The sequence below is a fragment of the Ambystoma mexicanum genome, chromosome 1p (assembly GCF_040938575.1).
Source record: "Ambystoma mexicanum isolate Mex_15411 chromosome 1p, UKY_AmexF1_1, whole genome shotgun sequence".
In the NCBI taxonomy this organism is placed as follows: domain Eukaryota; kingdom Metazoa; phylum Chordata; class Amphibia; order Caudata; family Ambystomatidae; genus Ambystoma; species Ambystoma mexicanum.
Window position 1 is genome coordinate 276,608,368 of NC_090921.1, and position 1,153,433 is coordinate 277,761,800.

Below are 1,153,433 nucleotides of genomic sequence, written 5' to 3' on the forward strand. Positions count from 1 at the left end.
GAAAGTGGTGCCAATACTAACATATGGGGTTGAATCACCAATCCCCTTACAAGCTCAAACATGGTCAATCCTGGAGGGTCTGTTTTGGAGGAAAGCTTAACAGCTCCCTAAATCAGCCCCAATACAGCAGATAAGAAGAGAGCTGGCTCTGACATCACTCAAAACAATAGTGGTATGGAAAACACTAAGTTTCTATCGGAAATGTCTTGAGGAAAACACTACGGGTGGATTTGGGGTGTTGAAAAAAGCCCTAAAAGATCAATCCGATGTAATCCTAACAGACTGGCAAAAGTCATGTCGAGGGATCCTAGTGAACCTCAGCGAGTCAGAGGATGACGTATGGATTAACCCAGACAAAACTAAAAAGAAACTATACATGGCAGATTGGATCGAAACCCAAGAAGATAACTGTAAATATAAAGGTTACGAAGACTTCTGGGCCCAGCCACGAAAACTGAATCAGATCCCGAGCTATCTGACTTTATTCCCCAATTGGTACTTCCGAGACCTTTTCCTGAGATTCAGATTGAACATTTTACCAACAGGAGAAATATTACAAAGAAGAAAAAGGCTGGACATCAGGGAAAGCTGCAGAATGTGCAAAAAAAAGGAGAGATAGAATCTCTGAAACACCTCATACTACAGTGTACCGGTTTAAGGAAAGAGCGAGAGCAGTGCTTGGGGGACATCCTTAGAAGCTACACGACAAAGAATGTCGATGAGTGGTGGAGGACTCTTGTAGAAGGAGAAAAAATGAAAACGACATTAGCACTCATAAAATTAGTGATTTTAATCCTTAAGAAACCAGAGGAGATCAACAACATAACCCAGGACTAATAAGATGCTACCAAGCACTGCTACTAAGATACTGTATACCAAACGAAGAATCATGATGAAAGAACGGACATGCTCAGGTTAAAGGTTTCAAATAAGGAAACCACACAATCAGTTTAAATAAAAATAAAAATAAATAATAAAAAAAAAATCATCTTGGTGATGTGGCACCTACGCAAACCGGATCTTTTGCCATAGCATTGTATTATCACCGATCTGCATGCCTAACAAGCACACATCCCCCCGGGTGCACAGACAATAAATGGAAAAATGAGGGAATATCTAATTTGCTCCATTTCCACCCTGGCGCCTTACTATTAATCAATGCCTCTCTTGTGTGTTTGTGTTTGAATGTACTACATGGCACTCCACCAGATCTATGAAACGATCACAGAATTCCCTTTCGACCCAGACAAGTGGATGTTTTCTCTCTTCCTTCTTTGAAACAAACCTTAAGAGGGAAATGATGAGACCCTCCAGAGGGGCCATCCCAAATGGAGGAGACGCCATTTTTCTGTTTGTGGGCCTGGAAACGTATGGAAACCCCTTCATGAGTACCTGGGCTGTCTTTCTGTTGAAGTACCGTTCCAGCCATGGCATCATCTGGTTAAAACGAACTGGCGCAAGAGTTTTTCCCCATGGCCACTTTTGCACTGTCCACCCCCTAACCTATCCTCTGTTGCCGATAGGCGGCCTTTGCCCAAACTACTGAATCCATATGTGTCGACCTGTACCTTTGAAGCACTTGCATATAGACTACCACCCCACCATATAACTAGTGGGACACCCTAGAACACATCGTTATAATGTAGCAATGCATTGCCTCAGTGGCGGATGCTGCGAAGTTCAATGTTGGGCGACAAGGCCTCCTTTTGGGGTAACCGGCAATACCATGTCACTACTTGGCAGGACCTAGGAAGGGGGGCGGGCATTCGAATGTTGGGCACTCAGCTGACAGTTCCTAGGGGCGAAACAAGCACAGGATAAAGTTCCAAAACACAATGTCACTTTACTTGTCTGCTTTTAATAAAAATGGCAGATCGGTCATGTTTTAAGCATACATTTCCTTATGCACAGTGCTACTGACGTCTGTGGGAACTTCTCAGAATACGTCACAGCATACATGTTATCCAATTATGAATGTCAGTTTGCACCCTTGGTGCTAGCTCCTTTGCCTCGTCTTTGGAACCCTGTTTGCAATGGGGCTCTTTAATTAGTTTAAATATGTCAAGAAGTTAGCTAGGCAAAATCTCTACCTCTGTGGTTGCCATCAAATGGGATCTTACAGGCTTTGTAATTCCAATATGTGGCGACCTCTTCACCCACATCTCGTCTCCAACATCTGTGCCCGACTGTGTTCCCTAACATTGCCATAGAGAGAGAGGGCTTTCATATGGGCAGATGCATCCTACACAACCGCAAACTTCCTTGGTTGCCTCCATGACCCTCCACTGGGCTCTGTCCTTCACATTCATCCCCTTGTAACCTCTCTGTCTCCAATAATTCCAAACTCGTGCCCACCCGGTATCTGTCACAACCTCATCATACCTACTGATTCCCTCTCTTCACCATCTCCCTAGCCCATCAGTTTGCTTGAGCTGTGCCAATCCTCTCCCATCACTCTCCTCAATGGGGTGCAGCTCCTTGCTCTGCTCTCCCCAGGGTTGGCCAGATCAGCACACTGACTGTACACACTCAAACTCCTACCCTTTGGCACTACTCACCACTCTCTCTGATCCCAGTCCATTTCCCCTTGTCTTCTGCGGGGACCACCTTGACCCTTCTTCTGCTGTCAGTAGTTCTTGACTCTGACTTTGAGCCCACACTTCACCCACTACCACTACTGCGTGCTGCCCAAGTCAACTTCCTCTGACCTGTCAATCTCATGCTTGTGAGATCTTGCACCACCTCTCCCTAAGCTCTTCTAATGCCACTTCTGACATCTCTAGCATGTCACATGGCCCACCCCTGGGGTGTATTCCATCTGCTGGGAGATGAACCATGACCTCTCCCGCACCGACATTGTGGTGGCTTGGCCATGATGTTTGGATCACTGTGAGACAGGAAGTAAAAACTGAAGAAACGCCATGCCGTTTTGTCAGGGTATACACTAGAGAACCACAGGACCTCCATAAATTCGACTGATTTTTCTGTTGGGGTAAGTGTGGGTGACTGGAATGCAAGCTCATGGCTCTAGGTGAGATTGTTCCTGTGATGCTGGAAATGCTCTGGAGGAACAGAGCCTCCTCGCCCCTGACATGCCTCTCTATATCAGTATTTTCTGTGTGTTATTCTGCACAGGAATCCTGTTTGGAACCCTGGCAGTGCAGGTGTTCATTGTTTCCTTTTGGGGAACTATATCCCTGGGATAACCTTATGGCATCCATGGGTAGAGGTACACCCTTGTACCTCTTGTGTATGTTTTTGGGAACATGTGTGCTGCCCACAGAGCAGGGTATGGGCTGGTGGCAGCTACATGCTGAATTGGCAGAGGCTCTGAGTGTCCTCCATCTTTTGGGACACCAAGGCCCTGCCGTAGGAATTAATGGATTCCTACACAAAGGCAAGAGGGCCACTGTAGCCTCTTGGTTTTCTTTGTCTTTACCCCTTGTTTCTCAAAGTCCTGAGAAGCCCTGGCTCAGTTCCCTTCCCCTGAATGGCTGTTGGATGGAAGGACCATATATGGCTCTGGGGCTGCCTCCTGCCAGACTGGCTGGAGCCTTCCTAGTGACTATGTGTTGTGAGTACACCCTTGGGGTGCAACCTGCCTAAATGGAGTATGGAGTCAACTCACATTCTGTGTTGTGGGTGTTTGGTTTTGGTTGTGGTTATGTGATACAATACCTGGGCCAGCCCTCACTGAAACTGGAGTGAATGCAGTGCAGTACTCTGAAAGCTGAGTGTTATCTCCAATCCACAATGGGTGTCTGGTTTTGGGTGAATTGCTGAATGCATGCAAACCCGATTGGTTGCCTTCCTGCATGAATGCACATGTGTGCGATTGGCTGGCTGAGCCTGGCTCATCCAGAGTGAATAGAAGAACATTTGCGTGTAACTAGGGACCTCTCACTTACCAGTCAGTTCTGTAGTTGAAGTCTGAAGCTTGTTTCCAGGTCCAGTTGGAGGAAGGAGTCCATGGCTGCAACTCTTCATCAATTCTGAAGACTGCTGAGAAGTCCAAGGACAGAATCAAGACAGGACCTGGAGAGGCAACCTGTTCCCGTAGATGCAAGGGACCTTCGTGCAACTGCTGCTCTTCTCCTGAAGTGCCCTGGAATCCAGTCCTGTGTACCTGCCGTCCATAGAAGCGATCATCTTGGGTCCACAAGAAGAGGGCCTGGACATCTTGAGCCCAAGAAGTTCATCTGTGTCACCCAGGGTCCGGAGGAGTGTTTGTGACCGCTGGAAGCCAAGCTGCTGAGTATCGCCCAGAAGAGGGCGTACCCTGGCATAGTTCTGCCCAACACCCAGAGCTTTGAAAGTTCCAAAGCACTGAAGAATCCTTCAAGAATCCTTCAAGGGGCACTGCTGCCATGACATCTATCCACTTTTCCATGCCAGAGAAAGTCGAGTGTCGCTGTCTGTAAAGGAGTGTCTGCCGGTGGGTTTCCCACCACCAAAGTCAGAAGATGTCCTGAGGGTCCAGAATTGGTGAGGATCTACAGTCCAGTCCAGTGGTCGTGTCCAGGTCACCAGAAGCCATCCTGCACCGAAGAAACAAAAGGCAGTGAACTGCAACATCTCAAAACCTGACACTTACTTCTGCCACTGCACCAGTCGCAACTGAAAGTCATCCATGGCCCACAAGGGTATTATGTTCTTCAGCCAGGCTTTGTCGATGTCCACAATAAGATTCACCTTTGGGGGCCATCTAAAGCCTGCGTAGCAACCTGATATCAGAGACCACTATGAAAAGTCCTGAAATGCTGCCTTTCCAATACTGCTTAGCTCCCATCTTCTTCTCAACACTAACATCCCAGCGACTCCTTCTTCCAAGGGGGGTCTATCCTCGAGGGGTCTCACTGAGTAAAGCCAAGAAACTCCACCACGCCACCTGCTAATGCACCAAAGGTACTTTGATGAGGAAGATTATCTTCCTTCCTCATAAATCCTCCAGAACTGTGTTCGCACATAAAATCGGGTGTGGGCATTCCTTTGTGGGGAGCTTGGGCATTCACTGTACCTAAGAACCAGCCTGAATCACCTCCCTTGAGTCTCAGCCTTGGTTGCTCGTCCATTTCTACCATTAGAGAACCTTGGCTGGAGTGCTCTGTGCCTCTACTCCACCAAATAGTGGGCAGAAGTACAGATACACCCTCCGGTCATTACAGTTCCACTAAGGAACACATGTATCTTGCCATAGCAACATTCTTCCCGGGTAAGTGAATCATCAAGATCAGACATAACACTGCACATACAAAGCAACAGATTTCCTCCTCTCTGACCCTTATGTTAGGCAAAGACTTCCCCCGTGTGTGCTGTTTTTGAGTGTGCTAAAGGCTAGCTTCTGTGCAGACCTGCTGTGCAAAATGTGTCTGAAAAGAAATGACATTTCATTTCATCCTCCTCCCTTCTTGTTCTCACATCTTGCCTTTCTCTTCTATGATAGAAAGGCATCTGGCATAATAACAATATAATAATAATAATAATTAGGCTTTTTATGGAGTCTCCATCCCTCTTATATTATGTCAATGGGTTGTGTATCATGCTCTGCTGTCATTTGCATGGTCTCTGGCAGATGCAACTGTAAGGAGGTCTAGATTTAGTTAGTGGCAAAGTGAAAAATAGGTTTGCTGTTGTGTTCATAAGTGAGTGATTCTTTTTCTAGGTAGGTTGTATTAAGAGTAATTAAGGTACTGTGTCTAGAGGGGAGTCTTGTGTGTCATTAATGGGAGGGTGCATTGGTCTGGACTGTGATATATGAGTTGGTTGGAGAGGTGTAGCATTCTGAAGTTTGTTGTCGGTTGGGTGGTATGTTCAGTTGATGTGTCTCTGGATTAGTTGGTGTGTGTATTGCGTGGTATTATGTATTAGTTGAGTGGGTTCTAGGTACAGGTTCAGCGTTTTTACACATGTTGCACCTGGCCAGTGGATTGTCCTGCTTTCAGACCAGTTGTGATACCTTACGTCACCTGCTGTTTAAAAGGGGGAGGAGGGGCATGTTTTAGCAGTCTAGCAGAGGATCCCTTCTACCATCTTAAGTCTCTGAGTGCATACATGGGGGTGGAGAGTGCTGTATTATTCGAGAAACAAAGGAAAGTTTCCTTAGCATTGCATCCCAAACACATTGAACACAAGCAGAGTTTAGCTTCATACCCACCAAGTGACACCTGATGCACCCACTGGAAGGCTATTGGTCTTCCTTCTCCTTCCCCACGCCCCCGAGTTGTGGTAAGACATCTGCTGGGTGGAGACAGCTCCAACCTACGAGCAGCTGGAGCAGACAAGTCGGTATCTGCCTCGAGCCACAAACTAGAGGTAGTATCGCCGAGGTTCTCCTGTATAAGCAAATAGCGGAGACAACCAGTACTCCTAGCTTTGACCGGTCATGCAGTGGGTAACACACTTTGAACCATAAAAATGGCTTTGCATCATCAAAGGGTATCTGGAATTGTTGATTGGTAACTGCTTTTGCACATTTTACTGAAATGCTGGTGACAATTGCACTGCTTGTGTTCCTCCTTTGCCCGCTTCCCTGTTGTTTTGCTTGTAAATAATCCTCTATTTTTTATATGAGTGCAACCTTTGATGTGGCGTTGCGGAGTGAGAGCGTACAGTACCGCAAAGGACTGGAGTTGACGGATCTTCCATAGGCTGGGCTTTGCCTGTGAAAATCTCCACTACAGATTCTCTGACTCAGCCACTGGTACTCTAGAATTCAGCACCAGCTATGCAGAAGATGGATTTACTCCTACTTGTGTTTTAGGGAATTCATGCACACCTCATCCTAAGTGAGTTAATTTCAGGAGTGAATAGGGGTGACAGAGACATTAACCAGGTGTAGCAGTGAGACATTGCGAAAGCAAGCGGGGACAGCACTAACAAACAGATTCCATTAGCAGTATTTACACATGTTACAAGATTATCGTTTGCATTATTTACATATGTATATGCGGGTGATAGGGCAAGATACAGGACCAGTGAGCTTGATGCCATCAGATGCCTCACGTGCACCATCCAGGCTAAGTACGGGCTTCTTTAGAGCAGTCTTTAAGCCTGATACAGTGGGACTGGACATGATGTCGGTGCACAGGGGTGTTGCTAGGTCTGGAAAAGACTCGGGGCTACGCTAATCTTGGAACTGTCAGGACTGGGGGCTAGCTAGCCTTTTTGTTGTAGCTCCTGAGATTCTATCCAGGGCTACAAACAAAAGAGCAGGGGCTATAACCCCATTAGCCCCCCCCCCCAGCAACGCCTCTGTCAGTGGGTAAGGATTTCCAGCGGAGTGCAGGAGAGAGTATGGTGCAGGAGCAAAGGAAGATAATTGTTATCTTCATTGCAGATCAAAAAATCTGTATTTTTAGACTACACTAAGAGTAGGTGATAGATGAAGTTTGACATCTGGGTCTTAGTCTTTGATTGGCTGCAGCGCTTTAATTGAGCCAGGTATAAATTTGGCCCAGATCTAGAACTATATCCAAAATGTGTACTCAAGCCGGGGTTCTGCCAGGGCGCCTCAAATTCATTTCACAGTGCTAAAAGGCAAGTAAACACATTTGTATGACAATACTGTTCTTCTCCAGTAGGCGGTAGTATCGTGCATGTTTAGAATCTCATCATCAATGTCAGAAATCTGGAGTTAGAGGATTTGTTTTATAGTGCTCTGAAGGAAAGATATAAAAGAGAAAACATTGTTTGACTCGTGCAACCTATTATTATTTTACAGTCCTGCCATTAGAATAATGAAAACAATTAATTAATACATAAATACACGTTCACTTCACTTCCTTGGAAGCACACGTTATGCCTTGGGTCATATTGATCCTTTCTCACCTTCTCCTGGCCACTTTTTACCTCATATCGTTCCTAAATGTCAAGCCATCCTTTAAGGACCCATTACCTCCCTTCTTCCGAATCTCCTATCCCCCCTTCCGTTTCTAACCATTTAACGATTGAGATTATACATACTTCAGATGACTCACCATTCATGTCCTTTACCCCATGCACTCATGTTTCATACTTCAGATGACTCACCATTCATGTCCTTTACCCCATGCACTCATGTTTCATACTTCAGATCACCATTCATGTCCTCTACCACCATGCGCTCATGTTTCATACTTCAGATGACTCACCATTCATGTCCTCTACCACCATGCGCTCATATTTCATACTTCAGATGACTCACCATTCATGTCCTCTAGCCCCCATGCACTCATGTTTCATACTTCAGATGACTCACCATTCATGTCCTCTAGCCCCCATGCACTAATGTTTCATACTTCAGATGACTCACCATTCATGTCCTCTAGCCCCCATGCGCCCATCTTTCATACTTCAGATGACTCACCATTCATGTCCTTTACCCCATGCACTCATGTTTCATACTTCAGATGACTCACCATTCATGTCCTCTATCCCCATGCACTCATGTTTCATACTTCAGATGACTCACCATTCATGTCCTCTACCACCATGCGCTCATGTTTCATACTTCAGATGACTCACCATTCATGTCCTCTATCCCCATGCACTCATGTTTCATACTTCAGATGACTCACCATTCATGTCCTCTACGACCATGCGCTCAGCTTTCATACGTCATATGACTCACCATTCATGTCCTCTATCGCCATGCACTCATGTTTCATACTTCAGATGACTCACCATTCATGTCCTCTACCACCATGCACTAATGTTTCATACTTCAGATGACTCACCATTCATGTCCTCTATCCCCATGCACTCATGTTTCATACTTCAGATGACTCACTATTCATGTCCTCTACCACCGTGCACTAATGTTTCATACTTCAGATGACTCACCATTCATGTCCTCTACCACCATGCACTAATGTTTCATATTTCAGATGACTCACCATTCATGTCCTCTACCACCATGCGCTCATGTTTCATACTTCAGATGACTCACTATTCATGTCCTCTACCACCATACGCTCAGCTTTCATACGTCATATGACTCACCATTCATGTCCTCTATCCCCATGCACTCATGTTTCATACTTCAGATGACTCACCATTCATGTCCTCTACCACCACACACTAATGTTTCATACTTCAGATGACTCACCATTCATGTCCTCTATCCCCATGCACTCATGTTTCATACTTCAGATGACTCACCATTCATGTCCTCTACCACCATGCGCTCATGTTCCATACTTCAGATCACCATTCATGTCCTCTACCACCATGCGCTCAAGTTTCATACTTCAGATGACTCACCATTCATGTCCTCTACCCCCCCATGTGCTCATGTTTCATACTTCAGATGACTCACTATTCATGTCCTCTACCACCATGCGCTCATGTTTCATACTTCAGATGACTCACCATTCATGTCCTCTACCACCATGCGCTCATCTTTCATACTTCAGATGGCTCACCATTCATGTCCTCTACCACCATGCGCTCATGTTTCATACTTCAGATGACTCACCATTCATGTCCTCTACCACCATGCGCTCATGTTTCATACTTCAGATGACTCACTATTCATGTCCTCTACCACCATGCGCTCAGCTTTCATACGTCATATGACTCACCATTCATGTCCTCTATCCCCATGCACTCATGTTTCATACTTCAGATGACTCACCATTCATGTCCTCTACCACCATGCACTAATGTTTCATACTTCAGATGACTCACCATTCATGTCCTCTATCCCCATGCACTCATGTTTCATACTTCAGATGACTCACCATTCATGTCCTCTACCACCATGCGCTCATGTTCCATACTTCAGATCACCATTCATGTCCTCTACCACCATGCGCTCATGTTTCATACTTCAGATGACTCACCATTCATGTCCTCTACCCCCCCATGTGCTCATGTTTCATACTTCAGATGACTCACTATTCATGTCCTCTACCACCATGCGCTCATGTTTCATACTTCAGATGACTCACCATTCATGTCCTCTACCACCATGCGCTCATCTTTCATACTTCAGATGACTCACCATTCATGTCCTCTACCACCATGCGCTCATGTTTCATACTTCAGATGACTCACCATTCATGTCCTCTACCACCATGCGCTAATGTTTCATACTTCAGATGACTCTCCATTCATGTCCTCTGCCACCATGCGCTCATCTTTCATACTTCAGATGACTCACCATTCATGTCCTCTACCACCCCATGCGCTCATGTTTCATACTTCAGATGACTCACCATTCATGTCCTCTACCACCATGTGCTCATCTTTCATACTTCAGATGACTCACCATTCATGTCCTCTACCACCATGCGCTCATCTTTCATACTTCAGATGACTCAGCTCACCATTCATGTCCTCTGCCACCATGGGCTCATGTTTCATACTTCAGATGACTCACCATTCATGTCCTCTGCCACCATGGGCTCATGTTTCATACTTCAGATGACTCACCATTCATGTCCTCTACCACCATGCGCTCATGTTTCATACTTCAGATGACTCACCATTCATGTCCTCTACCCCCCATGCGCTCATGTTTCATACTTCAGATGACTCACTATTCATGTCCTCTACCACCTTGCGCTAATGTTTCATACTTCAGATGACTCACCATTCATGTCCTATACCACCATGCGCTCATCTTTCATACTTCAGATGACTCACCATTCATGTCCTCTACCACCATGCGCTCATGTTTCATACTTCAGATGACTCACCATTTATGTCTCCTACCACCATGCGCTAATGTTTCATACTTCAGATGACTCACCATTCATGTCCTCTACCACCATGCACTCATGTTTCATACTTCAGATGACTCACCATTCATGTCCTCTACCACCATGCGCTCATGTTTCATACTTCAGATGACTCACCATTCATGTCCTCTACCACAATGCACTCATGTTTCATACTTCAGATGACTCACCATTCATGTCCTCTACCACCATGCGCTCATCTTTCATACTTCAGATGACTCACCATTCATGTCCTCTACCACCCCATGCGCTCATGTTTCATACCTCAGATGACTCACCATTCATGTCCTCTACGACCATGCGCTCATCTTTCATACTTCAGATGACTCACCATTCATGTCCTCTACGCCCCCATGCGCTCATGTTTCATACTTCAGATGACTCACTATTCATGTCCTCTACCACCATGCGCTCAGCTTTCACACGTCATATGACTCACCATTCATGTCCTCTACCACCATGCACTAATGTTTCATACTTCAGATGACTCACCATTCATGTCCTCTATCCCCATGCGCTCATGTTTCATACTTCAGATGACTCACCATTCATGTCCTCTACCACCATGCACTAATGTTTCATACTTCAAATGACTCACCATTCAAGTCCTCTACCACCATGCGCTCATGTTCCATACTTCAGATCACCATTCATGTCCTCTACCACCATGCGCTCATCTTTCATACTTCAGATGACTCACCATTCATGTCCTCTACCACCATGCGCTCATCTTTCATACTTCAGATGACTCACCATTCATGTCCTCTACCACCATGTGCTCATGTTTCATACTTCAGATGACTCACCATTCATGTCCTCTACCACCATGCGCTCATCTTTCATACTTCAGATGACTCACCATTCATGTCCTCTACCCTCCATGCGCTCATGTTTCATACTTCAGATGACTCACTATTCATGTCCTCTACCACCATGCGCTAATGTTTCATACTTCAGATGACTCTCCATTCATGTCCTCTGCCACCATGTGCTCATCTTTCATACTTCAGATGACTCACCATTCATGTCCTCTACCACCATGCGCTCATCTTTCATACTTCAGATGACTCAGCTCACCATTCATGTCCTCTGCCACCATGGGCTCATGTTTCATACTTCAGATGACTCACCATTCATGTCCTCTGCCACCATGGGCTCATGTTTCATACTTCAGATGACTCACCATTCATGTCCTCTACCACCATGCGCTCATGTTTCATACTTCAGATGACTCACCATTCATGTCCTCTACCCCCATGCGCTCATGTTTCATACTTCAGATGACTCACTATTCATGTCCTCTACCACCTTGCGCTAATGTTTCATACTTCAGATGACTCACCATTCATGTCCTATACCACCATGCGCTCATCTTTCATACTTCAGATGACTCACCATTCATGTCCTCTACCACCATGCGCTCATGTTTCATACTTCAGATGACTCACCATTTATGTCTCCTACCACCATGCGCTAATGTTTCATACTTCAGATGACTCACCATTCATGTCCTCTACCACCATGCACTCATGTTTCATACTTCAGATGACTCACCATTCATGTCCTCTACCACCATGCGCTCATGTTTCATACTTCAGATGACTCACCATTCATGTCCTCTACCACAATGCACTCATGTTTCATACTTCAGATGACTCACCATTCATGTCCTCTACCACCATGCGCTCATCTTTCATACTTCAGATGACTCACCATTCATGTCCTCTACCACCCCATGCGCTCATGTTTCATACCTCAGATGACTCACCATTCATGTCCTCTACGACCATGCGCTCATCTTTCATACTTCAGATGACTCACCATTCATGTCCTCTACGCCCCCATGCGCTCATGTTTCATACTTCAGATGACTCACTATTCATGTCCTCTACCACCATGCGCTCAGCTTTCACACGTCATATGACTCACCATTCATGTCCTCTACCACCATGCACTAATGTTTCATACTTCAGATCACTCACCATTCATGTCCTCTATCCCCATGCGCTCATGTTTCATACTTCAGATGACTCACCATTCATGTCCTCTACCACCATGCACTAATGTTTCATACTTCAAATGACTCACCATTCAAGTCCTCTACCACCATGCGCTCATGTTCCATACTTCAGATCACCATTCATGTCCTCTACCACCATGCGCTCATCTTTCATACTTCAGATGACTCACCATTCATGTCCTCTACCACCATGCGCTCATCTTTCATACTTCAGATGACTCACCATTCATGTCCTCTACCACCATGTGCTCATGTTTCATACTTCAGATGACTCACCATTCATGTCCTCTACCACCATGCGCTCATCTTTCATACTTCAGATGACTCACCATTCATGTCCTCTACCCTCCATGCGCTCATGTTTCATACTTCAGATGACTCACTATTCATGTCCTCTACCACCATGCGCTAATGTTTCATACTTCAGATGACTCACCATTCATGTCCTCTACCACCATGCGCTCATCTTTCATACTTCAGATGACTCACCATTCATGTCCTCTACCACCCCATGCGCTCATGTTTCATACTTCAGATGACTCACCTTCATGTCCTCTACCACCATGCGCTCATCTTTCATACTTCAGATGACTCACCATTCATGTCCTCTGCCACCATGGGCTCATGTTTCATACTTCAGATGACTCACCATTCATGTCCTCTACCACCATGCGCTCATGTTTCATACTTCAGATGACTCACCATTCATGTCCTCTACCACCATGCGCTCAGCTTTCATACGTCATATGACTCACCATTCATGTCCTCTACCACCATGCACTAATGTTTCATACTTCAGATGACTCACCATTCATGTCCTCTATCCCCATGCGCTCATGTTTCATACTTCAGATGACTCACCATTCATGTCCTCTACCACCATGCACTAATGTTTCATACTTCAAATGACTCACCATTCAAGTCCTCTACCACCATGCGCTCATGTTCCATACTTCAGATCACCATTCATGTCCTCTACCACCATGCGCTCATGTTTCATACTTCATATGACTCACCATTCATGTCCTCTACCACCATGCGCTCATCTTTCATACTTCAGATGACTCACCATTCATGTCCTCTACCACCATGTGCTCATGTTTCATACTTCAGATGACTCACCATTCATGTCCTCTACCACCATGCGCTCATCTTTCATACTTCAGATGACTCACCATTCATGTCCTCTACCCCCCATGCGCTCATGTTTCATACTTCAGATGACTCACTATTCATGTCCTCTACCACCATGCGCTAATGTTTCATACTTCAGATGACTCACCATTCATGTCCTCTACCACCATGCGCTCATCTTTCATACTTCAGATGACTCACCATTCATGTCCTCTACCACCCCATGCGCTCATGTTTCATACTTCAGATGACTCACCTTCATGTCCTCTACCACCATGCGCTCATCTTTCATACTTCAGATGACTCACCATTCATGTCCTCTGCCACCATGGGCTCATGTTTCATACTTCAGATGACTCACCATTCATGTCCTCTACCACCATGCGCTCATGTTTCATACTTCAGATGACTCACCATTCATGTCCTCTACCACCATGCGCTCATGTTTCATACTTCAGATGACTCACCATTCATGTCCTCTACCCCCCATGCGCTCATGTTTCATACTTCAGATGACTCACTATTCATGTCCTCTACCACCATGCGCTAATTTTTCATACTTCAGATGACTCACCATTCATGTCCTCTACCACCATGCGCTCATCTTTCATACTTCAGATGACTCACCATTCATGTCCTCTACCACCATGCGCTCATGTTTCATACTTCAGATGACTCACCATTCATGTCCTCTACCACCATGCGCTAATGTTTCATACTTCAGATGACTCACCATTCATGTCATCTACCACCATGCGCTCATGTTTCATACTTCAGATGACTCACCATTCATGTCCTCTACCACCATGCGCTCATGTTTCATACTTCAGATGACTCACCATTCATGTCCTCTACCACCATGCGCTCATGTTTCATACTTCAGATGACTCACCATTCATGTCCTCTACCACCCCATGCGCTCATGTTTCATACTTCAGATGACTCACCATTCATGTCCTCTACCACCATGCGCTCATGTTTCATACTTCAGATGACTCACCATTCATGTCCTCTACCACCATGCGCTCATGTTTCATACTTCAGATGACTCACCATTCATGTCCTCTACCACCATGCGCTCAGCTTTCATACGTCATATGACTCACTATTCATGTCCTCTACGCCCCCATTCGCTCATGTTTCATACTTCAGATGACTCACCATTCATGTCCTCTACCACCATGCACTAATGTTTCATACTTCAGATGACTCACCATTCATGTCCTCTATCCCCATGCGCTCATGTTTCATACTTCAGATGACTCACCATTCATGTCCTCTACCACCATGCACTAATGTTTCATACTTCAGATGACTCACCATTCATGTCCTCTACCACCATGCGCTCATGTCCATACTTCAGATCACCATTCATGTCCTCTACCACCATGCGCTCATGTTTCATACTTCAGATGACTCTCCATTCATGTCCTCTACCCCCCATGCGCTCATGTTTCATACTTCAGATGACTCACTATTCATGTCCTCTACCACCATGCGCTAATGTTTCATACTTCAGATGACTCACCATTCATGTCCTCTACCACCATGCGCTCATCTTTCACACTTCAGATGACTCACCATTCATGTCCTCTACCACCATGTGCTCATCTTTCATACTTCAGATGACTCACCATTCATGTCCTCTACCCCCATGCGCTCATGGTTCATACTTCACATGACTCACCATTCATGTCCTCTACCCCCCCATGCGCTCATGTTTCATACTTCACATGACTCACCATTCATGTCCTCTACCCCCATGCGCTCATGTTTCATACTTCACATGACTCACCATTCATGTCCTCTACCCCCATGCGCTCATGTTTCATACTTCACATGACTCACCATTCATGTCCTCTACCCCCATGCGCTCATGTTTCATACTTCACATGACTCACCATTCATGTCCTCTACCCCCCCATGCGATCATGTTTTATACTTCACATGACTCACCATTCATGTCCTCTACCCCCCCATGCGCTCATGTTTCATACTTCACATGACTCACCATCCATGTCCTCTACCCCCCATGCGCTCATGTTTCATACTTCACATGACTCACCATTCATGTCCTCTACCCCCCATGCGCTCATGTTTCATACTTCAGATGACTCACCATCCATGTCCTCTACCCCCATGCGCTCATGTTTCATACTTCAGATGACTCACCATTCATGTCCTCTACCACCATGCGCTCATGTTTCATACTTCAGATGACTCACCATTCATGTCCTCTACCACCATGCGCTCATGTTTCATACTTCAGATGACTCACCATTCATGTCCTCTACCCCCATGCGCTCATGTTTCATACTTCAGATGACTCACCATTCATGTCCTCTACCACCATGCGCTCATGTTTCATACTTCAGATGACTCACCATTCATGTCCTCTACCACCATGCGCTCATGGTTCATACTTCAGATGACTCACCATTCATGTCCTCTACCCCCCATGCGCTCATGGTTCATACTTCAGATGACTCACCATTCATGTCCTCTACCACCATGGGCTCATGTTTCATACTTCAGATGACTCACCATCCATGTCCTCTATCCCCATGCGCTCATGTTTCATACTTCAGATGACTCACCATTCTTGTCCTCTACCCCCATGCGCTCATGGTTCATACTTCAGATGACTCACCATTCATGTCCTCTACCACCATGCGCCCATCTTTCATACTTCAGATGACTCACCATTCATGTCCTCTACCACCATGCGCTCATGTTTCATACTTCAGATGACTCAGCATTCATGTCCTCTACCACCATGGGCTCATGTTTCATACTTCAGATGACTCACCATTCATGTCCTCTACCACCATGCGCTCATGTTTCATACTTCAGATGACTCACCATTCATGTCCTCTACCACCATGCGCTCATGTTTCATACTTCAGATGACTCACCATTCATGTCCTCTACCCCCCATGCGCTCATGTTTCATACTTCAGATGACTCACTATTCATGTCCTCTACCACCTTGCGCTAATGTTTCATACTTCAGATGACTCACCATTCATGTCCTATACCACCATGCGCTCATCTTTCATACTTCAGATGACTCACCATTCATGTCCTCTACCACCATGCGCTCATGTTTCATACTTCAGATGACTCACCATTTATGTCTTCTACCACCATGCGCTAATGTTTCATACTTCAGATGACTCACCATTCATGTCCTCTACCACCATGCACTCATGTTTCATACTTCAGATGACTCACCATTCATGTCCTCTACCACCATGCGCTCATGTTTCATACTTCAGATGACTCACCATTCATGTCCTCTACCCCCCATGCGCTCATGTTTCATACTTCAGATGACTCACTATTCATGTCCTCTACCACCTTGCGCTAATGTTTCATACTTCAGATGACTCACCATTCATGTCCTATACCACCATGCGCTCATCTTTCATACTTCAGATGACTCACCATTCATGTCCTCTACCACCATGCGCTCATGTTTCATACTTCAGATGACTCACCATTTATGTCTTCTACCACCATGCGCTAATGTTTCATACTTCAGATGACTCACCATTCATGTCCTCTACCACCATGCACTCATGTTTCATACTTCAGATGACTCACCATTCATGTCCTCTACCACCATGCGCTCATGTTTCATACTTCAGATGACTCACCATTCATGTCCTCTACCACAATGCGCTCATGTTTCATACTTCAGATGACTCACCATTCATGTCCTCTACCACCATGCGCTCATCTTTCATACTTCAGATGACTCACCATTCATGTCCTCTACCACCCCATGCGCTCATGTTTCATACTTCAGATGACTCACCATTCATGTCCTCTACCACCATGTGCTCATCTTTCATACTTCAGATGACTCACCATTCATGTCCTCTACCCCCATGCGCTCATGGTTCATACTTCACATGACTCACCATTCATGTCCTCTACCCCCCCATGCGCTCATGTTTCATACTTCACATGACTCACCATTCATGTCCTCTACCCCCATGCGCTCATGTTTCATACTTCACATGACTCACCATTCATGTCCTCTACCCCCCATGCGCTCATGTTTCATACTTCACATGACTCACCATTCATGTCCTCTACCCCCATGCGCTCATGTTTCATACTTCACATGACTCACCATTCATGTCCTCTACCCCCCCATGCGATCATGTTTCATACTTCACATGACTCACCATTCATGTCCTCTACCCCCCCATGCGCTCATGTTTCATACTTCACATGACTCACCATCCATGTCCTCTACCCCCATGCGCTCATGTTTCATACTTCACATGACTCACCATTCATGTCCTCTACCCCCATGCGCTCATGTTTCATACTTCAGATGACTCACCATCCATGTCCTCTACCCCCATGCGCTCATGTTTCATACTTCAGATGACTCACCATTCATGTCCTCTACCACCATGCGCTCATGTTTCATACTTCAGATGACTCACCATTCATGTCCTCTACCCCCATGCGCTCATGTTTCATACTTCAGATGACTCACCATTCATGTCCTCTACCACCATGCGCTCATGTTTCATACTTCAGATGACTCACCATTCATGTCCTCTACCCCCATGCGCTCATGTTTCATACTTCAGATGACTGACCATTCATGTCCTCTACCACCATGCGCTCATGTTTCATACTTCAGATGACTCACCATTCATGTCCTCTACCACCATGCGCTCATGGTTCATACTTCAGATGACTCACCATTCATGTCCTCTACCCCCCATGCGCTCATGGTTCATACTTCAGATGACTCACCATTCATGTCCTCTACCACCATGGGCTCATGTTTCATACTTCAGATGACTCACCATCCATGGCCTCTATCCCCATGCGCTCATGTTTCATACATCAGATGACTCACCATTCTTGTCCTCTACCCCCATGCGCTCATGGTTCATACTTCAGATGACTCACCATTCATGTCCTCTACCACCATGCGCCCATCTTTCATACTTCAGATGACTCACCATTCATGTCCTCTACCCCCATGCGCTCATGTTTCATACTTCAGATGACTCAGCATTCATGTCCTCTACCACCCCATGCGCTCATGTTTCATACTTCAGATGACTCACCATTCATGTCCTCTGCCACCATGGGCTCATGTTTCATACTTCAGATGACTCACCATTCATGTCCTCTACCACCATGCGCTCATGTTTCATACTTCAGATGACTCACCATTCATGTCCTCTACCACCATGCGCTCATGTTTCATACTTCAGATGACTCACCATTCACGTCCTCTACCCCCCATGCGCTCATGTTTCATACTTCAGATGACTCACTATTCATGTCCTCTACCACCTTGCGCTAATGTTTCATACTTCAGATGACTCACCATTCATGTCCTATACCACCATGCGCTCATCTTTCATACTTCAGATGACTCACCATTCATGTCCTCTAAAACCATGCGCTCATGTTTCATACTTCAGATGACTCACCATTTATGTCTTCTACCACCATGCGCTAATGTTTCATACTTCAGATGACTCACCGTTCATGTCCTCTACCACCATGCACTCATGTTTCATACTTCAGATGACTCACCATTCATGTCCTCTACCACCATGCGCTCATGTTTCATACTTCAGATGACTCACCATTCATGTCCTCTACCACAATGCACTCATGTTTCATACTTCAGATGACTCACCATTCATGTCCTCTACCACCATGCGCTCATCTTTCATACTTCAGATGACTCACCATTCATGTCCTCTACCACCCCATGCGCTCATGTTTCATACTTCAGATGACTCACCATTCATGTCCTCTACCACCATGCGCTCATCTTTCATACTTCAGATGCCTCACCATTCATGTCCTCTACGCCCCCATGCGCTCATGTTTCATACTTCAGATGACTCACTATTCATGTCCTCTACCACCATGCGCTCAGCTTTCATACGTCATATGACTCACCATTCATGTCCTCTACCACCATGCACTAATGTTTCATACTTCAGATGACTCACCATTCATGTCCTCTATCCCCATGCGCTCATGTTTCATACTTCAGATGACTCACCATTCATGTCCTCTACCACCATCCACTAATGTTTCATACTTCAGATGACTCACCATTCATGTCCTCTACCACCATGCGCTCATGTTCCATACTTCAGATCACCATTCATGTCCTCTACCACCATGTGCTCATGTTTCATACTTCAGATGACTCACCATTCATGTCCTCTACCACCATGCGCTCATCTTTCATACTTCAGATGACTCACCATTCATGTCCTCTACCACCATGTGCTCATATTTCATACTTCAGATGACTCACCATTCATGTCCTCTACCACCATGCGCTCATCTTTCATACTTCAGATGACTCACCATTCATGTCCTCTACCCCCCATGCGCTCATGTTTCATACTTCAGATGACTCACCTTCATGTCCTCTACCACCATGCGCTCATCTTTCATACTTCAGATGACTCCCCATTCATGTCCTCTGCCACCATGGGCTCATGTTTCATACTTCAGATGACTCACCATTCATGTCCTCTACCACCATGCGCTCATGTTTCATACTTCAGATGACTCACCATTCATGTCCTCTACCACCATGCGCTCATATTTCATACTTCAGATTACTCACCATTCATGTCCTCTACCACCATGCGCTCATGTTTCATACTTCAGATGACTCACCATTCATGTCCTCTACCCCCCCATGCGCTCATGTTTCATACTTCAGATGACTCACTATTCATGTCCTCTACCACCATGCGCTAATGTTTCATACTTCAGATGACTCACCATTCATGTCCTCTACCACCATGCGCTCATCTTTCATACTTCAGATGACTCACCATTCATGTCCTCTACCACCATGCGCTCATGTTTCATACTTCAGATGACTCACCATTCATGTCCTCTACCACCATGCGCTAATGTTTCATACTTCAGATGACTCACCATTCATGTCCTCTACCACCATGCGCTCATGTTTCATACTTCAGATGACTCACCATTCATGTCCTCTACCACCATGCACTCATGTTTCATACTTCAGATGACTCACCATTCATGTCCTCTACCACCATGCACTCATGTTTCATACTTCAGATGACTCACCATTCATGTCCTCTACCACCCCATGCGCTCATGTTTCATACTTCAGATGACTCACCATTCATGTCCTCTACCACCATGCACTCATGTTTCATACTTCAGATGACTCACCATTCATGTCCTCTACCACCATGCGCTCAGCTTTCATACGTCATATGACTCACTATTCATGTCCTCTACGCCCCCATTCGCTCATGTTTCATACTTCAGATGACTCACCATTCATGTCCCTACCACCATGCACTAATGTTTCATACTTCAGATGACTCACCATTCATGTCCTCTATCCCCATGCGCTCATATTTCATACTTCAGATGACTCACCATTCATGTCCTCTACCACCATGCACTAATGTTTCATACTTCAGATGACTCACAATTCATGTCCTCTACCACCATGCGCTCATGTCCATACTTCAGATCACCATTCATGTCCTCTACCACCATGCGCTCATGTTTCATACTTCAGATGACTCACCATTCATGTCCTCTATCCCCATGCGCTCATATTTCATACTTCAGATGACTCACTATTCATGTCCTCTACCACCATGCGCTAATGTTTCATACTTCAGATGACTCACCATTCATGTCCTCTACCACCATGCGCTCATCTTTCACACTTCAGATGACTCACCATTCATGTCCTCTACCACCATGTGCTCATCTTTCATACTTCAGATGACTCACCATTCATGTCCTCTACCCCCATGCGCTCATGGTTCATACTTCACATGACTCACCATTCATGTCCTCTACCCCCCCATGCGCTCATGTTTCATACTTCACATGACTCACCATTCATGTCCTCTACCCCCATGCGCTCATGTTTCATACTTCACATGACTCACCATTCATGTCCTCTACCCCCCATGCGCTCATGTTTCATACTTCACATGACTCACCATTCATGTCCTCTACCCCCATGCGCTCATGTTTCATACTTCACATGACTCACCATTCATGTCCTCTACCCCCCCATGCGATCATGTTTCATACTTCACATGACTCACCATTCATGTCCTCTACCCCCCATGCGCTCATGTTTCATACTTCACATGACTCACCATCCATGTCCTCTACCCCCCATGCGCTCATGTTTCATACTTCAGATGACTCATCATTCATGTCCTCTACCACCATGGGCTCATGTTTCATACTTCAGATGACTCACCATTCATGTCCTCTACCCCCCATGCGCTCATGGTTCATACTTCAGATGACTCACCATTCATGTCCTCTACCACCATGGGCTCATGTTTCATACTTCAGATGACTCACCATCCATGTCCTCTATCCCCATGCGCTCATGTTTCATACTTCAGATGACTCACCATTCATGTCCTCTACCCCCATGCGCTCATGGTTCATACTTCAGATGACTCACCATTCATGTCCTCTACCACCATGCGCCCATCTTTCATACTTCAGATGACTCACCATTCATGTCCTCTACCCCCCATGCGCTCATGGTTCATACTTCAGATGACTCACCATTCATGTCCTCTACCCCCCATGCGCTCATGGTTCATACTTCAGATGACTCACCATTCATGTCCTTTACCCCCCCATGCGCTCATGGTTCATACTTCAGATGACTCACCATTCATGTCCTCTACCACCATGCGCTCATGTTTCATACTTCAGATGACTCACCATTCATGTCCTCTACCCCCCATGCGCTCATGGTTCATACTTCAGATGACTCACCATTCATGTCCTCTACCACCATGGGCTCATGTTTCATACTTCAGATGACTCACCATCCATGTCCTCTATCCCCATGCACTCATGTTTCATACTTCAGATGACTCACCATTCATGTCCTCTACCCCCCATGCGCTCATGGTTCATACTTCAGATGACTCACCATTCATGTCCTCTACCCTCATGGTTCATACTTCAGATGACTCACCATTCATGTCCTCTACCCCCCATGCGCTCATGGTTCATACTTCAGATGACTCACCATTCATGTCCTCTACCCCCCCATGCGCTCATGGTTCATACTTCAGATGACTCACCATTCATGTCCTCTACCACCATGCGCCCATCTTTCATACTTCAGATGACTCACCATTCATGTCCTCTACCCTCATGGTTCATACTTCAGATGACTCACCATTCATGTCCTCTACCCCCATGCGCTCATGGTTCATACTTCAGATGACTCACTATTCATGTCCTCTACCACCATGCGCTAATGTTTCATACTTCAGATGACTCACCATTCATGTCCTCTACCACCATGCGCTCATCTTTCATACTTCAGATGACTCACCATTCATGTCCTCTACCACCATGCGCTCATGTTTCATACTTCAGATGACTCACCATTCATGTCCTCTACCACCATGGGCTCATGTTTCATACTTCAGATGACTCACCATTCATGTCCTCTACCCCCCCATGCGCTCATGTTTCATACTTCAGATGACTCACTATTCATGTCCTCTACCACCATGCGCTAATGTTTCATACTTCAGATGACTCACCATTCATGTCCTCTACCACCATGCGCTCATCTTTCATACTTCAGATGACTCACCATTCATGTCCTCTACCACCATGCGCTCATGTTTCATACTTCAGATGACTCACCATTCATGTCCTCTACCACAATGCACTCATGTTTCATACTTCAGATGACTCACCATTCATGTCCTCTACCACCATGCGCTCATCTTTCATACTTCAGATGACTCACCATTCATGTCCTCTACCACCCCATGCGCTCATGTTTCATACTTCAGATGACTCACCATTCATGTCCTCTACCACCATGCGCTCATCTTTCATACTTCAGATGCCTCACCATTCATGTCCTCTACGCCCCCATGCGCTCATGTTTCATACTTCAGATGACTCACTATTCATGTCCTCTACCACCATGCGCTCAGCTTTCATACGTCATATGACTCACCATTCATGTCCTCTACCACCATGCACTAATGTTTCATACTTCAGATGACTCACCATTCATGTCCTCTATCCCCATGCGCTCATGTTTCATACTTCAGATGACTCACCATTCATGTCCTCTACCACCATCCACTAATGTTTCATACTTCAGATGACTCACCATTCATGTCCTCTACCACCATGCGCTCATGTTCCATACTTCAGATCACCATTCATGTCCTCTACCACCATGTGCTCATGTTTCATACTTCAGATGACTCACCATTCATGTCCTCTACCACCATGCGCTCATCTTTCATACTTCAGATGACTCACCATTCATGTCCTCTACCACCATGTGCTCATATTTCATACTTCAGATGACTCACCATTCATGTCCTCTACCACCATGCGCTCATCTTTCATACTTCAGATGACTCACCATTCATGTCCTCTACCCCCCATGCGCTCATGTTTCATACTTCAGATGACTCACCTTCATGTCCTCTACCACCATGCGCTCATCTTTCATACTTCAGATGACTCCCCATTCATGTCCTCTGCCACCATGGGCTCATGTTTCATACTTCAGATGACTCACCATTCATGTCCTCTACCACCATGCGCTCATGTTTCATACTTCAGATGACTCACCATTCATGTCCTCTACCACCATGCGCTCATATTTCATACTTCAGATTACTCACCATTCATGTCCTCTACCACCATGCGCTCATGTTTCATACTTCAGATGACTCACCATTCATGTCCTCTACCCCCCCATGCGCTCATGTTTCATACTTCAGATGACTCACTATTCATGTCCTCTACCACCATGCGCTAATGTTTCATACTTCAGATGACTCACCATTCATGTCCTCTACCACCATGCGCTCATCTTTCATACTTCAGATGACTCACCATTCATGTCCTCTACCACCATGCGCTCATGTTTCATACTTCAGATGACTCACCATTCATGTCCTCTACCACCATGCGCTAATGTTTCATACTTCAGATGACTCACCATTCATGTCCTCTACCACCATGCGCTCATGTTTCATACTTCAGATGACTCACCATTCATGTCCTCTACCACCATGCACTCATGTTTCATACTTCAGATGACTCACCATTCATGTCCTCTACCACCATGCACTCATGTTTCATACTTCAGATGACTCACCATTCATGTCCTCTACCACCCCATGCGCTCATGTTTCATACTTCAGATGACTCACCATTCATGTCCTCTACCACCATGCACTCATGTTTCATACTTCAGATGACTCACCATTCATGTCCTCTACCACCATGCGCTCAGCTTTCATACGTCATATGACTCACTATTCATGTCCTCTACGCCCCCATTCGCTCATGTTTCATACTTCAGATGACTCACCATTCATGTCCCTACCACCATGCACTAATGTTTCATACTTCAGATGACTCACCATTCATGTCCTCTATCCCCATGCGCTCATATTTCATACTTCAGATGACTCACCATTCATGTCCTCTACCACCATGCACTAATGTTTCATACTTCAGATGACTCACAATTCATGTCCTCTACCACCATGCGCTCATGTCCATACTTCAGATCACCATTCATGTCCTCTACCACCATGCGCTCATGTTTCATACTTCAGATGACTCACCATTCATGTCCTCTATCCCCATGCGCTCATATTTCATACTTCAGATGACTCACTATTCATGTCCTCTACCACCATGCGCTAATGTTTCATACTTCAGATGACTCACCATTCATGTCCTCTACCACCATGCGCTCATCTTTCACACTTCAGATGACTCACCATTCATGTCCTCTACCACCATGTGCTCATCTTTCATACTTCAGATGACTCACCATTCATGTCCTCTACCCCCATGCGCTCATGGTTCATACTTCACATGACTCACCATTCATGTCCTCTACCCCCCCATGCGCTCATGTTTCATACTTCACATGACTCACCATTCATGTCCTCTACCCCCATGCGCTCATGTTTCATACTTCACATGACTCACCATTCATGTCCTCTACCCCCCATGCGCTCATGTTTCATACTTCACATGACTCACCATTCATGTCCTCTACCCCCATGCGCTCATGTTTCATACTTCACATGACTCACCATTCATGTCCTCTACCCCCCCATGCGATCATGTTTCATACTTCACATGACTCACCATTCATGTCCTCTACCCCCATGCGCTCATGTTTCATACTTCACATGACTCACCATCCATGTCCTCTACCCCCCATGCGCTCATGTTTCATACTTCAGATGACTCATCATTCATGTCCTCTACCACCATGGGCTCATGTTTCATACTTCAGATGACTCACCATTCATGTCCTCTACCCCCCATGCGCTCATGGTTCATACTTCAGATGACTCACCATTCATGTCCTCTACCACCATGGGCTCATGTTTCATACTTCAGATGACTCACCATCCATGTCCTCTATCCCCATGCGCTCATGTTTCATACTTCAGATGACTCACCATTCATGTCCTCTACCCCCATGCGCTCATGGTTCATACTTCAGATGACTCACCATTCATGTCCTCTACCACCATGCGCCCATCTTTCATACTTCAGATGACTCACCATTCATGTCCTCTACCCCCCATGCGCTCATGGTTCATACTTCAGATGACTCACCATTCATGTCCTCTACCCCCCATGCGCTCATGGTTCATACTTCAGATGACTCACCATTCATGTCCTTTACCCCCCCATGCGCTCATGGTTCATACTTCAGATGACTCACCATTCATGTCCTCTACCACCATGCGCTCATGTTTCATACTTCAGATGACTCACCATTCATGTCCTCTACCCCCCATGCGCTCATGGTTCATACTTCAGATGACTCACCATTCATGTCCTCTACCACCATGGGCTCATGTTTCATACTTCAGATGACTCACCATCCATGTCCTCTATCCCCATGCACTCATGTTTCATACTTCAGATGACTCACCATTCATGTCCTCTACCCCCCATGCGCTCATGGTTCATACTTCAGATGACTCACCATTCATGTCCTCTACCCTCATGGTTCATACTTCAGATGACTCACCATTCATGTCCTCTACCCCCCATGCGCTCATGGTTCATACTTCAGATGACTCACCATTCATGTCCTCTACCCCCCCATGCGCTCATGGTTCATACTTCAGATGACTCACCATTCATGTCCTCTACCACCATGCGCCCATCTTTCATACTTCAGATGACTCACCATTCATGTCCTCTACCCTCATGGTTCATACTTCAGATGACTCACCATTCATGTCCTCTACCCCCATGCGCTCATGGTTCATACTTCAGATGACTCACTATTCATGTCCTCTACCACCATGCGCTAATGTTTCATACTTCAGATGACTCACCATTCATGTCCTCTACCACCATGCGCTCATCTTTCATACTTCAGATGACTCACCATTCATGTCCTCTACCACCATGCGCTCATGTTTCATACTTCAGATGACTCACCATTCATGTCCTCTACCACCATGGGCTCATGTTTCATACTTCAGATGACTCACCATTCATGTCCTCTACCCCCCCATGCGCTCATGTTTCATACTTCAGATGACTCACTATTCATGTCCTCTACCACCATGCGCTAATGTTTCATACTTCAGATGACTCACCATTCATGTCCTCTACCACCATGCGCTCATCTTTCATACTTCAGATGACTCACCATTCATGTCCTCTACCACCATGCGCTCATGTTTCATACTTCAGATGACTCACCATTCATGTCCTCTACCACCATGCGCTAATGTTTCATACTTCAGATGACTCACCATTCATGTCCTCTACCACCATGCGCTCATGTTTCATACTTCAGATGACTCACCATTCATGTCCTCTACCACCATGCACTCATGTTTCATACTTCAGATGACTCACCATTCATGTCCTCTACCACCATGCGCTCATGTTTCATACTTCAGATGACTCACCATTCATGTCCTCTACCACCCCATGCGCTCATGTTTCATACTTCAGATGACTCACCATTCATGTCCTCTACCACCATGCACTCATGTTTCATACTTCAGATGACTCACCATTCATGTCCTCTACCACCATGCGCTCAGCTTTCATACGTCATATGACTCACTATTCATGTCCTCTACGCCCCCATTCGCTCATGTTTCATACTTCAGATGACTCACCATTCATGTCCCTACCACCATGCACTAATGTTTCATACTTCAGATGACTCACCATTCATGTCCTCTATCCCCATGCGCTCATATTTCATACTTCAGATGACTCACCATTCATGTCCTCTACCACCATGCACTAATGTTTCATACTTCAGATGACTCACCATTCATGTCCTCTACCACCATGCGCTCATGTCCATACTTCAGATCACCATTCATGTCCTCTACCACCATGCGCTCATGTTTCATACTTCACATGACTCACCATCCATGTCCTCTACCCCCATGCGCTCATGTTTCATACTTCAGATGACTCACCATTCATGTCCTCTACCACCATGCGCTCATGTTTCATACTTCAGATGACTCACCATTCATGTCCTCTACCCCCATGCGCTCATGTTTCATACTTCAGATGACTCACCATCCATGTCCTCTACCCCCATGCGCTCATGTTTCATACTTCACATGACTCACCATTCATGTCCTCTACCCCCATGCGCTCATGTTTCATACTTCAGATGACTCACCATCCATGTCCTCTACCCCCATGCGCTCATGTTTCATACTTCAGATGACTCACCATTCATGTCCTCTACCACCATGCGCTCATGTTTCATACTTCAGATGACTCACCATTCATGTCCTCTACCACCATGCGCTCATGTTTCATACTTCAGATGACTCACCATTCATGTCCTCTACCCCCATGCGCTCATGTTTCATACTTCAGATGACTCACCATTCATGTCCTCTACCACCATGCGCTCATGTTTCATACTTCAGATGACTCACCATTCATGTCCTCTACCACCATGCGCTCATGGTTCATACTTCAGATGACTCACCATTCATGTCCTCTACCCCCCATGCGCTCATGGTTCATACTTCAGATGACTCACCATTCATGTCCTCTACCACCATGGGCTCATGTTTCATACTTCAGATGACTCACCATCCATGTCCTCTATCCCCATGCGCTCATGTTTCATACTTCAGATGACTCACCATTCTTGTCCTCTACCCCCATGCGCTCATGGTTCATACTTCAGATGACTCACCATTCATGTCCTCTACCACCATGCGCCCATCTTTCATACTTCAGATGACTCACCATTCATGTCCTCTACCCCCATGCGCTCATGTTTCATACTTCAGATGACTCAGCATTCATGTCCTCTACCACCCCATGCGCTCATGTTTCATACTTCAGATGACTCACCATTCATGTCCTCTGCCACCATGGGCTCATGTTTCATACTTCAGATGACTCACCATTCATGTCCTCTACCACCATGCGCTCATGTTTCATACTTCAGATGACTCACCATTCATGTCCTCTACCACCATGCGCTCATGTTTCATACTTCAGATGACTCACCATTCACGTCCTCTACCCCCCATGCGCTCATGTTTCATACTTCAGATGACTCACTATTCATGTCCTCTACCACCTTGCGCTAATGTTTCATACTTCAGATGACTCACCATTCATGTCCTATACCACCATGCGCTCATCTTTCATACTTCAGATGACTCACCATTCATGTCCTCTAAAACCATGCGCTCATGTTTCATACTTCAGATGACTCACCATTTATGTCTTCTACCACCATGCGCTAATGTTTCATACTTCAGATGACTCACCATTCATGTCCTCTACCACCATGCACTCATGTTTCATACTTCAGATGACTCACCATTCATGTCCTCTACCACCATGCGCTCATGTTTCATACTTCAGATGACTCACCATTCATGTCCTCTACCACAATGCACTCATGTTTCATACTTCAGATGACTCACCATTCATGTCCTCTACCACCATGCGCTCATCTTTCATACTTCAGATGACTCACCATTCATGTCCTCTACCACCCCATGCGCTCATGTTTCATACTTCAGATGACTCACCATTCATGTCCTCTACCACCATGCGCTCATCTTTCATACTTCAGATGCCTCACCATTCATGTCCTCTACGCCCCCATGCGCTCATGTTTCATACTTCAGATGACTCACTATTCATGTCCTCTACCACCATGCGCTCAGCTTTCATACGTCATATGACTCACCATTCATGTCCTCTACCACCATGCACTAATGTTTCATACTTCAGATGACTCACCATTCATGTCCTCTATCCCCATGCGCTCATGTTTCATACTTCAGATGACTCACCATTCATGTCCTCTACCACCATCCACTAATGTTTCATACTTCAGATGACTCACCATTCATGTCCTCTACCACCATGCGCTCATGTTCCATACTTCAGATCACCATTCATGTCCTCTACCACCATGTGCTCATGTTTCATACTTCAGATGACTCACCATTCATGTCCTCTACCACCATGCGCTCATCTTTCATACTTCAGATGACTCACCATTCATGTCCTCTACCACCATGTGCTCATATTTCATACTTCAGATGACTCACCATTCATGTCCTCTACCACCATGCGCTCATCTTTCATACTTCAGATGACTCACCATTCATGTCCTCTACCCCCCATGCGCTCATGTTTCATACTTCAGATGACTCACCTTCATGTCCTCTACCACCATGCGCTCATCTTTCATACTTCAGATGACTCCCCATTCATGTCCTCTGCCACCATGGGCTCATGTTTCATACTTCAGATGACTCACCATTCATGTCCTCTACCACCATGCGCTCATGTTTCATACTTCAGATGACTCACCATTCATGTCCTCTACCACCATGCGCTCATATTTCATACTTCAGATTACTCACCATTCATGTCCTCTACCACCATGCGCTCATGTTTCATACTTCAGATGACTCACCATTCATGTCCTCTACCCCCCCATGCGCTCATGTTTCATACTTCAGATGACTCACTATTCATGTCCTCTACCACCATGCGCTAATGTTTCATACTTCAGATGACTCACCATTCATGTCCTCTACCACCATGCGCTCATCTTTCATACTTCAGATGACTCACCATTCATGTCCTCTACCACCATGCGCTCATGTTTCATACTTCAGATGACTCACCATTCATGTCCTCTACCACCATGCGCTAATGTTTCATACTTCAGATGACTCACCATTCATGTCCTCTACCACCATGCGCTCATGTTTCATACTTCAGATGACTCACCATTCATGTCCTCTACCACCATGCACTCATGTTTCATACTTCAGATGACTCACCATTCATGTCCTCTACCACCATGCACTCATGTTTCATACTTCAGATGACTCACCATTCATGTCCTCTACCACCCCATGCGCTCATGTTTCATACTTCAGATGACTCACCATTCATGTCCTCTACCACCATGCACTCATGTTTCATACTTCAGATGACTCACCATTCATGTCCTCTACCACCATGCGCTCAGCTTTCATACGTCATATGACTCACTATTCATGTCCTCTACGCCCCCATTCGCTCATGTTTCATACTTCAGATGACTCACCATTCATGTCCCTACCACCATGCACTAATGTTTCATACTTCAGATGACTCACCATTCATGTCCTCTATCCCCATGCGCTCATATTTCATACTTCAGATGACTCACCATTCATGTCCTCTACCACCATGCACTAATGTTTCATACTTCAGATGACTCACCATTCATGTCCTCTACCACCATGCGCTCATGTCCATACTTCAGATCACCATTCATGTCCTCTACCACCATGCGCTCATGTTTCATACTTCAGATGACTCACCATTCATGTCCTCTACCCCCCATGCGCTCATGTTTCATACTTCAGATGACTCACTATTCATGTCCTCTACCACCATGCGCTAATGTTTCATACTTCAGATGACTCACCATTCATGTCCTCTACCACCATGCGCTCATCTTTCACACTTCAGATGACTCACCATTCATGTCCTCTACCACCATGTGCTCATCTTTCATACTTCAGATGACTCACCATTCATGTCCTCTACCCCCATGCGCTCATGGTTCATACTTCACATGACTCACCATTCATGTCCTCTACCCCCCCATGCGCTCATGTTTCATACTTCACATGACTCACCATTCATGTCCTCTACCCCCCATGCGCTCATGTTTCATACTTCACATGACTCACCATTCATGTCCTCTACCCCCCATGCGCTCATGTTTCATACTTCACATGACTCACCATTCATGTCCTCTACCCCCATGCGCTCATGTTTCATACTTCACATGACTCACCATTCATGTCCTCTACCCCCCCATGCGATCTTGTTTCATACTTCACATGACTCACCATTCATGTCCTCTACCCCCCATGCGCTCATGTTTCATACTTCACATGACTCACCATCCATGTCCTCTACCCCCCATGCGCTCATGTTTCATACTTCAGATGACTCACCATTCATGTCCTCTACCACCATGGGCTCATGTTTCATACTTCAGATGACTCACCATTCATGTCCTCTACCCCCCATGCGCTCATGGTTCATACTTCAGATGACTCACCATTCATGTCCTCTACCACCATGGGCTCATGTTTCATACTTCAGATGACTCACCATCCATGTCCTCTATCCCCATGCGCTCATGTTTCATACTTCAGATGACTCACCATTCATGTCCTCTACCCCCATGCGCTCATGGTTCATACTTCAGATGACTCACCATTCATGTCCTCTACCACCATGCGCCCATCTTTCATACTTCAGATGACTCACCATTCATGTCCTCTACCCCCATGCGCTCATGGTTCATACTTCAGATGACTCACCATTCATGTCCTCTACCCCCCATGCGCTCATGGTTCATACTTCAGATGACTCACCATTCATGTCCTCTACCCCCCCATGCGCTCATGGTTCATACTTCAGATGACTCACCATTCATGTCCTCTACCACCATGCGCTCATGTTTCATACTTCAGATGACTCACCATTCATGTCCTCTACCCCCCATGCGCTCATGGTTCATACTTCAGATGACTCACCATTCATGTCCTCTACCACCATGGGCTCATGTTTCATACTTCAGATGACTCACCATCCATGTCCTCTATCCCCATGCACTCATGTTTCATACTTCAGATGACTCACCATTCATGTCCTCTACCCCCCATGCGCTCATGGTTCATACTTCAGATGACTCACCATTCATGTCCTCTACCCTCATGGTTCATACTTCAGATGACTCACCATTCATGTCCTCTACCCCCCATGCGCTCATGGTTCATACTTCAGATGACTCACCATTCATGTCCTCTACCCCCCCATGCGCTCATGGTTCATACTTCAGATGACTCACCATTCATGTCCTCTACCACCATGCGCCCATCTTTCATACTTCAGATGACTCACCATTCATGTCCTCTACCCTCATGGTTCATACTTCAGATGACTCACCATTCATGTCCTCTACCCCCCATGCGCTCATGGTTCATACTTCAGATGACTCACTATTCATGTCCTCTACCACCATGCGCTAATGTTTCATACTTCAGATGACTCACCATTCATGTCCTCTACCACCATGCGCTCATCTTTCATACTTCAGATGACTCACCATTCATGTCCTCTACCACCATGCGCTCATGTTTCATACTTCAGATGACTCACCATTCATGTCCTCTACCACCATGGGCTCATGTTTCATACTTCAGATGACTCACCATTCATGTCCTCTACCCCCCCATGCGCTCATGTTTCATACTTCAGATGACTCACTATTCATGTCCTCTACCACCATGCGCTAATGTTTCATACTTCAGATGACTCACCATTCATGTCCTCTACCACCATGCGCTCATCTTTCATACTTCAGATGACTCACCATTCATGTCCTCTACCACCATGCGCTCATGTTTCATACTTCAGATGACTCACCATTCATGTCCTCTACCACCATGCGCTAATGTTTCATACTTCAGATGACTCACCATTCATGTCCTCTACCACCATGCGCTCATGTTTCATACTTCAGATGACTCACCATTCATGTCCTCTACCACCATGCACTCATGTTTCATACTTCAGATGACTCACCATTCATGTCCTCTACCACCATGCGCTCATGTTTCATACTTCAGATGACTCACCATTCATGTCCTCTACCACCCCATGCGCTCATGTTTCATACTTCAGATGACTCACCATTCATGTCCTCTACCACCATGCACTCATGTTTCATACTTCAGATGACTCACCATTCATGTCCTCTACCACCATGCGCTCAGCTTTCATACGTCATATGACTCACTATTCATGTCCTCTACGCCCCCATTCGCTCATGTTTCATACTTCAGATGACTCACCATTCATGTCCTCTACCACCATGCACTAATGTTTCATACTTCAGATGACTCACCATTCATGTCCTCTATCCCCATGCGCTCATGTTTCATACTTCAGATGACTCACCATTCATGTCCTCTACCACCATGCACTAATGTTTCATACTTCAGATGACTCACCATTCATGTCCTCTACCACCATGCGCTCATGTCCATACTTCAGATCACCATTCATGTCCTCTACCACCATGCGCTCATGTTTCATACTTCAGATGACTCTCCATTCATGTCCTCTACCCCCATGCGCTCATGTTTCATACTTCAGATGACTCACTATTCATGTCCTCTACCACCATGCGCTAATGTTTCATACTTCAGATGACTCACCATTCATGTCCTCTACCACCATGCGCTCATCTTTCACACTTCAGATGACTCACCATTCATGTCCTCTACCACCATGTGCTCATCTTTCATACTTCAGATGACTCACCATTCATGTCCTCTACCCCCATGCGCTCATGGTTCATACTTCACATGACTCACCATTCATGTCCTCTACCCCCCCATGCGCTCATGTTTCATACTTCACATGACTCACCATTCATGTCCTCTACCCCCATGCGCTCATGTTTCATACTTCACATGACTCACCATTCATGTCCTCTACCCCCATGCGCTCATGTTTCATACTTCACATGACTCACCATTCATGTCCTCTACCCCCATGCGCTCATGTTTCATACTTCACATGACTCACCATTCATGTCCTCTACCCCCCCATGCGATCATGTTTTATACTTCACATGACTCACCATTCATGTCCTCTACCCCCCCATGCGCTCATGTTTCATACTTCACATGACTCACCATCCATGTCCTCTACCCCCCATGCGCTCATGTTTCATACTTCACATGACTCACCATTCATGTCCTCTACCCCCCATGCGCTCATGTTTCATACTTCAGATGACTCACCATCCATGTCCTCTACCCCCATGCGCTCATGTTTCATACTTCAGATGACTCACCATTCATGTCCTCTACCACCATGCGCTCATGTTTCATACTTCAGATGACTCACCATTCATGTCCTCTACCACCATGCGCTCATGTTTCATACTTCAGATGACTCACCATTCATGTCCTCTACCCCCATGCGCTCATGTTTCATACTTCAGATGACTCACCATTCATGTCCTCTACCACCATGCGCTCATGTTTCATACTTCAGATGACTCACCATTCATGTCCTCTACCACCATGCGCTCATGGTTCATACTTCAGATGACTCACCATTCATGTCCTCTACCCCCCATGCGCTCATGGTTCATACTTCAGATGACTCACCATTCATGTCCTCTACCACCATGGGCTCATGTTTCATACTTCAGATGACTCACCATCCATGTCCTCTATCCCCATGCGCTCATGTTTCATACTTCAGATGACTCACCATTCTTGTCCTCTACCCCCATGCGCTCATGGTTCATACTTCAGATGACTCACCATTCATGTCCTCTACCACCATGCGCCCATCTTTCATACTTCAGATGACTCACCATTCATGTCCTCTACCACCATGCGCTCATGTTTCATACTTCAGATGACTCAGCATTCATGTCCTCTACCACCATGGGCTCATGTTTCATACTTCAGATGACTCACCATTCATGTCCTCTACCACCATGCGCTCATGTTTCATACTTCAGATGACTCACCATTCATGTCCTCTACCACCATGCGCTCATGTTTCATACTTCAGATGACTCACCATTCATGTCCTCTACCCCCCATGCGCTCATGTTTCATACTTCAGATGACTCACTATTCATGTCCTCTACCACCTTGCGCTAATGTTTCATACTTCAGATGACTCACCATTCATGTCCTATACCACCATGCGCTCATCTTTCATACTTCAGATGACTCACCATTCATGTCCTCTACCACCATGCGCTCATGTTTCATACTTCAGATGACTCACCATTTATGTCTTCTACCACCATGCGCTAATGTTTCATACTTCAGATGACTCACCATTCATGTCCTCTACCACCATGCACTCATGTTTCATACTTCAGATGACTCACCATTCATGTCCTCTACCACCATGCGCTCATGTTTCATACTTCAGATGACTCACCATTCATGTCCTCTACCCCCCATGCGCTCATGTTTCATACTTCAGATGACTCACTATTCATGTCCTCTACCACCTTGCGCTAATGTTTCATACTTCAGATGACTCACCATTCATGTCCTATACCACCATGCGCTCATCTTTCATACTTCAGATGACTCACCATTCATGTCCTCTACCACCATGCGCTCATGTTTCATACTTCAGATGACTCACCATTTATGTCTTCTACCACCATGCGCTAATGTTTCATACTTCAGATGACTCACCATTCATGTCCTCTACCACCATGCACTCATGTTTCATACTTCAGATGACTCACCATTCATGTCCTCTACCACCATGCGCTCATGTTTCATACTTCAGATGACTCACCATTCATGTCCTCTACCACAATGCGCTCATGTTTCATACTTCAGATGACTCACCATTCATGTCCTCTACCACCATGCGCTCATCTTTCATACTTCAGATGACTCACCATTCATGTCCTCTACCACCCCATGCGCTCATGTTTCATACTTCAGATGACTCACCATTCATGTCCTCTACCACCATGTGCTCATCTTTCATACTTCAGATGACTCACCATTCATGTCCTCTACCCCCATGCGCTCATGGTTCATACTTCACATGACTCACCATTCATGTCCTCTACCCCCCCATGCGCTCATGTTTCATACTTCACATGACTCACCATTCATGTCCTCTACCCCCATGCGCTCATGTTTCATACTTCACATGACTCACCATTCATGTCCTCTACCCCCCATGCGCTCATGTTTCATACTTCACATGACTCACCATTCATGTCCTCTACCCCCATGCGCTCATGTTTCATACTTCACATGACTCACCATTCATGTCCTCTACCCCCCCATGCGATCATGTTTCATACTTCACATGACTCACCATTCATGTCCTCTACCCCCCCATGCGCTCATGTTTCATACTTCACATGACTCACCATCCATGTCCTCTACCCCCATGCGCTCATGTTTCATACTTCACATGACTCACCATTCATGTCCTCTACCCCCATGCGCTCATGTTTCATACTTCAGATGACTCACCATCCATGTCCTCTACCCCCATGCGCTCATGTTTCATACTTCAGATGACTCACCATTCATGTCCTCTACCACCATGCGCTCATGTTTCATACTTCAGATGACTCACCATTCATGTCCTCTACCACCATGCGCTCATGTTTCATACTTCAGATGACTCACCATTCATGTCCTCTACCCCCATGCGCTCATGTTTCATACTTCAGATGACTCACCATTCATGTCCTCTACCACCATGCGCTCATGTTTCATACTTCAGATGACTCACCATTCATGTCCTCTACCACCATGCGCTCATGGTTCATACTTCAGATGACTCACCATTCATGTCCTCTACCCCCCATGCGCTCATGGTTCATACTTCAGATGACTCACCATTCATGTCCTCTACCACCATGGGCTCATGTTTCATACTTCAGATGACTCACCATCCATGGCCTCTATCCCCATGCGCTCATGTTTCATACATCAGATGACTCACCATTCTTGTCCTCTACCCCCATGCGCTCATGGTTCATACTTCAGATGACTCACCATTCATGTCCTCTACCACCATGCGCCCATCTTTCATACTTCAGATGACTCACCATTCATGTCCTCTACCCCCATGCGCTCATGTTTCATACTTCAGATGACTCAGCATTCATGTCCTCTACCACCCCATGCGCTCATGTTTCATACTTCAGATGACTCACCATTCATGTCCTCTGCCACCATGGGCTCATGTTTCATACTTCAGATGACTCACCATTCATGTCCTCTACCACCATGCGCTCATGTTTCATACTTCAGATGACTCACCATTCATGTCCTCTACCACCATGCGCTCATGTTTCATACTTCAGATGACTCACCATTCACGTCCTCTACCCCCCATGCGCTCATGTTTCATACTTCAGATGACTCACTATTCATGTCCTCTACCACCTTGCGCTAATGTTTCATACTTCAGATGACTCACCATTCATGTCCTATACCACCATGCGCTCATCTTTCATACTTCAGATGACTCACCATTCATGTCCTCTAAAACCATGCGCTCATGTTTCATACTTCAGATGACTCACCATTTATGTCTTCTACCACCATGCGCTCATGGTTCATACTTCAGATGACTCACCATTCATGTCCTCTACCCCCCATGCGCTCATGGTTCATACTTCAGATGACTCACCATTCATGTCCTCTACCCCCCATGCGCTCATGGTTCATACTTCAGATGACTCACCATTCATGTCCTCTACCACCATGGGCTCATGTTTCATACTTCAGATGACTCACCATCCATGGCCTCTATCCCCATGCGCTCATGTTTCATACATCAGATGACTCACCATTCTTGTCCTCTACCCCCATGCGCTCATGGTTCATACTTCAGATGACTCACCATTCATGTCCTCTACCACCATGCGCCCATCTTTCATACTTCAGATGACTCACCATTCATGTCCTCTACCCCCATGCGCTCATGTTTCATACTTCAGATGACTCAGCATTCATGTCCTCTACCACCCCATGCGCTCATGTTTCATACTTCAGATGACTCACCATTCATGTCCTCTGCCACCATGGGCTCATGTTTCATACTTCAGATGACTCACCATTCATGTCCTCTACCACCATGCGCTCATGTTTCATACTTCAGATGACTCACCATTCATGTCCTCTACCACCATGCGCTCATGTTTCATACTTCAGATGACTCACCATTCACGTCCTCTACCCCCCATGCGCTCATGTTTCATACTTCAGATGACTCACTATTCATGTCCTCTACCACCTTGCGCTAATGTTTCATACTTCAGATGACTCACCATTCATGTCCTATACCACCATGCGCTCATCTTTCATACTTCAGATGACTCACCATTCATGTCCTCTAAAACCATGCGCTCATGTTTCATACTTCAGATGACTCACCATTTATGTCTTCTACCACCATGCGCTAATGTTTCATACTTCAGATGACTCACCGTTCATGTCCTCTACCACCATGCACTCATGTTTCATACTTCAGATGACTCACCATTCATGTCCTCTACCACCATGCGCTCATGTTTCATACTTCAGATGACTCACCATTCATGTCCTCTACCACAATGCACTCATGTTTCATACTTCAGATGACTCACCATTCATGTCCTCTACCACCATGCGCTCATCTTTCATACTTCAGATGACTCACCATTCATGTCCTCTACCACCCCATGCGCTCATGTTTCATACTTCAGATGACTCACCATTCATGTCCTCTACCACCATGCGCTCATCTTTCATACTTCAGATGCCTCACCATTCATGTCCTCTACGCCCCCATGCGCTCATGTTTCATACTTCAGATGACTCACTATTCATGTCCTCTACCACCATGCGCTCAGCTTTCATACGTCATATGACTCACCATTCATGTCCTCTACCACCATGCACTAATGTTTCATACTTCAGATGACTCACCATTCATGTCCTCTATCCCCATGCGCTCATGTTTCATACTTCAGATGACTCACCATTCATGTCCTCTACCACCATCCACTAATGTTTCATACTTCAGATGACTCACCATTCATGTCCTCTACCACCATGCGCTCATGTTCCATACTTCAGATCACCATTCATGTCCTCTACCACCATGTGCTCATGTTTCATACTTCAGATGACTCACCATTCATGTCCTCTACCACCATGCGCTCATCTTTCATACTTCAGATGACTCACCATTCATGTCCTCTACCACCATGTGCTCATATTTCATACTTCAGATGACTCACCATTCATGTCCTCTACCACCATGCGCTCATCTTTCATACTTCAGATGACTCACCATTCATGTCCTCTACCCCCCATGCGCTCATGTTTCATACTTCAGATGACTCACCTTCATGTCCTCTACCACCATGCGCTCATCTTTCATACTTCAGATGACTCCCCATTCATGTCCTCTGCCACCATGGGCTCATGTTTCATACTTCAGATGACTCACCATTCATGTCCTCTACCACCATGCGCTCATGTTTCATACTTCAGATGACTCACCATTCATGTCCTCTACCACCATGCGCTCATATTTCATACTTCAGATTACTCACCATTCATGTCCTCTACCACCATGCGCTCATGTTTCATACTTCAGATGACTCACCATTCATGTCCTCTACCCCCCCATGCGCTCATGTTTCATACTTCAGATGACTCACTATTCATGTCCTCTACCACCATGCGCTAATGTTTCATACTTCAGATGACTCACCATTCATGTCCTCTACCACCATGCGCTCATCTTTCATACTTCAGATGACTCACCATTCATGTCCTCTACCACCATGCGCTCATGTTTCATACTTCAGATGACTCACCATTCATGTCCTCTACCACCATGCGCTAATGTTTCATACTTCAGATGACTCACCATTCATGTCCTCTACCACCATGCGCTCATGTTTCATACTTCAGATGACTCACCATTCATGTCCTCTACCACCATGCACTCATGTTTCATACTTCAGATGACTCACCATTCATGTCCTCTACCACCATGCACTCATGTTTCATACTTCAGATGACTCACCATTCATGTCCTCTACCACCCCATGCGCTCATGTTTCATACTTCAGATGACTCACCATTCATGTCCTCTACCACCATGCACTCATGTTTCATACTTCAGATGACTCACCATTCATGTCCTCTACCACCATGCGCTCAGCTTTCATACGTCATATGACTCACTATTCATGTCCTCTACGCCCCCATTCGCTCATGTTTCATACTTCAGATGACTCACCATTCATGTCCCTACCACCATGCACTAATGTTTCATACTTCAGATGACTCACCATTCATGTCCTCTATCCCCATGCGCTCATATTTCATACTTCAGATGACTCACCATTCATGTCCTCTACCACCATGCACTAATGTTTCATACTTCAGATGACTCACAATTCATGTCCTCTACCACCATGCGCTCATGTCCATACTTCAGATCACCATTCATGTCCTCTACCACCATGCGCTCATGTTTCATACTTCAGATGACTCACTATTCATGTCCTCTACCACCATGCGCTAATGTTTCATACTTCAGATGACTCACCATTCATGTCCTCTACCACCATGCGCTCATCTTTCACACTTCAGATGACTCACCATTCATGTCCTCTACCACCATGTGCTCATCTTTCATACTTCAGATGACTCACCATTCATGTCCTCTACCCCCATGCGCTCATGGTTCATACTTCACATGACTCACCATCCATGTCCTCTACCCCCCCATGCGCTCATGTTTCATACTTCACATGACTCACCATTCATGTCCTCTACCCCCCATGCGCTCATGTTTCATACTTCACATGACTCACCATTCATGTCCTCTACCCCCCATGCGCTCATGTTTCATACTTCACATGACTCACCATTCATGTCCTCTACCCCCATGCGCTCATGTTTCATACTTCACATGACTCACCATTCATGTCCTCTACCCCCCCATGCGATCATGTTTCATACTTCACATGACTCACCATTCATGTCCTCTACCCCCCATGCGCTCATGTTTCATACTTCACATGACTCACCATCCATGTCCTCTACCCCCCATGCGCTCATGTTTCATACTTCAGATGACTCATCATTCATGTCCTCTACCACCATGGGCTCATGTTTCATACTTCAGATGACTCACCATTCATGTCCTCTACCCCCCATGCGCTCATGGTTCATACTTCAGATGACTCACCATTCATGTCCTCTACCACCATGGGCTCATGTTTCATACTTCAGATGACTCACCATCCATGTCCTCTATCCCCATGCGCTCATGTTTCATACTTCAGATGACTCACCATTCATGTCCTCTACCCCCATGCGCTCATGGTTCATACTTCAGATGACTCACCATTCATGTCCTCTACCACCATGCGCCCATCTTTCATACTTCAGATGACTCACCATTCATGTCCTCTACCCCCCATGCGCTCATGGTTCATACTTCAGATGACTCACCATTCATGTCCTCTACCCCCCATGCGCTCATGGTTCATACTTCAGATGACTCACCATTCATGTCCTTTACCCCCCCATGCGCTCATGGTTCATACTTCAGATGACTCACCATTCATGTCCTCTACCACCATGCGCTCATGTTTCATACTTCAGATGACTCACCATTCATGTCCTCTACCCCCCATGCGCTCATGGTTCATACTTCAGATGACTCACCATTCATGTCCTCTACCACCATGGGCTCATGTTTCATACTTCAGATGACTCACCATCCATGTCCTCTATCCCCATGCACTCATGTTTCATACTTCAGATGACTCACCATTCATGTCCTCTACCCCCCATGCGCTCATGGTTCATACTTCAGATGACTCACCATTCATGTCCTCTACCCTCATGGTTCATACTTCAGATGACTCACCATTCATGTCCTCTACCCCCCATGCGCTCATGGTTCATACTTCAGATGACTCACCATTCATGTCCTCTACCCCCCCATGCGCTCATGGTTCATACTTCAGATGACTCACCATTCATGTCCTCTACCACCATGCGCCCATCTTTCATACTTCAGATGACTCACCATTCATGTCCTCTACCCTCATGGTTCATACTTCAGATGACTCACCATTCATGTCCTCTACCCCCATGCGCTCATGGTTCATACTTCAGATGACTCACTATTCATGTCCTCTACCACCATGCGCTAATGTTTCATACTTCAGATGACTCACCATTCATGTCCTCTACCACCATGCGCTCATCTTTCATACTTCAGATGACTCACCATTCATGTCCTCTACCACCATGCGCTCATGTTTCATACTTCAGATGACTCACCATTCATGTCCTCTACCACCATGGGCTCATGTTTCATACTTCAGATGACTCACCATTCATGTCCTCTACCCCCCCATGCGCTCATGTTTCATACTTCAGATGACTCACTATTCATGTCCTCTACCACCATGCGCTAATGTTTCATACTTCAGATGACTCACCATTCATGTCCTCTACCACCATGCGCTCATCTTTCATACTTCAGATGACTCACCATTCATGTCCTCTACCACCATGCGCTCATGTTTCATACTTCAGATGACTCACCATTCATGTCCTCTACCACCATGCGCTAATGTTTCATACTTCAGATGACTCACCATTCATGTCCTCTACCACCATGCGCTCATGTTTCATACTTCAGATGACTCACCATTCATGTCCTCTACCACCATGCACTCATGTTTCATACTTCAGATGACTCACCATTCATGTCCTCTACCACCATGCGCTCATGTTTCATACTTCAGATGACTCACCATTCATGTCCTCTACCACCCCATGCGCTCATGTTTCATACTTCAGATGACTCACCATTCATGTCCTCTACCACCATGCACTCATGTTTCATACTTCAGATGACTCACCATTCATGTCCTCTACCACCATGCGCTCAGCTTTCATACGTCATATGACTCACTATTCATGTCCTCTACGCCCCCATTCGCTCATGTTTCATACTTCAGATGACTCACCATTCATGTCCCTACCACCATGCACTAATGTTTCATACTTCAGATGACTCACCATTCATGTCCTCTATCCCCATGCGCTCATATTTCATACTTCAGATGACTCACCATTCATGTCCTCTACCACCATGCACTAATGTTTCATACTTCAGATGACTCACCATTCATGTAATCTACCACCATGCGCTCATGTCCATACTTCAGATCACCATTCATGTCCTCTACCACCATGCGCTCATGTTTCATACTTCACATGACTCACCATCCATGTCCTCTACCCCCATGCGCTCATGTTTCATACTTCAGATGACTCACCATTCATGTCCTCTACCACCATGCGCTCATGTTTCATACTTCAGATGACTCACCATTCATGTCCTCTACCACCATGCGCTCATGTTTCATACTTCAGATGACTCACCATTCATGTCCTCTACCCCCCATGCGCTCATGTTTCATACTTCAGATGACTCACTATTCATGTCCTCTACCACCTTGCGCTAATGTTTCATACTTCAGATGACTCACCATTCATGTCCTATACCACCATGCGCTCATCTTTCATACTTCAGATGACTCACCATTCATGTCCTCTACCACCATGCGCTCATGTTTCATACTTCAGATGACTCACCATTTATGTCTTCTACCACCATGCGCTAATGTTTCATACTTCAGATGACTCACCATTCATGTCCTCTACCACCATGCACTCATGTTTCATACTTCAGATGACTCACCATTCATGTCCTCTACCACCATGCGCTCATGTTTCATACTTCAGATGACTCACCATTCATGTCCTCTACCCCCCATGCGCTCATGTTTCATACTTCAGATGACTCACTATTCATGTCCTCTACCACCTTGCGCTAATGTTTCATACTTCAGATGACTCACCATTCATGTCCTATACCACCATGCGCTCATCTTTCATACTTCAGATGACTCACCATTCATGTCCTCTACCACCATGCGCTCATGTTTCATACTTCAGATGACTCACCATTTATGTCTTCTACCACCATGCGCTAATGTTTCATACTTCAGATGACTCACCATTCATGTCCTCTACCACCATGCACTCATGTTTCATACTTCAGATGACTCACCATTCATGTCCTCTACCACCATGCGCTCATGTTTCATACTTCAGATGACTCACCATTCATGTCCTCTACCACAATGCGCTCATGTTTCATACTTCAGATGACTCACCATTCATGTCCTCTACCACCATGCGCTCATCTTTCATACTTCAGATGACTCACCATTCATGTCCTCTACCACCCCATGCGCTCATGTTTCATACTTCAGATGACTCACCATTCATGTCCTCTACCACCATGTGCTCATCTTTCATACTTCAGATGACTCACCATTCATGTCCTCTACCCCCATGCGCTCATGGTTCATACTTCACATGACTCACCATTCATGTCCTCTACCCCCCCATGCGCTCATGTTTCATACTTCACATGACTCACCATTCATGTCCTCTACCCCCATGCGCTCATGTTTCATACTTCACATGACTCACCATTCATGTCCTCTACCCCCCATGCGCTCATGTTTCATACTTCACATGACTCACCATTCATGTCCTCTACCCCCATGCGCTCATGTTTCATACTTCACATGACTCACCATTCATGTCCTCTACCCCCCCATGCGATCATGTTTCATACTTCACATGACTCACCATTCATGTCCTCTACCCCCCCATGCGCTCATGTTTCATACTTCACATGACTCACCATCCATGTCCTCTACCCCCATGCGCTCATGTTTCATACTTCACATGACTCACCATTCATGTCCTCTACCCCCATGCGCTCATGTTTCATACTTCAGATGACTCACCATCCATGTCCTCTACCCCCATGCGCTCATGTTTCATACTTCAGATGACTCACCATTCATGTCCTCTACCACCATGCGCTCATGTTTCATACTTCAGATGACTCACCATTCATGTCCTCTACCACCATGCGCTCATGTTTCATACTTCAGATGACTCACCATTCATGTCCTCTACCCCCATGCGCTCATGTTTCATACTTCAGATGACTCACCATTCATGTCCTCTACCACCATGCGCTCATGTTTCATACTTCAGATGACTCACCATTCATGTCCTCTACCACCATGCGCTCATGGTTCATACTTCAGATGACTCACCATTCATGTCCTCTACCCCCCATGCGCTCATGGTTCATACTTCAGATGACTCACCATTCATGTCCTCTACCACCATGGGCTCATGTTTCATACTTCAGATGACTCACCATCCATGGCCTCTATCCCCATGCGCTCATGTTTCATACATCAGATGACTCACCATTCTTGTCCTCTACCCCCATGCGCTCATGGTTCATACTTCAGATGACTCACCATTCATGTCCTCTACCACCATGCGCCCATCTTTCATACTTCAGATGACTCACCATTCATGTCCTCTACCCCCATGCGCTCATGTTTCATACTTCAGATGACTCAGCATTCATGTCCTCTACCACCCCATGCGCTCATGTTTCATACTTCAGATGACTCACCATTCATGTCCTCTGCCACCATGGGCTCATGTTTCATACTTCAGATGACTCACCATTCATGTCCTCTACCACCATGCGCTCATGTTTCATACTTCAGATGACTCACCATTCATGTCCTCTACCACCATGCGCTCATGTTTCATACTTCAGATGACTCACCATTCACGTCCTCTACCCCCCATGCGCTCATGTTTCATACTTCAGATGACTCACTATTCATGTCCTCTACCACCTTGCGCTAATGTTTCATACTTCAGATGACTCACCATTCATGTCCTATACCACCATGCGCTCATCTTTCATACTTCAGATGACTCACCATTCATGTCCTCTAAAACCATGCGCTCATGTTTCATACTTCAGATGACTCACCATTTATGTCTTCTACCACCATGCGCTCATGGTTCATACTTCAGATGACTCACCATTCATGTCCTCTACCCCCCATGCGCTCATGGTTCATACTTCAGATGACTCACCATTCATGTCCTCTACCCCCCATGCGCTCATGGTTCATACTTCAGATGACTCACCATTCATGTCCTCTACCACCATGGGCTCATGTTTCATACTTCAGATGACTCACCATCCATGGCCTCTATCCCCATGCGCTCATGTTTCATACATCAGATGACTCACCATTCTTGTCCTCTACCCCCATGCGCTCATGGTTCATACTTCAGATGACTCACCATTCATGTCCTCTACCACCATGCGCCCATCTTTCATACTTCAGATGACTCACCATTCATGTCCTCTACCCCCATGCGCTCATGTTTCATACTTCAGATGACTCAGCATTCATGTCCTCTACCACCCCATGCGCTCATGTTTCATACTTCAGATGACTCACCATTCATGTCCTCTGCCACCATGGGCTCATGTTTCATACTTCAGATGACTCACCATTCATGTCCTCTACCACCATGCGCTCATGTTTCATACTTCAGATGACTCACCATTCATGTCCTCTACCACCATGCGCTCATGTTTCATACTTCAGATGACTCACCATTCACGTCCTCTACCCCCCATGCGCTCATGTTTCATACTTCAGATGACTCACTATTCATGTCCTCTACCACCTTGCGCTAATGTTTCATACTTCAGATGACTCACCATTCATGTCCTATACCACCATGCGCTCATCTTTCATACTTCAGATGACTCACCATTCATGTCCTCTAAAACCATGCGCTCATGTTTCATACTTCAGATGACTCACCATTTATGTCTTCTACCACCATGCGCTAATGTTTCATACTTCAGATGACTCACCGTTCATGTCCTCTACCACCATGCACTCATGTTTCATACTTCAGATGACTCACCATTCATGTCCTCTACCACCATGCGCTCATGTTTCATACTTCAGATGACTCACCATTCATGTCCTCTACCACAATGCACTCATGTTTCATACTTCAGATGACTCACCATTCATGTCCTCTACCACCATGCGCTCATCTTTCATACTTCAGATGACTCACCATTCATGTCCTCTACCACCCCATGCGCTCATGTTTCATACTTCAGATGACTCACCATTCATGTCCTCTACCACCATGCGCTCATCTTTCATACTTCAGATGCCTCACCATTCATGTCCTCTACGCCCCCATGCGCTCATGTTTCATACTTCAGATGACTCACTATTCATGTCCTCTACCACCATGCGCTCAGCTTTCATACGTCATATGACTCACCATTCATGTCCTCTACCACCATGCACTAATGTTTCATACTTCAGATGACTCACCATTCATGTCCTCTATCCCCATGCGCTCATGTTTCATACTTCAGATGACTCACCATTCATGTCCTCTACCACCATCCACTAATGTTTCATACTTCAGATGACTCACCATTCATGTCCTCTACCACCATGCGCTCATGTTCCATACTTCAGATCACCATTCATGTCCTCTACCACCATGTGCTCATGTTTCATACTTCAGATGACTCACCATTCATGTCCTCTACCACCATGCGCTCATCTTTCATACTTCAGATGACTCACCATTCATGTCCTCTACCACCATGTGCTCATATTTCATACTTCAGATGACTCACCATTCATGTCCTCTACCACCATGCGCTCATCTTTCATACTTCAGATGACTCACCATTCATGTCCTCTACCCCCCATGCGCTCATGTTTCATACTTCAGATGACTCACCTTCATGTCCTCTACCACCATGCGCTCATCTTTCATACTTCAGATGACTCCCCATTCATGTCCTCTGCCACCATGGGCTCATGTTTCATACTTCAGATGACTCACCATTCATGTCCTCTACCACCATGCGCTCATGTTTCATACTTCAGATGACTCACCATTCATGTCCTCTACCACCATGCGCTCATATTTCATACTTCAGATTACTCACCATTCATGTCCTCTACCACCATGCGCTCATGTTTCATACTTCAGATGACTCACCATTCATGTCCTCTACCCCCCCATGCGCTCATGTTTCATACTTCAGATGACTCACTATTCATGTCCTCTACCACCATGCGCTAATGTTTCATACTTCAGATGACTCACCATTCATGTCCTCTACCACCATGCGCTCATCTTTCATACTTCAGATGACTCACCATTCATGTCCTCTACCACCATGCGCTCATGTTTCATACTTCAGATGACTCACCATTCATGTCCTCTACCACCATGCGCTAATGTTTCATACTTCAGATGACTCACCATTCATGTCCTCTACCACCATGCGCTCATGTTTCATACTTCAGATGACTCACCATTCATGTCCTCTACCACCATGCACTCATGTTTCATACTTCAGATGACTCACCATTCATGTCCTCTACCACCATGCACTCATGTTTCATACTTCAGATGACTCACCATTCATGTCCTCTACCACCCCATGCGCTCATGTTTCATACTTCAGATGACTCACCATTCATGTCCTCTACCACCATGCACTCATGTTTCATACTTCAGATGACTCACCATTCATGTCCTCTACCACCATGCGCTCAGCTTTCATACGTCATATGACTCACTATTCATGTCCTCTACGCCCCCATTCGCTCATGTTTCATACTTCAGATGACTCACCATTCATGTCCCTACCACCATGCACTAATGTTTCATACTTCAGATGACTCACCATTCATGTCCTCTATCCCCATGCGCTCATATTTCATACTTCAGATGACTCACCATTCATGTCCTCTACCACCATGCACTAATGTTTCATACTTCAGATGACTCACAATTCATGTCCTCTACCACCATGCGCTCATGTCCATACTTCAGATCACCATTCATGTCCTCTACCACCATGCGCTCATGTTTCATACTTCAGATGACTCACTATTCATGTCCTCTACCACCATGCGCTAATGTTTCATACTTCAGATGACTCACCATTCATGTCCTCTACCACCATGCGCTCATCTTTCACACTTCAGATGACTCACCATTCATGTCCTCTACCACCATGTGCTCATCTTTCATACTTCAGATGACTCACCATTCATGTCCTCTACCCCCATGCGCTCATGGTTCATACTTCACATGACTCACCATTCATGTCCTCTACCCCCCCATGCGCTCATGTTTCATACTTCACATGACTCACCATTCATGTCCTCTACCCCCCATGCGCTCATGTTTCATACTTCACATGACTCACCATTCATGTCCTCTACCCCCCATGCGCTCATGTTTCATACTTCACATGACTCACCATTCATGTCCTCTACCCCCATGCGCTCATGTTTCATACTTCACATGACTCACCATTCATGTCCTCTACCCCCCCATGCGATCATGTTTCATACTTCACATGACTCACCATTCATGTCCTCTACCCCCCATGCGCTCATGTTTCATACTTCACATGACTCACCATCCATGTCCTCTACCCCCCATGCGCTCATGTTTCATACTTCAGATGACTCATCATTCATGTCCTCTACCACCATGGGCTCATGTTTCATACTTCAGATGACTCACCATTCATGTCCTCTACCCCCCATGCGCTCATGGTTCATACTTCAGATGACTCACCATTCATGTCCTCTACCACCATGGGCTCATGTTTCATACTTCAGATGACTCACCATCCATGTCCTCTATCCCCATGCGCTCATGTTTCATACTTCAGATGACTCACCATTCATGTCCTCTACCCCCATGCGCTCATGGTTCATACTTCAGATGACTCACCATTCATGTCCTCTACCACCATGCGCCCATCTTTCATACTTCAGATGACTCACCATTCATGTCCTCTACCCCCCATGCGCTCATGGTTCATACTTCAGATGACTCACCATTCATGTCCTCTACCCCCCATGCGCTCATGGTTCATACTTCAGATGACTCACCATTCATGTCCTTTACCCCCCCATGCGCTCATGGTTCATACTTCAGATGACTCACCATTCATGTCCTCTACCACCATGCGCTCATGTTTCATACTTCAGATGACTCACCATTCATGTCCTCTACCCCCCATGCGCTCATGGTTCATACTTCAGATGACTCACCATTCATGTCCTCTACCACCATGGGCTCATGTTTCATACTTCAGATGACTCACCATCCATGTCCTCTATCCCCATGCACTCATGTTTCATACTTCAGATGACTCACCATTCATGTCCTCTACCCCCCATGCGCTCATGGTTCATACTTCAGATGACTCACCATTCATGTCCTCTACCCTCATGGTTCATACTTCAGATGACTCACCATTCATGTCCTCTACCCCCCATGCGCTCATGGTTCATACTTCAGATGACTCACCATTCATGTCCTCTACCCCCCCATGCGCTCATGGTTCATACTTCAGATGACTCACCATTCATGTCCTCTACCACCATGCGCCCATCTTTCATACTTCAGATGACTCACCATTCATGTCCTCTACCCTCATGGTTCATACTTCAGATGACTCACCATTCATGTCCTCTACCCCCATGCGCTCATGGTTCATACTTCAGATGACTCACTATTCATGTCCTCTACCACCATGCGCTAATGTTTCATACTTCAGATGACTCACCATTCATGTCCTCTACCACCATGCGCTCATCTTTCATACTTCAGATGACTCACCATTCATGTCCTCTACCACCATGCGCTCATGTTTCATACTTCAGATGACTCACCATTCATGTCCTCTACCACCATGGGCTCATGTTTCATACTTCAGATGACTCACCATTCATGTCCTCTACCCCCCCATGCGCTCATGTTTCATACTTCAGATGACTCACTATTCATGTCCTCTACCACCATGCGCTAATGTTTCATACTTCAGATGACTCACCATTCATGTCCTCTACCACCATGCGCTCATCTTTCATACTTCAGATGACTCACCATTCATGTCCTCTACCACCATGCGCTCATGTTTCATACTTCAGATGACTCACCATTCATGTCCTCTACCACCATGCGCTAATGTTTCATACTTCAGATGACTCACCATTCATGTCCTCTACCACCATGCGCTCATGTTTCATACTTCAGATGACTCACCATTCATGTCCTCTACCACCATGCACTCATGTTTCATACTTCAGATGACTCACCATTCATGTCCTCTACCACCATGCGCTCATGTTTCATACTTCAGATGACTCACCATTCATGTCCTCTACCACCCCATGCGCTCATGTTTCATACTTCAGATGACTCACCATTCATGTCCTCTACCACCATGCACTCATGTTTCATACTTCAGATGACTCACCATTCATGTCCTCTACCACCATGCGCTCAGCTTTCATACGTCATATGACTCACTATTCATGTCCTCTACGCCCCCATTCGCTCATGTTTCATACTTCAGATGACTCACCATTCATGTCCCTACCACCATGCACTAATGTTTCATACTTCAGATGACTCACCATTCATGTCCTCTATCCCCATGCGCTCATATTTCATACTTCAGATGACTCACCATTCATGTCCTCTACCACCATGCACTAATGTTTCATACTTCAGATGACTCACCATTCATGTAATCTACCACCATGCGCTCATGTCCATACTTCAGATCACCATTCATGTCCTCTACCACCATGCGCTCATGTTTCATACTTCACATGACTCACCATCCATGTCCTCTACCCCCATGCGCTCATGTTTCATACTTCAGATGACTCACCATTCATGTCCTCTACCACCATGCGCTCATGTTTCATACTTCAGATGACTCACCATTCATGTCCTCTACCCCCATGCGCTCATGTTTCATACTTCAGATGACTCACCATCCATGTCCTCTACCCCCATGCGCTCATGTTTCATACTTCACATGACTCACCATTCATGTCCTCTACCCCCATGCGCTCATGTTTCATACTTCAGATGACTCACCATCCATGTCCTCTACCCCCATGCGCTCATGTTTCATACTTCAGATGACTCACCATTCATGTCCTCTACCACCATGCGCTCATGTTTCATACTTCAGATGACTCACCATTCATGTCCTCTACCACCATGCGCTCATGTTTCATACTTCAGATGACTCACCATTCATGTCCTCTACCCCCATGCGCTCATGTTTCATACTTCAGATGACTCACCATTCATGTCCTCTACCACCATGCGCTCATGTTTCATACTTCAGATGACTCACCATTCATGTCCTCTACCACCATGCGCTCATGGTTCATACTTCAGATGACTCACCATTCATGTCCTCTACCCCCCATGCGCTCATGGTTCATACTTCAGATGACTCACCATTCATGTCCTCTACCACCATGGGCTCATGTTTCATACTTCAGATGACTCACCATCCATGTCCTCTATCCCCATGCGCTCATGTTTCATACTTCAGATGACTCACCATTCTTGTCCTCTACCCCCATGCGCTCATGGTTCATACTTCAGATGACTCACCATTCATGTCCTCTACCACCATGCGCCCATCTTTCATACTTCAGATGACTCACCATTCATGTCCTCTACCCCCATGCGCTCATGTTTCATACTTCAGATGACTCAGCATTCATGTCCTCTACCACCCCATGCGCTCATGTTTCATACTTCAGATGACTCACCATTCATGTCCTCTGCCACCATGGGCTCATGTTTCATACTTCAGATGACTCACCATTCATGTCCTCTACCACCATGCGCTCATGTTTCATACTTCAGATGACTCACCATTCATGTCCTCTACCACCATGCGCTCATGTTTCATACTTCAGATGACTCACCATTCACGTCCTCTACCCCCCATGCGCTCATGTTTCATACTTCAGATGACTCACTATTCATGTCCTCTACCACCTTGCGCTAATGTTTCATACTTCAGATGACTCACCATTCATGTCCTATACCACCATGCGCTCATCTTTCATACTTCAGATGACTCACCATTCATGTCCTCTAAAACCATGCGCTCATGTTTCATACTTCAGATGACTCACCATTTATGTCTTCTACCACCATGCGCTAATGTTTCATACTTCAGATGACTCACCATTCATGTCCTCTACCACCATGCACTCATGTTTCATACTTCAGATGACTCACCATTCATGTCCTCTACCACCATGCGCTCATGTTTCATACTTCAGATGACTCACCATTCATGTCCTCTACCACAATGCACTCATGTTTCATACTTCAGATGACTCACCATTCATGTCCTCTACCACCATGCGCTCATCTTTCATACTTCAGATGACTCACCATTCATGTCCTCTACCACCCCATGCGCTCATGTTTCATACTTCAGATGACTCACCATTCATGTCCTCTACCACCATGCGCTCATCTTTCATACTTCAGATGCCTCACCATTCATGTCCTCTACGCCCCCATGCGCTCATGTTTCATACTTCAGATGACTCACTATTCATGTCCTCTACCACCATGCGCTCAGCTTTCATACGTCATATGACTCACCATTCATGTCCTCTACCACCATGCACTAATGTTTCATACTTCAGATGACTCACCATTCATGTCCTCTATCCCCATGCGCTCATGTTTCATACTTCAGATGACTCACCATTCATGTCCTCTACCACCATCCACTAATGTTTCATACTTCAGATGACTCACCATTCATGTCCTCTACCACCATGCGCTCATGTTCCATACTTCAGATCACCATTCATGTCCTCTACCACCATGTGCTCATGTTTCATACTTCAGATGACTCACCATTCATGTCCTCTACCACCATGCGCTCATCTTTCATACTTCAGATGACTCACCATTCATGTCCTCTACCACCATGTGCTCATATTTCATACTTCAGATGACTCACCATTCATGTCCTCTACCACCATGCGCTCATCTTTCATACTTCAGATGACTCACCATTCATGTCCTCTACCCCCCATGCGCTCATGTTTCATACTTCAGATGACTCACCTTCATGTCCTCTACCACCATGCGCTCATCTTTCATACTTCAGATGACTCCCCATTCATGTCCTCTGCCACCATGGGCTCATGTTTCATACTTCAGATGACTCACCATTCATGTCCTCTACCACCATGCGCTCATGTTTCATACTTCAGATGACTCACCATTCATGTCCTCTACCACCATGCGCTCATATTTCATACTTCAGATTACTCACCATTCATGTCCTCTACCACCATGCGCTCATGTTTCATACTTCAGATGACTCACCATTCATGTCCTCTACCCCCTCATGCGCTCATGTTTCATACTTCAGATGACTCACTATTCATGTCCTCTACCACCATGCGCTAATGTTTCATACTTCAGATGACTCACCATTCATGTCCTCTACCACCATGCGCTCATCTTTCATACTTCAGATGACTCACCATTCATGTCCTCTACCACCATGCGCTCATGTTTCATACTTCAGATGACTCACCATTCATGTCCTCTACCACCATGCGCTAATGTTTCATACTTCAGATGACTCACCATTCATGTCCTCTACCACCATGCGCTCATGTTTCATACTTCAGATGACTCACCATTCATGTCCTCTACCACCATGCACTCATGTTTCATACTTCAGATGACTCACCATTCATGTCCTCTACCACCATGCACTCATGTTTCATACTTCAGATGACTCACCATTCATGTCCTCTACCACCCCATGCGCTCATGTTTCATACTTCAGATGACTCACCATTCATGTCCTCTACCACCATGCACTCATGTTTCATACTTCAGATGACTCACCATTCATGTCCTCTACCACCATGCGCTCAGCTTTCATACGTCATATGACTCACTATTCATGTCCTCTACGCCCCCATTCGCTCATGTTTCATACTTCAGATGACTCACCATTCATGTCCCTACCACCATGCACTAATGTTTCATACTTCAGATGACTCACCATTCATGTCCTCTATCCCCATGCGCTCATATTTCATACTTCAGATGACTCACCATTCATGTCCTCTACCACCATGCACTAATGTTTCATACTTCAGATGACTCACCATTCATGTCCTCTACCACCATGCGCTCATGTCCATACTTCAGATCACCATTCATGTCCTCTACCACCATGCGCTCATGTTTCATACTTCAGATGACTCACCATTCATGTCCTCTACCCCCCATGCGCTCATGTTTCATACTTCAGATGACTCACTATTCATGTCCTCTACCACCATGCGCTAATGTTTCATACTTCAGATGACTCACCATTCATGTCCTCTACCACCATGCGCTCATCTTTCACACTTCAGATGACTCACCATTCATGTCCTCTACCACCATGTGCTCATCTTTCATACTTCAGATGACTCACCATTCATGTCCTCTACCCCCATGCGCTCATGGTTCATACTTCACATGACTCACCATTCATGTCCTCTACCCCCCCATGCGCTCATGTTTCATACTTCACATGACTCACCATTCATGTCCTCTACCCCCCATGCGCTCATGTTTCATACTTCACATGACTCACCATTCATGTCCTCTACCCCCCATGCGCTCATGTTTCATACTTCACATGACTCACCATTCATGTCCTCTACCCCCATGCGCTCATGTTTCATACTTCACATGACTCACCATTCATGTCCTCTACCCCCCCATGCGATCTTGTTTCATACTTCACATGACTCACCATTCATGTCCTCTACCCCCCATGCGCTCATGTTTCATACTTCACATGACTCACCATCCATGTCCTCTACCCCCCATGCGCTCATGTTTCATACTTCAGATGACTCACCATTCATGTCCTCTACCACCATGGGCTCATGTTTCATACTTCAGATGACTCACCATTCATGTCCTCTACCCCCCATGCGCTCATGGTTCATACTTCAGATGACTCACCATTCATGTCCTCTACCACCATGGGCTCATGTTTCATACTTCAGATGACTCACCATCCATGTCCTCTATCCCCATGCGCTCATGTTTCATACTTCAGATGACTCACCATTCATGTCCTCTACCCCCATGCGCTCATGGTTCATACTTCAGATGACTCACCATTCATGTCCTCTACCACCATGCGCCCATCTTTCATACTTCAGATGACTCACCATTCATGTCCTCTACCCCCATGCGCTCATGGTTCATACTTCAGATGACTCACCATTCATGTCCTCTACCCCCCATGCGCTCATGGTTCATACTTCAGATGACTCACCATTCATGTCCTCTACCCCCCCATGCGCTCATGGTTCATACTTCAGATGACTCACCATTCATGTCCTCTACCACCATGCGCTCATGTTTCATACTTCAGATGACTCACCATTCATGTCCTCTACCCCCCATGCGCTCATGGTTCATACTTCAGATGACTCACCATTCATGTCCTCTACCACCATGGGCTCATGTTTCATACTTCAGATGACTCACCATCCATGTCCTCTATCCCCATGCACTCATGTTTCATACTTCAGATGACTCACCATTCATGTCCTCTACCCCCCATGCGCTCATGGTTCATACTTCAGATGACTCACCATTCATGTCCTCTACCCTCATGGTTCATACTTCAGATGACTCACCATTCATGTCCTCTACCCCCCATGCGCTCATGGTTCATACTTCAGATGACTCACCATTCATGTCCTCTACCCCCCCATGCGCTCATGGTTCATACTTCAGATGACTCACCATTCATGTCCTCTACCACCATGCGCCCATCTTTCATACTTCAGATGACTCACCATTCATGTCCTCTACCCTCATGGTTCATACTTCAGATGACTCACCATTCATGTCCTCTACCCCCCATGCGCTCATGGTTCATACTTCAGATGACTCACTATTCATGTCCTCTACCACCATGCGCTAATGTTTCATACTTCAGATGACTCACCATTCATGTCCTCTACCACCATGCGCTCATCTTTCATACTTCAGATGACTCACCATTCATGTCCTCTACCACCATGCGCTCATGTTTCATACTTCAGATGACTCACCATTCATGTCCTCTACCACCATGGGCTCATGTTTCATACTTCAGATGACTCACCATTCATGTCCTCTACCCCCCCATGCGCTCATGTTTCATACTTCAGATGACTCACTATTCATGTCCTCTACCACCATGCGCTAATGTTTCATACTTCAGATGACTCACCATTCATGTCCTCTACCACCATGCGCTCATCTTTCATACTTCAGATGACTCACCATTCATGTCCTCTACCACCATGCGCTCATGTTTCATACTTCAGATGACTCACCATTCATGTCCTCTACCACCATGCGCTAATGTTTCATACTTCAGATGACTCACCATTCATGTCCTCTACCACCATGCGCTCATGTTTCATACTTCAGATGACTCACCATTCATGTCCTCTACCACCATGCACTCATGTTTCATACTTCAGATGACTCACCATTCATGTCCTCTACCACCATGCGCTCATGTTTCATACTTCAGATGACTCACCATTCATGTCCTCTACCACCCCATGCGCTCATGTTTCATACTTCAGATGACTCACCATTCATGTCCTCTACCACCATGCACTCATGTTTCATACTTCAGATGACTCACCATTCATGTCCTCTACCACCATGCGCTCAGCTTTCATACGTCATATGACTCACTATTCATGTCCTCTACGCCCCCATTCGCTCATGTTTCATACTTCAGATGACTCACCATTCATGTCCCTACCACCATGCACTAATGTTTCATACTTCAGATGACTCACCATTCATGTCCTCTATCCCCATGCGCTCATATTTCATACTTCAGATGACTCACCATTCATGTCCTCTACCACCATGCACTAATGTTTCATACTTCAGATGACTCACCATTCATGTCCTCTACCACCATGCGCTCATGTCCATACTTCAGATCACCATTCATGTCCTCTACCACCATGCGCTCATGTTTCATACTTCAGATGACTCACCATTCATGTCCTCTACCCCCCATGCGCTCATGTTTCATACTTCAGATGACTCACTATTCATGTCCTCTACCACCATGCGCTAATGTTTCATACTTCAGATGACTCACCATTCATGTCCTCTACCACCATGCGCTCATCTTTCACACTTCAGATGACTCACCATTCATGTCCTCTACCACCATGTGCTCATCTTTCATACTTCAGATGACTCACCATTCATGTCCTCTACCCCCATGCGCTCATGGTTCATACTTCACATGACTCACCATTCATGTCCTCTACCCCCCATGCGCTCATGTTTCATACTTCACATGACTCACCATTCATGTCCTCTACCCCCCATGCGCTCATGTTTCATACTTCACATGACTCACCATTCATGTCCTCTACCACCATGCGCCCATCTTTCATACTTCAGATGACTCACCATTCATGTCCTCTACCCCCCATTCGCTCATGGTTCATACTTCAGATGACTCACCATTCATGTCCTCTACCCCCCATGCGCTCATGGTTCATACTTCAGATGACTCACCATTCATGTCCTCTACCCCCCCATGCGCTCATGGTTCATACTTCAGATGACTCACCATTCATGTCCTCTACCACCATGCGCTCATGTTTCATACTTCAGATGACTCACCATTCATGTCCTCTACCCCCCATGCGCTCATGGTTCATACTTCAGATGACTCACCATTCATGTCCTCTACCACCAAGGGCTCATGTTTCATACTTCAGATGACTCACCATCCATGTCCTCTATCCCCATGCACTCATGTTTCATACTTCAGATGACTCACCATTCATGTCCTCTACCCTCATGGTTCATACTTCAGATGACTCACCATTCATGTCCTCTACCCTCATGGTTCATACTTCAGATGACTCACCATTCATGTCCTCTACCCCCCATGCGCTCATGGTTCATACTTCAGATGACTCACCATTCATGTCCTCTACCCTCATGGTTCATACTTCAGATGACTCACCATTCATGTCCTCTACCCCCCATGCGCTCATGGTTCATACTTCAGATGACTCACCATTCATGTCCTCTACCCCCCCATGCGCTCATGGTTCATACTTCAGATGACTCACCATTCATGTCCTCTACCACCATGCGCCCATCTTTCATACTTCAGATGACTCACCATTCATGTCCTCTACCCTCATGGTTCATACTTCAGATGACTCACCATTCATGTCCTCTACCCCCCATGCGCTCATGGTTCATACTTCAGATGACTCACCATTCATGTCCTCTACCACCATGGGCTCATGTTTCATACTTCAGATGACTCACCATCCATGTCCTCTATCCCCACGCACTCATGTTTCATACTTCAGATGACTCACCATTCATGTCCTCTACCCCCCATGCGCTCATGGTTCATACTTCAGATGACTCACCATTCATGTCCTCTACCCCCATGCGCTCATGTTTCATACTTCAGATGACTCACCATTCATGTCCTCTAGCCCCCATGCGCTCATGTTTCATACTTCAGATGACTCACCATTCATGTCCTCTAGCCCCCATGCGCTCATGTCCATACTTCAGATCACCATTCATGTCCTCTACCACCATGCGCTCATGTTTCATACTTCAGATGGCTCACCATTAATGTCCTCTACCCCCATGCGCTCATGTTTCATACTTCAGATGACTCACCATTCATGTCCTCTAGCCCCCATGCGCTCATGTTTCATACTTCAGATGACTCACCATTCATGTCCTCTAGCCCCCATGCGCTCATGTTTCATACTTCAGATGGCTCACCATTAATGTCCTCTACCCCCCATGCGCTCATGTTTCATACTTCAGATGACTCACCATTCATGTCCTCTAGCCCCCATGCGCTCATGTTTCATACTTCAGATGACTCACCATTCATGTCCTCTAGCCCCCATGCGCTCATGTTTCATACTTCAGATGGCTCACCATTAATGTCCTCTACCCCCCGTGCGCTCATGTTTCATACTTCAGATGACTCACCATTCATGTCCTCTAGCCCCCGTGCGCTCATGTTTCATACTTCAGATGGCTCACCATTCATGTCCTCTAGCCCCCATGCACTCATGTTTCATACTTCAGATGGCTCACCATTAATGTCCTCTACCTCCTATGCACTCATATTTCACGCACCCCAACTCTAATCAACTTTGTACAAAGGATGTAACACCTCATATTTAGCCCCATTCGAATGTATTCTTTTTGATCTCCAACACGATGCTTGTGGCATTCCTGTCACTGCTACACAGGGTCACTTCCCCTCTCCCTTTGATCAGTGCTGCTACAGACATCCTATCTGGAGACCCATCACGTATTCAAACACCTGACACTTTTCGACTCATGTCAACCTTTGTTCTGCTATCCGATTCAATGGCCCATGCCCTGTGCAAGGCAAGGCATTATCTTACCTTGCCCCATTTCTTTACAAACCCACCTTCCTAATTATAACATTGTTGTCCATCTCAGGTGTGTCACTTTCACAATGACATTCGTCCCTTGAACCTCCCTCTCTTTCATCTCAATAGTGGCTTTTTAGTGTCCACTTGCCCAGCACTTTCCAACATCCCTCAAACTCCCAGCACAATTGTTGTTGCCTCATCCTTCCTTTTATTAGTTGGTACATGCCACTTCGGCTTAGGTCTTCTGCTAAAGTACTAGCCCTGTAACACAATTTAACAGATATTCTCTTCCTTCCTTTGTTCCTTACAACCACAGACGATTACTCCTAGGCCCACCATTGTACATGTTTGTTATCACGGCAGTAATTCCAGTTCTTCAACCCCAGCTGCAGCTTCCAATGATTTCAGGCCCCTGTAGTTTTTAAACAACTCCTGGTTTATAATGACGTCCGATTTAGCACAGCATACATACATTCTAACTTAACTTCTAGCCCCTTTTTATTAGCCTGCAAGACCATCTATAATGAAGCCATAAACACCTGTTCCACAGGTTATGCAAGGGCCTTTAACGAGGGTGCCGGTGTCGTTGCCTCCCGTTCCAGCCCAAGCAATAGGTCTTTATGGTTATTAGCACCCCAGGTTTGCAATCTGGAATCCCGGGGGACTAAGTCTGGAATCCCGTGGGACTGAGATAATGCATTTTGTTTCAATGAATGGGACAACAAAATACTTAAGAAGGCCGTATGGAGCCTGTTGCATGTCACCCCTGTAAGGGGACATGGTATCGTCCAGTGTGTTTGTCTTGGTCACGTGGGGAACCACGTGACCAAGCTAATAAAAAGAACAAGCCGTTTCCGGGCTCGTCAGTCGAGACCAACAAGACTCCATGGTGTGTGTGTGTTCTTGTGTGAGCGCCATGGTGGCGCCCCACCATGTGCGCTGGGCCCAAGGACGGGGCCCAGCTCCAGGACGGTGCCCCTGCCCGGCAACACCGTCCCTGTGTATCTCCCTGGCCCTGTGAGTCGGGCCAGGGTGGCGACCCCGGCCTGGGTGCCCCCAGAGCCGGGGCCGCGGTGAGCCGGTTGCCATCCGGCCATGTGTGGAGCTCCGGTGTCCCGGAGCGGGTGGGATGAACCCCCACCCCCAATCTAATCAGCGTGACCCCCGCACCTACTGGTGCCCTGTCGGGTGCCACCCGACCAGAGTATGGGGCTGCCCGGTGGACCGGAGTAGCCCCAACAATGGCGACGAGGATGTCGTCCCCGTGTGCCTGAAAAACGCATGCGGTGGCGGGCCCGTATACAACTGGGCCCGCAATGGAAGGCTGGCAGGCTGCCCGCCCCGTCCCCCGAGGGAGACGGAACAGGTCGGTGGCTGTGCCGCATGGAGGGATGCGGGCCCATCTCTAACGGGGCCCGCCGAGAGGAGTTTGCGGCCGGGCCACAACAACGGGAGGTGGCCCCAAGAGGAGCAGCTGCTGTTTCCCCTTAGGGAGGAGGATGTGCGGCGGTGGCCGCGTGAGCTGCCCCCCCTCCCATCTGGGGGGAGGACTGGCCCAAGGAAGGGAGAGGTCTGCGGCATCGGCCGCATATCGAGGGAGGCAGTCCTGGGGCGTCGGCTGCACAGAGAAGGAGGCGGGCCCAACACCAGCTGGGCCCGTAAGGAAAACATGGTGGGCGAGCGGCCCGCCCGTCCCCTGAGGGAGACGGAAGATGTTCGCGGCATAGGCCGCGTGGGTGGCTGCACCCCTCCCCCACCACCAACAGGAAGGGAATTGCCGGCGGCGTCGGCTGCACCGGGCTGGCAGAGCCAACCGCCTGAGCTGTCCCCTCGCCCATCTGGGGGAGGAATGCTCGCAGCCTGGGAGAGCTGTGCTGCCCCCGCCTGTCGGCTGCGGCGGTCGGCACCGCTAGACAAGATGTGAAGCGGCCCAACACCAACTGGGCCCGCGAGAACAATAAAGGGCCCGCTACGAGGAGCGGGCAGAAGAGATGTGGTGGCGGCCGCAGAGGAAAGGTGAGCTGCCACGGCCCCTGCCCCGGGTGATTTGCAGCGAGGGCCGCTGCATGGTAACAATGGAGGCCTGCGGTGGGCTCCGTACAGTTAATGAGGGGCGTGGCCTAAACGACCCGGGCCCGGGGCGAGAAAAAAAAAAAGGGGGGACAGTGAGGCCTGCGGCGCACAGGAAGCAACAACACTGGTTGCTTCCTTCCAGCCACATGGGCCATTTACCCCAGCCCACCAGCATCCCCCAAAGGGGGCCTGGAGTGTCCCAGCCCCAAGACAAGGAGAGGGGGGTAAAGAACCCTGGAACCCCAGCATATCCTATCTCCGCCAAGGCAGGTAGAGGCATTCACCACCCAGCCCCGGGGTAGCGGCTCCCTAATGGAGTGCTCGTGCGCCCTCAAATGAAGACCAGCCAACAGGGCCATGCAGAGGAAGGCCCCTGGCTGCCCCCGGTCTGCCTGTGCCGGGCAGGCCCACACAGGGTACCAACACCCGGAGCCAGGCGTCAGCGTCTCTCAACGGAGCAACCCACCACCCCGCTACCGGTGTTGTCCCGACACCTGCCCCACCAGGGAGAGGAAGTGGAAGGAGGGGCCGGCCGCCAACGTGCCAGCAGCGCATCACCGGCGCCCCCAGACTATGCATCACCGGCACCCCCAGACTATGGACATGGCCGATGTGGCCCCTGGGCCTCCCCAGGTGCGGCTTTGCCGGTTTTTGTGTGTGACTGTGTTGGGACTGTCCTAAACGAACTTTGGTGAGGATGCGAGCTGGTTTCCGGTGACTCCATGAGTGCAGAAGATGGACATCATAATTTGACATTCCCCCGAAGACTGTGAGCCTGCAAACACAGACGTGCTTAAAATGGCCCATTTGGTGGGCAATGTAGTGTGGTGCACTCCTGTAGACGTGGAGTGCTTTATGTTGTGCCAGTAGTTCTCAGTGGTGTTCTTTAGTGACATGAGAGCCACTCACCCAGGTTAATAAAGGGTATGCAAAGTAGTAGAGTGGCTCAAGTAGTGGTAGGGGTGGTTATGTTGGGACTTGTGGTTTTTGTTTTGTTGTTATGAAAAAGGAGGAGTGTTGCATGTCACCCCTGTAAGGGGACATGGTATCGTCCAGTGTGTTTGTCTTGGTCACGTGGGGAACCACGTGACCAAGCTAATAAAACGAACGTGCCGTTTCCGGGCTCGTCAGTCGAGACCAACAAGACTCCGTGGTGTGTGTGTGTTCTTGTGTGAGAGCCATGGTGGCGCCCCACCACGTGCGCTGGGCCCAAGGACGGGGCCCAGCTCCAGGACGGTGCCCCTGCCGGGCAACGCCGTCCGGACGGTGCCCCTGCCGGGCAACACCGTCCCTGTGTATCTCCCTGGCCCTGTGAGTCGGGCCGCGGTGAGCCGGTTGCCAGCCGGCCATGTGTGGAGCTCCGGTGTCCCGGAGCGGGTGGGATGAACCCCCACCCCCAATCTAATCAGCGTGACCCCCGCACCTACGGGTGCCCTGTCGGGTGCCACCCGACCTGAGTATGGGGCTGCCCGGTGGACTAGAGTAGCCCCCAACAGAGCCCCTCTTCCATCGGCCAGGAGGGACACTGAGTGGCAGCAGCAGCGACGCTGATGTAATAAGGTAAGTGGGGCTGGGGTGGGAGGGACTGCAAATTAGAAGTGAAGGGAGGGTGGAGGAAGCAGCCATCAGGTTGCTAGGAATGCGGGCGTGCATCAGTAGATTCACCCAGCGATACAAGCAACCTGATTGGATGCGTGCCCGGCCCTGGGTGCTAATTGACATTTTACAGATACATCCAGAATGTGCTATTTTGATGACAATGCACTTCATACTTCCCTGCACACAAATTACCCAAGATGTATTACTTGGGTTTCTGAATTTGCTTAGATTCACATGTTTTTCATAGTGCAGCATCTAGTGGTTGGCTCGGTGTATTACACTTCTTTTTCAAAGTCAAAAAATAGGGCGTCAACAGAGGTTTTCCTGTCACATTATCCCTATCCTACATGAACAGGTACACGCAGGGCTTTAAGCGGGCCGGGGACTGCCGGGGCTGGGACCTGGCAGGCTCCGAAATTTCGTTTTGAGGCGGGGCCATGCTGGGGCCCACTAATCTCCCCTGGCAGCCCCGGCCACTACACGAAAAGGCTTTTTTTGGACAGCCTGAAGCTCTCGCTCGTGTGCAAGATCTTCAGGCTTCAGAAAAAAATGCCTTTCAGCCACAATTGTGGCGCCGCACCTGCGAGACATCCCTTTAATCAAGTGATGCACGTGGGCCGGCGCCACCATTATGGAGAAAACGTGAGGCCTCTGGAAGCAGAGGCCTTGCTTTCTAAATACTGAAGCTCCCGCGGTTTCGCGGGAGATTCAGTCTTTAGGAAAAAGGCGTCTGCCTCCAGTGGCCTCACCCTTTCAGCCTTGATGGTGACGCTGTCCCTCCCCAGATGGCGAGGGGCAGCACCACCATTAAGGCTGAATAAGGAGGCGCTGTCCCCTGCCAGGCAAGCCTATAGAATATAAATGCAGAGATCAGCAACCTCTCCTCCATAGGGGAGAGGGTGCTAATCTATACAAAAGGCTGCCTGGCAGGGGTGCCAGTAGCCCATTGAGCCGGGCTCGTCAAGGGGGCGTGGCCTAACGGGCCACCAAGGCCCCCGCTGTTAGGCCACGCCCCCTCGATGAGCCCCGGCTCGATTTGTAGTGCCACTTAAGGCACTGGGTACACATTCATGTGTCAATGTCCATCAGTTTGCAGCAAGACTTTGCAGAGGAGAGAAACATTTTGACACCATTACCAACGTTCTCACCAACTTCAACTCCAAAGCACTATCGGACAGTAAAGCACCATCGGACGGTAGAACTACTCGACCGCAACTTCCACAAGGCGTACTGTAGGGAGAGTGGAGGGCACAGATGAATGTTTTAAAACGCATAAAGCCCTAGAGAATGTCTCTGTCCCTTTATTCTATCGCCACTATTTTCACTAGGGCAGAGTCGATACAGCACACAAAATACACCTTTTACGTTTGCCCCTGTGTGTATCATTTGTCTCCCACAGGACCACACTGAGGATGTGCCTAAAATTTAAACTGAAGACCCTTCGGAAACACCATCGGGAGCTGTGGGTCTCTCATACTCCATGTATGCATAATCGGAAGCTGTAGAGTGTGACGTTCAAAGGCCGGAACTCAGAGTCTGGTTTTCATATGCAGGGGCCAGGGCCTAGTCTAGCATAGAGTCATCTTCCGGGAAAGCCTTGTGGCCGAATCCCCGTTCTGATGGCTCGACCTCATGGCGAGTTAGGCAGAGGTCCCCTGGCAATCATGAGCCCACAAAATCACGTTAATACAAACAAGGGTAACTGGAATAGAAGCATTGAGGATTCAACCTCAACACACAAACTAACAGACATACCTCCCCCGGCATAAAGCAGAGTTTATGCCTATAAAGGCACAGATAAGAGCTACTTACCAGCCCCGACAAGATGAAAACCGACAGGGAAATAGGAGTAAAACATATACACCCTCCACACCATCCGCGATGGCCATCACCTTCAGTCATGAAGCAAAAGACTTTGGGAGACATCTCAGATTCTGAGGCGTGGGACGAAGGGGACAATATGTGTTGAACAGTCAATGCCAAATCCCACGTTACAACCCATAGACATAGCTCGAACACGTCGGAGCTCACCCCTTAATGCCAGTGAGTGGTCGATGCAAGAGTTTAGAGAAACCATGTCAAAGAGTGTCTCTTTCATGGAGATACATGGAACACCTTGAAAGAAGAAGATAAGTACTTTAGATAGTAAGCATCCAAAAAAGAAACAGATAAACCAGTCGTGGATTTGTATTGTATAAAGGACATCCTGGAAGAAAAAAAAGTCAGTATCGCAATGTATTCCACTGCCTCCATCAATAAAAAAAAGAGAATAACACCATCATTATCCAAACTAGTCTCCACTAAAACGGTTAACCTTAGGGTGGATAAAATATATAAACCATCTTACACTGACCCCAAGGACAACTTGTGCCTGGCTCGCTGGTTATCACTACAGGTGGAGAGAGTCAGACACAGAATTCCCTCCAGATAAGGCAGTAGGCAGCAACCTCAGAGGCATATAGCATAAGGATAGCTAATGCCACAGTACTGATGACCAGATATAATTATGCAGAGTGGGACAATATGGAAGAGCTAGAGAAAATATATAAACCATCTTACACTGACCCCATATAGATCAGAGGACAACTTGTCCCCGACTCGCTGGTTGTCACTACAGCTAGAGAGGGGGCAACAGCGCCTATGTCAGCCACAGAGTTTCCTCCAGATAAGGAGAGTAGGCAAATATATGCCTTTGGATGCAAAGCAGCAACCTCAGCGGCATATAGCGTCAGGATAGCTAATGCTCCCACAGTGTCTGCCTGTCTCCGGCACCTCCACCGAGACATCGATTTAGAGGCCCACCAAGGACCCAAGCTGTGAACACACAGGACCTGCACAGACCACAAATGGGACTCCACCCGGGGCCACACCCACCAATTAACCCTTAGCATTGATAAAGACCCACAAGGTCGAAACACGTGTCGGCTGACCACTACTAGGACTATGAGTCCACACTTAACAAATAAACCTGCACTTTTTAAACCGCAAAGAGCGTGGAGAATCTACTTTTCCGAAAATCAGAATTGCAAGGTAGCCAGGACCCCCTTTTTTCCTATTCATACAAGGAGGTGTGGGCTTCACCTCAACAAAAACCTGTGACCTTGCACCAATATCTTTAGCAACACAAAATAACCAGAGCTTAGCACAGGAGTGTTCCAATTCTAGGGCCCAGTCTCTTCCCTCAGCAACTGTTATAAAATGTTGCACATGGCTGAAGGATCAGGTTTAAAAACAGAAACACAGGCAACCCTATTAGACAAACCAATAGAGGACACATCCCTAGTCAGCAAGGCAGTGAATGGAACACTAGAGAAGGTGAAAACGGATCAGGATACCCTTAAAACTGTCGAGAGACAGATGAATACGTCATTCATGGAAACTGCCCCTATCCCGCCAAAATACAGTAAAGGTGAGAAATGCTATGCACTAAGGCAACCATACCGGCCTTATCCCAGATCAATAGAGGAAGAGATGGACATGATCTAACCGAAGAGGGCGAAAGCATATAACCTCACTGCCAACTGACACACGCGAGTACAATAGACATGAAGCAGATATGCACTCACCATGAAGAAACACAAACCCTGGGTCAAACGTGCATTTAGACACAAAGAATATTGCTTGCACCATATAGACATGAAGAACATAACATAACCAATGTAAAAGCTGAAATGGAACATGAACGATATACACAGTAAGCTTGCTAAATGTAGAAATGCAACAGTAATGAGTGTGTTACGCTCACCTGGTATCCACAGGGACGCCACCCAGCCAGGTTACTCGCTGGTATGCTTCTCAGCTTTGCCCTGATGTGATCTGCGGGGAAGGTACTGCCTGAAAATACAGGAGGACTGTGTTCAAGACTGACCGACTGGGGTAAGTATCCTCCCTCCACCCCCGTACGATTTCAGTCCCTTTGGCGCCCTCTCCTCACCTTGTGGTAGAATTAGACGTGCTCTCCGCCCTGCCTTCTTTGCAGGGGCGCGTTGTCTTTCATGGGCGAGTGCGGTCCAGTTACTTCACTGACGCCGGCTTGTTTGATATTTTTCAGGTAGGTCTTATTGCTCTTCTTTAGATTGGTTGCTATCCTGCATGCCTTTCTTTGTTTAAAATGTCTCTTTTTTCTCCCTTAGGTATGCGGAGCTTCAGCGCGGCGAACGGCTTGGTTGAACCCCGCTGGTAAATGATGGCGCATTAAGAGCGATATGACGCGTTAAGTAAGCGCTATGCGCAGCGCTGCGAAGTCTTGCCTTTGCTAACCTGTGTTTTCCTTCCTTGTAGGTCGCAGTGTTCTTCAGCGCGAGTGGAATGTCCGGAGTGGTGCCAGCCGAGAGGCGACCAGCCAGGTAAGCCTTTTGAGCAGTTCGTAATTTGTAAATGTCTCTACTGCTTTCTTTAATGTTGCCTCTATCTTCCTCTTTCAGGTCGTTCTGTCCGGGAGGCGTGCAGATTCGAGGAAGCTATCCTTAGTAACTGCGAGTGTTTAAAGATGAAGACTGCAGGTAAGATGCTGCTGCTAATGATGTTCCTTTTGTCTCCTTGCAGGTTCTGCTTCTCCGAGGTTCGAGGGAATAGCTGGACACGGTGAGCGTCACGTTGCAAGCTGCAAAGTAACGCAAAGCATGTTGTCTTGCTCGGGTGTGGTTTAAATATCCCCAACAAAATAGTCCAGGTAAAGTAGTCCCTAGGCTACCACACCCAAAACACTAGACCGCATAGCTTGGTTCTTAGGAACTAAGCTATGTGGATGCCTCCCTGTTGGCTGACAATACAAAAAAGTAGTTCCCAAGCACATTTATTTTCATGGTGTATGAGCCTGGCGCCGTATGCGCCAGGACTGGCCCCATGAAGGTTTTTGAAGAGGATGCCAGGCCAATGGGTTTGCCTGAGGGGGTTTTGGGCAAGGGTCGTGACAGAGTGGCCATCGTGTGTAAAATGGATGGCAGGCCCACATTAGAGTGAATGAGAAGCCTTTAGGCTGCAGAGAGGCTCGACCTGCTCGATTAGTTGAAATACAGATCTGTGCAGAACAGATAATGGCTCTGTGGTCCCCTTCCAAGGTTACTGTGAAATAAGGGAGGTCTGGATAGCCCCGAAGAGAACAAAACATAATAATTCCCAAGCAGAAGATATATTTCTTTTAGATTAAGTAGAGAACAGACAGCCTTTGAATTCCAGGTGCCCACTAATTAAAGGCTTATTACTGTACAAGGAACGTATCGACTAAGTCTCCAGTGACAAGAGAGGGTAATAACACCTGGAATTATATGCTTAGGAGGCACTCCAAAGGTGTTTACATATACCTCCTCACACCCGCCTCCTCCTTGGATTGCTGAATTTGGAGCCAAAAAGCACACACATTAGGGCACAGAGAAAACATATGTAAGAAATCTGCAGGCTCATTGCCAAACCACGGACAGCGGAGACTTGCCTGCTTATCAAATCCTCCAACCCTGAGCAGGGTTATGTATGTCCTATATAGTACATTTAACTGTAGCAAATGGAAGCATGCATTTCTGGAAACCCTTTTGGGAAACCGTAAGGCTGCGTTCCATTGTTCATCATCTAGCACACATTGTAAATTCCTTTCGCATGCAGCTTTAATTCTGGATACACAAACACTTGCACCCGTAGTCAGGCTCTGGTATACGCGTGTTACAGGTTTCCAGCCACCTACCAATTCATACATTGTGGACAGTATGTTTTCACATTTGGGTTCTTCTGGCCATACGGCCATTGTTTCTTAGCGAAGTTGGTTAGCCTCATGTATCCCAAGAACGGCATTTTACCCAACCTGTATTCACCAGTCACCTCCAAAACATCCCTAAATATTCAGTTTTTGAAAACATCCCCCCAGGTGGTAAGACCCAACTGATCCCATCTTCTGAACAAGGACAGGTCATATATATCTCGACACACACTCGCTGATAAAGTTATATTAGGAGAGTATATGGGTCTCATGCCCAGGACCCAGCTTATCCTACTCCACACCCTCCTTCCCAAGTCAAGCCTTTACGGTTTATCCAGTAGGTAGTTATCAGCCATCCAAAAGGCCTCCTTAAGGACAACCGGATGAATGGCACCAAACATCAAGGAGGTATCCAACGTATCCTTGTCAGACAGTCAACTGGACAGGTACTGTGCTTGAGCGGCCAAATAGTACAGCTCAAACCATGATAGTTGGACCCCACCATCCTCATGTCTCAATTTTAATATGGACAGGGCAATTTTATGTCTCTTCCCACCCCAGAGAAATCCTTTTATAAAGTCCTAAAAAAACTAGCACGGACGAGGTAAAAGACGTTAGCAAAAAAATCCAAAAGGTGGGGCAGCACCACTATTTTCATCAACGCAACTCTCCCCATCAATGAAAGTGGTAACCCGACACCAGAACTTAATCGACTCAGAGATCCCTTTCATTGCCCCAGCAGTGTTACTCTCATGCATATGATCAGGTAGGTGCCAAATAGTGACTCCCAGGTATCGAAATGTCATAGTTTCTTATAGAATATCCAAGGGTGGAAGTTCTTGTAAGCTTCAATTATATAGCCCAGCCAGCCGAAATATACAAGATTTCTCTTGGCTAAAAGAGATACCAGTGTGTCCCGAAAAGTTGTCTAGTACTTCAAACACTAGGGGGGAGTTTATACAGGATCACGTATTTATAAAAGACAGTCATCTGCATATAGGGAAATCACGTTCCATCAATCAGAATCCCAGCATCTTTAAATTCGGACCGTAAGTACATTGCTAATGGCTCCAGAGCCAGAATATACAGCACTGGTGACAGAGGACTGGCATGTCTGGTACCCCTACATATCTTCCAGGAGTCGGATATATGTTTACCAGTACGTACCCTCGCAACAGGCTCGGAATAAATCAAATTGACCCATCTGGAGAACCCTTCCCCAATTCCAAAGCTATCTAATACAGCATACATCCATCCCCAATAGACAAAGTGATTGATTGATTGATTTTGACACTTCTAAAGCGCAACGTTCGCCCGTAAGCATCTTAGCGCTGGAGAGTGAAGGACCATTCAGATGAAGCCAGAAAAAAACAACAGCTAAAACAGAAGTGTCTTAATCGCCTTCCTAAAGGCTATATGATTAGACAGTTTCTTTATGGAAGTAGGTAGATTGTTCCATAGTCTGGCTGCGGCCACAGAGGAAGCTCTGCCGCCGATCCTCATGCAACGGTAAGGAGGTACAATATGCATGTCAGTAGAGACTGAGCGAAGTTGGCGATTAGGATGGTAGCACACAAATCTAGCCTGTAGAAATTCCGTGCCTAGGTCATGGGTGGCTCTGTGCACTATGCACAAGGCCTTAAATCTTATACTCTGGCTTACAGGTAGCCAGTGTAGTGAACGCAAGACTGGAGATATGTAGGCTCATAGGGAGTGCCAATAGCCATCTGGGCGCCAGATTTTGCAGGCGTTGTAATCTTTGGATAAGGCCCTTGGGTTGGGACAAATATAAGGAATTACAATAATCTAGCCGGGATAAGACCAGCACCGCCACCACAGGAGGGCGAAGGGGCGCAGGAATCAGGGGAAGAACCCTTTTCAAATGTTCTCAGCTGAAAGTGTCCCCCCTGGCATACAGTTGCGAGCTGATTGGCCATTAAAAGAGTAGCTGATAGAGTTACTCCTAGATTTTTTACTTTGCTTACCGGAGATGGAAGGGCACCAAGAGAGGAAGGCCAGAAAGAAGAAATCCAAAGTGTAGGATCTGGGGGGAACCCAACCACCAGGAATTCTGTCTTGTCTCTGTTCAGTTTGAGCCAGTTGTGGTTCTTCCATTCACCCACGGCTGCCAGGCATCCCCGCAGGCACGACGATATCTCAGCCTGATCCAGATCTAATTGGATCAGGATCTGGGTGTCGTCAGCATACGAGTAACACCTGACGCCGTAGGAGCGGATGAGACTCACAAGTGCCCAAATATAGATGTTAAATAAGATCGGAGACAAGGAGGAGCCCTGAGGGACACTGCACGTGAGAAGACAGGGGGCAGATACAAACAGAGGCATGGAGGGGGTCTGGGTACGATCCACCAGAGTCAAAAGCTTTTATGGCATCCAATGATACAACTGCATATGGGGCTTCGAGTGTTTGGGAGCGGTCAATGATATACTGCAGCCTGCGCATAATTCAGATTTGTATTGCTGTTTGGGACAAATACAGTCTGATTGAACCTTATCAGGGAACCAATTACATGCTTCAGATGGCCAGCCAACAACACAGTCAATATCTTGACATCCTGATTAAGCATCGACAGGGGCCTATAGGACTCGCACAGATGGTGTGATTTCCCTGGTTTAAGTATCGGGACAATCATGGATTCACGCATACAATTAGGTAGAGACCCTGTCTCATACACCTCCTCAAACACCCTAAGGAGCACAGGCACCAGCTGATCACGGTAAGCTTTGTAGAATACCGATGGCAGCCCATCTATTTCATCTTTAGCAACGCTATAACGTAATTCATCCTCAGTTGTAGGCGCTTCTATTATACTGGCCTGTTCCGCTGTTACTTTAGGTAGTGTAATGTGTGCTAGTGTACAGGCAACCATCTTTAGCAACGCTTTAACATAATTCGTCCTCAGTTATGGACGCTTCTAGTATACTGGCCCGTTCTGCTCTTACTCTAGGCAGTGTAATGTGTGTTAGTGTACAGGCAAACTCCTCCAAATCTACCACCTCATTAACACTGTATAGTGACCGGTAATAGCTACTGAAAACCTCATTGGTTGACTTCTGGGACTTCCACATTTTTGCCACATTTCTGTAATGGCATCTTGGTGTCTTTCATTTCTGCATAACCATGCTAGTAATCGTCCAGATGTATCACTCTCCCCATGCATTCTAGCCACATATGTGTCATAGTAACATTTACGAAGCCGTTCCCATGTCTCAGTACATGTTATACGTAATGGCAAAATGTCTTCTTCATTGGGGACTTCACCATCATCTACCCCCTCAAGGGTCTGTATGTTGTCTTCTAAACTTCCCAATTCAGATATAAGGGTCTGCCTTGGCAATTGTCTTGCACCGCACCACAACCTTCAGGGTCTCCCAGATAATTCTCCACTTGTCCACACTCCCGATATTGGTTTCTAAGAACTTAGTCACTATATCCTCCACATGGCTCTGGAAGATGTCAGTAAGGGCGTGCACAGGCATGTCCTCCATGTCGAAATAGGGGCCACCGAAACTTGTAGTACCCTGGTAACGATAAGCAGGTAATAATCAGAGATGGTCCTGCCTGTGTAGAAAGCATCTACAAATTCAACCATATATTCTCCACCAGTGAATTGGTAGTCTATTCTAGTGTAAACCCTGTGTGGCACAGAATAGTAAGAGTAGCATCTACTGTTGCCATTGAGCGCTCTCCAAATATTGACCAGAGTAAGGTTGTGCAACATTATGTGCAAGGTCATAGCTGCCGAAGTGGGCTGCGTGAATCTACGATCAGATCTATCTGACTCGGGGTTAAGGGCACAGTTAAAATTGAATCCCCATGTCCACACGAGTCCCCTAAGATGAGTAAGCCTCTCATACAGGGAGCGGAAGACAGCAGAAACATTATGATTCGGGGCATATGAGTTTACAATACAATCCTCCATATGTTCAATATAACCATGTACAATTATCAACCTCCCCAGATAAACTGTTTCAACATTGAGCAGCTTGAACGGCACAGATCCAGCAATCCATACGAAGACACCCCTAGCATATTTCGAGTACTGTGAGCCATACCCAACACCTTCCCATTTTAGTGAGCTCCTCCCCCAGTAAGTTTGTTTCCTGTAGTAAAGCTATGGAAATCAGTTTCCTACGTAGATAGACGCAATCTGGAGCTGCCTCAGATAGGATGACATGCTCCGGACGTTCCATGACACAATCTTAAGCGTAGCCATAGTTCAAAGGGTTCTAATCTCTGTCCCCCGCCCACCATCCCTCCATCTTCCTAGGACTAGGGGCTTCATATCATCATCCCATCCCCTCACCACACTCAGACCAGTATCCCTCTCAACATTCCTCTGCCCCTCACTCAGCGCAATGCCCACGTTCTTCCATCCCTACTGTAACTGTGCCCAATTTTAACATAAAAAGAGAACAAACCATAGCAACCAACAAGAACAAGTGGCTAAATAGTGAAACACTGTTCAAGCCATTCCACCCCCAAGAACAAGTATGCTCCAGAGGTCTGTGGGCATGAAGGAACCCATCATAGCGGCATCCCCCAAAGGCATGTTTTCCCCAAGGTCATGGGCCGCATCGCCACAATGGAGGGAACCAAGTTCTATCCGGGAGGTCACATACCCAGCTCCTGAGGTATCTTCAGCTGACAGTAACACAGCACCCTGTGCTCGCAGATTCACTAAGACTCCGTCTCCGGGCAAGTCGCACCCTCACCAGCCAAATGAAACAGAACTTCAAACAACCATTAACAGGGCCATCTGCGCCCCTCTCAATACCAGGTGCGTGGCCACACTCATCCATCCATTGGTTAGCCTTGCCAGGATGATCAAAGAACACCGATTTGCCCTTATACAGCACCTTCAGTTTAGCAGAATATATAAGCATATATTTGAGCCCTAGTTTGTGAAGCCTTTCCTTAGTGGGACCAAACATATTTATTTTCTTTTGCACAAGAGGAGCGTAGTCCAGGTAGACAGCCAGTAGGGATGATCCTCATTTGAGAATGCCTCCATCTCTAGAAAACATAAGTATTGGCTCTTGGTCCCGAAAGTTGAGGATTCGTGCAATAACAGGCGGGGAGGAGCACCCGGAGGCGGGCGACGTGCCAGTGACCTACGCACCCTTTCAACCGTGAAGCCCTGAGATAGCGCTCCGGGTCTCATCTCTTGTAGCAGCAGATTCTCAACGTAGGACGTGGTGTCAGGCCCTTTCTCACCTTCCCCAGGCCCATTCTTCTGATGCTGTTGCAGCTGGATCTTCCTGCAGCGTCCTCAGCACGCTGTTCCAGGACTTTGTTCCTATGTATTTGCTCATGTACCATCGTTTTCAGAGCTTCAGGGCGGCTTTTGTGGTCGAGATCCATTCCTAGTTGTCCGTCACTCGCGCGGACAGCAATCTTACATCTTGTCGGAGGATGTTCACGTCAATCTTGACTTCATCAATTTTATACTCAACCGATGTGCATAATATTGCAATTGCGCCAGTACCTTATCTACTTGTATTCCCCTTTCAGCCCCAGAGGGAAGAGCTTTCTGGGCACCTTGGGGGCCAAATGAATCCATAATCGAGTTTTATTGGTGCGACTTTGCCTTAGATTCTGGCATGCTTTATGTCAGGCGGGCACCGCAGGTCACCAGTCACGCAGGGACGGCAAGTGTTAGGGCTTTAGATGGTACTTGGGAACTCAACAGCAACACAAATATTCGTTCACCTCTACATAGCAGCATAGAGGGAAGCCCAGGGGATGAGGACAAACCACTAGAGGGGTGTACGACTGCTCCAAACAATGACTCAGTGATTCATGTTCCCTCCCATAGGAGGGCGTAATTCCTCATTTACCCACGAATGGAAGGGGATAATACTGGACCAGTAGATGCTAGACACGGTTGCAAAGAATTGCTAGAAGCACCAAACATACTACCTGCATGCAACAGAAGATTGCTTTGAGATTATCAGGAACTCTAACAAAAGGAAATCGAGGGCCGATTTAAGACCGCCATCGAGGAAGTCCCTCCAAATCAGATAAACAAGGATATTCACTCTGCCTACTTCTTGGTACCCAAAAAAGGAAAGACAAAAAGGCCAGTGTTAGATCTGAGACCAGCAAACCAATATATGAAACCCCAAAAGATCAGAATAACCACTTTCCCTCCTCACAAGGGGGATATTCATGAGCACTCTAGACAGGAAAGAAGCATACTTTCATATGTCAGTGTTTCCCTCTCATAGCAGTTTCCTAAGATTCAAAATCGGAAAATATTATCAGTTCAAGGTGTTACCTTTTGGAATAGCGTCAGCACCTTCTGTGTTCACAAATGTGTTTGCGGTGGTAGCAGAGCATCTACGCAGGGAAAATATCCCAGTATACCCTTAACAGGGTAGCCACAGGAAAGTGGCCTGTACAACACTCACAGGACAGTGGACCTCCTTCTCAAGGTGAGGTTCACCATAAACGAGACAAAATCAAGCCTAGTACCATCTCAGAAAAAACTATTCCTAGGAGCTATTTTAGATACAAAACAGGCATTTGCTTATCCATCCGCAGAAAGAATCCAAGCATTCTTAAAAATAATACCGTTTCCAGAGAGATGTTAAGAATGCAGTAAGAAATATGATAAAAGTAGTAGGCATGATGGCAGCTACATAGTACTTCATGCACGCTTAAACATGAGAAAAATTCAACAGTGGCTATCACTACAATGGTCCGAAGTGTCAGGCCAGTGGGACGATCTAGTGGTAGTGACACAAGAATTTGTAAGTGCTCTGCATTGCTGGACAAAAGAAACCTCTTAAAAGACAGGCCCTTCAAACTATGAACAGTACAGGCTACAATCACATTGAATGCCTCACTTCTAGATTTGGGGCCCATTGTCAAGAGCTCACTTCACAAGGTACATGGACGCAAAAAGATACAAAGCACATTAACATGTTAGAGATGTAGGTAATAAAAATGGCACTCCTATTTTTTCCAGACAAGGCTATACAACAAGAGTGCATTGATCAATACAAACAATACCAGATCTATGGCATATATAAACAATCAGGGAGGGATACACTCTAAAACACTGTCAATTGTAGCACAGGAGATATAGCAGTGGTGCATCAATAAGAGAATGTATATACAAGCATAGCACATCTCCAGTGATCACAATCATCTAGCATACAGCCCAAGTAGGATTTTCCATCAAAAACACAAATGCAAATTAAACACAAACATACTCGAACAGATTTTAAAGATGTGGGAGGGCCAACAGTGCAATGTTTATATCATGTGGTGCTCTTGGAATGAGAGGTCTGATGAAACAGAGGAATGGTGTTGGTTATAGACTTTTATTAAATCATAAAAGACCTGGCCTATCTCTTACTAGAGGTGTTTTCCCTACCTCAAACACACTAAAACTCGGGCCAGTCAGGAAGTCTGTATAGTCCAAATGAAATGTTCTGTCCAAGTCAAACACCTATCCTATCCCTACCACTTAAACACAAAACTACTAAGTAAGAGTCTCGTCATAACCCAGGAAAATGACTCACTTCTCCTGAGTATAAGTCTTTCAAGTTCCAGGTTCCAGACATCAAAGGCTTAGGAGAACGTCTCCCTTCTCCTTTCTGACAGTTCACTCCCCTCAAGCTTTTCTTCAGGCTACTTTATCCTCAGCTTTCATAATAATTTGCTCAGTTCCCTTCAAGGGTTGTTCCTTCTTTCTACTTCCACGATGTTCTTGAACCTGCTCCCACTGGGATGAGTTAGAGGCTCCCTGAGCCCTCTCGGATTCTTCAACTCAACCAGTTTCACAAAATGGTTCACTATGCTTTCAGCTTCTGCTGGCACTTTCTCGTGGTTGCCCAGTTATTCTGATCTGGGTTAACTCAGTTAGAGTTCCTTTGTGAATGACTGATTCTTTCACTTTCGACTAAACGGGGAGTAGACTCTTGGGGTAACCCGGTGTTGACGGGAAAACAAAAGATAGATGAAACAATGAAGAGTGGTCAATGCCTGGATTTGCAGGTGCTTTTCAGTGTTTAGGGAGTTCCCATTGGGTGGGGAAACTAACTGTCGCGCCAGCATGTCTCAGCAGATCTTTAGGTGGGAATTTCCTGACGCCACTGAAGACCACTTCTCAGAGGTGCGGCTCAGTTTCAATGAAGACTCAATGATGCTACCGAAGACAACTTCCAAGAGGGTTTTGCAGTCTCAAGGGGGTCTCTTTACCGGTTTCGCCAAGGGTCACAGGTTTGCTCTTTTCAGCTTTTCTTCTGCTTCTCTCAGGCCAGCTCGACTTTGCGACCTACTATGCCGGTGGTCTCGGTGCAGTTGTTGAACCGCATAGTCCACCCACGACAGGTCACACCACCACCACAGTTCTGCTTACTGGTTCTGTAATCACCTCCACAGCTCCGGAGTAGGCTACGGTAGGCTGCTGCCGGCGCTGTTGTCAGACCGCACCGTCCACCCACGACGGGTCATGCCACCACCACAACTTCTCTCACTTTCAAGTATGCCAACTCCGAGCCGACTTGCAAGGTGCTTTCTACACGTCCCTCTCTTTGCTCCAGCGTCTTCATGCAGCTGCCTCATTGCAGCCTCCAATTGTCTGGTTTCTGACTCCCGGACTGATTCAACACCCAACTGGCATTTCTTTCTTCCACCTCCTGACTTTCAACAACTACTACTTCTCTGACGGTTGTTGCCGGCCTCCTGCCATGTTGCCAACTACCCTTTGTGTCTCCCCACACCACACCTTCTTCCTTCCTCTCTTATGGCTTGATCCTCTTTCTGTAGTCCAGAATCTTTCTAAATGTTCACAAAAGCCCAGTTTCAACCTTGCAGGCTCCTAGTCGGCTTCCCAGCTTGTTCACTGCTCCTTCCAGATGTTTCTCCCACTGTCCTTTCTCGCTGTTTGGTTTAAATAGCCAGGTTTCCCCTGGTGCAGCATTATCCCAAATGGCAATAGCTGGTTGAATAGTCCTTGTGCTTTGCGGAAACGTTCTTGAATTCTTCTTCATCCCAATATTTGTTATCAGGAGACTATCTGACTCGCTAATGTAGTACATAGTCTCCGATTTAACCACATGTAAGGAAGGCTGGAGTGAAGTTATTATTCTGTGGGATTGGGGTATTAAAGTGCCTTGTCCCAGAATCACATTCTTGTCCCCAGGAAGGCGATCCTCCCCATGAGGTCCTCCTGAATGTTACCACCCCTAGGGGGCCTATGATTTAGGGGCCTCACCACCCTAGCCTCATGGAAAGAGATGCCATCCAAAGGATCGTCACAATCAGCTCATCCCAAAACTTGAAATGCCAAATCCTTGCATCCAGGTACCTGCAAAAAGGGTTCCTATGGAACGTTCTATGGATGAGTTTGTCAGGGACATCGTCTTATGCTCCCCCATAAAATCCCCAAACCTCTACTTTCCAAAGTAGTGCCCAAGTTAATAAACAAGAGTCTAATTGCACCAGTGTGGGTAAGACAAATGAGGTATCCCCACCTTCTAAACAGTTTGACCACCATTCAAACTCTGACCAGTCCACAACCTATTAAAACAACAAAAGGGAACTTGTCAATGCTGCAACAAATTTAACAGCATGGCTCCTGAAGTCGTAGAATTTGGACACTTACACCTGCTAGCAAGATGTGTGGGTATATTGGGATGCTCATACTCGTCCAAGTCAAGATACCATATCAGGAGGGTGTGAAGATCATAAGGAGCATTACTGGAATGTTCATAATCACCCCTGTAAAGACAAAGTGTCACAAATACATGAAAAGAATGAGAATCATCACTGGAACGCTCATACTCATAGGTACGTAGGTAAGGAAACCAGTGGGGAGAGCTTCTATGTCTGCTCACTAATCCCCTATGCCATGAGTACCTTCAGAACGTTATAGCAACTGAAATACCAGCAGCCAGAGCACAGTGCCTTAGCCATGGTTACAACCAAATGAAGATTCAAAGGGAAAACAGCAACATTGAGATGGATGTCAAAGGCAAAGTTCACCTATGAAGACAGTTATATAAAGACTATTGACATGATGAACAATTAATGGCAATTAGATCAAGCTATACAATACATATGTGATGGCCCAGAGAAAGGAGAGACACAAACTATAACACTGAAGGAGTTACCCTGCTCGAAGAGGGGGGTCAAGGAAATAGGAGAACCGGGATGCTGGGTAAGACCACATATGCTTGTGTATGGCCAAGTATACACAGCAGAAGGATGGAAATAGGAAGTAGTAGGAAGCAAAACACACACCCTAGTAAAAGCACCAGTAAACACTGTACAAGGAGAAAACAAGTGCCTGAAAGAATGGGAAGGGAGCACCAAGTTGCTCACCTGGGTAGACAATGAAGTTGGACCAATGCCTATAATACCACTGAAGAAACCAGCATTATGTTACCAGAATGATGGTGCAGTAAAGGTTGGAGATAACACAGAGTGTAGGTACACAGAGAAGCATCCAGCAATGAAGGTTGGCATAGCAGTACTAATGGACCACTATTGGGCGTGTGGATCCAAGGCATACAAGAAGCTGCCACTCAACTGGGGAGGAGTTTGCTTGTTGGTGCACATCAATATGCCAGCACTGGTAGTGCCACAGAAGGATGTGAAGATAGACGACTTCCCTAAAATGGATACTAATAAGACAAAGAAAAGATCGGTAGAATTGGAAGAAAAGGGAAGAAAGAAACGGTCAGTAGAACAGAGTAGCCTGAAAAGAGACAACTATTTGTCATCAGAAGCATCACTAGACAATGTACCACCTGAGCATCGGTTCTTCTACAGGACAGAGATATTTTTCACTATGTTGTTTCAGCTGTCCAGACATATACAAACACAAAATGTTCGCAGATAACAAGATGGGAGCTGATGCAGACAAACTCTACAGTGAACGGCTTCAATGCGATAAAAGAATAGCTCTGAGCAGTAAGGTTAATGGCACTCCAAAACAGATAGGTTCTAGACCTTCTAACAGGACTGGAAGGAGGGGTTTGAGCCAAGATTGTGAGTTCCTATTGCACATTTGTGCCTGCAAATGACAGAGAGAACAGCACACTGACAGAAGCAGTGACATGGTTATCAAAGATGCACACCACGATGGAGGAGGAAGCTAAAGGGATGGGAAAGGACCAGCGCTGGTTGTCCTATAGGTGGTCTTGGATGCCATCATGGCTAGCAGACAGACTAAAGATACTAATAGGAGCACTGATATTCGTACTAGTGGGACTATGTGTGGTCAAGATCTGCATTACACAATGTCACAAAACCACTAACAAGACAATAGGGATGAAGGTGTTAGTGGATGTGAACATGGAAGAAGATAAAGACAATGTAGTAGAAGAAAGAAATAACCTGAGAGCAAGGATAAAGGCGTGTCCACTGTTCCCGACTGAGATGATGACATTCAGCAATCCATTCGACAATAACAGATACTGGGGAAATAGGCATGGTGCAACCTGGAGGGAGACTGGAGCTAAAGGACATGGCGTTTCGATGACCATGCAAATTAGTACGGACATCTTGGAGGAGTAATGAAGATATGGCTACCAAAAGCAAGAGTGACAAAGTATGGAGGTTTGGTCGACATGTCGACCAGATTGGGGACTGAAGAGAGGGTCCCTGGAATGCCCCTCCTCGCCCCCATGAACATGACAGCCCGAAGAGTATAAAATGCATGAAGTCGCTCACTATTCGGACAGCCCTCAAGAGGGCCAGTAAAACGAGCAGCACATTCCAAACCTAAAACACAATGGACCATCTGCAGAAAAACAGAATAAATCTTCATAAATTGCAGACCAGAAGAGCTCCATTTTATGGTACTCAACCACGTGATGCGGCCAAGCTAGACAATGGTTATTCACCCACGGTGGGAAGACAACCAGTTCTCAGCAACACAGACATGAAGTGAAACATGAACAAGTCAACAACGTTGCAACGTGGAGAGCACTCAACAGGCAAAAGTGGTACTGCTAACAGATACATTGGGAGCACAAAGGGCCTGATTCACAGAAGTCTTTTATAATGGTGAAATCCCATAGGAAAATGCCCTGTCAATAAGGCCCATAGTCATTCTCATCACCTTGAAGAGGTGCACAGAGCGCTGAGAACAGAGCTGGGTCCCAGGCCTGGGGAGACCAGTTCCAGCCAATCAAGGGATAGAAATCCAGGGGTGGATGGCAGGGGGCAAGGGCCAATGGTAACCCTGTTACAATGTGATAGTTTCTTGGGTAAGGGGCAGGCCAGCCACTGGACATGTGAGGGCCAACTGAGTAAGATCCATAGGGGTAATCTATACTGTATACCACTCCAAACATCCTACCAAAAAGTGGGATAGGTTTTTCAGGGAGGGGCCCATGTTGTGATGACACTGCCACAGAAATGGTTGACACAGGTTTGGGAGCAGTGACTGTGGAGATTTTTTAATGTCCTGTATGATCCCTGTTGGTTTTTGTAATAAATGACAGTCTAACTTGCCCATGGCTGAGTCCTCCGTTTGTTCTGAGGATAGGGTTGTTGGGCCCTTGGGAGCCTAACGGGTAAACTCGCAATAACCCCCAGACCTCTGGCATAGCAGACCTCACCAACACTATTGTAGGAGACAGGGAACAAGAACTTATAACAGCGACTACAGCAAAATGAAGCAATAAACCAGGAAAGCGAACAATAACCCAGAACACAGAAAATCATCCCCAACACAGAACAATAACCCAGAGCACTATTATAGGATACAGGGAACAAGAACTCGAAACAGTGACCATAGACGTGTGCAGTAATAACCCAGAACACTGAAAATCACCGCAGTGCAGAAAAATAACCCAGAGCACTGACTATTATAGGAGACAGGAAACAAGAACTTGGAACAGTGACCATAGCAGGACGCAGCAATAACCCAGAACACTGAAAACCACCCCCAGCACATAACAATAACCCAGAACACTGAAAACCACCCCCAGCACATAACAATAACCCAGAACAGCGAACAATAACCCAGAGCACTGAAAATAACCCCTAACACAGAACAATAACCCAGAGCACTATTATAGGAAACACAGAAGTAAAATGCAGAATGTGGGGCTACCTAGAGCACAGAACGATAATCCAGAACAGAGAACACCAAATACATCAGGGCACAGAGCAATAGCACAGCACGCCGAATAATAACCCAGAACATCAAATATTGCAGAGCACACAACAATAATCCAAAAGACCGACTTTTGCATGCCACCGAAAAATAAATAACTCCCAGAACACTGAACACTGCCGACTGAAGAACAGCCCATGAGAAGGCAGGGAGGGGGCGTACATACTGGTTCTTCCCCGGGCCGGACCCTCCACGCCCACCAGTGAGTATGTCGCACTGGCAGAGGTACAGTGACACGCACCACCGGGAAAGTGGCTGAACCGTGCCCCGCAGCACGCTGTGCAGCCCTCTCTAGGACGTCACAGACAGGTGGGTCAAAGGCACAAGGGGCACAGAGGCCACCAGAAGAGAGTTGCTGCCCCCGGAGAGACCACCTCAATCACCTGGGACAGGAGCAAACACCACTAGATGGGACACAATAGCAAGTTAATTCAAGGCTACTATGAAGAAATTCAAGATTGAAGCATTGCCCCGGACTATCAGGGACTACCTGCCAGATGTATATTTGCGATTGTGTGTTACAGTAACAGGCTTTGAGAGGGATTGACCAAGGGCAGACATTGATGGGAACGTGAGAGAGAGCCTGGTCATTGGCCAGAGCAGGTGCAGGGTTTTGACATAGTAGAGGAAGGTGTGAGGGGGTCATGCCTGGAACAGGACATATGTGTGGGTGTCTGTCTTTTCAGAGACAGGTCCAATGGGCGGAGGGGGCTGAGAAGGGAACAGTTGTGTGGGTGTCTGATCCGGGATAAGGGGATGTGTGAGAGGGTCTGGCACAGGAAAAGGGTAGGTGAGAGAGGCCTCAATTCAGAAAAGAAACAAAATATCTGGATAGTTCTGACCTGGGGTAAAAGCTGACGTGAGAGAGCAGGGCCAGAAAGAAGGCAGGGGTGAGAGTATCAGACCCAGGAGTACACTGCCAGCTGCGCGAGGTGCGGCCTGCTAGCAGGAGGAGGTCAGATGTGTGGTGGTAGCCAGGGTATGGCCAAGCAGAGGGGCGCCACAAACAGGACAGAGGCGGGGCGCCAGTGCTGTGATGGGCCTACCCGTAAGCAGAAGCGGGCCAGACACAGGATTGAAGCAGATCAGGTGCCCAGAGGTCTAGTACATAGTCATTGGTCAGCTCAACTCTCAGGTGTGGCGAGGGCTGAAACGGGACACATCGGAAGTCTGAGCTCCAACCCCATGCCCCTGGCTCTTTAAAAATCCCGGGCCCCACCCAGCCCCAGTTAGTCCGACCTGCACGGAGAGTGAAGAGGTGAGTGGCCAGGCATTCGCCACCTTCCCTCTCTAAATATGCCTGTCTCCAGGTTACACCTGTCCTGGCATAGACATGGATAGCAAATTGGTGAGCAAGTCCATCTGCACCTATTCCTTGAGGCAGCAAAGACCACTGCAGTACCGCCACTCCCCACGGTATAGGATCGTACCAGCCGAAACCCGGGTTTGCCTTGTTGTACCCTCCGTCTCCAGTGTACGAATCAACCCTTCCTGGCTGTAATGGGGGTCCCCCCACACTGCAATGCTACTCCAGGGTGAATGTATCTGAAGTGCGTTGGTGCTAGGCCAGTAAAGGGGGAGGAGGTGCAGAAGGGGGTTTGTGGAAGACATAGATGTACAGACCGTGCTCCAGAAATGGAAAGGAGGGTGGGAGGATACAGTGAATCTCCTGGGCCCGGGGGTGCAGAGGGTTATTGGGGCTTCCTGTGAGAGGGGGATCTGTTTCCGAGGTCAGGGCCAGGAGGATAGCTGTGGGGCAGCAAGACCGCGCAGAGCAACTTATTTTCGAATCCCGTTGCCGCGCCTAGAGACTGGTCCTTGCTTTATAAAAGACGAACTCATCACTAGACACCTATTCTATCTACATACTGTGCAATACAATATCATTTTGGAGCACACAAAAGCTGTGTTCTGTGGCGCACGGTGCTATATATCGGTGTAGTTTGCCAGTGCACAGAATCAAGGGTCTCCAGACAAGAGCACTATACTGCTGTGTCCACAGTGGAAGCAAGATTCTTCTGCAATGGTACCGTTATTAACTCATTTGGGAATTCTCAGAACCAGGGCTGACTGCACCAGATGACAATCTCGGACTTCCATTTCTCCAGGTATGACATACTGGAACTAGCAGTGTTTGGTTCCGTTGGTTTAATCTAATGGGCTACTAAGTAATGGTCTGGAATGGGGTGTCCCTAGTGACACAGTATCACTTGGGAACCTTAAGCAGGGGGGCCCAGTATGGGGGTTATGTCACTGTGTAATTCGGTAGCGCACCAAAGCAGGCTTCATGGACTGCATAAGGATTGCAATTTGGGAGGGCACTGAACCACCATCCCACAGGCACTGCCTAAGGCAAAAAGGAAAATCTTCCTGGAATCATTGTGGAGTCATTCGGTGACTCCGTCCTAGAGTCATGCATGGCTAGTTCAGGGAGATCATGCAAATCCTACCTGAAGTATGTGTATAGGGCCAAATATTTAAATGAGATGACTCATGTGTTATCACAAAAACGACTCCACAGTGAGTTCTGATTACTTCCAGTAATGTTCTTGTATTACTCCAGGATGACCCCATGACAACTTCAGGATGGGTAGGGATTACTCCAGGATGACTTCATGACAACTTCAGCATGGGTGGGGATTGCTCCAGGATGACCCAAATGACTTCAGGATGGTTGGGGGGATTAGTCCAGGGGGACCCCATGACAACTTCAGGATGGGTGGGGGATTACTCCAGGATTACCCTGTGACAACTTCAGGATGGGTGGGGGGATTACTCCTGGATGACCCCGTGACAACTTTAGGATGGGTTTGGAATTGTGAACGATTATTGCAGACAACTTCAGGAGGAGTTATTTCATTTTGCTTCTAAATGATTTAGGAAAAAGGTTTTGATTCCTTGTGTATACGACAGATGGTATTACTATCAGGTGAGACTAGTTAGACTTATGGACATTGTACTGGAAAACCTCAAGGGAATTTGCAGCCATCACTTTCCATCTTTGCTAGAGCACTCAAATGTCATTAACTAAGGTTTGCCGATTTAGTACACAAAACTACAAATCCACCCCACAATGTCACGAACCAACCTGTAAACTCCCTCATTTCAGTTCTCACCTCTAGCTAACATGGCATCACACCCAACAAACTCCCACAGTTACAAATCATTACATTAAAATACACACTTTCAGTGACCTAAACAGAATCCGTTAAAGTTCTACCAGCATGACAGACTGCCGATCACTTCACCCAATATCACTATGAGCAGCTAGCAATTAGTGTGAGCATTCACCACACCCAAGAAAACACTATCTGACGCCCCCCAAAGAAATCAGTACCAAAACATGAACCATTTACAGGTGGGCACCAACCTACAAATTTACCACATCAGCTATAAAGTTCTACACACAAGAGCCCTTGCATCTTCAGTTTCACAGAGCAGCGTGTTAGCTACAATTACGTTGTCAATTAGTAGCAGGAGCTGACATAGCAACCAAACTCGGTTGTGGGGATGTTCCAAATCCATTGTTTTTAAAGACTGTAATCTGAATGATTGAGCAGGTGTGTGGGAACGTGTAGATATCACTTCACTGTCCAAACAGGCATGGCAGTCATACTGTAACAAGGACACACTGTTGAGAAGACGTGGTAATAGAGTTGAGCTTGTCAAATTAGTTCTGTCCAACAAAACATTTGTAGCAGACAATTGACTGTTACTTTATTGTCCAATATTCTGTAGTTGTTGCGCATACATCTTTGGGAACTGCAACATTACACAGAGACATCTTCCAATTTACTGCTGTGTCTTTCAATTGTCCAGGTGAAGTAACAGAGGCGGGCTCTGAGGAAGGAATGTAGGAGGAATGAAGAACACTAGCCATCCCTGCCAAAAGACTTAGGTTTTCCAACTTTTGTGAACAGCCATTAATAAGTTTGGGAATAGTCAGATTCCACCCATCAGCTTTTACAATATAATACTCTTGTTCTTTTCACTGCATCATCTTCTTGTAGTTCACACAACACTCTTTAGGTTTTTCAGCACTTCCCAGATTCAGCCAGTAGCTGCTTTTTCTCCTCTGCCTTTCTTTTTAAGGCCTCAATTAGTCCCTCTGCATCACAATAGGTTTTCATTATTTCGTCAAATGTATTCTGTGTCTTAATAAACTGTTTCTTGGCTGTGGGTATGAAGAAGGCAAGTTGAAACTTCAAAATGTGACTATCATAATGTGACTATCAATACAACAAACTTTTTGCTTATGCTGTACACTGGGGTAAGTGACTCCCCCTTAAGCGTGATCCGATCCCTTGGACTTTTGCTTATTCTTGCGTTCCTTGGCACTTTCCCTCCCCTCCCCATGCAGCTACCCACAACTTAGTCTAGCTGCACACATACTCTGAACTGGACTACGGTCCCCAAGGGCGTTGAATCTGTAGCGCGTTGTCAATAACTTAAGAGAAATCACGTAGACCATCTATACTTTAGAGAGTTACTCAAGAGGAAAGAGATGCTGTCAAAGAGTGGTGGGCATTGTACAGCACGTATCTGTATGTGTGAAAAAAGCGAATGGCTCAGCGTAGGGACATCAGATGTACCCTCCTCCCCCAAACATCAAATAGATGAACAAATAAAAAATACATTGCTTACCTGCCGGCTAGAAAAGCACTACTGCCTTGAAATCTTTTTCTTCACGTATTTCTCTTCTACCCGCTATCAGCCATTTACAATTAACTTCACCAGGAATTGCCAAAGGCGCAAATTCAGAATCGAAGGAAAGCACATTAAAGAGTGCCATGATTTGAGTTATTGCCTAAAAGAAGAAATTTAAAAAAAGTAAATTTAGTATGCTCCAAGTATTTGTGAACCACGTTCTACCCAAAACCATTAGTTTATAGTGGGCTTGCTATGGATGTTCCTGCCTGAGGTGTCCCGATTTGTGAGTGAAGCGCTTCTTGGAGCGTGGTAACCTCCTCCAAGACTTTCACCCATTGTGGCTTCAACTAGTTGCATCTGCTCGCTAATAAAATTAGAGGTGGGTGTTCGGGAGAGGTAATACATTCTTAACTGCAGAGCTCATCTACCTAAAATGCTGCAGAGTCATTTTATATGTGTCCTTTAAATGACAAGCACCTGTTTCAGTTTCTTAAAATGTATATATCAACTTTAGAGAGTTCATGTACCGGAAATGTTAGAGACTGAAAATAGGAGGGCATGCAGGGATAGAACCCGGTATATAGGGACAGAACCCATAACCAAAATGATCTTTACTGGGGGGAACAAAAAGTAATTATTACACCTTAAGGCTTGGTGTGCTTTACAAAAAAACAAATCAGCAGGCAGACCTTTGCTAATATGAGCCAGTCACTATCCTCCAAAAGGGTCAGAAGTCCACCCCTCCCCCCAGAAGACGTAAATTATGCAAATTATGTACTACAGCTGAACTAGTGCATCGCTCATGAGCAGTGGAAAGATCCTGCAAAAAAGGAAAAGCCATTGGTAAATTTTGCAGAGGCATGGTTACTCACACACGCGCCAAGGCCTGATACATGTAGATAGATTATTAGAGGGTCGGTGCACCTATCTGAGGAAGGCATGGACATATATATGTGGAACATTGTGGAGGCATTGGAGCAGCAACAGTGTTAAAGCCAGAGAGGGGCAGCCAGTAGGAGCATTTATCCCCTACTTGGCGACTGTTTGGAAGCGATCAGACTGATCAGTAGAACAGTCATTGCGTGGAACTAGAAATGGGAAGGGAAGGAATCGCCCCACCCACGAAAAGGGGGCCTCTGTATGCTGAACTGCGGCATTGGGGGGGCTTGAAGGATTATGGTGACTGTTTTTAATAGAAAATATAAGCATTTGTGGCAGACGGGCGGGTAACTATATATTTACTCAATGGGGGACTCAGCATAAAAATGCTTCAAGACCACTGCCTTAAGGGAATAAAGTGACTTCCCCCTTTCAAATAGCAAAGCAATTAACAGCACTCCTTTCACGCCCATTTCAGAAAAATCCTGCTACTACGCCAGTCCTCTGATACACAAGGCTGCTGAAAAATTAGGAAAAGCACGAAAATAGCTCCAAGCTCCACAACTTCTAACGAGAATGAACTGGTCCGATCATCAGAGACAAAAAACTAAAAAAACATCACCATGACAAGCATTCACCACAGATCATCATTAACAACGATCAAAAAAGATATTTTCTAAAATGTATGACAGTGATCACTAGCCCTAGTAAGCATTCAATAAAGTTTTCAAGCAAACTATCTTCAATTAACTGCTTTGGGGAAATTGTTGGAAAACACAAACAGCATTGAAGGGGCAATAAAAAACCTTCCAGGAACTTCATCAACCTATATAGAGAATGTGACATAAGTATAAATAGGACATGCAGTAATCCTGAGTCCCTGAAGCTTACATTTGTATATATTAAATCATGTAGCGATTTTCCCAAAGTGTTGAACAAAAACTAAACGTAGATGGAGGAGAGGACGAGTCATGGAGGGAATTAGAATACTGTCCCCCGCGCATAAAGGCTGGCACAACTAGCTCTACTGTGAACTGAAAAGGCAACAGAAAGCGGGGGTAAACAAGCCCTATATATGTTCTTTCAAATAAATGGCGTGAAAGCAATACAACAGAGCTGCCTCACGGGTATAGCATCCGTAATTTTCAGAAGTTATATTCAAAAGTATTACAATATAAAATGACAGTCTTTGAATGCCAGGCAGTTTGCTTTTTATGGGGGGCAGCTTTACAAAACCACTTTAGGGGTGCTTCGAGAGTACCTGTCCTGTACACTTTTCACATCACACAAATTTCAAACCGGTGCACATACACAATCTTCCCCAGCTTGAACGAGGAGGGGGTGGGGGGGAGTGCAAGACTCTCTTTTAATGCAGATTCAGTTGCTGGACAATTAATGGATGGTACTTTATTTTAGTTGGCTGGTGGTCAATGACTTAGGTGAAAGCACGATCAGGTTGCAATCATTGTTTTTTTTATAACACACTTTATTAGTTTGATCGAGTGCATATAACAAATAGGTGAGGTAAGAATAGGCAGTTATCTCAATTGTTCATACAATCATAGTGCAGCCGGGGCAGCCAAAGACGGAGGGGGTGGGGGAACAGTGAGAAAGGAAAAGAGAAAAAAAAAGGGGGGGCACAGAGCAATGGGGTTCATTGATTGTCCATCCATTTTCCCCAGACTTTTTCAAATTTGCTGGGACACCCTGTTGCTGTGTAGATTCGTCTCTCCAGGGAGGCGCACCTGGTGACATTGTTCGCCCATCGAGTTAGGCTTAATGCCACATCTGACCCCCAGTTCATAGCAACCACTCTTTTACCTGCCCCCACTGCTACTGCCACAAACAATTTTTCATACCTATTGAAACTAATTTCTCCCCATATTACCAGCAATATCAGTTTTGGGTCTAGCGGTACATGCAATCCCACCGTCTCCGATATTATGCGCGTACATCCCCCCCAGAAAGTCTGTACCACATCACATTCCAAGACTGTATGGAAGAAGGTTCCTTTTGCGTGCTTACATCTAAGACAGGATTCCATAGCCACCCCCCACCCCCATTTAGCACCATGGTGCGGGAATAGTAGGATCGATGCAGTACCTTGAGCTGGATCCGGCAGAATTTCGCATCTATGCTAATCTCACACGGAAACATCAACGCTTCCACCCATTCCTCCTGTGCCAGCTCCCCCATGTCCCTCTTCCATCTTTGCTTCAGTGCGATTAGTTCTTGAGTGCCAAAGGAGTTAAGGATCTGATACAGCGTGGAGGTAACCCTGGAGGGGATGCGTTCCACAAGGACGTTGGTCTCCAAAGGGGAACAGGGCGGGACTTCACCCAAGTCCACAAATTGAGCGCTTAAGGCGTGTACTAGTTGCCTGTACCCGAAGTGTTCACTTGGCCTCAGGTCGAAACGCTCTCTAAGAGTGTCAAACTCGACCACGCGTCCCCATCTTTTGGATTTCCGAGAGATACGCATTATGCCATAGGGGTTGAGCCAGTGTGGGCCGAGAGCCCCAGCCAATGTGTTTATGTGCTTCCTCCCATATATATCGAACATGTAATGACATACGCAGGGTTTCGGGTAGGGTATCTCGGGAAGCGTATAGGACCTGGAGAGGGGATCTTGGATGCATAACTGCTAGTTCCCTCTTGATATGGGGACGCTCCGTGTTCCCATGTAGCCAATCATTTACTGCCACTGTCTGTGCCGCTAGATAATATGTGCAAATACATGGATGTCGAATTCCCCCCTCCCAGATGGAGCATTGTAGTTTTTTAAGAGCTATTCTGGGTTGTTTCCCCTTCCAAAGGAGTGCTCGTATATGCCTGCCTATAGCTATGAAGGTATCTGAGGGGATGGGCAATGGAGCGCACTGTAGGACATACAACAGTCTCGGAAGTGATAACATTTTGAATAGCGCGGCCCTGCCCATCAAAGACAGTGGTAAAGATTGCCAATGGGGGATGTCTGCTGCGAGCACATCAAGGGCTGGCTGCAAGTTCAGTTGGAGATAATACTCCAGGGAGGGACTGATTTGTATACATAGATATTTAAAACTGTGGATTGAACCGTGTACGGACAGGGGTCGGGAATCGTGTCCGCTCTGCCCTGAATTGGAAAGAACACAGTTTTTTGGGTGTTTACTTTAAGGCTGGAATATCGTTGGTAGTCCGCAAGAATTTGAGGCACCACCGGGCAAGAGGACATCGGTTTGCTGAGGTAAAGAAGGAGATCGTCAGCAAATAATGAAACCCGGTCTTTTCCACCCCAGGGCCATACGAATCCCGACCACTGCTCATCTTCGCAGAGCCTAATCGAGAGCGGTTCTATAGCGAGAAGGAACAACTGGGGAGAGAAGGGACAGCCCTGTCTGGTCCCACGCCTTAGTGGAAATATTTTAGACCGTCTACCATTCACCCAAACTCTTGCAACGGGAGATGCATAGAGAAGCTAGGTCCACGAAAGAAAGCCCTGCCCGAAGTTCATTCATTCTAAGATGTCCCACAGAGCGTCCCACCCCACTGAGTCGAACGCTTTTTCAAAATCAACCGCCAGCAGGGCAAGCGAGTCAGAGATAACAGGGGCACCATCCAGAGCGAGCTGGAGCCTGCGTAGATTCATGCGGGTGGATTTATCGGGCATGAATCCGCATTGGTCGGGGTGGACTAGGGACTCTATCACTCTTAGTAGTCTGTTAGCTAGGGCCCGGGCTAAAATGTTCACTTCCCCGTTGATAAGTGAGATGGGCCTGTATGAGGCACATTGCTCTGGGGGTCGACCCTATTTGGACAGTGTAAAGACACCGGAGGGGGGTGTCTGTACTTCCGCTCTCTATATGGTAGAGGAGAGGCGCAGAGGATCCCAGCCAAGATTCTCTATTGTGGTAGCAATGGACGAGCAATCAAGGCCTAGCTTCTCAGGAGGTGATGCGGGCTGGTTCTTAAGTACAGTGTAGTCCCCAAGCACCCACAAAGGAATGTACGCACACTGTATCGGTTAAAACACAGTATTTATATAATTAATATTCAAAGGTATTTGCAATATCACGATAACGCACTGTGTCCTCGGAAAATCAACAATGGTAAATATGTACAGTTCTAAAGTGGTACTACAACGATTATTAGATCTCATTAAAGTGCATCAACTATTTGGTCAAAATGTCACACAGATCAATAAAGAGGAAACCAGCAGTAGAGAGAGGAAGGAAAGAAGGATGGTTGAACAATTGGCAGAGTGCTGGTCACTACCGTTAAACAAAGCTTTGTGTGGAGATCCCCCCACCTGGGCAACCTGTAGAATAAAGATACAAGCCCAGTCCATATATTGTTCATGCTAGACTTCCTAATAGTTCTGCAACCCCAAAGTACCTGGCGTTGTAGCTTTCCTCGTCAGGGAATCAACGGCCCTTCTTGAGTGCCCTCCCTTTAAGGCAGGAATCACGGGTTGTCGAACGTCCGACGGAGAACAGGGTGAGCTACGGCGGTGAAATGGCAGCTTCATTCCTAGCGGTGCTCGTTGACAGGGAAGCGTAAACGTCCTGCAAGGAAGAGGCGTGCGGAGCACCTTGATGTTGATAGTTCTGGACCGCAAATAGTTTGAAGAACTGTGGCCCAGCAAGGGCATTGAGTCGTCGGCGTCTTTGTGGTCTTTGAGTGGCGGGAAACCCACCGGCGGATACTCCTCGGCGCGTCGACGGTCAGGCCTTCTCCAGCAGGATACAGGGGCGACGATGCAGACAAGAGCGTCCTTGGATCAATGAAGTTCATAGGCAAACAGGAGCACGCGGCTCCAGTCGGCGACAACAGTCGTCGACGGTGGCGGACAATAGTCCTATAGTCCGGGCGCTTCTCCTTGTGATTCTGCAGTGGTCCCCTTCTCGGGTCGGCAGCCTGTCGAAGGTCTGTCTACCAAGGAGCTTTGGCAAAGATCTGCTGGTGCACAATGGTCCCTCGTAGCTCGGGAAGAGGGCGCCTTACCAGGTCCTCTCTGGGTCAGTCCTTGGAGGCACAGCAGCTTTCAGATTGTGAAGGAGAGCAACAGCAATTCTTCTCATCCAGCAGGGCTTCAAGGTCAAGCTTCAGTTACTCCAGTTACTCGTCGTAGTGGACTTCAGCTTAAGAACACGATTCCTAGCAGTGAGAGGTCCCCAGATATACTGTTGATCTCCCATTCATTCCGCTGGATCACACTCAAGCATCCAATCACGACTAAGGGCATGCATGCAGGCAGGCAGCCAATCAGGCACACAGTGCATTCAGGCCATTCACTTCTCTCCAGACACTCACAACAAGTTATGTGTATTGGGACAAGTACCGAGCCATTCAACACTCCATACTGCATTCATACCAGTTTCGGGCAGGGCTGTCTCAGTCATTGTGTCAAACACCAGATACTAGACACCCACAACATAGAATGCGTATTCGTCACAGACTCTATTCACCCAGGTCCCACCCACAGGCGTTCCCACAGCATATGGTCGTTGAGAAGGCTCCAGCCAGTCTGGTCGGCACTTCCCCACACTACCATATATGGAACTTCTACCCAACAGGCAGTCAGTGGGAAGGGACAGAGGCAGGGCTTCCCGCGACTTCAGGAAGATCAAGGTAACAGGTGATGGAAGGCAAGAGGCCAGGGGGGCCATTTTGTCTCCATTAGGAATCTACCGATTCCAATGACAGGGTCTGGGCATCCAAAAATGGAGGACGCTCAGGGCACTAGTCATTTCTGCACGGAGCTGCCACCAGCCCATACCCTGCTCTGTGGGTCACACACAGGTGCCCAAAAACATACACTAGGGGTACAGGGCTGCACCCCTACCCATGGTCCCATAAGGGTATCCCATGGGTCTGTTCACCAAACCAAAAGAGAGAGCTGCACCGCCAGGAGTCCCACATGAACTCCTGCATGGAAAACACAACAGAACACACAATAAAAAGCAGTAAAGGACAAGGATATGGAGGCCCTGTCCCTCCGATGCATTTCCAGCATCACAGGCAGTACCACTATGCAAGACTCCCTAAGGTCCGAGGGAAAGGCACCCACATCTCTACACCGGAGGAACATACGGTGCATATGCGTGATTTGTAAACCGCCAATGCGCTTCCAAGTTTCCACTGGGAACCCGTTGGGTCCCGGAGTTTTCTCGGGTTGGAGCTGCATGAGCAACGACTGCACTTATTCCTCCGTCAGCTCCAGGTCAAGAGCTTCTGTTGCGTGGTGAGGCGCTGAAGTACAACCGAGTCTAGGAAGTTTTGGATGACCAATCACAGAACTCCCACTCGGTGGGGAATATAGGCGCTCATAATAGGTGGCAAAGGCCTCCGCTATATTGGAATCTTCCATCACCTGCTCCCCATTTGGCAATTGAATCATTCAAACCCACCCTTTACGTTGTTCCTTTCTCTCCAGCCAGGCCAAAGTTTTCCCCGCCTTGTCCCCCCGTTCATAAATCTGGCTCTGGGTCGACCAGTGGGCAGTCCGAGCGTTATCCAGGGCCAAGTTTCTTAAGGTTTCCTGTGCAGTTTCAAGGGCCTCCTGCAGGGCCTCCGTACCTACTTCTAAGAAATGAGCCTCCAGGTCGGCCACCCTTCCCTCCGCCTCCATGAGCTCCTGTTTGTGATTCCGCCTATGGGCGGTCACCAGAGAGATAGCCTCTCCCCGTAAAACCGATTTATATGCTTCCCAGTTCGTAATAGGACAGTCCACCGTGCCTACGTTAAGTTCAAAATATTCATTAGACTTATTCGTCAGCCCTTCTGCTATTTCCGGGAGCCCCAAGTAATAGGAGTTCAGCCACCAAGTGACGTCTGATTTCTGATGACTGCTCTTCAGGGTCACTAATAGGGGAGAGTGATCCGAAATACCCTTAGCCAGGAGAGTCGGGGATATAAGTCTATGGAATGAGCTCTGAGGGATAAAGAGATAATCGATTCTGGACATTATTTTGTGTGCATGTGAGTAGAATAAAAACCCCAGCTCCTTTCTGTGTAGGGTCCGCCAGGTGTCTAGTAGCCCCATGGAATCAGCGAACCTATGAAGTGTAGTCTGGCCCGAACGGCACGCTGCCCCCCTGTGTGACCTGTCCACAACTGCCTCCATTACATCGATAAAGTCCCCTCCCAGGGCCCACACACCTGCCCTCTCCTCCCATAGCACCGATTGAAGCTCTTGGAAAAGGATTCTCGTGAGTGAAAGCCCCATCGTTCTCCCCATATGTCGCCCAGCACTACTACATATCGACCACTAGGGTCGGCGCGGACCCTTTTGACCTGTAGGGGGATGCACTTGTGAAAAAGTATCATTGCGCCTCTAGCACCTCTTGAAAATCCCACCAGGTATGACTGCGGATAATTGGACCTCCTGAAAAACCCGCATTCTGTCCCCACCAAATGAGTCTCCGTAAGGTAGGCCACATCTGGGGAGTGTCTATTGAGGTATTGTAGTATTAATTTTCGTTTAATGCTTGAGCCAAGACCGTTCACATTCCAGGTCAGCAAGGACAGTCGGCCAGTCTGCTGACCATTAGTATGTTGAGTGTGGTCAACCATTTAAGAGGATCAATTGGACCATGCATTCCTCCCGCCCCCGCAGCAGCCTCACCCCCGCCCACCCCCCCACCAAAAAGTGCACTCTGTCAACTAAAACCTCCCATAGTATCCAAAACATCAGATTCCACACCCCCCAGCACAACCAGCGCCTTCAACATCCCTAAGCTTAAAAGCAGGTTGTGCAGTATCTGTAACACACATCCCTAAACTCCCCCCACCCTGTACTTCCCCCACAACCGGAAGCACCTGTCGCCCGAACTTACAACCAGGAACCATGAAAACTTATCCTGGGGGCTCCCCGCTGGGTTGGATCACTGCTCTCTCCAACCAACCTGGGCTGCCCGCTTGAATGTATGTGTCCCATGAGTTAGACGTCCCTTGTTTGGTCCAGAAGAAGGGGCTAGGAGACCCTTAGGCCCCTTCCCCCGAAGTCATTCAGCTCCTTGGGGCTCCGCTTGATCTTCAGCGCTTTTCATGGCTTTCTATTTTCTCCGGGTGAATTATCTTCCATGCTGTCCATGCTCGGCATAGGTGTCTGCCCCCGGGACGGGATGACGGAGCCGTTCCCTACTCTTGCTGCGCACTCCCTGGCTCTCGGGAGGACAGGACCTGGGTTTCGAGCCAATCCCACGCCTCTTTAGGGTTGTGAAACACCTGGATTGAGTTCTTACAGTACAGTTTCAAAGTGGCAGGGAAAAAAAGCGCATATTTGATGTTTAATGCTGCCAGTTTTTTCTTAATTGAATCGTAAGACTGACTATCCGATTCCCATTATATTTGATTGGGCCCTTTGAGCGTACCATGTGAAGGATTGTGTCTCGGTCTCGGAAATTCATCAACTTGGCTATTACCGTCAGAGGCGGCGCCCCTGGCACCGGTCTGCCCGTAGGGACTCTGTGCGCCCTCTCAATGGAGAAAAATTTGGAGAGCTTTTGGGGGGCCATAAGGTCTGCGAGCCATTTCTCCAGGAAAAGCTCCGTGCCCTCCTCTCGCTCCGGTAGCCCAAGGATGCAGAGATTATTGCGCCTGGAGCGACCCTCACTGTCCTCGGCCCTGACCTCCAGATTGGCTAGTTTTATCTCCACCTGCGCAAGACGCCCCTCCACCTCTTTGGCCACGTCTTCAGCATCAGAGATTCTTCGCTCAGCTTCCCCGACACGACTCGACAGATTCCGCAGGTCCTGGCGGAGGAAGGACACCTCCGAGGATAGCCCGTCTCTTTTCGCTTCCACGGATGTCCTCAAGTCTCCAATAGCCGCCATTATGTCGGTAAGGGACAAAACCTGGCCCGTTTCAGCAGATGGATTGCCGTTCACTCCATGCCCGCTGGTAGCAGAGACCTTTGCCGAGACGGTCGTAGTGTATTTGCGTCATTTGCGTCCATTTTATTCTGCGCCATGGTTTTGCGGAGCATGTGTCGCCCCATGCAGGGAACTATCACCGACCCACGGGTCCAGGAGGGGGGGGCGAAGTCGGCGTGTCACAGGTTGTCCCGGTCCTGGGTCTGTGCGGGCACTATACTGCTGCCAGTGGAGGTGGGGCCCCCAGGCACACGCATGGTGCCTTTTAGTCTCACAAAGTCCTTAATGCCCTCCGTGAATTCCTAAATATGGTGGGCTTTTTCCCCTATCCGCCTTGCGGTGTGCCGTGTTTCAAGCTTTCGGGCACAGGCCTTCCCGCCCTGTTTTGCAGGCGATATGTCCAGAGATGATTGGGGAGGCTCAGAAGGCTGGTGGACTGAGGGCTGCGTGTGCTGGGGCTCTAGTAGTATTTTGGTGTTTTCTTCTGAGATGAACCCGCAGGCACAACCACACTGCCATCAGAACCACTGGAGATGATGTGGAATCAATGAAAGTTGAAGTATGCACCCTGTAATCAGGAACATGCCACTCTCCAACGTGGTTGTGCAATGACATGTGCTGCTCTCTCTTCCTGTTCGATTTGCTCATTGCATAGATTGCATTTCAACATACATTACACCTCTTAACGGTCTCCTCTTCAAAGTTTAAATAATTACCGATCCTAGACAAGGTGAACACATTCATGAGTGGGGATGGCCCCAGTTCAGCCAGCAAAATAACAAGGGATGCTCTGCCTGCCTTTTCTCTTTAAATGGACATGCAGATGTGAAGCCTCAGTATTCTGTTCCAACTGGGTTATCTGCTGGGGGACCACCTCAGTTTGCTCGATATGTTGTTCTGCAGTCTCATGCGCTGCCACCTAAGCCCATCCTTCTATATAATGCCCCAGTCTCCCCGCACACCTCTGCCACACCCTCCTCTTAGTGGGTTCCCACCCCTTCCTCTCCCAATCCAGGTTTCATTGATGTTTAGGCTTTCTGCAGGGAATTCCGTGTGTATCCAAAGCAACCATGTCTTCCTGTTGCACTGCTGTGATAGCAACTGCTTCCTGGGATCCCTTTCTGACTCCTTCAACCATCTCTAGCACAAAGTCACTCTGCACCAGCAAAGTCCCCTTTGATGGTCCTTCATCCTCTACCTATTCCTCTGGCAGGGGCAAAACCCTGGTTGTCCCTTTTTAATATGTTGCGGGTTCAGTGTTACTCGGCTGTTTCGGAGCCCGCGCCCCCCGCCAATGTCCACCCTGCGCAGAATGCCTGAATATCTCAGCAGACGCTCGCGGGCGCCTACGTCTTGATCCCGGGTCCTTGCTCCTGTCGGGTCCCCTGCATTCACCACTCACCTGACAGGTCGGTCCGGGCTGTCGCCCGTGGTTTGTCGCGGTCCACTGCAATCCACCGCAGCGTTCCCGGGCCCACCGCAGCACTTCGGCCGCGTCGCAGCCCCCTATGCGGGCCAGGCCAGGGGAGATCCACGGGTCCGCCGCCTCGTCCGAGCACACTCCGGGGCAGGGTCCACTCCGGCCGCCCCGTCCACCGGTGTGTGTGCCTCCTTCTCCCGGCAACACTGTCACTCCATTATGCCGGTATGGCGCCACGGGAGTCGCATCGAGCCGGATCCTTCCCACAGTCTCCAGCTGGCCCAGTTCGCTGCGGCGCCCCCGGTCTGCTTCTCTCCCATGCCGGGTTGCCACAGCCGTTAACACAAATTTCCGTCCAAACTTGATCAGGATGATCAGGATGTTGTCGGTCCGTACTGCTTCGGCAGGATAATAGTTTTATTGGGTCACTTCATAGGAATGTAGGATATTTGCAGGATTTCGGGCAGCCCAGACGGAGCAGCAGCGAACTACGTCTGCATTCCGTTGGCTGCTCACAGCGCCCCCGCAAGCATTGTTAAGCAAATAAATAGATGGGGGCATCGGTCCACTGTTAGTTAGTTACAGGAGCCTTTTTCTATCCCTTGTTAATAAGAGCTTGAATGGCCAATATCTGCAACCATTCTATGTGCGCAGAATCACAACAGTAAATCTAATTTTGAGCTTTTGTAAAGTAAAGTCCAAAGCACCCTGTGCCACCGGAAGCAGGAAAGCAAAATGGAAGAGCGTATTCATCAGGGCATTTCAACCATCCCCAGCCTGAGATTACACCTGGCGTAGCACACCCTGTACCACACAGCGGCTCAGTCTGCCACACACTTCAGAACGTACTTGGCACCCTGCTTCAGGATTAAGCAATATTGAAGATGCTGCGAAAGTCACAAACTTATTGAAAAAGCACTGTGTGTCAGGATTCGCCCATGGAAGCTGTGGAGCTCATGGCGTCTCTGATACTAGTATACTGTTGGTCTAGTCCTCACACAACATGGCGTCTCTGGACTATAAGACACAACCATGCCCCTTTTCCGGCGTGTTGTATCTGTGTATTCCTTCAGACTCTTCAACGCTGCGAGCTACGGACCGTCCTTCCACAGTTCTTCCCAGAGTTTTCCGCTTAGCCTTTGGCTATCCTTGCTTCATTTTTCTGCAGAGTGTGTTCCCCTGCCTCCGTTCAGTCTGCCCTTCATTTCCTCTTTTCTCACCCTTCTCGCCTGTGTTCTAGTTTCTGCCTTCCTTTGTTACATTCATTCTGTCCTGTCCGCTCGTTCTGTATTTCGCACTTACTTGGGTTTGTTTCAGCGGTATTGTTTCTAGTTTCTTTCCCTGACCGCGGCACTACTTTTCCTTTCATTTCACAGCGCCACGGCACTCCCATCTTGTTCGCGGTTGCGGAGCTGTTTATTTTAGGCATCCGCGATCTCGACTTGGGTGCCTTCACTCCCTGGGTTCTGCCCGAGCTCCCGGTAAGTGGGAACTGTTTCTGTATATATCTCCTTTCTTTCCTCCAAGATCCTAGTATTCCCCTTTTCAGACTCCTATCGAAGTCCAAGCTTCCTTATACTGTTCTCCGCTACATAACCGGAGGTTGCTCAGTAAAGACTCCAATTTATCTACAGTCTGGACTATCCATCTCAAAGACGAAATACATCCTACCAGGGTTTTTTGTGCCTTTTCGGATTTTTCCCTGTCACTGGAGGTCTGGCTCCTCGGGGTTCCCCTTGGACAGGTGTTCCTTCCCTGTCAAGGTGGCCTCTGAGGGAGCCAGGCCTTATTTACGCGATAAGAAAAAGAAGACCTCCCAAAGGCAGTCGCCTGTCGAAGACAAGAAAGCTAAGAGAAGACCCACCACAGAAACCAAGGACAACCCTTCAGAAGGCTCAGGTGAGGTGGAGGTTGGGAAAGGAGAGTATTCACCTGGTGAGCCTGACAGTATACAACGCCAAAAGACCCCCATGGCGTCCTTGGAGCAGTATCAGGAGTTGGTGGTGGCGATGCAGAACCTTACGGTTGAAGTACAGGCATTGAAAGCAGAGAATATAACTTTAAGACAGCAGGTAGTCCTGCAAAGAGATGACCGGGGAGATCTACCCCCTATGGCCCTGTCGTTTGGGAAATATGATGGCATCCTGGAGGTCTCAAGGAGTTCTTGGACACCTACCAGGTGTATTTCGCATTCCGTCCCTACGCCTACCAGACAGCCCGGTCCAGAGTGGGATTCATCATAGCTAACCTGATTGGTAACGCCTTGGCTTGGGCCACTCCGTTGGTCACAAACAATGACCTTGCGCTACAAGGTTACGACCGTTTCACACAATTGTTCAAGGAGAGATTCGATTGGCCAGAGGTCCTGTACACTTCTTTTGAGGCCATTCTGGATGTGACACAGGGCACTACAGATGTCCAAACCTACTTATCCCGTTTTATCCGGCTTGCCACAAAGGCAGACTGGCCGGACTCTGCCAAACAGACTTTATTCCAGAGAGGCCTTCATGAGGATATCAAGGACGAGCTGGCTCGGATTGCTCGCCCGTCGTCCTTTCAGGAACTCACTACTATAGCCTTACAGATTGAATTCCGTCTTAACGAACGACAACGAGAAAGGAGAAGACCTCGTCCACTGACTACCACACCTCTTTCCCAACCTTCCCGAGAAAAAACGGAAGGGATGAACCCATGCAGATCGGAACAACCAGGGGGCCTTTAACTCCAGAAGAACGAAGAAGACGCCGCGAAGCAGGACTGTGTATGTACTGTGGCTCGTCCTAGCATCTACTTCGCAACTGTCCAGAAGTACCTCCTCGGCGAAAGGAAAACTCCAGCCGCCGAACCTATGCAAGGGAGGTGTCGGGGGAACCAGTTACAGCCCTTGCTTCTTTACAAGACCAATAACAGGGGGGAAGACAATAGACTCATGGTCTTCAAGGTCCAACTCTGGATAACGAGTCCTGAGCCCATCGAGGTGTTGGCCATGCTGGACTGCGGGGCCGCAGGGAATTTTCTTGACATAGACTGGACCAGGAAGAACAAGGTGCCCGAGCGCCTCAAGAACAAACCCATTCCAGTGGAAGGAGTGGACGGTACTCCTCTGTCCTCAGGGCCCATAGTCAAGGAGTCCGTTCCCTTACAGATGAAGATGGGACAGCATACAGAAGACATGGTATTTGATATGATTAAGGCGGCACACTTTCCGTTGGTCATCGGAATTCCCTGGCTTCGAAGGCACAACCCTTCAATTGACTGGTGCACAAACAAGGTGTGTTTTGATTCGGATTATTGTCAAGTACATTGCATGGAGGTCCCTAACCTCCAGATTGGAGTAGAAGTGATGAGTAATCCAATAAAGAAGACAGTATCTTCTATCCCACTTCAGTACCAGGAATACGCTGAAGTCTTCAAAGATATATTGCCAAGAGTTCTTCCTCCCCACAGGTCAGAAGATTGCGCCATCAACATCGAGCCTTCCTCTCAAGTTCCGTTTGGTTGGATGTACCCTTTGTCTTTGCCTGAAAAGAAGGCTTTAAGAGACTACCTAGACGCTCACCTCCAGAACGGACTGATCCAAGAATCCAGGTCATCTTGCAGAGCTTCACTGTTCTTTATACCTAAAAAGGACTCAGCAGAACTCAGACCCTGCATAGATTACCGGGGGCTAAATCAGGTAACGGTTAGAGACCGCTACCCCATGCCCTTGATAAGGGACGTTCTGGAAGCAGTTCAAGGAGCACAGTTCTATACCAAATTGGACCTCAGGGGAGCCTATCATCTTCTGAGGATCCGTAAGGGTGATGAGTGGAAGACTGCCTTTCGGACACCTTTAGGTCTCTTCGACTATAAGGTGATGCCGTTCGGGCTTGTGAACGCTCCCGCCATATTCCAGCGGTTTATGGACAGGATATTTTCAGACCTGTTGTTTGTGTCAGTAGTGGTTTACTTGGATGACATTTTGGTGTACTCACGCAGCCTTCCAGAACACAGGGATCAGGTCAAGAAAGTATTATCCCGTTTACAGGCCAACCAACTATTAGTCAAGCCCGAGAAGTGTACTTTTGAAGCCAGGTCAGTATCTTATCTGGACTTTATTCTCTCTGTGGCAGGAGTACAGATGGACCCAAGTAAGATACATGCTATCCAAGACTGGAAAGAACCCCAAAATGTCAAGGAGATACAAAGATTCCTAGGGTTGGCAAACTTTTATAGACAATTCATTCCAGATTTTTCCCAGCTAGTACAACCCATCACTCATCTGCTCAAGAAGGGCGTCAAGTTTTCATTTGATCAAGAACAGAGGGAGGCCTTCCGGTGTTTAAAGGAACATTTCTCTACAGCCCCTATTCTAGTCCAGCCAGATCAGAACCGACCCTTTGTCCTTGAGACCGATGCCTCAGCTGGAGCAGTAGGAGCAGTGCTATTACAAGAGGCAGAGGACGGACTGGAACATCCAGTCGCCTACTATTCAAGAACGTTGTCTAGCAGTGAGCAGAACTACTCAGTCCTCGAAAAGGAACTATTGGCCATGAAGCTGGCATGCCAAGAATGGCGTCATTTACTACAAGGGGCAAACCATAAGTTCCTTATTCGCACTGACCACAGGAATTTAAAGGTACTCCAACAAATGGAATGCACCAATTCCTGCCATGCCCGCTGGGCATATTATTTCTTACAGTTCGATTTTTGTCTTACCTACATACCTGGTACCGAAAATCATGTTGCTGATGCCCTATCCCGGAGCCAAGGTGAAGAACCCACCAAGGTCCAGGGTCATGAATTACTGCTCTCTAAGGCACTAGGAGTGTCCACCGTGATCCCTTTGTTGCATGAACTCATGGAGCAATATAAAGAGGAAGAAGCACTGCCCCGATCAGTCATTCAAGACCAGAACGGTTTGTACTACCTAGGGAAGGCTCTCTATATCCCTTCTAAGACCCTGCAGAGCCAGATTCTCAAGTGGTGCCATGACTCTCAGCTGTCGGGTCATCCTGGCATACGCAAGACGCGGGATCTCATATGTCGACAATTTTGGTGGCCCACTCTCCGCAAGGACGTAGACAGATACGTCTCTTCGTGTCCGGTGTGTGCCCGTAGCAAGAATCCTACAGGGAGACCGATTGGCTTGCTACAACAGCCAAAGGTACCAGGAAAGGCTTGGGAACATATCTCCACAGACTTTATCGTGGAGCTGCCCCTCTCAAAGGGAATGAATACCATCATGGTAACTATCGATTCCTTGAGCAAACTGGCGCATTTTTCAGCCTTACCCCATCTATCATCGGCTCCAGAGATGGCAGCGGTATTCCTAAGGCACATTGTCAGACTACATGGCCTGCCTAGGACTATAGTCTCGGACAGAGGATCCCAATACACCTCTAGATTCTGGACCACCTTATGCCAACAGCTAGGCATCGACAGAGCATTGTCATCGGGTTACCATCGGCAGAGCAATGGTCAGACCGAGAGACTAAACTCCACCCTTGAACAGTACCTTAGATGTTTTTGCTCTAATAAGCAAGAAGAATGGGTATCCTTTCTCCCTCAGGCGGAATTCGCCTATAATAATGCTCTTCATACATCCATCCGAATGAGCCCATTCCTCTGTACTTACGGGTACCATCCAAACCCCTTGCCATGGTTAGGTATGCCTTCCACCAGGACTCCAGCTATTGGTAGCCTGTTGGTGGAACTCCTAGAAGTTCAGAAGACTGCCAAAAGGGCGCTGGAGTCCAGCAGACAGATGCACAAGAAGTGGGCAGACCGGAGGAGAACTAGTAGTCCGACCTGGAAGCCAAACCAGTTAGTCTGGTTGTCTACAAAGTTTTTGCCAAAATGGGTCCATGCTGGCAAATTTGCACCACGATATATAGGACCTTTCCCTGTTCTCTCACAGATCAACCCGTTTGCTTACAGACTTAAACTACCGGACAGACTCCAAAGGGTGCATCCAGTCTTCCATACCTCTTTGCTCAAAGAATACCAGACGGACCCGTATGCACGAAGGCTGTCTAGCAAAAACCCTTTACACCCACCTGTTCAAGAGGAGTATGAGGTAGCTTATCTGGTGGACTCACGCTACCGTAAGGGAAGACTTCAATATCTGGTACACTGGAAGGGTTATTCTCCGGAAGAGAGAACGTGGGAACCTAGAGGTCATCTCCATGCCCCTAGGCTCATTCAACGTTTCCACCGCCTCCACCCAGGGAAGCCCGGAGGGCCCCCGAAGAGAAAGGGGTATACTGTCAGGATTCGCCCATGTAAGCTGTGGAGCTCATGGCGTCTCTGATACTAGTATACTGTTGGTCTAGTCCTCACCCAACATGGCGTCTCTGGACTATAAGACACAACCACGCCCCTTTTCCGGCGTGTTGTATCTGTGTATTCCTTCAGACTCTTCAACGCTGCGAGCTACGGACCGTCCTTCCACAGTTCTTCCCAGAGTTTCCCGCTTAGCCTTTGGCTATCCTTGCTTCATTTTTCTGCCGAATGTTTTCCCCTGCCTCCGTTCAGTCTGCCCTTCATTTCCTCTTTTCTCACCCTTCTCGCCTGTGTTCTAGTTTCTGCCTTCCTTCGTTACATTCTTTCTGTCCTGTCCGCTCGTTCTGTATTTCGCACTTACTTGAGTTTGTTTCAGCGGTATTGTTTCTAGTTTCTTTCCCTGACCGCGGCACTACTTTTCCTTTCATTTCACAGCGCCGCGGCACTCCCATCTTGTTCGCGGTTGCGGAGCTGTTTATTTTAGGCATCCGCGATCTCGACTTGGGTGCCTTCACTCCCTGGGTTCTGCCCGAGCTCCCGGTAAGTGGGAACTGTTTCTGTATATATCTCCTTTCTTTCCTCCAAGATCCTAGTATTCCCCTTTTCAGACTCCTATCGAAGTCCAAGCTTCCTTATACTGTTCTCCGCTACATAACCGGAGGTTGCTCAGTAAAGACTCCAATTTATCTACAGTCTGGACTATCCATCTCAAAGACGAAATACATTCTACCAGGGTTTTTTGTGCCTTTTCGGCTTTTTCCCTGTCACTGGAGGTCTGGCTCCTCGGGGTGTTCCTTCGCTGTCAAGGTGGCCTCTGAGGGAGCCATGCCTTATTTACGCGATAAGAAAAAGAAGACATCCCAAAGGCAGTCGCCTGTCGAAGACAAGAAAGCTAAGAGAAGACCCACCACAGAAACCAGGGACAACCCTTCAGAAGGCCCAGGTGAGGTGGAGGTTGGGAAAGGAGAGTATTCACCTGGTGAGCCTGACACTGTGCCCCATGGGCTCCAAAATGTTTATCGGTTGCAAACGGTTATCGACCGCTGGTGTAGAATGGTGCCCCAAACGGAGGTGTGGGTGCCAAACACAAAAATCTTTCAAAATGATTGCGTGCAATAACTCAAATTAGATTAGAGGGCAAATATTTGTAAACACAACATTCTGAATGTTTTGCTACAGGGGACGTGACTAAATGTAGTGTTGGATATTTATTTCCTACAGTAACGTTTGACATGTAACAATTCAAGTACAACAACTTTGAGATTACTATCAATGCAGTCCCTTGCAAGTTGGACAGAGAACTAAAGGGGGGGCCTGCCTTTCAGCAGCAAGCCTGTCACTATTGGATTCAATGTTTGGATTCACCAACCACAGGTTTTCTTCCAGCTCTGACCGATATTTAGCCCTTAGGGCTCCAAGTGCTGAGAATCCAATCCCGCAAAGGTACGTGGTGCTGAAAGGTAAAAGTACATTGACTGCATGTTTGGATAAAGTTGGAAACTCTGCATTTTGCCAAAATCCACCCAAAGACAATTTTCTGAATTAGCTCTCCAGTAGGAGGTCACTTTGAAGCTCCATTAGTTCCTCCTGGAGGTGTATTGGGATGTGGACCCCTAACGTCTGCCAGGAAAGGCTGAACCACTCAGTCATTGATGTTACAATTGTCCCCTAGAAAGTACTTTGAAACCGGTTCCAAGATGGTTTCCTATGAGTTCAGGAACACACGAAGGATCAAACTCTGTCTTCCTCAAGAGCATATGCTAATAATGGAAAGCATTGGAATGCAGACATCAACCCCCCTCCTCCAATTCTCCAGCTTCCTCTTGAATGCTGATAATATTTTTGCATTCACAGCCAATGGTGTGGTTTCTGTGCCTTGCAGGGAGATCTTTAGAAAATTGAGCTTTTCAAAGATGTTGCCATAGTAAGCTAACAGTAGAAGCCAGTGTGAATCACACAGAGTCTCTTCTTTCGTCTGGTCTAAATCCAGGAGAAAGTTCCTGAGTTCCTAAACGTGACTTAAAACCTTTCAACTGGAGAGCCAACTGACGTCCGTGTGAAACAACAAAGCATCATGTTCAGCTCCAGTTTCTGCACATAATGTGGCAAACAGACGGGCTCTTGTGGGGTGCATCTTAATAAAATGTACAATCTTTACTACAGAAGTCAGCACCTCTGAGAGTCCATTCCCCATATTGCACACAGGCAAAGCTTCCCGGTGTATCATGCAGTGTCTCCACAATGTATGTGGACCTACTACCAACACTTTTGCTTTGAACCCAGCTCTAGCAGCACACATTGAAGGAGCACCATCCATGCAATACCAACACACGCCTCACACTTTATGCATTAGGAACTTAGGAAGTTGTTAACAATGTCAAAGACTACAGATGCAGTTGCTCTGCCCTGAATTGGTTTACAAAATAAGAAATCCTCCAATATTTATTTTCCATGGCAGTACCTCTTATAAGCAACCAAGTGCAATATCAATTCTGTACTGATATCAGAGGACAGGTCAGCGATGCTGTAGAAAATTGTGGTGTCAGATGGTATAACGTCCTTTCATTGCCAGGTTTTATAAAGTAAAAGTATTCCTTGTAAACGAGGAAAAAAATTACAAAAACGTAATTATTTTGGGGTGGTGAGAAAAGGAAGATAAGGGGTTGAGGGTCGGGAATAGTTAAAAATAGGTGGAGGGAGGGTTTGGGGGAACCCCCCATAAAAAAAGATGTGATTAACATTTTTGTTATTTTCTCCTCATTTAAAAGGCAGACGTTCTAAAGCCTGAGGATGAAATAACATAGAACCATGTCAGATATAGAGATACTTTTGCATTTCTCTGCTGCACCAAGCATTACCTGGTTGACGGCGAGACAGCAAGAATCGTTAGCAGAAATATTTTCTCAGCATCTGTAAAAGGTTTTTGTTTTTGCCCAGATAATGTGGTAAGAAGGTTCAAAAGCATTTGCAGGTACTGAAGCCACATTTTTAACAGTGTCTTTTTGCTTTTGTATGCCTTTACCATACAAAGAAATGCCTGGTCTTTTTGCTAAATCAGCATTTTTTGTTTCCAAACGGCGCCTTTATTGTGTTTGCTTCAGGCTTGCTAATGCTTAATTGTGTTTGCTTCAGGCTTGCTAATGCAGCGCCACAAACCATACACTGCAGCTTAACTTCTCCAGCAACTGTGACCCATGTGAACCCAAAGTCCAAATAAGAAACATCATATTTCCATGTTTTTGCATTTCTTTGTCTGTTTCCACCTCTCCTTCTGCTTTTCGTTTGAGATTCCTACCTTCTTTGGGCACTAAGAAACAATCCAGTTCTGTGATATTTCTGCATTTTAAAGCCAAAACACAAAAAAAGACCAATTTTATTTGGCCGTTTTTGTATTGGCTTTAAAATGTGGCAATATCACATACTGGCCCCACCCACCACCTCATCAACACACGCATCCTCACCACACATACCCACATACACTCACACCGTCCAAAACTCACCTCTGCCTCCTGCCACCTCTGCCTCCTGCAACAAATCCGCTAGGGCTCACATCGCCCGTCAGTCCTTGCACGCACTCGTGTGCGGCAGGGGTTTGACAAGTATGATAGTTCGATTTAGAAAGACTGCTCTGTTCGGTCACGGAGCAGTCTTTCTAAATCAACCTCCCCTAACCCCCATCGGTACAATGAAAAAGATCTTTTCACTTAGTACCAATGATCCATCTAAGAAAGGAGCCTGAATCTGTGAAAACATTGCAAACCTCCACTTCAGCGTAAGCCACGTTAGTTTTTAATTAAAAATGCCTCTAAAGATTTAAAATGGCAAACACCATACGCAAAGATTTAAAACGAACTATGTGAAATGGCTGGGGAATAGTTTTTTTTTTTTTAGTCCCCAAAAGATTGAAACAATGGCAAACACCACAAGCAAAGACTCCCATGTGAACAGCTTGGAGGACGGGTGGGAGGGAACTCTGCAAAACTGGGTCAGAAATACTGGTGGGAATAAAAAAAACAGCACATTGATACAAGTCTCAGAGACTCACTGTTCAGATCGTGAAGTTCTAGCTCAAATTCTTTTTTGAAGTGTGGTCCTGGATTAGGCCACAGATTGGCAGCGAAAACCACACTTGGATGCACATCACACAGGGCCGATATAAACCTTCAGCACTTCTACTCAACCAATGGTACAGAGGGAAAAGAAATCCTTACCTGCCTGCGTGAATTGGTCAAGTGCTTCACTGGATTATTCTTGCTGGGACACCAATGGTTAGGTTGACACACCGACTATTGGAGCGATGCTGCTGCAATGAAAAATGGTTAATCAAGAATGCATGGGTCTACCTTAAACTTCATAATTAAGATTAGATGAGCAGTAGTTAAAACCAGCTCTTGGGTGTTAGGCATCAGTTAGTAAGCAGGACCTAACGCTGGGAAACCAGGAGAGAGTACACAGTGCACTGTAACTGTAACTCCCACATCAGACGTGAACTTTCAGTACCACCCCAAACTGGACAGGAGAAAGGAACAGCCTCAAAAATAGGTTTGAAACCCCTGATTGTGCCTCTTAACTATACCTTAAAATTGCCCCACCATCACCCACAGCAAAATACAGTCATTTATAAAAAGGCATTCTTAGCACCGGCAAATCCTACTACAGATGTCATGATTTTTTATGGTGCCACTGCTGCTGCGGACTTTCCTGTCCGATGGGATGATTTGTGTTCCTGCAATTGAAAAAGTACAATAAAAACAAATATTATCGACCTACCAGATTGTCATATTTGCGCACTATGCCAGTCAGCCCACATCCTCCCCCGCACACAAAAGGGACCTAGGGTGCAGGTCCTACCGGGAAATCTACAAAGTTCCCTATAGGCCAGTCCACCCCAGCTGGCAGACAGAACAGAGAGCAATCAGAGCACATAATTGAAAACGTTATTCATACTTGGGTACAGAGACAAAAAATGATAGAGAGAAAGAACATTAGCTTGCTATATTTTTTTACCCTTTCTATTCCCTGCCTAAAATAGTTGAGAAGTCCAGCCTGCTGGCATTCCAATCATTCATCTACATATCTTACATAGAATCTGACACAGTAGTGCTTAAGCCACCGAGCTAACTTTGGAAAACATTCAGTAATAGCCATTTAGCTTTTACTGCAGTTCGGTGACAGCGCTGAAGTAGCAACAGACTCTGCCGCAGCTGCCATGCCAGACACGAGGGCCCCTGGCTTCTCTGAAGCATATGGGGACCCATGCAGGCGAAGGCCTGGCACCCACAGCAGGAAGATATACATGAATTCCACTTTAAATCACTTCCGTGGCAGTGGTGCACCCAAAGTACTATTGGTAATGCAGTGATTTTAGTACATAAAGGCATGCATATACTCACCCTATAGTAGATGGCTACCGGTGTAGCTCAGCAGGCTGACAGACCGTAGCTGAGACGTTATATATGAAAAATATAATTATTTGTATTGATATATTGTTGTTGTTTCTTTTAATGTGTTTAAGGTTGAATTTAACCAAAACAATATAAAGAAAAAATATATGCAAAAATAGTTAATCAAATGACTTTTTGCAATTACTTATAAAAAAAAGGAAGTGCCATAAAATGTGTTTGGCCAAGGGATGGGTTGGGCAATGGGTTGGGGTATTTCTGCCTCTGTAGTGAAAACCAAAAGTTGGCACCCATGACCCCAGTTTGGTTTCCTAATAACTGCTGTCAGCACAACGCAAGCATTTATTTGTGATTAACCAGTTTAATAAACATAACATCTTTATAAATTTAACCTGTGATAAAACACAAAGCAAGGGGCACACAAATGACAGATTATTGGTGTGGTGCTCCGAAAAAAAAAAAGAAAAATCTCAAAGAAAACTAGTGAGCGCATGTTTTGCAGCGTTTGAGTTTGGAAATTACTTTCAACGGTGTACTTTCAACACTCCCCTCCCCATCACAGTCATGTTCATTGCCCATTGATTCCTGTGGGGTCCCTTTCAGGCCAGAACAAAACAAACGGGATGAGCAAATAGAGCCAGGAAATGCGCGAGTGACAGCTGGGGAAAAGAGCACCGCAAAGATTAGGTCACCGAGCCCCAAGCTTCCCTCTGCAAAGCTGGGGGCTTGGTAAAGCCTGGTCATGGCTGAAGCAGGCCGGGTCCGAGATCCGGGCAGATATATGATGCCGGATCTCGGACCCAGCTAGAGCTGTCCCCATGGACCAGCGGGGTGACGAGGCAGAGGGGCAGCCAAAGCAGGGGGGCTGGGGTTTTATGATATCTGGCTCCCCCACTGCAGATTGTTGGAGCCTAGCAATCTGCGGCGGGGGAGCCGGATATCATACAACACCGGCAATGCGTGCTTCCGTCCCCACTTGCCTCCTCTCCCCCGTGGCCCCCAAGATGGGGGCACAGAGGGAGAGGGGCACAGGGGGACCAGCATTGCAGTGATCCGACCCCCCTACTCACCTCCTCTGCCCACCCGTTTGCCTTTGTGTGTTCACAGGGGAGTGGGAAGCAGAGGGACTGGGAAAGGCCTGAAACGCTTGCTTCCCGGAACCCCCGCAAACTGCGGCGTGGGGGGCTGAGCCGATAAGCGACATCCCTTACCAGACAAGAAGACACTGGTGGCACCAGCAGGACGCAACAACGCAGCTGTCACGCCCCCATCACGTCGCACTGACTGAGCAATTGGCTCGCCATGCACAGTTAAGTGAGGCAAAAAAAAGTATTCTCTATCCCTCCTGGATCACGCGCCCCACAGATTGAAGATCTCTGCCTATAGTATTGCTATTTTTTAAGGCGAAATACTCAATTGTTGTTATCTTGCTGCCAAGACTACATAGGAGTTTGCATTTTCACTGTATAATAGCATAGTATACATGAACATGCAGGCACCAAGTCAGTGAGCCAATGCAGGTAAATAAAGGAACAGCGGACGAAATGTGGTGGGGCATCAAGTAAGACATCTTGTGATATAAACAACAGACTCTGGCTGGTAAAGCGCAATGCACTGCCTGTCAGCTCTGCGCAGTAAAGTTAGGCGCACCTCCCTGCAATGCTCAAAAGAGAACCCCTCACCTCGTAAAGGCAGTAAAGTTACAGAAATCATGTTAATGTTAAAGGACATTTGTACCGCGCACTATCACCACCGGAGTGGTCCCCTGGCGCTCTGGCGGCTCTTAAAGAGGAAGGGAAGGGTGGTTAGTGGGAAGTAGCTGGAAAAGTGCAAGAGAGCAGTGATGTGCTGTTGGCGGCCTCAGCCCAGTGGGTCCGTTGTCTGGGCCTGGGGTGTTTTGCAGCCGGTAGATATTCTGTACTGTTGTGCGAGCCTATGGGCCTCATTACACGGTAGACGGTGGACCAAGGTGCTATTAGCACCTTGGTCCATGCCGGTAAAATACCGGCACCGCCTTGGAGGAAAGGGGAATTACCGCCCTATTCCAAGGTTGGCGGGGCGGTAATTCCCCTTTCCCCCATTGCCCTTCCCCATTCCCATTTTTGCCCCATAGGGCATAATGGGAATGGGGAAGGTGCTAATTACGATACCGCAAATTGCGGTACCGTAATTAGCACCCTGGTCCCTTTGTGGGTTGGTTTTTACCGCCTGCTAAAAAGCAGGCGTTAAAGTATCAACCCGCAAAGGGACCTCGTAGTAAGGCGGTAAGGGTTAACGGTCACCGGTACCATTACCGGTGACCGTTAACCCTTACCGCCTTCCGTGTAATGAGGCCCTATGTGTGTTTTTTGTTTTGTTGTTGCAATGTAGTGAAGTTTTCATGGTTTGTTGTGCTGTAGGTTTGTGGTTGTGTTTGGTTTGGAGTTTGAGAGGTGTATGCAGAGGGGGAAATTGTTAGTGCAATTGGTTAGTTGGCATCTTTATCCTGAATTGAGGCGCTGGTCTTATGTAATTTCCCCAGGTGGGGTTCGGGAGCGCCTCTCTGCCTCTGTCTAGATCGTGGTCCCTCTGGCCTTCGAGGTCCCTTTCAAATCTGGCCCCCTCCTCCCCCAGTCTTCCCTTCCCACTCATACGGCTAGCGCACCTGCCCATGTCCACAGCTCATATAGTGTGGCTAATATCCCGATAATTCCACTATACTGTGGTACCCAGTGGCAACTTACAGACAAGTGCAGTTGTTGGGTGGGAAGTTGATTCTGTCTCAGTTTGGGTGTCACCTGTGTTCCCCTCTAACCGGCGTTCTTCGTCCAGGTGCCGTGGGAGCTTCTTCACATCCGGAGTTGTCCACCGTCTGTACTGGGGGTTGTCCGAGTCTAGTTCATTCATCCCTTTCCTTTCCGATTCGGTTTTCAGTTTGAGTCTATGGTGTTGAAGAGCCAGGTTTTTAGTAATTTCCTAAATTTTAGGTGATTTTTGGTGTTTCTTATGTCTTTTGGGATGTTGTTCCAGGTTTTTGTGGCTAGGTGGTAGAAGGAGGTGCCTCACAGTTTCTTCTTGAGGTATGGTTTAGGTTCCAGGCGGATTTCGTTGCTTGATCTGAGGGGTATTGTTGGTTTGTATTTTGTTATTTTCTTTTGTAGGAATTCTGCTCCCTGTCCACTGATTGCCCTGTGCGATATTGTCATGCGCCCCTTTTTTGTCAAACGATGGAACCAATGGAGACTTGGCCGCCATTGATTGTCCCGTCACGTTGGGAACGCCATCTCAAGATGCGGTCTAGTCTTTCTCAAGATGGCCGCCTCCAGCATTTACAGCGCTCAGTTGCACTCGGCTCTTCGCGTTGCAACTGTGTGTTTTGCTACCCTGTTGTTGCTATGCTTCATTATCATTTCTCTTGGCTCTGCTGAGCTCTCCTCTCCTGTTCTGGGCTCCCTTTGCCCCTCGCCACTTTTTCTCCTCATTTCTATTCTCTTGTATGGAACCCCTCGCTTACCGGGCGGGCTACTTCCCTTCCTGTGCTCTCGTCTCTCTCCTTGTTTCTCTCTCTCCCTCCTGCAGTTGTCCTCTCAAGGGTGTGCCCTTCGTCTCCTCCTCCGGAGCCCCTTCGCTCTATTCTACGGCGCACCCCATCTGTTTACTTTTTTCGTTCGACACCAATACTTACCTGTGGCCGGAGTTCCGCGTTCACGCTCAAAGACCTCTGGAATTCCTCCCTACGGCTGACGTTTCGTTTTTCTTTGCCTGTTTGGCTTTTTCCCCCGCTGGCTATCACAGATCCGGGGTCGCCAGGTTTATGGAATCTTCGGCAACCATTGTGGTGTCGTTCCGTGGTAGGCCGTATCTTCTAAAAAAAAAAGGTCCTCTGTCAAGGAAAGAAGCAAGAAGCCTACTAAGGACACACCATCAGTTGAGGAGGAGGGGGAGGAGTCGCAAGCTGGGAGTGATCTGGACATTACCGATAAGACTGTAAGCTTTGACAGATTGCAACGCCATACACATACCGAAATGGCTACTTCCGAACAAATCCAGGAATTGGTTACAGCAGTACAGTGTCTCAATTTAGAGGTCCGTAATTTAAATCAAGAAGTGCAGAATCTCAAAGTGGAGAACAATTTACTCTGCCAATTGGTGGCTAATCGGGAAACACATAGCTCAGATCTCCCTCCAATGCCTTTGTCAGTCGGAAAATTTGATGGCACACCAAAACTGCTCAAAGAATTCATCGACGCTTGTAATGTACATTTTGCTTTCCGGCCCACTGCATACTCCACGGATCTGAGCAAAGTGGCCTTTGTGGTTTCCAATATGACTGGAAACGCATTAGCCTGGGCCAACCCTCTAGTCACCACTAATGATCCGGTTTTACGAGACTGGGAAGCTTTCCTCGCCAAAATAAGGCAGACCTTGGAGAGGCCCGAGATTATGTTCATGGCTTGCGAGGAACTACTAGAAGTACACCAAGGTCAGATGGACCTTTTGTCCTATATCACAAAGTTTAACCGACTGGCCATAGAATCTACCTGGTCGGAGCAAGCACAATTCACTATATTCCGCAGAGGCCTCAGAGAGGAACTTAAAGATGAACTGGCCAGGATTCCGCGACCAGCCTCTTTTTCAGAGTTGTTGTCCGTTGTCCTACAGATTGAGCACCGAATTAACGAACGCAGACAAGAGAAGAAGAGAGGAAGAGTAACTACTGGTTTTACTACCCCCTCCCATCCTCCCTCTCCTTCATCGGCGACTCTAAATAAGGAAGAACTAATGCAGATTGGATCCATTAGGTCTCCTCTAACTCCTGAAGAACAGAAGAGACGCAGAGAGTCGGGTCTCTGCATGTACTGTGGTTCTTCTTTTCATCTGCTCCATAACTGCCCAGAAGTTCCAGCAAGGCGCTCGGGAAACAGGTCGCCTCGAACCTAGGAGGGACCACGGTTCGAGGAGTTACTGGAAGTCCCTACGTTTCCCTGTCTGTCACACCTTCAACTCAGTCGGAGGACACCCGCTTGATGGTGGTTACTCTGCACTTATCCTGGAGGGACCAACCAGTGGAAACTCTAGCCCTAATCGATTGTGGAGCAGCTGGCAACTTCGTGGACACCCTATGGGCGAAGAAGATGGGGATCCGACGAGTCCAGAACCAGGAAGATATGAAGGTGGAAGGAGTAGATGGGACCCCTCTTTGTTCAGGTCCCATTACCCATTCCACGGAGTTGATCCGGGTTACCATCCAACATCACAAGGAGGACTTATCTTTGAAGATCATCAGAGCAGCACATTTCCACGTCATCTTGGGGATAGCCTGGCTTCGCCAACACAATCCTACCATAGACTGGTCTAAGAACACACTCAGCTTTCTCTCTTCCTATTGTCAATACTCCTGCTTGCAAGCCTCAGGTTATCAGCCGGCAATTTTACAGGCTGTGGAATCAAAGGAAGCACAACCATGGACAATCCATTTGATTGCTCCCCAACTTCAGATTTACCATTAGGTTTTCATGGAGAAGGCAGAACACGATCTTCTTCCACATCGTCCTGAAGATTGTGCTATAGATTTAGTACCAGACGCCCTGATCCCTTTTGGCAGAATGTTCTCTCTATCCGTCAAAGAGAAGGAGGTACTCCGAGGCTACTTGGACGCCAACTTAAAGAACGGCCTGATTCAAACATCGAAATCTCCAGCGGGTCCTCCTCTGTTTTTCATCGCCAAGAGGGATTCCACAGAACTTTGACCATGCATCGACTACAGAGGGCTAAACCAGGTCACCATTCGGGACCGGTACCCGATGCCTCTGATTTCTGACAGCCTGGAGGCAGTGAGAGGTGCTACGGTTTTTCTAAGCTAGACCTAAGAAATGCGTATCATCTCCTGCGCATTAGGGCAGGAGATGAATGGAAGACAGCGTTCAGAACACCTTATGGTCTGTATGAGTATAAGGTGATGCCATTTGGTCTAGTTAATGCCCCAGCAATATTCCAACGATTCATGGATCATACTTTCTCTGATTTGCTGTTCTGTTCAGTGATCATCTATCTGGATGACATTCTGGTATTCTCCAAGACCCCACAAGAGCACGTCTCGCATCTCTATGAAGTCTTCCACCGCCTACAGGAAAACCATCTCCTAGTGAAACCCAGTAAGTGCGAATTTCTGGTCTCTTCGGTCCAGTATCTAGGGTTCGCTCTCCCAAGAGGGTATAAAGATGGACCCAAAGAAGGTCTCGGCCATTCTAGAATGGCCATCCCCAAAGACCATAAAGGAGGTGCAGAGATTCCTAGGTTTCACCAGCTTTTATCGGAAATTCATCCAAAATTATTCCGCTACGGTAGCTCCCATTACCTCACTTTTGAAGAAAGAGAATCAACTTTTTATTTGGTCTACAGAAGCTGAGGTATCGTTTCAGTCCCTGAAACAAAGATTCTGTTCTGCCCCTATTCTTATTCAGCCTAACCAAAATAAAAGATTCATTGTGGAAGCTGACGCATCGGCCAGTGCAGTGGGAGCCGCTCTTCTGCAAGAAAAGGAAGGGGTGGAACATCCCATCGCATATCTCTCTAAGACTCTCAATACCAGTCAAAAGAACTATTCTGTAATTGAACAAGAACTTTTGGCCATGAAGCTTGCCTGTGAGGGGTGGTGGCATCTCTTACAAGAAGGAGAAATACCATTTCTCATCAGAACGGATCACAAAAATCTCAAGACCCTACAGAATATGGAATGTGCCAACTCTCGACAGGCCAGATGGGCACACTTCTTTGCCCAGTACGACTTTGAGATCACTTACGTACCAGGCAGTCAGAATGTGATTGCATATGCCCTTTCTCGTTGTTATGACTCTGAAGATCTTTCTCAGTGTCCTAAGGAGAGACTTTTTTCCAACAAAGTGTTCATTGCCTCTACATCATCCTTTCTCTCTCAGATTAGGGCGGCTACTATGAGTGTACCTTTCCCAACTCCTCCTTCACCCTGCATCCGAGTTAAGATGAGGGAAGGTCTATGCTTCATGAACAAGAGATTGTATGTGCCTAGGTCTGACTTACAGCAGAAGGTGATGTCTTGGTGTCATGATCATTGCACTGCAGGACATCGGGGTGTGAAAAACACTGAAGAACTAGTTTGGAGATCTTTCTTCTGGCCGGGAATGTCCGCCGACATTAAAAAATATGTCCAAGCATGTGCCCAATGTTCCCGAAGTAAGAATTGCTTCAAAAGACCCATTGGATTACTGGAACAGATTCCCTTGCCTGGAGCTCCGTGGGAGCATATTTCCACTGATTTCGTGGTGGATGTCCCGGTTTCTCTGGGTCAAACATGTATTATGGTCACTGTAGATTCACACACTAAGCTGGCTCATTTTTCCCCCTTCTCGAGTTTGCCATCCGCCTCGCAGATGGCGGAGGTATTTGTACGGTATATTTTCCGCTTACATGGATTACCCACTAAGATAATCTCTAACCGGGGTAGTCAATTTACCTCGAAATTTTGGACTGCTCTTTGTCGGAGACTGGGCATTGAACGAGTTTTATCCTCTGGGTTCCACCCGCAAACCAACGGGAAAACTGAAAGGTTGAATGGGACATAAGAACAATATCTCCGGTGTTATACCAATTACATGCAAGACAACTGGTATGATTTGTCACCTACTGCAGAGTTTGCATAGAATAACTGCACACATTCAGCGACAGGATTTAGCCCGTTTTACAGTACGTTTGGTAACCATCCGAGGAGTATATTGCTGGTCTCAACCGCCGCATCAATGTGCCCTACGATTGATTACCGATTGCAGCAAATTACGGAAGCACACAAAACGGCCAAGATCGCCTTAGCCCACGCCCGTGATCGATACAAGCGCCTGGCAGACCAGAAACGATCTAATACCCCTGTCATTGAGGCTGGCTCACGTGTATGGTTATCCACCAAATTTCTGCCCAGATGGATCCACCCATCCAAATTGTCACCCAGATTTGTGGGAACTTACACAGTGATTTCCCGAATAAATCCTGTCGCTTTCCGACTACGGCTGCCAAGGTGTATGAAGAGGATCCATCCTGTATTCCATGCATCCCAGTTGCGCCCGGCCTTGACTAACATTCCGGCCGCACCTTTAGGTCGTCAGACTGAGGAACAGGGATCCGAGGAAAAGGAATATGAGGTGGCAGCTATTAAGGATTCCCGTTATCACAGAGGACGATTGGAATTTTTACTTTCCTGGAAGGGCTACCCATCATCAGAAGATTCGTGGGAGCCCAGTTCTAATGTACATGCCCCCCGACTGGTGAGGAAATTCTATCGGGCTCACCCTGGCAAGCCGGGTTTCTCCCGCTCTGGGGGAGGCATACTGTCATGCGCCCCTTTTTTGTCAAACGATGGAACCAATGGAAACTTGGCCGCCATTGATTGTCCCGTCACGTTGGGAACGCCATCTCAAGATGCGGTCTAGTCTTTCTCAAGATGGCCGCCTCCGGCATTAACAGCACTCAGTTGCACTCGGCTCTTCGCGTTGCAACTGTGTGTTTTGCTACCCTGTTGTTGCTACGCTTCATTATCATTTCTCTTGGCTCTGCTGAGCCCTCCTCTTCTGTTCTGGGCTCCCTTTGCCCCTCACCATTTTTTCTCCTCATTTCTATTCTCTTGTACGGTACGCCTCGCTTACCGGGGGCTGCTTCCCTTCCTGTGCTCTCGTCTCTCTCCTTGTTTCTCTCTCTCCCTCCTGCAGTTATTCCCACGGTTTCTCACTGTGTTTACGTTCTCCTCTCAAGGGTGTGCCCTTCGTCTCCTCCTCTGGAGCCCCTTCGCTCTATTCTACGGCGCACCCCATCTGTTTACATTCTTCATTCGACACCAATACTTACCTGTGGCTGGAGTTCCGCGCTCACGCTCAAAGACCTCTGGAATTCCTCCCTACGGCTGACGTTTCAGGGTTTTTTGCCTGTTTGGCTTTTTCCCCGCTGGCTATCACGGATCCGGGGCCGCCAGGTTTCCGGAATCTTCAGCAACCATTGTGGCGTCGTTCCGTGGTAGGCCATATCTTCTAAAAAAAAAGGTCCTCTGTCAAGGAAAGAAGCAAGAAGCCTACTAAGGACACACCATCAGGTGAGGAGGAAGGGGAGGAGTCGCAAGCTGGGAGTGATCTGGACATTACCGATAAGACTGTAAGCTTTGACAGTTATGCACATTGTTTTGAAGGTGATGCAATGTTTTACTGGGAGCCAGTGTAGTGTTTTTAGGGCAGGGGAGATGTGTTCTCTTCTTGATAGTTTGAGGAGTAGTTTGGCTGCTGCATTTTGGATCCGTTGTAGATTCTTTACGAGGTATTCTGGAATTCCGAGGTAGAGGCTGTATGCATTGTTGATACTTGACATGATGAAGGCGATGACAGTGTTTTGTGTGTGAAGGAGAGGAAAGGTAGGATTCTCCTTGCCGTGTGGAGGAGGAAGAAACATTTCTTGACTGTTGCGTTTACTTGTGGTTCTAAGGTTAGGGTGTTGTCCATCAGGACTCCCAGATTTTTTACTACCTTAAATGGTGATGGTGCGTTTCCCATTTCCGTTGGCCACGGGATGGTGATTTCGTTCTCTTGGTCTTTGGATATGAACATCTTTCCTGGATTGATATTCAGGTTGTTGGCTGCCATCCAGTTGAAGACTTCTTTTAGGCACTTGATTAGGGTTGAATGATCAGCTTGTGTGTCATTGATTTTGTAGGTGATTTGGGTATCATCTGCGTAGCTGTAGCATGTGATGTTGTACTTTTTGAAGATTCGGATAACCAGAGTTTGGTAGATGTTGAAGTACAGTGGTGATAGTGAGGATCCTTGTGGCACTCCACAGTCATTAATTTTTGGAGCGGATTTGAAGGGTTTAATCCATATGGTTTCTGTTCTGTCTGCTAGGAACGATTTAGTCCAGAGTAGTACTGTGTCTGTTATGCCTGACTGTGTCGAAGGCTGCGGAGAGGTCAAGTAGAATGAGGGCTGAGGTTGTGTTTGAGTCTGCGTTGGTTTTTAGGTCGTCCCAGATGGATAGTAGTGTTGTTTCCTTTCCTCTTGCGGGTCTGAAACCGACTTGAGCTTGGTCAAGCAGGTGGTGTTTTTCTACGTATTCTTGGGTTTGTTTATATACGTAGGTTTCCATGAGTTTTGCCGGGTAGGGAATGTTTGAAATTGGCCTGTAGTTAGAGAGGTCTTCTGTGTCGCCACTTGTGTTTTTCAGAAGTGGTTTGATATATGCTGATTTGAAGATATTTGATACAGTTCCTGTTGCTAGAGAAAGGTTCATAAGGTTTCTGTAGTATTCTGCTGGTGTTCCTTGTGCGAGGATTGATTTGTAGATGTTCTGGGAACAGGGATCCATGGGTGATCCAGCTTTCTTGTTGTGTTTTACGGCAATGCGAATGCCTCTGCTGATATTACAGGAAAGTTTTTGAGTTTGTGCTGAGGTTCTGTGATGGGTTCGCTTTGCAGTATGTTGTGGTCGGTTGGTATGTTTTGTATGGATTGTCGTAGATTTTCTTTTTTAAGTGGTCTGCCAGGTCATTGCATAGTTTCTTTGGGGGGTTTGGGGTGTTGTCGCAGCCTGGTGGGTTTCTCATCTCTTTAATGATGTTAAACATTTCTTTTTGTGTGTTGGCGGCATTGGTGATTCTGTCATCATGATGCCTTTTGTTCGCTTTTTTAATTTCCTTCTTGTATGCACAGATTTGTCTCTGCAACAGTGTTTTTTTGTTCGGGTTGTATTCTTTTCTCCATTCCAGTTCCATTTTTTTGTTTTCTTTTTTCATGGTGCTTAATCGTGGGGTGAACCATTTTGCCATTGCTCTTTTTTTTGATGGGGTGAATGGTTTTTCTGGGGCTATCTTGTCGATTGCGTCTGCGATCCATTTGTGTGGTAGCTCCGCTTTACCGTCTAGGTCAGTTAGCTGTAGTTCTGTAGTTGATGGTTTGGTTAATTCCAGTTGTTCTAATAGATTGCTTTCTTTGACGTGTTTCCAGTTTCTTTTTGAGGTGGTTGTGAGTTTAAGGGGTTGGATGCAGACTTGGGATGATGAGATGGTTGCTCCACAGTATTTGTATCGGCGGTGCCGTGGAGATGAGTTTTTCCTCAGCGAAGAGTGCATTGAGGGTCTGTCCTGCCGAGTGTGTTGCCCCTTTGACTAGTTGTCGTAGTTTCATGGTAGTGAGCTGTTCAGTAAGTGAGTTTAGGGAGTTGGCACGACTGCATTCAAACCAGATGTTGAAGTCCCCCAGGATGATTAGGTGTTCGTGATTGATGGCTATGTTGGTGGTGGCTTCTATGAAGTTGTCGACGAAGGATGCATTATATGTCGGTGGTCTGTACACCAGGATGAATGTGACGTTGGTTTTTGGGCTTGCCATGGTTTCACAGTTGGGGATGTTGAGTGGTTCATCTGTTTTTATTTTCAGATGTCCTTTGAATGCTATTGCAATGCCTCCTCCTTTTTTGATTTTCTTGTTTATTTGGAGGCATTTGAAGTTGGTTGGAAGGCAACTTTGGAGTGCGATTTTGTAGTTGTCGTCCAGCCACGTTTCTGTGATGAACAGGATGTCAATGCCGTAGTCATCGAGTAGGACGAAGATCTCTGTTGAGTGTTTTGGCATGGATCTTGTGTTTATGAGATTGCAGTGGAGTTTGGGGGTGTTGTTTGGGTTGGACTTTATTGTTGAGTTTGTCTTCTGATCGGTGTTGGGTTTTCCTTCCTGGTCGAGCTCTTGCTGAGGTGTGGGTTTTGGGGTGTCGGCGTCTTCAAAAAGTTCTTCTAGGTTCTGTCTTGGGTTTTTGTTTTCATCGGGTTCGTCTTCCATGAGTTGTGGTTGTCAATTGGAAGTTCTTCTTGCTTTGGTGATGAAAGGTGTTGTTGCATCGGAGGTATGTTTGTTGTTTCTTGTGTTATTCATCCTTCTTCTGCGCGAATGCGTGGCGTAGTTTGATGTTGCGGCTTCTAGCGTTGGGTTGGTTTGCTCTGGTGGCCCTTGGTCGGCGAGGTAAGGAGTTAAGTAGAAAGATTTGTCTCTCCTCTCAGTGTTGGTTCTATTCTTGTTCCTGACTTCGGGGGTGTGTTTTGTAGTTGTGGTTCTTTGTTGCTGTTCCGCAGTGTTTGTTGCTTCTTCTATTTTTGTTTCTCTCGGGATGGGTCATTTGCGCCACATTGTAAGAGGTTGTTTAGTCTTTATTTGTTTGCTGATGTCCAGTTGGATCTGCTTAGGTCTGGTTGTCTTGTGGTGCTGTAATGTGCGTGGAGGGCTGTCCTCTAACATTTAGGTCTCCCTCTGTGGGTGGTATTTCCGGCTGATGGTGTCACCTCGTTCAGTTGCTGTCCATAGAGGGGTATGGGAGATGGATTAGGGGTTCGATCGTTAGGTGTTCTCAGTGGCTCTCTTTAGTGTCCGTCTCCGTATACGTGGTTCACTGCAGTGAGCAAGCAGTGAAGGTTTAAGGAGAATATCAGCGGGTATGGGAGACCTGTCTAAGGATCTGTCCATGAGATCTGAATATAGTGCTATGCAATCTAGAACTGGAACCCCTACTAAGCTTGAGAGACCTGTATAGCGGGAGAGAGACCCATCAATGCAATTTATATGTCGCACAATTCAATTTGGACACAGAGACCCCTGCTAAATTTGAGAGACCTGTATAGTGGTGGGGAGGCCTATCAATGCTATCTAGCTATCACACAGTGCAATTTTGGGCACAGAGAGCCCTGTTGGGTTCAAGAGGGAGGCCTGTAAGATCTATATAGGGGTTTGTGGGGTCTATGCCTAGCTAGTCATGATTAAATTTTTTCTAAGTTCAGGGTGAAAGGGATGCAGTCGGGAATAATCACCTTCTTTATTATGTGTTTGGTAAGTGGTTCGGAATCTGGGTTAGGGTTGTTGCCCTTACAGCTGACCCCACCCACTCCTACCTTATTGGTCCTTGTAGTTGATGGTTGACGGCTGGTCACTGCTTCCCCTGCGGACACCTCTTGGAGTCGCCTCTGTTGGAGCCGCCATTGGCCTTAGGGCCCTTAGCCGCAGGGCTGCATGGGCAGAGGGCTGCCCTGGGTGGAGCGGTGATGAGGGCTGAGAGTGCCAATGGGAGCAGGGGGGCGGGAGGGAAGGAGACGCAGGAAGAGGGCACGGGGTGGGAGAGGTTTTACTGGGGGGCTTGGGCCTTTGCCAGATACACAACAAATATATCAGATAGCAGCAGCTGATATGGGCAACACTCTGAATCACTCACCTACGCAGCCTTGGTGTAAGAAGGCGCTCGCGGGCAGTGCCGGAGACCAGAGCCCCACACAGACGAGGGCTGGGTCAATCAGGGAAGAGGAAGGTGGTCCGGGAGGCGGGAGGACGGGAGGGTTTGTGGATTGGCAGCTGGGGAGGGTCTGGGCAAACTACGCGGCTCGGGGGCCTTTGGGAGCCCGAAATTACTTGAAATGGGTCGAAACAAGGCCCAAGGGGGTCGTTGTTGCTGGAACACTCACCTGGGCAGCCTTGGTGTAAGAACCAAATCATGCCAAGGGAACTTCATGCCGTCGTAGCAGTGCAGAAAAAGAAGCAAGCATGCAGCTGTGCTAAACATGGGATCAACATAGGGCTTAATTTATGCGGCTGTGATAAACATGGGATCGATATGGAGCTTAATTTCCCAACTGGGAGAGCTCATTGCTGTTTGAACAGTGAAAGCCGTGTTCATACCTGCCTAACCTCTGGGTTTATCCGAGAGACTCAGGCTTTTCACACTCTTCTCCGGGTCTCTGAGGAAGAGCGTGGAGTCTCCGGGTTCACGAAGGAGGCCCATAGTTGCTGCAGCTCTGAGGCTTGGAAGGGCTGGAGCAGTCAACAATGAAGCAGCTATGGCTGCACTTGTCGCACCTGCATCCCTGAAAAGTTTTTTTTTTTTAATTGTCGGTGATTTTCTAACAAAGGGTTACTTTTATTTGTTCCTGCAAGGGGGGGGGGAGCACTGATCAAGTGCTTGATAAAATGTTAAAGAGATGTCCCAGCAGGAATATACAGGCCTCAGGCATTTTTCCTTCTATCTCTTTGTTTCTTTTAAGTAACCTATTTGGTACGTCTTACTGCAGGCATTAGCAGACAAGTGAGAATGGCCCATTTCTCTGTCAAGCCACAGCTCACTGGGGTGGGCTGCTTAGCATTTCAAAGCCCCCTAATCTGCACCTATGCTAAAGTAAATACAGCACTAAAAATGCATACTCTCTGTGCCATGTCTGCTTGGTTGATATGAAAACAATGTTTTCACCCTTTATGAGGCATTGCACATTTTATTTACGTCCTGCATAACAAGATGCATGCCAGTGTGAAATGACTAAACTACATTCTGTTATTCGTAGTCTTGTAGTTATAACAAGGAAACCAGGGGTTCCCAGAATCAACAAGGCTGTCTCCGAATGGAATGGTGTGTGGGTGCGCATTTCAAAATGATGTTTGGAGGTCCCCTTGCCTGAAGCTGAGAAGACCTGCCTGCACATGTTAGCAAAAATGCTTTTATCTGCGTTACTGTAATGTTTACAAATGCAAAAGGGCATGGTAAATGTGTTTTTGGAGGCCACAGTTCCATTTCATGCAGTTTTGTGCACGTAGCCGATCACACATTCAATATAATGTACCTTTTAAACATGTGGGCGGAGCACTGTGTAACTAGGCGGAGTCTTGTATGGCTATGGGAGGGGCATAATTCACAGGGTTTTTGATTTACAAATGTAGGCGGATATGGGTGAAGAAAGATGGGTACTATAACCGACTTGCTGTTGAAAGCCGAATCTGCCCTGAAATTCCGTCTGTTTGCAAGGCACGGCCATAAACCACTTCTGTTTTGGGGGCGGGGCTAGGTTGGGTTTAATACCAGCCAAGAAGACACACAAAGATCCGCTGTAGCTGCAACCAAAATCAAAATGTAAAAACATTCAGCACCTAAATAATTGGCGCTTCGAAACACTTCCGAGATATAATCATTTGATAAATCCACAATAAAAGGTAAAGAAACTGGGCATCCAGCATGAAGTGATCTTTCCTCCATGATTCGCTTCCTAAACACGTAAACGTCCTACGTGGAAACGTCAGTACAACGTAAAGGCATTTTTAAAAGAGTCGGCAAACTTTTAAACAAACACACAATGCAATCGGGTCTCATACGGACTTTTAATGAGTGATTGATAATAAAAGCACTAAGCGCTCGGTTTACGAAACGCTCACTTTCTCATTCCAGGCAGCATCAGGTGAGTGCATGCGGTCCAGCGCATGTAGTGAATTGTATATGCACTTCTTTTAGCATCCGTTAACTTTGAGTTCTCAACCCTTCGTTGTTATATTGGTAAAATGAACCTTTTAGCAACCTCTGGAAATGTACGTTAAAGCTTTAATTCGTTGTATTGTGCTTATCACATGTTGAAATTAAACATTATAAGTACGTGACTTTTTAAACATCCGGTTTTGAAATTACACAGGGCAGCCTAGTGTTGTTGGTATTTTAGACACAGTAGCTGCTCAGAAGCTCATTTACAGTACAGGAATGCTCGCAGAAGCAAACATTGCTGTGCAGCTGATACACAGACCGTGGTCTGGTGTACTGACTATATATTTAATACCTGCGCCAGCTAATGATTGAAGCCGTGTACTGTCTCCAGTTCCTGTGCCTACTATGTCAGTAATTACCCCCCAGGGATAATGGCTGCACGTACGGTGTTGTATAATATCCAGGGATTTAAATGGGTTAAGAAATCGGGGGGGAGGAGGGTGTGGGCTAAAAACTACAAACCATAGTAAGGTAGAGAAAGAAATATATAACTGCATGTAAGCATTTATATATTTGTATGCATATCTTTCTATGGTTTGTGTACTATGCAAGGCACTTTTTTTTATACATATCTGTTTAGAAAAGATGGCTTGCAAAGTACACAAACCATAAATATATGACATTAATATATGTGTGTGCGTACCTTTATGGTTTGCATACTTTTAAGCCATCTTTTTAAACATTTCTATGTTTATTAAAGATGGCTTGAAGTGCACAGTTAAAGCCGTCTTTTATAAAGCTTTGCCGACCGACAAAGCCCGAGGCGTCTTTGTCTGTCGGCAAAGCTTTATAAAAGTAGGCTTGAATTGAGTACTTTTCAAGTAATCTTTTATTAAACTCGAAATATTTAATGGAATGCCCAGGTTCACAGAGGGTTAAAGATGCCTCCGCTACCTGGGGAAACAAAGGGACTAACTTCCTCTGGTGACCCCTTGCTTGAGGGGTCACCAGAGGAAGTTACAGTGACTGCCAGAAATGGCAGTTACAGCTATGCTGTGGCTGGCTGGCACTTCAGTCAGCTCATCTCACTTAATGGCGGGCGCATCTCCCGTTGCGGCTGCAGCGGGATAATGCATCCCGCAAAAATTGTGGTGGGACTGGGGGCCCCCGGCAGGACCCCGGCTCAGCCCCACTTAAAGCACTGATAATATCCTGCATCCCATGGCAGCATGAGGGAGGCAGTGTTCGGCAATCTTCGGGACAACCCCCACTTGGATACCCCGCTGTTGTATTGTGGTCTGCCTGCATCCATTGCTAGTGAGTGGAATGCAGAGCAGAGAATGTTTATTCTATGAGAGTGTCCCAGGGTTGTCAGTTGGAGAGATGTGAGCCCTGAGAGAGGGTGTCCTATGTCCCCATAACTTACTTGACTCTATGGACTGTTATTGATGTACTTGAAACGAAGTAAAGGAGTTTACAGTTCACCTGGAGATGTCAGAGTCATGTGTGGCCAGGGACCCAACATAACACTCGCCCACCCACAGATGGGTACAGCCATATAAACAGTGTAAAAATTAAAATAGTTTGATCGCCCGCCCTCCAACAGCTCTGTTCCTGGGATTGTCCAGTGATCTTTTTAGCTCCGACCCTCCCTCCCAGTGCCCCCATATGTTAGCTGCGGGCTCGGGACTTCCATGCTCCTTAACAGTTCAAAGGATTAGGAACATGCTTCGAGGCACATTTTGTTTCTTCCGAGGCAAATCTATCTGCTCGGTTCAGATGATCAAGCACTGCCCGTTTCCCAGAGGCACAGCCCCCTGAGACACACAGGCTGCGTCCCTGATGCACTCGACAACACGTTTCGTTTGTCATCAGCGGCATAGCCTTTCTTTCAGCGGCATAGCCTTTCATATGCATGATGGTGATTTTCCAACTGAAAGACCACAAGTCACCCTGCAATCTGTGACAGTTAAAGCTAGCAACACAATAAAGCACACGTTGAAAATGTGTTCCTACCCATAACGTCTAATAGGTTGTCATGCTAAAAAGTAAAGTTTGCTTTTGTCTCCTTAGTTGACTGTGCTTAAGACCATACATAACACGCTGGAGGTTTGTGACAAATCTCCAGACCTAAGTGATTTATTTTTTTACACCTCTTTTATTGTGTGTCAACGCGCTGAAAATAAAGTGGATACATCAATATTTAGCCTTTTGCATCCCCAACATGCTGCTGCTGTTTTATCATGTTGTCATGATGCTTTAGTATTATTTTTTATTGGTAGATAGATCTAAAAGAACTCTTACAAAATGTAATCTCAACAATTACAAATACTACAATGTACACTACCAGACAATTCCATCAAAGCTTTAATTTCTATATATGGCATTAAGCGTTTCCGTGGGGAGTAATACAAAGTTGAATCTTGATACAAATGATATAATATAATTTATCATAAAACACCTTTTCTAATAAGCAGCTGGCTCCTAAGTGACACCAAGCCCAACTCCAATCGAACATATTCCATGGGGGTGGATTTGCGCATCTTCAAAATAGTTTTCCCAAAGGCTCCTTCCATTATACCTAACCACTGTAAATCTCTCATAGCCAGGGCCTCTAACCCATAGAGAACCATGGAACAGAAACATTCCTAATAAAGGGTGAGAATTCCCTCCATGGGAAAACGCTGCAGTATTACTAGCAAAATGAAAAATTAGGTGGTTCATAGCCACTATATATGCATAGGCCTTACTGGCACTCATGTCAAGACCCAGATAGGGATACAATAAAACATAATCAACCTTGCCAAGGGAGGTCTGAAAATCATGGAATTTCACCTTTTTGGATGTGATGGCCATAATCTTTGTTTTCCCCATATTTATATACATCTCATTCACAGCCGTGTAACTAATCAGAGACCCCAACATATCTCTTGCTCCCATGTAGGTGTAATTGAGCATGACCAGGTCATTGGTGTACAGCACCAGGGGATGGAATGGATTTGTGGACTTTGCAAGTAAACTCTATTGGACAGTATTATTGTAGACCTTGACACCCAAAACTTAAATATTTGTTCCAAGTATAGCGTGGAAGAAGGTGTCCGTGCCCAAATTGCAGAGTGGTTTAAAATCCCTGCTTAGCTGTTTAGCGTAAGTGTGTGATCCCGGGCAAATAATGTAAACTCACGCTGACTTCAACTGCAAAAATTGGAGTGCGTGTACCTGATTTCGTTTACACCCTTACAATAGGACAGTTTTAATAAGTGTAGGGACCAATTACTCTACCCTGGTGCTAGTGGCTCCAATACTCTCACATAGAATTGCATTATTGCTGCACTGGTCCTCCGCCAGTCTCGTATAACTTGATTTGACAGGCAGACACAGTCTCAGCATCCAGTCGGTGTACCAGAGATTCTAGTATAGTGGACGAACTGTGGTAGAACCAACATTACTTTTTCTCACCTGTTGCTCCCAGCCAATGAAGTTGCTTGGGCCGTCCAGAGTACTGCCCCACACTCTGTCCTGTAATGCTATTATATCGAGTCTTTCGTTGCACACCATCTACCATTTTCACACTTTCTAGGACCTTCAGGATCTGCAAGAAGTGGGTGTTTTCAGACTTAAAGCAGAGCGTTAACTGATTGTAACATTGAAGCTGCACTATAATAGTCTCATTACAATGAGTAATGAAGTTAGATGCCCCTACACAAGTATGTTGTCACTCCTCCACCGTCTCTGAAGTTAGCGCCTCTCCCAACATTTGTAGGGTTAGCCCCTGGCTAAATTTTAGCCGAGGTGCACCCCTGGATGTGCGCACTTTCATTTTGTTAGGCAGAGAGGTGAGGGAAGCCTTTCCATGAAAAATGTACCTGAACAAATGCAGTAAACCTTTTAAAGCTGATACTTTCAAGAAAGAATTCCATCGCCTCTCTGCATATTGCGCTTTGAAATATACTATTTGATAGTTGGTCCCCAAACCATGTGGGATGGGGGTAGAACAGAGGGGGCGGAGCCTCCAAGTTTGCCCTGCCTTTTTTCTGAAGTGGCCCCTCCCATCACCACTTGGGGGGGCCCTCACCAAAATGTAGGTTTCGATGCACCCCTTACAGCACCGCCATTCGAAGACTTGAATATGGGGACTGCATAGCTTACTTGTGGTACTCACCACCACAGGAATCGTGTTTCCATCATTTTAAAATGCATTCCACGTGTGTAACGGATCACACACATATCCTGTGCTCTTTACTAGCCACTTGCAGCAAGTTTAAGCGCAGTGCTACATGTATCATATCCTGTCAGTCCTGTTTGCCTTTTTAACAGGATTTAATTTACAGGCTTCTCACCTAAGGGATAAACCTTGCCCTCTGTGAACTTCTTTCCAAAGAAAACTCCCTTTAATGCTCGGCCCTAGATGATAGTGTGAAAATCGGCCAGATGGAAGTTCACATGCGAGGAAAAAGAAACCTTGCTGTGCGAACAAGTGTGCCTTGCAGCGCATGGCAATCAAAGCCCTGGGCTCTCCTGCTCGACCCCACCTTCCCTCCAAAACTACAGCTGGCTGAGGACCACATTCCACCATGATTGGAATCCAGCGGTTCTACAGTTCACCTTCCGGACATTGTTAAATGGTAAACCACTTTCTGCTGCGGGCAGGGACCAGGCTTGGACTGGCCTTTAGGCTAATGGGGTAGCCCCGCCCACCCACAGATGCTTGGAGCCATAAATACAGCGTGGCCACGCGGATAGACCCGACCTCCGCTCTGTCACTGGGAATGGCTGATTATCTTCTTTCACTACAGTTCTGCTTATTATAAGCGACTTTGGGCTTCTTTTGCCCAAAGTAGCTTACAATTTGTGCTGGTTGCTTGTTGTGGTTTTTGTCTGCTTATTACCCATATTAAGCGTGTGTTGTGGCCCTTGTTCGGTTCAAGCGGACAAAAACCGCAGCAAGCGGATTCTACAGGAGTACGACTCAGCGTTTTGCACCTTTCCACAGTCCACGGACAGGAGCCTGCTTAGCCCTGGAATACCCTCCGAGACTACATGCACCCCATCTCTTCCTGCCCAAGGGCATCAGCGCTGTAATGCATGGCAGTGTGCTGGGCTGCATTAGGGCTCTCGGACCCCACTTTGGAGACAGTCCTCTAGTTTGATCAACTTTTGTAGATCCGTTACAGTCCACTGCAGTATGTCACCGAAGTTCAGATGTACAAACGTTCTAAAAAATTTTATTGCTGTAGTCGCTGGCGAATATCTAGTGCTGATGTTTATTCTAAAATGTTCCTATGCTAAATTCTAAACTCTAATTGTCTAAATCGAATGGCTGTTGTGACATCAACCAGAGACGATGGCTGTCCAGAGTTGCCTGAGACTTTGGTGATTTTTAGGTAATAACAAACGCCCTAAAATGAGAAAATTAGCCCATTTGCTGACAACGTGGGGTTCCACTCCCCTTATCGATTCCCCATCGTGAGAGACCAAAAGGTGTCTCACCCACTAGTCCTCAGGGATCTGTCATCCAGGTGGCCAGGACAAGGCCATCACTTTTGGATCCAGTTCCTGGGGGTGGACCAGTGCGGAAGGATCATCTGGGGGAGGCCTCTTCGGGGAGTGGGATTGGGACACCGGATGGTGAGACTCGGTGTCCCCTTCTGACACATTTATCCCATTCTACCAAGTAGGATATTTGGGAACTCCAACCACCCACCCCCGCTTTACAACACAACCACTTTCTCACTGACAGCCCATTTTCTCTGATAGCGGGCTAACACCCGAGCCAAATACCTGACATGTCCCAATACAATGGTCAGGCAATTACTGACCATCACACACACACACCTGACTTCCATTAAGCTTCACCACATGGATAAAAGGCAGAGCACAAGAGCACACTCTGAGCAAGGCAAAGCACACTAGGAAACCACAGTTCCAAGATGGCAGTTTAACAAGAGGAGAAAGACGGCGAAACAGAGGGGTATTGCAATGGGGGGAGGGGGAGTTCACTTGACCTTTTTGACAAGGAACTGTTGCTTTCATGAGCCCTCGAGATTGGCAAGCGTAAGACCAGGAAAACTCGCTGAAGAATCCCGCATTGTGTGTCAGATACCTAGGGCCCTCCCGTGTCCAGAATCAAGGCGAATGACGGATCAACATCGGATGATGAGCACTGGAACGAACATTGTTTGAAATACGTTTGATAAAAGACGCAAGTAAAGTCGAACTTATGATGAGTGATTGAACTTTGAAACAAAAATACAATACCTTTTGACAGACTGGTCAAACGAAGGTCGTTGTAAGGTATCCAGCTGAAAAGTGAAAGAGTTGTAGAGAATTGTGAATCAAAGTGGTCCTGCGATGGGTCAAGCAAAACCCTGCGCATAATCGAAAGTCTTTGATGTTGATACAGTAAAGAAAATTTGTGGTAAAGATGTTAAAGTTGGTCCGAGCCCGGCAGAGGGAGATCAATTAAAAGCTTTGTGTTGAGGTGTCGTAGCCCGGTGGGAGGGATCCGGGGTGAACAGAAAATCACCCGAGAATGTGTACGTGTGACACCTTAAGGAGGAAGGAACTGTGGTGTTTGTCGTATTGCATCAGGCCCTCTGGAAAAGAGACTTTGAATGGCACAGAGATTTTGGCACAGAAGGCCATGATGTTGAAGTTTTGAACTGCATCCTCGTGCTAGAGAAGTTAGACCGTGCTAAGCTCAGTGTATCGCCTTGTTCCATGCTGAAAACGTGGGGAAGGGAAGCAAACGGCTTGACTATCCTGATATATAATTTCTTCAACACTTTTCTTTTGTATAACATTCTTTCCCACACTATTTGTCTTTAGAAGTAAGGATTGGCAATAGGTTTATTAGTATAGGCCCTTTTATTTTGACAAGACACCACTAGAACTGCATTATTTATTGGTCGTAGCTTGCTCCCATCTTTATATTTAGGGTTAGATGGCCGTTTTTGAAACCCAATTGAAGTTCAATAAACAACCTTGAACTGTGATCACTTGTCTGTTTTGCTTTTTTATACCATGCCCTCCTTACACCCTACTTTACCATTCCCTTTTCTTTTCCAATGTTAAATCGCCCCTTTCATTCATTTTCCACTCTTCTGCGGCTCTGTAACCACTGCGGCTTTCATTAGCAGCAGGTGTCACTAACTGCGCCGCAGCCTGGAAGCAAAGGAGCAACAATAAGCCACAGGGAAGTTATCTCACCACTGCAGCACCGGCCCCTGGTGCTAAGAATAACATTTCTAATGAAACTTAGCAGTAGGGTTCAGCACCACAGGTATGATATGATATATTTTATTTATATCGCGCTCACATACAGGTGTTTCAGAGTGTGACCAGGCAAAGGGAGGGGAACAGTGGAGAGAAAAAAAACAACGATCTTACCAGGCCCAGTGACATTGAGAAACACAGGTGAAATGAAGAAGCGCAACTATTTAGCCACAGGGAAGTGAACTCTATTTCAATCGTGTTCTAGAAGTTAACTTGCCTGTTGCTTACTGTTCTGCTTCTTCACTTCACCGCTGCAGCGCCAAACCCTGCTGCTAAGTATATATAAGTGCTATATAAATATGATATACATGTTTTAAAATACTGCATGCATATTCTATTGCACACTGGGTCAACTGCTGCATTTTCTGGACACAGTGAAGTTTTCTTTGTGAGATGGCGATAACACCTTTCGCAGTGATTGTTTTGAAAATGATGTATATAGTTTGTTTGATGCCAGGCTACAAATCACTAAGCGGGACAGTCTTGCTTTGAAGGAAGAAATGGAAAGGGAACTCAGGAAATTGCAGAAAAAGTACTAGTGGACAAGCTTGTACCATTCTGGGCATCCTATTAGCCTGGCAAATGCTTAATACATACACAAGCCAAAAACTGCTGGCTTTGCCAATTCTTTTCTTTTAACAGGACTTCACTGAAGGACATACACACAGTGCTTGTATATCTCTATATAACATATATAATCAATTGGCTGAATGCATACCTGGTTAAGACATTTGTACTACACCAGTAGCGTTTACCGCTCAAATAAGTAAATAACTCTCATAAGACTTCTTTGAAAAAAACACTGGCGTGCACTTTGAGTGCTAAGTTTGATATTCAGGCTTGATTAAATGGAGCTCAGAGTTCCCTTGAGAAGGGGGTTTATGCATGAAATGGCTGGGAATGGTCATAGGGATTAGCATGGCAATGAGAGGTCAATGGGTGGGCTATTAACCAAAAACCTACAAGCTGTGTGTCCCTTTATATGCCATTTCTTCCTAATTGTACTCGTTTTGGCTTATACTAACCTAAACTAAAAAGGCTAGTTCCCTTTTAAACTGTGGAGGCTAAGGAGGGGGGGGGGTTAGGAGGTCAGCTTTACATGGGTATATAAAGGATGTAGCTACATTCTGACAGCACCTATGGATATAAAGCTTTCCCTAACATGTGGACCAATACCAGTCGCATGATGGCAAAGCCTGAGCTTGTGATGCTGTGACAGGGCATATGGCAGTAGAACATGTGCTTACTTATGTAACCATGGGCTGCACTTGGACATTTGATGGAAACATCTGACCATACAAGCGCCATATACTAGGTGTACCTCTTTGTGTAATGGCTATGCCTGGATATTTGACAGTGTGCTGGTGTAGGATGCCAGTACATGGTACAAAAAGGCAATATCTGCCATACTGGGTTGACCAGGCTTACAAGTATACATACAGCATGTTATAAAAACGAGACTATTGCATTCTACTGGTTGGCTATGATTCCGTCTTCTTGTTTGTGCTTTTGTTCATTTGTTCTTCCTGTTTTAATTTTCCTTCTTTCTTAGTACATTAGCAGGCTGACTCAAGGGTGAACCAGATGACTTGAGTCCTTTTGCCAGTACTGCCATAGCACCTGGCTAATTCACTTGGGGAGTACTAGTGGACGCTTTGTAAACATTCTGCATTGCTATTCTTTATCTATTTTGCCAAAAATTATCTTTGGTAACCACCCGGGTATTTTATGATTGCATCAAAATGTAAGGAGTGATGGACTAGAGGAGCAACTCATTAGGGAGCCATTGGCCAGAGGGGTGATGGACCAGAGGAGAGTGATCAACCAGGTTGGCCAAGACCAGAAGGTTGACTGACCATAGAAGAGTGACTCACAAGGGAGTCAGGGACCAGAGGGGTAACAGAAAAGAGGAGCAACTGACAAAGGCATTGCTGCCAGGTGGGGGGCCCATTTCATGCGTGACACCATGAGCCAGTCCTGGATTTTCACTTTGCATGGTGGTGCTTGCAGGCCCATTCTTATAATGGAAAGAACAGAAATACCAGTCTTCGCATTTAACGGGAAATGCCTGGGCTGGCTCAGTGTCATGAAGGACTTGGGTCTACCTGGCAGGTATGCAATGGAGCCAAGGACAGGTGGAGAGCGACGAATCAAGGACCAGTTGGACGATGGACCGGAGAAGCCAAGTATCCAAAAAGCCAATGATGTTTATAAGTCGCACACACAAGAAATAAAGACACTAATTGTTATAAAAATAAAATGCAATTTTAATAAAGGCTTTGTGTTCTAAGATATTATGTTAGTGTTCTGTCTATGTATATATGCATTGTTTTTCTTACTTTGGAGACCTATCCACAGTGTTTTCGAAGTGTGCTTGTTTTGTCAGCTTATTTGTTTGGGAGTCAGCATGTTTTGGCCATGTTTTGAAGGGGCATTCAGCATATTTCTTTCCTTCTGAGCTGGCAACACTGACTCCGGAGTTAACCACGCCTGTGTTTGTTTGAATTGGGGCGAGGAAAATACATGTTGGGGTGCTGCTTGGGACATTTGCGGTTCAACACCACTTTGAAAAAGTTTAAACAAAATGATGTGTCTTCCTGAAAAAAGGAAGCTGATCGTCGTGCAGTTTTACCGCGACTACCTCGGATGAGAGCGGCCTGTCAACCCCTGCATGCTGCATCAGGAAAAAAAGCTGTAGGGCACATGATTATCGCATGCATCTCTGGACCTCCCACAACAGCGGGGCTTGTACCAGATATGCTGTTTTTTCTCATATCCCCATCTTCTCTCACTCAAGGGGTCCACAAGAGTATGACTCAACGTGTGGGCTGCGTGATGAGCTAGCAATGTCCCTAACAGCACAGCACTCCAGCTTGTATAGTTACATTTTCAAAGCTAGATCACGGTCTGACCCCAGATGTTCATGTCCATCTTTGAGGCAGAAAATCTAAGTAGAGGCAAGACAGGCAGGGGCGTATATGTGAATCTGGGATTAGAATAAAATAAAAAGTAATTTTTGTGGTGATCTGTCTGGGAATACCTGAGTCAGGGGGATAGGACATAACTATATGTTTTTCTTTCAAGTGTTTCCTCTTGGGGCTTCTTATTGGTAAGCAGTGGCCAGCTGGAAGAAAGTTGATACAGCATTCATCCCTGCAGATGGCAGAGGCACAGTACCAAGTGTTCTCTCACTAGTGCCCCTGGGGGACTTGGCACCCTGGGTGCATATTGCAGCTACATTTTAAAATGTTCTTTACTATGAAGTAAGAAGACTAACTTAAAACCTCTGGAGAGGCTATGGGTGAGCAGCGCTATACAAAAAATCTTAAAATAGATAAGACGTGTGTCCTTTTCCCTTGGATATTCTAGAAGGATATAATTTATTTATTGGTATAGTTTTTAGTTAATTACAAACTTTTACAACTTTGCAATTTCTTTAGATAAAACTTTATATAAACTATCACTCATACACGTTACATATAATATGATAGTTTATCAACGTTCAATCTCATACTCTATTCATAATACATTATTCAAAGTTCAGTTCATAATCTCGTCATCAAATCAACAGATGATTACTAAGACATTTGCTTTTGCCACATAAAAGACTTATATCAAGTCATCAAGACATATTGCTATTGGCAACACTGTTGTATACTATGAAGTCATGGTCGTGTCTTCAGGTGACGACCGAGACCGTATACTGCCGACATCGAGAGTATATACTAATTCCACATAACATATGTATTTTTAACAATAGATGCAATCATATTTCAGACTGTAGATTGTAGCAGGAGACAATGAAAAATAGCCCAGGTACAGTTCATATATTAGAATTCCAGGTAGATTCTGCATAGGACCATACTTTATGTATCACAATATGCAGAGATTCCAGTGGAGAATTTAGGCACAAATGCCAAAAGTGTATTGTAGCTATGAAAGTTAGTTGGAAAACAGCGACCATACATATTCAAGTACAGTAGTTCGAGGGAAGGGCATGCAGTAAGTATATGTCCAACTATCTCCAAGTTTTTCATATTTTTACAAACTCAGCAATATTGTTGGTCTGCCGATAACTGCCACTACACAGTAGATGTACACACCATGAGTGGCTCTCACTGGCAATTGGTTTGACCCCATCATGAGGTGACTCTTGCGTACCATTGGACTAGGGCAGGGTATCAAATACCTCTGGGGAGAAAGAAAAGTATGAACTATTCCCTCCAAGATACTGAAAATTTTGCAATTTACTCCTATAATTCAAATTGTCTACCCAGTCTTTCTTCTGAAGGGACTTCTTAAATGCCGACTTGACCGCATTATATCGCCCACAGAAAGAACGGTCAACTGACCATTTAAGGTCAGTATATAGGTCAATGCACATCGCATCATCGACCTTAGTTTTGTGAATCCGAATGATGTTGGTACCCAACATTTTTAGCATCTGACGAACTGGGTGACGTAATGCTTTCAGCGGGAGAAGACCTCTTTGTTGCAAAATGATAGCCTTAAGGGATGTCAGGCCAAATTCTACACTAATGTATTGGATGGGACAGGTTCGACGAACCTAGCCTTCAACTTTATCCAACCATGAAAGGTTTCCATTGGTTAGGGCTTCCAGACCATACACAACCATTGGGATAAACTACTAGGTATACAACAACGTAATGCATTTTAATGAGGAGCCAGCATAATGCATTACAAAGCTACGCACCAACCTAGCGATTTGATTGGCTCGCTGAGTTTGATTGGTTATCAAGATATGTTAATCAGCATTAATAGCAATTACCACTCCCAGATATTTGTTTAATAGATCAAGCCCCAACATATAACCATTTTAGGCCTGTTCACTTCATTTGCAGAGAACAGCATAATACTAGTTTTGCTTAAATTGATACTCCTGCTGTTTTTGTTTGGGAACACCCGAGTTCTTCCAATATAGCCCTCATACCTCTAAAAGTATGGTCGTTGATAACAAGGTAGTCGGCATACAATATGGCTGTTAACCTTAGTTGAACCAAATCTGACAGGGCAATGTTCACATGGTTTTCTAATGTGGAGATCAACAGACATATATAAAGGTTGAAAAGGAGGGCTGCAAGTAGGCTGCCCTGTTTAAAACCATTTAAAATCAACCAAGTGTTGAAACAGTTAACACAGTCAAACGCAGAACAAAAGTCGATAAAAGTGGCATAGACTGAGGGGTTAGAATGTTAAGTTTCAAAGATTGTTGAGTTGCAGGTTTGGGATTGGTGGTCCCCTGCGCACCTTGTGCTTATGCTCAGATTTGTGCCTGCTGCCTAGTAAATGGTTTGTCTGGGAACCAACTCCAAGGTTCCTGAGTAAGCTCGACTCACTATCCAGCAGGACTGCGGCTGGAGCACGTCACCGATCACGGCAACAGATCAGGCTACTCAGCCAAATTCCTGTCATCCTAACGCAGGTGAACAATCAACGGCTCCAACCCGAGCCTTCTAATATAACACCCCTGCCTTGAGAAAGACTTAGGTTGAAACGCACGTCGGCTGTTTTGTTTCACTTTTTTGGCTCACAATGCCATTCTGACTGGTTTTGGTAATGTACACCAATAAAACGCTTGTCTACTTACCTAAAGACTGGACTCTTAGAAGACAAATCGCTAACTCAACTACCAACATTGGACACACAGATCCAGCCAGCACCGACACCCAACCAAGGTTTGTCACCCCACCAAGGGTTAGAATGTTGTTTAGCTCTGGAGGTGATTGCTTTGAGTAGACGAATGTTAAATATCGTACTTGATTCAGAGCGAAAGCCAGACTGAAATGGATGATATAGGTCGTTGGCATCAGACCAACAAGCACAATGGCAGCAAAAACTTTGCTAGTAGTGTCAAGCAGCGATGGTATCCGATAATTCTCGGGCATAGTTCTTGACCCCGCTGTATGGATAGGAATGAGGATAGAAGTTAACCAGGATGCTGGAATTTGTTTTCCTTTGCATACATTTTTGCAAAGTGCATATAAAACTTCCTCCCACGACCATGTTTTATTACTAAAGAGGCAAGGCTATTAGGGCGGGCCCGGTGCTCTGGAGTTCTTAAGTTTATTGATGATTTTTATGATGGCTTGTCTGGTAAACAGCAAGGGCCACACATTCGAGCTTGATCTAGCAGCGGAAACAGATGCGTGTTCGTACATCATGTTGGTAAGATAAGCTACCGATGTGTCTTCGCTTATAGCATTTAGCGGTAGGGGGAGGGCATTGCCATGTACTTTATTTAGCATGTTCCATACAGACTTGGAATCTCCACCTTTTTAGGACGCATTTCATATTTTGCCATTTCATGTTGAGCTTTTCATATTTTCTACATTTGCATCGCCCTCTATACATAGTCAATTTTTTCTTTAATACTATATAAGCGCTCCTAGTCAGTTAGTTTCTTTTTTAAATTTCGGAGTTCTCTACGATGTGAGCGTCTTATTGCAAGGAGTTCTCCATCATATGTGGTATTACATTTTTTCCCATTAGCAATGATTGGAGAACTGCTCACAGAAGCTACTTCATTGTTGGTTATCTTAATAAGATTTTCAATTTCATCACAGTTCATATCTACAATGGCAGTTTCCACATGATCAATCAATTGGCAAAATCTTGTAGTCATTTTCTTGGCTTTAGAAACATTCCATTTGATTCTAGATCCACTATTTGTCATTATACGTGGAGAGGATATAGCTAAACTTGCATGAATGAGATGGTGGTCACTATGAGACATAACGATGACGTCAAAAGCACATATATACTCAAATGCCAGCATATTGCCACAGATATAGTCAATGGTGGCTGTTTTATTTCCACTGATCCATGTACATTTGCCTGGTGTGTCACTAGCAGTACCGCCATTCAATGGCCACATATCCCAGTCTTTCAATAAATTAGACCAAGCCACACCCTTGTTACTTTTAGTAGATTTAACCATCACATTAGTTGGCTTAATATTTTCAAAATTAGCCTTCATCATATGGACTCCGCACTCGGCATTTAGGTCGCCTCCAAAGACGACCACATGTATGAACCATTCAGCAAGTATTTCCAAGACATCATAGATCTCATTCGAACAGTCACAGGTTGGGGGGGGTCATAGACATTGATAATCAGAATGTTTTGGGCGGCAAGCATATTTTTTGCCGTAATTTGGATAGCTAGCACATTATCAAGTGCAGAATGAGAAGCAATCTCATTAGCATTAAACTCCTGTTTAATAACGACAATTAGGCCACCATATGGCCTCCCCTGATCGCCCTTTTTGGCATGATGTTGAAATATACGATGGGTGTTGATGTGGTAATCCTTTAAAAGCCATGTCCCCTGCAACAATATTATGGGAAACATCACAAGGAAGTCCAAGGATGCTCCTAAATCAATAAATTGAGCATGACCTCGCTTATTCCAGGATATAATGGATGTTTTTCATGATTCCAGCATTTCCATCTGGCCCACTAGTTTCTTAAGCCATTAGCATCCGGCTTGGTTTTCGCTGGTAGCAATTGTCTGTTTTGGAGTAGCTCTTGATGTAGTTGGTTTACCCAGACCACAGTGATCACACTGCTGGCTAACCGTTGGCTCAGGGATTGGGACATCTAATTTGAGTCCGAGAAAGTCGAGAGATTCTGCCTGAGACCGTATAAGAGAAGCAGTAGCTGGGAGAACCCATTGAATCAACGAAATGGCTCCAAAGGGACACTTCAAGTGTTGCATGAACTCTATATCTGAGGATTAAAGTATCCGGAGAGCCAGAATTTTAGAGCAGATAGCGAGCAGTGCAGATCTGTTTGAGAATTTCTTGGTTCGCTTATCAGCCCTTTCACTGATGTGACTGCTGTGTTGATTTATTTTCAAATTTGTTTATTGGCATTTTAATTATGGGTACATATTTCAAGGTGACCGATTGGTCAGCGACATTCAGCCTTTATGGTTAAACAACAATTTTTACATAACAAGAACATAAAAAACATTAGAACTTTAACTATCTCCGATTCAAGGGTGGTTGATGACTGATGGGGTTGTAGGCGGGAAGGGAGCGGCCGGGCAACATGGACGCGGGTATGAACCTTCCGAGAATGTTGATGTTAGAAGGGCCTGGTTCCGAATTTCTTGGGCAATCTTTCAGGTCTTGTGCTAGGGCCGGTGGGTGGTTCAGGGGGGCTTATCGTCCGAGGAGTGAAACAGCCTAGACATGGTGTCTTTCCAAGCAGCGAGGGCCATGCTTGACTCGTCCGTGGATCTAGCCACGCTGTCCTCCCAAGCTCTTGTTTCGGCGGTCGCCCATCTTTCAAAGTCTTTGCGCCATGCCCTTTGATTTGGTCCTGCCGGCCTTTTCCATGCCATGGCGATGGTCCTTTTGGCTGTTATGCACAGTAAGTCCATCAGCTTGACCGCATATTTGAGTTTGGCCAGTCTGGGGTAGCAGCCTAGGAGGCATTCCGCTGGGGTCCATTTATATCTGGTGACTTCTGCCTCTTCGCAGGTTTTTTTAACCGCCGACCATAGACCGCGGGTTTTGGTGCAGTTCCATAGCATATGGATTAGATCTGCCCCCTCAGTCCCACACCAAGTGCACTGTGTCTGGTCGGTTTTGTTGAATTGAGCAATCCTGCTCGGGGTTAAGTAGGTGCGGTAGAGTACATTTAATTGGATTAGCCGAAATCTCTGGTTTCTAGAGACCTCTTTCGGAAAGGCCAGTGCTCTGCTCCATTCCGCTTCGGACAACTCCTGTCCCATGTCTGATTCCCAGCGGGTCTTTAGTATGTCACCGCGGGGGTTAGGGATGTCAACAAGGAGTTTATATATTTGAGATATTGCTTTCCCCTCTTCGCTCAGGGTGTACATCAAAGACAAGAGGGGAGTGGCCTCTGGTTCCTCTGGCCAGGTGTCCCATTTAGTGCGTGCTATCTTGCGGATTTTTTGGTACCACAGGAATTGGCCAGCGTGGATGCCCTCCGCCTCCTGCAGCTCAGCGAAATCCCTGAATGTGCCTCCGGAGTATAGATCGCCCCAGGTGTATACACCCTTTTCCTCCCAATGCCTAATGGTGTGGAGGGTGGTGACAGACTTGTCGAGTCCCGAGAGTATTGGTACTTCTTGGAAGTAAGGTTGCTTCAAGTGTAACACCGTCTTGGTTCTGCTCCATATTTTTCTGCCAAGGATTGTTAGAAAGGGCTGTTTGTGTAGCAGAGTTTGAGGGGCCCAGAGTAATTCCCTCAGGCGGATTGGGGAGATCATGGCCTGCAGGAGGGGGTTCTCCGAAGTGGTCCCGTCCGCTAGCCATTTGGTTACATGGCTTAGCTGAGCTGCAAGGTAGTATTTCTCTAGACTTGGCAACTGAATCCCTCCTTGGTTGTGCGGTAATACTAAGGTAGATAGTGCCACCCGATGTCTGCCCCTACCCCATAGAAACTCCCTAATTATTGTATCAAGGAGCTGGAAGAAGGGTTTGGTGATATAAAAGTGCACATTCTGGAACCCATATAGGAATCTAGGGAGAATGATCATCTTGGTTATTGAGGCCCTGCCCAGCATGGACAATGGAAGCTTAGACCAAAAACTTATGGATTTGCGCAGTTTGGGTATCGCAGCCAACGTGTTTCGTGTATGCATTTGTTCTGGGGTGTGCATTATCTGGATCCCAAGGTAACGGAAAGATTCGGTCTCCCATTTTATGCCCACTGAGGGAAGCTCTTCTGGTGATTTATTTTTCAGGGATGCTAATGGGAACATGCAGGACTTCGTTTTGTTAAATTGTATACCCGAAACTTTGGCGTAATTATCAAGGACCTCCAGTATTGTCGGGACATTGAGATGAGGGTTGTTAACATATATTAGGACATCGTCTGCGTATAGTGAAACAATATGGTCAGTCCCGCCCAGCCTAATTCCTGCATCAAAAAACTGCTTCCTAAGGAAGATTGCAATGGGTTCCAAACCCAGGATGTAGAGCATGGGAGAGAGTGGGCAGCCCTGCCTAGTGCCCCTGCGAATATCCCATGAGTCCGATACATATTTCCCGGATTTTACCCTGGCCCTGGGTTCATTATATAGGATCGCTACCCATCTGGTGAATCGTTGGCCGAGTCCAAAACCTTCCAGGACCGCTACCAGCCACTCCCAATAAATGGAATCAAATGCTTTAATAGCATCTAGGGAGAGTAGTGCGAGTTGTTTTTCGCTTGTATTGGTTTCAGCTATAATGTGCTGAAGCCTGCGTAAGTTTAAGGACGTGTTACGTCCAGGTATAAAGCCATTTTGGTCTTCGTGTACTATGTCGCCAATCACTTTGGACAGACGTCTCGCTAATATTGTCGTCAGTATTTTCACATCATAGTTGAGCATGGCGAGCGGGCGGTAGGAGTCACATTTATCAGAGGGTTTATCGGGTTTGAGCATCGGGACTAGTAAGGTTTCCCTCATACTGTCGGGTAGGATACCGGTTTCGAACGTCTCAGAAAAGACCTGGTGTAACAGGGGCGTCAGGGTGGGTTCGTATTCCTTGTAGAATTCTGGGGGGAGTCCATCGCATCCTGGGGTCTTACAAGTAGCGAGGGACCTAATAGCCTCTGTTATGTCTTCCGGTGTGATGTCGGAGTCTAGGGCTTCGGACTGTGTTGGTGACAATCTGGGCAGGCCGATTTCCTCTAGGGTGTCTAATATCTGGTCTTGCGGGACCTTGTGTTCGTGGGAGTATAGTTGTGCATAGAAACTTTGGAAGGTGTTGTTTATGTCTTGTTGGGTCCTGTGTTCTATGCCTTGTTCGTCTTGTAGTGCTGTGGTGACCTGCCTAGGGTGTTCTCTTTTGCAGAGCCACGCTAGTAGTCGACCCGGTCTATCGGCCTCTGCATGTGCTCTATTAGTTCTAACGCTAAAATCAAACTTAGCCAGCCTGTCCCATGCCCTGGAGCAGTCCTCCCGAAGAGAACTCAGTTCTTCTTCCCTCCCCAGCGTGTCAGTAGGGGTGGACTCTAGTTGTTGGACTACCAGCTCTTTCTGATTCAGTTCCTCTCGTAGCAATTTCCCGATGCCCCCTGCTTTTGCGATTGCTTCTCCCCGTATTACCACCTTTAGGGCATCCCATAGCGTTCCTATTTGGTCCACACTGCCCGTGTTTACCGCTATGTAGTTTTCTAAGGACTCCTTGAGCTCATCCCTGAAGGTCGGGTCTTTCAGAGCCTCAACAGGCATTCTCCACATAGGGATGGGCGGTCTAGGGCTATTGTGTTGCCAGTCTAATAGGAGTGGGGAGTGGTCGGAAATGGTCCTTCCTAGGTATTGTGCTTTAGTCATCTGAGGCATATGTTCTCTGCTTATGAAGAAATAATCTAGCCTCGTGTGAAGTTTGTGTGGGGATGAGTAATATGAGTATGTCCTTTCGCTTGGGTGGAGATCTCGCCAAGCATCTGCCAGATCTAGTTCGTTAACAGTTACCCTCAGGGATGAGGTGGCAGCGGGAAAGCCGCTTACCGGCGGGTAAGACCTATCTAGTTCGGGATTGTGGACACAATTAAAATCACCCCCCCACAAGAAGAGGCCGTCCCGATATTGTGACATTTGGGCGCTAAGTGCTTTTAAGTGAGCTGGGATGTTATTGTTAGGGAAGTATGAGTTTACTATACATATTTCTCTTTGTTCCATTGTTCCCCATATGATCAGATATCTACCTTCTGGGTCCCTCGCCAGCCTGCGTAGGAGAAACGGTACCTGGGGGTTGAACCAGATGAACACCCCTCTGGCGAATTTGGAGTAGGGGGCTCCGTAGCCTTGTCCCCCCCAGTGTTCTCTAAGCTTTTCATCCGCTTCGGCGGTGCAGTGAGTCTCTTGTAGGAGAGCGATGTCCACTCTCTTTCTTTGTAGGTAGGATTTAATCCTGTTCCTTCGGAGGTAGGTGCCCAGGCCCCTTACATTCCAGGTCAGTAGTCTAATGTGTGTAGTCATCTTGTTTTCGCAAAACGCTGGGAGAGCCCCCGCTTCCACCGGTGATGCAGATGGTGGCGACCAGTGTCACCAGTTCGGCACTGTTATGTGCGGTCCTGCCCGTCCTGGCCCTCCAGCCAATTTCCCCACCAGTCAGTTGTGATTTTGCCTTCGGAGATCTATCAACACTAACAACCTTCATCTCGTAAGATGGATCAACGAAAATGAACAACAATAAACTGCCCCCAGCAGTTGTCATGAACTCACAGCGCTCGGGGGCTCCCGGGCTTTCCAGTCCTCTCCAGGTCTTCCAGCCCGGGTGGTGTGTAGGTATTTTACCTGCACCATTTCGGTTGGGGTGGGCCGTCAGTGTTTTTTGCACAGGAGCCTCCGAGCTCCTGCCCGATTGCGTCGCCTTTTTGGTGTAGCGATGTGATTCATTTCGAGGTAGTAACCGTGGTTGATATGTCCTTCAGCTTCTTGCTTGATCTTTGTCATTGTCCTGGTGTTTGTTGTTTCTCGCTATTCCCTCCGCATCCTCAGCCAGATTGTTGTGCTCAAGCCATAGGTTTGCCGCCGCCGGGGTTTCAAGGAAGATCGCCTTCCCGTTATAAAGTACTTTGAGTCTCGCTGGATATAGCAACATATATTTAAGGTTGAGTTTCCTTAGAGTGGCCTTCACTGGTATAAAGGAGTTTCTCGCCCGCTGTACTACTGGGGTGTAGTCAGGATACATGACTATTGACGCCGCGCCTCTTTTGATCTCTCCGCCTTCTCTCGAGAACCTCAGAATGGTCTCCCGATCCCTGAAGTTCAGGATTTTAGCTATTATAGGTCTCGGATGTGAGCCGGGGGGTGGTCGCTTTTGAAGGGATCGGTGAGCTCGCTCCACAGAGAAACCCTGGGTGAGTTTGCCTGCTCCGATTTCCTGCAGGAACAGCGTTTCAATGTATTCGGTGGGGTCGGGGCCCTCTGAGTCCTCCGGTATCCCCAGTATTCGGACATTGTTGCGGCGGGCGCGGCCCTCCGCATCTTCTGAGCGCGTTTCCAGTCGAGCTACTGTGGATTCCAGCTCTTTGACTTTCGCCTTGAGTTCCTGTGTGGTCTCCGCGGTGTCCTGTAGAGAGGCTTCAGCAGTGACCATTCTGTCGGTTAGGTTTCGCGTGTCTTGCCTCATCAGTTGAATGTCCGATTTTATTTCGCCGATCTTGTCTTCCATGGATGTTCGCAGTGCTGCTATCGCTTGTAGGATTTGAGAGTCTCTAGGATCCGTCGCCTGAGTCGGGGATCCTTGAGCAGCGCCCATCTCCTGTGGAATTTGTTGTTTTGGTCGGACTGAGGTGAAGGCATCCATTGTGACGAGTTTGGGTTTGTGCTTTGGAGGTGACATTCCTTCTAAGGAGGGCTTTAGTGAGGTGCTATGTGATGTCCGCTTCGAGCTCGTCCACCAGGGCTCTCAGGAGAGTGTTCCGAGAGGTGTGTGCGGCGTCTTGCTGCCTGTAGTGGCAGCGTATCCGTCGGGTCGTTTGTGCAGCTGTCGCCCTTGTTTCTTGTTGTTGTCGGGCCAGACCGTGTTCACATGTTTTAGGGCTGATTCGCACAGTGTTATGGTCCCTCTTAACGGCCCGGTTCTCCGGTGCGCTTACTTCCCGCAGTGTTGCTCTTGTCAGGACCACTGGTTGTTAGGAGTGTGGAGCCGTCGTGGTTTGGTGGGCTTCGTGGCCCGATGGGTCCCCAGGTCGTTTTCAGTGATGGTGTGGGAGGGTGCCATTCACTGGCATCATGAATGCGGCAAGGTGCTCCCCTTCGCTCGTCTCGTTGTTTTAGGACATTGGTCAGGCGGTTGCCCGCGGATCGTTCTTCCTTTCGGGGGTTATGGTGCTGGTTTCCCAGGCCGTGGGTATATCCCTTGGGCAGGAGGTGGGAGGTGTATCTCTTCCGCGTTCTATGGGTGGGCCGTGTGATGGTCCCCGCCGCGGGGCTCGCAGGCCCTCGTTATGTCCTGGATGGTTCTTGGTGTCCTGGGTGGCCCGTGTCCTGTGTGCAGGCCGAGCGGCAGGGCCCGCTGGCATCTATTAGGGGCGAGTATTGCCCGGCAGCGAGGGCCCCCACCAGCCGGGTTCAAAGAGGGGCCGGAAGGCCCAGCACGCCCCCCGCGGTGTTCCTCGTCTGTTCGGTGGTCCTTAGCGGCCCGGGCCACCAGCCTCGACCCTCACCTCTTCTCCCGCGGCGGCGGTGCGTAGCGGTGAGCGCCCCGCGGTGGTCTCAGCGCAGGGATGGGAGGCGCAGTGTTCCGCTCACCGTCCGCAGCACGGACGATCCGGAGGGTGCCGCCTCCTTTAGTTCCCGGGCTCTCCTCGGTTGCGGGCCTCGGACGGAGTCGCGGCCGCCATCTTGGATCCCCGGGGGCCGAAGCGCGCAGGTCGCGTTTTCGGTGCTGCTGGCTCCGTTTTCGTTCGGGTTTTCCCTCGGGCGATGCAGGCTCGGATGAGGCAGCTGAAGATGTGTTTATTGCCGTCCTCAGTTCGGGCTGAAAGTTCCTACGAGGATCGTTATCAGGATCTGGGCAGGAGCTCAGGAGAAGTACGTCCTCAATCCATGGGTCTAGGCCACGCCCCCCTCGACTGCTGTGTTGATTGTGGATTTGCAATCATTTTTAGGGTGACCAATTACATGATCCCTATGATGCTGGAAATGCATCGGAGGGACAGGGCCTCCGTATCCTAGTCCTGTACTGCATTTTATTATGTGTTCTGTCGTGTTTTCCGCACAGGAGTTCATGTGTGACTTCTGGCGGTGCATCTCTCTTTTGGTTTGGTGAACATTCCCATGGGAAACCCTTATGGCACCTGTGGGGTACAACCATGTGCCCCTAGTGTATGTTTTTGGGCACCTGTGTGTGTGGCCCACAGAGCAGGGTATGGGCTGGTGGCAGCTCCATACTGAATTTGACAGGTGCTCTGAGTATCCTCCATTTTGGGATACCCAGGCCCTGCCATCGGGATAAGTTGATTCCTGATAGGAAACAAGATGGCCCCCATGGGCTCTTGCTTTCTGTTGCCTGTTCCTTGTTTTCCCTGGGAAGCCCTGCCTCTGTCTCTTCCGCCTGACCGGCTGTTGGGCGGGGGGGGGGGCAGTTCCATATATGGTGTTGTTGTGAAGTCCAGGCCAGACTGGCTGGAACCTTCCCAGTGACTGTATGTTGAGGGTACACCCTGTGGGTGGGTCCTGGGTGAATAGAATGTGTGACGAATACGCATTCTGAGTTGTGGGTGTCTAGTATCTGGTGGTTGACACAATAACTGAGACAGCCCTGCCCGAAACTGGTGAATGCATTGTGGAGTGTTGAATGGCTGGGTACTTGCCCCAATACACATAACCTGTTGTGAGTGTCTGGAGAGGAGTGAATGGCCTGAATGCACTATGCACCTGATTGGATGACTGCCTGCCTGCATGAATGCCCTTCGGACCGATTGGTTGGCTGTGTGTGACCCAGAAGAATGAATGGGAGATCAACTCATATATCTGGGGGCCTCTCACTGCTAGAATTGTGTTCAGAAGCTGAAGAAAAACTGAGTTGAAACTGAAGCTTAACCTTGAAGCCCTGCTGGACGAGAAGAATTGCTGTTGCTCTCCTTCACAATCTGAAAGCTGCTGTGTCTCCAAGGACTGACCCAGAGAGGACCTGGTAAGGCGCCCCCTTCCCGAGCTACGAGGGACCATCGTGCACCAGCTGATCTTTGCCAAAGCTCCTTGGTAGACAGACCTATGACAGGCTGCTGACCAGAGACGGGGACTGCCGCAGAATCCCGAAGAGAAGTACCCGGACTGTTGTCCACCACTGTCGACGACCGCCTTTGCTGACTGGAGCCGCCATGCTCCCGTTTGCCTAAGAACTTCATTTGATCCAAGGACGCTCTCGTCTGCATCGCCGCCCGCTTTGTCCCGCTGGAGAAGGCCCGACCGTTGACGTGCCAAGGAGCATCCGCCGGTGGGTTTCCCGCCACCTAAAGACCACAGAGACACTGACGACTCGACACCCTTGCTGGGCTACAGTTCTTCATCTCTTTGCGGTCCAGAACTATCATCACCGAGTGCCCCGCACGCCTCTTCTTTGCAGGATGCCAACGCTCCATCGTCGACGCTAGGAACGAAGCTGCCACTTCACCGCCGTAGTTCACCCTGTTCTCCGTCAGACGTTCGACGACCCGTGACTCCTGCCTTTAATGAGATCTGATAATACTTGTGGTACCACTTTAGAACTGTATATATTTACTATTATAGATTAACTAAAGCACAAAGTGAGTTATTGTGATAGTGTACATAACCTTGAATATTAATTATTTAAAGACTGTTTTAACTAATACAGTGTGTGGACATTCCTTTGTGGGGACTTGGGGGACTACACTGTACTTAGGAAGCAGCCTGCATCACCTCCTGAGAAGCTAGGCCTTGATTGCTCGACCACGCACAAATAATAGAGAATCTCGGCTGGGGTCTTCTGTGCCTCTCCACTACCATACAGAGAGCAGAAGTACAAACACCCCCCTCCAGTCTTTACAATCCCTATCATGGACCACTTTTTTCTTGTTATTTATTGCAGGCACCAAAACAGGCGAGAATTCAATTTTCCCGGGTTCCTAAATAGACTGCTCATCCATTGATATATTGCCTGCGTCAGAGTGATCATTGCTAGATTTACTTTCCTGTAATAGCTAGCTAGTAGGTGTCCCTGTTTTGTGGGATCTCTGTTTTTCCCTGCAATTTTATTATTTTTTTTTTTCTTTTTTCAAATTTGTCTGAACTTATTTTTGTGGGCATTTGGTAGCTGTAGAGTTCAATGGCTGACTATGGGCTTCCTCTACATCTTCGGAGCGAGCCAAGCCAATGGGTTGTTGGGTAATTGTTTCAATTTTTTCATTTTCAAACGTTTTCGTTTGGTAAATAGATAATTCATAGGTGACTCCCTGACATTGTAAGAGTTATGCGATAACTCATTGCTCAAGATAAGTAATGGACTTTTTGTATCCGGCTTGGTGTCAAAATGGGCTTCCTTCGGGTCATCAGTATCTTTAAATTTAGGGCACTCCTTATGATGACTCAAAAGCGACTCCAATAGCTTGCTATGTTTTTGAGATTGAAGATAGATATGGTTGCAGAGCTTTATAAAGATCTTGAGGGCAAAATGCACCAAACTCGCAGATGGTAACACATGATGTACTCTTAACCCGTGGGAGGGATCACTCTGGGAGAAGTAGCAGTAGCACGTAGCTCCTCTGTGAACTCAACTTCTGCCAATGGCGTGCAAGAAATAGACTGCTGGTGTGTAGGAGCAGACAAGGGGGGGGAGGGATGGCATACTTGATAGTCGAAAAGGTAGACCATTAGGCAATTGATCGGGTTCCGAATGTTGGGAAACTTTCAATTTGAGGTTCTTCGTTGCGAGCTTCCACGGTTTCCATTGCTGCTCTATTGGTACCACATAAATGGTAGCAGAGGTCCAAGAGTGAGTTGTTGTCTATTGCTCCCGTCGAAGCATTAGATGGTAAGCTGAAGTTAGCATTGGCATTGGGTGAATGAATAACGGGCCAATACCTTAGTCAGCAACTGAGCTGGCGGGTTCCCACCGAGGATCATTACCTGGTTTAAAATAATCGGTGATCTGTCCGGAAAGTTTAGAAACATTTGATTTTGTGTGTTTGGAAACAGTTTTCAAGGGTGATGTATCAATGTCATTATATTTCCCAGCTGTGGGCACATCACGTTCTTCTCGGTGGTAGCTGGACGAATTACCATATGGTTTACTTTTCCTAAGATTGTAGTGTGGTTTACTGATTGTTTTCCCAGGCATTATTGCAATCCGGTCACTAGTGCTTACCTTCCAATAGTATAGCAGCGAGAGTAAAACGCTTGGAGGAAGGCGGAGAACACACTAGATGTTATAGAAGGACTCTTATGTCACACTTCCCGTTATCGAAGCTGCTAAGTCCTTACGAAGGGTAACACAACCGCCGAACACTGCCAAACACACTCATCCTCACACTGTACTGTTACAGCTCCAATTCTAGAAAATGTGGATTAGGGTTTGGATTTTGGAACCCAGTAGGTAGAACACATGAAGCCCAGTGAGGTGGGTGGATTTTTCAGAGAATACTTGGGTCAACTTTGATTGCAGAGCTTTACCTGCTGTCATCACTTACCCTGGGAGGCTGACTGACAGCTGCAGTGACCTATCGCAGTACATTATGTTGCAGGTTTTTTATGGCAGGGCTTGTTTCAGTGCAGAAGTGAGCAGAAGGCTCAGGTAGTTGTTGTTCTGGAAAGAGGACCAATGCCTTTATTCCTGCACAAGGCATTGTTCTATTTCTAAATTGCAGGGGAGGCACCTCATTTAGGTATGGTAGAGGGAAGCCCCTTTCATACAATTATTGGTGCCGATATGCAATGTTTGTATGGCTCATTGCAAAGCCCTTGAAGAGGAGGAGTGTTTCTGCATCAGGGATAGCATAGCCCCTGGTGAACCTTTCGAAACACGTGGTCAAACGTAATGTAACAAATTACCACGCCGGTGTTGGGGTAGACACAAATTGGTCTCTTGAACTGCAGGGTTTGGCTAAACTGGATAGTTTAGCCAAACCCTGCTGTTCTAACTAGACTACTTTATGGTGTAGGTAAAGTGAACTGCCCCTCGAGTAAGGTACGTACTCCCATGGAGGGTTTAAGCGCGCCAGTGCTAGCATTGCTTTGTATGCCTTTTGGGTTCTGTTTTAGTTATGTCTCTCCATAGACCTACACTACAGTCTACAGGACTAAGAAATGCCAAGGCCCGGACCCATGGGATCATACTGGGAAATAAAAACGAGGTTATGATGAGGAATGAAATTGCAGAGGTCAAAGAATGAGGACATTAATCAAAGACAAATAACTTTTACCAACAACTGCTGGAGTGGATCAGCTGCTGTGGTGGGGGACTGTGGACGTGCTGAAGAAAATCTTGAGTAGCAGGAGCTGTGTGAATGCACAGGTATTAGGAGGGGAGTTAAGTTACCATTCTCCACTCCTTTTGCGTCCATTCAATATTTTACCCCCTTCCCCCTTCTCTACCCATCCTTTTTAGTTATTAGGTGACGCTTAAGCTTTGTAAAATCACCCAGGAGCCTTCGAAAACGACAAGCTGGTACCTGATTTTCAATGTGTACTGGAACCCGAAGGCTGCTGCTTCAGATGTATTGGTGGACTCTTTGACAGACATTATTGATACTTTTACTATCAGATTTAATAACTTATTCATGATATCTGTTTCTTGTATTGATACAAATGTTACGTTCACTAATGATACTGGTAGCTTGGTGAACAAAGGACACAAGAGATTGGAAACCTGGTGTAATGCATTGAACACTAGGGATTTTTACATGCTTAATGGCCAAATGGCTTGTGACATTCCAAATAAGCCCTCTTGGTCCAATGTGAATCACTCAAGAGGTTTGGATTATTTCTTTGTTTCAAGGAATGTGGTAAATACCGTAAAAACCTTGAGGTGACATACAAGGGCCAAAGTGACCATGCATTACTGTAAATGACTTGGGCTATGGGTTTTAAACAAAATAATATAACCTGGTGGCCAAATGTGGACATCTCTCTGGGAAGGAATCGCCTATGTATGAAACTGCAGGAGATCGACGAATTCCTAACAAAATGTACTAGGCAATTACAGAGTAGTCAATAGGAGATGAATTCTACTCCGTTTCTCTGGGATTTTAGGCTAAGTGACAAGAGAGGAACTAGATTGTATTTTTTGCCCAAACTCTGTTATGACAAGCTGATAGTCTAGAAAAAGCAGTTGCAGAAGGACCTTCGGATGATCTAACTTTCCAAGAGTAATGAAGGCCCTGAACGGCTTAGAAAGAGGGAGAAAAAGTATAAGAACTTGCTGTCACTTCAAAAGGCTCAAATGTTCTTCTGGCTCTGAGACATTGTTAAAAGCTATCAGGGACAAAGACTGGCGACAAATGTGGCAGCTGATTAATAGATCTCTACTCTGGTAGCCGTCTTAACAAAAGTCACAGAGGAAGATTGGGTTTCAGTTTGTTAATGTTAAAGATCATTTGTACCATGCACTATCACCACCTGGGTGGTCCCCAGGCGCACTCTGGCAGATATGAAAGGTAAGAGTGGGGGGGACGGGTTAGTAGGGTATATCTGGAAAAGGTGGTGGCGAGGGTTGTGATGTCCTGTTGACAGCTTCAGTTTGGTTTTCACTGATTGCTGAGCTTGGGTGCGATTAACGGCGCGGTAGATTCCAGTGTGCGGTTGTGCAGGCCAATGTGAGGTTTGTTAGTTGTTGCACTGTGGTGAAGTGTGTGCAGATTGCTATGCAGAGACGTGGTTGTGTTTGTTTTGCGTTTGAGATGTGTATGCAGAGCTTGAGGTTTTTAGGGTTGGGTTAGTCCATGTTAGTCTTGCCTTGTTGCTTTGGACTTCTGTGATCGTCTCTGTCCATGCTGTGTGTTGGGTGGATTGTAGGGGTTTGTTCGCCATGTATTGCACGTGGTGGTGGCTTTCCTCTGTAATTGTCTAGTGGTTTGTGGGCATGAGGTTATGCAGGCCTCCCCGCCCCCCCAGTCCCCCCCCCGCAGGAGGGTTGGAGATGGCTAAGGGATTGGGGGTTTGGTTGTATCCCCGGATTTCTTGTGCGTGATCCCCACACTCTGAGGGTGGTACCCGTTATTTGTTAATGCTCCCCCCACCCCCCCGCCTTCAGCTGGGGTTCCAATTATGGGGTAGTGACTAGAATGGGATATTGAGGGAGTGGTTATTTTTGGGCTCTTTCCCTGGCTTGTTCCTTCCATGTATGCTCTTTAGGTTGTGCTCTGTTTCCAGTGCAGTCTCTTGTTTATCCTAGTCGGTCCATTCTGATTCTGAGGTGAAGAGCCAAGTTTTAAATAGTTTTCTGAAGTTTAGGTGGTCCTTTATTGCGTACATCTTTTGGAGGCAGTTCCAAGTTATTGCTGCCGGGTGGGTGAAAGACTACCTCCGTTTCTCAAACTCTTCCCCCCCCCCCCCCACCCCCCCAGTTCTTCTTTTTTTTTTTTTTTTTTTTTTTGTGTATAGCTTAGTTATGGTTAGATGGTTATTTTCTTTTGTAGGAATTCTGCTCCTTGATTGGGTATAGTTCTGTGCGTTATGCACATTGTTTTAAACCTTATTTGTTGTTTGATGGGTAGCCCATGTAGCATTTTTAGCACTGTGATGATGTGGTTCCTTTGTGGTAGTTTGAGCAGGAATCTGGCCACTGCGTTTTGGATGCGTTGCAGTTTCTTTCGTAGGCGTTCCGGCATTCCTAGGTACAACCTGTTGCATAGTCTATTCTGGACATCATGAGGGAGATGATTGAACGTGTTTTATGGGCAATGGAGAGGAAAGGTAGGATCCTTTTTTACTGTGTGCAGGAGGAAGAAACAGTTCTTGATTATTGCGTTTACTTGTGGTTCTAGCGTTAGTTTGTTTTCCATCAGGACTCCAAGATTTTTGACTGTTGTTGACGGCGTTGGTACAGTTCCTAGTTCTGTGGTGCATGGGATGTAGTGGTCGTTTTCTAGGTTTTTGGGTAGAACCATTTCCGTTTTGCCTGGGTTGAGTTTTAGGATGTGTTTGTTCATCCATTCATAGAGTTCTTGTAGACAGCCTTCCATCATTGTTTTCTTCCATTTTGTATATGATGTGTGTCTGCATAGTTGTAGTATGTAAATCCGTGTCTTTTAATGAGCTTGATTAGTGGAGTCAGGTAGATATTGAAGAGCAGTGGGGATAGGGATGATACTCGTGGTACTCCACAGTTGGTGTTTCTCAGAGTGGATTTGAAAGGTTTAATCCAGATGGTTTCTATTCTGTCTGTTAAGAATGATTTAATCCAGAGTAGAGCCAGGTCAGTGATTCCCATTTCTTCTGATCTCTGGATCTCTTGGAGTGGATTTGAAAGGTTTAATCTGCGTGATCGTGGCATAGTTTCACTGAGGCTACCGGGGTGTCGTTGCATACAATTGGGTTCCTCATTTCGTTTATGATGTTGAACAGTTCTTTTTGGGTGTTTGTGGCATTGCTTATTCAGTTGTCGTAGTATTTCTTTTTTGCCTTTTTGGATTTCCAATTTGTCGTTGAAATTGTGATTTTTCTGCCCAGCCGTATATTTTTTTTCCTCCATTCTAGTTCCTGCTTCGTATTTTTCCTTTTTATGGCAACGAGGAGGGGGCGCAAGCCATTTTGCCATTTTCTTCTCCTGTGTGATGGGGTGAAGGGTTTTTCCTTGGAGATATTGTCGATAGTTTCGGTGATCCATTTATGAACTTTTTCTGTCTATCGAGGTCAATTTAGTCCAGGTTAGTGGTTGTTGGTTTTGTGAGTTTGAGTTGTTCTACTAAGTTGGTATCTTTTTATGGTTTCCTTTCATGACAGTTGGAAGTTTATTGGGTTGTTTGGCTGCTTTGGAAGGTAGCCCGATCGCGAATGGAATGATGATTGCTCAAGAGTATCTGTATTGGCGGTGCCATGGTGATAAGGTTTCTGTTAGAGAAGATTGTGTCCAGTGTGTCCTGCTGCGTGTGTTGCTCCTTTAACAAGCTGATGTAATCTCGTTGACTTGAGTTGCTTCACTAGCATATTTTGCGAGTTTGAATTTTCTTCTTAAAACCAGGTGTTCATCCCTGAGGATTATCAGGTGTTTGTGTTCGATGACCAGGTTGGTGATAGCTTCTGTGAAGCTGTCAACGAATGTTGCGTCGTATGTTGGTGGTCTGTAAATCAGAACGAATTTGAGGTTTGTTTTGGGGTCCATTGTCGGGTGAAGGATTAGGGATTCACAGTTTACGATGTTTAGTGGTTCGTCTGTTTTTATTTTCAGATGCTCTTTGTATGCCATTGCAAGTCCTCCAACTCTTTTGTCTTTCCTGTTTATTTGTGAGCAGTTGGTGTCGGGGAGGCAGCTGTGTAGTGTGATTTTGTAGTTATCGTCTAGCTGTGTTTCTGTAATGCATAGGATGTCGATTCCCTCCGTTGCACAGTAGGTCTTATATCTCGGTGGCGTGTTTGGACATCGATTTTTTGCATTGAATAGGTTGCAGTGAATCATTTCGATGCAGTTTTATTTTATTTTTTAAATTGGCTTTATGTTGGGGGTTTTTGTTGGTATGCTTCCATGTTGCTCTTCAGATGTGGTGGGTGTTCAGTGTGAACTGTTTCTTCATTGAATTGGTCTGTTAGATTAATTATTGGGATGCTGATTTCTTCCACTTACATATTTTATTTTGTTGTAGTTGGTGGAGGTGTCCTTGTGTTTTTGTGATATGTGGGGTGAGGGTGTCTGTTTCGTTCATTTTTCTTCTTGGTGTGTCTCTTCTTTTTCTGCATGGCTATGGTGTGTTTTCAGCGTGCCTAGCCAGGTTGCGGGTGTTGGGATGTTCTGGTTCCTGGTTAGTTGCGAGGTAAGGTGGTAGATAGATATAGGGACTTTTCTCTTCTCATGGAGTCTGTTCTGTTGCCCACAGTGTTTGTTGGGGTATGTTCTGCGTTCATGGCAGTGTCTACTGGAAGATGGTGTGGTCTCATTTGGTTTGTTCCTTCCATTTTTCTTTGACGACGTCCTCTTCTGTGGCGTGGCATGTTGTGGTCCAAGTGGTAGGTTTGAGGGTTCCTGGGGGTGGACCAGTGCGTGAGGATCACCTGGGTTAGGGTCTTGTGGGAGTGGGATACCGTATGGTGAGACGTGGAATCTCCTTCCCTGTAACACCTTTACTCCATCCTACCAGGTAGGATATTTAGGAACTCTAGCTTCCCTCCCCCCTCAAGCCCCCTTTTTGCAACCCGAACACTTTCTCAAGGACAGCCCGCTATGAGAGAAAAGACTAACACCTGAGCAGTATACCCGACGTGTCCCAATACAATGGTCAGGCAATTGCTGACCATCACATACACCTGACTTCCATTAAGCTTCCCCACACAGATAAAAGGCATAGCACGAGAGCACACTCATAGCGAGGCAAAGCACACAAGGAAACGGCAGTTTCGAGATGGCAGCTGAACATGAGAGGAAAGACGTCAAAACAGAAGGTGATCTCAAAGGGGGAAATTCCCTTGAGCTTTTGGACAAGGAACCATTACTTTCCAGGAACCTCGAGAATAGAAAGCATAAAACCAGGAAACCAGGCTGAAGAATCCTGCATTGTGTGTCAGAGATACCCAGGGCCATCCCGCGTCAATAACCAAGGCAGGGAGAATCACCAGCCGCCGTGGTACTGTCCTTGGCTCCAAGAACAAAGCTAGATAAAAGCTAGCATCAGTGAAATCAACACAGCCGGTGAGTTGGGGAGACTGATACAAGACAGGTCTGTGTTGAAGCCAATGTTGCAAGCAGCAACATTGTATGGTGAGCGCTGGAACAAATCATTGTTAAAATGCATGTGATGATAAGAGTAAAGTTGAATTGCTGATGAGTGACTGAACTTTAAAAACAACATAAAATACCTTTGACAGAGTGGTCCGGTACCGCGTAGGTGCTCAATTGAAGGTCTATGTAAGGTATCTAGCTGAGGAGTGGCAAAAGTGAAAGTGAGAAAAAAATGTTTTCTCAAGAAGAGAACAAGTAATTCTGAATCAAAGTGGTCCTGCGACGGGTCAAGCAAAATCCTGTGCACAATCGAAATTCTTCGATTTTGAAGAAGTAGAGAAGTTGTATATGTGAAATATTTGATCAAGACCCTGCTGAGGGAGACCAATTGAAGATTCTGTGTCAGAGTGGATCTGAGCGTGGCGGAGGAAGACCCACGGTGAACAGTAAATCACCCGAGAAGTTGTATATGTGAAATCCTAAGAAGTAAGGAACTTTAATGTTTGTCGTGTTGCATCATGCTCTCTGAAATAAGAGACTTTGAATGGCAAAGAGACTTTGGCACAGAAGGGCCTGATGGTGAGGTTTTTAACTGCATTCTCCTGCTAGAGAAGCCGGGGAGTGTGCTAAGCTAGAGTGTGAAGCCATGTCCCGTGCTGAAAACTTGGGGAAGGGAAGCCAACGGCTTGACTATCCCAACATATATCCTTTCTTGAACACTTTTCTTTTGCATAACATTGGTTCCCACACTATTTGTATTTAGACGCAAGGTTTGGCAATAGGTTTTAGTATAGGCCCTTTTATTTTGACAGACTTGAATAGGACTGTGTTATTGTTTGATGGTCGTAGCTTGCTCCCATTTTTAGATTTAGGTTTAGATGGGTGTTTTTCAAACCCAATTAAAGTTTAAAAACGACCTTGACCTGTGATCACTTGTGTTAGTCTTACTGTCTGATACCATGCCTTCCTTTCACAGCCCCATAGACACCTGTATAAACCTTGTTAGGTTCTGATGCGATTGACTCTCAGGCACCCATGAAGGACTCATTGGATGGTATGGGGAGTATGGGGAGTATGGGGTATGGTTTTGGCCTGTCTGCACACAGCAGACATGTTCAATGCCATGTGATAGATCTGTGCATAACACACAAGAAGCAGAGCAGACAGACTTGCTGATGGCTCTGTCTGTGATAAGTACACAGCATATTCACTGACCTGGCTCTGTGTGTGATAAATACACAGCCGATTCACTAATGTAATAGGCACAGACTCACTGACCTGACAGCTCTGCGTTTCACATGTGAAAGGGGCACAGCAGACAGACTCACTGACATAGGAGTCTGCATTAGATATGATGAGCCCACTGGTGACAGTGTAGCTAAAATGTGAGGGCTTTGTGTACCACCTGTGATGGGCATGGAACAGACCGACTTGCTGGCATGAGATGGCGTTGTGTATAATGTGTGATAGGCACATAACTGACACTCATTGACATATGTTGGCTCTGTGTAAAAAAAAAAAAAAAAAAAAAAAAAAAAGTGACGGGCAGAGAGCCAACGTATTCACTGACATGTGAGGTCTCTGTGTATCTCCTGTGATGGGCACATAGTAGACCTGCTCACTTGCTTGGGATGGCTCTGTGTATAAAGTGTGATTGGCACATAGCCAACAGATGCACTGATATGTGATGTCTCTGTGTATAACATGCGTCCGGCACAGAGCGTACATACTCGCTGCCATGTTATAGCTCTGTGTACAGACTGTGACAAGCACATAAGTGGCAGACCCGCTGTCGTATGATGGCTTTGTGTATCAGCTTTATTAGGTACTGTGAGAAACCTCAGGGCGTCCTCACATATAATTTCCTTGGTACCTCTTCTCAGGTGGCCAGGGAAAGGCCATCGCTCTTGGATACCAACCATGGGAGCACCTGGGTGGAGAATTCTTGGGGATTGGAGATAAGATGTCCTCGGGTGAGACAGAGTATTCCACACAATCCCTATCCCAAACGCAATCATGGGATATCGTTACCCCTATCTCATTGACAAAGAGAATTACAAGAAATTTCGCCAGTCTAGCGGCAGCAGGAGGGTGGGGAAAAGGTTCAGTTGGGAGAACCCTTAGGAGGGGCATGGTATCCCACTTTCCCTTTAAAAATGTCCAACCTAACCCCCAACCTTTATGGGCTACTACAATACTGCTCCCCTCATTTCCCCACATGTGTCTGTTAAATGTTCTGGGACAAGGAAGAGGAGACCGGGAGTAGTAAATGCTATACTTTCCTTTTACCATTCTGGTACTGGGACGAATAAGATGCCTGCAGAGAGTCAGGTATGAACCTTTTAATTATGGTCAGGCAACCCTAAGTAAAGACACACACCAACAACCTGTTAAGTGGTTGCAGGTGTATAAAATGAGGGTCAGAGAAGCACAATAGGGAGGCTGCGTGTGAGAAACCAGCAGAAGAACCCTTATGTATGGAGGCAGCTGTGGTGTGACCAGCGCAGGAGCCAGGTTGCCGGCAGAGACCCTGAAGAACTTGTGTGGCCCAAGGCAAGTGGGCTGTGTCTTGGCACAGGTGTGGGAGTTTCCAATGCAGAGTGTGAGCAGCAGGGGCTGTGGGAGAAGCCTGAAGAGAGAACACTGTCCGCATTGGGAGAAAAGCCTTCAGGGAAGACTGCCCGGCAGGCGAGCAGGGCTTTCATCAGGTCTGACGACCTCCCGTGTAGAGAGAAGATGCGAGGGCCGTCGGAGGGAGCTGCCATCAGCCTGTGAGCATCAGAGGGAACACTTGGGCACCGGGGTGCTCCGAACAGACCAGAATTGTTAAGTCTTTGAAACCAATACAATATATGCATATTGAATACCGAGCAGAAACTACATATAACGAGTGCATTATAAATACCGAACTGCATGAACACGTACAATTGAGCAAAACGAAACGAATGCATTGTAATTACAGAACTGAATGGAAACTTCGAATTAAGCCTCACAAATGCATTTTAAACACCAAACTGAATGAAAAGAAGAAATCATACATAACAGAAGTATATTGAATACCAAACTGAATGACACTTCTAAATTACATATGTTGAATACTGAGTGCTATAAAAACTTTACAAACAAAGCAAACCTTGAAGAACAAAAGTGCCCATGTGAAAATAATCTAGGCGAAAAGGGAATGAGTGCGAAAGAGTGCCACAGAAGATGTGATGGGAATAAAACGCCACAAAGGCTAATATTTATAATATTTGAGTGAATGCCTCCTATTCTTAGCAAAAATCCTTCAGTAGCCAGTTGCCAACCAACTCCATGATTTGATTAACGGGTAATGGCCCAAAATGTCACCCTCACAATTGCGACGGGCAAAAATGCACTATATATATATCATAATGGTAATATGGATGGGTGGGGGGTCTCCCAGCGCATATATATATATGTGGTGTAAGGGGGGGGTTTTAAAAAAGAAATTAACCAAACAAAAAGTCTGCATTTTCGGCAGTCGTAATAATAGTGGCCGCAATAATCACACAGATCCGATTAACACAGCCTCTTGTGATTAACCATCTACTTTCAGCACTGAAACTGCCATCATTCAGGTCTTAAATGATGCTCTTAAAATCAGTCACTTCTCTCTGCTGGAACGGAACAGACCAGACATTTCTTGCTATGTTGCAACTCAACCATAAGTGATGTGATCACATTTATTTTGGGGTGTTCTTAGGCCATTTATTTTCCCTTGTTTTCCACTGCAGCAGCTCAGGCCCTGGCATTATTGCCCTGGCTGTACCATCTGTTTCATCTACAGAGGCACCTTGTTATCCAAGACCCTTTTAGTGGCTTTACATTCTGAGATCCCCTTTTGGATGTTTGGAGCCCAAGGTACAAGAGGCTTCATTCAGACATCGTCTGAAGCTCCAGAAGGGGCGTTGCTCACTGACACAATCTGGAGACCTTGGAAAGTTTGCAGAAGCTGAACAATCACCTTGTGAGTTGCACAGTGCGGCATCTATCTACATCAGGGCTCTCCCGAGACCCTATTGCATTTCCCCACCACACCTATCCCTGTGGTGGGCAGGTATTGGGTACCCATGTTGGTCAACTCCTCTAATAATGGTACCACGGTATGGGATTATTCTTCTGAGGTGGGTGCTTCTGTGCACAATCATGTAGAGCTCCTCCTCTACCCCCAATACCAGGCTGTAAGACAAAATATGATTGAATGAGAACAACCCCAGTACCCATGCCCATTAACCCCTATCCATCCTGACGTCTACGATAAATACCATTAACACCGTACTTATTTGGCAGGTGTTCTGTTGGTCCACCACCTTGTCTGTATCCCACTTACTACAGATGAGTAACCCATTACCCCATTATCTAATTTTAACTCTTATCGTGGCGCTCATGGACAGAGTATGACTGAGGTATTAAAGGCGTTGTATGTGTAAGTGGGTGAGGTATGCATACATTATTCCATTGCTTTCTATTGCTTTGCATGACATGGTCAAATCACTGTAATGAGCGTAAGGCTTTCCTAAGAAGCTATAATATCTTGAACCACAACAATTAAAAAAGGGTGGGGGTAATTCATGGAAGTGCTACATGATCCAGAAACCTATCTTGAGATTCCAATCAATATAGAACAAGCTACCTTGTTGTCTGTCTGTGGGTCAACCCCTAAAAGGCAGGAAATGCGGATTATCATGGTTGTGTATTGGGCTATGGTATCTTGCATTCCCAAAATAAAAAGGGGGTTTAGGAAGGGGACCGGAGAGTTCAAACCCTCATCTAGGGCTTAAATACATAAGTAACAGGCTCACATGGTGTCTTTCTGTGGGTTAACGCTTTTTGTGTGAGAAGATGTCAATTATATTCCTTGTACGGGTCTGAGATCTTGGAACCACACAATACAAAAAATATAGGAATGTGTGGGGAGGTAGGCGGCAGTCTGCTTAGTACTTACCATCCATTGGGTCTCAATGAAACAGGCTAGTTGAGGTGTAACTGTGGGTAAACCCCTAGAGAGTAGAGGATGTGGATGATCACAACTGGTATGGAGCCATGATATGTTGTATCCCAACAATACAACAATGTATTGGACGAACTGTAGGGATGTAGCTTGTTTCTGGCACATGTGGTTGTCCTGTAAGAGAGCCCAGGCCTATTTGAAAGAGGTTCTAGGTTGGATTCAAGAACTAGAAGGTGTCTCCAGAGAGAAGAGTCCACTGTCAGTGCTGTTTGGTCTTAAGAGAGTGATGAGGAATGGAGGCATCTCCCACATAGTGATGGGACACATTTCTTGCTGCTGTCAGCGAGGCTGTGCTTAGCAACTTACTGGAAAAGAGATGGTCAACCTACCAAAAGAGAACGGCACTGAATGGGAATGACATCTTTGAAATGGTAAGACTCACTGCTATGTTATATGATGATAACAATTATATTGAGTACGAATGGAGAGCCTTCAGGGAGAAATATTTTGAATGGAAAGGAGGTGCTGATAAGGATGAATTGCGAGGGGGTGGAGCTATCTGGATAAGAATATAAGTAATCCCAGATTGGGGTGGCGTAGTACAATAGGGGCTACATTTGGCATATGAATTTGATAGATGTATGTGTGCAAATTTGATGGAATGAATGGTTGTTGCAGTATAGTTCAGATGTTCTTTTGTCAATCTGATAAATTCAAAAGAGGCAAACTTGCTGTGTAAGTGGGTACCCTTTTACATCCGGATTGTCATAGATGTATATGGGGCAATGATCGCTTGCAGCCTAAGTGGTGCAGAAGAAGAAATTACTTTCTGATATGTTCTTTCTATGGATTCTTCTACTGCAGATTCCAGTGTCGGTTGCTCCAAAACTTTTCGACAGGGGGCGTAGTGTACCTTAACTCAGTCTTCGATCCCTCTTGACTCGATGCAGCGGTCGTCTGGTCCGGCCGTGATGACGGTAGCCATACTTATACCACGTCACTACGTCCTCGTACCGCAGTTCCTAACCTTATTTTCCCCGAAGTGTGGCGGAAGAACGATTCAGCTGAAAACAGCCACAACTCAAAGAAAAGATTAACCCAATGGGGTTGTTTCTTTCTTTTTTTTTTTTCTTTTTTTTTATGTAAAGAACGGAACCATCAAATATTTAATAAAACACAACAGTTTCATTCTTTCTGTAAAGAAGCTATTCGTCAAACTGCAGGAACTTTCACAGCAGTGTTAGATGGGAGGGTGATGAGGAATCGGCGGGAGAAGAATCCATAGAAAGAACATTACCGGTAAATCGGTTCCCCTTCCATGGATTGCTTTTCTTTCACAGATTCCTCATCAGATGGACTTCCCGAGCAGTATGTACCAAGGAGGTGGGATGACGTCCTCGCACCAGAAAACTCTGTAAAACCGCTCTCCAAAAGCGAGTGTCCGCTCTGGGGGCTAAATCTAGGCAGCAATGTTTGGAGAAGGTATGCAGTGAAGACCAAGTCACAGCTCGGCAGATGTTGCTAGCACACCCTTTGCAGAGATGAAGAGGCAGCCACACCCCTAGCGGAGTGGGCGCTGATGCCCGAAGGTAATTCCTTTCCTGCATTGAGATGGCATCCTGAAATGCAAAGCGTAATCCACCTAGAGACGGATTGTTTGGAGTCAGCCAAACCCTTTCTTGCCAACGACAATGCCACAAATAGTTGGTCAATTTTTCTAAACTCTGTCGTTCTGGCAACATTAAAGCTAAGAGCCCTTTTCGGGTATACCCTACGGCTCATCTTCATTGGGTGGATGAGGGGGGCATATAGGAAATTGGGAGGTTGATGGCATGGGACAGATGAAACTCAGACACAACCGTGGGTAAATATCCCGGTCATACCTTAAGAGGAACGGTCTCCTTGAAAAATATGGTGGCTTGCACGATAGGGCCTGCAGCTCACTGACCCGTCTGGCTGACATAATGGCCAGCAAAAAGGGTAAGCAAGCAAATTGTGCAAGAATGCAAAGGCTCAAAGGGAGCCTAAGTGAGAACTAAGTTAAAGTCCCAGTCTGTGAAAACAAAACGAACATGCAGAAACTTATTTACATGACCTTTCAGGAATTGGGCCATGACTGGGATCGTAAAGAAAAACCCTTGATCCGGAGACCTTTTGAAAATGGACAAACCACCAAGTATCATTTGAGTGTTGCAACCTGCACCACGCCTTGAATTTTCTTCATAGGCACGCATACAGCAATCATGTGGAGGGTCTCCTCCGAGAGGTCCTAGCCATCATATCTCATTCTCTCAAGAGCCAGACCGGTAGATTGAGGTATTTCGGGTTTGGGTGTAGTACCAACCCTTCTCACTGGGATAGGAGGTCCAGCCAACGAGACACCCGGAGAAGTGTGCAGATGGCATACCATTTGCTCCTCGCCCATTCTGGGGTGATCAAGATCCATAGTTGCTTGAAACCTTCTCAACCTCCTGAAAACCCACGGAATGACGGGAATCTGAGGGAAGGCATAGTGGAGGTCGAAGTTCCACTCTACTAGGAACACATCCCCCAGTGCCACTCTTGCCAAGAATTCCCTCAAGCAAAACGGTTTGCACTTTTTGTTGTAATCCGTGATAAACAAGTCCACCTTCGGGGTACCCCACTGAGGGAAGATCTCCTTAAAGACCTCATGAGAGCATCCTCCAATCCATTCTCCATTCCCCCCCTCCCCCCCCGATTCACTGCCGAGATCTGATTCTCCAACACCCAGAAGCACAGCTGCATCGCGGTCACGCAACCAGTTACCCTTGCCCCAGCTTTCTGCCACCTTGGCTCAGATTGGTTTGGCGGTTCACGACCAACTCAGAAGCTCACAAGTTCATAGATCAATGATTTCTCTTTCTTGGCACTTCTTGGCTCTCTTTTCCAAGTTTCTTTATTGGCTTTCATTTGCAGCATTCACTTCCACTTGTTCAGCTTACTTTTGCTCATTCAGCATTTTTCTCACACTTCACTGGCTCCCCTTGGCTGTTCGTTCAGTTTTCATTCTTGTTTTCATAGCATTAACAGTTCATATTACTTTCTTAGTATCCTTGATCGATCGGAGACTTTTGAACATGTGTATTTCCTTGAGATGTAATTGCTCTGATATATTGTTTCAACAAAATCCACTTCTAACATTGCATTCATTTCAGTTCGTTCTTCTGCTTTGAACAGGGGCTTTCGAGAACGTGCCGATCGCCTGCGACCACTCGGATACAATGCAACTCAGCAACTTTCATACACGTACCGAATTTCTCACATTCCCTCCAACTCTCTGGTCGCGGCACTCTTTTCTTTTTTTAAACTTGTTTATTTTAAATCAGCGCACAGTTGACCGCAAAGTTAATGACAAAATGCAACGCATTACCTCCAGCTTAAAATATCAACATTTCCCCCATCCCTCCCCCACTGCCCCCGGATCAGCCTTCCTCTTAGTCTAGTTGGATGAGACTGGGCACCAGCAGTTCACCATCCGTGTGGAGGGCTCTTGCGATTAGGCACGGTTTATAGTTCAACGCAGGAAAGTTACGGTCGTAATCCAGGAAAGGCGCCCAAGTGTTCAAAAAGCAGTGAAGGATGCCAGCCTTGGCTGCAGTGATTGTTCTCGGCTATCAAAATGTCCAAGAGCTTAATCCACCAGAGCATCATCGGGGGGGCTTTCTGCGGCCTTCCAGGTGCGAGCCACAGTGATCTTTGTGGCCAGCAAGAGTTGCATTATTAGGGCAGCCTTCCTGCCGGATCTCGGATAGGTGCCCGGAATTGGGGCTCCCAAAAGGATAGTTTTTGGTACCAGTGGGATTGCTGCTTGTGTGATATCTTTTATTGTGGGTCCAGAACTCTTTCACCTTTTTGGGCACGTCCACCACATATGGAAATAGGTTCCTGGGAGTCCGCAGCAACGCCAACATTGGGGATCCAGAGCACGGTGAAAGTGGTGCAAGCGGAGCGGGGGTTAGTATCATCTCGGGAGCAATTTGTGAGCGAACTCCCGGTTGGTGATGCAAAAGGAGGACGAGTGCGTCCTCAACCAGATGTCCACCCAGGTCTTGTCCTCTATAATTTGCCCCAGGTCTGCTCCCCATTGCGACAAGTAAGAGGCCTTAGCACTGAGTGGGTTCTCTTGTAGTAACTTATATAGAGCAGAGATTTTCCCTCGTGCTAGCAAGTCTTTTGCAGTGAGTTCACGGCGCTCTTTTCTTAAGCTTCCTCGTTGAGATGATTTCTTATATTTGAGGTCAGGGTCTCACCGCCTGCCTCTTGGGCACCCCTGGACTGGTACTTTCATTCAGGGGAATGAGCGCTGTGTGGCCACAGCAAAGGGACAGACACTCTCCACGGTTCCCTTCTGCCGCCTTCACCGGCTCCTTGGGGACACAGTTCCCTCGCCACGCATTTCCACTGTGTTTCACCATGCCGTCCTTCAGCGTCCTGGTGGTGTTCTCTTTTGGCTTCCTGCGGGTCGGTCTGGCCTTCCTGCTGCTCTCTAAATTCTCTGGTGCTCCACATTTTATACACCCGAGCCCCATCAAAGGGTTTCATGTGTGACTCACTCGCCTGGTTTGCCTGATTCCAACTAGACCAATTACTTGGAAATGCCTGACCTTCAGTCATGTAGTCATCAGGATCCCTCTTCTTGTCCCAGTACTATAGTGGTATATCCTATAGGTACTTTTATTACTCTGAGGCATCTTCTTCTTCTCAGTACTTTGTGTCATTTCAGGGGACAATTTGAATATGGACAGCAATATCCTACAAACGCTGATGGAGGTTAGGGTAAGTCCATGCCAGAAAAGGGTGGATACCGTGTCACGGCCCTCTGGCATCCTATCCCCAAGGATCCTCTGCTGAGGTGATCCTCCCCAACCCCGCCCCCCCCCCCCCTGCTAGTCCAACCACAGGGTCTGGATCTAAAAGCAATGGCCCTTCCCTGGCCACCTGAACAGGAGATTCCTAGGGAGTAATTGTGAGAGTGCCATCATGTTTCACACAGTGCACAGCTTGTCCCCGTTAGTGCGTGGCCATGGTATTGTCTGTCATGATGAGGACGTGCTTCCCTTTTTGAGCGAAGGCGCAAAAGCTTTCAGGGCTAATCTGATTGCTTGCAGCTCCAGCCTGTTGATGTGGCAGTGGGCTTCCATTGTGGACCAACGGCCACTCACCGGCAACTCTTCGCAGTGAGCGCCCCATCCATTCAGAGATGCATCCGTGACCACCCTGGTCTGGGGCCATTGAGGTCCGAAGAGTTCCCCCGCTAACCTGTTCTCGCTGCTGGACCACCAAGAGAGATTGTTGGCCGCCGACCTGGACATCTCTATAATGTCGTTTAATTTGCTGAAGTAATGGGATCATTGACCCTGTAATAGCCACTGCAGAGACTAGATACGCAGTCTAGCCTCTGGCAGTAGAAAAATGCAGGCGGCCTAAGAGGCGGAGGAAGCAAACCACTGGCAAGGTGGCGTGGCTCTGGAACGGGACCATGGAGCTATGAGGTACTATCATGTTTTATAAATTGCACCCTTGTGGACATATGGACCTGTGAAAATTGTTTAGGTCGTGTTAGAACAGGTCCATACTGTTGAATCACTGTGTTTTTTCTTATTCCCTTTGTAATTTGTTTCAGACATTATCTATTACTGCATTCTTTCTGCTCCTTTGGTTTTTTTGAAAAATAAATGTCTGGGTTGGTTTGAATGAAGTATGTGGTATGTATGGAATGGGTCATCTGTTATTTGTGTGAGTTTGCACAGCTTTTTGTATGTATTAGAGGCTTCTGGCTTAAAGATTAGCTTGTTGATTCTATGAAATTGAATTTGGTTTCTTTTTTATATGTACAAATAAATGTTCTACCTCAAATAAACCCCCGTTTGGTCCTTCCCTTCTGTTCACCTCCGGAACAGTCGAACCATCCGTCTGACAATGGTGACCCTCTCCTCAGGGGACTAGCCCTCCCCACTCCAGTGTCCAGGACTGCTCGGATGAACTGGAGCTTTTGTGTTGGTGTTGTGTGGGACTTCTGTAAATTTAGGGAGAAACCCAGCCTGTGGAATAGTGAGCAAGTGTCCTCGAGATGGGACAAAATCTGCTCTGCCGACCTTCCTTGGATCAACCAATCATCCAGGTATGGGAACACATGAATGTTGGATCGACCCAAAGGGGAACACCTTGAACTTGTAGTGCTTGTCCCCTATGAGGAACCTCCAGGAATGTCCTGTGCTTTTGGTGGATCTGTATGTGGAAATATGCATCCTGGCGATCTAATGACACCAGTCAATTCTGAAGTCTGAGAGCATGGAGAATTTCTCTCAACGTCACCATCTTGAAGTTGTCCTTCCTCAGGAACTTTTTCAAAGCGCTGAGGTCCAAGATGGGATGAAGTCCTCCGCCTTTCTTGGTTACCAGCAAATATCGGGGAATACCAGCCCAATCCTCTCTGCTCGGGAGGTACCTCTTCCAAGACACCTTTTTAAAAGCGGGGCTTTCAGTACTTCCTGGAGTATCTGATTCGGTTGTTGAGGAGGTGGAGGTGGTCTGTCCGGATGGCTCTTTAGAAAAGGCAGACAGTATTTCTGCATTGGTCGAGCGGAAAGACCAAGGCATCGGAGGTGATCTCCCACCATTGGGGCCAATACTTGCCTAGCTGTCCCCCAACCGGTGAAGCATGGGGAGAGAACTGAAAGCAACATCCAGGCCTGTCGGCAAGGACTGCCAGGCCACCTCTTGACCATCGTCCACACCATCCTCAAAAAGCCTTCCTGCATCTCTCCTTCTGGAATGTACTGGGAAGATTCCCCGATGGTTTGCCAAAGCCCACAGCTGTATTTTGCAAATGTGCATTATGCATTGACTGCCTTTAGGTCCATACTGCCTGATGAAAATTATTTTTTTGCCATGGTGTCTATTTTCTTACCTTCCCTGTCCGTAGGGAGAATGGAAGTTGACGTGGATGGTCTAGTATGAACAGTGGCTGCTTGTACGACCAGCCCCTCTGGCTTGGGATGAGAGGAGAGGTATATTGGGTCCCCTCCTGCTGACCTATGCTTCTTTGTGAAGAAGAATTCGCAGGTGCTGTGGTACAAGACCTCTGCCACATGGCCATATTGAAAGGCATGGCTCTTTCTGTTGTGACTCCCTCATCCCAATCGGATCATATCCTGACAGAGGTCTGGCTGGGGCACTGCAATATAGGGCATCCACTCCCCTGTCCACTGGAATGATACTTTGCACTTTCATTTCTTCTGCTGATCTTCATCTACGGCGAAGGTTCTAAGATGAGTGTGCTGCTGGAGCACATCCCCTGCCTACAACTCCATCTCAAGGAGCGCACACTGTGCATGGGTGAGCCCTGCATATTGCTTTGTGCATTAACCATGTAGCACAAACCTTTTACATCTTTTGCTTCAATAGCTGCATAATTTCATAACGGCACTTGGGGGGGTGGGGGGGAGAGATAGTTATGTTTTTCTTGTCCTTCCGTAAACCCATCATGTGGGCTTTATGGCTTTTGTGCATTTTTGCCTCTGGCAACATGGTTAATTCGCCTTCGAAAATGGCTGCTCTGCTTTAACAGCCTCTGTTGCTGTTACTTCTACCTGGCCTCATTCCCCCTCCCATTGGTTGCCTAGGCCTTGTTAGGCCAATCATAGCAACCGGGTGGCGGGAGCCGGCCGCATATACGAATGCCCATGACAAAGGCCCCTGTCTGCCCACCCAGAATGGTGTGTGCCCACTTACTCACTTGCCCCCAGTGATGGTATGTGTGATCCCCACCCATCCCTTTGCCCCCATGATGGTATTTATTTATTTGATTGATTTGAATTTATATAGCGTGCAGCGGCCCAGGAGCATCGTGGCGCTGTTACAGAATACTTGCTTAGTACAGACTTGCATGAGCGGATCGACAGTGCAAACGGTATAGACACCCTTGGGAAGAAGCATGTTCAATGGTTACAGAGGAACAGCATACCAACCTGGGACAATGTTACCGGTTACGGAGAAGTGACGAGGTTAGTTGAACAATTTCTTTTTTTTGCATTTTGCGGAAAGCTGTATAAGACTTCATTTCTTAGTTTGTGTGCCCCCCCCCCCCCACCACTAACTTCACCCACAACCCCCTTTCCTTTTCAGATTCGCCAGAGCGCCAGGGGAACACTGCGGTGGTGATAGTGCTGTAACAAATATCCTTTAACATTCACACCCACCCCCTTGACCCCGTAATGGTGTGTGCGCTCCCACCCTCCCCTTTGCACCCTGTGATGGTGTGTGTGCGCCTCCCTCAACCCCTGCCCCCCTTTTGATGGTTGTGTGCGCGCCCACCCCTGTTGGGTCTCCCTTACTGTGATGTTATCCCTTTTTCTACCCCTCTCCGTTCTCTAGCACCTTGCTATTTCATACTTGCCTCCTGACAAGTATAATTGCCTGTCTGTGTAACCCACCATCCCATCCCCCACCTCCCACCTCCCCACCTCATTTTGTTCTTCTCCTTCCCCTCCAGCACTACTCTGAAAGGTTGTCTGGCCTAGTACGTTGGTCGCTTGCTTTGTCCTTCTCCTCCTCCCCACCTCTTGTCCCTCTTTCCCATCCCTCCCCACTCTTGTTAAATTCCGGCACTACCTCAATTGCCGTTTGGCATAGTAATTGTAGCCGCCTGTCTTTCTCATCCACCTTCCCTCTCCTCCTCCCCTCCCCGTTATTGTCCATTAGCACTTACTCTATCATTTGACTCGTGACCTCTGTGATAGCAGCTTGTTTGTCTCTCCCCCCCCGCCCTCCTTGTCTTCTCCTCCCACTTGCCCCTCCAGCACTATTCTGAATCGTCGTTAGACCTAGTATGTTAGTTGCTTGTGTTGTTCCTCTCCTTTTCCCTCACTCCATACCCCCCTCCCCCACTCTCCTCTTGTTAATTTCCCTGCACTAAATCAATTGTTGTCAGGCATAGTAATGTAACCACTTGTTTTGTCTCTCCCCCCCCCCGCCTCCTTTTATTGTTCCATGCACTTGCACTATATGAAATGTCGCCATGCTGATTAAGATAGTTAGTTATTTTTCGGATTCCAAGATGGCGGACAGCAGGGAGTAGACGTGCTGTCCGAGGCTCCCGACCCCAGAGCAGTCACAGAGCGGTCCACCACCCCGCTATCAGTGAGCAATTTCTGTGCGGAGTGGCAAGGCTCCCGAAGTCTACGGGAGCGAATTGTGCAGAGCTCCGAGGTCGGGGCTCTGAAAGACGGAGCCCAGAAGCATGGCGGCCCGCCGTCGGCGTGCCTGCTTACGGCTGCTGGGGGAGGCCGGGATGAAGAGGGGGGTGCCGGACGGCCCCCGGTAGAAGGTGCTTGACTGCAGTGCCAGCGGGAGCGGCAGTCGCACGGGAGCGGCGCCCTGTGGAGGCTTGCGGGTGGCGGGCCGGGTGCGGTGCGGCCTCGGCCGAACACCTGCCCCGCCGGTGGAGGTGGTGGAGGGGGCGCCGCCGCAAGAGGTTATTGCCGGCGGCATTGCGGCCTAGGGTGGGCCCTCCTTCTCACCCCCCCCCCTTTAAGGTCAGAGGAGGAAGAGCGAGGGCGGCCCGCGACATCGGCAAACAGCGGCCAAGGAGTGGACCGGAGGAGTGTGGCTGCCCGGAGTCCTGGGAGGCGGCGGTGAGCGGGGGTAGCGACAGCACGGGGGCGGGCGGGCCCCTAGACGTCCAGCAGCAGAGGAAACGGAGAGGGAGGCGTGGGCTGCTCCGACTGCCTTTTTTTTTTTTGTTTTTTTTTTGTGGTGGCCCATAAAGTGCCGGTAATTGCGGCCCGGGAGAGCTCGGCTTCCCCCAGGGAGTCTAGTGGGCTGAGGCCACCCCCTTTGCCTCGGTGACGGTAGCAGTACATGACCCTGCGGACTTTGCGTGGGAGAGCAGTATTTTGTTGTAATCCCCGGTGTGTGCCTCCACCCAGGAGCCTCCGGGTGTGGACATCCCTCTGAAATACGTTTGAGGTGTGGCAACCTGGTGGCGACTGGACACGCCTGGTGGGGGGATTACCCCGGAGGGACGCGGGAGTGCCAAACACAAGGAGGAGCTGCCCCCCACGCGGCAGGTCTCACTCCGGACAGATGGCTACCCACAAGGGGAAGAGTGGGAAGGTGTTGCAGCGCCCAGGGGAGTCACAGGGCACCCTTCGCTCCTTGTGGTCGGTGCAGGATATGGGTGAGGGCTCGGATGGAGGCGCTGAGGACTCGGAGGAGGGGAGAGCGGCGGTGGGGGCACAGCAGGAGCCGTCCCCGGCGGCTAGACAGTATGTGCTCAGCGAGATTCAAGTGCTTCATGCCAATTTGGCTAAGACATTCCAAGATCAGTTTCAGTTGATGAGGGCAGATCTCAATGAGGCACTCGGGGAGATCAAGCGGGACTTGCGGCAACTGGGGGGGTGGGGGGGAGGACTGACCTCCTGGAAAGGGGTCTCCAGGAAATAGACAAGGACACCACAGCCAATAGTGAGGCTATACAGCGCCTTGATGTTTGCGACCCAGAATCTTGAGATCCAAATGGAGGATCTCAAACAGGTCGCGAAGAATCAATATTAGGGTGAAGCAATTAACGGAGTCAGTCTCGGGCAGGGACTTGAAACGGGAGGTCCAGGCTATCTTCGCGAACATTTTAGGAAGAGAGGACCCAGATGCCATCGAATTAGTTCGAGTCCATAGGGGGCCCACCTCGAGACCGAGAGATGTGCTAGCCGCTTTTGCCAGCTACGCGCAAAAGGAGGCTGTTCTCCAGGCTGTGCGGAAAGGACCCTAAAGGTTGGTAGAGGAGTTTGGGGAAGGGGAAGCAACATATTGGGATCAGTAAGGGCAATGTGGCCCGGTAGGGGGAAGGGGGAGGAGCGGAAAGGGCTTTTGCTCTGGCTTGGGGGTTGGGTGGGTGGTGAGGGAGTCCTAGCCCTAGGTTGGGGAGGGAGGGTGGGACAAACACAGGGGAAGGGGGGTGTGGGCAGGGACGGAGGGGGGGGGAGTTCTCACCCACAGTTGGGGTTTCAGGGTGGAGGGGGGGAGGGGTGTTAGGAGGGAGGGGTGGGGTGGGGTGTCGCAAATGGAGAGGAATGGAGCCCTGGACGGAGCGGAATAGAAATGAAGGGGGCGGGGTTCTGAGGTGGAGTTCGGTATCTCTCCCAGGAGGTGCGGTAAGGTTAACATGGGGGGTATGGCTGGCAAGCTGTTCCTTTACACAGCTTTCAAGTGGTTGACACATAACGTGAGAGGACTGAACTCCCCCCTCAAGCGTACTAAGCTGGAGCTGTTTACTAAGTCCCAAAGGCCAGACGTGCTGGCGCTGCAGGAGACGCACTTATTAAAACGAGACCAAGGTCGCTTGCACCTGAGGGGCTTCCCATTGATATTGTTTGCATCGGGGCCTACTAAAAGGGGGGGTCGCCCTGGCTTTTGGGAAGGTAGTTAACTTTCGACCCCGTGATATCCTCAGGGATAAAAATGGAAGATACATCATGGTGAGGGGGGAGATATTGGGATCCCAGTATACTATAGCCTCGGTGTATGCCCCCAATGTGGGCCAAGACCAATTCCTGCGGGATACTTTGGGCACCCTAGAGAATTTCACCAGGGGACAGGTGATAGTGATGGGGGATTTTAACCTTGCCTGGGACAGAAAGGGGGACAGGTCCCGGTATGACAGGGAACGGGGTGGCGCCATTGCATCTCCTCAGCTGAGAGGGAAATGGGAGGAGGCTGGGCTGCGCGATGCATGGCGTACAATACGGGGTGAGGAAGAGGGATTTACTTTTCTGTCAGATGTCCATAAAACACAGTCCCGCATTGACTACATCTGGATCTCGGCTTGTTTGGTGGGGTAGGTGGAGGATGTTGAGGTGGGCCCCCTGGGGATAGCGGACCACAAAGTGGTGCAACTGAACATGCGGCTCGGGAGGCGTAGGCCAGGGGTGTGGACGTGGAGGTTCCCGGAGGAGCTCCTGAGGGATCGGGTTTTACGAGAGGAGCTAGGGGACAAAATCTGGGATTTCTTCGAGAGGAATAACCGTTGGGACACTAGTCAGAGTGTGAGGTGGGATGCCTTTAAAGCGACCTTGAGGGGGGAAATCATTGCTATGAAAGCGGAGAGAAGTAGATTGCTGAGAAGCCTGGAAACTCAGCTAGAAAATGAGGTTGAAGAGGCTAGGGCGTGCGTGCAGGAGACCCCAACTTGGAAGACGCATAGGAAATACAGGTTGGCGGAGGGCCAGCTGGTGATATTGCGCACTAAAAAAGCGGAAGAGGCTATGCTCAGGGTCAGGCAAAAATTTTACGCCAAGGCCAATAAGGCAGACTCACTCCTGGCTCGCCTCCTGAGGGGACAAAGGGAGCAGAAGATTATAACGGCAATTAAAGATGCGGGAGGACGGAGGCTTACCCAGGCTGAAGAGATAAAGGGGAGGTTGGTAGAATTCTACGGGGCGCTGTACTCCTCACAGAGCCTGCGTACCAAGCCACAGAGAGAGTTTCTGGAGGGCCTCCCCCTCCCGAGATTATCCAAAGAGGAAGGCGAAGATTTAGGCCGACCAATTACAGAGGATGAGGTTAGGGCCAGAATAGCGACGCTTCCCCTCGGCAAGTCTCCTGGGCCTGACGGCTACCCGGCCTCATTCTACAGGGCTTTCTCCCACCTCCTGGTTCTGCACCTAACGCAACTGTTTAACACGTTTGGTGAGGAGGGCGGTATCACCCCCTTGATGGAGGAGGCAAACATTTCTCTCATTCACAAGGTGGGGAAAGACCCAGAGGAATGTACCTCGTACCGCCCAATTGCCCTTATAAATACAGAGGCAAAAATCTTCACCAAGATCCTGGCGAAGCGCCTGGAAAGGCATCTACCTTTCTTGGTTGATCAGGACCAATCGGGCTTTGTCGTGGGGAGGCAGACTGCTGACAATATCAGGAGGGTGGCTCACCAGGTGGAGAAATCGCGCAAGACGTCCACTCCGGTGGTACTTTTGGCGCTCAATGCCGAAAAAGCGTTCGACCGGGTGGAGTGGTCGTTCTTATTTCAGGTGATGGAAAGGATGGGCCTGGGGACGGGATTCATACGAATGGTCTCAGCTAACTATAAGAACCCCACCTCGCGGATCCTGGTCAATGGGGAGGTGTCCCAGCTGTTCAGATTGGGGCGGGGGACAAAGCAGGGCTGCCCCCTTTCTCCTTTACTCTACGCAATATATCTGGAGCCATTGCTTGTGGCTATTCGTGAAGCGGAGGAGATTCAGGGAATACCATTCGGGGGAGGCAGCATAAAGTAGCAGCTTTCGCCGATGACATGTTGCTTACCCTCACGAACCCTAAGGTTTCCATTAGAGCGAGTATAGAACTCCTGACCAGATTCGGCGAACTATCGGGATTGTGGGTCAATTTTTTGAAATCGGAGCTTATGAATCTGTCCTTAGGGAAACAGGAGGCGGAAGAGACACAGGCAACCTCCCCATTTAAATGGAGCCCTACCGGGCTGCGTTTACTTGGGAGTTAGGATTACACCATCATTGGCGGGTTGGTACGGGGCCAACTATGAGCCCCTGCTGCTGGATATTACAAAAGATTTAAGAAGATGGGGCGCTCTGCGATTGTCCTGGTTGGGGAGGGGTGCAGTCCTCAAAATGGTGGTGCTTCCTTGAGTATTGTATCTATTCCAGGCTATTCCCCTTCCAGTCCCGCAAAGGTTTTTTCAAGAGACTAGATAAGGTGGTCAAAGAGTTTGTCTGGGAGGGAAAGAAGCCGCGCATGTCTAGCCGGCTGCTAGTGGCTTCTAGAGATAGGGGGGGCCTGGCATTCCCTGACTTTCGCCGTTATCATGAAGCTGCTCAACTAAGGGTGATCAGAGAGTGGTTTTCGGACACCTACCTTAAACACTGGGTAAAAATGGATAGGGCTGTAGTTCAGCATCATTTGGGGGAGGTATTGTGGCTCCCGCGAAGATTGAGGCCATCGCATTTATATTTAAGTGCGATTACTAAGGGAGTGGTGGATAACTGGGACAGGGCTGTGGAGAAGCCGGGGATCACAACCTTTCCGTCCCTATTCACCCCTATCTTTAATAACGGGGACTTCACACCGGGGTTGGTGCAAGGGGCATTTGCACAGTGGGAGAAGGGGGGCTGAGGGATATGTTTAGTGGTGATAGGGTGAAAACGTTCGAGGAATGTAAGCAGGAATTTGGGGTGAGAGAACGGGAGAGGCATCGTTACTTCCAGATTAGGCACTGGGTAATGTCTGGGGAAATAAGGAAGGCTGCGACGCGGGGCCTCACACAATTTGAGCAATTTCTCACCACTCATGAGGGCTCCAAAGGGTTGATTTCGGATCTGTATAGACAACTAGAGCAGGCAGGCCCAATAACTACTTTGGCGTATGAGGAGCTGGCAGCAACATCCAGGGCTCGGCATGGCACAGGAGGACTGGGAGAGGCTCTGGAAGTGGATCCCAAGGGCGGCGAGGGCGACCCAACTGCAGGAGGCGTGGTATAAATATTTGTATGGCTGGCACCATACTCCGACTCGCTTGCCTGCGATGTACCCGGAGTCCGAGGCAAAATGTTGGAGGGGATGTGGGGAAAGGGGTTCAGCGGCCCACATATGGTGGGACTGTCCCGTCATCAGGCCTTTCTGGAGCAGGGTAGGACAGGCCCTATCCCAGACTTTGTGGGAGGGGGCCAACCAAGACCCGCGGGAGATTCTCTTAGGGAAAAAGGGTGTGGGGGGCGAGAAAGAAGGGAAGCGTAGAACCAAGGCAAAAGTTATCTTCGTGTTGGCCGCGATGGCCCTCATCGCTCAGAGGTGGAAGAGCCCTACGATCCCGATGGAGCAAGACTGGTTGAGGAAAATGTGGGACATAGTTTTGATGGAATGGGCGTCGTATGCAGTAAATAACAGACTGGAAAACTTCCCGGTAGATTGGGGAGAGACGCTGGCATACCTCAAAGGGGACTTCAGGAAGCAATGGTGCCCTCAGAGGCTTAAGCTTTTGGACATTTATGGATAATCTGTGGCGGGGAATAGGTTTGAGTGGGGATGGGGAATCTATTGGCGATATGGGAGGGAGGGAGATTAGTTTAGTGGGTTGTTGCTTATGACTTGTGTTCATTTCTGTGTTTTTCTTTTCTCTTGTTATTGATTATGATGATGACAACAATAAAAGAAAGAAATTAAAAAAGTTATTTTTCACATTCTGAATTGGTTCAAGGACTTGTAAGAATGGAACTGTTTTTTCCCATGTTCCCTCCCTCCTTGGAGCGCTTTGAAACACTTTGTGTATAGGCGCTATACAAATAAACAATCAATTAAAATTAGGTGGGCTTGTTGAGTCTCCACATCAGAGGAAGTGTCCAAGCCATTTGAATCTCAAAGCCCCTCTGCCACAGCCATCAAATCAGCCACATCTAAAAACAGATCTGTGCCTCCATTGGCTGAATATGCGAGATCAACATCAAATGGCTCGTGGACATCATGGTCACCGAAAGTTGACGCCATAGTGCTGACAAAATCAGATTGGCACTGAGGCATGTACGATCAGTCGAACATCGACGCTGATGGATCCACACCAAATGGCTGCGTCAGCACCAAGCCGGAGGGCTCAGGTGCCGACACGGTTTCCTTTGGGCCGGGCACCAGTGGAGCTGATGGAGCGTGCTGCTTCGAGGAATCCCCCGTCCCTACAGCTGCTTTCTTCAACATGTCGAGCATTTGCTCTTTAAAAACGTCCCGCTCGATCCTAAATGAAGCCGACTTGGCTAATGAAAATGAACATTGACTGCGCAAATGTGATTGCTTTTTTGTCTCTTTATGGTGCCTAACATCCTTTGCCAGAGTGGGCCCCTCCATCTTGAGCTCCACCGACCAGGTGGGCAAGCAGGCCACAGATTTTGACGGGTCAACCTAACGCGAGTTTCGCAGCCCTCTTCCACAGTGATTTCGGGTTCATCTTCATGCAAGGACCCCAGTCCTCATTGACGTGACCGATGCCGAGGCACCACACGCAGACACTGTGTGGGGTAATGAACATCTTGGAACAACAGTCCTTGCATCGCTTGAAGTCTGACACCTTGGGAGCCGACCATGTTCAAACTGTGTTGAATAAGATGAACATTTGTAGGTTGAAAAGGATATTTCTCTGAGAGAAAATGAGTTGTACCGATGAGTAGCGTGCTGAGCACGTGTAAAAAAGAAACTGAGGGACAGAGGCATAGTGATGCGGTATATGTAGGGCGACCAACAACACATCTGGAGTCGACGACCGCCGCATCGAGTCAAGAGGGATCGACAGCTGAGTCGAGATGCACTAACGCCCCATGTCGAAAAGTTTGCTAGCACCTGACACTGGAATGGATATCTATCCAATGAGGAATCTGGGAGAAAAGCAATCCATTCAAATGTATTTTGCATAAAAATAGAACTGGGTAGCCGCACTCTCTCCCTCTCACTCTTTCACTCTGTTCCATGATCTTATGCCTCCTTACGCTCTACTTTTGCCTTCTATCTCTCAAGTTTTACCCCCTTACACTCCCACTTTCTTTTACTACCCACAATTTCCATTCTCTCCTCCTCCTATCTCCTTCCACCTCTTTGCACCTCTGTCCATTTGATTTTCTTACTCCTCGCTCTTTTTATCTCAGACTCCCCTCATTCACCCATGACAGTCTCACCCCCTTTTATATGCCCCTCTACAACACCTGCCTATCATTTACCCTCTACCACTCACTACTCCCTCTATCTACCACTTGCCTCTCATTTCCACTTTAACCATCTACTCCTTCAACATCTACACTCTTCACCTGCACCTCTTCTACCTCCCGCACACCACAACACTAACACTCCATCTCACATACACTCACAGCACCCTCTGGAGTGACTGGTTACCACTCCCACAGAGAGTGCACTCAAGTCATCCACAGATTATTCAGCACTTTGTTCCACCTTCTGTGCACCTGACTGATCAAAAGGTGTCGGGGCATCAAGGAAGGGGGTAGAGGATGCACATACATTGCTTAAGGGGAACCAGAGTAAATCTAAAACAGGCTGACCACTTGTGTTAGTGTGAATTACCCCCGGAAAAATAGGGGATGCAAATTACCATGTGTGTGTTCAGGTCATGATATCTTGCACCCCCACAATAAAAAGGTATGGGGTGTAGAGGGAGGGCCTAGATAGTGCCTCTGTATTGGTTGGGACAAGAGTAAACATAAAACATGACAAGTGTTAATGTAAATTTAATCCCAGGGAGGCAGGGGATGCAAATTACCATATGCGCGTTCAGGCATAATATCTTGCACCTCACACAATCAAACGGTACTGGGGGTGTCCAGGCAGGGGCTAAATGGTGCCTATACATTGGTTGGGACAAGAGTAAATCTTAAACCGGGTAACCACTTGTGTTGCTGCGAATTACACCCAGGGAGACATGGGATTGAAATTATCATGGGTGTGTTCAGGCCATGATAGCTTGCATCCCTGCTTTAAAAAAGGTATGGGGGTGTTCCGGGAGGGGCTAGATGGTGCATATACATTTATTCGGGCCAGAGTAAATATTGAACAGGATGATCACTTGTGTCAGTGTGAATTAACCCCAGGGAGGCAGGGGGTGCAAATGACCATAGGTGTGTTCAGGCCATGATATCTTGCACCCCCACAATCAAAAGGTATGGGGGTGTCCAGGGACGGTCTAGATGGTGCCTATACATTGGTTGGGACCAGAGTAAACAGAAAACTGGACGACCTTTTGTGTCGGTGTGATTGTGTCAGTGTGAGTTAACCCCCGGGAGGCAAGGGATGCAAATGACCATAGGTGCGTTCAGGCCATCATATCTTGCACCCCAACAATCAAAAGGTATGGAGGTATCCAGGGAGGGGCTAGATGGTGCCCTTCCATCAGTTGGGACCAGAGCAAACCTAAAACGGGATGACCGCTTGTTGGTGTGAATGACCCCAAGAGAAATCTGGGATGCAAATTATCATAGGCGCAATCAGCCATGATATTGTGCACTCCCCATAATCAAAAGGTATAGGGGTATGGTATGGTAATGTTTATTTGTACAGTGCCTATACACAAGGCAAGTGCTTCAAAGTACTCAAGGAGGGAGGGAACCAGGGGGTAAACAGTCATTCAGAGCCCTTGAATTTCTGAACAATACAAGTCTGCTCAGACAGATAAGTGCTGTTATCTACACTGTTAATTGTATTATATGCAAATAGGTCTGATGATGATTCTGCAGTTTTTCCAAGAGCATTGTGGCGCCTCCATACAAGCAGGGGAGACAGGGAAGATGGACTATCTTTAAGGCATGGTATGTTCAGATCGTGCAAGTGCCCAGATGGTACAGGAGACAGGAAGGGGTGAAGGGGGGGAATTTAAGTGCACCCAGTTAGTCAGAGCTGGGTAAGTAGTGCCATTCTCATGGGTCATTGACCAAGAGCAGTAGCAATGAGGACAAGTGCAGGCCCTGAGGCAAGTGCGAGAGGACTGGCGAGGGTGCCAGGGACCTGTGAGATTGAGGTACACCAAGCAGCCAGTCGGCAAGCGGTGTGGAAAAGGAGAGAGAAAGGGACTAGAGTGGAGAGAGAGAGAGAGGTTAGCAGGGTAGAGGGAGAGAGAAGGAAGTGGAGAAGAGGAATGGCTTACAGAGTTTGGCTCAAGACTGAGGGTGGCAGGGAGGTTATTCCAGAGGGATACCCTGCTGAGGATAAAGATCTCCCTCCATATCTCTGCTTTGAGAACCAGCTCACTCGCAGAAGGTTGGAGGTAGATGAGCAGAGGGCTCGGTAGGGACAGTATTTAGGTAGGCATCGTTGCAGATGGGTAGGTCCCACTGCCCATTAAGCCTTGTGGACAATGTCGAAGGTCTTGAATTTGATGCTTGCAGCCATGGGGAACCAGTGGTGGAATTTCAGCGCTGGAGAGATGCAGTCCATGAGCTTGAGGCCAAGGAGAAGTCTTGTGGTTCTGTTCTGGATGAGTTGCAGAGGGGGCAAAGCAGAAGTAGGGAGGTTGAGAAAGAGGCTGTTGCAATAGTTGAACCTAGAGAGAACCAGGGCTCTGGAGACATGAGTCGCTGGGGGAAAGGTGAGAAAAGGAAGAGTACCTCTAAGGAGGTGCAGCTTGTAGGTGCACTTTTTAGAGATGTCCGAAATGTGAGTGGAGAAGGAGAGAGTGGAGTCGAAGATGACCCCAATGTTTTTTGCCTAGCAGGTGGGTGCGGGCACAGGGCCAAGGGAGGCAAGCCAGAGTGACAGTTGGAAAGCAGGAGCAGGAGTCCCTATGCAAATTATCTCAGTCTTACTGGCGTTGAGGCAGAGGTCGTTTGCAGCACACCATGCCTGAATTACGGACAGACAGTCCGATATGAGCAAGGTAGAGAAGGTGGCCGAGGGTAGCCTGAAGGAGAGTTGTGCGTAATCCGCATAACACTGGAAGTTCGAGATGAAAGCGGCACTTGCACGTGCTAGGGCAGCCATGTAAACATTGAATAACCAGGGGGATAGGTTAGAAGTCTGGGGAACGCTGCAGGTTGAAAGAGTGATGGCACAGAGAAAGGACCCAAGTTCCACCTGGGATGGGAGGTCAGAAAGGAAGGAGATTAACCACGCCAGAGCCTGACCTGTGATTCCCAGGGTGTCATGGAGACGTGATCAGGATGTTGTGGTTTACTGTGCCAAAGGCAGAGGAGACGTCAAGATGAATGAGGACAGAGGGAGTGTTAGTGTCAAGATTTGAGAGCAGGTCTTCACATGTGTTCAGAAGAGCAGTTTCCATGCCTCTGGATGCTCTAAAGCCAGGCTGATGGATGTGGAGGCAACAAGCAGATTCAGTGTGGAGGGTGAGCTGAGAGATAGATGGCTTCTCCAAGAGTTTGTCCAGGAAAGGGGTAATTGAGATGGGGTGGTAGTTTGCCGGAATGGAGGGGTCGGCAGAGGGTTTTTTTAAGCAGAGGGTACACAATGAAGTGCTTAAGAGAAGCAGGGAAGACTCCAGTGGCAAAAGAGAGATTGCAGAGATCAGCCAAGGCTGGAGCCGAGGGAGTTCATGTGGTCCTTAATGGTTTTGGAGGGGTAGGGGTCCAGCTGTTTGGATGAGGCCTTCATAGACCAGATTTTGTCTGGCGACCTCATCAAATGTGATGGGAGTGAGAGAAGAGAGAAGTAGCTGAGGGGCCAGTGGAGGCTCCTAAGGTGTTGGTGTATGAAGGGGTGTGCCCCCAAGCCAATTTCAGAGGGGCTGCTTGACTCATTCCATTTCCACTCAGCTGCCCTACGCTTGCGTTTAGTGGAAGTGAGAGAGGAAAGGATGTCTTGGGTTTTTGCAGTGAAGTGTGCAGCCAGGGCTGAGCAAAGGTCCTGGGTGGGTATGACCGAAGAAGAGACTCCTGCAGGATTGGCCAGTTCCTTACAGACTTTGAAAGTTCAGCCGTGTTGTTTGATGCCGCAGAGATGCGTGCTTGAATAAAGACTCTTTTCTTGGTGTGGATGCAGAGACGATATTGCCTTTGAAAGAGGTGGCAGGCCAGTTTGTCAGAGGGGCTGCTTGAATCATTCCATTTCCACTCAGCTGCGCTACACTTGCATTTAAGGGCAGCAGGATCAGAGTCCTACCAAGAGTTAAGTTTTCTGAAAGGCTTCAATCGGACTCTCATGACGGGGGCAAGACTATCAAGGGTGTTAGAGATGGCGAGATTCAAGTTTTACAAGGGCTGTGTCAGGGTGGCAGTCAGCCACAGGAGTAGGAGGCGGAGAGTAGGTGGAGGCAAAGGCACCCGCTGTTAACTTTTTTTTTTCTTTTCTTTTTTTTTTTTTTTCTTGGTTCTGGTGACTTTGAAAGTGAGTGGACATGCCGGGTGTGCCGATGCAAGGGGAGAGGAGAGCTTCAAGGGTGAAGAGAGAAGAGTGGTCAGTCCAAGAGAGAGAGGTAGCAAGAGGGATAGGGAGAGGGATGTCGGTAGAGATGATGGCATCCAAAGTGGCCGCTGTGTGCGTGGAGCCAGAAGGTGAGATAGAGAGGGAGAGAGAATTGCATAGGTTGCGGAAAGGTCCTGAGGAGTCAGAAGAGTCCAGATGGATGTTGAGGTCACCCAGCAGGAAGAGTTGGGAGGAGGAGGAGGAGGAGGAGGAGGCGGCGGAGGAGGAGGTGAGTAGAGAGGAGGCCAGGCCAGCCCATTCCGAGAGGAAGAGAGAGGACTGTCCTGGTAGCCGATAGGTGGCCATGAGGAGAGAAGATTTAGGAGAGAGTGAGAGCCTGCAGACTAGGCATTCAAAGGAGGACACGGCCTGAGTGGCGATGATGCAATGGTATCCATTCTGTGAAGATGAACGCCACTCCCCCCTCCTGAACCCTTGGGCCTGGGCACAGAGAGGATCTTGTATCATTCAGGGAGGAGTGTGTTGAAGCCTGTGACAGAGCTGTCCTTGAACCATGTCTCTGTGATGGCGAGCACATCAAGATTCATATGTTTGTCAGACAAGTGTTCGCCAGCAGAGTGAGAGGAGCAGCTGGCCATCTTTGAATGTCTTCCTGGGGGGGGCGCAGGGGACAGGGGTTCCCGCTTCCCCTCCCCCCCCCCGAGAGTGGTAAGAGAGCCAGCGGGATAGTGGAAGATGGCGAAGTGGCCAAGGCCAACAAGGGAGCTGGGACAGCGAGCCAGGACAAGGATGCCTGTGCAGAGGAGGAGGGCACAGCAGGCAAGGGTGCCTGTGCAGAGGAGGTGGCAGGCACAGCAGGCAAGGGAGCCTGTGCAGAGGAGGAGGCAGGCACAGTAGGCAAGAGCCTGGCCAGGGTGCAAGGTAAGGTTTCAGAGGCGAGGTAGGAGCCTGTCAAAGAGAAGATTGGGTTGAGACTCCTGAACCATGATGGTTCCATTGAGATAGAAATTAATGATGACCCTGGAAATGGCAAAGAGGTCAAGGAAGACCTCACAGCGGATGCCACCATTAATGGGAGAAGAGGCGATGGGAGAGGGAAAGGCGACCATGTGCCGGGTCCAAAGGTTGGGTGAGGTAATGACAAAGAGAATGTCTGTAAGAGTCTCTGGCGGAAGCCGTGACATAGGTGTCTGCAATAGGAAGGCCTGGGTTGGAGCCCAGTATGTCCTTAAGTTTCTTTCAGCCAGATCTAGGGATAGGAAATGGGGAAGCAGTAAAAGATAGGAGAGATAGTGACATAGCTAGCTGCAATGGTGAGGACACTTACCAGGCCGATGTACTGAGGCACATGGGAAGGTGGGGGGCAAGAGGGTACGAAGGGGGGGGCACTGAGGACAAGGTAGGGCATGCAGGGCTTGGTGCAGGATGTACTCGACAGCAATCACTAACTTTTTTCAAACAGCAACAGTTAGAATGTAAGAATGGTAACCACAAGTACACCGCCAAGTTCAATTTTTGCTAAGAGAGAAAGAAACTCAGTGCAGTATTTGCACTCAGTCAGGTTCCATCCTAGCTAAGGCAGAAGGAAACGCAATACAGCAAGTGCACTCAGCCAAGTTTGTGATTTTCCTAAGAAGAAAGACCACAGTGCAGCAAGTAAGCTGAAAAACGCATTTAGGCCAAAATGACCTATTAAAAAAATGTCTGAATGGAGACCAACAGGGGGCAGGTACCATGATGGACGTGAGGATTGTGCTCTGTGTTAGCACGCTAGGCCTACTGAGCAGATCTCACCCCCGGCGGCGAGGGAGTGCCCGCGGCTGAACAATAAGCCCTCGGATTGCCAGCGGGACGTATCGTAGTGCTGCCATAGATGAAAGTGGATGCAGATTCCCGAAGTTGCACCAGTGAAGCTTGCGCAATAAGTGCCCAGAGGGGAGGTAGCCTCGCCCCAGAGGCCACACAGGCACAACAGAGGCCGGCGGAGCCCCGGAGAGAACGAGAGAATGCCAACACCACCAAAGGTCCTGACAGAGCCAGGAGTGCTCGAGCGGAGTGAGGGGGCACCCGATAGAGGTGCGCTCCCATGGAGCTTGCACAGAGAGGCCCACTGGAAACAGGAGGGAGACGTGGTGCGAGCTTAAGCTCTCCTCTGACGGACCTCATGTGAGGAATTAAGCGGTCCCCTATCCCCCCCCATTGGCGGCTGCTGTGGGAACGTGGCCACTCACCGGGAGCAAGGAGCCCAGTGTGTCCCCCCGCTGGCCAATCAGTCAAGGTGAGGAGACTGCTGGAGGTATGTGGCTGACCCTGGGGCACCCAGACAGTGGCCCTGCGTAGTGAAGGTGGTCCGGGCGCTCTGACAACAGGGCGAGACAAGTGAAGGAAGGAGGGGTGCCTCCACCCCAATGAGGACCGAGTGGACTTCAACACATGGCTTCCTGCAGAGCTTGAAGGGCTCCGGATCCTGGTACATAGAAGACAGAGCCCCCCCCCCCCCTGACCTCGAAGACACCCCGGCGGAGAAAGACCCGTAACGGTTGGGGGAGGAAATAAGGTCGAGAGGGCCGCCTCGGGAGAGCCACCGTAACGACTCGGGAGAAGCTGGAGAGCCCTGAGGGGATGCAAAAGACTGCAACCCAAGAGTGGGACTTAACACCCATGGGCACGGGGCACACTCTGGGACGGAGACCACCACGGGGGCCTGCCCAGGGGGAAAACTAGGTAACGGGGAGGTGGCCCACTTAACACCCCGCTCTTCCGCGAAGCAAAGTGCGTTCATACGGAGCAGAGGCACACCAGAGCCAAGGAGGATAAGTGGCAAAGGAGAGACCCCCCCACAGGAGGGATCGGCATAAAACCTGCCAGAGGAAGGGGCACCCCAGGCGGGGCCCAGCCACTAACGTCCCATGCACATGGAAGGTGATCGGAGCCACCTCGAGCAAGAAGAGGATCCCCAAGGAAGGGAAAGGACCCCAAGGAGGAAGGCCACCCCTAAAAGGAGCCACACGTCGACCCCCCCCCCATACTGACGGCCCGGAAGGCGCCTGCGGACTCCCATCCGCTTCAGGGATCCCCGCCTAGAAAGATCCAAGCTCAGGCCCCAGATGCAGAGGTTGCTTATGAAGAGTTGCAAGGATATTGGAACCTCGCCTGCCGTGCAAAACCGGGCCCCGAAACTTGACCTGTAAGAACCAAAGGGAGTCTACGGGGTGGCCGTGGAGCCGATAAATACAGGCCCCCCAAACATTTGGGTACCCACCCAAGGAATCTTGGCGATACAGCGCTTCTGGAGACCACAACAAAACACCAGAGAGGCACCCTAAAACAACAGAGAATGGCCTCAGGGGAGAGCCCCTCCCCCCCCCCTTTCACCGGCACTCACCAAAGATGACCTCAAGGACACACTGCAAGAAATTAAGGCCATCAGGACGGACAACCAGGCCTTGATATGTGACCTTAGAGGCGGGGTGGCTACACTGGAAGAGAACATTGAAGGGTTGGAGAATAACTATCTGCAGGCAGATGTCCTCGACATGAAGTACGAGGCGAGACTAACCAACCTCGAGACAAGAGAAGAAGATATGCTGTTAAAAATGGACGACCTTGAAAATGGGGAACAACGAAACCACCTGCGAGTCGAGTCAACAAAGATGGGAAATGGCGGCAGAAGTGGGGAGGAAAGTGCAAGGCCTGATAAACCAACTATTCACCCTCCAAGAGGGCAAGGAAGTCCAACTGGCAAGAGCCCACAGAGCGGGAGGTGGTGGAGGCCAAAGATCCATAGTGGTGCACTTCCTCCGATACAGAGACACGATGGAGGTGCTGGAGAAGGTGAAGAGACTTGGGAGCTTCATCTTTGAAGGGCAGACAGTTTGTCATGATTCCTGCCCCTCATGTCCCCAGCCCTCCAAGATGTCAGGTTGGAGCCAGACCACGATCACCTACATGGCCCTCAAGGGCCTCTCCATTCCTCCAAAGACCCACTTGGAGTCAGACTTGGCGCTTGTGGCACCAGACTCACTCACTCCCATAGGATAACATTGGGGATTGGACTTGTAGTACATTGATGGGGACAAGATGGATGCCCCCACCTATTTCGGTTCCCAGAAGTGCATGTGCAGTCTTGTCTTTTGGGTGTGGTTCAGCCCAGAGACACCGGGGATACCCAGAGACTATTTAATCCACGCCCAGGCTGAGAAACATGCTTTGTGTTTTCTGCACCTGCAGCGTGGCACTCGCCATGTTCGGATCGGTCTCCAGTAGGCCTGCATCTTTCTTCTGCGCATCATTTATCGCTTCTTCTGGTATCTTCGGCGGTGTCATTCCCATCCCGGCACGCCGCTTCCTAAGGGAAAAGAACAGAAAAAAGGCATTGGTAAGCATTCAGCAAATCTTCGCTTATTTTTAAAGACTGTACGAGCTTCAAACGCTTACCTGAATCCCAGCCGCTCTGGGGGAAATCTGTCTCCGGAACTTCTCATCCATCTGCAAGAGGGAAAAGACACTCCAGGTTAGCGTGGAAACATCTAGAGGCAACGCATACCGCGCTTACTCACCGCATTTCTTCTTCATAACCGGCATCCATGCTGAAAACGTCGCAGCACCTAAAAGACACAAAAAAAGAACTCACTTCAATACAAATGCGAAAGGGTCGCATCACGCTCTCACTCCCCTTCAGCGATAGTCATCTCAGCAGCACGTCGCCATCCCCGGACGCCAGCCATCATCTAAGGAAGGAAAGGAACGAAGTTGGAGAACTGTTCAAAAGACTCATTATACTTGCCTGTCGGACTCTTGCCAGTGAAGTAACTAGGCAGCAACGAGCCCGCATCAATCAACGCGCCCCTGCGCTGAAAGCAGGACGGAGAGCACACTTTCCAAGAAAACAAGGTAAGCTGTGGATCGAAGAGAAGGGTTGACCCCGGGGAAGAAGGGGTTCAAGCACACAGACAATAGGGAGTTAAACTCTACCAATCCTGTGTTTCAGGCCCAGTCTCCAGTCGAGTAGACTCCAGGGAAGGGTTCGAGGTCGTAAGAGGTCAGAACAGGCTGAGTGACGTCCCCGTGGATACCAGGTGAGCGTTACAAGTTAGGGTCTTTGAGGACCTCTCAGCCCTGACGCTGGCCCGTCGAAGAGAATGACGCCCGCTCAGACAGTGGCTCACCGAACAGGACATTAGGTACAGATGGTCTTACCCCTTCGCCCTGTCATTTGAGCGAGCCGGTGTCGACTATCGAGTGACCGGCGGCAAAGAGGCACTCGCGTGCTCCCAAGTCATCAAGAATGAGGAGAAGTGAGGAGCGGCACCCACAGAGCACTCAAGGGAACCCGAAGGCCCATGGGCCATGAAGATGATGAAGCGAAAGAGTACATTAAAGAAACCAAATACGCCTACCCGCAGTGAAAATGAGAAGCAGGCACCATAGGCTGAGCACTCCGTAAAGCAGAATAAGTCTACAGGGCATCATTCAACCCCTGCCGGGGGAGACGAGGAGATAAGGAGGACAACGGGGGAGCAGCAGTTGTTTATCCCACAGTGGCTTGCCCTAAGGCAAGTGTTTCAAAACAAGGGGGAGGGGTTGGGGAAGAGGGGAAGAGTGAGAGGGTGAATGCCAACTCAGTGCGGAACAGATCTGGGACTCAGAGGGGATCAACGAGGCCCTCTAATACCAAAGGTGGATGGAGAGAAAACGCGGCCCCCGATGGCAAATCCTGAGAAAGGGGGCCTGGTCGAGGCCCTTAAACTGGGCTCAATGAATGTGAAAGGCCTCAACTCGCCTACGAAACGCTCACTGCTGGGGAGGGAGATGAGAAATTCAAGGTTGGATGTCCTCCTGGTGCAAGAGACCCCAACAGTGGCGGGGGAGGAGAGACGGTCCCCATATTGGTCAAGTGTTTTGGGCATCCGAGTCCACCAAGAAAGGGGGAGTGTGGCTCTTAATTCATAGAAGGCACAGGCTCTCGGAACCGACCGTATTGAGCTGAGCAGATGGAAGGGCCTTTGTGGTCTCGGGGAACTTGGACAACAGTAGGATAACCATAGCAACCCTTTACTGCCCAAATGTGGGCCAGATGCATTTTCTGAGGGAGACAATGGGTGAGATCCTGGACAGGGTGGAGGGTCTCCTCATCTTGGGGTGGGGGGATTTTTACCATGTGGGCGGACCAAGAAATGGATCACAGCAGTGAGCTCATCCCCACGGGAAGTAGGGGGGCGGGGTTTGGTGAATGGTGGGTTTTTGGATTATATGTGGGACCAAGGGCTAGTCGCCATCTGGAGAGAAGTGCACCCAGCAACGCGGGGATACACGTTTATCTTGGCAGTCCATGGCTCTTGAACTAGAATAGACTACATCTTCCTGGAACAGCAGCACGCTAGTAGGGCGATGTTCGCAGTTATCAACTCTATCAGCTGGTCGGACCATGACATGGTGGGGGCGGGCATAACCATGTCTGGTCTCAAGGCCAGAGAATCCCTTTGGCGTTGCAATGACTTGCTCCTGGGAGATGGGCTCTTCAGAGAAGAAATGAGAGAAGCCAATAGGGAGTACTTCGAAATAAGCGACACGGGTGAAGTAGAAAAGGGGATGGTATGGGACACAGCAAAAGCAACCTGGTGCGGTACACTGATCAGGGAGGGGGCAGCAAAGAAGAGAATCAGGGGCCTCCTAGCTCAGAACCTAAGGGGAGAGATTCGCCTCCTGGAAAGGGTGGAGGGGAAAGGGAGAGGAAGAGAAGGAAAGGGATCTGAGGACAGCGAGATGGAAATGCCAGGAATTGAAAGAAATTGAGATGGGAAAGGTCATATCCAGTCTCCAATATTTGAAACAAAAATACTACGAAAATGGTGACAAGGTGGATGTCATGCTGGTGGCAAAGCTTTGGGGCCAGAGGGCAGAGAGATGGGTGATCAGGGGGGAGGGAAATAGCAGGAGGTCTGAACCAGAGGCAATAGCAGGAGAGTTTGCCAACTTCTATTAGACCCTATATGGGAACGAGGGGGCCTTGAATGGGAGGCAACAGATTCCTACCTTAGGGGAGTGACCCTCTGTGATATAGCGAGTCCTTCGCACTAGATGAGCCCATCACGTGGGAGGAGGTCCTTTTAGCAATAGCTGGCTTGAGACTGGGGTAGGCCCCGGGAGAAAATGGATTTACGGCAGGTTTATATAAGACCTTTGCGGGTCCGCTAGCAGTGTTTTTAGCAGGCCTATTCTCAAGAATCATGGCAACCGGGAGGGCTCCCCCCATCTTTTGGAAGAGCATTAATCACAGTAATTCCCAGAGCAGGGAAGGACCCAGAGGACTGCCTGTCCTACAGGCCTATCTCCCTGTTGAATGTAGATGCAAAGCTGTTCACTAGGATAGTCGCCACGAGATTGGAAGGCCTTATGCCGAAACTCATCCACTCAGACCAGGTGGGTTTTATACAGGTAGACAGGGAGCAGGCACCATGCAAAAGACCTTACACCTTATGAGGGCAGCAGTAGCCGGAGGGGGTGGGGGGGGGAACCCTGTCCTAGTGGCCATAGACACCGAAAAGGCGTTGGGTTCCTCAATGGGGTACTCGAGAAATTTGGCTTCGCCGAAGGAATCCGGCGGGCCATCAAGGCCCTCTATGCGAGTCCATCGGCCAGGGTCACGGTTAATGGGTGACTGGCCCGGGTGTTTGGACTGCAGCGAGGGACACGACAGGGATGCCAGCTGTCCCCTCTGTTGTTCGTCATGACAATGGAGGTATTGGCAAAATACTTGAGGGGTTCCGTCGATGTGAAGGGCATTAAGGTGGGGGGATAGAGTATTTAAAATTGGGCTCTATGCAGATGACCTAATGCTGCACCTGCAACACCCCACCCAGTCTGTCTCTGCAGCCCTGAAGGTGATCAAGGACTTTGGATACTTCTCAGGCTTTAAGGCAAACCTAGGTAAATCGGTGATCTCACTTCGCCCCGGACTCCGACAGGGACACAGAAGAGTTGGAACCCCTCTGAATCCAGACCGAAGGGGTGAAATATCTTGGGATGAACATTGTTAGACCAGACGGGGACCTGGGTCAAGCCAACTATCCCCTGCTGTTTGATAGGCTATTCGCAGAAATGGAGGTGTGGGAGGGCAGTTATCATGGATGGGGAGACTTAATGCGATTAAAATGAACTTCCTCCCTTGGGTGCTAAAACTGTTTCAAATGCTCCCAATTAAGGCCCTGGAAGAGCTCCTGAAAGAAGCTAAGCAGCGTATCATGAGATTCATTTGGCAGGGCCGGAAACCCAGGGTGGGATATGAGACACTTACTCTCCCAAAGGAGAAGAGAGAGGCAGGCCTCCCAGATTTGCAGGTGTACCGACAACCCGACTTGGGGATCTGGTCTACCTAGAGATCCTGCGCCCAGCAACGGTGGGGGAGTAGCTCTGGGTCCCGCTAGATAGGCTCCCGAAACGCATTAGGGGGCACCCATTTCTGGGCAGTATCAGACCTTGTTCGACCCAAGTCTCTGTAGGGTGGGCCAGTTTATGCAAGAGAAAAAGTTCATTAGCATTCAGAAGCTGGAGGAAGCGTTGGGTATTGGTACACTGTCCCCACTCCTATACCTGAGGCTAAAGGAGATATTCATGTCAGAAAGATGGAAGCCATACATCCAGAGGGACCTCAACTCAGTCGAGGTGGTCTTGGACACTCACGTAGACATGAGGGGGCTCCTCTCACTCCTCTATAAAGCCCTGTTAGAATCCGGAGGGGGGGGTGCTGCCAGAGACTTCGGAGAGGGATGGGACAGACCTAGATCTGGAGCTGGGGGACGGACTCTGGGGACTACTTTGTGGAAGGGCTTTTAAAACGTCAATCTCCTGCCAATATAAAATGCACGCTATAAAACTGCTACACAGATGGCAATACGACCCAGTATCACTTTCCAGAATGTTCCCTATTGTTGACCCCCACTGTTGGCACAGATTTGGAGAACAGCCAACTACTGGCACATATGGTGGGCCTACCCCAGGGTACAGGTGTACTGGACGGAGGTCTTTGGTTGGATTAGAGATGCAGGGGGTGGATCTTATAAAATAGACCCCTTCCTGGTTTTGTTTGCGCTGGAGAGAAGCAACGAACAGTGCAACACGCTGCCGCCACTTGCCCACTTTCTATTGTTAGCAGCGCGGGCCTGCCAAGCTAGACACTGGAAAAGGGGGCTCCTCCCCACAGTGCATGAATGGACCGGGACAGCCAAGGACATACATCTTGTTGAAAAGATCTCGGCTGCGATTCAAGGAAACCACGCGCTGGTGGAGACTGGCTGCAGTTCCATAGCAACTTGTGTGCTACAGGAAAGAGTCAATAGGGTCAGAAAGGGACACAAACTCTGCCCCGCTAGATACACATTCCAAATAAGGGAGCCAGACATGAAAGAGTCGTAACTTGATTGATACTAGAATGCCTGGTTGGGGCCCCAGGTAGTAGATGAACTTGTGCTCCCAGATCTGTTCAACCCAAGACTTTACTTACATTGGAGAGGAGAGGAGAGTAGGGGTGGGGGGGGGGTTAATAAAATGTTGGGAATTGTAGTCACTAAGGTGGACAAGGGGCGGATCACACCATATTGTTTGTTTAGACAAATGCTAATAAAAACAAATTTACCAAAGAAAAGTCTGAATGTATGATTTGGCTGATTTTCGGCCGTTCGAAAATTCTGAAGGCCGAAAAGTTCGACGAGATCACGCATTCAGTGCTGGGCGCTGCAGGGGTGTCACCTGCACCGTTGCTCACTATGTTGTGAGCGGGGGCTGTCCCAAAAAGAAAAAAGAAAAGGATCCTGCGGCGCCGGGTCCCGATCACAGAAGTGAAAGGGAACAGACGTTGCAAGGACACAAGTCAAGTAGGGGTGTTGGTGTGTGGGTGGGGGTGAGTTGCAACTTATAAATGTTCAGGAGAGAAAAGACTGATGATTATTTCGGAAAAATAACCTTTGGGCCTTTCTCCCTCGACCATTTGGATTGCAGGCTTTCAACCCCGATCCGAAAAACACAGTTCTCAGCCTATCCACTTGTCACAGTTGGCCAATGGGAATAGGTGTAAGGCCAAACAGTAGGAGGGAGGCACAGCTAAAAACAATTTTCAGTAGATGGGCACAGACCTGGAATGGCACAGCAAGTGCTGCGCAGCAGTAAATTAGTTGTCGACAGTAGGATTAACAGAGAGTGAAAGGCAGCATGCAGAGTCCCCGAAGAGCATGGGGCATCTTGAAGGTGGATGACTTGAAGGCAGAAGAAAATAATTTAGTGGCGCAGAGGCAGTCACTAATTACAGTACTCGTGTAATGGTCAAGTGGGGATGAGTCATGAGGGGCATGGCAAGGGTGAACCTGAAGTGCCTCCTACAGCCCTTCGAGCACGGCCATCCAGTGCAAGGAAGGGGGATTCCGTGTACCTACAAGCACCCTTGTGTAGTGATCAGTAAAAGCAAATATTAGTGGAAATGGCTTGTTTTGAAACTGTATTTTCTGCGGCTTCAAGATAGGCAGGGCAGCTGGGTGCACAGTACAGTCCGTTTGTCGTCAGAAAGTTGTTGTCGCCAGGTTACTGCCCCCCAGAACTCAATCAAAAACCTGTGTCTCTGCACCTAATGACGCAGAGAGAAAATGAGACAAAGCAACTTGCATGTGAACAATACGTTTGGCAGGCATTAGTCGGGCAGCTGTCACATGTGCAGTTCATTTGTGAAGTTATGCAAAGTTGACCGGGTCCTCAAATGTAAAGGCCTGTACTACACAAGTTGGTGGTGTGATTGAGCAGCCAGCTTATCTCAAGAGTGGTAAACGTGAGCTGTAGAGCTGTAGCAATGTAATCCACAAATACAAGTAGCCAAGTAACACTTGCACTCGAGGTTTAGGTTATAATTATTTATTTAGTTAACAGTAGTTTTTAAATAAGCATGCTTTAAAAAGGACAATTATATGTAACAATCAAATATACTTTAACATAGTTTTCCAGAATCAACACAAAGCTAATAGATCCTCTTTGGAGATGCTTCTTACACACTTCCTACACCCTAAGGTGACTTCACTAACTAGGACAGTAATGGCATTTATATATCACTAGTACACTTTGTAGATTCTGAGGTTTGTAGAAAGGAAAGGTTAAGGGAAGGAAAAGGGTTAAACAGGTTCTCAGAGAATGTGAGCACTTAAATCTTCCAATGAAGTCTAAATAAAAACCTTTTCCAGCAAGTTATCACATATGAGGGACAGTAGATATCAAAGTCAAATGGACTAGAAGAGTCGCAGGGGGCCAGGAGAGCCAAAGTCAATTGGAGCATAGTCTATGGAGCTGAGGCACTTCTTAGATAGTAAAGTCTTGCACAACGTTGGAGAGTTTGTTGAAGAAAAATCACTGTAGGGTCACAAGCTGTTTCTTTTGTGAAGGGTAGAGCTGCAATCAACTCTAGCAAAGTAGCTACTGCAAGTCTCAACTGAGAAGCTGAGGTAAGTACCCCAAGTCAGAACAGTACCTTTGGTTAGAAGACGAGTGGTCCAGCTGGCTTCTGTCTGGTTGCAGTGATGCAGATCATGGGTTCCTGGGCCTCAGTCGTGGGAACGAGAGAGGACGTCTGGAGGACTCCTGCGGCACCAATTTGGAGGTCGGCTGCAGCTATGGGCTCTTTCAGATCGGTGGCACTTTGCGATTTCAGCGCTCGCTAAACAGCACCACCGTGGATCTTGGATACCGGTTGGGCTTTTTTCACTCCTTGGGTCCTGCGCTCTGGTGAGGGGACTTGAGCTCTGTTGGACCTGCTTCTGGTGGGTCCTGGGGAGACTCGGGGAGCTTCTGGCTGGCTTGTAGATGTTTCACTCGACTACGGATTTCTCAACCCTTGGCACTCTGTTCTCGCAACAGCAAAGAAGTGCAGCCAGTCGGCGAAGATTGTCCAGTGGAGTTCGTCTCAGGGTTAGTTGGTCCCACTAACCCAAGGGAAGAACTTGCCCCTTCCGGAGATTCTCTTGTCGATCAGAATAAGGGGTTTCAGAACAGCAGCAGGGCTTCACCGGGCAATTCAAATGTCCAGGAGGATGCAGCAAGCTTTGTTCGCGGTTTCTTTGTCAGGTTGTTCTTCCCAGTGGTCTACAGTCAGAAAACCCTCGCCTTTTTAAGCAGGTTCCTCCCATTCAGGAACAGCCTAGCTGTCACTCAAACATTAGGGTGGCTGTCCTTAAAGGCCAGCCAGCCAGCCAATCAGGACTGGGTGCATTCAGGCATTCCTAAAGACAAAGGACAGTAGAGTTTCGGGAACCTCCCTCACTTCCTACCCTTCCAGACACACTGGAGCCAGAGGCGGGTTTCATTACTGAAGCCCGCCAAAGGCAAAACGAACAAAGGGCTCAAACCTGGCTTGGCACGCAGAGTAAAACCCAAGCAAGACCTCACAAACGGCAAATGGGGGTGGGAGGGAGAAGACCGGAGCTGTCACCCATGGGTCCTATACTGCAGCTGTGGATTCAGCCTGTGGTAGAAAAGCACAATGGTAGGGGTATCACTTAAAGTAGTGAGGGTAACATAAAACATGTTACATGAATAGGTAGGATATGGGGCTACTAAGTAACCGTCCAGCACTTCACATAAGATGGTGTGTGCTGGACCTACAAAGAGAAAAGGTAAGTAAAGTCAAATTCACTTCACTATTCTTGGGAACAGTAGTTCACACAAGAAAAGGTATTTAAACCTTATGAGAAATCTAAAGGATTTCTCTGTGACGCTGCACTGAAGGTGCTGTGTGTCACCATTCATGTAGATGCCTATGGAGATTGTCAGACTCCAAAAACAAAGGAAACAAGTAATCCAAATTGGGTCCAAACACATGAGGGAGTGGAAAAAAGGGCTCTCCTTCTCCAGGTTTAAAATTAAAAAGTCCTCCAGTCCAGCAAAAGAGGGTCTCGAAGGTGGGAGGAATTTAGCCCTAAAAATGAAAATTCTCCCTAACATCCTGGGAGGGGTTACAGGGTGCCTCCTCATTGGTTGGGATCGGATTAAACATAAAACGGGATGACTACTTATGTTAGTGTGAGTTAACCCCCAGGAGACAGGGGATGCAAATTACTGTCATGATAGCTTGCACCCCCACAATCCAGGTATGGAGGGTCCGGGGAGGAGGTAGATGTTGCCTTTACATCGGTTGGGACCAGAGTAAATATAAAACATTATAGCCACTTCTGTTAGTGTGCGTTAACCCCAGGGAGGCAGGGGATGCGAATTACCATAGACACGGTCAGCCCATGATATCTTACACCCCCACAATCAAAAGGTATGGGGTGTCGAGGGAAGGGCTAGATAGTGCCTATACATTGGTTGGGACCAGCATGAATCTAAAACCGAATGACCGCTTGTGTTGGTGTGAATTTCCACAAGAGAAACGGGGGGATGCAAATTAACATAGATGCCTTCAGGCCACAATATCTTGCACCCCCACAATCAAAAGATAGGGTGTCCCGGGAGGGGCCAAATAGTGTCTCTGCATTGGTTGGGACAAGATTAAACATAAAACAGGATGACCGCTTGTGTTGGTGTGAATTAACCCCAAGGAGGCAGGGGATGCGAATTATCAAAGGTTCGTTCAAGCCATCATATCTTGCACCCCCACTATGAAATTTGTTTGTACTGTTCTTGTAAGTGTATGAATGCTGCACCCCTGGTACATGTGCATAGTATTCAACGCTGCGACGTGCAGTATGAGCCATGATTTGCCAGGGCATCATTGTTTCGATGTAGTGGTGCATATATAGGGCCAATAAAATGTCCTCTCTAAATAATTGAATATTCTGAGCAGGGCCCGGTGAAGATGTGTGGGGGACCATTTCAACATGATGGTTGGGGGCTCCCCTTGCTTAGAGCAGAAAGCAGTCTGAGGCTCCTGTGGGTAGGAGGGCATACATTAAAATGGAGATAAAGATGAGGTTAATCGCAGTCAATTATCATGAGCCAGCAGGGCGCTAAAACACTGAATGACTGCATAATAGCTGTGAATGATCCTGCTCCATAAGAAAGTGGCTAACGTGGAGGAACCCGCGTTGAAAGTAAGTGATAATACTTCTAAGTGATGGCCGGACAGGCTCCAGCAGCAGCTTGTAAGGCGAGCACTGCAAATCGCTCACTGTAAGACCCAGAAAATGAGCAATATATAAAGGAATATATTGCTGTGTTCTTATACTGCTGAGTGGCAATATGGGGGCTGTTGCTTGGGCCCCCTGAGGCTCGAGGCCCCTTTCATTTGAAAGAGTTGACGGGCCCTGTCACCATCACTGATTCTCTGCTAATGTGCTGTCCTTATTGCTTACTAGCAAAGTATACAGCAAAAATGGCTGGGAAGAACCTAGCAGCTAAGCACCAGGGTTATACAGCTGTAGAGTCCTTTTTAACATAAAAGTTCATAACTGGTTTATAAATGCACATGTACAAACTGAGCTAACTACAACTCTTCCATTGACCTGAATGTGACGTTTGGCAGTAGACTGTGTTGTTGCAGAGCTTTCTTGGTAACCTTATCTTTCCTCCAACACTAGCTTGCAGAGTTAAAGGTATTACGTTTAGATGTAATGTTCTAGTCGCTGCACACTGGTTTTGGAAGGGCTATTCCTGGCACCCTTGCTCCCAATATCTGGTCCAGCTCGTAAAGGCAATCCTTGATTTTAAACGGTTTCATAGTAAGCAGACTCAGATCTGTGTGCAATATGCAGTTTAATATTCATGTCAGCAGAGCAACGAGCTTGCAGTTCAGAGGTAGTACAGCCGTCTCCATGCAACACCCCCCACCCTTTAGCCCTGGGACAAGAACTGCACAGATTGTGTGGCCCTGAAACTTACAACGGCATGCATAGAAAAGCAATCACCTGTTCCCTCACTCTAACATGGGAAGCCGTATATTATACAGTGTGATATTCGGCTTCCCATGATAGAGTGAAGGCCCTGAAGCCACGCCCACCTGATAGCTCTGTGGGCGGGCTACTGGGTAAACGTGGCTCTGAAGATTGCCCGAACACTGCTTCCCTAATACTGCCATGGGGATGTAGGTTATCATGCAAACTGGTACTTTCCCTGGGTCGAATGACCCTTCTCTGGATAATAACTGCAGGCACAGTGTCTGTTCAAGGTCCGATGGCTGCAGACACAGGAACAACAACCCAATTAATATCGGCACTACCTTCTCTAGCGCTGATGGTAAAGGCCCATCACATCCTCTGGCTGCCGCGAATGAGTGCAGACACAATACCTGCTCTGGAGCTAATTACTTCAGTGCTGTCGGGGGTACAGCTATAGTTCCATAGTCTGTCATGAAGTTGCGATAATACCCATTGAGGCCCAAAAAGGCTCTCACCTTGGTTTGAGTAGTGGGAGTCTCCCAGTCATGTGCATCCTGTACCTTACTTGGGAGAGGTTGGATTTGACCCCCTCCTACCTCATGTCCAAGATAAGTGACTTTCCCCTGAGCTATCTGACAATTGGTGGCCTTGGTAGTGAGGTTAGCCCTTTTCAAGGCCTGCAACACTTTATCCAAGTGTGTCAAATGCTCCTCCGAAGTGGAACTGTAGACGGCGATGTCTTCTAAGTAGGCCACACAAAAGGCATCCAGCCCACTGAGCGCATGACTGGCTAAACGTTGGAAAGTGGCAGGTGCATTTTTCATCTCAAAAGGCATGACTCTAAACTGGTAGAGCCCCTCAGGTGTTGAGAACGCATTCTTTTCCTTGGCATGGTCCGCCAGAGCTATTTGCCAATAGCCTGAGGTAAGGGCAAATGTGCTCACAAGTTTGGCAGCACCTATGGTGTCCACGAGCTAATCAGCCATGGGGAATGGGTGCGCGTCAGTTTTGGTGAGGGCAGTGACTCCTCTGTTGTCCACACAGAACCTCCAATCCTTGGTACCTGTCTGGGAACTTGCCTTGGGGACAAGGACTACTGGACTGGACTGGACTAGGGACTGTTTGAGTGTTCAATAACACCCAGATCCAATATATTGGCGACCTCAGCCTGGATGTGGTTCTTAACGGCATATGACATACGGTACACCTGCTTTTGATGGGCACATTGTCACCAGTGTCAATTTCGTGCCTACACCAGGGTGTAAGGCTTGGTGTCGGTGAGAACAGAGAGGCATACTGCCGAAGCAAAGCCCTGCAGGCCCTCTGCTGCTCCGTCGTCGGATCTAGAGAGAGATGCACTCCCTCCACTCAGCTGTCCTGAGGGTTGCTATGCAGCAAATCAGGAAGGGGCTCACTCTCGTCTTCTTGCTCTAAAGCGAGTAAGACACGAGACTTCTGCTCGCCTATGGAAAGGTTTCAGCCTGTTAACATGGAATACCTGAGCCGCTACCCCAGGGACTCCCATGTCAACCAGATAGTTGACTTTGCTCATCGTGGCGATTATCCTGAAGGGTCCAGTCCACTAATCTGCCAAAGCTCTAGGCTTGGTAGGCTCCATCACAATGATTTCCTGTCCTGGAGTCCAATCCACTTGTGATACTTTAAGGTCATGCCAGTATTTGTTCAATTCCTAGCTGCCCTTGAGATTCGCTGTCACCTGACCCATCATTTCTGTCATCCTCCATCTGAGGCCTAACATAGTCCCCCACTTGCTTGACAGGACCTGGAGAGGGGTGGCTTCCAAACCTTCTCGGATCAAGGCAAGGGGCCCCCTCAATGGATGTCCAAAGAGTAACTGAAATGGGCTGAAACCAACACCCTCTTGAGTTACCTCTCTGTAAGCGAACAGCAGGCATGGCAGGAGGAGATCCCATTTCCTCCTTAGGGGCTCTTCCAAAGCGCCTAGCATGCCCTAATTTTAAATCTCTCTACCAGACCATTGGTCTGGGGACGCTAAGAGGTGGAGAACTTGTAAGTTACCCCACACTCTTTCCACATCGTTTTCATGTAGCTCGACGTGAAGTTGGATCCTCTGTCAGAGACAACCTCTTTAGCGAATCCAACACGGGTGAGGGTACCTGGTGGCATGATCTACCAAGACCAGGATGAATCGATGTCCACCTGAAGTGGGAGGGTCAAGGGGACCGACACTGTTGATGCCCCCCCTCTCAAATGGTGTGCCCACCACTGGCAACGCTTGCAGTGGGGCAACACTGCCTCCAGTCTTGCCAGACAACTGACAAGTTGGGCAGGTCTTGCAGTGGGCCTCCACGTCTGTTCCCATCTGGGGCCAGTAGAAATGGGCAGAGAGCCTCTGCGTAGTCTTCTTGGTACCAGGATGGCCAGCCAAGGGCACCTCGTGTGCCAACTGCAGCAGGAAGGGTCTGTAAACCTGGGGTACCACCAACCTCTTGAGGGCACCAGGTTCAGGCTTAGTGGAGCTCACCCTCCCAATAAATCCAGAATGTCCTAGGCACTTCTCCCTGTGCCTGCTTCCTCAGACCCTCGAGAGAGTGGCACTCTCTCTGTCCCCTAAAGAAATCTGCACGGGAGGTTCCCCCTTCAGCTAACAAGCATTGAAGGTCGGGGTGGTCCTCTGGGTGAGTACCTCTCCCACAGGAGTTGAGTTCGGGTTTACCACTTGACCCAGCCCGTCCAGAGCATGAATCCCAATGGATGCTGTATGAACAGGAGGCGGAGAAGGGGTCCGCTTCGCACAGGTGGCTTTCTTACTCTTCCTTCTTCGTTGTGCCTTGGGTTTCCCCGTCAGCGAGGGTACCAGACTCGCAGTCGGACCCAGTGTGACCTGTGAACGGGTGACCGCCGCAGCAGCCATGCGTAGACCATCCGAGATCATCCCCATTTATACCAAATCATTAGCTAACAAAATGTAAACAGGCATGGTGTCCTGAACCAGGACAGGAAGCTTTGCTGTCTTGTCTCCAATAGTAATGTTGACTAAGGCTACAGGCGATAATTTGGGAGGCCCACCAGCTAACCTGGTGGTTCTCAGAGGAGCACCTACATAGTCCTCCGGCTTGAGCAAGGTCCTGTCCACCACCGTCCTGCTCGCCCCAGTGTCTCTCAAGCCAGTAGAAGGCTGGCCATTCAGGAGGACACTTCTCAAAAACCTACGGGTGTTCTGTGGGATTGTCAGCAGTAATTCCACGTACTGGTCCCAGGCCCCAAGGGACACTAGGGAAATCTCCAGAGGTACATTGAATGTGATCCCTGTAGAGGAGGGGAGGACAGTGGCCTCCACCTCGGGTACGGTGTAGGGGTAGGTCAGGCTGACAGCCTAGATTCCAAGTGCCTTACCCTTACACTTGGGGTCACCCCTTTTGTGATCCAAAGCCCCACATCCCAAAAAATGCCAAGAGTGCGTGGTACGGTACTGGGACCCCGCTTTGCAGCAGGCGGACCACTACTCTTACTCCCACCCACAAAAGACGTATCCCCACTAGATTCTTGGGTCTTAGGAGAGGAAGGTTTTGGTTTACGGGACTGTGATTGCTTTTGGGACTCCTCGGCTTTCTGAGAAGTCCCCTTTTCTTTGTCCATCCCACTGGAGTCCTTAGGGGACACCCGGTGGGAGACCCACTTTCAGCCAGCCTGGCCAGCTTAAGGGGATCTAAAATGTTCTGGTCAGCAACATACTGACACAGCTCCGGTGAACAAGCTTCCGACCGAAAAATGATCAAAAAACAAAAGGGGTGACAACTCAACAAACGTTTTCACTTTGTAACCATCAATCCACCCCATCATGTTCGTGTGCGCAGCACTCGCCCAGTCAACCCAAGACACATTCTCTTGTTTCTTAAATTCCCTGAACCTTTTTAAGGTATTGGGTAGGTGTTTTGCCAAATCTGGCAATCAAAGCAGACTTCATGCACTCATTCTGACTCATTTCTTCCACACTCAGTTTCCGAATACAGTCATATCCAGTCTGAGGCACTCTGCCCAATCTCTCTTGTCAACATCATGGATTTCTCAAGCCATCCAAAACGCTTCAATCCGTTGGAGGATATCGGAACCCTCTGCATACATAAACTTGGTGGCTGGGGACCTGACACTCTCAACTGGTTTCGCTGAAGTCTCCACTCTAGCTTTCTCTAGCTGGATTCGCTGACATTCAGTGTCCTTGTTTTTGAGTTCAAGATCCCTATTCTTGAGTTCCACTTGTTGTGCCAACTCCTCTTTCCTAAGCTCCTCTTCTATTTCCAACATGCAGTATTCAAAGGCCAATTTCATCCTTAATAACTCAAGTCACACGGAATTGCTGGGGGTCGGAACAGAGGCAGCAGGAATGGTGGTGTTCCCAGAATCAGATTCAGTAACAACCCCAGGGGCGGAGTCCTCATTGGTTGCATTCCCCCCTTCAAGAGCTTCACAATCAGTCTGGTAGGGGCAGCTATCAGCTCAACCCTAACTTATTCACAAAGTCTAATTCCCTGGATTCACAAGCACTCTGGAGAGCCTCTAAGCTCATCCGAGTCAATTTACCATTCGCAATAGATTTCATTGCTTGTAATGTAGTTACCTTGTACACAACTAAACCTCAATTTAACAAAGTGCAGATATTTTGTAAGTGGCAAGGTTATACACTGAATCTTAAAACCATAAGCATCCCACAGTTGCCACCAGTGTAAAGAAACGCACTGGAGGGGGGTGTCTGTGCTCCTGCTCTCCATATGGTAGAGGAGAGGCACAGAGGACCCCAGCCAAGATTCTCTTATTGATACATGTGACGAGCAATCAAGGCATAGCTTCTCAGGAGGTGATGCAGGTTGGTTCTTAAGTACAATGTAGTCCCTAAGCACCCACAAAGGAATGCCCACACACTGTATTAGTTAATGATAATGATGTGTTATTTTTTATAGCGCCTTAATCCAAAGCGCTTTACACAGCACATATTTACATATAATATCACCCAACTGAAATTGGTACTCATTTATCGACCTCGGAAGGATGAAAGGCTGAGTTGGCCTTGCCGGGATTCGAACCTGCGACCTCTAGATCATGCTCAGATCGCAGCAGCGAGCGCTCAACCCGCTGAGCTATCTTACTGGCAAAACACAGTAGTTATATAAATAAGGTTCAATGTTATATACTCTATCACGATAATCCACTTCACTTGTGCTCTGACAATTCTAAAATGGTAAATATATAAAGTTCTTGGTGGTGCCACGATTACTCTGATTCCATTAGAATGTATCAACTGTACTCAGTTCGAATAGCTTACGACTCCACACAGCAAATCGATATCAACCATAGACTTAGGAGGAAGACAAACTGCTTAGACAATTGGCAGAATACTAAGCCCCTACTGTCGGGCACAGTTTTGTAAATGAAGATGCACTACAAGCCCAGTCCAGATATTGTCTGTTAGAGTCTATCCTTCTTCTTTAGTTCTGCAACCACAATGTACCTTGTGTTGTAGAGTTCTTTGTCAGGGAATCGACCAGCCCTTCTTGAGTGCACTCCCTTTCAAGCAGGAGCCACGGGTCGTCAAACTTCCGATAGGTAGAAAGGATGAACATTCTCGTTGAGGCAGCAGCTTTGGTTTTTGCGGTGCTTGTTGACGAGTGATCGAAAACGTCCTGCAACAGGGGAGGCATGCGGTGTACCTCGACGAGGGTGGTTTGTTGCTGCAAAGAGTTAGTGAAGAACTTTGGCCCAGCAACGGCGTCGAGTCGTCGGTGTCTCTGAATGGGAGGGACGTGACCAAGGCTGGCTTCAGAAGCTTCGTCAGCGTCTGAGGTCTTCGGGTGGCGGGAAACCCACCGGCGGATTCTCCTCGGTCGTTGACAGCCTTGACTTTCGCCGGCAGGACGCTCGCCGATGATGATGAAATGTTCTTGGGCAATAGGAGCAAGGCGGCTCCGGTCGGCGACAGCAGTCATCGACAGTGAACAGCTGTCTGGTGCTTCTCTTCGTGATTCTGCAGCAGTCCCAGTCTCCGATCGGCAGCCTTTCATAGGTCTGTCTACCAGGGAGCTTTTGCAAAGATCAGCTGGTGCACATGGTCCCTCGTAGCTCGGGGAGAGGTCTCCTTACCAGGTCCTCTCTTGGATCAGTTCTTGAAGGCACAGCAGCTTTCAAATTACACGGAAGGGAACGGCGGTTCACCTTCTTCCGGCTCGGCTTCGAGAGTAAGCATCAAGTATCTACTTCAGCTTCTGAACGATTTCTAGCAGTGAGAGGCCCCCAGATATACTGTTAATCTCCCATTCACTCTGCTGGGTCACATTCAGGCAACCAATCACTCAGAAGGGCATTCAGGCAGTCAAGTCGGCCAATAAGGCGCACAGTGCATTCAGGCCATTCTTCTCTATCCAGACACACACAGCACAGAATGTGTATTTGGACAAGTACTCTACCACTCAGCAGTTGCCCCTGAACCAATCCCGGCTCATTCGGATTTGGGCTGAAGGAGATGGAGGCAGAGGTTTGGCACACACAGCCCTCCCTTGCTTCTCTGAGACATTAGCATCTGCATAGCTACCCCGGTTCTCTTGCGATTCCAAATAAATGATCCCACATGTTTTTGAATGGTCCTGAAGAAACCTTTGGGAACCCTCACTGAAAGAGGCCGTGAAATAGTATAGGAATGTTGGCAAAAATCTCCCATTTTAAGGGCATGTATCCTCCCCATAAAGGATAATGAGAAGGGCACCCATTCAGCCAGCAGCCGGGGCAGCATTTCCGCTAAACGTGGGTAGTTAGCACAGTAAAGAGCATACCAGAGAACTAGTAATCTTTACCCCCAAATATCTAATGCCGGTTTCTGCCCATCTATATGGTACTATAACGCAATTCCTGAACCTTTTCTCATGGGGCGGTCACGTTTAATAACTCTGGACTTGTGGGCATTTATTTTTAAACCTGCCACCTCCCCAAATAGAAGAAGTTCCTGTAAGATCCCTGCAAATTAGGTTTCTTGTTCTCTGATCAACAGGAGCATGTGATCAGCAAATGCTGCAACTATGCTCCTCACCCCCAAAGGGAATCCCCCTAATATCTGGGGAGGCATAATGCTGGCCAAGAGCGTCTCCAGGTGGATGGTGCATAAGACCGGGGAGAGCTGTCAACCCTGCTTAGTGCCTCGTGAGACTGTGATCCTCTGGGAAAGTTGCCTGTTGATGGCGCAAGGAGGGAGTTCGGTAGTTGGCTCTTACCATTGAAAATAATTGAGAACCAAATCCTGTAACCTCCATGGTATGCAAGAGGAATGGCCATTCGACCCGGTCGAATGCCTTCTCAGCATCCAACGCTAGCATAGGCAGCTTTAGCCGCCCTTCCTTCAAGAGTAATGTCTTCAAGTTCTTCGCGTTCTTGAGGAGTGATCTTGGGGAGAGGGCACTGGCACAGGTATTCTCTTTGGGCTCCCTCCTCGGGGGAAATCTGATGGGTAGAATACCTGATTATGTGAAGACCGAAATTATGTCAGGTAGAGCTGTGCTATCTTGCCCCCCACCTTCTTTTAAGGATTGTCCTTGATGCTTCTTTTTTCTTAATCAACCTCGCTGACAGGAGATACGCCTTATTGGCTTTGATATAATACCTCGGTTGGAGGTAGAGCAATGAACGCTCTGCAGCTCTAGTCTGCAAAAGATCTAATTTCCCCCTAATGAGCCGATATTCCCTTTGCAACGTACTCCCAGCGTTATTTCCCATGTGTGCCATTATTTGTTTGTCTAGCTTCCAATTCCTCCTGTAAGAGACCTAGTTGTTTGTCCCTCTGGCACTTCATCACAAGGAGCTCCCTCCCTAATGTAGCTTTAAACGCATCCCACACCACCGTGTCCCATACACCCTCTATTGCGTTAAGTGCAAGGTAATCCAAGATTTTATTCTATATGTCCTCATATAAGACTCCACCCTTAAGGATGTGGCTAGGGAACTTCCACCGCCATAGGCCTGGTTCGTTCTGCCCCATATTTAAAGTAATTGCAATGGGTGCATGGTCTGACCGGGCGATCACTCCTAGCTCTACCCTGCGACCCTACCCAATAGTGACCTCGAAATCAAGGAGTAATCTATCCTTGAGAACGATCTATGAACATGGGAATAAAATGTGTAGCCCCCCGCCCCATCCCCAGTTCCCTCCAGCTATCTATCAACTCCAATTGGGCCATATGTTTGTTCAAGCAGGTAGATGGAGCCACCTGGTTGTGGAACGCACTTGCACTCCTGTCTTCTCTTGGATCCGAGGCCAGATTAAAGTAGTCTACCAATATGATCTGCCCTTTTGCAAAAGTCTCCAAATTTGGTCAGTGTCGTCCGTAAGAACCCATCTTGCCCCGTATTGAGGGTGTAGATTGCTGCCACTGTATATGTCCCCCTCTCCCATTGGAAAGAAGCTGCCAGATACCTACCCTCTGTGTCCCCCTCTGTAGCTATGTCCTTGAAGCATGGGATGTCCCAAATAGCAATTAATATCCCCCACGCCCCCATCTTCCCAGGGGCGTTGGATTGGGACAGATGGCGGTATCCCTTGACTTGTATGCCTGTCTCACCTGCGAATGTGTGTCTCTTGGAGGACTACAATTCCCACAACTTCCCCCGCCCCAAGTACTATTCCACCTTCCTTTTCTTAACCGGGGAATTAAACGCCCCGACATTTGGGGCGGTCACCCGAAGCACTTCCCTCTTTCCCATGGTTGTTTTACCGTCCGGGCCGCACTAATGTGGCTGCCTTTGGGATCCCCCCAAATCCCCATCATCCTCCCACCCCCCCTCTGGGCGGGCTCAACCAGCCTAAGGCTTTCCCCGACCCATCATCTCTGCAATTGAGCCCTTGTTACAAGCCAGAACAAACATGTGCGGCTCTCCCTAGACCCATGTAGATAAACCAAGACATCCTGTACCACCCACCTAGTATGGGTAAGATTCCATGCCTCTGGTATCAAACATTGTGTTGGTGTTAGTGTTTTGGTTATGATGGGTTGGTCGTGTTCACTGATTAGATAGTGTCCATAAGGAATTCAGAATCACAGGTGGTCGTAGCTGTAAGGTAGTCCAGCATCTTGGTGTGTTGTTGCATTTTAATGCTATTGGGCTATGTGGGTGGTTCACTCAGGATGTTGGCATAGTAATGGTTCTCTGTATCTTTGAGTGTGGCTAGTCCCAGATCTGGTGTAGAGTCGTCAGTTATGTAGGAGGAGCAGAAAGGGAAGAGGGTTAGTAAAGTCGCCCTTTGGATGCCGCTTGGCAGTATCTAGCCAGGTTCTTCTTTGTGTTTCTTTGGCCCCTCTCGTCTTCTCTCTAGTTGTTTGTCTGCGGTGGTGTTGTTGCTGGTGTCCCTTCTAGGTTGTCATTGGCTGCTGGATAGCCAGGTGTTGAGCGGTTTCCTGAAGGTGATGTGGTTTTAATTACATTGGGCATGTTGTTCCAGCTGTTAGCAATTAGACGCGAGACCGCTGTTCTGCTGATTCCTTTTTTCATTATGTTTTGCCTCTATTTGTAGATTGTTGCTGGATCTTGGGTCCCTTCCTGGGCGATACCGGCTAATCTTGTCTCGGAGGAATTCCGCTCCTTTTACTTGTCTGTGCACAGCTTTGTGGACGATGCAGAGTGATTTGAATTTGATGCACTCTTACTGGTAACCAGTGTACACTTTTCAGTACTGGAGTGGTGTAGTATTTTGGGTTAGTCTTAGTGGGATCCTGGCTGTTGTATTTAACACCATTTGGGGTTTCATGGTGAGTCTTAATGGCGTTCGTAGGTAGAGGCTGTTTGCGTAGGTAATTCTTGTGAGTATCGAGGATGTGATTTGTGAGGGTTCTGTGGGAGAAGTAGAGGTGTTGAGTAATCCTCTGAATAGTTGGAGGAAGCATTTTTTGGTGATTGCGGTTCCTGTGATAGTCCGTTGTCCATGAGTATTCCTAGATTGTTTACTACATTGGTAGTCTCTGGTTGCGTTCCCATACTGATTGGCCAGCCCAATTGTAGGTTCCCTCTGTTGGTTCCGTTTGAGGTTGTTCATTGTCATCCAGTTGTATATGTCTGTGAGGCAGTTGTTGAGGGATGTTATTTTATTTCTGTGTTCTATTTATTTTCAAAATCAGTTGTCATATACGTAATTGTAGTCGGTAAATCTGTGATATCAAATGATTGTCATCATGGGTACATGTAGATGTTGAAAAGTAGAGGGGAGAGGCTGGAACCCTGTGGGGTGCATGATATATTTTTGGTGTTTGAATGGTGGTAGGTAGGTTCTTTTGGTTCGGTTTGTTAGGCAGAAGGTATACCACTTTAGGGCGGATTTCTGTCACATTCCATAGTATTTTTTATTTTTTTAAATGAAACATTGTTTCAGTTGATCAACTTTTTCAATGAGTACAGTGATGGTTGTAACAGAAATGGTTGAAATTTACAGAGCACAATGAAATAAATACATCAGCAGAGATCTGTTAAACTTCAATATTGTCAGTGCATTACTTCTTACATCTATCTTAAAGTGCTGTAGTGCAAATAATTGAACTAAAGATTTGTGCTATTTAACAAAGATGATAAAAACAAAAGCAAATCATCTCTGTTCATGAAATCCATAAGTTATCATAACAAATCATCTCCTTTCATACAATACATAGTCATCATAGAACTCCAGTTGTAATTCGTGGATATATCTTAAAGTGCTGTAGTGCAAGTGTTAAAACTGAAAATTTAGGCTATCTAAAAAACGGGGATAACAGTAGGAGAGCGACGAAAACTTGTCAGTTCATAAAATCCATTGATCTACCTAGAGCTCTGGTTATAATTGGTGTTAAAAACATTTTCTTAAAACTCCCTACCACCCAGGAATGAAATTTACGATCTTTACTATACAGTACATGTTATGTTAACATATCCTCAAAATCGAATATAACCCAATAATGAAAATTATGATCATTGTTTCTATGCAGATCTTGCATGCAGTCAATTTCTTTAAAAATGCTCAGCAATTAGGAAAACCAATATTGGCACGGGTCGATTGAGTCAGTTACTAGAAGTTGTTAATGATGGTTAAAAAAATGGAGCTTGGATCGTTCAATCTAAATTCATATTGATGATGCATGGATACTCATCCACTGAGGGGATCTTGCTCTTTGTTTATTTGAGCAAGATTTAGGGCTTTTATGAATTGTACCGTGGCAATGTTCATTGGTGTTTTGGTAGCATTGAACACAGTGTTTCTTAACTGTTCTTTTGTTAAGAGTCATGTGTTTAATGAAAGTGTTGCTTTTTCAAGAGCAGGGCACTCGGTTATTAGATGTTCCATTGTCTCATTGCATGCTTGAACTTCGTAGAATCTACAAACTAAATCAAGATTCAGTGATCTGTTGTATGGTGCTATTTTGACGTTAGTCAAGCATAGATTTAAGTGGAATCGTAAAATTTTGTCTGTGTAAATCCGATCAGGGAATGTGGTAAGGTCAGTTGGTTATCCAGTCCCAGCCCCGGAGTTTAGTTTTTGCTTTCTCCAGGTTTTCTAGTAATAATTCTAGCGGGATATCAGCATTTTGTAACAATTAAAGACATTATTTTTTTGCAGGTATTTAAAGGGCCCGGCCATGTGGATTCTAGAATTTTGAGAACTGGGAACAGATTGTGATTTGTGCTGTAGGCTATGAGGCATTTTCTGTATGTCGCAAGCATTGAAAACGTCAGTTGTTAGGAGCGAGGTGAGACTAGCTCGACTCTGATAGAGATCGGGGTATTTTGCGGCAGTGGGAGGATAGTTTTCCGGAATATGCCTTCTGAAATGTCCCATCTTGTTGCTTCAGGGGTGGCTTTGGTCTGGCTTCTGTAAGTGATTATCGGTATCACTTCGTTTGTAGAAAAGTATTACTGGTGATAATTAAATTGGCCATATTGTTGATGTAACGCTTTTCCCTGTGTTGCTAGGAGTTTCATTCTGGTTGCAAGTTCGGATTTGTACGGTTGCTCGTTGGGATGAGAGTTCGTATTCACCCTGAAGTATTTATATTGATAGATTTGTTGGAGCGAGGCATTTGAGAGGAGCCAGTTAAATTTAAAGCCTGCTTTTGGTGGGTGATGATGGAAGAGAAGAACATTAGACTTGTTAGTGTTTATTGTAAGATTGAGTTGAGCATAATTAAAGAGGGCTGTTAATTTCCTTTGGAGCCCAGTGGGGGTACTGTCTAGAATCACTAATCGTCCACATAGAGCAGGTATGGTATATCCATTTGACCTAAGCGCGGCGGAAACGGACAGCCTTAAAAATCTCATGAATCTCGTTGATAAAACATTTTTAAAAAGGATTGATGCCAGTGGGCATCCTTGCTTAAGACCTGTTTGTCCGGCTGGGGCTTGATCAGAGTCCATCGTTAGTGAGTTTGATTCTAATAGAGGTGTTGGAATAAAATAAATTAATTAAAAATATGATGTAGGAAGGGCAACTTGCGTTTTTTACCATATATTTTTCCAAGGGACAGCATCAAAGGACTGTTTAAAATCAATTAAGGCTAATGAATTGCTTGTTTTTTGATGGTTAAGATTGAGTAGATTTAGGGCTGTGCCAATGCCTGCAACGAAACCTTACTGATGTATATCGAGTTGCTTGGTGGCATTCAACCATTGTAGGAGGTCACGCAGTATTAGGGGTGCTAGAATTTTACCCGGGATGTCTAGAAGTGTGATTGGTCTGTAGTTTGGCTCATTCCTGTCACCTTTCTTGAATATGGGGATAAATAATTGCTTCTTGCCTAGACAGGGGAAATCTGCCGGTGCGGATTACTTTTTGGAATATTGATTCAAAGGTTGTATCCTAGGCTTCAAGGTGTGCTTTTAGAATGGCATTGGTAAGAGTGTCAGGTCCTGGTGCTCTAGACATTTAGCTTTTTTATTACGATTAATATGTCTAGTGTGTCAAATGCAAAACTAGTCAGATCGCGGATGCTGGGGAGGAGAGGTGGGACTGGAGCACATGTTAAGCAAGATTTGGAAATGCTCCTCCCGTTTAGTTTTGCTTACTGTATTCAATAGGATGGTTTTTTGAGCATTGTTGGGTGCCTTGTTTATCATGTGCCATATGTCACCTGCAGATTTGTTCATGAGCACTTTAAGCATTTTGTCAGCTTCATCATGTCTTTGTACAAGTAGAATTTGTTTAATTTTATTCTTATATTTGAGTCTCTCTCTGTACTGAGGTGCCTGAGAGGGAGCGCATTGCTCGTCGTAGTTCCCTCTTGAGGTCATCAATCTGGGCACGGAATCTATACTTGTGTTTGAATGTGGGTTGCGAGGTGTGTTGAATTGATTGTGTGATTAGTTGAATGTGATCAGTGTAAAATAGTTGGTCAGTGTCTTTCTGCAAAGACTTTGCCCTAATCATCCTTTGGTTTAGGTCGACTATGAGTGGGGGAGTGCAGCAAAGTCGATTTAGACTGTTAAAGTTCCAGGGTTGGAGTGAAGTACTGAGTGTCTGTCACTACATGTGGGATCCATTGGGTTTCAAGGATTTTGTGATCGCTAGCATCATTTGTTGAAACACAAAATGAGGCTATGTTTTTGTTTGCCTTTGCCGAAATGTAAACGTAGTCCAGAACAAATGTACTCATTCCTCTAGACCATGTGTGAGCGGGAGGGCAATCCTCTGCACATGAACCATTCAACATAATAACATTTCTAATTTTCATTAGGGTTATTCATTTTTCGGCTCTGGTGTGTCCTTTCTTGTTAGGTGACGGAAGACAGTTCATGTTAAAGGCACCTGCGATAATTATGGTCTGGACCGAGTTGTTAAGTAAGGTAAGGTCTGTAATTATTTCTATGTGTTCCATAAAATGAGCTTCATTGGGTGATGGAGGGTTCCAGTAAATATTTATTAGAACTGTTGCGGGATGTAGTGGGTGATGATGATTGGTGGTTGATATTTTAACTGGTTGGATACCCTGGATTCGGAGAGTGCCATGGTTCGAGGTGAAGTTGGGAGTCGTTCCTGGCGGCTATTAGGAGGCCTGCCACTGGTCAGCATCTGGCTGCTTTGGTTGCTACAATCACAGCAATTTGGTGATCGGGTCATATAGGTGTGGTCATCCTTCAGGTCTCTTGGAAGAGTACTAGATCGCTTGCGTGTAGAGCAGGAGGCATTTTCAATGAGTGCAAAAAGCCCCTCATGTTCCAGGAGCTCATAGAACAGGCATGCTTTATGGATAGGGGGCTGAGCTAATGGGAGGCTGAATTGGCGGAATTAACATTTGCTTGAGTAATCCAAGACCATTTAGATTTGGGAGGAGGTGGGGGTATTGTTGGTTGCTGGACCAGTTGAGGAGTCCTTACGCAATTGCAATATGTTTGTTCCGGAATGCTTGTTCGATAGTTTTTGTCTAGAGGCCATTGTGGTCGCGACAGTGTCGGAACCTGCCATTGTGGTGGGGGTGGGAGGGGGGATTTGAGCTTCTAGGAGTAAACCTTTTTTACTGTAGTGCTTGCCTTTCTTACAATACTAAATTTCTAACAATTGCAGAAGGAATGCTGATTTCTACGATATCCTGATTGGCTGGTGTGGGATATCTCGCGTGCTCTAGATCAGCAGATCTAATGTATTGAAGGGCTGGGATGGTGTTAAAGATTGTAAGTAAAGTGGACCTGTTGGGGAATGGATCTATCTGTCGAGCCTGGTGATTTATATTGTTTCTGTGTCTAGCAAGAGACGTTCTGCAATTTGTGGCTCTGGTGGAATCTCTTTGGTAACTGATGAGGTATGAGATTGTTGGGACGAGTCCGCATTAACGCAGCAGTTTTCATGGTACTTTGAAGGGGCACGAGGACCAGGTTGTTCCTTAGGTAGGGCACAGGCCACCATTAAGTTGGTGCGTTTTTGGTCAAGCGTTTGGAACATCGCAGGGTCAAAAGATACTCAAAGTTGGTTTTGTGTTGTCAGACCTTGGGGGGTGATCATGAAGGCTGTGATGCACCATTTCTGTTATTGAAATTGCATTGTTAGCGTACACTAAGTTCATGAGATCATCGATCATTTGGTGGACATTTTCAATAGGATTGATGGATAGAGACGCATTAGCAGATGTAACATTACCAGCTTCATTAACTGTCTTACCTTTGGGTGGAGCCACAAACGCCTCAGGAGGGTTGACCAGAGCCATCAGTTGTCGGGACATAACTTTCTGGAATAGATGCCTCCTGAGGAGCCACAGGCAAGCTGAGTTGGAGATGTTTGCTATGAATGATTATTTTGTTTAGATTTTTTTTTTGTTTGTTTTGATGGTGTGGGCATATTTTTGAAAAATGTTTCCCCACTTTTTGTTGGTTGAGTCAGCGCAGATCAGGGAGGTACGCTTCCTGTTACTTTTTTCTTTTTCTTCTTTTTCCTTGGGCACCAGGGCAGAAGACATCGTACCGTGGGCGCTCTGAGTTGGTGACTTGGAGCAGGTCCACGGGTGTGATGGTGTCCTCTAAGGGTTTAGATGGGAGAGAGGCAAAGGTATTTACAATGATGATGGAGTCAGAAGGAGGAGCTGAGGCGTTCGTCAAGCTATCCGTCCTGGGCTGTGGCATCACCCGAGGTGTCTTTGCTGGCTCAGATGTGTTTGGTTGTAAATTGCTATGAGCAGCTTCAAGGAGATTGGGTAGATTCCAAACTAGCCAATCCATTTTATTACTGAGGACATCTAGAGAGCTGAACTGAGCTGCAGCTTTCTGATCTAGGATTTCAAACAGTCTTGTCAGAATGAATATGCTTGCATTGATGGCTGTGAGAGCGGAGTCCAATGCAGTATTTTCTGTTAAAGGGGAGCCGAAGGTTGTGGGGTGGGTTTAGTAAAGGAGGTGACCATGTATGATTCCAGATCTGCAGAAGATATATTGTGACTTGGACGGTCATTCGAGAAAAGGACTGGGGAAGTGGAGTCTGGTTGGGGGTTTCATCTGAGGAGGGCGCTGATCGGCGTTTAGATGAGTTTGGTTAGATTGAGACAGTTGTGTAAAATCCGGAAAAGTGATTGCAGGGGGGCATGTCAATGTGCTTGCTGGTGTTGGGAGGGGTTGTGATGAGTTTGGAAACGGGTGCTGTTGTACAACCTGCGAGTATAGGTGTGGAATGGATGAAAGGTCCATTGTATGAACGGTGACAGCAGTGCAGGGGAGCAGTGTTGACACTGTCATGAAGGTTGGAGCATGAAAGGATTCCATGTCACTGTGAGGGGCCATGGGGGAGGCGCATTGCTCCATTGTTTTATCCGATAGTATAGGGTTAGCGTCACTATCAATATTCAGTGGAGTGTTTGCTGCACAAGTGCCCAAGTCTGGTTGTTTAAGGCCTTGGGCGTGGGTGGTTGTGACTGGGATGCCAGCTATATCATCGGTAGGTGTAAGGAAATGATTTCGAGCCACATTTGGGGGGGTCACGCAGGAGAGGCCTGCGCAATGGTTTTAGAGAGGATATTTTGTTGGGGGAGCGCAGTCTGATGAGGCATCCCTGAGGTCAGCCGGTATGTTGCCATGCTGAACTGAGGTAAGGTATGTTCTGGGGCAGTACTGTGGTTTGCACCCTGAGTTTTTCTGCGAGTGGGAGGTAACTCACACAGCCGGAGTCACATGGGTGGAGTCGCGATGCAGAATGAGTGTGCAAAAAGCAGCACAAGAACTAAAATGAGACGGAGTCGTGGTTCAGGTGCTGCTGTGGGTCCTGGTTTTCCCTGTTGCCCTGTTAAGAGGGCGTACAAAGAGGCAGTAAAGAAAGTGGGTTACGGCGCACGGAATCAAGGATCAGTAGCTGCAATGGTTTAGCAAAAGAATTATGGGAAAGGGAGATGACAGTCGCGGAGCCAAATTGAGATTATGCAGAACCAGATTAGGAGTACTAGACCACTGCACTGCGGCTCAGCGGTCCGCAGTTGGTACTCTTTTGGACTCTCGCTAGGTACGTGCACGCTGGTGCGCGTGCAGGCTGGATTTGAAGCTGTCACGTGATAGTAGCCGTGGCTACAAGGACAGAATAGAAGAATATAGAGTTAGCGTGTTAGCTAACATTACAGTTAGCTTTACATTAGGAGCTGAAGTCAATTGCAGGCGATGGTATACCCAGGCTGGTCTGAAGGATGGCTTGATGAAAGTTGCAGATGAAAAGAGCAAGTCCGTAGGGCGATTCAGCGTGCTGAGCAGGAGAGCAGTCCGTACTCTTCTGGTACTCTCTCTCTAAGTGCGCATCACTCTTTTCATTCGTGTTGCGTGACTGATTGTGCCAAAAGCCGCTGAAATGTCCAATAGAAGGAGGGCCGATTAGGTGTTGTCTGCATTTATTTTCAGGTCGTCCTATATTGATGACTTGCTGATTCTGCTACTCATTGGTCTGAAGCCAACTTGTGATCAGTCGAGTATTCTGTTTGTTTCAACTTGTTTGATGGATTTTGTAGACCTGGTTCTCCAGGATCTTCGCTGGGTAGGGCAGGTTGGATATCGGTCTGTAGTTGCTTGGGTTTCCTGCGCTTTCTGAGAATTTTTTATCAGTGGTTTGATGTATGCCGATTTTGAAGGATAGCGGTACTATTCCTCTTTTGAGTGATAGATTCATTAGGTTCCGGAAGCGTGTTTCTGGGGTTCTGTGGTTGAGGACTCCTTGGAAGAAGTCCAGAGAGCAGGGGTCCCTTGGAGATCCTGCAAGGTTGGTGTCCTTGATCAGTGTGGCAAACATTTCCTCTGTGATTGGTTCTAGGCAGATGAGTTTTGCTGTAATGTGTTTCGTCTGGTGTTTGTGGTCCAGTGGTTGTATTTGCCCCGGCTAGGTTGATGGTCTCCTGTATTGTCTATTTTTGCTCTCAGGTGGTAGGTGATTTTGTCACAAAGTGTTTGTGTAGGGGTGATGTCATTTTTGTAGGAAGAGGGTTTTTCTTTCTGTGGATTTTTTTTGCTTTGAGGACTGTTGCTTAGTACAGTTTGAGTTATCTTTGGTATTTTATTGTGTCGTTTGTGGTGTATTGTTCTCTCCATTTTGTTTATATTTTGCGATAGTTTTTTTGAGTTGTGAACCATTTTGCTGCCAGTTTTTTTTTTAATGTTTTAGCTGGTGCTAATTGGTCAAGGGCATTGGTGATCCAATTGTGGAGTGTGTCTTCTGTTGTATCAATGTTTGGATCTGTGGGATCTCTTTCACTTGGGATGGTTGCATCTAGAAGGTTTGTTAGGGCCTCTAGGTCCAAGTTCTCACCGTTTCTTTTCTTGCTGGTATGGAGTAGTTCCTTCCCGGCCAGTAGACCGGTTTGGGGGGTGATGTAGAATGGTATTCATCATTCCACACCATTGGTGTAGGCGGCGCCGATGCGCATAGTTCTTCCCTGCAAGAAATTGCACCCAGGGTGTTTCCAGCATTGTGGCTGGATCCATTTACTATTTGCTTGAACTGCAAGGTTTCCAGGAGGGCGCAGAGTGAATTTGCTGTGTACACGTTTTCTTTTTTGAACCATATGTTGAAGTCTCCCAGTAGGACTAGGTTGTCGTGGTTGGCTGATAGCATGGCGGCCTCGTCCGCTAGTTTTAGTTTTGTTGCAAAGTTGGGGTTGTAAGAAGGTGGTCTGTAGATCAGGAGGAATACTATGTTGGAGTTCTATCATGCTGGTCCGTGCCTTTTCTTATTATTTCTGTTGGCTGTTCATGCCTCGCCACAAGAAGGACAAAGAAGCCAGATATGTGGTTGTGTTTCTTTGAGTGTCCTATTTCGATTGGTGTTTTTCCTGGTCTTTTGGGTTTAGACTTTGCTGTTTGTGGTTTGTTGTTGCTTGCATTTGGTAGATTGTGGGTAGCTGAGACCTCAGTTGATGGGGCTTTGTGGTTCCTTTTGCTTATTGCTTTTGCTTTTTTGGATCCTATGTTTTTTGTTTTGTTTTTTTTTATCCTGGAGGTCCTTTTGGTTGTTTATTGGATTATGCGCAAAGCAAACCTGAATACTGTGAAGGCGTACATGTGAATACTGGCATATATTAGTGCAGTCACTATGGAAATGTATTGATTGTGAGGGTGCAATGTTCCTGATTTTTGACTGTGATGGCAAAGGATTCTCACCCAGGCGGTGCATGCTATGTTTGGGCCTCTGGCTTCTACTTTGGCCCAATATAGTCTCAAGCTTTACCCATTCCACATTGGGGATTGTGGGTGCTGGGGGCCGCCTTTTGACTGTGATGGCAAAGGATTCTCACGGGTGCATGCTATGCTTAGACATAGCATGCACCCGTGAGAATCCACGGCTACTATCACATGACGGCTTCAAATCCAGCCTGCATCCTCTGGCTTCCACTTTGGCCCAACATAGTCTCAAGATTTAATCTTGCCACAGTAGGGGGCCATTTAGCATAAGTGCAACTAAGCAAAAGCGGAATGACAATCTGTAAGAGTCTGCATATCATCCTACAAACTCTGATATTCTGAAGTAATCAGTAAGTCATCCCCAAATCATCAAGAACAAATATGTTTCATGGCGATGCTCTGGTAATCAGCAGGTCATCCCAAATCATCAGGGACAAACGTCAAATCTCTTGAAGTGATCAGCATGTCATCCTATCAGGAACAAAGTTTTCTAAAATAGGGATAATGTTGGCACATTCATTAAGCTCATCCCCCAAATCATCTCCCACCATTCTGAGACATTTGCTGACGGCTTTAACGGGGTGATGACGTCTGATGATGTGGGAATGACTTCTAGTGTAGTTCGAGGATCATCAGGTGACCCCAGGATGGTCTCTAAAGTCATCCTTTTAGACCAGGGTGCATGTAATATAATTGCATATTTCGAGGTTGCGCAAAACAGGGTCCTCCTGTATTGCCATATACAACGATGTAATTTGGGGGCAGAGTGGGGCATAAAGCATGGCCATATATGCACTGCATGTAATAGAATTGTGGTGCACCTGCTTTCACCTGCCTCCAAAATGGTGGCTGTGCCCAGCGGCTTCAATATTTGTGGGCCTACCTGCCCCCCCCCCTTCCTGGTCGCGAATGTGTCCTCCCCTCTTCCCACCTCTGCTTCTGTATTCGCCCCACTGGCCCCAGCAAATGGGAGCTCGCTAACCGTGGGGTGGTGTTACTAGGCATCGCGGGTCCGGTGGCCACAGAGGGCGGATACTGGACGGCCATAGCACCTTGGGAGGCAGGGAGGGAGGTGGGTGGGTGGGTGGGTGCGTGGGAAGATCACCTATACTATCGCGGACCTAACGCTCTTGGTGCACAGCAGTCCTGCCTAGCCCGGGGCGATGATCTTATCTCGCCAGACTGTCACCTCGCCCCGCGTGGGGAGTCCCCAGCTCTGCTCTACCTCTGTAGAGGACATGAATAAGACACTCTCCTACGTTGACGTGTGCGACATCATTAGCCATGTGGGAGTGTACAAAGGCAGGTTTTACATGACTGCAGGTCAGGCCCAGAGCAGGGCTTGCCTTCCTGAGGTGCCATATAATTGTACAATGTGGGAGCACACAGACGCAGGGGCCCCCTGCCTTGGGTGACATATTGCTGCTTAACTTGGGAGTGCACAGTAGCAGTGTTCTTCCCTCATATGGTCCTATGGCACTTAACTGTGGGAGTGTGGAGGGGCTGGGTTTCCTGAATGAGGAAATATAGAAGCGTAAGTTGGGAGTACGCAGATGCAGGCTTCCCCTGCATGGGGTAATGTAGCTTTGTAATTGGTGAAAGTGAAGAGGCAGTGTTCTCCTGCATGGGGTCATATAGCTGTGTAATTGGGGAGAGTGCAGAGGCAGTGTTCTCCTGCATGGGGTCACATAGCTGTGTAATTGGGGAGAGTGCAGAGGCAGTGTTCTCCTGCATGGGGTCACATAGCTGTGTAATTGGGGAGAGTGCAGAGGCAGTGTTCTCCTGCATGGGGTCACATAGCTGTGTAATTGGGCAGTGCACAGTATTGGGATTCCCCTGCATGGGGTAATAGTTGTGTAATTGTGGAGTGCGCAGAGGCAAGGTTCTCCTGCATGAGACGCCATATAACTGTGCACAGAAGCATTCTTCTCCAACAGGATTAGGATTCCCTTGCATGACGTGCTATACTACTCTGCAAGAAGTTACTCTCCTATGGACGTTGGGGGGTGCACGGACACGAGGTTTCTATGCCTGTGTAACCCCGTGCGTTTTGGGAAACCCGCTTTGTAAGCGGCAAGCAACGTTCTTAAGAAAAATAAAGAAATTGGCATATATGACCGTGTTCTGCTTGAAGGGGCACGAAAAGCAGGTTAACGCGTTTTATGCTTTTTCAAAATTTTATTTCGACAATTTGAGTGTTCGCTAAATGAGGTTTTAGTGCTGCCCCACAATTGGGGTGACCAGACTTAAAAGCTTGCATTGGCAATGCCAACAGGTTGTTCTTTTGTGTAGGCATTGGAAAGGCACTTGCCAGACACTGCTGTGGTGGTATTAACTGGCTGTCGAGGGTAGCATATGGTGTGAGTACCTGGCCATCTCATAGCAGTACCTGGCAAATGCCCAAAACGTATACATGAGCCAAAACTGTTGGCTTTGGCAATGCTTGTTTTTAACAGGACTTCAATGCGCTCTGGTGCCTGCGGGCTTTCGGGGGACTTATAAATGCATAAATAAATGATAAAATAAAATAAGGAAGGACACGCATAGTGCTTATAAATCGAGTGGCTTAAGACAGACCTGGTTAAGACATTTGTATTACACTAGTAATGCATTTACAACTCCAAGTAAGGCATTTCATCTCAGAAGACTACTTTGAAAAAACACTGGCAGGCACTTCGAGTGCAAAGTTTGATGGGAAGTCTTGACTAATGCTAGCTCATACAGTTCCCATGAAGAGTTTTGGGCGGGGAGGTGCAGGGGCTGGGTGGGAATGGCTATACGGATTAGTATGGCATGGCCACGGGCAGGCATGAGGTGGGCAAATAACTAAACACCTACAAGCTGGGTGTCCCACCTAGTATGCCATTGCTCCCTTTCTGTATTCTAATGTAAGTGCCGCTTACGCGACACCTAATAGCTCAAACTAAAAATAAAGAACCAGCATAGGTCCCCAACATAAAATTAGGATTACAATTTGACAGTGGCTGCACTTCAGTTATGGGAAATGTTTGGGGGGGTGTTCCAGACATTCCCCTAGATGGAAACTTGGTGGGCAAGGCTGTGATTGTAAGGATGTTCAAAGCAAATGAGTGATTTGCCATTTCATGCCTTGCTAGGAAGACGGCACAATCATGCATGCGACTGCTGATTGAGTGGTTGGGGGTTCGGGCCTACCCGTAAGAGACGCGATTGTTAAATGGAAAAATAACTTTCGGGACGGAGCCCTATTCGGGAACCATCCTGGCAAAACCAGGATGCCTGGTCACTGTACCCACAATGTCTGCCAGAGTCGTTGTCCCACCAGATTTGAGTAAAAGCTGATTTGTTTAGAGGCCCGCATCCCCACCGACTTCCCACACTGTCGCATACAACACATCAAGCACGTGCCTCCAGGCACCTCAGCCGACTCTTATCACACAAGCCAGGCCATGGAAGAGGGAAGATGAGGGCGAGTCAAAAGGGCGTCACCCATCAGGGAGCCTAGTACTACAGTGAACTTCACAAACTGCACTGGCACCACCGCTCACGCAACAGAACGAAGCCTACAAAATACGGGGGTTACTAAGGAAAAGGGTGAGAGGATAGGTTTAGAAGCAGGAAGAATTGGCATCTGTGAGTATTGTGCATGTGGACACTTCTGAGCGGCCTTGCGCATTGTAACCGTATGGGTAAGATTCCATGCTGCAGGTGTGTGGTAGTTTTTTGTGTTAGTGTTGTGTGGTTATGATGGGTTGGTCATGTGCACTGGCTAGATAGTGTCCATAAGGAATGTAGAGTCATGGGTTGTCGTAGCTGTAGAAAGTTAGACAAAGTTTGGATAAAGAAGGTGGTAACGGTTTCACCATTTTAAGCTATAAAATGGATGGTTGTTGCTAACTTAATTTACACTGGTATATGGAGCTGAAAATTGGGCATGGCTACATAACTGTATAATTTCTTGTTTTTAGTTTTAAATGCACCAAGATAAATTTCAGTCATAATGGGGTGAGAATTCTGTATTGAGAGTAGAGCCTATAAGTATGCAAACGCAGTCTACTGCTTGACAAGTATGTTTTAAAGATCTGCTACATTAAATGTCTATGTTGTGAATGTGTAATTGTGACAGTATGAGTAGAAGTGGTTTATACAGCCTCATGTCTGTTAATTGTTTTTAGAGCCTGCCCTGAAGAAGAACCTAATGTCTGAAATGCATCGGCCAGGGCTTCTGCTAACTACCTTCTTAAATTAACACAAATGGATTATTTACAAATGTGGAGCAATTTGAAGATTATTTCAGGTGTTTTCCTTCAACTGAAGATAAAATTATGAATTATTGACTATGCTTTTGAAGTAGTATTTACGACACCCCAGGCGTCTTCAGGTTCAGTGAGAGTTTCAATGAGCAATTTCTGCCCATAGCTGTAAGGTAGTCTGGCATCTTTGGTGTGTTGTTGCATTTTAATTGGTATTGGGCTATGTGGGTGGTTCGCTCTGTATGTCGGCACAGTAATGGTTCTCTGTATCTTTTGAGTGTGGCTAGTCCAAGATCTGGTGTAGAGGCGTCCGTTATGTAGGAGGAGCAGGAAGGAAAGAGGGTTAGTAAAGTCAGTCAGTTTGTTGTGGTCTCTCTCAGTGGCGGCCCTTTGGATGCTGCTTGACGGTATCTAGCCAGGCTCTTGTTTGCGGTTCTTTGGCCCCTCTCGTCTCCTGTCTGGTTGTTTATCTGTGGTGGCGGTGTTGCTGGTGTCCATTCTAGGTTGTCATTGTCTGCTGGATAGCCAGGTGTTGAGCAGTTTCCTGAAGGTGATGTGGTCTTCTGTGGTTCTATATGCTTGGGGCATGTTGTTCCATGTGTTGGCAATTAAACGTGAGAATGCTGTTCCGCCGAATTCCCTTTTCTTTGTTTTGCCTCGATTTGTAGGTCGTTGCTGGATCTTGGTTCCCTTCCTGGGCGATACCGTCTAATCTAGTCTTGGAGGAATTCTGCTACTTGTCTGTACAAGGCTTTGTGGGCGATGCAGAGTGCTTTGAATTTGATGCGCTTTTTTACTGGTAAGCAGTCTAGGGTTTTCAGTTGTGGAGTGATGTGGTCTCTTCTGTTTAGTCTTAGTAGGATCCTGGCTGCTGTATTATACACCCTTTGGGGTTTCATTGTGAGTCTTTCTGGCATTCCTAGGTAGAGGCTGTTTGTGTAGGTATTTCTTGTGAGTATCAGGGATATGATTGTGAGGGTTCTGTGGGAGAAGGAGAGGGAGTGAGGAATCCTCTGAGTAGTTGTAGGACGAAGAAGCATTTTCTGGCGATTGCGTTGACTTGCGATTCCTCTGATAGTCTGTTGTCCGTGAGTATTCCTAGGTTGTTTACTACAGTGGCAGTCTCTGGTTGTGTTCCTATGCTGATTGGCCAATCCTGTTGTGAGTACCCTCTGTCGAACCCTACGGGTGAGAGCATTATTTCCGTTTATGCCGGGTTCAGTTTGAGATTGTTCGTTGTCATCCAGTTGTATATGTCTGTGAGGCAGTTGTTGAACGATGTTATTTTGTTCATGTGTTCTGTTGGTTTTCACAATCAGTTGTGTTGTCTGCATACTTGTAGGCGGTAGGTCTGTGGGATGGAATGATTCTCATCAGTGGGCACATGTAGGTGTTGAAAAGTAGAGGAGAGGCTGGAACCCTGTGGGACTCTGCAGGATATATTTTTGGCGTTTGAGGTGAACAGTCGTAGGTAGGTACTTTTGGTTCAGTTTGTTAGGAATAAGGTAAGCCACTTTAGGGCGGATTCCTGCCTTATTACCGCCATCTTTTTGTTCGTGTTGCGTGGCTGATTGTGTCAAAAGTCACTGAAATGTCCAATAAGAGGAGGGCCAATTGGCTGTTGTCTGCATTTATTTTCAGGTCATTCTATATTGATAGTAGTGCTGATTCTGTTCTCTCATCGGTCTGTTTGACGGATTTTGTATACTTGTTTCTCCAGGATATTCGCTGGGTAGGGCAAGTTGGATATCTGTCTGTAGTTGCTTGGGTCTTCTGCGCTTTTAGAACTTTTTTATCAGTGGTTTGATGAATGCTGATTTGAAGGAGGACGGTACGATTCCTCTTTTGAGTGATGGATTCATTAGATTCCGGAAGTGTGTCGCTGGGGTTCTGTGGCTGAGGATTCCTTTGAAGACGTCCAGCGGTCCCTTGGAGATCCTGCAAGGTTGGTGTCCTTGATCAGTGTGACAAACGTTTCCTCTGCGCTTGGTTCTAGGCAGATGAGTTTTGTTGTAATCGGTTTCATCTGTTGTCTGTGGTCCAGTGGTTGTATTTGCCTCTGCTAGGTTGATGGTCTCCTGTAGTGTCTATTTTTGCTCTCTGGCGGTTGGTCATTTTGTCACAAGGTGTTTGTGTAGGGGTTTTGGAATTTTTGCAGCAAGAGGTTTTTTTTTTAATCTGTGATTAAGAGTTCTTTCTGTGGATTATTTGACGATTCTATTCTTGTGACGTAGTACAGTTGTTTTTTTTTTGTTTTTTTTGTTTTTTTTTTTGCTTGGAGGACTGTTGCTTTGTACAATTTGAGTTGTCTTTGGTATTTTATTTTGTCTTGTCTGGTGTATTCTCTCCATTTTGTTTCCATTTTGCAGTTGTTTTTTTGGAGCTTTTTTTCAGATCTTCTGTGAACCATTTTGCGGCCACTTTTTTTGGTGTTGCTTTGAATGTTTTAGCTGGTGCTAATTGGTGCTAATTAGTAAAGGGCCTTGGTGATCCAATTCTTGAGTATGTCTTCTGTTGTGTCTTCTGTTGTATCTGTTTGTATTCGTGGCATCTATTTCACTTGGGGCGGTTTGTTAGGGCCTCTAGGTCTAAGTTCTTACTGTTTCTATTCATGCAGTTGGGAGTATTTCTTTCCCAGCCAGTAAGGAGGTTTTGGGGTGTGATGTAGAATGGTATCCAGAAGTGGTCACCCACACCATTGGTGTAAGTGGCGCAAATGCGCGTAGTTCATCCCTGCAGAAAATTGCATCCAGAGTGTGTCCGGCGTCGTGGGTGGATCCATTTACTATTTGCTTGAACTGCAAGGTTTCCAGGAGTGCGCAGAGTGAGTTTGCTGTGTACACATTTTCTTTTTTGAACCATATGTTGAAATCTCTCAGTATGACTAGGTTGTCGTAGTTGGTTGATAGCATGGCAGTTTTGTGGCAAAGTTGGGGGTTGTACAAAGGTGGTCTATAGATCAGGAGGAATACTATGTTGGATTGGTCGTCGAGTTCTATCTAGACTAGGAGGGATTCATAGTCTTCCGCGTTGGTTGTGATGATTCGAGATGCTCAGCTGTGTTTTGTGTATAATTGCGATTCCGCCTCCTCTTTGGTTTTCTCTGTTGGCATGAATTAATTTATAATTGAACGGGTATTGGTTAATTCGCGATGGCATTATAGTTGTCTTGATAGCCAGGTTTCTGTAAGGAAGAGCACGTCTGAGCCTCCTTCGCTTGGATGTCATTGATTTCTGTTGTTTTGCCATGGGTCTAACGTTGAGGAGGCTGCAGTGTAGTTTGCTTGATTTCCCTTTTGTGGTGGTGTTCGTATTGTTTGTTCTGACCGGTGTGGTGTTGGTTGGGGTTCTGTTCCAGGTGGGTTTTTCACGGTGGAGTCTTTTGGGTGGCGTGGTTCTGTGTTGGTCAGTCACCTTGATCGAGTAGACCGATAAGGTTGATGGTGGGGTTGGTTTGTTCCGGCCAGTAAATAGGGTAGCTACCCCTCTGTTGTTCCAGTCTTGGTGATATAGGGGTGTAGAGTGTGATGGATTTCAATGTGTCCCTTGTTCTGGTTGAGATATTGTCCATGGTGGAGACCGGGTTGGGATGGTTTATTAGTTGTCGCGTTAAGTTTGATGTGCTGGTTGGGTCTGTATTCGTTCAAGAGGATGCAAAATGCATGCCTATTCTTCAAGGTGTGACAGCAGGAACGCCAAAAAGATCTTACAATCCGCGTCAATAAGCTAAATGGGGCAATAATTAGCTGGATCAGTCCTGCTACCACACTTGAATATGGGGACTACATGGGCCGTATTGCAGGAGGTTGGTGTTACACCTGTGGCGAGAATGTCACTAAACTCCAGGTACATAAGATTAGACCAGATGTGTTGATTGTCCTTGAAGGTATTGTTCATAAGGCCATTAGGCCCTGGGGCACGAGATCTCGTAATCAAATTTTGGATGGTGGCAATATCTAAATGAGGCTTCCAACTAGTCCCGCCTGTTATTTCTACACCTAGTAGATGGTCATTATTAGGTGGCCCAAACCTTTCCTCATGGAACTTTACCCATTCCTGTTCAGAAATTGAATTCAACTGTGAAATTACATGGTTAGGATCTTGTCCATTTACCAGGTACCAGAAGGCACCAACATCAGTTAATTAAGATCCCCAGAATCATATTCTGCGTCTTGTTGCAGAATACGAGATTTCATAGATTAGCAGTGATTTGTAGAAGACTGCTTGGCTTTTCTAATTAGATCCTTACAAATAGCCTTATCAGAATAAGCGCGCTAGATTACTTTCACTTCTCGCCTCACCACTTTTTTTGCTACAGCTAATTCAGCACGATAGCAATGGGGATGTCTAACTGGTACTTTCATGCTTCCTCCTCTTCCGGCTGCTAGCCCAGCAACCATTGAGCCCACAAAAATCTAGAACTCGTTTGCATTAATGTTGTTAATTTTCCACTGAAAAGTGGACTTATTAAGTGCCTGTTTTATCTTCTGATTTAGATGGCAAATGTTCAGATCTGTCCATCTAACAGCGTTGCCTGTCGCATTGACAGTCACTTGGAGCTGTGATCGAGATTCTCTCAAATACCGTCCAGTCGAACAGAGCTGTTAAGATGGAGTGATCACTATCTGTTCTCTGAATGTCAAATGAGCGGCAAAGGTTAATTAGGAACAGAGATATATATCAATTAGGGAAGAACTATTACCTCAATGCCACTCGCCAACATTATTGTCGTCAGTCGTTCTTCGCACAAGAGTCTGTAGACGGCGTCCCCTCCCCACCCCTTCCCTCCCCAAGCCTGATTGCCACTTTTGGCCCAAGAGTCTCTTCCCTGAATGAGCGTTCAGAATCTCATCTGGATCCCCCACATTAGGTTGCGAGTCACAATCTTTCCCATTTAAATGTGTCCCAACCCAATCATCAATAACGAGACCAACACTATACACAAACTGGTTCACCTGTTCCATACCCCTATGCCAGTAAATATTGGCCAGTAAGAAATTGGTCATCCCATCTGCAGAACTAAGACCCACTCACAGGACACCAAAGGGTAGATCTGCAACTACTACCACACTGAGGCCCAAGGATTTGTCAATCAAAAGTCCCCCCGAGGGCCTCCCAGCCCCCCCACCCCCTCGGCAAACCTTGGCCAACTGAGTGAAAACACTGTTGCTGTCCAGGATAGGTACAGAAGTGAGCCAAGTCTCCTGTAAGCAGATACAATTTCTTAGAATATTCATACAGGACATATTTGAGAAGAGATGAGAATAGCCTCGTGTGTTCCACGATTTGAAACGTAACATTACGCTCTCCCGGACATTACCAGGGTCAACTTTAGCTTACCTGGACCCATTTTGCCCACAGGGAGGAGATTATAGAGGCCCAATCCGTATTTGGGGAGCGTGCAGAGGCAGTGTTCTCTCTTGCGTGTGGTAATATAGCTGTGCACATGCACAATATTAGGATTCCCCTGCATTGTATTGTATTGTTTTGTTTTTCAAAGCGGTCAAGGAGGGTGGAAACATGGGGTTGGGGGTGGAACAGTCGCTCAGAGCCCTTGAAACGTTGATACGATAATAGTCTGCACAGGCAGAGCACGTGCGTTAGCTACATTTAAAAGTTGAGACACAGAAAAAGGGCCTGACTGTGATTCTGCAGTTTTACCAGTGCAGTTAAGGGGAGAAGACAAGGGGGACCAGACAGAAGATCTTCAGGCACTTTGCATTTGGATCGTGCAAGTGAACAGATGGTCACAGGGAGAGGGAAGTCCAAGTGCACCCAGTCGTGGAGACTGGGATATGTGCAGGCAAGTGCATGGGGTAATAGCTGTATAATTGGGGAGTGCACAGTATAGGGATTCCCCTGCATGGGGGTTATATAGCTGTGTAATTGGGGAGTGCACAGTATAGGGATTCCCCTGCATGGGGTTATATAGCTGTGTAATTGGGGAGTGCACAGTATAGGGATTCCCCTGCATGGGGTTATATAGCTGTGTAATTGGGGAGTGCACAGTATAGGGATTGCCCTGCATGGGGTCATATAGCTGTGTAATTGGGGAGTGCACAGTATAGGGATTCCCCTGCATGGGTTTATATAGCTGTGTAATTGGGGAGCGCACAGTATAGGGATTCCCCTGCATGGGGTTATATAGCTGTGTAATTGGGGAGCGCACAGTATAGGGATTCCCCTGCATGGGGTATATATAGCTGTGTAATTGGGGAGTGCACAGTATAGGGATTGCCCTGCATGGGGTCATATAGCTGTGTAATTGGGGAGTGCACAGTATAGGGATTGCCCTGCATGGGGTCATATAGCTGTGTAATTGGGGAGTGCACAGTATAGGGATTCCTCTGCATGGGGTTATACAGCTGTGTAATTGGGGAGTGCACAGTATAGGGATTCCCCTGCATGGGGTTATATAGCTGTGTAATTGGGGAGTGCACAGTATAGGGATTGCCCTGCATGGGGTCATATAGCTGTGTAATTGAGTAGTGCACAGTATAGGGATTCCCCTGCATGGGGTCATATAGCTGTGTAATTGGGGAGTGCACAGTATAGGGATTCCCCTGCATGGGGTTATATAGTTGTGTAATTGTGGTGGGGTTATATAGTTGTGTAATTGTGGAGTGCACAGAGGCAAGGTTCTCCTGCATGAGGCACCATATAACGGTGCACAGAAGCATTCTTCTCCAACACAGGGCCCTCCTCTAATTTTAATATGAGAGTGCACATTATTAGGCTTCCCTTGCATGACGTGCTATACTATTCTGCAATTTGGAGTGCACAGAAGTTACTCTCCTATGCACGATGGGGAGTGCACGGACACGGGGTCTCTCTGCCTGTGTAAACCGTGCGGGGAAGCCGGTTTGTAAGCAGCAAACGCCGTTAAGAAAAAATAAAGAAAATGGCTTATATGACCGCGTTCTACTTGAGAAGGGACACGAAAAACAGGTTTACGCGTTTTTGTGCTTTTAAAACATTTTATTTCGACAATTTGAGTGTTCGCTAAATGAGGTTTTAGTGCTGCCCCACAATTGGGGCGACCAGACTTAAAAGCTCGCATTGGCAATGCCAACAGTTTTTTTCTTTTGTGTAGGCATGGAAAAGGCACTTGCCAGACACTGCTGTGGTGGTATTAACTGGCTGTCGAGGGTAGCATATGGTGTGAGTACCTGGCCATCTAATAGCAGTGCCTGGCAAATGCCCAAAACGTATCCATAAGCCAAAACGGGTGGCTTTGGTAATGCTTGTTTTTAACAAGACTCCAATGAAGCACAAGCATAGTGCTTATAAGGCTTAAGGCATACCTGGTTAAGACATTTGTATTACACTAGTCATGCGTTTATAACTCCAAGTAAGTCATTACATTGTTTAGAAGACTAATTTGAAAAAACACTGGCAGGCACTTCGAGTGCAAAGTCCTGATTAAAGGTAGCTCCAACAGTTTCCATGAGGAGGAGTTTTGGGCGGGGAGCTACAGGAGCTGGGTGGAAATGGCCATACGGATTATTATGGCATGGCCACAGGCAGGCATGAAATGGCCAAATAACTAAACGCCTACAAGCTGGGTGTCCCACCTAGAATGCCATTTCTCCCTTTCTGTATTCTAATGTAATTGCGGCTTACAGGTGTCACAAGCGACACCGAATAGCCCACACTAAAAATAAAGAACCAGGATGGGTCCCCAACATAAAAGTAGCACTACAATTTGACAGTGGCTGCACTTGAGTAGTGGGAAATGTGTGCGGGAGTTTGGGGGGTGTTCCAGACATTCCCCTGGATAGAAACGTGGTGGGCAAGGCCGTGATCCTAAGCATGTTGAAAACAAAGGAGCTATTTGTCATTTCATGCCTTGCTAGGAAGGCGGCCCAATCATGCATGTGACTGCTAATTGAGAGGTTGGGGGGGTTCGAGCCTACCCCTAAGAGACGAGATAGTTAAATGAAAAACCCTCGGGACAGAGTCTTATTCCAGAACCTTCTTGGCAAAACCTGGACGTCTGGTCCCTGTACCCACAATGTCTGCGAGAGTCGTTGTCCCACCAGATTTGAGTAAAGGCTTACATGTTTAGAGGCCCCCATCCCCACTGACTTCCCACACTGTCGCATACAACACATCAAGCACGTGCCTCCAGGCACCTCAGCCGACTCTTATCACACAAGCCAGGCCACTGGGGAGGGAAGACGAGGGCGAGTCGAAAGGGCGTCACCCAGCAGGGAGCCTAGTACTACAGTGGACTTCACAAACTGCACTGGCACCACCGCCCACCCCACGGAGCCAAGCCTACAAAATACGTTTTTTTAGGGCGCATGATGGCGTGAGACACTTTTGCAATGAAGCAAAGCATGACTAAATGGGCTGACTTTGTGAGGCATACTGGGGCCTTCCAGTCAGGAACAAGTACCTAAACACTTTACTCACCAAGACTGGTGATCAAATCCCATATGGCATGTACCGACTACCCATCGGCACGAGACGCGGGTGCGTTTTAAAATTAATATACAAAACCACAGAACTAGTTATGGGATTTATTTAGCATGGCCCAGACTGGACTTCCGCGTAGTGTAGAGTCTCTGCAGATTAATGCTAGGGGTCACCAATGCAAAAGAATAGAGTACTTTCAAGTATGCCTACATTTATAATGGACGTGTCATTTAAATGTAATATCCCATTTATTTTCATTTAGTTGATTTATTATTCTTGGTGTATTTACTGAGCGTGGACCGAGCTCTGAAAGCAACACTTAACAAGTCATAGGGGAAGGATATTGTGAGGGGAGCCAACAAAGGCCGTTAGGTGTGAAGAGGGTGTGGGCCTAGGTGTTGGGGGGGAACAGAGGGCCCCGAGTTCCTCCCTGAAATGTAGAAGCAAGTGGGGCTGAGTCAGCTGTTGATTGGGGCGTAGGTTCCACAGGTTGGGGGCCTAGATGGAGAAGGCCTGTCTTCTAGTTCTCTCCCTGCTGCACTGGCAGTGTTCAAGCCTAGAGATGTTCTGGCTTCTGGTGGAGCGCAGGCCTCTGGAGATGCTGAGCGTGACAGCGAGGTAGCGTGAGCAAAGCGACGGCCTTGTAGAAGATGCCGCCATGCTTACAGCGGGAGCCTGTGCAGGGCATGAAGGGCCTCAGTGGTGTGGTTGAACTTGCACAAGACTTCTGCAGTTAAGTTACATGGCATTTGTATACCACCCCATCCCCCCCCCCCCCACCAATACCATTGCTATCGCCTCAGAGTGCTATGGGGTGAACGCCCTACGAGGACAGAGGTATGAGAATTCAAGGAGCATTTTTAGAATGTGTGTGCTTGTGTCTGCATTTTAACCAGCACGAAGTTCGGGAGGGAGACCCAAGTCCCTGATGGGGATTTGGCTAGTGGATGGCTGCTGTGATACTGTCAAGAGATGTGCATTATAGAGTTGAGTAGAGAATTGTTGCAGATGTATGCAGGTGAGTGGCCATGTCCTGGGCGGGATATGTTCCATTGAGATGGAGTGCTATATGTACCAGAGAGTCCCTGCCCGCTTCGAGATGCAAGCCTGCAGCACTATCCCGTTGGGAAAAGATGCAGGGTAGTGGCACCCGACAGCAGCGGGATTCAAAATACAAGCCTACAACACCATCCCTGTAGAAAGAGACGTAAGGTAGTGGCAGAAAAAAACAGCCAGATTCAAAATACAGCCAGGCCCAAAATACAGGTCCATGGCACCATCCCTATGGAAAAGACACAGGGTAGTGGCACAACACAGAAGCTAGATTCAAAATGCAGACCTAAAATTGTGCTAAAGGGGTCCCAAAATTCCTCACACCAAACAAGGGTCGGCCCTGGCAGGGCTGGGGGGCCCAGGGTAAATGGGTGCCTAGGGAGGTGCCCTTTGCCTTAGCCCTTGGCTGGCTGCCCAGGCAAGGCTTCCCTGGGGTTAGGGTCAAGTAGGGCTACCCGGACAAGTGATTCCCCACAACCCAAACCAGGCTGATGGTGGGTGTGCAAGGGGGGAGGGCAGAAGATCGGCCGAGGGAGAGCGGAGGATGATGCTCTAATGTGGGTGGAGGAGCAATGAAGTGGAGGGAATGTGCGGCTGGCGCATGACAAAGCTGATCTCACTGGCGCCTGTTGCTCTGTGTGACGGATCCGCAAAAATTGTCACAGCAGCGCCCGCTAAGTGGTGCATCAGCCACTTTTACTCCCTAAATCTGGGCAAATGCTCCCCAAAAAAGAAAAAAGTGGAGCAAATCTACTCCCGACAAAAAATAGGAAACGGGAAACATAGTCTGCAGCTCTGCTTTTACCCACATGGCTCCATGGATCTGTTTGGACCATTAGTACATGCACTGCCACAGAAAGAAACTATTATTACTGCCAGATCAGAAGAGGTAAGTGTGCCTTTTCAATGTGCAGGCCTAACTAGGTGCAAAGAAATATTTACTACAAATCCATTCCTTTTTTAAACATTTGTACTCACAAAATACTTGTGAATGGGACTTCGATTTGTACTCCCTAAAAATTCTTTTGCTCCCTATGCAGCACTGCATATCCGCGTCTAACCCTTGCGGCAGTGTGCTGTGCCTTGCCCCTGAGCTATCCTCCTGCCTTTTTTCTTGCTCTTTTACATTAAAGAAGCGTGAAGTGCATAATGGGAGCCTCTGTGCCATGTCTTAGAATTGAAAAGAAATCAATGTAGTTGATTTATTCCTTAGTGTTTAATTGTTGTTCTTTAGTCTTTGATAAAATGTAATGGGGACCACGTTATTACCTTCATGTCTCTAGTTTTAGTTTTATGGGCGTATAATAACCACATCTTTTCATAGTTGAACTTTTTGGCAATCAGTAAGGATTTTATATTTGCTGCTGAATTAGGCTCCCACATTTGGCATTCTCTGGTTTGCGTGCAGCAGGAGCCCAGTCTTGCAGGAGTAGGGTAAAGATGTCCTTGAGGCCATTTCAGTGGGTAAACAGCCAGTGCCGGTCTGTGGCAACATTGTCTCGGGCACCAGTGTGAAAGTGGCCCACAGTTGCAAATGACGATTCACACCTCTTGCGACAGATTTAGCAGTACCTAAGGGGGAGGATTTTGATAAAATGTGATGCAAATTGTGCATTTTAAAGAATATGTATTCCGTAACACTGGTCCAAACTACTAGCCGCATGGTAAAGCAACTTATCAAACTGGGCCACAAAAAAGTGGCCCGCGTTGACAAAAAAACTGGCCCACACTAGCATTTTGTGGTTGGTTCGGGCATTGCCTCATAGGCCAGTCCCAGCCTGTACACAGTTGACCAAATCAACATTTCGCTGGTGGAGGAGGAAGAAATGGGCAGAGTAATGGCACGAACGTCGCTAGCAACGTTTCCAGCAGTTTGTTCCTGATGCATGGTTGAGCAAAGGCAGGCACGCCTCTAGAGACCCTCCCTCTGCCCCCCATGTGGCTTGGCGTGGCCAAGTTGGGGAACTTAGTCTCAGCGTGCTACCTTTTCCTTCCAAAGCTTTGTAGCATTCATGGGTAGCACCTTGATGAATTGCCATTGTCTACATGTAAACATGCAAGTGGCCCCTTCAATTGACTCCTGTGGGGCACAGATGTCAGCAATTTTAAAATTAATCTTTGCCGGGCTGTCGTTAGTTTCGGCCAGTCAATGAAAAGCGAGAGCCAATTGCTGGGATAACATGTATAACCGGGACATGGTCCACTAAAAAACACACACATGACTAGGTAGTCTCACAGTCACTTGGGAAAGATGTAGCCTTATTTATTAAAGTTCTATAGTCCGATCATTATTCTGGAAACTGTGATTTAACCAAATATCATGTATGGCCAAATTGGGCTCGAGATTGGGTATATACCCCCAGAGGAAATACATTGTAGATTTTGTGCACAAGGGGGACAGCCAGATACCTGCTACTTCAATGTGTTGCGGGAAGGGCGGGGGGCGTAACGTCACCTTGATGGATTTGTTCATGGTCCCTCTTTTATATAGACAAAGCTGGATTCTGGATCCGTTGGCCAACCAGTATCTCTAGTGATGAAACTTATGAAGCTATGGATGGTTATGGAAGCCGCTCGATAATGTTGGGAGCATCTCACAGGAATGTGGATTTTAATCCGCATGGCTCTGGACCGTATTGTACAATGAATAGGCGAAAGAAATGTAATGATGGAACTAGTTAAATATAATGATCAGTTGTGTACTATATGGATACCCTCATAATTGCTATTGTTTTGTCGGTTATATCAGGTTGATTTCTACTGCGCACCGTTGGCATTTTCATAGTTTCCAGGTGCTTACGTGGCTCTGTAAGGAAAAGTGGGTTGGTTAGTGACGAGGGATGGAAAGGATAGTTGTTGATGCGTGCAGAACCAGGCGGAATTTACGTCTGCGTGTGAGTGTTCTGGGTGTGCTTTGTTTTGTGCACTGGGGCTTGTTGTATCCGGAAGAGTGGAATCCTGTGTTTGAGTTGTTTGGTGTCAGAGGTTATTGTAGTTGTAATTTGGTTGGAGAGTGGTGTGCTGTTTAAGTTTTTGGTGGGTTGTTTCACTAGCCCCCTGGGCATAGTGAAACACTTGTGTATAGGCACGTAATAAATGCCATAATATATTGTATATTGTATGTGGTAGGTGAGGGGTGTAGAAGCGAGAGGGGGAATGGTTAGTGGGTTTTGGATGGTCTCTGTGTATTATGGAGCTGTATTAATGTTTCTTTCAAAGGGTATTTATCCTGTTTCTTTGATTGTTCCGAGCTTAGTTTGTTGAAGCGTCCATTGTAGAAGATTGCAGTGGATTGCTTTTGGGGGTGGTTGTAGTATAGTCGGTCTGTTTATCTTGGCAATTTGAATGTGCAGGTTTTTAGTTTCCTGAAGGATGGGTGGTCTTTCGTCATTTTTATTTCCTTTGGGATGGAGTTCCATAGTTTGTCAGATGGGAGTCAGCGGTTGGTCCAAATTTTCTTTTCTCGTAGTGTTTTGCTTCTGTTTGAAAGTCTGTGCTAGATCTTCTCTTCTCGGCTGGTATTGTGATTTTTGCTTGGAGGAATTCAGCTCCTTGTCCATGTACTGATTTATGGGCAATACAGAGGACATTGAGGTGCATGCATTTCTTTACTGGTAGCCAGTGTAGAACTGTCTGGGCCAGTGTAATGTGGTCTTTTAATTTTGTCTCGGAGTAGTCTTGCTGCTGTATTGTGTATGCTTTGTAGTTTTTTGATGAGTCGTTCTGGCATTCACAGGTAGACACTCTGTAATTGTGAGGATTCTGTGTGGGGAAATCGATGTAATGGAGGATCCCCCTTATTAACCATAGATGGTAAAACATGTTTTTGCTATTGCGTTGACTTATGTTTCCAGAGTGAGACCATTGTCCCTGAGGATTCCTAGATTTTTTTATCAGACGACTTTGGTTTGTTTACCTTGCTCATGGGCCAGGTGAGGAATGTCTTTGTTTGATTGTCTTCTCAGGGGGACATCATTATTTCTGTTTTGGTTGGGTTTAGTTTGAAGTTGTTCATTACAGTTGAAACAAGCCTTCTCTGCCAATGCCCCAAGACTATGGAACCTCCTCCCTTGTCGGCATCGGACTTGCTCCAACAATTCAGAAAATAACTCAAGACCCAACTCTTCACGCCTCAACACCTAGGCCATCACATTGGCCCTCGTGCAATCTATCTCACTAGACACCATCTCTCTCCTCCCCACCACCAGATAAAGCTGTACCCCTCCTCTGTGACCCTTTGTATGCTACCCCTGTATCTGTTCTGTTGCTACTTCTGAAAAGCGCTCTGTTATGTATCTGTATTGTATGCCTCTGTAAAGTGCTCGGTTGCTTCTCAAAGCAAGGTCTGCTCTCAATAAAATACCATATTAACTATTCAGTTGTTTATATCAGTAAGGCATTTATTGAGGGCGTTGTCAGAGTTGTGGTTGAAGATGAGCTTGGTGTCTGCGTAGTTGTACGCTGTCAGACCATGGCTTTGAATGAGGGGTTTATTAGTTCGATATGAACTTTTAGTATATTGTATGTAAATTGATATTGTATGTACTTTTAAATTTTAATTATTTTCACACTTGTATGAATAAAATAAAAAAATACTATTACAAAGTAACAAGAATAGGTTTACTGGAAGCTTTACCTTTTCCAGCTGAGGGTACATCCGTCCTGAAGGTAAACTCATGGCCACATTGTATCACTGCTCTACGCATTAGCCCACATACCTGTGAAGAGACGGTGACAAAGATGCACATTTCATTGCCAGTTCTATTGTCTACTGTGTAGTGCAGTGACACAGTTGGGGTCCTGTGCTTCTGAGAGGAAGAAGCCTCCTCTTAATACTATAAGGCTTTAGCCAACGGTCTATTCGTGGTCCTCTGTAATGTTGCGGTTGTAGGTCAACTGGTCGAATTTAAATGGTCGACAGGACAAATGGTAGACACCAAAAGGTCGACGGGTCAAATGGTCGAATTTTTTTTTTTTTTCATTTTTTTTTTTGGGGGGGGGGGGGTCCCCAACCCCCCTTTTTTTTTTTTTGCTAAAAACCCCTTTTTTCCCTAAACGAAAACCTAAAAAATATATATATTTAACTAAAAAAAAATTCGATCATTTGTCCTGTCGACCAAATTGTGTCGACCATTTGACTAGACACTGTTTGTTGCAGATTGGCAAAGATTAATTTTGAAATGGAGACCAACAGGCGTCAGTTCAAAGTATCGTTTTGGAGGCTAATTTGAAACTCGCCAAGCTGCTACTGTCTATTACTTCACTGTTTTGAATAGAATAATGGCACCCGGGCAGGGAGGAGCCAGCCACGCCATTCAGGTGGCTAGGAACACAGGCTTGAACCACCGGTGTAAGCCCACGTTCCAAGCCGCCTGACGGCCGAATCCCCCACCACCATCTTCCCTACCCTCCTTCACCCCCTTTCTTTTTATTTTTAATACCCCCTGCCCCAACTTATCTTTTAGCGGCTGCAGCGGCATTCACAGCCGCACCTTGCCATGGAAAGGGAAGAGGGGGCTCTGTACAGGGCCCCGACTTCCCTTTCCATGGCGACCATGTTGGTAAAGGATTTTGCGTCATACAACGGGACGCCACGTTGCAACTGGTTTAGTCCTCAGGCGGAGGATGGGATGCACAGCCGCCAGGCGGTGGGACCGCAAACGCAGTGCTGAAGGGGGAGGGCGGGGCGTGTGCTGGTGTCGACTAGGTAGAGGACCTGGTAATCTGTGAGATTCATGAAGGACCAGGTCGCCAGCCTCAGTGGCAGTGGGATGATTAGCAGGGAAGGTAAAGAGGGAAAGGGGTAGAGAAAAGCAGAGTTTTGAGATGTTTCCGCAACTTGAGGTCCGGCTCAAGTCTGAGGGGGGCAGGGAGGCTGTTCAAAGAGACTCACCAGCCAAAGGGAGAAGCGTTTAACAAGCTGAGAGTTGGTGGAGCGTAGGGCTCAGGGAAGTATTTAGGGAGGTGAAGGAGATGGTGTGGTCCCAGGCCCGAGAAAGCCTTTTGAATGATGCAGGGAGCCTTTAATTTGGTCCTTGCGGCCACTGTGAGACAGTGGAGAGATTTTAGGGAAGTTTAAAGCAGTGGTATTAAAAACCTTTTTATGCTGCGGCCCCTTGAGTAAAAATATTGCTGCCAGGCCCCCCAGATGCGACATCTGCTTGGAGGTTCTAATAAAAGTAGCCACTGGCCTTCCTTTTTGAAAAGCCTCGCATACTCCCTCCCACCTGACATCCTTCGGCCTTACGGGGGGCCAGCAGTACAGTTTGGAGACCACAAACATCAATGGCTAATTTGATTGCCTAAGTGGCAGATTCCATGAACTTAAATGCAGAGGTGAATGGAATCTGTGGTTGTAAGAGGTATAAGTCAAATACAAGGGTGGGAAGATGATTAGTTGAAGACGAGGCAGGCAGTGCTTGCAAGACTTGAATCGATGGGTGTGTAGAGACGGGGGAGGGGGCGTAAGCAATAAGTAACTGAGTGGACTAGTTGAAAGCCATAGCTGGGTGAGGAGGATCCTGTATGAACTGGCTGTACAAGGCTGGCTTAAGATATGTGTCGGGCCGTTTTCAAAAGGTTTGGAGTCCCACATACCTAAAGCTGGGAAAAGCACCCCGCCTGTGCCAAACAGAAAATGAATGGGTGTGATTTAGTTTAAGGGTTTCAAATGCAAAATGACAGTGTGGAAAAAATGCGAACACATCTTTTTTGGAAAGAAGCAGTAGTTTAAATTGTTGCAGTTCTGTATCCTTGTAGCATATAACCGATGACCGTCAATGTGTTAAGTGGCGAAGTTGTTTTCAGTGACACTGGCTCCTAGCATAGAAACTGCTCTTCTTTCTTAAACATGTGTGAACCTATGGCTTCTGCTTGCACAGATTATGAAGACTTGTTTGCAGAGCGGTTCTGCAGTGTTTAATTGTTCTTCATTAAATGACCGACTACACATCCCAGAATGCAAATGAGGACTGGAGGCTATAGCAGCCAAGGAGAATCTTCTAATCTGTCCTCTTGTGCCTTGGATCCATTGACAATGTCATGGGTGCAGGTCTTTGCCTGTGTGCTACCTAGTTTATAATGAAGATAATTTCCAATGCGAACTGAAAGGGGCGATTTCCCCGGTTTCATCATTCAGGCTGTATAACATGAACCACATCTTGAACTGCATTAATCATCAAACATGTTCATTGGCCCACATCACAGAGGGAAAAGCAGGGTGAAACGCTCCCTATCGTCATGGGAATGTTTCCTTGGTGCAGAAAAACAAAGAAAGGCAACTAGGTGCTGAACTCGGGACATTCCTGACCAATACTCTTCTGGGAGGAGGAGCAGCGCGCAGTAGCGAGTAGGAGGGTCCTCGTGGCGCTGTCCGATGGCTATTGCACCTGGCCCTTTGTTCTCCGAGGTTATGTTGTGTTGATGGGATTTATAGCGGGCTGCGCTACCATTTGCATGGTTTAATGGCACTCGGGGGCTCTGAAAGAACAGTGGTGGTTGGGTTTATTAGTCGGAGGAGAGCGATCTTACAAGTGCTTCCGCTGTTGCATTGGTAGTTTCAGTGTAGAAAAAACTTGCCGCTGTATGGGTTTCCTTTTTGCTTCCAGATGGTGAGGGTCGGTGCCCACGGGTTGCTTGAGTCCGTTTGGGGGGCCTTTTGTGCACGTGGAGTAGGGGTGCTTTGACTGTTGCAAAGGCGTGTTATTGGAGTTGGTGTGGAGTTTTGCTGTTTAGTGTCAGTGTGAGTTGTTGTGGTTGGTTGCCATGCGAGGGTGGCATAGTTGGTCCGTGTGTGGGGTGTCTGCGTGCATATGGAGTGCATTTGTCTCCGGGGGTTGTGCTGGTTTGGCTGGGTTCATAACCTTGTGTGGTGGTTTGCATTAAAATGCTTTCCCGTGGACATATCCAAGTTGTAGTTCATTAGGTTTCTAATGAAAAAAGCTGAAGAGTATGACACGGGAGACCGATATTTAAACTTCATCACACTGTGGCTATAAATCCAGATTCGGAATTATAGTTTACATACAGATTTTCTGGGAATTAGTTATCAAATGTTTTAGGAGAGTATAAACCTTCTGGTCTAAAAACTGTATAATGCAGAATTGTTTAAAAAAAATATTAGGCAACACTTAAGTGTTGACAGACGCCTAGATTGAGAGCTTTGGTATTATGTCTTCGTGTCTACATTGGGATTTATTCACAAGAAGTGAAGTAAATGATTATAACGTGAAACATGTCAAATCAGCCATGTCGGTGGTGCTTGGAAATTCGCTAACAAATTCATCTTTGGAGAAATTGTGCTGCCTGTTGGCAATTAAGATTAAATAATTGTGGGCAGCTGATAGACTCTATGGTTATATTTGGTACTAGTAAAAAGTACCCGTACTCTGCACGGTTTCTGCAGACAGGACCATAATTATCTCAGTCTTCAATTTTGGATTCATTTGTCCAATAGATTTTCGCTTTTTGGAAGGCAGTGCAAATATCTCAAACACTGCGTCGTAGGGTCCGGAAACGAGGTTTAGGAGGCCTTTGAATTTCCACGCATCGAGATGCTAAAAAGGAGCTTTAGCTGGTCCTTCCAAGACCACATCGATGTTTTGCCGATTTCAGTCAACCTTCTCATGTGTGAAGGTGCTGAAATCCAGAGAAAGGGGTGGGGTATCCAAATGTCATGTAACAAGTAATGTCCAGAGGATCATGTAACCAGTAATGTCAAGAGGATCCTAACCGTTAACTATGCAAAATGTGGTGCAGTTTGGTTGAAAGGTGTGCAATTGTATAAGGATAAACGAACTGATGGTAAACTAACCTATGGTGGGTTTAAAAGGTTTGAGCCAAGTCCCACATTCAACAACGCCAACTAGTAGCCATCGCTGGAAGTTCACCTCCAGTTCTGAGCTACAACAGCAAGATATTGTGGGTTTGCAAATGAGCTCAAATGCAAACCTTTTTCTCCAGGAAATTCTGTCTAAGAGGGCAGTGCTACTTTATACATAGCTTAATCAATCTTAGGAGGATAGCTCTGGAGCAACACGCTTGCTTTGGAAACAAGACGACGCAGAGCAACACAGGTTCGATCCCCTGGTCGGGGGAACCCAGGAGACTCAAAGTGAAAGCAGCCGCAGTCAGAAATACAACGTTGTTGTATTTGTTAATACCGCAGCATTATATAATAAGAACCTGAATGCTCACGAACAAAAAACAGATTGGGACTGTGTTCCAAATGCAAGAATTGGCCATGTAACCATAAATCCAGCCTTGAATCTGACAACTGGAAAATGGGATGTGGCCTGATTTAAACACGCAACTTCAGGAAATTCTGATCTCTTTATCGAACGTATCTGGCCGCAAGGGCTCCTAAGGATATGTGTGCCATAGCGGAAGACACATGTAAGGGATTTATATTGGGAACAATGTAGTGTGAAACACAAACCCTCTTTTGTGTATAGCAGAGCTCTGGCATTTAATATTGAAATTAAGTTTACATATATTAGCAAGGCTAAAACCATCCCGGACCAGATGGCTTAGCCAATGCTGCACTAGTCTAATCCACAATTTTGGGCCAGCGTGCTCCATGAAATGTACATCGGGTTGCGTATATTCAGATCTGAGTTTCTGAATAATCATAAGGTACTACATGGCAGGTAATCTGGTTTTAGACCAGGCCATGGTACGGAGACAGATTTACTAGAGCTTAAATCCAATTTGCTGCGTACCACGGACAATGGTGGAACACACGCAATGTGTCATCCCGCTATCGGGAAATCATTAGCAGGACTCCGTAAGATTGAACAAAGTTGATGACATCATCCAAGCATGGATGGTTGAAAACGGACTCGCATTGAACAAAGAAAAGACAGAACATATGGTTGTTGGAACCCCTAATAGAATAGAAAAGTTAGGGGCTAATTACAAAATGTTCACCTTGGCAGGACTCCATATAGAAAACAAAACTGAAAACATTAGGCATTGTATTGGATCAGCATCTTAACATGAGGGCACAAGTGAGCCACTTGGTAGACTCATCTCTACACCATCTAAAATTACTTGCACAGATCCGTCCCTTTCCAAAACCAACTGTGAAATCATAGCTAGAGCTATTCTTGGATTACTGTGGTAGTCTTCTTTTAGGCATCAACAAGGCAGAGTTTGTAAGACTACAGGTCATACAGAAATGCGCAGTCAGAACCATCACAGGGCTAAGGAGATCTGACAATGTAACCAAAGCAAGAAGAGACTTACATTGGTTACCCATTGAAGATGGGGTACAATTTTGGGTACTTATCACGCACAAGTGCATCACACGCACTGGACCTATATATCTTTCAAGGGACCTGCACGCGAAGTAGAATACAAGAACGCTCAGATCAAATGGCACACTGCACCTCAAAGAGCCAAGATGCACACTTGCAGTTAAAGAAGGCCTGGAACTCTCTGCCGGAAGAAATTAGAACGATCAACTTAGTTGAAAACTTCAGTTTCCCATAAACTGAGCTCCATGTTTCTATGTTTGATTGTTAGTCCTTGTCGCACCCATATGCCTCAGGGTTCTGAGAAGCATGTTATAAATTTGTGAAGTAAAGTAACTAGTGGGTTAATGGTGTTTGCATGAAATGGCCCCTGTTCCATAAAAAGAATTCCCTGGTGGCTTGGTGGGGTTTTGCCATTAAGGTCTCTCTGGAGGCTTTTGTTTATTATTATTCCACTCCCTGGAGGTTTAGTGGGTTCTTCTACATCAGGGCTGAGCCCCTGGAGGCTGTCTTTACCGCTCTTGTGGGTGCTTTCCTCCAATATCCATGGTGGCCTACTGCCAACTCCTGTGCATGTGGGCTTAATCTGCTGGAGCCGCTCTCACTTTTCCAGCGCTTCCTTTGTGCACTGCACCAGTATCCGGGTTGCTGACACCGCCTCCTCACTGTCCGTCGGGAAGCTGCACACTCTGCCTGCCCATGCAGCATCCTGTGTCTGCTACTGTTGTGCCGGACCAGCTCACCCTGACCCATCTTCCCTGGAGTCCTCAGACTAAGTCAATGCTGTCGTCCTCCTGCTGCCGATGTCTGTCACCTTGGGCCTGCAGCTTCTCAGTGGTGATGTCTTGCGGCACAGTTGCCACTCCAAGAACAACCATCGGGTAAGGCGGGTGAGGGGGCCTGTCTGTTTGCCAGTACTGGTCGTGGTGTTCGGTGCCAGGCTTCCTCACCCTCTTGATATCGCCTGTCACACTACTTGACTAGCATTCCAGGTAACTATTGCAGTTCTTTTGGGCTTCTTGTTCATAAAATAAAGAAAAATTACCTATTTTAGCCCCAAAAAAACCTGGGTTTTTGAAGTAAAAACATGTTAAATCGCCTATCGGATCAAATTCTTACTGACTACTAGTCCAACCTCATGGAGACTCTGGCATGATAAAAGAAGACTGTAGGGTGTGTCTCTGAGCCCAGAAGTCTAGTGGTCCGGTTCATGCCAACAAAAATGCAATCTAATTGTGAGTGGAGGAGTAATGGATTTCCTCCAGATGATGTAACCTCATGCAATCCTAGATCAGTAGTGATAATGGCCTTCTTAAATACCTTGTGGGCCTTATTTGGAGAAAATCTGATGTATAACCAAGAATATTATCTATTGGGGTTATTACCCACCTCTCCTTACTGTCCTCCAACGCTGATGAACCTAGTTTTTCAACATCCCAACATTATTAAAGCCCCGACCACCTGGAAAAAAATGACATCTAATCCAATCCCTTCTTAGCTTACTAGATTCTACTCTTGGGAGCTGGGTGCTCCTGAAGGTCTATTGAGCATTATGCAATAGTTATTTTTGGGCTGTTAATGCCTTGATATACCATGCAATGACTGAGGCCCTGTTCGTCACAAATATTGGCTCTGTCCAGGTATTCTGAAAACGCTTCACACTAACTCAGGCAGTTAATGTGTAATACATTCAGTTAGATGTACTCTCTTTTGATTACACATCTAAAAGTGTGTAAATCTTGGGATCGAACAGTTATTGATGGCCAGGTTATTTGGAAGAATGGAGAAAAATTAGAGGAGCCAGGGAAGGAGGGAGGTTCATATATGCATGGTTTGGACCAGTCCAGAAAGGTAGATATGATATTGATATGACATTTGTAACGCGCCTATACACAAGTGTTTCAAGGCGCGACGAGGTAGGGAGGGGGGAACAATGGGAGACAGACAACAATCCTACTAGGCCAGGTGTCATTCAGATCGCTCAAGTGCATGGGTAGGGGGACGGAAAAAGTGCAGGGGGAAAGGGAGAGGGGAAAGTGCAGTACAGGGTTAGTAACATACAAGATAAATAATAAGGGCCAGCTGGTGGCAAGTGCAAGGTAAGTGCAGACAAGTGCTGGGAAGGGGGCTGTAGGGATACAGAAACAGTCCCGCAGTGCAGGGGTTGCCAGGGCGGCAGTGCAGGGGAGAGTGGCTGGGCCAAGGACCGAGATTGGTGAGTGGCCCAGTTGCTGATTCAGTACAGTTTCAGTGACTGAGCAGGGGAGAGGGGGAGAGAAAGCAGAAGCAAAGAGGAAGGTTTTGAGGTGCTTCCGGAACCGGAGATGGTTCTCCTCAAGTTTCAGGGAGGCAGGAAGGCTGTTCCAGAGAGAGGCCCCTGCTGCGGAGAGAGATCTCCCCTCCACCCCCCCTCCAAATCGTTGCTTGGAGAAGCGGCTGACCCTGAGGGAGTTGGAGGCGGATGAGCGAAGTGCTCGAGAAGGAAGATATTTAGGAAGAGAGAGTTGAAGGTATTTTAGCCCCAGAAGGCCTTATGGACAATGCAGAGGGTTTTGAACTTAATCCTCGCAGCCACAGGGAGCCAGTGTAGCGATTTCAGTCCTGGAGAGATACGGTCCCTGGGCTTGAGGCCAAGGACAAGTCTCGCAGTCCTGTTCTGGATGAGTTGCAGAGGGCGGAGAGTAGAGGCAGGCAGATTTAGATAGAGGCTGTTACAGTAGTCCAGCTTCGAGAGAACCAGGGCTCTGGAGACAGTGAACTTCTGGGGGAAGGAGGGGAAAGGAAGGATACCTCTGAGGAGGTGCAGCTGGTAGTGTGACTTCTTAGAAATGTCAGAAATGTGAGGAGAGAAGGAGAGTGTGGAGTCGAAGATGACCCCAAGGTTTTTTGCCTTGCAGGTAGGAGCAGGAAGAGGGCCAAGAGAGGCCGGCCAGAGAGCTGCAGGGAAGGAGGGAGTGGGTGTGCCGATGAGTAGAATCTCAGTCTTACTGGCGTTAAGGCAGAGGTCGTTGGCGGCACACCATTCCTGGATAGCAGAAAGCCAGTCAGAGATGAGGGAAGGAGAAGAGGAGGCCGAGGGTAGCCTGAAAATGAGCTGGGTATCATCCGCATAGCACTGAAAGTTGGGGCAGAGAGCAGCGATGCGGTGGGCGAGAAGAGCCAGATACTGGTTGAAGAGCCAGGGAGAGAGGTTAGAACCCTGGGGGACACCACAGGTAGAGAAAAAGATGTCAGAGAGGAAAGACCCAAGTTGGACCTGGGAGGGTCGATTTGAGAGGAAAGCGGTCAGCCAAGCCAGAGCCTGTCCAGTAATACCCAGGTTATCACGGAGATGGTTGAGCAGGATGGTAAGGTTGACAGTATCAAAGGCAGAAGAGAGATCAAGCAAAATGAGAACACATGGAATGTTAGAGTCAAGGTTCGAGAGCAGGTCCTCACGGATGTTCAGGAGAGCAGTTTCCGTGCTTCTGGCAGCTCTGAAGCCAGACTGATGGTCATGAAGGCTACCAACAGATTCAGCATGGAGATTAAGCTGGGAGATGGCCAGTTTCTCCAGGAGCTTGCCCAGGAAGGGAGTGATAGAGAGTGGGCGATAGTTAGCTGGGCAGGAAGGGTCGGAAGAGGGTTTCTTAAGAAGGGGGTGCACAAGGGAGTGCTTGAGGGGATGGGAAGACTCCAGAGGCGAAGGAGTGATTGCAGAAGTCAGCAAGGGCAGGAGCCAAGGAGTCGATGTGGTCCTTAATAGTTTTGGAGGAACAGGGGTGAACCTGTGTTGACGATACTTTCATAGATCGGACTTGTCTCGAAACCTCGTCAGCATAAAAAAGGGGAAAGGCAGAGAAGGAGAGGGTAGGGGTGGCTGCAGAAGGGCCAGAGGATGGGCAGGGAATAGAGGGGGGGAGGTGATGGGAGGAGAGTGAGGACAGGATGTCCTGAGTTTTTGAAATGAAGTGAGAGGCCAGTGCTGTACAGAGGGCCTGGGAGGGGACAGGAGAGGTAGAGACTGCAGCAGGGTTGGCCAGCTCCTTGCAGATTTTAAAGAGTTCAGCCGAATTGTTAGATGCTGCAATGATGCAGGCTTGGATAAGGGCTCTCTTCTTGGTGAGAACGGAGAGCCGGTATTGCCTTTGGAACAGGCGACAGGCCAGTTTGTCAGAGGATGAACATGAAGCACGCCATTTCCTCTCTGCCACCCTGCACTTGCGTTGAAGGGTGACGAGATCCGAGTCATACCAGGAGTTACATTTGGCTTTGGGCTTCAGGCGGATTCTCATGACGGGGGCAAGGATATCAAGAGTATCAGATATAGCAGAGTAGAGAGTGGAGAGGGATATAAAACTGATTTTCCAAAGGATAAAAAACAATCCCCATCACTTGTATATGTGTCTAAATATTCATCCCAAAGTATGCAGATCAAAAGATGTATAAATAAACATTGGACAATACTTAAAAATGACGAAAGAACTAAGAATCTCTTCTTAGAGACCCCAACGTTTGCTTATCAAAGATCCAGTAACCTTAGGGATTATCTAGTTAACACTACAGACACCAGAACCAAAAGGATCAAACCAAAAAAGACAGGAACATTTCCATGTTTAAATTGCAGTAATTGCAATAACATCATCAAAGGAGGACTGGTTCCGCATCCATACACGGGAGAAAAAAAATCATGATAAAAAGCTATGGTACTTGCAATACTGAAAACTGTATTTACTCCATACGTTGCCCATGTGGACTTTACTATGTAGGTGAAACAGGTCGTAAACTGAGAATTCGGATGAATGAACATAAGTCATGCATACGCAATAAAAACACTAATTCGGCGGTAGCAAGACACTTTTAATGCAAAGCAGCACAACATCTCTCAAGTTAAGTTCCAAATTTTGGAAATCCTAGAAATGACAAACGCATATGCTGATTTGAAAAAAAGAAGGCAACAAAGAGAAGCCTATTGGATAGATCGACTCGATTCTTTGGCACCACGAGGACTCAATGAGGAATTTGATCTCAACTGCTTCCTGTAATAATGTCACCATTTGTTCACCGTGCAATGTCAATAATGAACATGCCAAATTGCTACATGCTCATGTAAAAAGTATAAATCACCATCTGATTTGAAAACACTGTTTTCTCTAGCTAAACTGTCTTCAGATAGTTTTTGTAATATTTATTATTTATTTTGTATTATTATTTATTCATTTTGTTTATGTATGTTAGTACATATATATGCAACATGAATTTACATTAATGGCCAATTAGACACCCCAAGTCATGAGGCACACAATGGATCTACATAAACTATCAGAACATACACGTGCTAGCTGCACAACATACGACACGCAGATATCATGAGGCTTACAATCCTTTACATGTGCAATCAACATCTTTATATTTACATTTTTTACATTTACTAACTAAAATTCACACTCAATGCCATTAATGTCCTAGTATTGCCTCTACCAATATGGCCGACTTGGCATTACATGAACAGCCATTTTGTTTACATAACGTTGCCCAGGGCAACGACACGAACCGCGAGTCCCAGACGCTGTTCGGAGTTGATTGAGCAAGACGCTGCTCACAACGCTCCAGGTAAGCAATATCTTTGTAGAATGCAACGCGAAGTCAGATCGCGTATAGACTGACGGCAGTAAATAACACAGAGGAGATAACGTTTGTTCTCTCCATACCAGGCAGTGCTTCATAGAGAAACACCACACGCGGACAGTACGCGTGGGTTGCAAACTGGCACACAGGTTAGTGACATGCTAAATTAACCACAGGCATTCTCACACAATATAGTACGACAATTAACACCTTGGCACAGTAAGCACACGCCGCTAGTTTGACCTTTAAGCACCATAATCATCACAAGGGATCACGTTGTCATTTTAGTATGTAGTTGACCAGTTCCATTAACCATTTTGAACTATAGAGTAAAACCATTATCTTTGTAAAAGCTGCATTTTCCGATTTGTAATGATGTATGCCTACTTGTTTGTTTTCTCTTTTTTCCCATTTCACTTTTATGTTAAATATTTGTCTGTCCCTGTGGGTGCCCTGTTCATTAATTATGATTATTTTGGTTGTTCTTGAATATCTGGTTGTTGTACATGATGTACGGATTAATTATGAACTTAAACATTGTAAACCTTCTAAATCCATCTATAATGCATTATAACGTGTGTAGTACTAACCTGGCTCTGATGAAGGATACAATCCGAAATGCATTAGCCGGATGGGTTTTCTGTTTTGCCTCAACTGAGATAATTAGCTTTTTTTGTGAAGTTTAACCAATTAAGCACAATCTTTTATGAATTTTATAAACACAATAATTGAAAAATTAAAAAATCTACATATCTCTGAATTACGATTGAAGTTGGACTTTATTAACTGAATAACGAGCACAAAAGAAATTGATTAACCCTTAGTGGGAATTCAGGGTGTGCGGCCCACTCCGAAGGCACAATTGCCTCGGTCTCTTTTTCTCCATGTTCATTTTCTGTGCCCAACATGGTGGCACATGATAGTGGGCTGCACCCCATTAACCTATCTATTCACAAAATAACAATCTATTTGAAACGAAATATGCTATTAAGAAAAGAAGCTGTGCACTCTCGCCCCTCTTTTTTTCAATGTGGAGAAGGTTGCCATCTTTGAAGGACTTCCGGGGAGGGGTACAGATCAGAGGTACGATAAAAGGTTCCGGTTTGTAGACGACCACCTGTGCAAACCACACATCTGCCAGCTCAGATCATCCGAAGGGTTTCAAAGAAGGTGCAGTACATTGCCATAGAGGAGGCTCCATGGAAGTAGTTTCTAGGTCTAATATAAGCATTACAAAGTTTAAAAATGAACTTGTGTGCATATAATTGAGATAGGAATATGACATGGTGTAACCTAGATGGGTACAACACTAAAAAGAAACTGGTGACATTATATTTCAACATGGATTCTCAAAAGCATTAGCATGATGAGTCAACACAGACCACCTACTTCCAAGCCGACCCATTACACCATTCTATCCAAATACTGCGGCTGTCTGCTGACCATACAGACCTGGTCTCTGAACTTTAGGGCCATTGATCGACATGGTCTCAACCATTCACATTTTTAGAATTTGGCTTGAAAATGTGAGGAGGCATGGTGAAAAACCTTCTGCAGCAGCGTGATGAAAGCAAAAGCTGTCCGCAAAACTTGAACAAGATGACTGTACATGGACCACAAAAAATATCTGTACAGCCAACAAGCAGTTCCTTGGTGTCCGCCGTGAGCCAGGGCTAGTATCCTGATGGTCATACGTTTTTGTGTGGCTATCTTTGAGTAACGTATCCACGTACTGGACCTAAAGGGCGGTCTAGTACCCAAATCTTCCCTTAGTTATATTTTCACACTTGGATTTGTTTTTTTTTTTATTTAGGTGATTGTCTAAAAGACAAAGCCTTTGCAGAGCTTTGTTGTTTGTCATAAAAAGAACACTGGCCTCAAAGTGAAACAATATGGGCTTTATTGGGTTACACTTGGGGGCAGATTTTTCTTAAAAAGGAGACGCACTGTTCCCTAGTTAGTGTTTATGGCATTTTTACCACTGCAACTGTGTTACTAGGGGGTGGTGGGTATGATTATTACATGGTGGACCGAGGGTCCTTGTGTCAATTTCTTTTTGTTCTTCTTTTGTTTTTTCTTAATATTAGTGATTTAAAGTTTTTTGTCCTTGTGTCCTGGATACACAGTGAAGATCCTTGATCCGTCCTTGTCTTTGTTTGGATAGATCAAACTGTAATCTAGCATATTATATTCAATTTAGTTGTCCAGTTACAGTGTTGTGATGAGCCGACCGGTTTCAGTGGTAAGGACCACTTTCATCAGGGCTGGGACAGCTGATGGTTAATGGCGCTGTTGTTGGTGGAAGAAGCTGACTCTAGCTCATTGATTTCAAAAGGGACCTGTCTGTAGTGGTACAGAGCGGTGTGGGGACGAGAGGGGAAGAATAGAGGGAGGAGAGAAGAGGCACAAACATGAGTTGTGGCGGGGATACACGATGTGTCCCTAGTTTGCCTTGTGTGGGTGATATCTTACCCTCGACATTGGTGTCTTCTCTCGTCATGGTGGTCCTAATGTGCGACTGGAGCTTCAGTCCCACTGCAGGTTCTGACAGTGTTCAGCAATCTGCAAAAGCACCTAGAAGTGGACCAAAATATGTTTTAAAATGAATCTAGGTACCTATTTTTATGACATTTTAGCAACACTGATGTTCTCAAAGAACATGAATGTACATACACATCTATAGCTGGGTACGTGCATTATGTACATATATACCAAGCCAGGTGGTTAGCAACACAAGGGTGCTATACCCTTAAAATGCAAGCATTTCAACAAAAAAAAAAACCAGGACTAAATGCAGCTCCGTCTGTCATCTGTGAAGCTTATGCTGTGTGGTTTTCATCAATTAAAAGACAATGTGTGTTTTGGGCAAAGAAAAGGCAGAGCAGAAGGAGACTAACTTGTTGTGCTTCTGACTGTGCTACAGCGGGAAATGCGGGTAAGCGGCAGTTCAAAAATGCACCAGAGAAGAAGGAAAACAAAAATGGACGTCGTCTAAGTTTACCAGTTAAATGCCGAAGCAACTAATAGATACAAGTGGGTGCCGCGTAATTGGCTCGCCATGCTTACCTGGATCTGTTTAAAGTGTCCTCTGGTGTGTGTCCCAGTAAGAAGTTTCGTGAAGACTGCCGGTGCCGGAAGTGTGGGGCAACGGGAGGGAGCACCTGACAAAGAGGCTTGCGGAGCATGTCACGTGATACTCGTGACGTGGGCTCGTCATTTTGTAAACAATTACGTGAATAAACGTACGCCTCCATAGTAAATATGTCGGTATAGAATCAGTGTCCCTCTCGAGTAGTGTGAGGTCTAGTGTGTTCCACCCTTGTATGTATGGCCAGCCCTGTGCGTGCAAGGGAGCATGGGGAATGTAGTTTGCAACAGTATGGGAAAGATTGTCTTCCGGATATAATAGCCTGCGCACTGATTAACACTATAGGTGCCTCAAATGAGTCCTCAAAAAGGGTCCATATGAAGACACATATAGTGACCAAGGATATGACTAAAAACTGGCCTCATTGTGAATCGAGGGACATCCCGTTGGGTGTCACTCAAGCTCACTGGACATGTCACGTGATGCTCGTGATGTAAACCTGTCATTTGTTTAAAACGTGACATTTGTTTAAAACTTGAGTGTTTTCACGCCTCAGTTGTTCATGTACCAGTGTGGATACAGAATTGTGGGACCACAGGGGAGGTGGAGGGTATTCTAAGCACCACCCCTGGTTGATCACTCAAACATCATACTTACACGGGAGCTGGGAAAGTATTAGAATTGTGCTCGGCTAGCATTTATGCCCAAAGACTTGAAATGGGAGGTGTATCTGGCTATGTTATGGGTGTTACAGAATATACGTTGATTATTAATAGAGGTATCTCATTAGAGTGTAAGAATCTGAATCATGACAACAGAAATGTGTGAAAGGTCACGAGCTGGTGGTGATCACATTGAATATCTGATGGATCGATCGGGCAGCTGGTTACGTAACACACAGTGGAATAAAACTGAGGATTAGATTGGGCTAGAGGTTGGAATGGTAATCACATTGGGTACATACTAGATCAATTAGGCAAAAATGTTAGGCAACACATGATAGCGACAAGCAATAATTGAGTTGGTTACAGAGGGCTTGAAACTATGTCTAAGATGCTAGAACAATGCCATTCTGGGAGAGATGATCATGACTTGTGGTACAATATAGGTCACATTTTGACGAACAGTACGCAACTTAATGTTGTAAAGGACATCAAAATATATCAGAAAACCGAGAGTTGGTAATGCAGAATGTTAGAGATACAGTTGGAGAGGTTTCCACATATTGCTCAATTCTTATAGGGATGCCAGGGTTTTCCAGGATGTTGATTCATTCAGACCCCTGATGTCTGTTTTTAGTCTGAATATCCATTGTTGTTCACGTCGATGCAGTAAATCATGGAGATTTTCTCCTTTCGATGGGATGTTTACTTTTTCAATAATGGACCAGGTGAAATCATCTGGGGCATGATTTTTAATGGTGAAGTGTTCAACCATTGGTGCTGTTAATTATTTTGTCCTGATACATGATCGGTGTCTGCCAACCTAGTCCTAATGGGGCGTGTTATCATTCCTATATAGCAGAGATCACATGGGCAGGTTATTGTGTAAATTACATTCTTTGTGTTGCATTAAGTCCCTTTGTATCCACGGGTATTTCAGACCAATATCGATTTCTTTTGTTCTTGTGGGGCTTGTACATGAACTACATGTCCCACAGAGACCATGACCTCTTGGTTTTTCTTGATTCCGTAATGTTTCTCGCAGGACGGCTGTGATGTTGTTGTCGGAGGGGCTTTTTTGTTTGTGTTTTGTTCCAAGGTCACATCACGTGGAATGTTTCTCGCCCTCTTTCTGGCTTGTTGAATGACCCGTCTGGGTATCCCCTATTTCTTAGTTTTAGGCTTAGTTGGTCTGCTTGAATTTCGTAATCTGTTACATGTGAACAATTCCTGCGATATCTTAAAAATTGTCCGAAAGGTAGGTTCTTTCTCAGGCTAGCTGGGTGGTAGCAGGAGAATTGTAGCAGGGAATTCCTATCCATAGGTTTGTGAAATAACAGGGTAGAGATGGCATTATTCCGTATTTCAAGTCTGAGGTCCAAAAAATGTAAGGTTGTGTGGCTGTGTGTCTCAGTAAAGGTCAAGTATGGGTTCTGTTGGTTTAACCATATAAGGAAAACTTTAAGCTCTTCATCTGTTCCTTTAAAAATCATAATGATGTCATCAATGTACCTTTTCCACAGGTCTATTTTGCCTAGCCATGGATTTGTTGGTGGATAGATCTTTTGTTCCTCGAAATCTGCTACGTACAGGTTTGCCAAACTCTGGGCAAAGGTAGTCCCCATTGCAGTCCCAGAGGTCTGTTCATAGAATGTTTTTGCAAAGAGGAAGACCTTTTTCGTGAGTGCTATCTCTGCCAGTTGCTTGATTGAAGTAACAGGGGTTTCAACAGGTGGTTGTGCGTTTCTCAGTACCTTCTCTACAACTTGCAAAGTCGCCATCTGGGGAATTTTTGTGTATAGAGCCTCAATATCCATTGTCACTAGTATGTGTTGTTCAGGGTCAAAGGGAAAATCTTTCAGTAATTTTAAGACTGCAGTCATGTCTTTCAGATGTGATTTCATTTTGCTTATCATAGGTCTAAGAAAAAAGTCACCACATTCAGATGGAGGTTCCAAGATGGATCCTACACCAGAGACAATTGGTCTTCCCGGTACTAGTGGTGTTCCTTTGTGTACTTTTGGAAGTGCATAAAATGCTGGCTTCCTAGATTTTTTTCGGATTGAGGTACTCTTATTCTTTTAGGCTGATGTGGCCTTCAACCATGGCTTCCTCTAGGATGGGTAAGATGAGTTTACGTATTTCTTCTGTGGGGTCTTTTCCAAGTTGTCTGTAACTGATGTGATCATCCAGGAGCGTCAAGACCATTTTATTGTAGTCCACTGTGTTTTGAATCACTATAGCACCTCCCTAATCTGCAGATTTTGTTGTGATGTTGTTTTCCATGAGGGCCTTTAGAGCCAGGCGGTCTTTTTTTGAGAAGTTGTTGAATATATATTTTTCTTCTTTCTCAAACTCCTCAATTTTTCTTACGAGGGCTTTTTCAAAGGTGATGGATTCCGGCGAAATTTCATTGGGTGGTGGATAAAAAGTTAATTTTATTTTTTAGATTGGTTTCAGATTTTTCTTCCTCCCTTTGTGTTCTCGTGCTAAAGTACTGTTTTAGACTTATTTTTCTGACCAGTTGTGCCACCTCTATGCGTGTTTTAAAGGGGTCGTGGCGTGTTGCATGTACGAAACTTACACCTTTCTCTAGTAGCATGTGTTGGTCCGTACTCCGTACATAATGGGAGAGGTTCATTACTAAGGAAATTTGTGAGGTTGCCCCTGTGGCAACCTCTCCAACTGTATCTCTAACATTCTGCATTACCAACTGATATATTTTGATGTCCTGTACAACATCCAGTTGCATACTGTTTGTCAAAATGTGACTTATATGGTACCACAAGTCATGATCATCTCACCCAGAATGGCATTGTTCTAGCATCTGAGGCAGAGTTTCAAGCCCTCTGTAACCAACTCAATTATTGCTTGTCGCTATCGTGTGTTGCCTAACGTTTTTGCTTAATCGACCTAGTATGTACCTAATGTGATTACCATTCCAACCTCTAGCCCAATCTAATCCTCAGTTTTATTCCACTGTGTGTTACGTAACCAGCTGCCTGATCGATCCATCAGGTATTCAATGTGATCACCACCAGATTGTGACCTTTCACACATTTTTGTTGTCGTGATTTAGATTCGTACACTCTAATGAGATACCTATATTATTAATCAACGTATATTCTGTAACGCCCGTAATATACCCCAATATACCTCCCATTTCAAGTCTTTGGGCACAAATGCTAGCCGAGCACAATTCTAATACTTTCCCAGCTCCTGTGTATGTATGATGGTTGAGTGATCAACCAGGGGCGGGGCTTAGAATACCCTCCGCCTCCCCTGTGGTCCCACAATTCTGCATCCACACTGGTACATGAACAACTGAGGCGTGAAAACACTCACGTTTTAAACAAATGACAGGTTTACATCACAAGCATCACGTCCAGTGAGCTTGAGTGACACCCAACGGGCTGTCTCTCGAATCACAATGAGGCCAGTTTTTAGCCATATCCATGGTCACTATATATGTCCTCATATGGACCCTTTTTGAGGACTCATTTTAAGCACCTATAGTGTTAATCAGTGCGCAGGTTGTTATATCCGTAAGACAATCTTTCCCATATTGTTGCAAAACTACATTCCCCATGCTCCCTTGCACGCACAGGGCTGGCCAGAAGTACAAGGGTGGAACACACTAGACCTCACACTACTCGAGAGGGACACTCTCAATTATACCAACATATTTAATATGGAGGCGTACGTTCATTCACGTAATTGTTTACAAAATGACGAGCTCACATCACGATTATCACGTGACTCGTCCCGAGTATCATATGACACGCTCCGCAAGCCTCTTTGTCAGGTGCTCCCTCCCGTTGCCTCACACTTCCGGCACCGCAGTGAAACTTCTTACTGGGACGCACACCAGAGGACACTTTAAACAGATCCAGGTGAGCATGGCCAGCCAATTACACGGCACCCACTTGTATTAGTTGCTTCGGCATTTTCAAACTGGTAAACTTAGACCACGTCCATTTTTGTTTTCCTTCTTCTGTGTGTGTTTTTGAACTGCCTCTTAGCTGCGTTTCCTGTTGTAGCACAGTCAAAGGCACAACAGGTTAGTCTCTTTCTGCTCTGCCTTTTCTTTGACCAAAACCACACATTGTCTTTTAATTGATGAAAACCACACAGCAATTTGCATGTTAAGCTTCACAGATGACAGACGGAGCTGCATTTAGTCCTGTGGGTTTTTTCGTTGAAATGCTTGCATTTTAAGGGTATAGCACCGCTGTGTTGCTAACCATCTGGCTTGGTATATATGTACATAATGCACGTACCCAGCTATAGATGTGTATGTACATTCATGTTATTTGAGAACATCAGTGTTGCTAAAAAGTTATGCCATAAAAATAGGTACCTAGATTTATTTAAAACCATATTTTGGTCCAGTTCTAGGTGCTTTTGCAGATTGCTGAACACTGTCAGAACCTGCAGAACCTGGGACTGAAGCTCCACAGTCGCACATTAGGACCACCATGACGAGAGAAGACACCAATGTCGAGGGTAAGATATCACCCACACAAGGCAAACTAGGGACACATCGTGTATCCCCGCCACAACTCATGTTTGTGCCTCTTCTCTCCTCCCTCTATTCTTCCCCTCCCGCCCCCACACCGCTCTGTACCACTACAGACAGGTCCTTTTTGAAATCAATGAGCTAGAGTCAGCTTCTTCCACCAACAACAGCGCCATTAACCGTCAGCTGTCCCAGCCCTGATGAAAGTGGTCCTTACCACTGAAACCGGTCGGCTCATCACAACACTGTATCTGGACAACTAAATTGAATATAATATGCTAGATTACAGTTTGATCTATCCAAACAAAGACAAGGACTGATCAAGGATCTTCACTGTGTATCCAGGACACAGGGACAAAAAACTTTAAATCACTAATATTAAGAAAAAACAAAAGAACAAAAAGAAATTGACACGAGGACCCACGGTCCACCATGTATTAATCATACCCACCCCCTAGTACCACAGTTGCAGTGGTAAAAAATGCCATAAACTAGGGAACAGTGGGTCTCCTTTTTAAATCTGCCCCCAAGGGAAACCCAATAAAGCCAATATTGTTTCACTTTGAGGACAGTCTTCTTTTATGACAAACAACAAAGCTCTGCAAAGACTTTGTCTTTTAGACAATCACCTAAATAAAAATACCCAAATCCAAGTGTGAAAATATCTTTCAGTAACACCACACCTTCCGGAATGGCCAATGGTCCTGTCGAGCTGTGAACAGGGACCCAGAGTAGCGAAGGTCGTGCCCGCCCAGTGTTGTGGCTTCTCCATTAACTAACTATTTTCTTTATCCTTCTTGCACAGCTGCCAATGCAGTACTCGGACATTGAGCCTTGTTTGGCTTCTATGAACTCTATTGACATCGCCTTCAGAATGGCCTGTTGGCTGACGAAGCAAACCTACTTTTCCACCTACAAGCTTTCCTCTTCTCTTTTTATCCAAGATTGGGCATGGTGGCACGATAACTGGGATTCTTACTCCTGAGTATAATTCTATCCAGAATTTGTAGCCTTAACCAAAAGTCTATTTTTAATTGGTGGCCCGCATGCAGTCCCCTTCTTTTTTGGGCAAAGGTGATTTATTGGTCATCATCTAGGCAGCATCTGGGGTTAGACGTGGAGTTGGATTGGCTGGCAGGATCGCATGGCCTGCAGAAGCATCTCAATATCAAAATTGCACCTGGCCACAGACTGCTTCCAGGCCATTGTACCAGCAGAGCACCGGGGGTGAGTAATATTCGAACATCCTCAATTCTTTTGAGGCAGCATTCATCATGCCACTCTGATACATCAGCACCCACATTGTCGGGGGCGACAGCAGAGCAGGGTTGGGTTGGGTAATCACATGACCAGTTTATCAACTTGACCACATTGAGCCTCTTTCGGTTGCTCGCACCCAGCAAAGCAAGTCAGTTCCTCCACAGCAGTGCTGCTATTAATGTTTGGAAACCTTTATATACTTGTGAGTCACACTGTGATTTCTTGTAAAGCCTAACCTCCTAGTTGAGGCTTGTCCCAGCACTTGCCACCGCCCGTCTGTGAGATTAGCTATGCCTATCCCCCCCCCCCCCATCTACTACCATCTAGCTACCCTAGGGGATAACAGTATAACAGTTAATGGTACCACAATGGGAGTATTGTCCACTTGTAATCCAGACGGCTGTATATTTTCTATTTCAACCTAGCTTTTATCTGATTCGCTCACCACCCCCCGCAAAGATGACCCCATTTTACAGGTTTACACTGCATGGCAACCGGTCATATTCAAAGGTATGTGGTCTAAAAAAAAATAATCCAGGAATGAATGGTTACATATCCTCTATTGCATAGTAGCTATGTTGTAGCTTTGTACCTTACACCCCCGACCTGACAGTAGCTGAGCACTCCCTACCTAACGAGTGACAGCCGGCTCCTCTGGATGCCAAATACAACAATGTAATTGGGCCAAGCTGTCCCCCCACCTGGTCCTACTATCCAAAGAAGGTATCCGAAGGTATCTTAGCCCCATGGAACTTCAACCTCCAGTGCTCATGTACAGGGCTCCCTGCAGGTGATCTACACAGATCATAACGAAAAACAGCAAAAGGACATTTTAAAGTTCATGAAGGAATAATGAAACCTCTTCTTGATCACTTTGTACATTCAATCTTGATCCGTATCCACAGACTTTGTTCTTCACCCAACCACCAATAAATGTTTTCACTGCATGCAATGCAAGATTACTATACAGAATAACCTGCAATTTCTATGGTGGTCTCAAGTTGCAACCACTGACCTCGCGGCAAATCAGATATTTCATTGTAAGATGTTATAACAAGGTTTGGTGATGATCCAGGCTGAACCTAATCAAAAGATGCTGGCAAGCACCTTCCACATCAATAGTCCGGCTAATCTATTGTTTCGAACCTCAGTTATTTATTGTACCTTTTCATCAGAACTTTCTGGATCCAATAACCACTACACCCCAATGCCTTGCAACCAGAGGGAAATAAAGTGCAAGGGTCCTCCAGGCATTGCTTGCACAAACCACCATCATGAAGGTGTGACCCAGTATTTTAACAATCCATAATCCATACCCAACCCTCGGAATCGCGACAGGAAGCACTTCATAAATCCAAAGCAACACAACTCCTCCCCTCTACAGTGTTAGTCTCCGACAAATAAATCCTAGAATGTGACCTGGGCAAAATCCATTTTGGCTGCATCACTGCCTGATATGCTGTGAAGAATGCTTCCAATATCTACAATATCCAACTACCTCTCTGACCACGCCTTACTCTTCTTTTCCCTTACTCCCCCCTTCCTCTCTGTCCACCCTCTCTGCCTCCCCTTCCCCCTTCTTTCGTCGCGATCTCCACAACTTTAACCCTTCCCTCTTCAACTCTTGCACTTCCTCCCTTCCCCCTCTCTCTGACTTCTCCTCTCTCTCGGCCAATGATGCCCTCTCCTTACTGTCTTCCTCTATCGCCACCAGTCTCGATCAACTCTACCCTCTTACTTCCTTCCACCCTTCTCGAAAACCTTCCCAACCCTGGCTTTCCCCTCACCTCCTGTCCATGCGTCGTCTCCTCCGCCGCCTCGAACGACGTTGGATGAAATCCCCATCTCTTTCTAACCAATCCTCCTATTTTTCATCACTCTCTCTGACTCTTGCCTCAAATCAGCCAAATGCTCCTACTACTCTAACCTTCTCCACTCGCAAGCTTCTCACCCATGTCGAATTTTCCAAACCCTCTCTCGCCTCCTCTCCCCTCCTACTCCTGATGCCTCTATCAACTCCCCTCTCTCCCTCTGACTTTGCTAGCTTTTTCTCATCCAAAGTTCTATCCCTATGCCAAAATATCCTCCTGTCCCCTCCTATGACTCTCCTACCTCCACCTTCTCCCCTCCCTCTGCATGCATGTCCAACTTCTCTTCTATCACTCCATCCTGTCTCTCTTCTCCTGTCCAAAACTCACCATACTGCTGCCCCCTCTGGCCCCCCTCACACCTCCCTAATTACTCTATCCCCTCCTCATTCCCTACCTGACTACGTTCTTCAACACCTGTCTCTCCTCCGCCACCTTTCCGTCAGCATTCAAAAATGCCACTATCATTCCCATCCTGAAGAAACCCTCTGCCAACCCTCTTCTTCTAATTTTCGCCCAGTCTCGCTTCTCCCCTTCCTCTCTAAACTTCTCGAGCACCTAGCCTACACTCAACTTTCAGCCTTTGTATCTACTCACGCTCTCCTCCCTCCCTCTCAATCTGGATTCTGCCCTAAACACTCCACCGAGACTGCTCTCACTTACATGCTCAATTCCCTTCTTACTGCTCGCTACACTAAGCAATCCTCTATCCTCATCCTCCTTGACCTGTCTGCTGCTTTTGACACTGTTGATCACCCCTTACTTCTTAGTACTCTCTCCTCCTTTGACTTCAAAGGCTCTGCCCTCTCCTGGCTCTCTTCTTACCTCTCCAATTGTTCGTATGCTGTCTCCTGGGGCGGCCGCACCTCCTCGAACATCCCCTTGGACTGCGGTGTTCCCCAAGGCTCTGTACTCGGCCCTTTGCTTTTCTCCCTTTTATACCTCCCTTCTCGCCCCTGTTATCTCCTCTTTCGGCATTTCTCACCACTTATGCGCAGATGACACCCAACTCTTTCTCTCCTTCTCTTTCATGCCTGATCTCCATCACTCCTTAACTTCCTGCCTTACGGCTATTAAAAACTGGATGTCATCTCACTTTCTCTCCCTCAATACTGACAAAACAGAAGTCCTTTTCTTTCCTTCTAACACACTTTCCCCTTCCCCTCCTCATTCAATCCACTTCCCCCCCTTCTAATCTTCCCATCTCTGCCCATGCTCGCAATCTTGGTCTCCACTTCGACTCCTCCCTTTCCTTCTCCCACCACATTTCTCTCACCTCTCGTGCCTGTCGTCACCATCTCTACATTTGTCAAATCTGATCCTCCCTCACCTTCCACGCTTCTAAACCCTTAATATCCTCCCTCCTCTTCTCCTGCTCTCCTCTCCTCTCCTCTTTGGACTCCCTGTCTCTTATCTGACCCCCCTCAAACCCATCTACCACTCCTCTATCCGTACTCTGTCTCCTCGCGACTCCATTTCCTCCTCGCTCTCCCACCTTGGCTGGCTTCCCTTCCTCTCCCAACTTGTTTCAATTTCTCTGTCTGGCTTACAATCTCTCCGTGACCTTGCTCCCCCCGCCTCTCCTTGCTCCTCTCATTCTACACTCCCTCCTGCTCTCTCCGCCCCACTGATCTCTTCTTACTCACTGTACCCCCTGCTTCCGTTCCTTTCACCTTTTGGCCCCCATACATTAGAACTCCTTACCTCGCTCTATCCGCTCCATCCCCACCTACTCCTCCTTCCGCACTGCCTTGAAAGCCTTCCTTCACTCCCACCCCCTTGACTATCCTTCTTTCCTCTCGCCTCCCTTCTCCCCTGTCCCCTGTTTCCCCTTCATAACTCCCCCCCGCCCCTTTTTCACACCCTCTGGAATTTAAATCTGACAACTGAATTTTTGTTCCCCCTCCCTGGCTACCCCCCTCCCTTACTCCTCACCCCTCCCTCGCCTCCTCCATCTAAGTTAAGTGTTCTATGTGTTGTAACACTGGTTTGTATCATGATTGTAAATATGCTTCTCCCATTATTGTACCTTGTTGTTATATTGTAAAGCGCTTTGGATTAAAGTGCAATATAAACCTAATAAACAAACCTCAAACCAGGAAGGACAAGAATATGGCTTTGTTGGCCATCGGAGACCATGTTTGCATCCTATTTGACAACTGATCTCCCTCAGAATTCACTGTCCTTAAAAAAAAAAAACCCACCACCTAAAGACTGGCTTTCTTTGATTTACTCAGCTGCTTTACATGGCATTCTTTGGTGAATACAAGCCTTTCAAGTACTTGTGCTTGAAAGTTCACCCCAGAACCACACGGCTGTACTGATTGCACACTGCCCACCATGATACACGGTTAAGATGGATTTCTGAACTCTGACCTGGAGGGGAAGAGGTTCAGAAGGCCAGCCTAGTTTCTTGAAACGGGGTAACCTCTGGACAAGCCAGACCAATCAGGGTGGCTATGGCAAGCGGTCAGGACGAAGTCTCAGGAAGGGTGAGGGTGACTGAAGGACCTCAATGAGCACACAGAGCAAGGACACTTACAAATTCCTCCAGACAGGTGTTCTATCAAAAATATCGACACATTTATTACAAGGCCTTTGTAACATAGACCATAGCAAAATAATCACAGTAACACTAAGTAAACCAACACAACACTATCAATACAATGTATATACAAGACCATTGGGGTCTAAAGGGTTAAATGCACGAAATATGTTGACAACCTAGATGGGAAGGAAACAGGCAGTGCAGATAGTCTTAAATATGGACATTTGTTGGGGATAGGTATGGGTACAACTTCTTCTGTCGGCGACCTTGTTTATTTTAAGACTTTCAGCCGTGTCACATCCATGTGGCAATTTTTGAAGGAACCAGTCGCCTACCTCCTTGGTTTGTAGAAAAAAGCGAGTGGTTTGCCACACAATGATTGTGCAACACACAAGTTTCAGAAAAAATTAATTTCTTTGTTTTGTGATTTGATAAAAAGATTTGATCACGATGCCCATAGAGCATCGTGATTATAAATGGAAAATTTCACAATTTGTTCATTGATTTTCTTTTGATCAAATCACAAAACATAAAGAAATTCATTTTTTCTGAAACTTGTGTGTGGCGCAATCATTGTGTGGGAATCCACTTGCTTTTTTCAGATAGTCTTTAAGCCCAGTTCGACATCGACAATACACCTAACTAAGAGGCAGTCCAAGCCCTAAGAAGAGAGGAGCCTTGTGCTCAATAGTGCATGCAATACAAACTCAAGCGGGCCCAAACTTCGGCAGGTCAGTCCTCTTCACTTGCAGGTTCGATTGAGGCAAAAAGGACAACTCAGCACCTTTTAGTTCCTGAGATACAGCGATGAGTCCCAAATGGGACAGTGGCGGTTTCTCCGCTCCGGGTGGATGAATCGACCTAGTTTCACTGCAGCAGGCTTCAGGGGCCAGAGGGTCACAAATGGAGTGGACTTGCAAAGGACATTGCCACAGCAGGGCAACACGGTAACCGCGGTTACTCCGGTCCTAGCACACTCATCTCACTTCAGACCTGGAAACGGCAAGTGTGCGAAATTCGGTGTGAGGGTGCCGGGGACACAGAGCTAGCGGTATACCAAGTTTCGAGGGCCTCCTCGAAACGGCGGCAGTGACAGAGCAAAGCAGCTAGGTAAGCTGGTCAATCCACTGGTTGGCTCAGGGACACTTCTGAGAAAGCTTACTTGCAGGGTTTGATGAAGGTGCAGAGAATAGTTGGTCCCACTATTCCAATAGGTCGAAGCGTCTTCGCAGACCTTCTAGGACGACCAGATGCAGAGGGGTTCCATGGGATGACAGCGGGCTCAGGGTGCCAAACCTTCCAGCAGATCACCAGCGGTTCCTCGACTCAGCTTTCGTAGTTGCAGGATACTTGGATCTTATCCTGTTCATTGAGAACTCAGGAGATCGACATGGTAGTGGTGTTGTCAGCCTCCTCTTATCCAAAGTTCCCTTCGTGCCAAAACGGAGAGCACCCAATGGGAAATCTGCTCACAAAGGCACACTCCATACGTGGACAAATCACGGACCACGGTGGTCCCGGTCATTCATGGCACTCCAGACTCTCTGGCACCCAGGATGTGTATTGGAATCAGACGGTCTAGCCCACATTCTGGAGGCACACACACACAAGGCATGCAGAAGCCCGCGAAAGCATTGGGATTTGCGGGAAAGCGCATGACCAACTAAGGACTGACCCGGGTCGACTCGACCGGGGGAAAGTGAAGGGGCAAGATGACCAAAGGACAGGACAAAGAACCTTGTGGCATGGCATTTTGGGGCCAGGCCACCTATTTGTGCCAAATGCCGTTAAGGGTTAAAAATAATGCGAAAAGATAGCTGCCACCAGTCCTGTCTATGACACATCTGCACAGTTCATAAAAAGTCCAGCGAGAGGATCTAGGGCCTTTGGAAATTACTATAGGCCCAAGTGTGCTGTATGGTAAGATACATTGCACACTTGTTACATGTTGTACAAAAGCTGCAACATGAAGAAAGAACTAGGGGAAACCAAGTCTCCCAGTACTGACTGTCTTAAGGGCATGTCAGGTTCCCCATAAAAAGTGAGCGAAAGCCCAGAGGAGTGCAGCTGAAGGCTGTGCTTCTCTGGCAAAGTAGTCAGTGGTGTCTAAACAGCAGCAAAAAGTTTGGGGGTTGACACATGGAGGGAAAATTACATACAATTATGGGATCTTTCCTAACATGCACCCCAAGCTTCCTTCGGGAGTGGCGCAAGCTCATGGCATTGGTACTCCATTCCACTAGGAATATATTGTTAATTGGCAATAATCTAACTTGGATGGGCAACCCAGAATACAAACTCACTCAAGACTTGATGGACACTATAATAGGATTAGGCTTTAATTATTCGGTCCCTGATCGAACCCACTGTCAAGGTTACACATGGTATGTCATTCACACAGAATTGCTCATCTCCAACATTGTGTTGCAGTCTTCTGTTTAAACCACTCCCTGATCAAAGGCATCCTCAAGCCAGTCCAACCAAAACCACTAGCAACCCCCACTAGAAAGCAATGCCTATATACATTAAGGAAGATTCTCTTATGTGTTCTAAAGTCCTTGTAGATCATTTCATCTCCAATTGCAAAATTCTAGCTCTGGAGAGCAACCCAGAATCTTTCTTATGTAATTTCCACATAGCAATCAGACACACTGCACACTGTAGCACCACACCTATAGTTCCTAAACAGAGGAAAATGAACAAAAAGTTGACATGCTGTTGGCTCTTATGAATGACAAGGAAGCCAATTAGAAGGAAGGTGGGTAAATCCCAGATTGTAAACAACAAAATATAATGCTTTCCCCATGCCAGATCTTGCTTGGACAATAGCCACTCCAAAAAAACAATCTTCGCTCACCAGAGAATAGACGTAATGAAAAACAAACCGAAACAACTTTTCACCTACTTCAAAAGGGCCCTACAAGTTCACCATCTATGCCAGATATTAACCAATTGGAAGTAAACAACCCTGCATCCTTCACCAACAGGAGTGGCTCATCCGTAACGGGCAGTGGGGCAAAGACCTGCCACTCATTATGGATGAGCCAAGTCAGCCCAGGGAACACACATTGCTCCCAGGTTGCTGCTGCAAGCAGCCGAAGGAGTGCTCCTGGACTGCCTTTACCTGTCAAAGGGGAAACCTGGGTTCCCTTTGACCGTTTCCAGCACCCAAGCATACATGCCATGGAAGGCTGGGGGTGTTTCTGCTTCTTCATTCTTGCTTGGCCTATTGGGGATACAGTTTTGGGTATTTCAAATCTGGATGTGAGAGGGAGGGCTCTTGCACCTCCCTACACACCCATTGCCTGATGCGAGGAGTGATAGAGGCCTTCCGGTTCCTGTGCACATGTGCAGAAGCCGGGAAGCACACTCTGCTATATTTCCAATGTTTTCCGACCATAAAGACCAGTTAAACCTCAACCTAGAAGTGGCCCCTCCCCATGCCCCCCATGAACCTCAAACTTTGACACAACTTGTGTCTACAGGCACCGTTGCTCCTGTTGGCAAAGATGTCTGAACTTCTTCATTGTTTGAACCCTTCATTTATTTGACATTCTTCTACACACGAAGACTAGCATCTCGCACACTGAAGGGAACCGTAGTATCTCCTCTGATGTAACCACTAACACCAACTGAGCTCCAAACCTTCCCCACCAGCTTGTCACACAGAGCCTTCCAGCAACACTTGACCTATCCTCACACTCCAGGTAGACAATTTTATTAGCCTCTGGGGCAGGGTGCAGTAACCAATCTGGTTGCTCGGAATGCAGACTGAAACTACGGATTTAAGCTTGCATTCTGAGGAACCTGGTGGGTGCTTCCCCTGCCAGTCCTCTTCCTCCACCCTCCCTTCCCCTCCATTTACCTGATCTATTTCGCTGAACCAGATGCCACTGCTGTGCTGCCCCCTCCCGTTGTCTGTGCGGGCCACAATAGAAATTGAAGAGGTGCTCGGTATGTTATCCCATCTTGCTTAAGTATTCTGTTTGAAAGAACGGGAGGCAATGAGGCGACCTGTTCAAACAAAATGAAGTGCTCTCAGCACCCTGGGTTACTGGATTGGCACTTGTGGTATGAATAGCATTCATACCCTCTCTGGCAGGCTGGATTATCGACCGGGGACCTTCGTTAAAAGTGGTTGCTACTCTCAGGCCTTTAACTCGGGCTTGGGTAGACCAGATCGGGTATGAATACGTAAATGGCAAACTGAGCAGGGTACCTACACATGGGTCTCCCTTCTGGACACCCATACCCCAAAAGCCCTTGCCATATGCACAACATTCCATCACATAAAACAGTGTTTTTTTCTGATCTGCACTCGCCCTTAATGTTGCCTCTCCCTCTTCTCCCAATAACGTTATCCCTGTACCTAATGCGTTACTGTATGCTCTGATTATGGTGCATTGGATCTGCACTGCATGGATTGCCAGAGGTTTCCTTGGACTGCTATTTTGGGAGTATGATGCCTGCAGTCAATGAGGTCAGGGGAGCTAGCGGTGAGCGAGTGGTTTAGAGTTCAGCTGGTGCAATGGTCAGGTATTTGGAGCAGAGATGTCGCTGGCCGAGTCTAACTCTGTGGGATTACATCACTGCAGCTGTTAATGGGAGCACTTGAGGGCGAGTTACAATGGCGTGTGAGGAAGGGGCTGAGCAAGCTCTGAGGGACAGCGTTCATCTGAACAGGCTATGGATCTATACACAAAATCCTTTGCCATTTCCCAACATCGAGGTCCCGGTCTATGGAGGTCGAGGGGCCAGATGGAAGGAACCTTGTTTTATGCACTCTCCGAACAAAGGATAAGAGAAAGCCACCATTGTACCTGCCCTATGAAGGAGGGATGAAGTATTTTTACATAATCCCAGAAGGAGGGATGATTCGGAGGACAGTTCCACATGTCTTTAGACACGAGGAAGGAGAAAAGGTCCCATACTTTGCCCCAAAGGAGGAGGCTAGATTGGGATTACTGCGAATACTAGGAGCTGGTGCTGAAACAATTGAGAAGTGAGTTAATGCCTGAGAGTGAAATGGAAGCAAACATTTTGAAATGTATATTTAACCATCTGCACATGTGCATCCAGTCCACACTCTGCCTTGAGGCATTTGAAACCCTGACTCTAGAAAATGTCTTTGAACTACTTTCTACTGGTTACTAAAGATCTGTAACCAGCTTGCATTTAGATCAATCATAAGTGATTGCTCGATGAAAGAGCATATCTGTCCCCAGGAAAACCCACCTCTAAGCCGTAAGAACTCTATACCAAAACACTTAACTCTGAGGGGCTACTCCAACTAACTGAAAAAATGGTTTAGCTGCAATTGCAGTGCTATATTCAGCAACATACATTTCTGGACCGCTTACAGGGAAGATGCCACCAAGGTAAGTCATAGATTTTCTAGATGTCGTTTGATTACAATTAGAATGTGGGTGAGAGGCTGCTCTTTTTAGATCTCTTGTTAGCACTTGGTCTGTCATACGATTCTACGGACTAGAAGTGGAAGTTGGATACTGGTGCACGGATTTCTTAATACTTAATAAATCACAATCCTTTGCACGTACAGTTAGAGTTTGAACCTCTGTTCTGTGGGTCCCACCCGGATCGTCTGTGTCTCCACTCTTGTTCAGTATTTATACCCATCCTATAGTTAAGCGGATGTGTTCTATGGGCTAGACCTCTGCAATTATGTGGCTCATTCCACAGATTCTGCAAAAGTGAGACGTAGGACTTCATCTGAACCGAGGCACGGTCAGAGTCGGACTGGGGCATAAAATTATATCTGGGCACCAAAGAAAGTGTCCTGCAGTTGCAAATGGCAATTCATTCCTTTTGCAACAGACTGTTTGAGTAGTACCCAAAGGGACATTTTTGATCAAATGTGATGCATATTGTGCATTTTAAAGAATATGAATTCTGTAACACTGGCCAAAACTACTAGCCATATGGTGAATTAACTTATCAAACTCGTCCACATGGGTAAAATCGGTGGCACATTTTGACCCAAAAAATTGCCCTACACTAGCATTTTGCGTTTTTGGTTCGGGCATTGGCCTCTTGCCCCATCGGTCCATCCGAGCCTGGGCACCGTCTTGTTCACATTGACTGTTTCTTGATCTTTCATACAGAGACAGTGAATCCATCAAACAGTGAGATTACCTTTAGCCCAAACCAACACTTGTGAACACCATCGTTTCCTCTTCCATCTATGTCCGCGAAAGTTAACAGGGTAGGCGGCTGGGCTTTACTTTTGGCAGTAGAATGAAACTGGCACCCCAGTTTCTGAATGTGTAATGCTGCACGTTCCATCTACTAAGGACCTAAAGGCATTTATTTAAACATCTTGACTCGCCATATGACCACCATGTTGGTCCAAGCAATCTTGCACCTAAATGTTGGTAAAGATGACTACTTTGGATTTCTCTAGCGGATAAATGGGAGGGAAATCTAAATATTGCTTCTAGAGCAATGCTGTGCGATATAATGAAAACATGGAGAATTATGAAAGAAATAGGGCGTGAATGTAGCCACCATCATTGGGATTTACTAGTTGGCATCTGAAATAGAAATGACGGCCAATTTAAATGTGAAAGGTAAAGATGATTACCATGTTCCACAGGGATTCCTCTTTTGCAGCTCCGAAGGTGACTGTCGCCTATAAAGGGGTCAGCGAGGAAGCCAGCGGAGGCCATCTGCTAGGTGATTGAACATCTTCATGTTGTATATGGCAATGCCCCAGAGTATGCCCAGACCTCTTGCAAAGCATCAGGGAGACCCAAAAATCCTACATGCAGATTGGCAAACCAGTGTAAGGCGACGCACACACTGTATAAGCAGAGAGCACCAAGCTGAGCAATTACTGGCCGAGACTTGAAGCAAATCGAGCTGCCATTGGCCAGATCATTTAAGTATACAGAGCACACTGCGTTAATGAGCCTTTCAAACGGAAAGATGTTCGGCAGGCATGATGGTGGAGAGAAAGAAGCCATCTGAGGGGGAGGGTGGAAATGATGCCTGGACGAATCATGTAGTCCAGAGTTTGAGGCCCCAACCAATTACTGACTTTAGGAACATGAAGACACTCTAAAAGGAGAGCCACTGAGGAAATTCAGACAACCTTCCATGTTGAGGGCATTGAGGCGACGTTCCAACGTGTTGGGGAGTTAGAGCAGAGAGTGAGAGGTGTGAGGCGAGGTGGCTGGATCAGAACCACTCCCTTTTATCAAATATTTGCCCAATAGGCTGCCTTCTGTGAAGAGCTACCTGGCTGGATTGGCTCTTGTGTGAATTTGCATATGGTTGCAGGCTAACAAGGTAAGGAGCCGGCCTGGGGAGGGTGCAAGGTCTGTGGTGGTTAAAAGATGACTGAGGGTATGCAGGGTCAGTGGAGACATAGAAGGGAGTAAGCAGTCCCAGGATCCCAGGGAGCAGGATTGGTGGGTTACTGAAGGTGCCCACCCCCAACATTAGAAGACGGAGTTAGGTGGGGACATGGGGGTGGCATGCCTCCATGGATTGAGAGGGTGTATCCCGCCTCAAAGAAGGGGTGGAAAGAGCCCAGCAAAGCGACCCCCCCCCTCGAGGACCAAAGCCAGACTCTGAAAAACAGGTTTCAGCAAAAATGGGCTGTTGGGAAACCACAGGGTTTGGCGAGTCATGTAGCCCACTCCCTGAGAGGTTTGGTCATCTGGGCAGGAGGGGTGGGGGGCTAACTTGGCATGAGAAGTCTGATGCTGATTGTAGCCAGAAACTAGCAGGGGCCAGGACACATGAGGCAGAATTACTAGACTGCTGGGGGCTGTAACTCAGAGCCTGGTGGGGGGACAGTGACAATCAACAATTGAGAAGTGGGCTAATGCCTGAGAGTGAAATGGAAGCAAACATTTGAAATTAATACTTAACTATCTGCACATGTGCATCTAGTCCACACTCTGCCCTGGAGACCGGGGGATTTGGATCTACATCAATAAGGATTCAGACCAGGTCCCAGACTCACTTTTGTCAGTCTGGGATGACATTCTGAAGGCTGCCGACGAGGGTGAAATCAGCATTGACCTCTTGATCCTTGCTTCAAGACTTTCTGCAGTGGCCCAGGTTTCCAACGAGTCATTGCAATGGTTTGCCTCCTTTTTAAACAACCGAACTCGGCAAGTTAAATTGGGGACTTTTATCTCTGATACTCTAAGTTAAATGTGGAGTGCCCCAGGGTTCATCACTGTCACCATTGTTTAACATTTACATTCGCCATCTGTTGGACATTTTCTCAGAATTTGGATTACATTATCATTCCTATGCGGATGACCCGCAGATCTACGTGCGGTTAAATGAACCTATGGAAGCAACAAAGAGTGTTGGCAACAAAATGTGCCAGGAAAATAAAGAGCTGGATGGTAGCCAACAAGCTCCAGCTAAATCCAAATAAAACTGATTATTTTACTCTGACGTAAGAAAAAGCTGGCTAAAACTTTAACATATCTGCCATGCTAAGAATTATTTGAGGTCTCTGCATCATTTGCTACAAAGGTGAAGTACCTCGGATGTACTTGGCAGGCAAACCTGAGTTGCAACCTGCAGGTTAACGATATGGTAAAATCTGTATACTACCAACTTAGGTTGGTAAAACCCTTGCTACCGAGGATTTCACCTAATGATCGCTCCCTGATCATCGGTGCACTGGTTAATTCCAGGCTAGACCTTTGTAATGTCCTTTTAATTGCAATCCCAAAACCGCAAATCCAGCGTCTACAGGGTGCGCAGGATTCAGCCGTTAGGCTTGTTTTTTCACTACCTCGCTGCTCGCTCATCACCCAGTTTCGGTGGAACCTCCATTGATTACCAATACAACAGAGGGTGCTGTTTAAGACTTTGACTTTTAAGTGCCTCTGTGGGACTGCTCCGAGATATCTTGTCTCAAAAGTTTCTGCCTATCTTCCGGATCGATGTCTTTCAATAAGCACGACCGCACCTACTGGTGGTTCCCCCTTCAAAATCTGTGACATGGGGCGACAGTGGGTTCTCCAGTGCCGTGCCAAGAGCATGAATGCTCTACCTTATGATCTTTGGAAAATTGATTCCCTTGTAAAATTTAGGAAACAACTGAAAACTAATCTTTTCAATTAAATGTGCAGATAATGCTGGCTTTCTGTTTTTTTCTTTTATTCTATCTGTACCCATATGCAATCTCTTGCCCGGTTCCGTTTCGGATATGCGCGCTACAAATGCAAAAATTCATTCATTCTTCAAAGCCTGTGAAGGAAAAGCCGCATCCTGTTGTGGCTGCAGCCTTGCAGGTCCTGACAAGGTAGACTGCAAGCAAAGGCTTTAGTGCACTCAAGCCCAAGTGTGGAACCATTGACTAGTGGATGAAATCGCATCTGCCTGAGAAGCACCCACACTGGAACGGGTGGGTTGGTGGGGGCGACAGAGACATTTTCTGTTTGAACCTTTGGTATCCCCTTGACATCCCCTAGGCCAAGAGGGGAAGTCGGTCTTTTAAGTGTTGGATCATATCTATAGAAACCTAGAACAGTGACCTGCTGCCAGGGCTACAATATATAGGCCAAGGAGCCTCTGCATAGAGTGAGAAACCGATAAAGCAGAAGCTGAAATCCGCAGCTTAAGGGATGTTAGGGAGAATTCTCAAAATGTGCTAATTTCCCTTACCATTTGAGACCCCCAGCAACTTTAGTGGATTTCTAGGATTTGACATTTTTTATTACCTGGAAAGAGTGTGAGCCTTTTTTCCCACTCTCATGTATTTTGATGTGTGTTTTACTTTTGTGTTCTTTGGTTATGGTGTTTTAAACAAACTCAATGGCGGCATCTTTTTCTGTGTGTCTCACAGCACCTTCAGTGCAGTGGCACAGGGGTGTCTTTCAGACTCCCTAAGGTTTAAATACCTTCTCTGGGACTGACTGTCTCCCAGAGCATTTAAAGTTAAATTGACTTTACTAGTCTCTTTAAATTTACTGACCCAGCACACACTATCTTTCTATAGAGTGCTGGAGGGGTTGCCTAGCTTCCCCTGAGTCAAAACACTCCTATAACAGTCAAATGTTACCCTTTCCTACTTTAAATGGCTGGTGGCAGTGGTTTAGATCAAACTACCATTATGTTTCCTGACCGCTAACAACGGTAGCTAAAAATCGGGTCGGCCATGTTTTTCAATATGGCGCCCAAGACCTATTTGTAAAAACAGACTGTCATCTTTTTTTGCCATTTTCTTTTAGGAAACGTCCTTCTTGTGTTTGTCTCTGCGCGCCAAACCAGGTTTGTTCCCTTTGTTCGTTGGCCTTTGGCTGGCTTTAGTGCTGAAGCCCTCCTGGCGCCTGAATGTCTGAGATGGACAGGATGTGAGGGTGGTGCCCGAAACTCCCTGTGCTTAGTCTCCTAGGAGACCTGAATGCACTCTGGCGTGATTGGCTGGATGGCTGTCCGGCAAGAACATCCACCCTGCAGTGTGGGTGACAGCAAGGCTGGAATGAATGGGGGAAAACTGTTTAAAAGCAGGTCTCTGGGACTTGGAAAGCAGCGTCGACCACTGGAACGAAAGAACTGAAGAGGAGAGGAAGGGAGAGGACTGCTGCAACTCCCAGACGACCGGTGAAGCCCTGCTGCAGGTCCAAATTGCCTGAAACTGTTGTCAGAGAAGCCCTTCAAGGTTTTCCCTCGAAGTTTGGTGGGAACAACCAACTCGCAAGCCACCTGGACACCGTCCCCATCTGGTCGAATTTTCATCAGTGCTGTTGAAAACCAGAGGGAAGGAAACCAGCTCGTCGTCTTTAAGGCACTCGCACCTCAAACCGACGTCTTGCTACAGCTTTTGGCCTCTTCCCTGGGCAGTGCAGGAACCTCCCGACTTCCTCCTTATCCCCATGACTGAAGCTCAGGAACAGCGAGATCTGCTTGAACTGCCAGGAACAACTGCCTCAGCTACAGCTTTCTTCATTGACAAGGTACTGTGCAAACGGGGTCCGGAAATATTTTCGGCCATCGAGAAAGTGCGTGAAACTTTCCTTAACCATGAAGGCTTGTCCTTCCCTTAACATTCGTCAAACTTTTCGCGTAGCCAAATCCTTTCAAAATCCGTGGCAAAGACTTAACCGTTACTTAATAGAAATGTGCTATTGTGTACAAAAGACTCTGAACCATTGACTTTGGCTCAGGCCTATTGAGAAGAATTGCTGGTTGTATTTAACTGAAACCCTTTGCCCTGCCTATGAATTAATTTGGGCTGTCTATTCTTATAACCTTGTCTTTTCCCTCCTTTATTAAGTATCTGGAGTGCCATTTTGCTCCCACTTCATTTTGGAGCTAAACTTGTTCATTTACTTAACGGTTGGATTTTTGTGGTTAATTAGTGTGTGATATTGATCTGCTTGTGCTAGTGTCATGTTTTCGCACTGACTGAGTAAATAAATGTATATTCTTTTACCAAGACACCTTGAGTGTCTATTTGAATCACTATATTAGTTGGTCCTTTGTGTAACTTGTTCTCCTGCTCACTCAACTCTTCAGATAAGTCTAGCTGCTCAGCCACTGCTACCACATAACTGTGTAGTACAGGCTTGTACCAAAGGTGAAATTGTACTGACACTAGTAGTCTTAATTGCCTGTAGTGTTCCCCAAGGGTACTGCAGGTGATTCTGCCTGACAAGGGAATGCTGTGCTCCTGGTACTTGGTGTAAGAACTGAAACTTCCTTTTTTAACATTTAGGCTCCTTTTCGGTTGGTTTTGTTAATCCTCCATCATGATGCTGTCGGGCATAGATTCTTCCCTCTTATGTCCCGGATACTCTCATTTGGCCCCCGCAGGAGTCTATCCAACCCTTCCTACTGTCACCTATAGCCCCAATGGGACCCTTAAAGGATCAGTTTACTGCTGTTAGTTTGTCTGTGGCCTAAAACAAAACACCATTAGTTTACAAATAGTTTATTTTCTGTATAAATATAAAGTGTTTACTGTGTGCTTGCAGTAATACTGTACATGCCTTGTATCCGGCTCTACCACCTCCAGGGGGAGCTTTTAGAAAATTGGAGGTGGTCCAACAATGGAAAGGCCACCGTTCAGGTGGACTGGACTGAGGGACTGAAAAGAACAGTTGAGACGGTGACTTTAGAGGATGCATGAAATAGGAGAGGCAGTGCAGCCACTTTGATTCCTTGGGGGCTTTGACCCACTGCAGGTGTGGAAGATCAAGGAGATTGTGAGCCAATCACTGAGAACCCGCTGCATATAGTGGGATGACATTGCAGCTGGGACCTAGCCTGTGGGCGTCGGTGGAACAGCTCTATGTAATTAAGGTCCAGAGGGCCTCCTAGGATAATCTAATGCCAAAACCCATGTCATGTTGTGGGACCCGTGTGCTTTGGGGTGATAAGGCTGCAGTGGCTAGTTGTGGTGCCTGCTCGGAGCCTGATGGGGTGGTGGGCTCTAGAAATGGGCACACAGGCAGTTTAGTGACATCGGGAGGCTCTGCCCTGAGGGAGCTTGGAGGAGTACCGAAGATACAGTGCATATGTGGCAGAGTGTGCCAGGTGGTGGCCTGGAAGTTAAGCCTGCCCAGAGTCGGGGTGGGTCTACCCTCCTAAGTGCCGCAGACACAATACTGTAGGCCTCGCCCAGGGAGGAATACTTGGGGCCAGTCCAGCTGTACACCTACCCCAGGAGAATGAGTCTCGACTGACGGCAGTGTGGGATTGCCACCTGTTGTGACTTAGTGTTTCCATTCTTCCTACCTTGCTGCCTTAGAGCTCACAGCTTCTTTCTCCCATAGCTCTCTCATGGGCTATGTCATGTGTTAGAAATTGGAATCTCACACGTTTCTAGAGTTATGTTTTACTGTAAGAACTCCTGAGTGGCTGTTGAAAGAGATCTTGCTGGAGTTGGCTGCAGCCTTACCTTAACACCACTTCCTTCTGAATAAATATACAACTTGAAGAGATTAAATCAGCGTGGTGTAAATCATTTCACCACCCAGGTAGCAGTCGGCCTCACAGAGGGAGGGGGACAAGATAAGTGACAGAGGCGTCGTACCTTCTAGAAGACAGCGGGTTCAAAAGAATGTTATGCATTATGTCGTGACTGGCCTGGTGAACAGCACATAGCCGGCAGTCAATGGCAGGACTAGGGGCCCTGTATCACTTGCTCAGTTGTTGAGGTAGGTGGCAGACAGCAGCTGCCATTAATGAAGCAAAAGCATTGTGTGTATTAAGCTATGTATGGATCATTTGTCTAACCGAAGTTGAAGGCCCACCAGATGGCCTTGTAAAGTTCTAAAGGTCCTGCTCACAACTGTCTGGTGTGGCTGAACTGCTAAGTTAACATGAAGTTGTTACTTCCGTTGCACTTAAGGGCTAGCCAAGTGGCTGACCTATATGGTAAGCAGCCCATGGTAGTGAATCCAAGGCTTATTACCCCTATGGATTTCTCCTCAGAGTACAGTAACTGAATTCTCACCAAGCCCACGCTTATAAACTGTAACTGGATTGAGGACTGAGCTCAGAGATGATGGATAACCCCAGGCAATGGAGAAGATGGTGAAATTGAGGCATACAAATATTAAGATTAGTTGTGGGTGCACTTGAATGTATACATACCTCTTTGAAGTCCTTTTGATATTGAAGTTGTTTATCGTAGGAATAACAAGTTCCCCCTGTGGGGAGAAAACAATCTGAAGTGTCATGTGCTTTATTCCTCAAATTTAGGATTGTAGAACATCTCCTTCTTTTTATATTTATTTGCAGGTTGCATACTGCTCTTTCTCTGCAGCCAGTCTGAAGAAGGAGTGGTATGTAGTGGTTCCTCTCTGGTCTGGTGGTAAAGGGTCCAGCCTGCTGGCCAGGATAAACACAGCTGCGCTATTCCCCTGTGTAAATAAAGGTGATAAACTTGAGCCATCCGCCATGAATCGTTTGTTTCCACACTGACATTAAGTGGATATGTTTTTCAGGTAACTACCAAACAAACTAGTGGCTGTTGGGTCCAGGGTGGTCGAGAAGAGGTGTGGCGAGTCAGGCCTTGGGAGGTCAGTGTAAATTATGTGGAATATTTAGAGGAGGGGAGGGCGGGCAGGAGACATGTTGCTAGACCATGGGGTGTTCAGGTAAGAGACCATGCACAGACTTTGACAGAAGGTGTCTACAACTTTGGGGGAAACCAAGCACCCCTCCCTGGCTAGGTGGAAGGTGGACCCTGCCCTATGCTTTCCCCACCCGACCTTCGGAAAGCATTGATACACCTTTTCTGGAAGGCTCTTATGGCAGGGGCTGATGAGTGGCCGGAAGAAGACTAGTTGAGAAGAGAAAGTAACCCCCTAGGTCCCTAAATTAATCACTCTAAATATTCCAAAGGAGATGGTGGTGGAGAGAACTGTGGAACTGAGAATGGAAAGAATTGTCCTCCAAATGTTGTTTTCCTTTGGCTAGACAGTTATAGATTGCCCACATCAATCTGAATGCTTCATAGACTGTCCCCATTCTAGACTGTTCAAAGGTGCAACTAGTTTCCCCCGTTCTGTCTAGAAGGTATAGCTCACACACAATTTCAGGTTAGAGGCTAGTGCTTGTTGGTCTGGACCTGAGGTCTCGGTCAGTGTATGCAGAGTGGAAGAATTACTAAAAAGAATTCAAAGGAAGATGCCCTTTTCTGCGAAACTACTGCTTTAGGTGAAGCTGAGCCGGACCGAACATGGCCGCTCATATGTGGGTTAATCTTGCCTTCTGGAATGGGGGCAGAGATTGTCTCTGAAAAATTCATGGATCGATCTGTATGATACTGATCCTTGGCTTCCCAGCTCTCCCTCAGACAGCCCTGCATGGGGTGTGAACTCAAGATGTAGTTCGGTGGGCAGATGGCCCTTGAAACGATGTTAGTTTGCAGGAGCAAAGTCGGGAACCAGTCGAGTGTTTTCCTCTTTTTGCACATGGTAAAGTGGTAAATCTCATGCAGCTTACTGGTGACTTGGTTCAAGTAGAAGAGTTAGCATGTGAACCGGAGTTGGCACACATAATGAGCCCTGGAGAGATCTGTGATCCGGACTCTGCAGCATAAGGTACATTGCTTCCACTGCAGTTCAGTGTGCAGCACTAAATATGAGGGTGCCAGAGGAGCGGACGCAGATCTTTGGACATGACAGATTACAGGGGTAAACCCAATGTTTGGGAGAGGGGCCATTTCTTTATCCAGCACTCGTGGTCAGAGAATGTTGAAGGTGGGACTGGTGACCCTTCTCTTTGTGTGACAGATGTTACAATGAGTAACTACAGCTCTCAGAATACAGTTGAGCGGAGATGTCCGTCTCCTCTATGGAGACCTACTTGGAAGCCACGGAGCGTCACCCGATTATAACTAAGCAGGAAATGCGAGTGCTAGAGGGGGAAGTGGGTTCCCTAGCTGAGGGGTCGAATCAAGTTAAAACCCAAATTCCAGATACAGCAGAAGTATGAGAAAAGCGAGCTATGGTGGTACTGCTGGACAAAAACTAGAAGAGATGGAACACCCTAGAAGTTACACCAACATCCCGACTCTGTACCTTTGTAAATTGCTCCTGACCAAGAAGGTGGGCTTCTATGATATCTGAGGCATTGGAGCCTCAAGCTTACAGTCTCTTTTTGCGGAATTAGACAGTTGTGGGGATGGACACTGGTGGCTGCTCTGTAAAGCCCTGGTGCTCGGTAGTCGCTGCTCCAGAAAGAGGGACATATTGGGCCACTGAAGCTGGAGGTGCTCTTCTTTTCAGGCCTGAGTAAGGCATCCATGACCAGGTGGCGGTCGCTTCTGCATATTCATGCTTTCCACCAAGTTCATGGTATAATACCATGGAAAATGATTGACTTTGGTCTTCTATGATTTTTGGTGGGGATCCATAGCAGCGACTGGGGCAGAAGGGGGTGCTTCCAATTGGCTGACTGGGTTTTTTTTTCTTAAATTTTCTCTCTCGTGGCTGTTGGGGACTAGTTTTGTTGACTCTGGTTTTGTTGAATTATCTACCTGGTTGCATGGGCAATAATGGAAGGGAATACCTTGCCTCTCCCGGATCACTTTACCCCCTACTTTTTGTTTGTTTGCTTTCTTACTCACCTGTTTCTATATTCTTTTTCACACATTACCCTTTTGTCTTCATGTTCTCTCATCGCTCCCTTCTTTGTCTTTTCTCTGCCCTTTGTGTTGAAAGGAATGTGTGTTTTTGTGTTGATTGCAGATTATGTAGCATGTAGAAGGCAGGGACTTGTGTTAAATTGTAGGATGTTAATGGTGTTTAAAACTGTTGTACATTATTTAAATTGTGCTCAACTGCTAATCAAAAGAATTTACGGTGAGAGAGTTGGTGAGAAACAAAACCAATTAGAACAATTTATAGTGGTTCAGTAGAATGGTTACAAGTATGTCCAATTGACTATACACTTGTAGTTCAATATGGGTCCAATCCCATCCTGATGGCGGGTAAAGGCATTGTAGCGTGTTTAAACGTTAAAAAAAAGTAGTACAAGTGTGCTACATGGGAGCCTAAGTAATTCCACATGAAGTTTGTCAGTGGTGGGGATACAGGGCAAGGTGCAGGTTAAGGAACCCCTCTCCTATTAAATCATGCAGTTAGTTCCTAGAGATGCTAAAACCAAAGCTGCATGAATATTGCAGAATCCACTAAAAGGAACTTTATTCTGGTAGCTGCTATTATGCAGGAACATCAGGACTAATTAAATAAGAATATATGAGATTTCTTTGCTGTGCTTGTTTATGCCAGTGGACGGTTGCATACGTTCCAAAATATGCTAGCTTGGCACACAAGGATAATCTGGGAACAGGGGCAGCCAGAACATTGCCAGCAAGTTCAGCGACGTAATCTGACAGTAGTGATGAAGCTGCAAGTGTTATAAATATAATGACGTTTCAGGAAACGTGTATATGTGAATAAGTACATTTATTGTGAGACCCCCCAGATTGGTGTGCTCCCCATAAAGCACAAACCCTTACTGGCTCTGACATCGGTCTCGAACCGCAAGAGTTCCATAACGATGTCTAAGTTTACATCACATCTCCCCTTCAGGGGTGAACAGGGAAAGGGAAAACGAGGAAAGAAAAGAGGAAGCAAATAAATGAACCATAAAGGTAAAAAGGATGCAATTCGTGAGAAACCTAGTCACTCTTGAAGTTTTGAGTAACTCTCCTGTTCTGCAGCAACATCCTTTTGACAGGGATATAGTTAATAATAAATATAATCACTCTTGAAATTTGGACCAACTCTTCTGTTCCTCAGCAGCATCCTTTTGGCAGGGAAAGAATCTCCACCACTCCGCTCCATTGTGATATATGTGGATAGACCTTGGTTGTGAATCCGCTCTTGACTTTCATAATCATGTGGAAGTTCACTTGGTCTGTTCAGTTCTCCGGACAACACAACATCAATCATCACATGACCACCTTTTTCCATCTTCCAGAATCACTGACTTCTCTGATGCTTTTCCCACTCTGTGCTTCCCTGAATCTGGATAATCCTTATAACATTTTCCTAGGTTCTTTTACACGCATCCAATCTCCTTTATCAAGCTCACTTTTCCTTGCATGCTTAGTATGGTCATAATACGTTTTGTACTTCCTTTGTTTCGCCTTCACTCTCGTTATAATATTTTGAAAGTCTATTTTTCTATAGTCCTTTGATGGTAACCATGATGGCCTGAACTTGTTAGATGCTACTCCCTCTCATGATAAACGGTTCTTCTGTTGCAGAATGAGTCATCATTCTATATGCATTTAATGCCTCCTTGAGTGTATCTCACCATGGTAACGAATTGGCCATGGCCACTTGTATTATGTTCTTAACAAAACCATTAATACGCTCCACTAATCCCCTGGCCATGGGATTTTCCATGGGATGATGAAGCGAAGTGACCTTGTGTTCAATGGCTCTATCCTTTAAGAACGCTTGTATCTCCTCTGACATGAATTGGTCCCCATTGTCGGATATTATTTCTTGGGGATCTCGTTCCCTACTGAATACGTCTTCCAAAAATCTCACGATTTTACTGTCGTAATTGTGCCCTCTATTACTCCCCATTCCACCCATTTTGAGGTGTAATCCAGCAACACAACTGTATGTATCTTTTGAGCATCCAATGTCTTGAACGGCCCAGTAATGTCTATGGCAAATTTCTTCGACCAGTGGTAATGGTGCAACAATCCTCTTCTTGCACTTGTCACTTACTGCACACGGCTGGCAATTCTTTACCAACTCTTCAATTTCATTCTACATCCCAGGCCAATAATCACTTTCTCGCACAATCCTTTTCGTAAGATTCCTTCCAAGATGCCCTTCATGTGCCAAGTTAATGATTTTTTTTCCTTATCCCCTTAATTGCGATGGGTTTCCCCACCAGCCCCCCCAGTGCCAAGGCCTTTTTGGGTGATTTCGGTATGACGCTATTCAATGGCTTGTAACTTTTTTGTTACATGAGATATCTCTGCCAAATTTGGCCCCTTTTTTCCCACATGTAGGCGGTTGTAACGCCACCCAGGAATCCTAGTTTGCTGTAGGGGGGTGACAGAAAATAACCAAAAAGGGAGAAAATGCCAATAAAATGATGTACAATGAAGCCTGTGGTTTTTTCCTTGTAGGAGCTAGGAACAAATGGTTTGCTGTGCTAAATTCTCAATTTTCCTGGCCTTGAAGAACAGGTGAAGTGGAAACAAAAGGATTTTCATTTTAAATGGTTATCAACCATTTTGTGAGAGGTAGGCGATTTTGGCCTTTTTTTTTCCAGTCGGACATGCTTGGACGGAATGGAAGAAAAGGGTGGGAAAGCTGAATGGGAGTTATCTCGTCCTTGGCATACATTTCTGAAAAGTAGACAAAATTCCAGGTTTAGGGAGGGGTGATTTGAGCAGGTCAGGCAAGTTATGTGGTGGACATGGTTGGCCTGGTACGGCAATGGCTTGTATGAATTTTGAGAAAAACAATGCTCCGCTACATCCCCCCGACTCTTGCAGTTATGAAATCACACATTTATTTTGTAATGTTTCACAAAACAAGCAATACCACAAGCCAAAAACAGAGCCATGGTACACAGGAGTTTTATGCTTATGGCCTGAACAGACATACTTATCATGTGTAAATAGGCAAAACTAATGCTGTGAGGAAGGGAAAACGCACAATTTCTGAATATTGCTGGAAATAAACACAATTCCTGCACATTTCACTCTGGTCACCCACGAAACACGCTGCCAACAACACCTGGCCTACCGTCCCACGTTCCCACAGGTGTCCCGACAAATACGGTACCTCACGTATGGGTGCACCTACTTGGGCGCAAAGGGAAAAGCCGAAAACACAGGTAACCCCTTTTGGCACAGCAGAATTTCAGGAATTGGGCTCCTGTGCACACCATACAGATGAGGGCCTAGGGTGTCCAAGCCACCAAGGAAAACTGTGAACTCATTGCATTTCTGAAAAGGGGACACTCGTGGGAATCCACAGAGGTCTGACTTGCGCAAAGCGGCCCAGAATTTATTACCCAGAACCCCCGACAAAGTAAAAATTGTGTTTTTTCCCACCAAATAGCAAACTTTGTCAGGAATTGTGGGTAATAAAATATGGGGCGATTCGCACAAGTCTGACCTCTGTGAAGGGGGGTGGACCTCTCCCACCCCAAATGGAGGGGGACATCTCATGCAGCGCTCCCTGGGGTCAGGTGTCCCTTCCTAGGATTAGATATCTGCCCCAAGGAAGGTCTGCATGAGATGGCCCCCACTCCATTTTGGGTGAGGGGGAGTGGGCCACCCCCCCTTTCCATTACAAAATTCCCCGGCGAGCTATCTCGTCCTTGGCAACCTGGTGGGAATGCCAAGGATGAGCTACTTCGTCCTTGGCACTTAAGAGATTAATGTAACATGTGGGATTGTAAGATTCCCCCCTGGAAACACACACTGCATCTTCTGCGATCTCGTTCCTAATTTGTGCATATTCTTTCAAAGCATGGTCAACCTTTTCCCATCCTTCCTTTACCGCTTGGTGCAGTAAACCTTGCTCTAGGTCCTCTACTGGTGCTCGGGCCCACTCTTCTTTCATTATTCCTGGTTCAATATGTGCAGCAATGCATTCCATATCCTTCTCATCAACACAATCTTCGTTCTGTTCTCCATTATACCGAGGTAATCTAGAGAAACAATCTGCAATGACATTTATTTTACAAGGGGTGTACACAATCTTCATAATTGCAATATGTCAAGATCCTACTTCGAATCCTAGGGGACACTAAGCGTGGGTTCTTAGAATTGAAGACATTTATCAATGGCTTCTGCTCTGTCTTGAGGGTTATTGGAAGGCCCCATATTAGACCTCTAAAATGTTCCAGAATCCATCTCACTCTGAGGGCTTCCTCTTCTATGGTTGAGTAGTTTAGTTCTGCTGCCCTCGGAACAAGCGCAGCAAAGGCTATTGAAGTTATACCATGCTCCTGAACTTGTTTGAACACTCCACCCAGACCAATATTACTGTCATCGACTGATGTTATGTTAAGGGCTATGCTGTTAAACATGATTAGTGTTGGTGCACTGTTTATGCTTTTCTTGATGTTTTCTAGTTGTTCTTGGCACTCCTCAGACCACACAAACTTTCACTTTTTCATGAGCTCTCTCATGTGCTGTGTTTGATCTGTAAAATGTGGCACAAATTTTAATAGTACTCTGCAAGCCCCAGGAAACTGCGCAATTGGTCTTTATTTGAGGGAGCAGGCATGGTTGATATTGTTTCCACCATATTTCTCTTTCGGCTGATCCCTTCAGAATTTATGATGTGTCCCAAATATGTCACCTCACGCAATTCGATCTTACATTTGTCAATCTTCAGTGTGAGATCTTTTTCCTGTATGACCTGCAGAACTCCTAATAGTTTGGCATTATGCTCTTCTTTCATCATGGTTGCAATCGGAATATCATCCTGGAAGTAGTATACATCGTCAAGGCCCCCATATAATTGTTTCATCAGACTCTGGAACACTGCAGCGGCAGGTGCTAGGCCAAAAGGCAAGAGCCTATATCTGAAAGCTCCCAAAGGAGTGACAAATTAAGTTTAAATGTCTTGAGCCTTCGTCCAGAACTACTTGGTGGTATGCTGACAGGTCAAGTGTAGTAAAATGTTTGGCAGGCTTCATGGTTGTCGGCATCACCCCTGTATTTGGTAGAGTTTGCCTATCAACCCAAATGTTGGCATGGAGATCTTGAAGGTCAACACACATTCTTATGGAATTATCTGGCTTGCGTATGATTACAATCTGGGATAACCACTCAGAACACTTGATGGGCTCTAATCTTGTGTTCAGTTTCATCAATTCCTTTTGTAGGGGATCTCTTGTTCCCAACGGAATGTCTCTCACTCTATGTGCAATGGGCTCGGCACCCCTCTTTAGAACCATCCTATGTTTGAAACCTTTAAGCATCCCAATGTCTTCATTGAATGCTAACGAAAACCTCTTTGCTAGACCTTCATTTGTATTATCATCATTGAACATACATGGAATTGTCTCCCCTGGGTGTATCTTTATTCGGAGGGCTCCTTGTTCTTCCCAACCTACGACCGATGATCCATTTTCCTCTACGTACAACTTACATCTCACAACCTTCAAAGCTGAGATGAACCCATTTATAACCAATGATGTTGATGGGAATCTTACCGTATCCTGTGGCCCTGATATTGGTTAACCTTAACTCTCAATATAGCCCATCCAATTCTTTGGTAAATGTCATGAGATCTACTATTGTATATGGTGAACCTCTGTCCACCATCACTTGCATAGGTATCTTATTTATATACATGCCACCCATGGACCTCTTTCCTCCTAGGGTGATTATCAACATTTGTATGTCCTATTCTTCTCTGGAGTTTAAAGCGGATAACCCTATTTCTTCCAATGCTCCAATATTTGTATTAATTGGGCAGTTATTTTCTTCATATGTTCTGCTACTTGTACCCATTCTTCCCCTACCTCTGCCATTTCTGTAGACTTTGCCAAAATGTCCAATATTTCCACACCTGAAGTACTCTGCTGCACATGCTGGGCATTCTCTATCACCATTTGGGTGTCTGCCCGGCAGCATTTGTAGCAATGACTCTATCTCCTAGGTTTCTCAGAGGGTCTCATCTTGGCAGTAACTTTGGACATCTTCCTTATCAAAGCTACTATGGCATCTTCTCAATCATCTTTTTCCACTTGTACAATCTTGATTTCTACTGTCATATCTTGTTTGGTTTGTACTGCCCTCATGCATCTGTCTCCTAACTCCATTGTCCTGGCGATTTCCACTGCTTGGTCCAGTGTGGGGACTTTATCCTGCCATAATCTTTGCTGAATGTGGGAGTCAGCAGTGTGAAGCACTAATGGATCTCTTAAGTAGTCTTCTGCAATGCCTGTGAACCTCCATGTAGCCATTACTCCTCTTAAAAATGCGATGCAGGTATCTAGTGATTCTCCCTTGTTCTGTTTTCGGGAGAAGAAATGGTATCTCCCAAGTACCATATTTGTTTTGTTCCCAAAACATTTGACGAGTTTAAGAAAGACAACTTCATAACTTTTGCTACTTGCGCTAGTGGAGTCTCCTGACCAATCATCACTATTGTTTGATCAGGTAGGGTGCTGAAAATCCTAAGTGCTTCAGACCCTATGCAGTTTAACAGAGTGGCCTCCTTTAAGTTATTGTTGAATTTTGCTCCTCCAATTGCCCTCTGGTACACTTGGAATGTGTCCACCCATTACTCCCACAGAGTGGTGGGGCTACCTGGATTTGCAAGGAATGGTCAAGGAGTACGAGTGTTCTGCAGTGTTTTGTTCACTGTTCCCTTTTTATCACTGTTCATTTTTTTAAATGTCTATTGTGCAATCACTGTATTAAACATTATGTGGTGAGGCTTGTCTATTGTTTAAACATCCATGAGATTTGTTAAACTTTGAAATATTGTGGTGCCTCGTTATTCAGTTGAGTATTGACTGCAGGTGAAAGTATTTGTTACTGTACTGGTCTTTATGACAGGGCTGCTCTGAAACGTTGAAAATGCCCAATGTATTCTGTTTTGTGTTGCTATGGAGACGCTTGACAACAGTATTGAGGGCAAAATGGCAGACACGTTTTGGACGGGTTTTATTGAAAAATGCTCCTTGTTATGCGGTGAGTTCCTCGTTCTTTTATCTAACTCTATATAAATCTTTTTTGCAGCCCCTACCTGGCTTCTGTAGTGCGGCTTGTTCACCTGCCCAATTCAGCCTGTTGCTGCTTTCCCAGTATGTCTCCTGTGGGTTGGCACTTATGTGTGTTTATGGTTGGGGTGATGGTTTGCTCTCTTCTGGAGGCTTTCAGAATCCCTGTCGCCAATTGTTATAAATATAATTAAGTCGCTGGAAACGTGTATATGTGAATAAGTACATTTATTGTGAGAGCCCCCAGGTGTGTGCGCGCCACATAAAGCAAACCTTTACTGGCTCTGACGTCGCTCTCGAACCGCAAGTTCCACAACAACATCAGAGTTTACAACACAACAGCAAGTACAATCAGAACAGAAAAGAATTGTGTGAAATCAATATTTAAGAGGACATTCGGTTAACGGCAACTGGCAACAACCAAAGTGAGCTATATACAGAAAGCAATAAAAGACCCTGAGCAGTGGTGTTCAAACTGCGGGGCCGGACCCCCTGCTGGAGTGGGGGGCGTGATGCATGTCTGGGGGGACCAAACTCTTTAAAATGGGATTAAGATGATGCATTTAATATAAAACCAGGATTAATGTGACTGATTTTAAGAGAAAATGTAAGCTGTAGACAACTGCTTATATTTTAGAGAACCTGGAAATCCTTTGCCCTCCCCCATCCCCTAGGAAGGGCAAACTCCTAAATATGGGGGGGGGGGTTGGCAGAAACTATATTTATACTGAAGGGGTGGGCTAGGTATGAAAACATTTTAAGACCACTGACCTGGAGGATGTAAAGGCAATAATGACCAGACTCTGGAAGGTAATGATCCACCAAATGGCCTAGGGTCTGATTGGAAATGTGTACTAGAGGCCTCCTGCTTCCACCATTGCCACGGATCGCCTTCTATAAGTCACACCAGACTCGTTTTCGCTACATGCCTTCATGTCAAACGGAGACCTTGAGTAGAAAGGGGCTACAATTGTTGATGTAGAATATTTTCGGATACTGATCTCTCTGAAAGCTGTAGTGCCAGAAGATTAGGATTATTTTTAGAATAACTTAATATTAATTCCACTCCTCCTTGATTCACAATTTATCTTTTTGTAACAAAGCTACCTGAAGTCCACTATATTGATCTGTGAATGTAGGTGGTGGTTAAGGGTGTTAAGACCTTTGCGAAAGAGACCTTTTTAAATGACGGAGAAGGAATCTTGTACGTTTTTAACATGCTCTTCATGCCGCCTGGGAAGACAAGTTCAACATATTGCAAGAAGCGGATTCAGGCGGCATCTTTTGTCATTTTGCACCAGGAAGTAATCGCATGGATTATGTCAAACCACCAATCCCACTGTGGGGATGCAATACGCCTGGAAGAATGGTGTACATGGTTCTACATTAAAGTATAAGGATTTCTTAAAATGATAATTGTACGCACTTCATTACAAAAATACATAAAGTTGGCATTGAATGCCAACCCTGTGAGCCAGTCATTAGTGGTAAAGATTAACTGAACCCAGTTTCAAATGGTTTGATGTGTATCCTAATGCTCTAGGAGGGTTCTGCCACCTGCAACTCTCCAATGGCTTTGAACTATTACACCCATAATTCCTCATCATTGGCCATTCTTGCTAGAGCTGATGGGAGTTGTAGTCCTAAACATCCAGAGAGGAAAAGCAGTTCAGTTAACCCTTGTCCTTTTTGCAACAAAACAAACGGTGTATGTTATATGTACTAGGGGCACAATAAACAACTACAGAAGATGCACATATGGCCATCTCACCCCATTTGTAGGACCCCTGTACAATTCCCATTAAGCAAACAACAAAAAGTATACAAAAAAGGGATATTCACTGCCAAATCCAACAACATTAACTCCTGCATCTCCAAGGCTAACTCCAAGTCCAAGGAATTATTCTTCATCTTCAAAGATCTCACCACCCCACCTGTAAGCCCTGATGAGATAATGAAAGCCCAATCCTGTTGCAATAGTCTACAAGAGGCACTTCTAAATAAAATCTCACTCCTCCAAAGTAAAATACTTACCCAGCGCTCTTATCTAATTCTGACCCCTCAGACGCACCTTCTCCCCACCCTCTTTTCACATTTAGAGACATCACCGAAACCGAAGTCACTGCGCTCATACAACACGTCAAACCCTCCACCTGCAAAGGTGATATCTGCCAACCGAACGTCATTAAAGATAGCGTTGACTCCCTGGTCCCACTCATCACAGCTTTCATTAATGCTTCATTCTCCACAGGCATCATCCCAACTATCCTCAAAGAAGCATAGGTCCGTCCCCTTCTCAAAAAACCATCCCTAGACCCCTTATCCCCCCAACAACTATCGCCCCATCACGACTGGCCCTTTCCTTCTTAGAATTCTTGAGAAGGCCGCCCACAATCAAATCCAGCACTTCCTGGAAACCCCCTCCATTTTAGGTAAAAGGCAATCGGGATTCCGCAAAGGCCACAGCACGGAAACCGCACTCCTAGACCTTAAGAACCAAATCACCAAAATAATGAACACATGCAAACCAGCCCTTCTACTACTCTACCGATCAGCCGCGTTCGACTTCGTAGACCACAAAACTCTCACCTCACCAGCGCTGCCCATTTCTCCACACATGCCACCTCCTGGATCACTTCATTCTTGGAAGGAAGAGCAATGAAAGTCTTCTCAGACATAGCCAACGCTGCCCCACCACCATCCACTGCGGTGTGCCACAGGGATCATACACACCCCCACACTCTATATCTGTTAACCAAACCCATTTTTGACCAACATGACTTGGCATAGCTTACACAAACTATGCTGATGACACTCAAGTCCTCCTCCCACTCACAGGCTCCTACGACCATGATTCGGCAGCCCTTCTCCAAATTTACTCCACCATCCAGGCTTAGATTGCCACCAACGGCTTATGTCTCAATGGTGACAAGACTGAGATCATTATCTTAGGCCCTAAAGCTACGCTGAACAAACTGAATACCAAATATGAGAACTTCACCATTGAAAACACCACCATCCCTGTCTCCCCATCTGTTTAGCCTCTTGGCGTATATTTAGACGCCACCTTATCCATGGACAAACAAGTCAGTGCCAAGTCAAACTTATAAATGCTGTCAAACCTTTCCTCACTAACCAAAACTGCCTGTCCATCGCTAGAGCTACCATTGGCGCTAAACTTGATCACTGTAATGCCTTACTAGCAGGCACGTCTGAAAAAAACCTAAACTGGCTTCAGACAGTACAAAACAATGCGCTCCGAGCGGCCCTCAACATCCCTAAGGGAGACCACATCACACAAGCAAGGAGAGAGGTCCACTGGCTTCCTGTTAAGGAAAGAATTACTTTCAAAACTCTTACGTTAACCCACAAATGCCTCAAACTCTCTTGCCCCCCACCACCTCTCCGAAACCATTTACTGTGATGCCTCCACACGCCCCAGAAGGACACACCATGCCAACCAACTCAGCATACCCCCGATAAAAAGAGCTAAAGCAGGAGGTATTCGCTTCACTGATCTAGCTGCTAACCTATGGAATACCCTGCCCAGCGCCCTGCGAGCTGAATACTACCTTACCACATTCCACAAGGGCCTCAAAACCACTCTGTTCAACTGACCCACCCCTCCCTCCTCTGCACTCTTGATTTTCATTAATTGTAACTAAGTATACATGAATAACTGTTACTGTACTGGCAATTCCCTGCACGTACAGCATTGCTCCACTGTAACCAGACATGATTGTTTTTCTGTTTCCATCACATGTAATAGATTTTCTACTGTAACAGCGCCTCGATTCCCCTAGGCTGCTGGCGCTTTAAAAATGTTAATACATATATAATGATTGCCACTACTTACTGCCATTTTTCAAAATCGATGTATAATCTATTTTTTCCCCATAACCAAAGCTTTTAGGAATGTTGGAATTCACTTCAAAAGAATTGTCATGGCTGATGACTACATTAATTGACCAAAATGTAGAAGTGGGCTGGAACCATGTATGCTGGCCCTTTACAGGTGTTTTCATGGCACATGTCGGAATTATGAATGCTTGGCAAAACACCAGAAGATTATATTTAGCACGTTTTATGGGGAAACTACACTGATAATAATCAATTATCAGATGGCTGCTCTAAACCCTGGAGAACTCTTACAAGGCTTAACTCAAAGTTAATTTCAAACTACATGCAGCAATACACATAATCTTGTTGCAGAACCTTTTAAACTTTAGGTACAAGATGATAACCATTTGGAAAGGACAATTTATTGCAAAGCCACTGATGTAAACTCGATCTTGCATGCAAATTTTGGGCACTGTAAAAATAGTTACCAACATTCCTAAAAAGAAATTTGTTTTAAATTGAAGTGCGCTGTAGATGTAAAAACAAAACCCCATAGCAATGCTGAAATTCGGGTTCGCTGAGAGGATGACCCGCCAGGCCCTTTTAAACTGGATGATGCACACGTTCTTGTTCTGCCTTTACAAATGGTCCACCATATTGTGAAGCTATTTGACATCATGGCATGGATGCTAGCATTATGCTAAACATCTTTGTGACTTCTCTGCAGCTAGGCAACCTCATCATCACAAAGCACAATGAGTGGCCTCACAGGAAGCCATCCTATACATAAGGCCAGAGGACAGGATCTGCTGCTGCCTTTTTTTTTACTGCTCGGACTCTACCTTCTGCTCCCTACATCAGCCGCACCTCTCACCAGGTTTCTGGGGGCCCCTCTTCTTTTGTTTTGTATGTTTATTTACCTATGAGCAGTGAAGGATCGGACACCACCACATCTGCTCTCCAAGGAACAACAGAGGACCTAGAGATGAACAGAAAAGGGGTTCAGAGGTGACATATGTGACACTCCTGTGGGTCCATTGTGCTATCGCTAGGGTCAACCTTTGTGGTGAACATCTGCTTGGACTGGGAGATCTCTAGTCCTTCAGCTCACCCATTTAACCCGGTCACATGGGTCCAGGCATTGGTTGTGTCTCCTCAGATCTGGTTCCCAAGAGAAATGACTGCTGTAGGGGGTGAACAGTAGCACACTTTGCATTTTCTGTAGGGGGACTTACAATGGTGGTCACATATTCGGATTTGAGTTACTCTATCACACACAAAATGGGTATAGCTGGGGGCATTGTTCATAAACAGTGTCTACCACAGATCCCAAAAGAGCAGCCCCTCAAGAAGAGCTTCTTTGGCAGAGCTTCTGCCCCGGTCTATTACACACACCTGTTCATCAAAATGTTGACTCTTGGCAGGTGTTGTCAATGGATCCAGTCCACATTCAATTAGTCAGATGCAGATCACCACCTTTTGCCCAGTCATCTGACCTCACGAAACATGGGCTTCACTGCCATAACAGGACACCTCATGGCCACAATGAGACACCTTTGTGGCACCAGCAAATTAGATGCACTGTGGCCGTCATCCACTTGCCAGCACCCAGTAAACCTACATAGACGACTGTGATAGAAAGGGTTAATATAATCTTATGCTATTGATGTTTTTCCCTTTCTAATGGGCCGCTTCATAAAGGAACATTCATAGTTTTGAAAGCAATGTGGGATGCACTAGATGTTGGTTCTGAATCACACATTGTAAGAATGTTTGTTTGATATATATTTATTCAATAGTATAATTCATGTTTTTTGTTGGAGAACAAAGGAGCATTTAAAGTAACTGCCACAGCTTGTACAGTAATATTGGAAGCAATCTCCATTTGTGATAGTATGAAGTAGCTCAAGCTCAAAAATGCATTGTGATGCCAAACCAAAAGACTCTTCAGCTCCCAGGTTTTGATCACTGGCACTGCGATAATTTGTCCAGGATGGATGGTGTAGTTTAATTCTGGTGTTGTTGGTCTTGCAGTCAGCAACAATCCTACTATGGCTGAATGTAGTTTCACAAAGCTCTAGACCGATCATGAGAAGGTGGTTGGTTTTGCTTGATCATGATGGCTACATGGAGTTGAATTTAATCTCTCGACAGCAGTGGCACCAAACGATTGTCAGGGTGGTGGTAGGGGACAGTATGGTTGGCCCCTGGAGATTTCCTTCTGCAGTGCATGAATTCCGCAGGTATAAAGGAGCCACCAAATTGACCCAAAGCTGGTGTACGTCTCTCGGGTGTCAGAAATATCTGTGATCCATGATGTTCTGAAAGTGATCTGGGAGGCGCCCATCATGACCGTTGCTTCAGAGGCCTCACAACAGAATTCTGGTTTCTGATCCCAGATAGATGTGGGGGCTCAAAATTGCTGGGCGAGAAGAACAAGGCAGACCAATGTGGAGAGGAGCAGCAAAACTAACCATTTGTTGACCTGACTGGGGAGAGACGGAGGCCGTGGGACTTTGAGTAGTGGGGAGATTAGAGGTGGTCTGGCAGACTGACTCCTGGGAGTGGAAGAGAGCATGCTTTATAAAGGCCCCGAGCTTATGGACTTCCTATGGACGTGGGCATTACCTGGGCATCCGAGAATGAGTGAAGGCGGGGGGGGGGGGGACAAATCGCTGAATATATCCATCAGTGTAATAGTGAATAAACAGTTCTCATGGAAAGGCTGCACACAAAAGGCTTCCTCCCATGTGTAGGTGTGTTGGGGGGCGCAGCCTAGATGGGAGCTGGACAAGGGTGCTGGAGCGCAGCAGGCAAGTGGGTTCAGCGGGAACTGGTGTGTGGGCTTCGTAACAGCCTGGTTGTGGGGGAACCCACTCCCCCAAAAGACCGGGAGTGGGGTGGGCACAAAATGCCAACCTCGTGGATGCTGCCTTTTCAGCCTGTAATCTGCCAGGTTGGTCTTTGGCGCCCAGCCTTCACTCCCCGAACCGTATAAACTCAGTGTATAAAGATGGAGAACACAGCAGTGCCAGGGTAACGGCCAAATCCTTCCCTATGACGCGTGCCTTCCCGAAGCCTGGTTTTGCATTTTTCAAATAAAGGGAACAGGGTCGCTCAAGAACTGGAGGTGGGTTAAGTTCTAACGCAAGTGTATTGGAATGAGGCTGACGTCATGAAAAAAGCAATGATGGTCAACGTTATAACGTGGTTAAATCTGTAGTCTGTGTTATACCAGTGCAAGCCCCCGCCGCCCCCCAACACTCTGTTATAAGTCTTACTTGCAAGTCTTTCTTTGGAACACGTGCACTCTGGCAGCATCATGGGCCCACCAGTGCAACCTAGTAATTAACCGGTTTGTGCGGTTCTGGTCTTGGTTCTGTGCATCTTCGGTGGCTGAGCTGACGCACTGCTTCTTTTCTTTTCTAGCTCTAGGTTTCTCCATTCCTTTGCTTTTGGTTGCAACTCACTGGATCAGTAACCCACTTTGACCTTGTGGAGCGTAGGAGTATGCGTCCCAAAATGACAACCACCTCTCAAATCGGTCCTGTCTCTTTTGGACTGAGGCAGCCATGAACGGTGGCACAGCTTTCTTCTAGTTTCTCTGTTCATGGATTTGCACTTGCTATTCTCAAGATGGTGTCCTCCCCTAGATTTGAGGACTTTGGAAATGGCATGGAGGTGGAGGCCTCTGGCCTGAGTGAGTCTGGAGCTGGAAATTTCACCGTCTGAAGGCTGGCAGAGTGTGCCCGTCCTCTGGCTGAGAGCTCCAGAGTACAGCACTTCACCCCAGATGTTTTTTGTCTTCCCCTCCTGCCTGTGCAGCACAGGATGTATTGGACATCCTTTAGTGTGCTCTGTCTGGCCCTCTTTTTGGGATTTATTTTTGTTTCTTTGTCATTGCAGCTCTCTCGCTAGTACTCCCCCCTTTATGCTTTTCTTTCGCGCTCTTCAGTTTAATTCTTGTGGGCTTTTTTTCATCTCTGTTAATGGACATTTGTACCGCACACTATCACCACCGGAGTGGTCCTCTGGCACACTGTCGGCTCTGAAAGAGGAAGGGAGGGTTAGTTAGTGGGAGGAGGCAGGAAAAGTGCGAGAGAAGTGATGTGCTGTTGACGGCCACAGCCAGGTGGGTCCGTTGGCTGGGCCTGTGGTGTTTGGAGCCGGTAGTCATCTCTGGCAGTTTCTTTCTGCTGAGGCCTTTGTCATCTTTTAATTTGAGTGGGCTGGGCATATAATTGCATGGACATATTGGACATGAATGGTCAGTTTAGAAATCCCTACCTTTGCACAACCGTTATTCAAGTATAAGTTGGGACCTAATAAGAGATTTAGGGTTCATGTGAGCCCCTGGTTTGGACTGCAGGACATAGATATCAGTCACTTTGTCATTGACTGTATTGGGATGCAATGTATTTCAATGTCACACCAAAGCTCTTGAGGGTGCGTAATGGAGAGCGGCGCTGATACCAGTCTGATGCTCACCTCGCTGAAAGGTGATAATAATGGTAGCCATTTTGTAGGAGGGAGTGGAGACCAGTTTGGGAGATTTGTGGATGATCCTTTTAAAAGCATGGTGTTTCCCTGTTGCTTGGTACTTTGATGCATTTTTCACTATTGAAAAACCTCTTTTTGCATAGCATGCACCCAGTCTGCTCGAAAGATGGTTTGGTCAGAAAAGCGCTTCCTACACTGAGGAGTGCTACACCTCAGGTGGCGGTCATAAATGACTGCCTGCAGACACTACCTGCCTGTTAGGTCAATGTGCTTGAAACGGGCGTGTTGAAGGTAGGTAAAGTGAGTGAGTGTTGTGTGACAAACACCTAGTTGGCGACGTCCTGCCCCACTTCTTGAAAGGAAGTCCTGGTGTACCGCAAAGTCAATGTTTGCAACAATAGCTTCATCCTTCAGTCTGTAAAACATGTGTCCACATACATTATAAAATGCTATTTCACTATTATATTGGAAGGATTAGCCCGTGCCCGATTATGGCTCTACAGTCCGCGGAGGTCTGTCCCACTGGTACACTGTACTATTAGTTTAGTTTATGGTCACTCCTGCGATTTAGAACCACCCGTAGCCTGCCCTCTGCAAGAGTATACGGGAGTTTTAACCAGGTAAGATGGTTTCCACCAATGGTCACATCGTCAAGCCCGGCAGTCTCGTGCTGCTCTTCAGGGCTCTAACTGCACCAGTTGGTGCTGGCCTATCCTAGGCTCTTCTCTACACCCGGTGCTGCTTGCAGCGCTGAGTTCTCAGGAGCAGTGGGAAAGTAGTGCACTGCAGGCTTTCATCTACAAGAGCTGTGTCAAGCGATTAGCTCATGGACATGCGGCCAGACCAAAGGGATAGAAAACTCACCATCCACATGTCATAGCAATTGGAATAAAGGCCTGATGAACAGGAGCAAAAAGGGCAGCTTCTGTATCTGTAATCCATCCCCCCCGCACACACATCCAGTAGGAGCTACCATTGCATTTCCAACTATAGCTTTTTGTCTGTCTTATATGAACTATTAAAGTTTATGGGTCTTCTAGGATGGTTGGAGTATGCTCCTATGTACGCATACTCCAACCATTTGTTACTGTCACACTGGTATATTTGTATGGCATCATTTGGGATGGGGAGTCGCAGTTAGCTCTGGGTTGGAGTCCAGCCAACCAGGGTCTGATGCATCAGAGCTAAATGGCACCTAGTGACAAAATAGGACAAAATAGGACACTTAGGCTCCTGCACCTGGTTGACATTCATCATTGGTCAACCTCCACCCACCTAATATAGATGGCCAGCCTGCGTCCCACAGAGTAGAGGAGGCTAGCCCAAATACAGCCATAGAATGGACAAGGCCTCGTACTGCAATCTGGACAGCAGCCCACATGCAGTCCCTGCTGATTGGTATGTTGATGTGTTTTTACTGTTAGTGCTTGTAATGGAGGGGAACACAGAGGCCTTAGTTACAGTATACATATAAGTAATTTAATAAGTGAATATGGTACAGAGCCCTAAAAGTCTTTCTCGTCCCTGTCGTCTCCAACTATCTCTGCTTGCCCCCTCCATTCTCTCCTGGAATCCTTTGCCGTCAACTGAGGCAGGCACGCACAGAGTTCCCACGCTGTGGTGCCGTAGAAGCACTACACTACACATCCCCCCTCTTTGCTCAGTTTCTCAGTCCATACAGAAACTGGAGCACAGTAGAGTCCTTTGCGGTCTTCCTTCTACACATACTCCTCCAGATGCTTGGGCCTCTGACAGGATCTCCCTGACCTCGAACGGAAGGAGCCCACATGTGTATGGCTAGGCAAGGAAAATTCGCTGTCTCAGGATACCACCATTCCCATCTTTGCATTCTCGCCAACTTTACCAACTCTCTCATTTTTGCTAGCAACATTCTCCTCATCTCTCTCCTACCAGTTTGCCTCACAAGGGACACTCTCCATGTTCCATACTCTCCCATCATCCAATTGTATTGCATGTTTAAAAACCTCTCTCACTTTGTCAGGCTTGGACCACCTGCAACACCCATCTCTGAGGGCAGGAGGTAATTTGATTCTCACCATGTCGCCTACCAGAGGGAGAACATTACTCTTTCTCACACCAATACCATCATTTGGCAGGTTCTGGTGTTTGTAACCACACCTTCCAATTTGTTCCCTAAATCAGTTGTCTTGCACAATCCAAGCACTCATTTTGTGTTGGCCTTCCTCCCCCTGCTAAATTCAAAAGGAGAAACACCTTTTGTACAATGCAGGGTGAATCTATTAGCAACAACGACAACTCTCACTGCCTCCAATGTGATTTTACATGATTTCTTCTTTGTTCTGTTGTGTGCAATGTATATGTGGAACATACAAATTTAAAAAATGTGTTTTAAATGTATTTTTTTTAAAAGGGAAACTGACTGCCTCCTTCCAATCCTACCCATTGGCCAAGTCCACCTGATGGCTTCTTTGAGAACTTTATTAAAGCGTTCTACCACTCCGTTGGTTTGGGGATGATAAATAGCGCTTTTTCTGTGTTCAATAGAGTTCTTACAACAATACTGTCCCACCTATTTAGACCTAAATTGGGATCCATTGTCAGTAACTATAATCTTGGGCTAACCCTCACAAATTTCCTCCAAGAATTAAAAAACAGTCTTCACTGTTAAAGTTGGTTCAATCACAACTTCCACCCACCTGGTGAGCAGATCAATTACAACCAGGTAGGATTATATACCATTACTCCACACAGGACCTAGCACATCTATTCCCAACTTTTCCCACAGTATTTCTGGGATATAAGTTCGTGAGCACATGCACTAATAACTGGCGAGTAGCTGCAGGACTGGAGACACGGATGTGTGAATGGGTCCTCGGTCATAACTATAAAAACTAGAGGAATCGCCTGGGCAACAGAAGAGAAATTGACTTGAAAGCATTCGGTAGCTCCGCAACAAAGAATCCAAGATGGCGGACAACAAAGGAAGTTCGGCCGTAGCAGTAGAAACAATGTTGCAAACCCGAACGCGATGCGGATGAGGGGACACTGTCCCGTGGAGGTCGGGTGAATCTGCGCGCCTGTAACGGTGAGCGGGGACTATCAGCGAGGTCGCGGAGCCACTGTGTGGGGCTTAGTGAGACTGGTGAGCTCAGGACGTGAGCGCTGAGGCTGCGTGTGAGAAGAGGTGGGGGTTGGCATCTAGAGCCCGCGTGGTTCCCCCCCCCCCCGGTTGCGGAAGGGGGTGCCTCTACATAAAGAGGCTCGCGAGGGGAGCTGAAGAGCACAGAGGATATGAGAGAAGAGCAGCTACCGGGACCGATGGTTCCACGATCGCATATCAAGTGCACTATTGACATATGAACGCACCCGTGCGTGCGGACATAGAGGCTTGCTGCCTCAAATACGTACTGGCAATATAAGGAATCGTAAGAGTTCGGTGTAGCTTGCCGGGCACTTCCCCTGCGTGGAAGGGGAGGTCGGACGAACAGCGGCCAAAATGAAGCGCTGCCAACACGCAAGTGGATGCGAAAAGGTACGGGCCCCATGATAAGGCGCCCCTTGCCCTGTGCACAAAATAATGTCCATCGGTTGGATTACGACGGAAGGCACTCGAGGCAGATAATGGATGGGCACAGGAGCTGCTACTGGGGAGAACCCCTTTAGAATGGCGTGAGCCCCGGGCCTGCGGCTGCATCCACCTGCTGAGGGTTGCCAGGCAGAGCGCAGCTGTTGGAACAATTGTTGAACGATAAATTGGTCGGTGTGGGTTTCAAGTGAGCTGCACAGTGTGGGTTCCATCTAAGAGGAATCCCGACAATCACGAGCTGCACGCCTACACAGAACGAGGGTTTAAGCACGGTCATACTGCACAGTTAAAGTAACGAAGGAACAGCTCTTGCACAGAATCACTGGGGCGGCTCACCGAATTACCCCCACTCACAAGTACATATGAGACCTGGAATTTGTGGTTAAGCACGGACTGTGGCGGCCACTAGCCAGTGGAGGTGCCAATTGAGCACCTCTTACAGCCAGAACTATATCATAGAGCTGACTGGACAAAGTGCCAGATGCCAAGGGAAAGAAAAGTCCTTCTCGCTCGGGCAGATCTATAAGCCTTAGGGGCTCCACCGCCGCACTATCCCTGAGGATACAATCTACAGGAGGCTGTAAGACCAACGGAGAACGTGGGAGGACACAACCCACCTGAAGCCATAGCTCGGTGCACTCGGGTCCACGCTGAGCATATCAAGATCACAGCCCGGGCCAGGAGTAACCCACTGACGTTACGGCAGAACAGTACTAGAATTGCCACACCAAGAACAAAGTAGCCTTGGACACTTGAGCTGGATCACAAGATGGCGGGGAGAGTGGTGAAGGCCAAAAGCAAACAACCTACGATGGACGCTTTTGCTAAGAGACAGCAGTCTCCAGCGGCATCGACGCACATTGGCGCTACTGCACCCACGGAAAGCCCTCGGGGGATCGAAAACCACCAGATACTAACGGCCATAGCAGAACTAGGAGACTCATGGGGGGGGTAGCAATGGCAGACCTTCGGACTTCCTTGGAGGCCAAAATAGACACAGTGGGGATAGATGTCAACCTGCTGCGACAAGATGTCAGGGCGCTGGCAGATAGAACAAGCAACTTGGAAAGTGCGGTCAAAACCAACACGGATACCAGCACTGAGAACGCAAAAGTGAGTACACGTACTAAAGCAGCAAGTGGCTAACCTGGAGAATCGTGCGGAGGAAGCCGAAGGGAGAGCAAGACGGAATAACATTCGTGTGGTTGGCCTACCGGAGGGAGAGGAAGGCCAGGACGCCACGGATTATGTGGAGAATATGATCCTCCAGGAAATGGAGGCAGAGAAACTCTCATAAGGATTCACAGTGGAGCGAGCGCATAGAGCCCTCATGAGAAAGCTGAAGCCTAGAGCCCGCGCAATAATTGACAAGATTTTGAACTATGAAGATCGCGAAAAAATCCTGGAGTACTTCAGAAAAGGGGGAACAATCGAGAGAGCTTCGACTACTATTACAGCGTATCCCGATTATACAATGCTGGCCCAGCGGCAAAGATGTAGCTATGTGGCGGTGAAGAGAAAACTGCGCATGGCCGGCATCAAATATATGCTTCTGTATCCTGCAAGATTGATAGTGTTTCACAAAAGTAGAATGTTCTTTTTTGATACACCGGAGGAAGCTACTACATGGTTGAACCTTCAGGGCTGCCCGGAACGAGATACGGAATGAGCCCAAGAGGAGCAAGATAAGTGACTGATACGTACTATATATATTGGTATATCACACTGATGGGTATCCCAGTAGAGACTTGGAAGTCACTGATAGTCGGGTAGAGATGGGCGGTGTTGGAGCCAGGTTATGATATCCTTGAGTTTGTTGATGTGTAACGGACTGGAATATAGAGTATCGGACACACAAGTAAATTGATAGCAGCATGTGGTTGAATCGAAGCAAATAGCAGCAGAACACAGGCTCCTTACCCCCCAAGTAAATAGTAGAAGGATAGCCATTAGGGCGACCTCACCCTGCTGTGTTTTGAGTACAGGCTATTGCCAGAAAGAGCTAGATGCGGGGGTGCCTCCGATCAAGGGATGGAGCTGGGCAACAGTTTGGGGGGGTAAAGTTGGGGAAGAGAAGTGGGAGGGAGAGAGGTATGGGTGTTTGGGTTGTTTGTAGTTAGGGGAAGTTTGAAGTGGGGTATGAGCCTATATAGATTGCGATGGAAGTTGTAGCTGGACTGCACTGGTGGGAGTGGAGGGGGAACTCTAATAGGCCACTGGGGACCTTAAAGTAATTACGTGGAATGTTAGGGGACTCAATAGTTACTTAAAGAGGAACAAGGTCATGTTGTACTTGCGAAGACAAAAGATAGATATTGCAATGCTGCAGGAGACTCACCTGACGAAAGAAAAGATGGAGATGGTGGCTAAGAAATGGAAAGGGGTTGTGGCAGGCTCGTCATATTCTGCTTATGCTAGGAGAGTGCTCATCTGGGTGGCACCGCATGTCCCATTTCAGCTGTTGCAGGAAAGGGCGGAGATGGATGGGAGGTTGGTCATAATAAGGATTAGTAGAGAATAGGGAAGTAAGCTTTGTAAATGCATTTGCCCCAATCATAACACGGCTGCATATTTCAGAACTTTGTGTACTAACCTAAGCATGTGTATGGGAAGTGTGGTGATCTGGGAGGGGACTTTAACTGCGTATTGAACCCTAGGGTGGATAGATCAGATGAAAAGGTGGATAGGTCTGCCCCAGCTGCTAAAGCGTTACAGGCATTGTTAGACGACTTTGGTCTGGAAGATGTGTGGAGGATGAGATGCCCCCAAGAAAGGCAATATTTGCATTATTCCGCCCCGCAGCGGTTGCATACGAGGCTGGACTATGTCTTCGCTACATCGGAGGTGGTCACAGAGAGTACACAGGTGGAATGTAAAGCGAGGGTCCTTTCGGACCACTCGCCCTTGATCCTCGGATGGCAATACTGCCCTCCGAGAGCACGGATTCTGACATGGCACCTCTGGGCGGAAGCACTGAAGGATGTCTTTTTTAGGGAGGATATGAGAGAGGAGTCGATACGAATACTGGTAGTGTGGACCCGGCGGGCACATTGTGGGAGGCCTTCAAGGTTGTTATGAGAGGCATGGCCATTGCTAAATCTAAAGGCCTGCAAGATGGGATCTTGGCTGAACTACAAGAAACAGAAAGGGAACTGGAAAAGGCATTAGGAGGAGGAAGTAACACAGAGAGAGACATGGAGCTGATACTTAAACTGCAGCAAAAGTGCGCGGGGTACTGGGAAAGACTGTGTAACCTCAATTATAAAAAATATATAGAGAGACAGCATGCGGGAGGGAGCATGCGGGAGGGGATAAGCCAGGAAGTCTTTTGGCATGGTTATACAAAAACGAAACCCCCAGACACACAATTAGAACAATAACGAGAGATGATGGTAGTGTAGCGGATACCCTAGAGGGAGTCCATCAAGAGTTTGTAGATTATTATAGATTACTATATTGGGATGAGGGAGGAAATAGCCATGAGACGATAACAGAAACACTGTAGGATATAGGGTTGCCAAAGATAAGCGCTGAGGAAAGAGAGGAGCTGGACACACTGATTACTTTGGAGGAGTTAGCAGAGGTGGTAAGCTGACGGGTTCCCAAGCAAATTTTATAAAGTATATAAAGAAGTGCTTCCCCATGTTAGAAATGCTAAACGAAGCGTTCAAGGACGGCTGCCAGAGTCGCTCAGAGAAGCGATTATTATACCGCTTCCCAAGCCCAATAAGCCTGGGCATATCTGTGGCTCCTACAGACCTTTATCGATGTTGAACCAGGACAGTAAGATATTGACGGCTGTCTTGGCAAACAGACTGCGTAGAGTCATAGGCAAACTAATTCATCCCAACCAGACCGGCTATGTCCCGAATAGGAATATAACTCGTAATCAGACGTCTCCAACGGGTTGTTGAACTGGGAAGTGAGAACGAGGGTGAAATGGCAATCGTGTCCTTGGATGCAGTGAAGGCCTTTGATTCGGTTAAGTGGCCATGGCTGCTGGCAGGCTATGGAATGGGGCCTGGATACATACAGTGGGCGAGGATGTTATATAGTGAACCGCTAGCCAGAGTTGGAACAGGAACAGTGATATCTGAAAGATGGCAACTCCATTGAGGCACCAGACGGGGATGGCCATGGTCCCCAATGCTCTATATACTAGCCCTGGAACCCCTAGCAATATACCTTAGACAACAATATGATACTATAGGCATCTCGGTGGGTGGGGAACGACACTTGATCTCCTTATATGCTGATAACTTGCTATTGTACTTGAGGCACACCAAGAGGAAAATCTCCAATCCATCTTGGAAGTGATGGAAAGATATGCAGGGTTGTCTGGTGTATCGGTGAATCCTCAAAAATCTAGCATTTTCCCGTTAGGCAGCTATAGGGGTATTGCAGTGGGACAGTTACCAGTGTTGCAAATACCATGGGCGGTCAGCACTTTCCGTTATCTTGGGATAGACGTGTACCATACAGTGGAAGACGAGCACAGGCACAAAACGGAGATAGCCATTAATAAAACTGAGAATTGTATGAAATTTTGGGTGAAGCTCCCCCCAACAATGATGGGACGCGGGGCAATGCTAAAGATGGTGGTCTTGCCCAGGCAGCTGCACTATTTTGGGAATATACCATACTTGATACCCAAGAAGTTTTTCAATAAATTGAACCGTATGTGTAGGGATTTCCTGTGGCATGGCACGCAAAATAGAGTGGCACTATGGAAGTTACAGAACTTTTATGAAAAAGGAGGGATAAAACTGCCTAATTATGAGGTCTATTATGTGGCGAGCCAACTGCAGTATGTTGCCAAATGGCTCTCAGATGAAGAGACCCCCGAATCTAGGTTGTTTGGACATGACTGCACTCCATTTTACTTGAAAGAGATGATCTGGCTGACCGAGACTGAAATGGAAGGGCGCCCGAAGATGATGATGCTTGGGTGGAGGATGTGGTGCCGGGCATGCCGGATGGAGAACCCATTCCCGTGCTCCCCGCAGTTACCACTAGTTGCACTGACGGGGGGAGATAAGCAGCTGAGGATGATAATCGGGAACCACTGGGAATCGGTTGGGCTAGTTATTATGGGGGATATCTGGTGGGAGGGGGCCATTGCAGATTTCGGAAGACTAAGAGAAGAAATGGGGTTACGGTTCTGGAAGAAGAGCCAGATGCTACCATAGATACAATATATGATATAGGGGAAGGGGGCCACGAGATCTCCAGATTGTATGAGATGATGATGTAGATGGTTGGGAAGGACTTAACGCAATTAAGGTTAGGCTGGGAGGAGGAAGTAGGGGCCCCGATAGAGGACGGGATGAGGGAACGCGCCCTGGGGTACCATAAGAAAGTGTCAAGGAATGCTAGATTAAAACCGATACAACTATATATTACGCACAGGACATATCTGACACCCCAGAGTATATCAAGGTTTGCAAATGCAGGGCGACAGGCATGTCCCAAATGCGACGAAGAAAAGGTTGGCATGGTGCACATTTTTTGGTCATGCTCGGTTATTGAACGATTCTGGGGTGAAGTAGCAGAGAAACTAGCGGAGAAGGGGGTCAAGATTACTATAGATACAGTCTGGGCCTGCTTGCTGGGGGGGGGTTCCCCAGATCTCAGAAACTAAAGCATGTTAGTAAATTGAAAGACCTAGCATATGTGCTTGCAAAAAGGATTGCCATGGGATGGAAGACATGTCACAGACCACAGGTGGAGGTTTGGTGGAAAGAGTTGCAGAAATGGGCGGAAGCGGAAACCATGGTATGGCAAGTGGCAAGTAATGTAGTCGGAGAGGATGAGGCGGGAACCCTAATGGCCTCGAAATTACTAGTAGCGGAATCGTTTGGATCAATACAAGATTTGACAGAACTCACGGAAAGGGAGACCCTGCGATCTGATGCAGGAACAGAGTGTGGGAATGAATAGGCTTCTAATGGGGGGGGGGGGGCGTGGGATAAGGGAAGCAGTGACTGAAATTAAGCAATATACAAATGTGTTATTGCTATATGCACTGCATGTTTGGTTTGTATTGTTTTTGTTTGACTAAATCAATAAAATTAAAAAAAATAATAATAATCTATCACATTCCAGAAGGCCGACAGCACTAGCCTCTCATATTTTCTTACTGTGAGGATTGTTGTCTTGCAATTCTCGCTTCAGAATACTTAAACTTGTGTCCTGATCAATTCTTTCCACTCTTCTTACGGGACAGGTATAGAAGGTATCTCCAAAACTGCTTCTTGGTCTGTTTCTTCATCACTCACTTCCACTGTGGATGTGAACCTCGACCAGAAATCCGCCGCAAAGTTCTTCAGTCCTGGTAAATATTTGACCACACAATTATATTCTTGTGATTGAGACCCCCATCTCCTGATTCGTGCAGAGACCTTATCTAAACCTTTTGTGCCCTAAACAAAGTTAGCAAGCACTTCTTTTTCAATAGTAGCATATGCCTTCTCAGATCCCTTCAATAATCTTGATGCAAAAGCTATGAGGAACTCTTTCCCACCTTCCTCTTGTGTCACCACGGTGTCTATGCCAAAATTTCTGGCGTCCGTCGTTATGATTGTCTTCCTGCCACTTCTAAAGTTTTGCAGTACAGGAGCTCTCGCCAAGGCTTTCTTAATGAATTTAAATTCCTCTTCACATTCTCCACTCCACACATATGTGCTCTTTATTTTGACTTGTTCACACATGGATACAGTGTGTTTTTTGTAAACTCACAAATGAATTTGGAGTAATACTCCACCCTACCTAGAAAAGTTTGAAATTGTCTGCATAAATTAAGATGTCATCCTGAAAACCTACAATTCCTTCGTCCTCATTAAACAGTCTGTGCATTACTTTCTCGGAATGCCGAGGCCGCTGCCACCAGACTGACCAGCATTTGTTTGTATTGGAATAGCCCCCCATGAGTAATAAAAGCTGTCAAACACTTGGGTTCTTCATGTAATATTACCTGATGATAGGTCGAGGTGAGATCTAAAGTTGAAAAATGTTTTGCAGGGCCTATAGTTGATCTAATCTCTTGAATGTTGGGTAATTGGTGTCTCTCTGGGACAACGCATTTATTGAGTTCTCATATCTACACACATCCTGATTTTTCCTGAGATTTTCCGTAAGACAACTAAAGGTGATGCCCGTTCCGCTGCATCTATATGCTGTATGTTGTCTTGGTCTTCTAATTTCTTTAGTTCTCTTTTGACTTCTTCTCTCATAAAGGAACATTGCGTAGCTTCTGTGCCATCGGTATACAGTTGTTTTTCATCTTTATCTTATTCACAAAACCACATAACCAGCCTATTTTATCCTGGAACACTTCATCTATTATTTTCTCCCGGTCTTTAGCATTTTCAATACATTGGGGTCTAATTTCACTTTAAGCTTTCTTTGGCGTGTCCAACTCAATAAGGCTGTTTTTCCCTTTCTTTTTACCTATACATTTCCTTCGGCTTCTCTACTTTTGAATTTTAAAGTGGCCCAGAACCACCTAATTAACTCCATGTTGGCTCCTCTGTATGCTCTAGGATTGATATCAACTTCATTAAGATAGTTGCGACCCATTCTCCCCTTCCTTCTGTGGTAAGAGTGTATATTTAGCACCTGAATCGATCCTCATGGATGTTGAAACTCTGTCAATATGCAGAGTGACTCTGGGACTTATTTCTTCTTAGTCATCTACTATCATTAAATGCACGCATCACCCTCTTCCTCGCTGGGATGGCTACCAATCCAATTGGTGGAAGGTTTTTTTTGTCCTGCAATACCTTGCGAGGTGATCTTTGCCTTAACTTCTACGGCATATGATCTTCAAAGCCAGACATTCCAGGTTATCTGCCCAATGATCCGCACCATCACATCTGAAACATCTCCTTGGGCTACTCTGCCTTGGACTGTTTCTTCCCCTTGCACGAAAGGGCATTCTCCCTCTCCTGTCTCCTCCATGTGGGTTCCTGCATCCTCTGCATTCTTTCCTCTGTTTTCTTCCTCGTGTATATACTTCATTGAGGGTCGAAATGGCATCATTTGTTTTGGGTGTGCTAGCAGGCTGCAGTACAACATCTTTTATTCTGTTCTCCAGGACTTTTACACACTTTTCTGTGTTCCACTTCTTTGGTGACATAACGGAGGGGGTGGGGTTGTTCTCTTCAGAGCCATAGTTTCTCAATGACTTTTGCACTGCTACACTCTAGCATGAATTGGTCTCTGAGACGTTCATCGTGCTGATTATTGAAAATGTGTGTTCTGGCCAACTTCCTTAGGTTTGTAATATATATTACTCCACACTTTCACCATCCTCTTATATTCTTTTTCCAAATTTGTACCGTTCTGGTATTGTGCTTAATTTCTTTTGTTTACTCATCTTTTTGACTGCTTTTTCATATTCATTGACATTTTCACCCTCAATTTCCAGTAGATCTGGTAGATCCTCACATGTATCTTGCCCTGAGGCACCCAGAAAATGTAGCAACAGAGATTTCCTTCTTTCAATGCTGTAATTAGTTCCACATATTACACTGCCGTAGTGTTCAAATGATTTTATCATCTCTTGCAGGGAATTGTGGGTTCCCTCATCTCTGGTAGAACAAAGGTTGGTGGGGGAACCCCACCAAATGCCATTGTAGTGGTGAGATTGAAGTAATGGTGGTGTTATCTGTGCTGGGTGGTTGAGAGTATTGCTTGTTGGGGCTGCAGTTTAATTGTTCTAGCATGCGGTGCTATAGGTTGCCCTCAGATTTTAATTTTGCTCCCCATATGTACTGTACAGTAATGCTGGCTGGCATATGAGGGCGTAATAGTGATGTAGAGGTAATTTTTTTGTTGTGCCCACATATTTAGGTTAATATGGTAAAGTTGCAATGCTGTGCGCGCACTGGCAGGCGCTGTTTGGGGAGTGGAGCAAAGTCACTTCCTATATAATAAGGCTAATACGGTAATATTCTTTGAACGTTATTGCGTTGTGCGCCTTCAGGCAGACTCTGTACAAGGGGAAGTGATTGGACACTTTACGGTCACACAACAGATTAGGGGAGATCAAAAGGAGCAGTGCGGCTTACCATCAGTCCGGGCTCACTGCTTGATGCCGGACCTTATCGGCATCTCATGCGGTAAGGCGGCTGCGGGGCTCGGTGTGTTCCAGATATCCCATCCTCGTCGCCATTGTTTGCAATGAAGGGGAACACGGAGGCCTTAGTTACGGTATACATAGAAGTCATTTCATAAGTGAATATGGTACAGAGCCCCACCACCCTTTCTCATGCTCCCTGTCATCTCCAACGGGCTGCCCTTGCCTCTCCGTTCTCTCCTGGAATACTACACAGTCAGCTGAGGGGTGCCCACACAGAGAGCCCACGCGGTAGTACCGTGGAAGCACTACACTATAGTGCTCTACTACGTTTTGTTTATTTGTCTTACTATGGACTATGCTTGACAGTCTTTTTTTGTGTGGGTAAAGTACCATACCAACAAGGTTCCCAATCCATAATGGCTGCTATTGGCCAGAGCATATTCTCCTTAAATGGACCTTGATTGTTGGAACTGCAGCCAGTTCCTTCACTATGATAACATGCAGAGGCAATAGCAACCATAAACTCCTGCTTCCACTATTCTGTTTGGGGCACATGCAATTCATTTCTTTGTCCCAATCTTAAATAATCCTCCCTGACCAGGTCTGTGGATGTGTCAGTGTGCGTCCTGTTCCCAATCTACATTGGCTATCAGTGTTCCAGAGAACATTCTGCTTAGGCAGTACTTCCTTTGTTTTTAATGTTAGCCATGAGAGCTTATTGTCGGAACAACAGCACATACAATGCCAAACCGCCCCGAGCAGGCCGATGCTGAGCTGGGAAGAATGAGCTGCCCCTGGTTGTGATTGTTGGAGTGTGAGGTGACCTGGGCACGCCCGGCCAGCAGTGGGACAAACCTCTAAGTGGAAAGCACTCTCGATAGCAAGTAGCAGTCCTGTCTGATGACTAGCAGTGCCAGTGGGTGCAGGGAGCACCTCCCTTGCAGTGCAAGTGACCTGACCTGTGATAAAGCACTCAAATTCCCAGGGGGGTGGAGCTACTACTGCCAAGCATGGGTAACTGTACAGCATGGTCACCTGTAGCAGGCACTGCATCCGCTCGGGAGCTACGCAGTCTTGGAGAAGGCTGTTAGGCTTTCTATTCGTTGGCAACCAAATACTGGTCTGTAGGCAACTTTTGCTACTTTCAGGCTGGCATTCACCCATCTTTTATGCCAGGGTCTGGAGCTCCTGTTGGCTGAGAGTTAGAGTGCCATTGGTAGGGCTCCTTTGGAAAAGAAACTAGGTTTGGTCTCTGTTAGGCAAGTTTTGAATACAGTACCCTTTGGGAACACTACAAACAACTATGACTGCAGGTATAGGCAACCCAACCTTTGGTATAAGCTTGTACTATACAGTTTTGGTAGCGTGTTTAGCAGCCAGGCTTATCTCAAGAGGGGAAATGTGAGCTGTAGTGGAGTTAGACAAAGATTCAGTTACAGTATTAAAATAGTCTTACACTAAAGGTTTCTTGCATAAACAATTAATAATTTATCAGTCAGTTATAAAGCCTTCTCCAGAAGGGAGCAATAGAATAGTAACGTACAAATATACTTCAATACTGTGCACTCTAGTTTCTGGATCATACGAGGTCCTTTTGGGATGGCCCACAGACGCAACCTACACCCACAGGTGACTTCAGTACAAGGGTGCTGGGGATATTAATACTTTACTGTTGGCAATCAGAATACTCTTTAAAAAGTAAGAAAACGGCAAAAAGTTATTAGAACACAAGAAATGCAAATGGTCATAAGCAGGGCAAATACTTTCAGATAGGTCTGAGAAGAGTCATTCAATTCAATAGGCTAAGCCAAAGTCAATAGGCCAAAGTCTTTATATAGGATGCAGCACTTCAGGTAAGTACATAGAAAAGTCTTTGCACAAGTTCTTAGGAGTCTTTGAGAACAAGAAAAATCAAATGTAGGGCAACAAGCGATTAGACTTGAGTGGCAGAAGTTACAAGCACTTCCACAGAAAGAGGTAAGTTCTCTTAGGCTAGTTTATACAGTACCTTAGTAAAGAAGAAAAAGATGTAGCTGAAGACTTATGTTCCTGTACAGCTCTGCAGATCTCACTGTTCCTGTGGGCCTTAGTTGTGGGGACAAGGAGGACATCGGGGACTCCTGCACTGGCACGGTCAAAGCTGGCAACCAGCAAACGTTACTTTCAGTGGCTGTTTCACGGTTCAATTCCTTGTGGTTCAGCAAATGGCAATAAGCGTGGTTCTCAGGTGGACCTTGCTCACATCTGACGTCCCGCACACGTCTAATGGGGGGGGGTGTCCGGCTTGGTCAGACTTGCTTTGTTGGAGTCCGGAGGATCTTCCAAAAGCTCTAGGCCAGCTTGCAAGCAACGCACACAATCTGGTGTCCCTCTACGGTTTCCTGCAGCACCTCTGAGGAAATTCAACCAGCTCTGAGATGGGTGTCCAGGTGGCTTACCCTTTGCAGGGCTTCTCTGTCGATGCAAATTTGGCTATTCGGACCTGCAGCAGGACTTTACCGGGCAAACCAATGGGCCAGGAGTTGCAGCAGCCGTCCCCTTAAAGCTCTTCTTCGGTTCCTTCGTCCAGTGGTCGACTCTGCCTTCCAAGAGACTCCCCTTTTATTCAGTTCTCTCCCATTCATTCCAGCCTAGCTTCCACTCACCCAGTAGGGTAGCTGTCTTTGCCGAACAGTCAACCAGCCAATCACCACAGTGCATTTGTGTCTCCGAGAAGACTAAGTACAGGGGGTTTCTGGCACCTGCCTCACTTCCTGCCTACTCCAGACACTCTGGAGCCAGAGGCGGTTATCACTCCTGAAGCCCACCAAAGGCGAATGAACAAAGAGACCAAACCTGGTTTGGCGCGCAGAGAAAAACTCGGGGGGGGTCCTTTCCACAAAATGACAAAAAAAGATGACCGGGAACCGTTTTAACAAGGGAGGCTCAGAGGTGCCATCTTGAAAAACATGGCTCCCGCGATATAACGTTACCGGAGCTGCGAACAGTTTGCGGTCGGGGTAAATCATGGTAGTTCATTGTGAAACTACTGCCACCAGCCATTCTGAGAGGAAAGGGTCACATTTGACTGTTAACGTGACTAACTAGACATTGGGGGTAGAAGTAACCCCTCCAGCATTCTATTGTAAAATAGTCCTGTAAATTTCTAGAACCAGCACACCCTAAGTGAAGTCAATTTCACTCCACTGTTCTGGGAAACAGTAGTTGATCCCAGAGAACGTATTTAAACCTTGGGGAATCAAAGACTTCCCTGTGGCACTGCACTGACGGTGCTTTGTGAGACAATTGTAAAAGATGATGCCTATGGAGTTGGTTTTACGCCATAACCAAAAAGAAACCGTGTATAAACTCACGCAAGGCGCATTGGTAAAGCCAGTAAGTCTGGCTCTGTATACGTAAAGAATACAATAATTGTTTGGCCCTGCTGGGCCTTTAAAAAGAGGCCTCGGCACATGTTGCTTGAAGTTCAGGTGATGGCCTTAGGCTGGTCTGTTTTTGAAAAGCTTATCGACCCTGTTCCTGCAGTACGATGTGAGGAGATTTCTGTGTTAGCCTTTATGTACAGTTTGTTTTAAATAGAACCACAAGTAAAAATGAAGAAGGAAACACATTTTGTAAAAATAATGGGTAAAATAAAGGTCCATGCCATTGAATTATTATTTTTTTTAAATGAAATAAGGTTGGAATCTACACATTTTTCCAATTGTAAAACAATTAAATTACTTAAAATGTGAAGCGAATTATCAGTACTTTGTTTTAAATAATCCATTCGGAAAAATGGATGCACATTGATAGAAAGGCTTTTAAAGAAGTGCTTTGAGAGGTGTACGTTTCTCCTATGTGCCATTGCTACAAATACAAACATAAGATCAGGCGGTGGCAGCGTTAGGTCCGTATTACATAAGTGACTGTTCTAGCGCAGTCCATTTTTATGGGAAACTACCCGAAACTTCAGTTGAAAGACAACAGCATTGCTCTCTCGCCTGATGAGTGACAGGATACTTTGTCAAACTTGAAATCCCTCTAGCTATCAAACTTGTGCAATGAGGTTTAGACCTGCACCGTCGTCAAGGGCCTCAAATCGCTGGGCTCGATACGTAGATCTTTTAATTTCTCCACAATATAGCCAGCCTCGTCTTGGCTGGATTCAGGTTTAGTTGGGGATGGGTTTATCCATAGATCCGCTGTCTGCTGAGAGACCCCAATTCTAAGATCTGGTACTCGCCATTCCCTGCAGCTGAGGCAGAGGTCTTGGAAAAGCTGATGATGCCCGAAACTTTTATGACCACACCTGATCTGTGCACCTAAATGTTTTTAAAATTATGGCGCCACAAATTGATTGCGTTTCACAGCGGGTGCCTTTTTTATAAATTGCCTATAAATAAATCAAATTGACCAATGGTGTCGCCAACGGCGATTTGGATAAGGGCGGCGGGTGGGGTGGGGGGGGGGGGTTTGATTTTTAGATTGTAACGTTGGTTGTCTGTTTTTAAGCTGGCTGACTTGTCTAAACCATGTTTTCTTAGCTCCCTTTGGACTCACCTTTCCTTTGTTCGTGTCTACATTTCCTTTATAGTACAGCCACGGAAATGATTCTTAGGTCACGCAAGATCCCAGCAAGAGAAATTAAAGAACCGACGACCCCCTGTACTCCACGACCACGAAACATTACCGCAAGTCCCAGAACTCCCCATTCAGAATTAAGGGGCCATAAAGTGGTGAGTGGCAATTGATGAATTGGCAAGTAACGAACCAGGGAGTGGGGCATGAAGAGAGTTTCGGGTACACCCAATGGAGTGGCTCATTCCAAAAACCGATGGAAACATACCATGAACTGTATTGCGGTGTAGGTCTGAAAGGCTAGATTCTTGGTATGGCTCATTGGGGCACAGGTGATTTGAGGATGCCAGTTCTGCTATTCTGAGCCAGCCCTCAGACTGACATTTGAGCTCAAACTGGAAGAGCTCTAATCCGGTGTCTAATCCAGTGAAACCTGGTGGCATGCATTGGGTCTGTAGAATTGCCAATAACAAGGACCTGTAAAAATGCTGTAGTGGTAGAAGACTGTAGACACAGTGAGTGGGTAATTGGGAGAGACTATTTTCAATGGGATGTCCTCTCATAAATGTGAAAGCTAAGTAATTAAAAATGGGTCAGATGCACAATGAGCACCATGTGGTTTGTAACCAGTACACGAGAGTGCACTACAAAATGTTTTTCTTTCTCGGAGTGTCTTTATCTCTGTAGCAAAGCCATAAAAGCCAGAAGAGAATTTCTTATTCGCCTCCAATTCATTTGCATGTTGGTATATGGAGTCGTCCATTCAGGGTGGGTAAAAGAAGCTACACATACTCTTCGGTTCTGCATATGCAAATAACATGTATACTTTCAGGTTGGTTTAGGCGATATGTGCTCTATTGTACTTGTTAACTCCCTTCTATGAAGCAAAATATTTTAGCCATACAAAGCCAACATCATGAGTACCAAGCAGGCAGAGAGATTGGGTCAAGTTCCTACATTGAAGACTTGGCTCAATTCGAATCTTTGGCACTTGACCACATGCGTGTTGCTGGGCTCGACCGCTACTGCCACTGTGCCATATCTTCCAAAACTGGGCACAGCCGGTGTTGGCAGGCACACCTGGAAGGGATTCAGTTCATAATCTTACACTATTTAAAAAAAAAAGCTTCACTCCTGATTTACCATAATCTAAAGCAGCATCTGTAAAACCAACGATTGTAGAATAGTGAAGGTATTTTGTTTGAATTTGTTGCAACGAAGCAATATATTTGTTTCCAAATGTGTGGGGTCACAGTTGAAGGAAATTAAAACTGATAACCCAGGTCAAGTCTCAACAGAGGTTATTGGCTATAGCTCTCCTTTTAATTGAGAGCAATAGACGCTTTCATCGGCATCAGAATCAAGTAGCGGGTGCTTTTTTACAATATTGCATACTTTGTTGTGCCCACTGGTTATTTCAAAGTACTTTCACTTAAAAGTTTAAAAAACAAGCTTTTTCTCATATTGAAACGATTCTATCATTTTGGGTTGGGATTCTAGTTTGAGGTTTCCAGAGTGTGGGGGGGGGTATCTTGTGTTTCACCCTGGGTGCTATATTGAATAGAAATGGTCTGGAATGTTACAATTGACCTCAAACGTGCAAGATTGAAGCATAAAACGTGCTGTAAGAAAACATGCAACTCCTTGACTTGTTTAATGTACCGAGAACAGGATCCTAGATGTCTGCAGAGCTAGACCCCAATGTACTCATGGCTCCACTCCCCTCGAGGGCCTACTTGCCGATACACTACAAACACCTTTCCCGCAGCCGCCTTTCCAGAAGGAGCACATATACCTGTGCCCATGCCATAGTATAGCATGGGCACAGGCTCTTAGCCAAGCTACTTATTCCCACACACTCTGCTCCACAAGCACCTCCTGGGGTGACCAAAACCTGGGACGAGTTACTCACAAGTTAATACATTCTTTTTGTTCTTCTCAGAAAAGACGTCGCTCTTCCTTCTGTGTCAGTGGAGATGAGGAAATTGTCAAGAGAGCTTCCAAGTTGGCGAAGAACAAGAGAAAACGATCAGAAGAGGTTCAAGGTAATCAAAGCCCCTGGATCAAGCTACCTTCGATTTGGGGCCCATCAGCCTCTACACTGCTGAGACAGGGAGCTTTCTTCAACTTCTACAAAACCTATCCAGCATTAAAGTCTAATGCACTGTCTACACACTGTCGCACCTCACTCTCTAGAAAAACCTTTCCTAGTGTGTAAGCCTAATGTATGGTCTGCACACCTAAAATGAAGGGGGGCTCCTCAATTAGCAGCAAGCCAGTCATTTGGTCTAGTGAAATGTGTGGATGTAAACAGTAGTGGGTCCTGGTGCTTCACAATGGCCTTCTTTCTTTTCTGCTTGGTTTGACAGGCCTGCAAGAGACACCTCCGAAGGAGAGGGTGATGCGTGTTCACTTCCAGCTGGACGAGCCATTCCTCGGTAAGCCTGACCTGACCAGCATTTACTCGCCTATCATCAGCTTCTTCTCTCCTGGGAATGGAGGCCCTGGTAAGTGCACTCTGTGCGATGCGATAGGGGTGCAGGGCTCTGGTACATGGGAAGCGGGATCAGAGTAAAAGGATAGTTACTACAATGCAGAGATCAAGTGCAAGAGGGACGACAAGCACATTACTTTGTCTTAAATTGACAAATCCCATGCACTGGCCAAGGTGGACTCAATATGGAAGATGCATGTGTCAGGACTGGCTGGGTTAGGAACAGGAAGAGTTTGTTCATAGGATTAACATTGTGCTTGCCCAAGTCAAGATGGAGCGAAAGAAACTCAATCTGATTGGTTAAAGGAACAATGATATGTTTGGTTTGCCTGATTGGTGGAGAGAACAATGGGTTTGATTCTTGGGAGGTGAGCAAGATTCTAAACTGCCTTTCATCCAGAGAAATTCAGTGGCTGGTTGTGTTTTAGTTAAGCTCCTTAAGTAAGGCCTTTTCAGAGCTCAGAAGATCAACTAAAGAAGTAAGAATTTCGTTTGCTGATCCATTTGAAACAAGAAGTCATCAGGTGGGATCGTTTCTTTAAAGATTTAAGATTGTCACAGTGAACTTTCATTTTTTTAAGAACATTTAAAAGGTTAACCAAATTTCAAAGTCATTTTGAGAAAAGAGACATTTACAGTTGAAGTTATTATTAAAGAAGACAAGTTTGAAGATATGCGTAGGAGTTTAAATGAAATTAATTGCGTGTAATGCTCTTAAAGACTGTTAAATGAGTGCGCGAGCTCGCAAGTTGTTATTTACGTGTTTTTTTTGAAGACGCGCGGGTATTCGGAGCGATAGAGCGCGTGTCCAAAAGATTGCGCGAGTGAATTTTAGCGCGTGTCCATTTTAATGTAAATGACGTCTCATGGCAAAGCGCGTGTGGGTTTGCGATAGAGCGCGAGTCCATTTTGGTGAAGCGCGAGTGGTTTTAAGCGCGTGAACTGTTTTACGTGAAATCCATTTCGTCTCTCCGCGTGAGTTCGGTAGCGATAGAGCGCGAGTCCATTTTTAACCAGCGCGTGTGATTTTTATCGCGTGTTCGTATTTTTTCATGCGCGTGTGTTTGTTAAGAATCGCGTGTGGATTTTAAAAGCGTGCGCGTGTGTTTGCTAAAAATCGCGTGTGGATTTTTAAACGCGAGCGCGTGTGTTGCTAGGTATCGCGTGTGTATTTTTAACGCGAGGACAATTCTTCACGTCTTCTGATTTTTACGTGTTTATCGCACACGCTATTTAAGGAAGAAACTATACGTTCTTATGTAAATAAAGAAAACTATTCACACGCATAAGGAAGCAATATTCCAAGAAGTTGAAGAATGCTTATTTTCTTAATGTAATTTATGCAAATGGACTTCAATATTTCAGAGAAAGACTGCCACTATGAAAGCATTGAAAATTACATAAGGTTAAAGAAAACTCTGAAGCAAGAGGAAAGTTTAATCCAGAAAAGGTGTTTGCAAAAAACCATCACTTTAGAATTCTAGAGAGACTAAGTGGTTTGAACTGTATGCACAACACAAGAGACATTTACAAGAAATCACACACAGATTAATAGCCTCTAAGTCTTTTACTGAGGTTAAGAGGTAATGAGTTTAGAGTTTATTTAGAATACTTTTAGAAAACAGAATTTTCTTATTACATAAATAACCAGGTGTATTTGTTTACCACAGATACCAGAGCCTACCAGACGGTTGCAGGGCTGCAGTGTCTCCGTTGTTATTTTATCCAATTTCCCCTTTCCCTTTCTTGGGGTTTTCAGCTCAGCTTATAATTAAGGGTTGAGAGGTGAACTCCTAGTGAGGGTCTGTGGGGCCAGCATCAGCTCCTGTGGAATTCAGTCAAGCCGGACCCTGACAGCATGTAGCGGGTGGAGGGTACTAAGCAGGCTAACTCAAGAAAAAAGTGGAGGTTTTTGTCTTACAATAGGTAGTGGGTTGAAACCCTAAGAGAAAATGTGACCGCCGGACCATTCAGTATCACCAGTGTGCCAATGGTTTAATGTTCTTAATACATCTCTGGTTTTCTGTCCATTCTGGGCACATCTTTCCCCAACTCTTCCTCCAATCTCGTCGGTCTCATAAGGAGGACGAGCCAGAGGTTCATCCCTCCTTTGACGTGAATGCAGTGAGAAAATATATTGTCCTCAGAGGACTCTGGATTCGGGCTATCCTTGAAGTGGTTTGATCCATGGCACCCTGTTCAGTCAGGGGGTTTTGCTCCAGCACCTGACTGCCTTTTTCAGAATGAATTTCAACTATCACCCTTTGTACAATGACCATGCTCTTCAGCTCCAGTCTATGTGCATGTTCTCCCTGGCAATCTGATTGCTGGACTTGAAGTCCCTCTTTGTGTCCCAGCTTTCGGTCTCCTGCTACTAAGGCTTCTGGGTCAAATAGCCGAGCTATTTGCCATGGCTTTGTTGTCTAGACCAACTACAAAGTGCCTCCGCCAACTGTACCATCTGGCCTCACCCATTGTTGAGCAGTGACCCTGGCTAGATTATGCATACTCCATTCCTACGTGGCTGCAGGCACATCTCGGGATTCGAAGTGCCTGTAAAGGGGGGGGACTGAAGTCTAGGAGGCTACCCACTGCAGCTAGGATAAACGTGTTGGCCAGGTGCTACCTGTCATGACAGGCTTGTTGGAATCCGCAGGAGCTGATGCCGATCCCACAGACACTCTCCAATTGTTCCCTGCTCAACCTATAATCAACAGCTGAGTCGAGAACCCCAGGGAAGGGGAAGGGGGAGTGGAAGGGGTAGAGGAGGAAATAATAAACTACAGACCCATCTGGTTCCCGACCTCCAGGCCTGGTTCTGGTATCTGTTGCGAGAGAATTACACTTGGTTACTAATCTTCAAATTAGCATTCAAAATATTTACTCACCTAAATTATACCCACTGGTTACCTGTTTTACCTCTGCTTTCAGCCAAGAGGTGTGTTAAGTTTTAACTCTCTTTAATCTTCAAGGATACACATGAGTTCTTCGTAATAAATAATGTTCTCAAAGGATGACTCTAACTATCTCTAACGACTTAGTTGAAGCAATTGCAATTATCCTTAGCATAACTTGAAACTTCTCCTTGTTACAAGACTTCACATGTTTCCTCTGCTTGTATGTTGCTGTGAATGCTTTTATCTTCAAATGTGTTTCTCACTAAACCTTTAAAAGACTTGCAGCGGACTGAAACTGTCACAAATAGAATTGTTGAATTGTAATTCAATGGGAGCTCCTATGCTGATCCCGTAGTCCTCTTTCGTTGTTCATGAGGACTCTGAAATATTACGGCCGTGACCGAAACACTTGTCCAGATGAGTCTCCAACAGCAACCGACTCGGAAGTTACACAAGTTCAATAGCCAGTGTGATGTTTATCAGGCCGCGGTGGAATGATCGCGGCCTCTGATAACTCCGCTCGGCTCGCGGAGCATGCACGGCGCCGCGCAGGAAGGAAGACACGCGACTCGTTGGCTGCTGCGTAAACCCGGACTGGCGCGAAACCGCCAGTTCCGGTGGTACCTTTAATTCTCCTCCCCTCTCACTGTGTCATGTGACCCTTCTTTCCGGGCACGTGACACCACATTCCTCCCCAAATTGGAGGTAAATTCACATGCACCACAGAATACACTTTAGCATACATTATTGTCTCTTCCGCTAGTCTCTTTACGATATACCCCGTCTATGACATACCCTTTGAGGCGGGATGATGGTTTGGGCTTCTCCCTCAGGCTGTAGCGGGTGTTCCGTCCTCTGGGCGAGGTGTCTGTGGCGGTCCTTTCTTCTGTCTCGATTTCTGGTGGGCGCAGACTACTTGACTCGTCCGGCGTATTTTCGCTGGTTGACGGCGTGGGTCTTTGGGCCGTCTCAGCAGTCTTTTCCTTCGGGGACAGGGGTTGTTCTTCCCACATCTCCGGGGGTACTTTCTTGAAGTGGGATATGTTCCGGGTCACAGTTTCCCCTCCTCGGGTGGCAGTGACCATGCTGTGGTTGGTGGCTTGAACTGTCCACGGATGAACTTCGAAGTTTAGGGACATCTTCTTTGTCTGTGCCCGGTTCTTGACGAGGACCGTGTCCCCGGGGTTTAGTTCTCGAGGTGTGCGCGCCTGGCGACGCTTTCTTGCTCGTTGTGCCTCTTCCTTCTGGCGTCCATTTCCGGGATGTCTAACTCTGGTGCAACCCAGTGTGGATGTACGGGGAGTTCCGCTTGTATTGGTACTCCAAACATAAGGGCTGCTGGGCTGATCCCAGTGGCTGAGTGCGGGGTTTGCCGGTGCGTCCTCAGAAATCGGTATACTGCCTTCAGCGAGGGGTGTTTTTGCTCCTTGGCAATTCTGATAACTTTGTTTAGCGACCCCATGAAGCGTTCCGCATCGCCGTTGGCCTGAGGCCATCGTGGGGTAATTCGCTGATGTTTCACGTTTACCTCTTTGAAGAATTCTCACAGCTCTTGGCTGGTGAATGACGGTCCATTGTCACTCTTCACTTTCCTTGGGATTCCATGCGTGGCAAATATTTTCTCCAGCGTGAGGTTGGTGGTTTCCGCATTGGTGGATGACACATGTTCTACTTCGGGGTATCTACTGAATTCATCTATCACTACGAGCAAATATCCTTCGCCTGCGATGGTGCAGTGGTCCATGCTGACCGCGTCCCATCTCTTGCAGCTCCGTGGTGCACTGTAGATTGGTTCTGGGTTCTCTGGTCTCCTGGACGCTTGGCAGGCTGCGCATGACTCCATTAGTTCTGCGATTCTTTGGTGCATGTTGGGCATCCACATCCGGGACTTGAGGTACGCCGAGGACTTGACAATCCCCTGATGTCCACTGTGCGCTAGTTTGAGTGCTCTCTCTTCGAGGGACTCCGGCAGAATGATGCGGTGGCCTTTCAGAAGCACTCCCTCTGGGGCTATCGAGAGTTCGTGTCTGATCCCGAACAGTGCTCTGAGTTTGGTTTGAGCTGGTATGGTGCGATGGGATGCCGACATGAGATAGGTCTTCCAGCTTCCGGATTGAATGGCTGAGGTAGTGTTTCAAAATTGTGTCTTCTCTTGTCTCCTGTATTATTTCTTGCAGCGTCAGGGCTCGTGGCCTGGCGCATGCTACTACATGACAGACGTGCTCGTCTGTTTCTCTCGCATGATGTCGTTCGCTGTCGGTAGCAGGTCGCGGATGGCGGGACAGATAGTCTGCTGGGTTGTCTGAGCCTGGCCGATATTCTACCTCAATGTTGTACGGCTGCAGTTGCAGCATCCACTTCTCTATGCGGGCAGGGGGGTGTGGAGCGGAGCCTCGGAATATCGGTATCAGGGGTTTGTGGTCCGAGAAGACTTTTGCCTGTTTTCCTAATAGGTACACCTTGAAGTGGCGGCACCCCCACAGTATTGCTAAGGCCTCCTTTTCAATGTGGGCATAGTTTTGTTCTGGCTTCGTGAGGGCCCTGCTGGCAAATGCGGTGGGGAACACTCTGCCTTCGCTGTCTGAGTCAGTACGGCTCCTAGGTCTACGGGGCTGGCATCCACGAGGAGTTCAGTCTGCCGCTCTACGTTAAAGAACGCCATGGTTGTGGTGGCGGACAGGGCGTCTTTGATCTGTTGGAATGCTCGCTGGTGGACTTCGGTCCACTCCCATCTTTGGTCTTGCTTGGTTAGTTCTCTGAGGGGACTCGCGATGCTTGCGAGGTCAGGGATAAAGCGCGCGCAGTATGTTGCCATCCCCATGAAACTTCGCACCTCCGAGGCAGACTGGGGAGGTTTGAAGCCTTTTATGTCTTGTACCTTGGATGGGTCAGGGGATACCCCTGCGGCGCTGAAGATTTAGCCGAAAAAGCATAGTTCATCTTTGTCGAATTCACATTTCTCGGCATTGAGCGTCAAACCTGCTCCCTCGAGTCTTTGCAGGACTGCTGCTAGTCGTCGGTGGTGCTCATCCTTGTCTGCGGCGTATACTAGGATGTCATTGCTGATGTTGGTGGTACCAGCCAACCCTGTAATGACTTTACGGATCTCGTGCTGGAAAACGTCTGCGGCGGATGAAATTCCAAAGTTTAGCCGCTTGTATCTCATGAGGCCGAGGTGGGACGAAAATGTGGTGATGTACCGTGATTCTTTGGATAGTCTTAGCTGGTGGTATCCTGATCGGAGATTGAGTTTGCTAAATACCTTCGCCCCTGTGAGGTCTACGATGAGCTCATCAATGGTGGGAGTTACGTGGCGTTCTCGGCCGATGGCTACGTTGGGGAGCCTCATGTCGATGCATATTCTCACTGCGTTCGGCTGCTTCGGCTTCTGGGCTACCACCATAGGCGAGACCCACGGGGTCGGGCCGGATGTTCTCTCGATGATTCCGGCGTCCTCGAGTTTGGATAGCTCTTCCTCTACGGCTGTTCGTAGGTGAAATGGGATTCGTCGGTGGCGCACTGCCTTGGGTTCGACGGTGGGGTCTATGTGTAGTTTGATAGACCTCCCTTTCAGGCATCCGATGCCTTGAAATAGTTTCTTATGACGAGCTAGGATGTTGCTGAGTTTGTCGTGTTGGACGCTGAACGCGAAGTGTATCAGCTTTAGTTTCTCCGCAGTTCTGTAGCTCAATAGGGTTTCACAACCGGCGTCTACGACGTAGATCCGTGCACGGCAGTTTGTGTTGTTGTGCGCAAAGTTGGATTTAAACGACCCTTGCACTGGTAGGGGTTTCTTGGATCCATAGGCGTATAGTCTGACTTTCTTCTTGTGGAGTTTTGGTTTTGGGTGAAGTCTGTTGAAGGCTGTCACGGGCATGACGTTAACTGTTGCGCCGGTGTCAATTATCACTTTGAGTGGGTCTCCGTTGGAGAGGACTGTGCACGACGGTCTCTACTTTTGGCGCGATCAGCCTGATTTGACTGCCGATACACGGTGTACTGGTCTTCTCCCCTTCTTTTTCTTCCCTTTGGTCTGTCTGTCGGGGGATGAGCTGCTGTCGCTGTTGTCGCTTGAGCTCGGGGATCTTTGGGACTAATTGACTGCTCTCGCTTTTCCTCTCCTTGTTTGTCGGCGGGGATGTTCTCTCGGTGCGAATTTTCTCCGTCGTTCTTGTGTCGTGCGGGAGCTTGGGTCTTTGTCGTTCTTGTTTGGCGGATTCAGGCAGACCGCTGCGTAATGGTTGAGGCGATTGCATTTTCTGCATGTGGACCCCCAGGCGGGGCAAGAGTCGCCTTTATGCCAAGGGCCTCCGCACCATTTGCAGGCTTGATCTCGTCCCTGTGGTTGGTGCGGCTTCTGGTACTGTTTCGGGCGGGTTGATTGTTGTCTGGAGAAAGCTGCTACGTCTTCTGCGGGTCCGGGGTTGTCTAGCGGTAGTCTCTGGATTGCAGCTTCCATGACTGCTACTTGGTCCTCTGTCTGTTCACGGAGGCGTGCTGTCTCGAGAATGCATGATAGTCGCATGTTCTTCTCTGATAGAATTGCCCTTCTTAGTTTTTCATACGAGATGCCATTGATGATCTGGAGGCGAATGGCGAATTCTTCGTCTGGGAATTCACAGCCTACGGCCATTTCGCTAAGGCGAGCGTGAAATTTGTCTACCGTCTCCCTTTCGCGTTGACGTGCCATACAGAAGTGGAACCGTTCATAGTCCGGATTGAGGTCAGGCTTAAATATTTTGGTGAGCGCAGCTCTCGCCGCCGCGTAGTCAATGTCGCTCCCGCGGTTTGGTAGGGCGTTGAAGAGGCGCAGAGCTGCTGATCCTACGTTGAGCAAAAGGAAGGTGCGCATCTTTTTGGGTGTGGTGATATCTCGGGCCTCTAGATGCATCTCAAATTGTTGCAGCCATATTTCCCACGGGATGGCCGCTCCGCTGGTGAAAGGGTCGAATGGTGGCAAGAACGTTGTCAGTGTGGGGTCGCTGCGCTCTTCGGTGATGCTTCTCCTTGATGATGAGGAGCCGGTGCTGATTCTGGTCGGGCTGGTGTTTGGGCTCGACATGCTGTTTTAATGGGTGACTTTTTTGGTGGCTGAGCGTAGCTGGTGAGGTTATCCCGGCTGTTTGGGTGCCTGGTGTGATGGCACGTGGAGCGCTGCGGTTCCGGGCGGGTCGGGCAGTGGCTACCCTGGGGTGGTGGCGTGGCCGGAGTTTTCTTTTTCCGGCCTCCGCGGAGTTGTCGTGGGTCTGTGGACGCTGCGGCTCCCTCTGATGCTGGGAAGCGTGCAGTCCACATCCGCCTCGTCGCCAGTGTGATGTTTATCAGGCCGCGGTGGAATGATCGCGGCCTCTGATAACTCCTCTCGGCTCGCGGAGCATGCAAGGCACCGCGCAGGAAGGAAGACACGCGACTCGTTGGCTGCTGCGTAAACCCGGACTGGCGCGAAACCGCCAGTTCCGGTGGTACCTTTATTTCTCCTCCCCTCTCACTGTGTCACGTGACACCACAGCCAGTATGCTTTTGCTATCTCACGTTCACTTGCTTTCAGAAGAAGCCGCGGTCTACTGCCAAGGGGTTGTTTCAAACGCGCGCATGGACACGGCACGCGCTAGCCCTGCTTCACACACGCTCCGAAGCCGTCGCGCATCTCTCACACTTTGTTTTCACCGAAAACCGCAGTCTGTTGCCAAGCGGTCATTTCACATGCGCACGGGCACTCGCGCCTTCCATCCCTCCATCAATCTGTTTGAAAAGGAACCGCCAACAGCTACCGAAAGATTGATTCAATCGGGTGCTGAAAGAGCTAGTTTCATTGAACTTTCCTCCCTGCTGCTCTGTTCTAAAATACACAATGTGACTGTGGTGTAAGTGGCTTTCTCTCACATTGTTTACTGACGTTTTTTTAAGTTCAAACACCTTTCTGGAGTCAACACAGTTCAGTTGTATCACAATTAACAAAATAATAAATGTACAGTTTCCATGAAAGGTGCAGCGTTAACTATTTACATTGCGTTCTTTACTTAACAATTTCAATTGTGACTTTTTAACTGCTCAGCTCCCACCTATGGCCTTCTTACATTACGGACTTCTGCTGCTGTAGTGCTTCTTTCTTCTGTAATAGAAACTCTGGCTCCGGATTGGGCCTAAATTAAGGAGCTTAAACATCATACAACCTGCAAGAAAACGTCTATGGATGAAAGGCAGTTGTAGAATGCTGAGTGCAATTTAGATACCCCAGGCTACTCTCCCAACCAATTGAATCAGTCCTCCACTAAGCACTAAATTCATCAACGCCATCAAACCATTCCTCTCCAAAGAAAACTGCCTATCAATAGCAAGAGATAACATAGGCGCTAAACTTGACTATTGCAATGCACTCCTAGCCGGCACCTCTGGAAAAAAACCTAAAACTTCAGGTCACTCAAAATAACGCTCTAAGAGCAGCCTTAAACATCTCCAAAAGGGACCACATCTCACTGGCAAGACAATCAGTTCACTGGCTCCCTGTCAAAGAACGCATCACCTTCAAGGTACTGACTACTACCCACAAATGTATCCACCACACTGCACCATCATATCTCTCAGACACTATTCTCAGACCGACCTCATCCAGACCTACCAGACTGTGCTACACTAACCAACTCACTGTACCACGCATCAATAAGACTACAGCAGGAGGGCGGGGTTTCCCCTACATAGCACCAAAACTCTGGAACAATCTCCCCCACGCTCTAAGGGCAGAAGGCTCCCTCACAGCGTTTAGAAAAAAACTCAAAATCCCTCTCTAACTAAATTTCCTCTACCTACAGCCAACCAGGCACACATTGCTAAATATTGTTACTGTCTAAACCTTTATGCTTGTATGCCTCTATGCTGTAACTAAGTTGTGCTATTCCTGTAACCAGCGCTATCTCTGTAATCAGCGCCACGATGCCTCAGGGCTGATTCTGTGCGCTTAACAAATACGAATAAATAAATAAATAAATAACACCTGACACTTCTCCTTGACAGAAAAAATCCTCCCACTCTATGAATCCCCACTGGTCACTTGGTAGACCTGACGGACCTCACCCCAGACACCATTCTATCCTTGACAGATCTGACGCTACTCCCTCCACAAAGCTCTGTCCCTGTCCCAGGGCCAGGCTTATTAGGATACTTTCTATGAAATCTTCCAACTAAGCGGGGTGCATGTACTTCTACCACATCTTCCCAGGATCTTTCCTCTGGGCCATATCCTTTCCAATCAACCAGATACTGAAATTTCCTCTAACTATTCTTGAGTCTAAAATATCCAACTTGAAATGTCTCCTCGGTGCTTTCTGTAACAATAGCTGGTGGTGGTCTACCCAATAATGTCCGCCAAACACTAGGTTTAGTCAAACGTATATGGAAGGTTGGATGACTCTTTACATTAGAAGGTAACTTTAGCCTGACTGCGACTGGGTTAACGACTTTCTCAAATGGACCAATAAACCTTGGGCTAAATTTCGTTCTCCCCTTCAAACGTAAATTCCTTGTAGATAACAGAACCTTCTGCCCAACTTGATACTGCGGACCACTTTGATGCTTTCGATCAGCGAAAGCCTTGTACTTTAATTTATTCCTTTGAAGAGCAATAGTTGCTTCTGCTAAACCAGCTCTTATGCAATTTATTCTATTCTCCACTGCAGGGTTAGAACACTCTAATGGCACCATTTCCTTTAAAAACCTGGGATGATAACCATAATTACTGAAGAAAGGAGAGAAATTAGTAGAATCTTTAACGCCAACTACAATAAATCTACCCAACTCCTTTCTTCCCTTAGGAAACACCTTAAATATTTCTCTAATTCTTGGTTCACCCTTTCAGTCTGCCCGTTTTTCTGTGGATGATGGCCTGAAGAAAGCTGCACCTCTATTCCCAACTCTTTGCAGACAGCCTGCCAAAATTTAGAGATGAACTGCAGTCTACGATCAGACACAATCTGTGTAAGCAAACCATGCAATTGTACCACTTCTTGAAAGAAATTCCTAGCTGTAATTTCTCCCTTATTTGGGCTAAAGTGCCCTGCTGTGGTCAACAAGTCCACTACCACTAATACTGTCGTACAACCTTGATCTCTCAGAAGATCCACTATAAAATCCATAGAGATCGTGTACCAAGGACTAGGAGGCAGGGGTAAAGGATAGAGTAAACCAAAAGGCTTCCCCCACCTCACTTTGATCTAGCACACACTTCACAAGTCTTAACATAATCCTGGGTGTCCTGTCTCACATTCTCCCACCAAAATGTCCTGCCCACCAATTCCAATGTTTTACGAAACCCAGAATGACTTGCCAACGTGGACTCATGACATTCTTTTAAAATGACCTCTTGAAGTTCCTTACTGGGCAAATATATCCTAGAATTCATATATGAAAGGCCTTTGACAATCCGTCGATCTGGCTTCAGCTTGACCCCGGATTGAATTTCCCCTTCTGATATTACTTTTAAAATTCTGCTGAAAAACGGATCCACCTCTAGCGTGGCACTTAAAATAAATCTAGCTTCAGCAATCGCTGGTTCTTGCTCATTCTTTAACTCTTTTTCACAATCCGAGAATTGTCGAGATAAAGCATCTGCATTACCATTCAAACGACCTGGTTTGAAAGTAATAGTCATCTGAGAAGAGCAATGACCATCATAATTGTCGAGATAATGTCCTGGCCGACTTCAGAAAAAGCAGATACCTATGGTCCGTCAAAACCTTGACCGTAAACTTGGCTCTTAATAGACAGTGTCTTCAGTCTTGAAAAGCCATTTTAATCGCTAAAAGTTCCTGATTGATAATGGTATAATTCATCTCTGCAGGGAGTAATCTTTTAGATAAATGGGCCACAGGTTGTAGTTGACCCATCTCTGGATGTCTTTGATAAAGAACTGCTCCAATAGCTAAATTGGGTGCATCTGCAGCTACATAAAAGGGTTGAAGTGGATCAGGATGTAAAAGTATCGGCCAAAGAAGTAAAACTCCACTTCAATTTCTGAAAAGTCTGATCAGCTTCCAAGGACCAATGAACAATGGAAGTAAAAATCTGATAGAAATCCTTGATAAATCGTCTGTAAAATGTGCAAAGCCTAGAAAACCTTGAACATCCTTCACACTGGCGGTTGACGTCCACAGCCTTGACTTTTTTGCATATCCATTTCCAAACCCTTGGGAGAGATAACAAATTGCAAAAACTCCACCTCCTCTGTCTGAAATCGGCTTTTCTCCAACTTTGCAAAATACTTGTTTTCCCTTAATCTTTGTAAAACCTTTCGGACATGCTCTTCATGTTTCTGTAAATCTTTAGAGAATATTAGAATGCCATCTATATACACCACCACAAAAATGTCCAGGAACTCCCACAGCACTTCATTGATGAAAAATTGAAATGCTGCCGTGGCGTTACATAGACTGAAAGGCATCACTCTCAAACAGACCAAACTTGGTACGAAAGTGGTCTTCCATTCGTCACCTTGCCGTACTCTCACCAAGTGATAGTATTTACCAAGCTAGATTTGTGAGAGGCCTGTTGTTCCTTGGATCTGATCCAACATCATTGCAATCAATGGTAACGGGTATCTGTTCTTGATTGTTATCTTATTGAAGGCTCTGTAGTCTATACATGTTCGTAATGTGCCCTCTTTCTTTGGTACAAAAAGCAGTGGGGATGCTGCCGGTGACTGGAAATGTCTAATGAATCCTCTTGCCAAATTCTCCTGAATGTGTTCCTTTAAATGCTTTCTCCTTCTCAGTCAAAGCATAGATGCGACTACACGGAATGTGACCCCCTGGTTCAAGATCTGGCTTGCAATCATAATCGCGATAAGGAGGTAGTTCATTTTCTTCCGTCTCATTAAAAACATCACTAAAGTCTTGATGGCATTCTGGTTACACTTTGCTCCTATTGTATGTACTAGTGCTCCCACATCTATCAATCCTCTGAACATCTGTTTGAACTCTGCTGAAACCCCTTCCATTTCTCATAGTATTCCTTATAAAAAGAGATAAAATCCATCGCTCTCCTTCCCCAATCAATGCAAGGGTTATGACAAGTCAACCAAGGCATTCCTAGAATGACCTTCAAATGAGGTGTATCATTCAATTCAAAGACAATCTCCTCCCAATGTCCTCCTGGCATTTCCCTTTCCACCACAACAGTTTCATGTGTAATAAGACCTGATATTAACTGAGAACCATCCACTGCCCTCACTTATTCTGCCCTTTCTTTGATAGGGTTCATCCAAGGACTTGACTACATTTCAATCCATGAAACTTCCAGTACCACCAGTCGATTACCACTGGATCACTTCCCTTTAACACCCATTTAACAGACAAGGATACATTTAATGTAATCTGCGGCACTAGTGCTTGGATAGGTTTGGCCACCTGCTGACTTCCCGAACTGCTAGATGGAAAATTAACTTTGGGACAGTTTCCAACAAAATGCCCAGACTTCCCACAACACATACATAAGTTGTTCAATCTGCGTCTCTCCTTCTCTTCCTTAGACAAAGGACCTCTTGGCTTACCTGCCCTTACTAAATTCATTGATCTAGACTTACTATTCACAGATTCTCCTTCCTCTTTCCACTCAGTTGAAAACTCTAGTCTCAAAACATCCTCTTTTACGCTCAGGTCTGTGCTCTCCTTGCCGATAATCTATTTGCATAACTAAATTCATCAAGGCTTTGCACGTAGTTGGTCTCTCTACAATTGTGGCTAAAGCATCCTTTAAATCCTCTCCAAGACCCTGATAAAACAGCGAAGCTTGTTTCTCCTCTGGTCAATTACTTTCTAAAACCAAGCACTTGAACTGAGTAATGTAACTCACCAAATCCTTGGTCCCTTGTTTCAACTCGAAAAAAAAGCCATCAACTTCTTGAGATAGCTGGCGTCAATCAACCAGTTTCCTGAACTCCAACTTAAATGTTGACAAATCCTTTAAAACGGAATTCCCTTGGCTTACCAAGAACGCAGACAGGCCACCGCTTCTCCAGTTAAGACAGCATAAAAGCTATCTTCGCTGTATCAGTACCGAAGGACTCTGGTCTGCAAAGAAAATGGAGTTCACATTGAGTCAGAAATATTTGGCACTTCTTGCCATCTCCTCTAAAAGGCTCTGAATGAGCTAAAGTAGCCGGCCCAAACTGTGATATCATCCCTTCCTTATTGCTTCCCTTGAGCATTGCACTTTCTGGCAAATCCTCTCTAACTAGCACTGGAAGCTCCCAATCAACAATCTCCTCCTCACTAGATAAGTGATGCAATTCTTGGTTCTCCCTCCTAGCCACCATCATTTCTTCCTTTAATCATGTTCCCCAGAGAACTAGTCAAGGCCTCTGTGGGATCCATCTCAGCTCAGACGGATATGTTAATGTGGGCCTTTCATCCTGTCATGACAGGCTTGCTGGAATCTGCAGGAGCTGATGCCGAGGTTGTATACTAATTGACCTTTTCACAATTGATCTTGGGAGAATTTACCTCGGGAGAATTGACCTAATTTAGAAGGTCAATTAGGACATATATTTTTTTTTTTATTTGTGTATGCTTATTAATAACTTTTACAAAAGTTTTAAAAGTTACAGAGTAAAACATAGCAAATTAATAAACAAACAAATCAATATCTACAACGAAAACTCAAACAGATGAAAGGAAATTTACAGCATATATATTGAAAACCACCATTTCATATAGAACGAAAAAAAAGAACCATAGCAGCAATTAATCAAAGTAATTCTAATCAAATCAATGCACAGAGAAAGGATAAGACCTTATCTTTACACGCTTAATTAGTCGACATTTCCACCTGAGCTTCAGTTTGTAATTCTAGTTGGCATACATTTCTCACAATAGCTATATGTAAAGAATTATCTTTTCCATTTAACATTTTCCACCAAAGTGAATCCAAGTTAATTAGGCCCGTAGGTGCAACAAATTTGCTAAAATACTGTATCCTCTGTGGTCTCACTACTGGGCAGTCCAGCATCAAATGCTCCAGAGCCTCAGTTACTTCTGGTTCCTCACAAAATCTACAACTTTGAACCCGCCCTATCTCGTTATTTCGTGCACACATGATTTCTCTAGTGGGTAGACATTGCACCTAAATTGCGTAAATAGGTGCCTGGCCGATTTAGAGGGAAACAGTATGAGATATGATTCAACACTGCCCAGGTTTTTATAATGTGTTACCATATGTTTTTGGAACCTTGGAGCTCCCACCGCACTCATTGTTGTATCCCAATCCCCCCATTCTAAGCATCTTTTTACTTTAGTAGGGTTGAACATTAATAGTTTGAATGTGAAGCCCAGGGATTCCAAATAATTCATGCATTCATCCTTGAGTTCATATATATAGGCAGAGATAGTTATTACTGCGTATACCCGATCCCAAGAGATCATATAGGGTTCCTCTCTCAGTTGTAACCAATTTCCTGAATAAGGACAGTTCTTTTCATATTATCAAAGACGCCAGTGAATTTACACCTAATTCATACCTTAAGATTGACAGCGGTACGCACTTTGGTAGACATGGAAAAATTATCTTAAGAAGTCGACCTTCATATTTATTCAGTTCTACCACAAAACATCACGGATAAAACGCCAGTCCGTAGCAAAGCTGTGGTCGTATGTTTTGCTTGTTATAGCGTAGGGCCGGTAGAATTGAAAATTTTCCATATTTGCAATCGATTTTATTTTAATTGAAACATGAATGGATTAGTTTTAGCATCCATATGTTGTCTATAGTGGGATTTCTGTTTATAGCCAAAGATGGGGTAACCTAGGTAGCGCATGTTGGGCTTTATTACTAGTTTAATGTGGTTCAAAAACCAGGAGTATTGTTTGACATAGGGGCGCAGATGTAGTCTGATAACTACTGTTTTGTTCTCATTTGTTATTAGATGGTTTGCTTCAGTATAGTCTCGAAACCTACACAGCAGACGTTGGAGCCCTATGAGGGTATGGTCGAAAAGCATAAAGTCGTCTGCGTATGCCGTCCAGCATATTTTAATTCCCTCTATAGTCGGGGGTACGAAGGCCGCAGCTACCAGCCCCTCCCCTACATCAGAGACATATAGATTGAATATGGTAGGTGCAAAAACTCACCCCTGTCGTAGACCATTCGGTGCAGCAATTAGGGTGGAGAGGCTACCCTCGTTATTCAGGCGGACCTGCAGTTGGGATCCCTCGTGTAGCTTTATTAAAATAGACAGGAGGGCAGATGGCATTCCCAGTCGTTTTAGCTTTCCCCACAAGAGTGTTCGTTCCACTTTATCGAACGCTATTGACAAGTCAATAGAAGCGATCTATATTGGCATGGCATCTTTTCTCCATGCTTTATCCTGCATCACAGATAGCAGCAACCCCCAGCGTAAGTTCCCACACTTTTCCTAAACCCAAATTGGAATTTGGACAAGATGTCGTTTTTATTTATCCAGCTATGGATATGATTTAGGATGAGCCCAGAGAAAATTTTAGAGTCTGCATCCAATAAGGCTATCGGCCTACAATTAAGAGGATTGGAGCAGTCACCCTTTTTTATAAATGGGTATCACATAAGAGGTATGCCAACTTGTTGGAATGAAGCGAGACTGAAGAATATCCTGAAACACTATGTACAATATTTTTGTCCACAATTGTTTATTTTGCTTAAAAATGACGTTAGCCAAGCCGTTTGGACCGGCTGCCCTCGAGCTAGAGGCCCTGTTTATCAAAACATCAACATCCCCCTGACTAATGTCTGTGTTCCATTCAATGTTATGAAGGTTCAGTGAAGTTTGCAGAATACCCTTTCTTGTTTGGTAAAGATTGCCAAAATGCCCACCCCACTGGAGATCTGATATTGCAGTGGTGGGTGCAGAGCAATTCAAGGTAGCCTTATTATTGACCAAAGCCCAGAAGGATTTAAATGTATTGTCCTTCAGTGCGTAGAGTATATTTTCCCCATCCATCTGATAGAGCATGGCTATGCGCTCTTTGATCTTCCTTTTCCACAAGTTTGCAGTTTTTTTTTTTAGGCCCGATTTCTCCGCCAAAGGGAGTGTGGCTTTAGCAAGCAACCTCCGTGATTTTTGTCTCTGATTTTTATATGTTCTAATTACAGGGTCGTAAGAGTGTGTATGACTCGTCCTGGTCCTACCTGGTTTAAGTGGAACCGTTGTTTGAGCAATCACATTTCCCACATAGTCTGTAAAGGAATCTTTATTATACCTTATATGCTTTTTCCCTAAGGTAGAGGAATTAAAGTCATTTAGAAAGTGCATTTACCTTGTCTACATTGCGCTTATGCCGCACAATTCTGTTTTTTGCCTGTTTTATTTCTAAGTTAACAAGATTCTACTAACCAAAGCCCACCCCCTCAAAGTTCAGGTACAGGATCTTATGGTCACTACATTTCATCTTCAACAACCTGAATTCCTTTACCATCCATACAAGGTGATCTGTGAGGAATATGTAATCAATTGCACTGGTTTATGTTCCCCTAAACCAGGTAGTATAGGGTACTTTACTTCTCCATAGACCCATTGTGTTTGTCAGTCCCCATGACTCCGAAAAGGCCCTCCAAAGGTTGCCCTGTGTGGATTTTTTACCCTGATTCCAGTTGCAAGTAACATCAGCCTCATCATTAGTAGGAGAAAAATTGTTGTTAATTTCAACATTAGAAATCCCTACAATTATCATTACCGCATTAGGCGATATTTCATGACACTTCATCAACAGGTTCCCCAATTTTTTAAGCTCTTTATCAATATCCAATTTCGGGTTCCAATAGACATTGATGATCAAAGGATTGCGGTCCCCAATGAGCATATTGTAGTCTAAACATAACAATAAAAGACACCAATCTAAAATTCTGTAAGTTTTGATGACTTTAGGCCCCAGTGCTATTGCAACTGCTGTAAGTAGACCACCTGCTGGCCTACCTACTAGACCTTGCTTTGCAGGTAAGGAATAAACAATAAAACCATCTAATACAAAATCCGTAGTAAACCAGCTTTCCTGCATACAGAAGATGTGGCACAAATTTCAACAGAGCTCCTGAAAGACCAATTCCCCCTCGAATTCCAACTTATCAGGGGAAAGGTTGCACAACTACTAACTGTTGGGCTTCGAACCCTGAAGTTGGAATATTGAGCCTCTTGGTTGAAGGGCTAGCCATCTGAAATTAGGCTCTTCAAAGGTGCTATCCGTTCTGCTAACATTAGTGATCAATTTCTCATTCACACACGTCCCCCTCCCCACCTGGGCAGGGGCGCCCGACCCGGAGCCACCCACTCCAGGTCATAACCCAGTTTGTGGAATGAGCTGCTTTCTTCCAAAACTGCATCTACAATGCTTTTAGAGTAAAACACAACCCTTACGTAGTCCAATCTCACCGGGTGCACGAAATCCACCAGCTTAATGTCACCCGTAGTGATTAGGGAGAGACTTGGTATTTCCCCGAATAGAGACAAACCCCTTGTTCTATTCAGTGACAGTGGTTCTCCCTTTTCAAAAAGGTAATATAACATTATACTTGGATTGTCTACACATTTAAATGGGCGATATTCTATTGCTGCTGGTCGTGCAGCCACTGGAGGACATTCCGTCTGGCCCCGTGGAGACAAAATTGGCAGAAATTCACTGTCCTGACAATCCGGGCCCCGTCTGGCACCCATGACTGTCATATTTATTAACCTGCCCCCCTCCAATTCGGTTTGCACACCAAACTGTATTTATAGCTTTGAAAATCTGGTTTTGGGATTCTTCACTCATAGCCGGAAGGGGTACAAGTGGCAGGGAAGGGGTTACCTTAGGGACAATTTCATCCTGAACAACATTCTCATGGCCATCCAGCATTATTTTAATGACTCTTCTAATAACCCGTTCCATCACAGGACCACCTTCCAAAAGATTTGCTGCAGAAACTGCTTCTCTTGGATCCCTACCTCCAAGAGGTTTAGCACACACTAGTGATTCCATATTTTCCACTTCAGTCTGGGTTTGCAGTCATCTATTACGCCGGGGACCGTTAGACTGGATACAACGTCCCCGCAATCTTCAATTCATTAACAGGGTGCATGGGCTGGAGATTTCCAGCACTTGCTGCTGGTTTGTCTAAGTCAGGAATATTTGTTAGGTCCATTACAATGGCCCCCTCCCTATGATCCCAATTCTCTACTAGGGAGTGCCTCCTGTGGCCATCCGGAACCTCGGTTGGCCTTTCCTGGGAGATGCCCTTGTCTGTGAATGCAGATATTACGGATGGGTCAACTACGGTTGTTAGCAGCCATTTATTTTTATTTTTTTGGGAAAAAGTTTAACAAACTTCCCTGCATATTTGTGTCTGGCACCATACAACCCCTGCTATGCCTCTCGTTGGACGCTTTGTGCCTTTGTTTTTTAAAGTCTGAGAGAGAATCTGGGGCTGCAGTGCCCTCTGACCCTCTACACAATAGCGCATCTGCTCCTTCATCTACCTCGATGATGTCAGAATCTATATCTTCTGCATCACCTCTCAACAACCATCTCCAATTATTTCTAGAGACTTTATCCTGTCTCCGTTTATGTCCTACAACATTCTTTCTTTTCTGAAGGGATATTATTTTTTGTTATTTTTTTTAAATTTGTATTCTGATAAATTTCTTTCTGCTTCAGTAACTTGTCTTCATTTTTGTTACCATCATTTTTTTTTTAATAGGACTCGATCTCTTAGGGTCCTTGTTTGATAACTCATCTAATTCTTCTTGATATTCCCGGGAAGCAGACATCTCCATTGGACTTACAATGGGATTGAATGCTCCCCCCTGAGGACCCAAAGGATCCAACAGATTACAGTCAGCCATTCCACAACTACCAATAGGGTAGTGTTGCCTTTCTACAGCAGCTATCAGCTGCTTAAGTAGAATAGTATGAAGTGTGAGTTCACTTAATAGCTAATTATTTACAGAGTCTTCATGTGTGCCCTCCCACAGACTCCCGGCCCATCGGTTGTTCCGAGGACCGCTCCCATTCCACCTCCTTCCCCGGTGGGTACTGAGCTAGAGCCAAAAGTGCACTATTAATCATATCTGGGCTACATTCAATTTCATTCTGATCTAAAGATGGGGGTTCTGTTGGTTGACTAGCATCTTGAGGGATCTTACCAGGTTCCCCCGAATCTATTAACAAAATAGACTCATCCGCTACCCCCGCCCCATCCTCCACCAGATTTATGGCAGCACTATCCCCCGCAGGAGGAGGCGATGGGGGCAAGGGCAATTTGCAAGCCAAACTCATGGTGCCTTTAACGGGGGTAAATGCCAACGGTGCAGACAAGATCTCGTCAAAGGGGCCAGCCACCGCCCTAGATTCTCTCCTCGTCGGAGGTACAGTCCTCTTATAAATATACATTTCTCGCTTAGTTTTCTTCATGCCGCTTACATGAGTGAAAAAGACCCAACATACACACAATAAAGCATATAAAACCTGAACTATAGAACTTAAAAGAAACAACTGCAAATCCACTCAGGGAGAACTATTAGCACAGGTTACTCAATACACAAAAATTAAACACCTAAACAGAACAAAGAAAAAAATGGTAAAATAGATGGTCACATAACCTTCACTGAACTCCCTCCCACAACCCGCGACCACGCCGAACAGCCCAACAGCACTTGCAGGGCACTTCCGGGTGCCCGTATTTTATGCAAGGCTGGGAGCTGTAGGCATCAGGAGGTGGGGGCATGTCACGCACGGAATGGATTCTGGGAGTGGCAGTTCAGAGTCCTGTTTCGCCGCAAGTTGCCATGCACAGCTTCCTCTTGTGCATGGACGCCACCAGGAGCGCGTCACAAAACAATTCGCGAAGCAAAATACACGAAGCGAACGGCTCATCCAGCAATATGACCAGCACTTGCAGGGCCCTTCAATTAGGACATATATGCGGGGGAACCCCCCCCGCAAGCCCCTAACAAACCCAAAACCCCCTGCAACACCCCACCCAATCCTCTTACATTATTTATAAACCAAAACCAACCCAATAGATATATAAAATAACTAAAATTATATAATGGTCAATTGTGCAGAAGGTCAATTGTAAAAGGTCCATTTGGGTAATACCGATCCCACAGACCCTCTAGACGTTCCCTGCTCAACCTATAATCAACAGCCGAGTCGAGAAACCCAGGGCAGGGATAGTGGATAAAATAATAAACTACAGATACATCTGCTTCCCGACCTCCAGGCCTGGTTCTGGTATCTGTTGTGAGAGAAATACAGCTGGTTCATAATCTTCAAATTAGCATTCAAAATATTTACTCACTTAAATTAAATATACACTCTGGTTACCCGTTTGGTATTGTACAATTTTACCTAACCCCAAAAGTTTGACTCCCAAAAGTTTGACTCCCAAAAGTTTGACTCCCAAAAGTTTGACTCCCAAAAGTTTGACCCCCAAAGGTGTGACCCCCCCAATTTCCCGCACATATTTATATGTGAGGGGGTAAAGCATATAAAAAATATATTGGAGTAAGGAAGAGGGTCTGTGGGGATCTCCCCCCACATGTATATTTGCGAGAAATAAAAATAATTTCAAACTTTTGGGAAGTCGAACCTTTGGGTTCAGTAAAATCACTTAGAACCACCTGTTTTACCACTGCTTTCAGCCAAGAGGTACATTAAGTTTTAACTCTTTAATCTTCTTCTTAATAAAGAATGTTCTCAAATGATAACTATCTCTGGCTAACTACTTGATTGAAGCAATTGCAACTATCCTTAGCATAACTTGAAACTTCTCCTTGTTAGCAGAGTTCACATGTTTACTCTGCTTGTATCTTGCTGTGAATGCTTTTATCTTCAGATTTGGTTCTCACTAAACCTTTAAAAGACTTGTAGCTGACTGAAACTTTGTCAAAGAATTGTTGATTTCCTCTTTTGTGCATGCGTGTTGAATTGTAATTCAATGGGAGCTCCTATGCTGATCGCGTAGTCCTCTTGCTTTGCTCATAAGGCCTCAAATATTACGGGTGTGACCGAAACACCTCTGCTGATGAGTCTCCAACAGCAACCAACCCGTAAGTTACACAAGTTCAATAGCCGGTGTGCTTTTGCTATCTCGCGTTCACTTGCTTTCAGGAGAAACCGCGGTCTAGTGCCAAGCAGTTGTCTCATACGCATGCATGGACACGACACGCGCTCGCTTTGCTTCATACACGCTCAAACTGGTACGCATTAGTTATCTCTTTCACTTTTTCAGGGAAGACTGTGGTCTGTTGCTAAGCAGTCATTTCACATGCACGCAGGGACATGACATGTGCATGCTCTGCTTCTAACACGCTCTGTAGCCGGCACTTGTGCCTTCTAGCCCTCAATCCGTCTCAAAAGGCACTGCTGGCGGCTACCGAAAGATTGATTCAATCGCACACTGAAAGAGCAAGTGTCACTGAACTTCCCTGCTGCGCTGTTCTAAAATGCACGCTGTAACACCGGTGCAAGCTGCTTTCACTTGCATTATTTACTGAAGAGTTCTTGAAGTTCAAATACCCTTCTGGAGTCCACACAATTCAGCTGTATCACAATTAACTAATAAATGTACAGTTTCCATGTATGCTGCTGCGTATTTACATTGCATTCTTTTTGAAATTTAAATTTTTATTTTCACAGTAAGCAAACATAAATAAATGAACAGCAGTCCATGAAATTCACACATATCAACCAAGTGAAAGCAAAGTAATCAATTCGCCATAAACAATCCAAACATATAAACATCAAAAATAGAACAAGAAGGAAGAAAGGAAAAGAAGAAAAAGAAAAGGAAGAAAGAGAATAAGAGCGTAGGAGTAGAAGACATAAACCAAAAATTTCAATGCAAAATACTATACCTCAGACAAAAGGGCATTACAAAAACCATCACACAAACTATAGGTATTATACAGATTATGAGTGTTCAAGGGTAAGTACATAATACCCCAGATCAAAGATCAGGTTTATCCATATGCATCAAGAAAGCGGCTCCAAATGTCCCAAAATTTTTCAATGTCACCAGCGAGTTTGTAAATGGCTTTTTCATATGTTGAAACAGTAAGTAGCTCCTCCACCCAGTCATCAATGTTAAATGAAGTACTTGATTTCCATGACCTCAATATGAATTCTTTAGCAACCATGCATGCACGAAGCAACCAAACTCTCTTAGCAAAGTCAATTTCCTCCAGAGAAGAGTCATCACCCAAAATCAGTAATGAAGCATTCATGGGGATTGTAACATCTAAGACCAGACTCAACCTCTCCCGAACCTTATCCCAGAATTGCATCGTCTTGGGACAGGACCAAATCAAATGACTCGGAGATCCTCTCGAACATTTACACTTCCAGCAAAGATTGTTGTCTAAAAGTCGTCTCCTGAATAGTTTCTCCGGCGTCCAATAGGCCCTGAACAACAACTTAGTTTGAGAAGCTCTGAGGGACCAATCCAAACTTACCAAACGAGTGTTTTCACAGCACCTCCGCCAACATCTGAAGTTAACATCTTCCCCCAATTCCTCCGCCCAAATTGCAGGCAATCTCGGATCACCCTTCCGAGTAGCTTTTATAATTCCATACATGGTAGAAGCAGGGTGTGAGGCACTCAAGCATACAGATAGAGCTGTCCAAGCAGGACTTTGACCAGTCAATTGTGGCATCTCAACACAAGCTGAAATAATAATCTTCAGTTTCCTATATTCAGCAAACGAGCATTCTGACATGTCATACATCTGGCCAAGCTGAGCGTACGTCAACCAGTTGTCCCCCTCAAACAAATCTCCAATATATTTGATGCCAGCCACAAACCATTCCACCCAAAACAGAGGTTTACCCTGATATTTCAAGGCTGGATTATTCCATATGGAGGCATCTGGGTGTAAATATGGGTCAGCACTCACACGATTCGAGATCTCACACCAGCAGTCTCGCAAGAATGAAGTAAGAGAGCTGACTTTTTTTGATTTGTTCTTCTGAGTAGTCCGCAACGCTTTCGGGTCCAATTGGGAAACAGCACTGCATTCCCAGGATAAGAGGTCAGAATGTTCAGACTGTACATCTCCAGAGTCAATAACTCTGCACAAATGACGAGTGGAAAACGACAAATGGTAGTCTGAGAAATTAGGCAAGTTCATTCCACCCAATTTCAATGGGAGTTGAAGCTTCCAAATTGCGAGCCTCGGAGGTTTCCCATTCCAAATAAAGTTCTGCATAATCCTATTGATCTCTTTAAAGATGTTTCCAGGTATCTTAATTGGGAGCATGCTTAACAAATAATTTATCCGAGGTGCCAGGTTCATTTTCAAACAGTTGATTCTGCCCCAGGTCGACAATTTCAAAAGACTCCACCTTACCAAATCCGATCTAAGAATCGGAAGGATCCAAGAAAAATTAATGGCTGGCAACTTCACTATATCCGCTCCAATCCATATTCCAAGATACTAAACTTTTCAGCACACCACCTGAATTGAAACTGAACACATGTATGTCTTTGACACAACCCATTGACGGGCAGGATCTCTGATTTGCTCCAATTAATCTTATATCCTGACACCAAGGAAAAGGATTATCTTGCATTAAATACGAAAAACCAACAGCTGGGTCTTGCAGGGCAATCAGCAAATCGTCAGCATACAACCAAACCAAATTATCCCGACCATTTCCAATAACAGGTAGAAGACGTACGTCTGCCCGCAAGCTCACTGCAAGTGGTTCCATAGATAAAATAAATGAGAGGTGAAAGAGGGCAACCCTGCCTTGTACCACGATGAAGCTCAAATGGATCAGAGATAAGTCCATTTGTCAGCACACTTGCAGAGGTATTATTGTATAACAGTTTAACCCAACGCTGGAAATCGTGTCCAAAGTTCATTTTCCCCAAGCATGCGAACAAAACGTTCCATTCAACACGATCAAATGCCTTTTCAGCATCTAGGGAGATGACCGCACTGGCAACTGGTTGACTATGGCCCTTCTCAATTGTCAATAGCAGGCGTCTCATGTTATCCTCCACTGCCCTACCAGAGACAAAACCTACCTGGTTCTCATGCACCAGAGTTGAAATGACCTTATTCAGGCGAACAGCCAGGATTTTGGCCAATATTTTGCAGTCACAGTTGATCAGACTGATCGGCCGATAATTCTCGCACCTTGTAGCAGATCTGTCTTTCTTTCTCAGCACCGTAATCAATGCATGTCTCATTGTATCTGGTAGGGAACCAGACTCAAAGGCATCATTAAGAACATCACACAGAAGCTGTTGTGCGGAATCAGGGAGGGCTTTATAAAATTCATTAGGGAGACATTCAGTGCCAGGTGATTTACCCACTGACATTCTTGAAATTGCATGTTGAACATCATCCATTTCCACTTTCCCTTCCAAACCTGCCGCCTCATCCGCCGTCAGACGAGAGAGAACATGAGAATCAACGAAGCTGTCAATATCTCCATCTGCACAGGATAGTTCAGAGGTGTAAAGTTTTTCATAGAAGCCACGGAATGAATTGTTAATGGACTTTTGCTGTGTCTCCGATGAGTTATCAAGACCTCTGATTGCGGCAATGAAGCGATCGCTGTCAGCCACCTTCAGCCGATGTGCCAGTAACTTCCCCGCTTTCTCACCATTCTCAAAATAGTTAATCTTTTGTCTAAACAGTGCATATTCAACCTGGCTTGAAATGAGCTTATTTAGTTCATATTTAGTTTTTCGCAGTTCATTTTTTGTATTTTCCTCTTTGCTTGCTGCAAACAGAACATCTAGGCACTTCGCTTCAGAAGAGAGTCTCTGAATTTCTTTAGTTCTCAATTTTTTGTCCTTGCCAGTTTTAGAAATCAGCACCCCCCTAACAAAACATTTCAGTGCTTCCCAGACTGTTGATATTCGAACATCGGCAGTTCTATTAATTTGGATGAAGTTGTCAATTTCCTCTGCCACCTCTTGCCTAATCTGGTCATTTTTCAGTATATAAGAGTTCATTCTCCACCTCGGTGATTTAATCAGAGAGTACTGTAAGGACAATTGCAACGAAACAGGTGCGTGATCCGACAGGGCAATAAGTCCAATAGATGAATCATAGCAACTTGAAGTCACCCGACCAGAGGTCCGAAAGAAGTCAATTCTAGAATATGTGTCATGACATTGTGAATGAAAGCTATAATCTCTGTCCGGCGAGTGTTCCAGCCTCCAGATGTCAGCCAAGTTGAACTCCCTCATTAAATTCTCCAAGGAACGTCTACACCTGTGCGGGGTTCTAGTACAATCCCCATTTGATCGATCTAAAGCAGAGGCCAAGACCTGATTAAAATCACCTCCAACTACGATCGAGTCCATATTAAAACCTTGAAGCATTTGAGCCACTTCATGAAAAAAGATCGGATCATCCAAATTTGGTACATATAGATTGCATAGCAGAATGTCCACACCTTGAACCCTCACCAGAACACAAATAATCCGTCCTTCTTTGTCTCCTTTGCTTGTGATGACTGATATAGGCAGATTCTTTCGGATAAGAATAGAAACTCCTCTTCTGCTAGATGAGTAATTCGAGAAGTAAGTATCCCCTACCCATCCTCTTTTCAATTTTTCAGCTTCAGGGTCTTCCAAATGCGTCTCCTGGAGGAATGCATTCTTTACTTAGCAAGTTCAATTTTGACTTTTTAACTGCTCTGCTCCCATCTATGACCTTCTTACATTATGGACTTCTGCTGCTGTAGTGCTTCTTTCTTCTGTAATAGAAAATCTGGGCTCTGGATTGGGCCCAAGTTAAGGAGCTTAAACATTATGCAACCTCTCAAGAAAACTTCTATGGATGAAAGGCAGTTCTAGAACACTGAGTGCAATCTAGATACCTCAGGCTAGTCTCCCAACCAATCAAATCAGTCCTCCACGCCACCATCTTGACTTTGGGGAAACCCTGCACACTATAATGTTGCAAGAAAGGAATAAGAAACCCAACTAACACCTGACATTTCTCCTTGACAGAAAACATCCTCCCACTCTATGAATCACCACTGGCCACTTGCTAGACCTGACTGACCTCACCCCAGACCTCCTTCTATCCTTGACAGACCTGACACTACCATCTCGAGCATGTAATCTCTATACATGCTCGAGATGGTAATCTCTGTGGTTTGAGGCCCTTCAGATACCTGGATAAGAAACATGAAATTGGACACCAATCTCATGGCACATATAGGTGAACAACTGATTTGCTTAGTTCAGTGAGGAGTACTTGAAGTAGGCAAGAAGCCACCTTTCCTGGTTGGCATGGGACGGTGCTCTACCACAATCCCCCTCCATGTTTTCACGAACCAATGCAAATGCGTTCTTGCAAAACCCAAAATGTGGACATCTCGCAAACCTTTGAGTGTACCTCCTCCACTTATGCAGTGGCCAGTTGGCATGACGCTGGAAGCAGTTGTGCAGTCTGATCTGGCCGGTCGCAATCAACAAAAGGTGGTTAGCATTTTCTTATGAGTGTGCATCATCTAGACAGAATGAGTTAACAAAATGTAAGTCGTGGGTGTTTACAACCAGAGCTACACCCCAATCAAAGCCATCACATTCATTAAGCATCTGTCCTTCCAGGAATGTTCAAACAGCAAGGATATCCCACATGACAGATCTACTTCAACCTCTGTCCTGAGATGTAAGCAATGATTAGCTAGAAGGTTTTCTCTACACTTTCTTCTGATGAGCAAATCATCTGAACTCCCTTTCTGATCTGGGTTCATCTGTCTCAGTTTGGCAATGGGGCTAGAGGGTACAGAGTATACCTGCACCTTAAGGCATAGGGGGTGTAGAACTCTCCTGCCCTTGGACCCACCCAGTGGTTGGGTAAAGGCTTCACATTCCATTTTTCTACCAGTTCCTCATTCCTTGTTCTCTAAGAATGTCTTGATGGTTCCAGAGGCTCATGGATGTCTGAGGAGAGAACTGTTGTCCAGTCTTAGATCAGTGTTGGGTTATGGTGCTGCTTTTCCAGTTAAACCAGAAAACTGGGGCCTTGTGCAAGTTCCTGACACACCTGTTCCTTTTTTCAGTGCAAATATATTACAATTTGTGGCTATTTCTAGTTTGTGCGAACTACCACAAACATTAAGTTCAGGATTAACACTTTCTCTTAAAAAGAATTCGGGGTCGTCCTGCACTTTCCTAGGTTGGTTTGTGACCTAACCCCTAAATCACAGGATATAATGTGAATCAAAATAACATCTTTATATTCTATTTTCCAAGATCCAAAACAACCAACACATGTTTCTGCCACTTCTCTGCTCTGCCTTCATCAGCACTTCCGTGGACGGTGTACTTAATTGCTCAATTCATCCCTTCCAAAACGATTGCACTTACACTGCTTCTTCACACTCTGGTAATTCCTGATTTGAACACCATATATTGTGCTAGTTAGCCTTTTTCTCTAAGTTGTACAGCAGAATAATGTTCTACCACTGGTACGGCAAAGGTATCTTTCATATGCTGGGGGATTACATTCAGCTCCCTGTTTGGGAGTGCTACAGCGTTCTGTTTGGTTTTAGCAAAATAAGTTGTTTATTTGTTTGCTAAAACCACATTGAATGCCATAGCACTCCCAACCGGGAGCTGGTGCATGGGCGCACGTAGCCTGGGCGTATTTTGATTCAAAAGATATTAAAATGTCTAGGTTGTTACAAATCTTGTCCCTTGGCTGACTGGCTTTTTTCAAAAAACTTGTATGCCTAATTCACCAGTCCTATGCTGGCAATATTTGGTGTTTGTTGCACGTGGCATTTGCTATGACATTAAGGTTCTCTTGTGTAGCCTCAACCGTGGCCCAAGAGTTCCAGCCATGGTCCTGGCGGCAGTAGTCTGTACTGATTCACAGACCGGTCTCCTCCACTATCCTTCTTGGTGAAGAAAACTGGGTGACCCTTTAGATGCCACTTCACAAGCTCTGCCGTTCACACAGAGGAAAGCACACCGAGGAACGCAAAGTCTGGTCCGGGAGAATCCAGATAAAATAGTATCTCTGTTAAAATGGAGGCGCAGTAAAAAGAAGAGATGGGAAGCAATTCTGCCTCACTTGCTTTAAGTACCCCCAGATCACTCGTCAAAGGAGACTGCAGAATCCATGAAATATCGGGATACCTCTGAGCCATCCAAAATGGGCATTGGGGACCTTGGAAGGAATTTCCAACCGTAAACTCAGATGTCCAAACCACAGAGTATATGCCATTTTCTGAAAAGCATGAATCTGCCAAGCAGGTATGTCTCTGGCACCCTGATGTGGTGAGCCTGCTGCAAAATGTAGCCGTGTGTTGCAATTGACCACAAGGACCTAGAAGCCCAACAGCCTTCACAAAAAATGCACACCCCCATATAGACCTACAGTAAAGGATTGCATGGACAGGTCTTTTTCCCCTGTGTTAATATGGATTTCTGAACTCGTGGGCAGAGGTTCAGAAGGCCAGCTTAGGTTCTTAGAACAGGGTAACCTTCTGGACAAGCCAAACCAATCAAGGTAGCATTGGCAGAGGTCAAGACTAGGTCCCAGGATAGGGGTGAGGGTGATTGAAAGCCCACAATGAGCACACACAGTAAATTACACTACACATTACTCTGTCAGGTGTATATATCAAAAATACATAGACATTTATTAAAGGCCTTTTAAATAACACACAAAGCAAATATCAGTAGTGCTAACTAAACCAACACCACCCTAACTATTAAACATATACAGTCACCAATAGCTTAAAGGAATAGTACACAGTATGGGTCATAAGCTGCAAAGAAAGGGAGCATACGTGGAACTATCGTTTAGGCAGTCCTCCACAATTCAAACCCTAACTGAAAGGCAGTCCAGTCCCTAAGATGAGTGGAGCCTTGAGCTCAAAACTACTATTGGTGCTGGTGCACAGGATTGTGCGGTTAAGTGAAAAAGGGGTCTCTTGCAGGGGCTGTAGCAACTCAGGAAGGTTGGTGGGGCAGTGAAGAATACATTCCCACTATTCGAGCATGGTTTCCAAGAGGGCAGAACAGGATCCAAGAGTTGGGAATAGCTCAGTAGCACAGGCTACCTCGATGAAGAAGAGTAGCCCTCCGGGGACACGCGTGCGCAAAAATGGATGCATGCACCAGGGGCCACCGGTAAGGATTGCAAGTACTCGCCGACCATCGGGCGCACTCCGGACCAAACTGTGGCAGTCGAGTCCACTTCGGTCACAGGTTCAAATCCTGCAGTGCGCTGCTCTTCGGCTTTCAGGGGCTGCATTCCAGCAATTATTTTGTGGCGGGACAGTGACGATATCTCCACTCCCGATGAAGGGATCAGGACAATTCCACTGCAGCGAGCCTGACGGCACAGGGGGGGCACAGCAGCAAGGCACCCATGAAGTTCTTCACCACAGCTGGGAGACACAGTGACCGCGTATGCTCGAATTCAGCGTACTCTGCTAATTCTGTACATAGGAATGCTAGGTATATGAAACTTGGCAGGAGTGTGCCTTATACCCAGATCTTAGTGTCCAAATGCTCAAGTGTCAACTCGAGACAGCGGCAGTTCCACGGCAAAGGTCCCATACGAGCTGGTCAGTTCACTGGGCGGTCCAGGAAAACCTCTGAAAAGGATTGATTACAGGTTAAGTTGGAGGTGCCCTGAATAATTGGTCCCACTATACCAATAGGTCGAAGCACCTTTGCAGGCCTTCTAGGTTCGGTCAGAAACAGGGGTTGGGAGGGTCCAACGGGACGACAGTGGGCTCAGGGGTGCCAAACCTTCCAACGGGTCACCAGCGGTTCCTTTACTAAGTTTGGTGTGAACTCAGATGATTGACCTGGAATGGGTGTAAGATGCCTTCTCTTATCCAGATCTCCTTCACGCCAAAACGAAGAGGACCCAATGAGAGGTCTGCTCACATACAGCCATCCCAGACGTGGACCAATCACGGACCACGATGGTCCCAGTCATTCCTAGCACACGACACATCCTGGCACCCAGGATATGTATTGGAATTACAGTCCAGCCAACGTCCTTGAGGCACACACACGAGGCATGCAGAAGCCTGTATAAGCTTAGGCTTGCGTGCTGGTCTGCATGACCAAATAAGGAATTTCCCGGGTCTGCTCGCCCTGTGGAAGGCAAAGGGACAAAATGGCCAAAGGACAGAACACAGGACGTCGTGGCATAACTATATTAGACACTGGCCACTGTCCTGGGCCAAACACGGTAAATGCAGTATGGACCACAGAAAAGGGTTAAAAATACTTGAAAAGTAACAGCTGCCACCAGCTCTGTCCAAGCCACATTTGTACCTTCACCGAAAAATCCTTTGAGGGTGTCTAGGGCCTTAAAAATGAAAAGGACCCCAGCGCACTGTACTGAATAGCAACAAAGTGAAAAACTAACGGAAGCAAAGTTTCTCAGTATTGACTGTCTTATGGGCATGTCAGTTCCCAATAACAAAATGAGCAAAAGCCCAGCGGAGTACAGCAGAAGGCTGGGCTCTACTAGAAAGTCAGGCTAGCATGGTCCGACAACAGCAAATCGTTGTGGGGTTCACAACTGGGGGGACAATTGCACATAAATGGACATATTTCCTAACACCCTGCAGGTAGTGTTGTGTTTTCTCAGCCAAGTCAAGGATCCCTTTGGCCTTTCATAAGGTTCTCTAATTCTTTCCGACTGCCTTCCCACAACTATTAAAGATTGCTCCTGTAAGGAGCAGAGAACGTAGCATACTTTACAGAGGAACCTGCCATGCAAGACTTCAACAGCGCAAGTGTTCAGATGCTACTTCTCGCCCATCATTTTGGTTGGAATTATTTCTAGTTTTGAACTTTTTCATTTGCTTAATTTGGTTCATGTGAATTTCTTCATCACAAAAACATGGTTCCCGGATTTATTTTCTTCCATTTTCATATTTTCATACTCTCAAAAAAGTCCTCCTGCCCCCGCTCCTCTTATTCTTGCTTTTAACAAACTCCTATCTTTACTTTTAGGTAGCCCAAAATTCTGGGCGCTCTCTTCGTTGTCTTTCCTGTTTAGTTCTATTCCCTAATTCTGTCCTCCAAAATCCTAGATCTCCTTTGAATTCCTGTATGTCTAAATAGTTCTTCTTCCAGCTTACCTAAAGGCGCCCCTCCAACATTGCTATCTGTTCTCCTTACATTCCCCCCCATACCTGATCAAGGTCTGAACCTTCGCCTGATGAACAGTGTGCAGCAGGTGTGGCAGTTGCTCACACATTGCTAATTGCAAGAACTGTCCGGCCAAGGAGAGACCTGTTCAATGTGCAATATAAAAGTCACTTGGCCAAGGCTTGCAAGCCTAATCCCGAAGATTAGTTGCGCTTGTTGAAAGCAATTTCGACTCCAATCATTTGGCAGTGTCCACCAGGCATTGGGTGCATCTTATCCCAAGTGATGCCACACACGAGGGAAGCCCTTTTACACCATCAAGTCGGGTGTTTCCATCACTCAAGTTTGGAATACATCCTACCTTTCATATATGGTGTAGAAAGCATGTTTTGGCCTCTGCTCAAACATGTTAGGCCTGGTGTTTACCAACAGCCCTACAGATAAGGGGTGCATCAACCACTTTTACTCCCTAGAAATAGGCAAATAATCCCCCCAAATGGGTGAATAAAAATGCTCCCAAGAAAAAATAGCTAACAGACACATAGAACTTTGTGCCCCCTGCTTTCCCCCCACACAGCTCCATTAATGTTTGTACCTGTAGTGCATGTGGTACTAAAGGAAAAAACTACTACAATTGCTGCCTGATCGGAAGAAGTAAACCTGTATCTTTTAAAGTGAATGAATAACTAGGTGCAAATAAATAATTATTACAAAAACATTTCTGTTCTCTAGTTCAAACATATTTCTACCCTAACAAAAATTCTCTCATTGGGAATTCGACTTACACGTTTACTCCATAAAAAAATCATTTTACTCCCAATTTTAAAAAATAGGGTGTAAAATACTCCCACTTACAAACAGTATCTCGAGCACTGCATACTAAGGTTAGAAAGTTTTGTTTGTTTTATTATTTGTAATGTGCACCTAACCCAGAGGTAGCAGGGCGCAAGGGCATCAAGAGGATTGTAAAGCTTAGGTTACATAAGGCACAGTAGATAGAGTACAGATATGGTTACAATGCTGGACACATCATCCACATTAGACAAAATATAAAATAAAATACATACACAAAGTACAATGTCATATTTACATGCAATATTTAAGATGTACAAGTTTCATACTATAGCAGAGTGTATACAGGTAAACATAGGAGATCAGCAGGGGGGCGCTGTTGCGCACGACGTCGATGGCCGCCTGAAGGGAGAGCTCCGGGCCGTAACATATCCTACCATAAAATTAATCCTGTTTGGGGCCACCTACATGCCGATAAACATTTGTTATCGGCAGCGGAAGACCTGCGGCATCATTCCACTGATTCCCCTGCAGAAACGCTGGCTCAATCCTGAGATATCGGACTGGAAACCTACACCGTGAGCGCGGCGGCAGCATACCCAGACCACGGTTCCAGAGAAATCGCGCGACAGCCGGAGGCATCAGCTCGCCTACAGGCCGGAGAGGGGAGGAGCCGCGCTGCGCGCCTTTTTGCTGCCAGGTGACTTTGGAGTTGCCAGTGAATATATCTTGCTGGCCCCTGGTTCTCCTCCCGGGTGTAAACCGCAAGCACGGCCCAGACGGAACATTACTTTTCTTCGGCGGGGCACCGACCCACTTCCTGAGCTGTTGCTGCCCCGCGGGTTGATCCTTAACTGACAACCGAGTCGGGCCTTGCCAACGGCGGCGTGCCAGCTGCGTTCGCTCGTCGGGGCCTGCTGATAACATCATAAGGTGGGGTGCCCTTGTCGTGGCTCCTCCCGGGATGCTCTGGCACATTTCCTCTGCACATACCTGCCACACGAGCAGTGTTGCCCTCGCTTCCCCGTATGCAGCACATGCTGCCCACAAACTACGCTGATGATTGAGTCACACGCCTAAGTGCCGGCAATTGCTGACCGCCGACTACCACTGGCCACCAGAACGTATGTGGACGCAACCCAACAGATTTAATATATGGGCCGCAGCGAAAAGAAAAGTATGGGCCCCAAGAAAACTGGTCCGATGGACTCCTTTGCCAGCTCCCAGCCACATGGGTCTGCCGAGACATCCACTCAGCCCCCGGGCAGCCAACCGGAATCTCCAATGAATGAGAGAGTGGACAAACTATTATCGATGGTCCAGAGTGGATTCCTGGCCGTTAACAGCAAACTGGACTATATAGGTGCCACGATCAGCTCTCTGGAGGCAAGGGTTGACAAGGAAAGTACACGCACTACGGAGGCGGAGAACAGAATTGGAGTCAACGAGGACTCGCTAGCACAACACAGCCGCGATATCGCCCAGTTAAAGGATGACCTGCAGAAAACCCTGAATAAGTGCGAGGACTTGGAAGCTCGTTCCAGGAGAAACAACATCCGCCTGGTCGGGGTAGCCGAATCCTTCTGAAAAGGTTCCATGGAACGCCAGCTGGAAAACCTCCTGAAATCCCTCTTGGGCCCTGATGCTTTCTCCGATCATCTTCTCGTGGAGCGTGCCCATCGCACCCTGGCCCCCCCTCCTAAGCCTGGAGCACCGCCCCGCACGATCATTGCCCAACTCCTAAATTATAGAGACAGAGACACTATCCTGAGGCTTTCCAGGGAAAAAGGCTCTCTACATTATGAAGACAACAGGATACACATATATCCGGATTTTTCAACTAATGTGCAAACGCTGACGAGGTCCTACGAACCGGTCAAGAGACAGCTGAGGCTACGCCAGATCCCATATGCACTTGTCTTCCTGGCTAAAATGCGCATCCAACACGGAGGCCGAGTACAATTTTTTGAGAATCCTACGGAGGCCATGTATGTCGAGGCCTCAATTCCACTTCCCCCGGGGAGCCGGGAGACTAACCGTGACTTGCCGCCCCGGCCGGTGGCGGAACCGGAGGACCATGCTGGCTGATAAGACCTCTCCGCACTGCCTTGCCACAAGTTCAATAACCCATTGACGGCGAGGTTGCCCTGTCCACCATATGTTGTCGTAGGGCCGTGAGCCCCCCACCCCCATGGTGGTCGGTCACGTGAGTACAGCTCGCACCCCCAGGAGACTGCCCAAGTTATGGTTGATGGGATACATCATCGGGTTGGGGGTGATGATGCGGTTGGGGGTTGGCGGGGGAAACGGGTAAAAGTTTTACTGGTGTTATCCCAGGCATGGTTGGGGATGTTACAAAGTTAAAATCAGGGGACTATTTTCCAGCGGGACTCATCACTTGAGACAATGGCGCCATACTTGGCAAACGCTCCTTCCGATAGGCAACTATGGCGCAGACTAAAAGTGGCTTAAGCATTAGACTACTCTCCTGGAACATTCGGGTTCTTCATGCACGTTGCATCCATATGAGAGGAAATTCACCTTCTACTCATCTGTTCATGGCTCCCACTCTCGTATAGATTATTGGTTCATTAGTTCATCCCTCTCTGGGGCAATCACTGACTGTGCAATAAACCCCTGCACGCTCTCAGACCACTCGCTGATAACACTAGACATTAGCCTAGATGACTCCAATGCTATCTGCGATCCTTAGGGACCCCAATATCTGTGAGGCACTAGATATTGAAAATGAAGAATTTCTGAAGTTGTAAGAGGGTTCGGTGAACACCTAGGCTACCCTATGGGAGGCATTCAAAGTTTGGATTCGGGGTATTATACTGGGTAAGTCTACGGGTATGCTGAAAGCAGTGAGAAGGGAACTGGGAGTGGCTGAAGCCACAATAGACGCATTACAGACCGAATATAGCGCCACATTGAACAAGGAAACCCTATCTAAGATTCACGCTTCCCTCAAGGAATTCAATGAGCCAACAGGGAAGTCTTATACATGGCTGCCCCGGCTAAGGCCCGCAGGTACGGGGAGAGTAATAGAGCAGGCATGTTTCTGGCTAACATGCTTAGAACAGACAGGCACCTTAACCCAATCGCTAGTATCCAGAACCCGGCTGGAGTCACGGTCAATAAAGAAAGGGACATTAATTCTACTTTTGCTGATTTCTGCTCTGCTCTGTACTCTGATCATGATGTTAAAACCAGGGAAGACACGTTCAGGGACCTATACTCCCTCGATCTCCCAACACTTAACCAAACGGCACAAAACATTTTGGATCAACCCGTTCATATCGAAGAACTCACTGCGGCCATTAAATCTCTATCCGGTGGCCGCGCCCCAGACAGCCTGACCGTCGAACTGTACAAAGAATTTCAGGGTGAGCTGGCCCCACTAGTATTGAAAGTGTGGGAAGAGGCTATGAATCGTGGTATCCTTCCAGACTCGATGCGCGAAGCAGTCATTACGGTCCTTCTGAAGCCACGCAGACCAGCACAGGATATGGCCTCTTACAGGCCCTTTTCTCCTAATCAACACTGACGTGAAAATCTTCGCCACGGTGCTGACCACCAGACTCCTGCCGTACATGCCAATCCTGGTCCACCCTGACCAAGCTGGCTTTATACCAACCAGATCTACAGCTTTAAACCTGAGACGATTATTTAATGGAGGCAAAAGTGGCTGTAGTGGTCCTAGATGCCAAAAAGTTCTTTGATTCCGTCTCCTGGACATACCTTTTCCTGGTACTCGAGAGGTTTGGACTTGGGCCATATTTTATTAAATGCATCCGGCTGCTATATACCCAACCATCTGCCAAGGTCTTAACTAATAACACCTTGTCCCCTTCTTTCCATTTATACAGAGGGACCAGACAGGGCTGTCCTTTCTCGCCCATTCTCTTTGCACTCACTATTGAACCGATGGCGGAATATATCCGTCAGCACCACTCGCACAGAGGTCTCAGGATGACTGGCCCTCCCCAAATTATATCACTGTACGCAGATAAGTTGTTATATGTCCGGGACCCACATGAGAATGTGCAACACATTATGTCTGATATACACGAGTTCTCTGAATATTAAGGATATAAAATCAATGTCTCAATCTGAAATATTTCCATTGACCCCTAATACAGGTGGCCTATCTCATATTACAGGGTTTAAGCCTGCCCCCACGCAGGTAAGATACCTGGGAATCATGGTGGCCAGAGATAGACAGCTGCTGTACTCGCATAATCACGGCGACTTACTTCTCACCCTTACGACCAAGCTCAAACTATGGGCTAATCTCCCTCTGACCTTCTATGGCCAAGTGGCCCTACTTAAAATGGTAGTTCTACCCAAACTCTTATATTTCTTCAACAACATCCCGATTTGGCCCGGTAAATCCTTTTTTGCGAAACTTAAATCCTTGGCGTCTTCCTTTATTTGGAACGGGAAAACTGCTAGGCTGGGCTGGGACAAGATGGTGGATCCATACTCACAGGGCGGTATTGCGGCACCTGATTTTGAATTATATTGCATAGCAGCACAGGCACAATTTGTGAAACATTGGTTTCACCCCGAAGACACAGCCCCACACATTCCTCTTGAAAAGCATGCAGCTAATGATATACGATCCGTCCTCCTGAACCCCACTTATGGCAACATCTGCACATTCGACCCGGTATACATCACCACACGAGCTTGGTCCAGGATCTACAGGAGATTTGGCCTTGAGATTCTCTATAACCCAGATATACCCCTGTGGAACTTCTCTAGTATTTCCCTGACCTTTGACCAGGCCCTTCAGCAAACCTGGGACCCAAATAAACTTTTCAGGATGCGAGACATGTTCCCAGATGGCATATTTTGTGAACTCACAGATTTCATGGGTGCAGTGGGGGGTGGCCAGCTTAAGCGCCTTCAATACTATCGCATGAGAACAGCTTTTGCTGCTAAATGGCCTTCCTTCCCGGCAGAACCCCAGACACACGAATGCATCAGAGCTGTGGTGACGATGGATGGTCATCATAAGGGAGTCTCGTCGCTATACACCTTGGTGCAAACACATTCCCCCTCACAAAACATTATTCGAGAAACCTGGGAACGGGATGTGGGTACCCAGATTGATGACGTGAGATGGGCCCGATATTGTCAACTCACCAAATCCATCTCTATGAACTCAGGACTCCGACTGATTCAATTTAAAATCCTGAATCAGTTACATTACTCCCCGGCTAGGCTGGCTAAGTTTGTAGAGGGTTGCACAGGGACATGTTCGAAATGTGGTGCCCCCGATGCTTGAGCGTACCATATGTACTGGTCGTGCCCTATTATTGCGGACTTTTGGCAAGAAGTGGCTGAGCTCCTTGAGGAGATAACGGCGATCCCAGCCGCTCTGTCCCCCCTGAAATACCTGTTTGGTGACATTGAAAAGGTGAAGGAAACCATGAGAAGGTTTTTTAATATCTCATGTGTTCTTGCCAAACACTGCATCCTTAAATGTTGGAAATCCGCCGCAGGGCCTACCCGAGCCAACTTCCTGAAAGACCAATGTATGGTGAATGACGATGAGGAACTTTTTGTCTCCTCAGTCCCGATGCCCTGTCGTCCCAAAGATATATGGTCGCTGTTACGTCTGTACCTGTGTGATCTGATGCTGATGTAACACCTACTCCGTCACCTTAGGTGACGATGCCTGCCTCATTGCCATAGATATGTCATTGTTGAAATTATGCACATGCTGTGTTGCACTGCTTATGAGAATTGTCTTGCTGTGAACCGTTCCCTTAATAAACAGAGTTAAAAATAAAAACATAGGAGATCAGCGGTGTATAGGTTAATTGTCGTGTTCCTTGATCCAGACGATGAGGTTGGCTCTAAATTGTAGGTAGGGAAGGTCTTCCCTTAGGGAGGGAGTTCCAGTGTTGTGCTGCTTTGACTGGAAAGCTGCTCCCCCAGTCATAGTACAATTTAAATCTGGGCACCCGTAGTAGGTTGGAATAGGCATTTCTGGAAGGGCAGCAATTTGCTTGTCTGGTGAATCTCGCTATGTGGTATTGAGGGGCAGATTGGTGGAGACATTTGCGAGTCAGGGAGACGGATTTAAGGAAGATCTTGTCTTTCGTAGAGTGCCAGTTGACAGATGATCTGGTATCTGAGATGTGGGCTTTGTTCGGGAGACTTAAGGCTGCTCTTAAGGCATTATTTTGCAAGATTTAAATCTTGTTCATAATGTATTTGTTGCTACCTACGTAGAGAGCATTACAATAGTCCAGCTTGGACAGGATCAAGGCTCTAGCTAAAGTAATACAGTTTTAAGTGTAGGAGGTAGCGGAAGCCATAGCATTTACTTGTTTTTTGAAAGATTGTGTGGAGTCTAGATGAAAGCCAAGGGTTTTAAGGTCCTTGGCCACAACAATGATATTATCAATTTTTGAACGATAAATAGCTCTGGCCTAGTTTGTTGAGATTAGATGTAGTGCCTAGAATGCGGAGTTCCGTTTTGTCATCATTCACGCATATACCGTGTGAGGCCATCCATGCCCGGATGATGAGGTACACTCTATTTACAAAGGCCAAATCCTTATCATAATTCCCCGTCAACGGGATGAGGATCTGTGTATCATCCGCGTAGTTTGTGTAGGTGATACCCAGGCCATCAAGATCATCGAAAAGGGGCTTTGTGAAGATGATGTACAAAGTTGGAGAAACACAGGAGCCCTGGGGCACACCACAAGCAATAGGCATAGGGTCCGCAGCTGCTAGAGGGGAGAAGATTCGCCTTGGTCTGTTGTTGAGAAAGGACTGAATCCAGTCAATTGCCTCTTGGGAGAAGTGGGCTGCAGATTCTAAGTGGTTGCAAAGAATCTTATGGTCAACCAAGTCAAATGCTGCTGTGAGATCAAGGAGCAACAGTAGTGCCGTCTTACCCTCGTCTCTCAGTGCATCGATTTGTGCCTTAAAGTCTATGAGCGCATTCTCAGTTCCATGTTGGGGTCTGAAGCCTGACTGTCGGACTCCTAGAAGGTGGTTATATTCAAGGTAATGTTGGATTTGTAGGTATGCTATTTTGTCAAGGATTTTAAGTAGGAATGGCACTGTGGTGATGGGGCGGTAATTAGTAGGGTTGGATGGATCTAGATTTTGTTTTTTAAGGACTGGGAGGACCCAGAATTGTTTCAAGTTGTTGGGTATTGTGCCTGAAGTAAAGGATGCATTTATGAGTTTGGTGATAAAAGGGGATAGTTCACGAGATGCATCTTTTATGAGTTGTGCAGAGCATAAGTCGCCCTGGCAGTTCGAGGGTTTGAGAGTGAGGATGACTTTTTCAACCTCTTTGGTAGATCATTTGTGAAAGTTAAAGTGGGGAATAGGCGCGTAGAGTGGAGTCAAGATCGTTTGAGGCACTGGCGCCTTGGTATTACTAGACTTGGAAGTAGTGAGGAGAGTGTCTTTTTTGCTGTTAATTTTGGTCTGTAGGGTTATAATTTTGTTGGCCAGAGCATTTTGGATGCCCGTACACCAGTTTTTGTCCTTTATGCAGGAATCTGTGGTTTGGATGGGGGATTCTACCTCTTTCAGAATAGCGAAAAGCTCTTTGGTATTTGACTTAGCTTGAGAAATTCAGAAGTTATAGGAGGTTTGTTTGGCTAGGATGATTTATTTTTTGTAGAGGGAAGCTAGTTTACTCAAGTTGTTCTTGTTGGACTCTGATGGATCTATCCTCCAGATTTTTTCACATCAGCGTTTCTCTTGTCTAACTGCTTTCAGATGAGGAGAGAACCAAGTATTCACATGTTTACTCTTTCTAATTTTCAATGGTGCTGTGGCGTCAAGGGATGATAACCTCACTTTGTTGTATATATTTACCATAGTGAAAGGATCTGTGTGGTCCGAGATAGAGAATGAAGGGGATGAGGTTCTCAGGAGTAATGTTTCTTTAGATCCTAGTGGGGACAGCTGGTGCTATGCTATCGATATGCAGGGGAGGTGAAGCCTCTAGGGAAAACGTGATCAAGTAATGGTCAGACCAAGGCTGGGGCATTATAGATGTGACCGTTGTTAGGGCAGTTATGCTCGGCAATCCAATCAAGGGTTCTGCCTTTATCTTTTGGGTGAATCCTAATTCCTCTAAGGAATTGTTAATCTGAGTGGCATTAGAGTCTAAAGGGTCACTAAAGCCAAGGTTGAAATCTCCTAGTATGAGGCTCTGAGAGGAGTTCTTAAGGTTGTTGGCGAGGATATTCGTTAGGTCCTCTTCAAAGGATCCTAGAGGGTCTGGTGGTCGGTATATAAGGTGGATGGATACAGACTGTGTATTAGAAATGGTTAACTTGGCAGTGAGAGATTTGCGTGAATCTGTGTTGTGAGGCGGAGAGGGTCTGAGTTAGGTTGGTTTTAGCGATTATGGCGAGACCTCCACCTCGACAGGTGGTACGATCGAGTCTTAAGAGGGTGTAGTCATCTGGAATGGCTAGAAAAATTGCTGGACTAGCTGCAGGGTGTAGCCAGGATTCAGTAATGGCTGAGAGGTTTATATTTTCACTTTGTAATAGGTCTGCTATATTTGTTGTGTGGGCCACCATAGAGCGGGCGTTTATAAGTGCGCCCTTTGTCCCAGTCTGTACCGGTTGGGCCACTGGTAACTACCTTGTGATGGTCTTTCAGGGGGGTGGTAGTTTCTCGGAAGAGTCTCCTATTAAGCTGAAGAAGGTGCTGGGAGTGGCTAGTTTTGCAGGAACCGGTGGTAGCATTGCACAGCGCTGTTTTAGTTAAAGGGTCGTACAATCTTGGAAGTCTAGCGCGTAATTTAAGGTTCCTCTGAAGTAGAGTATAAGGTCTGGTAATCATGTCAACCTGCTTAGGGAGGTCATACGCAAGCGCTGGTGGAAGTAGGGGTTGTAGCATAGTGAAGTCTTGTAGTGTAATTATGTGGAGGAGGTTCCTTATTAGAACAGTGTAGAACGGTGGAAGATACATGTCGTGCACGTGGAGCTAATTGTGGGGGTAGACTGTAGATGGTGATGAAGTGTGGGCAACTATCAAAGCTGAGTTCATGGATAGGTATTCGAAGTAAGAATAGGCATGTAGTCCCCTAAATCCACAGGAATGTAATTGGGCAACTGAGCGTGTAGCACCCATATTGGATTAATACAATGTAGAGGCTGCAGTCTATTTGCATGCCTGGAGTAGTAAATCTAACAAATCTAGCATGGTACAGGTAAGTAGTAGCATAGGGCTATACAATAGTATAGACGCACATTTGCAGTGAACAAGCTGGCATGAAGATAGTATACTGGGTAGCACGTTAGATAATCAGCATTCTCGGGCAGGTTAACTTAGTTAAGACCAAACCAAACAGGTTATAGTGTAGCTTACATAATGCTAGAAGTTAATTGGCATTGTTGGAGGCGCCAGGGGATTCGAAGCGGAGGTCTTGCAAAGGTTGTGTGCTAGTTCGCAACTATGCGTGAGCGGCAAATGGAGATCAAGGGGTTATAACAACATGCATTTATGGAACAGGTCTGGAAAAAGCAGGGCAAGTCAATGTCGGTGCAAGTTAGCTTTGCTTAGGTGGGCAGGAATATATTACCTTAGTGAAGGTTGGCAAAACCATACCGTGTTGCATGCAGGCAAGGAGACAGCAACTTGCAGCGTAACACAGTACAAAGTACATTTGGTGGGCTAGAGATGGTGTAAAATCCAATTCAAAGACCATTTTATTACTGGTTAAACGTAACATAGTTTAGGCAGGCCCATCAACTCTAGGCTGGCAATATACGGATTCAATAGGTTTCATAATTGGAAACTCATTCACTTCCCCTCACCCTTGAAAGATGACAACCATTTACTAATTGTGCTAAAGCTAAGGTGCCCTGTTCAGATTATTTTAGCACAATTTTGAATATGCACTAGCAATCCGCTGAACCTGTAACCTAAACAGTAATGTTCATAACTTCAGTTCTCCTGCCTAAATTCATAGTATTACACAAACCTCAATATACTATATGCTAGACCGCACTAGCCATGTAAACTGAACCGCATTATCACCTTCTCCGAGCACTGCTCTCTCGAGGAACTCACCAAGGTATTCTGGGATCTTCGCACTCTCCCGTTTGTAACAGTTTATTAAGAAACCACCCTCAACACGGGGAGTTCCTTCCCTCCCCACTCAAAGTGAGACACAACAAACTGTTTAACGGATTATTTTATTGATCCCTACTTCAAACGCATATCATGCCCCTTGGATCTCTCCCCTTGAGCTACCAATGAGCCACGAACCAGGCTGGTTTACAGGAAATGTATTTGTATTTATTTAAATTATAAGTAAAAGAAATCAGACTGAACTACCTTTTAACTTCTTGTTACTCAAATCAATTACACAATTAACTTTAAAAAAAACACAAATCAAAATTCTTTACTTTTCATACAAATTTCACGTCAAGAAATAAACTGATCAAGAACCAAAACAATTATAAATGTAGTGCTGTGAAGTTTGATTTTCCTGCGGACTGAAAAGGCTAGCAGTAGTGTTTGAAGATTGGTACAAATACATACACCTACACGTTTGTTTTAAAATAAACACAGGGTGATTTAGCAGTTATTTTTCAGACCCCCCCCCCCCTACTTTGGTCTGTATTGGGGAAGTCGGACAGAAAAGTTTGAATGATTTGGGGAATTTTAGACTTCAGACCCCCCCCCCTCCTCCACTAAAAGGCCTGTGTTAGGGGGAAGTTGGACAACAAGATTAGACTGATAAGACACCCGTACCCAATAAAATTATGGGCTATCGTTTTTCAGCGCACATTGGCATTGGGAAGTGAACTTTGTTAATTTTGAATTTTAACAAAAATCGCCTGTAGTGTTCCACCAAATGGGGAATTAATTATGTTAATCTTTTTTATTTAAGTAGGCTAAGGATCTACACATACCCCCCCCCCAATCCCGCTACAAAGGGAAATGATTTAAGGCAAGCAGCAGACCCCTCCCACCTTTTGGTTTCCCAGGGCTCAGGTCTACTTGTTCAGGAAAACCAGCTGCATTTCAGGAGGCTCTGGAAAGATGGGGAAGGGGGTCTGGTCACTCCACTCTCAAGGATGGCGTCCCACTCCCCACCATAGGACCCAGTCAGCTTTTAGTCCTAGAAATAGACCGCTCCACCAAGATGAAATAACGTGGTTCTTTTATCTTCTGGCCACCCTGCTTCTACAGCCAGTCTATTAAAGGTGGCAACATAAGTCAGCGAATCTTGATTCCCTTGGCAGAGGGACAGGAGTTCGTTCTGAAGAGCTTGTCATGCAAGTGTCGAGCAAATAACTTTTCCATCTCCTGTTGGAAACCCCTGAAGTTCTGCTGTAAAGGGTCACCCCGGCTCACTAAAGGTACCGACCAGTCTGCAGCACTTCCACTCAAATATGATAACACAAAGGCCACCCTCGCCTGGTCGTTTGGGAAAGCCCCAGGCCTACAAAGAAAATGGAGGCTGCACTGGTTCATGAATGTTGCTTACTGTTTGGGGTCTCCATTAAACCGTTCTGGTGCTGTCAGGGGTACTGCTCCCGGAAATGTTATCTGTACTGAATTGACTGACGATGGTGTAGCGACGGATGGGGCAAATCCGGGCAATGGAGCCTGCTCCGCCTGTGTATGTAGTAGCTGTTTGCTTAGTTCATCAGTACAGTCTTTTGTGACTATTAACTCTCGTCTTAAGGCATTGGTTTCCTGCTGGGCTGCGTGTACCTCGGCGCGTAATTGTCCCAAAAGCTGGGCTAACTGATCAATTTCAGATGTTTCCATGACGACCACTTTCGACAAACCTGTACCATAATGTTCCAGTTCGATTTCGTCACCTGTATGTGAATTTGCCAGTAGGTTTCCTCTACAATTCACACATGGATATGTGTTAGTAACTCCATATAACAGAATATGGAGCCCAAATATGTTGTGTATAATTTTGTCAAATACTCTACTGTATTTCCATATATTATGATTTTTACTGCCTCATGCCTTGTGTTGGCAGATGCACAGTTCTTCCAGGTTTGCCATGGGAGCTACCTGCTTTACAGATCACCTTGAGCAGTTGAGCTGAACGATGGCAAAGGCATTCGGCCTGGGGGGAAACGGTGACTAACAAACACATGACTTATGCTTCTAATCGGGCACTAAACAACACAATGGAGAAACTGTTACTCGTGCCTCTTCCCTTTCACCTCTAATTTGCTACCATCTTTTCCGAAGCTAACACTTGCGTTCAAACCAGCGGGTTTTCTCTGAATGTCTGGTTGATTTATGAAAACTGCTGCCAGCCGGTGTCTGCGCTGGATCCTTGAGCTTAGACACTAGTTCTACAAGAACAGTCAGGCCAGGTTCCCTTCAGCTGTGTTCTTTAATAGTTTCTAACCTATTAAAAATTTGAAATTTCACCTAAACCTCCAACCTTCGTAACACAACAGTCTCTAATCTGTTTCAATGATAATCGTTAAATAACTTATATTGGAACAGCTGCTTAAATTCCATGCAGCTCCTGCAGGGTTGATGGCATGCATCTGCTTTGGTTGGCCTCTAAACCCGATGAACCTATTTGGAGACCTAGAAAAGCTTTTACCACTCCCCACTGGAAACTCTGAATTCCATCACCACTGCCACTTGGGAATATGAAACTCTGAAGTTTTCCAGTCCTGCATAACTTGATCCACTGGAGCTGCTGAACCACACAGACCCACAAAGGCATTTGGTTAACAAGTGAACCTGCCTACAGCTAAAATCCGAAACACCTCTGGGGAAAGGGGGAAGGGGAAGTGTATAAAAACAGATCGGTCTTCTACTTTCATGAGAATCTGCAGAGGGTGAGAAAACCCAAGAGTTTTGGATTATTTATACCCTTTCACCTGACGTTCCACCCACCATGACCCATGGAAATATCAGGGCCCGTCTTCCTCCTGAAAGAGCTGGGAGGATACGTTTTAGTATGGGTTTTATTTTATTATTTGGTAAACATCAGGATGAATCCCCTCCCCTTTTACAGTACTACTCTCCTAGCTGAAAAGTGCATTCCTTTTTACTGTGTTGGATTTACAAAAGACTTGCTGAAGAGAGAGCTTCAATTTTCCACTGGGAACTTTAAAGTCAAGACGTTGAATATAACAGTGAAGGAAACGTAGTAACGGAAAGTGAAGGGGAACTGTGCATGGTTCAAAGACAGAGCGAAATAGTGAACAGGGGGAGCTGCTTGGGAAAGAGAGCTGAGACCCCAAGAAATCTTGATAGTAAACTTTGAAAAGAGTGCTGGGGGTACGATGAAAGCCCAGGTATCAGAGAGGTCCCGCACAGGGCTGAGTAATACTGCGCGTTGTTGAAAGTCTCAGATATGAGGAGTTGAAAGTTGATGAAATGTTGGTGAAGGGAACCCCATTGCTGAGCCAGTGAGCTAAACATAAATAGAAATTGTTGAACTGTCAAGTGTTAAGAAATATAGGGGAAGGAAGCTCCTGATTAAACCAGAGCAAGAGAGACTTGCAAATTTGAAATAGTGCAAACTGTGAATTCCTGAGAATAGGTGCTAAGAAGGGCTTCAGAGTCTGAGGAGAAAGACAGCCTTTTAAAACGTAAAATAACTTGTGTGAACTTTCTGAACCTGAGTAACTGTGTGTAGTCCTGAGTAGCTCAAGTTTGGGGAAGGGAGCTATGGGACAGCTCCAGTGTCATCCTGATATTATTTGACTCACCCTCTTGTTTTGACCCAAAACCCATACACATTATTGCATTAGAAGAAAGTGAGGACAAACATAGGTTTTACACAGACATCTTTATTATTTTGACTGACAGACTTTAGACTACCTTTGACTTGACTCTAGTTTAATGTTTGAGACTGCTCCCATTTTAGAAATGGGGCAAGATGGGCAGTCTCCCAGCTCTCTCATTTAATAAAGGTTTTACAAACGTGATTCCACGTCTGTCTATCATGATACCATGCCTGTTTCACAAACCAGTTGCAGAAACAGGAAGAGACTAACGGGGGCAGGGGAGAGAAGGATTATAAGAAAAAGGTTTTGAGAAGCTTCTGGAACTTGAGGAGAGGAGCGGCAGGGAGGCTGTTCCAGAGCGAGGCACCTGCCGAAGAGGGATCTAACTCCCACTCTCTACTTGAAAAAGCTTCTGATCTGCAGAGAGTTGGAGCTAGAGGGCCCAAGGACTCTAGCAGGGAGGCATTTAGGGACAGAGTTGGATGTAGCGTGGTACCTGGCCCCAGAAGGCCTCGCGGATGATGCAACAGGTCTTAAATTGATCCTTGCAACGACTAGGAGCCAGTGGAGAGATTATAGGGCTGGCAAGATGCAGTCCCAGGGTTTGAGGCCAACAATAAGTCTTGCAATCCTATTCTGGAATAGATGAAGATGGTCAAGGGAGGAGAGAGGCAGATTAAGGAAGAGGCTGTTACTTATCAAGCCTTGAGAGAACCAGAGCTTAGTAGACATTGTGTTTCTGCAGGAAGGTGAGGAAATGGAGAATGCCTCTGAGAGGTGAAGCTTATAGTGGCCCTTCTTGGCAAGGCCTGCAATATAGGTGAGAAGGAGGGAGAGGAGTCGAAGATGACACCCATATTTTTAGCCTCCCACAAAGGTGAGGGAAGAGGGCCCAAGGAGGGCTGCGAGAGTGGGGAAGGGAAGGGAAGGGAAGGAGAGGAGAGGACAGGAGCCCCAATGAGAAGGATCAGTCTTACTGGCATTTAAACAGAGATCATTAGCAGCACACCATGCCAGAATAGCAGTCAGTCAGGAATGAGAGTGGAGGAAGAGGAGGAAAGCTTAAAGGAGTGCTGGGTCTCATGAAAATGAGGTGAAAAGATGGAGATCAGGTGGGCCAGAGGGGAAAGGTAAATGTTGAAAATCCATGTCAAGAGGATAGAGCACTGAGGGATGCCACAAGTCAAGTAGAGGAGATAAAATGTCCCAGTTGGACTTGGGACTGCTGATTCAAAAGGAAAGAGGTCCACCGCTGGGGAGCAGGTGTAAGTGTATCTAGGTCACCTGGCCTAAGCCCTACCCACCTGGTGCCTTCCTGCGTGCCACTCTTTTTCCCTACTTAAGGAACCCTCCAGCCTCTTCATTTGCAACTCGGGAGCAGGTGTAAGTGGATCTAGGTCACCTGGCCTAAGCACCACCCACCTTCTTAGCCCTGCCTCTTCTTTCCTGCTCTTAACTTAGACCAAGGGTGTCTCTCACCAGGGCGTCAAAAGTGAAGGGCAGTCAAAGAAAAGGGCAATTCATGTTTGGACCAGGAGGATCCCGGGTCCGGTCCCCTGCTAAGCTAGCGGGTATGCATGCACCAACACGTGTTTACACTCTCTATCCCCACAGGCCATCCCCACCCTCTCTGGTCCCCCGTGATGTTCCCTTGTGCCCCCCCTTCCCGCACACAGGAGTCTTTCCTGATAAATTCTGGTTTCACCATCACCGTCTTGCGGCCAATGCTGGATTTGACTTTTATGGACTTCATTGATTCACAGTGCGTCACCCTTTCTCAACTCTCATGCTGGACTTCCTTTGCATCTTGTACTCATGGTGGCCCTGAATCATGCTGTTCCCATCTTCATCTTGTATCCTGGCCTGCAACATTACGTGTTACCGCTGACTTCTGCAATTGTATTTGCATCCCCTCTTGCTTCTACTCTCTTGGACTGCTTACTCTGTTCTCTCCTCTCCTCCCCTCTCCCTTTTCCTCCTCTCCTCCCCTTACTTTCTTCTATGCACTTACTCTATCAGAATTGTCCCTGGACCTAGTATGATAGCAACCTAGTCTGTCGCTACCCCGACCCTTTACTGCTCCCCCCTACCCCTCCCTCCAGCACTATTTGAAACGTTGTCAGGCCTAGTATGATAGTTGCTTGTTTTGTTCCTCCCCTTCCTTTCTGCACCCCTCTTCCTCACCTTTTGTTTTTCTACAGCTCCACCGGAAATGTCGTCAGGCCTAGTATGGTAGTCGCCTGTCTGTTTCCATTTCCTTCCCACTCTCCCCCCTCCCTCCCTTATCTATGTCTTAGCTCTTGCACTATCTGAAATGTTGTCAGGCCGAGTACGATAGTTAATTTCACATCCTTACTGTTCATGGCCTGTAAGAATGTCATTGTATTTTCCCTTCTTCCCTCCCTTGCCTTGAAGCGCTTTGAAGCACATTGTCTATAGGCGCTATATAAATAAACTATCATATATCATATCACCAAGTCCGTGCCTGATCTGTGATACCCAAGGTGTGTTATTCGCCATCCCCGATTCGATTGTTTATTGAAGAATGTAAGTACAATTGCCACAGGCGAGTGCAGGATGATGCAGATTTGTTAGGCTGAGTATCCAAGTTTATGTCAGCAGAAGCTGCTGAACCCTGTCAGATGCCCAGGAGCATGACACACCCAACTACACTGAATGCACAGCTGAGCACAGAACAACCTCAGGGGTGGAGAGGGAGGATTCCTTCCATCTATCACTCAAAAATCTGTAAAGGCCGAAAAGAAGGAAATATTTGGTTAACATTAACAACTTCCTTACACTATCTTCACGGTCCCCTTTAAACTCTTCAAGCAAATTTATACTTGGTACCTGATTCTCCTCCAAGGTCTGCCTATAGGAATTTCTCTATGGATCTGGAAACATTTCTTTCATGGTGCAAGGGAACTTGTTCCGTTAGCTTCCAGTTAATTTATTTTCTAGAACTGTATACTCAAAAAATGAATTCTGCAACTCTTTTGCTGTTAATAATGTTTGTTTCAGTTTTGCTTTGTCTCCTTCAAAAATAGTTCAACATTAAACCAATGGACTGTTATCAAAACATTAACTCTTACTTGTAGCAGTGTTCATTTTCCAGTGTCTTCACTAGTGAGCTTGGTTCTGCTGTCTCTTACCGCTACACCATGCTTGCTGCCCGTGCAATCAAATCGCCAGTGATTTTAAAATGTTTTCCTTTTCGCTGGTAAAATATGCTGCACTGACCGCGCATCAAAAATGCTTTTCTCTTGAGGGAAAAGCTTCCCAGCAGCATTGATTCACCCTACGTGAGCTACACAGTCTTTAAAGGATACTACCCAACTTGTGCATCGTATCGAAGAAAGCTTTCTGATTGAGGAAGCCCAGACACTCTACCGTTCCGAGGCAACGGAACTTAGAGCAGTGGGGAATTTCTCCGGGGAAAAATAAATGACCGTTCACAGTTCATGAACAACAACCAAACAAACTCGCATAGTAAATATATAGTGCGAGCACCTTTAAAACTGCTAGTAGTAAAAAAAAGATAGTTGAACACATTTCCAGCCATAGAAATACATTCCAACATTTTTAAAGGAAAGTTCTTTTTAAGTAATATCATGAAAACAAGAAAACTTCTTTTCACTTAGCTTTGAATTCTTGCAGCCCTGCAATTCTTGTCCTGCAGACAAACTTCTTTATTCTTTCTTCTAAAATCAGATGGGCTTCATGAAGGATGGGCCCCTTAAACCTGGAGTTCCTGACTTGATGACTTACTCAACTGGGCAGAAGACCATGAAAAGTGGTTGAGAATGTTCAGCAACTGACCTTAGGCATTCTGTTCTGTAACCAATCGGAGTGTCTGGCGAGAACCTCCATCTTGGCTTGGGTTACTGTCCACACACTGAAAGTTCCTGTTCAGGCGTAACTCCCCCTAAACATTCTTAATAGCACAGGGTTAATAAATACATACATACATCCATACTGACTAATGTAGGGCAGGGGACCTGATAAACCATAGGGAAACCCGACATTTGTTACAAATGTTTTGCTCTTGCCCAAGATTGGCAGACGTTTGGTTTGGGGTTTGCCAAAGTTTGACCAAGGTGATTAAACTACAGTTTGAATGGATTGTGTCCTCCCACGTATTCCTCATCTTAGATATATCATTACCTTAAGCTTGTTGCTTTGGAAAAAATATTCTCCTTTCCAGCTAGAGGGCGTTCCCCTCGAGGCCGCGGCGTCGATGTCCCTTGGTGGCACCCATCGAACACCAACGTCATCGCCTGTATAAGAGCCTCGAGCGCGCCCTCTGGCTTCAGTCCCATTTTTCTGTTAGCTTCGCTTTGGATCGTTTCATACGGCGCTTCAATCTTTTGTGAAGAAATAGCTATGTCGTCTTATTCATATCCTTCCACGCAGATGGGATTTAAAAAATGTCTGAAGTGTGGCCAGAAAATGTCTGACAGATCCACACAAAAATTGTCTTTGGTGCCTCGGTTCCGACCACCGAATTGAAGACTGTGATTCGTGCCAGTCGATGACCCATAAAGCCTTGAAAGAACGCAGAGGTAAACTGGCGATGGGGGAGGGTTCATCGAAGTCTACTTCGAAAGGGAAAGACTCGGTAGAGTCTTTGAAAAAGTATCGTAAAAAGCATAGGTCGAGGAGTAGATCGAGAAAGTCTTCTTCTTCGTCATCCAAAAAGGCAAAGAAAAGACTGCATTGATCTCCCTCATCCTCCTTGACGTCTTCGGAGGAGGTGATAGCATGCCCATCAAAGCATGACCCCCTGAGTAAATGGGAAGCTTTCCTAGTTTCCATGCTTAAAATTTTTGAGAACGCGGCCCAGACCCCCTCAAAAAAGGCTAAAGAAGTCCATGCCCCAATTCACGAAAAACGTGACAGAGGGAGGTCCAAAACAAGAAAAGCTGATAAAAAGTCATTGAGGGTGTCATCGAGGGAATCCTCTCGGTCACCTCATGAAAAAGACCTTTCGGTGCATAAATCGAAGGTAGAGGGAAACAAAATGGCGTTGAAACATCATACGCCATTGAAGTCGACTTCGACGCCATCGAAGACTTCGCAGGCCCTCAAGTCGAAAATTCCTTTGAAGGAAGCTACGTAGAGTTCACGTTTGATAACTCTGAAAGATCCTTCGACAGTTTCCGCAACCCCCTCGACGATTATATTGAGGTCATCGAAAGTTCCCTTGACAACGTCGAAGGATGTGGTTATGACATCGCCACCATCAACGTTTACGTTGACGCCCAAGCCTTTTATAAGGGAAAAACCCACATTACCAGAAAAGGTTTTTCAACCTGAGAAAAGACATGACTCTTTCAGGACCATGTCATCTATCTATGAGGGAGAATCATCAGAAGAGGAAGAAGTCACCTCAGCTGGTGTTAAATTTGGCACAAGATCTGTTCCAGGGGAATGAATTAATCCTCAATCAAAAATTGAAGATGTACAAGATTGTTTACAGACTGCAAGTGGTCTGGACACTTCCCCAGAGTACGAATTTGACAAGCCAAACCCCTCAGAGCAGGCTGATGTGGGTTACAGAAAACTCATGAATAGAGTTACAGAATGTATGGGGTGGGGTAGGAGTTCACCAGTCTGTCAAGATGATGACGTGACTGATATACTACCAGGAACCCCTCAACAAGACCCCATTCTCCCTTTCCACATTGCCTTGCAGTGAAGGGTTAGTTCTGCATGGGAACACCCTGAAGCCATCCCGGCAGTTAATAAAAAATGTTTGTCTAAATATAGACCCTGCAATTCTGATCCGGAATACCTGAGTAAACATCCAACTCCAGAAAGTCTGGTAGTACAAGCAGCCACTTCCACAAGAAATTCTGCATACCCTATAATCCCTCCAGATAAGGAAGATAAAAAGGTGGATGCATGGTCTAGGAAGATTTTTACATCAGGGAGTATGGCTTTGAAATCTACTGATGTAACCTGTACCTTGGCAAGGTTCACATATACCCTGTGGGACGGCATGTCATCGGCAGCTGAACACATCCCAGAAGGTGAAGAGCATGATGGCTTTCTAGCCATAATAAGGGATGGAAAGGAGGATTCGGGAGAATGCCTTCAATCAGGTTTGGACACCGCATCAGTAGGTCCATGGCAACTAGCATGGTGCTACGTAGATTTGCCTGGCTAAAAAAGTCTGGTTTTGCACCAGATGTGCAATCCAGACATCTTAATATGCCTTTTGACGGCTCAAGCTTGTTTAACAGCAAGGCGAATGAAAGTTTGGAGAAGCTGCAGATCTCCAAAGCGGCGGGTAAATCTGTGTCGCCATAAGACAACCTCAGCAACGCCCCTACAGAGGCTAATCTTCCTGGAGGGGTCGTCCTTTTCGTTATTATTCCTCAATTGGAAAAAGAAGGACAGGCCAGTCAAAGAGGTCAAAGAAAATGTCATCTGGGGTGAGGAAAATGTGCTAGATCTGCCCCAGCAGCGGCATCTGTCCTTTCAGCCGCTGCTGCAGCTACCAATCTGAGGTTTTGACCCACAAGACCCTGGTGGGAGGCAGAATCTCACAGCATCTAGAAGAGTGGCGGGGCATTACTTTAGATGCTTGGGCACTGGAAACAGTATCCCAAGGTTACTGTCTTCCTTTTCTAAAGAAACATCAGAATCACCCCCCGGGATACAACTCTGTCAAACATCCAGATCTGCTGCTATTGCAGGAAGTTTTTACCCTGCTACAGAAAGGTGGAATAGAACATGTACCTGTAGCAGAGAGGAACAAGGGTTGATATTCCCCATGTTTCCTCATCCCAAAGAAGGACGGAGGACTGAGACCCATCTTGGACTTGAGAAACTTGAACAAGTTCCTAAGGAAGGACAAGTTCAAGTTGGTCACTTTCTCAGATCCTTCAGGCTCTCCAACTCCAGGATTGATTCCAATCATTGGAACCTTCAGGATACTTACTTTCATGTGCCAATCCATCTCGAGCACAGAAAGTACCTAAGGTTTTGCGATTGGCAAGTCTCACTATCAGTTTTGAGTTCTACCATTCGGGTTAACCTCCGCCCCAAGAGTTTTCACCAAGTTGATGGCGGTGGTGGCAGCGAGTCTCAGGAGAGGTGGGATTCATGTCTACCCCTCTCTGGACGATTGGATGATCCGAGCATGTTCCCCAGAGCAGGCCCAGGATCATCTGTACAAGACTTGTCACTTCCTTCACAAACTAGGGTTTTCTCTGAATTTAAAAAAGTCAAACATGATACCATCACAGAAACTCCAGTTTATTGGAGCAGTCCTGGATACTTGCTCGGGCAAAGCCTCGCCTCCCGAAGAGAGAGCTCACCACATTATGCAGATGGTAACAAGATTCCAGAATGCCCAGTATCTCCCGGCCTTCAATTTTCTCAGGTTGCTTGGTCTGATGGCATCCTCCATTTTTCTGGTGCCAGAAGCCAGATTGAGAATGAGATCCCTTCAATGGGCTCTCAGAACTCAATGGTCTCAATTCTCAGGGGAAATGTCAGATCTGTTGCAGGTTCCAGCCAAAGTAGCACAGGATCTACAATGGTGGGCTTGCAGACATCATATTCTCAGAGGAGAATCTTTTTGGCAACCATGGCCGGAGATAACCGTAGTGACGGACTCCTCACTCACTGGGTGGGGAGCCCATACCAACGATCTGACAATCAGCGGTCGTTGGTCTCCAGCGGAGTCCAAACTACACATCAACCTTCTGGAGTTGAGGGCAATCGGACTAGCGCTGAAGGCCTTCCTGCCCTCTGTACGGGGAAAGAATGTCCTGATAATGACGGATAACACAGTGGCCATGTACTACCTCAACAAAGGTGGAGGAGTGGGGTCACTGCCGCTGTGTAGAGGGGCTATGCAAATCTGGTTCTGGGCAATCCAAGAAGGATCTCTCTTTCGGCAATTCATCTAGCCAGAGAGCAAAACACAGCAGCGGTCGCTCTGAGCAGGCAGAGTACAGTCTCCCACGAGTGGGAACTAGCTCAGGAAGTCCTTCAAGAGATCTTCGCTTTTTGGGGAACCCCACAGGTGGATCTGTTCGCGACCAGTGTCAACAGGAAGTGCGAACTGTAATGCTCAAGGGAATTTCCCCCGAGAGGAGCTATGGAGCTATAGGAGGCGCATTCGTAGTGGAATGGGAGTTTCCTCTTCTGTATGCGTTTCCTCCAGTCCCTGTGATCCATCGGGTAATAAGGAGATTGAGAAAGTTCAGGAAAACCATGATCCTAATTGCCCCGGATTGGGCCAGGAGAACGTGGTACCCGGACCTTCTGGACATGTCCATCTGCCCTCCAATACGTCTTCCAAGAAGAGAGGATCTCCTCTCGCGAGAGGAAGGTCATGTTCTCGATCCGGAGGTCAACACACTCAACCTTCACGCATGGCTTCTGAGAGGTTGAGATACAAGGATTGGATCTTCCGGATGACGTGATGGAGATTTTGCTTTCGGCCAACCAAATCTCTGTATCAGTGTTGTTGGAATAAGTTAAGTATCTGGTGCAGAGAAAAGAATGTGGACCCTTTCAATGTAATATCCCCACAATTTTATCTTTGCGGTTACATTTAGCTAATCTGGGGCTCCAGGTTGGTCCGATGAAAGGATACTTAGCAGCGCTATCCATTTTTAAGCGCTCCTCAGAAAAAGAATCTTACTTCAAGATACCTTTTTAATGATTCAATTCTTGAAAGGGTTAAACAATGTATTTCCACCAATACCTTTCCAGGTTCCAGTGTGGGATTTGAACTTAGTGCTAAAATTTCTCACATGTATTCCATTTGAGCCTTTACACTCTTGTCCGCTAAGGCTCCTTAATTTGAAAACAATACTCCTTGTAGCATTGACATCAGCCCGCAGGGTAAGTGAGTTGCAGGCGCTCTCTAGCGGTCCTCCTCACACTATCTTTTATAAGGACAAAGTAGTTCTTAGAGTTAAAAATTGTTTCGCACTTTAATCTGTCACAAAAAATAATTTTACCTACCTTTTACCCTCCTCCTCATGCAAGCAAAGACGACGAGTGGCTACATAGACTAGATCCCAGAAGAGCTCTTAGTTTCTACATTTCAAGATTGGCAAAAATACGTCAGTGTGATCAACTTTTTGTGGGGTACACTGGACGCAAATTGGGACTGGCGGTAACCAAACAAACATTATCTAAATAATTTTGGCTATAACAGAATGTTAGATTGGCTGGGAAAGAACCACCTGATGGATTGAGAGCTCATTCAACCAGGGGCATTGCAACTTTGACAGCACTAAAAAGGGTTGTACCTGTACAAGACATTTGTGCAGCAACCACATGGTCATCCATGCATACCTTTATAAAACATTATGCTCTGGACTTGACGACTTCTTAAGGAAGTCTGTTTGCTAAATCTGTACTCCATTCTTTACACGATTAGAAAAATTCTGTACTCCCACCTCCGAGACAAAACTGCTTTAGGAGTCTATCTAAGATGAGGAATATGTGGGAGGACACAATCCATTTCTATTTACCAACTGTAACTTTCTTTCGATTGGATGTTCCTCCCACGTATTCCTCATCGGCCCTCCCAACCAACCCCACAGTACAGTTTACGTGTGTTACACTCTAAGTTCTTTTAAGGCTTGGGTCAAAAGAGGCACGCCATTAATTAAAATCAATTCATTACAATATACGAAAAAACGGAACTGAAGCCAGCGGGCCCGCTCGAGGCTCTTATACAGGCGATGACGTCGGCCCGGGGGTGGGGTCTTTAGGGCAAGTATTCTACTTCGTCGGAAAAGAGGTCGCCTTTGCACCAGAAAACGAGATCGGCAGAGCCACCGTAAAAGATGCAGTACACGGGGACAGGCCCGGTGTCAGATTTGGGGGAAAGGCGGTGAGTTGTCTGTGGCACGGCCGATGCACCATGGAAAGGGCTCGGGAGGCCCCTCTTGGGACAAGCCTGCACCAAGGGCTGTGAAGTCGAAGGAGGTGAGTGGCCGGCTAGAGAAGTCGGCGCCACCTTCGCGCAAGCTCTCGGCATCAGATAAGGAAAAGTCAAGGTCACGTACGTCGTCTTTATTGGAGAAGCAGTCGTCTTCAAATGACCAGCATCATTCTCCTTCTGGCCATGAGTCTTCCAAACATCGCTCCAGCTCCTCATCCAAGCGGCTCTCTTTGCTGGAGAAAGCCAGGCCAGCGGCTGCCTCTGTTCCACCGACAACTAGCTAGTCTACGAGGGACCCTCAGTCGACGAAGATTGTACTGCCTTCTATCCCTTTGTCAACTGTGATGACAACGGCACCGTCGTCGACCGTGCTGGCTGCCTCGTCGATGACCAACCTCGGCATGTGTGGAGCTACTGAAGTCCACGACTCCGCAGGTGGCAGATGGTGGTCCGTTGGCTTTGAGTGAAGTGCCGTGGTAGTCTGGGTCTGGCTTTGCGCCTTTGCTCCCGTTGGAGATTCTTCAGCAAGACCCCTAGACATATCATTTTGACTTGAGTCCGGAAGCAGAGTCGTCAGTTTCTTGATCCTTCGGTGTTGGGTATGCAGCCCGAGCGCTGTCCCGCCTCAGTATCCATCGGTCAATCCACATTTGTTGCTGTCAATGCAGGTGCTGAACACGTTGCAGTCGCTCCTGGGACAGTTGGATGCACAGCTCCCGGTACATCAAGCCTCAATGGGGCCCGTGAAGCAGGATTTGTGGTTTGTTCCCCGACAGGATGTTTTTGGTGCCTCTCGCAGATGTCTCCCCCAGTTCGGCTGCCTGTAACATTGCCTGTAGGATTCACCCCTCCATTTGGGAATCCAGAGGAAGGAGAGCTGGTGGATTCAGAGCCTGATAGTGTTACATAGGACACTCAGTCGATGGTCTTGTCATCGCCCTGGCGGGCGGATACCTAGGATACGGACCTAGAGATGGATCCCCAGAGTAGCCCGGCACAGCCTTCTCCGCCGGATGATGTGGGGGCCTTTCATGCTTTGATGGCAAAGGCTTATCAGGAGTTTGGCCTTACACCGGAAGAGGAGAGGAAAGACTGTTTATTTGATCATATGGGAAAGAGATGGAAGGCTGTCTTCTCTATCCCCATATTGGACCACGTGTGGCAGGAGGTTCTTCGCACAATGTGCCATCCGTTCTCGGAGCCTGCGGTCAAGGTTCAAGGCGCCGGAGTCAAAGGCCAAGTGCCTCACGTCGCAACCCACTCCGGAGTCAGTGGTGTCGGCGACAGCCAGTAGAAAGGCACGTAGTGCGCACAAGTGTGCGACTCCCCCGGACAATGAGGGCCGTAAACTGGATGCTTTTGGCAAGAAGGTGCTTACGGTGGGGGATATGATGATAAAGGTGGCCAACTCGTTGACGATAATGGCATGCTATGACAGAGATGTAGCACAGATTGGCTCCACTATTGGATCATCTGCCTGAGCAACAAAGGAAGGAGATCATGCTTATGGTCAGAGAGGGAGAGGAAGCCTCCAATCATAGAATTGATACTGCTGTGGACCTGGCGGAATCCGGGTGCAAACAGATCAACAATGGAGTCGTCCTCCGGAGGCAGGCCTGGCTGCGCTGTACCGATTTTCGGCCTGAGGTTCAACACAGTGGTAGACCTGCCTTGCGAGGGAGAGCAGCTGTTTGGGGAAAAAATTGACTAGGCACTAAAAGTATGAAGGAGGACTCTGATACAGTGAGGTCGCTCGGGACTCTGCAGAGTAGGCGCTCTTTTCGCCCCTTTTGTGCGTTTCGAGGAGCCTCAGGGAATGCCAAATTTGCTGGATCTCGCGACAAAGCCTGCGGTTGCTCCAGTTATTCTTCCCAAGGTTTCCGTCTATCTTTCCAGCCCTTGCAGGGGAACAAGGACTATCAAACTCGGCAGAAGAGGGGTCCATCCGCCCCGGCTAGTAGGGGCCGGCAGTCCAAGCCTCAAAAATGACTGCCATATGGGCAGTCAACTTGGAGGCAGAGTGGTGCAACATGTTGACGAGTGGCGTTTGATTACGACAGACCGATGGGTGCTGGATGCAGGCCAATATTGCCACTCGGAGTTCCGGCATCCGCAACTCCCTATTCCACCAGGGAAGGTATCACAGCTGCATCTACAGGTATTGCGGCAAGATGTGAATCTGAAGCTGCGGAAGGGTGCGAGAGAAAAGTTCCTGATGTCGGAAAAAGGAACAGGGGTCTACTCCCGGGATTTTGTAATAAAAAAAAACGAACGGAAAATGGCGCCCCATTCTGAACCTTAATTTAATAAGCCAAAAATTCAGGATGCTAACGTTGCAAGACTTTATACGAACGGTCCAGCCAGGAGAATTTTTGGCATCATTGGATCTAGAAGACGCTTATTTCTACATCCCAAGGCTTCCCAAACATCTCGTTCCTAAGGTTCATAGTCGGCGACAAGCATTACCAGTGTCGGGTTCTCCCCTTTGGCCTCAAGTCGGCTCCCAGAACGTTCACCAAGTGCCTGGCTCCGGTGGTGGCTTAACTCCGCAGGGATGGACACCATATTTATCGTACCTGGACGACTGGTTGGTCAGAGGGGCGACTCGTCAGCGGATGTCGGAGTCTCTCCAAGCAGCGATGCTCCTGTTAGTGTCAGGGCTTTGCGGTCAACTTCACCAAATCTTGTCTGACGCCCTCCAGGGACTTGGTTTTTCTCAGGGCCCAGTTACGCACGCAGCAAAATCTGGTGAAGCCAACCGTCGATGGAATACAGAAACTGTTATCCATGGCAGGCTCATTTGGCCCGGGAACATCGGTCACGGTCCAAGTTTACATGTCCCTTCTCGGCACCATGGCGTCCTGCATCCTACTCCTCCCCAATTGTCGACTTTCGTGCAGCCATTGCAGGAGTTTCTTGCTTCCAGATGGTCACAGGTCCTCGGTCCGACACGATTCTCATCTCCCGGGTGCTGGCAAACACCCTGCGGCGGTGGACTCGCTCCGACAAGATAGTGAGGGGCATGCCCCTGGTGGAGCTGGAATTTCAGTACACGATCGTGACGGTTGCCTCACAGGTGGGTTCGGGGGTGCAACTCCACCAGTTTCAGGTCCAAGGCTTATGGTCCCTCAAGGAGGATCCTTACACATCAACATTCTGGAGTTGAAGGCAGTACACTGGGCTCTGAAGTCTTTTCTGCCCCTCATTCATGGTACAGTGGTCCGGATTCTAACAGACAACAATACCACAATGTTTAATCTGCGCAAACAGGGCGGCACGCTTTCACAGCCTCTGTCCCGGGAGGCACAAGCGGTCTGGCACTGGGCCATAGCTCACGGGATTCACATAGTGGCTTACTTCTCGCCAAGGGTTCAAAACGTTCAAGCGGATGCACTCGGCAGAGACGCCATTCAGTTGCACAAGTGGAAGCTGAAGGACCCACAGGTGGTGAGGATATTCAAGAAATGGTGGTCTCCCCCTCAGGGCTTATTCACCAGCCCAGTAAACAAGCAGTGCACTCCAGCCCAGTAAACAAGCAGTGCAGACTATTTGCCAGCAGGGTGGCTCATCCAGACTCGAAGGGGTGGGGGGTGCGTTCTCATTCCCATGGACGGGCCTTTTCGCGTATGCATTCCCTCTTTCCTCTGATCCGGAAAATGATCCAGATGGTGTGCAAGGTGATCTTAGTGGCCCCGGCAAACCTGGTTCTCTGACCTTCACCTAGCTGTGGATGGCCCTCTTCATCTGGGGTCCGATCCGGACCTACTGTCGCAGGACGAAGGAAAGGTGTGGCATCACAATCCGGGATCCCTCAGCCTTGCAGCATGGCTCCTGACCACTTCGAATTTGGACACCTAGGGATTCCGCAGGATTGCCACTGTATCTTGGCAGCTGCAAGGGTGCAATCTACCAGCGGATCTTACAGTCGAAAGTGGAAAGTGCCTGGTGTTTGGAGCAGCTGAACTTGCAGCCATTACAGGTTTTGCAGCCACCACATCTGCTGTATCTTCTGCTGTTCATGAAGGGGGGGGGGGGGTCTGGCGTTGGCTTCGATCAAGATCCACTTGGCTGCCATCTCCAGGTTAATGAGGCAGCAATACTCTACACCTCTGTTCAGTGACAGATTGATTAAACACTTCCTCAAAGGCCTTTGCAGGACGTTTCCCCTGAAAAAGGTTTGCTCCGGTCTGACGTCTCAATATGGTACTCTAGGCTCTCATGAAACTGCTGTTTGAACCTATGTCTACGGGGCGGTGAAGTTTCTCACGTGGAAGGTCGCTTTTCTAGTGGCCATTATGTCTGCCAGGCGCTGTCCGAACTTCAGGGTCTGGTCATTGATCCACCATATCTGTGCTTCATGATGGACAAGGTTCTCCTGTCTACAAATCATCACTTTATTCCTAAAACTCTGTCAGAGTTTCACAAGAACTCTACGATAACCTTGCCCACTTTCTTTCCTAAGGCTAACACTCAGGCTGAGAAAGTGCTGCATTCCTTGGATGTCAAGAGGGCTGTGAAGTTTTATCTCGACCGGACTCATTCATTCAGGACTTCGAGGCCGCTATTTGTGGCTTTTGGCCCCTCTATCAAAGGGAAGTCTATTTCGAAGCAAAGGCTTTTCCGTTGGGTATCATCTACAATTTCCTTCTGCTACGTGAAAGCTGGCAAGCCTTTACGGGCCTCTCTTAGGGCCCATTCTAAAAGATCCACAGCGTCGTCGCCGGCGCTTTGGGCGGGTATACTGCTCAGTGACATTTGCCAAGCAGCAACATGAGAGGTGCTGCATACCTTTTACCAGACACTACTATCTGGGACAACAACATGCAGAAGATGTGCAGGTGGGACGTGCGGTCCTCCCACGCCTGTTCCAATAAGGCAAGCCCGGCAGCTTACAGGGTTTGTTTTTTACTAAATGCTTTTGGTTATCATAACTAAAATTGGTTGTTTTGATATTGTTGGTTTATGTGGCCTGGGTCATGGGAATTTGTTTGCCTGTCATGCACCACCAGGTTATCCTACTGCTATGTAGTCTATTCACAGCATGTTGAATCCATGAAAGATCCAAGACTGGAGAAGGGAGTAGTTTCTTACCTGTAACTCCATTTCTCCAGCGTTGGTATCTTTCAGAGATCATACTGGTACCAAACTAGAGCCAAGGCCCCCAACTAGTCTTTGCAGTATAGTTGTTGGAAAGGTTGAGGGAAAAAAGTATCTCTTTTGCATGTGACTTTGGAATCCATGTACATTTTCTTGCAGAGTTTTTTTTTTTTTTACAATCATTGAGGAGGGTTTAGGAATTTAATTAGGGAGATCCTTGGTGTAAAGTCTGTCAGTGATCCCTGGCTGTAGCCAATCAACAGGCGAAATAGGTTTCACTAGCTGTAGGCAATGCAAAATAAACAATTATGAGACATTGGAAAAATGTTCATGGAGGTTCTCTTAGCAATGGAACAGGATATGAATTGCTTTTACTACGAAATATCTTGATGGAAGAGAGGACAAAACCTTTATGGCAGGCTTTTCTATTAAGTTTCTATTAAGTGCACAAATAGACAAGGTGTGGCTGGGATTATTTGCTCCTTGGTATGGATAAAAGATGGGGATAAATAATGTTTTGATTTATTGTGTTGCTTATTGATATGTTAGACTTAAGATAATTTCTAGAAAAGCATGCCGGCAGAGAGACTCATTGCAACACTTCCTGTTCTACATCTTCATGGTTGCTGGTATTATTAGGCTTCCCTTGGTCTTCACTGCAATGGTCGTCATTATTAGACAAGATATGTTTGTTGTAAACTGCAGCTTTTATTCTGCCAGTTAGCGTTTTCACCAAAATTCCTTTATGCTCATGCGAGACAATGCAGTGATATCATCATCATCATCATCATCAGCTGGAAATTGTCCCCAGTTTCTACACACCAGCAGGCATTAAACAGAAGTCCACTCTGATCATGTGTGTAGCTGTGAGTAGGTGAAACTAGTTTCCTTTGGCTAGATCTGATACTCTCCACATATTACAATCTAAATTGTAGAGAATATGGATGTATTTGCATTATATTTTTACTGAGTAGCAAAACAATTAGTTCCCTTTTAGACACCCAATAGTCACAGGAGTGTCTTAATGCAGATTCTTGAAGCTGTACATTTGTGGCCTATGGCTCTAAATTGCTATTTCTTTGCCACTTTCCAAGTAGAGGGACACAGCCACATTGAGTAAATACTTGCAGGTAGAATATGTTGTGAGACAAACATTTCCCATTGTTCAATGAAAAATGTATAAAAATATTGTCTAAATCCGAAACTAACTGCATGTCCAATGAAAATGCACAAAATACTACTTATGCAGGCCACCAAAAACTTATGAACAGTGTGAAGACCACATTTCTATCGCAAATAAATTCATGACCTGACCTAGGAGTTGCATTGACTAAAAATACCTACTAACAAAGTATTGACCATATTTGGGCAGGCCTCAAAATGTACATTTGCAAGTAGCCATTGACTAGTGATGCATGACTCTTGGCATGTAAGACATTGTGTGCTTTGTGTCTGCAGACAATTGAGGGTGCAAGTTATTTAATACCTCACTAGTAGATTGCAACTTCCATTTTCTTTTTCAGGAAGAGAACGTCCAAAACCAGTGTAACCCATGAATATGAATGGAACTAATTACCACTCTAAGTTCTCTATGAAAAGTATTTAACCAAGCATATACATAACCCTATAAACTTCAATGAGAGATCAATACCAACAAGGGCATCACCAAATCAGATCAAACATTTCCTTAAAACTGTAGATACAAACAGTGCAAATATGACTAATCCGAGTAACGGCTGCAAATACCACAAGAAGCTAGACTCAAGATCAGAAGTAAAAAATACATGGGAGCCAGGAATACAAATGAAGAAACTGAGGATATCTTACCAGATAAAGGATGAAATTGTACTGAAATAATATTTTCCAAAAGTTGTTGCTAATTGACGAACTATCAATAATTAACTAAGGAAGAAATCACTCTCATAGAAAAAGACCCATCTTTTGTACCTACAAAACAAATTTCACACGGCTGGGAATTACTTATTGAATGAGTTTTTTCACCCATAAATCCTTTCAGAAACGCAACTATTGCGGAACAACCAATATCAACTAAGGACCTGGATGATAAATAGTTTTTCCTGGGAGACTTGGAACCCCAACGTGGACAACACAATAGAAGAACTTGCCATGAAAGGTTTTGGGATGAAGGACAGAGGCCGAAGAATCAAACCTTTTCTTTACTCCAACCTCTACCAAAACAATGTTACATAGCAGGATGTCAAACTCTCATGACATTTAAAGCAAATTCCACTCAAAGAGAACACATTTTTCTCAACAATCTGAGCAGACACTAGAGAGGTAATTAAAGAAATGAATGAGGGAAATATTGTTGGAATTAAAAAGCATGCTTTCGAGGGGATTGGGTCCTCCGACGTATTCCATATCTATGACATGTAATCACCACAGCTGTGCTGCTTCGGAAACATTTTTCTGCGTCCTGCGTCGATGACGTCGATGCGCCGTCGTCGAGGACCTCCTCCGACGTCATCCGATGTGATAAGTAGGACGCACGACGCCCGTAGCCTCAGTTCTGTTTTTTCCGCAAACGTGTTGCTTCGTGAATCTCGGTTAACGCCTCGACTCTTTGGAGTTCTGTTCTTCTCGGTTCTTCGAACCTGTTCGTTTTGTGAAAATCCTTTGTGTGAAGATGTCTTCTACTTCGTCTTCGACCCCGCGTCCGGGCTTCAAGAAGTGCAGGGAGTGTGGGTCCAAGATGTCGGTGACAGACTCGCACGACGCCTGCCTCTGGTGCCTCGGGGAGGCCCACGACACAGATGACTGTATCGACTGCCAGTCGCTCACGTCCAAAGCCTTACGCGAACATAAGAAGTTGTCGGTAGGTCGGGTGTCCAAGCCCCGGAAGTCGAGGTCTGCGGGGCTTTCGACGGATGATTCGAGGGGTGACTCTCCGCGTCATCGTCGGAAGTCTCGTGGGTCTCCTTCTAGGAGTCGGTCTCGCCACTCCTCAGCCTCTTCGAGGCATTCTCGGAAGCGCCAACACCGGTCGTCTTCCAGGTCCTCTTCGGAGGACTCTGCCCGGCACGTCGCTTACCCCACCAGCCGTGCGACGCCAGAGGAATGGGCTTCCTTCGGGAAGAAAATGCTGGCGATTCTTGAGTCGCAGGGTACTAAGCCGTCCGTGCCCCCGAGTGGGGTCGGTCGTGAGAGGTCGAGAGACACCGCTCGCAAGAGTGGTCGGCACGAGTCACGGGAGAGGTCCCGTTCGGACAAGGAGACTCGTTCTCGACGTACCCGTTCCAGGTCCCGGTCCTCGGCGCGTTCGAGACCGTGTGCACCTGTGAGGTCTTCGAGGAAGACATAGACGTCTGAGGCGTCGAGGGCGTTGACAGGCTTTCTCGAGGCTCCGGCTCCGAGGAAGTCGTCGAAGCCGTCGACGCTCAGGTCGTCGAAGGACACGCTTGGGGCTTCGAGGGCTGTGTCGACGCCGCCGATGCTGGCGGCGCTGCATCTGACGTCAACGCCGATCCTCTCGGCGCCGATGCCTGTTCTCTCGGCGCCGATTCGCTCGACGCCTTTCGTGTCGGAGGTACCCCGTGGCACGGGTGAACCCCCTAGGAAGGCTCTGGTTAAGAGCAAGCACTCTCGGGTGCCTTCTTTTCACCACCTGGAATATATTTCAGAGGCGGATGAGGATTCTGATGGCCTGGTTCCTAGTCAGGTTCCAGATGAAATTGTCTCGGGCCATAGTCAGTTTGACGATTTGAGGCAGTCACTGCATGATGCCAGTGGACTGGACTCCTCTCCAGAGGTGGAGTTTTGTAGGCCTGAGCCTGGCTCTCATGCCGATTCCTCGTACCGGCGCCTTATAGCTAGGGTTTCTGAGTACTTGCGATGGTCTGCTCCCCCATGGGAGTTTGTGCAGGATGATCTAACGGACATCCTTGATGTTGGTCCCCCAACTGACACGGTACTGCCGTTCCATATGGCTTTACAGAGAAGGGTGGCGGCGGCTTGGTCTGCTCTGGAGAGTCTCCCGGCGGTGGGCAGATCGCGAAAATACCGTCCAGCCAGTAGCGACCCCTGCTACTTGACCAGGCACCCCACTCCGGAGAGTTTGGTGGTGCAGGCGGCCACGGCCCCGGCAAAGCAGGCGTCGTACCCTACCATCCCTCCTGATAGGGACGACAAACGTTTTGATGGCTGGGCGAAGAAAGTGTTTTCTTCTGGTGGTATGGCGCTTCAGGCAGCCAACTCCATTTGTGCCTTGTCTCGTTTCACACACACTCTGTGGAACTGTGTTGCGTTAGCGGCTGAACATATTCCCGAAGGGGACGAACAGGATGGTTTCCTTGCTATGGTCCAGGATGGTAAGGATGCCATGTGTGAGTCTGTTCAGTCGGGTTTGGACTTAGCTGTATGCGTCAGTAGGTCCATGGCGGCGAGCACCGTGATACGCAGGTTTGCGTGGTTGCGGAAGTCGGGGTTTGCTCCTGATGTGCAGTCCCGGCTCCTCAACATGCCCTTTGACGATGAACACCTTTTTGGCAGCAAGGCTGACGAGAGCCTTGAGAGGTTGCAGACCTCAAAAGCTGCAGCAAAGTCGTTGGGCGCTGCAGTTCGCCAACCTCCGCCTTTTCGTCCTAGGGGACAGCAGTGGAGGGGTGGTTCCTTTCGCTATTACTCATCCTTCAGTAAAACGAGAGGAGCTGGCAGTCAAAGAGGCCAACGCAGGGGTACCAGAGGTGGACGACAGGGTACCCATGGTGCCAAGGCCGCTCAGGCAGTTGGCTCTTTGCCCTCAGGTAACGCCGCAGTCGCTCCCTCTGTCATGAGGCCATGTCCCATGGTTCGCCGGTTGGGGGAAGGCTGGCGCAGCATCTTGTAGAGTGGCAAGCCATTACTTCAGATGTGTGGGTTCTGGAGATCATAACCCACGGCTACGGTCTTCCCTTTCGGCACAGGACTCGCGACAATCCACCGGGGAACCTCTCTTTGCAGAGTCCGGATCCGCTCCTTGCGGAGGAAATTCAAGCCCTGCTGGAGAAAGGCACCATAGAACTGGTGCCTGTAGCGGAGAGGAACAAGGGATGGTATTCCCCTTATTTTTTGATTTCGAAGAAAGACGGGGATTGAGACCCATCATGGACTTGCGCGGTTTGAACAGACTCCTCAGGAAGGACAAGTTCAAGATGGTTGCTCTCTCTCAAGTCCTCCAGGCCCTTCAGCTTCAGGACTGGTTGGTGTCACTCGACCTCAAGTATGCTTACTTCCATGTGCCGATCCATCCCAAGCACAAGAAGTATCTGAGGTTCGCGGTTGGCGACTCACACTTTCAGTTTCGGGTCCTGCCGTGCGGATTGACCTCCGCCCTGAGGGTTTTCACCAAGCTCATTGTGGTGGTGGCAGCGCATCTCAGGCAAGGGGGGATTCACGTCTACCCCTACCTGGACGATTGGTTGATCAGGGGGAGCTCTCCCGAGCAGGTCCTGGATCATCTGTCCGTCACCTGCCACTCCCTTCACAGGCTGGGCTTCTCCCTAAATTTAAAGAAGTCCCATTTGACGCCAACACAGCGGCTCCAGTACATCGGAGCAGTGCTCGACACTTTCCTGGGGCAGTGTTTTCCTCCCCAGGTGAGGGCTTTTCACATTCAGCAGATGGTGCACATGTTTCAGCATGCCCAGACGCTCCCAGCGTTCGAGTTCTTGAGGTTGCTCGGCCTCATGGCATCCTGCATTCTTCTGGTGCCAGAGGTTCGCCTGCGGATGAGATCTTTGCAGTGGGCACTCAAGACGCAATGGTCGCAGTCCTCCGGCAGGATGTCGGACCCGGTTCAGGTGCCGCCCTCGGTCGCCCGGGACCTTCTGTGGTGGGCCGTCGAAGGCAACTTGATGAAGGGGGCTCCATTTTGGCTTCCCTGGCCGGAGGTGACGATCGAGACTGATGCATCCCTCACGGGATGGGGAGCTCATGCCAACGGCTGACAGTCAGTGGTCGTTGGTCTCCGTCGGAGTCCAGACTCCATATCAATCTGTTGGAGCTGAGGGCCGTCAGGCCTAGCCCTGAAGGCTTTTCTGCCGACTGTGCGAGGAAAGAGTGTCCTGATCCTGACGGACAACACAGTGGCCATGCACTACCTCAACAAAAAAGGGGGGGCAGGGTCACTTCCTCTGTGCAGGGAGGCGATGCAGCTTGAGTTCTGGGCCATCCAGCAGGAAGTTTCGATCTCGGCAGTTCATCTGGCCGGAGACGAAAACGTGACGGCGGACGCTCTGAGCAGGCAGAGCGCAATCTCTCACGAGTGGGAGTTGGCTCAGGAGATTCTCCTGGAGATCTTCGCCCTTTGGGGGACCCCTCAAGTGGATCTCTTCGCCTCCAGTGTCAACCGGAAGTGCGAAAGGTTTTGCTCGCGGGAATTTCCTCCAACAGGAGCCTTAGGAGACGCGTTCGTGGTGGAGTGGTCATTTCCGCTGCTGTACGCGTTTCCTCCAGTCCCCGTCATCCCGCAAGTGCTGCGGAGGTTACGGAAGTTCGGTTCCCGGATGATCCTCATTGCCCCGGCGTGGGCTCGGAGGACGTGGTACCCGGACCTTCTCGACTTGTCCATCTGCCCTCCACGTCGTCTTCCCTACCGAGACGATCTGCTCTCATGGGAGGGCGGTCAGGTTCTCCATCCAGAGGTCAGATCCCTCAACCTTCACGCTTGGCTTCTGAAAGGTTGAGGTATAAGGATTGGGACCTCCCTGAAGACGTGATGGAGGTGTTGCTTTCGGCCCGAAGGCCAGCAACAAAGTCTCTGTACCGTTGGCGTAAGTTCTGCGACTGGTGCAGAGTTCAGAATCTGGATCCTTTTGCATGTGACACCCCCATGGTTCTGTCCTTTTTACTTTCTTTGGCCCACAGGGGCTTGCAAGTGGGTACCATTAAAGGTTACCTGGCGGCGCTGTCCATCTTTAAGCGCTCGTCTGAAGAGTGTTCTTACTTTAAAATCCCTTTAATTTCACAGTTTCTGAAAGGGCTCACTAATGTGTTCCCTCCGTCACCTTTCCTGGTGCCCGGTTGGGATTTAAACCTTGTTCATAAGTTTCTTATGGGTGCTCCGTTTGAGCCTTTACATTCTTGCCCTTTGAGGCTGTTAACTCTGAAAACTGTGTTTTTAGTTGCGGTTACTTCCGCTCGCAGAGTGAGTGAGTTACAGGCACTTTCAGTTAAGCCACCCTTCACTGTATTTCACAAGGACAGGGTTGTCCTTGGAGTTCGTCCTCCTTTTCTTCCGAAGGTAGTGTCGGAATTTCATTTGGCCCAGAAGATTGCTCTTCCGGCATTCTATCCTCCTCCGCATCCTGGTAAGGAAGAGGAGAGGCTCTATAGGCTTGATCCTAGGAGAGCTTTAAGCTTTTATGTTTCACGCATGTCCCGGGTCAGAGTGGACGATCAACTCTTTATTGGTTACGCTGGAAAGCGTTTGGGGCAAGCTGTGACGGAACAGACTTTGTCTCGCTGGATTATTTTGGCCATCTCGGAGTGTTACCGCTTGGCGGGTAAGGACCCACCGGCTGGCTTGCGGGCCCATTCTACCAGGGGTATGGCTGCATCTACTGCCCTGCAGAGGGGTGTTCCTATTCGCAACATCTGCAATGCAGCCACCTGGGCTTCAGTACATACATTTGTACGTCACTATTCCCTCAATTCCATCCGAGGACAGGATATGGCCTTTGGCAAGGCGGTCCTTTGCTCTGCTATTTGATTAGCTATTCTAAATTTTGATTCTAAATTCTTTCCCTCCTCCTTGCTCTGGTACTGCTTTGGGAGTCTGTCATAGATATGGAATACGTCGGAGGACCCAATCCCCTCGAAGAACAAGTTACTTTCTTACCTGGTAACGTTCTTTCGATGGGATGGTCCGACAACGTATTCCATATTGCTCCCGCCCTGCCTTCCCCACTGCAGAATTTCTTTTACGATTGCAGCTTACGTTCCGCAAGGATGTGTCTGACTTGCAGTGGACTAATGTCACACGTTCTGGGGGAAAAAACTACAACTGAGGCTACGGGCGTCGTGCGTCCTACTTATCACATCGGATGACGTCGGACGTGGTCCTCGACGACGGCGCATCGACGTCATCGACGCAGGACGCAGACGCCGAAAAAAGTTTACGAAGCAGCACAGCTGTGGTGATTACATGTCATAGATATGGAATACGTCGTCGGACCATCCCATCGAAAGAACGTTACCAGGTAAGAAAGTAACTTGTTCTTCATTATGGATACCAAGCAGCAAATGGATGATTGAGAATTCTATGAAATTCGAACAGCAGAGATTCGCCAGATTTCAGTACAGCCGATACCATAAATGTAAGCAGAGCTCATTTCAAAACGCGTTAATTGGGAAATACTTGGCCTTCTCAACCCAGCTAAAGAAAACAACTTTACACAACCTACAATAAAGACCACGTTTTGTCTGTAAAGAACCTCCCACATGAAGGGTAACTTTCAAATGCAAGCTGGAAGAAAGGCACAGCTAGTCGTAGCAGCTCAATTTGGACTCCTCTGAGGAGCCCTAAGGCACCCAAAGTAGCACTCGTAAAAAAAACAAAGCTATCCACTTTCAGAATACTCGAAGGGTTCACATCAGGTAAGGGGCTTCACCAAGCCGGACAAGGATTTTATATGGTCTGAGTCCTCTCACCTGTTCCTGCTTCGGATGATTGTACTCTGTTCTCTGATGCCCCCTGATGGGGTGATTTGATGGGGTGATTAGAGATGAGCGGGCTCACCATATGTTGAACTTGCCATTCTCAAGAAACCTTTATTGAAAATAATAAAATGCCTCACTTTCCATTAACTATGGTTTTTCCTACTGAACACAACTAACTAGGGTTCTAGTCATCAGTAGTGAAGTCCAAAGTAATAGTCTGTCCTGCGTCCAAACCTAAGCTGCTCTAACCTTACCACTAATACTAAACTACTAAAGTCCAGGAGAGTGACTCCCTCCTCCTGGGGCTGCTTTCTCAGCATGTCCCTTATCAATATAGAATCTTCCTGGCTATCTCTCGTAACAGTTCGTTCAACTCACTTGTTGGGCTTGTCCACGCCACGTTGTTCCCTTTCTATTGTTTTTTAAATTTCCTGTGTACATATGCTCAGATACCATGAGGTTCATTCTCTCTGCCCTTCTCATATGAACTTGAGTCTCTCTCTCTGACAGCCAATGTATGTCTTCAGGATTATAAACAGTCTCCTTAGCACAGCGCATAATCCACCGATACCTTGGGTTTTCACTGGGATAAGTATATAATGTACCCAGTGACGATTTTCACACTTCTGGTTATTTGGTATCTTGCTAAGTATGATGAGCCCAGTAGTGATTCTTGCTCTTCTTATTAGCTTGTCTGTAACTGGGATGAAGATGATGAACCAGTAAAGATCTTAACTCTTCTTCTTAGGTTGTACCTTACTGAAACGGGACTGCTTTATTTCCACTCTGTATTTGTATTCCACTGGCATCAGTGTGTGTGTTACCTGGAGATGTTTCCCCCTCTCCTTAAACACTTGTGTGCCAATGGGAGGATTACTCCAATCGTTCTCTTAATTTTTTTGACTGACTATTACCTTCCTTGTAGAGGGGCTACATCACTGGTTCTGAGTTCTCCTTTGTTTCTCTTCATCTTGTCAGGGTGGCCTTTGCTCTCAGTTAGGACAGTTTTTCTGAAGTTCTACCAAACTTCATCAAAACCATTCAACTTAGACAGTACAAGACTCCACTCTTAGTATAAAGCTGTACCACATAAGTTCATGGTAGCATAGACAGAGCAGCCAGGCTTATCTTAGGGGGGGGGGGAAGGCTGTAGAATCAGTACAAACGAAATTGTAATACAAATCGTCCAAAGAAACACTATGTATTGTAAATGGTTTAGTTGAATACAAGTAGGCCCAGATAAATCTTGCTGGAAATAAGTACTATCACGTTATATGTAATCACAATTATAAAAACACAACACTATGCTTGAAGGTACACAGACCAAAGCATAAACCTTATTTGGAACAAAGAACAGTAGTTCCAGGTAAGTCAAACCTTTTCATACACATTCAGTATATGTCACACCTATTCTTGGGGAGTAAAAACCAATGGTTACTTTCAGATTACATTCAGTAATTCAAGGGTAGTAGACCCTACCAGCTGTACCGTGACGCTCAGGCACAAACACATTATCAGTCAAATGGACAGTATACGTTTTGTGAATAGTGGAACATTTATTGTGGGTAAAGTAAAAACCTAGAACTACTTTTGTGATAAAGCACAGTTCTACTAGGTGAGTAAAGGTTGTAACATTCAATTTCAGGTGCTTTTGACATCAGTGAAACACCGATTGAGATAAGCAGTAACTCTTGTAACTTATTTTTGGATGGCACACAGCTAACCCAAGGTAAGTAAAACCCATATACTTTTTCAAGGAGCTATCAGCAAATTGGGGCCGGTATACACCTAAGACTCTTTTTGTGTCTGTCTAAAACAGAACAGGGAAAGCAAAACCCAATGTTAGACTTTATGAATGCCTCAAAGTTATTCTAGGTAGGTAAAACCTAATACAGACTAATTCTGGACAGGCTAACAAAATCAGGGGAAGCAAGACCCAGTTGGGGAACACTCATACAATTATCCTAACAGGAATAATAAAGTGAAACCAACAGCATTACTTTTGGGAAGAGGCCCAGCCCCAATCACAGGTGAGTAATATACCCTTCCATCTGATTTCTGTTAGAACGCCGAAACCGTTTCTAAGGAAAGAAAGATGTTGCATATACTTTTCAGAATAGTGCAAAACACATTCAAGGCAAGTAAGACATTTTGTAACTGTTCACTCTGTTAGTTACCAACCAACTCTTTTTGCAAGTAAGTAACATTTAAACACGTATTGTCTTTTCTAGGCGAAAGGCCCAATCCTGTAAAAGTCTTTTCCTTATTCTTGGAGCATGAGTGTTCTCAGCAGCGGATGGGGGGGGGGAGGTCACTAGGGTCTAGTGTCCAACAGGTAGTGTCAGGATAGGTTCTTAAGTAGCAAAAGTCAGATTTCCTTAGGAAGACTGTACGTTGAGGGTCCAGGGACTTCGCAGAAGACACCTGTAAAGACTGGAGGGGGGTGTCTTTACTTCCACTCCCTATATGGTAGAGGAGAGGCACAGAGGACCCCAGCCAGCGAGGATGAGGTGTGCGGGGCACCTCGGCAACGGATTGTTCAGGACCGCAAAGAGTTTCAGAAGAACTGTGGCCCAACAAGGGCGTTGAGTCGTCAAGTCTTTGTGGGCTTCAGGTGGCGGGAAACCCACCGGCGGATTCTCCTCGGCACGTTGGTCGTCCTCGACTTTCTCCGGCGGGACAAAGTGGTCGACGTTGAGGGCAAGGGAGTCCTTGGATTCAAATGTTCTTAGGCAAGGGAGTCGACGGCTCCAGTCGGTGGCGGCACGGCGTCAAGTGGTCCCCACGGCGGGGCAACACAACTTCGACAGGCCTCCAGCGGTTACACAAACCTGCGAACCCTGGTCGACGGCAATAGACTTCGACAGTGGCGAAGTCCGGGTGCTTTGCTTCGTTCTCCTCAGCGGTCCCATCTCCGGTCGGCAGCCTTTTGAGGGTCTGACTTTCAGGGAGCTTCGGCGAAGGTTAGCGGTGTTCGATGGTCCCTCGGAGCACGGGAAGAGGGCGCCTTACCAGGTCCTCTCTCGATCAGTCCTTGACGAGTTTGGCAGCTTTCAGATCAGGTCGAAGCAAATGCAACAGCAATTCTTCGTCTTCCAGCTGGGCGTCGAGGATCAGCAGTTCCAGTTACTCTTCAAGTGTAGACACAGCTTCTGAACAATTTCCAGTGGTGAGAGGTCCCCAGATATACTATCTTGTCTCTCATCCACACTGCTGGGTCACTCTCAGCAGCCAATCATACAAAAGGGCATTCATGCAGTCAGTCAGCCAATCAGGAACACAGTGCATTCAGGGCATTCTCCTCCCTCTCATACACTCACAACAAGGAATGTGAATTGGGACAAGTACCCAGCCATTCAACACTACACACTGCATTCAGGCCAGTTTCGGGCAGGGTTGTCTCAGTCTTTGTCTCTCATACCAGGAAGCAGACAGCCACAACAAGAAGTGCATATTAGTCACACACTCCATTCACCCAGGTCCCACCCACAGGGCGTACCCACAACATACAGTCACTGGGAAGACTCCAGTCAGTCTGGACTGGACTTCACAACAACACCATATATGGAACTTCCACCCAACAGCCAGTCAGGGGGAAGGGACAGTCAGGGCTTCCCAGGACTTTGGGAAAACAAGGTAACAGGTAATAGAAAGCAAGAGGCCACAGGGGCCATCTTGTTTTCCATCAGGAATCAACTGATTGCAATGGCAGGACCGGGGTATCCCAAAATGGAGGATACTCGGCGCACCTGTCAAATTCAGCATGGAGCTGCCACCAGCCCATACCCTGCTCTGCGGGCCACCCACAGGTGCCCAAAAATGTACACTAGGGGCACAGGGTTGTACCCCCACCAATGGGTGCCGTAAGGGTATCCCACGGGTCAGTTCACCAAACCAAATGAGAGCTGCACCGCCAGGAGTATGAACTCCTGTGCGGAAAATATGACCGAACACACGATAAAAAGACAGTAAAGGACAAGGATATGGAGGCCCTTTCCCTCCGATGCATTTCCAGCATCACAACACCCTAGGAGGATTCCAGCAGAGGGACTGGGTGAACTGGACGAGAGGCCTCCTAATCACAGAAAACACCCCACAACTATGCAGGAATCGTAAGAAACTTAAGGTAAATAAATACCCAAGCCAGCACAGTGCCTCAGCACAGAGGAAGATTTGGCAGGAGAACTTCAGGATTTGCTGCCAAAAACCCGGTCCGTGGATTCCTTGTCGTGGTGACTGAAAATAGGACCTTGGAAGGGACTTTGCAGCAGTGATCAATGGAGAAGGCTCTAGGCAAGGTTTTCATCGTGGCTGGATGCAGCTCTGTGGATTTGGCGCCCTTCTGTACAGGAGCACAGAATATCGCTGGTCGGATTCTTTGTTACAAAGGTCCATTACTCTGGTGAGCGGCCTTTTCAGACTTGATTTGTGTCTCTGGAGATCCAGCAGGGTGCCCACAATGTTTCAGCGAGATTCAGAAGACAGTGCATCGCACAATGGCTGGAGGTCCTAGGGTATTGGGGTATTGCAGCCCTGCAAGGTCGCAGCATGGTGTGGGATGGCTCAAAATCCAGGTCTTCTTGAGTCTAGTGGGTCTCACCAGGCTCTGGGTCGTCGTTTTTGTAGTCCCCAGGTCGATTGGAAGGAAGGCCTACAGCAGGCACTCTGGTCGCTAGAAATCGTCGCGGCCGCTTTTCCTTCTTGTCTTCAGCTTCCATGTTTGGAGTATTTAACAGGAACTACAGCACAACTTCTGAATTCTCTCCCTGCATTTTAAAACAAGGGGTGGTCTGGTTTGTCCCTGTTCAGGCAAGGAGGAAGACAAAGGGCTGTGGAGTTTTGGACTCCTCTCACTTCCTGCTTCATAGACAGACTGGAGCCTGGGCAGGGAGTCGAGGGGACTCCCGCCAAAGATGAAAATCACACACTGGAATTTCCCACCCTGGATGTCGGGGGAAGGAAGAAGGAGGGACAAGAAACACTAAAATGGTAAAAAACAAGACGGGGCTTATTTTGGTAAAATGAGTACCCTTGGGTGCCTTTACTGCAGCTGTGCACACAGCCCGTGCTAAAGGTGCACCGAATGGTTAATAAAGGGTATTGCTGCCACCAGCCATATTAAAGGTAAGCTTGTCCCTGCAACATAATTGCTAGTTTGTTTGTGAAAGGGGATACATTGCATCTCCCCAGCACCCCACATAATAAAATTTAAAAGGGATCCAAAGTTCCTTTCTACCCTTGGGAACTGTAGTTCTCTCAAGGTCAGCCAGAGAAAATGTAAAAGGGGAGCCCCTAGGGAAAAAGGTTCCCACTCTGAGATATAAGGAAAAATAATCCACCAGTAAAGCAAAAAGGTCTGGGGTTGACACACCTCAGGAAGATTTACTTCACTATGACAATCTTACCTAACACTCTCGGTTCACTTTCCTCTTCTAGCATTTCCAGCATGCTTCTAGGTGCTTGGTCTCGACTTCGGTTAGGGGTTACTCTCTCTAACCGGCATGGCTACCGCTCCCTCCTTGTGTGTCCCTGCTGGGACAGGATTTAACTTTACAGGCTCTCTAGCTTTTTCCTCAAATAGTGCAGCTCGGGCACCTCTTCTGTACAGCTTCTCCCCAGCTTGGGAAGCAGCCTTTACTCGTGTTCACCAGCGTCACTCCAGCAGCTGGTTTAAAACTCCGGGTCTCTCTCTGGCATTCTCTCTCTCCTCCCACTTTTATGATGCTGCCCTGAAATTTCCCCAGCCTCTCGTAGAAGTCCATCTTCTGTGTCTTAGTCATATACGTTATGACTCAATTCGTTTTCTTTGTCCCTTTACCAAGCAGGTGTATAAGGATTCTTCCTGTTTGCTTCCAGCAGGGTCTACATTGTTGGGTTGCTGAGTGAGTTGGGAAGGCAGTCCCTCATCGGAACGGGAGTCCTTGTCCCCATAAGGGATGGGAATAGGGGAGGAGGGAGTCTCTCACAGCGAGGTCCCTCTTGCTTCTACCCATAGGGAGGGTATTGTGTAACAAGCTCACCTCCCTAACCTCACAAGGAAAAGCTTTCCCCCTGGGGAGCAGTGATGCAATTCTGCAATTCATTTCAGTGCAGAAATGGGTGGGAACCTGGGGTAATTAAAACCAGACTCAACCAAAGACCAGACCATTCGCAAAAGACCAAGGCGATAATGAACACAACTAGAACACTGGTCAAAGAGCTTTTTAACTACTTTGCGCTGCTTGAAACTTGTTTTCAGTGATAAGCCCAATCATTTTCTGGCGTCATTTATAGGCCTTGAGGGCCAGCTCTTACGAAAATTGAGATGGAAACATCCAGTCTGTCATCTATGATGGCAGCTCAAGAACCCATACATTTTGGTTACAGTGCCCCCTACTGCACCTCTCATGGTGGTACTCTGGTGCCGCAGCTCCTCATCTCCATGCCTATCCGATTCCTCCAGAATAGGTGCAGGGTTGAGTAGTGGTGATCTCCTGTGCAATGGGACAGATCATCTCATCCACTGAGGTGTGATGTGGGGTGTGTTGTCAAATGGCTGTGTCAGGGTTTGGTAAGATGAGCTGACAATACCTTCTGCACAGAACAGATGCATAAGGACTTGTATTCCCACTCTGCAAACCAATAATCTGTGCAATTGGCTCGTTTAAAACGCGTGTCTGAATAAATTGTAGTCACCAAGTGCAAGCAGACTATCTCTCAAACCTGACTTCCATTAAACTTCCCCAACTGCATAAAAGAGGGAGTACGAGAGCACACTCTGAGCGAGGCAAAGCACATGAAGGAACAGCAGTTTTGAGCAGAAAGCTGAACAAGGGGAGAAAGACGGTTCATAAGAAGGGAAATACCCTTGTCCTTTTCGACCAGATGCCATTACTTTCAAGAAACCTTCAAGGCAGAAAGCGTAGGGCCAGGAAACCAGACTGAAGAATCCTGTATTGTTACGAGACACGTAACCAACCAAGGCGGGGAGGTGCAGCAGCAGCCGCCGTGGTATCGTCCTTGGCTCCAAGAACAAAGAAGGTGTGCATCGAGTGAGTGCTGAGGCGAGTGCTGTTTTGCTGTACAGCCTTGCCCAGCTCTCATTTGTGGTTTCCGCAGTCACTGGATCCTTCTAATTCCATCCCAACTCCAGCGAAGACCTGCAATACCCGAGCTGAACAACCGTAATCCTGCCCGTGTACACACTGAAATCGAATTTGCCTTCCTTCTGCAAACCAGCAGTGATTGCTTTCTTCAAACAGAATGAAATCAAGGAAAAAATGCGTGGAAAACGAGATCGGAAAAGATATCGCGCTCCAAATCACTTACCTCCGACCTCAGAGCGATTTGGCTTCCTTTGCCCAAAGTGCAACCTGACCCGGCTGAAACTCATTCTATGACGCAATCACTCAATATTGCGGATTCCACTACAAATCGGAACGTGAACCTTAAGAGCAGTGGTAATGTCTTGATAAATGGCAGACAAACTAACAAATTTCACCTGAAGCTCCATCCAAAACTGTGGCTATGATACATGCGGTCAATAAGACCCTGCCTCGGCTGTATTCCCAAGCTGTCAAATGTATGATAAACAGCCTCCCTTCACCCCAATCCTTATCCTCCAATAATGAAAGTGCAGACTCTATTAACAAAGCGGAGTACACTGTGTGCGATGACCAAATAGTCTTGAACAGTCTTGAAGAAGACGTTCCCGCAAGCATAGAAACAATTTAAAGTTCTGTGACTCCTACCATAGTTGTGCCGGAAACGCAACTATGCTATAAATCATTCCATACCTCTACTTTGTCACATTCTCTGATAATTCATCCAAACATCTCAATTTGCAGTCCAAACCTCTCGGGTCTTTCTGAAACTTCATTTATCAAACTAACTCCAAGGCCCTCCTTCAGCATGAGACAACCTATGGCCATTGCTTTGGATATTACTTTAACTGCTATGAATAACAGAATACATAGCCTTACAAGATTGTATGACACACTGGAAAAAACAAATTTTACTACAAACAAATGCTTTAAAAGACATTGTGATGAAAATTGATAACTTTACCAATGATTTCCAAGTCTACAAGATGAATGTTGACAAAAATCAACACTACAATGACCAGCATACCAAGATTGTTAAACATCTTTCTCTGATCATACCATCACCCCACTCATCGATCTTGATGAATGAGTTGAACGCCATACAGCTTAAAAAGGAAAAAAAGTAATTTGAAAAGTGACAATAACCAAAAGTGTTCATGGAGACCAATCAGAAAAAGAAAACTGAAATCTTAAAATAATGAACAAAAAAAGAAAAAAACTAAACTAAATACCAAAACAAAAAATAACACTTCAAAAACCAAAAAATGTCTAAATGCTCTCTACTGAATACAGAAGTGGATAATGTAGCGATCACCTCAAACCATCACCAAACACGGGTGTAGTGCCAAAGAAAACTCATTAAGGGATGTTCCGAGAAACTACCCTCCGAAATAATAACCATCGCTACGCAAGAGGATGATATTCTGAATGTATCCACTTTCCAGTAACAACTCTGTCGGAAAATGATAATGACATAGGTGAAGAGCATATATCTGAGAACTCTAATCACCTCCCTAGTCATATGAGTTCACTCTTCCAACGAATCACATACTGATGGTCCTTTACTAACTCCTAATGACAAAAGAATGCATGGTTCAAAATGCGATGAACGTGCGACAGTCACGGAAACCACTAACAATAAAACCAACTGTTCCCCAACCTAATCACACTGAAGACTGTGACATGACCTTGTGTAGAAAAGAAAGAGAACAAGTAAGCAATCAAGAAAAATTCTACCCTGTGACTATTGATCATAATGAAAATCTTGTCATAACCACGATAGATTAATAAAGACGCGATCCCTACCCAAACAGAACCACAATTCTCACTACTTTCAATGCTATCCCCATGTTTGAACTCGTTGAATCCAGAGATATTCAAGCCATACAAATAAACACACGTAAGATGGATCATTGTGAAGGAAAGAATCTGGAATGCCAGGGATCGATTAGCTGAACATGGCTTACATTAAAGATCAAACAAGCCTATAAAACAAGTACTGACTTCACTAAAAAGCCGAAGTGTTCAGAAATGGAAGACGAAAGCAAAAAAAATGTATGCCATACGAGAACTTCTAATAAACTGCAAAGGCTCCCAAGGAAATCTCAAACATGAAGCATACCCCCACAACTAAATGGTTTTGGTTAAAGAATGCCATTGAAAGAACCAACCATAATGCTCCTTATTAGAGCCAAGCCAGAACCGATCATCCCTTTAAGATTGCTGTATGGAACACCCGCGGTTTTAAACACTTACTAGCGCCCACATCGGAGAGAGGAGACAACAGCGATACTAGATTATGTATTTGTTTCTTCTGAAAACTTCAACACAAAAAATATTTTCAATTATCACCACTTATGATAACGATCATAACCTTCTGGAGATCACCTGCATGAGTATGATTCATATTGACAAGCATCACTACCAAACTGATCTAACTCTAAATAGTTACTCCTTGCATATGAACAAAAACCCAAGGAGTTACCCTCAATCAATTGTTACTTTTGCTCAAGGAACCACAACCAGGATATCGGCCATCTATAATGCATAAAAATGCATACGACCCAAAAATGTAACTAATGAAAATTGATATGAGAGCAGAACTAAAGAAAATGAGATTAACAGTAGATCAACAACTTCATGTATCCAAAATCCATAACTAATATAATCGCTGAATAAAACAATATAAAGCAGCTACAAGACAGATGGATAAGGAGAACATGATTAGATCTCTGGTGTCCTAATCAAGCCCTCAAATGTGACACTTATTAAAAGCCAACAATAATGCCAACCCACCTATTAGTAAATGCCATCGACGAAGATACATGGGCCATCGATTTCAAGGTTTTATTTGCAGACCCAGGAAAAAAATTCAAAATGCTTAAATTAGAAAATAATATCAAAGATCTTAAATTTGACCGGGATGTCATCTTGTCTATAATAATTAAAAAAAAAAAAAAAACCTAAGCATGACGGACGGCATAACCAATGCTGCACTAAAATTGTTTCCGGAAATATGGGCTGACACATTCAGCATTATTTCTCCAGCATGGGGTTTAGCATGGATTCATATGCTCATGAATATTCCCTGTCGTCAGGCTGGGAATCCTTGGTAAAAGAAAAAATCAGTTTTTCATTTCTGAACCGTCTTTCTCTTAAAAACCAATCACTGAGCTCTGGGTCATACTGCCCTCAGCCAATGACTGCCCTCTACCTAAGCCCCTCCTCAGGCAGCCATCTTCTGATTTTTACTGCATGTTCAAGTGTTGGGAGTCGCTTTTTGAGAGTTAAATTCTATTTTTCGGTCAATCAAGCCTGTGTGCTCCATCGATCATCCTTCCGACTAACGGGGACCCGTTTTCTGATTTTTTAAAAAAATTTTTTCATCGCCCCTCAAAGGCTGTTTTCATCTGTGTTCTTCTTGGAGACTTCCAGAAGATTCTTCAGGCCTACACTGTGTGGATCGTGTCGGACGAGAAGGACGGTGCTTCCCTCTTCAAGCTGTGCTCTGACTGCGGTTTGCGGAATGTATGCATGGACGACAAGCATTCCCAGTGTCTGTATTGCCTGCACCCGATGCACAAGGAGGAAGATTGTGCTTTTTGCCGTGGCGTCTAGAGGCGCACGTTGAGGGATCGACATCAACGGCTGGAGGCGTGGCTGCAGGCCAAGGCCGCTGCAGGGGCATGCCTCTCCCGGATCCAGGAAAATTGGGCAGGCTTCGAAGTCCTTTGAGGGCACCCCACCCGTGACGGCCCAACACAAGGCCAAGCACTGCGAGTCTGCTTCCGTCAGGGTCGCCGCTGCTGTGGGTCCCACGACAGTAAGGGCGTACCCATCATCTCCTTCTACATCGATCTCCAATCAACGCTCTGTTTACTCCTCCAAGAGAAAGTCGGATAACCTGCGTAAGCTATGGGAGAATCTGGAGAAGGCCAAGCAGGGTCCAGTGTCCGGGCAACCCGTGGCGGAGAAGGCCAAAGGAGACAAAGGGTCCAATTTGGCCCTTAAGGAGAAGGCCAAACAGGACAAAACCTCTGATTTGGGCATAAAGGGCAAGACAAGGAGCCTGGCCTCACTGTGAAGGCCCAGGTGAACCAGGCGAAAACCTTCACCCTCCCTCGAGGTGGTGGCGGTGTCGCTTTTAAAGGCCGTAGAGTGCCCCGGCGATGACGAGGGTGACCCTTCCTCCCAGGAGGGAGGCTTTGAATATGCCCTCTGATAAGATGCTGGAGAAGAGGATGCCGGACCTCAGCCTGAGACCAACCCTTCTGGACCCAAAGAAATGGGGGGGCTGTGGAAGGTCTGCAGGGAAAGGACATTTCTTCGGCTGAAGATGAGGACAAGGACATTTCGGTCCAGGAGGGAGATGACTGAGGCACTGGGGACTCGCCCCATGGCGAGGGCGACAATGATGGTAACGACAGGGATACATTTGATGGAGGCGATGACGAGTGGCCCCAGGACACTGGGGCCCAGGCCCTTCCACTACGCCACAGAGGTTGCCTAGAGACTTTGCACTGGACATCATCTCGGCCCTCAACTCGTTGGTGTCCGAGTTACAGAGGAGGATACCAGCCCTCCCGACACCTGGCGCTCCCGTGGCACCAGTGCCGGTTGCCCCGTTGCCACTGAGGGAACCAACGACCAAGAAGAGGAGACACCTGATGCATCCATGCCACCCTTCTTTACCCTATCAACCACCCCTCTCCTCCCCAAGGGAGACGGAATCGGACACAGCGACGATGGGCACTGATGATGATGACTGTGGGAATGGGGGACCTCCCGTCACCTCTGCCCCGAGCATCTCCTCCGGACGAGATGGGATTGTTCCACACAATGATCTCCTGAGCATCAGAGCTTTTCCACCTAACGCCGGAGGAAAAGAGGAAGGAGGGTTTCTTGTATCAGTGCTGATAGGCGAAGAGGAAGACCATCCTCTCGGTTCCTCTACTAGACGATGTTTGGGATGAAGGGCTGGCTCTGACAAAGAATCCCGCCACAGCCCCAGCGAAGAGAGACCGGCTGGAGAAAGTACAGGGTTCCAGACCCGGCACCCAAGTGCCTGCGGTCTCAACCGTCGCCAGACTCGGTGGTCTCAGCTGCCGCCAGGAAGAAATCGTCAGGCTTTACGTCTTCGGCTTCTTCCACCCCTCTGGACAGCGAGAGGAAGATATTGGACTCGATGGGTAGGAAGATTATCTACTCTGCGGCAACCAAGATCAAGGCTGCCAACGCCCTTGCCATCGTAGCCAAATATGACCGGGAGCTGTGGTTTAAGCTAGCTCCTCTCCTGGACTTCCACCCCGACGACAAGCTGGTTGAGGCCTTGGAAGTTCTGGAAGGCGAGGTGGCTTTCAATCGTGCAATCATGGTGGCCATGGACATTGCGGACACAGGGTTCCGCCAGATGGGGAACATCGTCTGCCTTCGTCGTCATGCTTGGCTTGGGGCCACCAACTTTAGTCAGGAGGTCCAGACACAGGTTTTGGACATGCCCTTTTATGGGGAAAACCTGTTCAGAAAAGCATTGGATGAATCCCTCCAGGCCATCAAGGCGGACATGGAGACGGCACATGCCCTAGGCACTCTACAACAACGACAGCAGTCCTTTCGTTCTTCAAGAGGAAAGTCTAGCCGATCTTCAAGAGGTTTCGGTTGGGGTGCCACCTCTTCCCGCCAGCCCCCACGCTCTTCGACCTAAGAAGCCAACAGGGGCTGCTCCAAAGTTCTTAGGGGGCAGCCATCGTCAGGCACCCCAGTGGGAGGCCGGCTGGCGAACTTTGTCACCGTGTGGAAGACCATCTACACTGACTGTTGGGTGCTGTATGCTCTCGCCCACGACACACTCTAGAGTTCCAACAAAAGTGTCCCTGAATACTACCTGTGGCCCGGCAGGAAAATCGCATCCCTCAGCTGCTGCTGGAGGTGTGGACAATGTTAAGGAAAGGGGCGATGGATGGTTCCAAAGCAGCTCCGGGGCTCCAGAGTTTACTCAAGGTACTTCCTTGTACGAAAGACCAGGGGCTGGAGGCCCATCCTCTACCTATGATGACTGAACAAATACATAAGATCCCAGGAGTTCAGGATGGTATCTCTTCACGACGTGCTCGGACAACTGGAAGAGGGAGACTTTCTGTCGTCGTTGGACTTGGAGGATGCGTACTTCCCCATCCACAAAGGACATCGCAAGTTTCTGTGCTTCGTCGCTCAAGGGAAGCATTAAAAATTCAAGGCCCTTCCTTTCAGACTGAAGTCGTCACCCAGAGTTTTCATCAAGTGCCTTGCTCCGGTGGCGGCCCATCTACGACTGCAAGGGATCCACGTCTACCCTTACTTTGGCGACTTGCTCATCTGGGCCAGATCAAAAGACATTGCTGTTGACCACATGGCGAGGACTGACGGATCTGGGGTTCAGTGAATTATGCCAAATCCTGCTTGACTCCATCACAGGATGCTTTGTTCCTGGGATCCCGGCTCAACACGGTATTGTGCCTGGCAGCAGTGTCGGAGGAGAGGATAGCGGCAATCTTGGCTGATCGCCAAGGTGTGGGGCACTGAAGATCGCCAAGGTGAGGGGCATCAAGTCTCTTCTCGGCATGATGTTGTCATGCATTTACCTAATTCGACTCTGCAGGTTGCACCAATACAGGAGTTCCTCGACGCCTATTGGGTCCAGGTGTCCAGATGCTTCCAGGACAGGCTCTTGCTCAACGAGTTCTGTTGAGCGATAAAGTGGGGCGTGTGCTCCAATCTGTCCGGAGTCACGGATTTCCAGACCCCCCTCCCCCCATACCAGGAGACGGTCACAAGACTCTTCCCTGGAAGGATGGGAAGCCCACACCGGCTGTCTTCACAGCAGAGGCCTGAGGTTACCAGAGGAGAAGACTTGCCACATCAACGTCCTGGAACTATGGGCAGTGTTTTGGCCCTTTAGGTAATTTCTGCCCTCCCTCAAGGGCAAGGTGATGAGGGTCTTCGCGGACAATACCACAATGTTTTACATTCAGAAGCAGGTGGGCACCAAATCCCCAGCGCTCTCCTAGGAGGCGCAAGACTTGTGGCACTGGGCCATCACGCAGGAGATGTTCCTCGTTCCATTGAACCAAGCAGGAGTAAAGAAACACCATTGCCGACTCCCTCAGCAGAGACCTAGGCTCTTGCCACGAGTGGGAGATTCGACAGGATCAAGTGGACTACCTTTTCCTCAAATGGGGCAATCCCCAGATCAATTTGTTTGCGACAGTGACAAACACCAAGTGCCGGAGGTTCGCCAGCAGGTTCCCCCAGCTGGGCAGCATGGGGGACGCATTCTCATTCCCTTGGAAAGGCCTGTTTATGTATGCCTTCCCTCTGTTGCCGTTGCTTCTTCGAGTCCTCAATCAACCGTTGGTGCTGGATGATCCTCGTCACACCAGTGTGGCCGAGACAGATCTGATACCCGGACCTGCTCAGCATGTCAGCGTGACTGCCAGTAAAGCTGCCAGTGGTTGCAGATCTTTTTGCCAGGGAAGGAGTCGCCATTTTTCCCCACGACCCGGGATCTCTGAACCTGAAGTTCTGGCTCCTGCAGCATTAGAGTTCAGTGACTACAATCTTCCGGCATACTGCAAAGATTCTTGCCAAGGCCAGGGCGGCGTTTACTTTGAAATGCTACAGACACAAATGGAAGCACTTTGCAATTTGGTGCCGTTCTCAGAAGATCAACCCTTCGCGGGTCACGGCCCTTCAAGTACTTCCGTATTTACTGTTGTTGGCTAAATCAGGGCTTGCTCATGCCTCCATTAAGGTTCATCTGGCGGCTATCTCCCGCTACACCAGATCTCCGGGACGATCTTCTCTGTGGTCACACCGTCTAGTTAAGGAGTTCGTCAAAGGACTGTTCCGCTTGTTCACACCGGTGAAGGCTCTGGCCCCGGCTTGGGAACTCCATGTGGTGCTGACTAGGCTCATGGGGGTGCCCCCCATTCGAACCTATGCATTCAGCTCTGCTCAAGTTTCTGTCATGGAAGACAGCTTTCTCCAGCATGGGGTCTGGCATGGATTCACATGCTCATGAATATTCCCCGTCGTCAGGCTGGGAATCCTCGGTAAAGAAAAATCAGTATCAGTTTTGTTTCTGATCTGCCTTTCGTAGTAGTAACCAATCACTGATCTCTGCGTCATACTGACCACAGCCAATGACTGCCCTCTCCCTAAGCCCCGCCTTTGGCAGCCATCCTCAGATTTTTACCGCACGTTCAAGTGTTGGGATCCTCGTGCTATTGCTCTCGAGCTTTAATGCGTTTTCGCACTTTTTCATAGGAAAATTCTCTTTTTTTCGGTCAAAAGAGCCTCAAGCTCCATCGTTTCTTTATCCGATCAACGGGGGCCCGTGTCGGATTCTTCTATGCCCCTCAAGGGTGAAGATTTCGTCGAGCCACGCTTTTGGAGGACTCCAGAAGTTTCTCAGGCCCATCTCGGACATGGCCCAGGAGAAGGGAAGCTCGACGCCCGGAAAGCTGTTCAGGGTCTGCCCTGGATGCCAGCTTCAGAATGTCTTCAAGGAGGACGAACACTCCCTTTGCCTCTACTGCCTGAATGAGGACAAGACGCACGTGGAGAAGGACTGTGCGTTTTGCGGGAACATGTCGGAGCGGACCAACCATGAAGGACCGCCATATGCATCTCGCCAACTGGCTGGAAGGGAAGAGCCCGTCGGGCGAGAAAAAGAAGAAGTTGTCTGGGCAGTCTTCTAAGACCTTTGAGGGCGCTCCGGCGACGTGGGCCCAACAGAAGGCCAAGCACCGCGAGTCCGCTGGCACCGGGAGCGCCGAACGGTCGGGCTCTTCGGCTGCCAGGCAGGCCGCAACCTCCCCGGCGCCATCAACCACGAGCCAACGCTCTGGCTCGGGTAAGAGGAAGTCCGAGCACCCGGCGAAGCTTCTGGAGAGGCCCCAGTCGAGCTCGAAGGCCCCATCGGAGGGGAAGCGAGGCGGTGACCCTCCCGCCAAGGAGAATGCGGTGAGGCACCTAAGGTGGTGAAAGCCTTGATCCACCAGGCCAAGGCCTCTATCGAGACAGTCGCGGTGGCACTGGCTCAGCCTGTGGAGGCTACACCAGTGGAGGCGACCTCGGGGCCCATAGTCTCCCTGCCACCGCGGAGGGAGTCCTCTTTCAAGCCCATCGACGGGACCCCCGTGAAACCTCCGATGGAGAAGAAAAAGGGGGGGCAGGAGGCCATCGTGGATTCGGCCTCAACCTCTGAAGAGGAGCTGATCGAAGTCTTAAGCCACGGCATTGGCGTGGAAGATGATCAGCCCGTCGGGACGGACCCCGACGTAGGAGACGACGAGAACGTCGAGGGTGCCGACGAGGTTCCTGACCGCCTGTCGGAATCCCCTCAACCAGTGCTGCAAGACAACTCGGTGGCCATTTTGTTGGCTATACAGTCCTTCTGCTCGGAGATGAGGACGAGATTGCCGTTACCACCAACGGAGGAACCGCTCCCGACGGGGGACCCGGAGCCAGGCCCTTCTGGGAGCCCTCCTCTTAAGAGAAGGATTCATCCTCCACCTCCTTTTCAACCATCGTGCCCTGCTCAGCCCTCCTCCCCGTCCACGACCCGTGGGGATGATACGGGGACGGACACAGCCGCGACGGGTACAGATGACGAAGTTTACGACGAGGATCTTCCGTCGTCACCTCCTCCCCGGGCTTCCCCGCCCGACGAGATTTGGATCGTTTCATGCCATGATCGCCAGGGCATCCGAGCTTTTCCAGCTCTGCCCGGAAGAGAAGAAGGAAGGTTTCCTTTATCAATGGCGGGAGACCAAGAGGAAGACGGTCCTCGCTGTACCTCTACTGGACGATATCTGGGATGAGGGTCTCGCCCTCAAGAACCCATCCACAACGCCTGCGAGAAGGGACCGGTACGAGAAGAAGTACCGGGTCCCGGACGCGTCCCCCTTGTGCCTTCGGGCACAGCCGACCCCGGACTCGGTCGTCTCTGCGGCGGCCAGGAAGAAAGCGGGGGGCATCGGCCTCTACATCAACCCCCCCCCCGGACGGCGAGGGAAAGAAATTGGACACGATGGGACGCAGAGTCATCTCATCGGCAGCAACGACGATTAAGGCTGCCAACGCCTTGGCTATCGTACCACGCTACGACAAGGAGTTGTGGTACAAGATCACCCCCCTGCTGGACTTCCCACCGGACGAGAGGGCGGAGGCCCTAGAGATCTTGCAGGAAGGAGAAGTGGCGTCGGACCACGCCATTAGCGACGGACATCGCTGACACTGGGTTTCGCCAGTTGGGCAACGGCGTGTGCCTTAGACGGCATGGATGGCTCAAGGCAACGGACTTCCGGCAGGACGTGCAGACCAGAGTTTTGGACATGCCGTTCGACGGGAGCAACCTGTTTGGGAAAACAGTGGACGATTCCCTGCAAGCCATCAAGATGGACACAGACGGCCCGGGCTCTTGGTGTTCTCCAGCAACGACGGCCGCCCTTTCGGAGCACCGGAGGCAAGCAGAGTGCCTCCAAAGGTTCCGGCGGCGGATATTCCACCTAACGTCAAGCGGCCCGTTCTTCGTCACAGGAAGCCTACAGGGGACGAGGAAAGTCGGGCGGACCCCACCGTCGTCGCCAGGGAGGACAAGGCGGCAAAGACTCATCGAATCAGGACTGAACCGGCCGTTGGGTCGGGCCCCCACCGAAGCACCCCGGTGGGAGGCCGGCTGGCGAACTTCGTCAGCGTGTGGGAGTCCATCTCCACCGACCGTTGGGTGCTGGACGCCCTGGCCCAGGGTCACGCGCTTGAGTTTCTAAAGAACTAAAAAGTGCCCGCGCGTCGTCCTCACCCCCCCGTGGCCAGGAAGGAACATCACGTCCCTTAACTTCTCTTGGAGGTAAAGGCGATGCTCAAGAAAGGCGCCATCGAGCTCGTCCCAAAGAGGCTTCGGGGCTCTGGAGTTTACTCAAGATACTTCCTTGTGAAGAAGACGACAGGAGGATGGTCCCATCCTGGACCTACGACGACTGAACAAATTCATCAAGGCACAGAAGTTCCGGATGGTCACCCTCCAGCACGTCCTGGGTCAGCTGGAGGAGGGCGATTTCCTGTCATCGTTGGATTTGGAGGATGCTTACTTCCATATCCCCATCCTAAAGGGACACCGAAACTTTCTCAGATTCGTGGTCCAAGGGCGTCACTACCAGTTCAGAGCCCTTCCCTTCGGATTGAGGTCGGCACCCAGGGTGTTCACCAAGTGCCTGGAGGGGATCCACGTCTACCCCTACCTGGATGACTGGCTCATCCGAGCAAAGTCAAGGGAGCTCGCTGCGGAGCACACGGCGAGGACCGTCCAACTACTCACGGACCTGGGATTCTCCATAAACTACCACCTGGTGCCCGCGCAAGACGCACTGTTTCTGGGAGTGAAACTCGACACAGTGGCGCTTCTGGCCTCGCCGTCGGATGCAAGGACGAGGGCCATCTTGGGTAAGGTGCAGCGGATGCTGGTTGCGGACGCGGCCAGGGTGAGGTCCATCAAATCCCTCCTCGGAATGATGTCTTCTTGCATTTATCTCATCCGCCTGTGCAGGCTTCGGATGCGCCCGTTACAGGAGTTCCTGGATGCTCGCTGGATCCAGACGACTGGCAGCTTCGAGGACAGGATCACACTCGACGAGAGTTTCCCACGAGCGATCCGGTGGTGGGGCATTCGCGCGCATCTGACAGCGGGCATGGACTTCCAGACCCCGGGCCACCAGAAGACAGTGGCCACGGATGCCTCCCTGGAAGGGTGGGGAGCACACACCGAAAATCTGCACGCGAGAGGCCTTTGGCTTCCGACGGAGAAGTCCCTCCATATCAACGTCCTGGAGCTCTGTGCAGTGTTTTGGGCCCTCAGGTCCTTTCTTCCGTCCCTCAAGGGCAAGGTGGTGAGGATCTTCACCGACAACACCACCACCATGTTCTACATCAGGAAGCAGGGCGGTACCAGATCCCCAGCCCTGTCCAAGGAGGCGCAGGATCTGTGGCATTGGGCCGTCGCCCAAGGGATGTTTCTGGTGCCGTTTCATCTGGCAGGAATAAAAAACACCATCGCCGACTCGCTCAGCAGAGAGCTGCGCTCGTGCCACGAGTGGGAACTACGACATGATCTAGTGGACCGCCTCTTCCGACGGTGGGGCACACCCCAGATCGATCTGTTCGCGACGGCGACAAACTCCAAGTGCTGGAGGTTCGCCAGCAGGTTTCCCCAGCCGAGGAGCATGGGCGATGCTTTCTCATTCCCCTGGGAGGGCCAGTTTCTATACGCGTTCCCTCCATTGCCGTTGCTGATCTGGCTCATCAACCAGCTCAAGAGGTCACGGTGCAGGATGATCCTCGTCGCACCTGCGTGGCCGAGGCAGATATGGTTCCCAGACCTTCTGGACTGTCAGCGTCCCCGTCAATCAAGCTGCCAGTGGACGCGGATCTTCTCTCCAGGGAAGGAGGCGCCATCCTCCATCACGACCCGAAGTCGCTGAACTTGCAGGCCTGGCTCCTGCAGCGCTAGAGTTTGGAGGTTACGACATACCGGCCGACTGCAGAGAGGTTCTTGCAAAGGCCAGGGCGTGCTCAACTCTTAAATGCTACAGACACAAATGGAAGAGGTTCTCTGTCTGGTGCCACGCACAGAAGATTAACCCTCTACGGATTACGGCTCCTCAAGTACTACCGTACCTACTGATGCTGGCCAAGGCTGGACTGGCGCACGCTTCCATCAAGATTCATCTTGCTGCGATCTCCCGATACACCAGAACCACGGGACGGACGTCTTTGTGGTCTCATCGTCTGGTGAAAGAATTCATGAAGGGACTGTTCAGATTGTTCCCGCCGGTGAAGGCTCCGGCCCCGGCGTGGGAACGCAACGTGGTGCTGACCAAGCTCATGGGACCTCCGTTCGAGCCTCTGCACTCGGCTCCATTGAAGTTCTTGTCGTGGAAAACAGCGTTTCTTATGGCCATCACCTCCGCACGACGGGGGGGAGAGATCCAGGCCCTTTCCTGCAAGTCCCCGTATTTGACTTTTCACGACACGAGGGTAGTGCTCAGGACGCACCCCTCCTTCATGCCCAAGGTGCCGTCGGACTTCCACCTCAATGAATCCTTGGTGTTGCCTGTTTTCTTCCCGTCGCCTTCCTCGCCGGCTGAAAGGACTTTGCACTCGCTGGATGTGGCTAGAGCGCTGAAGTTCTACGTGGACCGCACGAAGAGTTTTCGGAAGACGTCACAACTTTTTGTGAACTTTGGACCCGTCAATCAGGGGAAGGCTCTCTCAAAGGCTTCCATTTCCAGATGGCTCTCCGGCTGTATCATGTACTGTCATTGGTTGGCAAACCGACCGCTGCCTGGCCGTCCGAGAGCCCATTCCACCAGAGCGATCGCAGCTACCACGGCGTTCCTATCTGGTGTGTCCCTGCTGGATATGCAGGGCTGCTACGTGGAGGTCGACGCACACCTTCACGAAATTCTACTGCATCGACCGGGATTCCAGGGAGGAGTCCAGGGTCGGCCAGGCAGTGCTGCGCAACCTGTTCGCTTAAGGTGAGCCTGGTGAAGAGGTAAGAGATGCTTAATGTTGAGTTGTTTTATTGCTTAATGTTGAGCCTGTTGCCACCTCCCGTGGTTGTGCATGTGTGTACTGCTATGTATTTTTATTCATGAGCATGTGAATCCATGCCAGACCCCATGCTGGAGAAGGAACAAGTTACTTACCTGTAACTGTTGTTCCCCAGCATGAGTCTGGCATGGATTCACATGCAAACCCTCCCGCCTACCCCTCTGCGGCTCTTCACTTGGTCATACTGCCACTTCATGTGCTACCAAATCTGAGGATGGCTGCCAGAGGTGGGGTTTAGGGAGAGTGCAGTCATTGGCTGTGGTCAGTATGACGCAGAGATCAGTGATTGGTTACTACTACAAAAGACAGATCAGAAACGAAACTGATACTGATTTTTCTTTACCGAGGATTCTCAGCCTGACGACAGGGAATATTCATGAGCATGTGAATCCGTGCCAGACCCATGCTGGAGAACAACAGTTACAGGTAAGTAACTTGTTCCTTCCTCATTGCCATCACCTCTGCAAGATGAGTAGGTGAGATCCATTGTTAATTTATTATAAACAAAAAGTCATTGCATCTGTTGCCTATGGTGCACAATTGAAAATTTGCACAACACCAACCAGAATGGGACTTTATCGAAGGCTTATTTTGGAAAAAGCTACTCCCAGTACCTCGCTCTTCTCCAATAGCAATGATACGTCATGGACTTGGTTCAATTTCACTGAAAGCAAAAGTAAAATGGAACATAATCTCCTTATACAGAAAATATATTTTTGAAAGAATCCTATAAAAACACTACAATCCCTATTATTGGGAATGCAATAGAGTGTGGTACCCACCAACAACTAAATGAATGGAGTGAATTCTGCAAACAAACGAGGAAAAAGCTGATATTGATATAAACACGCTTATTAATAACCTAAACGGAGCAAAGGGAAAATTATGGATCCATGACTGGTTATAGACCAGAGAAAAATGGGATCCTAAAAATCACCCTTGAAAAAGGTTTGACCAAATCCCTAAATACAACAAGAACCATCACTGCCAAACAACAAGGAAGAAGCACAATCTTCGAAATGCAGATATTGCAATTCTGAAACGTTCGATGAATCATTGGAACATTTAATAATACATTGCCAATGTTTAACAAAATTATGCAAGGAAACGTATAAATGTTTTGTAAATTATCGCTCACTAGATCATATACTAATGTGGTCCAAGTTCCAAGATAATGTACGATAATCACTTATTAAATCTTGCGACTATAAGATTCTTAGAGAAATTACAACTAGAGATATAAGGATCTCATAGAACAAAAGAAACCTGAATATCTTTTAATTTCATTTAAAATGGTCTTATTGTATCAATACGTTTGTATATATGCAAGTATGAATTGTAAAATATAAGATGGCCTTGTTCTTAATGTAACCAAACACAAAAGTCTAATAATAAGACAAGCATAAAAAAAATAAACAATTTTTTCAAAAACCCTGCCAGAGAGATCAACACAGCTGGTGAGTTGAGGAGACCTATGCTAGACCGGTCTGTGTTGACGACAAGCTTGCAAGCGGCAACATTGTATAACGAGCGCTTGAACACGTCTGCTGAAAGACGTGAGTAAAGCTAAACTGCTGATGAATGTTTGAACTTAAGAAGGCACGATACGATACCGTTGACAGAGTGGTCCGGCAACATGAATGTGGTAAATTGAAGGTCTCTTTAAGGTATCCAGCCAAGAGAAATGAAAGTAGATGAAAATTGTTTGAAGTGAAATAAAGTGGTCCTGCAACGGTTTAAGCAAAACCCATCGCATATTCGAAAGTCATCGACTTTGGTAATAAAAGCATCCAAGCCATAACAAGGGAGGTCCATGGTCTGAGCCAGAGCGAGGGAGACCAAATGTAAACCTTGAGATATCAAGGGGTTCCGAGCCCGAACGAGGGAGACCATGTGTGATTTGATTTATTTATAAACGCGCACAAGGACAAACTGAATCGTATAGAGGCGCAGATGGTATCGAATAGATGAGCACAAGAGGCATAAAAAATTGGAGAAAAAAGGGCAGCTGGTTGGGTGGTGGGGGAGTCGGAAGCAGAATTGGATATCTAGAGGTCACATTATTTAAAAAAGGAAGATTTTCAGAGCTCGGATTCCAAGGACTTGATTTCCCAGGGGGATGCTTTTCCAGAACCGAGGGCCATAGACAGTAAATTTCCTGTCACCTCATCGCACATCGAGAGCAGGGAATATTCAACAGCAATTGAACTCTTGAGTTCAGAAGCCTGGCCGGTTGATGTTGGCTTAGTTTATTTACCAAATAGGCTGGAGTAAGCCCCTTAAGGCCCTTCTATATGAGGCAGGCCATCTTGAATTTAATCCGGTCTTTCAACGCTAATCAGTGAAGAGAGCGGCGTGCACCAGAGACATGATATTTTTTCAGGCCACAAGTTCATTTAACTGCTGTATTCTGGGCCCTTTGCAATCTCTAGAGTTGTTTGGCAGGAATTCGAGCAAGAAGACTATTACAATAGTGCAGATGTGAGTTTACCAGTGACCCCACCATCATTGCATGGTCACTGCTAGGAACATATGGCAAGACTTGTTGAAGCCCATGCAAGGAGTAAAAGACTTGCTGAACCTTGGCACTAACCTAACTTTCACGTCCAAGGTTGTATTGACAAGGTGGGGGGTAGGGGCAGTGGGAATGTAAGATCAGCCCACAAACAGTGGAAATACTGGGGACAGTTTCCTGCCCCAAGAAGATGCTGTGGTCCAAACAGGGCAACCTCAGTCTCGGCTGGATTTAATTGCAGCTGGTTAGCTGACATCCATTGGCTAACCTCCTCTAAACAGTGATTGATCCTAAGAAATGCCTGTTCTACCTCCCCCATTTTAATGAAGACCTGGGTTTCATCAGCGTATAAATGAACATTGATCCGATGCCGCTTTAGAATATTGAACGGCCGCAGGTAGAGATTAAAAAGTAAAGGCGAGAGGGAAGAGCCCTGAGGTGCCCCACATCTGATGTAAGTGGGATCAGAAAGAAAGCCTCTACCCCCATTTTTACCTGCTGAAAGCGATCAGACAAAGAGACAAACCATTTTAAGGCATGATTGGAAACGTTGCCAATTTCCTTCAAGTAGCTGAGCAATATAGAATGGTTGACAGTGTCGAAAGCCCCAGAGAGATCTAATATTACAAGTAGTGAAATCTCTCCATTATCTGCGACCTTCAACAAATCATTCTACACTGCCAGGAGTGCTGTCTCGGTCCCAAATCTAGATCTAAAGCCCGACTGCTAAGGGTTCAGCAAAAGCTCCTTTTCCACGAAGTCTGCAATTGGTTAGCAACAACCTTCTCCAATCTGGCGATAATTCTGCAAAACTGATAGATCTAAATTCGACTTCTTCAAAAGTGATTTAAAAAGTTGGGTTTTTTTTCGATCTAGAGCCACAAAACCTTGCTCTAATATTGGTAATAAAATTTGTCAAAAATAGACTGATCTCCAATGCCAGATCCAGCCCCTTAGCTGGGCAAGCTGGCAGTGGAAATAGGAAATAATTGGTAGGTTTTAACTGTGCAATCAATGCCACCCCTTCATCCTCAGACACCATTTTAAAATCAAAGGTCACTGAGCCCTCTAAAGTCATCAAATCTTCCAGGAACCCTGTTCCACCATATATAGCTCCTTATCAAAGGATAGGAGGCTCATCTTTGAATCTTTTCCATCTTCTCCTTGAAAAATAAGTTGCATATATTAGCTTGCCTCAACCTTGGTTCCAACGAGGAGGTGCATCTTGGATGACAGAGCTTTGAGACAACTTGATAGAGCTCTCTAGGATGTTTCTTCGCAGCATACATTTTTGCATGGATATAAGCTGATTTAGCTAAAATAAATTGCCCTGCTTATATACATTTAGTGCAATTTTTTTTTACCTGCGATGGCTATCCTGTATACTAGCCTCTCTCCATTTCCGCTCAGCAATTCTACATTGTCTCCTTAAAGGCAATAAATCCTGAGTGTACCATGATTTTGTTTTTCTTAATTTAGGGCCTTTCAGTGGGGCTGCTGCGTAACAAATGTATACCAAAATGGGAGCACCGCAGGCAAATAGGTAATCGCAATGCAATGTTGAACCTACAGTAGCTAATGCTTGCCATACTTCCACAGCCAAGATGTTTTCTAAATCCCTAGTGTCATTTAAAGACCGTAAATTCTCAATGGTATACATCAACACCAACAGTCAAGCATATAGTGGTCTGACCATCGAACTGGAACAGTCCTTCACGATCACCATATTCCCACGTAACAATAACATGGCAAGAGGTGGTGGTCAGGGATAGAAGACTGTTTTTTTTTTGTTTTTTTTTAAGTTTCTTTATTTTATAACACACCAAACATTACAAATGATTAGGACTTCTGTGCTTAGGTTTAACAACATTATTGAATAAACTCTTCAGTCTGAACACCCACCCGCCCCATTAGCTCGAGCCACTGTATCCGTGTCATCAGCCTGGTCACCTACAGACGGGTCTATTGTCATAATCTTTTCCGTGTCATCACCGTGATCGGTATGGAAGGGGCCCGCCTTAGTGGCCACCAGTTGCCCCCATTCGATTAGGAGTCCCTCCTCCTCCTCTCCTGCTGACCGCTTCGAACCAAGCAGCCGTTTCTGCCTCCGCCCATTTCATGAGGTCAGTCCACCACAACTCTATCCTGGGCCTATGGGCTGCCTTCCAGCACATTGCAATCCTCCGTTTGGCCAGGATGTAGGCCAGGTCTTTCATCTTACATCTTACGTGCCTCAGATTTCGTGGTCTAGGAAAGCCCCAAAGCATGCATGCCCAGGCCGACTCCACCTCCAGCGTAATACCTATTCCTGCCAATCGTATCTTTAGTTCCGACCAAAACCTCCCCACCTCCGGGCAAGCCCAGAACATATGTAACATCCCAGCCTCCTCCTCCCCGCACCTAGGGCAGCTCTGAGTTGACTGGCAACCAAACCTGGCAATCTTACTTGGGGTCATGTGCTCTATGCTCTGTGTGACATATAGTTGGATCTGTTGGAGCCTAGCGTTTCGGGACACTTCCTTATATCGTTGGCCTCTGCCCCATAGTCCATCTGACATGGGTTCTCCCACCTCTTCTTCCCAGATTTGTCTCGGTTGGAGAAATTCCTTCCCCACCTTGGACCCCAATAGCTCATATATGCGGGATATCTCGTGCCCACCCTCCGAGATGTCATAGATCGTCTCAAAGGCGGCATCAGGTTGCTCAGCAAGCACTGCCACTGGCAACTTTTCTCGGACTCGTTTAACGATTCTGGAGTAGGTAATATGTTGCCCTTTATGAACCCCTGTGTCCTCCATTAATTTCTGGAATTCCAATGCCTCCCCCTCTTGCCATATATCTCCCAGGGTAGCCAGGCCCATCGGTTCCCAATATCTACAGACCCCTGTTATCAATTGGGGGTCTTCTCTGCATAGAGAACTGAGACGAGTGTCCCACCATCTGCCATGCCCTGTGCCACACCTCCCAGCCAAGCACCAACAGTCTCGTCATCTCTAGTACCCGTGGCTTGGACAACCACATTATCTCTCTAAGGAAGTAGGAAGCAGGTTCTATGCATAACAGCCTGGTTTCAGCCGTTTCATCTTCTGACAGCCACCTAGCCACATATTGCAGTTGTCCCACCAAGTAATATAACTCGAAATTCATGAGGTTTATACCCCCCTGTCACATGAATTCTGTAATTTCCAGAGAGCCACCCTATTCCTGCAGTTGTGCCATATAAAGCCCCTGTACAAGCTAGTGAAGAAGCGCCTAGGGATCACATATGGGATATTTACCAAGAAATGTAACAATCTGAGCAGGACCACCATCTTAATCGGAGCAGCTCTCCCCATCATGGCCAGGGGTAGTCTGGACCAGAATCCCATGCTATTTTTAATGCTTTCAACTGCCTTTGCCGTGTTGTTTGTGTTCTTCTCCTATTGTATGGTATATATCAATTCCAAGATACCGGAACGTCTCGGTATGCCAGGGTATTGGCAATACCGGTAAGATCCTTGGTGAGGCACGTCTATATCTCCCCAGGGGGAACATGCATGATTTCTTGGGGTTTAGCACTATGCCAGAGAGAGAGTAGCATATTGTTCCATCACCTCCAGGCTGTACTGTATATTCTCTTCTGGGAAGCGCAGATACAGGAGTATATCGTCCGCATATAGTGAGATGAGATGCGGCCCACCCGCCGTACGGATCCCTATCTCCCCATATTGTTGTCTAAGACAGACAGCCAATGGTTCCAGCGCTAGTATATACAACATGGGCGACCATGGGCCGCCCTGTCTAGTGCCCCTGCTAAGTTGCCATTTGTCTGAGATAATGGCACCCGTTTTAACCCTCGCAATTGGGGAGCTGTATAACATTTTGACCCACCTGAGATACCCCAGCCCCATCCCGTAGCCTTTCGAAGTAGCTAATAGCCAGGGCCACGTAACTGAATCGAAAGCCACGATCGCCAGTTCCCCCGGGTCCTTTCCGTCTGATCAATAATAAGGTGCAGTCTTCTATGGTTATCAGTTATGTTCCTGCCAGGAACGTAGCCTGTTTGGTCGGGGTGTATCCGTTTACCAATGACTCGCTTAAGCCTGTTGGCTAGCACTGCCGTAAGGATTTTGCTGTCCTGGTTAAGTATTGATAGGGGTCTATATGACCCACAGTCTGTGCTAGGCTTATCCGGTTTTAAAAGCAGAATGATCACCCCCTCCCGTAGAGACTCTGGCAACCCACCATGCTCAAATGCCTCATTAAGCATAGCCAGCAATGGGGGAAGTAGCTCTTGTTTGTAAGTCTTGTAGAATTCGCTAGGGAGCCCATCTGACCCCAGCGCTTTACAAGTGGGCAGGTGCTGAATCGCTATCTCCAGTTCGGCCAATGTGACTGGGGCGTCCAGATCTGCCCGTTCTGAATCGTCTAAGGTGGACAAGCCTATATCTTCTAGCGTTTCCTGGATTTCTTGGTCCCTCTCTTCTCCGGGGTCCTCATAGAGATGTTTGTAATATCCAAGGAACACTTCATTCACTCCCTCTTGGGTATCCTGGATCTGGCCTCCTTCCCCTCCAATTTCCCTGATCACCGGCCGTGGTACTTCACTTTTGTATAGCCAGGCCAGCAATCTGCCCGGTTTGTCTCCCCCGCATGCTGTCTCTCCACATATTTCTTATAGCTTAATTTAAATAACCTGTCCCAGTGTTCACCGCTAGCTTGTTGTAACTGTCTGATCCTGACCCCATCCTCCTGCGAAGTGCCACCCCTATGCATGAGGTCTTCTAACCCCTTCTCCGCTTCCTGCAGCTCTCGTTCTATGCCCCTCTGGACTTCGACATAGCCACCCCCCGCGCTACTAGCTTGAACGCCTCCCACACAGTTCCCATAGTTTGAACACTACCGGTGTTAATCTCAGAGCACTCCGTGATCGCCTCCCTCAGATCCTCCCGGAAGGGATAGAAGACTATGGTTATCAATCTCCCACAATTCCCTGGCATCCAAATTGGTTTCATCATCCACCCCGATATTAAAGTCTCCCAAAAACAGAATATCTTTATATTTACCTCCAGATGAACAGATCGAACTGTTCCAAAAATATTTTGGCTAGGCCAGGGGGTCTATAACCAAAAACCACTTTCAAGGAGGAAGAGGCAGTAGTCCATATAACCAACTGACCCACTTTAGAGCCCCCATCCCACTGAAGTAACTCAAAATGAGAAATCCGCAGTGAGGACCTATACAACACACCTATGCCTCCCCCCTCTAGTGCCCTCACAATTGAAAAACTGTATGAAGAAGCCCTTGAGAATCATGCTATGGAAAGATGCTGGTGTGCTGTCTGTAAACCAGGTCTCTGTTATAAAAAAAAGAATCTTGAGTGTGCTCCTCCATGAACTGGTGGAGTTCTGTGCAATGGGCCATTGCCAACCTAGAATTAATCGGGTATTACCCAAATTGTTCGAATACAATTGTTCGAATGCCCAAATTGACCGAATTTCAAGGGTCCGAATTGACCTTTGCACAATTGACTGTTTATATAATGGTTTTGGGTGGGGAGTTTTTGCATTGGGTGGGTGATTGCGGGGGGTGTCCCCCCACATACATATAACAATTGACCTTCAAAATTCGGTCAATTGTGCAAAAGACAATTGTAATTCGAACAATTTGTATACAACCATTAATCAGGGCAGCCCCAATAGCTCCATCCCCAGCGGGTATCATGGGCTGTCCCTAATCCAATCTCAAGATCCCCAGTGCTTGTAGTTTATCAAGCACACAGAGTGGGGAAAAAGCCTTTGTCATTGTTTAGGACCAGTAAAGGTGCCCTCCCATAATAACACATAATGATCAGCACAATTTAAAACGAGACTATAGTTAAAAAGTACCTGGCAACAAAAACAAGAGCGGTAGAACCTTCTCCAAACCACCAGTGTTTCTGGCCAACGGCCAACTCGGGCCACAACAGTGTGATCGAAGGTGGTCTCGGCCTGAAGAGAGAGACTCACGATGAACATTCAAAGGGGGAAATTGTGCATGTAAAAATCCTGATAGGAATGGAACTTTGAGACTTTGTTATCACAGTTCCTCTGCAGTAAGAGACTGTTATTGGAAAAGAGGCTTTGGCAGAAGGCCCTGATAGCTGTGCTTCGAACTGTATCCTCGTGGCCAAGTAGCCAGTGTGTGTGCAAAGCACGAACGTGCCACCTTGCCCCGTGCTGAAAACGTCCTGACAAATTATTTCTTGAACACCTTTTTCTTTTTGCATATACCATTGTCCCACATCCTTTTGTATTTGGAAGTAAGGATTGGCAATAGGTTTATTAGTATAGGCTCTTTAATTTGATAAAGACTTGATTAGGACGTTGTTGTTGTTGTTATTTGATGGTCGTAGCTTGCGCCCATCCCTAGATTTATTAAAAATCCTTGAACTGTGGTCACTTGTTTGTCTTCACTGTTTGATACCATGCATTCCTTAAACCTATCAATCACTAACTTTGCTGGGGAACCAATAGTTGATACAATATGAGCAAATACATATGCAAATACATATGTAATGGTGCTGTTGGGTATTTTGTGAGGTTTCCTACGTTGCCACAAAACACTGGACTAGCTGATGTTATTCTTACCTTTGCTGAAACCAAAAGCAGGACTTTGCACCAGGTACACAAAATGTCTCTACCTATATTGGATTGCTAGGTAATTACTCCACGCAGTATTACCAAGTTACTTGTAAAATAATGTATTCATAACATGAGGAATCCGCTTGAAGCTATATTCCATCTACCCGGGGCCTCTTGGAGAGAGATTCTGACAGTCCTGGACATGTATCCTCTATCATGGAAGTATACCCACAATGAACAGCCACACACATTTCTTTTTTAAACCTTGCCCTTAAGAGTATATATTTTCTCAAAATATGGACAGTGCACAATTGCAATTGATCAGTGTTAGAAATGGAGAGGAAACACATTTAGCAGGAAACAGTCAATTTATATTTCACAGATTGTCATCTGCATTCTACATACGTCAAAGTGTTCTGTAACTGTTTCTTTTATAAACCCGCCCACAAGATGTTTGGCGGGCAAACACCGAATAATCTGTGGAACTTTGACCTACTTTCAGTGCATTCGCCAGTTTGCAACGGAGTACCCACACGTAACTCTTTACCCAGGTGCTTGAAGGATCTGCCCTTGCATTGTCGGCAGAGGACAGGCCCTGTACCAGCGGTCTCAGCACAGCTTTGAATTCCCCCTATGGCTCTCTCCTTTTCTCTTCTGCAGAAAAGGCCCCTTTACCACAGTCAGCCCTGGTCCGTCTGCCTCCTCACTCTTACGGAAGCCAAATACAGCCCCCCCTTTTCTCAGTCTTTTTAAAGCCTCCTTTCCACCCCCCCACTTCATGTATATTGCCCTATACAAAGTGTAAAATCTGCGTGTGATGTCAGATGTCAAGTCAATTAGACACCACCTCTGGAAGTTTCCCGGAGGTTTAGCTATTCAGAAGTCCCTATTCTATACTACTGTCACCTTTGAGCAGAGTTTTAGTACAATAAACGCCGGAATCGATTAGTTAAATTACTTATTCTGGCTTTCTGCGCTAGAGCACAGACAATGGGTCTACTTTGAACAACATGATTTTGTGCTTTCCACATTCAAAGAGCAGCTTTAATTCCTGTATTTAATTTCTAAACTGCAATTCAGAGTCTGGCCGCAGTCCCAATTACATCTAATTTTGCACCCTACGCTGGCACCACAGATTTGCACAAAGTGCTACAGACTCTGCTATCCCATTCACACACTGATTGTATTAATATTAGTAATTAGTCATGTTGGAAGTTGGTAATGAATCCCTACACTCCCTGAACATGTGCACCGTCCTGACGGGTAAATACCAAGTTACCCCTACACTCTAGTTTGTACGAATTCTCAATGCTGTCTCGCACCAGTGTCTCCCATGCACCCTCTGAGTTATGATTCATGGCCTATTGAAATTTGCACCATCTTAAAATGTGCACCACCTAAATCTCCTGCAATGCCCACATACCACTGGGCTGCTCTTGAAGAGGAACAAGGTTCTACTATGTCTTTGCCTTTTTTAAATATATTTGTGTATTGTTTTTTTTAAACATAACATGTTACACCACAATTCAAAATGTATATACACAAATATTCCAAGTGTCACATAATATACAATCTACATAAAACATGACATATCTAAAAGACATAACGTTTAAATAGAATTACATTAAACAATTGCATTCATGCCTTAAAAAACGAAATCCTAAATCTAATTTTATCTTATTTAGGATTATTATCTATTCAACTGCTAGGCACATCAAACAAATCTTATATGAAAATCTATATAATCTTTTACTCTAAATCCCTAAACAAATATACATATTATATGATTAAAACAAGTCAGTGACTTGTTTCGTAGTTCTCTTTCCACCTGTTGCCAAACATGAAACACAGTTAAGTGATTGTCCTGAGAATAGATGGGACCAAAATGTATCAAATTTAATATTTATAAAACTTAATCCAATGGCTATATTGGGTTTAAAATATGGCAAGCTGTTACTAATTCTAAAGAGCAAATTCAACAAGTTCTAGAATTAATAGATTTACTCCAGCCTCCAGTTACTGACTTAGTCTGAGGTTTTTCAAACCTCAGACACAGAAGTAATCTATGCAGTCCTTGAGAATGACTCGGATAATGTACTTTGAAGGATTCAAATAAAGGAAAGCTTGTCTGACACATTCCTGATATTTACTTTTAGGAGTCAAATATTCAATATTATTAGCATCATCCCAATCGAGGGCTTTACTTTAATTTCCTTTCTGGCAATCCCATAGTTAAAGTGAGCCTCCTCACTCCAATTAATATCTTTGTAGAATTGTTTACAGGGTAGTAAAAATTCCTTAGCTATGACATTATTCTCATTACCTTATTAATACGATTTGCAAAGAAGTTCAGAACAGACAGTTTATCCTCCTCTGTTTTAATTTTCAATAACCAGTCACTTCTTTTGATCTTTTGTAATGTGAAGAGGGAGGTTAGACCCAATTCACTTCGAATGGCTTGTATGGGGACTGAATTGGGAATACCTAAAGTAGAACGCCATAGATTTCTCACTAGTGAATTCAACCAGCCTGTCTGCGTTTCGCTACAACACTCCAAGCCATGAATAAATACCCAGCACAAAACTAGTCTTATGAATCTTAAACGGACTAAGGAGCCTCCTTTTGGTTTTAGTAAAGTTTTTGATTGCACCAAAAGTGTTTTTGGCACAGTATAAATTTCCAAGTGCTTCTACCCAAGAGTGGGGGTAAGGGGAATACCCAAATATATGCAGTTATTTACTACCTCAATCATCCACTTATCATAATGTTTGTCTTAGAGTAATATATAATTGGCTGGCCTCAGAATACTGTAAGGTTATCAAGGACCTTTGGTGACCCAGTGGGGTTTGATCCAAAAGAATACCATTGTCCGTGTAAGATAACCAATTTATATTATGTGTCCATCTAAAATAGGTGGGAAAGGTATTGCGTCCTTTCAAAGTCTCTTATAGATCTGCCACATAAAGGTTGTATAAAAGAGGGGCAAGAACACAGCCTTGTTGGAAAACATCATTGGTGTCTGTAGGCATAGAAATCCTACCTAAAGCATAAAGGCTAACCGATGCAGAGGTAGATGTATCAATTTAATAAAGTGCAAGGGGGGAGGGACATTTCCAGCTTAATCATTTTGCCCATATCCTGTTCCTATCTATTAATGTCACATGCCCTTGTACAATCTATAAGAGCAAGATGGAGATTAGTATGTGGGTATATAGGGTTCTCTGTATTTGAAGTATCCAAATATTATAAGATGGTACTCATACCCCGTCGGAGCCCTGTTTGTTGCTCTAGCATATGTTTTCTTTGAATTGTTCAGGAACATAAATCCTCAGTAGATTACCAAATATTTTACAGGAGGAATCTTAACATGGTCAATATGCGTAAATTGGTAAGTAAAGACGAAGTCCCCTTTTATGGATAGGTTTAATAGATTTCCGCCAATAAGCCAGAATAATACCCTCTTTAAATATTTTAGTATATAATGCATGTAATATTCATACCCATAAATAAGGGGCTATTTTTAGAACTGCATTTGTGATTTAGTCCAGTTCAGAGGGCCCTAGATGATTTAAGCTGTGTAATAATTTGTAGAATATCTTCCTCTCTTCCTTATAATTATAAGGCGATTACTAATATTCATGAGTAGATGGTTCATTGGTCACAGTACCTTCCACATAATACAGTGATTTTAAGTAATCTGACTGTCTTTGCCATCATTGCACCATATTAGCAAACCAGTTTACAACATATGGCAATAGAAACTAATCTATAAATGTTCTTAGTTTCTGGTATCACCCAAATCCACCTTCTAAAGGATATGACTTTGAGCATGTGACAGTGATGTATCAACGGAAATCAAAACAAAAGGACTAATGAGTCTTATTGGAAATGGACAAGGCATGACATCATTTTTTGCTAGTTTGCAAACCAATTAACAGACGCCACCTCTCTAACCCACCAACCAAGCTAACCCAACCCACCTCAATACACCTTCCCCTTGTATCTACCCAGGGTCTGGCCCCTTAAAATACATGTTACATCTGTTTGACCTCTCCTGTGTTCAGTCATGGATACCTCATCCGCAGGAGGTGCTGAACCCCACAGACCCTTCAATGTGTTCAGCCAACTACAGATTGTGTTCATCCAACTACTGATCAACCCTTCAGAGGCAAAGGGGAAGTAGATAAAATGAAAACGGACTTCAGCCTTCAACTTGGTCGATAATCTGCAGAGGATGAGAAAGCAAGATTTATGTTACTTCTACTCTAAAAACTACTCCCCACCACTCTCTCCTGGTAATATTCTATACCTGATTCACCTCCTTAATAACAGGAATGTGTTGGATATGTCCCTGGAAATGTGATGAACTCTTTAACCTTTGTCTTTTGTAGTAAGTTGATGAACTTCTTTCTTGGTCAAAATGTTCCTTTAAATGGACTCAGTTATACTAATCTCCTTTAAACCAAAATGGTCACAGATACTCTTTTATATATCTTGCATTTCAGAGAAGTCCTGTTTTTAGATGAATACAAACCAAACTATGTTTCATGAATTACTTGCTTTGTGCTCGAGAAATTGTATTCCTTTCTTTTTGTTTCTTTGAACTGCAAACAATAGCCTGCTTCTAGTATGCTTGTGTAATTTGTTCACTCCGGTTCCCCCATAGCTAACGACTTGTTTCTCCTAAGGTGTGTCCGGTCCTCTAATGTTCCTGTCTGCGAGAGCTGCTGACACCCCCAGACCCCAACAACTGGGGCCAACAACTGTTTAAGCTTACAGCTTAAAACCCAACATTCCCAGGGGGAAGTGGAGAAAATAACAAACAAACTTTGGCTTCTTGTCAAGGTGGAAATCTGCAGGGAGGAAATAAAAAGAACCATCATGTTAAAAATTACCATTAACACCCGACTCTCCCAGCTCCAATCCCATATTAAAATATGTACCTGTATCCCTCCGATGAAGGATAGGAGGAATTCTTAGTTCAGAAAGTAGAGCATGCAATCTACCAAGCCACAAACTGACTTTTCAAAAGAACTTAAACACCTTAAACCTTCTTGACCTGTGAGAGGATAAACTGAAGAATCCCAAAATTCTTATAGGAACTGACTGAAGTTTCCCGATTGCTTGTTTTGAGTTCAAAATGTCTCTTGCAATCCGTTGGATTCTTATTTTTAGCTGTACTCTTTTAGTTGATTTAATGTACAATCTGTAACTTTGAAAATACTAATTCTGGAAGTCCTTATAGTCGTTCTCGCTGCTTACAGTAACTTGCTTACCTTTAAAACTCAATGTGCCAGTTTTACTTTATACATGTCATGTTCACACTCCTTTTATGTAAATTCAGAATAAAGAGTCGTTTTCCTCTTTCACTGTGCACTACTTAATCTCCTTTGAGGGTTTGACTGAAGTTTAAAGCAATAAAATGGTTCAGCACAAAACGTTGCCACATTCGTGAATAAGAATCATGAATATGTCAAACACTCTGCTCAGAACTCAAGCGCGCAGTATCTGGAAGCATTATCAAGGCGTTTCACTCGACACAGCACACTGTCACACACGCATAGCGGGAGACTGCTACTCCAGCCCAGGCAACCCGGCAATCTGCCTCTCACGCGTAGCAGGAGATTGCTACTTCAGTCCAGGCAACACAGTAATTGCACACACAAGCATAGCAGGAGAATGCTACTTCGACTCTGGCATGCTCTTACTGAAGCAACTGACAAAGCTACTGGCTTTCAAACACTTTCTTTTCTTCCTGAGTTGCCTATGCTCAGCGGCAACAAAACAACAAAGTTTGCTGCGTTAGGAGTTCGATTATAAATATTTCAATGAAAGCGTTTTATCCTTCCCTCCGAAAGTCTTTGATAGAAGAAATGACGATACTCGTAACGCTTGTTCAAACCTTTTAATAAGCTTACCGAATGATAAAGTCTCTGAACTGGAACTGAAACTAAATGCCTAACTAATTACCTACAATACACTTTGAAACAAAATGTCTTTTTTCACTGCTCCTCGTGAAATAAATCATGCGCTGCACTCTCACCAGTAATGCAGGTTTTCCTGTCCCTCGTTGGACTTTGTTTCCACTGAAAACACTCCAATTCAAATCTCCTTCTCCTGGTGTGATGCTGGAAATGCATTGGAGGGACAACGCCTCCATGTCCTTGTCCTGTACTGCCTTATGTGTGTGTTCTGTGTTGTTGTCTGCACAGGAGTCCATGTGGGACTCCTGGCAGTACAGCTCTTCCTCTTTTTGGTTGTGGCGAACAGACCCTTGGGGTACCCTTATGGCACCCATGGGTGGGGGTACAACTCTGTACCCTAGTGTATGTGTTTTGGGAACCTGTGTGTGGCCCAAGCAGGTTATGGGCTGGTGGCAGCTCCATGCTGAATTGATACCCAGGCCTTGCCATAGGAATCAGTAGATTCCTGATAGAAAGCAAGGCCACCTTGCTTTCTATAGCCTGTTATATTGTTTTCCCAAAGTCCTGGGAAGCCCTGACTCTGCCCGTACCGGCTGTTGGGTGGAAGAACCATATATGGTATTGCGGGGAATTCCAGGCCAGACTGGCTGGAGACTTCACAATGACTATGTTGTGGGTACGCCCTTGGGGTGGGACCTGGCTGAATGGAGTGTGTGACGAACACCCATTTTATGTTATGGGTGTCTGGTATCTGTGTGTGTGACAAGAATAATGATACAGCCCTGCCTGAAACTGACCTATTTAGGAGACCTCTCCCCGAGCTACGAGGGAACATCGTGCAGAAGCAGATCTTCATCAAGGCGCCCTGAAAGTCAATCCCAAACAGCTGTCGACCGGCGACGAGGTCCGCCGAGAAACACTGAAGTAAAGCACCAGGACGTCTAGGCCGTCGACTACCATCACCATCGACCGAGGTTCGGAGGACCGATGTAACCTCATCGACCGGAGCCGCAATGCTCCATTGCCTAAGACACTTTGAAATCAAGGACTCCCTTGCCATTACCGTCGCCCGCATTGTCCCGCTGGAGAAAGTAGAGGTCTTCGACGACCGAGGAGAATCCGCCGGCGGGTTTCCCCCGACCCAAAGTCTACAAAGACGCTGACGAAGATCCGAAAGCCATCCGTGGTCGAGTCCTGATCGCTGACGCCAAACGCAGACGACTCTACGCCCTTGCTGCGCCTACGATCTTCATCAATCTGCTCTGCGGCAATGAACCCTTGTCATCGTGGTGCACCGCAGATCTCGTCTTCGGAGACCATCTACGATCGATCATCGATGAGCACCGCGAAGGTCGAAGCTGCTCCCTCAACAACAATGTTCACATTTCCTTGTAGGAATCTCGATGACACGTGGCTCCTGCTTTAAAGGGAGTCCACTCAAGAGGGATCCGTCTACAAACCATCGAAGAACTCTGCTAAACCAGGTACATTGGGGTAGTAGAACATTTTTAGCAGGAAGCAAGACTATCTTAAACATGTATGGACTGGGCTTTTTAATGCACTTTATTTGCAGGTTGCCCAGGTGGGGGGGATACTCCCACAGAACTGTGTCTTGGGTAGGGACAAAGTATTCTGCCATTGTTTAACTTAACTAGTCTTCCTTCCTATGTCTATTTTTGATACACATTACTATTTGATTTATATGCCATTTGAACTGTCAGCAGTTGGTGCATTTTAAAGGAGTCAAGAGTGAACTGTGGTACCACATAGACACTGTACATATTTACCATATTAGAATTGCCAGAGTACAAAGTGTGTTATTGATTGTGTGTGTATATGTATATATATATATATATATATATATATATATATATATATATATATATATATATATATATATATATATATATAGAATCTTATTTATATAAAGAACTGTTTTATCACCTAATCTAGTGTGTGGACATTCTTTTGTGGGGGCTTGGTGACTACACTGTACTTCCGAACCAGCCTGCATCACCTCCTGAGAGCTAAGCCTTGATTGCTTGTCCATTGCTACCAACAATCAGGGGCGTTGCTAGGGGGGGGGGCTAAGGGGGCTGTAGCCCATGATCTTTTGGTTGTAGCCCCGGATAGAATCTTAGGAGCTACAGCCAAAAGACTAGCTAGCCCCCAATCCCAACAGTACTGACATCAGCTTAGCCCCGGGTCTTTTCCAGACCTAGCAACTCCCCTGCCAACAATAGAGAATCTTGGCTGGGGTGTTCTGTGCTACTACTCTGCCATATAGAGGGCAGGGGAACAGATAACTCCCCTCCAGTCTTTACACCTGGATTCCTTATTTCTGTGACAAATGGCCGAACTATAGAACCTCCACCTACACAGGACCTTCCTGCTTGAAATTGGATGATGAAAGGCAGTTTATAATGCCTGTTAATTCCTGAAGAGAGCTCTAATCTAATCCAAGCATGTTGGATTGGGGAAACTTCCCTCTGTCGCAAGCAAGGTTAAGGTCAAACCAGCTCACACCTAATATCCAAAATAACTTTTAATTTATTAATGGTCAATGAAGGACTAAAAACTTCATAAGGAAAAATAACCATGCAAATCCCCCACTCAACAAATTGTGTTGAAACTCTCTATAATCCAGGCCTGACAACGTGCTGCGCAGACCCATTACAAACTAGTCTTGCCAGGAACACTACCCCATTCCAGGCTTGCTCGCTTCAGCACTTGACGTGTTTAACTGGATTTCCTTACTCATGCGCACAACATGCATGTGATTTCTCACATCTGGGCATACAAAGTGGTTTAAGAACACTAATCTCTTTTCACATGTGTGCTGCGTTACTGTCCCTCTTAATGCGAGGTTACAACCTGCAGCTGAAATACACTGTACAGGGAGCCACGCTGCCGCAAACTGTTGCCTGCCCCTAGAACTCTTGAAACAGTTGATTTGTTTCTTTCAGCTAACAGAATGGAAGCGCTAACGGTAAACTTGAGGGAAACCATACGCACTCACCTCGGCAGCTGCTGAACAATTGTAACAACGTCATTCTTAATTACAAATAAACTAAAGCTTCTTTCCTTAAACATAGTTTTTTCAGTCTGACTTCCTGGAGGAAATATTCTTTGATCCCAAATGCCTGCGCTCCCACCAATCACTCTGCTTGTCTAGTGACTGCCTTCCCCTGGTCAAAACTCAGTTCTTGTCTTGATAAGATTCTCTTTATAGGATTACAGCCAGTCCTTGGCTGTTGGAGAAATGTCTTGCTTTCCCCAGCCTTCCAAGTTAGTTCCTTGGGGTCCCAGACCCTGGTTGGCAGCTTTAGCTTCCTGTCTCCAGCTGTAATGGGTCTTTGACCCTTGGGTGCAGACCCGGTTCACTCTCACCAAGTACTGTGACAGTGACAAAGAAGCGTGGCCTAGATGCACTTTCTAGGCTGTAGTGGGCCAGACAGACTTGTAGTGCACAATTAGACGAAATGTATTTTGGGAACTGAACCCGTGTATATTGTATGCGCATGGGACATTGCATACTACACATTGCACGAGAAATCCTCCTCAAACTAGGCATCTAGGATTGCCCAGCAATGGCACTCCTAGCATGATCACCAATAGTACTTGTATTGAGAGACATTGAATCTTTTGTTGCTCTAATATGAGCAGAGTTTCCGGTTTGGCAAATGGAGGCACAAGGAGGGTGAACCTTATTAGAATATACATGAATACTCCTCTTTGGAATTGAGGTTGGAGACGACCAGGAGGACACTCAGGGCCACATGCTCCAGGTCATGCTCGTGGCGGCCAGGTGTTGCCTGGCCCAAAAATGGAAAAACCCAAACATGCCACAGGAAAAGGAATGGGTCACCAAGGGCTGAGCGATTTATGACATGGAGTTCCTTACGCACGTTCTTGATGAGTCTAAAACCAACATCGGAGAACTCTGGCTTCCATTTTTTGAAAGATACGAACGCAGTGCATAAGGGGCCCAGTCTTCACGGTGGACCTGGTTCTGTCCTTTGGACATTGTGAAACTGTAAAGTCGGGGACTCCAAAGGCACCCATTAACTGGGACATGTTTCTCCCCCCCACAAGGGGGTCCTAATAGGTTGAGCCCAAGGACAAGTGTGCAAAATGTGCCCATCACCTGTGCTCTGGGACTGTGCAGTGTGTTCCAAAGTGTTCAATCAAGAGTCTACTTTGATTAAACGGCTGGGGGGGTGGGGGGGGATAAAAGGGTTATTGGTGGGTATGCTTTGTATAAATGTAATTTTTTTTTTTGGTGCAATGTCTGCAATAATAACCTACAAAATGTCAATAAAAACATATTTTCAAAAAAAAGAATATACATGAACTAACAAATGGGAGTTTGAGGAAAGCAATATTGTTTCATGCAACTTGGAACCTAGCAGTGGCTTAGAGTGCCAACCTGTTGGGATTTTTTTCAGGCCAGACAGACTTGTTTTAGTAATTTGCCGAGTACAGTGTGGATCTGGCACTACTTTAGAATTCTCCTTATTTGGGTGCGAGTGCCAGACCTGCAATTCCGGCCTTATCCTTCACTTCTGTAGATTTGGTCCACTCTCCTGCCAAGCCTTCGTACAAGTCCATGACCCTTATTTCCTGGCTTTGCGACTATCCCCTTGAGCTTTCAGTGCCCTTGTGGTTACCTGCGTAACTTGTGGTATGGCTTATGCGAGTGCTGGCTCCATTGAGGCAGCTTTGTTTATTTGCAGCACTCCGGTAACTTCCCAAAGCTTCCTTCTCTCAGCGTTGGCTCTGCAGGCTTCTTCTTTTCAGGTATGGCGTCCTGGTGCACATTCGCGTTCCTCCGATCTTTGAGGCGCTGGAGTCTTCGTCTGCTTGTGGGCAGCACGGTCCTCACGTCCTGGGCCGGCCCAGACTCACTCTCCTTCCCTCTCAGCGTCCAGCTCCCGGTCAGCATCTGCCTGCATGTCTAGTCCTGGCTCTCTCAGTACCTCCAGGTAGTGCTTGACAGGCTGTCAAATTCTTTGTTGGTTTTGTGAACCACTAGACTGGTGAAAGTGTTTCCAATGCTCACTCGTCATTGCTCCGCATTTCCTCCTCTCAGTACTGAGTGTTGAGGTCACAACTCACTGATACTCCTCCTCTACTCAGTACTATTTGAATTCCCTTAGCAAAGTACATAGGGTAAGAGGGTAGGTGGGAAGAGGAATGAGGCGAGGAAGGAAATGCGGATTAACTCCGGAAAGGTGTCTAGGCTCATGTGCTTGGTGGAAATACTCCGTTCTCCTGATGTTAGTCACTGGTCCCCAAAGGGGTTTTCCCCTCCCATGAGATCCACCCACTGAGTACCAACACCAGGTGGACTATCGGGTAGTGGCCTCACCACCCTGGCCGCATCGGAGGGGCTCCTGTGGGATTTGTCACTATTGGGTTCCCTGGTAGACGAAATGGATAATAGTTAGCATACATCCCCTGACAGACACCGACATGTATAATATTTTGCATACACTCTAGAATCATGGTGTAATTTAGTTCTTTTCCATTTGCTTAAAGTTGTTTGGGGCCTTGATTTTAATCCTACAGAAGGCTGAGGTCTTCCCTGGCCAAGATGGAGAGAGGAAACAGGACTCCTGATTGGATGAAGGTTAAACAAAGGACTAGGCTGAGTATTCGAAAATGTCTTTCATTGAGATTTGTCCTAAGAGTAGGTCTGTTAGTTTGAGCTCCAGCCTTTAAGCCTGAGAACAGATCTGGGAAGAAGAACTTTGTTGTAAGAAGATGACCAAGGCTTCATTCTAATTTCGCAGGAAGAACCGAGGTTGTCACTTCAACTAAAAGCTATGTTGTTCTGAGCAAATACAGTAAAGAAACTAACTTCCAGTTTAAATTAGAATTGTTTAAAAAGTAATTGCCTTTAGGAAAGTTAATTAAATGTGGCGTTAGATTCTTTGTGGGTTAGTTGGCTTTCTAGAAAGCTAGCTTTGACTGCTTCTGCGTGTGTTCTGGCAACTGTCTTCCAAGCAATTCCATTACACTGTTTACGTATTTGCAAACTAACTTCTGTATGCTATCTACATAGCCGCAGGAGAATAAATTTACAGACATGCTGCTTTTTTTTTCTTTTTTTCCTGGCGCTGTCTTGTCATTTCACTTCTCGACAAGCAAGAGTGTCCAGGTGTTGCGTTTGTTTCCACTAATATTGTTGATGGTAGAGTAGGGTGTTCCCTGTCGGACGCTGGGAATCGTTATGGCGAGCTAAGCAAGGACCCCCAAGGCAGTCGGAAGCTTCTGGAGAGGTGAGATGTGCAGCATCGCAAGTGGAGGTTAATGCGACATGCAGCGTTGCAGGGAGAAGGTGTCCAGTCTCTGTAGGCAGAATTGTGCAGGAGTGCGGATGCAGTAAAATTAAGTTTCTGAAAAGTGAATCTTCTCTTATTAGGATAAATATTTAAACTTTTATCTACTGTAGGTAGTGCAAGTAGGAGTGGCGTTTAATAGTTAAGGAATTCTTAGTAACTCACTGGAGTGGTTCTATTCTCAGGCATAATAAAATAGGCATCAGTCTTTTGGGATATTTAAACTTTAGTTAAATAATGAGTTGAGTTATAGACTGGAAAGGGAAATGTCCTCAGTTTAGGAGTTTGGTAGCCAAGTAAAGAAGTGAGTTTTGTTGACAGTTTGAGTGAACTCTGTAAAAATCAAATGTCTTTGATGCAGAGGTTTGGAGGTAAAGAACCGTTTCTGTATGAGATTCAGCAGTCATGCTACGAAGAGTTCAGGTAGCAGAGACGTAAGAATTTCCAAGACAAAAGGAAAACTTCCTCTGAGCTTTTAGCAGAGGAATCTCCGGTATTGTCTGTCTTCCGAGAGGCATATGTTTGGTGGTGGTTGATACTCCTTGGTTTGTTCTTTTTCACCCCCTGAAGATATGCTTTCCAAGTGGAGGAACCAGAATCTGATTTTTTTTTATCCACTTCCCCTTTCCCTCAGAGGTGTTTCAAACTCATCTGAGTTTTCAGTTTAGTTGAGAGCGTAACCCTTTTGTGGGTTTGTAGGTTCCAGCATCTCCTTAGGAACTTCAGGGACAGGAGCTGACGGTCACAAAGGATAAACTGTGTTGCACTAAACACAGTCAAAACAAATTATGATCGCGCCCAACAACCTCCATCACAACAGCACAGACCATATCCTCCCGAAATGGGAAACGGACGTTTTAATAATTATTATAATTGGTTATTTATGACAAGCTTAAGAGCAAGAGGTTTCTAAGCGTGGACCCGGGGATTGAACCTCTGTTGCTGTGCGCCGTCTTGCTTCCAAGACGAGCGCGTTGCCCCTGAGCAATCCTCCTGAGACCTGAAGTATCTAAAGTAGTTACAAATCTGAGAATATTGATGGTCAATGACCTAAACCAAGAACCCTGTGTCAATGTAGTAGTGAAGAAATGCGTATTCCATCTATGCACAAATGGATACTACTTGCTCATCTTCCCACACAGAAAAAACAGGCTGTTTTTCAACCACAAAAAGCAAACCACAGAAGCACGCAACCTCAATATGAAGAGGTACACCATGAATTATGAGCTGCCACTAGCGACTCCATGGACAAGTCAACCAAACTGGGTAATTTCAAAGAAAGAAAATTTAATCTCACTGACCCACCACATATGGAATTTCAATATTAACACAATTGAGTGACACAGCATTGGCATAAGGGTCTTCCCCTTCATATGACTAACCCTACATGTGTGCAAAATCCTGTGCCCTCCCAACCACACCTAGGACAGAGGGAATCTGAAGAACCACCGAAGTGCCTGTCCATGAATGGAGCAGTCCTGTGCCTGCCTGTAGCGTGATCAATTTTATAGTGGGAATGTATAGATGCTAAGTATATGAACCTATATCGGCCCACTTGCTAGAAGAAAAGGTACAATAAAGTTCATGCTCCCACTCAATGTCTTGCCTCATCTTCCCCCATGTGATTCTGACATCTGAACTTAAGTATACCACCCTACAGCCATCAGCACTCGATCGATTGCAATAGTGTATAGGATCATGTCTATTGTAGGTGCTCCATACTCTCAACTATGAAATGTGCCACGACTATGGTAATACTTCAAGTTCGGATGGCCCAGTACCCATTTACTCTTTAAAGGCCTCGCGCATTGCAGGATCCCTCTGTGAACAGATTTCCCATTCTGATGATCTCTGCTAAACTCCCAAGCACTCTTGGCGACACTCTATACCAACATGAAATTACCTGGCCTGAGAACCAGAGAATTGGAAAAGAGCTTGGGCTGCCAGAAAGTATAGCTCCATGTCCAGCGCTGCCATTCCACTCTTAAAGGTTTCACCAATACCTTTTTCAAGCTAATTTGCGGTCCAACACCAGCCTTATCCAAAAGCGTGTACAATTTATCAAATAGTTTCCTGCTAGGTCACCTTCATATATTCTGGAAAATGTTATTTATTTAGGTACTTGGTTTGACAATCAAACCTTTTCACCATTGAAAAACATCATCGATCTCAAAACAAGCTATGTCACAAAGATGGTGGTAAAGAGGAGAAAAAAATGAGTTTTATCGCTTGCCAGGGCAGGAGGAATTCCCTTTAGATTTGACTTTAGTTATTTACCCAGGCCATGTAATGGCTGCTAGCCAACTCCCCCCAACTTCGGCGCACCATTCCCTCTGCCTGGCATTCACTTAATGTCCCTTGGAGGCCAAATCGGTCCTTTCGTCCCTCCAAGATTTCGATTAGTGGTTTTTAGAAAAGCTAGCCGAGCCAGTGTCAAAGATAATTTTACGTCCAAGTCATCAGGTTCCACCAAGCAGCAGTGTCCAATGTTCTGAGCTCCAAAATGAACGTACCCAGTATACGGGTGTGATCGTCCCTTAAGACTTAGCAATGTAGAACTAGATGAAAAAGAGTTTCTTTGTAACAGCCACACAGCCTACACAAGAAGTTCTGATCCTCTTGCAGCTACCTGACCTCTGTAATTTCCTTAATTGGGATTAAGTTCAATCGTAAGTGCATGAACTGGCAACGGAGCGTGGCACTTGGACATTTGTTCAGGTAGGCTGGCAGACTACCCCTCGCCCTTACTTCAGGAATTGGCTTACCATAGGTTCTGCATTTATTCTTTGCCTCCAAGGAGTTGTTTCAATCAGGGTCCATCAATTTGCGATTTCACTAGTGTAGGATATTTTAGCAAATCATCTTGGCTGGCATGTACGCTTGTCAAGTGAGAAGTGTAGACCATACTCCATTGATCTAGTAGGGGTTCAGTCTTTCCAGCGAAGGCCTCATGCAGCACGCCAAAGTCGCCTTCTCCTTCAACCTTGAGGCATTTGCTGAGAAAAGCCAGGGCCTTCCAGACCACAACCATATGAAGTGAGTTAGGGCCATGCTCTATTCTTATAGCCTGTAACGGTGTAGATTTGGGTAGATAGCGGACGTGTCTCTAAAATAACCCTTCAAGCCGTGGCCAAAGATTGTAGAATAACGCCAATGCTGCTTCCGATCCGTAGGTCAGAATTGGCTTTTACTTTTTTACAGTAAAAGTCAATCACAGGTGTCATTCTGAATTTGCAATATCGAGTCAAGATCGATCTAGCCTGAGCCGCCAGGTTCTTCGTCTTACTGTACAGGCTTTTCTCTTGGAACATATTAGTTTGGCTATTACTGAGGCTCACGCCAAGGTATGTCGGAGAAGCAACCTCCAAAATGTTTTCACCTCTCACAAATTGGGCATTGTGGTTGTTTTTCTTTCCTGACCTACCACCCAAGGTCAGAATTCTGGATTTATTCACATTGATCTTTAGGCCATTGCTTTGATGTATAGTTCTAACACATTAAGTTGGCGTTGTAAGCCAACCTGGGTCTGGTCCATCAAGATCAAGTTGTCCGCGTAGAGCAGTCTATTCAAAGATTCGCCTTCCCAAGTTGGTGGGAAGCATCTTATATTTGAGAACGCCATATTGATATCAGAGATGAATAAATTGAAGATTGCAGGTGCCAGCCTACACCTGTGCTTAAGTCCTTTTTCTGTAGGAATGGGTTCGGACAGATTTCCTATGTTGTCCAGTCTGAGATGGAAGTGCCGGTGTATAGTGCCTTTATCAGTGCTAATATATTTGTAGGACATTCCCACTGCACCAACTTTCCCCAGAGCATGCCTCTGTACACCAAATGAAATGCTTGGGCAAGGTCAATCGACGCCAAATAAATTGTAATTGTTTTCTTGGCCTGAGCCCTCGTCTTCAGCAAATTTATTAGAAATGGGTTTATTCCCGTGCCAATGCCTCTCACAAACCCTGCTTGCCAGATGTCTCGATTTGCTAACCCGCTCCAGTCTGTCAAGTTTTTGGAATAATTGCTGAAAGAGTTTTCCGATAACATCCAAAAGAGAGAGAGGCCTGTAATTCCTCGGGTTAGACCAATCGCCCTTTTTAAAGATCGGCACAATGATAGAATGTGTCCATGACATGGGTATTCTCTTGGTTTTCTTGATTTGGTGGAATAATTCCTCAATGAAGGAGGCCCACTTTTCCAGATGATTCTTTAACATTTGGTTGGAGATGCCATCTGGTCCTGCCGCCCTAGATGTACTAGCCGATTTTGATCAAGGTCAGAATTTCTTCGTTGGCTATATTCAGGGCCCGTTCTTCCTGGGGTTTGATAGTTGGCAGCTGAACAACATTTCCAGAAGTGCATACAGTGATTTAAAATGAGTGAGCCAAACGTAGCTAATGAAGGCAACTGAGGGTTGTGCATGGCATTGAAGAGTTTCCATACCTCAGCAGTATTCTTCGATGCAATATGCTTCAGCATTTTTTTGGCATTTCTATGTAGCAGCAGGTGTTTATACGAGATGAATCCATTTTTAAAAGTTTGCTTCAGTTGTTTAATTGCTGTTTTTTTTGTTTTGGGCGATCTACTTTTCCCTAGCTGCCTTACTTGTTTCTTTAGTGATGATTTCCTATTGGCCACTCCTGCATCAAAACAATGTCGTCTCTTGAACGCCACCTTTATCCCCCCCTAGGTTTTCTTTCCGAAATAGGATAGGACTGTTGTGTATTCCACCGGTTGAGAGCCTCCCTTCCGAGCTGTTATTATATTCGTTATATTCTCAATGAGAATTTTTAGTACAGAAAGGCCTACATTTATGGCGATATTCTGACTCCTTTGACTGAGCTTGACTGGTCCATTGCCCAGAAGTGATCCTCAAGATATTGTGGTCACTCAAGTTTGTCTCCACAACCTCCATAGATGTTCATTTTTTCACCAAAGACTTTGTTCATGAATAATTATCTAGGAACTTAGTGTCCAGTCCTTGCTTCCATGTCGGTAGCGGTGGGATGTCCCCAAGCAATTGTCCGATTACCAGTCTTACGTTACGAGCTGCCAGCTCCTGGTGCCACCTCAGACTCCTTACCACCGCTGGTGGTGCAGACAGCGGGAGCTCGTTGATCAGGTCTCCGGATACTTCAAGAAATTCAAGTCACCAGATAGTATGGTGTCTGGGTTATGCCATTTTTCTTGAGTGTTGTCTATCAAGCCCAAGGCTTGATTCTCAAATGAAAAGGCCACTGGCGATGAGTAGTTCCAATAAAGGTTCAAAATCATAATTATTCTAGATGATCCCTCCAGTGCATCATCTAGTTGTAAGATCAGGGCTTGGATTAGAGGCGTCGGATTAATGGTCTCAAAAATCTTTAGACCCCTCATGTGCTTGATTGCGGTAAGGAGGCCTGCCATTGGCCTACCTTTCGGACCTTTAATTGCAGGATTCAAATAGACGGTGAAGCCGTCCAAAACTGGTGGACCTCTCAACCAGGTCTACAGCAGGAAGACCAAGTCATATTGGGCAAAGTCCATATCTCCCCCTTCTAAATGAATAACGAAATCCCCTAGTGTTCCAATCACAAGAGCGGAGTATCACAAGCAGCTATTTTCTTGCAGCATTATTGTCTAGAAGTTTTGGGTACCAGTACCCCTGCTAGCCAACTCGGTCATCCCCCAAATTACCTCGGGTACTGGACTCTTTATGACTCCTGTTACCTCGCAGCGGATGATAACCATCCACTGTAATTTAAATCCCAAGGTTTTTCCTACCGGTTGGCCGAGGACTGTTGTTCTGTTGGTAGTTTTTCCAAATGTTCTTGAGTGACTCAGGGTCTGTTTTATTCATTGACGGTCTATACCTTTTCAGAGGTTACTTGAGCCGATTCATTTTGATTGTATAATGTAAGAGCGAAACCCAAAGGCAAAAGCTTGGATGCTTCCCCCAAGAGCAGATTTTTAACTAGATGACAAATAAAGATCTACCGTGTCCAGACACTCTTCCTCTGGAAACTCAATTAAAAAAAATCACCAGTCTCTATTGGCTTGTGCTGGAATACAATGGAGAAGTCTCAAAACATTTGACCAATTCAGAATAGGGTCATCATTGATTCTTAGAACCCTTTGCAGAAGGAACCTATACGTCTCTGTTCCTGTATACTTGATTTACTCTGTTTCCTTTTCTTAGAGTGAGTCTGAGCGGAAGGATCTTTCTTAGCACCCTTTCCTGGTAGTTGTTTATTGATCAGGAACATCATTCTTTCCCCTAAAGTTTTAAAGGTTGAAATCGGGTCACTCTTGAAGATCGTGTATTAATATAGTGACGTGAGCCTCTAGGCTCCGAGTCATGAGTGTCCCCCTCCATTTGCTTCAGGAGTCCCTTTCTGTAGATGAACTGTCCTTTTTTTTATTGGGCTCCTCTTCCAGGTCTGACAGGTTTTCCCTGTCTTCATCAATACCCAGGGACTTGCCTCCAGATTGTTGTACAAAGAACTGGTCATCAAACATTTTGTTTGACTATCCTGTCTGGGGCAGTGAATCTATCACTACCCTATGTATTTCGTCAAGGTATTCCACATCAGAATCGGAGTATGTTGAAAGATTAATTAAATCCATTCTGTCCTCATCGTCGGGTTGTTGTTCCATCCGACCAGAATCCTGAGGAGGTATTTCAGGGAGGCGCACTGATAATACTACAGCAGGTGTATAATCCTTTGGGGGAGGAGCTCCCCGAAAGGTCTCGGTATTGGTGACTGCGAGGGCCAGGTTCCTAAATTGAAATGGTACACAGAGGATTTTACTGACCAAGGCTTTAATTTCAGCTTCTTCTTATCAGACGGCTTTAATTTAATATTCTGGAAATAAATTAGTTTGGTAGCAATCGCATTTTGATAGAAACTCTACCATACAGGGACATAGGACGGTTCACAGAAGTACTTTTCTGAGGAGTAGAGAAGGTTTAATGGTAACACAAAATCTAGTTCAAATAACTCAATTTAACTCTTAACAACTTTGTCTCTACAAAGTATCACCAGAAACAAGGTACCAGTGTGGCGTAAAATGTGTACTAGTAATTGGTAACTGTGAACGGGTCAGAGGCTTAACCTTGTCACGGGGAACAACGACCCCTCCCATCCTGGGGTAGGAAATGCCAGATTCCATCCTACCCCATAGGTGGGGGAAGGAGCAGCCCCATCCCTGAAAACATCACCCCCTCCCCCTGAATATACGTTGATTGTGATGATCAGTTGCACTTTTGATCATTGAATGCCATGCACCTTCCATTCTGGCAGGCAATCTTTCTTTCATTTTAGAACTATCTGGACCAGAATAGACTTCCAGACCGAATGAGTTCATCAGACCACAGAAGAAAACGAAACTAAAAAGCTGGAGCCTGTCAGGCGAGTGGGCGGAGAGGCAGTCTGGAACTAGCGGAGTGATGACCGAATATCCAGCAGGGTCCATTACAGACTGTTTAATCTACCATGGAACAAAAGGGTGTGTGGCTAAGAGGATGGTTTTGTGCCTGTACCATGCAGCAACCTAATCCCCCGGGAAAACGTCAGCCTCAGGTTGGGCCTTGGAATCAGATGGAGTTCATAGCCAATGTGAGTGGGGAGAGAAACACCAAGAAGACTGGTATAAAAGCTGATGAAAGCTGCAGTGTGTGTGGCATGTTTGGGTGCGGTTCGGTGTGTGCAGATGGACCAAGAGACAAAGAGGCTGGAACATGGACCAGAGTGCTGGGGAGTCTGGCCAGTTGAATATGGGTGCAGGTGAGATTTCTTTTCAGGGGGCATTGTATTTAGTTTAAATGGCTTGGATTGTGAACATAAATGGGGGCATTAATTGTAGTGGGGGGCTGTAGTAGATGGGCAGTGTGAATGTGTATTGAGGAAATGGAGGGCTTGGGGGAGTGAGTGGAGTAGTGAAAGGTATAGACTGGAGAAGGGTTGAGAGTAGGAAGGCATAGGAGGAAGCAAGGAGCTAGAGTTGGGTACGAGGGTTGGTGAGACGGAGAAAGAAATAGCTTGGAGGAGAGGAGATTTGTGGGGGGGTGGTACAGTTAGTTTCGTTTTTCTTTAGTGCTAACCTGACCTGACTAAATTTTTCTATGTATAGTAGCAATTGATGAACTGCTAATTAAACTAAGCTATATACAAGTGCTAGTCTCTCTGAGGAATATCACTGTGGCCTTCACTTATCTGTTGCTGAAGTGTCTCTGAACTGAATGAAACTTCTCTGGACTGCTTGGCTTTTCATTCTATCTGCTGCTTGAAGATGTTCTATAACTATTCTTAATTCCCTGCTGAGCTTTCAAAACTGTGACCTACTTGAACTATAGTCTGGATGAAAGGCAGTTAGAATTGTGATAAAGATTCCAAACTACCTCCTGGTTTCCTTCACCCTATCTGCTGTGTGAATTTCCACCATCTTGGAAAGGAACTGGCCCACCTACCTGCATATATCTAGTTAATTGAAGAAACAACTTGCCAATCCCCATTGCACACACTTATTCCCTACTCCCTATTCCTATGTTCTTTTCTCAACTATAGCTCCTCTGAACTACCCTTGCCAATAGTTCAGCCTGAACCGGACGGTGGTGGAGAGAGGCGATATAAAGAGACCTAAGATTAGGTTCAATGGGAGTGGAAGGGAGAGTGATCGTCGGAGTGGCTGTGGCTTCATTCTTGAAGACTGACTTTTGGGACGAACTAGAGTTGGGTACCTCTTAGGAGGGGGAGAAGACTTGCCTTTAGGACATCCCATGGATAGAGAGGCTACTTTAGATAGTAGAGGTTACCTATCTCCAGTGTTGACATTGCCCCTGGGTGTCAGGGAAGCCTGGGCTAGGGTGGAGGGACCAGCTAGAAGTTCCTTTAGTCACCTTTTTTAATTGTTTATTTTAATCAAAACAATGTTCTTTCAACATAATATACAAAAGGGAAGATTATAATTTCAGATATAAAATATCATTAGTATAAAATCATAATAGTATCACCTTATAGTTTGATTCCTTTAAAAACAAACAATTCATCTATCTTTAACCAAACCTACTTCATCTAGCATTCTTATGACTGAAGCATCCACATTTCAAAATCTCCTCCATCTCTTCAAATATTATTGTGACAAAGGAAGACCTCCACTGAACTTCGACCAAATCAGTGCATGCTTTAAATGGAAAGCTCACACACTCGATATCCTGGGTAGAGATTTTCTCCAGAGTTAAAATATGCCTCAATAATTTTAAAATATTTGCACGATTTAAGATGCTGCAGTCTCTACCTCTCATGTCCCCTCCCAGGCCCTCTGCACAGCCCTGGCTTCTCATTTCATCTCTAAAACTCAGGACATCCTGTCCTCTCTCTCTTCCTCTCCTCCTCCTCCCTTTACTCCCCTCTCTTTCTCTGGCCCTTCTGTGGCCACCTCTCCTCCCTCCTTCTCTGCCTTTCTCCTGTTCTCCCCAGGCGAGGTTTCTATACAAAACTGATCTATAAATGTCTCGTCGAAACAGGTTCTGCCATGTTCCGCTAAAACTATCAAGGACCACATTGACACCCTGGCTCCTCCTTTGGCTGACTTCTGCAACCATTCCTTTGCCACAGGAGTCTTCCCTTCCCCCCTGAAGCACTCCCTTATGCACTCTCTTCTTAAGAAACCCATAGCCGACCCCTCCTGCCCTGCTAACTACCGCCCAATCTCCATCACTCCTTTCCTGGGCAAACTCCTGGAAAACCTGGCCATCTCCCAGCTTAATCTTCACACTGAATTGGTTGGTTGTCTCCATGACCATCAGTCTGACTTCAGAGCTGCCAGAAGCACAAACTGCTCTCCTGAACATCTGTGAAGACCTGCTGTCCAACATTGACTCCAATACCCCATGTATCCTCATCTTACTTGATCTCTCATCTGCCTTTGACACGGTCAACCATGCCATCCTGCTCAACCGTCTCCGTGATAACCTCGGTATCACCGATCGGGCCCTGGCTTGGTTGACCCATTTCCTCTCCAATCGACCCTCCCCAGGTTCAATTTGGGTCCTTCCTCTCCTCTATCTGTGGTGTTCCACAGGGGTCTAACCTCTCTCCCTGGCTGTCTGTCCAATACCTGTCACTTCTTGCCCACCACATTGCCGCTCTCTGGCCCAATTTTCAGTGCTATGCGGATGACACACAGCTCATTTTCAGGCTCCCTTCTGCCACCTCTTCTCTCATCTTTTACTGTCCGCTATCGAGGTGTGGTGTGCCGCCCACAATCTCTGCCTTAATGGCAGTAAGACTGATATTCTCCTCATCGGCACACCTGCTCCCTCCTTTCCTATCGCTCTCTGGCCGGCCTCTTGGATCTCTTCCTTCTCCCACCTGTGAGGCTAAAAACTTCAGGGTTCCTTTTCCTTTCCGCTCCTTCCCCCAGAAGCTCACTGTCTAGAGAGCTCTAGTTCTCTCTATGCTGGACTACTGCAACAGCCGCATTCTAAATCTGCCTGCTTCTACTCTCCGAAACTCATCCAGATCAGGACTGCGAGACTTGTCCTTGGCCTCAAGCCCAGGGATCGTATCTCTCCAGGACTGAAATATCTGCCATGGCTCCCAGCGGCTGCGAGGATTACGTTCAAAACCCTGTGCATTGTCCACAAGGCCTTCTGGGGCCTGGAGCCTCAATACCTCCAAATCTCTCTTCCTAAATATCTTCCTTCTCAAGCTCTTTGACCCGGAGGGAGTTGGAGGCGGATGAGCAGTCGCTTCTCCAAGTAATGAGTTGGAGGGTAGATCTTTCCTCGGCTGGGGCCTCCCTCTGGAACAGCCTCCCTGAAACTTGAGGAGAACCATCTCTGGTTCCGGAAGCACCTCAAGACCTCCCTTTGCTTCTTCTTTCTCTCCTCTTGCCTGCTGAGCTCCTGACTGAATCTGCACTGGTCACCTGGCTACCCTCTGATCCCGGGCCCAGGTCCCCTCCCCCGCCAGCTGCACAAATGCACTGCCTCCCGTGCAACCCCTGCACTTGAGGGCTGTTTCTGTATCCCTACAGCCCTCACCAGCTCTAGACACTTGTTGATGTCTGCACTTACCCAGATACCCATGGGTTTGGTGTGCTATATAAGCAAATAAACGAATGTCCTGCAATTGCCACTAGCTGAGCGCACTTTTACATATTATTTTATTTATTTTATGTATTTTTTCTGTTGATCCTATGTATTGCACTGCACCCTCCCCGTTACCCCCATGCACTTACCCTTTCCCCTTCTCCTGCGCGTGCACGCTATCAATGTCACCTGGCCTAGTAAGATCATTGTCTTTGTCTTCCCTCTGTTCCCCCTCCCATGCCTCGTCGCACCTTGGAACTCTTGTGTATAGGCGCGTTATAAATGCCATATCATATCATGACAACCAATTTATATTGGGGCCGATCCCTGCCTCCTCTGTCACTCATTTTGGAGATTCTCCTCCCTGTTTGTTTAAATAGACTTTTTTCCATTTATGCTCTTCCGATTTCCCTCACCCACACCTGGTCAACTATCTCCTTGCAAGCCAAACAACTTGAGTCTATCCCCCTAATCATTCTCTTGAGCTTGGAATTGTGAGTGCCTTACAGTATGAGTTGATCTGTCTATCGGATGCTTTTGGGGGACCTGAACGTGTTGAGGGCGGTCCCGCTTATTTACCATTTGGAGCCAACTGTTCAGAGGAGTCCATTTCACTGTACTCAATGTTGGGTATTAAAGATAGAGGCTCAACTTTCTTTTGCTGATGTTAGTGGGGACTTTTGTGTACTATCCATTTGGGATATAGCCACGGGCACTACACCTCTAATCAAGTTAGCTGGATCCTTACTCGGCTAGTCATTAGCCACTTGTGTTTGCAGAGCCTTCCACATTTCTGCCTAGCCTATAAGTGGCTCTATCATTACTTGCTCCTGTAGTTTGTGTAGCAATAGTGGTGGTGGACTAAGCCCTACCTATTCCTCCAGTCCTGGGGTTGGTGCAATCTAGGGATGACCTCTGTCTTACTTCAGTGGGCTTCAGAAGCTGATTGTTCACTTCTCCAGCCCTACCTGATACCGCTGAGTCCCTAACTGCTCAGTCAGTTACATTTATTAGGGGTGATGACTGAATACCCACATCTATCCTAGTTAATTGAGTATTTTCCAGGCACATCACTGAATCTTGTAGGCTAACTGTGGATTTAGTTGGAATACTGATAGCAGTTTAATCTGCTTTCATGTTATTTCCACTATCAGTTTCAACTTCTTCGTCTGAAACATGTAAATTACAGACACATTTCCTTGAATTATTTCTTAATTGGTTCCTCCTACCATTTTTACGTTTTTTAAGATGCTGGTTTAGAGCATTTTTCCATTTGGACCATTTCACTACTACCATTGTTCCCTTCTAGTACAACCTCTCTTATGGTGAAATCGATTCCGGCAGGTCCCACTTGCTTGTCCTACTTTATTGGGACAGTCTGTTTGGAAGCCAAGGCCCAGTTACTCAGTATGTCAATCTTAACACGGACAAGATGAGCGTATGGGCCTTGACTTCATCCCTGATGTCTCATAGTTCCACCGATGCACTTAGGATTGAATTTAGTGCCGAAATAGATGGTGATGTTAGTTTAATATCATCCTCTGCTTACCTAAGTGTGTGATTAAGTATTTTTTGACCTCTGGAATCTGGTCCTTGCGCAATATTACTTGTGGAAAATAGCTCTAATAGCTGCGACGGGCAACCTGGTGTGAGGACACTCTCAACCAATGAGGCCTTGCCTTCCGACCTCTCTACGTTATTTGGCTTATACAAGAGCTTGTTGTGATTACTATCATTATTTAATTACTCATCAGAGCTGATGCATCCCATAGCACCCACTCCCTCCAGAATGCTAATGTCTGTTAAATTCCCCAGTTCGTTATTGCACATGCGGTGTGAGGTTCTGAGCGTCTATTTTCTGTACTAGATCCAGCAGAGGGGTGAAAGTCAGGGTATTACCCAAATTGATTGAAAACATTTGATTGAAGGGTAGTTAATTAATACCATTAGTTCAAATGTTTTCGATTCATTTGGTTAAGAAATGACTGAACATGAAAAGCGGGGGTTTACCCCGCTCTACATGTTGGGTATCTTCGGCCTCAGGGATTGCGGCGTTGTCCTATGCATCCTTAACATTGGGGGCGAAGGGCAAATTGCTCAGGCCCCCGTTTTTAATTAACGGTCAAAACGGGGGCCTGAGCAGTTTCACTGCAGGAAGTCTACCCGCGAACAAAAGTCGGTGATCTTATGATCCTTGACCAGAGTCGCAACTTGGAAAAAAGGAAGTTTTGCTATTTTTGAGATTTTGTCACCCTTTATGTGCCCTGTTTGGGCTGAAGGTGTCTCCCTTGTGCTTGTTGACACCTGACTGTCAAACTCAGAGACCAACATAGCCAAATCAGTGCGAAAGGTACATACCAAATCATCTTCGACCTGTGCCTGGTCGATTGTACCATCTACCGATGATTTACCATCTGCTGGTATATACCCTTTGTCTGTTCGGTGCTTCCATTTTTTACCAACACTCTTTTTAACCTGTTTAATGTATGCAGATGCAGCTGGAGGTTCCACTTGCATACCAGCTGCTTGTTTCTAGTTATGTCCGGTGACCTATTTAATGAGCTCAGTGACCGTCAGCGAGCAAGATTGACTACACAAATCAAGTAAAAATAAAATAAAATGTCACACTCGGCTGAAACCAGTAATAAAAATCCTTTACAGATTCAGATACTATGCCTCACAAAGAACTCCAAGGCAATCAAGCCCACAGTTATTCTTTGGATTTCGATGTTACTTGTTCTTCATAGGAAAAGCGGCGATGGTTCAAAACAAGTGCCTTCAACTACCAGGATCAAAGGCTTGCACCTAATAGAGAGCTCAAAGGTGGCCAGGCTCGCAGACATCCTCGAGTCTAGTCCCTAATAGAGAGCTCAAAGGCACACATGCTCGCAGGCACCATCTAGTCCCCAATATAGAGCTCAAAGGCGTACAGGCCCGTATGCACCCTCTAGTCCCCAATAGAGAGCTCAAAGGCGCACAGGCCCGCAGGCACCCTCTTGTCCGGATAAATGACAATAAGCAGCCCACCGTTAGAAAACAGTCTTACGTAGAACGCTGACGTTTTCCCTTTAGAGGGCTCAGACACACACACACACACGCTCGCAGACACTCTAAACTTTAATCAGTAAATCCCAAAAAAGAACAGGTCACTGGAGTATCTACTGCCCTTTGAGAGTTCAAAGGCAGACGGGCCGCAGTCGCTCTTTCTAGATTCGTATTCACTAAATGCTAGCAGACCGTCCGAGACAATGTGGCAGTCTTCCAAAAGCGCAAAATATTTCTTTTTTAAAAAATGTTTTTTGCCTTTAGAAAGTTCCCAGGCCACAGGCCCGCAGTTACAAAAGCTCAGTTACATTCCTCTGTATTTATGAATACTGTTAGTAAGCACAGCAGATCACAAGTCAAAGGGCACAGCTTCACGGTGCTTACTTCTCTACGGAGAGTTGCAGACCCCAAACCATCAGTGTGCCCATTCTTACCCGAGTCTATTCACTTTTCACTTCTGCAAAAGCACCGGGCAAGCAGAAATGTTGCTGCCACACTGGCTCGGGTTTCTCAGGAGTAAGGAAGGTTCAGCCAAGCAGCTATAGATGCATTTGAAGTAGCGTGGTAGAGCTAGAAAACAGACTCCGAAAATCGTCGCACTTCGCCCGGCTGCAGAGAAAATGTCGCAGTGCATCACCAAACACGCTATGCATCCGGAAGCTATAACACCACTGCACTACAACCACCCAAGAAAGCTGCAATAACCAAAATGAACATAAAAACCTTGAATCATCAATATCTGTGATTTGGCTTAGGCGTCGTTTTAAAAAGAAATATGCTGGGAGGCACCCAACATTTGCCCTTGCCATACTTCTGTACGGGGCAGGTATGTCATTATCCTGATTACTCGGTGAGATATCAAATATTTAAATGACACCTTTAATATTGAGGTGTTGAATGCATCCAAGGATGTGCACGTTTTAGATGTGGGCAGGGGAGAGGCGGCATTGACAAGCAACCAATTTAATTTTATCTGCACACAGCAGATCTTCCAAAACATTCTTTATGTTCAATATGCAATGAGAAACCAGATTCAGAGGCCAGGGATACAAGAGAATCACAGTCTTACAACAGAACAAAAAAGATCCTTCAGGAAGACCTACGAGAGGAAAGAACTAAAAGTAAAGAATTGGTCAGGATTGCACAGCACCCAAGCGCTCATAGACTCAAAACTAGGCGACCATATTGGCCCATTCTTCCAATGAACTCTGATTTCAACCAATACAAAGGACACCTTTTAAGAACAAGCTCTTACCAAGGTGGGAAATGTATAAGTAATATAATTGTATGACACAGAATACGCACACTTTGCAATATAGGGGACATAAGAAAAATATTTGATTTTGTTTTTTGTCTTAACTACCGAATAATTTGTTTTTATGTTGAAAGAATAAGGTGTTTGAAGGAGAGCCGTTTTAAAGGTCGGGAGATACACAAGGGGGGCGTCCTGTCGTCAACCTAAACAGTTTATATTCCGTTCATATAAACATTACAATGTTTTGTCATGTTAGACACTTGGAGTTACTTCTGTGTGTCATTTTAGCTTTGATCAATCAAAGAGCAAAAACACATCTGTTAATTTTAGATTCATCCAGCATTTATTAGTTTGCTGTTATTCTTATTTGTCTTATTTCGAAATGTTTATGCATTTCGTTTTGTTATACAATTATTCACAATGTATCTTCTCAGAGTGATCCATCTAGTTTCCACATAAACAGTGTCGTGATATTTGTGTTGATTGATTTATTTATAGAGCGCTTTACACCAAGGCGCTGTACAATGGAACAACAAACCTTAACCTCCAGTGACTTGTGAGTGTAAAATAATTATACATAAATTAATCAATGTCACATTTCAGCAATCTGTAACAAATCATACAATTGCAACGCCGGGCAAAAAAAGGGGGGTGGCCTAATGGTAGGTCTACGTCTAGATCTCAATCAATAGTTTGAATTCAGGGGACAATATGTGCACAGAAAGTGCTGTATTCCCAAGACGTTTCGGCATGTAGGTTGCGTGGCCGCCTTATGGGGACTGCAATAGGTCTCTCTAAAGGAGGGACATATAAAAAAAACTAAATTAGTAATAGTAGGTGTGTGCTTGCTAATAATTATGTACATGACCGTGTTCTAATCTGTTAAACATAGAAGTGGAATCTAAAACTCCAGGGTTATCGGCTACTGACCTTCAATGTATTTCTCTGGGCCCTGTCCTCCGGGCCCAGGTACCTGCTCATCCTGCCACCCTCCCCCACTGCCTCTGGGCCACCCCTTGCACTGGGGTCTGTATCTGTACCCATACAGCCCCCCTTTTTTCTTCCTGTACTTATCAGACCTACCCTGTCTGCTGCCTTAAACCCAGCACTTGCCAATTGCTGGCTGCACTACCACTGTTTGTTGCCTTTATTATTTATTTATGAATTATCTGTTTCTCCTTTGCTTCACACTTTCCACATCTCCCCCTTCCATGCACCCCCCCACCCCCCCATTTTTCCCTCTTTGGAATACAGGATATCCACAATCACTGCTTCCCATTTCATTCATATTAGATCTATATGCCACCTGGTCTTGCTGGTCAATGTACTCCCTTCCTCCCCATCACCTCATTGTCACTTGTGACTTTAATATCCCCTCTCTCTCCACGCCTCGATCCACTGACTTTAGCTCCCTTCTCCTTAACCTCTGACTCTCTTCTGTCCACTCTTGGCTTACCCATTCAAATGGTAACTCACTTGACCTTTTCATCTCTCAACTCTCTGCCTCTTATATCTCCACTGCTCATTCTCTATGATCATTCCATTGTCTTTGCCTCAGTCCCCACTCCTACTTCAATCAATCCCACTCTCCATCTACCACTCTACCACTTTGATTACCAAGCACAGGTTTCCCTTCTCCAAATTCCCAATCTACCTCTGACCTACACCACTTTCACTCCTGCAATCCAAAATTCACTGTTCCATCCACCGATAAAGCCTCCAATAATCTTGGATATCCGACTCTACCTGAATACTCTTCAAAACTGCTCCTCTGCTCTCGAGTCTGCCAGTCATGACTTTGTCTCACTCATTACATTACAACTCAATCTTCTCAACCAAGGCACTGCCAAAAATCTCTCAACACAATTCTCACCTACTAAACCCTCTTCCTCAACTATTTCTGCCAATGATCTAGCTCTGTGCTTTGCTTCAAAAATGTCCAACATTCAAAATGCCCTCGCAAATTACCTTCTATCCTCCCACCCTATTTCCACCATTCTACCCTCTTTCCTGCAACAATGGCTTCCTTTGACCCCTATTAATCCTGATGATATTCTTGACCATTTCCTCAGGGCTAATCCTTCATGTGCCCTCTTTGACTTTTTCCCCAGACACAGTGAAACTCCGAGGTCCCTGTGTTGCTCCAAATCTTACTTCCCTCTTCAGCTCCTCTCTTGAGTTCCACTTTAGCATCCTACAAGTCGGAAGCTGTCCTTCCTATCCTTAAGAAACCTGGCCTAGGTCGTAACTGTCCTAACAACCTTCATCCTGTCTCTCTTCTGCTTCACTATTACAAAATCCTAGCGTGTGTAGTTTTTAACCGACTTCTTTGACGCACACACAACCTCTGGGATGACCTTCAATCTGTCTTCGGTGCTTTACTGAGTCGGCTCTCCTTATTGTCATCAACGACACCTCTTCCACTCGTCATGCTAACCGTTCACTTATTCTTATTATTCTCCTCAACCACTGCTGCCTTCGATAAATCAACCAGTCTGACCTTCTCTTAACAGTATCTCTCCTAAGAATCCAGAACGAGGCCCTTGCTTGGTTTGCTTCAGACACTCCCAGGTGTCCTAGAACAGCCTTACTTCCCCACTCAGCCCCCCCTCCCCCACCTAGTGCTGGTGTTCCCCACAGGTTAGTCCTGGGTCCACTTCTCTTCACTCTTAACCTCTTCTCTTGGCACCTTGATCTCCTCCTATCAACTCTTTGCTGATAATACTCAGATCATCTTCTCCTTTCCCTCCTAATCTGGTGATCTACAGTCAGACATTTCTAACTGTATCTCTGCCATCAAATACTGCATGGCATTTCACTCGCTCATGCTCAACGCCACTAAGACTGAAGTTCTTTGCTTCTCATCCAAACAGGCTATCTCTTTATCTCCCCTTCCCCACTTCTATTCTGCTCTCCTGACTACCTTCCATACTCTGCTTCTGCTTGCAACCTTGGTGGCATCTTCAACCCATCTCACAACCTTTTGCACTTATCTGCCACTGTGGCAAGACTTAATCTCCTCAACATTAAAAAGAAATGACATGTTCCCTTCAACACTGCTAAGGTCCTGCTCTCCTCATAAGTACTCGCTCAACCGGACTACTGTGCCAGTCTACTCTATGGCCTTCCCAACTATGCTTTTTCATCTGTCAACAAAGTCCTGAAATTTGCGGTCAGTATGCTCTTCAACCTTTCTAACTTCGCCTCCAGCTCCTCAGCCCGTCATCAGGCTGATTATCTATGAGACAGAAGACAAAGTATGAAATTCTTCTCACTTGTAAAACTATACACATACTTGCCCCCTTGCCCCACCCTACCTATAGCCCATCTCACTCCCTACTCTCCCCCTCGCTCCCTACGATCATTCCCAGCTCACCACCTTGCCACCTCTCGTGCCCCTTGCGCTCCCTCTTGTTTCTGCTCTCTTCCTTTCCTTGGTCCTTACTCTGAAATGCTCTTCCTCTCCGCACTGCTCCCACTCTCTGTATTTAAATCCGATCTCTTAGTTCTCATCATTTCTGAAAAACCACTTGCATATCATGATGCGCCACCTCATCTCCACGTTCTTCTGTCCCCTTACCTCTCCATGACAACTCCACGGAACCTATCCCTCACCCCTTCATCCTACAACGTAGCACTTCCTCCACTATTGTGTTCATATATCATGCACTACTGTCCTTGCCTTTTGGTTCGTTTCTACCTCCCCAGCATCACCTGGTCTTCTATCCACATCGTATCACCCATTGTTAAGAACACTGGTCCATCGCTCTGTAAATCAATGTTAAAAGGATTTGTAAGCATTTTTGTGCCAAAAATGATTTATTTCCTGTAGTTTTCATTAACTAAATCAAGAATTACTAGATGGGCTAATAATTCAGAGGGACTGTATTTTTCAGTACATTATTCAATTAAGCATCATGTTCAGAGTAGTTTTCACTTACAACTGCTCCCTCCCGTTCACATGCTTAACCCATTTTTAGTTTTGGATATAAGGGGACACATCAGCACCACCTATCAGCAGAAAATAATGCATTGTAGTACAGCTAGGGCGAGATGGCATAGGAGGGCCTGCCTGTGTTTTTTCAAAGCAGTCTTCTGAGAGATAATGGTTTAATTGGTGCTGTGAACACACACTACTGGTGTGTTTATAAATGTCTTGTTCAGTTCTGCTTTCAGTCACTTGATTTATAAGCAGTATGCATGTCCCTCACTGAAGTCCTGTTAATAAGCATCGGTTAAGCCAATGGTGTTGGCTTATGTAGATGTATTAGATGAGCATTTTCCAGGCACTGCTATCATATGCTTAGGTATGTGCATCATGTTCAAGCTGTTAACATTAAGTGTCAATTAGTACCCCTCTGGCAATGTCTGGCAAATACCTTTCCTATGTCTACACAAAAGCCAAAACTGTTGCCACACCTTGTGGATTTGCATTTAGCTTAATCTGTTTTGGCGCAGTCTTTTGAAGCTATTGCCACTTGACTGACATTTTGTGACAGTGAAGATGTTTAGTGGAGCTTCAACTACTGCCTGCATGTGTGTGTTTGTCCACCAAGATCTTACTTCCAAAGGTAGTGTCTAAGTTTCACATTAACCAAGAAGTATGACTCACCATATTTTAACTGAATCTCACTTTGGTCCACCACCATCAGGGTGTTATGAAGACTCTTTATTTGGATTGAACAAAGGACTAGAGAATGTGCAAAAGTACTAAAATAAACCCTTACTGCCAATCTTGCAGACATGCACTCTTATTTTCTCCCGTTGGTGGAAGCAGGATCACATGGGTGTAGTGTGGTAGCTGGGTCCCATATGTGCATGTGTCATGGAGCCTGCAAGTCTTCAGTTGCATGGTTAGATGGCTTTAAGAAAATCGTGCAGGAAACTGGTTATCAAGGAAGTGAACACTGGCAAACTGCAACTCCTTGCCTGGTGAACAATTTGGTTTCCTTATACAGGTGATATTTCCCCTCCCCCCACCTCCCCTAAGTCTAGTGAGACTCTAGGACTGTTTCTTAATACCACTATGATTCATTGAGCAGAAAGAACCTGCATAGTGAGTCTGTGTGATAAGGTCACTAATCTGACCTTGTCAAGAGGAGATCGGGACCCCTCTTAACCTGGGGTGGGAGGCCTGCAAAGGTGGAAGCTAGAGCTGGTCCTATCCCAGTTGGAGGACTGTGGAATTTGGGGGGGGCTGTTCTTGTCCCCCTCCAAGTGCCTGAGTACTAGCAGCACCACTGTAGATCACCCCACAGCTCTTAACACGATTTCTGGCAAATTTCTTTCTGTACCTTTCAGATTGCCACTAAAAAAGAGATTGGGGTAGGTGGCCCGCAAGACAGCAGCCCACCAGAAGCAGTCGGCCATCAATTCCAACCATCACATTATTCAACCTGAAGAAAGCAAGAGAACCATCCAACTAGATATCATTAGGTCCACACAGTTAACAAGGACGCTGTGCACTGCTAATTGGCCTCAGGGCACACCGCATTAGGACAGGCATGACTGAGCCGTTAGTCAGACTTGCCTCAGAGCGACTGCGAAACAGAACTAACAACTTGTGTTGTATCCTGCATCTTCCAGCCTGGCTGAGTGAAGTAGGACTGCTATGTCACCTTCGGTCCGGTTCTATGCTGTACCATGCGGTAACTGCATGAATAAAACGGCCCTAAAATTATACTGCCTTTGAGTTCTCTCTGCAAGCTATTTTGATATACATCAATGTAATACCTGTTTTCTTCAATTTTTGCCACAACGCAGTCCCTAGCACGAACTGGAACACTCTCCGTGTGGGCCACCATTGTTTCAGCTGCCAGCACGGGGGCCCAAGTGGAAAAAAGGAGCAGGCTTGGTGCCCTATTTGTAAACTGTGATCACTGTAACACCTCAAAGTCGGGGAAGTCCAAAGTAGATTGTCAGGAGAAGAGACCCAGTAGGAGGGAAGGGGGGAAGCGGAGCGGCATGAAGTTGTGGGTTCTTCAGGTAAAGTCAGAGGAAGAGGAGGTGGTAGACCAAGAGACCAGCAAGAGGAAGAATGGTGGATTGGAGTGTGAAGGTGTTTCAGAGAAAAGGATGTGTATTGGCTGGTGAGATCAAGTGATACTTTATTTTGAGTGTGTGTTCATGGTTGGTGGGTGGGTGAGTCTTAAAGGCAATGTAGAGTGAGTGGAAAGTGATTGTAACAGTGAAGGAAGGGGGACTGAGTAGACGTGGGTATAGAGAGGAGAATAGTGGACAGGAAGGGGGAGAGTGGTAAGAGTGGAGAAGAGCGAGGGGTAGAATATAGTAACATTGGAGGTAGAAGGTAGAGAGACACCTTGGAGGGTCAGTAGGATTGAGTCCTAAGTGAGGAGGAGGGGTGGAATTGGAAGGCAGAGAGTATTGGGAGGAGGGGAAAATAGCAGTGAGAAGTAGGGAGAGAAAATTCCTGGCATAAGGGGAAGAAAACTTAGTGGGGTTTGATTTTCTGAAGGCACATGCCTACAGGCACTGTAGAAGGAACACCAGGTATAGAGTAGGGCTGATCTAGGAATTCCCTAACGGAGACTAGATGAAGAAGGAATTACTTTTGGGCCCTCCGGTCTAGTGAAGTTGGACCATAGACAGCAGGGGATAAGCTCTAGAGATTAGCCTGGCGAGTAAGGGCACCTGGGTTAGGTGGAAACCGAAACATATAGACCAGAGTAAGGGATGCCCCTTAGAGCCTAGAACTATTTTAAGAAAAACTCTTGAACCAACTCTGGGAGTTGACATGTTCTTTAGGACATCTGTGACAGCCGCTTAGAGGAACATGATTGCCAGAGATCCTTGAGGTGTTCTAATAGTCGGATCCTTTTGTGTTAAACTTTCTTCTAAACAAATAGTTATTAGTATTTGGACCCATATCCATCTTCTCCTTTCTCCTGAGACTCCCTGTCCAGCCACACTTCCGATTCTGAGGAACTAAATATGCAGGGTAGCCCCTGATTCCCGGCCCTGGTCCGTGCAAGGGTGTGGTCTTCGCTTACCCGGATCAGGGACAGTTCCCATGAATACCACCACCCCCAACCATCATTCCACCTGGATAAGGAGGGACTCTGCACCTGCCAAATAAAATCACTGTTCACAGGAGATCGGTGACACACTGAGTTCCTTGATCACAAATGGACACTACACCAGAGTGCATTTTATAGGGATCCCAACAGAGACACCTCTTTTTTTACTAAAACACCAATACCTTTTCCCTTGGAATCCCCTGGCATGAGCTCCAACTGACTGGGGACCCGCTACATCTACTCACCCTGCCTTGGAGGGGTCTCTGGGACCCTAAGGGCGAGTCTGCTGCAACAGACACCCTCCTTAACCTCAGCAACCACCCACATGGGTTGTGAGGCCAGAGCATGGCCTCTGTGGGTGGTCACATCTTGCTAGGTGGCGTCAGGCAAGTGCGAGTGGTAAGAAATGCGAGACGGTCACAAAGGTATCGGTATCTCAATGTTTGCCATTTATTAAATGAAAAGGGGTAAAACAAGCACCTGTCTTTCCCTATCCTAACAAGGATATCCCTGCCTAGCAAACTAAAACTAAAGAAAAATGACCTAATGTCCAAAAGGCTCAACCCTCACACTAAAATTATCCAAGGAATATTTGGCTGTCTTCAGTTCAACAAAACAATATAACAGTTCAAACTTAGTTTTTAGAAAGTACTCCTGGTGAACAGGGTTCAGCTCCCTTCCTCTTGATCAATTCAGGGATACCCTTGGTAAAGGTCTCATTCAACAGAGCTCTATTCAGTGTAACATTAAGTGGTCTTTCCCATTTCTCCACAGTATCCTTCTTGGTAAGACAATTGTCTCTCTCTCTCTCTCTCTCTCTCTCTCTCTCTCAAAAAACAAAGTCCATAAACCAAGGCAATTTTTGTCCCCAGGTTGTAAAGCAATTAATCGCATACCACACTTATTCTTGCAATGGAATGCTTTTGTCAGCATATGATATATGTTATGGCATTTGTAACGCGCCTATACACAAGTGTTTCAAGGCGCGACGAGGCAGGGAGGGGGAACAAGGGGAAGACAGACAGCGATCCTACTAGGCCAGGTGTCATTTAGATCGTGCAGGGGTAGGGGGGAGGGAAAAGTGCAAGGGGAGGGGGGGGGAGTGCAGTACAGGGCAAGTAGAATAGAAAATAAATGGGGTCAGCTGGTGGCAAGTGCAAGGTAAGTGCAGACAAGTGCTGGGGAGGGGGGGCTGTAGGGATACAGAGACAGTCCCGCAGTGCAGGGGTTGCCAGGGAGGCAGTGCAAGTGGAGAGTGGCTTGGCCAAGGACCGAGGTCGGAGAGAGTGGCCCAGTTGCAGATTCAGTGCAGTTTCAGTGAAGAATTTAGCAGGGGAGAGGGAGAGAGAAAGCAGCAGCAAAGAGGAAGGTTTTGAGGTGCTTCCAGAACCGGAGATGGTTCTCCTCAAGTTTCAGGGAGGCAGGAAGGCTGTTCCAGAGGGAGGCCCCTGCCGCGGAGAGAGATCTACCCCCAGCTCGTTGCTTCGAGAAGCGGCTGGCCCTGAGGGAGTTGGAGACGAATGAGCGAAGGGCTCGGGAAGGAAGATATTTAGGAAGAGAGAGTTGAAGGTATTTAGGCCCCAGTCCCCAGAAGGCCTTGTGGACAATGCAGAGGGTTTTGAACTTGATCCTCGCAGCCGCTGGGAGCCAGTGTAGAGATTTCAGTCCTGGAGAGATACGGTCCCTAGGCTTGAGGCCAAGGACACGTCTCGCAGTCCTGTTCTGGATGAGTTGCAGAGGGCGGCGAGTGGTGGCAGGCAGATTAAGATAGAGGCTGTTACAGTAGTCCAGCTTCGAGAGAACCAGGGCTCGGGAGACAGTGAGCTTCTGGGGGAAGGAGAGGAAGGGAAGAATACCTCTGAGGAGGTGCAGCTGGTAGTGTGACTTTTTAGACGTCAGATATGAGGAGAGAAGGAGAGTGTGGAGTCGAAGATGACCCCAAGGTTTTTTGCCTTGCAGGTAGGTGCAGGAAGAGGGCCAAGAGAGGCTAGCAACCATAGCATAGCAACTGCCTTTTGGTGATGCAACAGTTAATCAAATGGTTTAACAAGTTCTTTCCACCACTCCTTTTTGCCACAAACGCACTTCTTCCAATCTTCTTCTTTCCTAGTATACTCGCCTGCCAGGACTAACGACTATGATCCCTTTCCTGGTGTACACGCCTGCCAGGAAGAAACTCCTACAACTACAATATATCTAAGTGCCATTATTTGTTAAAAGATTCACCACACCAGTATCTTATGTGAGGAGGGTTGAACATTGGCAGCCTCTTTTTATAGTCTCTTGACAATTTGGGTTCCAGGTTTACCCAAACTGTAAACTCGAAGAAGAATTGCGCCCATGTCATTTCTTAACTGCTTCCTTACAGCTTCTTGGCTGTTGGCAATGCGGTTACAAGTTTACCCCAATTGGTGCTCCATAGAAAGGAGTTGCACCCTTGTTGTCTCAGTACTTTATTAGTTTGGTATTCAAAATTATTTGTTCTCGATTGTTGTACTTGGAGCGCCCGGGGGTTACCTTTTGGTTTCAGGCCAAGTCACTGGTCGTCTTTGGAGTTTGCGCTTCCTTTCTCGCTGCTGCAGTGGACCTCCTGTGTACGGCATGCTCTGCTTCCAGCTCCTACGTACCTCAAGAGGCCTGTACGGCTCTTACCTGGAGCTCTGACAGCTCTGTAGACCCTCTGTGACTTCTCGCACACCAAAGCGCCACATGCTCGGGTGGGAGCATGTCTCCCCCTTGGCTGGTCTTCTCTTCCTGATGCTGTTTCCTGTTGCGTGCACTCTGTAATGTTGCACACCTTCACAGCTCACGTTGGCATCAGCTAGCGTCCGTCCTTCTGCAGCGACCAAAGCACTCCGGACTTCCTTTGATACTCCTCCTGCAGCTCTCATTCTGTCTGCAGCTGCAACTCTATCATGAGTTTAAATATCCTGCTCAGGTATCTAGCTCTACAACAACTAGACCGTATATTCTCGTCAGTAGCACATTTGATCCATACTAACAGCCTGTTATGTTATGTTAAAGGTTCTTATTCTGCACACTGTTGTCACCTGCGTGGTTTCTTGGTGCTCCATATATATTTACATACAACATAAATATGACACTGTCACAATGGGGTGACTGCTGAAGTCAGCCACCCCTTCACAGTACTGATTATGTCCATTGGACACTGGCTCTGTGCAGGCTGCTGGATGATGGAAATACTGGCTGGAGACTGGGGCCTGTCCCATCCCCTGTTGACACATGGGGCCACCCACACAGCCTGCACTTACTGGTATCCTGGGTGGCCCACTGCGTGAGTGGGAATCCCCCCACACTTCAGAGCCACGCCCCACAGTCACCTATTAACTCCAGGGTGGGCCCCGTTGGCTGGGGAGCTCACCCGACATCAACGCCACTCCCATGTTTTCTTCAGTGGCCTCACCAGTGCCAAGGCACTCGCCGCCACGCCACCCGTGCCCATCTTGAGTTTGGCGGGGATGCCACCATGATCACTGCTGCACCCTGCTGCCTTTGCCTGACCTTCAGGCCCATCCCCTTTGCAACGCGTTGCGAGACGTAGGGGGCAGGCCACTTATCACCTGGGCTGCTCCGCTAGGCGGCCCATGGCTTTTTTCACATGTGCTAATCAACAGAGCAGTCCGGGACTTCCTTCCTCCACCTCTTCACCCTGGTTGGCCGTGGAAGCCAACCTGGGACTTATATCTTTACCCTCTGGGGTGGAGCGGGCTTCTGGCTTATTTGCTTCACCTCCCGGGCTGTTCTTTGTGGGCCAAGGCAGTCCCTGACGGCACTACCTGGGCCACAAATGTCTCTGGGCCTGTCTGGTCTGGCCCCCGGGCGGGCCAACCACTCTCCAGCCAAGCTGCCCCTGGCACAGCAGCTTGACCCGCCCCCCTCCCCCGCCACCCTGTAATCAGTCTGTTGGGGGCTCCCCACATGCCACCCATTGCTACTTGATGGATTAAGGACCTAGGGAGTGGCTGGTGGCAGCATTTCCCCCACCCCAGGTAAGTCTTTCTCTTCTGAGACTATCCTCTCCAACTGTCTTTTTTTTTCACATCCCTCTGGATTCTTATTTCTTTCCCCTGCCCAGCCCAATCTTGGGCAAGGGAGCTCTTTTCAATGTTTCCTTGTTTTTATTTTCTTTCAACCTTCATCCAGCCCCATAGTGGGTTGGATGGTTTAATCCAAAGCACAAATGCACAGGACACATCTAAATAGAAACACTACACATTTAATAAAAACTTTCTTGTCCTAGCATCTGTGTTTAGCTCTGGGCTCGTGGAAGAGATAAGTCAGGGGGCTACCTGCACTGTATTGTTGCCTCCGTATTCCCCCCGTGATTAGGTCTTCAGCCCCATCTATCCCCAACCCCCAGGGCAGCCCCTGCAACTAAGGGCCCCAAAGCAAAGGGCAGCTCCTACAGAAGCAGCTTCAGATGGTGTCAGCCAGGGTTGCAGGAAGCAGGCATCAGTCAACCAGCAGCAACAGACTGTCAGGCTGAGATCCTGGTGTCTGCAGAAGCTGCTGAGCCCCCGACAATCCACCCAAAATGTGGCACTCTGAGCTGATACTATAAACTGCTCAGTTTACCTCACTTCCAGGGGAAAGGGGAAAGGGGGAAGGGACAAATTAACAAACACCAGGCTGGAAGCTAAGACTAGCTGGTTCTTCACCTGTGGTAAAACATAAACATATAATACACCTTGTTATTCATGAGGCACTATACTAACCTTAAGTATCAATATCCTTTACCAAATAAAGTAAAAACCATACCTGGAACTTCTCTACAATATGCCCAGAGAAGTGATAAGCTGACTAGACTTCCTTACTAGTTGACTTGAATCTCAACGATCATTCAGCCTTCTTAGTAGGTCCATGAATGTGAAATTAACTTTGCAGGTAATCTTCTTTAAACTCAAGAAGCTTGAACAAAGTCTTAAATTCATTAAAAGTAAATGGAAGTTCTAGTGTTTCTGGAAAGTATTTATATTTCTTCTTATAAATTTCTTTTTAGAGTGTTTTTACTTAAATTAACAGTTCTTGAAACTTGCGTCAAAAATCTCACGTAGAAATCTCTTGAACTCGCATAGGGATCCAAACTGAGTGAAGATCGTTGAAGCGCTGTAGATTAAACCACAGAAAAAATCCACACGCGATTAAACGAAAGCACGCACACGCGCTGAAGTTCAACCGCGGGTAAAAATCCACACGCGCTTAGTCCAGGATGCGAACACACGCGCTGACGACAAACCGCGGGTAAAAATCCACACGCGCTTAGTCCAAGATGCGAGCACACGCGCTGACGACAAACCGCGGGTAAAAATCCACACGCGCTTAGTCCAATATGCGAGCACACGCGCTGACGACAAACCGCGGGTAAAAATCCACACGCGCTTAATCCAATATGCGAGCACACGCGCTGACGACAAACCGCGGGTAAAAATCCACACGCGCTTAGTCCAATATGCGAGCACACGCGCTGACGACAAACCGCGGGTAAAAATCCACACGCGCTTAATCCAATATGCGAGCACACGCGCTGAAGTTCAACCGCGGGTAAAAAACACACGCACAAGAGTATCACGCGACACCAAAGAGCTCGCGCTAGATACTCAAGCGAAGTCTCTCACGCGCAGGCTTCTGTTAACGGAAAAACCACGCGCTTGATAGAAAACGTAGCGTAACAAAGCCAAACATGCGACAGCAATAAAGTTCTTAGTAAATATTTTTCATATGAACTTGAAAATCAGATTAAATCTTCTACAATGACATTATAGAAAGAGTCTTGAGTTTTAAAAGGACTTATCTTGTGGAGAGTCTTTGAAACCTTTCTTTTTTCTTGGATAACTCGAAATCTTCTTACTCCTGTTCAGTGCCAAAATGAATCTCCGCAAGATTCCTGTTTGCTTTTCCAAATAAGCCGCTCGACCGCTTGAAACTTGAAACCCCTGAACAAGTTAAGCAGGAGCAGCTTAATACGCGACCTCTCAGCTGGGCAAAGACGATGAAAGGCAGTTTAGAATGTTCATTGTCTTCCCTATAAACAATCACCAGCCAATCAGAACTTAGACTGAGGACCTCCATCTTGGCTTGGGGCATTCTCCATAGACTGCAATGAATGTTAAGGGCAAAATTGGCTGTTTTAAAATTAAACTCATAATAACTTCCAAAAACCTTTCTATACTAATTTTCCCCAGACCTAATGTCTCAGATTATGTCACTGTATCCTAACAGTACCTGACACAGACATAGTAAGTGGGGTGTGGACAGGGGGCAGAGCAATCACTTTGGCCCACCTCTCCCATATCTTATCTAATCTACCGCCCAGTAGCTTGTGGCCTGTATGTAGCCATTTCCATTTGGCAACTTTCCCCACCTAATAAATCCACCGAGTTGTGTACTGTTTTGCCAGCCATGTATCCCATCTAGGAGAATTGTTGGTTGGCGACACCTCGCATCTATGTGGATGGCACGCTGCGCTGGCTACTCTGGGCCAATTTGTGATTGTTGGCTTGCCTTGCATCTAGACAAGAGTTGTGATTATTAGCTTGCGTCCCATCTAGACAGAAATATGAATATTGGCGTGTGTCCCATCTAAACAGAATTGTAATTATTAGCTTGTATTACATCGGGACAGGAGTATGAATGTTAGCTTGCATCACACCTAGATAGAAATGTCTACAACCAACCCCACTAATAAAAAGCTCATCCCTCTGCATACACATCTCAAACTCTGAACTAAGCACAACCATTTCTTCAGACCGCACGCACTGCACTAAACCGCAACAACAAAATAAACCACACATGGCCTCACACAACAGCACATGAAGGCTAGCAACTGACAAAATACACCAAAATAGTGCAAACGATGAAAACCGAACTGAAGCTGCCAACAGCACATCACAGCTCTCTTGCCCTTTCTCGCGCTTTGTCCTACTAACTTATCCTACCACCTTGACATTCAGAGCCGCCAGAATGCCACTCTGGTGGTGATAGTGCACGGTGTAAATATACTTTAACATTAACATTTATTTCTAGGTATTCCCTCAGGTGGACAAGCATGTAGCTGCACTAGCTGGGCCCCATGGGGCAACGGGCTGCAGCAGTGCTCATTGGGCTGCATTAATCCAAGGCTGTCATATGACACCTTGAGTGAGAAAGGAACAATAGGAATGCTGATTACCCTGTCTCAGGAATACAATCCTGAGGGGATACCCCCTAAGAGTTGAGGCATTCTGACATTACACACCATTGAATGAATTCCAGTACCCCGGATGCCTTGGTTTTAGCAAGGGGTGCGAGTACCACTTCCTCAGAAAATGCAGAGTAGTAAATATTCAGGCAGAAATCTTTTCAAGCAGAATACAAGCCTTTGGGTTTGATTCTTCCAAGGCGGTACTAACCTACTTAAACTTACTTTTATAGACTCCATATATGAGGTGATCGTAAATCATTGGGTTGTCTAAAGCATCAACATGGCACTATACTGACTAAAGGGGTTGTGTGTACCCAGACCTTTATACATTTGAAAGAGCAGAGTCCCTTTTGATGTACCCAATTGATCTGGTTTACTCTAGTGCATGACTCTGTCCTTGCTGAGAAGTCCCCTTGTGTCTCAAAACGCATCACAACACATTCATGCCAACCCTCCTGATTTAGGCAGGAACTCCTTATCTTTCTGTAACAAATGTTGCTTTGTTTTTTCTACCCCCAATGCAAATCAATTGGAACATTTTATTCTCCCACTTTCGCAGGCAAAATCTCCCTCCTAGGTGATCCAAAAAGTTATACAAAAGAGTGCACTGATAAAGGATGAGACAAAGGGGCTTACTATTCACTCGCTTTTGTTGGGTAAATCTAGCCATGGAGTCAGCTTCCTCACCCGCCAAGCCCCTCACCTGTTACTATGCTTCAATGGACTCTCAACTGCCAAAACCAAAATTCCTTTCACCCCCACCTGCCCTATCGACCCAAGAGGCTAAGGGGTATAGGTTAAACCCAGAAGGGGGATCCTTGTTCTTGCTGTGCAACCCTATAGGTTTAGATAACTAGGCCCAAGGTTTGAATGGACTGCTCGGCATGAAGTAGAGATGGCGAGGGACTCTTTAAGGGTCTGGACGTGGACTAACTAGGCAAATGTGTTTATATTTGTTTATTTTGGTAAATCGAATGGGACGGTTTTACAGTGGTTTGGGTGTTTTTCATTTTTGTCTGTGGTGGGTGTGGGTAGTTGACCTGTTCCTACAAATGTGGTTCCGATTTTGACAATTCTTAAGTGGCTGTGTGCATCTGGCAATCCATAGATTCTCAAAGTATGTGAACTGGGGGAAGAGGGTATTTGGGCTGCTGATCTCTCCCCCCACATCGTAAATGCCCCCTGCTATCTGATCGCCCTTCTGTCAGCTAATTCTTGCGTTTCCTCTAAAGACTTTCTCTTACTTGTATGTACAGTTCTCTCGCTTACCTGCTTGCAGTTGCTGTTGGAAGGCTGTCTAGCCTTGACTGTCCTCTTTCCATTTCAGACTGCTGCAGCCCGCCCTTGCAGAAGGTGAGCCGAAAATCCCTGAAGCCAGACACTGCGCCATATTTTAGTGAACTGCCAATCGATGACGCTGAGGTCCCCTTCAGCCCGTGAGTACCTACTCAGCCCAGCATCCGCCTTGCTGCCTGAGGATAGTAGCTTTTTTAACCCGATGAAAGCCTTTGTATGTGGGTTATTATAATTAATTTAGCATATTAAGGGTGTTGTGAAGACATGTAGTATTAAACTGGCACAGATTATTGTAAACAACCAAACTTCAGATTTTCCACACATACGTTACAGAAATACATAATTCTATTAAAGACAGAGAGGTGAAGGATTATGTTTCTCTTCCTTTAATCATAAATGGAGCAGCTTATCAATATAACAATTTCAAATTCATAAAAGAATAGCACATCCAAAACTACATTTCCCATAAAGTCTTTGCATGTAGTTCATTCTTTTATGTCCATGAAAAACAAAAACCACGTAATTCTTTCCACCAGTCAACCTTAACTGTCCTTTATCCTCCTTTACATCTCGTGTCCTTCCTCTTGTGTCCTTTGTCTGTGTCCAACATTAACTTCAACCTTGCGTCCCAACCAGTAAACGCTGTAATCTTCAACCTATTCTTCTTGTTCCATAAAAATTGACCTCATGATCCATAGATGTATTCTCCACCGCAGAACCTGAGACACAAACCATATTTCAGACTACTGTCCCAAGGGTGGGTAATCGACATGAGTAAAACGTTCCCATATAACAACAATACCATCTTTTACATTATCATCATCACAGAATGCAACACATTCATATTTATAACATCGATTATTGGGTGGGATAATCCTTCACCTCTGTGTCTTTAATAGAATTATGACTTTCTGTAACGTATGTGTGGAGAATCTGAATTCTATGTCAAGACACAGAGGTTTGTATTAGGCTTGTTTAAAGCATACCACCAACGTAGCTACCTTTTCCACTGGTTTAAAATAAAAGGTTTTAAACATTGATTTTTTTTCACCAGTCTGCTGCCTTCATGATATCCTCTAGTCTGGCCTCTGCTTGAAAATCTTTAGAAGCCATTGCTCCACTCACTGAATGTACCCCATAGGCCTCAGTATCTACTCCTGCTTGTGTCTTCACCCATCTGATCCATCTAGCTAGCATGTCGTACGCTACTGCCCCAAACAGTTTATTTATGGCTATGAACAACTGACTCACACTGGGAGGTCTCATTTCGTTAGTCATGGGCTCATATGCCATGATGCATCTCACTTGACGTAATTTGGGTAGTTCTGGGAATACTTGATAAGATATTGAGCTCAACCACGTTTTGGTCCTCTTTAAAATATCAGAAGTTACTCCCTGAGGGGATAGTGTCTTCCTATTGATCTCTAAAGCCCTGACGTCTGACACACTTTTGCATGACAACAAACCTAAAAGCATAGCTAATTTGGCTGATGACGCTTTCCTCTGCCGTCAATCTCCTTTTCTGCAGGCAGAGATGCCAACATTCCTTCGCTAGAACCACTAAAATCCTTGATTTTGTGCGATATACCATACTACTGACACGTTGTCCATTTTCACGAGTACGCAACATTGTGCTCTCTCCTGCGTCCAGCATTTCACCGCAAAGGATCCTGCTAGAAGTTCCAGGCAATTTATGTGGAGATTTAATTCTTCTCCTGACCATCTGCACCCTGTCGACAGATCGCCGCATCTGGCTCCCCATCCCCACCTGCTAGCATTGGATTCTATCACTAGGTCCGGGGATGAGCCAAATATTGCCCTTCCATTCCAGGCATCCATGTGTTGCAACCATAAACCCAGTTCCTCTTTCGCCTCTATAGTAAGGGGTATCCTTTGTGCGTAGGATGCTCCCATCATGAGGTGTTGGATTTTTAGTCTCTGAAGGGCCCTGTAATGTAGTCTCTGATGATCTGTTCTGTAACTTTCTGTTGTTCACCTTGTTCAAAGGGAGGTTTAACGTTCCCTGCACTGTGTCTAATCTGAAGCTCAGAAACTCCATGCTCTGCTCTGCCTGCAGACTTGATTTCTCCCAGTTTATTAGGAAGCCCAGTTGTTGTAATAGGTCTATAGTCACCTCTAACTGTTCCTTGATCAGAATTTTGTCCTGGCACATTATGCTAATGTCATCCAGGTAAATGATTAATCTGATCCCTCTTTCTCTGAGGAAAGCCACTACCAGTTTCATCACTTTCGTGAAGCACCAAGGGGCTGATGCTAGACCAAATGGTAGGCAAGTGAATTCCCAAATCTGTCCCAGCCAGCGAAACTTCAAAATCCTTTGTTCCTCTGCCACAGGAATGGTAAAGTAAGCACATTTGAGATCTATTCTTGCCAGCCAATCCCCTTGTTATAAAATGTCTCTCAGGAGGTGTATGCCCTCCATTTTGAAATGCCTTTAGTCTATGAATGTATTTAGTTCTCTTATGTTATCGGCCTTGTCTTGTGGCGGCCTCTCACTATAAACATGTTACTTATGAAGCTGTCCCCTGTGTCTACTACCTGTTGTTGTATTGCCTCTTTCCATGCCAGATCCCTTATCTCTGTATCCAGTAACTTTGTCTGCTGTGTTGAGCATTAATGTCTTTGGCCATGTCTCTTGTTTTGGTAAACTTAGCCAATCTATGTGGAAACCCTGTATGGTTTCTCGCAACTAAGCATCTGTAGAAATCAATCTCCATCTCTCTACACATCTTGCAATTCTCGACCCTACTGCGTGTATCTGCATTTGTATTTTTTGCACTTGCGCGTTCTTTCTCACCTGAGTTGTGCTGGTTATCAGAGTTCCTGGGAACTCTTTGAGCTTGCTGTAATCGAGCCTTGCCATCAGGCTTTGCATTCAAAGTGCCAGCCAGTGTTTGTTCATAGCAGTCTTCTGAGAGCTAATGTCTTAATTGGCGTTGTAAACACGCTGCTGGTATAAAAATGCTTAGCAGGCTTTCCTTCAGTGGTAGCTAGTCATTGCATCGAATGCAAGACCATCGAATGCCTTGCCATAGGTAAAAAAAAGCATTGATATAGTGCTGATTAATAGAGTGATTTTCAGGAAAGTTCTTGAACAGCTGCAAATTACCTTTTAGATGTGTCCATTTTGTGATTGGTGGAAATCACATTCGGCGAAACGGTAGGAACTCCTGATGATTTTTAGTGTTTAAATGTTTTCTTTTATATGAATTGACACCATGGGTGAAGTGTTATGATTACATTTGAATTATTTATGGGTTTTAAACGTTTTAAAGGTTGTTAATATGTGACAATTGTAACCTAGTGACATGTTTAACAAATGTTTCTTTGCAAAGGTTTGTATTAACTAAAATGCAAATAAATTATAAACACTCTGCATGTCTTTCACTGAAGTCCTTGTTGTATTCTGCCTCACCGTTCCCGTCTCCTACATCCCCCCACCCCTCCGTTATCAACCCTTACACACTCCACTTTGGTGCTCTGAAGCACTCCATATGCATGTAGGGCATAACAAGGGCTTCAAATGAATTTCATGCTTGGTATCTGAGGCGGAGCCAACCTCAACATTTTGGGGGTGCTGGATGAACGTGCTTCAGAACCACTGACCAGCACTGAGGCGATTCCTGACCCAGAGCTGCTGTGTAGGCCAGCCTACAACCATCTGTCCCGCTTCGCTCACCGAACTACCTGCTGCCTGATATCCGCAGCCGTCTCTCGTCTTGAACTCTGTTGCATAAGCTGCAAAGCGGCCTGAAACTGACTCGACCCTGTAGAGCACCAAGAACTCCTACAGCACACGGTACATTATGGTTCTGTCCCCCTGGTCCTTCTCCGAAGGCCCCTAGTGACATTTTATGAGCCATTGCTCCCTTTGTGTTAAAACCAAGTATCCTTGAACTAATGCAATTAAGACTACCCTCCTGTCGGTATCCAGAGCGCATCCCTTTTCCTTCTTTGAAACTGTCTGTCCCCTGCATTCCTTTACAGGGTGGGTTGTATTTCGTACTGTGATAAAACTGTCTGTTGTGAAAATAAGTAGGTATTTGTGTACAACCTTGACTGGACAGTCCCTTTTATCATTGGGTGATTGTATTTTCACTGTGTTGCAACTAACCAACGATCCACAACCTTTTGGAGATAAGCCTGCTGTTCCATCCACGTTACCAAAATTGGACAAGTTTTATAATTTGCTTGTTTCCAATCTGTTCAGATCCCATCTGGTGTACTAGAGGTGTGGGGCTGATTGATGGTTTAGAACCCGATATTCATCCTTGGACCACTGGTGCTCCTTGCGTTGATTCGTCACAGTAGCCTGAAATGTAAAGATACAATTTGCTGTAAAGATTTTATTTGACGAAAGCACGGTAATATGTTCATGGAGCTAGGAGGCCATGTCTGAGTAGTCCTAATTCACGCAGGGCAGACATGCAGGTTTCTGCATACATGGCACGAAGGCAGCGAGTGCGACAAACTATTTTATCAGATGTTTCCCGCTATAGTATGTGTATTAATAGCACACACATGTTGTAGTGCGAGGAATGTACCTGCAGGAGTTTGAATTTGAGTTAATGGGGGCACCCGGCTGGATCACATTCTGGAGATATGCCGGGCTGTCTCACAGACATGCGCCTGCCCGTGGGGTTGTAGGGGCACCTACCACAAACAGTTGCAGGGGTGTCACCCTGATGGGCTGTGATCACACCGACCCAGACCACGGCCCGTCACAACCGGAGTTGCCCAGCATGGGCTCTTTGAACCCAGTGCACATGGACAGCTTTGCCCAGCAGGGGCACTGTCACGGTGGAGGGCCCTGCAAGCAGGCCCTCCACCTGCTACGCAGTGCCAGCATCGCGCTGCTGAAGGAACCACACCACAGTCCATTGATGTAACACAAAATGTATGTAGGGGCCGCCCCTGCGAGCCATGCTGAGCGGGCCCCCCCTCCCCACAACTCGGCAACAAAACACTGGTCGCGCCACACTCTGGGCCGGCCTCGGCCTAGATTATCAAGCGTGCACAAACTGTTCCTAGTGATAGCCTCTACAAAGCATCGAATACAAAAGCCTCGGAAAAAATTGCATCGAAAAAATGCATTTTTTTCAATTTTTTTTTTTTTAATGGGGGGGTCCCCCAACCCCTGTTTTTTTTTTTACCCCGTAAAACACATTTTAATTTAAAAAAAAAAAACCTTTACCTACAAAAAAAAGCATTTTTTCGATGCATTTTTTTCGAGGCTTTTGCATTCGATGCTTGTATTCGAGGGAATCACTGGAAACCCGCACAAACTTTGGCTGCACAATGTAGACCAGTGTAGACACGTAATACCATTACAGTAAAGCATGCCAGGCCACATTTAGATATACCTAGATTGGTTGCACCAAAATGCCAGTCGAAGCAATAACGCATCAAGAAGAGAACAGACATTCAAGCCCGTGTCTCTGTGGCTTCTAACAACACAGCCAAACTCTTTAAAATCTGCAAGGAACTGGTCAATCCTGTGCAGTGTTTACCTTTCCTGTTCCCTTCCAGGCCCTCTGTATGGCTTTCTCCTCTCACTTCTCACCTAAAACTCAGGACATCCTGTCCTCCATTTCCTCTTACTCTCCCTCTCTCTGCCCCTCTTTGGCTATCCCTACCTCTGTTCCTCCTTTCTCTCTGACAACATCTGACGAGGCTTCTAGACAAGTACAATCTATGAAAGTGACGTTCAAACAGGTTCGCCCCTGCTCCCCCAGCACCATCAAGGACCATATTGAAACCCTTGCTCCAGCCTTGGCCGATTTCTGTAATGACTCTTTCACCACTGGAATATTCCCCTCTCCCCTTAAGCACTCCCTTGTGTACCCACTCCTCAAGAAGCCGTCTGCCGATCCTGCCTGCCCGGCAAACTATCGCCCAATTTCCATCACTCCTTTCCTAGGCAAACTGTTGGAAAAGCTTGCCATCTCCCAGCTTACTCTCCACACTGAATCTGTTGGTTGTCTCCATGTCCATCAGTCTTGCTTCAGAGCTGCCAGAGGGCTGGAAACTGCTCTCCTGAACACCCGTGAAGATCTGCTCTCTAACCTTGATTATAGCATTCCTTCTGTCTTCATCCTCCTTGATCTTTACTCTGCTTTTGACACTGTCAACATGCCATCCTGATCAATCGACTCCAGGAGAACCTGGGCATCACGGATCAGGCCTTTGAGTGACTGACCTTCTTCCGCTTGGACCGTCCCTCCCAGGTCCAACTTGTTCCGTTTCTCTCTGCCACCTCTCTCTATATCTGTGGTGTTCCCCAGGGCTCTGTCCTCTCACCCCGGTTTTTCAAACTATACTTGGCCCCTTTGGCCCACCTGATCTCTACCTCCTCCTCTAACTTTCAGTACTATGCAGATGACACTCAGCTTTCCTTCAGGCTCCCCACAGACGACTCCCCCTCTCTCGCTCTTTCCTGACCGTCTATCCCGATTCTGGATTGGTGCACCTCTAACGATCTCTGCTTCATTGCTAGTAAGAAGGAGATCATTCTCATTTGGACCCCTGCTTTCCCTCTCTTGCCGCCCGCCTTGGGTCCTCTTCCTTCGCCTTCCTGTGAGGCAAAACACCTTGGTGTCATCTTTGACTCCACTCTCTCTCTCCTCACATCTCAGACTTTGCCAAGATGTTCCACTACCAGCTACTCCACCTCAAAGGGACTCTTCCCTTTCTCACTTCCCCAGAAGCTGTCTCCAAAGCCCTGGTTGACTCTAGGCTGGACTACTGCAACAGCCTCTTTCTCAATCTGCCTTCCTCGACTCTCCGTCCCTCTGCAACTAATCCAGAACAGAACTGCAAGACTTAACCTTGGCCTCAAGCCCAGGGATCGTATCTCTCCAGCCCTGAAATCTCTCTACTGGCTCCTGGTTGCTGCAAGGATCAAGTTCAAGACCCTTTGCATTGTTCACAAGGCTTTCTGGGCCTGGGGCCTGCACTACATCCAATGCTCTCTTCCACAATATCTTGCTTCTCAAGTCTTTCGCTCAGCTACCTCCAACTCTCTAAGGGTTAGACGCTTCTCCAGGAAGCGAGTAGGAGGTAGATCTCTCTCCTCTGCAGGTGCCTCCTTCTGGAATGTACTCCCTGCCCCACTCAAACTTGAGCCGGACCACCTGAAGTACCGGAAGCAGCTCAAATCATTCCTCTTCTCCTCCGCTTTCTCTCTCACTCCCCTGCTGGCCTACCTGACCTACCCGTCTGCTGTACCGACTGGTTGCTTGGCTACCCTCAGGGTCTCATTGAGTCCAGACTCTTTCTTGATCAGTCACCCAGATTCTTTCTTGATCAGTCACCCTTGCACTGCCTCTGGGTCTGCCACGCACTTGGGGGCTGTAACTGTAACCCTACAGTCCCTTGTTCTCCTTGCACTACCCCGAGCTGCGTTGCCCTGGCTGAACTTACTCGGAGCATTGCTGCCCTGTTTTCCCTCCCCTCTCCCTTGCTCTTCCCTCCTTTTCCCCTTGCACTTCTCGTTCTCGCCCTTGCACAATCTGAAGGATGCAAGGCCTAGTAAACTTGTTTGTTTTGTCCGCTCTCTATCGTCCCTCCCTTGTCTTGTCGCGCCTAGAAACACTTGTGTACAGGCGAGTTATAAATGACATAATTTTATCACAGATGCCCAGAAAAATATACAATGCTGCAGTAAGAAATGGCTAGACTGGCAGCACCCAAATGCCAGTCTAGCCAGGTAATTACACTTAGCAGGACTGCTTTATCAGAAATGCCCAGTTTAAAAAAATAAGTCATACCAAGCTGAGGAATGACTAGACTGGCTGCACCAAAATGCCTCTCCAGCCACTAATACCACAGTATCATGTCTCCTTAGCCTGGACATGGACAACCATTCTGATTTGTTGGACAATCCCACACTCCATCCCATCCCTACCCATACTTCTAAATTCAGCTCCTTGGCCCAGAATTACCTCCACATCCCTCTTCCTTGTCCCAGAGCTTACGCATGAGGCTCCTTGCCTCATAGGTAAGCACTGGGACGAGGAAGAGTGGGACTAGGAGTAATGATAGATTACAGGTAGCTAAGTCAGGCATTACCTCCATGTGTATCCCTGGGATTAGGAAGAATAGGGCTGGGAGTAATGAAGATTAGCAATAGGAAATTTGATGCCCCCATACAAATAAGTTTGTCCATCCCCCCAAAGAGAGCGCACACACGCACGCACACGCACACCCAGTCATCCATACAGTTAAGTGTGCACCCCTTCACCACACAGGTACACCTAGGCAGCCACCCGTACATTTAAGTGTGCACCCTTTCACCATACACTCAAATGTCATGGGGTTGAGGGGAGCCCTATTACTTAAAAAAGAAATGGTTTCATTTTGAAGTCATTGTTGACTTCATTAAGAAATTATTTTGGTTAAGGACCGAACCATAACGGAAATAATTTCTATGTGAAGGCAGAGTGACTTCAAAAATAAACTTTCTTTTTGAAGTACTAGGGCTCCTGCCACCCCATGACACGGAGGCCTCCATCCTAGGGTCTTTCAAGACGTGGGGTTTGTGGAGCCCTCGAACTTCAAAAAGAACGTTTATTTTTTAGGTCACTATGCCTTCACATAGAAATTATTTCTGCTACAGAAATAATTTCTTTATAAATGCAAAGTTAATTCTACAAGAAAAATAAAAATACATTTTAAAAAAATTATGATTTTTTTTTCTTGTTTTTTCTCCAAGTGGGCCCCCTCCCAGGACATGTGCTGATGGGGCCCCTGTTACACCAGTGCCACAGTCATGAGTCAGGTGGCATCGACTAAAGAGCAGGAAATGGCTTGTCCCTTTTTATTTAGCAAGTCACATGGTCACAAACATATGACATTAGCACAAGCCCTGTGAGGGACCCGTTCTGTAAAAGAGGGTGGCACACCACACTCCCCACTTCCAGGAACAGGAGTCTTGTTACAGGCTATGCCCACCTCCATTTATATATCTACAGGCGCCCTTCGCATATTATCAAGCAAAATCAGCCAGCGCCCTCAGTGAAATATTTGGCACCCTGCAAAAGCAAAATATATTCACCCCCACACACATCCTGCAACCAAGTGGGTGGAGCTAGCAATACCAACGCACCTGGCCCATACCTCTCAAATCGGCTGCATTCGGAGGATGTCGCCTGCCCAGGATATATTTTCACCCTCGTAACACCATGGACTTCAATGAGCTTAACCGTTTAGGAATGCTTTAAGCAACATTCAAAATGTCATGTCTCCATTGATTTGAAGGCGATCACCTGCCAAGCACAGCTGTTTGTCACCCACGGTGGAGAGTACATAGGTGAAGTATGGTATGCATGGGGGCTGCCAGTGTCATTCCCAAGAACTTGTTTAATGGCACTAAATACCGTTCACTTAAATGTCATAGAATGTATGGTCCGTCCCGTAAAAAGACGCATGAAATACTCCCAACAGGTTGCGTTAGGAAACATTACTGCGGGTTATTTCGCAGAACATTTGCATGCTAGCTGTGTACACACGAATTCATGCGGCTTGACGCCAGTATAAGCCAGCACTGCCATTTTTTTCTCTTCCCATAGTCGGGGAAATTAAGAGATAAAGGTACGTTAGCTGCTTCTAGTCTCCCCTCCCATCCCCCTCGTCCTTTTTACATGACGTGGTCGCAGGCCGGCACCTCTTTTACAAGAACAATTAACGGCATGCAAGCCTGACTATTTTGGTGCGGTCGAACAGGGGGGCTAGACACCCTAAATACATTCATTCATGCCTACATACAGGTAATTTCTTGCAGGAGTCCAGCATCATGTCATCAGTCAGATGCACACATACACGGGTAGCATTCAGTGGTGGTGATGATGGAAGAAATCCTGACTGGAAAATCCAATTCTTCTATTAACATTACCCCGAATGCTAAAAAGTGCTACTGGCCATTTCAGTGCATCATTTAGCCAGTTCTTTATGGTGGCATGTTGGCTTTCCACTGCTGTCTGCTGTTTGAGGAGGATGTTTGTTCTATTTTAAGGGTTCTGCAACGTTCCTTGATCACCTTATGTTGTGGCTTCACCTATTATTTTATTTACTGGTCATTTATAACGCGCTTAATACCAGCGAGTGGTTTCTATGCATGGGATCGTGATTCTAACCTGTGTTGTGCCACATTGTCTTGCTTCGAGACAAACACGTTTGCCCTGAGCTATCTTTCCTCCCCCCCACATAAGACTCAACACTGTATTTATTGTGTGAGTTTAATCACATCCATGCATCCGTGTATTATATACACAACACAGTCGATTCACTGGTTCCTTGTGTCCATTCCAGTTCAGTGACAGTCTATTAAGAGACCAAGTGGAATCCGGCATGGGCATGGGCCTGGTAGCCTGGAGGAGCGCCAGATTGCATCTTCTCTAACACTGTCCGCGCCTTCTCTGCCAGCTTCCTGCGCCAGGCTTGCTGCTGTCTACAGCAGCCATGTCTCGCAAGACTGCATCTTCACACCTGACTAGTGAAATATGTACCTCTGTTGCTGTTCATCCTCGCAGATAGTCCACATGGTTACTGTCAGGTCCTGATTCCTTCTCCACTGAAGCTGCTGGCCCCACAGGTCCCCCTGAGATGTGTAGTCAACTGCTGAATTGGACAGCAGAAATCTCCACACCCCGGAGGGAAAAGGGGAAGTGGAGAAAATAAAAAACAGAACACAGGTCGCTCACTCTCTCTCTTGTTACAAATCCTTCCCACCAAGTAACCCAAGAAACAACAAATACCTGCTTAGCCTTCTTGAAGTCTGAAAGGCATTTGCTTAATATATATTCAATGTCTTTTGAATATTCAAATAGTAGATGATTTGTTTAAGTTCCACAAATTAACCTCTTTATTCATGGAAAACTGATGAGCAGATTGCAAGTTCAAACTGACTGACATCCAAAAGTTCAATTCCAAATTGACTTAGGTTTTCTTTCCTCTTTTTTTACTGGCAAATAGTTTCTGCTTTTCAAAGAAGTGAAGTGAAAGGACTTTAGAGATGGACTCTTCCTTAGTATTAGAACCTTGTTTACTGATTGAGATTTGCTGAATTATTCATTCGAATATTTTCTCTTTACTCAAGTTCTGAAGTTCTGACTCCAAAACCAAGATATAGCAATTTTTTGTCTTTTTAAGTTATATTAATTATTATTTGGAATCATATAGTTCTGAACAGAAAATATAACAAGAAACAGCTTTCAGAAATCAACTTGACCAATTCAGTCATTACAGGTTAACTTACACCAGCATTAAGGAAATAGTTGACCAAAAATCCTGTAAGCGTGCGTACCCCAAAAGAAGTGTTTAAACATAAATTACACAGGTTGTCCAAAACACCTTCTTTCCATTACTCATGCACGTAATGAAATTTGAGTTTCCACTCTCTTGCGCGAGAGCAGAAAGAAGCGTCTGCCTAAAAAGACACTTCTCTTTTGCACAGGCGCGTTTAGGAACAGATATTTGGAACAGGATCGTCTCTCTCACCAGGCACCCAAAACCTGGAACGACCTACCTAAGAATATACGGAATACAACAAACCACCTAGCATTCAGGAAACTCCTCAAATCATGGCTCTTCAAAGCGTAACCACCACGGAGACGCACCGGAATGCCCATACACTAAAACAATGATGAAAATAACCCCAACTTCCGCCACTCTCAAATTGAACAAACGCTCAAGCCAAACAACCAACCACTCGACAGAGCATAAGACATCATGGAAGACAGCCGCAAAGGAAGGCTACAGAGACTGACCACCTAACTAGACCCAGACGAAACCTAGACCTACACTCTCCCGCACCGGACGAACACAGCCAGACTGGCAGACGCATCTAGATAGACGTTGGCCTGTGTCGCATGTGGATAGGACAGTTCGAAGGATAACACGCCCGCGCCTAGGAAACGTGAATGCTAGCTTATGCCACAATCAAAGCCGTGAACACCAACCTGCGTGGCGTTCGGATGGAGTTGTGAATGCTAGCTTGCCCACTCCTGGACCGATTTCTAAACACTAGCCTGCGCCGTGACCAGATAAAAGTGTGAATGTTGGCATGATCACACCAGTATGGAGCCCCAATCATTGGCCTGCGCCGCGCCTAGATGGGAATGCGAGGGCCAACAAGTGCCAATCTCCCCAGAACCGCGAGTACTAGCATTGGTAAAGGTCAGGTAACCCACTAACCAATAAGCTCAAACTCTGCATACTTATCTCACTCAAAAACTCACACACCCATCTCTCGCACAACAAACCGCACGCACTTCACAACACTGCAACAACACATAAACCGGAACAACAGCACACGTGGACTGACTCCAATCCGATACCTGCACCAAAACTCAGCACCCGGTGTATACTGAGTTGAAGCTGCCAACAGCACACCACTTCTCTCACTATCCTACTCCCTTCTTCAACCTACTAACCCATCCCACCTTTATCGTTTGCAGATCCGCCTGAGCGCCTGGGGACCAATTCCGTTGGTGACGGTGCGCGGTACAAATACCTTTAACATTTAACATATAAAATCAACCTCATACGTGCATGCGCTGACTGAAAAGGACTTCACAAAATACATGCACGATGTCGGGTGATTCACACGCGCATGCGTTGACTGAAAAGGAGTTCACAAAATACATGCGTGATGTTGGGTGATTCACACGAACAACTCCGACTCAAGCGCATACAAAAATAAGTGTCTCCCTTTCAGCTCAATCGCGATGACGGGAAAGCTAATCCAACCTACTCCGTCACTCGCGCATGCGCGCATTACCTTAAGACTTTTCAAATGCGCAAGACGGAAAATATATCGGAGCCGTCTCGCGCGTACACCTTTAAACATTACTGAGATACCTTTTAAAAACTAATGATAGCAACGCTTGTTCCTGCGAAGCGTTAACTCTTTAAATAATGAATAGGTAAATAATAACTTTTTAAAATAGACATTTACATAAATGCTTTTGTCATACATTAGAAGCGAGTGTAAATAGCTTCAGGATCCTGCCAAATAACATCAGTCACTGAAGAGCAGATTCTTCAAATACCTAACTAAATACCTAAACTAATTTAAGGAACTGCTCTTTAATGTCAGACTGATCTTCTTCTAGAAATTATCTGATATGTTATAATTTGGCAATTAGTCTCTGCGCATTTCCTATGTACTAGAGCGCTGCACTCCCACAAATGTGTCCACTTGTCTTGTCCCATGGAGAATTTCCTCAAAAGTGAAATCAAGTTAAAAATAAATTGCCTTTAAGTTACAAGGATTAAGCCAAAACTCAGACTAAAAAGAAACAGGACCTCCTGTTTCAGGTAAGACAATGAAAGGCAGTTTAGAATTCTGCTGAAGCTCCCTTGTCTCATTGTCACCCAATCACAATGCCACTTGTTAATGACCAATCATACCCCTGCTTCTTTACCACCATGTTGAATTGGGACACTCTCCCCCTGTAATAATGAAAGTTAAGGTTAAATACAATACAAAGTTTTAAACCAGACAGGAAACCTGACAGTTACAGCATCCCTTAATAGCTAAACCACTCTTTAGGACTCAGACTTGCAAAAGGGGTATGCCGCAACCATAGAACGTGTCCAAAACGACTAAAATGTATTGATAACCTTCTGGATATTCACAAACTGAACACAGGGGCTTAGGTGCATTTGCATGGTTGCTTTTACAGCCTTTCTCCACATTGTTCTGTTGGCAAATGACACACGGCCTATAATATGCTTAAACTATTGAGGAAGTCTGGTGTGTACCAATCCTGATGTGAGGGTGGAAATCCTACCCGGTTTCCTACATGGGTGAGTCAGTGGTAGAAACGAGCCAAAGACGACCATACCTGCAATGCAATAATTGTTATCCCACCAAAGGTTTTCTGAGTGCAGGCGACATCGCACGGTACGGTCTAGTCTTCACCATTTCTATTGCTTTAAAGGGGAAGAGCAGTAAAAAATGTTATTGTCCCAATCGTTCAGCCATGTACTGTTAAGCATACTGTAATCGATCATAAGACTTTTTCCTATGCATCTTACCTTCGTTTTTTTCTTTATTTTTTACACATGCGAAAACAACGGGCTGTGCGCGGCCATCTTGTGCAGATCTTGTCTGTTGTAGCACCGCCTTAAGTTCAATTGCCCTCGCGGCAAGAATACAGATCGCCCCGCCCCCCTGAAGCTGACATCACTAGATGGGTTTGGCCCTTTTCACAACACCAATGTACGTCTTGTTTCAACGTTCTCTGTACGCAAGCTATTGACGTGTCTCCATTGAACGGCCAGGCGTCCTCTTTCCCTAAGAAGTATAAACAGACCCTTTCTTATCAGACAACATTGGAGTTTCTTTGTCAATACTTTCACTGTATTTAGTTTAGATCGCCCGTGGCTCGCTTCAGCTCTCTTCCAAGTACGAAACCCCTGCAAACCGTTACAGTAGCAGAACTGATTTCACTCGCTACTTGCGTTTTGGTTAAATATTTGTCGTACAATGGCAATACTACAGCCCTACTAGTACGAGCCTGAGTATTCCGAGGAGGAACTAATGGAAAGTGAAAGCTGCGGAAACTATGGTGAATCAGACCATAGTTAGCAAGATGTATCACCCAAGAATGAACCTCAGCAGAGTCCCATGGAAGACGTTTTAACCTGGTGTACCTGCAATCATTGCAAGGTCATGCCAGCCAAGGTAGAGAACTGCTGCTGCCAAGAAAACTCTAGATGCTCGCCCTACATAGCTGAAGATGACACACCACCGCTATGCGTTATCGAGCTGTATGACTTCAGGGCAGCCTGCCTCACTAGGTCCGTGTTGAGGATTGTGACGTATGATGGTGCTTATGCACGAACTTCGCAGAACAGTTCGCCCTCGCAATCAAGTAACAAATATACTTTCAATGTGATGTCATTTTTACCACTGAGACCACTAGAATTTCACGTTTTTCTACTACTTTGTCTTAACTTTGATCTATCATTGACAAATTAATTTAGTCGGTAAATTAAATACATTTCTCTTGCTTTTTGGAAATCTAAGTACGTTTCTTTCACTTCCAACTGAAAAACAATATTTCTCTATGGCCCAAACCGTTCTGGTTAGGATGGGTGTTCCTTTTGTAATGTGTCCATACAGCAAAGCACAAGTTCATTTTTCCAGAAAGTTACTTATAAGGGCAACTATGCCATTGAATCTGCGATGCACTTTCAAGTATGGTGGTACACTGATCAGGTTCATTCAGTTCAAATATGTATGTTTCACTTTCACATGTGGTATAGGCTGGTGGGTTGCCGAACAGCATGTAAACTTCTAAGCGATCTTCTGCACACTGACTGTTGTTCACATGGTCTCCCCAGACCCAGTGTCCCAAGACTCCCCTGTTACAGTCCATCCTCCTCCACCCCTCCCTCTCTCCCCAGTATCAATGGCAGTTCGCACCTAAGACCATGCGCAAATAAACGGGTGTGCATCGTTAGCCTAGATCTGTAGTTGTTGGACACTTGTACCGTGAAAGAGGAACTGGCCCTATTTAGCTCATCGACTGGCCCCTTTGTGTGCAATCAGGTTTGTGTGTTGTGGACCTACATCTTGTCTGGTGAGCTCTCTTGCAATTGCTTGGCAGCTTCCTTCCAGGGCCCATGATTTCCATTGTCCACATGGCCAGAACAGATAGTTTATCCAAACCCCCCTCTTCAAGACCCGGTCTCCTTCAATCAAGTTATGTTTTTGTCCATTGAGCAGTGTTCTGGGCCTTTTGCGCTCACCTCGTCCCCATCGATCCACCTCTCTAGTATCAATGGCAGTCTGCACCTACGTACAGGGTCAATGTTCTCAGGCACCAATGGAAACGTGGCACACAGTTTGAAGTCCATATTCATTCCTTTTCGGGCACCGTTTGAATATTACCCAAAGGTGAGTATTTTGATGAAAAGGTGATGCAAATTGTGCTTGTGAAAAAATATATATTCAGCAACAGTGTTCACTACTACAACCCACTTATTTAAGTAACTCATCAAACTGGCATTCATGGCCCAAAAAAGTATGCCACTTTCATAAAAAAGGAAAGACCCACACAAGCATGTTTACATTTGTTAGCAGTCTGGCCCTATTGCCCTGTATGCTGTACGAGTAGGCCTATGCCTGTGCACTCGCAAGGCAGCAGGGTGGGTGGATATGGCAGATGGGAATCATTGGCATCAAGGCCGAGTGGGTGTCAACACGTCATACATTCCCATACACACCCACTTTTGTAAGACTTTATAAACCCTTGAGATTTACCTTGAGAACATCTCGAAGACCTACAAGGTATATCGTCATTGCGCTACCCGTTCCCCGGATACCTGTCCCGCAGATACTTGTTCCTCTGCTTGCTGAATTGGCTAATTTGTTCGCCCAAGTAAGGGTAGGTCACCTATTTACTTTTCTATGTTCATCAATCGCTGCTCTGAACGTTTGTCGATTTCAACCAAATGTACCCAGGATGTTAATGTTCATTTATCTCGTAAACTTCGGCATTATCGAATATTTGAAGTCTTTTGTTCTCGGAAACCAGCACATTGCATCACTGTGCATTATAGTAGAATGTAATGTTTCGTGGTCCAAGCTGGCGAGCATTTTCTCTTTTGATGCTTGAAAGTTTGTTCGACGGATGAGTAAGACGTTACGATTTGCGGTATATCAATCAATTCTATAATAAAGTTCTCGCAGAGTTCATTCGACTAGGTACAGTATTTGTGCTAATAAATCAAAGTACACAAAAAAGCAGATGCCATTCCAACTCAATGTAAGCACACGACTGGTGAGGTGAGTAGTGAACTTTGAGTTTGTTTGTTGGTATGTAGGACGATGGTCTGTCTTAATAAGTATTATCCTCGATCTCTCGATTTATTTAAAGTAGTGGATTGGTGTTTATCTACATCAATATTGTATTACTTAATTTTCCATAGTTGCCACATTCAACATAAGTTTCAAATCATTCACTTTAGTATACTTCATCTATCCACGCTTTCTGGAGCCTCTAACAATAAATGTAATGTGACCCTTAATAAAAAAAACATCCATAGTGCCCTTTAGAAATTATGTTTTTGAAATGTTAGTTGACATACCCTTCTTTACGTAGAGCATATTGATGGAAGCACAGATGCTCGCCAGTGACGAAACCACCAGCACGTCTAGTATCCCAATGGTGAGCACAAACGACCTGCACAAAGTGAAATGCTATAGCGTCGCATGGGGCCACATTTCAAACACTAATTTACCTTTTTCCACTGTGTATTTTCTGACAATATGATGAAAATGAAGGAGTAAGAATCTGCATCAATTACTTTTCCGGAGTCAACATCAACCTCACTTGCCTACCAAGTAATTATATTGTACTACTCCTTTGTATGCGATTGAACTACTTGCATGTGTTATGCTTTCAATATAAACATATCGAAATGTATTAGGTATTTTATTGGTTATTTACACAAAGTGGCATTTATGGGTGTCTCTACGTGTGTATCATCGTCTTCATGTAATTTTTTCTGTTTAATTTTGCTTTTTAATCTGTATTAAAACAAGTGTTATAGGGGGATGCTGGAACTTCGACTACAATCACTTCCTCCTTTGCAACAGGTCCAGAGAATATGGTATTTCTATTTACAGTTCACTTGCAAGAATCAGAGTAAATCATACAGTTAATATACTTTGAGACTGAAATGCATGTAACCTTGCACTTTTTCAAACTTTTCTGATTTTGGTTCTAATGTTGTACTTCCAACCTAATGCAGAACAGTTACCAAGGACTCATTACAAAGCAAACTACTCTTCATGACAACATTTTAATCACTATGTTTTGCAGAGTGATCTCAGATCAAGTCCATGTGTCATCTTGGATGGTTATCAGGTGAAATATGAACTGAATCTTATGACCAAATCAGGTACACTGTTTTCGAGGTTCTGTTCATACTAATGTTCTATTTGTGTTGCGACAACAAACCTAATAGTATATGATTTGCAATCAATGTAAAATGCTTTGTTTGGAAGTGCTCTTATTTAAAAAAATTGTTATTCTATTCAAGGAATGGATGTGGACTTAGAAGAGGCACATGGACCAGAGGTATACATATAAAGTACAATTGGGAATCGCATTATGAATACATTTTAATAGTGCTATCTTTTCAAGTCCGTCAAAAAGCTGTTTCTGTTTGAAGATATGTACATATGTTTGCATTGAAATAAAATTTGCTGTATTTAAACCATGTAAAAATGCTTTTTTTGCAGCTCCATGTTGCCATCTGCAAAGAGAAGGCCACGTTATCGATGCAAATCAAGAAAACTGTGAAGGACATACCAGTTTGTTTTGGAAAAGATTTTAAGTGGATGTTTTAGTAATATTATTTTTTTAGTTGCAAAATCATATATTCTGTATGTGTGCTATACATTGAGCATCTTTTTCTATTAATTCTGTTAGAAGCCCAGAAGGAAGAAGAGTATAAAGACGCAGATATCCACTGAAGCCTAAGATGTCGCTTGCCAAACGGATTTCACAATGGAGAAACTACTTACTATCTGAAGTGCTACGTGGCCCGTTCAAAATTCAGACTAGTGATGCATATGTCCAGTGGCTAGAAAATGAATCTCACATGCGAGCCGTACAAAGTTACCATGGACCATTGCTACTTTGTGCAAACTGGAACAGATGAAAATCAAGACAATGAGGATGCATTGCAACTGCTCACTGACCCTTTCACACAATCTACACCCTCTAAAAATGTTCTATCCAAAAAACGTTCCATGTTACCTGTTTCTCCAATTCATGCAACCTGAACTGACAGAAGTTGAAGCTTCAATGCAATTGACTGATGAATTTGCTCAAGATCTCGACTTCAGTTTGCAAAGTTTTGGGGATTGGTCCACCACCGTCAACTCACACAACACAGTATTTCTTGATGATTGGCTATTAAAGGAGCCAAAATAAATTGTGTTTGACAACTGTCTGCTAGAGATTGTACAAATGCTGAAATGGGATCATACATCAAGAGGCCACATATGCAGGGAGCCATTGGTGAATGTGTCATGTATTACAAGGCACCAAACTAAAAATGCATCCAATCTGTGTCCACCTTCATAATACATTTTCATGGGCTGCTCAACCGATGCTTGGCAACGTGCCTGCTGGAAATCTACTTTGTTCAGCAACTTTACTGTTCAACGGATCTACTTTCAGTAAGATTTCCAGTTTTTGTCAGTTTGTGGGTGTTTAGTTCCTTGCTCAAACCCAATACTACAAATGCCAAAGGGAATTCTTATTCCCCGCTATTAGTCAAGCTTTGAAAGTCGAACTGATGTCAATGGATAGTACATTCTCTGGCAAATGTTTCAGGCTAGCTGGCGACGGACAGTGTGATAGTCCAGGATTTTCAACAAAGTACTGCACATGCCACTTTCCAGACATGGAAAGTAAAACAATTGTGAGTTCAGTGATCGTGTAGGTGTCTGAATGTGCATCGTCAGTGGCCATGGAGAAACATGGTTTCATTAGATCAATTGAACTTCTGGAATCCAGGGGAATGCAAATAGAATTGATAGAGCCACTGACAGGCACGTTTCAATAGCCAAGGCCATGCAAGAGCAGTTTTCACACATTCAGCATCAATTTGATGTATGGCACGTGGCCAAATCAATCAATTAAAAAATTACAGCTGCTTGTAAAAAAAAAAAAAGGGTTCGGAAAACCTTTTAAAGTGGTGTCAGTCTATCAGCAACCATCCTGGTAGAGCTCCAAAACTTGTGATGGATGTTTAGAAATTGTACTTGAGAAATGGCTTTCTTTGATGCACCATTGTTCCAACGTACACTCATGGACAGAAACCAACATTTCCACGAATGTGCACATGGACCTTTCTCGGTGGAGGAGGAACGGAAGAAGTGGTTGGTGCCATGTTCACCTTCACACAAAGCGCTTGACAAGATAGTGTACGATAAAACGCTTTCAAGAGACCTGAAGGGACTCGCAGAATTCTGTCACACTGGGGATTTGGAGGTGTTTCATAAAGTGCCTGTATTACAGGTTCAAAAGGTTGCATTTCGGCATAGACGGTATGGAGGCCAGAACAAGACTAGCTGTACTTGCCCATAACGAGGGAAGAAGCAAACTTCAGGAACATTCGGGATGCTTTGTTACTTAAAGGCCTTTACAAAACAAGGCAAACAATGAGTGGCCAAGCAAATATACGAGGAAATGGAATTTGTCAAAGATCTGACATTGACTGTGTTGGCCATGCATACTCATAGACTGGATGCTGAATTTGTTATCAGGATACCTACAATGCCACAAAACATTGTAAACGAGCCTTGTCCTCCAAAATCGGAAGTTGTTGAAAGGTTGACTTCCAGATTCAAATGCTTTGTAGCTGTCTTCAAAATGTGCTCACAGTAACATTTGAACTCAAAAGAAACTGTAATTGAATATTACACCCCAAGGTCCAACTCCCCTATAATCAATGTGTTATACCGCATCAGAGTTATTGGTTTATACTGTGCCTAGTAACTGAGTTTCACTCGATCAGAGGAATATATTCTCAAGTTCATTCTAGTATGTGATTTGTTACTGAGCATCCCGCTGCAACTGATATGGTCTACTACCCTTGTACTATTCAAAGTAATTGTAATGTAACTAGTAATTTAGACTTCGAAAGAACTACTGTTAGGTGTGCTTAATAAGATTATAGTCTTTGGTCTGTGTACCTTAAAGCATAGTGTTGTGTTTTTATAAATGTGGTTATATACAATCTGATATTACTTATCTTGCCCAAGATTTATGTAGGGCTAATCGTATTTAAATAAACTGTTCATCTTTTCTATACATAGTGTTTCATTGTTTTCGTTGACTGTTTGTATACAATTTCACTTGTACTATTTCTACATCCCCTCTCCCTCCTAAGGCAAGCCTGGCTGCTCTGTCTACACTAACCTGAACTCAGGTGGTACAGCATTATACTAGGATCGCAGTATTGGAGTGCCTTAGTTGAACACTTTTAATAAGACCTTATTTGTACTTTAGAAAAACTGTCCTAACAGCCTCCCCGTAGCAGACTCAATATATCGTTACAATGCTGACCGCAGGTGTCCAATAAGCGCGGGTAGGGGGACTGTAGGGTTTCAGATACAGACCCAAGTGCAAGGGTTGCAAGGAAGCACTGTGGGTGTGCAACTGTGTGTTCAAGGACCGGTGCTCAAATTCAGAGGATAGCCAGGTGACCAGTGCAGTATCAGAAAATACATCAGCAGGTGAGAGGAAGAGAGAAGGCAGAAGCCAAGAGGAAGGTAGGTCTTGAGTAGCCTCCGGAACCGGAGATGCTTCTCCTCTGGTTTGAGCGGTAGGGACGCTGTTCCAGAGGGAGGCCCTAGCCGAAGTAAGAGATGTACAGCCAACTTGTTGATTGGAGAAGCAACAGACCCTGCGGAAGTTGGAGGTGGAGGAGCGAAGAGCTTGAGTAGGAAGGTATGTCCGAAGAGAGAGTTGGAGGTATTGCGGAGAGTAGAAGCAAGCAGATTTAGAAAGAGGCTGTTGCAATAGTCCAGCCTAGAGCGAACCAGAGCTCTAGACACAGTGAGCTTCTGGGCGAAGGCGAGATGATTGGTGGCACACCACTCCTGGATAGCAGACAATCGGAGACATTCGTTGTTGGCTGGGTTATCCTGTGTTCCCCAGCTATTCTCAGTTTGAAAACTTATCTGATGCCAAGGGCACACCCTACTCGAATAGTGGGAACCAATTCTTCATCGCCTCATGCCCCTTCCTGACTTGACACAGATGTCCCCAGAACCACCACGTGTTGCTTTAGGGGCATGATTGTGCGCTTTCACCCACTACTGCAATGTTGAGAACAAGTTGACACACTGCTCAGGGCTGGACTCGAAATTTAGGGAATGACTCCAAAGAAACTGGCTATGGCTAATGCTCCTAGTGTGTTACATCAGTTAAGAGTTTAGAAATGCATGTTAACACCCTCCTAAATCACTTGTACACCCATAGGGTACCCTTTGCGTACCCTATGTACTACCACGGCCGATTGGCACAAGGCCTAGTCGGAGCATGAATGTAACCTATTTAGTGTGGTGCACGCAATGTGACCTGTCTTGCATGAAGGTATGGAGAGGGCTGACTCGGTGCGCAAGGGAGTATGAACGGACATGCATGAATAAGCGCTGCACAATTGAAACCGTCCCCTGTTACGCTCACACCACAATGAACAACCAAGTGAAAGAGGGCAAGTGTCAGGGTCCGGCTTGCCAAAGTTCCTCGGGAGCTGATGCTGGCCCCACAGACACTCACCAGGAGTTTTCCTCTCAACATTTATGCTAAAGCTGAGCTGAGAACCCCAAGAAAGGGAAAGAGGAAAGTGGATAAAATAACAAATGAGATACTGCTGCCTTGCGACCTTCTGGTAGGCTCAGGTATCTGTGATAGAAACAAAGATGCTTGATTATTTATACATTATGTTAAAATATCTTCTCTAAATGTATGCAATGTAAGCTACTCTTTTTTACCTACTTCACCTCTGCTATGGCTTAGAGGCTCAAAAAAACATATTGAAAGCTTTCCAAAAATTGTCTTTATGCTTTTCAGAAGACGTATTATAGTCTTTACAGTTTTGCTTCAGTAGAAAAAAAGAGTAGAACTTTTAAAACAAAATTTAATAAGAAGATGCTTTCACTGGACCCAATATTCAACACTTGCTTTCTGAAAATGATCTCTTCGTCTATTTTTGTGTCCACAGACCTGCTGAACCCCCACAGTCCCCTATGAATGCTGACCTCTCTAACGATGGTTAACAGTGTAGCTGCTAGAATTCCTGAGGGAAAGGGGGAAAATGGGACAAAATAACAAACTTCAGGTTTTGTTCTGCTTTTTGAAGTCACTCAACCTATTTGAGAAATGTTCTGAACGACACTAAACAGTGTTCTTTTTTACTTTTTCCTTTAAAAATTCTACATGAACACTGCAGAACTAAGTTCTAGAAGAAACTCCTTCTGAGAAAGCAACCTTGATGTAGTTCAAACTGAAGTAAATAAAATCTAATCTTTTCTTTTATCTGAAATTGGAAGAGAACCCTTCAGTGCATACGCTATTGCTAGATTCTTCCTTATTTTAAGAATGTACAAGTATAAATAATCGCCCTTGCCGGATAGCGTCCTTATACTTATACACAAGTGTGGAAATAAACAGTTTAAAAAAAAAAAAAAGCCTTTTCATAGGATTTTGACGTCCATGTAATAATTAGACTTGCAGAGTTGTGTTCTTGAATTAATTCTATGCGCATGTGCGGAAGAACGCTGCTTTCTGGTTTTTCAGAATTGTGACGTTTTACACTTAAATTAGTGTATGCGTAGAAAGAATAGTCTTGCCAGAAAACTAGCGTAGTACGATCAATACGCATGCGCGGCTACTCTTTTAAGGAAAGTGTCTTTAGTTTTAAAACACGCATGCGTGAAAGGGAATACTGTCATCCATCTTGCAGCTGGCGAATCCCATCGAGAAAAGAACACGCGCGTAGGTTAGTATCAGTCCGAGCACAATGAAAAAGTGTATTTCAGCGAGAGTCTTCACAATGATTACCTAACACGCTGTTACTTGCGCAGACAACGTAGTAATACTAATCTGAAAACCGGACGAAAAGAAGCGCTAAACTAACAGTGCTGTGGATATAAATACATTTAACTAATTCACGCCAAACGCGCAACATTAACGAAAAACATTACTATAAGAAAATAAAAAAGAACGCACGCACGCATTTCAACTCAAAGTACATAACGCAATGCAGTTAAATAAAGAAGGGTTTAAATAAAGTCACTTAGCTTGCTTCTTTCTTCATAAAGAATCCCAGGACTGTCTCCAAAGCTCTCCAACCAAACTCCAAAATCATCAAGATTCAATTTAAACTAAGGTCAAAAGTTTTAGGTTCAAAATGTATCAGAAGTTAATACATAGGTCCTTCCTGCTGAGCTGCTGACAATGAAAGGCAGTTTAGAAGGTTCTAACAATGCCTTTTCTGAACTTCTGACCAATCAGGAATGTTGCTTGAATCACCATCTTGGCTTGGGAATTTCTCCACACTCTGTACTTCTAGGTTAAGGCCCAAACCATTTAGCATCTTAAACACACACATATATTTCTCCACAAACAACCACAGCTCCTGAAACCTGACAGTCTACTCTTGCAAATGTAGTGCCTCTGCTTCAAGATGATTGTCCTTTCTACTTCCATGAAAGGACCTTGCATGCTTCCTGATAGGAAGTCCATGTGAGATTTAGAGCGTGTCACCCTCCTGCAAGCACATTGGCTGAAGTCGTCCTTAAAAAAAGTACGAGTTGCATAAATACTGAGCGCATTTGTTAGTGTCCGTACTCAGGGGCTAATGCTTCCATGAACAGTTTTAATGTTAAGTTCGTAACTTTTCTGAACATGCGCTGTATTACTTTAAAACTCGTGCCTTCATTCGCAAGTATACAACGACTCAATTAAAAACATTACCCGCGCTCGTTACACGCGCTCATTAATCTTTTCACTTGCGCTCGTTACACGCACTCATAAATATTTACACCCACGCTCTTAACACGTGCTCATTCATTACTTTCTTGCCTCTACTTTAACTTTGCCTGTGCTTTTCTCATAAACCCGCGCCTCAGGGCTCAGATCACGCGCACTGTCACGCACCACACTCGCGCTTCCTTGAAAGACGCTGCAGAAGATGCGAAGGCTTGCGCTTGTGGTGTTAGATTTCACTGCGCGCCACACTGCCGGTAGATTTTCTCTGAAACAACAACGCTGCGTAACTTTTTCACAGTTCTTTTTCCTTCTACTTGAAATTACTTTAAAAGTGTCTGATATATCTAATACTGCACAGCCATTAAACAGTGTCAGCTTATAGTATTCTTTAGATACAGGCACTTGACAAGTTACTTAATGAACAAACAGTTTGACTGATAACTTTTTACATGAAAAAATATATATTTACAGATGCTAAAGTCTTCTCTTTTCTCATCGCAGTCATTCAACAAATGACTTCTCCTTACTTTTGTCTCAAGGTTTCTCTCATTCCACCTTTACTGTTGCTTTAGATTGAAAATTCTTTGACAATCTGTGAACTTAAAAAGGAACACTCCCACCTGAAGTCTTCAAGCTCACTCTGTTACTGCAGTCGGTTTTCTTACTACTTTAATGGATTCTCTGAACTCTGGAAAGGCCTTAATTAAGGAGCCTAATAAATGTACTACCAGCCACTGAATTACTATGGATGAAAGGCAGTTTGGAATCTTGCTAACCCTACCAAGTAACCACCCCATTATCCTTCCTACCAATCAGACAAAGCAAACATATCATTGTTCCTTAAACCAATCAGATAACATTTCCTTCCCTCCATCTTGTCTTGGGCAACCAACAATGTTTATACTTAAGGGAACAGCTTCCTATTCTGTGAATAACTACAGGCCCTTTCTTACTTTTTTTCCTGCTACCAGCCCATCTACTCCAGCCCGCCCTGATGGCAAGAGATGGCTAGCAAGGATAACACTGATGATATTTTTGGTATTCTGTAATTTAAACAAAGTTCTCTGAATACAGAATGAATGTTGGTGCCTTTTTGAAAGGCCACAGCGCCAGTAATGACATAACATACAGTCTCTGAACCCGCACTGTTGATTGGTTAAACAGTATAGATAATGGTATTACATGGGGGACAGCAGGCTGCAATTGGTTTGTTGCTCTGCAGATTCCAGTGTGGGTCAGCTGGGCTCATCTCTCCGCGTAGCAAAGGTCGGGTCTCTCACAAGTTACATTGTGAAAAGGACAATAATATGCTAAGCCTACTACTACATCACTTTGGAATGCACCAGGAATGCTTGTGGGATGCTGTCACGGTTGAAAGGTGGAATAAATACAGTCACACTGACCAACACCTTCTGCGCTTTGTCGCATTAAATAGGCTGGACGAACACGAGGTGGGGCTTCTATTTATGTGTCTTCCAGGGATGATATATCCATGGCCATAGCAGCATACCTTTCGGGAATGTTCACACATTGCCGTTGCGTAACATATTTTACATGGCTGTTTGTAACTGTCCTTGTTTTTCTGAACTACTCACACGCATCATCTTATACGTTTATTTTGTTTTGCACATTCTTTTACAAAATCGAAACCTACCCATCTGTCTTCAATCACTGAAAAAAAGCAGCTTTTGTTATTTGGCCTTGAGAGCAAGTCAAAAACTGTTGTCGAATAGCCACAAAAAATTATAACATTTAGTATATTGAGGGTGGACATTCCAAAAGTGAGTTTACAATTCTGCAATCTGTTGTTCAGAGCGGTTGTTTATTGTCCGAACGTGACAATGGAATTTCCCAAAATTATGTAAATTCAACTTTACATAATATTGCGATTAAAAACGACTTTGGTGCTGTATGCAGAATAACTAATTCAATGGCATGCAACTGTGCGATTTAACTGAAATAATACACAGTACATTATGTTATGTTGGTTTATATTCATATACTGCACAGTGTAACAAAACTAGTGCATAACTGGCGGTTGGTTTATCTCTCTGGTATTGATTGTTTGTGTATAGTATAAAGAGGAGTGACTAGAGGTTTGGTTATTTGTAATTTTATTTTTTTTGCAGTATTGCTTACTGGTTTTTTTTTGGGTTGTTAGCTGGAGCATATTGTAACCATTATTCATCGACGTCAAGCAAACACCACCAGTATGCAGGGTAGTGATATCTCGGTGTTCGGGCTAGGGGGCAGGGATGAACATTTTCCATGGGCACTTTGTTCGCTTTTTCGATCAGTAATCTTACAAGTTTCGTTATAATGCCATCTGTCTGTGGTTCATCCTAAAAGGTTTCTATCTTTGTCCTTGTTTTCTGCATGTGGTCCTGCATCCCATTGGGAGCTATACCTACTTCACAGCGGTAACCCTTTATGCACCTCGTGGTCTCAAATACTCCCCCATGTTGTAATGTGTGTGTTAAATATGTGTGGTTTCTGTTTATGATTAGGTTTCATTCGGTTATGAATTATACAGTAACTTGTTAATTCGATTACAGAACGGCTAGTGAAATATATTCTTTTATTGTTCTGTACAAACTCTGGCGTCTGCCATAGTTTCCACTACCGTCGGATGGATTCTTCAATCAACATTGGCGGATAAACATAAACGGCGCTTTTCCCATTACTGTTATGTGGGATGACCGACAGGGACCAATCTGCCTTTTGGCGGTACCAGCATCCAGGAGCAACCTGTCCTCCTTCCAGATGTAGCAATATGCAGAAGCAAACGCGTTGCGCTTGAAAGTGCAAAGAATACAGATCTTTTCCCACAAGGAGAACCATGTGGAAAATTTGAATGTTTTGCTGGTGTAACATAAGGACACACAAAAATTGGAGGCCTGGCAATTAATCGATCGTTGATCGTAATCGGCATATAATGAGGAAGTTAAATGTGCATTCATGTGCTGTTCATGAGCCATAACTTATATGGAAAAGAAATATTGTTAATTTCGTGGACTTAATCTCTTGTGAGCGTTCTTTGATCAATTAAAGCACTTGGTACATTGCAGACTATTGATGTTTTTTTTTTTTAATTGTGTATTCCAATGCTATTCCGGGCAAGAAAGAGAAGGTGCGCACTGTGTGAGGATGTCTGTGTTCATCTTCGTGGTTCTATGTTAAGTAATGCGTTTTGGCGTGGGTGATGACTGGACACGTTTGGCTACGCTGGCCACGAATGTCATGAAAATGGGTGGAGCAGATCGTTCGGACAAGCGATGTCGGCTTCAGGGGCAGGCAATCTGTATTCTTGATGCTAGGGCAATTGAATTTAGGGCGATGTTACTACAACGGACAAGATTAGCAGAAGATGGCTGCACCCAACCTGTTGTTTTCGCATGTGTAAAAGTGAGGAAAACTAGAGTAAGATGCATAGGAACACGTTTTATGATCGATTACAGTATGCTTAACAGTACATGGCCGAACGATCGGGACAATACAATTTTTGAGCGCACTTCCCCTTTAATAGACTGGAAAGGGTATGGTCCAGAGGAAAGATCCTGGAAAACTGCTAGAGATATTCATGCTCCCAGATTGGTAGAATAAGTTAATTCGGAAAATACATTAAAGCCTGGACCGAAGTCCAGGCGTTGAGGAGGGGGTACAGTCAGGGTCTGTCACCAGGGATTCTCCAGGTTTTGCGTATCAAATTGAAGTCTAGTGAGTGGTAGGTTGAGGTTGCTGAATGTTTGAGTGTAAATAAGAAAACATATGGTTCTTTCCTTGACTATCTCGAGCACCTTATTCTTCCCCATTCCAAGATGGTGGGGGAGGTTCCAGATGCTGATTGGCTCTGGGGAGTAAAGAGGGTGTTTTGGAACCTTTGACTGGATTGTAAACTGCCTTTTATTGGACAGCTTGGGAACTGGTCTGTTTGAAAACTTCCTCAGGAAAATTGGGCAATTGTGGGCAAAGTTAAAATGAAAGGGAAATCCTCCAGTATAGAATAAGCAGTGTGGGACATGTTCCTGATGAAATTGGTGAACTGGTGGGAGCAGTGCAAGATGGAGTCTTGATTTTTGACAAGTTTAATACGATCTCAATTGTAAAGACTCAAGGATTTAACAGTGGAGTTTGTGGAGCTCTCTGCTTGCTAAGTGTTTTAAGATTAAGTAGTCAGAAGTACATACTTGAAAGAGTCTTCTTGTGTTCCCCGTTGAGAAAGCAGTGTAGGATCCCAGCAGTCATGCTACTCCTGTGCACATGCTCATTGAAGATCAGTCCAGGAAGCGAAAACGAGGAACGCTCACAAATGAGCAAACAAGAGTTCATCCATGGTCAAACTGCAGGTTTAGCAGTGATACACTTTCTTGTTGCCATTTAGGAAGAAGCACGCACAAATGATTGAGCACCATCAAAAATGCACATTGAATTGGAGTATCTCTTATGTGTAACATCAGTTCCTACATACTGTGCACAGAGTAAGCTGAAGCCTAATGTCTTCAACAGTTTATTTGACCAAGGAAGGACAGAAACCAGCAATCTAGCTTCAAACCAGAACAGGTTTGGTTCTACCAAGAGAATGAAGGAATGCTTAAACAGGCTGTTAAATGTAAATATCTACAAAGGGAAATGTATGTATTTCTGTAAATTAGTTTTTTTAAAAAAAAGGTCCAATACATGAATTGGGACAAAGACTAAAAAGTTATAGAGAATTTCTGAATTAGTTCAGTAATAGTGAAGGTGCCTGCAAACACTTGGGAAGTAAGTCGCATAAACCATTTGAATAAAAAGCTATGAACTCTTGTTTCTTCAACAAGAGAAAAAAGAATGAACTTTGAACTCATTCTTGAATTCTAGAAAATACAATAAATCAGTTATTTCAGAAGCAGAGTGGAGTAATCTTTCACATTGAATCTTCCAGCTTACTGCATAGACTTATCAGGTAACTGGGGAAGACCAGGTTATAAGGGATGAAGTGGGTAAAGAAACTATACAAAGAAAACAAGAACTCGGATGAGGATATCAAACTAAAATATTTCCTTTCTATCTTAGATGTTCATGAGCAGTGGGATGTCTGTTTATTATTGTATTCAATTCACTTTTCCCCCAGGGGAGTTTAGAGTGACATGGGTATCTAGCTGTCTGCAGCACACAAGACACTCACAGGGGTCTGCAGGGCCAGCATCCGTTCCTGAGGAACACTTGAAATCAGTTCCTTGTCTCTTCCTCAATACTTAAACCCAATAAAGATCCGATGGACTGTGGATCATACCCCCGGTTATCTATAATGAACCTAGACAACAGGATTTTAACTAATATGCTAGCCAAGAGGTCCATGAACATCAGACAGGTTTTATTCCGCAGACAAATTTCTTTTCAAACATCAGAAGCCTCTTACTACTCATTGAGCGAATTAAAGTTGATCCACATCGGTGGAAAATTGTAAGTCTAGATGCACAGAAAGACTTTGCTAGTGTGGAATGGTTGTTTATGCATGAGCCACTTAAAAGGTATGAAATGAAAAATGGCTATCTTTGTTGGGTCCAACTGATTTACACCGCTCCATTGACAAGGGTCAAAACCAATCAATCCATATCAAATAAATAGCAAGTAAAAGTGGTACCCGACAAGGTTCCCACTATTCCCACTTTTATTTGCACTTGAGTTTGGTCAGGAAGAAGTTCACTGAAATAGGCTACTGCATAGCAGATCTACATGTCATTTCGCTGTGTGTGTGTGTATATGTGTGTGTGTGTGTGTGTGTATGTATGTATATATATATATATATTTCTGAGGCTTGTGGAATCTGCTGAGATCACATGCTGTGCATAGGCCAACATCTAGTGGAAGCTGCGGTGTATTACAGTTTGTCTTTTGAAACTCGAAAATGGGCGTCGACTTAGGGTGTGCCAGTAATGCTATCCCTAGTGTGACATACACTGTACACATGATCCCTCACGCGTGTAGGACCCTCAGATTGTTTTTTTCCGCCATACTTGTTGGAAGCATAGTTGCAGAGTTCTCTGGCTTTCAGCCTTTTGTGATTTAATTATTCATTAACTCCTCGTTCCTCTTATCCCACGTCGAGACTCTGAAGATCGAGGCCGAAACTGAAGAACAAACAGCCGTCGAGACTGCACGACAGACTTTGGGCCTCGGAAGGCCTCTGGCCTCGGCCCTGCAAGTAAGGAGAGTGGGGGGTGGGCATACTCACACACGTTTATTTCCTACATACACTTGCCCGCTGCCATATAATAACATATGGAGAGTACTCTGTTTAAATTCTGCCCAAAGTGAAACCGTAAGTTCCCTTGGGTAGATGAGCATAACACCTGTGATCTCCGGTTGCCTAGGGACCACCCAAAGCCAATTGCAGAACGTGTAAGCTCTTTAAAGCTAAAACACTTAAGGACTGCTCCACCAAACGTTGGGCCCACTACGCCAGGCAACTCTAGGCCATGGACGCTGTGGGTTCCTTAAGTGATGGCAGCAACGCCGCCGTTTCAGACGGTGAGGGCACTGGATTGTCGTTGCACACCCAAGCGCGAGCCACCGACCTCGGAGGACTGTCCGGCGGCGCAGTTATGGGGACCACACCCGGCGGCATGAGCGCTACCCATACACCTACATCTAAATACACTAACCCCTCCCGAGACTCGACACGCGTGTTGAGCGATCGGCAGAAAAAGGCACAAAGAGAGCGGTCCGCAGAATCGGTGTCCTCTGGGCGTTCCAGGTCTCAATCGCCTCACGACACACAGCAACCATCTACGATTGCTAAGGGTGCCACGCTTCCTAAAGTCAGAGGTTTGGTGGTCAGAAGACGAAACCGACCTCCACCCCCAAGCAGCTCGTTCAAAGTTCGTTCTACGTCTGCCTCCGAGTCTCGACGTCACCCCTCTAAATCTTTAGACCCTACGGATACCACCTCCGAATCTCGACGCCAGGCGTCAAAAGATACAGGGAAGTCCAAGGAACCAAGGAATTGGGGAAACATTCCTCCACACATGGAAAAGGGGACAAACAGAAAAACCGTCTGAACACCATGTTAAGAAGGACAAACCTAGATGTTCTGAAAAGACTAAGACCCCTGACCCTTTCACTAGGCCTAAGGTTGTCCCTCCCACTCCAGAGGATATGTTAATGGAAGATGAACCTCATCAAGAGGTGACCGTTCCCAGCTCTAAGGAGTGGAGCACTGAAGACATCGACAGGGTAATGAGGCGAATGTCTTTTTATAGCAAATTTTTATGAGAAAAATCCTGATTACTGTCTGAGCTATCAGAATATCCCTATTACCTTTACTCCTTCCGGATCCAAAGACCCTCAGCCTCCTAATAAGAGACCTCGCACTGAGACTCCAGTTCAGGGCCTGATTTTGAACCCACTCACTATTCAACCTTACCATCAGTATGCTGAAGATTCAGACATACAAATACTGGACGACCAGGCAGGGGTCGACTACTATGGGGATGAGGAGGACCAGGATGAGGAGGAGGAAGACGAGGCAGAGGCCTATAGTCTCGACTCCCCTATTCCCAAGGAGCCACCGGTAAATGCCTCACCTGTGGATAATAGGCCATAACTAAATGAGGTCTTAGCTAAGGCTGCAGAGCACTTTCATATAGACACTCAAGGGGCTCAAGAAGAGAGGGACTTTGCAGAGGAAATTATGGGGGATAGGAAATCTGTTGCCCAAGCCATACCAATTCTGAAATCCATTCAACGCAGAATTGATCCCTCCCTCCTCACTCCTAACCTTACAGTCAACCCAAGAATAGAGAAATTATTCATGGCTGCCTCCTTCGACCTACTTTATACAAGGGGTCAGCTTAAACCCGATTCTTTGGTGATCACCACTACCAGAAAGAGGGCGGGTACACCTGTAGCATCCTCCGAAGCACCTCCAGACAAGGAGAGCAAGAGGATATATGGGCTAGGAAGGAAAGTAGCTTCCACCTCCGCTTTCCAGGCAAGAATTGCTAATACCACCACTCTGCTGGCAAGTTATAATTGTCACAAATGGGAGCAGGTAGCTGTCCTCATTGCCTCTGCACCTGAACTGCTAAAGGAAAGGGCCAGTTGTCCCAGATTGCGTCAGAAGGGAGATCGGTGTCTGGATGCATTCTCAATGCGCCTTTTGATGCGGTGGACAATGCAGGCCGCCTCATCGCAGAGAGCACAGCCATCAAGATATACGCTTGGCTAAGGCAGTCGGGGTTCAAACCCGAGACATAAGCCACTCTAATCGACATGCTGGTGGAACCAATTGTCTTGTTTGGGAAAGTGGTGGAAGAGGCACTCAAAACAGCAAAAGATGAATTTGAGACCCTTGGGTCCCTTGGTCAGCTAACCAGTAAGCCCACGAACCAACAAGGGAATAATAATTTTCGTCGCTCACGTGGCCAAAATTCCCAAAGAGGGTCCAACTACTCCCAAGGACAAGGTACATCGTGGGGAAACAACCAAGAGAGTAATCAGAATTTCACCAGAGGTCAAAAAAGGGGCCGTGGTAGAGGGAGAGGCAGCCCAGGTAGAGGTGGTACGCCTCCCAACAAACCGTGACGCTCCGCTCACGGTCCCTTCCCATGCATCCCCAGTAGGGGGGCGCATTTCCAGCTTCACCTACGCATGGGAGGGGATCACATCGGACAGATGGGTGCTGTCCACAGTGTCCATGGGATACTGCATCGAACTGTTGGAGCGCCCCCGCGACCATCCTCCAAGACAGAAAATACACTCTTTGGAGAACCAAAGAATACTCTTCTTGCAAAGGACGCGATGGAACTCATCCCGGGCAACCAGGTAAACAAGGGTATTTATTCAACTTACTTCCTTGTGCCAAAAAAAAAAATCTAACAATGCGCCCAGTATTAGATTTACGCCCTGCAAACCAGTATGTCAAGCCTCGAAAATGTTGCATGACTACCCTCCAAGAAGTAATCCCCCTACCAAAGAAGGGAGATTACATGGCAACATTGGACATGAAAGATCCCTATTTTCATATTTCCATGTTCCCAGCGCACAGAAGATTCTTGCGCTTCAAGGTGGACAGTCAGCACTACCAGTTCAAGGTGCTGCCCTTTGGTATAGCCTCGGCTCCAAGGGTATTCACCAAGCTACTGGCGGTGGTGGTGGTGCACCTACGCAGGGAGGCAATCCCAGTGTATCCTTACCTGGATGACTGGCTCATCACAGGGGAGACCCCAGTAATTTGCAGATCCATCATCCAAAGAACGATCAACCTCCTCTTCGAATTCGGCTTTTCAATCAACGAGAAATAATCAAGTCTGGTGCCAAGCACCTCCAAACAGTTCTTAGGAGCTGTCCTAAACTCTCAAGAGGCGTTGTCCTTTTATCAGAGGAAATCAGAATCTATTACTGTAAATGCCTCAATATCGGTCCGGTCGTCAGATAAGGTTTCACAAAGGGATGTATTTGCTAGGCATGATGGCATCCTGTATTTACCTGGATCCCCATGCGCGCCTGCGCCTGCGACCCATGCAGGAATGGTTGGTGAAACAGTGGTCTCAGGCAAGCGGTCAGTGTGACAATCTAGTGATCGTTTCGCCAACACTAGTACAGAGTATTCGCTGGTGGACAAGGGGAAAATCTTTCAAAGGGGGAAACCCTTTTACGATCCAGAAATATAGGCTGTAGTCACTACAGACGCTTCCCTCTCAGGATTGGGAGCACACCTCCTTTACCACACAGCGCAGGGCCTTTGGTCTCAAACCGTGACCAAGAATCATATCAATCTGCTAGAGCTTCTGGCAGTCTTCAAAGCGCTTCGAGCGTTCAAACCCCACCTATCAAACCTGTCAGTGCAGATCCTAACGGACAGCACGACAGCAATGTTTTACATCAAAAAACAGGGGGGCACTCGTTCGCCAAATCTGTCCAAACTTGCCCTGAAAATTTGGATATGGGTACTCAGACGGAACATTTACCTGTCATCGCAACATGTTCCAGGGGATCTCAATTCACTAGGAGACGCTTTGAGAAGGGACCCCCTACCGGAACTACACAAATGGTGTCTACACGAAGAAGTCATAGGAGACCTCTTCTCACAGTGGGGTTTCCCCACTATAGACCTGTTTGGGACAAGCGAAAACAGACAATGCCCAGGATTCGCATCCAGGTTCCCCCAGCCAGGCTCGATGGGGAACGCTCTATGGATGAACTGGTCGGGGATGTTTGCCTATGCTTTTCCACTAACCCCTCTGGTGAGGAAGGTGGTCAACAAGATACACAGGGAATCTATGACGCTCATCCTAGTTGCTCCTATGTGGGCGAGACAACCGAGGTTCCTGCACTTGGGCAAACTGGCAGTGTGCGAACCCATCAGAGTCCCGTGCTGGCACAACCTACTATCCCAGCACGAAGGACAAACGGTGCATACTCAACCCAGCTCCATGAACTTGGTGGCATGGCTCCTGAAGTCAGTTTGGCCATCTCAATCTACCACAGAGATTCATGTATATCCTAAAAGAATCAAGGAAACCAAACACAAGACACTGTTACTTTGATAAATGGAAGAGATTTGTTATTTGGTGCCAGAATATACAAATCAATCCGGTTGATTGCACGCCTTCCAATATTGTCACCTATATGCTCCACCTGCTGGACGCAGGGTTGGTATTTAATTCACTCAAGGTACACCTGGCGGCGCTGTCAGCCTACACCACCCCCCATAAGAGGTGTTATGGTGGAAAGTACCAGTGGTTATAGCCTTTATGGAAAGGGTAAAGCGACTTCACCCTCCAATTTCGAACCCACCACCAGGATGGGACCTTAATGTGGTGCTTGCTAAACTCATGGGCCCCCCTTTGAACTCATGCATAAAGCTAGTCTCAAACACCTGACCTATAAAACAGCCTTCTTAGTAGCCGTTACATCCATAAGAAGGGTCAGTGAAATTCAGGCTCTGTCAGTGCAGGATCCTTTATTTACTGTTCAAAAGGATAAACTGGTTCTACGAACTCACCTAGGTTTTCACCTAAGTTCATTTCTTAATTCCATGTAAACCAGTCCATTGAGCTACCAGTCTTTTTCCAAGAACCCAAGAGCTCTGCTGAGGTGAAACTACAAACACTAGATGTGCGAAGAGCGAACCTCTACTACGTAGACCAAAACAGACTGCTAAGGCAGATAAACTGTTCGTCTCCGTAGCTACAAGCAGAAAAGGAGATTGCATCTCTAAAGGTGCCATCTCGAAATGGATAGTCAAATATATCCAGCTGTTACTCCCTTTCAGATAAAACTCTGCCTTTTACTCCAAGGGCCCACTCTACAAGAGGCACAGGGGCCACTCTGGCTTTCATTACAAATGTACCCCTTGCCACCATTTGCAAACCAGCTACATGGAGTTCTATTCACACCTTTACTCAGCACTACTGCATTGACACTCATTTCAAGACACTCAAATGGGACAAGCGATTCTAAGACATTTATTTGCCCATGACCCTTCTCACATCCCACCTCCTTCTTTTAACACTGCTCGCTAATCTATGCTCAGCATGGTATCTAAGCAGATTCCACAAGCCTCAGAAGGGATACATTACTCACCGTAATCGTATTTCTGATGCTTGTATGCACTTAGATTCACATGCGCCCGCCCTTCCTCCCCTCTGAGAGAAGGAGCATGAATGTTTGTAGTCTTATCTATCTTATCTGCTTGGATACTCTGTACTCGCGCTACTCCTCATGTCAGAAAAAATACAATCTGAGGGTCTTGCACGCGTGAGCGATCATGGGCACAGTGGACGTCACACTAGGGGTTAGTATTACTAACACGCCCTAGGTCGACGCCCATTTTCAAGTTTCGAAAAACAAACTGTAATACTCCGCAGCTTCCACTAGATGTCAGCCTATGCACAGAATGTGAATCTAAGCAGATACAAGCATCAGAAATACGATCTGGTATTCAAATGAATTGGGGGGGAAATCTACACTGTCCCCATTATTTAAGGCAAATCCATCAACCATCACAACTTCCGTTTTGGTACTTGGGTAATCCAAATTAGTCCTGGGTGGTCAGAGGTATTTGACAAAAAAGATGTCATGAGTCTGTAGAATTCTGGTTGTAACTCCACTTGTGGTTGATGGGGTGTGTCTCTATATGAAACTTTACCCAGAGTTCTCCGTGTATTGCAGGGAATTACTATGCTTTACCAAGAGAACTATATCCTTGGGCAATATAGCCCACAGCATTGGATTAAAAACATTGAAATTACAGGGGAGAAGGGCCTCCAGACAGAAGCGTATTATGCTGCTGCAATTCCTTGGGCAGCCAATGACCAAAAGCACAAAGTTATTAAATTACTAGAAGAACTGAGCAATCCCATCAGCCTATGAAACCTCCTGCTATTAACAAAGAACCAGGTATCAATAGTACCCTCACATTTGAAAGCGGTTCATTGGGTGTGAACAATATATACCAAGGTAGAAGGAGGGACATATGCATGTCACAAACAACTTTAAATATGGGATAATGCATATGCTCCAAACAGCCCTTTCATATCAGTAGGGAGACTAGAAGGGGAGTGAATATAAGAAAATGGGGGCAGTTATATGCGGTTAACTGATTCTTAGGTTTTGAAACATTTGGCAATATACTAAACATGGGCAACTAATGTTTCCTAACCTACGCTGAGCGAGCAGCTAAATGCTGAAAAACTGAGGAGCCACCACTGCATGAAATGAATAGCATGATGGTATCACTAGGCACAGGAGGACGAGCTTTAGACTAACTTTACATAGTTTGCACTGTAATATTTAGAGGAAAATGAGAAGCAGATTTTGGTCCCCCTCTACATTCGGAATGGAAGGGAGCATGTGCGAACACTAAAAAGGTATTTCCCAATATGCGTTGCGAATTAATACACTACAATGTCTTCTGAGGGAGTATACACACCAGGGTTTAATATACAAGATCAACAGGTATCATGGGGCATGGTCTAGTCTATCAGGTTTACTGGCGAACAAGGAGCTAGTACCATTTAGTCCATTATTTAGGACCCCTTATGCTTTAAATTCTGTACAGATGTATTTGTTTATAGATTATCCCAAATGCACAGAGTTAAAGGGATAGTTCACTCTAAAATGTTATTGCCCCAAAAGATGGGCCATGATCAAAATATATATATAAAACATATTTTTTAAGAAAGTTCCTATGTAAACTTTTGAGCAAATGAGTCTCAAAGTTACACATTTCAAGCACTAGGAGGCATTCATTTTGTGAAATGGATGAGCCTCGTGTGCTTCTGTTAAGCTCTGCCCTTGCAGCACTAATGAAGCAAAAGCCAGCCACCTGTAATAAACAAAAGCTAACACCGGGTGGATTTTGCTTCATTATTGCCAGAGAGCAGAGAATGCACAGAGGAAGGCTGCATGCAGGTAAGTGCTTATTTCTTTTTTCTTAACATTGATTATATATTTAGCACTGGTGCTAAATATATATATCACCGAAAACGTGAAATATATTTGTTTGCGGTGGCTTCAGCTTCGAGTCTCCTGGGATCCCCCAGGTCGGGGGAGCCCAGGAGACTCAAAGCTGAAGCCACCGTAAACATAAATTTCAACATTGTCATATTTATAAATGCTACGGTTTCCTTTTCTAACTTTCCCGGGCTCCTCAGGCTAAATAGCACATCATTATCATTTAAAAATACAAGCACGTTGTATTTATGACTGCGGCGGCATTTGTTTTGAGTCCAGGTGACTCAAAGCTGAAGCCACCGCAATCATAAAAACAATGTTGTATTTATAATTGCTGCACCTTTGCTTGTAGGTAAGTCCAGGCAATTATGAATACTTCGCCGGCATCCAGCAGAGTTTTCATAATTGCTGCCAAACGGGAAACTAGAAAAGAGAGTGGCAGCAATTATGAAAATTCCCCCGGCAGCCGGCAAAGTATTTAATTGCTCTGACTTTCATTTTACGTTTCTGTGCTTCCCTGGGCCTGGAGAGCACCGAAAACGTAAAATGAAACTGAAGGCAGCCTCCTCCATGTTCAGCTCTGCTCTGGCTGCAGTAAGCAAAATCTCCCATTAGGGGGCTTTTGCTGCTTGATTAGTGCCGCCAGGGCAGAGCTTAACATGAACAGAGGACGCTGCTTGAAATGACAAAATGGATGCTCCCATGTAGACACTTTGAGCCTCGTGTGCTTAAATGTTTACATAGGAACTTTCTATAAAAAGATGTTTAATGTTTTTTTATCACCGGCCATCTTTTGGGACAATACAATTTTAGAGTGTACTATTCCTTTAAATTCACATAGGTTTGCTTGTTCAGCATCAGTTGGCCTGGGAAGCCAAAAGTAGCTCCTGGTAGCTGTTGCTGTCAAGCTTACCATGCTCTTCTAGCCCCTATCCAGGAGCTAAATAGCTCAGAGCTCCCCTCAATCGTACCCTGTGACTATTAATACTTGCCTGATTTGGGGGCAGAGAGGGCATTGTTGTGTCCCAAAGGATTTACAGTGCAAAAGAAAGGTTACTGTCTTGAGGTATGGGCATTGTTTACTGGATTTTAGTTTTATTTTTTTTATAGCTATTGACATCACGGGAGGATAACTCGGGGGCACCTTGGAAGCAAGACGATGCAGAGCAACACAGGTTCGATCTCCGAGTCCACGCTTAGAAACCTCTGGGTATTAAGCACGTTATAAGTAACTAATTATATTATTCTGTACTGAAACAAAATGTTAAAGGTGCAAAATGATGAATATTATTTTTAAAATGCAAACCGTAGCAAAGTTCTAATGCAGGTTTCCTGAGCCGGAAGCTTGCAAACTATCAAATGTGCTGAAACCTTCCTAGAGAGTATAGTACAGTTCAAAGCAGAGCTGAGTAGTAATGTTAAGAGCTTGCTGGTGACTTGAAAGCAAATGGTGTTTCAGGGAGTGTTGGCTCTGAAGTTGCGCCCATGAAGGTTGCTCTGTAGCGAGATGCTGATCTCTAGCGTGAAGCAGTCTACACAACATTCTGGACACTAGTGGGAGGGAGTAAGGCCTTTATGCTGCGCTATTGGCATATGCTGGAAAATCCTCAGGAGCTCTGGGGTGGAAAGAGATCAGCACAGATAATCAGATTGAAGATAATTAAGTAACACAGATAACGACTGTCTCATTGCCAGAAATTAGAAAAGAATGCAAGACGATTTTCTAGTGACTTCCAGAGTTTTTAAAATGCTGCACTCACCATAGCTCTCTAGAGGACCCTAGTGGCATCTGGTGATGTTTCAGATTTTCTTTACTGAATTTTCACTGACTATCAGTGAAACAGGACCTGATCTCAGATGACCAAAGGGATGAAAGGCAATTGGAGTACACCTGCCGGCGCTCTGTGCTGTCCAGTGATTCCAAGCTGTCTGCTTTCAGGTGCATTCACTCCATCTTGGCTTGGGAAAGGAACCACTTAGAGAATGAAAGCTGTCAAGGATTGTAGAGCCAAACTCCATCGACCTGGTATCTCCTATCCACCCAGCACTCTCGGGAATCCATACCAATCTACCCACAAAAAACTGTTCTAAATTGAATCCTTTGATAAATCTTGCCATGAGTGTAATGGCACCCTCACCTATACCCTGTGCACCTGCACAACCTAATACTAATCTTGATTTGGGGCACTGGATGTCGTGGTGTCTGATAGAAGATCATGTTCACCTGGATTATGGAAACTGGTGGATCAGGCAGTGGGGAATAAGAATTCTGTTGAAGTCTATTGAGATATTTGCCTTCCAGTGGCCCTCCTGTTTGCAATAGTTACGGACTGTGGGGCTTCCGAAATCTGTTCCTAGAAGTTCAGTGCCAGAACTCTCTTGCCCTTACCCTGTGTGAGTCATCTGTCATCCGGGTGGCCAGGACACTGCCATCGCTGTTGGATCCAGTTCCTGGGGGAGGACCAATGAGGGAGGATCACCTGGATGGAGGGTCTTCAGGGAGTGGAAATGGGACAGTGATGGGTGAGACCCGGTATCCCCCTTCTTACAACACCTTTTCCCCATTCTACCCCGTAGGATACTCAAACACTCTATCCCCAACACCCTTTCTGATATGAACACTCTCTCACACCACGAATGACAGACAAACACCAGAGCCGTGTACCTGTCATGTCCCAATACAAGGGTCCGGCAAATTCAGGCAATTGACCAGAATCACACACACCTGACGGCCCTTTCCCTTCCCCACAGGGATAATAGTTGGAGCACGAGACCACAATAAGAGCAAGGCAGACCGCACAACGGAAGAGTTATCCAGGCATGGTAGTTCAAGAGGAGGAGAAAGGCAGTGAGAGGCTGACCAGGAGAGAAGCGACCCTTCCCTTTCCGACCCAGGCTTGCAAGACCTCCGTGGAAGGAAACTTAAGACTGCGAACAATAGCCCAAGGTTGTTGCAGCAGGTGTCTACGGGCAACACAGAGCATGCCTACGCTGATAAGCAGGACAGCGAGAGATGCCTGCTACCATGGTACCGGCCTTGACTCCAGATATAGTCAGAAGCCAGGCTGTTCATCACTGCCAGTGAGTCGAAGGGAAACTGATAAAGAAAACAAATTAAAGTTGCAAAGTGGCACATTGAGGAAAGTTAAAAGTACTGTAAATTGTTAAGGGAAGACCAGCTGCCGAGAGGTCCGGCACCACATGGGTGCTCACTAGAGAAACTCTGGTTGATCCTGCATTGAATGAAACTGCTGATACCAGAAGGCCCCAGGGGAGCCGCGTGAAGAAAGGTCAAAGTGGTCATACAGGGGTCTAGCAAAATCCTCATACAGTCGAAAGTCTTTGACCGACAAACCAATGTGAACGTAAGGGAAGTGAATACCACATAAAGAGAAAGCACAAGAAAATGTGAAATGTCCAGAGTGAACCCGGCAGAGGGATGCCAATAAACAGGGAAGAAGTCTAAAGTCCCTAGAAACAGTGTGTTGACAATTGAACCCAGCAGAGGGATGTCCACGGAGAACTGTTTAAAAAGACATTAAGATTTTTGAATGCCAAAGAGAAAATATATTTCCAAAAGCCAGAGTGAACCCGACAAAGGGAGACAAACGTTTGAGAAGTATCTGAGCCCAAGAGAGGGAGATCCGAGGGTGAAAAGTTGTCACCCAAAGAACTGTGGAAGCAAAAGAGGAAAGCGTACGAAATGAGCCAGAGTGAACCCGATGGAGGGAGGCTAATATTCGAGAAGGATCTGAGCCCGGCAGAGGGAGATCCAGAGGATAGAAAACCATTACCCCATCGACCGATGAAGGCAAGAATAAGAGCTCTTTAGAATTCAAGCCAGAGTGAACCTGACGGAAGGGAGGCTGATATTCGAGAGGGGTCTGCGCCCGGAGGCGGGGGGGGGGGGACTATGGCTCAAGCCATCACCCAACATACATTTGGAACAGAACTCCTTTTGTTATTTTTTAAAACCATCAGGTCTTTGGGGCAAGAGACTTTTTTTGTAGAAAAGAGACTTGAACGGAAGGTCCTGATACGCGATGCGGAACTGTTGTCTCGTGCTGGGAAACCTAGAGAGTGTGCTGTGCTCAGGACTCCCGCCCTGTCTTGTGCTCAAGACATGGGCAAGGGAGAACCCTAGCTAACACATACTGACGTATCATTTGTGAACACTTCTTTCTTGTGAAACTCTATCCCACACTCTTTTTGTATTTAGCCTAAGGATTGGCAATAGTTTTTTATTTTAGTATAGGCCCTTTATATTTGACACAATGCCACTAGGACTGCCTTATTGTAATTTGATGGTCGTAGCTTACTCCCAACTTAGTTAGATTAGGCGTTTTTCCAACCTACCTATACAGTTTAATAAATACCCTTGTACTGTGATCACTTGTCGTATCTATTCTTGATGCCATGTCTTCCTTACACCTGTCCTGCCTCCCCGTTGAAATGTCTTCCTATCACTGAGGCATCTACTTTGCTCATGTAGGTTCTGCAGTGGCAAGGCAAGTGTTTTTTTTTTATAATTTTCTTTTGATCTTGGCACGTCAGACCGTAATTAGCCTCTTTAATACATTCTGTAGAAGTCTTAATTTGTCACCAAGTGGACATATAATTTTCTTCTGTAGTTTTGGAAATAGTTCCTGGACAAAAGTTAGCCACAGCTCCTTGTTTAGGGACTGTTACATTATGCCAGAATGCCATTGGTTGTATTTGTTGATTTATTTATTTTTATTTTTCCTTCTGTGTTGTTGCTTACACTCAATGCTGCACTGTTCATTATGTAATTGTTGTACTATGACAAATGAGTAAAGAAAAGTCATAGTAAATACAAAAAACACTTTTTCTAAAAGAACATAAGAAAATAACAGATTCAACAGAAAAATAAAAAATGCTGTGTGAACTCAAACCAGTCTGAATGTTCTTCGATAATAGACAGAGATATCCATGTCTAGTGAAACATGAAAAAACGAAATATATTTGCATGTACAAAGTGTGAATTGTCAAAAGTGTATGGTAGGACGCCCTCCTTTTGTTTCAAATCCATTTAGCCCATAAGTCCTGCCTCCTATTGGGCTGTCCCTCCCGTTAACAGTTCTTTAACTTCTAGGGCACTAGTCCCTGATCAAGTGATTCATTTATAAAATATGTCAAAAGGAGTGATCTCGGATTCCAAGATGGCCGCCGGCATCGACGAGACGTGCGGACGGCAGCTCCCGCACCCTGAGGCCTGCGTTCGGGACCCCCGGGGTGTAAGGCAGCTGCGGAAGTTGGGGGCTGTGTGAGGGGGCCAAGCGGCGAACATTCCGAGGTGCCGCGGCCCCAGTTTGTGTTCTGTGCCGGCTGTCCTGTCGGCCGACACAGGAGAGTGTGCCTGGCCGCGGTGACGAGCACCCTCTGCCCGACCGGCTGTAACTAGGACGTCGGGGGAGACATCCGGCTCGGAGGGCCGTCCCTAGGACACAAAGGCGGCCTTTGCAGTGTGGGGTGGCTCGGAGCCCCCCCCGGAGACAGAGGCAGCCTGCGGAGAGGAGACTTGAGCGGTCCGGCGGATTGGTGCCTTTTGGGGCCCGGACCACCCCGCCAGTAGTGGCGGAGCTGATCCCCGGCAATCTGGGAGCGGGGAGCGGAGGAGCTGGAGCAGCTGCGCCTGGGGCACGGTGACCGTCCGTGCAGGTGAGAGCGGGTGCGCCGCGGGAGGCGAGGCGAGAGGAAGGCATTCTCCTTGTTGGTCTACCGGGCCCCGTCGCCTGGAACGGGCGGGCCTGGGCAGCAAGGTGTTTTTGGCGTGGGTCTCCCTCTGCCCGGGGAGCGTGGAGGAGACAGTGGCGCCTGCCTGTGGAGGGAGGAGGGTCAGCGCAGCGGTGCTGTGGAGGACACGGCTCAGCCCCAGGAGGGGGGGGATCAGGGGACCAAGGGGGCTGGTCATTGGGCCCCTGACTAACTCAGACTTGGTAGGGCCCTTGAGGAGAGCAGGTGCCTCGCAGTGGAGTCAGCCCCCTAGATGATGAGGTGTTCAGAGGAGGGGGGACCCTGGTAAGAGCTGGTGGGGCGCAAGTTCTCCCCCCAGTGACCTGCTGTGAAGGTCTCTGGAGAGAGCTGTTGGTCTTTTTCTGCCTTGACTTATCGGGCCCGAAGGACACTGAGGACACAAAGGACCTGATGCCCTCCAGGGCCAAGAGCAAAGCGTTGCGGTCTGGCCAGTGCATGGGAGACCCCCTGGTTACCCTCCCCTCCATGTGGTCGGCGATGGACAGCAGGGATAATGGTGGGGATGACAATGGGCAACACAAGAAGCAGCTGGCTCGGGGATGAAGCGGGGGACCAGGAGCTTCTGACACGACAGGACCTTAGAGGCGAGATGCAGGTCCTAGGAGAAACTTTAGATTTAGATTAGATTTCAGTTGATGAGCTCCGACTTGACTGTTGCGCTGGAAGAGCTGAAGCAGGAAATGGCCCAGCTAGGGGAGAGAACAGACCTACTGGAAAGGGGTCTGCAGGAGGTGTAAAAGGACTCGACAGCCCACGGGGAAGCTATTGACCGTTTGGATCTGGCTACGCACAACTTAGAAGCCCAAGTGGAGGAACTCGAAAATGGATCAAGAAGGGTCAATATCAGGGTGAAGCTTCTTCCGGAATTGGTAGGAGACAAGAACTTGAAGGGAGAAATCAAGAGAATTTTCATGGGACTTTTGGGCGAGGGGGACCCTGAAGCTTTTGAGTTGGACAGGGTGCATAGAGTGGGCCGGCTCACCCGGGGCCTAACACTAGGCCTCGAGATGTTCTGGCCGCATTTGCAAGATATTTGCTCAAAAGGAGGCGGTCCTGCGTGCTGCGAGGCTCCAGGAACCAGCGAGTTACAATGGTCAGGAGATCGCCCGGTTTCAAGACTTGGCAAACAGTACCCTAGTGAAGAGGAGGAATATGGGCCCTGCCCTTGCGGAGCTCACTGGAAAGGGCATTAAGTACAGGTGGACCTTTCCATTTGGGCTTGTGTTTGAGTCGGAGGGAGCCCAAAGAAGGGCTACTACATTGCAGGAGGCGGGCAATATTATTCACTTGGACCTTGAGGATGGAGGGGGGCCGCTGGGGGACGCCAGCCGAGAGCCTTGGTCCTAGGTGACAGTGGCAGACCGTGGGCATGGTCTACTGCTGGCGATAAAAAAAGGAAGAGAGCAGGCCGGAGGGGTCCGCAGGAGAGGAGAGGGGAGAATGCACGAGGGAAGGAGGAGGGAACAGCATCTGGCTTGGGATAATTTTGTAGCGTCGGGGTGGATTCTAAAAAGGCGGGTAGTGGGGAATAGGCTGTTTACAGAATTGCGGGGGGGCGGTAGTGCACTACTTCTTGGAACACGCAAGGACAAGTAAGTCCGGGGACGGGAGTGGGGGGTTTTGGCCCGCCTTCCAAGTTGGGGTCCGGAGGGCAGGGAGAGGGGCAGGGGGCGTTGAGGGGAGTCCGCCAGCGGTATTGAGATGGCAGCATGTCTGTATGGGGGGGGTTCTCCCCAAGGTAGAGGTGGAGGGGACACGAGGGGGGCCAAGGGCCGGGAGGGGCTGCCCCGCGGGTTTAGAACGGGACAGCAGGCATGCGGCACCCTCTATGGGGAGTTTGGGAGCTCACATGAAGTGTCTCCAATTCAAGTTGGGGGGGTTGGGTAGGGAGGGGGCGGTGCGGGGGGTGGTCACAGCAGACAATGGGGAAGGTGGGTCTCGAGAGGATAGTGGATGGGGGGGCTGATGGGGGTGGAGGGGTGGGAAGGAAGCCTGAGCCCCATACCAGGAAGGAAGGGGGGATTTTGGATGGGGTGTTTCTGGGGAGTCCCGAAGGGCCGGTTGAAAGGGGCACCACATGTTCAAATGCTGTTTTTCGGTGGCTAACACATAATGTGAGGGGGCTTAACTCCCCCCTCAAGCGTACGAAACTGGAGCAATTTACTAGATCCCACAGGCTGGATGTGTTGGCGTTGCAGGAAACCCATTTACGGCGGCAAGATCAAGGCCGGCTTCACCTAAAGGGCTTCCCACAGATATGGTTTGCTTCTGGCTCTACGAAGAGGGGGGTGTCGCCCTTGCCTTTGGAAGGGGGGTCGATTTTAGGCTCCAAGAGATTCTCAGATAGTAATGGAAGGTATATTATGGTTAGGTGGACAATAATGGGTAATTGCGTCGGTATATGCCACCAATGTGGGCCAGGATCAGTTCCTGCGGGATACCTTAAGTGTCCTGGAGAATTTCGCGAGGGCTCAAGTGGTTCTGATGGCGGATTTTAATTTGGCTTGGGATAGGAGTCGGGACCGTTCCCGTCATGAAAGGGGGGGGGGGTGTGGTAACCTCTCCTCAATTGAGGGAGAGGTGGGAAGAGGCCGGTTTGCGGGATGTTTGGCAGGTGCTACGGGGAGACGAGGAAGGTTTCATCTTCCTTTCGGATGTTCACAGGACCCAGTCCTGTATTGATTATATTTGGGTATCTGCCAGTCTAATAGGAGCGGTAGAGGCTGTGGAGGCAGGCCCTCTGGGAATAGCCTATCATAAGGTGGTGCAAATGAATCTGAGGCTTGGAAGGCGAAGGCCGGGGGTGTGGGGCTGGAAATTCCCTGGGGAGCTTCTGAGGGATCCTGTGATAAGTAAGGAGCTGGAGGGCAGGATTCAGGATTTTTTTGTAAGGAACACCTGTACGGACACGAGTCTGAGCACAAGATGGGACGCCTTTAAGGCTACTCTGAGGGGGGAACTCATTGCATTAAAGGCAAAGAGAAATAAAACGTTAAGGGGTCTGGAGGTTCAGCTCGAGAGGGAGGTCGAGGCTGCTAGAACCCTGATGCGGGAAACCCCCACGAGGAAAGTATATAGGGAGTACAGGCTTGCAGAGGGCCAGCTCGGGATCCTAAGAACCAAGAAGGCGGAAGAAGCTATGCTGAGGGTGAGACAAAAATGTTATGCTAAGGCCAATAAGGTAGGCTCATTTCTAGCCCGCCTCCTGAGGGGTCAGAGGGAACTGAAAGTAATAACGGCTATTAAAGATCGAGGGGGGGTAGGAGGCTAACTCGAGCTGATGAGATAAAGGGGAGGTTGGTGGAGTTCTACGAAACCCTTTACTCTTCCCAACACCCAGTCCCACTCCTGCAGAAAGAGTTCTTAAGGAACTTGCCACTCCCGCAACTGTCCAGAGAGGAGGGCGAGGAGCTGGGCCGACCCATTACGGAGGACGAGGTGAGGGCAACAATAGTATCCCTTTCCCGAAATAAGGCTCCTGGGCCCGACGGCTATCCAGCTTCCTTCTACAAAGCGTTCTCCCATCTTTTGGTCCCGCATTTAATGCAGCTATTTAATTCATTTGGCGCCAAAGGCGGAATCACCCCAACGATGGAAGAGTCTAAAATTACTCTTATTCATAAAGATCCGGAGGAATGCCCTCCTATCGTCCCATTGCCCTCATCAACACAGAGGCGAAAATATTCCCGAAAATCTTGGCAAGGCGCCTGGAAAATCACCTACCTTCGCTAATTCACCAAGATCAGTCGGGCTTTGTGATTGGACGGCAAACTGCCGACAACATAAGGAGGGTCGCTCACCTGGTGGAGAAGTCCCGTAAGGTGGCCACTCCAGCGGTCCTTTTAGCACTTGATGCCGAAAAGGCATTCGACCGGGTGGAGTGGTCGTTCGTATTTCAAGTGATGGGGGAAAATGGGGCTAGGGGATGGATTCATAAACCTGGTCGCCGCCAATTATAAGAACCCCACGTCACGCATTCTGGTTAATGGGGAGATGTCCCAGTCTTTTAGGCTTCAGAGGGGGGCGAAACAGGGGTGTCCCCTCTCCCCGTTACTCTACGCCATCTATCTGGAGCCACTCCTTCTGGCACTCCGTCAGGCAGAAGATATTAGGGGTATTGCTTTCGGAGGGTGTCAACACAAAGTAGCGGCCTTCGCCGATGATATGTTGCTCACACTAACTAACCCAAAGGAGTCCCTTTAAAGCATGCATAGCACTACTAACCACCTTCGGCGAAATCTCAGGCTTGCGTGTTAACTTCCAAAAGTCGGAATTAATGAATTTTTCTCTGGGGTGCAAGAAGCAAGGGAGACGAGGGAGATGTCCCTGTTCAAGTGGAGCCCGTCTGGGTTGCAGTATTTGGGAGTAAAGATAGCCCCCTCGTTGGTTGGCTGGTACGGAGCAAATTATGAGCCGATTCTAATAGCAATTAAAGATTTACGGAAATGGGGAGCCCTGCCCATCTCCTGGTTGGGTAGGGGGGCAGTCCTTAGAATGGTGATCCTCCCTCGAGTACTTTCTCTTTCAGGCTATTCCCTTGAGGGATACCGAAAGTTTCTTCAGGAGGCTGGACCGGTTGACCAGGGAATTTGTTTGGGGTGGCAAGAGATCGCGTCTGTCCAGGCAGTTACTTACGGCATCTAGGGAGAGAGGGGGGCTTGGCTTTCCCCGACTTTCGCCACTACCATGAAGCGGCACAGTTTAGGGTAATCGAGGAGTGGTTTTCGAAGGATTATCTGAAGCATTGAGTGAACATGGATAGAGCTGTTGCCCGACAGCATCTAGGGGAGGTTCTGTGGCTCCCACGTAGGCTGAGACCGTCCCACCTTTATTTGAGTGCCATCACAGTGTGGTTGACAGTTGGGATCGGGCTGTAGAGAAGCGGGGGGATCACAACTTTCCATTCGCCGTTCACTCCTCTTTTCAATAATGGGGACTTCTCACCAGGACTGTAGAGGGGGGCATCCCTAGCATGGGAGCAGGGGGGTGTAGAACTTTGAGGGACATGTTCACTGGGGAGGGGGTGAAAACATTTGAGGAATGCAAATGGGAGTTCGGTCTGGAAGAGCGGGAGAGGCTTCGGTATTTCCAAATTAGGCATTGGGTTATGTCTGTGGGAGTTAGGAGGGCCGCGACTAGAGATTTAACCCACTTTGAAAGGTTTTTAACAACCTTTGAGGCTTCTAGGGGGTTAATTTCAGATTTGTACAAACAGTTAGAGAGAACCGGCCTGAGTGTCAGTCGGGCCTATATGGAGGACCGAGGGTCGGCACTCTGGGGTTCGAATGGAGCAGAAGGACTGGGAGAGACTGTGGCACAGATCCCTAATGTTGCAAAAGTGATCCAGCTGTGCGGAAGCTGGTACAAATATATGTATGGATGGCATTACACTCCTGCCCAACTCCACGTTATGTATCCTGCTACCTCAGGGGAGTGTTGGAGGGGTTGTGGTGAAATAGGCACGGCTACACGTGTGTGGTGGAATTGCCCCATTAGTCAACCCTTTTGGAGCGTAATCATGTGGGCGATTGCTCAGGCTCTGGGGGAGGGACCTCACCAGGATCCCCGGGAGATCTTATTGGGGATAAGCGGGCGGGAGAACGAGGTGGCAAGGCGGAGGTGCACCAAGGTGAAAGTGATATTTACGTTGGCTGCAATGTCCCTCATTGCACAGAGGTGGAAAGGCCCTACGGTCCATACAGAGCAGGAATGGCTGAGGAAAATGTGGAACATTGTTTCGTTGGAATGGGCAACGTACGCTGCCGACAACAAACTGGAAACCTTTTATGCGGATTGGACAGAATCCTTGGAATATTTGAAAGGGGAATTCAGGGAACAATGGTGCCCCCAAAGACTTAAACTGTTGGACATCTTCAATTGAAAGACTGGTTGGGAAATGGATGGAGGGAAGAACTATTGGGGCTGTGACAGGGGGGTTGGGGTGCGAGGGTTTATTTCATTTTTGAATCTTATTTGTTTTTTTGTTAATGAAACAATAAAAAGAAGTTTAAAAAAAAGGGTGATCTCCTGAGCCATACACCTCATTGCACATGCAGGCATCGGAAATAATAGATTGTTATTGGGTTTGTGGGCTATTATTAGAAACTGAACATAATTCTCAGTTACCCAGTGGAAGTCGTATGGGACAGCAAGCCCAACGGTCTGTCTCCACTGGACTAGGTGAGGTCATCAGTCTGGGGATAAATGGCAAACCAGTCTGAAGATTTGCCAGAATATTTATCAGGAAAAATGCAGTTTTCTCTTTGAAAAATGTATTTAATACATTGGCCTGTGCTAAAGACGGCTCAATGAATGAAACAATACAACTCGGCTGACAAAACTTACACACAACTAAGAACAACTCTCTCGTGTATTTTTGCTTTGCAGATTCCCTTATGGAGGAACTCCCTTTTAGCCTTAAAGATGGCTTGTTTACAGTCTCTTAAAGCTAATTTGGCCCTACAAGCCTCATCTGGTGTTCTGCCCTCCCATTTCTGATTTGTTGATCTAACCTGTTTACGAAGGGGGACAACATTTTGGATGAACCATGGCTTTGATAACTTCTAGGTTTCAGAGGAGTAATTTTAGAACATATCTCATGCATGATCCTCACGCCGGAGGTGAAAAACTCCTCACTTTGTAAGGAGGCCTCAGTGGTGGCTAATTCACCCTTCACCTCAACTCCTGAGATATCTTCCGAATCCTAAAGTTTGCTACCTAATAACAAGGATCTATCTTTAGTGTTCTGTTTGCTCTCCATTGGAAGAGTCAGTGAAAATAATTGGGGAAAGTGGTCAGACCACTAAATAGGTAATGTCTCAGTCAAAGTTACCTCTCACCAACAACACATCCAGGCAATGGCCTTTAATGTGAGATGGAGTGGTAGCCAGTGGTATCAACTCGTGGTTATCGATAATCTTGCAAAGTTCCTTCGAGTGTGACATCGAGTGGTCATCTAACCAGATATTAATGTCGCCCAAGTGCAAAGCTTGTCTGTATTTGTAAGAGTTTAGGGTGAATCTAGCTGTTCTAAAAAGGTTCTGGTTCGTCCTGTGGGATCTGTATAACAGTACAACTTTTACCAAGAACGTCTGTAAAATCCCGACATAAGATGTTTCCAATCAGCCCCCAAGTATCAATGTAAAGTTCTTCGGATAAATCTTTGTGGCTCTTCCCCAACGTTTGAATGTAGAATAATCCATTTATGCCAAGTCACGCATTCCACAATGCCACCTAGTAACTATCACTGAAAGTTCACCTCCAGTTCAAAGCCACATCATGGAGGCATTGTGGATATTCTAATTGGCCCAAATGCAAGTCTTTTGCTCAAGAAACTTGTCTTGGTCTTAAAGGGCATTGCTACGTTTTACATAACTTGATCAACTTCAAACAGGCATTTCTCTAGGCTGCAGACAACTACATACTTGGTTTCACTCTTAATCATCGGTGTAGTATAGCCTTGGGGCATGTTCAGCAGAGACCAGCAATTATGGTGGTTTTAAAAAAGCTTTGAAAAAACACTCCCCTAAAATGTGAAGGTAGAGTAATCCATTTGATCCATGTCACAAATGCCATAACACCACCTAGTAACTATCCTGTAAGTTCACCTCCAGTTCAGAGCCACATCAGCATGGCATTGTGGGTATGCAAATTAGCCCTTATGTTTGGAAAGTCTTTGACTAGGTTTCTGAGGTTCCTCGGTGTGCATGGGGGCTTTCATGGTAACTAGGTTGTTTCCTTCATCGGAGTTCCCCGTAACAGCCTCAGAGGGGATTGCATTATCTGTGCTTATTGTAGTTGGCTCCTCAGGTGACACTTGGAAAGGAGAATTGCAGGCATTTGAGTGAATCTGGGGGCATCCATCTCACCTTGAACCTATTTTGGGAATCGACTGCAGGACTATTTCATGGTTGACTGGCTCGGAACATACTGTTCGTTTGAGAATGGGTACAGAGAGTGTGGCAGGTGCTGGGAAACAGGCTGTGGCGATGGTAGGTGGAGTCTGGACCATTTTCTGGAAACTGCATGGTAGACTAGGTGGTGGAGTGAGCGGACAGCTTCAGATTAGACTGGACATTACTAAAGGAATATTATATCCTGTTGTCCTCTCAACCTACATATCTTGTACCAATTGAGAATAAAGCAGAGTGGGGCCTGCCCAAAATTAAGTTTTTTACTTTGACTTTTTCGTTTGTCCTTCACTCCACTTAATACAGTGGTGGCATTGAGTCTACTTGATGCATCTTGGCAGCAATCGGAATAAGAACCCTATTGTTTTGGCTACCGTTTACACTTTTTAGATTCAAGAGCTCTCGAAGTGTAATATCTTATTGACATCAAAGGCCCTCTCGAGAGGACTTATCAAGTTAAAGCATGCAATTCTTCCGAGTATCTAAATGTTGTGCTGTTTTTATTAAGTGTAAATGTAGTGTGGTGGTGTGGTCATATCTTTGCACTGATATGTCCGGGTTATTCTGGCTAGCCCCACTAACTCTGGCACTATAGGAAAAGTAATGTCTTAGGAGCCTCTGTTGGGATGGGTCGGGAGCTAAGGTAGTGCCGGACCAGGAACAACTTCATCAACACCCATTCACATGAGGCTCTGGTTATCCCTACTGATGATGAAAATGGCATGACTGACGGATTAGTTATTCTGACTGCATGCACCTAACAAGCTGCAAATTTTCTTAACAGTGTTATGTTGTCTTGGTACCATGCGCATTTCTTGCACGCAAAGTGTGTGTGTGTGTGTGTGTGTGTGTGTGTGTGTGTGTGTGTGTGTGTCAGTGTGTGTGTGTGTGTGTGTGTCTGTGTGTGTGTGTGTGTGTGTGTGTGTGTCAGTGTGTGTGTGTGTCAGTGTGTGTGTGTGTGTGTGTGTGTGTGTGTGTCAGTGTGTGTGTGTGTGTCAGTGTCAGTCTCAAAACCCTGAAACTCAGCCTGCTTGATTGAGGTATTTATACTAGACAAATCGTATCAAGGCGCAGATGGATATATGGCTGGTCTGTTGGATCCCAACTATCGAGTGTCAGCAAACCTCAAAGGGCGCTCTCTGGCCATTCTGCCTCCCCCAGTCTGTCTGGACTTGTATAGTTCCCTGTGTAAACCAAGAGGCGGAACACAGCTTGCAGTCAAACCTCCCTTTGAATACCCTTTGCAGTGTTGGATTGGACTCCTACCTGATAGATGAGGCAGCGTGGGTTTTGGAGGGAAGCGTTCTGCAAGCTGTCCATACCTTCCCAGGGCAATAATGGAGCCATGGCAAGGCACCAAATTATTAAACTCTGCCCACTTAATCACATTTAGAAGAGTATCATACAAAAGACAGTTTATTACATTGCCATTCAATCCAAAAACATGCACAAATGTCCCCTTCTAAACTTCAGGCCACAACCAGCCCTGTGCCCCCCAAATCATACCTATATTGTATATTGAGCCGACTCCTGAACATTTTACCACTGAGCTCACTCTGTGTTGGAGGCTCTACTAGTCTGTGGAAGACATGGTCTGCCACCCCAGTGCAACTCCCACTTGTCCATCTTCACTTTCCTGTGCAACTGCCTCATTTGGTCACATGACGCAATCCTTCTCAAAATGGCCAGAATCTGTGGCAACATTGGGACTGCATGCTGCCTTCCTCCAATGCTTGTTAAACTGAAAGGGCAGCCCAAAAGGCGGAACCTAAGGCTGAGGTATACAATGTATCACATACGGGGGTAGCCACCAAACAATAGTTAAAGCATACTCCTGATTCTGTATGCCATTGTTTAAGAACAAGTAGTTGTGGTGTTTACAGAGATCACCACTAATCCATATTTGTGACAGTCTAAATGACCCCATTGGGTAAAGGCTATAGGCACATTCATTCGTACATATAAACACAGTACTGGCAGAAAAGGAGCTTTATGTAGTGCAAATTTATTACATTAAGCTGATGATATCAGGCCGACTACAATCAAGGTATGGCATCTAGATGCTTATGAGGACAAACAGATAGCATTTAGAAGCATGTATCTTGATTGCGTTTTACAATAGTCAATATGCAAAAAAATACAAGTTGTTCACATGTAATCATACTTTGTCAAAACACAGGAGTTGTAGACTAAAAATCATGAAAGAAGAAAGGAAAAACAAAAAGAACCTAAAGAACAGTTCATTAACAACAATTGGGTGAAGTGTAACATAAAAATAGACAGCAGTGAAACGAGCAGGTCTAATAGGCACTCATTTATAGTGCAAGCACACATTAGACGGAGGGGTACGTCCTTACATAGTCGAGGCAAGTCCTGTATATTTAGATATTTGCCTATTTACTATAGGTGACCAACCCTTGGTCTACGTCGGGGGGGAAAAAAATACCCAGAGGTATGGTAGGGACCAGCAGGAGTAGGGCTGGACCCTAGGACGTTTCGGCTTCCAGGATTTGGTGCCTTCTTCCGGGCCAAAGGATTGTGTCTCCCTATGGGTGGTAAACACAAATTGGAAGAATATTAGACTCAGCACAGAATGGAGTGTGACACAGGTGGCGCCAGTAGTGACTACAAGGACACACACCTGTGTGATTTTTTAAAAAAAAGGAGAAAACATTCCCATGTTTAAAAACCCAAACAACCATGAGAATGCAAGCCAACCTTAAGCTTGGGTCCAGGGGGGGGATGGGCGGGGGATTCACGTGTAATATATTCTATTGGATCCATATTCCAACAGCATGGATAGAATCTGCGTGCCGCGGATCACGGCGGCCAGCATGCGGGCAAAGTCTCCAAGGACCCACTGTGAATCAAAAAATGGGGACAGGGAGACAAAAGGGGGGGCCTGTAAGTGCTAAGGGTAAAGGGACACTGCTGAGAAATGCAGAGGAGTGAGGAAAAAGGGAAGCTGAGCAGCTTACCTAGGGGTCCTGTGTGCAAGGGGGTAGCCTTCACGGTTGCTTCTAGGATCGTGGCAGCTGGGATCAGGAGCCCTGTCCGTGTCTTAAAGAGCACGGTGCTATAGAAAAAGATAGAAACCACAGAAGAGTTAACCAGCTCAATTCAAAATGCGATTTAGGCGGCGTGACATGTGGAATTGAGTTTAAAGGTGGCCAAATGAAGCGAGGAACACTCGGCCGGGGGCAGGCAGAGCACCCACCATAGTGCAGCCACTTACCTGTGGGCAGCGCAATGCGCGGGTCCGAGAAAGGGATAGCGTATGCCCCTGAGTGTAAAGCTGTATATGCTGTAAGTGTAATTGCGCTGCGCATGCCCGGAGAGTTGATTACTGCTCCCTAGCGCATGCGCAAAGGGAGAAGGAGCTGCCAAATATGGACCGGGCGGGGGCAGAGCAGCGGCTTGTAGCCTAGGAAACATACAAGCCGGCCCTGTGGATCCGGGTGTATGGAAGCATACATAGAGGATATCTACACGGGCAGGAAGTCACTGACCTCAATGTAATTGCTGGGCAATAATGGTACATATTAGCGTAATGGTGCTACCAGGTAGCAATATGTCCAAGGTAAAAAAGTGCACAAAAGTCCAATGGAAGGAAGGAGTGCTGAATATATATAACCTGTTATGATTGAAGGTGCTGGTCAGAGGGCTCAAGGGGCGTGCAGTTGATAAGGTGGGCAGGCTACAAGATGTAGTGAAGCCAGCGCAAGGGCTAAAACAAGGACCCATTGCAAGGAGGAGAATAGTCTGGTGAGCTACATACATGTTGAAAAGGGTAGGAGGCTGGAAGTGCGCGGGCAAAATGAAAGCGGCTGAGGAGGGACTTTTAGTAGTAGCGATTGTCAGGGGGCAAAGCTTCATTAAGCCCTTTCTCGATGGACCGCAGTTTGAAGACCCACCACGCTTCTTTGTGGTTCAAAGCATTTCTTATGTTCACTGTATTCTGAATTTTCTCGAGCACTCACCATTTCAGTTGGTCTTGATTGTGTTGAAATTCTGTGAAGTGGAGTACCAATGGGGCTGTTAAAGTCCGACATCTGATTTTGGAACGATGTTCCACAATGCGTTTGTGAATTGGTCTAGTGGTTTGACCCACGTACCGTAGGCCGCAAGGGCATTCGATTGCATAAACAACATTTGGTGTTTTGCAATTGGTAAACTGGCGCAAGGTCCAGTCCTTGCCTTCAATTTGGAAAGTCTTGATTTTGTTGGTGAATCGACATACTGTGCAGGAGCCATGTGGGTGGTGTCCTGTAATTTCTCTAAGGTTCCATAGTCCAGTCCTGAAGATTTTCTTCGGGAGTCTCGCATGAGTAAGCCATTCACTGATGGTTTTGGACCTTTTGAGGGCCATTCTGGGGAGTGGTTCGTCAGGGAGTGCCTGGTGAATCAGTGACCAGAATTTTCTGATGATCGTCTTTATCCTGTTGGTATTAGGTTCAAAGGTGGTTGTACAGGTGATTCTGTCTCTCTGTGTCTCTGTTCTTAGGCTGGAGCAAAGTTTCCCGGGGGATGCACAGAACTCTTTCTGGTGTTTTTAAGCAGTTTTTCCCGAGCTAGTAATTTGGATTCCAGAATTTCTGCATGGTGCCCATAGTTGTGAGTATCAGAGCAGTTGCGCCTCAGTCTCAAAAATTGACCAAATGGAAGGTTGGTTTTCAAGCTTTGTGGATGATTACTGCAGTAATGAAGTAAGGAGTTTCTATCAGTTTCCTTTCTGTAAAGAGTACAGACCAGTTTCCCCTCCTCAGCCTTTATAGTTAAGTCCAGGAAGTTTATTTCTGTTCTGCTGCTGCTGATGGTAAATTCTAACACAGTAGAACGAGTGTTAAGCCATTCATGAAAATCAATTAGTGCAGAGGCAGGGCCCTTCCAGATGAAGATTATATCGTCAATGTAACAAAACCACCGGGTGATGTTATTCCAGAAAGGGTTGTGATGGTTTTGAACGTGAAGGGATTCAAATTCAGCCAAATAGATGATAGCCAGACTAGGAGCGAAGGCCGCCCCCATGGCTGTTACAGATGTTTGAAGATAAAAGTGTCATCGAACATGAAGAAATTCTTGGCCAGAGCAATTTCAAGAAGTTCCAGAATGAAGTTGACTGGGACTCTCTCCTGTTCCATATGGTGAGTCAAATGGTGCCGGATGCAGTTTAGGGCTGGATCTTGTAGAATACTGGTATATAAAGCTTTTATATCCAGCGTTACCAGGATGTCTGTCGTGTTGCCAAATACTGTATTTTCAAAAATATTGATGGTAGACATGCTGTCTTTAAGGTATGTGGGAGTAAATTGGTATGCTGATTCACCAACAAAATCAAGACTTTCCAAATTGAAGGCAAGGACTGCACCTTGCGCCAGTTTACCAATTACAAAACACCAAATGTTGTTTATGCAATTGAATGCCCTTGCGGCCTACGGTACGTGGGTCAAACCACTAGACCAATTCACAAACGCATTGTGCAACATCGTTCCAAACTCAGATGTCGGACTTTAACAGCCCCATTGGTACTCCACTTCATAGAATTTCACACAATCAAGGCCAACTGAAATGGTGAGTGCTTGAGAAAATTCAGAATACAGTGAACATAAGAAATGCTTTAAACCACAAAGAAGCGTGGTCGGTCTTCAAACTGCAGTCCATCGAGAAAGGGCTTAATGATTGTAGTCGGCCTGATATCATCAGCTTAATGTAATAAATGTGCACTACATGAAGCTCCTTTTCTGCCAGTACTGTGCTTATGTGTACGAATGAATCTGCCTATAGCCTTTACCCAATGGGGTCATTTAGACTGTCACAAATATGGATTAGTGGTGATCTCTGTAAACACCACAACTACTTGTTCTTAAACAATGGCATACAGAATCATGAGTATGCTTTAACTATTCCTCCAATGCTTGGCATCTCGTACTTTTCCATCAGTCCAGTTATATCCCACACAAACGCCCTATTGCTATAGCCTGGACCATCTTAGCGGCAGCACTTTCAAGCTATTTCAACACTTTGTATAATGTTGTGCCGGCAGCCCTAACGGCTGAGGCCTCATGTCGTGCCGGCAGCCCTAACGGCTGAGGCCTCATGTCGTGCCGGCAGCCCTAACGGCTAAGACTTCATGCCGTGTCGGCAGCCCTAACGGAGGACTCATAATATTTGTTTGTGTTTCACTTAATTAAGTTTTAATGAACATACTGAATGAAGAAACAAAAAAGTAGGTCTCCATTCCAACCAAAAGAATCCCTTGTGTGTGGGCTGCTGTTATATGCTGTTGGAATGGGGTATTATGTTCACCCGTGCCTACGATATCAGCAAGCCATTTGTAACCTGGAGCGTTATTAATGTGCACTGTAGTCCTTGCGATGCAAAGCTGCTTTCTATCTTCTGTAGTTGAGACCGAATTGGGGGTCTATTTAAACGTGTGAATTCAGCAGGTTTCCAACATTCCACAGGGCTTCCTCTTTTTCAATCCTTATGCTACAGTTTCCCTAAAAACAGATTTCGGAATGCCAGTGCGGGTCGATAACCAGTGGAGCCAAGATGTTGGTGATTGTTCCCCATATTATGTTTCCCCAATGATTACTGACACATTGGGTAAGTGTTGGCAATAAAAGGACTGTGGGTTTTTATTGTACATTACGTAATATTACAGAACATTATAGTCATAATAATAACCATATCATACATAATGTACACTTTTGGGCATGAGGTCCAGGATTGTGCCCCCTGGCACGTGCCGCCTTCCTCTTCCCACAACGACGTGGGCCCCGTTTGTGGCCCTGTAACGTGGGCCCCGTTTGTGGCTCTATTTCTTTTCTTCCCCCCCTTTTTGTCCTTCTTGTCTTGGGTTTGTGGGTTCTTCGGAAAAGAAAAGTAATCTGTGTACGCAGATTACTTGTAGTGCCTGTACGGAGCACCCAGGTTTGTGGTGTTTGCTGCCTAGGCAGCCCCTTATATTCTCTTGGAATGGCCCTAGGCACTGCATGTATGTGGGGGCGGCTTTCCCTGCCCCCGGCCGGGTGGCGCTGACGGCAGTTAGTGCCTCCTGGTGACATCGCAATCCACCAGCTGTTATTTACTGCCCCTTAGATCTCTCTTGTAGGTGCTGCACCTGTTAATGTGCTTTCACACCTTGCTAGGGCCCCATTCCATCCTACCTTCCCATCTCTTTGTAGCTGAGGGGTATGGGGCACACCATGTGTTCTGCCCCTACCCTTGTGCCCTCCTTGTCCCCCAGGTTACCTGTCCGTGCTTTCAAGCTGCGGGGTACCCCCTCAGCAGCGTTGCCTAGAATGGAGGTGCAGTGACTGAGCCCTGGGGATGTCCATATAAATCAGGGCACGGTTTAAATTGGGGAGTGAACGGCAAAGTAAAGGGAGATGGACCGTTCATGTGGTTTCAGGTAAGTGATCATGCACAGGCATTGATGGCAGGCGTTTTCCAGTTTTTGGGATGCACTGGACCCCCTTTGCTAGGTGGAGAGGAGACCCCCACACTATGCTTTCCAACCATACTCTAAAAGCAGGTTCATGGTGATAATGTCGAATTCAAAAAAGTTGAACACGACAATGTCGGAAAAAAAAATCGATTTTATTTTTACTACCCAAACCCAAAAAAATATACAAATAAAAAAAACATTCTATTTTTTTTCGACATTTATTTTTAAACTTTTTTATTTTCGTCTCTTTTGCAGTCGACATTATGACTGCACACACTAAAAGCATACACCCACTTGTTCTACAGAGCAACCTGTGAGAGTGAACTTTGCAGATAAGCTCTGACACGAGGCTGCAAAGTGAATTTGGTACCAGATTTGGCAAAGTATCTACTTTTTGGCACAGAGTATCTACAATTGAAGTTTTGCCTTTATAGTCCAGCTCGGGTGTTGCGCTCGGCCCATGCCTGTCTTGGTCCCTCGTGTCAAGTTTCTGCGCATGGTGGCCGAGCATTCTCTGTTGCTGTCGCCAAACTGTGGAACTTGCTTCCTCTGCCACTTCGTTCCATCAAGGGCCACCTGTCATTTTGGGGTCTCTGAAAACCCACCTGTTTTGCAGTGGGTCCTGATAGTTCTCTTGACTTGCTGTCTAGCGCCAATATGCCCTTGGGCGAGCATTGTGCTTCATAAATTCCTCAAATATATATATATTGTTTTAAATGTCTGGTGACATGAGGAAAAACAAGTGAGTAGTAGTAAATGGCCAAATAGGCCACAAGTCAGTGGTTGCAGCCCAGCCAAAAGCTAATGAGAATTGAAGTTAAAAGGCAGAAGAGGCTGGAAGAGAAAATGGAAAAAGAAAGGAGTATGTGCAGTGGCCCTTCTGTGTATTCCGCATGCCAGGCTGTTTTCGATTACCCAGTGATCTGAATGTGGTTGTGCCCGTTTCAGTTGTCCTGACATTTTGGTGCTAGTTTACTCTGTACTCCCAAAGTACTCTGCATGCAACTAGTTTGCCCATCCTATTAAAGGATCTAGTTCCCACAGCAAGATCAGTTTCCGATGTGCGACCTGTTCAGGTAGGCCCTGTACCAAGGCCCATACTGTGTATTTGTAGAGAGAGAGAATAGATGGTGTGAAAGGTGATATTGTTCCGAGAAAATGGAACCTCATGTGTGAACTATGAGCTGCATTATAGTGCAGGAAACATTCGCCTATTAATTTTCTAGGACTTAGTTGGAGACTGTCTTTTGTGACTGTGCGTGTGTATATAGGTCCATTAATTTAAATCCATTGACGGCTACTTCATAACCACATGGGTTCCTGTACTGCCGGCCCTAATGGAAGAGGTGGAGGCACTATAGCACTAGGTCTGAGTTTGACATGCACATCCAAGAGGTCCACATTAAAAAGGAGATTCTGCCATAAAAGCTATGGATTGCGTTAATCCTGCATCCCTGCCCTTTTACTTTTAAAGTGTACAGATGACTCCTAGAAGATCACAAAGAAAAGTTTGCTCATTAAAATGCGCCCTCGGAAGGATGATTAAGCAAGGCGTTACCAAGCATGGTGTGTATTGTAGCAAACGAATACATGGATATCAATGTATCATTCTACGGGAAACCTAGGTGGGTGGACTGCCTCACTGCTAGTAGAAACCCAAGATACTTCGCTATTCTGAAGTGGTTACCTGGGTCTCTCTGCTGACAACTGCCTGCTGCCAAATTAAAGGGCCCGAGCAAATCCGCAATGCCTTTTATTCAGGTGGTTGCACCATTACCAGCAGGGTTGGATTGCTGCAACATGTAGCCAAGCCATTAGATCTTGCCAACACAAGGTGTGGGCTCTAACGGCTTTTTTCAAATTATGAAAAGGAAATCTTGCCTGAAGGCAGCGTTTCTTCATTGAAGTCCCTTTTCTGTGTTGTTGATGGTGTCATCCACATGGAAGACTAACTTAATATATCTTGAATGCATCGCAGTGACTTCAGGCAAGTTTACTTAACTTTTTTTAGAAGTAAAAAAAAACAACACATTGTCTGTGGATCACAGGTGCTAAGTGTGTGGCTGGAGAGAGCTGAGAGGTTCCACCATGGACTGGTGCTGAAGAGGAGGGACGCGCAGCACTCTGGCTACTTGAGATGCAGATTTATACTGATTAATAAAACCTGTGTTTCAAGGAGCCCGATTGGCCGCACCAGCTCTAGGGTACTATTGAAGAAGATAATGCTGTAACTTGCAATCCAGTATTGAAATGTAGCAAGATACTGAAACACTAGAGTGTCTGCGTCTGTCTCCAAAATGGGCCTGCAAGAGATATGTACCTAGACCCATATGTGAGGTTTGCATGAGAACCTCACGAAGAGCAAGGGATTTTGTTGGAAAATTAGGTTTTTGATATTTAGAGAAAAACTGATGGGATTATGTAGCCTGGTAATTTAGGAAGCCCACTTACTCGGAGACAATCCGAGACAGCCAAAAATTGATTCGGGAAGCTGTAGTTTTTGTGTGGACAAGTCTGTAAATGGACACTGGGCCAGTCCACCCAATGAAGCCCTGGTAGAGTTTTGCAGTCAACTAAGGTGGTCCAGTCAAATTAATATCTGCAGTATTCTCCAGTTCCACATGTTGGCCAAAAATATGATTGATGGCCATGGTGAATATTGTGGTGTTAGACCAAACTTTTCAAGAGAATTTAGGCCCATCAAACGATGCCACACGAGCACAGAAGTGACTCCCTTTGAAGTGTTACTCGAAAAGAAAGTCCGAAGAAAGATCTGTTCCAATTGGCTGAATAACAAAAGGGTCCGAATTGCAAAGCAGAACATCAAACAGTAGTGTTTGATTTGGCGAGTAAGAGTGTCGTTACAAGATGAAGATTACTTTTAATAGAACTGTGTATGCTATCACAGGTGTGAGATTGGCTACATTTTAAGGAATCCATGTCTAAATTCATGCCACTCACTGGATTGAATAAATTGTGTTTAAATGTCATTAAGATGGAAAATGGTGGGCCATGAACCGGGTGACAGATCATGCTGAATACAAAAAGTGGCTCAACGGTTGGGCTGCAGCAGTTTGTCACAAGAAACTGACATATGACATTGAAAGAGGCTGGATAGAAAGAAGGTTGTCATTTTCCAATCTGCACTGCAGTCCTCAAATTAAGCTCCCAGATGTGGGGTCCACCACAACCAGAAATCAGTATTCAAATGTGGGATGATGGTTAAAATCTAGATACCTCTTGACACCCATTCTATGGGTGGGAGTTGCCACACCTGGAAAATGCCACGTTCAACCCGTCCTACTTGCTAGTCGAGATTGGAACTGACTTTTTGCCTCACCTTTCCACTTGCCCATTCATCCCAGCACCCTCCATGAAAATCTTTACTCCCTGGCAGTGTGAAGATTGCGAGTTGACGGTCAAAAGTACATCGGACTGTATTTGATAATGGGGCTGCTGTAAAATGAGATGCAGGGTGGTGGTAGTATAAAAAACAATCCATGCACAACTTTCCTCCCTCAGTCCTGTGTTCTCTTGCAGATACTCCTTCATGTATAACCTGCCACCGCCCATGGACAGCCCTCCACTGAAGAGGAAGGACATCCCATTCAAGACTCGCAGCGCCCCTGAGAGCACCCTTGTCCTGGATCTGGTATTGTATATGTGTCCTTTTGTAATGGGTGGCATAGTTAGGAATTCTGAGGGGGAGGGTACTATGACAGATCCTGGTGGGTCGGGTGGGGGGATAGGAAGGTGAAGGGAGTGGGCATATGAGCCAGTGCTCTAGTGGCTTTAAGCAGGAGGGTAAAAGATTGGAGGGAAAAAAGGACTTGGGCCAGTGGCAGCTTGCTCTGGCACATGAGAGCTGGTGTGACCCTACCCTGGAGACATGATATGATATGGCATTTATAATGTGCCTGTACACAAGTGTTTCTAGGCTCTAGTGTGTGGGATCATGGTTACCATTGCTAGCAGGACTGGCACTTCAGTAGGGAATAACTGTCAGTGCCATGGGTGTGAGAGCCATAGATAGCCATAGTACATGCTGTGCTAGTGTTCTTGTGGGATCTTGGTTACCAAGGCTACAATGTTCAAGTTACAAGCTACTATCAAGCCATAGAAAGTCGCACACCATCTCAATTCTATGCATACACAGAGCACACAATGTCTTACTCATCAAGAGTCTATCACTAGCCGGTGGCTAGTGCACATTTTTGCACCCTGTTGCTTCCCTTTGCTAGAAGGGGAAATAAGGACCAGTACTGTGAGGTGGGGCGCGTGGGCAGTTTGTGGTAGATGTGTGCACCACTGGCTGGGGAAATTAAGGCAAGAGTGGCTACCAGTTTTTATGGCAAAGGGGGGGAGAGTTGGGGAATCCTTAAAGGCAAGGGCACGAGTGACGGCCCCGGTTTACCTTTTCTGCAGAGGTTGATGAACCCCACTAACTTCTTCGAAAAGGTCATATGTGCGTACTCGCTAGCAGCAGACTAGCCACTTCGGAAGGAAGGGAAGTGGACAAAATGACAAATTACCAAATCTCAGCTTGCAGATTCTGTCTTTTATTCACTGACTATGCTGGGTATCTAGAATCTCTCTATATAAAACAAGTTGTGTTTGTTTGTGGGTTTGTATGTGGAGTTGATCTTGGGGACGTAACTCCTCATGAACGGTGATGTCTGGCGTCATGAATTTAGCATGGCATGTTCTTTTCATTGCTGAATGAATGCAAATATTTTTAACTCGATAGGTCATCCCGTACCCGAGAACTAACTTTTTTGGGGGTTTTACATTTTGTGTGTTCCATGCGCCATCTACAGGTCATTTGAAGAAAGCGCTCATCATCGCTGTCTTTGTGCTGAGCTGGTCTTGGGGTTTTTTTTTTCAAATTTATTTTGTTTAGAAGTTAGTGAATGTCTTTCTTTTCATTGATTCATTTTGCAATATACTAGATACATGACAATGTCACTTATTGAACACCACCAATTGAATTCTCACATGAATATCAAATGTGTAAACTTTGATTATTTGCAGTCTGTGTTTAGCAGCGACAATGGCCACCACTGCACATAATCCGCGTAAGCATACACATATGATATTCATGTGAGAATTTAAATCAGAGATGAATGAAAATTTGGTGTTCAATTAATTCGTGAAATTAACATTATCACATTTTACCTTTGTGGCAAACAACAATATTTGTTATCTTTTACAGTGGAATATGAAATCTGAGAATGGAAATCCTGTGCGGAGCCAGGTTCTTGGGCTAGTTAAACATAAGAGATGTTTTTAGTGTGACTATTTACTACCCTCTGTATTCTGCATCCTTTTATACCTGGTTGCATCCTTAAGCATCTATAATGCTATAATGCCACCTTTCGGTGATTCTAAATTGTCTTTAGCTGCCTCGATTGTCTGTGGGGGAATAACAGGTCTTTCCAGAATAAAATGTGTTCATTTCCTACTTGTAAAGTCTCAGGGAAGTTTTTGTGCAAACACCTTGTTTGCCTTGAGAGCTAAATGTTTAGAACCTGTTTCGTTTACTTACCCCATCTTACTCTCCCCCCCCTCCTGTGCTTGATAATCCCTTGTCTTAACCTTTACCATGTTCCTAGTCCTTATTAATCAAGTAATCCTTGTTTTCACCATGCAACTAGCGCTTCATAATCTAGTGTCTTGACTTCATCTCGCTCCCCACGCTTATTAATCAAATCTTTGTTTTTTCACTGGGCTGTCCGCACCTTAGAAGCTTGTGTTGCCTAGCGAGTAGCGATGCTTAATAAGGTTGAATACCTGGTTGGATCACAGGAGTCCATGCACACGCACTCACGTTGTCAGGTGCCCTCCTCTAACCTGGCCATGGTTAGGAAAACGCAACTAAGCAATACACAAATACAAGATTTCCGAAAACACCTGCCATCACTATTACGGTTATGAGCAGTGATGCTCTCAATGCTGATAAACTACTAGCCCCTCTTTTCTCAGCTCAGTCTGTGGTCTCGTAGTTGATCAAATGGCTTAAAAATTCAGACCCACATGCTTAAGATAAGGTGAATACTTAAACCCAACGTTTCCATGTGCTATGCAATGTTGAGCATTTCTTTTTGTAGTACTATTTAACAACTATATACAGTAATTCTAAATATTCCAAAGAACTGTTAAACAACTCAGAATTTCCATACCAACGTTCAGGAAAGTCATTATTCTATGAAAGACTCAGAGGCAAAGTATTATGCTTTCTCTTCCTTTACTGAAAGCTCGAGCAGTCGGTGCGCGGGAAGCCGAAACGATGACTCAGAAACTAAGAGTAGTTAGTGTTGGTGAACAATGCACTATATGAAGCGTGTGTCGCTATGCGCACAATCTACCTCAGGTTTAGGAAATTACATTGCAAAAGATTAAAGTAGTACTTATGTTGCCCGAGCCGCAAAGAAAGAGGATGGTGTAAGGAGTCGTCTAGATGTGATTGCACAGAGGTTGTAATTGGTGGACTGTGGCAGGTGACATGTCTAAGGGCAATAGCCTTCTCCAGTTCAGAGACTACGTTGGCTAGCAAGTTGCAGTTCGCCCTTGATATGGTTATTTATATAAAGGCTGCACAAGCTTTCAGTAAAGGAAGAGAAAGCATAATACAAGCCTCTGGGTCTTGACCTAGAATTCACATGTCTCCTATGCTGCTTATGGGACTTTCTGTGTTTCCAAATCTTCTGTTAATCCCAATAGTCTTTTCTTCTGTTTTATCTGATGGGTTTCATCAGCTCAGTAAACTGTGGAATGGATGGGGCAAGATGTAAGAAAGTTGGGGGCAGCATCAAGTACAATCTAAATGCATTTCTGGTGGTCAATGGTGATCTGTAGCAGTCCTAGGCGAAGGGGGTAGACGCAGACTGGGGGTTGGAGGGGTTTGAGGGCCAATGGCAAGGACATATTGAGAGGTTTATGTAATGAGTACTAGGGGTTTGTAGCAATATGTGTGTGATTGAGTGGAAGGAGGCTTACTTGGTGCCAACTGTAGACTGCTGGGGAAGCTTGAAAGCCAGGTCCATGAGAGGTGAAGCAGGTGGGGAGGGGCATAACATGCCATGTGAATAGCTTGGAACCAAGTGTTTTGTCATCCAAACCTTGTCCTGTCATACTACTTCTGTGGTTTTGGGAAGTATATTTAAGTAGAACAAATGTACCCTTTTGTGCCACATCTGGAAAGGGTTTTGTTTCATAGAAATGTGAAACCTGCAAATCCATACTATAAACATTACACTGAAAATCATAACGAGAAATCAATGAGGACAGTGTGGAGAAACATGCTTGCTTTCAGTTTTAGATTAATACAAATATTGCTAACTCCTCCCTCTCATGGCATTCCTTAAAACGTTGTGGTGAATCAATTTCTGGGAGACTGGTACTGGCCCTTATTTACTAAAAGCATGTGCCAATGCTTTTAGTTTATCCCCATCAATGGGGTGTATAATCAGTGAGACTCGTATTGCTCTCCGGTTTGCCTCTTGCAGGAGGCAGGTTCCCGGGGGACTCGTACTTTTTTGTTAGTTAAATAGTGTTTTCCTTACTTGGTAAAGAACTTGTGTTTACATGAGGGCCCCTTTGTCTGTTCCGTGTTCCTCTTGGTCCCGCTGAAGAGGCAGTTGTTCTCGAGTGTCCATCAACAAGATGGATTTAAAGATATGACTCTTATTTCGGTGGAGGGCTGAGGAAGAATGAATGCCTCTGAATGTATTGATATTCTGCAGAAAAAGGACCTTTCTCTAGAAAAGCACAACCCTCCTCCACTGGCCCAAAAGTATTGAAAATACCTACAGATGTTTGCTCCCGTTTTGCCAAGTGCAGCAATGGACTCTACCTATCAGATTATTGCACAGCTTTTTGTCCTGTCCCAAATTACCAGCTTGATGGTTTGAGTGCCTGTCTTGCCTGTATGTTGGTGTGTTGGGCCACTGCCCGGGGTATCTTTATCCTGCAGAGAAAAAGGATGTGAGGGTGGGTACAATCTAACATCCTGGAAGCGGGTAGAAGGAGAGGGCGATTGGAGGGGGGGGATGGATGTTTTGAGATGTCGTTGGTGCATGTGGGTCCAGTAAGGTGGAGCAAGGGTCAGGATTGCAGAAAGGAACATTCTAAACTTGTTTGGCACAAAGTAGGATGGATTACATGAAGCGGTTTAGAGATGCTAGAAACCTGAGGGTATTCTCACCCCTAAACGCCTTGGATCCTCTGCGCAAGTGGCCAGGGAAATGCCATTGCTATTGAATCCCGACCATGGGGGCGGAGAAGCGAGGGAGGAACAGCTGCATGGAGCATCCTTGAGAAATGGGAGTGGGGTGCCCTTGGGCAAGACATGCTATCCCCCTTTCACTGGTGACGACCAACCCAACCCTTCCCCTATTGTAAGCCAGGTCCCCTCATTTCTCCACAATTGACACTTGACTGTACTGGGACAAAGCAGCAACTAAGTAATGAAGACTATGCTCTTTCACTACTCTAGTACTGGGAAGAAGATGCCTGCTAAGAGTAGTGAAGGTCCGGCATGTCCCTTTAATGGGAGTCAGGCAGCGCTGATTAATCATTCACACCTGCAGAGCCTGTGAAGGGACTGCATGTGTATGAATGGAGCCCAACCCAGTGGCAGAGAGTCAACAGGAGAAGGACCAGGAGATCAGTGCAAGCAGCAGTAGTCCGGACCACATGGCGTGGGAGTGGGGACTCCCTGGAGCAGATTAGGAAAGCTGAAGGGGAGAAATGCAGAAAGGCTGCCCCGGTTCTTTCCGTTTAACATGCTCATTCCCCTGTGACGGAGTACCACCCCAGGAGTGTCTGAGGGGCAGTAACTGGAGTTCTGACACCGAAGGAAGAAGGCTGTGTGACCCATGCTGCAGCACAAGCATTCAAAGTGGCCGCTGAGTTTCTAGTGCTTGAGAAACCCAGTGCGCGTGTGTGTTTCCTGAATTACATTGTATCAAGTTGTCGTGTGTAGCAAAAAACACGTATTCAAAGGTCTCTGAACATCGAATAGCTCAATTAAAGGCAAAATAACAACTATCTGGTAACAATACAACAAAGGGAAATACTTTGTATCAGAGCGGTCACGTGTGGCAAAGAACACCAAACTATTCAATTAAAGAATGAGTCGTTACATTTGTTCAGTATTAATTAAAAGGGAATATCTTGTAACAGAGTGATCGTGTGTTGCAAGAAACACATTTCTGAAGGTCTCTGCACGTTGAAATATGCATTTAAAGTGAAACAAACAATTGTTGAACTCTATGTGAAGGACAAACAAACCCTAAGCCAGTGTCATGCCTGCACCTGCCTCTACCTCTGTTTCTACTTCTATTGCTTCCAAAGCCTGGTTCACTGCCTTTCTGGATCACAAACGTAGGCAGTTTGCACGGAGAATGGCAGCCAGGCCGTTCTATTCTCGTTGGCGAATCACAGGTTGCCTTGGAGATGGCGTTTGTGTCAGAGATGCCGTTCCTGATTCCGGTCTGTCTGCTCGGAATCATTGCATGATGCAGGACAGCGTGTTATTTCACGTCTGCCTTAAATATTATTTAAACGTATCACAGACGGCGGTTCGGGGCTTCTGATTGGTTTTCCTCCTGAAACTCTATTTGTTTGTGTTTCAGCATGCATTTGCTACACTGTATCCTGTGGACTTCCTTGTCCTTCATTATCCTGGTACCGCCCGCTGAAGTGTGCCTTCTCGGAGCTTGACTCGAGCCTGTTTCTTGGACTCCATTGTCTCATCCCCCTGCTATCAGCTTCTTGGTACTCGCTTCGGATTTCCACCTGGTCTGCTGCTGCCTTTGTCTACGGCCATCTGCACCTGTTTTCTGACGCCACCTTGTTACTCCAACTGGTATTGGGTCCACCCTCAACTGTGGTAACGTTGGGTCTACGTTACAGACCATTTGCAGCCTGCCTGTTCCTGTTTTCTCTGAAGGCATTGTTTTCTTTTGTTTGTAAACCACTGAAAGGGCACAGTCACCATCATACCGTGGTTCTATGCATTCCACGTTTCTGCTCTGCTTTTCAGCGACGCTAAACATGTTCTGATATTACTATTGAACTCCTGGATATTTTGAGAACTGAGAAGGTTTCTGTTTTCTTTTTCCACGCACTGAAGGTTCTCCATTCAAGCTACCTCCTCCTCTTCCCTTACCACATTAAAGATAGATACGTGCACAGGATTTCTTGGAGCGTTTCCAGCAACGTGCACCAACCCGACTCTAGTGCGTCCCTTGTGCCATTCGGGTGTCGACTCACTTAAATTCCCTTCCTCGGTTTACAAGGTTTGGCTTTCATTTTCTTTTGGATTACACTGAACTGCTTTCTACTCTCTGCCGGATCCACTGAGTGTATTCTACTTGTCCTACGCTTCTGAAGTATCCTGCAATGTAAGTCTTGTTTATTGTAGGGGTTCACAGCATTCTGATCCTGTTAGAGAGCATACTGAATTGTTCTTCTTATTTTCCCAGCCTGGTGAATTCCTTCTATCGTGTGTTCCGTGCCCTTTCCTTTGATTCACTCCTCTAGCTGTGGTTTAACATCAGCTAGCAAAGTACATCATTAGGAAGGTCTGTTTTCTACAGAGTTTCTGAAAACTATTCTGAGAGAGTCAAACCCACCCTGTATTCTTTTTCTTTGCATCGCGGGTGAGTAGTTTGCGCTGTATTCACCTCAGTGATAGACAGCCAGAGGTTTAATTATTGAATGAATAGACTCATATTGCTGTTGAAACAGAACTAAGACTTTGCTACTAAACAGATTGAAACCATTGAAATCTAAAGGAGCAAAGAAAGTCGAAATCCAAACAAATTGATGTGATATAAACAAATCGCTGTATGCTGCAATATAAGAGGTGAAAAGAACAGGCAACCAAAGGACATGAAGCCTGACTTACAATGACATTTTCAAAATATGGGAAAGCTACAAACTTATTTGAACTATATATTTGAAAACCACATCAAACTATAGAAGACGAGGACATTTTGTTTCTCTATTGGAATTCTGGTCTTTGGAACTTGGGCAAGGGGACCAAGAGTCCTAACTGGCTGCCTTTTTCATTTCAAGATTATTTAAATGGTGTGATTTGGAACTTGGGGAAGGGAAACGCAAGTCCTAGCTTGGGAGGAATGAAACCCAGAGACCTGAAAGACTATTGCATTCTGATTCTCAAAAAGGGAATCTTTCAACTTTACTTTTTGAGCTGTTGCATAGTTAGGGAAGGGAGCTGCAAGAGAGCTGCAAGCTGGAAGCAGCTCAGAACGTCGTGTTGAACACTTTCTTTTGTTTTGGTTGCAGTCATGCCTACACATTGTATAAGAGGGCAAGCATAGGTTTTGGACATAGACCGATTCCTAAGTTGAACTCTTTGACTCATTTTGGTACGGAAATCCCACCTAGTATAGGGCAAGTTGGGCCTTTTTCCATCCTGACATTTGAGTTAATAAACTTGGTTATTTTGAATTTGGAATCCGTTGTCTGTGTCCTTCACCATGATGCCTTCTCAGAGGGGAAATGGGTAATTCATAACACCTAGTGTTGGGCTGCATGAATATCTGTGCTCCAGCTTCTCAATTAAATCATGGTGACGCTTTGACTTGGATTGCCAACGGGGCACACAATACAAATAGTATTTTGTGACTGCCTGGCCGGGGGGGGGGACTGTGTCCCATTCTAGAATAGACTGTCTGAAAGGTATTTGTTTATAGTTTAAGGATGACAATTTCTATCAGAAATTACTTTAAATAACACATTTACAGATGGCAGAAGCATTCCTACGAATCGCATAAAGATGAGAAGTAGTGAGCCAGTTTGTGAGTGTAAAAAATTGGTAACTATTCCATGGACAAAACAATCAAAATGTATATAAGTAAACAGGTTACTTACAAAGGTAATAATCAAATGGGGCAAGTGCTTCAAACTAAATAGGAGCACTAATTAAATATACACAATAACCTCATTGGGTATCACTGGAGGCAGTGATAGGGTCAGTTAGGGGGGGATGGGGGAGAGAGCAAGCTCCATCTTTAAAAATGAAGTGAAGTTTAAGCCGAGCTTTGAAAAGATAGTTGGGCTGGTTTTTATTGTTGTGGTTTCCAGTTGAGCAGGGTGAGTAGGGAGAAGATGCGTAAGTGAGAGGAGGCACAGGGAGGGTATGGGACAGTGAGGATGAATGCAGAGGAGGATCCTAGGAAACGAGATTGTGAATATGCAGAGATACAATCAGACAACTATTTAGGAACAAGACCAATGATAGCTTTGTAGACTGGGAGAAGGAACTTGAAAAGAGAGCGGTTGTGCATGGAGAGCTCACTAGCATGTTGGTGGGGAGAGGATCTGGGAAGGTTGTGGAGTGCATGTAGCAAAGCTGAGGACTTGCCTAGAGGAAGGAAGGAGTAGGCTTGAGCAGTATGCTAATTTGCAGAGCACATTTTCTGTAGAGTAGCTGGTAAGAAATGAACACATTTTCTGACTACTGAGGTAAATCCATGCAGCAGAGGCAGTGGTAGTGATGAATTGTTGCAGTTGTGGGTCGCTTTCAAGATTGTGATCCTTGGGTGAGTGAGCGCGAATGGTCGAGGGGGGGGCCATTGGGGAAGGGCAGGGAATGGCATTGATAGCTGAGAGAAAGAGGACTTCCCCTACATTGTAACCACGTGTGCCTTCCTGCTCACTTGATTATTACGGTCCTGTAATATGACTGCTGATTTGTATATAACGTTATGTTCCTATTTTTGTATCATGTATTTTCTCTGTGTACTGTAACCAAGCTTTGAAATCTCATATGCTGCACCCTGATACCCTCGGGTACACTCGCGCATTATAAATAATAAAAACAGACAAACTTCCATTTTTAAAGAGTTCAGCATGAGGCAGCAGAGAGCTATCCAGTGACGATTTGTGGTGAGATAGTTTGTAATCTGTTCAGAGTGTCATCCGCAAAAATCTGATGGTGAAGAATAAAGAAATGAGCAGTCTTCCTAGGGCAGATGTATGGGGGTGAAGAACAGAGGATCTAGGTCTGACAAGGAAGTGGGGTGGGGTCAGAGGATTCTGAGTTCCAAGAGATTTTAAACAACCTTCCAGGTGGGAGGTGATCCAGGCAAGAGCAGCTGTTCGAATCCCTACATCCTGGAGAGTTAAGAGTAGAGGGGGGAGGACGACGGTGTCCAAAGCAGCATAAAGGTCCAAAAGAGTTTGGAGTGGTGAGAATTAGAGAGAAATTTAGAGACATGCAGGAGTGCAGTCTCAGTGTAATGTTTACGGAGGCCAGATCGAAGTGGATTTCTAAGGCCATTATCCTCAAGGTACTTGGTGATCCGGTTGAAACCCCCCCCCCGCTCAAAGACTTTTGGATTATGGGCAAGGAGAACGTTGGGTGATAGTTTTCTGGGACTTTTTGATCAGCAGAGGGTTTCTTCAGTAGGGGCAAGACAGTTGCAGATCTGAAGGAGACGGGGAAAAGCCCAGTGGAAAGTGGTTAAAGAGTTTGAAAATGAGGGTAAGTGATTGAGACTAAATCTTTTAACATTTGGGGAGCAAAAGACAGATTGGAGCACAGGCACTGCAAAGGATGGGTGCTAAATCAAAGGTGAGGTAGGGGAGAAATAGTTGTGAGTAGAGGTGGTGGACAGAAGGGTTTGTGAGGGAGCGAGACGGAGGCTGTGAAAGTGTTGCACATTTTTGAGATTTTGGAGGAAAAGTGAAATCATTAGCAGAAAGGGAAGAGGTGATGGATGTTGCTTTGCGAGTTGTGACCAAAGATTGGAGAATAGATGACCATTTGTAGGGGTGATTGCGACAGGAGGAAATGAGGTTTGTGAAGTAGACAGGTTTGTGATGTAGGAGGATTTGGCAGAGTCCAGTGCAGAGGTTTGGGCAGCAAGGGCATTTTTTGTAGGTTTGGAGTAGGACATATGTCTGTAATTTGCCCCAGTGTCATAGGTCACAACACATGTATGTTTAGAGGATCTGACTTTTCATAGCTGATCCAAGGCTGAGGACTGGGACAGGAAGGTACGAATGTGCGGGTCAAGTGGAGTCATAAGTGCATAGTGAAAGTCAATGCAAGAGGCATGAATAGGGAAAAGATACAGGAGAGAGGTCATCACATCAAGGTAAGGGGAAAGAGATTCCTGCCTGAATTTTCTTTGTCATTTGAAGAGGGGCGATGAGGAGTAAAAGATGACGGGAAACAGATGTAAAATTGAACAGTGGACTGATCAGAGGGAGAGGGGTCACTAGAGAGGTCAGAAGAGTGAATTGAAGGGAAAGACAATGTCAAGAGTTCCCACCAGAGTAAGTTGGCTGGTCATGAAGGGAGTAGGAGTGGTTAGATAGGAGGGATTGAAGTCCAATGCAGGTGGCTGCATAGGGCTTGGGAAGGTTAAAGACCCCAGCATAGCAATGGGGATGTCAGTGCGAAGTGACTAGAGGAGAATGGTCTGATCAGGGAAGGAGTTATTGACAGGAACATGGGGTCGATGGAGAGAGACAGAAAGAACAGTGAGCGGAATAGTGAAATATTTAGGAGGATGCGATAATGTCATTGTGGGGGTTAGAGTGGCAGTGTTGAGTGCCTTATTGATAAGGAAACCCACACTGCCTCCCTTCCCAAAAGATCTGGGAGAGTGGGTGAATGTAGCAGAGTTAGTGTGGAGAGCTGCAGAATCACAAGGGAGTTCGGGGGGTTTGTGTGATAGCAATAAGTGAAAGTTGAGGGGGATCGGAATCGAAAGTGGCCAGTGATGTAGGAAGACTTGTAGAGGGATTGTTCATTCCAGAGGCCAAGTGAAAAAGTGATAGGAGGTGGGAGAAAGGACCATGTGTTGGAGATCCTCAGAGCATGGGAGAATCTTATTTGATAGGGGCTGGTGCCCGGGTGTAGGAGGAAGATGGGGATGCTGGACACTTATGCAGAAGTTACAACACGTTGATACTGAAGTGTGGGAAAGCAGAGGAGGAGAAGAGTGAATAGGAGGACGAATGGAGCAAAATCAAGATGAATGATCGATGGTAGCCGAAATGGGCAAATAAAGACAAAGAAGAAAGGGTGCAGCCCAAAGAGGATAGATGGCTGACCCGAAAGGGAAGGGGTGGATGGCTGGCTGAGAAGAAGCAGGTCTGAGCTGGGCTAGAATAGGACTATAAGTGACCAAATGACAGTGAACAGGTCCAAAACAGCAATGTTCCTTGATCCTGTACGGTAATAGAAGCTCTGCAGGGAATGGATAGTCAATGGGTAGAAGTATCCCTATTCATGGAAGTAGTCTGGAAATGGATGAGCTTGGTTAAGTCCTGGCTTAAGTAGGGGTTCAGGCTCTTATCGGCCCCTACAGGCCCAAACAGGGAGCTGCCATTTCCTGCTTTTGGCCCGTGGTTCCAAACACCCAGGGGAGACTGACTGGTGAATGTAGTTGTAAAACAAATGGGTTGGATAGGCTCTTAGCGATCTGCAGACACCATTCTAGGGTTTTGCAAGCCAGTCAGAGGGGGGGAGGGGAAATCATTAGTCTGATAACATAATTGAGAGTGCAGTCTTTGCACAGCACACGGTTCCTGTTCAGGCAATCTTTCAGGTTGCAAGCCATCAATGTAAACCCCAGTGCACCCACAAACCAGCACTGAAGGGCCCCTGTACTTGAACGGTCACTTCTATAGTAAGGATAAGTGGGTGAACCTAAAGACACTTGGAGGTTAGGTTGGCTTGTCGGATGTGACATTTACTTGCAGCTCGTGTTCTCAAATCTAGTTTCCTTGCCATTTGTTTACTGCATTTTACCACACAAACTACAGAGGGAGAGCCCCCTGCCCCCGATCCTACTCCTCAATTCCCCACTTGTATTTTGCTTGAATTCAGTTTGCTCGGATTTTCGTTCTTACCGCAAGCTACCATCAGCTATTCCACACATTTTTCTTAGAAAAGGAGGGCCTGAGCACTTTGGCTAATTTGCTTTTAGGTACACACGTAAGGTGGAAAGTCATTCTTGTAAAGAAGGCATTGCTCTACTCCATTAGCAAGAAATCGGTTGGATTGTTTCAATAAAAATAGGTTCCGTTGGATTTAGCCATAACGTAAGTGGAAATGTATTTGTTCTCCAGGCATCATGGTTTCCTCTGTGATTTTGAATGAGTTTTCCCTTGTTTTCTCCTGCCATGGCTTAGTGTTAAATCTATATACTTTTGCGTCAGAAAAGGCAGAGATGTGCGCATATCGCGTGTACATTCAATTTTCTTCCCAATCTCGAACACAGACCAGTGATCTTATTTCTGACTTTGTCAGTTGGGTTTCTCCTTACACTTTATACTTTTACCAACAGGAGAGGGAACCTGTGCCAGAGGTCTTAGATTCTAGATGGTCTCCGGTTCTAAAAAGAGGTGGTTGTAGCACATCTAGTAATTTTGATAATTGAATGAGGACAGCGTTCTCACCTTTTGGAGGAGGGTTGACATGCATTTCCATAGGTATCAGCTTTTAACCAATTGTCCTCTGGCAGGGGAGGCTCTGTAACCAGTTAGCGTGTATAATCTTATTTAATGTTTGTTCCCCCTACAATACAATTATCTGTTTCTGTGTTTTTCCACAGACCTCCCTCACCCTGTAACAATGTGTGCCTCATTTCTTAATCCTGCCCGTCCCATTTCCTTCAACCCCCAGATTGCTTTTTTATGCCGATAAACGCTCCTTGACAACTTTTAAGAAGTTTCTCTTCATTAGTGGGCTTTTAATTTCTAAATTCTTAGCACTCTGTCTCGTAGTCATTCAAAGGACGCTTAGCAGCTTAGGCTTTTGATGGAGTTCTCATCTGCCCTCTCCTTTACTATTACCATTGGTACATCTGGGGCACCCATCATTCTACTGCTACTATTCAGAATTCCTATCATCTTTCTGCACTTCTCTCTAAAAATATATACTGGAGATGCATTCCCAAAATATATGAAAGTCTAGTCTCCATCCGATTTTACATAATGCCTCTCGTTTGTTGTGAATTCTGAATATGGACTTGGATCAGTTGGGATCTTGCCTGTATTGCTGATTACTTGCGAGGGCAGTGTTTCACTCCTCCCCAATTTCTCATTTTCCTCACTCTCCCATCTTTCCCGTGTTCCAATCAGGAACTTCAGCATTCCTTTACACATTCTAAAGACCAGTCTTCTTGGGATAGTCCAAACATTTCTTCCTGTTGGGTCTCATTCAATTCCTTAGTAATACTTGCTTGTAAATGTAATTTGTGTTAATAGAGAACTCGTCCCTTCTCATCACATTTAATTATGTTTTTCTTGAAAGCTGCCCCCTGTTTCATTCCCACTCCAGTTCCTAAATTAAATAATTTGGGTGACCTCCGAGCAATGCCTGGTAAACCATAAAATGAAGTGTTGTCTGAAAAATGTGCTCATATCCGCTTGTGAAACTGCACATTCTGACAAATGTCATTTTGTCCAACTATATATTTTTTTTATGTGACCAGAATATAGTTTGTGCTGCCCACTAACAATCCTTTTTAAAAAAAAAATATCAACTTTATTTAAATTTAGTTGCATATGACAAAAACAGACTTTATTACTGGTGCTTAAACATTAGACAGTTGGAAAGAACTGTGCGATGCTACATAATGACTCCACCGCTCGCCCTTATGCCACCCTCCTCCCTACCTCCTGCAGCATCGGTCAGCCCCATTGTCATTAATTGCCTTAGTGGAACTTCACCACCTGTCATGACTCGTATACCTGTCTGGGAAAATCCAGGCCATATTCTGGGGTGGGAGTCCAGATCTCAGTGAATCTGTGTAGTAACCATTCTTTTGCTGCTGTGACCTTTTCTGCTACTAGGATGTCACAGATTTTGGTCCATCACTGGGAATAAGAGGGCCCTCCGGGATCTTCCAGGCCTGTGCTACTGTAATTCTTACTGCCAACAGGAGGCGAGTGATCAGTTTGTACCTTACCCCCGAACCTGGGTACACCTCTGGAACCGGAACCCCTAGCAGCATTTCACCTGGTTCCAGCGGGAGTTGGACCCTAGTTTATACCTCTATTGTAGCTGCCAAAATGTCTGTACCTGCAGGCAATCCCACCACTTATGAAAATAAGTCTGTCCTGCTTGCCCCACCCTTTCTACAACAGGATGGGTTTAGTGAGGTATGTAATTTGGTCGGGGGATAGTACCAACGGTATGTCCGCTTAATGGCGCATTCCTTATTGGTCGCATTTCAAGGACGAGGAATTTCGTGATCAAATTTCTACACATCTGCTCTTCTATGGGGAAGCCCAGGACTGCCTCCCGCTGCGTCATATAACTGCTGGAGTAACCACATATCTACCTACAGGAGCTTATATATTTTGGATATGGTCCCTCCCTGCGGACTCTCTAGCAGGGAGAGTTCAATGGCCCCGAGTTCCTGCGTTGCCCCTTGTTGGATCAAGGAATGGACTATCCAGTGCCTGATCTGGGCATATCTATATTTTTCTGCCTCCATAAGGGCAAACTTGTTCTTGCACTCTATGAAGGTTAGGGGCAATACATTCTTGAAGAATTGTGAAATGTAGCATAGGACCCTTTGTGACCAACGTCTGAAGCCTGAGGGACGAAGACCCGGGGTTAAGTCTACATTGGGAAAGATTGGGGTCCGTGTGGGCTCCATCCCACTGGGATACCGGTCTGCTTATTTGCCCAATCCCATACCCTTACTGTTCCTTTCGTGGAGGAAAGAAGTTTGGGCCAATGTTTCCATGCCAGCTGGGTGGTATATGGCAAAAAGCCAAGGTGCAGCGGGAGTCTGGCTTGCACTAGCTCAACCCATTAGGGTAATCAGTTGGCCTATTCCAGGCGAGTAATTGAGACAGTTGTGCTGCTGCATAATAGTGGCACGATTTAGGACCCCCCATCCCTCCTTGTCACGCCTTGCCCGTGAACACCGCTTTGGCAATCCTTATTTTCCCCTACCATCTAAATTGGAAGTACTTTTGCTGATGTTGCATTAAGGGTTTTCGTGGGATCTCCACTGGGAGCACTGCACACGAATATAGGAACCTTGGCACCAAATTCATTTAGCTGGCCGTAATGCGACCCATTAGTGAGATTTCCTGGGTTTTCCACCTCCTGTCTGCCTTAAAGTCTTTAAACAGCTGCCGGAAGTTATGAGCATATAGCTCCTACGGCCGTGCCAAGATCTAAACTCCTACTAGGTACCCTAATACATCCTTTCCCACGTAATTGGGCAGCAGGGGCGGAGTGCTCAGATGTCCTCTTCCGTCAAGCTCACCCCATAACCCCCGATTTGTGATAGTTATCTCAAATCTAGCGGAGCATTTGAAGGATTCCAGTTCCATCAGGGATTGCTGCAGAGAGGACTGAACGTATGTTAGTGTTAACATCAAGTCGTCTGCGTATAAAGATGGCATATACATATTCTGGCCCTCTATTACTCCTTCAATAGCCGGGTTATCCATGACGAGTTTAGCGAATGGATCCATTACTAGAACAAAAATTAGTGGGGAAAGGGGGCACCTCTGTTTGTTCCCAACATAAGCTGTATAGCACCAGGATTGTCTTTGGTTCACCCGTGGGGATATCTTGGGGGGGGGGGGGGGTAGTTGGCCAGCACAGTTTTCTGAAAAGTTTGCTTGAAATGAAATGTCTCCAGGGTCAGCTTCATGAAGGCCCAGTCAATCTTATCGAAGTGTTTAGTGGCGTCCAACGCCAGGAGAGACAACTTACAGCGATCCATTATTGGTATTTCCACTATGTTTGAAGCTCTGCGGATATTCTCTCCTGTGGTTCTGCCTAGAATAAAACCGGTCTGATCGGCATCAATTGCTCTGTGCAGAATCCCCGCCAACCTATTGGCCAGAATTCTGCAGTAAATATTTGCATCAGTGTTTAATGAGATTGTGCTTTCTACAAGCCAGTCTGTGGGGTCTTTACCAGGCTTTAAAAGGAGGATAGTGGAGGATTAATTGATGGACTCGGATGGGCCGGATTGATGGAAAGAGTAAAACCGTTTAGTTAGGGGTTTCAGCAGCTGCATCCGGAAGGTTTTATAAAAATGAGGCGTGAAGCCATCAGGGCCAGGAGCTCTCGGTTTCAGCGATTTTTTATTTTTTTATTTTTTTTTTGGATTTTTTTTTAATCGCCTCATCTACCTGCTCTAGTGCAATGGGAAAGTCCAGGGCGCCTCTATCCATGGCTGTAAGGTGGGGTAGGGCAGTTCCTGCTATATATTGCATTTATTCTACTGTGGATCGGGACAAGGCCAACATGATTTCCCATAGGCTAGATTCCGCCAAATGTAGCTTGGCATCCTCCGCCTATTGCACCACACCCTAAGAATCCCTTTGTCCCGGTATTATATTTTGTTGCTTTGTTTTTTAAAGCATCCTGACCAGGAACCTGTTAGCTTTATTTCCTATGGCATAATACTCTTGTTTTGCTGCAATTAGGACCTGGGCTGTTTCTATCAAGAGATGTGCTTCTAGTTTCTTACGGGCGATCAGGAGCGCTCTGTCGTCCCTCAGGGACCATCCCTGATGTGTTCTGCCTCTGCGACCTCGCTCTCTAATTGGATTTTAAATCCCAAGCGCTGCTTATGATAGGCCGCCCCATGGGCTATTAGTTATTCCCTGATGACTGCCTTCATTGCATCCCACACCGTAGCAACTGATGCAGGTCTCTCATTTTCATGGAAGTCGTTCCTAGTGGCCTGCGCAATGGCATCCCGGAGGGCCATATTGTTAAGGATTGGGTCATATCGCCAGGGGGTCTGCGGGATGGTTATGGATTCGGATTGAAAGCAAGACTGGCACATGGTCTGATAGGACTCTTGCTCCTATAGCTATGTTTCCCACATAAGGCACCAATTCAGGGGGTAGCAAACATCAAGTCAATGTGGAATGAGGTGAGGTGCGGTGCAAATGCGAAAAGTACGAATAGTTCTGTTCCCCTGCAAGTTACAACCTACAAATATCTACAACCCCAAGTGCTTTCAATAGGTTCAGTATCCCCAACGCGATCTTGAAGTCCTTTGGCGGGTGTGTTTTGTCCAGATTAGGGTTCAGCACCCCATTAAAGTCCCCACTTTTGACTATTTGCCCTTCTATAAAGGGAGCAAGCTCAGACACCAGTTCTTGCAGAAATGTCTCTTGTTTCTCGTTTGGGGCATAAAGTGATATGATTTTGATTTGGGGACAAACTCAAGCTTATAGCAGCGCGGCTGGTATCGGAAACAAATTGCAAACAGGCGGTGCACACACAAGATCCCTTTTGAGAGTGTATAGTTGCCCATAAAACTTACATTTTACCCCCACATATCTGCATCCGAGGCCTTGCTGAGACTCTAGTTCAATAAATGGGATGCCTCTTGTCAAGAGGAAGGCATTTCCCTCTTGCCCCCCTCCCCTCCGCCCCTTTTTTCCTGAGTCACTGGATGCCATAAATTGCTTCGGGAAGAGCCTGCTCTGCATTCTAAGAGTCTTGTGGGGCCAGTTGGGTCTACTGAATAAATGCACCAGAACAGTCCAGGTCTGCTGGTCTCTGCAGGATGGACTTCGCTTGGATGGCGCATTCAGGCCCTTTATATTGGGCATCAAAAAACGCAGCTTTTGGTGAAGGAGGGCGGTTGGCTCCAAATCATCCTCTGAGGTGAGGGGGGAGAGGTGGGTGTCAAGTGCAATCAAACGCAATATTCTCCTTGCACCACAGGTGCCACCGTTTTTTGAAAACGAAGTTCCAAACCTGAACCAATGCCTACAGTGCAATAACTAAATTGGGCAGTCTGCCCCAGTGACCAACGAGCGATTCCGTGCTCATGGTTTGGTTAAGGCCATGTGGCGCCAGGGTAGCTCATCTCCTGAATTTGACTAAGATCGGTCAAACTCTGAGTGCCTTTTGAACAGCACCCACCCGGGGGGGACCTGGACCAGAAGTCATTTGCACTTCGGAAGGGCTCCAGGCCTTCTCATTTTACACACCGTTGACCAAGGGTGCGCCAAGTCTTAGGGTCTCCTTTGAGTGGTGTGGAACATCACAGGGGGGGGATTCCTTGTTTGCCCCCCATAGATCTTCTGCTTCTTCCAGTGCGCTGATTTTTTTTGTATAATGCCCTCCACTGTAAATTGAAGCTATAGTGTATTTTCTTATCTTGTATGATGGTCAGCGGCCTGAGGGCTCTCCGTTTCTGTATTGTGGCGACAGCCAGGTCTTGTTATAGTTGGAGGGAAACTTATTTCATTCTGCGCCCGGGCAGCAGCCATGATGTCTTGCTTGTAAAAAACGAACTTGCACGCTCACATTTGAGGACAAGCGAGTGGGGTGCAGAGGAGGACCTCCTTCTTCCCCTGAAGTCTATGGGTGTGGTCCAAAAGCAGTGTGGCTTTATCATGATGTGGTAGGAGCATTTGGAAGACTTGGTCTAGGATTGAAGATGGTACCCCCCATAATTAGAATATTATTCCTCCTTGCCCTGTTTTCCAGGTCCTCCTGTTTAGCTGCTATGGCCTCACTCTCGCCCCATCTAATGACAGAATTCGACACTGTAACTCTGCGATAGTCTTCACCTGTTCCGATCTCTGATCCATGACCTCCCCAAGCCTCTGCTCAGCTTCCGTGACTTGGCCCTCTAAACTTTCCATCTTCGGCGAGAGCTCCACCATACAGTTCCTGAGCTCCACCTTGATATCTGATATGAATAACTGGAAGTCCTCCTTTTTCGTCAACTTCCCTGGTGTACCAGGAGGTCTTTCTGGGGAGTGGCTCTTGTGGGTTATTGTGGAAGTCATCCTCCGTGACTGATCGGTGTGTGCTGTTTCTTTGGACGGAGGTGCCTACTATTTCAAGTAAGTGAAGCTGCCCAGCTCCAAATCCCTCTGACATGTGTTAAATTTGCTTTGGGTCTGGTAGGGTTGTAGCCAGCACCATAATGTTCAATGTCCTTGGTGATCATGGGACAATCGACTTACATTCAGAACTGGAAGATGTTTACTTGAATACACCAGATATTTTCAGAAGTGGCGGTTTCTGACCTGGATTCATCTCAAACCTCATATTTATCTACTCCAGCCACTCTCCAACAACTGACTATCACTTTTGATAAAAAATATTGATTAGACTGTGGTTGATTGGCGTAATCCACTATTGAAAGAAATGAATGAAGTTCTATGTGCACTCTTAAGTTTATTTATATCCGTGCTATTTGTCGCTTTCCGCTGTTTGGCCATCTTCAATGCTTGGGGGCCGCTGGGTGCCACTGGGTGCACTGACCTGGAGACCGTATTACCAGGACACACCGTCTCGATCACACTGACATTTGACTCTGCAGGCCCCAGGTAACACGTGCCAATCCTCCTCTGGGAGGGGTCTAATCTTGGGGCAGAGGGGGGTGTCAGTCACTCTGGGTACCCCACCAATGTTTCCGAGCATCTCCGGCCCCGGATCCCAGCCCCTCCCTGCAGGGCAGGATGTATTGCCTACTGATGACACCTTCACCAAGCTTTTTGGCTGCAACTGGCACTCCCCCTCCTGAATCACACTGAAGAAGCTCTCATCTCCAGGCATTGGGGCAGGTCCTGTCATAGCGCAACCAAGCAGGGGGAAGGGAGAAGCCTCTTTACTCCATGCCTCTGCTCTCCTGCCTTCCTCTAGTGCTGGAGCCTCTGCCACTCCGGTCTCATACCAGGCTCTTCCTGCTCACCTGGTGACTTTTGCAGGAGAGCCCCACTGGGGGTCATGCTCCTTCTCCACGGCCCCTGCACCAGCGTGCCTCCTCACCGGGCCACTCCTCTAAACTTCATAGCAGGTTGGGCCAAGCTCATACGGCATCCCGCCTATGGAGATGCGTAGTCCCTCTGGGGACTTTCACGGGCCGGTGATGGACACGCTCATATAGGGCACCCACTAACAACGCAGCAGTTGAGCCTCCCATCAGGAAGGGAAAGTTGCCCGCTGTTTTCCCTTGGGCTCTGCATGGAGGCTCTCAGAGGAGCGTCTACATCATCAGTGCTCCTAGCCACGCCCCTCCCACTAACAATTCTTTGAGGCCGAATCTTAATGTAATTATTTCTTTTTTTACCATGGCTTAATCAATATTCCTAGTAATATGCTTGGTTTATTAGTAACCACGTAACGTTTTTATCAATATTGTCTGAAACTTGCATCCCCTGGCGACTCGGTGTGCCAGGTGTTTCCTTTTTCTACCATGGCTTTAACAGCCGACGACTGATGGTTGTCTGTCGGCGGAGGAGTCCATTTCACTTAATCAGTTTTGCTTGTTCACTGTGAGCTCATGAATAGCCCTGTGTTTTTCGAACGCCTCCGTTTCAGCAATATGTATGCTAATGTGTTCGGGTCCTCTGACAGTCTGGGAAGCGAATTTATCTTCCCCGTCTACTCCTGCTAAAATATTCAATGATATTATCTTCTCTTAACCAGATACACCAGGAGCTCGATCTAGTAAAGCCACAAGTGATCGGGGGGCACCAATCATAGTTATTCAATATATAATTATTCATAACTGCCTACTCCCGCTCAGCGTTGCAAGAATGTACTGATTGAAGTGGACACAGATATCCAGACAGGTATTCCAAACCTCTTAAGAGGGAGCAAGAGGGCAGAGTTGTTCTAAGGTAGTGATGCTGAACTCGGCAGCAAGAGGCTGCTGTCCAAACTCAGAAATTAGTCTGCATGCACCTCTGTAAACCGCATCCACATGTGCATGACAGCCACCTTTTGGCACCCCTGGTTGAAATAGTTCCTAGAAGAATAGCAGCCAACTCTGCAAAGAGTACACACCTGCATATATAAAAATAGCAGCCATATTTAGAAATGGAACCCCGGTTCAAAATGGCAGCCACCTCCGGACACTATGCTCAAACGCATGCATAGAAATGGAAGCCACGATTGGAAGCCGTATCCACTGTGCACACAGGAATTGCAGCCACTACTGCAAACTGGACAACAAAAATCCAATGGCTCATATCAGAACGCTGGCCACTTCGTTTACCAAAATGAATGCATCTCAATCTCACTAAACTGCACGAGTTCTGTGCCTGGAAAGAAAAGGCATTCATTCTTGCTATAACAAGGGAGTCTGCTTATACTTGAGGGGTCCAGAGTCTTCCTAGGACCTCCAGTGGATAACCGTCTGTAAAAACAACTAGAGCATAACATTAAGGCTTTATACTTCGAACTAATGTAGAAAAAACTGCAGTGTAATAAGTAGATACTGCTTCCAGTTACAAACATGAGACTCCGGTTTCCTTCATGTAGTACACATCTAAGTCACAGCGTTGCAAGTTCAGTGGAGGCAGCAGTCTGCCTGCTCATGTCTGCGCTATGCCTGTATGCTGCACTGACCCGCGCTCGAGTGTCGTCCTCGCTTCCTGTGGGTGAAGACGAGCATTTGTCTCTACCCTTGAAAGCTTCATGCCGCTGTTCTCGGCGAACAGCTTGGCCACTTCAAATGTGCACTGCTGATGCTCTCCAACAGGGATTGTGCTAAAGTGTGCTCCATCTTCTGCACCGCCCTCCCCTCCTATAATTCTTTGCAGTTGCGGCAAAGGTTATGTGACCCTCCATGCTCGAACCAGCCATGCCGTCTTACAGACCCCCGAGCATGGAGGGTCACACAACCTTTGCCGCAACTGCGAAGAATTATAATCCAGCAAACCTACTACTTAAATGACCGCATTAGCGTTTCCTCAATCATAAGCCTCAGAGGAAGAGCAAGTATTGCTCGAAACACGTGTCAGGCTGTTCATTGGTTTTTGCAATAAATCTGCAACTCAAGCAGTATCTGATTATTGTGTTGGTGCAGTGAGACTGGAAAACCTACCTCAGTTCTGTCTTACCGTGTAGTGCCAGGGCAAGGCACTCACACCCTGTGGTCGCCTGCTGCCTTCCCATCATTAATTTTAAGCAAGTGCAAGGTTCCTAAATTGGCTTTTTTGTGCCCCTCACCTGTTTTATTTTTATCATTTTGTATAACTACTTTCGATTCAACAATAAATATTACTTCCAAATCTCCGGAACATCTATGGGCTCTTCAGTAGCACCGGTTTATGCTAATATTTTTATGTACCATTTTGAAACAACCTATATCTTGGACAAAGAGCCATGGAAAAAGAACTTAATGTTTTGGAAACGTTTCATCGATGATATTTTTGGTATCTGGCATGGTTCTCATGATGAATTACAGCAATTTTTTAATTACTTGAATAGCTGTCATGGAAAAATACAATTTACCTCAGAGGTTGGTAACCCTAGCATCCACTTCCTAGATGTCAATATTTCAAGAGTCGACAACATTTTAATCGCGGAGATCTATAGGAAACCTACAGATGCAAACAGCACCTTACACTTTTCAAGTTTCCATCCGACTCACTTGAAACAAAACTTACCTTACAGCCAATGCCTAAGGGCCAAACGGATAACATCAAACATGACACAATTGGCTATGGAATTTGAGAATATGAAGGAAAGATTTAAGAAAAGAGGTTTTCCTAAACAAACAATGAATACTGCCATTGAACGTACAAGATCATTAGAAAGGGAAGACTTGTTAAAGGAAAAATCCAAAAAGGATAATACAAGATTGATTCATACCCTCAAATACCTGAGTCAGAGTTTTCAAATCAAAAAGATAATTCAAAAAAGCTCGGACCTCATCAAATCTGATGCTAAACATAAACTGTTTCCTGAGCCCCCCGTGTTAGCCTATAAAAGAGTCAGAAATTTTAAAGACTCATTGATCAAGGCAGAAAAACTTCAAAAGCAATGTCAACAGTTTCTTTCAAAACAAAAATATGGAATCTTTGCTTGTTTTAACTGTCAACATTGTTCGAATATTTTGAAAGGTGATCATATTCGCCACCACAATAGTGGCAAGAAAATTCAACTCAAGGACTATGCTACATGTGAAAGCAAAAACTTGATATTTGCTCTCACATGCCCTTGTGGTAAATACTATGTGGGGAAGAACACAAGGGGAATATTTAAGCAAGACTTGCGGAACACAAATCAAACATCAGAACGAGCAATGCTAAATCCCCGGTCTTCAGGCACTTCCGGGAAAATAGACAGAACATCTCCCAATTGAGATGGGTTGTCTTAGAAGTCATTAAACAACTACCCAGGGGAGGTGATCTGGCTAAATGTTTAGCACAAAAAGAATTATTCTGGATCCACAGATTGGATTCACTGGTACTATTGGGACTCAATGAAGACTTCTATTTGGATCCTTCCCTTTAAATTTTCTTTAAGTTTTCCTTTGAGCTCAAAGATCTTAAAGATTTCCTGATATGGTTGTTATCCCGACTAGCATAGTCTAAAACTGATAATATCTATGACAGTATAACGCACATATATGGTTGCTTTCAGGTTATAAGGATAAGCACATAACCATATAACTCACAGGAGAACACACAGAGAGGGGATCAGTAGACATTTTTGTAAATCATATCTTGACTGTCTTTGGTACCAATTAGGTTGCACTTGATTTTATGCAATTTCATAACGCCAGTACAAGATCAGATTGTGAACTCATTTGTCATTATATATGTAAACAGTCTTTGACTTGTGATTTTACCATATGGGGTACCCTCATTACTGACCACCCATTTTTTATGACACCAAAACCCTTTGTTCAATATTTTGATCTTGTTTAGATCCCTAATTGAACTGGAAAACACAATACCTGAATTACTGAAATCTCGACCAATGACATAAACTCTCTGCATTATACAGTATTATCTGGACTTTACAACAGGAATATCCGTCCAATCTATTTACGTATTGAAGGGGATTGTTACCCCGCACATCAACCACATTTGCAGTTCATGAAGTACTTTGTCATTTGATATTCTGTAAGTCTTCATTTAATATTCACAGTTGTATTAATTCTGCACCTTGTACTAGTGCAGCATCTTGCATATTTTCCGTATTATTTAAATCATTGCACCTTTCGAAGCGCAATTTCACCTGCGGCACGTCGCGCATGCGCGCCGTGACGTTGGTGTTTACACTGTGACGTGACATTGTGATGTCGCACGCCGCTAGGCGTAATGACGTCACATACACGGTCTTTAAGGCCGCCCGTCCTGTTACAATATTATCCAGGAAGCGGTTCCTGGAAGGGAAGGCGCAGTTCCCCTGTGACTATACTTTTCAAATTTCTGAATCAAGTATGTCTCTACACGGGTTGGAGTCTCGTTAGCATAGAACATTTCTCCATTGCTTAACTTGACCATGAGGATTTCCTTTTTATTCAGGATTCCATCCGGGCCTTTAAAAACATCATCCAGTATTTGATTAGCTTCTGACCACGAAGCTCTTTGAACGTCTTTCCAGTCCTCCCCTTTATCGCCTTCCAAATACTGGGAGATTCTTGTACTTTAAATATTCTTGGTAAGTCGAGATCTACCTGCCCTCTTCTTTTTGCTTTTTTATAAACTTTTTTAGTATATAATTCGGATCTTCACTCATACTATGTCCAATATCTTCAATGCAGGGGACTGTAACTCCATTACAACAAATCACCCTCTTGGGTCTATTTTCTTTGAGAAAACATTCTTTTTGAATACAAAGCAGAAGATACTTGGTGGTCTCAAGCCGCATTGTTGGTAAGCTTAAATTAGTACCATGGACATTTATGTGAGATTTCACAAATATTCTCCTTTGGGGATTCCAAATGTGGCAAAACTGCTCTGGAGACAACAGAGGTAGCTGACTAATGTGCTGATACTGTTTATGTACACAAGATAGAATGGCTTACAATAATCAGGCTATGATGGTGATTATGTCTGAACATGGTTTACTTTAGGATATATGATTTCTCTATTGAAATTCGACTATTTAATGCAATTAGGCAGCCTGTTTATATGGTGACAATGGTTATGTTGTTGAAGTTAAGATGAAAAAACGGATATATGAACTGTGCTAAACATTTGCTGTCTTTTGAATAATACTGGACATTGCGTCAACAAGATTAATACTAATATGTATCATTTAAATATTTTTTCTAGATAGAAACAGTTGAAATCCGTTCATTTGCCCCTGAAGAAGTGATTGTTCACGAAACGCGTTGGGCCATTAATAAATCAACCAAGTTTGGCAAACATAATCCGACTGCATGTATTTTTCAGATATGTACTGAATTTCATATATATGATTGTTAATTTGATGTTTGAAACCAAAATGTTAATTCAGAAAAGAAACCTTATTCAATATATGCTTTCAAATTACCAGAACTCTTCATTGAGCCATTAATAGGGTGCAGAGGACGGGAGTTCCCTCACTTGGGAACTTTTTTTCTTGGTTTCATATGTTACAACCCATATGCCAGGGTTGTTTATCTCCTCCGCACCTTAAACTAACTTAACATTCTTAGTAAGTCTCATACAATTTATTCCAAGTTAATTACACAGGTGGTGCAGATCGATTTCCTTTTCTTTTTCCTGAAGTTACACACCAACCCAATGACTGACTGCTGTGGAACATGGAGGATCAGGAGTCTGTATGAGATGGAAGTGAACACCTTTAACATTCAGCTTAGGAAGTGTTCTTTTCACTTGCGACTGCAAATCAAAGATTTCAGAACTTTACTAGGAAATGCGGTCCTAGGTGTTTCTCTGAAACATCACAGGGCCTTTACCATAAGATTGCGTATCATTTGTGCATTACTCGAAAAGCGTTTTACTAGAGTAACTGGCAATTCTTGGTTTGCAAGGAGTGCCTCTAGCCTCAATCCTAGTGGGGAAAATCCTTTCAGCTGGTCTATGTAGTTCCTGGGGAGGCTTTTGCCCACTTGCTTGGTGCTCCATCCTCTCTTGTGTGCTTCAGTACTTTTACACTGGAGTGCAAATATTTGGGAGTCTGCCTCCTGCCATTGTGTGCTGGAAGAACCAGTGCAAATACCAAAGATGCGGCAATTGGACTTTAGTGGGAGTGGAGTAACGTGTCCTTACAAAGACCAAGTTCAGAGATCCAGACCTTTCAGAGGGTCAGTGGACAATGTGGACTGCCCAAGAGCATTGCAGTTAGGCTGTGAGGACCTGGTCTGGTCCTCAGTCTGTGTGGCCGACACATGTAAAATCAGAATGTAGGAATCCTGATTGAGGCAACTCAATCCATTAGCCTTGGCTTCGATCGGAGACCATGCGAGTTGTGAGGGGTCAGAAATTAGTTGGACACAAGGTATTTATATTCTCAAGTAGACATTTATTGAAACAGAAATGGATTGGGAAACTGATCCTTACTTTTGATTTTTAGTTAGGGAGACTTCTCTTGGAATAGGGCCAGTTAGGCAGTCTATATCAGCAAGTCAGTAACTGAAAAGCCGTTGTTGTTTCCAAAACGTCCTATCCTGACCCTCGCGCTAAAACAAAACAAAGGGTGCAAGGAAATGTTTTTCTTGATGTTGGCAAAAAAGTGTAGAGACCCTTGCATCCAGAGAGTGGTTCCCTACCACTGATTTCTTGAATAGGATGGCAACAGTTCCACTTTAATATTTAATTTGTTCCTTCACTGGGTTCTTGTTTAAATCACAAGTTTTGCAACAGTCTTTCTGTAAGATTTCCTTTTAGCTCTGCATATTGCCTGGTGTACTCCCCTGCCAGGAGTCTTCACCCAATCTCACAATCTCATCCACCTGGTATACTCGCCTGCCAGGACTTCTCTTAATTGATTCAGAGTCCTTGTTTATAGAAAAATGGCCTATACCGGGAGGTACTTGCTATATTTGACTATGGTAGCACTTGCTCAAACTTTTCCCCACACTGGCATCTCATGCCCCTGTATTCGGTTGGGGTTTCTCTTGGCACTATCTTGTCTCATATGCCTTCAATTATTCTTCTTATGCTCTTTTCATCGTTAACAATCACCTATTTATCAAACGCGAGCTAGCGTGCTTGTCGGAACACCCCAGGGTCTCCAGCTGCTTTGGGCAGATTCACCGGTCTCTTCCAGCATCTCTGACTCTGCCAGCGCCATTGTGGAACAGCTGCTTCATTCGCTTTCCACCCTGGAGTCAGCCGAGGTCTCTCCGGTGTTGTGTGGCTTCGCGGTCACACACTGGCTTCCTCTCTCTGCCTGGACTGACAAATGATGTTTCGAGCGACCTGACACCCAGGAGCTCCTGCTCAGCTCCTCATGTTGCCACTGCATTTTCTACTGGTTTGCGGCGTCCCTCCTTCTGTCCCGGTAACCTTCTTTGTGTCTCGAGTTCGCGAGCCTCCGCCTGGAGTTTACCTCCAGTCTCCTGCAATGCTCAACCTTTTAGTGCAGTCACCATCTAAATGTCCCGTGCACTGTGCGTTTTGAAACACAACTAGCCTGCACATTGCACTTTGGGTACCTGTCACTCTGCACAAGCTCCCTCATCATCATCATCCTCGTCTCAGTACCTGTGTGATTATGGGAGTTGGAATCCATGGATGTCATTGGGCTTCTACTTTTGAAAGGGTTTTTCTCAGGATTTTTACAATAAGGTACATTAGAAACAGATGGTGGTATGTGCAAGTGGTGGGTGTTTGGGCCAAGGGTTGAGACCTGACTAGAATGACAATAGGCCATTAGGAATTTGGGTATTAAAGGGTCTTCATGGGAAGGGGGGGGGAATACTTTGTCTCGACCAGTGGAGTCAAAAGATCTGCCCAATAGTTATCTCCTCCCGTGTTATCCTCCCTCATAAAACCGCCCAAAGGGTCAGAATAAGGAAGGGGCTGCCATCCCCTGGCACATGGCAGGAGGTCACCTCTGGGGAACATGTGATGACTCTGTTGGATCAATCATGCTCAACTTTTTTGTTTCCGAGCGTCTGGGTTTAACCCTTTAAGTGCCATGGGTATTTCCCCCCCAGTGCCAAGGACTTTTTTGGTGATTTCGGTATGTGGCCATTCAATGCCTTGTAACCTTTTGGTTACATGAGATATCTTGGCCAAATTTGGCCCTTTTTTTCCCCACATATAGGTGGTCGTAACGCCATCCAGGAATCCTAGGTTGCTGTAGGGGGGTGAGAGGAAATAAAAAAGGGTGAAAATGTTATGTTTTTTTTAAAAAATGCTAATAAAATGATGTACAAAGAAGCCTGTGTTTTTTTCCTTGTAAGAGCTAGAAACAAATGGTTTGCTATGCTGAATTACCCAATTTCCTGGCTTTCAAGAACAGGTTAATGGAAACGAAAAAAACATTACTTTGATGTGGTTATCAACCGTTTTGTGAGAGGTAGGCCATTTTTGCCAATTGGACATGCATGGACAGAATGGAAGAAAAGGGTAGGAAAGCCGAATTGGAGGACAGAAAGGCATAAAAATTGGACACCCTAGGCCCATATTTGTACGGTGTGCCCGCCTGAAAAAATTGTGAAATTCAGCTGTCGGAAAAGACTGCCCAGGTAGGTGCACCCACACGTGAGGTACCGTTTTCATCGGGACATGTGTGGGAATGCAGGACGGTAGGCCATGTGGTGTTGGTGTGTTTCGGTGGATGAGCCTAGTGAAATGTGCGGAAATTGGGGGGGTTTTCGCTACATTTCGGGGTTTGCCGGGGTTTCTGGGTAATGAATTCGGGGCCGACTTGCGCAAGTCAGACCTCTGTGGATTCCCACGGATGTCCTCTTTTCGGAAATGCATGGGGTTCCCCGTTTTCCTTGGTGGCTTGGACACCGTAGGCCCAAATCTGTAGGTTGTCTGCCCAAAACCTTTGGGGGTTACAAGTGGTGTAGCATTTTTCCTTTTGTACCCTGGTAGGTGTACCCACACATGTGAGGTACTGTTTTCGTCGGGACACCTGTGGGAAAGCAGGAAGGTATGACATCTGTTGTTGGCGGCGTGTTTTGGTTGGTGAGCAGAGTGAAATGTCTGAAAATTGTGTTTTTTACCCCCAAATTTGGACTTTGCCAGGGGTTCTGGGTAGTAGATTCTGGGCCGACTTGCACAAGTCAGACCTCTGTAGATTCCCACGGGTGTCTTCTTTTCAGAAATGCATGGGGTTCCCTGTTTTCCTTGCTGGCTTCGACACCCTAGGCCCAAATCTTTAAGTTGCCTACACGAACAAAAATTGCTGTGCCGAAAGGCTTGGGCTTACCTGTGCGTTACCCTTTTCCTTTTGCGCCCCAGTAGGTGCACCCACACATGTGAGGTACCGTTTTCGTCGGGACACCTGTAGGAACGCGAGAAGGTACGACATCTGTTGTTGGCAACGTGTTTTGGTGAGTGGACACAGGGAAATGTCTCTGAAATTGATGGGAAATTAAGACAATTCTCAGACATTTCGCTCTGGCCACCCACCGAAACACACCGCCAACAACACATAGCCTACCTTCCCGCATCCCCACACGTGTCCCGATGAAAACAGTACCTTACATGTGTGGGTGCACCTACCGTGGGCGCAAAAGGAAAAGGTTAACCCGCTGGTAACGCCAAGCCTTACGGCACAGCACATTTTGTTCATGTGGGCAACCTACAGATTTGGCCATTGGGTGTCGAAGTTTGGTGTGTTAAAGCAGCGACAACCTTGAATTATTCTGGGTGGGTTGCAGGTCTCACACGATTCAGCCTTTTATTCTTCAAAGGGTAATCCTACAAGCATCACATTATTACTACAAAGCAATATATATAATAAAGATAGGTGTGCAAACATACAATATATTGAACTGCAGCGCTCTGGTGGCTTTGAGAGTGAGCTCTGCAAGATCGTCCTGTGTCCATTCCCTCGTTCAGTTGTGTTTTATGCTGAAGGCTCCCCTGTAGAATTTACACCCATTTCTTTAAAAACTGCTAGTCTGACCTGGCCCCATCTCCCGAGTGCTGCCTGTATCCCTACCAGCTGTTAATATGTTTGTCAAAAGAGCAAAATCTAATTTTGAGAAACAAGTGTGTGAAGGGGCTTAACATTTAAGAGAGCCAAAGCAGATATCCAAACCCCTTTCATATATTAACTAGACAGAAAGGCCCTTTATGCACATTCTCATTAGAGAATTGCTTTGTCAGAGTTGAACCCACTGCCACTACGCCAACCAAATTAAAATCGCTTTAAGGAAACATTTCATAGGAATAGTCCTATGTTTTGCAGCACAAAAGGCAATTTAATCACTACAATCTGATAGTTTATTTTTTATTCCTTGTTAAAGCAGAATCATTTTCTGGCTCTGGTTGCCTTCATTGTCTGATTGCACCGAGTAGGTGTAGGGTGATTTCTCTGCGTGGTCAGGGGAGATGGGAGGTCATGCAAGAATTTGTTTAGTAGGGATGGGCAAGCAGAATTCCAGGTGAGGTATTTGTGGTGTTGAGGTAGGAGGTGAAATGCCATGTATGGTATTTGTGTTATGGGGTGGCAGGCCCCAAGTAGGAAGTTTGTGAGGGTGTTGGGGAGGCTGCATGCCAGTAATGGGGGCTTGCACTGTATGCCGGAAGAGTGTCAGCAATGGTGTCTTTGGTTCCAAAGACTTGCATGCTCATTTTGCTGGTTCAGCCCATGTTTGCCACTTGGAGCCAAGTCAGACTCTAAGGCTCGGCCCTGACTTGGCCTTCCCAGGAATTCTGTGGCTCTCCCAACCCTACATCCTACAAATTCCACCAACATAGCATAGCTCTCCGTTTCATACAGAGTCCTCGCACCTATCTTTACCCACTTTCACACACTGGCCCACTTTGGAACTGGAGAGATTACCCAACATACATTCCTCTGAGCGGCCTGTTTGGTGGGGGCATATTACTCTGCCTGACCTAACCCAGCCCTGCTAGTCTCCACTACCTAGTGTGAATTCTTAATGTTTCTTCATGGGCATGTCCCATGGGAACAAATGCTGCTCACTTTTCACTTATCCTGGCTACTCCTTTTCGCCAATACACAAACCTAGGCACCTTATCATTCCTGATAAAATATCAGATATTGATAAACTCAGGAATCAAGTACAATGACATACACAATAGCAATTGATATGACAGGAACTCAATGTATCCTAAAGTGAAATATGCACATTTCTTTCAGTTTCTTTTCCAACTGAAAAAAGTGCACATTGCATATAAACATTCGCCAAAAGAAACGATTTCCCTGTATTGTTGCTGGCTAAGTATAAAAGATGAGCACCTTTTATGTCTAAGAATCTGTAACAAAACATGCCATAAAGAGCAGATTACATTATAAGATATTTTACAGCTGTCTGGTCAAATTCTATTCAGTTTTGCAAACTGAAGCCTATATCTGCCTTTCTGAGTTCTTGTTGCATTGTATACAAATGAGAATGATGAAGTATTCAGCAAGAGCTGAATAGCAAGAAACTATTTGGCTGGAGCTGAATAGCTTTTTTTCAGCCGGAATTCGGTTGAATACTTACTCGAAGCTGATGTTCTATACACCCCTACTGCCCGTTTTTATTCCTTTAAAAGCAGACTTACTCTGATCCTTTCAATCCTATTCATATAACTTTATTGCAAGAATAATGTGTCAGTATTTGCGGTCTTGATAAAAAACAAGTACGTTTTGCCCTATCACAAAAAGGGGCCTCTATACCCCAAAGTCTCAGAAATGTGGTCTGTACAGTGTCCTCTCAGCACACCAGATTGATTCATTTTAGACAAATGTATAGATCAACAGACTTAATCTTATAACTTTATAATCAACAAATACATTTAATTGCAGGGGTCTTTAAGCAGATGAACTTTTAATGGGGCCCTGTGTGACTAGCAAAACCCTTTGCTGACATACAGGTGAGAACTGAAGAATTGTCCACCAGGCGTTAGTAAACCTCCTGCTTCTTGCAATTGTACGTTGCATGGAGAAATAGTGGTGTGTTCCCAAGCCTCGCAAATTCATTTCTTTATACTTCTGACTAATGTTCCCTCTAAGCTGTGCGCCTTTGCGCTTGCCCAGCTTCCTTCTGAGTCCCGCTCAGGAGAATTTTAGCAGCGCACACAGACAATTCCCATCTTCTCAAGAAGTAATAAGACACAACCCACCTCCGTTATCTGGTATTTTTTTTCTCTCCTAATAAAATTAAATTATGCTAACTAGTCTTGATATTCTGGTCTTGCCTATTTAAATTACACTATGAAAGTGTGACCTTAAAAACCTTAACCTTAAAACAGAATACACCCTTAGGGGCTTAAAACTAATATGAAAATGTGGCTCCATGAACAGAAGTTCTAACTCAGATATGCCCACATACATCAATTAAGTAACCTTTCATCCCCACCCATGACTCCTCTACTTGACACTACCACACTCTTAGCTTGTACCTTGTAGTTATTGTATCCTCTGCCTCAGTCCACATTTAGCTATTACCGGACAACCTTGCCTCCTGCCTATGTTGGCTCTGTGAAAGTTTACCAGTTTTGTACCTATATCCACTTGTTTTATGTTTGTAATATGAATAACATCCAAGCACCAGAATGTGTTATTCATGGTGCCTTAGCAAAAGCATCATCCACACTATATAACCAAATTGTGAGCTAAAACATCAGATACTAACTGCTAAAGGAAGCAGGTTACTTGAATGTGTAACCTCACCCCATGCGTCCTATTTGTACATATGCCACACAAGTGCCTTGAAACAGTACCCTTGCGAGCTAATGTATTATTAAAATCAAATATTAGGATTTTTAGTAAGCAAATGTCTATCTCAGTCTGCACCTTTAGCATTGCTAACATTACCCTATAAGTGGAGAACAACATTGCAATATCATTTACTTGGCCTGTAAGGGCTAATGGGCACGGACTATGCCTGTAATTATTTGTACATTGTATTAGGGCAACAGATATTCAGACAGCTAGAATACTTTTTGCACAATCTGCATCTTTTCCACGTTTTCAGAGTTCCCTTGGGCATGTACCTTAACAAATTAGACGTAAACTCTCTGCTATTAAAAAATAGGTTTCATAGAGCACTTGTATAATCCTACCCTGTAGTATTATAGTGCTGTATGTTGCAAATAATCTTGTTTGCACTGCAAAATAATTGCATATATGCCGATTCATGTCATTTTCATAAACTGCCCATACAGTCACCGGGAGGCTTTAAACATGTTTTGCTTGCAAAGTATTGTGGGTATGCAAATATCCCAGTGAGTGTTTTACTGCTGCAATCCCTCACTTTTTACAGAGCACTTCCAACTTGTATTGGAGGCTAGCACAGGAGCTGTGAAGGGCCTGGGGGAGGATGAACCCAAGAGAACACTTGTTGGGGGGTGAAGAACAAATGGTAACTTTCAAAAACCGTCCGATGTTTCAGCAGTACATACCAGTGAAGGAAACCTGTTTGTTTGCTGAAGGATAGAAAACTCTAGTAGCAGTCTAGAAAGCTGCACCCTCTGTTTCTTTCCATGCTCATTAGCTGAGGGCTTTTCAATATAATCGTGTTCTGTGTTTAGTGTCCTTAACATCCCCATGTATCTTGTTTAATTGATAACAGTGAATTGCAGAAGAGGGGTCCCTAGTTACAGAAGATGGAACTCACTGTTCTACCTCTGAGAATGCTGCTCTTAACATAAAAGACAAATGCATGTGCTTTTCTTCCACATGCTCCTTGAGAAACCTCAGTAAGGCTCCTGTTGATTTTTTTTTTTATCTATCTAGGCTGTGGTGAGCAAGTGGATGGCAAAACCCTAGGCTGTATTCTGTGCGCTGTCCTTTCGCTTCCTATGTCGGGGTTGCAATTGGGGCTGTGAGATTTTACTCCCTACATGGAATCAAAAGATTTGTCAGGGAGTCGAATAATTTGCTTTGCTAATCGGGATATTTAATGCCTATTAAAATATTTCTTTCCCCTTATAATTCTTCTTGAAATCAGACAGACTTATTAGTAGAGTACCTTCCTATGCCACTGCTCGGCCACTGCTTTGAAAATATCCATGGAGCTTTGTGGGTGGAAGAAGAGCGATTGTATGAATATGTTCATTGTTTACCATTTTTGTTGGGCGCAATTTCCTGTTTTTAGGGAGTATAAATGGGTGGTGGTATGCCTCTTGGCTGCAAGACTGGCTTTGAGGAAGTTTTGTCACAGCTCTGTACACAGGACAATGTGGTGTGGATGGTAAGTTGCGGCACAGGAATTCTTATCATATTCTTTGGTGCAGTTATTCTGATGCAATTTTCATCCTTAAGCAAATTATGTTCTTCTTGCCTTTCAATTACTTCATAGGTCTAGGTTCTTTTTAGTTGGCATTATTCCATTTGCAAATATTGTATCCTGTCTGAATATTTTGCCAGCCACATCAGTAATGAGTGATATTTGTTTTTCTGTAATACAGATCAGGTTTTTCCAAGGGAATACAATACTTAATGCAGGGGTCAGAATTTCAGTTTGCAAGCGACTCACCAGCCATAAAAAGTCTCTTGCCACCTTAATTCTACACATACACACAGCACACCATTTCTTACTCACCAAGAGTCAAAGTGACGAGTGCACATTCCGCGCCCTGTTTAATGCATTGTCTCAGAAGGAACTGTGGCAGATCCTTAGGTCTTAGACTGGTTGACTCTTTATAATCGCATATAAAATATAAAAATCTTTGTAAAACGTTATGCAAATTACACTGTTTACACTGATTTGTACAGAGTTGCAGTAGCTGGAAAGGAGAAACTCCCTTACAAACACTTTGGGAATGAAAGCTCAATAACTATGCATGCTCACTAAGTGGCTTACCTCGTTAGTCAGTTGTGCACATGGAAAATAATGAGCACACAAAGGCCAGCCATTTCCGCGTGTACAGAAAAATAATTTGAGGGAACATTGCTCTGACTACTATTTGATTAAATAGTAAAATAGATTTCCCCGATCAACGCCATGGCTAGTTGGATACAGCAAAGTGCCTGCCTCACTCTCTGAAGCTGTTTGCCTTCTTCCAGTTAACTCCAGATAGGTATAGCTTAATACTGGGTTGTCCTGATTAGTTTCTCATCCAATGTCCTCTCACATGCGCCCCCATGTTCCCTCTACACATACACATACGCATGATTTCAACCCAACAGCCTGTAAGATCCATGGGTTCACAGACCACAGACCATAGCGAAGATGGAGAATGTGAGCCATGTTTTCACCTTTTGGTTTGGTGAATGAGACCATTTGAATCATTTCACTGAGACAGGAATAGGAGAGGGTGTGAAGCTGCCAAATGAGATGCAAGATGTGTGTGTGATGCGAGGCTGTAGGAGATGGGCTGTGAAGGGAGAGTATATTATTGTGAGGAGAGCACTGTGTTCATGTGAGTTTGGGAGAGGTTGGGAAGATGTGGTGATGAGGAAAGTGGTGTACGTACAAACGAGCTGGGGGGTAGATCTGTCTTCGGCTGGGGCCTCCCTCTGGAACAACCTCCCTAAAACTTGAGGAGAACCGGCTCCGTTTCCGGACACACCTCAAGACCTTCCTCTTTGCTTCTGCCTTCACTCCCCCCACCCCCTCCTCTGCTGATCAGTTCTCTCATGGCACAGTGCATTTGGCCACCCTCTGTCCTTCGGGCCCAGGTTCCTGCTCACCCTGCCACCCTCCCGCACTGGCTCTGGGCCACCCTTTGCACTGGGGTCTGTATCTGTACCCATACAGCCCCCCTTTTTTTCTCTTCCTGCACTTATCTGACCTACCCCGCCTACTGTCTTAAAGTCAGTACTTGCCACTTTCTGGCAGCACCACCACTTTTGTTGCTTTTTATTATTTATTTTATTTATGATTAATTATTCTGTTCTTCTTTTGCTCCGCACTTGACATCTCTCCCTCCCCCATGCACTTGCATGTTCTCATTGTCACTGGGCCTAGTAAGATTGATTTTTGTTCTCCCCGGTTTCCACTCCCCTCCCTTGTCGCGCTCTGAAACACCTGTGTTTGAGCGCGATATAAATAAAATATCAATTCAATACGTAGAAGAGGGTGTGAAGCTGTAGGTGAGGGCTTTGAGAGCCTTTGCGTGGTAGACTGTTTGGAGCTGTGGGAAGATGTATGCCCCAGAGGGAGATCTGTCTGCAGATTCTAAAGACCAGGAGTGTGTATTGTGTTGCAATGATAGGGTTCTCCTAGAAATCCTGAGTCCAGTAGATTGTTAGATTTGGCAGCCCCACGTTTGTACACCTTGTGCATTGACACTTCTAATCTCTTCCCTTTCCAGGATGACACCCTGGTCAGCTGCTCCTTGTCCCCTTCGGAAGACGCAGAGTTCACCTTTCCGATCCTCTTCCAAGATATTTATTACAAGGTTGGTAACTACAGCGATGAGGCTGTTACTACTGTTGCTAGAGTCCCACAACATCACTGAGGCGACACTGAAGATGGGTTGGTGTAGAGGGGAGATTATATTTAATTTCTGAGATGGAAGGAATCATCAAAACCAGAGATGGGGAAAGTTCTATTAATGAGATTTGATCCTAGAATGATCACACCTCGGTTTGGTGGTTTTGAAAATCTGCTTAGGGCTTTGCTCACAGAAAATTAATAGAGGGTGCCCCCTTTGCACTCTCCTCATCTGCAACTCACATGTGTTCCTTTCTTCTTTGATTTTGTGCCATGATATTGGTGCATCGAGACACTATTTTGTGTATATAGTGGTGCTCAAATTATGCTCTGTACATGGCACATGCCTTTTGATAATGTGTTGCTGCTGGTTACCCCTCAGTATATCCTTGATTTGTTACTCTCCTCTCCAGTTAGTGGCCCCTAGCTGTCCTGTGATATCAGGGCAATATTCTTGCATAGAGATAGTTGACATCGACTCCACTATGTGCCATGCGTTATTAAAGTTCGATATTGAATGTTTTTTAAGCTAGTGATGTGTTACACGTAGCTAAAGATTAAAACCCTGGTATGTGATCTAGAATTACAGGCTAGCACGCTAGTTTTGGTAACCCTTAAAAAAGTGCCTGGGATTACAATCCAGCATACCCATATTGTTTGGGGAGCGATCCATAATAAGAACAAGATAGCCTTTTGCTCCTTCTCCTTGTATTTCTTTTTTTTTTAATTGCAGTTTTGCACCAGGGCAATCTTGCACTTCCACCGGTGCAAAGTAGCCATAGTTAGTTTGGTCTCCCATTGCCCCACTGCTGCATACCTTTCTGTGTGTGGGAAGCAGGGGGGGGCGGGGTGAGGTATTCACAAGACAAGGGTTTTCCATGTGACCTGAAAAGCAGAAAGGATGGCTTTCAAAAAAGTGATCTGAATTCTTCGATGGTGCTAAATCTGGCATTGACCTAATGTAGCGATAATGCAGGTGTCATGTACTTTAGTCATGCAGGAAAGTCTATACTATGTGAAAGAGAGGCAAGTATTCACTTGAGTTTTCAGCAGCAATAGGATATTTGCAAACTTAACTACCCAACCCAGAAAGTGTTGAAACACTGTAGCTTGAATGGCATAAGGTATGTGAGGTGTCCCGTCAAAGTTTCGAAGAAATAGTTTTGAAATACAAAAATTTAAACAAAAGCACCGAAAAAAAAATGGAATGCATTTTTTTAATGTCATTTTTTTGGGGCTTTCGTATAGTAAAAATAGTGGGTTTTCCCCAAAAACAGGGGTCTACGGGGGACCCCCCAAAAAGAAAAACATGCATTCGAATTGTTTTTCTCTCAATGCTTTTGAGTCGAAACTGTTGTATTTTGCCACTATGACTGTCGAAACTTTGACTATAAACGTGATACTCTGTCCAATCTCCTTGAGCCTAGCCTCTTAATGTCCTTTCTAAATGGTCTCGGAAAAGAATATGCTGAACCTGTGTGCCACCTTTGGAGGTGGCAAGTTCACACAATATTGATTCCATCTTGAGCAAGATATTTCTGCTCGGATAGTGCAATTTGTGTTATTTAGAAGGCACTCTGCTCTGTCCGTATGTGGCCACGATGTCTGGGTTCCCTGGCTCTCCAATGTTCCTGGACAAATCAGCCAAGTCTTTGGCACAGCCCAAATTGGAATAACTTCTAGTGGTAGTGGTACACTCACCAAGAATGATCTGTCCCCCTTTTTTTGGGGAGTCTTTTCTTGGATATTAATATCTGCATTTGGGGTTGTCCTCGAGGCTGCGTTTCTGGCATTCATCAATTAAACTATCCCACGTTTCTTTAAGATGCATACATAGCCCAAGACATGTGGAGATGGTGTCCATTCAATTGTCTTGGGGTACAGAACTTGTCCTCCCCTTCTACATAAAAGGCCTACGACGACTCACTTGGCTAAGACACTCCATTTGTGCATTTGCAGTTATGCCAGTCCTCCTGATAAGTATATGCCTTTGACTTATTTTTCTTGAAGATTATCATCCTCTCGTGAGGATGAAGAATGTTTACTTTGACCCTAATTACCTACCTGCGTTGGAGGAGAGGAGACCAGTCCCATCAACAATTAAATAATCTTTAGGCATCTCAAAAGCTAGCTTTAATACTAATAATCTTTATTTTGGAATATATAATTCCAACAAGGAATAAACATACCTATAACAATATAAAAAATGTTAGTTGAGCCATTTGAATAATTAAAATATAAAATGGGGTAAATAATGTGGACATTATTCAACTAAAGGGCACGTATACACAAAGTAAACCTTTACCATCGTTCTCTACAAATGTGGAAAATTCATAGACGAGAGAAGCATTGTTGGAAATGGATCAATTGATAAATGGTCATGTTACATCCTCATTGCCGATTTCTAGAATTTCACCAGTGCAAAGCATGTAATTGGATTCAGGAGTAAATTAAACCAGGCTTTATCAGTTTAAAATTCAAAAGTGCATTATTGTAACAAACCTTAGACAATGTCTATGTCTTACTTAAGCAAATCGGTTATCGTCAATTATCATCAATTCAGTTGTTACTTGGGCACCTATACTCTACATTAGCAGAAGTCTTTCCTACAGCTGGTCTGTGCATGTGGAAGCTCTCCAAACGACAAATGGGTGTATGGAAGAGATATTCTTTCAGCCCAATGTATGTGGAGCCAGCACGAAATGTTTGGAACAATTCAACACACTGTACGTAAAGCTATGATACCATTCACGAGTTTCACTAATACAGCATAATCTCTATTCCAGGGAAAATGCGAATCTGCTGAAAGAACAGCAAGAGGGAGAGCTTAAGAGCAAATGGTGGCATGGAATGGGTTAAATGTGATAAAACACTGAGTCATAGGTCAATGGTTTTTTTTTTTTTATTCTCACTTTTCTGAAGTGCAGTTGGTTTGTAATACTAATATTACTGCTGTATATTAATATAAGTAAGATGGTCATCGCCTCTAGTCTTGCCATAGAATTCTCCTTCATCATTTGCCTTAGACGGAAAGTAAAGATTCTGATAATCTGGATACTTGTGGCTGTGCCTTATTGCGAAGTGTCTCCTACAGCTGCTTACAAAGGCTTTGAGTATGAAGGGGAGAAGAGCAGAGTTATCATATTGTCTTGAGATTGTATGCAGGTCCTTGCAAAAGGTAACCTGACCTTTCTCTTGTATTCTAACTCCTCATACCTTCTCTCCAATCTTTCCCCACCCTCTCTACTGTCCTCTTTTGCCCATTCCCACCCCATTCCTTTCTGAAGGTTTACATGAAATTGAGGCCTCATGTCAAGGAGTTCTTAGAAACCCTGTCCAAAATGTATGAGGTAAGTGTGTGTTGAAAGGGGAGAGATTGAGAAATATGTCAACTTTGACAAATGTATTGATGAGGGGGAGGGGGAGGGTATGGTCTGATCGGAGCCAATTCTTTACATTTGTAAGGATATCCGAAAGTGATCTCTCTTGGGACACATCACAATCACTCGTTTGCAAGACCTATTCACCCCAGCTTGCAAGCAAGCGTCCTCACTCCTCCCCTACAATCAGCTCCCATAGTAACCTGCGTGCCATAGATCCAATTGACAAATATCGGATTTCCTGGGTGGCATGAACTAACGCTTTACGTTCCCACTTCAAAGTAGCCTGGCAAGTATAGCCTGCCTATAGGCATTGGTGGTAGTTGCAACTCTGTGGAAACGTGAGAGTACAGACACTGCGCAAGTCAGTAAATTATTTAATAAAACTGAATTTTAAGATCATACCCTATATCTCTAGAAGATGATCGTACAAAATACACATGTACATTTGAGTGGCCAACAAGCCTACAGAATGTTACCCGTTCCCTGTGGTTTTCAAAGCTTCATGGTTGACGACTGCTAAAATTAGGCAAAATAGTCTAAAATAAAAAAATGAATGGCCTGAACACACATGGATTTCTGCTGATTAAATGTCAATCCCCACATTTAAGATGCTTCCTTGAAATGATCAGGCTTTTGCTGGTTCTCTTGGAGTGAAGGAACAGAACTCTAACACTTCTAGATTCGTAACCCAGCACAGCACTTCCACAAGGAAGATCCAGCCACGTGGATTGTTGATCCACGTTTATCCATCTAGATCCTCATGGTTGTGCCTTAGGTTTGTGCTGGAAATTGGTTTCATAGAGAAGCAGGTATGTATTCCTGCACTGTCCACCAGCTACAGTGTTTCAATTAAAGAATCCCATTCTAGAACAAAAGCTGCACCCTTAATGAGAATGCAGAAACCCACCAAATGGGGTAACATTTATAAGATGGCGTTAGTTTGAATTTCAAGACATCCATTCAGTGACAGAATTCCTAGACCCCACAGGTCTCCTGTGGCAAATTATTTCACAAGGTTCTATCTCACTAACTGTGGTACCAGAAAGTGAGCCCCTGTGTTATCAATGTGATAACTGGTTGATGGTGAGGTCCTTGCTCCCACTATGTAATGGAAGGCTGGGCCCCAGGTCAGTGTTGTGTACTGCTTAAGCGATTCGAAGATTTCATCAGCAATGGGGGACAAAGCAGAAGAAAGTTATGAAATAAGATTGTAATGGCAGTTTGGGGATCGCAGATCCCATATTTTGGAAGGTTGGGTGGCAGGCATATTCCTGTGTCACTTACATGAATTTACCTCGCCTTTGCACATTTCCCACTCCTTGCCAATGTGACAGAAGCGCCCTAGGGATAAGCAGTAATTGATGCGAGTCTCCATGCTCTACCTCTCCTCCCTGCTCCCATTGCAGGTGTTTGTCTTTACCACAGCAAAAAAGGAGTACGCTGAAAAGGTGCTGGATGTCCTCGACCCTCAGAGGAAGCTGATCAGGTAAGGAACAGTGGCTTAACCATTCATTTGGGCTAGATTAAGGTAATATTGTAAACGGGGTGGAGAGGCAGCTGCCAGGAAGGAAGCTCTGTCTGAGATACAGGGACTAGTCCGCAATGATGGCACTCTCTGCTCTTTTACCTTTTAATTAACAGACCTCCACATTAGCCTTATGAAATCTACCCATTGTCTACAATCGATCTTCTTTACTGGATATTTATTTATGTAGGCAGTGTGTTGTAGGCTCGATCTGCTTCTGTTGCTCACTTACTTTGTTTTTCTGGTATCTTGTAGATCTTCATTTATTGCCCCGCCCAATCATTGAGTAGGCTCTTGTGAAAATGTAACCCTTTCAACCATGATTAATTTTTTCCGTGTGCGTTTTGACAAGAGTGCCCATTTCATGGTAGACTTTGGTATGTTGAGTAGGAGTAGCCTAGCGTACTCACGAAGGCTGGTCCACTGTGCTGGCATGGGTTCTTGCAGGCAAATGGTGTGCACCTGTGAGTCACTGGCATTCCAGAACATCTCTATTGTCGTGTTATGGGTATTTGTAAAGCGCACAAACACCCATAGGCAGCTTGGCACTAAAACAGGAACAGCCGGTGGCTCAAAAGGCCTTTCACTACAAACGGGGAACTCAAAACAAGTGTGTTTTAAGTACACGCATGAACTGAAGCTGATTATGATATTTTATTTATATCGCGCTCATACACAGGTGTATCAGAGCGTGAGCAGGCAAAGGGAAGGGAAGGGATGGGGAACGGGAGAGAACAAAACCAAACGATTTTACTAGGCGCAGGGATATTGAAAACGTGCAAATGCATGGGGAAGGGAAAAAGGTGGATAGTGCATGGGAGGGGGGAGAAAGTGGAAAAGTGCAGAGCATAGGAGAAACGCAAGATAAATAATAAGTTAATAAATAAATAAGGTGATCAAGAACAGTGGTAGTGCAGCCTGTGAGTGGCAAAGTGCAAGGTTAGTCAGCTAGGGTGTATCTGATAAGTGCAGAGGAAGAAAGGGCGGGGGGAACTGTATTGGTACTGATACAGGCCCCAGTGCAATGGATTGCCAAGAGGCCATAGCATGGAGGAAGAAGGGGAACAAATTCCAAAGTTGTCTCACTACCACAGCAAAAGAGCGACCACCTCTACGTTTGAAACAAAAGCGTGGAAATCGCACGAGATGAGCCTCAGCCGAGTGAAGAGGTCAGGGGGAAACATACCAGCTAAACTTGGCCTGCAACTACTCTGCACCTGTATCATGTAGAGCATGATGCACTAGGCAAAGGGTTTCAAAATGAATGCTCTTAGCCATGGGGAGCAAATGTAACTGGCGAAGAACTGATGAAATGTGTGCTCTTGTAGCAGAAGCAGAGACGAGCTTAGCTGCAGAGTTCTGGAGAACTGGAAGACTTTTAATCGGGTAGAGAGGTTGGCCAAAAAAGAGTTGCAATAATCAAGGAAGGAAAAGACGAGAGAAGCAACCACAGGAGCATGAAATTCTCAACCAGTGTGTCCTACGAAGCGAGGCTCTGTATTCAGCTCACACTGGCACTTAGGACTTCAAATAGATAACTAATGTCTGTTGCTTTCTATGATGGCGAATACTACGCTTATTCTAACTAAGGGTTCCTGTGTTTACAGTAGGCAGGGACTATCTTATTCCATGCGTCAACTGCGTTGTAACGCCAACTGTTGATTATGCAGTTCCTTTTAGACACTTTTCTGTCATTATTAAAATTAACCAGTCGCAAAACATCTTTTTCTCACTTCAGTAAGAAGCCTCCCTGAGCCTACAACACCAATCTTTCCTCATCCTGCCTGGGAAGATGGGAAACCATCTTGAGCATTCTGATGGACTCCCAGGGGGCTTGTGATATGCTGCCTCGCTTGTTATGACTCACCTGGGAATCACGCCCGGGCATCTGCAGTTAAAGGCAAATCCCTGCTTGGGCATGTTAGGGAGTGGATAGGGCCTAAGGCCAGTGCCCCTGCAAAGCCAATAATAACATTCATTGGGTAAACCTCTCTGCCTAGACTCTGAGCTCGCCCTTCGGATTCATGCTCCTACACAGAGGGTCATTCGACCCAGTGAGACTCTATTTACTGCTTTCATTACCTTGAAGCACCAAGGGACATCCCGATTTTGGGATGGCTAACTGTCTTTTGTAGCCCAACTCAGAACTTACATCCACTCCTTCCCAGCCAATCTCCTCTCCCTTTCCTAGCTGCTCACCAATGTGCCATCTCCCTGTTAGGCTGCACCCTTCCTCCACTGTCTTCATTTGCCTACCTCTTCTACCCTCCATCATGCACCTTGATATTGCTACCTTTCGAGGGGATTGGGTCCTCCGACGTATTCCATATCTATGACATGTAATCACCACAGCTGTGCTGCTTCGGAAACTTTTTCGGCGTCTGCGTCCTGCGTCGATGACGTCGATGCGCCGTCGTCGAGGACCTCCTCCGACGTCCGACGTCATCCGATGTGATAAGTAGGACGCACGACGCCCATAGCCTCAGTTCCGTTTTTTCCGCGAACGTGTTGCTTCGTGTTTCTCGGTTCTAAGCCTCGACTCTTTGGAGTTCTGTTCTTTCTGGTTCTTCGAACCTGTTCGTTTGTGATTTTCTTTCGGCGATGTCTTCCACTTCGTCTTCAACCCCGCGTCCGGGCTTTAAGAAGTGCGGGGAGTGTGGGTCCAAGATGTCGGTGACTGACTCGCACCACGCCTGCCTCTGGTGCCTCGGGGAGGCCCACGACACGGATGACTATCGACTGCCAGTCGCTCACATCCAAAGCCTTACGCGAACGTAAGAAGAAGTTGTCGGTAGGTCGGGTGTCCAAGCCCCGGAAGTCGAAGTCGGCGGGGCTTTCGACGGATGATTCGAGGGGTGACTCTCCGCGTCATCGTCGGAAGTCTCGTCGGTCTTCTTCTAGGAGTGGGTCTCGCCACTCCTCAGCCTCTTCGAGGCATTCTCGGAAGCGCCGTCACCAGTCGCCTTCCAGGTCCTCTTCCGAGGATTCTGCACGGCACGTCGGTTACCCCACCAGCCGTGCGACGCCAGAGGAATGGGCTTCCTTCGGGAAGAAAATGTTGGCGATTCTTGAGTCGCAGGGTACTCAGCCGTCCGCACCCCCGAGTGGGGTCGGCCGTGTGAGGTCGAGAGACGCCGCTCGCAAGAGTGGTCGGCACGAGTCACGGGAGCGGTCCCGTTCGGACAAGGAGGCTCGTTCTCGCCGTACCCGTTCCAGGTCCCGGTCCTCAACGCGTTCGAGACCGTGTGCTCCTGTGAAGTCTTCGAGGAAGACATCGACGTCTGAGGGCGTCGACAGGCTTTCTCGAGGCTCCGGCTTCGAGGACCTCGTCGAAGCCGTCGACGATCAGGTCGTCGAGGGACACGCTCGGGGCTCCGGCTTCGAGGGCTGTGTCGACGCCGCCGATACTGGAGGCGCTGCATCTGACGTCGACGCCGATTTCCTCGACGTCGACGCCGATCCTCTCGGCGCCGTTGCCGGTTTTCTCGGCATCGGCGCCTTTCGTGTCGGAGGTGCCCCGTGTCACGGGTGTACCCCCTAGGAAGGCTCTGGTTAAGAGCAAGCACTCTCGGGTGCCTTTTCGCCAACTGGAATATATTTCGGAGGCGGATGAGGATTCTGATGGCCTTTGTTCCTAGTCAGGTGCCAGATGAAATTGTCTCGGGCCATAGTCAGTTTGACGATTTGAGGCAGTCACTGCATGATGCCAGTGGACTGGACACCTCTCCGGAGGTGGAATTTTGTAGGCCTGAGCCTGGCTCCCATGCCGATTCCTCGTACCGGCGCCTTATGGCTAGGGTCTCTGAGTATCTGGGATGGTCTGCTCCCCCAGGGGAGTTTGTGCAGGATGATCTGACGGACATCCTTGATGTTGGTCCCCCAACTGACCCGGTACTGCCGTTCCATATGGCTTTACAGAGAAGGGTGGCGGCGGCTTGGACTGCTCCGGAGAGTCTCCCGGCGGTGGGCAGATCCTTGTCGCGTAAATACCGTCCAGCCAGTAGCGACCCCTGCTACTTGACCAGGCACCCCACTCCGGAAAGTTTGGTGGTGCAGGCGGCCACGGCCCCGGCAAAGCAGGCGTCGTACCCTACCATCCCTCCTGATAGGGACGACAAACGTTTTGATGGCTGGGCGAAGAAAGTGTTTTCTTCTGGTGGTATGGCGCTTCAGGCGGCCAACTCCATTTGTGCCTTGTCACGTTTCACGCACACTCTGTGGAACTGTGTTGCGTTAGCGGCTGAACATATTCCCGAAGGGGATGAACGGGATGGTTTCCTTGCTATGGTCCAGGATGGTAAGGATGCCATGTGTGAGTCCGTTCAGTCGGGTCTGGACTTGGCTGAATGCGTCAGTAGGTCCATGGCGGCGAGCACCGTGATACGCAGGTTTGCGTGGTTGCGGAAGTCGGGGTTTGCTCCTGATGTGCAGTCCCGGCTCCTCAACATGCCCTTTGATGGTGAACACCTTTTTGGCAGCAAGGCTGACGAGAGCCTTGAGAGGTTGCAGACCTCAAAAGCTGCAGCGAAGTCGTTGGGCGCTGCAGTTCGCCAACCTACGCCTTTTCGTCCTAGGGGACAGCAGTGGAGGGGTGGTTCCTTTCGCTATTACTCATCCTTCAGTAAAGCGAGAGGAGCTGGCAGTCAAAGAGGCCAACGCAGGGGTACCAGAGGTGGACGACAGGGTACCCGTGGTGCCAAGGCCGCTCGGGCAGTTGCCTCTTTGCCCTCAGGTAACGCCGCAGCCGCTCCCACTCAGTCGTGAGGCCATGTCCCATGGTTCGCCGGTTGGGGGAAGGCTGGCGCAGCATCTTGTAGAGTGGCAAGCCATTACTTCAGATGTGTGGGTTCTGGAGATCATAACCCACGGCTACTGTCTTCCTTTTCGGCACAGGCCTCGCGACAATCCACCGGGGAACCTCTCTTTGCAGAGTCCGGATCCGCTCCTTGCGCAGGAAATTCAAGCCCTGCTGGAGAAAGGCGCCATAGAACTGGTGCCTGTAGCGGAGAGGAACAAGGGATGGTATTCCCCTTATTTTTTGGTTTCGAAGAAAGACGGGGGATTGAGACCCATCATGGACTTGCGCGATTTGAACAAACTCCTCAGGAAGGACAAGTTCAAGATGGTTACTCTCTCTCAAGTCCTCCAGGCCCTTCAGCTTCAGGACTGGTTGGTGTCACTCGACCTCAAGGATGCTTACTTCCATGTGCCGATCCATCCCAAGCACAAGAAGTACCTGAGGTTCGCGGTTGGCGACTCGCACTTTCAGTTTCGGGTCCTGCCGTTCGGATTGACCTCCGCCCCGAGGGTTTTCACCAAGCTCATGGTGGTGGTGGCAGCGCATCTCAGGCAAGGGGGGATTCACGTCTACCCCTACCTGGACGATTGGTTGATCAGGGGGAGCTCTCCCGAGCAAGTCCTGGATCATCTATCGATCACCTGTCGCTCCCTTCACAGGCTGGGCTTCTCCCTCAATTTAAAGAAGTCCCATTTGACGCCAACACAGCGGCTCCAGTACATCGGAGCAGTGCTCGACACTTCCCTGGGGCAGTGTTTTCCTCCCCAGGTGAGGGCTCTTCACATTCAGCAGATGGTGCACAAGTTTCAGCATGCCCAGACGCTCCCAGCGTTCGAGTTCTTGAGGTTGCTCGGCCTCATGGCATCCTGCATTCTTCTGGTGCCAGAGGCTCGCCTGCGGATGAGATCTTTGCAGTGGGCACTCAAGACGCAATGGTCGCAGTCCTCCGGCAGGATGTCGGACTCGATTCAGGTGCCGTCCTCGGTCGCCCGGGACCTTCTGTGGTGGGCCGTCGAAGGCAACTTGATGAAGGGGGCTCCATTTTGGCTTCCCTGGCCGGAGGTGACGATCGTGACGGATGCATCCCTCACGGGATGGGGAGCTCATGCCAACGGGCTGACAGTCAGCGGTCGTTGGTCTCCGTCGGAGTCCAGACTCCATATCAATCTGTTGGAGCTGAGGGCCGTCAGGCTAGCCCTTTAGGCTTTTCTGCCGTCTGTGCGAGGGAAGAATGTCCTGATCCTGACGGACAACACAGTGGCCATGCACTACCTCAACAAAAAGGGGGGGGCAGGGTCACTTCCTCTGTGCAGAGAGGCGATGCAGCTCGAGTTCTGGGCCATCCAGCAGGAAGTTTCGATCTCGGCAGTTCATCTGGCCGGAGCCGAAAACGTGACGGCGGACGCTCTGAGCAGGCAGAGCGCGATCTCTCACGAGTGGGAGTTGGCTCAGGAGATTCTCCTGGAGATCTTCGCCCTTTGGGGGACCCCTCAAGTGGATCTCTTCGCCTCCAGTGTCAACCGGAAGTGCGAAAGGTTTTGCTCGCGGGAATTTCCTCCAGAAGGAGCCTTAGGAGACGCGTTCGTGGTGGAGTGGTCATTCCCGCTGCTGTACGCGTTTCCTCCAGTCCCCGTCATCCCGCAAGTGCTGCGGAGGTTACGGAAGTTCGGTTCCCGGATGATCCTCATTGCCCCGGCGTGGGCTCGGAGGACGTGGTACCCGGACCTTCTCGACTTATCCATCTGCCCTCCACGTAGTCTTCCCTACCGAGACAATCTGCTCTCACGGGAGGGGGGGGTCAGGTTCTCCATCCAGAGGTCAGATCCCTCAACCTTCACGCTTGGCTTCTGAAAGGTTGAGGTATAAGGATTGGGACCTCCCTGAGGACGTGATGGAGGTGTTGCTTTCGGCCCGAAGGCCGGCAACAAAGTCTCTGTACCGTTGCCGTTGGCGTAAGTTCTGCGACTGGTGCAGAGTTCAGAATGTGGATCCTTTTGCATGTGACATCCCCATGGTTCTGTCCTTTTTGCTTTCTTTGGCCCACAGGGGCTTGCAAGTGGGTACCGTTAAGGGTTACCTGGCGGCGCTGTCCATCTTTAAGCGCTCGTCTGAAGAGTGTTCTTACTTTAAAATCCCTTTGATTTCACAGTTCCTGAAAGGGCTCACTAATGTGTTCCCTCCGTCACCTTTCCTGGTGCCCGGTTGGGATTTAAACCTGGTTCTTAAGTTTCTTATGGGTGCTCCGTTTGAGCCTTTACATTCTTGCCCTTTGAGGCTGTTAACTCTGAAAACTGTGTTTTTAGTTGCGGTTACCTCCGCTCGCAGAGTGAGTGAGTTACAGGCACTTTCAGTTAAGCCTCCCTTCACTGTATTTCACAAGGACAGGGTTGTCCTTAGAGTTCGTCCTTCTTTTCTTCCGAAGGTAGTGACGGAATTTCATTTGGCCCAGAAGGTTGTTCTTCCGGCATTCTATCCTCCTCCGCATCCTGGTAAGGAAGAGGAGAGGCTCCATAGGCTTGATCCTAGGAGAGCTTTAAGCTTTTATGTTTCACGCATGTCCCGGGTCAGAGTGGATGATCAACTCTTTATTGGTTACGCTGGAAAGCGTTTGGGGCAAGCTGTGACGAAACAGACTTTGTCTCGCTGGATTATTTTGGCCATCTCGGAGTGCTACCGTTTGGCGGGTAAGGACCCGCCGGCTGGCTTGCGGGCCCATTCTACCAGGGGTATGGATGCGTCTACTGCCCTGCAGAGGGGTGTTCCTATTCGCAACATCTGTGATGCAGCCACCTGGGCTTCAGTACATACATTTGTACGTCACTATTCCCTTGATTCCATCCGAGCACAGGATCTGGCCTTTGGCAAGGCGGTCCTTTGCTCTGCTATTTGATTGGCTATTCTACATTTTGATTCTGAATTCTTTCCCTCCTCCTTGCTTTGGTACTGCTTTGGGAGTCTGTCATAGATATGGAATACGTCGGAGGACCCAATCCCCTCGAAGAACAAGTTACTTTCTTACCTGGTAACGTTCTTTCGATGGGATGGTCCGACGACGTATTCCATATCGTTCCCGCCCGGCCTTCCCCGCTGCAGAATTTCTTTTGCGATTGCAGCTTACGTTCCGCAAGGCTTTGTGTCTGACTGGCAGTTGACTTATGTCACACGTTCTGGGGGAAAAAACTACAACTGAGGCTATGGGCGTCGTGCGTCCTACTTATCACATCGGATGATGTCGGACGTCGGAGGAGGTCCTCGACGACGGCGCATCGACGTCATCGACGCAGGACGCAGACGCCGAAAAAGTTTCTGAAGCAGCACAGCTGTGGTGATTACATGTCATAGATATGGAATACGTCGTCGGACCATCCCATCGAAAGAACGTTACCAGGTAAGAAAGTAACTTGTTCTTCTCCTCATGCTTGTCTACTCCACTTCTCTTGTTGCCTTCAGCCAAAACCCTAACTTCTATCTCAATCTCATCCTTCCCCAGAACCCTCCTCTTCCCAAAACCTGCATACATCACACCGCACGGTGCTGTTCTTCCCAGGATATCCAACTTCATAGATTTCCCCTCACCAGCTGCACAACACTTGCTCCTCAGCCCCACCTCCTATCACTTTCACTTGGGCTCTTGAATGCACAACCCCTTTCCAACAAGTCTTTACATCACTGAGATCCTCATCACCCCCAACTTTTACTTCTTGTTGTCTCAAACCTCTATCTCCCCTCATGGCTCTGCAACACCAACCGGACTCCACACAGACGCTGCTAACTTCTCCCACTCGCCTCAACCTTTTTGAAGGAACCCTCGAGTGGGGTTCCTTATTGATAAGTCCATCAACACTGCCCCTCGACCCAACACGTCGTCCCCTTTTGTATGTCACTACTAAAATCCTCCATCCTACTCCTCTCGCTGTTCTGGCTCTTTATCGACCCTGTGGGCCTCTGAATCCTTCACTGACCTGAAACCTTGGTATTGCGTCATATTCCTGCATGTTGAAGGCCACACAGACAAATGGCAGCTGTTTTTAGGCTGGTTTAGCGCAGTCTTCAACAGGCGAGATTATAACTGTTTTGAGTGGTTTCACGCCGACGTCCCTCCCCCTCCCCCCCCCGTGAATGATTTTCCTGTCCGTCAGGGATTTTTGTAGCCAGAACCCACTTTGCTCCCCTGCCCTCTTCACCACAGGAATTGCACCCCCAAGTTCCAACACATGACCTCCCTCGTTTGGCTGAGCCTGTCCGCCCCTGTGCTCACTTGTGTGCGGGGTGGGGCCGGGGTTGCAGTATTTGGTTGTTTATATCTACGATCAATAGATCGTGGCCAAAAGACTAAATACCAAGACCTTTCCTTGAGTCCCTTTAAAAGAGATTCCATTGCCAAGTGGGGTACTTTACCTCCACAAGCCCTCTGCAGCCACCCACCTTCAACTTAACACTTGGGTTTGCTTTATCCTTGATGTCCAGTGAAAAATGACAGGCTACAGTAAGAAAGAAATAGCTAGAGTGGCTGCACAAAAAGCAGTGTAGCCACATAACATGCTTGCTTTATCATAAATGCCCATTGGTGAAGCCCGCGGAGGAGTAAAGGGCGCGACTGTTTCTGCTGTTCAGCTGGGAGCATTGTGTATTGTTGTAACTCTTTGGAACTTAACATCTTTGTCTAAAAGACCCGCTCCAACTCGCGTAAGCCTGTCAGCTGGAGCTGACCGCAGTTGAAGCAAGTGGGTCCTTCTACTGATCTTTCACGTGACATCCGTCACGTGACCACTTGGGCCACACCCCCAGGAAGTTCGCCGTAAAAGCAGGAGTAAAGGCGCGACTGTTTCTGCTGTTCGGCTGGACCCGGGTATCTCGGCGGTAAGTGCTCGCTAAATTAATAGTTATCCTCATACTCTATACAATACTACTTAGTACTTTCCTTTTGTTCCTTTAACAAAAAACTATCCATGGAATCTACAAAAGCCCAGACAAGGCTACATGGGAAATTAGAGGAATCCGTAGCTCTAGCGAACAAAACCCCAAATCAGCAAGAATCACATGGGAAATCCTCATTTAAATCTAATCCTATAGAGAAAAAAAAAAGCATTGAATGTTCCATCCAGAAACCAAATATCGAAGTCAAAGCTACAATAGTGGATCTCACGGTGCCATCTCCTCGAAAGTCCCAATCATTTGATCAAGATACTCCAATATCAGATCACTTACCAGAGCCAAAAAACATAACTCACCTTAATAATACAAAGATTTCTATGCAGACAGTTCTCCCAATGGTTGTCCCTGCGAATCAAAACATTGGAATTTCTATACCACAGGCAACGCCTACTGCAAACAACACTCACGATAGAATGTCAAGTGACCATTTAATTCCATCTTGTGCCATACCAACGCCAGTGCAATCCATGAATAAGACATCTGAAAAACCAATTTGTGAAGATTCATGCTTTACACCATCGCTCCAAGAAAGAGTAGCCAAACGGCATTGGCAGTCAACATACTTTCCTGTTGTCCCTACTAGCGATGAGAATACTAAACCCCTGTCTGTTCGCATTGGACGTCTATCTCTTGACATCACAGAAATAGACGCTATCATGGACTCTCAGGAAAAAAGAAATTAAGTCTTTAGTAGAGTTTTTACTCCTAAGCAAATCGAAAAAATTGATACATCTACGCCTATTGCACCTACAAGAATGTATTCTCCTTTGAAAGAAACTATAAAACCCCCTAACAAGTTGTCAGCTAAGCATAAAACAGATGAGATTGAATCTTTTTCTTCAAGCACGAAATCTGAACAACCAAGCTTTTCTCCTGAAATTCAACAAAGACTGCCAACGACAATGCTTGATCTACAGAACACACTAGTAGCAGTCTTATCAACGGCAATGATTACATTTCTAAAGATCCAAGAATCTATGGTCGATTCTACAAAAGATCATGCAACGCTTTTAGCGATAAGGACCAAACAAACGCATTTGGAAACCTTTATAAGTACCATCCAAGAACGCTTGAAATAGGAAGCTGGAACTTCTAGAATATGGCAAACCCGATTAGCTGAACTGGCAAGAGTGGATCGAGTAGACCAACAGAACTTAATGGAAACAGTTTTAATAATCACAAAGATAATGATTGTTGAAAAAGCAAAAAAACATGTACAAATGACTCCACAATTACATCAGGCAATAAATCATATGCAAACTGAGAACATAACTAACCTACACGTCATGAAAACAGATCAAACACAATATGAAATTCAAACCTATTCCACTGTACCACTGAACCTTGCAGTGCCGATGATGAAAGACAATAGTGAGCCTCCCTCTTGTACCCCATTTGACATTTTTGATCTTTCTAAACGAGGACTTGTGGGCCAAGAAGTATCGAGTAAACCAAAGAACAAAAAAGCCATCAAAAATCCTCAAACAGGTTCGCGCGCATTCCTTAGAAAAATGCAATCAGTCCAGAAATCGTTAACGGAAAACAGAGGAACAATAAAAAAAACGTTATCAAACAAACAAATCAACAACAAAGCATTCCAAAATCAATAAAGACGAATCCATTGAGAAATGCAACCCATCAGGATAACTTTACAGCAGCTGAACCATTGGATGCGCTCTTAGATGTAATTAATCAGGACACGTGTAATAAACCGGCAAATTTAGTGCCACCCATAGACATATCAATGTCTGATGATGCAAGTGATCATAATTCCATCTCAATAAACTCACAAGACGATACATTAATCGTCATAGATGAACGCCAAGATACATTTATAGACCTTTCTCAAACTGCGCCAGGCGAAGAACCATCAAATAATTTCTCCCTTGCATATTCCATAGTATCCAACGACAAATCATGGTCATCAGTAGAAATGCAAGTTAGCTCAAACCACGACAGTCCTACGGCCCAACTGAGTCCTCCGCTTGTTAGACCAATTTTTCAAAATCCGCAGAAGGCTTCCTGTGCATTTAGAATAGCATTATTTCTGACTATAACAACCACAGAAGAGCCGGTAATAATGAATAGATTCAACATCTTGCGATTATTTAATGCTATTCCTCATCTCGCACAAATCTGATCTGATGACCTTGAAGTAATTCTCTTCCCAAACAAACGACACGTGGAAGAAGCCCATATTGATTTCTATAACCAAGATACCATGCAATGTGTCTTAGCCACAAAACAACATTTTTTAACATTGGGATTCAAAATAGAACAAATCTTTGTTTCCAGTTTAAGGGCTGACAAAAAATCCAAGAACCTTGCATTATTTGGTCAACACGCATACAGCAAACAAACAGAACAAAGCAAATCTCAGGCGACCCAACAATATGTTAAGGATACCATATCAAAGCCTCAGACACGAGATGATATAAAAAGTCGAGTAATATGGCGAGATGAACGGGAATCTTCCAAATGTGAAACAAATTCTAACACGGGCCAAAAGAGCAAGAAAACTTACCTATAACAACGAACGTGTAACGATTTCCATTTGAGTAAAACATCTCTATGCTCTTGGAATATGAGAGGCCACAAACATCTCTTTGAAAACCATTCGCCAACGTTGGCTGAATCGGACATTATTTACACAGAACCTGGCTGAACGAAGAGGTGATATGCAACGGATACAGAACCTTGATGAATCCAGCAATAACTTTGCAACAGGGTAGACCTGCAACAGGAATGTTGATATTAACAAAAATAATGCCTACATGGAGTATAATATCAAGTAAGAACATTCACCCCAGGGCTCAATATATCACCATTCGAATGCCGACTGACGATAACAACAATGCGACTCATTTCTCGGAATCCACCATTATATCCATTTTCAACATCTATTGGAATCCAACTGCAATGACTGACAATAGATTCATAGATTCAATATGTGAAGAAATTGACAATTTGGTCATTTCTAACAGCGGAACAGAATTTATCATAGCAGAAGATTTCAGTATCCATCTCTTTAATAAAGGAGCAGCTAAATTAGACCCTCAGGAGTTGTCGAGTAGAGCTGGAAAATGGATTAAAGAACTAAAACTCTGCAACATCTTTTTAAGTGAACAACCTACAAATGACAAAGGCCTCCCGCTTCCAACTTGGGCAAGAGAAAATTCCACCTAAATTATTGATTACATTCTTACATCAGAAGGGATACGGAAATTAACAATTTTGACTGCTAATTTGACACACCCATCGAGCGATCACCACCAAATAGTAATTTCATGGTCAACGCAAGCACCAGGCGACCGACGCTTAACTCTACCTGAACTTAAACTTACTAACGGGCTGAATAGACTTCAAATAAAGCAATATCAGATACCCGAATTAGTCGCCACTTTGAAAGTGCACCACTTCAAGATCAATTGAAACTGAACTAGGGATGGATCTTGGAAAAATACCAACAATCTGGACCAAGAGGGTTGAATACACAAAAACATACCCATAGTCATCACTTTAACATGGAAATCCAGCAGAAGTAAAAGCAGCATTACAAACGACTGCGACAAATAAAGAAAAAGAAAGAACCAGACTTTGAAATTGAAATAAAAAAGGAAAAATAGACCAATTCAATGAAAACAATCAAAGCTACAATCAAGCAATATGATGCAGAAGCGATCTTGAATGCGTTGAACCAAAAAAATACGCGCCATCTATGGTATCTGCTGAATGACTCATCTGAAACACAGAATATGAGTCAAGAAGTTGAATCACATATGTGGGTCAATCATTATTCAAATCTTTACAAGAGAAATACGCAGCCCCAGACAAATGATTTAGAAAAAGACGTTGATCCTTGGAATCTTAATTGAGATATAGAAGATCTCAAAAACACCATCAAGGCACTCAATTTATCTCGTGTGCCAGGCCCCGATGGTTTGGCAAACACCAATTTCAAATCCGCTCCAGAAGAATGGGCCAAATTCTTTAGCCACCTTCTGCGCCTTATGGAAAAGACTAAAGAAATCCCTTGTATTTGGACAGCAGCAGTCTTAATTACAATCTATAAGGCAGGAGAGCGAAAAAATCTGTCTAATTACAGACCGATAGCCCTACTAGATCCTTTGGGAAAATTATTTGCTGGGTACCTCCAAAAAAAACTGAACACCTGGGCAGCAGATAATGATAAACAAGCAAAAAGGCAAACCGGCTTTGTCACTAAAATAGGCACTAATGTGAATCTTCTTTTGTTGAATATGCTGAAACATGAAGCAACTACCATTCTCAACAAGTGTACACAATCTTTATAGATTTAAAGATGGCCTTCGACTCAGTAAACAGACAAAAACTATGGTCTAAATTAACATCTTGGGGTTATGCTTCTGCCATCTTGAACCCGATAAAACAGCTTTATTCGAATACTTCCATATGCATCCGGCTCACGAATGATGGAAAGGTGACAGAAACAATTCCTACCTGGAACGGGTTAAAACAAGGATTCCCCCTAGCCGCCTGCCTTTATAATCTGTTCACTCATGAATTTGGAGAAAAAATCCAAAACAAAGCGGCAAATCCACCCAAGATTAACCGCGAACCCATCCAAACATTAATCTACGCTGATGATATCATTATCCTTGATAAAACTGTGATAAGTCTTCAAACAATACTGGATAAAACACAAATCTTCATGATGGAAAACGACTTGCAAATTAACATCATTAAAACCATGGTAATGAAACTCATTACGCAAAAAATCAAGAAACAAGGTAATCCAAAGATTTATCAAGAAAACAAAGAGATCATGATAACAAAAACAATAAACTACTTAGGAGCACTGATTAACCCATCTGTTAACGAAAAAATATGGAAAGAGCATTGGCAAGACAAGGTCACTTTTTCCATTTAAAATATAGAATGTATTCAACAAAAGCTACAATCACGCTATACAAACAAAAAGTAATCCCGATTTTGACATATGTTAGTGAATCACTTATTAATCAGCAACTTATGAAATGGTCCTGGTATGAAGTAATATTCTGTAGGAAAGCCCTAGCATTGCCAAAATCATTTCCGATTCCAAGAATTCGATTCGAACTGGCCCTTCAGTCTATACAATCCATAGTACTCTGGAAACAAATGGATCGCCACAGAAAAATAATTTCGGAAGAAAAAATACCATCATTGGAAATCCTCAAAGAAAAAAAAACAAGCATTCCAGACTACAGCTCTCTCGAAGTGGACTGTGGAGATTAAACAAAAAATGAAAACAGAAGAAATCACTGAAGAAATGCTGATAAACCTACCACAGTATGTGAAATGAAAAATTCAAAGGAATGATTGGATAAGAACTATAGACGAACAAACAAGATATAAACGTCATCTTAATTGTGAAATTGAAGTAAGAGCTCTCAATGAACTACCACCTTACTTGAACCAATTTCCAGATTGTAACATTCGTGATTGTTTCTTGCGTTTCCGATTTAACATTTTACCCACGCAAGATTATCAATCTCTGATAGATAAAACACATTCCACTTCCTCGGTTTGCCGATTTTGTAAAGACCCAACTAGGCACGAAAGCTTTTCATCTGATTATGGTCTGTTCAGCTCTGAAGGCAAAAAGAGATCTATACAGAGACTTCTTTAAGATTTCTGACAAATGACAACTGAAGAAAGATGGGCAAAACTACTACAAGGAAAAGATCAGTGGCTCATTATCACAGTGATTAAATTCTGGAATGAGATTAGTAAAGCATCTTAATTGAATAACAAGAATGTAATGTTTTAGATATCTTTGAAATGTAACCTAAGTATAAATGAAAAGTTTGTCAAATCAAACAAAACATTTTTAAATTTAAAAAAAGATGCCTATTATAAATCTTCATGCCACAGCAAAAGGGCTAGACGGGTAACCCCACAATGCCAGTCTAAATGAAATATATAAAATTACATTCTTGTCCAAAGCTACATATTTAGAAGAACACCATTTCAACTCGATCCCAAACTGCTTACAAAAAGCTTGCCAAAATGTAGATCCCAACTAAGTACCTCTATCAGAAATGATTTGAGTAGGCAGCCCATTCACCATACTCTGCAGAAAATTATGAGCTAAACAAACTTCTGTGACAACCGCCTAGATGAGTATGACATGATAAATCTACCTGTAAGGTCCCAGCTTACCTGGCCTGTGGAGATTGAAGATGTACCCTCTAACCACTCTAGGACTGAACAGAGGATTTTGAAAACCAACTTCATACTGAACACCCCCAAGGAGGAAGAGGAATTGGACAAAAACAAACTACCAGACTTCAGTTTGACCCATGGACTCTGCTCACTGAAGAAACCCGAAGACTCCACTCTTAGACATTTTCTCTCGGGAGCTGCTGAATCTGAAACGCAAACATTTTAAATGTCTGTCTTTGCTACCCTAAAACTATGCCCTCTACCTTTCTTGCTGTCACTCTACCAGGCTGCATTTGCCATTTGTTTGAAGGCTGAAGTAAATTCTCACACTCTCCAGAAGATAAGTTCATCGGGAATTCTACTTGCTGCTTCCATTTAAAATAAATAGTTCATCCTACATACAGTTCTGGCTGCACACTTCTGATGCTTGACTTTTGAAAATGAAAAAAACATAGTTGGGTTTAAATGCTTGTGACTCTTCCAGAGTGCTTTCACGTATTCAAGTGTCCTTAATGTGCACCGCTGTCAGGTCCTGTCTTCACTGTTCCTCGGAAGCTGCTGAACCCCACAGACCCACAAAGATGTCTCTCGTTCAATTGTTTTAGAATATCAACTGACTACGGAACACCCCCGAGGGAAAGGGGAAATGGGACAAAATAACAAACTCAGACAATACTCCTTCTTCCTGGAATGGATATCTGTATGGAAATATAACACAAGGTATAAAATCTGTTTATGTACCTTCCACCTACCTTGCCCATGTGAATGCAACTATACCTGAGAATCCTCTGCAAAATGCCTAGAGGATATGGTTTTTGTTGATTTAATTCTTTGTCTTAAAAGTCTAGATAACATTTCCAAGTTTTCTTTATCTTTTCTTCTTTATTGCATAGTCTTTGATCTTAGAGCTGATTACTCTCTTCAAACGTGAATGCTCCTTTGATGCAAACTTAAAATCTCTTCTCAATATTTTAACTGAACATCTTAGTCTTGCTAGTTTTGATGTACATACAGGCAAACTGTATCCAGTACTGAAACCACCTACCTACTACTTAATACTTATATATGTAACTATCAGGAGTCTTACATTTGAATCTTCTGCTGATAAAATGATTGAATTATGTAATCTCCCGACAAGTAGCCTATTTCCCATTTAATTCCTATATTTAATTCTCTTATTTAAATACACTAAATATATACTGAACACAAATGCTAGAAAAACTACTGTTTAAGTTTCCAGACAATCACAGGCTGCTGGAATGAAAGAACGAACAAAAACAAATTTAGAATGCATTACGCCACTACCTGGAAAACAGATCCACTTTCCTGCCTACGGCAATGAAATAGAAAACAGCAATTATGGAACTAACGTTCCCAAACATCAAATACGCTGATAGTCCGACGTTACTATGACTCTCACTAAGGAATACACTATGAGGAAAAAACGCTTACCTTCAAAAGCTGTTACCTTAAGATTAAAGGCTAACTGGAAAACCGAAAGCTCTGCTGTATTCCCAGCACTACACGTGACATCTAAGACGACCCGCTGTCTAAAAAGAAAAGTAAACATGAGACGTTCGCTACCATAAACACAGCGATCACATTAGGCGCGTGAAACTATTAACACAACGATCACATGAGGCACGTGCAACATAAACACGGCGATCACGTGATAATTGCCCTAAGTGAAACTGACACAGAGAGATTCTAGCACAGAAGAAAAAATAAATGAATCTAAAATAAACGGTAATAGTTTTCTAATAATATGAATTCTAATTAAGAAACTATTTAATTCTCTTATTAAGATTCACTTTTTCACTTATCTGAAAACAAGTTGTTGTAACAAGCAATTTCCAGTTCTTCCTGAAATCTTCTTTCTTTAATATTCTTTTCTTCTTCTTGGATTCCTGACTCAATTTGACCAAAACAAAAGGCACAACAGGCCCAAATTACTCTGAGCTTTCATAACGGGACCTGCTTCCTTGACAGATTTCAATTAAAGGAACCAATCAGGACTCCAGACTCCCTCCTCCATCTTGGCTTGGGGAACTCACTGCACTCTGAGGGAATTAGTTAAGGCTCTTAATCTAACAGTTCTAAAAGCATAAAAACTGAAATAAAATGTGAATTCAAAACCCAGAAAACATATTATATTCTTTACAGCCCTGGAACCTGACGGTACCCCCTCTGAAGCCCTGACCCCGGGGCCTGGTTTACAGGGATTTTTACGATGAAATCTGGCCACCAAAATTGGAGCATGAACATCCTGTTCCTTCTCCCAAGAACGCTCCTCTGGACCAAAACCCGTCCAATCGATCAGATATTGGAGCTTCCCTCGAACCCTTCTCGAATCCAAAATAGCCTTAACTTCAAATTCCTCATTTTGATTTTCAAAAGTAATTGGCCCAGGACAAACACCCAATCTGGTTTCCTTTAACGAAGGCTTCAACAGACTTGCATGAAAGGTAGGATGAACCTCTAGGGAGGAAGGTTACTTCAACCTAACAGCAACTGGATTGATTATCTTGCCTATCTCAAAAGGGCCTACATAACGTGGGCTGAATTTGTTGCGACCCCGTATCTTCAAAAATGTTGTTGACTACCAAACCTTATCTCCAATAGAATACTCTGGACCTTTCTTTCTCTTATCTGCAAATCTTTTGTATATTGATTTATTTTCATGTAAAGCCTTAACTGCCAGTTCTAAATTATTTTTTCATGATCAATAACCTTTCATCCACAGCTGGATTTGAGACCTCACTCCCAATCAATTCTCTCAAAAATCGTGGATGAAAACCTCAAGATAAAAAGAAAGAGACATAGAAGTTGAGTCCGTCATAGAGTTATGAGCAAACTCTGCAACCCAAATTGGATCCACCCAACTCTCTCCAGTCTGCAAATAGCATCTTAAAAACGTTTCCAATTCCTGGTTGACTCGTTCTACCTGACCATTCGTTTCCAGGCGATAACCTGATGACAATCTCCACACCTAATCTATCACAAAAGGCCCTCCAAAATTTTGACAAAAATTGTGACCTTCTATTTGAGATGACTTGACTAGGCAACCCATGTAACCTGAGTACATTCTGAGAGAAACTATGTGCCAAACGTTCAGATGTTACCTCCCCAACGATAGGAATAAAATGTCCTCCTTTGGTCAATGTGTCCACCACTACTAAAATTGTAGAACAACCTTGATCCTCTGGGAGGTCGACAATATAATCTAAGGAAATTGTGTGCCATGGATGCGGTGGAATAGGCAAAGGCTCCAATAATCATACTGCTTTTCCAACTTGAGACTTAGCCCTAGCACAAATCTTATAAAAATTTAAAGTATCCACTCTCATTGTCGTAAAGTTTTACGAAAACCTCGATGTCCTGACAAGACTGACTCATGACATTCTTTTAATACCTCCTCTTGAAGTTGTTCCAGAGGAAGAAACAGTTTAGAATCATTAGGTAGACCACCCAAGACCTTCCTGGCCGAATCTTGCCTCATCCAATCCTCCATCTGTTCCTGATTCATAACCTCCTTAATCTTCTTAACCATATCTGAATTCCCTTGAACTCCGGCCATGACAAAATGTTCTGAAGAAATTAAGGGTTGAGGAGTCAATTCCACCACTTGTTCACTACCAGGAAATTGGCGGGAAAGAGCATCGGCCCTGCCATTTTTTTTTTAATTTCTATTGATTTTATGCAAACAAAACAACAAAAACCAAACAAGCAGCATAATCATAATAGTTCAGTTACACATCAAGTTATCGTAAGCACTGCTCCCATTATCCCTCCCTCCCCCCGTGAGCCTTTTTGTCAATCCCTTTCAATGTTTGGCACATGCGGCCGGGTTTCGTTGTCTTCGGAGTCTGTTGGATCTGGTATTACTCCAAACAATTCTGTTATTAGCGTTTTCCAAGCCAACAGGGTACCCGCCTCCCCTTCATCAGCCCGGCTACTCGATTCTTGCCATGCCTCTGTTTCAGCCTCCGCCCATTTCTGCAAGTCCTTCCACCATACATCCACCTTAGGTTTGTGGCATTTCTTCCATCCCATGGCGATCTTGCGTTTCGCAAGCACATACGCCAGATTTCTCAGTTTCTCAATATGCTTGAGCTTCCGTGGCCTAGGGAACCCGCCCAATAAGCAGGCCCAGGCCGTGTCTGTGACGAGAGGAACCCCTTTATCAGCCAGTTTCTGTGCCACTTCTCCCCAGTAGCACCTGATAATCGGGCACGACCAAAACATATGTGTCATGTCAGCGTTTTCTAGGTTACATTTAGGACACACTTGTATTCCAGCGTTTCGGAACTTGGATATCCTCAAGGGGGTCATGTATGCCCTATCCGTCACATACAGCTGTATTTGTTTTAATCTGGCATTTCTAGACACTTTTTTGTGGTAACCCAGGGCATGCTCCCATACCCCGTCCTCCATTGGGGCCCCCACTTCCACCTCCCAGTCCAGCCTCAGATCCGTTAAATCTTTCCCCGCCTTAGCCATCACCATCTCATACAGTCTCGAGATCTCATGACCCCCTTCGGACATATCATATATTTCCAAAACTGCATCTGGTTCTTCTATCAAAACTGTCTCTGGCCAGGTATTCTTAATCATCCGTACCAATCTAATGTACGTGACATATTGGCCCGTGTGTAGCCCCACTTCTTCGTTGAGTTCTATAAACTCCTTAATGGATCCCTCTTGCCAAACATCGCCTAGCGTTGCCAGCCCCACTGATTCCCAGTAGGTCCTAACAATCGCCCTCAACTGATCATCCCCTCCTGTCAGAGCAACCAGCGGTATCTGCGGGAGACACGGGCACGGGACTTCCATCAAACGACAAGCCCTACGCCAAATTTTCCATCCAAGCCTCAACATCGCAGGACGCCCCCTCATTTCAGTTTCGGACAGCCAAATTGTAACGCTCACCTGATTCCCGCAGAGGCGCCGGTCTTGACTGGGTGAATGCCGTATCTTCAAAGGTGATGTGTAACACACGGTTGGCTCTTTGGGCTGGACCTCTGTGCACTGTATGTCTGACTCGAAGAGTAAGATGTCTGCAGATAGAAAATATGGGATTAATGAACTGGGGTTATTGGGTGCCTCTCTCCTCCTCCCTTTCTCTTCTCCTGTAGAACCCCAAAGGTTAACGCTCTCACCTTAGGTAAGTGAACTCCAAGCTCTCCATCTGCCTCGGGGCAGGGTGCCGTAACCAGTTTCTTCACTGGATAAGGGTGCAGGCCTCTTGACCTCAGAGGACTGCTGTCCGTCGTTAACTGCACGAACGGTAAGTTCTGGGCACTTCAAATGTCTTAAAAGTCTTTTGTAATGATATCTCTTGTTTTGCAGGGTTCCGGCGATGGCGGATGGCGGGCTGATGAGAGTTGAGGATCGAACCCGCGTGAGGAATAGAAGCGCCTGGAAGCACATAAGTAAGCGCTTGTAGCCTGCTTCACGATGCGCACTAACTGTCACTTTTATCTTGCTGGTACAAGTTCGGAGCTTTAGGGAAGCTGAAGGGTGCTGGAATACCCACTGGATTAGGCGTGGGAAGGAGTAATGGCACGTGAGTAATAAAGTTGCCCAATGTCTCTAAACGCACCTTCTTTTGTCTTTCAGATGCGGGATGCAGCGCCGAAGGCCTCCGGAGCGTGCGAAGAGCTGGTAAGCTTTTGTCTTTCAGATGCCGGAATGCAGTGCGAAGACCTCCGGAGCATGCGAAGAGTAGGTAAGCCTTTGTCTTTCAGATGCCGGAATGCAGCGCAAGGCGTTGGTGACAGCCGATGGACCAGGTAAGAGATGCGCTGCCACTGAAGACCGTAGTGCTAACCTGTTCTTTCTTTGTCTTTACAGGTGCTGCTGAAGACTGGATTCCAGGATGGTAAGCCTTTGTTCCCTTAGGCCCAGGATCAGAAGCAGAAGACACGATGAGCGTTCTGCTGCAGAGAATGCAGAATAACGCAAAGCAAGATTCATCCATCGGGTGTGGTTTAAATAGCCTCCTGTAGTGCTTAGGTGTCTCCTTCCACAGCCTCGCCTAGGTGAGAAAAGAGTTCCTGCTTTCCAGAAGAGTTCCAGTGTTCTGAACCTAGGGAGTGGCTCCTGCCCCACCCAACAGGAAAGGTAGTCCCAAACAGAAGAGGATCAGGGGCTCAACTGGCAGGTAAGTAAGCAGCATGGTCTGCTGCAGGTAAGTCCACCCAAGCATTATGAGCCCGGCGCTTCCAGCGCTGGGACTGGGCATTTTTATGAGCCTGGTGCCACTGGCGCCAGGACAGGGTCCAAAAGGTCCCAATTGGGACTGGCTGGCACTCGGAACCGGGGTTATGGGTCTGCTTCCAAGGGAGTCGGGCAAGTCCTGATCTTTTGGAAGCAGAGATCATGACACAAATCATTTCTTTCAAATAAAACGGGGCGCAGTCCTGTCCAGGCACCCTATGCTCAGGGGCCACTTCATCAGAAAGCCACTTGGCCACATACTGTAACTGTCCCGCCAAGTAATAAACCTCAAAATGAGGCAGTCTGATACCTCCTTTTTCATAAAAGTTCTGCAGTTTCCAAAAAGCCACTCTATTTCGGGTACCGTGCCACAGGAAGTCCCTACACATGCTATTCAATTTGCTGAAAAACTTCTTGGGTATTATGTATGGGATATTACTGAAGTAGTGCAGGAGCCTGGGCAGAACTACCATGGCCATGGCCCCCCGCCCCATCATCGCCAAGGGCAATCTTGCCCAGAACTGCATGCTGTTTCTAATTTTCTCGACAGCTACTTCCGTATTGTGTCGGTGTTCTTCTTGCACCGCGTGATATACATCTACGCCCAAATAGCGAAAAGAGCTAGTTGCCCATGGTACCTGTAGCACCGGTAGTCCTTCTACAGGGGTCCCCTTATAGCTACCCAGCGGGAACATGACAGACTTTCGGGTGTTCACCGAGATGCCCGACAACTCTGCGTACCTTTCCATCACTTCATGTATAGGAGATTTTCTTCTGGGTATTGCAAGTACAGTAACAGATCATCCGCGTACAAGGATATCAAGTGTCGTTCCCCTCCTACCTCAATGCCAATTGCATCATACTGTGCCCTAAGGCATATTGTCAGAGGCTCCAGGGCCAAGATATAAAGCATCGGGGACCAGGGACACCCTTGTCTGGTGCCTCTGCTAAGTTGCCATCTCTCGGATATCACCGCTCCAGTTCGCACCCTGGCAAGCGGCTCGCTATACAACATCTTGGCCCACCTGATATAGCCCGGCCCCATTCCATACCCTTCCAAAGCAGCCAATAGCCATGACCACTTGACCGAGTCAAAAGCTTTATCTGTATCTAGGGACACTATCGCCATCTCACCCTCGTTCTTACTACCCCATTCGACCCCCCGGTGAAGCCGCCTATGATTGTGTGTTATGTTTCTGCTCAGGACATAACCCATTTGGTCAGGATGTATGAGTCTACCAATCACTTTCTGCAATCGATTTGCTAGGACAGCCGTGAGAATCTTGCTGTCCTGATTCAGCATCGACAGAGGCCTGTAGGAACCACATCTGTGCTCCGGTTTATTGGGCTTGGGCAGCGGTATAATGATCGCCTCTCTGAGTGACTCAGGCAACCGTCCTATCTCAAACGCTTCATTAAGCATGTCTAACATTGGGGGGAGGATTTCCTCTCTGTATACTTTATAAAATTCGCTGGGGAACCCATCTGCTCCTGGGGTCTTACAGGTAGGCAGCTGCTTCACAACCTCTTCTAACTCCTCCAACGTGATTGGCTCATCTAACTCCTCTCTTCTTCACTTATCTTGGGCAGCCCTATGTCTTCTAACGTTTCGATTATCTTGCGCTGGTCACCCATCTCATCGTCTCCGTACAGCACTTTGTAATATTCCACAAATTCTTTGTTAACCCCCTCTTGTGTGGCCATCTCATCTCCGTCCTCCCTAATAATGGTCCTGATCGGAGGCCTAGGGGTCTCGCTTTTGTATAGCCAGGCCAAAAGGCGGCCTGTCTTGTCTCCCCCCGCGTGCTGCCTCTCAACATATTTCTTATAATTGAGATTGCAGAGTCTTTCCCAATGCCCTGCACATTGTTGCTGTAGTTGGAATACCAGCTCCGTGCCTACATCACCGCTCTTCAATGCTATTTCTAGCTCAGTTTCCACCCTCTGCAGGTCAGCCAAGACCCCCCCCCCCTTGTAACCCTCTTGACTTAGCAATGGCCGCCCCCCGCATCACCACCTTAAAAGCTTCCCATAATGTGCCTGCAGAATCAACACTCCCAGTATTCTCTTCAAAGAAGTTAGTAATCTCTTCCCTTATATCTTCTCTAAAGACTGGATCTTTGAGCGCCTCCGCTCGGAGGCGCTATGTAGGGATCTTCGCCCTCGGGGGGCAATATTGCCATCCGGGGATCAGGGGCGAATGATCCGAGAGGACCCTGGCCTTATATTCGATTTGAGTGATCTCAGACATCACATCTGCTGTGGCAAAGACTTAATCGAGCCTAGTATGCAGTTGGTGCGGGGCTGAATAGTGCGAATATTGCCTCTCAGTGGGGTGTTTCATTCTCCACGCATCTGTGAAGCCAAAATCAGTTAACAGCATCTGCAACGCTCTCGCCGCTGGGCTAGGCTTACCCGCCCTGCCATCAGATCTGTCCACCACAGGATCCAACACACAATTAAAGTCCCCACCCCAGATCACCGCGCTCCCTATACACGTACTAAGATTGGTACACAAGGCTCTGAAATATGCTGCTGTGTTTTGGTTGGGGGCATATGTGTTTACTATGCATACCTCCCTGCTCTCCACCAGTCCTCGCAATATAGCCATCCTTCCATCAGTTTCAACTACCTCTTGTATCGATTTGAACGGGACATGCGGTGCCACCCAGATTAACGCCCCCCGGGCATATGCAGAGTATGGCGAGCCCACTACGGTCCCTCTCCACTTTCTCTTAACCAGGTCCAACTTCTCTTGCGTCAAGTACGTCTTCTGTAGTAGTGCGATATCTATTTTCTGCCTTTTCAGATGCATCATGATTTTGTTTCTTTTCAGATAGCTGTTAAGGCCCCTGACATTCCACGTTATTATCCTGAGGTCCCCCATAGGTCATTAATAAGCACCTTGCCGATCCTCCGCCGATTACGCCCCTTCATGCACCGCGAGTACACCATGCTGATTCTTCCAAATAGGCTTGAAACAAAACTTAAACTCCCCATAACCACACACACTCAACTTCCCATCCCCCCACCTTCCTCCCACCCACCCCTCCCCCAACAATACCCTCCCCAACCGATGCCCAGCTCCATTCCTGGATCTCAGGCACCCCCACATCTAGCCCTGCCTAGCACAAGCTTCTACTCAGGGCTCAGTAGGGTTAAGCCGCCTTAATGGCCGCTGAAACTAGTAATCTATTGGGGTAGGTCGTCCATGTTCTGTTGCTCCTTTCAAAAAACATTACGTATACAGTTGCCAAACCGTTACCAGTTAAAGTTACACTCACTATATTCCAGTCCAAATCGAGCACCAGGCTCAGATTGCGTACAAAGTTCAGTTAGTTACAGTTTCTCAGTACCATCAGGGTCTTCCTCCTTACAAAATTTTCATTCGGTATGATCTTGCCGGTCACGATCCGCTTCTTGATCCGGGCAGCCCTGCAGGTCCAGCCATGTGACAACATCCTCAGGGGTATCAAAAAATAGCGCTTTGTTCTTGTGTAGCACTTTCAATCGTGCCGGATACAACAGCATATATTTGACTCCCGCCGCCCTCATCCTTCTTTTGACGGCGACGTAACTATACCTCTTCCTTTGCACCCGTATCGTATAGTCCGGGTATGCTGTGATGTTGGTGGATGCTCCCTCTATCATGCCGCCCTTCCGAAAATATTCGAGGATCTTTTCTCTATCCCTGTAATTCAGGATCCTCGCTATGATCGGTCTTGGCGGGGCCCCCAGCCGGGGTTTCCTCATTAGGGCGCGGTGCGCCCTCTCCACCGTAAATCCCTGCGAACGATTCCCGGCTCCGATTACTTGTAGGATCATGTTTTTGACATAGTTTGTGGGGTCTTGGCCTTCTTCCCCCTCCGGAAGGCCAACCACGCGAATGTTGTTCCTCCTCGCTCTTCCTTCCGCCTCTTCCACACGATTTTCCAGGTTGGCGACCTGTTGTTTTAAGACATGAATCTCCTTCGCATTGCTCGTGCCAACATCAGTATTAATCTTCACCCCACTTTCCAGACCGCTGGTCCTTTCTGCAAGTGCTCTAACATCTTGACGCAGCAGGGTGAGTTCCGTACCTACAGCATCGATCTTATTCTCTAGAGCTGTGCGCAAGTCCGCTATTGCCAAGTCCCATTTTGCGCTCAGGCCCGTTATAGCCTCCAGGATCTGGTGCTTGTCCCCTTCGAGGGCGTCTTCCGCAGGGGTCACGACCATGCTCTGCACAGATGTTGAGGGGGTCCGTTGCGTTTTCGTGAAAGTCTCCATCGTGGGTTGCTTAGTCTTGGTTCTAAACCCTTTCGCCGACATGGCGCTGCCCTCCACTCTTGTACGCCTCCGCCTTAGTGCAGCTATTGCACTGTCCTCGGTCCGACAAAGGTCTGGCACCCAAGTCTCCTAACTCACATTCGAGATGGCACTTCGAATTGTCTTACGAATGGGCTATGGCCTCACACTCCCCATTCAAGTTCCGTAGGCCTCGTCGCCCAGGCATCCAATGTTGTCTCCTCCTGCGGTCAGCTTGCCGAGGTTCCATTAGTGTATGCCAGGCCGGGCGCTCTCATGGTGTTAATTCGAACACTCCGACATATCTCCCTGTCGTACTATTCCTCCAGGCAATTTACTGCAGCCATGTCCCGCAGTTCCGGGGAATCGGTGTCGTTTCTCCACGGAGGCTTCTCTTTTGTTAGCCGCCATCTTGGTGCCGGAGCGGCCGCACAGTCGCGCCAACACAAATGTGTATATTTCACAATTCCTGGGGACTATGAACTTCTCCCGCGAACTTCACTTGGCGTGCGGCTTCCGACACCTGATCCCCAAAGTTCTAGGCGCTCGTTACAGTTTCAACAGGTAGCTTTGGCAAAAATAGAGTCGGATCATCAGGAGCTCCTCGCGCTGCATGTCCTATTCCATGGCCAGTTGGCCACACCCCCTCGGCCTTCCCATTTAACCTTCCAGGTTTATAGGTAACAATGAAATCGTAATCGGCAAACAATCGAGACCATCTCAACTGTCTTGGGGTCAAGGTCTTAGCAGATTTTAAAAAGAGTAAATTCCTATGATCAGTTAACACCGTTGGGGTGAATCTCGCTCCCATAAGATAGTGATGCCACTCTTCAAAAGCTGATTTAATGGCTAAAAGTTCTCTATCCATGATGGTATAGTTTATTTCTGCTGGACAGAATATTTTGGAAAAGTATGCTACCGGATGCAAGTGCGCAGTGGTTTCATGTCTTTGAGATATGGCGAGATTGGAGGCATTAGCTTCAATAAAAAAATAGTTTTTCAGGATTAGGGCGAAGAAGAATCGGTCCAGAAGTAAATCTCTGTTTAAGACTCTGAAAAGCCTTTTCGGCCTCAACAATCCACACAAATCGCACTCCCTTTTTCAAAAGCCTGGTAATTGGAGTGATAATTTGAGAGAAACCCTCAATGAACCTCCGATAAAAATTAGCAAAGCCTAAGAAACTTTGCACATCTTTAACCTTGGTTGGAGAAGGCCTATCAACCACAGCTTGAACCTTCTTAGAATCCATCTCCAAACCATTGGGCAAAATCACAAAACCAAGAAATTCGATAGATCTAGTATGGAATTGGCTCTTCTCCAACTTGGCAAACAAATTATTTTCTCTTACCTTTTTGAAGTACCATTCTCACATGATCTTGATGTTGAGCCTGACTTTGGGAGTAAATCAAGATGTCATCAATTTAGACCACCACAAAGACGTCCAAAAATTCCCTTAGCACTTCATTTATAAAATACTGAAATGCAGCTCGAGCATTGCAAAGACCAAAGGGCATAACAATATATTCATACAATCCAAAATGAGTCTTAAAGGCCGTTTTCCACTCGTCTCGCTCTCTGACCCTCACCAGATGATACGCTTCACGAAGATCTAACTTTGAGAAAATCTCAGCTCCCTGAATTTGGTCCAACATAACAGATATCAAGGGCAATGGGTACCTGTTCTTAATCGTAATCTTATTCAGTGCCCGATAATCAATACAAGTCCTAAGAGTGCCTTCCTTCTTAGGCACAAAGAATAGAGGAGAAGCTACTGGGCACTAAGAGTGTCTAATGAATCCCTTTGCAAGATTTTCTGCTAGATATTCCTTCAAATACTCATTCTCCTTTTCCATCAATGCATAGACTCTACTACAAGGCAAATTTGCTCCATGCTCCAAATCAATTTTGTAATCAAAAGATCTATAAGGTGGAAGCTCACCAGCCTCTGTCTCATCAAAAACATCCCAAAAGTCTTTATAACATTCAGGTAATTCTCCAACTACAGCCCCAATTGAATGTGGACGGGAATAACCTCCTTCAACTAACCCCAACACAGGTGAACAATCTGTCTTTAGAGACTCTATCTCCTGAAAACCTGCACAATGTCTTTTACAAAATTCTGAATTCAAGTCAATCACCCGTCGTCCCCAATCAATCTGTAGGTTATGAAAAGTAAGCCATAGCATACCTAAAATCGCTCAATTGAGGCGCATCAATTAACTCAAAAACCAACTCCTCGCCATGATCTTCAGCCACCAACATAGTCAAAGGAATAGTCTTGTGAGTAATAGGACCAGAGGTTAATACCGTTCCATCTACTTTTCTAACCTGCTCTATTAAGATTTTCTTATTAATCAGAACTCCCAGAGCCTCAGCCACTCCCCAATCCATAAAATTCCCTGTAGCTCCAGAATCAATCATCACAGGGCCGCTCCCAACCAGAACATGATTCAAGAACAAGGATACATTAATTGTAATGTGTGGAACTGAAGATTGAAGAGTGTTTGCAACAACCTGAGGAACCTTGCTTGAAGAAATTGTAGAATATCTTTTTGGAGTATATGGACAATTTCCCAAAAAATGCCTGCTCTTCCACAATAGAGACTCAAATTCTTTTTTCCTTCTCTCCTTCTCTTCCTTAGATAGGGGACCCCTAATCTTGTTAGACAATTCTGAACCCTTAGGTTTAAAATCTTTATTTACAAACTCTAATCTGGGTCTGTCAAATCTTTGGCCCTGCTTAACCTCCCCAAAACCTCTTCTACGTTCTGCTCTTCTCTCATTCTGACAAAAATCTATTTGCAAAACTAAATCAATGCGAGCATCACAAGAGGAAGATCTATTAACCATAACAGAAAGAGCATCCTTCAACTCGTCCTTTAAGCTTCGATAAAAGATTGAAGCCCACTTCTCTTCCGGCCAATGACTCACGAGCACAAGAGTTTTGAATTGAGTGATGTAACTTATTAAATCCTTGTTACCCTGTCGTAACTCCAATAACACTCCATCAGTTTGCAAAGAAATCTGGTGTTTATCAAACAGCCTACCAAAACCACCTTTAAAAAATCTAAAATAATGGAAGGCTGGATTCTTCTCCTTAACCAATAGCCCAGCCCATTTCACAGCCTCCCCTGACAAATAGGACATCATAAAATTAACCATGGACGTTTCGGAAGAAAAAACTTCAGGTTTACATAAAAAATGTAACTCACACTGAGCCAAAATGTTTTGGAATTTCCTGGACACTCCATCAAAACGTTGCGGAGGAGCTAATGGAACTGGTGCTTTAAAAGATCGGATATCACTAACAACTTGTACTCCCGGTTCACCACTCCCACTGGCTTCCTTCCCTAAACAAAACTGGAGGTCTATGATCATCTTCTGAACCACCACTCAACCAACCTGCCCCTGTAGCCTCCTGAATCTGTGTGACTCTCAAACTTAATTCCTCAATTTTTCTGTTTAGGTTAGTATTTTCGTAATGAGCTATTCTCATGTCCTCCCTTAATTCCTTCAACATATTCCCCAACGCTTCCATTGTGTTCTTGGAGGGGTCCATAAGCTCAGGAGGAACTAATAACTTTCATTCTGTCAGGTCCTGTCTTCACTGTTCCTCGGAAGCTGCTGAACCCCACAGACCCACAAAGGTGTCTCGTGTTCAATTGTTTTAGAATATCAACTGACTACGGAACACCCCTGAGGGAAAGGGGAAATGGGACAAAATAACAAACTCCGACAATACTCCTTCTTCCTGGTATGGATATCTGTATGGAAATAAAACACAAGGTATAAAATCTGTTTATGTACCTTCCACCTACCTTACCCATGTGAATGCAACTATACCTGAGAATCCTCTGCAAAATACCTAGAGGATAAGGTTTTTGTTGATTTAATTATTTGTCTTAAAAGTCTAGATAAAAGTTCTAAGTTCTCTTTCTTTTCTTTCTTATTGCATAGTCTTTGATCTTAGAGCTGATTACTCTCTTCAAACGTGAATGCTTCTTTGATGCACACTTAAAATCTCTTCTTAATATTTTAACTGAACATCTTAGTTTTGCTAGTTTTGATGTGCATATAGGCAAACTGTATCCAGTACTGAAACCACCTACCTACTACTAAATACTTGTAAATGTGTCTATCAGGAGTCTTCAATTTGAGTCTTTTGCTGAAAAAATGATTGAATTCTGTAATCTCCCGACAAGTAGCCCGTTTCCTATTTAATGCCTATATTTAATTCTCTTATTTAAATAGACTAAATATATACTGAACACAAATGCTAGAAAAACAACTACTGTAAGTTTCCAGACAATCACAGGCTGCTGGAATGAAAGAACGAACAAAAACTAATTTAAAATGCATTACGCCACTACCTGAAAAACGGATCCATTTCCCTGCCGTGGACTACGGCAATGAAATAGAAAATGGCAATTACGGAACTAACGTTCCCAAACATCAAATACGCTGATAGACCGACATTAATATGACTCTCACTAAGGAATACACTGAGGAAAAAACGCTTACCTTCAAAAGCTGTTACCTTAAGATTAAAGGCTAACTGGAAAACCGAAAGCTCCGCCGTATTCCCAGCACTACACGTAACATCTAAGACGACGCGCTCTCTAAAAAGAAAGTAAACATGAGACGTTCGCTACTATAAACACAGCGATCAAATTAGGCGCGCAAAACTATTAACACAACGATCACATGAGGCTTGTGAAACTGTAATCATGGCGATCACATGAGGCGCGTGCAACATAAACACGGCGATCACGTGATAATTGCCCTAAGTGAAACTGACACGGAGAGATTCTAGCACAGAAGAAAAAAAAAATTATCTAAAATAAACGGTAACCGTTTTCTAATAATATGAATTTTAATTAAGAAACTATTTCATTCTCTTATTAAGATTCAGTTTCACTTATCTGAAAACAAGTTGTTGTAACAAGCAATTTCCAGTTCTTCCTGAAATCTTCTTTCTTTAATATTCTTTTCTTCTTCTTGGATTCCTGACTCAATTTGACCAAAACAAAAGGCACAACAGGCCCAAATTACTCTGAGCTTTCATAACGGGACCTGCTTCCTTGACAGATTTCAATGAAAAGCAGTTAAGAATGTTCAGGCAAATCCTTTGTCACAACTTCAACCAATCAGGACTCCACACTCCCTCCTCCATCTTGGCTTGGGGAACTCACTGCACTCTGAGGTAGCTAGTTAAGGCTCTTAATATAACAGTTTTAAAAGCATAAAAACTGAAATAAAATGTGAATTCAAAACCCATAAAACATATTATATTCTTTACAGCACTGGAACCTGACGAACCTGACAACCGCGCTCTGTTTGCTTAAATGTAACATCTGTGCATGCTGTGTTTGGAAACTGCCTTGCTCACTGTGCTCCCATGCTTATAATCAAAAATGCAATCACTGCACTCCCCGTGCAATCATCCTTTTACTTCTCATCACGCTTCCGCGGTGGTACTCTAAAGTCCTGACGCTTTATTTTTATCAGCTCACTACGTACTGGACCGTTGCCAAGGAAGCGCTAATACCAAGCTCCTCACTACATCCTTTCCTTTAACCCGGCTCGAACGCGTCACAGCCTTCCCTCAGCTGGCAACTAAACAAATACACGCTCAGTTTTCTGTCCACACGCTGCAAGACTCTGACGAGGGAACCACAGCTCACAAGTTTTTAAACATTCAATTAACACTGCCGCAAGCAAGCAGTAAAATTCAACATTATATTTACAATACGGCACAACTGACTTTAGGCTTATGGTACATACACGGCAAGAAGGTTTTCAAATTAGTCGATTAAGTTCTCTATTCGCTTAGATTATATCTCAAGAAGAAAACGTTCTGTAGACTTCCACTGGAACTGCAATTGCTGTAACCTTCCTTGTTGATTTCCAGAGATGAAAGGCAGTTTGGAACCCTGATACGAGTTCTAAATAGTCATTGGTTGCCCCACGACCAAACAACCACAGTCACTCCATGCACAGTTCCTCTCCTCACTTGACGCAAGCACCCCACCTTAAGCACTGTTCTGCTATTCCTAGGCAGAGACCTGACACCACCACAACCAGAATAGTATAGCAATCATTATGTAAGGGGACATTTACAATGAAATAAGTATGCCAAGGATGTGGTGGAGTTGGTAAAGGAATAAGTAAACCTGCGTGAGCTTGATTTTCTGTCTTGGCTCTTGCATAAATCTTGCAGGTCTTAACAAAATTCAAAGTGTCAGCATGCATAGTTTACAACCAGGATTGCCTTCACACTAATTCCAATGCCTTGCTTTAACCTGGATGCCCATGTAATAGTGAATTGTGGGACTGTGATTGGCTGGAATGCACACCTTGTTATGATTATCAAAAATATTAGAGAAAGGGAATGTAAAGGGATCTATATTCGTTCCGGGTGCACAGGAGAAACAATGCAGCTCTGGCACATAAAGCCACCACTAAACCATGAAAGAGAAAATTTCAAATATTCTAGGACACTCCCGTCCCATGCACACCAATAGTATGGAGGAATACCTCAGTCAAAACTTAGAATGGTTTTGTAAATAAGATTTTGTATAATTAGTTATGTTAACACAAAAAAAAATGAATTCAACTGATCATAGTCCGTGTTTAATATATATAGTTAATCAAGAATTAATAATAAGTAAATGCAACAACAAAAATGACAACACAAATTGTACAAAGAAAGTGAGCTCAACGCGTTTCGGGATATCAATCCCTTCATCTGGAGCAATGTTCGTTGATTATGATGATGAATGAACTTCAGTTTTTGACCTTAAAGAGTCTACAAATAAGTAAATAACGCACAGTAAGACACTAATTCCAAGTGGCTACCCGTAGGTTCAAAATTATATATGTAACACTGAAGTCATGATTTCATATATATGGATAAATATTGCATCACATTGAAACTGTTCACTGGTATGCTGAACTCCAATGTTCCTCATAGGAAAAATGCTGGAAGTTATGATCACCCGCTGATCTGTCTGCTGAGACATATGTAGGGGTATTTTACCTATAATGGTAGTCTTAATGGACTTGCAGAAGTCTGAGTAATTTAGGAGATGCCTCCTACCTAGTGATGGAGACAATCCCTTATAAGGGTAAATGTAGTTGGGTGTTCTCTAGACCTTGTTGTCTTAGCACTTTATATTGTGAAATTATATGAAGTGGTATGTACAGTGCACAGTCAGAGACGGCCCAAAAGCTGAATGTTTAGGCAATATATATTGGTGAGATTAGTGAGAAAGGCTACTTGCATGCTTTCAATTATTCATCATTGATAGCCAGGGTGAAAAGAATACAGTAAGTAAGGAGTCAGAGATGTGAGTCCACGGGTGGTGGTCAAAAATCCATGCTCGCTGGATTGGGACCGAAACATGTTCTAAATTGTGTATCTCAAATGTGTCCAATACTTTTGAGGCTCCAATAACTTTATTTTTTACCTACCAAAATGACAGCCGGATCACGGGTGCCAACACAAGCGAACCGCGATTCAAAATGGCTGCTTTTAATATATGCGTGCTGATAGAAACATTATTTGACGTTATGTAAAAAAGGCGATCCTGACTATGATATGATCGTTTATTTATATAGCGCCTATACACAATGTGTTTCAAAGCGCTTCAAGGCAAGGGAGGGAACAAGGGAAAATACAACCACATTCTTACAGGTCATGAACAGGAAGGATGTGAAATTAACTATCGTACTCGGCCTGATGATATTTCAGATAGTGCAAGAACTAAGACATAGATAAGGAAGGGAGGGGGAGAGTGGGAAGGAAATGGAAACAGACAGGCGACTACCGTACTAGGCCTGACGACATTTCTGGTAGAGCCGGAGAAAGACAAAAGGAGAGGGGTGCAGAAAGGGAGGGGAGGAACAAAACAAGCGACTATCATACTAGGCTTGATGACATTTCGGATAGTGCTACAGGGGTGGTGGGGAGGAAAAAAAACAGTAATGGGAGGGTGGAGGAAACAGACGAGGTTGCCATCATATTGGGTCCAGGGCCAATTCTGATAGAGTAAGTGCATAGAAGAAAGTAAGGGGAGGAGATGGGAAAAGGTAGAAGGGAAATGAGGAGAGAAAAAAGAGTAAGCAGTCAAAAAGAGTGGAGAAGCAAGAGTGGAGAGCGAATACAATTGCAGAAGTCAGTAGTAACACATAATGTTGCAAGCCAGGATACAAGATGAAGATGGGATCAGCATGATTCGGGGCCACCATGAGTACAAGATGCAAAGAAAGTCCAGCATGAGAGTTGAGAAAGAGTGACGCACCGTGAATGAATGAAGTCCATAAAAGTCAAATCCAGCATTGGCCACAAGATGGTGATGGTGAAGTAAGGCACCAGGTGGGCGGGGCTTGCTAAGTGGTGAAAAAGAGCGGCAAGCAGGAAGGCACCAGTTGGGAGGGGCTTGTTAAGTGGTGAAAAAGAGCGGCAGGCAGGAAGGCACCAGGTGGGCGGGGCTTAGGCCAGGTGACCTAGATCCACTTGCACCTGCTCCCCATCTGCAAAGGAAAAGAATCTGGAGGGCTCCTTAAGTAGGGAAACAGAGCGGGAAGCAGGAAGGCACCAGGTGGGCGGGGCTTCTTAACAGTCTTATTACTTACATAGATATTGATCATTGCACAGTGAATGACTGCATATATGTATGCTTGCAGAAACTATGAAACATGTTTTTTTTAAAAAGGGAAGGGGGGGTAGACCCATGATGCTGATCCCACAGACCCTCACTGGGAGTTCCCTGATCAGCCGTATATCAACAGCTGAGTTGAGAACCCCAATGAAGGGAAAGGGGTAGTGGATAAAATAACAAACTCCGACACAGCCGACTCCCAACCTTCTGCCCCATCTCCGATATCTGCAGTGGAACAAATACACCGGATTACATAAGCACTGTGAAAACGTGTACTATAGAAATGTCTGTAGTAAATTAACCCTTTAGCTGTTCTGCTTCTGCTATCAATTTAGAGGTGTGTGAAAAGACTAAGTTTGCATACTTCCTTTAATAACTGGCACTTCTGATGTTTATTAATCTGCTTAGAATCACATGCTGTGCATAGTCCGACATCCAGTGGTCACTGCAGAGTATTGCGTTTTGTTTTTTGTAGTCAAAAAGGGGACGTCGACGAGGCGTGTCTGTAACACTATCCCTATAGTGACGTGCAGTGTACCCACAATCCCTCGCGCGTCGAGGTCCCTCATATTGTTTTTTTCCGCCAGATATTGGTCGCCTTAACTCAGAGCTCATTTGAGAGAAATTGCAAAACATTTATTTTACCCTTTGGTCGTTATTTCTTATATATTACATCAGATCCCTCCTTCGACAGCGAAGCTGTTTCACCGCCGATTAAGAACTTCGACGGCGGTGACTTAGACGGAGGCGATCTTTCGTCACTGCCGAACACGTGGCTCGGCCTTGCAGGCCTAAAACGGTAGGGAGAGTGGGGGTCGTGGGACATTTCTGTTTCTTCTAAGAATGCCTTTCTCTTTCACCACCCTTTCCTTCGGGGTTGTTATCACTCTTAATTGTATCCTCAGCTATGGAGAGGACTCCTTTTAGATTTTGCCCACGCTGTAAGGGTAAATTCACATAGAAGGATAAGCACAGGCGGTGTAACTGTTGCTTACCCCTCGACCACAACGAGGACAGCTGTGCGGCCTATAAACTTCTTCGCCCAAAGACTTTAAAGGACTGCAGGGTCAAGAGGTGGGCAGCCTACGCTATGTCTAGAGCTGATTCCTCACCCGCCGCCGCCGAGTGTGACGAGGACAGTGATAACCCGACCTCCATTTTGGAGGTTGTAGACCTCTCTAGGGAGTGTACCCGCTCCTCAGCGTCTGTCCCCAGCCCCGACAAGTTCGGCTCACACCCTACTTATGGGGATGAACACCCCGGCGACACTGGCGAACACAGAAAACATAAACATAAGCACACAAACCATGGCACTTCTTCGTCGAGGACGAAGAAAGCCCTAGCGCCAACGGAGACGCCGGGCCTACCAGCGTCCTCCACTGACCGTAAGGGTTGCAAGCCCTCCCCGCCACCGCAGACGCGACTAGAGACTGGGCTACCTGCAGACAAGGGCGCTACCACCAAAACGCCAGGCGACGCACCTCGTAAGTGTGCGACCGTCGCCGAAAGAGACTCGGCACCGCCCAACACAACACCAGACGAACCCTCGACTGAGAAATTAATCGTCGAAAGCTTGGCTCGTATAGTTTCCACTGACGGCCAGAGACGGGCGATACGCCGAACCCCGCTCACAAGGCCAGGGAGACGCCGAGAATGCCGGAAGGGAGGCGGGGACTGCTCCTGCCGTCGAAGGAAGGCCCTAGCCTACGAGAAGGTTTCTCAGAAGACGAAGGGAGTTTATCCTCGACGTTATGGGAAAGATCTAGACGGCTACAGGCGGGGGAGCTTCCCTTTACGCCTCCAGACCGTTCTGGGTTACCACATTGGACATTTGAGAGATTCCAATCATGTATGGACAAGCTGGATAGATTTATGTCCACTCCTGAACATAAAACACCGAAGAGGCCAAGAGAGGTACTCCATGATGACCCCAGGGCTAAATATCCTAGACTATTTAACCCCCTTCAAGAGGAGCCTAATGCTTATGACCTCACTGAAGAAGACTGTCACTTTCAAGAGGATGAGGAGTTCTTAGATAGTGAAGACCAACAGTACCTCGAAGAAGAAGGTTTTGAGGAAAACCCTGACATGGGTCGGGGGGGCTTTGAAGAAGACTCAGATGAAGGTGGCTCACAGCCTTGGCAGTCCCCAACAGCATCTACAGACCCTGAGATCCTGAACCTTGCCCCTCCTCAAACTACACCGGTCAGGAACCCATCACCTATAGATGACCAACCCACTTTCAACGGGGTACTATGGAAAGCAGCAGCGCACTTTGAAATTGAGACTGGGGAAATTACTCCCAATATTGATTTTGTAGAAAAAATCATTAAGGAAAAACGTCCCACTAGCCAGACCATTCCCCTCCCCGCCTCAGTTAAGAGACGAATCATCCCATTGCTGTCTACACCTGCGTTGGTTAGAGGGGTCAACCCAAGAATTGAAAAACTGTTTACTCCCTCTCCATCGGACCCATTATACATTAAGGGTCATTCAATACCAGATTCCTTGGTAGTAACTACCACAAGGAAAAGGGCAGGGGTTCCGCTATCAACTAGCGAAGCACCCCCGGAAAAGGAAGGAAAGAAACTCTACGCCCTGGGTAAGAGAATTACAACCTCGGCAGCTTTTTCCACCAGAATTGCCAATAATAATACCTTAGTGGCAAGTTATGCTGATGCCCAATGGGGGGAAGTTACGCCAAGACCTTGAGGAAGTCCCTGAGCCCTTACGAACTCGCTTGTTAACCATTGTAACGGAAGGAACTCTGGTTAACCAGAGCATCATTAAAAACACACTTGATGCTGCAGAAACGGCTGGCCGTTCTTTAGTCCAGGGGATACTTCTGAAGCGTCATGTCTGGCTCCGGAACTCAGGTTTTAAGCCAGAGACCCAGGCGTCACTCATAAACAAACCAATCGAGGATTCTAACCTCTTTGGGAAAGCAGTGGACGACGCACTGGAGACCGCTAAGAAGGATTTCGACACCCTAAAGTCTTTAGACCAGATCTCAAGGCCTCCCAATAAGCGAGGATTCGGCAACACACGCTTTTTTCGAGGCCAACGTCAACAACAGCACACTGCAGGCAACTGGTCCTCGACTCAAGGAACCAGTGGCCAATACACTCAAAGAGGACAACGCCGTGGCAAGGGTAGATGTCGGGGCCCCACTCCCAGAGGTTCCCCGGCTACAAACACCAAATGACCCAAAGGTTCGGATCCCCTCCCATGCATCGCCGGTCGGGGGCCGGTTAACATCTTTCCTACCAGCATGGGAGGGAATAACATCAGATCGCTGGGTATTGTCCACTATTGCCCGCCGTTACTGCATATAATTCAGTCGGTCCCCCACGTACAGACCCCCAAGGGGACGACACCCTTGCCGGAGCACCTCGCCATCCTTCTTCAAGAAGTGAAACTGCTGCTACTAAAAGGAGCAATAGAGGTCATGCCTCTATCGCAGGTAACGGAAGGTATTTATTCAGTGTACTTCCTTGTACCCAAAAAGGACTTAACCATGCGCCCTGTATTAGATCTGCGCCCAGCAAACAAATTTGTCAAACCTCAAAAATTTTGTATGGTGACCTTACAGGAAGTAATACCCCTGCTTTCACAGGGAGATTACATGACAACACTGGACATGAAAGGTGCATACTTTCATATTTTAATGTTGCCAGCGCACAGAAAATACCTCGGGTTCATGATAGAGGGCAAAAACTACCAGTTCAGAGTGCTACCCTTCGGCATAGCGTCAGCACTTAGGGTATTCACGAAAGTACTGGCAGTGGCAACGGCCCACCTGCACAGGTTGTCCATCCCAGTATACCCTTATCTAGACGATTGGCTCATAACAGGGAATTCTTACGAGACATGCTGCTCAAATACCCAAAAGACTGTACACCTTTTGTTCCAACTGGGCCTCTCCATCAACGAGAAGAAGTCCAGCCTAGACCCCAGCCAGATCAAACAATTCCTAGGGGCTCTAATTCGAACAAAGGACGCCCTCGTCTTCCCCTCCAACGAGAGGGTCCAAAATATGCTGTTTCAGATCCCTCAATATGTGGCCGGTCGAGAGGTGACGGTACGCAAAGCAATGCATTTGCTAGGAATGATGGCGTCATGTATATATTTGGTACCTCACGCGCGCCTGCGCATGCGCCAATGCAAGAGTGGCTCAACAGCCAGTGGTGTCAGGCCAGCGGACAATGGGATGATCGAGTGGTGGTCTCGCAGGCCTTGATTCTCTCGCTACGGTGGTGGTCGAAGGAAAACCTTGTAATAGGAAAACCATTCGCCACCCCCGCAGTGGAAGCCGCTCTAACCACAGACGCATCCCTCACAGAATGGGGGGCTCACCTATCCCATCAGACTGCACATGGAGTTTGGACTCCGAGTGTAGCGTCCAAACACATAAACTTGCTGGAACTGCTAGCGTTCTCCAAAGAACGAAAGGCTTTCCAGGCGCACCTGCAAGGGAAGACAGTGATGGTCCTCACAGACAGCACCACAGCCATGTACTACCTGAACAAGCAAGGGGGTACTCACTCTCCAGGACTGTCCAAGCTGTCCCAGAACATCTGGAAGTGGGCTCTCAAACACATGTTTCTGTTGTCACAACATGTAGCAGGGGAACTCAATCTGCTAGCAGACAAACTCAGCAGAGACTTCCCCCTGCCCGCAGAGTACGAATGGCGGTTACGAGAAGACATTGTCTTCGACGTTTTCACACAATGGGGATTCCCAGAAATAGATCTGTTCGCAACTCTGGAGAACTCCCAATGCCAAGATTACGCCTCCAGGTACCCCCAGAACCGATCCAAGGGGAACGGTCTCTGGATAACATGGTCAGGGAAATTTGTTTACGCTTGAGGTCATAGAATTTGGACATTTACAGCTCCCTCAAAGATGCATGGACATTCTTAGGGAGGCTAGAAAACCTAACACTCGTTACTGCTATTCTAGCAAGTGGAAGAGATTCGTCATCTGGTGTAGAGGTAAGAGCATCAACCCTGTTGACTGCTCTCCCACACAGATTATTCTTTACCTGACTCACTTATTAGACTCAGGATTGGTCTTTAATTCTATTAAAGTTCATCTAGCTGCACTTTCCGCATACACCACTTCTCAACACAGTGTCATGGTGTAAAGTCCCAGTTATCAAAGCCTTCATGGAGGGAGTAAAGAGGATATACCCCCCTATAGCTAACCCAGCTCCCGGATGGGACTTAAATGTGGTACTTACCAGGTTTATGGGCTCACCCTTTGAACCCATGCACAAAGCATCCCTTAAGAACCTCACTCTTGAAACTGCTTTCTTAATAGCTATCACCTCCATTAGGAGAGTGAGTGAGCTACAAGCGCTCTCTATACTAGACCCCTTCGTAACAGTTCACAAGGATAAGGTGGTTCTACGCACACATCCTAGGTTTGCACCAAAATTCATTTCTAAATTCCATGTCAACCAGTCAATAGAACTACCAACATTTTTTCAAAACCCTTCCAATTTGAGAGAAAAGAGCCTGCATACACTGGATGTGTGCAGAGCCGTCATGTTTTATATGGAAAGAACTAGACCTCTGAGAAAGACTAATCAGTTCTTTGTCTCTGTGGCAGCAGGAAGAGAAGGAGATGCAGTTTCAAAATCCACTATATCTAGATGGATTGTCCAATGCATCACTCTGTTTCTCTCTTGCTAAGAGCGAACTACTGTTCAAGCCAGGAGCACATTCTACTCGAGGCACTGGGGCTTCCATAGCATTCATTGCAAATGTCCCACTCGAGTCCATTTGCAAAGCGGCAACCTGGAGTTCTGTACACATCTTTACAAAACACTACTGTCTAGATGCCCACTCTAGATCTGATTCCAAGGTGGGACAAGCAGTATTAAAGACATCTTTTTTCTACTGTTCCTTCTCACAAACCACTTCCAACTCCGGGTACTGCTCACTAGTCTATGCACAGCATGTGATTCTAAGCAGATTAACAAACATCAGAAGACCATGCATTACTTACCATAAAAGCATTTCTGATGGTTTTATCTGCTTCGATTCACATGCGCCCACCCTTCCTCCCCGCTCGGATGGAAGGAACATAGACATCCTTTCTCTCTCTTTTCTGTACTCACTCACGTCTAATAGGCTCCCTCAGGGCAGAAAAAATACAAACAGAGGGACCTCGACGCGTGAGGGATTGTGGGTACACTGCACGTCACTATAGGGATAGTGTTACAGACACGCCTTGTCGACGTCCCCTTTTCGACTACGAAAAACAAAATGCAATACTCCGCAGTGACCACTGGATGTTGGACTATGCACAGCATGTAAATCTAAGCAGATACAACCATCAGAAATGCTTTTACGGTAAGTAATGCATTGTCTTCAGTTCTCAATTCGGAAATGTTGTAGCTTACAGTAGTTCTTTCGCTAGTCTCTTCCAAAACTATTGCTGTTTTTAGCCTTTGTTACTTTTTTTTTTAATTGTCTTTTCGTCTTTTCCTTTACTGCAATTGTCCTGCAATTTCTGTGTATCTCTGACCAGACTTGCTCCTTCACTGTAAAAACTGAAAGCGTGATTACATTAAATTGTTTTCCTATATTCAGTTAAAGCTGCAGCACTGCAAATACAAAGTAAACTCCTTTACATTTAACTTCCCTAACAAGAAGCGTAGTCCTTCCTCTATTGCCTTGACGCTTCTGCAGTAAAGAAATTGTCAAGTGAGCGTTAGAGCTTGAACAGACTTGCCGAGTGATTTACTTTGACAGTTCACACACCGACGCGTCCCTTCAATGTACCATGCACATTCTGGAAGCCTCACGCTACATGATACGCGCGTTTCCGGTTCTCGTTAGTAAGTAGTTTCCCCGCGCCTCTGATATTCCTTTGTTTGACACGCGCCTGTGTTGGCAGTGCACGCGATTCGCACGTGCACTCCGATTGTAAACAACGTTGGCTTCCTTCATGAAGACATGCCACTGCCCCACCATCCGATGTCTATTTTACTCGAGCCGCACATCAAACATCACCTCTCGCTGGCTTCACTCCCGAGACTGAACACGACGTGCTTGCTTCGATCACCTAAATTATTAGCATAATTATTAGCATAAATATTATGCTAATATTTACATTAACTTATTTACAGTTGACTAGGAGAAACACAGTTCTGCCAATGACAGTTTCAGCACAATTCCCAAACTGAGAACTGCTGCTTCAGCTGCAACCATTCAAACTTGCTCTTTACATTAAATTGACTCTCAAATTGAAACGCTTCCACCTGTGGCCTTCTGTGGCATCGAACCTCTCAGCTGCTGATGTCTTCTTACTTCGGTGGGGAAAACTCTGGGCTCTGATTTGGGCCTTAGTTAAGGAACTTTACATTACACAACATGTCATAAATCTCTATGGATGAAAGGCAGTTACAGAACCCTGAGTTCAAGCAAAGTACAGACTATTGTTCTCACAACCAATCAGATAAGCCCAGAACTCCACTATCTTAGCTTGGGAACCCTGCCATTATTAACATTGTGAATTAGAGAAGTAAATAAATTAAGTTCCCACTCATTCCGACCACCCTTCCTTGATGAAAAACAAACCCTTACTCTGTGGGTCACCACGGGCCACCAGCCTGACCTGACATTGACAACTGCTAATTGTCACGTGGACCAGAGGTCTTATCAGAGGGCTGTTTGTGTGATTGCCTGTGGTTTAGTCTCCAGTCATAGATACAGTTGTATTGCGTTACAGATGTCATGTGCCAGTTTTACCCTAATGTAGGTGTATTAGGTTATCTCAAGGAGAGTGTGGGTGTGGAATATTTATCTCCACTTAAATATATAATCAATCCATTCTTCTCTGACTTCATTGGGGAAGCCATATCGGTCACTACCCTGGTATTGACATTCATCAATATACCTATCGAACATATACAGAAATAGTTGTTTCACATAGTAGTATACATACAAGTGTGCATTAACAGTTAATGCTCATTTACATAGTGATCCATATACATGTCTCGATGTAACAACTAGACAATCATGAAGGGGATACAGTAGGTTACAATGTCTGTGAGGTAACTCAAAGGGTGAAAGATGTTGTGGGATACATTGAAACAAATGTTGCTCAGTCCTGGGTGTCAATATAACAACTTGACAATCATGAAGGGGATACAGTTGGTTACAGTGTCCATACACAGTGTCCATACATTTTTCACAAAAGTGAAAAACCTTTCGGGATACATTTCAACAAATGAAGTTCAATCCTCAGTCAATGTTGGTTAATAGTAATCTGCACAACCCATTATAATTAGTACAACAGACAGAATGAACCCTACTTAGCAACTCTCCACTGAGGTACTCCATGTCTCACGTTTCCCAAACGGAATAAGAAATGTCTTTGAGTTGATTTTAAATGATGAGGGTGTGTTGAGCCAGAGATTGAGGTGTGTCTCAATGGTCTACTAGAGGCATATAACCACACTTGAGAAATACAAGGAGAGTATGACTGAAAATTTAGAGAAACGTGTTGAAGAAAATTCTTCATTCATTCTGTTTGGTTCTAATGCATCGAGTTTGTGGATCCAGAACATTTTTATACGGAGGTGTAAGTCATTGGTGTTGCCACCTCTGGGTGGTTTAGCCATTGTTTCTATGATCACAAATCTAAGTTCGGCAATGTTGTGTCTGTTAGTTTCAAAATGTCTAACCACTGGCGATTTCAGATTTTATTTGTTCTGATATTGGATTTATGTTCTGATGGGTGTTCCTTTGTTCTCCTTGTGATTTATCCTACATCGAACTTGCCACAAGGACAGATTAATCCATATACAACAAATTTTGAATCGCATGTAGCATATTGTCGTAACTTTATTTCTTGGCCTGTACGAGGGTGTCTGACACATTCGCCTTTTTGGACATTGCCACAGTGGCAGCAATGTAAACAGGGAAAGGTACTTTGGTTTATTGAGAATTAGTTGTTTGCAAATCTCTATTCTCTCCGCTTTAACTAGATTATCTCTAATGTTGCGTCATCTCGTGTACGCTACCATCGGTGGTCTTGGAAAACGTATACTCAATTGTGCGTCCATTCTTGTTATTGTCCAGTTCTTTTTAAGAAGACGGTTGATTTCCATGCCTTGTTTAGAGAATGTGGTCAAATATATCAATGGTGAATCTTCCTTTCTTATCTTGTTTGTCAACAAGTAATTCTGCTGTGTGTATTGCTCTTATTATTGGCTTCGGATTGAATAAAATCTGGGTAGCCTCTTGTTTTAAATCTGTCAGGCTTTCAGCAGCCTCAATGAATTCATTGTCAAAAATAATTCTTATCCCTCTCAGAAATTGACCCAGTGTGAGATTGTTCTTCAAATGTTGTGGGTGATAGCTGGTATAATGAAGGGCATTATAGACATCTGAGTTTTCAGTAGATGGATGTGCTCAGGGAGTTATTAACTGGTGTGATTTTGAGATCTAGAAAGTCAACGCTTGGTGATCCAACTTCTAGAGTGAATTTAATCACTGTGTCGTATTGCATTGGGTACTTTAGGAAGACTTCAATTTGAACTGCAAGACAGATGGGATGTTTAAGGATATATCGTGATTCAAACGCAAACATAAATATGTTAGCATAGACTGATGCCATGGCTGACCCGATTGATGTACCTGAAATGTGTAGATAGTATTGTTTATTATACCTGAAAAAGTTGTTGTACAGAATCGTTTTGGTCAATTGTAATATGAAGATTTTATTGAATTGAAAATATTGTTCTTGTATCAGTAGCCAATCCATTGCCTGGAGACCTTCACCATGTGGGATTGATGTGTATAGACTTTGGACGTTTAGAGTGAACAAAGTCCAGTTGTTTTAAAATGTCTCAAGTTCTTCCAGTGTGTTTAAGAAATGTGTGGTATCTCTTAGATATGTGGGTGTGTTCTACCAAGGATTGTAGTAGTTTAAGTATTTGGCTATCGGATCAAAGATACTGTCCGTGGCAGCTACAATAGGCCTAAATGGGTATTTTGTACATACTTGTGTATTTTAGGAAGTCCATAGAATACAGACATTATAGGCAACTTATTCACCCAAAAATATTTGGTTTTTGCAGTAATCCATTAGTCAGAACTTGCTGAATGATAGGTTGAATATGAAGACTCGGATCATTGTCAAGTGGCATGTAGGTATCGGTGTCATTTAAAAGGATAAAGCAGCTTATCAAATAGAAGTTGGAATCCATACTAACGATTGCCCCTTCCCTTATCTTCGGGTTTAATTTCAATAGATCAATCCTCTGACAGTTGTTTAAATTGGTGTTTCGAGGGGATTGGGTCCTCCGACGTATTCCATATCTATGACAGGTAATCACCACAGCTGTGCTGCTTCGGAAACTTTTTTCGGCGTCTGCGTCCTGCGTCGATGCGCCGTCGTCGAGGACCTCCTCCGACGTCATCCGATGTGATAAGTAGGACGCACGACGCCCGTAGCCTCAGTTCCGTTTTTTCCACGAACGTGTTGCTTCGTGACCCTCGGTTACACCTCGACTCTTTGGAGTTCTGTTCTTCTTGGTTCTTCGAACCTGTTTGTTTTTGTGAGAAAATCCTTCGTAAGAAGATATCTTCTACTTCGTCTTCGACCCCGCGTCCGGGCTTCAAGAAGTACAGTGAGTGTGGGTCCAAGATGTCGGTGACGGACTCGCACGACGCCTGCCTCTGGTGCCTCGGGGAGGCCCACGACACGGATGACTATCGACTGCCAGTCGCTCACTTCCAAAGCCTTACGGGAACGTAAGAAGAAGTTGTCGGTAGGTCGGTTGTCCAAGCCCCGGAAGTCGAAGTCTGCGGGGCTTTCGACGGATGATTCGAGAGGTGACTCTCCGCGTCGTCGTCGGAAGTCTCGTGGGTCTCCTTCTAGGAGTCGGTCTCGCCACTCCTCGGCCTCTTCGAGGCATTCTCGGAAGCGCCGACAGCGGTAGTCTTCCAGATCCTCTTCTGAGGACTCTGCCTGGCACGTCGCTTACCCCTCCAGCCGTGCGACGCCGGAGGAATGGGCTTCCTTCGGGAAGAAAATGCTGGCGATTCTCAAGTCGCAGGGTACTAAACCGTCCGCGCCCCCGAGTGGGGTTGGCCGTGAGAGGTCGAGAGACACCGCTCGCAAGAGTGGTCGGCACGAGTCACAGGAGAGGTCCCGTTCGGACAAGGGGACTCATTCTCGACATACCCGTTCAAGGTCCCGGTCCTCGACGCGTTTGAGACCGTGTGCACCTGTGATGTCTTCGAGGAAGACATCTACGCCTGAGGTGTCGAGGGCGTCGACAGGCTTTCTCGAGGCTCCAGCTCTGAGGAAGTCGTCGAAGCCGTCGACGCTCAGGTCGTCGAAGGACACGCTCGGAGCTCCGGCTTCGAGGACTGTGTCGACGCCGTCGATGCTGGCGGCGCTGCAACTGACGTCGATGCCGATTTACTCGACGCGATCCTCTAGGCGCCGATGCCTGTTCTCTCGACGCCGGCGCCGATTCACTCCACGCCCTCGATGCCTTTCGAGGCCGGGGTCTCGGAGGTACCCCGTGGCACGGGGGAAGCCCCTAGAAAGCACTCTCGGGTGCCTTCTTTTCACCACCTGGAATATATTTCGGAGGTGGATGAGGATTCTGATGGCCTGGTCCCTAGTCAGGTTCCAGATGAGATGGTCTCGGGCCATAGCCAATTTGACGATTTGAGGCAGTCACTGCATGATGCCAGTGGACTGGACACCTCTCCGGAGGCGGAGTTTTGTAGGCCTGAGCCTGGCTCTCATGCCAATTCCTCGTACCGGCACCTTATGGCTAGGGTCTCCGAGTACTTGGGATGGTCTGCTCCCCCAGGGGAGTGCAGGATGGTCTCACGGACATCCTTGATGTTGGTCCCCCAACTGACCCGGTACTGCCGTTTCATATGGCTCTACAGAGAAGGGTGGCGGCGGCTTGGACTGCTCCAGAGAGTCTCCCGGTGGTGGGCAGGTCCTTGTCGTGAAAATACCGTCCAGCCAGTAGCGACCCCTGCTACTTGACCAGGCACCCCACTCCAGAGAGTTTGGTGGTGCAGGCGGCCATGGCCCCGGCAAAGCAGGCGTCGTACCCTACCATCCCTCCTGATGGGGACGACAAACGTTTTGATGGCTGGGCGAAGAAAGTGTTTTCTTCGGGGGGTATGGCGATTCAGGCGGCCAACTCCATATGTGGCTTGTCTCGTTTCACACACACTCTGTGGAACTGTGTTGCGTTAGCGGCTGAACATATTCCCGAAGGGGACGAACGGGATGGTTTCCTTGCTATGGTTCAGGATGGTAAGGATGCCATGTGTGAGTCCGTTCAGTCGGGTTTGGACACGGCTGAATGCGTCAGCAGGTCCATGGCGGCGAGCACCGTGATGCACAGGTTTGCGTGGTTGCGGAAGTCGGGGTTTGCTCCTGATGTGCAGTCCCGGCTCCTCAACATGCCCTTTGACGGTGAACACCTTTTTGGCAGCAAGGCTGACGAGAGCCTTGAGAGGTTGCAGACCTCCAAAGCTGCAGCGAAGTCGTTGGGCGCTGCAGTTCGCCAACCTCCACCTTTTCGTCCTAGAGGACAGCAATGGAGGGGTGGTTCCTTTCGCTATTACTCGTCCTTCAGTAAAGCGAGAGGAGCTAGCAGTCAAAGAGGCCAACGCAGGGGTACCAGAGGTGGCCGCTCGGGCAGTTGCCTCTTTGCACTCAGGTAACGCTGCTGCCGCTACCACTCAGTCATGAGGCCATGTCCCATGGTTCGCCGGTTGGGGGAAGGCTGGCGCAGCATCTTGTAGAGTGGCGTGCCATTACTTCAGATGTGTGGGTTCTGGAGATCATAACCCACGGCTACTGTCTTCCCTTTCGGCAGAGGCCCACGACAATTCACCAGGGAACCTCTCTTTGAAGAGTCCGGATCCGCTCCTTGCGCAGGAAATTCAAGCCCTGCTGGAGAAAGGCGCCATAGAACTGGTGCCTGTAGCGGAGAGGAAAAAGGGATGGTATTCCCCTTATTTTCTGATTTCGAAGAAAGACGGGGGATTGAGACCCATCATGGACTTGCGCGGTTTGAACAAACTCCTCAGGAAGGACAAGTTCAAGATGGTTACTCTCTCTCAAGTCCTCCAGGCCCTTCAGCTTCAGGACTGGCTGGTGTCTCTCGACCTCAAGGATGCTTACTTCCATGTGCCGATCCATCCCAAGCACAAGAAGTACCTGAGGTTCGCGGTTGGCGACTCGCACTTTGTTTCGTGTCCTGCCGTTCGGATTGACCTCCGCCCGAGGGTTTTCACCAAGCTCATGGTGGTGGTGGCAGCGCATCTCAGGCAAGGGGGGATTCACGTCTACCCCTACCTGGACGATTGGTTGATCAGGGGAGCTCTCCCGAGCAAGTCCTGGATCATCTATCTGTCACCTGCCACTCCCTTCACAGGCTGGGCTTCTCCCTCAATTTAAAGAAGTCCCATTTGACGCCAACACAGCGGCTCCAGTACATCGGAGTAGTGCTCGACACTTCCCTGGGGCAGTGTTTTCCTCCCCAGGTGAGGGCTCTTCACATTCAGCAGATGGTGCACAAGTTTCAGCATGCTCAGACGTTTGAGTTCTTGAGGTTGCTCGGTCTCATGGCAGCCTGCATTCTTCTGGTGCCAGAGGCTCGCCTGCGGATGAGATCTTTGCAGTGGGCACTCAAGATGCAATGGTCGCAGTCCTCCGGCAGGATGTCGGACCCGGTTCAGGTGTCGCCCTCGGTCGCCCAGGACCTTCTGTGGTGGGCCGTCGAAGGCAACTTGATGAAGGGGGCTCTGTTTTGGCTTCCCTGGCCTTGGGTGACGATCATGACGGATGCATCCCTCACGGGATGGGGAGCTCATGCCAACGAGCTGACAGTCAGCGGTCGTTGGTCTCCGTCGGAGTCCAGACTCCATATCAATCTGTTGGAGCTGAGGGCCGTCAGGCTAGCCCTGAAGGCTTTTCTGCCGACTGTGCGAGTAAAGAATGTCCTGATCCTGACTGACAACACAGTGGCCATGCACTACCTCAACAAAAAGGGGGGGGGGGCGGGTCACTTCCTCTGTGCAGGGAGGCGATGCAGCTCAAGTTCTGGGCCATCCAGCAGGAAGTTTCGATCTCGGCAGTTCATCTGGCCGGAGACGAAAACGTGACGGCGGATGCTCTGAGCAGGCAGAGCACGATCTCTCACGAGTGGGAGTTGGCTCAGGAGATTCTCCTGGAGATCTTCGCCCTTTGGGGGACCCCTCAAGTGGATCTCTTCGCCTCCAGTGTCAACCGGAAGTGCAAGAGGTTCTGCTCGCAGGAATTTCCTCCAAAAGGAGCCTTAGGAGACGCGTTTGTGGTGGAGTGGTCATTCCCACTGCTGTATGCGTTTCCTCCAATCCCCGTCATCCCGCAAGTGCTGCGTAGGTTACGGAAGTTCGGTTCCTGGATGATCCTCATTGCTCCGGCGTGGGCTCGGAGGACGTGGTACCCGGACCTTCTCGACTTGTCCATTTGTCCTCCATGTCGTCTTCCCTACCGAGACGATCTGCTCTCACGGGAGGGGGGCCAGGTTCTCCATCCAGAGGTCAGATCCCTCAACCTTCACGCTTGGCTTCTGAAAGGTTGAGGTATAAGGATTGGGACCCCCCTGAAGACGTGATGGAGGTGTTGCTCTCGGCCCGACGGCCAGCAACAAAGTCTCTGTGCCGTTGGTGTAAGTTCTGCGACTGGTGCAGAGTTCAGAATGTGGATCCTTTTGCATGTGACATCCCCATGGTTCTGTCCTTTTTACTTTCTTTGGCCCACAGGGGATTGCAAGTGGGTACCATTAAAGGTTACCTGGCGGCGCTGTCCATCTTTAAGCGCTCGTCTGAAGAGTGTTCCTACTTTAAGATCCCTTTAATTTCACAGTTTCTGAAAGGGTTCAATAATGTGTTCCCTCCGTCATCTTCCTGGTGCCCAGTTGGCATTTAAACCTTGTTCTTAAGTTTCTTATGGGTGCTCCGTTTGAGCCTTTACATTCTTGCCCTTTGAGGCTGTTAACTCTGAAAACTGTGTTTTTAGTTGCGGTTACTTCCGCTCGCAGAGTGAGTGAGTTACAGGCACTTTCAGTTAAGCCCACCCTTCACTGTATTTCACAAGGACAGGGTTGTCCTTAGAGTCCGTCCTTCTTTTCTTCTGAAGGTAGTGACGGAATTTCATTTGGCCCAGAAGGTTGTTCTTCCGGCATTCTATCCTCCTCCGCATCCTGGTAAGGAAGAGGAGAGGCTCCATAGGCTTGATCCTAGGAGAGCTTTAAGCTTTTATGTTTCACGCATGTCCCGGGTCAGAGTGGACGATCAACTCTTTATTGGTTACGCTGTAAAGCGCTTGGGACAAGCTGTGACGAAACAGACTTTGTCTCGCTGGATTATTTTGGCCATCTCGGAGTGTTACCGCTTGGCGGGTAAGGACCCACCGGCTGGCTTGCGGGCCCATTCTACCAGGGTTATGGCTGCATCTACTGCCCTGCAGAGGGGTGTTCCTATTTGCAACATCTGTGATGCAGCCACCTGGGCTTCAGTACATACATTTGTACGTCACTATTCCCTCGATTCCATCCGAGGACAGGATCCGGCCTTTGGCAAGGCGGTCCTTTGCTCTGCTATTTTATTGGCAATTCTAAATTTTGATTCTAAATTCTTTCCCTCCTCCTTGCTCTGGTACTGCTTTGGGAGTCTGTCATAGATATGGAATACATCGGAGGACCCAGTCCCCTCGAAGAACAAGTTACTTTCTTACCTGGTAACGTTCTTTCGATGGGATGGTCCGACGACGTATTCCATATCGCTCCCTCCCTACCTTCCCCGCTGCAGAATTTCTTTTGCGATTGCAGCTTACGTTCCGCAAGGCTTTGTGCCTGACTGGCAGTAGACTAATGTCACACGTTCCGGGCGAAAAAACTACAACTGAGTCTACGGGCGTCGTGCATCCTACTTATCACATCGGATGATGTTGGAGGAGGTCCTCGACGACGGCGCATCGACGTCAGCGACGTAGGACGCAGACGCCGAAAAAAGTTTCCGAAGCAGCACAGCTGTGGTGATTACCTGTCATAGATATGGAATACGTCGTCGGACCATCCCATCGAAAGAACGTTACCAGGTAAGAACGTAACTTGTTCTTCTGCTTGCTCTTACCCCGTATATCAAAGAATTTAATAGATTTTAGATATTTCACCATTTTCATTTTGATTAACTCAAGTGCTGAGTTCCGTATTGATGAGCTCAATGTGCTTTTGGGTTTCATTTCTATGAAGTCGAATGTTTGTGATCGTTTTTCCATATGTGGAATGGAATAAAAAAATTGTTTCTAATTTTCCTAGCCAACTTTGGTATATTTATTTTTTTATCGAATAGGTTCGTCATTTGTATGGCACGAATGACAAATCTAAGCTGAGAAGATCCATTTGTTTAGGAAAAATGTATGGAGAGATGTATAACTAGTTCACGTGTTTTGTTTTTTTTTGGTTTTTTTTGTTTTTTTCTCCCCATGTAGCTTTCTTATTTCCACTCCTGGTCTTTCTCCTCCTAAAGAAGGGTGTGCGTTAATGTTACCAGGATCCACCTGTATATAAGGTGTGGGATTGAGAGTGGCAACTGTCGATGTGGTTATGTTACCAGTCCTAGTGGATGCTGCGGTTTGGTCTTTGTTGGGATTGCGTTCTTTGGTTACTTAATATCACATTGTTACATCATGTTTGCGTCACCGCGCATATATTAAAATCGCCCATTTTGAACCGCGTTTCGCTCGTGTTGGTGTAGCGGGGTGATCCTCCAACCACCTTATAGGGAAACTGGTGTAGGCAGGCACACAATATACAACTTAACCTTTCATTTATAACTTGACCCACCTCTTACCTGTCTCCAAATCCTGCTCTCCTTGGTTTGAGATCAAACTGGTGCACCTTGATAGTAAGAAGTTAAGGGTAGGGAAGATGGAGGTTAGGGCAGGTCGGTTCCCAAAATACCCCTAAGGAGGAAACGCAAGGTTAGAGTAACTGGAGCACACAAGGAGAGGCAGACAAAGGAATGCTGGTGTGCGGTTATTTTTTAGTTGTTTTAAGCTTTCTTCTATACTTTTCCAGTACACCAGCAGGGTTTTGTGTTTTTACAAAAAGAGGCAAAACACAAGACAATATATACAACTTAAATTCTCCTTAGCAGCTGTGTAACTAAAAAAAAATAAAACACAAAAATACCAAGGGTCCTTTAAAAATGTAAAATTTCTTTATATATATTTTTAAAGTCTATACAGTGCACTGTATTAAATTATTTTAAAAGATCTTACTTGTAAGACAATCTGGCCGGGGCTGTCTCGAAGTCCTTGCTGCTTGCTTGATCTTTCTTCCTTCTTCCTGTGCTCTTTGATGGTGACTCTCCAGGCAGTGGGCGGCAGCAGCAACAACAGTGTATGGGGGCCCCAAAGTCTTTAAGCCTTTATGTAGACTGGGCTGGGTATGTCAGATGCAGTCCAGCACTCTGAGCCAGCATGGGGGTATAGGGGATCACACTACTCACTGCACCTGGGTCACGTGTGCCAGGTGTGGCACTGGGAGTTCTGTTGGGCCAGCTGTAACGGAGGTGGCCCTTATTTTTTAATTAAGCCTGGATGGCTAAAACACATTCAAGGTGCTCCCCTGCATTTGTGCCAGTAGTTAAATGTGACCTGGAATGAGGGCCACGTGGGGGGGGCAGCAGGGCTTATAAGCACTCCCCTGCCAAGCAGGGGATTGCCAATATAAAGGTCCGGACTGTGGCAGTCACTGGCGCTGAGTGCCTGTAACCATGTTGAAGGGTTTCTTCAACTGTCAGTGGCGCTCCGATCTTGACAGTGATGGTTTCCTTTTCAGAGTAAAGAGACCCTTGCGTGCACGCGCACAACAGTCCTTTCTTTCACTTCCGGATCCCTGGCTCGGCTCTCAAAAGCATTCTAAGTTTTGACTGAGGCATTACTTTGTACTATTGGTGTGCATGGTATGGCAGTGCCCTATAATATTGGGTACTTTTTCTCTTTAATAAAACTGAATGTATTTATTTGCATTTGTTAAGCGCACTTGCAGCCCATGAGGCATCGAGGCGTTGTTACAGAGGAAACACAGATTTAAGATTACATTCGGAGGCTCTTAGTTACAAGTTAGCAGGCATAAAGGCAGAAACAGGTTAAAGTCACACAAAGAGTCTGGTTTTGATAGCCTTACGAAAGGCAAGGTGGGACTCGATGAGTCTGAGGTGAGGTGGCAGGGCGTTCCAGTGCGTGGCTGCAAGGGTGGGGAAACTGGAGCCACCAGCACGCACTTTCCGAAAGGTAGGCCTGGCAATGGTGTTGGCGTAGAAAGATCTAAGCGGTCTTGTGGCGGAGTGCCTGGTGATTCTGTTCGTCAGGTAGGGGTGGGCAAGCTCGTGAATGCATTTGTGGGTAATGGCAAGAGTTTTAAAGACAATTCTTTCTTTAACAGGGAGCCAATGCACTTGCCTTCTGATTTCGGAGATGTGGTCTCTCCTTGCGGTGCCGGTGGCTGCCCTTAGAGCATTGTTCTGGGCTAGCTGAAGTTTGGCGATGTTTTTGTTGGAGGTCCCGACGAGAAGGGCATTACAGTAGTCAAGTCTTGACCCGATGATGGCCCTGGCAATCGTGAGGCTGCTTTGACGGGCCAGGAAGGGCCTTGTTGAGTTGATGACTTTGGTGTAGTAGGCTGAGGAGGCGGCGATGGCATTGACCTGTCTGTCCATCGACAGGTCGGAGTCAGGGTAGACTCCGAGTGTCTTAACATGGTTAGAGACTTTAATTGGAATATTATCAATGGTGAAGGAGGCGTACTGTTCTCCAAGATTGTCGAGGGTGAAAGGTGAGCCAATAAGGAGGAGTTCGGTTTTTTCACCATTGAGGCAAAGCCAATTCTCCGCCATCCAGGATTGGATGGTAGAGTAGATAGAGGAGAGGGTGTTGGAGTCCGCTAGGTAGTCGCCCGTGAGTGGGATGAGTACCTGCGTATCGTCCGCATAATTGGTATATGAGATACCCAGGGAGTCCAAGATGCTAAACAGTGGCCTCGTGAAGAGGTTGTAGAGAGTAGGTGCGATATAGGAACCCTGGGGGACACCGCAGGTGAGGAGGCTGGGGGTGGCAGCAGCAACTTCAGAAAAGACTTTCATGGCCCTGTCTTTGAGAAAGGAGGTGATCCATTGGCAGGCTTTAGGGGAGAAGTTGGCTTGTGTGGCTAGGTGGTGACACAGGGTATTGTGGTCGACAAGATCGAACGCTGCAGAGAGGTCAAGGAGCAGTAGAAGGGCAGGTTTGCCTGCGTCTCTGAGATCGTCCATTTGGTTTTTCAGGTCTAGGAGGGCCGTTTCAGTGCCATGGCGAGGGCGGAACCCAGATTTTCGTGACCGTCTTTCAAAACCTCCTGCTGATTATTTCGAATGTACGTAAGGAAGGTCCACCTTTAATGCTTCTTATAGGCTATTCACTCGCCAAAAATAACAATTGCTCTGCAGTCATAGCTTGACGGACCTCCTCCCGAAAATGTTCTAACTTTCTAGTAATTCCAACCATGAAACGATCTCTGGAAATGACTGGCCCACCAACCTCTTCTTTTACCCTTTCATTTTCCAGAAACTGCTGTTAAAGAGCTCCTGCCTTACCATTCAGATGGCCCAGTATTAAAGTGATTATAAAATTGAAATCTACTGTCACTGATGCTTACCGCACTAATCCCTCGAAGTCTCTATACCAAGCCAGCTCGCATTCTGCTGGCACACCCATGGGGGTTAGGAGGAAAGGGAATGCGATGAAATGTGAAAAGCAGTTTTCTTAGGATTGCTTCTGAGCTGGAAGACACAAATGGGGGATGGAAGGTTCACTAGTTCTACACCCTAAACTGAAACGACCACTTACCAAACCACTCCCAGAAAGGGTATTCACCTGTACCCCTCCACCCGATAGGTTGGATTGCTGCTTTTAACCATGTATTAACATAAATCCCAACTTTAAAGAAAAACTCAGCGCCTGATCTGCAGTCTCACTTGAAAGCGTAAGCTCTCCTGCCCAAAGGCCCTAAACACAGAAAACTGTTAAGATAATCTCCTCCTCCCTGGTAAAGTTATTAACCTGGATCGAGGGTTTTAGAGAGGATTCTTATTTCTGTGCTAATTCCATTTTACCCTAGACACCCCCCAGCTTTTGCTGGACTTTAGGACTTTTCATTTATATCCTGAATGGATTGAGACCTTTTTCTCACCCCCTCAAATATTTTTATCTAATTTGGACTCTGTGTTTCTTTTGGTTTTGACAAACTCCATAGGCATTATCTTTTTGTATTGTGACACACAGCACCCTCAGTGCTGTGTCACAGAGAGGTCCTTTGGATTTCTCTTAAGGTTTAAATACCTTCTCTTGGATAAGCTACTGTTTCCAAGAATAGTAAAGTGAAATTGACTTTACTTACTTGCACACACCATCCTATGTGGAGTGGTGGGTGGGTTACTTAGTATCCGCTTTGTCTACTTTCTCATGTAACATTTAATGGCTGGTGGAAGTGGTTTAATGTTCCTACCACTGTACATTTTTACCGCAGACTGAATCCTCAGCTGCAGTATTGCACCCACGGTGCCCATTTTGTCAAAATGGTCAGGTCTTCTTTTTTCGCCATTGTTGCTTGTGAGATCCTTCTTAGGTTTTACTCTGTGTGCCAAACCAGGTTTGGTCCCTTTGTTCGTTTTGTCTTTGGTGGGATTCACTGGTGAAGTCCGCCTCTGGCTCCAGCATGTTTGACAGGGCAGGAAGCGAAGGAGGTTCTCGCAACTCTCTGTGCTTAGTATACTTGTTAACAGGAATGCACCCAAAAGTGATTGGCTGGCTGTCCTTGGAGAACAGCCACCCTGCTGTGTGAGAGGCAGCTCGGCTGCAAATGAATGAGAGAAACCTGCATAAAAGGCAACGTCTTTTGCAAGGAAGGCAGAGTAGACCACTGGACGAAGGAACTGAAGAAGAAACTCTAAGAGAAGCTTGCTGCACCCTCCTGGACTGTTTTGTTTGCCCGGTGAAGCCCTGCTGCAGTGCTGATGCTCCAATTTTTGTATTGGCTGGCGAAGCCCGGAACAGACGACATCTTCCCTTGGGATGTTGAGACCAACTGACCCCAAGATGAACTTCACTGGAACCCATCTCCCTGCTGGCTGTACTTCTTTGCTGCTGCTGGAGTGGAGTGTCAGCAGACAGGAACACCAGACATGAGTGCATCATCTTTAAGAGGCACCCGAGCTCCAGGAAGATCCTAAGGACTCCCTTGAAGCAGCCCGGGCCACCTCAACAGTGTACTGGACTCCAGAAGCAAGGGGAGCCCACCAGGTGGCCAAGAACCACAGTTGTGCTATTGACCGGTAGCTGAAATCGCGAAGTGCCTCTGATCTGGAGTGAGCCCATTGCTGCAACCGACCTTCAAACCGTAGTGCACGAGTCCCCAGACGTCCTTCCTTTTGTCCCCACGACTGAGACCCAGGAACCAAGGATCTGCAGGACTACAACAGGAACAGAAGCCAGCTGGACCCTTTTCTTCAGACCTAAGTCACTGTCCAACTAGGGATGCTTACCTCTTGTTGTGTGTAGCTTGCTTGCTCTCACTGGAGACGTGCATTTGCTGCCCTCTGCAGAGTTGCTTGCATCTTTGCTTTTCACAAGCTATCTTCAAGAGGTGCCTCTGCTCCCCTAGACTTTGTTCAATCGACATTGGCTGTCCTGGCCCCTGGCAGATTCTTCTTACCCTCCGACTTTGTGTTTATATGTCCTTCAAAAGGTCATACATAATGTGTATAGCTGGGAAAGGGGTAACCTATATTTCATTGGGGGATTGTACAGTACTTGCCTGTTCAGAGAACTTGTTAACCTTAATTCCCTTCACTAACCTTTTTCCACAACCTCGGTATTTATTTATTTAGGATTTATATAGTGCGGATCCACTAAGGCTTAAGGGCGCTGACAAATGCACAAAACAAAATAAAGCAGCCAGAAAGAAAAGGCCACAAGGGCTCGAAGGAAGTGCCATCAGACCGTGATGGTATTAGTTAAATAAGTCTTCATTCCTTTTCTGAACACTCTGTTGGAATTTTCAGTTCTCAATTTCAGAGGGAGGTTCTTCCAGGCAATGGGGGACGCAGAGTAGAAAGCTCCAACCTTAGTCTGTGATAATCTGCAAGTAGGGACGGTTAGCTGGGAAAGATCATTAGGTCTAAGACTTTAGTTGCTCAACTTTGGCCTAAGCTCCTCATTGAGGTAGGTAGGACCAGAGTTTTTCAAACAGTTGAAGGAGATAGACGGGAGGCGAAAAAGAATATGTGCCTTGATGGGAAGCCAGTGAAGATCCCTTGTCGACAAGGAAATATGGTCTGATCTTTTCTTATCCATAACGACCCTGACAGCGTTGTTCTGCACTACCTGCAGTCTATTCATTTCACAGTTTGGGAGGTCGGTCAGGAGACTACCGCAGTAGTCTATCCTAGAGCCAATCGGAAGTCTAGCTAACGTTCCTCTACTAGTTTGTGAGAGAAAGGGGCGTGCGTGAGAAAGCAGTTTGATATAATATGAGGATGAAGCCACCAGATTGTAATCTGAGCATGAAAGCACAGGTCAGCAATCGAGATAAATCCCCAATGTCTTAACTTCTTTCTTGACCTTTATGGCACAGTTATCAATTACAAACTGGGAGTATAGATCTTCCAGTTTGCGAATTTTAGGATCAGTGCCTACAAACATGAGTTCTGTCTTGCTAGAGTTTCCAACTCTTTGAATACTTTAAACAGCTCCTTGGGTTTAGACTGAGCTTCAGCAATCCGGTCATCAAGATGTGCTCCTTTGGCAGCGATCATCGCTTTTTTATAGGACCTAACATGACCATTATATTCTTTATCCGCTTCAGAAAGAGATTTTTTCCATGTATAGGGTGCCTTAGTTTCAAAGCTTTTTAGTTGTTGTTGGTCATCAGTAAACTATGACTTGGGTTCCATATGAATGAATTCTTTTTTTGTTTGAGATGGGAGCTAAGGTGTTTACTGCCTCTCGAAGAGTATCTTGATAAGCAGCAGTGATATCTTCAATCGAGGAGTCCTCTTTAACCAGACTATTCAGAGTAGTAAGCCAAGCGTCAAGAGCCTCAGGTGTCATTTTGTTTAGATTTCTACTGCATGTGATACTAGTTACAGGTGTCCTGTTGTGGATAGGTTTGTACGATAACAACTCGAAGTGGATAAGAAGTGGTCCGGCAAAGGGCAGGGACTCGCGTTCAAATTAGCTGGAGTAGTATTGAGACAACTCAGCCAGTCAAGGGAATGTCCCTTTACTTGGGTGGGCACGTCCATAAATTGAGAGAAGCCTAAATTCGACAGAGGTCTGGATCAGCCTTTCCCCAAACCAGTAATTTAGGTCGCCTAGTAAAAGGACATTAGTGATTTTAAGAACGTTAATAGTACATCAGATAACTGGTTACTAAAATCCTTCATGAAATCAGGAGGCCGATAGATGAGATTAATGTTAAGTGTGTTTTCAGCGGGCGGACATGCTGAATGCAGTATATTGGTTAACTATGTTACAGTGTCTTTAAAGATGAGGGCCACTCCCTCCCCACCCCCAGTCCCTTCCAACCCATCTTGAAGCAAGATATTATATCCTTTAGGTATAGCCAGGGCTAGGGTGGGGCCAGAGGCAGGGTGGTTCACGTCTCCGTAATGGCACATATATCTGTTATTTGAAGAAATATGTAGGAGGCGACATCCTTCGTGTGTTTTAACAGAGAGCGGGTGTTGAGAAGTAGACATTTCAAAATATTTTTACGTGTAACATCATTCTCGGCTAAGTGCATTTAAGTGTTACACAGTGTCCTAGCAATTGAGGTCACCTCAGGCTGTAGTAAGTGCGTTTGTGACATCCCAATGGGCTATCTACTTAACTGAAACTGAAGGAGTGTATCTTTTAAGTGTATTTTATTGTTGCATATTGCCCTTTCTAAAGAAAGCGTATTTTAAAATTGACTGTTAAATTAATAAATAATTGTTTTAATATGAAACCTCGAGTATAAGTATTATTTGAATACCTGTCACTGTGGCTCTCTATGTTGCACCTCTACAGCCTACATTAACCCCTCTTGAGATAAGCCTGGCTGCTCAGTCACTCTACCAACTTGTGTAATACAGCGCTATACCAAAGGTTGAGTTTCAAGGGGGTTTGGAGTTTAGTGTCGGGACAGCCGGTCCCCTGCACACCTTCTATTTGGTGGTTGTGGTATAGCTTGCAGCCTGGCACATGGTGTAACGCTCACCTGACTCCCACGGAGGCGCTGGCCTGGTTCGCGCTGCTGTTACCTCTTCTAAGGTGATGCACAGGGTTCGGAAGACTGACTGGACCGGGCCCCCAAATCTGGCTTGTCTGACTTCTGTAGGCGAAAATAGGGGATTAACTGTCTGCAGGGGAATGCAATCGGCCTCCCACTTTCCCCTCTCACCCTCCTCGAAACCCTTCTGTGATTCCTTGTAGCGTCTCACCTTAGGGTCTGGAAGGACGAGCTCTCCATCCTGCTTCTGATGCAGGGGCGCGTTGGTATCCAGTTACTTCACTGGATTTTCGGATTGGTGAGAACCAAACTTGCTTGGCTTCCAGGTAAGTTTTTTGATAAGAGGTTCCCCTTGTGTCCATGCATTAATGTACTAATGCTAGTGTCTTTTTCCCCATAGGGGCCGGGGTACGGAATGCCGGGGAACAGGCACCGACCCGAGATGAGAGGTGAAATCCTTGTAGAAATCAGGTAAGTCTTTTTGGTAATGTCTTTTCATTCGCTCATTAACGCTGATGTCTCTTTTTCCCGTTAGGGGCCGGGGTCCGGAAATGCCAGGATGCGGCGCGGACCCGAAATGAAGAGGGAATGAATCAACAGGTAAGTCTTAACATGGAGATTTAGCTTTCCTTATTCCCTTCTCTCTCACCTTTTGTTCTGGTGTTTTTCTCCCTAGGCGCTGGGGCGTGACTGCGAATCCGGATGATCGCTGCTGAACATGGAGGCGCCCTGTAAAGGTGAGTGGAATGCGGCGCTGCAGCGATCGACGCGATGAGCTTTTAAATAAGTCTTCCTTTTCAGGATTGTCGGCGAGATGTCTCCGGGATGCGGATTTAGCAGGTAAGGACTTTTCCTTCTTCTGTTCTCTTCTTCTCTTCCTTTGCAGGTGATCCAGGATGCTGGCAGGCGTGGCAGAAGTCAGGATGCAGGAGCAGACACGGTGAGCGTCCAGCTGCTAGATGCAGAACAACGCGAAGCACGTGTGGCTGTTCGGGTGGGGTTTAAATAGCCTTGGAAGATGTTCCAGGTATGTATCCTTCCTCCAATCAGGTATGTATCCTTCCCCGACCACGCCCAGATGGTAAATTAGTCCCATAGGTAAAGTAGTTCCTTTCAGGCCTCAAGGAGGCCGGGATCCTGCAGCATGGTCTGCATCAGGTAAAGTGCACCCAAGCACTCCCATAATGAGCCTGGCGCCTATAGCGCCAGGACTGATGTCTTTTATGAGCCTGGCGCCACAGGCGCCAGGACACTGTCCAAAGGGCCCCTATATGGGGTTGCTGGGTCCTTCCTTGGGGACTGGATGTCCGCGTTCGGGGACGCAGGGCTTGAACCGGCTCCCCGGGAGCGGGCATCATGACACATGGTTTGTCTGGAAACCAAACTCCTGGGTTCCCGAGTGAATTGGTACTTGGTGGGGTGACAAAACTTTGTTTGGTGTGGGCGCTGGCAGGGTTGAAGGTCCAATATGTGGTAGTCTTGTTGATTGTTAGAAATTAGTCATGGTCCAGTCTTAAGTTTTTTGCATGGCGTTTTATTGGTGTTCAGATATAGCATAACCAGTATGGCATCTTGTGCCAGAAGTGGTGAAACAGCAAGCTGACGCGCGTTTTCTATTGTATGTAATATGCTGCCTCATGTGTATCCCAATATCATCCACTAGCGTTGGAAGTCCAGTGCCTCTCCTTCTTGCCAGATATCACCTAGGGTCGCTAGGCCCGCCGGCGCCCAGTATTTACTGATTCCTTGCTCATCTGTCCCGCATAGCGTCACAAGTGGCGCCTGTGGGGAACATGGGGCCGAGTTTCCTATGGCTCGACACACTTTGTGCCAGATCTTCCATCCCAGTGGCAGCAGTCCCGGTCTCCCTTGCAACTGAGATTCGGGTAGCCACATCAGTTCTTTTAGGAAATATGGCTTGCATTCTTCTCTCAGCAGCCTAGAATCTGCTGTCTCATCTGCTAATAGCCACCTAGCAACATATTGCAACTGCGCTGCCAGGTAATACATCTCGCAGTTTGGCAAGTTTATCCTCACCCCCCCACCCCCCCCTTATCATACGCATTCTGTAGGTTCCAGAGGGCCACCCTGTTCCTTAAGTTGTGCCACAGGAAACCCCTGCATAAGCTCTGCAGTTTAGTGAAGAAGCGCTTGGGCACCATATGTGGTATGTTTACAAACAAGTGTAGCAGCCTAGGAAGGACCATCATCTTGAGCAAGGCCGCCCTCCCCACCATGGCCAGGGGAAGTTTTGCCCAGAACCCCATGCTACTCTTGACGACCTCCACTACACGATCTGTGTTGTGCTTTTGCTCGTCTGCGGCCGTGTGGTATAGATCAATTCCCAGGTATCTAAATGTTCTGCTCTGCCAGGCTATCTGCAAGGTGGGTAAGTTTTCCTGTGATTATTTTTATTTTATTTTATTTTTTTTATTTTTTTTTGGGGTTCACCGCTATGCCCGAGAGGATCGCATAACCATCCATCACTTCCAGGATGTATTGCAGGTTTTCTTCTAGGTATAGCAGCATGTCATCCTTGTACAGCGATATCAAATGCAGTCCTTTAGTGCGGATCCCTATTTCCTCATATTACTGTCTCGGGTAGATTGCTAGTGGTTCCAGTGCAAGAAAGCACAGGGTCAGGGACCATGGGCAGCCCTGTCTCGTGCCTCTGCTGAGTTGCCATTCTTCTGAGATTATTGCTCCCGTTTTGACCCTGGCTATTGGGGAGCTGTACACCATTTTCACCCACCGCAGATACCCAGGTCCCATCCCATACTCTTTTAGAGCTGCCATCAACCATGGCCACCTAACCGAGTCGAAGGCTTTTACTGCATCTAATGTGACTACTGCTATTTCATTGGGGTCACCCTCCGTCTGCTCTATGATGTGGTGGAGCCTCCTATGGTTGTTGGAAATACTCCGTCCTGGGACATATCCAGTTTGGTCCGGGTGTATGAGGTTGTTTATTACATGCTTGAGTCTGTCTGCCAGCACAGATGTGAGGATCTTGCTGTCTTGGTTTAGCATAGGTAATGGTCTGTACGATCCGCAGTCTGTGCTGGGTTTGTCGGGTTTGAGGAGCGGGATGATCACCGCCTCTCTCAAGGATTTCGGCAGTCTCCCTTTCTCAAAGGCCTCGTTTAACATCGCCAGCAGCGGTTGGGGGCGGAGGGGGGGCGGGAGTACTTCTTGTCTGTATGCTTTATAAAATTTGCTTGGGAGCCCATCTGTGCCTGGGGCCTTGCTCGTGGGGAGATGCAGTACTACTGTTTCTAGTTCCTCTATCGTAATTGGGGCCTCTAGGTTCTCTGGCTTTCACGCTTAATTTAGGTAATCCTGTGTCCGTTAGCGTCTCCTGGATTTCTTGCTCTGCTGCCTCCACCGCATCTGCATAGAGATGCTCATAGAATCTGAGGAATCTTTAGTTTACCGTCTCCTGGGTGTTCCAGACTTGTCCCTCTTCTCCCGTTATCTCTCTAATTGCTTGGGCGTGGTGTCTCATTCTTATATAGCCACGCCAGCAGCCTTCTTGGCTTGTCGCCTCCTGCATGTTGTCTTTCAATATATTTTTTATAATTCAGGTTGCATATCCTATCCCAGAGCCCGCCACAAGCCTGTTGTAGTTGCCTCCCGTGTTCGGCGTCCTTCTGTGAGGTGCCTTCTCTTCCCATTATCACTTCTAGTGCCTTTTCTGTCTCCGGCAGTTCTCTTACTATGCCCCCTTGGAGCCCTCTAGATTTGGATATGGCTGCTCCCCTTATTACCATCTTAAAAGCCTCCCACAGAGTTCCCGCTGACTCCACACTTCCGGTATTATTTTCGAAATACCCGGCTTTTTCTTCCTGTAGGTCGTCTCGAAATGTGGTGTCCCTTAACGCTTCAGCTCTCAGCCTCCATGTCGGGATCCTAGCCCTGGGGGGCTGGTGTTGCCACACCAGGACCAGGGGGGAGTGATCTGATAATATTCTCACTTTATATTCGGAGCCCACCACTTCCCCTGCTACTTCGGGGGGTGGGGTGAACATATAGTCTTGTTGAAAACTCTATCGTATTTACCTATCTCCTCCCCACTTTCCTCTTTTACCTTATCTGTTAGATGCTAAGAGGCTTTCTTTAGAAAAGAGATGCTTCCGCTCTTGTCTCCTTAAAGGTTTAAAGTTTGTCTCAACTAATCCCCATCTCTAATTATTCCTAACTAAACTAAGCTAACTATTACATTTTGCTATAATATAGAGTTCTTTTTTTTTTGTACCCTTTTTTTTAAAAACATTTTTTATTTTTATATTATTGGCATTTACAACTCATCCGGCACCCTGTGCCAACAGAAACACCCCAAAACCCCACCAGAAACTCTAGTACAGTACAACATAGTGTCAGACGGCATATATTATCTTGAGCCACTCGTGCACAGATCTTTAGCATCGCAAATCAAACCTTTGACAGGTCTTGTGTCTGTTTCTCTCATCTTGAGTGTTGACCTTACGCCTATTATTGGAGGTGCTCTTCCCGCTTATTTGAATTTCCTTGTGTCTGTAACTGGCTTCCGTTTGCTTCCTGAGATTGTCATCAGATGGTGTATATACAGACCCATATGTCTCTTGTGACATCTCGATTATTCGTTAGACCACTGTAGTCCGATTCTACATCGTTGCAGTATAAAATGTTGGCACTCCATTGATCCAACTTTGGGGATTGTGTTCCCCTCCCCACACCATCACCACCCGTCTCTTAGCTAACAGCAGAAGTAGCCCCAATAGTTTCCGCATCCCTCTGGGTATGAACCTTGTGTACCCCAACAACGCTATCAACGGGTTTCTTTCAGTCTATCTCCCATTATCTCACGCAGCATTTCAAAAACGTCCCAGAAGGCGGAGATCAGGGGGGCATTCCCATGCGGCATGCAATATGTCTGCTGTAGTGCTGCGACATCTCACAGAGCCCTGAGGGGCCTATGGAAAAAACCTTCGGAGCTGATCAGGCGTATAGTGAAATTGGTGCAGGTATTTCAAGTGAATTAGCTTAAATTGGGCATTGAGAGCGATTTTCCTCATCCCTTCGCAGCAGTACCCCCATGTCTCGCCCGGGATTTCACACCCCAGTGATAGTTCCCATTTTTCCTTGGATGAGGCAGTTGACCCCGCCCTGGCGGTAACACACATGGCGTACATGGTTGAGACCACATGGCCACTCCGGATCACTTTGAGTATAGCGGCCACTTCCGGTTGCTCGGGGAAGGTTGTAAACAGTTGTGTAATAGTTTCTCAGTCTATAATACAAAAACATAGCTAAGGTGTTGAGTGCCCCCCCTTGTTCTTAACTCTAGTGTTATGAATTGCCCATTTGGAAAAAGCTACCTGTAACAATGTATTCGTAATCACTTCATAAGAGTGATATAGCAGGGTTTGCTAGTAAAGGGATCCCAGGTATGTATGTGACTGGCAGCTCTGGGGAGTACACGACGTCACCCCTATATTTGTTTGATACGCGACCATGCTCTACCGGTCAATTCCACCATGTTTCCCTCATGGATTCTAACGGGTACTGTAAGGATAATCGACCGTAACAGAAATGGTGCCGCTATTGCTCTTTCCAACTCTACATGCGTTCTGGCTCCTCGCTCCCCAAACCAATAAAGAAGGAAGCCTGCTTGGGCCATGTAATAGTACGTTTCAAACTCTGGTAGTGCTAGCTCCCCGACTGCCTGTATAGGCACCTTCAGTTTATCCCAGGATATTCTGGCCTGCTTCTCTGCCCAAACGAACCTTAGCGTCGCCGATTTTAGATCCCGGAAATATTCACCAGGTAGTGCCAATTGGACATTGAGAAAAATATACAAGAACCGGGAGAGCACCATTTTAATCTGGGAGTTTCCACTGTAGAGATTAAGAGGCAAGATTCCCCTAGCTGTCAATTGTGGACCTGGCCTGCTCAAGCATCTTGTAATAATTATGTGTACAGGATAGCTGGGTCCCGGGCAATATTGACCCCCAAGTACTGAGTTTGTGAGTTTGGTCCATATGCCATTGAAACCCCGCCCATTTATGTACTGGTCCTTATTTCCCATTAGCGGAAATCGGACGGATTTCGTAGCTCTCACCTTGAGCCTCGAGAAATACCTGAATTGGATGACATCCTGCATCACTGGATCTAGGTTGTGTTTGTGATCCGCGACACAGAACCATGTTGTCATCATATAGGGAGATAACTACTGTGTTTGTATAACTGAACTCCTATGTGCTGGTGCTGCTGCCTTATTCTTTCCGCCAGTGGCTCGATCACCAATGCAAATAACTGTATCGACAGAGGGCAGCTCTGCCATGTAACTCTCTCCAGCTTTATGTTTGGTGTGAAGTGTCCATTCACCCTTATCTTAGCCGTTAGTAGGGAATACAGCAATGAAACCATAGAGATGAATGGTTCCCCCATCCTACGCAGTATTGGGAACAGTAAGGGCCATGCCAGAGTAAAAAGCTTTAGTGGCATCTATTAAGGCCACTATTGTTAGTTCCTCCTGTTGTACCGCAGCTATCGGACCAAACATCTGCCTTATACCGCGCGAGGTAATCGCCCTAGAATAAATCCAGCTTGGTCTGCCTTTTGCTTCAGGGGTGCTAACCTAGATGCCAATATTTTGGCCAGGATTTTATTGTCCAGGTTAATGAGTGATATGGGCCTATATGAAGAGCATTAGTTTGGGGCTTTATCTGGTTTGAGCACCACCACCACTGCTTCTCTTAGACACCGGCAATCGGCCATCTTGCAGGCTTTGATGGAACATCTGAAGTAAGTACGGGGTGAGTTTCCCAGCATGTTGCTTGTAGAACTCTGCTGTAAATCCATCGTGCCCGTGCGATTTCCCAGACAGGCGGGACCTAATAGCTCCATGCATCTCCTCCAGGGACACTTGGCGACTCAACCACTCTTTCTTCCTGAGTGCACCAATATAAAGCCACCTGATCTAGGTAGTTGTTGACTTCGTGTTGGGGAAACCTGAATGTTGGAGGAGTATAACTGACTGTAGAATCGACAGAATTCTTGCACTGTCTCTGTCTACGAATCTGAACCCCTCCGCCCTCCTCCCCAGTGTCTTTTATGGAGAGGACCTGGTCCTTAAGATTGTCCAGCTTGGTGGCCCTTGCGAGCATCTTGCCTGGTTTCTGACCTTCCCCATACTGCCTCACCACCACTTTCCTTGCAAGAAATGTGGCTTCTCCGAGCGCCAATTTGTTGAACAACTGCAGGTGTTTCTTAGTCTCTGCTTCTTACAATAGTGTGGGTGCCCCGGATTGCACTCCCCTAATGTGGGCCTCAGTATTGGCTTATTTCCTCCTCATATGTTTCAATACCCCGGATTCCCTCGATGTATATTCCTCTTGTAGTACACATTTGAAGCTTTCCCACAGAATCCTCATTGGTCTCCAAGAACGTGTCTATTGCTCATGCCAGACCCTTTTGAAACAGTAAGTCCGTTAGCCCCTCACTCTTAAATACCCAGGGTGCCCTCTTTCCTGCGGCCTGTTAGCTCGACCGCTAGCAATACCGGGGCATGTCTGACAGTGTGCGCCCTATGATATTCACCTCTGTGATTTTGCCCATCCATGTGTGAGACCAGAAAGAAATCCAACTGGGCTGCCGAGTTATGAACCGATGAGTGGTATGTACTCAAATGTTTCCTGATTCTCCACACATCGCCAACCTCCCATTTCGGGCACATTTTCCAGTCCCTTTAGGTACCTGCCGGTGGACCCCCCCAGTGCAATACCAGGTCTGGTTCATGACCACGTTGAAGTCCCCTGCCCAGATTAGTTCCTGTGTATGAGCCTACCCAGTTGGATGTCAATCCATTCCAGCCCCTCTATGGTGTCCTGCTTCGGGCCTTAGTAGTTGACCAGCGTGTACAGTTTGTCTTGTTTGATACCATGTACTATTAGATTCCGCCCCCCCTCTCATCCATCATCCCTTTTCCCATCCCTCTCTTCTCCTCCACCAATAACCTTAACATGTCCGTAATCCACTATAAACACAGCTGAGTAATCCTCAGTTCCCAATGCTTCACGTAACATTTTCTCAACCAGGGGTTCCATGGTTCTCTGTTCCACTGTTTCAGAAACTCCCACTATTCTTAAATTATTCCTCCTTGATCTGGATTCAAGGTCCTCCTGTTTATCAGCCAGTTCTTTTAAGTCCCGTTTTACTTGGGTAAGTTCCCTGGATGTGGATGATGATTCATCTTCTACAGTGGATACCCGTCCCTCCACTTCATCCAGCCTCTAACCATGCTTGTCAAGTCAGAACTTGCATGTCAGGGTGTCCATCTTCCCGTCTAATGATTGTATGCTGATTCGTAGCTGGTAAAACATTTCTTTGATGCAGAAATCTCCTGAGGTGTCTTGGGTAGAGGGCTGACCGTTCCTGTCCAGGGATTCTTCCATTGTCCCATGATTCTTGGACTGTGAGGGGGTGTCAAACTGCAGCTTTGATTGTTGCTTCCCCCCCTTTGCCTGCTTTTGACATGTCGCGAGTTGCCTGGGTGAATCTCACTGTCCCTCCCCTGGGTTCTCCAGGTCATCAATCACTACCAAGTTGTGGGTGTGGGCGGGGCCCGTGTTGGAAGTGTTCAGAGGAGAAAAGACTGAAGGTTATTACAGAAAAATGATCTTTGGTCTTTTCTCCCTCGAACATTTGGATCTCGGCTTTCAACCCCGATCTGTGTTTACTGCATGTATAGGTATACCGACCAGCATTCACTGTTACCATCTTGTCGATGAAGTTGACTTTGCCCCTTGGTGTTCATACAGGGGGGAGGTGGGTCTACCACTCTGCGGCAGCTGGACCTGTGTGTTGATGGTCCCAGCTGGCTGTTCCATAAGGCAACACGCTTAATTCCCCAGTGTGGCGGTGGGGAATGCTGTTATCAGTTATTCTATTGTCAGTCACCCTTCTAGATTGCTGCCACAAGTGCTACTCTTCCATCTGGACTGGTGGCCATTGCTGAGGTGGGTCGGGAGGGCCAACCAGGCCGGCCTGTAATAAACAGCACGTTGCATCGAGGTTACACTTCATGGCAGTTGCTTTGGTTGGGAACGCCTCCCTCCAGTTGCAGTAGAGCCTCGGACCTGGAGTCGGTACTCCTGCACTCCCCTCCACAGACTCTCCCCACCGGCGTTGTTGGCCCTTTGTTCCTCCGTTTACTGGATCAGCTGTTCTCTGCGAGGGATCAGGAGCTACTCCTCATGCGCCAGAGGGGCCGCTTTCTCCTAGGTGAATATATTGATGGCCCCACCACGGGTTCAGCGGCGCTGTCCCTCGGTCTCTTCATGTATGTGCGGTGGGGATCAACCAGCGAGTCTCCTGCCCTCTCAACCTCCTTTTTGTTTCTGAGCTGAAATCAGAGCAGGGGGACCTCAGGAGTCGCTCTGCATATCTCTGCTCTCCGGATATCACGGGGGACCAATGTTTAGAACCTTATGGGTGAATGTGTTATGCAGCTCATCACCAAGAATTAAAGCTCGAGTTAGCATGGGACCACAGGATTTTGACTGGATTGGATTAGGGTGTTTAGGATCTCACATGCTCAGGGCCATCTTCGCTGGGCTCTCTAGCGCCCCTTATACATAAGTTCTTGAATGTATTATGGTATGGTAATGTGTATTTTTATAGGGACTATACAGGCAAGTGTTTCAAAGCACTCAAGAAGGGTGGGAAACACAGCGAAAAAAAGAGTTCTTGAATAATTGAGACGATAACGGTCTGCACAGGCAGATGAAGTGAATATGATACATTTAACAGTTTAGATACAGCAAATAGCAAATAGGCCTGACAGAGAGTCTGCAGTTTTGTTTAAGTGCACATTAAGGGGTGAAGACAAGGGAGAACAGACAAACTATCTTCAGGCAGGGCTGTATAAAGATCGTGCAAGTGTGGGCAGGGCAAGGGAGGGTCAGTGGGAGAGGGGGGAGACACCAACCATGCGGCCAGTCAGTAGGCTGTATGGAAAGGAGGGAGAGGGGGAAGAGCAGAGAGCTACGTGAGGAGGAAGAGGAGAGGAGGAAGGTCTTGAGGAGTTTCCGGAACTTCAAAATATTGGGCTCAAGACAGAGGGTGGCAGGGGGGCTGTTCCAGAGGGAGGAGCCTGCTGGGGAAAGGGATCTCCCTCCAAATCTCTGCTTGGAGAACCGGCTCACTCGCAGAAAGTTGGAGGTAGATGAGCGGAGGGCTCGAGAGGGACAGTATTTAGGAAGGCAACGTTGAAGGTAAGTAGGTCCCAGGCCGCAGAAAGCCTTGTGGACAATGCAGAGGGTCTTGAATTTGATCCTTGCAGCCACTGGGAGCCAGTGAAGGGATTTCAGCGCAAGAGAGATGCGATCCCTGGGCTTGAGGCCAAGGATAAGTCTTGTGGTTCTGTTCTGGGTGAGTTGCAGAAGGCGCAGGGCAGAAGCAGGGAGGTTGAGGAAGAGGCTGTTGCAGTAGTCCAGCCTAGAGAGAACCAGGGCTCTGGAGACAGTGAGCCGCTGGGGGAAAGTAAGAAACGGTAGTGACTCTGAGGAGGTGTAGATGATAGTTAGACTTTTTTGAGGTGTCAGAAATGTGAGACGAGAAAAACGGAGCGGAGTCGAAGAAGACCCCAAGGTTTTAGGCCTCACAGGTGGGGGTGGGTGCGGGGCCAAGAGAGGCCTGCCAAAGTGAGAGGGGGAAAGCAGGAGCAGGGGTTCCAATGAGAACAATCTCAGTTTTACTGGCTTTGAGACAAAGGTTGTTTGCAGCACACCATGACTGAATAGCGGACAGTCTTGTATGAATGAGCAGGATGAGGCAGCTGAGGGTAGCATGAAGGATAGTTGTGTGGCATCTGCATAACACTGGAAATTAGAGGTGAAAGTGGCAATCACACATGCGAGGGTAGCCTTGTAGGTGTTGGAGAATCAGGGGGATAGGTCAGAACCCTGGGGAACGCCGCAGGTTGAGAGGGTGATAGTCGAGAGAAAGGCATCAAGTTAAACCTGGGACGGGTGGTCAGAGAGAAAAGAGGTTAACCAAGTCAGAGCCTGACCTGTTATTCCCAGGGTGCCAAGAAGCAGTGAGATCAGGCGTTTGTGGTTAACCGTGTCAAAGGCAGAGGAGAGATCAAGGAGAATGAGGACAGAGGGAGTGTTAGTGTCAAAGATTTGAGAGCAGGTCTTCACAGGTGTTCAGAAGAACATTTTCCGTGCCTCTGGATGCTCTAATGCCAGACTGATGGTCATGGAAAACAACTGATTGATTCCATGTGGAGGTTTACCTGAGAAATAGCCAGCTTCTTCTTTTCTTTCTTTTCTTGCTTTCTATAAAAGAACGTATCCTTAGTTGAAAAGTCCTACTGGTTCCTGAAGTAGGCTATAACTTTGGAAAAGGTTAAAAAAAAAAAAATATGAAGGTGCTTACTCCGAAGTTTTTTTGAGTCCTTTACTTTCCGTTCACATGGAAAACAGAGTTAATTCGTTCTCTTCACTGCGCATGCATGACCGTGTGCACTGGGGCCTCCTCGCTAGTCAGCACTACAGAGCTTTCAGTTCCGAAAAAAGTATTTTCCTCTCTGCGCTTCTGTAATGGTGCCTCTTAGCTCAACACACCGCTCTAGCAATTGCGTCTTTTACAAACGTGCTGCTTGGAAAGTTTTCAAGTTTACATTAACTATTTACAGTCTCAACTGTGAACACTGCTACTGATTAACTTATCTTAGCTTCCAAAGTTCAAATGATCATACTGTCTCTCAAACTGCTGCGCTCCCACCTTAGGACTTCAGCTCTCACGACACCTGCTAGCTGCTAAAGTCTTCTTTCTTCAGTTGAACCTCTGCAGATCTCTAAAATTAGACTTTAAGTTAAGGAGCTTTTAATAACTGGTACTGCCACTGACTGACTTGGGATGAAAGGCAGGTAAGAGTTCAAAACACATTCCAAAGCATTGTTCCCTTGGCCAATCGCATAGTTCTCAGTCCCTCCATCTTGGCTTGGGATTCTAACACAAGCTTTAGTTAAACGAAAATAATGCCCAAACACTACCTGAAATTCCCATATTTAGCATTTAACACTGCCAAAATATCTCCCAATCCAGTGAATCGCAAAAAGGTCATCTACAGGACCTGACAGTACCCCTTCCCGCCCCTGGCAAAGGTATGTCCCAGAACCAGGCGTGCATGGTTGTTTGCTGTTAAACCTTTGGATCAAACTGGGTGCATGTACATCCTCAATGGCTTCCCAAGACTTTCTACAGGACCATAGCCCTTCCAATTAATTAAGTACTGTAGATTACCTGTAACCTTTCTTGAGTCCTAAATACTCTTACCTGCAAACCCTTCACCTTTATCCTCTGTGTTCGCTCTAGGTGGAGGCTTACCCAACTGCATTCCCTCTGAGCATGGTTTAATAAAACTTGCATGAAAGGTTGGATGTGTCTTCATTATAGAGGGTAACATTAACCTCACCCTCACTGTAACCGGGTTAATGATCTCCACCACCTCCATATGGTCCAGCAGAACGTGGGCTGAATACTTAGTGGACAACCAAACCTTTTGCCCACTTAGATACTATGGACTAACATGGTGCTTCTGATCAGCAAATTGATTGTACTTTAACTTATTCTTTTGAATTGCTTTTTCTGCTTCCACCCAATTTCTTTTTAATGCAATTTAACCTGTCCACTACATCAGGATTAGAATTCTTCCAGGAAAACATGTCTTTTAAAAAGTGGATTAAGCCCATATTAACAAATGAAAGGTGAAGGATTAGTTGAGTCCTTCACTGAGTTGTTATAACTGAATTCTGCCAGCCACAGAAGATCCACCCAACTACTTCCACCCTGCAGGAAACACCTCATACTTTTCAAGCTTGTGGTTTACTCTTTCCATTTGCCCATTAGTCTCTGGATGGTAACCTGAAGACAATTGAACCTCAATCCCCAATTCTTTACAGAAGGCCCTCCAACATTTTGAGATGAATTGTGACCCTCGACCTGAAATTATTGGAGTGCGTAGTCCATGTAACCGACCATCTAACCTAACCACATCTTGCCAAAAGCTTTTATCTGAAACAGTGGTAAAAGTGAGCAGGAGCAGTTCAGAGCGGTGCTCCTCTACTATTTTAAATTACATTTGATCATTCCACTACTCTTATTTTTAAAATAAACTGTTCCAAAATGATTTTGTTTTTGAAATCCAAGTGTAGAAAGAAGTTGAAACTTGCACTTTGAATGCACTGTGCTGAACATTCCCTAAAACAGCAGGCGCATTGGTTTGGGTGTTTGTATTGTACTTGGGAGGGGGCTTGGCGATGGAGTCAGGCCAGCAGGAAACATAGTTCCTTTTGTACATTTCAACCACTGAGCTAAAACCTTTGCTGTTACCTCTCCTTTCATAGGGATGAAATGATATGCTTTCGTCAACAGATCTGCCGCCACCAACACACTTTCGGAATGTCTACAATGAAGTCCGTGGAGATGGTGTACCAAGGACTGGGGGGTCTTGGCAAAGGAGTGAGCAGACCCAAAGGTTCCCCTCCCCCACCGACTTAGATCGCGCTCACACCTCACTGGACTTTATATCTTTCAATGTATCCAGTCTCATGACTTTCCCACCACAACTCCCTACCAACCAACTCCAGAGTTTTTCAAAATCCCAGATGCCCAGCTAACTTGGATTCATGACATTCCCTCAAGATGTCTTCTGAGTTTCCCTGCGGTTATATATAACTTAGAATTCAAATGTGGAAGAACATCCCCTATTTGTTGTTCAGGGTCCTGGTTAATCTGTTTGAATCTCTGCTTCAGACATCACCTGTAGTCCCCTCTTTCGAAACTGATCCTTTGCCTGAGAAACAATTGAAATAAATCGATCCTCAGCTTCCAGACTCCACCTTTTCTTGTTTATTAAGTGTTATATTGGTTAGATACCTCAAACACTATAGACTAGAAAAATAAACCTTTCACTATGACATCTTAAAAGAAAGCATAACATTCTTAACTGCATGTTAAACAAGGTGGAAAGTTAAGAGCACAACATTTTCTGTTTTCATTAAAGAAATTACATACAACTTCTCAAGTGGTGAAAAAAGATAAAAAGAAAGGCCGACGTCAATCCCACAATACATCCATGGCGGATCCACAATAGTTTCATCTCACATTCTCAATAATTCTAGCAAACTCCTAAACATGTAGAGCTGCCACACTTATAACCAAAGACTCTGCTCCAAACAAGGTGCTCCAGAACTTGTCAGATTCATGTTCTAGGTTAGTGCAAACATATCTACCATAGCTCGTCCTGTAGATTCCATATAACTCATTACAGTGAGTCAATATGTTTACTTGTCTCAATTTCATGTCCACAGAGACGACACAATCTGTTTTCAATGCTCATGTCCTTCCATGCTCCAATATAGCCCAGTGTGGGACCAGTAAGGTGCAAGCAACTGATAAAGCACCTTTCTTCTCTACCACATGGCATAGAGAAGTATGTATAAGGTAGGCCAGGGCAAAAGTCCTGGAAGGAGAATTCCTTGTACATAATCTTGCATCCTAATCTGTCCACATTGTGCGAGCGTTCCCATATTAGAGCTTTCTTTTTTAAAGCTCCAGAGAAGAACGTATAAGTACTCTGTCAGTAGGGAACAATCTATTCCATCCAGGAAGCTAATCACTGTTTTTTCCAGATCTTGATATAATACGTTCTGAGTGTATTGAACACCAGTGAACGTTTGCATGAGAGATATGTCTTGCCCTGTTAAGGGTAATCAAGAATTCTGTTACACGCATCAGCCACGTGGTACGCAGAGAAGTGGTACCTAGTTAATAGCATAATTCCTGCATCGGTACTGATGGGGGGGGGGGGGGGGGGCTCCCATAATATAATGCAGTAATTTACCATCCAATTTTCCAACCAGTTTACCATGTTTGTGGAGAGTCCTTCAGAGCATATAAATACAAGGTACATTACCCATTCTGTAGAGTTCAATTCTGCCTTCTATGTTCTGGCCCCACTTTCTGGTAATATAGTTCTTGATTACTGCCCATCGTTTTATTACTTTACAGGTAACATTATTTCCGATGCTAGGGATGTTCATGGAAGAGGTCACTGGAATACCCAGATAAATATAGGATTTGACAACTTCCAGTGTCTCCATTTCTAACTTCCAGCTAAATTTAGTGTTGTGATGTCTTTTGCTGAATATCATAACCTTTAAGAGGTGTTCATTTTCATATTGTTACGAGAAACATAGGTGGCCAATGCTAAGATTGTGTTAAAGACCTATTGTCGTATAATCCAAAAGATGGAATCGTCCGGATATGCCGTCCATGTTATTGCTGTGTCCTATGCGAGGTGGAAAAGTGCACGCTGTTTTTATGGCCTCATCTAGGTGTGCCATATAGATGTTGAATAATAAAGGGGAGAGAACACAACCCAGCTTCAGGCCTGTATTTACTTTAATGGAAGACAAAAGGGTGCCCTCAGAATCCAGTTGCACAGAAACTGTATTATACGTTTATAAGGATTTAATGACGTGGAGGACATTGGGGTCAATTCCCCAATAGGTCTGGAGACTATTGAATGTACATGAGTAGTCTATGAAGTATATATGGAGCCTAGGAGGCTGGATATCGTTTAGTCTGTCATGATGTAGTTTAGAGCCCAGAGGTTGTGGGATGTGCCACAGCCCTGTCTAAATCCTGTCTGAAAAGGAAGCAGCATGCCTATTTCTTTTTCTTTCTTTTTTTTATCAAGCTATTCCAGATTTCCAATATTAGTCCAGTAACTTGTTTACATCAGGAGTTCCATCATGGCGATGAGTCTATAAGCAGCTGGATCATTCCTGTTACCCTACTTAAATACAGGGATGATGGATTCCTTCCAACATGCTCGAAAACACCAGTTTCTAGAATGTTGGCAACTGCCCTAGCCAAGACTTGAGTACAATACTCGGGTAGCTCTTTATTACAACATTAGCTCATTTATCTGGTCCAGGGGCTTGTGGTCCCTTACATTTGGTGATTCTTTTAAAGATATCCGCCTCTTGAAACACTTCAATACACAAACCACCCTGGTGTAAGTACTGTTCTCCTTTCTCTCCATTAACATTTGTAGATTAGAGAAGTATTCAGCCCAAGTTACTCCAGGGATCGGATTTAATACTAGGAGTTTCGCCTGAGAGATTTTCTATAATTGTACCAGAATTTCCCATTATCATTTGTTCTCATCAATTTAAGTAGGAAAAGCCAGTTCATGTTGGTCAGGCTGTTTTTATGGTGGCAAAGCCAGTTTTTATAATGGGATTTAAATTGGTACAATAACTATCTCTCACTCGGTGTGAGAGATTTATTGTTGTGTTGCTCTGTCTCTATGAAACTTCTTCCTCCTTTTCGCAATTTTATCATCAAAAAGTTCCAGACCCGTTTTCCCATAGGTGTGTCCGCCCTTTTTCATTTGAATTCGATCATTGTTATCACCAATTAAATTACTTGTATTCCAATCATGTTTTCTTATTAAATGTTATATAGAATTGTTGTTCCTCTTTTTAACTCAGAATTCAATTTGTTGATGTTCCCAGCATTCCATATCAGCCTGTTTCCTGAAATAATATATTCTACATTGAAGACAATCCTACGTGAGATGTTCGCTATTTGTCATGATTCCTGCCCCTCATGATCATGGAGCCAGCCCCACGATCACCTACATGGCCCTCAAGGGCCTCTCCATCCCTCCAAAGACCCACTTGGAGTCAGACTTGGCACTTGTGGCACCAGACTCACTCACTCCCATAAGATAACATTGGGGATTGGACTTGTAGTGCATTGATGGGGACCAGATGGATGCCCCCACATATTTTGGTTCCCAGAACTGCATGTGCAGTCTAGTCTTTTGGGTGTGGTTCATCCCAGAGACACCTGGGGACACCCAGAGACTATTTAAGCCATGCCCAGGCTGAGAAACATGCTTTGCGTTTTCTGCACCTGCAGCGTGACACTCACCGTGTTCGGATCGGTCTCTAGTAGGCCTGCATCTTTCTTCTGTGCTCAGCTCCTACAAGAACACCGTTGGGAACAGCCTTACCTTGTGGCGCTTCTGCCCATCATTCATCGCTCCTTCTGTTCTGCGGCCATCTTTGGCGGTGTCATTCCCATCCCACCATGCCGCTTCCTAAGGAAAAGGCAAAAGAACAGAAAAAAGGCATTAGTAAGCATTCAGCAAATCTTTGCTTATTTTGAAAGACTGTACAAGCTTCAAACGCTTACCTGAGTCCCAGCCGCTGTGGGGGATCTCTGTCTCCGGAACTTATCATCCATCTACAAGAGGGAAAAGACACTCCAGGTTAGCGTGGAAACATCTATAGGTGCCGCATACCGCGCTTACTCACCGCATTTCTTCTTCATAACCGGCATCCACGCTGAAAACGTCGCGGCACCTAAAAGACACAGAAAAAGAACTCAGTTCAATACAAATACGAAAGGGTTGCATCCTCACCTTCAGCGCTACTCATATCAGCAGCACGTCACCATCCCCGGACGCCAGTCATCATCTTAGGAAGGAAAGGAACGAAGTTGGAGAACTGTTCAAAAGACTCATTATACTTACCTGTCGGACTCTTGCCAGTGAAGTAACTAGGCAGCAACGAGCCCACATCAATCAACGCGCCCCTGCGCTGAAAGCAGGACGGAGAGCACACTTTCCGAGAAGGTGAGCTGTGGATCAAAGGGAAGGGTTGGACCCCAGGGAAGAAGGGGTTCAAGCACACAGAGACAATAGGAAGTTAAAATCTACCAATCCTGCAAGATTCACATCTGCCCAAATCGTACGCCACCCTCACCCTGATCTCCCATACCTGGTGGAAACGGACACCTCCTGCATGGCTATGGGAGCCGTCCTCTCACAAAAGGACCCTGAAACGGGCCAGTTATACCCTGTTGCCTTCTAGTCACGTAAATTCACACCCCCTGAACTCAATTACGCTATCACAGAAAAAGAACTCATGGCTACAACCTCTTGGGCGCCAGACACACAATCACTGTAATAACTGTGCACCGGAACCTCCAGTACCTAAAAACGGCAAAGGCCCAATCCTCACGACAACTACGTTGGGCTCTTTTTTTTGTTTTTTTGTTGAATATGACTACGTGATTACATTTCGACCAGGGGTGAAAAACGGGAAGGCCGATGCCCTTTCCCATATGGGGGTGGAAGAGCAAGGGTATCAGACCCCTGACCCAATAGCAATCATCCCGAGTGACAAGCTCCTAGGAATCACAGCAACCATAACTCAGAAAGAATTACATGAAGAAATCCAAAACCTGAGGAGTCCGGAGCAATTACAAGCGTGGAGGGCACAAGGAGAAAATTACATGATAAAAGATCAGTTGCCCTAGTTCAGGAATCGTTTATTCTTACCAAAGCAAGAACAAGTCATGTCCGGTTATCATGATTCCTTGATTGACGGTCACCCCGGAATCGCTAAAACCCTAGCTAAGATGAAATGAAATTATTGGTGGCCCACACGTGGCGTAAAGACATTATCCAATTCATCCTATCTTGTGGAGTGTGTGTTCAAAACAAGTCATCCATGCAGAAACCGGCTGGGCTATTACAACCATTGGAAATCCCACCAGCACCTTGGCACAAGTTGTCCCTCGATTTTATTACTGCCTTACCACCCAGTCAAGGTTTAACACTATTCTTGTAGTCGTGGACCTATTTTAAAAAATGGGACATTCATTCCTCCTAAGGGGCTCCCAAATGCTTCCACTCTGGCAAAGGTATTTCTTGAAGGCATCGTACGGCTCCATGGGTTTCCTTCAGTTTTGGTCTCAGACCGCGGTACTCAATTTGTATCTAACTTATGGAGAAAATGCTGCTCTATGGCCCAGATTTACATCCGGCTATCCACCAGTCCCCATCCCCAAATGGATAGTCAAATTGAGAGGACAAATCAGACGCTCGAGCAATATCTGCGTTGCATGTTACACCAAGCTGAAGGAAGCTGGTTCGACCTATTATGGATAGCTGAATATGATTATAATAATTCCCTACACACCAACACTGGGCAGACACCCTTTTATACCATGTATGGCAGGCACCCACGTACTTCTGAGTTGGACGTTCCTACAACCCTGGAAATGCCAGCAGTCAAAACCTTGCACACGACCATTTCTCAAACCTTTATAAGGGCAGCTGAACACCTACTTCAAGCTAAGAATCGCCAAAAGAAGTTTGCTGATCAACACTGAGCAAAGGCCCCCAACTACCAAGTGGGAGACAAAGTCTGGCTGGTGCTAAAAACATGTCCATTAAAGGAACCCGAACTTTCCGTCCAAGATACCTGGGTCTATTCACCGTCACCTCCGTGATAAATCCTGTGGCGGTCAGACTAGCTTTGCCGTCAAACATGCAGATTCATGTGTCTCTCCTTAAACCTGTTCAACCTGTGACCCAGGTAGCAACGCCACCGCAGCCAGTAGTGGTCACTGGGGAGCCAGAATTCGAAGTCAAGGACATCCTGGATTCAAAGTACCTCCGATCCAAATCATGCTACTTAGTAGACTGGAAGGGTTATGGTCCACAAGACAGGACATGGGAGCCTTGTGAATACATCCATGCACCTCGCATGCTTAGACGATTTCATCAACGCCATCCAAACAAACCAGGACCAGACAGAAGAGCCACCTTGAGAGGGGCCTTGGGGCGTGAGGGGGAGTGGTGTCATGGTTCCTACCCCTCATGCCCCCAGCCCTCCAAGATGTCAGGCTGGAGCCAGGACACGATCACTTACATGGCCCTCAAGGGCCTCTCCATCCCTCCAAAGGCCCACTTGGAGTCAGACTAGGCACTTGTGGCACCAGACTCACTCACTCCCATAGGATAACATTGGGGATTGGACTTGTAGTGCATTGATGGGGACAAGATGGATGCCCCCACATATTTCGGTTCGCAGAACTGCATGTGCAGTCTAGTCTTTTGGGTGTGGTTCAGCCCAGAGACACCTGGGATACCCAGAGACTATTTAAGCCACGCCCAAGCTGAGAAACATGCTTTGCGTTTTCTGCACCTGCGGTGTGACACTCACCGTGTTCGGATCGGTCTCCAGTAGGCCTGCATCTTTCTTCTGCGCTCAGCTCCTGCATGAACAAGAACACTGTTAGGAACAGCCTTACCTTGCGGCACTTCTGCCCATCATTTATCGCTCCTTCTGTTCTGCGGGCATCTTCGGCGGTGTCATTCCCATCCCGGCACGCCACTTCCTAAGGAAAAGGCAAAAGAACAGAAAAAAGGCATTAGTAAGCATTCAGTAAATCTTCGCTTATTTTTAAAGACTGTACGAGCTTCAAACGCTTACCTGAATCCCAGCCGCTCTGGGGGATCTCTGTCTCCGGAACTTCTCATCCATCTGCAAGAGGGAAAAGACACTCCATTTTAGCGTGGAAACATCTAGAGGCGCTGCATACCGCGCTTACTCACAGCATTTCTTCTTCATAGCCGGCACCCACGTTGAAAACGTCACGGCACCTAAAAGACACAGAAAAAGAACTCTGTTCAATACAAATACGAAAGGGTTGCATCGTGCTCTCACTCATCTTCAGCGCTAATCATCTCAGCAGTACGTCACCATCCCCGGATGCCGGTCATCATCTAAGGAAGGAAAGGAACGAAGTTAGAGAACTGTTCAAAAGACTCATTATACTTACCTGTCGGACTCTTGCCAGTGAAGTAACTAGGCAGCAACGAGCCTGCATCAATCAACACGCCCCTGCGCTGAAAGCAGGACGGAGAGCACACTTTCTGAGAAAACAAGGTGAGCTGTGGATCAAAGGGAAGGGCTGGACCCCGGGGAAGAAGGGGTTCAAGCACACAGACAATAGGGAGTTAAACTCTACCAATCCTGCATTTCAGGCCCAGTCTCCAGTCGAGTAGACTCCAGGTTCGAGGTCGTAAGAGGTCAGAACAGGCAGAGTGACGTCCCCGTGGATCTCAGGTGAGCGTTACACTATTTCATAGCTCAGATTCCACGCAAGGCAGCATGGTCACTAAGGCCATTAGGATTGACTTCAATGACGGAGGAGATGTTTCTAAGAGTGTCACAAAGATATAGTCCAGGTGAGAGTTCAACTTACCATTAGACCAGGTTTAGATCTTGGCATCTCCTTTCCTCTGAGACATCTTCATGTACCCCATGTCTAATTTATTTAAGAACTTCACCCAATCTATCCCCTTATTACCCCATTTTCCATCCCATGCAGCTTTTTGCAGTTCATTAGATGCCAAATGATTTGTTCTATAATCTTTCCCTCATTAAATGTTCGATATTTCTGTCATTGAAGTCACCTAAGATTACCACATTTCTCTCCTTTATCCTGTCATTCGATATATGTATAATGTTATTTTGCGTTGAATGCCAACTGTTTGTAAACCCCCCGGGGGATTGTATAGGTTAATTACCAATATCTCCTCCAACAGAGAGAGACCCCCTACTATGGCACTCATTACAAGTGTTCGGAGGACCCACCTTTAGCGTCGACCGAGATGTGTCTTCGCACCAATGCAAAGGGCTCCTATAGGTCTTCCGCTCTTGGGGGTAATCGCAAATGAGTGAATGATTTTAAATACATTATTTCAGGAAACCAACATTCCACCGGCACCTGTGCTTGATTAACAATAGTCTGCAGTACAAGATAGAAGGCTTGCTCTTTCAGTTAGGTGACCAGGTTCAGTCTTGGAAGTCTTATTGGGTAAAGGAAAGATAATTTCAGTGCGTGTCGAAAATGGACTATGCTTGTAGCTAATCATTAAATTAAAGCGGAATCTTTGTAGTAATTCAAAATTTGCAGCTACGATTTCCACTACTAAAGGATATGCAAACTCCACTAAAGCCCAATTTGTGGGCCGTCTTTCTCTGGGAGTTCTACAGAATGTCTGTGGAAGTAATAGATTTCAGTGAAGGTATTTGCTTTAGCAAACATAGCAAAAAACCTCTGTTTATAAATGGACTTTCTTTCAGAGGTTTCATTTAGATGAATTTCATACATGTGCCTATTTGGAATGTCTCTAGTGGCAGATTCATGTTACTTCTATGGCTAAGCAAGTCCAAAGAAGGGGGCTATGACTATATTGTGTCCTTGTTGGAATTCATTGTCTTGATTGACCTTTTTAAAGTATACCCATTTATTCAGGGTCTGCTTGGGTTTGACAATAGAGGATGGCTTAGTGCGTGATTTTGTCGCTTCCCTCCGTAATTGCCTTCTTAAGGGACTTTTTTGTGGTTGTGGCCCTCATCTTCCATGGAGTTTTCTGGTTGTCATATTTCCACAGCTTTACTAATAGATTTCTGTTTATTTCGAGGGTTAGTAGATTACATCCTTTTCCCACATTTTCTTTGTGGGAAAAAAGCGTCTGGAGAACTTCAATTTTCCTCTGCTTCTTGTGCAGGCTTGATATAGTAGCCATGGCTTCAATTGTCTTAGTCCTCATCCCTAAAGTCTCTGATGATTAGCCAATATTAGTGACTTACTCAAGTTTACAGGTGAAAAATTAGTGCAGCCGGTGACCGCAACGAAAAATGAAATGCCTTAACTTTTTTTTTTTTTTTTAAAAAAAAGCTTCCCGCCTTGTTCATAGTTAAAAGGAAGAAAAAAATGAGTGCAGCCGGTGACCGCAACCTAAAGATTAAATGCTGGGAAGCCTTTTGCAGGGAACGTGTAGTGCTTGTAAAACTACAGCTGATAGCTGTCAATTTAATTTACAAGAAGCAAAGGTTTACCTCCCGAGCGTTAAGTTCTGACAACACAGTTCGTTGGGCTTGCGCTCGGAATATAAATGGAAATATAAACAGTCTTTTCTTTATTGCACTCCACAAAACCACTCTTAAACTAAATTAAAGTTTTGTACATAAAGTTTAACTTTCCCTGTTCCAAAAGATGAAAAATTGAAAGAAAAAAGCTGACATTTCACTTTAGAAAATGAAGTTTTCACTGCATTCAAACTCCCTGAATCCTGGTAAGGCCCCTGGATATATGTCAAATATACTAGAACTTCTCAAATCCTGACCTGCTTTGCTGAAGATAGACAATGAAAGGCAGTTGAGAACTCCTACCAACTGAACAAAAGGAGTTCTCATCCAATCTGTTCACTGACCCGATTCTCCATCTTGGCTTGGGCAATTGTCAATACTCTAAACAACCAAGTTAAGGCCCAACCTGCATTAAAGGGTGAAATTCAGAGAAAACATAATCGTAACCCTTTTTCCAACCAACCACCTTCCCAGATGTAAAACTATATGACCTAAATATAGCAACCCTGACAAACACGTTTTTTTCAGAAGTATGAAGCTCGTAGCTCCGGAGAAAAAATGAAGCCTTCATTAGCCGCGCATGCGTGCTGAGCTCAACATACGCAGACTTCCAAATATCAGTTGGAAGCGCACATAGGTTTTTTGTTGAGTGCTCCATATGTATATATTTATTTCAACATAGATTTATTTAATTTCCTTGGGGGGGGGTTGGGGCAACACGCTGTACTTCACCTTTTTTCTTCTCTATCCCACCAAGCTGCTTTTCCAAACTCAGAGACTTGTTTCCGACTTGAATTTTCACTAGCAAGTGCTGAACAAGATTACACTGGAGAGCTTCTAGAAACAGGACCTTCCTGCTTGATTACCTGAATAAAAGGCAGTTTAGAACACTGCATTCAATTTCTAGGTGCTGGCGTCAACCAATATTCTCTCAGCTCCCCTACCTCCATCTTGGCTTGGGCTGAACTCCAGACTCGGAAAACATTTAAGGTTCAAATCAGAATGAGATAAATAAATACAATGCCCATAATCAACAGTAAATAAACATTTGCCTAACTCTTGTGTAAAAACTCTGTTAAGACCATCCTGAAAACTAGAACACTCCCCCAAACCTGCGAATACATCGTACCAGAGTGGATCTAACTGGTAGGGACCGGACAAACATCACCAAACTCTTGATAACATTCAGGCAGAATTCCAATGGCTGCTCCACTCATATGTACTGACGTTCCCACTTCCATCAAACTGATAGCCACATCGGTGTGAATCCTTTGACTCCTTGTTCTTTTTACAAAAGGTTGACTAAAGTTCTTCCATCCTTCTTCCCCAATCTACCCTTGGGTTGTGATAAGTTAACCAGGGCATACCTAAAGTTACCTTCAACTGGGGAGTATCTATTCAAAAAAGATTTTCCTCCCAATGACCTCCTGGCATTTCCATTTCTATTGTTAGAAGCTCCGTCCACAGCTTTAACTTATTCTGCCTGTTTTCTTAAGAACAGAATTCATGGCTTTAACCACATTCCAATCCATAATATTCCCTGTAGCCCCTAAATCAATTGCTAACGGACCACTCCCCTTCAACTGACAAGGATACATTAAGGGTTATGTGAGGAACCACCGCATGAATTGTGTTGGTTACTTGTTGTGATCTTGAGTTTGATGGCTGAAAGATTTTTGTAAACCAAGGACAATTCCCAACAAAATGCCCTGTCTTCCATGCAAAGGTTATTCAATCTGCGCCGGTCCATCTCTTCCTTGGACAATGGTCCTATAATCTTGCCTGATCTCTCTAGGTTCCCTGTTCGTAAGTCCCCAACCACTGTTTCACCACTTCCTTTGTCTCTCGCTTCTACTAACAACTCTGGTTTTGACAACCCCTTATATATGCCCTGCCCTTCGTTCTTTTAGGCGAAAGTCTATCTGCATTACCAAATTAATCAAAGACTCACAAGTAGTGGGTCTAGTAGTTAGGGCATCCTTCAAGTCATCTCCAAGACCTCAGAGGCTTGGTTTTCTTCAGGACATCTGCTTTCCAGAACTAAAGACTTGAACTGAGTTTTGTAACTCACCAGATATTTACTTCCCTGTCTCAACTCCAAAAGCTCCCCCATCAACTTCCTGGGAGAGTCGACGTCTGTCAAATATTTTCTTGAACACCCTCTTGAAAGCAGTTAGATTTTCAAAATTGGATTTTCTTGTCCCACCAATAAAAGTGACCGTGTCAGAAAATAAAAGCCTCTGGTCTGCAAAGAAAATGAAACCGACACAGAGTTAGGAACATCTGACAATTCTTAATATCGCCTCCAAAACATTCAGGCTTCGCCAAAGGTACTGGCACAAATTGTGATCTAATTTTTTCCCCTTTACTCTTTCTCCTTGCTGTGCACTTCCCAATAAATCTGCTCTAGCCAACTCTGTGGGTTCAAGGATGACATTTTTCTACCTAGGTAATGGTGATACAGGTTCCCCTTCAGTTTGTAAATTAGATGCCTTTAAATTCCTCTACCCTTAAATGCTAAGTCCTGAGAATCCCTTCTAGATGGCCGCAGGCTTCTTTGGGATCATCACAGCTCAGGTGGATATTTTATCATGGGTCTTTCATCCTATCATGTCCGGCTCGCCCAAATCCACAGGGGCCCAAATCCACAGACCCTCTCTGGACGTCCCCAACACAACCCAAGAAGCTACCGCTGAGTCGCAACCCCAGAGAAGGGAAAGGGCTAGTGGATAACAGACTTGCCTCACTTCTGGTCTCTGGGCATCTGGAGTGGGGGAAAAACAGTAACAAAATATTTCTCTACAGTCTTATTGCAAACTCTATTACATTTACCTCTCTCCTCCCCAGATTCCTCTCTTACCTGTTAGCCTCTCAGCATCTAGCATAGGCATTCTTTAAAAAAAGAACGGATGCTTCCGCTCTTCTCTCCATGAAGAATTGAAGTTTCTTAACCAATCTTTAACTATACTAAGCTAACTATTAAATTGTTCTCTTATATACTGAGTTCTTGAATGTGTTCTTGCTTTTTTTTCTTCTTTCTTGTCTGGCTTTCTATAAAAGAACTTATCCTCAGTTGAAAATTCTTACTGGTTCCTGAAGTAGGTAGTAACTTTTGCAAAGGGTAAAAAAACAGTGTGACGAAGAAGATGGCTACTCCGAGGTTTCTTTACTTTGAGTGCTTTTGCCCCACACGGATAATGAGTTACTCGCTGCCTATGCTTGACGACGCACACTGGGGCCTCCTCGTTGGAGTATGAAGATCTTGTCATGTTGTGTATGAGTTGAGATGTGCGTGCAGCCTCACATACTTGCGCTTTGTGCCTTTTAAATCCCTGCTCTTCAAGCGTTTCCCAAACAAAAAGCATCTCGGCACTACAGAGCTTTAATTTCCGAAAAAATAAGTATTTTCCTCGCTCTCTGCTGCGCGCACACTGCATAAACATCAAGTGCTTCTGTAACGGAGCCTATCAGCTGAACACACCGCTGTTGTGATTAAGTCTATTACACATGCTGCTGCTCAGCAAGTTTTCAAGTTTAGATTAACTATTTACAGTCCTCAACTGTGAATGCTGCTGCTGATTAACTTGTCTTAACTTCCAAAGTTCAAATTATCACTGTCTCTCAAACTCCAGCACTCCCACCTTAGGACCACTGTTCTCACGACATTGGTTAGCTGCTAAAGTCTTCTTTCTTCACTTGTTGAACCTCTTGAGATCTCTAAAATTAGGCCTTAATTTAATGTTTAATGAGCTTTTAATAATTGGACCTGCCACTCACTTACATGGGATGACAGGCAGTTAAAACGCATTCCAAAAGCATTGTTCCCTCTGCATTGTTCCCTCTGCATTGTTCCCTCAGCCAATCAAATAATTCTCAGCCCCTCCATCATGGCTTGGGATTCCCACATAAGCATTAGTTAAAAGAAAAGGAAATAATGCCTAAACACTACCTGAAATTCCCATATCTAGCATTTAGCATTGCCAAAACATCTACCAATTCCGTGAATCACTATAGGCCACATACATGACCTGGAAATGGAATGAGATACTATGTGAAAAACAACCTTTTTGGATTTGCTTACTGGACTAGAAGACACAAAGGGGAAATTACTCATCAGTTCTATGCCTTAAACTTGAAAAAAACCTCTCGAACCACTTGCAGACATGTTCTCCACTTGCGTACCTCCACTTGATGGGTTATATTGCTGCTTTTAACTGTGGAATTAGTGTAAATCACAGTTTCAAAGCGAATCTCGGTTCCTGGTATGCAATCGCACTCTAAGGTCTCCTGCACAAAGTAGCTAAACCAAAAGAAATCGAAGGTAAGCTTCTCCCTGGTAAATGTATGCATCTGGATATAGGGCTCACTGCCAAGTGGAACGAAGTGTTATCTATACTATTCCCTAAATACCCATTCTAAACTACCTAGCACAGGAACCTAATCTCCCCATAAAATAGTCCTGGTCTAAATCCTAAATATATCTTCATTATATTCTTTTATATTGTATCTTAACTTGTATACATCTTTTTACATTAGCTAAATTCTCTACACACCTCCCTTCTGCTGACTTTCCTCCTCACTTGCTTCCAGACGTCTCCCAGAAACTTATCCCTAGTACCACTTACCTGAATGGGAAGTAGTATTAACAAAGGAGTCTGATCTGAAAGGGATTGTGGCTTCTGAGACCAGTGCTCAACACAGAGCTACTATCCAAAAGGTAGTCTGAAAGAACTGTAAGCGGGTTAGTGTCAGGAATCGGCGTCTACCCTCTGCAACCAAATCTGGAATCTCTTCCTATGGTAAAACTGCATGGCCATAGGCAGAGAGACCGATGGAGCGGCCCTCCCAGGTAGTAGTTTTAGACATTTGGTGGCAAGGGCTGCATGAGCCAGCCAGGATAAGGTCAGTGCCCGAAGGTCCAGGCCCAACTCTGATGTGCTGGGCTGCGTGTGACTCCTCCTCTGGCTGTCTTGCTACTGTCGTCTTCCAAAATTAATCTTTACAGGGAATTAGTAAATCAAATCGAACATGAATCCTAACCCAAAATGCAACCAAAAATAATTTAGTCCCCAAGCTCCTGACTCCCTTTTGGATGAGGGAAATCCCCAATCTCTTTTTTTCATGGGCTCGTAAGGAAAACCCAAAGGAAACATACTTGATGGAGGGAAAACACAGGGTGATGGCTAGTTGGAGAAATCTAGAAGCACCCAGAAACAACCTTGGCCGTCAGAATGTTCTTAAACCTGAAACATATAAAATGACGTACAATGCTTACCATTAAGCTAACCAATGATCCTTAAATAAAGGAAAACTATTTTAGTAAGCAGAATGTTAATGTTAAAGTAAATTAATTCAGTAACCAAAGTTCGTATTTGTGGTGTTCAATCGTTGACAACATTTTGATGAATTGCTTACATTTGTCAGAACCTTCAAAGTATAAATTAATGTGTATGTATTGCATTAGAACTTGTGTCTGAAAATTCTATGAAGCATGGAATTTCTTATGCATATTCCTAAGAACTGTTATTTGTGCAATGAGGCTGCATTTTGAGAGCTTTTGCTGATGGTGTGAGCAAGAGAAGTGAGGCATACATGCCAACATTATCCATTTCATTTGAGAGACACTGCTCCAACCTGGTTTTTACTTTGCATTCTGGGGCTTGTAGTACTAGGTTTATGATGGGGGGGGGGGGGGAAATCCAGGACAAGTCCTAGAATTGAAAGTTGAAACCTGGACTAGTGCCTCCTTAATGGAAGGGATGATGGTGGCATGTATGGTGTGGTAGAGCGGGCGGGGGTGGGGAGTTTGGGCAAGATGGAGTCAGCCAAGAGCATGACGAGTAGACTTTGATCTGCAGGCAAAGCCGATGTTCCTCAGCAGCAGAATGATTGGCTAACGATCCCTACATCAAAAAGCTGAAGTACTTCGGTATGACTGTGTCCCTATGGGGATGTTTTTGTTTTCTAAAATGCATAGACTCTGGCCATTATTTTTTGGAGATCAGATGACTCTTAAGCTACATTGGCTTAGCTGGAGCTGAGAAAATCCCAAAAAACAAAACTACCAATCATGCCTTCCTTGAATATAGTCTTGTTGGTTGATGGATCATTCTTCATTCTTTTTCTTCCTTGAATATAATATTTTCCTTTTGGGACCTGTAGAAGCAATCTTTTTACCCCCTTTTGTACAGGATCACAGACAGTTACAGGGCTCCTCACATTTGTAATATTCCTTAATATGGATGTACAGTCTTTTCACTAGTGTGTATTGAGACGGGTTCTGTCTTTTTGTGAAAGATCATTCCACATTTTCGTGCTATTCCTAGATGGTCCTCTTTTGATCTGAGCTAATAGGTTGTCTTTCTCCACCCAGCATGGACGGCAACAGGACATTTTCCCTTCTTTGTCGCACAGCTGTTTGCAGGAGCTGGGTTTCAATTGGGACAACAGTGTGTAGTTTGGCAGTGAAATCTGGAGCAATAGAAATGTGATGGGATTGCTGAAAGTGTTAATTTAAGTATTCTTCACAGCTGTCTGGGCCCCTTTGCTGCAATACGTTTCTTTCCTCACTTGTTTCAATCTCTCCATTTATTTCCTCAGGCACCGTCTCTTCCAAGAGGATTGCATCTGCTTCCTTGGCCACTATATCAAGAATTTAAATGTGTTGCAGAGGGACCTGGCAAAAACGGTCATCCTGGATAATGCGCCCCACACCTGCCCTTACCAGGTAAGTGTACAGAAGCCACTGGTACCGGAGGCTTGTAACCTGGGTTAGACCCACAATGGGAAAAGAGCTGAGACCTTTGCTCACGACACCTCTGTGCGCTGAGCTTCGCTGTCCCATCAAGGGACTGATCAAGGCCTGTAATATAGTTCCTAACCATGCACCACCATGAGCAGACTCTGTAACATGAGATGAGACACAAAACTCGGTACATGAATCTTGCCATGTGCATGAACCAAACTCCAGGCAGCTGTGGAATTTCCCTGCAGAAACCTTTTATAATTCAATTTATACATACAATCATGGGTGCGCTTCAGCCCTCAAGATACTAGCTCTTTGCAGCCCCTCAAGAAGAGACCTTATGAGGAGAATCTGTTCCGGTAGCTCGACTTGGTCTTTAAGCTGTCCTAATTGATTACATTGAGGTTAGGATCCACGGTTCAACTGCCTTCCACTCTCCCAAATCTTTGCTCATTGGATACCTTTGTAGTGACTTGTAGAGCACACACATTGGAAGTCGCTATAGTGAGATTACACTCATAGATCTCATATGTGCAATGAAGAGTCCAGAGACCAGCTGCCACCCAAAACTAATTTCAGAGGGTATGAACTGTGGACTCTACCTACATAGAATCAGTTTCATCATCATCACTCTCTGAAATGATCAGGCATAGCCTGCCATCAGGCAGACAGAGCTTGGGGAGGGGAGGGGGAGGCACTGTTTTTAGACTTTTTTTTTATTTTTTTTAAAGGGGTTACACCATTAGCATTTGATGGTGACTGTGGTTCAACTCCACCCCATTTTATTTGTTGGCACATTTCATTTGTTAGATACGCTATTAGAATGTGGGTAGGAAGGGGGAAATCGCCTTTCGGGGGTCCATGCACAGACTCTACCTCTAAACGTACATAACTGTTTAAGATCGTGTGGCCTTGAGCGTTGAACCAGTCCTCGGTCGTCTTCCTTAGGTTGGTGTACTTCTCTTCCGAGACAACGCAACTCTGGCTAACCCCTAGGCTAAAGGAGACTGTCACGACATTTTAGTTCAGACTAGATCTAGTGGCCTGATGAAAATTAAAATCTGTTGCTAAGCTATAATGCTGCATCCATCGCCAGTGGTGTGGTCCTAAAGCTCAAAGACTTTTCCGGACAGTTGCATATTGTGCTCCCTTCTCCCCCCGCTCCCTGGGGATAAACAATACTGTGGTCTGTATGGAAAGGAAAAAATTAAAACCTGCCCGTGATGCAGAGCAATTTTCAGTGAGGGCAGGTTCTAGCGCAATGGTATTCATGCTGAGGCCCCTCGCCCCTCCTGCTCCCCCCACACTCCTTGTGTACAAATATTGCTGCCGAATCCCCTGTACCTCCACCCCCCCCAACCCCCTGACCCCTTGAGTCAACTTGCAAAGACTATAGCTGCCCTGCGCCCATTGTGAAGTTGTGTGCAGCCTTTCTTACGCCGCTGATTATGAAATATGTCAACCTCTCTATCGGGGAGAATTTGGTTCTTACATCGATTAAACAGGCATGGGGTAGTACCTCCCCTGGAAAAAAACATTGCTTGATCCCAATCTGCCGGGTATCTGTCGTTCTATAACAAACTCCCCGTTTCTTCTGAAGATCCTGCATTAGGTGGCATACTACCAAATTCAAAAATTTCTATAAACGCATAATATCCTTGGTGCTAAACAATCAGGGTTCAGAAGTAATCATAGCACTGAATCTACTCTTTTGGATCTAAAAACTATTCCTCAGCTCTTCGATAAGGGTAAAGCCTCCCTTTGATGTTGCTTGATCTTACGGTGGCTTTTGATCTTGTGGATGACTCCATCCTGGCTGCCAGATTACAAGACTCAGCCTCTTTTTCCAGAGTGCATGGAGATGGGTCATGTCATTCATATCTAATCGAACTGCCAGAGTCTTCCATGAGGATGCTATGGCAGAAGGGTGTGAATTGGATATTGGTGTACCGCAGGGAATCCTGTGTCCCCAACATTGAAGAGGGGAAGAGTGAAACTATTAAACAATCTCTTGAATGCAGAAGGCATTGGGTATGCAAATGATGCGGATGATACCCAGTGCCTTATTCCCCTTACTGGCGATATGTGCTCGCTTTGCGGACTGCTAACAGCACCAATGATCTAATCCAACATTGGATGATACTTAATGGGCTAGTTCTTAATGCAAAAACCAAAATCATGTTGGTCGGAACGGCATCTAAGATGCGAAGAATTGCCTCTACCTACTTCACCTTTCAAGTTGCTGATTGTCAGCTGGCAACTTTACCCGAAGTAAAAACGTTGGGTATGGTATTGGACTCTGAACTTTCAATAAAATCACATGTTAGCAGTCTTGTATCCCAATCATCCTGCTACATCAAGTTACTGGCACAAATTAGGACTTTCTTGGATACAACGGTTAGTGCGCTAATAGGCTCCTGTCTGGATTATTGCTCCAGCATTTTGCAGTGCATCAGTAAAGGAGAGCTCAACCGTCTGCAAGTGGTCCAAAATAATGCTGCTCGAGTAGTTACTGGCCTTTGGAGAGCTGATCATGTCTCTGCGGTAAGAAGGTCACGTGCCTCTACAGGAAAGTCCTGTGTATTTGGCAAAACGGCTAACTTACCTCCCTGTCAGGCGAACATTGCGGTCTAACAACTTGGGATTGCTGGAAGTACCTACAGCCAAGCTATCACAGGTTCTGGATGGATGTTTCTCTGTAGAAGCCCCTCAGCTTTGGAATGCCTAGCCTCCAGATCTGAGAATATGCACCACTCTATCGTCCTTCAAACTCCTATTGAAGATTCTCCTTTTTGAGTAATTCTCTCTGTACCCCACCGCTGTCTTCATACGGTTAAAGTCTGCCTTTGTTTTTCTGTTGGTTGCCCTCGCGCTTCTATGCCTATTGGCGATGTTCCAGCGCGTTATAAATGAATTAAATAAAAGTATAGCAGCAAAGCGTGTACGGGTCAATCAAAAAAGCACATGAACCTGAAACCCGGCTAGTGTTCTACTACCAAACCGGGATGCGGGGGACGAGGGGCCAAAAATCATCAATCGCATTTCACTAGTTTTAAATATCCTGTCTGGTTACCACTTAATGCACGCCCCCGTTTCATGGTCATTAATGTAGTAATCATGCCCTAGCAAGGGGGCGTACATGGCTGGTAATGGCCTGCCAGCCAGAGACTTGGCAGGCCCGAGTGAAGCGAGGTGTTTGGCAAGGGATGCAGGCCCTTTAGCGTCTATGTGCGCACTGCTGCTGGGGCATGATTGTTATTCGCACCCCACGGTTTGCGTGGGGGGAAAAAACAAACATGCATCCCAACATTGGAAAAAGGATAGGTCCCTTTTCCATTTCTATGGTGGCCGGGAGCGGGAAGAGCTCTGGGACTGGAGCACAAAGATCCAGTCCAGCAGGTAAGTGGGGATTGGGGGAAAGGGTTTGTTTTTGGGGGGATGAGTTGGCAACAGGGAGGGCTCTCCCTGTTGCCTATCCACATGCAAAATAAGATGGTGTCACCGGTGAAGATCCTCTGGTGGCTGAGCACCCTTCCCCCGTTGCTAATAGAATAGAATCAGAAATGCAAGAATATAAAATGAAAATAGAATTCCCTGCAAGTGTTGCCGTAGGTGCCTGGTTTATATTTTCTAAAACTTTAGTTGCCAAAGGCCTTAAGCCTTAGGGGAAATATTTGTGTGAAAGATAATAGGCATTAGTTTTTAAACACTTATATTCCCTTAACCATGGTGCTAAATGAATGTCTTGGAGAAACTGGATTTTTTTTTTACTAAAGGACCGGTTTAAGCAGTACCTGGAGTTCACAGAGACCATTTTGTTTACGGTTATGGTTTTTATAGGATTAAAAAAAAGGATTATGCAATAATGCGTTATCAAAATATTAGAACTAGAAAGAATCTGGAGAGAACTATTTCATCACAGACCAACCTATACTATAACCAGAGTTCTTCACTTGTGTGTAAGTATTAACTGCTCAAATAAACAAGTTAAATTGTACAATTGGTATGTAAATCCATATTACAAATCGTACCATAATAAAGTATACATCAAGTTCATGACCATATATTTGAGGCGAAGGGGGGTTACATTTACAGTTTACTGGGACAAAAAAAGGGTTCCTATGTAATATATATAGGCGTTCCCCGCCGTATAGTTGAGGTGAAACCTTTGCAAATCGAAGCTTCCCAAAAATCTGTTGCTAAAAACATTTGACACGCTGGATGGATTTGGATGACATTTTCCCCAAAAAAGATTCACATGCCCCTCGCACCCACACTGGACCTGTTTCAATGGACTCGCAGGTAGGCCCTGTGGAGCTTCTCTTCTTCAGTGCATTTATTGAAAGCAGTTATCTCAGGGGGGGTTGCCAGTCTCTGTCAAAATATAGTTTCATTTTACGGCTCCTCCGGCCATATTTGCATAAGTTACCTAAAGTTAGAAAAATAGCCTCAACACCTAATAATTCAAACCCATGGTGCCTATGAAACTACAGTAATCTAGCTGGTGTGACAGTAATGGACGACTCATCTTGGATGTGAAATAATCATTCCAGTGACAACACCAGGTTGTCGTTGAACTCGTTAAATTAATGTTGTTGCCAGAATGAGTCAAGATTAGTGCTTGGCTTCTGCATAAGCTGACACCTGATTATTCAGCTGTGTGCTGCAGTGAGGTAATACTGAAAGTTATAAAAGTTGGGTGTAGCAAAATATTTTACAAAACGTGGTATTGCTTAAAACAGATCTACACCTGCCGAAGAGTTTCACTCGACACATTGTTTACAAAGGCACATACAACTAAATATGTGAAATAATGTTAACGCAAACTTAGATTTTTTTGTCTCATCAAAATGTTGTTCTTAAATAGATGAGATTGAACCCGTTTATCTCGTTAAATTCATTGTGCAGGGATGAAATTGAACTTTTCAATTCCCACTGATTTCGAGGGTGCACAGAGTGATCGGGTGGTTTTCTGTGACACTGAACTAAAATCCTTTTTCAAAAAGAGTACACAAAAGCTGAATCTTAAAAGCTACAAAATAATAATAATAATAATAATTTGCCATTTACATAGTGCTACGAACCCTCAGGTATCTGAGCGCTGCTTATTATTACCCACGGTGTGTGGTGCTTATTTATCGACCTCGGAAGGATGAAAGGCTGAGTTTGGCCCTGCTGGGATTCGAACCTGCGTTAGCAGGCTCTGCACGCTGTGCCACTTGACCGGCAAAAATATATCAATATGTCAGTTTCCACATTGGTAGGTCCGTTTCAAACTGCCCCAGGTAATTACATGATCAGTGTCATGCCAGTTTCAAACTCCGGCATGCCGATGTGACAGTAAACTACGTTATGTTGGCATTCATATTGCACCAGGCATTGTGCTTCGATCTATATATAGGCATGGTTATAGTGTCTTGATAAAATGGAGATGCCAATGCTCAAACACATTGCATTTAAGTACATTGGCAAGGTGCAATCTACAGTGCCTCGTAAGTTGTCCCGTGCTCATGGTATTCTCATTGCCCTAGAATTGTCCCCCTCACTACTCCTATTATGCTCGGATTTGCCCTGTTACCCCCTGGATCTACCCCATTTCACGCCTCAATGAACCCTGGTTTTCTGCATCTCTCACTGATTGCACCCTGTTGTGCCCCATCTCTCTCACTGCCCTCTGTTTGTTTCATGCATTTGTCACATTGCATGAAATTCATGACAGTGTTTGGATGACGGGCCTTGTAAATGTTATTTCACGGTTTGGTTTACAAACACTTGTGGCCTGCTTTATCTATTTATTCAAATTATACAACAGCTAGCGCAACAGCCCGCAGGCATCGTGCCGCTTGGTACAGAGAGTGAGACGGAGCTTAGTTACATGTAAGCAGACATGCATATTGTACATTTTATATAAAAGCAGTTTATATAAAAACAATTTGCATAGGACATGGTGATGTGCAGGATAAAAGGAGGGAAGGTAGGTTGTTAGTTGAAGAGGGAAGTTTTCAGGTTTTTAGGAAAGGCGAGGAGAAGAAGTTTCTGCTCTGAGAGTGGTGGGGAGTGGATTCCAGAGCTTCGGGGCTAAATATGGGAAGCCATCCCTTCTGCTTTATCCCTGTTGATGTGCTCAGTGAGCTGCCTGCCTCGCATTAGAGATTTGGGAAACTCGGAGCGGCTTTGAAAGTGCTATTCATTTTTACAATCCATTTCCTGTTTACTTCACACTTCAGTATTTGAATCAAATAAAATGCAATGCCATGCTTTGTTCATTACAGCTTTTTCTTTTTAAGTGTCCAATCGCAGAAATGTGGCCTAGGCTTGTTCATTTTTAGCGTTCCATTACAAAAAAGTAAGGTAATGCAAGCTTATAGTTGTTTATCGAAAAGGTGTAAAAGGACATATCCTTGACTAAATGTTATATAAAACCTGTAAAACACCTTGTGCGTAATGGACGCTCAACACGACTATTATGTGGCGTGGGGAGGGTCAGGCTTCAACCTGTGCCAGTGGATGTTGGGCCCGGGAGTGGTGTTGAGGGGATCCCCTCTAGCCACTCAACCTACCCATCACATGGACTCATCACAGGCCATCCCCACTCCACTAACCCAGTAGAGCAGGCCAGCCCTAAAACCTTTACAATTGCGTAAAGCCCTTGTGAGGGCAATATGGTGCACCTTCTCCCTAACTGAGAGACTGAAGTGCTCCTTGAGCAGACCCAAAACCTCAGTACAGGAAAATAATTCTTGTATTCCTTTGATTGAAATTGTTATTCACTCTCTGGTAGCAAGTGTTTTTTTTAGTAGTTCCAGCTGCAGCAGGCACATCAAAAGAGTAATTTCACAAATGGTGCTTGGTGGTGGTGACCTCTGTGAATACAATACTGCCAACCGCAAAATCACAAATTGCACAGAGCCCATCATGGGGAAACTAAGTTACAGAAGCATTCTTCCACAGCAAGAGCTTGTCTCTGGGGATACCATGGTTCTTGCCCCACATGAAAGCCTTCTGAAAACGTACCTCTTAAGACCCCGGCCTCTGCCGGTCACACGATGCTCACACCCCATGACCATTACGTTGCCATTAGTCCGTGATGGTGGTCTAGCAATTAGCTTAAAAATGTCGATCATGAAATTGGGTTTTGAGCCACAATACTTATATTTTCTAGTATTTTAGAAGCTGCCTCCTCACGTTAGTCAACACATAATGTGCCCTGAAAGATAAATTGAGCCGATAAACGTCTAATTAATAGGGGCCTGATAATTAATTTTTTATTGTTTTCACTGGCAGGTAATGGGTTTCTTAGAATAAACGGCAAGCAGTCCCAATGTCCTATTAACTTGTGCAAAACGCAAATTATGTAGCATTTGATTTTCAAAACCGACATTTTAACTTGTAGATAATAAACCATGTATTTCCCTAAAAATATGAAGATTAATCCCCTGTATGCCTTGGTGCTAACACTGGAGTCCAAGTTATTTTGCTTGCATCAAGGATGAAATCTCTCCGAAAGATTTCTTTATATCAATGAAATCCTCACATAACTCCCCCCTCTCCCTCCACCCCACATTTGTGCTAAATTCCACAGGTAAAATGGTAGGACACTGGGAGTTTTCCCATTAGATCTGGAGAGTTGCGGTTACTTTTAGCTCCTTGGAAGAAAGTTTAAGTTCTTAGCAAGCCTTTGTCAAGAAATACATTATCAAAGGTATTCTTCTCATCTTGATATTCTCTAAAATGATCATTGCTTTTTCCTCAACTAGCAGCTTCTTTTTACCTAGTCTGTGCTTTTGAGGCAGGTGCCATTCACACAGTTTCACTTCACCCAGGGTCTTCATCTGGTTCAAAGATTTTTTTAAAATGTATTTCTGAATGTACTGGGAGAGGAGTATAGATGTTGCTTTGGTATGGGGCATAGATATTTCTTCTTAACAATGCAATTTTAATTCTACAATTCAAGCATAACTCCTTTCACAAATGCATCCTCACTTTTCTAACGCAGATACCAGTTTATTGTACTCTCTGGTCTTAAAGGAATCATTGACCCCATACTTGAGATGGCCTTTGAATAAGATGATCTACTGCATGAAAGCTTTTCAACTTGTTAATGTGCCCAGCATCCTTGTGTCTCTTCCGCTTTCAGAATTTAGTTTGTACATGACCGCTAATAGCTTGTTTATAGTTTCAAAAGCTCCTTTCCATAATGGCAAAGACATCCTCTTTAGATTGGGATTGGGTCCTTTGGAAGGTACACTGGTAGACTGTAACCTACTTCATATTCCTTTTTTAAGGTTTTGGGGGTCATATTAGGTCTTCATTCTGACTGCAGAGTTTCTTTGGCCGTAGGCGAATGTGTTGTAAATGTTTTGTGGGATTGTCAACATATTCATGCGTAGTAGAGGCTCTAATCAATGTCCATGTCTGCTCCTTTGTTCAGTAAAACAGGCGCTGAGGCGATACTATTTTTTCTGCCAGCGATTAGTTCAAAAGGGGACATTCAGGTAGCTGAAGTAACCAATCGGAAGTCCTAACTTGGTCCAGAATCCACCACAAACGTCTTTTGAATTTACACAATTGTCTTTTATCGCTCTACCACCCATTGGATACCAGGCAGCAGGTGATGTGTAGTTTTCTTCCTCCTCTTCGAATTTCCTACATTTTAGTCATCACTTCACTGGTAAAGTGAATACCCTGTTTGGACTCAATGCTTTGAGGAACACCAAAATGAAAAAATGTGGCTGAACATTAAAGTGACCACAGTCTCTGTCTTACAATTTGGGTCTGGGAGACATTCAACCCACTTCATAGAAAGGCAAGTGACAGTCAACATATACTTATGTTCTGTAAAACAAATCACTGATCCGATGAACTTGTTCGGAAAATTGGTCCAAGCCTGGTATGTGGGAAAGCCCGACTAAATTAAGCACAAACCAAACAGCCCTTTACTTTGTAGTTGGCGTGTGGTGCGTAGGAAATTATTTATTTAGGTTCATTGTAGGTAGCTGCATCATGGGCATGGTTGAGCCTCATGCTTCTGAATGAGGTAGGTACTACCTACTGGTCATAACCAGACTGGTGGTTCTTAAAGCAATCTATCTCAATTTTGAAACACTTTATGTAATGTCATTAATGCTCTCAAGTATTCTTTCCCCTGACGGTCCTGTTCAAATAGGGGAACTTTTTCTGGATATTGTTGACATTGTTAGTTTTCCAAAAACAGGATTTTCATTTAGAACTTTATTCAAATAGATTTCTTGAGCATCTCTACTCCATTGAACAGTGGAAAGCTCACTTTCAGCATACATTTGTGATATCCACTGCTCTTATTTGTATTTCTCTTTGCATGTGTGCTATATTCATGGATTACCCTAAGAGTTCCAGCTTTATCTAATTAGTCTGCTAGATCATTTACTGTTTTTGTCACGACCCTACATTGTAGAGTGACAAATCTTTTTCATGTTGTCCTTTTGTCACTAAAACTACAGTTTTGATCAGTTTTCCATGTTTCAAGTGTATTAATCAGCATAGCCCTGGCTTTATAATTCATGAAATGTTCCAAAATTCCATTTTGGGCATACTCTGAATTGGTAATTAGCACGATTTCCTGAAGTTGATGATTTCCAACAGTGAAGACTCCTTGATTAATGTCCATGAACTCTGCTAGTGGACTACACGGGTGTCCTTCACTGAAGCATTTCTAATGCCGGCTACCAATTCTTCTTGGCCATTTTCAGTAATATGGTTTCGAGGGGATTGGGTCCTCCGATGTATTCCATATCTATGACCGTAATCACCACAGCTGTGCTGCTTTGGAAAATCTTTCTGCGTCCTGCGTCGATGACGTCAATACGCTATCCTCGAAGGCCTCCGTCGAGCCAACGTCACTGGATGTTATAAGTAGGACGCCCGTAGCCTCAGTTCTGTTTTTTCCACGAACGTGTTCGCTTCAGAGATCTTTGCGCGCCTCTACTCTTTCTGAGTTCTGTTCTTTCGGTTCATCGAACCTGTTCGTTTGTGATGTCCATGATGTCTTAGTCTTCTTCTACCCTGCGGCTGGGTTTTAAGAAGTGTCAGAACTGTAGGTCCAAGATGTTGTTGACTGATTCGCACGTCGCTTGCCTCTGGTGCCTCGGTGAGAACCACGACACGGATGACTGTGTGGACTGCCAGTCGCTTACTTCGAAGGCCTTGCGGGAGCGTAAGAAGAAGCTTTCTGTAGGTAAAGTGGCCAAGCCCCGGAAGTCGAAATCCACCGGCCTTTCGACTGACGATTCGAGGGGCTACTCTCCGCGTCGTCGTTGGTCCAGGGGGGTCTCGGTCCCGGAGTAGGTCCCGCCATTCCTCTGCCTCTTCGAGGCACTCACGGAAGCGCCGTCACCAGTCGCCTTCCCCGTCCTCATCCGAGGACTCTACCCGTCGGTGGGTTGCTTGTCCCAACGAGCATTCCACTCCTGCCGAATGGGATGCATTTCGGCAGGAGATGATGGCAATTTTTCAGTCGCAGGGCTCCGGTCTGTCCGCGCCGTCGAAAGACGCCGGCCGTGACCGTGCTAGAGGCACCACTCGCACGCCTTCGAGCTCGAGCGGTCGTCACGATCACCGGGCGCCTTCGAGGTCCCGGTCGGACAAGGATGGTCGCTCTAGACATGCCCGTTCCAGGTCCCGGTCCTCGACACCCTCAAGACCGTCGGAGCCTGTGAAGTCTTCGAGGAAGAAGACATCGATGCCTTTGGCGCCGAGGTCGTCGAGGGACTCTCACGAGGCTCCGCCTCCGTGGAAGCCATCCATGCCATCGGCGCCCAGGCTGTCGAAGGACACGCTCGGGGCTCCGCCCTCGAGGACTGTGTCGGAACTGTCAGCGCCACGCTCGACGTCAATGCCGATTCCATCAACACCCTCTACGCCTTTCGAGGATGTTTTGTCGGAGGTACCCCATGGCACTGTGGTACCCCCTAGAAAGGCGCCGGCCAAGGCTAAAAATGTCTGTCCCTTTTTCTGTGCCCTCATTCCAGCCTCTGGATTATATTTCTGAGGTGGATGAAGGATCTGAGGAAGGGTTGGTTCCCGATACGGTACCAATGAGATTTTGTCTGGTCATAGCCAGAATAAAGACATGTGTCAGTCGTTGCATGACGCCAGTGGTCTGGACACCTCTCCGGAGGTGGAGTTCTGTAGGCCTGAGCCTGGCACCCATGCCGAGTCCTCGTACCGGCGCCTTATGTCGAGGGTAACAGAATATTTGGGGTGGTCTGCGCCACCAGTGGATTTTCTACATGATGACCTGACGGATATCCTCGACCAAGGTCCACCAACTGACCCGGTACTGCCATTCCATATGGCCTTGCAAAGAAGGGTGGCAGCGGTTTGGACTGCTCTGGAGAGTCTCCCGGCAATGAGCAAATCTTTGCCGTGAAAATACCGTCCAGCCAGTAGCGACCCCTGCTGATTGACCACGCACCCCACTCCGGAGAGTTTGGTGGTGCAGGCGGCTACGGCCCCAGCAAAGCATGCTTCTTACCCTACCATCCCTCCTGATAGGGACGACAAGCGGTTTGATGGCTGGGCGAAGAAAGTGTTTTCTTCACGGGGTATGGCTTTGCAGGCAGCCAACTCCATGTGTGCCTTGTCACGTTTCACGCTCACTCTGTGGAACTGTATTTCGTTAGCAGCTGATCATATTCCCGAAGGGGAGGAACGGGATGGTTTTCTTGCTATGGTGCAGGATGGCAAGGATGCCATGTGTGAGTCCGTTCAGTCGGGTCTGGATATGGCCGATTGTGTCAGCCGGTCCATGGCGGCGAGCACCGTAATAGGCATGTTTGCGTGGTTGCGGAAGTCGGGGTTTGCGCCTGATGTGCAAGCTCGGCTCCTCAACATGCCCTTTGATGGTGAGTATCTTTTTGGCAGCAAGGCTGACGAGAGCCTTGAGAGGTTGCAGACCTCCAAAGCTGCAGCGAAGTCGTTGAGCGCTGCAGTTCGCCAACCTCTGCCTTTTCGTCCTAGGGGACAGCAATGGAGGGGTGGTTCCTTTCGATATTACTCATCCTTTAGTAGATCGAGAGGAGCTGCAAGTCAGAGGCCACCGTAGGAGTGCCAGAGGTGGCAAACAAGGTACTCGAGGTGCCAAGGCCGCTCGGGCAGTTGCCCCTTTACCCTCAGGCAATGCCGCAGCCGCTTCAGTTCAGTCATGTGGCCATGTCCCATGGTTCGCCGGTTGAGGGAAGGCTGGCGCAGCATCTTGTAGAATGGCATGCCAATACTTCAGATGTGTGGGTTCTGGAGATCATAGCCCACGGCTACTGTCTTCCTTTCCAGCAGAGGCCTCACGACAATCCACCAGGGAATCTCTTTGAAGAGTACGGATCCGCTCCTTGCGCAGGAAATACAAGCCCTGCTGGAGAAAGGCGCCATAGAACTGGTACCTGTAGTGGAGAGGAACAAGGGATGGTATTCCCCTTATTTTTTGATTTTGAAGAAAAACGGAGGATTGAGACCCATCATGGACTTGTGCGGTTTGAACAAGCTCCTCAGGAAGCACAAGTTCAAGATGGTTACTCTCTTCAAGTCCTCCAGGCCCTTCAGCTTCAGGGCTGGTTGGTGTCTCCCGACCTCAAGGGCGCTTACTATCATGTGCCGATCCATCCCAAGCACGAGAAGTACCAGAGTCTTCGCGGTTGGCGACTCGCACTTTCAGTTTCGGGTCCTGCCATTCGGATTGACCTCCGCCCCGAGGATTTTCACCAAGCTCATGGTGGTGGTGGCAGCGTATCTCAGGAAAGGGGGGATTCACGTCTACCCCCTACCTGGACGATTGGTTGATCAGGGCGCGCTCTTCCGAGCAAGTCCTGGATCTGTCCGTCACCTACCACTCCCTTCACAAGCTAGGCTTCTCCCTCAACTTAAAGAAGTCCCGCTTGACGCCAACACAGCGGCTCCAGTACATCGGGGCAGTGTTTCCCTCTCCAGGTGAGGGCTCATCACATTCAGCAGATGGTGCACAAGTTTCGACATGCCCAGAGTCTCCCTGCGTTCGAGTTCTTGAGGTTGCTCGGCCTCATGGCATCCTGCATTCTTCTGGTGCCAGAGGCCAGGTTGCGGATTATGTTAGGAAAGATTTCATAATTGTATGTAATTTTCCCTCCATGTGGCAATCCCCAAACTTTTTGCTGCTGTGTTACACCCTGATCTAGACTTTGCTAGAGAAGCGCAGCCTTCTGCCGCACTCCTCTGGGCTTTCGCTCAATTCTTATGGGGAAACTGACATGCCCTTAAGACAGTCGGTACGGGGAGACTTTGTTTCCCTTAGTCCTTTTCTCATGTTGCAGCTTTTGTTAAGTTACTGCACTCCTGGGTCTCTAGTCATTCCAAAGGCCCTCGAAACCCCTCACTGGACTTATTATGAACTGTGCAAGTGTGTCACGGACAGGACTGGTGGCAGCTACTGTTTCTTTTGTGTTTTGAACCCTTTTTTGCCATGTTATCCGCGCTTACCGTGTTTGGCACGAGTAAGTGGCCTGGCTCCAAAATGGCAGTGCCACGAGGTTCTTTGTCCTGTTCGCTGACCGTCTTGCCCCTTCACCTTCCCCCAGGTCGAGCTGACCCGGGGCAGTCTTTATTTGGTCATGCACTTTCCCGCGAAACACAACGCTTTCGCGGGCTTCTGCATGGCTTGTGTGTGCCTCCAGGATGTGGGCTGGGATGTCTGGTCCCAATACACATCCTGGGTGCCAGACAGTCTGGAGTGTCCTGAATGCCTGGGACCACCGTGGTCCGTGATAGATCCACGTATGGTGTGAGTGCTTGTGAGCAGATCTGCCATTGGGTCCTCTCCGTTTTGGCGCGAAGGGAACTTTGGGTAAGAGGAGGCTGGAAAGACCACTACCATGTCGATCTCCTGAGTTCACACCGAACAAGGGATAAGGAGCCAAGTATCCTGGAACAAGAAGCTGAGTCGAGGAACCGCTGGTGATCCGCTGAAGGTTTGGCACCCTGAACTGCTGTCGTCCTGCGAGACCCCTCTGCATCTGATCGTCCTAGAAGGTCTGCGAAGGCGCTGCGACCCATTGGAATAGTGGGATCAATTCCCGGCACCTTCATCAAACCCTGCAAGTAAGCCTCTTCGGAAGTGTCCCTGGCCCAACCAGTGGGCTGACCAGCTTACGCAGGACGCTTTGCTCTCTCACCGCCGCCATTTTGGAGAAGCCCTCGAAACTTGGACTACTGCTTGCTCTGCGTCCACGGCACTCTCACACCGAATTTCGTACACTTGGCATTCCCATGTCTGAAGTGAGACGAGTGCGCCCGGACCAGAGTAAACGCGGTTGCCCTGCTGTGGTAACAACCTGTGCTTGTCAGCTGCATTTGGGACACCCTCGACCCTGCATCCTGCTACACAGAATCTACATGGTGTCGAGACGTCCTGATGATCGCAGCTGAACCTGCCAGCATCGTTAACTGAACTGGTACCTGTAGTGCATGCGTCGGGGACCGGTGAGTAGTCCATACCCCAAACGGTGGCCACTCGTGCAGGAGCCCGTTACTTTTCTACCGCTGTTGCGAAATAGCGACTCTATCCCGCACTCTCACCCTGCCTCTGCCCACAAGTGGAGGCCTTGCTCGAGTAGTGGGGACTTGTTCTGCATTGCTTCATTCACCTTCCTGAACGGCCTGATATCCTTGAAGAGGCCCTCTTTTGTCCATTGGCACCAGCGCGTTCAGGTACTTTTGAGCACAAGGCTCCTCACTTCGTAGGGCTCGGACTGCCTCCTAGTTAGGTGTATTTCTGTCATGACCGCAGCCTCCAAGGAGTCAGGTTTAGCCCAACTGCCTCGGAAGCTGGGTCACAACTTCATTTCCAGGCACCCATCGGCTCCCATAGGGGCCTTATGGACCTTGGCCTGGCGCCAGTGGCGCCAGGCTCGTAAGGGGACCCAGTCCCGGCACAGGACGTGCCGGGCTCATGATGTAAGGAATGGTGCTTGGGTGGACCTACCTGATGCAGACCATGCTGCTCACTCACCTGCAGGATGAAATCCTCATCCATCCATGGCTGGAACTACTTTACCTTCTGGGTGTGGCCAGCACCACTCCCTGGGACTGGATACTGGAACTATTCTGGAAGCTGGGACTTCTTACCTGGGCGAGGCTGCTGTGGAAGGAGACACCTAAGCACTCCAGTAAGCTATTTAAACCACGCCCGATCAGAGCAACGTGCTTCGCGTTATTCTGCAATAGCAGCAGGACGCTCACCGTGTCGGCTCCAGAGAATCTTCAACTTCTGCATCTGGGGAAGAGAAATCCGCAATCTTACCTTCTGAAATACCATCTTCGTCTTCAGCAGCATCTGAAAAGGGAAAAGAACACCAGGTTAGCACGAGATAAAAACCAGCGCAGCACTTACCCAGTCCATCGGTGCATCTCAAGCCACGGGCTGCAGCTTTCCATTTTTCCGGCACCCTGTGGAAGCAAAGACATTGGTTAGTAACCTCCGTGAAACTTTCCTTACCTGCGCTGCATTCTTCTCGCCTCCGCCGACGCTGCTACTCGCATCTGCAAAACAAAAGGACATCATTAAGAAATACAAAACTCCATCTATACGCACGTGTTTTGGGCAGCGCTCATCTTTCTCACTCCTCGGCGCATTCCTCGACATCCATTTTTCTACCCAGCTGCTTCTGCGACCTGAAAAAGGAAAAGAGACATTTAGAAGTGCTTTTAACTTCGAATTGACATTTTCTACTTACTTGCCTGCAATACCTTCGCCATTCCATCGCTCTCCGGACCTCCATATTCAAGCAACCGCCGTTCGTGCTGCTAACAACGGCCTAGCTCCAAATCTTCATCCTCTGCAACCAAGAGGCTGGACAATTAACCAGTGAAGTAACTGGCTTCGGCGCCCCTGCACAGACGCAGGATGGAGAGCTCCGCTTTCACCTACATAAGGTGAGCACATTTAGCCTACGAACTACTTGGGAGTACCAGGAAGGGGAGGCAGCTTACCCAGTCAGGCTTATATATCCATATTAACCCCTTGCTCTCATAATTGCAGACACCTCACCCTTCAGATCAAGATCTCAGTGAGGAAAGGGCCTTTCCAGGGTGGCATTCGAGGCCTGCGCGTGACCCTAGAAGACTCCGAGAACCCCCAGCCCAGACCTGCGCCTCCGAGGGATTCAGGTGAGCGTTACAATTTCAGATGTCGAACTGGGCCTAATGATTACTTGCACTGCCTGTTTTTCTCCCCATCTAGGTGGTCTACATATTACGTGCTCCTAACTCCTTAGACCCCTCGGTCTTGTATATATATTGTATTGATTGTGATGTGTTGGTTTACTTTAGTATTATTGTGATTCTTTGCTATGGTCGATGTTACAAAGGCCTTGTAATAAATGTGTCTATTTTTTATATGACACCTGTCTGGAGTAATTTGTAAGTGTCCTTGCTTTGTGTGCTCATTGAGGTCTTTCAGTCACCCTCACCCCTCTTGAGACTGTCTTGACCGCCGGCATCGCTACCCTGATTGGTCTGGCTTGTCCAGAGGTTACCCTGTTCCAAGAAACTAGGCTGGCCTTCTGAACCTCTGCCCCTCCAAGTCTGAGTTCAGAAATCCATCTTAACAGATGAGATCTCTGCAATGGGCTCTCGAGATGCAGTGGTGTCGGACCCCGTTCAGGTGTCGCCCTCGGTCGCCCAGGACCTTCTGTGGTGGGCCGACAAAGGCAATCTGATGAGGGGGCTCCATTTTGGCTACCCTGGCCGGAGGTGACGATCGTGACGGATGCATCCCTCACGGGATGGGGAGCTCATGCCAACGAGTTGACAGTCAGCGGTCGTTGGTCTCTGTCGGAGTCCAGACTCCATATCGATCTGTTGGAGCTGAGGGCCGTCAGGCTTGCCCTGAAGGCTTTTCTGCCGACTGTGCGAGGAAAGAATGTCCTGATTCTGATGGACAACACAGTGGCCATGCACTACCTCAACAAAAAGGGGGTGGGGGACAGGGTCACTGCCTCTGTGCAGAGAGGCAATGCAGCTCTGGTTCTGGGCCATCCAGCAGGACATTTCGATCTCGGCAGTTCATCTGGCTGGAGAGGAAAACGTGACGGCGGACGCTCTCAGCAGGCAGAGCGCGATCTCTCACGAGTGGGAGCTGGCTCAGGAGATTCTCCTGGAGATCTTCGCCCTTTGGGGGACCCCTCAAGTGGATCTCTTCGCCTCCAGTGTCAACCGGAAGTGCGAAAGGTTCTGCTCGCGGGAATTTCCTCCAAGAGGAGCCTTAGGAGACGCGTTTGTGGTGGAGTTGTCCTTCCCACTGCTGTACGCGTTTTCTCCAGTCCCCGTCATCCCGCAAGTGCTACGGAGGTTACGGAGGTTCGGTTCCCGGATGATCCTCAATGCTCCGGCATGGGCCCAGAGGCCATGGTTCCCAGACCTTCTCAACTTGTCTATCTGCCCTCCACATCGTCTTCCCTACCGAGATGATCTGCTCTCACCGAAGGGGGGGTCAGGTTCTCCATCCAGAGGTCAGATCAACGCTTGGCTTCTGAAAGGTTGAGGTATAAGGATTGGAACCTCCCTGAAGACGTGATGGAGGTGTTGCTTTCGGCCTGACGGTCGGCAACAAAGTCCCTGTACCGTTGCCGTTGGAGAAAGTTCTGCCACTGGTGCAGGGTTAAGAATGTGGATCCTTTTTCATGTGGCATTCCTGTATTTCTGTCTTTTCTGCTTTCTTTGGCCCACAAGGGCCTGCAAGTTGGTACCATTAAAGGTTACCTGGCGGCGCTGTTCATATTTAAGCGCTCGTCTGAGGAGTGTTCTAATTTTAAAATCCCTTTTAATTTCTCAGTTTCTGAAAGGGCACACTAATGTGTTCCCTCCGTCACCTTTCCAGGTGTCCGGTTGGGATTGAATCTTGTTCTTAAGTTTCTTATGGGTGCTCCGTTTGAGCCTTTACATTCTTGAGGCTGTAGACTCTGAAAACTGTGTTTTTAGTTGCGGTTACTTCCGCTCGCAGAGTGAGTGAGTTACAGGCACTTTCAGTTAAGAGACCATTCACTGTATTTCACAAGGACAGGGTTGTCCTTAGAGTTCGTCCTTCTTTTCTTACAAAGGTAGTGACGGAATTTCATTTGGCCCAGAAGATTGTTCTTCCGGCATTCTTTCCTCCTCCGCATCCTGGTAAGGAAGAGGAGAGGCTCCATAGGCCTGGTCCTAGGAGAGCTTTAAGCTTTTATGTTTCACGCATGTCGGACGTCGGAGAAGGTCCTCGACGACGGCGCATCGACGTCGTCGACGCAGGACGCAGACGCCGAAAAAAGTTTCCGAAGCAGCACAGCTGTGGTGATTACATGTCATAGATATGGAATACGTCGTCGGACCATCCCATCGAAAGAACGTTACCAGGTAAGAAAGTAACTTGTTATTCTAAATTCTTTTTCCCTCTTCCAAACGTTGGTACTGCTTTGGGAGTCTGTCATAGATATGGAATATGTCGGAGGACCCAATCGCCTCGAAGAACAAGTTACTCTCTTACCTGGTAACGTTCTTTCGATGGGATGGTCCGATGACGTATTCCACATCGCTCCCTCCCTGCCTACCCCGCTACAGAATGTCTTATGCGATTGCAGCTTAAGTTTCCGCAAGGCTTTTTATGGTCATACTGGCAGAAGATTGGTGCCACACGTTCTGAGGAAAAAACTACAACTGAGGCTACGGGCGTCGTGCGTCCTACTTATAACATCCGGTGACGTCGGCTTGACGGAGGCCCTCGAGGTAGCGTATCGACGTCATCGACGCAGGACGCAGACGGCAAAAGATTTTCTGAAGCAGCACAGTTGTGGTGATTACTGTCATAGATATGGAATAAGTCGTCAGACCATCCCATCGAAAGAACGTTATCAGGTAAGAGAGTAACTTCTTCATTGAACATCCATCCATGTAAACTGAAGGAACCCTCTGGCAGGGGTTTTACTCGTACACCTGTGGAGAAGCTAGATATGTCTATGTAAATTTAGTTGCTTTCATAAACCTGCATCTTCCAAACCGTGATCTTAATCATTGAGGAGTCAGACGTTTTCAAGTGCATAATGTAAGGGATTTCAATCGGGCACACACCCATGTAGTGCGCAATGGAACCCTTATTTATTTTTGTCTATAATTTCAATATTCTGAATGATATACCACTCATCTCACACCCGTCTCAAAATACCCCCCAGGTCACACTGAACAAGAATCAGGCTAGTTTGTGAAGGTAAATATTTATTTTATTTATTTAATATTCAAATCACACAAGTGTAATATATATAGATATGGGACAGCAATCACCAAGTGGTGACAATAAAATTAAAAAAATAGGTCAAGCAATTGAATTCACTTATAATGATGCAGTATAGAAAGCAGGAAAAAGAAGTTTTGTTTTTTGTACAGATAGCGTTTAAGTCAATAGTTCTCAATAGTTCCCCCTGCAAAGGACTGAAGTACCAATGAGAAATCCTACACAAATGTGAGTAATCGGCAAGTATTCAGGAATGGAAGACAATCTTCCCTCCCCAAACAAGAGAGAAAACCGTCTTGGAAATGGAATCTTTTAAAATGACAGGTGAAAAATGGATTTGTGAAGTACTGCAAAATGGTGCAAAAATGCTAAAATGGATAGAATGTCTAATGAAGGCAACTCTAAACAAGTCATTACACACATGAGCTATAATATCAACAACAATACACACTTCAGTTCAGGATGGAATGGAAGAAGCACTTTGAAATGGGGAAAAAGACATGTAACTTTTGAACTTTGCAAATTTGCGGCAAACATTTACTATGCGATACTGAAGAAAAACTGGTCAAATACACTGTTCTGCAATGCAGTATTTAGTTGTGGATGTAGCTAAGGGACTTGGGTATCAGTGAGAGTTGAAATTCCGTTTCTATCCTTAAAACTGAAAACGTTATACAAGTTTTAGTAAGAGGCGTTTTTGCAAAATAGGCATGAAAATGAACCGAAATTCCATTTTAAAAATGACAGATAGTTTTTCTTATACTATATTACTGACTATGAAAAAGAGAATGCCACACAGGAATCGGTTATTCACGGCCGCTCATAACTCTTCATGTGTGATGCTCTAGTTTCTGTTCTGTTTGGGAATTACTTGAATTAATCAAAATCATTAAGGAGTTATGGTTTTGTAATACAGATGAGAGAAAAATCTGCGCAAGAAGGATTCTAACAATACTAGTGTTCTGAATTAAAGATGGGATGGGTTGAGATTGGGATAGTACAATGCAGATGTACTATGGGTCACAGTTCTTCCTATTATACTTAAAGTCCTTTGTAATTAAACTGGACTGTCAGCTCTGGTCAATGAATCAGGTCAGGTCTACCGGCAGCAGGGCACCTCTGGAAGGATTGGATCCGTGGCGCGGTTCTGGTCGAATTGGACTGCACCTCAGACTGGATTTGGAAGGCCTTTCTGGTTACTGGACACGGTAGATAGCAGGATGCAAGTTTCAGCGGGCGAGCCTTTATGGTAGCAAGCCAAGCTGAATCAGAATTATTCTTTTAAGTTTTGGATATTTGAAATTGGATCAAGCTAGCAAGAGTTCAGCAATGGTAAGTCTGGATTCTGCAACAAAATATGGATCTTCAAAGAATTCTGGAGTCAGCTACAAGATGAAGAGTTCTGGAATAAGGTACTGCGCGGACATCTGGATGGGTTCTGGAAGCAGTGTGTTATCTGTTGTGAAGTTCCTATATTTATACTGTCAAATGCCATCCCCCAGTGTATGGTGTTGGCAGAATTTCAAAAACACACCCCCATGTGTGTGAGTGGCTGCAGGCACATGCTTTGTCCTGGTTGGCGGTCAGAACAGAACTGTCATCTTTACCATGGGGTTTAAGAACTCCCGCATGGATTGTTACCAAAACGTAACTTTTGCACACATGTACATTTCTAACATTATGTACCCTAATAAAATTGGACCCATACATTTTATATTTGATTGTCTACATTCACATTCACTCCCCATCTTGTGCGAGCTGTCTCTCATTCTACGGATTTCTATCAATTTTCACCATAACGGTTTGGATGAATCATTTCTAATTTGGTACATCTCTGGGTGCTGATCAGTGGATCATGTGCATACAATTTTTGATTTTCAACATTAATCGTTCTGCTACAGTGAGAAATCTTTCATAACTTTGGTCCTTAAATGGTACAAGTTTCATCAATGTCTTCAAATCACAAGCCTGAAATTAGCTGAATGTCTACCAATTTTCAGATTTATTCCTCTTTAGGTTGCTCAGTTAAAGAGTTCTAAACTTTAATCAAACATAAGGATTTAACATCAAAGTTCGCCTTTGTAACCTCCCCTTCTCAGGTAGCAGCTTGTCATGACCACAGCCTCCAAGGAGTCAGGTTTAGCCCAACTGCCTCGGAAGCTGGGTCACAACTTCATTTCCAAGCACCCATCGGCTCCCATAGGGGCCTTATGGACCTTGTCCTGGCGCCAGTGGCGCCAGGCTCATAAGGGGACCCAGTCCCGGCACAGGACATGCCGGGCTCATGATGTAAGGAATGGTGCTTGGGTGGACCTACCTGCTGCAGACCATGCTACTTGCTCCAAATCTTCATCCTCTGCAACCAAGAGGCTGGACAATTAACCAGTGAAGTAACTGGCTTCGGCGCCCCTGCACAGACGCAGGATGGAGAGCTCCGCTTTCACCTACATAAGGTGAGCACATTTAGCCTACGAACTACTTGGGAGTACCAGGAAGGGGAGGCAGCTTACCCAGTCAGGCCTATATATCCATAATAACCCCTTGCTCTCATAATTGCAGACACCTCACCCTTCAGATCAAGATCTCAGTGAGGAAGGGGCCTTTCCAGGGTGGCATTCGAGGCCTGCGCGTGACCCTAGAAGACTCCGAGAACCCCCAGCCCAGACCTGCGCCTCCGAGGGATTCAGGTGAGCGTTACAGAACGCGAAGCCTACCGCAATTTTCCCACCCAGGCACAATGGAAACCTCGGACACAGATCAACTGGCTCAATTGCTTGGGGAACTAAGGGCAGAAGTACACGCATCTCGCCAAGAAACAAACGCTTTACGAAGGGAGTTGATCATTGCCAAGGAACGGACGGATGATCTGGCCAGACAGTTGCTACAGGCTCAAGCGGGACAGACGCCACTGCCTCCCTATGGAGGGGGCGGCATTCCTGCAACCTCAAGTAATCAGGTGCAAATTAATCTGCCAGGGAATGTGCCTTTGGCCCCGCCAGAACGTTTTTCCAGTGATCCAAAGCGATATGCAGTATTCATCAATCAATGCCGCTTGCACTTTCTGTGTAGACCCGCCGCATTCCCAACGGACCAAGCCAAGGTAGCGTTTGTACTTTCCTATCTTAGTGGTAGTGCTGCAGATTGGTCCATTCCTCTCGTGACACAGGATGACCCGCTCCTCTATAACTTTTAAGACTTTCAGACCAGTATGGAAAAGTTGTTCGCAAGACATTCACAGGGGCAGGCCTTGGACAATGAACTCCTGTCACTCAGACAAGGTAATCAGGATCTCCTGGCTTACATAGCGTCCTTTAATAGACTGGTGGTTGAGACCAGGTGGCCTGAAGATAAGAGAATCACGCTCTTCTACAGAGGTCTACGTGGGGAACTTAAAGACGTTTTAGCACAGGTGGTTAATCCGCCGCAAGACTGTTCAGATTATATCGACCTAGTAGTCCAATTAGATCATCGGCTACAGAACAGGAAGACCGATCGATCCAGATTTGAAACCCGGGTACTTTCAAGACCTCAGAGCTCCGCTAAAGGGAATGACTCAGTGGAACCAATGCAAATAGGAGTAGTAAAAGGACCATTAACTCAGAAAGAACGGGAAAGAAGAAGGCAATTACAGCTGTGCCTATACTGTGGGAATTTTGGACATTTCCTTCGTGATTGCTCAGTGAAACCGGTCAAGAAGACCGTAGGAGTTTCTGATAAAAATGCTGAGAAACTGGAATCTGGAAACGACCTCGCCCGACAAGCGTAGAGGTCCGCTTGCCGAGCGTTAAAACCAGTTCCTTGACCTCGCATTTGGTAATGTCTATGGTCCTCATAAGTCCCAATAGACCAGATCGCATGCATGCTATCAAAGTATACATTGATAGCGGAGCAATCGGTAATTATGTGGACCAAGACTTGGCTACCAGGATGGATCTTCCCCTACGTCCCAAGATGGTAAAGGATGTAATCACTACAGTGGATGGTACTGAAATAGCTTCCGGACCAGTTTCTCATACCACCATGGAGGTAACGTTGTTATGTCAAGACGGACATCGGGAGAAGATCGTGTTTGATGTAATCAAGGCCCCGCAGTTTCAGGTGATTCTGGGAATGCCTTGGTTGGAAAAGCACAATCCTCAGACTGGCGAGCCAAGGTAATTCGGTTTCCAGAATGCGCTTCAACCTGTTATCCTCAGCCCGAAATCAAGCTAGCAGCTTCCGAGGACCCCCGATTACCTCTGGAATACCAAGAATTCAGCGACGTCTTTCAGAAAGATCAAGCCAACACCCTGCCTCCGCATCGGTCATACGACTGCCAGATAGACCTAATACCTGGGTCCACCCCTCCGTGCAGTAGAATATATGCCCTCACTGAACCAGAAAACCTCCATCTCAGGCAATACTTGGACCAGTACTTGGCTAACGGATTCATCCGCCCCTCGAAATCCCCGGCTTCCTCAGCTTTGTTCTTCGTCCCGAAAAAGGAAGGTGACCTAAGAACTTGTATCGATTATCGCGCCATGAACCAGATTACAGTCAAAAACCGATACCCGTTGCCCTTGATTCCTGAATTATTGGACCAGGTAAAAGGCGCCTGCATATACACAAAGTTAGACCTCAGAGGAGCTTACCATTTGGTACGCATTAAGGAGGGCGACGAATGGAAGACGGCCTTTCGCACTAAATATGGATTATTTGAGTATCAAGTAATGCCCTTCGGACTATGTAACGCACCGGCCGCTTTCCAGTTTTTCATGAATGATGTCCTCAGAGAACTTATTGATGTGTGCGTAGTCGTTTATATTGACGACATCCTGGTATACTCAGCCTCAGAAACTGATCATCGTAGACACGTCACAGCGGTTTTACAGAGACTTCGCCAACACCGCTTGTTTGCTAAACTGGAGAAGTGCACCTTTCACGCAAAGGAAGTGGAATTTTTAGGGTTCATCTTATCACCCAACGGAGTTCACATGGACTCAAGAAAAGTGGATGCTATCACCAAATGGCCTTCCCCAACTTCCGTGAAAGGTGTACAGAGCATGCTGGGCTTCGCTAATTTTTACCGAAGGTTCATTCCTGAATTCTCTCGGGTAGTCCAACCTATCACGGCTCTTCTGAAAAAGAATAAAAAATTCGAGTGGACTCCAGAAGCCGAACAAGCCTTCCAAGAATTAAAAGCCAAATTTATCTCTGCTCCAGTCTTAAGGCATCCCCGTCCAGAACTTCCCTACATCGTCGAGAAAGACGCTTCCAGTCTTGCAATGGGGGCGGTGCTGTCACAAAGAGACCCTGAAACGCACCAGTTACACCCTGTAGCCTTTTGGTCTCGCAAATTTTTGGCTCCTGAGATCAACTACACAATTACGGACAAAGAACTCTTGGCAATTAAGTCCGCCTTTAAGGCCTGGCGGCATTATCTTTTGGGAGCCCGGCACACAGTAACGGTAATCACGGATCACCGTAACCTCCAGTACCTGAAGTCCGCTAAAGCTCAATCTTCGAGGCAACTACGCTGTGCTTTATTCTTCGCAGAATTCGATTTTGTAATCGCATATCGACCAGGCGTTAGGAACGGAAAAGCAGACGCCCTTTCCCGGATAGGGGTAGACGAACTTACAGCTAATCCGGAGCCGGTGCCAATAATTCCTGAACAAAAAATACTAGGAGCAATCAACACACTATCCCTCGAAGAGATTAAAGCAAGGGTCAATCAACTCATAACTCCCGAAGATTCATCGAATTGGCAATTGAAAGGAAAGGATTTTACAATAGATCAGAACCTATTGTATTTCCAAGGAAGACTATTCTTACCCTGCGCTGACTTACAAAGACAGGTCATCACCTGCTACCATGATTCTCTAATGGAAGGACATCCTGGAGTTGCCAAAACCTCAGAGAAAATTAAAAGGCATTTTTGGTGGCCATCTTGGAGGACAGATGTTAAAGAATTTGTGGCTTCTTGTGGTATCTGCGCACAAAACAAGAGTCAGAAGGAAAAACCAGCCATGGTTGGCTGGATTACTACGTCCAATAGACATTCCACCAGGCCCTTGGCACACGCTCTCGATGGATTTTATCACGGATTTACCCCCTTGCTCCGGATACAACACAATTCTAGTGATCGTGGACCTTTTTTCAAAAATGGCTCATTTTATCCCACTGAAGGGTTTACCTACAGCTTCCATTCTAGCCCGAGAATTTCTTGAAAACATTGTCCGGTTGCACGGTTTCCCTTCAGTACTAATCTCTGACCGAGGGAGCCAATTTATTTCCCATTTTTGGCGGAGTTGTTGTCGTTTAGCACAAATTGATGTACGACTTTCCACCAGCCATCACCCTCAAACCGACGGGCAGACTGAGAGAACTAACCAAACTTTAGAACAATATCTGCGCTGCATGTTGCATCAATCCGAGGGTACTTGGAAAGATGTCCTTTGGATTGCTGAATACGCTTACAATAATTCAATCCATTCTGGGACGGGAAAAACCCCTTTTTTCCTGCTGTATGGAAGTCATCCTCGAACCTAAAAGCTGGACCCACCTCAAGCTCTCGGAACACCTGCTGTTGACCATCTGCATTCGACGATAACTCAAGCATTTAAAGAAGCCACAGCTCATCTTCAACGAGCTAAAGAATCATACAAAAAAGGAGCAGACCAACATCGAAAAGAGGCTCCTCAATATCAAAAAGGAGATCAAGTCTGGCTGTCCACTAAACATTTATCTTTAAAAGGGCCACGCACCTTCAACCCAAGATATTTAGGACCCTACTCGATCACGGCCGTGATTAACCCAGTGGCTGTCAAACTAGAATTACCTACTCGAATGAAGATGCATCCTGTCTTCCATGTTTCTCTCCTGAAACCTGTGCAACCCGGAACCCGTTTGACTAAACCTCCTGAGCCAATCCAAGTTGACGGAGAATCCGAATTTGAAATTCGAGACATCTTGGACTCCAAAATTTCCAAATCAAAACTATACTACCTGATTGATTGATTGGAAGGGATATGGACCCCAGGAGAGATCTTGGGAACCCTCAGAATATGTACATGCACCTCGTCTAGTCCGAAAATTTAATCGGGCTTTTCCCAACAAGCCAAAACCTCCGGAAAAGACAAGCTTGGGAAGGGCCTTGAGGGGGGGGGGGTGCTGTCATGACCGCAGCCTCCAAGGAGTCAGGTTTAGCCCAACTGCCTCGGAAGCTGGGTCACAACTTCATTTCCAGGCACCCATCGGCTCCCATAGGGGCCTTATGGACCTTGTCCTGGCGCCAGTGGCGCCAGGCTCATAAGGGGACCCAGTCCCGGCACAGGACGTGCCGGGCTCATGATGTAAGGAATGGTGCTTGGGTGGACCTACCTGCTGCAGACCATGCTGCTTACTCACCTGCAGGATGAAATCCTCATCCATCCATGGCTGGAACTACTTTACCTTCTGGGTGTGGCCAGCACCACTCCCTGGGACTGGATACTGGAACTATTCTGGAAGCTGGGACTTCTTACCTTGGCGAGGCTGCTGTGGAAGGAGACACCTAACCACTCCAGTAAGCTATTTAAACCACGCCCGATCAGAGCAACGTGCTTCGCGTTATTCTGCAATAGCAGCAGGACGCTCACCGTGTCAGCTCCAGAGAATCTTCAACTTCTGCATCTGGGGAAGAGAAATCCGCAATCTTACCTTCTGAAATACCATCTTCGTCTTCAGCAGCATCTGAAAAGGGAAAAGAACACCAGGTTAGCACGAGATAAAAACCAGCGCAGCACTTACCCAGTCCATCGGTGCATCTCAAGCCACGGGCTGCAGCTTTCCATTTTTCCGGCACCCTGTGGAAGCAAAGACATTGGTTAGTAACCTCCGTGAAACTTTCCTTACCTGCGCTGCATTCTTCTCGCCTCCGCCGACGCTGCTACTCGCATCTGCAAAACAAAAGGACATCATTAAGAAATACAAAACTCCATCTATACGCACGTGTTTTGGGCAGCGCTCATCTTTCTCACTCCTCGGCGCATTCCTCGACATCCATTTTTCTACCCAGCTGCTTCTGCGACCTGAAAAAGGAAAAGAGACATTTAGAAGTGCTTTTAACTTCGAATTGACATTTTCTACTTACTTGCCTGCAATACCTTCGCCATTCCATCGCTCTCCGGACCTCCATATTCAAGCAACCGCCGTTCGTGCTGCTAACAACGGCCTAGCTCCAAATCTTCATCCTCTGTAACCAAGAGGCTGGACAATTAACCAGTGAAGTAACTGGCTTCGGCGCCCCTGCACAGACGCAGGATGGAGAGCTCTGCTTTCACCTACATAAGGTGAGCACATTTAGCCTACGAACTACTTGGGAGTACCAGGAAGGGGAGGCAGCTTACCCAGTCAGGCTTATATATCCATATTAACCCCTTGCTCTCATAATTGCAGACACCTCACCCTTCAGATCAAGATCTCAGTGAGGAAGGGGCCTTTCCAGGGTGGCATTCGAGGCCTGCACGTGACCCTAGAAGACTCTGAGAACCCCCAGCCCAGACCTGCGCCTCCGAGGGATTCAGGTGAGCGTTACACAGCTGTCCAGTCTTTTGATCAGGGGGGTTTGTTCCCTTCCTGGAGGGGGAAGCTCCTGCCCCCCCCCCCCCAGCAGAGGTCAATGCTCAGCCTGTCTTTTGTTCTTAGCTCAGCCCCAGACGAATGTTTAATGCGGGCCCATTGAGTTGCTTGTTGTCATTATGTGGGAACCATTAGGCTTCCTGTTTTCAAGGAAGTGTCCAGCTGAGATGTCAACTTTCCCCGGCCCAGATCTTAAATAATGAATTTGCTCGAGACTGGGTTCCTTTAAATTAAAGTCTTCATTTCACATATGAAATGTAAGCACAGTTTATAAGGGATTTGGACATTTTAAAAGAATTAGCCCTTCACTAACATGCTTTAAATAGTGGATTTTACAATTTCTTCCAGAAATAGAACACCTTTAAATGGGTTTGACAGCTGTCAGGCAGGGAGGGCTGGATTCCTCTGACTGCCTGGAGAATCCATGATTTCAGCACACTTTCCTTTCCATAATTCTCTGGGAAAATGACTACATTTATTTAAGGGCATTTTCGGATTTTGCCCTTCTGTGGCCTTGTTTCAGGTGAAAGGTGACCGCAGTGATTCCTGTTTTTACACCAACTGTGCCTGTGTGTGTGTGTGGCAGGTTGTGTGCAGCTCTATTGTGGTGTATGAACCATGCGCAATTTTGCAGATTTAGTGCGCATGGGGGTTATCGCCTCCATTTTTGGCAGTTTTCTTTCCCCATTGGCAAAGGGGTGCAGTGTGGCGCGTTGGCGTGGATAAAAATATTCCACAATAAGGATTTCCTTTACTTACCTTGCAGAGCATGGAAATCTCACCAAGCCGAGGTGGAGACAAGACTTTTGGAATTTAATTGGCTCAAGCAGGGGACAGGTGACTTGGAACTTTGACAGGAATCTATAAATGCCTTGTATCTGTAGGTTAAGTATTAATCAGTCATGTTATTGTAAAGCTCTCAAGACAAGATATTTAAATAAGACAGACATACACCTGCAAGTACTATCAAGAGCATATTCCCTTTTTTTTAAAGATCGAATGTTGGAATGCTCTAGTCTTGTTGTAATTGCCCAAGCAGTTTTTCACTAATGTAACTTCTTGGGTCAAGCAGACTTTTTAGAGAACCGGATCCTTGCCTCCAATTTGAATGGGGAAGGAAATACACTCCCCTTTCCAGATCTTTCCTTTTTCCTGAATAATTCATTGGTTGACCCAAAATGTCGCTAGAGGTCTGCCATTGATGGAACTTTAATATATTTCCTTCCCAAGTGGCGAATCCCTTCTATTCTGGTGAACTTTATCTTTTTAAGGACTCAGTGGAAGTCTTGCCACTCTCATTCTGTTCCTTCAGATACAATGGTGATGTCAGAGACCTGGGTATTTCTGAAATTAATATCCACTCAGCCTGGATGCTTTTCAATCAAATAACAAATACCCCTCGAACTAAAGTAATTGGCACTTCTTTTTCATTTCATCAGGTTGCGGTTTTGGGTCCAGAGGACCAGGTTCATGCTATCTATTAAAGGCAAAAGCCTTCAAATTAAATAATGCCCCAGTAAGAAAGGTGTGCCCTCAGGAGCCATGAGTGTCACCCTATTTTTGATCTCCAATTTGTTAGAAACCAAGTCTTTCCCTTCCCCATTTCTCTAAGTGTTAATTATTGGATAGTTCAAAATGTGTCCAGTCTGTGGTTTCATGAGCTTGAACCGTGGCCGCCACTGTGTGGGCATCTGTCAGCTCACAGTTGGTGTAGTCCTGTAGAAGTCCCTGCCACATGGAGCCCTTTTAAGTGTCCTGTTCCATGCTGCCTTCTCTTACTAGCTGTATCCCAAACACTCCCTGTCTAAGGGTAAGTGGATAAAATAAACTCCAGATTATGCTCTTATTGCTCTCCTCTTCCTCCATTTTGTGCTCTTCTTGTTCAGATCAGAAATCTGTAGATGTATATAATGGCCAGGTTAGCTCATATACTTCTATGTGCCTCCTTCCTAGTTTCTCAGAATTGCCTTTAATTCCTGGTTACCCGTGCTGAAAGCAGAGAGGTAGCACAGACTTGCAAGAGGTTTCCCTCAGCAAAGTCTCTCTTACAAGAGGAATAGACACGCTAGAGTCTTTTCTCCAAGTCTTCTTCATTTCTAATAGCCTCCTAATAAAAATGTACTGTTTTATGTAGTCTCATCCCAAGAGTTCTTGGCTTATTTTCTATATTGGAGTCTGAGTACAAACTTCCCTTTATAGATCTCCATCGCTGAACTTCAATAGTGTACTAATTTTCAATCTCCATATAGTTCAATGTCTCAACCTATGAGCATTGTTCTTGGCTCCAGGCACACAGTTTTACTCTTGGATATACGTGCATGTCTGTCTGCTTGAGTCCTTCCTTGAATTTCATACATGCCCAGGTTCCTTTTTCCAATACCCTCACCTAAGCCGGCTTGTGCTCTGATAGTCTTGCACTGTGAGCTTACGAGTAAATTCACTAATATGCTTGCCTTCAAACCAAGCTTTCTCCTATGCACAAGCAATTTTCAATTCCCAATTTTTCTTTTCCACAGGGCTATAAAACCCAATTGGGGATACTGGGTTGGATAGGCTAAGCACCCCGGTTTCCTTACAGTTGAATAACTTGTCTTCAAGTAAGCTCGGGTATAAAAAGTAAAAGGTAAACTCCCAAATTTTTTGTTACAGGGGGATCAATTCTCAAATGGGAGTGTAAGGGCAGAAATAGGTGCAAAACAGAGAATTGATTACCCCTCTCTACACGGGCCTGGGAGTTTAGAGATGGAAGTGGTTGTGACATAATATTGGACATTCACATAACGTAATACATTGCTTGCTCAGTGGACATGACCAACTACGATAACAAAAAACAAAATAGGTTAAATATTAGCAAAATTAGCTTATTTAATGGTACAAAGGTTAAAAACAGTGTTTCAAAAAGACTGCACAATGAATACATAAGTATATATGAAATAAAGACTAAAACATAAAGTCAAGGGGGTTTACGTCACTCAGTGGACAATACTTTTAGCAGAAATTAATTAATCAGACAACTATCGTTAGTCTTTAGAGAGATAGTGAGTCGACATGTTTCGGCCATATATTAAATTAGACATCTCAAGTGTCTTTTCGGAAGTAGATGTCACGGCCATCTTCAGGACAGAGGATTTCTTCCAGAAATCCTTCACATAAATGATTTACCCCAATCTTTGATGCAAATGTAACATCACTGATCTATAAGAATACAGACAATAAAGATTGCCAACACTGACAGCTCAGGAAGTCTTCATTCTATTAATGACAAGGTGGCAAGCATTATGCTTTACTTTCTCTAATACTGCCACAACAGCTTTTCAACTTATACTTTTAAACATCTACATTTGTGCTTATTATTTTATTTTTTAACATAAAATAAAAAATAGCCAATCCGAAGTTTAAAAGTTTCCAACCAGAGTATTACATCATGAAAAAAGCTCTCAAACTCCAACTCCCATGCACCTCCAGGAGTGCAGTAGTCCTGACCCTATCCCATGCTCCAATGCGGTGATAGGTCATCCTATAAGAACCCTACTGTCCCAGGTCCTTTCCTCTTTCTTTCTTGCCTTGGAAATCCTCTGAAACGAATCCAACTCTGTTATGAACTGTCAACAACCAACTTCCAGCTTATAACCGAAACAGTGTTCTTGGAACCAAACAGCCCTGCTTCTCAGACGACGGAGTACTTCCCCGGTACAGTGATTGAGATCATGCTGCTTTCTGATCATCTCCTAGAAAAAACAGAAACCTATTCTTTTTAAGGGCGGGTGATAAGACAAAGTTGTCCATGTGATATCAACATCATAACATCAACTTTCAAGTCTTTCCGGGTGGGATATAATGCTTGCCTCCTTGTCTTTAATAGAATGAAGACTTCCTGAGCTGTCAGCGTTGGCAATCTTTATTCTATGACAAGACAGGAGGCTCGCATTATGCTTCTTCAAAGCTAGCCACCACCCTATTTGCCAAATCTGACACTGGCTTGAAATAAAAAGTCTTAAAGGTAGACTCAGAGGACCAATCGGCTGCTTTCATTATATCTTGGAGTGGCACTACTGCTGCAAATGCTCTAGATGCCATCGCCCCTCTAGCTGAATGCGCCCCAAACTGTGACAAGTCTATGCGTGACCCATTGCATTATTTCACGCACCCATCTCACAATTGTCGCTGTTGCTACTGCATGAAAAGGTATCCTACACGCTATTAACAGCTGTGTTACGCCTTGCGGTCTCAGCAGTACTGTGGCTGTTTCATAATCTTTAATACATTGAGCTACACACAGTTTTTTATTTTCTCTAAAATAGGGATATGAAATCACTCGAGTGTCTGTTTTTGTTCTTTTAGCTATGGAAAATGCTACTCCCTCTGGATAGAATATTTTCCTGTTTATCTCTAGCGCTTTCACATCGGAAACTCTTCGGCATGCTGTGAGACACAACAACATTGCCAGCTTGCCAGAGAGTTGAGATCGAGATAAATCTTTATTGTCTGGCCATGCCAGAAACAGCTGAAAATCTTCCCTGACATCCCATAATGTTGTATACTTAGGTTCTGGGGGCTTTCTTAATTTCATTCCTCTCAAAAGACGCCAAACTGATGGATGTTCTCCTATAGCTTTACCATCTACCATGTCATGACCTGCAGAGATCGCGGACCGCAGTACACCTATAGTCCTGAAGGCACTACCTTCTTGGAACTTTATTGCTAAGAAGTTCAATAATTGAACTACACGGGCAGAAACGGGATCCAAACCATGTTCTGTGCACCAGCGAGCCCAGCTCTTCCATGCCGTGTTATAGCTCCTGACGGTGGAAGGCGCCCATGAATCTCTGATGCAGTCTGCAGCGAGTCGCGAAATGCCTCGCAATTCCCACTTTCTCCTGAAACCTTGCAAGCTATCAATCACAGGGTGCCTGTCGATACTATGGGATGAATTCTCCCGATTGGAACTATCCTCGGAAAATCTGTAGAAAGTTCCATCGCTACTGGAAACCAAGGCTGCGATCTCCAGAGGGGGAGGACTATTAATAGGTCTGCTCGCTCCCTGCGCACTTTAGCCATTACTCTCGAGATCATGAGAAACGGAGGGAGGCATAATATAGTGTTCCGTTCCAAGGTTGGAGGAAGGCGTCTGAGCCTGCTGCCCCCGGGTCTACTCTCCAAATGAAATAAGTCTGCGTCTGCGCGTTCATTCTGGACGCAAATAGATCTATATGAACGGGACCCCAGAGGTTCTGTAATCTCTCGAACACGCTCGGGTGTAGTTTCCAATCGTTTGAATCTACAAGATATCGTGAATTCCAGTCCGCTCTCTCGTTGAGCGTCCCTGGCAGATACTCTGCTGTGACTGCTACTTGATTCTGAAGGCAGTAGTGCCAAAAGTCTTTCGCTAGTTCTGCTAGCATCCTCGATCTCGTTCCTCCTAGCTTGTTGATATAACGCACTGCTGAAACGTTGTCCATTTTGAGCAGAACGCAACATCGAACTTTGTCCTTCGTAAATGCTCGCACTGCAAAGGACCCTGCTAAGAGTTCGAGACAGTTTATGTGCATTTTATAGTTCTTGTTCTGACCACTTCCCCCCTGTCTCAAGTTCTCGCATCTGGCGCCCCATCCGGACCTGCTTGCATCTGATTCTGTAACTATGTCCGGTGAGTCTCCGAAAATCGCACAGCCATTCCAGGCCTCCATGTTGGTGAGCCAGCAGTGGAGTTCCGAGATCGCTTCTGGGTCTAGGGTCACTAGCTGGTGATATCCTAACCCCTCTTGTAGGTGTCTTATCTTGAGCCTCTGTAGTGCTCGATAATGGAGCGGACCTGGAAAAATTGCTTGGATTGAAGCCGCTAGCAGGCCAACTACCCTTGCGAGAGCTTGAAGAGATATGACTTTCTTTGCTATTACTGTTCTGAGCTCTTTCTTTATCGCCTTCACTTTGTGATGTGGTAGCTCTAGGGTTGCCTTGTTTGTGTCTATACTGAAACCCAGGAATTCTATGTTCTGCACCGGCACTAGCTGGGATTTGTCTAAATTCACTAGGAATCCTAGAGAGGTCAAGAGCGTGAATATCCATTGCACGTTCTTGGAAAGTGTGACTTTGTCTGTACTCATGACGAGAATGTCGTCCAGGTAAATGATTTTGCGAATGCCTCGCTCTCTTACTGCTGCTGCTACGGGTTTCATTAACTTGGTGAATGCCCAAGGCACAGATGCTAGGCCGAACGGAAGACACGTGAAGCGCCATGTCTCCCCTTCCCACCGAAATCTCAGATATTTCCGAAACTCTTGAGCTATCGGAATCGTTAGATAAGCGTCTTTGAGGTTTAATCGCGCTAACTAGTCCCCTGTCCGGAGGAGATCTCGAAGTAGATGAATTCCCTCCATCTTGAAATGGTTGTAAACAACCCATTCGTTCAGCCTCTTCAGATTTATGACAGGGCGTACTTTGTCCCCCCTGTGAACAAGAAACAAATTGCTGAGGAAACCTGGCCCTCCTTGCATATCTTTTTCTATAGCATTTTTGTCTGCTAATTGGAGAATTTCGCTGTTTAACAATCTCGCCTCTTCTCGAGGCATCTGAATAAAATGGGGTTTTGATCTCTGAACTGGGTTCCTCATAAATTCTAGCTGTAGTCCTGCTACTGCCTGCAGCACCAATGCATCGCGCGATAATGCTTGCCATGCGCTTAGAAACTGGAGGGTTCTCCCTCCCACTTGTACTCACTGCACTCACCTCCTGAGGCATTTGTTTGCCGGTATGCACCTCTCCCTCTTTGTCCTCTGGGAAATCTGGACCTGGATGGGAAAAAAGTGTCTTGTTGTTGCCCTTCCCAATATTGGGCGCGCGGCCCCTGGGGGTCTGCGTTGATGGTTAAACCGACCGGACATACGACCCCTGTAACGTCCGGTCCTGGAAAAAACTTGAGTGGGGAAAATCTTTTTGATTCAGCTTTGTGCTCGTTCAAGAGCTGAATAAGTTCCCACGAACTGTGCCATTTCTTTAACGAATGCCTCACTGAATAGTAGGCCTCTTGCTCCTTCACCTGCCTCGTACGACGCTAAGTCGCTTAGCTTGCTGTCGATCTTAAGAAGAACACCGCTTCTTCTCTCGGCTGACAGGGCACAATTCGCGTTTCCCAAAATGCATACAGCTCTCTGAGCCCAACTGGCTAATACGGAAGCATCTACGGGGGTACCTGTGTCCTTCGCTTTCTCCGAGATCCATTATTTTTGCTAATGGGCCGGCTAGGTCGAGGAGCTTATCTTGGCACCCTCGCCAGGCTCGGCCTACGCCCTTCCGTATGTCTTTCGCCGTCTTTGTAACAAAGGTGACCATTTTGGGGTCAAGTTCAGGAGTTTGCTCTGGCAACTCGGGTCTAGGGCACTCTGAACGCATCCGCGATCTTATTCCTCTATCCAGTGGCTTGCGTATGCGTTGAGCCATGTAGGCTGCCACTCTGGGCGATGGGACCCACTCTGAGGACTTAGGGTCTCTGATAGCCTCCGGGTCAAACATATCTGTTGAACTCTCAGGTTCTTGATGATCTATCCCTTCTTCGTAAAGGTGATCCTCTTCGACCTCATCACCCTCGTCATCAGACATGTAGCCTTCATCATTGTCCCCTGGATTACTCACCCCTGGGGTAGGGGGTCTGTCCTGGCTTCTTTTCTTCTCCAGGAAGGCTATTTTAAGCCTGGCGACAGGGTCGCTATTCTCTTGGGGAGTGGAATCCTCCCTATCCAGATTGCTCGGGGGGGGGGGGGTCATAGTGTTTACTCTTGCAAGCTGCTTTCTTCCCCCTGGGTTCAACCCCATCTTCGGGATGTCTGGCTGACAGCTCTTTAACTTGGCATTCTGCCTTTCTCTTTTTTGCAAGCAGAGCTTGCTGTTCATTAAAAACAGCTTCCAGTATATCCAGCCTTTGGGTAATAGGCTGCACTCCTTGAGACACTGCTCTGGTCAAGGAATCTCCTAGTACTTGCTTGAAGCTCTGTGACGGGTCTTTCTTCCCACTCCTCCTCTGACCGTTCTGGTGAGGTAGGAGTGGCACTGGGGCTTTTGTAATGAGCCATTGTGTTACTCCGCTTTTCTCCTCACTCGGCATACACAACGCAATGAAAAACGCGCGCGCTGCCGGTGGAAGAACTCCCAGGGGATGCCGGAGGATTTCAGTTCCTCCCGCTCCCCTGGGTCCTGCCGCACGCCGTGTTCGACGGCGCGGCTGGAAGGAAACGAGGCGAGCGCGTTCGCTCGCGGCACAGGCCCCGCCTCCTCTTCACAGAAATATCTCACGCCGGCCAACGCGAACGAGTGAGAGAAAACTAAATGAACACGCTGAAGCACACGTTCGATAAAGTTCACCGTAATAATTGTATTTACAGTCTGTTAAATAGTTTACAATCGCGCAGCTTCCGCGCTTCTCATCCAAAGTTCTATACTACGCTGATATAACTATATCTTAAACAAGAGAGTGAATTATGATGTACTTATCTCATGGCAGCAAAAAGAAAGAGGGAAGGACCTGGGACAGTAGGGTTCTTATAGGATGACCTATCACCGCATTGGAGCATGGGATAGGGTCAGGACTACTGCACTCCTGGAGGTGCATGGGAGTTGGAGTTTGAGAGCTTTTTTCGTGATGTAAGACTCTGGTTGGAAACTTTTAAACTTCGGATTGGCTATTTTATGTTAAAAAAAAAAAAGCTCAAATGTAGATGTTTAAAAGTATAAGTTGAAAAGCTGTTGTGGCAGTATTAAAGAAAGTAAAGCATAATGCGAGCCTCCTGTCTTGTCATAGAATTGGTTATTAGCTGAAGGTGTTTTCTGTAACAATTGTTAGCTGGCAGAATACCTAATAAATTCCTCTTAAAACAGAGCATATGGACAACCACACATTAGACAAAGCACGACAGTACATATAATACAATTCCACCAAAACCTTTTTTTAAATTGATGGAAGTTAGGAGGCCAGAAGGTGCTCAAACATAATGCACGTTGCTATTGAACCCCCATCTGTTTTGGGGTGTACATTTCAACATGAAACATGTGGTACTAGCTAAGTCAATCTCTTACTTGCTTCTCCAGGTTAGATGAGAAATAGTCCGCGAGAAATACATCAGACTAGAATTTCTTTAAAAATTGCCAAGAGGTACCAGCGTAGAAGGTTGTTCTTGTGACAAAAGCCGTATAGTACTGTGGGCTAGTCATTGATAACCGATTAGATCAAAGTAAGAGCCAACTAATATATCGGTTTTGAGTATTTATAATTTGGCATAGAAGGATATTTACTCATCTAAATGTGCGTCTTTTTTAACTGAGTTTACTCTAGATAGTGAATATGTTAGTATCTATTCTAGACAAAGAGAGCCTATGCTGGTCTATTTCCCTTATCAGGTCCTTTGTAATAGGGCAGTCAAGGGTTGTTGAGCTGTGATTGAAGACCTGCAACCAAGATATCCAATTCACTATGGAACATAGCACCGACCAAGTTGCCTTCTTGGATCTGATCATCCGACATAAGGACGGACAACTGGAGTGCGATCTATATCGGAAACCATCGGATAGGAACACCCTTCTGCACCACACCAGTAATCATCCCGACCATACAAGAGCCAGTCTACCATACGGACAATACCTACGAGTAAGGCGGAACTGCACGTCCAAAGATGATTACAAAAAACATTCAAAAGACCTTCCTAACAGGCTCAGAAACAGTGGGTACCCAGCAGCAGCCCTCAAAGAAGCAGCTAAAAGAGCCCTCAACACAAATCGTGAAATACTACTTGAACAGGACAATCAAACAAGACAGGATGGAGAGGATGAGGACCAGATGACAGGCGTTATCACACACGGGGTTCATACATCGCAAATGAAAAAAAAATACGCAAACATAGCCAAATTAAATTTACCAGACGATCCTCCTCCTCGCTTTGCATACAAGCGAGGCAAAAATGTAAAGGAATCATTGGTACACTCCCTTTTTCAACCTGATTTAAGACATCAATCACAAAGAGTTCTACGACCACTACAAGGACACCACCCATGTGGTAATTGTACGGCCGGCAAATTTACGAACAAACTCAAATCCTTTCAAATAGGTCAGCGCGAATGGCATCTCCGAGACCTTACTAACTGCAAGAGTGAATGTGTGGTCTACTGTATCCAATGCCCATGTGGACTTAAGTACGTGGGCCGGGCAACAAGGGCAGTCAACCTACGAATATCCGAACACCGCTCACGGATTAGGTGTAAGAACTTAACTGCCCCACTCGTCTCCCATTACGTTGCAGCCAGGCACACACCGAACGACCTTACCTGGTGGGTACTGGAGAAGATCAAAGGAGATCCTGACGTCTTAAAAAGCCTTATACATCGGGAATCAAGATGGATACACTGATTAGGTACATACCACCATGGCCTGAATGAGTCCTTCCAACCCAGCCTTTTTTGATCCTGGCGTATATAGACACACATACCCTACTCATGATCAGATTGAAAAACATACTGGCGGTCGCCGACCCTCCCAGATTGAGGCAGGGAATGGCTCACGCAACATGATGCAGCTTTACACACTCCATTCCGCTGTCCTTAGATTTCATGTCCCCCACCACAGGACCATGACGGCCTTGCATGTCACTTATCTTACATGTATTCCAGCTTCTGCCTCAGTGCCAGAGCCTACAGCTTTGTTCGAACCGCCACACACAACGAGCCCCGTAGCCCAGGCATTGCTCGTTGCCGTGACAACATAGGACAGCGTATCAGGAAGCACGCTGCACAACGAGCCCCATGACGCATTACGCTACACCAATCCACGCATATTTTGCTTTAGCGGTCGCCATAACTACCTGCTGGCGTCCGCTTCAGCAAGGCTGAGGAGAGACACTTGGAAGCAGACACCGGAGCTGCACACACGGACCACGAGAGGAACGCAGAGAAGCCCTCCGACCCAGGTGAGAGTGGGACACAGTGTTATCGTCCTCACCACATGCACGAGATTAAGGGTGAAAGGCACACGCAGCGCCAGCATCTTGCCTCACGCACTCCAGCCCTTGTGGCACAGTCCTATTTTAATATAGTAGATTTCTCGCATTCAAAGTACCCTTCCACCCCCGGACACGGGACTAAGGGAGGGAGGCATGCCTCACGTCTCTGCACTGCTCCCGTCCTACTGACCCCCTCTGTGCCAGACCCGTGCCACTAGAGCGGGCTACTTTCAGTACAAAACAAATTCCCGTTCCACTAACTTGCCCCTTCTTCTTTTTCCTTTCCCACCCCCTCCCCTATTCCCTACCTTCCCTCCCCCTCTTTTTTCTTTCCCTTTCCCTCTCTACAGAGGTACTTCCAACAACACACGGAAGCCCTCCACTGTCTGCACCAGAAGCCGCCTGTCCACGGTCCTCTGTGAGTGCCCCTTCCAACCTGGACCCTCCAAAAAACTTGGGATTTTGTTACCGGCACAGCTTCAAGTGCAGCTGGTAACCGGAGCTACTCTGTTAAATCACTAAATATAAGGCTGCACTTACAGCTTCATAAACCTGAGAACTTGACACATCTCTCTTTGCTATCTGGTCTTCTGGTCTTCACACAGGGTCTACCCACTGGACGCCCTGAAGAAGGTGCCATATACTTTCGAAGTATACAAGAAGCACCAAAACAGCATATTGAAGAAGATTCAGGACAGAATAGACCACCATTCTTCTCGCACTTAGTGTGTCTAACAAATGTTTTGTGAACAAGTTGGCTAAAATTTAAGATATCTTTTAAGTCCAAAGACTTAGACTTCTTTTCAGCAAATAATCTGAGCATTTGAAATGAGACCTGTCAATAAAATTCCTCTCAAATGACTAATCGTAAAGAAAACTGTTCCTCATAGCACTTACAACTTCCCGGATATGCTTTAATTGTTAAGTGCAATTGTATGTCACAAGGAATATGTCTTTCTAAGAATCACTAAAGTAAATGTATGCTTCTCTCTATGTTGTACACCAAATCCTTGTCATTGAATATGTAAAGTGTCACATGGTTATATTTGATTTTTGTTTAGAACACTGTATTTATGTATCACTGTGAATGTGTCAGTATTTTACCACACACTTGTTCCATATAAATTATTATTTTTTCAATACACTTGGTTATATATGGTCATTTGTCTTCTAGTTTGGTACGTACAGGGCCTGAATCAATAGGGGCGTAGTACTAACTGCAGATACAGACATGGACCGAGACCAACGCAGAGGAATGTTGCAAGTTTCTCAGTAGTCCCCTTGTCCAAGACTTAGTGTAGATTCAGACAGGGACAAGGTAGGAACCAGTTGATGCCCCCACCAATGTAAGGATGGCAATTGATAATCTGTACAATGGGAAAGGGGACAACTTTTTCTTTGTTGAGCTGTAATTGAAGAACACAAGGCGCAGAGTATTGCAAGGGTGATTCAAAATTGCAGCTGTGGATCAAGGTAAAGTATGACCCTGTCATCAAAATAGTTTAGCAGAACAAGCACGTTTATATGCTGCTGTTAAGTGGCATGCTCAAAAGTGCATACCGGTTAGTGCTTGGGTAAAATCACTGACATGGCATCATGCTGAGTATGGTGGAGGCCGGCTATTCGATAGTTAGGATAAATGATTCTGCGCGGTCTGCAGATGGCCCAGTTAATGTGGATGTAATGAATGCTGCCACGCAAAAAAAGAGAAAAAAGGACAGACTCTTATTAATATTGAGAAGGCATTCATTATTGTGACATTATTGTGACCGCAGAAGTGAAACTGGAAGGAGAACTTGCTGCAGGACGCACAGCAAATGGTTCCTTGTAAACCAGGCAGATCTGTTATTAGAAGCAAAGGTAGATTGCTCGGTGATGCCGCGGGCTATAAAGAAATGAGTGAAGGAGAGCGTTATACAAACGTCTTGCGGGAGAAAGTCGTCGCTAGTGACTATGTTGCCGCTGAGATGGGAACCGGTGGAGAGGTCACTTGTGTAATGCCCGATCAGAACGCCATCGTCCGTGGATGTCGGATGAGTCCGCGTCTAGCCCGGGAACAGGTTATTTAAACATAACGTTGGCTACGGCAGTAGCGTCAAAAGCGCGTATGTGTAGATCACGTGACCTGTGTTGATGTCAAAGTAATATGTCAGGGTTCTTAAAAGGGCAGAAGACCCGATTGGAGTTTAGTGCATGACGAATGCTCGGCGCAGGCTGCACTGCATATAGGCTGCAGACAACAGTCAAAGAAAGAAAAACATACGTGCATATTCCTCCTCATAGTCTCAGAGAGGAATGGGCATGCACAAGGATGTGTAGCCAAACATGTCCACCAGTGTCAAAAAATGTCTCTGGGGGGATGAATACTGGTACCACAGGACACCCGTTTGCTTTAATTCAGATGGTATTGTCTATGCGACAAGATGGGGATTTACGTGATGGGTGGGTCCGGAAAGTTGGCCCCTCGTGTTGGGAGTGTTTGAGGGATCAATCACTCAATCCTCCTCGACCGCCTCCACTCCCTAGGAATTCGTGGAACCGCTCTCAAATGGATAGCCTCATTCCTCAAAGATAGGTACCAAATAACGATACTCTCCACCCCAAACCCGACTAGTCGACACAGGAGTTCCACAAGGAGCATGCCTATCTGCCCTCCTGTTCAATCTTTACTTGATCACCCTCCCACCAATAATTCGTTAACGCAACATCCTATGTTACAACTACGCTGATGACACTCAACGAATTCTAAAACTCTTGAACTCAAAACCCAACCGCCGATCTGACCTCGCCTCCTGCCTCCTCGACATAGAGCTCTGGATGACCCAAAGCCACCTCTTGTTAAACCCCTCTAAAACCGAAATCATGGTATGTGGCAACTCCGAACTTCTTCCACACCCACTACCCTGGCCATCTGCCATGGGAAACTCATGGCTCCCTCTAACTCAGTAAAAAACCTTGGATGCACCCTTGACTCTGACTTAACACTCTCACGCCAAGTCAACAACGTCTCAAAGTCCTGCCACTTCCACCTTAAAACTCTTAGGAGCATCTTTCCATATCTCTCCTTTCCCAACAGACTCTCAGCGGTCCAATCAATTGTTATATGAAGACTGGACTACGCTAACCCCCTCTACCTTGGAGTCGACGCTTACCAACTGAATAAACTTCAAAGAGCACAAAACGCTGCAGCAAAACTGCTACTAGCGCTCGGCCCGAGAGACCACATCTACCCAGCCCTTAAAACTCTGCACTGGCTTCCAGTGGCCCGAAGGGTGACTTTCAAAACCTTATGCATTTCTCATCGAGCAGTACATAAAACCAGACCTCAATATCTTCAAGATAAATTAAAACCCTATCACCCACCACGTACTCTAAGATCAAGCTTAGCCGGCCTCCTAGTCATACCTAAAACAAACTCAGTCAGGTTAGGCGGATCATCATTCTAAGCATTGGCCCCCACGCTGTGGAACGCACTCCCACCCCACATCCGCGTAACTGAAGATCTAATGTCTTTCCGCAAACTACTGAAAACTTGGCTCTTCCCCTAAAACCAACCCGTACGCAAACTAACTCAAACTGAATAACAGCATAGCAATGACACCAACCCAACAAACCACTAGATCTTGAATAACAATAAGACAAATAACAATACTACATCAAGATCCATACAAGAAAGCGACAACTAAGAACCGCTAATGTAAACTAAAATGACAAACTGATAGAACGAGTGAAGTAGATCAAAGCAGTGAAGTGGATAAAAAGAATAAATCGTACGAAAACAGTAATGAGGTTTAAATTAACGAAATGGATGTAATGAGTGCAACGGACAAAATGGGCAAAATGAATCGAGAAGAGGATGAAAAGACAAATACAAGAGACTGTAATGAGTGCAATGAATAAAATGAACTAAATGGGCGAAAGGAATAAAGAGAAGGGGACAGAAAGATGAATACAAGAGACTAATGAATACACAGACAGATGACACCGACTGTATGAGTGCATGGCATAAATGGAAAATACAGAATAGACGATTCAAGCACATGAGACGAGTGTAGTACATGAAACCGATAGCACGGAACGGATCCAGTGCGTATGACGAGTGACATGACCTGAAATCGATAATGCACAATGAATGAACGAAGTGAATGGAGCGGACGAAATCGTTAGAATGAATGAAGCGCATGGAAGATATGAGTGTGCTGAGCGGATAAATGCGTTGAGCAAATGAGTGTGTTGACCGGATGAGTATATAGAACGCATGAGTATGTTGTGCGGATGAGTGTGTTAATCAGATTGGGTGTAGAACGGATGAATCTGTAGAGCAGACGAGCGCGTAGAGCGGATGAGTGAGTAAGTGCGCAAGAGTGTGTAGAACGCAGGAGTGCATAGAGCAGATGAATGTGTAGAGCGGATGAGTGTGTAGAGCGGACGAGTGTATAGGGCAGATGAGAGCGTGAATGTGGAGGAGTATGTAGAACGCAGGAGGGCACAGAACAGATGAGTGTATTGAGGGGAGGAGTGTATTGAGGGGAGGAGTGTATGAGCGGAGGAGTGTATATAGCGGATGAGTGCGTATGAGCGAACAACATTGTTGACCAGATGAGTGCATATAGCAAATGAATGCGTGAAAAGAACGAGTGCATAAAGCAAATGAGTGTCGTGAACGGATGAGTGCGTGGAACGGATGGGTGCGCTGAACGGATGAATGCACAGAACATGACCGGTGTGCAGAGCGGAAGAGTGTGCAGAGCGGAGGAGTGTATAGAACGGAGGAGTGTGTATGAACGGTGGAGTGTGTACAGTGAATGAATGCGTAGAACAGACTAGTGGGTAGAACAAACAAGTGTATGGAGCAGACCGCATAAGAGCGAATGAGTGTGTGTGAGCGGAGGGGTGCGTGAGAGCAGAAGGGTGCATGAGAGCGGGTGAGTGCGTAGAGCGGGTGAATGCGTAGTGCGGGTGAATGCGTACGAGCACGAGCGAGCATAAAGCGGACGAGTGCCGTGAGCGGACATGTGCAATGAGCAGACGAGTGCATAGGGTGGATAACTGTAAGGCGGATGAGTGCGTAGAGCGGATGAGTGCGTAGAGCATCCAGAGCAGATGAGTACCTAGAGCAGATGAGTGCCTAGAGCGGACAAATGCGTTGAGCGGATTAGTGCGTTGAGCGGATGACTAAGTAGTGCCATTGAGTGCCTAGAGCGGATGGAACAGATAAAGTTTATGGATGGAATGGGTGACATATGTAGATGGAATGAGTGATGTAGGTTGACGGAACGGGTGATGTAGGTTGACGGAACGGGTGATGTATGTGGATGAAGCTGGTGAAATATATGGATGGAAAGGAAATATGTGGATGGAACGGATTAAGTAAGTAGGAGGTACTAGTGTAATATGTAAAAGGTACCAGAAGTATGTAGATGGTACGGATGAAATACGTGGATCAAGTGCATAAAACAACTTAGAAATACACTGAACGGATCGGAGTACATCGAACAGACTGGAGTGCGTGGAGCGAACTGGAGCGCATAGAATTGCGCGACTTGCATGAAATGGTTTGGAATACATGGAACGTTTTGAAGAGCATGTAACCCACTATATCACATCACCACTCTTACTCTCTTCTTTACACCACCATTCAACTAGAACACAGAGATACTATGACACCATTCGGTATTACTGTTCTCATACCAACATCTGCCTCAAACTCCCCATCACTCTAACTAAACACTGCTGGTTACACACCCCCCAGCCAGGCGTTCTCCTCAGGCTTAACACAGTCACAATCGGGCTGGATAAATCCTGCCAGAACGAACACATACTCTTGATCTCTCAACCACCACACCTACCTCTAAGAAGCAGCTATTACACGAATACCACACCTGCTGCACACATATCCGGTGCTCACACGCACCTTTGAATCTCTCTACTGACATGAACTTCGGTTCCCAAGGGCGTTCAACCTACCAGCGCCTTCAGACCGTGCCAATGGTATATAAGGCGCTATATAAATGCCAAAATAACATAACATAACATGGTAAAAGTTCGCCAGAAAACACCCTTGCATCAAAGTCTATACCAGGGTCTAGGTGATATTCATATGCCAAGCATGGCAGTTATTAAGTGAAGGATATCTACGTGTGCTGACAAAGTGGCACTACTTATAACAAAGACCGGAAAACAAAGGGACAAGCTGGAAAAAAGTCCCAATGCCCCGGGGTATGACCGGAAAAACCAACATGGGGAGCGTAGCTATAATATATCATCACAGAAGATCCTGAGATGTAAGGGGTGTGGAGTTAACCGAGGAGGCTATTCCATTCCACTGATGAATTTAGGCCTTGGTTGACCGTGTTCAGGGTATAAATCCATCGTTGTTCACAGCGACTAAGTGACAATTCCCTATTACCGCCCCTCGTGGAGGAGGACATTTTTTGGATCACGAACCATTGGATGTCGGTATATTTGTGTTTAGTTGTTACATAGTGGGCAACTAGTGGTTTGTCTGTTCTGTTCTTAAGACATGATATGTGTTCACATATCCGTTGTCTGCCGGGTCTGCTAGTTTTTCCTATATATGGGAGGTTACAAGGGCATCGGATGCCGTAGACCACCCAGTCAGAAGCACAGTTGAAGAACTGCCGAAGGACCCACGTGATGCTGTTCAGGTCAAGGCTTTTAAGATTATTAGTGAGAGAACAAACGGAGCACTGGCCGCATTTGAAGTGACCAATAACCACTTCAATCTCTAAACTCCCAGGCCCGTGTAGAGAGGGTTAATCAATTCTGTGTTTTGCACCTATTTTTGAAGTAAGCTCATACAGATCTACAGCATCTCCAGTCTCTCTCTACACAGAAATACAAGTCGATGCAACAAACTGTCCCACAACGGCACCTCAGAATTCTCAGGACACTTTCAAATGATCTTTTCTTGACTTCAAAAAGTCTCTCTAAAGGGAGCACTTGCAGGCCGCTATGAAACAAGGACCTACAGGAATACAGGGTGGAGACTAACCCTAAAACACAAGACCCATTGGAAGTGAAGCAACCACCCACCTTATAAACTACTGCCTGCACACTCGCTGCCCTATACCTAGAGGACCTGACAGCAGCTTCCCCAAGATAAAGTTCATATGGGTTGGTCAAAGACACTGTAGGAATAAAAATCGAAATTAAGAAAGGAAAACAGACTAATCCCCCTCGCCCCCAGGTCTTATGTACTTGGTTACTGCTTCCTTTTGGATATTCTCATTTTTTCTTTCTCTGTCTAATCAGTTAGTTACGGCCCAAACCACTTTCAATTGATTTTTATGATTTTCTGGTCACAATGGAGGAAGGAAATGTCTGCGTCCCTACGATGAAAATCTGCTTACACTTTTATCTTGGGCTATAAATATAATTGAACTATGTACAATTGACTTCGTTTAAGTAAAAACATATCTCATCTTTGTTTCTTGCGACTTCAAGTATCCCTGAATACTTGGAATTAAACATTTCGTATTATTCTCTTCAGGTTTCTTCAATCTTCAGCACAGCTGTAGAGAACTATGACCTCAGTTAATGTCCTGGATGAAAGACCATTTACAATCCTCTTCAAGAATCCACACTTCCTCAAAGATGGACTCTGCCAATCAACTTTGAGATGGGTCCCCACCGTCTTGGAAACAGAATGGCCCTCCTACTTGAATTGACGTTAGTTCAGGAAAAAGTAGATGTTCCCTAACCATTGTTCTCACTTGTAAACCCAAAAACAAAGTCCTCTAACAACCCCTCTATCCCTTCGTCACAATACATACTCCCACTCTGTGAACGATCTGAGCCTGTCTTTTGGCCACCTTCCTTGCTGCAACATGAGCACTCCGGGGGTAAAGGGGGATGTTCTTCTGCGTCCTTCTTTTTCTCTTCTTCTGTACTTTTGTTTGGAATATTTACCTCCCGTCTTTGACCACCCTGTACCATTGATTGTCTCGGCGGTGCTTAGAAGAGTATTAGTACACAGGTTTATCTGTTGGGACCTCATCATTTGACCAACACTTTGTCATTTGTTTAATCTGTCACTCGATTTGAGAAATCTTTTCCCCACCCTCTAGATTGTTGTGTGCCCTTGGCTCGTACCGCTGTTCCTCTCAGAGAATAACTATTTTAGGGGGGTCATTGTAATAGTTTTGAAAACTACCTTTGTAAGTATTACTTGGCCTCCACTCACTCTGGTACTGAGATCTATTATACTAGACCTAAAGGAGGAAGCTGGATTTCTTAATAGTAGATTCTAGTAGGAGATGATTTGTTTATTTCCCAAGAGAAAATTCAGACTCAAACTCCCCTGGGAAACTGATCCTTGGTTCATAAGAGTCAGGGCCACTACGTGAACCCCCACTCCCTGATTACAGAAGTACCCTCCATGTCATGATGACTGTGGTAAGGTCCCTTATGTGCATGGCAGAAGGGGTCCATAGTTGTATTTTCCCACGGTTTTTGTGTTTGCACAGAATACCTTCTGAGGGTTGAATAATATTGTTTTTGTCCAATATCAATGTGTCCTGTTTACTGAGGTGTTACGAGTTTCCCTAATGGTCACTTGTGTAGGAAGGCGTTTTTAGAGTTGCATTCAGTGTTTTTCAAGGTTAGCCAGGTGGGTTAAATGGTTCCACTGTTGGGCAGCAGCCGTTGTAACTCTTGTTCTCCCCAATCATTTTGTTGTTTTTCTTAACTAGTTAGATGCTGGAAGTACTATTTTTTTTTCTTTTTTTTCCTCTCCTGGCCACAGCCCTGCTCCTCTTTCACATGGAGGTCTAAGTTTTCCTGTGTCTGAAAGGGGTCTTGGGTCTTGTGTCTCTGGGTGTTTTGGGGAAATTTGCTGGAATTTGCTCTTTGTTTTGGCTGGAAATAGGTGTACCTGGGCAGTATGGAGGTTGCCTAAAGGAATAGAGGAGAATTCCCTCTTTCCTTCTGAGAAATTGGTTTGCCTCTGAATTGTAACTTCGGGTTCAGAACTGAACTAGCTTTCTTTTATTTCTTGTCTTAACCTGGCATATTTATTCATTTCAGCAATCTGTTTACATTGTACTAATCGCCCTCTAGGTTCCACAAGACTGGCCTGACTAGACTCAAATGCTTTAGATCTTGAGGCCAGTAGATCTTGTGTTTTGTAACAGCTTTTTAAAGGACTATTTGGCGCTGAGAAACATGCCTTTAATTCACTGTCTCTTGGCTAATAGATTGCCAGCTAACTACCTCTTTAATATATTTTCTTGTTTAAAAAGGGGTCTGCGAGCCGCTCTACTGACAACGAACACGGCCAAATATAACCTGTTCTTTGAGAAGGTTCTGGAAGGGTGCAGAAGAAGGAGACGGACCTACCTGTCTGCTGCACTGATTGGTTGCCTGGATACCCTCAGAGTGTCGCTGGGGACCAGGCTCCTCCATGACCAGTCGCCCCTGCACTGCCTCCAGACCTACCGCAGACTTTGGGGCTGTAACTGTAACCCTACAGTCCCCAGCCTCCTTGCACTTACCCAGAGCCGCGCTGCCCACACTACTTAGAGCAGTGCTACCCTGATTGCACTTTCCCATTCCCTCTCTGGCACCCCCACCCCCCCCCCCCCCACCCCCCCTCCCCGCCTCCCTTGTACTTTGCATTATCGCACTTGCACGATCTGAATGACACAAGGCCTAGTAAGATCATGGTTATACATTTATCATATCATATATCTGAAACATGGGTGGCATGGTGATTGCTATAGACGTTTATTTGTCAAGAAAATAAAGAAACCTAATTTTCCCCAGCTCTGAGGGGTTTGACTGCCTCAACCAAAACACTATAGATTCTGTTAGAATGTCTGTGTAAATCAATAGTGCACTGTCCTGTGTCAAAAACCTTACTTCTGCCCCTTAAACTTAAAACTAAACTAGAGATAAAGTCGATCTGCTTGGTCCAGAAGAATGACCATGTGACCAGATACTCGCTTCTTGATTTGGGTCCCAGACCCCGGATTCTCTCACTCTTCGCTACAGCACACTTAGATTACTCTCTCGCCAAGTATTGCTACGAGGAAGGTGTCTTGCTTCTAGATTTGGATCCCAGGCCCCTCTCGGGTAGTCGATGGCTTTCCCTTCTCCACTGACTCTTTCAATGTTCTCATTCAGTTCCCAGACCCTGGGTGATTTTCGTTAGGCCATTGGGGCGAGGAAGCGTTCCTCGGATGCAAACCCTATCGCTGCCTGCCTCTTGTCCCTAATGGGTCTCTCAAACTTCCTCTCACTGGGATTGGGTAGCACTCAGATTCTTCCTGGGATCGGGCGTCTAGATAGCAGCAATCTCCCTCGACCTGTTGACTTCTTCGGTCTGCGCTTGGCTTTTCTGCTTCGCGGCCTCTACGCGGTCACCACACTGTCTGGTCCACATGGTCATGGTCGGGCCACCACACTGTTTGTTAGGACTGGTGGGGAGGTCACATCTAGTTTGACCACCTCTGGACTTCCACAGCTGCTCGCCTACATCCGTCACTACATCTTGTCCTTCTCTGGATGTGATTCAAAACTCCCGGGTCCATCGCGGTAGGAAGACCAGTATGTTTTTCTTTTATGGCACAGACAACACCCTGGCACAGCGTCAACACCTGTAGCTGTAGTTATGTCAGTCCTTATTCCTCCAACGGACCACCTCATTCCAGTACTTGGATCAACCAACCCTCCGGGTTCTCAAAGATCTTCTTCATCCCAGTACATTTGGTTATAGCAATCTTGCATATGTTACAGAAGTACATGGGCCTACTCTCAATCTAAGAGATTGTGATGGGAGTGGGGTGTATAGGGCATGGGCGAAGGGTGTATATACCATGTTCTCACGAGAGGTTCTCATCCCCAGAGGGGAAGTTTCTTTCCATGAGATCCTCCCGCTGAGTACTTCCACCCCCCCTCACCCTTCACAACCCCCAGTGGGGGGGGACTATCAGGTAGCGGCCTCACCACCCTGGCCTCATGGGAAAGAGGCCCCCTCCTGGGGAGAAATGACGACATCTCTGGATCCGTCACAGTACCGACTCAGGAGGGTCTACAGCCACTTTTTAGCTCACTGGACCTTTCACAGGGGAGAAATGGTACTAAAGAATAAACCTATTCAAATTATAATTAAATCTAAATTGAATTTAGCAATTTGTAACTCAACTGCAGCGGTGCACTTAGCTCTGATCTTCTCCCTTTTCTTGCATACATCTTGTTTTCTTCTTTATGGTGATATTATTGTTCACAAGTCTCTTGAGGACAAAATATACAGGGAATTTCAAACGGGACCTATTCACATGTCAAACTAAATGAAAGGCAGTTTAGATGGGACCAGACTTCTGAATGAAACAAGTCAAGGCCCAAACCAACTTAGAGTAAATGTAAATAGAGCAAAATCTAAATTACAATGTGTCCCACAGGTGTATGTTATACATGTCTGCAGATAAAAGAATACGAAATTAATACCTGGGAAACTATAATACATGGTGTCTCCCACCAGAAGTGTCCAGCAGACTAAAAAGCAAGGTGCCTACCAGGGAACCTGACAGCTGCTTTAGGGAAGCCTATGGCTGTGGAGCTGAGGGTGCCCAGTGCGTCGTGAGGAGACTTGCTGGGGAGAAGCTTACTGGCGCTCGTGAGCAGTGCGAAGTGAAAGGATCTGCCCCAGTGCATTATGAGAAGACCCATTGGGCTGACTCTAAGGCATGCACTTCAGCAGACGCTTATGCATGCACGGAGTGTGCTGAAGAATCTTTGAAACTCGTACATGTGTGATAACGATTATGCACTCGTCTCAGTACTTTTTTTAATTTTTTTTATTGTGGCAATAAGCCACGAGACGGTGTGCCAATACCATCCCTGGTAATGCCCCCGGGGCCGTAGTTACAGGCCTGAGCGTAGCGAGGGCCTTAACAAAGCCCCGGGGGGCATTACCGCAGGCGGTATTGGCCCGCCGTCGAGGGGCTTATTGCCATTAGTAGCCCACCCCGTTAGACCGGGGTACTAATTGCTTTTATTTGATAATCCAAAACACATTTCGGAACAGAAAAAAAAAAGTTTAAAAAAAATGGCCACCGGGAAAGGGAAAACATAGTCCGCTTTCCCTTTCCACAGCAGCTATTGGGAGCGGGCACGCTGGGAACACTCTGTTCCCAGCGTGTCCGCTCCCGAGAAAAGAAGAAAAAAGAAGGTAAGTGGGGTTGGGAGGCAGGGGAGGGGTAGATTGCAGGGGAGGGGAGGGGAGTGGAGGACAAAGAAAACGTACCTGGGTCCGTGGCGGGGGTCGAAGGCAGCCTCCAGCCATGGGGAGGCTCGGAGCGGGGATTGCCCCGTTTCGAGCCTCATTGGCTAAGGGCCGCCACGCCCCCCGCCAGGAACCAAAGGCACGTACAGCGTGCAAGGGATTCCCGGCCGGGTAATGCCCCGGCGAGGGCCAATTGGAATGCATGTTGCATTCTGGTTGATCCTCACCTGGTACTAATGAAAATTAACACCTGAGGGACTTAATAACTCGGCAAGAGAGGAAGAACAATGCTCAAAAGAAGAATAAAGACTTTTCCATTGGATTCAGACAAATGAATGTGAAATGTGTGCAATAATTAAAATGTATGCGAGTTGTATTGGTAACGTTAAAATCAATAAATTGTTTTTTTAAAAATCTGTTTCCTTTGGAAATGTAAGTAAATGTTTAATAGTTTAGGCATAGTAATAATAGGAACAGTTGGTAAGTTTGTAAGCAACTCCAAAAGCAAGTCGGTATCTACTAGTTAATTCAATCCAACTAGAAAAGGTAAACACAGACCTGGTTAACCTCACCTCCCAGCTGTCGGGGCTCTGCAGGGATAATACTCTAGGAAGGGGAAGGTGGTGCACAATGTTGGGGTGTATTATGCCTTTTGAGAGTGTGTGTGAATATTTAATGAGTAAACCATGTTTCCTTAACAGAAGTCTTATCGGGAGGCTGGTATTATTCCTTTCCAAGATCGAGGACGCTTTCATTGAGTCTGATTGGATGGAGATAAAAGGAAGGCAACTTGGATTGTTTTGGCTGAATTCTAAACTGCCTTTCATTCAAGATTTGAGCCGAGCAGGTCACAGCAAACATGAGCTCCTGACAAAGACTGTGAATTAGCGGTTTTTCCATTAACAGACCAAAGAGGAGTTTCCTTTCCAAGAACCACAGAGCCAAGTGTATTTAGTTAAACAGTTAAATCTTTAGTCTTCGAATGGATTGTGTCCTCCAAAGTATTCCACATCTTTGACATGTAATGTCCACAGCTGTGCTACTTCGGGAAATCTTTCGGCAGAGGGCGTCCTGCGTCGATGGCATCGGGTCGATGTCCCTCGAAGGCCTCTGTCAAGGGCGACGTCACCGGATGTTATAAATTGGACGCACGGCACCCATAGCCTCAGTTCTGTTTTTTCCGCAAACGTGTTTGCTTCGAGAACTTGGTGCGCCTTCTGTATTCTTCGTGAATGTCTTCTTCATCTACCCCTCCAACTCTGCGGTCTGGCTTTAAGACTTGCCGAGACTGTAAGTCTAAGATGTCGATTACGGACCTGCACCGCATTTGTTTGTGGTGTCTGGGCGAGAGTCATGACACTGACAACTGTTTGAAATACCAGTTGCTGACTGAAAAGGTCTTGCAGAAGCGTAAGGGGAAGTTACAGGTAGGTCGGGGTACTAAACCCAGTAAGTCCCGAAAAGCTGCGAAAGGGGGTGTCCGACGATTTAAGGGGTGACTCCTCGTCGGAAGGAGTTCTGGGGATCTTGATCCCGGAGTGGGTCCTGCCACTCCTACTCGTCTCAGCACACCCGGAAGCGGCATCTACGGTCGCCTTCCTCATCGGAGGATGGCGACACGAAGAAAGTGGCTTGTCCCACTAAATCCTCGACTTCAGAGGAATGGGAGGCCTTCTGGGAGCAAATGATGGCAATTTTTCAATCTTAAGGCACAGTTCCGTCCACGCCTTCAGAAGAAGTCGGCAGAGAACGGTCTCAGTCTGATGCTCGCGCGCCTTCGGGCCTGGGTCCTCGGCGCGATAAACATCGGGAACCGTCGAGGTCCTGTTCGAACAAGGTTCAGGTTGATCGCCAGAGACCTGCTAGGTCCAGGTCTCGGTCTTTTCCCCGGCGAATCCGCAGAAATCTGGTAAGAGCTCGAGGTCAACGTAGACTCAGTCGACGCCTTGTCCGTCGGATACAGAGGTCGGTGCTTTATCTTCACTCCAGCCCTCTGTGCCATCAGTGCCGTTGTCGGCGCTGAAGCCGTCGGCGCCCTCAACGCCTTTGGGGTCATTTGGCCGGAATTTGCCGATGAAGGTCCCTGGTACTGAGGATCCTCCAAGGAAGGCTAAATCCAAGTCGGTGAAGCCTGTTGAGGACTCCAGACCCACTTCTGTTCCTAGGCAGGCGTTCTTTCTTCCTCTGTATGATATCTAGGAGGATGAGGAAAGGTCCGATTTGGAGTTTGACCCTGTTGAGCCGGATGTGGCTCCTGTCTTTTTCAGGGGACAGTCAGTTGGATGAGTTACGTCAATCATTACATGATGCCAGTGGCTTAGACACATCTCCGGAGGTGGAGTTTGGCAGGCCTGAGCATGGGGCTCATGCAGAATCCTCTTATAGGAGACTGATGGCTAGGATTACCGAGTATCTTGGTTGGTCTAGTCCTCCAGATGCATTTGTTCAGGATGACTTGACTGATATTTTGGATCAAGGTCCTTCCTCTGACCCAGTGTTGCCTTTTCGTTTGACTTTGCAAAAAAGGGTGGCGGCTACTTGGCAGACCCCGGAGTCTCTTCCAGCGGTTAACAAGTCATTAACTAAAAAATACTGCCTTTCCAGTAGCAACCCCAGCTACCTTTCTACCCACCCCACTCCTGAGAGTTTGGTGGTCCAGGTGGCTGCGCCCACCTCGAGGCAGGCAGCGTACCCTACCATCCCTCCCGATAGAGACGAGCGCTTCGATGGTTGGGCACGCAAGGTGTTTGCTGCAGGGAGTATGGCGCTAAAGTCAGCCAACTCCACCTGTGCCTTGGAAAGATTTTCACACTCTGTGGAATGGCGTCTCTCTAGCAGCTGAGCATATTCCCGAGGGGGAAGAAAGGTATGGGTTCCTTGCTCTCATGCAGGATGGCAAGGATGCCATGTGTGAATCTCTTCAGTCTGGGTTGGACACAGCCGACAGTGTTAGCCGGTCCATGGCTGCGAGCACAATAATACGCAGGTTTGCGTGGTTGCGGAAGTCGGGTTTGCTCCGGATGTACAGGCCCATCTTCTGAACATGCCCTTTGATGGCTCGCATTTGTTTGGCAGCAAGGCTGACTAGAGCCTTGAGAGGGTGCAGACCTCAAAAGCTGCTGCTAAATCTTTGAGCACAGCAGTGCGTCAACCTCTGCCTTTTTGTCCTATGAGACAACAGTGGAGGGGGGCGTTCCTTTCATTACTACTCCTCTTTTGGTAGGATAAGAGGAGCCGCCAATCAAAGGGGTCAACGAAAAAGTACCCGTGGGGGTCGGGGAAATGGAGCTGTCAAAGCCGCTCAAGCAGCTGCCTCTTTGCCTTCAGGCGCTGCAACAGCAGCTCCAAAACAGCTATGAGGCCATGTTCCATAGTTCGCCCGTTGGAGGCAGAGTGTCTGAGCATCTCGAAGAATGGTAAGCTATTACTTTGGATGCGTGGGTTCTGGATACCATAGCCCACGATTACTGCCTTCCCTTCCTAAAGCGGCCTCACGACAATCCGCCGGGGAGTCTCTTTAAAGCTTCCGGATCGGCTCCTTGTGCAGGAAGTCATGACCCTGCTGGAGAAGCCCACGCTATAGAACTAGTGCCTGTAGCGGAGAGGAACAAAGGATGGTATTCCCCCATATTTTTTTATTCCAAAGAAAGACGGGGGACTGAGACCCACCTTGGACTTGCGTTGGTTGAACAAGTTCCCTAGGCAGGACAAGTTCAAGATGGTCACTCTTTCTCAGGTCCTTCAGGCCCTTCGACTTCAAGATTGGTTGGTGTCTCTGGACCTACAGGATGCTTACTTTCATGTGCCGATCCATCCAAAGCACAGAACGTACCTGAGGTTTGCGGCTGGCAGCTCGCGCTTTAAGTTTCGGGTCCTGCCATTCAGATTGACCTCCGCCTGAGGATCTTCACCAAGCTAATGGTGGTGCCAGCAAATCTCAGGCAAGGGGGGATTCATGTCTACTCCTGCCTGGACGACTAGCTAATCCAAGCATGTTCTCCCGAGCAAGCTCTGGATCATCTCAGCCTCATCTGCCACTCCCTCCACAAGCTGGGCTTCTCCCTCAATTTCAAGAAGTCCCATATGACATATTCTTAAAAGCTCCAGTACATCGGGCTGTGTTGGACACGTCCTTGGGAAAGTGCTCGCCTCCCAAGGTAATGGCTCATCAGATTGTGCTGATGGTCGACAAATTTCAACATGCGTAGAGTATTCTTTAGGTTGCTCGGCCTCATGGCATCCTGAATTTATATGGTGCCAGAGGCCAGACTGCGGATGAGATCCCTGCAATGGGTTCTCAAGATGCAGTGGTTCCAATTCTCAGGAAAGATGTTGTATCCCGTTCAGGTTCCACTCTCGGTCTCGCAGGAACTTCTGTGGTGGGACAGCGAAGTGAATCTGATGAAGGGGGAGCCACTTTGGCACCCTTGGCCGGAGGTGAAAGTGGCGACGGACGCCTCCCTCACAGGATGGGTGGCTCATGCTGACGAGCTGACTGTCAGCGGTCGTTGGTCTCTGTCGAGTCCAAACTCCACATCAACCTTTTGGAGCTGAGAGCCATCATGCTGGCCCTGAAGGCTTCTCTGCCATCTGTGCAGGGGAAGAGTGTCCTGATCATGACGGACAACACAGTGGCCATGCATTACCTCAAGAAAAAAGGGGGTGTAGGGTCACTCCGGTTGTGCAGAGGCAATGCAGATCTGGTTCTGTGCAATCCAGCAAGGAATTTCACTCTCAGCAGTTCATCTGGCCGGAGAGGAGAATGTGGAGGCGGACGCTCTGAGCAGGCAGAGCACGATCTTTCACGAGTGGGAGTTGGCTCAGTCCATCTGGAGATCTTTGCCCTTTGGGGAACCCCACAAGTGAATCTGTTTGCGACCAGTGCCAACCGGAAGTGCGAGAGATTCTGCTCAAGGGAATTTCCTCCGAGGGGAGCCTCGGGGGAACGTGTTTGTCGTGGATTGGTCATTCCCACTTCTGTACGCGTTTCCTCTGGTCCCCGTCATTCCTCAGGTGCTAAGGAGGTTCGGATCCCACATGATCCTCATTGCTCCGGATTGGGCCTGGAGAGCGTGGTACCCGGACCGTCTAGAAATGTCCATCTGCCCTCCACGCTGTCTTCCCTACCGAGAAGGATCTGCTCTCGCGAGAGGAGGTTTGGGTTCTCCATCCAGAGGTCAAGATTCTCAACCTTCACACTTGGTTTCTGAAAGGTTGAGGTATAAGGATTGGGACCTTCTGGATGCCGTGATGGAGGTGTTGCTTTCAGGCCAGGTGGCCGCAACCAAATCCCTGTACCGTTGCCGTAAGTTTTGCGACTGGTGCAGAGGACACAATGTCGATCATTTCCAGTGTTCCATTCCCATGGTTCTGTCTTACTTGCTTTCTTTGGCCCACAGGAGTCTTCAAGTCGGCACCATTAAAGGTTACCTGGCAACGCTGTCCATCTTCAAGCGCTCATCTGAAGAATGTTCTTATTTTAAGATTCCTTTGATTTCCCAATTTCTAAAAGGACTCACTAATGTGTTCCCGCCGTCCCCCTTTCAGGTGCCGGTCTGGGATCTGAATTTGGTCTTGAGATTCCTGATGGGTGCTCCGTTTGAACCTTTGCACTCTTGTCCTTTCAGACTTTTGGCTTTCAAGACGTTTTTCTTGATTGCGGTTACATCCGCTCGCAGAGTGAGTGAATTGCAAGATAGGGATGTACTGAGGGTACGTCCATCCTTTCTACCTAAGGTAGTGTCTGAGTTTTAATTAAGCCTGAAAGTGGTACTTCCTGCTTTCCATCCTCCTCCTCATCCTGGTAAGGAAGAGGAGGAGGAGCGACTCCATAGGAAGGACCCTAGAAGAGCTCCAAGCTTTTATATTTCTAGGATGTCCAGGGTCAGAGTGGATGATCAACTCTTTGTGGGATACCAAACAGACCATGTCCAGGTGGATTATCCTCACCATTACTGAATGTTACAGATTGGCGGGCAAGGACACTCCTGAGGGGTTGTGAGCTCACTCCACTAGGGGTGTGGCTGCCTTCACAGCCCTGCAGCAGGGAGTTCCTATAAGGAATATTTGTGACGCAGCGACATGGGCTTCTATCCACACCTTTGTCAAACACTCCTCCCTGGATACGCTCCATGGTCAAGATAAGGCCTTTGGTAAAGTGGTTCTTTATTCTGACATTTGATTGGGTATTCTAAATTGTTCTCCCTCCTCCATTTTCTGGTACTGCTTTGGGAGTCTGTCAAAGATGTGCAATACGTTGGAGGACACAATCCATTCGAAGAACAAGTTACTTACCAACTGGTAACGTTCTTTCGACTGGATGTTCCTCCAACGTATTCCACATGGCCCTCCCAGCCTCCCCCTCTGAGAGTGTCCTATGTTATTGCAACTTACGTTCCCTCAAGGCTATGTGCGGTCAAGCAGGCATTGTGTACGAGCATGTTGCACGTTATGGAGGAAAAAACATAAACTGAGGCTACGGGCGCTGTGCGTCCTATTTATAACATCCGGTGACATCGCTCTCGGAGGCGTTTGAGGGACATCGACTCGACGCAGGACACCCTCTGACGAAGGATTTCCAAGTAGCACAGTTGTGGACATTACATGTCAAAGATGTGGAATACGTTGGAGGAGCATCCAGTCGAAAGAAAGTTACCAGTTGGTAAGTAACTTGTTCAACTCTGTCTCAGTTTTTTTTCGTGAGCTAGAAGAAGTTAAATGTAATAGGTTGGAACTGTAAATATGTTAAATGTTCATAAATTTGAGCAAGTGTTAGACTGTAGTGGCAGCTCATAACTCGGTAGATTACCAGCTCAGGATCACGTTATCAGTTGTTTGCAGCATTACAGTATACTCGAGCGGGCAGGCCGAAGAGTTTTGAGGAAAGTACCTTGTGGTGCGCTGTGTTGTGCAAGCAATTCAAACTGAGCTAGCGACAATAGGTCAGCAGGTCATAGCATCAGGAAATCAAAGAGAAGGGCAGACAGAGCAACTACAGACATAAAGAGATATAAACAGGAGTATAATTCCATTTAAAAGAGAGGTAATACAAGAGGGGTGTGCCGCTATTCTTACTGAGACAGATTGTATGGAAGAGATGCTTATCCAAAATCCAATGAAGGCGAAACACCTCCTTAGGATGATGGATTGGATTTGTACTATAACGGCAATGATAAAATCTAGGATTTACGCCTCAATTACACAGATAATTCCACAAGAGTGGAGACAGAGGTATCTAGTAAAATTCCCGGACCCTTCCATAACAGCTAATTTTTTAAGATTTCGTTTAAATGTACTCCCCACATTGGACATTCCGAGCATCAGGGATTTGGAAGGGACTGTTGGTAATGAAAATAAGCTGCAAACTCTTAGGCACTTGATGACTGATTGCACTGGCACTGTTGAACTAAGAAGGCAAAGGTCGTCTAGATTTGTGTATCATTCCTGGTGGATATAGACAGACTGTTTCTGAAACAGAATGTCCGCCGGAAATTAGGTTTTTCTTACCATGGAGATGGTAAAGGTTTTGAGAGGTATGAAATTGTTGACTCCATATGTATGTTCTAAATAATATTGTTGTGTTTTGTTTTGTTTCTCTTTTATGAAGAATGAATTGGATTTTACCAGATTTATGTTTTAAATTTTGTATACTATATGTGGAAAAACAAATGTCTCTTTTATATATTGTATTATTTTGACTATAACACATTAATAAAAAAAAAAAAAGAGAGATAAGACATTTGAAAGACTCCGTTAAAAAGATCTATTGAAAATTAACTGGAAGAAAAGTAGAACAGAAAGGAGCCGTATAACGCAGAAATCAGATGTAGTCGTAGTAGTTTGGAAAACTCAAACAACCTAAGGTTTTTTCAGAGAGAGTGAACTCTAGAGGGACATCCACAGAATTCCCCTGGTAGGATCTGACTGAGGAGTGTATACCTTGAACAGTACTGCAGCCACCACAGAGAAAATTAGTAAGAGGATTCTGAGGAGCCTTCGAGCTCATAGAGGAGGATGACCGGTAAACAGCTGGGGAGTATTTTAAGAGGATAAGGAGGCAAGTAGATAATAACCTCTCACTTATGGTTTACAGGTCAACGGCTTTCGTCAGGTGAACAGAGGGAGAGAGTCTCAAGCATTGTCCTGTCCTTTTTTTTTGTTTTATCCACTTCCCCTTTCCCCCCGGTGTTGTTGGCTCAGCTGTAGTCACTAAAACTCGTGGAGCCCACAACTACGCAGGGGTTAGTGGGTTTTATCTCCAGCCTCCGCAGGATCAGAAGCTCTGTCCTGATGGAATGAAAGGCCCACATTGATTTTCGTGCCTAGGTGAATATGGAACCCAGTGCAAAGCTAACTTTAGGGACGTTGTTGGCGGAGATGAGGGAAGAGTTGGGAGAATCTAGGAGAGAAGCACAGGTTTTAAATACGAAAATGGAGGAGTCGAGTTTGCGAGTTGGTAGGGCACCAGACTTGGCGGGGCCATCCACTATAATGGTGGGTTCCAGTACAGAAGGTTTAGAGCCCCCCACCGCTGTTCCCTGAGGTAGGAGCAGGGTCATTAGAGCAGGTTGAGACAAACTGGAAGTCAGCTATAGGACTGGAGAAACCATCTTAGCTGCATTTTTAGCCCCTCCAGACAAATTTAGCAGAGAGCAGAGTAACTTTGACATTTTTAATGCAGTTTGAGTTGCATTTCCTATGCCAGTCTGAGTCATTTCCGACAGAAGCTACCAAAGTGGCAATTTTAATTTCAGATTTATCGGGAGAAGCCGATGCATGTTCGGTTCATTTGGTGGGTGGGGGAGCTGTAGAGTTACGAGACTGGAACGTGTTTAAGGCAGAGTTTTGTAAGATGTTTGATCGACGTACTCAGTCTCAATGTGTGGATGGGGAATTGTTAGAGTTGAAACAGGGCAACATAGACCTAGTCACTTACATTAGACCGTTCTGGCCACTGGTTTTGGAAAGGGGCTGAAACAATGCCACACTTCAGTTTTAGCAGGTCATCCTGGCTATAGGAAGATGCTCGAGTTGTTTTACCGAGAATTCTGGTGGAAAGGAATGGAAATATATTTCTTACCCCCCCCCCCCTCTCCGGGTTTGTCGCTCAGCAGTAGACACTAAAGCCCACGACTACGGAGGGGTTAGCGAGGTTCATCTTCAGCCCCTGCAGGATCAAAAGCTAGGACCGTATAAGCTTAATAGCGGAGGTAAACTGGTAAGAGTATTCCTGAGGGGAGAGAAGGTTGTAAGAAATTAAGGTGATAGGGAAAATGCGTATGATCCGATTTTGTTTCATTTCTACAGATCTCAAGTGAGCAGACAAGAAAAGGTTCTCTTATTTGTTATTGTCCGGTCCTGTACCTCGCCCGCAGGAGCTGCTGAACCCAACAGACCTCCCTTCCCCCTCAAGGTGTTCAATTGATCTTAATGGCAGCAGAAGTCCCAACACCCCTGAAGGGAAGTGGATAACATTAAAAATCTATCTTCAACGTTAGTTGAGAATCTGCAGAGGATGAGAAAGCAAAGTTATGATTACTTCTATTGTAAATCACTAACCCCTCCCCCCCTCTTTCTCCCCAAGTTACTTCCTGTACCTGTTCATCCTCCTTAAAGAACTGGGAGGTGTTGCAGTAAATCCAGATACTGCAAGAAACTCTTAGTGGACTTTTAACTGAAGAAGGACAACTCTTGGTTCGTGAATTCCTTTTTGATGACTTTAAAAGTTCATATCCTCTGGACTAAATGTTCCAAAATAACACTTTTTTATTTGCTTAAGTCAAATTGGGGTTCTTGTTGCGTGAATATTGAACCGCAAACTGAATTTTGAGTGTTCAAAAGTTTTAGGAATTGGATTTAGAGACCGTCTAAAAACGTTTTCTCACTTCAGCACTCTGAGGCCGAAATGTTTGCGCTAAGCCAGACTGGTTTATTTCCTAATGCATGCTGGGCATACTCGCTGATGCATTAGCTGGAGGAATACACAAATCCCTTCCAGGTTTGCTGCTTTGCCTTGCCGCAGCACGTAATCTCTAAATCTTCAGACGCTAGTTTCGTTGCACGTAGGCCCCTAACCTAAAACACTCCTGCGTATGAACTAATTTTGCTAGGAGCTACTCGTCTCTCATTTATGGTTCGCATGTGCCTTACGGTAATCCTAGTCACATGCGCACTGTTATTCCTCATTTGCGCTACCCATGTGCGCGCCCCTTCACAGAAGACCAATGCTGCCGCCAAGACTTTCGAGATCCGATCTCTAAATATGCAGCGATCGCAAGTGAGTGACCTCCGACTAGTGTGCCGGCTGACAAGTTATTTCAATCAAAAGGAACTGCGTTGCCTCAGGCTCACTTGCTGGCTGACACGCAGTTCAAAACAATGGATCGTTTAACCATCCACAGAACTGCTGAACCAACAAAGACCATGAGTCTTTGTTACAGAAATCAGCTGTAGTATAATCCGAAGTGGATGAGTAAAAACAAAGTGCATAGGAGATCGCTTCCTTTTGAAGTTAAATAAATCTTAAGCCCTAAGTTTATAACGAAATACCTAAACTAGCCTTATCAATTAAAATGGCATATTGTAAGTGTCGGTTTATCTTTCTGGCAAAAATGTTATTCCAAGTTTAACTAGAGCGCTTCGCTCTCACCAGTAATTCTGGTTGTCTCGTCCCATGCAGTACTTGTTGTAGATATTCACAAAACCTGACTATTATACTTGTAGCTCTCCATAAGGCTTCAAAGTTCAGAGCTTCTTTAAACTAGACCTTCCAGCTTGAGGTAGGAAAATGAAAGGCAGTTGCAACTGTTTTTCAGATTCCAAGTTCCAATTGCCATACAATCAGCTGCCCTGTTCTTCTTGGTCACTAGCAGCCATGATGGCTTGGGCAATCCTCCTTCTGTGATGAATTAGTTAAGGCCCAAACCAATGTAACGCCACATTAAAACCCCCTTTTAACGCAAAACTAACCCCACATACAAGACGCTGCCAAATGACCCAGCACCTAGCATGTCCCAGACCTGACAATATTATCTACCTTTCCCTTCCCTGGGGGTATTGACTCAGCTGTAAATCATAGGGTTGAGTTGGGAACACTCATGGAGGGTCTGTGGGATTCAGCAGCTCCTGGGTATTTACAAGGCAGACCTGACAAGATCACTACTGAACCATATATTTCTTCCAAATAGATGAATACTTATTCAAACAACAATTATGTAACAACATAACGTTTCACCTGTATCAGTCTTATTGTACCCATTGTGAGATGAGTCCCCTGCGAAATTCACTGGTAACCTCAATGTTTTGGCTGGGACTAGCATATTACAGGAGACTATTTGATTTCTGAAACAACCCCAGGAAAGTAGCATTTTATTTTATGTACAAAAGTGTGGGATCCCCTCTACGGAGGACGAACATGGTTCAATTAACCTGTTATATAGGATGTGTCCCGCTACGGAGAGTCTACACAACATTTTAGCTCGGTGCACATTTCACATAGGAGAAATGTAGATTTGCATATTCGTCTGGTACCACTTACAAGGGCAGAGCAGCACCGAAATGCTAGGCAATTGCCCTCTGAACAAGAGTACCATCCGCAACCGAGCATGTATTTTGCTTTTGTTAGGCCTCAATTAGTGAGGTGAAGCTGGCTCCGTTTAGGCACAGGGAGCAAGGAGAATGGACCTCCACACCCTTTCAGAGCCCGATTGCCAAGTGATTTCAATACAATGGGGCCAGGAGTACACTTACATTTTTATTCATTGAAATCACTTTTGTGGGCAGCAATCAGGCTCTTCTAAAGAAGTTTCTGGACTCCCCCGCACCCCTGCTGGCACGATCTTATTCAGAATGGGTATGCACTGGATTCCCAGGACATGTAGTTCTCAGAACCTTTGGATCCAGTTAGCAAGGTGCCCCTCACTACCCCCCAAACTCTGGTGCCCTTCTAACTCGTATGGCGTATAATCCTTCGGGCTCTGTCTTTTCTTCAAATTTTAGTATAATTTTTTCTCAGCTGAATTGTGTAGGTTGCAAACATGATCCAGTTTTCTATCCCACAAATTCATTTTTATACAAGGCCAAATCCCACCCAGTTAGCAACATTTGACATTTGACACTTGGCACTACATTTTTGATTGGATGGATTCTGTGATTGGTTTCCTTCACTACCTCGCACCCCTTGCTTCCATTGGCCCATTGCACTTAGTGTGTGGTAAGAGGTATATGTGTCTGCAAACTAATACCATCCTTGTTGTAGGATCGTGTGTTAGGGTAAAATATTTAAGTTCCTGTAAATGATAGTGGGCAAAATGACATTCGGATTTGTGAGAATTACTAATTCAATGATGTAATTTGCTTTTGTCACTTCATAGAGATTACTGTTAATATATGTGAATTATGCAATCAAAATGTATTTTGGATATGTTTGTTTTTGTTCACCCTGTGAAGCCCATTTCGGAACAATGTTCATTTTTCTTTAGTGAGCAGAGTAATTAAGGCTATTCAAATGGGTAATCTCTTGGAGTTTCTATTGTACATTTGAACTTGTAAAATCGTGTTTCAAGTTACCAACCAGCTTTTCTTAAAAGGGTAGTTTAGATCAGATGCCACATTTTTTGTTCTGCATTAGTTAAAGAAGGCTTTTAAGCACAGTGTATTCTTTGAACTACATAGTTATCGCAGATGGCCTCAATATCATGCCAACTCCCAGAGGATGGTTCAAGGGTTGCTATTTTTAGTTATGCCATGGGCTTTGTGGGGGCCGGGGCCGGGGGGGACCTCTCCAACCTATGAAGTAGTGGTCCCATCCTGGCCCAGAGATCCCTCGATTCTGGACTGGTACTAGAGATCATTAACCCCTAACTATCTAAAATAATTCTGTCTTCTGGTAATGGCCTAAAGGTTCATTCCTTCTAGCGCAGCTTCCTCAGGGAACCATCTACCTGTTCCTATTCAATGGTTTTTCCCACAGGAATGACAGTTTGTGCCTTTCAGACACTCTGGTATTCACCCTCCATGCCCTGATATTCCTTTTCCTAAATCTCGACGCCTTTTCCTACTCAACTCACCATCTCTCCTCGCACTCACATGCTCTAGTGTCCAGCCAATGGTCCTCTTTTCTCTCTTCTTACTACTTGCCTCCACCCTTTTTTAATCTTATTGCCACTAATCTTTTTTCTCTCTCAGCGCTACTACACCTCTCTGCCCAACTGCTAATGTTGCCCTCTCCACAGCACTACTACTATCCGCTCTCCACACAACCGCTACTACTCTCATCGCATCTTACATTCACTCTTCCTTTACTTTCCCACTCACCTGCTCATTCACTCCGTACTCTCTCCTGCACTCCTACACATGCACATTCACTTCAGTACCACTTCCTCTCACCAACCACACTACCTTATCTCACACACCGCTAATACTTTGCCATGCTCCTCTGCCCAGTGCTTCCTCTGCCTGGTCTCGAACAGCCCACAACTTCTTGTCTTCCAGGTCTTCGTTCATACTGGCCCCCTTCTTCCCATTGGCTATCCCTCCCCACTGTTGTCCCATGCCAATCTTTCCCTGTTCTTCCCTCCTGAAAGGTGGAAACATCAAAAGGTTTTCTTATACTTACCCCTTTGCTATGTGCGTCGGCCCATATTTTGCAGTGGCGACCCAGCGAGTGGTGAGTCTTGGCACTTAGGTCCATAGCCTCATAGGCCTGTCGGTCCGCGTATTTGATTGGAGAGTCAGTAACCGGCTCTCCCCTAGGTAAGCACAATATTTGTGTAGTGCTCTGTGTATGCACGGTCCTCCGCTTCTCTGGTTCACGCAGTGACCTCCCTTTAATACGTTGCTTGTTGTGGTTCATAGGTTTTGCGCATTGTTATACCTTCAAAATATGTCCAGTTGCAGTTCACAGGTTTCTGGTCACTTGGGGTAACTTTGATTCTACTGGTTTTTCTCTCACAGGGATTGCTGAGAGATGTAGTTTTCTGAAAGAATGTCTGTCCAGCATCATGTTAGACAGGTATTGGGTGATAGTGGCACTCTATGCAAGCAACCTGGCATTACAAGGGACATGGATTGATATTGATATTTTATTTGTATCACGCTCGTACACAAGCGTTTCAGAGCGTGACAAGGCACGGGAGGGGAAACGATAGAGAAACAAAACAACGATCTTACTAGGCCCACTGACATTGGGAACGCGCAAGTGCATGAGAGAGGGAAAGGGGAAAGTGCATGGGGGAGTGGAAAGTGCTGAGAAAAGAAATACAAAAATTATAATAAATCTAAAGCAAACAGTGGTAGTGCAGCCAGCAAGTGGCAAGTGCTAGGTTTAAGGCAGCAGACAGGATGTGTATAAGTGCAGAAAAAAGGGGGGGGACTGTAGGGTTACAGATACAGACCTCGGTGCAAGGGATTGCCAGGAGGCAGTGCAGGTGCCTTAGCTCAAACGTCAGAGGGTAACCAAGTGCACGATGCAGACACACAGATCAGCAGGGGAGAGGAGGAGCGAAGGCAGAAGCAACGAGGAAGGTCTTGAGGTGCTTCCGGAAACGGAGATGGTTCTCCTCAAGTTTCAGAGTGGCACAGAGGCTGTTCCAGAGGGAGGCCCCAACCGAAGACAGATCTACCCCCAGCTTGTTTCTTTGAAAAACGACTGACCGTGAGGGAGTTAGAGGTTGAAGAGCAAAGAGTTCAGGAGGAAAGTTATTTACGGAGGGACAGCTTAAGGTATTTTTGACCAAGGCCCCAGAAAGCCATGTGGACAATGCAAAGGGTCTTGAATTTAATCCTTGCAGCCACTGGGAGCCAGTGGACAGATTTCAGGGCTGGAGAGATACGATCCAAGGGCTTGAAGCCAAGGACAAGTCTTGCAGTCCTGTTCTGGATAAGTTGCAAAGGGCGGAGAGTAGAAGCAGGTAGATTTTGAAAAAGGCTGTTGCAATACTCCAACCTAGAGCAAACCAGGGCTCGAGAGACAGTAAAAGCAGAATACCTCTGAGGAGGTGCAGTAGTAAGTTTGACTTTTTAGAGATCCTCTGAACTGCAGCCTTCCCCTTCTGGGGTAGGAATGACTCTGGCTTCCATCCTGGTTGACCTCCCACCCTATGCTGAAGGGGATCCCTATTCCCGGCAAGTGTGAGTGTTAGAAGTGCAGACAACCGGTGTCTAAAAAGTGCAGGTAAGGGGACTGTAGGGTTGCAGATACAGACCACAAGTGCAGGAGATGCCAGGAGGTAGTGGGGGTGTGCAACTGGATGCGCAGATACCTGGGCCAGAGTTCAAAGGGTAACCAGGTGACCAGGGCAGTATCAGACAGGAGATCAGCAGGGGCGAGGAAGAGAGGAGGCGAAGTAGAGAGGAAGGTCTTTAGGTGCTTCGGAACCGGAGATGGTTCTGCTGAAGTTTCAGGGAGGCAGTTCCAGAGGGGGGCGCCAGCTGAAGAAAGGGATCTGCCCCCAAATCGTTGCTTGGAGAAGCAACTGACCCTCAAGGAGTTGGAGGTGGAGGAGCGAAGAGCTCGAATAGGAAGATATTTCTGAAGAGGGAGTTGGAGGTATTTCAGACCCATATCCCAGAAGGCCTTGTGGTCAATGCAGAGGGTCTTGAACTTGATCCTTGCTGCCACTGGGAGCCACTGGAGAGATTACAGGGCTGGACAGATGCGATCCCTGGGCTTGAGACCAAGTACAAGTCTTGCAGTCCTGTTCTGGATGAGTTGTTGAGGACGGAGAGTAGAGGCAGGCAGATTTAAAAAGAGGCTGTTGCAGTAGTCCAGCCTAGATAGAACCAGTGCTCTGGAGACATTGAGCTTCTGGGGGAATGTGAGGAAAGGACGAATACCTCTGAGGAGGTGGAGTTGGTAGTTTGACTTCTTAGAAACGTCGGAGATGTGAAGAGCGTGTGGAGTCGAAGATGACCCCGAGGTCCTTAGCCTCAAAGGTGGGAGCAGGAAGAGGGACCAGAGTGGATGGCCAGTGAGTGACAGGACAGGAAAGGAAGGTGCAGGTGTGCCGATCAGGAGGATCTCAGTCTTACTGACATTAAGGCAGAGATCATTGGCGCCACACCACTCCTGGATTGCAGACAGACAATCCTGGAAGAGAGAGGGAGAAGAGGCGGCTGAGGGGAGCCTGAAAGCGAGCTATGTATCATCCGCATAGCACTGAAAGTTGGAACAGAGCAGCAATGCGGTGGCGAGAGGTGCCAGGTATTGGTTGAACAGCCAGGGAGAGAGGTTAGACCCCTGGGGAACACCACAAGTAGAGAGTGAGATGGAGGAAATTCCAGTGGCGAAATAGTGATTGCAAACGTCAGCCAAGGCTGAAGTGAGGGTGACAATGTGGTCTTTGTTGGTTTGGGAGGAATAGTGAAGAACCTGTTTTGACGAGACTCTCATAGATCGGACTTGTCTACAAACCTCGTCAGGGGTGGCCAGAGGAAAAGCAGAGAAGGGAGGAGGAGAGGTGGCCGCAGGAAGGCGTGAGGTAGAGGAGAAAGTAGAGGGAGAAGGAGGAGAGGATGAGAGGGTGGACAGGATGTCCTGGGTTTTAGAGATGAAATGTGAAGCCAAGACCTTACAGAGGGCCTGGGAGGGGAGAGGAGAGGTAGTGGGAGAGATATATGTATATCTATATCTATCTGCAGGGCACACTCTCGATGTTCTGATCTCCTCGGAGTGAGTCGGGGCAGAGGGAAGAATAAAGCGAGAAAGAGAGTCGCAGGGGTCGTGAAATAGTCCAGAATAGGGACAAGAAGCATCCAGGTGGATGTTGAGGTCTCTAAGGAAGAGGAGTGGAGGAGGAGTTGATTTGTCGCGACCAGGAGGGGGGAGGAGGAGAGGTCCGCCCACTCAGAGGAAGGAGGTTACGCCATCGGGGAGGCGTGTCAAAACCTGTGACAGAACTGGCCGTGAACCATGTCTCGGTGAGACCAAGACCATCAAGGTCGAGTTCTTCCAGGAGACGGCAGATGTCAGGAGTGTTCGACAGCTGAGCAGTGTTGAGAGTGGCAATGTGGAGAAGGTTGCCACCTTTGAAAGACTTCCGGGGAGGTGTACAAGCCAGAGGTACTCCCTGCAGAAGGAGCACGAGGGAGGGCAGAAGAGGAAGACGGAGAGAGCAAGGTAGCCAAGGAGGAGGAAGCTGGAGAAGGGACAGCAGGAGAGGAAAGGAAGTTGATATGGCACGGGAAGCATCTATCAAAGAGGAAGAGGGTGGCCTGGGGGCCTTGGACCAGGACGGTGCCATTTAGGTAAACAGTAATGATGATCTTAGAGGAGTGAAGGGGGCCAGGAGGGCCTCCCACCGGGTGCCACCATTAATGGGAGAGGAAGAAAAAGAGAGCACAGAGACCATATGTGGGGTCCATAGGTCTGGCGAAGGAACCACAAAGAGGATGTCGGTGAAGGTCTGTCTGGACAGCGATAGGGAGGCCTGGGTTGGAGACGAGGATATCCTTTTTGAACTTCTTCCTACGAGACATGGTAGAAGATTTAGGGCAGCTCTTTTTTCTATGAAATATGCAGCATTCTATTTTTAAATCAAGTATTTTCAGCTGTTATGATGGTGTTTCTGTGAAAACATGAAGGGTGATGCCTTGTACACCTTGGTGATGGCACGGGAGTCCAAATAGCTCACACAGTTCTTGAGCTTTTATCTCAATTGGGCACAAACATGTGGACATCTATCAAAACTATGTCTTTATGAGGGCGTGGCTTGAGGCGCCGACAATGCGGACGCCTCACTGAGAGCTCTGTGGGACGCCTGGCATTTGCTCCCATAGAATGCCCGTTAATATCATCATTCCCGGCATGAAGATAGCCTGAGGTGCGGCGGAACACCCTGGGAGCCAGTAGCCCGATTCTAAAGCATAATTGGAATGGGGAAGTGCCCCGTTCTCCTACCGAAGAGCCCTCCCCGGGGCATGATTCTATCCGCCAAGATGGCGGCTCATGCAGGCCCGTACTGAAGCCTCCAGCCCAGCCGTCCAGACCAACACGGACCGAGGTCCCCAGACATCCAGCCTGAGAGCGATGAAGAGCCGCAGCATTCGCCTCAGTTGTGCACTCCTACACACCACACCCAGCTACAAGGGGGAGATCAGTGCCTGGTGCAGCGAGGAGCCGGGGCTTGGCGCCAGCCCTCTGGGGCCCAGCTGGCGGAACAGCGGATGTCCCCTCTGCCCGTGGCCAGTAAACTGTGGGCTGTGGGGGTTCCCCGGGCCCACCTGTCTTTTACCGTGGGCCCGCCTTACCTGGATCCTGACCAGCAGAGGCGAACCACGGCGACCCCCTACCTCGTGCCGCGGTGCCGGCAGAGGGGCGTCTCTGGCACCTGCTCCTGCCCAACATCCTGCGGCTGCCGACGGAGAGCCACGCACATGGAAGCGGGGGCGGGCCGTGACACCACCTAGGAGCCCGAACTACTTCACGCACCCCCCCCCCCCCGGCCTAACTGCCCTCCAGTACAGATCCAACAACATCCGGACCAGGCCCATATACCAATATCGGGCCTGGGGCTGGCCCAGCCACAGTGCCTACCCCGCCTGCAGTGTCTGTCCCACCATCACACCACCACGGTCCCCCGTTGACCCACTGCATCATCCATGGGACCCTGAGGAGCTACAGAGGGCCCGCGGCCCCCCCTTAGTTCAGGCCCAGCATAAGCCGGAGCCGGCCCTTCACTGGATCTGCACCACGCTTCTAGCCCTGCAATAGCGAGTCCCCTCCTGCTTAAGGCAACAACGCCCTGGGGTCTCTCCACATCGGTCCCAGAGGACCCAACTAACTGCTTTGGGGGCCCCCCTCCTCTGCACACCACCTGGGGCTACAGTGGTATGGCGCTGGCCTCTCCTGGCTGCATTCGGCTGCCTGGCAGAGGGGTCCCAACCTCCCACCTGACACATGTGGTCCCTCACCAACACGGACAACACCGGAGGTCTGCCTTGACAGCCCCGCCACACTACAGTGGAACATTGAGATCAGCAGGCAACCAGCAGGCCAAACGAAATCGTCAAAAAAGTAGGAAACAGCCCAGTCAATGCAGTAAGCTGCAGCAAACGCCGGCCTGCGGAGGCTCCTGAGGGGTCTGTGAAAATGAGGGACACAGCCTAGGACCCATACTTGGCGCCAATAATTCTCTTTGGCAGCCCGGCATCTCCCCTATCGGACGCCAACAGTAGTTGGCAGTGGCGCGGTCCCAGCTCTAATCCATCGCTCCAGCCTGGACCAATCGGACCTCGCCTGACACAAATTGCAGTCAGCCGCCTAACACCAGCCTGCGGATAATGCGCTCCCGAGCAGTCGGCGACCCGGCCACCAAGATGTCTAAGCAGAAGGGCCCGAAGTCAGCAGACAGCCAATTTACTCCACTTGAAGGAGAAGCCCAAGCAGCCAGACCCCCCCCGGGCCCCCTGACACGGCCCTCCTCGCCCGCAAGGGCCCAAGGACAGTGGGCTACAAAAGACGATATCTAGGACCTCCTAGCCAACATCAAAATGGAATTCCGCAATTGTATGACAGAGGTTACAACCAAGATAGATGGCCTGTACAACTGCGTTGAGGAGGTGGAACATGGGGTCGGGGACACCGAAGACCAAGTCCTGGAACATACAGCACAGATTGCAGAGCTGCGACAGAAAATCCAGACTCTGGAGGACAACTCGGAAAATAGGCACCGCAAACAGGAGGACCTGGAAAACAGGGCCAGCAGAAACATCTGCATCAAAGGAGTTCCCTCATTGCTTCCGGACCAGGCCCTCCCGGCCTACATCGAGGACCTCTTCCAGACTCTCCTCCCGGACTGCAATAAGTTACTACTGTTACTGGATCGCACCCATAGGCTGATAGGCCGCAGAAATACCCTGCCAGCCGCTAACCCTGAAGTGATCATCAGAGTGCATTTTGTCTCTACAAAACAGGAGATCATGATAGCGAGCCGCTCACAAGGCGACCTCACATACCAAGGAGGCGCCATACAGCTCTTCCAGGACCTAGCCGCCTCCAGTCCTTCGACCTTTAACGTTTCTACAGAATCTGAAAATCAAATATCGATGGTTCTACCCAGCCTTGCTACAATTTACACTGGAGGGCCAAACAAGGATAATCCACGCCCTTGAGGAAGCATACAGTATCATGGGGGGGGGCCCTCGACACCAGAGAAAGATACATCTACCTCCCTGTCCGATAAGGCATGCAGCTCTACACCGAAACCCCAGCACAGCCGCTGGATGAAAGTTCCAAAAGGAAGAAAACCTTCCGCCGCACACGACTCGTAACCGATCATCAGCGTTTCGTGCTGGAACCTGCACTCTTGGCACGTGGGCGTCCCACGCAATGCCCCAGCCGACTGGATGGACAGTCACTCCGCCTCGGGGCCAATTTGGTTAACTTGTGTTCTTACCCTTGTTCTTGTTGGGCTGAGACACCCCCCGGACCCCCAGTTACCGGGCCTTAGTTGGCCCAGGTTTGGACACAGTTAAAACACGGTTGCAGCTGACTCACGTCAACACCGGCCCCCCACGGTGGACTCCCCTGAGCACAGGATTAATCCCCCCACCACCCACCTGATTACTAAAGACACCCCGCAGACTACCCCCCCCCAGCACACACCAAGCTACTCTACATCTCACTGAATGTCGGGGGCCTGAACTCCCCCGCAAAATGCAAGTCCATCCTTCGACACCTGCAGGACCTTCAGGCCTCGGTGGGGTTCCTCCAAGAGAACCCACCTCCTGGCCGAGGACTTCGCTAGACTGAAATGCCGAGCACTCCCAACACAATACCTTGCCTCTGGCCCCAGCAAGAAGGGAGGCACAGCGATCCTGCTAGCGAGGGGGACCCCCTTTAAAGAGAAGGAGACTTTGCAGAGTCCAGATGACAAATTTATAGCGATTAAGGGGGATCTCTATGGTCAACTCCACACGCTGGTGGCCTTCTACCAGCCCTGGAATCCACTCTCCTCCCCTTCCTTGAGGGACAGGTGGTCCTGGGTGGGGACTTTAATGGGGTGCCCAACCCCCACTGGACAGGACTGGCGTCCCATCCACCAGGGACTTCTGCTTATCTCTGGGCCTCTGCCATCTCTTCAAAACACTGGGTGTGGTGGACACTTGGAGTGTCCTTCATCCGGATACAGCGGACTACTCATTCTTCTCCCACGTCCACCGCTCCTCATCCTGAATAGACCTGATTCTGGCTAGCCTGCAGATCCTGCAGTTCACGGATGAAGTGGAAATCGGCACAAGAGTGCTGTCGGACCATGCCCCGATCCTCCTCACCGCAAGAATCTTTGGCCCAGACCCCCCAGAAAGACGCAGATGGTTTCTATATGAACCAATGTTACACAACATGGCGGTGCGCGACACCATAGCCATGGCGATCAGCAACTATTTTAAGGAAACCCCCCCCCCCCGACCTCACCTCTACAGCAACGAGATGGTAAGCCATGAAGGCTGTAATCAGGGGGAACTGATAGCCCCGGCTGCCGCATATACGAGAAGGCGAACCTTAAACAGAAACCGACTAGAGAAGGAAATGGCGGAGGCAGATGCGACCCTAAAAAAGAAGTGGTCACCTAAAGCGGCCGATATGGTGAGGCTAGCTCGCACGAAATTGGAAGCTCACTATGCCGAGGACACAGCCCAGACCCTGCTCTGGACCAAACAGAGCTACTACGTAAATGGCAACAAAGCCAATAAATACCTGTTGAGCAAGCTAGCCAAACCATATCACCACACTGAAAGACCCGAAAGGTAAAACCTTGTACGGAGAAGGGGCGAAACTTCAAGTGGCGGAAGCCCATCTGGCCGACACCCTGGCCTCAGCCCCCCGCCCACAGGCCCTCCAGGAACAATTTATAGCTGACGCCCGGCTACTGCACCTCTCAGAAACGGACAGCTCCGCCCTGGAAGCCCCAATTACAAGCGAAGAGGTGGAAGAAGTACTCAAATCTCTGAAACCCAGGGCCCCAGGCCCAGGCGGCTTCTCACCAAGATTTTACAAACTCTTTCGCCCCCTGCTGCTGCGCCCAATGACAGAGCTCTTTAACTCCTTTCGGGACACGGGCACTATAGCACCCTCTTTGCAAGAGTCTACCACAATCATGCTTCTGAAACCCGGCAAGGACCCAAAGGAGTGCTCCTCGTACAGGCCGATATCACTGCTTAATGTGGAAGCTAATGCATACTCCAAGGTCCTAGCGAACAGGTTGGCGTTAATCCTACCGTCCATCATAGATCAGGATCAGACAGGGTTTATCAGAGGGACTAGGCTCCCTACCACATATCCCAGGGCCCCACCGGAACCACGGACCACCAAAGCGACCCTCGAGGCATGGTCGTGGGCCCGACGGAGGAAGAAGGTGCCCAGGGGCCTGAGCCCGCTCTCCCCGGTCATCTCGAATCCTGACTTCAGGCCAGGAATGGAGGCAGCACGCTTCAACCGATGGACCATGGGGGGCCTCCAAACCTTCTCTCAACTCTACGAGAGCAACAACCCGCTCAGCTTCGAGGAATGCAAAGAGCGCTTTCAACTGACAGAAAGAGAGAGGTTTGCATATGCCCAGCTACGCCACTGGCTCTCGCACCCCACGGTCCGTATTGGTGCCATCCGAGACCTTCACCCACTGGAACAGGTGCTGGGGGAAGATACAGGCTGGGGTCAGATCACCAAACTGTATCGCCTTCTCCAGGAGGACATGCTGAAAGTTAGACCTCCATATATGCCCGGATGGGAGGCGGACCTGGGACACCCCATTGAAGATCAGACATGGGTGGAGATATGGTCTAGGATCAATCCGACATCCAGCTGCGTTACAAACAAGGAATGCGCCCTAAAGCTTCTTCACCGCTGGTACTTCTCCCCAGTACGTCTGCACCACTGCAACGCTGAGATAGATCCGAGCTGCTGCAGACGCTGCGGCGAGCGAGGTTCCTTTTTCCACATGTGGTGTTGATGCCTGACAGTGCAATCCTTCTGGGGGGAGGTTCTACGGATCATTTGGGACATCACCCAGCGTAAACTACCGATGGACCCAGAGGTGATCCTTCTCGGGGTAGCAAGCTATCCTAAAACAGGTCGATCTGCCAAACTGCTCACACACCTACTGCTAGCAGCATAAATCACAGTGGCCCGGAAGTGGAAAGCGCAGGAGGGTCCTCTTTTGGCCCTCTGGTGGATAAAGGTTTGGGAGATCTTGGTGGCGGAGAAGGTCACGGCGGCTAGGGAAGGGTCTCTGCACTGCTTCACCGACTGCTGGGCCACAGTACTGGACTATCATTCCCGTTTCCCGGCGTTAACATTTCAATCCCGCCTGGTGTCGAACTTTCTGGGCCCCCAGGACCCTAACGGATCCCCATCCCACCAGAGCCTCACAGACTAAGGGATGGACAGGGGAGAGAACAAAGGGAGGGGTTATTGGGCATGCAATACAAATACGCTCTGTAAGGGGAATCACGACAATGAATGTAATGTTTATCACCGCTGTAACCAAAATAAATAGAGTTGTTAAAAAAGAAATGTCTTTATAACCAATGCATTCCACACAGGAGCAGGTGGAGGAAGAAACACCATGAAATGAAGGTGTTAACAAGGGTGATTGGAGATATAAAATCAGGCGGAGACTGGGATAACGCTACAGGAGTTGGCATCCAGAGGAGGCGGTGGTTTAGTGATATTGGCAGGCAAGATTTTAATAACCCTGGAGGAAGCCAAGGCAAGATTCATGCTTTACCATATCCTCTGTGGAAGCTGCTGAACCCCACTGTACCCCTCATAGTGCTTTGTCCCCAGGGTATTTGATAACTACTGGGCACAGGTCACTCCTAAGGGAAAGGGTAAGTGGACAAAATAAGTAACACAAGTTCACCTATTGTTCAATTTAAAGGCCTGTCGGGAGATAAATAACACTTGTGAGTTTTAATCTCTATCACTGCACGCCTTTATTCCCTTTCCCACCCGTATTCTACTTAACATACCGTGGACTCCTCAACCAGTTCCTGGAAGAGATCTCATGAAAGATTGAACCAGTGTAGACTGACTTGTGCTTCTCATTTCTTTACAGGCTGTTCTTTCTTAATGTTTTCTAGACTCTCAATTTCTATATTACTAAATAACTTCCTACAACATGTTTGCTCTTTCTTTCAACTAAAGTCTGAACTTTTCTGCCAGGTCCATGGCCCATTAAGGTTGTCTTTCTTTTGTTTCAAATATTTCAAATTTCTATTAATTTCCCTTATTTCTTAGGTTCCATAACATGGCTTATTAGTCTTATATTAGATCACACCTGTCCTCTTGTAATTGTAGCTGGCTGATCAGGTTTTTTGCGTGCACCTTGGGCCCCTGCTACACTCCTTTAGTAAATTGCTGAAGGCTTACGTTTCCACGAATACACGCTTGGGACCCGATATGCTCATCTAGCTCAAGATGCCACGTTGATGACGACGCACGCTCTCTTCCTGACCAGTTCTCGCTATGCCACTTTAATTCCAAACAACCTCAGTTCACACTAGGACTTGCGCTTCTCTACAGTCCTCCTGCACATGAAAGTTGTGCTTTTTTTTCTCTTGCCGCGCATGTCGCCCGTGCATCCTCACAAAATGAACAGCTAACACCACACTGGCCCCTGACTAAGACTGGTAGTTTTGTCTTCAGTGGCACTTATATAAACAGTTACTTCTACATTGTAGAAAAATCCTGAATTACATAAAATATATACATTTTCTGCTCATTTACCTAGTTGCATAGTTAGTACTTTCTTATGCTTATTTTTTAAAATGCGTAATTGTTATGATCCCACCGCTATTTATGATCTGCTCCTTATCCTGATGTTCAAGTCTCTCCTATTTGGTATCTGCTACCTTGTACGTTTCTTTAGCCCTTGTAAATCAGGAGCTCTTGAAAAACAGGTTTTTCTTGCTTCCATGTCAGTGATGAAAGTCAGTTTAGAATGTTTGATTATTCAGAGTTACCTTCCCATCTTGGTTTGGGACGGTTTCTGATGTCTGTATTTCAGAGGAAAATAGGTTTAATTAATACAACTGCCCAACCTCCCAAATATTTCCCTCCACTGATCCTGGTTGTTACTGAAGCTTCTCCCAAACCTATGCACCTCTGCCACACAGTGGTGTCTGCAAATACGGTTTCTTCAGCATTAAAGAACAGTCTGGTTTAACTGTGGGAATAAGTTGAGTGAGTTCAGGAAATTGAGGTTCACAACTTTTCCTACTGTACATTTTCTCCATCCTCAACATCCTTGCAGATGCAGAACAGAAAAAACCTTGAAAGGCCAAGGGGATACTGCTATAACAAAGTGTCTCGGAGGGAAAACTGATGCACAAGCCTCCTATAAAAGACCAAAAATCCTGGTCTAATTTCTTTGCTTTGCCCCCAATGTCCCAATAATCTAGCACCAAGTAGACTTCTTGGGTGCACATAATCTCGGAGATACTACATGAAGCTTTTTTCTGGGGTGTGATCAGTCCAAGGGATATGGTGCCCAGCATGTTTGTCTTCTGTCTCAGCTTGTTAAATAATCTTCTGAGGGACACCAATCTCCTTCCAACTATGGACTCGAAATGCCTACCAGCGAGAAGAACTTATCTCCCCCCGCCCCCAGTTCAGTGGGTGCATGTGTCCGGTCTAGACTCAGATCTAGGTACTGGGAGTGATGGAAACAAGAAACCGGGCTGCTTAAAAAGATACTTTGGGATTATTGGTTTGTAGGCTGAAAACATTTGCTAAACTCGTTTTTCTTATTTGTATCCTGCAAATATCCCATTCCAAGATGGAAGGAGGAATGTTAAAGAGTGATTAGCTGAGTATCCATGTCTTGCAGTTTGGAATGTTCAGAGCATGCTAAACTGCCTTTATTCAGCAGCTTCAAGACAGAAAGGATGTTGTCTTAGGTCCTCAAATTACTAGAAATTTGAAAGGAATAAGAGCGAGCCCAGGAGATAAATTCAGAAACCAGATTATCAGACAGACACACATTTTAAAAGAAGGCATCCGGTGGGAACTTTCCGTTATTGTAAATAGTTAAATGGAATTAAGCTGTTGTTCCAATCTGGTAATTGTTAGTGTAAGAAGATGATCTTTAAAATTGTGTATATATACTAAGAAGTGTAAGAAACTGAAGTCCTAGCGCTGTTATTCAAGAGCGCAGCGTGTGACCAGAAGAAATCTTTGACATTTAACCAGAAATCGTGTGCAGTGAGTGTCCATCAGCCGGGAGCGTGCTATTTAGAGGAACGGACCTGCAAGCGTGTCTGGTGTGTCATACCAAGTTCCTGTAGGAGGTGGTTACCATAGTAGCGCATGCAGTGTGTACAGGACTAGGCACACTGGAGGGTTTTTTCGGCTGAGCATCGAGGCAGTGAGTCATACTTCAGCAGCGTTATCGTTGGTTGGTACCAAATGATGTGCAAGGTGGGTATTTTCAGCAAAGCTGCATGGGAAATGGACAGTAAGAAATCAAACTTTAGAATATTCGCTGCAACCTGCATTCAAATAGGAACATTTAACCTTTTGACCTAATTTTCTATCAGATAAATTTCCTTTTCATTATTAACGGATTACTACAGCGGAAGTTGAATGTAAATACTGCAGTCAATATTTACGTCAGTTATGGTGTTAAATAATCTTAATTCACAGACTACATAGTTAGTAGAAGAGGAAGAAAGGGCAGAGTTGTATCTGGTTTCTACAAGAAAGAAAGCCCGTAGTTTTCAAGTTGACCGACATACATTGCATTCTAATCTGTCTCCAGGCACTACAGTAGAGACTCTTGGGAAGTCAGTGGTTTTGAAGTGGGGATCTGGGGAGCAGGTTACAGGTAGCAAGTTGTATTCACAAAAAAGTTGTACATGTTTTGCAGGTCTTGGCCACAAAGGTTTCCTTCAGGAGAAGATTCACAGCCTGCGTTTTTATTTTACTGATTTCTCCCATTCCACACCGCGGGTTTTTAGCTGACAGTGAACATTGAGTGTTGGACTAGACGCCACTCGGGGGTCCCTGGGTCATAGCAGCTGCAGGTTGTAAACACCAGGTCCTGGCAGCCTACACGTGGGAACTACTTATCCCTCCTGGCCTTCCTTGACATGGGAGTTTCTAGGGGGGGTTATAGCCCCGGGTCTTTTGGTTGTAGCCCCGGATAGCTCAGGTGCTACAACCAAAATGCTACCTAGCCCCGAGTCCCGCCAGTGCCGTCATTGGCTTAGCCCCTGATATTTTCCAGACCTAGCAACACCCCTGGAGATAACTTACTAGCAGGAGTTATTTCCCGCCTTCCAGATTATTACTGTTACTGCAATGCCCTCCCCCTTGCCAGGGTTATCAACCAAGAGCCATCATCCTGGGCTGCATCCCTCAACAGGCGGCTCCAGTTTCTCCTCCTCGGTTCCTGCCATCTGAGAGCACACTCGGCACAATTGTAGAAAAGTGTCCTCCTTGCTTCCTGACCTTTCCTATGGTGTGTCCTCCAGGTTATTGCTCTTTCTCCGCCCAAGTAGCTAATAGAGGCCTACTCTCTGGTGATCTTTTTTTCTTTTTTGTGGTTAGCTGGAACTCGCTTTTAACTCCTCCTTAAGACAATGGTTCCAGGATGACCAGCTCTTCTTTTTTTTTTTTTTAAATATTTATTTTTAACCCAAAGTGTTGGATTGTTTGAACCGTGTCCAGTTTGTGAAATCCACAGTTAACTGTAGAGGTTTGCTTGAAGCGAATTCAGATTTTCAGCACATTAGTCATAATTCTATTAAAGACACAGAGGTGAAGGATTATGCTTTCCCATAACTTTACTTCTCGGGCAGCAATGAAAAACCAACAATAATACAATCCATAACAAAGATGAAGACTACAAGTCCCGCTTGATTAGAGTCTTTGCTAGTACAGGTATTAATGGCTCCCTAGAAAAATGACGTGCAAAAATGTCCACATAAACACAGAAACTCCCATTGCTGGTCCCAATGTGCGCCCCAACCTGTATACGCAGACTTATTCTCTGACCATCAGCTTCCAACTGGCTTGTTCTCCACGCTGGTACTTGGTATAACCAAAATTCACATTTCAGTGTACCACATTAACAGGAATTAAACATGTCATTACAATAGCAGTAAACATAATACCACAATTACCATACATAGTTCATCACAATTACAAGGGTGGGATAATCCTTTGCCTCTGTGTCTTTAATAGAATTTACTTTCTGCAAGAAATGTATTGAAAATCTGAATTCTTTGTCAATAGCAGAGGCTCGCATTATGCTTGATCAAAGCTTACCACCAACGTTGACATCTTCTCGATTGGTTTGATATGAAAGGTCTTGAAAGTGGATTAATTTGACCAATAAGCAGATCTCATGATATCTTCCAATATGGCCCCTAAACTGAAGGCCTTAACGGCCATAGTTCTCCTCAGCGAGTGGGCCCCATAACAATGAACATTGATACTGGCCTGGATTATCACGCATTTTTGCCATCTGACTAGTGTCGCCGGTGATATTGCGCCATATGGCTTACAGAGCACTATCAGTAGTTGAGATACGCCTGCAGGTCGCTCGTTGCACGTAATCTCATAAAATGCTAGGCATCTAACCTGGCATGACTTTGTTGATTCAGGAATTCCTCGTATGCAATTGATCTTAACCCTGTTTTTGTCCTCCTCGATATGAGTAACGTCACCCCATTCGGTGATAGATTTCCTATTCACTTCTACGGCCCTGACATCTGATACTCTCTTGCACGATGATAGGCACAAGATCATCGTGAGTTTAGCAGATACGGCTTTCCTATATAGAACAGAGTTCTCAGGCCATGCCGAAACAATTTCAATACTGTCTACATCCCACAGCTGTGTGTATTTTTCTGTAGGAGGTCTAGTTATTCTCATCCCTTTTTAACAGTGTGCATCTCAGCGCGTGCTCCCCTAGCTGCACCCCTTCCAACTTGGGATGGCCCGCCGATATCGCTGAGCAGACCGTATTAATGGTCCTATACGCTTTCCTTTGCGCTGCCATCTGCGCCAGATAATTGACAATGTGAACTACATCTGTTCCATTGGGATAAACGTCTATTTCCATGCATAAACTACACCATTTCGACCATGAAGACCTGTATTCTCTTTGTCCCTGGTGCCCAAAATTCGTTGATGAGCTGAGTCGATAAGCCTGGTCTAACCTAAGATCATCTGAAATCACCCAGGCGATCAGATTGCGCTTGCCCTGACTGCACAAGTGGGTGGCTGCCCCCTCCTGGCTCTCGCACAATATAATAGTGTCTGGGTAGCTCTACTGGGTTGCTGTGGGTTAGCTCCAGAACCCCCGGGAACCAAGCCTGGCCTTTCCAATCCGGCGTGATCAGAACCAGAGGCCGTCTGCCTCCTCACCTGAGCTAGAGTCCTTGTGATCATCGAGAATGGGGAAAAGTGTAGCATCTGTCCTGCCCCCATGACTGAAGGAAGGCCTCTGTTGCCTCTGCCTCCAGGTCCAGCCTCCAACTGAAGAATTGAGGTAGTTGATTGTTCAACCTCGATGCTGACACATTGTCCATTTTAAATAGCACGCAGCATCGTACAGTGAAGGACCCTGCCAGAAGTTCTAGGAAACTTATGTGAATTGGTTTTTCCTTCTCTGACCACCTGCCCTCTATCAACAGGTTCCCCAACCGGGCTCCCCAGCCCCATCTAATGGCTTCGGATTCTATAATGAGGTCTGGTGATGAGCCAAATATAGCTCTCCCATTCCATGCGTCCATGTGTTGAAGCCACAATTCTAACTCCTCTCACCTCTCGGGAAAGCTGAACCATCTGCTTGTATGACGCGCCCCTCCTGAAATGCTTAATCTTCAGTCTCTGGAGTGCTCTGTAATGTTATGGACCCAGGAATATAGCCTGAATTGAGGTGGCTAGATGCCCCACCAGTCTGGCAATTTCTCCTAAATAGGATTCTCTTTTCAACAGCGTCTGCCTGATCTGTTTCTTGATGTCGTTCACCTTGGTCATCGGCAAACTGAGAGAACCTCGGGTCGAGTCTATCACAAATCCTAGGAATTCCATGGATTGTTCCTGATGTACACTGGATTTCTCCCAGTTAATCAGACACCCGAGGCTCTGGAGTAAATCTAGAGCAATGTTCACCTGCGCTTTGAGCATTTCACTGCCCTGGCACATTAGGCACAAATCGTCCAGGTATACTATGAGACAAATCATTTTCTCTCTGTTAAGTCACCACGGGTTTAATCAGTTTGGTGAAACACCATGGAGCTGATGCTAGGCTGAAAGGAAGGCAACAGACTTCCCATGTCTCCTCCCAGCCAGAGAAACCTCAGGAACTTCGGGTGCTCTTCCGCCAGGGGTACCATCAAATAATCATCCTTGAGGTCTATCCTGGCCATCCAGTCCCCCTGTAACAATATGTCCCTGATGAGGTGGATCCCCTCCATTTTGAAGTGTCTGTAGACCACACATTTGTTTAGGGCTCTCAGATTGATCTTGTGTTTATCCTTCAATAGGAATACGTTGCTTACAAACCCTTGCGAGGTCTCTGATACCTGTACTATGGATGCTTTGTACTCTAGCTTCCTCAGTTCTAGCTCTAGAAGTTGTTGATCTTCTATGCTTGATAGTATACGACTTGGGAGATGCTTGGGTGTCGAGTGAAAATCTATGTGAAAACCCTTTACTGTGGCTCAAATCCAAGCATCTTTGGATATGGACAGCCAGACGCCTACATGCTTTGCCAAGCTCCCTCCTATAGAGGGGATTTTGTGCCAACAGCGTGCCTGAGTTTGCTCCCTCTCACCGGAGTTGTTCTTTTAGCAGTCGCTTTGTCGCCGTCCGATGCCACTTCCTCTTCCTGGGGAGTGGAAGAAGTTCGGTTTTTCGATCTTCTATATCTCTCCATTGAGTTCACTCACCAAAGGACCTGTTGTAGTGTTATCGAATGGAAGAGCGGTCCCTGTCTCTACCAGCCCTCCCGAAAATGAGCCTGCCAAATAACCTCATCAGTGAGGCTTGTGCCTTGTCGAAGGCTGCGTACGAGTTGTCGAACCTGGTCCGTTCCTTTTTATAAAGGCGTCTCTGAACAATTTTCATTTAACTGCTGTAGTAGACTCTGAGGCCGCCAGCTCGCTAAGCTTGGAGTCTATCTTCACTAACAGCGACCTCCTCCTTTCGGTAGTAATTGAATAGTTGGCATTGCCCAGTATACAGACGGCCCTCTCTGCCCATCTGGTTAAAATCACTGGATCCACTGATTCATTCTTTTCTCTGGCCTCTTCTGCCATCTGGAGGATTTTTGTGCGGGGGCCTACGATGTCTATCCTCTTGTCTTGGCAGGACCGCCAAGACCTATACAGTCCCTTCCTCACGGCCTTCTGGTATTTCCCCATGAAGGTGACCATCTTTTCTTAGATCTCTGGGTGTGTCTGCTATTCCATCGGGGAGGAAGGGTCTTGGGCATTCCGCCCTGAGTTTACTCCTGACCTACTTCGCCATCAGTGCCCTAAGGCATTTCTTAAAATAGGTCGCCACCTTCTTAGGTGACTCCCGCTCTGAGGGTCCAGGGTTGTATTGGGGTCTATGGGTCAAACTCATCACCCCCTTTGACATCTTCCTCGTCAGCCTTTTCTTCTGCGCTTTACTGTGTTCCTCATTCGAAGATGAAATTGACACCACTTCCTCCTCTGAGGATTCTTGCCAATCGTCATCCTCTTCGCCTGAGCTACTGGATGACTCCTCATGCCACCTGCTATTCGTTCTGGCTCTCTCCTTTCTACTTTTGCTACTCTGTCTTCCATGGCGTTCCCAAGGGGTCTGTTTGCTGGCTGCCTTTCTCCCCCCTTTACCTCTTGCATGCTTAAAACCCTTAATTTCCTCTATTCCGTAGGAGAGCTTCAACCAGTCCTCCATTAGTCATCTGCTGTGAGCCATGACAGATTCCCCCCATAGCTTTGAATTATTTGTCCCATATCTGGAGAATTCCTCTTTTGGGTTGCCTAGGTCACTGGTGCCACTCATCTCTGGGTATTGAGGGAGGGTGAACTCTTTCAATTAAGTATTTTCCAGGAGTCTTGGGCCTGTTCCCGTCACAATTATACACTACTGTGTATTAGGTGAGGCCAGATGCTGATAATTCAGCAGTCCAGTTTTATAGGGAACTGAGCCTGTCTTAGAATGAGTGTCATTATGCTCCTTTGGCCAGCAGGGGTGCTGTGTGTGGTAACAGGATCACTGTCCTTTCATACGATCAAGCGGAGTAGAACAGAGTCTATAAAAAATTGCAGTCCTTGATGAAACTAACACAGGCTCACTTGTTTGTTAACGGTCACGGACGTGGAACGAAGCGCTGGAACTATGCATAATAATAATAATAATAATAATTACTAGTGTATTATTATTCATAGTTCCAGCGCTCCTTTCCGTATTTCCCCATGAAGGTGACAATCTTTTCTTCGATCTCTGGGTGTGTCTGCTATTCCATCGTGGAGGAAGGGTCTTGGGCATTCCGCCCTGAGTTTACTCCTGACCTACTTCGCCATCAGTGCCCTAAGGCATTTCTTAAGATAGGTCGCCACCTTCTTAGGTGGCTCCCACTCTGGGGGTCCGCGGGTGTATTGGGGCCTATGGGTCAAACTCATCACCCCCTTTGACATCTTCCTCATCAGCCTTTCTTTTCTTCTGCGCTTTACTGTGTTCCTCATCCGAAGATGAAATTGACACCACTTCCTCCTCGGAGGATTCTTGCCAATCATCATCATCATCCACTTCGCCTGAGCTACTGGATCCGACGTGCTCCGCTCACATCCGTGACCCGTATGCCCAGTGTCATACCGTAACAGTAACTGCAGCTGCCAGAGGTACCGGCAGAACGCAAAACCCACAGTTTCCTATGCAGAATGTTCCGCTACGCTCCTTGCTGCTTGCGCTGCGCGTCTATGCGTTCTCTCCTAGCGTGCGCCAACAACATTCTATACAATACCAACATCAATATAAAAGATAAGGAATCGGAAAACACATAACTGGCGGCCCGAGCAGTAAAGAAAGAGGGGGTATCATGGGAGTTTCGTTGTGTATTTGCAGACAGGACTGTTGATTGGACATTTTTGACACATGATTTTTCTGAGGGACCAATAATACTTGGACTACCAAAGACTCCAATCAAGTGGGACTTGTAGTCTTCGTCTTTGTTATGGATTGTATTATTGTTGATTTTTCATTGCTGCTCGAAGTAAAGTTATGGGAAAGCATAATGCGAGCCTCTGGTCTCGACACAGAATTAATTGCCAGTACAACATCCTTCTGTTTGTTCTGAAATCTGCCTTTCGAATCTTAACCAAAGTGATGAGAAGGCGCTACATCTTTCCATACCTTACGGGCTGATAAAGAGCAGCTCCCATTCTGAAAGGCATGCTACATCTGGTCCTCCTATTATTTCAGTCTTGGCACTTTGAGTAAATCAAAAGGAGAATCTTGGGCACTGGCCAGAGCCTTCCCTCCACCAGTGCCATCTTGGACACAGTTGTTTCAGGTGTTTCTCTCGCTTGTCTCTTCAGAAGAAGTGTACACTGTGCTCTTGACCATTTACTATAGCGGGTGGGCGCAGATAGTTTTAGGGCAAATTACCTGTGGGCCAATTACCTGTGTGCCAATAGTTTCCTTTGCACACCAAGGTCTACACAAGACCCAGCTCCAGTGGGCATCCGATTGGAGGCTGGAATCTGACACTCTTCACAGATTCTTAGCTTCAAGTTATTGAAGATGGGTTGATTCTGGTGGCCTCGGGAATCCAACGTACTCTTGGGGTACCCACTTAGCTGCCTCTGGATTTAAAAATCTGCCCCACCATTTACACCACTACTTGGGATACGTTTGAGTCTTTGTGACTAGTTTGTGGTCCACTCAAGACCTGCTCATCATGTAAAGATCCTTGAGCTGAAGGCAACCTTGTTGGCCATTGGTTGTATTGCCATTCATTAAGGGTACTGGTCTTCATGAATTAAAACATTGTGTTGTGAACAAGCTTCGAGGCATGAATTCTCATTGTACTCAAGAACTGTGGGAATGTGTATGGGCACTTCAACAGCCATTAACACCTCATGAAATTCTGATGCAGAATCTTTTGTTGGAAAAATTCTCTTAAGAGAATGTTAAGGGGATTGTACAGGTTTCCAACCTGGTTGGAAGCTGCACACATTCTTGGATTTGAATGTTCTTTGTAATAAATCGGAGGCCATTTGACCATGTGGTCACCCATGAGCTTAACCTCTGTGTTTTGGAAGGTTATTTTTCCTTCATCCATTTCCTTGCCCCGGAATAATCTGTAATATTTAGGTACTTCCTGGGCTCCAGATAAGATTTTGAAATAGTATTTTACTGCTATTTTTTAGAAGCTGGAAGTAAAACGATTTTTTTAGGTCAGTAAAGTGAGTACAAAAGTGATATTTTTGTAATCTATGCTTCCTTGGACCTAGAAATTAATGCAAATTAAAAAGCATTTTTACATTCAGGTCTGCAGTGGGAGTACTTAATGTTTTTAAGGATTATGGTTTATACTAGGGAAGGGTGATCACTTCCTGCGAACCTTACATGATCTGGATTATTGTTGATTTTTCATTGCACAACCTTAATTTCTTCTTATAGGAATGCTATTCCTTTGCCAGGATATCAAAGCTTTGTGTTCTGGAACCTTTTATGAAAGTGTCCCTCTTTGCTTTTGTGATTCTCAATGAGTCGTTCATAACAGATAGAAGGCCAAAGGAATGGTGGTGATTGGTCAGGGTCCACCTAACGGGAGTGACCTGCATCCTTGTTATCACAAACCCTTCTCCCGCCCCCAAGTCCACTTCTTCCCACCCTCCTTTTGCCTGTAACACTTCTTCCCTCCTTCCCCATCCTGTTATCTTTACCCTATTGGACTCGGTTACAGGGAATGAAGACTGGTAATGCACACTTGGCAGAGTTTGGTAGTGCATTCCTTAGTCCAGTCTTATGCTTTGGCCTTAGCCATAAGTGAAAGGACATGCATATTGGTGTTGGGGCACAAGCCAGATGGAGGGTTCGAGCATGCACTGGAGTTCTCTCTTTAGTAGAAACAAATTAATGAACCACAGAGATCTCGCTCTCTTGGGACTCGGATACAGTGCAGAGGAAGGCTTAGGGAAAGCCGGTTCATTCTCTGGGCCCAAAGGAATGGTGGTTAGGAGCATGCTAGGTTATTATGCTTCAGCGGTAAGTGACACCATTAGTGCTACACACCAGGCCCACGGGTGAGAGAATCTGCCTGAAGCCATGTGTTCATCAGAACATAAGACTAAGAAGAAAGGGGAGCTCCCGGAGGACATTTGTTAAAACTGTACCTAGTTAGGCTAAGGCTAGATTAGGTTAGTGGAGTTGGGTATGTTCTCAGAAGTGTCATCACTTTGGCATTAGTAGCTGAAACAGGATAAATGTTTCCTCCACGCATTTAGCGAAATAGCCAAGGCATGGAGCTCAACTTTGGAGGGGAACAACATATAACGCTGTATTTTTGTGTGTTCATGTTGCAGATCTTGGGGTTGAGGATGAAAGGATTATTTCCTCGGAGTTCTGGTGTTTATTTTATCCAAATTCATCTTACCCGCTCGAAGTCGTGGATTCAGCAGTTTGTTTGAGCAGTTGCAGGCAAGACGCATGGGAGGGTTTGCGGGGTTCAGCAGATGCTGCAGGATCTTGCTAATTACCTGGCAGGTGATTGAAGGTATATATTGGCAGGTCACGTAAGTGGATGTTAAATCGACAGTTGGCCAAAACACTTGTTTAAACCCATTCAAAGTTGGAATGGAAAAACCGGTTCTTTACACCGCGCCCTCTGTCTCCAAAGCAAGTTTCATTCAACACATGTCTCCTAGTGCTGTTACTCTAACTGCTACAGACGGCCTTTATTCATTTCTAATGTGTAGTACTTTTTCCCCAATCTCTTCAATTTCCAACTCGTATGTCAAGTTGGTGTTATGAGGTGTACCAGCGGAGGTGTACCAGCGGATATTCCTAGCAATCCATTTTGGTGTCCTGGTATCTGAGACCGCTGCTCAGAGGTCTCGAGAGGGACAACGTGTTGGCAGCTCTTATAACGAGTCGTCACCAGGAAGTTCTCAATATGGTGAGTACGGGTCCTGTTTGAGGAGCGACCGCACTGCTCACTGAACCGGTCTCACTCAATGCATCTGAGCGTAGCAGTCGCCACACACTGCAGCACATCCATTGTTCCTCCATGGGGAGAGGCACTGGAGAAAGGACCTTGTACTTCTCCGTGACCAGCAGCAAGCCTTTCTGCTGGGTGGTCTTGCTAGCTTTCTAGACATTGAGGCAAGGAGGCCCATTAAATGGCAGGCTGTGAGCCATTTACATAATTCATTGGGGCCAGTGAGACTACACTGTAAATATGAGTGGCAACACCTGGGCATGTGAGTCTATGCTCTGGCTTATGGTGGCAGTACTTGGGCATCTGGGACTGCATATGGCAAATGGAAGCAACAGCTGAACATGCCTGGCTGTACCTTACAAATGACTATACCATGTACAGAAAGCAATATCTGGCTGAAAATGCCAGTCTTGCGTATTTGAGATTGCATTTGGCAGAAACCATGCAGGTGGCAACAGTGAACGGTAGAAGAACCTTTAACATAACATATGATGGCCGCACTAGGTAATTTGAGGCTTTCTTACTTGACTATACCCCCTATAGTATAGCATTATCGTGACTTATAAGATCATACTTGTTTCTGAAAAGAGTGCTCCTAACCTAGAATGGTTATGCTGGTGTTCCCCTCGAATATCGCATCTGCGTCTCTCTTAAGCCAGCATCCTAGTTCACAAATGTTTGATGATCATAATTGCTTTTTGTCTGATCCAGTTGCTAATTGTTTCTTTTTATTTATTTTATTTGTACATTTGTAGCAGCGCACAAAGCCTGTGGGCATCTAGGCGCTTGATGTCTCAAGATTCAAAGGCTATTATCTAATTGCTGTAATACATGCTTCTGCTAACCCTGCCGTTTATTGTTGTGCCAGCTGTCTTACCCATTTCTCTTAGCCCCCATCTATTTAGTCCCTTTTCCCCAGTTCTTAATGTCTTTTCCGCCCTATCCTATTACAGAATTTAAACCGAATCCCAGTGAAGAGCTGGATGGGAGACGACGAAGATGAAGAACTCCTCAATCTGATTCCTGTCCTCGAAGAGATGACCCAAGTGGTAAGGAAATTGATCCCGACTTATCAAATAGTAGAAATGGATCACTACGTTTTGCACGTAGCTTTCATTAAATAACATCCACTTTCATTCAAACATAAGCTCCTTACGCACAAATCTGAGTACACTCAATCATGACTTCAGCATCACTTGGTGTACACTGTGTTCCAGCACCTTCCCCCTTTATTTATCGATGCTATACCAACAGGTGGAAAGATGGGAGTACAAGAAGCGCAGGGTATAAATGGAAATGAAAGTCCAAGCATAAGTGCATCTTCGCCCTTCCACCGCTCCTAACATGCCTGCTAGCTGCCACATGTTTTGGATCCGGCTGAGAAGGCAGGATGTGTTATGAGCAGTGTGGCTAGGCACCCCTGATGCAAGATTTATACTTCAGAGATCTTGGTACCATTTGTATATTGAGGTTCTCCTTTGAGTGACCACTCCTGGGTGCGGTTCATGTGGACATGCACATGCTGCATGCCATTCACTGGCTTCATGTAAGACAAGTGATTAAAGTTGCTTTTCCTACACAAAATGCATGCAGGTGCCCCAAGTTCCCATGCACTCTTGCTGTATGTGGGTTTTATTTTTTTGTGGTGGGGCGGGTCTCATAAGTACCACTGCACTAGTGGTCAACACAATTTGAGTTGCCACACAGACGTCCACCGAATAGCATTTTGAATCCACTTTACTTTTTGCAAGCATTGCCATTGCAACAATTTCACAAAATGCCATTGAGTTAAAAGCCACATGATCTAATATTCTTAGAAAATAAATTATAAAAACATTACATATTTATTCATAATACCTTAAAGTACAGTGTATGCTGGAAGAAACAAAGCTGTCCATTCTGTAGACTTCATTTCCTTCTACCTTCCCCTGCTCTCCAATGATGTTTAGTCACTGGACACTGTCCAACCTTATCGCTCCTATGGCGATAGAAGCGTCTCGAACTGTCCTCCCGTTCAAGCACCTTCCTTGCTTTTCTCATGTTGTGTGCCTCCCGCATGTGTTTTTCTTCCTGTATATGTTATTGATATAATTTAGCCTTGGAGTCTGCCAGTGGAGCACCCAAAATATGACTATCTTGAGAGCAACACTTACCCATCAGGTGCAGAACCTCTAAGGGCTCACCAGTCCATTAGCCTAATTTCAGCGGCTGTCTCAAGAAGCTATCTTCTGCCTTGTATGGGGTTGACAGTGGCAGAATTGGTATTGACTTGTCTGTGGGAGCTGCTAAATCCCACAGATCCTCCAAGTGTTTCCAACCCAACCTCGATTTAATTCAATTGAGTTAGTAAGCCCCAGGGAAGGGAAAACAGGTAGTGGATAAAATAATAAATGAGATAGATGCTGCCTTGGATGGCTCTGGTCTTGGAGATCTGTAGTTGGGACAACATGGACCAGGATTAAATCAATCTGTTACTAAATTACCTTTTATATTTTGATTACCCTTTCCCCTTTTCCCCCTCCTCTCCCTTACCTGTTGCACCTCCTCAAAATGCCTGGAGATGACCTTAAGTGTAGATGACTTAATAGTACTAGCTTCTTTAACAACTTCTCACTTATTGAAGATTTCCTTTCTCAAAGAAGAACATTTCTGAAGATTCCTAATACTAACTCCATTTTACAGCAATAGAGTACTTGGGCTCTATTACAGTTAATCCTCCAAATTCCTAGCAGGCAGAGGCTCAAGTCACCTTTTTAAGAAAAAATGTATGTTTGTCCGTTTGAAATTACTGGGACGAAGAAGATGCTGCTGTGGCTGATGCTCCACAATTCTAATTCTTGACGTTGCGTGCATGTGTGAGGAAAGAGTGAAGCTTTGCCACTTCGTAACCAGGCAACTAGTCCCAGCCAGGCTCCAGCCTCGACTGGGCCACGCACACAGACAGAAAAAAGACAAACTCAACCTGAGAGTTCTTGAGCGGCTCGGACACAAAAAGGTCACATGCGCGAGCATGCGGAAAAGACATTAACAGTAAAATCGAGTTCTGAAAGGCTCCGATGTAGAAGAAAAACACTTCTGCACACGCGCGGATTCACCAAAAGGTTGATTTTGACTGCTCGCTGGGTAACCAAAATGACCACGATATGCTCAGGCCACATTTATTTACTTAGGGCTGCATGGCAACAAAGATCGCCTCCACATTAAGTCCGTAATTTACTGTTGCCACATAGTTTTCCATAAATATTTACATCAATGCTGAGGATGTAACTCATGCTCTGCGTGATGTACACGTGACTGCAGTCACATGGACATCTGAATAAAGATAAGCACGTAGCCCGCCGTACGGCAGTTCCGTCTCTGACTCTCATGCAGTGTGTCCGTGTCATCTTTGCGCGTATTATTCAGCTGCGTCACTGAGCGAAGGCATGCCCTCGCATATTCCTCACACATCACATTGGCGACAGAGGATGGGATTCCCTGTGAAACCGGTGAGAGAAATCCTCAGGTACTCACGCTACCCCGACAGCCCAGGCTCGCTGAGTTGCTCGTGCCGGGCATAACGGTTGTGGAGTGTGAGGAAAAGGAAAAAAAAAGGCAACATAAGCCTGCCATCGCGGACTTAGACAGTAAGTGCTGTGCTTCCTCTCATAGGCGCTACAGGCAACGGTTGACTACACAGCCCCAGCTGCTCTCCGGCACACCCACATAACGTGAGGGGGGAGGGGCTGTGAGAGAAAAAAAGAAAATAATTTTTTTTTTTATTAAATTCTCCAAATATACTTCACCTGAAGTAAAATAAAGAAGTAAATATGTGAGGAAGTGAGTCCCTTCTATGGACTTTACTTGGACAAAATTACCCACAAAAAGAAATACTGCCTCAATGACAACAGGAGTAGAGTATACTAGTAGCAGTATAGCAGAAACTGGCGCTGAGTACATACAGAGACAGTAATACAGCAAAAGAGCACAAACCCACTGCTACAAGCTGAAGCAACAGCACAACACATGCAGATGCTGAGTATCTAGTGGCTCATTTATCAGTATTGTAGTGTCACAAAACAGAAGCACAGACATGGCACCAAAGGAGTCACAGTTCATATGAAAAACACGTTAGAAACCCACATACGTATTTTGACTTTACAGACCTATTTACAGCCAAATTACGCTTGTTAAGTGGAAGTAAAAATAAATAAGTATAAATATGGCAGATGACATCACGACGCCACAGAGGTTGCAAAACCAAAGCCGGAACCCAGACACCAGCAAGGTGGTTGGACACTGCATAGGGCACTTTCATGCAACCTTTTCAACCGTATGGGACCCGCATTGGTCTTCGGTGGGAATTGTGGTTGCAACAGTTTGAACTCTCCCTTCACACCCGCAAAATTGAGGATGAAGAGAGCGTTTCTAATGCTTAACTTGGGCACAATGGCACTTGGCATTTTTAATGCTCTACCAAACCGAGGCACAGATGATGACTACGCTACTGCTAGAGACGTCCTCACGTAGAAATTTAAACCAAAAGCCAGTCATGATTTTGAAAGATATTCAAAAGGAGTCAAGCCAGACAACGCCCACAAGAAAGCATAGATGATTTTCACAGTCGGCTGAGAGAGTTGGCATTGTCATGTGACTTTCCAGATGAGGAGTTTGCAGTCCGGCAACAAGTCATACATGGGCTGTCTTCAGAGAAGTTAAGGCGTGCAGCCCTAGCTGAAGATCTCCCTCTCGACACTATTCTGACAATGGGTCGATTACACGAAAGGACAGAGGAACACGCAACCGAGATGGAGCAGATTATAAGTCGTTTACCATTGGATGCTGATCTGACAAAGGACAATCCCCCAACTGTAAATGCCCTGAGGCACCAGAAGCCACCAAGAAAACCATCCAACAAGAAGTCGAAAGGCTGTATATGGTGTGGTGGACAGCACAGCAGAAACGAACCATGTCCGGCATATGGCACCACATGCCACAAGTGTGGGAAAGAGAATCATTATGCGTCAGTATGTTTAAGCTTGAAGTCGATTAATGATACTACTGGTCGGGGAAGGACCCCACGACACAGAGATGGTGTAGATTCTCGAAGTTCTACAACGTGCCAGGAGAAGCCGCAGCACCGTTGGAATAGACAAAAAGGAAAGACTCGGCAAAAAAAAAGTTGGCACGCGCGCCATTGGAGGTGAGGAGTCTGACAGTACTAGTAACAGTGAAGAAAGTCAATCTAGCAGAGAGACATCACCAGGCAATACCAAATGGAATTACTATCAGAAAAGGGAGAAAGCACATATGATATCAGCTGTGAAACCAGGAAATGATAGTCAGAGTGGTGCAAAGTCACGGCGATGTACAGTGCTTGTGGAAGACATTCCAGTCACCATGATGATAGACACTGGAGCCACTGTAAATGTTATGCCTGTTTCCAGATTTGAGAAACTAAAACCACAGCCGACGCTCAGTCTTGTTGTATGCTTATGGTTGTAAGAAACCTCTTCCAGTAACAGGATATTTCAAAACGACACTTTCATATCGTGGTGTCAGCTGCAAGACTCTAATCCATGTGATAGATGCTGGCATCGAAACACTACGCTCCACGGCTGAACGTCTAGAAGTAATACAATTCAATCTTGCGATCCAGCCGGAGAACATTGAGACTCTCCTAAAGAAACACAGAAAACTTTTCATTGGTATTGGGTGCCTCAAAAACCGGTCAGTAAAGCTACATATTGACCCAACCATCGAACCCAAAGCAGTAGGGCACAGGAGGGTCCCTTTTCACGTGAGAGGTGCTGTGGAAGCAGAACTGAATAAGTTAGAAGATCTGAAAATCATTGAGAAAACGACAGGAGCTACACCATGGGTCTCATCCATGGAAGTCACAACCAAACCAAAACAACCAAATGCTGTACGCATCTGTATCGACATGTGTCTGCCAAATGCAGCTATTGGTCGAGAACGACATATTACGCCTACAATTGATGAACTGATCGTAGACCTCACCGGTGCAACTACGTTTAGCAAACTTGATCTTCTGTCTGGCTATCATCAGATTTGCGTTACATTACAACGTTCTCATCGCATTTAGGGCTTCGACGGTACCGTCGCCTCAATTTTGGAATATCTTCAGCGGCGGAGTTTTCCCAGAATGAAATTCGACGAGTGCTCCAGGATCTGCCAGGTGTCACTAATATTAGTGATGATATTCTAGTCTATGGAAGAACAGAAAGGGAACATACAACTTGGTTAGCGGCGACTTTGTAACGACTAGAAGAATCAGGACTCGCCCTCCATTCTGAAAAATGTGAGTTTGCAAAAAAATCAGATTTTTTTTGGATATGTATTCAATGAGAATGGTGTCTCGCCAGATCCCAGTAAAGTAAATGACATTAAAAATACAAAAGCACCCAAAACTGTGTCGGAAGTAAGAAGCTTTTTAGGCATGGCAACGTATTGCGGCCGTTTCATTCCAGATCTTGCCACCGTTGCTGCTCCACTACGAGAACTCGCATAAACAAAAAATGCTTGGCAATGGGGCATCAAAGAAGAACAAGCATTTCTGAAAATAAGAGTCACTCTCCAGTGATACAACAATGGCATTTTTTTGACATTAATCGCAAGAGGGAACTGCTCGTGGCTGCTAGTCCAGTGGGATTGGGAGCAGTGCTGACGCAAAAAGACAAGAATGGAATAGTATATATTGCATATGCCAGCAGAGCACTTACACTGGCCGAGAAAAACTATGCTCAAATAGAAAAAGAAGCATTAGCTATTATCTTGTGAAGTAAGCACTTTCAAGTGTATATCCTAGGGCACACAGTAACTGTGCTCACTGATCATAAACCACTCATCCCTATCTTCGGAGGCACAGCTCCACATCCACCTGCAAGGATTGAAAGATGGTTACTGCAAGTGCAACAATTTGATCTGAATGTACAATATCGTGCAGGAGCTGACAACCCAGCAGATTACTTATCACGCCACCCACGCAGCCACAGCGTCCGAACAAGAATCTGCAAAAATTACAGAAGAGCATGTCTGCCAAATCATTAAACTTGCTAGACCAAAAATCATGACACTCAAAGCGATTTCAATCTGAAACAGAGACTGATCCATGTCTCCAGCTTGTAAAAACTGCTATTTTAGCAGGAGAATGGAAGAGATTCCTATCAGCAGTTGCTGGAAGAGCACAGTCAGCGCAAGAATTCTTGCAGGCACTATTTGGGATACGCCATGAATTATCCCTATCAGCAGAGGGTCTAATTATGAAAGGGCACAGAATTGTGCTACCGCTATCACTACATGATCGAGGACTCCAACTAGCACATGAAGGACACCAGGGTGTTGTTAAAACGTTAGCACACTTAGTCATGTATCTGGCTGCCTCATATGCAACAAAAAGTAGTGACCCTTGTAGAAACTTGCAGTGCCTGCCGATCTTCTCGTCGCACAGGACCGCCAGAACCCATGAAACATCTGCCAAGAAGCACTCGCAGGTGGGAGTCTATCAGTACGCCTACTTATTAGTGGCAATTGATGAGCACACTCGGTATCCTGAAATAGAACTGGTCCACTCTACAGAAACAAAAGAAGTCACCACAGCTTTAGAAAGAAATGTTTGCTTCACATGGAATTCCATCAGTGATTAGAAGCGATAATGGGCCACCATTCACAAGTAAAGAATTTCACTGCTTTGTAAAAGAAACAGGGATACGTCATCATCACATTACGCCATACTGGTCTCAAGCAAATGCAGATGTAGAACGATTCATGGCGTCTATCAACAAAGTTGTCAGAATTTCAAAAGACAAAGGCCGTAAGTGGCTTCCTGAACTTTACAGATTTCTACACATGTATCGTCTCACGCCACATTCTTCCACACACGTCAGTCCAGCAGACCTGATGTTTCAAGTTCCCATCCAAGGGAGTTTGCCTTTACATCACTCTTGGAAACCATCCCCAGTTGACTGGGACAATATTGAGTCAAGAAGGCGGTTACATAATGCAAAGACTCAACCAGGAAGGCGATGAACAGTAAAATACAAGTTGGTGACACAGTGTTAGTGAAAACACGAAATAGAAAAGGAAAAATGTCACTACCATACGAGTCAGAACCATGGACAGTAACTCAAAGGCGACATGGCCTTGTGTCAGCCACGCGAGGGCAAGAATCAGTGTCAAGAAATCCCTCCCATTTTCAAAAAACACCACCAATCTTGTGGGAGGAAAAGAAAAGAGAAAGTAATGTTATTGGAAAACTAACACAGACCAATAACCCTCAAGAAGAACAAAGTGACAAGATAAACTATAGTTCTCCAGTCTGTTTGAGAAATGAAGAAAGACAGGAAGATGTGCCTCGCACTTCTTTGTGAGAGAGGAACGACAGGTATACACTAAAACAACCACCACCGTCGAAAAGACTGAAAGACTATGTTCATAATAGTATCCACATGGGGTTCACGGTGGTAATGGGAGAAGAAAACATAGAAGACAACAGAAGAAAAAAAAACTGTTATTGCATTATGAAAAGCCTGGCGTTAATACAAATGTTTTATTCCTGAACAAGCCATCAAAAAGTTTCCTTAGTAGTAAGTACTTCTGTTTGAATACTGACCATTATATTTGTTTTGATTGGTAATCTAAAAAGTTGGTAAGGAATGTGATGTACACGTGACTGCCTTCACGTGAACATCCGAATAAAGATAAGCACGAAGCCCGCCGTACGACAGTTCCGGCTCTGACTCTCATGCAGTGTGTCCGTGTCATCATTGCGCGTATTATTCAGCTGCGTCACTGAGCGAAGGCCCACCCTCGCATATTCCTCACACATCACACGCTGCTTCACTCTTAAAAGCTGCGCTCCCATCTGAGAGTTTTGAGTAGGTTTCCTCTGCCAGCTTACTGCCTTGACTTCTCCAGCTAGAAAGGTTCCTTTTGGGGCATTAGGGGGAGAAACTATACTCAACCTGCCTCTGGGAATTCTCTTATGAAAGGCAGTTGGATATTGTTCTGAACATTCCATACAGATTATTTATGCTCATTAGCCAATCAGCTTCAACTTCACTTTCCTGCCATCGTGGTTTGGGATTCCTGTACAACTCATGTTAAGGAAAGTAAAGAAACATACACTATTCCCAATCCTCCCCACTAACCTCTATTCTTGGAAAAGCATCCCCCAATCTTGTGCATAGTTACAGGCAACCTGAACCTGCAAACCCTGACAGACAGCAGGCATAACCATGCCTATGTAGGGGCGATACAACTGCCTTGGTTTTATTTGCTTCCAGGTTGTACAACAACTGATTTTCCTGCCAGTTGGGTGCGTTAGCACACCTGACTTTTGGAGCTGTGCTACATACTCCTTGTTATCGGATGATGGTGCCCTTTCTTTTAATAACAAATGTTTGCGTCCTCTTTAGATTCCCCATCGCCATAATGTTGGTCTTGCCTGTATATGGGCCTGCTTTCTTGCTCTTGCGTGCATTATAACATCATGGAAAAGTAGAGTACTTACCGTCACCGGCAGGTCAGCAGCCCTCGCCATACAGACACTTGGGTTATAAATAAACAGGTTGAAATTTGAATTCCACGGCCTCGTACCAGTTGTTATATGGATGTTTGGTAGTTCCCCCTAATGATGTACCGACCATGTCAAAGTTCATACCTTGAAGCTTTTTGAGGGATTCTACCTGTACGTCTACATTCTATCCCTCAGCAGCAAGTCATCCACAGCACACCCCCATCAGCCAAATCAAAGGCTACCCTGTGTTAGGCAGGAATTGATGTAGTAACCCTGTGGGAGATTACACAACACTTGCCCTCTTGGTATTAGGTAACCCACCTTTTGGTATAGGCCTGTAATACACATGTTGGTAGTGTGACTGAGCAGCCAGGCTTATCTCAAGAGGGCTAAATGTAGCACTGAAATCCACCAATACAAGTAGTATTTACAATTAACATCAATTTTTAAATAAGCATTCTTTTAAAAGGGCAATATATGTAACAATCAAATATACTTTAAAATACTTTTCCAGAATCGGCACAAAGCTAGCAGATACTCTTTTGAGATGCTTTTTACACACTTCCTACACCCGGAGGTGACTTCACTAAAAAGCTAGTAATGGCCTTTATATATCACTAGTACACTTTGTGGATTCTGAGGTTTGCAGAAAGGAAGGGTTAGAGGAAGGAAAAAGGTTAAACAGGTTCTCAGGGCATTTGAGTATACGTGCATCTTCCAATAAAGTCTAGACAAAACCTTTCCCAGCTATAATAGTTAAAAACCAAGATATCACCTCTGAGGGACAGAAAATGTCAAAGTAAATGGACTAGAAGAGTCTGCAGCGAGCTAGGGCAGCCAAAGTCAATTGGAGCAGTCTATGGAGCTGAGGCACTTCTGAGAGTTTCTGAAGAAAAATCACTGTAGGGTCACAAGCTGTTACACTTGTGGAAAGTAGAGTTGAAATCAACTCAAACAGAAATAGCCTAAGACACTGAGGTAAGTACCCCAAGTCTGAACAGTACCTCTGGTTAGAAGAGTAGTCCAGCTGGCTTCTGTCTGGTTGCACTAGTGCTGGGTTCCAGAGCCTCAGTCGTGGGTATAAGAGGGAGGACGTCTGGAGGACTCAAGCAGCAGCAATTTGGAGGGCGGCAGCAGCTACGGGCTTTTTTCGGATCAGCAGTACTTCGCGGTTACAGCGTGCAGTAAGCGGCACAATAGCAGATCTTGGATACCGGTTGGGCTTCCTTCACTCCTTGAGACCTGCACTCTAGTGAGGGGATTCGAGCTCTGGTCGTCCAACTTCTGTAGGGTCCACTCGACTATGGATTTCTCAAGCCATGGCACTGTGTTCCTGCAGCAGCAAAGAAGTACAGCCAATCGGGGAAGATGGTCCAGTGGAGTTCGTCTCTGGTTTAGTTGGTCCCACTAACCCAAGGGAAGTCCCCCCTTCCGGAGCTTCTCTTGTCAATCAGAAAAAGGAGTTTCAGCACAGCAGCAGGGCTTCACCGGGCAATTCCAAGGTCCAGGAGGATGCAGCAAGCTTCATTCACGGTTTCTTCGTTGGGTGTTCTTCCCAGTGTTCGACTCTGCCTCTAGTCCCAAAACCCTCGCCTTTTAAGCAGGTTTCTCCCATTCATGCACACCCTAAGCTGTCACTTAAACAGCAGGGTGGCTGTCCTGAAAGGACTGCCAGCCAGCCAATCAGGACTGGGGGCATTCAGGCATTACAAAGGTCAGGGAAGTTACGGGAACCTGCCTAACTTCCTACCCTTCCAGACACACTGGAGCCAGAGGTGTGTTTCAGTACTGAAGCCTGCCAAAGGCAAAATGAACAAAGGGCTCAACCCTGGCTTTGCGCGCATAGTAAAACCCAGGAAAGACCTCACAAACGGAAATGGTCACCCATGGGTGCTATGCTGCAGCTGGCTATTCAGCTTGCAGTAGCAAAGCACAATGGTGGAAAATTAAACCACTGCCACCATCCGTTTAAAGTAGTGAGGGTAACGTAAAAAATGTTACATGAGTAGGTGGGAAGAGGGGCTACTAAGTAACCCACAGCACTCCACATAAGATGTGTGCTGGACACACAGAAAAGGTAAGTCAAGTCAATTTCACTTTACTATTCTTGGGACCAACATTGGCTCTCTGCCCCCAGAAGACACTGGGAAGGGGCAGAACCAAAGGTCAACAGCCTGTACGGTGTTGGCCCCCTCCGGAAGGGGTGTGTGCCCGCCCTGCGGGCGTATGGAGCCATGCCCTGAACCAGAGGAGGGTGCCTTAACAGCGGCAGGGGGGTAGCACCTGGAATCCGGACTAAAAGATGAATTGAATTTGCATTGGGCCGTGAGGCTGGACCGCGGACCACATGAAAAAGTGGGCCTGGGGTGCGGCCCCAGTGATGGGGCCCGACTGTGAGCTGGGCGCACTGGGCCATAGGCACCTTCCGTGGAGTTGTGGGCAAATGGGACCCTGAAGGTGATGAGAGGTGCCAGTAGAAAGAGGGAGAAGAAACCTCTTGAACGTGCAGAAGCGTGCAGTGGAGTCTTGGGTGTGCAGGAACTGTGACGCAGGTGTGTGGCCCCCAATCTGGGGCATGTGCCCACCTGTCTCGACCACCCTTTAGAAGATCTAAAACCCCTGGGGAAGTGGGTTGGTGGCCCCTCAGGTGGTGGCCAATACTTCAGACACTGACACCAGCCGGTTGCACGCAGAGGGGCCATGAGAGCCCGCTAGCAACAGAACAGAAACCCTCCCCCGGCGGTGTCGACTGCGGATGCCCGATGTCTGCAGAAGCCATGTAGTAGTCACCCGCAGGGGGCGGATCGAGTGCCTGTGGACCCAGGAGTCAGAGAGGGGCTTTGACTGGACACAGCAGTGCATGGAGGCCAGAGCCTGGCTGGCAGACTTTGCTTATACAGGCAAGAGAGAAAGCACTGACACCAAGAAAGAATGGACGATGACTTTGGGAGGTGAGGACTTGATGGCAACGATGAAAGAGTCGCCTCGCATTTGGAAGAAATCAGGGGCATGTTAGGCTCGATAAGATGGAGGAGCGGCATAACCAGTCCTCCCTGGACACTATGGAAACCCAAATGGACGTCAGGCTGAGTGAAATGGAGCGAAGGGAAGCGGAGATGATCTGAAAGAGCGACGATTTTGAGAATCACGAAAGGAGGAACGGAGAAGGAGGGAGAGACGGAAAGGGACCTCAAGTGAATAATCTACGAAATCACAAAATTCTTTTTTTGACGATGATTCGATTCACGGAGCTGGGGGCCCATCTGGAGGCCAGAGATCAGTGTTGTTGCACTTTCACAATTATCCAGACAGACTTAAGATCCCAGACGAGGTGAAGGCGAAAGGGCCAGTGATATTGGGCACGGCAAGGATCACTGTATTCCAGGATCTGTCCTCCCTCACCCTTGCCAAGAGGCACTTGTGCTTACCCCTGACAAAGTGGCTGAATGGAAAAGGGGTGCGCTACAGATGTGGATTTCCGTTTTTCTTTTCTTATGAACCTGATGGGCAGAAGTACAGGCTTGCAATGCAGGAAGAAATTGGTAGAGCCACAAGAGAGTTACTGGGTGAAGAAGGACCTACCCAGAGACCGCAGCGAGAGGCTGAAGGAGATGGAGTATGGCGAGTTAAGGGTCCGAAGAGGAGAAAAATTCTGTGCTCTTGGAAATTTATGAAGCGAAGCTCAACGCCTCTCCTCCTAACCAATCCTGAGCTTGTTCCAGGATATAAGGAGATGACTAAGGGGGACCTTCTTGGTTATCCGGCACCCTTGTGGGGGGGGGGGGGAAACGTGGTCCATGCTATGAGGGCTGTACAGTGCTGAGAGACCCGGCAAGGGGGTCTAAGAGAGGTCTAGAAAGTTTAAAGTTTTGAGTATGTTTGGCTTGTGTGGTGTATGTTAGAGGGGGGGGCACCCGACAGTGAGGTGCAAAGAGCAGAGGCCAGGGTTTTGGGCCTGACTGGTGGCTCAGACTTGCCTAGTGATGGTAACTGGGAGGGACTGTGCGCCTTGGAGGGGGGGCGCTAGAGGAGAGTGAAGAGTTCAAGAGATTGGGGATCGATATTCTAGTCCTACAGGAAACTAGATACCCGAGGGGGGGGAAGAATGAAAGATTCTGTGTGGTCTCATAGGTGGGGGTGTGGGGGAGTGGGAATACCGGGGGTCGGGAATCTCCAGGAAAGCGGGGGTTGGTATTCTGGTATGGAACGGGATCCGGATGGAGGTCACGAAGAGGGGGTCGGTATGGAGGGGAGGGCCTTGCTGATATCGGGACTGATCCAGAAAATAAGGGTTACCTTTGCAACAATGTATGCCTCAAATCAGGGTCAGAAGAGATTCCTGCAAAGGACTATAGACAAGATAATGGGGGAAGCCAAGGGGCATCTCATACTGGGGGGGGGACTTCATTGTCTGGATGGACTTAACTCTGTACAGACTCGGAATCGGGAACCGCAGGGACAAGGAGGAGAGCCAAATACGGTCATGAAGCTCTATGGTCTGAGGGACATTTGGAGGTACTCGCACCCACAGGAGAGGGGATTCACCTTTTATTCTGCACCACATGATACTCTCATGAGAATGGACTACCTGTACGTATCGAGGGATCTGTGGGAGGTAATTGGGAACTCTGGGATTCACCCAATTTCGTGGTCAGACCACAACATGGTCTCGGCAGACATCAACTGGTAGGGACTTTGCCCTCGGAACTCCAAATGGAGATGTAATGAGTCGCTATGGAATGGCCCGGTCTTTAAGGAAGAAATGGAGAATGAAATTAGGCACTTCTAACGACACGTGGGAGGTGAGAAAGGTCACGGTATGGGATGCGGTAAAAGCTACATGGCGAGGCGTCCTGATTGGGGAGGGGGCCTGTAAGAAAAGGGAGTGTGCGCTCATAGAAAAAGGGTTAAGGGGTAAAATAGGAGCTCTTGAGAGACTCGCTCAGTCATCCCCCGCAGAAGACAAGACGGTCTCCTTGAAGCCAGGTGCTTGAGAGAAGAGCTGAAATTGTTGGAAGAAGGGTAGATGGTCTGTAATTTACAGTTCCTTAAACAGAAATTTTATGAGAAAGGAGGTAAAGCTGACGCCCTCCTGGCTGCACGAATACGGGGTCAGCGGGCGGAGAGGTGGGTCACTGAGATGGAGGGGAGAGGATGGGGGTGGAACGGGTACAGCAGAGGGGATTCAAGATGCGTTTGCCTCGTTTTATGCGGCCCTATATAGCAGTGAGGGGAAGGCTCCCACTATGGAGATTGTTGAATATCTCGAGGGCTCTCACCTCCCCTCCCTATGTGAGACATGGGGGGAGGAAAGCCAGAGAGCCATAGGGCGCCTCAGGTTGGGGAAGGCACAGGGTGAGGACGTTTTCCCCCGGGCTTTTATAAAACCTTTTCGACAGTCCTGCTCCCTTTCCTGACATTACTTTTCAGTGACATTATGGAGACAGGGAGAGCACCGGACTCCTTTGCCCAAGCCCTTATAACGGTGATACCCAAGGAGGGCAGGGACCCTAATGTTGTAGTTCTACCGCTCAATCTCACTCCTCAACATCAACGCCAAAATCTATGCCAGAGTCGTTGCAGCAAGACTAGAGGGTCACTTACCGAAACTGGTGCACTCTGATCAAGTGGGAGCGGACACCACAAGGAAAACACTGCACCTGATAAACGAGGCCCAGGGGATGCAGGGGGACCCCACTGTTCTCTCGGTAGACACGGAAAAGGCATTTGATAGGGTGGAACGGGACTTTCTAGATGGGGTTCTGTCGAAGATGCGAGTGACTTCTCAGGGGTATTGGGGCGATTTATTCCTCCCCAAAGGACTGTGTTTCGGTCCTTGGGGGTTACTCGAGGTGGTTTACCCTGGGAAGAGGGACGAGGCATGGCGTCCCTCTATCCTCAATTCATTTTGTTCTTTCACTAGAACCACTTGCTCAGAGACTGAGAAGGGAACAGCGGTTGGAGGCGATGGTAGTTGGGGGAAGAATATATAAATTGGGCTTATATGTGAATGACGTATTACTCCATGTTGTGAACCCGCTAACGTCAATCCCGGGTGCGGTGGAGGTGATTGAAGAATACGGTCGATTGACGGGCTTTAAAATAAACACAGGCAAATCGGCCCATTTTCCATTAGATAAAAGCAGAGATTGGGAGATGGGGCCGGTTTGCACCCCTGGGCATGAAGATTAGCCTGAGAACAATGCGATACTTGGGGCATTGAAGTCACGAGAGAGCTGGAGGGCCTATAGGAGGCAAACTTCCCCCCGCTGATGATCGTAGTTGAGAAGGATCTAGAAAGGTGGAATAAGCTATCTTTTCCTGGATGGGGCGATTCAACACGATTTTAAAATGGTGGTTCTCCCGAAGATCATTTGTTTCAGATGCTCAGCATACAGATGCCCGACGACTACTTTACGAGAACTAGTGGCGCCCTCCCGCGATTCCTGTGGCAGGAGAAGAAACCTAGGGTTTCCAATGTAACTCTGAGCCTCTCAAAGGACAGTGGAGTGGTGAGACTCCCAGACATACATGCATACTATAAAGCCACTCAGCTGAGGGTTCTCATTCCACATCTCAGGCAATGGGAAGATCTACAATGGGAGGGCCTTGATAATCACCATTTGAACCCCGTGATGGTAGGGGAATGGTTATGGGTCCCCAGGATGAAACTACTCGTAGGATACGGGGACACCCCATCTTGGGCACCATTTGGCGATAGGGGCGGGGATAGACAGTGTTACAACCAGGCCGTCCCCGCTGGGTTATCTTAGGGTACCGGGGATCAGGGATGCCATTCCGAATCCAGAGAGGTTCCAGACCTGGTATGAGTCAGGGCTGGAGAGGGCAAGACAGTTGTGGAGAGAGGGCATCTTTGTTACGAAACAGGAGTTGGAGGAGGCACTGGGATTGGGCTCGCTTTCATTTTCGTGTACCTACAATTGAAGGGGGGTGTAATGATGAGGGGGGTCTGGAAGGGGAAATTGCAGAGGGAACTTACACCTTTCGAGAAGAGATTAGACACTGGATTGGGTACCAGGGGATTGATCAGCGCATTAGTGGAGACGAAGAAGTCGTCCTCAGACAAGCTGAAACGGAGATGGGAGGGGGACATGGGGAGGGAACTCTCACGGCAAATATAGCAAAAGATGTGCAGGGGGGCCTCACGGACGTCAATTTCTTGCCTGTATACATTTTACGGTATTAAACTCCTACACAGGTGGTGATATGACCCGGTTAGCCTTTCCAGGATGTATCAAGGAGCGAGCCCCTTGTGCTGGCATGACTGTGGGTTGAGAGCCGACTATTGGCATATGTGGTGGGGATGCACAGTGGTCCAGTCCTACTGGGAGGAGGTCCTAAGTTGGATTAAAGACCTGGATGGGGTAGCCAGGAAAACACTGATCCTGTTATTTGGCCTGCAGAACAGGAAGGGGAATTCATTATGTTGCCGAAGATGATTCATGGTCTCCTGGCAACTTACTGGAAGAGAGAACTTCCCCCAAGAAAAAGAGAATGTGTTAGTATAGCCCGGAACCTGTATCGGATGTACCGCCTAACTGCAGCCATTCATGGAGACCAGGAGTCAATGGAAATGGAATGGGTGGAATTCTGCGCAAAATACAGTCAATAAGGGAGCAGGTCGCCGGCCTAACTGGAATCAATTAGGGGCGGTATGAAGCCTCGAATTTCCCATCAATGAGGCTAAGATTCACGGAAGGGAGCGGTTGTCTGTTTGGGGTATGTAGGACTCCTGCAGGGGTGTAAGCAAGCATGGTTGGACATGACTGAGCCTTTTGTTTGGTAAGCGGAGGGAGGGAGGGGGATAGTAGGTGGGAAGGGAGTGGGTGAAGGGAGTAAAGTATGCACCTGCATAGTTTGTTTTCTTAGTATTTTGGTTCACTAATGTTCCGATTAAGGGTCAGTTGTTGCATGTGTAAAATGTGATTTTCATAGAAATTTGAATTAAAAAAAATAGATTAGTCCCAAAGTCTAGCAAAAAAGCTGGGGGTCTCTAAGGTTGAAGAGAATTAGCACAGAAATGACAATACTCACCAACACCCTGTGATTGAGAGAACACACAAACAAGGAATCGGTATGCTGCTGGTGTTGCAGGATCAACACCATAGCGAAGGATATATGACACTTGTCAAAACTGAGAAAAAGGTTTTGTATGCAGCGTTTGGCCTCATTATGTGTGCCTATAATTCTAGAAACTTCTATTTCCATAGAACAAGAGAAAAGACCATGATATTTGAATACTCTGCATTTGGACTTTAGAAAAAGTGTAAAACACTTCACGCATGAGGATATAGGAGAATGTATTGAATAACTCCGGTCCATCTATTACATTTTAACTATACCCACCAACATACACCATTGTACCATGGCATGAACGTCATGGTACTAACCAGGAACCTGTGGTACTTTTAGAACATCTGTCCTCCATAGGAACTGAATAAAGTGGAGAATAACGTTTCACTTGGAAGGCAGTCTTTATATGATAAAAAGGCAACAAAACGCAACCAAATATTGGTCTTCTTGAGAAAATCATTCACAAATAAAATCAACTGAATCAAAATGTGGATTAACTAAAAGAACACCATAACCCAAGCAGTTCTGTGTGGCTTGTTCTTAGGCCGTCGTTGATTTGCTCTTCTGGATTTAGTCCTAAAGTCTCTGGTTTCTGGGGTAATCTCCTGGATTCTTCATTTTTGGCTTCAAGGGTTTCTGAGCCCTTCAGTTTCCCAGCTCTGCAGTCTTGATATGAGAAGGACAGGGTTGTCCACTCCTCCAGCACGGTACATCTGCTGTTTTAGGCCCTAACCTTTAACCCTTTGTTGGAGGTTAGGGCCTCAACAAAGAGGAGCCTACCTCTGGTAAATTGAGATATTTCCTTGATCGTAATTTAGATCAGGATCATTCAAAATGGGTATTTTGTGTTCTTGGTCTCATTTACCATCATATTGTCTCTGAAGTACTCTATACACTGTACAAAAAAATCATTTGTTTATGATTTTTGCATTTTGCGTTCATCTAACGTCATAGTATAAATATGAACCATGTGGGCAAAGTTAATACTTGGGCCAATCTTGTTCATAAACCTGAAAATGCACCGTTCCAGATGGGGAAACTTGAGACTGGATGTCCAGAAAAGCAAGAAGTCAGAAGCGAAACCTTTTTCCTGCATGGTGTGGCATACCATCCGCTTGTTCATTGCGACAGAGATGGCACTAATGAAGGAAGAGGTCAACGTTACATTCTTGTTTAAAATGCAAGGCAAAGAAAAGTGGCAGTGGTGGGATTTGAACCCACGCTTCTGAAGAGACTGGAGCCTTAATCCAGCGCCTTAGACTGCTCGTCCACGCTACCTTCCTGCTGGTCGCCGAAAGAGTAACTTGACCAGTTGCACGGCCTCTTTAGTGCTTTGCCTTTTCTCCTTGGAAAGTCTGGAGACAGGCAGTGGAAGGGCAGGCAAACTGTCAGATGCGCAGAGGAGGGAAGACCATGAGGCAAGGTGGGAGATGAGGACAAGAAGTGAGAAGAAAACAAATCGCAAGCTAGGGCAGGATTCGGAAAGTGAAGCCGAAAGGGGGCTTAGAATGCAGTCCAGGGGTTTCCCCTCAGTCTGGAGTCAAACATAGCCCGGAACTATCACCTTAAACTGAGTTTTAAGCCTGGTGCCGATCAAAAGAAATAAATTAGCCATAGATCGGGCAAGCCGTTTGAAGGGGGAAAATGAGAGCCCCTAGGCCATCTAGTTGGTGGCTGGATGCTGTGCAGACATCAGCAGCTGTTCATTTCAGGTGCCCTCATGGCAGGTCCTCGTTGGTATAGTGGTCAGTATCCCCACCTGTCACGCGGGAGACCAGGGTTCAATTCCCTGACAGGGAGGTTAAACCTTTTCTGGATTTTTTTGTTTGTTCTCGACACCTATTCTTGAAGATTAGGTCGAGTCAAGTAGGGAATGGGTGCCAAGAACTGACTCTTTAAGAAAAAGGCACCGGCAAGGCTAGCCATTGTACAATATTTGAGCACAATTGCTTATATTAGGCGGCTGGTCCACTTTATTCAGTCCCCCTCGGCACCATTTAGTGCTCCTGTTGTCTGCGAAGTCCAAATTGTAACCCTGAATCAATTCCTCTTCTGACCCTTGTCTCATGTTACATGATGAGTAATGATCACCTGTTAGCCTTATCCCTAATTATAACTCTCACTCTTTCTCTACAGCTAACCCTAGCTCTAATCCCATCATTAACCTTGGTCCGGGCACATGCGTGAACCCTTACTCTCATCTCAGCCTCTCCTGGTTATACATCACATCTGGGATCGTTTGCTCCCTGTGGGCTGTGGGAAATTTGCTACCATCACGCCCTGGAAGTGGGGCTCATTCCGCTGCAACGCGAGATCTTCCCAGGACGCGTCACAGCTCAGCGCAAGAGCTCCTGGGCTTCGAAGGCTCTTGCAGCAAGCCTTTACAAAGCAGCGGGGAGCGCCGTTCCAGATGGGAAACTTGAGACTGGTGTTAGGCAGAAACCTGTGCAGTTCCCTTAGGGACCACTGCAAAAGATTTAAGACTACAGGTGTTTGGCAGTAAACCCACTTGGTAGCAGTCTGTACCACACAGATTCACTTGGTAGCTGTGGCTGAGCAGTCAGACTTCCCTCAAGAAGAGTTAGGCAGTATACAGAGCATACAAAATAGGTACAGAAATACAGTAGCACAAGCAAACACTGACCAGAGCTTGGGTGTAAACGTATATAATTATTTATTTAACACACACTTCTAAAACACACTAGCACTAAATTGGTAAGATAAGTTCAAAACACAATCACTATTATCATATGTACATCCCTGATTACTTGTTGGACAAGTCTTAGTTAACACCACTTATTTCCAGACAGAGGTGAGCGCTTAACGTTCGATGGCACTCCAACAAGTTAAATAAAAAGGGAGGGAAAAAGCAGAATTATGGAAGCATACACACTAAACACTTTTTAAAGAACCACAGCAAGTTAGGAAGGCAGTCTACTGGTGAGCGAGGGAGTTTAGGTGCCAGGTCCACTTTCAAGGGAGCCAGGCGGAAGGTGCCCAAGATCAGACAGCTACACAGAGTGTCCGAAGTTTGTAGAGGTAGTTCGAAAAAGGTTTAGTTCAGTTCAGAAAAGTTAGCTAGGGTGTCCCAGGCTAACCCAGGTTCGAGAGACGAGGATTTAATACACCCCGTTCAATCGGTTGCAAGGGAAGCCAGGCGGAACACGGTACCTTAAATGGAGAGGATCCTCCAGCGGGGGCAGTTGTTCCTGACAGTGAGTGCAAGTCGCTGCGTCGTCCAGAGGAAGAGAAGATATCGTCGTGGAGGAAAGATGAAGGTCGTTGCACTGCCAGTGGAGAAACCAGCCGCGGAGTTCTCCGGTACAAAGGTACTACCCTTTCGGTTCGCGGTAGTGGTTAAAACGTGGTATCCCGGTTGCCGGGGTGCTTGGCACAGGCAAGGCAGCCACGAGATGCTCCAGGAAGGCGAAAAGAAGGTAGACTGGTTATCCCCACCAGTCGAAGGAAGAAGACTCTCCGGGCTGGAGATCTCCTCTGTCATTGGGAAAAGTGGTGAGACGGTTCAGCAGGGCTCCACCGGTGGTATCGTCGTTGCAGGCCCGCTTAGCTTCACCCCCCTCGGATTCTTAGGTCCTGTGGCGACTTCTGAAGTTCCAGTCCCCAAAGCCCTGCTTTTATGCAGCATACCCCCATTCACTCAGCCTAGCTGTCAATCAAACATGCTAAGTGGTGAGCCAGCTGGCTCACCACTTGGGCCAATCACACAAGAGTGCGACTTGAGTTACCAAGGTAACTCAGTCCAGGGTGCCTAAACCCCCTCCCACACCCCCTGTGGTACCCAGACAGAGTGGCACCACTTTTGGAGGCTTCTGTGGAGAAGCCTGCCAAAAAGTGGAACAAAGGGCTCGACTTGGGTTGGAGTCACAGAAGAGAACACAAACGCCATTTTAGAATCGAGTTCTGGCAAAAAATACCAACCGGCGAATTAATATTAAATAAACCGGCGGTATGTTCGAGGCTATAAGAATTAAATAATTAAAGTTGATATCCTCGAACAATGGGAAAATCCCATAGAGATATATTCGCGGTCGAATATAAAAAGTAGTATCCACTGCCACCAGCCAAAACTCGATCAGGGGGGACGGAGACATGCCCCCTCGAACAACAGACCCCGGGGCAATCGAATTGCCCCGACCAGTACGTCCACAAAAGGATGGTTTGTACTGGTTTCTGTTCATAATTTGGGACTAGCAAAGCCAATGGTGACTTTACATGGCCTGGGAGACAGTAGTCAGCCCCAGGGTATGGAGTCTATGTTGGGGGGTCTCTACGACACCCCTGGGTTACGGCACGGAGGGTGCTGTGTAACCCACATCAAAAACACGAGACCCTATGGAGTAAAAGACCCCATAGCCCATAAAACACATGGAAAGTTAAAGGATCACCTTGAATCATGTCTAAGAGTGGGAGCAAAAAGAATCTCACTCTTAGCAGGAGAGAAAAAAATAAACCCCAAAAATCCAGCAAAGCTGCTGGGGGACTCACTAGGTTTGGGAAATTAGCCTTACAGAGAATTCTCTCTAACAACTGGATGTCCAGAAAAGCAAGACGTCAGAAGCGAAACCTTTTTCCTGCAGGATGTGGCATACCATCCGCTTGTGCATTGCTTAGTGTTAGGAAAGTTAGATAGAAGAATAGAGGATAGGATGAAGAAAGAGGGTGATAAGAATAAAGTCGAGATCATGTTAGTGAAGCAAATCATTTAATTAGGGTGATAAATCAAAAAGATTTATGAAAAAAACTTTAACAAGCATCTAGAAACAATTAATTTAGTGATTATCGTTTGCATATGCATTTGGGAAGCAGTTGGTGATTGTTTCCCCTGAACCAGATCCTTCAATTGGAAGAAATGGCTCTAGGTATACCTTAAGGATTTACTTCTTAGAGTGGCGTGAATCTGCATAGGAGATTGTACCATTTCTTAGTACATCTCCTGAGGTAAGATGAGGAACATTGGTTCTTGTCACTCAGCTTAGGGCAAAGTGTCCCTGTAGTCTGGAGAAGTTCTGAAATATTAAATAGTATCTGCCAACGTGAGGAGCTAGTATAGCGCAGTAGGCTGGGATGGGTCGATTGTGAAAATCATACTCCCAAAGCCAGTCACGTTTCAGCAGCGTTCTTGGTCTAAGACCGCCATCCTCAGGGCATCAATCAAAAGACTCTGAAAGAACATACATGCGTGTTAGGAGTGGCTGGACTAGTGATGGTGTGCTAGTGAATATTGAATATTCGGTAATGTTGCCGGAAAGGACTTACCCTAGGTTTGTTATTCCATATTACATATCTCGTAGCCCCGAAAGTGGGGGCCGGGGGGCCTGCATACGACTGGCGAACTGGACATCTGTAATAGCGGTATCTGGTCATTGCAGCAAATGAAACGGCATCAAATGCCATACCAGAGAAAAAAAAAGCATCGAACAGAAAAGCATTGTATTCTTTTTTTTTTTTTTTTTTTTTTTTTTTTTAAAGGTAAAGGGTTTAGTTTTATTAAAATGGGTTTTAAAGGTTGAAAAAAGGTGGTTGGGAGGCGTGGCCAGGAGCGCCATTGATGCAGCGGCTTCCCTGATGGCCTCCGTCTGGAGCCCGCCGCAAAGAGCAATAATCTAATCCTTTCCGATCGGATCAATGCGGCCGTCGGATTAATGGCAACTGGAAGACCAGGGGCACTTGCTGTTGCCCAGTAAGGCTCTGCTAAACCCCTAATCCAAGATGGCGGACGGGGCGAGCTGCTCGCCCAGACGAGTAGCACGATGAGGAGAGTCCCCGCCCAGACTCGGATGTGGATGCGGAGCCCTGAGAGAGCCGACGGAACCAGCAGTGTAACGAGGGAGAGTGACCGGCTTGTCGGCTGAGCCATGCAGGAACGACTGGATCGGGCAGCAGTCGGGCCCCCCCCCCCCCAAACCTCGTTAAGCGACTGCTGCAAGGAAGCGACAAGCTCCGTACCCAAGGTGCCGGTCGAGCGGGAGCTCCCGAGCCTGGGCCTAGCATTCCTCTCTGGAGACGGTCGGGGGAGCCTCCAGAAGCTGGCTGCAATCCGGCTCCTCTAGTGCACCCGACGGCGGCAGCCGAAGACCCCGGCCTCCGAAGAGGTGAGAGCTCTGCAGCGAGGCCCTGGGAGGTGCTGGCGAGCCGCTGCTGCCCAGAGGGTCGGATGGCACTACCGCTGCTTGGGCTGTGCACCTATTAGTGCCCCCCCAACCTCCAGGGGCGCCCCGGCCCATTTTCCCTAGTCTTAACACAGCCCGAAGCTTACCACCAGCAGCGGCAAGAAACTTCCGGCTACTTGGCAACACCATGCCACCCCAAAGTACTGCGCTGGCGACTCAGCGACTCTAGCACAACTCCAACTCCAACACCACAAGAGCCTGGGATGAAGGGACCCGCCGCGCCCCTCTACCCAGCTGCTTCCTGGGGCGCCCCTGCCCACTATCTCCACTATCCCCCTGGTGTTCCTTGTCTCCTTCTCTGCAGCAGGAGTGGTCCCCCTCACCATCATCGGATCCCAGCTAGCTTTGTCAAGGGTTCGACCCCCTCTGCTCCACCACGCTTGTTCCCCGGTGATTGGCACTCCGAATCCTCGTGGGGACCCCCAGCCTCTCGTCACCAGACAACCTGGGAGCCTCTGAACCAAGCCTATCACCCCCTTACATTGACAGATCCCCCCCCTGTCTCACCCCTCCAAATAAGGGGTTCCCTAGAGTCCAGCTGACCTTCTCAACTTAAACATAACAGACCCAGAAAGTTTGGAGTCATTAGCCCTGCAGGATGTCGAAGTTGGCTAAAGCAACCAAATCCTCAGACATCTCTACCATGCTGCTAGCAACGGACAAGACAAAGAAATCGGAACCCCCCCCCCCCATAAACTAACCCCACGGAAGGCCCCCGAGGAGCAGGGAAAACTGGCTACTAAGGATGACATCCAGGCCTTCATGCGGGACATTAAAGCAGAGTTTCGATCCTGCATGACAGAGCTATCCACGCAGATGGAACAGACAGATCAATGACTCACGAGGCGGAAAAAGAGGCTGGGGAGGTAGAGGATCTGACCCAGAGTCACGACACCACACTAATAGACATGAGGCGTGAGATCCAAGCGTTGCAGAATAGGAATGAAGTGCTCGAGTTTAAGCAGGAGGACCTGGAAAAGGGGGCTCGGTGAAATAACCTGCGCATCTGAGGGGTCCCATCAACGATCCAAGACCTGCCAGAATACATAGGCAATTTCTTTCAAGCGCTCCTCCCAATCATGGACAAAGCCCAACTCGTCCTGGATCGCACCCATAGGCTGTGCCCAAGACGAGAGTGGATTCAGGCGCTCCCCCTGAGGTAATTACCAAGGTCCATTTCTACGCCACTAAAGAGGCCATCTCCGCAATAAGCCGCACCAAGGATGAGCTCTCGTTCATGAGTACCCAGCTCCAGATATTCCAAGACCTCTCACTGATGACCCTGCAAAAAAGAGCCCTCAAACCCTTGACCCTATTCCAGCAGACACGCTACCGATGGCTGTTCCCCTCCACACTTCAATTCGCATTCCAGGGAACCCAGCGCAAAATAAGCCATCTAGAGGACGCAGAGTCCATCCTACACCCGATCTCTCCGGAGACCTCACCCACCCATAGTCCACTGCGTCTGCCGGGAGAGCGGGAACAGCTCTCTCAGAGACAGCAGCAGCAGTCCTGGTCTAAAGCACAGAGAGGCCGGAAGGTAAAATAATCCTGCCACAACCGGCGGTTGCGATATGACCGATCCTATAACTAAAAAAGAACTCAATGTTGCCGCGGGTCCCGAGCAGCCCATACCCCACTCCAAGGAGTATGTAATCAACCCACCCTTGGAGACAAACCCAATTAAGCGGTTTGATCCTAGCCCCGTTGGCTGGGAGGACAGTTATGGCCCAGTTGGTCATGGAAAGGGCCGCATCGGAGAATCCGGCCCCCCACTCAATTAAAGCTTTACCCTCACGTTAGAGGAACTATAAAACCCAGCCGCAGGTAAACCACACCGAATCTAAATCCCTAGATGATGACTGAGAACCTCCATCCTCCCCCCCTCAGATCAGCTCCCCCCACCAGAGGACACCCAGGAGACTCCCCCTCCACACCAGAAACTGAAATTCTTGACAATGAAGGTCAGGGGTCTCAACGCCCTGCAGAAGAGGAGAGCGATTCTGCGGCGCTTACAGAATGACGAGGTCTCCATAGTCTTCCTCCAGGAGACACATCTGACCCCGGCTGATTTCACCCGGCTCCGTGACCGGCAGTTTCCGCTACAATTTCTGGCGTCGAATGGCACGAAGAAGGGTGGTACAGCGATCCTGTTTGCCAAGGGCCTCAGGCCGCAAATTCTGGACTCCTTGCTTTGCCCAGATGGTCGCTTCGTAGCGATAAAATGCCGAATTTACGGCCAACTTTACACGTTGATCTCCGTGTACGCTCCTAATGAGGAGCAAGAGGTATTCTATTCAGCTTAGAAAGTGCCCTCCCACCATTTGCTGAGGGCCAAACTATCATCGGGGGAGATTTCAATGGAGTTCCTGATCCATTGACAGACAGATCACAGCCTCCTGCTCGTAGAGACTTCGGCCTGGCAACAGCGTTACTCAAACTATTTAGATCTTGGACGTAGTGGACACCTGGAGAGTCCTCCATCCTGAGGTGCGGGACTACTCGTTCTACTCTTACGTACATAGAACGTATTCACGCATCAACCTCCTTCTCGCCTCCCCGCAAGTCTTAGCATTCACAGATGAAGTCCTCATCGGGCCTACAATTCTCTCAGATCACGCCCCAATAACCTTAACGCTCAGAGCCCATGACCCTGACCCGGCCCTGCGACGCAGATGGTCCCTCTATGACCCGATCTTAGAAGATATGGCAACAAGAGACGTGGTGGCTAAAGCAATAAAGAAGTTCTTTGAAGAAAATAAGAATGAAGATACCTCCCCAGTGAATATGTGGGACGTAATGAAGGCGGTGGTGAGAGGGGTGTTAATCTCCTGAGGAGCAGCCTACCACAAACAAAAGCAACAGACCCGCCGCATCCTTGAGGACAAGGTGCAGGAGGCGGAAACAGCATGTAAAGCCAGGAACTGGTCCCCGAGAACCTACCGAGCCTTGCAGGCAGCCCGGAAGAAGTTGGAGGCCCACTATGCAGAGGATACAGCCCAGCTTCTAGCCAAAACAAAGCTACTACGCCCGAGGTAATAAAGCAAATAAATTCCTGGTGGAAAAGCTAGCGAGAGTCAAGAAGAGGAACACAAATATAGGCCTGCAGGATCCCCAGGGTACAGTGCAGTTCACTGATCGTGATAAACTGAGGATCGCAGAGGCCCACCTAGCAGAGACAATGTCGGCAACCCCGAGATCCATTGAAGAACAGCACACCTACTTGCAGGAGGCCGCCTTACCTCACATCACAACCACAAGAAGGGAAGAGTTGGAAGCCCCGATAACCAGCGAGGAAGTCGACGCGGCCATTAAAAGCCTGAAATCAAGAGCTCCTGGACCAGACGGGTTTTCGTCTAGATTTTTCAAACTCTTTCGGCCCCAGCTACTGGCCCCCATGACGACGCTCTTTAACTCCTTTGCCATCTCAGGATCAATTACCCCGTCGATGCAAGAATCAATCACAGTTCTAGCTCACGGCATACAGACCCATCTCCCTGTTAAACCTAGACGCGAACATTTATTCTAAGGTCTTGGCAAAACGACTGGCGAAAAATACTCCCGGACATCATAGATCCAGACCAGACAGGATTCATAATGAATAGAGCAACCACAGATAACACTCGTAGGATCCTCAACCTGATCGAGATAGCTAAGCGAGACTCGCAAAAACTAGCCCTGCTGGCCTTGGATGCGACCAAGGCCTTTGATAAGGTAGACTGGTCATACCTCTGTCTCACCCTAGAATCCTTCCATCTTGGACCCTCCTTCTTGAAGCTCGTCCTAGCAAATTACCAAGCTCCGAATACCCTCCTTCGGGTGAACGGCCTACTATCCAGCCCAATCCCCCTGACATGCAGCACTAGGCAGGGGTGTCCCCTCTCCCCTCTTCTCTTCGCCCTGGTAATGTAACCCCTAGCCCAACGGATCCGCCTCAATGCCAGAATTAAAGGCCTCCAAGTAGGCCCCTCCCAACATAAGATCGCGCTATACGCGGATGACGTGGCGCTGACTATAACAGACGCCACCCAGTCACTGAAGGCCGCCCTAGCAGAAATCCACAGATTTGGAAAGGTCTCGGGATTTTCCATCAATTTCGCGAAATCAACAGCCTTGGGAATAGGCCTTGGGAATAGGCCTAGAACGGGGAGACGAGTCCTTTAGATCCTATTGCTCGATCCCACTAAGCGAAAAGTCTATCCCTTACCTCGGCGTCCAGATCCCTGCCCGCCCCGAGGATACCTACCGGATAAACTTCCCAACGCTATTCAAGACCTTGGAAAAAGACCTGGATCGCTGGCTCTCACAGGAAATTTCGCTAATAGGTCGCATTGCGGCCTGTAAGATGAATCTCCTACCACGATTCCTTTATGCCTGCTCTGCTCTCCCCACCATAATCCCCCGACCTCTGCTTCAGCGGAAGATATTCAGCTTCATTTGGAAGGGGAAAAGGTCACGTATCCCACTGAAAACTATGCTTTGTACCCCCATCCAGGGAGACCTCGGGGTCCCCGACCTCCATAGATATCAGATGGCGGCACAGATAGCCCACACTCGAGCCTGGACCATCGCATCAGGGCGCCCCAAGTGGATGGACATAGAGCAATCCCTATTACCTCTCACCCTCCGCTTTCTCTTACACCTGCCAGCCTCCCTGCGGCAGACATGGCCATCCATCTTCTCATCGACCAAACAGACACTAAAGGCATGGAACTGGGTGCGCAAATCCAGAGGCATCCCGAGAGACTTAAGCCCATCTGCCCCAGTGTTCCACAATCCGGCCTTCTCACCCGGGATCTGTCCCACGAACTTTAAAAACTGGATCGCCGGGGGCCTCAGTTCCCTAAGTCAGCTATTCGAAGGGACTCAGCCGCTGACGTTCGCCCAATGTAAAAGCGCCTTTGGCCTTTCGGAGCCCGACAGGTTCTCTTATATCCAACTTAGACATTGGTGCTCGCACCCCCAGACCCACATGGCAGCCACACGAGAACTAGATTCCCTCGAGTTAACAGCTGCAGATCCACCGAGCCGAGGGCGAATCTCAACGCTATACAAACTTTTGCAGACAAACTTGCTTGAAACTAAAGCAACTTATATGTCACAGTGGGAAATAGACCTATGACATCCGATACAAGACCAATCTTGGACTGACATTTGGTCACAAACTCATTTGTCCTCTTTCTGCGTTACCAACGGGGAATGTGTGCATAAACTCCTGTTAAGGTGGTATTACCCACCGCTTCGACTACACCACTTCAATCAGTCCCTGGACCCGCTATGCTGGCGCCGCTGCGGCATGGCGGGCTCCTACCTACACATGTGGTGGACATGCCCGATAGTGGCGAACTTCTGGTCCCAATGTATAGCCACCATAGCAGATATCACCCAGACCACGCTACCACTGGAACCAGAACCAATCCTACTGGGGATCCCAGTCCCAGGCATATATCCGAGATCTGGCAAGCAGGCGGCCCTCATAACACAACTGCTGCTGGCCGCGAAAATCACAGTTGCCCGAACTTGGAACTCCCCGGAGGGCACCCTAATGATTCTGTGGTGGTTAAAACTTTGGGACATCTTCATAGCGGAAAAGACCATGGTGGCAAACAGAGGCCACCTTCACCGCTTCACAAACATTTGGTCGCCCGTGATAGACTATGACCAGCGCTTCCCAGCTCTAACATACAAACCACGCTTGGTGGTGAACGCCCAACGGACAGAGGACAGGGACCTGGCTCAATCAGCAGAGGAGCAAGATCCGGAAGGCAGTCAGAATTAGAGTGTGGGGGCGGAAATTTAAGGGATGATTAAAACGGCTTAAAACGTAACATGTGCCGAATTGTTGTAATGTAATGTTTTCCTGTGCGCTGACCAAAATAAACAGTTTTAAAAAAAAAAAAAACTTGAAAAAAATGCATTCAATGCAATGACTATAAACCCTGTATAGCAATGCAAATTAGTCCCTAGGTGTCCAAATGGGCAGGAGGGGAGTATTTCCCAAATGTGTCTGGTTTCTGGGGAAAATAATCTCCTGGATTCTTCATTTTTGGCTTCAAGAGTTTCTGAACCCTTTCTTTCCCGCTCTGTAGTCTTGATATGAGTGAAGAGAAGGGCAGGGTTGTCCACTCCTCCGGCACAGTACATCTGCCTTGGTCAGTTGATTAACTCTTCTTTACTGTCTCCATCACCTACTTAACCCTTTTGGCCCTTCTTTCCTGACCAGCAACACTTTGAAGCACTTGCTTTCTTCACCTTCTCCTTGCCTTTTGGCAACTACCCATTCCATGAGCAGGCTTCTACCTCCTCCCGGTCTAATTTGTGATATCTTGACTCCTTCCCATTTATTACTTTGGGAACCTTCCTCTAGTCAATAATTCCTTCTAGCAGCCGCATCTGCCCGAACTTCTCGACACCTCCGAGTACGTTCGCCCCTGTGTGAGTGAAAGTAGAGAGGAGGTTGGTGTCCAAGCACATATCTCTGCCACCTTCCTCCACCATCTCGATACCTTCACTATCATTACTTGTATTCTCTCACCATTTGCTCACTCTTTATCACATGCTACAGCTTTGTGAGATCTTTCTCTTGGCCCTCGCCTGTGGTTCACCCTGCAAACCACAGGCTCCATTATTTCCTGGGTACTTGGATCTCTTCTCCAGCCTCCTGGGTCTTTATCCACCTTTAGTTCTCCCTTTCCTAGCCTCACCCACACTACTGGATCACATATCCGGTCTCCTGGGTCTTACTCCAGTTTCTACGAAACTGACCCTGCCATCAAACATGCACATTCATCCAGTGTTCCATGTCTCTCTCTTAAAACCAGTCCAACCTGGCACTCGATTGAAGGCACTACCGGCCCCCACAATAGTAGACGTCAAACCAGAGTATGAGGTCTGAGACATTCTGGACTCCAAGACAGTCAAATTGTAATACCTTATTGAGTGGAAAGGATATGGACCACAGGACAGGTCATGGGAACCCAGTGAACAGGTGCATACTCCCGGGTTAGTAAGAAGGTTCCATCGCAATCACCCAACTAAGCCAGGCCCGGGAACTTCCTCCTTGATAGGGGCCTTAGGGGGTGGGGGGGAGTACTATCACAACCATTAGCCATGACCTGCAAACACACACACTCATTCATTGGCCTCTGGCTACCTTCATGGGGAGAATAGATCATCACTCAAGAAATACACTCAGGGGGCCAGTAAAACCAACCCAAGCAGGATTAGGAAAAGGACCAACTGGACTCTGTCTTGGCGCACCTGGCGCCAAGTTCATTGCTCCTGTTAAAGCAGGATCACTTGGGTTACTTCCTGTAGCTCCAACATGGAGTTGGGTTGGGCCATTCTGATGATTCATTATCTGTGGGCCTGTTTCTGGGTGTGGCTGGCTCTATAAGCCACACCCAGGCATGCAATCCTGCTTCGTGTTATTCTGCCCAAGGCAGCGTAACGCTCACCGTGATCAGCACCTGCAACAGAAGAGACAGCGCTACGATCTACCTCGGCGGAGCATTGCGAAACTTACTTGTGGTTTCTTCTTGAACTCTTATTTCCACGGCATCATTCCTGTCATTCACAGCACCAGCTCCCATCTGCAACCGCTATTCCTGGATCTGCCAACACCTGCAGAGGGAGAAGAAAGAAAGAAAGAAAGAAAGAAAGAAAGAAAGAAAGAAAGAAAGAAAGAAAGAAAGAAAGAAAGAAAGAAAGAAAGAAAGAAAGAAAGAAAGAAAGAAAGAAAGAAAGACAAAGATGACAGTAAGACAAACATCGGATAACGCATGAAACGCAGCGCAAGTACAGCAACTTACAAATAGCCACGCAGAGTGCGCACGAAAGGCAGCACAAGTACAGCATACAGCAACTTACAAACATCACGAAACGCAGCGCAAGCACAGCAACTTACCGACAACCATGCTGCAAGTTCGGCCAAAGAGTGGATCTTACAAATACAGCGGCTGCTTACCTTTACCGCCCGCATTCAGGCCATGTGCTGAGTAGGCACCAAGACTGCTCCCCGCTCGCACACGTGCTAAAGAGCCACCATCACCTAAAAGGACAATAAAGACTATGCAACCTTGCAGAATCTACCGACACCACAGCAGGCATGGCATTGGAACTACAACCAGTGACGTAGCTGGTGCTATGAATACACAAGAACAGACATTGCACCCCTGCTAAAGAAGGACATAGAGTTTGCCTTCAAAACTTATACGATGAGCAGAAGTCACTGGGAGGGTCCTGGGAATACGGGGAAGGTGGAAGGAGTCGTCTGGCAGATACTGGCAAGCAATAACAGTAACCCCTATACCCTCATTTTAGGAGCAGTCCCCAGTGAAGCCATTCCATTCAGAGTGCAACTCCCGCTGTGAAGAGGCCCGGACGCTCCCACAGAGACAAGGTACGCGTAACAAGAATGACTCGGAGCTCAGTGATTGGCTCATAGGAGAAAGACAGTTAAGAAACAAAACTGAAACAGTTTTTTCTTTTACTGAGGATTCCCAGCCTGACGGGGAATATTCGTGAGCATGTGAATCCATGCCAGACCCATGCTGGAGAACAGCAGTTACAGGTAAGTAACTTGTTCCTTCTGGTCACTTCTCTGGGAATGTCCTTCTGTCCTCCCCTTCCTCACCCCCACCCCCACCCCCGCTCTTCCCCCACCCACAGACCGAAGTGTTGCATTGAAGCAGGTGATCCACCATTTTAGCATCTGAATGCGGACGTCTGCTTAGTTGTTCCATAGGATTTTAGGTTTAATGACTGTGTGCATTCTAGTCTTGCCTTTCGCCAGACTCTGAATGAGACCCTTGCAAATGCATCTACTTTCAACTGGATTCAGCTATCGGACCGTCGAGCCAAGAAGATCTCGGTTACAGATGAGGTCTGGCTTTCCCTCAAGTACTGGACCCTAGAAGAGAATCTTCTCGGGGAGCTCCATTTGCTCCTCCTGTGCCTTTTGAATCTCTATTGCGATGGACTCCTCTCTCTCTCTGGGTGGGGTGAGCACTGCCAAACACACGATTTGTGGAAGTTGAAGGCCATGTTTCTGTACCAGACTCTCCAGGGAAAGGTGGTTCAGGTAAACATGGACAACACTACTGTTATGCTTAATCTGAGCAAGGAGGGGAATGAAATCCCACTCACTCTTTCCTAGCTTGCCAGCTGTGGGAATGCCGTCTCTTGAACCACATTTTCCCTGTTGCCTCCCATCTAGAGGAGAAGAACACTGAAGCAGAATTCCTCAGCAGGCTCTTTCATGCCACACACGAGTGGTAGTTGAACAAGTCGGAAATAATCCTGTTTTTTCAAAAATGGGTATTTCTTCGGGTGAACTTGTTTGTGACAGAGAACTGTTTGTGTTTGGAGCATGCATCGCGGCAAGAGCTGCGTCTCCCTTCAGTCTGGACTGGACGGGGAGGGCGCATTATGGTTTGCCTGCCTTTCTTCTTCTTTGTGGATGATGCGCACCTTCAGAGGCTCACAATTGTAGCCTGATCTTCCCCACTAGCTGGGGTTTCATAGACCTGACGCTTTCCAGGGAGTGTTTCAGTTTCTTCCAAAGTCCCGACCTCCTAGCGCACCATGGGTGGCATGGCGGCAGTGTTACCCTTGCCTTCTATTGCTGAGCTTTAGAATCTGGTTTCTAAGGAGCTAGTTCAAACCAATGCAGGAATTTGTAATTCTAACTTCAGTCCTTTGTGCAGCAAGGAAGGTTTCTATAAGAAGGCAATATAAGAGCAAGTGGCTCAGGTTTTGTCATTTGAAGTTGTCTAAAGACATCTGTCCTCAAAAGTCATCATTGGACAATGCGTTGTCATTTGCCATTCCTAGCGGACTCTAAAACCAAATTCAGTTCTGCAAGCTTTACCTTTGTGCCATCGTGGCTAACCTAGAATATTTGAAAGCCACTTTTTCTCTGAAAAAATGAAATCATAAAAAGATATTTTGGGACCGTATTAATCTTCATCCTTGGTTCAGGGAACCAGTGCCTGTGAGACCTTAATGTGGTCTGGGTGGCCATTGTGCATAAAACCTTTGAACCATTGGCCTCTTATGACTTGAACCTTCTGTCTTATCTCAACCAGTATATTCATATATTGTATATATATTTTATAGGGACAAGGTTGTTCTGCAGATTGTTCTTTTTGTTCCCCAGAGTATTATTGGATTTCCATTTATTCCAGGAGATTGCTTTGCTAGTCTTCCATCTAAGGCCTCCTGCTAAAGACTTTGCATAACCTCGACGTTGCAAGAACTTTGAACTTCTAACTGGACAGTATTTCAGGAAATCTACCCACCTTTTTATTACCTACGGGCGACTTTCACCTGGACACATCATTTGAGGATGGATAGTCTCGTGCATCTCTTACCATCTTCCTGGCCTCCAGGTTCCTGAAGTACATCACTCATTCGACCAGAGCAAAGGTAGACTCGGTGGTCTTCCAGAGACCTGTCCACATTGCAGACCTCTGTAGAGAAGCTACATTGGCAACTCCTCATGCATCTTTTATGCATTACTCTTTGAGAGAAGAGGAATTTGAAACCAGTGGAATTTGAATGGAACTTAAAATGTCAATATGATTTGGCGATATGCGTTGAAATGGTAATGAAGGATACGCTTGAAAATGTATTGCTAATCACGATATTTCATCACCTTGGTAATGTGAGCACTGAATTGATTCTTATACTCATTGGACAACTTATTGAAATGACTGTTGAATTATGGTGATAGCAAGTATTTTGTTATTGCCGACTTACATCATCATATGCCAATCGTCACAGGCAAAAACACTGATATGTTTAAGGAATATTACTATGTGGAAAATAATCACGGGATACGATTCATTGGCTGTGATGAGGAAGAACTGACTAAAGATGAGACTTCATGGACCAGTTTTATTAATTCTCATCAGATGTTTCAATTGATTACGACTGATGAGAAATATCCAAATTACACATGGTCCAATGGCATTAAACATTCCTGTATTGGCATAGCATTAGTTAATTCGACTGGGCTTGAGATTTGTCAAAAGTTTAAATCAATTGCAAACCATCTGAGTGATCACGTGATTGTTGAGATCTCCATCGATATGACCACCACTAGTAATCTAGAACGGCTACAGGGTGAATATTTGGTAATCTCAACTGGAAATAGATTAAAAATTGACTGATAGTAGTTTAAAGAGGTTTAACAACTTCTTTTTATCTTGACTCGTCATGGATGATCAAGTAAAAGATTTTGACATGAAACAATAATATGCAACCATTAAATCACATCTTAAATACTATGATGCTTCCTCTAAGAATAAAAGGATAGCCAATGGTAATGCATAAGATGTGATGTTATGATACAATTCTGGTCCAAAAAAGGAAAGATATGTGACATGATACTAGATGGATACAAAAATGTGTAAGATCATATTGTGCAAGTTAAATATGAAAATTGGTTGAGAATGCACAAAGAATCGATGTCTGCCCATTGGCTGTCTCTGCATATGGCTTTGAAATTCTCCTAAATGTTGGTATATTTACCATAAATGTAATACCATAGTCCCATCATTATGAAACTTAAACCTTCCCGGGCACTTGGCCAGATAGGTTACCCAATGCTCTTTTGAAGGAAGAACCCAAAATATAGGCACGTGTATGTCATCTTTCAGGAAATAGTCAAAACTGGGTCCGTTCCTGAAAGCTGGCATGTCTCTCTTCTGGTTCACAAGAGTCCCTGGATATCTACCGCTTATTGGCTATGATGGACTCTAGTGCCAAGATTATCTCTCAATTGCTACTAAAATGTATTCATGAATGGATAAATAATGAGAACATACTTAAGAACCAACCGGATTCAGCAAAGGCTTTGGCACCATAAATAATTTATGAGCATCAATGTCCTTTATTCGGGCAACTTTGTATGACAAAATCAAAACACTTTACATATGTTATGTTGATTTTTCTAAAGCATTTGACACTGTGAACCAGTAAATACTTTGGAACAAGATGGAAGACTGGGCACTATACCCTCAGATACTATTATTTTTTAAAGTCTTGTATACGGACAATACTGTCCTGATAAGAACGAATCAAGATGGTCTTATAAATTGTCCATTTCAAGTAAATCATGGACTAAAACAAATTTGCACATTGGTACTGATTTTATTTAAGATCTATATCACAGAGTTACAAAACGCTCTGAATAACTGTGTAAATTCTCCATCTCGCGTGGAATATCGGCCCATATCTTGGTTGTCCAATGCGGAATATATTGTCATTTTAGATTAGACTGCAATAGGACTCCAACACAGCTTAACTGCCTTGAATCAGTACTCGATTACTAATGAGTTAATTATGGGTTGTTACTTACCTTTAACTATTGTTCCCCAGCATGGGTCTGGCATGGATTCACATGCTCATGAATATTCCCTGTCGACAGGCTGGGAATCCTCGGTGAAAGGCAAATGTTTCACTTTAAACTGTATTTCTCCTCTAAACCAATCGCTGTCCTCTGGGTCATACTGCCCCCATCCATGGAAGTCCTCTGCCTAAACTCCATCCCTGAAGGCAATCTTCAGATTTGGTAAGCATGTAAAGTGGCAATATGAACCAGGAAGAGCCACAGAAGGTAAGGAGGGAGGGTTTGCATGTGAATCCATGCTGGAGAACAATAGTTACAGGTAAGTAACTTAAACCGTCTCCAACATGAGGTCTGGCATGGATTCACATTCTCATGAATAGCGATTACACAGACCAGTACATATACACAACCACAGGAGGTGGCAAGGCTCAAGACAAGCAATAACACTCACCTCTGGAACAGACACGAGGATCCTCAAGTGAACAGGTTGCCTAGCACCGCTTGGCCAATGCTGGATTCCTCCCTGGAATCTCTGTTGACGCAGTAGGACCTGGTGAAGGTGTGTGTAGACCTCCACGTAGCAGACCTGCAAATGTCGAGCAGGGGCACACCTGAGAGAAATGCTGTCGTTGTTGCGATGGCTCTGGTGGAGCGGGCTCTCAGCCAGTATGGCAGAGGCCTGCTCGCCAGTCGATGACAGTTCATGATGCAGCCGGAGAGCCACCTGGAGATGGAAGCCTTCCATAAGGCTTTTCCATGATTTACTCATCCAAAGTTGACGAACAACTGAGAAGTCTTCTTTGTACATGCCACGTAGAACTTCAAGACACAAACAATGTCCTGCGAAGGCAAGGCGCGCTCCGCTGGTGATGACTGATTCGGCAAGAAGGCAGGTAACACCAAATGTTCATTGAGGTGGAGTTCTGACGGTATCTTTGGCATAAAGGTGGGGTGTGTACGCAGTACCACCCTTAAAGCGTGGAAAGACAAGTAATGCTGCTTGCACAGCAGGGCCTTGGATCTGCCCGACCATCCTGGCCGCAGTGATAGCCATGAGGAAAGCTGCCTTGCATGAGACGAACTTGAGCAAGACTTGATGCACAGGTTCAAAAATGACCTCAGTCAGTACTACTTTGAGTTCCCAAGCCGGGGCTGGAACCTTCACCAGCTAAAAGTCTTAAAGAGCCCCTTGAACTCTGACAAGTCTGTGCAACCACAGGGAGGGTCTACCCAGAGACCTGGTGTACCGGATATGGCGGCGAGGTGCACCTTGATAGAGGCGTGCGCCAATCCCGCCTTGGCCAAGGAAAGCAAATGGGGGAGAAGTTGAGAGGCCGTGACCCGCAGAGGGGTAATCTTCTGAGTCCGGAACCACACAGAGAACCGCTTCCACCGATGGCTTTAGCATTTCAACGTTGACGAGGCTCTGGCCAGGATGTCCTTATATTCCGTAGGTAAAGCATAACCCCCAAACTCTAGGGCTGCAGAGCCATGCCCTTTGGTTCAGTGACTCTGTGTCGTGGTGCAGAATCGCCCCTCTGGTGAGAAGGTCCGGGAACAGCAGTGATGGACTGAGCCACTGACAGATGCATCCAGTCCGGATACCAGATCTGCCTCGGCCACGCTGGGGCGACAAGTATTATCTTGCAGTGGTACTGTCTGAGTGTGTTGATCACATGTAGCATGAGTGGAACCGAAGGAAAAGCATACAGGAACCATCCATCCTGTGTGAACGGGAACGCGTCCCACATTCTCCTTGGCTGGGGCAACCTGCTGGCGAACTTCACGCACTTGGCGCTAACCGCTATCGCGAAAAGATCGATCTGGGGTTTGCCCCATTTATCGAACAGACTGTCCACCTGGTCCTGGCGAGGCTCCCATTCATGGAAGAACGAAACTCCCTGCTGAGCGGGTCTGCGATGGTGCTCTTGATGCCTGCCAGGTGAAAAGGGGCGAGGAACATGCCCTGCTGAATGGCCCATAGCCACAGATCCTGGGCTTCCTTGGAGAGGGCCGGTGAGCGGGCCCCCCCCTTACTTCCAGATGTAGAACATGGTGGTGGTGTAGATCCTCGCCACCTTGCCCTTCAGCGATGGCACAAAAGACTTTTGAGGGCCCAGAATACGGCCCGAAGTTCCAGGACGTTGTTGTGGAGGCCCTTTTCCTCCAGTTGCCAGAGGACTATGGCATGCAACTGTCTGGTGTGGGCTCCCCATTCTTCTAGAGAGGAGTCCGTTGTGACTATCTCCTGGAAAGGCATAACTTGATAAGGTGTCCCCTGGATGAGATGTTGTCTACACTGTATCGCTGGACAGAACTCCTTGTTGATAGATATCTTGTCTGCAAAGGTTTTAGATACTTGCATCCACCTCGCATCCAGGAACTCCTGGAGAGGTATCCTATGAAGTCTGCAGATGCGGACGATGGTCCATGCAGGAGGACATCATGCCCAGCAGCGACTTGATGGACCACACCGTCCCCATCTGTGCCGATGACCAGCGCTGCACTTTGCCTTGTATGGCTACCACCCTCTGCTCCGAGGGAGACGCCAAACGTGTTACCTTGTTGAGTCGTGCACCTAGAAACAGTGCTTCCTGAGATGGCATCTAGCAGGACTTTGGATGGTTTATGGAGAACCCCAACTCCATCAGCAGACGTACGGTCCTAAATGTGTGTTTGCTTGCCAGAGTGTGAGAGCGGGAACTCACAAGCCAGTCATCAAGGAAAGGGTAAACGTTGATGCATTGTAGATGAAGATACACCACCACCGGGGCGAGGCATTTCGTAAATATCCTGTTGTGACGTCAGGCCGAAGGGCAGAGCCTTGAACTGTGTGAGAAACCGGAGTGTATTCTCCCAAGCAGACCTCGGGAGTCCCTTATTCAGGTGGCATGGGATTGGCTAGCTTTCGCCAAGCCCAACCCTGCAGGTGGACGTACAAGGGAGGATCACCTGGGTAGGGGAGCCAGGGGTTATGCTGGGGGGGGGGATGTGGATTGGAATATCCAAGGTGAGATGCAGTATTATGCCGAAGAAAGGGACGAGGAAGACTAGCTTCCTTAAGCTTTTATAGGTTGCGCCAGTTCAAACTCCCTTTCATCCAAAAGATCTCCCTTATTCCAGTCCCATAAACCCTTTGTATCTGATGCCCTAGGAGCCCAAACCCTGTTACACTTAAAATCCACAACTCCCAGAGCCCTTGTTTTACTGCTTTCCACTCAAATACTCCCCATCATTCGTCTCCACGTCCTTATGGTTCTTCTTTTCCAAACACCCAGTCTACTAGGACAAAATACTACCGTTCCCACAATCCCCCTTGTTTATGTCAAGATGGTAAACCCGGTCATTCCCGTCTGTCTCAAACATCTTATCAGCTTCACTCTTCTATTTTTTATCAAACCCCCTGGTACAAACACTATCATTTCATTTAACACCTCTTCCCCTTTCTGTCCCGTAGGATACTCAAACACTGTAACTCCACCACCCCCCTTCCCGACACAAACACTTTCACACACCACGGAAGACAACGGACTTAGTCCAAACCTGTTTAACTGACATATCCCTACCCTAGGGCCAGGCAGAGTCAGGCAATTAACCAAAATCTTACACACAGCCCTTTCTCTTCCCGACGGGGATAAAAGGTGGAGCACGTCCGCACACTAAGAGCAAGGCAGACGGCACGACGTAAGGGCTAACTCGGCACAGCAGTTTAAAAGGTGGAGAAAGACGGCGCAGAGCGAAAGTATCACGGGTTAGAGACAACCTTGTCCTTTCCAACCAAGGCCCGTGAAGCCTACTCGGAGTGAATGAGAAGTCGGCGAACAATGTGTTTCAGCAGATGTCTACGGTACGCAAGACCCTCCTCCGCTGATTGCCAAGCCGGGGGGAGACGTTTGTGGTACCAGCCTTGACTCCAAGGAGAAGGAAAGCTAATCGGTTCATCACAAACGGTGAGTCGAGGGGAAGAAACGGAACTGTGTTGAACGAAAAGTAGCAAGTGACTATTTGAACTTTTTAACAAACAAAGAACTGTTAATATTTTGGAAAGGGGGAAAACCAGCAGTAGAGGAGTCTGGCACCACGTGGGTGCGCACGCAAGAATCTCTGGACGATTACCCAGCGGTAAACAGTGTAAAGTTACCACCTAAAGTTCACTAAGAAAGGAACTAGTTTCTGTTGAGAAAGCGACTTGTGAGGGGTCAGCACCCAGAAGAGGGGGTCCCAGGGGTGAAGCAATCACCCAACGCGTTGATAGAACAAGAACCTTGTGTTTGTTGACTGAGATTTGTGAAAGCAAGAAGCATTACAAGACAAGGGACAGTGAACTGTTCCCCTTGTTATTTGGGGTCTGAGCCTGGCAGAGGGAGATCCCGGGGTGGAAAGTCACCGCCCAAGGTTCATTAAGAAAGGAACTGTTAACAAAGCTGTTGAATAAGACTTGCGAGGGGTCAGCGCCAGAAGAGGGGGACCCAGGAGTGAAGCCATCACCCAGTGTGTCCATAGAATACAAACTTTGTGTTTGTTTGTGAAGAGCATAAGGCCTCGAAGTCAAGAGACTTTTATTTGAAATGACAAAGAACACGATAGCTGCTACGGAACTGTTCGCTTGTGCTGGGAAGGCTTGAGCTGTGCTGTGCTCCAGTCCCACCTTGTTCCGTGCTAAAAACGTGGTTAAGGAAGACCTCAAGGCAATCGCATCCTGACTTATTATTTGTGAACACTTTCTCTTTATTTGAATACCCTATCCCACACTTTTTTTTAATTTAGGGTAAGGAATTGGCAATAGGTTTTCTTAGTATATGCCCCCTTTTTTTTTTTTCTTTTTTTTTTTACATAATGCCTCTAGGACTGACTTATGTTCATTTGATGGTCGATGCTTGGTCCTATCTTAGATTTAGGTTTAGTCTAGGCGTTTTTCCACCCTGCATTGACAGTTTAATAAACATCCTTGAACTGTGATCACGTGTCTCTTTACTGTTCCCACCATTAGTTCCATACAACTGGTAGTGCTGACCCTAAACCATGAATCATAGGAACTTTCAGTGTTTCTTGTGAATGGGGATGTGGAAGTATGTGTCCCCCAGATCCAACAAAGTCAGAAAATCCCCTTCGTCCAGTTGGCCGAGCACGTACTGCAACAGGACCATGCAGAACTTTTGGGACTTTAGGTGTTTGTTGAGACGATGCAGGTCCAGGATTGGCATCCAACCCCCAGTTTTCTTTTGAACCAGAAAGTATCTTGAATATACTCCAGAGTCCCGGACATGCTGAGGAACAGGTTCTATGGCCCCTTTCTGTAACATGGCCCGCACCTCTTGCAGAAGCTGTAGTCCGTGTTCTTGTCGCAGTATCGGCAGAATACGAGGACACCTGCGTTGGAACTCCAAGTCCGCCCCTGTCCAAGAGCATCCAGCACTCATCTGTCCATAGTGATCTTTTTCCACACGCTGACAAACTTTGCCAGCCGGCCTCCCACTAGGGTGCATAAGTGGGGGCCTGAGGCCATGGCCAGTTCAGGCCTGCTTGAGGGTTGGAGCTTTGCCCTGCGGGCGGTGCCAGCACTCTCCTGCCCTGCCTTGAGAGGGACCCCCTGTATGCTTCTTGCGTGGAAGAGCGTGAAGGCTGTCGGTACGGGGTAGTATAACCCTTGAACGATCTGCCAGGTCTTCCTCTGAATTAACGAAAAGACATCTGTTGCTTTAAGGTTCTCAGGGAGTGTGCCATTTCCGTGTCGGCTTTTATGGCTTGCAAAGACTTGTTGTCTGCCTTGATGAAGAGTTTTTCCCCATCAAACGACATATCCAGCACCTTAGCCTGAACGTCCAGGCGGATGTTGGTTGCCTTCACGACGCAGGGACACCCCGTTTCCCATCTGGTGGAAACCTGTGTCCGCGCTGTCCAATGCCAAATAGTTCTAGCGCCTCAACCTTCTTGTCCTCGGGCAGGAAGTCTAGAACAGGACCCAGCTTGTACCATAGTTACCGGTCATATCAGGACAAAATGGCTAGGGTGTTAGCTGCCTTGATGGTAGAGGCTGCTGTATAGATTATTCTCTTACCCATTGCATCTATTGCATCCAACTTCTTCCCCTCCGTTCCAGAGGTACCATGGCTGCTGATGATGGATTCGCTGAGCGCTTCCTGGCTGCGGGCGAGAAGTGTGAGGACTGAAATCCCTAGTACCTGTGCCCTGAATCTGGTACCCTGTACTTTTTCTCCAATCTGTCACGCTTGGGCGGGGCCGTACTTAGGGTCTTCATTAGCGCCAGGCCTTCCTCCCGGATGTCGTCCAGGAAGGGAACAGAAATGGTCTTTCTTCTTGACTCCTGCCACTTGTACAAGAACCCTTCTTTCTTAGTCTCCTCAGCAACCAACTGAAACAGCTCAGAGGCACTTGACGTCATGGAATAAGATCCAACTTATCAGGTGGGGAGGCCCTATGGGGCTCGTCCGCATGTGGTGTTTTCTCTGTCCACTGGCCCAAAGTCCTTGTTAACCGTAGTGCCCGTAGCCGTGTCTGTGCGTGTGTCCAAGTGCGGAGCCGGGGCTCTGAATGGGGTCATGTTACGACGATGTGCTGGTGGTAGAGGGGCCGGTAGACAGAGGACCAGCCCCTCCCCCCTTAGACTTTCTCTTCCGAGGGGCGGGCTCAAACTCAGAGTCTCTATAGCATCTTGTGGTGGCGTAGGCCCTGTTGCCGGGGGCATCCTCTGCTGGATTTCTGTGAACAGAGTGTGCATAGTCGTTGGAATATGCAGCGGCACCACCCTCATTCTATGGGTGAAAGACAGTGGCGTTGGGTCTGGACTGACATGTCTCCTCTTGCAAGCAGGGGACTTGGGCCCACAGCCACCAGAACCTCCCCCTTTGTGATCTGTATAGTAATCATCGACCAGATTAGCGTCTCCCTCATTGGAACTAGAGTAGATCTGCTCTGGTCTATCTGGAGCAGCCTGTAGGGCCACATACCAAAGAGGTTCCATCGGGGGGCCTTCTCCCTGTCAGGAGGCCACTTGGTTGATGCGATTGCCGAGTCTTTCCCTGACCCCGGAGTGGCTGCTGCCTTCGCCATTTCCTCCACAGCTGTATCTCAGCCCCTCATTGACGTAGCCATTGTTGGCTCAGTTGGCCTGGCAGGCTGAGAGGTCTTAGTTAGCTTTGACGAGTCCTCTCCAGACTTGTCCTTCGTGGGTTTATCCACTTACACATGGACGGGGTTAGGGACTTTCTCTTAGAAGAGGCCCCTTTCGTCGGCAGGCTCACTGTGTAGGCTGATGGTGATGATCGTGTTCTGCCCCTAGAATACATAACAAAGACGAGGGGGGAAGTTTAACGGCTGTGGGGTTCGTCCTCTGAGAAACCAGGTATCAACTAAAAGAGTAAAGAACCTCACTGCCTTTTGTAGTGTCTCTTCTGGAATCAAACGGTGAGCACAGTTCATACAACAAATAACTGTTAACTTGAACTTCGCAAATACACATAACCAATTATTAAATGTTATTATTAAACTTACACAATTTGAATAAAAACATATAAAAGCATGTAAACATTATACACATTGCGTACATTTTAGAAAAAAGTGACAAGTGTTGTGTAATACAAAAATGTGCAATAATTAAAACCACATGTAAACATAATCTGAACACAGCTGGATACCAAGAGCCAGTCTGGTGTGCTTCCCTTGAACAGCGTTGGACAAAGGTAGATAGCCAAAATTATTAATAGCTACTCTAACCTATTAAACATAGATGTACGTTGGCAGATCCTTTTTGTGAAAAAAGGTTCTGATCAATAACAATAAGCTAGTGTAAAACACTGTTAGAATTTACAATGTCCTTGGCACCCCAACATGTTTCGTTCTGTCACCCTTAACATAAAATTCACAAGACCTTCATCAGGGGACCCAACGTTGTGTTCAACCGTTCAGATATGACGACCTGCTTCCGCTAGCAGGAGATTAAGACAAAAAGTGTTCTGTTCAATGCTAGAAGAGACAACACAAAACAAACAGCTCTCATTAATGCTGCTGTTACTCTGAAGCCATACTCTATAGGAAAATAGCCCATGGAAGGCCAGAACACGGTCCGGTATAAGTGCCTCCAAAGTAGACTGCAATCTGTGGGGGCTAACACATGGGGAGTGAACAGGGCAGACCGTACTGTCTACCTACTAAGTCTGATTGATATAAAAAATCTTAATAGGGACACATATCTGTACAGACAACTTCTCATTTTTAGCCAAACTACCTAAAAGAGGCCATTCTAATTACTCTCCAGTAAGTGCAACACAGTAGATGACTGCACATTCATAAAACAATGGCTCTGTCAAATAGCACGGACCATGAACATCATGAAAGATTCACGGCTGTACTAGCCGGATAAGTCATCATTCTTTCACTTGTTTCTGTATGAAGCGTACTAGCTGCACCATCCTGTAACTGACCTATACACTTCAGTAATACTCCTGCTCTGTGGCAACATGCTTGTGATAAACATTTACCGCGAAGCTTTTTGCTTGAGTCGACACGTGATGGTGCGCCTCGTACGTTTCTCACATCCGGAATTCTGCAAGTTCTCGTATCCTCTGATCTAATTAGACCGCAACTACAGATGGTGTGAAACTACGAACGGAAACGACAGAAAACTGAATGAAAATGCTAATCTATGCTATGAATACACAATAAGGCTACACTAAGCCTGTAAGTTAAACGGTGTCTGAGAACATGTCCCACCAAACAAGAAGCTCGACTCACTTTTTTTTTTTCTCAAATTTAATTTTATTGAGTTTTAACATCAAAAGTGAGCAATCGGATGGATACATCAGTTGAGCATACAAGATTATTCCACAAGAACATCGTGATCCACCCTTCAAACAATCAAACAAATCACTTTCAATGGATGTATAATACGAACCCCTGTCCCTCCTCTTCCCCCTTTTGTTCGTTCTCTTACAACTTGCGGGTGTTGCTATAACAATCTTTAGTAGATGGTGTGACGTTGATCTCTGTTAGTTTCATGAGTTCCAGGCGAAGTTTGTGGCAGGCGTGGCTATCAGGCATTATGTGGTTCGGTGTTCAGGTCCCGGTGGGGTTCCTTGAGTGGTGTTTTGATTAAGGCGGTGGGTCGGTGGTGGCTGCACTTGCAATATAGTGGCCAGTGAAGTCCATCCAGGCTTCCTCGTTTCGCTCGGCCTTGTCATGGAAGGCGGCAGTTATTTTCTCCATTGTATATATGTTCATGGCGATATGTAACCAGTCCTTTTTGTCTGGTAGGCTTGGGACTTCCATTTGATGACTAAAGCTGCTCTTGCCGCCAGCAAGAGGGGGGCTATTAGTCCTTTTACGCGCACCACTTCGTCGTCTTCTTCCTCAAGGCCGAATAGGATCAAAAGAGGGGATAGTTCCCTTTCTATACCATCTAATTGTTTGATCCATCCCAGGACCTCTTGCCAGTAAATGCGTACCTTAGGGCACTTCCACCACATGTGCCAGTAATCGGCGTCCCTGCCGCAGTGTCTCCAACATTTTGGGCTGGAGGATTGAAACATTTTCGACAGTCTTAAGGGATCATACTGCCAACGATGGAGCAGTTTTATAGCATGTAATTTGTATTGGGTGGCAATCGACATTTTGGCTGGTGTTTCGCAAATTTTGTCCCAGGTTTGCTGTTCAAATTCCCTGTTAAAATCCTTTTCCCATCGCTTTTTGAGGTGAAGGCTCGGAGTTTGGTCTTTGGTGATTAGGGCCTTGTACATGTGCGCTATTAGTCCTTTTGATGAGTTGGTTGTGTCCAGTATTGCTTCAAAAGGCGTCAGCTCTCTTTGTGTGGTGTCTTTCCATTCTTTCCTTGACATGACCCCTTTTAGTCGAAGATACAAGAAGATCGGAATTGGATGAATTCGGAGGGCTTCTTCTAAATCCGAGATCGAAATGAATTTCCGATTTCTCCACAGTTGGCCTACTCTCTCCAGTCCGGCATCGAACCAAGCTTGGTATCTAGCGTGTTCGGGGATTTCTTCTCGGATCCCGGGGGACCAGAGATGGCTGAGGGGGGAAGGCCATGTCGTGATTCCAGTCATCCCTTTCCCTTTCTTCCAAATGTTCTACATGGTGCTCAGTATTGGGTGATCGCGCAGGCGTTTCGTGAGCTTCGCTCTAGCCACTCTGCGAGGGTAACGTGGACCAGAATGTCGTTATCCAGTTGTACCCATTGGAGATCCTTTCTGTCGCGCAGATGTGGGATCAGGATCCTAAATTGGGTTGCCTGGTAATACCGTTCTATGTCCGGGAGGCCCACTCCACCCATTTCCTTCGGCAGTGTCAGGATATCATACGGTATCCGTGTTTTTTTTCCGTCCCACAGGAATTCCAGTATGGTCTTCTTGATCTGTTTGAAAAAGTGGTCAGGGATTGTGATGGGTAGGACCAGGAAGGGGTATAGGAAGCGCGGGAGGGTCACCATCTTGATAGCATTTAAGCGCCCCATCCAGGAGATCGTGAGGGATTTCCAGATCGTGAGATCTGATTTGAGGGCACTTAGGAGTTGCGGGAAGTTTGCCTCGTAGAGCTGAGTTAGGTCTCTCGTTAGGTTGATCCCCAGGTATCTCAGTGAGGGGCCTCCGATGACCAGGACAAGGCGTTCAAGCTCATTTTGCTGTTCCGGGGATGGTCCGTGAATTGGGAAGAGAATGGTTTTATATTTATTCATTTTGAAACCAGAGAGTGTCCCATATTCCTCAATGAGGCGTATCGCCCTTGGGATTGACGACAGTGGGTTTACCACATGGAGCAAGATGTCATCTGCATACAAGGCTAGTTTGTATTCTTTGCCATTAACCTGCATTCCTTCAATTGTGTGTCAGATCGGAGGGCTCGAGCGAGGGGTTCTAGGGAGAGTGCAAAAAGAATCATCGAAAGGGGGCAGCCTTGTCTCGTACCCCTCCGGAGAGGAAACAAGCGGGAGTACTGGGCGTTCACCGCTACAGAGGCTCTTGGGGCTGTATACACAGCCTTGATCGCTCGTCAAAAGATGGGTCCCAGGCCTATTCGCTCCAGAGTGGCCTCTAAGAAGTGCCATTCGACCCTGTCGAACGCCTTCTTGGCGTCAATCGAAAACAGCGCTGGCATGTTTGACGAAGTTTTGGCCTCATGTATGAGGTGGAGAGTCTTGTGGGTGGAGTCTGCGCCTTGTCTGCCAAGGATGAAGCCTACTTGATCGTTGTGAATTATTGCGGGCATATGTGACTCCAATCGTGCGGTGAGAACCCTCGTGTAAATCTTGGTGTCAATGTTCAGGAGCGATATTGGGCGATAAGAGGCACATAGGGGGTAGGGTCCTTTCCTTCCTTGGGAATCACTGTTATGAGTACTTCGGAGAAAGATTTGGGTGCGACACCAGTGCTGAGGATGCTGTTGAAGAGCTCAACCATGAACGGGAGTAGGGCATTCTGGAAGGTTTTGTAGAATCCCGCCGTGTATCCGTCGTTTCCGGGTGCTTTCCCCATTGGAAGTCTTTTGATAGCATCTTCAATCTCTTCACCCGTGATAGGAGCTTCCATGGCTTGTGTTGTTTCCGATGGGAGGGTTGGCATGGCCACTTCGGTCAAATAGTTTGTAATCGCCTCTGCGTGTGGTGCATCCTGCGAGCTGTATAACCTCTCGTAGAAATTGGCAAAGGATTTGGGAATATTGGGGGGGTGATGGTCTGGGGTTGGATCTGTATCTCGCACCTTTGGTACCCATCGCTCACGGCATTGGACGCGGAGCCTTGCAGCGAGCAATGCGCCAGCTTTGTTCCCATGTTCGTAGTGCTTTTGCTTCAGGTATTGGAGTTTGTGGATGATGCTATTTGTTTCTAATTGCCGTAGCTCTTCTCTCTTGGCGTTGGCTTGTTCGATCTTCTGCGCTCTTTCAGAGTCCGCTGATTGGGCCGCAAGGTCAAGTTGGGCAATTTCCTTTCACAACTTATTTTCTATAAGTAGGCGTTCTCGCTTTTTCGCTGCTCCCTCCCTGATGAGGAGTCCCCTCCATGTGGCCTTGCCTGCGTCCCAGACTATGTTGGTGGGAGTTTCACCTACGTTTTTCTGCTCGAAGTATTGGGTGATGTCCTGCTCAAGCTGCTCCCGAAAGGCTGGGTCCTTGAAGAGCGTCTCGTTGCATCGCCATTTGGAGCTCCGCCGAGGGAGAGCCATCTGGTCGATGGTGACCATCACCATGTCATGGTCCGACCACGTAATGGGCGATATGTTGGCTTCAGTCGTTGCTGCGGCAAGTGCCGGGGTTACGTATATATAATCAATTCTGGAATACGTAGCGTGGGGCGTGGAGTAGAAGGTGAAAGCTGTCCGGGCCGGATTCCTGTATCTCCATGCATCTGTAAGATTGTAGGTGTCCATCATATCTACAATGCGGGAGTGTCCCGCGTCCCGTGGCGGGGTTGTGGAAGGGTTGCCTGCTTGCCTGTCCATGTCCATCCACATGTTGAGGTCGCCTCCTAGTATCACTTCCCCTTCTGCCTCATTCATCACCTTGGGGATTGCTTGTTGAAGGAACCGGGATTGTCCGGTGTTGGGTGCATATATGGACGCGAATGTGATGACGGTGTCCTGTATTTTGCCAATTAACACTAGCATTCTACCACTCGCGTCTGACCAGGACCTCAAAAGTTCAAACCGGATTGATTTACTGACTAGAACACCAACTCCAGCCTTCTTGAGCGGACCAGAGCCCCCATATTGTATGCCTAATTTGGCAGGGAGTACCCTCCTCATCTCCTTTACTATATCGGGTTTCCTGCAGGAAGAGTACATCCAGGTTCGCTCTCTTAAATTCTCGGGAAACTAGCGACCTTTTGGTGGGGGAATTAAGCCCCTTAACATTGAGTGTGCCAATTCTGAGTTTGCCATGCCCGTCACCAGATTCGTCATGACCACCCACGAGTGGCGGGTCCTGCAAGTTCGTTGAGCACGTCACCTTAGTCTGTCGTGCGTCGCCGCATTGGAAGTATTCTGTTGGTTGTCCCACACCCAAAGGGACTGCAGAGTATTTCGGATCCCCACCCCCTGCCCCCCCTTTCCGGGTAGTAAACATTATACCCGTTGTCTTCAGTTCCAATTTTCCGCACCACATTTACCTTACAAGGAACTGAATCCTAGATTGATGGCGTCTGAACCAGGTGGTTGCAACTGGTCTACTATCGGACCACCCGCGAGGGTCGTGACCACGTGACCCCCATCACAAATACCGTCTCATCAACATGCAGAGCCCCCCCATTCTTGAAATGTCAACTTTAGTTGCAACTTAACACACAACAACTGTCATCATTAAGTAACGGATATAGTGATACATGCGGATCGTCTGTGCTGGCTCTGGAGCGAGGTTCCTTCCGGGCTGGCTCTGTTGGTTGTAATATGTCAGTCTCCAAGTCGTTGGAAGGTCTCCGAGCTGTAATTATTGAGTATGTCTCGGTGGATCTAAGGATCTGTGTATACCGCATCAGTTGGCATGTTCTGACGTATTGTTGGGCCGTCTGTATTTTCTGGCTCCTTTGATTTTCTTCCATCTCGGGCCTCAATGTCCCCATTGCGCCCCATCTCGTGGTGTTTCCTCTTCTGACCCTTCTCTGGGGCCAGTGCCGGGAAAATGGATAGCCCCACCTATATCTCGTGCCCTGCTCTTTGAGCCACTTGGTTAAAGGGCCACATAGGGGCGCAGGGCCAAAGTGAGCGAAGATAGGTCCTGGAAGATGGTTATTTGGATTCCTCCAATGATGAGGGTATCACCTGACCTGGCTTTGGGGAGAATCCTTGTTCTATCTTGGTATCTATGAAATCTGGCCAGGACCGACCTCTGACCTCTTGACGGACCCCCCGCTCTGTGTATTCTTTCTATTGCAGGTTTATCAATGTTCTCATCTGCAGTTAGGATTCTGATGTCATGTATGGTGTGTTTAAGGTCCTCCTCTGTTTCCGCCTCCCGCTCCGAAATTCCAAAAAATCGCCTCTCCCTATTTTCCAAATCGTCAATCTTCAGACGGATATCTTCTTCTCTTTTCTCTATATTGCGCATGCCGCGGTCTAGCTGGGCTTCCAATGTGTCGATTGAGGCTTGGTTGTTCTCGACCCCCTCAAGTCTCTCTTCGATATTGTCTACCCTTTGGGTCATTCTGTCGATTTTGCCGCCTAAACTGGTGCCCTTATTTCTGATTTCACTCAGGAGGGCGGCAATGTCCCCTTTGGTGGCCGCTGCCCCCGTCTCGGAGGGATCCGCCGACATCGTGCCGTTAGGTCTGGGCTCTGGGTGCGATGGGGTGTAGGCGTACCTGGCTAGCTTGGATTTGGTGCTCAAGCTATGTATAGGTGCGAGGAGGCACTCGCCCCTGGAACGGGGGCACTACCCTCTGCACCGGTGCAGTAAACTGGTCCGGGAGTGTGTTATCACGTGGTCTCTGGAGTGTCTTGGTTAGTGCGAGTCTAGCGTTGGGAGGTGGCAAATGCCCTGAAATCAGGGGCTCCACCCTCCGGCTGCGTCATTTTCCTTCAGTTTAGTGCCAGACTCCGGCTTCAGTGCGGTGTCCGCAATGTGCTGGTGCAAATGGGGGTCGGGTCGTAGATCTTGTTGGGTTTGCGTAGGGGTTTGCATAGGGGGAGGCCTCAGTTCAGGAGACCTCGGAGGAGGCGTGCAGAGGAGGGCACACGCCCCACAAGTGGGGGCCCAACCCTGGTGTAAGAGAAATGTATCCTGATGTCGGAGGCTCGGTGGGGGAGTTTATTGGAAGAGGTTTAGATAATGTCCAGAGGCCAGATCCTTTAGCCAGAGGCGATGGGTGTGTTACTCAGGTCGAGGTGTGTGTCCCTTGGTCTGCCCAGTCGGCGAAATGAGGCTGGTGACACTGTGTAGAGTTCCAAGGGGGGGTGACAGGTTCTCCCCAGGAGATAGTAGGGTCAGCCTATCTAGGCAGGTGAGTAGTGTTGCGCCCTGCACTGTGTCGGAAGCTCACGCCTGATAGGTGGGGGTTGGGTCTTTGGCCTTGTGTCACCAAGGGATAGCACTGGGGCGTGAGAATGTCGCCCTACGGTGGGGATCTGTATCCACTGCAGTTGAGGTGTGGGACTGGGGAGCGTAGACCAGTTTTGCTTGCCCGCGCCTCATTTATGTATGAGTCTCCGTGGTACGAAGCATGAAGTTTTGTGGATGCCCCGGGGGTTGCCTTGATATTATTCATACATTTGCGGGCATTGAAGCTCCCTTGTACTTGGAGCGATCGCTTTGAGCAGTGTGCGGAGGCCTGCGGGCAAAGCGGAGCCGGGGGTTCCTGAGCTTGCGTGCGGGATCAGGGTCGGGTTGGGCTCGCCGGGATAAGGCACAAAGTCGTGGGTGGGCTGAGGCGACACCGGGGAGGTGGGGGGGCACTCAACCTTGCACGGTGGGCCATGGAACATGCCGGGCGCAAAGGCGTTGCCGCGCGGGCCGTGAAGCTGAGAGGGCCGACTCCTGCACGGCGGTCCGGGGTCTCTCCACTCGGCGGGGGCTCAAGGGTTGTGTGGAGAGGCTGCAGCCGCTGTGGGAGGCCGCAGCACGGCTCGATGGCCCTGCGTGGAAGCGGGGGGTGGAGCTGGCAGTCTGCGTTTCGCGGGTCTCAGTGTTCGATCGAGACACCGCTCTGCAGGCCTGGAGGGGGAGGCACGTACCAGGAGACCTTAACCAGGCCAGAAAGCTCAGATTTTCTCCGGATTTTCGCTCGCCTTGTGGGGGTTCGGTTCCCACACCCTGTGCGACCGTTGTGTGATGGGGTGGTCAAAAGTGGGGGCTCGGGGCACTTTAGAGGGTTGCAGGTCGGAGCTCACACGGAGGAGGTCTGCATCCGGGCCCCCCATGGTGGCCAGTTCGACTCACTCTTTAACGACTAATTCTTCTTTACGAGTGTCGCAACAACTCCTGTACAACGGAACCGGAGTATCACGTTAAGCACCGGCATTGAAACAGCATTTAAAAATGCAAATCTCATTCAACGTGAGGCAGCATACTCCTCCTATTGTTGCGCTCGTAGGGCTTAGATGTAATAAACACAGCGGCCATCTTTACACTGGGCTCATAAGGGTGCCCTTAATGTAGATTAAATACATGAATCTTCATTGCTGGTTGTGTGAAGGTCAGTAAAAAGTGTAGATGTGAGTACAAACAAACTCCAATATTAAATGGCAATGTCTGCTCCTGTATCCATCAACTGCAGGACACTATGTAACCTCATATAATGGCAACAACTGGCAACCTTCAATATCACAAATTCTGCCAATCCACCATTTCATTCAGACCTGTCACTGACGAATTGCATAAATCAGCCACTGTTCTTTGGCATACAGTCTCATACACACTGATTCTCCATTATGGGATGTCGAAATCTTCAGAAGTACTGTCCATTTCAAAGTATCACTTGTGTGTTCCATTGAAATGAAATGATTGACCAAGGGGACTGTGGTGACCCTGTTCTTTATGCAGCTTCTGTGCTTGGAAATTCTAGTTTTCATTTTCCTTTCAGTCATCCCACTATACACCTTTGCGCAAGTGCACCATATTGCGTAAACCACATTACTTGAGTTGCAATTGGTGAACTGATGCTGCGTCCAAGGTTTTCCAAGATCAAAATCGAGCTCTGCGGTTCTGCTTGTGAATACGCAATTCGTACACATCCCACACGGTGCGTGCCCCGAAATTTTCGGAAGACCCCACAAATCTGTGATACTTTTTTGTGGTTGAACTGTTTTGGAGATTTCATTCTTAGTCAAGAGATCCTTCAGATTGGCTCATCGCTTAAATGCACATAAATGAGGTTTTAAAGGACAGTCACCACCCATTAAAATGTGCCAGTTCTTTTTAATGATTTTATTAATCTGATTCGAGAGAGGAGTGAAGGTACTCACAAATACCAATCCTCCGGCTTCTGTTGTCTTCTCTTGATATTCAAGGAGTGCTTCAGGGTTGTTATTAATAGATCTCTTAAGTGCTCTCTTCACAATAGCTTTCAGATATTTTCTGTTTCTCAATTTATGACTTGGGATGTTAGCTTCTGACTGGAATGTAGTCGTCAATGAACTATTCCTTTTCAACTGCAAGTATTGCCCAAAAGGGAGGATTTCCCTAGTGTGGCGTGGATGGCAACTATCGAACATTAGAAGTGAATTACGGTCAGTAGGTCGAACCTGTACCCAAATGGTCCATCTAGAAAATGCACTTCTGAACTACTGTGGATCGAAGTAAATTAAAAAAATTGGTTCTGTTGGTTGATTGATTCAATCCATTACATTTCAAAATGGATGTTTATGTACCATCCCAGATGATCAATATATCATCTTTTTAGCACCTCCACAACCCTATGTTGGAAAAAAGGGGTTGGAGGCACTATAAATTGTCTGAAGTTCAAACGCCTCCACATAGAGAGTGGCGGATGAAGGTGCAACTGATTAACCCATTGCGGTTCCATGGATCTGATGATGGAGTGACCCATTAAAACCGAAATAGTTCTCAGTTGACGCTAGATATACACACCATAAAACAAAACTGTTTGGTGTAATGCCTTCTGTCCTTTTAGATAGCAACGCTTCCTCCAAAGCACTCAAGGTTGCTTCCTGCGGTATACATGTGTACAAGGGCACAATATCTAAACTGATCAACAGCTGTCTAGTATGATCAAACTGCATTTCTTCAACATTGATTACTTCCATTGTGTCCTGCACTATTGAAAACATGCTGGTCACAAACGTTTTCAAATACCATTCAGCAAATTTAGACAGTGGCTCAAGCGGCTAGCCTGTCCCAGATACAATCGGGCGGCTGGGGGGATTGGTCAAAGACTTATGAATTTTAGATCGGGGTCCTCAAAAGATCTCGACCTCCTCCCAGAGGGAGTTCGCAACTCAGACCAGCTGGTCCAAGATGCGGCCTGTCCCTGGCCAGAGGCCGAGTCAGTGGCCTTGCTCGACTTGAGCCACGCTGACAGTCTGCTGTAGCAGTCTTTTTTGGTTTTCTTCCAGAAACCATGGCACACCTTGCATCCCTCTGCGTAGTCCGGATGCAGGTAATATAAGCATTTAAAATGCTGATCTTCCTACATTCCTTAATCCACACTTCGTGCAGAGTTTGAAGAGGCTTCTGCTTTCCTTCTCCTCAGACATGGCTGAAAGGCGCGAAATAGGCCCAAGGCCGGGCCTTCTCGTAACTTAGATGATCCGACGATGGATGAAGATCTTGGTCGGCAGCAGAGCCCCGCTGTCGGTCTGTCCTTCGAAGACGATCAAGCCAAAATCGGTCAAAATTCTAAAACTTTTAATGGAAATAATTTGAAATAGCACAAAAATAGCTCGGAGAGCATCTTGAGGACTCCGAACACTGAAGCGTGCAGTAAAAATCTGAAGATGGCCTCCAAGGGTGGAGCTTAGGGAGAGGACTGTCATTGGATGGGGGCAGTATGGCCCAGAGGACCGTGATTGGTTAAGAGGCGAAATACAGTTTTGAAGTGAAAGTGAAACTTTATTTATTTTACCAAGGATTCCCAAGGATGGGGAATATGCATGAGCATGTGAATCCATGCCGGACCCCTTGCTGGAGAAATATGACTTTAAAAAAAATAGGAGAAATATAAAGTGTTGTTGGCATATCCAAACTACACCAACACAGGAAGTACATTGCTATTCATATCTTGGAATTCAAATTACCAACATCAGCAAAGAGATACTTGCAAATGTTATAACCAATAAAACTATGACCACATTTCTAGTACATTTCCTTTATTCGCAAGAAAAGAGGCCAATCAATTGAAGGACTACTATATTTATATAAATCTAGTGTTATTCCAAGTATATTGCATGGCTTAGAAATATTTACAACTGTAGAGGTAAGCTGGCTTAGTAAATTAGAAGGTATGCTTTGGCAGAAAGCTGATTTCTAATTGTCTTTTTGTATTTGAAGGTTTTCAGTGATTGTAATAATTCTATGTATTCTTTGCAAACAAATTGATTTTAATAATCCTAATAAGTCATTAAAACTTTGGTTTCTTGAAACATCCGAGTTGCTAAAGAAGATGGGTTGTACCATTGCACTCATGGATAACTTTACTTTAAAAGAAAAAGAAATCCAAGATAAAGCTGCTGATTGGGACAGTAATAACGGGCTCACAAAATTATTCCACTTATAGACATATATGATTTACTCAATGCTGTATTTCTTTGTGAACGCTCCTTTTACTTATATCATGAAATTGCAAAATGTGAAAGTAAGACATTTCATCATGTGTCTCAGGCTTAATCGGCTCCCTACCTTCTCAAAACTTGTTGCTTGGAAACCTATTCCTTATGAACAATGATTGTGTCGATGGTGGTATGGAGATAGAAACAAGAAGACATTTACTAGCGGGCCTCAAGTACTTGTCAGTCATTTATGAAAAAGTTTATGGAGACTGGATTACGATTTACATTTTATTTGCACTGATCAATTTTTGAGCCACATTTATGCAGGTGAAAATAGTCATGTTAATGTTCATGTTTTTTTGTGGCAGGAGATGATCAAGAAAATTGATAATTAATGTAAAAGTGATTTTTAGTATATTTTGTGTGTGTATATATTAGTATTCATGCTGCATGCTACTAATTATGAAACTATTTTTGATTTTATATTGTTGCAATACTCTGTATGTATGCTTTTATTTGTTACTTTTGATTTTCATGATATTGGTTACAATTAACCAATAAAACACTATTAAAAAAAGTTTTAAAAGAAAGGTGCTTTCTTTGGCCAGGAGGTGTTGCACAGGTATACACGTATTTTGTCGAATGATTTTACATCGTGGGACTTCATCGCCAACCCTTTCACCGCCAAAAACTTTTTTTAAAAACTTTTTAATGGGGGGTGGGGTTGTTTGGTGCGGTTTGGGGTATGATTATTTAAGAAAGGGGGGGCTTGGGGGTGCGAAGCCCCCCCATAAATAAAAAATTTAAAGAGTTTTTGGCGATGAAAGGGTGGCGATGAAAAGTCCCACGATGTAAAATCATTCGGCGAAATAACGTAGAACCGTTGCACAACCTCTTTCCTTGAACCCAGGCCGGGCATATGTGGTCTCCTGCGCCCATTTCATTTTCTGCACAGTCAAGTTCCCAACAAGGGAAGGCGGAGATGACGTTTGAGTATGGTATGAAAATGTAACCTTCATGGTGATACCAGTACTACTATTCCTTGTACTCCCTCCTTCACAATCCCTTCTGCCCCTATGCGTGTACATTGTTCCAACCTCCACAGCGGAACGGTTATGTTTGGTTGGTGATGCATGGGTTAGAGAGAGGCTTGATATGATGCTTGCGCAAATATCGAGCCCCATTCTAAATCTTAGCGACAGCATCCTCTTTAGTAGAATCTTTTTCCTGTCCAGCCTGAAGTGCAGGCTATCCCAACCAGTTGTGAAGGGGAGGGATATCAAGGACTAGGCGTATTGGAATTACCATGAAGTTATATTTTGTTTGCTAGCATGCCACTTCAGTCCTTTCACTCAACCCTTGTGAAACATAAGAGATGATGGGAGCAGGGCCGGATCCTGAAAGAGGACAACCCTGGAGTCTGGCACCCTGTGTCACAGCACCTCCAATGTAACAGCACCTACCAGCACCACTTCTAGCTATTTTTTTCAAGTAAATAAGAACACCTTGCCTTGTGTTATTTCTGATTGTTCTCTTGGTTATGTTTCCTGTTAGGAGGATGTCCGTACAGAAATATCGAGGAGATATCACCTTGGAGAGCTGGCTTCCGAATTCTGATGATCTACTACCCTGACTGCGCAACGAGATGGTACTGAGCCTGTCCAAATGCATCCAAATAAATGTGTTCTTTAGGCAGTATCCCCTCAGAGTCTGGACACCTTCTTCCAGGGTAGTGGCTTGTGTCACTATCTGCCCTCGAGAGTCTGAAGCAACTTCTTCCAGGGCAGGGATCACTGGCACCACCTTCCCAATATGGGTGGCTTCTCCTTTAGAAGCAGTGACTTATGATACACAACCTGTCGTTTTGCCTTGAGCACCTGCTAGCGCTCTGCCCGGCAGCTTGGCTGGTTTTCTGCCCGAGCGGCCAAGCATCATCCTCCTGATGTTAAAGTGGTGCAGCCAAAGTATCCTGAGATGAGTCTGGAAACCAAGCTGCTGTGTTGGCGTCCCTTCTGGTTTTTCTGTAACGCAGAGAAAATGTTTGAGAACAGTGCTGTACCTTCCAAGATGGTGCAATTGGGATGCATACCCCATGGTATAGTGACCAAAACCAGTACATCTCAAGACGGTGCAGGTAGGGACCTTTAAAACATTGTACATACATGGTGATGGCACACAGAGCCATGCTATTTATTCTTGTACAGATTGCGGTTCATGCCCATGGCGGGAGGCCACATTTCTTTTTTCCTGTCTTTTTAGCAGGATCTCCCTTCACTCCATGTATGAATGTTTAGTTCGGCTGTCAGCCACCTTGGATTCCCAGATTATAATTTACTGCATTCTGGGACCTGTGGTCTTCATAAATTAATTTTAACTTCAAAATAAAAGATGTATTCAAGAGAAACGCCTATGAGCAGTTCCCACACTGGCTCCTAAATGAGGCGATTGTTAAGCCTGCATGGTCGGTGGTAGAGTGGGCCTTGCTGGCTAGGGTTGTGACCGGGGATGCAATGGAGTAAGGGAGCTTTTTGTGACTGCTTTTATAGAAGGTGTTCCCAGCTGGAATAAGACACTTCACATTGGTGCTGAGAAATTGTAATTTTTAACATGTACAGAGATTGACTTTCTTGTCTTAGTTGTATAGTATTTTATTTTAAATGTTTTAATAAAACATGCCTTTTTACCATTTCTCTTTGTGCTCTACGTTTGCCATCTTTTCGATCTCTCACCTTGAAGTGCACTGGGGCAATGACAGTAGGGTGTTTGGATTGCTGGGTGCAGTGAGTAAGACTATATATGTGGCAGGTGTGTATTGACTGCACTGTGTGAGCACTGGCCATTGGCTATGCGGCTCACACAGGCTAGTGTGGATCTGTCTTTTGGCCAACGAGAGCCAGTTTGAGCTACTTAACCGCGCAGCTAGTATATGAACTGTTACTGTACAAAAAGGCTTCAAGTGCACCAATTGCAACACCTTTTACCAATACCCTCTCGCTTCGCTACTTCTCAAACAGTCTTAAAAAAGGGGGCGTGGGGAAGCAGGTTTGAACTTGCCTTGGAGAAAATGGGAAAGCAGGTTTGAACTTACCTTGGAGAACATGGCCAAACCTAGAAAGCATGATTTGGAAACCTATTCTAAATCTCCCCAGATGCCTCCCGATTGCTGCTATAAAAGCTGAGTTAGCATTGCAATCCCTCTACTCAGTAGTGAGATGGAAGTCAATGGCCTTGCTAAGGAAACTCTCCCTAGTAAAACCAGTGGTAGGCTACAAATTTCTAAGAACACACAAGCACTGAAAGAGTTCAGTCCTCCTGAACAGCTGGAAAGACTATTGGACACAACAACTACATGCATTCGAATAATTCACTGGAAGAATTGATTATGAACCCAGACTGAGTAAAAGAAAAACTAAAAAGACAGGACTGGATAAGAACAAGAGAATCAAAGCTGGCATGCAAATCTCAACAAAACGCTGCAAATGAACACCCGAAAAGAGACACCATGCCGCAATACCTGATGCAATTTCCGACAAAAAACCATCGGGAAAGGATGATGCAAATTAGATTAGATGTCTATCCTACTAATGAATTTAGACATAATAGAGGTCAGCAAGGCTTGAACAACGGGATGTGCAGATTATGTTAAAAAAAAGGAACCCTGGAATCCACGAGACACTTATTATTGAAATGCACCGCAGTAGCAGACGAAAGATCACGCTGTATAAAAAGCTACATGGAAGAATTCAAAATTAAAACAGAAGAGGAATGGTGGAGAGATTTTGTGCAATGGAGAAATTCGCGATTTACGTTTGCTGGAATAAACTTCCTAGACAAACTAATGAAAGAGCAAGATACACTGTTGGAAAGGACATGAGTCAAGAAGCCTAAAACGAGCATGGGAAAAGAAGCCAGACGATAGCAGCACTCTGAACAAATCTAAAGAATAAGACTGTGACTCTATGATATTAAAGCAACAATGCACACAAAACGGATGTACATTTTAACAATCGTAAATGCGTAACTAGTTTTTGGATAAAACTAGTTCACAATAAAAACAAAACATTTAAAATAGGGGGGCGTATCTGATCGGAAATTAGGTGCTTTTGCGGATGTTAGGGAGAATTCTCTGTTAAGGCTAATTTCCCAAACCTTGTGAGTCCCCCCAGCAGCTTTGCTGGATTTTTTTGGGGTTTCTCCTGCTAAGAGTGAGACTCTTTTTCTCCCACTCTTAGACATGATTTGAGATATCCTTTGACTTTGTAATGTGTTTTATGGGCTATGGGGTCTTTTACTCCATAGGGTTTCATGTAGTTTGTAAGTGTTACACAGCACCCTCAGTGCAGTAACACAGGGGTGTCATAGTGACCCCCAAACATAGACTCCATACCCTGGGACTGACTGCTGTCTCCCATGGCATGTAAAGTCCCCATTGACTTTACTAGTCTTAAATTGGGAACAGAACCAGTACAAACCATCATATTGTGGAAGTACTGGTAGGGGTAATTGGATTGTCCCTGGGTCTGTTTTTCGAGGGGGCACTGTGCAGTCCCCCCTCGTCGAGTTTCTGGCTGGTGGCAGTGGTTACCACGCGAAATATTCCTTAAGAATATTTCCTATGGGATTTTCCCATTCATTTTAAACGGCGTTTGTGTTCGCCTCTGTAACGCCAACCCAAGTCGAGCCCTTTGTTCCACTTTTTGGCGGGCTTCTACACAGAAGCCTCCAAAAGTGGTGCCACTCTGTCTGGGTCTACAGGATGGGTCGGAGGGGGGTTTGGGCACCCTGGACTGAGTTGCCTCGGCAACTCAAGTCGCACTCTTGTGTGATTGGCCCAGTGGTAAGCCGCCCGGCTCACCACTTAGCATGTTTGAGTGACAGCTAGGACTGATGAATGGGGGTTTTCTGCATAAAAGCAGGGCTTTGGGGTCTGGAACTTCAGACGTCGCCACAGCACCAAAGAATCTGAAGAGGGAGAAGCTGAGCCGACGTGCAACGACGACACCACAGGTGGAGCCCTGCTGAACCGACTCACCACTTCTTCCAACGACAGTGGAGATCTTCATCCCGAAGAGTCTCCTTCCTTTGACTGGTGGGGATAACCAGTTTGCCCGCCTTTTCGCCTTCCCGGATCCTCTCGTGGCCGCCTTGCCTGTGCCAAGCAACCCGGCAACAATACCACGACCGCGAATAAAAGGGTAGTACCTTTTAACCGGAGAACTCCGCGGCTGGTTTCTTCCCTGGCAGTGCAACGACCTTCAGCTTTCCTCCACGTCGAGATCTTCTCTTCCTCTGGACGACGCCGCGACTTGCACCCAACTGCCAGGAACAACTGCCCCCGCTGGAGGATTCTCCCCACTTTCAATGGACTGTGTCCGCCTGGCCTCCCTCGCAACGATCTGTGTGGGATGTCTCTTAAATCCTCAATTTACCACTTGGGTTGGCCCTAGGCTGGCTAACTGAACTTTTCTGAGCTGAACTAATTCCTTTTTTAACTCTTTGCAAGACTTTTCAAGCCTTTTAAACTGGGTGATCTTGGGCGCATTGGCGTTCTACTCTCTCTAAGAGGGAGCCTGGCCTCTGAACTTTTTTGCTCACAAGTAGACTTTGACTTTCCTGCCTTGCTGGGTGCTTGTCTAATTTTTGCCTTTTCCCTCCCTTTTCTGATAACTTATTGGAGTGCCATCTTTAGTTAAGCGCTCACCTCTGTCTGAAAATAAGTGGTGTTAACTAAGACTTGTCTAATAAGGAATAAGGGATGTATATATATTAATAGTGACTGTGTTTTTGAACTTGCTTACAATAATAGTGCTACAGTGTTTCTATAAGTGTGTCTTTAAAAAAATAATTATATACTTTGATACCAAAGCTCTGGTCAGTGTTTGCTTGTGCTACTGTATTTTGGTACCTATCTTGTATACTCTATATACTGTCTAACTCTTCTTGAGAGAAGTCTGGCTGCTCAGCCACAGCTACCAGGTAAATCTGGGTGGTACAGACTGCTACCAATTGGGTTTACTGCCAACACCTGTAGTCCTAAGCCTTTTTCAGTGGTCCCTAAGGGAACTGCACAGGTTTCTGCCTAACAGCAGAGCGTAGCGGTTGTGCATGTGTGCCAAACTGCAATGGAGTGTGGACCCTACAGGCCTGAGTAAGATGTGTGATAGAGCTACGTGAAGGCCAGAGAGCTGGAATGGCAATGGAGTGTTGATCAGGAAAGAAATGCATTGGGGGAAGTGTGTAAGGGGTGTAGGACCGTAATCTCAATGTGCATCTGGTGAACATTCTCAACTCCTCATTGGAATTGCGCATGGGTGCGATGGGTTCTCTCCTTTGGGCCCCATGTGATTGGGAAATTACTAATTAACCTCAGCACTGAGTGATAAATTAGCCTTCCAATGGGATATTTATGCACTTATGTTTCAGGGGTCCATGATTTTGCCCATCCGGCCTACAGGTATCTGTGGGCTGGCACCAGGGTAATATGGGAGAATACCTTCTGAAAAATACTACCTAGTCCAATCTTGACTTAAATTATTAAAACAAGAACATGGGGTTGGGGCGAGGGTGTGGGAGTAAAGTGGAGTGGACATGTTCTCCCTGTAAAAGACAAAGGGGAAATGGACATAAAAGATATGCAGCACCAGCAGTTTTGTCTCTGTAGTCATTAAATGGATATTGTCACAATATTTCCCAGTCAGTACCATCCTATACCCAGGTACTCACTCAATTTGCCAGCTGTTTTCTTATGGCCAGGTACTACCATCAATTCCCAGAGATTGCCATCAAAGGTTTTTCCAATATGATGGGCCCACTTTACACGTAGTGCAACCTCGATTGCCCCAATAATGCCTTTATGTGCCTGGATAAATCACTATATGAAAAGATCTCCATTTCCAGGAATAATCACCAGGTCAAAAGGTATAAATCCCAGATGTGCAGGTGCCGCCATCATATATGTGGAGTTTCAAATGCCTCAATAAATCAATCCTACCTATCTGGACTAGTCTTCACATGTAAGGTTTATCTCTAGTCATTTGTCAAGTGCAGCCTCAAATGAGGGTGCCATCGGTCTTCCATCTACAGAGCCTTGTCCCTTGATGTGTGTGCTGTTGGCAGCCCTGGTATTAGATAAATCAAAGGGCCAATCGCACACGAATGATGACCATTTCTACAGTGCATCTCTAAGCGAATCCTCAGATCATACCCGAGTTGTGTAGCACATCAGTCATAGAATTTTGTTTGAATTTGTAGCCCAGCATTAATTAACGTAAAAACAAAAACTAAAAGTCCCAGAATGCAAGGATAGCATGATTGAACAGATACCTGCAGCTGACGGCTCTGCATCTTTGCAAAAACAAAATGGCACGAACGGAATATGCTGCAACTACATTTTGTTAGGATAAAGAATATTGACAAAAGGAAATGTATTGGACGCTTCCAGTGAGAATTCCCTAATGAGTAAGATTGAGAGTCTCCATTCAAACATGACCGCTGCGGTATAACCAAACACCTGCAGGCTGTGTCCCAGCTCCCTTCCAACTACCATGTCAATCGTTTTGGTGCACAATTCATAAACTCAAACTCTTAAAGGTTTAAAGAGAGAATGTTAGTCAGGAAGGTGGGAAGTAGAGAGACAAAATGTAAGAGCTGATTTTGACCCTCACTTGGAGGCAGGGTCGGACTGCGCCATAAAATTGTCTCGGGGACCAATGAAAAAGTGCCCAATAATTGCAAATGGCTATTAATTCCTTTTGTAACACTGTTTGAATAGAACCCAATGGGGAGTATTTTGATAAAAATGTGATGCAAATTGTGCATTTTAAAGAATATTTATTCTGCAAGACTGGTCAAAACTACTAGCCGTATACTCATCAACCTGGCCCACATTGGCCAATAAAGTGGCCCACTTCGACCAAAAAAAGCTTGTCCACACCAGTTTTTTGTTTTTGGTTCGACGATGGGCCTATTGCCCTTTAGGTCAGTACGAAGCTGCTTGGAGGTCTTCTCTTTGGCAATCCTCTTTTAGATTACAAGGATCTGTACTATGAGAAGATAGGCTCTTTTTAGGGCTTTGGAAGGAAGAGATGAACAAGAGTTTAGCGCACAATCCCCACCTTAAGTTATTGCAGCATCTCCAGGCTTCTTGTCGAGGTAAGCCTGGTGAATACTGTAATGGGAGAGTGAAGGAGAGCTTTGCAAGTTAAGTCTGAGTATGCGCAAATGGTAGCTGTTAGTCCTTGTGTTTTGTCTCCCAGAAGTCATCGCTGGAAGAGGCTGTATGTCATGCCCCAATCCCTTTTCCCCTCAGGATTAAGGGTACTGGGTTTTTATTGTGCAGGTAGCTGGAGTGACTTGATCTTAGCGTGTTAGTGGGATATAGTTGCTGTGGGTGTGTTCAGAAGGCCATCCGGCCTGATGGGGAACCCATGTTTGGACATGCCTTCTTTCATTTTGGGAGACACAGTAACCAAAAAAGGTGATGGGTGGAAGATTAAGAATTATTCTTAATCACTGGCTCATTGAGGTTGGAACATGTGTTGGGATCCTTGTGGTCTGTGACCTAGCAGTTCGGCTGGACTGCCCCTTTTGAGGTGGGAACCAGCATGATTGGCACATAGTTTTTTCCCTTCTGTGATGGCCGGGCATGCTGACAGCTAATGGACTGGAGGTGAGTCCCTGAGCTTTGCCAGTTGTTTGTGATTAATTCAGAACCCTCCAGCCGTTACCCTTCTGTATTTCACTAATTGGTATCCAACTGGAATCTGCTACAAGAGGATGACCACTGAATTGCATTTAGATGATTTACTTTCTGAATGGACTACGCAACTGTTTGTGCATAAAATACAAGCTACATAGGGGTTCTTGCTAGAAGGCTTGACAATTCTATTTTACGTCTAGTCACGAAGCCTGGCAGTGTATGGAGCAACCTGCTGTCTACCCACATCCTGCATATATAAGCGGTTAGCTGCAGCTATCCAGTTCAACTATATTGAAGACTATTGAGCGAAATGCGCTTGACCTTTGGGTGTGCTGCTGTGAAGGCCTTAGACTGACCTTACTTCACAGAAGTATGAAGTTCTCAAATTAAGCTAATTTAGAGTGTTTTGGTCACCAGTCAGCATTTCCAAAATGTCCAACACACACACTGCTTGTAGGAGGTGTGAAAAAACATACAGAACGCACTGGCAAAACTAATATGGATCTGCTACAGAACACAGGCATTTTAGAAACTGTTCTTGGGAAATATCATCCTGACGTCCTGATGAACTCATATTTTTATAATTTGGGATGTGAAAAAGGTTTGATGCCACGTTACTCCGGTTTTAAGATTGCGCACACACAAGTTTTGATATACTTTTATTGGAATAACTGAACATATTATGCTGAGGTTGTTAAATGCACAAGCTTTTAAAGTTCCATGGATTATTATTTTTTTAAATAGTTATATGATGTGTTAAGGCGTTTTATAAATGACATAAATGTTTCTAGGCGTAACAAGACAAGTGAGCGAAGATAGGGAGGACAGGACAAACAATCCTACTAGGCCATGTGCCATTCAGATTGTGCAAGTGCGACAATGCAAAGTGCATGGGGCTGGTAGAGGGGGCGGGGGTGCAAACAGCAGCATTGCATTGAGTAAGTTCAGCGTGGCTGTGGGTAAGTGAAAGGAGGCTTGTAGAGGTTACAGTTACAGCCCTTAAGTGCACAGTAGGCCCAGAGGCAGTGCAGGGAAGACAGATCATGGAGGAGCTTGGTACCCAGTGAGACTCTGAGGGTACCAAGTAACCAGTCGGCGCAGCAGACTGGTAGGTTGGCAGCAGAGGGAGAGCGAGAAAGCAGAGCAGAAAAGGAAGGTCTTGCGCTACTTCTGGAACTCCAGGTGTTCCGGCACACGTTTTAGAGGGACAGGGAGACTATTGCAGAGGGAGGCACCTGCAGAGGAGAGAGATCTACCCCCCCATTCTCTGCCTGGAGAGGCATCTGACCCTCAGAGAGTTAGAGGTAGCTGAGCGAAGGGCTCGAGAAGGAAGGTATTTTGGAAGAGAGAGTTGGATGTAGTGTAGGCTGGATTAGTTGCAGAGGGCGGAGAGTAGAGGAAGGCAGACTGAGAAGGAGGCTGTTGCAGTAGTGCAGCCTAGAGAGAACCAGGGCTCTGGAGACAATGAGCTTCTGGGAGAAAGTGAGGAAAAAGGAAGAATACCTCTGAGGAGGTGCAGCTGGTAGTGGGCCTTCTTGGCAAGGTCTGTGATTTAATGTGAGAAGAGAGTGGAGTTGAAGATTACACCAAGGTTTTGTTGCCTTACAGGAAGGCGAGTGAAGAGGGCCCAAGGAGGGCGGCCAGTGGTAAGAGGGAAAGCGGGAGCAGAGGTCCCAATGAGAAGAAGCTCTGTCATTAAGGAAGAGCTCGCTGGAGGTACACCAGTCCTGAATTGCGGATAGATGGGAATGAGAGAGAGAGGAGGCTGAGGGGAGCCTGAAAGAGAGCATGTCATCTGCATAACACTGAAAGTTAGAGGAGAAGTTGGAGATCAAGTGGGCCAAAGGGGCCAAGTAGACATTGAAGAGCCAGGGCGAGAGGATAGAGCCCTGGGGAACACCACATGTAGAGAGAGAGGTGGTGGGAAGTACCCAAGTTGGACATGGGAGGGTCGGTCAAGGAGGAATGAGGTCATCCACTTCAGGGTCTGAGCCATAATGCCCAGGTTCTCACAGAGTCGAATGATAAGGATGGCGTGATTAACTGTGTCAAAAGCAGAGGAAAGGTCAAGGAGGATGAGAACAGAAGGAAGGCTGGAGTCAAAATTAGAGAGCCTATCTTCACGGGTGATGTTCATGGAGACAACCAACAAATTCAGTGTGGCGAGCAAACTGGGAGATGGCCAGCTTTTCCAGGAGTTTGTCCAGGAGTGATAGAGATTAGGCAATAGTTTTGAACAATAGTATTGAACAATAGTAGCCATGTTGTTCTAGGCTGCAGAAATGCAGGCTTAGACCTGGGCTCTCTTCTTGGACAGAACAGTGTCTGCATTGTCTTTGGAGCAGCCGGCAGGCCAGTTTGTCAGAGGATGCACCTGAAGCCCTCCACTCAGCCACCCTGCACTTGCGTTTCAGGTTGGTGAGGTCGGAGTCATACCAAGAGTTGCACTTGGAGGTAGGCTTCAGACAGATTCTCATGACTGGGGAAAAGATGTCCAGAGTGTTGGAGATAACGAGATGTGGGTTAGAGAGGACTGTGTCAGAGTGTGGGTCAGCCGTAGGAGTAGGAGGAGCAGAGAAAGTAGAGGCAAAGGCACCCACTGACGCAGGCTTCCGGGCTGTGTGAGCACTTTAAAAATGCAAATAAATAAAATAAATGGGCCGAATGACCGAGAAGATAAGTGGCAGTGCTGGGGTGGGCTTTGCCTGAGGAACAGCATTTCAGGTGAGAGGAAAGCAGAAGTTGTCAGTCTAAGAGAGTGGAGTGGTGAGAGGGGGATTTCAGAGGCGATAAGAACATCCAAGGTGTGTCCGGCAGAATGAGTCGGACCAGAGGGTAGAATGGAGAGAGCGTCGCAGATGTTACGGAACAGCCCAGAGGAGGAATGAGAAGCTTATGCTAAAGCCTAACATGGCATATGCCACAAAGAAACACAATGGAAAAGCCTTATTTGCCAAAGGGGCATTAATAACCTTCATGTAGTCCATTCATTGAGCAACAGAACAAAATGGATCTGTCATGATGCCTACCCCCGGGGACCCAGACCAAGTCCAGCAAACCCGGAAGCAGGCATCAAGTTATCCTAAGCAAGCCCAACAACCCCTGCTAGGGGCTATTTGGGTCCAGTCCTGGCGCCTATGGCGCCAGGCTCATATGGAGAGTCAGTCCTGGTGCCATAGGCGCCAGGCTCATAGATTAAAACTTACCTGATACAGACCATGCTGCAAACTTACCTGATGCAGACCATGCTGCAAGAGCACCAAGCCAAAAGAGGCTTGGAAGGGACTACTTTACTTAGGGACTATTATTTTTTACTCGGGCGGGGCTGGGGAGGAATACTTAACTGGGACTACTTTGGAGGCTATTTAAACCACGCCCGAAGAGCAACACACGCTTCGCATTATTCTGCATCCAGCAGCGTAACGCTCACCGTGCCTGCAAGTCTGCATCCAGCCTTCTGCCACGCCCGCCTCGAGTTTGGAGCTCCTAGAAAAAGGGAGAAAGAAGGAGAAAAGGTTAGAACAAGAACAATACCTTTGATCTTTACCTGAATTCCCGATCCATCGCGCCTTCGAGCTGGAAGAAAGAGGTTATTTTATGTACGTCGCCTCGCCTGCTGCAGCGCCGCGCTGAACTCACCGGCCTTCGTAGCATCTTCACATTCTTCTGCATCCTCCTGCCTGTTCCCGTCGCTCTCCGGCACCTAAGGAGAAGACAAGAACAGCAAGGTGAGCCAAGGGAATACACAGAGGAATATTAGTTCCCCCCCCATAGACTTACCTGATTTTTACCACCGGGGGTACTATTCCTCTTCACGGGTCGGCGCAGCTTCCACTGCATCTTCGCCGAACCCCGGCCCCTAAGGGGAAACAAAAGGACAGCAAGGTGAAACAAAGGGACTAACAAGGGGAACCCTCCTCACCACAATAGACTTACCTGATTTTACCGCCGGAGGTATTATTCCCCGAGACTTCATACTTTCTCTCAGCGCCTGAATAAGGGAGAAGCAACAGGTTACATATTGACATTATTTTATCGAACGGTGTTGGAAAATACAAATCCTTACCAGAATACTACCGGTTGCCACGAGGAACTCTTCATTAGGGTCAAGCTGCAACCTGCAAGGAATCGGACAAGAGTGAAAGTCAGGCATTTGAACTCTTACGAACTTTATACTTACGGCGTCTTGCCGGGAATCTCGGAGTCAATATTGTTCTGGAACTCACCAATTCCTTCCAGCCAGTGAAGCAACTGGTTATCAACGCGCCCCTGCGCTCAATGCAGGATGGAGAGCTCATCTTTTCAAACCATGAGGTGAGACTATAAGAGGGGACATCAAAGGTGATCTGTGGGGAGAACAGCGGGGGTGGGGGGATTTATGCTCAACTCCACGGGTGGTTAATTCCCTTTTTTCCATTTGCAGAAGAATATTCCTATGGGCCAAGCAAACAAAGCGCGATGGGCCAGTCCAGTCCGTCATCTCGGCCCTACGCGTCACGTTAGTGGAGACCGCAGCTGTCCAGTTTGGATCTACGCCTCTGTGGGAGCCAGGTGAGCGTAACAGAACACGAAGCCTACCCACAAATTCCCACCTGGGCGTTATGGATACCTCAGAGACTGATCAATTGGCCCAATTATTAGGGGAACTGATGGCTGAAGTGCATTCCGCCCGTCAAGAAACCAATGCTCTTAGGAGAGAACTGATGACCTTGCTAGGCAACTATTGCAAAGCCAGGCTGGACAAGCACCCCTACCTGGTTCCGGGGGAAATCCAGCTCCTGTGTTATCGAGTAACCCTGTGCAAATAAACCTACCAGGAAATAATCCATTAGCTCCACCCGAACGCTTTGCCGGAGATTTATGCAGACCTGGAGCTTTCCCAAACGACCAAGCCAAGGTAGCCTTTGTATTGTCATATCTCGGCGGCAGTGCAGCTGATTGGTCAATCCCACTAGTTACTCAGGATGACCCAATTCTTCAGGACTTTCAGGGCTTTCAAACGAGCATGGAAAGACTATTTGCCCGGCACTCCCAAGGACAGGCCCTGGATAACAAACTTTTGTCCCTACGACAGGGTAACCAGGACCTTCTATCCTACATCGCAACCTTTAATAGGTTGATAGTGGAAACTGGATGGCCTGAGGTAAAACGAATCACGTTATTTCATCGAGGGCTTCGAGGAGAACTCAAGGATGTCTTGACTCAAGTCGTGAACCCACCGCAAGACTGCGCTGAATATATAGATTTAGTGGTCCAGTTAGATCACAGACTTCAGAACAGAAAGGCTGATCGAGCCAAGTTTGAGAATCGGGTGTTGGTCAAAACCCACGCTAACCCCAAAGGACCAGATGCTTCAGAACCCATGCAAATCGCAGGGGTTAAAGGATCTTTAATCCAGAAGGAAAGAGAAAGGACACGGCAAATGCAATTGTGTCTATATTGTGGAACTTCTGGGCATTTTCTACGGGATTGCCCTGTAAAACCACCCAAGAAGGTGGTAGGAGCTGCTGATAAAAGCCATATGGAGTCAGACTCTGGGAAACGACCACGCCCGACGAGCGTAGAGGTCCGCTTGCCGAGCTTGAAGAAGGATACTCAGACCTCCCATTTCATCATACCAATGGTCCTCGTAGATCCAGGACAGCCATCGTGTATGCACGCAGTAAGGGCATACATTGATAGCGTGGCCATAGGAAACTATGTGGACTTTGAATTGGCTTCCAGAATGAATCTACCTCTCTGCCGAAAAACCACCTCAGATGTCATCACCACAGTCGATGGAACTGAAATTGCCTCTGGACCTGTAACTCATTCCACCGCAGCGATGACACTATTGGGTCAGGATGGGCATCGAGAGACTATTGTGTTTGATCTAATCAAAGCCCCACAGTTCCAAATAATACTGGGGATACCTTGGTTGGAAACACATAATCCTTGTATTGATTGGCGAGAGAAGAGAATAACCTTCCCGGATTGTGCACAAACCTGTTACCCAAAGAAAAGTCAGAACGCAGGCCTGGCCACAGTAACCACAGCAGTCATGCAACTACCTCCAGAATTCCAGGATGTCTTCCAAAAAGAACAGGCAAACACCTTACCTCCTCACAGATCGTACGATTGTCAAATCGATCTCGTACCCGGTGCACAACCCCCTTGTAGCAAGATCTATGCCTGTACGGAACCTGAGAACCTTCACTTACGACAATACTTAGACCAGTACCTTGCCAATGGCTTTATTCGCCCATCCAAGTCCCCTGCATCTTCAGCTTTGTTCTTCGTGCCCAAAAAGGAAGGTGACCTCAGAACGTGCATAGACTACCGCATATTGAACCAGATAACTGTTAAGAACCGATACACATTGCCTCCGATCCCTGAACTACTAGACCAAGTGAATGACGTTTGTATATACACTAAATTAGATCTCCGGGGGGCATACTATCTGGTACGTGAAAAAGAAGGCGACGAATGGAAGACTGCTTTCTGCACTAAGTATGGGTTATTCAAATTCCAGGTGATGCCTTTCGGGTGGTGCAATGCACCAGCAGCCTTCCAATACTTCATGAACGATGTCCTTTGTGAACTCATTGACGTTTGTGTTGTTGTATATATTGATGATATTCTAGTATACTCCTCTTCAGAATCTGACCATGTGAAGCACGTCCGAGCAGTCCTTGAGAAATTGCGCCAGCACAAACTATATGCAAAACTGGAAAAATACGTTTTTCATGCCACAGAAGTTGAATTCCTTGGGTTTATCCTGACCCCAAAGGGAGTCTGAATGGACTCACGAAAGGTGGACGCAATCCTTAAGTGGCCATCACCAAGTTCAGTTAAAGGAGTTCAAAGCATGCTCGGCTTTGCCAATTTCTACCGCAGATTCATCCCGGATTTTTCACAAGTTGTACATCCCATCACAGCACTCTTGCGAAAAAATAAACGCTTTATGTGGACTGAAGAAGCTGAAAATGCCTTCCAAGAGCTGAAAGCGAAATTCATGTCTGCACCTGTATTAAAGCACCCGCGCCCTGAACTTCCATACATAGTGGAAACTGATGCATCCAGTCTAGCCATGGGAGCTGTGCTGTCTCAAAAGGACCCTGAAACTGGCCAGCTTCATCCAGTAGCATTTTGGTCCAGAAAGTTCTCGGCACCCGAGTTAAACTATGCGGTTACCGACAAGGAGTTATTAGCCATTAAATCCACCTTCAAGGCTTGACGGCACTATCTTCTCGGTGCCAGGCATACCATTACTGTGATCACCGATCATCGGAACTTACAGTATTTAAAGACAGCCAAGGCCCAATCGTCACGTCAACTCCGATGGGCATTTGTTCTTTGCTGAGTTCGATTTCGTAATAACCTATCGACCAGGTTGTAAGAATGGTAAAGCAGACGCCTTATCCCGAATAGGGATGGGAGAGGCAGAAGTGAACCCAGAACGAGTACCTATAATTTCCGAACAAAGAATTCTTGGCATGACTACTCTACAGACACTAGAGGACATTCAGGTAAAGGTCCAGCAACTCTTTGATCCTACAGTCCTGCAGGACTGGGTAAAAAAAGGCCCGGACTACTCCGTCACCAATGATCTGCCTTATTACCAAGGGCGGCTATTTCTGCCACACAAGGAACTACAAGAGCTAGTCATTTCCCGTTATCATGATACCCTAATGGAGGGGCACCCAGGTATTGCTAAAACTGAAGCTAAAATTAAGACAATTCTGGTGGCCCACCTGGCGAAAGGATATTAAATCATTTGTGATGTCTTGTGGCATTTGCGCCCAAGACAAAAGTCAAAAGAAAAAACCAGCTGGACTCTTACAACCTTTAGACATTCCGCCTACACAATGGCACACCTTATCGTTAGACTGTATTACTGATCTACCCCCATGCAATGGATTTAACACCATTCTAGTTATTGTAGATCTTTTTTCCAAGATGGCCCACTTTATTCCTTTAAAGGGATTACCTTCAGCTTTAATCCTGGCCAAGGAGTTCCTCGAAAACATTGTTCGCATACACGGATTTCCGTCCATATTGGTCTCTGACCGGGGCAGTCAATTCATTTCACATTTTTGGAAAAAATGCTGTCAATTGGCGCAAATCGATGTGAGGTTATCGACCAGTCACCACCCCCAGACCGATGGTCAAACGGAGAGGACCAACCAGACTCTCGAACAATACCTGCGTTGTATGTTACATAAGACTGAGAGTAATTGGAAAGACATTCTTTGGATCGCCGAATATGCATACAATAATTCAATACACTCTGGAACTGGACAAAGCCCCTTTTATACCTTATATGGGCACCATCCTCGAACCTCAGACCTTGACTCACCCCAACACTTAGAAATGCCTGCAGTGGACTATTTGCACGCTACGATTACACAAGCCTTTAAGGAAGCAACTAAACATTTAAAACGGGCGAAAGAAAAATACAAGAAAGATGCTGATCGGCATAGAAGTGATACTCCACAATACCAGATAGGGGACCAAGTATGGTTAGCCACAAAACATATACCTCTAAAGGGAACACTGACCTTTAACCCCAGATATTTGGGACCTTATTCTATTAAGGCCATTATCAACCCGGTGGCTGTCAAGTTGGACTTACCTGCTAATATGCAAATTCAACCCGTCTTTCATGTGTCACTTTTGAAGCCAGTGCAACCAGGGACAAGACTAGCCAAGCCACCAGACCCTATCCTTGTAGACGGAGAACCCGAATTTGAAGTTAAGAACATCCTGGACTCCAAGCTGATACAGTCAAAACTCTTTTATTTAATCGACTGGAAAGGTTACGGACCACAGGAAAGGTCATGGGAACCTAGTGACCATGTTCATGCACCCCGATTGGTGAAAATATTCCACCGACATTTCCCATACAAACCGAAACCACAGGGAAGAACGACTTTAGGAGGGGCCTTGGGGGGGGTGGGGTGGGAAGAGTGCTGTCATGATGCCTACCCCCGGGGACCCTGACTAAGTCCAGCACCCCCGGAAGCAGGCATCAAGTTATCCTAAGCAAGCCCAACAACCCCTGCTAGGGGCTATTTGGGTCCAGGCTCATATGGAGAGTCAGTCCTGGCGCCATAGGCGCCAGGCCCATAGATTAAAACTTACCTGATGCAGACCATGCTACAAACTTACCTGATGCAGACCATGCTGCAAGAGCTCCAAGCCAAAAGAGGCTTGGAAGGGACTACTTTACTTAGCGACTATTTTTTACTCTGGCGCGGCTGGGGAGGAATACTTACCTGGGACTACTTTGGAGGCTATTTAAACCACGCCCGAGGAGCAGCACACGCTTCGCGTTATTCTGCATCCAGCAGCGTAACGCTCACTGTGCCTGCAAGTCTGCATCCAGCCTTCTGCCACGCCCGTCCCGAGTTTGGAGCTCCTAGAAAAAGGGAGAAAGAAGGAGAAAAGGTTAGAGCAAGAACAATACCTTTGATCCTTACCTGAATTCCCGATCCATCACGCCTTCGAGCTGGAAGAAAGAGAGGTTATTTTATGCGCGTCGCCTCGCCTGCTGCAGCGCCGCGCTGAACTCACTGGCCTTCGCAGCATCTTCACATTCCACCGCATCCTCCTGCCTGTTCCCGCCGCACACCGGCACCTAGGGAGAAGACAAGAACAGCAAGGTGAGCCAAGGGAATACACAGAGGAATATTAGTTACCCCCCCCCATAGACTTACCTGATTTTACAACCGGGGATACTATTCCTCTTCACGGGTCGGCGCAGCTTCCACTGCATCTTCGCCGAACCCCGGCCCCTAAGGGGAAACAAAAGGACAGCAAGGTGAAACAAAGGGACTAACAAGGGGAACCCTCCTCACCACAATAGACTTACCTGATTTTACCGCCGGAGGTATTATTCCCCGAGACTTCATACTTTCTCTCAGTGCCTGAATAAGGGAGAAAGCAACAGGTTACATATTGACATTATTTTATCGAACTGTGTTGGAAAATACAAATCCTTACCAGAATACTACCGGTTGCCACGAGGAACTCTTCATTAGGGTCAAGCTGCAACCTGCAAGGAATCGGACACAAGTGAAAGTCAGGCATTTGAACTCTTATGAACTTTATACTTGCGGCGTCTTGCCGGGAATCTCGGAGTCAATATTGTTCTGGAACTCACCAATTCCTTCGAGCCAGTGAAGCAACTGGTTATCAACGCACCCCTGCGCTCAATGCAGATTGGAGAGCTCATCTTTTCAAACCATCAGGTGAGACTATAAGAGGGGACATCAAAGGTGATCTGTGGGGAGAACAGCGGGGGTGGGGGGATTTACGCTCAACTCCACGGGTGGTTAATTCCCTTTCTCCATTTGCAGAAGAATATTCCTACGGGCCAAGCAAAAAAAGCTAGGAGGGTCAGTCCAGTCCGTCATCTCGGCCCTACGCGTCATGTTGGTGGAGACCGCAGCTGTCCAGTTCCGATCGACGCCTCTGTGGGAGCCAGGTGAGCGTAACAGGACCTTTGACCTCACTCTGGTCTTTTGTTGACAAAATCCTGATATTTGACGCAGAAATTAATCCAACTGATTCTTCTCCGAGGCCAGGATAGCAGTCCTTCACCTATGTACAAAAAGCCAGGTGTGAGATCATGAATCGTAACTTAAAAACAATACTTAAAATGGGTGTATGTGGTTCCAGAGAATGCTACCAATAACTACTGATATAAGCAGTGAAAGATGTGATGTAGCAAAAACACTCGAGCTGTGGAGTCCATTAAGCGGCGTGAACAGCCCTAGACAGAAAAATGCTTCGAAGGGTGTACCTTAATGGAGAGATTTCAACCTTTTTATTTCTTTATTCCGACTAGATTAATTGAGCACACTTGATCCCGGCCTGTAAGGGAAGTAAAAAAAGAAATGTCTTTACTAACATTTATGGTTAATATAAGAGGGGGAGGCGTTCAGAGTTGTCAATAATACTGTTCAAATATCTGTATCCTCCATAATGTAAAACGTCGGTGACCAGACGCTTCATGGTTTTCTTAAAAGGCTGCATGTGCGGTAGCCATTTTGTAAGAATATGATGGAGGACTGCTTTCAGAAGAAGAGCCTGCATGATTTGGAAGCAGGAGCCACCTTAGGTTAAGTGTACCATGGTGGTCACGTTGGGAGAACAAATTGCAGCAATACAATGGAGATGGACATTGGCAATGCGATTGAGGTTTGCCTCTTGGTTGGTCTAAATGTTTGTCAATAGCCATCCATATTTGAAGGAAAAGGACGACAATACAACAGAAGTGGCCATCTTGGAATAGAAAATGCTGGCTGTGCGATGGAGGTGGGCTGTTTGGTTGGTGTAAATGTGTCAGCACCCATCCATATTTGTAAGGAAATGGGAGCAATACAACAGAGGTGGCCATCTTGGTATAAACGGTGGCGGTAATTATAGATGGGTTTACTATAAGATAATCCTCCATAAAGTGAGTATAGTGGTGAGTACATTAGTCTATCTACAGAACTTAAATAGACAAAAAAAAAAGCAATATTTTGAAAAGTTTGAAAACTGCGGAACTGGATCATTTGTTAATTATTTAATGGTGCTTGCCAATGACTTTCCTCCTTCAATCCTTTTTAGTGGCTCTTACATTGCAGAATCCATAATTGGGGGGAGTAGGGTTTCTTCATTGCTGTCTTTTTGGATTTTTGAGGATGAGTGACACCTCCTTAACGTCCATATTTTTCTAGTTCTGAGATTGTCTGCCCCAAAAGTAAGCGCAGAAATACTTGGTGTAGCCCATGCAACTATCTCTTGCTTATCAACGTCCCAGAGGGCCTGGGAAGAAAAGTCATATCTTCTGATAGAATGTCTGCATCATTGCTGCTCCGTGGGCGCAGGTGCTCATGTCTACCGTGACGAGAGTCTGAGACTAACATTAACGCAGACCAGTTGCTTTGATGCTCGATTTGATCAAATGCTGACTGTCGCTCAACAGACGATAGGAGAACGTTATACTTCTTTTAACAAAGCACGGTTACCTTCTGTTTTGGCCGATAATTTACAAACTTTGCATTTTATTCCTTTTAAAGCCACGTTTGAGGCATTCTTGCTTCAACTTATGCCACCTTTGGGAGGACACCAGCCTGTGATTGTGGGACCACCCCGGTGGTGACGGTGCGTGGTACAAATACCTTTAACATTACCATACGTCAATTATTTGTATTTTCTTTAGAGAAACTGCCACTTACGTGCGTAGTGCCATGCCGGTGTCCCATATTTTCTGTGAGACATTGTCATGGCTCACGTTATGGGGTTCTTCAGAGTTGCTGTAAACCAGGATAGCATCCTGGAAGAAGGCATTGGTGACGCTGGTCATACGCTGCCTGATGTCCTGAAAAACTGGGTCAGTTCAGTGGCTAGGTCACGATGTCATCCTCGTGTATTGAAACACTATCGGAGGTTTCAGTCGCTGTTGGTCTTTAACTTGGGGTGCTGTACATGGTGGCAATGTATCTGAAGGTAAGCTATATTTAAGCCACGTTTTCTGTAATATTTGGTGGTGTTTAGGAACACGATCAATTAAGTGGTTTTGGGAAGGAGGATAGTCATATTCAGGCTGTGAAGATCCACATGTAGGCACAGATCCTTCCAATCAGCTTTCTAAATGCGCACCCCAGGACTGAGCTACTCTGGTTTCCACAGCTTCAATGATTTGGTCAATATTTATTTTATTTTTGCATTTGGAGCAGCGCTGAACCCTTGGGTATCTAGGCAAAGTTACATTAGGGGAAGGGGTGTACAGGTACAGGTAAACTGGGAAAGTAGGAAGTGTGTGTTCAGGACGTTCAGCAGTAATATAGGTCTTGGCACCGAGGAGCTTAGGCGAAAAGCCAGGTTTTCAAGTTTCTCCTAAAGGACCAATAATCCATTCTCAAGAACCAAGGGGAGATTGTTCCACAACTTGGTGGCGACGACAGGGAAGCTTGATAGGGAAGGTTGCCTAGAAATGCAGCAAGTTCTTTGCTAGCAGTCATTGGCAATTGCCACCTCTTGTGCTTTAGCAGGTTAGAGCTCTTTTGCAGTATTCTATTATGTGCACATTGCTTTAAGGTGCTGGCTCTTTTCTTGGGAAGTGGAGACCTATGTCTGTCTTGTAACTATGCAGCTTGAACTGTGATAATCTGCTTTGCTGAACATAGATCAAGCAATCTCCCCAGGCGACCCTGGTCATCCCACCTCGGAAAAGCAAAGCCTTATGAGACCTACATTTTAGCTTTGGCTTTCTGACCTTTTAGACTTGGAGCCCAACAGATGAATTTTGTGGTGTTAACAGACCCCATGTGGGATGTCTGGGAGGAGTTTCATTTTTAATTTTGACTATAGGTGGCGCTGAAAGCACTACCTATAAAGCTGAAACTATTGTCATTAAAATAAGAGCTTTAACATGAAGGTTGGAACCGGGGCTTTGGATGCATGTTTGTTGTAATGCTTTTCAATGCAGGTTGGCATATGAGGATGGATATATATTGTTTGGCCTATGTGTCCCACCCATTAACGCCCATCTCCAAGTTAAATCAATAGGATTTTCCTCCCATGTCCACCCGTTTGTGGGCAAAACACACCCCTTTTTGCACTCTTTGGCTGATTTTCTACTGTGTGCTGAAGTTGACCGCCATTTTTACTTCCAACATGGCGTCCGCCATGTGTTAATGTTATTGAAAAGTTATTTGACTAGATTGATGCTTTAAAATATATTTACTGCAGCCTTCAACTTATGTTACACATTTTACAGTATTATTTATTAAAAATAAACATGGTAGTGTAATAGTATGTTCTGGTTACAATGGCACTGAAAATGTACATGTAGCGACTTGTGGCGGATTGGTCCAGTGTTTTTGATGTAAGGAGCACCTGATTGGCTGTGCAGTGTGTTTGTTTCTCTGAGTAAGCAATTCTTTTCCCTGTGTTTTCTAGTTCCAGCCACGGGAGCGTATTGATTTGCCAGGTGATGGAAATGTTTAGTCTGGGAGAGAAGAGGATTCCTCGCCAGAACACCTCTGTGGAGGCTCACAGCTCGTGCCAGGCCTCTGTGGCCTGTACAATTTGTATCTGCCAGAGCAGCCGGGGTTCAGCGAATGTCTCTGTGGAGGAAACACTCCAGCGTGCTTTCAACTACTAGCACTTCCCACATGTTAAGTAACCTCTGTTTGCCACGTAATCTTTGATCCGTTAACAACATGATGGTCTTTCAGGAATAATATAAAGTGATGATGAAACCATACTGAAACGAGAGGCAATTGGTGCTGCGAAGATGGACCGGTGCAGAGAGCATGGGTTTATAGTCGGAGTCTGGCAGAGTCTGAGGAGTGACCAGTAACTCTTTGCTTTCTACTGCTGTGGGAGTGACTTTTGCTTAAAACCTGCCTCTCCCCGCGGAGCGGGCGCGGAGTCTGGCAGAGTCTGAGGAGTGACCAGTAACTCTTTGCTTTCTACTGCTGTGGGAGTGACTTTTGCTTAAAACCTGCCTCTCCCCGCGGAGCGGGCGCGGAGTCTGGCAGAGTCTGAGGAGTGACCAGTAACTCTTTGCTTTCTACTGCTGTGGGAGTGACTTTTGCTTAAAACCTGCCTCTCCCCGCGGAGCGGGCGCGGAGTCTGGCAGAGTCTGAGGAGTGACCAGTAACTCTTTGCTTTCTACTGCTGTGGGAGTGACTTTTGCTTAAAACCTGCCTCTCCCCGCGGAGCGGGCGCGGAGTCTGGCAGAGTCTGAGGAGTCCGAGGAAGTCCGTGGAAACTGGGACTCTTCCCTGGACTCCCCTGGCTTCCTGCACGCTGTGTTCACCCCCGCTCCAGTCACAGCTATAATGCGAACCAACGCACACACGGCTCCGATGAAAGGGAAGACTGCGAGTGACGCTATAAAGACTCGAGCCCAAAGGAAGCGTGTATGCGAGCCAGCGTGCCCTGACTCCGAACATTCATGGACTTCGGCGGAGTCTCCGGTCACACTTTGTACACCTACACCTACCCTTGCTGTCGCTGCTGTCCCTAACAGTGTGCAATCCAAGAATGAACGTGAGGGTCTGATGCAGCTAACATCGACATATACACACAACGACAACGATGGTGAAACAGTAAGTGTTTGTGTGGCAACTACTTCATGTGCGGACCCGGTCTTTCCCTCTCACTCCCGGCTAATGGGAGGAGTGGTAGAGGGGTTGGGAGCTGAGAGAGCGGCCGAGGTAACTGCTTTACAGTCCACTATCCACATCGTTTCTACCCAGCCCAGTCCCTTCAAAATGGCCGCTCCCCATGCTTTATCACCCCACTCCCCGTGTCCAAGTAAACGTGGCGGGCCACCTGTTAAGTGTGCCAGTGATCAGGAAACACAAGATACTCCGTTGGACATGTCTAACTCGGCCCTAACACTCGGCCCTTCCGACCTTCCAGCCAGTACTTCATCACATGACAGTACCCCAATGCGATACGATCCTGCTGTCATGCAAACGCCTCTTTGCCAATTCAATAGTGTGACGTCTGGTGTCCAGGTGCTCCAAATAACCCCTGGTGATTGCGATGTAGTAGGTGTCTTAACACAGAAAGAACCAACTAATGATTCTCCACGCCCACGATTCTACAGTGCACAAGAGAAGTTGCTACCCTCCCCGGCGTCGCCACTAAATACGCTGCACGAAGGTATTTCTCCTGACACAGCGTTCACATTCAACGAAGTGATTAAACCGGTTTCAAACCCGGTCTTACAATTCTTTACCAGTGACTCCCTTATAAATGCTCAGGGAGAGACGATGCCGACTCTGCAAGAAAAAGATCCAACCAACCGCAGGAACTCCTTGGAAGTTGTTAACAAGCTCTTGATGGACCTCAAGCACCTGAATAAAAGCAGATCAAATATCCTGGCCACTAAACACCTCACGCCGACTGATATAGCCCCAACGAGAGTTCCGACTAACGCTGTGGTTAGTGTGCCCCAATCGGAGTTGTTGGCCAAAAGCTCCCCGTTGAGCCCTCCCACGATCAACTTGATCGAGAGTAGAAGCGGACGCTCAAGTCTTTCACCTAGCATTTTATGCTCACGGAAGAAATCTGTCACAACCAATCTGAACGAAAGCAGAAGTGGCCGCTCGAGTCTTTCATCGAGCACTCTATGCTCACAAAAGAAATCTGCTTTTGCGAAAGGGGCTGACCTCATCATATCGCAAAATGGTGCATCGTTTAACCTCCATCAACGTATGCATGGACCCTCAAGCGTGAGTTCCCAATCTGACGACAAGACAGATTCATCTTCATCGGACTCATCTATAATGGAGCGCCCCTTTCCCAAGATTAGACGCCTCCCAGTGGGCAAAAGGCGATCTAAAGGCCATATAATGGACAGCACCGGTAATGCATGCCATACATCAAATATGCAAGAGCTTCAAACTCTCATTATGTCATCAACCACAATTGCTTTGGCTCCTTTTTAAAAAATGTATGAACATATAAACGACACCATGAAAGATTTATCAGCTTCAATTAGTGGTCTAAATGCGAAGATTGCTAATCTGGATAACTCTCAAATGATCCTAATGAACACATCCTTACACACCAATAAACAGGTGGAAATGGCACTCAATGCTCTAATAGACAGTAACAAAAACGCACTATTAGACAGAAAATTATTGGCTGAAGTGGCTAAACAGGCATTACACCTCTTTCAACAAAAAGCAGATAATCTTGACCACAATGAAGCTCCTGAAGACAGAAATGCATAGACCTCTCTAACTCCAAATAACCATGCAGCACATCCACCCCTTTGGATACCAATAGCCACGTGCGCCCAGATTGCAGAACCTACTGCTCTCGAGTGCGACAGATGTGTAGACAAGGTAGCTTGTACTGAAAAGGTTACACTCGAAGATGGTCAGGAGCAATCGCTGTTGATACTTAATTCATGTGCTACATGCCCGCAAACGGTTGAGCTTGCCTCCGCCGCTACTGATCTGACTACACTTGCACTGACCAACTTCCAGGCTAGCTGCCTGGAAACTCAGGATGCAGAGAATTAGACCCTCCATTATACTCAAGTGGCTGCCTCCTCAAACCTAATTCTTGGCCCTGCTCCTGTTAAAGAGGTGGCGGTCGACACATTAAAATCTGGAAATGATGCTGCCGTTGCAGTCTTCGACATATTTAAACATCCTACAAGAGGGCCCAGCACTAACCTGAAAACTGGAATTCAGAGAGGCAACGAACACAAAAAACCAAAAAACATCCCAATGAAAAAAAAGAATCGAGGTAATGATTCCAGGAAATTCTTGCGTAATTTAAAAACTCTGAATGTAATTGTCAACAAAACAACTCCAAAAGAGAAACAAGATGTGTATGCACCTCAACCAAACGACAGTGACACTGAGCTAGATCCGGTCACTGAACCCATAATTGACCTATGTTGCATATCGGAGGAGCTGTTAAATATGTCGGTACACGACGAACAAGTAGCCGACATAGCGGATGGGACTGCGGAGCACAACCTGCTGTCAGTTACCCCCCTGGACGTTTCCAGGCAGAAAGATAACGCCGCTGTTCTCTCGAATGTTGTCTGCCCTACAATAAACAACCAGCCCGACATTGGCCTAAATTTGGCTGACAGTAATTCCTCTCAGTCAAAAGTGCCGGCTCGAAAAACATCTAGAATCATATCTATATGTGAAGCAACTGGGCCAATCATCACTTCCGTAGACGATATGAACTTCTGTTCTAAATCCTTCATGACGCTCGAGGAGAAACGACGCAAGATCTGCAGCCAGTTCAATAAGGGCCCTTCTAAAATGAAAGATACAGAAACTCAAGCCTCTCCAATCCACTGTACCAATCTACAACTACCCAAAGCCTTTAAGACTGATCTGTCAGGTCCTAAATTACAGGACCCGACCCAGACTAAACTACTGTATTCCAAGGACCTGAGTGTGCCGCAAGAAAATCCCACATTGAAAAAGCACATAACAAACGAACATCATAAGAGTAAATATTGGAAGAGTGAGTCTTCTTATCATCAGGTACTCTTAGAACGGATCGATTCGGATGATGATTTGATACTGAATCGACACAATGTGCTATGGCTATGTCATCTGATCCCAAGCCTTCGGGCAATTGAATCAGGTGACCTGAAAATTGTAGAATTCCTCGAGGAAACCAAAAATGATGCAGTTATTTTACATGTTCAGTCAAAAATCATAGCTGACACTTTGCTCCAAGCCGGACCTGTGTTAATGTCGCTAGGGTTTGATATCTCACTAGCTCCAACAAGGGCCTCAACAGAGACCCTGAAAGAAGCCGCAAACCAGATGGAAGCTGGTAGAGATGATAAAATTCCTCCAAAGTGCTCCAGTGAACGGGTTACTGCGGCTTTCCATTCAAGACCCGTTTCCCTGATACAGAAACCTTGGAAGCCTATGAATGAGCTACCTAGCCAAAACAACATCAAGATTACAATCCAAGGAGTCAGCCAAACACATCGAACTGAAGAACGGCCAGTGTCTGATATATCATCTATGACGCAGGGGAATGACTGGGCCTGGGTTGCTGAAACCCTAAACAACACCATGTCTTGTTAACGCCAGGCCCCCAAGAACCATAACAATAAAAAAAACCTCAACTTGGGCTCCTGGAACACAAGAGGGTTCAGACACCTGTTTAACACCACCTGGGCCGATGATTTGGACATTATCTGCCTACAAGAGACATGGCTCTGTGAAAAACCTATTTTGGAGGGTTTTGAAATTGCCCATACACCGGCGCTCAAACAGAATAGGGGGAGACCGATGGCAGGTCTACTTGTAGCTGCCAGGATCAACTCAGGTCTTCGGATTCTAAATTCAATAAGCATCTCTCCATATATACAGGTGACTACGGTCGGGGTGGGAAGTACACCCGCTGGAGCTACAACTAAGATCTGCATTTTTAATCTCTACTGGAACCATGCAGTGAGTAGAACCACAAACTTCATAGATGAAGTCACGAAGTCCTTGGACGAGTATATGGAAGCTGGCCCCGCAAATGAGTTGATAGTCTGTGGAGATCTTAATATTGACTGCTTTGAGCATTCGAACGAATCAGGCTACAAGAAGATTGTAAAGAACTTAGAATTCCTTCCGGCAACCCAATGGTGTCTGGAAATGAAGTTACGTGACCTGATGATGCTGAATGGTCAAACGATGGGAGATATTCCAGCTGCTCCTACTTGGCGTCGAGGCGACCTTAACTCAACCTTGGACTACATATTTGTATCCAGTAGGATCCACATGAGAACGACTAGTCTGTCTGTCCAAACAATGCAGCACAGCGATCATGACATGGTGGTCTTGACATTCATGGAAACAGTTGAAAACCCTCGAGATCTGTGGGCCTTTCCTATCAGAACAGGAACCGGTAGGATTCGCTTAAATCTAGGCTGTAATGAGACAAGCAACATCCTGAGGGGCCTTCAGACCTCTGATTTCACGGAATATGATCACCTTTTAACTCAATACCGTGAAAACAGGATCCACATGGGCAACAGTCTGTTCTCATCGAAGCACAAATTTGATCTTGAGGTGCAAAAACGGAAACGACTCCTACGCTGGCAGATAAGATCGGCCCGCAAACAAACCCCCAGCGTTGCCAACGGAACTGTCAAAAAATTTAAACAACGCTATAAGAACTGGCTTAAGTCCCACAAAGGTATCATGTTGCAGAACGATGCAGAGCTAATGTTATCAAAAATGAAGAGCTCAAACACCGCTGATTACTGGAGACTGATAAATGACAATCTTGCTCCTCAACATGCTCTTCAAGCTAACTTGGTCTCTGAGGCCGAGTGGGTCTCCTTCTATGCAAACCTCTACTGCAGCAACAGTGAGAATGTTGCTTGGAGACCACCTGCACTGTCACATTGGGACTTGGTTTTCGACCATGATGATATACTGAGAATCATTAAGAACTTGAACAACTCAAGAGCCCCTGGCCCTGATGGCCTAACGAACTTTACACTCAAGCTCCAACCTGAACTATGGACCTCCTTCTGCGAGTTGTTGTTTAAAAGGATTGTCAATAACTGTAAGACTCCCAAGTCCTGGAAATCGGCAGTGATTATACCGATTTTCAAAAAAGGCGATCGCCACAACCCAAAGAACTATAGACCAATTGCTCTACTTGATGTATTGGGCAAAGTCTATGCCACTCTTCTCCAACAAAAACTGACGGAATGGTTAACAAGCTGCAACCAGATGGACCCAAGACAAACTGGTTTCGTCAAAGGTTTGGGCTGTGGTATCAACCTCTTAACACTTAACCTATTGAAAATGGAAGCCCTACGATCTAATTCCAAGATTTATCTCGCCCTTGTGGACTTGTCCCAGGCATTTGACACCATTAATAGAGAACTGCTTTGGTCTAAAATGATCAAATGGAATTGCCCTGCAAGTTTGTTAGCCGCTATTCATGATCTTCACACGGACACGAACATCAGAGTTCGCCTAGATCAAAAGGGCAACCTCTCTTCACCAATTGACACCTTTCGAGGTGTCAAGCAAGGATGCCCGCTTGCGGCAATCCTATTCAACTTGTTCATATCCGACATTAAGAATGTATTCTGTGGTCTCCGCACTTTCCCGCCAAAACTCCACGGCTCATACGTGGACTACTTAGTCTATGCAGATGACATCATACTGATAGACTCAACTCCTATAGGTCTACAGCGGAAACTGAACGCCGTGGAGAAATATCTAACAGAGAACGGGCTGGTTATCAACAGAGGGAAATGTGAAGTCGTGGTCCTTGAAAGACTCCATGGATCCAATATGCTTCGGCACAAATTTAAATGGTATGTGAACAAAGAACCCATTGGGCGTGTGCTTAACACCAGATACCTAGGCATGCAGATAAGTGCTAGCATAAATGATGCACCCTGGGTTGATTCAGCTAAGAAAAAATGCCGTCAACTGGCATGCCAAGCAGTCTTAATCAACAAAAAGTTTGGCAAATTTAGTTTAAGACCAACGTTAACTTTCTTTCAGCAGAAGGTGGTACCGTCTCTGATATACGCTGGCGAAAATTCCTTTGGGTGTGGATCTGATGTGTGGAATTCCTTAGAAAACATCTTTTGGTCTAGGGTTCTCCATCTTCCCAAGGGCACCGCCACAGTGTGCATTAGATATGAACTTGGATACATATCTTTGCAAGCGAGAGTTGCCTGGAACCTCTTAAGCATCTTCAGGAAATTAAACATGAAGAGCACATTGCCCCAGATGGATATTTTACACAACCTACAGTCTGCCAAGGCCCCTACAATTGTATTCCAATGGAACAAGCTATGCCTTGAAGTGCTTAACACGTACGACATCACGATGCAACTGCTGCTTGAAAATCCAGATGCGGCAAAACTAAAGATCTGGAGAAATGACTGGATTCAGACCTGTGACAAACGAGCCAAATCGAGGTCTATGCTCGAAGTGCCGGCCGAGGCAAGGGCATATGGATGTGTACCCCTGTATTTGGCCTGTTTTCCTGACCAATGGGCTCGGGCTCTTTATCTCCATTTTAGACTGAATGTCATGACAACCAAAGAACGCCTCTGCTACTGGTCACAATCTCCGGACGTAGATCTGACCTGTCGTTTTTGTGCTTCCTCTAAAGAAACTCTGAAACATCTAATCCTAATGTGCCCTGTGTTTGAGTCCAAAAGAGCTAACATCTTTAGTCCAATAACAATGAACTTTCAGTTCCTCACCCGAGATGATTGGTGGAGAGCCCTGTTTGAAGGATCAAACAGAGCAATGCTATATCCACTGGTATCCTTTCTTCGTATTATAAAAGATCATCTACACGATATCTCGACGGACATGATTGTTGGGCCGCCCTGCGATCCACACCCGAGCTCATGTTAGGGGAAATAGATGGGGAGATGAGGGCCGGCACTGATTCGAGATGAATGTTAAGGATTGGTTTGTGTTTGTTCTTTCTTTTTAAAGGGTTAAAACAAAACCCAATAAAAATATTAAAAAAAAATAGTTGATAGTCGCGATTGACGAGTGGCACAGCTGCGGCGACTGCCCAAGTTTAATGATGATTTAATTAGCGTGTGTGTAGCGCTCACCGCCACATGAATGGTCATGCAGTGCTTAAATAGTAGGCGCTGAAACAATCCGTTTGTACCAATGCTGTCGCCCATAGCAATCCGAAAACCACCTGAGCTTCTCCCTGATGCTAGCAGCAAAACGCGATTTTTTAAAAAAGAAGTAACGGGCATTGTGGCTCGCACACTTCATAAGAACAGCACTTCATATAGCTCCAATGCTGCGGTTCTTACTGTTTCTTAGCACATTTATAATTTCCCATTTCAATAGTACTCCTTTACCTTTGCAGGATAAAATACTGTCATCTTCAGGTTAAACACAGATCTCATTAGCAGGTGATTAATTGACTCCCACCTGCCCACTGCAAATCTAACCACATTCCATGGACTCAATCACTCGTTCACGGCTCACTCACTCTGAAGAATCCCTCACGTGCACGATCACTGAAACGCCCCACACACACACTGATGCACGCACTCACCTGCCCAATTCACCTGCCCATATACCATTTATTCACTCACTCACCCAATCACTTCACTCGCATGCGGAACATGGGGGCCTTGATAAGCATTGGTGTGGGGGCTATCTAATCTTAGCATGGTCCTCCCACATTCCGAGGCACACTGGTATTTGCTTAATGTGTTACTTACAATTTAATATGAAACATAAAGGACAATTCCAAAACTAAAAATCGTTCCTAAAAGCAACAAGTCGATTTCTCTTAAATGATGTTTATTTATGTTATACACGTTGCCTGTTTGAGAAGTGTGCACTGCTGCTGCCTTTTCAATAGGTGAGTAGTGCCTCCAGGAACGTGGGCGATCTGTTCCCTGGCCCCTCAATGGCGTTAAATATTTGGGCTAGGGGTTCGGCCAGCAGTTCCTGGAACTGTTTATAAAAATCTGAGGTGTACCTATCCTCACATGAGGCTTTACCCAACTTCAACTGGGCTATCGCCTGGCTCACCACCTTTGTGGTGATAGCGCTCTCATGGAGTGTCGGCTCGCCCACTGCCAGTCGAGGCATGGGGAGCCGAACTAGATATTCCTGTATCTGCACGTCGCATTCCATACAGGATCGCGCGTAGAGGTTCTTGTAATATTCTGCAAAGCTGTCTTGTATATTCTCCCTTGTATGCGGATCAGGGTTGAAAAACCGAGGTAGAAATGTTAGAGGGAGAAAAGACGTAAGATTATTTTTTTGAAGTAACCTTTGGTCTTTTCTCCCCTGTACATTACTGACTTGGCCCACACCCCCACCCACATCCCCAACAAACCCCCATCCCCTACTTACCTTGCTTCTCACTAGCTGGTCCCTGCAACGTCTGTTCCCTTTCACTTCGGAAACCGCTGCCGCAGGGTCCTTTTCATGTTTTATTTTTCAGGACAGCGGCGGAGGACACCCCCTGCAATCCCTGCTAACAATATAGTGAGCAATGGTGCGGGGACACCGCCGCAGCCCTCAGCTCCGAATGCGTGATCTGGTCGAACATTTCGGGCGTTAGTAATTTTCAAACGGCTGAAATTCGGCCAAATCACGCATTTGGTAACTTATTTTTTTCCCAGTCATTTTGGGTAATTCCGTTGAATGCATCTGGCCTCTCCCATCCCTGATCTTGTCAACCTTCCTCTCCACCTTTCCTCGCGGACCCTAAATCCAAGGAGTGTCCCCTTTCTCATAGTACCCTTGAACACTTCGCCTATTGGGAGCGAATGTAGCTCCTGCCTTTTGTCTCATGTCTTTCAACAGTCCCTCCTTGTCGGTCCCTGGTTTTGTTAGTTGGATCTACATGCTTTGCAGTTCCCCCCTGCAAGCGTTTCTCTATCAAGGCCCTTTCCCCCTTCCTCCCTGCCAATTCTGCAATCAAGATACCCCTGAATTTAGCCTTTGCCGCCTCCCACACGTGTTTCAATTGGGTTTCACCATTGTTGTTTGTGTCAAAGAAGCAACACATTTCTTTCCCATAAATGCCTTATAAATGGGGTCTCGCAGGAGACCATCGTTGCAGCACCACCTGGGCGTCCCCTGAACCCTCCAACAGTCCACTCCTGTTACTATTTTGTGGTCCGACCAAATTACTGATTCAACCTTGGGGCACGCTGTTATATTCCTCTGCTCTTGTCGTGTCAGCAAGAGATCAATTCTACGGTACATTTGGTGTGGTGGGGAAAAGGTGGTGTACCCGCCTTTGTGTTTGTGGTGCGTTCTCCATACATTTGCCCACTAATAGTCCTGTAGCAGCTGTGTAAAATCCCTGTGAGTCTTATCCTTCATTTTTCCACTATCCCCATGGGCGGACCACCAGTCTAGGTCTGGGTCTAGGATCGTATTTAAGTCTCCCCCAACCATCGTAGCCCCTTGTCTGCAGTCCTCCAGCACTGCGCACACCTTTCTCAGGAACGTCACCTGGTTCACGTTAGGAGCTTAGACTGTGGCTAGTATGACCATTTCCCTCTCTAGTTTGCCCTTGACTGCGATAAATCTGGCCTGAAGCCCCTCTTAATTTGGACCTCCTTTACGTGCCTAGCCTGTGCCATCACTATATCCACTTCCTGTTTCTTTGAGGTTGCGTCCGAGGCCCAGTACATTTGTCCCACCTCTGCTCCCTTTAGGGCCTTTTCCTCCCCCTTATGATAGTGGGTCTCTTGTAGCAATAGCACCGCCAGGTTTAGTTTCTGGAATGTGTTGACTGTGAGGGATCTCTTATTGGGGGAGTTTAGCCCTTTTTCATTTAGTGTTGCTACTTTCATCTTATCCATAGCCTTGTCTGGCGAATTTCGTATCTGCCACCAAGTCCCCTTCGAGTGCGCATTGGTTCGAGCGCCTAATCAAGCAATGCATGTGTTCCCTCCCCCACCCTCCACCCCTTCCAACTTTCCATTTGTGTGAACTATTCTTGTAGATGGCCTGTGAAGGACAGGCCAGGCCAGGCTTGGGTCAGCAACCCAGCCTCTCTGAGACACCCGGACATTCCGGGTTACTAGGATAGTGGGGACCTCTCCACCTCATCAAAACACGAACAAAAACAACCATAACATTCTTATTAGCCTTTTTATACCCCTTCTCGCATCCAGAACAAATTACCCAGTTCAGGGCGCAGCCCGCTTCATCCTTAACCCTTGTGCTGCGAGGATTGAGGCTTCCTGGATTTCCTCACGCTGCCCTTCCTCTTGCGGCTTCTCGGTTGGGCAAAGGTGCTGTTAAAGCACTTTCTTAGCTTACGTTGACCCTCATGATCTAGTTACTGCCCCTCGTTCTTCTGTAACTCTTGCAGTAGCGGACCCGCTTTGTCCCATTGCGATAATTCATAGTGTTCTCCGTAGTCGAAGGACAGCGCGAAAGGGAATCACCACTGGTACCTGACCCCTCCCTGACGGAGCCATCGAGTCAAGGGCCAGCATTTCCTCCTCTGTTCTAGAGTGTAAGAGGATAAGTCTTGGAAGATAGTCACAGAGGCGCCTTCCCATTCTATTTCACCCACTTCCCCGGGATTTCGTAAGGATCTTCTTTGTGGCTGTAGTAGTGGCACTTTGCAACCACAGGGTGCGGCCCTCCTGCTGATCCGGGACCTCTGTGGACTCTATAAAAACAGATCTTCCTGGGGGAGGAGGGGTGCTGTTCAGCTGCGTGAAGGAATGATAGACTAGACGCAGCTCCGGCCCCGACACTGCCTTAATTCGTCAAGTTTATCCTGTTGTGCCTTCACATTGAATACGATTTAGAAGGGAATTCACCGGAGTTTCCCATGACATTGGTGCCCAGAAATCATAGAGAGCAGAGGTACGAGTCCACAGTGCACTGTAGGAAAATCTGACAATCTGTCGGGGGAACAGACCCCGCCTGGGGATCTGTGAGCTACCCTCTCCTCTGCAATGTCAGCCCCCGGTGTGCTGTGGCCCAAAACGCCATCTGGAGTGTAACCCCCAGGGCCCGATGAACAGACCTCAAAGTGGTATGCCGAGAGGAGAATGCAGCGGAACCCCAACATGACTCGCTGGAAAGGCCCGAATTGCACTTCCATCACCGGGTGTGTAGAAGAGCGGTGGGGTGGCGGCGTGGCATTGCGGCGGTGCTGGATGTGGGACAGGCGCGTGTTTTGAAATAATGACTGCACGAAAGCCGAAGAAACCCTCGCAGGCTAGACGGGCTTTATAAAAAAAAGTTCCCTTTCAATCGAGAATAAGTCGCAATATCCAACGCTGATGGCTGTGTTCATGTGCCGGCGTTAGGAGCCACGCAACTTGACGCAAGCGGAATACACGTGCAGGGCTGGCCTGCCTTCCGACTCCGCTGAGGCGCAGACTGGTTTGCTCCGCACCGGTAAGAGATTGCTGTGTGAGAGAGGGGACGCTGCATCATAACGGGGATAAAAACGCTGCTGAAATGAGGGGCGTATGAGGCGGCACACGCTATCTGGAGGTTGCCGAGCTGGTGGGGAGACACTCCTTCGGCACATGATGAACGGCACCATCCGAAAGTAGACAACAGGCTGAGGGGGGGGATATAGCAAGTGGTGCCACGGACCCAGACGTGCACGGCTCCCTACTGGGAAACTGGAAACATCTGCGGAGCAGATAACTATAAACCCTGGCCCAGCAAGGACACCGGTGATCAGATACAAGAATAGCAGATTATCACGACCCTACTGGGCACACGCGGAAGGACACAACACACATCCTCCGGTGGAAAGAACTCTATTTGGAGGTGACCACAGGGAACTGGGCGCAGGCACTCTGAAAGTTATACGTGGGAGGCCTCAACACCATGACCCCGGGGAAAGAAAAGCAACAGAAGGTGACCTCAAGGTACGATCACTTGAATACAGCAGCCTACTCATGTCAGGTTTCCTTCTCTTATTCAAGTTTCCTTTTTATTATTATCCTTTTCAGATTAGCTTTGTGTGGGTGGGAAGTTTTCCATTATAGTTGGTTAGGCCTTAACTTGTTGATTCAGAATCCTGGTTCTGATCCAAGGCAAGATGGAGCCTCACAGTGACAGCTCTGATTGGCTGGAAGACAATGCTGAACAACAATGAACATTCTAAACTGTCACTCTGTGCCTTTCATCATCAAAACCCCATCTGAGAGGACGTGTTCAGTGGCTGCTCCTGCTTTAGTATTAGGCCTGGTGGATTTTATCCTTCAGATCTCAGCAGTTGAGCGGCTACTTTCTTGGGGGTTCAGGAGAAGTCTTCAGCTGGCATGAATTCGTTTTGAAGATAGGAAAAGCAGGAAACCTTTGTGAATTCGCTCAGGAGATAAGTGACTTTATTTCTACTGTAAATCTGTTCATCTCAATAACAGTCTCCTTGAAAATTCGTTAAAAGTAGTGTTTCTACTAAAACTATTGAACTATCGGAGTGCGCTTGTGTTTCCAGTGCGGTGTTCCTTAGCGCGAGATTTTGACTGTCGCGTGCGTATTCAAGTGAGCGCGTGCTTTCTAGCGTGTGTATTCCGAGCGCGAGTAGAGGTTGGTCTCGTGCCATTTTAAACGCGCGTGTGTTTTATTGCGCGGGTGATCCTTTGCGCGAAAAGCTATACGCTGCGTGAGAACTACAAAGCGCGTGTGAAATTCAAAGCGCGTGTGAAATATAAAGCGCGTGTGATTTTTAGCGCGAGTGTACAAAGCACGTGTGAAATACAAAGCGCGTGTGAAATACAAAGCGCGTGTGATTTTTAGCGCGGGTGTACAAAGCGCGTGTGAAATACAAAGCGCGTGTGATTTTTAGCGCGAGGGTACAAAGCGCGAGAAATCTGTTCGTCGCGTGCCATGAGAGTGCGCGTGTGTTTTTTCCATCGCGAGTGATTGTGCGCGTGAGAATCACTTCGTTGCGTTTGAACTCAATAGCGCGGGTGTTCTTATTTCGCGTGTCTCGCAGGAGAACATTATTGCGCGTGTGGACTATTGCGCGTGGGAATTATTGCGCGTGTGGATTTTTTGCGCGTGTGGATTATTTTGATCGCGCGTCTTCATCCGTTTGCGCGTGTTCTTCAACCAGGAAGATTTCTACGTGAAGTTCATCGATAATTTTAATGGAAATAACCTGCGTGTGCAGTTAGCATGTGTTTCCTCTTTCTTCAAGGATTCAAAGACTCAAGATAATTATAAATAGTTTGAAAAGTTTTGAAATGACAAGAAAGAACATTTTAAAGACAATCTAATTGAACTACCAGTGCATGTTGGAAAAAAGACAAACAAAGAACTAAGACTTCCAGTTTTGCCTAATGTAAGAAGTTGCTGGGAATTTCAAGTATCGCAAGTAAGAGAGATTTTCAGCTTCTTATCCGCTTCTCTAAGAAATTTCAAGAGAAGAACCAGGTAGGATTCTCAATTATTAGTTAAGGATTAATGACTTCCCATTCATAAGGTTAAGTAAGTGAATTAAGGAAGTGTATATGTTATTCTCTATCCTCTGCAGGTTCAGCACTGATTAGCCTTGACGCAGTCTGCCTGGTGTTGTTTTGTTGTCCCATTCCCCCTTTCCCTTTGGGGTGTAGTTTACAGAGCTGTATTGAAAACTAGTTCTGGGAAATACATCTCAGGGGGATTGTCGGGGGTTCAGCAGCTTCCGCGGATACAGGACCTCTCAGCCTGACAATTCAACACTATATATCCTCTACCCACAAGGGAATACTGACAAAGGCAAAACGGGGGAAGCCCTGGACATTATTCTACGATGGTGACAGCGCTGTGTACTAAGTCCAGTGCGGGGCTTGAGCCAGACCATTGCGCCTTCAGACACCCGTTGCCAGTGGGGGCCCCTCTACTTCGTCAGAGTGGCGACGGACCAGAATGAGATATTAACTTGCGGTGAATAACGCAATGGACGCAGCCGATAAATCCACGTAACCAGTAATATTTCCAGAAACACACCCCACACGGCGATGGCAACCGCTCAAGGAACAGGCGCCACTACCAATTGGACAGTCTTGCAATAGCCAACGAGAGGTAACAGCCGGAAGTGCAACAGACAATCACTGGGCACATCCCTATCAGAGAAATAAGAGAACAGAGATACGATATGCCGAAGGGCACAAATAAAAAGAAAGGGCCAATGGACTCCTACACCAATGCCATGGCGCAGACTGTGACACAGCTTGACCAGGGAGAGTGTGGAAGCACTGACACAATGCCAAAGGAATCCTGGGGCGACCAACTACAGCAAGCAATGCAAGCTGGGTTTGTGTCGGTGAATGCCAAGCTTGATGACATTGTTGCGACAATCGGCTCCAGGAAAGCCAAGGTAGAAAAGGAGAGTGGTCGTATAACCGAAGCTAAAGTCAGAATTGGAACAGCCGAAGACAAACTAAACCAACTTGACCAGGACATCGCAGAACTGAAAACTGAAATGGTTAAAACCATGGGTAAATGTGAAGATCTTGAATCGCGTTCTCAGTGCAATGTCTGTATCGTGGGGATACCGGAAATGGCATGCAACGACACAGCGTCCTTGTCGACACATTTCTTGGTGGCGCGGGCGCATCGCACCCTTGCTCCGGCTCCCAGACCAGGTGCCCCCCAGCGTACCATTATCGCAAGGTTTCTCAACTATAAAGGGACCTCCTCCTAAAACTATCCAGGGAGAAAGGATCACTACATTATGCGTCTAGCACAGTTCCTATATATCCAGACTTCTCTACAGGGGTCCAGCCACAACTGAAATCATACAACCAGGTGAAAAGAGCACTACGTGCAATACACATCCCATATTCCTTGATGTTCCTGGCTAAACTCAGGATACAACATTGGAGACGTGTGCCCTTTTTTGAAAATCTGGCAGAAGCTATGGCATACATGGAGGCCTCCATCCCACTACCACCACGGGAACGCAGAAACAACACAAGCCCTGATCGCGAAGCTGAAAACGCACATGATTATGAGACTGGGTGAACAGCAAATCCCTACTGCAAAAACAAAGCTGGCAGGGGAGAAATGGTAGGAGAATAGTCACACAACACAAATGATACAAGTTGGTAACTGGGAGTGTGGGCGCGGGACACGCTGTGTGGCCACAGTCTGCTCACAGGATCTCGCTGGTATACTCTACTTTTCTGCAAAGGGTGCACCATCAAGTTGGGGAAGATGGTGAGGGTGGGGGGATGAAAACAAAGGAAGTTGTTAAGGGATATGGATTGGGAGTTGTGCAATGTTTCAAGGTTAGAAATGCAGGTTGGCGGGAAGCGGGTACGGCCGGGGGTCACAGACAGAAAGGAGGCTCCATATTTATGGAAAACACACTAATGTCAATGGCAAAACAATGCGACAAATGGGTGAATTAATAGGCTTGATATTGATGAATGTAAGAGGCGGTAATAACCCCATTAAAGCCAGGAAGATAATCGCATACATTGACCGGCACGCCCCCAAGATACTGATGCTAAAGGAGGTGCATTTCACGGGAGCACTAAACAAGGCCTTTGCTTCTAAAAGGGGTGTGAAGAGATTTTACACCTCCTACTTGTCCCAGGCCAGAGGGGTGATGATACTGGTTCATCGAACACTGTCCTTTAACTCTCAAAAGGTTCAAATAGACCCTGAAGGGCGATACATAATCATAACCGGGGAGTTGGCCAGGAAATAGATTATTCTCGTGAATTCATATGGGCCCAATATAGATGACCGGGGTTTCTACAATGGGATCGCAGAGAAGGTGGCAAAGGAGGGCAATTTCCCCATCATATGAGGCAGGGACTTTAATACAGTGCTGGATGTGGAAAGAGACAGAACAAGCACTGCCCAACGGAAACTGTCTAATGCTGCACAGATGATAAAACCAATTATGGGTCAGTTGGGGATGATTGATGGATGGAGAAACGGACACCTGAACACCACTGAATAAACATTATTCCACAGTACACTATGCCATGTCACGAATTGATTTGATACTAATCTCTGCGGAGCATGCGCCTAGAATACAGGGTAGCAAGATCCACCCTGCACGTTGTCAGATCATTCACCAGTAGAGATGAAACTATTAATGAGGGAAACACCTGGACCTCGCCCTATGTGGAGAATGCAATCGACTATGCTAAAAGATACAGTACAGGTCAAACTTGTTCGAGAAAAATTAGAGGAATTCTTCGAGCAGAATGAAGGTTCGGTATCGCAATATGCCACGGTGTGGGAGACGTTTAAAGTTTGGCTAAGTGGCACACTGATCTCCACAACAACCAGTATTCTAAAAAAAAAATGACAAGATCTGGACGATATAGAAAGGCATATACAACATCTAGAAAACCAGTATGGCAACACCAAAGATAGGAATCTCTTGGGTGCTTCAAAGAGAACCTGACAAATGTCGGCGACCTGGCGGACCAATAAGTAAGATACATGAATAAGCTCTGTCTGGCTCGCAAGTATGGGGAGGGAGACCGACCCGGGAACCTGTTGGCAGGTGTGGTTCGGGGGGAATGAGGGGTTCAGACCATCACTGGTATTGTGCGGATAGCGGGTCAGTTGATAACGTCTGCAGAGGCAATAAATGAGGTATTTAGGGATTACTATAATGTTAGCCTCACCTGGTCTCTGTGGAGGCATTGAGGCACGGTTGCAGCCCTCCCAGGGTGAGGTTGCTCGGGTCCGACTTCGCCCACTGCGCTTATGTGGTGACTAGTGGTATAGGTGATGCTGCTCGGGACTGCTCCTGCGTGGAGACCCCCTTCTCCCAAACAGACCCCTTCTCCCAAACCATGGTACCCGTGGGATGTGCTGTCCCTGGAAAGCTCACCTGTTGGTTAGTTTTGGCGAGCACTCGTCCTGCTGTTTCTGGCAGGGGTGCTTGTATGATCTGGACAGAGTTCCTTCACTGATCCCTTGCACGTGGTAGTCCAGTCCTGCTGCGACTAAGCCACTATGCTTCAGGTAAGTGTTCCTGTTTACATTCGTCTTTCCTCGTCTGTTTTTGGTTGTATTGTAAAGTTCGTTGTCTTGTATTGCTGTCCGTTCCACTTTTGATGTTTGCTCTTTTGTTTCTTCACTTGCAGGTGATGTTAACGGCCCGGCAGAAGCTGCGGAGCTCGAGGCGACAGTCGGAGGGAATGAGGAACGAAGCTGCAGCGGTACAGTAGCTGGTAAATTGTTAACTAGGGGGCGCACAGGGTTGAAATGCAGCACGGCCCTTGGATGGATGTTCTAACCTTGTCTTTCTTCTTCACAGGGACCGAGTTTGTGGATGCGGAGTGCATTGCTGCGGTGTCGGGCTCAAGATCACTGGATGTCAGGAGATGAGTCTGCAGATGAATCGATGACGCACCGGTTTCCTGGAGGTGAGTATGCAGGAGAACGCCTGGGTTGAAAGGTAAGTAAACTGGTCCAAGCGGCGGTGAGCGTCAAGTTGCACACGAGTGCACATTAACCCGAAGCACCAGCCTTAAGGATGGAGCAGCTTATATAGCTGAGCTTCTGAAGCCAAGCCCACCAGGTTCAGCCTGCCTGCCACACCCGATGAGTCAGCAATTGATGACCAGACCTAGAGAGCCACACCCGATGAGTCAGCACATGTGGATGTTCTCTGGAATAAAGGCTTTCAGCTCCTGGAAAGTTGTTGTAAAATAAAATCACTCCTGCACTGAAATAAAGTAAAAGTGTTCCTGCTCACATCTCTATGAGCCTGGCGCCAAAGGCGCCAGGACTGAGTCCAGCCAGGGCCACTGTGTTTATAGGTCCCAAAGGGACAAAAGTGAGTGAAATGACCCATTGCCCCCATCACTAGATGGTGTGGTTTTTGTGTTCTGTGGCCATGACGGCACTCCCTCCCCCCCGTCACCCTCTCAGGCACCACTCATGGATGGTTTCCCCCCTGGCCCTGGTTTAGTGGAGTTATTGTCTTGGAACTGCTTGATTAATCGTGGAACGTGGACATGCTCATTGGATTACCAGGCCCGATCTTGGGGTCCGTAACCTTTCCAGTCTAGAAGGTAGTATAACTTGGACCGACCATCGTAGAGTCTAGGATCCTTTTAACTTTGTATTCTCCTTCAACTATTTCGGGATCCGGTGGAGTATCGATCCGCGTATCTGGTCTCAATGGTTTTAGGAGGGAGACATGAAACACCGGGTGGATCCGCATGTGGGTTGGTAATTCTAATTTCATGGCCGCAGGGTTGATCACAGCCTTGATGGTGTAGGGTCCCAGATATCTGGGATGGAACGCCCGTGGTCCTTTCAGGGGGTTGTTTATGGATGCTAACCAAACCTGGTCTCAGACTTGGTAGTTGGGAGCTTCCCTTCGGTGTCAATCCACAAACTGCTTCTGTTTCTCTTTGGCTCTGGCAAGATACTCTGCTGCTCCCTAAAAAACCTGGGTGATGGTTTTGTGTGCGGTCGTTACAGCGGCATTTCTAATGATTCGAGTGGGTCGAAAACGGATGTCCGTGGATGTCGACCGTACACTATGTAGAATGGGCTTTGTCCCGTACTGGTGTGAATGGAGTTGTTATATGCATATTCTGCTAACCAAAGTATGTACTTCCAGATATCCTCGGTTTGTTACAGCATACACCTTATGTATTGTTCGAGGGTCGGGTTAGTCCGTTCGGTCTGGCTGTCGGTTTGGGGGTGATGGCTTGTAGATAACCACAGGTCGATTTTGCCAATTTTACAACACCTTTTCCAGAATGCAGAGACAAGCTGAGTTCCTCGGTCTGATATCAATATTGATGGGAACCCATGTAGCCGGACAATCTGTTCCAAAAACACGGTAGCCAGAGTAGAAGCAGTTGGGAGACCTTTCAGGGGAATAAAGTGAGGCATTTTGGAAAACAGATCTACGACGACTAAACTGGTATTGTATCCGTTACAGGAGGGAAGGTCTGAAATAAAATCCATTGATGGCGTATGCCAAGGTGCTGGGGGTACTTCTAAAGGACGTAGCAGACCTGCGGGACTTTGTTTTTGGGACTTGTGTTGTGCACAGGTGCCACAGGTTCCGATGAACTGGACAATGTCCTTTCGCCAAGTTGGCCACCAGTAATTTTTCTTTATTTTAGCTTGGGTTTTGGCTATTCCCGGACGCCCTTCTACTAATGAATCATGATAGTTTGTGATGATTTGATTCTATAATTTCTTATCCGGGATATGCAATCTTCCTTGGTAGTATGGTAGGTTGTCCACGATCGTATACTGTCAGGACTTGATGGTCGTGTAGACGATGATACCTCTGTCCACAAGTACCACACGAGCAAATATTTAACACTGCCCGAGCGATCCTTGAGGCCACAGGTGATGAATGCCGTCAGCCGGAACCAGGAATGCCGGAAGACGCTCCCCTGACCACTGCAAGGCAAACAATGGGGTTAAACAAGGAACACAATCCCAACTGGAGTATATACTGTATCTACAAGGGAGCTTACCCAGTTTAGATGGCAGGAAACCCAATGTAGGTGTAGAAAAACGTGGTCTGAGGCAGCCGGCAGAGGTTGACGACAGGTTGATAACCTGGCGGGCACTTGGCTGGGTGTCGTCACCAGCTGATGCAGGATACATGGAGCTATGAGACAATCAAAGCAGGAAAGTTCAGAATCAATCCGAGGGACGATCCAAGGTCTAAAGGGCAGAGTAAATGGTTGAGGCAGAAAGGGCAATCCAGAAAGCAGTCCAGGAGAAAAAGCTGAGGTCAGTCCCGGGAAAGCACAAGTTCCAAGTCGAAGTACCAAAGGGAAAAAAAGAAGCAAAATCCAAAGCAGTCCGTGGTCGAGATAACAGGAGTCAAACCATCCGTAGTACGCCAAACAGTGATGAACAGTATCAGCTGTGAAGCACTGGATAGCAGTCAGCGCGTTGCTTTTGAATGCAACAGTAATCACATGATCGTGATCCACGTCACGTGATCGCTCTTCGGAACTCGTGACCGAGGTGATAAGTAGTTCCTTGTTGCGCAACGGACGAAAGCGTCTCAGTGATCACGTGAGGTCTTGTTTGGTATGTCTGAGGAGCCTCCCCCTGGCGTCGGCACTGAAGGCGTTGCAGGAAACCTGTGGCACGCCTCCATAGCAATCGCCAGCGCAGAAATGGAAAACGTGGCAGATGCCGACGCTTCAGATGCCGATCCTGGCCAACCCCTCGCCGGCAGGCCTGCAGGTGTAAACGGGACCTCATTTGTGTGGGGCCCTGGAGTGTTTGTTGTGTGTCTAATGGAGAGGCCGGGGGCGGTACTATTGGGGGCGTGACATATACCGGTCTCCTTTCCCTAGCCATTCCTGTTGCGCTGGTGGACTCGAGTGTTGCAGGTCAGATTTAAGTTGTCTAGAGTGGTAGTTGCGGCAATCATGCCTTGGATTCGTCCTTCAGGGATGATGGCCACAGGGTCTGGTGTAGTGAATGCCTCTTCTCCCTCACTCATGAGAGACATGGAGTCCGCTTTTCCATTGCATACCCCGGCTCTATAGGTGATGACAAAGTCGTATTCTGCAAAGAAGAGAGCCCAGCTGAGTTGACGTGATGATTGCGCTTTAGCGATCTTCAGATATTGTAGATTACGATGATCCGTGACGATGGTGACTGTATGACTCGCTCCAAAAAGATAATGTCTCCAGGCTTTGAACGCTGCCTTAATTGCTAGCAGTTCTCCATCAGTGATTGCATAATTCAGTTCAGGGGCTGAGAACTTGCGACACCAGAATGCCACGGGATGCAACTGACCTGTTTCGGGCTCTCGTTGTGACAGGACTGCTCCCATTGCTATGTTGGAAGCATCAGTTTTGACCACGTATGGTAGTTCTGGTCTTGGATGCCGTAGAATTGGTGCTGTGGTAAATGCTTGTTCTAGCTCCTGGGAGGCTTTCTCTGCCTCTGCGGACCAATTAAATTGTTTATTTTTCCGTAGTAAAGAGGTGATTGGGCGGACTATCTGGGAGAACACTGAAATGAACAGGCAATTAAAAGTTTCTGAACTAGGGTGCACTCTGTACTCCCTTTATGGATGTCAGTGAGGGCCAGTTAAGGATAGCGTCTACCTTGCGCGTGTCCATGTGTACGCCCCGTGGTGTGAGAATAAAGCCAAGGAATGATCACATGAAAGAAGCATTTCTCCAATTTGGCGTATATCCGGTGTTGCCGCAGTTTCTCCAAAACTGCCCGGACATGGTTGACGTGGTCCTCCTTGGTGCTCGAATAGGTAATGTCATCAATATAGACAAGAGTGCAGACGTCCAACAGTTCACGGAGCACATCATTCATGAAAAATTGGAATGCCGCTGTGTCAATCTGGAAAAATGAATACTCTTCATTTGAATAATAGACGTAACTTGATGGCCGTGGGCCAACCGTCTTATGCACCGAATTATAGAAATATGAACTGCTATGCTTGACCAAGGAGCGGCCATTTTAAATGTAGCAAGAATCGCCATTTTGCTTGTTAACCATTGCTCATTGCTTTCTGTCTAAAAACCGCTTTGCAGCTTACAATTCTTGCGGATTCTGCTTACTCTGCTCAACTGTTAACATTGTTGTCTGAATATTAAAGGGCAAGGTCGCGGGACTGAAGAGTTTGCTGAAACTCCTCATGAGTAGCCCAGAGAGGAATGCCCACGCTCCCTCTCTGTAGCCTTGGGAAGGAGTTGCAGGGCATTTAATCATTTCACAGCTGCCAGCCAGTCTCGTACGATGGTAGAATACGTTAGAATAATACAGCTAAAGGCTTGAATTATTCTTTTCTTACGGCCCCCCTTTGCAAAACCCTTTAGAACGTGTCGGCTCCCAGGACACGAATAATACCTCATAGATAGCAAAGTATGGAATGTGGCTCTTCCCCCGTGTGCAGCTTGCTTCCAAGAACAGAACCACCGTGTTCTGTTCAACAACTAAAAGATGCCTCCGCAGTTTCTAATTGCACCTTGTTATTAGAATAGACATCGAAAATGTTATAATCGTCATAGTCGGATATGTCCGTCGTCATTCCGAGTTCAAAGGAACTTAATAAAGAGGGGTGTTGAACATGACTTTGCTGATTGTATGATATGCATTTTGTATATATGTAACTGATGTACGTAATTCGCTCTCTTGCGTCCCTCGAGGTCTAGGAAACTCACGTCGCGGGGCGTGAGATCAGAATTGGCCAATTGATACTATCTTTTGCTTGCAATAAACCCTAGCATTGGGAATTTGAACCTTGTGTCTGGCACATCTTTTCGTGTATGGTTATTGCCTTGTTTCCATAGCACGAGGGACCCCTAGGGGCTCCTTTCAGCTGGGGCATTACATAGTCCAAAGGGCATGACCTGATATTCATGAAGGCCATTTTTCGTGCGAAAAGCCGTCTTCCACTCGTCGCCTTTTTTGAATTTTACTAGATGGTAGGCCCCTCGCAAGTCTAGTTTTGTACATATCTGAGCAGTTTTTTACTTGATCCAAGAGCTCGGGGATAAGCAGTAACGGGTACCGGTTTTTTACCATGATCTGGTTAAGTGCTGTGTAGTCAATGCAAGTTCTCAGGTCTCCAGGTACCAGATCAATTTGGCAGTCGTACGGTCTGTGCAGAGATAGGGTGTTTGCTTGCTCTTTTTGAAAGACATCTTGGTAATCCAGGTATTCAGGTGGTAGTGAACTGGTGAGGCCCAGTATGGTTTCTTTTTTTCGATGAACCTGGGTTGGTAAGACCTTTTTAATGAGAATCCCTTGCTATAACAGGTGTCGGCAAAGTCTTGGGGAAAGCTCAGAACTAGTTTACACCAGTCAATCCTGGGATTGTGGGTCTACAGCCAGGGCATTCCCAATATCATCTGGAACTCAGGAGTGCCGATGAGATCGAAGGTGATGTCCTCTTGGTGACCGTCCTGACACAGAAGCGTGACCTTCTCAGTGTAATGCGTCACTGGGCCAGATGATAGCTGAGATCCATCAACTGCTGTGAAACCTGCTTCTGTCGGAGAGGAAGGCCTATCCGGGTAGCTAGATCTTGGTCCATGTAATTACCTATAGCCCCACTGTCAATGTATGCCTCCAAAGCATGCATTTTCGACGGTTGCTTGTGGTTTACCAGGAGCACAGGGATGACTAGATGTGAGGTCTGTATAGGTTCCTTTTCACCGCTCGACAAGTGGACCGCTACGCTTGCCGGGCGTTGGAGTTTCCTGAGTCCTGTTCTTCTTCTTCACCCTTGTCAGTTGCTCCAACTGCTTTCCTGGGTGGTTTCACTGGGCATTCTCAGAGATGGTGACCTGCCTTACCACAATACAAACAAAGCTGCTGCTGTCTCCTTTTCTCCCTTTCTGCCATGGTGAGTGAGCTCTGCAAGCCCCCAATTTGCATTGGCTCAGACTGATCCTGTGATTTGGTTTGATTCTCACAGGGTCGCACGTAGACCTAGGCCCGATCCATCTTCCGATCCTGCAATCTGTGATTGACTGCACTGTCAGGTCGATGTATTCAGCACATCTTTCTGGGGGATTTACTTCTTGGGCTATTACGTCCTTAAGTTCCCCTTGCAAGCCTCGGTAAAAGAGCGTAGTTCTTTTCTCATCTGGCCAGTTAGTTTGTGCTATTATTATTTATTATCAGACGATTGAAGGAAGCGACATATGTTAGTAGGTCTTGATTACCCTGCCGTAGTGATAACAGTTCATTGTCCAGAGCCCGCCCTTGAGTATGCCGTGCAAATAATTTCTCCATTTCACGCTGGAAACCTCCGAAGTCTCGAAGCAAAGGATCATCCTGGTTTACCAAGGGTATTGACCAGTCCGCTGCACTACCTCCCAAATATGAGAGTACAAATGCCACTCTCGCTTGATCATTGGGGAATGCCTCAGGTCTGCACAAGAAATGTAGGCAACATTGATTCATAAAGATGGCATACATAATCGGATCGCCTGTGAAGCGTTCTGGTGGGGCCAGGGGAACCCCCCCCCCCTGGAAGAACCACCTGTACTGGCGTGGGCTGTGGAGGCGCGGCAGAAGGGGCATACCGCAGCAGTGGGACCTGGTCTGCCTGTGCCTGGAGCATTTGCCTTGCTAGGTCATCTGTTCGCTCCCGGTTTACAATTAGATCCCTTCTTAGGGCATTGGTTTCCTGTCTTGAGGCATGAACTTCAGCTCGTAACTCTGCCAGTAATTGGGCCAACTGGTCCATTTCAGAAGCATAACGCCCAGGCAGAGATTCGAAGAGGCTTAGCATTCTGTTACGCTCACCTGGTCTCTACGGAGGCGTTTGGGCACGGTTGCAGCCCTTCCGGGGGTAAGGTCGCACGGGTCCGACTTCACCCTCTGTGCTTATGTGGTGACTGGTGGTAATAGGTGATGCTGCTCGGGACTGCTCCTGCGTGGAGAATAGGGGGCGTGAGTATGCCAGCTTGTGCGCCTGATCCCCTTCCAGGCCCCTTCTCCCAAACCGTGGTACCCGTGGGATGCACTGTCCCTGGAAAGCTCACCTGTTGATTAGTTTTGGCGACCACTCCGTCCTGCTGCTTCTGGCAGGGGTGCTTGTATGATCTGGACTGAGTTCCTTCACTGGTCCCTTGCACATGGTAGTCCAGTTCTGCTGTGACTACGCCACTACACTTCAGGTAAGTGTTCTTGTTTGTCTTTGTCTTTCCTCGTCTGTTTTTGGTTGCATTGTAAAGTTTGTTCTCTTGTATTGCTGTCCGTTCCACTTTTGATGTTTGCTCTTTTGCTTTCTTCCCTTGCAGGAGATGTTGCCGGCCCGGCAGAAGCTGCAGAGCTCGGGGCGACAGCCAGAGGGAATGAGGAATGAAGCTGCAGCGGTACAGTAGCTGGTAAGTTGTTAAGTAGGGGGCACGTGGGGTTCAAATGCGGCACAATTCTTGGACGGATGTTCTAACCTCGTCTTTCTTCTTCACAGGGTCTGAGTTCGTGGATCACTGGATGTCAGGAGATGAGTCTGCAGATGAAGCACCATTTTCCTGGAGGTGAGTATGCAGGAGAACGCCTAGTTTTAAAGGTAAGTAAACTGGTCCAAGCGGCTGTAACCGTCACGGTGCATGCGAGTGCACAGTAACGTGAAGTACCATCCTTAAGGATAGAGCAGCCTATATAGCTGAGCTTCTGAAGCCACGCCCACCAGGTTCAGCCTGCCTGCCACAATCGATGAGTCAGCACATGAAGACCAGGCCTAGGGAGCCACACCCGATGAATCAGCACATGAGGATGTTCTCTGGAATAAAGACTTTCAGCTCTTGGAAAGTTCTTGTAAAATAAAAGCACTCCTGCACTGAAATTAAGTGTTCCTGCTCACACCTCTATATGAGCCTGGTGCCAAAGGCGCCAGGACTGAGTCCAGCCAGGGCCTCCCTGTTTATAGGTCCCAAAGGGACATAATTGAGTCAAGTGACCCATTACCCCCATCACTAGATGGTGTGGTTTTTGTGTTCTCTGGCCATGGCATATAAGGCATTGTATGTGCACACACGAAGAGACAGAACAATATTTATCTGACAATCCCCCAGCGGTCCTCTCAGCAGAAGTGAGGGAAGAAATTGAAAGGGTGATAGAACTAAGGGAAATAGAAGAATCTATAGATGTTTTGGCCTTGGGCAAGACCCCAGGACCAGATGGACTAGGCATCTAAATATATAAATAATATAAGGGAACCCTTGCGACGAAACTCCTTAGAGTATGGGAAGAGGCGCTTGGAAATGGACGTCTCCCACCATCGATGTCCGAAGCAGTCATCGTAGTGCTACCCAAACCTGGACGCCCACCCAGTGAGATGGCCTCATACCGTCCGATATCCCTAATAAACACGGATGCCAATATGTTTGCGAAAACACTAGCTAATAAGCTCCTCCCGAACATGCAACATCTGATCCATCCAGACCAATCGGGATTCATCCCCACACGATCAACAGGATTGAACCTCAGACGACTATTTGGAATCATGTCACAGATTAATTGAGAGGCCAGGGCAGTAGCGCTGTCACTGGATGCCGAGAAAGCTTTTGATTCAGTGTCATGGACTTTCCTATTTGAGTTATTTAAACGGTGTAAAATTGGGGATGACTTCATCAGACATGTTTGATTATTGTGCACAAATACAACCACCAGAGTCTGCACGAATGGGACATTGTCACAACCGTTTACGCTGGTCCTTGGTACTAGACAGTGCTGCCCTTTCTCGCCCTTATTATTTGAACTCTCAATAGAACCCCTAACCCGGAAAATATGCAGACAGCATTCACACAGAGGAATTCATATAGAGGGCACCCCTCAGATAATCTCTGTATGCAGATGACACACTGCTATACATACGTAACCCTGAGGAAAACCCCAAAGCAGTCATGGCAGAAGTGGACGCATTCACAACACACTTAGGATATAAGATAAACAATACAAAGTCTTAACTATTCCCTCTGACCAAGAACACACCCACACCCACCAATCTGCTAGGATTCAGGTGGGCCCTGATTAGAATCAACTATCTCGAGGTTCTTGTCTCTTTCAAACAGCAAACGTTGTACAAAGACAACTTTAATGTATTAACAACCAAACTAGTGGCATGGTCCAAACTCCTGATGTCCCTATATTGTAAATTCTCTCTATTATAAATGATAGTGGTACCCAAATTGCTTTATTTTTTCAGCACAATTCTAATATGGCTAGGCCGTGGATTTTTCACCAGAAGTGGATCCATGGTGGTACAATTTTTGGGGGGAATAGGGTCCCTAGAATTAGCTTGGATCGACTGTCCGAACCTTATAAAAGGGGAGTAAATAGTTGTATTATATGGTGGCACAAGCACAATTTGCACGCTATTGGTATTCACAAACTACAGCCCCAGCACACGTAACACTGGAACAATATAGGGCAGCACCTACAGGTTTGAAGGCCGTAATTCTTGAAGGGAAGTATGTGGATTTATGCCCATTTGACCCGGTGTGCTCAACGGTAAATGCATGGAGGAGGATACATAGGAGAATGAACGTAGATACACCATATAATAACAAAGTAACACTATGGAATTGCCGCGGGCTACCACCGACGTATGATTCAGATATACAGAAAGCTTAGGATCCTGAGGGAATAATGAGGCTGGGGGACCTGTTTCCGGGTGGGATTTTTGTAACCCAGGAAGAATTCAGGGAGAAACTAGGGAATAACCCTGTCAAATTGCTACAATATATTCGCACACGGGCAACAGTGCGTTGCAAATGGCCATCCTTTCCACAAGAGCCCGCACCCTGCTCGCAAATACAAATGATAAAAGAAGAGATGCCCAGATGGTTGGTTTCTAGACCATATGCGTCAATTCAGACGGGTCAGCTGCAGCAAAATAAAGCAAAACTTAAATGGGAAAGAGACTAAGAAATAACTATTGACGAAACCAAGTGGCAAAAATATTGTATGTTGACCAAAGAGGTATACTTCAACGTCCGCCTGAGGCTTATACAGTTTAAAATATTGATCCAGTTGTGTTCTACCCCAGCGAAGATGGTACAAATTTATCATGGTACAAAGAATGAATGTATGAAATATGTTAGAAGGATTCAGACTCAATTCATATGTACTGGAAATGTCCAGAGATCATACAGTTTTGACAAGAGATATTTAGGGTATTGCACAATATGACTGGAATTCCCTGAGCTACTTGCACCTTTGAAGTATTTGTTGGGAGACATAGGTAAAATGTCCTTTAAAATACGAAGGCCGTTTAATATGGGCTTTATACGGACAAAAAAATGTATAATGTAGAAGTCAAGGAGAGCACCAATGGCCCAGGAGTGGTTAAGGGAAATTACATTTGTAAACAAACTGGAGGAGGGATACATTTGGTGGATCAGAGCGACGAATTGACCAAATGACATTTGGGGCCCATTCAAGGCATCCTTGGACGGACAAAGACGGGATAATATCTGAAAATGGAATCCACAAGATAAAAAACTGATTTGTAGAAGATTGACATTAGTGATGGTACTTTGCTGTACTTGTGTGGCCTGTGTGTGTGTTTGGGGCCTGCTAGCCTGCAACCTAAATAAATATATTTTTTTTAAAAAAGGATCTCCCTGCCCATCTCACCTCCCAGCAGCTATCTCACCACACGTGTCAGCATTAGCTCCAGGTCCCTTGGGGATTCAGTTTCTGTGCTAGGAAGCCCCCATATCCACAGATTATTTTGTCTATACCTGTTTTCCACATCTAGCTTAGCCCACACCTCTTTCTCCTTGCATTCCAGCTCCTTGACCCTTGTTTTTAGGGCCACGTTGGATATATCAGCCGATCTGTGATTGTGTTCAAGGGTCTCCACCCGACCCTCCACCTTTGAGACCCTATCTACAAAGGCCCCCAAGGAGGTCTGTACCTCTGAACGGAATGCCTTAAGTTCCAAAAGGATGGCTTGCACGTCCTGCTTCAAGGTGTCCATACCTCCGGCCGCCATTATCACTGCTGCCTTTCTTGTTGTTTAACTGCATTTCACAGGGGTGTGTTGTCCTCGCTGGAATCCCCTCCCTTATGGGAACACGTGTTTCTCGCTAAGTGCCACCCGGTGCTGTCATCCTCCTGCTCACTGCGGGGGCTCTCACTGCTTATATTCTGCTAGGCCTCATTTGTCGAGCATATCTGGGCTGCTGTGCTTCTGCCCTGCTCTTTGTAGCTTCAGTCTATGCCAGCGGGGTCCGGTTCTCTCTTCTGAAGGTGCTTTCCTTTGTGGTGTCACCCGATCATGGCCCCCTGGGCTAGATTCTCTCCTCCCTTTTCCTGTGTATCCTTTGCCACCCCTCGGCGGTTGCGTGGGCCCCCTTTCACTGTTTATCAGCAGATGTGGGGGGTGGTGGTGTGCCTCCTCGCTATGTTGTTTGCTGGTCTTCTCTTCTCTCCGCGAAGTTCCGTGTTCCACGTTTCCCCATTCCGCTGCCCTCTGCGGGGTGTAGACGTCCACCGGGCTGGGCCGCTGTGCCTCCTCATGGTGCCTGCATGTTTTGCCTTCTCGTCTTTCCTCAGCGATTCTCCTCCGTATGGCCGTCCGACCTCCTGGTTGTATTGGGGATGATAATTGCGGGATTCTTTCAATCACCGGGTGATTGCGGCACCCGGCAGTCTTGCTCTTCCTCCCGAGGAGGCTGTTGCCGAGCTGATGCTCCCTCCAGCTCTGTGCTGTGCCCGGCCATAGCGCCCCTCTCCATCGAGAGAGTATGATTCCTTCCCTCTGATCTCACCAGCCCGACAGAGTCCTTCCTTTCGCAGCGTGCACCCTGCGTGGTCATCTGTTGGGGTTTTTATGACATTACTGGTTGTTCATGTCTGATGCAGCAAAGAGCTCCCAGCTCACGCGGCCCTCTTGGTCCGCGCCCCCTAGCAGTCTCCTGTTTTATCATATTTTATGTCAAGTACTGCCAGAACAAGTGCAAAGACAGATGATAAAGCAACTGGGAATGGAAGCAAAACCATGACCTGAAATACAGTTGACTATTCTATATCATTGTCGATGTATTGCAAGCGAAGAATAAGAAAAAGGATGATAATAGAAAACTTGAAGAAGCAAAGTTAGTTAAAAACAATTGTCAAAGTTTGCTATAGAAGGGGCGGTATTGACAAAATGGAGAAGGAACAATCGCACAAGAACCAGCTTGTGCACCGCAAGGAAACGTAGTACACCCTGCAGATCACACGGAGTATAACATTTTGCCATGAGGCAGAGGGAATGGGTTTAGAGGAAGAGACGGATTTCAGAATATTCAAGGGGGATTTAACAACGGATTCAATGGTGGGTTCATGGGAGTACACCCACAGCAATGTTGGAATTGTCGGAAAACAGGACATATTGCCCTTATGCGTAGAGGGGGAGGGAACACTCAACAGAATGGGTAAAATTCTGTGAGGCGGGGGAGGGTTATCCTCTGCCATATAGTGCGCAGTCACACCAATATTATGCCCAAGATCACACAGAGTATCAAACACAAGTGCCAAAAATGCATCACACACAGCAGACTTCACTGCAATTACAATCTCCACAAGAACAGTCACAACAAGCATCTATGCAGATACAACAGCATACACTGATGCAACAAGCAGCGATACCACAATGTAACACAAACGTAGGACAAATACAGATGCCTACACCTAGAATAGGGAGTGTGACCGTAGTGGGAGGAAATCCTTTCAAGGATACGGGAATTACTTTATATCCGCAATAAGAAAGCTTGCAGTGTGACCTGATGTTTACAATACTATCTGTAACGCCAGACCCCCAAGAGGAACCAAGGGTTAAGATGACGATAGGAGGTAAGACATTTTCATTCCTTGTAGACACGGGAAGATATCCAAAGTCAGGCATTGCCATGAGGGCACTGGGCTTTTCTGGGGGGACTTCTTTAGTTCCATTCACTGACTAATTACCAGTCTCCATAGGACAATGACATGTCTGTTCTGTTCTTATATTCTCGGCAGACACCAGTTAACATATTAGGGCGTGATCTGAAGACAAAGCTAAATATGCTGATCTTGTTCACTGACACCTTGTCACTGACAAGGGATAGTGTGCTCCACTCCAGGGATACACTATGTAAATGTGGGAGAATTTATACTAGCATTTACATGCTAAGTGGCATTACGAGGGGTTCTGTTCGACCCGGAAGTGTTTATGTCCGGAGTGAGCAGTAGGCAAGATATTGAGAATACCTAATGAATTCTTGTTTAGACTACAAGTGACTATGGATGACGAGGAAGGACAGGTCCTTCCTCTATAACTAGAAGCAGCGATAGTACCAGGGGAAAGAGTGATGCTTGAAGGGACAGGTGATGAAACGCGATGATGGGGAACAGTAGTAGCTCTTGATGAGGGATACAGGCTGACTGACTAAGAATTGTTTAGAGATGAATATTCAGATGAGTTAGTGTTTTTTTATAAGCCTTACTTATTGGATAGAAGTTGAGAAAAGAGATTTTGCAGCGAATGGCGTTGGCGCAAAAGAAACCGCAATTCTACAGGATGACGTAGAGAAGCATCCTGTGGACCAATGGTCAATTTGACATGGGCATGTTAAAAGGAGGAGGAGAAATAAAAAAAAAGCTTAATCCAGGAGCAATTTTACCATGAACAAAACAATACAATACCCCATGTCTCGAGAAGCAGATGAAGGCATATTTCAAACCATACTGGTACCGTCCGATTCAACATGCAATACTGGGGTGTACCCTATCGAGAAATCTAAGGAGGGGGTCGTGGAGATGTAGTCAGGATCTGTGCCACCCTAAATCACATTGTTATGGGCACCATCACATTGTTGTCATGGGCACCAGACTAGGGGACATTATCAAGTCGCCCTCATATCCAGTTCATGGTAGGCAGAAGGGAAGACAGGCAGGGGCATTGTGGGTGAAAGCATGCAGAGCAAAAACAGGGTTAATATCCATGTCAGCCAATGAAAACCCCTGCGGCCATAGAATAACATGAGACTTCCTGTTCCACTAGCATGGACCCCTTTTTGGCCAATCCAGAACTAATGCAATGCTCTAGTCTTTGGGCGAGGCGCCCTATAAAAGCCACGCCCAAAGAACAAGACTTGCTTCGTGTATTCCTCTGTTGCATCAAGCACGCGCTTACCTGATCCCAATCCCTGGAGTCTTCTACGGCTTACCTGCAGTTCCGGCGCCCGGTTGAGCCTCCATCTTCGCTACTACGAGCTCCGCATCTGAAAGAGAAAGGAACAGAAGCATTAGTACAGCGCCAGTCTCTACTCACCTTTCCGCGGCTTTCCGACGGCGTCGGCAGCTTCATTCTCCTTCTGATCGTCACCGCCCATCCGAGTTACGGGTCTACAGATCTTCACCGCCCGTTGGACCTTCCTTTGGCAATCTTTTCAAACCCAGTGAAGCAACTGGGAAATCCGAGGACATTGGACATTACACGCACTAAGGGTCAGTGAGGTAACTGCCCCTGGAACTTTATTCAGGACTTTTGAACGTTTTCCAGACACACATAAGGGGAACGGCTGAGCCATTCTTTTCAACAGCATCACCAGAACAAGCAAGGAGAACAGCTTCTAGTCAGCACGGCAACCATCCGGCCCGCACCATAGCACCCCTGCAGAGCCAGGACGGAGAGTCCACCTTCCTAAAACAAGAGGTGAGTCCTCCCTGTTAGACGCTGCACTTGAACTAATGGGGCTTCTCAAGGGAGGGTCTCTGAGCCTGGGAACTATTCTAAACCCATTCTTTGTCTCACAGATAGAACCCCGGTGAAGGAAGTAAGAGCTGGTTTCCGGGTGAGGGGAGAGCAGAGCAGAGGTCGAAGAAATCCATCGCTCCTGCTGAGATTCAGGTGTGCGTGACAATTGTAGAGGCGGAAAATCTGTTAGTTCCTAACCCAGCCACAATATTATGCAGTATCACAGCTAGATATTTCACTAATAGATTTAAAAAATGCCCTCTTCTCAATCCCCCTTCATAAAGATTCGCAAGATCTGACATCATTTATGTTCAGACAAATTCAGTTAAAACATACATGTTTGCCCAAGAGGTACTGTGAGTCCCCCTCAATCTTAAATAGGGTTCTTCAGAAGGATCCAGCTCGAGAGCATGATGATTAAATATTTCAATTCAATATTTCAATTCAATATGTTTGAAATAGGACATGGGAGCAGTTAAGAAGTCTAAAATTAAAACCGGCATGGATGCTTTGAGCGAAGCAAGTGGATGTACCCCGAGGTGGGGACATGATAACGCAAGTTTGTTCTACCATCTGCATAGGAGACTTTCCCTGTGGGATTGGCAGAATAATTATGCACACTTGGCAACCTTAAAGAACTGTAAGTTTGTGACCAATGTTCCTTATACTTTCAAAAGGAGCCAACTGTACTTAAATCGCTGTCCCTCTGCAACACTGAGATGTTTTATCTTGCTAGTGCGTATTAACCACCTCCCTATGCTAGTTACCCAATTACGGGTATCTGCACTCCCTGGATCTGCAAGGTTTTGCAGAATTTGCGGAGATTCTTCCAAACCTGAAACAGCAAGACATGTACTAACTCTATGTCCGCAGTTGTCTGATTGGTAAAATAGTTATCTTGGGAAATTCGTACACAACACTTAATTTATGAGAACAAATGAATTCTGGTATAGTTGTATTAATACACTTAATCCAAAGCTACACATAGCACTTTTTAGTATATGGTCCACTTCACAAAAAAGAATAGATGACCTTGAGTAAAGGAACGGTCTAACTTCTGATTAAGGCAACATAATAATAACGATACTGGAAGAGGGTATTCTCTATCTGTAGTAAATGAGATTGATTACGAGTAAGGTGTTTCCCTATAAGTTGTGTCGGGATCATCTGAACTTTCCTTATGATGCTATACTCTTAGAGCTTGTCATATTCTTAAAACCTGACATTTAGTTTTTCTGGGATGTATGTTATGTTATGGTTCTATTTTTTAAAAAAAATATTATTCTTTTGAAATAGATCTGATTTAATGAATTGTTTATTAGGTGATAGATGGTTTGATTGAACTAATGACTTTTAATTAATGATCAACGAGGGCGGAAATGGATACATAGGGAGAAACACAGACGAATCCGCTCTCGACCCCGACAACACTAGAACTGGCCTCATGGAACACACAGGGGTTTAAACATTTGAAAAGAATAGGAAGAACAAATCTGGGAGACTATGATATAGCGCTACAAGAGACCTGGCTTACCAACACCCATGCAATGGACGGATATGAAATAACTGCTTTACCAGCCACAAAAGGACAAAAAGGCCGCCCTTCTGCTGGCCTACTGGTCTCAGTGCGCTCAGGAAGTGGCCTATTAATTGAAAAGCAATTATCCGCCTCGCAAAGCCATTTATCGGTACTGGTGAAATGGGTACAACAAGATGAAAAGACCAATCGAACTTGGGAATCCCAAATCATAATTATAACAATTTACTGGAACCCCAGTCCAGTTGCGTACGATAAACTGCTTCAAACAATCGAATCTGAAATTGATGAGATTCAGGTCAACTCAGAAATCAACCAGATAGTAATCTGTGGCGACTTAAATGCAAAATGCCCAAATACAAACAACGACCTGCCAACACCTCCGTTGAATCTCAGAGGCGACTCAAGAGGACAACAATGGCTAAAACTTATGAATTCAAGAAACATTCATAATGCAGCCCAGCAGCAAGCAACACCATCTCAAATCCCAACTTGGGAAAGAATCAATCAAACAACAATCATTGATTATATATTTGTCTCGGAAGAAATGTTAAATCTCATCACCTCGTTTAACGTGCTGCGAACGGAAGCAAGTGATCATAACATACTCCAAATAACATGGGCAACGAATTATCATATAAAGCCCATAATGAAGGAAAAGGTGGAAGTATCAAATCAAGGTAATCGTCTGAAATTAACAGCAGAAAGGATATCCGATTTGACTTTGAATTACAAAAAAAACTTGAAAAACCACTTGACAAGAACAGAGCCGAAATTGACTACCAACCACTACTGATTCAATATCAGATAAAACCCTCAAAACATCAAAAAAGGCAGACAGGGACCCCATCAATATGACAAGTTACTTGTGGACAAACGCCGAGAGATAAGAAAACTAAAACGTCAAGCATCAAAATCCAGATCGATCGACATCGAAAACAAATTTCAAGAAGAAGCAAAAAAATACAGGTCTTGGATAAAATCTTACCGCCTGACACTTTACCAAAATGACTCGGAGGAGACGCTTAAAAAGGTCATGGGAAAAAACCTGAGGGAATTTTGGTCTCTCATAAAATCAGTGGACAAAAAAAAGGAGCTTACACTAGCAAACACTGTGAGCGAAGATAGATGGAAGAGACATTTTTCTGCACTTTTTCAAACTCCTCAAGGCTCAAGCTCGTCGTACAAGCCTAGCCACATCTCCCCCTGGGAAGATCTCTCAAACATCGAAGATATAGAAGAATGTATCTGCAAATTAAAATCAAGTAGAGCCCCCGGCCCAGACGGAATAACAAATATAGACATGAAAAACCTGTCATGATGCCCGCTCCCGGGGAGCCGGTTCAAGCCCTGCGTCCCCGAAAGCGGACATCCAGTCCCCAAGGAAGGACCCAGCAACCCCATATAGGGGCCCTTTGGACAGTGTCCTGGCGCCTACGGCGCCAGGCTCATAAAAGACATCAGTCCTGGCGCCATAGGCGCCAGGCTCATTATGGGAGTGCTTGGGTGCACTTACCTGATGCAGACCATGCTGCAGGATCCCGGCCTCCTTGAGGCCTGAAAGGAACTACTTTACCTGTGGGACTAATTTACCATCCGGGCGTGGTCGGGGAAGGATACATACCTGATTGGAGGAAGGATACATACCTGGAACTTCTTCCAAGGCTATTTAAACCCCACCCGAACAGCCACACGTGCTTCGCGTTGTTCTGCATCTAGCAGCTGGACGCTCACCGTGTCTGCTCCTGCATCCTGACTTCTGCCACGCCTGCCAGCATCCTGGATCACCTGCAAAGGAAGAGAAGAAGAGAACAGAAGAAGGAAAAGTCCTTACCTGCTAAATCCGCATCCCAGAGACATCTCGCTGACAATCCTGAAAAGGAAGACTTTTATTTAAAAGCTCATCGCGTCGATCGCTGCAGCGCCGCATTCCACTCACCTTTACAGGGCGCCTCCATGTTCAGCAGCGATCATCCGGATTCGCAGTCACGCCCCAGCGCCTAGGGAGAAAAAGACCAGAACAAAAGGTGAGCGAGAGAAGGGAATAAGGAAAGCTAAACCTCCATGTTAAGACTTACCTGTTGATTCATTCCCTCTTCATTTCGGGTCCGCGCCGCATCCTGGCATTTCCGGACCCGGCCCCTAAGGGGAAAAAGAGACATCAGCGTTAATGAGCGAATGAAAAGACATTACCAAAAAACGCTCATTAAAGACTTACCTGATTTCTACAAGGATTTCACCTCTCATCTCGGGGCCTGTTCCCCGGCATTCCGTACCCCGGCCCCTATGGGGAAAAAGACACTAGCATTAGTACATTAATGCATGGACACAAGGGGAACCTCTTATCAAAAAACCTACCTGGAAGCCAAGCAAGTTTGGTTCTCACCAATCCGAAATTCCAGTGAAGTAACTGGATACCAACGCGCCCCTGCATCAGAAGCAGGATGGAGAGCTCGTCTTTCCAGACCCTAAGGTGAGACGCTACGAGGAATCACAGAAGGGTTTCGAGGAGGGTGAGAGGGGAAAGTGGGAGGCCGATTGCATTACCCCGCAGACCGTTAATCCCCTATTTTCGCCTACAAAAGGATACTTCTGCGAGCCAGACAAGCAGATTTGGGGGGCCCGGTCCAGTCCGTCTTCCGAACCCTGTGCATCACCTTAGAAGAGGTCACAGCAGCGCGAACCAGGCCAGCGCCTGCGTGGGAGTCAGGTGAGCGTTACACAACCCTAGTGAATGGGCCCTGTTCATTAGTCTAGTCTTCAAAGCAATAACAAACACAAAGACAATACCTCGATCCTGGACAATGGCGACGGTGGTACCAATCTTTAAAAAGGAGATCGATCCGACCCGAGTAACTATCGGCCAATATAACATTGTAGGATACAATCAGAAAACTCTATGGCTCACTCTTACAAAAAGGATTCCAAAAATGGGCAAAAAACTCCCCTAGTTGGGATCAATTCGAAGCAGGCTTCACAAAGAACATCGGAGCATCGGCTACATTATGATTCTGAACATCATAAAGAACAAAACGAGGGCACAACGATCCAAGGTCTTTGTTGCATTTGTCGATCTAACACAGGCCTTCGACAAGATCGATCGTACCATACTATGGTCCAAACTGGAAGCATGGAAATGCCCAAATCAAATCCTGGAGCCGATTAAAGCCCTACATCAGGAAACATCAATAAGAGTAAAACTAAACCAACAGGGAGCACTATCAGAAGAAATTCTAATCAATTGAGGGGTGAAGCAGGGATGTCCGCTGGCGCCAGCGCTTTTCACTGCATTTCTTGGTGACTGTAAGGACTCTGGGAAAGAGCTTAGAACTTTTGCCCCGAAACTGGGAGACACAATAGTACCAAGGCTGCTCTACGCAGACAACATCATGCTACTTGACCAAACCCCTATTGGCCTGCAACGTCAACTAAATAACCTTGCCAGCTATATCTCAAAAAACAACCTTGAAATAAACAGAAAAAACAAAAATCCTAATCCTAGAAAAAGCAGAAAAAAAGAAGAAAACACACCGCTGGAATATCGAGAACATCTCAATTGAAGTCGTAAAAGACTTCAAATATCTAGGAGTGATGATAGACAGCACGGGGAATGAGGCGAAAATGCAGACCTACCTGTGGGGAAAAAACAAGGAAACTGGCAGCGCAGGCACGAGCCATGGATAGAAAATGTTGACACTTCTCAATGCTTCCGGTTATAAGATTCTACAAAGGCAAAGTTGTCCCCTCCTTGACTTATGGAGGGGAAGCTTTCCTTGCCATCCCATCGGATCTCTGGGCAAAGCTGGAAGGCCATTTTTGGAGAGAAGTGATGCGCCTCCCAAAATCTACACCTATTGCGGGAATCGGAAGAGAACTAGGATTGTCTTCATTGAAAGCGTCAGTAGACGCTAATGAAATGTCGCTTTTCAGAAAAGTAACCATGACAGAAGCTCCAACGCACTACAAACTAAGCAGTCAAGAAATTCAAAAGGGCCAATACAAAGTATTATCAGCATGGGCAAAAGGAAAAGGAAATACATTGAAACAAATTGGTTGCACCAAAGAAGATTTACTCATAAATCCAACCAAAATCAAGAAGAAGATGGAAGAACAAGATTGGATATACACGCAAGAACTAACAGCTTCCAACAAACTTCTCACCCATCTGCCGTGTCAAAGCAAAAAATGAAATGAAATCAACCTAGTTATCAGAAGATTCCTGGATAAAGGCTTACGGCAAACTTTCATAAAGGCAAGATTAAATCTCCTCCCAACAAACGAGATAAGAGCAATAAGAGGTAAAGCCAATTCCGCCATCTGCAGACTGTGCAAAGTGCCCACAAAAATCGAAACAGTACGACATCTTCTTACTGAATGCCTGGAAACTGCTGCCTTGAGAAAGGCCTATTTAACTCCCCTCCATAAGCCGTTTGAACTACGGGAGGAAGATACCTGGTGGACTCGACTCATAAGCGGGAACAAAACAAGCTGGACGATTGCCACAGCCAAGATCCTCAAAGGGGCGTTGGCAGAGTGCCTTAGATCAGAAAACTAATTGACAAGAGCCCAAGAAGAAGAAACAGAAACAGAAAAAGAAGACAGGATTAATGATATGAAGGACAAATAGACTTAAAGTTGTATACAAAACACAAAACATAGAAACAAAGAGTTTTACGACAACACGTTTGTAAAATCAATGTAAATTGATACACACAAAAAATAAATGCACAATATCAGAAATGATTTCTAATTTTGTATGAAAATGTTAGTTTTATGAATGATTGATTGAATGTGTGAAGTTTTGTTTATATAAAACTATCACATTAAATAAATAAAAAAATGATTCAATATGCAGATGACATATTAATTTGCAGTGAGACAGAAGAACAATGCAGACGATACTCTGTTTAGTTAATGACAATATTCTCAGAAAAAGGATACAATGCCATTCAACAGAAATTATAGTACTGTGAAGAAGATTATAAATAGGCCAATTAATATTCCATGAGGGGAACAAAAGAAAACCTGAAAGGGCAGAAGCAATCATGAAGATGACATATTAATTTGCAGTGAGACAGAAGAACAATGCAGACGATACTCGGTTTAGTTAATGACCATATTCTCAGAAAAAGGATACCATGTAGATCAACAGAAATCCTAGTAATGTGAAGAAGATTATATATAGGCCAGTTAATATTCCATGAGGGGAACAAAAGAAAACCTGAAAGGGCAGAAGCAATCATGAAGACTCCACAACCGAAGACAAAAAGGCAAATGCAGCAATTGTTAGGCCTATACAATTATTGTAGGGCTTGGGTGTTTGACTGTAGCACATATACTAAACTCTTGCAAGGACTCAAGAAAACACAAATAGACAAGGACAAGCTATTATGGACAGATAAGATGAGGAGTTGAAAAGGGCAATTTGCACAGCTTCTCTGTTCGGGATTCACGATTATAGCCTAGAATTGTATTTATGTTCACACACAAATGGAGTAGTGATGACAGCAGTTCTTACACAAAGGAGGACATTGGGATATAAACCATTGGCATATTGTAGTGGGATTATAGATCCAGTAATGCAAGGGCATTTCCCTTGTGAGCAATTGTTGGTTACTGCCGTCTTTGCAATAGAAAAAGATTACAAGTATTACAATGGGGTGCTCAATTACTTTGTATGTCGACCATGCGCTGTCTACCATTTCAGAGAAATCTAAAAGCATGTTAACTACACAAAGAGCATCTGCATATGAGGTAATAATTTCAAACCCGTCGATCAAAATTATCATGTGTAGAGTAGTGAATCCAGCCATGTTTATAGCTGAGTGTGGAAGGTGCTGACTTTGCACATCGATTATGTTGAACTTTATGATGACATTCCCTGCGTTAAAGAAAACGCTTTGGGAGGAGGGGAGATTCTCTTTATTGATGGTTCCTCAAGAATCAACCAGACCACGGGAGAAAGACATACAAGTTCAGCAGTAGTAAGATTTAGACAGAATGGTGAATTCGAAGTAGTGGCAAGGACAAGATTACCATCGCGTTTTTCAGCGCAAGCCGTAGAATTAGTTGCCTGTATTGCTGCACTCGAGCAACTGTTATGTCTAACTGGCAACAAGGTAAATATAGGGTGGTTCACTGAACCCTTACCTGATGGATGCAGGTACCATGAGACGATATAGGGAGCTTTCCGAAGTCCACCCCTAGCCCTGGTAAAATGGTGACAGGGGAAGGGGTAAAACTGGGGAAACCCTCCCGGGAAAGGAACACGTTATGGATGTAAAGAGATTTGAGCTGAGCTGAAGTGCAGGAGAGATGATCTGGGAACATCTGAGATCAGCCTTCAATTTTGTCCCAGTAGTGTCTCCTGTGGTTGTTCAGAATCCAGAAGAGGAAACAAATGAATAAAAAAGGTTTTTTCTTAGAAGAGGAACTTTTTACAGAGTAGATTAGAGTTGAGGCTGATTAAGGAAAGTTTAGAAGTGGCATGCTTACTCTCATGACTTTCTTCCACTTGTCAGCTGTGAAAAACAAGTTGTTGTTGAATATGCAGTAGACTGCATGAGTGATGTACTAGATGAACAGTAGAATGATATATGTGTTGTGTTAATGGATGAAAGTGCAGAGTAGAGGAGAGCTACGTAGTGCACTTATAGTGACATTGGATCCTTTATAATGTTGGTCATGAGGTATCCCTTGGATTTCTGTAGATGGTCTAATACAGTATCAAGATAGCAATAACGCAGAACGAATGAATGAGAAAACATCCATTAGTAGATTTATTGCTGCTTGAGTAATGGCTACTTTCTGAGGGCTGATGGCATGGGGCGCGAGCTGAAAGAAAGGTTTCTGTTTCAGCACTGACTTCCAAAAAGTCACGTGTAAGAATACACATGTCAAATGTTTTTTGCTCCGTGTGTGTGAAAACAACACAGCAAATACAATGACACAGCGTAAAGTGAGAACGGACAGTGCGGGTAATGAATAACAATGTGGAGAGTGGCGTGTGTGAGAACCACGCCGAGTATAACAGTATATTGGAAATATTCGGACGGAATATTCATTAGTTCTCTAAAAGGAAGGAGAGCAGGGAGAGGATAGGTACAAGGGAGGTGGGAAGGGAGAGAGATGGAAGAAAGAAAGCATCAGCACTTACTAAGACATGGCTTCAGGTAATTCTAACAGAATTTCCTGATAGCCCTAGGAATCGAAGTAACGCGCCGCTTAATGTTCATGGAGTGTTTATAAAGCAGGATTCCTGGTGGCCATATTGGAAACCAACTAGACTGGAGTAGTAGGATCACAATAATGGCATGGTGATCCCCCATGTTGGGAAGGGAAAGAAGATATTAAAGGCGCAATTTCCACCTTTTCCAGAGAGAATACCTGTGCATGACAGAAACACAAGTATCAAGAAGTAAGTATATTCCAACTCTGCCTATGTGATGTCAACCGTCCATGCAGGGCTGTCACATTGGAAAAGGAGGTGTTACCTCTGTGCAGGCGGCATTGCAGTGCAACATGCGTCATTATTGGACAAGCTTATCAAGGCACTACAACTCCCAGTGGCCATTGTAGTCGTAAAATGCACAATGGATACTAAGAGAGCAAACATGATCTCTCGCGGAAACGAAGCCGCAGACTAAGAAGCCAAAAGCGTTGCATATTCATCCGAGATCTCTACCTTTGAAACCGAAGATATTAAAAAGTGTCATACAGATGTATGCTAGTGAGAGACGCCTTTTAATATGTTATCCATCACACAGCTAATAGAGATACAATGCCGTGCCCCACAGGAAGAACAAGATTTGTGAAAACGGGGGTGGGGGTGTTCTTTATCCCCCACTGAAGCGATCTGGAGGCAGGATAATACTGGAAAGCAAGTGATACCTCTAACACTATTGAAAGTCACGCTAGAGCAGCTCCATTACCCTGCGCATTTAACCAGAGAAAGTCTGGCTGCCACCATTGCAGAAGACATTTTTTTGCCCAATCTTCTAGAGCACATTGCACAGTTTATCAACTGCATAGTTTGCAAAACATATACAGCAGGGCATACGCAGAGGACAGTGAGAGGAGCAATACCCCAACCAAATTGTCCTTTTCAGCATCTGCATATGAATTATGTGGATATGTTGCAGACTGGTAATGGATACAGATACATTTTAATAGGGGAATATCAATCTTCTAGATGGATAGAGGCAGGTCCTTGCATGCACCCTGATGCCACATGCGCTGCCAAATTCCTGGTGTGTGAAGTGCTATGGTCAGATAACGGGCCGCACTTCGGAAACGAGGTTGTTCGAAAACCTAGACCTTCTGTTGGGCATCAAGCATACATTTTTGTCGGCGTCTCACCCGCATGGGATTTGCAAAAAATGAAAGGGCTTCTTAAGGCGAGGATAGCCAAAATCAGGATATCTTTAAAGAAGGGATGGCTATATTGCCTACCCTTAGTATTGTACGCTTTGAGGAACCAGCTTGGCTCAGATCACCACCCGACTCCACATGAGTGGGACTGGATGCTGTATGAGAATACCCCTTGCTCGTCCCACCAGGGTTAGAAGTGATGCCCAGAGGATAGTAAAGACTTCATGTGATGAGAAGCATGATTATTTAACTTGTATGACAAAAAGTGTTTCAGCTAGAAACGATGGAGGGAGGGGTTGAAGGAAGCTGAAGAAAATGACCAAGCCCCAATCCTGCTAAATTATTAATAACACCTCAATTATTCCCTGGGGACCAAATTCTCATTCAAAGTTTTACCCAAACATGGCCTCAGTCCTGTTTTTTTTTCCAAATGTGGTTTATTGATGAATCGGCATGGTTACAACTTTTCAAGACATCATTTTGCACTTTTGCACACAAATACATCTTACTATTTTTTAAACATTTTAACCCCACCCACCCCCAACAATTAAAAACTCCCCTCCCCCCACCTCAATGGTCTCTTTGGGTCAAATGTTCCAACCTTGCCGGATGCACCCCATGGGTCATTGTGTCTATTTCCGGGTCACCCCCGTGGGGCACTCCCGTCCGCGCATGTTTATTCCTCCCTTCTACTGGATTGGCATTCACTACATATCCCTGCTTCCCGCGTTTACCAGGGGTAAGCTCTATTTATTCAGTTTTCACTCTATACCCACCTTCCCCCTAGTCACTCCCCGAATCTACTACTTGGGGTCTCTCTGGGTCATATTTTGCCAGGAACGGAGCCCGTTCTATGGCCCTCGTTGGAGTCTAGTCATGCAGTTGCCTGGTTAGTTCTTCCATTCTATACAGGTCTAGTGCTTTTTGAGCCCACTCGCTCTCAGACGGGAGCCTCTCTCTTTTCCACCGTCCTGCCAGGCATCCTCTGGCTACTAGGAGAAGGTAGTGTGGCATGTGTGGGAGTTTCGTCCATTCCCCCTCTGTTGTTTCCATACCAAACAGCACCAATATGGTGTCCATATTTCTATTAACTATTCCAGTCCCTTTATCCACCCCAGAACCTCCTTCCAAAACTGCTGCACCTTCACACAGTCCCACCACATGTGCCAATAGTTGGCTGATTGTCCGCATTTCCTCCAACAGCGAGGATCTGCTCCCGGGAACATTATCAGCCCTGTTTTAATGGGCCTCATGTGGTAGAAGAAGTTTCCCCACAGCTGTTAGGGTGGTGGCAGAAGAGCCTGGTTACATTTCGGTGACGTAAAAATCTACAAAACCAAGACCCTCCCTCTAGCAACCACTGACTATGAAGAAAGACAAGAAGAAGTTGTTCCATGTATGCAGACTTGATCGGAAACCAGAAGGAAGAACAAAGAATCAAGTGATTAAGAAGATCAACTGGAATAAGAGACATTCCCTAGAATTCAAAGGGGAATGAATAGACTAACCGTTCCAGGGGCTTTTCAAATTACTTTCAAGACCATAGGGAAGTGAGAAAGCCTCCAGAATGGGTAAACACCCGTTTTTAATGAAAAATTGGAAGCGTCACAATTATCCAGAGTTATTGATTCTGTTTGGATTATTATAAAATACTTTTCTCATGACACCAGCAGAAGCACAAACATATAGACTTGTGTGTGCTGTATTTGTGTTTATTCTTTGTTCCTATCCAGCCTTAATAAGAAGCGATGTGGCTCTCATCTAGTTCTTTGGAAATCTCAAAAACAGTCAGAATATTTGACGATTATTGATTGTCATAATATCACAGATTTTACAGTAAAGGGTGTGATCCTTTCAAAAAGAATAATAAAGTAAATTCGAATTAGGCATGTAAAGAAATTAGAATGATTCCCTAGATTAAATGTACACTGACAAGACGTCCAGCCACTCAAAAGGAGATGGAATGGCATGTACACATGATGTCATATTTCTCCTCATGTTTTTTCTTTATTTGTTCGTGTATTTGACATTTTGCAGCATGTATTACCTAGACAAAGTACCTGATAGTGACGCACATGGTTCTCCCTCGCATAGGCACGAGTGATGTCTGCTTTAACGTGTTTAAACAAATAGTGTTCTAAAATAAAAGAGACACAGGTGAAGATGATCAGGATATAAACACATATCTTGACAAGTCGACCCATTTGAGTAATAACATGTGGTATCAACACATGAAAGAGGTGGGGAGGAGAGCATCCACTGAGAGCTGTTATGTATGCTCTCTCATCCCTTATGCCATGAGCACAGGCAGAACATTCCTAGCAAGAGAATTGCCTGCATATGATGCGAAGTACCTCAGCCATTTTGCAGCATGCATGACAAGAGGACAATTTGAAGGGAAGTGGGCAACCCTATGGTGGATGTCTAAGGCAATATTTCCATAAGAAGAGGCTTATATCAAGACATGGACAATGGAAAAGGATCCAGGCCGAAAGAGCAGAATGCTCTTGTATTCATTTAGTGGTTTATCAGGACAAGAGATGAGGGTTGTCGAACAGAAAAGGTTAAATTGTGGTGATACATGGGAAACACCAGGATTGCCAGGATGTTGAAAGAGACCTCAGCTATTGGTGTATGGACAAATGGCTCCCAAAACAGGGTGGGCAGCAGGTGTGCTGGCATGCAGTGCACACATATTGATGACGGCACCAGTGAGTGTAGAAAAAGTCAAGAACGATCAATGTCTTAAATCATTGGACAAATATGTGAAGATGCTTACATGGATCAAAGATGAAGCAGGGCCTGTATCTATTACCTATGAAGAACGCAACCACTTCCTTCAAGAACAGAGGCTACATCAAGTTTGGAGAATATAAAGGATGTGGTCAAACAATTGATGTTCCAGGAATGAAAAATGGAACTGTGGTATTGATGGATCACTATTGGGCCTGTGGTTCCAAGGCTTATATGAAACTGCCAAAAAACTGAGGAGGAACGTGTTTTTTGGTGTTAATACACATTAGTTGTCCCACAGTGACCTATAGATTACTAGTTTTCCGAAAATGGATGCGCACCAGAGGAAGAAGAGGTCCTTCAGCCTTACACAACAAAATGGGGAGAATTACTTTTCGGCAAAATTAGAAGAGGCATATGATAATATCCCAGATGAACATAAACTATTCAGCAAAACAACGGTGAAACCTAATCTGCAGCAAACACTAAATGGTTCCAAATAACCAGATGGGAGCTGCTACTGACAATTAATACAACAAAGGGATTTAATGCAATCAAGGAAGAACTCCGGGCCATCAGGCAGATGACTTTCAGAACAGATATGTCTTGGACCTGATTACAGCAATAGAAGAATAGGCTACTTACGCATGGTAATGTTCTTTCGACTGGATGTTTCTCCCACGTATTACCCATCTTATGACATTTCCATACTCTGATTCAGCTGCTTCGGAAATGTTTTCCACCAGAGGGCGCTGTGCGTAGATGCCTGTCGGCTCGATGTCCCTTGGAGGCCTCTGTCTTGATGTCAATGTCATCGATGGTATAAAGCGCACGCAGCGATCGTTGGCTTCAGTTTAATTTTCAACGTCTATAGGATAACCTACATGCGACAGTTACTCCTCCTGAAAGAGCGAAGACTGCAATCACATGGAAAATTCTATTGCGGTGCAGGTTGGGAGGGGCGATGAGGAATACGTGGGAGGAACATCCAGTCAAAAGAAAGTTACCATGGGTAAGTAACTTGTTCTTCGAATGGATTGTGTCCTCCCATGTATTCCTAATCTTATGATGAACTCCCAAATCAGTGTATGCATTCCTGTAGGAGGGAGTCATGATAATTTAGGGGTTCCTTTATGGGTTGTGTGCACAGAATGTAGCACTGCCTTTCCAAATAAACCTTCCCGGCTTGAGGAAGAGTCCAGATTATAGTGTTTGATAAAAGTGTGTAGGGATGACCATGTGGCTGCCGCACAAATATCTTTAATTGGGTCACCCCTCTGTAAGGCAGAGGAGGTAGCCATGCCCCTGGTCGAATGAGCTCAAAGACCCTCTCGAGGATCCTTTCACACTAGTCTGTAGCATTCAGATATTCCTAAAATGATCCATCTTGATAAAGTTTGTTTCGAAATTGCCATACCCAACTCGTGGCCCGTATAGCCTACAGAAAGTTGGTCATCGTGCCTTTGTTTAGACATCCTGGAGATGTAGAAACTCAGTGCTTGTCTTGGATAAAGCCTGTGTAACCTCTCTTCTTCCTTTCCAGGAGGATAAAATGATGGTAAAATTATTTTCTGAGTTAAATGGAACTCGGACGCAAATCTTAGGTAAGAACGTAGGTTTACCCTTAAGGACCAGCTTGTCCTTATAGAAGATTGTATAAAGAGGCTTGCAGGACAGGGCCTGAAGTTCATTCACTCTTCAGGCTGATGTGATGGCGACTAAAAGGATGGTCTTTAAAGTTAATAAACTTAAAGGACAGGAATGGATAGACTCCAAAGGAGCACATATTAGAAATGTCAACAGCAAGTTGAGGTCCCAAATTGGGTCTTGAAATGGGACCGGAGGAAATGTATTTGTCAGTCCTTTTAAATTTGTATCACAAGTGGCATCTTGAAGAAAGATACCGCCTCAGAGGAGCGATTTAAAAAAAGAGAGCGCTGACAGATACCCCATAATTGTACCAACCTGGAGCCCCAGATTGGTCAGGTGTAATGAGAAAGATCATACCATAGGTGTACTGCATGTAAAAGGATCCTCATTCTTATCCCTGCACCAGCTGCAGAATTTGTTCCAACGGCAGCAGTAGAAAAATTTGGTTGCTGGCCGAACGCAAAATCTCCATTACGTTGTCTGGGAGGTCCCAATACTTGTATCTCAACCTCTCAGACACCATGGGTGAAGGTTGAGTGTCTTTACCTCTGGATGGAGATATCTTGAGCCCTCACTACTGGTGGCAAGGCTTTTCCCAGGGACGCATCTAGGACTGCTACAATGAATTGGAGTCTTTGTGATGGTATCATGTGTGACTTCTTGAAGCTGAGGGAGAAGCCCTGGAGAGAATCACATGTGTAGCTGAGATGTTCCACGCCCTGTTCGGGGGAACTGGCCCTGATCAGCCTATTGTCCAGGTAGGGGTAGACATGAATCGTCCATCTTCTGAGACTCGCTGCCACCACCAGCATCAACTTGGTGAAAACCCTCCGGGCGGAAGTCAACCTAAATAGCAGAACTCAAAACTGATAATGAGAACCGCCAACGGCGAACCTCAGGTACTGTCTGGGCTTGTGATGGATTGACATATGAAAGTAAGCATCTGGAAGGTCCAATGATACCATTCAGTCCTGAAGCTGGAGGGGCTGAAGGATCTGAGAAAGGGTAACCATCTTGAACTAGTCCTTCCTGGGGAATTTGTTTAACTCTCTTAAGTCTAAAATGGGTCTCAATCCGCCACCCTTCTTCTTGGGAATTAGGGAGTACGGGGAGTACCAGCCCTTGTTCCTCTCCATTACAGGTACTGGTTCTATAGCATCTTTCTCTAGCATGGTCAAGATTTCCTCCATAAGGAGCGGATCTGGAACTTTGAAAGAGCTGTTCCCTGACTCTGAGGCTTTTTTAGAAAGGGAAGGCAGTAACCCTGGGCAACTGTTTCCAGTGCCCATGCATCTGAAGTAATGCCTTGCCATTCTTTCAGATGCAGTGAGAGTCTACCTCCCACTGGGGTCTTGTGAACTAAGGCCTCAAAGGTTTTGAGGCGGCTGGAGCAGTGGCTGATAATAAAGTAGCCGCTGCCATGGCAGTCCTAGTACCTCTTCCCCGTCCACCACAAGGTGACATCTTTGATTGGACAGTCCTCTCCCCCTTCCAACTGAGGAGTAAAAGTGAAAGGACCTACCCCTCCAAGGTGTACCAGTGGGGCGGTTTTGTGGCTGTCTAATAGCAGCACCAAGGGATTTTGCTGCTGCTTTGGAGAGGCCTGCAGTTTCTCCAGGCTCTCGTCAGCTTGAACTTGTCCTTCCTAAATGTATGCCATCAAAGAGCATGTTAAGAAATCTGGATTGCACATCTGGAGCAAAACCGGACTTTAACCAGTCAAATCTGTGTATTACTGTACTAGCTGTCATTGACCTGCTGATGCTGTCGAGACCTGTTTGGAGAGATTCGCACACCGCATCCTTTCCATCCTGGACTAGATTTAAAAATCCATCTCTATCGTCCCCTTCGGGGATATGCTCAGCCATCATTGCTTTACATTCCCAAATAGTTTAAGTGAACCTGGCCAATGTGCATGTAGCATTCACTGACTTTAGGTCCATACTCACTGCAGAGAAAACCTCTTGGCCAAAGTGTTGTAACCCTTGTCATCTCTGTCTGGGGGAAAAGTCGGGTATAACATTTTTTCAATTTCAGATGGATGTGGCAACCTCTGCCACCAAACTTTCGGGAGTGGGATGTTTCGTCAGATAACTGGGGTCACTACTGGACGCCCTGTATTTGGATGTTAGTTTTTTATTAACTGCCGGAATTCATTCTGGCATCTCCCAATTTTGTATTTACTTGCCTTTGCAGTTCCACATGAAAAGGAAGAATAGGATCCTCCTGGGGTCCTCTATCTAGGATATCTGTAAGATCATCCTGCTGATATATTGGTGTGGGACATGTATTCCACCACCCTGGACATTCAGCAACAAATGTAGGAGTTTAAACATTATCTGGTGGACAATGGTATGGCAATAAATGTCAATAAATCAAAGGTCCTTGTGATGTCATCTGTGTGTAAGAAACGGAGGGAGACTTTCCGGTGGAGGGTGGAAGACAAACCCCTGGAGGTGGTTGAATCTATTGTTTACTTAGGAATTGTGATTAATAAATATTTTAATGAAAAGGCCACTACACATTCCTGAGGGACAAAGTACAAAAATGAACCTGCCAAATGGCTGCCATTTTCAAGCATTATGGCAGCTTCTCGCTGACACTGGTGATCACCTTCTACAAACAGAAGGTGGTGCAAGCGCTTACATACGGCGCCAAAGCTATCCTAAACCTCACATGGGCAGTGTGGGCGGTATTGGAAGATTATTTTTGGTGCAGTGTTGAGGCTGCCAAGATCGCTTCTGGTTGCAGTGATACGCTATGAACTGTGCTTACAATCCATGGCATTGGTGGTGCTATGGAAATCCATATCGCTCTATCGGAAATGCACATTGAGAGGGGGGTGCTCCGTTTCGCCATCCTGAGAACTCAAGAGTCTGAGGGTAAGGTCATCAAAGAATGGAGAAGGAAAATGGAAGCGGTATTGTTTCATCATAACCTCGATCCCATGGACCTGGTGGGAAACCCACTTAAAGCCCTTCTGGAAAAATCTTGATTGTATAGAAACCACTGAAGCCAAAGGGAGGGATATTTTGTGGAAAGAGAAAAAAGGGCTTAATGATCTGCTGAGGTACCTACCAAAATTCCCATCAGCCAGTTACAGAGATCTCTTGTTAAGATGTCGGTTGAACATTATGCCTACAAAGGAAGTTCAATTAAGAAGACATCAAATACAAGAGGGCAATGCCTGCTGTCGATATATATAAAACAGCACTCTCGAATACTTCCAATATTTTTACTCTGAAGTTCTCCCACTCAGCCGGGGGGGTGGCTGATTTCATTGGGCATTTAACCCGTTCTGGGGAGGAACTCGACAATGAAGACAGCTACCTATGGTGCCTTTTCTTCAAACCTTGCGAAGATGACGAGTTGTGAGAGCCACTGCGTGATCTCGTTCTTCTTTTGACGAGGAGAAATATTTCTTGATGCGTCTGAAGACTGTCTTTTCAACTGAGTTGTCGATGGGGATTTTGACCTACCTGACGCTAGTTTTCCACTTTGCTCTTTCAGGGCTTTCGCCGTCATTGATAGGAAGGCCTTACAGTCGAAGGTAGCGTGGGAGGAACCGAGGCACCACAGACACACCCGATGGTGGTCCTTAAGGGACATCCTCACCCCACAGACCTGGTACTTCTTAAACCCCGATCTCTGAGTTGATGACGCCAATGACAATGCCATTTTAATGATTTTTACTCTAGCATTCTCGTAGGGAACTGAAGCGCACCGTATCCGAAGCGATGGCTTTTGTAGAAAAAAATGGAACTGAAGCCAACGGTTGCTGTGCACTCTTTATACCATCGATGACGCTGACATTGAGACGAAGCCCTCTGAGGGACATCGAGTCGACAGGCATCGACGAGGAGCATCCTCTGCTGGAAAAGATTTCTGAAACAGCTGAAGCTGGATATGGAAATATCATAAGATGAGGAATGCGTGGGAGGACACAATCCATTCGAAGGATGGGTTTGTGCCAAGGTCGGGCCTTCTTGCTGTACATTCATAACTTCCTACGTAGAAGAGAATGGGACCTTAACAGAAGCAATAACTCTGTTATCGACGTTGCACACAAAGATGGAGGACGAAGCAAAGGGTGAAGGTTGGTTTGCAGATATGTAACCATGGGTTCCAACTTTGATGGCAGATGTGTTCAAATTTCTTGGAGAAATACTAGTGATGATATTGCTGGGATTCTGTATGATAAGGATAATAATTAGACTATGCAAGAAAACCGCAAACAAAGCTGCTGGAATGAAGATAATGATCAATGTTAATGCTACTGAAGAGCATACAAAGGCAGAGAAAACTACTTGTGAGCATCTGAAGACAAGCACTATAGCACCCCCAGGATCGAAGTTTCACTATTCGAAAGACCATAAGAACTATGTGGGTTTTTGGGTGTTCTGCACACCAGCTGGAGAATGTAGCCACATGACCTGGAGTGTGGACGAACATATCAAACATGAAGGTACCCTGAGGGGGATGACGAAGATATGGATACCAACTAAGTGGAAACAATTGAGGAGGTGGTCTAGGACTTGACCAGAGGAGGGGAATGTGGAGGAGCAGACACATTTGTCATCAGGAAACCCTAACTCCGAGGTATTGGAGAGATGAGATTGTTCCGTGTTTGACACCTGCCATAGTGCCAATACCACAGCGAGTATTCAGGAAGCGGTTCCCGTTTAGACGGCCATATCGTATGTATAGCTGAATTGATGGTCTGCTGCAGCCGATGTATGTAGAAGTAAGATACAACTAAGCTGAAGACCCAGTGACGTCAAAAGAAAATTTGATACAAAGACGCACTGATGATGAAATAAGATGATACATCGAAGGTGATATATGAATATTGAAGACTGACGATGTGATTAAAGAAACAAAGTAGATGCAGGTGCAAAGAGAAAGAAGTTGGATGCAAATAGAAGATAAGTGACACAAAGCACAATTGATGTACATATGCTTAAATGCAAGCTAGATAAGTCATCTTAGTGGCTTGCTATAGTAGTAAATAGTATGTAGGTGAATCCGCCATTGAAAGAAGATGGACTTTGGTATCGTATAATTAGTGAGCAAGACAGTGTGCAGGGGAAAAGGCAAGGCTGCAGATTAAATGAACACGGGAATACAGATCTATGCAGAAGACAGACGAGGCTTTCTGGCCGAATGTCAAGAGTAATACGTCAAGGTCAGGTCATCTACCTAAGTTCCAAAAAATTAGAGACTAGGAGATGTGCTGAGAACATATTTCTATGAAATTAGGTGCAAGAGAGAATGCAACAGGTGCCGAGTTGCAAACAATCAAGACATACAAATGACTTGGAGGGTGGAGTCAGCAAGTCTCCAGAGGCTATAGACTATTGACACCTGAGACAATTGAATCAAATAGTAAATAAGTAGAACAAGATGGAAAAATCATGGCCGCCCATCATGTAATCGAAGACTGAAAATTGGACCTATTCATTAGTCCCAGACAAAGATAGCGAGTACTCCCGCTCGCACTGCGTTCTGGAGAAGAGAATATTCTGCAAGGCTGAACTGCAAAGGGAAATTCTTGGCTCAAGGCATGGCAGACGAGAGAGGGTGGGCTAAATTGAGTGTTAAGACGGTTTGCAGTGGTATACTCCTGCACCTTGTTCTTAGCTTAGGTGCTGCTAACAAACCGCCTAGGTTGAGTGCAAGCATGCCAAACCAACTAGAAGAGTCTGTATAACGATGGACCATATATCGTGCAAAGCCAATCAATGCTGGTTTACTATTAGTTTCTGTATTCTACATAGTAAGAGGTAGTCTAAGGCATGCCCACATGACAGGGGGCATCTTATCCTTTTACTAACCACTATCTGAATGTTTACCTAGATATATCCCTTAATTAATCCCAAACCCTGAATGTATGAAGACTCTTCCACAGCTGAAGATCGTTGAGAATGATCAAGCGACCAGTGATGTTCGTTAGATATTGCTATTTTAGTGAACTGTTAATAAAACAGTATCTTGACATCATCTTGGGTTTGACCAGTTCTTTGGACTCTGTCATTTTATAGTAATCCCATCCTATGCAGAAACACGCTTCTAAAGGGCTAACTGCTCAATTCCCTTATCCCATTCATTAAGTACCCAAATTGCATTCCAGTCATCTTCCATAATACTATTTGCATCAAATGTATTCCTGTTGAGCTCCTAATGTGAGCAACGTTGTTTAAAGATTATTGCACCATCTTCCCACTACTCCTCGCATATTCTGTAATGTTATCAACTCTGCCATAAACACTGCATATGTTTAGGTTGCCACCTCCGTTACTAGTAATTGTTAGATCATTTTTCTTCTTATGTATACTCATTTATTCTGTATTATTAAATCAACATTGACTGGCGCGAAGATGAATGGACACTAATCGGTCATGTTGGTTCTTCACACTTGTTCTCCAAGTTGCTAGATTGCATTTCAATCTATACATCCTGGTAAGCACACTCCATACTCTGGCGGGTCCTTTGCTCTAACCTTGAAGATAAACGGTGTTCAGGCCTCGTAGCGTTTGCCACTTGGCCAGCCATTCAAAAGTAAGTAGGGCGCAAGGTGAAAGTGCGCTCCCATTGTGAACATTTAAAAGTAAATGTCAAATCTTGTTGAGCACACGCTGTTTACCCACTCGTGCCCCGGTTCCAAAATAACAGACAATTCTTGCATGCTATAATTAATGGATGCACACTTTCTGCATCTCCAGACACATCCTCAGTTTGTATAATAATAATAATAATATCACCCACAATTGCATTACATTACGAAATCTTCTTAGTTTCTGGTACTTATATATGACCGACAATTGCATTACATTACGAAATCTTCTTAGTTTCTGGTACTTTTTTTCCACCCCAGGGCGTTTATTTTATGTGGCCAAAAAGCCTCAGTACTTTCAGTCCATTCCTTCTTTCCTGGCCCTGTTACCATGTTAGAAAGTGGGGATCTCCTTCAGCTACTATTCCCACTCCAGGGCAGATGGATGTCTTCTTTTTTTTTTTTTTAATTTAAACTCTTTTTATTAGTGGGCAAAAAAGATACACGGCACTTACCACATCACATCTCACATATTCTACAATAGTATGTTACATAAATCATTAAGACATTAAAGATTACAGAGACTCGTCACCGTCAGAAACCATGTCGCATAAATACATTCTGAAGGGGCCCCATTTATCTTTGGGCCTACTTGCAACAGGCTGCGTCAGGACAAATTGCTCTTCCGATTCATTAACATATGTTAATTCCCAAAGGAAGTTATTCATGCTTGGCGGGCCAGCGCTTTTTCAAATCTGTAAGATGCATTTCTTGGCCACCGCGCATGAGATGTTGAACAATCTTCTAATTTTTTCTGAGCACTTGCCAATGTCCCCAAATAGGTATTTTTGAGGGGTTAGGTCAGGTGGAACCTGTGTAATCTCTTCCAGCATCACCGCCACATCCCTCCGGAACCCCGCCACCACCGGACACCTCCAGTACATGTGGAATGCACCGGCCTTAGGGGCCCTACATTTGGGGCATTCGTCTGAGCTGTTTGCTGTAAATGTAGCTATTTTAGCCGGTGTGTAATGTCTGTTTAGAATCTTAAATTGAATTAGGCGTAGGCCCGCATTCATAGATACATTTTTAGTGAGCGAACAGTATCTATCCCATTTCCTTTCCTCAATAGGGGTCTGTAGATCTCTTTCCCACTTGTCTTTGATCAGGTTTACTGTGGGGGTATGGGCCTGTATCGCAACATATAATTTAGAGATCCCCAGTCCATCTTTAGCCGTAACCAACTGAGTGCATAGAGGGCTCGTCTGGGAAGAGTGGCCACCGCTTTGAAAATGCTGATCTCATACGATAGCATTGGAGTGTCTTTAGTGGTCCCCCGCCCAGGGCCCTCAACATGTCATTTAAGGTCACGCATTACCTGTTGATAAACATGTCTCCCAGTTTCATTTCTCTATATGGGTCCCAGGATTCCTGCAAGTTACTATCATGTGTTGGGGGTATACCCAGATAATTCCATATGGAAACCTCTGAGTCATAGGGGGTTTCCAATCCCAGTCTTTTGTATATAGCTTCCCATGCCCTGAACGTGCAGCTTACCGGGTTATGCACACATGTATCTTTGTACTGTAGATCGAAAATCACAGACACTATGTTTGTGGGGTGTGTGGTGTATTCCTCTATCCACGCGTTGGGCGGACCATCGGAATCCCCATACCAATACTTCGCAAATTGTGCTTGGGCGACATAGTTGTAGAGTTCAAAGTCGGGTACTGCCAAGCACCTGAGGAATATGGTTCAGTCATTTTTTCCCACCCTATCCTTGCTGTCTTCCCATTCCACAAGAAGGTCACCACCATAGATCGGAGCCTGGCGAAGAAGGGCTGTCCCGGCCATATTGGGACGTTCAGAAAGAAATACAACAACTTGGGCAAGATTATCATTTTAAGAAGTGCGACTCTGCCATATAGCGAGATTGGAAGGCGTCCCCACAGCTGTAATTTAGTATTTAGTGATTACAGTGCACTTTCATGATTATCTGAGCATAGTGTAAGTCTGTCTCTGGAAACAAGTATCCCCAGATATCTAATATTTTGCTCTGACCACTTGAGTCCACTTATCATATCTGGGCACTTGGTTGTTGGTGTAAGTGGGAATATTTCAGATTTGACATTATTTACCTTGTACCCAGAATACACCGAAAATTCTTGTATCTCCGCCATGATGGGTACAATGTTATATTATATATGCGTATAGGGAGATTAGTTGGGTGCAGCCTTTCATTTTTATCCCCCTGTACGAATACCTTAGCCTAACCGTGGTTGCCATTGGCTCTATGGTTAGTGCAAATAGTATTGGCGAGAATGGGCATCCCTGCCTGGTGCCTCTTCCCAGTAGGAACAATTCAGAGATGGTACGATTATTTAGAACTCTAGCGTCGGGTTCCGTGTATAACAATTTCACGTATCTAATAAAATTGGGACCCATCCCAAACGCCTCCAGAACAGCTAGCAGATAAGCCCACGATAATGAATCAAAGGCTTTTTTGGCGTTGAGAGATATAGCCGCTGCGCTTCTCCCCGGGTCCATCTGTGCCATTATGCTAAAAAGCCTACGGAGATTTAGGGCCGTGGATCTCGTGGGGATAAACCCATTTTGATCTGGATGGACCAGAGTCGGGACTGCTGGTAGAAGTCGATTGGCCAGGACTTTTGCAAATATCTTGGCGTCCGTGTTTATAAGTGAAAGTGGTCTATAGGATGATACATCTTGGGGGTCTGCGAGGTTTAGGGAGTACAGTTATCACAGCCTCCCTCATCGTCGGGGGCAGTATATTGGTCTCAAGGGCTTCATCCCATACCTGTATTAATATTTGCACCAATTCCTCGCAGAATTCCTTATAGAATTCGGTGCTTATCCCGTCCAACCCTGGAGCTTTGCCCGATGACAGCATTTTAATTGCTTCCGTGATTTTCTCTGCAGTTACGGGTTGCTCCATTGCCAGTCGGTCCTCCTCTGAGAGCTTCGGCAGGGAGAGTACCGCAAGATAGGATTTAATTTCACTATCTGTTATTGTGTCTTTGTTCGCATATAGTTCTTTATAGAATTTAGCAAATTCCCCATTGATCCCCTCTTCCCTCAGGAGAAACTCCCCTTGTGCCGTTTGTATACTGGTAATCTGATTGGGTTGTCTATCCTGTTTAAGTAGACCAGACAGTGTTTTCCCTGCTTTATTCCCATCTCTGTATCTACGAGCCCGCCCAGGTGCAGCCATGTAGCGCATTTCTCTAGTGGCCAAATTACCAAACTCTTGTAGGTGGTTATGTATTTCCGACAATATTCCTCTGTCTTGTGTGCGGGTATATTTCTCCTGTAGTCCTCCCAGCTTACGTTCAGTTTCAGTTAGCTCAGCTCACACACCTTTTTAGGAGACCTTCAGACTTAGATATCAAGACTCCCCTGGTCCAAAACTTAAAGGACTCCCAGACTGTGGAATATCTATCTACTGTTCTGCTATTTCGACCACCCCGGGGTCACCCAGTAGTCCTCTAGGCATCCTCCATCTATTTACGGGAATGGGGGCATCGCAAAGCGCTACCTCCAGCAACAATGGAGAATGATCGGATAGCGTACGAGGTAATATCTCACAAATCTTCAGTGCAACCGTTGCAGTAGGGGAAACAAACCAATAATCGATTCTAGACTCGAGTCGAGAACCAAGAGTAATACGTGTACCTTCTACCATCAGGATGTAATTCACGCCAGCCATCTACAAGTGACAGCTGGGGTAGGATGTGAGCCAGGGTTTGGACTGTTTTATTCGGCACCCGAATAATAGTTTTGGATCTGTCAAGCCTGGGGTCCAGGGCAACATTGAAATCCACTCCCCATATTACAGTGGTTACATTGATTGCAGCAATCAATTGATACATATCTGTATAGAAGGCTGGGTCATCGATATTAGGCCCATATGTGTTAACCAGTAGTAGTTGTTGGCCAGCAATCTCACCCCACAACATGACTAATCTGCCAAGTTGATCAACCTTTTGGCCTTCCAGTCTGAACCCCAGACTTGAGTGAATAAGGGTAATGACACCTCTGGACTGAGATGAATATTTAGTATGGAACCTCACTTTGCCCCATTTGGGCAGTATATGCAAATTGCTAGTACCCATTGTATGTGTTTCTTGTAACATCAGGATTTGAGGGCTATGTCTGGCGATATAATTGCCCACTTTCTTGGCGCTTACCTGGTTGTTTAGTCCCCTGACATTCCAGGACAGCAGCCTCACCCTCAACCCGTCACCAATTGTTCACAGGGAAATGTTCAGACGCTGTCACGCCTCTTAGGATTATGATGTTTGTGTATCATGGGCAGCGCCAGTATCTCTGAGACCACAAATTGAACCATCAACAAACATTCGGCCCCCTTTACCCTCCCACCGGGGCTGGGCGACTTCCAGTAGGGAACAGTCACCATTTTACACTCTGATAAGTCTGTATCAAAACAACAAACTCCATGCCCTCTTCCCACCCGCCCACCCTCATCATCACCCCCAACTAGATGATGTTCCCACATAAATGTATTGAATATTCCAGGGATAGCCATGTTGCTTCACATGACCGCCAACTTCAGTACCCACACTCCACTTAACCGTGGGTCATGGGGCCGCCTTTGGTCGCTAGTTCAACCTAGTTTCGAACATGAAGGATACGATAGCCCAGCCATATATTCTTCTAGTACATGTCTTTAGTCTGCTGGACGGGGTCTGTCGTTCTGCGCCGGTCTACCCCCTCTGGGAGGGAGGGGTATGGAAGATTCTATGTAAGTCATGGCTTCAGCCGGAGATTCAAAAAAAGCGCCCTACCAGCGTGTTGTATTCTCATCTTGGAACATCAATACGTATGAAATTTGGCGTGCCTTCAAGAGCTTCTTGACTGGTTCATAGGATCTTCTGCTTGCCTGGACCCCAGCAGTGAAGTCCGGATATATGTGAATTTGGTTTTCCTCATATTGCAGCGTCCCAGCCTCTCTCGCCAAACGCAGGATTGTGTCTCTGTCCCTGTAATTAAGGAGCCGGGCAATCATTGTGTGCGGTGGTGCACCCGGCGTGGGTATTGGAGCCAGTGTGTGGTGCGCTCCTTCGACCAGGAAGTGTTCAGAGAATGCCTCCGGCCCAAAAAGGGACTTGAGCAGTGTTTCAAGTTGCTTTTCCATTTGGCCTTTCCCAAAGGATTCTGCTATGCCCACCACTCAAATATTGTTCCTTCTTGATCTCGATTCGAGGTCCTCGCATTTGTTTTGCAGTTTGGACATTGTTTCTTTAATCTGGGTGATGTCGCGGCTGTGATGTGCAATGGTATCTTCATTTGTACTTATTCTATTTTCAGTTTCAGTGACATGTGCACTTTCTTTGTCTATCCTGGCCCTCAAGGAGCCGATTGTGGCTACTATCTCATCCAGCTTAACATTAACTGCGAGGAATCAATTTTGTACTAATGTTGTCAGCGTGTCTTCTGGTCCCCCCACTTCAGGCTCACCAGTCTCGAAGGATTCTGAGTGTGTCTCTGCAGTAGTAGTTTGGTTTTGGCTGCTGGTGTAAGTGTCCATTGGCCCTTTCTTTTTGTTGCCAGGGGTCTTTGCCGTCTTGCCTGTTTTGTGTGGTTCCCCCATAGCGCCGCAGCGCTGTGCTATGTTATTGGTTTCAATGTTATCTAGTCCAAGCAGGTAGACCACAGCACACAGTAACTCAGTCCCTCTGTGCTGTCTCTGGGTGGGTATAGAAGGGATTCAAAGGTTGGGGTCTTATGTTAACACACCCTTGCGTATATAGGCTTCCAGAACGTGGCCGCCACGAATAGACTGTGTCTTTCCACGTAATTAGATGTATCAATGACCAGTTCGCGTTACCTCGTTTTCCAGTCTCCGCTCATCAACTGTGTGCATCTGCCATCAGCCTACCGGTTGCCGCATACGGAAGCTACGGGAGACGGCACCCATGCATTCGCAGGTATTCAGAGGGCAGTTATATGGTCCGAGTTGAACAGCAGTAAAACATCTCCCCCATATGACATCAAAGGCACCAGCGCACGACCAAACAGAGAGGAGGCCTAGAATCGTGCAGCACTTCCCCAAGCAGTCCCACAAGGCCAGACAAGGCCTCAAGTGCGCCCGCCGCAAGAGGATCGTGTCTCAAACCGGAGCACAACCGGGCCAGGTAGTTCGCATCAGATTGGGCCTTTATCTCCTTTACAGAGCGCCCAAGCACTGCAGGCCACTAGTTAATGTCGGATCAGCGTCACGGTTATGATGGGGCTCTGTGTTCTCAAGTTCTTCGCACCACGTGTCCTGCAGCCCTTTAGGCCCCGTCTTGGTAAGCCTTGTTGACAGGGTGGTCTGGGCCACCTCAAACCAGGGTTACGGTGCACGCTCGGCGGGGTCCCCCACACATGCGCCAGCCGCAACGGCTGTGTGACCGAGCGATGGACCACGCGAGGGCCGCACCAAGCCGCCGGCTCTCCACCTTGTGGGGTGTCCTTGTGTTAGACACAGCCCATTTTTTCTCACCCAACCTCCGGGGCCCTTACTTGATGTCTCATGCGCACCTCTTCGTTCCAGGCCCATCCAAGATTTGAGCCGACCCGTATCCGATGACACGCAGCACAGCCGCTGTGGGGGTCCTGCTCGGGCGCGGCCTTCAGGAGGGCGCGAGCGCCACCCGCGTCCCCAAAGCTGGATCTGGAACTCCCAGCGGGTTCACTGGTTAGCCTCAGTGACCTCTCGGATGGGTATGTTTCTGGCCGAGGCGCGAGTCTTAGTAGTAGGCTCTGCCACTCCGCGGTCCTCCGTCACCTTGTGTCCCCGGCAACTGGGTGGTTCCTCACGGTTCTGCCCGTCGGATCGCTTCAGCACCGCACCTCGGCTGATCTTACCACGGCCATATCTCTGCCAATACGGGTCCCAGCTCAACAGGACTTTCACCGCATGGGCACATGCGTCTGGGCTATCAGTAAAACCACTTCTCAGCTTCGCAGGCGGCCCTTTAGAGGATGTGTTAGCACGAGGTGTTCACGTAGGGCGGGAGCTCCCGAATCAGGCGGCCATTTCTCACTGTGCGCAACAGCGCCCCCCAGATGGATGTCTTCTGCTCTTTTGGAGGTGGTGTCTGTGGTCCAGTCTGCTCCCCCGCATCAGCCCTTTTTACCTTGTCACCAATATTATATCACAACATGTAACAAGATCAATAGATGGAACACTGGTCATCCATTCTCACTCAAGGCAGCCCTCTCAACTGTTCATCATGGAACTCTCCTGTGGCTAGCAGGTGAAAGCTCCATGATGTCAGAGGTTCGATTCAATAGCCTGCTGCCACTGAGAGAGAAGATCAGAACATAACAGAAAACGTCTAGAAAATGCCCACAAAGCGATGGCACACATACCAACAAATATTGTGTGGCTATACAGCTGCTGGCAGCCTCTTTATACAACCTTGCACCGCCAATTTAACCCCTTAAGTGCCAAGAATGAGTTTGCTCGTCCTTTTTGCATAGACTTGCATAAAAGCCTGGTGATTTACACCTTCGATTTGTACATGGTATGCCGAATAGTCTAAACGATGATCACTTACTACCACTGAGCATGGTGACTATTGTCATTGTGGATGATTTGATGACAGAGGGTGGTCAGAGTGCTGAACTAGAAAAAACCTTTATTCAATATTCGGATCAACGTAATCTAAGCTTTTACTATATCGTGCTGATCTTCTTCAACAAGGGTAAGAGCAACAGATCTATAGCACTAAACGCTAGTTATATAGTGTTGTTTAAAACCCCCTGTGATAAGCAACAAGTAGTCGTGATGGCATGACAGATGTATCCGTCCAAAACGCAATTCTTCATTGAGGCGTTTGAAGGCATGACCAGTAAACCCTACGGATATCTGTTGATTGAATTAAAAACAACTACTCTAGAGGATTATAGATTGCACACTGATATATTCCCACCCAGTCTAACCGCTGTCTTAATCCCAAAACAGACATCAAAAACATCTAGCAAACACTGTTAACCGCAGTACTGTGTCAGTAGCTGTTAGAGCTTTCAGCATGCCGGCACGCATATGGGGAACATTTCACTGCCAAAATGCTTGAAAACATTCACAACTGTTCAATGATGCAAGGCAATTCTAGCAACAGCCACTGATGATCTGGTGGCCACTATTTCACAGATTGCCTAGAACACTTTAAAGGGGCATGTTCCCCTAACACACCGCCAAGTAAGTGTTTTAAAAAAGAAGGACAAAATCAAGAAACTGGTTAATAACCGGGTATCAATACGGGCTAAAAGAAAAGCATTCTCGCAGGCAGGGGGTTTCATAGGATCTCTCATAGGCAGTTCCCTACTGTTAATCACCAGACTTCTCATGGGTTAGTGATGGAGAACGCTCACACAATGTATTGGTGGTGAAGTACCAGTTAGAAAGCCTTGCATCAGCACCCCCAGAGTATTGAGATATACGGAAGGCTGCCACCATGAGGCTCAACTCGGAAATGAAGGATGATTTAAACAGGCCTGATTTAACGGCTCATAATAAAGCGGCCTTATACGCAGATATTCTACATAAATTCTTAAATCGGGTTAAGCATGGCGAGGCAGAAGAGAACAAACTAACATTATACATGTCCCCGATAAATCTAGCAGTGTGAAGGTTCCACTGGTGGTAGACCCGGATGTGGCAGATGTGGTGAATACACTTAGCCAGGGCTATAAACCTAATGCGAAACTACTGCTACATAAAATGGAGCTTGAAAAGGATGTGGCAGCATGAACCAATAGGGGCTATCTACAGAGATAGTGTTGTAAGGGGCTCAAACCTGCATGATCTAGTACGGGGTAATACAAGTCAACAGCCAACTTCTATTAAAATAAAATTGCCCCAGCGGCTGGAACAAGTTCATGCAGGCGGTTGCTGATTTAAATATCCTGGCATCCGTTATAGGCAATGTTACCCAGCAACACCTTCTGGAGAGGATAAAAACTGCTGTCCCCACAACAACAACACAGTCCTATAAATAGACCCAGAGCAATCACCCCTATAAACAGATACCTAACGCCCAGTCCTGAAGCGAGGAGGAATACCTGAGCCTTTAAAAACTCTTTACCTGCACCCCTCGCACTACTATGATGACCCTGCCGTCTATACCTCTGAAGTGCCTAGGCCGCGCAGGAGACGCATGCGTCCTAGTTGGTTGTCTCATTAATGTGAAAGACCCAATGTCTGCATGTATTTTTAAAATGATTGATGCATTTTTCCTTTCTGTACTGAAATGCTTTTGCATGTATAACCATTGCCTTTTCTCCTTTCTGTATTATAATCATTGTACATGCATAACCAATGCCCTTTTTCCTTTCTGTATTAAATGTCTTTTTATTAATAAATATGTTTACAATTAATAAAACGGTCTGATTGTTTTATTAGGTTGTCATATTCATGTACAATAATACACAACCGATGTTGAGTCTTAAAGTTACTTTATTCAAATAAGGTAACACTAGATGGAACACACACATCAGCGTTTCTGACGCAGGGTAACAATTTTGCGAGTTTTATTTATGTTGTGTAATGTCTTATTAACAAACCTTGTCACCATTTGATTGTTTCGTTTACAATTGTTCGTGTACATTCCGACATTTGACTGATAAAGAACATGCAGTGTTGTTTGCATGAAATTGATTTAGAGTCTTGGACCGGCACAGTGCTTTAACGTAAATACTTTGCAATGCTTTTAACATAATCTATTAAAACATCCGCATATATGGGGTGTTGCAGGAAGTGTGCCAAGCTGTCAAACACTGGTAGCATATAACCCTCAACAGAGAGCTATCCAATGCGTTCCGTCCCAGGCCTGTGAATTGGTGTTTAGCAAAAGACTAACAGGGAAACTGCAAGGTAGACGTGTGGGGCATATATCGCTGGCATACACATTGTTAAATCCTTTAATCTGTAGACTATCCCTTAAATATCAATGAGTATGTTTTGCTGTGGGTTGATTTTGAAAACGCTATCAAAGCGCTCAACATTAGTATCAAGTTCGTAGAGACTAGGTTTCCTTCAAACTTTATATCAGCTTGTAGGTTACCACGCCCCAATAGGTTGAAATGTCCTGATGATGCATTGTCAGGTCTTAGATCGAAGGCCAGTAGCGAATTGCGTGTGAGTGCAACCGGCACATTACGCATGTGCTTCGCCGTAATAGACACCAGCCCCATGTACTCACTGATTATGCTTGGAATTCCAAAGTTAGGGGTGTATGCTTTGGCCGGAAACAAGACAACACTGCATAGTTCATGTTAGTGTTTGAAGTCAAAGGGGTTTTTGAGCGTATGCACGTGTGAGCGATGTGGTTTCTACAATCCCCATGATGATTATTTTGGGTTGTTTCCTCATGAAAAGGTTGTCTTGGCTGGTACCCCGGCTACCGGTAGGAATGCTGAAGACTTTAGGTCTACCCTCTAAATGGGGTACTTCACGTTGGATATCTGCATCGCCTTTGCTGGTCTAATTGTTGGGAGAAACACTCACTTTTAATGAACAAACGAGCCGATATGATGACTAGCTTGTATAGATCATATAATTTAAAAGCAAGGTGGAAATGAGGGTGAATCAATATTCTGAAATGATCAATATGTATAATGTAATACTTATTTGTTGCTGCAGTGTGCTGGCTTCAACACATACATGTTACAGAACCATGTTATGCACATCTTAAAAGAATTACAAAAAACACAAAGAAAAGAAATGTTGTGGAAAAAAGTTAAATATGTCAGAATGGTGAACAAGGAAAAACAAAATACACCAAGTGTCAAGAACAAACAGAAATTTAATCATATTGAATGGAAACAATCATTTGTAATCCAAGTCCATATGTAATCCAAGTCTTCTAGGCGAGGCAATATACAATTTACGTTAATGTCTTAGTTACATGAAATGATAGAGCGCTAAATGTACTCCTAGTTTCAACTAATCGCCCAAATAGGGCTAGTTTTCTGCAGGACTCTTCTCCTCTTCTACAATAAACAGAAAATAAATGTGCGTCAACCATGTGCAAATAAATATGAATGTGATGTAATATCAGCTGTATGTAAAAATGGTATAACCCACTGGGTGCCCTTACTTCATAGAAGGTAAGCATGCGCGCAATGTTCTAATGGAGTTCAATGATCACCCATAGAACCCTATAAGGAAAAATGCCAGAAACACACCCCGGGGGGGGGTATATATCGGACATTGTGGTATATAATTTGCCTTGTTTATGTGGGAAGTGGGTGGGAGAGGAAGGGGGAGTGGAAAGGCCAGTCACATGAGACAAGTTACACGTAGGCATAACAGAAAGATCGTTTCATTGCCTCACTGATGTCAATGTAACAGCTGCGCGTGGCATGGAGCATCGCAGGGGTAAGCAGGAACCCAGCAGAGACTGGAGGAGAGAAAGGAGAAAGGAACACAGTACTTCAAAGTGTGCTCAAAATAGAGAACCTCCTACCACTGCTCCTGGAGAGTGGGACCTCTGGCCAGGACGCAAGTAAATAGAGAACCAAATGCATCACCATAGCAACTCCTGGGAAGCAGGTGCCATTTGTGATTTAGGGCATGCAGGGGTGAGGCAGTTGCCAGACGTGTCATCAAGGCAACGCCTGGGTCACTGGCGTAATGTGATCTGGGGCCTGCCAGGCAGGGCGGTCGCGCTTCTGGATTTGTGTGGGCGTGACGAAAAGAATGGCTGAAGAGCAGGAAAATCCCAGGGCCAAAAAGAAGGCTCTGCCGGGCGCATAGGAGGGCCGTGCTGGAATCGGAGTGAGTTTACAGGAGAGCAGGGTGCACATTTCCAAAGGACCCAGGGGAATGCCTCCAGTGTGAGGCTGGCCCCAGGGGGTGGGGGTGTCTGTAAACTGGGTGCAAACAGTGATAAAAAATGGGTTGCAGGGCGGATGAATAAAAGAAGAGTCCAGGGGGTAGCAAAGCCAATGGGGCCAACAAGGGGGAGACCTATTAGATAATGAGGGGATAATGCTCACTATGTGTGTGTATGGATGGGTCCTGTCCCAGCATCCAATTATAGTTGTATAGTTCGCCATCTCCGCTGATGAGTTAGAAAGTGTCAGTGTTTCTGGATAGTTTCACTTTAAGGTCAATGCTGTTAATCAATAGTTTATCCTGGAAGAAAAGGTCAGAATGTAGACTATTAAATCAAATGTTCTACTTTGCGTGGTGTGGTGGGCTCTCTTCATGAACCCAGCGTTTTCACCATCCAGAGCAGTGGAGTCGAACTGTCCTGCAGTGTCTCTGTGTAAGAGACCAGCCGAGAGCTGCTTATCCAAGGCTTTGGGCAATAATTTAATATGCTTTCTATATAGGCCCTGTAGGCATACATAGTATCACTTGCGTTATCATTCGATCACCCAGTGTTTCATCCACCTGGTTGAAAATGCTGTCTACAGGGCATGCAATGGTAGGTAGCTGCGATGTTGGTTCCGTCTGCATTTGTTATTTTACAGGTTAGATACAACAATGTGCTGTTCAAATCCAGATACATGTTGGTGGATCCAGATACAAGGAATTCTATGGGCGGCTAGCAGCGATAGCGCCACCAGAGGCGACACCTCCATCAAAAAACTGTTCTCAATGCTGGTTTGGCTCGGCCTTATGCTGACGAGATGATCTGATTTCACACACTCCCCCGGAGGGCCTGTGAAAGAAGGCCATTGCTCTTTAGAAGATATCACCACCCTTCTGCCTTTTAGGGGTAACGCTCTTGTTCTTAGCCGGATGTCTGTGTCCGGAACTCAAGCTTCTTTTCTTTACGGGCTTCAGTGGTCCACGTAGATGGGATGTGGACCTCTTCCTCTTAACACTCGTATGAGATTTATAAATGAAGCCTGATCTGTCCTGCCCCTCCTTTTTCTGTTTGGCGAGACAATTGCCAACCGCCGTTGTCACACTCACGATGACGTCTTCTGCAATACTGGTGGCAGCCAGTTTCACATGTGGTTTAGCTAATTCGAAGCTGTGTCATAGGAAGGACATTGCGCGTATGAAGAGACTACTAAAGATACCCCAGAGCACCGCTCCATACATTACAGGGCTCCCGCTAAAATATGGATTATCGCCGTAGCTAGTGTGTGTTCAGTAATATTGCATATAGGCCCTTGTGTCCTCCTGGTTCTTCATTACGGCCACTGTAATGCTGTTTTCTTGGTCTTTCAGCCAGAGCAGTCTGAAGTGCATCCGCAGCTAGATTTTTCTGTATTTAAATGACATAAACTGTCCTTGATTGTCTCTTATCTGATTGTTGATGGTGTGTTCATATCAGCAAAGGTATTGTCCCGTGGTTCTACATTTCGAACGTGTTGCACAGTTCCCAATATGTTATGCAGTCTCCCTGTTGTTGTAAACATGACAGACGCATCACTCCCTGAATTTTTTTTTTCCTCTGGTGATGGTCTAGATAGAACACAATATTTTTTTTAATATTTTTTTTTTGTCATTGGTTTTAACAAAAACACTTTACAAAATTCGTTTTAAGATTAACATCAATCTAGACATAAACAGTTTTTTACAGAATTTCCTAAAACCACATATAGAACGCATTTAAAATTACAAAGTGCACAGAACTTAGAGTAAACAGAATTAAAAGGGGCATGTACAAGAATTTCGAAGTATGAGAACTAAAAAACCCATAAAACATAAAAGTTATTAAATAGATACATCCTCTCTATATATGTGGGAATTGATAACAAGTATTCTACATTTGCAATCCTCATTGTTTGGCTTTTTATTAAAAGATACTTGTGATACAACGGGCCCCTGGCTTTACTTTTGGCAACTATTGTGAAGGTGGTGTATTGGTGCTTCACGTGTAGCGGGCAAACAAGCCCTTTGTGTAACCTATAGCAAAAAATTGTGAAAGATGTAACTTGAAACTTAACTTGAATGGCGTGAGAGCTACCCCCTGCCAATTCAGCGATGACGCTCAAAACCCATCCCAGGGTCAGGACCCAGCGACATGGGAGAGGCCCAGAGCCGGCTGCCTGGACGGCCATGGGCCGTAAATCTGCCAATAGGCTGGAGCGGCAGTTCAGTCTTTGTCTGGTTTCCTGGTCTTCCCGGGAGGGTTCCGGATCCTGTGTCTATGTTCCACCTGTGACCAGCCCACCGAGGGGGCTCATCCAGTGGGTGCATGTTGTGTTGCTCCATTTTCGGCTTCCTCGTCGTCCTCCGCGGGGCCCAGGAGTTTTTCCGCCTCCTTTAGATTATGAACTTGCCATTGCTTGCCCTCCCAGGTGAAGTTCAGCGAAGCGGGGAACCCCCAGCGATATGGGACTTTCCGTTCCCTCAGCCATTCGGTCATGTGCTTTAAGACTTTCCTTTTCAGTTGAGTACTGTTCACTATGTCTTGATAAAGCAGGATGGGTGCGTCCCTGTAATGGATATTTTTAGAGTTACTTGACTCCTGCATGATTTTCTCTTTCACCTTATAGAAATGCACCCTTGCTAGCACGTCTGGGGGGTGGAGGAGGGGGGGGGGTGGAGATGACGTGTTTGGTTTGGTGTGATGCACTCTGTCAATCTCCAGTGGGGCGCTGTCGGGAAGCGTTAGTATGAAACACAACAGGGTCTTGGTGAAATCCGCTAGTTCTGCGTCCGAGACTGAGGTGGGCATGCCCCGCAGGCGGATATTATTCTGTCTAGAGTGGTTTTCGGCATCTTCTTGCTTTATTTCTAGTGCCTCACACCATGACTCGAGGGCTGCTAATCTTTTTGCCATCTCGGCAACCTCGAAAGCTTGTTCGCAGAAGTTGTTTTCCAGCTCCACTATTCTACTTTCTACTTCCTCGATGCGCTTATCCAGGGTGGCTATTTTCTTCATCACTTCCTCTGTACGGTATGCAGTGATAATATTGCGGCAAAAATGTCGCTTATACAAAAAATCGCATCAAAAAAGCAGTGGTTTGACCCGGTAAAGGTGAACTCTGTTATACCATTCAAGGGGAGCAGGGGTTGCAGGGTTGTCCCGCCCATCCTTTACATGGATTGCAGCGGCAAAACCACAGCTTTTTTGCCACAATATTTTGTAACCACAGCAATTTTTGCCGTGATTTTAACACATGGAACCCTCTGTACCCTTCTGGTACTACCTGGTCATTGCTGTCAGCAGTTCCTGGAGGTCTGATTTCGTTACTGCTTGTGGGGAGTTGCAGCCGCTGGTGGACGTAGCCCCCTCACCCAGCTGTGTCTCCATTTGCCCGCCCTTTTTTGCTTTGTCGGCCTGCCCTTTTTAGCTTTGTCGGGGCGCGAGTGTCCCAGCAGTGTGGAGATGTCGGTCTGCTTAGTGTTCTTTGAACTCTTCGCCATTGTTCCCCAGGGGCGCCCGTGGAGCGGTGCTACGGTGATGCCCTACCGGGTTGTCCCTGGTTCTGATATGGGGCACAGGGGCTGCTGAGTGCCCAGATTGTCTGAGTATGCCCGGAGGTAGGAGCTTCTGAAGTGCGCTTGCCTCGTAGCCTGATCACTTGTCCTGCATTAGCGTGCGTCAGACTGCTTTCTGAGTCCACTGGAGATGATGCCATGTCTTGTGCGAGTGGGTCAGCGGTGAGAGCTTCCAGAGAAATTAGGGCTTACTTGAGAGTCCAGGGGTCCACTCACGGATGCGGCACCAGTAGGCAGGGCAAGCCGAGCCTCCGGGTCACTAGGCCCCCTCTGCCAAGAGCCCCATTGGCCGGGTAGATATGCCGGTCAAACCAGCGGCAGAGGACCCCCCGGGAGCTTTGAGAGGCTACTTTACACCCTTGGAACTGGCGATATCAGTGTCTCAGTGAGCTGGATTGAGGCTGCTATAACAACATGAGAGCCCAATGAGTGGGTAGCAGCTATTAGTGTGGCATGGGGTGCGTGGCTTCCATGCTTTGCTCCATCTTGATGCGGTGTGTATAGACAGTGGAGGCGGAGCCCATTGTGCACAGGGGTGTGTGTAGCATGGCTACTGTGATTTAGCTGTAGACTGTTGATGCTTAGAGAATCCAACTGCTGAAGGAGCCAATAGTGATTGCAGCAGGAGCAGGCCTTCCCACCAGCTACACAACACATATGGACACGTGTTGCACACCCACGGTGAGGGCTAGGGCCAGAGGTAGTTGCTAGTGAGGGCACTCCCCTGTATGCCCGGTGGCGCCACGCAGATCATGGCAGGAGGGATCTGTTAACTTAGGAGTGCTGCGGGTGGCCGTTGCAGCGCCGTCCCCCTTCCCCGGGGTATAGGCTGCAGCACATTTGCCAATAGCTGCGTTGTACTTCTAATGGCGGTCTCTACACGGGACACAGACAAGAGGGAGACAACTTAATTATGCCGCCTACACCGGGACGGAAGACGGCGCTTCTTCGTGCGCCCACAATGCCTCACGCTGCTCCGCCACATCCCCCAGCACGCACCTCATATGATGTGCCTCCGAGTTCCTTCTGCGGCCTGGGGCTGCATGGCACACCCAGCCGGAATCCTGGATCCCGCCTCCAGTGTCTTTTCAGTCTAACGCTTCTCCTCTGGGTCACCTTTCGCATCCTATTTGTGGTTGCTCTGTATTGTTCCCAGCGAGTGGACCTCCGTGAGCCTTGGCCATCAGGATACCTCCACTCTGCGCGGCTTCCTCCGCCCGGGCTGTAGGAGGTCCAGCTCCCTCTCTCCTGCCTCCTCGCCCTTTATGCTGAATCTTGCGCTTATACAGTGGCAGAGCTTGCCAAGTCGTCCAAGGTGCCACAAAACCTGCAGGGCACGTCGCAGCTGTCTTCACATTAGTTATAGAAACTACTGTGGTCGCGGGCTTGATGCGCCTACCATTTTGGAGTCCGATTTGTCCCGCCGGGGTTGACTACAACTGCTTAATTCTCGTGATCGGGGCTGATTTAGCACCTCATCTTCCATCCGAGAGCACCCCGGGCCATCCTATCAAAGATGCGCAGCTTGGAATGTTGCTACCTTTCGAGCTGCCGGTGTAAATATGGTTGATAGTGTGTCAGCGCCAGGAGCTCCTAAGAAGCCATGCTGAACGCAACAGCTCCAAGCCATAACACCCCCATTCCTTGCCTTTTTCATGGAAACTGTGTCAGATATAATTCTGGTGTTCCATATGACACTATCTGAGAATATCGTTTTTTATTTTTTTTAAACAATTTTTATTGATTTTATTTCAACAACCAACACAAACCAAACTTACAGTGCATATAATAATATTTAAATACACATCGCATTATCCATGTCCACTGTTTCACCCATTAACACCCACCCTCCCGAGCCTACTCTCCCTCATGTTCTGTTTCTCCGTCTTGCAGTAGGGATTCCTTTTCAATGTTTTCTGTTTGATCCCGGTCACTTGCTTCATCATACGTGAGCCCAAATAATTCAGCTATTAGTTGTTTCCAAGCTATCAAGGTTCCAGCCTCTTCATCCCCCCCAACATTGCTTGCTTCCTGCCATGCTGCAGTGTCTGCCTATTTCTGTAGATCTTTCCACCATACTTCTATTCTTGGTCTATGACATGCCTACCACCCCATAGCGATTCTTCTCTTTGCAAGTACATACACCAGGTCTTTCAATTTACTCACATGCTTGAGTTTACGTGGTCTAGGAAACCCTCCTATCAGGCAAGCCCACACTGTGTCCACCACCCTTTTGATCCCTTTTTCTTCCATCTTATGTGCTATTTCTCCACAAAATCTCTCTATTATTGGGCATGACCAGAACATGTGTACCATTCCGGCATTTTCTTTATCACATTTGGGGCATGACTTTCGTCCTGCATTCTTAAATTTGGCTATCCTTTGGGGTGTCATGTACACCCTGTGAGTTTTATATAATTGTATCTGTTGTAATCTAGCATTTCTTGACACTTTTTTGTGGTATCTCTGAGCACGCTCCCACATCCCATCACTCATTGGGGCATCCACCTCCTCTTCCCAATCCCGTCTAAGCTGTACCACTTCCTTCCCCGCTTTGGTCATCATCAGCTCATATATTCTAGATATTTCATGTCCCCAATATGTCATGTATTATGTCAATAGTGGCGTACGGTTCATCTGCTAGTACTATTTCGGACGATGTCTCTTTAATTCGCTGCAGCACACTATGGTATGTGATATACTGCCCCATATGTAACCCTGTTTCCTCCACCAGCCCCTCAAAGTCCTTTATAATACCCTTTTGCCACATGTCGCCCATTGTTACTATCCCCACCGGTTCCCAGTGCTTCCTAATTGTTAGTCTTAGTTCCTTGTCTTTTCCCGCCAGAGCGACTAATGGAACCTGCGGGAAACACAGGGATGGATTCTCCATTATCTGATAGGTTCTCCGCCATATCTCCCACCCAAGTGTCGTCATCCTTGGGCGTCCTTCCATATCCGATCTGGGCAACCACATTATTTCTTTTAGGAAGAATGGGGCGCAGTCTAAGCGGAACAGCCTGGATTTAGCTACATATTGTAGTTGACTTGCTATATAATAAATCTCATAGTTTGGTAATTGTAATCCCCCCTTTTTCGTGTGAGTTTTGTAACTTCCAAAGGGCCACTCTGTTCCTTGTCCCATGCCAAAGGAATTCCCTGCATATGCTGTTTATTCTGACAAAGAATCGCTTAGGTATCAAATATGGGATGTTTTCCCAAAATAGTGCAACAGTCTCGGCAGGACCACCATTTTAAGCATTGCCCCTCGTCCCATCATCGCCAAGGGGAGCTTCACCCAGAACTTCATACTATTTTCAATATTCTTAATAGCTTTCTCAGTGTTGTGTTGTTGCTCTGCTTCCACCATATGATATGTCTATTCCCAGATATAGGAACGTGCTGACCTCCCATGGTATCTGCAGGCTGGGTAACTGTTCTAACGGTATCCCTTTATACCTGCCCAGTGGAAATACACAAGATTTTTTGGGGTTCACAGCTATGCCTGAAAGCCTTGCAAATCGCTCCATCACTTCCAGGACATACTGGAGGTTTTCTTCAGGATAGCGTAAATACAACAACATATCATCAGCATACAAGGAAATTAAATGCGGTTCCCCCTTTATAGTGATTACTATTATGTCATACTGCTGCCTCGGGTATATCGCCAGGGGCTCTAAGGCCAAGATGTACAGCATGGGGGACCACGGACAACCCTGCCTAGTGCCCCTGCCGAGCTGCCACCTCTCTGATATCACCGCTCCTGTCTTAACCCTGGCTAGCGGCTCGCTATACAATAGTTTGGCCCATCTGAGATACCCCGGTCCTATTCCATAATTGGTCTGAGCCGCAATCGGCCATGGCCATTTGACCGAGTCAAAGGCCTTTATTGCGTCCAACGAAACTATTGCCATCTCACCCGCATCCCCGTTTGCATGTTCAATGACTCGGTGGAGTCGCCCAAGATTGTTGGATATGTTCCTATTGGGGACATAGCCTGTCTGGTCGGGGTGTATTAATTTATTAATCCCTCTCCTCATTCTGTTTGCCAGGACCGCCGTCAATAATTTACTGTCCTGGTTCAACATTGACAGGGGTCTGTAGGAGCCACACTCACAACCAGGCTTATTGGGTTTGGGGAGTGGTATGATAATCGCCTCTCTTAGGGACTCTGGTAGTCTTCCAACTTCGTGTGCCTCATTTAGCATCTCTAAGAGCGGGGGCAGTACCTCATTTTTGTACATCTTATAAAATTTGCTGGGGCGTCCGTCAGACCCCGGGGTCTTACTAGTGGGTAGTTGCTTCACTACTTCTTCCAATTCCTCTAGAGTGATCGGTGCATCTAACTCCTCTCGCTCTTCTACGCTAATTTACGGCAATCCAATATCCTCCAGTGTTTCCCTTATTTCCTTGCTGTCGCTGTCCTCCGCATCTCTGTACAGGATACGGTAATAATCTACGAATTCCTGATTAACTCCCTCTTGAGTGTCTACTATACACCCATCATCTTTCGCTGTCGTTCTGATTGTAGGTCTGGGAGTCTCGCTTTTGTATATCCATGCCAGGACTCTCCCTGGTTTTTCCCCCCTTGCATGCTGCCTCTCTATGTATTTTTTTATAGTTGAGGTTGCACAACCTTTCCCAGTATCCAGCACATTTCTGTTGCAGCCTAAGTATTGCTTCATTATCTTCCTTAGTGTTACCTCCCTTTTTCAGTGCTGTTTCTAACTCCGTTTCTGCTTCTTGTAGTTCAGCCAAAATCCCTCCTTGTAGCCCCTTGGACTTGGCTATGGCTATCCCTCTCACTAATACTGTAAAGGCTTCCCAGAGCATACCCGCTGTCTCCACGCTACCACTATTGATCTCGAAATAGTTTATTATTTCCTCTCTCATGTCCTCCCTGAACATATTATCTTTCAACGCTTCTGCTGTCGGTATCTTCGCTCTCGGGGGTCGGTATTGCCATTCTAGTATCAACGGCGAATGGTCTGAGAGGACCCTCGCTTTGTATTCTGCCTGTGCTATTTCTGTCATTAGTTCATGTGTGACGAACACATAGTCCAGTCTAGTGTGTAGGTTCTGGGGGGCTGAATAGTGTGAATATTGTCTATCCTGTGGATGGTGTGACCTTCATGCATCCTCTAACTTGAGATCCGCTAACAGAGACTGCAACGTCCTGGCAGCTGGGGTGGATCTGTCTATTTTGGTATCAGATCTATCTATTTTCAGGTTTAGTACACAATTAAAGTCTCCTCCCCAAATCACCGCCCCCCGAGGTTCACGCTGAGTTTACCATATAAAGTTCTAAAGTATGGCGCCATATCCTGGTTTGGGGCATATGTATTTATGATACATATTTCCTTATTTTCCACCAACCCCTTTATTATTACCATCCTCCCATCTGGCTCGACCGTAGAGTGCAGCAACTGAAAAGGGATATGCGGTGCAACCCAGGTAATCACCCCTCTGGCATAGGCTGAACATGATGCGCCCTCTACTGTCCCCTTCCACTTCTTTCGGACCACATCCAGCTTTTCTTGCGTTAGGTGAGTCTCTTGCAGCAAAGCTAGCTACGTCTATTTGCTGCCTCTGCAGGTACATCATAACCTTATTTCTTTTTAAATAGCTATTGAGCCCCCTAGCATTCCAGGTAACTACTTTAAGGTCTCCCATAACATATTGGGTTCCCGCTCTTCCCTCTACAAGTGCATTCCAAGTCTCTTCTTTTCAGGGTGTAGGCTCGTACCCCAACTTAAACTTCCCCAACCATTCCAACCCCGGCCTCCTCCCTTCCCAACCCCATCACGCTCCCCAACTTTTCCAAAACTTCGCCCCTGACCCCCTCCCCGTCCCAACTTACCCTTCCCCAACAGTTGCCCAGCTTCATCCCTGGATCTCAGGCACCCCTGGATCTAGCCCTTTTTCAGCTATTGCTTTACTCACGGCTCAGCAGGGAGATATCGCCCTAGTGGCGGTCCTACTATTCTGATTCCTGGAGGTAGGGTATCTCTGTCCCGTTGCTCGTTTCTTCTAATCAAGTCAAGTGTGCCTAAAGCCACCCATATTGCATTGCACTGTCTATATTCCAGTCCCACATGTTAAAATGTCTCATGTTGCAATGTCTCATCACTATGACTACTGGCCTTGCCATCGTTTTCTTTTCTGCTATCTCCACTCCCGGCTCCCCCTGCCCGCCATTTATCATGCATGGCTATATAATCACTTATCGTGTTCATCTCGGCCTCGCTCCTCATCTTGTTCTGGACAGCCATTTGCGTCCAGCCATGCCGCCGCAGCCTCTGGGGTGTCAAAAAAGTACGCCTTGCCTTTGTAAAAAATCTTGAGTTTTGCAGGATACAAAAGCATGTATTTAAATCCGGCTGTACGCAGTCTTCTCTTGATCGCCACATAGCTGTAACGCTGTCTCTGTACCAGCATGGTGTAATCCGGGTATGCAGTGATGGTCGCAGACGCTCTTGCTACCGTCCCTCCTTTCCGGAAGAATTCCAAGGTCTTCTCTCTGTCCCTGTAATTGTCATGATCTCTGCTTCCAAAAGGTCAGGGTTTGCCCAACTCCCTTGGAAGCAGATCCATAACCCAGGTTCCGAGTGTCAACCTGTCCCAATTGGGACCTTTTGGACCCAGTCCTGGCGCCAGTGGCACCAGGCTCATAAATATGCCCAGTCCCAGCGCTGGAAGCGCCGGGCTCATAATGCTTGGGTGGACTTACCTGCAGCAGACCATGCTGCTTACTTGCCTGCCAGTTGAGCCTCTGATCCTCTTCTGTTTGGAACTACTTTTCCTGTTGGGTGGGGCAGGAGCCACTCCCTAGGTTCAGAACACTGGAACTCTTCTGGAAAGCAGGAACTCTTTTCTTACCTAGGCGTGGCTGTGGAAGGAGACACCTAAGCACTACAGGAGGCTATTTAAACCACACCCGATGGATGAATCTTGCTTTGCGTTATTCTGCATCCTCTGCAGCAGAACGCTCATCGTGTCTTCTGCATCTGATCCTGGGCCTAAGGAAAAAGGCTTACCATCCTGAATCCAGTCTTCAGCAACACCTATAAAGACAAGAAAGAACAGGTTAGCATTACGGTCTTCAGTGACAGCTCTTCACTTACCTGGTCCATCGGCTGTCACCAACGCCTCGCGCTGCATTCCGGCATCTGAAAGACAAAGGCTTACCTACTCTTCGTGCGCTCCGGAGCTCTTCACACTGCATTCCGGCATCTGAAAGACAAAACCATACCAACTCTTTGCACGCTCCGGAGGCCTTCGGCGCTGCATCCCGCATCTGAAAGACAAAACAAGGTGCGTTTAAAGACATTGGGGAACTTTAATACTCACGTGCCATTACTCCTTTCCACATCTAACCCAGTGGGTATTCCGGCACCCTGCAGCCGCTCCGAACTTGTACCTGCAAAATAAAAAGACAGTTAGAGCGCATCGTGATGCAGGCAACAAGCGCTTACTTACGTGCTTCCAGGCGCTTCTATTCATCACACGGGCTCCATCGTCAACTCACTTCAGCCCGTCATCCGCCATCGCCGGAACCCTGCAAAACAAGAGACATCATTACTAAAGACTTTAAAGACATTAGAATTACTCGAAACTTAACGTTCGTGCAGTAAACGACGGACAGCAGTCCCCTGAAGTCAAGAGGCCTGCTCCCCTTATCCAGTGAAGAAACTGGTTACAGCATCCTGCCCCGAGGCAGATGGAGAGCACGGCGTTGACTTACCTAAGGTGAGAGCGTTAACCTTTGGGGTTCTACAGGAGAAGAGAAAGGGAAGAAGAGAGAGACATAAAATAACCCAGTTCATTAATCCCATATTTTCTATCTGCAGACATCTTACCCTTCGAGTCAGACATACAGTGCACAGAGGTCCAGCCCAAAGAGCCAGCCTTGTGTTACACATCACCTTTGAAGATACGGTATACGCCCAGTCAAGACCGGCGCCTCTACGGGAATCAGATGAGCGTTACAGAACGCAAAGCCTACCACAAAACTCCCGTCCAGGCGCTATGGAAACCTCGGATACCGACCAGCTAGCCCAGTTACTTGGGGAACTAAGGGCAGAAGTGCATGCAGCCCGTCAGGAAACGAACGCTCTAAGAAGGGAACTGATTATTTCCAAGGAGCGAACAGATGATCTCGCTAGACAATTGCTACAGTCACAAGCCGGACAGACCCCGTTACCCGCATCTGGGGGAAATCTTCCTTCTACATCCTCTATGAATCCAGTGCAGATCAACCTACCTGGGAATGTACCTCTGGCTCCGCCCGAACGATTTTCGGGTGACCCAAAGAGGTTTGCAGTATTTATCAATCAGTGCCGGTTGCATTTCTCATGCCGGCCAGCAGCCTTTCCAACTGATCAAGCTAAAGTAGCTTTCGTGCTTTCGTACCTTAGTGGCAATGCGGCAGACTGGTCGATCCCTCTAGTAAATCAAGATGATCCGGTCCTCCATGATTTTCAAGCTTTTCAGCTCAGTATGGAAAAACTGTTCGCAAGACATTCACAGGGGCAGGCCTTGGACAATGAGCTTCTTTCGTTGCGACAAGGTAATCAAGACCTTTTGGCTTATATTGCGTCTTTCAACAGACTGATAGTGGAAACTCAATGGCCTGAGGACAAAAGGATTACGCTGTTTTATAGAGGTCTACGTGGAGAGCTCAAAGATGTGTTAGCCCAAGTAGTGAATCCCCCACAAGATTGTTCGGACTATATAGACTTAGTCGTTCAAATAGATCACAGACTGCAGAACAGGAAGGCCGATCGTTTCAAGTTTGATGCTCGAGTATTTTCCAAACCGCCAACTCCTTCCAAAGGAGTAGACTCCGGGGAACCCATGCAAATAGGGGGTCTGAAAGGTCCTCTAACACAAAAGGAGCGGGAAAGGAGAAAACAGTTGCAATTATGCCTCTATTGCGGAAACTCAGGGCACTTTCTTCGAGACTGTCCGGTGAAACCTGCCAAGAAGGCAGTAGGAGCCGCAGTTACCAAAGTTACAAACTCTGAGCAGGGAAACGACCTCGCCCGACAAGAATAGAGGTCCTCTTGCCGAGCGTGAAAACCAGTTCCGTGACCTCGCATTTCGTGATACCTATGGTCCTCATTAGCCCTGATAATCCGGATCGATTACATGCAATTGAAGCTTACGTCGACAGCGGTGCCATCGGCAATTATGTGGATCATGAAATGGTTTTGAGGATGAATTTAACTCTTTGTCCCAAGGCTGTAAAGGACGTCATTACTACGGTGGATGGTACGGAGATAGCCTCCGGGCCAGTAACGCATACCACTCAAGAAGTGACGCTAGTAAGTCAAGATGGACACCATGAGAAGATCGTGTTCGATGTGATCAAGGCCCCTCAGTTTCAGATTATTCTAGGAATACCTTGGTTAGAGAAACACAATCCTCTGATCGATTGGCGAGCAAGAACGGTCCAGTTTCCAGAATGTGTCTCTACTTGTCACCCTCCACCTGGTGTTGCACTGGCAGCAATTTCTTCAGAGACTCCCCAGTTACCTCCCGAATACCAAGATGTTTTCCGGAAGGATCAGGCTAACTCTCTACCTCCTCATAGGTCTTATGACTGCCAGATAGACCTGATACCTGGATCTACTCCTCCTTGTAGTAGAATTTATGCCCTCACCAAGCCTGAGAACCTTCACCTTCGACAATACCTGGATCAATACCTGGCAAATGGGTTTATTCGCCCTTCCAAGTCCCCTGCTTCTTCAGCTTTGTTCTTCGTTCCAAAAAAGGAAGGAGACCTTAGAACTTGTATAGATTATCGCTCCCTGAACCAGATCACCGTTAAGAATAGATATCCGTTACCTTTGATCCCTGAACTCCTGGACCAAGTCAGAAAAGCATGCACATATACAAAGCTGGATCTTAGAGGAGCTTACCACTTGGTACGAGTAAAAGAGGGCGATGAATGGAAGACGGCCTTCCGCACCAAATATGGGCTATTTGAATATCAGGTCATGCCCTTCGGACTTTGCAATGCCCCGGCCGCCTTTCAATATTTTATGAACGATGTCCTCAGAGAGCTCATAGATGTGTGTGTTGTTGTTTACATTGACGACATCCTCGTTTATTCTTCATCGGAATCTGAACATCGGAAACACGTGAAAATGGTCCTCGAAAGATTGCGACAACACAAACTTTTCGCTAAGTTGGAAAAATGTGTTTTCAACGTGACTGAAGTTGAATTCTTGGGATTCATATTATCACCTGGCGGAGTGCGTATGGATTCAAAGAAGGTCGATGCAGTTCTCAAATGGCCAGCACCATCCTCCGTAAAAGGTGTGCAAAGCATGTTAGGCTTCGCTAACTTTTACCGCAGGTTTATCCCCGAATTCTCTCGAATAGTCCAGCCCATCACTGCCTTGTTAAAGAAAAACAAACGTTCTGAATGGTCTACCGAGGCGGAACAAGCTTTCCAGTATTTGAAGACTAAATTTATCTCTGCACCAATCTTAAAACACCCTCGCCCCGAACTCCCCTACATCGTGGAAACTGATGCTTCAAGCCTTGCCATGGGGGCAGTTCTATCACAAAAGGACCCGGTAACCAATCAGTTGCATCCCGTGGCTTTTTGGTCCCGCAAATTCTCGCCTCCTGAAATCAATTACACGATTACTGACAAGGAACTTCTGGCTATCAAGTCTGCCTTTAAGGCTTGGCGGCATTATCTGCTGGGGGCCCGACACACCGTTACTGTGATTACGGATCACCGAAACCTGCAATATTTGAAAACCGCAAAAGCCCAATCCTCTAGACAACTCCGTTGGGCATTATTCTTTGCCGAGTTTGACTTCATAATTACCTATCGACCTGGTACAAAAAACGGTAAAGCTGATGCCCTTTCTCGGATGGGAGTGGAAGAGCACCTGATCAACCCTAAACCTGCACCAATCATTCCCGAACAAAGACTTCTGGGTGTAATCGCCACACAATCCATAGAGGAAGTTAAGGATAAAGCCAGGCAACTTGTAACTCCAGCAGACATACAGAATTGGCATCTGCAGAGAAAGGACTTTGCAGTAAAGGACAACTTATTGTATTTCCAAGAACGATTATACCTGCCCAGCACAGATTTACAGAAAAAAGTAATCTCTTGTTATCACGATTCTTCAATGGAAGGACATCCCGGTATGGCCAAGACCTCAGAAAAGATCAAGCGCTACTTCTGGTGGCCGTCTTGGAAAACAGATATCAGAGACTTTATACTGTCCTATGGAGTATGCGCCCAAAACAAGAGTCAAAAGGAAAGACCAGCAGGCCTCTTACGCCCTATTGACATCCCACCTCGCCCTTGGCATACGCTTTCTATGGACTTCATCACCGATCTACCTCCATGCTCCGGATACAATACGATTCTAGTAATCGTGGACTTATTCTCCAAGATGGCGCATTTCATTCCGCTCAAAGGCTTGCCAACAGTAGCAACTCTGGCCTGAGAATTTCTCGAAAACATCATCCGACTGCACGGTTTTCCTTCGGTTCTAATGTCGGATCGAGGTAGTAAATTTATTTCTCATTTTTGGCGAAGTTGCTGTCGGTTGGCTCAAATTGATGTGAGACTATCGACCAGTCACCACCCTCAGACCGACGGACAAACCGAGAGGACCAATCAAACTCTGGAACAGTATTTACGCTGCATGCTGAAACAAACTGAAAAAACTTGGAAAGACATCCTTTGGATAGCCGAATATGCCTACAATAACTCTGTCCATTCGGGAACTGGGAAAACCCCGTTTTTTCTTTTGTACGGCAGTCACCCTCGAACCTCGGAGTTGGATCCCCTCCAAGATCTTGAAACACCAGCAGTAGACTACCTGCATTCTACTATCACCCAAGCCTTTAAGGAAGCTGTTTCTCACCTTCAAAGGGCTAAAGAACAATACAAGAAAGGAGCAGATCAACATCGGAAGGAAGCCCCTCAATATCAAGTAGGGGATCAAGTCTGGTTATCCACCAAATATCTACCTCTAAAAGGGCCACGCACATTCAAACCAAGATACCTTGGTCCCTATTCCATCACTACCATAGTAAACCCAGTAGCGGTCAAGTTGGACTTGCCCCCGCACATGAAGATACATCCGGTCTTCCCCGTCTCTCTATTAAAACCCGTGCAACCTCAAACCCGACTAACTAAATCTCCAAAACCTATCCTAGTTGATGGGGAACTCGAGTTTGAAGTCAAAAGCATTCTGGACTCCAAGATCTCCAAATCTAAACTATTTTACCTAATTGACTGGAAAGGCTACGGCCCCCAAGAGAGATCCTGGGAACCTGCTGAATATGTCCACGCTCCTCGCCTAATCAAAAGATTCCACCGAACATTTCCTGACAAGCCAAAACCCCCGGAGAAGCCCGGTTTGGGAGGGGCCTTGAGGGGGGGTACTGTCATGATCTCTGCTTCCAAAAGGTCAGGGGTTGCCCAACTCCCTTGGAAGCAGATCCATAACCCAGGTTCAGAGTGCCAACCAGTCCCAATTGGGACCTTTTGGACCCAGTCCTGGCGCCAGTGGCACCAGGCTCATAAATATGCCCAGTCCCAGCGCTGGAAGCGCCGGGCTCATAATGCTTGGGTGGACTTACCTGCAGCAGACCATGCTGCTTACTTGCCTGCCAGTTGAGCCTCTGATCCTCTTCTGTTTGGAACTACTTTTCCTGTTGGGTGGTGCAGGAGCCACTCCCTAGGTTCAGAACACTGGAACTCTTCTGGAAAGCAGGAACTCTTTTCTTACCTAGGCGTGGCTGTGGAAGGAGACACCTAAGCACTACAGGAGGCTATTTAAACCACACCCGATGGATGAATCTTGCTTTGCGTTATTCTGCATCCTCTGCAGCAGAACGCTCATTGTGTCTTCTGCATCTGATCCTGGGCCTAAGGAAAAAGGCTTACCATCCTGAATCCAGTCTTCAGCAACACCTATAAAGACAAGAAAGAACAGGTTAGCATTACAGTCTTCAGTGACAGCTCTTCACTTACCCGGTCCATCGGCTGTCACCAACGCCTCGCGCTGCATTCCAGCATCTGAAAGACAAAGGCTTACCTACTCTTCGTGCGCTCCGGAGGTCTTCACACTGCATTCCGGCATCTGAAAGACAAAAGCTTACCAACTCTTCGCACGCTCCGGAGGCCTTCGGCGCTGCATCCCGCATCCGAAAGACAAAACAAGGTGCGTTTAAAGACATTGGGGAACTTTAATACTCACGTGCCATTGCTCCTTTCCACATCTAACCCAGTGGGTATTCCGGCACCCTGCAGCCGCTCCGAACTTGTACCTGCAAAATAAAAAGACAGTTAGAGCGCATCGTGAAGCAGGCAACAAGCGCTTACTTACGTGCTTCCAGACGCTTCTATTCATCACACGGGCTCCATCGTCAACTCACTTCAGCCCGTCATCCGCCATCGCCGGAACCCTGCAAAACAAGAGACATCATTACTAAAGACTTTAAAGACATTAGAATTACTCGAAACTTACCGTTCGTGCAGTAAACGACGGACAGCAGTCCTCTGAAGTCAAGAGGCCTGCTCCCCTTATCCAGAGAAGAAACTGGTTACAGCACCCTGCCCCGAGGCAGATGGAGAGCACGGCGTTCACTTACTTAAGGTGAGAGCGTTAACCTTTGGGGTTCTACAGGAGAAGAGAAAGGGAAGAAGAGAGAGACATTCAATAACCCAGTTCATTAATCCCATATTTTCTATCTCCAGACATCTTACCCTTCGAGTCAGACATACAGTGCACAGAGGTCCAGCCCAAAGAGCCAGCCGTGTGTTACACATCACCTTTGAAGATACGGTATACGCCCAGTCAAGACCGGCGCCTCTACGGGAATCAGGTGAGCGTTACAGTAATTAAGGCTCTTTGCTATAATTGCCCTCGGGGGGACTCCGGGTTGCGTTTTCCTCATCAGGGCCCTGTGTGCACGTTCAACTGTGAACCCCTGGGAGAGCTTGTTTGCTCCTATTTCTTGTATAATCATGTTCTCCACATAGTCCGTGGGGTCTTGGCCTTCTTCCCCCTCCAGCAGACCTACCACGCGTATGTTATTGCGTCTCGCTCTCTCCTCGGCTTCTTCTGCTCGGTTTTCCAGGTTTGCCACCTGCTGCTTCAGTATGTGGACTTCCTTGGCATTGTTTGCGCTAGTGTCCATGTTAATTTTCACAGCGCTCTCTATACCACTAGTTCCCTCCGCAAGTGCTCTCACGTCTTGCCTCAGCAGATTTACCTCTATTCCAACCGCATCTATCTTCGTTTGCAGCGCAGTCCTCAGCTCTGGCATCGTTATTCCTCACGAGGCCTTGAGTTCCGTGATGGCTGTTAGGATCAAATTGTTCCCGCTTTACGATGCCACCGCTGCAGACGCAGCAGCCGTACCCTGTGTTGGGGTGTTGGGGGACTGCGTGGTTTAGCAAAGATATCCATTGTGGGCTGCTTGCCCTTGGTTTTGCCTCCCCTCACCGACATTTTCTGCTCTGGTTTTATCCCAAAATCCGTTTCGTGCAACAAGCAGGTCTTGTGCCTCCTCGCAGTTTCTTCCTGTGGCCCAGGGCCTCCCGTGGCACAGTCCATGCACTGTTCCAGTACTCCTTTGCGCCAGATTCAGTGACTTCGTTCCCTTGTTCAGTCACTTAGCGGCTGCCTCACCGTAGCCGGTCCAGAGCAACCATCCTGAGCATCTGTGCTGTTATCGTCTCACTGTTTACCTGGTGTGTGCTCCTTGCACGCCTTCCATGCCCAGTTAATGTTCTTAGTTCCCCTGTTGTTTGATTCAGTCCCTGCCTTGCGGCCGGTGTGTTGTTTTGCTAGCCAGAGGGTTAAATACCAGCTGTTCCTGGCTAGGGGTCTTGCGGAGGCTCCTAGCACTCTGCCGTGGGGTTACCTTCCTTCATTTCACCCCAACTGTGACCATAGCTTTACTTTCTCTCATCCACCGCTGGCATGCTTCCCGCCGTGGCGTGGTCAGCTGTCTCTAAGTGGGCCTTCGCCCTGCCGTACCCAGTTCTTGCCTCCGTATGCCGAGCGCTGTCTCCTATATGGGCAGCTGTTACCCAGTGCGGGCCTGCCACGGTGCCATCCTTATAGCATCTCAAAATTGGTGCCTTTATCTCACGGGCCTTTGCAGGGCTTTTATTAAGTTTTTACAATGTCTATGTCACTGGGGGGACACTGCACTTGCATGCGTGGTACCCTGCAGTAGTGCTATGGTCCTGCGGCATGGTTGATCATGGATATTCGCTCCTGTCCATTTACAAATGTGCGCCACAGTGAGCCTTTTCCTTAGCGCTCTCGGCGCTCCGATCTTAGTGCCTCCGCATATATATCTGCGGTGCACGCACTCCCACTTCGCCGTTTCTGGCACGGAGGCACACATCTGGCACAGCTCCCCGACTTGTGCATCGGCTCCGGCGAATCCCTGTTGATCGCTTGCATCCGCGTACCGGTTGTGTTATGTGCTCACTCTCTCCTCACCATTCCCAACCTGTGGCACTGCTCCTTGGCACCGGTGGCTTGCCCCCTCCTTTGGTGCTCTTGTACACATGTCGACCCTTGCGACTATGCAGGGCTGAGTTTGCCTCCCAGGCCCGGCCACGGTGCGCCGTCCTCATCTACTGTCAGCAGTCCGCAGCGCCGGGTCTTTACAGAGGACTCGCCACAATGTTTCATAGCTGCACAAACATTGTAGCAGGCCAGTCATTCGCCTTCAGTGCGTTCCTGTTTGGCAGCTCCAGAGAGATTTCACGCGCTGTGTGGTGCGCACTATCTTCAGTCCCTCTGATGCTCTGGCTCATCCCTTTGTTCTCCCACATCCGTCATCTTGGGGTCGTCCTCCTCGGGTCACGTTTCTTCGTTCATGTGGCCATATCTGTGGGCTTGTTCATCCGTTTTGCTTCAGCATGCGCTCATTCTGCGCTCCACTTGCTCCGACAGCCGCATATGCTTTTTCAATAATTTCAGCCTCCTTTTACAGGCTTGCATGTCCGGATCACCGTTGGATATATTGGAGCTCACGGGAAGAGTTGCCTAATCCATGGCTGTTAGGCCACGCCCCGAGGATATAGTTTAGTTCTGATTACCCTATCTATGGTCATGGCCCAGTCAAATTTACGATTTTTCATTTTTTACAGATGGAGTATTGCAACTCAGAGTCACGGGTGTAGTCCCAATTTTTTTCAAAATAATTAAGCATTGTAAATAGAGGTCCGGTAGAAAGCCCTTAAGGGAGGAGCATGCCATTCCTTCTTCTCCCAGTACAGTGTACAAATTATGTTCAGAGCTGCAGAAAATTTTGCAAAAGAGTGTCAACTTTCTCCATTCCGCAAATCTGAAGAGGTGTCCAGAGAGCAAAAATATTTTAACCACAAGGGTGTATCAAATTTTATTCACCATGATACAAAAAATTCGAAACAGTCAGTTAATGACTTATTACTTAGCATTACATTATTATATAACATAACACGACAACATGGGTAGGCATAAAAACTAGCTAAAATTAGTTCATCACAACAGCCATTCATAGTGCAGCATTCAGACCATACACAACACTCAGTGACATTCAACCAACCAAAAAATACTAAAAAACATAACAAAATTGATTAACAGTAGGAGGTGGGGATAAACATTCCTCACGTCCCATAGCTGCACTATGAATGGCTGTTGTGATGAACTAATTTTAGCTGGTTTTTATGCATACCTGTGTTGTCGTGTTATGTGATATAATAATGCTAAGTAATATGTCATTAACTGACTGTTTCGAATTGTTTGCATCATGGTGAATAAAATTTGATACACCCTTGTGGTTAAAATATTTTTGCTCTCTGGACATCTCTTCAGATTTGCGATTTATAATAATACTCTGGTCCAGAGTACAGAGTTTTCCTGCTTCTTTCTGTAACTGTAACTTTCTCCATTCCACCAGGTCAAGGAATGCAGCCCTAATTCATATCTAGGGCTGCAAAAGTGACACATCTCGGAAGCTGGAAGAATACTTTCCTCTACATAACGGATCCAATTCAGATAATACCCATTCAAGGAAGAATACCACTCTATATATCAATCAATCGGGGAATAGCCGTGGGCCGATAGAATCTTATAACTGGTAAGGCTGAATATCTGCCATATTTTCTGTTCACTGACTCCCCAAGGCGGTTGCTTTGGCCCTAAAACAGTTCCTAAAAAAGCCTTTATCGGATGCTAAATAATGGGATAGCTCAGGCAGGTCATGGTCTCTTTTGCTTGGATTTTGACATTGTTAATAAACCATGAAAATTTACATTTTTTATGGGATCTATTTAGTTTCAATATCAGTCTTTTGAGGTTTAAATAAGATTGTTTGCGTTCATACTTCATTAAAACGTATAATCAGCCTTTGTGGTCCTATTGGCGTGTGGTCTATTAATATAAAGTGATCCACTTATGAAGCCCAAACTATCCTTAGATTGGCAATTTTTGGAGGAGCAAAGGTAGATTTCATCAATGCCTTACCTACTTCTGAGACATTTAAATTGAATAACATTGATGGCAATAGACAACCTTGTCCCAATCAATTTAAAATAGGAATTTGCCGGGACATTATACCCTCATTATTCAGCCTTACTTGAATAGTTGAGTCCTTATGAAGGAAGATCAATATGCTCAGTAACCTATCAGGGATGCCCAAATTCTTTAGTTTTGCCCGTAGGGTCTGGCGATCAACAAGGTCAAATTCTCTGGATAGGTCCATAGAAGGTATATATATATATATGTCCTTCAAATTCTCACTCCAGGCCAGTTGCTGTAGACTACTCAGTAAAAGCCCTCCCCCATCTGTGCCCATTTGGTTACGAAATCCCAGTTGAAAAATATGTAGTATGCTCATTTTGTTACACCATTCCTCCAGATGGCCTAATAATATTGAAGCAAATATTTTAGAATCTGGATCCATCAGTGAAATGGGCTGTTAATTACAAGGTGACATTCTATACCCTTTCAAAGTTTTGCAAATTTTTTGAGCGTTGACAATATCTGTGAACAGTATATATAAGATGCAGGACAATAAGGCAATATACTCTTTGAATATAACATACGTTAGGGAGTTTGGGCCCCCAGCTCTAGAAGTACTAGATTTAGTTATTTTGTCTGCTATAGTCTTCTGAGAATACCAAGGGGCAGGGATCATTATTTACCTCATAGTTTACACTACTCGAAGTAAGCCCTTCTTTGTACAATACCCCAAAGTATATGGTCCATACAGCCTCCTTGATGGGGTTAACTTTTAGGAAGCATTGTGTCTTTTCTAAGACATTAATCAAATTCGAAAAAGTACTGTGAGCTCTCCTCTTTCAAGGAGGACAGCATAGCCTCATTGTTGCTTTGGAGTGGGGCATGTCTAAAGGATTTAATCAAATTCTTCAGTTTCTGTTTTATCTTTCTGATTTTAACAATTTTATCCTGTGGTCTCTCATTCCCGTACTTCCTTCCCAATCTTATCTCCTTTTCGAATGGTCCTTTTCATATGTGGGCGTGTATGATGAAATTTATGGAGATATGTTTTTGCTTGTATGCTTTTTATCTTTCCTTTCCCCAATGTCGCCAATAGGGTTGTGACATAATTATTAAAATCCAGAGTGTTATATGTTCTCCTTTTTATCTCTAGAGGGGATGTTACGTAATCCGTTAAAAGCATCACGTTAAACAGCAATGTTCCATTCATTCCATCTTAGTCGATTGCTCTGCTGGTTTGACATTAGTGATACATTATTTATATCTATCCCAACATCTATTTTATTCTACACCACGGTCGCCAAAAGTATCTCATGATCGCTAAGATTACTTAAAACTTCTTTCCTTTAACCAGACCCTTCTGTTTGAAGGCATCTATCAGCCTGGATTCGGAGCATGAGTACTGCCCTTTAAATTGCCGGGTTATCATCTTCCTGTTCCACCACTGGATGTCCTCCCTGGACTCCACCAGTAGGGTTAATGCCCATTTCTTTCGATTTAGATTTCCATGTTTGTGCTATTTCTACTTCTTCTATAGAGTAGTCCTGGCATTCATCCTAGTCCTCTATATCAGATTGCGCAAGAATTTCCGAGATGATTTGTTTAAGGCCTTTTTATTTAAAGATTTTTGATTATCTTTATTATTGCTGGTGTTAAGTGGCTTGAAACTGTTAGTTCGCAAAACAGCACTGAGGAACCCAATAGTAATTCTGACCACACTTAATACACTATTTGAGGTGTCCTTCCTCAGTCTAGTGCTCTTGCAATTGTCACTCTGCTTTCTGGGTAAAGCTTTTTGTATTTCCTTAGCTAGTGTATCGGCTAGCCTTTTTTTCCACAGCTATGGCAGACTCCATTGCCAAGTGAGCCATAGTTGTTTTGGTTACAGAGGTCCTTTAAATAACTTGTCTGCATTTTCATTTCTGCTATCAGATGTTCCCGTATGTTTGCTATGGCTGGGACAATTTCATTAGCGTTCTCCTCCATTAGGACCGGTGAGCTAACAAAACTTTGGATATCCTGTTTTCCTGTTCACCATTCTCAACTGGGCGAGTTGACAGTGCCAGGAGTGTTATTGCACCCATGACAAAAATAAGGGGTTGGGGGGAGTTTGGGTAGGATCCATTACTCCTGTTGTTGGCATCTCGGTTACTGGATTCTTTGGTTCTCTATCTCCTGTGGTAGTGAACCCATTTCTATGACTGATGTCGACTGCTCCAATATATTTATGCCCTTTTCTAGATTTACCTCAGTTGCCCCCTCTTGACTCAAGAGCTCCCCTTGGAGATCCTGTATCACTGTTATTTTATCTGGTTAATGTGGTAGAGGAAGTGCCATAGCGCGGGCCATGCTGTCCCGCCGGTTTGAAAAGACTAATGGGGCTATAAGTCAGCTATACTATTCCGTCTGTTAGAAAATATTAGTGGGACTGTGAGTCCGCTACAGTTTTTTTTTTTTTTTTTGATTTTTTTTAATTTTTCTCGTGTTGCTATTGAGTGTCGAGGGCAAAACCTTTAGGTTTCGCAAAGAGCTGATCAGAGCTGGGGAGAAGGGAAGAAAAAGTATTAGTATTAAGCACGCTGGAGTTTTCGTGGGCGAGGAGGCGAGCAGTGTCCAAACAGCCCTCCTGGAGCAGTTGATGGATGCACGCGCCCGCTCCTTATGTGCCGTTACTAGTTTCGGGGGCGAGGCTACTCTCGCAGCGAGATTGAAAGCAGTGCTAAAATATGCATATTGATTCCTCCTAATAGACCAAGAAAGAAAGAGCCAAACTATTATAACAAGTCCAAAGGTGAAGTAATCCTTTGTTTGTAGCTGTCAAGAACCCAGGTGTTCCTCTAAACCTGGGGGAATAAAAGTCCAAATTCTTGTGAAAACTTGCAAGAATCTTCCAACCCAGTGAGGCCAAACAACACCAAACAGCACTCCTGGAGCACTCGCTGGATGAGTGTGCTCTTGAATAATAACACATTATCTCAATACTCTGGTATGGTTGATATGCTTTTGTGGATGGCTCTGACAAGATCCTTTATATCTGGGTAATAACCCTTGGTGAAAGCCTTGGCGGGTTTGTTTTGGCGGGTTTGTTTTATGATAAATGTGACTTCCCTGCTGCCTAAAGTATTCCACAAATGTACGTACTGAACTTCTGTAAGCATTAGTGCTTCCAAATGTATGGGTTTGGCCAGCTTCATGGTGAAGTTGGTTATTTTGTTCTCTGGAAAGGTATCTACAGAGGTGTTGCTGTGGAGTATAATGTAAAAAGGTGTAGACTGAGTAACTTTACCGCTATACCCCCGTGGCCTATAGCGAACTGGCGTCCACCCAATTGTTGAATTCAACAGTCCAGCCCAAACATTTCATTAGATATTGTTTCTTAGCTCCACAGCCTTTAATAGTTATAACTATTCCTATTCTATAAACTCAGTGTTGGTCTTTGCTGACTTTCTGGCTATCCTCCCTATAAAAAAACACCTTGACCAGCTTCCTCCAAGTAATCGATTAGTCTGTATATATATTAAGACATTCCCAGAGAGCCACTTCATCTATGATAAAGGTCTCATTGCTGTAGTTCTGCTCATACCACTTTGTAAAGACGGCTGTGAGTTTCGAGATCCGCACATGAACACCATTTTTAAGAGCGATTTGGGGCTCCTTGTAAGAAAGTCTTTTGGAATACAAGTTTTTTCAGACCTCCATGGAATTCTGGGGTGTTACAGCTGTGGGGGTAGTTGTTATAGATCCATTTGTTGTTATACACATTTATAAATTCAGCTAACATGTCCACGTATCGATGGGTGTTTTGAGCTGTGAAGAAACACCAGATCCGTGTTTTAAAAGTTTGTATAAAATGTTCTACAATAGAGGCTTTTACTTCATGGTGTGTTATGAAGTGATGCTCCCCATCTAGTTTTAGAAGTGATTGATTTAGAAACTCCTTGCCAGCATCTGTCTGTAGTTTAGCGGGTACTCGCCCGCTGTTAAATATGCGCTTAAAATCTGTTGCTACACTAGTGCCCATCTTGTCTTTTAAAGCCTCAAGAGAGGCATATTTTGATAGGATGTTGCTGCCGGTTAGAATATAGCGGGAGCCATCATCTCCCTGGAACTGGATTATATCCATAAGATCCGACTGCGATTGTTTATCAATATCAGATACCACGGTCGTTCGTTGTTTAAAATGTTTATGGCCAGGCTTGTGTAGTGTGTAGGACTACTGATCCGTAAGCCACCTTTTGACTGTGCACTTTGACTTGACACATTCTCACCATTGGTTCTCTGTTTACGATAGATACAAGCCTTCAACAGCTCCATAACTACCAACACCCCCTTCATCGTAATATATTTTAGACAGCTTTAAACGGGACATGTTCACCCCGTAACTGTTAAACATAAGGACACAACAACATTTTATGAACAACTCATTTTTATTGACATTTATGCCATCAGATTTGTATTCATATTTATACAGTCAGATTTTTATTCAAATTGCATAGCACAGGTCATCAGATGCGGTACAGTTTGCCTTCAGGCTACAATTTCAGACCTCCATGGAATTCTGGGGTGTTACAGCTGTGGGGGTAGTTGCTCAGAATTCATTGACCTTGTTGTTCAACTGGATCATAGGTTGCAGGACCGAAGAGCAGATCGAACCAGACGGACCCTCGCCCTATGTATGTGCGTTCAAAGGACAATATTGCCCGCACAACGGAAGGTTCAGGAGAACCAATGCAAATCGGGGGGGGGGGGGTCAGATCCCCCTTGACTAAAGCGGAAAGGGATAAAAGGAGAAAGCAGCAGTTATGTCTGTACTGTGGAAGGTCAGGCCATTTACTTAAAGAGTGCCCTGTGAATCCACCGAGGAGGACGGACATGCCACGGACAAGGAAGATATCATCAAGGAATCGGAAAACTCCCCAGCCCGGCAAGTGAAGGGGTCCACTTGTCGAGCGAAGAAAGTGAACTACAGACCTCACATTTTGCACTATCTGTGGTCTTGATCAATCACCAACAACCATCTCGGATGAACGCAGTAAGAGCGTACATTGACAGTGAAGCCGTTGGGAATTACATCGACTAGGATCTTGCAGCAAAGATGGGGCTTACGTTACACGCTAAATCAACCACCGACACTGTTACCACTGTCGACGGCACGGAAATATCTTCTGGTCCAGTATCTCAATGCACTGCAGCTTTAATCCTTCTGTGCCAGGATGGACACCAAGAATCTATCGTTTTTGACCTCATTAAGGCACCACAGTTCAAGTTGATTTTGGGAATGCCATGGTTGGTAGCTCACAATCCTCGAATCGATTGGCGAGCAAAAGAATTGGCCTTTCCCGAGACTTGCGCCCACACATGTTATCGCAAAGAGAAACAACCAATAGACACCAGAACCTCCACGCTTGCGACCGTGGCAATCGGCACCCTACCAAGTGAATACCAGGACTTTCAAGATGTCTTTCAGAAAGAACAGGCTAATACCCTGCCACCACATAGCCCATACGATTGCCAAATCGACCTGATACCCGGCGCACAAATCCCTTGTGGGTGAATTTACGCACTCAAGCAACCAGAAAACCAGCACCTGAAGGCCTATCTTGACCAATACCTGGCCAACGGGTTCATCCGTCCCTCGAAGTCTCCAGCAGCCAGTCCTCTATTCTTCATACCGAAAAAGGAGGAGGACTTGAGAACGTGCATCGTCTATCGCGCACTGAACCAGATTAATGTAAAAAACCGCGACCCCCTGCCACTGATCCCTGAATTGCTTGATCAAGTCAAAGATGCCCAAATCTACACAACTAGACCTGAGGGGGGCATATCACCTTTTTCGCGTAAAATAGGGGGACGAATGGAACACCGCTTTTCGCACCAAATACGGCTTGTACAAATATCAAGTAATGCCCTTTGGCCTTTGCAACGCGCCTGCAGCATTTCAATACTTCATGACCGATGTGTTACAGCCCTTCTAACGGATTCTCCGACTCCGCCTTTACAGGCATCTATGTATGCGATTTTCCCCTGGAAAGGCACCCGCAACATGGAGGAGCCGGGAACCACCGGCAACGCTTCAGTCTTTCTCGACTCTCATTGCGAGCGGGTAGCCACGCCCCCAACTTCCGGAATCACATATCCAGAGACTCGAACATCAGACCGATGCGTTCCTTCTCTAGTCAGAGTTGCACAGCGCTCCATATTTTCAGTGACTGTTCGTATGTACGTGGCTAATAGTTACTTCCTTCAACAATCAGCCTTCTCTCAAGGAAGCAGGCATAGGAATATTCTGCAGTCTTCCGTCCTAGGTCTTCTGGATTGTTATACCCCTTCATGTCAACAGAGTTACGGGTACTTTGGTAAGGCTATATATTCCCTTGTTTCTCGGTCATCTGTTTCTATCTTGACTGAGATTATCACATTTGAGCATAATCTATTTACCTTCTGCTCTATTAGGTCCCTTACACTGTAGCTTTTCTGTCACTATCGACTTGGCTGATAGTAATCAGGAATTTGTCATTGGCTCCAGGGTAAGCTCTTTCTCCACTCCTAGATTTATTATACATTTGTTCTATTTCCCTCTCTTCTCATTCTTTATTCTATTTATATTAGAATTCTCCACGAGGGGATTTTGGTCTGCACTAAGTTCCCGTGTAGCACTAAGAAGACACCACTGCTGCCCACAGGACTCTACGCACCGTAGCAGCTCACCACAGGGTTTTTTTTCCCCTTTACGGGTTTTTCCCTGGAGGCTCCACTTCTTCCTAGCCTATTCGGCTGAGTGGTGGAGGGGCTTCTAGGTGAGACTCACTTTCACGTTCTGCATACTACCGAATTGTTGAAGACCTGTGTGGAGGTAGGTGCCATTTTTAAATGCCAAGAGACATATGTAGATGAAAGTGCATTTCAAACCATAAGATATAACAGTAAGCAACGCCCAATTGGCCTTTGTTGAGATAGTCCTCGGCATTTTTAAACGGCTCTACGTTCTACTATGGATCAACAAATTCAGCAGCTAATAGCTGCCGTTCTGTCTCTGACCTCAGAGGTACAGAGGCTTAAACAGGAGAATGCCAATCTGCGACAAGCGCAACAACAGACTCAACAGCAAGCTGCCCAGCTGGCTGCTCAACAAGCAACAGCCAGCAGGGTTCCACATTGCTCTGAAGTTCCTCCTGGACCTTTACCCGGAGGTCAATTTGATGGCAACCTTCATAAGATAAAGGAGTTTTTGGATGCTTGTGCCATACAATTCTCTTTTAAGGCCGCCTTCTTTCACACGGATTGTGACAGAGTGGGTTATATGATCTCACAAATGGTGGGTCCGGCTTTGGCCTGGGCAACTCCCTTGGTCACAACAAATAATCCTATACTGGATTCCTACACTGCCTTTTGTAATAGTGTTAGGTCCATGTTTGGAAGGCATCAAATACGCATATCAGCCCAGGAACACCTACTAGACCTAAAACAAGGAAGTCAAGACATTTTAACCTATATTACTAGGTTCAAACAGATTGCCAGTGAATCCACTTGGTCAGACGAAGCACAAGTGACTCTTTTTCAGAGAGGCTTCTCTGAAGATTTGAAAGACGAAGTTTCTAGGGTACCACGTCCCACCTCGTTAACAGAATTTATAGCACTAGTCATGCAGATTGACTATAGGATGAAGGAACGGAGTAATGAGAGACGCAAGGGGAAGCTCACCACTCGTTCGTTCGCTACACCTCCAGCAACACAGAGAGGCAACACAACTAAGGAACCTATGCAAATAGGAACAACAAATAGAGGTCCATTATCTCCCGAGGAGAGAACACGCAGAAGGACTCAGGGTTTGTGTATGTATTGTGGCGCGAATACCCATACTGTCCAAGAGTGTCCCATCACTCCTCCTCGACGGCCGGGAAACGCCAACGCCCGGTCGTAGGGGGAACCGCGGTCCGGGATCCTGATTCTTCTACAGGTTCCTCTCCTAACATACACATTTCACAAGGAAATCGGTTCTTACACACTCCGATGTTGGTTTTACACATTGCTCTCAAGTATGGTAACCAGATTTTCTCTGGGGTTTCGGCTTTAGTAGACAGTGGGGCAGCAGGAAATTTCATCGATTAATTATGGACTAAGCAAAACCACATTCCTCAGTTCTCCAAGGGTGAGGTTATTCCAGTAGAGAGTGTGGACGGTAGCCCCCTGATTTCTGATCCAATAGTTAATCAAACCTGCCCATTATTTATGACAATTGCCGCTCACGAGGAAATCATTAACATGGATACCGCCGCTCATTATCCTGTCATCTTAGGGTTACCCTGGCTACAAAGGCATAATCCTTATATAAATTGGGCAGCAGGGTCCTTCTTTCTGGGATCAGAGTTTTGTCTGACCCACTGCCTGGGTCATACTGACAGAGTAAGTTGTTCAAATCAGGATAAATCCAGACAGGCTACCACAATCAGTTCAGTCGCTGGGCTCCCCTCTGAGTACCAGGAATTGGCTGAGGTTTTCTCCTCTTTGGAATACTCTGTTACCTCCACATCGCAGAGATGATTGTGCAATAGACCTCATTCCAGACCAGCCATTACCCTTCGGAAGAATGTACATACTTTCTTCTTCTGAAAAGGAGGTTCTGCGGGAATATTTAGATCTGAATCTGCGAAATGGACTCATCACTGAATCCACTTCTCCTGCTGCAGCTTCCCTGTTTTTCGTCCCCAAGAAGAATTCTTCATAGCTCAGACCTTACATCGATTTCAGGGGATTAAATAGAATAACCATCCCCGACAGGTACCCGATGCCTTTAATCCCAGACATTCTGGAAGCAGTCAAAGGAGCTCTCATTTACACAAAGCTTGGTCTAAAGGGTGCGTACCACCTTATCAGGATTAAAAAAGGGGATGAATGGAAGACTGCTTTTAGGACACCATTTGGCCATTTCCAATACCAAGTTATGCCTTTTGGTTTGTCCAATGCTCCTGCAGTTTTTCAAAGATTTATGGACCATCTATTCTCCGATTTGCTGCTACACACGGTCATCGTATACCTTGATGACATTCTGATTTTCTCCAAAGATACCTCTGAACACGAGTCTCATGTAGGAGAAGTTCTACACAGACTCCAAGTTAATCATCTATCCTGTAATCTAGAGAAATGCTTTTTTAATCAGCCTAATGTGACCTATCTGAGATATATACTATCCGCTCAAGGCATTGCAATGGACCCTGAAAAGGTAACCGCCGTAAAGAACTGGGCTATTCCCCGATCCATTAAATAAATTCAACGCTTTGTAGGATTTTCTAATTTCTATCGCCGTTTCATTCCCAACTTTTCGGCGCTCACTCAACCTTTGACTAACCTATTGAAAAAAGGAGTTCCATATGTCTGGAACGAGGTAACACAAAAGGCTTTCGATACTCTCAAGAAGAGATTTACTTCTGCCCCCATACTCATGACTCCGGATCAGTCACATCGCTTTATTCTCAAGACTGATGCCTCTCAGTACGCCTTGGGAGCTGTCCTGCTACAAGAAGACGATCAGGGTTTTGAACGGCCCATCGCTTATCTGTCCAAAACTCTATCGCCTGATGAATTGAATTATACGGTTCTCGAGAAGGAATTGTTGGCGATCAAAAGAGCATTTGAAGAATGGAGGCATTTATTATTGGGGGCACAGCATCCAGTGGAGGTTCATACCGACCATCAAAATTTAAGAATTCTTCAATATGCCCAGACCTGCAACAGCCGACAGGCAAGATGGGCACAGTTCTTTTCACTGTTCAGGATTGTGTTTTCCTTCATACCAGGGAGATGTAATTTACAAGCAAATGCTTTATCTCGTAAAGAGATTACTCATCATTTTCCAGTAAGACCTGAACCTATCTTTCCCCGCAGTATACTTAGCGTTACAAAATGCTGCAAGTCTACTGATTTTCGGAAACGTCTGGAACAGAGTTCCATTCCCTCCACACTGAAGGGGCTGACAAAAAAAGAATTAAGTCTTTTGTCTAAGAAGGAAGGATGTTATTTCCATGGTCGACTAGTCTATGTACCGACTAAATCTTTACGGAGAGAAGTACTTGGCATGTGTCATGACTCCAAACCTGCAGGACATCGGGGTTACATTAACACCCGTGAATTGATCTCCTGTAATTTTTGGTGGCCTTCCCTAAGGAGTGACGTTTGTAAATACGTGGAGTCATGTCCAGTTTGTCTACAAAACAAAATCCCAAGACACTCTCCCTTCGGAGCATTGGTCAAGATGCCTTTGCCCACACGCCCTTGGCAGATTATTTCAACAGACTTCATAGTAGATCTCCCTCCATCTGAAGGATGCTCAACTATTATGGTAGTCATAGATTCATTCACCAAATTGGCTCACTTTTTACCACTAGCCGGTCTTCCTTCTGCGGCCCAAATGGCTCGAATATTTATCTCCAGAATTTTTTCTCTTCACAGCCTACCGGAATCTATAATCTCGGATAGGGGCTCTCAGTACACATCAAGATATTGGAAGCATGTCTGTCAGATTTTGGGAATCACACAGGCTTTAAGCTCGGGTTATCACCCCCAGACTAATGGCCAGACCGAGAGGTTAAACCAAACACTGGAAGGTTATCTACGGAGTTATATCTCAGCAGCACAAGACAACTGGTTTGAATTACTACCCATCGCCGAATATGCCTATAACAATGCCTACCATTCGGCAATCAAAACTTCCCCTTTTTCTGCTCTTATGGATTTCATCCAGTCTCATTTCCAGACAAGAGACTTACTGATGACAAATGTCCAGACGTAAAGACACTCCAGGAAAGGATATACTGGGGTCAACACGCTGCATCCCAGGCGCTGAAAGCAACCCAGGAAAGGACGAAAAAGACAGCCGACCGTCTTCGAACCACAGCTCCTAATCAGGAGATTTGGTCTGGTTGTCTTCCCGATTCTTACCCAGACATCTCAAACCTTCCAAGCTTTCCCCTAGATTTATGGGTCCGTTCCGGGTGGTCCCAGCTGTTGGAGCAGCAGCATTTAAACTTACACTACCCAGATCATGGGCATGAATACATCCTGTGTTCCATGTTTCCCAGTTGAAGTCAGATATACGAAATTAATGCCATCCCGTGATCTCCTCACGTCCTGCACCAGTCCTGCTTGATGCCGGTGCAGAATACGAAGTCGCAGAGTTATGTGATTCACGTATTCATTGTGGGAAATTACAGTACCTGGTAGATTGGAAGGGATATTCTACTGCCGATCGAACTTGGGAATCTAACTCCACCGTTCATGATCCACGATTGATAAAACAGTTTCACAAAAAACACCCCGGAAAACCAGGGGGTATTGACTTTAAGAGGGGGCATACTGTTACAGCCCTTTTAACGGATTCTCCGACTCCGCCTTTACAGGCATCTATGTATGCGGTTTTCCCCTGGAAAGGCACCGGCAACATGGAGGAGCCGGGAACCACCGGCAACGCTTCAGTCTTTCTCGACTCTCATTGCGAGCGGGTAGCCACGCCCTCAACCTCCGGAATCACATATCCGGAGACTCGAACATCAGACCGATGCCTTCCTTCTCTAGTCAGAGTTGCACAGCGCTCCATATTTTCAGTGACTGTTCGTACGTACGTGGCTAATAGTTACTTCTTTCAACAATCAGCCTTCTCTCAAGGAAGCAGGCATAGGAATATTCTGCAGTCTTCGCCCTAAGTCTTCTGGATTGTTATACCCCTTCATGTCAACAGAGTTACGGGTACTTTGGTAAGGCTATATATTCCCTTGTTTCTCGGTCATCTGTTTCTATCTTGACTGAGATTATCACATTTGAGCATAATCTATTTACCTTCTGCTCTATTAGGTCCCTTACACTGTAGCTTTTCTGTCACTATCGACTTGGCTGATAGTAATCAGGAATCTGTCATTGGCTCCAGGGTAAGCTCTTCCTCCACTCCTAGATTTATTATACATTTGTTGTATTTCCCTCTCTTCTCATTCTTTATTCTATTTATATTAGAATTCTCCATGAGGGGATTTTGGTCTGCACTAAGTTCCTGTGTAGCACTAAGAAGACACCACTGCTGCCCACAGGAGTCTACGCACCCTAGCAGCTCACCATGGTTTTTTTTCCCCTTTAGGGGTTTTTCCCTGGAGGCTCCACTTCTTCCTAGCTTATTCGGCTGAGTGGTGGAGGGGCTTCTAGGTGAGACTCACTTTCACGTTCTGAATACTACCGAATTGTTGAAGACCTGTGTGGAGGTAGGTGCCATTTTTAAATGCCAAAAGACATATGTAGATGAAAGTGCATTTCAAACCATAAGATATAACACGATGTTCTACAGGAATTGATTGATGTCTGTGCTCTAGTGTACATCGACAATATTCTAGTATATTCCGCATCAAAGCAGGACCACGTTAAACACGTCCGATCCGTATTGGAGAAACTCTGTCAACACCAGCCCTACGCCAAGCTCGTAAAGTGCTCATTCCACGTCTCCGAGGTAGAATTCCTGGGCTTTATTCTCAGCCCGAATGGAATCCGAATGGATGTACTCAAGGTAGATGCTATCCCGAACTGGCCATCCCCAAATTCATTCAACGGGGTTCAAAGTGTGCTGCGTTTTGAAAACTTCTACCGCCGGTTCATCCCAGGATTTTCGCAAATCGTGCATCCCATCACGTCATTGCTAAGGAAAAGCAACATAAAGTTCTAGTGGACAACAGATGCCGAGGAAGCTTTCCAGGAACTCAAAGCAAGATTCACATCTTCTCCAATTTTACGCCACCCTCACCCTGATCTCCCATACCTGGTGGAAACGGACGCCTCAAGCATTGCTATGGGAGCCGTCCTCTCACAAAAGGACCCGAAACGTGCTAGTTACACCCTGTTGCCTCCTGGTCGTGTAAATTCACACCCCCTGAACTCAATTACGCTATCACAGACAAAGAACTCCTGGCCATTAGGTCAGCCTTCAAGGCACGGCGGCACTACCTCTTGGGCGCCAGACACACAATCACCGTAATAACTGACCACCGGAACCTCCAGTACCTAAAAACGGCAAAGGGCCAATCCTCACGAAAACTACGTTGGGCTCTTTTTTTTGCTGAATATGATTACGTGATTGCATTTCGACCAGGGGTGAAAAATGGGAAGGCCGATGCCCTTTTCCCGTATGGGGGTGGAAGAGCAAGGGTATCAGACCCCTGACCCGATAACAATCATCCCGAGTGACAAGCTCCTAGGAATCACAGCAACCATAACTCAGAAAGAATTACATGAAGAAATCCAAAACCTGATGAGTCCGGAGCAATTACAAGCGTGGAGTGCACAAGGAGAACTTTACATGATAAAAGATCAGTTGCCCTATTTCAGGAATCGTCTATTCTTACCAAACCAAGAACTACGAGAACAAGTCATGTCCGGTTATCATGATTCCTTGATCGAGTGCCACCCCGGAATCGCTAAAACCCTAGCAAAGGAAAAACGAAATTATTGGCACATGGCATAAAGACATTATCCAATTCATCCTATCTTGTGGAGTGTGTGCTCAAAACAAGTCATCCAAGCAGAAACCGGATGGGCTATTACAACCATTGGAAATCCCACCAGCGCCCTGGCACACGTTGTCCATCGATTTTATTACTGACTTACCACCCAGTCAAGGGTTCAACACTATTCTTGTGGTCATGGACCTATTTTCAAAAATGGCACATTTCATTCCTCTTAAGGGGCTCTCAAATGCTTCCACTCTGGAAAAGGTATTTCCTGAAGGCATCGTACAGCTCCATGGGTTTCCTTCAGTTTTAGTCTCAGACCGAGGTACTCAATTCGTATCTAACTTCTAGAGAAATTGCTGCTCTATGGCCTAGATCGACATCCGGCTACCAGTCACCATCCACAAATGGATGGTCAAACTGAGAGGACAAATCAGACCCTCGAGCAGTATCTGCGTTGCATTTTACACCAAGCTGAAGGAAGCTGGTTCGACCTATTATGGATAGCTGAATATGCTTATAATAATTCCCTACACACCAGCACTGGGCAGACACCCTTTTATACCATGTATGGCAGGCACCCACGTACTTCTGAGTTGGACGTTCCTACAACCCTGGAAATGCCAGCAGTCAAAACCTTGCACACAACCATTTCTCAAACCTTTAAAAGGGCAGCTGAACATCTACTTCAAGCTAGGAATCGCCAAAAGAAGCTTGCTGATCAACACCGAGCAAAGGCCCCCAACTACCAAGTGGGACACAAAGTCTGGCTGGCGTCTAAACATGTGTCCATTAAAGGAACCCGAACTTTCCGTCCAAGGTGCCTGGGTCCATTCACCATCACCTCCGTGATAAATCCTGTGGAGGTCAGACTAGCTTTGCCGTCAAACATGCAGATTCATCCTGTGTTCCACGTGTCTCTCCTTAAACCTGTTCAACCTGGGACCCGGGTAGCAACGCTACCGCAGCCAGTAGTAGTCGCCGGGGAGCCAGAATTCGAAGTCAAGGACATCCTGGATTCAAAGTACGTCAGATCCAAATTATACTACTTAGTAGACTGGAAGGGGTATGGTCCACAAGACGGGACATGGGAGCCTTGTGAGTACATCCATGCACCTAGCTTGCTTAGACCATTTCATCAAAACCATCCAAACAAACCAGGACCAGACAGTGGAGCCACCTTGAGAGGGGCCTTGCGGGTGAGTGCTGTCATGATTCCTGCCCCTCATGTCCCCATCCCTCCAAGATGTCAGGCTGGAGCCAGGCCACGATCACCTACATGGCCCTCAAGGGCCTCTCCATCCCTCCAAAGACCCACTTGGAGTCAGACTTGGCGCTTGTGGCACTAGACTCCCTCACTCCCATAGGATAACATTGGGGATTGGACTTGTAGTGCTTTGATGGGGACAAGATGGATTCCCCCACATATTTTGGTTCCCAGAACTGCATGTGCGGTCTAGTCTTTTGGGTGTGGTTCAGCCCAGAGACACCTGGGATACCCAGAGACTATTTAAGCCACGCCCAGGCTGAGAAACATGCTTTGTGTTTTCTGCATCTGCAGCGTGACACTCACCGTGTTCGGATCGGTCTCCAGTAGGCCTGCATCTTTCTTCTGCGCTCAGCTCCTGCAAGAACAAGAACACCATTAGGAACAGCCTTACCTTGCGGCGCTTCTGCCCATCATTCATCGCTTCTTCTGTTCTGCGGGCATCTTCGGCGGTGTCATTCCCATCCCGGCACGCCGCTTCCTAAGGAAAAGGGAAAAGAACAGAAAAAAGGCATTAGTAAGCATTCAGCAAATCTTCGCTTATTTTTAAAGACTGTACAAGCTTTAAGCGCTTACCTGAATCCCAGCCGCTCTGGAGGAACTCTGTCTCCGGAACTTCTCATCCATCTGCAAGAGGGAAAAGACACTCCAGGTTAGCGTGGAAATATCTAGAGGCGCTGCATACCAAGCCTACTCACTGCATTTCTTCTTCATAACCGGCATCCACGCTCAAAACGTCGCGGCACCTAAAAGACACAGAAAAAGAACCCAGTTCAATACAAATACAAAAGGGTCACATCGCGCATCGCGCTCTCACTCACCTTCCGCGCTACTCATCTCAGCAGCACATCGCCATCCCCGGACGCCAGCCATCATCTAAGGAAGAAAGGAACGAAGTTAGAGAACTGTTCAAAAGACTCATTATACTTACCTGTCGGACTCTTGCCAATGAAGTAACTAGGCAGCAACGAGCCCGCATCAATCAACGCGCCCCTGCGTTGAAAGAAGGACGGAGAGCACACTTTCCAAGAAAATAAGGTGAGTTGTGGATCAAAGGGAAGGGTTGGACCCCAGGGAAGAAGGGGTTCAAGCACACAGAGACAATACGGAGTTAAGCTCTACCAATCCTGTGTTTCAGGCCCAGTCTCCAGTCGAGTAGACTCCAGGGAAGGGTTTGAGGGTGTAAGAGGTCAGAACAGGCTGAGTGACGTCCCCGTGGATAACAGGTGAGCGTTACACAAATATGCATTGAGGTTGCAGATAGAAATTCATAAAGCTGCAGTCAAACAACCAATTTCCTTTAATTGCACAAAAATTGTTGCATGTTGTACATCTCCAGCTTCAGTGAAGGTCCCACAGGGGGCCTTAAATCGTCAGACAACCGTTTGTGGCGATCTTGCCGTAGCTGTCCATTGTAAGGTGGCTGCTGTTGGATCACATGTTCGTGATACATAAAACATTGTTACATTCACGTTTGTATGTCCACAGTGTGTTTTCAGATAACACAACATCCTTGGGGATATGGCACCTAGATCCTCTCTAAGTAAAGCCAACAGTATTTGCTGTACACATCCACCGGCGGGTTTCAGATTAAATTGACTGCTTTGCAACAGGTGTTCATTATTTATTTCCTATAAATAAACGTAAATACATGCAAATTCTCTACATTCTCAATCTTCATAGGTCAGTTTATGGGGCGCCACACACATTGCTCTGCTATACTAGCTTAGATATACTGTATTCCCCCCCACTTGTGAACCATTTTCTCAATTATGCTTCTGACACATAACGGACACCATCGTCTAAACTGCTGTATTTTCAAACGGGGGTTATTCACCACTTGTATAGCCCATAACGTTTAGACACACATTGTTCCACTCGTTTCCCAACCCTTAGCTTGGTTAACGGCAATATTGGGCACATCATTTTTACAAGGCATTTTAGGGCTCAACATGTAGCATATTTTACATAATGATTTATCTGTATAGGATATTTCCAAACATTCATGAAACCCCTGTTTCTGATCATAAGTTCTATGCCCGGCGCACCATCTGTGAAAGTGTTTTAAACATGTTTTCACCACTATAGCTGTAAAGCCCTGAATGGCTAGCATATCAACCCAGGTCACAACTGATGTGTCTGCATGATCTTTAACGCTATGGGTCTCCATTAGCAAGATGCATTCCTTACATAGGCTATTATCTCTATTTCCCAGATTTCCGATGAACAGCAAACACAATAAATATTGACAGTGTCGGTTACAGTTTGGCTTTTCTCGTTGCTGTCCTTTTTATCAGTTAGAGTCTACAGACAGAAAGCATGGTTTTAACTTGGCCTAGTTCTCACATCTCTACAAAATGTTTGCTTCAACAATATACCCACCAGTTGTCATGCCATCTGATATCCAGGCTGAATGACCCACCCATTTTCCCCAAAGGCCCATGGGGCCGGGGTCACTCTCCGCCACCATGACTCCATCAATCTGCATGACCACGGACTTGTATCCGCTGTCTTCAGGCACAGGCTTTACACCCAGCGCTGCACTAGAACCATCACCCCAGAGCTGAGGCTATGGATGTTTCCTCCGGAATGTTTTGAATAACATTTCCTACAGACCGACCCATGACAGAGGCGATGAGCCGCGGCTCACTGCTGACAGAAATTGTAGCCATGTTCTCGTTGAGCTCCATGGTCTGCCATCAAATCCAGAGAATCCTCTATTGCATCAAGATTGCTGCATCTTCCCATGAGATAGTAAGGTGGATAACTATCATTGGAAGCATCAGAGCTGCCAAGGGCTGTTTTCCCTTCATCGTAATGGTAGCTGTTCATAATTACAGTTTCCTCAATAGCACACGGGATAGCCCTATTTATATCCAATTTATATAACATTTCTATAAAAAAATGTTTAGGGTTCTGATGGGGAGAGCATTAAGGTGCTCAGAGCGATTCGAGGGGTTTTGTTCACCCATATTTATTTAGAGATCAGCTTGTTTAATGACCGAAAAAAGGTGGTCGGGTCAGGGATTCGGAGAGCCTGAAATAGGTCAAGGATTCTTGGAAGCATGACCATCTTAATAGCATTAACTCTACCCAGCCAAGACACTGATAGTGGGGACCATAACTGTGCCTGACTCTGGGAAAGCAAGGGAAGGAATTTGGCCTCATAGAGCCCCCTTAAAGTGTGTGTGATGGTTGCCCCCAGGACGCAGATATCATCGGAGACCCATTTGAGCTGCGTTGCGTCTTTTGCCGCTGCCGCCTCCTCCTGGTTCACTGATAAGTTCAGAATCTCTAGCTTTGCTATGTTCATTTTTAGACATGCGACCATGCCGAACCCCCGGGGAGTGTAGCGACCAGCTCAGTGAGAGTGAGCCGCATGTCATCTGCAGACACCATTAACTTGTGGACCTCCCCCCCTAAGGATATGCCCTTGATTACTGTTGGACCGCAAAGCTTCACCAGGAGCGGCTCCAGATGGAGCGCATAAAGCAGGGGGGGGGGGGGGTAGAGGACAGCCCTGCCTAGTTCCCCTGCTAAGATGGACCAGGGGTGAGAGCTGCCGGTTCACCAGGAGCTGAGCCGTGGGATAAGCGTAATTTGCTTTGATCTTCTTTATAAATTTAGGCCCGAACTCCATGCTGTGCAGAGTATTAAAGAGAAAGGTCCACTCAATGCAGTCAAATTCTTTTTAAGCATCCAGTGTTACTAACACCGCCAAGTCACCTTTCTTTGCAACTTTTCCTAACAGATGTCAGATACTCCTGAGATTATCATGTGTTTGGCTACCCGTAATAACCCCGGTCTGATCCAGATGCATCAGAGTCAGCATAAACTTTGCCACCCTATTAGCGAGAATCTTGGTGTAAGTCTTAGCGTCCGTGTTGATAAGGGCGGTAGGATCCAAAGCTAGTGGGGTCGTTGCCTGCTTTAGGGAAGAGAATCACCTTGGCCTTGGCCATAGTATATGTGGTCCTTGCTGAATCTACAAAGGAGTTCAATAGAGCCACCATTGTGGGAGCCAGGGTCCCCCTAAACCGCTTGTAGAACGAGACTGGGAACCCATCCGGACCTGGTGCTTTATTCAGCGGTAGGTTTGTGATTGCGAGGAGTAGTTCCTTTTGTGTGATTTCCATCTCTATGGAGTCTATGGGCCTCATTCCGAGTATGGCGGTAAGGGATACCGGTCACCGTTAACGAGACCGGTGCCAGTAATCCCTTACCGCCACATTCCGAGTTCCCTTTGCGCCCTCGTCCTTAACGCCTGCTTTTAGCAGGCGTTAGGGACGAGGGCGCAAAGGGGCTTTTTAGCCAATAACGGTGACCGTAAAGTACGGTCACCGTTTTTTGCAATTTCCCCATTCCCATTGAGTCCTATGGGGGCTCATTTGGGAATGGGGAAGGGCCCTGGGGAATGGGAAATTACCGCCCTGGTCAACTCGGAATAGGGCGGTAATTTCCCATTCCACCAGGGCGGTGCCAGTACGGGTCCGGTGCCAACCAAAGTGCTACTACCGCCATTGGTTAGCGCCGGACTCGGAATGAGGCCCGATGTCTGAGGGGGTAAGGGCCTGTAAGGGAGAGGATTCGAGATACTCATGCTGACGTTTCTAGTCAGGGTGATCAGAGGCATAAAGAGGTGAATAATATGTGTGAAACTGTGCAGTCATTTGTTCTGTGAAGGTTACCTTATTTCCGGGTGTGACTTCGATTGCCTGGATCATTTGAGCCACGTTTTTTTTGCCTTAACTTTCTAGTCAGGAGCTTGTCTGTCTTATTGTCCTTAGTATGGCAAACTTCCTTTGGTTTGTTTAGTATGGAGAAGGTCAAGCTTCCCCCTGGCGTATCTCTATTACATTCACAAGCCTGAGGAATACGTCTCCATTCTATGCATAATGCGCTTCACCTCTGCTTTGAGATCCGACTCCAGCTTTCTCTTAAGCCGTATCCTATGTGCCTGTGCCGTGATACGTGCACGTGTGAGTAGTATGTATATGCAAGCTCCTCCCCACTAAGGGATATCCAGACATCCTGTAGGGTCAGTCCCTGGAACTGGGCGTTGAGGGTCTGTGAGGCCAGGGGCTGGATGTATTTTGTGACCTTGCACCTATCCCTGGCCAGGTCCCAAGCTATGTTCAAATCTTCCAGGAAGATTGTACCCTGCACTAAAGTGTTCCAGTTCGGAAACCACCATTTTCAGGAACCCTTCTTGACCTACGTTCGGAGCATAAATTGAGGCCACTGTGAGGGTGAGAGGGCCGAGTTGTATGAGGAGAAACAGGTAACAGCCCGCAGAGTCTGCCTGAGTTTTCACGATGGACACTTCTGTGGTTCGTTTAAATGCTATAAGTACCCCCGCCCTCTTTGCCCCCGCATTCACCTGCAATATCTTAGGGTATTGGCCCAGCTTCAGCCTGTCCTGCCTTTTGATGTGGGTCTCCTGAAGCAGCACTAAGTCGGGTTGGAATTTAGATAGGAGACCCTCCAGTTTCCTCCTTTTGACTGGGGTGTTTAGCTCCCGGATGTTAAGCATCAGAGAACGGAGAGCGTTTCCTGTGTTGGGTGTATTTGTGTCCATGTACCCACCCTAATAAATAGCTGTACAACGCTTTTGAGTGTCTGAGTGTGACCTTATCCCTCCCTCCTAATAAGCCCTCCCCAAATACCCTACCCTTGTGTAGGCCCTCCGTGCTACTTCAACCATGGGTTCCCTCCGCAGGGGAAACCATTTGGTAATATGGGCCTATACACACTGATCTTAACGATACATATGGCGATCCATTCTTGTATGAAATGTACATCACATTAAAGTGATATCGCAACCCTATTTTTCGTAGTGTACAATGCTATGTGATGCTACTTCTTGTTTTGTCAACGGGTGAAAGGTCGTGTTCCACCGCTTCCCGCAATATTACTAAGGGGGGGGGGGTCAAATGACATCACTTTCTGTGATGTCATCAGGGGGTCATGTGATGTCACTTCCGCTACCCCTGTCATTCTGGTGAAATGACGTCCCTGACCAGAAGCAGAAACACCACATATGCTCAAGTAGACACCTCAGAGGGCAGCCAGCATAGCAGTTCAATCCATCAATAATAAAAGCCAGGGAATGGCATCCATTTTTCAGGATGGTCTGCTTAGATGCCTGTGATTAGCAAGTGTACATTAAATAAGAACTCTTCAGGATGACATTTATGGTTAAAACCTCTGTGCCCATCGTACGCACCCATGTTCCACATTAACAAATACAGTATAAAGAAGTTTTTGGTTGTACAACATATTAGGCCTTACCATGCTCTTGCTTCTCTCAGCACCCATTTAATTACTCCTTCTTAGCCATCCTCAACAAAAAGCATACACAATTAACTACCTCGCCTGATTCCACCCATCTCAGCATAATAACACAGTAGCCTAATGCACTATGCTGCCTTTCCCCTACAAACTAATAACTACTACTGCTAATCAACAAAAAGATATCAGCATGTATATGTCCTCCCTTTACTGTCCATCCCCACTGTACTAACGTTTCAATGGTCATATGCCCTAACCAGCCCCAGGAAACTTTCTTAACAAACCTCATCAATAAAACTGTTTCCCCAACCCACTATGCAACCGCATTAATTTGACATCGTATACACCACATTACCCGTTTCTGACATACCATAATAATTCGACATCCGCACGACATCCAGAAAAAAGGGGGTGATATGTCAAAGCCCAATACATGCCATGACAGAGAAAACAGGATTTAGAAAAAACAGGATATAGATAACCTGACACAAAAGATGCTGGAAAATCAACCATTTGGTCTACCTGCAATGCCAAATATAAAACAATAAACCACCAAAATAACCTCCAACACTAAGGAGGTGGGCATGACTGCCATGTGCTCTGAAAGGAAACAGAGGTGCAACTGGCCATGCACTTTACCAACTTCTAATATATCTGCTCATGAAACCATACATTTTTCAATGATAAACCTAAATGAAAAGTGTGCTAATCTTATTCACCACACTACCCATTTCTTACATAACAATTCTTAATAAAGTATACACACAATACAAACAATATATACAGAAACCATTCATGACAAGATATCAAGAGAAAATAAGCTGTAAAAAAATGCACTGGCACTGAGTTACTCCACACAGCTCCAGTTTTCACACGTAACAACCCTCTGCTTAAAGACCCTAGGTCAACTCTATGTAGACAAAATTCACTATGCTGCTACACACATAACTTTGCTCTGTCACAACCTTCATCCTCCTAACACCCATGTAATTAGTCCTTCTTAGTCATCATCATCGAATAACATGTAAAGTCAAATGCCTCACCTGTTTCTATCTATTCAACTATCTTTGGGCCAATAGCTAGACCCACTACCCTACATTTCACCTACACACTAATCACTACTTCTACTCAATAATGCATATCAACACGTATGTCCTACCTTCACTGCCCATCTCCACTGCACTAAACTTCAATGGCCATGTCACCTAAGCAGACCCAGAAAACCATGTGGGCAAACCTCAACCATACTACTGTTTCCCCCAACCCACTATGTACCCCCCTCACTATCGTCGCCCTAATCATGTCTAAAATAGACTATGCAAACAGCCTCTACCTCGGAATACCTCCTGAAGAAAATGCAACGGATCCAAAATGCAGCAGCAAGACTACTCAAACTATCCAGAAGAGATCGCATCACTCCAGCCCTAAAAACCCTACACTGGCTCCCAGTTAAACATCGCATCACCTTCAAAACAATGTGCATAATGCACAGGGCAATCAATGGACAAGGAGCAGAATTCCTACAAAAGAAAGTAACAGTGTACAACCCAACGAGACCCCTCCGATCGAGCAATGAAATCCACCTGGAACTCAAACCATACCTCAAGAAAAAACTTGGACATCGGATAGACAGGAACACAGGCGGCACACACGAAGACTGAGTCAACTAACCCAGACAATCCCACCAACTCTTTCGCCCGCACCGTAATTTAATTACCGACAGGTACCACGTTGGTGTGGAATTATCGAGACATTGACAATCCCCCCACTACCTGAGAGGTTGTCATTAGCACATGCACTGGCCACTAGAGTCTAAATAGAGGATAAGGGGAGCCATGAGAGAGCATATTAGAGGTGGGGGCCAGAGGAGTAAGGAACCTGTAGGCCAGTCAGACACAGATCTGGACAGAGCCGCAACAGGCGAGACTACGGAAGCCGAGCGCTTCAATTCAGGATAGAGATGCAAACTAACCAACCCGACTAATAACTTCCCTTTCTGCATACACCTCTCAAACTCCAAACCAAACACAACCAAAACCTACAGCACAACACACCGCACAAACTTCACTACATTGCAACAACAAAACAAAAACACACATAGCCTTGCACAACAGTACACAACGACTACCGGCCGCAAACACCCCAGGCCCAGCCAACGGACCCACCGGGCTGAGGCCTCCAACAGCACATCACTGCTCTCTTGCATTTTTCCTGCTTCCTCCCACTAACTGAACCCCCCTCTCCCTTTTCAGAGCCGCCAGAGCGCTAAGGGACCACTACAGTGGTGATAGTGTGCGGTACAAATGTCCTTTAACATTAACATTAACTTTACATCTCTCAATGTCCGTGCATTGCATAACAACATATTGCATTACATAGCATGGAACCAATTAAATTCCTGTACTTGCAAAGAACACAGTTTGCCAGCAACTTGGAAACATGCCAAATATGATTATTCTAAATTACTACCAACAATTACATGACTGTGCAAATCCTGCAGTATAAAAAATGTCCCATATACTATGACACCCTACCCACTTTTCAATTATAACTTCACCTTCTTCACTTCGTAATTTCACACTTCCACAATTCGAACAGTAGAAAATCACCAATATCGGGTCACAAAATAAAAGCTTAATATCCAACTACAAAGCACACACACAGCCACAATACTTAGAAAGGGTAGAGTTATACTGCTTGGTCCACACTAGGATTTCTTAGCACCCTCATTCATATCGCATCTTCCAATGTCACTGAGAAAAAACCTTTATTTTCAAATATACTTCCTGGCAAACATAAGCATAGCATACCATATCATACTGCTTCATCACTCAAGTAAAAGCACAGATGCAAAATATAGAAACCCCCACTTTGCAAACATTGCTTATAAACTTGACCAAATAAGACACCTAAACATACTTCAGTTATCTTACAAATACAATAATTCAAACTGTACATAAAGTATATAAAACACACTATCAATCACTTTCAGCTACTCCAAATAACGAATAGATCTTTACCAGTGCCAAACACAGAACATGTGCACACTGAGTTCTGAAATCATACTGTCAAAGGTTCACACAAATTTCACTTTCATAATTCAATGGCACAAAAAGAGGACTGTACAAAGCAAACAAGTAACATTACCAACACATTTCTATTACAAGCTATATCAATCAAACCCCAACACAATCCTTATAGGAATACTGTATACAATATTTACACACTACATACAAAAAAACTTTATTTTCTTCATAGTTTTTGCTAATAACACCCGCGGCTATAACCCCAGTTACACAACGAAAACCCACCTAAAGTGGCGGCTACATGAACATTTTTCTAATGCGCTCAAAAACAGATAGAAACATTTCAAAATCAATTCACATTAGCTTTTAGGTGACATCCAAATAGAAAAACATGTACAAATCTGAGCTAAAACATCCATAATATAATATGATCACTGCAGCGCGTATAGCAACGCGATAGAGATAGTCACGGCTGCACCTGGCAAAAATACACAAAATGCTATTTGCCTGCCCATACCCACGGCTATCCTATGGTTGATACCCATGGCTATCAAAGACCGCAACATGAGATTGGTGTGCGTTCATACCGCTGGCTAATGCGTGACAGTTATAGCCTCAGCCGCATCCGCCAAAAATACATGACATGCCATTTACCCGCTCGTACACAGGCTAACAAAGACCGCAACATGCGATTGGTGTAATAAAACCCGCGGCTAGGGCGCAACAATTATAGCCTCGGCTGCACCAGCCAAAAATAAACAATGTACCATTTGCCGGCTCGTTCCCGCGGCGCTAACCTGTCCCGTGGTCGGTACCCGCGGTTGCAATATATGCCTGACAGGGCATGATGTTTCATTGGCTGCTACTGTAGCTGCGGCTATTTTAAAAAGGACAAACGCATTTTCCTTTTCCAATATACTTAAAAAGTTATCTGGGTTCCTCTACCAACACATTACCAACATTTTCAATCCGAGAGATACTCTTCACCTCTATGATTATTGAAAACATTGTGAAAAACGTGTCTGTGCTCATTCTTTAGATGATTAATTAATTTTCTTTTCCCAAAGCGAAAAAAAACCTGTGCTCCCTGTCAAACATATTTCTCCACAATCGCAGCATATACCTCTCATTTCAAACTCTCCATCCAATATAATAGAATATTATAAACCCAAAAAACCTTGTAAGGTAATGCTTTGAGAACTTGTCACCTATGTCCTCAACATCACAATCAAGCCCATTCTCAAAACATTTTCCACAATCTTCTGAACAAAGAGATTCCTCTACTTCTGGAATCGGCTCCATGTTTCAAATATCAAATACAACAATAAATATACGCCAAAAACAGCACTGTTTCCTAAGGGTGCACCTCACCCATCACCAATGTTATTGCCATATATAAGCATCACTAAAAAAAATACATTCTCTAAAAGGCTCTATACAATTCAACAGCAACTGAGGTACTTGAAATCCTATTGACAGCCACCCACCACACAAACAATGGACAACCAATCACAAAGCAAACACAAACATTCCACCTTTTCTCCTCAATAATCTTCCTCCATTCCAAATTCTAACTCTGAACTGACAAGAAGTAATTCTCTGTACCACTAGAACAATACATGGAATGGCTGGAGGAGAATTACCCTACAGAAGAAGAGATTAGAAAAGAAGATGCTCTAAACAATGCTCCAGAGGAAGATACACCACAATCAGGACTTTCAGTACATACTATGTATTCATGTAATGGGACTAACAATGACATTTAAATTAACTAATATCAGTCATCAAACACACATAATGTATCTACCTATTGTCAAACTATCAAATGAGTATACAACCAACCCACATATTTTGATAGCGTATTAGATCTTCAATTGTTTAAAAATATTTTCAAAAAGATGAAGTGATTCAAGTGTCTAGAAGATTCACAAAGGAAGCACCACCACAAGGAACCACCAATCTAACTATGGATTCCTTCATAGAATTAAAAGAAATAATTATGAATATACAAAAAGACATGCAAGCAATGAAAAAGGACATTGAACATTTAACCACTTAACTCCCATGGGCCCCCCCCCCACCCAGTGGCAAGGCCTTTTTTTGGTGATTTCGGTATGTCGCCATTCAATCCCTTGTTACTTTTTTGTTACATGAGATATGTACATGAGATTTCCCCACATGTAGGCGGTCGTAACGCCACCAAGGAATCCCAGTTTGCTGTAGGGGGGGGGATGAGAGACAATAACCAAAAAGGGAGATATTATTTTCAGAAAATGGCAATAAAATAATGTACAAAGAAGTCTGTGGTTTATTTCTTGTAAGCGCTAGGAACAAATGGTTTGCTGTGCTCAATTCCCCATTTCCAGGCTTTCAAGAACAGGTTAAATGGAAACCAGAAAATCATATTTTGATATGGTTACCAGCTGTTTTGTGAGAGGTAGGCGATTTTGGCCTTTCTTTCCAATAGGACATGCGTGGACGGAATGGAAGAGAAGGGTAGGACCGCTAAATGGGAAGTCAGAAAGGCATACATTTCTGAAAAGTAGACATAATTCCAAGTTTAGGAAGGGGTGATTTGCGCAGGTCAGGCAACAACTATGTAGGGGAAAATTCCATAGTTTGGGGAAAAATCGGGAAAATTACAGAAAAAAAAGTTATGTGGTGGACATGGTTGGCCCGGTAAGGCAATTGCTTCCGTGAATTTTGAGAAAAACAATGCTCTGCTACATGCCCCTGACTCTTCCAGTTAGGAAATCGCACATTTTTCATACAGTTTCACAAAACAAGCAATACCACAAGCCAAAAACTGAGCCATGGTACTAGCAGGAGTTTCATTCTTACGGCCTAAACAGACGTACTTAGCATGTGTAAATAAGGAAAACAAATGCGTTGAGGAAGGGCAAGCATATATTTTTTGAAAGAGCACAGGCAGATCTTTTGAAGGGTAGGTGACTTGTGCAGGTTACAAAGGTGTATAGTGCCTAAAGCAGCGACTAAATGTAGGTTGTATGACAAAGGGCAGCAGCTAATGTGTAGAAACGTTATGAAAACCACGAAAACACAACAAATGTCTACCTTCCTGCGTTCCCACAGGTGTCCCGATGAAAATGGTACCTCACATGTGTGGATGCATCTACCTGGGCGCAAAGGGAAAAGGCTAAACCACTGGTAACCCCAAAGGGTTTGGGGAGACAACCTACAGATTTGGGCCTGGGGTGTTGCAGCCACCAAGGAAAACCGGGAACCCCATGCATTTCCGAAAAGAAGACATCCGTGGGAATCCAGAGGTGTGACTTACACAAATCGCCTGAGAATTTATTACCCACAACCCCGGCAAAGTCTGGAATTTGGCCAAAAAAACCCACATTTTTCAGACATTTCCCTCTGCCCACCCACCGAAACACTCTGCCAACAACGCAGGTCCTACCTTCCCGCATTCCCACAGGTGTCCCAATGAAAATGATACCTCACATGTTGGGTGCACCAACCTGGGCGCAAAAGGAAAAGGCTAACCCACTGGTAACCCCAAGCCTTTCGGCAGAGCAGATTTTGCTCATGTGGACAACCTACAGATTTGGGCCTAGGGTGTTGAAGCCACCAAGGAAAACAGGGAACCCCGTGCACTTCCGAAAAGAAGACACCCGTGGGCACCCCCCTTTTCACTAAAAACATTCATGGTGGTTTAGTGGCCCCCTCACACCCACCCAAAACAAGTTATAATTTCTTTTAAATTATTTTGGTTTTGCCCCTTTCCTAGGGGCAGATGGGCACATTAGTGTGCCCATCTGCCCCCAGGTTGGGCAAAACGTACTGCCCCATGCATTGGGGGGGCCATTCCAATGTTTTCTGGTGGACATCTCCCCTCACACCAAATGGATGGGGGACATCTCATGTAGCCCTCCCTGGGGGCATACTAGCAATCTGCGCCCAGGGAGGGCTACATGAAATGCCCCCATCCATTTGGGGTGGGGGGAAGAGGGCCACCCCCCTTTCCACTAAAAACATCCATGGTGGTATAGTGGCCCACCCACACCCACCCAAAACAAGTTTTTATATATATATATATATATATATATTTGTTTTTTTTGTTTTGCCCCTTTCCGAGGGGCAGATGGGCACATGTGTGTGCCCATCTGCCCCCGGGGGGGCAAGGGGGCAAAACACACTGGCCCTGGCTTGGGGGTGCTTGTGCCAATATTTCCAGTGGCCTCCCCCCCATCCCAAATGGATGGGGGGCATCTCATGTACGCCTTCCTAGGGGCAGAGATCTGCCCCCAGGGAGGGCTACATGAGGTGCCCCTGCATCCACTTAGGGTGGGGGGGAAGAGGGGCACCACCGATTTCAATTAAAAAAAATCCTGGTGGTCTGGTGGGCACCCTTGGTGTCAACCCACCCCCACCCAAAACTTTATTTTTAATTTTTTTTCCCTAGGGCCAAATGGACACTCATCTGCCCCCCGGGGGCCCAATACTTGGGGCTGAATGCCTTGGGGGCTGGGGGGAGGGAGATGGCTTACTGTAAGCAGCCCCTTACCCCTCCCATGTCACAAACAGACCCCGCGCGGTCTAGTGGCATTGCTGGGTGATTACGAGTGCTGACGTGAAACTGACAGAAATCCAACCCCTGGGCCGTGAGAAGGAACCTCCTCCTCACCTAGCCCAGGGGTTGGATTACAGTTGACAACAAACGTAATGTCAAGGACGAGATAGAGGTTAAAACTAATAATTAAAAGTAAAAATGCAGATAATTTGGCTACAGAACAAGGTAGATCATGTATTATAACGAAAACAAAGAAAAACCATAACCACATCCCCTCCCAAATTAACTTGTTTTCAACAAAATGTGTTTGAATATTTATTTACCCCTTTCAATTATGTACACCTATATGCATTTTTGTGATTAAAAAGTATTTCAAATGTTCAACTGTTTGCAAACACTACACTCAATACATATCTAAAAAACGTTCCAAAGTTATTTTTTTTTTAAATATCTTTAGCTGCGGCTACCAAAATATCCACTCACACTGGATCATCGAAATCACACCTGGGACAACCCCTGGTTGTTGCTGCAGTTACCCGCATCTCCAACTGCTGATGCCTCATTGTACTGAATTCTAGCCACGGCTATACATCTATGTTTAAAAAAAATATATGATATCCGATCTGAAAAAAAGAAAACGGAATCGGTTTAATGACACACACTTTAATAAACAATTTAATACACACATGTTTATGACCCTCATATTTTATATGCAGTGCATCACATGCACCATATAACAGATACAACATTAGTGCATACTACACTGTTCTCTTTGCACATACTAATCATTGGATCATTGGGAAAAGAAATCCAAGCTGGATTTTAAAAAAACATACAATATAAAAAACTATAAGAAAACACTACAAAAAACAAACAGAGATATACAAACTGGTTGAAAATAAATGAAGAACATTATACTGGTAGCATGCAGAACAAATTATGAGAAGGTTAAGAAAACATGGTACTTGGAGAACAAGAGAAAATCAGGTAGAATAAATAAACATTGAGAACAAGTCATCAAACAAATATAGTTTATTAAACTACTTTCTTTTAAAATCTTTTTGGCAGCATTGTCTTTTTCATGTCATTTTCATTGTTTTATATTTTGCTCCCTACTGAGACATTCCAGTACAGAAGAGGTAGTACTGCTACTGGTGGAGGCTCAACCTGATTCTGTCATTAAATGAAGCAAGACGTATTTGTTATATCAGGGAACCTTTGCCAATTTTACTAATGGAGTGTATCTCAAAGTAAGTAGCCTGTAAAAAATGTCCAGGAAGAAAACCCACATACACACAAAGGGGCTGTGGATAAAAATTGATTGTATTGAAGCAAAAATATAGTTTTCTTATAAACACTTACATATATGAACAAAATTCAGAATTACAAACCAAAACATATGATAGTGTTTTAAACAAAACAACATTGAACATATTATACTCCTTAAGTTAGTGTGGTTTGAAGAAGGGTGAGAGACACAACATAAAGCTTAAACATGAATGTTTCGAAGAGAATCAAAAACATAGCATAAAACATAAACAAAGCATATAGATATTTTAAGTGTGCATCTGAAGTAACACATATATACATCTATCAACAACTTGTGTTCTTGGAAACTGCCCAGATTCAAAGTACCTTGTGCATACATTAGTCTACCTTGCACCCTTGTTTAAACGTGTTTGAGATGCCTAGGCAGTTACAGCAGTCTTGGATCTGCCTGTTTTAGTAGATTCTACAAGGAAAGAGTGGTCCCAATAGCTAGATGCCAACGTCGCAGGGGGTAGAGTGGTGGTCACGCCACCAAATGTGTATAAATCACATGTACACTATAAGTCACCGAACCTCAAAAGGTAGGTTCATTATTCCCCCTTGCTTGAAAAAGACGTTTCGGCGGCAATAGCATCCATGTTGAAGCTGCGTCAGAGGCATGTGTGTTAGTGTGTGTTGGCCGCCTTCTTCAGGGCAATTGAGTGGCCACTATAGCAGAAAAACCAAGAGAGAGAAAAAAAGGAATAAGTCTAATGTCCTCTTGGTGAAATTGAGTTCCCCTTCTGGACCTTTCTAGGCAAATTAGTAAAGAAAGAATTATTCAAACGTCAGGAGAATTAATTAAATATTAGACAATTGTTCAAAGATGGGGGGAACCTAGTGAAAACACAGGGTAGAAAGTGTCATTGCTGCTATCTCTGGTAAACTCTGGTGGGCGTATTGAATAAATGTCTCACCACAGAATCCTTGTAAAGAATCTCTTGATAGGGCAGGCTCCCCGGACTGGACTCTGCAGTACACAGGACTGTTCACTAGTTTGCAAAAGGGGACAATCACGTTCAACCCAAGCTGAAGTGTGCAGATACCGCTCAAATGTTGAGTGGTGAATCTATGTGGAGAAGCAAAAAATTACATTGTTATAAATGTGTGCCAGAATCTCTATGTCAGAGTTCATGCATCACGGAGAGCCAAAGCCTGATGTCTAATGCCTAGATAGACTCCAGACATTGGAGCAGGGGGGCACTGGGTTATGGACCAGTGGTGGGCTGGTGATATTCCCATTGTGAATTCGAAAAAAATAAATTATTATCTGTAAGAAGAGTACCTGGAAACTAAAGGTCTGTTACTGGACTCCCGTGTAGTCCTCTATTTTTGAAAATCAAAGCGGGACACGGCTCGTGTCCGTGTTCCAACATGAGCACAGCGCCATGTGTATCTTGACAAAGCGGAGACAATAAAAATGCAGTGAGAAAAAGCTGTATGGCATCTCTTTGCTCTCCGTGCCTTTAAACTCCACTTATGAGTCATGATAGTGGAGACTACATGTGAAGAGTCTTTCTCTCTCTGAGGGGGGTTGTTTTAATTTATTTATATACACTCTCTCTCTTGTTTACCTTTTGTCTGGCCCCGCAGAGGGTATAACTCTCTTCCTACTGAGACATTCCAACATGAGAGCGCAAGTACTGATAACATCCTCATTTGCACCAACTATCCACATGAATGAAAAAAAACTGCAGACAGTTGGCGCTCCTTCAAAGTCAAGGAACACTGCAAAGAAAGAGGTAGAGGACGTACTCTACACCTTCTGCAAAGAAACTCTACAGCGTGGATCTTCTAATGTTCCATCACAAAGTGTAGGAACATCAATAATGATGAATCCATCATACAAGAAAAATCCATGGGTCCCATTCCTTACATAGACAGATCAGCACCATCTGCAGCACCTTCATCCACTAATGCAACAATGTCAACAGCGGCATCAAATGCACAGACTCCTCTTTTACCGACTCCTGATCTTTCCATGATGCAAATCATGTGTAAATGATGTAAAATTTGTTAAAATACTCCCCCTGACGGTTCCTGAGAAGCAAGACTGTGTCGAAAGGTGCAGACAGACTATTGCGGCTGACGGATCACCGGAATTCCGGCTGTGTGGCTTATAAGACCCTCCGAAGTGGCTCTGGGTCTTGAAGATGGTGGAGGCTGCCAAGATGGTGGGCGGACGCGCACGGTGTGGTGGGAGAGCGTGCCGCCCGCTGTGGAGAGGTGAGCAAGGGTGAAGTCGGCTCTGCCACTCGCCCTGACCCAGCCTTCCAGGAGGGAACGTGTGATTTTGGAGTGATCAGCTCCCTGCAGGACCCCACAAGGGGCACAAAGCTAACACGTCTCGAGGATGAAGTCTGGCCCCTCGCCCCTCCGCCAACGTCCTCCATACTGTTCTCGGCGAAGTGCGCCATGTGCTAGCCCTCACGTGTCTCTGCCAGTGCTCCTCTCCCCCCCTGGGGACCCACAGACAACTTACTTCTACTCCAGGGGCAACAGTGCCGTGGGCCTGTGATGCTAACGTGGCTCCTCCATCAGCAGTGCAACACGGCCCACAGCTGGGCATGATTTATGAGGCGGGCTGATCAGCTCGCACACCGCTACTTGCCGACATCACTGGAAACCTCCTGGGGGACTTCTGAAGAGAGGTGAGCACCTGCAATTCCTGCATTGACCTACCTGGAAAGGAAGACTCCTGATAGCACATATATGCCAAAGCATAGGGCACCATTAAAGTGAGAGACTGCTTTTGTCCGCAATTACAGTGCTTTTCTGCCCTCCCTCACTACCAACTGGGGGCCTATGCAGACAAGACCTGCTGTCCCTTGGCTCTAGTAGACTATTGAGCTAGACCCTACAGTGGAAGCGAAGGCGCTTGACACGGGATACCCCTCTCCCGTCCCCTAGCACCGGGCTGTCCATACTCAAGTCACTTTAGCTACCAGCTTCCGGGAAGTACCTACTCTGCAACTGGCGCAACGAAGGAGATTGGATACCCCATCACTTACCTCTTGCTATACCCAACCATGGCTCCAACGCAGGTCCTCAGGAAGGTGCTCTTTAAGTGACCATATGCTCATGGAAAGCATTGGTAGCCATTCTGCATGGCCTGTGGCACTTGAGGCCCTGGGACCCAAGGAACAAGGCTATATTGGCGCACCTACCATAAACACCTGCCGCTCCCCCGTGGAGCCTTCCCATATCTCCAGTTACAACTCAAGAGCCTTCCATAATGTCCAAACACTCTAAAATCCTGAGGAGTGGAGACATTTCCACCATGATGCTCCCAGCAGAAAAGGGGAGGACGCCAGATACTCCCAAATCTTCCCCCCTCTCCTCGGCGGGCCCAGGGGGTCAATTAGCCGATAAAGAAGCCATCCAGGCATTCATGCTGGACATTAAATCTGAATCCTGCAGCTGCTTGACAGAGCTCACCACGAAAGATACAACACACAGATCAAAGGGTGACCGAAATAGAACAGAGACTGGGGATATGGAAGACCAAACCCGGGAACAAGCAGCATCACTCCTCGAGGTACAGCAGAAACGTCAGGCCTAACAAACATAAGCAAGCTCATGGAATACAAACAGGAAGATCTAGAAAACAGGGCCCGAAGAAACAATCTACGAATCAGAGGGGTGCCCTCCTCGGTTGCGGACCAAGACCTGACGGAATATGTAGGGGACCTGTTCCAGTCCCTCCTCTCACATCTCAAGAAACCCCAGCTTCTGTTGGACTGCACACTCATAAAGGGATGGGATGGAGTCAGAATTTCCCCCGGATGTGATCAATCGAGTGCATTTTTACACAACAAAGGAGGCAATTATGGCGATAGGGCATACCAGATCTTCCAGGATCTCGCAACCATAACTATGCAGAAATGCAGAGCGCTCAGACCCCTGACACTGTTCCTGCATGAGCAGAAGGTTAAGTATCACTGGCTGTTCCCTACGGCCATCCAATTTTCTTACAATGGAACCTCCCGCAGGATCTCATGTCTTGAGGATGCAGAAACGATATTAAACCCCTCTTTGCCAGACAAAGGAGGTAATTCATCTCCCAACCTGCCTGATGGAACAGGAGAGCGTCCCCCGAAAGCCAGACGAGCGGAATGGTTGAAAGTCCAAACGGGCCATAAATACAAATAAAATGACCCCGTTATCCTGCTCTAGGGGGAAACCGAAAATAAGTTCTTCAAAACTACTGCTACTCTACACCCTGCTCACTGAAACATAACAGGATCCGGGAAACAGGGAACACAAGAATAATTACAAGGGTTTGGCACGGTTTGTGTCTGACTCTAGGAAGGATGACACCGGAAGATCCCTGGATGGAGCTGTCAATGGTTTTGGACAGCTCACGAGTTTGGAGCCCAAGGTTGGGGCTCAGTTCAAGGAGGATTGTTATGTAGGAAGAAAAGTTAGTTGGAGCACGTTGACAGGATCTTCTAAGTGATGAATGGAAACTACTGATCATCTGACTGCCCCTTACCCCACTGCAACAATGCTTGCGATCAATCTAGATTCGCCTTTCCAGTACACAAACTTTGTTAGGTTGAACATTAAGGGCCTCAATTCACTGGCGAAGAGAAAGTCCATATTAAGGAGAATGAAAGACCTAGACGGAGCAGTGATATTTCTGCAAGACATTCACCTACCTCTGGAAGACTACTCCCGTCTTCGAAACAGGCATTTGTCAAAACAGTTCCTGGCCTCGGATGGCTCTAAAAAGGGAGGTACAGCAATCTTTTCAAATACGTTTTTATTGGCATTTCTTAATCATAGTACATTAACAAAATTCAACTTGTCCCCCCAACTCCCTTCTCCTCCCACCTCACCTCCTTCCCAGGTCAGAGTCCTTTCCTTTTCCTATCTTCTTCCCACTCTTTTTCGCCGCCTCTTCCCTTCTTGTCTCCCCCTCTACGCCGGATGGCCCTATGGATTGTACTCCTTGATCCCTCCTACTTTTCCCGTGTTGACGCACTAGCTTCTTTTTCATTTCTTTCACTCTTTCGCCACTTCAAAGTTTCATAGCCCGCCCTTATGCCAGCCCCAGAAGCCTCATATTCCTTGGGTACCGCGCGCTCCCGGCACCTTCCTTTCAGAAATTGCAAAACGAAATCCTAATCCAAGAGAAACTTCTGATGTTCTTCCCCCTTATTAAGTATGTTATTTTATACATAGCTGCCAGGCTCCATATTTTCCCTCTCCATTCATGTTCCGTGGGTGCCGTTTTAGTTTTCCATTTGTGGGCTACCAGCAGGGCCCCTGCCATCACTAGGATTACACAAATCTTCCGTTGGGACTTCATTGCCAGGTTCTCCAACATGCCGTCCAGCCCCAGTATAAACATTCCCGTGTTTGTCCCCCTTTCCATTCCCAGAATGTCCCTGATCGCCTTTTGCATCATTCCCCAGAATTGTTTGATTATTGGACATTGCCATCAAATGTGCCCCCAGGTCCCTTCCCCTCCGCAGCCCCTCCAACAAGCCCTGGTTGCTTCTCTGTACATTTTTGCTAATTTACATGGGGTGAAGTACCATTGGTATATTAGCTTAGCCCACATTTCTTGAATTTGCAGGGAGTTCGTCAGTTTGGGTATATGTACCCACAGCCCTTGCCTTTGGTCCCTGCTTAATTGCTGTTACCCCTCCCTTTCCCAGTTGCCCATGAGCTTCCATTCCTCTGGATCCTCCCCTTCCTTGAGAAGTTTGTAGAGCTCCCCCATTTGGTGCCTGTCCCCTGCGTTGGTTGAAACATACTTCTCGAATGGGGTCAGCTGCCTCGTTGCTGCCTTTTTTATGTTAGGGTGCTAGGCCCAGTGCCTCAATTGGGAGTACTGGTACCTCTCCCCTTCCCCCTATTCCAAAGTCGTTCTTGCATTGGAGGAAGGTTTTCACCTCCTCCCCTTCATATAGATCCCTTAACACCCGACATCCCCCTTCTTGCCAGTTGCCGAATTCCAGCGCCTCACACCCTGGCCTGAATTGTGGGTTATTAAAGATTGGGGTAAAAGGCGAGGTAAAAGTAGTAATCTTAGAACCTTTTAAAACTTCGTCCCAAGTTTGCCCTACCAAAGCCACAATGTCGCTGCGGTACATGTTGCGTGGCCTATCCACCCGTGGCAGCCACAATACCTTCTTCTCAAGCTCTACACCCACCACAGCTCTATCCATTTCCCTCAATTTTTTCTCCCTATCATCTTTCACTCAGTCTCTGAACACCCTTATCTGTGCCGCTCGGTAGTATGTTAGCGGGTCTGGTGCTCCCATTCCTCCCTTGCCCCTAAGTTGCTGCATCAGTTTGCCTGATATCCTTGGTTTCTTCCTTTCCTAAATGTAGGCCTGTGCGTGTCAGTGTAGTTTTCTAAAAAAGCAGGTTGCAACCTTAACAGGGATTTCCATGAACGCATACAATAGTTTTGGTAAGATTGACATTTTTAAGGCGTTTATCCTACCCATCCAGGATATGTTTAAGGTCCTGGAGCATCTTTTGGATATTGTCAAGCAGAGGGGGGTAGTTAGCTCTGAATAACTGATAATTGGATTTCGTTATATTTATCCCTAGTTATCGTATCTTATCCGGTGCCCACGATTACGCTGAGCTGGCTTTCCACTCCCCCTCCGGTTCCGGTGATATTTGTAGACCCAGCACCTCCAATTTGTTCTTGTTTATGTTCAGGCACGCCACGTGCCCAAACTCTGACATGGTTTTATCTACCGCTTCTAGAGACCCCTGTGGGTTTGTAAGGGTGAGCAGCATGTAAACTTTGAATGCTGCTGTTTTGTGGATCTTCCCGCCAAATGGTACCCCTTTCGATATCTTTTGTAGATCTAATCGTGCTGAGGAGCACTTCCAAGTGAAGGGCATATAGTAACGGTGAAAGGGGGCAACCTTGTTTCGTGCCCCTGACACTGCCACTGGGTCCGAGAGTTACCTGTTAATTAGTAAGCGTAGCAACAGGTTTTTGTAGTTTGCTTCTATTTTGGACATAAACGCCTCTCCGAACCCCATTTTATGCATCATACAGAAGAGGAACTTCCACTCCACCCCGTCGAATGCCTTTTCTGCATCCAGTGCGACGACTAGGGCTGCAGTGCGTGTTCTGTTAATTTTTTCTATGATGTGGGCTCTTCTCCTGGTGTTATCGTGAGTTTGCCTTACCTGTATGAGTCCGGATTGATCAGTGTTCACTAACCCCGGGAGGAGAGGTTCTATTCTAGTCGGTAAGATCTTGGTATACATTTTCGTGTCTAGGTTAATTAGGGCGATTGGTCTGTGCGAACCGCATGCTGTGAGGACCTTCCCTGCTTTGGGCAGTAGAACTACCTTTGCCTCTTGCATCAATCGTGTTATCCCTCTCCTGCTCCCAAAGTTATTTAACAGGGCTACCAACCGCAGGGCCAAGATGACTCTGTATGATTTGTAAAGCCTTCGAGCTCTGGGCTTTGTTCAATGGGAGAGCCGCTATTGCCCTGTTCACCTCCTCTCGGGATGTCTTTCTCTAATTCGTCCCTCTCTAGGGCCGATATTCCAGGCAGATCACATTTGTCTAGGTACTCGGCTTTCTCGTCCTGGCCGCCTGTCTGGAACACTCCCCCATAATACTCCTCAAATACCCTCTTAATTGATTGGAGGTCCGATCTTTCTCCTCCCGCCCCCTATTTTCAGGATGGTATGTTCTTTTTCCTCCTTCCTAAGCATTCTAGCCAGAAGTCTATCGGCTCTATGGAGTTTGATGTAATATTTCTGCTTGAGGTGCATGAGGGCCCTCTCAGCTCAGGTGCCAGTTGGCCCTTGACCGCCCTATATTCTTTCCTAATCTCACACAAAGGTTTTATCGGCATTTCCCGCATGATTATTACCAGCCTTTTCTCCAGGTCTTCCTCTACCTTCCTAACCTCTCTTTCCCTTCTTGCCTTTATCGCTATTATTTTCCCTCTAATGGTGGCTTTACAGGCATCCCAGACTATAGACTGGTCCACCTCCTGAGATTCAGTCTCCTGAGAGCATTGTTCTATTGCTTCCCTCAGCTCCCTCCTCAAGACATCATCTTTGAATATGTGTGCTGGGTACCTCCCTCTCCACAGCCCCGCTACTTGGTTCGGGCGCATAAGTGCAAGTGTTATTGGGGCATGGTCTGAGAAGGTGTTGGCACCCACCTCCACTTCCTTCCCTCTACCCAACAGGAGGCATGATATCCATACGTAATCTATTCTTGACGCTGTTCTATGAACGTGGGAATAGAATGTGTATACTCTAGAGTGCCATTTCTTTTCCCTCCATGCGTCCACTAGTGACAAGGCTTTCATCTTCCCCCGCAGCTCCTTCAATGGTCTAGTGTGTGAGGTCACTATCCTAGCACTTCTACCCCTTGCTGGGTCCCACGCTAAATTGAAGTCGCCTGCAAGAATTATATTCCCCCTGGCTAACCCCTCTAGTTTATGCATCGCTGTTTGTATGAAGTGGTCTTGCCTGGTGTTGGGTGCGTATATTGATGCTAGTGTTATTGTTTCCACTCTCCCTGGAGAATTGTAGCTATGAATCTGCCCTTTATGTCTTTATGAGTACCCAATATTTCCAGGTCTAGGTTGTTTTTTAGGGCTATAAGGGCACCCCCCCTTCTTTCCCAGACTGTTGTATAAGGTTGTACCCTTTCATTCTTGTTCTCTGCGTGTCCTTTTCTTGTATGTGTGTCTCCTGTAGAGCTATGATATCTGGATTCTCCCTTGCTAAAAACATCTCCAGTTTTTTTCCTTTTTATTGGAGAGTTGATCCCTCTGACATTTAAGGATATTATTTTTATGAGCCTATCTTTTGCCATTGATTGCTTGTGTTTTGTTTGACCTCCTCCGCTTGCGGTGCCTCTCGTCCTCCCTGACCTGGATCCCCTCCCAACCCCCTACCTTCCCTCGCCCCCTCTACCCCCCCACACGGGGTTGGTTACACTGGCCTGTAGCCCCCCCTGAACCTCCTCCTCGGGTGTTGTAAACATTTCTCCCCCCAGTTCCCACCCCCCTAGCAGGTCTGCCTTGACCCATGTGGTGATCCAATCCTCCCCCCAGCCCCCTGCCGCTCATATACTTTATCCTAATATCACCTCCCCGGGCTCTCTTACTGTATCTTCAAGTCATTGTCATTTGTCATGGTGGGCCTCTGGGCTGGTGCTCTGAATCCCCCTGCGGGTCTTTCGGTGGGAGTCTCTGGCCCGACGGGTCCCTCTCCTTCCTAGTCTTTTTCTTGGATTCCTGCGCTGACCACTCCCAGGCTTTCCTCTTCAGAAGTTCTCTTCCTGTGTCCTGTGTCTCTTGACGCATTTGGTTGGCATCCATTTCCAGTATTTCCGCTCCCTCCTCTACAGTGGTGATCCTTCTCTGCCGTTTGTCGACCTCGAACAGGAGGCCAAATAGGAAGGTCCATTTATACCTGATGCCTTGTTTTGATAGCTCCTGCACCACTGGGTGCATTTGTATTCTCTTGGTGAGGGTGATTTGTGACAGGTATTGATATAGTTGGATCGTGGCCCCATTATAATTAAGGTTGTCCGCCCACAAAACCTTCTCCTTCTGCGTATATTCATGCATTGCCACTAATAAGTCTCTTGGCCTAGATCCTGGTTCATTCCTCCCGCTCTGAGAACCCTATCCACTAGTATCTCCTCGGGGTCCAAGATTTTGCTGATGGTTGCAAATATTTGTTTTACCGTCTGACGCAGTTCTGGGTCTCCCACCGACTCGGGAATTGCCTTGATCCTTATGTTTGCCCTTCTCCACCTGTTTTCCAGGTCCTCAGTCTGGATCTCCAGATTGTGTGTAGCCCCGGCCAGGTGTTCCATCAGCTTCTCTGTTTTATGAGCATCGTCTGCCAATTCCTGCAATTCGGTTTCATTGGGGTCCACTCTCGCTGCCAGTGAATGGAGATCGTTTTTGACTTCCTTTAGCGCCCCTGCCAGTTCCTCCTTCATTTTATCCAGTTGGGTTTGCATCACACTCGCCATTCTATCCCTGAAGTTCTGAAAGCATTGTTCCAATGAATTGCTTTGTGACTCCTCTTTCCTCTTGTTCTTCCCCTTGAGGGTTCTCCTCCTCACTCCTGTATGCCTCCACCTCCTTGATTGGCTGCGGTCCCTCCTCTCTCCTCCACATCTTTTGCAGCGCCCCTTCCGGGTTCTTCTTTTCTCCCTTCCCATTGGCAGGGGAACCTTTGGCCTGTTCTTTGACATTCTTGCCTTTCCTCTGCTATACCGGCCTGTGAGCTTGCACTTCTTCTGCGCTTCGTGCGTTACGCATGCTTTCCAGTTCCAAAAGTGAATGGATTGACCTTGTTTGCATTACCCCTTGTTTGCTCTTCAAGGGGGGCAATCCTATCTTGGGCGCTCTTGCCCCTCGTGGGTGGCCTGGTGCTTGCTGCCCTCCTCCTCCTCCCCTTTTCTCCCTGGTCTCTGGGTGGCTTCCTCCTGTTACTCCTCCTCCTCTGTCCTCTGTTCCCCCAGCCATTTCAGTGGGCTCATGTGAGCCTTGCCACTCCCTTGAGTTGTTCCTTCACCGCACCGGTCCCCCCCTCAGGGGTCTGACTATTTCCCGATGGGGCCTGGGGGTGGGGGTGTCCTGTCCTTTTGAGGATCTTGATACCCTTTGGTGTGGTGGGGTGTGCACTGTCACGCCCCCTCCCCCCGGGCCCAGCTCTGGCCTCTTTCTTTCTGGTGGTTGTTTAACTTGCTCTATGTGGACCTTTGGATAGCTAGGGGGCGGTGGTGTCCTTCTGTGGATCTTGGTACCCTTTGGTGGGGTGGTGTGGGCAGTGTGATCCCTCCGGGCCCTTCTCCGGCCTCTCTTTGGTGATTGTTTAGCTTGCTTTATGTGGAATTTTGGATAGCTGGGGGGTGAGCCTGAGCTGGACTACAGTTCATACGTTCACTCTGACAGTGGGTCTTGCAATGTCCTTTTGTGGCTTTTGGTGGGATGATGTGCCCTCTTTCTGGTTGTTTACTGGCTTTCTCAGCATGGAACTTTGGATAGCCGGGGGAGAGCCACTCTTCAGCTCTTATGTTTACCCTGCGAGTTTTGGATCTTCACGTCTGCCCCCTCACCTGTCCTGCTTTGTGCCCAGTATGCTCCATGTTGATCCCTGGGGCTCTGGCCCAGCTCCGGTTCCCGTCTAACGTCTCCTCCTCCTCTCTGATGCTCCTGACCCTTTCGCTCTCCCTGCCGGGAGATATCGCTGCCCAGCTGGTCTTCCTCCTTTGGAGCCGGCTCGGTTTGCTCCTCTTCCATGCTGCCTGCTTCCCCTGATCCGGAGATAGCTTCGGCTTCATTTTGGGACCGGTGGCTCCTTCTCCCACGCCTCACCTCCACGAGCCTTCTTGTCGCCCCTCACTGGTGCCGCGCTAGCTAATACCGGCTCCTGTTCTCCTATCGGTCTGGGTTGATTCGGCACCTTCCTCCCCCGGCTCCCGATCGGGCAACAGCTCCTCCTCTGACCGCTGCTCTGCTTCGGGTCGCCCCGACGGTCGCTACTCTGTGCGTCCTGCTCAGCCCTCGACGGCATGTTGTTTCTCCCCAGCTTGGGGTCTTTCCAAGCGCAGGGGACTTGCACCTCGCCCGTGATATGCCACGCTCCAGCAGCGCCACCTGAGATCCCAGGTGAAGCACTGCTGCTTACTTATCCAGTGAATTTCAGGAGGGGGGTGGGCCTCGAGGGCCACTCTTCTCCCGCACTTGTTTTCCTGCTATTATTATGCCCGGGGAGTGGGTCTTAGCATTGTTTTCTTCTTTTGATGGCGGGATTGTGGGGAGCACTGTTATCACAGTGTTCTCACCCCGGTGGATATCTTGGATCTGGTACAGCAATCTTAATATCCAAGAGCACCCCATTTGAGGAACTGGACTCCTTAATAGACCCAGGACGTCGCTTCATTTATTTTACTTTTAAATTTGTTTATTGGCATTTATAATTTTACAACTTTTGCATGATATACAAGCGTGCCATCGGTTTTGAAATTATCAGCATCTGGTAATAAAACAGTAACATTTTGAACAAAATAACATTAACTGTCTCCTTGTTTTGTCCTTGTGGATTAGTTCTATGTCTACCGGGACGTCGCTTCATAGCAGTAAAGGGAAGGCTCCTGAGTCAGCTGCACTCATTGGTCTCAGTCTATGCCCCGAATGAAGGGCAGGAGCGCTTTCTGACTGATCTAGAATCCAGCCTCGTCCCATTGCTTGAAGGCCAGATCGTCATCGGCAGTGACTTTAATGGGGTCCCTGACACAGACTAAGATAAAATCACACGCCTTCCTCCAAGGACTACAAAATCGCTCTGGGGATTCTCCACATGTTTAGAACTCTGGGAGTGGTGGATGCTTGGAGGATACTTCATCCAGGTGAAAGAGTCTATACTTTCTTCTCACATGTTCACTGCATATCCTCATGCATCGATTTGCTCCTAGTTTCTCCCCAACTCCTGATCTTCACGAATAAGGTGTACATTGCCACGGGAGTGGTCACAGATCATGCTCTACTGGTATTACAGATGAGATCCTGGATCCCCCCTCCGGCCTACCGGCCACAATGGTGCCTCTATGATCCAATCTTGGACGTTGTGGCGTTAAGAGACGAGGCAGTGAAAGCAATTCAGAACTATTTTCAAGATAACCCCACAGAATTAACCTCACCGGCTACAACGTGGGACGCCATGAAGGAGGTTATCAGAGGGGTCCTAATAGCACATACAGCAGCATATCATAGGAGGAAGAAACAGACGAGAACCCAATTGGAACAAGAGATACAAGCCATGGAGAAGGTACATAAAAAGGGATGGTCCCTGAGGGCCGGTGCGGCCTTACGAGTGGCCCGTAACAAACTAGAGGCCCTGTATGTGGAGGAGACGGCGCAGACCCTACTATCGGTAAAACAGTCTTACTATGCCAAAAGTGACAGGGCGAATCACCTCCTGAAAGCGAAGCTGGCAAAAACCAGAAAGCAGAATTATATCATTGGCCTCCGCTCAGCTAGCACAAGAGTTCTTGCAGGAAAATATGTCCAGTAGTGATGGGTCCATTGAGGCACAGAGACAATACATTACAGAGGCTTCCCTGCCCCAGCTGCTGCAGGAAGATAAAGAAGCATTTGAAGCCCCGATTCAACAGGAGGGTGTGGAGGCCATCATTAAAACACTGAAAACCTGTGCCCCGGGTCAAGATGGTCCATCATCTCGATTTTATAAGCTCTCTAGATCCCAGCTCCTGGCTCTCCTAACGTCCCTGTTTAATACATTTCGAGAGGTGGGAAGTATTACCCCCTCAATGCAAAACTCCTCCACAATCCTAGTGCTAAAACCCAGGAAGGATCCGAGGGACTGTGCCTCGTATAGCCAATCGCTCTCATGAATATTGATGCTAACATCTATTCTAAGGTGATAGCGAATCGCTTAGCCCCTCTCCTCCCACGGCTGATTGACCCGAACCAAACAGGCTTTATTCTAGGTAGGAAAACGGGGGATAACATCAGGAGGGCACTAAACTTGGAACAACGAAAAAACCTGTCTCTTCTTGCCCTGGACGCTACAAAAGCGTTTGACTGGGTAGATTGGTCCTTTATGCATCAGTTTCTGGAGGCTATCGCTTTTGGCCCACAGTTCAAGAGAGTGATAGCTGCCAACTATTGCGCCCTGAGTACCTCAGTCCAGATGAATCGGGAGCACTCGCCCCCGGTCCCTCTCACATGTGGGACACGTCAGGGATGCCCGCTTTCACCCCTCTTATTCGTTCTGGTTATGGAGCCAATGGCACATCATATATGGGGTAATTAATCAATACAGGGCCCGAGGGTGCAAAACACGCCTCATAAGATCTCATTAAATGCCGGTGTACTCTTATCCATTACCAACATCATCCCCTCCTAACAGGCAGCGTTACAGGAACTCTGAGTTTGGACAGGTAGCAGGCTTTGATATTAATTTTTGAAATCAGTGGCCCTCGGGGTGGGCCTCACCACACAAGAGTTAAGGGCCATTCAGGCCATCAGTCTGATTCGCTGTGACACAACTTCTATAGCCTATCTAGGGTTTCACTTAATAGCTGCTCCGAAGGACCTCTATGGGGCAAACTTTCCCCCGGTGAAGTCACTAGAACAGGATCTGGAAAGATGGGCGGGTCAAGAAATTTTGCTAATAGGTCGAATCACTGCAGTCAAGATGAACCTCCTGCCCCGCTTCTTATACTGTTGTTCATCTCTCACAGTGGAGATCCCAAAATATTTTTTAGAAAGGTTACAACCTAAACTGCTGGGCTTTATTTGGTGGGCTAACAAAGTTAGGATCCGAAGAGGGTGATGGTGGGGGGCTCTGGCCTGGGTGGTTTAGGGAGTCCTGGATATACTGAGATATGCTGAAGCAGTCCAATTGACTCATTTGCCTAAATGGTCGGCAGAAGCCCCGACACCAAGGTGGATGGAGGTGGAGCAGGCGCATAGCCCCTTGCCCCTGCGCTTCTTACCCTAAGCAATGGTAAAGCCTCCTTTCCTCGACAAAACTCACCCTGGAAAGTATGGGATGGAGTTCTGCAGAGAAAGAAGATTGCTAGAGGTATGGGTCCACTTTCCCCGGTCTTTGGTAACCCCAACTTTGCGCCGGGTATCCCACCAGGTGCGTTTAGGAGCTGGAAAGAGGGAGGCCTTCTTACGCTGGGTCAATTATTCGTGGAGGGCCAGCCGCGCACGTTTGAGGAGTGTAAAAAAGAATGTAAACTTACAGAGAGGGACAGATTCTCATACACCCAGATCCGCCACTGGATTACGCACCCCAAAACAAGAGAGAAAGCCACACGACCCCTGAGCCTACTCGAACTTAACATGGGGGAAAACGCACAAAAGCGAGGGATCTCGAAACTATACAGACTGTTGCGATAGGACCTCCTGTCACTGCATCGCCCGGAATACATGTCCCGCTGGGAGACAGACTTAGGTTCACAGTTGGATGATGTGGCCTGGCTGGAGATTTGGGCTATAGCCCGGGCCTCCTATAAATGTGTGTGTGACAAATAATGAGTGTGCGTTGAAAGTGATATTCCGGTGGTATTACCCGCCAGTGCAGATCCACCATTTCCAGGCCCTGTTCCCCCCCCACCTGATGGCGAAACTGTGGCGCCCAGGGCTCGTATTTTCATTTGTGGTGGGATTGCCCCAGGATGCAGGCCTTCTGGAAGAACATAATACAGCTGATTCATGACATTACAGGTAGTCGCCTACCGATGTGCCCGAAGACTATATTGCTGGGGGCCCCAAATGAAGGGATATATCCGAAGACGGGTGTCCGAGCAAGGTTAATGACTCACTTGTTGCTGGCAGCGCGTATCCCTATTGCCCGGTGCTGGAAAACGGTAGAGGGTCCGGACGTAGGGTGCTGGTGGGTGAAGGTTTGGGACATACTAGTGGCCGAGAGAGTGTCGGCGGCTAAGGTGGGAAAGTTGCTACAATTTTAGACAGTGTGGACACCCCTGCTCGAACTTGACCATAAATGTCTGGTTCTGACTTTTAAGCCACGTCTAGTGAGATGGTATTTGGACAGGAATGGGGGCAGTGGAGGGTAATGGAATAAGAGGGGCTACGGTCAGTTGGACACTTGCGCGGTTTAGAAGGGGGCCTAGTCAGGCTTACATGCTGTATATCGCTATAGCGACTGTCTTATATTTACTTGTGATGTTGATACTCCAACGATGAAAATAAAAACAAGTTTAAATAAAATATATATAAAACACTGACACCCCAAACTATTTTGCTGCGACTACCGTTCTACACATACCCTTGGCTATCTGTGGACTTTTGGAGCCTCAGATATAGGTGCGAATAGCAGCAAAACGGCAGGGAAAGAAATGCTTTCCTCTCCCCTCTGCTCCTCACCATGTGCCAGCCTCATATGTGCCAGTTCCCCACTCCCCATATGGCCTCACCGCCCCTGCCCTCTCCCTTTCACCCCAGAACACACACTGCTTATGTGATGCAGTTTGCTTTCAGATGTCAGCTACTCGCGGGTGTACCCGAGGCTACAAAAAGCTTTGTGTTGCAAATGCAGTCCCTGGACTCAATCCAACTCCCAAATTTCACTCAGTGCTTTCTAGCCATCCACCCACTTCTACGTTGAGAGCATTTTATTTTTGTTTACGTGTAAATAGCTTTCTATTGCGTTTCATTTTCTCATACCTCGGCTACAATCGTGATTATCGCTTGCCATCAAGAGAAAAACAAGATGGTTTCATTTCGGAAAACCATGATCCTGCAATACACCATGGGAGATATAACTATAATTTTTGGAGAAGGGGGCACCCCCTTCTCTGTAAAATTTTAAAATACCCACAGCACGGAATAAACCCAAACCACACATGGATTGCAAGTCAACGCTTCGTGCTCAAGTTGTTTTGGGCCTGGTCCAAATCCGTCCAGCGGTTTGGGCTGTGCACTTGGGCAAAATTGACCTTTTTTGTTTATGGGAAAATGAATGGAAAGTAGGGCGCATCTTTGGAAAAAAACTTTTTTATGCTTAATAGCTTTTTGATTTTTTAACAAATCTTTCCAGAACTTTGCAGTCTGGGGGGGCCCGCAGACTTTTAATAACTATCGGAATTGTAGCCAAATCTGTTACTCGAATCAAAGGTTATTAACCTAGGCCTCTCTCCCATTATTCAGGACTCTCAAATCTAGGTGTATCTCCGATATCTGCCTATTATATTGTGAAACCTACTGTACTGTGAAACCCAAGCCTCTCGTCCGCTATTCAGGACTCCCACATCTAAGAGTGTTCCTCCGTACCCAACCTAAGTTTTATGTCAGCGAAATTACACTCAAGCATCTCTTAAAACTAAACTCCTAAAACCTCCACCACACTGACTGCAGTCTCTGAGGGTGTTCCAACCACAAAGCGCATTGAGACCATGCAAATGGGGAAAGAGCGCTATATAAATAACCAAATACAATACAATAGAATTTTGAGGGGTTCCTATATGTCTCCGACTCACCTTAACTAGGTGTATCCCCATATCTGCCTATTATATTGTGAAACCTATTGTATTGTGTAACCTAGGCCTCTCTCTCACTGTCCAGGAGTCTCAATCTAGGTGTGTTAGATCTGCCATTTTATGAAACATAGTTCTCTCCCACTCCTTAGGAATCTCTAATTAATTTGTACTGTTCCCACGTCGGCCATGCTATGAAGCCTAGGCCCTCTCTAACTGCCTGGAAATCACAAATAAAGCCTGCATACTGCCTACCATCCTGAGAGGCTTATAACTCTAGACCCACTATCTGAGATCCCATAGCTCCTTAGGCATTATCCCTCTCTAAACAGCTCTGTAAAACCTAGGCCTTCCTGTGAAACCCAGCCGACTGCACTGACCAAGTGCAATATACTGGGTAAGTACGCAGATCTTGCACTCCAGAGAGACCACAAATAAAGAGACCAGGCTGCCCCATAATCACCTTGCAGGGGTAAGAGCGCTATATAAATAACAAAATACAATACAGCAATAGAATTTTGAGGGGTTCCTATGTGTCTCCGACTCACCTTAACTATAGGGCGGCTACTGCCGCCCTATAATATATATGCATATGATTATATACTTTTAGATTTAAGTATTTTATGTATGTTATGATATGTGAACGTCCGTACGAACATTATACATAAAAAAAGAAAAAAAAATATTAATTTACAGTACTATCCTTGGGTCTACATGGTGAACCAGACACATTCCAGGGATTGATGGGCCAGGATTTGTGACCTTGCCAGGCCTGGATGAAACGCACACAGTACTTATAATGATGACACAAACTCAGAACAAAGTGAGGTTGAGGGTCAACCCTGCGAACTGCCACCTGGCCCAGCCAATTGTCAAGAATATGGGTTGTAGGAAAGAGGGTAAAGTGGAAGCAGTACAGAGCATTCTACTGCCCACCACCAAGTAGGAACTCTGAAAATGTTTGATTGATCAGGTATCCTGCTGCACTAGGACTAGATGCCTTGAAACCAGGAGGATTTTAAGGGAGTTGAAACAAAACATCTGCCCCTCCAGATTATGCCTGACTTTTCTTAATCATTTAGTCTCTAGACAGATGCTTTTCAAGTAAAACTGGGATGGTAGTGAATGACCTATCCGATATATCAGTAAAAACTCTGCCCAAGAGAAAAACACTATGCTACAGTCTTACCTGGGAAAGACAGATTATCCAATCAGAATCTGTCTTTCCCAGGTGCAATTCTGCAATGACTGCCCGCTCCCGCGGCATAAAATAGAAAAAGGGACTAGATCCCTTTTCAAATGGCAGCAGCTATTGTTTTCCATTTATTTTTTTATGGCTGCTGCTGCAGTCCGAAAAGCGACCTACTATCTTTTCCATTTTAATGGCTGTGGACATTTTAAAACTTTTATTTTCTCAGCGCTGAGCTCATCTCTCTGCAGAAAAACCACAATTTGCACCCCTGTTAAATTCTGGGGGTGCAAATGGCTTTCACCCCCACAGCGGGGGTGCAGACATGGCTGTTAACGGCCAACAGTCCAAGCCGAGGCCCCCGGTTCATTACTGGCCATGTCTTCCCCCCACCTAGGGGGTGAAAACCATATTTGCCCTAGAGAGCCTAGCCATCAAGTGAGTTTTTGAAGCCCTAGCGTGCTATTTTAGAGGCCGACACTTCTAATTGCTCGCTGATCATGCTCCCTTGATCTGGTTAGCCAAAGACGAAGAAAGTAAACCTTGCATCATGAGATGGCTACTGGCTTTACAGCCATATTTCTTCACCATATATTAATGGCAAGAATGTCCACACAAGATTGCTGATTTCCTAACCTGATGTCCCATAGCTCGACAAAAAAAACAAGAAGTTTATTATAATGGGCAAGGTAGGTGACACAATAACACTGGTGTTGGTTCCTGGGGGCCCTAGCAGGTGGAGACTCATGTTTACAATGCTATGCTGGCCTTGAAGGCAGTATACAGGAAACCCCCATGGTCTTCTAACCCAAATCGAGTCCTGTAGGCTGCTCCAACTTAGATACCAAAACCCCAGTCTCGGGTCACCAAACATAAGTAGAAGTTAATTTTTAAATAGTGGAGGAATCACTGCCCTAAGATAACTGCCACATTAGCCCCTGTTTGTTGGACTGCGAGAGCCTTGTATTACGTCCCTCAGAAACCTAGCACATCATCACCTGTAACTCTGATCACCACAGGCCACCCTCACCACGAGAATACCATGGCTCCAATGTATCGCACATCCCATGGAGTGATCAGACATTCAATCAGTGGTAATCTAGCAAATGTACTGCCACCTATGCTAGCTGTGTATATTTGTTTTCCTTGTACATAATGCAAACCGTACATGTACTTTACCCTGAAACCTCTACATATGCCTCTGTGATCAAGTGAAACTTATGCCTCTAACCAATCCCGTAAGATGTAAGTGCCTAGATGCCTCTGGGTTTTGTGTGCCTCATAAAAATGTTCAAATAAATAAGCCACCCTTTATTGCAAATCCTTCTATTACTTTCACAAACATCCACTTAAGTCTCTGCTGTCTGTATGACAATTCCTTAATTCTGTTTCCATACACAGACAGTGGTGCCCTGAAATTAAATTAACTTTGTCAACTGTGATACGTCTTTGTGAAGTATCAGTCTTCACAAAGTATCAGCCTTGGAAGCAAGACAAAGCAGCGAAACACAGGTTTGAATCCCAATCCTGCACTTATAAAACAATCTCTGGTATTAAGCCATTATAAAAGAACAATTATTGTTATTATAATCAGTGTGAAATTCGCACCCTCACAAGCAACTTAAATTCTCTACAACAGGTAATAATTTACTATCAATAGTTGCGCGCATTCATAGACAAGTATTCAGACATCTGTTGTGACTGAAGGTCGCATATGAACTTAGGTCTTTCTCCTCAAGTACCAGTTAGGGAGAACTATCTCCTCAAGTACCAGTTAGGGAGAACTAAACACACTGCCTAGCCAGCAATTGGGATCAAAAAGTGAAACAAGAAACGGCAACACCCATCAGTCGGCAGCTGAAAGGAAAACGGGGTAAATAACATTCATACTATTACTGGTAACCCTTATTTCTGCCCCCGCATATTAAACATACCTAGTTCGGGAGAAGGCAAGTGGAAGGGAGATGATGATCCATGCCCCCATGACACAAAGGTGGAAAGAGGGCAGCCGGTCCAGAGCGGCACGAGGGGGCAAAAAAGGGAGAAATCAAGATATCCAGAAGTTGCCACAGGGTTCCACCAAGTTCAACAGAGGAGAAACAGTGATGTAGACCAAAGTACCAGATCCAGAAGAGGAGATACAAAACAGGTAACCAAGGTCAAAAGTTCCAAAATCCACAAGAGCTGGTTCCCAAATGTCTCAAGGAAGATCCAAAAAACAATCCAAAAGAAAGAGTCAAGGGTCCAAAAGTCCAAGAGATCAAATCCAGGAAGTCACGAAAACACAAGGAATGGAACAGCTAAGAACAGGCCCGGCTCCAGGAATTTCATCTGGGTGGGCCAGGTTATGACCAGGTGGGCCCACATTCCATTGGCTGTGAGTCTAGGAGTACCATAATCAAAGTGCTGCCGTAAATCCAGATTTCCCAGATCCGTGATCCAGCAATTTATTTTCCCGGATCTGCAAAAATACATTTGCACCGATCTATAAAAAACAGTACATTGCAAAAGAGAAGCAAAACAAATAGTGTTGCAACTTCAATCTACCTATCTTCCCTTCCCATTTGCTCTCCCCTTTCTGTTATATCTGATCCTCCTTCACCTTTCACCGTCCAGACACCTCCCTACAGCTGCCCTAACCACCGTTCCCATTTACATACCCTTCCACCTATTCACAACTGCACGCAGCATGCCTTTCCTGGCCTTTCTTGGGAGAATTGAGGGTGATGCCTCCTCATCACTGAGAGGGCTGAGCAGCAAGGCCCCCAGTCTTTGTACCATCTCAGATGGTGTCTGCCCAACAAAACCTTCCTGAACACTGTGGCTACTCCCAGCAGGCCCCCGAGGAGATGCTTGTGCTCCCTCCATCGTGTTGCAAAAGATAGACCCTCCAACCCCCAGAATACTGAAGCAAGGAATAGGAGATTTTGTTTCCTACAAAATTACGTTTTCCAAACTTTTTTTATTTTCAAGAACAGAACATACCATGCCCAATCAATACAGTTAGTCTTGTTGATCTTAACAATATTTAGAGCACAAAAACATAACCTCCAATAACATACACATGTATACAATCGTCCCTTCACCCACCCAGTCCACAACCACCTCCCCTCCTTTCCGAAATTGTCCATGATGACTCTTTGCTTGATGTGTTTACTCTGATTTGGTATTGAATGACACAATTTTGTTCTATAAATGTGGCAAAGAGAGATAGGGAGAGAGAGAGAGAGAGAGAGAGAGAGAGAGAGAGAGAGAGAAAGAGAGATAGGGAGAGAGAGAGAGAGAGAGAGAGAGAGAGAGAGAGAGAGAGAGAGAGAGAGAGAGAGAAAGAGAAAGAGAAAGAGAGAGCGGGAGTGAGAGGTGTGTGTGGGTGTGTGTGTGTGTGAGACACCCCTCTAATGCCTGTGCTGCCCATCTATTAAACCATGAGTGAGGCTTTTTGGAATAGCTTATAATGCGAATTGAATCACTTCTAGGGGCACCTAATTTTAACGGGCAAGGCATAGTGAAATAAAAAAAATGCTCAGGATCACACACTTTGGTTAAGTGGTAAAGCCATAATTTCAGACTAGAATGAAATTTAGATACTACACATCTTCAGAGCTCAAGTTGGCACAAATATGTGTTGAAGTTTGGCTTTGAATACTTAAAATAATACTCAATTATATACAGATTACTTTTAAAAAAATGCACAAGTCACATGATAAACCAACCTGACAATGCATTCATCATTGTAGAAACATGTTGATGACAAGATTAAGGGGGGGCGGTTTGTTTTGAATTCTAAACTGCATAGAGCAGAATTCTCCTGTTTGCACTTTTTTGCAAAAGGGGCCATTCATTAATTTTGATTGTTTCCACCAAGTACTGGAAAAGTAAAGAGTAAGACAGAGGCGAAAATCGCCTTTGATCTTTACTTTACCACGACGTGTCTGGAAAAGTGTAAATCACTTCTACAATTAACGATTGTGGGAGACATCCACAATGGATTCCTTTTGACTCTGTCCACTTTTGCCAGATTGCATAGGAATCCATTGGTTTTCCGCCAACGTAAAAATATATGCTGGTGGAATACCAATCGGATTTGGCAGGGGGACTTTGTTGAGTCTGATCTGCTCTCCAACTTCACCTATCAAATCATACAAAATCCTACAGCTCCTAAAAAGTTGAGCTAAGTGCATTTAGTGCAACTTCTTCCACTCCGCTTGACCTGGAAAATAATCCCCTATGACTGTAGCTTTATTTTTCCCATCCTGAATGGAAGCCTACAAGCACCAGGATATCAATAAATGAGAACTTACAAAAAGTCTGATACAGACACAAAGTGAAATGAAATGCATGACAAGGTTATTGTTTCACACAGCTTGCTCTGTATCCCCTTAATTACTAATCACCAAAACAGCTTCTTAAAACCCTATATCATTTTTTTTTAATGTGCCCCAGCAATGGTCACTGCCTTTTTACCATTTTTCATGTTTCATTTATTTCTAAAGCGCTAGGACAGTGGCCCCGGAGGCATAATAGCGCTGACATTACATACAATAAAAAACATAAAGCTCAGAGAGGCCTAAGGAGAAACCTGATGGAAACTAGTGGAGGCCAAGGATCAATTTACTCGAAAAAAAAGGTTTTCAGGACACGTTTGAACCTTTGAAGACTGGCGCACAGCCTCAAATCAGGCAGAAGAGTATTCCACAAGTGAGGAATTGCGGATGGGAAGCATCCATTTAGCACCTATACCAGTTTGGCCTTTGGGGTGAAAAGCAACCCTGTGTTATTGGATCTTAGATTACACCTGTTAGATAGCCACTTCAACTGTGCTGCCATATAAGAAGGGCTTATTCCATACATTCAAGCATGTGCAATGCCAAGGGTACGAACCTTGATTCTCTTTGTAATGGGGAGCCAATGTAATGCTCTGCGTGCTGTTGAGATATGATCTGTTTTACGCATACCCATAACGACCCTCACTGCTTTGTTCTGCACAACTTGCAGACAATGTAGTTTTCGTTTGTCTACCCCAAGTAGACTGCTGGCACAGAAGTCCGGGTGGCTCCTAATGATCGCCCTGGATAGGGTGGCATAACTGGAGGCCTCAAGGCATGGTCCCATTTGTGCCAAAAGTGTAATGTAGTATGTTGAGTTAGACACTAGGCCGCTGATATGGGACCTCATTGAGAGCTCTTTGTCAATAGTGACTCCAAAGGTTTTTACTTTTTTCAAAGTGGGGAGCAGACAGTCTGCAATTTGAAAGAATCAATAGGACTGATCAAGCTGGTGTCACTTGGGGCTGGTGCCCAGGATAATAATCTCAGTTTTTGAGTCATTCAGGGCTAGGCCATTATACAGCATCCAGAGCTGAAATTGGTTTGTATGTGGCATTAATGACCTCAGTGTCTTTGGAGTGGTCACCCGGTAAAGGGAAAAGACACAGTAACATCAGCACAGTTGCCATAGCACTTCCTGTTGTAAATAATCTGCTTCTGAGACACGTTAAAAAGATACAATCTCAATGGTAGGGCCTGCTCTGCCCTGCTGTTTGCATTTGAGGGGAGAGGGTAGAACAGGGGGTGGGACATTGGCATTGGCATTTGTCCCTTGCCCAGATGTTAAATCCATGTCTGATTAATCAAACAGAATGAGGTTATCAAGTCAGTACGCATGAGAAAATCTGAAACTGGTCAATACTTGCCAACCTAGCCTCATCATTTTCAGGTAGGGCCTTGTTGCACCAGCTCAGTGAGGTGCAGCTTGATTCCCTAAGCGTAGCAAGCAAGACACCCACATCTGGGCATATACACATTCACTTAGGGAGACAAACGGAAGCCAACATGCATTGGCAAAGCCAACAGCTTGAGATTTTGGGTAGGCATGGATATGCATTTGCCAGGCACTGCCATAAGGGTACCACATAAGGGTACCACATGGCCATAAGATGGCAACAGCTGGAAAATGGTGCCAATAAATGGGCATGTGATTGCATTGCCTGGCAAATGTCAGCTAATACCTATGCACAAGCAAAAACTGATGGAATGTGAGTGCTTGTTTAAGAAAGAACTTCAGTGCAAGTCACTGAGGCATTGACAAATATATTGAAAATCCTATGCACAAGCAAAAACTGATGGAATGTGAGTGCTTGTTTAAGAAAGAACTTCAGTGCAAGTCACTGAGGCATTGACAAATATATTGAAAATCAACTGGCTGAAGACACGCATTAAGAGAATTTTATTACACCAGGAGTTCATTTACAGAGGCAATTAAGTAATTGAACACTCAAAAGAATGCTTAAATATAACACTGGCAGGCCTTATACAGCAACACGTTTGGTGCTACTTTGTGATAGAGCTTGCTCAAAGAGTTCTAGAATGGTCTGGTTTTGGTGGTGAGGCATTAACATAGCCATGGCTGGTCATTACATTAGGTGGGTAAATGACCAGACACCTAATAGGATGTGTGTTTCTCCTCACATTTTATTGCCATCCTATCTGTGTTCCACAGAATGCATTCTGGTTGTACCTAACAGGTAAAAAGTCTCTGAATCAATTAGAACCATCGTCATTGCTCTGGCTAGCCTTCCATACCATTGTTTGAATATCAGCCTTGGCCCTGTCCCTAATATCAGAAGCCCGTCCCAAACTGCTAGACCATAGTGCCTAATAATGCATGTGGTTACTTGTGTTCCAGTGCAGATGGAACACGGCCTAGCAATTTTGATTGAACTGCACCTTTTGGTGGAAGCACCAAAAGTCATTTGCTAAGGGCTTGTTCCCTTCTGTAATGGCACATACATACTACAGAATTATGGCATGGAATGTTCTCACAAGCCACCAGACAAACAACAAAATAAAACACTGTAGCTGTTAACCTTCCGCAGTACATCATTGCCCCAGCAATGAACGGGAACATTAGGAAGTAACTGAAACCAGCCCAAAACCTGCATGCCCTGACCCTGTACCAAGCCCCCAGCGTTAGACTGTGTCGCGCCCTACACCCCTGCCTACCCCGAGAACTCTTGTAATGTGTAGAAACCATTTATGTAATATATATGCCGTGTTGACTAATGTTCGCTGCTAACGTGAAGAAGAATGGGTAAAGAGTAATATGCAACAGATATTGTTTATAATGTGAAGATGTACGAAGACTGGCTAACTGATGACAATATGCAATAACATGTGTTGCCCTCTTTACACATACACCTGCCTAACACTACCACATGTTCGTATGTCAACTATAGATGTGAATTGTTGTGCTAAATGGTATGGCCCCCAGTTAGTATCCCTTCTAATGCAAATTCATACAAGTCATCTTAGAGACCCCACGTGTTGTTATTCGCCCCTCTCCCAAGGGACAGTCACCATTATCATTGCTCCATTTGGGACTGCGTTTGCGCAGCATCGAAGACCCAGCTGGCACACACAAAAAATCACAAGCAAAAACACGATGAGGGGCATCAGTAGTTTCACTGCGAGCCTCATCCAGGATGGCACCCATGAAAAAATGTTGTTGAACCATGTGCTTGATTCTGCACCACCTTCTTTTGTCATGCGTTCCCCTAGGTTGTGCACTGCGGCGATGATGTGCAATAGAGTCCCATTATCAGCATCTTCAGAAGGTACAAAAGTGCAACAGGCACTTCCGATTTTTCGGCAAACACATCCATCCATCACCGTCAACAGGTCTAGGACATACCTGTTTTGCATTGTCATTAGTCTCAGAGCCCTTAGGTCCACCTTGATCACGTTGAACCCTTCTTCAGTGTCATTAGCCAATTGGATCAGCTCCCACTGTGTTATTTGCAGCCACTTTGCGTTTGTCCGTGCCTGAATGCTTGGGATGAGGGAGGCGAAGAAGGTTTCGGCTGAGCTGAATAGCCTGTACTTGTCTGGGATCTGTGCCAAGAGTTCTGAGGAGGCCCTTGATATGTAGTTTGACGACCTCCGTTTTCTGGATACGATTCCTTCGGCGTTCCCTTCTGACAGGGCGTACAGTGGTGGCTCTTCAGTGGGTGGGGCGTTGGCTGCTGCTTGGGTCATTGTCCTGCCCCCTTCTCCGATGTGCCTTTCCGGTATTACCATTAGAGCTGAGTGCAGTGTCGCCAGGGAACACGTGCCCCTCCATGATGATGGGAGGTGCATGTACGCCCATTTGCCACAGACCCAGTAAGTGTCCATTAATGCTGCTGTTCCTTTCTTCATATCTGGGATCATCAGGCTTTTACTGCAGTTCGTGTTTCTTCCCATGTCGATTTTCCCTTCTCCCAGGAAGCAGAGTTCATTCGTAATTTCAGTTTGAATGGCTTCTCTATGGCGCTCCCCCAGGTCAATTTGGCTATATGTTCTGACCAGACTGTGGTACATGTTTTCGCAACCCATTGTAGTTTTTCGGTCGGTAGCCCTCACAGTGCTTCAGCCTTGCACGTTACCACGTCATCTTTCCATTTATTTTCCGAAAATAGTGTTCCTCTTATTACGAAGAACGGTTCTTTCAAACACACCACTCCTTAGGCTCTCGAGTAGCATGTTTTCTCGTTCTGCAGCATTTCAAAAGATACAGTGTGTACCTGGAAGGTGTTCTTAATTCTGCACAGGGTGAGATGGAGGAGACACTGGGCATCTGCGAGAGGCAATTCTTGTGGCATTAAGACTTTAGGTGTACCTGAGGCATGGGGGATCAGTGAGCACACGTAGCAACTTTCATTAGTCGTTCGTTTAGCAGTGGAGCTCATGTCTGCATACCATTTATTCGACTGATGTGGGTGCCTGGGTTCTTCTATTGTATCTAGTCCCAGGCCAGAGTATTTGTCATATCTTCTCCTACCCAACTCCCTCCTCCTTCTACTGCTTTTAAGAAATGTTTTTGCGTTCCTGGCTGCATGTAGTAGGGACTTCCTTTCCCCGGCCCCCCTTTCTCCCACTCCTCGTACAGAGTCATAAATTTGTCAGCCATTTCAACATTTTCTTTCATTCTCTCTGTGGTGTAGTCATTTTCTCTAGGAGGATCAGTTGTCGTTGTGGGCAGGAAAGCAGTGGTGTCATATAGCCATGATATAACAGAGGTATGCCGGTCATTTAGTTCATGTACACTGAAATTTATTGCATTGTGTTGGGGCTTTGGAGGGGTGGTTGACTTGTTGTTAGTATCGTTCTGACGTTTTGCCTGGTCTGGGTGGGGGCCGTACCCCCATACCAGCTGGAAACCATCCCATATTAAATAATTACCCTCCTTAAATGGTTTGCTTGCATTTTTGATGTTGGTTCCATTACCTCCACCCTCATTTATCTCAATGCAGATAAATGCTATTATCCAATAGAGTACCAGGCCAAACATGAGTGTGAAAAATATAATTGCACAGACAGTCAAACCGCATTCATATGAATATGTGCGTAAATCAAAAGTAACATTTCTACTCCTAGCGTCCCTATTTCTAGTTGTTCCAAGCTGCCTGTTCGTTGCCATGGTCTCTCCTATATATTAAAACTTAAAAGGCATATTAAGCATATAGTTGCATTCATTTTTGCATTTCCAACTTTGGAATGATGATCGAGAGAGAGAGAGAGAGAGAATGAAAAAGTTATAGTGTGGCAATAAGACATTGAGAACGGAGGATGGGGCGGGAAGGAGTAATTGAAGGACAGAGAAAGAGAGAAAGAGAGAGAGAGAGAGAGAGAGAGTCAAAGAAAAAGACAAGAGAGAGGAACAAGATCATTCTCATTCAATACTCTTTTACTATTTGTTGTAAACATCATTATAGTACATTTGTCATTCAGTAAACCATGCATATTCACGTCACTATGTTTTTTTTTCCTACACAATTACTGTTTTATTCTTGCATATTTTCCCTATCAGGGCTCTTTGCACTTTCTACTGGTCCCACACTGTCATAGGCTTTTCGGATGTCTGTCAAATGTATCCACTATCTCAAGCCCTTCACTTTCACCGCTGTGGGCGTGTAAAACACTACTTCATATGGGCCATGAAATCTTGGAGCATTCCACCTATGAACGAAACTCCTGACATAGACCATCTCACCTGGTTCTAGCTGACCCGTTGGGTTTTCTTGTTCTGGAGTAGGTGTTTCACTTTCCCCGTCATTTACGAATGGTGGAGCGAGTTGTTTTGCTATCATGCGTGCTGCCTTAGTGAGTTTTGTCAGGTATTCGTTGAATTCCTCTCCTAGTACATTAGCGCTTCTGTGTGCATCTGAATGTCTTCGGGGAGGTGAATGTGCTGTGTGCATACGTCTCCCTGTCACAATCTCATGTGGTGACAAATGGTGGTCTTTGCTGGTCTGATTTCTCAGCTCAAGCAAGGCCAAGGGGAGACAATGCACCCAGTTTTTCTTAAGGGTGAAACACAATTTTGAGAGTCTTCCTTTAAGTAGTCCATTTATTTTTTCTACCACGCCGTTACTTTGCGGGTGATAAATCGAGCATAATTTGTGTTTGATTCCTAGCATTGATGTTACTTCTTTGAAGATATCGTTCACAAAATGTGTGCCATTGTCAGAGCGAATCACGTCACAAATTCCCCAGTGGGGGAATACTTCCCGCACTAAAAACTTTGCAGCGCACTTGGCATCTGGGCGGGCACAGGGACCTTCCTCTACCCATCGTGAAAAGGGGCAAACTACCACTATCATATACCTCGCTCCATTGCACCTTTCACCCATGTCTGCATAATCTATATGCAGCTCTCTGAACGGACCTACCGGCTTGTGTATCGTTCCCCTCAGTGTCCTTAGAGTCATGCCAGAATTGTATATCTGCCACGTAGTACATTCTATTGTTAACTTGGAGAGTTGTTCCTATAACCCTGGAATGAACCAGTGTTCTTGTATCTCGGCAGCAATGTGCTGTCTAGCATTGTGCGCTGGGAAGTGTAGCTGCTGGAATGCTATTTCTAATAATTTAGTCGGCATAACTACCTTACCTGTGTTGTTTTGCTGCCATAATAAATCAGTGGCTGACTGGCTGCACCCCCTTTTTGTCCACAATTCCATTTCGTCCTCCGTTGCCCCTTCCTGTAGCTCCAATATTTGAGACACTGGCATGGCATTGTACCCGTCTGGAAAATCGTCCTCTGATTCTTTCCGCACTAAGTATTCACATGTTCTTTCTGTTATTAGATATGACGCTTCTTTAGCGGCTGCGTCCGCTGCCGCGTTTCCCAAAGTGACAAAGTCTGTATTATTGGTGTGGGCCTGGCATTTTACTATTGCTACCATGGTGGGTTCTTTCAACGCTTCTATGAGTTCTTTTAGCAGTTCTGCATGTTGTATGGGTGAACCATCTGCCCTGTTGAATCCCCTCCTTCCCCACCTGGCGAGCCCCCTCCGTGTACTGTCATAGTCATGTATGCTGAATCTGTGTAAATTATCACTGTGCACCCCTTTGCCGCACGTAGTGCTTCAATTAGTGCTACCAGTTCTGCTGCCTGTGCTGAAAAATGGGTGGGCAGTCGCTGTTGTATTAGAACCTCGTACTCACCTTCTTCCATTCGTACGACCGCCACCCCCACATGCTTTTCTCCAGTTTCTGAATTTATGGAAGCTGACCCGTCTATAAAAAATACCTCACCTTCAGCCAGTGCGTTCTCACTTACTACAGCTGTTCCATTTTCCTCACCCTGATATTTGCACAGTCATATGCTTGTACATCCTCCACAGTGCATGGTTCTGAGATGAATCTTGCGTGTATATTGGTGCTTGACAGTATTACCTCATATGCAGTGGCTCTCTGTGTGGTTAACGTGCTTTTTGATCGCTCTAGTATTGCGAACAATGAATGTTCTACATACAGTGTCAGTGAGCACCCCATTACTATGATGGCACTTTTTTCAATGGCGAACGCGGCGGCTGCGAGGGCCTGTTCACACGTGAAGTGTCCCTGCATTACTGCGTCTAATGTCCCGCTGTAGTATGCCAGAGGCTTGTGACCTAGTGATGTTTTTTGTGTTAGGTCTGCTGTGACGAGTGTTCCCATGCAGTGCGAGAACAGGTAGAACTCACATTCATAATCTGGGTTTGCGAGCACTGATGCGCTTGAAATGAGTTATTTGAGTGAGGTGAATGCATCACACAATTCTGAGTCCCACTGTATCTCTGTATTTTCCTTCTAGGCTTCTTTGAGTGCCTGGAGCAATGGGCGTGTGTATGCAGCATAGTCTAATATCCATGCACGACAGTAGTTGCACATGCCTAGGAATTTTTGCATATCCTTCACTGTTTTTGGTCTTCCTTCAGCTGAAATGGCTGAATTATCGTGCTGTCTGCTGTCATGTTTCCGAGGTCTTCATGCAATATTCTGTTGAATATGCTGGGTCTCTCACAGTAAGCCTGGGGAAATCTGCAGTGTTCGTACCTCCTCCCCCCTAGGGTGAATGCTGTCAGGTATCTACACTCTTCTGCGAGTGGTATGGAAAAGAATGCATTCTTCAAATCCACCACAGTGAAGTGAGAGGCATCTTTTGGGATACTGCATAAAATAGATGCAGGATTTGGGACCAAAGGGAACTCTTTCTGAATGATGTCATCAAGTGAGCGTAGATCTTGGATCATCCTCCATGCCCCTCCTTTTGTTTTTTTGATTGGGTAAATGCATGTGTTACATGGGGAGTTTGAAGGTACTATTATCCCCTGTGCCAATAGTGCGTTGATCGTTTCTTTTATCCCTTCTTCCGCTTCCCGGGACAGAGGGTATTGTTTTACTCAGGGCAGTATGGCTCCATGCTTGAGGTTAATTTTCACTGGAGTGACCTCGTGCAGTAGCCCCACGTCATGGGGTCCTGATGTCCATAACTGCCAGGGTACTGATTGCATGTCCTCATTAAAAAATGACGGTGGGGCCCCCACTACCGCCATGAGCTGTACTGGCACTTGTCTTTGTTGTATCATTATTTCACAAGGGATTGCTATCTCCATTATGATTTCTCCATCACTCTCTGAATCTGAAAAATGTTCCTCATCTGATAGAGCTTGTAGTGCAATGTTGGCGTTTATGCATAACACTGTACGCCACTCACAACCGTGTAAATCCATTGTAATTACAGCTATTCTTTTGGCTGAGATTTGTACTGCATGTATGTCTAGCGACATGACTGTCCCTGGCACTATTTCTGGGGGGGCTATTGGACGAAAAACAAATTCTGCTGGTACCCTCCACTGCAGTTTTTTCAACTCTGGGACCACCCGTGCCAATGTTTTTAACCCATGGATGAACATATCTCGGTCCACGGATATGCGCACACCTCTGGGCATGTTGCTCGCGAATATATCACTAGCATCACATGCATAGAGCACATCCCTGGGGTTGAGCAAACAATCCCTCCTCTCTTGGTAAAAGAAATAGTCATGCTGAGCTTGCTGAGGAGATCCCTTCCCATCAGGTTGACAGGGGATTGCTCATAATACAATAGGGGTGCTCTTACTGTTTTTCCCCTCACTGTCACGTCCAAATCTTCTGTGTAAGGAACTTCGACCACCGCCCCAGAGAACCCCTGCCTCTCCAATTTACGATTAGATAGCGGAAACCGGCCTTCACGTATACATGATTTTTCGGCTCCCGAATCTACCATAAAGATGAATTGTTTATTTCCTATCTCTGCCCCTATCAATGGTTCCACGCTTGCATTGAAGGTTGTCGATAGGATTGGACACGCGAGTGCTCTCTGTGGGCTGTCCTATGCTGGATGCCTACTTGTACCCACCTGGCTGAAAACGTTACCTGAAACTACCGCTACTCCTCCATATGGGGCAGGTGCGCCGTTTGATGTCGTGGTGAAGGGGTTGTTTTGAGTGTAGGGAAGGTGCTCACTACTTTGTGGGTGTTGTTGAACATTATGTGGTCGTTCCATGTATTGCTCTTGCCCCCTTTGGTCTTGCTGTTCTCTTCCCCCATCCCGGGGCAATCCGTATGGGCTCCCCAGATGGGGGTGCCCATAATATTGGTCATCTTGGTAAACTGGGTTAGGTCTGCTTCTGCACTCGCGTGAGAAATGTCCCCACCTCCCGCAATTCCAACAGTTTCCTTGTCCCCCTATGGGTCCCAACCCCCCATTTCCGCCATTACCTTCGTATCCCTGTCCACCTCCTCGTCGCCCTCTGTACCCACCTCTTCTGTTGCTGGGGTGCCACACTTGCCACTGCTGCCCTCTGTAATCCTCCTGTCCATTCCACTGTCTTTGCCCGTTGTCTGCCCAATTTGCAGCGATCCTCCACTGTATCGCTACCAGTCCCTCCTCCTCCGTGTCTCTATCGTGTGGGAGTGCTGCTACAGCTGCAGCGACCTTCACCAGTTTCGTTTGTACTAGCTTGGCCTCATCAGCGAGCCTTGTTTGTGCCACTTCCTTCTCCCTCTCTTTGATTCTTTTGCAATGGTGCACTATTATGCTCTGTATCTCTGGCCATCCTTTCGCTTCAATCCCCGCTATTTTGTCAAGCGCTTTTTGGACTTCTTTTGGGATCCCCCTTTTTATTATGAAGTAAAATAACGAGTTTGACTGGTCATATGGTGTACCCATTTCAGCTCTCCACATCCCCTGTACTCGAAAAATGTAATCCATAACCTCTTCCCCATCGTTCATAGTGCATTGAGTCCGGTGCAGAGTCCAGTCTGCCTCCAGTCCTTGCCTCCAGTCCTTGCTGTGTTGTGTTGTGCTACATTGAGGAGCTGCACTACGTGTTCAGTCCTCTTTCTTTCTTCACTGGGCTAACTGTTTAAAAACCCCTCCAGCGCGCGGAGCGCGGCGCGGAGTCCGGTGCAGAGTCCAGTCTGCCTCCAGTCCTTGCTGTGTTGTGTTGTGCTACATTGAGGAGCTGCACTACGTGTTCAGTCCTCTTTCTTTCTTCACTGGGCTAACTGTTTAAAAACCCCTCCAGCGCGCGGAGCGCGGCGCGGAGTCCGGTGCAGAGTCCAGTCTGCCTCCAGTCCTTGCTGTGTTGTGTTGTGCTACATTGAGGAGCTGCACTACGTGTTCAGTCCTCTTTCTTTCTTCACTGGGCTAACTGTTTAAAAACCCCTCCAGCGCGCGGAGCGCGGCGCGGAGTCCGCCTACATCGCTGAGGACGCGCCGAGCTGCAATTTGAGACTGACAACCACCGGTAAGAGACACCATGGTAACTGACATTCGTCCGCAGACGCGGCAATCAACTTTAAATGCTCGGAATCGTGGTGAGTTTTCTTACTCAACCGAACCTGTGCTGCCAGCTGTTGGTGCTGGTGTTTCTACAAATGCGACCGCACCTCTCCCTTTCCCTCCCTCTTCCGTACCCACCCCGTCTTCCTCTTCCCTCCCCCTCATTACAGCTCGTGCTCCTCTTCCACCTCCTTCGTCCCCCCCTCACCTAGATCAAGCTGTGGTTGAAAGCCTTCCCCACAGTTCTACACAACTTCACGCTGACAGCACTAGCGACCTTGAAGCCAATCTTGAAACAAAAACATCCCTCGTCTCTGTCAACCATGCTGCAGTGTCTGCGGTCGACGTGAAAGTTGTACATACTCACATAGCGCAATCTCAATCTACCTTCACGTCCAACGACGAGACCTTAGTTCTTGAAAGCGCCGCGGTAAACACAGCGAGTACGCGGTCTGAAAATACTGCGCCACTTGTTGTTGTTTCCGACATTGAAACTCACCTGCCGCCTGTAGCATACGGTGATGAAACTAATAAACTCAAACAAGTCGTGTTGGCCGACAACTCGACACAAGTTCTTCACTCTAACGAGCTAGACAACGTGTGCCAAAACATCATGAAACTGCACACAGTTTTGGCCGAACCTGACTCACTCGCAATGTCAAACATGGTAAATGAGCATCATCCTCCTGAGTCAAACGTGATGATTGAAATCGATACTGCTTCCTTTCTTTCGCCGTTTGACGTAACGGACACAGAACTACTGGCCCTGAAGATACCAAATGGGCCCGAAATTCAAACAAACTTTTCTTTCATTCCGCCTCTAAATAATGATATCTCATGTGACTCTATAGTCAGTAGAACTGTCACTGATTCCACGGCTCCTGCATTCGAATCGGATTTACAAAGACGTGAAATCTCACGTCCATCAGAAACCACAGTACCTCAACCCCTTTTACCTCCCCTGCTTATGTCTACTCATAAAAAAAGTCAAGGAGTGGACTTAGCGGGACGAGAAGCGCGGCTGACGGAGCGGCTGACAGCGGACTATCAAGCCGTAAAAAACAAACTAATTCATAGCTTCTCGATGGCTCCGCAAATCATACCAACAACTAAAGTAAAGTCGCCAATTAACAGTGAGAAAGACGCGAAGATCGCTCAAAAGTCAAATGTCATGTTTAAATCCTGCACAAGCACACCTCAGCAAAAAGACGCACTAAGCATCCGTAACATAGGCATCCCTATGACAAGAAAATCACAACCATGTTCCTCAAAGGACCCGATGGAAAACCTGCGTTTTCACCATAGTACCAAAGCAGCCTCTCATTCTCCAAGAAATGAAAGGAGCTCTAGCAAAAATGATGAACCTTCAATTTCTGAATCTGAGTCAATTCCTTGCAACAAAGAAAATCTATATGTTGCAGCCGGGATCCAGATACACAATAATGTTCTGGCGGCCTCATCTTTAACCTTGATTCCATTTATCAAACTTTTTGAAACATTAAACGAGTCTGTAAAAGATCAAAATGCTTTACTGCATAATCTATTAAACAAAGTCTCATCATTGGAAGAAAATAACACTCATCTAATGACTAGAGTGGAACGTGAAGCGGAGATCTCCTTTCAATGGCAAAACCGACTAGGAGACCTCGCAATGAAGGACCACACAGATAAAAATGACCAAATGGATGCGATCCTAGAAATAATGAAGTGGTGTCGGCACTCTCGCCCCCGGAACAATATGGAATTTGAAGGTCCATTGAAAGAGAGACTTCCTCACCGCGCAGAGAGATCAAACACCATCTCAAGAAGAAATGAAGATCAAGGCGGACCAAATAACATTCCTAATTCCAGTACCGCCTTGGACAAGAGTCCTGGCACACCGCAACTCGACAACGCGAACATCGAATTTGTTGTGTCGTTGGATCCACAAGTAGCACCCCCTTTGGGTGATCAGCTTGACCGTATTCATTCGAATAAAGTACAATCAAATACAGACGCATTACCACAAAACTCCAACCTGTCTGCGGATGTTGTGGAAGAAGTTCAAACTATACAAAACCCTTCTGTACCACTCTCAAAAGGACCTGTAAACACCTTTGACATTTTCACTGGAGCCGCAAAACTCTTTGTTCCCTCGATTCCATCCAAATCTTGTGCAAAATCCACAAAAACCGCTGCCAACAATCTGATAGTAAATAAGCGGCAAACTAAAACGAGCAATGCTCGAACAAAAACGAAACAGTTTGTGAGAAATCTTTCGACACCACAAAAGCTGGGACTTTTCTCTCGCAATCCATTAAATGTCCATCAGGGTGAGCGAGATGGTGTTCTTTCAAGAAATTTTGTGTCGAAAGAAATCTCTAAAATAAAAGCAGCCGAACCATCAAATCCAAATAAAAGACGAAGATGCGAATCTGATTCTGGTTCAAAGAATTCCGATCTAAGTGTCACTGACTTATGCGATCTTTCGATATACTCAGACAAATCGGTCGAATTGATGCAATCAGAACAGGCAGTCGAAACCTCTCGCCCTGTTCTAATTCCTCCCCAAGGTCCGGGAAAAATTCATCAGGCGTTCAGACCTAAAAATGGTGAAACAAAGAAGACCCCTACGCGTGCAAATGCCAGCACCTCTGGTGCAGCCTCACAATCCCAAAATCGAGAACACGAAAAGGTTGTTGCACAACATCAAAAAAAATTATCCACTACAAAGCTGAATCCCAGGATGACAGCTGCACAATGGGAAAAGCAAAAGCAACATCATCCAATAGTAATTGCACCTGTGAAATCTGTACAGGAACAAAAACTCTGGAGATTAAGACTAGAGAATATTTTCTCAGACTCAAACGAGGTCAACCTAAACCGTAGAAATGTGATGCGATTACTACATAATTTTCCATCTTTAAGAACGATAACGTCCAATGATATAACCATTGTGGAATACATCAATGAGGACTCTCTGGATATGGTCTATCTGCATATCACCTCTAAGGCAGTTGAAAATGCCTTGCTTGCAGCAAAAGACGAGCTACTGTCGTATGGCTTCGATTTGACATTAGAAGCCAACCCACAAAGAGAAAGAAGAGGCAATGATGTGCCTCACGATCGAGAGCAAACTCACGAACAACGCCGTGAAGTTTTACGACAACAATTTAATATCAGACAGAGATCAGTCGGACATCAAAATGCCGTCTCCAATCGTGCCTCACAGAATTATTCGAACAGGACTTAGCTATCGCAAAACATTAAGGACGATGTGAATGTCCTTCTATCATGGAACACCAGAGGTTTTCGTCATTTGTTCGAAAATTTTGAACCATCTTTGGAAAAATGTTTTGCACTATGCCTCCAGGAAACATGGTTGAGGGAGTCGCCGCACAGAGACGGGTATTCCATCGTTCTAAATCCAGCTGGGAAAAACCAGTTTGGTCGACCATTCTCTGGGCTCCTGACCATGATAAATAACGCCTCCGGATGGGAGATTCTGCATTCTTTTTCTCCAAATTTGTTCGTCCAGGGAACAATTCTTCAAAACAGTTGTAGACCAAGTGTAACACTCAAGCATCTTTTGCTCATTAACATCTATTGGAACACAGCAATGATTTCCTCATGTCATTTTATTCAATCGATAACAAAACTGATTGATGATTCCATGGAATTGCTGTCCGATCTACAAGTACTAGTATGCGGTGACTTGAACTTTTCGTGGTTTGATGATGCCCTGAAAACGATTAAATTTAAGCAGCAACCACAAACCTCGTGTAGAGGTTATCAATTTCAGTCAGCAATGAATGCTAGGAATTGTTATATGCTCAACGGTCATACAAAAGGAGATTGTCCCCCAAACATAACATGGCAGCGTGGTGGAAATGGAACCATTATTGACTATGTTTGGGCATCAAACACCATGTCTCATGACATCGTCCAGTTGTCGGTCTTGAAATCAAAATTGAGCGATCATTATCCGCTCGAATTAACTCTAAGGGAATTTTCATCACGAAATGACGAGCTTTTCATTCAGCCGATTGAAGTAAATCAAAGAGGAAATCGACTAAAAATAAACACGAAGCAATTGAGAAATCTAAATGAAATGATGTCCTCTGAAGAAATAGCTCCACATGACAAATTAAATTACACTGCCTTGTTGGTAGACTATCAAATAAAATTTAATCATTCAAACAGCTGTTCATATTTAAAAAAATATGAATTTAGTCCATTGGTATCTCTAAAAAAAAAACAACTGCAACGTGAATTGAGGAAATTAAAGAAAAACTTAGATCCCAATGCTATGGTGCAAATGAAACATCTAAAGGTGAAGTACCGAAATTGGTTGAAATGTTTCAAAACAATGAGAGATCAAGAACGAGGAGAACGTATCCTGAAGATCATCATCTGTCATCAGACAAAGGACCTATGGAACATCATAAACCACAAAGCAATATTCCATCAAGCAAAGACGCATCATGGTATTTCCAAGGCCAGTTGGGAAATATATTTTGCCAAGGTCTTTGGAACTGCGGTAAATCGGCCCATAGACGAAAGGTGTGAAGTGGTCCAGTCTTGGGATGTAATCGAAAGAGAGGACATATCATCTGCAATTAAAAGGTTAAAAAACTCTCGAGCGGCTGGCCCTGATGGCCTTTCCAATGTCACTCTAAAAGCCAACAATGAGCACTGGACAACCTTTATTTACCATCTATTCCAAGCGATAGCTATCACAAAGCTAATCCCTGAAACTTGGAATTCGGCCATCATAGTTCCTATTTTTAAAAAGGGTTGCCGAGACGATCCGGCGAACTATCGCCCAATTGCTCTCTTAGATATCTTGGGTAAGATATTTGCGTCCTTCTTACAACAGAAGCTGGCAAAGTGGGCTATCAGCTCAGGACACTCTGATATAAGACAGTCAGGTTTTACAAAGGGCGTGGGAACTGAGGTAAATCTAACCATACTGAACCTATTGAAATTAACAGCACTTCAACAAGGCAAAAACCTGTATATTGCATTCATTGACATGAAACAAGCGTTTGATTCTCTGGACCGCACAAAATTGTGGAAAAAACTGATTACCTGGTCGTGTCCGCTTGATTTATTGTACCCCATTATGGCCCTTCATAATGAAACCTCAATCCGAGTGCGAATCAATGAGGCTGGTGAACTCACTGAGAGAATAAGTACGAACAAGGGAGTAAAACAGGGATGCCCCCTTGCTGCCTTACTATTTAAATTATTCATAGCTGATATATCTGAAGCATTCTCTCAAACTCGATGCTTCCCCCCAAACATCGACAGTAACAGTATCAGTTGGACAATTTATGCAGACGATATTGTCCTAATGGACGCAACCCCAATTGGTCTTCAGAGACTCTTATTAGCCCTTGAAAAATATCTGAGTGACAACTCGCTACAAATTAATGTGGAGAAAACCAAGATCATGGCGATTGGAAATTCCTCCAAAAGACAAATTAAAAACTTCAGATGGAAACTCGACGCATTACAGCTACAACTTGTACCATCTGTTCGGTATCTAGGCATCATTTTTAACACCTCAATCAGAGAACATGATTGGATGTCTGATCTCAAACAACGTATGTTGATCTTCGCGCTACAAGGGGCTAAGCTTCATGCTGAATATGGGAAATTTACCCTAAAACCAGTAATAGCCTTCTATATTCAAAAGGTGATCCCTTCAATCACCTTTGGAGCCGAGGCCGGCTGGAATCTTGACTATTATCTGTGGCCGACCCTTGAAGGCCTATTTTGGAGACGCATCCTTAAGCTTCCAAAGGGCACCTCAATGATTTCTATAAGACATGAACTTGGAATCGAATCAATGTACAACATAGTTGTCTGGAAATCGCTGGCCTTGTTACGGAAAATGTCAATGACAGATCAGGCTCCGGCTTATCAAATCTTTGCAAATGCAACCAAACAGCAATCTTGCAGTATCATGTTATCGTGGTGCAGCGATTTAAAAAAGATTCTAGACTCTGCAGATATAAAGTGGGAAACACTAATAGCAACCCCCCAACTCGCGAAACAGAAACTAAGAAAGTGGAACTGGATCCAAAACTTAGAACATAGAAATCTTCTGTCTTCATCGATCGACTTAGGGCCATTAATAAACCGTCTAGATCAATTACCTAGATATCTCCAAAAATTTCCATCAAGAAAACATCGCAATCAATTTATGAGACTACGGTTGAACGTTATTACAACTAAGGAGATCCAATGGCGACGAAGAGTTACTACTACTAATATCGAGAATAACCTCTGTAGGTTCTGTGGAAACTCAGTTGAATCAGTAAAACATCTGATCATTGAGTGCCCCAACATATCACAGCAACGAACTCGCTACCTTGGGCCTTTTGCCCCAGCTGATGAAGATATGGACAGATGGTGGTTTTGGATCCTATCTGGATCAAATGTTTCACTCACATGTGCAGTATGTGAGTTTGTGGAAAACATTTTGACTGAGGACACGCTCTAACCGGAAAGATGTTGGCAATAGGTTGGCAATATTCATTTATTCATTTATTCATTTACTCATCTATTCTCCTATTCCTGCGAATTCATAGAATGTGCTGTTTCGCTTTGGTTGTATGGTTGTTTTTACTTCCTGTTTTGTTGTATATTTATGTGAAAATTGGATTTCTTATTGTAATTGAAGTTTATTTATAAACTAATTGTTACAATTAAAATAAAAAATAAAAAAATAGTGCATTGCATTACTGACTGTAAATCTGGCGTGTCTGGGAATGTTTCCCTTAACGCGTCCCAAACACGCGCGCGCCCTGTATTGAAGGCAGCGCCATCATGTCTGTCACTATCCAATGTTATTCCCGGGAAACCTGCTTTTGCCCAAACCCGGTCTGATTGGTCACCTACTGCTGACACGAGTAAACTTTTAACATCTCCTATGGCCAGGGGCACTCCTGCGGTGTGCTTCTCAAAGGCATGTATCCACTTGCTAGCTCCTCCTGATAGCGGGGGCAGTGATTCTAGTAAGTTTGCCTTATCCATCTGTGCCCAAGGTATATAATTTGGTCTTCCCGTCCCCCAATGTATTAGTGGGAGTTGTAATCGTCCCTTACTTCCTTTCCCAATACTCACCTTTGTTCCTTTCTTTCCCACCATAGCTATCCTTCCCATCCTGTTTCTTAATCTCTCTGTCCACTCCTGTTCCATTGCCCTCCCCAGTGGTGTCTCCCCAAACTCCACTAAACTTCCTCCTGCAGCCATTCCCAATCTCCCAGCTTCCTGCTCGTCTTCTTCTATGTCACACCATAGCTCTTCTCTCCCATCACCTTCCACTTCTCCTCCCTCCACACTTCCTCAGGTATTGTTCACTCCCAGTTCTACTATCTGGGTGGGCTCCTCTTGTATCCTGAATAGTATCTCCCCTTTTTTCCACCCTTTCTCATTCGACTTATATACGCTGTGTGATCGGGACAGTCGCTCTGACCTTGTTGTGCCGGGCTCACCTTGTTCACATATGCTTTGTATCCTCGACAACTCTTCTCTGGCTATCGAGAGCCTGGCGTCTAAGTCTTCTGTTAACTTACATATGTTTACTGAAGGGGTACTCACCTGTCCATTTGATCGGGGGCAATCATATGGTGGTGGTGCTGTTGGCCGTGCTGTGGGGGCAGGGGTACTAGTGGGCACGTATGTGGGATCACTATATCCTTCAGCAGTTGGGGGCTTATTCAGGAGTGGGTACAATCGGGTCACCTCTATCACTCCCTCTTTCCCCCCGTCCTCCTTACCCCCTTCTGCTCTTGCTGTTGGGGTAGCTGTGAGGGCAGGTTGATCGAGTGTGGTGTCTATTTTCTTTGGTGGAGGTATTTCCTCGAATAATCGCCACAGATCTAGTATCTCTCTCCTGTTATGAAAATGTTTTCCTTTGTATTTTAGGAATATGCAGGTGGCTACCATGTCCAGAACGCTTTTATCAAAGGACCCTCCTTGTGGCCAAACCTGGGGAAGATCCTCCCCCTTCAGTTCCGTGACCCACTGGTCATGGTATTTAGTTATTCTTTCCGCATGTCCCGGTAAACTTTTACAACTGTGTGCTAAAGGTGTCTCCGCCCCCATGCTTAGACCTGTGTTACTTTATTCTCTTGAGTCAATCTCTCTCTATCACTATGCGTGTGTAACTGTGTGCATGGAGCTCTAATCACTTTCAGGTTCTAATAATCAATGTATACCTTTACTCAACAAAAGACATTGCTTTGTAAAATCTTACCAGGTCACACTTACATTGACCGAATCCCCTGGAAAGCACTTAAATCAGTATTATTATATAGAGACAATTGACTGCAAAAAACCATAAACAAACGATGTGCACAACACACAACAGACATTCATCATACCTCAGCATAAACACATAGCATTTACCCTCCCTGCCTTGCCCTTCGCCTTCTACAGCGAGCCCCTCTAACCCTCACACAGCTTCTTTTATTTATATATATATATTTCTTATTTTTTTATGCAGACCTTATTTTACCCCGGATAAGAGGAATAAGAGAAGAGTAAGAGGAAGAAAAGCTAGTTCTAACGTATTTTCCGTGTCTCTTCCTTCAGACACCCTTAATTTATTTTTATTTTTTTCACTGTTTTTACTTATTCCCAGAACTAGTCGAGATAGCACTACGCGGCGCCGCCTTCTACCCCCTTGCAGAGTTAGGTTCCCGTCCTCTCTTCCCTTTTTCATCTTCGTATCCTAATGGCCATATGCAAAGAAGGAGAAAGTATTAGAAGTTAAAGGTCCCCTCTATGTCTCTGACTTATTTCCCCTTGTTCTCTCGATTTTTTTCCCCTTTTAGTATCGCTCGCACTTAATACTCACGTGCCCGTCTTGATCCGAGACTCTCCGGACTTGGTCCGTCCAAGCGGCGCGGCCTCGCACTCAATGGCCCCATCCGGCTCCGGCGAGCAGTACTAAGGGTTTTTTCAAACGGGACCCGTACCCTCTCGCCCTAACTGCGTGTGCACGTCTCTGCGTACCAGTTGCCGTAGGTGGGCGGCCGTGCGTCTCAACTGCGACCGGGGCCATCTCGTGCCAAGGGGACAGTTTAAAAGTTAAGAAATATATCACGTCTATGGGGTCACCACTGAATTTAAGCGTCCCCAGAAACGTACCCCCCCTATTGAGAGGCAATGAAGGACACACCCCAGGAGGGAATGAGACCAAGATCAAGTGCGGGTGAGATCAAAAGGGTTTTTATCCAAATCAATATAGGGCATGCAAAGGACTCTGCAAACTCCGAGAGCGCTCTGTCTGACAATAGCAAAGACAGGCCTACTTAGTTACAGAACAACGTCATGGGTCACACAAGCTATAGGGGGCACATAATCATGGGGATTGGGTGCTGATGTCTAGGGGGTATACATTGTAGGCAGTTGCTCCTTCAGGATTGATGGACGTTGGTGCAGTGCCACGTGGGGTTGGAAGGTCAGCTGGGCTCATCGGGGTGGAGTGCCGGTCCGGACATGCCTTGTAGCAATGATTGGTAACTAAACTGACATTTGCCCTTTTGGCCACGCATTCACACCCATTCGTCACACTTCATGCTTCCGTTGGCTTATAACTCTTGTAAGCACTGACCTTAGATCAATACGCAGACAGGAACATTGATATACAATCGGAAGTGTCCCAATACATTAGTTGTGAATATACCTTAGGTTCAAACAATCTGGTCCCATGTGCATAGTCAGGGGCATGGGAGGGGTTACTCGACCACCCTGTCTTGGTAGATTTGGTGAGGGATGGTATTATGATCTGGTGGTACAAGGGTGGGCGCCCCCCTTTTGAGGGCCATTAACTTGGGGTCGGCGTAGATACCACTGGCCCGTGGGGGGCAGGTGACTGGTGCCTGAGAGACGGTGGGATTTAGGACCAGGTAGCTCGTAAGTCATGGAGCCAGGCTGTGGCGGACTCTGACATGGGGAGGTGGATGCTTGAAATGGGTCCAGCAGGGTCGGGAGGGGAGGCAAGGCTGTGCTGTTTGAACACCAGCTATCTCTGGAGGGCCTGGGAGGGAGGAGGGGAGATGGCCTTGCAGCTCTGTGCGCGGCATCCTGCACAAGGCGGTGTACTGTCCCTTGGGTGAGGGGCGAATAACAGCATGTGGGGTCTCTAAGATGACTTATATGCATTTGCATTAGAAGGGATACTAACTGGGGACATACCATTTAGCACAACAATTCACATCTATAGTTGACATACGAACATGAGGTAGTGTTAGGCAGGTGTATGCGTAAAGAGGGCAACACATGTTATTGCACATTGTCATCAGTTAGCCAGTCTTCGTACATCTTCACATTATAAACAATATCTGTTGCATATTACTCTTTACCCATTCTTCTTCACGTTAGCAGCGAACGTTAGTCAACACGACATATATATTACATAAATGGTTTCTACACATTACAAGAGTTCTCGGGGTAGGCAGGGGTGTAGGGCGCCACACAGTCTAACGCTGGGGGCTTGGTACAGGGTCAGGGTATGCAGGTTTTGGGCTGGTTTCAGTTACTTCCTAATGTTCCCGTTCATGGCTGGGGCAAAGATGTACTGCGGAAGGTTAACAGCTACAGTGTTTTATTTTCTTGTTTGTTCGTGTCTGGTGGCTCGTGAGAACGAGTCCTCAGCGGATCTGCCATGCGGCAGGGGGTGGGGGAAGTGTGGGCTTCTGTGAGCGCGGTCGAGTGGGGGTCAAGCTGCAGCTTTCAGTGTGCACGTTGGCTCTGTCTGGGTTAGATCTAAACGTTTCTAACAAAATGGAGTTGGCTTAGTACAACATGGCGTCTGTGCTCTGCCACATAACGTGGTGGTGCAGTCTCACGTGTCGGTCTGCAGCCGCCCTGCCGCCTGGGCCCGGGGGCCGGTGGGCTGCCGACGAGTCACGAGTCTTCACCAGCGTGGGAGATGCAGTGGGAGGGGGGGTCCTATTGACCTATCCTCCCCTACACCATCAGCGCTAAACTATCATCCTCCACCCCCACGCTCCCACCCGCGCCCGCCGCTGCCCCAGAAACACATTGGGCCTCATTACGAGTCCGGCTTTAACCGAGGCGGTAAAACCGCCTGGTTAACGCCGGACTCGTATTACCATTCCGCCTCCGTGATTCCCGGAATTACCGGGGCATCACAACCCCGGTTTTCCGGGAATCACGGAGGCGGAATGGTGTAAATCCCCATTCCCATTGAGTCCTATGGGACTCAATGGGAATCGGGATCATGGAAACACCGGCAGCATCTTGTAATGCTGCCGGTGTTTCCTCGTCCGCCTGCAGGCGGGCGGTGTTAAACCCGCCAGGTCAGACCTGGCGGGAACATCACCTCCCGCCTGCAGGGGTCGGGATCAGGCGGTCCGGAAACAACGGTGGCGGCGGGTTTACCGCCACCGTTATTTCCGGACCGCCACGGTCGTAATGAGGCCCATTGTCTCTGCAATCTCCCACCCCGAGTTCCTAAGGCTTCTCTCCAATAGCCGCCCTGGGAGACATTTGCCCCTCTTCAAAAACATTCTCTCCTCCACCTGCGCATGCACCCTCGCCAGATCTATACTCAAGCACTCATTAACAGCTGGGATCTTCCCAGCAGCATACAAAACTTAAACCGCTGCTAAAAAAAGACCTCCATTGACACTCTCCTCCCCTCCAGTTATCACCCATTTCTAACAATCGCTTCATAGCCATACTGATAGATTGCACGTCTATTCCCAGCTCAGCCTCTTCGCAGAATCCCACAGCCTTCTTGGCCCTTCCCAGTCTGGTTTAAGACCCCTCCATGGAACGGAATCCTCCCTTGTCTCAATCTGGGATGATCTGAAAAGAACAGCAGACTCGGAGAACTGCGCCTCACTCGACTTCTCAGCCGCCTTGGACACCATCACCCACCCCATCCTTGCAAACAGACGCTTCGACCTAGGCATCAGGGACTCTGTCCTTAGATTGATCTCCTCTTTCCTGACTGCTCCCAAGTCACTGTTCTCCATCCTTTCTCCTCAGGCCCAGTTAGATCTAAACTCCCACAGAGTCCCGCAGGGACCCTCCTCCTTACCCTCTCCTCTTCAACCTCTACCTTTTGCACTCCCTGCGCTCATCCGCTCCAATAATCTCACCTGTTAAAACTATACTGTGATGCTGGAAATGCATCGGAGGGACAGGGACTCCATATTCTTGTCCTTTACTGCTTTTTATCATGTGTTATGTCGTGTTTTCCATGCAGGAGTTCATGTGGGACTCCTGGCGGTGCAGCGCTCTCTTTTGGTTTGGTGTAAAGACCCATGGGATACCCTTATGGCACCCATGGGTGGGGGTACAACTCTGTGCCCCTAATGTATGTTTCTGGGCACCTGCGTGTGTCCCACACAGCAGTGTACGGGCTGGTGGCAGCTCCATGCAGAATTGACAGGTGCCCTAAGCGTCCCACATTTTAGGATGCCCAGGCCCGTCATTGGAATCAGTAGATGCCTGATGGAAACAAGATGGCCCCCGTGGCCTCTTGCCTTCCATCACCTGTTACCTTGGTTTTCCCAAAGTCCTGGGAAGCCCTGACTCTGTCCCTTCCCCCTGACTGGCTGTTGGGTGGAGGTTCCATATATGGTAGCGTGGGGAAGTGCTGACCAGACTGGCTGGTGTCTTCCCAATGACCGTATGTTGTGGGTACGCCTGTGGGTGGGACCTGTCATGACCACTGCCTCCAAGGTGTCAGACCTAGCCCAACATCCTTGGAAGCAGGGTCATGGCCCTTATTCCAGGCACAAGCCGGCCCCCGTAGGGGCCTTTTGGACCTTGTCCTGGCGCCAGCGGCGCCAGGCTCATGCTCATAAAGGGACCCAGTCCCGGCACTGGAAGCGCCGGGCTCATATAAAAAGGATTGGTGCTTGGGTGGACTTACCTCCGGCAGACCATGCTGCTTTCCTACCTGCAGGATGAACTCTTCATCCAATCCTGCTGGGACTACTTTAACTGCTGGGTGGGGCCAGCACCACTCCCAAGAATTACATACTGGAACTCTTTTCTTACCTCTGAAAGCTGTGGAAGAAGATGCCTAAGCACTACTGAAGGCTATTTAAACCACACCCGATTGGTTTCACGTGCTTCGCGTTATTCTGCAATAGCAGCAGGACGCTCACCGTGTCGGCTCCAGCTGATCTTCTTCTTCTGCACCTGAAAACAGGAAAATCTTCAACTTACCTTCCTGAATCCAGCTCCAGCCTTCCGCGACATCTGAAAAGGAAAACGAGAGCATTAGAGTAGCACGAGAAAGTACCAGAGCTGCTCTTACCACCTTCCGGCGCCTTCCAAGGCCTCGTGCCGCGATTCTTCGTTCTCCAGCCATCTGCAACTACAAAGAATACAGGTTAGCGATAACTCTGTGATATCTGCTTACCTGTGCCACGGTCTCCGCGAGCTCCGTTCAGCGCCATTTGTCCGCACCTGTAAAATACAAGAAGGACATTATTAGAGCTCAGGACTCCATTTCTACTCACGTGCCTTAAGTGGTGATACCTGTCCATCCTCCGGCACGATCCTTCGGCATCAGTCTTCATCGCCGACTGTACCGCGACCTGAAAGAAAGGGGAAAAAGACTTTTAAAAGTGCATTTCACTTCAGATGAACTTTTTGCTTGCCTGCAAAAACTCCGGACTTCTCCACTTACCGGATCTGCATACCGGACCTGCAAAGAGGCAAGATTCTGAAAGGACAATAAAAAGACTCATATAAGGCACTCACCGTTCGTGCAGCTAACGACGGTCTTGCCTTCTGGACTCTACCTCCGCAATAAAAGTCTGAACTATCGTCCAGTGAAGTAACTGGCTACAGCGCCCCTGCACAGACGCAGGATGGAGAGCGCCGCTTTTACCTACCTAAGGTGAGCACGTGCGGCCTAGGAGAGTGGTAGGAGTGTCAGGAAGGGGAAAGGGCCGAAACCCCGTCAGGCAGACGTTAACCCCTGTTTCTTCTCTGCCCGCAGACATCTCACTCTCCAGATTAAGATCACAGTAAGGAGGGGGCCCTTCCAGGGTGGTGCCAAAGACCTGCGAGTGACTTTGGAAGGTTCGGAGAACGCCCAGACCAGACCCGCGCCTCCGAGGGATTCAGGTGAGCGTTACAGGACCTGGGTGAATGGAGTGTGTGACAAATACGCATTCTGTGTTGTGGATGTCTAGTATCTGGTGTTTAACACATGACTGAGACAGTCTGCCCGAAACTGGTATGAATGCAGTGTGTAGTGTTGAATGGTGTGGTACGTGTCTGAATCCACATTCTGTGTTGTGAGTGTCTGGATGGAGAAGAATGGCCTGAATGCACTGTGCGCTGGATTGGCTGACTGACTGCCTGAATGCCCTTCTGAGTGATTGGTTGCCTGAGTGTGACCCAGCAGAATGAATGGTAGATCAACAGTATATCTGGGGGCCTCTCACTGCTAGAAATCGTTCAGAAGCTGGAGTTGAAACTGACATTGGGGGTCATTCCGAGTAGGGCGCAAAGGGATACCAGGCACCGTTAAGGACATTGGTGCCGGTAAACCCTTTGCGCCCTACTACAAGGTCCCTTTGCGGCCCCGTCCTTAACGCCTGCTTTTACCAGGCGTTATGGACAGGATCCGCAAAGGGACTTCAGAGCTAATAACGGTACCGTAATTTACGGTACCGTTATTAGCACCCTCCCCATTCCCATTGAGCCCTATGGGGGCTCAAATGGGAATGGGGATTGACATTTTCAATGGGAATTTACCGGTCCCGCAAAGGTCGGACTAGACCGGTAAATCCCCATTGAACGAGGGCGGACACGGTACCGGTAATGGTGCTAGTCATGGCGATATTAGCGCCATGAATAGCACCAACCTCGGAATGAGGGCCATTGAAACTGAAGCTTAACCTTGAAGTCCTGCTGGAAGAGAAGTATTGCGGTTGCTCTACTTCGTCGATCTGAAAGCTGCTGTGTCTTCAAGAACTGATCCAGAGAGGACCTAGTTAGGTGCCCTCTTCCTGAGCTACGAGGGACCATTGTGCACTGGTCACCTTTGCCGAAGCGCCCTGTAGGTCAGCCTATGAAAGACTGTCAGCCGGAGACAGGGACCGCCAACGAGAAATGAAGAGAAGCACCGGACAGCAGTCCACTATTGTCGACCAGGGTGCGCAGGTTTGCTATAACCGCTGGAGGCCAGTCGAAGTTAGTTGCCCAGAAGCGGGGACTGCTTGACGCTGTGCCATCGACGACTGGAGCCACAACGCTCCTTTGCCCAAGACATTTGATTCCCGGACACGCTCGTTCGCACCGCCGACCGCCTTATCCCACCGGAGAAGGGCAGGCCGTCTACACACCGAGGAGCATCCGCCGGTGGGTTTCCCGCCCCCCAAAGACCGTAGAGACACCGGATGACTCGACGCCCTTGCTCAGCCACAGTTCTTCACAAACTCTTTGCGGTCCTGAACTATTGACATCCAGGTGCCCCTCACGTCTGATCCTTGCATGACGTCTTCGACCCGTCGTTGATGAGCACTGTCAGGACCGAAGCTGCTGCCTCAACGCCATCAAACTTTTCATCGAGGATCATCGATGCCAAGTTCACCTTCTTCGAGGCCCATCGACGATCTATGGCTCCTGCTTTAAAGGGAGTCACTCAAGAAGGATCCATCGACAGCTCCTTGAGGAATTCTGCTATTCCAGGTACATTGGGGTGATAGAAACATTTAGAAGGATATAAGACTCATTGAACAATATCTGGACTGGGCTTGTAGTATATCTTTATTTTACAGGTTGCCCAGGTGGGGGAGGATCGTTCCACAGAACTGTGTCTAGCAGTAGGGGCCCAGTATTCTGCCAATTGTTCTAACCAATTGCTTTCCTCCTATGTCTATTGTTGGTTACCTTTATTAATTGATTTGTGTGACATTTGACCAAAGTACAGTTGATGCACTTTAATGAAATTTGATAATAATTGTGGTGCCACTTAGAACTGTATATATTTGCCATTGTAGATTAACTGAGCACAAAGTGAGTTATTGTGATTGTGTATTTAACCTTGAATCTTTATTATATAAAGACTCTGTTTTCACTATTACAGTGAGTGGACATTCCGTTGTGAGTGCTTGGGGACTACACTGTACTTAAGAACCAGCCTGCATCACCTCCTGAGAAGCTAGGCCTTGATTGCTCGACTACGTTACCAATAATAGAGAATCTTGGCTGGGATCCTCTGTGCCTCTCCTCTGCCATATAGACAGCAGGAGTACAGACACCCCCCTCCAGTCTTTACATATGCCGATAACACTCAGATCATCCTCAAGATTCCCAAATCCCCGCCTTCACCACACCCTGATCTGGCTTCTTACCTCTCAGACATTGACCGCTGGATGACGGAAAACCAGAGAACGCCTCTCCCACGCACTCAGGATACTTCAAAGGCTGCCCATCAGCCAACGGGCCTCCTTCAGAGCCATGTGCATTACCCACTGTGTCAGCCATAAGAACGGCCCAGTATTCCTCCAAAGCAAACTTTCATGCTACCACCCCACCCGAATGTTCAGATCAGTAGTCCCCCTTTCAAGTTCTCCAGACTACGAGATGTCTGCTTCTCCGTCCTTGCACCCGCCTTCGGGAACTCCCTAACCCTCACTCTCTATCCCACAGGATCACCTGGTTTTTAGGAAAGTCCTCAAAACCTGGCTGTTCCCTCCAGCTTCCTAAACCTCCCCCTCACCCACTGCACCCTAGGTCCATCCAGCATACAGACTCCCCTCCCACACACATGCACACTCTCTCCCTTCTGTCCATCCTTCAGCTACCTTGCTCAATCTCTCATTTATCGTCTGTGCCTTGCCACACTATCTCCCCCATTTGAGCCCCACCAACCCTGTGCAGAGGACTCAAGAAGGTATGCAGTAACTTACACAAAATAAGCACCCTGAGAGCGTGCCAGGTATTGCACTCAATTGGGCTCTATTGGTGGCCAATGCATCGCACTTAAACGTACCTTAGGTCAAGCAATTGGATCAATTTGGAGGAGGCCAATTAGGTACAATTGAATCCTCTTATGTAATTGGCACTGTATGCAACTCTAAAGTATATGAGGGTGGTCATTGCTGCCGAAAATAGTCATGTTAGGTGGGAATTATTTTTCGCACTTGAAGGACCTGTGGTTGGCATTGTATAAATCAAGATTCACTCACAGGGGGCGTATTTACATTCATTTAATTATCACACTTAGATTGCATGTGAGACTATACACTGCCCTTTGCACAGTGATTCAATCCAGGGGATAGACATTTTTGTACAGCTAACCTATATTTTCCTCTCCCACCTTTGTACCTTAACCGAAGGCACGGCCCCACTCCCACACACCTCCACACTCACATACAACACAAACACTACTGCACAATACTTGTGCCATAAGAATGAAACTACCTTTCACGACAAAAAATCCAAACTGTAGCTACACACATAATTCTGTATCTACTTAAACACAACCCCTCCTGCTTAGTTTATGATATACCTTCTTTCTGTCCATTCATATACCATTCAGACATGGGTGACTAGCAGGGTCTTAGCCACCTACTCCTAACTTTAATGGTCGAAATGCACACATGCATAATAGCGCCTCCACATTTTCCCATATTTTGGACTTTGGTCCCTCGAAGGGCGTTAAACCAACAGCGCATTGGGACCATAATTATGGTGAAAGGCGCTATACAAATGAAAAAATGAATGAATTTCAATCATGTGCATTTCCACATCTTTGGCAATTAATGTCTTTCTTTTTTAAAGAAATGGTTTATTGAAACTTTAGGCAGAAGAACGTCAGCAGTTCATTTCTGTACATGTATTTGTTTAATTATTCACATGAGTTTTACACATGCATTATGTTTAAATCTTTGTAATATGTTCTCCATTTTCTCCAGGTAGCATTGTAACACCCAATTATATGTTTTGATCCCATTCGGGATGTTCTTGCCGCTCAGTTTATTAAATTCTTTTGTACATACACCACAACTATGTTCCCTTTTAGAGTTTGTTTTTAAACTGCTTCGTCAATGAGGGAATTAATTTTCTATGTATTCCCACAAAGGGTGCCTGCACAATAGCACAAAGATGAGAACAAGTGGTGAGCCAGTTCACAAAGTTGTAAAATAAATGGGACATATACATGGAAATAGGTGACTTCAAAATGTTATATTAACCGAAGGAGGCAAGTGCTTTAGACTAAAGCGGAGTACTATTTAAATATACAAAATGACTTTATTAAGCATCACTGGAGGCAGTGAGGATGGTGAGGAGGGCAGAGGAAGCTCCCTCTTTAGCAAGTAAGTGAAGTTTAAGACGAGGTTTGAAGAGATCCACAGTTGGGCTGGCTCTGAATATACTGGGTAGTGGGTTCCAGTGGAGTGGGTCGAATAAGGTGAAAGAGTGGCAGCGAGAGGAGGCACAGGTAGGTTATGGGACAGTGAAGTTGAGCGCAGAGTAGGATCAGAGGGAACGAGGTGGTGAGAAAACAGAGATACAAATCAGACAGGTACTGTGGCGCAAGACAAATGATAGCTATTCAGACTATTATGGAACTTGAAAAGAGACTTGTTGTGCATGGAGAGCCAACTAGCATGTTGTCGGTAGGTAGAAGTGGGGGTGGACCTGGGTAGGTTGTAGAGATTACAGGTAGCAAAAGACTTTGTCAAGAGGAAGGCTAAGGAGTAGGCTTGAACAGTAGTCTACTTTGCTGAGCATGAGAGTGGAGATTAGAGTTTTTGACTGTGCTTAGTAAGATAAAGCCACATTTTCCAAATGTTGAGAAGGTTAATATGTGCAGCAAAGGCAGTGGTAGTAATTAATTGTTGCAGTCGTAGGCCATTATCAAGAAGAATCCCAAGATTGTGAGCCTTGGTCAAGGGAGCAAGAAGATCAGGTGGGAAGGAGATAGGAAAAGGAAGGGGAGGGATGGCATTGGAAGTCGGGAGAAAGAGGACTTCCGTTTTTGCAGAGTTCAGCATGAGGCAGCATAGCCATCCAGTAACGAAATGCAGTGAGACGGTTCGTAATCTGTTCTGACATGACTTGAGTGAAGGTGGGAAATCAAAAAAACGACTTGAGTGAGATCAGCAAAAAAGTGATAGTGAAAGCAAAATGATGAAACAAGTCTCCCTGGGGCAGAGTTCTAAAGACTGATCCTTTGGGGACACCAACAGGAAGAGGGGTAGAGTCAGAGGTATGGGAGTTCCAAGATATTTCAAAGGATAAACCTTCCAGGTAGGAGGTGATCCAGGTAAGAGCAGTTTGAAAAACCCTATGTCCTGGAGAGTGAGGAGGAGAGAGAATGGTTGATGGTATTGAAAGCTGCAGAAAGGTCCAAAAGGATGAGGATAGCAGAGACTTTGAAGTGGTGAGCATTAGAGAGAAATTTGAAGACATGCATGAGTGCAGTCTCAGTAGTGTTTACTATGAAGCCAGATTGCAGTGGATCTTCAAGGCCACTATCCTCAAGGTACTTAGTGATTCGGTCGAAAACCACCTGCACCGGGGAATGAGAGAAACTGGGTGAGTTTGCTGAGACATTTGGATCAGCAGACGGTTTCTTCAATAGGGATAATATATTTGAAGGAGGCAGAGAAGAGTAAAGCAGAGAGAGGTAGGTTAAAGAACCCTGAGCTATACAGGTAAGTGATTCAGACTAAAAGGACCTCATTACGGATTTGCTGGTAATTTCAGCGGGTTACCCGCAAACCTAGCTTACTGTCTCCACTGCTCGATATCCCGACACTACGGGTGACAGAGTGACAGTAAGTTCCCATGGAATCCTGGAGGACTCCATGGAATGGGAAGGCCTGAATCACTGGCACCAGTAGTACCAGTGCCAGTGATTCTGGCATTTTTCTGCCAGTAGGGGCCTGAACTACCGGCAGATCAGGCCTGCCGGTAGATCAGTGCCCATACCGGCAGACTTGTGTTTTGCCAGTCCAGAAAAAAATGCTGGTGCCAGAATTACCATCAGTTCTTCCTTTCCGCAATAGCAACATTGTACTGACCCCTTAAGTCTTTGACCGTTTGTGGAGAAAAAGGGTTGATAGGAGAGCAAGATGAGTTGGCACTAGGAAGGATGGATGCTAATTCAATAGGAGAGATAGGGGATAAGTAGTGAAGAAAAGAGGAGGTAGGGAGACAGGTGGTGTAGAGAAGGAGGGTTGGCGAGGGAGAGTGGAGGGCGGTGGGTGCTAAACATTTTAGAGGAAACGTAGTGAGCAAAGTCAATGAAGAAAGAGAGGAGGCAATGGATATTGGCATGAGAGGTGTAAGAAAAGATTGGAGAGTAGATGAAAGTTTGCGTGGTGATTGTCAAGGGAGGAGATTGGGTTTGTGAAGGAGAATTTGTGCAGAGGTTACGGCAGCAAGGACATTTTTGCATGCTTGGAGAATGGAATGCGTCTGTAATTTGTGCCAGTGTCGTAGGTCATGGCGCATGTTTTATTTGATAGTCTGAATTTCGGAGGTGATCCAAGGCTGAGGATGGGGACGGGAAGGTGTGAATGTGAGAAGGATAGTGAAGGTCAAATGGAGTCATAAATGTATAGTGAAAAGTCAGAGAAAGCACAGTCAATGGAAGAGTTATGAATAGGAGAAAGAGACTAGAGAGAGGTCCCCACATCATTACGGTAAGGGACAAGCGAGTCCTGCCTGAATTTCCTCTTAGTCATGGAAGAGGAGACATGAGGATTAGATGGTGGGGGGACCGAGATGTTAAAGTGAACAACGGAGTGATCAGAGGGAGACAGGTTAATGGAGAGGTCAGTGGAGAAAAGTGAATTAGAGAGAAAGACATGGTCAAGAGAGTTCCCACCAGAGTGGGTAGGCTGGTCGTAGAGGGAGTTAAGTTCAAGGCAAGTGGCTACAGATATCTTAGGGAGGTTAAAGTCCCCTGGCATTACACTTGGGATATCAGTAGGAAGTTACTTAAGTAGAAGGGTCAGATCAGGGAAGAAACATTCACGAAAGGAAAAAGCGTGGGTTTGCCTGACTTGAAGCCTACAGAGGACTTTGAAAACTAGCGCGGGTCTCGTGATCAGATAGGTGACTTACCTGGAATTGGTATAGGAAAGGAGCTGCAGTGGGTCTTGCTAATCGACTGGGATGACAGCAATCTAAGGATACCTATTTAGGGGAACAGAAGTCTGATGACTGCCACATGACTCAGAGACCATTCATTTGATGTGCATGGACTGTATAGGAACATGCTAACCCTGAGCCAGTGCCTTCAGTGAACAGCATTGATAAGTACTTCCTGCCAATGCATACAGATTTGATTTTTCACAGACAATAAATGCAGCACATAGCATGAAACCAGCCTGGATGTAATTATCTAGAAATTGTCTATTTGGAAATAGTAAGTTGTTAATCTCACCCCCAGACTCCAGCTACTGTACTTTAGTCCGCTATATTGTTACGCTCACCTGGTATTTAGTTCTGCTATGAGGAGCACAGAGACGGAAAGGCACCCACTGATAGGGAACTATACAATGTATGGCTTTTCCCGGGGTGGAAGTGCTACTGGACACACCTCATAATGTAATCATCAACTGGGGATGCTGGAGCTGTAGATAAGCTGTCAATAATAAGCGTTTCGTGTCTTGGGGATGCCATTGGTGGTTGCCGAGGATGTCGTCCCCACGATGTACGCGTTCCAGGATGGTGCGTAGCAACCATAAGTTTATGTCGCAATGTCAGTCGGAATGATTCTATGGCTATCGGCGTAATACTGCGGCTAGTGTTCTTCCCTGCTAATCCTAACATATATGTTTAGAGAGGCTTGTAGGTTAAAGCTGTGGATCCTGATCACACTTCCAAATCCTGGTTCATAAATATCTTTTTATATCCTTGTAATGCATTAACCTGTAGGGCCTTGACCAGTGAGCGCTTCTCCTTTACACAGAAAGCCTGAAGACGTTCATAGCTGAGTGCACTGCACAGGTGGTAGCAGGTTACAACCACCTGAATGACAAAAAAAGAAAACAAACCTACAGATGGATTCTATTGCAGCTACCCAAACCGCTATTTTGTTCTTTGTCAATACAAAAGCACCAACACCTTGATTCTAATCTCTCCTATGTCCTCATCCTACTTTATCTCCCTTCTGCCTTTGACACGTTCAAACATGCCAGCCTGCTGAACCGGCTCCGTGATAACCTGGGTATCAGTGATCAGGCTCTGGCTTGGCTGACTTCTTTCCTTTCTGGCTGACCCTTCCAGGTCCAACTTGGGTCCTTCCTCTCCTCTATCTCTGTCTCCCCACCTACAGTGTTGCCCAGGGGTCCAACCTTTCTCCCTGGTTGTTCAACAAATACCTGGCACCTCTCGCCCATCGCATTGCTGCTCTCTGCTCCAATTTCCAGTGATATGCGGATGACACCCAGCTTACCTTCAGGCTCCCACTGCCGCTTCCTCTCCCTCCCTCATCCCTGATTGCAATTCAGGAGTGGTGCACAGCCAATGATCTCTGCCTGAATGCAAGCAAGATTGAGATCCTCCTCATCGTCACCGCTTCACCCCGCTTTCCTGCCTTCCTTGGTCCTTCTCCTGCCCCCACTTCCGATGCTAAGATCCTCTGGGTCATCTTTGACTCCTCCCTCTCCTTCTCTTCTCATATTTCCGACATCCTCTAAGAAGTCGAACTACCAACTGCACCTCATCAGAGGTATTCTTCCTTTCCTCTCCTTCCCACAGAAGCTCGCTGTATCTAAAGTTCTGGTTCTCTCTAGGCTGGACTACTGCAACAGCCTCCTTTTAAACTGCCTGCCTCTACTCTCTGCCCTCTGCAACTCATCCAGAACAGGACTGCAAGACTTGTCCTTGGCCTCAAGCCAAGAGATCTTATCTCTCCAGTACTGAAATCTCTCCATTGGCTGCCAGTGGTTGCAAGGATCAAGTTCAAGACCCTTTGCATTGTCCACAAGGCCTACTGGGGCCTGGGACCAAGATATCTCCAGCTTTCTCTTCTGAAGTATCTTCCTTCTTGAGCACTTCACTCCTCCACCGCCAACTCCTTGAGGGTCAGTTGCTTTTCCAAGCAACGAGGTGGGGGCAGACCTCTCTCTTCAGCTGGTGCCTCCCTCTGGAACAGCCTCCCTGCCCCTCTGAAACTCGAGCAGAACCATCTCCAGTTCCAAAAGCAGCTCAAGACTTTCCTCTTTGCTTCTGTCCTCCACTACCCTGTTGATCTCCTGTCCGATACTGCACTGGTTACCTGGCCACCGTCTGAAACCTCGGGTCCAGGCTCTTAACTGCCCAGCTGCACACCTGCACTGCCCCCTGGCAACCCTGCACTTGGGGCTAAATCTGCAACCCTACAAACTACCTTACTTGCACTTATCCATCACCTGTTTTCTGCACGTAACCCTTGCACTGCCACCTGCTGGCTACACTTCTTGTTTGCATTGTCTAATCCTATGTCTAGCACTTGCCCCTCCTCCCTTTCCCTGGCACCTCTCCCCCTCCCTCGCACTTGCACGATCTCAATGTCACTGGGCCTAGTAAGATCGTTGTCTTGTTCCCATTGTTCCCTTCCCTCGCTGCGCCTTGAAACACTTGTGTAAAGAAAATATCATGCCATATCTGTGAATATCCCTGTAAACATTCCCAACAAAGGTACGCTATCCCGTAGTGATTCTAACCACAATACTCCAATACTCCAAAGGTGGTTCCATGTCATGCTTTGATGTAGCAAAGAGCTGTGGTTCTTCACCACTTAGAACCACTTAGAACTATGGTCTTTTGCCATTTTGCCTGTATTCTGCATATGGGTCTACCCCTTCACTCAGCCTTGGCTGGTCCAACCGGGCCAACATGGAAAGCAGGTTTACAAAATGATTGGCAGGGTTCAGACCAAATCGTCAGGTTTGGAAATATCCCTAAAATTGAGAGAGGATGGCAAAGGGAGCAGGGCTGACAACTGTCTGCTTGGTCAATAATAAGATATCATGGTTTGTATATTACTAAACGTTAGTCTTTATCTTTTTCCAAAAGATGGACTCCCATGTCTGCACGCAACACAGTCCCTCCACCTGCCAGCACAGCTTGCTTCCCACTGTAATTCCTTAGGTACGAGTACATCCTGTGGGTTCGGCCTTCTCCTGACTGGGAGCAGCACTATGCCAGGATAAGTCAAAACAAACTTTTTAAATAGTTTCTTTCACATTTAGATTCATTCACTTCCCTTGTTGTAGTTATTATAATATATTTATTATAGGACGCAACACGCCCAAAGCCCTCAGTGTGCATGCAAGAGAAAAACAGTACCAAAGAAGGCTTAGATCAGGCATAAAAGACAGCATAGAAGGTTCTGGACCATACATTAATCTTTCGAATTAAAGAGAAAAGTTAATGGCCTTTTAAAAAAATGGAAGATCAGAGATATTTCTCAAATTAGAAGGAATCAAGCTCGAAAGGAATGGGGCAGATACATTAAAACTGGTTCTTCCAAAGTTCTGTTGCTTGAATTGAAATAGTTTAATAGGATCATTAGATCGAAGAGGACGAGCAATAGGATTCTTTCAGATTCTCCTTCCTTATCAGATAAACAGGGTCTTAATTTGTCATGCAGTTAAAAGTCAAACAGAGCAATTTGTGAGAAATGCGTTGTTTAACCAGGAGCCAATGTAAAGTGCAACATGGTTGTTAATGTTAATGTTAAAGGACATTTGTACCGCGCACTATCACCACCGGAGTGGTCCCCTGGCACTCTGAAAAAGGAGGGGAGGTTGGGTTAGTGGGAGGAAGCAGGAAAAGTGCAAGGGAGCAGTGATGTGCTGTTGGCGGCCTCAGCCCGGTGGGTCCGTTGGCTGGGCATGGGGTGTTTGCGGCCGGGAGTCATCGTGTACTGTTGTGCAAGACTATGTGTGTTTTGTTTTTTTGTTGCAATGTAGTGAAGTTTGTGTGGTTTGTTGTGCTGTAGGTTTTGGTTGTGTTTGGTTTGGAGTTTGAGAGGTGTATGCAGAAAGGGAAAAGTTAGTAGGGTTGGTTAGTTTGTGTCTCTATCCTAAGTTGGGGCGCTCGGCTTGTGTAGTCTCCCCTGATGCAGCTCTGTCCTGATCTCGGTCCGACTGGCATATAAGGTTCCTTACTCCTCTGGCCCCCGCCTCTAACATGCTCTCTCATAGCTCCCCTTATCCTCCCTTCATATTCCTGTGGCCAGTGCACCTGCCAATGTCAACCTCTCAGGTAGTGTGGTGATTGCTAATATCTCGACAATTCCACACCACTGTGGTGCCTAGCGGTAATTAAGGGGCAGGTGAAAGTGTTGGTCGGATTGTCTGGGTTAGTTGACTCAGTTTCCGTGCGTGCCGCCTGTGTTCCAGTCTATTGGGTGTCATCCGTCCTGGCGCCGTGGGATACACCCTCTTGGTTCGGGGATGCCCTTGTCCTTTCCGGTTTAGTCATCCTTTTTCCGGTTTGCTTTGCAGATAAGTAATTCCTAGAATTCAGCACACAAGTGGCGCACGCGGGCTGGTGCACAGTGTGCGCGTGCAAATCTCTGCACCAGCCGCGTGCGCTAAAATCCATTTCCACGCACAGCTTATTCATGGATTTTAGCTACCAAAACCAGCCATGGCGCACAGTGGCGCAGCGACCCTGGAGCAGCACCAGTTACGCCCTCAAGAACGCCCCTCAAGCAAGGAAAAGCCATCAAAATCCCCAATCCAGCGCAAAGGGCTAACCCTGTACCAGTATACAGGGCCGCCACACAGAACACGGCAAGCGGGGAACATGTATTACTGGGGTTCGCGGGAAGTTTCACATGCGATTGGAGCGTGGTACGTGTATTTCGGGTGTGGGCGGGAAGTTTCACACGATCGGAGCGGGGTACGTGTAATTCGGGGGTGCGCAGGAAGTTTCACACACGATCGGAGCGGGGTACGTGTAATTCGTGGGTGCACGGGAAGTTTCACACGCGATTGGCCCTGTGCAAGTGGGGTACATGTATTACTGGGGTTTGCGGGAAGTTTCACATGCGATTGGCCCTGTGTGAATGGGGTACGTGTATTCCTGGGGTGTGCGGGAAGTTTCACACGCGATTTTTCTGTCAGAGCGGGGTACGTGAATTTCGGGGGTGCGCGGGGAGTCCTACCCGTGAATTGGCAGTGTGGGTCCTTCCAGGTGTTCCCTCTACACCCTCCACGGCCCCTGCAGGCAGCCCACACCACAGGACACTACCCTGCACCCCTGGTCATGTCCCGCAGGCAGCCCATCCACCATGGGCATGTCCCCCAGCCAAGCCACATGTCACCTTGCACTACTGATCACCAACTCATGTCCCCCAGAACCCCCATCCCCCAGCAGTGAGGGTCACCTGCCAGCAGGCCCCCACTCATGTCCCACTGCACCCCCACCCCCACCCCCCAGCAGTCAGGAGCACCTGCCAGCAGGACCCCACTCATGTCCCCCTGCACCCCCAACCCCCAGCAGTCAGGGGCACCTGCCAGCAGGCCCCCACTCATGTCCCACTGCACCCCCACCCCCCAGCAGTCAGGGTCACCTGCCAGCAGGCCCCTACTCATGTCCCCCTGCAGCCCCACCCCCCAGCAGTCAGGGGCACCTGCCAGCAGGCCCCCACTCATGTCCCCCCAGCACCCCCAGCAGTCAGGGGCACCTGCCAGCAGGCCCCCACTCATGTCCCCCAGCACCCCCACCCCCCAGCAGTCAGGGTCACCTGCCAGCAGGCCCCCACTCATGTCCCCCTGCAGCCCCACCCCCCAGCAGTCAGGGGCACCTGCCAGCAGGCCCCCACTCATGTCCCCCAGCACCCCCACCCCCCAGCAGTCAGGGGCACCTGCCAGCAGGCCCCCACTCATGTCCCCCAGCACCTCCACCCCCCAGCAGTCAGGGTCACCTGCCAGCAGGCCCCCACTCATGTCCCACTCATGTCCCCCAGCACCCCCACCTCCCAGCAGTCAGGGTCAGCAGTCAGAGAATACCACACACCAAAGTATGAAACAAAAATGTATTGAATGCAAAATGAATGTAATGAAAAGAAAACACACAATAATGTGAAGAAGAAATAAAACGCAGCATGTCCAGAAAATAATCAAAAATATGAAATCAGAATCCAAAGAAATCCAAATGAAAATGTGTCCAAAGTCTCAGTCCAACAAAGCAAATCCAAGTGAAATCCATTGCTCCATGGTGAAATAAAAAAAAAAAAATGTATCCACTGTTCAACTATATACAAATCACCAATCCAGAGTCCATGAGCCCAACCAATGAAATGAAACCTACAAAAAAGACTACCTAATAAAGAACTATATACAAAAACGTGGTGCATTGTCCAATCGCCCCAAAATAAACAAAAACAGAAAGGAAACCTAACACTATCTAACTATTTACAATGGCAGCAGGCTAGTCCGACGGCTCACTTATTGATGTCCCGGACCAGGGCATCATCGAACTCCCGCTCAATGTCCTGGCGGCGGTCCTCTTCTATGGCCCAGAGGGTTCGCAGGGACGACGACATGTTCACCTCCAACTCCCTGCGAATTGCCTCGAGGCACTCGGCCCGCCTCAGGGCCCTCCGCATGGAGCTCTCCGCCCTGACCATTGTGAGCCGTGCCTTTTCAGCCCGCTGCCGCTCCACATCCATGGCGTGGCCCAACCGCTGCCACACGGAAGACACTTGAAATCCGGGGTCCTCCTGCCCTATGGCCGATGCCTGCCTCGCTGATGTTGAAGGCCCCGAGCCATCATTGCTCCCACCATGTTGCTGCTGCTGTGCCTGTGCCTGCGCCCTGGCTCTTGCTGCCTGCACGTCCTCCTCCGGCTGGGGTGCAGTTGTTGTGGTGGCCACCCCTGCTGGACGTCCGACTCCCGACTATGGCAGGGATGTGTCCTCCACCAGCCAGGCTGCTGGGTCAGGGCAGCTCCACAGGGTACCCAGGTGACACATGGGTGGGAAGATGGCATGGAGTACGACTGGAGCGTAGGGGGTTCAGGTGAGGAGGGGATCGCAAGAAGGTCCAGCACACGGAGGAATCCAGCACCGGTGACCCGTCCCAGTAGGTCAACGTGGTCAAAGAGGCATGCGAGACGACGTGCAGTCTCTCCACGAAAAGACTGCAGGTCATCTCGCATGCCCCGTTGACGCAACGCTATCCCACTCAGGAAAGGCTCAACACTGTCCCGGATACCCACCTCTGCAGGGAGAGGAAGGCCAGTTGTCGTGCGCTCATCCCCTCCCTGAAAACAGGTCTGGACGTAGGCATCCCTGCTGGTGCCAGATGATGCAGTGACAGGATCAGGGACAGGATTACACACAGGCACCTCTGCGGCGGCCTGTGCTGCCTCCTGTCCATGCCCCTGCACTGCACCACTAGCACCAGTGGAATCCCCACCTCCAGACCCCGTGTGTGTCCCTTCCGCGGCCTCCTCCTCCACCAAATCCCTCATCAACCTGGATGACTCCGTGTCATCTTCCTCCGTTGGACCCTGTGGGGTCTCAGCTGCCCCTTCTGCTGCCGAGGAGGCCACCTCTGACCTCTGCCTCTTAGACCTACCCTCGGCAGCTGCCGCCTGGGACGCAGCACCAGACTCCTCACTCCCCGACGAGATGACAATCTGTGAGGGGAGCCGGGCCTTGCGTCTCCGGCTGGTGGTGCGATCCCTGCCGCTGTGCTCCACAGCAACCTCTCCGCCCTCTTCATCAGTTGACGCTGCAGACAGGGAGAGATAAAACACAGACATCAGGGCACTGTACAATGGACTGATACACACATGACAGTTGCACATGAGTGGCAGTGTCAAACTTCAGACATGGCATCACACTCCACGACACACATGTCATTTCAACTCACACACATGAGCATTTCCACAGCAATATTGCACCAGGCAGCAACATCCATACACATACAACAGCATGAACAGCCGAAGGTGAGCCTGACATCACATGAAACACAGTGAGTGCACTAGACACGCACACACGCCACCACACTTACATGCATGTCTACATCTTCTCCAACTGTCGCAGTGATGCGATCGCCATACATGTCACATCTAGCATTCAGCCTTCTACATATCAGTGTCACGTGCATCCATGTTGCATCACAGTTGCACACTTGTCAAATACACACACATGCACATGTACACAGTGCCGATACATGCAGCAGGAACCACCATCCATGTGTGACACCACAACCATGCCAACGTGCATACACAGAAATTCAAAAATGTGTGCTACCACACCTGCATTTGCACAGCATGCTTACCAACACATACAGCATCGATGTGTATCACACCTAAGAGGACTCACATGTGGCAGCCTCATGCCCCTGTTCATACACATCCCTACATGGCCCTACAAAAACACATGTGCAACCTGCACACTACTGGCACACCACCACACGCACAGCGTCCAATCAATATGCGTGTACACTTACCGCTCAACTCCAGACGGGTCTGCCTCTCAAGGACCTGGACGTGGAGTGCTGGGCATATGTGTTCCAGGACCCTCATCTGGTGGTCTCCCCACAAGGATAGTAACACAAACTCACAGTGCTGATACCTGCAGCAGGAACCACCATCCATGTGTGACACCACAACCATGCCAACGTACATACACAGAAATTCAAACATGTGTGCTACCACACCTGCATTTGCACAGCATGCTTACCAACACATACAGCATCGATGTGTCTCACACCTAAGAGGACTCACATGTGGCAGCCGCATGCCCCTGTTCATACACATCCCTACATGGCCATACGAAAACACATGTGCAACCTGCACACTACTGGCACACCACCACACGCACAGCGTCCAATCAGTATGCATGTACACTTACTGCTCGACTCCAGGTGGGTCTGCCTCTCAAGGACCTGGACTTGGAGTGCTGGGCATATGTGTTCCAGGACCCTCATCTGGTGGTCGGACAGGTGGCCCCCGCGCCCCTTGGCATCTGCTGCCTTCAAGAGGCGCCGGGCCTTGTTGAGGGTCCTGGACCTGAAGTCCTCCCAGCGCTTCTTGACATGGTGTAAGTCGCAGACTGCCACCCCCTCCGCGTTGATGGCAGTCACGATGTCCATCCAGATCCTGGTCCGTCCTTCATTGTCGGCGTGCCTACTTCCAAAGAGGGCATCATACTGCCCCAGGACTTGCTCCACCAGGACACCAACTTCCCTGGCTCTGAAGCTGGTGGCCCTCTGCCTCTCTGGCTGGGGGTTGCCAGCGGTGCCAGATGGTGTTGTGCCCGACATGGCAACCCCAGAGGCAGGAGTGGGTGGGCAACTGGGTCCTTGGGCTGGGCTGTGGAGCGATGGTATCCCAGTCGGGAGTCTTCGGTCCCAGCAGGGGTGGTCACAGCAACTGCACCCCTGGCTGACGTGCAGGCAGTAAATAGCAGGACACGTGGGCAGCTGGCAGTCAGGCAGCAGCAGATGGCAGGTGGGAGCGTGCTCTGGGCTCTGGGGGGCAGTAATTCAGCCTTCTGGTCAGGAGCGTGGTCTTCCGTGTGTTGTTGCGTGGCCAGCTTGATACGGAGTGATTTGGCACGTGAAAATCTTGCACATCAGCGTGTAATTCGAGGAAAGGCCCTTCGCACGTAAGCGCGTCAACACACGTACGTGGTTTCATTGGACCAAAGGCCTTTAGCGCGTAAGCGCTTCTGTGACGTGACTCGCGCGGGAGTTTCCCTCGTGACGTGGCAGCGCATGTGGAAAAACTGCACATCCGCATGTGGATGTGTGTAATCCGAGGAAAGGGCCTACGCGCGTAAGTGACGTGACGCGTGCGGGCGTTTCCATCAACACGGGTGCATGTTCATCGTACACGTCCAAAAACTACACGTCCGAGTGTCAGCCCGTGTAATTGGAGGAAAGGGCCTTAGCGCGTACACGCGTAAGTGACGCTGTACGTGTGGGCCGCTTTAAAAGGTACGTGTAGGACCCCATTCCCTTGTACGTGCTTTTCGTGGAGAGCGAGTGGGTGAATTTTGTACTTCTTGTCGGTTCACACGCGATTACTTCACAGCGTTTCAACTTCGTACTCCCTGTTACCTCTGACAGCGTTCTTTATTCTTTTTGGGCCTGTTTCCTCAAACAGCGTTCACTTCTTCTTTTGTCCTGTCTCCTCAGGCAGCGTACAATTCTTCTTTTGGCGGGGGTGTTGCCCACGCGTGTCTTTTTCACATTCTTTTTCCAGGCAGACGGTGAGTCGCGTACGTATTTACCAACTGTGCTTGCCCCGTGTGTCGCGTACCCCTTCAGAGATCATTGTAGGCTGCGTGTATTATGCGTACGCTTATTTTTGTGTTTCTGGGTGCCACAGCGTAGTGCGGGTTCATTTTTTCATGGAAGTGGTCTACGAGGGGTTGCGTGCACGTTATTTTTTTATTTTGGGCTGCCTGTGCGTTGCGTGACCCGTCATCTTCCCCCAGGAGTCACAGACAGCCTTGTTAGAGCACTAGGTTACGAATTCCATCTAGTACCCTACCCCCTTTCACCACCAATTGCCCAGGACAATAGTACTGCTACTCCCATACGCACAACAACATCAGTGCCATGGTTGGGAGGCGACCAAGCGGTAGGGGAGGCAAAGGTGGCTGACCTTCAAAAGGTGGCCGTGGTGGGCACGGTAGGAGACGTGGCCGGGATTTGCAGGGTGCCCCTGGACCCCCATGTGTGGAGGACCAATCAGGGACACCCATGCCCCCCCCCCCATGGTTGAGGGAAACGTGGCTGACACCATCCCAGCTCAGCCCTTGTTGGACCAGCCCATTGTGGCACCTGACCTGGCACAGGATGACTCCCAGGCTGACTTCCAGGTCAGCAAGTCTAGGCCACGTGTGGCGGTGCAAGTTGGTGTCACCAAGCCATGTGGATCTGGGGCAGCTATGTCATCTGCTGCCCCAAGTAGGCAGGGTGGGGAGGATGCAGGGGCAGCTGCAGCTCCATCCACCCCAGCTTTGAGTCTCCCAGCCAGGACAGTGTCAGTCCAGGTCCATCAAACTGCCGTTCGCCCTGCCAACATCACACTTCTGCCAATGGCTGCACCAAGGCCTATGGTCATTGTGCATTCGCACACTCCTACTACCCAGTCCACCGGTGCTTCTGCCCCTACTGACCAGAGCGCCGTAAGCCACTCAGGCTACGCTCCACCTTTGATAAAGAGGAAGAAGGGTGCTCTGGCACAACAGGCTGAGACCCCAGACACGGCTACACACTCCGGCACGTCAAGGAAGCCTATCTTTAATGACCCGGAACTTGATGCACTTGTGAGCTATGTGTCGGCACATAGCCACGAAATGTTTGTGACTGCAGGGTGCAAGACCACACCTGGTCAACGTAGGGCACACTGGCAGACCATCGCGGACCGCATAAGTGCCCTTGGATTTGTGAGGCGCACAGCTGATGATTGCTACAAGCGGTGGAATGACCTGAAACGCAGAGAAAAGAACAAGCTGGCCTCAAATCATGCCGCTACTCTGGTGACTGGCGGTGGGTCTCCACAAGAGGACAACAAACTCACTGAACATGAGTCTGTTTCTGGGACCTTCGTCACAGAGGAACAGATCCAAGGTGTGGGTGAACTACCGGTAATTTACCGTGGCTATGCTACATGACATCTGTGTGGTGGCATGTGTCATGTATGTTTATTGGACATGCCACTCACAGCCTGATGTGTGATACCAGTGCTACCCAACATGTTGCAAATGTGTTGCATTTCCATCTTGCTCTCCCCAGTGTCTGCTTTGACTCCACTTCCAACTCTTTGACAGTGCATGCATGGCAGGGTTATAGTCATGTGGAACATGTGTAAATCATGTACTGGATCTCTGGCTTGTCACGGCCTATGTGTGTGCTATGGTGCTCATGCCTGTTTCCATTTGTTGTCTTTCATGTTTTTGCAGGTGATGACGCACTTGGTGCTGTTGAGGTTGAGGAGATGGTGCAGACCCAGGAGGAATCTCAGGCACGACCGGGCACCAGTGGGGGACGTGGTGTGGTGTTGGGTGAAAACTCAATGTTACTGCAGACCATACTGTCCAGGGGTGCCTCTGGGTGCACCTCCCCAGACCTCTATTCAGGTGCTGAGTCGGATGATGAGACTCGCCGTCGCAGGTAAGTGTTTCTGGCAGGGATTCTGTTCTGTCCAACCCACCTGCACCAGGGGTAGAACCCTCTATGGGGATGTCAGTGTTGGTAAGTCCGCCTTTGGCGGTTACGAATGCAGGGTCACACTCCACAGCATCTGATCCTGTTCCTGGGCCAGCAGATCAGAGGGGGAGTGCAGTCCTGCAGCCTCAGGCAGTGCCAGCACAGCAAGGTGCAGATCGCCTTGCCCCAAACAGGTGTGGTGCCCGTCGACGCGGTGGCCGTGCGCCACCAGGCAATACTGTATGGGAAAACTCCATGTACGGTATGGCAACCCAACAGGCAGCATCAGTAGAAATGATGGCTCAGGCAATGGAGAGGGTGGCCACTTCCATTATCCCCCCTGAAAGGCAGATGGAGCAACAACAGCAGGCAACAGACTCCATTTGCCAATCACACAGGGAAGACATGTTGGCGTCCAACAGGGACAGACAGGCGGCACGGGAGACTCTGCGCGAATCCATATCAATAGAGTCCCAGGGCCACAGGGAAGCCCTGAGGGTAGAACTCCATAACCTCAGGCAGAGTCTGCTTGAACTTGAGGCTTCCCGAAATGTTAGGGCAGAACAGCAGCTGGGGCAGCTCACACGTTCGCTCTCAGATGAGCTGCATGCAACACGTGAGGAGATCCGGGCATCACGCGAGGCCATGCATGCAGAAATGCAGGCAACCCGTGATGTGCTTTATGGGGATCTCCGCACTTTAATCCTCCAGAATCAGACCTTCCAGACCTGCATGCTTGTTGCCATGGAGGACCATACCAGGGCTTTGCGTGGGCTGCCTCCCATAGTGCCACCGCCTCCTGATGCAGCAGCAGAGGATGAGCAGAGCGACAGCAGTTCTCCCACAATGGCATAGCCGTGCAGGCCATGAGCCCAAGGAGGTTTTCTTTTCTCGCAACATCCACACAGGTGGGTGTTGGTGTGCACCCTGTCCTCGAACCTCCTGGGTGGCCTTCTCCACACCCCCTGGCCCACACATGGCCATTTTTGATTTTTTTTGTTTACAGTGTGTTGCCTTGTGTGGCTCCCGTGGGCATCCACTGTATTCCGGCTGGGCACATGCAGGCTTGTCCTGAGTTTGGGTTAGATGCTTGGGTTCGTGAGACACACACCCCTCCTGCTTCCCGTTTCCATGGGTGTGACCAAGTGACAGTGAATTACACAGTGACGTTGGGCTCCCATGAGCTGTGTGGGCAGTCTGTAGTCAATACTGTGTAGACATCCCTAGTGGATATTGTTGTTGTATTGTACACTGCATGGTGTATTGATATGTGCTTGTGCATCCATGTCTTCCTCCTAATCTGCAGGTTCCTTCCTCATGTCTTCACAAGGCCGTCTACTTTGCAGATGCAGTTCATGTTGTATGCAGTACACTGAGACATTTGCGTGGCAGCAACACTCTACAGTTGTAAGGGGTCGATGTGCTGGCGTATTCAGGTTGTAAGACTACGACTACTTGAACTTAGTACTGTCATGTTTTTGCATTTTTCCATGGTGTGTTGCAGCATTGTGTTGGTGGTAAGTATTTGGTAATGTGTGCTGTTAGTTATACATTACTGGGAGCATATTGTGTGTGGGCAGTTTCCATTAGGGACAGTGTACTTTGTGACACTTGTGTCAGGTCTTGTGCATTGCTTTGTTTGCTTTCACATTGCATGACATGCCATGGTGTGTTTGGTGGTGGAGCTGGGGAGGGGTTGGGTGACATGGCGCTGTTCTCATGTTGTATTTAGCAAGGGGGTAATGAATTTCGCAGAATAGATGTATGTCTTTTGATGACACAGCATTGGTGGTGTTTGGGTAGGTAGGGATGCACACAATGTAACACTTCCAGGTGACCAATCTCAGGATGGTATGGTTGTGACAGTTGAGTGTCCCTTATGTCATCATCATTGATTGTCAGCTGGTATGTGCCAGGGCTGTGTGCACTCCACAGGGGTGTGATTTTAGGTGAAATAATTAGCTACCAGTTGCGTACGGGCTGCCTCACCACGTGTCCTTTCCCCTCCCATGCGCAGCGGGCGTGCATGTGGTTGGGGGTGTGGGGGCACCACCATGTCCACCGGCAGGCTCCGGCGTGTTGCAACGTTGTGCAGGACACATGCTGCCACTATGATCCTGCACACTACTGGGGGAGCATATAACAGCTGCCCACCAGAGCGGTCAAGGGAGTGAAAGCGTGACTTGAGCACTCCGAATGTGCACTCCACTATGCCCCGGGTTGCAATATGGGCTGTGTTGTATCTTACCTCGGGTGGCGTGGTGGGATTCCAAATTGGCGTCATCATGTGGGTGCTCAGAGGGTAGGCACTGTCCCCTGGGGAGGTGGTGATGGGTATCATTAGTGGGGTTGTGACATTACTCAGTATCTGACATGCATGCATGTGCAGTGGCATTTATACTCACCAAGCAGCCATGTATCGCCATGCCGCCCAGCTTCTAGGTCCCGGATTAGGGTTGACATTCTGTAAATGAAACTGTTATGGGTGGACCCTGGAGAGTTGGCATATACTGAGGTGATGATTCCCTTGGCATCACATACTACTTGCACGTTGATGGAATGCCAGTGCTTGCGGTTTCTATAGATGTGCTCAGATGCCCTGGGGGGACGTAGAGCCACATGGGTGCAATCAATGGCACCTAGCACTTTGGGGAATTGTGCCACCCCATAGAAATCCTGTACGGCAGCCTGCCTTTCTGCAGGTGTTCTGGGCAGGTATATGTGCCTGCGGACTGATGGGCATGCAGTCATGATGGCCAACACCTGGTGTAGGCAGTGTGACTGCGTGGCCTGTGACACCCCCCCACCCCCACTATAGCACTTGTCCGCTGAAATGATCCAGTGTCCAAGAAGTGCAGTACATTGAGGACCTTCTCCAGGGGGCTGAGTGCTTGGGAGCACAGGGTGGGAGATGTGAGGTCATCCTCCCACTCACTCACCAGGTCGAGTATTATGTGAGGTGGAAACCTGTACCTCCCATACACCTGGTCATCAGGCATCCCAAAAAGGCTGGTTCTGGGTGTAAAAATTCTGGCCCGGACTATCCTCCTCCTCCTCCTCCTGCGGTATCCCACGACCACTGCTGCTAGGAATGATATATTCATCTTGGCGTCTGAGCTTGTTTGTTGTTTGCGCGCACTTTTATGCTGCGCGGGTCCACATGCGCCTGCTTCCTGCTGGCGTACGTGTTTCCGGATTAGCGTGTCTTTTTTGGCACACGCATTAGCCCCATTCGATTCCATGAATACGTGTTGTAGACACGCGTGTGGGCGTTCCTCGCATTTGCCTCCTGTACTTCCCCCGTGATGCCCAAATTTTCACGCGTTGTTCCCCATTCCACGTGTTATGCCCCCTGTTCCGCCTACTTTTGTTGTTTGCGCTGCGCTATGTGTGCTTTCGCTGTGCGCTTAGCGCACGCTGTTTGGAGACGTGTGCGCCACGCAGAATTTTAGCGCACATCCAGGGATTTACACGCATACGGACTTCCATGAATCCCTGTGCGCGGGTTTCGCTGCGATTTTCGCACTTGCACTGCGATTCGCACGCTTTCGCACGCTTGTGCTGAAAATTTCAGCGCACATTAATTCCATGAATCGGCCTGAAAGTCTGTGGTGTTGAAGAGCCAGGTTTTTAGTGATTTCCTGAATTTTAGGTGATCTTCAGTGTTTCTTATTTCTTTTGGGATGTTGTTCCAGGTTTTTGCTGCTAAGTGGTAGAAGGAGGTGCCTCCAAGTTTTTTCTTAAGGTATGGTTTGAGTTCCATGCGGATTTCGTTGCTTGAATCGTTGGTTTGTAGACTGTTATTTTCTTTTGTAGGAATTCTGCTCCTTGTCCGCTGATTGCCCTGTGCGTTATGCACATTGTTTTGAAGGCGATGCAATGTTTTTCTGGGAGCCAATGTAGTGTTTTTAGGGCTGGAGTGATGTGGTCTCTTCTGGATAGTTTGAGGAGTAGTCTTGCTGCTGCATTTTGGATCCATTGCAGTTTCTTCAGGAAGTATTCTGGTATTCCGAGGTAGAGGCTGTTTGCATAGTCGATTTTTGACATGATTAGGGCGACGATAGTAAGTCTTTTGTGCGTGAAGGAGAGGAAAGGTAGAATTCTTCTTGCCGTGTGGAGGAGGAAAAAGCATTTCTTCACTGTTGCATTTATTTGTGGTTCCAGGGTTAGGGTGTTGTCCATTAGGACTCCCAGATTTTTTACTACCTTCGATGGTGTTGGTGCATTTCCCATTTCCGTGGGCCATGAGATGGTGGTTTCGTTCTCTTGGTCTTTGGATACGATCATGATTTCTGTCTTTCCTGGTTTGATTTTCAGGTTGTTGGCATCCATCCAGTTGAAGACTTCTTTTAGGCAGTCGGTTAGGGTTGAATGGTCGGCATCGGTGTCATTGATTTTGTGGATGATCTGAGTGTCATCTGCGTAGTTGTAACATGTTATGTTGTATTTTTTGAAGATTCTGATGACCGGAGTCTTATAGATGTTGAAATATAGTGGAGATAGTGAGGATCCTTGTGGCACTCCACAGTCATTAACTCGTGGAGTAGATTTGAAAGGTTTTATCCGTACGGTTTCTGTTCTGTCTGCTAGGAATGATTTGGTCCAGCGTAGTGCTGTCTGTTGTCTTCTAGTATTTTTGTCAGGGCGTCGTGGCTAACTGTGTCAAAGGCTGCGGAGAGGTCGAGCAGAATAAGGGCTGAGGTAGTGTTTGAGTCTGCGTTAGTTTTTAGGTCATCCCAGATGGATAGTAGTGCTGTTTCAGTTCCTCTCGCTGGTCTGAAACCGATTTGAGCTTGGTCCAGCAGATGGTGTTTTTCTACGTGTTCTTGGGTTAGTTTATATACGTAGGTTTCTAGAGGTTTTGCTGGGTAGGGGATGTTCGAGATCGGCCTGTAGTTGGAGAGGTCATCTACGTCACCACTTGTGTTTCTCAAGAGCGGTTTGATGTATGCTGCTTTGAAGATCTTCGGTACAGTCTCTGTTGATAGTGATAGATTTAGAAGGTTTCTATAGTGTTCTGCTGGTGATCCTTGCGCGAGGATTGATTTGTAGATGTCTGGGGGACATGGGTCCATGGGTGATCCCGCTTTCTTGCTTCGTTTTACCAGCATTGCGAATGCCTCTACTGATATTTCAGGAAAGCTTTGGAGTTTGTGCTGTGGTTCCGTGTTAGGTTCGTTGAGTTGTATGTTGTGGTTGGTTGGTCGCTTTTGTATGGTTTGTCGGATGTCAATGATTTTTTTTTGTGTGGTCTGCCAGGTCGTTGCATAGTTTTTTTGAGGGGTTTGGGGTGTTGTTGCAGCCTGGTGGGTTTCTCATTTCTTTAATGATGCTAAACATTTCTTTTTGAGTGTTGGTGGCATTGTTGATTCAGTCATCGTAATGTCTTCTCTTTGCCTTTTGAATTTCCCTTTTGTATGCGCGGATTTGTTTCTGGTACAGTGTTATTTTCCCTGGGTTGTATTCTTTCCTCCATTCCAATTCCGTCTTTTTGTTTTCCTTTTTCATGTCGCTTAATAGTGGGGTGAACCATTTTGCCGTTGTTCTTTTTTTGATGGGGTGAATGGTTTTTCTGGGGCGATCTTGTCTATTGTATCCACGATCCATTTGTGCAGAATCTCTGCTTTCCCTTCTAGGTCCGCTAGTTCCAGTTCTGTAGATGAGGGTTTCGTTAATTCCAGTTGTTCGAATAGGTTGCTTTCTTTGACGTGTTTCCAGTTTCTTTTTGTGGTGGTTGTGAGTTTCAGATGTTGAATGTAGGCTTGGGTAGGCAGAGTGATCACGAATGGGATGATGAGATGGTCGCTCCACAGTATTTGTATTGGAGGTGCCGTGGTGATGAGTTTTTCTTTGGCGAAAATTGCCTCTAGGGTGTGTCCTGCCGAGTGCATTGCTCCTTTGACTAGTTGTCGTAGTTTCATGGTGCTGAGTTGTTCAATTAGTTCGTTTTGGGAGTTGGCATGGCTGACTTCAAACCAGATGTTGAAGTCCCCCAGGATGATTAGGTGTTCGTGGTTGATGGCTAAGTTGGTGATGGCTTCTATGAAGTTATCGACGAATGTTGCATCGTATGTCGGCGGTCTGTATACCAGGATGAATGTGATGTTGGTTTTCGAGCTCACTGTTAAGTGTATGACCATGGTTTCGCAGTTGAGGATGTTGAGTGGTACATCAGTTTTTATTTTCAGGTGTTCTTTGAATGCTATAGCGATGCCTCCTCCTTTTTTGTTTTTTCTGTTTATTTGTAGGCATTTGAAGTCGGTCGGAAGGCAGCTTTGGAGTGTGATTTTGTAGTTATCGTCTAGCCATGTTTCTGTGATGAACAGGATGTCAATGCCGTTGTCGTCGAGTAGGTCGAAGATCTCTGTTAAGTGTTTCGACATGGATCTTGCGTTTATTAGATTGCAGTGAAGTTTGGAGGTGTTGTTTGGTTTGGGCTTTGTCGAGGTCGTCTTCTGCTCGGTGTTGAGGTTTCCTTCCTGGTCGGTCAATTGTTGGGCTGTGGGAATCGGGGTGTCAGTGTCTTCGAAGAGTTCTTCTAGGTTTTGTCTTGGGTTCTTTGTGTTTTCTTCGGGTTCGTCTTCCGGGAATTGTGGTTGTTGATTGGAAGTTCCTCTTGCTTTGGTGATGTAGGGGATTATTACGTCGGTCGCCTGTTTGTTGTTTGTGTTGGTCATCCTTCTTCTCCTTGCTTGTGTTAGGTTGTTTGATCTTGCTGCTTCTAAAGTTGGATTGGGTTGCCGTGTTGGCCAGTTGTCTGCGAGGTATGGCGTTAGGCAGAGGGATTTTTCTCTTCTCTCAGAGTTGCTTCGGTTTGTGTTCTTGTCTGTGGGGGTCCAGTCTATGGTTGTTGTTCTAAGTTGCTGTTCTAGAGTGTTTGTTCTTTCATCTCTTCATCTTTTCCTTGGAATGGGTCATTTGCGCGGCATTGTGAGATTGAGAGTTGTTTATTCTTTGTTTGGTGACGTCTAGTTGGTCCTGCTTTGGTCTGATTGTCTTGTGGCCTTGTGGTGTAGTGGTGGGTGAGGGGGTGTCCGCTAATAGTTTGGGCTCTGTCTGTAGGTGGTATTCCGGCTGGAGTTGGGGACTCGTTCAGTCGCTGTCCTAGGAGGGAAGGGGGGTGGTAAGGGTTATTAAGTTGGCTGTTATCGGTGGCTCTCTTTACTGTCCGTCTCCCTGAGCGTGCTTCATTGTGGTGAGCAGGCTGTGTGGGCTGGGTTGGAGTGTCTGCTTGATGGAGGGTGGCTTAGACGGGCGCAGCTTGGACTTTCGCCTTGTGATGTGAGAGGCCCTAGTCAGAGAGACCCCCCATCGTACTTCACTGGTGACTTGAGAGTTAGCTAAATATGCGAGTGATCTAGATTTGAGATACCTGTATAGTGGGAGAGAGGCCTATCAATGCAGTTTGGGACTGAAATAATGCAATCAATGCAGTTTGGAGAACAGACAATGCAGTTTGGGCACAGAGGCCTTGCTATCAATGCAGTTTGGAGAACAGACAATTCAATTTGGGCATAGAGGCCCTACTAAGTTTGAGACACCTGTATAGTGGGAGAGAGGCCTATCAGTGCAGGTTGGAGATCAGACAATGCAATTTGGGCACAGAGGCTCTGCTAGGTTTGAGACACCTTTATAGTGGGAGAGAGGCCTATCAATGCAGGTTGGAGATCAGACAATGCAATTTGGGCACAGAGGCTCTGCTAGGTTTGAGACACCTGTATAGTGGGGGAGAGGCCTATCAATGCAGGTTGGAGATCAGGCAGTGCAATTTGGGAACAGAGCCCTTGTTATCAATGCAGTTTGGGGATCACACAATGCAATCACTGCAGCTTGGAGAACAGACAATGCAATTTGGGGACAGAGGCCTTGTTATCAATGCAGTTTGGGGATCACACAATGCAGTCAGTGCAGTCTGGGGATCAGACAATGCAACTTGGGCACAGAGGCCTTGCTATCAATGCAGTTTGGGGATCACACAATGCAATCAATGCAGTTTGGAGATCAGACAATGCAATTTGGGAACATAGGCCCTGCTGAGTTTGAGACACCTGTATAGTGGGAGAGAGGCCTATCAATGCAGGTTGGAGATCACACAATGCAATTGGGCACAGAGGCCCTGCCGTCAATGCAATTTGGGGATCACACAATGAAATCAATGCAGTTTGTAGAATAGACAATGCAATTTGAGGGGGGGGCGTGGCTTGGAAGCCATGTGAAAAGACGTGCCTGTACGGGGGCTCCCGCTGATCCGTACATTATCCGTCTGATACCGCGCAAGGACCGCTGCGATTTGGCGAAGATTGTGATGACTGCGTACATAAAGTTCGGCTGCTCGCGAGGATACATTTTTACACGGGTTCGCATTGCGTACGTGTACTTAGGAGCCGAGTAAAGCGCTGGTGGCGAGACCTCGACGGACGACAAAATGGCCGCCGCCGCTTGACGAGGGGACAAAGGAGCGGTGGACCGGGACCACAGCATACGTGCGCCCTCTCGGCGTTATGAAGGGGGCAGCGCGACCCGGCCCATCTGGGGGGAGCGCCGGACAACAGCGGTGCCTGAGATTGTTGGGCGAGCTGGGACTCTCAAACTGAGTTGTGGTGTATGGGCATAGTGCCTCCCAGCCTTGGACCTGAGCGCGGCCAGAAGGACGCTCCTGACTGGAGATATGTCGAACAAGCTTCTGAGAGCGAAGAATAAACAGCCCACGCTCGACGAATACGCCAAGACGCTGCCCGGCCCGGAAGGAGCCAGGAGCAAGGATAAGGCTCAGACCAAGGAGATGGCCGCCGGTGGTGCGAACCAGGAGGTCCTCGCTGCGATCGCGGACCTGAAGGCGACGTGGGAGACTAAGCTCCAACTTGCTGTGGCCGAATTGAAAACTGCGATGGAACTACAGGTTGGGGCGGTGCAGGAGGACGTGAACCTCCTGAGGCAGGATGTGCGAGCCCTGGCTGAGCGCACGGAAACTTTGGAAAAGGAGATGGGCCCTATTGTGGCGGACTGCACCGCACATAAGCGTGATATCCATGCCCTAGTGCAGCGGGTGGGCAACTTGGAAAGTAGGGCTGAAGAGGCGGAAGGACGTGCCCGGAGAAACAACGTTCGCATCGTGGGCCTGCCGGAGGGGGCTGAAGGCCAGAATCCCACGGAGTTTATTGAGAACTTGCTGCTGCAGGAGATCACTGGGGGAGCCCTGTCGCAGGGGTTTGCGGTGGAGAGGGCGCACAGGGCCTTGATCAGGAGACCACCGCCGGGGAACCCGCCTAGGCCTGTGATCGCCAAGATCCTCAATTATCGGGACCGGGAAAGGATCCTCGAATACTTTCGTAAGGGGGGCACCATACGGCGAGGAGAGGCGACCATTACTGCTTACCCTGATTACACCTTGCAAGTGCAGCGCAGTCGCATGAACTTTGGGGCGGTTAAGAGGCGATTGCGGGCAGCTGGGTACAATTATATGTTGCTCTACCCGGCCAGACTGAAGGTTTTCTTCAAGACTAAGATGCTGTTCTTTGACACTCCGGAGGAGGCCATGGAGTGGCTCGATGCACAAAACTGTCCTCAGGAGCCAGATGAGCGGACGGCAGATGGAACGGGAAGAGATAAGTGACGATGCGGGCCCGGTTGGGCTATGAACATTGGGACTGGAATGTGGTCTTTGTGACTTTGTTATGGAAGTGTACGCGTTAGGAGTTTGGAACATGGTCCGTGTGCGCGGATACGGATGCGAGGGAGAGGAGCCTCCAGGGGCTGTTCTTTGTACCCCAGTTTGAGTTTAGGTTAGTCACTGTGTGTGGGGTGACACCCTGTCGGGTTCTCTACTTGGGTTCCAGAGAGAACCGAACACGGGGATGCCTGAGATCCAGGGATGGAGCTGGGCAGTTGGTTGGGTTAGGGGGGTGGGGTGTGTTAGTTTTTACATGAGCCTAGGAGAGAAACTGGAAATGGGTGTCCTTGAGGTGGGGGGGGAGGCGAGCAGACCTGGGAGGGAGGAGGGAGCTACTGATAAATCATGGGGGACCTTAGGATACTAACGTGGAACGTTAGAGGGCTTAACAGCTACCTTAAGCGTAACAAGGTCATGTTGTACCTAAAAAGGCAAAAGATAGATGCGCCTTGTTACAGGAGACGCATCTGACACGGGATAAACTGGAACTGGTGGGGAGGAAGTGGAGAGGGACAGTAGTTGGATCTACATATTCTGCCTATGCTAGAGGTGTGCTGGTTTGGGTTGCACCACATGTCCCGTTTAAGCTACTTGGGGAGGTTGTGGAGTCTGATGGGAGGCTGGTCATGGTAAAGGGGCTTGTGGAAAATAAAGTAGTGTGTATTATAAATACTTATGCTCCCAACCAGGACACAGCGACATACTTTAGGACGCTGATCACTAGACTTGGTGAAGGGATGGGGGGTCCGGTGATTTGGGGTGGGGACTTTAATTGTGTACTAAACCCCAGGGAGGACAGGTCGGATGACAGGGTGGTCAGGCCCAGCCCGGCGGCTAGGGTACTGCAGACGCTGCTGGTAGACCTTGGCCTGGCAGACGTGTGGAGGACGAGACACCCTGGCGTGAGGCAATATTCGCATTATTCGGCCCCGCACCAGCTACACACAAGGCTGGATTACTTTTTCGCCACTCCGGACGTTGTCGCGGAGTGTGACCAGATAGACTACAGGGCGAGAGTCCTTTCGGACCACTCGCCCTGGTCATGCGATGGCAGCTTTGTCCCCCACGTGCGCGAATTCCAACATGGCGCCTTAGGGCGGAAGCGCTCAAGGATCCAGTCTTCAGGGAGGACATGAGGGAGGAGATAGTTGCTTACTTTGAGGCGAATACAGGTAGTGTCAAGTCGGCTGGTACTTTGTGGGAGGCCTTTAAGGTTGTAATGAGGGGGGTTGCCATTGCGAAGTCCAAGGGATTAATGGGTGGAGTCCTGGCTGATCTGCGTAAGGCCGAGATTGAGTTGGAGAAAGAGCTGGGGGAGGGTGGGATTGATACGGAGGCGGTCACTAATCTGCAGCAGAGGTGCGCAGAACACTGGGACAGGCTCTGTAATCTGAATTACAGGAAATACATTGAGAGGTTGCATGCGGGAGGGGACAAGACGGGCAGGCTTCTTGCTTGGCTGTATAAGAGCGAGACCCCGAGAACCCCGATCCGATCAGTTATCACTGAAAAGGGCGTGGAGGGGACACCCAGGAAGGTGTGAATGGGGCATTCGCGGAATATTATCAAGCATTATATGAGGATCGAGAAGGGGGAAGCCGGGAGGAGATAGAGGTAGTACTTGAAGACATAGGCCTGCCCAGGATAAGTGACGAAGAGCGAGAGGAGATGGATGCTCCGATCACTCTGGAGGAGCTGCAGGAGATTGTGCGGCAGCTACCCACTTGCAAGGCCCCAGGAGCGGACGGGTTCCCCAGTGAATTTTATAAAGCGTATGGAGAGGAGGTGCTCCCGCACATGCTGGAGATGCTTAATGAAGCGTTCGAGGTGGGGCGGCTGCCGGAATCGCTCAGGGAGGCGATTATAGTACCGCTCCCCAAACCCAATAAACCGGGACATGATTGTGGCTCCTACCGGCCCCTGTCGATGCTGAACCAGGACAGCAAGATCCTAACAGCTGTCCTGGCGGCCAGAATGCGGAGGGTGATAGGCAAGCTGATCCATCCTGACCAGACGGGCTATGTCCCGAATCGGAATATTACTCAGAATCATAGACGCCTTCACAGGGTGGTTGAATGGGGGTGCAATGAGGACAGCGGAATGGCGATAGTGGCGTTGGACGCGGTTAAAGCGTTCGACTCTGTTCGATGGCCGTGGCTGCTGGCTGCTTTGGGGCGGTTTGGACTGGGACCGGGCTACATGAGGTGGGCCGAGCTATTATATAGTGCGCCTCTGGCTAGGGTCCGTACGGGAGCAGTGGTGTCAGATAGATGGCAGTTAGGCAGAGGCACTAGGCAGGGGTGTCCTTGGTCCCCAATGTTGTACATACTGGCCCTCGAACCCTTAGCAATTTACCTCCGGCAGCAGTATGATCCGGTGGGCATAGAGGTGGGAGGGGAGTGCCATCTTATATCCCTGTATGCAGACGATATGCTGTTATACCTGAAACATCCGGAAGAGAATTTGCAGTATATCTTGGAGGTATTGGAGAGGTACGCCGGGTTGTCCGGCATAGCGGTCAACCCTCAGAAATCCGCACTATTCCCACTAGGCAGTTATGTGGGGATACCGGTGGAGAGGTTGCCAGTGCTGCGGATCCCGTGGGCAACGAGCTCCTTCCGGTACCTGGGCATTGACGTGTATCACACGACCGAGGAAGAACACAGGCATAATACCGAACTAGCTGTGGGAAAGATTGAGAAGTGCATGAGGTTCTGGGAAAGATTGCCTTTAGCGATGATGGGTCGGGGAGCTCTGCTTAAAATGGTGGTGCTGCCCAGGCTCCTGCATTACTTTAATAACATCCCGTATATGATACCTAGGAAGTTTTTTGCTAGGTTACATAGCGTATGTAGGAATTTCCTATGGCACGGAACGCGCAACAGGGTCGCATTGTGGAAATTGCAGAACTCTTATGAGAAAGGTGGCGTGAAGCTGCCGAACTTTGAGGCCTATTATATGGCGGCGCACCTGCAATATGTGGCCAGGTGGCTCTCGGATGAAGAGACCTCCGAACACAGGCTGCTAGGGAAAGACTGTTCCCCCTTCTATCTGCGGGAGGTGATCTGGGTGACCGGTTCATGGATGAGGGAGCGTCCTAAGATGCTAGCCCTTGGCAGGAACATATGGCGGCGTGCCTGTCGGATGATGGGTGACCCCTTGCCGTGTATGCCGCAGTTACCTCTGGTCGCCCTGGCGAAGGAAGACGGGCAGCTGAGAGCTATTCTCCGGACATACTGGGAGTCAGTGGGGTTGATCACTATGGGTGACATCTGGCAGGATGGGACCCTGATGGAGTTCGATGAACTGGAGGCAGGGTCGGGGCTACACATGGGTCAATATGTGACATATCATAGGGTGGTCCGGGAGGTCCGGAGCACGTGGCCCGAAACTACTTTGGCCGATGAACCGGATGCCACGCTGAAAATAATGTATGATGCATCAGAGGGTGGGCACGAGGTCTCTAGGTTGTACGAGATGTTGATGACAAAGGCTGGGAAGGATTTGGGGCACCTGAGACTGGAATGGGAAGCGGAGATGGGGGCCTCGATGGCGGATGGGATGTGGGAGCGCGCCCTGGGGTACCACAAAAAGGTATCGAGGAACGCCAGGTTTAAGCAGATACAGCTCTATATTACGCACAGGGCATATATGACCCCCCTTAGAATTTCCAAATTTCTGGATAATGGGCGCCAGGCGTGCCCCAAGTGTAACGAAGAGATTGCGGACATGATACACATGTTCTGGGCGTGCCCAGTGATTGCAACCTACTGGGGTGAAGTGGCGCGGAGGCTGGCAGGGAGGGGTATCACACTTAAGGTGGATTCGGCTTGGGCCTGTCTGCTGGGAGGGTATCCCAGGGCGCGTAAGCTTCGACATGTTGAGAAACTTAAAGATCTGGCCTATGTGCTTGCCAAACGCAGGATAGCCATGGGGTGGAAGGAACGTCATAAGCCGCGAGTGGAGGTCTGGTGGCGAGATCTCCAAAAATGGGCTGATGCCGAAACGGCAGCGTGGCAGGATGGCAGTATGACAGGGGAGGAGGAAGAAACAGGCTCTCTCACGGCATGGAAGTCATTGGTAGCTGAGCTGTTTGGTATGGGGTCGGCCTCGGCTGGACTTGAGAGCGATGAGGCCCCACCGCATAGAACGGACACTGATGGCGGACACTCTACAGGCTCATAGGGGGGAGAGATGGGGATTGCAGTGCCTTATTTTTTGTTTGTTTGGTTTTTGTTGTTTGAGGTGTTTTATTTATGTTTCGTTGTAATGTTGTTTGGTTGAGATAAAATAAAAATATATTTAAAAAAAAAAAAGACAATGCAATTTGAGCAGAGGCCCTGCTATTAATGCAGTTTGGAGAACAAACAATGCAATTTGGGCACAGAGGCTCTGCTAAGTTTGAGACACCTGTATAGTGGGAGAGAGGCCTATCAATGCATGTTGGAGATCACACAATGCAACTTGGGCACAGAGGCCCTGCCGCCAATGCAATTTGGGGATCACACAATGCAATCAATGCAGTTTGTAGAACAGACAATGCAAATTGGGCACAGAGGCCCTGCTATCAATGCAGTTTGGAGAACAGACAATGCAATTTGGGCACAGAGGCTCTGCTAAGTTTGAGACACCTGTATAGTGGGAGAGAGGCCTATCAATGCAGTTTGGGGATCAAACAATGCAATCAATGCAGTTTGGAGGTCAGACAATGCAATTTGGGCACAGAGGCGCTGCTATCAATGCAGTTTAGGGATCACACAATGCAATCACTGCAGTTTGGAGAACAGACAATGCAATTTGGGAACAGAGGCCTTGTTATCAATGCAGTTTGGGGATCACACAATGCAGTCAGTGCAGTTTGGGGATCAGACAATGCAACTTGGGCACAGAGGCCTTGCTATCAATGCAGTTTGGGGATCACACAATGCAATCAATGCAGTTTGGAGATCAGACAATGCAATTTGGGCACAGAGGCCCTGCTGAGTTTGAGACACCTGTATAGTGGGAGAGAGGCCTATCAATGCAGGTTGGAGATCACACAATGCAACTTGGGCACAGAGGCCCTGCCGTCAATGCAATTTGGGGATCACACAATGAAATCAATGCAGTTTGTAGAATAGACAATGCAATTTGAGCACAGAGGCCCTGCTATCAATGCAGTTTGGAGAACAAACAATGCAATTTGGGCACAGAGGCTCTGCTAAGTTTGAGACACCTGTATAGTGGGAGAGAGGCCTATCAATGCAGTTTGGGGATCAGACAATGCTATCAATGCAGTTTGGAGAACAAACAATGCAATTTGGGCACAGAGGCTCTGCTAAATTTGAGACACCTGTATAGTGGGAGAGAGGCCTATCAATGCAATTTGGGGATCACACAATGAAATCAATGCAGTTTATAGAACAGACAGTGCAATTTGAGCACAGAGGCCCTGCTATCAATGCAGTTTGGACAACAAACAATGCAATTTGGGCACAGAGGCCCTGCTATCAATGCAGTTTGGGGATCACACAATGCAATCACTGCAGTTTGGAGAACAGACAATGCAATTTGGGCACAGAGGCTCTGCTATCAATGCAGTTTGGAGATCAGACAATGCAATTTGGGCACAGAGGCCCTGCTATCAATGCAGTTTGGGGCAACGGGGGGTGATCGCATTGGCAAATATTGATTTAGCCTAGTGGTCAGGTATCTAGTGTAGAGCTGTACCTCTCCCCAACCCAAGCCACCCTACCTTACTGGTCCTTGTAGTTGCTGGTTGACGGCTGGCCACTGGCTGACAACTCCTGGAGCCGCCCTTGGCCTTGGGGCCCTTAGCCGCAGGGCTGCACGGGCAGAGGGCTGCCCTGGGAGGACCAGTGATGAAATGTGGGTAAACCAATGAGAGCGGGCCTGGGCGGGTCGGGAGACGGGAGGGAAGGAGAAACCAGGAAGAGGGAGCGCAGTCGAAGCGGGCTGCAGGGGGGCTCAAAAAGGCCTCGAGGCCTCAAACAAATTTAAAAACAAGGCGCTCCTGGAGGGCTCTGGCTACTCACCGAGCTCCTCTGCAAATGGAGCCCGTGAGCTAGCGCGTTGCTGGGTTTCTGTGGCTCGGTCCCAAGGACCAATGAGAGCGGGCCATAGCGGGTCAGGAGGCGGGAGGGAAGGAGAAACCAGGAAGATGGAGCGCGGTCGAAGCGGGCTGCAGGGGGGCTCAGAAAGGCCTTGGGGCCTCAAACAAGTTTTAAAACAAGGCGCTCCTGGAGGGCCCTGGCTACTCACCGAGCTCCTCTGCAAATGGAGCCAGTGAGCTAGTGCGTTGCTGGGTTTTTGTGGCTCGGTCCCAAGGACCAATGAGAGCAGGCCTGGGCGGGTCGGGAGGCGGGAGGGAAGGAGAAACCAGGAAGAGGGAGCGCGGTAGAAGCAGGCTGCAGGGGGGCTCAGAAAGGCTTCAGGGCCTCAAATACATTTAAAAATAAGGTGCTCCTGGCGGGCCCTGGCTACTCACCGAGCTCCTCTGCAAATGGAGCCGGTGAGCTAGCGCGTTGCTGGGTTTCTGTGGCTCGGTCCCAAGGACCAATGAGAGCGGGCCTGGGCGGGTCAGGAGGCGGGAGGGAAGGAGAAACCAGGAAGAGGGAGTGCGGTCGAAGCGGCTGTGCAGGGGGGCTCAGAAAGGCCTCGGGGCCTCAAACAAATTTTAAAACAAGGCGCTCCTGGAGGGTCCTGGCTACTCACCGAGCTCCTCTGAAAATCAAACAGAGCAATTTGTGGGAAATGCGTTGTTTAACCAGGAGCCAATGTAAAGTGCAACATGGTTGTGAAATGTGGTCCATTTTTTGAGAGTCCACACACCGCTCTGACAGCCGTGTTCTGGGCAACTTGTAAGATCTTCACATTATTTTTAGAAGTGCCGGCAAGGAGGCTGTTACAGTAATCGATTTTAGAGTTCACAAGTGCAGTAGCAAGCGTGGCAACATTAGTCTCAGACAAGTAAGGTTTAATTTGTCTAATGAGTTTATTAGTGTAAGCGCATGCAGACTTGATGTGTGTGACATGTTTTTTCATGTTAAGATTGGCGTCCAGCACGACACCAAGGGTTTTCACCCAAGGGCTAATTTTAATAGCACAGCCTGCTATCGTAAATGGGCAATATCTAAAAACCAATTGAAACAATCGCTGACTAGTGCCCACCAACATGAGCTCTGTTTTGTTGCCATTTAAGGCAAGGGAGTTGACGTTCATCCGTTTTTGAATCAGGTCACATACTTGGTCAAGAATCTGCAAGTCCCTGTCATAATCACCCATCAGCTCTAAGACCACCTAAGTGTCATCAGCATAGTTGGTATATTTAATGCCACAATCGTCCAGGAGGTCGATGAGAGGGCATGTCTATAGATTAAACACGGTCGGCAAAAGGCATGCTCCCTGCAGGACACCACAGGATATTGCCAAGGGAGACTGGAAACCACCAACAGCCACTCTGACAGTTCTAGGACCCAAGAAAGATGCAAGCCATGTTAAAGCAGCGTTCGAACATTTAGCAATTTGGTCCAGTCTCTCCAGCACTGCATGATCAACAAGATCAAAAGCTGCTGAGAGATCGAGTAGCATGAGAGTCAGAGGAAGGTGGACCGAGGAAAGCAGAAACAAATTACCTTTTAGAAACACTTTTACCCCCCCACCCCCTCCGCGGTCGACAACCAGGGACATGAAATGGGATGACATACATGACAGGTTAGCTGACCTGGTGGGCTTCTGAGACCCCCCCCTAGAATACCTAGTAATAACAGCTGGGGGGTAACGAGCTTGCAGAAATAGGAAGAAAACAGCCAACACAAGACATCTGCACATCCCCTACAGGGATGGCAAGAAGCAGGAAAGAAACTTTATGTCGGAAAGAGTGCCATGGAAGGGTGTCTAGTCAATCAGAGCCATTGACATAGCTAGGAGAAAGCTGAGCAAAAAGGTAGAGAAATTCTGCACAAGCAGGGAGCTGCATTTAGTCAGGCACTGGAGTTGAGTTTTTTCCCGAACCAGGCCTAGTTCACAGAGATGGAAACCACCTGTCAGTGAAAGGGATGGAACTATTTCACACAGGGATCCCTATAGCATAAAGAACAATGGGAGGTAGGTAGAGCAAGGGTCTTTTGGGGCCACCTGAGTGGCCGTAAACCCACTCAGGTGCGGCGGCACAGACCTGGAAGTAAACTGCCATCAGGCACAGGAGTGTCCACCAGCCAATTTACAGGTCCCAAACACACGGACATGGGAGCTCATGCTGGGGGCACCCTGGGAGCAAAGAAGGGCAACTTCCAGTTCTTGGCCCAAGTGCACAAAAGTACAGAACTAAGAAAACACTGCACACTTGTTGGGGAATACCCATAATACTAAGTTATGTTTTTATTAGTATCATGTTTAATAAAAAGCCACTGCCTTTTTATTGCCAACACAAAACAAGTTTCTATATATTGTGTTCTGTACTTACTGTATAGAGTGTATATCCCATAGGGCTAGCGGTTCCACAGCTTATGGAGAGGGTTGGCGGGGGGAGGGAGAGGTGGGATGGTGGTGGTGGAGATGGAAGGACAGGGGCACGGGTATAAGTGATGGGCAAAGTGCAGGTTCTGCTCCTCTCTGTACTGGAGGTGGTCCCGTTCAGATCTGAGCGCAGGTCTGAAGTGGGGGGCTGTTTCTGAGGTTTCTCATTCCTTCCCCTCTTGGATGCAAGAGGGGTGCAGAATGAGCGGCGGGGGAATTTGAGCACTTCTGGCTGGTGCGATAGGGGAAACTGTTGAGAATTAAAAGGGCTCTGATTGCAGTTTTAGCTGAAAGAGGGAAAACCCTCCTTCCGGTAAGGAGGGGGTGTCGGAGATCTGAGAAGGGTGTATAGAGGCTGGGTATGAATGGGGACAGCCTCTACTTGCCCACATTATGCCGCCCACCTGCCCCTGCCTTTCTGGTGCCGCCTCCTGCCCTAATGTTTCCCTGCACAGATTGCCCCTCCAGGGTTCCAAGACCCACCCCCCGCCACAAACACATGGAGATGAACAAATCAGCTATTGTGCAGCCATTGGCTCCACCCGGAGGACCAACTCCCCCCACCCTTCTCAAGTACAGACAGGGGGGGCCCACTGTCACCAGAGCACCATCGGAGACTGAGGAAAACCCGCTACACCAACTGACCCACACAACGCTGGTATAGGACAGGTTGATGCTGTCCTGAAAAAACGCTTAAAATGAAGAAACCCATAGACCGAGGGCACAGACTGAAGGCAGATGGAGACCACTATTGCAGAACAGACTAAATAGAGCCCCTTACCCCACAGATTGAGGGGATTCCCCAAAACTAAACAGACTGAAAGAGGCCCCCTCCACCAACTCACCCTTCAGCCCCCAGCAATGAGGGTACCCTCACAAAACAACACCAGACGGAACACCCCAACCCACCATATACCAGCACAGACTTGGGGCAGCAACGACCTACCTCCCCCTACCATGCTGAAGGAGTGCTAGCACACTACTGCCCCCAATGAGAGCCATTAGCACCTGAAGCAATGGGAAGGTTTGCCGTCCTGTGGATTAATTTTTTTTATTTTTTTTTTATTTGGTTTATTCAAACCTTTAAAATAACAACACATTGAAATCTTCCAGTCTCTCCTTTCAACTCCTAGTTTCCTTCATCAATCTGAAACATTTTAATTGCACACACACAACCCAGGTTCCTACTCCGTAACAGTTTTCTTAATTACGTAAACCCAGTTTCTCATTCTCCATGTCTAAATTACTTTTCAGCAATCGAAGGAAATGTACTAGAGCAAATAGAACTGCTCTGTTGTTTCCCTCAAACAGTACCTTCCACCAGTCCTCTGTATTCATGAATTGATGCTCGTTGATCAATTTTCCAAATTGTCTTTCTCTTTGGTGTTCAAAAGCAAGACAACTCATGACTAAATGTTTGATGGATTCATTGCTCTTTTTACAGAATCTGCATACTGGATCAATGTTAGCATACTTTGTCCATGTAGCCAAACGTTCTTTTGTTAAGAACAAATTCATTCTGAATCGCATATACAGAGCTCTTGAGTATTGATCTGGTAAGCAGGTTAGATATGTGTGTCGCTGACCGTAGGCTTTTGCTTCTCCCGGTACCTCACACATTAGAATTGAATTTGCTCTTAAGTCACAGGTTGATATCCAGTCAGTTCTCCAGATTTTCGTTTTAGCCATGTCTGGATTCTCTATTAGCAGTGAGAGATTAATGCCATACTCCTCTAGTAGAGCCTTGCAGAGGACGTTCCAGTCGAACAAGGTAGTAGTGATTCTGTCTTTGTCAGACTTGTGTAGCAATTCAAATTGCGGCACCAGAGTTTTAACCATCGTTTTTCTATATATACTTAGGAGGTTCCATGTAACTCTTGCTTTGATTGATATGAGCCCTAGCTCATACCGTAGACATGTTGTTGATGTACCCTTTGGAAGCTGCAAAACACGGGACCAAAAAATGTTTTCTAGGGATTTCCACAAGTCCTCTGCGCAACCAAATGCGTTTTCTCCGCCGTATATAAGTGCAGGTACCGCTTTTTGCTCATAAAATAAAATGACAGGTTTTAACGAGAATTTGCCAAATTTCTTATTAATTAATTGCGCTTGACACGCCAGCTGCCGACACTTGCTTTTTGCAACAATAGACCACGGCTCGTCTCTTCTACTGTCGCTAATTTTCATGCCCAGGTAGGTCGAGCTCTTTGCGATTTGTAGGTCCTCATTTGCAATTCGCCAGCAAAATTTTCCTTTTTTACCTTTGTTTCCCTGTAACTTTTCCAAAATCAAAATTTCACTTTTTTTCTTTGTTGATTTTAAGGCCGTTTTCTGTTGTGTAATGCTCAAGACAATTGAGTTTTCGCTGGAGCCCAATCGGCGTCGAGTCCACCAAGATGAGATCATCAGCATAGACCAAGTATTCTATTGAGGTTCCATAAAGTTTTGGAGGAAAGGTAGCTACACCGTTGAATGCTTGCTTTATATCTGAGATAAAGAGATTGAAGATAGTTGCTGCCAATGGGCAGCCTTGCTTCACGCCCTTATATGTAGCAATATCAGCAGACAACGTGCCTTTCTCATCCAAACGAATCTTAATAGAAGTGCATCCACTAGACTCGAAGGACAGTTCCACCTCTTGAGTTTTTCCCACAACAGTTCCCTGTTTATGCTGTCAAACGCCTGTGACAGGTCTATTAGTGCCGTGTATATCTTTGTGTTTGACTTCAATGCATCCATTTTTAGCAGATTTAGCAGTAGCAAATTCAACCCACATCCTACTCCTTTTACAAAGCCCGCTTGTCTGGGATCTACGTGTTTTGAGGCTATGGCCCATTTGAGGAGTTTTTGTTGTAGAAGGCTGGCATAGACTTTCCCCAAAACATCAAGTAGCGCTATAGGCCTATAATTTCGAGGATTAGTTCGGTCCCCTTTTTTAAAAATAGGTACCACCACCGCGTTTTTCCATGACTTTGGGGTCGAACAGTTCTTAATAACCCTTTCGAACAGCGTTACACAGAAGTCTGTCCATAGTTCTGGATTTTTCTTGAGTGTGAAATTGGTTAAGCCATCTGGCCCGGGTGCTCTAGAGTCGTGCACGTTTTTAATTACATTAAGTATGTCAAGACGCTCAAACACCAAATCCCATTTCTTTAGCGCCGTATATGCCCAAACTGTGGAAGATGGATCTTTAGCATATAGATTCAAATAGAATTCGATCCACTTTTCTTCCGAGACTGCGTTGGGTTGTAGTGCATGTTGAGGAGCCAAGCTGTTGTTTATCAATCTCCAGTACTCAGCCGATTTTTTACCAGACATTTTCTGTAACATATGTTCGGAGTCATTTTGCATCAGAATTGCGGCATGCGATTTGTGCCAGTTCCGATATCTTTGTTTAATCATTCGTTTACACTCCTCTTTAGTTAAACTGCTTGTATTTTTTATGGCCCTTAGTTCTTGTCGCATGGCTCTTTTTCGTTGCATAACAGCCATATCAAATTTGTGTTTTGCTCGAAACCCCTTGCGATATGTGTTGCGTTTCTGTTCTTCGTAGTCGCACAGGAGGTCTCGATATTCAAGTGCTTTTGAGCCATGTTGGAAATTGTGTGTAATGGCAATAACTTCTATATCTAACAAATTTAAACGAATCCTATTGGAACCAGCAGTAACCGCAAAGCCCCAACTTTCCTTAGTACACGGAGTAGACAGTTCAAATATGAATTGAACCATATCGTGGTCACTATGCTTCGTTCTGATGACTTCCATTTTTTTTGTCCGTTTGTGGATGTTTTCAGAAACGAATATATAGTCAAGTACTGAGGCCTGATCAAATCTTCTCCAAGTAGGACATGCAGGAATGTCCCCAATAGTATGGCCGTTGAGCATTGATAGATCACGAAACTCCATTTCTAGGCACCACTGTGCTGCTATTCCTTCATGTTTATGCGCCTTCTTATCTTTTAGCTCAGTTCTATCTCCGTTTTGGGCGCAGATAATGTTTAGATCCCCACATACAATTAGGTCCAGTGGCAGCTCCTTTGTTAAGAGATCATCGATCAATGCTGTAATTTGATCAATAAAAAGTGAGTCGTCCTTGGCCAGATGATTCCAATATACGTTAATGATAAACAGACAAGGTGCCTTACATCCATTTTGGTGTGTAGTGATGGTGACAACCTGGATAAAAGGGGATGGATTAAAAGAATTCACAATCTGGAGGCCGGACGCTTTTTTTTGTGGCCACAAGCAGTCCAGCCATTGGTCTTCCTTTTGCCTGTTTTATGGCTGGATTAAATGCCACCTCAAAGCCTTCCAGCAACGGAGTTTGCGATAGCCAAGTTTCTTGTAAGCATATTATGTCCAATCCACTGGCCCACGATGTTTCAAAGAGGTGCAAAAAACCACGGGTATTCCATGAGCCCAGGGTGCATCCTTTAGGGTTCTCTGGTTCCTGGCGTTACTTCTCCGGTTGATTATTTATGGTTGCAGCCAACCATGTCCAGTCGTCATCTCTGTTGCCTGAAGATTCCTGATTCTTTGTGTCAACCCCTGTGCGCAGAGGGCTTGTCATTCCGTTAATCGTTATTCTTATCGGATCCTTTATGTGGGATACCTGATGCAAACCCAACGGCGACTTGCCAGTTTTGGTTTCACCCTGGTTTGTTTCTATTTCTTCAATCAGAGGATAGTTTGTCGCCGCAACTGTTTGCAAATCTGTCTTCTCTTCGGACGAGCCAAACTGTCTGTCTTCTTTGATTTTCGCTATGTCAAACCCCAGCGATATTAATACGGGGCCGGCGTCCAACAGGGCTTCCACTATGAGTTTAGACTGTAGGTGTAAAATCACAGTATCATTTTTCTTCTCATCAAAGAATTCAACGATTTTTAGATCCGCGGATTCGATTGCTCTTAGACTTGGAATTAAATGGCACAGCCATAACACATTATGTCGATTTAGAATTAGATCGTCAGATGTTTCAATTCTTTCCAAAAGGAGTCGGTGTAGCACTTGTGTTGAATGTGCTTGTGAGTTCCTTCCCTTGTTGTTGACTTTTGGAGTATACACATTTTTGTAACTCTGCCTCACTGTTTGCGTCTTTAGATCAATTCCTGTCTTAAGGCATGAAGTTTGTCTGTTTCTGTGCGGTATCGGGTGACCATTATTCACAGAGAGAATTTCTCTGTTTTGATCTTGCGCGTTAACAGTATCATGCAACACCTCCCGATCAACTTGTGGATTTGGCACCCGGCCTTCGATTTGCGACTTGGCAGCAATTAATCTTCGTTTGGCCTCTAGTGTCGTAAATATAGGTTCCGAACGATCCTTCGCATTTTGTAGCGAGGGTAATAGTTGAAGAAGTTTGCACTTTCTGTATGGAAAAGTCGAGGAGGTTGCTGTAATTTGATCCTGTGTTACAGCCAGTGTCACCGTATCACATACTTTTATATCATCCTGGACCGCCGGCACAATGAGTCCCTCTAGAGCAATTACAGGTTGCATCATAATAGGTGCTTCGAGCACACTCGAGGGGTGTGGCGCGGCAGGCTCCTTCTCTACCAATTCTTCATCATTATATGTTGAAAGGTTTATTAGGAGTTCGGTGCCATCGCTGCTGCTACTTATAGATTCTTCTAAAATGATTGGGCCAGCTGGTGCTACGTGTACTCCTTCCTTTTTTCCAGCGTTTTCAGCCCCATGTAAGGGCCCGTTAACCGTTACGTTGACTGTTTTAAGATGACGCAAGAACTTTCTTGAGTCAGCATTGCGTTTGGCTTTCCTTTGCGGCTGATTTTTACTTTTTTTAATCAAGCCGCTCTTAGGCTGTGCACTGCTTGCAGTGGTCTTTTGGGTGTCCAATGGGTCTTTGAAGATGTTATATAGTTCGGGCATGGCAGTAGACACCCCATTAAGGGGCGTAGCTGGCGTTTGAGTGCTTGTTGCTTCGCTAATGGCTGGTAGTGTTGAGGTCGATGGCACTTGTGGATTTAAAAGAGCCAAATTCAAGGCCACTTGGGACTCCTTAATAGCGTTTGCGAAACCACTGCTGACCTTGTTTAGTTCTTTTAAAGGAACGTTCACAGGTTGGCAGTCAACTGCAAGTGTGCTATTCGCAGCAACCACAGATACTGATACACCGCCAGGATTCTTCAGTGTTTGTAATGAGCATACCTCGCTGTCAACAGGGCTCTGACGGTTCAGTGCGTTTTCCATTTGTAACGGTGAGCTTAAGGTAGCATTTTGTGCTGGACCGCTAGGGTGTTTTTGAGTGTTTCGTGTAGCATTAACACAGTCTTGTTCATTGAGGCGTTCCACATTTGTTGGATTAGCTGTTTTAGGTAACAGGCCGTTTGCTGGACAACGGGTCACGTCCATTTGCTGGTCGTACTTTTTTTTCTGTTGTTGAAAAATCCCCAATGCCTCTTTTGCGACTTCGGCCAACAATCTTTTGTCCAAATTTGCGTTTTTGGCATGGTCGACAAGGGTTTCTATGGCCCAGTCGGTCTTTCGATGGATTTCATGGAGCACTTCTTTACAATGGAAGTTTTTGTTTTCCATGCTAAGCAACTTATTGTTTATTGTAGCAACCACTGATGAAAGCTCTTTTACGTTCTCATTAAGATTTTCATACATTTTGATAAATGGAGCAATTGATAATGTCATGGATGAAATTATAGTTGCTTGTAAGTCTTTGGCATGGTAAGCAGTATCCCTCTCTTCTAACACGTTACTAATAATTCGTGGATGTACCCTATCACGATTCACAGGTCTTCTAATCTTTGGGTATGGGCGTTCCATTATCGATGAGTCAGTAGAGTCATCATCTGTTCAAGAAACGGTAGTGGCTAAGGATTTAGTGGGTTCTAGCCGTATTGTGTTAGTTGTTAAGAGCGGTGACGAAGGCTTTAGTGGAATAGTTGACATTTTCAGTTTTTTATTCTGTGAACAACTAACGCTAGGCGATATGCTCTCAATTAGCCTCCTACGTTTCAATAAGGAGCATTCTTCTCGTGATTGAGTTATGGGCTGTGGTAACGTTGGTACTTCATCAACACACGGAGCAATGTTTTCACACTCTGACATGGACACTCCACAATTCGCTAAATTTTTAGAGACTCTTTCCGCATTAAGGCGTGTGAGGGCGTTTAAGAGTTTGTTAACTACCTCCAAAGAGTTTCTTCTTTCCGATCCAGGTTTCAGGTCAATGAAGGGGGTATGGCAATCTTGAATAGTTGACTCTTGATTTTGGTCTTGGCTAACCACCCTTCCCACCCGTGGTGGTGTCACACTCTTTATTAACACAACATCTTCCCCACTTGACTCTGAGCCATTCTTACCCTTGAATACGTCATCGCTGGTATCCTCTGCCGGATGGTTGGTATTGCCAATGAAGGGTGCTGTATCTACAGCACTGTAGGACCTAGGCCGTGGGGACATTAGATTTCCAGTGGGGTTGGGCGATTGATTAGTAGACAAGTTCAAGTGTGAAGTCGCGCCATCCATGGATATCTGATGCTTGGCCCTGTCACCAGCAAATACACTGTGTTCACATGGCAGTTTGTCAACATCGTCCGTCATGACAACTAAAGTTGTCACCATAGTTGCTTCAGCAGGGGAGCTCGTCTGCTCCATAAGCCTTGGATGGGTCCCTCCACCTACCACGTCCACAGCGGTAGGCCCCCCTGCCCGGCAACATGATATCTAAGGTAGGATCCTTCTCTATTTACATCTTCAACAAGGGTAGCCCCACCACTGCCGCTCATGTCATTTATTAAATGCCGCTCCTCAGGCAGCCATATTTCCTGCTCCTGTACGTCCACTGATAACACGGTAGAGGGCAGTGTCTGAGGGCAAATCTCCCAATCCATGACTCGAGCAAGGCAATTAGGTGGTTTCAGCATCGCACTGTGCAAATTACCACTTATTTGTTCCATATGAAGTGAACCTCTAGATAGTGTAGGCGGTGGTACTATAGTATTTTGTGATAGTACCTCAACTGGGTGGATGACAGTGCTTGTTAGCTCAGCAGGCCGCTCCATATTTAACCCTGCTGCACTAGCAGCCTTCTGCTGTTCATTTATGTACTGCGGCGGCTCCATGGTCGACATAGATTCTAATTTGCGCTGGGCACGAGTTTCTCGCATTGTGGGAGCCCGCTTAAAGTTTACTGTAGTGCTCCTTAAGAGCGAATGTTAGCCGTTACAAGAATAGTTTCTATATTGTCAGTAATGGATTAGACCACATCCACGGCAAGGACATACACACCAGCTCCCGCTTCCACTTACCAGCGTATATATAGAGGTGTGTGACCGTATTGTCCAAGTCGGACGTGGCGCGATGTAGCTTCTCACCGCAACCAGCGGGAACCAGCGAGTCCAAGCCTTTTCTCCTCTCAAGATACCTCTAGCCGCACAAGGATAATGGAGCTTACTGGCATCCGGCAGCCGCACACGCCGAACAGCCTAACAGCACCAGCCCTTCTGCCACCAGGGTGGTTGGGCCGGCAATTAGTACCCGGCTGTGGTCACGTGATCAGTCACGTGAGCGGGATGAGCCCCGCCTCCTCCAGGAAGCAGGGAGCAGCAAGAGCTCCTGCTCGCAGTGCTGCTGGCCACAGAAAACAAAGGCTTTTCTTGTCAATACGTTCGCTGCACAAGGCACACCTTCAGCGTCCACAACTACACGCCACTCGGGCGGTTGGGCCGGCAATTAGTACCCGGCTGTGGTCACGTGATCAGTCACGTGAGCGGGATGAGCCCCGCCTCCTCCAGGAAGCAGGGAGCAGCAAGAGCTCCTGCTCGCAGTGCTGCTGGCCACAGAAAACAAAGGCTTTTCTTGTCAATACGTTCGCTGCACAAGGCACACCTTCAGCGTCCACAACTACACGCCACTCGGGCGGTTGGGCCGGCAATTAGTACCCGGCTGTGGTCACGTGATCAGTCACGTGAGCGGGATGAGCCCCGCCTCCTCCAGGAAGCAGGGAGCAGCAAGAGCTCCTGCTCGCAGTGCTGCTGGCCACAGAAAACAAAGGCTTTTCTTGTCAATACGTTCGCTGCACAAGGCACACCTTCAGCGTCCACAACTACACGCCACTCGGGCGGTTGGGCCGGCAATTAGTACCCGGCTGTGGTCACGTGATCAGTCACGTGAGCGGGATGAGCCCTGCCTCCTCCAGGAAGCAGGGAGCAGCAAGAGCTCCTGCTCGCAGTGCTGCTGGCCACAGAAAACAAAGGCTTTTCTTGTCAATACGTTCGCTGCACAAGGCACACCTTCAGCGTCCACAACTACACGCCACTCGGGCGGTTGGGCCGGCAATTAGTACCCGGCTGTGGTCACGTGATCAGTCACGTGAGCGGGATGAGCCCCGCCTCCTCCAGGAAGCAGGGAGCAGCAAGAGCTCCTGCTCGCAGTGCTGCTGGCCACAGAAAACAAAGGCTTTTCTTGTCAATACGTTCGCTGCACAAGGCACATCTTCAGCGTCCACAACTGTTAATCTGTCCACACTTTCATGCCAATAAAGTGCATTGAAATATATTGGTCTATAAGTGAGAGCTATATTTTTGGACGTTAAATTTCAATTCCGCTTAAACGAGATAGGAAACGGACGGGCGAGACACAGGGTTCTTGGAATAAAATGTTGAGCTGCCCAGAGTAAGTGAAGGGAAAATGTTTAGAGTGCGTAAGAAGCCCCTCCTTTACAGAAGAGGGAGAATGGTTGTGGTAATAACAGAAGAACAGGGAGGTGCTTTGACCCTCAGCCTGCCTGCTCTAGCGAGGTGTGCGGAGATGGAGGCAGCTCAGGGGTCCAATTGCCAGGCTCGGGACGAGGAAGGCATCTGAACTGCAGGCAAACTTTCAAACTTCACTGAGGAGTGAAGAGAGGGTGAAACATCTGAGCTGCCGCTACAGGAGGAGACATAACTGGTACACAGTATAAGCTGTTCCAGAACCCACTGCTTCACCAAAACTCGCATATACAACCGACCCAGAGTCAAGAGTGCAGACTGCTTCAAAGCCAGCCAACGTTGCCCAAGGACAATTGGCATAAACAGCACAATCCAAAGTCACTGCAAAACAGTACGGACTGCTCCAGAGTCAAACAAATACGGACCGGCAAAGAACTAGCACTGCATTTTCCAACAGAACCAGCACAGACTGCACCGACAGAACCAGCAAACACTAGTCCAGAAGTATACCAGTCTTCTCTGGCACCGACTGCTGAAAACCCAGCATGGTTTGCCCCAAAACAAGCACCTACAGGCTACAGCCACCAGATATCGGGAATCAAGCACACTCTTCCATGACATAGTAAACTGCGCCACAGCCACCACAGACTGCTCCAGCAGACATCGTACAGGCTGTTCCAAACGGTCCAACACGACGCCCAAGAGCTGGTGCATGTTACTCCAACAGAACCTGCCCGACAGAACCAAAACCAGCATAACCAGTCTGCTCCATAAGCATAACAAACTGCTCCTAGTCCACAGCCACGAAGGTGAGGCGCTGTGTTCTGGCACACACTTAAACTACTGATTGCCACACTCCAAAGCCTCGCTTCCGGCTTTCTCTGCATCCCTTCCTTCTACTCTGCTGCACATGTCTCATGCCTTCAATCCACTAATTCTGTCTGTGTCCTCCTTTCTTCCCCATTCGAGTGCCCAGAAGTCGCCAGCACGGCAGAAGTCACAATATTCAAGACCCCATTAGATTTACTGTCTTCTACCTCTACCCTTCCTGCTTTTCACTCATGCCCTCTACTCCCCATGGCACCACTTACCTTCTCCCACCAACAACCCCGATGCTTTCTCAGGTCAAAAAGGAAGCTCTTCCTGGAATCATTCTGGAGTCACCCGGTGACTCCATCCTAGAGTCACCCATGGCTAGTTCAGGGAGATCACCCGAAATCACCCTGAAGTTTGAGTATAAGCAGAAATATTTAAATGAAATGACCCTAGAGTTATCAGAGAAACTACAGTGATGATCTTGTATTACTCCAGGATGAACTTCAGAATGGGTGGAGATTACTCCAAGATGACCCCATGACAACTTCAGGATGGGTGGGGAATTACTCCTGGATGACCCCACGACAACTTCAGGATGGGCAGGGATTACTCCAGGATGAACTTCAGAATGGGTGGGGATTACTCCAAGATGACCTCATGACAACTTCAAGATGGGTGGGGTTTACTCCAGGATGACCCCATGACAACTTTAGGATGGATTTGGAATTGTGAATGATTATTGCAGACAACTTCAGTAAGAGTTGTTTCATGATGCTTCCAAAAGATTTAGGAAAAGGGTTTTGGTTACCCCATGATGTATCCCGTCTGTGTAAGACAGGTGGTATTACTATAGGGTGAGTCTAGTTAGACTTATGTATAGCGTACTGGAAAACCTCAAGGGAATTTGCAGCTGTCACTTTCCATCTTTGCCTTCTATGCTAGAGCACTCAATGGCGTTACTGAAGTTTGCCGATTTAGTACACAAAACTACAAATCCACCCCACAATGTCACAATCCAACCTGTAAACTCCCTTATTTCAGTTCACACCACTAGCTAACATGGCATCACACCCAATAAACTCACACAATTACAAATCACTGCACTAAAATACAAACTTTCAGTGACCTAAACAGAATCCGTTAAAGGTCTACCTGCATTGACAAGACTGCCAATCACTTCACCCAATATCACTATGAGCAGCTAACATTTAGTTCGACCATTCACCACACCCAAGAAAACACTCGCTGACCCGACCAGAAATCATAGACAATAGCACAAAAACAAATACCATTTACAAGTTGGCACTAACCTACAAATTCACCAGATCAACTATATAGTTCTACACACATGAGCATTTGTATCGTCAGTTTCAAACAGCATCATGTGAGATATAATTAAGTTGTCGATTAGTAGCAGGGGCTGACGTAGCAACCAAACTCGGTTGTGGAGAGGTTTCAATGTTTTAAAGACAGTACTCTGAATGATTGAGCAGCTGTGTGGGAAAGTGTAGGTGTCACTTCACTGTCTAAACAGGCATGACTGCCATACTGTAACAAGGACACACTGTTGAGAAGATGTGGTGATAGAGTTGAGCTTGTCAAATTTGAGCTGTCCGACAAAACGTTTGTAGCACACAATTCACTGTTACTTGATAGTCCAATATTTTGTAGTTGTTGCGCAGCTACCTCTAAGGGAACTGAAACATAGCACCGAGACAACCGCCGATTCACTGCTGTCTCTTTCATTTGTCCAGGTGAAGTAACAGGCGGGTTCTGAAGAACACTAGCCACCCCTGCAAAAAGACTTAGGTTTTCCAGCTTTTGTGACCATACCTGTGAACAGCCATTTCTAAGTAGGGGAATATTCGGTTTCCACCCATCAGCATTCACAACATAATAATCTTTGTTTTCTTTTGGTTTTTTCTTTGTATCTTCTTCCTGTAGTTCACGCAACACTCAGTGCTTCCACCAGTTGCTGCTTTTCCTCCTCTGCCTTTCTTTTTAAAGCCTGAATTAGTCCCTCTGCATCAGAATAGGTTTTAAATATTTCATCAAATGTTTTCTGTATCTTAATACACTGTTTCTTGGCTGCGGGTAAGAAAAAGGCAAGTTAAAACTTTAAAATGTGACATACTTTTTCCTTGAGCTGTACACTGGGGTAGGTGACTCCCCTTAGTGCGAGCCCATCCTTCCCCTTGGTTTCATTTTTACTTATTCTTGTGCTCCTTGGTGCTTTTCCTCCCTGCCCATACAGCTACCCACAACTCAGTCTAGCTGCACACATACTCTGACCTGGACCATGGTCGCCGGAGTTCAACCCATAGCGCTTTGAGATCATACCAATGGTAAAAGGAGATCTACAAATGCCCAACAATATAAGAGAAATCATGTAGGTCATCTATACTTAGTTACTCTAGAGCAGGGGTGCACAACTGATTTTGACAGAGGGCCGAAAGTACCTTACATGATGGCTATAGTGGGCCAAAAAGTAAATGTGGGTGAGGCGGTAGGCGCGATGGGGCGTGGTGTGCCAGGAGGTTTCTTCAACCCCCAAATTTTATTAAACACTATGCCACATAGCCCCCACCCCTCAAGCAAACACTATGCCCCATGGCCCCCACCCCTCATGCAAACACTATGGCCCAAGACACCCACCCCTCAAGCAAACACTATGCCCCATGGCTCCCAACCCTCAACCAAACACTATGCCCCATGACACCCACCCCTCATGCAAACACTATGCCCCAAGGCACCCACCCCTCAAGCAAACACTATGCCCCATGGCCCCCACCCCTCATGCAAACACTATGCCTCAAGACACCTACCCCTCATGCAAACACTATGCCGAAGACACCCACCCCTCATGCAAACACTATGCCCCAAGACACCAACCCCTCAACCAAACACTATGCCCCATGACACCCACCCCTCATGCAAACACTATGCCCCAAGACACCCACCCCTCAACCAAACACTATACCCCATGACACCCACCCCTCATGCAAACACTATGCCCCAAGACACCCACCCCTCAAGCAAACACTATGCCCCATGGCCCCCACCCCTCATGCAAACACTATGCCCCAAGACACCCACCCCTCATTCAAACACTATGCCCCAAGACACCCACCCCTCAAGCAAACACTATGCCCCACGACACCCACCCCTCATGCAAACACTATGCCCCAAGACACCCACCCCTCAACCAAACACTATGCCCCATGACACCCACCCCTCATGCAAACACTATGCCCCAAGACACCCACCCCTCAAGCAAACACTATGCCCCATGACACCCACCTCTCATGCAAACACTATGCCCCAAGACACCCACCCCTCAACCAAACACTATGCCCATTGACACCCACCCCTCATGCAAACACTATGCCCCAAGACACCCACCCTTCAAGCAAACACTATGCCCCAAGACACCCACCCCTCATGCAAGCACTATGCCCCAAGACACTCACCCCTCATGCAAACACTATTCCCCATGCCACCAAGCACGCACCATGCATACATACTCATACAGACCCCAACCCCCCCACCCCTGCATACAAACTAACAAGTATACACTATGCACCCATACAGATCCAAACCCCCACCCCCCAACTCAGCACACAAACTCACAAGCATACACCATGGAGTCATACAAACTCGAGCCCCCCAACTCAGCACACAAACCCACAAGCATACACCATGCACCCATACAGACTCGAACCCCCCACCCCCAACTCAGCACACAAACCCACAAGCATACACCATGCACCCATACAAACTCGAGCCCCCCCAACTCAGCACACAACCCACAAGCATACACCATGCACCCATACAGACCCGAACCCCCCACCCCCAACTCACCAAACAAACTCACAAGCATGCACGCATACAGACCCGGACCCCCCACATCTCAACATACACTGAATGTGCACACAACAACAACAAACATTCAGGCAGGGCAGACCCGATCCCCTCCCCACCCCCACCCTCCCAGCATCTCAACATACACTGCACTTGCACACAAACACATTCAGGCAGACCAGACCCCACCCCCCTCACATCTCATCATACACTGCACTTGCACAGAAACACAACCATTCAGGCAGACACGACACACACCCCACACCCGCATCTCAACATGCACTTTCACACAACAACAAACATTCAGGCAGACCCGACACCCCCCACCGTCCGCATCTCAACACACAATCCACTTGCACCCAAACACATTCAGGCAGACCCGACACACACCCCACCCCCGCATCTCATTATACACTGAACTTGCACACAAGCACATTCAGGCAGACCCGACACACACCCCACCCCCGCATCTCAACCTACACTGCAGACATACAAATACAAACGGACCCATACACACCCGACACCCCCCCACCTCCGCATCTCAACATACAATGCAGACAAACAAATACAAACACACCCATACACACCCGACACACACCCCCACCTCCGCATCACAACATACATACAAAAACAAAAAACACAGTCAGGACGGAGCCGAGAAAGACACACACACAAACATACAGCCCCCCCACCATGTACTTACCCAGACGTGCTGGAACGCTGGCGAGGCTTCTGGCACTGCCCAAATCGTTTTGGGTTGGGTGTACCTCTACATCTGTGCACCCCAGTGCACAGATGTAGAAGTATACCCAACCCAAAACGATTTTTAGAAATGGAGGGACAGATGCAAAACAAGAGCCTCTTGCTTTGCATCCGTCCCTCCATTTTTAAACATCGTTTTTCCCCCGGCTTTTACCCGGGCCGCCAGAGAGAGACAGACAGTATGGATGGAACAAAGGGCCACCCATACTGTCTCTCTTCTGTGGGGCGTGTGGGGGTGTGGGGGGGCTCAGCCCCGTCTTCATTCTGCCGGGGCGTGGGGGGGAGGGCCCCACAGCCCCCCGTACTCTGCACCCCTGCCAGGGCAGATTAGGTCACCGAGCCCCAGCTTCCCTCGGCAGCATACACGCACTACGTGACTCACGCCCAGCAAGGAAAACAAAGACTTTCTTAATGGAGGGCGACCTTTGCTGCTTGCGGGCTGCCTTCCATTAGAAAATTCTTCAACCCTGCCGGGCCGCATCCAGCAGCATCACGGGCCGCACTTGGCCCGCGGGCCGTATGTTGTGCACCCATGCTCTAGAGGATATAGAGATGCTGTTAAAGAGTGGTGGGCATTGTGCAGCACTCATCTGTATGTGTGAAAAAAGGAAAGGCCTCCGCGTAGGGACGTCAGATGTACCCAGCTCCCTCAAACATCAAGGAGATGGCCAAAAAAATATACATTGCTTACCTGCTGTCTGGGAAAGCACTACTACTTTTCTTCATGTATTTCTCTTCTACTCATCAAGACCCTCTATCAGCCATTTACAATTAAATTCACCAGGAAATGCCAAAGGCTCACATTTCCCATCCTTTCAAATACACAGAGAATTGTAGGAATCAAAGCAAAGCACATTAAAGAGTGCCATGATTCGAATGATTGCCTAAAAGAAGAAAAAAAGTAAATTTAGTATGCGCCAAGTATTTGTGAAACTTGTCTGTACCCAAACCCATTACTTTATAGTGGACTTGCTATGGATGTTCCTGTCTCAAGTGTCCCTATTCATGAGTGAAGCGTCTCTTGGTACTTGGTAACTTCCTCAAAGACTTTCACCTATTGTAGCTTCAACTAATTCCATCTGCTCGCTAATAAAATTAGTGGCGGGTGTTCTGGGAACGCAATGCATGCTTAACTGCAGAGCTCTTGTACCTAACATGCTGCAGAGTCCTTTTGTGTGTGTCCTTTAAAAGACAAATGTAAATATCAACTTTAGAGAGTCCCAGCTTGCAGACAGCAACATGGACAGGACATTATAGAGACCGGAAATAGGAGGGGGCAGGGACAGAACCCATAACCAAAGAGATCTTTACTAGGGGAACAAAAAGTAAATATTACACCTTAGCAAAAAGGTCTTTGCTAATGTGAGCCAGGCCCTATCCTCCAGAAGCGCCACCCCACCTAAGCATTGCTACTGTGCCATAAATTATGCACTACAGCTGAAATGGTGCAGTGCTCACGAGCTGTGGAAAAATCCTGCAAAAAAAGTAAACCAAACCATGGGTACTCCTTTAATGCAAATCTTTGCAGAAGCATGGTTTCTCACACATGTGCCACGTCCCGATACACGTAGATAAGCCAAATTATTACTTAGAGGGTTGGGCGCACCTATCTGAGGAAGGCATGAACCTATTCATGTCGAAACAGTGGAGCAGCAAGTGCGTTAAAGCCACAGTAGGGGCATTTATCAACTAATTTGCGACGGTTTGAAAGTGATCAGACTGATCATTAGAACAGTCATTGTGGTGGCTCTAGAAAGAGGAAGGGAAGGAAATCGCCCCAACCATGAAAAGGGGGCCTCTGTATGTTGAACAGCTAGGGTGCCTTAAGGCAGTGGTCTTCAAACTGGGGGACCCGAAGCTCTTTAAAACAGGATTATGGTGCCTGTTTTTAATGGAAAATAAAAGCATTTATAGCAGGGGTTGTGTGGGGAGGCGGAATCTTTATTTTTAATGAGCGGGGTGCGGAGGGGATGGGATGCGATGGGCCTCAGCATAAAAAGGGTTTGAAGACTGCTGCCTTAAGGAAGTAAAGTGACCTCCACTTTCAAATAGCAAAGCAATTAACAGCTCTCCTTTCATGCCCAGGTCACTGCACAAGTCTTCTGTTACACAAGGCTGCTGGATAATCCTGAAAAGCAAGAAAATGGCTCCAAGCTACACAGCATTGAACAAGAATGAACCAGTCCCATCATTAGAGCACACAAAAAAACAACCATCACCATACAAAGCATTCAACCCAGATCATCGTAAACAATGATCTTTTCAAATTAATGACAGTGATCACAATTAGCGCTGGCAAGCATTCAATAAATAATTTATGAAGTTTACAGGCAAACTAACAACTGAGGTGCAATGGTAGGAAAAAACAAACTGCATCGAAGGGGCAATAAAAACCCTCCGGGAACCTCATCAACTTATACAGAGACTGGGAAATAAGTATAACTAGAACATGCAGTAATCTGTCCAAGTCCATGAAACTTACATTTGTATTTATTAAATCATGTAGCGTTTTCCCCAAAGTGTTGAACATAACGCAGATGGAGGAAAGCACAAATCATGGAGGGAATTAGAACACGGTCCCCCATTCCCCAAGACTGGCACAACTTCGCCCTACTGTGAACTGAAAAGGCAATGGAAAATCAACTTAGCTGAACAAACTCTCTATATGTTCTTTAAAATAAATGGCGTAAAAGCCATACAAAAGCTCTGCATCACAGGTATAGCATCCGTAATTTCCAGTTGTGAAAAAATAATATTCAAAAGCATTACAATACAACATTACAGTCTTTGAATGACAGACCGGTCGCTTTTTATGGGGGCAGCTTTACAGAAGCTCTTTAGGGGTGCTTTGACCTTGAACAGAGTACCTGTACTGTACACTTTTCACATTACACAAATCTCAAACGGATGCATATATTGTAAACAATCTTCCCCAGATTGAACGTGGTGGAAAAGGGGGAGATAGGAGGTCCAGTCTCTCCTTCAATGCAAATCTCTTTCAGTTGCTGGACAATGAACGAATGGCCACAGTGGCGTTCTCTGTTTTTACTTTTTTTAGTTGGCTGGTGTTCAATGACTTAAGCGAAGGGAATGATCAGGCTGTGAGCAATGTTAAGAGAAGTAAATAGATGGGGGGCATCTGTTCATTGTTGGTTAGAGAAACCTTTTTTTCTCTCTTAATGGATGGCCAATATATGCAACCATTCTCTGTGCACAGAAACACAACAGCAAATCTAATTTGGAGCGTTTGTAAAGTAAAGCCCAAAGCGCCCTGTGCAACTAGGAGCAGAAGGCATGATCAAAGAGCGTATTCATCACGGCATTTCAACCACCCCCGGCTTGAGACTACACCTTGCGGTATGCGCAGCACGCAGCGACACAATCTGCCACACTCTTCAAAACTTAGCCAGCCTTCATGCCAGCCAAAGAAAACTGTGCCCCTTGGCACCCTGCTTCAGAATCAAGCAATATTGAAGATGCTGTGAAAGTCGCAGATGCTTCCCACGTGCCACACATCCACAATCCTGACACAAGGGAAATCTATGCCAGCGGGCATCTGTGCACCGGTGTGCAGCTGTCTGGGCAACTTATTGAAAATTGCAAGCATAGCACCACCGTGCCCTTTATCTACGATAAGGCCCATTCTCACAGGGGCTATGTGACATTGCAGTGTTCTTAAGCAGACAACCGAGTCAAATCTGGCTTATCGCTGAGATGACTCTTTCCTTTATAGTAAAGCACTTGTACCCACTGACAGTGCGGTCATGTGTACAAGTTGTATAGGCGCCGTACCGTACACATAGCAACATCGCACCCAAGGGCACTGCAAGCACGTGGGTAATAAAACACTTTAAAAAGTAAAAAGTGACCAGGGATTTTGCGAATAAGGTTTAATACATTAAGGTTCCACCGTTAAAGCCTGCACCTGCACCGTCCCCTAGGGTTCGGGTAGGGTCTAAGTTCTCTTCCAAACTAGCAATCAAAATATGTTAACATATAATGGTGCCAGCAAGATAGCAATTAGGTTTTTACATCTTTTCTTTTAAAAAACATGTTCTTTATAACAAGATAGTCACTCTACAAACTATGTTTGTCCCCGAGTCACCCCCCCTCCCCCAAAGAAAAATGTACCTTGCTTGGGCCCCCCTATACACATGGACTCCAAAATGTGCATTGGATGCGAATAGTTATCGCGCGCTGGTGCCCCAAATGGAAGTGTGGGTGCCAAACACTACATTCTTTCAAAATCATTGCTTGCAATAACTCAAATTAGATTAGAGGACACATATGTGTAAACACAGCATTCAGAATTTTTGGCTACAATACAGAGGACCTGACTAAACGTAGTGTTGGATATTCATTTCCCCGTAAAGAAAACTGCCAATATTGCTGCCCTACAGTAACATTTGACATGCAACTGATGTAACAATTTGCTTCTTAAGTACAACTTTGAGATTACTATCAATGATTTCACTTGCAAGTTGGACAGTGGCATATTGGAGAACTAATGTAAATGGTGGACCTGTCTTTCAGCAGCCAGCCCGTCACTATTTTTTGCAATAGCCAACCACAGGTTTTCTTCTATCTACAGCTTTGACCAATATTTAGTCTATAGGACTGCAGGTGCTGAGAATCAAATCTCACAAAGGTACAACGTGCTGAAAGGTAACAGTGCATGGACTGCACATTTGGATAAAGTTGGAAACTCTGCAGACACATTTTGCCAAAATCCACCCAAAGACAATTTTTTGTATTGCCTCTCCAGTAGGCGGTCACTTTGAATCTACATTAGTTCCTCCTGAAGGTGTATTGGGAGGTGGGCCCCTACGTCTGCTAGGAAAGGCTGAACCACCCAGTCATTGATGTTACAATTATTTTCTGGAAAAACTGGTTCCGAGGTGGCTTCCTATTAGTTCAGCAACACATGAAAGATCATACTCCATCCCAAGAGCATCTGCTAATAATGGAAACGCATCGGTAATACCGACATCAACCCTCCTCCTCCAAAGCTCCAGCTTTTTCTTGAATGCTGATATTTTTGCGTTCATAGCAAAATGATGTGGTTTCTGTGCCTTGCAGGGAGAGGTTTAGAAAATGTAGCTTTTCAAAGATGTCGCCAAGGTAAGCCAACAGTACAAGCCAGCGTGAATCACACAGAAGCGCTTCTTTCGTCTGGTCTATACCCAGGAGAAAACGTCTCACTTCGTTCGCGATGTAAAACCTTCCCCCTGGATAGCCACCTGACCTCCGTGTGAAACAACAAAGCATCATGTTCAGTTCCCATTTCTGCACATAATGTGTCAAACAGATGGGCTCTTGTGGGGTGCGTCTTTATACAATTTACAATCTTTACAACTGAAGTCAGCACCTCTGTGAGTTAATTCCCCTTAGTGCACAAATCCAAAGCTTCCCGGTGTACCATGCAGTGTTTCCATGATATGTTTAGAGCTACTGCTAACACTGTTGCTTTTAAACCATCTCTAGCACCACACATTGAAGGAGCACCATCCTTGCAAATACCAACACACACCTCCCATTTTAGGCAGTGGGAACTTAGGAAGTTGTTAACAATGTCAAAGAGTTCAGATGCAGTTGCCCTGCTCTGAATTGGTTTACAAAATAATAAATCTTTCAATATTTCTTTTCCATGGCAATACCTCACACAAGCAATCAAATGAGCTTCTTTTGAAATGTCAGTGGCCTTATCCAACTGCAGGGGAAACGGACTGTGTTTGAAGCGCAATATCAATTCTGTACTGATAACAGAGCACAGGGCAGTGATGCGGCGGAAAATTGTGGTGTAGGACATAGGGATACTTGTGCATTTCTCTGCTGCACTGTCACCAAGCATTACCCAATTGACAGCGAGAATTGTTGGCAGAATTCCGTTTGCAATATCTGTAAAAGGCTTTTTGGAAGAAGCTTTCAAAGCATTTGCAGGTACTGAAGCCACAGTTTTAAGTGTCCTTCATGAAAAGCAACTGGCTCAAAGGCCCACCTCTAAGGCCCTGTCAGCTTCCCTGTCCGCTGACATGCCGCTAATTGAGACTCCTGTTCATGCCACAGCCCAACTCCCCCCTTACCTCCTGAAGCTGCTACCCCTGGTCTATTGGACTACCATGACTCTCTTACCACATTCTGCATGGGTTAGTTTCCCTCCCTCTTATGTACTCATCTGAAGCTGTTTCCATACTCACCCTTACCATCTCACTCCCATTTTAATTTCCTAAACCACTGTGCCCTCATTTAAACGGGAAAGTCACATTTGGGTGTGCTTTGCATTTATCTGGAAAGTCAAATTTGGGTGTGTGTTGCATTTATCTGGAAAGTAAATTTGGGTGTGTTTTGCATTTATCTGGAAAGTCTAATTTGGATGTGTTTTGCATTTATCTGGAAAGTCAAATTTGGGTGTGTTTTGCATTTATCTGGGAAGTTAAATTTGGGTGTGTTTTGCATTTATCTGGAAAGTCAAATTTGGATGTGTTTTACATTTATCTGGAAAGTCAAATGTGGGTGTGTTTTACATGTATCTGGAAAGTCAAATTTGGGTGTGTTTTGCATTTATCTGGAAAGTCAGATTTGGGTCTGCTTTGCATTTAACTTTGACCACTGATTGTAACCTGCTAGCCCAGTAACTGCTCGATACCGCTGTACTTGCTTACTCCTCCCTCTGCCTCCTCTCTTCCCACTCATGGTGCTTTCTGTTTACCCCATATGTTCTAACTGCTTCTCTATCAACTAGCCTTCCCTTCTCACTAAGTCTGGAAAGACAAAGTTTAAAAGGGATATGTTGGCCTCAAACCCTGGTCTCTCTATCGCTGATACTTATACCAGCGCCTCTTCCAGACAGACCCTCACCGACATCCTTGTTGATGTTCCTTCGCAGGATCTATGGACCCCCCATATCTCCGTGCTCTGTCCTGTCTCCTCCTCTCGCATTAACGGTGGCACTCGCTGGGAAGTCCTCATGGCTTCTTTCGACTCCTCCAGAGTCATCCTTAATGTCTACTTAAACTGCACTGTCATGGTCCAAGGTCCTCAGGCCAATCTCCTCCTCTTTGATAGGTGGCTCCCTCCCCTCATCAACTTCCTTTCTTCCCCGGCTGTCCCCTCCTCTCATTCCTTAGCTACCTTGCCCACTCTTCGCTCCTCCTCTGCCCCTCCTCAGGCTACCTCCACAACTGCGCAGGGCGTACCTCTGATTTGTACCCCTCCCCGGAAGGTCTTTAAGGCCGGCAACCTTCTTCACCTTGCCACTCTCAACCCTCGCTCTGCTGTCAAACACTCCTCTGACTTCTGCCACCTCCTTGAAGAACTAGACCTTGATGTCCTCGGTCTTACGGAGACATGGTTCACGGCCAGCTGTGTCCCGAGCTTTGACACTCTCCCCCCTGATGGTTACAAGATCCTCTCTGCACCCAGATCCACCCGGCCCGGAGGGGTTGTAGCCCTAATCTTTCCAGAGTGGATTCCTGCCACTATCATTCCCACTCAGATTTACTCCTTTGAATACCTTGTCTGCATGCTCTGAATCTCTCCTAGCCACTCTCTTACTGTTGCTACTCTCTACTGGCCCCTTGGGCAAATCACCTCTTTTCTTTCTCAGTGGGCTGACCTCTCCTCCTCCCCCCTGACCTCCACCACTCAACTCCTCCTCCTTGGTGACCTCAACATCCACCTCGATTCTCACTGTCCCTCATCTCTGCTCTTTCGCGACCTTTGTGATTCCCTCTCCCTCTCCATCCTCCCCTCTGGGCCGACGCACTCTGCTGGACACATACTCGATGTCCTGATCTCCTCTGCCCCCCCCCCCCTCTATCCCTCTGACCACTCCTCTCTCCTGGAGTGACCACTGCCTTCTCTCCTCTCATCTCTCACTCTTTCCCCCAAGCCAAGCTCACCCCAACACTGCCACCTACCTTCTCGGACATCCGACCTATGAAGCGTGCACTTAAACGTAAGTGTAGGGCGGCTGAGAGGAAATGGAGGGCTTCTTCTTCATCCTCTAACAAACTGGCCTGTTGCCTGCTCCAAAGGCAATACCGACTCTCTGTCCACACCAAGAAAAGAGTCCACATTCAAGCCCGTGTCTCTGCGGCATCTAATAACTCAGCCGAACTCTTTAAAATCTGCAAGGAGTTTTCCAACCCTGCTGCAGTCTCTACCCCTCCTCTTGCCTCCCAGGCTCTCTGCAACGACCTGGCGTCTCACGCGATTTCAAAAACCCAGGACATCTTGTCCACCCTCTCCTCCCCTCCCTTCCTATTCCCCCTCGGTCTGCACTTGCTAACCCCTCTTTAACCACAACCCCCCCTTCCTTCTCTTCCGTTCCTCTTTTAGCTCCCCTGATAAGGTCACTAGACAAGTCTGATCAATGGAAGCCTCATCAAAACAGGTTCATCCCTGCTCCTCTAAAACCATCAAGGACCACATTGACACTCTTGCTCTGGCCCTTGCTGATTTCTACAACCATTCCTTTGCTGCAGGATCCTTACCCTCCCCTCTGAAACACTCCATTGTGCATCCTCTTCTCAAGAAACCCACAGCTGATCCTTCCTGTCTGGCTAACTATCGCCCAATCTTCATTACTCCCTTTCTGGGCAAACTCCTGGAAAAGCTGGCCATCTCTCAGCTTAACCTTCATTCTGATTCTGTTGGCTGTCTTCATGATCACCAGTCTGGTTTCAGAGCAGCCAGAAGCACGGAAACTGCTCTCCTGAACATCCGTGAAGATCTGCTCTCCAACCTTGACTCTAACATTCCCTCTGTCCTCATCCTAGTCGATCTCTCTTCTGCCTCGGAAACGGTCAACCAGAGCCAGAGCGGGTGGTTCCAGCTTCCCATATCTTGCACCCACACACTGGAATGCCCTACCTCCCACTTTCCGAGGTGAGGCCTCCCTCATCGCCTTCCGTAAAGCTATGAAAACCATCTTCTTCACATAAGGTCGCATCAGCATGAATACTATACATATGACCCACTGCATAAGCAGGAATGTAATGACCAATTGCATAAGCTGTAAGTATTGTATTATGTCTGTAATACTTATAATGTACCAACGACTGCTACCATTCCTGTACCTCTGTAACTAAGCTCTCGCAAGTAACAGCGCCTCAATGCCTGTGGGCTGCTTGCGCGCTATATAAATTTAAATAAATAAATAAATAAATCCTGCTCAATTGTCTCCGTGAGAACCTGGGCATCACTGATCAGGCTCTGGCCTGGTTGACCTCTTTCCTCTCTGATCGACCCTCCCAGGTCCAACTGGGGTCCTTCCTGTCAACTATCTTCCTCTCTTCTTGTGGTGTTCCCCAGGGGTCTAATATCTCGCCCTGGCTTTTCAACCAATACCTGGCAACTCTCGCCCACTGCATTGCCACTCTATGCTCAAATTTCCAGTGCTACGCTGATGACAACTCATTTTCAGGCTGCCCTCGGCCACCGCCTCTCCCTCTCTCATCTCTGATTGCCTAACTGCCATTCAAGATTGGTGTGCCACCAATGATCTCTGTCTGAATGCCAGAAAGACGGAGATCCTCCTCATTGGCACACCTTCTCCATCCTTTCCCCTCTCTCTCGGGCCGTCCTCGCTGGACCCTCCTCCTATCCCCACCTGCGAGGCTAAGAACCTCGGGGTCATCTTTGACTCCACACTTTCCTTCTCCGCCCACATATCAGAGGTATCTAAAAAGTCAAACTTCCTACTGCACCTCCTCAGAGGTACTCTTCCTTTCCTCTCTTTCCCCCAGAAGCTCACTGTCTCCCTGTGGTCCTCTCTAGGTTGGACTACTGTAACAGCCTCTTTCTAAATTGACCTGCCTCTACTCTTCGCCCTCTGCAACAAATCCAGAACAGGACTGCAAGACTTGTCCTTGGCTTCAAGCCCTCGGATCGTATCTCTCCAGCTCTGAAATCTCTGCATTGGCTCCCAGTGGATGCAAGGATTAAATTTAAAACCCTCTGCATTGTCCACAAGGCTTTCTGGGGCCTGGGTCCAAAATACCTTCAGCTATCCCTCCGCAAATACCTCCCCTCTCGAGCCTTTCACTCCTCTACCTCCAACTCCCTCAGGGTTAGTCATTTTTCAAAGAAACGAGCTGGGGGCCTCCCTCTGGAACAGCCTTCTTGCCACTCTAAAACTTCAGGAGAACCATATCCAGTTCCGGATGCACCTCAAGACCTTCCTCTTTGCATCTGCCTTTGCTCCCGCTCTGCCTTCTGATCTGCTCTCTCTTGGCACTGTGCACCTGGCCAGCCTCTGTCTGTCCACCGGGCCCAGGTACCTGCTCACCCTGCCACCCTTCTGCACTGCCTCCCAGCCACCCCTTGCACTGGGACTGCATCTGTACCCATACAGTCCCCCACCCCCCATTTTCTTCTTTTCATGCACTTATCAGACTTACCCAGTTCTGCTGCCGTAAACACAGCACTTGCTGACTGCACTTCCCGTTTATTGTTCCATTATCTATGTATTTGTATTTATTACTATTTATCTGTTCTCCTCTGCTCTGCACTTTCCACACTACCCCTTCCATGCACTTTTCCCCTTTCCCTTGCACGTTTTCAATGTCACTAGGCCTAGTATGATTGTTTTTTTGTTCTCCCCTGATCCCCTTCTTTGCCTTGTAGCGCTCTGAAACGCTTGTGTACGAGCGTGATACAAATAAAATATCATATAATGCGATTTCATGTGTTGCCTTACCACGTCACCCCCCTAAACTCTGCATCCAACCTGATTTAGACTGCAAAGGGCTCCATCGCCATAGCAATGATCAAGAGGGAGAGGGGGAAACCTTGTCGCGTGCCTCTCCTTATTTTGATTTGTTCCACGCTCAGGCCATTTACTAAAAAGTTAATTGATGGAGTTTGGAAGTTTGCTAGTACCATTGTGATAAATTCCTGACCACACCCAAAGCCCTCCAGAACTAACTTTAGATAATCCCAATCCAGACTGTCAAAAGGCCTGTCTAGCATCTAATGTGGCCACTGAGAAATCTTGTTGCGTATGCGTTCCCATGTCAATGATGTCTAGTGCCCATCTCACATTGTCTGGTGCGTGCCTACCCGTGATGAATCCTGCCTGGTCTTCATGTATGTGACCAGGGGGGACCTTAATCAGTCCGGTTGCCATTATTTTGGTATACATTTTTGCATCTGTATTTAGGAGTGCAATGGGGCAGTAGCTTGTGCATTCTGAGGGATCTTTCCCCGGTTTCAAGATTAATATGTTAGCAGATTTCTCCATGTCGGGCGTGACCCTTCCCAGCTCCCTAATTACATTGAAGAGGCGTGTGAGTGGGGCCAGCAGTTGTGTGTGGAAGATTTTATAGTAGCCATTCCCCAAACCGTGTGGACCTAGGGTTTTGTTTGCCGACAACGCAGAGATCGCATCGTTGACCTCTTGGGCTGTAATCGGACCCCGGAGCGCGAGCCGGTCCTGTTCTGTGATCTGGGTTAGGGCGGTAGCCCGCATGTAGGAGCTCTGGTATTCGGGTTCAAGGTTTTCATTGTGTAGTAGTTCCTCATGGAATTGCACCCTTACCTCTAAGTTCCCCTTTTCTGCTGTGCATGGAACCCTGTGCCTATTTTTCAGTTGTGCTATGTAGTTTTGGGTTTTATGTTTCTTCAATTTAGCAGCTAGGAATTTGTTCGCTTTCGCTCCGTGTATCTAATATGATTGTTTCATGTTCAGTAATGTTTGTGCAACCCGGTCTGCAGTGTGGTTTTCAAGCGCGGCTCTGATCTTTCTCTAAGTGATTTCTGTGTTTGTTGGGTTTTGTGTTGTCTCTCGGCCTCCTTTACCTCCTTTTCAAGCTTCTGTATCATGAGGGCTCTCTCCCTGTTGTATGCCTCCGCTTGTGAGATAAATTCTCCTCAAACTATTGCCTTCCCTGCGTCCCAGACTACCCTCCAATCCGTTTCCCCATTATCATTCTCCTTGAAATAGTTTTGTATAATGCTCTCCATATGTGCTCTGAGTGCGATGTCCCTTAAAATCAGCTTGTTTAACCTCCATTTGGGTGGCTTTCTTCCCCCTACTCCTCCCACCTCGATGCATACCACCACCGTCAAGTGATCGGAAAGATATTTCACCCCTATTTCTACTTTCGTCACCTGGGGGACCAGTGATGCTGAGACCAGGACCATGTCTATCCTGGAGTAGCCCTTGTGGACATCCAAATAGTGCGTGCATTTCCTGTTTCCCCCCTGGAACAACCGCCATGTTTCTATCACCCCCGGGTCTCTAAAGAGTTTCCCTAATGCTTGCCTGTTTTTCAGGTCCAGTGTTGTAGGCGGGAGTGTTTTGTCAAGTGTAGGGTCCATAAAACAGTGGACCCTATACTTAAAAGTTAAAGTCCCCACCTATGATTAGTTGACCCTCGCACCAGCTACCCAACTTTTGCAATGTTCCTGTGATGTATGTATACTGTTTTGAATTAGCGGCGTACAGAGCGATTATCGTGAAGATTCGTTCCCCAATAGTGTCTTTTAGCCCAAAGTACCTTCCCTCTGTGTCTGTGCGAGGCTGTAGTTTCTTACACCTCTTACACCTTTTTTCACTTTCCTCCTGGCAGAGCTGCTGTGCAGATGATTCCTCCGGCGAGTCTCTCTTGGGGCCTGTGTGACCTTTTACTGTGTGTTTAGTGCCCCCTTGGCCCTCATGTTCCCTCTTCCTCCTTTCCCCTCCCTTCCTCCGGCCTCCCAATCCGTCCACCCACCCCCGATTGGCTACTGGTGATTTCCTGGGCTCCAGAGGCCCGCTGCACACAGCGCTCGCCACTTTCCACCTGGCAGAGCTGCTGTGCACACGATTCCTCCGGTGAGTCTCTCTTGGGGCCTGTGTGACCTTTTACTGTGTGTTTAGTGCCCCCTTGGCCTTTGTGTTCCCTCTTCCTCCTTGCTCCGTTCCCCTCCCTTCCTCCCAACCCACTCACCCACCCCCTGATTGGCCACTCCATTGATCTTACTGACCTTCCCAGTTGTGCCCCTGTCCAGCAGCCCCCATGGCCAAGGGCCCCTAGGCAAAGGGCGGCTCCCTTATAGGCGGCTCCTGGTTGTGTCTGCAGGTGTCCGCAGGGGACGCCAGTTGCAAGTCATCCCCCTCCACCTGCAGGTGTATTTTTTCCACTGTAGTTTATAATTTGCATTGTATCAGTATTCTAAAATTGCATCGTGAAACCGAGGCCTTTCTCCCTCTATTCAGGATTCTCGGACTTTGGTGTGTTTTTTCCCACTGTAGTTATAATTTGCACTGTATCAGTACTTTAAAATTGCATTGTGAAACCTCGGCCTTTCTCCATCTATTCAGGATTCTCAGACTTGGGTGTGTTTTTTACCACTGTAGTTATAATTTGCACTGTATCAGTATTTAAAATTGCATTGTGAAACCCAGGCCTTTCTCCCTCTATTCTGGATTCTCAAACTTAGGTGTGTTTTTCTTCTCCCGTCTTAAAACGTGCATTTGGATAGTCCTTTAATTCTGAGTGTCGTCACCCTGTCCTATTGCTCAACCTTCTTGCTTCTCGCTGTCTCGTCTACCTGCACCCTGCCCAGTGTCCTTCCCTAATGTTCCCTCCTCCTCTCTCCCTTCCACCTCTCTCCTCTCCTACTCTACGGTGCTCTCTGTCTCTCCTATCTTTTCTAACTGCTTCTCTATTGACTATCCTGCCCTCCTCACTAAATCTGGTAGGAAGAGGTTTAAAAAGGACATCCTGGTCTCCAACCCAGGCCTCCCAATTGCTGACACCTATACCAGTGCCTCCTCCAAGTAAACTCTCACCTAAATTTTCTTTGTCGTTCCCTTGCCAGTCCTCTGTGCTCTATCCTTTCTCTTCTTCTCCCATTAATGGCGGCACCCGGTGGGATGCCCTCCTGGCCTCCTTTCATTCCTCTAAGGTCATCATTAATGTCTATTCGAATGGGGCCGTCCTGGTCCAAGGCCCTCAGGCCAACCTTCACCTCTTTGATAGACGCTTCCTGCGCCTCAATTTCCTTTCTTCTCCTGCGGTCTGCTGTCCCCTCTCCGCCCTCCACGGCCTCCTCGCCTCCCCCTGCTTCCTCCTCCTCGGCTACCTTGCCCTCTCATTCCCTCTCTGCCCCCACCTCTGCTGGGCATACCTCTGATCTGTACCCCTCCCCGGAAGTCCTTCAAGGATGGCAACCGTCTCCACATCGCCCCTCTTAACTCTCATTCAGCTGTCAAACACTCCTCCGACATCTGCCACCTTCTGGAAGAACTTGACCTCGATCTCCTCGGTCTCACCGAGACATGGTTCACGGCCAGCTCTGTCACAAGCTTTGACACGCTCCTCCCTGATGGTTACAAGATCCTCTCCGCGCCCAGGTCCAACCGCTCTGGAGGGGGTGTAGCCCTGATCTTCTCCGAGTGGATTCCTGCCTGTCATTCCTACACAGGTCTAGTCCTCTTTTGAATGCCTCATCTGCAGGCTCTCTCCCTCGCCTAACCATTCCCTTACTGTGGCTACTATCTATCAGCCACCTGGTCAGGTTTCCTCCTTCCTCTCTGAGTGGGCGGACCTCTCCTCACTCCTGGCCTCGACTACTGAACGCCTCCTTCTTGGAGACTTCAACATCCACCTGGATGCCTCCTGTCCTCCCTCTGGACTCTTTCGCGACCTCTGCTACTCTCTCCCACTCACTAGCCTCCTCTCTGACCCAGCTCACTCTGTGGGGCACACTCTGGATGTTTTGATCTCCTCAGACCTTCCCCTTTCTGTCCCTCTCACCACTCCTCTCTTCTGGAGTGAACACTTTCTCCTTTCCTCCCATCTCACCCTATCTACCCCCATAGGCCAAGCCACTTCCATCACTGCCACCCACCTTCTCGGTCATCCGACCCATGAAGCGCGTATCAGTTGAGGCCTTCACTGCCACTTTCTCTCCCCCCCACACCCTTTTGGCTGACTCTCAACCTGACACAGCCCTCTCCACTCAGCTATATCTGATACTCTAGATATCCTTGCCCCTGTCATGAGAATCTGCCTGAAGCTCAAAGCCAAGTGCAACTCCTGGTACGACTCAGATCTCGTCACCCTTAAACCAAGTGCAGGGTGGCCGAGAGGAAATGGCGTGCTTCTTGTACATCCTCTTACAAACTGGCCTGCCGTCTGCTCCAAAGGCAATACCGGCTCTCTGTCCTCACCAAGGAGAGCTCTGATCCAAGCCCGCGTCCCGGCGGCATCTAACAACTCGGCTGAACTCAGTCTCTACCTCTCCTGCCCCTTCCCAGGCCCTCTGCACGGCACTGGCTTCTCACTTCATCTCAAACTCAGGACATCATGTCCTCACTCTCCTCCTCTCCCTTCCCTCCCTCTACTCCCTGCTCTTCCTCTGGCCCTTTTGTAGCCACCGCTCCTCCCTTCTTCTCTGCCTTTTCGCTGTTCTCCGGTGACAAGGTTTCTAGACAAGTCCGATCTATGAAAGTCTCGTCAAAACAGGTTCACCCCTGTTCCTCCAAGGACCACATTGACACCCTGGCCCCTGCGCTGGCTGACTTCTGCAACCACTCCATCACCACTGGAGTTTTCCCATCCCCCCTGAAGCACTCCCTTGTGCACCCTCTTAAGAAACCCTCAGCCGATCCCTCTTGCCCAGCTAACTATCACCCATTCTTTATCACTCCCTTCCTGGGCAAGCTCCTGGAGAAACTGGCCATCTCCCAGCTTACTCTTCATACTGAATCCGTTGGTTGTCTTCATGACCATCAGTCTGGCTTCAGAGCTGCCAGAAGCACGGAAACTGCTCCGCTGAACATCCGTGAAAACTTGCTCTCCAACCTTGACTCTAACACCCCCTGTGTCCTCATCTTACGTGATCTCTCTTCTGCCTTTGACACTGTCAACCATGCCATCCTGCTAAATTGTCTTTGTGATAACCTGGGCATCACCGGTCAGGCCCTGGCGTGGCTGAGTTCCTTCCTCTCTGACCAACCCTCCCAGGTCCAACTTGGATCCTTCCTCTCTGCAATCTTTTTCTCTACCTGTGGTGTCCCCCAGGGGTCTAACCTCTCTCCCTGGCTATTCAACCAATACCTGGCACTCCTTGCCCACTGAATTGCCGCTCTCTGCCCCAGCTGTCAGTGCTATGCGGATGACACTCAGCTCATTTTCAGGCTACCATCGGCCACCTCTTCTCCGTCCCTCATCTCTGACAGTCTGCTATCCAGGAGAGGTGTGCCGCCAATGACCGCTGCCTTAATGCCATTAAGTCAGATTCTCCTCATCGGCTCACCCACTCCTTTCCTGTAGCTCTCTGGCCGGCCTCTATTGGCCCTCTTCCTGCTCCCACCTGCAAGGCTAAAAAGCTTGGGTTCATCTTCGACTCCGCACTCTCTTTCTCTTCTCACATCTCTGATATCTCTAAGAAGTCACACTACCAGCTGCACCTCCTCAGAGGTATTCTTCCTTTCCTCTTCTTCCCACAGAAGCTCACTGAGCATGTTTCTAAATCTGCCTGCTTCTACTCTCCGCCCTCTGCAACTCATCCAGAACAGGACTGCAAGACTTGTCCTTGGCCTCAAGCCCACGGATCGTATCCCTCCAGGACTGAAATCTCTGCACTGGCTCCCGGTGGCTGTGAGGATTAAGTTCAAAACACTCTGCATCATCCACAAGGCCTTCTGGGGCCTCAATACCTTCAACTCTCTTCCTAAATATCTTCCTTCTCGAGCTCTTCGTTCATCCGCCTCCAACTCCCTCAGGGTCAGTCGCTGCTCCAAACAACAAGTTGGTGGTAGATCTCTCTCTTCAGCGGGGGCCTCGCTCTGGAACTGCCTGCCTGAAACTTGAGGAGAACCATCTTCAGTTCCGGAAGCATCTTAAAACCTTCCTCTTTGCTTCTGCTTTCTCTCCCCCTCTCCCCTGCTGAATTCCCGGCTGATACTGAGACTGCACTGGCTACTTGGCCACCCTACTATTCTCGGTCCCAAGTCCTGCCTGTTGCACACCTGCACTGCCTCCCTGGCCACCCCTTCAGCTGGGGACTGGTTTCTGTATCCCTACAGACCCCCCCCCCCAACAGCACTTATGTCTGCACGCACCCTGCACTTGCCACCAGCTGGCGTTTTATTTATTTATCTCGTTATTTTATTATCCCATGTACTGCACTTCCCCCTCCCCCCCGCACTTTTCCCTTTCCTCCTTCTCTTGCACTTGCGCAATCTGATTGACACCTGGCCTAGTAAGATCATTGGGCCTCATTACACGGACGGCGGTAAGGGTTAACGGTCACCGTTAATGGCAACGGTGACCGTTAACCCTTACCGCCGTACTACGAGGTCCCTTTGCGGGTTGGAGGAATTAACGCCTGCTTCTTGCAGGCGTTAAGTACCAACCCGCTAAGGGACCTCGGAGCTAATTACGGCACCGCAAAATTGCGGTGCCGTAATTAGCGCCTTCCCCATTCCCATAGAGCCCTATGGGGCAGAAATGGGAATGGGGAAGGGCAATGGCGGAAGGGGGATTTACCGCCCCTCCAACCTTGGAATGGGGCGGTAAATCCCCTTTCCGCCAAGGCGGTGCCGGTAATTTACCGGCATGGTCCAGGGTGCTAATAGCACCCTGGATTACCGCCTTCCGTGTAATGAGGCCCATTGTCTGTCTTCCCTCTATTCCACCTCCCTTGCCTTGTCGTGCCCAGAAACACTTGTGTATAGGTGCGTTATAAATGCCATATCATATCACCCTTCGTCTCGGTTGAACAGTATGGCCACTCCCTTTGTCTTTTTGCCGCTAGAAGCATAGAACTGCTAGGGGAACTGCTAGGGGAACACCTTATGGGCCATCCTCTTTTCGTACCTTGGGAGGAGAGGAGTTTCCTGCAAGATCCCTATTGTCCTATGCATCGCCACCAGCCTACCCAGGATTGTGCTGCGAATGGTGGGCGAGTTCAGCCCTTGGATGTTCAGGGACACTATCGCAGCTTCCGCCATTTTAGTGTGTATCCTGTCGTCTGACAAGGCCTCCGACCCATTCCACAACACTTCTCCCTTTCCCTTCTCAGACTCTGGATAATTTCTGATTACAAATTGCGCTCCGTCTCCCCTCCGCCCCATTCCGTCCCCTCGTCCTCTCCCCTCTTCCTTCCCTCCTTGGGACCTGTGTGACCAGGGTTCCTCAGAATCTCCCCCCCGAAGTTATTCCAGGGTGTTGGGTCATTTATTGGCCCACAAAATCTGTGCGCCAGGATATTTCCATACCCTGATATGGATTACAAGTAATGGTTTTCTCCTACCTCCGTACAGGTGCTGATTCGCTGAGATTTGCAGACAAATTTTTGTATTCGTGCCATCTGGTAGCGGGTTTTCCCTTAGGCAATTATTGGGTTCCGCCGTTGTCATTCCAGTTGGACTTAACTTTTGTAGGGGCCAGACAATTCCGATTCTCTACCGGATCTTCTTTTCCTCTCGGTAGACCATTCCCATGGATTAACTGTGTTTTTTTGAACATTCTGTTTCAGGCCTGTTTGCATTTGGTTTTGGTCCTCATCCATGTGTAGCAGTGCCAGGCCCTTTACGCAATTGCTGATTCTTCTTAAGTTTCCCTTCCCATGTGAATGTTACACCAAAGGGGTTTGCCCATTTGTAGGTTATGTGCTTTGCCTGAAAGATCTTCATGACCGGCTGCATATGTCTCCTTTTGTGAAGGGTCGAGAGCACCAAGTTTTGATAAAGCTGAATAGGGCTTCCGTTAAGCGTAAGGTCCGTAGAGAGTTCTGGCAGCTCTCAGAATGTCCTCCTTCAGAATGTAGGAAGACAGGGCAACCAACACGTCTCTGGGTCTTGCCCCCGGCTCATTTTTCTTAGGACCTACGCAATGTATCCTGTCGAAACCTATTTTTTCCGGTTGGGTGTTGGCCAGGAGGCTGCTAAAGGTGTGTTGCATCGTGTCTCGTAGATCAATACGGTTTCTGGCAGGCCTTTAATCCTGATGTTGGACCTACGTGACCTGTTTGAGGTCTTCGGCCTGTAATTCCAGGTTGTTGGTCGCCCTAGCCACCTGGTCCAGTAGGATGCTGCACTGCTTTGCTTCCTTTGCAATGCTAGATAGACCAATCTCAACAGTGTCCACTCTTTTACCTAGTTCATTCACCTCTTTTCAAACCTGCAGCAGGGAAGCTTTTAGTTTCTCCCTCAGTTGCCCCATTTGGTTCTGAAATGTATCTGTTAGCCTAGCCTCCATGCCCTTCAGGCAGCTCAACAGTTCTTCCTTGTCAGAGGTCATTGTGGACCGAGAGTAGTTGGGGTCTGATTCCGTTAGTTCTTGCGGAGACGAGGGTGTTGAGAGTTCTAACTACTGCTTCTGTTTCCAACACCTGGCCAATTGACTCTCCTGCCGTTTTGTCGTCCCCTTTATTCTCGATGGACCACTTTTCAGTTTAGCCCCTGGCATTAGGGTTCCTAGCGCACCACCTGAGGAGCACTTTCCGCGTTAATTGCACCCACTAGTTGGAAGGCTGTGTTTTCATATGTGGATAGCGCTATAATATGTATACCTTTTTTTTTTTTTAAACTGAGCTGCGAGCTGCTCCCTATTGACTGTCCCGCTCCTTGCCTTCACCACAGTTTCCACCAAGAGTGTGCCTCTTCTGATAGTCCAATGTCTGTGCCAGTGGATCCTTTCGAGCTTAAGGTTCCATGATAACAAAGGATTCTAATGGATTCCTCTCTCCCCCGAATAGCTGTCTACTTTAGGTGGGGCGTCACTGGGCTTGTCACTCCTATTTTAACGCGAGGTGTACCCCCACTGGAGCAGTCTTTAATCCCTCTTAATCCCAGTGCCCCGCTATAGGAGGTGGGGGGGCTATGGGATTAGCGCCAGCAACTGCTGCATTGCGGGAAGGTTTATTCCCTTGCTCACACCAGTGACTTACTTCAGAGTTTCTTCTGTACTTTCCGGGGGATTGGTCACACCCCGGGTTAGTGGCACAGCACCTTGGGTATTTCCACCGGTAGCCTGGACACCACCGTTTGCTTGAGCTGCGGAAGAGTTAACGTGGGGCTGGCAGTGCAGGACTCACTTCTGATGTTTTACTTTATAGCTTGTCCGTATCCCGTTGCCTTCATTTCCCCCTTCTGGGGTGGCTTAACGGTTGTTTGGTGGGGCCTCGGGGCGGGACGCTCAGATTCACAATATCCCTCTAAGGTAAAGCTGTACTGCCGCCCGTGTCATGCAGTAGCCCCGCGTTCGTATTCCCCCTGCGCTAATGGACATTAGGCCATGGAGATATTTGATTCCTGTTGCCAATTCAGCCAATAGTTTTGGGACCAGTGTCCTGTATTGTGTCCTCAGTTGTGCTTCATTGTGGGAGGGCGGGCTGCGCTCCTTCCCTGTAGGTACATAGGAGCTCAACACTTGGTGTACCTATGTACACTGACCGCCCTCAAGGCCAGTGACCTCCTCTCTTATGTCATGTTATTCTCCCAGCTCCGTTGTGCCTCTTGGGGAGCCAGGGACACCGCAGCCTGAGATGTTTGGGCTGTGTAGTGTCGGCCAGCTCCCTCCTGTCTCCCGTGCCGGCAGTTACCCGGCTTCGTTGTGCCTCTTGGAGGGCTGGGCACCTCGCGATTCGATCTGGTCCGGCCAGATGGTGATGCGGGCCCCAAGCCGGTCTCCTGTTACCACCAGTGCCAGCCTTCGCATGGTCCCACTGTGCAGCCAGAGCGGCCGGGGACCTCCTGGTTTAAGATGTTTAGAGCCGGTGTCGGTACCCGACACAATGGGATCACGCCCTCCTCCCAGGCGCCCGTACAATGTTTCAGAATGTTTCTAATCAGGTGCACAGTGGAGCACCAGCAGCAGGTGATCTTTCTCTGCCTCTGAGGGCGCTGCGGGGTGTATTGCATGGTGCTGTCTGCTGGCCTTACTCAGCTGCCCCTGCTCAGCCCCGCCACTTTACTTTCTTCCCGCAAGGAGGCCCAATGGTCCACATAGGTGTCGGGGTGACACGGGAGCTCCAATCTACACCTCCGATTCGCCTCCAGTCCACCCCGGGATCGGTAGTGACAGGGTGTTGCCAGTGCCTGAGGTCCGCGTCGGGGATAGTTGCACACCAAATTCTCCAGGGTGCAGGTGCTTCTCCGTGCTCCAGCCGCTCGCGGCACCTTATTGGTGCAGTGGCTGCGGCAGAACTGATATTCTTTGTAATCCCCACACCAATCCGCTACAAAACTCTACTTTCTGGTGTGCATTTCGTTCTTTCCAGCCTGCTTTTAACTCCTTTCGATTCCCGTGTGTACGGATCACTAAAAACGTGCGTCCTCACAGGATGGAGGCCATCTTGGAATCCACCACAAAATACAGTTTTTAAAAAGGCATCGCTAATTTCAGCAAGTCCTACTACAGATGTCAGGATTTTTGACACTGCTGCGGCAAACTTTGCTGTCCTAGATGGGATGATAGAGCCTATTTGTGTTCCTGCATCTGAAAAAATACAATAAACAAATATTATAGACTTACAAGATTGACCTTACAAATATTAACACATTCTGCCAGTCAGCACACATCCTCCACTGAACACAAAAGGGACCTCGTGTGCAGAGTCCTACCTAGTGGGGAATCTCCAAAGTTCCCTGTAGGCCAGTCCATCTAAGCTTGCCCAGAGAGAAGTCAGAGCACATACCTGAAAACAAAACTCATACTCGGTCTCAGAGATAAAACATGAGAGAGAGCGAGAGAAACAGAGCATCAGTGTGTTACATTTTACCCTTTCTGTTTCCTGCCTAGAATAGAAGTCCAGCTTGCTGGTTTTCCAATATCTACATAAAATCAAATGTGCCGCGGCTGCCGTGCCAGATACGAGGGCCCCTGGCTTCTCTGCAGCATATGGTGCTCCAGGCTGGCGAAGGCATGGCACCCACAGCAGGAAGATATACATGAATTCCACTTTAAATCACTTGTATGGCAGTGGTGCAATCAAGGTACTGCTAGTAATGCAGCGATTTTTAGTACATCAAGGGATGCATAGTGTTAGGGTAAATTTTTGGGTCGGCAGAGCCGTACCTAGAGTCCGCGGACTTCCAGCTATCGGAAGGCCCCAACTCCTTCCAATGTCCCAAAGAAGTCGAGGTCCACACAAGGAGCAAAGGGTTAGTGCTGTTTTATTATGGTAAACAAGCAGGGAACACATGCATGGAGCAAAATCCAGTCCAGACGCATCTCGTCGATTTTGGCCTCGCAAGCCACTTTTGTACATGTGTGGCGTCACTTGTCAAAAACACATCCCTGAATCTAACGCCACTCCTGGTTGGCTCCCAGAATGGTCGGCCCAGTATATGAACATATAGTGTGCGTTGTGGTGGATATGGTGCCATGTGGTGTACTTGGACCTTCCCTAAAAATTGTTACCTGAATATTGTTACAATAGAACCCTCAATGATTGGCTGGGGATTCCCACTGCCAGCCCTTATCCCCCCAATGTCATCATTGGTCAGGCCTTACGTACAGTGTGCATCAACAAGGTGTGACTATGTGACAGTGTGTAACAATGGGGGTTTTACTAAGGCCATGAGAACGGTCCAGTCCCAGCACATGTTGTAGATGGATTGTTGCAATTTGTTGCAAGCTCGGTCGCAGACATGAGACGGCTGCGTCTTCCCAGCTTCTAGGTCTTGGCATCATGTCAGGTCGGCCGGGTCACATGTGAGGAGACCGCTGGGGAGGCCAAATTACTTCAATTTGATTTGCATTGTAGCTTGGGATATTCTCCCTTGTAGCTGGGCCCACCGTGGCGCGGTGAGTGAGGAATGTCACTTGAAACATCGTGGCCTTGGCGGGGGATGTTGTGAAGCTACTGGTGGGGGGTGCCTGTACATCCGCTCTTTATATGGTAGAGGCGAGGCACAGAGGACCCCAGCCAAGATTCTCAAGCGGTAGCAATGGACGAGCAATCAAGGCCTAGCTTCTCAGGAGGTGATGCAGGCTGGTTCTTAAGTACAGTGTAGTCCCTGAACCCCCACAAAGGAATGTCCACACACTGTATTACTGAAAACACAGTCTTTATATAATTAATATTCAAAGGTATGTACACGATCACAATAAAGCACTTTGTACTCGGAAATCAACAATGATAAATATATACAATTCTAATGTGGTACCACCAATGTTATCGAATCTCATTAAAATGCATCAACTGTAAAAACGGTTAAAATGTCACACAGATCAATAACGAGGACACCAGCAATAGAGATGGGAAGGAACGCAAGATGGTTGAAACAATAGGCAGAATGCTGGCCTATACCGATAAGACACAGTTCTGGGTGGAGATCCCCCCACCTGGGCAACCTGTAAAATAAAGCTAGATAGCACAAGCCCAGTCCATATATTGTTCAATAGCCTTATTTCTTCCTGTTGAGGTTTTACCCCCCCCAATGTACCTGGAGGAGTAGAGTTCTTCGAAGACTCGTTGAAGGATCCTTATTGAGTGACTCCCTTTAAAGCAGGAGCCACGGATCGTCGAGAGGCATCGAAGATGGTGAACTTGTCGTCGACGACGGCGATGAGAAGTTCAAGGGTGCCTAGACCCCGATGTCGATCCAGGCGGTGCTCGTCAGCAACGTCCTGCGAGGATGAGGTGTGCGGGGCACCTCGGCGATGGATTGTTCAGGACCGCAAAGAGTTTCAGAAGAACTGTGGCCCAACAAGGGCGTCCAGTCATCGAAGTCTTTGTGGCCTTCAGGTGGCGGGAAACCCACCGGCGGATTCTCCTCGGCACGTTGGTCGTCCTTGACTTTCTCTGTTGGGACAAAGCGGTCGACACTGCGGACAAGGGAGTCCTTGGATTCAAATGTTCTTTGGCAAAGGGAGCGGGCGGCTCCGGTCGTCTGTGGCACGGCATCAAGTGGTCCCCAGCGGTTGACAGCGGCGAAGTCCGGGTGCTTTGCTTCGTTCTCCTCAGCGGACCCGTCTCGGGTCAGCAGCCTTTCGAGGGTCTGACTTCCATGGAGCTTTGGCAAAGGTTAGCGGTGCTCGATGGTTCCTCGGAGCACGGGAAGATGGCGCCTTACCAGGTCCTCTCTCGGATCAGTCCTTGACGAGTTCGGCAGCTTTCAGATCAGGTCGAAGCAAATGCAACCGCAAGTCTTCGTCTTCTAGCTGGGCGTCGAGGATCAGCAGTTCCAGTTACTCTTAAAGTGTAGACACAGCTTCTGAACGATTTCCAGTGGTGAGAGGTCCCCAGATATACTATCTTGTCTCTCATCCACACTGCTGGGTCACTCTCAGCAGCCAATCATACAGAAGGGCATTCATGCAGTCAGCCAGCCAATCAGGCACACAGTGCATTCAGGCCATCCTCCTCCCTCTCTGACACTCACAACAAGGAATGTGGATTGGGACAAGTACTCAGCCATTCAACACTACACACTGCATTCAGGCCAGTTTCAGGCAGGGCTGTCTCAGTCTTTGGGCCTCATTACACGGTAGGCGGTAAGGGTTAACGGTCACCATTAACCCTTACCGCTTATTACGAGGTCCCTTTGCGGGTTGGTACTTTAACGCCTGCTTTTAGCAGGCTTTAAAAAAAAAACCCGCAAAGGGACCAGGGTGCTAATTACAGTACCGCAATTTGCGGTACCGTAATTAGCAAATTTCCCATTCCCATTATGCCCTATGGGGCAAAAATGGGAATGGGGAAGGGCAATGGAGGAAGGGGGAATTACCACCCTGCCAACCTTGGAATAGGGCAGTAATTCCCCTTTCCTCCATGGCGGTACCGGTAATTTACCGGCATGGACCAAGGTGCTATTAGCACCTTGGTTTACCGCCTACCGTGTAATGAAGCCCTTTGTCTCTCATACCAGAAACCAGACAGCCACAACAAGAAGTGCATATTGGTCACACACTGCATTCACCCAGGTCCCACCCACAGGAGGTACCCACAACATACAGACACTGGGAAGGCTCCAGTCAGTCTGGACTGGACTTCACAACAACACCATATATGGAACTTCCACCCAACAGCCAGTCAGGGGGAAGGGACAGAGTCAGGGCTTCCCAGGACTTGGGAAAACAAGTTAACAGATAATAGAAAGCAAGAGGCCACATGGGCCATCTTGTTTTCCATCAGGAATCAACCGATTCCAATGGCAGGGCCTGGGGATCCCAAAATGGAGGATACTCAGCGCACCTGTCAAAGTCAGCATGGAGCTGCCACCAGCCCATACCCTGCTCTGCGGGCCAGCCACAGGTGCCCAAAAACATACACTAGGGGCACAGGGTTGTACCCCCACCCATGGGTGCCATAAGGGTATCCCATGGGTCTGTTCACTAAACCAAAAGAGAGAGCTGCACCGCCAGGAGTCCCACATGAACTCCTGCAAGGAAAATATGACAGAACACAGGATAAAAAGGCAGTAAAGGACAAGGATACAGAGGCCCTGTCCCTCCGATGCATTTCCAGCATCACAGATGTCCCTGCCAGGGATATTCTGCTTGCACAGCAACTTGCGGCTTCAGGATCTCTGTTAGAGAATTCTAGTGTGCTGATTTGTCTGAGGCCTACTTCAGCTCCGGTTATTCATTTGACATAATTGTCCATAGGTTAAGGGCATGTCATGGTTGGTCAGGTCCCTTGAGTGCTCCTGTCCATCCATATGGTTAATAGCGTGTAGCATCTGCAAGCATATACTCGAGCTCTTCTGGTGTCTTGTGTTTATGCAGTGCTGTAGCAAGACTATGTGGCAAAATAACACACATGCAGACAGGATGTGTATGTCACTGTCATCTAGCTCATAGAACTGTACGCGCATGTTCTTCGTGTAGATTGGTGTGCGAGAGTCCCAGCTGTGCAGGTTGCACGTGTGCTTCCTGTCTAACGCAGCTATGTCGTCATTGCGTCTTGAACAACCTGTAGCATGGCATAGCTTGCGGGAACGTCAATCAATTCAGTCCATATAACCATCTCCAGCTCGGTCTTGGTTAGCGTTGCTTGGATAGAGTTCGTACCACCGCCAGGTTGTATGGTCAGATGGCTGGATACCGTTCGTGGTGCGTGCTTATGCTGGGAGCGGTGGGGATTGGTGCAACCTCGTACGGTCGAGGGTTATTCTGTCGGGTGCTTCTTCCGGTTGGGGGCCCTATCGTGAGGTTAGGGACACTCAGATTTTCCCTCTTCAGTCCCCCCTCTGGTCGACTTGTTGACCACAAAAGGATTGCTCCTCTTGTTATCTCGTAGGGGCCACACCTTTGTGATGTCAGTAATGGTTTACATGATCTTCAAATGACAAATACATATATACGCATCCTCCTCCAGGCTTGCAGTAAACCCATTTTCTGACACAAATCTTGGGATTCCTTGGGTTCTCTAATTTCATTGATGGTGGATACATGTCTGATTTCATTAGCTGTTGCCATAGTCTTTCTCATTTCATACGTACGATGTATGTCTGTTGGTCATCCTCTGCAGGCAGGAGTAGCTTCATTCCAATAATTTCTTCTGCGGTCGTCTTAGATTTTGCCATGAACGCTTTTACCCCAAATAGTGAGGTCAACCCCAGGATAAGGCCTCCTGCCAGTATTTCTAAGCCATCCGATAGCCAGGACGGCATCCAGGACCAGAGGTATGAGAACCAGCTTCCGTCTTTCTTTGTGCCTTTGGATTCTGCTTACATTTTAGCGTGCATCTTTGACAATTGTGATACTGCTTCGGATAACATCCTGTTATCTTCGTCGTTTGCTGGTATGAACGTGCAGCAGGAACTTCCTACCTTTGCGCATACTCCTCCTTCCATAGCTGTGAGCAGATCCAGAACATACCTGTTCTGTAAGGCCACCAGTCGTATAGCTCGGAGCTCTTCCTTTATTGCGTTGAATCCGTTCACTGTTGAGTTTATGGTCATCATTAGCTCCCATCTTGTTATTTGGAGCCATTTTGCATTCGCGTATGTTTGGAACCCGGGATGTATTATCGCTGAGAAGAACATGGTAGTCCTGCTGAACAGCCGATGTGATGGTGGTACTTTATCAAGAGCAGTTTCAGATATGCCCCATAGGTAATTCCCTTGTCGTTTCACTCTCTGTAGTTTGCCATCTTTGGTGGTGTTGGGACCTGGTGGTAGTTCAGCTGGGGACAACGATCTCTTTCGTTTGTTGCCTTCATCCATTTTCGGGAAGTCGTCTATTTTGACATGTTTCTTAGGCACTACCTGTGTTGGTACTTTGACATGTGCCAGGGAGAAAATCCCTCCCCAGTTAGGTGGTAGTTTGTTGTATGCTTTCGATCCACAGGCCCAATAATGGTCCATCAGTACCACCGTGCCCGACCCCAATGTCCCCCTATCTTCTCTATCCATCTTCATACCTCATTTGTCCCTACTTCAATATCCCTGTCGTGCTGGTTGCATAAGGCTGGTGTTGTTAGAGGGATGATTGTTAGTGGTCCATCTTCTTTATCCAACCACATCAGCAAGCTTGCACTCCTGGCCCATTCTTTGAGACATTTGTCATTTTCTTCCTGTACCTTTTTTTACTGCAGCTTTTGATAGTGTTAACGGCTTACTTCCCACCACTCCATCTACCCATCCTTCTTTAATATAGTTTCCCAAACACTAATATCTGGGGACATTCCCAGCAACCGGGTTCTCTGCCCGTTTCCCGGGGGTTCCATTTGCACGGCAGGTAGTTCAATGTCACTTCCTTTGTTTCTCCTTTTTCTGGTCCGTCAGTTATATACTGTAGTGCTGGAGTTTGCTGCCAGTAATTATCAAACATAGTCAATGTTTTAATGAAGCTATCCTCGTACAGGTATGTTGCCTTTGATCTCCACCAGAGTGTTGCTTTTTTCCCTTGGAATCTCCCTTGTGTCTGGAACAGTGCAAAATATAGGAGCCGTTGTGCCGTCATTGCTGGTACTTCTGTAGCTACGAAGGTCCAGGAGGCACTCATGGCATATGGGATCAATGAGCAGACATAGCAGCTGTCCCGTGTTGTATCCTTACCAATTTTGGACATATGTTTATACCACATGTTGTTTGTTATGTGTGCCGTACCAGTGAGATATGTGTCAACCCCATTTACATCAGTACCAACACTACGCTTACCTCTCCTTACCTTTCCATCCGTACTGGTTGTACCACCTGACAGTACTCCTTGCTGTTTAGGTAGGGGGAATGTTAGTATCGGGGGTTTCAGAAACAAGCAGAGCCGAATACAGCTGCCAAATGACAGCTACTAGCAATCTGGTGGATAACATGAACCACACGGTAGTCAAAAAGAAATTATTAGCACATTCATTACTATATCTATATACACTTCTTACCACCCTATCCAGTCGTTGAGATGATATCGCGATAAAAAGCGTTATTTTTTTGTTTGTTTTTGTAAGCATTTCAAGCCCGGTTCATTAAATCGTCATTCAATGCCCATGCAAATAGTTCTTCCCAGATCTTACGAATTGATCTGTTTCCAAGTATGGGTGGGGCGTCGTGGAGTTGTGGATACGTTTGGGCTATATCTTCTAAAAAGGCATTGTAGCACACAGGTGGTGGTTTTGGCCTGGAGTGTGTGGGCCTTCGTAGCATATGAATATATTGATGAGACAGTTCTTCAGGGTGTTCAATAGGGAGTAACATCTAAATCAACTTTTCAACCCACTTCTACTATTCAGTCATACACATTTATTAGACGCAGAACCCTGCATGTGCGGAAAAAGGAGCATATGCTAAGAGAGTGTTAACACAGTGTATTCCTAATGAGGGTGTGCGTTCTGTATTGACATATCTACATCAGGACATCATTCATTTTTTCTGTGGGTATTTCCTGTACAATTCTGTGTCGTTTAATAATGATGTTGCGTTTATTAATTCAGTTAAAGGGATCAAATGCTTGTGAGCGTCTGGACATAGGGTGATTGACACGCTCTTGCTTGCTTGTGTTCATGGAAGTATCTACAAGTTATTGCTAGTGGGGTACTGCTGCTATCTGGTGTGTCTATCATTGCTGTACCATTGGCCCTGTCGATGGTGCGCTGGGGTGAGGTCAATGCTTGTAGGGCTTCATGTCATGGAGGTGGTACCAAACCGTCTTGTCTTCCAGTTTGATGGCCCTATCTACGACCGCTTCGACTGCGTGCAGCCCTGTAAATCTGGGCGAGTTCCATTTTCTCAGGAGCACCTGCTCTTCTTTTTTAATGGGTCGTTCTGGTGTGGGCTCTTTAGTGCTGTCTTTTCTTGTATATCCTTCTCTAACGTCCCCTGTGTCTGTCAGATCTGTTGAGAGATAAAAGAAGCGCTACAAACAAGTGAATTAACATATTCATACATTTCATTACCGAAAACTTTGGTCCCTTCACAGTCTTGGATGGCCATTCTGGGTGGAGCTAATGGGAGATGCATTTGATGCCCAGTCACCACCTCGTGGGGTGTGAGGTCATGATCCGACCCAGGTTTGTTCCGCAGCTCAAACAGAGCCAGGAGTAGGCAGTGAAGCCAATTCCGTTTGGTACTTTGCTGTGCTTTGGCTATGCACTCTTTGAGAAGTCCGTTGAGGCGTTCGCAGACACCACTGGCCTGCGGGTGGTATGCACACGAGAACTTATGCTTGATCCCTAACAATGTGGTAATATGTTGGAACAGTTTAGTTCAGTTCTGACTGTTGTCAGATCGAAGGACCAGGCAGACGCCCCACCTTGGAAAATACCTCCCTAACCAGAAATGTGGCCGCCCTTAGGGCATCTGCATGCAAACACGCCCGCCTCTATCCACCTTGAAAAGGGGCAAACCACCACCATCATCATCATCATCATCATCATGTATCGGTAGCCTTGACATACGTTGATCATATGTGGCGGTGGCGGAAGGGACCTTCGGGCTGGGGTATTATTCCTTTGATCACCGGCAGTAAACTGTTGGCAGGTGAGGCAATTACTGATAAAATTTGAGACATGGGCATTTAATTCAGGACAGAACCATGATTCCCCAGTGTGTACCGCAATCACCTCTTTCCCTGTGTGTGCAGGGTGGTGTAGTTGTGTTAATGCTATGTCTAATAATGCAAGGGGCATAACTACTTGCCCCGTATTGTTTTGCCTCCACAGGGCATCTGTAGGGGACATTCAGCACCCTCTTTTCACCCAAAGTTCTTTTTCCGTCATTGGGGTTGCTGCCTGCAGCTCCATTATCTGTGTCTGTGGTAGGTGGCTATAACCTTCTTTCATTAGTATTCGTCTTGCCCCTCCCCTCTCTTTTTGTTTTTCTTGGAGGTCCCATACTTCCCCAAAATATGAGGCGTGTTTTGCATAGCAGTCTGCTGCTTCGCTAGCGGTTTCTTTATGGGATCGCTATTGGATTGCGTGCGCTACTTACCTCTCTTAAAACTTAAAAGAAAGCTCGGCAGCAAGTAATCTTCCCTCAAGCTTCCCACATAGCTTGTAGCAAGTAAACAGAAAAGATTGTAGTTCGGGAGGATATCTTGCGCTCACACCATACACTTGATCTAAGTTTTACATTTTTACAAGTCCAACATCATTATTCATAAAGTCACTCCAAGTGTTTCTTCAATATGAATGTTTAATTCTTCTAGAGAAAAAAAAAGACACAGCCGACACGTGTTTCGACCACCGGTCATTCTCAAGGCTGTACAAAATTACACATTCATTCAATATATACATTTTTCAAAAACCATACCATATTACCATATTGTGTCACTTGTCAGGTCAGGATGATTGAAATTCTTGATTATGCCGTGAATTTTCCATCGATGTTTAAAGAAAAAAACAAATTTAAGACCACAAATTAGTGTCTCAATCAAAGTATATCCGTTTGATCAACAAAAATAGACAGTTATTAGCTGTATTCCACAATTAGATCCACTAATGTATTCATTATCAAATTAAATTAAACTGAGTCAGCATAAAAACAATTAGACTGCAATATATAAAACTTCATGCATGGTTAGTTACTCCAAAATAAGAAACTTGTACCCAAACACCTTCTGCAGAATCGCGAAGAGGGTGTGCTCCACATTGTGTTGTGGAACATCCCATAGTTATTAATGATGCTTTTTCTACAGCGAAAGCTGCAGCAGCCAAGTGTTGTTTGCAAGGGAAGTGCCCTGTCATTACTGGGTCTAGTTTCCCGCTATAGTATGCAATTGGTTTCTGGCCCAGGCTTGTCTTTTGTGTGAGTACTGCTTTCATTACCACCCCGTCAGAGTGTGAGAATATAAAAAAAAAAGATTTTTTATAATCAGGGGTACCCAGGACTGGTGCTGTTGATATTGCCTCTTTTAATTCATTGAACGTGTCCGTCATTCCCCGTGTCCACCCCAGCTTCTTCTCTCCCCTTTGGACTTCATTGATGGCTGTAAGCAGAGGTCCGTCCTGTATATGTGCTGTAGTCAAACACCCAGGCTCTACAATAATTGCAGAGCCTGAGGTACTGTTGTAGTTCTTGCACTGTCTTTGGTTGTGGTGCGTTTAGTATTGTCTGTGCCCTCTGTGGTGCTATGTGCCTGCCCTTTTGGGATATTGGTTGACCTATGAACAGACCTTCCTCCTGGCAGTATTGCAATTTTGCTTTGTCTACCTTGTATCCTTTTTCTGCTAATACTGTGAGCATTTTAACCAAGACCTTCCTGCACTCAGCTTCTGTGGTGCTGCAGATGAGGATATCATCCACATATTGCAAGCTCGTACTCTGTCTCAATGTTGCCTAGATCCATCTGGATCACTCTGTTAAAAATAGATGGTTCACTAAATCGTCATTCAATGCCTATGCAAATAGTTCTTCCCAGATCTTACGTATTGATCTGTTTCTAAGTATGGGTAGGGCGTCGTGGAGTTGTGGGTATGTTTGGGCTATATCTTCTAAAAAGGCATTGTAGTACACAGGTGGTGGTCTTGGCCTGGAGCGTGTGGGAAACGTAGCACATGAATATATTGATGAGACAGTGCTTCAGGGTATTCAATAGGGGGTAACATCTAAATCAACTTTTCAACCCACTTCTACTATTCATTCATACACATTTATTAGACACAGAACCCTGCATGTGCAGAAAAAGGAACATATGCTAAGACAGTGTATTCCTAATGAGGGTGTGCGTGCTCTATTGACATATCTACATCAGGTCATCATTCATTTTTTAATTTCCTGTACAATTTTGTGTCGTTTAATAATGAGGTTGAGTTTATTAATTCAGTTAAAGGGATCAAATGCTTGTGAGCGTCTGGTATTAGGGTGATTGACACGCTCTTGTGTTTCCACTTTGTGTTCCGGTACATGAAGCTTGTTAGGTCTTGTGAATCTGGGTGCAGTGGTATCGAGAAAAAGGCGTTCTTGAGGTCAATCACAGTGAACCGTGTAGCCTCAGCTGGGATGCTGCAAAGTATTGTGACCGGGTTGGCCGCTACTGGGTATTCTGCTTCCACAATATGGCTAAGGGGTCTCAAATCTTGTATGAAACGCCACAAACCCTCGTTTGACTTGCGGACGGGGTACACAGCAGTCTTGCAAGGGGGATTCTGATGGGACCAGGATGCCTCTCTCAATGAGGGCGCTTATCGTCTCATAAATGCCCTCATCTGCTTCCTTTGACAGCGGGTATTGTCTAACTCTGGGCAGAATTGCACCTTTCTTCAATTTTATTTTCCCTCCCCCATGCTTTTAATGCACCCTACATCATAAGGACATGTTCATAGTGAAGAGGGTACTTTTGTTAATTCTTGCTCGCAGAAGGGGGTGGTGCTGGGAGGGGTGCTTCCAATGCCATTACCATTTTTTGGGCCACTTCTCTGTATGTTAAATCGTAGCCAAAAGTACACACTCATCCCAAACATCATCTCACTTGTTCCCTTTTATTGTGAGAAATTTTCCTCGTCTGATACTTGAGTCAATCGGCACCCTTCTGACAGCACTATTACTGCCCTCCATGCCTTTCCTTCACCGTCTAGAGCACGTACTGCAATCCAATCATCCCTTGGCACTATTCCTTCTATGTCTATTGACACAAATGTTCCTTCTTTCTCATCTGTTGGTGTATCTGGCCTAAAGAGGTACCCACCTGGTCTTCTCCACACTTTCCCTGCAATCCCTGGTAGCCATGCCAACACCATGTCTGTCCCGTACTGAAATACCTTGGGGTCTACAGGCTCCCCCCCCTGTACGCTTTTGCCACAGTACGTCTGAAGTATTTGTCTTGCTGCGAGCATGTGTATGCCTGGTGTGGCGTACACTAAACCTTTGTCTGTGAAGGAGATGGTCATGTTCAGTCTACTCATTAGGTCACGTCCCAAAATGTTTACAAGCGCGTGCTTAGAGTACAGTAGGGGTAGAGATAAGTTGTGATCTCCTATAGAAAGGGAAATGTTATCATTAAATGGAACCACTTTTCGAGCCCCAAAAAAATAAAATAAATAAAAAATAAATCGCCTGACGTGTATTCTCCCTCCCGTACACATGCCCTAGTCCCCCCTGGGCCCCAGTGTCGACCAGAAAGGAAAATGTGTTGTCACCTATCGCCACCTTTATGCATAGTTCCTCTGCAGGGTTTGGCGTTACCGATAGGATGGGACACAACCATGTAGTCTGTGGGCTGTCCTATTGTGGGTATAGGGAGTGCCCGCTCCCATTGTAAGGATTGTGTCCCATTATTGTAACCCCCTCCTATTTCCGTCACTGGCACCATCGCCGTCGTATCCATTGGTTGCTGTAAGTCGTCTTGTAATTGTGGCAGTTGCTGTACTGTATGTACGTTTTGTTGTTGTTGTGGTGGTGGTGGTTGTAATGGCCCTGATACTGTTTGGTGTTGTGCCTGTGGCTGGGGGGTAGGTTTGTTGCCCTTGCTCACCCCACCCTTGTTGTATTGTTCTGCATGTGCGAGAGATATGGCCTAACTACCCGCACATCCAGCACTGTGGTGGTTCTCGCGCCTGCCATGGGAATCCTCCTCCTCCCTCCCCTTGGCCTTGCAATATCTGCTGTGGGTAGCGCCGGATCTCCCCCCCCTCCAGGATGGTGTGCTTGTGGCCCAAAGCCCTGCCCCCTAATATGCCCTCCTCTTCCTCTAATGTTTTGCTGGTACCCACCCATACTCACGTATCCCCCCCCATTGGTGGTTGGTACTGCTGGGCTGTGTTAAATTGGTGCAGCTGCTGTTGGGACACTGCTGTCTGGGTTGGTGTTGCAGGGCAGGTTATTACTGCCCCCTCTAAAGTGTATTTTGACAACTTCTTCTGCACTAATTTAGCTCCGTCTGCTTTTCTATCCTGCGCATTCTGTTTCATCTTCTCCTGCCATAATCTACAATAGTGCACTATTGTTAGCTGTATTTCCGACCATGCCTTTGCTTCCATTCCCACTCATTTCTTCAGTTGTCTTTGCACTGGCTCTGGCAATCCTTGTATTAAGATGTGATAGACTATCGCTATTGTTTTGTCCCACAGCTCTCGAGTTTCAAGGCACCAACACCCTTGAATCTCTTGAATGTAGCTAACGGGATCCTCATTGTCACGCATCTTGCGTGACGTAATTGTCCCTATGTCTGAAGGAAGTGTCAGGGTATTGTGTTCTTAGTGCTTGTCATACTGCATGCCTGCAGTTTGCAAAGGGAGAACCGTCATGTGTTGTGTTTTGTGTCGTCACCCCGGAAACCCCGCCCTCTTCCAGATGTCATCTGATGGGTCACCCAGTATTGATACTAGCAACCCCTTGACGTCGCCCACTGCCAGCCTATGCCCCGTCAATTTTTCCATTTCATATATCCATTTTCCTTCTCCTCCACTTAAAGTTGGTAACCTGTACCTAATATTTTTTCCTTGTCCGTATGCTTCCAGGGTACATATTGTGGCCTTGACCCCCCCCCTCTCTAATAATGGCATCTGCGAAGATTCAGCCCTTTCTTCAGGTGACCGGCTATACTGTGGTATCTGGACAGGCCCTCTCTAATCTTCCAAGTCTGCTCCAATGTCTATGTTGTGTGACCCCGCGTGGGGTATCCTGTGTCCCTGTGTGCCGGCCCCACTGACATGTTTGTCCCCTATTGTGTGTTACAGCCGCCCCATCTCTTCCGAGCCCGGGGAGGTCTCAGAGCCTATTTGTGTAGGGTGTATGCGGTGCTACTGTTGCTGCTGTGTTGTTTTGTCAGTGTGCTGTCCTCCACTCCTTTCATCTTGCGTCCTACATACCCATGACATTCCAGTGCCTGTTCGTGTAATGTAAAGTTTACTTAGCCCTTCCTTTTCTACATCATTGCTATCTTCCTCACTGCAGAATCCATCTGAGAATGTCAATTTGCGTGGGAGTGGGTAGCGCACCATTACGCTTTCAAGATCAATGTTTGTAAAACTAGTCGCGTTCACTTCTCCCCCCTCTGCGCTACGGCCTCCGTCGGGTGCACCCCAGCCGTTCCCATGCTACTCCCTGTGTATTCCTTCTGTAGCCGTCGGCTCCGTTCCTCTTCCCGTTCCATCTCGTCCGGCCTTGCCCGATCTAATTCTTCCATTATTTCTTTGCTTACCTTTTGTAGCGCTCTTTCATCTTCATCTCTCCGATTTCATGCTTCCTCCTCCCCTTGATGACCCTAACTCCTTCAACCTACCTTCCTAATACTTACATGTGCTCTCTAACAATATCTTTTGCCTCCAGAATGGCATTTCTCGTTCAGCTTCAACGCTTTCCTTTTTTTGCATTCTACGTCCCCTCGCTTCTTTACTCACCTTGCGCCTCCCTCCCGTCGTTGTTCCTTCCATTATCTTTCTCCACTCCTTCTCCATTAATTCCTCTTGTTCCCTACTTTCTCGCTCCACCTTCTCCTTTCTAATTACAACTGCTCTTTTTGTTCCCGTTCCTTCTGTTCTAGTTGTTTCACTAACGCATTCCTCTTTTCCTTCAGTTCCGCCATTCTTGCCTCGAACCTCGCCGCCTCCTCTTCTCGTACCTGCTCCTCCGTTACTTCGTGCACTGGCTTGCCTCTGCATCCTTATCCCAGCTCCAGTTCCTCTATGGCTTTTGTTGCCTCCTCTGGTTACCCCATAGTGGTCCTTTGTAACTTCAATAATACTTGTGCTGCTATCCACTCATCATCCAGGCCTACCCCTATAAATTCGTTCTTCGCCTGCCTCAGCCCTCCTGGGCTGCCTGCCTCTGCCTTTGTAGCATGTTGCAGGGCCTCTGGGGCATGTATGTTCGGGGCATACAGGGGTGGCTTGTACATGGGGTTTGAATAACCCTCTGCCGCAATTAATTCACATGGCTCCGTAGCTTCCTTTAGCTCTCTTATCGGGTATAATCCCTGCTGCTCCTCCTCCTCCTCCGCATCATCCGAGACAACACTAGGAGGTGCAGGTGGTAGAGCACTGGATTCCCCCCTCCTCTTCTTTTACCTCCTGTACGCTCATCATCCCAGGATAATGCCCTTGAAACATTCGCCAGAGCTCAAATATCTCCATGCGATTGGCTAACTTCTCCCTTTATATGTAGTGTGTAGGTAAGTGAGCAGTGACTAACATGTCTTTTGAGAGACTGCTGTTAGGCGGCCATGGTACAGTTATTTTCCCGTTCGTACTCTTTGTCCATTGTATGCTATACCACTATTCCGTCCTTGTAGAAGGGCAGTGACTTACAAATATGCTGGATTGGGGTCATTGCAGTCCCGTGGGCCCCATATTGTACTCCTCCCCCACCCCGTAGTGCATCATTGTTTTTAATCGTGATTTTACCTGACCTCAAATTGAGGATTTCGACTTTCCGCTGTCAGAACAAGGGCAGAAAAATGATGGGTTATGCAGTTCAATTAGCAATACGTACAGCCCTGATCAGCCACACACACCTTGCGAGGCATATTCTTGTACCACCCACCTTTATGGAGATACCGCGATCCTGCACACTCCTTCAATGTCTACGGCACCCTGCGGCCCTACACCTTACGTGGTGTATCCCGCCTCCACTAGGCCTGCCTCCACCTGGCACACCCCTTCAGTGTGTTTGGCCCCCTGCGGCCATGCACTTTGTGCAGCGCACGCCGGTAACGCCCTTCCTTCACTAGGGCTGCCGCTGCCCAGCACGCCCCTTCAATCGCGGGCCGGCGCTGTCTGCGCACGGCCGCCCGTTTACCTGTCCTGTGGTTTCAGCGCCGAGTTGCGAACCACGCTCTCGGTGATCACACAGTGTCCTATGGGTGACGTCACCAAGCTAATCCTTCACAACCAAACAATCCATGCACATATTATACACAAACCCCTCTGCCGTTTTAATTCTGCATATAAAAATCCACAATCCCCACAGCTGTCTTCCCACCTCCTCCAGAGTGAAGTATACGTCATCAATCAACTCTTTTTGTAATTGAACTGCACCGGTCGCGTCGCCTGACGTGTGATACGTTTCCTATTCGAGAAACGTAACCAGTCAACTACCTTCCGCAACCTAAGATAGTTACAGCTAACTCGTATGGGAATCCGACATCTATTCACCAAACTAAAACGCTCAATAGGAAGACCACATTATTCACTGAATTAAAAGTCGATTCATAGGAAAACCACACCCCTACACATGTGCTCACTGTCCAGACCTATCGGCGCAACAATCCTTCCATCACATGGAGACCTGCTGCCCTGCCCCCGAAACGCTCAACAACACAGGAAGGTACTACCTCCGCTCCGTTCCCTACAGTCATACACGTGCCAACCACTGCCCCGGTACCGAACATTATGGCAATGTTACACCACACTCCACCCTAATTAGACATCCTCCGCCCACCCGCACAATAGGTTATTGCTAGTTATGTGGACCACACTTACTTTTAGGCGCAGGTCTGTCGGCGTTGCTCGGCTGCTGGCGCCCCTTCCACTTGGCTCGTTTCGCCACCTCTGGACTGCGTCTGGACACTCGACAACCGCGGGCAGCATGATTTCTGAAGTTGGCTCCCGACGGCCAATCTCCGGTTGCGTCGCAATTTGCGAGGGTCCTGCAGTCCTCTGAGGTTCAACGGCAGAGGGGGCCGCACCTTGCTGAGCTGAAATCACAAAACATCTTGCTGGGGTCTCAGGAGCCCATCTCAGCGGTGCCTCCAACTTGTTACGATAAATTCTGGGGTTGCCAGAGCCGTACCTAGGATCCACAGACCACCAGCTCTCGGAAGGCCATAACTCCTTCCAAAGTCCTAAAGAAGTCAAGGTCCACACAAGGAGCAAAGGGTAATGCTGTTATATTATAGTAAACAAGCCGGGAACACATGCATGGAGCAAAATCCAGTCCAGACACATCTCGTCGATTTTGGGCTCGCAGGCCACTTTTGTACATATGGGATGTTCAGCGTCACTTGTCGAAAACACATCCCTGAACCTAACGCCACTCTGGGTTGGCTCCCAGAGTGGTAGGTCCAGTATATGAACATATATTGTGCGTTGTTAGTAGTGGATACAGTGTCAGGTCGTGTACTTGGACCTTCCCTAAAAATTGTTACCTGAATATTGTTACATTAGAACCCTCAATGATTGGCTGGGCATTCCCTCTGCCAGCCCCTCTACCCCAATGTCCTCATTGGTCAGGCCACGCCCCTCTCCCCCCCAAGCCTGGGACTACCGTTGTTCCCAGCCCCCAAGATACCTGCTTACGTATAGTGTGTATCAACAAGGTGTGACTATGTGACAGTGTATAATAATTGGGGCTTTTACTAAAGCCATGAGAGTGGTCCAGTCCCAGCGCATGTTGTAGATGGATTGCTGTGATTTGTTGCAAGCTCGGTCACAGACACTGAGACGGCTGCATCTTCCCAGCTTCTAGGTCTTGACATCATGTCAGGTCGCTGGATCACGTGTGAGGAGACCGCTGGTGAGGCCGAATTACTTCGATTTGATTTGCATTGCAGCTTGGGATATTCTCCTCTGTAGCTGGGCCAACCGTGGCGCGGTGAGTGAGGATTGTCACTTGCAACATCGTGGTCTTGGCGGAGGCAGTCCCTGCCAGGGATATTCTGCTTGCACAGCAACTTGCAGCTTCAGGATCTCTGCGAGAGGATTCTAGTGTGCTGGATTTGTCTGAGGCCTACTTTTGCACTGGTCATTCATTTGACATAACTGTCCATAGGTTAAAGGCATGTCATGGTTGGTCAGGTCCCTTGAGTGCTCCTGTCCATCCATATGGTTAATAGCGTGTAGCATCTGCAAGCATATACTCAAGCTCTTCTGGGGTCTTGCGTTTCTGCGGTGCTGTAGCGAGCTTATGTGGCAAAATAACAAACATGCAGATAGGATGTGTATGTCACTGTCATCTAGCTCATAGAACTGTACGCGTATGTTCTTCGTGTAGATTGGTGTGTGAGCATCACGACTGCAGGTTGCACCTGTGCTTCCTGTCTAACGCAGCTATATCCTCATGGCGTCTCTAACGACCTGTAGCATGGTTTGCGGGAACGTCAATCGATTCAGTCCATATAACCATCTCCAGCTCAGTCTTGGTTATCGCTGCTTGGATAGAGTTTGTACCACCGCAGGTTTGTATGGTCGGATGGCTGAATACCGTTCGTGCTTATGCTGGGAGCAGTGGGGATTGGTGCAACCTCGTACGGTCGCGGGTTATTCTGTCAGTGTGCTTCTTCCGGTTGGGGGTGGAGGCCCCCCATCGGGAGGGAAGGGATACTTGGATTTTCCCTCTTCAATAGTCTCGCTCTATAGTAGATGGCTACCATGGTATCTCAACAGGTTGACAGACCGTTGCTGAGATGTTACATATGCAAAACTTAATCGTATGACCAAAAAGAAGCTCTATAAAATGTGTTTGGCAAGGGGATGGGTTGGGCTATTTCTGCTTCTGGGCCTGTAGTGAAAAAAAAAAAATCAAATGTTGCCACCCATGAACCCAGAGTTAACTGCTGACAGCACAATGGAAGCATTGATTTGTGATTAACCAGTCTGACAAAAATAGCATCTTTAAACACAAAGCAAGGGGCACAGAAATTAGAGTATTGCTGTGGTGCTCTCGGAAAAAAATAACATTTTTGCGTTTGGAAATTACTTTTCCTATGAACGTGTAAAATGCACATTTGAACAACAAAGATGTGCACAGCATGTAGAATACCCGCTTTTAACAGCGCTGCCCCCCTCCGCACCCCAGTGATGTCCATGGTCCATTGATTCCCGTGGTGTCCCTTTCAGGACAGAAGAAAAAAAAAAAAACAGAATGAGCAAACAGAGCCAGGAAAGGCACAAGTGATGACTGGGGAAAGGAGCACAGCGAAGATTATGTCACCGAGCCCCCAGCCTCCCTCTGCAAAGCTGGGGGCTTGGTAAAGCCTGGTCAGGGCTGAGGTAGGCCAGGTCCCAAGATCCTGCCAGAAATCTGATGCCGGATCTCGGAACCGGCCAGAGCCGCCCCATGGACTAAAGGGGTGACGAGGCAGAGGTGTAGCCAAAGCAGGGGGGCCGGTGTTATAGGATATCCGGCTCCCCACGGCACATTACTGGGCTCCAGCAATCTTCCGTGGAGGAGCCAGATGTCATACAACCCTGACAATGCGTGCTTCTGTCCCCACTCGCCTCCTCTTCCCTGTGGCCCCCAAAAGGTGGGGGCACAGAGGGAGAGGGTTGCAGGAGGACCAGCATTGCAGTGATCCAGCCCTCCTGCTCGCCTCCTCTACCCAAGCGGCCACCTTTGTGGGTCCACAGGGGAAGAGGGGAGCAGGGGGACGGGAAAGGCCTGAAACACTTGCTACTCTACAGCCCCTCCACCCGTGGTGTGAGGGGTGAGCCGAGAAGCGGCATCACTTACTGGGCAAGAAGACGCTGTGGCAGCAGCAGCAGGAAGCAACAATGCAGCCTGGACGTGCGATAGAAATGCATGAAGGTTTGTGTCCAGACTACGTTATTTAATGTTTTGTGGCCACGCCCCCATCACATCGCACTGAGTGAACATGTGTATGGGGGGCGCACTCCACATATTGAAGACCTCTGCCTACAGTATGGCTAGTTTTAAGGCGAAATACTCAATTGTTGTTATCTTGCTGGCAAGACTATGTAGGAGTCTGCATTTTCACTGTATACTAGCAAAGTATACATGAACATGCAGGTATCTACTCAGTGAGACAATACAGGTAAATGAAGGAACTCTGTGTCCTATACAGACAGACAGCGGAAGAAATAGGGGGGGGGCAGGGATGGGTCGGCCCGGAGCAGGTTCCAATTCAGGAGCATGATGGAAATGGCCTTGAAAAGTATTGGAGTGTCAGGAGGGGCGTTAGGGACACACATTTAGAATCGCGCGGCTACATCAGCAGCGGTGCTGGGCATGGGCCTGAGGTAATCATGAGAATCGGGGGTTGGAAGTCTGGGTGCTTTAGGAGGTACATAAGGCCGGACAAAATGTAGTATTAATGTATCACCTGCTCATCTTCCTCCAATTGGCAACAGCCCGACGTGGGAGACGGTCCGTTTGGGTGGTGGGTCATTCTTTTGTGACTAAGGCCGGGGCTAAATGGACGGCGGATGGAGCGAGGAAGACCACTGACTAGTGTCAGATTTGAAGGCATTGGGTACCCGGGATGAGTTGGGCACAGTTACAAGGGCACATTGACAAATTGTTGGGCAGGCATCACAGGCTCAATGTATTGATCATCCATCTGGGCGGCAACAACCTGTCAAATTTGGGCAGAGGGTCATTGATGAGGGAAATGATGTTCACCTTACTGGAATTGGCCTCTCAGTGGGGTGATACAGAGATCATCTAGTCCGAGATCATTCCGAGACAGGAACGGAGGGGCGCAGAAAGTCATTCAGCAGTGGAGAAATTAAGGAAGAAATTCAATGAGACAATGGCCAAGTTCTGCAGGGGCAGAGGTTTCAAACAGGTCAGGCATGATCTGATCAACTTAAAATCACCAGAATACTATGAGGAGGACAGCGTGGATTTGTCACCATCAGGCATGGATCTGTTCTTTTGGAATTTGTGCACTAAACTGCTGGAATTGTAAGATATGACAGGGGAGAGCCACAGTGGGCGTGGACCCACCTTTGGCGTGGCAGTGTTTTTTGCGACAAGTGGCACTATACAGACTAACAAGCCGTGGAAAAGTGGGAATGGTTTTCACTCTTCTCGTGATTGAGGCCTAAGTGGCAAGGGCGCTGGAGGTATCGATGAGGGCTCGGCTTCCCCCGACAAAACTGCACTCCTCCAGCCCATGAACAACCGCAAGGGCAGGTGGGGTTCAGACAACCATGGTTTGGGGCGCTTTGGCCTACAGAGGATTTGGTTGGGAAAGGGAGAAGCAAGGTTTGGACACGAACAGGCAGCTGTTCGACGCACCTTCAGAACTATTTTCACAAAGTTTGGTTTTCAGTGTTTTTAATCTTGTAGTTATTAGCAATATTATGAAAATAAATCTGCAGCCTTTTATGCCAACAAAGAAAGAATGTCTAATTTTCCACCTTTTTTCCTTAGTGGGGTAGCAAGCGTGGCAAAAGGAATAAGCAAGTATATTGGTACAAGTATGGACAAATGCCCAGGTTATGGAGGTGACGACGTAGTGTAACTGGAGGAGGCGCCCAAATAACGGCGCAGCGTCCTCCTGCCTCCCCCCTGGGTAAGGGGGAGAGGAGTTTGGGCAAGCCCAGGAAAAATAAGAGGGGCAGGAAGCCCGCCAAACAGGCGAGAATGCCAGCGAAAGCCGACAAAAGAAATGGGCATGCCAGGGGGCTTATAAACCACCAGGCAACTGGCTGCCTGATCATTGCAGCCCCAGGACGCTGGACGACCTGAGGAAGGAGGCAGCACTTTTCTTTCCTCCCACCCACCCTGCATAAAAACCGCAGAATTGCAAGGCCTTGCCGTTGCTGTCGCAGAATGGCGAGGCAGTGTTCTTTGCAACCAATGGCACTATACAGACTACTAACGAGCTGTTGAAAAGCAGGAAGGGTTTTCGCTCTTCTTGCGATCAGCGTCCCTTCGAGGCCTAAGCCGCAAGGGCGCTGGAGGTATCAATGAGGGCTCGGCTTCCGCTGACAAAACGGCACTCCTGCAAGGGCAGGTGGGGTTCAGACAAGAATGGTTGGGGGAGCTTTGGCCTACAGTGAACTTGGTTGGGAAAGGAGGGAAGCAAGGTTTGGACATGGAGCAGGCGGCTGATCACGGCACCTTCAGAACTATTTTCACAAAGTTTGGTTTGCAGTGTTTTGCATCTTTTAGATATTAGCACATGCTGGGAAGCGTGTTACAGACCCATAGTCTTGAGTTCAATGCTGCTGCCGAACACTTTTCCTGCTAGGATCACCTTATCAGCAAAGTTCGAATTTCCTGCCAATGACTGCAGCTCCCTCAAAGTGGCCTTACTCCTGCCCCTCAATTCCTTGATCGTCTCTTTAAGTTTCACCACTTCCACTGAGTCTATCTTTATTCCCAGGAATGTCAACCTTGTGAGTGGACCCAATGTCATCCCCTTAGCCAAGGGGACCCCCATCTCCTGCATCAATGGCTGGAACCTGTTCACGAGAGCACCACATTCATCTGTCCCTTCCTTCCCAATTAACAAGAAGTTGTCAAGGTAGTGCATTACTGCCCCGCCCTGGACCCTCTGCTTTAATACATACTCCAAAAAAGTACTGAATTTTTCAAAATAAGCACAAGAAATTGCACAACCCATCGGCAAGCACCTGTCGTAATAGTAAGAGTCCTTACTTTGATACCCAGCAAATGGTAGCTTTCCTTGCTAATTGAGAGTAGCCTGAAGTCTGACTCAATATTGTCCTTCCCCATCAATGCGCCTCTCCCCGAGGCCCTCACTAGTTCTACTGCATCATCAATGGAAGATTAGTGAACCTTACAGTTCTCTACAGCTATGCCATCGTTTACAGATGCACCCTCTGGGAATGATGGGTGCTGTATGAGGCGAAACTGCCCCTCTTCTCTCTTGGGAACCAAGCCCAGGGGTGACACCACAAAGTTCTTCAAAGGTGGGGTAGTGAATGAGCCCACCACCCTACCCAGCTTAATCTCTTTAGCAAATTTCTGCGCCACTACCTCAGGCATTTTCAATGCCGACTTAAGATTGTCTGCTTCCCTGCTCCCCATGGCACTGTTTTAACGAATTACAACCCTCCCATCTGAAACCTTCCCAAAGCAGTTTTGCATCAGCGCTATTGTGGTACGTATTCAAGAATGGGATCAATTTAGGCAGAAGCATGGGCGTGGGCAAGTGGGTCTCAATTGCGCTTCGCATTCTCTTTGAGTTTCGCATTACTGCTCTCCTTTCCCCCAATCACATGGAGACGTGCTATGATTCCCTGCACATTTGCCACATTGACATTTCCACACATTTGACCATTCCCCCCATTGCCCCATGCTTGCAAGCACTGCATAACCATACCTTTAACCTGTTACAAGGATGCAGGTCCCTCTGATTCCACCGCTGCCGTGCTGGGTGCACTGCCGCTACACCTTGGAACGTCTGCAGTGAAGGCTGCCAGGTTGGAAACAGGCCCCTGCTTTCTCCCTCTGCCTTTCGTTTCTTTGCAGCTTCCGTCTGCTGCCTAATTGCCTTAGCCTTGGCGGTCAATGGCCTCTTCTTTTTGGCTGCTAGCTCTTCCTACTCGCTGGGCCCACTTTCTTCTTTCTCAATGGCCTGGATCTCTTGCCTAGCTGTTTTCTCTGTGTAATTCGGAAATAACAAAGGGGATTGTGACCTGTTGCTTGCCCCAGCCACTTTCCCATCGAGCTGCATCGCCACCTTCTGCAGCCAATTCGGCCCGTGTCTGGTGGCTGCCATCCTAGCCATGATAAATTGCTCCATGTCTTTTTCAAGGCAGCAAATAAATGGTGTGCCCCCACCTTGAGCAGACATCCTGGCTTGTTACAGCGGCCTTGCAGCACACGCACTGCTTTAGCTTGATATTAATGCTCCTAATTCACAATGTACTAAGCTGCCCAGCTCCTTCTTTGACATTTAACAGTCCGTTGAGCGCCTGCTCCTTGCACTGTCGGCAGCCTCGCTCACCACCCACAGTTGGCAACTCCAAACGGTCGCTGACGCGAGTTTAGATAACCAGAATCAAAACCTCTTGAGTGATTAAATTCCGAGAGCTGCCGTGGTCCCTTGAAATTGCATACTTTCACGTGCAACAACAGGCTAGAAAAACAATTTTCTTTTTCACCCTTAAAGTGGCCCACATTGGCAAAGTTCCAACAATTCCTCCGTGCAACCAGCTTGCCTGAAATACGGCTGCCTTCGGTTCTGTGGCGAGAGGGCGTGCACTCTATCCCTCCTTTCAGTCTCCCCGCTCACCTCCAACTCCCAATGCTCCGCTCACGGCCTCACCATGTTGTCCTTGGCGCCGACAAACTGCTCCTTCTTCTGCAGCTCAGCTCCCTGGCAACCTCTGTGGCGACTTCTCCCTCCGCCACCAAACCCTATTCCCAATGATAGCCTTGCTTCTCGCGGCGGTCCCAAGGCACACGCACCGGTCAACGCCTCATGACCTGCGCCCAACAACCTGCTTCACAAGGACATGGCTCCTGACCGAACTTCCGATGAAAACGCTCCGCTGCTGCTTTTTTTTTTTTAAAAATCCATAGAACTGCTGCCTCCTTCCTCAGATTGTCTGGCGTCCTCGGGCTGCAATGATCAAGCACACCCATTTCTTTTGTTGGCCTTTGCGGGCTTCCTGCCCACTCTTGTTTTTTCCAGGCTTGCCCAAACTCCTCCCCCTTACCTAGGGGGGAGGGAGGAGGATGCTGTCCCGTTATTTGGGCACCTCCTCCAGTTACACTACGTTATCACCTCCAAGTCAGTCAGACAACACAGGGAAATGAAGGAACTCTGTGTCCTAAACAGACAGACAGCAGAAGAAATCCACCCACCCTGCCCTACCTACTTGCTGCTCCCTCATAGATGGAATTGTTGCGATTTGAGACAAAAAAGAACCCCTTGACCTGAACCACTTCTTCACATTAACCTATATTCGCTCAACCGATATATCACTTGTGTTGCAATCCCTCACACCTCCTGGGTACCCCCCGTTGTCCTACCTAGTTCGTATTACATAAGCAATATAACTGCCAGTACGCAAATGGTCATGGGCTAATATGGAATTGTGCCACGCGGTCCTAATGATCCAGCTCATAATTATGTTCCCCTTGTTTCAAGCCTGCCTCCAGACGCGCTGGCACCCCATGTAAACCTATATGTGTGAATTGATTGTCGTCGCTTACATTCACGCACCTCGTGATTCTTGCCTATGTACTGGCACTCTGTGTAATTATGCCACCATAACTATGCCTCTGTTACTTAACTATGATTTAATTGCCACTACCTGCAAACTTGTGTTATAATGCTCTCTGATATACTGATTCCTGCACGTAATTTCTGCCCGGATCTCTGCTATGTGTGCACTGGTACCCACTGACTCCAGCATTTATCTGTGTGATATTCGTCTGCATCTGCTACTCAATTGCGATTTAAATTGCTGCTACCTTAATCACGTGCCATATTGTTTGAACAAATGCATTGGTACACTTAAGTGTCTATGAATTACCCATCCCTGCCTTTAATCACGCTCCACAGTGTCTACTGCACCCACGTACAATCTGGCATCTTGTAACCTAACTGCAATCTCTTTGACTCTGCTGACAATCATGTCCTTTGAGCTACACTTGCACTCACGCATGGATAGGTATTGTGTATGCATGTAAATGTGTTCCAATTGTGGGTCTACTGACATATCATCTTGATCTAGCATCTAACTATGCATATGTACCATATTAACCTCACATGGAAATCTTGTTAACCCTTACGCTAGTTATGCATTATAGTCACCTTGCCCTAGGCTTGCCCGTAATATCTTAGGAAACGTGCCTCTATACTCAGGAGCTCGCCTACCTTAGCACATTACTCTGCAGCATCTTTAATAATTGTGCCAACAGTGCAAATTCTTACCTCTAGCACCTCCTTCTGGCTCCAAGTGCACTGACCTGCACACCTATAGACACTAGAGTGAGACTAGCCTAGTGCATGCAACAAGGTCAGCTAGCCATACTTCCCACTCATTTTTAAAAAAATTTTTTTTTAAGTATCATTAGTTTAGTACAAAAAAAACTTTATGTTACAATCCGCGAAATAAGATATCATGTGGTCTCTAATCGTTAGTTAACATTAGGGCGTCCATAAAATTAATTACGGCGCAAGTCATACGGGTATTGGTGCCTGCAATCAGATAACTCCACCACTCCTCCATATTATCGTTTTGTGGAGCAAGATGTGAGAGATGCAACGACCGCTGGGAAGATATCTAAAAACATTTGATCACTAGATGTTTAACAGATTCTATTTATTGATTAAAGAAACAACATGGATTATTGGTGGTAAACGGGTCCCGCTTCAGCATTAGCATCTCTTTTGTCTTGTATAGATTAAGACGTAGTCTCAAACTTATCGCGATGAATACGTGAAGGAAATTTGGTTAAATATTTTGGAGTAGCGTCAAGTTTATGCATTACAAGTCCAAAATCTAGCGATGATGCGAGTCTTTTGCGCGACTCATCGTTCAGGATCCAGTTGTGTTGGCATTTTTTTGGTGATTTGTGGTGCTGTCAATAACGAGGCCAGTGATACTCCAGCCTCTTTCATTATAAGTAACAATTTTGCTTCCCAGGTGTTCAACGGGTCATCCGTTGGATGGTATGATTTTACGTTTAATATTTCATACGGTCTCGTACCAGATGTGAGACAGATTTTGCGGAGAGCGAATATTGCTTTCCATAAAATGGTGCCATTTATCGACTTGATACATAACTCATAGCGGATGGCTGATATTGAGATGTTTGAAGGTAGTCTCAGCACCTTGCACCAGAATTTCCCTTCTAATTTGGACCAAATATTGTGGGAAATATTCCAACCTGCTTTGCTGCGAAATGAAATTGCAGGAACAACTTTTTGGAGATAGAATATCAAAACTGGTTTGAGAGTAGATTTACCATAAGTGGCATGTAATTTGGCCCCTTGTATGGCAAATGCCAGCATCCGAGCAGATAGGTCTTGCATCCACTCCCACATTGAAGGGTTAAATAATACTCCCAAATAGAGTATGCTGTTTGTCAGCTCCTGTGGTTCTTTGTTTGAATGCCAGACAAATTTGTTGTTACGCTTATTGTTTTTAGAGCCCAACATCATCATCTTCGATTTCGTGTTGTTAATTAACAGGTGATTTGTCTCACAATATCTTTGAAGGGCAATAAGCAGTCTTTGAAGCCCAGTTTGTGTTGTGTCCATAAGCACAATATGGTCTGCATAAATAACCCAGCTTAATTGCTGACCATTCATTGTTGGAGGTCATGTCCTTGGCTACAAGGCAATTGGCAGATCCGAAATGAACAGTTTGAACAGTAATTCTGCGAGTGGGCTGCCATGCTTCACCCCTCTTTTTGTCAGAATTTCCTCAGATAGAGCACCTTGTCCATTTAGACGCACACAAATTGATGTGTTGTATGTAGGGATATTAATGGTTGCAACAGATCACTGGGGCAGCTCCGGGCTTGGAGTTTAGACCACAGTAATTGCCGGTTGATACAGTCAAAAGCCTGTCGCAAATCTATAAAGCAACAAAAAAAGATTTGTCACCTTTATTACATCCAGTTTAATTATATTCAAGAGGAGCATATTTAACTCTTCGCCAACATATTTGGTGAACCCAGTTTGGCGTACATCCACTACTTCTGCATCTTCAGCCCAGCTCGTGAGGCGTTTCTGGAGAAACGATAAGACCTTTCCTATGGTGTCATGGAGGGCAATCGGGCGATAGTTGGAAGGATTGTCCCGATTGCCCTTCTTAAATATTGGTACCACCACAGCACTCTTCCAAGACTCAAGCAATACCCTCTTTGTAGCAATTCTTTGTAAGAGGGCCACAAAGAAACTTGCCCTCAAGGAGCAATTGGATTTGAGCGTCACATTTTAGATCCCATCCGGGCCAGCTGCTCTCGAATTCTTTAATTTGTGAATAGCCCGTTCGATGTCCTCTTGTGATTCAACAACATTTCAACTCGCTGTGATTACAGTTTGCGAGGGCACAGTAGAACATCCCCGGTCATCGAATACCATGGTGAAATGCTCAACCCATTTTGCTCCATTTGACATTGTATAGGCGAGTTTTAGGGAACCAGTGTTTATAATTTCCCAAATGTGTCTGCTATATTTTTGTATGAGGAGTTGTAGCATATTTTCTGCTTGTTCTTGGTCACGGATAACATTGGAGGACTTTAGCCAGTTTCGGTAACGGAGACGTTAATTTTTCATCATGGCCATGTAATTCCCAGATTGGGATCTTTTTAAAAGCCTTAAGTCGTTCTGAAGAGCTTTCTTTGCTTCACTTACTGCGATGCTGAAGGGATGTTTCGGTTTAATGGTGTCTCCGTTATAGATCTTTTTTCCCACCGTGAATTGCTGCAACAGTGGGGTATAGTTGACATTTGCGGTATCACTATTGGCGAGAACAAAAGGTGGATGTTATTTTGCTTAGCTGAATTGCACTTATTCGCACGATTGTTTGTGGTGAGGTGTTCAGTATCTCACTTTATGCGAATATGCAGGTCCCGACCAAGACAAGGCATCATGATCACTTTTAGTAGTCCTTATTACAGAAAGGTTTGTAATTCTGTCCAATACGTTTCTTAAGGCTCAGACATAGTCTAGGGTTTTAGTACTGTCTCCTTGCTGCCATGTATACGCCGGTGGAATGTCTCCTCTGGTACTGCCATTCACCATTGAACAATCTCTCAAGGCTAGCTCGTTAGTCCAACATTCACCTCTGTCCGTTGCCTGGGCGGCGCCATTTGAGGTCTTAATTTTTCACGTCTCCTTTAAGTTGTTGAACCATGAATCACCACATACAATTATCTCAGGATCGTCGGATGATAGCAGACAATCATCAGAGCAGTTACAGCTGAGAATTTAATTTGAGGAATCATTAAGGGGGTTCCAATATATGTTAATTATTAGAAGCAGTTGTTGTTTGCAAGAACCTGAAATACTCGATTGTAGAGTCGTAGCTTGCATAAACATATTTGGATTTTTGGAAGAAAGTACTTTCCAATTGCAGCTGTTTTTAATCATTGTGATCAACCCAGAGAAGGGTCGTCCAAACATGTTCTTCCCTGCAGGATTCAGGCAGACTGTGTATCAGTCACAAACAGGGGTTTCACAAAGCCATGTTTCTTGAAAGCAGAGTATAAAGTTTTGACCCGATAACTGCCATTTTTCGTGAAACAAATGTGTAAAGCCTCTGGAATTCCATGACATCAACAAATAAAGAAACTCCTTGTCACAGGCTTTATGCTAATGGTCATTATGATCTTGCCGTGAGTGACTTGAGGAGTTTTGTTTGCCATTTATGGTTGAAGGTCACTTGGATGTGAGCTGTTTCCATAGGTACTCTCTTCTTTGTTCATTAGATGTTTGGGCCACTTTATATTTAGGCGACTGCTCCTGCACCGTAACTTGATCTTCAGCTACCTGGAGGTCAAAGCCAAAAAACATAAAGTCATATTTTGCTTCCATCAGCGTCTTCACTGACGACTTTGATTTGAGGTGTAGTGTAACCCAATCTGAACGAACTTCAGACATGTATTCAACCAAAGCTACATCATCTGATCTTATGGAACGTAGGATTGGGATACTATGTAGTAACTTTAATATATTATATCTATTTAGGTTGACATCACTTTGTTCGTTCAAAATATTTTCAATTTGCACTCTCCATAGACCGCTTCCATGCCTTGTAGTCCATTTTTGACAACCATTCGTTGTTTGTCTCTCATGCTTCATCGATTGTGCTATAGTTTGTTTAGGATTTAATTTCACAGTGAAACTCGTTCCATTAGATGACATGTTAGCTTTAAGTTGAGGAGATTTCTTGTGGATCGTATCCGTCTGAGGGTCAGAAATGTTCTTAAGTTTGTTTTTTTGAAGGCGCACCAGTATGTAGCTCGCTTCCACTCGGCTTCCCGGACTTAGGGGACAGACATTATTTTGAGTGCCAGTGGGAGGGTGCTCCCCCCGGACCGGGACGATGGATGCATTATCTTCATCATCAAGTGAATAGGTTGAAAATTCACATAGATCGATTGAAGCGTCAGAGGGTATCTCCTCAGCATCATCTGAATTTTCTCTTGCCCTTTTTGGACATTTAGATGGTCCATTGATCTGTCCGGCATCATTCGCTGTTTTTTTACTTGTCTGCATTTCTTTCCCAGCACGCACAAATATGTCAGGTCGAGGGGCAGTCGTAAGATTCCCAATACATTTTTTTGCATCATTTGTCCGGGCTCTCTTGGCGGCTGGTCTCTGGTTAGAAAGTTTTGTTTGTACTTTCTTTACATCCATTTTTGGTTGGTTGTTCATCCCCGGCAATTATTGAGGGTTTGGTGCATTTTTAAAGATCCCAAATGACAATTTCTATGTCAGATCTCGAAGTTCAAGACCACCTGTACTCTGCGCCTTAGCCGCATTGAGGCCATGTTCGGACTGCATTATGACAGGCGTGGAATTTGTGCCAGTGTCTATATCACAAGATGCCATTGGTGGTGCACTTTCACTTGTGTTTAAGAGGTCCAATGGCACGAAATTTGTTTTCAGTATTGGCACTTCAGTTGTCGGGATTTTGGCTGGGTGTGGACGGAAAGACGTGCTGGTCTCGGCGCGACTTGACTTGTGGACAGTTTTCAACGACGTACCAGTCGCTGGATGTGTAGTAGACTGAGCAGAGCACACTGAGGGTTTTGACAAAACACCACCGCCAGCATTTATATGCTCGCGGGAGTCCTCTCCCGTTGACTGCCTCATTGTGTCTCATCCGTTTTGTACATTCTATAACTGCCTCCATCAAACCAGCTTTATCTCCATTATCTTATCGTGCAAGCTCGCTTAAGCGCGATTGCCATTTTTGCGAAGTTTCTGCTTCGTGGTCAAGTCTTTGAGATATATTTAGCGAGAATGCCTCCAGAGATGAGAGCTTATAATTCACTGTTGACAGGATGGACATTTGATCGCGTACTGCATCATTTAAAGATTGGTATAATTTCATAAAAGCTAAGAGGGCGATCGAAGTAGCAGCAAGAACTTTGTTATGGATTTGGATGCCGGCGGCTGTTGACAGAGAACCCTTTGCGCTTTGATCGTGCACCTGCCGAAGTCAATTTTACAGGGGCGCCAAGAGTGGAACTTTCATTTAAAGACTCAGAATTACTTGGATTTACTGTCGCTGTCCTCTTGTCTGCCCACTTCAAGCCGTGACCATCGACACATTCAACCATTGATACGATTGTTGAATCCTTTCTCAGAGGGGTGCTTGAATGTGCAGTCAGGTTTGCAAGTTACGACGCCTTTCCATTATTTTTTTCTCTCCTGGCTTTTAGTGTGTTTGTGGATGTAGCTGTCGTTTAGACGGTCTTTCATCAGCAAGAAGTCCGTTTTTAGTGTTTCTGTACGTCGGGCCGCCCGTGATGTGATGTCTGCTGCCGAAGAGTGGTAGCAGCGAGGGGTACCCAATGAGTGATCTATAGGCATCTTAGGAGCAGTACCTTGCGTATTTGCACCGACTTCTGTGTCCACGTCGTCAAACATGCCGGTAGGCATTGTGCATTCACTTTTTGTTGACTGTTGTGGAGCGGCAAGCACAGTTGTATCCACCTGTGCCTGCGATCCAAATGTAGTGTCACAGTCTGTTTGCTTACCATCATTTGACTTTATATGGTCAACGACTGAAATTCTCTGCTTGTTGAACTTTTCGCTCTGAACTTGAAAGTCACGTGTCTCGAGCGCTAGTAAGGCATGTGTCCGGACGTAACCACTCATTTAGAATGTTTGCTTCAGTTGGCAGATTTATAGCCATTAAGTCCGAGTCAGTGATTTCGAAAGGGGATACTAGTATGGAATCGCTGGCATCAATGTAGACAGAAGGAGAGGGAAGCATCGGAACCTCAGGTGCGTTAGGTTCACTAAAGTGGGGAAAGTGATGAATAGTGTCAGACGACACTTGCATGCTTTTTCCATCTTTATTTGAATTAAGATGCGAGTTCCCCAAGTACTTGTGATGTCAAAGCTGCCAGCGAAGGGACCAGGCGGCTAACAGTACTGCTAGTCACCACAGAGTCATGAGGTTTAATTGCCCAATGCCGATTTACCTCCGATAAGGCACCATTTGCTGGCTTCGGACGATGTAGAAGGGATTTGTGTCGAGTCTGAGGACCTTGAAGACTCATGCTCGCAGCCCCAGCCGCTGTATTTACACAGGACGATAATAAGGCGTTTGGCGTCTTGGGGCGGACTTGGGCAGACTGAACTCTTCGCCGAAGCGCTCGGGCACGGCTTTTGAAGGCAGGCTCTAGAATTAAAGGAACAGCATTCCAATTTTCACCAGAGTTCACAGAAAGTTGCTGCAGCTCCTCACAGGACACACACTGAACAGAGTTCTGGGGCAGACTGAACTCTTCGTCCAACTCCCACTAGTTACCTTCAGAGTAACCTTGACCTTTAAAGCACATAATGCATGTCACTGCCTTTCAGATAATTGTACTCGGGACTACTCACTAACCCTTTTTACCATACCATTACGTCAAACAACATGGCTCTCAATACCAGGGTCCCCACTCTAGGCGGGGGAACATACCCCACGTGACATAACCAACATTAACCACACTCTTAATCCACCAAGAACAAACATCCCATGCAACCCTACGCACAGAAACATCAGACTTCGTTTGAGACTAACCAAATTATTCGAACCGCGTGTCACCCTCAGCACCTCTACCAACCTTCAAAGTAAGATCCTCTCTAATAAACATGAGACTCTATCCAAAAAAATGAATCATACCAAGTTAAGTGCCACCACCAAACTCAACACGAAAACACCTAATCATAACAAACCCCCAGTATCAACTGTTGATTTTAGCAACAAGGAACCCTTTCCACCACTGACAGTGACCCCTGTTTCTGTCCTCAAAGGAGCGCTTATTTATGCAAGATCCCTAGTAGCCCACGCCATAGAAATTGCTGACTTAATACTAACAGAAAATTATGACTTCTTGGCCATTACTGAATCCTGGCTACATGAGGCAGCAGGCACTGGCCTGATGCTGGCAGTGCCAACTAACTATACTATTCTTAGAGAAGACAAGAGCCAATATAGGCCAAATCTAGTCCAGCAATGAGAACAGTAGCCCCCCTGCACGTGAACTCGTGCAAATCCCTCACAGCCAAACTGCCCATATCTAATTCCCATTTTCTCATTCGAGGAGGCCCTATCCACGATCCTTTCTGATCTGAAAAATGCATCACAGACACTCCTACTGGGAGACATGAACCTAGGCATCAACGATCCCAAAGGCTCACAAGCAACTTCCATAGCTAATGTCATCTCTGAGCTTGACTTCACACAGAAAGTGACACAGCCAACCCATGAGAAGGGTAGAACGCTTGATTGAGTGGCTGACTGTAACTGCGACACCACCATTACAGCCGTTAGTCCCCAGATATGGACTGACCATTCACTCATAGCATTCATAGTAGATGCCAAAACCAATACAACCCAAAGTAACCCCATAGCACCTCCCACCTTAACAAGGAACAAATAAAATATAACCTCTGACAAACTCTTACCATCGATACTCCCTACCAGACACACTAGATCCATCGATCCTAGTCAATGAATTTAACAAAGTCATGACAGAAGCCCTCGACTCTATTGCCACTTTAAAAATGTGGAACAGCAAACCCAGAGCACATCTAAATGCCTAGTTTACTACGTACTTAAAAACACTTAGAAAAGAAAAACATAAAAGTGAATCTACCTGGTGGCTTGAGCCATCTGAGATAAATAAAGCCAATCTTATCACTATTTCCACTAAATACAAAACTGAAATAAAGTCGATCTAAAAAGGAAAGTTATGATAACAGAATTTCGCAAGCAAACTGAAGCACCAAGGAATGGTTTGCTATACTAAAAAGAACTGGAGCATCCGATCACGGTACCGGATAATTGTATTAAAGATACTTGACCCAACCATACCCACGAATTGTAGGCCTATCACAAGGGTACCAGTCCTCCTAGAGATTTTATATAGGGTGGCCTATCTACAAATTCCTGGAGCAGAATCAACCTCTGGGCACCCGGCAATCTGGTTTCAGGCCGCAGCATGGTACCGAAACTGCACTCATCGACCTTAAAGCCCAGGCCGAGGAGCTAAGAGACAAAGGCAAATCTGCACTGCTACTTCTTCTGGACTTCTCGGCAGCGTTCGACCTGGTGGACCACAAGGTCCTCTGTAACCATCTAGAGTCAGCAGCACACTTCTCAACAAGCCATAGCCTGGATCCAATCCTTCTCAAGTAGTAGGACAATGAGAGTCTTCTCTGCCACAGCAGCAGCAGACCCTATCCCCAGCAGGTATCCCGTGTGTCCCCCACCATGTATAATACATTTACCAAGCCCCTGTTTGAGGATTTGGATTGTCTCTGTGTCACCTACACTAACTATGCAGACGACACCCAGATTCTCATTCCACTTAAAGGGGACTACAATAAGAATTTGGCATTAGTGAATAGAATATACCTCATCATCCAGGCATGGATGGCACTCCATGGTCTATGCCTGAATGATGACAAAACTGAACTCATTATTCTGGGGACCACAGCTAACATTAACAAACTTAGCCACAAATACACCTCCTTTGATATAGATGGCAATACGATCAAGGTAGCCAAGGAGGTTAAAACCCCAGGCTTTTACCTGGATTCCAGCCTTACACCAGCAAAACAAGTGAATGCAATGGCATCATCCAGAGCCTACACATGTAAGCTGATCAGGTCGGTCAACCCCTTCCTTTCAACAAGTAATTGTACCACATTGGCAAGAGCACTTGTCCTGTCCAAACGGGACTACTGCAATGCACTATACTTTGGCTCCAATAAATACATTACCAGGAAAATTCAAACCCTTCAAAACAATGCTTTAAGAGCAGTGTTAGGAATAACCAAAAGAGAACATATCTCAGCGGCCAGGAGACAGTCCAACTGGCTCTCCACTATTGATAAAATTCGACTCGAAAATTGCTTCACTAACATTCAAGTGTCTCAACAAGGCACCTTGGATATTTGACAAAATCAACAGAAAACCCACCATCCGACCCACCAGAGTGGCCTACTCCAACTGCCTGACAGTCCCCACTTTCAAATTGATGAAAATTGGCGGCAACAGCTTCCCCGTTAAAGCCGCCCAACTCTGGAACTCCCTCCCACCATTCCTAAGAGCCGACCAAACTTACACTAACTTCAGACTAAACACTATCAAATGGCTCCAAGAAAATGATCTTTAACTTCAGCATAACCTGCATTACCCTCACCAACACTGTTAGTCAGCCCTAATAATGAACTGTTTTAGCCACAACTTTATCGTACTTGTTAATCAACTGTTTTAACTACAAATGTATCTAAACTGTTTATACCATATCCCAATTGTTTTCTTCATTTGACCATGTATGTGGCAACCCACACTTGCATCATATTCGTTTTTCCTGTCCCTGTACTGTAAGCCACCTTGTATCCTAACTGTATTTGCAACTATGTAAGCGGAACATATACTTGTACTCGCGCCCCGATACCTTCGGGTCTGGTGCGCGCTACATATATTAAAACAAACAAAACAAATAGGGGGCAGGGAATCAAGAAAGACATGTGGTACAGACTCTGGCCGGCACAGCTCAATGCACTGCCTGGCAGCACTGGGCGGTAAAGTTAGGCGCATCTCCCTTCAATGTTTAAATCAGATCCCCTCAACTCGTAAAGGCAGTAAAGTTACAGAAATCATGCCAAGGGAACTTCATGCCATAGCGCCCCCCAGCCCCTTGCTGTTGCGGCTGCTGCTCTTCATACAGAGACCTGGGCTGTCACCTCACTCATCCCTACTCCGGTGGCGGCAGGTACACGGCCCGGAGGCATCCAAGCCGCGTGAGCCTGTGCAGCAGTGCAGAAAAATAAAGCAAGCGGCTGTAGTAAAAATGAGATCGACATGGGGGCTTAATTTTCAATTGGGTGAGTTAATTGCTGTTCAAACAGTGAAAGTCGTGTTCCCCTGGAGATAAGAGTGAAGAAAGATGGTGCAGACACTACAGTTTTGTAGAAAGCCCGTGAATACAGCAACAAGCTGTGGTGGAAATCAGGCAAATACGTTTACGCAAACAATAAAGCCGACTTGCTGAAAACCGAATTTGCAAACAACATCTGCCCTGAAATTCCCTCGGGGTGCGCTGCACGGCTACAATTCACTTCTGTTTTGGGGAGGGGCGCAGGGAGCCGGGGATGGGAATACCACTTACCAGCCAAAAAGACACACGCTGTTGCTGCAACCAAAACAAAAGTAGGAAAAACAGACGCACTGGCACCTAAATATACCTGCCTTGCATGGCATGGTGCTGTCCTTCCTCCATGATTATCTCCCTAAACACGTATACTTTCTACATCCAAGAAAGAACTTTATCCTGTTGACAGTCTTGATCTGTCAGCGGGGGATGCTGGATACGAAGGAGGCTGTGCCTCATTACTCCAATTTCTCTGGTTGAGAGCTTAGTCGAGGTTTGAAATGCTTCTACGTGAAAACGTCACGACAACTTAAAGGCATTTCAGAAAGACGTCATGACGCTCTAAAGGCATTTCAGAAAGTGCCGGCAAACTTTTAAATAAACACACAATGTTATGGGTCTCATAAGGACTTTAAACTTGCGTTTCAATTGCTAATTAGAGCAACATACGAGCTCACTTTACCAAACGCTCCTATTCAGTTTCCAGGCAGCATCGGGTGAGTGCGTGCGATCTAGCAAAACATTGTAAGTACGTGATTTTCCAAACATTTGGTTTTTTAAATTGCACGGGGCAGCCGGTTGTTGTTGGTATTTTAGACATAGTTGCTGCTCTTGAGCTCATTAACGGTACAGTACAGGCTCTGTAATGCTCGCAGCTACTGCACAGACCGTGGTCTGGTGTAAGTGACTGACTACATATATAATAATACCTGCACCAGCAAATGATTGCAGATTTGCTACTGTCTCCAGTTCCAGTGCCTACTCTGAAAGTAATGACTCCCCACGGCTAATGGCGGCAGACCCGGTACTTTATCTGGGTCTAATGACCCTTCTTTGGAGAATAACTGCAGGCACAGTGCCTGTTCTAGATCTAATGACTGCAGACACAGAAACAACACCCCGAGGAATAGCAGCAGACACTAAAGGCCCATCACATCTGGGGTTAATGACTGCAGAAACAGTAAAAAACCTATGCACCCTCTCCTTCCCGTGTGTCCTTTCCCTTTCCAAAATTCCCTTCTCACACCTCCAACCACACTCTCTGAAATGAAGGTACAGCATAAAGAGGTGATCAGTAGGGATAGACCATTGTGCCACGATTTTCCGAACGTGTTTGGTGCAACTGATGGGATCACTCGCGCCAAAAAGGTGGCAAACTGTGCACAAAGGACTTTTAAATGGGTGCATCTTGGTTATGCACATTGAGGTGCTCTTTGACCACCAAATGCACAACTGCGCGCGGTAGGGTGGAAAGGGGGTTCTGGGCATTTCATTTTCAAGTTATTCCCCAATTTTCAAAGCACGAAAAACATTTTTTTTCACTGTGCCTATTTGGAACAGGTGCAGGCGGATATAACATGTATGGGAAGGTCACTTCTGTTCCTCTCATGCAATGAGTGAGTGAATGCTGTGTGTGAGTAAGCTTGTGAATGTTGAGCCAAAGAGTGTGTGTGTTTGTGCTGGGACAGAGAGCTGATTTTGGCTGGTGAGGGCAGCACAGTAACGATTCACTTTTTTAATGCATGTATTTTATTGACATTTTCAACAGTTAGAACACATGTAATCCCCTCCATGTCCCTTCTTGCCCCCCACGTCCCTCCACCCCCCTCGATCCCAACACATGTAACCAATAATGCACCTAGTCTTGTCCCCTCTCCCCCAAGTCCATAAACTCTGCAGATGGCTCCCAGTCCCAAGTTTCTGGGAGTGGACAGTTCTCTCGACAGCCGGTGTATGCCCTTCGCACCATTTGAGAACCGCCCATAGTCCTCTCCACCCCTAGAAACTTCAGCCATATCTACTGCCAGCTTACACAAGTGGAGCGAGTGCTCGCACCAGCCCCAGCATCCTCATTTTCCTCTGGCCCCTTACGGCCGCGAGTCCAGCTGCAGGTGATGCTGGACAATGTCCCCGTCTGAGAGAAACCTTTGGTGATCCCCTTGAATCGAAAAGGTCACCCATTTCAGTGCCACAATGTTCCAGATTTTACTAACCCATTCGTGTTCAGTGGGGGCAGCATTTTGTTTCCATTTGTGTGCCACCACAAGCGTTGCCGGTACTATAAGGATGAGGTAGGTCTTTATTTGAGCTTTCGAGGGTAGATTTTCCAGAACCTCGCCCATTCCCAGCATGGCCATCCCTATGTTATCTGGTAGCTCCCAAAAATACTATTAATTCCTGCACGTTCATGTCCCAAGAAGGCTGTATGACTGGGCATTCCCACCAGATATGCTTCCACAATACCGTTTCCCCACATCCCCTCCAGCAGTGTGCTGGCGCAGTGGGTAGAATTTGTCATTTTTCTGGGGTGAGATGCCATTGGACCATTATTTTAACCCACATCTCCTGAATCTGAGTGGCCTGTGTGAGCTTGGGTATATCTACCCATAATGAGTCCAAAGTTGCCCCACCAGCGGCTGCCCCGCTGCAGTTTTCCACTGCTCCATATAGTGCCATGCCATGCTCATTGCCCCTTTTGCTATAATCCCATATTACCCTCCTACCAAATGCAAGTCCCCTGTGTCCGTCGTTATGAATCGTTGAAAGGGTGTGAGATCCCTGGTGACCACTGACCTAACCATTGGGTTTGTAAGCCAGTGCCTCAGTTGAGAGTAGCAATACCTCTCCCCCCTCATCTAGTCAAAGTCCTGCTTGCACTGTGCAAAGGATTTAATGTCCTGACCCGAGAACATGTCACGTAGTTAATGTTAAAGGATATTTGTACCGCACACTATCACCACCGGAGTGGTCGCCTCGCGCTCTGGCGGCTCTGAAAAGGGAAGGGGGTGAGCTTGTGGGAACTAGTGGGAAAAGTGCAAGAGACCAGTGATGTGCCGTTGGCAGCCTCAGCCCGGTTAACACAGTTAGCTGGGTTTGGGGTGCTTTCCGGTCGGTAGCCATCGTGTGCTGTTGTGCAAATCTGTGTGGTTTGTTTTGTTGTTGCGTTGTAGTGAAGTTTGTGCGGTTTGCTATGCTATAGGGTTGTGGTTGTGTTTTGTTAAGTTTGAGAGGTGTATGCAGCCTATTGAAGGCACCCCTTCCATACCCGGTGTGAACTGGGGATTCCTAAATGGCGACATCGGCGGGGAGTGGAAGGTGGTCAAGTTCACCCACTGCACCAGCTCATCCCATGAGTACCCCACTTGGGCCCCTATCCTGCTATGGTACATGTTTGCAGGTCTATTCCCCCTTGGGTTGCCACAGCACCTCATCCAGCGGCGAGTCCACCACCGCTTTGTCCGTTTGACACCAGACCATCCTGCGATTGCCCCAGAACCAATCTCGAATCGCTATATGATTTGAACTGCAAGGAAATGGAGGCGGAAGTTTGCCGCTCCCAGCTCTCCCTTACTTTTGGTAGACATTAGCATCTGCATAGCTACCCTGGGTATCTTGTGGTTCCCAATAAATGACGCCACATGTTTTTGAAGTGCCCTAAAGAAACCTTCGGAACCCCCCACTGGCAGGGCCATCAAATAGTACAGGATAATTGGCAAAATTACCATTTTAAAAACTTTTATCCTCTCCATCCAGGATATTGATAAGGGCAGCGCTTTTATCCTCCCCATCGAGGATATTGATAAGGGCACCCATTGTACCAACAGCTGGTGCAGCTTTTCCGCTAAAGGAGGGCAGTTAGAATGGTAAAGAGCACCCTGAGAACCAGTAATCTGGACCCCCAAATATCTAATGCCAGTTTCCGCCTATCTATAGGGTACTATACCCCTCAATTCCAGAACCTTTTTTGAGCGGGAGGTTAAATGTAATAACTCTGACTTGTGGGCATTTATTTTTTAACCCTGCCACCTCCCCAAAGAGAAGAAGTTCCCTCGAGGTCCCTGGGAATTAAGTTTCTGGTTTTATGATCAAGAGGAGAATGTCATCAGCAAACGCTGTGACTTCATGCTTCTCACCTCCAAAGGGATTACCCCTAATATACAGGGAGGCCCTAATACTGGCCAGAAGCGGCTGCAGGAGGGTGGCGTATAAAAACGAGGAGAGCGGGACTCCCTGCTTAGTGCCTCGTGAGACCTTGATCCTCTAGGAAAGTTGCCAGTTGATTGCCAGGTGGAAGGAGGGGGTTCGGTAGTTGGTTCCTACCATTGAAGGGAATTTAGAACCGCATCCCATAACCTCCATGGTATGGAAGAGGAATGGCCATTCGACCTGGTCGATTGCCTTCTCGGCATACAACGCTAGTATAAGTGCAGGGGTTCTAGATTTATTTACTTTTTCAATCAGAATTGCTGATTGTTATCCGAGGTCTGCCTATGCCTAATAAATCCAGACTGGTTGGGATCCATTAGTTTGGGGAGGAGCTTAACCAAGCCTGATGCCAGAACCTTGGTGTAGATTTTTGTGTCTAGATTAATAAGGGCAATCGGCCGGTACAAACCGCAGAGTGACATCCTTACCCGGCTTTGGGAGCAGCACAACCATGGTTTCTTCCATTGTCGGGGTGATGCACCCTGCCCCCCGTGCCTCTCTAAAGGTTTTGTAAAACCAGCTGGAAAGCCGTCCAGACTTTCCTGATGGCAAGGCAGCTATAGCCGGCCTTACTTCTTTGGGAGTAATGTCTCCTTCAAGTTCTTCCCGTTCTTGAGGAGTGATCTTGGGGAGAGGGTACCGGGACAGATATTTCCTTTGGGCTCCCTCCTCAGGGGAATCGGATGTGTACAGGGATGAATAACATTCAGTGAAGGCTGAAATTATGTCAGGTAGAGCAGTGCTTTCTTGCCCCCACCTTTATTTTAAGTATTGTCCTCAACAGTGCTCCAGATAAGATTTTGAGGTGGGAGCATTTTACGCATGATTTTTCAAATTAGTGCGTAAATGCAATTTCAAGAGAGTAAAAATTAGTTTTCTCCTCTGCAAGAGAGTAAAACTTATCCAACACATACTTTATGGGTATGAACACATTTTAAAAGGGTGCGTGCTTTATTGTGTTGCTCGCTTAGCTGTCACAAATTTGGTCTTTCAGTTGGAAATTCACCATCATGCATAAGAAGGCTATGCTGCTGACAAAATAAATGCTACATTGCCATCTAGTGGTCGAAAGTATGTTTTTTTAATGAATAAATCAAAGCGTACACGGTACGCAGTACAAAATTAAATGGTCCTTATTTGGCATATGTACATGCGTAAAAGGGCAAGATACGCACGTTAACTGGTAGGCTGGTCCTCAACACTTCTTTTTTCCTAATCAACCTCGCTAACGGGCTCCGCCTTATTGGCTTTCACACAATACCTCTGTTGGAGGTAGAGCAATAAACGCTCTGCAGCTCTAGTCTGCAAAAAATCTAATTGCCCCTAATCAGCCGATATTCCCTTTGCAGCGTACTCCTCGCGTTACTTGCCATTTGAGCCATTATATGTTTAATTTTAGCTTCCAATTCCTCCTGTTCGAGACCTAGTTGTTTGTCCCTTTGGCATTTCATCGTGATGAGCTCCCCCCTTAATGTAGCCTTAAACGCGTCCCACACCACCTGGTCACGTGACCCTCTGTTGCGTTAAGTGCGAAGTGATCCAAGATTGTATTCTTTAGGTCCTCCCATAGGACTCCATCCTTAAGGATGTGGCTAGGGACTTCCACCACCATAGGTCTGGTTCGTTCTGCCCCATATTTAAGGTAATCGTTATGTGTGCATGGTCTGACGGGGCGATCACTCCTAGCTCTATCCCTGCAACCCTACCCAACTTTGCCCTCGAAATCCAGGCGTAATCTATACTTGAGAAGAATCTATGAACGTGGGAATGAAATGTGTAGCCCCTCCCACCCGCCTCAGTTCCCTCCTACCATCTGCCAATGCCAATTGGGCCATTAGTTCCTTCAAGCAGGCAGGTGGCGCCACCATTTTTTGGAACACCCTTGCGCTCCGGTCTTCTCTTGGATCCCACGCCAGATTAAAGACGCCTACCAATATTATCTGCCCTTTGGCAAAAGTCTCCAATTTGGCTAGTGTTGCCTGCAAGAACCCATCTTGCCCTGTATTGAGGGCGTAGATTGCTGCCACTGTATAGGCCGCCAGATAACAACCCTCTGTGTACCCCTCTGTAGCTATGACCTGGAAGCCTGGATTTCGCGAATAGCGAAAACAAACCCCCCCCCCTGCCTTGCCTGGGGCTTTGGATTGGAACCGATGGTGGTACCCCTTGATTTTCAGCTTTTGTCTGTCTCGCCTCGGAACGTGCGTCTCTTGGAGGGCTACAATTCCTGACTTCCCCACTCCAAGAACTGTTCCACCTTCCTTCTCTCAACCAGGGAATTAAGCCCTTTGATGTTTAGGGATGTCACCCGAAGCACTTCCTGCATTCCCATGGTTGTCTTACAGTGCGGCTTGCACTAATGAGTGGCTTCCGTTTGGATCTCCCCCATGCCCTCAAGCCCTCCTCCCCCTCTCTAGCTCTCCCCGACCCTCCATCTCTGGAATTGAGCCCTTGTAACAACCCAGAGTAAACCTGTGCGGGTCCCCCTAGACACATATAGATAAACCAAGACATCCAGTACCACCCTCCTCCCCCCCAGTACCTTTCCCCTAACTACCTCCCCTAAGTGGGCTAAAACACTCCTTCCTGTAACTCCCCTTGTCCCTCAGCTTGGCGCTCCTGTTTCGATGGGCGTGTGGGCCCCTTCCTCTCCTGCCTCCTCGTTGGGGAGGGGGGGTTAACCGGGCTCCCTAGGCCCTATTTTTTTTAGCCCATTGTTGAAAACTTCGTCCACTCCCACATTTTCCTCTTGAGCGGTTCTCTCACAGTCTTTGTTCATTCTTGGTGACCCTTCGTCCTCAATCTTCAGGACCCTCTTACCTTCCTCGCAGCTGGTGACACAATGCTGTTTCCCTTCCCATTCGAACAGTAGTCCAAAGGAAAAGGTCCATTTATAGCATATGTCCGCCCGCATTAGGGAGCGCACCACCAGGCCCATCACCCTTTGCTTCACCAGGGTGGTCTGGGCTAGGTTCTGGAATAGCTGAAGTTCCGAGCCATTATAGCTGATTGATCTGTGCTTCCTTTAGTTTCGCTATGTCCCCCTTCACCTTTTCGAACTTCTGCTTGCATCATGCTCCACTGCGATTGAATGGTGTTTGCTATCTGTGCCCAAAATCCTGAAAGCATTGGCGAAGTACCTCCTGGGTGACCACTTAATATTTTGCAGTGCCTGCCAGCGACCCTAAATCCTTTCCTGCCCCGGGCCCCTGATCTCCTCCAGCCGGTGCCTCATTGTCTGTGCGCAAGAGTCTCTGCAGATTGCCCTCCTGTGGTTTCCTCACCGACTTGGGGGTAGTTTACATGTCCTTCCCGTTCTTTTTGGACATAGTGCATAGGCATGTCTGATGCTGATATCGTGTTGCACCCTTCGGATCTCTTCTGGCCACTTGGGCATAGGAACATCCTCCCTCAGTCGCTTTGTGGGTCTGTCCTTGACCGTATGGGGGGGTTAAAACTCCACTCTAACTCTCTGGTTTCAAATGACCCTCTCCTGGCACTGGTGCCAGGATCCCTCTGCCCTGAGCCCATCCAAATGGCCTCTCCCTTATTCTTCGTTGCCCACCACGGATGTAGATGGACTCTTTAGCCCTCTATTCGGCCTCAGGATTGGGCTGGGGAGGCTAGGGCTCCACTGGTCACTGTCTCCTATGCGTGGTGCGCCTCTAGCTCCCTTGTCTCCTTTTCTGTGCTTCTTGATGGGGGTGCACTGGCTGAGGCACTATATGCAGCCCCAAAATCCAAAATGTACCTCAAATGGGCCTCCAGCCGCCCCGGTTATAACACCACAGGGCCTCCTCTGATCTTCTCTGTAAAGTACTGGCTGGCTTCAAAGCTTTGGCAGGGGCCCTCCTGCTGCGCTCCCCCACTCCTCACCGCCACTCTGCTCTTAAAGCTGGTGATCAGTGCCTGCAATGGCCAGCCTATACCTACTTGCACCCTTTCCTTGGGCCAGGGCGCACATTGACCTGTGATGGTTCTCCTCCCAAGAAGGGCCGGGGGGGGGGGTGTTGAGCCCCTAAGGGCCGCCGCCTTACTGCCTCTTGACTTTTGCTGTGCAGCCCCTCCTGGGCCTCTTGCCCGCTCTGGGTGATCTTCTCCGCTGTGCAGCTCTCAGTAGTGGGCTACAGGTATTGCCCCTCCGTAACCTCCTGATTTCTCTATTGAGACGTTGCTTCTATGGCGAGAGGGGTGGCTCGATTCTGCCTTGATCTTCCCGCTGGCACTTGCCAGCAGGGGAGTCCCTGTTCCACTAGTCCAGCCCCGGTGGGTCTGCAAAATCGCAGACAGCTCCTTCCTGACAGACTCCTCTGCCGTCGGCCGTCCACAAGCGGCTGCTTTCCGCCACCCCACCTTGCAGCCGCACTGGGCCCTTTGGCCTCCCTGGGGATCCCTGAGTGGTTCTTCTTGCTCGCGGTCTGCAAACGTGTCTCTCAGCTCAGCCTGCACCAGACGCAGGTGCAGTGCCTCCGCACCTCAGACAGCGCAGAGACGAAGGCCGCACACCCGCCTCTGCCGAAGTCCCCCAGCGATCCGGGCTGCTGCACTCCACCACTGCAGCCTACATCGATAAATCCCAACCTGGGGAAGGCTCTTTTAATCTATGTCGTATTTATCTTTGTCTTTGGCCCTGCAGGCGAGAGCTCCACAATCACGCTGCTCTCCCCTCAGTGGCCATCTTGGAATCCCAATCACGATGCACTTTTTAATGGGTATCCATCATAGATGCCAGGACAAAATGCTGTTGATTTTTTTTTAGAAAGGATGATATGTGCTCTTATGTGGCTGCACTGGCATGTTGGGGCACCCAGTCTAGCCATTCTTTGCTATGGCTTGACATTTTTGTTTTTACTGGGTTTTTATGGCAAAGCAAGTATGATAAGTGTTGTTATGTGTCTAGACTGGCATATAGTGCAGCCAGTCAAGCCATTTCTTACTGTGGGGTGGCTTTTTTTCACTGGGCACCGAGGTTAAAGCAAACGGTAAGCAATATTACTCATCTAGACTCAACTGCATTGTGCAGCCAGTTTGACCATGTTTTCTTGTTGTGACAAGACCTTTTTAAAGGCACAGCCAACAGGAGTGTGTGGCAGGACCATTGTGGGCATGTTTTCTTACAGTATCGTTATTGGCATACAAACATGAATACTGTGTGAATGAATGTATGAGAATACTGGCATATATTGGTGCAGTCAGAATGGAAATGTATTGATTGTGAGGGTGCTGGGTTCCTGCTTTTGACTGGGATGGCAATGGATTCTCACCCAGAGTGTGCATGCTATGTTTAGGCCTCTGGCTTCCGCTTTGGCCCAATAAAGTTTCAAGCTTTACCCTTGCAACGGTGGGGTGTCATTCAGCATAAGTGCAAATAAGCAAAAGCTGAATGACAATCTGTATTATTCCGCATATCACCCTACAAACTCTGATGTTCTGATGTAATCAGTAAGTCATCATCAAGTACAAACATGTTTCATGGCGATGCTTTTGAAGTAATCGCCAAGTCATGCCAGAATTATCCCCAAATCATTGGGGAAAAACATGTTGATGCTCTTGATGTCAGGAAGTACACCCATGCCTGGTCATTCTGGCAGCAGTGGAGGAAACTAAACCCACATGGTGTCTTTGCCCCTTCATGATGGCGGCATGTTTAGACTCTGTATGAACATTGTGTGGCTTTTCAGTCTTTGGAAACGCTTACCGGTTCTCCTGCGGCTATCAAGGTTCACTCCTGAGGAACTGTTTATATGGAGACGCTGCGGTAAGTTCTGTGCATCGCTTCGTTATTTCGAGCACCGACGCTGTTCTTCCAATTCTCTCTTGCTATTGTCTACTTGCTGCTCAGCTCTTGGAGCCGTTCGCTTCCTCTCCTTCCCCCAGAAGCTCACTGCCTCCCGAGCCCTGGTTCTCTCGAAGCTGGATTACTGTAACAGCCTCTACCTTAATCTGCCTGCCTCCACTCTCCGCCCTCTGCAACTCATACAGAACAGAACTGTGAGACTTGTCCTTGGCCTCAAGCCCAGGGACCGTATCTCTCCAGGACTGAAATCTCTACACTGGCTCCCAGTGGCTGCGAGGATTAAGTTCAAAACCCTCTGCATTGTCCTCAAGGCCTTCTGGGGCCTTGGTCCTAAATACCTTCAACTCTCTCTTCCCAAATATCTTCCTTCCCGAGTCCTTCGCTCATCCGCCTCCAACTCCCTCAGGGTCAGCCGCTTCTCGAAGCAACGAGCTGGGGGTAGATCTCTCTCCGCGGCAGGGGCCTCCCTCTGGAACAGCCTTCCTGCCTCCCTGAAACTTGAGGAGAACCATCTCCGGTTCCGGAAGCACCTCAAAACCTTCCTCTTTGCCTCTGCTTTCTCTCTCCCTCTCCCCTGCTGAACAGCTAATATTCTTCACTGAAACTGCACTGATTCTGCAACTGGACCACTCTTAACGGCCTCGGTCCTGGGCCCATCCACTCTCCACTTGCACCGATGCCCTGGAACCCCTCTGCACTGCGGGACTGTCTCTGTATCCCTACAGCCCCCCCCTTTTCCAGCACTTGTTCTGCACTTGCCACCAGCTGGCCCTATTTATTTATTACTTTACGCCACTTACCTTGTACTGCACTTCTCCCCCTCCCCTTGCACTTTTCCCCTCCCCCACCCCTGCACTTGCGCGATCTGAATGACACCTGGCCTAGTAGGATCGTTGTCTGTCTCCCCTTGTTCCTCCCCTCCCTGCCTCGTCGCGCCTTGAAACACCTGTGTATAGGCGCGTTACAAATGCCATATCATATCATATCATACCTGCAACATTCAGCTCTGCTTCCTGCTTCATCTTGTTCTGCTCCTCTTCAGCTGTATTCGCACGGCTCCCTGCGGTTTTTCATTTCCGGCAGCATTCTACCTGCCGTGGAGCCTACCTTTTCCATCACTGCAGCACTGGATAACTGCTACACCAACCATGTGTTTTTTTTTTTCTTCCTGGGAAGGCGGATACTTTTTTGGGCTTAGTTCATTGACACGCTTTAAGTCTTCTGAATTCCAGAGAGGTCTACCGATGTCTGATGATGTGGGAATGACACGTAGTGTAGTTCGATGATCATCAGATGATTCCTGGAGGGTCTCTAAAGTCATCCTTTTAGACCAAAGATCTCCCTCCACCCCCACCGTCGACCCCTGTGCCATATCCCCCACCAGCAGCTGTTGCCTTCTCCCCAACCCACTCCTGTATACATACCAAGATGACATATTCCATTCAGGGGTGGTAGTCCACCCATGCTTACTTTGTTAGCATTTTGGGACTTAGTCCTGGATGTATCCTTTTAAAAATCAGTACTCGAAGCCCCTGAATGCAAAGAAAAAACAGGACAGGCCAGCCATCTCCCAAGTGGAACGGGAGCATATTGGCATGTAGTCCTGCCCCTACCAGCTACATACCTGCCCCACTCATCGTACATACCCACTTTCCCAGAAGCCCCTCATTCTCCTTACATAACACCTCTTTTCACTTTTGCCTTCTCCCCGGCCTCCTGATTTTGCATGTCTTCCCCCCCCCCCACCCATCTCCTGTCACATTTTCTTCTGCCTTTTTCCCGATCCTTTCTTCCATATCCCACGAAGCAACCCTCTCCCCAGCTTCCTGTCCCCTTTCTCGCCTTCTCCATCTTACCATCGCTCGCCTCTGCCTTCCATCGACTCCAGTCTTTGCTCGCAGTACACGTCACTCATGCTCCATCCTCCTGCCTTTCGCTTGCTTTTAGCTTTGCCACACCCCTCCCACCTGGTTCTCATTATCTTCTCCCTCTCCCCTTGCTAGTGTGGGTGTTCGTCTGTTTATCCCAGGTCCTTAGCTTACGAGTCTACAGCCAAAGCCTCAAAGTATAGGTCCCTATGCAACTATGGGCCTCTGCCATAGTATGGGCCTCTACCCTACTATAGGTCTCTGTGTTACTTTGGACTTTTGCCCTAGCATGGGCCTCCCCTTAGTATAGGTATCTGTGTAACTATGGACTTTTGCCCTAGTATGGGCCTCTGCCTTAGTATAGGTTGTTACTATGGACTTTTGCCCTAGTATGCGCCTCTACCCTGGTATGGGCCTCTGCCCTAGTATAGGTCGCTGTGCTATTATGGACCTCTGCCCTAGAATGGGCCTCTAATTGGTCTCAGACCTACTTAAGACTTCACCTGTTATGGGTCCCAGTGCTGTCCTCCCGATCCCAGTATGGGCCTCTATCGCAGTATGAGTTTTTACCCCTGCTAAGGGTGAGGGTCTCTATCACAGAATATCTCGATCGGAGTCAGTGTGGGTCTTTATCGGGGTGAGTCGGCATCCCAGTATGGATCTCACAGTATAGGTCTTTATGCCCCTACGGGTCGGGTCCTTATCCCGGCATGGCGCCCGGTCGTAGTGTGTGTCTCGGCCCTGGACATGCGTGTGTATCCTCGGCTCTCCTAGTAGCATCGCCTCCCAGCCTGCATGAAACCGGAAGCCATCGCTTGCATGCAGTGGCAGTCGAGGGACACAGCCCAGCCGTCCGCTTTAGGGAGGATGGGGGTGTATTTGGTCGGGTTGAGAGAGTTTGATGAGCTTTGAGATTGGGGGTGTTGGCTCTGGGCAAACGATGAGGCTGGGCTGGTGGGCCATGATGCCACACCCTTCCGCAAACAGCATCTGACGTTGTGCGACCCCTGACACTTAGACGCCAGCACAGGGGGCACGGAGCTGAGCTCAGAGGGAGAGCTGTTCAAACAGACGAGGGGTGGACATTTGAAGGAGCTGGGAGCTATTTAGCTCCTTTTTGTAGCCTAGCAGAGCCTTATTAGTTGGACAGCAACCAGGAGCTACTAGGGGTACACAGGAGCTGCTTTTAGCTCCTGGGATGATTTGCTGCACTATTTCAAAGTGCTTCGAACTTACAATCTGGCGCCAAAACGATCAATTACTTCAACAATAAATGCTCTTTATTTACCGTCTCAACCAGGGGTCAAGTCCTGAAAATTAAAGTTAGGGGGGTGGGGGGGGGCATATCAACAAACGCAATGCAACGTTGCCAGAAATTAGCATATCAAGGTGAAATATGCACATTTCATTAAATTGGCTTTGTTTAACCACCCAAATGTCACAGAACGAATGACATTTGCTTTAATAAAATCAACAAACACACAAAACCAAGAGAGGATATTTTCAGCTAATAGTGTTTTTGAAAACTTTAAAAGGTGTGCATGTTTTAAACTCCAAGAACCAATACAAATGTTTTTCCTGGAACTTGCAGTACCGAAATGGGACATTTCACCTTTAGTTATTTGCTATTTTTCATCAGGTTATATAGTGTGGTGGTGAAGTGTCTGGCCTCCAAGCCTGACGGCTGTGGCTCGATCCCTGAGATCGGTTTTATTTAACAAATTCAAAGAGGACATTCAATGTTTCTAATTTAAGCTGGGGGGTGGGGGTTCACCTCTGTAAAAAGTGGGTGCACTCAGTCCACCCACGTGTGCCCTTGCATCAACTCACTGACTTGTGAGAGCGTCGAGCAATGTGAAAGTCTGTCCATAGTCTGTGTAGTAATTTCTGTAAAGGCAGCTCACCTCTCCTCTGTTGCTGGTTCAGGTCCGTGTAATGTTTCTAGTGCCAATGAACAACGTTGGCAATAGATGTCCTCCCACCCAGATCCAGGAGAAGTATTGGAGCCAAACTAGGTAGATATTTGGGTGGGATCGTGTACCCTCAGGGGTCTCTACCACAGGCCACGCCACGCACGAGTCCACGAGTCCTTTGCGGAGTAAACCTACATATACACAGGCACGTCTTTGGGTGAGAACCAATTGTGTCGTTGGCCTTAAAGTTGTAACCGTGAAGAGGGATACAATATAGATATATATATATATTTTTTGTATTAATCGTAACCTCCGACAATCGGGGCTGGACACAAGTACTGCTGGAGAACTACAATTGGCAACATTTCGTACCAATTTCACTTCATCTGCAGAGTCAGTTTTTGCTGCTTTTAGGTGAATTCTGCTTTTTTACCTGAAAATGTGTTCTATTTGCCTCAAATAATATTTTTTCCTGACATTTCCTGACATTTCAGACAGAGTGCCGCTAACATTTAAGGTAGCATCTCTACACCATATCCTAATTTCTCTTTTTAGCCAATATTTCATGCAAAAAACAATATTTCGGGCTGGAAAATGTCAGCAATGGCAAATATCGCTCAGCTGGCAAAGCGGGTGAATTTGTCCAATTTCTCTCCTGCGCGAGTTTCAGCCATTTTACCCACCCCTACTGGCACTGCCTCTGGCCAGCTTTCCAAAGCATTGTTCAACAGCCTGCTGTGCCACAACCTTTCTGCATAAAAACACAAGCTCCCTCCGACATCTCCAGCCTCATTGGGCATCATCAGTGATGTGTTGCCTAGGTCACTAGGCACAGCAAGCCTGGTAATACGTGTGCTTCTTAGGACAACTTTAGAACACTAACAAGTGATGAGTGGACAATCTTTGAACTAAAGGCAGCTCTTAAAATGTTGTGTCTTTGTTGGGCTTCATTATTTGTGTAGCTTGGACTTCTAGGCACAGCGAGGTTGGGATCACTATATGGGCATACGCTGTCCACGTAGCAAGACTTTGCAACACTGAAGAATGATGATATAGCGCATCCACCCCGCAGGAATCGAAGCACTGGGCTGACGGGTAACCGGTGCAGTGCAAAAGCATGAGTCATCTAGATTACGGTTTTCAAATGCTTACAAAATGTCACCATGTGAGCTATACTTCACGCTTCTTTTGGGGGAGGGAGTGTGCGCAGCTATCTGGACGAGCTAGGAATTTTTGCTTGCGCACAGCATAGCATGAAGGCCTAGCATGTATTGCTGGACCACACAATGCCTCTTTGGTTCATGCCACTGCACTATGCTACATAAATAGTCCAGTGCAGGGCTGTAGAGTGCTTTGTGAGCTGCAGTAAGCCCTTTATACATGAAGTGGAGCATGATTGGCAACCAGTGTGGCCTACCTATGACAGGCGAGATATGAACACGCCGCAGCGTATTCGTCATAATTCCTACAGCTGTATTTTCTAAAACTTGGATGTTGTGAAATAATGCCCTTTTTGGTCCCCAAAATAGAAAGTTGCAATAGTCCGTTTTTTGTGTCAATAATAGCAGGCGGTATACTGGCACAATTGGCTTCAGTCAAGAGGTCAGTTTTGGTCAATAACATGAGATAGTCATTTGAGGAACTTATGATTTGCATTTGGTTGCAAAACCATCAAAAGTGAGGATTCAAATAAATACCCTCTGGCTGTTCTTCTTCGAACCTGAGAAATTGAGTAGAGGGATACAAAGATTTTATTTTTGATCTTAAGAAGTCAGTTGCTAGCTGCAGGAATTCAGTCTTTGACCAGTTTAGGTTACGCCAATTGTTCCTCGTCCATACCTCAATAAAGTCAAATGTACAGTGTATAGGAGTGAGATTATCCTCCACACTACCAGTCAACCTTACTGCGATTTGTGTCGTGCGTGTGCGTGTGTGTGTGTGTGTGTATGTATGTATGAGATATGATGTAAATGTACTGTAAGGACAGTATTGTAAGAACATATGAGAAGAGTTAGGACCACAAACATAGTACTTTTTACTTTTCTCAATTCCTAAGTAACAGTGAAGAAAGCCACCTGCCTTGCCTATGTCAGTGACGGAAAAAAAGAGGGAGCTATACAGGTGATGTCATCAATGACATTTGTCATGTCAATTTTGATGTCCTGGGTGTTAGTCTTAGCAATGCACGTAGGTGGAGCGAGTTATGGATGCATAGTTTACCATAATTAGCGAATGTGAAGTGTTTTTCGGTTTTACAGTGAAGTGTAGGGTTCCTTTAAGAAAGGTTTGTTACTGAATATACATATATATAGTAGTGAACAAAAACAAAGGGCCTAAACATGTGATGTCATCAATGACATTTGTGATGCCACCTTCAATGTCCTGGGTGTTACTGTTAGCAGTGCAGAGTGGTGAGGGCAGGTATGGGTGCTTAGCCGACCATAACTGGTGAATTTCAGGGGGTTTTCGGTTTTATTTCCAACCATAATGGCATGTGTGAAATTTTTTTTATTGAAGTCCACAGGTTTTTGTTAGGGCAACTTAACCATAACGCCCCCTTAACAAAATTTTTTTTGGAGTGAATTTGAAAGGTTTTTAGTAGCTCAATTTAAGTAGAACGTGCGGGTAATAAAAGAAATGTTGTAGTGAATGACACAGATTATCAGTAGGGCAACCTAACTGTAACATTCCTTTAGCAAGGGTCTTTTGCTAAACAGTACAGACTTTGCGAAGAAGCAACATGACAATATGCAGGCGTACAGAATGGTAACATGTCCCAGAAGCAGTACACACTTACCAGTAACATGTAGGCCACCTGCACAGTGTGGAAATTTATTTGGTATGGATGTAGGAACGTCCAACTTCAACACTTCCTTTACACAATGCCAACACATATTGATATGCGGCAATTAGCAATCCACTACACATTATATATCTTTAGCAAAAGTTGTACTTATCTGAAAATGACATCAGCTAAAGGCATCTTTCCTTCCTAAGAAACAGTTGCATTTCTGAAATGATGAAGCATGAGAAACAGTGGCGCTACCATACAAATGACAAAGGCACAATAGTTGGCTCCGTACATCTGCAAACTCTCATCTCATAACAGGTTATCATGCCATGTTCTTTCTAGAGAGGAGCGCCTGCTACCTTTTTTTTGACATATTTGCAAGGAACTTGGGGTTGGTCACCCTGGCAACCAGACGTGGACTCCCTGCTCCCTGTGCTCAGAGAGGCGCAGCTTCACCTCACTGATGAGGCCCAACAAGGCTGAAACACGTGTATGGGGTTGCTGTTGGTACTCTTGTTCAGAGAGGAATTGCCATAGCATTTCGGTGCTGGACTGCCCATGTGGATGGGACAAAGACTGATATGCAAATGGGTATTTCCCATCTGTGAAAGGTGCAGTGAGCAAAAAGCGTGTGCTGCAAACTCTCATCTCAGAACAGGTTATCATGCCATGTTCTTTCTAGAGAGGAGCGCCTGCTACCTTTTTTTTGACACGACCCATATTGCCGTTTGTTGCCTCTTTGCTCATTGCCGTAAGCAAATTGGCTTATGACCTACCGTACCAAAAAATAAAACCTCCCGTAAACAGATGTAATAATGCAGTAATGACGGCCGTTCAAAGTGAAAGAATTCTTTTTTTTTAAAAAAGTGCATTTACTCCAATTACTGCATATTTCTCAGCAGACTACATAGACATAATACTTCTTGCCAGTAATAGTGTGAATTTGCAAAGCAGTAACGTGTGGTAATGAAAAGGAAGATTACGTGCTGTAATCCTGGGTGGTTTTGGCAGGTCGGGTTACAAAAGAAAAATCTTTTGTCAAGATGGCCGCCATAGAAAGGGAAGGCGGTTATTATGTACGTAGTCCCTCTTCCCTTTCCATGGTAGGCTGCAAAAAACACAAGTACGTGACGTGACGCATGACCTGTAAATAAAGATACAGCGAGTTGCACACTAACAACTTACATATCGAAATAATACACTGCATTGTAAAAAGAAACGCGAACATTTTAGTGTTCGTACTAGGTTTATTTAACAGCAAACTGTCAAGAGACCATCGGAGTAATGGCATTTTCAAAGCAACGTTAACAATGGTTGTAAGGGTAGATTTGCAAATGTTTATGTAGAGGAACACGTGGGTTGTTTCGCATACAAACATTTTTGGTTCTCGGATAAAGTAGCCGCTTTGTTTACACAGTGATTTCCAAGAAGGCGTCATGAACTGCGGCCTACAGCACCATAAAGGACGTGATGCTCCGAATAGAGTTCAGCGTAGGGACAAAGCCGAATTGGGGTGTCATCCCACATAATTGTTATGGACAGGCAACCGGCCACGAGCAGTTGTACTTGCCGTCCGAAAAAGGCCTACACATGGCATCTTTTTTTTTAATTTATTTTTTTTATTTCTTTATTTGTTTTAGTTTTTTACAAACTTTTACAAACATTTTTTAAAAGGATAAGCAATTCATAGATTTAAAATCTTGTGAATCCATAATTTAAGATTTACAATTTGCAACTTTACAATTAATTGTTGTGCAATACATAATACATTTACAACATCAATTCATTAACAATCATAATAAAATGTTAGCAAATTTTATTCTATTTCACACACATGTTCTATAAATGTCAGAACTCTTATTCTCAAGTACATTGATTCACCATGTAGCATTTTTTTCCATAAAAGGTTCCTCAGTAACCATACGTTATAGAAAAAATCTTTAAAGTACATTTCTTTTGATTGCTAACTCACGACATTCAGACATCAGATGGTGTAGAGTTTCCAGCTCACCCTTATCTTTGCAGAATCTACACGATCCGTCAACACCTATTTGTCTAGCCCTTATACTTTTTATTTCATTAGTCAACAACACGTTCATACGAAATCTCATAAACCAATTTTCATTTTTTTACTAGGAAATTTCTTTAAATATTGTTCCCTTTCATGAACTCCTTTTCCTGCTGTTAGTATTTGCGTATAAAGCTTTGTGTTACTGATTATCAAGCGAGTTTTTTCCCAATCATTCACTTTAAGTCTTTTCTTTACCATGTTAGGATTTTTTCCCAGTAATTCCATAGTCACACCTACTTCTTGGAGTAGTACTTCACATTCAGATCTTAACTTTACTATAAATCCATCAGTATCATTCTCTTTGAGCTTGGAGTATAGAGTACTTTCCTTAGAAAATTCACATTTATTCATAAGACACAGTTTCTTCCACTGAATCAAACTCACAAGTGATTGTATACCCAATTTGTATTTTATAACTTCTATAGGAATGCATTTAGGTAAGAAAAATAGTATCGATCTCCAAATTATTGTTTTTGGCCAGAATTCGGTTCCATACATAATTGTGGGAAGTAGCTTGCTTATATAAAATTCTCTATATGGTTCCAGGGAGAATTTCCCATACTTGTTATCGACTCTCTTCATTTGAATTAACATACCGTTGACTTTTGAATTGAGATAATTCATCAAAAAGGTCTTACTATAATTAGCTACCACAGGGTACCCCAAGAATAGAAAATTATCTTTAACTATCAGTTTTTTTACTATCCCAATTCCACACAAACTTAATCTTCCCACTTTTTGCCACTCCTTTTGTGAATTTGGTAACAGATTTCGCTGGATTGATTTTTAGTTCCATTCCCAACATATATTTGCCGAAAGTTGTTATTAATCTTTGTAGACCCACCGGCGAGGTATCTATAAGCAAAAAATCATCCGCATAGCTCATCCAGCTGATTTTCAATTTCCCTATCTTTGGGGGAACCAATCCTGATGATTCCAAAGCTATTCCTACTCCTGCAACATAAAGATTATACAAAGTGGGTCCAAGAATACATCCTTGCCTGATTCCATTCTCAATGGAGCATTCCCTAGACAGAAGGCCATCTGAGTCTAATCTGATCTGCATTTTAGAGTCATTATGCAATGATATAGTAATACTTAAAAGCCACTTCGGCATTCCATAACTATCGAGCCTCTGCCACAGTAGATTTCTATTTACACAATTAAATGCTTTGCTTAGATCCATGGATGCAACATAGATTGGTGCATCCAAAGATTTCCAGGCAGATGTCTGGAGACACTTTATCAGGGGTCCTCCACAGTCCGTCCCCATATTTCTGCGGAATCCTATTATCCTAGGATCAAGGATGTTCATCTCTTCTATCCAATCATTCTTTCCAGAATAATGGCGGCAGATATTTTTGCATCTGCATCCATTATACTAAGAGTACGATCATTCTCTGGATCTTCCCTTGAACCCCTTTTAAAGATTGGAACCATATATGATAATTTCCAAGAATCAAGAATGGTCTGTGAATCTATTATATCTTGAGATTGGATATGAAGAATCTTGGCCCAAAGGTGTGAGGAATGCTGCAGAACGTTATTAGTTAGTTTGTTAGGTCCAGGGGCTCTAGAGGAGTTGGATTTATTTATCTTCTCCTGAATAGTATCTATGGCGATGTCTAAGTCCCATTTCTCTATTTTCTGCGTATACTCTAAAGCGTTTTTGGATGTATACATATGCTCAATATAGTTTATCCAAACATCTTCAGATATGGGATTTGTCATTTTTTTCCAATTCAGTTCTTCCTTATGGTTAATAAGATCCCAAAAGGCCCTGGTGTTTTTCCCCTGCAGACTTTCTAGCATCTTTTCCCCATCTACCTGGGTAATACGAATGCGTTCAAGTTTTAACCAGTTGGTATACCTCTGTTTTAACTTCCTGATTTTTTTCAGCACCGTTCATGAAAAATTAGGACTCTTAGTGATTTTCCTAATCTCCCTTCTAAGTTCATTTTTTTTCATTCTAATTTCTACAGAGTATACATGCTTAAGTTTTTTATTATGATTAATCTGTGATGTGAGGTTTGCCTCTAGCACTATTTTTAAATATTCAGGAAAGCCCTTTACAGAATATCTTTCAATCTTATCTTCTAATTTACAAGTGTTAAATTCAGTTAGCATACACGTATTAAAATCATTCACCTTTTTTTTCAGACCATCGCACACGATTCCCTCTATTGCTCACACTCAGATTCCTTAAATTTGTATCCCTCCTGAAGTGGTTATTCAGGGGCCATTTTAGTTCTAACTTTAGCAACGAATGGTCACTCATTCTAGTTTCTTTCACTTGAAAGTTTTTTACTTTTTCTTTCCGCTAATATCATTGGAAAATAAAATCAATCTCGGAGCTTACACCCCTAGCAGCCCATGTGGGTTTTTAATTTTCCAATCGTTGTAACCCCCACCCTAAAGCCAAGCTCATCCACATTCCACCTTCCACTTTCTTCCTTTTGCCCTTTTCCACGCTATGATGATCAAACTGAAAGCAATCCTGTAATTCCACATCATTCAGGTTGCAACTCGCATTGAAATTCCCAGCAAGAATAATGCTGGCAACGCCATATTTACTAAACCATTCATTAAGATATGTATCTAGTTTAGCCAAAATTGTGATGAGATTGGAATCCGTGGTTCTATAAACATTCAATAGGATGAAGATTTCTTTCTTGTCTCCCACTATTCGAGCCCACACTGTTCCAAGAATCTCACCATAAATATCACACTTATCTTTATACTTAGCATTCCAATTGCTTTTTTAACAAGAGTAGTTATGCCCCCTTTCGGTCTTCCAAACAAACCTCTTTAGCCAGAATAGAAGCAGTTACAAAACCATCCCATAATAGCTTCTCTGTAAGCCAAGTTTCTTGTATAAAAAGAATATCTGACAATTTAAGGGACGCACAAAAGACACTGTTACCTATTAAATGTTTATTTCCCCGGGAATTCCAGCTCAAAATTTTCAGTATAGGATCAGGCCTAAAGTGGTTGGATTAAAGCTCTTAATTTCGCAATTGAGTCCTCTTGGACCTCCGCTACTCTCCTCAAATTCAAGTTCTCACTTTTATCTGTATGGTTACCCTCCTGTCTTACAGATTTATCACGGTTCCACCGCCAGTCCTTTTTTCTCTTCAGTCACTTTCTTTTCGTTTTCCCATATGCCTACATCATAACCATAGGCTATCCACCTCCTTCATTATGATGTTTCTAACCAATGGAGAGTAGATCACCAGTCTAACATAGTCATATCTCCACCCGTGTATAAAATCTACAAGTTGTATGTCCTCAGATGTTATAAGTCGTAATTCTGGGATTTCTTCAAATAATTCCAAGATTGTCCTCCTATTTAGAGAAGACGGACCTCCCTCCTCAAACAAGTATTGTATTATCAGCCCGGGTGCATTTGGGTATTTGGGTTTACGAAGTTTCAATACTCTCAATCCATAATTACCTTCCCCACCCCCATTCACATGTTCATCAAAGCTACACTGATTTTCATTGTTATGGTATTCTTCTCGCTCTTCTAACCTCCCTCTTCCCCTTTCTTGTTCACTTCCTATGTCTGTTCTCTTATTCCTTAGTTCTTCATTTGTAGTTTCTATCATGGGTTGTGTTTCACTCCAATTCTTTTCCTTCACTATCTCCCTTACTATATTCCTAACACTTTCTTCCACTGTCATTTTATCTTCTTCTTTTGTGCTTTCTGACTTTCCATCCTTCTGTTTTTCATCACTACTTTCATACATATGTCTTTCTCTACCTTTGTGGTATTTGTATTCCTCTTCTTTTTCCATATCACCATTCATTTCCCATATGCTCTCCCTCCCATCACTGTGAGGTGTCATATGTTGTTGTTTCAGGGGCGCGGGTATAAGGGGTTTAAACATGTCATACACAGCTCTTCCTTCCTTAGCCTGAATAGGGGATTTAGATAAATCAATCATTTGTCTTCCTTCATTTCCCTTATTTGTTGTTTTTCCAATTATATTCCCCTTACTTAAATCCTTCGTTGTTAGGTCTTGGTTTTTTGGCTCAAATCTTCCTTCATTGATATTAATATTTGGCTTTTTCCCCTTAAGTGCATCCTTCAATCTTATATCTGCGCTTTCATAATGAGGACCAATTTCAATGGAGTCATCTTCCTTGGATCCCTCTTTACTTCCCTCATCATCAGAAACACCAATAACTTGTTTTCCAGTAAGCCCTTTTCCTATATTGCGCAGGAATTTCAATGATGAAGCCTTACCAATTTTCAGTTCTGCTGCGTTTTTTTTTCTTTTTTTCCTTTTTTGTGCATTTTTTGATACGATTACCTTTAAGTCGCTCTCTTCTGCATCAGTGTTTTTACTTAATTCCTCCAGTTCATCAATAGGGTGTATTATTAGTTCTGTGTCTTGGATGGCCCCATCATTCTGTTGTGTGTTTTATGTTTTGTGTATATCCTTACTATTTTCAGCTCCCTTTACGCTTCTCACCTCCCCTTTTGGAGCTGCTATATTATAATCCAATATGGCTTTCTCCACCTTTCCACCTCGTTTTTCCATCAGTTTTAATCTCTCAGACATTTGCTCCAAACATACTTTTTGTTTAGAGATTTCTGTCTGAAGCCACTCTTTAAGTTCGCATAGTGTGACTATAATTGTCCTTTCACTACTTGCGTTATTTAGATTCCCATCTTTAAAAATTACTTTCCCCACTCGATCACCTTGTGAACTCTCTATTTCTTCACCCATCGTTGCAAGCTGTGTTATTCTTCCCTTGGTGAATATAAGTGGGGTGTCTGCCATGGGACTATTTTGTGTATCTGTGCTCTCAGAACTTGCGCCCCGATCTTCAAAACATTCCTTCATATGTCCTCCCGACTCCCCTTCATCAAATAGGAGCTGCGATTGGGCAGGTAATACTTCCTCCCAATGGCATTTCTCTCCCTCCATTTCCTCTGCAATTTTTACAAATTCAATGTCAGTACTTTGTGGAGGTTCCCTCTCTATACATACTTCTTGAATATTCATTCCTAGAATTGGGGAAGGTGGTAGGGGCATCGCCATAGCCTTTAAGAGGGTACTTCTCCTTGTGTTGAAAACTATGGGGTCTGGTTACTGAATCCTTTTTAGAGCATATTATCTTTTTCTTCATGTCTGCTTTGTAAAAAAACAAACAAAAAAAAAACACTACTATTCCAAAGTAGCAGTTGTAGTTTGCATACGTAATTCAAAGCAATAGCTAATATATAGGATGCATATAGAGCGTGACCCACAATCTAAGCAGTTTACGGGGTATTCAATTAGATAAAACCTTTAAGTGGCAATAGTTAAATGGCAATATGCCTCCGGATAAACTTGCTTATAAACAATTAGCAGTCTCCTACACCCATTTTGTCACCAACATATAGTTTTTCCTAAAGGCAGTTTAACAATGGCATACCTCCAAAGTAAGAGGCTGCCAACACGCATGCGGCCGTTTTAAAGACGGCGGCTTCACGATAGTATTACCACTCAGTAGCCTAGTAAACAATAGCAGCCGAGACTGTAACTTTTCTAAAGGATTGTTTTAGCGGTCAAGATTAAACACTTGCTTAACAAGATCTATTTCTCTCTAAGGACGCAGCTGTGTTGTTATAATGCATCACGCCTAAGAAGCAAAGAAAGATCTTTTACATTTGTTTGCTTAAAAGAAAAATTATTGTTGCTTTATCTCCAGTCCTTCATGTACCGAACAGCTTTGCTGTAAATTATGCATCATTTCCTCCATAGCCAAATACAACATAAATAGCCTTCTAACATCTGACAGAGTGTGTGCAGTAAACATTAGTCGGACCCATATGTCTTTCCACGTGAGTTCACCATTTACGCTTTCAGCCGGGTGTCAGCTGTAGAATGCCTTGGAGCTCTTCAAACACTGCTGTTTACAAAAGTTGCTGTTTACATAATCCATTCTGTTTCTGCTAGTCAAACACCAATGTGTTCGCAGCGAAGATTCTTTGTCGACTGGTCGTGCATGTCCCTTACAAAATTTTTACAACATAACCTTATCAATTGCTATTTTTTTTTTTTGCACCCATTCATTCCGTGAATGTCTTCAAAGCTTTCCCTTTCACTCAAGGTCAAAAAACAATTGCCCCTTATACGTTCACTGGAATTCGCAGGTGTATTGCGCGTCCAACCAAAAAAAGTAACTCGGGAGGCCACCAGGGGGCGCACAGGCAATGGCTGCCTGAGTGCACAGCTCCCGCCTTGACTGGGTCACCGCAGGGGATTGAGCCCCCCCCCCGAAACCCCCCCGGCAGGCCCACCTCGATGGATCCGCCAGGGGACCCCCCCTGGGCACCCACCAGGCGAAAGAGCGGCGTTTGGGGTCCCTGGATAGCAGCAGTTCAGGACCCGGGCCTTCCGAGCGACTTGCTGGGCGCCGCGGAGCCGGAGGAGAGGCGCTCCTCGCTCACGCCCTTTTGGTCCCTTGACTTGGCCTGCCCCCTCCCCGCGGCCGACCTCCCCCCCCCTGTCTGCTTGGACGCCCCGGCCCCCCCCACTTTGTTTCCTGGAGACACAAAGTCAGCGTACCTCGACGCGGGGGGATACCCGGGTGTGAGGCCCCCGCCGGTCGCAGGTGGGGCGTGTGCCCGCCCGGGGGAGGACCCCCCCCATCTCCATATCTAGTGCCCACTGGCTGGGGGTGGGGGCATCGGACCCTCTTCCCCCCCCCCCCCCCCACCCAACGAGAACAACCCGCCAGTCCAGGCCACAGGGGCCCTCCAGGCGCCACCACCCCCTCTCAGGAAGACCGGAGGAGGCCCAAATTGGGCACGAGGAACTTGCCCAGGGTGTGAGGCCCCCGCCGGCAGACAGGCGGGGCGTGTGCCCACCCCCCCCAGACTACGATACTACCCAGGGGGCATCGGGGAAAACCTCAAACGGGGCAAGGGGTGACCGGAGTGCGCCTCCTTAACCCCAGCGCTCTCCCCCCCGAAGCAGCGCGGGGGCCCCGCCCCCGCTAGGGACCGCGGAGCATTGGCCTGCAGAGCACAGGGAAGCGTCAGATGAGCTGGAGGGAAGCCCTGCAGGGATACCGCTTCCAGGACACCGCAAGGGGCAGCGGGGGCACGAGCCTCAAGAGGACCATGGCCCATTCGGAGGGTGCAGCCCCGTCCTCGGCTGCAATGGAAAGGGGCTTTGCCTCGATTTTACAGGAAATCAGGGACATGCGGTCCGACATAGCCCAGAAATTTGAGAAAATGGACCAGAGGGTGGACAAGGTTGAGGACAGATTGTTGCAGGTCGAGACCAACCAATCGTCTTCAGCAGCCCAGGACGTACAAACATACATGAGGCTGGCGGCCCTGGAGAAGAGGGACGAGGAAAGGGCTCAGCAGATGGACAATTTCGAGAACATGGAGAGGAGAAACAACCTCAGAATTTTTGGTGTGCCCGAGACAGAAGGGGAAACGGAGAGGGACATCACTCGAGTGGTGCGTGAAATCATCACCCTTTTATTCACAGAAGAAATGACAACCGAACCCACCTTCGACAGGGTACACAGAGCGGGGGGCAGGGCGGGGGCCCCCAGATCAATTTTGGTCCGGTTCCACTACTACACAGAGAAAATGAAAGTGCTGGAGGAGGCCAGAAAGGCCAGAGAAATCACCTACAATAACGCCCAGGTCTCCATATACCAGGACCTCTCAGCCTACACGCTGGCTAAGCGTAGAATGTGTCGCCCCCTCACGCAACTACTCAAGGAAAAGGGCATACGCTATAGATGGGGCTACCCGTTCTCCCTAACGTTTGAATATATGGTCCAATGCTCGACCCTGACCACGGAAGAGGATATAAGGGGGGCTATTCAGGAATACACAGTGGACTCGAACCCCAGGAGGGGCCCAACGGGGCCGGAGCATGGCAGACCTAACTGCCCTGGACTGTCCGGTGAAAGAAGAAAGCGCACCGGCGCGAGGAAATACAGGAAAATGAACACCCCTTCCCCAGCGAAAGACGGAGAACGGAATGACTCGGAGGACTGAAACGGGGACGTCCGATCGGATCCTTGACAGATGGGCGCAGATCCTGGGATTTCATTATTCACACCGTCCTACTGAACAGCAAGTATGAAGGGTTCACACACGGGACACAGCTGAGGGGGGGTTCTGGGGGGCTCAAGGGAATGAGCATTTTACGTGGATTTCCTGGCCAAGGTGGGGAGGCTGGTGGTTCGGCCAAAAGCCAGTGATGGCGGAACTAATTGGCTGGACGCCGGGGTGGGGGGTGGTCGGGTACACAAAAGTTGGGGTTGTTCAGTTGGGGATCGGGGAAGGGGGGCAGTTGGGGTTTCGTTCTAGGCCCACCCGAGGGGCAGGGGTAGGGGGCGCAGGGGAACAAAATCCTATCCAATGGGAGTATGCAGGGAAGAGCTATAGGGAAAAGTTGACCGAGAGAGAGGAAATCCTAGATCATGGCTGATAGTCTGCCCGCTCTGGGGGTGGGCTCCCTTAACGTACGAGGCCTGAACACCCCTACGAAAAGATCCCTGGTTTGCAGGGAATTTAGACGGGCAAACCTCGATTTTCTCTTTGTGCAAGAGACTCACTGGCCACGGGGGAAGGAGCCCAAGATGCGGGGAGGAGGGATCGGGGAGGTCTTCAGCGCGTCCCACAAAGGCAATAAGAGGGGGGTCGCCATCTTAGTAGCGAGGAACATGGGTTTTGAGAACGAGGCCACTCTGAAAGACCCAGGGGGCCGCTATCTGCTAGTGCGAGGGTCCCTGCAAGGGGCCCCACTCACCCTTGCCGTTATCTACAGCCCCAACGAGGGCCAAGCGCAATTCTGGGAGGAGGTGAGCGATAAACTCAAGCATTTCGTCCAGGGAACGGTAGTGGTGGGAGGAGACTTCAACATGGTCCTGGACCCAGTCCGAGATAGTAAACGTGCGGGACCCCAGCCCTCCAGAGCGGCAGATGAGATCATGGCTCGTAACTTCCAAAGGGTCAACTCAGAACTGGGTCTGGTGGACACGATTCCGACCCCCAGAACAGACGCCCCCTCTTTCACATATTATTCAGCGGTCCACACGTCCTTTTCCAAGATAGACTACATCCTAGCAGACGAGATCCTGCACCCATTCATTTCGGGCTACAGGGTCGACCCGGTCCCCTGGTCCGACCATGATCTGGTCCGCATCACTATAGCGAGGGGAGGGCTAAGCGATCGCAGGGGGAGGTGGAAGTGCAATGACTCCTTGTTGAAAGATGAGGTCCTAGCCCAGGAGGTTCTTGAGGCCATCACAGATTTTTTCGAAATCAACGACAATGGGGAGGTAGGTTTGCATACCTTATGGGACGCCTTCAAGGCTACCCTTCGGGGTGTCCTGATCAGAATGGGAGCCCAGAAAAAAAGGGAAAGGGAGACCCAGGAAAGGGTTTTGAGGGCGAAGATTGCCCAACTCCAACCGGGGGCCCCCCCCCACAGCCCCCTTGGACCGTGCTCAGGTGGCCGCTCTGGCCGACCACAGGCTCCAGCTGAGGGATCTCCTCCTCCACAAGACGGAGAGAAGTCTCCAACTGGTCAAACAAAAGTATTACGAAAAGGGAGACGGGGCGGACAAGATCTTGGATTGGAAACTGAGGGAGGTTCAGAGAAGTAGATTGGTGAAGGCAGTGAAGAACGAGGCGGGTGTGGTGGGCCACGATACGCCCCACATTGGAGAGGCCTTCCGCCGATACTACGAGAAGTTATACTCTTCGGAATACAGTGGGGGTGAGGCGGAGATTGAGGGGTTCCTAAACTCTTTACAGATCCCGGCCCTGTCCAGAGAGATGGCGGAGGGGTTGGAGGGTCCGGTGACGGAGGATGAGGTGGAATGGGCGATCCGAGGCATGAAAGTGGGCACTTCCCCGGGGGAGGACGGGTATTCGGTCTACTTCTATAAAAGGATCCGCTCGACCCTTTCCCCCCACTTGGTGAAGGTGTTCAACGCGGTGCTGGAGGGGGGGGTTCCCTCCCGGACTCCATGATGGAGGCAATCATAGTGGTTCTCCCCAAAGAGGGCAGGGACCCCACGGAGTGTTCCTCTTACCGCCCAATTTCTTTGTTGAATATTGACGTAAAAGTCCTGGCCAAGGTGATAGGGGGGCGGGTGGAGGGGATCCTGCCGAAACTGATCCATGGTGACCAGGTGAGGTTCATCAGGGGAAGACAGGGCTCAGACAACATCCGTAAAACTATTGATCTACTTCACTACGCCCAAGTGTCTGACCTGGACGCAAGCGTTCTCTCCCTCGATTCGGAAAAGGCGTTCGACAGGGTGGAGTGGAGATTCATGGAACTCACCCTCCGGAAAATGGGCTTTGGGTCACACATTAGAGAATGGGTGGCGGCGCTATATAGGGCCCCAAGGGCTAGGGTCCAAGTGAACGGCAAGTTGTCAGAACCATTCCCCCTCTCGCGGGGAACAAGGAAGGGTTGCCCACTGTCCCCTTTGATCTACGTCCTCTCTATGGAACCCCTGGCCATTGCGGTTAGAGCTCACCCGGACATAAGGGGGATAAGGCGAGGCAAAGTGGAATTCAAACTCTCCCTGTTTGCGGACGATATCCTGGCCTACCTGGTGGACCCGGTGTCCTCGCTTCCCCCCCCCCTCCTGTCCCTGATGACAGCCTTTGGTCGCCTCTCGGGCCTTAAGATTAATGCCTCCAAATCAGTTCTGCTCCCCATGAGATCCCTGGACCCGGTCTTAGATCCGCTGGTCAGCCTGGAGGGGATACCAATAGGGAAGGTCTCCATTAGATACCTGGGAGTCCTTCTCACCCGGGACCTGTCCAACCTCGCCCAGGCCAATTATGACCCCGTAGTATCAAGAGTCACTGCCGATCTTAGGAGGTGGGGGGCAATGATTCTGTCATGGTATGGCCGGATGACGGCGGTGAAGATGAACATACTCCCGCGCTTGCTATACCTCTTCCCCGCTATCCCGACTAAAGTCCCCGACCAAACCTTCAGGGTCCTCCAGAACGCGGTGCAGGAATTTATATGGCAGGGTAGGACCCCGAGAACCGCAAAGGCCGTCCTGACCTTGCCGAGGGAGGAGGGAGGATTTGGGCTGCCAGACTTTCAACTCTACTTCCGCGCTGCCCAGCGGCGCGTACTTTTGGAACATATGAAAGAGGGGATGGGCACGTACTGGTCGTATCTAGAGGACATGGACGCTCACCCGATTAAGGTTCGGGACCTCCTTTGAGCCCCAAGCAAATTCATCCCGAACAGACTCAAATCACACCCAACTTTGGGAGTCCTCTGGGCGATCTGGAAGGAAGGCCCCCAGACGGCCCACTTAACAACATGGCCGTCACCGATGTCCTCGCTCTGGGGACACCCCCTCAAACTGGGTAGCAGGGGGTTCCGCAACGCACAGTCCTGGTCCGACTCGGGGTTGGAGTGGGCGGGGCAAGTGTTTAGGGAAGGAGAGTTTCTGCCCTATGAGGAATTGAGAGGCCCTGGGGCAGGGGTCCCTCACCATATTTGAATACCTCCGCTTGAAGGGAATCCTTGGCGACCAATCCTGGGGACAGAATTTGAAAAGACAGCTGACCCCCCTTTGAGAAATTCCTGGACACAGCGACCACCAGGAAGGGGGCGATCTCGGGGATGTACAGAATTCTGAACACTATTAACCTGGGGGAAAGGAGGAGATTCTGCGCCTTCTGGAGGGACTTGGCGGGGGAGGAGATCTCTGAGGACGCCTGGGCAAGGATATTTAAAATAGCCTTCCATGGGAACTTATTCACAGCGGACATGGAACATAACCTCAAGATCCTTCAGGGGTGGCATAGAGATCCCGCAAAATTGTCGAAGATGTTTACGGGAGTGTCCCCCGCATGCCCGAGGGGTTGCGACCAGGTCGGTACAAGAGGGCACATGTGGTGGCACTGCCCGAAAGTACAGGCGTATTGGGTGGAGGTTAGAGGCTGGATCGCGGAAGTCTCGGAGGAACTGCTCCCCCTAAACCCTCTAACAATGCTACTGGGCCTCCCCCCTGAGGACACGGACATAGCCAGATACCCAAGAATGTGGGAAACAATGCTGAGGGCGGGAAGGGTGGCCCTGGCCCAGAAATGGAAAAGCCCGGAGACCCCCTCAAAGGAGGACTGGTTAAAAAAAGTTAAAAACATGTTCCTGATGGATAAACTCACGGCAATGATGAACAATGGTCTGAGCACATTCCAAGCCAACTGGTACAGGGTACAGCAGACATGGGGATGGGACGTTCATTGATCCACAGGGTAGAGTTACGGAAGGAACGGGCGCCCACGCCCCGGGAGACGGCGGACGTTACACAGCCACACATGCAGTCAACGCTCAGACTCTTTCTCAAGCTCCGGATACATTGAGCTCTCTATGCGTCTCCTCACAAGGAGCAGGCGCAAAGGGGACTAAGTTTGTTTGGGGGGGTGGGTTCGCGGGGGGAGTGGGTGGGGGGGGTCACCGGGCCTGTTATAAGTATAATTTTCTTATCCTTGCTGAAAAGGTTTCATGCCCGTTCTATTATGAAAATGCTAATAAAACAAACTTTAAAAAAAAAGAAAAAAAAAGCAACTCATGTGACCTTCACTCAGAAGCCAACTACATTCTTATCTTGCATCAACATATTGAAATTCAATTATGAGAACCGCTACTCACGTACACCTCCGGAATCGCTGTTTGTAGCAAAGAGTGCAGATGTTGGCTTAGGTTTGAAAACCTAGGACTCCAGTCTGACGGCAATAGTATTCCAAAAACATTTTCACCCACACGCAGTAAGCGCAAATGGTACTGTGAGGACGAACTTCCATTTAAACCTATGACTTAGGTGACACCAAAACTCCACTTTTTCAGTGTGTGCTCCCATTAGAGGGCACAAACTGTTTCCCCCAATCAGTCTAAGGTAAAAAGAGGCGTTGTGAGGAACGATCCCCCTTATAACGTTCCACCTGCTGCACTACACATCATCAAAAAGTGCAAGGAAAAGCAGAGTGTTTGATATATTTGTTTTTCACAAACTTTGGTGAGGAATCGTCCAAGGGGGAGAATTGTGTAAGGCACCCAAAAAGTGCTCCTCGTAAGCAAACGGGAACTACACCATAAGAACACATCCACTAATGTACCTGTGTAATATGCAGTAGTGGTTGTGTGCAGGACCTAGGCATGTGGATGTAAGGCCATAAGTATGAGAATGTATGGGGGTACATTGGCTTATGACGTCACTGCTTATAATGTCGTTCCTGGGTGCATGGCCTTAGCCCAAGCTCCCAAGACTGTACACACTCCCTATAACCATGTAATCGGCAAGCAATAGTGCAGGTGTATGCATTGCTCTGACATACTGCAGTGGTTGTGGCCAGGGGCTAGAGTCATGGAAGTATGGCCTTCGGCCATTCATCGAAGACTCTAGCCCCTGGCCACAACCACTGCAGCATGTCACACCCATGACAGCGTAGTAATCAATAGCAAACCAACACTAAATTGGAAATGTACTAACGATATGTACGCAATTGTAGCGGTTGCTAACACCACACGTGTTCTTACATCAGTTAAAAGGTACCTGGCCACAGCATGGACTGAAACACTACCCTTACTAGATCCCTCATTTTCAGCATGTCGAAACATCCCAAACAAGGTGCGCATAGAGAATACATCATTAACGACTGTTGACCAAACAAGTACAGTATTTCACCCATTTCTAACTATCTGACCCTCCCCAAGCACTGTAGGAGATCAAAGTAGGTTCCTAAACAGCAATTCTCATGGAGAATAGATCATTAACAACTGTCGGGCAAACAAGTGCATTATGTAACCCATCTCTTACGCTGTAAACCTCCCCACGCACTGTAGGACAGTAAAACAGTTTCGGAAACAACATTTCGGCTCTGCTGACGACCGCTCTGTCCTGGGATCCAAGATGTCGGGCGCATCCACACAATCTGACGCATATTACGGCTCTCTGAAGCCAATCGGGTAAGACGTCGCTTGTCCGCGGTCATGACGCCACCCTCTGGCCAATCGGTATCTTGTCAGCGGAGCGGACATAGATATCACTAATTGTTTTAGACGCATTTTTTGGTCGTTTTAACCCTTTAAGTGCCAAGGGCGAGGTATCTCGTCTTTGGCAGTGCACACGCAGTGCCAAGGACGAGATAGCTCGTCCTTTTCGGCACCTTGTTTTGAGCGATCCCTGCAAAGCAGGGATCGCTCAAAACTGTAATCCAACCCCCGGGCTATGTGAGGGCACTGTCAGGGGGCTGGATTACCTTCAGTTTCACGTCGGCGTGCGTAACGCACGTCGGCGTGAAACTGAAAGAGAATTCCCCGCAGCAGCCATTTTCGGCTGCTGCGGGGAAGAGAGAAGGTAAGAGACATTCTTGTTCCGCCTCGATCTCCGGCTGTATTTCAAGCCGGAGATCTAGGCGGGTATCGTTGGAAAGGGGCAGATGATCACTGCCCCCAGGGGTGAAAAGGGAAAAAATAATAATAAATCGAGGGAAGGGGGGAGGTGGGAGGGGGTTTGGGGCCCTGGGGCCAGCTAGATCACCAGGGATATGACAAAAAGTGGTGTCCTTGGAAAGGGGAGGTTCTCATATATGAGGAATTGCTGGTCACGGATCGGCGCAGAGCACTTGATCCGTGACCAGCAACCCACTAGACCACCATGGATCCGTTTGTGAGTTTGGGGGGGAAGGGGGAGCCACTAGCCACCATGGATTTTTTACTGAATGAAGGGGGGGGTGCCCACCCAACCGAAGTAGAAAGGGGGGCACCCCTTGTAACCCTCTCTGGGGGCAGATATCTGCTCCTAGGAAGGGACATCTGACCCCAGGGAGGGATGCATGAGGTGGGCCCCCCTATCTGCCCCCAGGGAGGGTTGCATGAGGTGGGGCCCTCCATTTGGGATGAGGGGGGGTGAGGGCTACCCCCCGTTGCAGTACATCATTCGCTGCCAATTTAGGGTGCCCCTCAGCCCCCCCTAAAAAGCAGCCTATGAATTTGTATTCTTTTTTTTGTTTACCCAACTTCGCTTGGTGCAGATGGCCACATTAGTGTGGCAATCTGCCCCCAGGGTGCGTTCGGTGTGGGTGAGGAGAGGGCCATCACAAATGGTGGGACAGACCCCCCAATGGATGGGGCAGTAGGGTTTGGGCACCCTGGGGGCAGATTGCCACATTAATGTGGCTATCTGCGCCAAGCGAACTTGGGTAAACAAAACAAAAAATACAAAATCGTAGGCTGCATTATAGGGGGGGGGGGCTGAGGGGCACCCTAAATTGGCAGCGAATGATGTACTGCAATGGGGGGGTGGCCCTCACCCCCTCTCACCCCAAATGGAGGGCCCCACCTCATGCAACCCTCCCTTCTGGGGCGATTTGCGCAAATCATACCTCTGCGGATTCCCACGGGTGTCTTCTTTTCGGAAATGCATGGGGGTCCCTGTTTTTCTTGGTGGCTGCAACACCCCAGGCCTAAATCTGTAGGTTTGCTCCCCAAACACTTTGGGGGGGATAGCAGTGGTTTAGCCTTATTCCTTCGCGCCCAGGTAGGTGCACCCACACATGTGAGGTACTGTTTTCATTGGAACACCTGTGGGAACGCGGGACGGTAGGCCATGTGTTGTTGGGGACGTGTTTCGATGCGTGAGCCGAGCAAAATGTGCGGAAAATGTGGGGGTTTTTTTTATCCCCACATTTCGGACTTTGCAGGGGTGTCTGGGTAATAAATTCGGGGGCGATTTGGGCATATCATACCTCTGCGGATTCGCACGGGTTTCCTCTTTTCGGAAAATGCATGGGGTTACCTGTTTTCCCCGGTGGCTTGGACACCCGAGGCCCATATCTGTATGTTGTGCCGGTCGGCAGAGCATCTCAAATTCCGGTCAGAAAACAGACTTGGGGTTACTTGTGTTTTAGGCTTTCCCCTTGGCAGCCAGGTAGGTGCACCCACACATGAGGTACCGTTTTCATCGGTACACCTGTGGGAACGCGGGACGGTAGGCCATGTGTTGTTTGTGTGGTTTTCATAACGTTTTGACCCATTTGCTGGTGGCCTTTGTCACACAACCCTTTCATTTCCCAAATGTGACCTACATTTAGTCGCTGCTTTAGGCACCATACACTTTTGTAACCTGCACAAGTCACCTACCCTTGAAAAGGTCTGCCTGTGCTCTTGCAAAAAATGTATGCTTGCCGTTCCTCACCACATTGGTTTTCCCGATTTACACATGCTAAGTGCGTCTGTTCAGGCCGTGAGCGTAAAACTTCTGTGTACCATGGCTCAGTGTTTGGCTTGTGGTATTGCTTGTTTGTAAAACACTTAAAAAAATATGTGCTCTCCTAACTGCAAGAGTCGGGGAAATGTAGCGGAGCATTGCTTTTCTCAAAATTCATAGAAGCTATTGCCGTACCAAGCCAACCATGTCCAACACATACCTTTTATTTCGGTCATTTTCCCGCGTTTCCCCTACCTAGTTGTTGCCTGACCTATGCAAATCACCCCTTCCTAAACTTGGAATTTTGTCTACTTTTCAGAAATATATGCCTTTCTGTCCTCCAATTCGGCTTTCCTACCCTTTTCTTCCATTCCGTCCATGCATGTCCAATTGGCAAAAATGGCTAAAATCGCCTACCTCTCACAAAACGGTTGATAACGACATAGAAATAATTTATTTCCATTTCCATTTCGACTCGACCTGTTCTTGAAAGCCAGGAAATTGGGGAACTCAGCACAGCAAACTATTTGTTCCTAGCTCTTACAGGGAAAAAAACCACAGGTTTCTTTGTACATCATTTTATTGGCATTTTTTGACAAAAACCCAAAAGTTTCGCCCTTTTTGCTTATTTTCTCTCACCCCCCTACAGCAACCTAAGATTCCTGGGTGGCGTTACGACCGCCTACATGTGGGAAAAAAAGGAGCCAAATTTGGCCGACATATCTCATGTAACAAAAATGTTACAAGCCATTGAATGGCCACAAATACCGAAATCACCAAAAAAGGCCCTGGCACTGGGGAGAAATACCCATGGCACTTAAAGGGGTAAAGGAAACTACTGGACGGATTGTCACCAAATTTACAAAAGCACGCTTTCCAGACCAAGGCCCTGCCCCTATCGCAAATTTGGTGAAAATCCGTCCAACGGTTTCACCTGTAGGCGTATGCAAACATTTTCCTCCATTCTGGGGAAAAAATAAGTTTTGGGACCCCCCCCATAACTTTTGCCCTCCTGCACCAAACAACACCAAACTTTGCAAAAAAAAGTAAGAGTTCCCCATACACTTTTTTTTGCAAACTTTGGTGAGGATTCGTCCAGGGGAGCGGACTTATAGGCCACCCAAAAAGTGCTCTTCCTATTGAAACAGCAACTTAACCATAACTACACAGCCACTACAGTGGCTGTGTAATATATATGACAGCCCCCTCCCATCTCCGAAGGCCTTGGTGTATATGTTAGAGGATGGCTGACGGGAGGGGAGAATGACTCAAACAAGTTGAGTTAGATCGATGAAGATCTTCCATTCCTTGGTTTTCGGACCACAACAGATTCCAACATGTCTGGGAAGAGTCCGTGATCCAGAGTATCCTCCATGTCAAAGATGAATGCACCCTCTACCTCCTACTCATATACAGGGTAATGGGTGGAGACCACATGACAACACCTACTAGGCCTGGGTCTGGTGGGGATTAAGACATTGTGCTCGTATGCTCATTACATGAACAAAGCCCTCTCCACACCAAACATTGTATTACATATTTTGTTCACTTTTCAGTTAGGAGAGAGACATGGTTCTCAAGTGACTGTGCCATGAGCAGGTTATGGACCAATTCGATGTTTGGAGTGTACGATATACATGATCAAAGTTATAATTATTTTTATAAATGGAGAGAAAGTCTATTAAACCGTGTATTAGAGATGGTTATTTTTGTAGAGCATACTTAATGGGATCCCCTCTAGACTAGGTTGCCTCAATTGTGGTGACCAAAGAAAATAAGATCCATGTAGACCGTAATCTTCCCAGGATCGCAGATTGGCCAAGCAGGGAAGCCGGGCTGTGAGTACATGCTTCAGGGTGCACAGTTTAAATATTTTTTGGTTTCATAGGACCGTCTGTGCAGGTCTAAAGCTACCAGAACATAATGTTGCCTGACCGAGCATCTAACATTAGACAAAGCCCAAATCAAGAGGGTTTTAATCTCTCTCCTGGGTTAGAAGTGTGTGATAACATCACCTTCCCTTAATCGTTGCTTCATAAGCCATGCATCTTATTTTGGTGCACGAGGTGAGCAGAAGTAGTGTTCCAACAAAATTCACAATGAAATGTACACTAAATGTAATGATGGTTTTCAGCTCTGTCTTCTAACTAAGTTTATATTGGAATATTGTGTTATCAAGATCAACAAAAGATCTTGTAGGATTTAGACTTAAAAAAAAAAATGAAAATGTTTTATTGGTTAAACAGATTAAAACACCTTTAACATTTCACTGTCTTCACTACTGTCACATCTCAGAGATGTCCACTGTTAATAGGTAAGTGAAGGTCTATTTCTGTGCTGGTTTAAAGGTCGTGGGTACTATATGTCCACAGGATCTTTATCCTCCTCAAGTTCGTCTTCGTCTATTTCCAATTTCAGTGATTCGACAAATTTTAGGGTATCTAATGTTTTGCCAACTTTTTCAACTGTCAGTAATCTCTCCCAATACTCCTCCTCCGTCTCCTCAGAGATGTTAACAGTGTAATTTCCCATAGCTGACTGGCGGTTAGAAATCAGGGTCGGACAGGCTAACATTACATGTCTGATGGATTCCAAGTGGTTTTTGTTTTTACAAAACCTACAGTAAGCTTTTGATTTTTCCATAAGCTTTCTTCTCCATTTCACCTCTCTAGAGTTCCAGATATTAAGTCTACATCTCAACAGTAGATCTCTATAGTGGCTTGATGGAAATTTTGCCAGGTAAGGGGGTAGCAGATTTAAGCCTTTTCGCTCCTATATAATGTTATGGTACTGATATTTGGACAGTCTGATTGCCTCAGTTTCCTCCCAATCCATTTCCTGGATGTTTCTTTTTGCCCTGTCTGGATTGTATTTCAGGGTATCGTCAGAGATTCCGAACTGTTCCAAAATGATCTTACGTTTCGTTTTCCAACATTGGAGTATCGTATCTCCAGTTAAGGGCCTTGTCCGAACTAGTATATCATACGGTTTAGGTGGCTTGTCCAGGATGCATTTTCTGTAGAGTGATAGTTTTCCACAGCACAGTTGATACCAAGTATTGGAGCCTTAGTTCAGTTCTTATAAGCTCTAATGGCAGCGAATTTGGAAGGCGTAGAATTTCCCTCCAAAAATAGGACTCGCACAAGTTTCAGGCTTCCCACCGTAGTGCTAGCAAGGCCTGGGCTCCAAAAGTGATTACGGCCACAACCTTTTGTTTATAGAAGGTTATTATGGGCATCATGGAAAACTTTACCTTCGGTGTATAACTAGCCCTTGATTGGTCAAAGTCGTTAGCTTTTCCCGGATCAATGCGTAGTGCCCTTCTTCTTTGCAGTTTTTATTCATTCTTACCACAAGGCATAGAATTGTGTCCTCCACCTCCAGTTTTTCCTTCTCCAGCGACCAAGCAAAATGTTTCCCTGCCGTTTTTTTCCCGCGACAGGACTTCATTATTAGGACCATCGACTTCTTGATGGTTTTTATTTTCATGTCGTTTTCGACAAGGTACTTGTTGAAAGCCACTATTCGTCGTTGGAGTCCTATGGGCGTTTGGCCACTACGGCATCATCCGCATACAGCATCCACGGAACTTCAGTCCCGTTTATCTTAGGAGGGAAGGCACAGACCAGATCTTGCGAGGTCTCATATCTGCCATATATATGACAAATAGAAAGGGGGCTAAGGCTCCCCTGTTTGATTCCACAGGAGGTTTCAATGTTCCTTGTCAACCCTCCATTAACTGTCGTTTGAATCTGTATAGTAGTGCCGGTGTACAAGGCTTGGATCAGTTCTAGAAGATCTGGCGGGCATCCCCAGTTCGTCATTTTGGTCCACATGCGCTCCTGATTTACCCCATCGAACGCCTGTTCGAGGTCAATAAAGGCTAGATAGGTAGCTTTATTTCCTTCCAAGGCTTTGGCTTTCATCAGGTTGATCAGGAAGAGGTTTAGACCAGTTCCTATTCCGCTGATGATGCCTGGGTCGCCCATTTTTTTTAGATCTCTTAGGAGGAGAGAAGCAAATAGCTTGCCAAGAGTCCAACAGCGCTATCGGCCCATAATTTCTTGGGCTGCTTCGATCTCCTTTTTTATAGATTGGGATAATATATGCTTCTGTCCAAGAGGAAGGGATTTGCCTAGCTTGTTTTATTTGTTGGAACAGTGCATATATTAGATCCGACCAATCTTCACAGCTGTCTTTCAGTATCTTATTTGAGATGCCATCAGAGCCAGTTGCCCTAGAGGCGCTGATTATTTTTTTTTTTTTAATTAAGATTACGATGTCATCTCTATCAAATTCAAGGGCCCAAGGAGTTTGTTCGTGGATCTTCTCTGTAGGCATTTTCTTGGTTTTCCCTCAAACAACTGGGTGTAGTGGTTAAGCCAATTCTCTTCCGAAACTTGATTGACACCTAATGCTGATTGATTGCGATCTCTGTTATTCAATAAGTCCCACAAGCTTTGTGCATTATTTGTTGAGACTGCAGCTAGCATTTTCTCTGCATCCCTTTGTGTTCTTAGGAATCGGGTAGTGTGTATCCAGTTTTTATACAATTGCTGACACTTCCTCCGGAGATCATACTTCTCAACGCAGTTTGCCTTTTTAATCTGTGTCAGTTCCGCTCTGTACTGTTTTCTTCTGGCTACTAGAGCTTCGTCATAAGCATGTTTCTTTTCGATTGTTTTCACTCTGTTCGGGTCAGATTTAACTTCAAATGCTTCAAGCAACCATTTATATTCAACCACCTCTTTATCGTTCCCAATGGCCTTGTTATAGTCTTGTACCAGCTTTGGTATTGCTTGTTTTTTTAGCTTTAGACGATTTCAACCCCATGACACCTCGGTTTCCATCAGACCTTTTTTTTCTTGGAATTGAATTTATTTTCCAGGCTAGTTCCGTTTCCATCAGGCTATGGTCACTATTTGTTTGCCTTTTTATTGTGAAGGAATTTACCCATGCAAGCGTGTTTCCTCCTACAAAGCAGTAGACCAGACAGGCTCCCGATATGCCGCTATGCCATGTATTCGCTCCGTTCAGGTCACCTTTCGTCTTGCCATTTAGCAACCTCATGTCTCAGATACGCATTTCCTCCATCCATTTTTGTTCTTTCCCAACCAGATGTTCTGTCTTTTTAATTTTACCCTCCATATCAAGCAACTTGATATTTAGGTCCCCACTGAGAAGGATCAACTGGTCTTTTTCCTCCATCATTGATTTATCGATGGCACTCATGATGGCTTTTAGATACCCCGCCAGATTTGGCATATTTTCGCTCCAATAGGTGTTGATCAGTAGCAGACTTGACGGGCCATCGGACTTCTTCGATTTGACTGCTATCTTTACTATTTGCACGTAGGGGTTTGGGATAGTGTGCCCCAGCACTTGTAGGGGGCTATGTAATTTTTTTAGGATCATGAGGCCTGCAAAGGGTCTCCCTTTCGACCCCTTTCCGGCTGGATTTATGTATATTTCGTATCCCTCACACACTGGTGGTTCACGCAGCCAAGATTCCTGAATAGAGATGAGGTCGTATTTGCCCAAGAATCTACTGTTTTTAGAGAATAGATGTTTAAAGCCTCTGGTATTCTATGAGGCACAGTAGACCGATCTTTGGGACTCTTCATCAATCTATTGTTTCTTCTTTGTGTTTAGAGTGTTAGCCATCCATGTCCAGTCGTTGGACTTCTTTTCCCCTTTATTAGGGTTTATTTTCCCCTTCCTCAGGTTCTCAGAGTTGTCGACAGTAAACCTCAAGGTCCTCAGATTTTCTATACTGTTCTTCATTGTGGGTAGTATTCCCCTATGCGTGTTCATTCGAATTTTTTCTTGAGATCTTCTTTATTTCATCCACTGGGAGTAGTCTAGTTTTTGCACTAGTCTCCTTCTCTGTGTCTTTCTTTGTATTGTGGACATTCCTCACCCCCCTATGGTCCTTTTCCTCCTTCTTTGTTTCTTTTGTACTCGCAGGCTTGTGATTTTCTTCCAGAGTTTCTATTCTGAAACCCTTTCTTATGAGGATGTCACTGGCCTCGAGCAATTTCTGTTTGATCCTATTTGAGGTTAAGTGGAGAATTACTTGGTCCATCCGCTTTTCTTTTGGAAATTCAACAATTTTTATATTGTCTGTTGATAGCATGCGCAATGCTGAAGTTTCTTTACAGAGAGTCATTACGTAGCTTCTATTTAACACCACCCTTTTAGGGCCTTTGGATGTTGTTTCCAATTTTAAGTAGTATCCTTTCGGGGGTCTCGTATTCTTTGGGCTTCGCCGAAGGGCGGCATGCCTCGGCGTGTTTTCGGAATGTTCAGCACTTTTTTTTTTTTTTAATTCCTTTTTGGAGTTGGATGGAACACTTCTTGATGCTTTCTTTCGGACTTATTTTTGATGTCATTCTCCTTCCTTTTTTGTTCCAGTGTTTTGAAATGAATGACGTCACTTTGATGGTCACAGGGGCCTCTATGAGCGGAGACTGCCCTTTTCCCTAAGATCTTGGTCGTATTTGTCGGTTTCTCTCTTTTGGGCTTTGGTGTCTTAACACTATTTGGTTGCGTTCCCGGGGTCAACAGTTTCCCAGTTATCTAGGGTTTGCCAGTCAGATAAACTGATGTTCTCCCATTGCTCATCTTCAGTGTTTTTGTCCATCATTTCAATTAAGTCATTTAGGTCCGCGGTTTGCTCCGCCTCGTCCCATTTTTCATCCTTTATTGCCCACTGTTGTTTGGCTTCCATTTCCCTGTCACCAATTAACGACTCTGACGCTGTCATAATCAGTTCTCTTCTAGGTTTCTTTGCGCACTGTGAGCTTTCTCTTTTGGGTGGCGTTCTTAGGTTCCTCAGGAAGGCTCCCGAGCCATTTACTTTCCGTGTTAGGGTTTCATTCTTTGATTTTTTCTTGCTTTTTATTGGGTGCCCCCTTTCCATTCAGCAAGTCATGGCCGTTTTAATTGCCACCAGCAAAAATGGCAAGTTTGATTGCTCCAGTTTCGATGCGGGAGCACTCCGTTCCTCAATTATCTTTCGAGGGGAGATCTGAATTACCTCTTCCAAGGGGTTATCTTTTTGTTTGGGGTGTCTTTTATCACCTTGAATCAATTTCATTGGCCCAGTTAATCCCTTTGCATTTTCTCCTCTGGGCTCCAGGTCGTTTTTCTGTTTATAAAAAGACCTCATCCATTTGCAGTCCTCGAGGACTGCCTCCATTAGTAATGATTTATCAGTTGCATCTCTTCTCGTTAAGTCACTGAGGCGATTCTGCCAGAGTTGCGTTGATCCGCTTCCTTATTTATTCGGGTGTCCAAGCTCTGTAGGGAGGTTTCCATTTTCAGATTTGCCACTTTGATTTGTGTATTAGTACTGGCTACTTCTTGGAGAGAGTACTTTATCACCTCGCAGAGCTTTAGAAATGGGGCAAGCGTGATGTTCAAAGACGCCATAATTACTTTTTGAATGTGTTTGTTATCCATTTTTCTTTCAGTTGTCCAGACTTCATTGACTATTTGGGTCAATTGCTCTTTAATCAGCTCAGCTTGGGACAGGCTATTATTGTTGCAGGCTGATGTTTGGTTCATTTTGGTTGAGAGTTTTTTCCCTTTGGGTATTATGGGAGTCATGGCTGGATCCTCATAGGAAGATGTCCCTTTCACATGGTCTTTGTCTAGGGCCACCATTTTTTCATTTATGAAGGAGAAACATTTCCTTTTCTCTTTCAATTTTCCCTGTTAAATCTTTATATCATCCATGATTTTATTCGCCAGACTAGAGTTGCTCTGGCTGGTTCCTAGCGAGTTTGGATATACGTTATTTCGTAAACCTCCTGACAATCTCGTTCTATCAACTTGCGTCCGTACTTGATCATGACTCCACCCAAAATCCGGTGTTTCCATTGTCAATTCCTGGATGGGGCAGAAGCTATGACTTCCCTCCCCGCCTAGATTTTCATTAATCTTAGGCATTACATCATGCTGTTTACTCACTTGATAGCTTCTACCCCTGTTTCCTTGATTTTGGTGGTCTTCCTTGAATGGCAGAAAAATGTCGAGCCCTGTTGGAACAGTTCCTGTTGGGGTTAATTGATGTGACATTTTCCCCTTTGTGGTCTTGGGACCCTGGAGGGCTTTGTCCAGGTTGCCAAGCTTGGTCGGGTCCCAAGGGATGGCATTTTCCCATAGGGCCTCTGTAGATGCAGAAGGTATGATCGGATAGTATCTTTGTACTATTAAGAATCTGGACTGGGTGTTGCAAATTCTACCCCTAGCTTACTTCAGTCACATTGCTCAAAGGACATTCATTCGGTGCCTTAATTGGCGAAGGCGACTCTTCCCGGGTCGGGGGTGCCAAATCAACAACAGTTACAGATTTCACAATCCGATCTGTTGCTTGAGCCCCAAAACTCTTGTTGGGGAATTGTGGCTCTTTCTGGTGGTGGTGGGCGGGGGGGGGGGGTCATTTGGGCGACCAGCCTCGGTTGTTCTGGATTTTTCCAAAAGGTCTAAATTCAGATTCTCTTTTTCCGGCCTTGACCTATTTGACATGTTCTCGGGGGTTTCACAGAGTTCCGGTCTTATTAGACCCAAGCAGGTATCATGCTCACTAGGGAGAATGATACAATCTGTCTGGCCTTTTTCCCCCCCACATGACTGGCCTGAAGCTCTCCGATGCTCCCCACGAGCAGACCTGCATCAGCTGCTTGGATAATGTCAGGGTCTGAGGCCGGCAGACTAGTACTCTACTGAGGTTGGAGTGAGGCAGTCGTTATGGAGATTAGCGGGTTGGGCGGCAGAGGCTGAGTTGCCCTCCACTTCCAGAAGCACCAATGTGCTCTTTTCAGTTGACAGATCGGCCCCCATTGAAAGGCTCTTTCTCTTCTTCCTAATATAGGGTAGACGTGTCTGTTTAAGCATAGGCAGATCCTTTTGTATCGTTCTAGGAGAAAGAGCAGGGTTGCCCTCTCCTTCCGGGAGTGAAGTGAAACGTTGTCTTACCCGAAGAGGTGTTCTTAGAGTCGCGATTGAGGCCTCCACGGGCACCAACTTCATTTTGTCGTGCAGCTCCTCTATCAGCTTCCCTCCTGTTAGTGACCCGCCGTTTTAGGATGTGAGGTTTGGTGGCTGGCCAAGCCACAGCAAGCAGCCACAGCACAACAGCAGGTACTCCTGTGGACGCCCTTTGCACGCACAGGCTTAGCGCCGCAAGGGTGCCTGGGAGGATTCCTTCCTGCAAGGCGGAGCTCTGGGTAAAAAAAGGGGGGGGCGGAGCTTATTAACACGACAGCGCTGCTTCTTTCACACTCAATTTCACTGGCTTTCTGATGAACAGCTGATGTGTTGATACTCCCACGCAGCCACAGCACAACAGCAGGTACTTCTGTGGATTCCCTTTGCACGCACGGGCTTATACCTTTTTTATACACGTGTTCACCTACCCTTGAGCAGACCGTAGTGTGCTGCGCAGGTGGGCATTTCACTAGGAGGTGAATATGGTCCTCCATCCTGCTGCTTCTGGTGATGGAGACATTCAGTGCTATGTCTGCTGCAGGATGCATTGGCAGGACCACACAAGACCTGTCATGCCATTACTCATGGTTCTGCAGTTGCAGGCGCAGGAAGGGGCCCTGCCCTTCCCACCACCAGATATGTTTAAGGGGAAGAGACTCTTGTTGCCCCATGTGGGTGCAGTCCCTGTCCCCGTGGGGTCAGCGCAGCTGGCAAACAACGAAAATGATCAATATTATTGAAAGGATGCGTTTGTAGCAGCAACTGTGAAGTGCAGCCCCAACGAGGAAGGGTTACAGCCAGTAAGACGTTGCTTGCAACTTGAGGATGCGCGCACTTGCTGATGAAGTAGATGTTCGTCCATAGCCAGGAGTCAGCGGTGTCCAACTCCAGGCCTTGAGGGGTAAAAACCTGACTGCTTTCCAGATGTCCCTCATTAATATTCATGAGAAAAATATGCATGCATCATAAATATGACTGGTGTGTGGTGTGTCCAGAAAATCCAACCTGTTCCCGGGTCCTGGAGTCGGACCACTCCACACATATAAATACCTCCACTGTAACCAAATTCTTTCTGATATTCATATTTCTAAGTCTCGCGCACGCATGGCAAAATCGCCCAAAAACCTGAGTGTTCACCAAATCCTCGATGGCAGCATTAAAATAATGTTCACATAGCGACTGTGATGCACACAGAACGGCGCCTAATGCACGTCGCAGGCTGACTTTAAAAATCAGGCCCCAGTCTTTACTGTAAATGGGTACTATTGACGAAAACGCTTCTTGGATCTCTGGCCAGAAGGCGAAAAACCATCTGCTATTGCAGGCTTCCAGAATCTGCGATAATCCAATCATATGGCTTATGCGGGATAGCGAATCTGAGAGCGTGCAGCAGGTCACGGGAACATTCCGATGCCACTGTCAACAGCAATGCTTCTCTCACTCGTGGGAAAGCTCCCCAGGAGGGCGGGCACAAGAGCGCACGCCTTCCGGGGTGTCGAACAAATCCCAAAGGCCCGGGTCCAGATAAAAAGGCCAACCGCTCGAAGAGGAGCGAGAGGGCACTTGGGACGAAAATAGGAGTTTTGTCTGTCCAGGAGGAATGTAGCTTCATAGACGCTGGAGAGCGAGTTCTTCCCACAGTAGCTGAGAGGCTGGTATCACCGCTAGGGAATTGCAGAGAGGCACTATAGCAGGCTTTGGCCGATAGTGGCAGCAGCCCCCTTGGGGGTGGGGACGGGATATCCCTTGAGCAGTTGTTGCGTGAAATGGTGAGGGACACAGCCAGGACGCCATCACTTTTTCCATTGTTCTCCTTCACTGGAGGAGACCCCCACATTCACAATGCATCATTACCTCTGATTATCTAGATGGCACATGTGCCTTAAAGACCTACACCCATACCTACAGCCACAAGATGGATGCTCCACATGGAACACAGGGAGAGCTGGCCATAGGCATGGGTGCTGTCAACCAGGCACGGCTCTGCAGACACCAGTTGCCTCGCCTCATTTACTAATATAGTGTTCTGTGCCCCGGGCGGGGTGGTGGTGCTTGGTGCCCTGAGCCAGTAATGGTTAGTCTGCATGTTCTGACCTCTATGTGCAAGTTAATCACTCCAGTGACTCTCTCTTCAGACAAACCCAACTTCCAATCCCCATCTCTTCTCAATGGTGTAAAGGAGGAATAAGTAATCCTAGCCAATGCATACATAGGAGGTAGAACGTGGAGTGCTAAACTGGGTTTCTTCTTGGAGATTCTGTTTTGCTAAGCTAGGAATGCAATCGTATGCCGTCCAGGGGGCAGGGCATCCCATTCCTCTATAGAAGGGTGAGAAAGATGTGACTTAAGACCTTGCAAGTGTCTCTATAGTATATTGTACCAATTCATCCAAATGTACCTACCCAAGCTCTCTTCAGACATCGGTAATGCTCCTACCTACACTCATTTTCCAGGGATTGTTCCAGGTATAGCCCCAACAAGTTTACTACCACATTTCTGTCCCCTGTCTTTTCAACACAGGATGGGAGGGGGCAGATGGTGAGGTATGTGAAGGGGTTGCATTTTTGCATACACGAGCCATGCGCTTCATGCCAGAAAGGTAGCTCCATGATTACAGAAAGCAGTTGAAAATGTACAGAAATTGTTCCTGTGTCACAACCTACTAGCCAAGAGGTCAGCTACTCACACACTCCTACATCCATCTACATAACGTGCTCAGTGTGAGTGTAGCTCGCACCAGCCTGTAGAGGGGTAACACTGCATAGTTCAGAGACCCAACAGAGATCGCAGAATCCCCTTCAGATCCCACCTAGTCCAAAACGAGCTGTTTGTATTTTATCTAGTCACAGAGGTCTCAGTTACTCTAACCCATTTAGAATGCGGAAGGTGGCAGAGTAGGAGTAAAACATACCTTGCATCGCGAAATACAAATTATATACAGCCCTTTAAAGTATACCCTTACAAAGGCAGTGCCTCGCCATGCAAGAACAGCTGTTGACTAGCCAAATACCTGTCTGAAGTGTCATTTTGAGTGCTGAAAAGTGCATCGGTCTTTCAGGTTTGTGGCCAGAATATTTGAAAGTGTTCAACCTCTGTGTGATCTTGTCCTTCTGTGTTGTGCATGCAATCTAAATTCTGAACACCAGCGCTACACTATCTGGGTCATTAACTTCTATCCACTTTTTGCAGGTGGGACCCCGGCTCCAGCTATGACGGCACCCAAGGCTCCTGCCAACCATCATGAACTAAAAGAGTTTGACAGCGTGAAAGAGTCAATCGCTGACATCATAAACCAGCTGCAGGACATCGACCCCAGCCGCCTGTCCTTCTCACCTTTCCTTGACCTGGACACTCAGATCTCAATGGCCCCAGTGTCTGATAGCCCTGAGTCATCAGTTGAAGAACTGCACTCTACCTCTGAGGAGGCCTCATTGGACATGGCTGCAGATGAACTCTCGAACCTGAATTCTGGCCATGCGAGGAGCCATTCTGCAGAGGAGGTTCGGTGGAGGCCTAGGGATGCTGATGGTAGAGGACCTCGTCCCATAGAGGATCTAGTGGTGCGGGGAGGTGACAGTGTGGGCAAAGGAGATAGTGTGGTGGTTCAAGTGTCCAATGAAAGCTGTTTTCTGGATGAGATCAGAGCAGAGGACTCTGGTGTACTGATGACTAGCGAGACTGTATCCTCCTCTCCTGGAGGCGAAGACTCCCTCATAGATCAGGGGGACATGGATTGCTTCTCTTCGGATCCCCTGCTGTCAGGGGAAGACCAACCCTTTCTTGGACCATCTCCGGATGCAGAGACCATGGAGCTGGTGTCCCAGGACTTGGACGAGTCCTTTCCACTCTCTGCTCAGCAGGCATCCCAGCAGAGTGAGCAGCACTGTCATAGGTGCACAAGTGCCCACCTCAAAGCCATAGCCTCTGTCTTTGTTTCATTACTGCTGGTGCCATGGATGCTCTATGGGCTCTACGTCTTCCTCCCTTTTGAGCCCCCGTTCTGCCCAGACATCGCCAGCCGTGCAGTGTTCTCGATTCGATGCCTTGTTATTTCACTGGTGCCAGTCATACTCGGTAAGTTTTGCATGACTGTCATTTATATACTCAAAAACACCTGAGTGGGGAGAACTGAAGGGTAGGTAGACATTCTAACATCTCAAGTCACCAGTGGCACCAAGAAAGAGCACCACCATCAACAAGGATACCTTTGACTACTCCCAGTTCCTTTGTGATGTAGTCACAGGTGCTACCCTGGGAGAATCATGAATGTATCCAGCTGTAGACCTTGGGAGCATATAATGATACATTCTAGGAAAACATCCGCTCCCCCTGGCCTATTATGAAATGTGCCTGGGGTAGTAACTAACTGATTGACTACAATGGGTTGGTCGATTTCCCTAATGTGCCGATAATGATGTAAGCTGGTGTGCAAGAATGCTATAAGGGCTGCTTCGGGTTAATTGTGTACCATTAGCTTTAGTGGTTAATAGAGCAGGGTGTGTGTGTGCATGGGTGTGTAACATTTTCCAGCCATCTTCGGGTCGGGTGTGTTCTCCACGTGGAATCGCCTAGAAGTGTTCTGCTTTGGCTCCGCTGCATGGATGGGTCTTGTCCTGGAGAACCAACTGCAAGAGTATTTTCTGAACAGCAGAGCAATCTTAAGGCCTTTTGTGACCATGGGCAGACCACCTATTGGACCATCCCTATTGCCCTCAACCGCAATAGATTTTTGGCAAGTTTAGTGATAAATTGTACATTTTAAAGCACATCATTCAGTTGTTGGTGTGATCTAAAGACCCCTGGACGGGTTGCTTAGGGTGCCCCCCCTGAATGCAATATTTGTGAAGGTCAGTGGTAAATTATGTATTTTAAAGCAAAGTGGCATAGAAATATTGGTCCGTATTTAAAAGCATTTAAAAATCTATTTAGAGGAGTGTTTGTGGGTCACCCTCACAGACAATTTAAGAAGGAAGCACTTTACATTTTGAAGCACTTTGGAACAGCATTTAAAGACCACTTTAGAAGGGGGTTGCGGGTCTCCACTAAAACATGTTGGATGACGGTCCTTCCCTTCAGGCTGAAAAGGCAATCTGATCGCAGTGTGATCCAGACCAAAAGTTGCCCACAGCTGACACCTTTGCTGGGGAAGATCTTGGAGAAAATGACTCCCCATGAGCTGTTGAACTTTAGTGAGTCAAATAACTGGTAACATGACCATCACTCCAGCTTGAGTGACTAAGTCAGCCTTGTGTAAGAGAGATGAACTGCTGCGCTCATTGGACGACGACACACCTGCCATTCTTATCTCACTCATCCTCCTTTACCTGTCTGTGACATTCGACAGAGTGAACCACGCTACCATTCTTAACCACCCAAGACTAAAGACTCTTAATAAAGTAGAGCCATTGATTGCCTCCTTTCTCCAAGGCCGAGAACTAGACGTTAGGCCAGGTAGCTTCATGTCGCAGTATTTTACAACAGGCCTTTTACGGGAGATTGGCTTGACCGAAGAGAAATTAATTTGATTCTATTCATCCAACAATATCTGGATAAGAAACGGCCACCACACCCTTAAAGCATCCTTCTTGTTACAAACCACCTATTGCCCCTTTCTCCCTGCAGGACCTTCTCACCCACTATCCACTCATGCAATCCTGCAGGATCCCCAGCACATCCTTGTCCTTCCAATATATTTTCAAATCATCATGAAACACCCAGAACTGGTACCTGCATTTCTATCATTCCTCAATAACTATCACCAGCAGGATTGTCCCACTACTATAAAAATCGGCTTGCATTAGGCCACTCCTCAAAATAACAGCAGCGGACCCAAACGACCCTGCAAACTATCACCCAATCTCAAACACTCCTTTCATCAGGAAAATACTAGAATAATTAATAAAGGGTGAACTTCGAGACTTCAGAGAATCTAATAACCTATTTCACGGGACGCAGCATGGCTTCAAACCCACAAGGGGTACGGAATCAACTTTGCGATCAGTATATGGGATGCACTAATTGCCAACGTGGGCGACAACTGAGAGTGCTCTTATCCTTCTGGACATCGATGCATCCTTTGACACCATTAGTTTCAAGCTACTTCTAAAATGACTGGAAAACATTGTTATTGGACGAAACACTGTACGCTACCTCCTTCAACCTCAACAGAACCTAAATCACTATTCTGAGCCCTTAAGATCCAAGCCATGTTGATTGCATTGTGGAGTACCCCAAGGCGGTATCAGGTAATAATGTCCCCATACATAATGTCCCCAGGAAAAGCCATTGGCGACATTATATATGGTGACATTATGTATGGGAACGAGTTGCGGGGATGTCCCCGGCTCCCCTTGTAAAAAATAAAAAAATTGGGGTTTGCAGGGGTGTCCCCCGCATGTTCAATGTAATAATGTCTCTGCATGTCTCAGGCGCCCTTCTCGCCCTCTTTCTATCACATCTTGTGATCTGGGTGCCCTCTTTGATTACTATCAGTCTCTGCACACATCTCTTCCACTGCTTGCTCCTGTCGTTTCAAACTATAACATTCTCAAAGCTCGCCCTTTCCTTACCTTCAGTTACCCGCCCTGGAATGAAAGGAGGCTGGATTCCAGGACCACAGACAGAAAGGAGGAGGTTTGCACATACAACACTTTATTTAGTGCAACCTTTTCTTCTCCCTACTATGCTGTAACTGGCGTTCATTCCTCCCCCCACGTGATCCCTCACACGTGGTCTGCCGTGGAGACCACTCTTAACAATTCTAAAGGCGCAGGTCACTGCCCTGTAACACCACCCTACTTTTTAGTCGGGAGACATGTTTGCGGGGACGTCATTACATGGAACCCCCAAGGCCCTATACTGTCACCCCCCCCTTTTTTTTTTTTTAAAACATTCACACAACTCCACTACTAGAACAGATTAGCCTGTCCGGACTCACCTGCAACAACTATGCAGACAACAACCACATTTTCTACCATGAAATAACTCCTCAACTACAGACGGATAAAAATATATATATATATATACACACACACACACGTCTTGAACACCTGGATCAATGAACGGCTACAAACAGATTAAAGCTCAACCCCTTCAAAACTGAATTCATGTTTTGCATTGCAAGCCTGTCAAATGCATTTAGTCCCCTGGCCCGCTTAGAAACCTCAGAACCACAAAGGATGCGCAGAACCATAAATCAGAACGATTTGTTAGAAGCTGTTTCTACCAACCTTACTTTTGCTGATGTCTACTACCATATCTTTTGTTCACCCACGGGACTATGGTCCTTTATAATCGCTTGTCCTGAGAAGACTGGATTACGCAAACAGCGTTTATGAAGGTCTCAAACGATTACCTCGTAAGAAAGTTACAAAGGGCACAAAACGCAGCAGCAAGACTACTCCTAAGGATGAAAAGATTTGAATGCATCACCCCTGCACTTCGTATTCTCACTGACTCCCCATCAAAAAAAATTATTAATTTCCAAACCCTCTGCATTGCCCACCAGACTTGATGACCCATCTTGCTTCACACAAATCTTTCAGCACTACTCGGCCACCGGACTCGCATCCTACCTAAACATGTTTGCATGGAAGCAAACTACCAAATATGACTCTGCAACTCAAACGAACCGAATATACAAGTAATCCAGACTATTCTGATTGCTGTCGCTGACTTCCATGCCCCTCAAGCTTACCTCGCCCATACTCCTAAATCTACAGAATCCTGGGCAAAGGTGGCGAGTCTGCTGAAACTAGGCAAACGTGCCACAAACGCTCCGAAGAAATCACCAAAAACGGATTCCAGTCCCCCTTCCAACCTACGCATACCTCAATAATTGCAATCACTGCAAAATGTACAACTTTTACACCACGCACACCAAACGGCAGAAAACCTATAAGGTCTACCACACTTTACCATACCTTACTAAAGCCAAAACGTTTGGATTGCCAATGCTTATTGATACAGCCCTCGGTAGTGTCCTTTTTCAAGATGACAGGCAAGCTATCAAATGCCCCACCTACGGTTTGATCTCGGACTTGCTCAGCTGAGCTGCGTGTCCAGGACTGAAATGTAAATAAGCTTGCCCCTTCCCTGTAAGCTCCTCTGAAATAAAAACGTCAAAAATGTGGAAATTGGAAGTAGCGATTCTGTTGCCCAACATCCCAAACTAGCAATGACATCTCTCTCACTCTACCCCCCCGCCGCCAGGAAGTCAGGAAGTAAGGGCTATGGATGATGTACCTGATGAAGAATACTGGCAACCTCAGGAACAGTTCTTCCCTCGCCCACAGTACGGGGATGAATATGATGAACCACAACTTGCACATTTTTTCCACCAATCGGATCAGTACCTCAGTGATCCGCAAGGCTATGATCAAGAATACCTGCAATACCCAGGTGTATACATTACCCTAATCCATGAGTGCCAAATAGCGGACAAAGCTCTGTAAGTCCTCATCAACATGGGGAACAAAAACCATTGTTTCCTTAGACACTGGCACCACCGTCATAGTCATGGGGGAGGGGAGCAGGAATTTCTTCAGATGGCCTACAAACGCATCCTCTCCAGGTCCAAGGCAAGGATCTTCCAGTGGGGCGCTAGTGAACCGCTCTAATCAGTAGGCCAATTTCAACGAACACTTGTGCAGAACAATCGGTCGGTTGCTGCCACCGTACATGTCGTGGGCACCCCCATCAAAGGACGATGGCGCCTCAGCCATAAAACGGCCAACCAGCTGGGCTTCATCGACCTGCACTACTTTGTGCAAAGTGCTACCTACCCAATTGTGCGCAAAGACAACATCTGCATGGTGACACGTGACCCTCTCTCCAAAGACGCCCGAACTCTCTGGTTCCCTCAACTGTTCCAGGGACTTGGTAAGCTCAAAGAAGTCCTCATCAAGCAGCACATAGACCCACCAGTCCACCCAGTTCCCCAAAACCCGCGCATGATAGGTTTCTATCTCCAGGTGGCAGTCTCCCAGGCACTATTGCAACTTTTACAAAATGACATTGGCAGAGCACCCCGTGGATATCTCTGTGGGCGATTATCCCTAAAGAAGGGGGTCGCATAAGAGACTGCATTGATATGAGAGTGGCCAACACCGCAGTCCAGAGGGAGCGACACTCTGGCCCCGATATCGAGGACCTGATTGTCCAACTGAATACGGCGACCACTTTCTCCAAGCTCGACCTCAATCCTGGGTATCGCCATATGGAGCTACGCCCTGAATCAAGGGCAATCACCACTTTCCCAACCCACAAGGGGCTTTTCCGTTACAAATGCCTCCATTTCAGCACTCGTCGGCTGCCGATATTTCGGGCGGCAATCTGGCAAGTCATCCTGCCTGTTAAATCCCCTTTCATTTACAGCGATGACATTTAGTCTGTTGGGCGTCTCAGGAGGAACACAACAGTGCATTGCTGGAAGTCTGTACGTTGATTCAGGCAGCAGGGATCCGATTAAACCTGGACAAGTGCAACATCAAGAAGAGGATGCTTAGATTCTTTGGGCACGTATTCTCCGACGCTGGTATGGCCCTGATCCTGACAAAGTCAGCACCATAGCCAACCTGCCTCCCACACAAGTGGCTGATGTCCGCTCATTCCTTGTCATGGCAGGATGCTGTGTCAGGTATCTCCTGCACTATGTCAACAAACAAAGCCTGTCTGACGCCTCTTACTGAAAGATGCTGTTTTTCAATGGACACCAGAGTGCCAGCGGGCGTTTGATGGCGTAAAGAATGTACTTGGTGAAGCCAGGAGACTAGCATACTTCGATCCGTCCTGCCATACTGAGATCAGTCGATCCGAGCCCGGTTGGGTTGGGGGCAATACTCGCCCAGATCAAGGATGGACAGGAACAGCCCACCCATATCGTGGACTATGCCAGCAGGGCTCTCTCATCCATGGAACGTGCATACTCACAGGCTGAGAAAGAAAGCCTTGCAGCCGCCTGGGCCTGTGAGCACTTTCATGACTTAATTATTCGGAAACTATTCACACTGGTGACTGAACACCAGGCCCTACTATCATTGTTCAGAAACCCCCGCACCAAAATGCCCCAAAGAATTGAACGATGGGGAATCGGTTTACAAGAGTATGACTATGATATTGTGCACAGGCCTGGAGCAGAACGAAATCCTGCAGACTACATTTCCAGACACACACCTCTCCAACAAGCAACTACACAGAGAGGTGATGCCGAATACATCATATGTGTGGCGGCCAACACAATACCGCCAACTCTCATGCTCGACAAAGTGGCTCTGGAGTCACTAAGAGACCCATCAATGGCATGGCCATCAACTTGACCAACACAAACCAGAGGAAGGACTACCACAGACCTCTCTCATTGCACCCCAGGGCAAACCAGGCCAATATAAGGAAATTGCCCACAATACACACTGAATTAGCAGTCATGGACCAGACTATCTTGCGGAGAGGCTGCTGATTAGTGGTGCCCTGACACCCAAGAAGGCAGTCGTGCAAACAGCCGATGAAGGCCAGAGGGGCGCCAAAAACACAAAGAAAAGGTTTGCACCCCCAAGTATGGTTCCCAGACACGGACACCTTAGTAACCCACATGATACAACAATGCATATCCTGTCAGTGCACGGCCGAGCAGAACCACCGGTGCCACTGCAACAGACCGAGATCCCTGACAAACCCTGGAACAGGATAGCAGCTAAGATATGTGGACCAATGGAAACCGGAGAGTACCTACCAGTGCTAATAGATGAATTCTCCAGATTTCCTATTGTCAAGAGCACATCGGCGACTGCTTTCCCACAAGTTGCAGACTTAATAGATGAGGTACTAAGTGAATGAGCAATTCCGCACAATTAAATCTGATAATGGACCCCCATTCAATGGGCATGACTTTGCAAGATTTGCCAAACACCTGGGTTTTGTCCATCAAAAAATGACACCAGTATGGCCCCAGACCAACGGGATAGCTGAGAAATTGATGTCTTCCATCAAGAAAACCATTCAGAGGGCGCACGTGGAAGGTGTCTCCAGTCACCAGGCTCTCAGCAGAATGCTCAGGGACTATCGAAATACAGCTCACAAATCCACAGGCAAGACGCCGGCAGAGATCATGATGGCTTACCAAGTTAACACAATACTTTTCGCAGTCTCACGCGACGGAGGCGACAGAAGAGAAGGAGAAGGACGCAGCCAAGAAGCGAAAAGTGAGAGAAGAAACTGACGCAGGAGAGGGGCCCGGCCAAAAGAATTTAAACCAGGAGACCGAGATGGACAATTAGTAAAACTGACTCCCGATACTGTCCCGTCCATTTCGAGGTTGTGTTTGTCAAGGGCTCGATGGTCCCCAACAAGAGCCAGGACCAACGGCTAACCGGGAATGCTTCGCACTTCAGACCTATTTTCCAACCTAACACGGAGGAGGCAGATCTTTGAGAGAAGGAGGTAGAAGAGGAAGGTCCGCCGAACGGACTGGCCACACCTGAGGAAGGAGAGCAGGAATGACAGTGGTGAGAATGATTGACACAGGATGCAGCGGCGCAGCCACAGGAGAGAAGTCGGCCACAGAGGGTTATCCAAAAGCCTGAGCGGTTGGTGGAAGAATGCTAGGTGACATAAGGACTTTTGTGAGTGGGTGGTGTTACAGGGCAGTGACCTGCGCCTTTAGAATTGTTAAGAGTGGTCTCCACGGCAGACCACGTGTGAGGATCACGTGGGGGGAGGAATGAACGCCAGTTACAGCATAGTAGGGAGAAGAAAAGGTTGCACTAAATAAAGTGTTGTATGTGCAAACCTCCTCCTTTCTGTCTGTGGTCCTTGAATCCAGCCTCCTTTCATTCCAGGGCGGGTAACCGAAGGTAAGGAAAGGGCGAGCTTTGAGAATGTTATAGTTTGAAACGACAGGAGCAAGCAGTGGAAGAGATGTGTGCAGAGACTGATAGTAATCAAAGAGGGCACCCAGATCACGAGATGTGATAGAAAGAGGGCGAGAAGGGCGCCTGAGACATGCTGCAGACTATCAATGTACTGGCCCAGGAGTGGCCAGCCACAGCATACACACTTGGTGAGTTCTTTTGTAACTGGCTGGCTATTGAGAATCAATACAGAATAACCCTGTGAGTTTGCAAAGCGGGTCTGTCCACCAACCATGTTGGACGATGGGCTCAGTCCACACCGTGCCCTACCTTTAGCGCAGGACTATGTACTACCTAGCACCATTCTGGTCTTGTTCTGCACTACACAGGTAGGGGTGTGCAGGCAACCCGATCATATGTAACCACCTGTTTTGAGCCCTTGAGGCTCCTAAAATGCTAACTTTACCCTTGCTTTGAGATATGCTTACTGTTCAGAATCAGCTGTATAGATGCACTCTGTGAGGGAACAACTTCATGAGTGTTCTGTCAATGATCTGAGTTCTGACTGAGCAGTAGCCCTGTGTAGGTCCTCTGCAGGATAAGCTTCATGATTATGCTCTGGATCAAAGTTGGGTGTGATTTCTGAGCGAGGTGGATCGCTTTAGTGTATTCTGCACATGGTCATCTTTGTGGAACATTTTTTGCATAATCTTTTGCAAAAGGGTGTTCTGTGCAGGATCCGCTGCATATGTGTCTTCTGCATGCAGTCGGCTTTGTGCCTGGGCCCTGAGCGGGACCCGGCACATATATCCTGGGTACATGATTTGTATGCAGGATCAGCTGCATGAGCATTCTATGCGGGATCAGGTGTGTGGGTATTCTGTATGGTATTAGTTTTATGAATGGGTTTTGCACAGGATCAGTTTCATGAGTATTTTCTGTGTGTTTACGTTCTGAGAGGGATTTGTACAGGATGATATGCGTTTGATCAGCTGCTCGTGTGTTATGCAGATTCTTCTGTAGTGCGTTCACAAAGGATAAACCGATGCGTATCCTGAGCAGGACCAGCTTCATGACTGAGCTCCATTGTTTCAGCTGCATGAATGTGTCCTGCATAAGATCAGCTTTGTGTGCATATTGCACAGAATCAATTGCACAACTGTGTCCTGCATAGGAAGATGTGTGTGTGAGAGAGTGAATGTATGTTTTACACGCTGTTAGCTAAATAGTCACATTTTGACCAGAATGGGTGGGACATGTGAGGTCTGACTGGGATGAGCCCTAAATGGGATCAGCTGTGTGCCTTTAGCAGCAGGAGTGTGTTCCAAGCCAGATTAATCAGGCCTGTGGGATTTGTTGCACACAACTCTTGTGTGGGCTCACAGAACTGTTACTGTGGAGGGAGGGTAGGGGGTGGGAGGGTGTCATGATTCCTGCCCCTCATGTCCCCAGCCCTCCAAGATGTCAGGCTGGAGCCAGGCCACAATCACCTACATGGCCCTCAAGGGCCTCTCCATCCCTCCAAAGACCCACTTGGTGTCAGACTTGGCGCTTGTGGCACCAGACTCACTCACTCCCGTAGGATAACTTTGGGGGATTGGACTTGTAGTGCATTGATCGGGACAAGATGGATGCCTCCACATATTTCGGTTCCCAGAACTGCATGTGCGGTCTAGTCTTTTTGGTGTGGTTCAGAATCAGCCCAGAAGCACCTGGGATACCCAGAGACTATTTAAGCCACACCCAGGCTGAGAAACATGCTTTGCGTTTTCTGCACCTGCATCGTGACACTCACCGTGTTCGGATCGGTCTCCAGTAGGACTGCATCTTTCTTCTGCGCTCAGCTCCTGCAAGAACAAGAACACCGTTAGGAACAGCCTTACCTTGCGGCGCTTCTGCCCATCAGTCATCGCTCCTTCTGTTCTGGGGGCATCTTCGGCGGTGTCATTCCCATCCCGGCACGCCACTTCCTAAGGAAAAGGGAACAGAAAAAGGCATTAGTAAGCATTCTGCAAACCTTCACCTATTTTTAAATACTGTACGAGCTTCAAACGCTTACCTGAATCCCAGCCGCTCTGGGGGAACTCTGTCTCCGGAACTTCTCATCCATCTGCAAGAGGAAAAAGACACTCCAGGTTAGCGTGGAAACATCTAGAGGCGCCGCATACCACGCTTACCCACCGCATTTGTTCTTCATAACCAGCATCCACGCTGAAAACATTGCGGCACCTAAAAGACACAGAAAAAGAACTCAGTTCAATGCAAATACAAAAGGGGTGCATCGCGCATTGCGCTCTCACTCACCTTCAGCGCTACTCATCTCAGCAGCACGCCGCCATCCCCGGACGCCGGCCATCATCTAAGGAAGGAAAGGAACTAAGTTGGAGAACTGTTCAAAAGACTGATTATACTTACCTGTCGGACTCTTGCCAGTAAAGTAACTAGGCAGCAACGAGCCCGCATCAATCAACGCTCTCCTGCGTTGAAGGCAGGACGGAGAGTACACTATCCAAGAAAACAAGGTGAGCTGTGGATCAAAGGGAAGGGTTGGACCCCGGGGAAGAAGGGGTTCAAGCACACAGACAATAGGGAGTTAAACTCTACCAATCCTGTGTTTCAGGCCCAGTCTCCAGTCGAATAGCCTCCGGGGAAGGGTTCAAGGTCGTAAGAGGTCAGAACAGGCTGAGTGACGTCCCCGTGGATACCAGGTGAGCGTTACAGAGGGGTCAGCTGTGAATGAGCATTGCCAGAAATACTCATTTCGGCACCTCACCTGCTTCCCACACGCAATAGTAAATTAAGTTTGGGAGGCCTTTTGGGTGGGTACACTCAAACAAGCTTAGACAACTTAACACAATACTTTGGAGGTAGACTTGCTCTATGCTCTATAGAAGTTGCCTGGCACCCAGGTAGACAAGGAGGTCTATATAGTTCCCTAACAGGAATAGCCCCTACCCAGGCTACCTGTGAAAGAAAATGTTGCTAATAATTGAGACCAGGAGCGTAGAGTTCAAAACGGGTGATCCCGCATCTGACCGAGGTTCTAAAACATTTACACCTGGGTGAGAATTTGCTACCCCCGGCATTACATTTATGTTCTGTTGATTTATACTGTGCACCGCTACTACCCAAGGGCAGTCTCCTGGTGCTTGTGTGGCTCTGCAAGAGAGGGGAGTGGGAAAGTTAGTGGGGAAAGTAGGCTCAGAACCAGGAGGAACTGGAGTCTGTGTGTTGTTTTGCATGTGGTAGTTTGTACTATAGGTCTCATGCATTTTAACCATATGGGTAAGACTCAGTCCCTTGGGTGTGTGGTGGTGTTTGTGCTGAAGTTAGTATGTTGTGTGGGTTAAGGTGCGCACTGGTTAGATAGCGTCCATAAGGTATCCAGAGTCACGGGTCGCTGTAGCTGTAAAATAATCCAGTAACTTTGTGTGTAGTTTCATTGTTGATGGTCTTATGGACTATGTGGGTCGTTCACTCTAGGTGTGCTTCAGCATCTAGATATGCTGGGTGTGAGCATATCATTGATTCTCTGTTTATGTGTAGTGTGGCTAGTTCACGATCTGGTGTAGTGGGGTCAGTTATGTTGCAAGAGCAGAGAGGGGAACAAGGGTTAGTTGGTTGGTCGGTTTGTTGGAGCCTCTGGCGCGGTTCTGTCATTGCCTCTTGACTGTATCTAGCCAGGTTCTTGTTTGTAGTTCTTTGGCCATCTCGTCTCCTCTCTGGTTATTTGTCTGTTGTGTTGTTGTTGCTGGTGTCCCTTCGAGGTTGTCATTGTGTTCTGAACAGCCAGGTTTTGAACAGTTTCCTGAAGGTGATGTGGTCTTCTGTGGTTCTAAGCTCTTTGGGCATGTTGTTCTAGGTGTTAGTAATTAGACGTGAGAACGCTGTTCCATCGAATTTACTTTTTTTCGTAGTGTTTTCCTCTATTTGTATTTCGTTGCTGAATCTTAGATCCCTTCTTGGGCGAGACCGGCTAATCTTGTCTCGGAGGAATTCCGCTCCTAGTCTGTGCAAGGCTTTGTGGGCAATGCAGAGTGCTTTTAATTTGATGCTCTCTTTTACTGGTAGCCATTGTGTAGGCTTTTCAATGCTGGAATGATGCAGTCTCTTCTGTTTAGTCTTAATAGGATCCTGGCTGCTGCATTTTGCACCCTTTGTAGTTTTTTGTTAAGTCTTTCCGGCGTTCTTAGGTATAGGCTGTTTGCATAGTCGATTCTTTGTGAGAATCAGGGATATGATTGTGAGGGTTCTGGGAAGTGGAGGAAGGTCAGATAGGGGAGTAATCCTCTGAGTAATCTTAGGAGGAAGAAGCATTTTCTGGCAATCGCGTTGACTTGTGGTTCCAGTGATAGTCCGTTGTCCATGAGTATTCCTAGGTTTTTTACTACATTGGTAGTCTCTGGTTGCGTTCCCATGCCGGCAATCGCCCAGTCCAGTTGTGGGTTCCCTCTGTCAAAACCAGCGGGTGAGAGCATTATTTCCATTTTTGCCCAGTTCAGTTTGAGGCTGTTCGTTGTCATCCAGTTGTAGATGTCTGTGAGGCAGTTGTTGAGGCTGTTATTTTGTTTCTGTTGTGTCGTCTGCGTAGTTGCAGGCAGTAAGTCTGTGTGTTTGAATGATTTTCATCAGTGGGCACATGTAGATGTTGAAAAGCGGAGGGGAGAGGCTGGATCCCTGTGGCACTCGGCAGAATATATTTTTGGTGTTTGATGTGAACGGTGGTAGGTAGGTTCTTTCTTTTTGGTTTGTTAGGAATGGGGATTCCTTTATGCCACATTCCATTAATCTTTTTATTAGTGTTGCATGGCTGATTGTGTCATAAACCGCTGATATAGTATGAAGGATGATTGGGCATCATCGTCTGTGTTTATTTTCAGGTCGTGCCATATTGATAGAAGTGCTGATTCTCTCCCTCTCATTGGTCTGAAGTTAACTTGTGATCGGTCGAGTATTCCGTTTGTTTTGACGTATTTAAGAAGGATTTTGTACACGTGGTTCTCCAGGATCTTCACTGGGTAGGGCAAATTGAATATCGGTCTGTAGTTGCTCGGGTCATCTGCGCTTTCCGATTCCTTTTTTATCAGTAGGTTAATATGTTGATTTGGAGGAGGACGGTACTGTTCTTCTTTTGAGCGATAGATTCATTAGGTTCCGGAAGTGTGTTGCCAGTGTTTTGAAGATGTCAGACGGGCAGGGGTCCTTTGGGGATCCTGCAAGATTGGTGTCCTTGAGCAGTGTGGCAAAGGTTTCTTCTGTGATTGGTTCTAGGCAGGTATCTTTGGTCCGGAAGTCGTCGTTGTTTGTCCGGGCAAGCTTGATTGTCTCCTGTATTGTGTCTATTTTTGCTGTTGGGTGGTTGGTGATGTTGTCACAAAGTGCTTGTGTCGGGGCGGTGGAATTCTTGCAGGACAATTTCTTTGATGATTTTGAAGAGTTCTTTCTGTGGATTGCTGATTCTATTCTTGTAGTGTAGTAGAAAGTTTTTGCTTTGAGGACTGTTGATTTGTATAGTTTAAGTTGTCTCTGGTATTTTGTCTCGTCCGGCACACTCTTCTTCTTGGTTCGAACCATGATTGGCAGTGCAAGTGTTTTTCCATCCGAACAGAAGATGTGCGTCCTCCCACTACTTGCATGCAAGACCCTCCTCAATGTCCATCATTCTGAGGAAATTCAACACGCAATAGCCACAACACAAAGTTACCCCAGTGCAAATCACATAGCTCCACTACTCAAAATCTCATTTAACTAGTCTCTTGAGAGCCAATAATGTCCAAAAACCTCTGTCTCCTTAACTATAATCAACATGTTTTGAGTGTTGCTATGAGTTTGGGAAGAGCAATTAAGCTCCAATCATTAAGAGTAAAACCTTCTGCTTTGTCAGCACTCGGACATTCTCTGTCTGCTGTTATGGAACCAGCTGAACTTGGCAAACGCACATAGTAGGCCGTATCTCATTTGATGCTGGTTGATCCTGACCACTATTTTGAGTTCTATGTGATTACTGTGCTGTGTTTACTGCACTGCCTGAACATTTTTTTTTTTTTACTTCGATTTCCCCCCCCCCATCCTTTTTTACACCCCATGTATATGCAGGGGAGACCCCCCCCCCCGAGCAGCCTCCCTACATGTATTAATTACTATACCCATCCCCCCACATATCTAGTAGTGACGTTTTCAGGGGACGCAGTAAACTCGGTGCAGTAATTGTATAATCCCCTATTTTGCTGAGCTTTTACCTGATTCTGTGCAATTGTAGCAGCATAAGATACATTGCTAGATATCCTCATTGATTGACCACAGGCTTCTTGCAGATACATAGTACGCTTTTTACACATAGCCCAATGATCCCCCTCCACAATTCCTATAGACAGGCTTTTATAGTCCAGACGTTCCTGTATATCAAAGGCACCTTCACATTTAGCATAACATTGCACTCTCTACTGGCTACATGCCCAAACCTCCTGACACTTAAAGGCCTCAATGGGGAGAGGGCACATATTTCACAACCCAAAACCTTTCCTATACAATACACTGATACTCTGGTATCTCAATAGACTCGGTTCCAACCAAGGTAGTAGACTGCCACCAGGGGGTCAAGTCCTAAAAATAAAAATGTGGGGACTCATCAACAAACGCAATGGGATGTGACGTTGACAGAAATTAGCATATTAAAGTGAAATGTGCACATTTCATTCAATTGGCTTTGCATAACCACTCAAATTACACAGGACAAACGACATTTGCTTTCATAAAATCAACACACACAAAAAGCCAAGAAAGAGAGAGATTTTCTTCTAATAGTGTTTTTGAAAACGTTAACGTTAAAAGTTGTGCATGTTTTAAACTCCAAGAACCAATTAAAATGTTTTCCCTGAAACTTGCAGAAGCGAAATGGGACATTTCACCTTTAGTTGTTTATTTTTCATCGGATTATATATTGCAGTGGTGAAGTGTCTGGTCTGTAAACCTGACGACTGTGGTTCGATCCTGTGGTTGGCTTTAATTCAAAGGTGGGGGACTGAGTCCACCCTCTGATTGAAAAAAAGTGAATGGACTCCATTCATCCGCGTGTACCTTCGACTTGAGCCTTGTGCGGTACATGCTTAGCCCCAGTCTTCTCACGTCTGCCAGATTATACTATTTAAGTTCCACCACTAAGTCCTCCTGATTTGTACAAAGCACTCCTTAGCTATTTCTCACTCCCGTTTGGCATAGTACACACCAATTTAAGACTAGGACCTAAGTCACTCGGACTCCCCATCCTCCCTCTCTGTGCCCGGCTACACATCGCCATGAAGGGACATCACCTCCTTTTTCTCCAATACCACATATCTAGAGTACAGCAATCCCTGAGCTGCCACCCACATCCCTAGCCACAGGAGAACCACTTGTATCTACTACATTCACTCTTCTACTATTCCTTTTTGAAAGAACAGTGTGCCGGGTCAGAGTCACAGTATCCACCCTCTGTCACAGATGGCCTTAATGACTCTGAGACACCGAAAGAAGGTTTAATGGTGCACATAACAGAGTTCGACACTAGTGCGTTACAACCTGCTAAACTAATGACTGTTGCGTCATGTTGATTGCATGCATGTTTAGTTGTGATAGGAATGTCAAAGTAATAGGTGGGAGTTTGGTGGTGCTAGTACCGTTTGGATACATGGATATTTTCTCGCTCCAGTCTGTTAATGTCGGAACAAACGTATGATGTGCATGTGGCAAAAAGGGTATAGACATGCACAGTTAAAACTACTCTGGTTGTAAGAATGGAAAATTCAATACAGAAAAAGAATGGGGTATCAAAAGCAGAGTATATTGGAAGGCATTGAAAATCCGTTTTTGAAGAGACTTCTTTACCTCCCCAAAGAATACTAGTATTGCCAAGATTCACTCTGAACTGAACCAAAAGTGTATTCAGGATGACATAATGTTGAGACCAATTTTATATAGATTCGACTTTGGTCCTCGCAGTACCTTGACAAATCTAGAGAAGACCTGACAGGTGACCTGGCACAGAGTGGAGGCAGCTCATTGCATGGTGTTACGTTAGTCCGGTTCTTACCCAGCTACGGTTGTCGTCATTGTTGTCCAATGTCACTGAGATAAAGAAAAAGCTGCCATTTCATTCCATCTAATAATTTGACTCTTGCCGCCCCCTTGCCTATGATGCATTCTTATTTCTATATCACACTGGTACCCTGTAAGCTATCTTGATGAAATCCATCTTCCCTTTGCCACAGCTCCGTTTTGTAAAGTTCTGTTTTGCCATATTACTGCTCCCGACTTTGCAACATGAATGGAATAAAAGTCCCAGAAGCTTGTGTACGCTGTCTGTATGCGAGAGAATCCCTTAAACACTTTTTTTTATCTGCACAGAATATACTTTCTACAGATCGACCAGTTTTGCGTAAATACAAAATTGAATCAATCTGTGAGGCAATTTGGTTTTGCAGCCTAGCTATTAATCGAAGCTGTGTATAGCGTTGGTATGTTTCTTTTTAAAGCCTGGTTGAAAAGGTTTGCTACTTACCTATAACTGTTGTTTTCTAGCACAGGGTCTGGCATCGATTGACATGCTCATGAATAACAATTACACAGCAATACATACATATACACAACCATGGGAGGTGGCAAGGCTCAACAGAAGCAATAACGCACTCGCCTCTGGAACAGACTCCCCTCCAGTGAACAGGCTGCATAGCAATGCTTGGCCGACTCTGGACTCCTCCCTGGAATCCCGGTCGATGCAGTAGAACCCTGTGAAGGTGTGCGTGGACCTCTAGCCCTGCAAATGTTGAGCTGGGGCACACCAGAGAGAAATGCTGTTGTTTCTGCGATGGCTCTGCTGGAGGGGGCTCTCGGCCGGCCTAGTAGCGGCCTGCTCGCCAGTCGATGACGATGCATGATGCAGCCAGAGAGCCACCTGGAGATGGAAGACTTCGATAAGGCTTTTCCGTGATTTGCAGCACCAAAGCTGATGAACAACTGAGGTCTTCCGATAATTCTTTGTACGTGCCATGTAGCAACGTCCAGCAAATGCAAGGCCCTCTCCGCTGGCGACGACTGATTTGGAAAGAAGACCGGTATCCCCAAAGGTTCCCTTGAGGTGGAATCACGATGCTACCTTTGGCATAAAGGTGGGGTATGTACGCAATACCACCTTTTGAAGCTTGTATGGCTGCTTGCACAACAGGGCCTGGATCCCCCCCGTTCCTCCTGGCTGAGGTGATAGCCACGACAAAAGCCGTCTTCCCCGAGAAGAACTTGAGCAGGACCTGATGTATGGGTTCAAAAGGAGCTCCCACAGGCTTTGTCAGTACTACATGAAGTTCCCAAGCCGCAGCTGGAGACTTCACTGGTGGAAAAGTCCTGAAGGACCCCTTGAGGAACTCTTTCTGTGCGACCACAGAGGGGTCTACCCGAAGTCCTGGATATGGCAGCGAGGTGCACATTGATAGAGGCGTGTGCCAATCCCGCCTTGGCCAAA

General features: G+C 46.6%; 1 protein-coding gene and 1 long non-coding RNA gene across 10 annotated transcripts; one reads left to right on the plus strand and one right to left on the minus strand.

Moving 5' to 3' along the window:
* Nucleotides 1-87,358: 87,358 nt before the first annotated feature.
* LOC138568935 (uncharacterized) lies at nt 87,359-439,753 on the minus strand. 2 transcript variants are annotated; one of them, XR_011303015.1, is made up of 4 exons: nt 439,683-439,753; nt 110,231-110,322; nt 88,597-88,759; nt 87,359-88,126 (listed from the first exon to the last, which is right to left on the minus strand). It is a non-coding gene; the product is annotated as an uncharacterized lncRNA (long non-coding RNA). The 2 variants fall into 2 exon arrangements; XR_011303012.1 differs by lacking the exon at nt 439,683-439,753 and having other exon boundaries at nt 110,231-113,425.
* LOC138568884 (CTD small phosphatase-like protein 3) lies at nt 126,550-794,563 on the plus strand. Of its 8 annotated transcripts, none has more exons than XM_069646683.1 (12): nt 126,550-126,659; nt 310,339-310,480; nt 312,265-312,367; nt 312,692-312,829; nt 456,069-456,177; nt 518,704-518,815; nt 555,259-555,345; nt 558,668-558,730; nt 560,170-560,249; nt 649,141-649,267; nt 737,494-737,589; nt 793,430-794,563. In XM_069646683.1, the coding sequence occupies exons 2-12, from the start codon at nt 310,352-310,354 to the stop codon at nt 793,490-793,492; spliced, it is 1,107 nt and encodes a 368-aa protein (XP_069502784.1). In that variant the 5' UTR covers nt 126,550-126,659; nt 310,339-310,351; the 3' UTR covers nt 793,493-794,563. The 8 variants fall into 8 exon arrangements, with proteins under 8 accessions (XP_069502784.1, XP_069502800.1, XP_069502793.1 ...); XM_069646699.1 differs by having other exon boundaries at nt 126,586-126,659; nt 312,692-312,760; XM_069646692.1 differs by lacking the exon at nt 126,550-126,659 and adding an exon at nt 212,705-212,797.
* Nucleotides 794,564-1,153,433: the final 358,870 nt, after the last annotated feature.

Bases quoted from the DNA above. Each gene is read 5' to 3' on its own strand.
- LOC138568884 (XM_069646668.1), top strand. From the start codon at position 289,535: ATGAGCAGTGAAGGATCGGACACCACCACATCTGCTCTCCAAGGAACA. The intron at 555,346-558,667 runs GTTGGTAACTAC...TCCTTTCTGAAG, and splicing joins TCCAAGATATTTATTACAAG to GTTTACATGAAATTGAGGCC. The intron at 558,731-560,169 runs GTAAGTGTGTGT...CTCCCATTGCAG, and splicing joins CCCTGTCCAAAATGTATGAG to GTGTTTGTCTTTACCACAGC.